Raw genomic sequence first — 1,104,209 nt, 5'->3', positions numbered from 1 at the left:
CCTTATATTATTTTTCGTTCATAATTTCTTCCTTCTTTTACAGTCTTATATGAAAAATATTCAAACTACAAGGTAATTTCTTTATATATCAGAATAGGGTTCCGCCAAAAAAAATATCGTCAATTAGGGTTCCGAGACCAAAAAAAATTGGGAACCCCTGTTCTAACCGTTATGATCGTCTGTAAACTGTGTTCACTTTATTCTAGTTAAATTCAGAATTGAAAATTAAAATATTGTTTAAATGGTATTGTTTGTTTGTTTGGCCTCCTGGTATACCCTGATAAGATTTTGAACATTCCTTGCTATCCCGTTTAGCAGTTGCTTGTAGCCCTTCGTCAAAATACGTGAATAAATTATTGCGATCTGATGTAAGTTTTCAAATATGTGAAAAAGTGATTTATAACGTCTATATTTTGCTGAAAAGTTTACTGTAAGTACATCATAATATCTATTTTTGGAATGTATTGTTGGTTTTAGAAAAATAAATAAGCTACTCTAATTTTTAACGTTATAATTGATGACTGTCTACAGACGGTCATAACGATATATGTTAAGTTTTTTCTTGTAACATATTTTGTTTTTGCAGATAAATATTACCTGACTTATTTTACGGTAAATATGGATCCCCGTCGTAATGTGTGTGATCTTTCTAAAATGACTGATGAAGAAGTATTTCAAAGATAAGATTCAGTAGAATATGATTCTTCATCTGACACTGATGGTGATTTTGATAGTGATGATAGTATCAGAGATCCCGAATTTCATCCTGAAGACTCGTTACAACCCGAATATGATGGGACTACTCAGTCCACTGTGTCTCATTGCCTGAAGGAAATGTATGCTGCAAATTCCACGGATGACGTTATAAATGCTAATTATTTACCACTGAATTTTAGCAGGATTGATGAAGTAGACAGTATCGATGAAGAAACTATTCCATCAACATCATCTCCTATTATGACTGGTATAGCCATTCCAACACAATTGCCGTTAAAATTAGTAAAAAAACGGCCTCATTCACCATTATCAGAAACAGAACATGATGGCCCTCTTTCGAATCCAACAGCTAGTGGATTTACCGCTGCAGGTTTGTATTGCAATATTGTTCTGAAGCTGCTTCTTTGTGGCATCTTATGCAATTTACTATTTTACTTGGGATTTAATAAAAATGATTTCCGAAGTGGAAGTCGAAACGTCAATAAATTTAATTTTCAAATTAAATTGTGGCTTATTTACCAAGTAAAATAGTAAATTGTATTGCAATAAACATAATATTTTTTTGCATTGATTATTGTTTTTCTTTCTTTTTCAAAATTACAGGACATTGACATGAAGTCCCCTGAATTCAAAAATATAACATGGCGAAAAAAAGGAATTCAACTGCATATAAATGAAATAGTTTTTCGTGGTGGCAGATCTTTGCCTAGAACATTGCAAGATCTGAAAACACCAATGCAATGTTTTAATTATTTGTTTACAAACGAAATTTTCCAGTTGATTATTGAATAAATAAATAGAGCTGCCCTTCACCTTTTCTGTCACTGAAGTACAAATTCTACGCCTAAACCGTTATGACCGTCTAGAGACGGTCTACCGTAGAGTCATTGTGGGAAATTCATCTTCGAATTCATTTTCTTAGAGCAATTTTAATATTTTCATGATGTTACACGGCAGATTTTATCAGAATAATTGAGGCACACTGCAGAACATTTGTGACCAGCTTTCCGGCAACCACACATACTACCCCAATTTCCCTTAAATCTTAGAAACTTAATTTTAGAAGTTTAGGGGCTACTGGAGTATTGGATGATTGATTATCCAAATTTTTTCATGTTTTTTTTTAACCCTAGTTTTCAGGATCACGATGTTTGCCGAGCCACGGTTGAACCTGGTTTAAGCTCGGAGGCTGTGGAAACGGGCTTCATCTTGTTTTGGAGGAAGCGATAATAACGTAAATGTATTTTGGGTCAATCTCTTGGCGAATCGTTTGTATGTCATGCTGTCCTGAGAATTATTCACCATATAAAGAGACAAAAAACTTTCTCGAACGCCAGTGAGCAAAGATGGCTCAACTTTCTCGTAGAAATAATGCTGTTCCGCTAGCTAACTTAGGATTTTTTTGTAAAATTTTGAGTTTAAGTTTGCAGATCTTGTAAGCTGCTAATGTTGTGTTGTGAAAGAGCATGGAGGAACAGCAAATTTTAAAAGTACAACAAAATGTACAACTTTAAGGACATTATAATTAAACCGACTTACACACTTTCATAGGTTTAAAAAATACATATGTTGGACTGCTTCCTTTCTAATGCCATGAGTAAGACAGAAATGTAAATATCCTCTGCTACGATAGTCACAAAATCATAGGAATGAGATGCAGCAAGCGCAGAACAGATGATGACTGTATCTGCATCTGATGCAGCCTGGTTAATTTTAAAACCCACATCTAATAGAGCAGTTTTAAAAGGTGTATTAAGTTTATTTTGTTCTTTTCATTATCAAATCTATCTTGGGATAATGTTGGTACGATTTTCTTATTAAATTTTATCTCTGTCGACTAATGCTTTTTTTCTACGATATAAAAAAATGTAATATTCAACCCTAAATGCAACTTTTCAGTGGACCAATAATGACCTTAAATCGCCAACTAGCATAATCATAATAACCGGCTATTAAGAATATACTGTATTATCCTTAACTTCAAATTCTGTTATCTAATAATTTTGATAACATTAACATACTTTTTATTACTTGTTGTTTTAAAATTTCTCATTTCTGTCATTAACATAATCAAATTTATTGTAGTATCATCAATGTATGTATCATCTTTTGTTTGTTATTGTAATTCTATGTTGCCTAACATCTATTTTCAATTTGAATTTATATCAGAGATATTAAACCAAATCTATCTTGATTTCATTAGGCAACCAGTTTGACGGTCAGATATGGATTCTGAATAATATTCTCTATACTCAAGTTTTACCTTAAATTTTTGCTCAATTGAAAGACTCTAGAACTGCTTTTTTGTTGATATACGTTCTGTAGTACAAAATTTTGATGTAAAAGAAATTTAGTAAGTTGTCTTACTCATCTCCATCATTTCTGATTGTGTGATTGTATAACACAATAACTTTATGACTAAAGTGTAAGTTTTTTATTCTTTTCATATCAAAGATTGATGCATTGTAGATATTGCAAGTATTGGAGATATACAGATTGATAAATATTTATATATTATTATATAAAAAAAGTTTTCCTCGTAAACTTTAGGTAAACCTTAGATACAGTTGTGGTAGCCGTACTTCTCTCTGTCTGTCGTAAATTTTGCTGGATATTAATTTTAAGGGAAGTAAAGGTGTTCGTGTCCAGTAAATTGTTAATTTTAATGTAATCCTCTTACTTTAGTATATTATATATACAAGCTATACGCTACCGAAGAAACTGAAGCTGTTTTCACTTACAGATCCTTTTTGTGTGGGGGATCATCCCATTCTGGGTTTGGTTTTACAGTTTCTGGTGTGACTTCACTGTTTCTTCTACTTTGTTCCATTCTTCTCTCTCCTTGATTGTCCTTCCTCTATTTCTAGTTTACATACCCCTTAAGTCTTCTTCAACTTGTTGTCTCCATCTCAGTTTAGGTCTGCCTCTGATTCTTTTACCTGGTGGTATCCATTTTTGTTATAACTCTTAACGGATTGCTCTTCTCTCTTCTCATTAAGTATCCATACCATCTAACTCTTTGTGCTTTTATTGCTCTGACTATGTTCTCTTGGCCCATCCATTCTTGTATTTCGTGATTCATCCATTGTCTTATATCCTCTGCGTTTTCCCTCTTTGGTTCCAGTATTTTTTTGATAATCTTCTTATCAAAAACTTTTAATTGCTCTTCTTCTCTTGCTGTTAATGTAAATGTTTCTGCAGCATATACTACTATTGGTTTTATGATCGTTTTGTAGATTTGTTTTCGTGTTGTCATGTCACGTCATGTTTGTGTTTCGGCTTTTTTTATCCCTAAACATTTTTTATTTCTATAAAATGCTGTATATTCCGCTTGATTCTTCTTTTTATATCTACACTTTTATTTCTTCTATTGACTAGTACTCCCAAATATTTGAATGTTCCAACCTCTTCGAAACTGTGTGCATCTATTGTCAGTTCTGTCACTTGTGTCTCCTTTTTCTTACTTACGTTCATGTATTTTGTTTTATTTTCATTTATTGACAGTCCTCTCAGTTTGACTTCGTTTTCTATTTCGTAAAAGGTTTTTTAATGCCTTTTATGTGTTGCTACTATGGTTATATCTTCCGCATATCCTATTATTTTTACTGCATTCTTGTTTATAGTTCCTACGTTTGGCAGCTTTTTATTATCTTGTCTAGTGATAGAATAAATACTACCGTTGAGAGCGCATCTCTCTGTCTTACTCCATTTTTCATTTTTATTATTATGTCTTGTGTCTATTATTGCTTGAGCTTATTATGTGTCTATTATTGCTTGAGAATCTCGCATTGTCATTTCTATCACTGTCAAATGTCTTGTAAGTCTTGGATCATTTTTCTTATATATTGTTAGTTTGTCTCTAATTATACCAGTCATTACTTTATACGTTACACTCATGACATACAGATTGAACGAATTTAAAACGGAACATACAATTCAATATGTGTCTGTTTGAACTGCATTTGAAATAGTGGACCAATATAAAACTTGGACAAAAATAAATCCATACCCGGTGATAGACATTGTATAAAATATCGTTCAACTATCTGTCTCCTTTAAAGGAGAGAGGAGCTTGCCTAATAGTCGGAGAGATAGAGCCGAAATTTTGAACTGATCAGTAATATGACATTTCTCTATTGGAATATATTCATTGTAACTGGGTTAAGACTTCGCCTTACAGGCGGACGCCCCTACAGGGGTACAGGGGGTGGCTATACAGGGATGAAGTTGTAATTTTTTTCGGAAAAATTAACGATCGATAATATGGCTGAAAATTTGCCCAGAGTAAGATCTTGGTATAACTAGACAAAAACCCAAAGGGTGGACGCGAGAGTGGATACATAAGGGGTGGCGGACAGGGATGAAATTGCAATTTTTTGGGGAAAAATTAACGATAAGTAATATGTCCGCCATTTTCATGGCTCATTATTTAGCCTCTAAAAACTCTAAATCCAAAAGAGCGGACAGCTTGGTTGGTACAGAGAGCCATAAAACAGGGTCAAATGTACCACTTGCCTGCGCATTTTAGGTCTCGGTAACAATTTTCAAACTGATTTTATTATGATATTTTTATACCGATTGATTTGAAAATTTGTATGCTCACTTCTGTTACTATTCTGAAAAGCGTCAAGTAGAGTTTTCCTCAAAATTTTCCAAAAAAAATTCCGTAAATGAAAATTTTCGTAATTTTTTGAGGTAAAATCTAATTTGTAGAATCCTTTCGATTTTCTGTCAGTTATACCATGAATTTTTCCAAAAATTTTCAAACGATTTTTCCGATAAGAAAAAAAAATTTAGAAAAACTTTAAAAATTTCGTCATTTTTCTCACTATCACTGATGTCATCACATTCATCATCTTCGTCACTTTTACTTTCAATAATATCACATTTATTATCTGCTTCATTTTCAATCACTACTTCTCGAATTGATTCTGGCATCTGAGGTCCACTAAACCATTTGAATTTATATGTTTCATCTTCAAACTCCCAACCATGTTCTTCAACAATCAATTCTGTTGGTACTTTTTTATGAGCATTTGTCCAAATATTTGAAATATAATGGGCTCGCAGTAGATGTTGGTGTAATTCATCTTGACATGGTGGTAAGCTTGAAGCATCGAAATTTTTTAGTTTTTTTTTTTTTAAAGGCTCGTTCATATCATGCAACTTATACTGCCGGTTAAATAGTGAAAATCTGACATCGTTTACTTTTCTTTTTGGAATTGTTCTCGTCAGTCCTGTTCCATATAAGTGACATATGAAAGTTTCTAAGGTTTCAAAAAACTTCATTACAATCGAAGTCAGTTTCACCAAGTTGGATAAAAGCATCTTGATACTTATTACATTTAGCGCATGCGTCTAGAATTACTGATCTAAATGGAACACGCATCATTATTATTTTAATATTTTAAAATAATAATGATGCAAAATTAATGTCCAAACAGAATTTGTAAAATTATAATTAACTAATGAAAAAAAAATTCAATCAATTTGAAAGTTAAAAAAAATATTGAAAATATCTAAGTACAAAGTAAATTTCAAAACTTAAAAAATTGATAATTCCACTATTAAATTGATTTTTATTAATAATTATTTGTAAAATGTTAAAGGAATTCTACAAATTGAATAATTTTACCTATTGATAAATAGAAATAATATATTTTGTATTTGATTATTAATGTAATAATAAATAAAATTTTTCTTATATCTGAACAACCATTATTTATGCAATATAAATTTAAAAACCTTTTTATTGTAATAAAAATAAGTAAAATTACTATTTGTTATACCAAAAATATTTAATAGTTAACATTATAAAATTACTTTAATTTAATAAAATATCAAATATCAAACATTTATTCAATTAAAAATTAATTCGTAAAATATTTATATTTAAGAAAAAAATGTGATTTGTAAAGTAAATCTAAATAAATAGTTTGAAAAAAAAAACATTATCATAATATCATTTTAAAACTACAAAATATTCTATAAAAGATTCAGACGATGACGTAGAGTTTTATCAAATGTTTTAGAAAAGTTTTTCTAATTTTTTTTCTTATCGGAAAAATCGTTTGAAAATTTTTGAAAAAAAATCATGGTATAACTTACAGAAAATCGAAACGATTCTATAAATTAGATTTTACCTTAAAAAATTACGAAAATTTTCATTTACGGAAATTTTTTTGGAAAATTTTGAGGAAAACTCTACTTGACGCTTCTCAGAATAGTAACAGAAGTGAGCATACAAATTTTCAAATCAATCGATATAAAAATATCATAATAAAATCAGTTTGAAAATTGTTACCGAGACCTAAAATGCGCAGGCAAGTGGTACATTTGACCCCGTTTTATGGCTCTCTGTACCAACCCAGCTGTCCGCCCTTTTGGATTTAGAGTTTTTAGGGGCTAAATAATGAGCCATGAAAATGGCGGACATATTACTTATCGTTAATTTTTCCCCAAAAAATTGCAATTTCACCCCTTTCCGCCACCCCTTATGTATCCACTCTCGCGTCCGTCCTTTGGGATTTCGTCTGGTTATACCAAGATCTTACTCTGGGCAAATTTTCAGCCATATTATCGATCGTTAATTTTTCTGAAAAAAATTACAACTTCATCCCTGTATAGCCACCCCCTGTACCACGAGGGGCGTCCGCCTGTAAGGCAAAGTCTTAACCCAGTTACAATGAATATATCCCAATAGAGAAATGTCATATTACTGATCAGTTCAAAATTTCGGCTCTATCTCTTGGACTATAAGGAAGCGATAAGTGGTTTGACAGCATAATAACTGCTTGTGTAGTGTAGTCTAGTTTTGACTTGTTCTTGAATGAATTCAGAATCCAGCAGCCCGCTGAAGTATTGGATTTTTATAATATAATTATTTGACAACCTTTTGTTGGCCAACCACCTAGAGCGGAGTTGAGCCGAAATACATTGATTTCGTATGTTCCGTTTTAAATTCGTTCAATCTGTATATGTAATTCTATTACATTGATAAATTAATTTTATACTCGGTAGTTTTTGCATATTCTATGATCTCCCTGTTTTGGGTTTGTCACTATAATTTCCTTCTTTCATTCTTCAGGCATTATTTGCCTTATATATTCTGTATTAGTTCATAAATCTGTCTTTATAGTGCCCACCATATTTTATAAGTTCTGCACATATTCCGTCTTCTCCCGCTGTTTTCCCGTTTTTAAGTTTGCATATCGTCTCTCTTACTTCTATATAGGTCAATTTTTCTTGTTCTTTCTCTTGTTCTGTGTTCGTTATTGTTTTTCTTTCTTCTTCTCTATCCGTTTCTTGATATTTTTCTTCGAAATACTTTTGCCATTTTTCTGCTTCTATAGCTATATTAGCTGTCTGTATTAAAGAAGCTTCGGAAAGTGTCCAGGCCTCTACTCCGTATAATAATGTAGAAAATACATAGCATCTAATGAGAGAGATTTTGGTAGCAAGTGGTAAATCGTGACTTCTGAAAAAAGACTTCATCATTATGAACGCCGATCTCGCTTTTCCTATGCGTCTTTCCTATCCGTTGCTACTATGGTTATATCTTCCGCGTATCCTTTTATTTCTACTGCATTCTTGTTTATAGTTCCTACGTTTGACAGCTTTTTATTATCTTCTATTATGTCTAGTGATAGAATAAATACTACCCTTAAGAGCGCATCTCTCTGTCTTACTCCATTTTTCATTTTTATTGTTTCTGTTCTTTCTCTTTCGGTGTCTATTATTGCTTGAGCTGTCCGTTTTCGGTTACCTAGTTTTATTTTCTGTTTCTATCTCCTTCATAATTTCTTCTACTTTTTTTTGTTTTTTTTTTCGATTTAAATAATTTCTTTGTCTTTTGTTTTTGATCTTTGTATCTCTACGTCCCATTTTCTTTGTGCTTTTCAACTTTCATTCATCGTTGTTTTTATTTTACATTTTGTAATCACTATCATATGGTCAGAATCTATGTTGGCTCCTTTGTGAGATCTAACGTCATTTGTCGATTATTTGTGTGTCTTTTTAATCAGTCTCCTCCTTCTTCGCACGTCATATCAGAATTATCCGACGTTGGCGATCACCATTGCGAAGGCTTCTCGATCTTCTGCGATATTGAATAATTGTCCTGCATTTGATATCTATGTCCATTCACGAATGTTTTTTAACCAAGAAACTTGTTTTCTACCTACACTTTTACGGCCCTCTATTTTACCTTTAAGGATCAGTTGTAATATTATATATCGACTTCTCCTTACTATATGTCCCAGATAAGACATTTTTCGATGTTTAACAGTCTTTAGCAGTTCTCTATCTTTGTTGACGCTCCTTAGAACTTCTTGTACTTATGAACCCACATTTCCAATGCTTTAATTTTATTCATAATCGATACTTTTAGCGTCCACACTTCTGCACTATATAAAAGTACGGACCAAACATAGCACTTAACCGATCTTTGACCTAGTTCTAAACTGAGATGATTATTGCAAAGAAAAGACTTTATTTTCATAAAAATAATTTTAGTCATTGCTATTCTATGTTTTATTTCTATGTCTGGACCTAGTTGGTCCGTTATCACAGTTCCCAAATATGTCATTTTGTGAACTTTCTCAACTTGGACTCCGTTTAATTGAATCTTTACATCGGGATGTGGGTCATGACTAAACACTAAAAATTTGGTTTTGTTTGAGTTTATTTTAATGCCCATTTCCTCTCCTACCTCGTGAATACGATCAAGCAGAAATTGGAGACCTTCAATATTATCTAAACATTGAACCATATTGGCTACAAAATGCAACCTTGTCTGACTCCTCGTTGTATGGAGATTTCATCGGTGTAGTTATCTCCAATTTTTACGATAGCAGTTTGATTCCAGTACAAATTTTTAATGACACGAATATCCTTGTCATCTATTCCGATATTTTTCAGTATTTGCATTAATTTTACATGCTGTACTTTATCGAATGCCTCTTCAAACTCCACGAAACATGCAAATACATCTTTTCTTTGGTCACGGCATTTTTGTAATAGGATGTTAAGCGCAAAAAGTGTCTCCCATTTGCGTCTAATTCTGTTCTGAAGTATTCTTAGGAAAATTTTAAGAGTGTGGCTCATTAGACTAATTAATCGATATTCTGAGCATTTTCTCACATTGTGTTTTTTAGGTATTGCGACAAAGATGGATTTGAGCCAATCTGTGGGAATCACTCCGGTGTTATATAATAAATTATAAAGTCTTACTATTACTTGTATGTTATCATCCTCTATTAGTTTCAGCAACTCAGTTGGTGTATCATCTGGACCACAAGCTTTTCTAATTTTAGCATTATTACAGTACAGTTTTGTAGAATTCGGCAATATTATTCCTCATCTTTAAGCAACTCTGATATATACAGCTGCCATTCTTTTCTTATTTCGTGTTGATTTACAATAATTTTGTTATTATTGTCAACGAGTACAAAGGGAACTCGTTTTTTAAATATGCTACTCATTTCTTTTAGTTTTTTGTGCACAATAAATAAGTCGTGTTTAGATATTATATCCTCCATTTCGTCGAACCTTTCTCTCATCCATTTTTCTTTGGCTAATTTGTTCCTCCTTTTTTATTCTTCTTTTATCCTTTTTTATTCTTCTCTGCAGTTGTCTATATTCTGTTTCAATAGATTTTATCACTCGACGTTGTTCCATTAATTTCAAGATGTCGTCTGTCATCTATTTATTTTTCTTGATTAAGTTTTTTCTATAATCATTATTTGCGGAGATTTCGTTAACTTGGTTTTTAAATTCACTCCATAGTTGTTCTGGATCTTCTAGTTGTTCTCCGATGTTTTTTATTCTATTGTTAAATTATTTTTTAATGTTATGTTTTATGTTTATATCGTCAAAGTTAAGTACATTGGTTTTTGGTTTTTTTCGCTGAATTCGTTTTAACCTTAGTTTAATATCTGCTACAAGTGGTTGATGATCATATCCAATATCTGCCCCAGGAAATGTGGTAACTTTTTTGACGGCATTTCGGAAACGCTCATTTACAAGTATATAGTCTATTTGATTTCTTGAAGACTCAGGGTTGTTGCCATCATCAAATGGGGATTTCCAAGTGTATAGTCGTCGCTTGGGTAGTTTTTACCAGGTGTTTGCAATGATCATATCGTTTTCTTTACAAAATTCATACAATCTCTGTCCTCGATCGTTAGGTTGTGCTAAACCATAAGGCATGATTACCTAATCAGACTCCTGACAGAAAAGAATTTAGATAAACGAGACATCCGACTAATAGCAAATATGTACTACAATCAGAAAGCAGTAGTGAGAGTAGAGAATAATACCACTGAAGAAATTGAAATAAAGCGAGGTGTGAGACAAGGGTGTATACTGTCACCAACCCTGTTTAATCTCTATTCCGAAGACGTAATGAATAGAACACTCTCTGAGCAATCCGTAGGTATTAAAATAAATGGTGTTAGATTAATCAATCTGAGATTTGCCGACTACTCCGTTCTGATCGCAGAAACACTTGAAGAGTTACAGACATTGGTGAATAAGATACCAGACTGCAGCGAAGAATATGGACTATCTTTGAACATAAAGAAAACTAAATTTATGGTAATATCAAAATCAACACAAAATGTCCAAAATTTATATTTACACAATGAAATTATCGATCGAGTTAACAAATACAAATATTTAGGCACTTTTATAAATGAAGACAACAATAGCTCAGCAGAAATCAAAGTAAGAATAGAAAAAGCCAGATCCATATTCACTAAAATGAAGAGAGTGTTCTGCGGAAGAGATTTGCGCCTTGAATGAAAGTTCGCCTGATGAGATGTTACGTACTTTCTGTGCTGTCCTACGGAATGGAGTCATGGACGTTTAAAAAGAGTGATACCAAAAAATTAGAGGCATTTGAACTGTGGATGTATCGCAGAATCCTGAGAATATCATGGACCGAGAGAGTCACAAATGTCGAGGTCTTGAGAAGAATGAATAAAGAAAAGGAAATCTTATTTACGATCAAAAAACGAAAACTGCAAAACTTGGGACACATTACAAGAGGCGAAAGATATGAACTGCTTCGAATAATTATGCAAGGAAAAATAGCAGGAAAAAGGTCCATAGGAAGAAGACGAAACTCCTGGCTAAAGAATCTACGGGAATGGTATAGCTGTAGCAGCAACGAATTGTTTCGGTCAGCAGTTTCGAAAATACGTATAGCCCTGATGATCGCCAACCTTCGGAACGAAGATGGCACTTGAAGAAGAAACCATAAGGACTTACAGTCTGACCTCGTCGACCTTCCCCAATTTTTGCATTGAACTCGCCTTTTAATCAGTACATGGTCTATTTGATTTCCGTCCAGAGTTCCTGGTCTCATCCATGTTATTTTGTGTATCTCTTTGTGATTATATCTCGTGCTATTTATGGCCATGTTTAATCCCGCTGCTAAATTATATAGTCTTTCTTAATTATTGTTTGTTGTGTCATTGATTTTGCACCTGCAACCTCTCTGAAACAATTTTCATTGCCTATTTGGATGTTGAAATCTCCTATAAGGATTAATATAAATATCTTCTCCCGGGATTTTTTCGGCGTTTTCTTCTAGTGTTTTATAGAACTGCTGTTTTGTCAAGTAATCACTGTTTTCTGTGGGTGCATAGACATTTATTATGGATAACTTGTTCGGTTGCTGTTTACTCTTTATAGTATGACCTTGGGATTTTTAATATCAAAAGCAAAACTATATTGCCTTTGTTAGCAATCAGATCTTTGATTTGAAAAAATATCGGAAAAAAAATAAACTCATAAGAAAATAAATTATATATTTACATTTGGTTAAATACTTAATATTTAGGACAATGCATGCTAGAAATATGAATCTAATATTACGAGATCTAACTACACAATAATAATGTTTATATAATAGAAGTTATATCGATTACAACAAACATACCAGTGATATTATAAGAGAATCTAATCACACTTATAATGATTTAGTTCTATAAAGGCGAAACCACATTAGAAATTAATAATATCGGGATCAATAATGTAAAGAAAATAATTTATGACAAATTATATTTATCTCTTAAGTGTGTGAAGGGTCTACGTTATACTTTTGGAAATAGGGTTTGCCTTGCTTAAAATGTATTTTATCTTTCAAATTTTTCAGATATATTATCATCGTCTTAATTTAAATAATAACAAAGTTAATAGTAAAAGGATCTTAGTACATATTTGGCCAGTTGCTCACCACAGAAATTAAGAAAGTTGACCACAAATTTATACAATTACGACTCACGGAACGTTTATACACCTGCCTTTATTAACAGTTTAGTAAATTTTAAATTAAAAAGTTGAACAAATACAAAAACCAGAATATAAATCGAAAATCGAATTCAGGATTCGACCCAAATCTGTGTTTTCTAACGTTAAAAAACAAACAGACGACGAATGCACCGAAATGCACTGTAACGGGGATTTATAATTTGTATCCACGTCATGCCAATTCTTCTAGTTGGAAATTTCTTTATGAAAACGATTCCCTAATACTCCATACTGGAGCAATGGAATGAAAAATAAGAATAAAAATAAAATAGACAGTCAAAATTTGGTTTCGCTACATCGTACCACCATTCACTGATAAGCTCTAACGAAATAATACCTTTTCCATCTATAAAAGTAAATATTTAAAATATCTACAGACATACGCTTAAGCGCCATCTACGAACGAGAATATAATTTATATTTTTGAGAATTACATTTTTATTTTTAAACTAAATATAAAAACAACTAAATCTCCAAATCTCAGGAACTACAACTCCCTCGTCAAATCCAAAAAGGGACATCACAACTTTCAACCAACTAAATCACCACAAGATGTAATTCAAATTATCAAATATCATTATCATTCCTTTCTCAAATAGTCACACTATTGCAGAAACTAATATGCAACTAAAATGTATTTATCTTCATTACATAATATTGGAAAATATAGGAATCATACGTGGGTGTCAGAGAGTGGGTATCAGAGTTTGTCGATTTTAAAGCGGCATATGATAGTGACAAGACCAAGTCGGTACAACGCTATAAATAAGTTAGATAGATGTGACCATGGTCGCATGCCAAGACGCTGTCAGCAGTAAAAATTCAGATTGACACGTCAACCCCATTTGAAACACATTAGGGGTTAGGGCAGGGAGATGCGTAGGCAGCTTCGTAACATAGCCTTAGAAAAAAACAGGCAAACTAGATTTTAATAGATCAGTCCAAATTTTAGCATATGTTGAAGACGTGGACATTATTACAAGAATCAAGGCGAGAATCACGGAAATTCTAAACGATGTTAGCAGCAGAATGAATGGAATTACATATAAAATCAAAATAAAACCAAATTTATGCCGACTAACATAAACACAAGAGTCCGAAATGTTGACGCAGATCTTATTTCCAATGACCAAAACTTCGAAAAGATAAAAGAGTTTATATATCGAGGGACATCGGTTGACCAGGATAATAACATATCAAGCAAATAAAAAGCCGGATCATAGGTAATTACAAATAGGTGTTATCATGGTCCCCGTTCGCATATATCCGACGCATGGACCCTAATCCAAATGACGAATTATGGGCGAAGCCTCTTTATCAATTTTTGAAAGAAAGATATTACTCAAAATATTCGGAGCGTGCAATGAAGGCAGAATATGAGGATATATCTATGAGCATAAGTTTGGTGGGAAAGATATTACCACTTCAAAAAGAAAGTGGTATGGAGTGGGCAGGATATATAGCCTGAGTCCCAAAATCGAACATGATCAAAAAGATTATAACGGCGCAGCCGATGGGAATATCAAGACGAAACTAAGGTAGATAGACGGCGTAACACAGGATAACGAGAATATCTGTGCTACAACTGGAAAACCCAAGAGAGGGACAGAGCAGAATGGCGCAGAAAACTTGAGAAGGTTGAGCTGTAGCACCTTGATGATAATAATGACGGGGGTAACAGAAAAATTGAAAAATAATTCAGTAATAAAATGTATATAAGGACGATAAATGATATCTATGTGGATGCTAGTTTCGTAAAGGATCAGCGTCCCAAAATTTCCATTTTGTGAAAATAAAAAACGTGTATTAGATGGCAATAGATCTGCAACAAACATTGTCATTACCTAGACTTATAATCTAGAAAACTTTTTATTTAAGGCAGATGTAATTTGGGAATTTAAACTATAACATCTGAGATGATAGGTCGTCCTTTTTTAATTGGGCTGAAAATATTGTCACAAAAGGAAGCATAGACATCGATAGTTGAAGTTTGGATAGTTGATATTTTTACATGTGCAACTTATATTATGTACAGATATAGATATTAAATATTTGAGTCTGATTCTTGTTGTGGTCATAATAAGAATGTCAATGTAGTATGGTTATATCAGTACTTTATTTAAACTTTTATTTAAAAATCCTTTATAAAAGGTATATAATTAAAAAGACCCTTTAGAGCTACAACACAAGACGTTTTCGTACTAAAAAGTCAAGTCAGGTATACATGAGTAGTCAAGTCACTAAATATTACTTAAAAAGTTACCAAATTTATTATGTGTTACATTATTGTTGAAAAGATGTTGTGATGTTAAAGTATTTAACATATACCTTGCGTGGCAACATAAGACTAACAATAGGGGTTGTTGCTGACCTTGAATGGGTTCTAAATGGCAACTTATTAAAATTAATTTTTGCTGCTGACCCTCAGACACAAGGTGTGAGGTTCAGTAACAACCCCTATTGGAAGTCTTACGTTGCAGGGTGTCTGTTAAATACTTTAACATCACAACATCTTTTCAAGAATAATGTAACAAATTTTGTAACTTTTTAAGGTTTTTTGCCCATTTAGTAGCTTGACTCATGTTTACCTGGTAATAAGACAATGATGATAGACTTTTTAGTCCGAAAACGGTCCTTGATGTAGCCCGAAAGGTTTTTTTAATTATAAACCTTTTATAAAGAACTTTTAAATAAAACTTTTGTGATTCGTGGTAAACAGGCAACTACAGGAATTTCATTTTTCTTGTGGATTTGTTTTAAAAGTACTAAGTGAGTTTCTCGAAATAAGATGAGTTCAAAAACGGAACATTGTTTAACGGAGATCAATATAGGGGAAGTATTAAGGAATCCAGTAAGAAAGCGTTTATATTATAAGTAGGTAAAAACAATTTAAAAATGAAATTAAAAGTTTATAAGTTGATCTTGTAAAAATCTACAAGTATCCTTTATAGACGAAGGATAAAGAGAAAATTCAAAAACACACATCAAACATACAATGAAAAGAGGAGAATCACATACTAATTGAGTGAATCGTCAAACGGGCCATAGGAAACTGAATGGGAAATTCTAAATTGTTGAATTTCTGCTTCCCTAATTATTTTACATCAAAAGGCATAAGAAACTATTTGTAGAGGACTGAAATATGTATCGAAAACAAATGTTAAACTTGTTTTATGAATTAAACGTATTACAAAATTTTGCAAAAATATAATACATTTTTCAGGCTACCCCTAAAAGTCAGGCCACACGCATTGCAAGAATATGTATGACGTTGTGTTTGGTCATATTGATGTTTTTGATATTTTATATTTGAATTGCCAAAATTTTGGCGTTTAAAAACATTATAGTTGATAAAAAATATACTAATAATAATTTTACCAAGTAATATTTATTGTTCAGTAGTAATAGTAGTATTTAGTAAAATTTATCGTTTATAATTTAATCATAAAATAAAAATATGACAATTCAAATATTGTCAAGCATCTTACGTCAATATGATCAAAAGCAACACGTCATACATTGTCATATTCTAGCAATGCGTGTAGCCTGACTTTTAGGAGTGGCCTGAAAAATGTATTATATTTTTACAAAATTTTGTAGTATGTTTAATTCATAGAACAATTTTAACATCTGTTTTTAATACAGATTTCAGTCCTCTACAAATATTTTCTTATGCCTTTTGATGTAAAATAATTAGGGAAGTAGGAATTCATCAATTCAGAATTACCCATTACGTTTCCTATGGCCCGTCTGACGATTCAATACCCGATATCTATATAGCTTTTATACATTTAATAACAAGTAGGTATATTTATATTTATTATTTGATAAATACAGGATCCAGGTACTTTTAAACTTTTATATCCTTCTTTGGTAATATATATTTTACCATATAGGTACCCTGCTAGTTTTTCTAATAAAAAAATTCAGTATTAAACAGATTATCTTAATTTTTCTGAAAAACTTGCAGAAATTAAGTACACCCTTCATACACTAGATTTTCATTTTTAACAGCTTAGCTGTTATTGAACATTTTAACGCTATTATTCGCTCCGTGCGTGACTGACGCGACACCTACCGCCTTCATCTGACTGTTTTGGAACTACCAATTTTCAGGTTAAATATATGACATTTGTTTGACATTGTTAAATACAGGCGAGATTGACAATTATTAATAATTAACTTTTTAATTATATTTTTTCAGTTTATGTACAAAATAAATGTAGTATTAAAAACTGAGTTTCTCAAAATTTATCCTAATATATCTTTTTAACCCCAAACGGAAAAGAAAGGGAAAAATCTAGTACTGGCAAATCAAGTTTTTCACGTGAAAGAGCATATTTATAATTAAAAACAGTAATAGTAAAAGGTATGATATAAAAGCTAAAGTCATCAGGCACTCTGCAGTTAGCTTGAAGCCTTATAAAATATCATTTAAGGTAAATTATTTAAATATTTCCTATTTCAATTGCATAAAAATGAGGCTATGTGATATTTACTTTTTCATATTAATAGCACGGATATATATTTTTCTTCTCTCTAATTTATATGTAATCTTTGGGAACCTATAAAAACTACACTTACTATTTTTTCTATTATTAGCAAAATTAAATACGCAACATGTATTTGCACACATTTTTGATAAAATTTATGCGTAAAAAAATTCCATGATTCCAATTTTGTCATATTTCGCCGCTACGCACGCTGGCATCGTTTCAAGGTACCCCTACCATGGTCACGCACGGAGCGAATAGCATGAGAAGCACAGCTGGTTCTTAGTTATAGTGATATTGTTGCTTTTAACATAGACTAACCAAAATTACATTTAAAAAATAGGAGTGTTTTGTTACCTAATTTGTTTCTTTTGAATCTAGAATTTTTGTAAAAACACAGGAGATTTTTAGTTAAATTCAGGCAAATTCAGAATCAGGCAAAAATCATTAAATGATACCTTATACTTTAACTGGAATGAGCAATAAGTGTTATCATTGGCGCCAATTGGACTAACGATTTATTGGTTTAAAAGTTTAATAAATAATCAGTAAACGCGATAATGGAGGATCTTAGAGTTAAACGAGTTATGAAACTGGAGAGATTTTATTAACAAAGAGAATGGGCTACCGGTTTCGCTTTGTACAAACTTTTACAGCATCTTCAGGCCCTCAAGAAACTAATCTTTTAATTTTAAGACTCTCAGACCATATAAGGGGTCCCGACGTGCGTTTTAATGTGAAACTTATATTAATTTTCATATTTGTGTTGTATGTTTGTGTCTGTTTTTTGTTTTTATCTCGAGAGTACATGAAAGGCAGAGGTTGTGCTAGAAAGTAGAATCTATAATAACTATTAAATTATCACCTTACATTGCATGTATAGATTATAAATGTACTGATATCCTTAGTTTCTTAAGGGCCTTGAAGATGCTGTAAAAGTTTGTAAACAGCGAAACTAGTAGCCCATTCTCTTTAACCAACTTTATTAAAATCTATAACGGAGTGTGAGTAGAAGACTTATTTCACTAACATTTATAAATATGTGCTTACACCAGAAACCTCTTCATCATTTACTAATTTGGACTTAATGATATTTACGTCAACAGAACGTCAACAATATGACTCCTATATTCTATGGTATATTTTAAAAGTAACATAGATTAAATTCTCAGAAATGAATATAAGTTGGTATGCACACTTTAGTAGTTGTGCTTGCATCCAGTGAAAATATTTCAGCTGCAGCTACCTACTATTTTGTCGTTTATTTGAATAAACAATTGTGCAAATCATCTTTATACCCTAAATTGTGTACTACCTGCTATGTTAGAATAATGGACGATAAAATAAGTAGACAGATCATAGATTTACATCAAGGAATTACATTAATTTGTTGGGTTCGTTTATTATAATCAGAACAGTCTTGTTCAGGCAATAGTAAGCGAATGAAGAGATCTGACATGGTTATAGTCTGATTTTTGTAATAGCTAATAGTGAGTGATTTTATCGAATATCGAACTTGTGATTTAGACCGGTCGAAACTTTAAAGAAGGAACATTTATTACGTAACGAAATGAGTGTTATACTAAATGTTTACCGTTTACAGTGTAATTGAAATGTAGTCTACGCCAATGAGTTATGGAATATCAACTATATATAAATTGTTAAAAGAAGAAAAATCAATTAGTATAATCTTCACCCAAACCGAATTCAGGTCGAGCTGGATAATTGTTTAAAAAATACCATTCGTAGAATAGTCCATTTGTAAAAATCTGACACACAGTAAATGCTGTTAAAATCCGAATAAGTTATATATTGGAGATGAAAGTACCTACGAAAAATATCGAAATATGATTTAGATGAAACATGGATTAATGAGGGGCATTATGTAGAAAGAGTTTGGAAAGATAAAACATAAAAATAAAACCTGTAATTATCACGAAGAGATGAACAGAGATATGTTTGAGGAATATTTCGATCAAATGATTGCATTCATACCTACACATTCAGTTTATGTGATGGACAATGCAAGTTGCCACTCCAGATTAGTTGAACGTTTACCAACTACGCAATGGAAGAAAAATAAAAAATTTCAACATCCATAAACAAAATTATAAAAAATATGTTATTGAGGAGATAGCGAGATTGAAATGCTTCGCTTACCACCTCATCGTTGTAAGCTTAATCTGAATGAATTGATAAGGGCTCAAGTCAAAGGATACGTTGATCGAAATAATATAACTTTTACTGACGAAAGTACCGACAGAAAATTTGAAAAAATATATTAATCATGTTATGGAAATTGAAAAAAAAAATGGGAACTTTATTAACAACAGAATAGAGCCTATACTAAATTCTCTTGCAGCGGACAACAATTCATCTGAGTCAGAATATTTGGAAGTATAACTGTAAATTGTAAGCTCAGATTTTTTTCCCTCTAGGAAACAAGCATACCAGATGATAAGTCGATAAGTGATATAAAAGATAAGACGATAAGACGATGAAAAATCGCAATAAACCCAGAGAAGTTACAAGCAGTCATGTTTCAAAACATATTTGCAAGTTCAGATCTCCAAGTGAGGATGTTCAATACACAGATAGAATAGTCCAACTAAGCAAAACATTTAAAAGTGCCGATGGGCAAAAGAATAGCATACACACCATATGTCAACAGACAACGATATTAGTAAGAACAAGATATTAAGAAGCACACTAAGATCTCATATTGGAAAAAATTGCAGGTTAAGCCTGAAAATGAAGGTAAGAATTACAAACAGCATCATCATACCAGTCATAACATATAAATTAGTAGCTTGGGGTCACACCTTTACAACCAACAGAAAGAATATCGAAATAGCCCAGAAGCATATTATAGGGGAAGCTGTGAATATCCCCACATGTCCGAAAGGTCCATATACAGAGAAACCAAAGAGGTAACGATCCAAGATAAAATGAATGAAAAAACCTATGGAATCTTTAACGGACTAAGAAATAATCCGAATGAAAGTCTAGAAACTTAATGAGGTACGTGTAACAGTGAAGAGAGAAACATAAAAAGGTAGGCACATAGTAAAAAACCAAACCAGTATAGGTTAACATTGCACTAGACCTGACAAGTTAACTAGTTGGAATAGGTTAGTTAAAAAATAGGTTGGGTACCCCAGAAATAAGACAGCAATTTTTTCCACGGGTACCCCAGATGGAATTACAGCGATTCCTAAGCATTGAGGCCGTGCACAGTTAGTTACGAACTTGATGGCCAGAACCTCCGTATGGACGTCCGGCAAAGTAAGCAAACACAGTTTACCAAATCGACAGCCGATCGTCTGGCACACAAAAGCCCCAGTGCGAAGAGACAGTGACCAAGGTCAAAACCCAAAGTCAATGGCTTTCTCGACGGGCACATATTTGGAGAAGAGGTAATTCTAGAGTATTCACAAAGAGAAAAGTAAACAAGCGGCATCACGGAAGAGAGGCCTCTCGATGCCATCAAAAACAAGTAAAGCGTATTTAACGTCATGTTTGCGATTAAAAAATGGTGGTGGTGGCTTGGGAGTTAGGGAGTTAGTCTCGACTAGGCGTGACCTCTTTGATCTTAACATATCACACACATAAGAACACCGTAGTCCGGGAAACTTATGTCCCCTGGAGCTGCAATTTACTTTGTGTATGTGTGTCTGTATGTGTATGTGTGTATATGTGTGTAGACGATAAAATGTCAGGGACGGGAATTATCCACGTAAGTGGTGTATGTGTGTGTATGTGTGAAAGAGAGAGAGATAATTTTATTTTCGATTTTTTGCCCATTAACATAGTGTGTATGGTTTAGGCTAGTTCTTAAATAAATCTTAATATTTTACATATTTTTCGTTTTATTTTGTTTTACTATAATTATTCAGTTTTGTTAACAGTATGTATTAACTTATATACAGATGATTTTGTATGCACACAGATCAAATTTAACCTTTCATAAGTACATACAACAAAACATTTATCACACACTTATGAAATATATTCTTTCAACGATTAACTCATATACTTAATGAAATTAAACGCAGGGATTGTAAATTATGCACACCTATGTATTTTGTGTCTCGAAGATTAGTATTCTGAGAATTTACTCTACATTATTTTTAAAATACACTATAGTCAACGCTCTGAACAACAAACACTCCTTCCTGTGATTGTACATACTAAACTTTCTAACAACGCTTATGCTTACATTGGCAGCTGGGCGTGTTACTATTTTTAATTAGTTTTTTATTTTATTTTTTTAAATATTTGCACTTTAAATTTCTCTTTCATTAAAGTTATCTTATAAAAATTTCTTTTGTTATGAGTTTTATAAATCTAATGTTTCATATTTTTCATTAGTCTTTGTTAAAATTAAATTAAATTTAGAATTTATTTTATAATATTACATAATTAAAAGAATTCAGATTCAACGATTTGTACACAATTCAATACATATCTACAATTATAAATAACTACAAAATATTTCGTTACAGACTAAAATGTTTATATCTATATATTTTTTACTTACTAGTAAGGCAGTATTACGTAAATACATTTTTAATATTATTAAAGATGGACACACACGATCCAAGAACACTCCAAACTGCTACGATGATCACCAATGTTTTTGTTGCAGTTAACTCGGATGCTGTCACATAGCTGGCAAATCCCCATTTGGGAAGGCCTAGATATAAAGAGTAGACCCCGGTACCAAAGCATGCTAGTCCCACAATCTCATGGAATAACTTTATGTATAAGGGTTTCACATAATTTCTTAATTTGGCAGCATACACTGTCAACAAGCCACTGAGGACTAATGAAAAACACATAATCCATGAAGCAAGACCTAAAAATATAGTAAGAATTAATTAAAAATATGTTTCTAGACAAACCAAAATAAAAGTGTGATTTTTTTTTATTTTATCACAGTTTTATTTGAAATCTTTAACGTTCTACTTAAATACAGAGTTGAAAATTATATTATTTTCATTGGATCCAAAGTATGATCTTTTCGCATACACTGAGCTAATCTATTCGCTAGTTTGTATGTTGCTTTGAGTTATCCAATGAGAACCAAATAATTCTAAGCTACAATCTTTGATGAGAACATGTTAGATGTTTAAGCGAGCAAAACATTGAAGTGGCTTTAAGTTAAACAAAGCTCCATACATCAACAAACCTAAAATTTTGATTCTCGATCGAACCTCCGAACAGTAAACATATCAGCAATTAGCGATAATTGATATTTAATATTAGCTTGTTAGTTTGAAAAAAATAAGGAATTTTTTTGATTCAAATGTAGAATTTTGTTTATATCTAAAATTTAAACAAAGGTGCAGTGTCTCAATAATGGCATTAAACCAAGTCTACTGTGATCATCCACTACTCCTTCTCATTAAAAAGGAACTAAAACATGCAGAAAATATAAACATTAAAGTTAATTTTATATGGGTACCGTCACATACTGGAATCAAAGGAAACGAGGTTGTAGATAAAATAGCAAAAAATGCACCTACTAACCCAAACGCAGAAGAGAATACGAAAGTTTTTCACACCGATCTGAAAGCATTCTTTAAAGAAAGGATTAATTCAATATGGCAGGATACATAAAAAATTCCTAAAATTTAACAATAGAAGACAACAAGTAACCTTCACTCGCCTTCGGATTGGCCATACTCGGTTAACACACGACTACCTACTAAAACGTATTGATAAACCTGTGTGTGATATGTGTAAAAGTGTCTTAACGGTAAAACATTGTTTATTGCAGTGCCCCAAGTACGATTTGCAACGCAAAATCTATAACATACTATCAACATTAAACAGTGCTTTTGGAAAAGACAGTAATACTAAAAATATTTTCGCCTTTCTCAAAGACTGCAAGCTGATATCAAAAATCTAATATTTTACTGTGTATAGATCTAGGTTTATTTCTATTCATGTATTGCTATAGTTAATATTCTATTGTTAAGTTCTAACTCTGTATCACAATCCATACACGCTAATAACCCTGCGTGGTTGATGCGTCATATAAGGAAAAAAAAAAGGTGCAGTGTAAAAGTGTTACTTGTTCTGGACTAAAAATTGTAAGTTTGATTTTCCTATTTTATCTATAACATATCAAGGGTAAACAACTATGTTACCGATTTGGCGTGAGGTTAATTACCAGTCCTTCCGGTAATGATCCATTATAAGCACCAGGGCCGTATTCAGGTTATTTAGCCCAAGCATGGAAATAGATTCAGCAGCGGGAACTTTCACCATGGAAAGTTCTGGCAATCTACTGGTAAACCAACCATCAACATTATATTCTACAGCTCTTAATCAACCTACAAATAAATTTCCAAACAAAAAACAAGCAATTCTACTTCACTCACTGCCAAACTCTAATATCGAAGTTTACCTTAATGCAGTAACTTCTAACCTGGATCCCAGAAAAATACATTCTATTTCTAAAATTATAAATGATCGTATTTGTATCTTCTTTACCAGTGAACAGACAGTCGATGAGTTTGTAGCAAACGACAATGGAACTGTAGTAATTAATCAAGAACGTATTCAAGCTCGAAGACTAATAACTCCAAATGAACGATTGATTATTTCCAACGTATGTCCAAGTATTCCGCACAGCGTTATAGAAGAACAACTGAAAAACTTAAGTATACATCTAATAACTCCAATTGACTTTCTCAGGATAGGTACTTCAAATCCAGCATTCAAGCATATCTTGAGTTTCCGACGATACACTTTTATAACGCCAACTAACTTGGACAAATTACCAGATTCTATGTTAATTAACGATGAGGATAACACCTATCGAATTTTCTTTTCCATCAAAAAGCAATCTTGCTGCTTATGGAAGAAGCAAGCACATTTTACATCTCAGTGTCCCAATAAAAATAATCAGACCCCTTCAAACAATACCCAAAATAATGTTCATCTACACTTTTAACAGGAAGTACACCAATCAGCTCCCCTTTCGACAATGTCTTCTACACAATCCTCTCTTATTGAGACTGAAACTACAGTACAACAATCAGCTCCTTTGTCGATAAACTCCTCTACACTGCAGCATACTCCGATAAGCTGCGACCTACCAAAATGCCTTCGTTGAACCGAAGCCACGAAGCAAAAAACTAAAAACTCTAGTAAAAGATCTTACCAAATGCACCAGTCAATTCTTCAAAGAAAACTTCAACAATGAATACTTAACACAGGAAGAACTTATTGACTTCTTTGCAAATGCCCATTGTTCTTCAGATCCTCTCAGTGTCGCCAGAACTTACTCAGAGGATATCGAAGGATTGATAGAGTTTCTAAAGAAAATACATTCTATGTTGAGTCCAAGATATCTTAAATCCCGTTGTTCTAGAATTAAAAACAAAATTACAGAACAAATTTTAAGTAATACTTTTACCGATGATCCTAGCGATTCCTCTGCGGAGATCTATTACCATACCCATTTAGAAGATCTTAAAATTCTTATAAATAAATTTCATCCATATATCCTATGTTTGCAAGAAACACATTTCTAAGGAAATTCGTGTCACAATCTGAAAAACGTCTTGTCCAGACTACGATTAGGACACACCAAGATCATACATGATTTCCTACTACAGAAGTAACCAAACCTTTGTGATACGCATGTGATAGTGATCTAACAATACCTCACTTATTAGTGGAGTGTCCTTTATATGCATTTGAAAGACAATATGAACAGTTACCTACGACAATAAAAGACATTCTAAGTGAACATAGTTACCGCAATCGTACCATACTTTTTTTTTTGTTTCCTCAGGACTAATTAACAAAATCTAATTGTATGCTTTATTTCTTTTTATATTTATGCTATCTGTAAAATCGACCATTACTAATAACCCTTGTGGTTGAAGCAGTTTCAAATAAAAAAAATCTAAAATTTAGTAGTTTTCTAAATTATACTAAAGGCGTACAAATATCACACAAAAATTAAACTAGAAAATATTCAAAATAAATCATACTATGAAGAAGACAAAGCCCACAATTCATGAGAAAAAACTAACAAAGACAAATTAGCAATTTTCTGAGACTCTAAAAACAAGTAACAGAAAATAAAATCGATCTATCAATATAAAAGCCTAGGACGACTAGTCACACTGTTTGTCCGGTTGGGCAACTACGCCACCTAGGTATTCTACCTCTTGTTCTTCACTTATTTTAGGCATTCAATGTTTTCATTATTATGCAAGACAAAATTCGAGGAAAGCGACATGTGGGAAGACGAAGAATATCGTGGCTTAAGAACTTAAAGGAATGGTTTGGATGCAGTAGTGCCGCACTATTTAGAGCGGCAGTCAACAGAGTCCGCATAACCATAATGATTTCCAACCTTCGATAGAAGATGGAACTTAATCTTGATAATTAAAAAAAAGTTTAAATGGAGATAATAAAAATGGGTTGTTACTTGGAGATTCTGATTATACAGTAAAGCCATTTTTACTAATAAAGGAGTCCACTAAACAATCCATGAAAAAAATTTCTATAACATTAAAACAAGTTACGTAACAGAACTTTTTATGTATGGAGGAGAAGGTTTAGGTTCTATTTTATCAAATGAAATTGGCTGTAAAGTTAAAAAAATTAAACCGTTCTAATCTATAGCAACATTTTATAATCTAGCGAGAGATCAAAATAAAGACAATTTTGAAGATGAACTGCTAAATAAAGTTTTTTTTAACTTTATGAAGTTGAAGATGTTTGAGCTAACCTTATATAACATTTTAGAGTTATGGAGAAACCTCAGAACAATGATTAATATACATGTGTTATTATTTTATTCGTTACTAAATTTTTCCTACATAATTTAATTTATTTGTGCCACCACAAATTGTATAATCAAAAGAGACATTAAACCGTTAGTGTAATGTCTTTTACAATTAATTAAATATTGGTGTGTTCCGAAATAAATTTTACGTTTATCGTGCAGATAAGTAACCGCAACATAATTTGACGTGAACAGACGGTTACATGTTATTCTATGAATAAATGTCTATTCTCCAGATAACTATCTGACAGATGGGAGAATATATATCTGGAAGTTTAAATCTTTTTGAAAGTTTATTGATACTAAATATTACTGCGAATTTGGTGATCGGTAAAAAGTATAATACAAAACTCAATTTTTCTGAACAAATAAATTGTAAAACTAGAATTACGCTTGCTTTTGTACGTAATTCGATTTCATAAGACGACTTAACGCAACAGTTCAGCGATTTTCCAAAATTACTTATTTGTTATGAAATTTGTACAACAGACTCAAATAACATTTTGTTTACATCCTAGCCTTAAATAGGATGAAATCAGAAGAAATTAAGTGGATTGACTGTAGATGACAATTGATTAGATCCCCCGTCGCATGGTAACGGGCAAATTCATTAGTAAAGGTATAAAAGACATCAAGAATAAGAGAGCCCAGGGCCCGAAAGTATCTCACTTTAACTCATAAAACACGGATCAAAAAAACGATATAGAATGATCGGATGTGATATTCCAGAAAAATAGAACAAATGATCCGAGCCATAAATTGAGATCTGATCCTAAAGAAATAGACAAAAGTATTTATAATATCAATATTCAAAAAAGGATAAAACTACAAGAAAACTATCGAAGAATACGCTTAATATCACCGATAGAAAGACTGAAAGAAAAAAATCAAACAAGCGGAAAATGCGGAAACTTGGTGAAGACTATGTCGGATTTACAAGGAAACCTTAACTGTCTATTTTATTCTTATTTTACATTTTACTCTAGTATGGAGTATTGAGAAATCGATTTCACGAAGGGATTTTTGCCAAGACAAATTGACATGACGTAGATACAAATTATAAATCCCCATGCCAGTGCATTTCGGTGCATTGGTTGTCTATTTTGTTTTCCAAATTTTTGAAAACACAGATTTGGGCTTAATCCTGGATTCGATTTACGATTTATGTTCTCATCTAAAATAATTTTTAAACTATTGTATTGTTTTATTTATATTAAAACGTACTCATCTGTATCTGTAGAGTAGAGAGGGCAAGTTAAGTTTCACAGCACTTAGGCCACAATTAACCCACTGTGCATCCTCCCAGGGAGCTGTCATCCTTAGCTCATTGTCCATCCTGCCATTTCTAGGAAGGTGGACAAGTCACCAGGAGACATCTCTCTTATGTGGGCAGGTGTGGGCCAGGGCTACATCAAGGTTTGCACCAGCTGAGCGTAGTCGCATCATTGTCACTAGCGCCACCTCTTTGACATATATATCTAGAGGCGTGATGCCAATGATCAACTCCATTGCAGCAGTTGGTGTTGTTTTCATGGCACCTGTTATATTTATACAAGCCATCCGCTGAATATGGTTTAGTTTGTTAATCGCTGTTGCCTGTAGCACTTTTGATACCCAAGCAATAGCTCCGTAAGTTAGCATTGGCCTAATGACAGCGGTGTAGACCCAGGCGATCACCCTGGGCGTGAGGCCCCAGGTGCGTCCGACTGTTCGTCGACACTGCTCATAGGCAATATATGCTCTTTTAGCTCTACCATCTAAGTGTGAGTTCCATGTTAACTTCCTGTCAAGGGTAATACCAAGGTACTTCACCTTGTCAGAAAAATTTAGACTGTAGTTTAGAATCCTTGGGGGTATTAAGCCCGTGATTCTTCTTTTCCTGGTAAAGAGGACCATCTCTGTTTTCTTAGGATTTATAGATAGTGAATGTTCCTTGCACCATGTTTTTATTAGTCGGAGAGCAACTTGTGATCTCTCACATAGTGTGTTCTCAAACTTACCGCTTTGCAGGACAGCAATATCGTCTGCATAGGCTATTGTGTAGAAACCGTTGCTGCTGAGTTGGTCAACCAGGGTATCTAGAACTATGTTCCAGAGTAGTGGTGATAGCACCCCTCCCTGTGGACACCCCTTCGTAACCATGCCTCTAACAGAAACGTCTTCTACATTTATGCTTATTGCTCTATTAGAGAGCATACTGAATATCCATTCGCTTATGACCGGGGGAACATTCCTGACGTTGAGCTGTTGGGTGATAGTTGGGAATGTGGTTTTATCAAACGCTCCCTCAATGTCTATGAATATACCTAGGGTGGATTCTTTATTATCCAGCGATCTTTCAATTCTTCCCACTACATGATGCAGTGCAGAATCGGTAGATCTTCCCGAAGTATATGCATGTTGATTTGGGTGAAGTGGGTTATGAACCAGAACTTCATCCCTTATGTACCTCTCCTATAGCCTTTCCATCGTTTTCAATAGAAAGGATGTTAGACTAATTGGTCGGAAAGCCTTTGGTAGGGTGTAGTCCATCCTACCTGGTTTTGGTATGAAGACCACACGTACCTCTCTCCACTTCCTAGGAATATATCTCAGAACCAAAGAGGCTCTGAATATTTCCACGAGGTGCGGCAGAAGGATATCCAGTCCCCACCGTAGTAGGGCTGGATATATGCCGTCAGGCCCTGGTGATTTGAAAAACGTACCCATATTCCTAGTATTGATAAATTCAAGATAACAACAAAAAACTAACACGTATAAATAGTTATAAAAATAAAAAAATATTGCTTCTTACCTAATTTAGCATGCAGTGTGTGAAAATGTGGGGAGGAACTTTGATTTTTTGCATTAATTTCTATAATTATACCAACGGAAGCACATATAACACTGACTGTTAATAAGGCGCCATGAACCCATCCTTTTATACTTCTGTTTGCTTCCAGTGACCAAACGTTTGATTCAGTAAATAATATAAAACCTTCTGCCATTAATGGAATGTACTAAAAGAAAATGGGTTTGCTATATAGTAAAATAATTGAGATCCAAAAAAAATTTAATAAATATAAAATATACACTTTAAAGTGTATTAAGTTAAAAGGTTTTCAATATATATTTAAAACTAGATAAAATATCCTTAATGTTACTTACATATTAGGTGAGGAAACGAAGCACTAAACCTACCAATTTTCCGCAGCAAGATGAATTGCTGTGCACATTTTTGCCTTCAATTCGGGAAATTGTCAGAAAAGTTTGTGAACAAAATTCATGCGGTAAAATGAACATTGCATTTTGTGCATAAGAAAAATGCATTTTCAAAGTACACAGAAAATTAAAAATTTGCAACTAAAAAAATATCGACAGGAATGAGTTTAATTTTGTTATTCGGGGGATTTCGAGATCGCTAAACACGAATATCGACACGCTAATCGTCGTTATCATATTCGTATTCAGCGACCTCGAAAATCCAAGAGTAACAAAATTGAACTCATTTCTGTCGATATTTTCTGTGTTGCAAATTTTTCATTTTCTATGTACTTTGGAAATGCATCTTCCATATGCACAAAATGCAATTTTTATTTTACTACAATGAATTTTGTTCACAAACTTGGCACTTACCCGAATAGAATGCAAAAAAAAGCGCAGCGATTTATCTTACTGCGGAAAATTGGTAGGTTTAGAATTGTTTAGTGCTTAATTTCCTCGCCTATATATTGAAATTTGTGGTATATAAGTTCATAAATATTGTTAATAAAACTTATATCATCAAAAAAATTGGGAGTAAAAATAGGAAATAGGAAAAATAGGAAATTCCAGAAACGGAAAAATAAGTATACTGTGGAATGAGCTTTTTAGTAAATAATAAATATTCGGCTTCATTCCCAGCAGTGAACATAAAATATAAAATCCACAAGGAATCTACGTTCCTGTATTTGGCTGTATAGCATATATTAAAAAATTAATTAAAATCCTTTGTAAAAGGTATATATTTAAAAACCCAAACGGGCTGTGTTAGACAAAACGTTTTCGGAATTCATCATTCCATCATCGGTGTCTAGGAGTACATGAATGTAGCCACTAAATTTATGGGTAAAAACCCGTTAACAAATAATTAGTTACATTTGTTCGACATTATATCTTATAAATAATTAGGATGTTAAAGTTACCGTTGGATTAGGTAACATGGCGACATATGACTCCACGTTGAAGTTGCAAGTCCTGAGACGGTGTGTCTACGAGGACTTTATAGAAGCAACTAAGTTGCTTCCATAAAGTGGGGACAAGAGGTTTGTTGTATTCTATAGCTTTTTCAATGAGTGTCTTTACTGTATGGAGGTAATCATTGGTAACATAATTTGAACGGGATTCTGCCTGCTATCTCTCGGTTGGTGGATAGTGAATATCTAATTTTTTCTCTAATTTTGATGTCACTAACCTAGTGAAGAGCTTGTATATGTGGCTCAACAGGCTAATAAGTCTATAATTTTCTGGGTCCCTTCTTTAGGCAACTCTCTTTGCTGTAAGCATATATTAAACAGTTTCCTTAATTTATCCAGTTGCATATCTCCTCCATTTACGATAGCTTCTATTACTATTCCATCCGCTTCTGGGAGTTTGTTATTTTTCATTTTTCTTAACGCTTATCGAATCTCATCTACCTTTATTTCTGGCATTAGTTCGGAACCTTGATTCACGATCTTCTTTGAAATAGCTTTTTGTATTCCTGTTTGATCTTCTCGTCTACTTCCATATAATTCCTCGTAAAACTCTTCGATGACCTGTATTAACTCGTCTCTACGTGATATTATTTTATTTTACTTGTTTCTTAATTTATGAATTTCTCATTTTCCATTCGATAGCTTTCTACGTAGAACTTTTAGGCTGTTATTTTCCTGTATAGTGCGTTTAATATTATAGGTTAGAAATTTCCTTAAGTCTCTCCAGATTACCTTCGAAACAATTTTATTCATTTCTCTTAGAATGTGGCTGCCTGCATTCTTATGGCTTCTTATTTTTCTTCTTTGGTCCAGCAGCGTTTCAGTATATGGACTTAATAATAATATATATAATATTATATATATTTTCTAAAGTCTTAACGCCAGCGTTTCATATATACGTTTCATACTTATTTTATGATTAATAAACAACGATGAATGTACATTATGAAAATATTTAATTATAATTTACTTATAAATTAATGTTGTCTTATACAGTCTTATACTAGTGTGGTTTTACAACAGCTTTACCGTAGATTTGCCAAACAGAGTTATCTAAAACCAAATATATTTTAGAGGTATGCACGAATGATATATACCATTCAAAAAAAATGTTATACTTCAAATCTATGCCCGACTGCAGACATTAAATATGACGATGAAGTATATGATCAAATCCTTACAGAAGCTTAATAAATCATTGGAAATGTGGATTCATAGAAGAATGCTGAAGATACCTTGGACAGCAAGAAAAACTACTAAGGATATACTAAGAGGGTCAGCAAAGATAGAGAATAAAGCCTGTTAAAAAACGGAGAATATCTTATCTGAGACATAGTGGAAGAAAATCGATATATTTACTCCAACTATCCAACTATACTACAACTTATCCTTACACGCAAAATAGAAGGCTGTAGAGGCGTAGGAATAAAACAGGGTGTGTAGGACTCAGATATGTAATGTAGGACAATTATTATTTCATGTGGCAGAACATCGAGAAAGGTGATCGCCAACGTCGAATAATTCTGAAATTGCACGTTAAGAAGAACGACATGAATAATATTTAAGTACATCAAAATTTATACCTTTTATACCGATTTCAAGTAGGCATTCCATATGATAGAGCAGATAGACAACATATGCTGCATCAATTAATCCAACTAGCCATAAAAAAAGTTAATTTAACTTATAGACATGATCAGTTTCGTTTAATAGGTACTGATAATGAAGTCAAAAAAGCGATCCTTAGTCAAAAGAACTTTTTAATCTAACTTTAAAACCAATTATCAGACAATTAGGTTTTACCGGCATAAATAGTAATTTTGCTTAAATATGCGTATATGTAGACGTTGAGCGATAAAACTATATTGTTGATATAAATGATAAAACTATTATAGTTGAAACAATAGGTTTGCCATTAACGAAGTGAAAATGAATTATATCAGAATATCAGATGGATGCAAAATTCTAAGAGTAGAAAACAACAACTACGTACAAAGCTTAAGCGTCCCCTACCTATATTAAATAATAATCACAAGGAAAGTCACAAGGAAAAAGAACAAAAAAGGTTGTCAAAAATAGATATATGATGTTGAGGAGATCTAAACTTCATAATATTAGAAAATAGAGAACCAAAGTAGTTTAACACAATGCGGAGAATATTGTTAATCAGTCCCAAAACTCACAAAGAACTGTAGCGTCAAGAGAAGAAGAAGAAGACGTATACACTTATTTAAGTTTTATCATACCAATTATTAATTAACGTGATGGTGTACTCCTAAACACTCAATTTTTACAGATAATTTAACAATTAAACAAATAATTCGTCATGGACGTACTTGAAATACTTAAAAAAAATCACAAATTTTCAAGTATGTAATAAAAAATACTAGAAGTATGTGATTTAAATAAATATGTATATAATGGCTGACAAAAAAACCCAGAATGGTTAGACCAATAAGATGAAATTTTCCGTCGTCATCGTTCGCCTTATGTATTATATAAAGTGCCAATTACCGATATGTATTAAGACTAAAGTAATTATGTCCATGCACCTTTTACTAAACAATTAATATAATTTCTTCTTCTTCTTCCTCTTTATAAGCAATTCTGCTTGTTTATTGGCGGATTACTACCTCTATAGAAGGTTATCACTCCATCTTTTGCGCGGTCGTCCGATACTTCTTCTGCCGATTGGTGTCATCTCTTGCTATTTTCACGTCACGGGTCTCCTCCATTCTGCTTATGTGGTGATTCCGATCTCTTAGCTCTACTCATTTCCTGTAATTCTTCTCAGTACTCTCATCTCTGCCGTTTTCAGTAGCCTTTGTGCTGTGGCTGTGTCGGGTCTTGTTTCTGAGGCATATGTCATAATTGGTCTTACACTGGCTTTATAAATTCTTGGCTTCATCTCAGTCTTAATGTGTCTGTTTTCCCATATAGTGTAATGAGTCTAGTCCCAGCCTATTTGCTTTTTGTACTTGATCTTTCACTTCTTTGTTCAGGTCTCAATAGCTAGACAGCGTAATTCTCAGGTATTTTATTTCCATTACTTGCTTAATACTATTGTTTTAGTTTTCTGGGATGAGATTGTCATAATAAATTCTTTTGCTCTTATGTTAAATCTGTGGACCAGTCTTTGCAGACTATTTTCCTCTTGGGCTATCAATATTGCGTCGTCTGCGTAACAGAGTATTTTTATTTCTTTGTTTCCTATTCTGTGTCCTCTTTCTTTGTTAACGCTTTTGATGATTTCATCCATGATCACATTCAAGAGCATGAGGCTCAATGAATCCCCTTGTCTTATTCCGCTGACTATTTCTATAGGTTATGTAAGTTGTCCATCTATTCTGACTTCCATTTTGATGTTTTGGTAGATGTTTTCGATAGTTTTTATAATATTTAGGGAAACTTATCTATTATACAGAAGATGGATTACATCTTTGTGTCTTACTCTGTCAAATGCTTTCTTTAGGTCAATCAGGCACAGAAATGCTGGTCTATTATACTCTAGTGATTTTTCAGTAATTTGATTTATAACGAATATTGCATTTGAACACGATCTTCCACTAAGAAAACCCTGTTGTTCATATGCCAAACTTATCCTCTGATTTATTAGCACTTTAGTAAAATTTTAGTTGTAAGTTTTAGTAGTACTTAACAAGTTTATACCTCTGTAGTTTTCTAGCTGTTTTTCATCACCTTGTGTGTTTTGTAATTTTATTAATAAATGTTGTTAATTGTTATGTCATTGCTGCTCCACAATATTTCATTACTTCATTTGGTATCCCGTCTTTACCTGCTGCTTTTCTGTTCTTCATGTTTTCAAGTATTTTCCGAACTTCCGAACTAAAATTATTTAGATGAACTAAATGATCCTAAGAAAAAATTTATATTCGTAGTTATGGACCTGGATAGTTTCCCTTCTGAAACTAAAATTGTATTCTTCCTTAGGAGTCTTAAGAGTTTCAAAAAGCATCGTCCGCTACCAGAAAAAAGCTGGATTTAAAATGTATACTAGATGAATACGCGCTAATTTAAATAATCTTCCTTACTGGACTTCCACCAGTTAAGAGACATCTGCATAGAAAGGAGTTGTTTTATGGAGACTTAAACAGGAGATTCTGTAGCAGAAAACTTGAAACAGTCAACCGTACCTTGCATGAGTACGAGGCAGTAGATTACAGGCAGTAAACACTTTTTGGAGAGTACCAACTAACTCACAAAACATATGTTACCCATCGACTGTACATGTATGTTGACATTCTTCCAGTTAACCTTCAAGACCAGGCAATTGACCTAAAATGTGATTCACAAGCGAAAGCAGATTTTGCAAAAATGGACTTGGAAGAATTTTGGTTAACCTACTTTCCTTTTTACCCAGAAGTGGCTTTAGTATCTGCGAAGTTATTAAACCAGTTTTCATCCACATATCTTTGCGAATCTGGTTTTTCTGGATTGGCGTATATAAAATCAAAATACCGTTCAAGGCTGGATGTTGAAAGTGATTTGAGGTGTGCTCTGACACAGTTTCAACCGAATATCGAAAAACTTGTCAAGAACAGACAATGCCAACCCTCTCATTGAAAGTGCAAAAACACTCATTCAACTGTATATGCGTATTTAATTTTTTGATTATTCTTTTTCTCAAATAAATAAACAATGTTAAGTTTAATGAGACATCAAATAAACTTTCGTATTTAAATATACCTGGATTTTTATTTTGCATATCAGCTTTTGCTAACGTAGAGTTAACATCGTCAGTTTCACATTTTCACTGTTCTAACTTAAACAACCAATTACTGACTGGAGGGGAGGCGTGAGCTATCTTCAGTGTTCAAAGGGGGCGCCAGTGCTAAAAAGTTGAGAACCGCTGGTTTACCTTACAGAAAATATGCAGCTTGTTAAGATATAAGTGAAGAAATATCTTAGCTTATGAACCATACATATTATAATACCAAACGTTCAGTTTTAAGTAAGAAAAAAGAGAACCAAGTTAGTGTTGTAGAAGATATACAATTTCTTAAGAACAGTGTTATAGAAAACTTAAGTGCACGTAACAGAAAAACGTTCCAACATGGAGGACAAACAGAATTTCAGAATAACCCCTCATCTATCACGCCTTATCACTAGTAAAGTGATATTAACTTCAATAAGCACACTTGTGATCTAACACAAGATGCCATCACTACTAAACATAAGTTCAATTGTGAAAAGGTTAAAATTCTTTGCAATGAAAGAAATTTCACTAAAAGACAGTTTTTGTAAATGTGTTATATACTTAAATATACAAATGCTCTTGACAAAAGAACGGACATTAATAACTTGAGTCAAATTTATCACACCTTAATCTTACAGAATTAAATTATACTTCATCTGATTATACTGATTCATCTTAAAGTTTTGATTAGCTAACTTACATAAATAAATTACATACATTTTTGATTTTTTAAAAAATAATAATAAATATAATAGATAAATAAATAACTTAATATTAAATATAATAAATAATACTTTTTAATTCTATTTACATAGTCCTTAATGTGATGAGTTTAGTGAACCACAGATCAATCACTATGATTTATTCCTTTAAATAGGTAGTGCTCTATTTAAGCAGTGCGTGTATCCTCCCAGGTTAATGCAAAGTTGAGATCCACATTAATGATAGAGGTGTATATGAAATATTGCTTACTTCATTGGTGTCGACTTACACTAACTTTGGCAACACCTGGTTTGTTAACGCTATTGAAATTATCGCTCTATTAGTTATTGCTTTATCAAAACTTACTTTTCTTTTCGGATTTACTCATAAGTTGTTAATACACGTTTTTAAACAATATACATGTTGGAATGTCTCTTCCTATTTAACCTTTGAAGTGTTCGCATTGGCGCCTCGTTGGTAATATTACATTTTCATTTACTTAGTTGCAAACATTTTATCAAATGTCTATTATTAAATAATATCAATGCTATTTTGGAATTCTGTTTGTCCCCCATGATGGAAAGTTGTTCTGTTACACTTAAGTTTTTTTTTAACAGTATTCTTGTAACATTTTATATCTTTTACAAAGCTGACTTAGTTTCGTTTTTCACTCCAGAAGATATATGGAACCTTCTTGTCTCTAAAGCTATGATAAATACTACAGTGCAGTATAAAAATATAAAGATTGCAGAAATTCAAACAAGGTTTGCTGTAGAGGCACCAACAGATTTGAAAGATACGGATAGTACTGAAGTACGAGCTTTGATGGGCCTACTAATATATACCGCGATCTATAAATCTAATGATGAAGATATTGACGTCATGTTTACTGCAGATGGAACCGGAAGAGAGATTTTTAGGACTGTTAGGAGCGGAAAAAGATTTAGTGCTTTGATAAATTGATTGATATTTAATGATGCCACATCTAGGAAAGAAAGACTGAAAGAAACACTTTTTGAAATGTTTTTTGAACATTTTTAAGTATTTACCATTGGGAACAGTGCATGCATAGATGATTATGTTAATTGGGTTTACGGGCCAATGCAAGTTCCGGATGTAAATACCAAATAAGGCACGAAAATTTGGTATAAAACTGATGTTGATAACTGATGCTAAGACTCAATTTACCTATAATGGCTATATATATACCAGAAAAGTTTTGGATGAAATTGGTCTTTCAAATTCAGAAAACAAAAATTTACCAAACCCACACAATCGGTAATTCGTCTATCAAAACTTCTATTTGACAGTAATAGGAACATTACTGCAGGTAATTGGTTTTCTTCTCTTCAGCTAGTAAAAAAGTTACATTCCATAGGCTTTACCTATGTCGGACTCATGAGAAAATCAAAAAAGGAAATACCTCCAGAATTTAAAGCAAACAAACAATAATAAGTTGGTTCTGCATTATATTGATTTTCAAAACATGAAACGCTAGTTTCATATATTCCTAAGAGAAACAAGGCTGTTTTCCTCTATGCATTACTGTCGAGCTACGGATGTTGAGAGTAACAAACCTAAAATAATATCATTCTTTAATTCAACAAAAGGAGGCGTTGATGCAGTAGATGAGAAATGCACTATTTACAGCTTATGTTTTATCAAATATGACATAAGTTGTGTCAATGCGTTTGTCATGTATAATTGTTTCAAAAATAATGAAAATACACCCCGAAACAAATTCATGAAGGCACTAGCCAAAAGCCTGACAGAACCTTTTCTGAGGAAACGATTTGAAAATCCTAGAATTAGCTTAGATATAAAAAATTCGATAAGGAGAATACTTGCACTCGAAGAACAAGTGAAATTCCACCCGAAGAAAAATCAGAAGAAACTTCATAGAAAGACATTTTACGTATGCGATGATTGTAAAAACCCTATATGTTTATCATGTAGTAAGAAAATATGCACAAAATGTGCTTCAAAATATTTCGACAATCTACCCAGATTAAAAAAATGCTTCTAGCTGCAATGGAAGCCGACATAATGTAAATTTTTCCTACGTATTTCAATTTGAAGTTCCGATCTCGAAAAAAAAACGGAGCTGAAACAGGTTTTTCCCTCCACTTTCCTATGTCGATCTTTCGAAAGTACCTTCGTTTAGAAGGACTGTAAGTTTCGAAAAATTGGATGAATTTTATAACTATGTTTTAATATAAAGTTTAGATTTTTATTCAAATTTGTGCAAATGTTATTGCTTAATGTTTATAAACAACGGAGATGATTTTTTTTTAAATAGTCCCTAACTTCGTTCCTATTGGTCATAGGACTATATTTTATCAGCTATCCAGTTGTTTTACGTACAAGTCTATGGCTTGAAAAATATAGAAGTTATTACAATTGTTTTTAAGTAAAATACATACCCCTTTTTCAAACGTTTATTTTGTAAATAATTTCGATAAAAACGCAATATGCATTGAACTTCTGAGATAGTTTAAGTCTTAAAGAATCCTATGAAATTTGCTAAATGTGTCTAATATCATTAATAGAGCAAGGTCAATAGTTTAAATATTTAGCCTCAAGAATTAATAAATTAAATAACTTTTAAACTATTTGACCGATCGAGGGAAATTTCGCACAAATTTAAAAGACGCTAATCCCTCGATGTTCAAATGTATTAATAACATTTTATTTTGTTAATAAAAAAAATTAATAAAATTTATAAATTAGTGCAAAAAAACTGCTATTTTGCAAATTACTCCGTAAATTATTTATCAATTTTAATTTAAAAAAGGGGAAAATAAAGATATTTTTGATAAATAATGATATAAATATTGTTTATGTAAAATATAAGGAAAAAAACGTATAGACAAAAAATCAAATTGTGACCATAAATTGTTGTTTAAAAAAAAAACGCAAGATAAAAATACGAGTACTTATTTATCTGCATATTCGTCATCTAGTAACCCCCACCTATACCCTAAAAGCCTCAGGAATCTGCGAAAAATTTTTCGACTTTTTTTTAACCAGACTGGGCTATATGTACTATTGTAAAATAAAGGTATTTTAATAACTTTTTTTATATAATACTTTATGCCTGAGCGAATAAAGTTCATCGAGTTGTAACTTATTTCAGTGAAATTTTTTCAAATTCCTAAATCTTTTTTTTTTATTTTTTAAAAAGGAGTTCGTAAGACTCTGATGCTACATCACGCTCAATGTAGCACCTCACCTTCACTTTGTTCTTTTATCTAGCTTTCGCAAAATTTATTCCCTTCTTTAGGATATGCTAAAATATGGTTCTGATTATTTTATTAGTAAATACAGTGAAAGTATTGAAAGGGTACACCGATTTAAATATCTGGGATATACAGTAAATGATAAGTGGGACCCAGACGTAGAGATTAAGATCCGAATTGAAATAGCAAGATCCAAATTCATCAAAATGAGAAAGCTCTTAAACAACCGCCACCTAAGCGTTAACATCCGATGGCGCGCCAAGAAATGCTACGTACTCTCTACGCTACTTTACGGAGTTGAAACGTACGCAACTTTAAAGAAGTTAGCTGCTCTAGAAATGTGGCTGTATCGACGCATACTGAGAATACCTTGGACAGACAGAGTGACCAACACAGAGGTATTAAGACGAATGGGTAAAAAGGTGGAATTGTTAACAACTGTTAAAAGGAGGAAAGCGTCATACCTGGACCATGTGTTCCGTAATGATAAGTACAGTCTGCTACAGCTTAGAAGAGGTTTGGGCAGAAAGAAGAAATCCTGGCTGAGAAACTTGAGAGAATGGTTTCAAATACCAGAAGCTGCGAACATAATACATGCGAAACAAAACAGAGAAACCTATCGTTTGATGGTCGCCAACCTTCGGTAGAAGACGGCACATAAAGAAGAAGAATTACAATAAAATAAGAATTAAAAAACTTTGTATGAAACTAGCACAAAAAGGTACAACATGAGATTAATCCATTAAATTTTTAAATTCACAAAACATTAAACTTAACTTATTTAAAGTATATGTTGTAATTACAATATTTTAATTTTATTAAATTTTTTAGGAATCATGATAATAATTATAATTTTGATGTTTCATTTATGTCAGAAAGACACTCGTTTCTGTTTATTATATTTTTTGTTGTTGATAACTAGTTTTCGATTGCTATATGGTTGCGTATAAAGAGGCGCCAAATATGAATATTTAAATTTTTTTGAAATTAGTCCGGAAATATTTAAAAGACACAAAATTAAAAGATTTCACAAATAAAAACTGAAATTTGTTTTTTTTTTTTTAGAATAATCTAAAAGTTTTTTAAATTTTTAAATGTGTTTGTACACCTTTTTTGTAATGAAGTTAAAATTGTTTTACAGTGTACTCCTGATGAAGCTATCAAATAAATAGCAAAATATTGAGTTTCTTAGAAAAAACAAAGATTTTTATTAGAGACCACTTTACCTGATAATTCCTATGTATTTAAAAATTATTTTTTGGTCGAAATTATCACTTGTAATATATATATATATATATATATATATATATATATATATATATATATATATATATATATATATATATATATATATATATATATATATATATATATATATATATATATCTTTAAGGAATATGACCGTTTAGTTTAATATAAAAAAAAGTGCACTCGTAAGTGAATGGGATATTTTCGGTCAATTTGGAGATAAAAAAGACAAGAGTTGTGCTACTTTATCTATTTATTGAAGACGTTTCGCCCACTGTTCAATGGGGATCATGCATCATCAGTTCATCTAAAAGAGTGTTATTAGCGATACATCTAATATGAAAAACAATTAAGTAAATGATCTTACCTTTAAAAGATCTGTAGCATTAAAATGTTATTATTATGAAAAAACATCAAAAATTAATCTACTAAATAAATCAATAAATAGATAAAGTAGCACAACTCTTGTCTTTTTTATCTCCAAATTGACCGAAAATATCCCATTCACTTACGAGTGCACTTTTTTTTATATTGATATATATATATATATATATATATATATATATATATATATATATATATATATATATATATATGAAGACTATCATAAAACACGCTAGGACACTGGTTGTGTTGGGTAGTTAAGAAAAAAGAAAAAATTGAAAATATGTTGCAGATATCAGAATGTTTAGATAAAGGAGTTAAGTTAATTAAAGGAGTTTAGACAAAGGATAACATAAGGAATTAAGTTTTTATAGGAAGTGTCACCCAAATTATTGCCAAAATAAGAGAGCATATATTAAGACTGTTAGGCTAAATTCAAGACGATAATTACTCAGTACATAATCGGTGTGTCTCAAATTGAGTGGAAAATAAAGATTAACGATGATCTGTTGGGAGATATTTAGGAAATTCATAGTTTCATAGTTATGAATGAGAATAATATTAAAAAGTGATCGTGCATAGGAATAAAGATAAAAATAATGATAACTAAAAATATGAAAAGGTCAAACTACTTCGAATAATATCAGGATTGTTTTAAGATACAATTCAACAAAAAGAGCTCGATTATAAGTGTTAAATATTATTGTCGATCTACTACTTAAAAATAAAACTAAAAAGAATTGAAGTTTTAAATTAGTAATTCTTACTTACAGCTCCAGAAGCTAAGAAATTATGTAGAAATCTAGCAGAAGTAAGGTCATGGCTTTTAAAAAATATATAAAATATAAATCCACAAGTAACGGCCAAAACCTGATGAAATATGGTATTTGACAACCAGTAGAATCTCTGTTGAATTCTGACTTCTGATTTTTCAGTCATTTTGATTCAGTAAAACCAAACTCAAGAACGTAGTCTTCAGTGCCACAATACTATTTTGTGTAAGCTGCTAATTTAGCTTTTATATAAATTTGATATCGAAATCAGTTTTAAAGTACATTTTAACTTTAATCTAAATCCGATTAGGATCTATATTGTAGACTACTTTATCTGTACGTTCATAAGTATTTTACACTTATGGAAGCCTACAATGCAAATATACAAATTTTTTTCTTTGATCTTAAAAATTCGGTAAGTTTTTATTACCCAGCCAATTACTTCCTATATAAATAAGTGGGAAAGATAAAAACTCATTGCATTGGAGGGAATAAATTTTTATGCAAAAATAATTCTTGTCACTTTATCCCCGTATTGAGCGTTTCTGCCCACTAATAATTTTTGAATAGGAGAAGGGGTCAAATTATCCATAATTCGGAAATGGTTTTCAATATTTACACATATTACATACAACATATTTTTCTTTCTTCTTGTATGTAAGCTTTAAAGCCTGTTTCTTCTTCAATATTAACCAAATAAATTGTTTAAATTATCGCACCATCTTTTTCTTTTTCTGTCAATACTTCTTCGTCTATTTGGTGACTTATTTCGTGCTATTCGTACTATCATATCCTCCGCCATTCTACTAATGTGTTCGTTCAACTACTGTTTCTGTTTTGTCACCCATCCATAAAAGAACGTTCTGACGAAACGTGGAGTGGCATTCTTCATAGAATGCCACTCCACTCCTCCTTCCTAGTTTAAGGAAGACAATAAGACAAAAAAAAAAGATAAAGACGGAAACCAACACAACGTGGAATACCGTGTTTCTTCTCAATATTTGTGGTTTACGATCCCTTGTATAGGACAAAACTGTGTATTTATGGCCCGCGCGTTATGTTTGTCGGTAAATATGCACAGTTCAAAGACAATCGGAAGCTAATGCACCGCATATCCAACCTTTTACTATGAAGTGCTCTAACGAAGTTATGTTGGAATTTTTATCATTGTATAAATTACTCAACTTAGTAAAATTTTTACGTGTGATACTGATGGACAAAACTGTCCTAAAAAAGATCCCAATGTAGGATGACTACGTTCATAACGTAGTTAGTCAAACTCATATTTTTACGTACAATTAAAATTGTGACTTGGGAGAATCTATCTATATAAAAGGCTAGGATGACAAGTCACACTGTTTATTCAGTAAGGTAACTATGCCACCTAGGAAAGAAGCCTGAACTACCAACATCTACCAAAATTAAATGTAATTAAGTAAAAGCTGTAAAAACGCTGTTGAGACAGAAAGAATACACATTTCGGCATTGGAGCGTGTGATCCGTTAAATGAAAGGGCACTATACAGAATCTTCAATATTAATGAACGTATAGCGACAGCGACATACGAGATATGATAGGGTACTATGAATAAAAATAGATTTATCACAAGACAAATTTTGATTTTTTTACTTAAACGGCTGAGTACTCAACTATTTAATATTCTGTTTTAAAAGGTTCAAGAAAATTATGTTTTTTATATAACTTACAAAGTTTTTTAAGTTTAAAATTTAATTTTTGTTTTTAAATAGAATTTTTGCAGAATATAAAATAGTAGAACATATGTTACTCCCAGCTAAGATACCTACTCACAGACAGGAACAGTAACAGTCGAATCTTAATTTTGAAAGACACAAAATCAGATTTCACAACGATGGCAAAGTGATAGCATATATCGCTGTTTCGGAAGTATAATGACATAACTGTAAAATTTTTACTTCTATAATACTTCTATAAAACTTCTATAATAATTATTTTATTATAAATTTGGAATATTCTTTGAAACTGATGGAATATTTTAAATCTTGCAACAGCGGCACTTTTCTCCAAATCTATTGCGCAATGAGCCAGGAGTGGATTCAAAATTGGAACCGTGAAAATGCGAGAGTGAACCTACTGATTCTTTTTAAGCAATATGTGCCTAAACCCTGATCTCGACGGGACACGTTTTATTGTGGTGTTTACCAAAAAGTATATATTTGTTAATTTTACACTAACATCGGGTGCCATCCAAAAATCCATCCATTTTCCTAATGACATTTCACCGTGGTCTCTCTCTTTTTCACTGAATTTTCTGTTCCTCTTTGCCGAAGTGAACTAGTGAAGAGCATCATTCCACGAGCTGTCTGATTCCGGATCCGGGTTAAAGATCGTGGCATATTATCGTGCTCGTTGCGTTTCCAGCACATAGCGTTTAGTTTCCGAAAAATATAATTTAAATGGTTTTAAATATGAATAACGCACACTGTCCGGGACATAGGTCGTAACCGGTTGGTAAGGATAATGTGCATTAGATGTCCGTCGTTCTCCCTTTGTTGTTTATTTAGGAACTTGTTTGATATTGATATAGAGTATTTAAAAAAATAATTTTCGATGCTATTTTGTCATTTATGCATGTGTTTTTATTGCTTTGTGACAATTAATCACGGAAGTGATAAACAAGTAGGACTTTTGTACGGAAGTGATACCTCTTCTTTTTAAAAATACTTTTTGGTTTGATATGTATGGCTTCGTTAAATGTAGTATTTTGTTTTTTAACTGAAGGTGAAATTAAATTTAAAACATATTTAAACTGAATCCTATTCATTCTAAAATAATTGTTAAACCTATTAATTATTATTCCTATTAAATTCCTATTAAAAACAACCTCGAAAATTATTTTTTTTAAATACTCTGTATCAAAATCAAACAAAGACCTAAATAAACAACAAGGGGAAAACGACGGGTATCTAATTAACATTATCCTTACAAACCGGTTACGACTCGTTACGCAGCCGTCGGCATCAGTAAAATATTGTGTTCGAATATACTGAACAAGTGTCTGAAACGCAATGTTTCGGACAGTGTGCGTTGTTCATATTTAAAACCATTTAAATTATATTTTTCGGAAACGATATGTGCTGGAAACGCAACGTGCACGATAATATGCCACGACCTTAAGAGCGACAACGCGCCACAAACGGTAAATATCGGTTTCTCGGCGATCGCGCGTTTTTTAAGTTAGTTCAGGCAGGATATGTGGAAGAGCAGATCATAATATTGGACATTTTCAGGAGTCTATTTTTTTGCTGGAATTATTACAGCATGTGCCTTGTATCAATAATAACGATATGCGTCAGTCACAAATCTTGTGCTAATTTTTTTATATAACAAAATGAAAAAAATCGAAAATGTTTGCTTTTTGCGCTCATTTTCGCCTATAACTCGAGAGATATTGCTCGTACAAAAAAACTTATATAAGGTATAAGTATCGTTTTTTAATTGTACATAAAATTTAACTAGCTAGAAATTAAAAATTTAATGTTTACTGTTTAAAAAATAGCAAGAATAAGAAAAAAAAGTGAACAAAAATGATGGTTCTCTTTTAAATTCTTTTGACTTCGTAGACAACTAACAGCCTTTGTATTTGGCCTAGAAAAACTTACTTATAATACCACTGTAACGTGTGCTAAATTTTGTTAAGATCGGTTTAATATTTTTTGCTTAATAATTTTGTAACCCAGTGTCAGCAAAAAAAACTGCAAATTTTTAAAATTATGCTGGGCCCAAAATGGGCACTTTTAAAAGTCGAATATTTTTGCGTAGAATATTGTTACGTATTTTACGTCGAATATTTTTACTTCTATAAAAAAGGCTCAAGCTGTCAAACGCACTTTGAAAAATTGAAATCGGTTAACAAGGCGAGGAAATTTTTTAATACAAATAATTTTTTCAAATGATCCAGTTTATTGTTATAATTAATGTTACATCAAATTAGTCAAACTATTTCGAAAATTCAAAAAATTTGCGTTTTTACCTTCCAAAATTTTAAAAAATGAATATCTCGACGTTGCGACCTACAAAAACTCATAAACTAACGAAATTTTTTTGGTTTTTTGTCAACAGATTCAGTTGAACACCTTCTTTATGTGCCGTCTTCTACCGAAGGTTGACGACCATCAAACGATAGGTTTCTCTGTTTTGTGCCGCATGTATTATGTTCGCAGCTTCTGGTATTTGAAACCATTCTCTCAAGTTTCTCAGCCAGGATGTCTTCTTTCTGCCCAAACCTCTTCTACCTTCAACCTTGCCTTCCACGATAAGCTGTAGCAGACTGTACTTATCATTACGGAACACATGGCCCAGGTATGACGCTTTTCTTCTTTTAACAGTTGTTAACAATTCCACCTCTTTACCCATTCGTCTTAATACCTATGTGTTGGTCACTCTGTCTGTCTAAGGTATTCTCAGTATGCGTCGATACAGCCACATTTCTAGAGCCGCTAACTTCTTTATAGTTGCTGCTGTTAACGTCCACCCTTCAACTCCGTAAAGTAGTGTAGAGAATACCTAGTATTTCGTGGCGCGCCATCGGAGGTTAACGCTTAGGTGGCGGTTGCTTAAAGCTTTCTCATTTTGATGAATTTGGATCTTGCTATTTCAATTCGGATCCTAATCTCTACGTCTGGGTCCCACTTATCATTTACTGTATATCCCAGATATTTAAATCGGTGTACTCTTTCAATACGTTCGGCTTCAATATTCAGGTCGATATGTTGAATGTTCTTTTTACTGATCACCATAAATTTAGTTTTCTTTCTATTGATCTTCAGTCCAAATTGGTTGCCAGTTGTATTTACTCTATTTAGCATCATCTGTAAATCTTCGATATTATCGGCTAGTATAACAGTTGAACACCGCAAAGTGATTTTCCCTTGCATCTTGGAATATTTTTAATTTTTTATATTTTCGTACCAAAATTTCAGAAAATACTCTTGAAATTTTTTACTATAATGTATTAATATTATAAACAATCTTATATTAAACATTTTTTTAATAATAACTTTTAAAAATATCTTTAAAATATTGAAAATCAATCTTTCTCTCCCTTAATCAGTCACGCATTCACTTATGGGAAATTTTGAAGTACCACTATTTTGTTTATCCCTTATATGATTTGCAATTAGTTAATAATTAATTATAGAATTGTCAATTGTCCATAAATGATTCAAATGTTGGTAATATTTCCGTTCACAAAAACCCCAATTACTTGATAACATATTTTTAATCTCAAATTTAATCTTATTTAAAAAATAAAAGCTTTGTTTCTTATATTCTAGTAATAAAGGCGATATAACTATAAAGTCAACTACAAATCGTTAAATTATACCAGGATTACTCATCATAAAGTTGTATTTAAATGTTTCTTAGTATATGTTTATAATAATAGATTTGTATTTTAACTATTCGGAGTATTAGACTTTTACAACAATTGATATTAAACGTGTGATAACACACTCCTGTAAGAGACAAAAATGTCACTGAACATCAAAAATCATACGAACAAGCTGAATTTTGCTGAGAATGTCAATTTTGGGACCCCAAAAAAGATGTAAAAAAGGATGTCAAAAAAATTAGAAACATCGATTTACCAAGATTCTGTACACCTTAAAAAATGTTTCAAACAAAAAATGTAGGTAGCTGAGATAATTTTGAACAAAAATGTTTATTAGCCCTTTTTCTATTATCATTGGCTCTGCAATTGTGGTTTTGCTTGGCCCGTCGTTCGCCAGACATAATTGGCTGAAATATTAGCAGCCAGAGTTATCCAAAACTCTCGAAAGCGACCTTCAGTTATATTTGCGTTTGGGTGAACGTCGTGTTTCAACCTTACCACAAAAAACCATCTAGTACAGACCTCCTCGTTGGTAGAGCTGGGAATCCATATTCGTTGGATCAGGAATACTAGTACGTTTTAGAGCTAGTACTCTGATTCGGCGAATAGAGATTGCTAATTGTACAGGGTGTATCCGATTGGTAGTGTGCGCCATATTCGAGCTTTTGCCGGTCCCTTTGGGATCCTTGAGTCAGCGAACCAGTGCAGTTACTAACCAGTCGGATTTTGCGAATTCCTTTAAGACTGTACACCCTTCCAGTTTCCTGGAAGCCTTAGTATATAGAGTAACGTAGATTCCAAATTATCTAAGTGGTGGGTAAGTTATTATTTCCTACTCATCCAGTTATTCTACAAACCATCGAACGAGATTGTGATCTGCTACTGTGGTACTAACTTCGCCACGCAGGCCCTATGGATACTCACATACGGAGGCTACACTGCCGAGGACCCAGACGAGATGATGACAACATCTGTGGAATTTGTGAGCGCGCATTCAAGTCCTGGGCTGGAGTGCGTCAACACATGAGCCGCGCTCATCCTGATGCGTACAACGGGGAGCTCGAGCAGAAGTACGAGAATCCCGGTAGGCTGGTGAGATTCACCGACGAGGATATCATCCGGATGGGGCAAGAGGAATTCCGGTACGAGGCCGGTTCATTCTGAAGTATTTGATGGAAATCTTTCCTGATAATACCAAAGAACAGATCCGGCGTGCTCGGGCTAAGCCAGAATACAAGGAGTTCCTCGTAGGAATCGGTCTCCGAATCCCATCGCTGGACCTTCTAACATCGAGACTTTCGCAAACTACGCCACTTCAGAAGGAGAACCCTCGCCGGTGAAGCCAGCTCAGGGTGAATCGGACACCCTCTGGTCTCTCGGGCTTAACAATGCGGGTCAGCACGGCGACACCCCACTGTCCGCTGATGTGCAGAACCCCGAAGTTGATGAGCCTGTTCCGTTGAGAGACCGTGAGATGATTGCCTCTTACATGAATGATTATTTCAACGCTACGAACGGATGGTCGGAAACCGAACAACAGCTTACAGATATACTCAAGACACGAATGCTGAGCGACATCGTGAGAGCGTTAGGTCTATTTTGAACGAGTATATCCCCGCAGAGTTTGTCACTGCGAATGCCGGGAAGCGAAAATAACAGCCAAAAACACGCACGAACTCGAAAGCTTCTAACGCCCCAGCTATTGAAAATAGACGCCATCAAAGGGCTCAACGATACCGTTTGACCCAAACACGATACCATACCGACAGATCCGCTCTGGCTCGGGCAATCATAGATGACAAGCCTCTCTTTGGTAACGATGTACACCCTGACATCAGAGCCGTTGAACGGAAATATCGGACGAAGTTTTTCATCAAGATTGCCTACAGATAACGAACCAATTTTAGATCAGAAGGAACCGTTACTGATCAGCCATGCTGTAACAGAAGCGGAAATCCTCGGGGCCTTACAAACCATGAAATCTCAAGCAGCCGGTCCTAATTTCATTAAGATCCGAGAGCTGCCTAAAGTAACTGTTCAGAAATTGGTTCTAGTCTATAATACCTCGCTCCAGTTTGGTGTTACTTCTGAGGTATGAAGGGTGGCGATCCACTGGAGGTAGGTAATTGGCGTCCGATAACCATATCATCGGTAATGATCAGGATGTTGCATCGTCTGCTAGGGAAGAGGCTTGCGGTGCTAGATTTCCACAAGCTTCAGAGAGGCTTTCGGCAGGTAGATGGCGTTCTATTGAACAACCTGACGCTTCAGGCGGTAATCAAAGATCGAAGAAGAGGCCTTCGTCCATACAATATCATATCTATTGATCTACGTAAAGCTTTCGACACGATCTCAGAACAATCTATAGAACGGGCAATGAATCGCTTCGGGTTAGACGTTACATTTAAGCGGTATGTGGTGGACTCGTACCTAAATTGTCGTACGAGGGTCACTGACGGTAGCAAGTGCACATCGAACATTAAGATAAGTAGAGGCGTCAAACAGGGAGATCCCTTGTCGCCCTACCTCTTCAATACGGTGGTCGATACGCTGATATGCAAGCTTGAGGGAGACAAGCCTGGCCTTCCAATTGCAGATGGCAGGAAAATCTCAGTGCTAGGTTACGCTGATGATTTAATCCTGCTGTCCGAATCGGCCAAGGATGGTACCAAATAGCTTCGGACAGCCGTCGAATTCTTCGAGAAGAGAGGGATGTCAATAAACGCCGGTAAAAATGCAGCTATTACGGTTAACGTCAACCGTGGTAATAAGCACTCTTACTGCGTCACGCGCTCTCTCTTTTCTGTCGGCAACGACAAGATTCGGCAGCTGCAACCGAGTGAGCTGGTTGGATACCTAGGCCGAAGGTATAATGCTCTAGGACAGACCAGGGTAGCCTTCAACGAGCTGCAGACACAGCTCGATCGTATTTATCGAGCGGGGCTTAAACCAGCACAAAAGCTGCTGGTACTAAAAACATACTCGTTACCGAAGTACATCGACATGTTGCAGAGTCCAACTATCAGCATGAAAACGTTGAAAGGCTTTGACAGGTCCATGCGCATAGCCCTTGGGAAGGGTCTGTCCCTTAATCGTACGTACGCCGATGCTTATATCCACGCTCCCACAAAAGAGGGTGGCCTGGGCGTCATGGCCATGGCCATGCACGTCCCGGCTATCTTGAGAAGGAGACTGACTAAACTTATCAGCTCAGCTACTGATACGACGTCGTTAACCCTCAGTCTACCATATATGTCACGTCTCTGGGAGAAAATCTTAAAATGGACCAGAACATCTTCGGGCAATTCAGCATCGATCGCGCGTGAGTTGAGCCAGAAACTTGAGGACGGCTATAGCGGAAACGGACTTCGCCAGGGCTTTTCATATTCAGAAAACAGCCTGGATAAGCAATCCACCGCCCTACTGGTCAGGGAGAGATTTTATCAAGGCAATTCAACTGCGAGGAAATCTCCTACCAACGAGAGGCATCCTTTCAAATCCACCACATGAAAGGAGGTGCCGAAAGGGATGCGAACGTAACCAGAGCCTTAGTCACGTTTTGCAAAAGTGCCCCGCATCACACTGGCACCGCAACAAGAGACATGATCAGCTCGTTACGTACCTACGTAAGGCAGTGAAGAAGAAAGGGTGGTTTTGCGAGGTTGAGCCGCGAATAAGATGTTTAATATACGCTATTCGAACTGGAATACCGCGGCCTCTTACACCAGATTTCAAATTGTACAATAAGTGCACTAATTTTCGCCTTTAAAACGCATTTTGAGTTTCCTCGACAGGACACTTTGTTCAAAAAATATCAAATTTTTACCGTCGAGTTGATACAAATTTTATTTAAAAAATTGATTGTGAGAGAACGGTTCATTCTACATAAAAAATTTTAGTTCAAAATGGCGGATTTTTGGTAATTTTCGGTGTTTCCCACCTAGGAGTGTGGGTTTTAGGAGAAGCCTAGTCATAGGAATGACAAACTTTTTTGCATCCTTTTTAGAATCCTGAAATTGGCATTCTCATCAAACTTTAACTTGTTCGTCTCGTGCTTAGATAGAAAACCTCTGACGACTGGACCATATAAAGATTTGGAATAATTTTGTATTTAGGGGCGATAGTCCTGATTTCATTATACATTTTATGACCTCAGTGCTTTACATAACGTTCTTAAAAACATGGAAATCAATTGGTTAAGATAACGTTTAATATTTTGGCGTATAGATATCATACTTGGTATAAAGCAATTCGTACTTGAAGAAACTTTCCCAGAATTCGTCTCTAAGGTAACTATTGCTAGAGAAACGAAATGTGAGATAGATAATTAGATACAATAGATAATTTAAATAGTATGTTTATATGGGATTGCGCCACAATTATTGGTTGTAATAAAAATCACATTTTTATTGAACAAATGTTTGACGTTTCGACTTCGATCGTTTTCAAAAAAAGGTTATTAAAGAAATTCTGCAAAATGTATAACCAAAGATCTTGTTCTTGGTTTAGTCATTTTAAAATTGACATGCTAGACCGCGATCTTGTAGGCAACAGCATATAATTCTTCTTCTTTTGGCATCATAACCCTGGATGGGTCTTTGCCTGTCTGGCTATGTCCTTCCATTCAGATCTCTCTTGTGCCCTTCTTCTCCATTGTCTTATGTTCATTGTTTTCAGGTCGTCTTCCACGTCATCCAACCATCTCGTTCTGGGCCTTCCTTTTTTTCGCCTTCCTATGGGCTTCCATTGTAACATTTTCTTTGTTGTTTTTGCATCGTTTTGTCTCTGCGCATGTCCCAGCAATGACAGTCTTTGACTTTTCACAAATCTTACAATGTCATAACCTTCATTTAACTCATTAACCTCGTCGTTTCTCCTGATTCTCCATGTGCCATCTTCCTCTTGTACCGGGCCATATACTTTCCTCAGTATTTTTCTCTCGAATGTCCTGAGTTGGGCTTCATCTTTTTTCGTCATTACCCAAGTTTCACATCCATAGGTTACTACGGGTCTAATCAGTGTTCTGTAGATAGTCATTTTGGTTCTTTTGTCTAATAATTTCGATGTCATCAATCTTTTATTAGCATAGTATGTACGATTCCCGCTGGAAATACGTGCATTAATTTCGCTACTTACGGAGTTATTCTGATTGATTTCTGTGCCGAGATATGTAAAGGCATCCACTCGTTCGATAGTATAGTTGTCTATTGTGATATTATTTTCATTGTCAGTTATTCTTTTGACTGTCATATACTTCGTTTTTGCTTCGTTTATTTTGAGACCTCTTTTTCTTGCTTCAGGATCAATTTGTTTGAACACTTCCATTAGTCGTGGCTTATTCCTACTAATGATGGCTACATCGTCTGCATATGCAGTAATTTGTACTGATTTGGTGTTTATATGGCCGGTTATATTGGTTTTTCTGATGACTGCCTCAAGAACTAGGTTGAATAGCATGGTTGATAGGGCATCTCCCTGTCTTACTCCCATGTTGATGTTAAACAAGGGAGTCAGTTCTACATCTACTCTGACTGCGGCTTTTGAACCCTGCAATGTCATTTTTATGAGGCTGATGTATTTCTTAGGTATACCTAGATTACAAAGGTCTTCCAGCATTTTGTCTCTTTTCACACTATCAAAAGCTTGTTTAAAGTCTATATATATATTATATAGGTCTATGTCGTATTCATAAGCTTTTTCTTGTATCGTTCTTAGTATGAATATGTTATCTGTAGTGGCTCTATTTGGTCTGAATCCATTTTGATAATCACCAATTATATTTTCGGAGTATTCTAATAATCTATTGTAGATTATACCAGAAAGAATTTTGTATATTACATTTAGCAATGTAATTGGCCTATAATTCTGGCATTCCCTCTTCTTCGAAATATTGTTTCCATCTCATTATAATTTTTTGCTTCTCTGTTAGTAGTTCTCCGTCCTTGTCTTTGCATATCGTTGGTTTTGGTCTAAATGACTGTGTGCTTTCTTTTATGCATTTATAGAATTTTCTGCTTTCGCGCCTGTTGTTATGCTTTAACAGCATATAATGGCTGTACAATATTTGAGGCCGGTGTTTTTACCCTAGGCATATCAAATTCTGACTGTTTTGTGCATTTTGTGTAATATGTTTATGTGAAAAACTGTATCGTAGTTATGGTTGAGTACATAAATTGGGCACAAAAGAGATTTGTGTTTGTGTATTGTGTATTGTATATGTGTTGTGTGTAAGATTGTAGATGATGTTTTCGACCACGTATTACTCCTTTATTGTTTGTATGTTCTTGTTGTTCACTTCTTCTTTTAGTATTCGCAACCTGATGCTCACGAAAAATGTTCTCTGAGTATATGTTGAATAGCATGGGTGACAAAACTCAACCCTGTCTTACACAATGCCGTATTGATAGTTAGTCAGTAATTCCTTCGTTTACTTTGACTGCAGCTGTTTCATTGTATCACAGGTTTACTAAAAGGCGCATGTCATTGTTGTCTATGCTGAATGAGTTCAGAAATTGGGAGTTATATGTGTTTTATTCTATCGAATGATTTTTCAAAATCTATAAAGCATATATATTTAAAACCTGTCGTTAAAAAGAAATTAAGAGCTGAGAGCTTTTTCCATAAAATTATATTTAAAAAATTTTACAATATGGCACCATTTTACTATTTTTAATCATTAAATCACTAAAATGTCATAAAAAGTGTGAACTGATGCCTTTAGGTTTATTTACCCCGAAATCTACTAATTTAAAAAAAGAATCAGTCAAATCAGAGAATTGACCACAAAATTTTTTAACCGTAATCCATTTTACATTTACATTTTTAAACCGGTTTTTAATTTTTTAATTTTCGCTAATCTTGTATATTTATTGTAAGATCTTGTATATTCTAAGATTTTTAAATTAATGAAATGAAATTAGTCATCATGGTGAACGTGACACACTAAAAATAATTATTAATGTAAATTGTTTATATCAATTCTTACTTTTCGATAACAAAGTAAATTGTAAACGTTAAAACCCCATAATATAATTGCTAAATCAACTATAAAATATTTTAATACATATAAATTTATAAAATTGAAATGACAAAATCTTTAAACTATATGTGATAAGTATAATAAAAAGTTTTTAAAAATATATTTTTATAACAGTGAGAGTATTGCAAGCTTTCTATTATAAGGTACTTTAACAATATAGATATTGTCTCTTTGTAGTGCCAAAATTTAGCAGAACTCTTCCACCGTTTCTATAGTTTCGTGTTGCACCAGTTATTTTGTTGAATTCGGCATATATTTAGTTTTGTAGGAGTTAATCAGAAGTTGGATGTTTTCTACGGCGTGTGAAAGCTTCATTTCGGGTTCTTCCAATAATCACGATATCATAAGCATATGCCACTATTTGTATACTAGAGGTATATATTGTACCCGTTAAAACAGAAAGACGGTATTAGATTTAATTTTAATGCAGGGCATCCGCCAACCGCTTATAAGTATTTCAACCTCATTAGATATCATCAGAGCGGCATGACAGGATGTTAAGCGAAACAAAAAAAAAGCCAATATTACAAACGAAATAATAAGCCTGTATTTATCTATGTGTTGTGTCTGTCATCAAAATAAAACAAAAGCAGCAAGAGGAATTAGTTTCTAAGTCCACTGTTCATTCGGAAATAAATAATAGGTGACAAGTAGATCTGATCAATTTTTAGACACAACCAAATTAAAATTTTATATTTATTATCGTTTACCAAGACTATCTAACAAAATTTGTTCTACTATGCGATTTACAATTTAGAGAGCGAGAGAGGTGGCTAACATTTGAACGATATATTTCTAACTATATGTGTGCCATGCATTCTTCAATCTGACAACGGTAGGAAATTTGTCAATAATGTTTGCCAGTCTTTTGCCACAACTCAAAATTGTGCAAGGAAAGCCCAGGCACAGGCAAAGCCAGGGCTTCGTTGAACGTACCAATCAAGAATTGAGAATATGATAGGTTCTTGGATGAAAGACAACGTTTTAAAAAAATAGTTAGAAGACTTAAGATATGTCCAATTCATGAAAACCATGCCTATTATTCAGGGATAAAACGATTGCCATACTTACAAAGCATTATTTGGAATAAAACCCAGGACTTTCGACTTCCTCTTTGCCACAAGAAATCATAAATGAAATTCAGGATGAAGATGACTTAAGGAAGGTATTAGAGGATTAAAGAAATTAGTAATCAGGAAAAGTTTCCATATCTGAAAATGATATTCATTCAAAAAGCTAGAAAAAGTGCAGCAGAAAATCTTGTATAACAGGCTAAAAAAAATTAATGCAACTTTTGATAAATCTTATCCACCAGCCAACCACATTAAAAATAATATGATTATAGGTTTCAGATGTTGACAAAGGCAAAGGTGATCTCAGAAACATCATCTGGTTTATTCTTCAGACAAATGACGAAGTTTTTTACAAAGTTGGAACCAAACATGGAGTACCTACTGTTGTAAAACAACAAGTTATATTAATGTTAGTTGATTAGAGTAGCAGACTGTACTTCTTGTCTACAAAAATATTCGTCTTAAGCTTGTAACCTCGGAAACCTTTTTTGGATGGTGCTAGAAAGGTCACCAATGGAGACACTGCGGACGGCAGCCAGATGGTTGGTGGAGAGCGAGTCGTGGGTTCGAAACTAGCTTTTGGAACCAGGAATGGGTCCAACGGACGAAATAAGTAAAGATACGATAGGAGATATTAGAAAAAGATACAGAAATAAACAAAAAGATAGATGGGTAAAATTACCAAAGATAAGATAAGATAGGGAACGGCGCCACTTAATTTTTTGGGGTTCAAGGAGAAAATTAAGAAACCTTAGAAAAGAAAAGAGATAAAGAGAGATATTTAGGTTCAGAGATCAAACCCAAGAAAAGATATCACAGTTAATTACTAAATAAATTTGGTCAACACTCTACATAAACAAAAAAATAAATATATCAGGTATTATACCTACTTACCTACGAAACTTAATAAGCCTGATCTTTCTACTGGTCAAAGGTATAGTTATATTTAAAGGTAAAAAGCAAATATATCAGGAAACTTTGTTAGGAGTCGACAAATAAAATACATACATGAAACAATAACAATATATTAAACAACAACAAAATTATGACGCTGCTGAATGCAACACAAGTAATAAAAATATACCAACAACTATAAAATGGTGGTATACATATAAAAATAGGCAGAAATATAATTAGAAAATATCTTTACAAAGATATAAGTATAACGCAAGCATGCACAAATAAAGTTTTGGCGTATCTCGAGATATTACAGCAAAAAAAAATGAATAAAAAATTATAACAAAAACCAAAGATAACAAAAATTAATAAAATTTAAATTTACAAAAATACAAAAAAAGTTACTGAAGTGAAAACATAAAAATTTAACCAAACCGCACTTGGTTAAGTCGATTATTTGGTTCGTAACAAAAAAAAGTATAGAATGTTCTTTAATTGACTGCAAAATTCAGTAGCTACTCTCAACTACATTTGATGACATGTATGATCGTTGGATACGTCCAGATAATGGAAGATGATATGATGCTATACCATGTTACTTGCCCAGATAGGTGGAGATATTAAAATTATGTCACTTACAGTAATTCCTGGTGACTGCTGCTTTAATTCACTGAAGTTAATACTGTACTTGTATTAAACACTGAATTTATGACTATATTTAATCTAATATAGTAAAGGATGAAGAAACTCAAAATAACAAGTGTATACACACTTATAAAGAAAATGCACAGAGACGGTAAGGTAGCAGATACGATAATGTGAGTTGGGCGTCTTAACTCGACGCATGCCCACCGATAAGTGACTTGGTTCCTCTAAAATTTTACCAAGTTACCCAAGAAAAAGAAGGGATATCTCCCCTCAAAAATCATAGGCCAGTTGTATGTATTTCTGAGAAGATAAGGTTATAACGGCTATCGGAAAGTTCGACGTAATTTGGCACGTGATAAATTATGAAATCCCGAGATTGGGTCTTTACAGAAAAATTACTATATGAGCCTTCGGAATATTTACAAATCTATCATAAAAGACTCAGATTAAGACGGAAAGGATTAAAAACCTTTCGGACGCAAGGAAATTCCGGGCATTCAATAAAATTTTAAAGACGGTAAACCGAACATAAGCGTATCATCACGGGGGTAAAAGGAATAAAAATAATTAATATTTTAATTATATAAAAAAATGTTACAAGCTGCTAGAAGGTTGGGTCTTCTATAATAACATTAACGCCACTGTGTCAGAACCTTAGATAGGGTCACAGATAAAATCGTGTCTAAATTGTGTAAGGCCAATATCTAAAATCGCAGACAGTTGTCTCAAGTTGCTAGCCGAAGATTTCGGTACGCTCTTTCTTCGTCTCCAAAATGCAACGAACAATGTATCAGTTTTCGCTATAATCGCGCAACATTCAAACACAATGTTGAACAATGTTGTAAAACAAACTCTTTTATTCGTAATAGTTCTTGTGTAAATATTCTTTTATTATTAAATGTGTGGTATCTTAAGCAATATCTTTAACAGTTCCACGGTTCTAAAATATTTGGTACTGTGCCCTCTGAGGAAAGGAAATCAATAAGCTTTCCTCAAACAATTAGTGGAGAATACGGCAAAGTTATACCACCTACTTCAAAATCTATATTGCAGGTTTATTTTTTCTTAATTAATAATTTATCTAAGTTTTTGAAGCATTGATGTAGCTAATATGTTTTTAATTTATTTTCCAGATTAGAATTCGACATTCGCCATCAAATTTTTTAAGAGGTACCTAGTAGATGTAAACCAAGGTTCTGAAATATCGTTAACGGTTGGAACTACGAGAAATTCAGTTGGATTAGGACAAGCTTTTGTCCGAATCAAGGTTTAATTTACCTTTAAAATGCAGATTTACAACTGATATCCGAAAGAGGCAAAATCTTAACCACTTCCTCGTTGACACAATATTGTTTCAACGAGGTGTTTTTAATTTAAGGAACAATCATTTCTAGGACACTGAAAATTTTCATGTTAAGAGAGAAATGCATTTCCAACATAAACTGGCATTAAACTTAGGCAAAATAAGTGGTTCATGCAAAATGGTGGTCTCCCAAATTATACGACGGCAGTGAGATCATACTTAAATACCAACTTTCCTGAACGCTGGATTGGTCGAGGTAGTCATTTTTCTTGGCCACCATGTAGCCCAGAATTTAATCCGCTCAATTTTGGTGTATAGAATGCAATGGAACAGCTTATGTACAAGAATCCCATAAACCCTGGCAGCTAACTTTGGGAAGAAATAAATATTGCAGCAGTTTCTTTTGAACCAATGATCTTATTTAATCTAAGACAATCTTTTGTGGAACGTATTCACAAATGCATGTAAGAATTCTTTGACAAAAAGATTAATGTTATTGAGTTTAACTATTTTTTAATGTGACTTTTAAATAAAATGTACCTATCTTACTTTCATTTTTATTTAACATAAAACGTAGATTGTTAGATGTAAAGTCCTATAACACTTTATTAATTATCCTACTGATGTGTGTAAAAAATATTAGCAAATACTATTTTTTATTTAATATATCTGAAACTATTAACTTCAGTTAAAGTTATTTTATACCAAAATTCAGAAGTATCGATAATTTTGTTTTTGTTTTCCTTCGTTGCCTGGAGTAATTGCGTTAAATCAGAGTTAGGCAGCTGATTTGTAAAATGTGATTATTTCGAAAACTGTTGGGTTTTGAAGTTATAACCAAATTTATCTTTTTTGTTGAAATTAATGAATCTTTAATATTTTTTGACAATAATCGCTCTAACTTGAAGATCAAAAATGTTAAACGCAAATTTATGTGTGCACTATCTGGCATATGTGGCGTCTTCTATTAGCTTCATCAATGTATACATCAAATTATACTTCCTCATACTCAAAAGCTCCTAGTTATAAATTGTTATACATAAACATGAAAGTTATAGCAAAAAATAAAATTTTAAATTTTAACCTTAACACCCTATATATTTCTTAATATCAACAATCTATAAATGCAAGTTGACTTTAACCCATAATATGTATATATATTTATATATATATATATATATATATACGTATATATATATATTAAACTTAGAGCTAAGATTAATATTATTATAAAAATTAATATTAAACTCACCAGTCTTCCGGGTTGAACCGCGTCGATATCCATTTTGCCGAGCTTTCGACATTATCTCTGATGTCTTCTTCAGGGCTTCCGAGGTCTCAGTCTCCCGAGCCCCCAGACACTACTGCACTCACTAGTCACTTCTAGTTCACTCACTAGTTCACTACTAGTGAACAGTAGTACAGTAGGAGAGTTTAATATTAATTTTTATAATAATATTAATCTTAGCTCTAAGTTTAATTGTACTAACCGCGGAAATCTTTCCGAACATATATATATATATATATATATATATATATATATATATATATATATATATATATATATATATATATATATATATATATATATATATATATATATATATATATGTATATACGTATATATATATATATATATATGTATATACGTATATATATATATATATATACAACGCAAAAGTCTAAGGATATTTTAATAATTTGACAATACCAATGACAGAAATTTCATGACAATATAAATTTGCTTGTACTATAATTGTTGATACAGCCACTCACTTCTTATCAAAAAAAATTGTAAAACTGATAGCAATACGTGTTTTAGAATGTTTTTATAAGGGACAAAAAAATCGACATTTTTATGTTTTTTTTATTTTTAATTTTAGTCACTTTATACCATTCTTGCTTAATAGGTGAGTTAAATATATTTTCTTTTTACCATGCAACGACAACATTTAACGTTGAACGAGATGAATAGAGCCGTGGGTATCCTTCAAGCTGGTATGCGACAAACTCAAGTTGCTGACCAGCTGGGTGTCTCCCGAAGCGTCGTAAGTTGTTTATGGCGACGGTTTAGACACTTGGAGTGCAGCCGAGCAACATCCAGGACGTAGTCGCTCTACAACCGCTCTCTCAAGACCGATATTTAATTTTAAATGCCAGAAGGCAGCCAACAATCACAGCATCCGAGCTGGTTAATGAATTACAGCTTGCACATACTGTAACAATTAGCAGCAGTACTGTGAGGCCAATCTTCGTACACGGCCACCACTGAGATGTCCACCTCTATCTAGAGGCAATCGCGCTGCAAGATTAACCTAGTGTCAAGGGTTTTAGAATTGGACTGACAATGACTGGGCCACAATTTTATTTATTGACAAGTCTAGATATGGATTTCATCCAGATTCTCGTCGGACAAGAGTTTGGAGACGACCCAGAAATGGAAAACGATTACGACATCTTCAAGAAGTGTATGCGTACAGAGGTGGTACATTAATGGTATGGAGCGGAATCATAATTGACGGAAGAACTGACCTCATTTTCCTACGTGGCTTTCTCACAAGTCAGCAATATTTGCACACTATTCTTGAACCTGTTGTGCGCCCGTTTGCTGCTCGACCACATATTGCACATATTGTAAGAAATTGGTTGGATAACGAGGGTATTGGTGTATTGCCGTGGCCAGCACAGTCACCGGACTTGAATCCCATTGAGTATGTATGGGACATGCTCCAACGAAGAATTACTCCACATATGGGCAATATCTACAATGAGTTTCAATTAAAAGAGCTTCTGAGAGAACAATGGACACAACTACCTCAAGCAGACATTAACAATGTGATTCGGAGCATGAACAGTAAATGTAGAGCTGTGATAAACCGACGTGATGACCATACTTTATTTTAAGTTTATATTTCGTATTTTTGACATTTTATGGTGGTATGTGAAACATGGGTGTGAAACATATTTTTTTTGCTCCAATTTTCTGTTTTTTTTGCAATTTATGGTTTTTGACATATTAAACAACAATTTAAACTACAAATTTTGTATTACTTTTTTTAAGTTGATTACAGATAAACAAAATACGTCTATTTATATAAATATCCCTAGAATTTTGCGTTGTATATATATATATATATATATATATATATATATATATATATATATATATATATAATATTCGTTTGTGTATGTCTAGAAAATATTTTAAAAAATGATCATCTATTTCTTCTTTTATCTAGATATAGAAAACAGTTACCTATACATTATCTCCGAAATATTATTTAAACCACTTTATAAAACATTTGTTTACTTATTAAAATATTTGTATAAGACATAATGAAAGAATTTGATTTTCATAAAGATTGGTGATAGTGATACAATACAATATTTAGTATATTATTGACAAATCAATAAGATTCTAGATACTTATATTATGAATATCAGTTACGTGGGAAGCCGTGCATGACATAGGTAATTCCTAAATATGATAATTGTTAGACAAAAACCATTATGATAAAAATAGGGAATTACATGTACGTTAGTGTTATTTGAAAAATATCACTGACTGAATAATTTTTTTAACTAATGAATAATCTGAGAATTGGCGTTTAATTTCCTGTTCTCTAAGCATATCATGTACATATATTTTTTTCATCTTTTATGAGGAGGGGTGGTTCAAATGTTTGAAACATACATACAGTCTTACCCGCTGCCAGTTCTAGCTCATGAATTTTAATCCATTCCTCGACTTGGTCGCATGTACGCTGTACACCAAAGAATAGGTCCTCACTGTCCCGCGCCACTACCAGCATAACGAGGTCGTCCGCAAATGCGAAAGGGGTTACACCCTCTCCGTATTGTTGGCTCACAACCCCGTCATATGCCATTTTCCACAGCGTGGGTTCTAGGACTCACCCCTGCGGCACTCCAGCCGTCACGTCAACCACCATTAGTTTTTCTACCACAATTTTCCTCTCGGACAGATAGTCGAGATTTTATTAAGCATCAGATCTAAATATGGAGAAACATGGAAAAAGACGTAAGAAAATACATTAAGCAATGTCATAAATGTCAAATTAACAAACCAAAAAGACTACATGTCGAGGAATTCGTGATATCGGACACTTCTTCAAAACCATGAGACATAGTGTACCTAGAAACGATAGGTCCATTCCCTTGAAGTAATGAAGGCAATAGATACTGTATCACAATGCTGTGTGAACTGACGAAATACGCAGTGAGTATACCAGTGTGCAACAAAAAAGCCAATAGCTCGTGGAATTTTCGATCATTTTTTACCAACATACGGACTCATGAAACAAATCAGAACAGACCAAGGCACAGAGTACAAAAATGAAGTAATGCACGAACTAACAAAAATGCTAAAGATAGATCACAACTTCTCAACGGCGTACCACCCACAATCGATTGGAAATTGTGAGAAACTACATAGAACATTAAACGAGTACGTGAAACACAACCCCTAACGCGTAACATGGATATACACCGTTTGAATTGCTGTATGGCAGATAAGTAAACTTACACGAAGATCTAACACGAGACGTTCAACCATGTTACAATATAGATGCCTACTACAATGAGTTACACTATAAACTACAATTTGCACACGAAAGAGCTAGAACCTTCTTATTAAAGCACAAAAAGGAACGACAGGAAAGAAATAAGTCAAAAACGACGCCACAACACTTCAAAATAGGAGACCTAGTCCTGGTCAAAAGAGATGAGAATAATTGTAAGTTTGATAGTCTTTATGCAGGTCATTTCATAATAATAGGTAAATAACGTTAACTGTAAAATTAAAATAGATAACGGTGAGATCAAGGAGGTGCATAAAAATAGGCTATACGCTTACAGTCCAGAAACACAATGAATTAAGTGATATGTGCAAAACGGGAACAATTATATTGACATTGAACATTTTTTTTGTTATTAGATATAAGGCAATATGTACCAAAAATGTGTATAAATATGTATATTTAAATAATGAATGTAAATAATGTATATATGTACAGTAATCAGTTGATGATGAGACGAAAAATTTTCTTCTTTTAAAGATAAGGTCCTCACTGTCCCGCACCACTACCAGCATAGCGAGGTCGTCCGCAAATATGAAAGGGGTTACACCCTCTGCGTATTGTTGACTCACGTTGACTCATGTGCTCGGCATTTATAGCATCGTGTCACCTTCACCATATCCTTTACCGTGATGTCTACCATCTCCATCATTATTCTTTCTGCCACTAAAAGTGTCATCATGGACCTCCAGATAACAAATTCTACTTTTTCCCCTGTTTGTAATCATTTTTTCAACTACTTCACATGCTTCCTCCCTACCAGCAAATTTCTCCACCGATTCGACGTCTTTTTCTGTGGTTAGGTCATCCATGTCCGCCAGCATCAAACCCTTCTTTACTGTTCCACCTTTTGCCACTACTCTTGTTGCGCATCCTTGTCTTAATGCTACTAAATTCCTGACTTGCTCTGCTATTTTCCTACCTCCACCTAATTCCAGGACGACATCTTCTTGTCTGGTTTGTCTAATATTGTTTATGACGACATCCTGTCTTCCTCCTAGCTCTTCCCTTAACTGTTTTATAAGTTCAGCATAGGGCATGTCCTTCGGTTTTGTGATGATTACCATTCCTTTATTTTCTGTGGCTACTGTTTGCTTTTCCTTCAACGTTTTGCTGTATATATTTGCCGTTATCTTCTTTCCTCTTGCTGCCCACTCTAGCACTTTTCTTAATTTTTCCACCCCTAGCGCTGCTGGTGCTACTATATCTTTTCTCTATCCATTCTTTCCATACCGTCAAACAGCTTCCTGACTGCTGCCAGAAATTTAACAGCCATTGGTTCTTCTGTTCTTATTTGTTTCAGCTTGTGGACAATTTTTTTTTATGTCCACTTTTCCCATTTTCCTCTACTATACATGTTATTTGAGACATAGTCCCAATTCCTCCGTTTTCATCTTCTTCCACGTATAATCCGGGGAGGTCTGGGTACCTTGCACTAAAATCGCCCTTTACTCTTGCGTCAGCAGCATCCTCTGTTACCAATATTGCCACATCGTTTAGTGACCAAAATTCCTTTTTCGCAGATGGTAACCTTATCATAAACCTCCTCTGGCCATTCTTGGTCTAATACTTCAATTATTTCTGCGGTGCCTTCTGCCTTCTCCATTTTCTTATGTTGGTCGTCCATTTACTCTCATCATTACTATCCCCCGTTTCTTTTCCACTGCTATTCTCCTCCACTCTTTCACCTATGTCCTCATTTTCCCCTTCGTTCTTTTCCTTTGCCTCGTCATTTTTCTCCTCTCGAATGTCCTTTTCTTCCTCTTCCGCTATTGTTTCCAGCCTCTCTTCGCCTATAGCCTCCATAGACTCTCCTATCCCTACACTTACCTTCTTTTTTATTAAATATTTTTCCATTTTTCTTCCCACGAGTTAGGTCGATTCTTCGGTCCAGCGAGGCAGTGCGCCCATACTCCGCCAAGGCTGTAATCATCTTCGGTTCACCACCTCCTTAGGGCATCGCTTGAATCCCACTTTTCCCTTTGGGCCATGCACCCCTTCGGCACGATGGTGTTACATCTTAAGGTTAGGGTGGCGATATATTAGAATGATGCATAGTCGCCTGCCCTATGCATATTCATTTGTTCTCAGTGGTTTTTCCACTGGTTTTTGTATTGGTGGAGTCGTATGATAGTTGGGAGTTTTTGCTATTACACAGAAACAGGTTAGGAATTTGGGTAGTGGACAGTGGACAGCTGCTCTTTAGTTGCCTTTTACGACAAGTGGGAGAATCCGTGAAAGTGTTCTACTTGAGCGGCCAGCCTTCACACAGATCATGTATATAATAGATATAATAGGTACTTTCTTTTAAGCGTGCCATACGTCCCGGTTTAACTGGGATGGTCCCGGCACGCCTGTCGGTTTGGTATTTTGTCCCGCTTGTATAAACCAGAAACCACAAACTCAGTAGTGGCCTCTGGTCGTTAGTACAAACCATAGACGTAGGTATATACTAACATATTATGTTAACACATATACGTCTATGGAGCAAACCCGTTGTAAAATGAGTGGTACGCGCGTACCCTGTCCGTACCCAAGCCTGCAGTGCTCGCACCTTGTTTCACTATTTCTTTCGATTCGCTTGCTTTCAGTTTACTCTAATTACTTGCAATGTGATTACATTTCGTTTATTTTAGTGATTGGTGATACGACAACACTTAACCTTGTTTCTTTACTTTATTTCTGAGTTTGGTTTAAAAAGATTATCCTTTTATTAAAAAGCACTATTTTTCAGAGTTTTCATTTCCGCACGGTGGGTGAGCAGGTATTAAAGATCACTTAAAGTGTGCAAAGTACAAGACATTTTTTTAAAAATGATGATACCATTCAAAATAATTTCAGCCAAATAGGCCATGCTCACTTATCACATAGAAATGCATGATGTAAGTTTTAAAACATATGTTTGTACGTCGAAATTGATATCAAAATTCTTTGAATCAAGATTTGAAGTTGCGAGAACCAAATGTAAAACGATAATTTTAAATGTGTGTGCTTTTGCAGAATTTGCTTTTTGTAAGTGTTACCAGCGACACTTCCAATAGAAATCATATAAAACTGGCACCAATTATTTATTGTTAGATACTTTTTACCATTGAAATTGAAAGGTGTATATGCCCAGATAACAATACAAAATAAAAAAAAAAGAAAGTTTGCTCCAAGTTTGCCATGTCAACTGTACACACTTACAGCAAGTTTAAATCAAACTTGCTAGTTAAAATGCGACAATCTTGCTTGGTTTTTATAAAAAATATACAATGTTGATATAACAAACTTGCATAAGATTTGTTTTAACATAGTAGCTACAGTTTTATTACGACAAATTTGACATATTTTTGTTACATTGATAATCTGATAATTTGCCTCCACAATGTTTTAAGGTTGATTATCCGTAAAACCGTGAATGTAGGTATGTACCTAGTAAAGAGAAGAATATATATAAATTTTCACGAATTATTCGTTCGGAACTTATTCGTGAATACAATATGCAACAAATAATTAAAATATAATTTTTATTCATAATTTATTATTTCTTATACAGGGTGGTCCTTAAGTAATTGTACAAACAGAAACCGTAGATTCTGCACTTTAAAATATTAAGATTTAAGTCAACTTACTTTAATAAAATGTTGATATTAAGAAAGATACAGGGTGTTAAAGTGGAAATTTAAAATTTTATTTTTCGCTATAACTTTTATGTTTGTAAATGTTTTTGGACAAAATTTTACAGTTGAATGTTTTTAAGTAGGATAAATTAAAATTTTATACTTACTTTACTGTAACTAATAGAGGGCGCCACATATGCCACATGTGTGGCATAAATTTGCGCTTAACTTTTTTACTCTTTAAGTTAGCTCTATTTATCTTAAAAAATATCAAAGATACATTATTTTTATAAAGAAAAGGTATACTTGTTAATAACCTGAAAATTCAACCGGTTTCGAGATAAATGCATTTTATAAGTCAGTTGCACAATCTTTTTTAGTTTGATATTTGTGCAGTAAAACACTGAATACCTGTAGATAAGCATAATTCATAGTTTATTATTAAGACAACTCAAAGATGATAATGTAACATCACAAAATGCTTTGTTATGGGTGGTAAATGTTTTATTGGAGAAAATATATTTCATCTTCTTCTTTAGATGCCGTATTCAGACCGTCATCATGTTTACAATTTCCCTTTGCTATCGGTTCTTAAGTTTTTATAATGGCGTTGTATTACTTTTTGCTAAAAACCCAAAATATGTGGTTTATGCAAGATGGTATACCATCACATTCTAGAGAGAAGGCAGTTAGAACATACTTAAATACAACTTTTCTGAACGTTGGCTTGGTCGTGGTAGTCCTATTCCTTGACACTATGGTGAGATATTTATATAATTATTTAATTTATAAAAAATCCGAAAAGAATACTTATTATTCACTACGTAAATTGTTCACCCATTTTTATTAGGACAAATAGAAACTAGAGCACAGGTATTGAATAACACATATGTGTCCTGTTTCATAATACTTCAAATCTAACCTGAAAGACCCAGCATTTTTACAAAAACATCATCGTTGTCCTAATAACCAATATTGTTATAAATATAGTAAACACTCAGGCAATTTAGTTCAGCATAATATTAGTTCGTTAGTAAATCATAATAGTCCATTTGTTCGAGATGTAATTATAGTTACTCGTAAGCTGTAACGTAATCATATAAATAAGTAATGTCATCGATAGGTTATTCCGTGTGTATATAAGTAACTAATGAACGAGATACATCACAGTTTAATACATTATTTAACTTCTGCGACAAATAAAATGTAGTTCCATAATATACCATAAGATTTGGATATGTATTCAAAATAATATATTCATCCATTATACATTATAGCCACCACGTAGCCCCGAATCTAATCCGCTTGATTTTGGTGTATGGGGCGCATTAAAACAACATGTCTATAAGAATGCCATAAACATTCGCAAGCAACTATGGGAAGAAATAAATACTGCAGCAGTTTCTTTAGAACCAATGATGCTATTTAATATGAGACGATCTTTTATGGAATATATTGACAAATGAATTAAAGAAAATGGAGGACATATCGAACACTTACTTTGGCAAAAAGTTATGTTATATAGTTTAACTATTTCTTAATTTGGTTTGTAAACAAAATGTTTTGATTATGACTTTAATTTAACATAAAACGTAAAATGTTTGATGTAAAATCCTATTATTCTGTTATTTTGTCAAATCCTATTATTAATTATCTTGCTGATATATTTATTTTATTTAATATTTCGTTAACTATTAACTTTAGTTAAAGGTATTTTATACCAAAATTCAGACGTATTAATGTTTTTGTCTATTTTTTCTTCGTTGCCTGGAGTAATTGCCTCAGATCAGAATTATGCAGCTGATTTTTAAAATGCGATTATCTCAAAAACTATTGAGTTTTAAAGTTATTAACAAGTATACCATTTTTTTGTTAAAATAATGTATCTTTAATATTTTTTATACCAAATACAGGTAACTTAAAGAGCAAAAAAGTTAAGTGCAAATTTATACCACATATGTGGCATAAGTGGCGCCCTCTATCAGTTACATTAAAGTGTGCATCAAATTATAATTTCTTATATTTAAAAGTATCCAGTTGTAAATTTTTATACATAAATGTTTACAAACATAAAAGTTATAGCGAAAAATAAAATTTTAATTTTGCACTTTAACACCCTGTATCTTTCTTAATATCAACATTTTATTACAGAAATTTGGCTTAAATCGTAATATTGTAAAGTGTAGAATCTACTGTTTCTTTTTGTACAATTACTTAAGGACCACCCTGTATATAAATGTCACTTAATTTAATCTAAAATCGTAATTGGAGCTCCTTTGCCTTTACTTTATCTTTCAGCTCTGAAACAAAAAAGTAAGATTTTTGTAAACTTATTAGACCAGTGTCGATCCGGTTTTAAAACGAAAAAAATGGACCATCAAAAAATATTAACCTAAAATTTAATTTTAACCTTTTGTTGTCATGATACTGTAAAAAAAAAGTAGCTGCATTTTGTGACGACAATTGTAATACAAATTTTGGTGGTGTACACAGAAGAGGCCAAAACAAGAACTCAGTGTAGATGTTGTAGGAATTCATTCGAAAATGTATTGTTGGTTTGCCAATCGAAATTGAGGCAGTAATTCTCAAAATATATAAACATTTTCATATCTACACAGTTCGAGTAACTCAGTTGAAGAAATTCTGTAAATGTGTAGATGTGAAATATAAAAACATAGTCCAACATACCAGATTTGGTGAATTATATTATTGGTTTGTGCATGGAAAATTAAATAAATTTGACAAGACTGTGCTACTCATGAAAAAAAGGGAAGCAACCGCAACTGATATTTTGGAGTTAAGAAGATTGAAATCTAATCTTCAAGAACGTATTAACAGCAATTTTCTACCACAAGGAGGGCAACAGTTATTATTGAGAAAACTTTGTAGTAGCCAGGATATTGAAAAATTTGTAACAGAAGTACCTAACTGATTTTTAGCGAAGATCATTTCGTACATTAATTGTGGGAAGACAGTTTCGGCGGAACCGAGATTTTCGAACGGATTGGACTGAATCATGTATTGAAATGGGACGAAATCGAACGATCTGCTGAAACTATAAACACAATACATGGTTCGGGCGATCCACAAAAGATTATTACTGTAACCTTTTTGAGGAGTTGTCACTTTTTAAAGCTTTTATAGCATCAAAGAATGAAGAATGGAATTCGACGACGATGCAAATTGAGTAAGTTGACAAATGGATTTAACTATTTAGGCATGTTCAGGGACAACATATCGATGCACCCAGCCTGGCAAAAATTGTGCAATATATTTTGTGCTTAACAGACACGTCCGCTTCTTTAAACTGTATTTGCTCGATGATGAAATTTGGTAGGACGATACAGGCTGCATGTTGAAGTCTCCGTACGAGCATTACAGTACTGTAAATTAAACTTTAGTGTGACATGCAACGATTTTTACAAAAAATAAAAAATTTTATTTATAAGTACGAATGGTATAAAAAATATATATTTAATTAATAAAAAGTTTGGGCAGCTGCTTAATCGTGTTTTTTTCTACTTTACTCTATCCATCATTCACATTGTCCCGGTTAAGAGTTTCACAATTCGACTGGTCCAACGAAGACTGTAGTAACTCAAATTTTCCACTTTTTGAGTTACGAGCGCAAAACAATAAAACATAATGATATCTTCCCCAGGAAAGAATCGTATCTCAGTAAACGTAGTTATGCAACCAATATTACGTGTAAGAGTTTTATAGTATCTCTGATTTATGAAAAACAACCGTAGAAAATCATCGTATCTTGAGTTACAATAGTCTTCGTTGTTATCTGAGGCGATAGCATAGGTATCGTAACATGAGTTACTACGGTATTCTGCGTTAGTTTAAGGTTATGTTCAAAAGTTTAGTTTTGTTATAATTGCCATAATGTGTTCCAGAAGTGAGTTAATATTGGAATTAGCTGAGAAAGCGTATAAAAACACTGAAACGGATATTTCTTATCGTTCTTTTGAAGGTAAATTTATAATAAACTTTATTTAAAATAATAACAGCAAAGTAAAAACCTACTTATTTTTTAAGGTAAACATATTGCTGAAAGTATTGTAGAAGAAAGCAAATACAAAAAGGCGAATGAGGATCCTGGTGACCACGAGACTTATATTAATCCTGAATGTTCTACAGGTTGGTTTAAATTCCGCATGAAAAAATATTACGTAGGCATTTACCTCATTTTTGTTTAATTTTAGTAAGCTTAGAAGAGAATAAAGCCAATAGGAATGAAAATGAAATAATTGAGAAGGAAAGCGATGAGGAACCATTTCATGCAGACTCTGATACTGACCCAGATTAAATTCCGACAGAAGACAAAAACATCCCTGAAGTAATAATTGAACCTAATAAGAATATAACTGAAGCAACCACAAATAGAAAGAGAAGAAGCAGAGGCAAAATAGAGAGAGTAAGTAGGAAAAGAATTAGAGACGTTAGTAAGTGGGCGGATGAAAAATCTAAAACAAGTCTAAACCTGGGACTTGTAGTAACTATTACTGCAGAACAACGGTCTCGAAGAAATTACTCTCGAGAATATTACTTCTACACTCGCAATGAAAAACAACGTGTTTGCAAAACTATGTTTTTGGAAACCCTTAACGTTTCAGAAACTTGGATCACTACAGCATTAAGGAAACTGAAAGATGGTGGATCATTAGAGGAAGATAAACGTGGAAAGCACACTAACAGACCACATAAACTATTACCAGAACTTATAGACAACGTAAAAAATCACATAAATCAGTTTCCTGTAGTACCTTCCCATTATACCCGTAAGAATACGATGAAGATGTACCTTGAAGAAGGGCTAACTATCCAGAAAATGTACCGATTGTACAACGAGCATTGCGAAAAAAATAACATCACTACAGCTGCCACGTCACGCCAGTATAGAGATATTTTCAATGAACAGTTCAATATTGGGTTCTTTAAACCAAAAAAGGACCAGTGTACTGTTTGTTCTGTTTTTAATATGGCTAGTGATGCTGAAAAAGCAAAATTGCTCGAACAATATGAGTCCCATATGAAAAACAAAGAAGTTGTCAGAAACTTAAAAGACATAGACAAACAGCTTGCACTAGATGATAAGAGCTTGTGTGTGGCTTGCTTTGACCTTCAAAAGGTTTTAGCTACCCCTTTGTCTAACGTAAGTGATTTTTACTACAAAAGCAAATACTCTACATATAACTTTACAGTTTATGATGTTGGAAATAATCAGGGTTACTGCTATGTATGGCACGAGCAGGTGGCCAAAAGAGGTCCTAATGAAATTGCCAGTTGCCTCTGGAAATTTTTAGATTTCAAGGCACAACAAAGTGTTAAAACGATAATATTCTACTCAGACAACTGTGGGGGACAAAATAGGAATCGTTTTGTGTTTTCGATGTTTGCTTTTGCTGCAGCTCATTTTCATATTGATACTGTTCACAGATTTCTGGAAAAAGGCCACACTCAGAACGAGGGTGACAGTATGCATGCTGTTATCGAAAATGCAAAGAAAAGGCAATCGATTGTATATGTGCCAGAACAGTGGGTTACATTAATTAGAATGGCTAAAACTACAGGAAGAGTTTATGATGTTACGGAAATGTCCCAAGATAATTTTTTTAATTTTAAAAAACTGACTGATACCGAGAATTGGAAACTTGACAACGAAAAGAAATCAATAAAAGTTAGCAAAATACGAGAAATAAAATTTTCCATGAACACCAAAATTCTATAATGTTTAAATACGAATTTGATGATGGTTTTAGAGGTTGTGACATAAAATTAAATTGAAAATGCAGAGGACGACCTTCCACTACTATCAAATTTCCACCGAAACTGTATGATGCACCATTACCAATTGAAGAAAAAAAGCTAAAAGGATTACTGTGGCTGTGTAATACCGGCAAAATACCCACAATGTACCATGGATTTTATAAAAATCTTAATTCAAAGAGTTATGTACCTCCTAAAGTCGAGCTCGAAGTTGATTCAGTTGAGAGCGAAGAAGAGTCGGATGAGGAAAATTGAATTAAAATATAAAACTGCAAATTATATCAGTAGCTTCTTCAAAATGTAGCATTTTATATAAATAAAGTTAAGAAACAAATAATTCTGGTATTTATTACTTTAAAAATATCTCCATCGAAAACTATAGTAACTCATTCAAAAGTCACTTATGACCATTTCTGTCTTAAATATGTTTTACCCTTGTAAGATCATTATTAAAAGTATCACTTAATGCTATAAAAACACCCATTTAATAGATTAATGAATTTTGGTAACAGTGTAAATACATTTTTATAATTATCTCAATTACATAAAAAATGAGTTACTACAGTCTTCGTTGGACCAGTCGAATTATACTGATACTGATTACCGCATGTCTAAAGCCGACGACTCACGGTACAGCGGTGTCGTTCGACATAATCGGACAGCGGCGTTGTTCAATTTGTTGGCATATCTCGGCATATCTGGTGCGCCCACACACCGTACTGCGCCGCAGTATTTGTTCGGTTCTCGACCATGTCAAATCAAACAATCATTTTAGCGTCTCTTGCTTTGTGTATAATTAAGCGTAAAAAGAGACCTACAATGAAACCTAGATTTTGGTGCAAAGAATAGCTTATGAAAAGGGATGCACTTAGTCATGCCAATTTAATAGCTGAGTTGCGATTACATCCAAACGATTGGGGAAACTACCTTCGCATGGAACTAGTTACGAGGAGTTGTTATCAGCGGTAACTCCTCTCGTTACAAAAAATGACACAATACACCACATGAAAGATTTTCGGCAACTTTAAGGTAAGTTAAAAAAATTCATTTTAAGAACACTTTTTATTTTTTTTAATTGGAAATTTAATTGGTATTCGAAAAAAATTATGCAAAATATTCTATTTATTTATTTTTTAGACTTTTGGCGACTGGAAGAAACTAGGAAGATTTACAGTTTTCTACTATCATCTCCTCCCAAGCATAGCGTCGTTGCGCGAGCAAAATCTGCTATGTGTAGAAAACTAAATTTTACAGGGGAGACATAAAACTGTTTTGTTTGAAAATGGTACGTTGTGTAAGATAGTTGTTTATGGAAGATATATGTAGAATAATCATATGGTTAATGTAAAAGCGTATTTTACTAAGTCTGAAATAGGCACTGAGATTTATTTTTGTTTTTGTGAAAAAAAAATTACATAGCAGATTTTACTTGGGAGATTTTAGTAAATATCAGATTTTGCCTAACATGTTCAAACAAATTGTTTCTTTTATTATTGATTTAAAAATAAAACAAATGAACATCCAACTATATTTATTGAGAATTAAACAAAAACAGAAACAAAAATTAGAAATTTCTAAACGAAACATTAAATTTACTGAAACATTTTGTAGTTTAGTTTGAACTTATTTGTGTGTCAAACTGTCATAGAATGCATGACTTTCCCGGTCTATAAATCTTTTGAGATCTTGCAAATTATCATATTTTTGCTTGTCAATAGGTCGAGGACTATCATAAAGCTTAGGTATAGGGTTGAAGAGTGTGTTAGGGCGTCTTTGTGGCAGCAAAGCATAGTCCTCAGGATGTCGAAGTTTGAAGTATACACACCCATCAGGAGTGTATTTGAGTGCTCGTATGTCGACAACTCGTGGATCTCCTACAGACTTCCCCGGTCTTATGCTTTTGAAATTTGATGGGACACTTTCATAGTTTAAAAAAAAACTCGTAATGTACTTGATTCACAAAATAAGGCTGGCGCGGTCGTGCTGATTTCATTAGTGTTACATAGTGAGATGGCGTCCATATTGGAGCTATGAACACAGATTCCAGTGTCGAGTGAACCGAGTCTACTTCCATCATAGTATGACCAGATTCAAGTATGATCTGCTGAATTGTGATATTCAATTCTTTAGCCAGATCACTTAGAGCACTGCACAAAACTTTGTTTCGGTTCTGATAATTGCAACCATCGGATACCAAAACGAACTCTGTATAACTACGCGGACAGTTACGAATGAAGTCCACAATACATGACGTAAATTCGTTTGATGATACCTGGCCATCGGCTACGTGACATACGTACATGAATACATCTCTTGATTTTAGGTTATATAATGTAAAATTATACAACTGAAGTTTATGCCTATAGTAAGCAAGAGATGCGAGCAGTTTTGGACTCAATAGAACACACTGCAAATCCATCGTTACTACAAGTCTTGTTTCTGAAGCAGACTCTTTTGCAGCTGCGTTGGCTTCACGTGCTTCATTCTTCATTACAATGTGAAGATCATACTCGGACTTGCTTACATTTCTAGTTTCAAACTCAACACACTTGTCGCATTGGTCTTTGCGAGGATGATGTATGGAGATTTTCTTTTTATTTAATATTTGGCACATAATCTTACGTGACACTGAATCAATATTATTTTCTACAGACCAGTGTTTGTAGATTTTGTGCATATTATTGTATGATTTAAAATTACTTTCAACATACTGATATTCTGTCTGACTCCTGCAATAATGATTTGGAACTTTCGGTAAGAGTTCAATCCAACTTTCAACATTTTTACGATTAATTTCTGATTTTGATACAGAGTTGCTTTCTTCTTCTACAGCTGGCTCTGTTACATCGTTTGTGCCTGTAGTATTTGCTGGTGCCGTCCATCGTAAAAATGTATAACTACCAAGATTAAGTGTGTTTAGAAAAAACATTCGACACACAAAGATTCGATTGCCTGACGAAGGTGATTTTAAATGGCAATCACGTGAACAGGTTTTCTTCGGTTCGACGTTGTTTTGATTACCTCTTTTTCTTTGTTTCGGAGAGTGTATGTCAACATTACTTTGTACGAAAACTCTTTTTGCCTCCCAACTTGTTAAATTCCAAAACATAACGTTAATCTCTTTTCTTTCGTCGTGTGTTATTTGGGCACATAAATGAGTTCTTTTTGTTTTCTGTTGGACATCGTCATGTTTACATCTTGGCAGTACACCTCTCTCCTGTCTTTCTACTGCCTGAGTTATCTTTCCTTTTTCATTTTTCTCGAAGCCAATGTATGTTTTTCCCATCAATCGATTCTTTTTATCTGTCCGTCTCTTATAAGCTCTTTTCCTGGATAACCTAGTAATGGATTCCTCAGTTTGGTAGACCGCAGCTATGTCCTGGGGTTGGTCGACCGTAGGTGTGTCCTGGGGTTGGTCGACCGTAGGTGTGTCCTAGGGCTGTTCGACCACAGCTGTGTCGAGAGGTTGGTTTACCGTAAGCGTGTGTTTAGGTTGATTGACAGCAGTCGTGTCCTGGGTCTGATAGACCGCAGTTGTATTCTCAGGCTTGTCGACAGCTGGTTTGTCTGAAGAAACAAGTTATTACAATATGCACACACTGCACCATAGAACAGATAAGTTGTGTTGCGTGGTAGCGACGCACGGCCGCTAGAGTTTATAAATAATGGACTGATAGACCGCAGTTGTATTCTCAGGCTTGTCGACAGCTGGTTTGTCTGAAGAAACAAGTTATTACAATATGCACACACTGCACCATAGAACAGATAAGTTGTGTTGCGTGGTAGCGACGCACGGCCGCTAGAGTTTATAAATAATGGACTGATAGACCGCAGTTGTATTCTCAGGCTTGTCGACAGCTGGTTTGTCTGAAGAAACAAGTTATTACAATATGCACACACTGCACCATAGAACAGATAAGTTGTGTTGCGTGGTAGCGACGCACGGCCGCTAGAGTTTATAAATAATGGACTATTCCAATCCAACGCCAACTGCGAACGCGGACGGCAGCGAAAAGTTTATAAATCGCCCGTATAATACTGCATTGTGTGTAAAAAGTACATACTCAGTCAAATTCATAATGAAATTAACACAAAAGAATGTATTTTTAATATAAAAGTGCCTAAAATATAGTTACAGCGGAGAATTTAATAAAGTTAAAATCTGTTAAGTGCACGTAGTCTCTCAACTTTTACAAAGAGCAATTTCGGTTATATGCAATTTTAGTACTTAGCAGATTTTACCTCACCTGAACACATAGCAGATTTTAACCAAAAGTTTATAACTTGGTTAATTCTATTCATAGCCTAGAGCAGATTATACCAATGTGTTAAGAATTAAATTTTGGGAATTTCTGTGCTCATAACTCAATTTCACCAAAAAGTGTACATAGCAGATTTTGCTCGCGCAACGACGATAGGCAAAATAATACCTGAAACTTGTGGTGCTATTTATTCAGTTCTTCGTGAGGAATATTTGAAAGTAAGTAAAAACGGTAATAAATCTTCTTTATATTTTATTGAGACTATTATACTATAGTGTACATACAGGCTAACAGAAAAAAAAATTTAATTGATGCAAAAAAAAATAAAAGTAGTTAAGAAATATATATAACTCAACTAAACTTACTAATTATTATTGTTATCGTTAAAAGTGGAAGAAGTTCAGATGCTGAATATAGTGGATTATTTTGACCGACATTATGAGCTTCTAATTGTACATAAGTAGTATCTGTCACCGTGCTGACAAAATAATTATATTGAATTCGAGAATTATTGGTAACACTTGAAATACTTGATACTGGCTGCAATCGCCATCCTGTGCATAAAATATTACTTTCGGCTCAAAATAGAACGTCATTTATTAGTTTTTCTGCGATTATTCTTTAACTATTGGGAAGCCCCCTTAATTTTACGGCTACATTATCCCCAAAAATATCAAATCTATCCTTTTCTCTTTGAACAACTGGCGCTTTTTCTTTATAGATGGAGATTTGGTAGATGAAGGAGTAGCACAACTGATAGTGTCGAGTCTTGAGACAGTTATTGGTGAAAAATTGTCATCGCCAATTGGGCTTCTTAAATTAGTCACCTAAAAAGTGAGTAAACTTATATTATTGTGGATTCATGTTGTTGCCAGAACTCGATATCCAGTTCACCTTTTATATAAACATTTTAATGTATTAGGTAGGTTGAATATTTTTACAAATACTGTTTTTTTTTAGTTTCCAAAAAATGAAGAGGAATGGAAGAATGTTGCAAAATTGGTTGAAGAAATGTGGCACTTTCCACGCTGTTTAGGTGCTATAGATGGAAAGCACGTCCGAATTATTCCACCAGCTCACTTAGGCTCTTACTTTTACAATTATAAAGTATTTCACAGTATAGTTCTTATGGTTATAGCGAATGCAAATTATGTACTGCAATATTGGTACCAATAGAAGAATTTCGGATGGGGGTGTGTTAAAAAATAAATACTAAATTTTATGAGAAATTGGTATCCGGAAGTCTAAACATACCTCAACCGGCAAAAATTTAACCTAGCGAACGAACTCTACCTTATGTTTTTGTTGGAGATGATGCTTTTTCGTTAGGACCAAACTTACTGAAACCATTTCCTCATACAAATGTAGGAAAAGAAAAAACCATTTTTAATTACAGATTGTCACGTGCGCGTCGCATAATTGAAAATATATTCGGAATTTTAGCTGCTAGATTTCGAATATGATAGACCAACAAAAAATAATCCAGACAAATTCATATAAATACTTAGGAACAGTAATCAACAACAAAGGAGACATCGAGGATGATCTTAACAACAGAATGGAAAACACAGGAAAACTATTCCAAGCCTATAAATAGAGGATTCTTTAATAACAAAGAAATATCAACAAAGACCAAGATGACAATATACAAAACAATATGTAGACCTACAGTGACATATGGAGCAGAAAATTGGATATTAAACAAAAGACATCAGAGCAGAATTCAGGCAGCAGAGATGAAATACCTCAGAAGAACGATAGGAGTAAAAAGAACTGATAGAATCAGAAATGAAGAAATAAAAGAAAGACTCAAAATCAAACCGATACTCGAGTCAATCAAAGAGAAAAAATTGGCATGGTTCGGACATCTAACCCGGATGGACAATAATAGACAAGTTAAAAGAGTGTGGGACGCCAAACCAATAGGGAAGAACAGAAGAGGAAGACCCATTAAAGAATGGAACAGTGACATCTCGGAGATACTGCAGAGTAAGGGTAAGACTTGGCAGGAAGCAACACAGATGGCATCCAATAGGAAGGAATGGAGAAAGTTCGTTAATAGCTAGGACACCTCAGAAGACTGTCAAATATTGTAATGTAATGAATTGTATTTTAAACGGCCCAACACCGAAAGGTACAAATGGGTCTACTGATTAAGTAAAGTAAGATTTCGAATATTTCATACATGCTGCGTTGTACATAATTTTTTGCGTAATACAAGTCCAAAAGGATATACTCCTCAACACCATTTGAATCATGAAGACGAAGAATCTGGAACATTTCCACCAGGACTTTACCTGGACAGGACAGGAATTACTTCAGATGGTTTAAGAAATTTAGAAATCAATTCTAGTCCTAAGAGTTCAACACAGGTCGCAAAAATTACAAGAGAAAATTTTATGGCATATTTTAATAATGAAGGGTCTGGTTGGCAAAATAAAGTTGTTAGAATGAATTTTTTTGATTCACTTACCTCTTCTTCATCAGATAGATTTAAAATAGCTCTTCGGGGTACATCCTGAACATTTAAAAATGAAAGCAACGGAAAATACCAAAATTTAAGTTTATAAATCTCGTCTGTCCCTGCACCCGATTTACTTGACTGCAATACTAATTTTAATTCTCTTTTATAGGATGTTCTAAAATTGTTAATTTTTTTTTTCTTACATACTCTTCATTCGCATCTTTGTTTACTTCTTGGAACTTTAAAACTAGAATGTCCATTGCCTGTTTTCGGGCTTTTCTATCGTAATACGTTTTACCCTTAATTCGCCATAAGCATTTTTGTTCTTTATATAATTCAAAAAACTCAAAAATGAAGCCATGTCGATTTTCTATATGATCAAAGCAAGTGTGTAGTTAAAAATGTATTTTTGCAGTATCGACAAATTGTAAACGGTTACACACGCTTAACAAATTGATGAGATCAACTCTGCAGTACTACAGCAGACAGGCCAGTCCATTGTACAAGGTCAGTCTGTCTGCGATCAAATTGTACGATTTCATTGGATGCACAGTCACACACGATCAAAATCCTTGTCAATTCGTCGAACTCGATGAAGTTGAACGACGCCGCGGTACTGTGAGTGGCCTGTTTAAGTCTTCAACAATATGCGTAACTTCAATATTGCGTATCATCTTTATCGCTGAAATATCCGGTGTCAGTATGCGGAGAGTTTTTTGTCCTTAACATCGCCGTACTATGAGGATAGAAACATAATTTCAACCATTTAAATAATACTGTTGTGGGGAAGACTACATGCTGATTCCTCACAATTTTCATTATCAACATATTTATCGTTACGTAAAAGCGACAAAATCAATTAGAGACCTACTTATTTGACACAAGGAAATAGCGTTCTCACTAATAAATTACTTCCATTCAGTATATTGTTATATATAATTAATAATATAATCTATGGACCCATTTTTTCCGGTACTCGCATACAGCTCAGAAACCTGGACACTCACTAAAAGAGAGGAAACGTTGTTAGCCACCTTCGAAAGAAAAATCTTGCGACACATATATAAGGGCACAAAAGAAAACGGAATATGGCGAAGAAGATACAACTCTGAACTATACAAAATATGTATACCAGGATCCGGATATTATAACATTCATTAAAATAGGACGGCTGCGTTGGATAGGACATGTAGAAAGAATGGAAGAAGGCGAAATTCCAAACAAAATATTCGAACAGATGCCAGTAGGAAAAAGAACAAGAGGAAGACCGAAGCATAGATACTTAGAACAAATAGAAAATGATATTACAACCTTAAAAATAAAAAAACTGGAGAAACAAAGCACGAAACAGATCAGAATGGAAAAGAATCCTGGAACAGGCCAAGACCCAAAAAGGGTTGTCGAAGGGTTGTTGATGTTCATGATGGACCCATTTTAATATTACTTTAGTATAAAACGCCTTTTTCGTGTTGACAATAGTTCATATTCAAATAATAAAAGGGAAAATCCCAGTGGTTGGCTGTACACCATGGTTTAAAAAACTCAAAATAAAGTAAAAACTTTTGATTATAATTTGTCAAGAATTTCTTTCCAGTCATCCCTATCCATGGCCTTCCTCCACCAAGCGTGTATTCCCATATTTCTCATGACTTCATCGATGTGATCAAGGAACCTTATTTTGGGCCTTTCTCTTCTTCTCTGACCAATGAGTCTAGCAAGGTGCATTTTTTTACCTAGGTTTTTCTTTTTCTTCCATCCGCATTACATCCACCCACCCACCCACCTTAGACGTCCTATGTTAATATATTTTATAAAAGAAAGAATACCGTTGAAAGAATAATGTTGTTAATATAAAAAAAATAAAATCACGCAAGATGGGCCTCTAGTATTTCTTAAAAAGAAATATAATATTAAGTACACCTAATTACTTTTTAATCATAGCGTTTTTACTTTCTGTTCTCTAGGTGTCAGAGTTAAAACACACCAGTAAAAGATGCCATAAACTAAGTTTTACTATCTTTACCTAAATTTTAAAAAGCTTAGAATGTATTTTCTCCATTATTTTATATTTTATATGTGTGTTATTAATGTTGAGTATCAATGCTTTTATAAATAATCTCAACGACTAGTAAGTTGCACTGAAGAATTGTGATATTTTATAAATATTTACATTATATATATATATATATATATATATATATATATATATATATATATATATATATATATATATATATGTAAATATATATATATATATTTACATAAATATATATATATATATATATATATATATATATATATATTTATATATATATATATATATATATATATATATATATATATATCTATATATATATATATATATATATATATATATATATATATATATGTAAATATATATATATATATATATATATATATATATATGTAAATATATATATATATATATATATATATATATATATATATATATATATATTATATCTTTTTTCTTATTATATATTATATATTTCTTATATATATATATATATATTAATAACGCCAAAAAGGGACAGGACGAATCCATCCTTTATTGCAAAGAATCTACAATTAATAACAAAACTAAGGGTATAAAATTTGATTTTATTAATAAAATATCTACAAATATATAATCTTTGATCGTCTTTGTACATGTAATACAAGAATAATAAATTTTAACCATCAATTTTGATGCCTAACAACCTTCTCTATATGAATCACATCCAGCCAAATGATACACTCAGCGTTTATAAATTTTGGTGTCAATACTAAAATCTGTACAAATTTCTTTGCATCTAACACAATGATAATATGATAATATTTAAGTGGAAATTTCCGGTAACACTCCACGATTTCCACTTGGTTCAACTGTTATTATTGATTCTAGTTGCAAAATTAGGAAATTTTCAATAACGGTTTGAGCTGTAACATAAAAATATAAAATTAATATTGTGTTTGCTTTCATTCAAAATTTTAAATACTGTTAAATAATATAAAAAGTATTATACGAGTCCAAATTTTAACTTAGTAATCTAGGCTCCTAACACTTGTCATTTATCTATTATTATATTTATTTATCCTTCATTTAATTAAAATATTTTATATATTTATTTTATCATTACTCCTAATCGTCCCAAAGCAAATTTCTTTGGTTCTTACTATATTGTAGGTCAAACATAACATGTATTAAAAGAACAAAATATCGGAGAGAACCACAAAAAAACAAACGCTGGATGTTAAAAAATGAAAGATGGATTATTCAGGGCAAAAATATAAGAAAAAATAAGCTGGGTCATGAAAGGAACTCCTAATAATATTTGGAGAAATATAGTTAGAATTATTAGAGATATTTCAATTAAAAAACGCGAAAAACCCTTAGAACACAAGTTTATGAGTAAAGAGACAGTGGTTGTCAAATGAAATCCAAGAAAAAATAGAAAGGAGCAGAAAACTGAATAAAGTGTGACGAGACAATAAGTCTGAACTCAATCTCCAAAATTTTAAAGTTGCCAAACAGGTGGGAAAGTAGCTGTAACAAAAAGAAAAGGAGAAGCGTATAAAAATTGATACGATGAACTTGATACCAGAGGGTGAAATAAAAATATATGAAACAGCCAATCAGAGAGCAGAGAAAGCAAATGAATGTACTCGGATTTTATGGATCTAAAACCAAAATAGTAAAATACTAGTGCACGAAAAGGATGTCAAAAAGCAATATAATATATATATATATATATATATATATATATATATATATATATATATATATATATATATATATTTGGATATAATGGACAATTTGGACAAATTTGGATATAATTTTTGTTATTATATAGAATGTTTTTAAAAAATAATGTTGCGTTTTCGCATGAATGGCGGAATCTGTTAAGAAATCCATGAAATACACTTTTATGGATTATGAGATTTATTTCAAAATTAAGAGTACAAAAGTAGTAAAACTAAATAAAATATTTGTAAAAACCTATAAAACTTAATATTACAATGTATAGAAGCTGTCAAAATATGCAGAATGTAAATGTACATTGGACTTTTGACACACATATATATGATGCATGTGGCTTTTATATTGTCTGCATCTTTTTCTTGACTTTTCAGGGTGGCGCATTACGATGTGGTTCACTTTATCAGTTCTCATCTCTTTCCGTAATTCTGAATTTGTTGGCCTTCCTCGTCCTTTGTATTTAAGAGCTGATATGCCTTAATCTTCGCTAGCTGAGAATAAATTACTCTCCTGATTCTCCTGATTTTATTAGCGCCATAACAATATAAGAGCAAAACTGGAATTGCGATATGCATTGACGATTGTACTGTCTATAGTATTTATAAAAAAGGCTACTGCCATTTTTTTGTCGTATTGTTTTATTAGAAATGGCTGGTCTACACTTACTTCTTTTCGTTGTTTTCTATCATACCTTTTACCTACTGAATTGGATTTATGAGTATATTATTTGACATAATAATAACGATTGAATTATCATTCCATTTGACTACATAAATTTTGGATTTTAAATCATATCTAAATTCGAAAGCACCTGTCCCCTTTTTTTAAATCATTTGAACTATCTAAAGGACACTTTTGGATTCTATTTTTCCGCACAGTTTCTGTGGCGTATATACTATTTTCAGTAATATATTGAAATAGTTTAGACGAAAAAAAATTGTCAAAAAATATTCAGTGTTGAGAAGGAAATTCAAAGCCATTGTAATACTGCTTTCAGTCCCATATCACTATGTTCTCATGCTCCAGCGTATAGATTAAACTGAAACAAATATCTGTCTTGACCACAAAGACACCATATTTTAAAACCGAAGCGAAAAGGTTTCCCTTTGATAAACATTTTTGCGTAGCGTCTACCAAAATAAGGAACCATTGTCTTATCTTGCGTGTTAAGTTGAGGATTATCGGATACATGTATTTTTTTATATTGCGAAATCATTGAAAAATGATGTCAATTATTGTCCTTGACATATTTTAAAATTTGAGTATTTTAAAATCTTCTTCCTCTTTGTAAGCAATTCCGCTTGTTCATTGGCGAATTAATACCTCTATGTAAGGTTGTCACTCCATTTTTTGAACGGACGTCCGATACTTCTACCGATTGGTGACTTATCTCTTGCTATTTTGACGTTTATACACTGTACTTTACATTTTTTTTAATGTCTTCACTTCTCTTTCGATCTTTCAGCGTATTTCCTGTAATTCTTCTCAGTACTCTCATCTCTACCGTTTCCAGTAGCCTTTGTGTTGTGGCTCTGTCAGGTCTTGTTTCTGAAGCATATCTAATTATTGGTCTTACACTGGCTTTATAAATTCTTGACTTCATCTCTTGACAACCGAGTGTTTCCAATCACTGTCTCTCTCCTTCCCTCCCACCACCAGAGGCAAACCATCTAACCGCAGCTAATCAATTGTGACTCAGTGTTTGAGATACCTCGGCCTAGCTTGCACGTATTTTTGCATTATAAAAGCGTACGTGTTGTGAAATTTTAATTGTCGTAGTTGACTTTCATTGATTTGCTTATATCCCTTCTGATTTCTAAAGAAAAGAAGAGCCATATTATTGGAGAGACGCTTGTTAAACCGTGTTTGTTAAAGGCAGCTAATATTATTCTTGGAACGCAGAGTAAGCAAAAGTTATCTCAAATACCTCTTTCTGACAATCCTGTGAAACGTCGCATTGATGATATGGTCGAAGACATACAAAACCAGGTAGTTGATGAAGTAAAACAATCGCCATTTTTTGCTATTCAGCTAGACGAGAGTACAGACATAGCACAATGTTCTCAGTTAATTGTTTATGTTCGGTATATTGAAAACGAAAGAATGAAAGACGAGCTACTCCTTTCTACAGAGTTAGAGACCACGACAAAAGCTATTGATGTTATGAAAGCAGTGTCAGACTTTTTTGGCAAACATGAACTCTCTTGGTAAAAACTGATCGGTGTATGGACGGATGGCGCGCCTTCAATGCTTGGTTCTAGTTCAGGATTTGTATAATTAGTAAGAGAGAAAAATGCTGATGTGACTGGGATACATTTTTATATATATCGACAAGCCTTGGCAACAAAAACTCTTTCAAATGAACTGAATTGTGTCTTAAAGTTGTGTATTAAAGTAGTGAATTACATAAAAAACAGTGCGTCGAATACTCGACTATTTAAAACTCTTTGTGAAGAATTAGGAAGTGATCACAAAACACTGCTATTTTATACAGATGTACGATGGCTCTCAAAAGGAAACATGTTGGCAAGATTATTTGACCTTCGAGATGAAGTAATCACCTTCTTGGAACTGCAAAAGCAAAATGAACTAGGCGTGGCCTTCAAAAAACATCGTACCCAAGTAATATTGGCTTATTTGTCAGACACCTTTGACTCGTTGAACAGCCAACCTAAAACTGCAGGCTGGAGACTGCAGTTTTAGGAAATATAGTTACTCATCGTGATGAGATCAAGAAGTATATTGAGAAATTGCAACTTTGGAGATGTAAAATATCAGCAAACCCTTGAAATTATTCAACATTCCCTAAAGTAGAGTCAATCTCAGAAGAAACACGTTTGAAGGACATTCATGAAAGATCAAGTTTGAAAATCCAAATATCAAACTATTTGGAGAGCCTAATTGAAGAGTTCCAGAAATACTTACCAAACACTTGTAACGATAGTATTTTCAGAATGTCAATTGACCCATTCCATGTCAACATAGACTCCCTGCCTGAATCACTTCAAGAAGATGCTTTGCAAATAAAACATGATTCCTCTGCCAAATACAACTTTGATATAATGGACAAACCTTCATTTTGGTTAAAATATTTCAAAATGTATCAGGGGAAGCTCTTCGTTTATATTTGCCTTTTTCAAGCGTCTATTTGTGCGAAAAAGCATTTTCAACGCTTCCTATGTCCATACAATTTGTTATTAAGGGGTGGAAGACACTAACATTTCAACAAAAGGGGGCGTGGTACAAAAAAGTTTGGGAACCCCTGGTTTAGATAATCTAATAATCAGGATTTCATACTTTTCTTTTGAAAAGTAGGGTTGTTGGTACACCTATTAAAATTAACTATTGAGAATTGTATTTACGGGAAAAATATAAATACAACGAAAAATTTTGTCATTTACCGTACTACTATTTGTTCGTCTAATGTCAAATAAAACGCCTAGTAAAACTTATATAATATTTCGGAATATTTTAAGGAACATTTCTATGACTTTAAATTTATAATTTTATTTTTAATACGTTAGCTTATGTCTTCGGTAATTTGCTCAATTTTACATTTTAATTTCTACTATTTTAACCGTATTCTTTAGCATATACGAGGAGTACAGTAAAAGTTTTGCACAAATATTACATTTATTGAAAATTATTCTATTATTTTTTAAAGTATTTGCTTTTATCATCAATATACTTTTCTATTCGAACAAAAAAATCAAGTACATACAAATGAAAATTCGCGAAAAAGTTTGTAAAAATATCGTTTTGGAAATTTTTTCATGGGAAATCCAAAAACTTTCTTAAAATTTGGTATGCAAAATATGAAGTTAATCTCAATTATAAATGCAGATGTGCAAATTATTAATACAAATTTGGCCATTTTTCGCATGTATTTGTAAATAGTATACAAAATACGAAACAAGCTATATAAGGCTTCCAGCTACACGAAATTAAAGGAACTAAAACCCAGTTCTTTAAATCTGACCTTTACTATACACATCATATAAAGAGTTTCTAAACTTTTTTGAAATTCCCGAGTAGGTATTAAATCAAATTCAGAGTTTAAACTGGATATGAATTATAAATGAATTTTCGAAATTTAGGAAAATACCTGGTAAGAAGAAAATGGGAAAGGTAAACTCATCCCAAAAAGACGGTAAAACCACATGCGAAAATTAGAGATCATCAATCCACATCGATTACGATCCTGGTCTACATCATCCTAAAAAGAAAAAAAAAGTAGTAGATAGAATACTCAGAAAAACTTAGAAACAAAGTTTTAAATGAAATCAAATGGACATTTATCAAATATACGCATAATAATTAAAGAAATTAAAAAAAATATAACATTTGGTTTTACCCCTTAAAAACTTAAAAAAAAGACAGTGTACCCAGATAAATCGTATGGGCAATATAAAGGGAAAATACGGATTAACTTATAAATAAAAAGCTAGTTCAAACTGACCAAACAAGTGATTGAAAAGATATTCGTCAATTGGGCTTAACTATATTTCTACTTATACTCAGTGACATTAGAAGTGTTACACCCAGAAGGAGTAATTTCTTGAACTTAATTTTTTGGCAACAGAATGACTATAATTAAAACATGCTATGATAACAATACCAGTGTTTTATCTCTTCTACTTTTTGTAAAAATAAAGTTTTATTATCTAAATTTTTTTGTAAAGAGACCGACTTGTGAAAACCAGTTCGTATAGAAATTTTTAGTTATTATTCCTCAATTATTCCTCAGTCTAATTGTATTCAGTGTAAGAAAATGCCTTGAGTTCGAATACACCATAATTACCACCGTGTTAGCGATTTTGACAGGGGTAGAATTATTGCGTATAAAGATATGGGTTTGTCGTATCGCGAAATTGGCCGTCGTGTTAATTGTACGGCAATGATGGTTATGCGTGTCTCTCGTGTGTGGACAAACAAAGGTAGAGGAACACGAAGAAGACCAACTGGTCAACCAAGGCGTACCACAGAGCGTCAAGATAGGCGCTTTAAATTACTGGCTCTGCGCGACCGTTTTGCTACTGTGCGTCAAATTGCTGACCAATGGTTTGGAGTAGTAGGTAGATTTGTTAGTATGCGTACACTATACCGTCGCATTCGAGCCTTTGGACTGGTTTCATTCCGCCCATGACTAGTGCTTCCTTAGACTGCGGACCACTGTCGTCAACGTTTGAATTGGTGCAGACAACGGCAACATTGGGTAGCAGAATGGCGTAATGTAGCATTCAGCGATGAATCACGATTCTGTTTAGGAATGCATAATGGTCGTAGGATGGTAAGACGCCGCCGTGGAGAACGACGAGATATCGGGTTTGCTGTTGAGAGGCATGTATACAGGACAGTTGGAGTAATGGTTTGGGGGGCTATTGCCTATGGTAACCGATCACCATTTGTGTTTATTCGAGGCAATACCACAGCTGCGCGTTATGTTAAAGACATCTTACAAACCACTTTACTGCCTTATCTCGACGGCCGTCGAGACGTCCTTTTTCAGCAAGACAACGCGCGTCCCCATATTGCTCATCAAACTATGGACTTTCTTCAAGAAGCTGGCGTTAATGTGTTGCCACGGCCGCCACATGCTCCGGATTTAAATCCTATCGAACATGTATGGGATATGATGGGAAGGAGACTGTCCACTTTGCACCATCCTCCACAGACTCTGGTACAGTTAATACATGAAGTTTAAGTTGCTTGTTGGTCTATATATAAATGAAAGCAAAACAAAATATATGGAGTGCACAAAATCGAATCAACATGAGAATCTGAAGGTAGACAACCATACCTACAAATATGCCTCCACTTTTCCCTACCTAGGCTCAATAATAAATGATAACATTAACATCAGTCAAGAAATACAAGCATGGATTCTTAGAGGTAATAAGTGCTTTTATGCATACAAAGACTTAATGAAAAGTAAGTTACTGAATCGTGAGTCTAAGCTTAGAATCTACAAAACAGTAATTAGACCAGTGGTCACATATAGATGTGAAACGTGGACCCTCTCAACCACTGATGAAAACCAACTGAGAATATTTGAGCACAAAATACTAAGGAAGATATTTGGAACAACCCAATGCAGCGATGGTTCGTGGAGAATTAAAATAAAGCATGAGCTGGATGAACTAATGCAGAGCGCAGATATTGTTAGATTTGTAAAGTCACAAAACTAAACTGGCTTAGTCCTAGAAAGAATGCTAGATAATCGAGCAGTAAAAGTAGTCCAGAGATGGAAGCCCCAAGGAAACAGAACAAGAGGAAATCCCCGTAAAAGATGGATAGACGACGTAGAGAGGGATCTTAAAACCATGAACATCAGGCAGTGGCGAAGGAAAGTATCCGACAGGGCAGAATGGAAGAACATTGTTAAGCAGGCCAAGACTCACAAAGGGTTGTAGCGCCATTAGAAGAACAAATACATTATACAAACAAATAATACAAAAAAAAAACATACAAAACAGCATTTGATTTTCCGAGGGTAAAAACAACCACCCTTAGATTTTTTCAACCAAAAGCAGGCTGTTGCCTACAAGATCGAGGCCAAGTAATGTTTAACTTAGACATGACATAAGAAAAAAGTTTCAGAACCTTTTTAAAGAACTGGTATTCTAGTGTTATGCTTGTATGCGATTGACGATTACTTAAATCTAAAGTTAACAATTACTGGTTGATTTTAATTTCATTTTTCTATACAAACCTAATAAATACTTTCTACCTACCTAAAGTACTATTATTTTCTACTGCAATTGTATGTGCATTATCACCATTTAAATTTTCCAGTGAAAAATTTATTCCATTAAGTAGGAGTTCTTGACAAGTATGAGGATGATTTCCTTTAGCGGCATACATTAGAGCTGTGTTACACATCTAAAAAATATATACCAAATTATATTATCTGCGTACTAATTAAGATACTAATTAAAATAATGTATAAAAAAATTTTCAATATATCCTATTATTGTTAAGAAATAAATGAACAATACTATAAAAAAGTCTGGAGAAGTTTCGAGACTGATTTTGAAAGAGGTGTGTTTTAGATATATAAATATATATATACATATGTCCAAAAGTTTGGAATATTGAAATATTTCATCTTTTTATTGATTTTTATATATAAACTCTTCTAAATAGTTAAACATCATTTTGTTTCAATTCTCAACAATACTAAAAAATAAATCTCAAAACCAGATAAACGATATGCAAAAAAATTATTTATTCTCTTGAAGTGATAAACTTCCAATGTACAACTTACATTTAAAAGTAAATTAGTATAGAAAAAAATAATTTTTAATAAAACTAATAATTAGTAAGTCCTCAATTGGCCTGTATGCATGCCTATAGGCGATTTGGCATGCTGCCGATTAACTGGTCGAGCTGGGTTTGCGGAATTCTCTCCTATTCTTCACGGACAGCATCTTTTAGTTCTCGAAGTGTAATAGGGGAATTGTTTCGCTTCTTGATGCATGTTTTGAGAATGTCCCAAGCATGTTCAATAGCGTTCATGCCGGGGGAATTCGAGGGCCACTGTAATGTAGATATTTCTTCTTCTTCCAGAAAATTTTGTACTGCTGCTGTTCGATGAGGAGGTGCGTTGTCATGCATAAACACAAATTCATCACCTACTGCCCCTCGAAATAGAAGTACGATAGGATTTAAAATTTCCTCGATGTACACAGCACCAGTGACTCTTCTCTATAGAACCAGCAGTGGCGTCCGTGTACCACACATAATACCACCCCAAACCATAATACTGCCACCTTCAAATGGGACACGCGGTTGGGCTGTTTCTAGTCGGGTTTGTCGTCATGGGGCCCTCCAAACCAGTGTTGTTCGCGAATCAGATACCAAGCCAATTTTTGACTCATCAGAGAACATCACGTTATTCCAGTTAGGATCATGATGCACCATTTCTCTAGCCCATTGCAACCTTACTATTTTGTGTTGGTAGGTTAGTTTAGGAACACGTAGCGGTCTTCTACGATACAAATTTACCGCATTTAGTCTGCGTGTTATTGTTTGCCGTGAAATATTCAGTCCTTGAAGCCTATAAATTTCTCTGGATATACCACTTGTAGATTCCAGACGATTTCTACGAGCTATCAATCTTATTTGCCGGTCTTGTGCTGCTGTTGTACATCGACTTCTACCACTTCTGGGACGATCCTTGACGTCATTTATATCTTTAATTTTTTTTTAATTTGTGATACAGCACTTAGGCATTTCTAAACGGCTCAATTCAAATTTAAACAAAGAGTGAAATAATGTGTAAATACGCTAATCAGCGTATGTGTATCAGAATGTGATCAAAATCATACAAAAACGATTCAAATTTTTTATCATTTTCAACGCTCTAGAATGAATATTAATAACAATTTTAAAACCACCATAGGCGTAGATATATTATTTGTACATATTCCAAACTTTTGGACATGTGTATATATATATATATATATATATATATATATATATATATATATACATAATATCTGAATATATCCCTTGGTCTTGGACGAAATATCAAGCAGCCACAACAAACAGTCTCGTTGTAATCGTCAAATAACGAAGATAAAAAAAGGGTAAATGTTTCTGTTACAGCTCAAGTCCACGTCGGAAAGCTATAGTGAAGTCGTTTTACCCTGTCGTATTTCGGATTAACGCCCGAAAAATAATTTATGACTCTAGTTACAGCCACTCTGTTATGCTTTCCCTTTTCTACCTGCTTTGTGGTACCGAACCTCCTAATGGTCGGCTGTAGTACTTGAGGATAAATCAGCGCTACCAAAACAATTTTTTATAAATCGTGAAAAAACGCAAATGGAATGCTTTGTGATGATAATTTATTGAAAAAACTTTTATAATTTTATTTCAAATAAAATTGTCTCGAGGAGTGCATCCATTCCTTGCGGTCGCATAACTGGATAATTTTAGTTGTTATATTTGCAAAAATAGTAAACAGTCTGCGCAGTCGAGGCTCTCCATTGTCCGGACTCATCGGCCAATGACCGACGCGCCCTGCCACCGAGGCCCCGCCCCCTCGTGTATAAATTCAGAGAGCTCCGAAAAATCTCGCTATTAGTATTCAACAATCGCCGGTTTTCAATAGTGACAATGGATAACGTACAAGAAAACGATAGAACACCTAAATATAAGTTTTTATCTCCGAGTGAGCGTCGAATTGTGTTGAAAGTGGAAAATTATTTTACTTTAGAAAAAATCAACATGGTACCAATTACATCAGTACTGGCAGTTCAAAAAAGGACAAGTACAGCTTGTGGAATTTCAGAACGGACCTTGCAAAGAGTTCGCAAAATGAGTGAGGAGGAATTAAGTAAGGAAAATAAAAGGATTCGTTTGCATCCGAAAACACTCGACTTGCCACAAGGTATTAAAATCTCAATCAGAAATATCATTTATGACATGTACAAAGCAAAAGAACATGTTACAAGAAAGACACTTATTCAAAAAATAAAGGACAGAGAACTTTGTGATATGGGTTTGACCAGTTTATCAAAAGTATTAAAAGCTATGGGTTTTAGATACAAAAAAAAAACAATAATCGTAAAGTGTTGTGCGAGCTGTCCAATGTTGTTGGAAAAAGGTGGAATTTATAAGAAACTATTTAAAAAACAAGAATTCCTAATTTGACAGACGATTTGTGTTTCTTGACGAAACATGGATTTTTGCGAAAGGAAATAATACCAAATCATCCTGGCAAGATGATTCTACCAAATGCTATTCGAGTACTAGTGCGAGTAATGGCAAAAGATATATTATATTGCATGCAGGAAATACGGAAGATTTTATACCCAATGCTAGTCTTATATTTTCTTCGACAAAAAAACTGATGATTAGCACGGAAATATGGACGCCGATATTTTTGAACATTGGTTTGAGGAAAAATTATTAAAAAATCTGAAAAATCCATCATTAATAGTCTTAGACAATGCTTCGTATCACACCCGAGAGGAGGAAAAGTTTCCCACAAGCAGCTGGAAAAAAGAAGACTTAAGAAAGTGGCTGTCGGAGAAAAATATAGAACACGAACATCTAGTTTTAAAAGCCGAATTATTAAATAAGTGCAAAGAACACATTACTGAGAAAAAATTTGTCGTTGACCAAATGGCACTAAAATATGGTCATGAGGTCCTAAGACTACCACCATATCACTGCCAATACAATCCAATTGAATTGGTGTGGGGCATCACTAAAAACTACTATGATAAACATGCATGTAAGACCACCGACGAAGCCAGCGTTTTACAACTCTGGCAAGATGCACTAAACCAAGTCAATGAGGAACAATGGCGGAAATGTATTTAGCATACTGAAAAAAAAAATTTAGAGTCATATGAAATAGAACAAGTTATTGATGAAGTAAGACCTTTAATTATTCGTAATGATGAAGATTCAGATGAATCGGATAGCGAGTCAGATAGTGATGATACCTGTCCATAGATTAAGACGTAGATAGAAAAATTAACACAAAAGGGTACCAACCACCAAAAAAAAACAAAAAAAAAAATAAAACAAAAACCGCATGCAGGAGAGAGCCGGAGGCACGCCGCACGACGCTCTTGAATGCAAGCACCAAAAAAATTAGATTAGCAAGTAAGGTAGATTAAGGACATGACTGGACGAATGACTGGGTATTAGACGACGGATGAAAGGATTCGATGCTTGCTCGCTCTCGACTGCACTTTGTGCAGAAAAGGGAAAGCAAGTATCGGCACACACAACCATCGCCGAACAATTGCTTTTACCGGTAGTGATAGAGCCAAATGGGCTAACCTACCACTTAAATGTAAATACACGGAAATCTCCCATTGCCTGACGGGGGATACCGCGAAATAGTCGAGACCTGGCTCCAAAGACCAGGGGTCGGAGGAAAGCCGAGGCTGGTTGTACCGCAGGAGGACAACCTCGGTGGGTTTGGGAAGGTGTGTGTGGGAAGTAGGAATAAGTCTTTGTTTTATATAGATATATATTTATATATATATATATATATATATATATATATAAAATATATAAAAATAAAAATATAATACAAAATTTTGAACACCCAGTATTAACATTGACAAATTTTTTTATGCTTAAATAAAAATAGAGTTGAGTACACGCTGAAAAAGAATTTTTGTTTTTTCAGCATAAATATTAACCACAATATTAATTTTTGAAGTTTCATGTGTAATATGAAAAATTTTTCAAAAACTTTAAATATCTCAAAAACCGCTATTTTTTCGAGAATGGTATCCTAATAAAAATCGATCCAGAATTTTACGTAGATTCTAAAAAAAAATAACAAAAAGCACAGTTTCTATTTAAAATGAGAAACTTAATGGCGACTTCCGGTACAACCGGAAGTGCTAGAAGAATGCAAATATTTAAAAAATGAAGAATGCGTTGCATAACCCATTATTCCAAGTTTGCAGAAACCAGTGACGACCAGCACTTTGAAAACTTTTAACCAACATGTTGCGTGAATGACCCTGTATATTTCATACTCAATGTTTATCAATTTACATTATGATATTCAATTATTATAAAACATAATACAAAGTTATTTTATTAAAAAAATCCCTAATGTCGTATTATCAAATTAAGAAAACCGTACATTTTTAATTTGAGAACCGCTGACTACCTGAGGCAAATCTAAACAGACACTTTTATTACTTATGCGACAGGCTAAAACGATTTATGAAACTTTGCAGAGCGTTTACTTAATAAAAGTAACCTTGAAAAAAGGATCTGGATCTGAATCTGAACCCTCGATTAACTGTTAGAGCTATTGCGGACATGTGGACATTAATAACGAAACTGTGAAACAAATTCACCATAAGGACCTAATTATGAAGAAAGCATGAGCTCAGTTCGTGTCCAGACTTCTAAGTTTACGTCCAAATCCAAGGCGATGTTTCCTTAGACATACAGGGTGCAGTTCACATGGAATGTGTACCACATATGCATAGGCGCCGCCAGAATTATTTTCAGAGAGTGCATTTGCATCTACACATATGTACTATTAACCAATATCAAATATAGAACTATTTATACATGTATAGCTATGTACTTGCCTTCCCGACAATATAGTGCAACTGCACCCTGTTGCACTCCGCTGCCTGCGCCCATGCACAGATGTCATGAATTGATGATGAACAAATAAAACTTTTTATAAAAGATGATACAAAAACAATGCATATGTTTAATTCTTAATTAAATGTCTAGTTGAAGGTCAGATTTAAGTGCTCTTGCGTTTTATTGTCCTCAAAAATATCAGATAGTTAATCAATACTACTATTTAAAGGTTTTGGTTTTAAATGTTTACTAAATTTTACAGGCCCGAGATTGAAAGGAATACATCACGAGTCATTGATGGACGTAGAACAAAAATCAACGCAGTTACTAACAGCCTGTTGGAAAATGACCTTCAACATGTTTCGCATAGTGGGATGTTCGCATAGAGCGGTGTAGGGATGAGAAAGGAGAGTATATTGACGAAAAAAATAGGAAATTTTAAAAAAATTGCTGTTCTTTTTCCTCTCCGAATTCTTTAGGTTCTAGAATATACTTACAAACGCTTCTTTCGTCTTCTTTTTATGTAGACATGACTCTGTTTTTCAATGGGTCTCCAATAAGTTTCATTGTTACATCGTTTTCTTGGTCTTTCTACTGATCGTCTTCCTATTGGGGAACCGTCTCTTGCCGTCTTTACTACTCTATTTGTTGTCATTCTGCTTATATGATCGTTCCATTCTATTCTTCTATTTCTTTCGCAATGCTTGATGTCCTCTACTTTGCATCTACGTCGTATATCTGTACTTCTAGCTCTGTCCCATAGATACCATCAATTTTTCTAAGCATTTTTATCTCTGCTGTTTCTAACATCCTTTTAGTCCTCTCTGTATCCGGTCGTGTTTCTACCGCGTATGTCATTATTGTTCTAATGACTGTTTTGTAAATTCTGACGTTCATTTCTTTACCAATATTTTTATTTCTCCATATTGATTCATTCAGGAAACCTGTCGCTCAATACAAACATTCATTTGCAAAGCAAGAGCAAATTACAATATAGTGCAGGTCGCTTTTTCTTTATATAGACTTTGCAGCAATAATCGGACCGATTATTGCTTCAAAAAGAGTGAGATCTTCAGTCTGGCACGGACATATGTCATGAATTAGTGATCAACAAATGAAACTTTTTCTTAAAAGGTGATACAAAAACATTACATATGTTTAATTCTTAATTGAATGTCTAGTTGAAGGTCAGATTTAAGTATGTACTCCTGCGTTTTATTGTCATTAAAAATATCACAGATATTGAATCGTTTCTGTAGTTGCCTGGTATTAAACCTGTTTACTTGTACATCTATATAGAAGTAATATGCGTTATTAATTGCTGTGTTGAACACCATTTTTTAAGTCGTTTTCTCAACAAATATTTACATTAACATGTCAAACTAGATTGGCAACGTGCCATTGAAAGTGATAAGTGTTTGATTTTTCGCTAACGAAAATCCCTAAAATTTCGAGATTTGTTGCAAAAATTAAATACTAACTAATTAAATACCAGGTGAGTATAAAGTGAACAGCAATAAAACAAGTGAAAATCCACTGCGAAAAAGTAATATTCAGTGTAAAAAAAGCGACACTGATAATAAGAAAAAGAAGTATCAAGTAATGTTATATTGATAAGATAAAAAAAACGAATAGTTCTTGGAAAGAGTAGCTATAGTCCGACAATTTTCGATTAAAGGTGATTAATCTACAAACTGAACTAAGAGCTAACGGCAACCATACGAAATCTCAGAAGTAAATTCTTACCGGGGTCATTTTTATTGTTTATGATTCGCCTATGTAAATAAGTGAAAAAGTAAGTTAGTCCCATAAAATTTGCCCCCGTAACAATATAATTGGTGCGATTCATTAACCCATTAGGGCGATACAATAAACAAATAGAAATTTGACAATTAATTTATTAGATTGGATTAAAAACACATAAATTAAGACTAATTTACAACCAAAAAGAATTTTTTTCTCATTTTCAAGGAAAAACAGTACAATTTTTAATGAAGAAACATATTGTATCTTAAATGTTACTTAAATTTTAAGGTGAAAATTTTCAAAACGGTGTAGATGCACTCTACACCTTTTACATAAATAAATAGTATTACTTTTGCACATCCGACATTCTTGCACTATCGTCTCCTTTTGTAATGTGACCAATATTTCGAATCTGCTTTCATCTGGTAAAGTAAATTTAGATTGATGTCCATGTACTAAGTTTGACACTAATGTAGCGGTTTCTTCACTATTATAAATTATAATATAAATCTATGTCGGCTCATGCTTTCTCTTATAATGTGCACTTCTTTATCCTCATCCTTCGACCAATATATATCAACTTGAAGCAGAGTGTAAACCAGATAATATACATATGCCAATAAATTTTTTAAATCTATGTCATTCATTTCAAAATCGTGACGGTTATTCTGCGATGCATAAATATTTGTAAAATATAGAATGCTCTCAATTACTTGTTTATCAAAAAAGAATGACAAAACTTGAATATATGACTTGCTTCCATGGTTGCCTTTTATATTGTCTAAATATCAATCAGACTGATGTTGAATTACTACTGAGTACGAAGGAGTATCTGTTGTTGATAATATCTTGAGACAAATTTGGATTTACTATTTTTGCCTGGTTTTTTCTTTGCACGTTTTATCTGAGGTTCGGAGGAATATCATAATCAGAATCGTCAATCACTTGTATTTCATATGTACCTTGGCAATATCCGATTTTATTGATTATTCACAAATAATATTATCATCAATGTCTTCTACATCGGAAACTTCATCTAATTCCAGCGGGAAATAACCCACATTAAGTGAGTCAGCATTTTCACAATCTGAGTCTTCTTCTAACAAGCTATTAACTCTTTAGTAGTTAGTGCCATCTTCATTTCATATTTCAAAAATTTACTCAAATAAACAAATGCACTACTATATACACGCATTCACATGATAATAGTTTAGCTTACTTCATTTAAATTTATAGGGAATATAAAACAAATAAACACAAGGAAAGTTTCAAATCAAGTTAAAAAAAAACAAATATAACGTTTACAGCACACAGCAATTCTATAAATAGAGAATGAAGTGTAATGACGAGATCGTATGTTAAAATTTCAGATTGTATAGTCTAATGAAAAAATAAGTATTTTCCAAAGTTTTCTGTTTTTGAAGTTCTGTATTACGGACTCTCTAATAAGAATAAAATTTTACTTTAATTTGTTAGACAACTATAACATACCTGTCACAAGGCACATGATAATCTAATAATTATATCGGTCTTAGATTTAATTTTTACGTGATTACTTATGTGTTTAAATAAATAATTAAATCCGTTCAAATCAAATTAAAAAAAAAACAAATATAACGTTTAAAGTAGACAGCAATTCTGTAAATAGAGAATGAAGTGTAACGACAAGATCATATGTTAAAATTTCAGATTTAGTTTAATGAAAAACTAAGTATTTTGCAAAGGTTTCAGTTTTTTGAAGTACTGTATTAGGTACTCTATAATAACAATAAAATTTTACTTTATTTTGTTAGACAACTATAAGAAAGCTGTCAAAGTACACATGATAATTTAATAATTATATCGGTCTTAGATTTATTTTCTACGTAATTACTTATGTGTTTAAATAAAATTGATATGTGGAATATGATTTCGTTGCTAAGTTATCGTTAACTACTTCGTTAAGTGCGATGTTGCCAATTAATCGCCTTCAATTAAAAATTGTTTTAGTATAGCTAAACGAAGTCTAGCCAGAAACTAGTTGCACAGAGAGGAGTGCACCTTGGTATCGACTTCTACCGTGGCACAAGTACCTAATATTCACGCAAAACAATATAAATTCTAAGAAAGCGAAAGATTTAAGAACTTAGGAACTGTCTTCACAAGAGAAACTAACTGTAAACAAGAAATACAGAGAAACATTATGTCGGACAACTATGTTATAGATACTCCCAAGAAGTTATTAAGTTAAGAAGCAAAAATATATTTTGAAGAGAAAACCTAGGACTTATAAGATCGTAATAAGGTGGATCGTGATGTATGCTTCTGAACCATGGGTCACAACAAAAAACCACCAAGAGCGTTTATTGCTTTGAGAGTGATATTGCGCAAAATCTTTGATGGGAAAAACTTAAATGGACAATGGTTCAGAAGAACAAATAACTTTTTCCAAATTACATTTTTTAATGGTTCTATATAATAGTGATATAAGATATAAATCCAAAAGGCTATGTTCAAATTCCTATGACATAAATTATTGATAAAAATAGATTATTTTTAAGAACTCTGATATCAGTATATACCATCAATCAAATAAACCACTTGAACTTTAATCAAAAAAGCATTTTTGAAAGGTTTCATTTTAAAAAAATTAGTTATGATTGCAATAATAAATAACAATATAAAAGAGATATGAGAACATATTTCACCCATTTTTTTTTTTTTTTAAATAAAATGTTTAGCTTATCTTTGCATAACTAATTCACTAAGAACACAATTTTTCACAAGAAATGGAATATTTATCAAGTTAGTGAGATGATTTAATCATCAGCAGCAATACATTCTTCTTATTGACTTCATGTAATAGCCACTGTTGTCTTTATGATACCCATTGTGTTCTTGGGTATCTTTCTCAATTAAAAAAAATTGGACGCTCCTCTTCCTGAACATCTATAAAGGCTTTTAGCAAAACTATTTTTTTTACACTTTGAATCTTTTCATCCTAACTATTTCTCTGATCGCTTATTCTCGCATTTCCTCCTCTGTTCTTTGTCCTTCATAAGGATTGACAGATATATTCCATATAACCATCACAACAGATATCTTTCTTTAGATCTATTGCCAGCTACATTTCTTCAAACTCATATTACTTATACCAAATTAACAAAGGATCCAACAAAGACTGTGGAAAACAGGATATATAGAATTTTATTCAAGTTTAAAAATTCTTTAACAGATTATCTAATAAAATTAACATATACCAGGTGACAATTTTGCCCACAGGTCACCTGGTATATGTCATACATGAAAATCGTAAAACAGGGATTTAGTCATTGGCATATCTAGCATGCCGTAAATATAAAGTTTTATAACTCGCTAATCGTTCAATAGTTAAAAATTTCAAAGAGATATTTGAATTGTTCAATAGAGTTTGGTTGAGAATCACCCATATTGGATTTTTTAGCAAATTCTATTACCTAATTGTTTTGAATGCGTTATGTTTGACCTTGAGCGTGCTATACATGCTTCCATTTCAATTTAAGAGAAGTGTTTATTTGGAGTTCTTTTGATGTTATAAAGATTGTGTTAGTATTTTTAACATATGGAAAAGAAAATATTTAACTCAGGCAGAGTTAGAGTCCCTAGTATCTGACTAAGGTGATGACTCAGATACTGATACTAATATTATAGAAAATGAAGTAGAGTCAGACTTGTCTGAAGATGACATGCTTCTTGAGGAAATTTTAGAATCGGATAGTTCAGCCAAAACTATAATTGTTACAGAAGATGTTGATTTTTGGGAACCATTGGGAAATTTTAAAGTTTTTCGTCTATCTACTTCTGTAAGATGTGCCCAGGAGGTCCTATTTTACACCCCGGAATTTTTTTAAAAAAATACCATACATTGCAAGACTATAACTGAAAAATAGATTGTTACTTTTTATAAAGAATATATACACTAGTCTGCAATAAAGTTCAATTTCAATTTAAGTTATGTTTGCATTTAAAATATGCTAATCAAATTTAACAATAAATTGTAATATAAAAACATGAATTTTGTTTAAACCAAAAGAGAGTTTAATTAACACATCATTCAATTTTAGCATGTAATATATGCCAAAGGCTTGTATGTCACTTTCCTTGTCATTGCTTTTGACCACAAAGAATTAAAATGCAGACTCTATGGCAGAGAATCTGAAAAAGTCAACCATATTGGAAAAAATATTAATAAATATTGTGCATGACGGAAAGGTATTAGATCACAGGTGGCAAACACTTTTTGGAGACAACCAAGTAAATCCAAAAATATATGGTACCTCTCTACACTAGACCTGTATAAGCTGGTATAAGGTTCCAGAAATCTGGAGTAGGTATCATGAAGGAATAGAGGATGTACAATAAGCCAATTTGCTGCAGTATAACCAGTTTATAACAGATGGCTTCTATGAAAAAAAGTCATTCTCATATATAAGTAGGTCATCTGAGCCTGAATGGTACAAATCTAAATCAGGTGAGTGAAGTAAATGATGTTAGGGTAATATTAGACTTGAGGGGTAAAATCAACAATAATGGTATGGTGGCCATAGGTGCAGCAAAAGAGTACTATCTTCAAATTAAAAAAAGTGAAAATAATTGCTTGTCTTGGAATTGCAGAGGCTCTGAAGGACACACCAATGGCATTTCTTATTGAGGCCCCACTGGACTTCTCACCTCTGCACATCATTATTGTATATGCAGCCATTAGTATCTTGTTGACAGCTGCATAAAGTTGATGTGAGAAATGATTTTTGATCTCTCATCAAACATTATTATTCAAGAAATAAAATGCTGAAAAAAAAAGGAAAGCTTGATACATATTATGGGACTAATACTCTTTCAGGCTAGTCTATAGAGTCCTCACTACTTAAGCTTGCTTTTAAAATTTTTCAACTACTAAGAAAAATAATGGCATTGTGATATTTGTTTATTTATGTTAACATAATTTTGGTTTATTAGAAAGTAATGTTAAACTATTTATTTATAAGCAAATATTTTTATAAAACAATGTTTTATTTAGTAATTTAGTTAAATAATTGCAAAAACATGTCACTGGCTCATCTATATTTTAAAATATCTCCAATTAAGAACTTAAATATAGTTAATAGTTTTATAAACACTTACATGATCTACATGATTAACTTCAGCCCCCTGTCCAATCAAAAATCTCACAACATCAAGGTGACCCTCACTAGCAGCCAAAAGCAAAGGAGTTTCTTCTTCAGATCCCATTTCATTTACCCTAGCCCCATTTTCAATCAGTAGTTGTACTGAATGAATTTGTCCATAAAAAGATGCCCAATGAAGAGCTGTTAAATTATCACAATCTTTAACATTTACATCACTTTCTTTAAAAATGTCTTGTAGTGTTAGTTCACCTTGTCCAGCTTTCATATGAAAGCTCACTGTAGTCGCTGGAAAATGATTTTCCGTGATAGTATTTCCACGTTGTAAATTAGTTAACATTGAGTTACAGGTATAAACTTTATAAGGTAAAAATGCACTTTTACGGCTATCATCCTCTAAACTTGGTGACCATTTTTGCTTACTACTTTCCAAATTTGATAAACCGAGAGACACTGTTGGTGATGATTGAAAAATAGGTTTGATATCGTCTTCGTTGTTTAATTTTTCGAGATATTGATCCATCTTATTCCATTTATACTACATTTATTTATATTTTACCCTGTTCTCAAATTAAAAATTTGAAGTTTAATTATCACAGATTATTGTACTTTATTGGTGAATGGTGACAGTTAGATGACACCTGCGACAAATGACAAAAGAAACAACTGTCAAAACTGGACTGAAAACATAAAGTGGCCACACACGTCAAACTAACTAGATCTTGAGATCTCGAAGTCTCGATTGTTCCCGCTTTCGTCGCTTTCTGAAGCAACAATGTATGTAAAATTAACATCAACCATAAATAAAACGTGTTATTTACGATTATGAGAAAAAAATGTTATTATTTTAATTATATAATATATAATTATTTAACATAACATAAACGGAGAAAAATACAGGCTCAAAATAGAAACAATCTTGTGATCTTGAAGACTGGATAGTTTGCGCTTTCACATCAACTAAAAATGAAAAATGATACGTGTTGGTCTTTATCCCGTTTAAAGGTCAATATCACAGAGTTTGTAATGATTCTCTACTGAATCACCCAGATAAAACCATATCATCTACTGCCAAGGTAATCTTGTGGGACAAGCTTACCCTTGGCTGTAACTTAGAAGAACATTATTTCTGGTTTTCGAAAGAATGGTGCAACTGCCCTTTTAACAGTAAGCCATTCACCGAAGCAGAATTCTTAATGTCTGCAGCACCGAACAATCTGCAGTAACTGACCGGTCTCTTCCGTCTGCATAAGTTACTGATTCTTCTTCCTCAGCAGAACAAGAATATCCTGCAATTGAGCATACAGCCATTTCACAAAATTCCTCAACAGTTCCTTCTACATCTTTTGAAAAACTATCAACTACTGAAAAATCTAACGTCACTCAAGAACCTACAATGCCAATGAACATTGCAGAGAGGTAGAAGTCGTATTTTAACTAGTACACCAAAGAAAGCACAAGCAGAAAGATTAGCTCTCTCTCTCGAGAGAAGGCAGGGTGTCTGGTAAATCAACTACAGCCATCCGTAATTTATCTAATAAAAGAAAGCTTGTGAAGATTCTGAGTCCTCGTTCAAGGAAATACAAATTCCATATCAAGATACAAATGATGACCTAGAAATATCTCGTAGTTCTTAGGAGGATGAAATGGAAGAAATGTATTTGAATAATAGTTCTGTAAATCTTAATTAATAAAGTTGAAGTTTAATTGATGCGTAAAAAAGAGGTAATTTGGAAATTTTATTTTTCGAATGTGAGGGGCAATAGCATTATTGAGAACAACGATATATTGCTTAAATTGCCTGCAACAATATCTTTTGGAGGTACAGAAAGTTAAATCGTTGTTTGTAATCCGGTTAATTTATCAAAATACTATGTAAAATAAAGAAAAGTTTCTATTATGTTAAAAATTACATTTATTAGATCCTGTTTCTGGCCTCCATAGTATGTAGTGTCCCATTCCCCCCACTATTCGCAGCTACTTATACTCCCATTGTACGTTATTTTAAAGAATACTTACATCAGTAATTTTTTTAATTTACGAGCAGAAATTAAAAAATATTATTTAAAAATGCTCCCACACCTTCTGTCTCCCCCACTTGAGATATTTCTATTATAAATGTCGTTGTTTTATATTATATATAATAAAAGAGCTAAAGTGAAACATTTACGATATTCCTGCTTGAGAACTAAAAGGAGTAAAGATGGTGTCGTGTACTTTAACTCTTACAGTTCTGACACAGAGTTAAAAGATATAGACCAACCAATTTACAATTTTTGTGAATTCCAAAGGAGGCCCGACGTTATTTAGCTTTTTTATCAGTCCCTTGTGTTAAACTTAATCAAATGTCTTTTGTACATCCAAGAAAGTGGCTGAGGTGATGTTATTATCGTTTATAGATTGTCACTTGTGTGGTTATTTTAAACAAAAATAATAAGTAGTTGATTTACCAGGCTGGAATTTCTCCATAAAATTGATGTAGGTAATGGATAATTGGAGATGATATTACGTGAGTCGAGAAAATCTGTGAATCTCTGCGTCAGTATACTCTCAAAAATATTTTCCTAATGTGCTATTTGGAGAAATTGATCTAATTGTCATATTGATAAAGGAGTTTACCTAGTTTAGGTAACATGATTGCGTTAATTATTTTGCAGAGTGTAAATTTTACGTCTGAATTCATATTATCTTATAAAAATAAAAAATGATACTCTGGAATTTCTGAATTCAGTCTGAGTCTGGAATATTCTTTATATACAGTTTACCTCTCTTATGAAAAGCTACCATTACTTCTCTAATGAATTGGATTTGCCTTCGTTTATGTCGTGATGAAATAGATACTTTATATAAAATTTATAACATTATTAAAAAGTATTGAAAGATCTTTACTCCCTAATTACAGTTATTACATACACAATTATTATTTTGCTTAGCGTTTTCTTTAGGTATAACCAAAGCACAGAAAAACGTATATATCACAAAATTCACAAATCACAACGTGTATGGTTAGCTTTAGTTTATTTTGATGTTCATTACATGGAAAATTTAAGGTCAATTATAATTATAAATTTACATGAATGACAAAATATACAATATACTGTTAAATAAACATTGGTTTTTTTCTTATTTTCTCTATATTAAGTCTAACTGTCTAAGTCTTCCCTACGAATTATTTCAACAACATCTCAAGAGTGTATTGTTTACCATTTTTATCTTAAAATTTTTATGTTTGGAGTACCCTGTACCATCGACCGTGAGGTCACATAGATATTAAAAATAAATTAATCATCATTGATGGTTTATAATTTTAGTAGTATTACTTTAGAATTTAATAATGGATCAACTTATAAAACTAAACAACCAAACTGCAGGCAGGGACAAAATTGCTAGGTAAATAATTTTTAATATATTTTATTTGATAATGATTCAAATGTTCACATTTCTAGGTTGCTACAGTACTTGAGTAGATTTGTATGGCACAATTTACAGAAAACTCAAAAAAATGGTGTAGTAAGTCTGAAAAATTTGGAATTTCAGTTAAGTACTTTCAGGAAATGTAAGTTAAAATTTTTCTACTTTTTCTAAAATTATTAATAAGTTATAAAACAACCTGCTATGTTAACCTGCTTTTAACCTGATGATGGAATTATTATTCCGAAAACGTTTGTTATTTTGATGTAGCCCTTCTAAGGGTTTTTTTTTTAAATATACCTATTTACAAAGAATTAAACCTCTTTTGATAAAACATAAGTATGGATGAGTAAATTAAGTTGCCATAGTAGCCAATTATCTTGACAAATTGTGTGGACACAACCTGGCTTGGTTAAACCAATTTTCATAAAATAAACTAAACTATTTCCATATATTTATTTTAACAAATGTCTCTATATTCTTTGTAAATACCATAGACAGTTAACACTAACTTTAAGTTAGTTATGTTAAAATTGATTTTATTTAGATAATGCAAGATTTGAGCTGCTCTCATTTGTAAGGCAGCACAGAGATATTTAATTAAATCTAAATTATTTATAAATCAAGAATTATATTCTAAAAAATAGAAATGGCAAATTGTAATATGATTTCCTTTTACTTATGATTTATAATGACATTACCAACCTGAGATTTTAATTCTGGTGATTTGGTGTTATTATTATTGGCTTTGTGAAAATTCTTAGGTTTTAGTTGATTTGATGTAACCAAAAGTACTATCAAATGTGTCTATATTCTTTGGTACTATTATTACATAAAATAGACCCAGTAATGCACTTTATATATACTGAAACCGTTTTGATGTCTCATAATTATGTAGTAAAAATGCATCTGATCAGCATATTCAATAAAAGTTAGTTTAACACTTTCAGTCATGCTACCAGAAATGAAATGCAAACAAAAATTGGAAACCTTTCAGTTTTTTTATTATTATCAAGATTTAAGCCATATGGCTCTCACTCTCACTAAGGGGAAAGATTTTACGCTCTGTCTAGGTGATCCAGTCCTATGTGATATGGTATGCTAAAGGATCTCCCAAAAATAAGCATATACATCTGGATGTCGAGAGTAGTACAGCTTTCTTTTCTCCCAGACGCAGCTGTCTGGACCCTTCTCTGTTTCCTTATTTATTTTCTTAATATCGCCTTATTTTATTTCCAGATCTCTGTACTTAATGTTCTTTATGTTATATTTAACAAGCAGATTATTGTTGTTAGGTATCACCACATCAATTAGTGTTGTTTGTCTATATTTTAATATATCTATAAGCCAATCATGAGGCACTGAATTAAAGGCATGCTTTTGTAGTCAATAAATGCAGTAAAGAGGTTCATTTTTAAATTTATTATGCCTTGTTAGAAATGAGTTGATTGTAAGTAGTTCTTTGCAGCCCATGGATTCTTAGTTTTGATTTTGTAATTACACAATTTATACAAAATTAGAAGACAAGTAGTTGGACTTGGTACTTAGCTGGATCTTGGGTGTTATTGTGATCCTTCAGTATTAAGTTTTTCCCTGAGTTAATAATGATCGTTAATTCTGCAGAATAGAAATAACCTAATTAATTAATGGAGATTATCAGTTATGAAGCACTTTGATGATGTCGAGATTTTTTCAGATGTAAAGGGTTCTTAGAGAGTTTTATTGTGTTGTTAACAGTTGTGGATCATATCTTCGATCCATCCAGTGTTGGTATTAAGATTACCTGGTGTCGAATGTTGATTTTTTCAAACCTCATATTTCTTCATGGCTTGATTATGATTTGGTGGCACTTTGTACTGATGAATTGAGTTTCATATAAAACACCTGTTCTGCATACTCAAAAAGTATACATTTCTGATAGTTACCAACTTTATATCTCCTTAGGTGGCCTGAATAAACACAGAGTTTTTATTTTAATGTATCCAGGCACTGTAGGGTCACTTTGTTTTCTGGATCATATTGTTAAGTGTCTTTCAGTGCTCAGTATCATTTCTTCAGCTCTTCTGATTGCTTTCCCACATCTGTATTCTGTAATTTGACCAACATTTAGACACAATTATTATTATTATTGAGATTTATGTCATACAGCTCTTACTCCTTTGTGAGAGCTGTATGGAAAATTGCTGCTAAGTGAAAAATTCACTCATCCCAGATACTTTATTAAAAGAATTGAACTCTGGTGGTGCTTTGTAGATGTTATCAAACCCTAAGTGACCTCCAAAAATTTTCTTACTCATCTGGATATTGAGAGTAGTATCAGTTTCTGCATGGTCTTATAGAGATGTTCACTAAAAGCCAGCTTTTTTATGTTCTCTAGGGGTTCTTCGGAATGACTTCAAGAGAGAAGAAATAATAGGTATCATCTAGATACTTTTCGAACAAACTTAGAAGTTTTTTGGAATATTGTTCGAACAATTTTCTACAGTTTTAAAAAACGTATTGTAGCATTTCTGGTTGTTACTCATTTTGCATATCCTTAGAACGCCTGAATAAATGGAAAGTTTGTTTTGATGTCACTGTGGAGCCGTATTGTTACTTTGATCGTGTGAATATTTTTTCAGATCGTTTTTCTCACGATGACGTTCTGATGACGTCGTGTTCTGATCTTAATGCTTGTGTACTTAGCTATTGCCGTTGCCACACAGTAGAACAGCTTGTATAAATACTCCAATGTATGAGTTGCTATCACGTACGTGGATAGTACCTCATTCTTCATAATTCCTAATAGGACACCTAGCTTCTTTCAACTTTTATTCTTGGTAATGGTGTCGGCTAAATAGGTGCACACCATTAAACTCTTGTACAAATCGCTTACAGGATTATACCTAGACACTAATATACCCCAATAACTAATAGAAAATAGCTTAAGCACTAATGAAGCTTTACGAAAATCAATAAATATTAATACAAGAGGCCTGTTGTAGTCCACTGTTTTCTCTAATAGGATTTTGAGGCTTTGCAGATGGTCATTTTTCCAGGCTGACAGCTCTCCAGTTTTTTGTCCATTCTTGTTACTATTTTCCTATCCTATCATATTAAACAACTTAAAGAGGTGGTTTAAAAAAAGACTAATCTACCGATCATTTTCTAAATGGGTCTCGTTTCAATTTTTATGAAGTAAATCATTATAGCGTTATTCCATTGGATTGTGAAAGCAGGAGTTGAAAAGTAGTTTAGTTTTTTCAATTCATTTTTTTCCTCGATGCTTTATTATTTCTGCTACTATTTTATCTGCACCTTGAGTTCTATTATTTTTTATTTCATTTTTCCTTTCATCTTAGAATTTGCAGAAGCCATTGCCAAACTCCAAAAGAAGAAGAAGGCATCTGTGATTTCTGAATTTTTTAAATAGGGCATCAAATCTGATGTTTGGATTAATATTCCTGTTTTTGCAGTGACTTTAGCTTGTGTGCTTTTGTCTGTGTTTCCGGATCAATAGATGTTTATATATAATTATACAACTATCGTTATCTAGTACTAGTAGATCTACTTTGTTCGCATAAAACTTTCTTCTTTGTTGTTCCTTGTGTCTCTTCTTATTGCCTTAGTAACAATATTTCGTTTGAATCTATTGAACCCATCGGTATTGTTCATCTATTTGGGTATTTCTTTTTTATCATTTGGAGCCTTTCTTTGTCTACTGATATTGTCAGTTTAGCCCTTAGCTACTACTGGTACTGAATTGATTTAATACATTATCTTTTGCCAAAAAATCTATTTTATTCTAAAAAGAAGACAAGCAGGTGTCTGTCTATATCGTTTTTCCTTTACTTTCAAAGTTTTCTAGTGTTTTTTCTGATGGATCTTTGGCGTTGAAATCTCTACTCTCCACATATTAAGAAATGACCACGTCTTTGGTTGCTGATATTATTTCTTCGTAAAATGTTTCTATTTCCTCGTCATTGTAAATCTAATGCTTAATTTTATAATTAAGTAGTCTTCTCTGGTTGAGATTTGATTTATCGATAAGATGTTAGCCATTTTTTTGTGTAGGTAAGAAACTTACACCTCCGATAGATGATTTTTCTTCTCCTTTATAACGCAAGTGGTCTGAGTGGAGTGTGGTTAGATTTTTTACCCATTTCCTTAATTCACTGATACCTACAATATCTCATTTTATCTTTGATATGGATCGTGTATTAAATTTAGTAATCCCAAGTTGACGACTTTAACGCGTTTTGATTGAGGTTTGTTTGAGGTTGAGTTTTTGCTACATAAACACCGCTTTTGCATTGCATAGCGGTGAGTATTCATAGTTGTTCCTAGGAGTAGCTTGGTCAATTCCTGTTAGCCCTGTTGCGTACCAGGAACAGGGCTGATCGTCAATGGGATTTTGCCGGGTGTCCCAAGATCATCGTTCGTGGCCATGTGCCGTGTGACCATTCAGTTTTTGGCACGATTGCTCGGTAACTCCGGTTTTATTATGGCTGGTTTTCTCCATATCGTGAGAAGAAAATAATATATATGTAATGGGAGGAAAATAGTAACCCTTCTGCTCTCTGGAACCTAATTGTCATTTGGGGTCGGACAAACAAGTATTGACCAAAGGAGTTCGATAGGAAAGATAAAAGTAAATTTACCTAAGACAAGTTAAAGGAGAATAAATTGTGAAGGCCAACACGACCCACCAAATGCGAGTCATAAGGATATTTATATACCTCGTTCATGCATCGAGTGTTGACTAGAAGCTCTATGGCTCTATCCTATTTTTTCTCTAAAAACATCCTATTTTTGTTATTTTTGTCTAAGAAGTATTTCTCTGTATTTATTTAGTCATGAAGCAAAAGTCATGACAAAAATTTAGTTATGTTTGTCCAAATTTTGGAAAAATGTCTTTCTTTGGTTGGTATAATCCTATAGAGTAAGAAATGAACAAAATCTTTTATGGGATGTACCAGTGGTACCGATTCTTTTGTAAATAATTCGTAATATACAATTTATTTTGTTTTACTGTCAGTCGAACCAAAAAGCTCCTTGTATACATGTTTGCCAAATTTGCAAAAATCCAATACAAGATTTTATAAAGACAGTTTTTTTTTTCGTCTTTTATGAGGGGTGGTGACCAAAATATTCGAAACATACTTCGGTCCTCGAAAGTGAGCAGAACCGCCTTCCAGCCTCGGTTGTGCATGATTTCCTCAGCGTGGCCACGATGATATCTCAAATCGACGCAGAGGTTGCTCGAACACCATCGTCGTCAATGCCAGAGACATACCTGCTAAAATAACAGCCTCCTCAACCATGAATTACAGGCCGGACTGCCCTGATTGGGACGCAAATTTTGCACTTTCTCACTACAACTGAATCCTTCTGTCCCTCTGTTCCTTCCCGTTCATGTTCAATTTCGCCCCTTCTGATTCTGCTTTATCTTCTTGCTCTTAGGCACCCTGCCTCCCTTCGGGTCATATTTATTCTTAATCCTTTCAGTGAAACAGTGTCTGATATTTCACAGGTCAAGCATTGGTATGCTCTGAAACAACCATGTCCTATGAGCATCTACGCCAGGAAGTAATCCAAACGCCGATGCTCGCAATCCATCCATCTTCTCAGATTAGGAGTCAGCGACTTCGTCAACTGCGCCACCCTTCTCATCTCGTCCCATTCCTATTGCTACACCATAATGGACTCCTCTATTTCTTCTTTTTTTAAACGTTCTGTTGCTGTCTTCATTTCTTCTCTCGTATACTCTTACTCTTTTGTTCACTAGCACGTGCATCGGAATACACCCGGTGATAACTCCCAGCGCCCCAGCAGAGACTTTTCTGTGTGCACATGCTACCCTCAACAGGCTCTTCCTATCCGCTCAGGCGAGCTGCCTTCTGTATAGAAGACGATTGATTGCACAACAGAATGAAGGACCTTCGTCCTCTCCTTTTTGTTTTGGGCCCTCCTATTTGGGCATGATCCACCCAACACGGCGGGTCCCACCTCAGCTCTTTGAGTAACCGTCTTTACGTGATACCCCCACTTACCGTTTTGACTCCGAAACACCGAAATATCTCACGCATTTCTTTGGAACCACTCTCTTTCCTGCACATTCGAATGTTATCCCGTCACTTTTCGTTGGTCCCTTGAGAACTATAGCTTCGTTCTTACCCGCAGCCAGTTCTAGGCCATGCATTTTCATCCATTCCTCGACTTGGTCGCATGTATGCTGTGTACCGAAGATAAGGTCCTCCCTGTCCTGCGTCACTACCAGTATAGCGAGGTCCTCCGCAAATGCGAAATGGGTTACACCCTCTCCGTATTATTGGCTCACAACCCCATCATATGTTCGTAGGTTCCCTAGCATGGGTCCTAGGACCGACCCTGCGGCAGTCCAGCCATCTCGTCAACCACCACTGCTTTTTGTACCACAATTTTCCTATCTGACATATAATTCGAGACTAAATTCATTAAGTACCTCGGATACCTTCTCTCTCGTATAGCCCTAATTACCTCTTTCTATTTTATTGTGTTGACAGCATTCCGGATGTCAAACAACAGTAGGATCGCCAACCTTTTGTTAACCCCCATCCCGCACAACTCCCGGAAGATTTACATCACTGCATCCGCCTTGGTCCTGTTCTTTCTGAAACCGTGCTGCCTGGGTGACAGCCCGCCTGACGCAACAATGACTGTGTCGATTCGCTCTCTTATAAGCCTCTCGTATAATTTACCTATGCACGACAGAAGGCAAACAGGTCGATTCTGGTCTTCCCTCTTTGGGAGTAGGGAGTTGCGATTAGTTTCAAGCAGTGCATTCATTTGTTTCAAAAGCCACGTCCACGTGATATTCCATCGAATCCAGTAGCCTTTCGTGTCTTTAGGGCACTCAATTCTTCATTGAGTGTCACTTTTCACTCAAATTGTCACACAGTACTCTCCAGTGCCTTTTCTTCTCGGCTCGGATCTTCCTGTTCAGTTCCTTCTTTCGCGCGTTGTATACTATATTCGATTACTTATCCTCTATGTCTTGCTCTCGTAACCTGTCTTCTGATGTCAATTAAGTTCTTCCTCTTATTGGCGATCTCTTCGCACCAATAATAAGGCAGTTTTCTTTTTTCATCTACCCTGTTCATGCAATTCCTCATAGTTTCTCTTATCATTGATTCGAGTCCTTCTGCCGATAGCAGTTGGCATCTTCTCCTCCCTATCATCCATCTAGAGTACTCATCAAAAACTAGTCAGTCCGTTCTATCTCCACCTCTTCTTATTGTTTGGTTTGAGGATGACTTCTCGTTGGTAGTCCCTACTCCGACCATCGAAAAGCCAATGGAGGCAATTTTACAAGTTGGCAAAAGCTAATAGCCGTCAGTAAGGAAAACTAATCCAATAAAAATGATACAAAGGTTTTTTGGCTAATTTCAAACTTATAATTGCTGCCTTGAAAACATATAATTGATGGGCATAACATGTTTTGCAATACTGTTGTACATTTAATGTATTGTTCTTATCTCTAATTTGTAAATAAACTTATCAAATAATTTTGTTTTTTAGTACTCAGATTTGGAAGATTTGCCGAAAGTATATACACAACGTTACCATTCTTCGAGCAGGATGAAGCCACTATACGCTATACTGTGATTTTAAGCAAAATTGCCAATTCGTTGTTTCTTTTGGCTGATCATATATTATGGTTAGGACGTGCAGATGTGTGTACTGTGGACACGGAGAGATGGTCACGTTTATCCAACAAATATTGGTTATATTCCATAACTATGAATTTAGTTAGGGACTTCTATGAAATTTCCAATATTTTAAAAAATAATAAGGACTCAATTTTACAAAATAAATTCAGTTCCAAGGAAATGTTACATATTTTGTTACGAAGCTTTTATATTCTTAGCAATCATCAAGATGTTATGATAGATACTATCAAAAATGGCTGTGACTTTTTTATTCCTTTTACATCATTAGGTCACATAAAATTATCACCAGGGATTATTGGTTTACTAGGGGCTGTTTCTTCTATTGCTGGAATGATAGTATTACTACAACCTTCTAAAAAACTAATTCCTTCTTAATATGGTTAAGGTAAATAGGTGACAGTCCATTTTTATGTTGTATTAAATAAATGTACAATAAACTTCAAGGTTTGGGTCAGAATTATTAAAAACTTCGTTTTTACAACTATAAAACGAAATATTTTGGTACAAACGGGTATGAAATATTTACAAAAGCAGACGTATAATTTATTTATTGAAAACCCAAAAAGATGCATTTTTTAAAGAATTACCTCTAGTGACAAAAACAATAGTGATTTACTTGCATGACAATTGATTTATTTGGAGGGAAGTTACATTATTTGCTGACTTGACTATAATAATTTTAAAACAATGACAATCAATTAAGAGGTTTGTTCCAAAAATGTCGGACATTATTCTTTCATAATTTATAGCAATGCTTTACTTTTCGTCATTCACCTCGTGGGACATCCTTCGAGGTAATCCCCATTAGACTTAGTAACATGCTTCCGTCAGCGCTTTAACTCATTTACGGCAAAGTAAAGAAAAAAAAACTTAAATATGAAAAACAATACATTTTTCTTATAAAAAAAACTAAAGTAACATATATCTATGGTCGAAAAAATTAAAATTAGCCATTTCTTAAAATAAATGGTGTTGCGTATACGCATCGATGGCTCACAGCGTTAAGGGATATTTCCGAAAATTTCCGTATGTAAATAAATTGTGCAATGTTCACAAATACAAATTGTTCAACTTTTACACACACGACATCTTTTAGTGATGACATGCTCATTTTGATCAATCCTTACTTCAATGGATGTTTTTGAAGGAAGTACCCTTGGGACAAAGTTCAGTATTTTCAGAAGTCGGACAGCAATAAATGATTTGAAATTTAGTTTTGACATTTTACTATCATGCACAGTATTGTACATTTTTCAGGCATTTCCAAGAGTACTGTCGATTGCATTTATAAATAGTGGCCACCACCATTTCTTACCCAACACACGCGATCTAGATTTGGTTACACCAATATCATGAAAATCTACCCTTTCCATGGATTTGTTATATGCAGAAATTATGGCTAGTTGTGGGACTAACGTCTCCTCGCACACTATTGGAAAGTTTTGGCGCGAAATTTGTATTATACAGGGTGTTTCAAAAAAAGGTAACACCGTCTCTAGGGTAGGTAAAAAACTGAAAAATAATTGGGGTTTGCTTAGTAAAAAATTTTTGTAACGCCATCCGTTTTCAAGATACAGGGCGTTGAAGAAAAAAAAATTTACTCCATTTTTACGATTTTGCCGAAACTACTGGCAACATTGTAATGAAATTTTATACGAATATGTTTTGGAAGCTGATATATCCCATGAATTTGTTTTTATAGCTGATTCGCATAGAGGGCCCTTGTTACACGGAGCGTACTAAGTATTTGTCAATATAACTTTTTTAAGAGTATAATTATTAATCAAAGTTTCAAGTAAACTTAAACATCATTCAATTTTACACGAAAAAGGTACTCTTGGTAAAACTCGATACTGTGTTCCGTTTTCGGAACATTTTGATTTGAAAATTATGAAGTAATAACTGATGCTGGTATAAAATAAATAGTAATTAAACAAAACTAAACGGTAGGGGATCAGCTATGATGTCATTAAATTGACGTTGAATTTTTTCTTTCAATTCTTGGCGTGAATTTACCTCTATAGCATAGACTTTTTCCTTAATATACGACCAAACTGCGTAGTCCAAAGGGTTAAAATCGCATGACCAAGGAGGCCAATGAGTCGGAGCTTCTGCACCTCTACCAATCCATCGATTCGGAAAATGATTACTCAACCAATTATAACACCTTCTATCAAAGTGTGGAGCTCCATCGTGCATAAAAAATAAAGATCTTCGCTCGTTTAGCCTTAAATCTTCTAATATCTCGAATAAGGAATTGTTTAAAAAATTGTGTCACAGCTGCACTAGAACATCCTAAATATTCGCCTAAGGTTAATAACATGTCAGTGTATTCAACATTTGAGTACATTTTGATTTGATTTTACAAATAACAAGGTTTCAAAACTCTAATTATTGTTGATTTATCGTCATAACAATCAATAAATGTCAGATTTCCATGGCACACTTGGAGAAAATAGAGGTATACCTATTAGAACTTTATCATTACTACCAGCATCAATTATTACTTCATAATTTTCAAATCAAAATGTTCCGAAAACGGAACACAGTATCGAGTTTTACCAAGAGTACCTTTTCGTGTAAAATTGAATGATGTTTAAGTTTACTTGAAATTTTGATTAATAATTTTATTATACTCTTAAAAAAGTTATATTGACTAATACTTAGTACGATCGGTGTAAATATCGCCCTCTACGAGAATCAGATATAAAAACAAATTCATGGGATGTATCAGCTTCCAAAACATATTAGTATAAAATTTCATTACAATGTTTCCAGTAGTTTCGGCAAAATCGTAAAAAATGCGTAAAATTTTTTTTTCTTCAACGCCCTGTATCTTGAAAACAGATGGCGTTACAAAATTTTTTTACTAAGCAAACCCCAATTATTTTTCAGCGTTAATTTTATTTTTTTAGCAAAAAACTTAAATTTTTATATTACTTTATGTTAGTGTATATGGATTGGAAAGCTTGCATGATTAACTACATGTATAAATTAGCATAGCACAACAGCGTTTCTCAACCAGTGGGGCGCGCCTCCCTAGGGAGTGCAATAACTCTACGTGGGGCTCACCAGCACGCCCAAATAAAAAAAAAACGATAATTACTACTAAAAAAGTAGGTAAATTAAAAGCAATTAAACTACTCATAATACATTAGTAACCTTTTTAGTTGCTAAATAAAGAAAAAGAACTTTCTGTAAGAGGCTCCTACACTCTATGTAAACAAACAAATTACTTATTATTATTTATTTGTGTATAGATTGTAATTTTCATTGTAGTTAATAAAAAAAATGAATTCACGGAAGAAAAACAAAATTATATTTATTCTGATATTTAAAGAAATTAAGTAAGTACAGTGCACGGTTAACCTAATATACTCTAGTATACTCCCTCTATAACGAACACGGGTATTACGAGTTTTCGCTTATAACGAGGTACATTAGATGTAATGTGAAATTTCTATTAAACTATAACCCTCTATAGCGAGGTAAGTTTGTTTATAACGAGAGAAAATAAGATTGAAAAACGTGTTTTTTTACGTTTTGGCCCGACCGTAGCTATAAATAAATACCCTTTTTAAGTGCCGTCCGCAATAAACGTCTTACAATTTATGATTCTTAGTCCGAAATATACAATTTATGATTCACAAGTGTCATTGTAGGGGGTTGACCATTCACACCTAATAATATAGGTCCTAATAGACAAGATGTGGAAAGTGTTTTAAAGGTTGTCAGAAACTTTATCAAAAGAAAAAACGCAAATGAAGAAGCATAAAACTGTTTCACATCTTTAGAAAATATGATAGATAGAATAGTGGACAATTTGAGGCAGTTAAAAATGACAGACTTCTTCCAATTGCAGACGCAGTAGTTTATGTTATTCTTGAAAATACGCTTTATACAGATTTACAGAATACAGATTTTTTGTTTTAACGTATATCATTGACAATAAAAGTAAACAACTCTTTTATGTTTTAATATATTTCATTGACAATAAAAGTAAACAACTTTTTTTCAAAAACGCCATTCAAACAATATTTATTAGCATCTTATATTGCTCCGAATGGCTTCACTATAGAAAGTTAATGTTTTAGAAAACTACATATTCATATGTATGCAGAGTATTATTGTTATTGGATATAACGAGATCCGCTTATAACGAGGTAATTAGTCTGCCATTTCAGTTCTCGTTATAGAGGGAGTCTACTGTATTAGATTATTATAAATATGATTTGATTAGTAAGTACTGTCAAATTCCAAATGAAACTAATAGTAAATTCATCAGTACTAAATTAAAAGTAGCTTTTAAAGAAGGACTTAAATTACATATAGTCACTCTCAGTTCTTTGTCTATTTTCAGTTCGAGACCTATATTTTGCCTTTAAAGCAGGTACTGAAATAAAAATGCCAATAATATACGAACTATTCTTGTTTTCAGTGGAGAAAAGGCATCATACACTCTCGTCCAAAATTCAACGAGATATTTATTTCTACATTCTCTCTTGATTTCGCCGCTGCATTTGAGCGACTTTCGGGAGTAGTTCGAAATTGATTCCTAATCTAACCCATCCGTCACTTGCTCCCAATTTGTCGTTAGCAAGAAATTAATGTTTTAAAATTCTGTGCCGATATGGCTAAATGACTTCCTATTGTCACAAAATAACTTTCACATATTGTTGTTCTTCCATGTATGTTTTGACCCTCTTTCAGATTTGCAAAGATTTCTCGTTTTTTTTTTAGTCCAGTTCTGGTGCTCAGCTGCAACTTTCTATACAAAGTACTAACTTTATCACTGGTATACATTATCCAACATATCTGTATTAGCTCCTTGGCCTTGTAGATTCAAAGTATTTAACTTCTCGAATATGTCGATCAAGTAACTTAAGTAATTTCATCACAAATAAAGCATCTCGAAACTTTTCGGCTTTCGGCGGATTTCCTCTTCTAGAAGTGTCAATTTCCCACGCTATAGCCATCTGGTCTCGCAATAAAATAACAACATCCAATGTTATGCACCCATATCTTTGCAAAGTGCATTAAAGATTCTTGATTTTAGCGGTCTCATTTTTATATAATTTATTACAGTTACAACTGTCGTTGGCAAAATGTTGAGACAGGACTCATTTCTTTGGAGAAACTTCCAGACACTGTACGAGCACCATCGGTGCATATTCCATTTCTTCTTCATCTATTGTAGTAGTGGTAAATCGAAAATTTAGGTATTCTTCCAGTTAAAAATCCATCCATAGTTCTGCATGAATTTACTGCCGTAAAATTTACTTAAAGTAACAATTTACTTAAAAATATCTTATTATATGGAAATGCGGCACAGTTTCACAAACGTTACAAAATTTGGCACCGCGACTCACTTGCTCTGCTATCGGGCAGATTTTCCACAATCGTAACCACGGTCGAAACTTCTCTTGGGCACTATAAGCCGCGGGGTTGTCCGATATCCGTCGTAAATGACAGATAGCAGATGAGAAACATTTGTAGCATTGTACGTGGCCGGGAGAAATTAATTTACGTATATGGGATGTAGAGGAGTGGCATTACAGTAGTTTCAATATATTTACCATTTTTTTTGTTTGGTAATTTTGAAGGCCTGTAATTAAGTTGTATATTACGGCTCTAGAGAACACTAACAACGCGCTGCATTAAGGGGATTAGTAGGGTCAAAATTTTCAATAATGCGACCACATGCAACGTATAATATGGCCTTGAATACTGATATTTTGAGAAATGCTGTAGTAGACGTCAAAGATATAGTGTTTTATGGCTTTGATTTCTAAATAATTTTACAACTATATTACACTTATAAACCTATAATGCAAATCGCCAAGGGCCTCAACACGTACAAAGTAATACCGCTAGATGTATATAGATTGCAAGAGGGATTATTACAGTGAAAAAAATTTAAAGTCAAAGCCATGAATTAATACTATATCTTGTATTGTTATATTTTATTTATTTAAAAATTGTTAAAGTTATTTATTTATGGTGAATTATGTTGTTCGTATCTCAAACGGAATTTTCACAAATGTATTTTTTACTATTTGTTACCAATAAATGACTATTATATTGTGTTCTAATTCTCTTTTTTTGTGGTGTCTAGTTTTTATCAAAATACATTGTAAATTGTTAAATTAATTAATTGTTAATTGTCAAAAATATATTGTTATATGTTAATAAATTTTTTTAAATATATTTGGTAAACCGTTATGATTCTTCTTTGTCGTTTATGAATAAGGAACTTAACAAAATACAGAAAATGGTGCTATACAAATAGGGAGGGCAACGATTTATCGATACAAAAAAATTTTTTATTAAAATCCGTTGTAAAAGGTATATATTTTTAAAAACCCAAACGGGCTGTGTTAGACAAAACGTTTTCGGAATCCATTATTCCATCATCGGTGTCTAGGAGTACATGAATGTAGCCACTAAATACATGGGTAAAAACCCTTTAACAAATAATTAGTTACATTTGTTTTACTTTATATTTTATAAATTATTAGGATGTTAAAGTTACCGTTGGATTAGGTAACATGGCGACATATGACTCCACGTTGAAGTTGCAAGTCCTGAGACGGTGTGTCTACGAGGACTTTATGGAAGCAACTGAATAGGGATGGCAACGATATATCGATACATTAAATATGTCGATATGTTTTAAAATTTTATCGATATCTTTTCATCGATAAAAAACTTTCGATAATCGGCACATATATCGATATTTCAGATTCAATGTATCGCCCACACAGCGTTAATATAACATTTTGACACGTATGTAATATAATCCAGAACATAATGATATTACATTCTATAAAAACAAACTATTTAAAAAAAGGAAATAATCTTGATTTCTCAGCAGCAGTTGTCGAGGTTAATCTCCAATTCAAATTATGTCGTATCTTCTTCTGTATTCGTGACTCTATCTACCCATGGAATCCTTAACAATCTTCTAAATATCCACATTTCAAACGCGTTAAGTCGATTTATTGTATTCCGGTTTAATGTCCATGATTCAGCTCCATAGTAGAGTATAGTGGGTACATAGCATTTAATTATCCTTATTCTGAGAGCCAATGTCAGATCTTTGCTGCATAAAATCTTTTTCCTTTTCACGAAGTTGGCACGTGCTTTTTCAATTCTGTCTCTTATTTCTGCAGTAAGATCGTTATTTTCTGTGATTATCGTTCCCAAGTAAGTATATCTTTTTACTCTCTCAATCTGCTGACCGCCTACCGTTAATATTTCGTTTGTATTGTTGTTCTTGCTAATTTTTATGAATTTGGTTTTTTAGATGTTAAGAGAGAGTCCGTATTCTCCACTATATCTTAATGTTTTGTTTATTATTCTTTATAAGTCTTCCAAGTTCTCGGCTATTATGACTGTATCGTCGGCATACCTAATGTTGTTAATTAAACTTCCGTTCAGTTTTATGCCGACTGTCTCATTTACCAAAGCTTCTTGTATGATTTCTTCAGAATAAGCATTAAACAATAACGGCGACAGTATGCAACCTTTCCTGACCCCTCTCGTTATTTCCACTTCTTCTGACACCTCTCTTCCAATTTTCACATTTGATCGTTGGCTGTAGTATAAATTTGATATCAATGTTACATCCCTCACATCCAGATTCTTGTTTTTGAGTACTTCTACAAGTCGGTCATGTTTTACCTTATCGAATGCCTTGTTGTAGTCTATAAAGCATACATAAAGATCTCGATTAACATCCAAACATCTTTGGGTCAGCACGTTAAAAGAAAATAGTGCCTCTCTTGTGCCCACTCCATTCCGAAATCCAAACTGGGAATCACTAATATCCATTTCCAGCTTAGAGTGTATTCTATTATGGATGATTTTTAGCAGGGTTTTTAAGATATGTGACAGACTGATCGTTCGATAATCACTATATTTTTTGGCATTTACTTTCTTAGGGAGACAAATAAATCTTGATGTCAGCATTTCACGTGGAATAATTCCTGTGGACTAGATTGTGTTCAGTAGTTGGACTAAAAGATCTATGTTTTTTTCATTGACCAGTTTTAGCAATTCACTTGGTATTCCATCTGGACCAGCAGCTTTATTATTTTTCATGGACTTTACTGCATGCATAACTTCTGACTTTGTTATTTCGGGTCCCTCGTCTTTACTCTAATTATCTTCATAATGTATTTTCCTGTCTCTGGTCATGGAATAATTCCCCTATATATTATTTCTATCTTCTTAATTTTTGTTCAGTCCCCACAAAAATGTTTCCTTTTTTGTCCATTAGTATGCTTGAGGTTTTTTGTTTTGTTACCCCAGCTAATTCTTTAACTTTCTTATGGAGATTGAAGTTATCATATTTGTTTTGTCTTTTTGTCTTCTATTTCTTGGCATTTCCAGCGAAATAAGTCTCTTTAGCTTCTCTTATTTTCCTTCTTATTTGATTATGCAGCTGTTGATACTGAGTTATGTTGATATTCTTTTGCCTTCTTTTGTCCTCCATCATTTCCAAGATTTCTTCTGTCATCCAATCTCCTTTCTTGCATCTGATTGTTGTGAGTTCTCTGGCGACTTGGTTCGATAATTGCATTTTTAAAGAATTGCCACTGTTGTTCTACATCACCATCAATTGATTCCGGTGTGGATCCTAGGATTGCATTAATTTCTTGTTTCAGTTTTTCTTGACGTCTTCTGATTCTAATTTTTGTATGTTTAGTTGATCACTTTTGTATCTTTTTTAAGTGAAGTTCTAATTTTGCTACAAGAGGATTGTGGTCCGATGCCACGTCTGCCCCTGGGTACGCTTTCACCGATTGTATTTCGTTTCGGTATCTGTGGTTTATTAAAATATAGTCAATTTGGTTTCTAACGATTTTATCGACCTTGTCAGCTGGCGATTTCCAAATGTAAAGGCGTCGTTTAGACAGTTTGAAGAAAGTATTCATTACCGCAAGATTATGTTCTAGACAGAATTCTATAAGGCGTTCTCCTCTCTCATTTCGAACACCGAGTCCATATGGTCCTACAATAGACTCACATCTTCCTTCTTCAACTTTGGCGTTAAAATAACCCATGACTACTGTTATATCTCTAGATGTCGTATGCTGCGTGTTTAAGCTGGATTTATAGTTTGACGGACTGTAGACGTAGACGCACTGGAGACGTAACAAACGGACTGAATATTATTTCAGTTTATAAATCGAGGGAGTGGAATTTTTGCGCATGAGTAGAAACAGTGGCTAGAATTGGTGACCATGATACTATAATATCCTTTTATTATTGATTACTATTATTATATAAATTGTTAACGGCCATTGTAACAAATAATCAACAAAATAAAAATTCGAATATTTTGATAAACAACTTTACAAAATGGTAGGCGGACCAGACAGTTCACTTTGGTTGACAGCACAAAATTCTTCCTTTTGATTGGCCAGACCTGGGCCAGACGCAAGTAACGCACTGTAAAAGATGACAGTTGGTCAACTCCTCCGTTCCAGTCCATTTCACTTACGTCCTGTCATGCGTTTACGTTCATTTATAAATAAGAGTACACAAAATTCTATGTTAATCTTTTTCCAGTGCGTCTACTTGTACAGTCCGTCAAACTATCAATCCAAATTAAGAGTACACAAAATTCTATGTTGATCTTTCTCCAGTCTGTCTACGTTGTTTACAGTCCGTCAAACTATAAATCCAGCTTTATAATAAGTATTAACTTTCCTTTCCTGTCTTTATTCGTTTTATTTCTGCAGAGTGTGAATATTGTTTTGTATTTAATGAAACTATAAAGGCAAATGGCACCACCCAAAAGCAATGTTTGATTGCATTTTAATAAACTTAGTAAAGAACAATCTAGCTGTAATTTTTCCTCCAAAAGTTTTGAAAACATCAGGAAATACCTCCAATATTAAAGGGATTTTATATGTAAGTGCATTTTTACTTTTAAATTTTGAAGATAACCTTTTATTTATTATTTTTTATGGTATTTAATTATACAAGAATATATCGATATATTGCATATTATCGATATACTTTTTCCGATATATATCGATATCTTGATACTCTCATACTATAAAGAAAAAAAAAACAAATTAAACCGTCGCTCGACACACTAAAGGAGAAAAAATTGGTTTGGTTCGGTCATATAACACGGATGGTCCGTAATAAGCAAGAGTGTGGGAAAATAAACTAATAGGGAAAAACAGAAGAGACAGACCTATAAAAGAGTGGAACAGTGACATTACAGAGATATTACAAAGAAAGGATGAATCTTGGCCAGAAGCAACACAAATGGCGCAGAACAGGAAAGAATGGAGACAATTCATCAAAAGCTAGAAGCACCTCCCCCGACACCCAAATGTAGAAGAGGAACGATTATGTATATATTTTCTTAAATATTTAACTTCTTTTTAAGCAATAATATGTTTTACTGCTTTATCTACTTTTGTAAAAATATATTTTGATATTTCTCTCGGTTTAATCCGACTGGCAACCGAAAAAAATAATATTTTGGTTATTGTAACTGATCTGGATGACATTTTGAATAAAGTAAAGTAGATGCAGGTAGTAACACCAGCTTGGTAATATCGCCAACTCATGATTTCTCAGAAATTACGTTTGCTAAATAATAAATGGCAACATGAATATGTTCCTCATAGTATTATAAATCACGTGATCATGTTTGCGATGACCTTAGATTCGCCAGCGGTGTTTAGCATAGATGACAGTTGACAGTTGAGTATCATTGTTTGGCCACAGTTTAACCACACTTTTTAACGAGAAGATAATTAACCCAAGCGATGCCGACGTTGCCAGATTTTCTTTACCTAGATTTTAGCGCGATTTTTAAATAATGGAGGCGTATTACGCGTATATCCTCTTTCGGGAAACACATCTTTACTATCAAAATGAAAAATTTTTATGAAGACTTTATTCAAAATATTGATTTGTTTTGAATAAAGTCTTCATTGTTTTGAATAAAGTCTTCCCTGTTAATAAAAGAATGAAATATTTTGGTAGTTATTTTTTAAAAGAAATAAATACTTTGAGTATTTGATTCGTTAATAGCAAGGAATACATACTTTATTTAAAACAAAACTTCACTTGTAAAATTTTTATATTGATGGTTACGATGTTATTATTTGTTATTATAAGGAAAAGGTCGATATTTTCCTAACGTTTCTGTTTGACTCTAGAATTAATTGTACATTTTTTTATTATTTTAAAGCAACTGTTGCAAAATATAATTAGTATATTAAATTACAACATTCGTACATAAAAACCACACAACAATTCTATTTAAGAAATTTTAATTTGCAAGTTGCAACACAATAAAAATTCCACATTTTAGAAAATGTATATATATTTAATATTGATATAGTCATGTCGTGATGGCTATATAGATTTAAATATAAAAAATGATTCTTCATTGGAATGTTATAAATTTTCATTAATATCGCTGAGTTCTTGTTTAGTAGATCTCATAAGACTGGAGTTTACTTGCACTCTCTTCTTTTTTATGGAAAAAATCTGATTTGTGAATCTTATGTCTTTTTAGTTTCTAGAATTCTAAAACGACCAGAAATAAATGTTTAATACACTCGGAGAGAATTTTGTAAGTCAGAAAAAAAAAAGAAAGACGATTTGTTTACCTTCGCTGTGGGACTCCGATTATTAGCTTTGAACCTATTATGTTCTTATCTTTCTTTTCTAAATTGATATGTTGTGAATCAAAAGTATGACTAAAGAAATTCTCTGGTATGACCATAATGATGTTTTTGCCATTCTACAAGAATTGTGTTGTTTCCTATAATTACTTTAATTGTATTTGTACATGAATTGCTATCTTACGTGATCTTTGACCCATTTGTTATCTAGATCTTTGTTGTATTTTTTGGGGCATAACCTATAAAGAATAAATCTATGAATATTTAATTATTCAGTTAAATATTTTAACATATTTGATTTACTTCTATTACAATTAAAATAAAGTATTTCTACAGTGGTACTGTTACATTTACTTTTTAAAATGTCAGAGCAATTGTTTGCAAGTTCGATTTCTCATTTCCAGTTTTCAAAGTCTGTTTTTTTTTTCAAATTAAATCACATACCTTCACATTTCACATTGTCTTGTGGTTGTGACTGACAGAAGACCAATGACGTATAATATATAGACTCGGTGAACGCTTTAAAAAGTGTCCGCAACATGAAATACCTTTGTTATTGTTATTGTTATTGTTTATTGTTTTGATACGAAGTTGCACGAAGTTCATGATTTCTTACGAAGCATTACGAAGTTGATCTTGTTGTGTTTGAAAATATTTTCATTTTCGCCATTTTGTGTGTTTAGATAATATTTTATGTGACAAGCAAATTTTATTTTAAATTTTTAAGAGTCATTTACCTACTATTTTAGTAAAATGCCATTTAAGTGTCTTGTCTGTGGTCGCGGAAGTTCGAAGAGCGAAACGTTATCACTTTTCAAGTAAGTTATTTTTTATATGTATGTTTTATAAATATTAGGTTATGTGGTGATAGCCAGTGGAGGCGTTATAGTTGTTATTTATTTAATAAATAAATAAATTATTATGCATTATACTGAATACTAACAATTTCCATTAAATTTTTTGTTTTTTTTTATTAAAATCGTTGCATAGAATTTTTCTTACTAATTTTTTTTTCATAGATTTCCTTTTGGGGAAGAAAAAAAAGAAATTTGGATAAACATATTACAATTAAATAAAAACAAGCTTTCCAGATGGTCACGTATTTGTTGTGATCATTTTGATCCAAATGATCTTATCACGAAATCTGGCTTTGTTCGTCTAAAAGAAAATGCAAAACCATTAGCTATACCAAGGTGGGTAATACTTTTATTAAATTTTTACATTGGTATTTAATATTTATATAAATTTTCTGTTTATTGTTTCTTCTATATTGTTTTCTCTTTGCATACAGGTCTTCTAAAGATGTTAAAGAGGTGGTAGGAACTAAAGCTTGTCCTAGTCCATCAGACAGCCACAATTTAAATTTCAAAACTAGAGAATTTCTTACTGGAAGGTATGTAATAATTCTAAACCAACTGTATACAGGTTAATCATATTTTAAGCTTATTCAAATTCAAATTTATATTTGCAATGTGTTACATTCAAAGTGTATTGAATATTTTTTCAGACAAATATCCAGCAGCTCAACAACACAAACTGCTAGCAGTGAACGAACTTTGTCTGCCTCAGAAACTGATGAATTCTTGGGCAAGGAAAATATCGAAGGGCATGCTGCAGATAGAGAATTAGTAGCTAAAAAAATTAACAAGAGGTAAAATTCATTTAATTTTTCGTTTGCATTATTATAAACTTGAATAAGCAATTTTTCTTTCATTAATCATTTTATTTTTAGGAAGCATTATGTGGGGGATTTTTCCATGTCGGACTTGGACTGCTCAAGAAAAAGAAAAAGGTACATGGAATCAGTAGACATGTATATAACAAAAAAAAATACACAAATTGACACCCTAAGAAAATCTACCAAAAGATGGAAACAACGAGCAACAACATTAAACGCATTGGTGAAATCATTAAAAGAAAAACTGTATGTTACAGAAAATGCTGAATCTGTGTTGTTGGTAAGTTTTCTTTCACATATTCCATAAAGAACAAAATTAAATTAAAAAATTAATGGGAAACTCCCAGTAGTTGGCTGTATACCATTGTTTAAAAAACTTATACAGAAGCAAAACACTTCACATTTGTATGTAGGTATAAAACATTTAATTTAAAACATTTTTAAAAAGTGTCATCAAAATTTACACAGGTGCATAATGTGATGTTTTCAATCTCGTTCAGATCATCCTCAGTGCCTTCTTTTGTAATTGAAGCTAACACTGTGAAGATATAATTCTTCTTGAATTATATTTCCTGTCACCTCAGCCAGTTGGTATTTGTCGTTTTAACTGACAAGAATCACATGTTTAAGTCGAGCAAAGAAACATGTTGCTCTTTAAGTATTAAATCTTTATCCAATGTCATCGACATATGGTCACATTAGAATTTAAATTTTGAAACATGTAAAACCATATATTGATGTCACAGCTATTTTTTTAGTGTTTTCAATTACAAAAGCAGGCACTGAGGATTATCTGAATGAGATCGAAAACGTCATGTAATGCACCTGTGTCAATTTTGATACAACACTTTTTAAAAAAGTTTTAAATTAAATGTTTTATACCTACATACAAATGTTAAGTGTTTTACTTCTGTATAAAATTAAATTATTATTATATTTTATTTTTATAATTATTTTTTTATTTTTTATTGTTTTAGGCCTCTTTACCAGAATCAGCCAAAGCATTGTTTCAACGATTTTTAAAGGGTTCCAAATGTGCCAAATATTCTCCAGAATTAAGGTCATTTGCACTGACTTTAAATTTTTATTCAACAAAAGCCTATGATTTTGTAAGAAGAGCTTTTAATAATTCATTACCACACCCATCAACCATAACAAAATGGTACCAAACTGTTGATGGTGCACCTGGATTTTCCAAAGAAGCTTTAAATGCTTTGAAAAACAAAGTTGAAGAAGCAGGGAAGCAAAATAAAACACTTGTGTGTAATTTAGTGCTGGATGAAATGTCTATTCGTAAGCAAGTGGAATGGGATGGAAAAAAATTTACTGGCTATGTAGATTTTGGTACAGATATAGAATCTGATAATGTACCAGAAGCAAAAGAGGCACTGGTGTTTATGTTAGTAGCCTTAAATGACAATTTTAAAGTGCCAGTTGCATATTTTTTAATTGACAGTTTTTGTGGATCAGAAAAAGCATCCTTAGTAAATCTTTGTTTAAATTTTATTTATGATTCAGGCATAAAAGTCTATTCATTAACTTTTGATGGTGCTGCCAACAATTTATCAATGGCCAATGCTTTAGGTGCTAAAATATCTGCAACAAATATTGAGCCTTTTTTTCTACATCCAATAACTAAGGAGAAAGTTTTTATATTTTTAGATGCGTGCCACATGATTAAGTTGGTTCGTAATTGTATGGGTACATTTGTTTTGAGTAACGTAAAAAATGAAAAAATTGAATGGCAGTATTTAAAAAATCTTGTTGACTTGCAATATGATGAAAAATTACATTCTGCCAATAAATTGAGGTATCGCCATTTGAGATGGGGACAGGAAAAGATGAGGGTAAACTTAGCTGTTCAAACCCTAAGTAAAAGTGTGGCAGACGCTTTGACATATTGTAACAAAGAAAAAAACTTTAGTCAATTTAAAAATTCAGAAGCTACTTCGGAATTTATCATGATTTTTAATAATTTATTTGATATATTTAATAGTATGACATATTATTCTAAATACTCGTTTAAAAATTCTTTAAATATTAATAATGAGAAGGAAACTTTTGAATATTTAAAAATGGCTGAGAGGTATATATGTGATTTAAAATTAAATGATATAAGTATCATATCTTCACAAAGAAAAGTGGGTTTTTTGGGTTTCATTTCAAATATCGCAAGTTTGAAAGGATTATTTAATCTTTTGGTTAAAGAAAAAAAATATTTAAAATATTTACTTTCTCACAAGCTGTCGCAAGACCATTTAGAATTATTTTTTGGGGCTGTAAGGGGTAAAGGGGGTTATAACAATAATCCAACTGCTCGACAATTTGAGGCAGCTTTTAAAAGATTGCTTATTCACACAGAAATATCAGGACCTAATACAGGGAATGTTAAAAATATAAATAATGTTGGCATTTTAACCGCAACATCTGCACGACCTATTACTAGTTTAGTAAACATAGAAGAAAATTTAGAAGATTTTACACAAAAGACAACAATTTTTTATGAGCATGACTATTTTCAAAAAGATGTTTTAAATTTAAGTGTTTATGTAGAAGATGTAATTGGATATATTTCTGGCTTTATAGTTAGAAATTTAAAAAAAATCATTAAATGTACAAAATGCATAATAATATTAGAAAGTGAAGAAACATTTTCAAAATTACAGTTAGTAAAACAATATAAAAATTTAACTAATGCTTCGAATTTAGTTATAAAAATATGCAAGGAGGCAGAGAAAAATTTTAGAATGTATATAAACAAAATTGAAAGTAGTTCAAAAAATTTATTAAATAAATTAATAAACGCCACAATGAATAATTTGCCTCGTGACATCATGGATAGTTTTGGTGATCACATTTATGACAGTGAACTACTCAACAATCATTGCATTCAATTATTAAATTTAATTTTAAAAAAGTATTTCACGCTAAGACTTCATCATGAAGCCAAAAAAAAATTAGATGTAGATAGGCAGAATCGTATGAGAAGTTTGTTGACTAAAAGGATACTGTTTAGACATGAATAGAAAAGATCATTCCACACAAGGTAAAATCACTATTGATTTTACCTTGTTTATTTTTATGCCCACCTTATTTAAAGCTCTATTCCGTATCGTTACACTTCTTTGTTGTATCTGTTTTTTTAGGTTTCAGTAACCTATATGTAGTTGATGTATGTAGTTGTAGTTTCTTTTATAACTATTTTTTTACTTTTTACCTTTAATTTATTACTTGCGGAATCTCAAGTTAGTAGGCAAAATCCCGTACGAAATTTCGGATTTAGAAATATTTTACTTCGGGTAGGGACTTATTGTTAAAAACAGTTTTATTTGTATTTAAAGACAGACGTGGCAACCGCCCATGCGAAGTTTGTACGTCCGCCTAATTCATAACAGTCGTTGAAACATGGTATTGTAAATCCGAAAGTCAAACAAAAAACACATGTTATATCCTAGTTGTCAATTCAATTCTACGAAAGTCGATAGTAAAATCCCATAGCGGGAAGTTAATCAACACTGATGATTCCCAGTTAGTAATTCAATTGCGTCGGCATTTTGCCGTATAATTTTAATACTTTTAAGTATGTTTTCTTCAATGTAAACCCATCTACTGTTTTTGTTTTGCGTTTAGTTACGCAAGTACTCCACAAGTAAGTAATCTAAACCACATTTTTGCATTTGACAGATATAATTTTACCTTAACGTTTTTCTTAACTGAGTGGAATTACTTGCTTTTTAGCTTCACTGAAGATGGACTGATTAGTCCGAAAACGTTCTGAACTTTATTATAATTCATTTGGATTTTTAATTTAATTTTTTAATTAAATATACCACTTACAACAGAAGTTTTTTACTTCGATGTTCGAGTTTTTAAATTTATTTATTGAATATATGTTTTATTAATTATTTATTTTTAACCACATATAAATACAAACATGTACAACTATAGCTTGTACCATCCCTAATGAACGGGACAAGCGGAATAGTACATTATAAAATGTTAAAAGCGCATTTATAAAATGGCAAGAATTTTAAAATTTCGCTTATAATTAAAGCCTGGACAAAAATTTTCAAACTTGCGATATATATTTTAAAATCTAAAAATCCTTTTTATCTCTCAGAATTTAAAATTGAATTACCAGTTATATGTAGTTTTAAATTACTTATAGTGATTGGCTGTTTTTAAAAGTCTTTATTTCTAAAATTATTTAAACCCAATGGTTTTTTGTTTCCTAGTTGCAATAGGTTTTATAGGATTTTTTTTTTATTTCGAAATATGTGTCTCGACTGCTATGTGTCTCAATTGTACATTGACACATGTACTGTCAAATGCAGTTGAAACATTTTTACTAAATAATTGAGAAGCAAAGTTTAATTTCATTTTTTGTTTATGAAAATGAATATGTTGGCTTCGCAATTTATTAGCTAAATGAAAACGTTCATTCTCTTGCAAGTTGTTTAATTCTTTAAAATATATCCATGCTAAAATGTCATTATTACTATCCACATGATCATACTTCTCACCTATAGTATTCCCAAACAATTTAATCAAATGGATATCAGAATTATTACGATGCTGGACAATGTTGGTATTTGTACAAGGGTGTTTAAATGTAGTTTTTAAGGTATTATGGTTCAAATTACAACCTAACCGTTAGTTAACCCATTTTCAAATTCACTGGAGCACCATCAAAAGTTAAACTTACAACCTTAATAACATTAACAAAATTTAGCAAAAAAGTATGTATGAATGTATCCGTAACATTTGTTTCTTTCGGGAACCCACTCTTGTTGATGGATGTGCATTTCATTCATAATTCTACTACATACAAATGGTGCTTCAAAGTTCATAGATTTTAAACGAAGAACATCAAATTCTTTATTGAATCCAGGTTCACCATCAACACTCTGAAACCACCTACTGAGTGTTCTAGTATGAGGAAAGCATTTATTAAAATGTCCTTCTAACATAATTATATGCAGAAGGCGAATAAAAATGGAGTGTAAGAGCAAATGCCTTGAATTCTACAAAATATTTTATTGTTAAGCCTTCTTTTTGTTCTTATAATACCGCCTTATAAAAAGTTCAGTTGGTCCACCCATTTTTTCAAGGATGTCTAATGTTTCTTCATGAACAAGATTTAGTAATATAGTTAGTTAGTATAGATAGTTAATAAGTATATCAAAACAACCAATACACTGAAATCTATCCTGTCAAAACCAAACCTAACAAGGTACAAGGGAGATCAAAGAACTGCATTTATAAAATACCCTGTGAATGCAACAATTTCTATGTGGGAGAAATCGCAAGACCACTGTCAGGATAAAGCCGTCTGTATACCAGCATTGATCTGCCATTATGAGATTTGTTTTATTTAAATCCCTTTTGTACCTCCCTATAAAGAGGATGGTAAACGACTTTTAGAAATTATATTTAGGTTGCATTGTATCTGGTACTATTTCCAAATCTAGGTAATTTTTAATTATCTCTCCAGATTTGATCCAGGTATCCTTTTGCCCTGCTTCCTGACATCTTATCCACCTTATCTTCGCATCCTTCTCCATCCATATACCTATGTAATGAAGAGAGATCAAGCATGACCTCCATGAGGCAGTTGGGGTAGTCAACATGGCTCGTGTTATGATTAAGCATGCTTGTCGTTGAAGCTTATTCAGCTTCTATTTGGTGGTCTTTTATTTTTATTTAAACTACCATATAAGTGCGTCATACGTAATCATAAGTCTGGCTGTAGTCATATATAGCCAGTACATCGGTTTGGGTTTCAAACCCCATGTTTTCCCACATATTCTTTGACATGTGGAAAGTGAAACCTTTGCCTTGTTGGTTATTCTTTCCAACTGGGCGTTACATGTAAGCTGCACATCTAATATTACTCCTAGATGTTTTACTAAGATTGATAGAGAATTTTTCCATGTCGTGCTACCTACTAAGGATATGTAATGTTCTTTGGAGTGTGCTGGATAGAAAATTACCATATTTTCCTCTTACCATAATTACTAGATCATCCCTCTAGGCATGTACTTCTTCCTCCGTGTGCGTCAAGAAGCGACATCAAGTGATCCACCAGGAGTGACCAGAAGAGGGGAGAAAACACTCCCCCTGTGGGCACCCCTTAGCTGTTTTGAACAAAATCTCTCCTTGCACCTCTGTGAGAATCTTCTATTCAACAATATATTTTCCAGCATTGCTTTGATCCAGTTACACACAGTGATAGTGGATCTATTTGACAGGGCATTATTAAATGTGCCTTCTGTATCTTCTCTCCATTATTAATTGAGTGACCGATTTTCTGAACTACTTCGTCGACTGATGTTTCTGTTGATTTCCTTCTATATATGCATGCTGGTTGCCATTGAGAAAATGATTCCCCAAGTGTCTTTCCTTAATATGCCTATCAAGAATTTTTTCTATTGCCTTCAACAAAAATGATGTAAGACTGATCGGCCTGTGCGATTTAGGCAGGACATTATCTTGTCCTATTTTGTATATGCACTCCACCATTACAGTTATCCATGCCTTTGGTATACAACTTATTTATAACATATTGTATCTTAGAAAATAAATGAAACAGTATTTATTAAGTTATGCATTAATGCCTTAATTAAACTTCTAATTATTTTGCAAAATGTTTTATGATTATTTCTTTTGTATGGTTTTTGTTAAAAATTTATAATCGATTTGATGTTTTTTTGTTTGTATTTAATTCATTACAACAAAATACAAAATTAGAATTCAAAAGTTTGTTGTTTGTTTGCACTCAAGTAACCTATTAATTTCCTTCCTAATTCCCTAATATAAACTTCAAAATTTGCTACATACAAAGAAATTATTGCAACAGTGAAAAACACCAGGAACGGATGAAACATGAATTAAATGAGATATGAATTAATAAAAAATGGAGGAGACGAACTGATGCACCGGATTCTTAAACTAGTAAGAATATAGGGAACTCAAAAAATATACCGATGGAGTGGAGAAAGGGTCATCTAATAAGGATATTAAAAACAGGAGACAGAAAGATATAAGTAACTACAGAGGAATCATGTTACTGAACACCACATAGACCATATACAATATGTTGTCAAGCATATTGGGAAATAGATAAATTACCGAAAATACATTAGAGCAATATCAACCCGGCTTTAGAAAAAGAAAATCACCCATAGATGCCATTCACTTCCTAATACAGCTGATTTAAAAGTGATATAATTTTTCCTTACTATTTATAGATTTCCAGCCATCTTTCGACTCTCTAAATAGACTCCAACTCTTAATGGAAATGCAAAACTGATTAGATTTATATATCAAAATTTCCTTCACACTAAATAATAATTAATAGTCCTTAATACAATTTAAAAAATTAGAATTTTTAATCTTTACGCAAAACTTCAATATTTCCTATTGGTAAAATGATTAAAATTCAGGTAATGTACTTTACAAACATTATAAAAATAATTTTTTCTCTTATAGACGAGAACAAAAAAAAATTATAAATATTTAATTTTAATTAAAAAAATAATTATTGTCATTAAAATATAAATGAGCACGCCGCTGTTCTGGTAAACATACCTTCAACCTTGAGCGGAGATCTTTCGGACACCCGATTATATAGCGAGAATACGGGACCGCTTAGTCTATATATTATACGTCATTGCAGAAGACCAACACATCACCATTTGGCAACGTCGGCATCACTTGGGCGAATTAGCCTCTCGTCACTTTTTATACTATGGTTTGGCGTAGAAGGAATACTGTTTATGATTTTACATCTCGGGTGTTTATTAGATTGGAGCGGCGTAGATTGGTGAGTAATATTATTTGATTTGTGATTTGTACTTTGTTTACTAAGGAATAAAATGATGCATTCAGATTTTTAAGATAGTTTTGCTTATTTTTGAAAATCAAATTAGTCCAATGGATGGTAATAACGCCTTAATAACGACGTTATTAACCGAACATAGTAGTATGTATATTAGGGTCATAATCATATTCCGTGTTCAAGTAACAAATTAATTAATTATTTTATGTTTTACATATACTTAATAAGACTTTTATTTCAGTAGTTTGAATACGCCTAAATTTCAAAATCAAGGAATAAGTGAAAAATTGAATTAAGAAGATATGCGAAATGCCATCACAGCCGTGTAAGATGGCTGGTCTCTTAACTCTATAACAAATTTTCCATAGTAATAATAAAGTTATTAGACCAGAGATTCTAATAACTTTATTATTATTATGGCAAATATGTTTCTCAAAATTAAGGTTTACATTAGGCTGCCGGGTCTATTATTATTTTCTGTAAAGCAGTTGGTATTTATATTTGACTGAATTTTATTTTAAAAATATAATTAGGTACATAAGATCATTATTCCAATATCAGTACGTTTAAAGAAGTCTAATGTAAAAGGTTCCTTTCGAATTAGTCCCCACAATCATTTTCCTTATTTTAAAAATGTACACGCCATCATTGAACTACACTCGTCTGTCGTTTCTTGCCCTTAAAGAGACTTTTATTTTAAAGCTATACCCACAATCCTATTGCATTTGGACTATAGTCCGTGGCAGTGCTTAAATAGTAAGACTATAAGGGAGATCGCCTACCAACCTGGCATGACAAGTGGCAAGTAGCGCGCGTCCTAGCATCTTACAAATGTAAACAATGCAAACGAATTATTCAGCGCACACCAAAATGACAGTGACATGAAACTTGCTACGCCATGTCGTTAAAAATAGAGCTTTTTCTACTTTTTGCCACGTACTACTTGCATTTTGTATATGTGTTTGTTGAAAAATTTAAATATGGAAGACAGTCCAGAATTTAATATTCGTTTTGTCTCAATAATTGAGGAATTTCCAGGTATTTATGACAACGCAACTCCGGAATTTTTAAATACATTAAATCCACTATGCCCTTACATCTCTTTCCAATAAGGGTGTACCCAAAACAGACGAGTTTTGTTCATATTGTTGACGTTTAAAAGCGTTAGCATAACTTCATCCTCAGAGGACGACATTTTGAATTTAACTAGCCTTTTTAATGCCATGCTACTTTAGTGTGCACTAGGGGAAGTGTGCCTATGTTGGACCCCTGCCTATGATGGACCTCCTGCTGTAATTTCAAATATGGCGCGGTTACATGCACATCGCCGGTTGCCACTTGCGCACGAAGTTTGTAGTTTAGTATTTGCAAAGTTTCAGACCCGTGGCGGTTATAACAGTAAATTTGTGAAATAAAATTAAAATTTGGCATTGCTGATCTAATAAAATTTATTGGTAAGTAATATTTTACTGGTAACATACGTTAAGCTAAGTGTTTCTTTTGTTTTGTATAAAATGACTACACTTTCTTTGTCAAATACTATACTTTGTTTTAGGTTAGAATGGTCAAAACAAAAGTAACAGAATTAAATTTACTGTCTTGTCTATTTGCCTATGATGGACCCCTTTGTCGTTACCTATGACGGACTAGGGGTCCATCATAGGAAAAAGGAATAAGTTGCTACTTAACGATTAACATAATACATTTTACAGGGATGGATCCTCACAAAAGGCAACAGTGGAATGAGAGTAATATGCAGCAAGCTTTAAAAAGCATACAAGAAAGAACTATGGGGTTTAAGCTGGCAGCAAAAACATTTAACATTCCAAAAACAACTTTGAAAAGGCGCTTTAATAAGCAGCAAGGAAGTACCAAAGGTGATTTGGGAGGACGAAGACCAATATTTTCCACTGCTATTGAAAAGGAAATTGCTGACCATATTATCACCATGGAAGCTCGTTTTTTTGGCCTGACCAGTAAAGATTTACGAAAACTTGTATACGAAGTAGCTGAAATAAACAATATTAGCCACAGTTTTAATAAGGAAACCAAGATGGCAGGCTGGAAATGGGTCAGAGGCTTTTTAAAGCGAAATCCTCGATTATCATTACGAACTCCAGAAAATACTTCGTTGGCAAGGGCTCAAGCTTTTAATATACCAAATATATGTGCCTATTTTACAGCATTAGCACATATATTAGACGAGTTTCAATTTTCACCGGAAAACATTTATAACATGGACGAGTCCGGTTTGACAACTGTGCAAAAGAGATCGCAGAAGATTTATGCTAGTAAAGGTCGCAAACAAGTTGGTGCTTTAAGTAGTGCAGAACGCGGTCTACATATTACGGTCGTATGTGCAATGAATGCAATTGGAACATTTGTTCCTCCTGCTTTGATTTTTCCTCGACAGAGGAAGAAAGACGAACTTATGATCGATGCACCTACTGGAAGTGTAGCCTTCGCTCAAGAAAAAGGATGGATGACTTCCGACATTTTCTGTCTTTGGCTGCAACATTTTTTAAGGTATTCAAAGGCTTCTAAAACCAACCAAGTTTTGTTGTTACTCGATGGTCATGGTAGTCATAAAAGTTTTGAAGCTCTCCAGTTTGCAAAAGAAAACGGTATTATTATGTTTTGTTTTCCTGCTCACTGCTCTCATCAATAAACGGCCAAGAAATTCAATTACGGCTGCGACAGAATCCAGGTAAAACAGTTACCCAATTTAAAGTAGCCAGTATCTTTAATAAAGCATATTTAAAAAGTGCTCTTCCATCAAATGCAATAAATGCATTTAAAAAGACAGGAATAGAACCGTTCAATCCAGATGTCTTCGAGGATTGGCAATTTTTGCCGTCTATAACAACAGAATGAGAAAATTATGAACAAAACCCACTACCAGGATGTTCTGACGAGAACTCACGATTGAAGTTTTCTTCTCTTCTTCTTCTTCTCATGTTTCTTCGATTGAAGGTTTATCAAAAATCACTGATCAGAAATCAACATCATCGTCAGTCCTAAACATCTCGGTCGAAGATATTTGTCCTCCTCCTTTAGCTGGAGTATCTGAAGTAACTCAGAAAAGGGGTAGAAAACGGGGTAAAACAGGATATTTAAATTCAACGCCAGAAATTGATGATATAAAACAAAAAATTGCAGAAAAAGAAGCAGAAAAAAAGACGCAAGAAAAGTAAAAAGGCAAGTTCGTGTTTCAACTACAAACAGTTCTGAAGACGATTTTGAATCTTCTTTTGAAGAAGACGACTCGGAAGATGCAGCTTGCATTTACTGTAACGAACTATTTTCGCATTCACGATCCAAAGAAAAATGGATTCATTGTCAAGTGTGTAAGAATTAGTGTCACAATAAATGTGCAGATCTTACGGTCGATTTATACATATCCATTCGGTGTCTGTTCCGTGTTATGACAGTTCCCTGCAAAACAAAACATCAATGAACTAGTACTCTTATGAGTATATTTATACATTGGCGTTTTCCTGACGTTGCCCGTCCTGAAATTAATCCCAAACGATATTTTTGTTTTCGGCACTGGCGATGCACGGAAATGACACGCACTTGTATAAATACGATTTTATTGTTTTGTGAACATAAGCGCTGGTAAACAGAAAAGCAGGAGATGTTGTGCAGTTAATATGTTATGGTTTTTTATATGTATTCAAGAAAAAAGAGTACTGAGACATTCTACAATATTCGTGAAATTTTGTTTCATCGTCCAATAATTCTCTGCATATTTTAAATTCTTCTTTGGTTAGTCTTTTTTTCCACATAGGATGCACACTCCATCTTCTTTGTTTGCGCCTTTTCTGTTCTTGCTCTTCCTCTTCATCAAGTAATAATGCCAACACGGTGCGATCTATACAAGCCGCGATACTTTCACTCTCTTTGACACAGAAATATGTAATAACGTTTCCTCTCTATTCGGGCCGGTACGTACACTGCTACAACGCGGTTGTATGAATACCCGGACTCAACACTGAAACGGAACGGACAGGGCACGGATATGTATAAATTCACCTTAAACCGAATAAAAATTTTTTGACCAATCAAATCTTTCGTAATTTTAGTGAGATTTATAAGAAAATTAAAAAAATTGTGTTGACATATTTATACAAAAATTAAGTTCATCAATATAACAGTAATATAAAATAAAGGAAATCCGAGTCTCATTAGTAGAAATTTCCATTTAGTATTTAAATCACTTTCTAATTTTAAACTTGCACTAAAAACATTGTTTCTTTTGGTATTTCGTAACTCCATAGACATGATAGAACTAATAAATAAAATTAGTGAAAATCCGCTTGAGAGCCCCACTAAAATATCTAAGCGCTTTAAATAGGGAACAGGATATATTGCAGAGGTTGAATAATAGTAAAAATATATATGAACAATAAAAGATATTAAATTTAGTTGTGTTCTGTTTGATCCTGTTGTCCACATGGATAAATAACTGAGAATTGTCAATGTGCTGCAAATAGCACCAATACTTATAAGGTAATGGTTAGGATCTCGCTTAATTGTGAACCAGACGGTAGCTGCGCTGAAGTTACCTAGAAAAAATTTAATCTTTTTGCAACCATAATAAAAAAAATTTACTTATTTACCTGTAGGTCTTATTTCTGTAATTATTTCAGTTGAAACATTTTGTAGGTAAAATTCTGTAGATTTTAATTTGTTTTGCATTATTATTGGAATTTGATTGTCCCATTTTAGTGAAACTTCTTCCTTGGGAAATCTATCTAAAAGTGAATAGCAAAAACTTGTATCCAATAACAAAAACTACAATAATAATAAAAAATATAGAGATAAAAGAGATAGATAAGCTGTTTTATTATATTAAACAAAGTTATTCACTGACATTACCACTAAACAAGTTAATTGTAGCGTTATAACTGCTATATTGCCTGCTTTCTTTCTTATGTTAATATATTTCGTTAATTCTATTCTCCAATTTCCCTATCTTCTGTCATAATTCATATTCTTCTATATCCTCCATTGTATCTCATATTTTTCTATATATTTTCTCAGATATAGATTGTATCAGAATTATGTCGTTACTTAATTGATTCATTATTCTCTTTTCATTTTTCCTGTTATTTGGTATAAAAACCAGTTGGCGTCCAAATCTATCTTCTTTATATATATATATATATATATATATATATATATATATATATATATTATTGTGATATTTAAAGTCTTGGTGCGCCAAGCAATAATTAGCTAATTAATTTTTTGATTAATTAATTAAAATTATTTAAATGATATGATTATGACTCTATCACAATTTTTAATTCTTTTATCTCAGGGTTAAATTCGTGCTTCAATATCTATGCTATTACATGTGAAAGGTAAGGTCCAAAGAATGCCGGAATAATAAAAAACACATATGATCTAACACTATATATTGAAATAAAAATAATGAAATAATTCATACTCAAAAGTTTTCAATAAACAAATCTCATATAATGATTCTCAAAATTTTGTTCTACGTACGTGAACAATCAAAATTAATGGTACAAACAATATTAATTGAAATCTCAAAATCCCAAACTATTTTAACTCGCCTAATCAAAATATCTATATCCTTTCTAAATTAAGTGTAAAAATTGTGTTATCAATAAAAGAAAAAACTGCAGAAAACAAAAATATCTCTCTCTGATGATGAGTGGTCCAAATCCTTGTTCCTTGTAGACTATATTATCTCCTCTCAACCGCTCCCTATGTAATCAGCAATCTGACAACAGATTGTTGCAAGTATATCGTCCTTAATGATCTCCTTCAAAAGCACAAATCATTCAAATTATGATAGCCTTTCTCCTCTCGATAAACTGAATCTCTCGTTGGCCCGAGTGAAAAATGACTCTTGGAATATCTTCTCTTTACGATAAACTGAATCTCTCGTTGGCCTGAACAGTGACTCTTGGAATATAAGTAGAGAAATATGACTTACAATATTTTGCTGCTTCAGCTTCTGTCAGATACACTAACTCCACAAAAACTCACTAACATTCAACACTACTGCTTGCTACATTTCGGGAACCGCCAGAGAACAATCACTGTTCGTCTTACAGACTTGGAAAACCAACTGATTATCTTTTCTCTCTCCTAAATCTAGCTAAACTTTCATTTTTACATACCTATCCCACCTTTTTCAATCTCCGCCAATCAAAACTCGTCACAATTCCCCATTTTTTCATTTCGATAACAAACAAATTTTTACCTATAATTATAAACTTTCCTAAAACTTATTTACAAATATTATTTTTCTATAATTCTTAAAAACTAACAAAAACCTCTTTCTAAAATCTCTTCTATTGTCTTTAATCACTGCATTAATGTATTTTGAAAAACCCGGTTCAATTGTCTTTGGATTTCACTTAAACTTATGCGGGTCACTCAAGTATAACAAAGAAATAATTTATGTATAGCTTACATTTTGTTTAGTACAGGTAATCCAAGAATTTAATAACTTTCCTTCTTCGAAATGTTTGTTGTTTATTATCCTACTTATCTGAATTATTTTAATGTTTTTGAACTTTGAAATATTTTAATCAACCCAATATTTTCTTGATTTTACATATCATAACAATATATATATATATATATATATATATATATATATATATATATATATATATATATATATTTCAGTATCTACCTTTCCTATTTTCTTAATAATCATCATTTTTATCTTTTACTCAAGTTTCTAAAGAATGAATTTTATTTTCATCTCTATTTCTGTTACTTTGGAACGAGAGGTGCCATCTTTATTCTCTGTTTAGTTTAATGCTAGTGACAAAGACTCCTTTTTGTTGACATTTCCCCCTTCCCGTTCGATACAAAAGTCGATATAATGGCTTTTATTTCTAAAAATGTCGATTTTCTTCATGACTTCTGTAAAAGTATAATAACCAATTGTTGTGTCGTCTCCTGAATTAGGAGTCAACCTCCGAGATACATTTCTCAGGTGCGGGTCAAATTATATTAACATCCAGAAGACCAACCGGCCTGAGAATGGCACTATCATTCCGATAGGAGAGTTGACTCCAGGGCAAGAAAATCCACAACTAACAACATGGCTTGCTAACAACCATAGCAGAAAAGACCAGGATAAAACCTAGGATTTGGTGACAAGCATTTTTCCTTACTATAATGTAACACTGTAGCAAGAAGTCGAATAATTTTTATTTAAATTCAATATAATATTTAAACATGTATTTTTCTGCCTTTTTTGTTTAATATTTTAATAAACATGTGTTAATTTAACTGTGTATTGTTTCTTCTTTTTACTTGTTTGCGTGTGTTGCTCCAGAGTAGGCCATATTCACGTCCTGAGTGAGCTAGCCAGGGAGTGTTTCGTATAACGTCTAATGTAGCAATTTTGCAATTGATACATTAGGGGTTATGACGTTAAAAATTGGTCCCAACGGGAAACGATTTGTCGCTCCAACGTTGTTAGTGATGTTAGTCAGGTTGTAGCAGCAAACTAAGGTTGGCGGTTACAAGTTGACAACAGCAGCTCAACCTTGGGATGTTACAAATTGAGCCTCGAAGGGTTACAAATTGGCACCCAATGAATGTTCGTTGGAACGTCACAAATTGGTGCGCAACGTTACAAATTGGCGCCCAACGTGGGGTTGGGCGACCACTAAACTGTAGTATCACAGATTAACAAAACACATTTTCGAATGTACATACTAGCTACTAACTATCAAATAGTATAAGTATGGCATTTAAAGAAGAAGAGGAACGAATATTGTTCAAATAAAAAATTAATAAAAAAATTTTAAATTTAGTTTAAACATACGTACATGATCCAAATTTAATTTCACAAAATTGTACATCAAAAGGAAATTTCTGAAGATATCTAGTGCATTTAAGTCTTAGCTTCATTTTTCTATTAAAAATTACAGACCCTTCTTCATATCCTCGCCAAAATAACGTATCTTTAAAATCATCTCTAAATGCATTTCCATTACAATTTGTAATTTTTGGATCCCATATTTTACCAGCTACTGCCATGTTTCTGGTTTGAATATTTGCACCAAGTCGTGGGTCTTGCCATTTTTGGTTCAAAAGAAATATTACTTGCATATCCTAAAACATTGGATATTCTAATGAATGTGATGTAGCCCGAAAGGGTCTTTTTAATTATATACCTTTTAAAAAAGATTTTTAAATAACACTATTAGAATGTTGGCAACAACTAAGTAATGTTTGGAAGTAAATGAAACACAAAATAATATTTCAGTACCTTCACAAGTCGGGGTTTTCCGAGGTTACCCGAAAATGTACGTCAGTGACTGAAACTAGGTCTTAAATTTTTACATGAGGCAATAAAATTTAAAAGAAAATATTTAGGAAATACCAAAACTCCGGTTTTGGTCGTTGGAGGGTTCAAAATAATGATTAGGTATTATATTGAGATGTATAGAACATGTAGCTGGAGCTTGAGAAATAGAGAACCCGAAATTTTGGGTACTATTACGATAAATATTATGGCGCATAAAACTGTAAATATATTATTACTAATTCTTTTCTATTCTAGTAATCTCGGCGCTCAGTTGAAAGACCTGTTTGCCAACCTGAATTCTGATGAGTCACCCACGATTCAAAATTCCCAGAAGAAGGCCGAATAAAACCAGAATGAGTGACTTTCTCGGCTCTTCGATGGGGTATCGCCGCAATTCTCGAATAACGGCATTTTATATTTAAAGAGGAATTTTGTTGTAAACAGTTAGTTACTTTTTGAATATCGAGTTAGTTTGAGTCCGAAAATATAATTGTACGCGGAAATAAATATAAATATTGTGAAATAAATTAGTAATAAAGACTTTAATAAATTTGTAAGTGTTATAAATAGAACCTTTGATAATAAATAAAGACAATAAATTAGATTAATAATAAAAACATAACAGTACACATAAACTTATCACCACTTAGCAAAATGGCACTCATAAATATTACAAACTCATCACTACCATAAAACCAGGGATTTCAAATTAGACCAGGAAAGATTTTCAAACTGATTACTGGCCTACCTACACCCCGTGGCAGGTAAAGACCATAAAATGCTTGCAAACATCTAAGGTTTGATAATTTGAAAGAATAATCCAAGTGCGAATGCAAATAAAATAATGAAGTTGCGGAGTATTTTCGATATAACCGGAAATAATATATGCTCAAAAATATTTTCATTAAAAAGTTTATTAACCAAAACCTTTGTAGTTGAATTTTCAGATCTCAAATCCGATTAAATTGGCAGATATGTCTAGAAGACACCTGGCATACATATATCAGTTGAATTTTAAAGTACCTAGTTTGCTTAAAATAATTTCTGAATTTAATAGATTACCACGTAAACAGGTAACAGGCAACCTTCCTCATTAGAAAACAGCGCTTGTAGCAAAAATGCTGGTGATGAGTTTACCTATCTACGGTGACAAGTTTACTGATCTCCAAAGGATGCCGGTGATCAGTTTACTATATTTCGAAGGGTCTTATAATTTTATGGGGGACTATAAAGTGATGAGTTCGTACACGTCCAAAATTTTACGTAAATAGATGGCCTTAAGATATAAACTTACCAAATTTTTATCATCTATAGAAATATCTTCGACAGTAACAGAAAGAGTTACTGTAGTTGTATAAACATCTTCAATAATTAAACTGTTCATATCAGGTAAATCTAAAGACATAGTGGCTCCTAATAACATTAAGCAATCCAAATAAGTTCTGTTTCCCATTATTTCGTGTCCTTTGTAAATAAATGCTGAAAAAAAAATAACAACATGAAAGGACTCCTTTTGAAAGGTACTTTTTTAATGTAAAAGTGGTTTTAGTTAAATTGGCTGAAATTTTAAAGAGACTTAGGGTCAGCTGATTTTAAAAGTTCTCATTACCCCAAGTCACAGAAATCAATTTTTTCTGAGTTATCAAGCTTCAGTGTCGGTTTTTATTCCATTTTTCAATATGATGAATTTGGAAACGTACCGTCCCTCACATTCAATATACTCCATCTAAATCTCAATATACACGTATATGATATCAAAATGCCATTTCTTTACGTTTACTTGAAAAAAAAAAGTCCTTGGTAGGATTAAGATATCGCAAATTCATGATTTTGAAAAATGAATTTTCCAGAGTTGCAAATTTAAAAAATTTTAACTCGACAAATATTGAATAAAATACGTCCAATTTTGCTACTCGGTATTTTGGGGTCGCTGAACACGAATATGTCGGCGAAGATTTCCGATGTACCTGGTGTCCAAATTGGACAGTACATACCTCGTCTCCCGAAGTTTTATGCAGATTCCATACAAAATCATTCGAAACTCGTTACTCGGGGATTTTCGAGGTTCCTAAACACGAATATCATTTCAGCGAAGGTGAGTAATGCAAGATAAATTTGACAGTGTTCGTCTGTTCTCTGGTTCGTAGACTTACTACGGTTGCCTCTTCCGACTGGGGTGGGGATGCTTGAGTTACGCCACCAGAGTAGGTACACAAGAATACAAAACCCATTTATTATCACAGTTTGTTCGTGGTAATTATCTTTCAGTTTATTATTTGCTTTATTCTTTATCGTTTCTTAAATATCTCAGTTTACTTTATATTTTTGTATTTGAAATTTTGGTGTTGTTTTCTATAAAAGCTTATTTTGAATTATCGAAGAAACGTTATTTTATAAGGTAGGTTAAAACTTTAAAATTTCATTGTGTATTAACGTAATAATAATGTTGATGAAATTTTAGAATACCAGGCACAGGTTGCAGTGTTTAGGAAAGATATTAAAAAAAAAATGAAAAAAATAGTTCATTCCGTAATTCATTCAATAGTTAATCCAGTATTGATGGAAATTCAGTATACGCGACAAAATATCGTTGGAATTTGTAACATGGCAACTTAAACATCCTAATTTATAATAATATATAATGTTACATATCTATAAATTAATAACATTTAAAGGGTTTTCACCCATATATTTTAGTGGCTCATAGCATGTACACTTTGTTACACTGATGATGGAATTTACATTCCGAAAACGTTCTGTATTTGTGATATAGCCCGTTTGGGTATTTTATTTATACCTTTTACTAAAAGTTAAAAAAAAAATTTTTTTGAGATGTAAAGACTCGTCTGCTGTCCAGATGTACTTACGAATACACTCTTTAATGGAAGTAGGTAGGTATTATACATCTGGTATATAATAAAATTTTAAAAGCATCCTAAAGAATGATAATACTTAAAATAAAAATGTTTTGAATTTAAATACCTACATAGTTTGCAAACAGAAATAGTTATTTTAAAATTATTTTCTTCTAAGAAATATAATAATTAGGCGAAATGTATAAAATTAAATATATTCTGCAGAAATAACAGTGTTGTGTTTTACATTTTATGTTATATTATCTTAAAATCAAAGAAGAAATAATTAAATTTTATAATGTCTAAATCTGCAGAAATTTTTGAAATATTTAAAGATATAATCAATAAAATTCATCATCATCATTCTGGCTTTACAACCCTGCGTGGATCCTAGCCTTCTCAAGAACTTCTTTCCAGTCGTTCCTATCCACAGCTTTTAAGCATTATAAATGGCTTTTCATAAATAAAAGCACTATTGGCAACATTGCGCGGCCTGCTGATTGCTGACAGATGTTTACCTTTTTCAGATTAATTAACTTTTGTTCTTTTGCGTTATAATCAACTGTTAAATAATAATAAAATAAAATAATGTTTTTTAGTTTTATTAAAGTGATTCAACTTTGAAATAATGTCAGGGAGTGAAAGTGTCGTTGAAATAGATGCAGATAGCAAGATGTGAAAGTTACCCTAAAGAATAAAAGGTTAATCGGATTAAGAAAGCTAGATGTCGTGGTGAAGAATATATAAATTACAGAGGAAATGTTATCATTATTTGAAATTGATTACCATGCTCATAAGTTACGTTTTAACGTACAATGTACTATTTCAGACACGAAATAAGATGATAAATAAGAAGTCAATTGTAAAACATAGCTTAGTTCCACAATATTAACCTATTTCGAATGTTACAGGTGCAGATTGAGATGTTTCGAGAAGAATTTTTTGCAGAGAGGAAAACTTTTCAAACAAAAATGAGCAAGACTTTTACCAGTACTTAATAGAAGCAGAACCCGTACAGAAGAAGAGGCCAAGATTAAAACAAAACACTTCCGAAGATGAAGATGGAGCTGTTTGTTTTAAGCCCAAACATTCTGTTAAGAATAAAAATTCTGTTAAATTCTATACCTTGCTTCGTGAGAAAAGTATCAACGTCCGCAAAAAGGCTTTTTTGAGTCTGCACGGTATTGGTGAAAAAAGAGTACGAAGACTGCAAGATATTGTGAAAGGTAAGTCTCCTAGAGATTTAAGAGGCCAACAGATGAATCGGAAGACCCTGTAAAAGAACACATTCAGTCATTCCCACTGAAAACAAGTCACTGTTCGTCTAAGGAAATAAAATACTTAGATGCTAAGCTGGACATAAAAAAATGTTCAATTTGTTCCAAGAGAAATATAACGAGTTGAACGTGAAGTATAGTTTTTACTATAAACTTTTCAAAGAACATTTCAATTATAGATTTGGAAGGCCCCAAATTGACACTTGTTGTGAATGTGCACTGTTCGATACAAGAATAAAAAAATCCTCAGTTGAATGAAACTGCCAAATGAGTTGCAGTTGCGCAGCTACTTGTGCATAAAAGGCGTAGCAAAAAGTTTTATTCATCCCTTCGACAGATGAAAGAATACTGTGCCGAACATGAAAATGCGATGCTTTTATGTTTTGATAATATGGCAAACATATCGCTTCCTACGATTCCAGTACAGGAAATATATTACCTTAGACAACTGTCCATCTATCCGTTTGGCTTCCAAAATAGTAATGTGACACTGCAACATTTTATTTATACCACCAGAGAATTGCTGGAAAGGAAAATAATGAAGTTTGCTCTTTCTGAAAGAAGTATATTGACGAGATTGTTCCAGCTAATGTAGATGAACTTTGATCAAATAAAAAGCAGATATCGAGCACCGTTTCAGAATGAATCATTTTTTCTCCTGATGCCAACCATAATGTAGCTTCGCCTATTTTAAAATTTTTTAAACTGTTTGTCCTTGTATAGTGTAGTGTAATGTTCAATTTTATGTTTATAACATTGCATGTTTGTTGGATAGGCCAAAATTGACGAAACGCCTCTGAAGATGCTCTAGGAAGCAAAAGTACTTGGGCAAGATTTAATTAATAAACTGTGCTGGATATCTGCCCTTCATTTGATCAAAGTTCATTTATTCGGGCATTCAACCTTATATCTAATATAGATGAGTTGTTCTTGTTCTTAAACAGTGACAACTGTACAGGACAAAATAAAAATCACACGATGATTAGTTTTTTAATGCAACTTGCAGATAGTGAAAGATTCAAAAATATAGACTTCCAATAAAGGGTCACTCCTATTTGACATGTGACAGGGCTTTCGGGCTTATAAAACGAAACCTAAGGAAACATGATAGATTCTACACTATGAAAGATGTATCAGAAATAATACTTTCATCTACAAATCAGGGGAAGTTTACTGCGGATTTAATGAAAAAAGCAGATGTTTTGGACTTTCATAGTTGGTCGAATAAATTTTACAAGATAAATATTGTTTCATAAGAAAGTAAAATTGAGAAAATCAAAAAGAAAATGTTTACTATTTCTTCCTACCATGAATTTCAACTGACTTGGTGATCAGTTGCTATCATCAAGTCCTCTTAGACACTTTGTCTCAGGACCAGCAACTCCATGTGGAGTCGTACGTTGCCATGTTATCAAATCCACTGGTAACTTTAACATCCTAATATATAAGACTAAATAATGTAAACCACATTGTAACCAATAACTTTTAACGGGTTTTTACCCATAAATTTAGTGGCTCAAAACATGTACACCTAGACACTGATGATGGAATATGGATTCCGAAAACGTTTTGTCTTCATGACATAGCCCGATTGGGTTTTTAATTTATATACCTTTTATAAAGCATTTTAACAATTTTTTTATTTTAAAGTAGTATTAATTATAAATAAACACCATTTGGTGTAAATACATCCATCAATCAAAACTGTTCCCGTAAAACAAGACTTTTGTTTATGAAAGGCATTTTGTCAACTATTTTCAATAATAAAAAAATACAATAATAATATTAAAAGGTGTAACCAACATAATTTATTTTCAGTTTTAAGGTTCTTAATATGTTTCTAAAAGTCAGAAAAATATAAAATGGTTTTTCATAAAACTAAACAGTTTTTTGTTGTCTTCCAAAATTTATATTTTGTCACATTTACATTTTGTGAGGCTTTTTATAAATAAGCGATTCAATAATGATCTTTCAAAGATATATTTGTGTGGATGAATTTGTGTAATGAATTAAAAACTTACCAGGTTTTCAATTATCGATAATTTTATTATAAATGCATAAGTTTAGGAAATGTACACTAGGACATTACTCTCCCATTCACGAACATAAACTATATATACACAACTATTAGACATAATATACTTTTTACCAACATATGGTAAAGTAGTTATCAAAATATACATAGGAAGTCGTCATTGTTAAGGCATCTATGCTCTCATTCAAATGAAAAATATACTTTCGGGAATAATTTAAACGTTAATAATGAATTATCTTTAAACAGCTTTAAATATTTAAATTAATATTTATCGACTATATAAATTTATAGTTTGGCATAAACTACAATTGCAAGGCAGTATTTTTATTTGACATTTTTATTTTTAATAAAAATGTAACTTAAAAATTACATTCTAAAAACAGCTTTTGATCTGAACGTCGAAATTTCCCGCAAATAATCTGTTTTAAAGTTGGGGTTTATTCAAAGCATACAGGGTGTCACAAAAAGATTGGTCATAAATTATAGGTACCACTATTTTTAGAGATGAAAATAAGTCGATTTGAATTTTGGATAGTGAAATGATTATTAAAATTAATAGTCTTAAGTAGGGACGTACCTAAGATCAGTATTTCAGAGTTATCAGGAAATATATGCAGATAGAGGAAAGTCTGACCATCATACAAGAAACAGTGAGAGAAATTAAAGAACAACACCTGAAGAAAGATACAGAGAAACGGAAATCGTGGATGACCGATGAAATACTTGAACTTATGGATCAGAGAAAAAAAAACAAAAAAAATCTCCAAGAATATAAGAGAATACATACCATAGTCAGAAGAAAAATAAGAGAAGCACAAGAGAAAAAAAAAAACAGAACAATGCCAAGAAATAGAGGAGTATCAGAGTCGATATGATAACTTCAATGTTCATCGAAAGGTGAAGAAAATAGCTGGAAAGTTCCGAAAACGCAACAGCGGAAAAATAACAGATGATGAAGGCAATCTTGCCATAACTAAAGAAGATTATTAGAAGATTAGAAGATTAGAAAGTATGGGAAGAATACTTGGAGCAGCTTTTTCATGACCTTAGAACAACACAAGAGCCCACCATTAAAGAAAATTCAGGTCCCGAAATCCTACCAGAAGAAGTAACGGCAGCCGTCAGACAAATGAAAGATGGAAAGGCACCGGGACTTGATGAAATTCCTGCAGAACAGTTGAAGCTATTAGATTCAGAACAAATAAAAATAATAACTGAAATATTTAATGAAATATACAAGGCAGGAAAAATACCAGTTAAGTGGCTCAAATCGGAGTTCGTATTATTGCCTAAAAAACCAGGAGCAAAAGTTTGTGAAGATTATGGGACCATAAGCCTAGTGAGCCATCTGCTGAAGCTGTTTTTAAAAGTCATCCACAAAAGAGTTTCCGGAAATGCGAGGAACAAATTGCGCCCAATCAGTTTGGATTTGTGAACGCCGTTAGTGCGAAAGAAGCTTTATTTAGCGTGCAGGTATTGTTTCAGAAATGTCAGCTGTAATGTTTTTGCATGTCTGATTGACTACAAGAAGGCTTTCGATAGAGTCAGGCATGAACAAATGATAGAATTGCTGAAGAGGACAGGGATTGACGGAAAAGACTTAAAAATAATAGCTAACCTGTATTGGAATCAATCAGCGGTACTCCGAATAGGTGGAGAATATACAGATCAGGTCAAAATCTTAAGAGGAGTGAGACAGGGATGCATAATTTCACCACTGATATTCAATCTGTACTCGGAGTATATTTTTGAAGAGGCTCTAAAAGATATTGATGAAGACATCTCAATAAATGGAGTCAAGCTCAATAACCTGCGGTATGCAGATGATACAATAGTGTTTTCCAGTACCATAGAAGGACTGCAAAACTTAATGAATAAAATAACGGAAACAAGTAGAAAATATGGACTGGATATAAACACCAGCAAAACCAAGCTAATGATCATCAGCCAGGAAAACATAACTAGAGCAAATCTGTATGTGGACCAAATGAGAATTGAACGTGTCTCATAATACAACTACTTGGGAACTATAATTAATTAGTCGTGGGACAATACCCAAGAGATTAGATGTCGCATCGAAAAGGCAAAAAGGGCATTCTTGACTATGAGTTCTGTGTTTAAGAGCCATGACCTCACCCTAAAAACAAAAATAATTCTCCTTAAATGTTATGTGTACTCAGTGCTTCTGTACGGAGTAGAAACGTGGATATTGAAGGCGGAAACTCTATCAAAACTTCAGGCTTTTGATCTATGGTCATACAGAAGGATCCTGAAGATATCATGGACAGACAAAGTTACCAATGAAGAGGTACTGCGGAGGATGAACACAACTGCGGATTTGGTCAACATCGTGAAGAGCCGTAAGTTGCAGTACTTTGGACATATAATGAGAAATCAAGGCAGATACGAGCTACTTCAATGCATTTTGCAAGGTAAAATTAAAGGAAAAAGGGCCCCAGGACGAAGAAGAATATTCTGGCTTGCTAACCTGAGAGCATGGTATAGAAAGACCTCAACACAGCTCTTTCGTATAGCAACCAACAAAGTCATCATAGCCAGAATGATCGCCAACGTTCGGAACGGACCCTAAAAAGAATATATGGAGATACATTCAGTAGAGTTAAAGTGAGATAGATGAAGTGGACAGAAGTGAGAGGTATGTTATGTGACAGAAAGATTCCAATAAAACTAAAAGGAAAATTCTATAAACAGTCCATTAAAGTAGCTATGATGATTCGGATAAGTGCGCATCCTTTAGATTTAAATATAATTCAGATCTATACTCGCACAGCTGAGAGTACTGATGAAGAAGTTAAAGAGTTTTACCAACAATTAGACGATATTAAAAAAATACGAAGAAATAAGATATATTCATCGTAATGGAAGATTTTAACTCTAAAATAGGAAAACGCAATGTCAGTGACGTAGTTGATATGTATGGGTTGGGAACAGGAAATGAACAGAGTTTTCGACTAATGCAGTTTTACCAAGTGAACAACTTAATTATCACTAATACTTGATTTAAATAACCATTAAAAAGTTTGTATACTTGGAAGTCACCATAGGTCAAATCGGGGCACAAAACATATCCTTGAGCTGACATAACTACTGATCATACTCCACTAATAGCAAAATTATTAGGAATCCGATTAAAAACCCTAATCCAGAAACAGACGAACAAAAAAATTAGATACGGATCAACTTAGAAATCTCAAGATAAAAGTAAAGCTAACAAAAAGAATTATTAATATTATTTCCCTAACAGCCACTACCATTGTTATCGAAAGAGACTGGATCAACCAAAGGGACGCTAAACGCAACGGTGCGAAATAAGTGACTGGTTACTCCGAACGGAAGAAAAACTAGTGGATTACAGACGAAATACTACATATTATGGACAAAAGGAGGGAAAATAGGAATTATTATAAAGAAATAGATAGAACGAAGATAAGACAACTTGCATAAAAAATCAAAGACTTCACTTATACGTGCAAGAAACGACAATTTGGAAGGTTAGTAGATCAGATCAACAAACTTATTGTAGACAAAGAAGAACAGTTACAGACATGGGAAATCTATATAAAAAATTTCTGTAGCCTGGTTTTAAAGATGGCCATTTTTTTGGCCATCAAACTCCATTTTTTTGAAAATTCAGATATTGACGGATTCTTGTGTAAAATAACATGGGGAATCCAAATCTAAATAGTTTTGGTGTCAAAAATGGCCAGAACAATGTTAAAACTGCATTGGAATAGTACCCTTGGTTACAAAATCGGCCAACTTTCAAATATGTTGATGCCAAAAACAGCCATCTCCACAAAGCACCAATCAGATGGCTTCATTCTGTCACGTGACCTCACCGCCTTAGGTGAAACAGAAGGCAGCAGTGAACTGAGAAATTCTAGTGTGTTGTGACTGGCGTTGTTTTATTGTTTAGTATTTTAAAGTTTTACTAATATACTAAAAAGATATTACTGTAATAAACCTGCAGAAATAACATGGAAGGAACTAATGTTCAAGAATCTCCTTTGTTGAAAGGAAGAAAGAAACTACCAAATCCTTCAATTTGTAAAAGAGCCAAACAGAAGATTTTGAAGTTAGTATTAAACCGTAACCTAACATTAAATAAACTAATAGACAAACTTAAATTAGATTCATTCAAAGTTACTATTACTTAGGCCTAGGCCTAGTTATTAGAGTGAAAATGGACAAATTTCTAGTAGGCCTAACCTATTCACACTTCACATTATTTTTATTTTTCTTTAACTTACGTTAGAATAAAATAAGTTCCCCTGCCATAAAACAGTTTGAATTTTGGTTTTGAATCCAATGTTTGTTTTAGATACAGTTCAAAGGGATTACCTGATGCTCCTTCATGTGGCCACAGAGGGAAGAAAAATTGCAGTTTATTGAAGATGCAAGATATAAATAGGTTTCATAGTGCATTTTATTCTGAAAAGACAAAAGCCAGCCAAGGTGCTTTCATTCTTAAGTATTACACAGCAGAACAACCAAAAAGAACCAGACCAGGAGACCGATCAAGACATATTAAAGGCGTAACCTACCAATATTGTATTGAAAAAACAGCAGGAAATAGATTCGAGATATGTAGGAACACGTTTATTAATATATTGGGAATCACAAAACACAGAGTTAAAGGTGTTTTCACAAGATTTAAAAAAGACGGAGGTCTCATCCCCGTTGAAACTCGAGGTGGTTATAGGAAGGCTAACACATATCAGAATTGATTCTGTAATACATTTTGTAAAGCAGTTTAAAGGCACATAATCACATTACAGTAGAGCGAGTAGTACTCGTATTTATCTTGATTCCTCCCTGTCTGTTTCTAAAATGTGGAAGATGTACGAAGAATCAGTTGTTGATGAATTTAAAGTTGAAGAGTCGTTTTTTCGACACATATTCGTAACTGGGTTCAACATTAGCTTTAAAAGGCCTTCGACAGATGTGTGTTCAACCTGTCGTCAGTACAAAGAAAAGTTGAAAAAACTGAGGCAATATTGCAAACGCTTAAAGCAGAGTACACTGTTCACACTACTCGTGTTAAAAGGTTTTTTGACCTCTTGAAAAAAGATGAACCTAATGTTGCTATAATGTCGTACGACATGCAAAAAATATGTCTCTGCCAAAGCTCCCAGATCAGAGTATATACTATTTAAGACAGTTAAGTATAACCTGACGATAGTTTCTGGATATTTTACTGGAACCGAAGCTTTACGCAAAGAAAATGTACGAGGCATGTTTTTTAAGTAAGTACCGTTTTGCGATTCCGCCGCCGCAGCGCTACGGTCGGCGTTCCGCGCATGAGCGCTGGTTACCTACATCTCTTGTCTACGCACTGACGCCATTACAGTCTGATTCTTCATTGTATACTTGTTTAATCCAGTGTTCAAGATGCCTCCAACAATCGTGAGTCACGCTGATTGTGAAGTACGGGCTGTTATACGATTTCTTAGTGCTAAAGGCGTAAAACCGATCGATATTCATCGTGAGATCGTTGAAGTTTACGGACAAAACATTATGAGTGATGGAATGGTAAGGGAATGGGTGAGAGCATTTAAAGATGGCAGCGCAAATGTGCATGATGAAGAACGGAGTGGGCGTCCTTCGGTCGTTAATGAAAATTTGGTGCAGAAAGTGGACGAAAAGATGAGAGAAAACAGACGCTTTACAATTTCATCATTGTCCGACTGCTTTCCTCAGTATTCTCGTAGTGTTTTGTATCGCATTGTTACCGAGAACTTGAATTACCGGAAATTGTGTTCACGTTGGGTTCCAAAAATGTTGACGGATTTGCACAAAACCCAACGTTTAGGCAGTACATTGACTTTCCTTGAGCGGTACCACAGTGAAGGTGAAGATTTTTTAGACCAAATTGTTACTGGTGACGAAACGTGGGTGGCCTACGTCACACCAGAATCGAAACAACAATCCATGGAATGGCGACATTCATCATCACCCAAAAGTGTGAAGTTTAAGCAAACAATTTCTGCCCGAAAAATCATGTGCACAAATTTTTGGGACAGAAAAGGGGTATTGCTAGTGGAGTTTCTGCCTCGTAATGAGACAATCAATGCAGGGTCTTATTGTGAGACATTGAAAAATCTGCGTCGTGCAATCCAGAACAAAAGACGTGGCAAGTTGAGTAAGGGTATCGTTTTGCTGCCTTACAATGCCCGTCCACATGTGGCTAATCAGACCAAAGATCTCATCAAATCATTTAAATGGGAAACTCTAGATCATCCTCCATACAGCCCTGATCTGGTGCCCAGCGACTACCATTTGTTCCAGCACTTGAAGAAACACCTGGGCGGTCAGCGTCTTCAAGACGATAACGAAGTCAAAACATTTGTGATGCAGTGGTTAACAAGTCAGGCGGCAGAATTTTATCAGGAGGGTTCCTGATAAAATTCAAAAACTGGTGCCACGTTATGACAAGTGCCCCAATATTCACAGAAATTATGTAGAAAAGTAGGTTAAGGTACAGGCTTTCATGTAAAAATAAAATTATTGCCATATCTTTGCACGTCTTTTTTTAATTCCAAAACGGTACTTACTTAAAAAAACACGCCTAGTATCAATTTACTCTTGGACCGAACACGAAATAAAAAAGTCTTGGAATGAAATAGCCTCTGCAGTATTTAAAGAATTTGAGTGCAGATCTAAATCTGGTTACTTTAAAGGAAAAGACACCTAAGGCTGGTAGCTGATGGGTGTCCAGGCCAAAACAAGAATTGTATTGTATTATCGATGTGCATTGCTTGGCTGCACAGGACTAAAACTTTAATCACAACAATGGAGCTTGTGTTTCCTGTTACTAGTCACTCATATATGCCTAGTGACAGAATTTTTGGTGGCATAGAACGAAGTGTAAAAAAAATACAATTGTGCAGCTTGAACAGTATCATTCAGAGTTTAGTAAGCATGTGACAGTCAAACTTTGGGGAAAAGACTGGGCCAACCAAGATTGGAAGTCAGAAGCTAAAAACTGTGTTAAAGACCCAACAAATCTTCATTTCAAAATTTCACAAGTCAAAAAATTAATTCTAACTAAGAAACAAAAGTCAGTAACTGTCAGTGGCGAACAAAACTACAGTTTCCCTATTAATTCAAGTTTGAGTGTCATGAGATCAGGGAAAAAGTGTGGAATATAAACTCAATTGAACTTGTTTGAAGTCAAAGTGAATGAGTTAAAAATTAAAGACGTGTGCGTTTTATTACAAAAACATTATGGTGAAAAATGGAGTGAAATGGTAAATGTGAAATGGTATCACGAAGTAATAAACAATAATGAAATGATGCCTGAAAATTCACTTCCTGAATGTTAGTGTATAAATAATGCAGACTGTGATGAAGTCATGGAAGTCAACCAAGTTGTAGTGAACTTTTGATTCAGAATTATTGTAAGATTCAGATATTTTCTACTGATCAAGCAGGTATCTAAAGAACTTTTGTTGTTAGTGTATTGATCGGGTTTTTAAATTTTATTGACAAATATTGTATTAGCCCAATAAATTATTAATATTTTAAACACATATTTCATATATATTCAGGGATTCTACAGTATTCACTGCCTTCCCTCGCTCAACCGTTTCCATCCCTCTCTTTTGTCCCATTCTCCATCGTTTAGGCCTCTCTTACTCATGGCGCCGTCTACTTCGTTCCTCCAGGATTTTTGGGGTCGTCCTCTTTTCCTCCTTCCTATGGGGCTCCATTCGGTTATTCTCTTTATCCATCTGCTGTCGCTAGTTCTTCTTACATGTCCATACCACTTTAGTCTTTTTTGTTCTGTATATGTTAGTATGTCTGTTTCTATTGATGTTCTTTGCTTTATTTCGTCATTACTTCTCCTATCCAATTTTGTTACTCTGCAGCATCTTAGCAGACATTCCATCTCTGTTGCTACTATCTTACTGCTGTTTTTTTTGTTTATGATCCAATTTTCAGCCCCATATGTCATAATACGTCGCACTAATGTTTTATAAATATGTGTTTTTGTCTTTATATTTAGGTGTCTATCCCACCATACTTAGTTAAGTTGTCGGATTGCTGTTCTTGTTTGTTTTAATCTTTGTGTAATTTTTACCTCTGTTGTTGCCTTTTTCGTGATTATAAACCCCAAGTATTTGGATTTATCCTTTCCTTTGATTGTTACATTGTCATCAATCTGTAGATCTTCTATGTCTTCTTCACTTGTCGATAGGTACTCTGTTTTCGCGAGGTTAATATCTAGGCCAGTCTTAATATATTCTTTTTGTAGTTTCTTTATCATATAGCTGAGGTCGTCTTGGTCTTATGCAATCACTACTTGATCGTCTGCAAAGCTTAACGTATATAGGTATTCGTTCCGTACCGGTACTCCCATGCCTTCGCATTTTCTTTTCCATGTAGTCAAGGCTTTCTCTAAGTATTTTTTTAATAGGATTGGAGATGTGAAATAACCCCGCAGGAGCCGTTTTGTTGTGGTGAAGTCTCCAATGATTCTTGTTCCCATTTTAATGGACACTTTATTTTCTTTATACAGAGCTTTTGTAGCTTCTATGAGTTCCGTCTGTATTTCTAATTTGTACATTGCCTCCCATAGTTTTGACCTTGGCACAGAGTCATACGCCTTTCTCAGGTCCACAAATGCCAAATGTATATCTCTATTTTTTGCTTTTTTCTTTTCCAACAGTTGTTCTAGTGTGTATATGTGGTCTATGCACGATCTTCGTGCCGTGAAGCCTGCCTGATCCTCCCCGATTTTGCCTTTTATCGCTTGCTCTATCTTTTTTCGCAGTATTTTCCCATATAATCTTCCTATTGATGATATTACGCTTATTCCTCTGTAGTTTTCGCATCGTTTTCTATCTCCTTTTTTAAATATAGATGTCATATATGCCTCCGTCCATTCCTTTGGAAGCTGTTCTCCATTTATGGCTTTCTGAAATATCCATTGTATCATCCGGTGTAATTTTTTTGATTCGTATTCCCTATCTGTTATTTCTATTTCTTGTTGTGGGGATCTGCTTCGTCTTCGCCTGTTTTCTTTTCCAATGAATTGTGGTCTTTGTTATGTTAACAGTTCCTTGTAATAGTCCTTGTATTCTTTGTCCTGTATATTTCCCAATTTAATTTTTTCTTTTGAGTTTTGTTTCAATCCTCTCAGTACTTACCATGACTCCGAAGTTCTGGTACATCCTATGTATGTTTCAATATTTAAGCAGGTTCTTTCCCATTCTTCATTCTTTTGTTGTATTATTTGTTTTTTCACTTATTTATCTTTTTCTTTATATTCTTTATAAACTTCATCGTTGTTTGTAGTCAGCCATTTTCTGTATAGTTGCTTTTTCTCTTCAATTATTCTTTTTGTTGGTTCATTTATTCTTTTTCTCCAAGGGCTTCGAATGCTGCTTGCTTTATACTCTCCTTTATATGCTCGTATATTTCTTCGATGTTGCCGTATCTAAATTCTATTAATTTTTGGTCTAGACGTTGTTGGTATAGTTCTCTTATTGATTGTTCTTGGAGTAGTTCTATATTGTATTGTTTTTCTCTTATAGTGTTCAACGATTCTTCTGTAGAGGGGGTCTTGTTATGATTCCAATTAATGCCCATTTTTGCTGTCGGTAGTCTATGGTCCGTTCCACATTCTGCTGCTCTTCTGGCTCGCACATTTTTGATCTTTATTGTGGTATCTTGTTTGATTATTATGTATGTTCTATTATCGATTTCAGCTTTCGTGTTTCTTGCGCCAATGTATATTTATGAATATTTTTATGTCTTAAGAATCCGTTGGTGATTTTTAGGTTGTTTAGTTCGCATAATTCAATCAGATGTTCTCCGTTATCGTTTGGTTCATCCTCTGCAAATCTCCCCCCTACTTTATCGTTACACACATATTTAAACTTTTCTTATTTTTACCAAAAAAATCTTCAGTAGAGGGCAAGCCCTGATCCATTGCTACTGATATTTTACTGCTGACTTAAGATATCAGCGACACCGTCAGTAATATTTTTACTAATAAAAACGACTATCTCCACATGTTGGTTACAAACACTGCCAACTCCATATTTCAACGTTCAATATTCCTTTAACTACAGTAAAAAGCATAAATATTATTCCAAGATGCTCTGGAAATAATTATTAATCAACCAAAAAAATTCAACAGTACCAATTGTGTGGAAGTAGTTTAAACAGTTTTTTACCTATACTGAAAATTTTGCTAAATGGAGTTGTCCATCTTTGAAACCTACAGATTTGTTTACAGATTATCTATCGTCATTTAAAGAACACTCTTGACCCGAATGGACCGAAGATATTAAAAAGGGAGTTGATAAAAGTTATAGATCAAACGAACGATGGGAAAGTAAGAGGAGACAATGAAATACCTCTTGAATTTTTAAAAGTTTGCGAAGAGAACAACCTGAATGTAATGTTAGAACTAGGTATTTAATAAGATATATGATACCGGTCAAATTCCATCGAACTGGTAGAAGTCTACATTTGTGACACTTCTCAAGAAATCCAATTCTAAGACGTGCAGTTAATATATTCGTACCTATAAGTTCAATGATTAGTTCATTTTCGTTCATTGCAGAATAGGAAAAAATTAGAAACAAAGTATAGATAAAACAAAGTTCGGCTTCAGATACGGTTTTGGAACGGGATAGCCCCTCTTTGGGGGTCAAAAATGGCATGGATCAAGAATGTTTCTACTTGCTTTATCGACTAAAAAAGCGTTCGACACTATCAAACATGACAAACTTATAAAACTATTACATCTTTCAGGATTTGACGCCAAGGACATCCAGACAAAGTGATCAATACATAGATATTGAAACGATTGGGTAAAGGAAAAAAGATTAAAGGTAAAAGAAGTGTGAGTAGAAAGAAAAAGTCCTGGCTAAGAAACTCCAAATGTCAGAAGCTGCAAACATAATCACAGACCACTAATAAGATACAAGCGATACAAAACAGAGAAGAATGGCTGATGGCAAAGGAAATCATAATGACATTTGTTAAACTACTATATCCTGTAATCCTGTCATTTTCCTTGCCTTTTATCTCGTTTGATAATTAATTTAATACCTTAAGTTTGGCCTTTAATTTAATTAAATATTAAGAGCTCTATAGCTGCTTATCTGCACATAGCACAATTTATTTGAATTAATATTATATAAATTACAGTGGCATAGGCAAATTTCTGTGGTGTTTGGGGTGCCTACCATCTGGGGCATATTTGCTAGAGAAAATAAAACTATTTTTATTTTAAAATGTATTTTAATATCATACTTTTAAAAGGTATATAAAAATTGTAGAAAAAAAATAAATATTACAATCTTTAGTTGCTGTTATTTTTATATTTGTTACCTTGGTTGGTAAATTATTATTATTCCTCAACTAAGTGTCAAAGTCAAACAGCACACCAACTGTCAAAGTTCATAATTTGTTTTTGACTTTAGAAACTATTGTATTGGTTCAAAAACTGCTCTTGAAGAAATAATAATTTTAAACTTAAATATCATTATAGTTTATGAGAATGGTAAAAAACCATATTCAAATTTCTCACTATTCTATATAAATTTAATAAAAAGGTATGTCTTTCTATTTCATGGATTATTAAACTTATAAATATGGTAAAAATCATCTTTGTAATTTAGATTAACTTTTATGTCAGTTTAACTGAATAATTATAATGGGTTAAAGTAAACCTTCTCCCCTCCTTTATGAAAGTGAAATTAAAAATCCGTTCTAAAAATTACATTCATTTTAAAATGGAATTTAGTTGTAAAACTTGAAATAACCTACTTTTCTTTTAGGATGGTAATAGTCTTTAATTTAGTCAATGAACCCTAGAAACTACAGTCAATAATGTCAGGAAATGCCCCTCCTGTAGCACAAGCAAACCCAGAAAATCATGTTGGAGCTTTAATTAATACCAATAGAATAAGAAATAACAACAATCAAAATCCTTTATTTAATGTAAGAGATAGACTATTTCATACCCTCTTTTATAGAGCTGCTCTAGCCTATGCAAGGAGCATTCCTAGACCCTTACGACGGTTTTTAGAATTTCTTACATTAGTGAAGGCAATAGCGGCATTCTTTGTGTTAGTGTATATACACATTACATTTTCTAGAACACCTTCAACATGTTTAATGCACGTTAAAGACAACTGGCCGCGTGATGGAATTCTTAGGGTAGAAATAGTAAGAAATGTAGGCAAAGATTACAATATTGAACAGAGCTATGCAAAAGAAGAAAAGCTTAAACAACAGGGTAAAGTTGAAGATTTGGGAAATGTGATAGGTCTTTTGGCGAGAGATGGTTTTATTAATATTGAACCAACAGCTGTTGAGGATAATCACAAGGAAACGGAACCATTGGAAAGCAGTGTAGAAGGTAATGTAAAACAAATCTTATTAAATGTAGGAAACATTTGCAATATTAGTATCTTTTCACTTTGCCTTAAACTGTGCATTTTCGACAAAATCACTGTTACACTATAAATACAAACGTTATTTCTTTAAATCACATTCGAAAGTATCTGCTGATTTTGAAAGTCTCTTCATAATCCCAGAGTGCTCATAAGTTACCATGAAACATCTAGTCAAGAAGGAACCAAATGCCTTACATAAACTAATGAATGGAGTTGAGAATAAGTTAGTGTTAATTGATTCAGTGCCACTGCAATTAAAATTTAGTTGCACATTAAACAGAATAAAATTATACACTACTGTTTGTCTAGTTTGTGTCTATTGACTAGGTCAAAGGCCTTGTCAAAATCTATAAATGCAATATGTGTTACTAGGTTTAAATCTTTTTTATTTTTTGATAATTTGTTTTCTAATGAAAACATTGTTGTTAACAGACTTGCCATTTCAAGAAAGTGGTGTTCCTAGTTATCCTAAAAGTTTATCTTCCATAATTATGATTATAATGATAATGATAATTATGATGTTTATCTTAAATCATTTCTAATTTGACTAAAAAACTTTTCCCATGGTTGCTGATGTATTTGCTTGAAATCCATTTTGCTTTGTTCAATCTATTTAAAATTATGGAAAAATGAAGATGTCCAATATAGACAGTGACCACCATTTATGACAAAGTCAGTAAACTATATCTGTTATTAAGTACCTATAAGAGATAAAAAAAAGTTATTTACAAAAATAGGAGATAGCTGTAAGCTTCACACTTTAAAATTAGTTACAAATATACAGGGTCTTCCATAAGATTGGTTCACATCAGATATGTTTTTTAATGAATCACCCTGTATTTTATTTTAAATTTAACACTCCTTTGTTACACGAATACAAAGTTATTTTGTGTTATATGGGATATTTAAAAAGTTATAATCAAATTTCAATGAAAATGTTAAAAAGTTCAACACCCTGTATAAGGTCCATTCGCTCAACTCAGGCATATTTTGACAGATTCATAGTTAGAAACCTACAACACAAAAGTTACTAGCTCACAGTATTAGCAGCTTAAATAATCTTTTATTAGACTTCTTTCATTGAAAAAAGAAGAATGATTATAAATAGTGGAAGTGTATACGAAACCCATAAAATTTTGGGTAGTATATATTTAAAAGGTATATTTTAGTTGTTATAATTTAACATAACTATCGTGCAAATAAATAAATATTGATTGTTGGTAATTCGTACAGTCCTATTTTATTTAATATTTAGATTGTTTACTATTAATATTGGCTATGAGTACGTGTGCTTGGTTTTATAGTAATTTCCAGCCACTTCTAGTCTGTCAAATATTAACTAACTTCGCAAAAAAATAATTACGAAATTCACTAGACAGTTCAGACTGGGAATAGAGAACCGACTATAAGTGAAAAGAGGTACAAAAGCAATGTCCTGTTGTAGCCATAGTTTTTAAATGATTGTCAAAATTCATAAAAATTATTGATTTTCCTAATACTCTTTAAATCTAATACAGGGTAATTCAAAACACAAATTCATTATTTGCTCAGTATTTTTATATGTATCACCCTGTATTTTATATCACCATTATAAATTTCAGTTAATGTAGTTTTATTTGTCCCAAGTATTTTCTATGCATATACTTAAAAGTTATGCAGATATTTTAAATTGCAGTGAAAAAGGGGTATTTCCTGAAAAAAAGTTATTATTTTTATTTACTAAGTATTTTCAAATATCTTAAAGCAATACACAAAAAAAAATAAATAAAGAAATTGTAATTTTCATTGTAAAAGATGTTTGAAATGAGTGTATAATAACATAACCTCAACGCTGTACATCAGACACTAGATCTTTAATATAGACTTAATTCTGGTGATCTAGCTGGCCAATGAATTAGTCCTACTCTTTTTATACATCTGTTAGGAAATTGCTCATTCAATTCACCTTCGATAGGTGTGTTATGATAAAAAACAGTTTCATGATGTAAATATCATAGTTGTCAATGGATGTTGAGCTGCAAATTTTTAATAAAATAAGTAAATTATTTACTAAAAAGAATAAATCTCTCCATTAAGCGCCTATTACATAAATAAATAATATACCACAACAAAAGTTTAAAGACCACCTAGTTTGATTCTTCGTAATTATGTGGTACTGATTTCTTGTGGAGTAACAGTGGAAGTTATGTGATTGACACACGTTTTTGTAAAACATGACTTGATCTCCGAATACAACAGAGTCAAAAAAATTTCTTTGTACAATTATTTTTTGTTTTGCCCATTCACATTAATCTACCCATCTTTTGAAATCATTCGCAGTCAATTCTTGACTAAATTTGGTATGGGTGTATGTGGAATCCCGAGAGAATTTTCTGAATAGATCCATAACTAATCTCTTGAAATATTTTGGACATGAGGATGATCAATAACAGACAATAAAATATTTAATTCGATTTCTTCTGTTGTAACTGTTTTTGCTTTTCCTTTAGTTTCATGTAACAATGAACCATAGTGATTGAATCTATCCATTGAATTTTAAAATGCTCTCTAATTCAGTTGCCGATGATCTGGACATCTCTCATTATAGATTCTTTCTACAAGTAGATAGTTTTCTTACACTCACTTTATATCCATACCTTGTCTACCAGTTCTTCCCTTTCAACATTCACTGTCGAATATTGTAAAATAATTAAAATTCAAGATAATGCCAAAAAAATTTGTTTTAAAATTAAATTGTCAATTTGTAAAACATACCTTTATGGCAACTTTAATTTTAATGATATAGGAACTCTGTATCTATATCTCTAGAGTAGAAATTAGGGAGTAGAGTAGTCAAGTTCCACAGAACTTAGGCCACAATTGACCCATTGTGCACCCTCCCAGGGAACTGTCCTCCTTAGCTCATTGTGTATCCTGCCCTTTTCAGGAAGGTGGACAAGTCACCAGGGTATAGTATAATATATTCAAATACTAAAATCCGATAAATTAAGAATTCTCGACCTTGATAGCTTGCATAAATGTTGTGAAGTAGTAACCTTGTAATATCATGATTCGTCATTGAATGGGTTTATTAAAAGTTGGACAGACAAGACACATTTAATCCGATTATCAAATAAGTATGTCATCGCCTGGGAAATGTGATTATCGTGGTGAATTGTAGAGATATAAATGATGTAAATCAGTTTATTACATATTTCCGAACCTCCGTCCAACACACATAAGAGCAGCAGAGATGTAACTACCTGCCTATAATACAAAAACATTTTGTACTTTATTATAAGGGGACATCGTGTATTTTCGTATTCACGATAACTCTGGAGATTCACATATGCCATGCTCTACAGTTTTTTTCTTATCGTTCACACTTCGTGCACAGAGGTGTCTCTACTAGTTCCAGTGTGTGGAGGTGTTTGCTTAGTTGACAATGACCAATTAAAAAACCGTGTTACTTTGGCAAGTCTACAACCTCGGCCTTCTTCCCCCCTTTCTTCCCCTTCTTAGCTAGTTGGTCGATATAGGAACTCATTTCGAACATTTTCTATAATGAAAGACACAATTTCTTGATGTAATTTTTTTATTTTTTTTGTGGGTTGATTTAAGATACTTGTAAATAGTAAAGTAAATCAAAATAAATAAAAGCTTTGGTTACCACAGGTGCCTTTGCACCCTTTTCAATTACACAGAGTGTTACTTGTTATGATTTTCATTGAAATTTAATTATAATCTTTTAAATACCATGTATAACACAACATAACTTTGTATTCTTGTAACGAAGCCAAGCATTAAATTTAAAATAAAATACAGGGTATTTCATTAAAAAACATTTATCTTTGATGTGGTACAGCTTTATGAAACACTCTGCATATTTATAACTAATTTTCAAATGTGAAGCTACCTCTTATTTTTGTAAATATCTTTTTTTTTGTATATCCTATAATTACAGATTTAACATACTTTGTCACAAAAGTTGATCACCCAAAGTTGAATGGGATAAAACAATATGGACATATATACAAATTAACCCATATATATGAATAATCACAATACTTTGTGCTGAGGATTATCTGCTAATCCCCAATTATGAAAGCTACCTACAAAGTGCATCTACAATCCACGAAAATAGTAACTGACACTCGTCCACAAGAAAAAATGACTCATTTACCTAGGCTACATCTCAAGTTAGAAAAAGTCTGCAACTTAAAAAAAATGGCAACTATTATTCCTGCGAAATTGTAATGCTTATATGACTAATATTCTTTGAATCATTAGTTTTCTAGATAAAATTTGGCTACAAATTATATAATCTGTACATATACAAGCTCGTCAAGTTGCCTTTGGTATATGCTGCTGAAAAATCTGTGGAAAAATGTTTGAACTGGAACATGCAGCTTTATGGTCTTACGATATGTGGATTATTGGTAAAACTTTTACAACAATCAATTCTTCATCTTTTTGTATTATAATAGTTATAACATATTTTTATTTGTGTTAAAATCTTTTTGGAAAGATCTACAAATGATCTTTTCATTTTGTGACTACAATTGTGTTATACAGTGGACCCCCGGTACCCGGCGCCCTCTGTAATCCGACATTTTTATCACTGTTGATCGTACATCTTTTATCGTACATCGAAATCTCGGCAAATCTTCACTAATATAATGAATGGACAGGTTGTAACTTGTCTGCGCCGGCACTATTGTGCTTGACGTGCATTGTCCCGTTTTAAATTTGACTATGTATATACATGTAATACCGGCCTAGCGAGCGTTCATTGTTGTTTACTGTTTATTCATTGTATGCCACATGTATATAGTGCTAGTAAGCCCAAAAGCGAAAGCACAAAGAAAAAATGATCAAAAGTGATATTTTGGACATCTTAAATAGTAATGAATCCTTTAGCAGTTTAATAAGTGAATAGGGCGTAGGTCAATCTACAATTTATGGCATTAAAAAGAACTACGATAAGAGGATTCTAGTGGTACTTTCAGAGGCGGACCTTTTGAAAAACTGGTTTGATAAATGCTTATTGCCAGAAGTTGAAACATGCATTGCAAGATCATAATTTTTCCCAAAGGCGTTATTACTTCTTGGTAAGGTTCCCGGTCATCCATCTGAAGAACAACAAACAATAGGATAAATTCATTATTGCGATTTTCTTCAACCAAAATGCACTGCACTGATTCAATTAATGGGCCAGCATATTTAGTTTATCAAGCAATATTAAAGAAAAACCGACTTCTGACAACCATATCAAAGGAACAACATCTAGAAAAAACTTGTGTGTGGTTGTTTGAGCATTATTGGCTTCAGAGTCAATGTCCATTGACTATCTTACTTTTATGGAATTATTTTTTATTTTTTATGTGGAAGCTTTAAAGGAGTGCTACTTGCTTTCTTCTCGTAGAAGAGCTAATATGACGATTAATTCTGTAGTATATATTGTAAGTTTTTCATTTAACTTAAAAGATCTTTTAAGGTTATTATGTGAATCAAATATAACGCAACCTACTATTTTGTTGCTCTTTGATGCATCCGTGAATATATATCGACATCTGGGAAGATACTTTTCTAAATCTTCCTTAAATATGTCTTGTCTAATCTTTGGGTCAAATTTTGAGTAGTCTTGGAGAAAAATACAGTTAATTGGATGGATGTTGTAAATATTTATGTTATATAATGGTAATGGATCTATATCTGAAGAGTATATTTCTTCTATTACTTTATGGATTAGATAGTATGACTCAGTAATAGTTAAACTTGTTTTCGATTTCCAATAAATATGGTTTAGATCAGATGTAAACAGTATATTGATCTTTGGACTAAGTCGCTTTTTTGGAACTTAGTTTAGCTATAAAATTGGAAGCTAAAATCTTTCGGCAATATTTTTAGAAAAAAAATTAAAAAAAACTCAACATGAAAGATTTGGTAACATACTCATAACAAAATAGTGTTACTTTCATATAAATCAGTGTTACTTTGGAAATAAAAGAGCAAGTTTCTGCTGAAATACACATAACTTCGAGAGATTTTGAAATCTGGTGTCATAGAATGGATAAAGAGATAAATATTTCTTATGAAATATCTAACGAAGAGATTATAAACAACGTTTCTAGTTGTACCACGATATATCAAGAAGATGATGACGACGTAATTGCAGCTACTCCGCAAGTGACATACACACACGATGCAATCAACGCACTTGAGCTGGGTTTAAAAGGGGCTGAGGAGAATGGTGTATCCTACAACGAACTTTTGCTTTTGAGAAGACTAAGATATTAAGCATTCTAGTCGTAAAAATAGACAAAATGCATGCTGCGGCTCAGATCACCAATTAGTTCAGGTACACTTTAGATGTAGGATTAGCGGACAGGGGCAGAATCTGGGAAAACTGAAAAGACCCGAATCTCAAAAGAAATTTGAAGAAGATATAATGAAGAAGCTGACTGAATATAAAGAGATCATTAGAAGACCAGTGGAACCTACTAAGTAGAACCACATTAACTGCTGCAGAATCGACTAGGGACTAAAGAAAGGAAACATGACCTATGGTTTGATGATGTGTGTAAGGTGGCAACTGAAGAACGAAATGACGCACATAGAATATATTTGACCAGACGAACTATAAACAAACAATTAGTAGACATGGGAATAAACTTTTGAGATAATAAAACACGAAATGCATATAATTTTATCAAACAAATAAAACAAGCGTATAAACTAAAAACTACTCTGTACAGGAATAGAAACAGCGAAACAACCAGCAACATTAAAGAAATTAAAGAAACTTGGAAAAGATATTTTGAAAAACTTGACCGAAAACTCTCACAATGATGATGTAGAGCATACAGAACGTAAGCTATTGGAAGAGGCAGAAAATGAAGAGAATAAGAAAACAAAACGGCCAATGATAGAAGAGGTTGAAAGGGCAATCAAACTGTAGAAAAATAACAAGGTCCGTGGATGTGATGGAATACCCGCAGATTTGTTTAAGTTGGGAGGAAGGGAAATAACGAAAAGGATATATGGGGTTATACACAGGATATGGAAGCAAGAGAAAATGTCAAAAGAGTGGAATACGAGTATCATCTGCTTAACCATAACAAGGTCAATAAACTCCTGTCAAAACTGTAGGGGAATCTCCTTGCTGTGTTATGGATATAAAATATTTACCAGTATACTTAACCATAGACTACAACCTCTTGCAGAGAAGATCATCGGAGAATATCAGAAAGGATTTAGACAAGGAATATCAACGTTCGGCCAACTATTTACGATTAAGCAAATCTTAAGCAAAAGCCTGGGAACATGATATAGATGTCTATAATATTTTCTTCGACTTCAAACACTTATATGACTCAATAAACAGTGTACACTTATACAAAATTTTAAGTGGATAGGAAGTGAATACTTTCCAAACTAGTTAGGCTCATCCGAATGACTATGACGGACACATTGGCGTAGATACAGATACAACATGAGATGACAGACCCATTTCAAATAACACAAGGATTAAAACAGGGTGATAGGCTAGCACCAGCATTGCTTAATTTAGCATTGAACTACGTAGTTAGAAAATCATTAGAAGGTAGAAATAACACACCTATCAATAAATCAGTCCAACTGGCAGCATAAGCAGATGACATAAATATCATGAGCAAAACCACAGCAACAAATGAGAATCCATATACGGAACTTAAATAACATGCTAAACAAATAGGTCTGTTAATAAACACACAAAAAACTACAATCCTAGTACCAAGTCGATCGAAGAAAACAACACGACCCTATCTGACAGTTGACAACTTAGAAAAAGTAGGTAGCTTTATGTATTTAGGAGTCAAGATCACAAGGGACAACATCGATGATGCAGGGCTTAGCAGGAGAATCATCCTAGCCAATACGGCATACTTTGCTATGAACCAGATATTTAAATCACGAGACGTACATTAAGAAAACCGATAGTAAGCTATGGATGTGAAACTTGGGTATTGACTCAAAAAGCTGTAAACCGTATAGACATCTTTGAAAGAATGGTAGTGAGACGAATACTAGGCTTATCTCAGTATGACAGTTTAGAGCGTGTTCAATGGGCAGGCCATGAATTTAGGATGGAAAAAAACAGACTTCCAAAGAAAACTGTTGAATTGAAGAATGTAGGGGAAGAGATATATTGGAAGACCGGCGGAGAGATCGGCCGGATGGAGGAGAGTGGTTGTAGGCCATCCATCCATAGGATGGATGGAAGGGATCAAGCTTGCTAACATCTATGAAAATATGAGAAATATGAGAATACGTGCTTGGCGGAGGAAGGAAATGAATAGGAACGACTGGACAGAAATTGTTGAGGATATGACACATACAGGGATGTAAATCCTTTGTAAAGGGACAAAGTTTTGCTCTCGCGCTTTAATAATTTTAAACAAAAACAATTAATGAATATTTTAATACTGTATGAATGGATTAGTTAAATTATTTTTTGTATCTATAGTTTGTGTTTATTCATAGTATCCTGTGAAATACTTACATTTTTAGTACACATAACATTGATGATAATATTTTTATAATAAAATGAAAGCTTCTGCCATGTTTAATTTACTAAATTCAACATACATAAGTATTATGTAGTATGATTAGTAGTTCAAATAGATTCTTTAAAAAACATTTGTCTCATTATCGATATACAATTTATATATATATATATATATATATATATATATATATATATATATATATATATATATATATATATATATATATATATATATATACACTGCGCTCCAAAATTAACGCATAATTTTAAAATTCTTATTTTGAGTTGTAATGAAAGAATTTTTGTTTGTTCTTTTCTGCTTTATGGTTGTTTTAGATCTTAAATAAAAAACTTCTTTTTTTTACAAAAAATGTATTGAAATTAACAATATAACATCATAAATCTAAACATTTAAACAAACAACTGATCTAAACAAACTAACATTATAAATTAATGACGAAATTGAAATTTTTAAAGTTGACGAAAATACTAGTACCGTGTACTAATATCGAGTATTGCCTCCTCTGGCATTTATGACTTGCTTCACAACGATTTCTCATACTGAGAATAATCGTTCTGATTTCTTCTTGATCAATTTAATCCCAAATTTCAACCAACCGCAAAAACAGTTCATCTAATGTGTTTCGTGCATTAGGTAGTTGTCGTAGTCGTGTGCCTATGATGTCCCAATCATGTTCTATTAGGTTGAGGCCAGGACTTCTCGCAGGCCAATCCATGGCAGGAATTCCAACCTCCTGACCATACTGCTGCACAATTCTTGCCGTGTGTGGTCTGGCGTTATCTTGCATAGGCATGAAATTATCCGAAATAAATGGTGCAAATGGCACGATATGCTCTTCTAAAATGTCTGTTATTTACCTCTGCGATGTAAGCCGACCGCGATCTTTTCTAACTAATTCCGTACGAGCCTCTAAATTAATCCCACCCCACACCATTACCGAGCAGCCGCCATACTGTGCAGTCCCTACGGTGTTACACTGTGCGTAGCGTTCCCCAGGCCTTCCATACACTCTGTTTCTCCTGTCATTAGAAAAAAGACAGTACCTAGATTCATCGGTGAACAATATTCTTCCCCAATCGTCATTATTCCAATCAACATGTTCACGAGCAAAATGCAATCTTTGCCTTCTATGGTCTCTGGTCAATAATGGACCAATTGGTGCCCTTCCAGGGTGTAGGTCGTTTTCGGCAAGTCTTCTTCTAATCGTATTTTGGCTGATTCTAAAGTTATTACGATCCAAAAATTCATTTTGTAGAGAAGTATTGGTAACAAACCTTTATCTCAGTGTACGAAGTGTCAAAAACCGGTCTTGATTAGGAGTTGTAACCCTTAACACTATTGAAATGGTTGACTGGGTGACGATAAAACGTTCAGCGAGTTCTACTTGAGTGTATCCTTCTTCGCGAAGAATAACGATTCTAAAACAGTCACTTTCTGACAAATTTCGATTTTCTTGCTGCTGGTGATTCATTTCAAAGAAAAAACACTTAATAAACTTGAAAAACCCCTTTAAACGTTCAGCACAACGTAATCCAATCCAATCCAATTAAATAAAATGAAGCACAATTAGCATGTTTTTAATTTTTTTGCAAAAAAATGGTAAAAACGGCAGCGCTTTTTACCGTTCTTTCGATAAATTTTACAATATACCGGGAGTAACAATAATATATTAGCACAAAAATCGAAACATTAAAATTATTTGATTTACCAGGGTTTTTAAAATTATGCGTTAATTTTGGAGCGCAGTATATATATATATATATATATATATATATATATATATATATATATATATATATATATATATATATATATATATATATGTGTATACAATTTTATATAGAAATATTTTTATTTTAATTCTCCACATAGATTCCTAAAACATAACTTAAAGGTAAATATGTATTTTTTATCAATATTAGATTAGTCATGTGCACCCGTTTACCCGTTTACCCGTTTACCTTAGTATAAATATACTAATTTGATAACAGTAGCAGAACAATAATTACATCAAATATTATAATGTTCTTAATGATCTTCTTATTTTGTAGAGTCTGTCACAGAGTGACCTGCATCATTCATAATATGATACATCTCATACCTTTTCTATCTAAATTTGTCAATTTTTATTATACTATATAAGTCTGCCTCTCTCATTTCTTCTGAAAAGCGAATGTTCCGCTGTTTTAACCATTTCTTCATTTTGTCTTTTCTACACCTCATAGTGAACATTTTTGAACTTGAGTATTGTGACATGGTGCATTGTCTATAACTTACGGCTGGTATGGTAGGAATTAGTGTTTTATTGATCAATTTTTTATAATTGATACAGTTCATTTCGACGTGATAATCTACCGACTTAGTACTAGATTTAAATTTTAAAGATGCATTTTTTATGAAACCCAGTTCGCCGCCTGCGTGAATAATCATCCTTTGCCCTTTGGACATTGGCTTGTGCAAACTTTCGGTGGTATTGTCTTCCTAGTTTTTGTCATTGGTATGAGATTTTGTCATTCGTCAATGGATATAAGTCTCATCCATGTAAATTATAGGCTGATTTTATAGGCGTATTTTATAGGCAAATTATTTTCGACCGTACTGTGTTAAATATTGATTTATAGTACATATCAGCAATCGGTATGTAGGAAATAAAACTATTTGTTCTGTCTCTCAATTTTTCGTCACGATTTTGTGACTTCTTTAGGAGAAAACTGTAAATTTATTAGAATAATTATTATTATATCTAAACAAAGTGAATATTTTAATACTTACAACTAGAAGAGTAAAAATTTAAATTTTGTTAACATATCTAAATGACGTTTTTGTTTGATTTGACTTGAAGACAGGACATAACTTTGACTTTAATAATGTAAAAATCTTGGAACAAGTTGATAATTATAAAAATCGACCTTTCCTTGAAATGGTACACATTAATAAAACTCCTGAATCTGTCCATTATAAAACAGACACCAACCCTTTAAGTAATATCTACTGCAACATACTAAACAATATATAATATGATAGATCTTAACCTTTAAAAACAAACTCACTTAATAATCTTCTAGTAACTGTACCTGCAATTTTATTCCATTTCTAAATAAATCAGTATTACAATAACTGACTACGTACCACCAATTACATTTTATAGATTAATTTAACATGTTCTTGATTCTTTCTCATTCCTTTACTATTAATTCCATCTTTCCACCTTATAATATGGATAATACTGCCATAATAATTGTTTATTTTAACATATTTACTAAAAATTGTCCAATATAGGAATTTACGCTATAAAATATAATGTATTGGGTTCCCTTAATTCCTAAATAAATTAAAATCAAACAAAAATGACGAATGAAGAAGACACAAATGAAGAAGACACAAAATCGTGACCAAATATTGAGACAGAACAAATAGAGTTTTATTTCGTACAGACTTATAAATGAATCAATACAGGGATGAGTGCCTTAAGAACCGGCAAAATAACGTAAAAGATAGAAAACATAATACGTTGTGAAATAAAAAGAGATGAAAGTAGTAGAGGTGAGAAATTATCGATATTAACCTATAATTTACTTTACATTACATTAGAATTATCGAAAATTTCCCACCTTTAGACGTTAGCTTATGAGCTGGTTGACTTTAGTCATAGTAATACGTATCACGTAATGTAAGTAAAAACAGTTCAAGTAGGAGTATTTTTTTATCCAAAATTAAAGTATTGATCAATAATAAACTATGATTTGAGACGTCGCATACACTCTTCTCAATACAGAATAATCATAGCTTGTTATTCTTTATTCGTCAACACAGAATTAATTATCAAATTACTACTAATTAAACTGTTTACTTACATTTGCTTTATTGCCTTTAATCAGTTTTTACTTTATGCGAAATTTAAAAAATGTAAATGTTCGACGTCATACTTGTAATATTATGACTGAAGTCAACTAGCCCATAAGCTAACGTCTAAAGGTGGGAAACTATCGATAGTCCTAATGTAATTTAATGTAAATTAGAGGTTTCTATCGATAATTTCCCACCTCTACTACTTTCATCTCTTTTTATTTCACAACGTATTATGTTTTCTATCTTTTGCGTTATTTTGCCGGTTCTTAAGGCACTCATCACTGTATACGTGTATATATATATATATATATATATATATATATATATATATATATATATACATATATATATATACATATATATACATATATATATATATATATATATATATATATATATATATTTTATATATATATATATATATATATGTATTTTATATATATATATGTATATATATATATATATATATATATATATATATATATATATATATATATATATATATATATATATATATATATATATATATAATCCTGTCTGTATCTGATTCTTTTTATGAATTTCGGTAATTCCGAACATTCTCTTTCACGGTGGTGCCTATTATTTGAAGTGCCTCTTTGAATTACTAATAGTTTCTTAGAATTCTTTTTATTTCTAAGCATCGGTCTCTGTCATCTTGTGTTACTATGAATCCATTTTAGTTAGTTTTTACTTCTGAGTAATCAGCTGTTCTGTATTTTTGTTTCACTAGATTTTATTTCTAAAAGCTCTAGACCTCCTGTACAGGTTTTTGGTCTGGCTGTAAGGAGATGCATAAAATTCATCTAGTCTCTTGCTGGTGTAGTAAACAAATATGTAATGCAATTCCAGTGCAAAAAAAACTTTGAAGTAAATTAACCATTTCATTACTTTGGGGACATATATGTCCCAGCGGATTTCAAAAAATCTACTGGCATCTGTTTGTCTCCAAAGCCCATGTTATTTGAACGCATCCGTATTTTTAGACATTCCTTACTTATTACATAGTCGGATGCAACCTATATATCACGTTTATAATCTAAAAATTGATGTTAACTAAACACAATTCAGTTGCCGATTAACACAGGTTAGTGATATATATTGTTTATTTTTGATATTGTTTTCATTGATTTTACCATAATTTCTAAACGGGACTCTAGTGTCCCAGTAGTAGTTTATACCGGGTCGTATTTATCCCATTCGTATTGTTTGGTTACAGACTTACTATGGCACGTAGACGTTTTCTAACACAAAAAGAGCTTCAAGAAGAAATTGACAAACTCACAAATATTTCTGAAAATGAATCTGAGGAAGAACCTTATGCTGCCTCAGTGTCTGATTATGTGCCTGATGACGATTCTGCCTCAGATTCTGATGAAATACCTGAGAACACTACTGATCGTGTGGATGTAAACACTAATGCTTCCGAGGAAGAAAGTTCTGATGACGCGGAAATATCTGAAGATGAGTCTGAAAGAAATGAATTGACTGCACAATGGAATATACTAAATACAAACTTTTGTCCTAAAAAAGAAATTCCTACGCAGAGAAATGGGATAACAACACTAAATATTGATAAAAGTTCTCGCCCTGTTGATATTTTTCTAAAATTATTTCCGCGTAGTTTATTTATGCATATTGCTTCCTGTACAAATCAAAGAATAGCAGCAGTCGCAAAAAACATTTAAAATTAAATACGAAAGAAACGGATATGTACGAAATGATGACACTGATTGGTTGTACTATGGTTATGTGTTAAAAGAAAGTACCATTTATCCCATACTACTGGTCACAAAACGAATCACTTTCGAATTCCCTCATAAAAAAAGCTATTTCAAGAGATCGCTGTTTATTCCTGCTATCCAAGTCCTACTATAATAATCCTGAAAGAAATCGTAATACATCAAAAACATACTATATCGATGAAGTGGTTTCTTGTTTGAAACAAAAGTTTGTAAAAGCGAGGACTGAGAATTCCCAGTCAGTCCATCGACGAATCAATGACTAAGTTCAAAGGAAGATCTGCCTTGAAGCAGTATCTTCCTATGAAGCCAGTAATAAGAGGTATAAAAATGTGGCAACGAAGTGATTCTTTCACGAAGTCATATATATATACTCGGGAAAAGAATCCACACCAACTACTGGAACTCTAGGAGAACGAGTTGTTAAAACTCTAGCCAACACTATACGGTCACCAGATGTGTGTCTATGCTTTGATAGATTTTTCACTTCGTTCAACCTGCTAAACACCCTAAATTTTCCATGCCTTTAGGAACCTATATGACCAATCGGGTAAATGTAGCTAAATTTGATAATAACAAAATGTTAAGAGGTGACATGGAATTTTTAGTTTCATCCGAAGGAATTTTAGCAACTAAATGGAAAGACACGAAGGAAGTTATGCTGATGTCCAATTGTCACAGTAAAACTGTTGGAATTATCAACAGAAAGCTCAAAACTGGAGAAAAAGCTGAGTTCACTTGTCCGGAAGCAATTATTTTTTACAATAATTTTATGGGAGGAGTAGATCTCGCCGATTAAAACGTTAGCACATATGATATGGACCGAAAATCTGCGAAATGGTGGAGAAAAATTTTTCACACAAACAAACAAACAAAAAGATAATACGAAATTTTCACTTTTGAATTTTCTGGTGCCCCTAGCAGAACAGCTAACTGAATTAGGAAGATCGAAATCAAATGTAAAAAGACGAATACGTGGCCGTTCTGGAAGAATATCTAACCGACAGAAACATATGATCAATGTTGGAGACCATTTGCCACAACAAATACCTACTAGGAGAAGGTGCTTTAGATGTTCAAAAAATAAATCAGAAACTCGAACTACGACCATTTGTACAGGGTGCAATGTGCCTCTATGCAAAAGTTGTTTTTTACCACATCATTCATAAGAAGTAATGTTTTTTGTGTAATGTACCTTTTTTCATTTTGAATATAAGTTTGTTTCTTTACTGATGGGATTTATTTATCCCACCATTCAACACTTGTAACGAAATATTTTGCCTACCACATGGGGTATTATTATAAGGGGTGGAAAATTGGGGACAGAAACTACTGGGGGTGAAGATAGGGCAAGCAAAATAAATCGAAACTTATGCGAACGGCACTCAGGGTTTGTTAGGAGAGCTGGGGTCGTGGATAAGTAAATGACAAGGGGTTTGGATTGGGGCAACTATAAAAAAATGAAACAAAACTTCATGAATCTCTTGGGACAAACAAAACAAAAAGAAACAGGAAACACCTTTAGTAATTTCGAAAGGGCGCCACTTCGAGGTGCCTAATTATAACCATTACAACAGCTAGTTGTAACTATCGAAATAATTATTAAAAATGCAAAACATATCTTTTTCAAATGAAACTCAAAAAAGGTTAGTTTAAAAAAATAAACAAATGTTAAGAAACAAAATTTAAAATTTATTTTTGTGTCACCACAAACAGTTACAAAATAGACAGTGCAAAAATGTTACAACAATAGTCGCCAAATACAAAAATACAAAAAAAACTTACATGTGTTATCTGTTTACAAATTCCAGGAGTTGGAGATACTACAAAAACTTACAAATGTTACCGCACAGATATTAACCTTTTTTTAAAACAAACAAAACAAATAAATATCGAAAATAATAAAGCTAGCTGTCATAATATGTTAACATTAAATAATAAAAACTGAAAAAATAAATTGACAGCTAAAGTCAAACCCTAAAATTTTACAATTTATTAATTATTACAAATCCTTTTAAATTTTAATGAAAGCAATTATTACTTTTTTTTTTAAATGTCTGTCTTTTCTTTAAAATTTAAACAAAAGTTACCTGGATTTCACAAAAAACACAAGTTCCTGGAAACTGGAGTTGAATTCTCTGGACACGAACACAAGAACAAAAGGACTGCATCTCCACTGCGAATTGGATCGACCATTTGAGGCCGAAGCCGGCACTGGACACAAAACTTATGACTCTGCCTCTTACAAAACAGGAACAGGTAGAATTAGACTGCATTAATTAATTAACTGCTACTAAAATTGTTTTCCATTACGTAAGACGAAGATTTCCCTGAAAAGGGAAAAAAAAAAAACAGAAAACAACAAATTCGACGTGAATTTGGACATAACGCTGAAGACCACCGCTCTTCGCGGCTCCAGCCTCCAACGAGAGTGACGAAATTATCTTTAAAAATTGATCGCATAAGTGGGAATAAACAAAGCACTTTGGGTATAAACAAAACACAACGGAAATTAAAACTTAAATTATTAATTTGAAAACGCAATATCGGGCGGTTTGAACAAAGAAATATAGAAGAATTTGAGCCTGTGCTAAATACATAAACAAACAATAAAATGGTTTATTATCGACTTGGCGACGTGAAAAGAACGAAATATTATTTGGGTCTTATTTATCGAAATATTATTCTTCGTTATTATAATGCATATATAAGGGGATTTCAATTTAATACATATACGAGGGGATTTCAATATATTTCAAATGCTACACACTTCTTTTTCTTAAGGTGCCTTCTCCATTACTGAAGGTTGGCTATAACTACAGCAAATTGCTCTCTATCTTGAGCTGTTCTTAGTATCGAATGTGTGTCCATGCCTGTCCAGTCTCTTACATTCTTCAACCAGGAGCATTTTCCTCTTCCTGGACCTCTTTTTCATTCCACTTTCCCTTCCATTATAAGTCGTTCAACATTAATGGGACATATATGTCCGATGTCCTTTATAAGGATACAAGGACACGCAACAATGTAAAAAAAATTCAATCGCTTTGTTAGGTCTCCAGGTGTCAACGAATATCATTACCAAGTCATTTTAAACTGTTTTATTTCGCTACAATGAAATTCGTAATGAAAGGGTTAAGTACCTTGGTAATGCGAGGGTTAAGAAACAATATTTTGGCTAAGTTACTTGGATTAAATCACATTGAAGTAGAGGAATTAAAATATTTACACATATTAATAAAGCACCGTGTATACATACGTTCTAAGTCTTTATAACTTTAGTATTTATTTCTTATACCTTTTTGTATGAAATTCGAATGTCGCATATTATATATCTTGGATATATTATAGTTATAGTTGTATTATTATTTATCAACTACTTACAGTTGTTTATATCATTTTATAAATAATTATAAACAACTACTACTAAATTTATATCTTCAGCAAAAAACTATTAATTAGATATGCTGATAATGTCTTGTATCCAAATATACAAATAAATCAGACATTATGCACTCTCACTATGATTCATCAATAAAGAAAAAGGGAAAAAATAACATACACAATAGGTCTAATTAATTTTATAAGGACCTCACAAACTATATGGAAGACAAAATATAAAATAAGGCAGAAAACCTCAGATTTAATGCTTAGTCATTGTTGGTCTGTTAGTTTTTACATGAAATGATTTATTATTTTTATAGTATAGCCTGGCGAAATGATTCAATTAAAATGATTTTTACATTTAATTTGTTGCAACGTAATTTTAAGCGAACTTGCAATTGATTGCAATAAACTAAAATCTTGTATCTTTTCAGTTGCCGGATTTCTGTTATATTATACTCTAGTTATATTATTTTTTCATTCAACCAATTTCTTCCATTCTTTCTTATCTTCTGCCATTACTTTTATTCGCTTTACTGGTGTTTTTAGTTTAATTTTCTCGTTTTATCAATTTGCTTTATCTATTTCGTTTTGGTCTGCTTTTTTCCTTTTTGTAATAGTTCCTGTTTCGTGTATTTTTCGTATTATTCTACGGCGTTACATTTTTATCAGATATTCATACGCATATATGCTTTTGAAATGTGCATATATGGACGACTGCTTCGAATTCCATGGACGGCTCGTCGCACGAATGTCTTAGTTCCAGATAAAATTAACGCAATAAGTGTCTCCCTAATCTGTTTACTCTAGAATTTTTCTCTTTTACGGTTTTTGGAAATTTTTTAGTTCTTTGTTCCTTGTACCCTTTGTTTGTACGTATCTTCTCCATGCTTCTTTTTTATCAGTGATAGTCGCTCTTGCTCGGTTTGTACACCATCTGGGTCGCTTTTGGTTTTTCATTATTTGGATTCTTTTGCTGATTCGTGTATTACTTCCTTCAATTTTTTCCATTTTTCATTTAGTTCATCATCATCAGTGGCATTACAGCTCGTTATGAGCCAAAGCCTTCTTCAGAACAATCTTCCATTCGCCCCTATCTCTGGCAACTCTTCTCCATGCTTTAACTCCCATGGATTTTAGATCATCCTCTATGTTATCTTGATACCTAAGTTTTGGTCTTCCTCTGGCTCGTCTTCCCACTGGTATGTGGGTAAATCAGACCCGTATGTTAACACTGGTCTTATTAGTGTTTTATATATGGTAACTTTAATTTTTCTGGGTAGTTTTGGGGCCATATGTTTCCTCAAGCCATAATAGCACTTATTGGGAAGCACTATTCTTCTTTTAATTTCTTCGCTGACATTGTTGTCTTTGGTCAGCAGCGAGCCCAGGTAGACGAAGGTTTCCACACCTTCCAGTTCTAGATCATCAATTAATAGTCTAGGTATCTAGTTGCCTGATCTAGTACAATACATATATTTGGTTTTCTGTGCGTTTATTTTCATTTAGTTAGCCCCTCTTTTTTCAGCTTTTCCTATTTTTATATCGTCTTCATATTTTATTTTGGTAGACGTCTCTTATTTTGTTTATGTCTAGTTTAACTGGAGCTCACAACGTAAGATGTAAGAATTATATGCCCTCACAATTTGACGACATAAACGTAAAACTTAACGAAGACACGTGACGGCTGTATTATTAGAGCGTTTGTTTAATTCTAGAAAATATAAACGTAAATTTCTACGTTCGCATTTTTTATCATACAATAATATTTTATATATTTAGTAGGTAATATCAACTACAAAAAAGTAGACGAAGACGCGAGTGAGAAGATAGTAGATAATTCTCTTTTGAACGTGTCAAAAATATCGCCAACTCGATGGGATAATTACCAGCTTTTAACAGACAGGCCTCGTGTGACTACTGAAAAATACGAATTTGGAGATATCTTACCGGAAGATGAAAACATAACGTCAAAAGTAGATATCAGTAGCAACGTCGTCGAGGATGACAAATCAGGAGGTAAAATACTTTTCTTATTTATTGGCTCAACAAGTTTGGTTATTAATATTATTAGTTAAGAATAACAAATTAAATACAATTTTTCGCCCGGTCAGTATAATTGTTTTAAAAATGTTACTCTCTATATATGTACCTTCACAATTAGTAATTATGTTGTTAATAAAACATAGTTTGATAGCTTTGTACCTATGTGAATCGAAGAGTTACACGCTCGTTCATGACAAGTGTCGTCACCGGAGCAGTCGTTCTAATACGCCACATTAGTATCAAAATGCAATTTTTTACGACCGGTTGTCGCTGTTGTCGTCTTACATTTACTACTTAATCAAACATTTCCTTACTTAATCAAACATTTCCTTCCTTGGCCTATCGTTTTATCTTGTGGTTTGTTTTTCTGTTTTATTATGTGTTTTAATACTGTGTGTTTTCGTATTCTCGCCAGATGCTCTCTATATCTTATTCTTACAGTTTAAACTACCTGACCAATCCTGCTGTTCCATCGTGTATTCATAATCAGGTAATACTGTCAGGTTAACATTTTCTGCAGCTTTCACGTGTCCAAATTCCACCGAGTGACCTCCAAGATCGCCAGGGTCTCAGAGATAAGATGAAATCTACTAAGCATTTTATCCCTCTCACTAGTCAAGCTCCTCGAAAGAGGAACATTCGATTAAAATGAAAACCTACTGGCAGAGGAAAACTCAGTCATGAGAAAGACGAAAAAATATTCGTGGTTCTTAGTAGGCCGACACAGCAGCAAAAAACCACTCGAATAGTTGACTTATTAAATTAATCTTACGTTCTCTATTATTTATTCGTAGCAAAAACTCTTCCTTCCGCTTCGCTGCATATATTTCCTTCAGATTTTTTATATAACAGACTTCATAGGCTTCCTAACAAATATTGGGAGTCCTCAGCGCTCTTTGTATAGACCTCTTTTCTAATAATAGCCCAGGCTGTGGGGGAAGAGTACTCTGGAATCCAGGAATTTATGTAATGTGGCCTACAGTAAGTGTTGTAATGGGTAATTTTTGTATAGATTATGAAAGTACTCTAAAAGACCTTCAAAAATAATGAAAAATTTTTTTAACCCGTTAAAAACAATGTAAAATTGCAGTTATAAACATTTAGAGCTGCAGCGCCCCCTATGTAGCCTACAAATTTCTAATTTGCTGATTATTGTAGCTGGCTTCGAGAGGAAGATTAAAAAAAAGAGTTTTTTACTACCAAGAGGAGCCGAGTTAACCTAATTTTTTTTAAAAATCACAGAGGCTTTATTAATAACAATTAAGAAACGAATCTGGCGTCATTTACCACTTAAAAAACCTGTATTTTCAAGTATTTGTATTCTCCTTAAATTAAAATCATTATTTATGGTTAAAAATGACGAATAAAGTTTACCTTTTTTTAATGTAGCACCGAAACCCCATGTGGCAAACATTGCGGATGCCGTAAGCACGGCCTAAAATGTACGGGAATGTGCGAAAATTGTAATGGATAGAGTTGCGAAAATTGTCATACTGCTGAATATGAACTAGATGACGCAGAAAAAGAATGTGACAGTGAGATGTTTTGGATGAATTGTTATATGATTCTGAGGAAATTGTACAACCTACTAAAAAAAGAAAAATAAATAAAAACTAAGCATATTTCTGATTTTATAAATATTGAATCTCATTTTAAAACCATATAAATAAATTACAATTATTTTACTGTTTATATCTTTGTTTTACTAATTTATTCCTTCTATCAAAGTAATTTGTAGTTTAAGATATGATGTTTATTTTAATTTATTAAACCAGTTATTTAATTTCTCATGAAATTGTACTAAAAATCTAGTTTGACCAAAAGTTTTTAAAATCAATTTTTTTGAGTTTTTTTTTGGAAAATAGATTGTTTTTAAATAGAAATTTTAATCATTTGAACTTTACTTTAACATAATTTTTTACTGATAAAAGATTACACAGCGAGGCAGAGTAAGTATTTAAAAAAAAAGATAAATACTGAAATAATAGTAGTCTATATTTTAGAATATTAATTTTTTTTAGAAATGGGGATGTTTCAAGGGGATTTTCCAATAATAATTTGGTAGTAGATTACGTTTAATAGTATTGTAAAAGTAAAAGAATTGAATCTTAAAAAAAAAATTTTTAGGGGGTTGGGGGTGGTTTTTTAAGGGTGAAAGTATTCCAGATGTTATTATTTCGACGAGCTACCCCAGATTAAAAAAAAGTCATCGAAATCAGTACATTTTTCACCGAGATATTGCAAATTTTTCCGAGCGTCGCCAGATTCGTTTCTTAATTGTTATTAATAAAGCCTCTGTGATTTTTTAAAAAAATTATACTAACTCGGCTCCTATTGGTCGTAGAAAACTCTTTTTTAAATCTTCGTCTCGAAGCAAGCTACAATAATCTGCAAAATAGAAATTTGTGGGGTACATAAGGGGCGCTGCAGCTCTAAATGTTTATGACTGCCATTTTACAACTTCATAAATTTTTTTAACGGGTTAAAAATTTTTTTTTCATTATTTTCTAGTTTAATATGAAAATTTGCGGCTTTAGAAAGAGAATGAAACAACAATTAGCCCTCTACCATTTTTTTTGGCAATCCTATGAACATTCAAAGTTGAAGGTCGTGGGATAAACTAATTAACGTATCTCAGCAACAAATTAAGCGATCTAGCCCTACTACGGCTCATTCGATTCGTAACCAATTGAGACAATCATCTGTCAAACTGAAGAGCCATCTCCAGTTTACCTTCCGAAGATGCTGAAATAACTAGACAAGACATCGCTAGAGTTCTTAGAAACTGAAAACCTTCTACTCCAAACATTAACCAATCCGAGAAAAAGCCTTGAAGAACTTTAGTCAAATCGAAATCTAGTCATTCTTCTCGCCGATATAGGAAATGCCACCGTCATCCTAAACACTTATTCTGACATTAATAAACTCCCAAGTATCATTAATACTCCAGACTACAGACCAATTCCTAGTAATCCAGCAACCTATCTGGAGAAAACAACAAAAGCTATTATCAATAAAACCTCTCTTCCTGTTGACATAAAACAATCTCTAATTCCCCGTGAAAAGTCTTCCAGAACACCTCGAATATACTACAAAAAATTCACAAACCCGATATTCCTCTACGTTCCATTTTCAGTGCATACAACTGCCCTACATAACCATTGGTCAAGTACTTGGCCAAAACTCTACCACTTCTCGCCGAAAATGCTTCATCCTTCGTCAAAAATTCTTTTCATTTTATCGAACTTCTTAAAAAATACCCTATCTCACCGTCAGACATTCTAGTAAATTTCGATATCGTTTCACTCTTTACAAACATTCTTATAGACGAAACTCTATACATTCTGAAAACTAAATACAGTATCCAGAAAGACCACTTATCTCTCATTAAACATTGTATGTCCAACACTTATTTCATTTTCCAAAATCAATTCTACAGACAAATAAATGGTGCCAAAATGGGACTTCGAGACCCGAGCACTATCAACATCAATGCTCAAACTCACATGTTGTCTACGATATGTTGACGATACATTCGTCATTTGGCCCCATGGCAGGGATGCTTTGGTGTCTTTAGTTCATACACTCTGAAATAATACCCGTTGCTTATTATCTGTGTTTGTTTAAAGCGAAAACTTGATCTGTTGTAGATCTTCTTTGTCGGTATTTAACCACAATACTTTTTGCACGAGTTAATTTAAGTACAGTTAATTAAAGGTACTAATTTCGGCAGTATCCTCCAGTAAGATATTGGTACTCTCAAATCCGTTATCAATCCTATTGGCATCTCTTCTCTCGCCATCTAAAAAGGTTCCGAGGAGAAGCCACAAGAAAGACATATAGAGTAAGGTTAGGATTCTGAGATTTTTAAATTCATCTTTTATTTTTTGTTTGGTATCTCGTTGTGTGGATACAAAACGTAAAAAGCATGCGTGTGTAAATATATATTTTATTAATTTTCTTCAGTTATCTCGATAATATATTTTTGTAATTTTTCAATAAACCTCCTTCCTAAGTCTCGATTAGACACATACAGATATTTTTGTTAATTACACCTTCCTACAGCTTATTCGGGATCTGTTTTAATTTAATTTTTATTTGTCTGATAAATCTGAAAATTTGGTTCTGGTTATAGTAGAAACATAAAGTCCGTCCTTTTATTCTGATTTTACAATATCATACTTTTACGTTTCTCTGTACTGCAGCAATGATTTTTAATGTTTAAAAAGTCTACTCATACCTTAAATAGTAATGCTTATAAATCCCAAATCAATCAAACAGGAAGCAGAATAATAATAGTCGTACATATCTTATGCTAATAGATTGAAACTAGAATATTCATCATTCATGCAACCTCACTTTCAATTCAATATTTTGTTATTCCTTGTTTGATTCGCAGAGTTTTGTAGTTAAACATTGTAATGTTAATTTGGACAATTTGTTCCAGTTCTAGTTTTAAAAACTATTTTGGTAATACATTACTTTGTCAAATTTACTATAGAAACTGCTTATATAAACAACACAATAATATGTCATATATAATGACGGTATTAGATTTTTGTTTTGATACAGTGCAGCGACAGCCGCTTATACGTATTTCGACCTCTTTAGGTCTCCTCAGAGCGGTATAGCCACTACTCTGAACCAAAACAAAAATCTTTCCCGTCCTAGACAATAGTTATCAAAATAACTATATACGGACGTTACTACGCCATCTAAAAACAAAAAGAGAAATCAAACGATTTCTACCTGGCGAAACCGAATTCAAATTTTTCCCACTGTGCTTCCTAAAACTTGCGAAGCAAACAGCTTGGTGAATTACTCAGCAAGGGAATCTAAAATTGCATTCCACATGCCGTTCATCATGGTCAAAATTCGTAGTGAATTCAGTTTCTGGTACTCCAACCGAAGTAAAGTACTAAAGTTTTTTTTTTTATAGAGACAATAATATGTATTATAGAGTGTGCCCAGCACTTTTATTTTTTGTGATTATCTGGAATTTTATAAAGTTACAACGGTCGAATTGTAAAAAATATTCCAAAAATCGGAAGATCACTGCTATTTACCGAACACCTAATTTTATTGTTAAGGTTGTAAAACAGATAAATGTGAATTAACTACAATTTTAGTTTAATTTATTGTTTATTTTGATGTTTCAGTTTCGAAAATTATTCTCAAAATACAAACTATATTTTGTGTAATAATGTTATTTTTAGATATTATAAACCAAACAAACAGGTGGTGCTTTTATGGGACCACTAGGGAATGATAACAATATATTAAAGTTAAAAAAGAAGTAAAAAAGTCACTTTTCATGGAATTTAGAAAAACAAACTTTTCTGTTAAGCAAAGACCTACTTGACATGTCGAGCAACGACATCTAGTTCGATGAGGTTCTGCTCTCGTGCTGCAATTTATACATCGAACCTTTGTGCCATGGACTGGCATATGTGGAGTCTTATCAAACCGTTTTTCATACGGAACTACAGGTTGATATCTATTCGGATAGCTGTGGTAGTTCTGGATTAGCCCCAATTAATCCAGTAACTACAACAAATCAAAATTTTTTTAATGTCAATGTTTTACCGTTATTGAACCGGTTTTTTGAATAATATAAAAGCGTTGACAACAGCTAAATCTAAGAAATGCCAAAATAATCTGTGCCACAATTTTTTAGCTTTTCTGTCCGCTCTATAACTTGCGACATGTTGATCAGATTTATCGACAAAATTCATATTATGTCTGTTATAATCCTTGACTAAATGGGTGCATTTAATATCCACAGAAGTCTCGTCTTTTTTCTTTCTTTTCACTGTATATAAATCCTCAGGATTGTGAAAGTTGCTAATAAAACGAACAAGTTTTGTATCTTTCTATTGCAAATACAACAGCCCGGTTTCTTCCCCAGTTCTTTACTCATTCGCCTGGCGGTATCGCCTCTGTTCATGAATTTCTCGAGTTTTAAGTCCTTAGGCTCCATTTTTGTTCTCTTATTACAGTTCCACAAGCATAAACCATCATTTAGTAAATCTTGCTGTAGTTCTACGCCATTAAAAGAATTGTCAAAATATACTCTATGTTGCTTCCCTACAAGAGAACGGGTAAGATCTTTCACGGCACGGGATCCAAGATTATTTGCAGCTTTATCGTCAACCTTTCCGGTATAAATTTTAAACTGTGACACATATCCTGACTGGTTTGTTCGCATCCAAATTTTATATTTGCGTTTGATTTGGCTTTTGTGGCATGTATCAAAGAAATGCTATTCGTCCTTTGCATTTTACCGCCTTTGATTCGTCAAAGGCTTGATTTTGGGACGGCAAATAACACTTAAAAAATGTTTCAGACAAAATGTCTATAAACGGTCGTATTTTATACATTTTATCGAATCCTGTTTTACCTTTTTTAGGTTGAATTGAATTATCAGTAATGTGCAAATTTGCCAGTAACCAACTGAATTAATTGTTCACGAGAACTGGAAGACGAGATGAACGGATCTCTCATTTCAAATTTTGCCGACCACCTGTCTTTATAGCTACATTTACGTGTTAGTCCCATCATAAGATTAACCCCAAAGAAACATTTCAATTATTTATAAATATGTTGCTGTGTTGCGTAATGGTTGGATTCAAAAATATTTTCTCAAACAAATTCGTCGGGAACAAGCACAAGAACGTTTCTAGGGGTGTACCAACACCATCAGAAACATTTGGACCACTGTCTTTTGTAAAATTTTGAATTTTAGACGGATCATATAATGACGTTTTCATTATTAATATTATTAAAACTTGGGTCAATAATGTCTCTGATCATAAAACACTTCGGCTTAGGGTTGACAGATTAAGCGGCAAAAACACTTACAGAATATAATCGTGGCGTGTCCTCGCAGGTAAAAATGAAGGCAAGGGTTCTACATAGACGTCATGATTCGGATAGCCAACTATCGCAACCAAAGACAATACGTTGCACGTTAGAGTAACATAAACAATGCCAGGGAGTTGTGGTAACAGAAACAACAAGACGTCGTAGTAGCAGAAACACTAGTAAGGCGACGAGGCTATCAGAATTGACATTAAAGTCTATAATAATAATGGATAATTTAAGTGAGAGTGACATTTACAAGATAGAGATTATGAGTAAATAAACTTACCGTTCAAGTTGGACCTTCTTGTGCAAGAACTGAGACGAAAGTGCCCTAGCATCGAGTGAGTTAATTTCAAATTCCGTGAAGGGGAATTTTGATGTTCATGCAAGACTAGCTCTAATTATAGGTTACACACATGGAACCATTTCAAATCAACGAGACTTTCTCTTTTTAGAAACCCGATATTTGGCTAGAAAAAACAAAGCAGTATGTAACGTGAATGGGTTTAGGACGTGTGTGATTCCTAAATTTACAAAATGCAAATAATTCATTGCATAAGTTCTTGGAAGATAAGGACAAAATGAGATGTCACTTTTAGTAATTAAGAAATCGAGGAATGGCGCTTCTCGTGGATTTGTCAGCCATGGGCGTAGTAAAAAAAATCTGAAGGAAATAATTGGGAGATACTTTGAACATGCTTCAACTTGAGGAACAGTTAACGTGTTAAAGACGACATGAACGCTGAAAAGGATGTGTAATTGCCACATTTTTTTAGGTGTCCAACATATTTTCCGCAAGTTCGTGATTTTTCTTGTGCCATTCACACTCTTTTATTTTCTCTCATTCTACTGATATGTTCATTTCAAGATTTATTAAATGTTTTTTTTATAAAAATGTAATAATATATTATTAACGTACGTTGTTTTTAGGTTATCAAGAGCATGAATACATCGTAGAGTTTTCTTTAGAATATGGATTTTTGAGGCTTAGTCCAGCTACTCGAGCAAGGTTAAAAATACCCGTAGAAATTGTAACTTTGGACCCTGCCAAAGACCAATGTTTCGGAGACGCTTTTAGTAGACTTCTGTTGGACGAGTTCCTCGGATATGACGATTTATTGCTGGCTTCCATAAAAACTTTAGCGGAAAATGAGGACAACAAAGGTTATTTAAGGTATACTTATATTTGCCTAAAAAAATGGGCTTTAGTGTGAAGGGGTTTTTAATTTATCACAAATAGATTTATATCAAATAAAAGAAGTACGAGGGGATATTTGTGTTCAACAGTAATGCTAATTGGATATATATTCGCAATGTATAACGTTCATAACGTCTAACAATTCCGGAAGTAACTTGTAACTACCGGTTTATAGATATATTTCTTTTTTATGTATTTTTTTTAGTTAACAGAACATTTTAAAACTTGAAAAATAAATGTTTAATACATATTTTGATCTATCGTGGTTTACTACAACTCCACATCATCGCTTCTTCTTATTCTTCATGTGCCGTCTCTATCATTGGAGGTTAGCGGTTATGGTGGCAAACATTTCTTTCTATTTTACCCTTAATGATCAATTGAGGAATGTAGAATATAACTGGTTTTTCTTATTTTAATAGTTCTCGAGTTGTTTTTCTATGTTTAGTCTATGTAAAAGGTTTTCTTCATTGGTTTTTCGTGCAGTCCAAGAATTTTTTTAAATTATTCAGTACCCACACATTTCAAATGTCTCTAACTTATTCAGACTTTTTATCTTTAGAGTCCACGTTTCGATTCCTAGTAGACTCCTGTAGAGGACATCAGACCAAACAAAACTTTTTACAAGTTTCAATTTTAGTTTGCTATCGATATGTGTATCGCACAGTAGACCACGCATTTTGAAGAAACTATCTCTAAATTGAGCAATTCTCGCTTTAATTTCTTGTTCTGGGTCAAGTCTATTAATCCAGCAGCTAAAGTATTTGTAATGGTTAACCTGTTCTAATATTTTCCCGGGAATGAAACCTTAATTCTCACAAAAACATCAGCGGAAAAATTTAGAAGGACACAACGTAAAATGGACAGATCAATGCTTGGAGTTTATGTGCAACACTTAAAATTTTTAAGAATGATCTTTGATAAAAAACTATCTTGGAAATATAATATGCAAATTAAGAAATCTCGTCAATCTGGTATCAATTTAATGCAAACACTGTACAACCGTAATTGGGGCTTAGATTTTAAAAGTTTGATTCATATTTACAAATCACTAGTGCGATCAAAACTCGATTATGGATCAGTTGTATACTCATCTGCAAAGAAGACATTTCTTGATCAACTAGAGGTGATACAAAATACAGCATTAAGAATAGCTACAGGAGTATTATATACTAGCCCCATTAAAAGTCCACAATGTTTAACTGGGACCTACCTTTAAATTTCAGAAGAATGAATTTGTTATTAACATACACATAATCCATATTATGTGCGATAAAATCGAATCCTACTTTACATTACACTATCGCTGAACGTTTCAAAGAAACTTATATAAATAAAAAAATGACGAACCCTTCCTTTTACGAGAGAATCGGAAGATATCTGTCTCACCATAATATTTAATTCACAAAATTTTTTGATCAGACAAATAGTCAAACCTCCCCCTTTACCTTTCCTCCTGCCTAATGTGATCTAACTCTTTCTAAATACAAGACCAAGGGCTTGAGACCCCCATGCAATAATTATTCAATTCTTTTACAACATACTTGCTCCTTTTTTAGATCATTATCATATCTATACAGATTCACACAAAACTATTGATGGTGTGGGATCAGCAGTTATAGCTCCGAACATTCTATTACAGTTTAAATTATCTTCCACTTGGAGTATTTACTATGGAAAACTATACTCAATTCTGCAAGCCTTCATTCATATACGCACTCAAAAAATTCAGAAATCTGTCATAATTACCGCCTCTCTCAGTGTATTACATACGATAGAACATTTTTATATAAGTAACGAAACCTGTGTAGAAAAATAAGTATGCTTTTTGCCTAATTACTTTAGATTTTAACATCTGACGGCGTGGCCTGACCCATAACAAGAAATGCTGTTGCAGTGCGGAAGGCACGCACCCCCAATTAAATCATAGAAGGGTTGATACCTATCAATGCACAGTTTTCTTCTATTTTTTTTTTACTTTTTTTATACGTTACCAGATACTTTGCACATGCCGGCAACGTCGCAGAATATTTGACCGTACTCCTGTCTGCCAATTTGTCTATCGCTAAGGAATTAAACGGTGACTAAAGCTGAATTACTATTCAATATGTTTGCTGTATATCTTACGTACAATATTGTAATAATAATCTTGCAAATATCCTCTTTTACGATCATTAAATAAATAAAAAGTTCGCTTACAACTGCAATTTGTAACTTAATACATAATGAAAATTTCACCAAAAATCGATGTCTATTTTTCCTCACAAAAACAACTGTTTTACACCCGAGAGCAGAACAAATCGTGTTCACACTAACTTTAACTCTCGTAACCCGATGCTGTTATCAATAAAATAAAAAAATGCTTGGAGTTAGCTTGAAAAATAGATTAAGAAACGAGGAAGTTCGTAGATGAAGTAAAAAGAGTGGAGTAAGAATAAGAGATTATTGAACGTATTACAAAACAAAAATGGAGATGCGAGGGACATGTAAGAATGAGAGACCACGAGCGGACAAGTGAAGCCGGGTAATACCGCTAACACGATGGACCGATGAGCTCAAAAGAATTGCGACCAATTGGATTGCAGAGTCGCAGAACAGAAAGAGATGGAAATATCTAGAGGAGGTCTGTTTTCAACAATGGATAAATCAGGCCTGATTGATGATGTTGATCAATATTTCCCATTTATCCTTATAGGTAAAAGGAAATTCTGTCTTTTGTGGATTACCATTATCTTGATTTTTTCCTTGTTAATGTTCATTTCAAACTCTCGACAAGTATTATTAAGTTGTTCTAAGACTTGCCGTAATCGTGTCTGTATCAGATAGCAGGACAGTGTCATCTTTATGTCTTATGTTAGAAATTTGTTCTCCATTCAGTTTTATTTGTGTAGAAAGATTTTCCAAGGTTTTCTTGAATAGCAGTTCTGAGTAAGGGTTAAACAGAATAGGAAAAATACACGACCCTGCCTTACTCCTTTACTTATACTAATATTTCTGGATATTTGATCGTCGATCCTAATCTTGGCATATTTCATCCATTACAAGTTTCTTATTAATCTGAGGTCTTTATCATCTGTTTAAAGAGCTTAACATTTTATTATGATGGACGCGATCAAATGTCTTTATGGAATCGACAAATCATAGAAAATCATCCTTTTATTGGTCGTAACACGTCCGTACTTTTAGAGAAAACAATGTCTCCCTTGTCTGCATTCCAGCTCTGAATCTTCACATTTTTTTGTATAATCTATTTTTGGTAGAATTTTAAGTACTTGGGTCATAAGACTTACCAACCTGAAATCTGCACATCGTCTGGAGTTAGCTTGGGTTGGTAAGATTCTGAATATGTGATGGATTCGACCGTTACTTGATGGAAGTTTATTTTATCAAGCAATAAAACACTGAAAACATTTTTTTTCAACACTTCTACAAATTTTATTATAATTTACTATCATTACAGCTGTTTCGGCAGAGTGCCTTTCTCAAGTGAGTGCCTTTCTCACAAAGTGTTGAAAACAAAAGTTTTTATTGTTTTATTGCTTAAGATAGATTCTAATTATTCTTCTGGTACTTCCGCAGTATCGTAAATTGTGTAAACGAAATTTCTTACCAGATCAAGATTATCATTTGCTACCAATTTGAGTATTTCAGTGTAAACTTCTTCAGGTGCAGGGGTTTTGTTGGGTTTTAATTGTTTAATTGCATATTATACCTCAACTTTTAGAATTGGTGGGATTTCATTAGAATTATTTATCGTAATGTACACTCTTTTACCTGGGAACAGCTATTGTATAAATTTTTTCCATTCTTGTATTTTTCTTTGGCATTATAAATTAATCTTCTTCTTTAAGTTCCATCTTCTATCGAAGGTTGGAAATCATCATGGCTATGCGGACTCTGTTGACGCTCTAAAAAGTTCTGCACTACTGCATTCAAACCATTCCCTTAAGTTCTTAAGCCAGGATATTCTACGTCTTCCCACATTTCGCTTTCCTCGGATTTTGCCTTGCATAATAAGTTGTAATAATGCGTATTTTTGCCCTCTCATCACATGTCCTAAGTACTCAAGTTTTCGTCATTATAAATCATTATAAATTAATAGGCCGTTGTTATTTACGAGATGGCAATGTTGTTTTTTATTGATATATACAAATGCTTTCACTTTCTTGAACATATTACAAGAATCATGCCTCGTGTCTAATCCTTCTATTTCATTACATTTTTCTTTTAGCCATTTCTCTTTTGCTTCTTTTATTTTCCCTAGTATTTTCTCATTGAAACGTTTGTATTCGATTGTCTTTATTTCTCGGTGATGTCATCCAATCTTTTCTTCCCCTTGATGGTGTTTTAGACCCTCTTCCCTTGTAGTATTGACCAGAATGTATTTGATTTGTTTCCATGTTATATTAATATTTCAGAAAAAATCAGGGATTTAATCAAACAACTATAAGTGGATGTATACGGCAGTAGTTAAACCAACCTTCTCTTGTAGGACAATGATACGGGGAAGTAAAGTCGGTTTAAGTGACACAAGGAACTTAGCTTGAAAAAGTTGGGGATCTAACTGACAATTCATAATGTGGATGTAAGCGACAATAGTAAGCCATTCATCCCTTACTGAACAAACTGGGGATTAACAATACTAGGAAAAATCTCGCTAAGCTTGAAAGACCTTCTGTATGCATAACAGGTGCAATTAAAACATTACCAACAGCTGCTATGGAAGTAATACATTATTTTAAACCTCTTCATATTAAAGTGGAGACTGTGGAAACAAAGACCGTTTCTCAGATAACTAATAAAGGAATGACTAGACCAAATTCTCTATTCAACTTCGATGACAGTCAGTCGACATGCCAAATAAGTTCAGGCTGGGGGCCCGTGGCTTCTATTTTCTTCACTATTTTTTCACTCAACTCTGTTTTTCTACTTCTCCTCCCTGTTCGGTATTCTTAGTTTTCTTACATCGGTTTTAACCTCTTCTAACCACTTGTATTTTAATCTTTTTCTGCGCTTTCTACCCGCTTCTCTGTTAATACTTTTTTTGATGTCTGTTTGTGGACATCCTGTAAACATATCTCATCCATCGTGCTCTTTGTGCTTTTATTTTTTGTATGATGCCTGCTTGGTTGTAGAGCTCCACTGATTCCTTATTTGTTTTCTTCTCCATACGCCATCATTGTCCCTCCATATATCTTTTTGTAATATCTTTCTTTCCCATTGTTCCAATTTCTGTGTATTTTTCTGACTTAACATCCAAGTTTCGCTGCCATACATAACCGAAGGTTGCACAATCGTTTTGTATCTTTCATAATCTTCTTCGGCTCTATTTGTAATCTTCACACCAAGATATTCGAATTGATCCACTTTTCCAAAACACTATTCTCTTACTTCCGCTACTTATTTTTAGGTTATCTTTGGGCTTTATTTTCTTTGGTCTTATTTCAAAGTATTTTGTTTTATTTTCGTTTATACATAGTCCGGACATTTTCAATATTGTTTCCATTTTTTTTTAACATTCTTATGAGTTATGATTTTGATCTCGTAATCAAGGCAATATCGTCTGCAAAAGCGATAACTTGTTGTATCTTGAAGTATATTATACTGTCTCTACACCACCTTGTCGTAGGATAGCTTCTAGGATAAGGTTACATAAAGTTGTGGACAGTGGATCTCATTGTCTTAATCCCTTCCTTACCGTGAAAATCTCTGATAACCTTCCTTCCAGGATCACTTTATTTAATGTTTCGTTTAAGGCCATTTTCACTAACTTAATAAGTTTTGTAGGTATTTTTAACATATCCATCGCTTCGTATAGTTTTTCTTTATCGATTGAGTCGTTAATGCCTGCTTAAAGTCTATAAACAGAATGTACTAACATAGGTTTTGTACGTAGCTGTTGTGCAATATTTGTTTCATCGTAAAAATCTGATTAATTGTAGATCTGCCTCTTCTAAACCCTCCCTGATATTCACCTATTATTTCAGATCCATATTTTGTTATTCGGTTTCTTATTAATAAAGCCAATACCTTATATGCTACATCCAATAAAGCAATTCCTCTATAATTTTGGCATAGGCTTTTATCTTCCCTTTTGTGGACTGGACATATGGATGCATTTTTCCAGCCCTGTGGTAATTTCTCATTTTTTCAAATTCGTTTTATTCGTATTGGCTTATTCGTTTGAGCAGTAGCTGTCCACCTTCCTTGAATATTTATGCTGTTATACAGTTTTATCCCGGACTTTTGTTATTCTTCAGCTGCTTTGTTATTTCCTCTATCTGCTGATCTGATGGTTTGTTTATTTCGGCCTCATTATTGCTTTGCTCTGGTCCGGTTTGTAATTGTATTTCATTGGTATTTTCCTCTGGGTTTAGCAGTTCCTCAAAGTATTCTGCCCACATCTCTATTTTTCTCTAAGTCACCAATCAGCATGCTTTCTTTACTTCTGCAGCAGCATGCGATTCCGGTAAGTAGCTTAATTGACTTTCACTTCTTGGTAAAAATTCTTAATCTCTTTGTTTATCATATGATTTTCCATGTCTTGTAACTTCGTTTCCCAGTATTCTCGTTTCTTTTTTCTGCAGGTCAGTTTTGCTTTTTTTTCAAGTTTTTGCCAAATAAGTATAACTTATGTTACACATACGCCTCTAAAACTGCAGAATAAACTGGGGTATGATTGTACGGGTCTAGAAAACGCTCAGAAAGCCTGGGCAAAAGAAACTCTAGAAGGCTACGGGAATATGGAAACGAAAAAGATATAGACCAGAAAAGATCCAAACATTGAGCAGACTAACAAGAAAGAGAAGATAAAAAATACTATAGGAAATTGTATCCATAGAACATTTAAAGATTTTGTTAGTTTAAACAAAAAACGAACTAGGCATTTTAACAGCAATAATTACAGGCCATTGATGACTGAGAAAGCACCTGAAAGATTCTGTGAGTTCGAAAATGAAACCTCTATACATACACTCTTAAAATGCTGTGTTCTAAGAAACTCTAGCGCCTTGGAAGCACATGAGATAGACATAGAGGATTTATCTAACATAAAGGCCAGTAGTAAAGATCATCTACAGATATGCTTTTAACATACTGAGAATCAATATACATTTTCGACCATAAGCTCCAGTATAAATATACATTTGAAAACCCCAGTGTGCACGAATCTATGATTGATTTTATAGTCACTAATAGAAAAATCCACCGAAAGCAGATTCTAGATAGTCGAACTGTAAACTCAGCAGACGCAGGGAGTGAACACAAACTAATACTAGCAAAATAAGAATGAAAATAACACCAAAACATTTTCTACAGGAAATCGCCGAGGAAAAATTCAATGTAGAATCACTGTGGAACGACTCTACAAGAAAAATGTACCAAAGGAGGCTAGCACAGAAGATACAGTTGAAACAAATAGACGACATCGAAGATGAAACCCGAGCTGGGAGTAAATTAAAAACAACATTAAAGAAGCAGCAACAGAAGCTCTAGGAAAACGTAAAGTCATATTGAACAAAATAAATAACAACAATACACCATGGTTCAGAAAAGAAATAAAAGAGAAATGTAAAGAGAAACGAGAGGCCTACAGGAGGTACAAAACATCAAATACTCCAGAATCCCGAGACAACTATAGAAGAATACGAAATGAAACAAAGCAGTTGGTAAGAAGACCAAAAATGAACACTGGGAACAGTTTACAAAAAGGATGGAAAGCGACTTCTACGGTACACAAAAACAAATATGGAGATTCATAAGAAACCAACGTAAAGAAATGGCAGAGTTGAAGGAATACAATAACATACCAGCAAACGAATGGGAAAGATACTTGACGGAACTGTTTAAAGCAAAGGAAAATAATAATCAACACAATAACGTACCTGAATTAAGACACGAAACAGAAATCAGTTATCAGGAAGTAGAGATATCCATAAACTCACTCAAAAATAGAAAGTCACCAGGACCAGACGGAATAACCAACGAGCTTCTAAAACACGGAGGAGAAAGTATAACCCTGGAGGTGACAAAACTTATACAAAAACTAATATTGCACTGCAAGATACCAGACACATGGAGAAACAGCATAATGATACCAATGGTCAAGAAAGGAGATAAAGAAGACCCCAAAAATTATAGAGGTATAAATCTAATGAACACCGCACTTAAGCTTACTCCAAAAGTCCTAACCAACAAAATCAATAAACTAACAACTTTATCAGATGAACAACAAGGATTCAGATCCGGAAGATCCTGCGTAGACGCCATATTAGTACTAAGACAAATCACAGAAAAGACCATCGAGTACAATAAACCAGCATATCCATGTTTTATAGACCTGACAAAGGCTTTCGATCACATTCAAGTCGAAGACGTCTTACACCTACTGTATAAAAGAAATATACCAATCAATATTATACAAACCATCGGAAACATCTACTTCCATAATCGAATACAAACAAATATAAATAGAAAACTAACACAGTGTATACTAGTAGAAAACGGAGTCAGACAGGGTGACTCGTTAAGCCCACTTCTCTTTAATATAATAATGGACAAAGAAATCCAAATATTATGTTATGCAGACGACACCGCATTAATCGCCGAGACAGAAGACGAGCTCCAAAGATTAACACACATCTTCAATACAACAGCCAAGAAATACAATAATATGATAATATCAGCAGAAAAAATCAAATGTTTGACCTATATAAATACCCACTACGATGCAAAATTGATGGGAAAATAATAAAGCAGAAAGCACGTTATCTAGGAATAGATATAACTAGGTACGGAGGTGTTGAAGAAGAAGTACGACAACAAAGCTTAAAAGCAAGTAAAGCGGCGGGATCTCTTAATGATACAATCTGATAGAATAAACACCTAAGACAAGACACAAAAACAAGAATCTATAAAGCAGCAATTAGACCTATATTAACATACACGGCGGAGACAAGGCCTGAGACATCTAAAACGAGACGACTACTAGAAACAACAGAGATGAAAATACTTCGACGAATATCAGGGAAAAGTCTGATGGACAGGGGGAGAAGCGAAAACATAAGAAGGGCATGCAGTATAGAAGACATAAATGGATGGGTGACAAAACGGAAACAGTAGTGGAACGAACACATTAGTAGAATGGCAGAGGATGGGATAGTACGAACAGCACGAGATAAGTCACCAAATGGATGAAGAAGTATTGGCAGACCAAGAAAAAGATGGTGCGATAATTTAAACAATTTAGAAGGCCAACATTGAAGAAGAAACAGGCTTTAAAGCCTACATACAAGAAGGAAGAAGAAGAAGAGGAAGATCTACAGATGATACGATACACATTTAAAAACTCTAAGAATCTAATCTCTGAGAATCGCTCGCGGAAATGTCTTTTTGGCATAAAATCTTCGATTTTATTATGTTGTCATATTCTTTGTTCTCTTTGATTTTATACATTATATGCATTATTCTTAATAATTAATTTTGAGAAGAGTTTTAGCACCTTATTGGCAAAAGGCCATATTCTGTGTAGTTATCTTCTCCCCTTTTATTTGTCTGTTTTTTAACCTCCTATTTATTATAATCTGTAATTTAATTACAATAAGTAAATAGTTTGAATGATTTATAGACTAACATTTTGTTTTGAAGAGTCAGAAGAGTCAGATCTTTTACCTATTGACCAGTAAACCCTACTGAGCTTGAAACCCAATTATTTCCGTTGAGTCAATATGTGTTTCTTCCACCTTATGAAGTATTATGGAACATATATCTATTTTTTCGATTTTTTAATTCTGTGGTGACTTTCATTTGATATGTAATATGCCTTTCTCTGATTAATAATAGAGAAGAATCTCTCCAAATATTGTTTGGTATTAAATCATCTTTGTCTTTCTTAGGTCGTTATATTCACCGGCCTCACCTCTTTTATTTGGTATGTAATGCACCTCTCTGTGATCATTAATGCAGACGAACATCCCTCCCTCCCTTTCACAGGGCGTAATATTTGTTTTTTTTATGATTATTGAATTCTGTGGTGACTTTCATTTAATATGTAATATGCCTTTCTCTGATCACTAATAGAGAAAAATTTCTCAAAATATTATTTGGTATTAAATCATCTTTGTCTTTCTTAGGTCGTTATATTCACCGACCTCTCCTCTTTTATTTGGTATGTAATGCACCTCTCTCTGATCATTAATGCAGACGAACATCCCTCCCTCCCTTTCACAGGGTGTAATCTTTGATTTTTTTATGATAAAAAAAATGAAAATACTTAAATTTTTAAATTTACTTCTAGATTAACTCTTGGTTTTCACGTTAACAAAAATAAACAGAATAATTCAATTTTGATGTTCCGGATTATACCGTTATGAATAGTGGTAGTTATGAACTGTTTATGTTACGAATTGACGGCTTTACGATTTTTCAGTTACCATTTGGGGAGTTACCAATTGTCGCCTTACGAGATATCTTGTCACTGATTCACTTGTAGAAAAACAGTCAATTGAATGCATGAAAACCTTTGTGTAACTTTTTCCTCTTAACATGCTTTCATCCTTTATGAGGTTTCTGTGTAGGGGAGAGTAGTATACAATAAAACATTCTTTTTTTTTTTAATTTACCGCCAAGTTTCAATTCTGTAACCAAAATTATCTCAGAAATGTCATTATACAGCGCCAGTCAAAATACCACCATTTCATTCGTGATCTCGTAAAAGTTACAGTGATAAACTGTTTAATTAAGGTAAGAAGTTACTTTTTATATAGTTTTGTTGACTTAGTATTAGAACTATGTGTTGATTTGTGTCAATTTGCAAGTGTATGCTTGAAGTTTCACAGTTAAGTTAGTCTAACCTCAAATAGTCGTGTCTCAAAACTAAAAATTAAATATGATTATTTGCATTTGTTTACAACAATGCTACTTGGTACACAATGAGACACCGGGTGATAGTAGTAGTGAGACGGTCCCATTGTGTACTACTAAAATTTGTACCAAGTATTTATGCTATAATGATATGTTGTATAAGTAGAATGAAAGTTTATTATGTTTGTTACAGACATGGCGCGCAAAGAAAAACCAAGGAGTCGAGCGACATTCAGCTTCGATGATATGGCACGTGCCGTACAAGATGTTTTGGACGGAAAATCATTAAGAATTGCTGCCGTTGAACATGGAGTAAAATTTCAGACATTACAAAGATATATCGCAACAAAACGTATTAATCCAGATGATGCTCGAATGGAACCCAATTATGCTGTACGACGTGTGTTTTCAGAGGAACAGGAAATTTCTCTGTGTGACTATATCAAAACTTGTAGCAAAATGAGCTACGGATTAACAACCATTCAAGCAAGAAAGGTAGCATATGATACGACAATTAAAAACAATATTCCAGTTTCAGCGAATTGGATCAAAGATAAAATAGCTGAACTCCAATGGTTCCGTTCATTTTTAAATAGGCGTGGTAACCTCAGTATACGTCAACCAGAGGGTTGCAGTTTATCAAGATTAACATCATTTAATCCACACAATGTCAACAAGTTCTTCGACAATTTATATGCCGTTTATTCTAGATATCCATCAGCTGTGTCTAATATCAGGATATATAACCTTGATGAAACTAGTACAACAGTGCAGAAACCTAAGAAAGTCGTGGCGTAACCTAAGAAAGGTGTAAAACGGCTGAATAGTTGTACTAGCGGTGAAAGGGGTATTCTTATTACTACATGTGTAATTGTATGTGCAAATGGTACGTTTCTGCCTCCTGGTATAGTTTTTCCAAGGAAATATTATAAGGAGCATATGACACAAGGAGCTACACCTGGCACACTGGGTTTGGCAAATCCAAGTGGATGGATGAATAGCGAGCTGTTGGTCGACTTTATGAAACATTTCATCAAGTTTAGCAACAGTTCAATTGAAACCCTTCCATACTGATCTACGACAATCATGAGAGTCACGTAACATATCAAGCTGTTCAACTGGCAAAGGATAATGGTGTAATCATACTGACTCTGCCTCCACATTGTAGTAACAAACTGCAACCCCTTGATGTTTCAATTTTCTCTCCCTTTAAAGCGTATTATAATGCCGCTATAGACCCATGGTTGCTGAACCATCCTGGTAAAACTATTTCAATATACCAGATAGTACAATGTGTAGGAGAGGCACATATGAAAGCATTAATACCTACTAATATTCTGTCAGGTTTTAATAAAACGGGAATTTTTCCCCTTAACAGAGACATTTTTTTTTGAAGCTGACTTCATTGGCAGTTCTGTGACTGATAGACCAAATGAAACTGAACAGCTAAATCCACAACCAGAGTCGACAGAAATGTCCAGTGTGCTTTCCAATCAAGTAATATCATCCTCATCGAAGACACCTGAAAACCCGATAATGTCTCAAAACTCTAAGTCAATAGTATCATCTGCGAATTCAAGTTCTTTCATCTCCCCTCATGAGTTTTTAAAGGATTTCCAAAAGCAGAAAAGAGAAAAGGTGTGAAGGCAAGGAAAACTGAGTGCAATTTTAAGTAACACAATTGACTTGGATCAAGCAAGCAACAACCAAAAAAATGACACCTCATAATAATAAACGAATTAAGGTCAATTTAAATAAGGTAAGCGGCTCCGCACCATAGCAAAAAAAAATAAATGAAGTGATAGCACTTCATCCGAGGAGAGTGAAGAACTAATCAATTACGATGATTCTTCTGGCGATGAATGTGAAAATTTACAGTTGGAAGACGATTATGGCATTGATGCTAGTACAGAAATTTCCATTGATAGTTTTGTATTAGTGAAATTTGAAAACAATATATTTTATGTTGCTAAAGTTCTCAAGGCATTAGACGATAATGCATTTAAAGTGTCATTTTTAAGAAAAAGTGGTAAGCTTCAAGGCTGCTTTATTTGTTCTTTAGTTGAAGACATTGCTGCAGTAGCAAGGTCAGACGTTGTATCAATTCTACCAAAACCAAAAAATGTAGATCAAAAAAACAAGCGCCTTGCATCTTATTTTAAATTTGATATACAGTTTGACAGTATTAAGATCCGTTAAAATTTTCTTTCATTTCAGTTCTTCTATTGTACCTGTAAAATTGCTTTTTCAATAATAAAGACTACACTCTATGTATTTACTTTAACAAATTATTGAAATAATACCACTTGACTCATTGTGTACCACCAATGGTACACAATGAGACATATGTAGACGGTTAGAAAAATAATCATAGATTTTGTTTCTTCACTTATGAGGGAATATTTATTTCAGATTATATTGAGGAAATAATCATATTGATGCCTGGTTAACTCAGTTTGTAGACAAATTCAAAAATGTCAATGTGAGAAATAAAAATGTGTTTTTTGTCTCATTGTGTACTACCCTCCGCTATATACTAAAAAAAGTTTTATAGGATTTATTTTTATTATTTTTTTCATTTATCTGCATCTAATCTGCGTCTAATTGCCTTTATGCTTTTATTGTTGCAGAAATGTTGTCTCGGGAGAGCACTATCGATTTGTTAGTATGTGGATGGCTCGGACTTCGTATTTTGCTGCTTTCTTCATCATGATTGTATTCGTAAGTGTTTTTTAAATCACATTTAATTTAGTTTGACAAAAAAGTTGATTGTGTTCAATTTAGCTTAGTTTACATCAATTATGTAGGAAATTTGATCTTATTTTAAAATTTTTTGTCTTAATAGTTTCAGCTTTCCAATGGACTGCTTAGTCAATATTACTTTTTTTAGTCCTGACTTGTATTTATATTTTTTATAACTATCTGACCAGTGATGTTGATGTTGACATAGTCGGGGTTGATTAATGATACACAGCATAATGGCAACTGATAATACTTTTAATTGTAAATTGTTAGATAAGTGTCCAGACAATTAAAATGAATGCAAAAACTCCGTGGGATAGTTGAGTTGTACGTTGTGTTGTTTTTGTTGTTCACATAATTTTCTATCTATACCGCAATTCTGATATGCAAATAAATTATCATTTTCTTTGTCTCGTTGATCATCAATGCGGTTATCATGTGACGTAGCTCGTCGCACGCTTGACTTCTACGACCTAAGTTAGGTTACCTTCTCCTTGGCATTGTAAATTTAAAAAAATCTCGCGCACCAAGTACAAAACTATTTCACTAGACGTACTACAAAAAATGGTAAACTCAGAATTCTAAAGATATGTTCAGACATTTTCTTAGAAATATAAATTAGCTATCTAAAACAAGCATGTCTTGATAATAAACTATAATAGAAATAAAATATAAGGGTAAATGACAGACCAAAAAACATGTTTTACGCGTCTATATATATATATATATATATATATATATATATATATATATATATATATATATATATATATATATATATATATAAAATAAAGTTTTATTTTGAGGTTGCAGTCATTAATAGGGCAGGAAAGTAAAACTCTTTGTTCTTTAATCAAGCTTTCGCAAAATTTATTTGCTTCTTCAGGATATGCTAAAATATGGTAACAGTAAATACAACGAAATTAGAACTAAATAGCATTGTATAAAACTAGTAAAAAAAAAAAAAAACTTACAACATGAGGTTAATCCATTAAATTTTCAAATTTGCAAAACATTAAAACTTAACTTATTTTAAAAATTATACAGTTATGTAAGTACAATATTCCAATTTAATTTAATTTTGTAAAAATTCATTTTGACCTTGATTGTTTGATTTATGTCAGAAAGACACTCGTTTCTGTTTATTATATTTTTTGTTGTTGATAACTAGCTCTTGATTGTTATTATGGTTACGTATAAAGTGGCGCCAAATATGAATATTTAAATTTTCTGAAATTCTAATATTTATAGTCAGAAAATCTAATATTGGAAAATTATAGTATTAATTTTCGTAAGATAGAATGTAATTATAGATATTGCTTAGTTTATCAATATCAGTTTTTTTATTAACGCATTGATATTTATTTATGCATATCATTTATATTTATTTATATCATAAATATCAATGCGTTAATAAAAAAACTGATATTGATAAACTAAGCAATATCTATAATTACATTCTATCTTACGAAAATTAATACTATAATTTTCCAATATTAGATTTTCTGACTATAAATATTAGAATTTCAGAAAATTTAAATATTCATATTTGGCGCCACTTTATACGTAACCATAATAACAATCAAGAGCTAGTTATCAACAACAAAAAATATAATAAACAGAAACGAGTGTCTTTCTGACATAAATCAAACAATCAAGGTCAAAATGAATTTTTACAAAATTAAATTAAATTGGAATATTGTACTTACATAACTGTATAATTTTTAAAATAAGTTAAGTTTTAATGTTTTGCAAATTTGAAAATTTAATGGATTAACCTCATGTTGTAAGTTTTTTTTTTTTTACTAGTTTTATACAATGCTATTTAGTTCTAATTTCGTTGTATTTACTGTTACCATATTTTAGCATATCCTGAAGAAGCAAATAAATTTTGCGAAAGCTTGATTAAAGAACAAAGAGTTTTACTTTCCTGCCCTATTAATGACTGCAACCTCAAAATAAAACTTTATTTTACATAACGTGTCAGTCAATAATACCTAACTACTTATATATATATATATATATATATATATATATATATATATATATATATATATATATATATATATATATATATATATATATATATAGTGTGGAATCCACTTATGGAATAAAATTGTTTGTGTCCTTTTAGAATAGAAAATAATAAAAAACGTTGAGATACCGTAACTTTTAAATTTAAATGTGCGCTTTTTAAACATAAATTTGAATGTACAGGGTGATCCACGCAAGTCTGGCATAGTCCATAATCTGTACTTAATGACATTAGAAGGGTTACACCTAGAAGGAATAAATTCTTGAACATAATTTTTTGGCAACAGAATGACAACATTTAAAACATGCTATGATAACAATATCAATGTTTTATCTTTTCTACTTTTTGTAAAAATAAAGTTTTACCTTTAAATTTTTTGTGAAGATACCGATTTGTAAAAACCGGTTTGTATAGAAATTTTTAGTTATTATTCCTGAGTCTAATTGTATTCAGTGTAAGAAAATGCCTTGAGTTCGAAGACATCAAAATTACCACCATGTAAGCGATTTTGACAGAGGCAGAATTATTGCGTATAGAGATATGGGTTTGTCGTATCGCGAAATAGGCCGCCGCGTTAATTGTACGGCAATGACGGTTTTGCGTGTCTGTCGTGTGTGGACAAACGAAGGTAGAGGAACACGAAGAAGACCTACTGGTCAACCGAGGCGTACCACAGAGCGTCAAGATTACTTGCTCTGCGAGACCGGTTTGCTACTACGCGTCAAATTGCTGACCAATGGTTTGGAGTAGTAGGTAGACCTGTTAGTATGCGTACACTATATCGTCGCATTCGAGCCTTTGGACTGGTTTCATTCCGCCCACGACTAGTGCTTCCTTTAACTGCGGATCACTGTCATCAACGTTTGAATTGGTGCAGAGAACGGCAGCATTGGGTGGCAGAATGGCGTAATGTAGCATTCAGCTATGAATCAAGATTCTGTTTAGGAATGCATGATGGTCGTAGGATGGTAAGACGCCGCCGTGGAGAGCGACGAGATTTCGGGTTTGCTGTTGAGAGACATGTACACAGGACAGTTGGAGTAATGGTTTGGGGGGCTATTGCCTATGGTATCCGATCACCACTTGTGTTTATTCGAGGCAATATGACAGCTGCGCGTTATGTTGATGACATCTTACAAACCACTTTACTGCCTTATCTCGACGGCCGTCGAGACGTCCTTTTTCAGCAAGACAACGCGCGTCCCCATATTGCTCGTCAAACTATGGACTTTCTCCAAGAAGCTGGCATTAATGTTTTGCCGTGGCCACCCCGTGCTCCGGATTTAAATCCTATCGAACATGTATGGGATATGAGGGGAAGGAGACTGTCCACTTTGCACCATCCTCCACAGACTCTGGCACAGTTAATACATGAAGTTCAAGTTGCTTGGAACGAGGTGCCACAAGCAGACATCGATCATCTCATTTTGTCAATGCCTAGACGTATACAGGAGTGTATTCAGCTACGGGGTCGCCAAACACATTATTAATTTTTTTTTGATTACTTGTTAATAAAAATTCTTGACAACGTTATCGTTTCATTCTTGATGTAAATCTACCATGTTGCCAAAAAATTAAGTTCAAGAAATTATTCCTTCTGGGTGTAACACTTCTAATGTCACTGAGTAATACCTAAATCACTGCCTCTCTGCTCGTTCGTAGAATATTATGGGTTACTATGATACTTGTTTCATAAGATAAAGATACATTTCGTAAGTGATAATATTGTGAATGTTAAGTTTATCTAATTGTTCGTTAATTGTGTAGTAAATGTTCCCGATGAAGTTAAAAAAAAATTTTTTTCGTCAAACATAGGAAAGACCAATTTGGTCAGGCAAACGTCGAAACTTTCGACAAGTTTCATGGAATCGGGGTTTGACTAGTCAAACTCCGATCAGGTATTAAAAGGTCATAATTTGAATAAAACGTTTTTTTTATTAATTTTAATGTTTATTATTTTTATATTGTCGTAATAAAAAGAATAGTATTAATTTTTATATGGTGACGCATTATGATATTTAGAATTGCAGAATACGTTAGACCTTTTATATTTACATAATTTTGAAAAGCATTTTTTATTGCAGTAGCATCTTATAAAGCCTCGTCCCCCAAATTTGGAATCTTTTGCACTGATCTCTCTAAGAGACAGCTGAACGAGACGGGCACATCTTCGAAATTAAGAAAATTCTCTTTGCATTCCTTTATTTGATCCTTGAAAAAAGTGTGTTCATTGTTCCATGTTTCGTCCCTAGTCTTTATAAACTGTCAACTGTTTTATCTTGTATGATACCCAAAATATTTCGAGCATCTTCTTTGGCTCTATCAAAGCTGGGAATAGGTATGGTTACAGTTTTTCGTAATTGGTGAACATTTTTGTTCATTTAATTATTTTATAACATTAGCCTGAGCATGAAGACCTTCAATCGTCTTTTCTTTCGTTGTCTCTGTCTCAATACATTTATTTCTTCTTTATTCATTTTGTAGTTGTAGGTGGTGTTTTATACACCTTATATTTTATTTAATCCCAGAAAATAAAATCTAGGTTGTTTAACTTTGGAGATCGTGGAGGCCACATTCTCGCTCCTTTCCTTGTATATCCACATTATCTCACATATCGATGGTTAAAAATGCAGATGTAGTATGTCCAAATATCTGAATTGTTGAGAAAAACGGTTTGAAGTTTTCACGTTACCTTTTGTTTGATATAATACTGGTGATATATTGATATATTATAATGTTTGTGTAATAAGTTCGGTTATCAATATTAACTTATTATGTATGTGATAATTTTTAAAGTATTATGTGTTATTATTGTGGGTTAAAAAATGTATTTTTTGAAAATTTGTATGGACATACAACATAAGGGTTCTTACTGTAACATACCTACTGTACATTAAGGGACATACAACATGTGCAACCTACATAATTAAAATAATAAATTTGTTACAGTTCTCTTTATTTCATGCTTTATTTGTTAAAACAAAATAGTGCGCTTCATCTTTAGGTGTCCAACAGGGTACAAGATCTTTTGTTTTTTTTTTTATATAGGAAGACTTTCCAAATACGGTTCATAAACTGCTGGTATACACAATGCTGATATATACAGTAAGTCTTTCTTTTTTTTCTCAGATATGAAAAGTCTTTTTTGATATTTGGATTTTCGCTTGAGTCTGTCCAAGTAACTTGTGTAACTTGTTTAGTATGTCTTTTGTTATGTATGACATTAAACTCTAAAAAATGTTCATTAGTCAATGAATATTTATATTGGATAACAAATGGCTTTGTATTTTCGAATCGGAACCACTTAACCCGAAGACATTTTATTGGATCACCTAACGCATTAGTTTTCTTATTTTGCATTATAAGTGATACAAGATTCTGCAGGTCATAAAAATCTGAATAGTTCAGTTTATGTAGGTCTGTGTCTTGCCGTACTAATCAAAAGTGTCCATTCTTCGGTCGTGAATCAATCAATCAATATTCTTTATTTCATCTGACTTTTACAAGTATTGAAATGCGTCCATGATGATATGATCAGTAAAAACTATAAGTACATAAAAACAGTTAACATAAAAAAAAACATATAAAATATACACAAAAGCATACAAATTGTTAAAAATATGCCTGCAAGTATTCCTCTAACGAATAGAAAGTGTTTACCAGAAGTAAGTCCTTAACTGTTCTCTTAAATACATAAATATCTGACTCTTTAACATAATTAGGTAATTTATTATACAAACGAACGCTTGTTGGCTAAGAACCCTTGCCCACAACGGTCAAGTGACGAACAGGGGTCACCAAATCATTTCTGTAACGAAAATTGTAGCCACTCATTAAGGAAACATCATTTCTGCAAATAAAATTGCATCTATGTGACTTTACATAAACAACACAACTGAAAATATACAGCGAAATTACAGTTAAAATATTTAATTGTTTAAAAACTGGTTTACAGGAATTCAAGCGCCTTCTAAATGTCATGGTACGAATAATTTTTTTTTTTTGAAGAACAAGCACCTCATTAATGGAATCCAAGCGCTTTCTAAACGTCATGGTACGAATAATTTTTTTTTTGAAGAACAAGCACCTCATTAATTCGCGAGCAACTTCCCCAACAAACTAAGCAGTATTACAAAATATACTGTACATGAGCAAAATAGTAAAGTTTTGTCAAGCAAAGATCTTTTTGTGCTTACGAGCATGCTCAATTGTTGCATGAATTGAGTCACTTTCCAAATAAGAATGGCCAGATTCCATAAACTTTAGGTCGATCGTTTTAAGATTGTTAATTTTTGCAACAACGTATAGCATTGCAGCACAAACAGACTGGTTGCGGGTTTGCCCACCACATGTGTCTGAGAAAGTGGCTATATGTTCAACAGTTTCTGGAAAACTATACAGGACTATTAAAAGGCATGTGCCTATCTCTGAGGCAACTTTGGAACCCTGGGTTTCATCCCACATATCAGTGACCACTTTATTCAAATGAATCATAAATGGTAAAACTAAAAACTGAAAGTTTTCGTTTGTAATAAATCTGAGAATCTGCAGAAAATGGCACTGTCAAAATTGGTTCTAAGTCGACCATGATCGCTCTATAATTGATTCCTTTTTCTTCAGTAGCTTTCTTCTTGTCTGCTTTTTTCATTGTCATAGCTTCCTCTTCCCTTTGCTTATGGAGTTTCCAATTTTTCTCTAAGAAGCTTTGTCTGAGGCATTATAACAAATAGTGCCTTTTTGGGAATGTGTATTTGTACAATCTGTACATAATGGAAAAGTTTAAGTCAAAAGCCAAATAAAGCTTGTTTGTATCGTGACGACTATTATGCGATTCCATTTTAGGAAAACTGTCTATATGAATTGTCACGTGATTTTTAGCTGCGTCGGGTGTAATGTTACCTGAAACTTTCCCTTTTGGTCCATATCAACCTACGTAAGCCGCTCCTGGACCACGTTTTTTTAATGCCAAATCAACTACCTGAAAGCTAATAGTAAAAGTTGCACAAAAAAAATTGAGACACACTCTCTGTGTTATCCCGCTGGTGTCACATAACATGTGTAAATACGCGATGTTATTTTTGAAATTTTGCTTTCAGGGTTACGTTTTCTGTGTCTAGCTACATTTCTCTCTGTAACTAAAGAATACATGTGCCCCTTTTTTGTCGATCAGAATCAGCCAGTGCCCAATATTCTTAATGTAAAATACTCAGACGTTCAGGAGGAATTTGTGTTGAACATTTAAATCTACATCTTGAAAAGTCGATAATATGTTGAATTCGCTTTTCAGGAACAATTTCTTTTTTCTATTTGCATAACTTTTACCACACATTCTTTTTTGTTTACGTATATTCTTTTCCCATGTTTCAGGTTGTGCATGACGTCTGCGGCTTTTGTTTGTAATTGTCCTTATATCCATTAAAGTAGAATTGGTTTCTGAAGACTTCGGAGAAGCATTCGCTTGGTTATTGAAGTCCGTTTCACTGTCAGTTGAAACGTCTAAGTCTGCTGGAATAAAATCAAGGTCTGATAAATGGTCAGTGGCCTTCACTTCATTTTGACGATTACCACGGTTCTCATTGGTTTCTTGTAGAGCAGTATTTTTAATAACAGAAATATCTTCACTTGACTGAAGATATTGAACATGTTGAACTTGTTGCAAAACCAAGAAGTTTCCTGTACGGAAACAGCTATTGAGTTTTCAGGTAGACTAACTTTCCTAAAAAATAGTAGAAATCTGCTGATCTTGCTTGCCAATCCTAGAATGTATTTCTTCGTTACTTCCTGCTTTTGATGTTATTTGGACTCCTAAGAATTTGAAGGTTTCAGTTAGACCTAGCCTCCTTTAGTTTAAACAATTCTTTCTATCTCCTTTTTTGTGATGTTGTTAATATGTTAATTGTTAATATGTGTAAAGAAATAGAAATAACAGATAGGGGAATGAGAACGACCATAAAAGCAATCAAAAATAAGGAAGCACCGAGACCTGGAGGCATCTCACCTGAGCTTATAAAATACGGATCAAAAAAATTACACCGGATGATACAATGGATATTTCAGAAAGCCATAAATGGAGAAGAGCTCCCAAAGGAATGGACGGAGGCATATATGACATCTATATTTAAGAAAGGAGACAGAAAACGATGCGAAAACTACAGAGGAATAAGCGTAATATCATCAATAGGAAGATTATATGGGAAGATACTGCGAGAAAAGATAGAGCAAGCGATAAAAGGCAAAATCGGGGAGGATCAGACAGGCTTCACGGCAGGAAGATCGTGCATAGACCACATATACACACTGGAACAACTGTTGGAAAAGAAAAAAGCAAAAAATAGAGATATACATTTGACATTTGTGGACCTGAGAAAGGCGTATGACTCTGTACCAAAGGTCAAAACTATGGGAGACAATGTACAAATTAGAAATACAGACGGAACTCATAGAAGCTACAAAAGAAAATAAAGTGTCCATTAAAATGGGAACAAGAATCATACGAGACTTCACCACAACAAAAGGGCTCCTGCAGGGTTGTTCCACATCTTCAACCCAATTTAAAATATACTTTCCAGAGAAAGACATGGAAAAAAAAATGCGAAGGCATGGGAGTACCGGTACGGAACGAATACCTATATACGTTAAGCTTTGCAGACGATCAAGTAGTGATTGCACAAGACCAAGACGACCTCAGCTATATGATGAAGAAACTACAAGAAGAATATACCAAGGCTGGCCTAGATATTAACCTCGCGAAAATAGAGTACCTATCTACAAGTGAAGAAGACATGAAGATCTACAGATTGATGACAACGTATCAATCAAAGGAGGGGTTTATAATCACAAAAAAGGCAACAACAGAGGAAGAAATTACACAAAGATTAGGACAAACAAGAACAGCAATCCGACAACTTAACTCAGTATGGTGGTATAGACACCTAAATATGAAGACAAGAACACAGATTGATAAAACATTAGTGCGAAGTATTATGACATATGGGGCGGAAAATTGGATCATAAACAAGAAAAACAGCAGTAAGATAGTAGCAACAGAGATAGAATGCCTGCGAAGATGCTGCAGAGTAACAAAAATGGATAGGAGAAGTAATGAAATAAAACAAAGAACATCAATAGAAACAGACATACTAACATATACAGAACAAAAAAGACTAAAGTGGTATGAACATGTAAGAAGAACTAGCGACAGCACATGGATAATAACCGGATAGAGAATAACCGAATGGAGCCCCATAGGAAGGAGGAAAAGAGGACGACCCCGAAAATCCTGCAGGAACGAAGTAGACGACGCCATGAGTAAGAGAAGCCTAAACGATGGAGAATGGGACAACAGAGAGAGATGGAAATGGTTGAGCGAGGGAAGGCAGTGAATACTGTAGAATCCTTGAATATACATGTTAATATGTGCTTTTGTCCACTCCGGTGCTAAGTCATGTCCTTTATAGGTTTATAGAATAAGTGTGAAAACATTCGCTAGTAATTCCTGCAATACTTTTGGGCTATATTCTAGTAATTCGTTTGGTATACCTTGTGGTCCGCATGCTATTTGATTTTTTAGATTTCGTTTTGCATCTTCGACTTCCTGTACTGTTATTTCATCGTTTTCATCGTATTCCACTTCATATGTTATTGTAATGGTGTTCGTGAATTGCGGTTTTGTTTCAGTGAGAAGTTGTGAGTAATGTTCGATCCAAGATCTTTCTTCCATTAAATCTATTCGACTCACTTCTTTTCTGTTTGTTCTAAGGTTTTTACCGTTTTCCATGCTTCTCTCAATCTTGATGACCCTATATATTTGTTGAGCTCTTCGCATTTACTTTCCCAGGAAATATTTTTTGCTTAATTACTAGATTTTTTATTTCTGTGTTTGATCTTGGTTATGTTCGTCGATCATATATGGATCGATCGATTTCAGAGATCAGGACTATAACAAAAAGGAATGAAAACATGTTAGGATGTTTCGAAAGAAAAATACTAAGGCGAATCTATGGAGCGGTGAATGACAATGGAGTGTGGAGAAGACAATACAACTTTTTTGTTCCTGAAAAATGGCTTTGGCAGAGCCAATTAGCCAGACTTGTTTTTGTTTGTTTTTAAAGTCGACTGAATTTCAATTATTATCGATTGCAGATTCATAGTTAACATTTTCTTAGTTATCAGAATGTTAGTACCACATATACGTAATCATTTTGAGAACGATTTCCGAAGTGGAAATTGAAACATCAATAAACGTACTTTAACATGCCACAAGAAAACAGCTTCAGAACAATTCTAATATATGTGTTAGATTGCCTATTTTGCCACAAGTACAATTGGGAGTATTTGATAAGCCGATTCCATGCATGTAAGATGGCGTAAGAGCATGATTTGCTCTCAGCCGATTAATGGTCTTTATAAAATGTCGATTAGATTCTGTGTAAAACCATCTTCTTGAGGGTATCCTAGGGTTACAATTATAGAAGTTTAAGCCAGTCTTTTTAAGTTTTTGTCTACTAACAGGGTCAGTATCTGTCGCTGGAGTTTTTTAAAGTAAATTTAAAAGTAAATTTAATAAGTAAATTTTTGTTTACTTTCTCTCCCAGCATATAATTGTTACATTTAATTCTAATTGTATAGTTTCAAACCTAATTTTAATAATTTTTAGTTCAATGCGGTTTATGTGTTTGACTATTTGAATGTTATTAAATCTGTCGACTACGCTTTTGCTGTCAGTAAATATAACATAGTTGCTAGTCGAATTAAGTAGTACATATGAAGAGCAAATGTTACTGCCATCATTTCTGCTGTGTATATTGAGTATTCACTGAGTAAGCTATACTGGTGATGGTAATTTTTATTTTCGTGGAACACTGCACAGCCCGTTCCATTTGCATCTTTTGACCCATCAGTAAAGATTTTATATACAACTTCTAACTTTATAGAATATACTAGCAACCAGATATCCACTCGTTATAGAAAACGACGTCATCGAAGCAGTGAACGAATTTGTATACCTGGCAGCGCTCTTTAACACTAAAAATAATACTACCGCAGAGATAAACCGCAGAGTTTGCACGGTCAACAGATGCTATTTTGGGCTCAATCTCCTTTGTAAATCCACAACTATTTCGAGAAATACAAAAATAAATCTCTACAAAACAATAATACGCCCAGTCCTAACATATGGTTCAGAGACCTGGACTCTAACAAAAAATAATGAAAACATGTTAAAATGTTTCGAAAGAAACCACTACGACTAAGGCGAATTTATTAATCAGTGAATAACAATGGAGTGTGGAAAAGACGATACAGCTTCGAACTTTATAGAATATACCAGGAACCTGATATCGTAAAACATATTAAGATAGGACGTCTGAGGTGGATAGGACATGTAATGCGGATGGAACAAAATGACCCAACTGGAAAAACGCTCCTTGATAGACCCATTGGTCAGAGAAGAAGAGGGAGAAACAGAACAATGTTCCTTGATAACATCGATGAGAAGATAAAAAAATGGGAATACGCGCTTTGCGGAGGAAGACGATGGATAGGGATGGCTGGAAAGAAATGCTTAAGGAGGCTAGGACCCACGCAGGGTTGTAAAGCCATAATGATGATGATGATAATTATGATGATAATGAGAATCATCATCAGGGCTAAGAATCATCAAAGAATAGACTGGCTTGGACTTCCTGTCACTAATAATAAAGAAAAAAGGTATGCACGAGGTTGCAGAAGTCGTAGCCAACCTTCGTTAGAAGGCGTCATTTAAATGATCTTTTTATTTTTTTTTTCGTCGCCTATAACTATCCTATTTTTAAATAGGTAAAAGAAATAAAATTAAACTTACTCACAATCAATTTAATTTAACTACCAAAACGACCGGTTTTGCTTTCTACACTTTGCAAAGCATCTTCAGGTCAAATGGTACAGAGTAAATTAAATGCTGAAATTATAAAAAGCCCATATTAGGGTGCAGTCTTATAAAGATAAAGATCAAAAAAGTTATAGTAATTATGCCAATATTACATGTCTGTGTTTATTAATATGCATAAAATTGATTTAGCAGACAAAGTGAAAACCCACAAATTGGTAAGAGATAATCTATTGAATTGTAATAAATTAGAAACAAACAAAATACTATTTACTTGCCGGTACTAGAATTTTTAGATAATGGTTCTTGATACATAGTTCAAACTATCCTGTATTGCTGATAATGGGTGATCTTCGGTTAATGTTGTAACTGTCTCACAATTAACAAGGAAGTTTCTTGAGGGAGAGATGTTAACAAATGAAATAGGAGTAAGGTATATGTGTTTGTTTGTTAAATGAAAGTGATGTTTTATATTATTTAAATTATTAAATATGTTTATATTTATTCCAGAGATATATTTTAGAAATGTGTGTTAATTTATTTAAATTTTTTACAGTAAGAGGACAGTTATATGACAATGAATGAAATTAGTTGTATTATTTTGTTGGTGTGCAATTTCTTTGACTTGTAATTATGAAATTTTTGATAAAAAGCATTTGATTTCTGTTTTGGCAGAAAATTGTGATGTCAAATGTTAAAATTATAAATCTAAAAATAATTAAGGACAATTAGGGACAAACAGAGCACAATTAAAAGGACAAAAAAAAAAACAAAGGACATAAAACTTTACAAAAGGGGGACTTTAATATTTTATGTCTATTTTGTCCTTTTAATTGTGTTCTGTTTATTCCTAATTGTCCTTAATTACCTATTTGAAATGAACTCACACAAGCAACACATTCATGATATCCTATTTTTATTGTCTTTCAATAATAAAATGGAATCTCGCTTAATCCGTGTTGAAGTATGCATGAAGTATCAATTGAAATATCAGTCTAAATAAAATAAAATTTCAATTAAAAAAGTATGCTTGCATTTTTTATTTTAATTTTATAACTAGGCCTATAACTATAACTTACTATTAACTAATTAAAAAGATCATAGCATCGTGATGGATGCTACTCAGATTATTTATAATAAAAATATGAAACGTACTCTACCTTTGCAAAAATTATTTTCTAAATTAAAATACGTATTTGTTCGCCTGGAAGTAAAAACAAACACTATCATTTTCAAAAGCTTATTTTACGTCCACGTCTTTATTGGAGCAGTCAGAGGCAATTATAATTTTATTTTAAAAGAATAGTGAGCGCAGTTGTTCCGGGGGTTAGATAACTTTCATCGTAGCGAAAATTCTCTAGGTAACAGCCTCCCTTGTCCGAAGATAGTCCAGTCGACATAAAGTGTGTAGGTTTTAATTTTTGACACTCTATCATGATAATACTTTGTAAAAAGATTTGGCCGTTCTGTTAATTCTTGCTGCACTATGGATTTCATATATTTTCTAGGCCCTTCTTCTTCTTCTAGTGTCGTCTCCACTAATGAAGGTTGGCTATAACCATTGCAAATTCGTCTCTATCTTCTGTTTTTGTGTTTATAAATAATGTTTTTCGGCCAGGATATTTTTCGTCTACCATCGATTTTACCCTTCATAATCAACTGCAAGAACTCGTACTTATCATTTCTAAATATGTGCCCCAAATATGTTGTCTTTCGCCTTTTAATGGTGGTCAAAAGTTCTCTGTTTCTTCCCATTCTATGCAACACCATTTCATTCGTAATTTGATACTAATATAATTATAAATTTGATGGTTAGATAATAATATGACAGCACGTGGTTATTAATTGATTTAATTTAGTAGTTTTTTTGACACTAGGCGTTATAAGTATCGTTGATCGCAATATTAGACATTTAAATTATTTATAACGCTTAGGTGTTCCCTTTTACCCACACACAATTCTTCAATACATCAATTAAAAAAAATTCCTTAACTTAATCAATTAAGAATCATGAACTGTCATATCTAATCATCAAATTCATGATATTTCCTTAATCTTTTCCCTCCTCCTCTACTCAAATTGACGTCACGTGCTAAATTTAAAGGTTTTTTGATGCATTTATTAAAACGCTCTACTTGTTCGTCAAAACCTGTGGGAGTGGAAGTGGGAGCATAAACCTGTATTATATTGGTTGCTAGAGCCGCTGTATTATTGATCTGTAACAAGCAAACTATATCAGAAATGGTCCATAATTAATATTTTTTATTTCATCTCAAAATTTGTATTTCGAGTATTTTCATCTCTTTAATCGTATTATGTATTTTTCCACTTTCAAATAAGCTGCGAACGTTCCATATTTTTTTCTCATGACCGAACTGGGATTCTTAGCATCTTCTGCCCATTGAAAGGCTGCCAGGGACTGGATGGCGTGGTTTTATTGTTCTCGATCATGCTAAAGATTTTCGCAGAACTTGTACGCAGTTTCATCCGCCTTTAGGAAGTATTTCTTCTTCCAAGGACAATAAGGTGCCTTTAGTCTTGGCGTCTTGTAACTCTAAACTGTTGGGTAACAAGAGTGTGTCATTCATTGTCATTCTGACAGACATATTACTGCCTATATGATTTACTCTTTAATATAATAAAATATGTAGCCTGTTTTTTTAAAAGCCCTTAAAAGCCCAACTATTTTCGGTACAGTTCATATCATAAATTACACGGTCCCAGAATGTTTTCCCTCCCAATCGCCCTTCATGGCAAATAAAGAACCCTCAGTGCCTAACCCGCCTCTTTTCTTTCGACAAACATTCAACAAACCCACAATTAATCAAACCCGCCTTCAATGATATGCTTCACAACTACAAGGATTATATATATATATATATATATATATATATATATATATATATACACCGATGCATCTAAATCAAATGAAGGTACTGGTGCTGCAGTCATAACCCCAACATCGACAAATAAATACAAACTCCCTTCAGAGTACTCGATTTACTCTGCTGAACTATATGCTCTATACCAGGCCACCCTTACTGTCAATGCATCCAATAATACCAATTATATTATACTCATAGACTCTTTAAGTTCGGTATCTAAATAAACTACTACTACTACTATAAACTAATCCTTTGGTCATCAAGATAATAATATTCGTCTGGATACCATCCCATATTGGAATTCACGAAAGTGAAGAAGCAGACAACGCTGCAAAAGAAGCTGCACCTAGTGATAGTCAAAAATAAAATGTGATATATAATTGGGAAGAAAAGTGGAAAGTGTCATCGGCCAAGCTACGCGACAGTAAAAAAAATCGATAAAACCCTGGCCCACATTACCAACAAGTCGCAGAGACCAGGTAATATTAACGCGACTACGGCTGTGTCATACGCGATTAACTAATAGCCATGTGTTCTCCAACAAACAAGAACCAAGATGTGACAACTGTGAAGAAAACTACAAAGTTAAAACAATCAAACATATATTGGAGAAATGTCCAGCATTAACGCCAAACCGCATGTTCTCCAATATACCCAACAAACTAAGTGATATTTTAGGTCTACAGTACAATATGCCAAACCTAAAAAGTTTCTTAACTTCAATTAACATTCTAAACGCTATCTAAATATATAAATGTAATACAAATTATTGTTCGCTAATAGCCAATTTGGCTGATGCGATTTTGTTAATTAAAAAGTTCATATCTGGAGAATATGGGACCAATTCAATGATGCGACCCTAATCTCATACTAACGAAATAATATGATTTTAGTTCGTCCACATAACGCTCTCCTTTCATATTCTTTGCTGTTGACACTTTTAGCTAAGACCGTCAGATTTATCAAAATTTTTAAAATTAGCTTGTGCTTGTACCAACGTACAAAATGATACGTGGTGACACTAACTTATAGCATACTCATCATTAAGTATATCAGTTAGCCAATTATTACTTTTCCAATTGAAGTACCACCTAGTCAATCACGACGAGTCTTCTTTCATTCAGATATTGGCTATGGTGCTGGAGGTGCATAGTAAGCCACGAGACCGTTTTGATGTAGATTGTGGTTGGATAATGTGTAGACTAGTTTGAAGAACAGCGGGATTAACTTACTACTGCAATTTACGTGCACTCAATCCTGGATTAATAGACGATGTGAACACTGAAAATATTGAAACAATTTTGCCAAATGCCAGTCAAACCTGTAATCTGATGTCGACAAATGATTCTGCGTACTGTCCATCTTGTTAAATTCAGCAATTGAGCAATTTGTACTCGATTACTTGTGGATTATCAAATTGCGATAATTTTTTGAAATATTCTTCTTCTTCAAGTGCCATCTCCACGGCGGAGCAATCATAATAGCTATTCGGACTTTTGAGACGGCTGCTCTAAAAAGTTCATTTGATGTACATCCGTACCACTCTCTCAGGTTGCGCAGCCATGACATTCTACGCCTTCCTATGCTTCTCTTTCCTTGGATCTTTCGCTGCATAATCAGTTGGAGCAAGATGTATTTCTCTCCACATGTCATATGTCCGAGATATTCCAATTTTCTTGTTTTAATTGTATTTAGAAATTCTATTTATTTTTTCATCCCTCTCAGAACCTCTTTGTTTGTGACGCGTTCTGTCCACGATTCTTCAGAATTCTTCTATACTCGAATGCTCGAATGATTCCAGTTTTTTCATTGATGTCGCATTCAAGGTTCAAGATTCCATTCCATAAAATAAAGTCGAAAAAACATAGCACCTCGCCAACCTAACTCTTAGTTATAATTTTAAATCCCTTGTACATAGCTCTCTTCTCTTCTTTGTTGAAATTTGCTTTAGCCTTTTCTATTCTGATTTTGATCTCCTGAATGTAATCATTTGTGGAGTTAATCATTGTTCTCAGATATGCATATTTGTCCACTTGTTCGACATTGGTTCCGTTTATTAGAAGATTCTCGTTATTTGTTTGAGTTGACATGACACTGACATTCATTGTTAGACCATACTCTTTTCCATACTCCGCTATTCTGGTCACCAGTCTCTGAAGATCTTCAATATTTTCAGCTAAGATCACAGTGTCGTCCGCACATCTAATGTTGTTAATGGGAACATTATTTATCTTTATTCCAGCTGTTTAACCCTCAAGAACATTTTTCAGGATCTCTTCGGAGTAGGCATTAAAAAGAATTGGCGACAATACGCATCCCTGTCTCACTCCACGTCTAATTTCAATTTCTTCTGAAAGCTGTTCGTTAACACGAACTTTTGCTCGCTGTTTATAGTATAAATTTGATATGATCCTGAGGTCGTTGTAGACAATCTTCTTGGATTTCAGTTAATAATTGTTTATGTCGTACTTTATCGAATGCTTTATTATAGTCAATAAAACATGCGTATATATCTTGATTAATGTCCAGGCATCTTTGTATCAGTATATTAAGTGAAAAAAGATCTTCGCGCGTTCCTAGGCCTTTGCGAAAACCAAATTGTGTATCATTAATGTCTATGTCTAGTTTGTAATATTATTCGGTATATATTCGATATATATATTTGAAATATTACTGATGTTTAAATAAAAAATAAATACAATTGTACACTGTGTAAATGTCTTAACCGTTTTTAACAGATGAAAACAATGTCAGCAGGCGAATTCACGTGAATTCACAGGGTGAACAATTAATTTGGCAGCTAGTGTAGTTTGATTTTTACTCAAAAAACCTTTTACATAAATATCTGATATGCTTACTTTGTATATGAATTGGCCTAAAACTTATTATAAAATAAACATTTGTGTGCTGTTAACAGTAATTTTAGTAATTTGATATTTTCGCGAAAACAGTTGAGTTAGTTTAGTTAATTGAACCTGTTTTAATTAGTAGATACAATGGCAGGAACACGAAAACATGACAGAAGCGAGAAAAACGGTTAAATACTTATATTTTATTTTTGCTCATGTATATGTGATTCGTAGCAGTAGAAAGCAAAATAATGAAGTAGGGTTAGGTCGACTGAGCCTTAAGCTAATTCAAGCTTTTAACGCTAAAATGTATCCCAGGGTCTCGGGAGTCCAAACGAGTTGAAATATCAAGTTTTAAATATTAAAATATTAGTAAACGAAAGATATTGTTGATATATACACTGCGCATCAGAGAAAACATGCTACAAAATTTAATAAGGCATCAGTTTTTTCTTATAAATTGCTTTTTTAACTCTGTGAATTTATATCTTCTTCTTTTGCTGCCCATTCGTTTCGAATATTGGCGATCATTCTGGCTATAATTATTTTATTAACTGATGCTTTAAATAGATTAGTTGTTGTGGAGAACCATTTCCTCAGGTTTCTTAACCATGATATTCTTCTTCTCCCAATTCATCGCTTTCCGAATACTTTGCTTTGAAGGATTATTTTCAGTAATCTGTATTTAGTGCCGTTTCTCATTATATGTCCGAGATATTCTAACTTTCTCACTTTCTCATGAACTTATATAATGTACCAAAGAGTTTAAGTACTACAGATCAAGTCTATTCTTGGCTCACAGAGTAAAAGTGCAAGCATATGTACATGATCTAGTAATTACATATGGAACGCCCATCTGAAAAGAATAACCAACATAGGAAAGCTTTCCCTTTGGACATGTCGAAGGATGTGTGGAAAAACATGAGGTATGAAACCCAAACAGATGTACTGGCTTTATATGATTAGTCAAACCTATGATTACATTTGACGCACTCTCTCAGCTCTGACGCATAGGTTTCCCTCAGCTCTTTCGGTCTGTCTCTGTCTTGTGCAGCTTGCATTTAGTTACTGCTAACATGCTTCAGGTCAGCAGTCCGTCTAGTTGGTGAGCGTCTTCTGCTCCGTAGTGCTTCTTGTCATGGTCTCCACCGAACAATACGTTTTGTCCATCGGTTGGCGACTTGTCCTGCCTAATACCATTTTAGCGTCGCGATTTTTTCGATGACGCATGACGCCTGTTAATTTTGTTTTACGGCGTATTTCTTCGTTAGGGATTTAGTCTCTTAGAGAGAGAATCCAACATCTGGCGCTTCATAGCTTTCCGAGTCACCCGAATATTATGGTCAAAGATTTTTTTTGAGACATATGGGTAGGTCCGATTTAAATTTGTAGTTTAATCTACCAAACGCACTTTAAGACGCTTTCGTACGGTGGTCTAAATGCTAAAAAAAGATCAAGAGAGTGAAGCTGACAAGCTTTAATGACAAGCATGTTTAATCATAACAGGAGCGATGTCGACTACTCCAACCGCCTGCGTGGAGATCATACTTGACCTCCCTCCAATACATTTAGTTATCGAAAAGGAGGCGAACTTGTGAGCCTACAGAAGGCGGATAAAACGCCAGGAAGCAGGGCGAAAGGATTACTTTTAGCATTTTTTATTGCTAATTTACGCTAAAATCGTCAGGAACTTATTTTCCAAAACTAAGACACCTTTGTCCCCTCTCGAACAAATTAATGCTGTTTACCACATTCTCTGTGCTAAATGTAATTCGTGTTACATAGGGCGGAGTGGGCGTTCACTTAGTGGTAGATTTACCACTCATCGTAGTGATATTAATTTATCCAAACACACTTCTGCCTTAGCACAACATGGTATTCCTTCTACACATATGGTAAATTACGAAGAGGTTAAAATTCTTTGCAATAAAAGAAGTACTAAAACTAAAACTAAAAGACAGTTTTTTCAAATGTGTTACATACTTAAACATCCTAATGCGCTAAACAAGAGAACTTGCAGTAGTAACTTGAGTCAAATTTATCACCATTAATTTTGCAGAATTGAATTGTATTTTTGATTCACTTTACATACTTGATCAACTAACGTGTTAATATTTTTTTTAAGTACATACCTTATTGATTCTTAAAATAAATATTAAATACGTTAATCATAATGAATATAATAAATAATTAAATAATAAATACATTCATTTTGAATTTTACTTACATAAATCTTAATTTGATTGGTGTAGTGAACCACCGATTAACCACTATAATTTATTATCTTGAATCGTTAGTGTTCCATCGAAGCACTGATTGTGGCCTCATATATTACTGCAAAGTTAAGATCCACATTAATGATTGAAGTTTTATAAACCTTACTTACTTTATTGATGTCAAGTTACACTTTGGCAATACTCTGGTATGTTTTTTAAATTATGTTATTAAACTCTGGTATGTTATTCTTGATTCGGATGCACTCGTAAGTTTGCTAATGCACTTCCAAAAAATATACCTGTTGAAAATCCTCTTCTGAATTAACGTTTGAAGTGTTCGCATGGTGTCTCGTTGGTAATATTCAACAACAGTAGTAAATAACAAATCAAATGTGTCATTTACTACTTTGCAACAAATTTATTGAATAACGCTACCAAAAGTTAAATATAAAACCTAATTATGTGTATTTTGGAATAGTTTTTTGGTTTTTTAAATATATAAAATGTTGCACAGAACAGCATAGAAAAGAAAAATATAAAAAATATAGCGTAAGAAACAGAAAAACATTCAGACAAACACAATTTCATAATAGTGTGCAGGAGCACCATCTTGTTCAAATGTTATTTCCAAGTTGCCGAATTCATCTGGATTACAATTTTTAATTTGTATGGATGAAATTTGTTTTTAGCCGACACTCGGTGTACTGTGATTTAACTGATTCCACAGATAGACGCAATCACTATCTGTCACTATCATTTCTGCCATTATGTCAATTTTTTTGTCATCGCTAATTGTTGGTCGACCAGATCGTTTGACATCTTGAACACTATCTGTTATAAGACAGTTGTACTTTGTTGGCTACAGTACGTACCATTCTGCCTATAAACATCTCGTTGAACAATAATTAAATTAACTATTCAAGGTAGAAACATATTTGCAAAAACTTCAACGAATTTTTGAAGGCTGTAGCGAAATTTTCCCGACAGATTTGAACGAGTACTGCAATAATTTAGCAATAGGATGCATTAGTGTCAGGAAGTAGACAGGGCACATTTTGAACACTTAATATAAGAACTGGTTCCTTAATCTTCATTAATTAAATGCGAAACTACAATTTTAGTATTTATTTAGTTTCTTCATCAAGATCAGCTTTAGCAAACAAAATTAGTATGATTAAATAGGTGTGTTCAATACCTTTCAAACAAGATATCACTTGCCTTAATGTTTCCCATGCCCAATGAACATATATCCCTATTACGTCACCTATTATGAAAACGTTGAAAAGCCTACGTCTATTTATTTCCTCCCTCCAAATTTCGTTATTATAAATGTAACCGTTCAAAAGATACGACAGAGGAAGGGGACTTTTGGCTAGTACTATATAGCTTTCTTACAATTCTACTCTGATATTACTTTTAAGCGGAGCTTTTATACTGGCTTTGAGGACTTTTTCCCTATGGTAAAATGCTGAGGCGAGCATTACGGAATTAACGCCACGAAATAGTTAAAAGAGTCCATTTACGCGACGAGGGGAGTCCGTTATACAACGTGTAAACGTTTTTAATATTGTTCTGAAGCATTTTCTTGTGGCATTTTAAAGTAATTACTATTTTAATGGGAATAAGTCACAATTGAAGGTTAAAATAAGTTTATTGACGTTTCAATCTTCACTTCGGAAATTGTTCTCAAAATACAGACATTAATAAGTTAAACAAATTTGGTTTTTTGTTACTTGGTGAAAAATTCTTCTAATAATTTAATTTTATCTGACTCTTTTATATTGACAATTCAGACATACATTACACATTTTAAAGTAGACGACTTTACAATGATATTGCAAATATTGTTGAGTTGTGTTCCTGGGACGACTTTACTTGTAAGATAGTTCATTCGATTACATGAAATCAACTTTAACTTGAGAATATCCGACAGAAAAAAATCATAGCATGTAATTCGTCTTTAGAAAGACTACCAAATGCCATGATGACAGTAAAATTCTCCTGTTAGTGATTCCATAGTAAATCATGAGGAAAAAACCAGGAAAAAAACCTCATAATACTATCCCGACATGGTAAGTATTTGGTGTTACATTTAGTTTACTCACAATTAACACCAAATTCTGATTTTATATGTTTGTTATTTAAAAAACATAAACATGACTTACTAATAGTGGTATTTTCCTTTTATTAACTTCCTCTTTTAATATGGGTAACCAGATCCTACTGCATTCTGCCGAGGAATTTGCGACACAGTTGGTCTCATTTAGCATAATTAGAGCCGCTTCTTTGATTTCTCTCTTTTTACCTGTTTCTTTTAGGACTATACTGGAATCATTACATTGAACCCTATGTTGATTTTTCCATGCGTGTTTACATATTTGAATTCTATCAAATTCTCTATTTTTAATATAAGATTGATTTTCACTTATTCTAACATTTAATGGCCTTGATGTTTCACCCAAATAAAACTGGTCGCATTGTTCATTGTTAGGTGTAGTTTTAGATAAAATAGATCTCAATGTGTTTGTTGTTTTGAATGTTGCTGAAATGTTGAATTTATTTCCTATCTTTTTAAGTTTTTCTGATAATCCCTTTATGTATGGTATTGGTATTTTCCTCGGGTTATACCTTGTGTATGTTGTAGGATCTCGTTCTTAGTTGTTCTATTCTATTCGGTCGATTGTTGAAAATTTCCTATTTATAAACGATAAAGATTTTTTGATAAAACAGATGTTAACGAATGTTTTTCCTCTAAAGAATTTTCGTTAGAACAAACAATTTTGGCTCTATCTTATAAGTATTTATTGATCCCCTTTTTAATATTGATATTGTGATTTGATTTGCAATTTAAATATCTGCTGGTGTGTGTTGGTTTTCTATATACCTGAGTCTCATATCCAGTATCTTTCTTAGAGATTAAAACATCCAGGAAAGGTACTGTGTTATTATATTCCTTTTCCATGGTAAATGTTAGTATCTCACTTTATCGTTTATATCATTTAGAATGAACTATCTTACAATAAAGTCGTCGCAGGAACGCAACTCAGCAATATTGGCAATATTATTTTAAAGTCTCTACTTTAAAATGTATAATATATGTCTAAATTGTCAATATAAATGAGTCGGATAAAATTAAATTATTAGAAGAATTTTTCACCAAGTAACAAAAAACAAAATTTGTTTAATTTATTAATGTCTGTATTTTGAGAACGATTTCCGAAGTGAAGATTGAAACGTCAATAAACTTATTTTAACCGTCAAGTGTGGCTTATTCCCATTAAAATAGTAATTAGTATAAACTTTTTAAATTTCATTAAAAACTATAAGAAGTTTATTAACTTACAGCGGTTTTATTTACTTTGGAATATATAAAAAATTATTAAAATACTTAAATAAACTCTGTAAATCGATGATTGTAAAAAAAATCATAAAATGAAAAACAATAAATAAATAATAAAAAAAAATTCAGAAAACATAGTATGATGGTTCGTGCTACTCTACAGTACCGCCTACTGTACCACTTTTTTGGTATACGAATTATTTTGCGTGGATTTCGAAATTAAGTTTGTTTTGATTTTCATTTGTATTTTTGTATTGCCGGTTTATCCTCATTTGATGTAAGAGGAGACTGTAGTCTCTTCCTTCATCCGTTTACATTAATTATTCTTCTAGCGTAGTAGGGTAATCTATCATCGATTTTTGGCTAGGGATATTGTTGAGTGTATATGTGTATATTTTGGTATACCTGTATGACTGAAAGACTGTTTATTCTGAGTTTGTTTATTCTGAGTTCCGTAATAGTACTGTTCATCGACAATTCTCTGTTTCGATTTTAAAAATTTTCGGTATATATCTATTTGATTCCATATAGAACGTCAGCTATACGTGCGCAATAAAATCCCTTAGTATTATCATTATTTCTCTTATTTAGTCAATAGCTTGTAGATTTTCATAAAATTGTTCTCTTAAGGATTGTGATTTGCAGTTTTTGGGCTGTATACTTCGATAATGCTTAAATGCTCTTTACATTGTTATCTTTTTTGATATCGTTCTTTCTGTTATATATTGAGACTCTGTTATCTGTTACTTTGATGTATAGTATGGCAACTCCTTTTTTGGCTCCATCTTGATTTCTTCCCGTGTCATATCAGAATTATCCGACGTTGGCGATCACCATTGCGAAGGCTTCTCGATCTTCTGCAATATGGAATAATTGTCCCGCATTTGATATCTGAGTCCAGTCACGAATGTTTTTTAACCAAGAAACTTGTTTTCTTCCTACACCTCTACTGCCCTCTATTTTGCCTTTAAGGACCAGTTGTAATATTTTATATCGACTTCCCCTTTCTATATGTCCCAGATAAGATATTTTTCGATGTTTAACAGTCTTTAGCAGTTCTCTATCTTTGTTGACGCACCTTAGTACTTCTTCATTAGTTTTCCTTGCTGTCCAAGGTATCTTCAGCATTCATCTATGAACCCACATTTCCAATGCTTCAATTTTGTTCATGATCGATACTTTTAGCGTCCACACTTCTACACTATACAAAAGTACGGACCAAACATAGCACTTAACCATTCTTTGTCTTAGTTCTAAACTGAGATGATTATTGCAAAGAAATGACTTCATTTTCATAAAAGTTGTTTTAGTCATTGCTATTCTACGTTTTATTTCTATGTCTGGATCTAGTTGGTCCGTTATCACAGTTCCCAAATATGTCATTTTGTGAACTTTCTCAACTTGGAATCCGTTTGATTGAAGATTTACATCGGGATGTGGGTCACGACTAAACACTAAAAATTTGGTTTTGTTTGAGTTTATTTTAATGCCCATTTCCTCTCCTACCTCGTGAATACGATCAAGCAGAATTTGGAGACCTTCAATATTATCTGACAGAATTACTGTATCGTCTGTATATCTAATCACATTAAGTAGTTCCCCGTTGATTTTTATTCCATATGGTTGTCTCTCAAGTGCCTTTTTAAATAACTGTTCGAAGTCCACGAAACATGCAAATACATCTTTTCTTTAGTCACGGCATTTTTGTAATACGATGTTAAGCGCAAAAAGTGCCTCCCTTGTTCCCATAGAATTTCTAAAACCAAATTGGGTATCTTCGAGATCTTCTTAGCATTTGCGTCTAATTCTGTTGTAAAGTAATCTTAGGAAAATTTTAAGAGTGTGGCTCATTAGGCAAATTAATCGATATTCTGAGCATTTTCTCGCATTGTGTTTTGCAGGGATTGCGACAAAGATGGATTTGAGCCAATCTGTGGGAATCACTCCGGTGTTATATATTGAATTAAAAAGTCTTACTACTACTTTTATGTTATCATCCTCTATTAGTTTCAGCAACTCAGTTGGTGTATCATCTGGACCACAAGCTTTTCTAATTTTAGCATTATTTATAGCGTGTTCTACCTCGCATTTCATAATTTTTGGGCCGTCAGTACAGTTTTGGTAGAATTCGGCAATATTATTCCTGTCATCTTCAAACAACTCTGATATATACAGCTGTCATTATTTTCTTATTTCGTGCTCATTTACAATAATTTTGTTATTATTGCCAACGAGTACAGAGGGAACTCGTTTTTTAAATATGTTACTCATTTCTTTTAGTTTTTTTGTGCATATTAAATGAGTCGTGTTTAGATATTACATCCTCCATTTCGTCGCACCTTTCTCTCATCCATTTTTCTTTGGCTAATTTGATCTCGTTTTTTATTCTTCTCTGCAGGTGTTTATATTTTGTTTCATTAGATCTTATCAGTCGACGTTGTTCCATTAATTTCAAGATGTCGTCTGTCATCCATTTATTTTCCTTGATTAAGTTTTTTCTATAATCATTGTTTGTGGAAATTTCGTTAACTTGGTTTTTAAATTCACTCCATAGTTCTTCTATATCTTCTAGTTGTTCTCCGATGTTTTTTATTCTATTGTTAAAATCATTTTTAATGTGTTTTATGTTTATATCGTCAAAGTTAAGTACATTAGTTTTTGGTTTTTGTCGCTGAATTCGTTTTAACCTTAGTTTAATATCTGCTACAAGTGGATGATGATCAGATCCAATATCTGCCCCAGGAAATGTAGTGACTTTTTTGACGGCATTTCGGAAACGCTCATTTACAAGTATATAGTCTATTTGACTTCCTGAGGACTCAAGTGTATAGTCTTTGCTTGGGTAGTTTATACCAGGTGTTTGCAATGATCATATAGTTTTCTTTACAAAATTCCTACAATCTCTGTCCTCGATCGTTAGGTTGTCCTAGACCATAAGGACCTACAATCTGACCTCGTCGACCTTCCCCAATTTTTGCATTGAACTCGCCTGTAATATATCAAATTTCGTGTTTATTAAGTTTCTGTAAGATGTCTTGGATCTTATCATACAACTTCTCGATTTCATCGTCATATTTTCTATTTTCTATCTGCAATCGGGGCATAGATTTGTAGTATGTTAGTTTTAAATGGTTGAGTATTTATTTGGAGTAATATTCTAATACTATTCTAGAAACTCTAACCTCGTTAATTTTGAAATGTGGTGTTATCGAAGAATGTGGAAAATATCTTGGACACAACACATAACAAATGCGGAAACGCTACGAAGAATGAAAAAAGATAAAGAAATACTCAACACTATAAAGAAAAGAAAAATGAGCTACTGTGGTTACATACTTCTTCTTCTTCTTCTAATAGCGCTACAACCCTTTGTGAGTCTTGGCCTGCTTAACAATGTTCTTCCATTCTACCCTGTCGGATACGTTCCTTCGCCACTGCCTGATGTTCATGGTTTTAAGATCCCTCTCTACGTCGTCTATCCATCTTTTACGGGGCCTTCCTCTTGTTCTGTTTCCTTGGGGCTTCCATCTCTGGACTACTTTTACTGCTCGATTATCTAGCTCGATTATCTGGCATTCTTTCTAGGTGACCAAGCCAGTTTAGTCTTTGTGACTTTACAAATCTGACAATATCTTCGCTCTGCATTAATTCATCCAGCTCGTGGTTCATTTTAATTCTCCACGAACCATCGCTACATTGGGTTGGTCCAAATATCTTCCTTAGTATTTTGCGCTCAAATATTCTCAGTTGATTTTCATCAGTGGTTGAGAGGGTCCACGTTTCACATCCATATGTGACCACTGGTCTAATTACTGTTTTGTAGATTCTCAGCTTAGACTCACGATTCAGTAACTTTGGTTACATACTAAGAAACGAGAAATACGAATTGATGCGGCTGGTCATACAAGGGAAGGTGGAAGTCAAAAGAGGACCGGGGAGAAGACGCACGTCCTGGCTGAAGAATCTGAGACAATGGAGTGGGAAAACGTCAATAGAATTTTTCAGAACTGCTGCAGATAGAGTCAAATGGGCCATGATGATCGCCAATGTCCTTAGGGATGGGGCACGTTAAGAAGAAGAAGAATATTATTCTATCCGAGACTGGTACGAAATTGGTCACATATTTACTCAGTTCTGATGTTACTAATATACCTACACCATTTTTGTGATGCGGGTCTTCTGTGCTGTTACCGGAATAATATAATACACTTCCGTCTTTTTTACATGATCTTGACTCTAGCCATCTCATTTCGCTGATTCCCAGTAGGTCTATTTTCATTCTTTTCATTTCTTGAATTGCGTTGTCAAGTTTCCCAGTCGCAAATAGACTTCTAACATTTCATGTGCACATTCTAAAATTATATTTCTTTATTTTTAGGATTTCTTCACGAGGTTTTCGCATGTTTACGACCTGAGAGGCCTCGTGGTATAAATATGTTTCTCCTCTCCTGCCAAATCTTGGCCTCCGCTTTCCATGATTAGTAACGGTTTGCAAATGCAGTGTCAATTCTATGGTGATTTTCCTGGGGGTGCTCTATGAGCCGTTAATGCAAGTGGTTCCCCTTTGCCTTCTGCATGCTTATGCAGTTGACCATTATTTGTTGATTCATCCGCCTTCGGGGCCGATTTTTCAATCCCAGGACAAAAGAATGCCCCACCACTCACCAACTCATCCGCCCTGAGCCGTTTGGTCAGTAAGTGGGGGATTGCTTATACTGGCAATCACTCGGACGTCACAGCTTCATTTGTTATCTAGCAGGATGCACCGGATGACCATAATCAAGATCATCACGCGGGCAGGTGAGGTTGACATTTGGATAGGAGAGGCTATACGTTGCGCATCTCTAGCCCTTGCATCCCCTTGATTTCTTACTCCACTGGAAATTAAGACATGTTATCTTAGAATTAACTGGCCCATTTCCCTTTTCTTTGTTTGTTTTTAAACATTTTTCGTGAGGCTATTCTAATTTGATTTGATTTTTCGATCGTTTGTTTTACTTATTTCTCGTCGTGCTCGTTGTTTAGTCATCAATCCGGTTCGGAGGCTTTATATTGGTTCCATGAGCAATTATTATTTTTTACGGTGCTAAATTCGCCGATCAACATATTTTGACGTTGCAGTCTACTATATCCATCCAATAATCACTCATGAAGTGTTGCAAATTATACAAATCATTAAATCAGGAAAGCTGCAATACCTGGGAAGAGAAGTGTAAAATATCCAGGGCACGAGAAGAATATCGTGGCTGCCGAACTGAAGGGTATAGTAGGGAATAGTAGACCTCGTTTAAATATAGAGCAAATTAAAGGCTAAAACTGTTTTTCTGCTGCTAAAACCATCTTTTTGTAAAAACTTAATTTTTGCATCTTTAAAAAGTGATAAATTCTCAACATTTTTTAGTTTCAAACCAACGTACTCAAAGACTGGAAAGTCCGCTATAAGAGTTATTTATGCGCTTTCTACAAATTCCACCCAAATTTCCTTTTCGAATTCGAAACTTCCAGTAATGCATATTTTCCTTTGTAAAGCAACCGTATTATCTTACATAAAAGAATTTCCAAGTAACAACAGTGTAGAACAGATCGCGCCTTTTACATAAATCTGGAATTTCGTCGTGACCTTACGAATGATACAAACATTCTTAATATTAGACAGCGTTGACGTTTGATTATAAAAGAAACGGAATTTTCGTATAACCGTCTCAGTAAATACAGAGGTTTAAGAAATTTTTAATCCGTTTGGATAATTTCAATTTTATAAAAAAAATTAAATATATAGGTACCATTCTACATTAGAAGTTGTTTACTTCATTGTAAGTTTTTTAAACTATTCTTCTTCATGTACAATGTCCTTTCAGAACGTTGGTTACCATCATAGTTATCTTAATTTTATTTACTACTACCATAAATAGCATGCTTGTATCAACACCATCCAATCTCGCAAGTTCTTCAACCATGACGTTCTTCTTCGTCCTGGACTGCGTTTGCCTCCTATTTTTCCTTGCATGATATTTTGTAGCAACCTATATTTGGGACCTCTCATTACATGTCCGAAATAGTCCAGCTTTCCCTGCTTGATGCTTTTTATGATCTTAGTAATCTTGCTGAGACGTTCTAGTATTGTGGAGTTTCGAATCTTCTCCACCCAGGAAACTTTTAAAATTCTTATATAGCACCACATTTCGAAAGCCTCAAGGCGATTTAAATTGATTTTATTCACAGTCCAGGACTCGACACCATAAAGTAAGACCGAGAACACGTAGCAGCGGAGTAGGCGGATCCTCAATGCCAATTTTAGGTCTCTGTTACATAACACCTTGGACATCCTTCTAAAAGTCGTTCTAGCCTGCTCTATCCTAGATCTAATTTCGCCGTGACTTTCTGCGTTACAATTTAATTGCTGTTGTTAAAAAAAATTAATGGGAAAATCCCAGTAGTTGGCTGTATACCATCGTTTAAAAAAACATACAGAAGTTAAAACACTTCACCATTGTATTTAGGTATATAAAATAAACATGTAGTTAAAACTTTTTAAAACTTTTACAAGTGTCGTCAAAATTTATACAGTAGCAGCATAACGTTTTTGATCTAATCAGATCATCTTCAGTGCCTTATGTACTTGAAGCTAACAATGAAATTAGTGGCTATGACATCCATATATGGGTTACATCTTTCCAAACTTAAATTATGTGTTGACTCTAGGTCGATGACAATGGATAAATTTAATACTTGAGGAACTACATGTCTCTCTGCTCGGTTTTTAACACGTGGTTCTTGTCAGTTAAGACTACAGTTTGTCTATGTAAGACAAAAATATGGAAATGATAATAAGATGGAATTCAGAAATTTAGTATAATGTAAATGAAAAATATATTTACGATCGGATTAAATCTTCCCTGAAATTCTAAAAACCGCAAAACAAAAAACAGAAGAAAATTTGATATAGTTTATACAGGCCTACTTCCGAAAACTTCTCAGCTTGATACTCCTAAAGGTACTTCCCAAAGGTGCTTTACTTCCAGGCTTATATGGATATATTCAAGTTTTGTCTACTCTATACCATCTATTTGGAACAATTATTTCTCATACCTAAATGTTTGCCAAGAGGTGCCTCTTTCTGTCTGCAAAGCAAATGTCGTTCTTCTTGAATCATGTTTCCAGCATCGGTGTTTCTAGGAACGACAACCGATTTTGGGCGACCCTCACGATACTAATCACTGACAGAAGCACGATCACGACTAAACTCTACAAACCAATTGTTAACAGTTTTTTTGACCGTTCTTCATTTAGAAAAGTTGTACGAAACGGTTGTATGCATTGTCGTTCAGTTAGGACTTTTTTAAAATTATAAAAAATCATACAGTTGACCTAATCGGTTAATTTCTCAGACTCACGGATGGAGGTTTAATATTTTCTCTGCTTTGGGTATTATTAACTTACTGCGTCATAGAACCTCGATACATTTTTTTTAATATCCTCTTTCCCTTTCTATATTAACCTAATTCATTTATCCGAATTGATTAATTAGTGGCTTCTTTGAAAAAATCTTCCACAGACTGAATATCACCAATTGCATTGGTAAATTAAAAATCATTACATTATTCGATCGCTTTTGCTGTTGATTTAATTTACTAATTATTTCATCGATGTTCAGTGAGTACATATAAATTTCTTTCCTTTTATCTTTTGCTGGTCTGGTGCACTATGGAAATTTTTTAACCATCACGATACACTAACACACTTTATTCTGCTGATAATCATTGGTGAATGTAGCGATGAGGCATAATGACAGACCAACTTATGATCCCGATAAACACACTTTTGATCGTGAACTTCAATTCCTTTTTCTAGTGAATATATATATATATATATATATATATATATATATATATATATATATATATATATAATGTATATATATATATAATATACATATAATATAATATATGTATATATATATATATATAAATATACATATAATATAATATAATATATGTATATATATATATATATATATATATATATATATATATATATATATATATATATATATATATATATATATATATATATATGGGGTGTTTCAAAAAAAGGTAACCCCGTCTCTAGGGTAGGTAAAAAACTGAAAAATAATTGGGGTTTGCTTAGTAAAAAATTTTTGTAACGCCATCCGTTTTCAAGATACAGGGCGTTGAAGAAAAAAAAATTTACGCATTTTTTACGATTTTGCCGAAACTACTGGCAACATTGTAATGAAATTTTATACGAATATGTTTTGGAAGCTGGTACATCCCATGGATTTGTTTTTATATCTGATTCTCATAGAGGGCGCTAGTTACACGGATCGTACTAAGTATTCTGTCTTCCGGGTTGAATCGCGTCGATTATCATTGCGTCGAGCTTTCGACATCCTCTTCGATGTCTTCTTCAGGGATTCCGAGGACCTAGTCTCCCAAGCCCCCATACACTACTACACTGATCACTAACCATTGCAGTATTTGTACTAGGAACAGAGGACGGTTCATTTATACCGTCGATGGTAACGTGGTTTGGGTGGAGGTTGGCGTGGAGGTTAGCGTGGGCATTGGCGCGGGGATTGCCGCGGGAGTTGGCGCAAACATTTCTGACAGTAGGATTTTGATTGACAGGTGGAACGGACGATATTTTCTTTATGAGAGGTCTACAAATCGAAGGTAACCGTATGCCATCACCTCTTTTATTAAGACAATTTGGCCTTTTTTCAATTTCTAGAAATAGATGCCTTTGAGATGTATATTTACAGATGGATGCTGAGAATTTCATAGATACAAAAAGATTCCATCGATGTACTCATTTGATACATCGAGGTACTTGGGCGCATGACGAAATAAAAAGGATTACGTAGCATAATCAAAGAGAGGAAAATACAATGCTTGGGTAACGAGTTGAAGTAAAAAAATTATTCTGAATCTTAATAGAAGTTAAAGTACAGAGCAAAAGATCAGTAGGAAGACCCTAGAACTCATAGCTAAACGACCTATTTACGGCATCAATTTATTTTAGGCTAATAAAAGTAAAACTGTTTGAGCTTAGTCAATCTAAAAATGAATGTTCACATTTCTTAAAACTAATATATCTAAACAAAAAAAAACTACTGCTCGTGGTTGCTAACTAATACATTAACTTCGATAAACATGAAGAATTTAAATAACATAAATTTTTTTAAAAATATTACAATTTCAAATCACACTATTAATACACTCACCGGCAAAATTAACGGAACACCTTAACAATGGGTCATGTTAGATGTCTCGAATTTCCTAAACCTGTTGTCCGATTTGAGTGATTTTTTTAGTATGTTATAGTTATATTATTTAAGAATATTGATGTAATAATATTGTTGCTAGACAGGTCAGTGTCATGTTATACCGGGTGTAACAATCATACTGTGTTTTTTCCTTAAAGTTCGGAACACCCTGTGGAATATTCTAGCATATATAAAATATTGAAATTAAAACTCAATTATAGCCTCAGGCTTTCTTAACATTTTCTTTTTTGATTCATTTGCTTGTGTTGGATAATAAAAAAGTTAGGTACTTTAACAACTAGCAATGTTTTTCATCAATAAATGCTCATTTTCTGCTTAGTTTCACTGGCATATTTAAAGGAACAACCATAAAATCTGAGTATTTTCTCTCTAGTCTATATATTGTTAATATTGTTTAGATAATATCATAATACGAATGTTGGTGAAGTATTTTGAATTTATATTACAATGGTAGTACAATATGAAACCTGTTTAAGACGAAATAAAACACAAAGATGTCAGACTCAAACAAAATACGGATTTTAAACACATTAACTTGATTGTACAGTTTGAACTTAAATTGGTTTTTTTATGCATTTTTTTTTTGGTTTAATAGCGTTTCCCCGACGAGCCCTTACAACTGCAGTTATTTGTCTTCTCATACTTCTGATAACGCTATAGATCAGTTGTTGAGGCAGTCTCTCCCATTCCTCAATCAAAGCAATTCTGACTTCCTCTCTGTTTTGAATAGCAGGAACCCGTGCCCTAAGTTTTCTGCCTAGCATGTCCCACACATGCTGTATCGGGTTCAGGTCTGGGGAACAAGCTGGCCAATTCATCGTTGTTATACCCTCTTGTAATAAGAAATCTCTTACACAGCCTGCGACGCGTGGGCGCGCATTACTTGCATTAAAATAAAATTTTCGCCAATGTATGGTGCAAAAGGTACCACATGGTCTTGATCAGATCTTGATAGATATATCAGAGAATATCTCTGATATACCTATCTGCTGTTAATGCTCCATCATCAATCACCACTAACTCTGTTCTTGCTCCCAAACATATACCGCCCCACACCATAATTGAACCTCCACCAAAAGGTACGGTCGTAGTAAAATTGAAAGGGGCATTTCGTTCTCCTTGGCGTCGATACAATCTTTCTCTACCGTCGATGTAATTTACACAGAAACGGCTCTCGTCCGTAAAGAGAATTTGACTCCAGTGGTTATCATTCCAATTTTGATGTACTCGACCAAATTGTAGTCGTGCTAAACGATGGTGTCTCTAGAGTCTGGGAGCTTTTATTGGCACATATGACTTGAGACCGGCTTCTTTAAGTCTCCTTCTTACTGTGCGCTCACTTATGGTAGTTCCACGAACATTTTTCAACAGGTTTTTGGTTTGAACTGCCGTTTGACGTCTACTACGTAATGTTTGCAACGTTATAAATCGATCATCTACAACCGTGGTTAAACGTTTTCTACCTTGTCCCCTTCTTCTTACATACTCCCCGGTTTGTCTCCAACGACTTACACAACGATGGATGGTTGATGGTGATTTACCAAATATTCCAGCAACTTCCCTGTACGTTCGACCATTTTCGACCATTGTCGGCCCTAGCAATATCAGTCGGTATTAAATCACCCATTTTTACTTACTCTTTGCAATAAGAACACCACTGATTAGAACAAATCAAAAGAAAAATCACATCCAACAAATTCAAACAAATTAACTTATCAATTAAATACAAGTTTGTACTTGTTATCAACAGACAGAACGACTGTAAAATGTAAAACACAATACAAATAAACAAATTAATTTGACATTTTGACATTTAAGACTTTCTTGTGACAAGGAGCATTCAAAGCTATGTAGATATAGTCTATAAAATACAAATATAAAGAAATATTGCATTAACAACTTGTTCCTTTAAATTTGCCGGTGTGTGTATTAAATTAACTTCTCATAGCCTAATTTAGGCTTGTTTATTAAACTAAGCAGAAAATGAGGATTTATTGATGAAAAACATGGCTAGTTGTTAACGTCCCTAACTTTTTAATTATCAAACACAAGCAAATGAATCAAAAAAGAAAATGTTAAGAAAGCCTGAGGCTATAATTGAGTTTTAATTTCAATATTTTATATATGCTAGAATATTCCACACGGTGTTCCGAACTTTAGGGAAAAAACACAGTATGATTGTCACACCCGGTATAAAATGACATTGACCTGTCTAGCAACAATATTATTACATCGATATTCTTAAATAATATAACTATAACATACTAAAAAAATCACTAAAATCGAACAACAGGTTTAGGAAATTCAAGACATCTAACATGTCCCATTTTTAAGGTGTTCCGTTAATTTTGCCGGTGTGTGTATTTTGAAATTGTAATATTTGTAATTTGTTATATTACTTAAATTCTTCGTGTTTATGGAAGTTAATGTATTAATTTAATAATCACGAGCAGTACGTTTTTTTTTGTTTATATTAGTTTTAAACAATAATTTTTAGATTGTTTTAATAAAGGAAATAAAATTTTTGAAAGCTTGACTAAGCTCAGAGTTTTAGTTTCAGTAGCCTAAAATAAATTTACTGCATTATAATCAGGCCTTATTCGGAAATTTGCAAGATGTAAATTAATCTAAATTAATCTGGTATGATTTTCTTTCTACTTATCAAAAAAAGCAGCCATAAATAAAAAAGTAATTTAAGATCAAAATTTGTAAATATTTCAAAGCGACCATTTTTTATGTACCTGAGTATATAATGGTCATGAATGCGTATTTTTCATGTTCCTTTGAACATGAAAATTTTTGAAGTGGACAGTTTCCTTAAATTCGTTGTGTCCCGTGTCTACTCCCCTGCACAAGCGGAGAGTAGATAACGAGCGTCGCGCATATCCACATCCATCGAAACTAGATCCGCGTCGTTGTCATACGATATAGGTGACATAATTACATGATAGTAGGCTACTGGGAGCCTGTTAACCCTCGGCTCCGGTACCCGCTGATTTATGTACTTTGCCGTCGCCACCCACTACCTCGCGCGCCGGCCCCGCCTTCTCTCCTGAAATATGATCACGTTGATTAACACTCGAGACATCGTTTGGTTGGTTACTGGTTACTGCTTGGTTAACTCTGACTCTATGGCTGGCTGGCGACCCAGTTCGGTCGTGGCGCCTCATTCAAATTGCTCATCATCATCAATTCCACTAGCGACCCTTTTTAATTGGTTATTCTCAACCAGTTGCGGCTTTAATTTATTTAGAAACTCACAACTTTATTCAAACAAAATAAACATTATTTAGGAACTGACAATAAGGCCCTATATTATGCTTTCGCCTTACTAATATGATTAGTATACTGTATGTTAAGCCACTTTTTAAAAATACGTCAAAGTTTGCGCCCAAACCGTTGTGAATAATAAAATTAGGGACTTGAGTTTATTTACATTTACCGTAAAGCTTTATTTAAATTTTTATGCAGAGTATAGGGAAATTACACATAATGTTACTACTTCTACAGACATATAAAGACGGAATGTATAAATCTGAACACTCTAAAATTTACTTTCTTGCTAATTGAACATATTTTTTGAATTCCGTAATATCATTATTTGCGCAACGTGATAGAAATATTCAAAAATGGGGTATGAAACAATACATGGATGACTAGAGTTTGGACGTAAGAATTATGTTGGAGATACATGTTGCAACCAGCAGTTTGTAACGATAAGACTACCAAAGAGAATTGAAATACTATTATAAAAATAATACCTCAATCAACCATGTGAGCTTATCGTCTATGCTTCGCCTAGCTCAGTCTCTCAAGTGTGAATTCGTCTTGTCTTAAACTATGAATTAAACCATGAACACTTAGCTGATAGCAAATAAAACAATTTCTTAACTAATCATATTTATTAAAAATAAAAAAAGAATATTTAAGTAGGCAAAAACAACCCTGCCAATGCTTTACATTAAATAAATTCCAACGATACTTATGGCATCATGGCATCGATGGGCTGTTTGCTACCAAATATCTGTATGGCATCCCAATCAGGTGGTTAGGTCCTCCTGACAGCTGCAGTTATTCCATAAATTGTTTCATAAAATATTCAGAAAATCTTCTAGGAATATCCAGTTATTCCATATTCTCCAATAGTGTTTCAATACAGCCAATAAAATCTTCAATACAGCCAATAAAATCGTCAATAAACTAAAATATAAAGAAAATCTTGTATTAGACAAACATCAAAAGGGGTTTAACTTCCTTGCCATGTTACCAAATTACAATTAAACAAATAGCAGATGGCAAGGATAAAATGAAATACAGGGTTACGCAATTGAACTGTTACCAACTTCACATCGATATATCTGGCAAATCGATAATGACAGCTACGTCAAAGATGGCCTGATAACACTTCAGTATGTTTATAAGCCGTCAAAAGCATTTGCATTTAAGTTTTATACATACAACAAAACTTATTCGCAATGGAATTTAAACGTAATAGTCTGATTGCGTTATATTTGGCTGGAAAATCACAACCAGCTATTGTTCGTTAGCTCAAACACCTCAAAGTGAATAAAATGTTTGTGTATCGCACCATAATTCGTTATAATGATACTGGTAGCATTGCCAAACGCTATGGTGGGACGAAAAAAAAACAGCAACGTCACCTGAAATGGTTTGGAAAGTGAAGGCTCGACTTGAGCGAAATCCACGTCGGAGTGGTAATCAAATGGCCAAAGAACTGAAAATATCCCATCAAAGCATGCAACGAATATTGAAAAAGGAGCTTAAGGTCAAGCCTTACAAGTTCCAAAAAGCACACAATCTTACACCAAAGCAAAAAAAGTTCGGCTTGAAAGAGCAAAGGAGTTGTTACGCCTGCGCGAACGTGACGAATTTCCGAACATAGTGTTCTCTGATGAGAAAAATTTCCTTATTGAGCAGTTCATAAACTCTCAAAATGATCGTGTTTACTTGACCGAACGCACCTACGAAAGTTTGAGCTTACGAACGGCCACACGAAGTAATTTCCCATCTCAAGTAATGGTATGGGCAGCTGTAACCGCCGATGGATGCTCTCCAATCGTATTTATTGAATCTGGTGTCAAAGTCAATGCAACTTATTATCGGGAAAATGTTTTAGAAGCTGCTTTAGAGGTGTGGGCACGCAAGCATTTCGGTTGTAGTCCATGGACGTTCCAACAAGACTCGGCACCGTCTCATAAAGCTAGTGTGAACCAAGAATGGTTCAAAAACCATGTTCCATACTTCATTTCATCCACACAATGGCTTTCAAACTCGCCAGAAGCAAATCCGATGGACTACTCCATCTGGTCCATTTCGGAGAGCAAGGTGAGGACTAAAAAATATGCCAGTATGGATGCGCTGAAGAAAGCAATTATACGTGAATGGGCCAAAATACCGGAAGATCGACAATAGAGTAAGGATAGAAGGAAGCCTAACAAGAAAATTTGAAGTAAGAAAGGGACTAAAGCAGGGAGATACACTGTCCACAATACTCTTAAACTTCTTGCTGGAGGCAATAATGGGGGAAAGTGGAATGCGAACGAAAGGTACTAACTAATGGGGAACTATTGAGGATTTTAAAAATCTTTGAAGCGAGGTATGGACTGATTATTAATGACCAAAAAATAAAAACAAAGTATATGGAAATGGCAGACCACATATAAAGACACACAACTGAAAACTACCAAAAACAACGAGAGTAAAGAGTATTGCTTCAAACAGGTGACAGAGTTTGAAAATCGAGAGAAACGGAGACGGTCGGAGCTTTACATAAACTACTAAGCGCAAAAAACATCTACAGAGTGACAAAATTGAGACTATACCGAACAGTGATCCAACCCACAGTCCCGTACGGAAGAGAAACATGGGTTGTATACAAAAATCAAGAAAATATGCTGAACATCTGGTAACGGAGTGTTTTATGAAAGATATTCTGGGGAGTAACAGATTATGAAGACTTTTGTAGGAGACGAACAAATGCAGAGATCGGAGAGCTGTGGGGGAAACCAGCAATTAACCAGATCGTCAAGACAAAGAGACTTAGATGGTTAGGCTATCTTGCGAGAATGGCAGATGGAACGCGGGCAAAGGACTCGCTGCTGAGAGAGGAAAGAAAGAAGAGAATAGGACGACCACGAAAAAAGTGGCTAGAAGCGTGTAAGGAAGACCTACAAACAATTATGATAACAAATTGGAGAACTACGTCCATGGACATATATAATTTTGCACTTTTAACAAAGGAATTATCAAATCCCTATATCATATAGTCCGAAGCACCTGCTAGCAAAGGTTCTGACTAAAAATAACTACCCATTGTCACAAGCAATCCAGAAACACTTACAAGGTGTAATGTAAACAGCAAGGAAATAAAGAAGGAAAAATTAAGTGATAATTAGCCTAGTAAAGAGTAATAATTATTTAAGTAATTATTATATATTCCAAATTAATAAAGAATAAATTCGACACAGTTTAACGTATACATTTCAAATTAAAAACAAAACAATTGACCCAGTTTAACATAGGCCTGAATGTTTAAAAAATTACGACACTTAGACCTTGTTGGAAATTAATACAAGGTACGAATTGTTAAACAAGTGAGAAGAATTGAGCTGACTAAGTAGTTTTACATAGCGTGATCCAGTTTAACACATGGACGTGACAAAAAGAATCTAAGGAGGAGTTTGCAATACATAAAAAACAAGCAGAAGTTGGTCAGCGGTCAGTAAGAACTCGGCGCCTGAGGGTGGCCCACGCGAGAGGCGCCGAGTGAGCGCGCTATTTAACTCGACGGGATAGTGTGACGTATAAGTGTCGGCAACTGGAGATTCGAAGGTTCGCAATCTCAAATCCCGGTAGACTGGAGGCGTATTCCCTAGCTAGAGCCAAGATACGCGGAGGTAACTAAGATCTATATACTAACCCCAGGTATATCTAATGATACGGAATTGTCCGACCTTTAATTCCTTGCTTGTCTCTTCTCGTCTCCCTTCGCGCCAGATCGAACATTTTGGTCATAACTGATATTTTGTAGTGTACAGTCTAGTTACTACATTGTAAACTCGAAATTTGTTTTTGTTATTACTAGCCGTTACAGGTCGAGACTAGAAGAGATACACATTCCGCTTATGCAGTGCTCCGGCTTCTAACGTAAGCCCATAGCCTCTCACTCTTTGCAGGACCTGAGACTGAGAGGTCCTTATTCCCTTCCCTTCCTGAAAATTTTCCTACCCTCTTGTAAATCCGCGAGGGCGAAACCAGTCAGTCCAGACTAGTGGAACCAGTAAGCCTTGCCCCGCTCGCAGAGATAAGTATCTCCTAAAAAAATTGTAGAGGCATTGATAAGGACATTGAGACAGACGTCTTCTACAATGGTGACAGCCCTTATCAGAGTCGAGACAATTCATTAGAGGGGGTTAGTCGATTCATCTACAGCTTCAATCCTAAATTATCACGCTTAACCCCCCCAATCTATTAGAATGGTGTCTTCACCCCCAATATATTTATATTTATTATTACAAAGGGACTCAAAAATGACAGCAATACCATATGTAAAGAGCTTTTCAGAAAAACGGAAGAGGATAAGAAACAAGTACTACATTACAACAACTTTCGAAACAACCAACATACCGACGTCCATCCTGTCCAAAACCAAATCCAACGACACACAAGAAAGATAAAAAACTGCATCTTGCTATCTGTTATCTACTATATAACTGCATCTATAAAATACCCTGTGAATGCAATAATTTCTAGGTGGGAGAAACTACAAGACCACCAAGTGTCAGGATAAACGAGCATGAAACATACATCAAGAACAGAGACTGTGATAAATTCCAGATATGTAGATATGCCTGCGACAACGAGCACAGACCACAATAGAAAGATTATAAGAAACAGACATGAAAAAGAGAAAACTCAAAGAGGCAGCCCTCATCCTACGCAAAGAAGAAAAATGTGTAGCAAACCCATCAGCAGAATTCAGCAAACTTTGGTTGCCAATACTGAAAGTAGAAGTCAACAACAAGAATATACCACCAATGGATGAGTAATAAAACGTCTAAAAACATCGTCTACAATCTTACACACAACACACATGCAACACACAATTTACGCACTGAACCACAATTACGATACAGTTTTTTTACACAAACGTATAACACAAAATACACAAAACAGTCAGAATTCGATATTCCTAGGTTAAAAAGGCTAAATCAGAATAGAAGAGGCTAGAGCAAATTTCAACAAAATGAGAAGAGTGCTATGTACGAGGGATTTAAAATTGGAACTAAGAGTTAGGTTAGCGAGGTGCTATATTTTTTCGACTTTGTTTTATGGAATGGAATCTTGGACCTTGAATGCGACATCAATGAAAAAACTGGAATCATTCGAGGTGTGGGCGTATAGAAAAATTCTGAAAATATCGTGGACAGAACACGTCACAAACAAAGAGAAATACACCTTGCTACAACTGATTATGCAGGGATCCAAGGAATATGCAATATCCAAGGAAAGAGAAGCATAGGGAGGCGTAGAATGTCATGGCTGCGCAACCTGAGAGAGTGGTACGGATGTACATCTAATGAACTTTTTAGAGCAGCCGTCTCAAAAATCCGAATAGTTATGATGATTGCCGACCTCCGCCGCGGAGATGGCACTTCAAGAAGAAGAAGGTTAAAAACACCACCCTCAAATTTTGTACAGCTATTATATGCTGTTTGCCTACAAGATCGAGGTCTTTCCCTACGAGATCCAAAAACTTTGGTTATAGATTTTTTCAGAATTTGTATAATAATCTTTTTTGAAAACGATTTCCGGAGTGGAAATTGAAACGTTAAATATTTGTTAATTAAAAATGAGATTTGTGCATTACCATCAATAATTGTGGCTTAATTCCATACAAACATCTAACTGTTATTTTGTAAATATAAAATCTCTCAGTGATTTTAACTACTGTCTCGAGAATTTGATACACAGGGAATGCTCAATTTAATCAAAATAATTAGATTTAAAGTATTTAAAAGTACTCGAGAAATAAATTAATGAGTCCTCACAACTTAATGTTATATCATCCAATGAATCTAATTTTCTCTAATTACGCTTATTGAGCACAACGGAGCAATTCTAAGAATAGACTTATTTTAACAATATAGTTCGCATCGAAAGGCAAGTAATGACAAAAACAATTCATTATCTACGTCATAACAAGGGGTCTTATTGGTAGAACGGCGGAATAGTAAAAAACAAAACGACGGAACAAATCTTTAGTGCAGGCAAGCGAAACAACTCCTCACTTCCGGTTCATCATCGAATAGTAGAGTCTATAGAAACAAGTGAGCAACGAACCGGAAGTGACGTGTGTCATATCTTGCCGTGATACCGGCGACCCACGTGACCATTCTGATATCAAGTGGAGGAGAATCTGCGTTGGGCGAAAAGAAGGAGGAGGAATAGACGAAGTTAGTTACCAAATTGTATTTTATGAAGGTAACGCCGTTATCTAGTCATAAAAATATGAATATGGTAGTATGAAACAACTGACTTTTTTGTTTTACAAATAAAAAAAGTCAATAAAAAGGAGAAACGACATCTGATTCGTATTGGATATGGCTACTGTACAATTGCTAATACATACGCATATAAAGATTTCTTCACAAATATTCTCTGAAAATTTAAACTAATAATAAATTAATAACTTAATACTTTTTATGGTGTATTAGTGTTATTTTGGGGGTGCAGGGTTATATTATAGACATCGATCAAAAAGACAGAAGAGAGAATGTAGAGGTAGTGGGGGCAAAAATATTGTTAGATGGGAAGTGCTATTTTGAGAGGCAACATTAAACAAGGAAAGAGAGTCACTTTCCTTGTTTAAGAAATCAAATTTAGTTGGGTTATGTTATTGTTTGTCCCAAATGCCACATGAAAGCTTATTTATATTGAAGTTTTTTAACCATTGTGTCACATTTTATATTATTATCGTTATTATTTAATTAAAACTTTCTCGTCTAAGACTCATTTTGAAAAATATTTTATAGCTACTTTAAATTTGACGCCTTTGCATTACTGGATATGTCCTCCATATTAAGAGGCCACTTTTATGAATTTTGGTCTCCACTTTTCTTAACGATTAAATTCCCTATTTTGTCTTTTTGCTCGATGATTATAGAGGTAACATCTTTTATCGGAATGATCACATCTAGCATCATATACGGGAGATGGTTCTTGATAACTGGTCCTAATAAGACACCTAACTCTCACTTATTGCTCCACGTGCCATACCCGGCAAGTGCATTATGGTCTGCAGGCTTAGCTAAGTAAGTAGCTATGTTAAACATTTCACGAGTGATTGCCGGTATAAGCAATCACCTACTGACCAACGGCTTCGGGTGGACGAGTTGGTAGGCTGACAGGGCATTCTTTTGTCCTGGAGTAGAGAAATGGGCTCCGAAGGAGGATGGATCAAAAACTTGGTCAAAGCTTGATATATGCGATGGATCAAAAGAAAAAACTTACTGATCACGGACATCAAATAGCAATGTCCGACAGGAGAGAAAATTCGCAGTAAGACGTAACACCACAGTACGTCTCACGTCGTTAACAAGAGAAATGTCTATGATAAAAATAAAAATAAAAGCGTGTTTACAATCGGCACATATAATGTCAGGAGTATGTACGAACCTGGGAAACTACAGAATCTAATACAAGAGATGCAACGATTAAATATCAGCGTGTATCAGTAACATACAAAAAATTTACAACCGTTAAATAATGGCAATAAGACATAATAATTTTCCTCACTTTGGCCGAGATAAGCTATGAAAATTACTTAAAGAATTCGGTTTTTTTATGAAAATCAAAGAAAAACCTTATAATGAACGATACAGAAGAGATTATTTGTTGGCGACGGCAATATTTAAGAACGATAAAAATATTTAGATTAGAAGGGAGAGGCATTTTCTATTTAAACTTTAATCAAATGAAAGGCAGATCTCGAGCACAGTTTATTTATTAAATCTTGCCCAAGCATTTTCGCTCCTAGGGCATCTTCAGGTGCATTTCTTCAAATTTGGCCTATCCAACAATCTATTGAGAATGTTATAAACATTAACAATTATACATTAACACAACACGACACAAGGACAAATAGTTTAAAGTTTTTAAAACATGACGAAGGTACATATTGGTTGGCATCAGGAGAGATAATGCTCATTCATATTATGTTTATGTATGTTAAAAGTGTTTATTACTATCGTACTTGTGTTAATTTTTGTCAATTTTAAGATGTCTTGTAGTGCAGAAATTGTTGCTTTTATTCAGAACGGAAGAAGTCACTTTCTAACAGATATGGAGTTTCAGGCAGTACAGTGCAACGTGTCTTTTCCACTTTTATCACTTTCATAGAGACAGGAGCGCTTACACTCGACATCCTGAAGCAGGTCCTCAGAAAAGAAATAGTGTCCTCAAGACTAGGAAATGGTCATTAAACTGGTATAGAGGTTAGAAACAGTCAACATGTCAGAAAAGAAAATCTTTTGAACGAGTTAGAAGACGAGTAAATGAGGCCAATCTGATTGCTCGAAGACCCGCTACAGGACGCAAACTTTCCAGAGAACGTCGTGTAGGCAGATTACATTTCGCAAGCGACCATCGCGATTGAAATGCAGAGGACTGAAGAAATGTGATTTTCACCGATGAGTGCAGATTTTGTCTACGTTTCCCGGATAGTCTCGAAAGAGTCTGGAGAAGAGATGGTGAACGAAATGCTGAGTGCATTTTTAGTCCTAGAGAAAGTTTTCAAGGAGGTTCAGTTATAGTGTGGGCTGATATATCTTATATTGAGGCAAAATTATATTGTCCCATATGCACTATTTATTGGAGAAAACTTTACACTGATGCATGACAATACACGTCCTCATACGACCCGCATAGTCAGAGAGTACCTAAATGATGTTGATATTACCCATATGGCATGGCCAGTGCACAGGCCTGATTTAAATCCCATCGAGCATGTGAGAGAGGCTTGGTAGACGTATTCGAAGCCGGTTACCTGGTTCTCTTACCTTAGGTCAGCTTAAAGTGGTTCTTTCAGAAAAATGGGAAGTAATACCCCAGAATAAAGTTTTGTTTTAAACTTAATTAACAGTATGCCCAGAAGAATGAATGCTGTTCTACAGTCTATTAGTTACTAAAGACTCTTAAGTTGTGAAACACCGCAAAATGTCTTATATGGGACATATTTATAGTGAGGAGAAATCGATATAGAATACTACAACTGATCCTTAAAGGCAAAATAGAAGGCCGTAGATGTGTAGGAAGAAAACAGGTTTCTTGCTTAAAAAAGATTCATGAATGGACATGTGGCAGAAGATCGACAAACATTCACAATGGTGATCGCCTTCTTCTTTACGTGACATCTCCGCGACGAAGGTTGGCAATCATCACTGCTATTCTAACTTTTAACACTACAGCTCGAAAGAGTTCAGTTGAGCTTTATCCAAACCATCCTCTGAGGTTTCTCAGCCAGGACATTCTTCCTCTATCTATGCTGCGCTTTCCTTGAATCTTTCCCTGCAGTATTAGTTTTAGGAATTCATATCTGTCACCACATGTTATATGACCCAGATAGTGTAGTTTTCTTATTTTGATGGAATAGTACTAAGAAGAATAGAGAACATCTCCCTGATGTTCTCTATTCTTCTTAGTACTTCTTCATTGGTTATTTTGTCTGTCCAGTAGATTCTCAGCATTCTTTTATTTTATATGTCCACATTTCAAATGCTTCAAATTTATTGAGCATTGTTTATTTAAAGTCCATGTCTCCACACCATATAAAAAAACAGAAAATACATAACACTTTAGTACTCGTTTTCAAAGATTTAGGCTGAGGTCTCTACAACATAATATTTGTTTCATATTATTGAATGCACTTCTAGCCTTTTCTATTCTAACTCTAATTTATTTGGTATAATCGTTTGTTTCATTAATGTTTGCCCCTAAATAGTTACAATTCTGAACTCGTTCTATCGTCTTATTATTTACGTTTAGATTGATGTATCTAATATTTTTCTTTGATATAACCATGAATTTTGTTTTCATTATGTTTAGTGACAGGCCAAATTCTTCACTCGTTGCAACAACCTTATCTAAAATTCTTTGCAGATTTTTTATATATAGATTTTATTATTTCACGTATGGGTAGGCCATTTATTTTTATGCCTGCTACTTCATCTTCTAATGCTTTTTTGAATATTTCCTCTGAGTATGCATTAAACAGTGATGGCGACAAGACACAGCCCTGTCTAACACCTCTTTTGATTTTTTTTATTAGTTTTTAAATTATTTATTCTTATGACAGCTTCTTGTTCATAATACAGATTATTTATTATTCTTATATTCCGTGTGTCGATGTTCTTTGTTCTCAGTAGTTTTATTAACGGATTATGTTTCACTGTATCGAATGCCTTGTTATAATCTAGGAAGCAGACGTAGATGTCCTGGTTTACATCTAAATATCTCTGTTTTAGCACATTTACTGCATATAGTGCTTCTCTGGTTCCTTAAGCATTTCTAAATCCGAACTGAGTTTGTACAATGTCTTGTTCTAACTTTTTATATATTCTACGATGAATAATCTTTAGGAATACTTTTAGTATGTGGCACATTAGACTGATGGTACGGTGACCGCAACATTGTCTGGCATTTTTCTTTTTAGGTATAGTCACGAATGTTGATAGAAGCCATTTTTTAGGTAATATACCTGTTGTGTATATGATATTAAATAATTCGACAATAACATGTATATTGCAGTCGGCGATAAGTTGCAATATTTCTGTCGGTATTTCGTCTGGTGCTACTGCTTTCCCATTTTTTTTTCTTTAATTGCGTGTTTTACTTCACTTTCTGTTATTTCTGGTCCAGTCTCTTCAAAGGAAATATTCGTTATCTATTTTGTCTCGTTTGTCGTTAAACAGCTGTTCTATATAGTTTTGCCCATACCATCAATTTGTTTTCTGTATCCATCACTGTGTCTTCCTTTTCATCAACTAGTTTTGTTTGTATTCTGGTCTTCTAGTTAATTCTTTTATTTTCCTGTGTAAACTAAAGCTGCCATGTTTATTTTGTAGCATTTCTATTCCATCACATTTTTCTTTTAACCAATTTTTTTTTCAAATTCTTTCGAATTTGTCGCCGTATTTTGTTTTGTGTTTACTGGTAAAATGATTTATTTTTGTCCTTATATACTCTTCTTTTGTTCATCAAGTTTAGTATTTCGTCAGTCATTCAATCTTTTTTCTTTTCTTTGATTTTGCGTAGATACTTTTCTTCTAAGGTTCTATTAAGTCATCCTTTATTTTTTCCCAGTTTTTGTTAGATGCTATATCTGCTCCAGGTTGTGTTTTGACTGCAGTAATACTATTCCGATATCTTTCTTTGATCATTATGTAATCTACTTGATTTCTCATTATCTGATGTTCATTATCTCTTGGCGATTTTCACGTGTACAAACGTCTATTAGGTAATTTAAAGAACGTGTTTGTAATAATCGTATTATTATCTTGGCAGAATTGTATCAATCTATCTCCTCTTTGATTTCTATTACCTAATCCAAAATTTCCCACGTTGCTTGTGCCACCCTTTTCAATTTTGGAGTTCAGGTCATCCATTATGATTGTGACGTCACGTGCTTTGGTAGTTCTCAATGATTCTTGAATCTGTTCATAGAACGATTCCACGGTGATCGCCAATGTCGGATAATTATTCCGATATGGTACATTAAATAGAAGATACAGGCTCGTGCAGGTTATATGAGGTATTAACTAAATTGAGAAGTAGTTTGGATATGTTTCCTTGTTATTTTTTTATTTAATTTTGTTGTATTTATTTGTAAGTTTGTATAGTTCTTTTTAAATAAAAGTTTTTGCTGTTTTAAATAAAAGCTGGCAGTCACAGTATGCCAACATTTAATAAAAGTTACCATAAAAAATAAAGTCCGTTTCCCAATTTTATCAAAAATTCAAGTGGTCCCTGTTTTTCATGCCGGTGAGTGTATAAGCGTTTTCATTAGTTTCCAAACATATTTGAATAAGTACATTGATCGCAAATAATCTTAGATAGTACTGGCACCATCTAGTACAGGAACATCACATATTTGTTAAGTGAATATTGTATTTACTTGAATGTGAAATTAAGTATCTTTACCGACTAAAAGATGATCGTTTCTACACTATATACTATTATTTCTGTTAATATACCAGCTTTAAACTTTCCTAATAGTTTAACAATATCTTGCGTTACCTTTCTATTCGCATTTGCGACCTCCAACGCAATTTGAGTCGGGTTCAAAGGATGTTACGGGTTTGCCGACCCCGAGGAAACTTCTACGGAAATGTTCCATATTGAAAATGACAACCGCTTATGTATTTCCTAGATCACTTTTAGTTGGTTAGGTACGAAATATATCTAATTGAGTCACTGTAACACAGTTCACTCACAGCCATTTACAATTGTCTTGGTATATATGAGTATCGGTAAGATCTATTCGTATACAACGCTTTGATTAAATTACAACAGAGATAATTAAATAAAGAATAAGTATTTGTAAACGATAAATAATATTCAATAAAATAGTTAAAAATTTCAATAACTCTTTAGTCTTAGTAAATAAAAAATAACTAGTTGCTATGGGTACAAGAAATCTACTCCGAAGTCAAATTTATGTATTTTCTATCTCATACCGGAATAAAAAAAAATGAAGAAGGTGATCTCAACGCACAAAGCGACTAATTCTGGTATCTAATGATCTAAGACAGTCTGTCAAAGGAAAAGTGGTTAGTGCGTGGCAAAATAAATGAAAAATATCAAAATCTAAACTATCATCATCATTAAGTGCTCGACAGCCCTTTTTGTGCCTTGGCATGTCCAGGATTCCTCTCCATTTTTGTGTCATGCTTTTTTTCTCAAATTTTTTATTTTTAAGGTTGTTTTATTATTTTCTATTTGCTCAATGTAACTTAATTTCGGTCTTCCTCTAGTTCTTTTCCTACTGGTACTTGTTTGCTTATTTTGTTTGATATTTCGCCTTCTACTATTCCTTCCACATGTACCATCCAACGCAGCCGTCATATTTTAATGAATGTTATGATATCCGTATATTTTGTATAGTTTTGTATAGTAATCTTTCCTCACTTTTAGAGAGTGTCCAGGTTTCTGAACCATATGTATGTGTGTAAAGGTCTTATATATTTGGTATTTACTTTTTCTTGCGATGTTATCTGACGTTGCAGTTCATTCATAATACATATTCCCAACTGGAAACAATTGCACGTGAAAGTCAAACAGGGTCGTAATGAGGTGTATCATGATTTTTTTAAATATTTACTTCTTGAACGCTTAATACGCTTCTAAATGCCGGGTATAAAATATTTTCCATAGTACTATGTCACCGTATGGCACCATGCAGAACGGATAGTAGGAAAATACCAGGCTGGTTTCAGAAGTGGTAAATCGAAGGTTCATCAGATTGCAATACTGAAACAAATTTTAAATATATTGTATATGAAAATAAGCACGCAACTTAAAATATATGGCCTCTATTGGTATGAATAATTATATCATTCTGACTGATTGTAGAAGCATTATGGACAAACTCACTTCTATCAAAACCACAAAAAACCTAAACCATATTGAGATAGAAATAAAGGAGTTACATTATGATATTATTTCCGCAGGTAGCTCGATTATTATTTGTTGGGTAAAAGGACACTCTGGAATATTAGGAAATGAAGAAGTCGACAAATTAGCTAAATTTGCAGCTTTAACCAAACATAATAAAACAACATACTTCTTCCAGTAGCAGACATAGATAATATCAGTAGAAACAACTGCAAACAAAGATGGCAACGTTTATACAACCAAAGTACAACTGGAATAAACTTTAGAGCTTGCCAACCACTAATACGCAATGAGAGATGGTTCAAATATGAGACAAATAGGTTATTTATAAAAACAATAAACAGAATAAGATCAAACCACGCACTCACTCCTGCATACAAACACAGCATAGGTATTACTGATAACCCATATTGCTCCTGTGGTAAAGTGGGAGATGTGCAGCACTTTATATTGGAGTGTGGACAGTACAAAGTATCAAAATGATGTATGAAAAACTAGTTGAGCTAAATTGTTCATTGCCTGTCAATTTAAATACAATTATTTTTTCAAATAATAAGCAGATATTAAAATGTATCTACGAATACATAACATCCTGTAAATTTAAATTATTAGTAGTTTTAGATATTCATATCAAAAATTGTAAATATGTCAAAAATTGAATGTGTATACGAACATATTACTTGCTGTAAATTTATATTATAAATAGGCTTAGGTAATAAAATCAAAATTGTAACTACCACAAATAGTCTGGCTAATTGGCTATGCCAAAGCCATTATACAATAAAAAAAAGCACGCAACCACAAATACTACGACCACTTGTTGTAGAAAACGACGTCATCGAAGCAGTGAATGAATTTGTATACCTGGGAGCGCTCCTTAACACTGAAAATAATACTAGCCCAGAGATAAACCGCAGAATTTGCACGGCCAACAGATGCTATTTTGGGCTCAATTTCCTCCTTAAATCCACAATTATATCGAGAAATAAAAAATAAAACTCTACAAAACAATAATACGCCCAGTCCTAACATATTGTTCAGAGACCTGGACTCTAACAAAAAATAATGAAAACATGTTCGGATGTTTCGAGAGAAAAGTACTAAGGCGAATTTATGGAGCGGTGAATGACAATGGAGTTTGGAGAAGACGATACAAGTTCGAACTTAATAGAATATACCAGGAACCTGACATCGTAAAACATATTAAGATAGAACGTCTGAGGTGGATAGGACATGTAATGCGGATGGAACAAAATGTCCCTTATCCTTCGGCCCGGATTCCTTCATTCCCTAATCTTTCCCTGTATTATATTTTGTAGGAAGGTGTATTTTTAAATATGTTTCTAAGGCTAACAATTAGCCTTCTTTGTTCTGGCCAGTGGGTAGGTACTTTGCAATATAAAATGTCTTCAACGTTAGGATGCAACGGTGCTATTAAATGAAATGTATGCGAAGGTGTATTTTTGTCCCCGCAGCAGATTTCCAAAATATTTTTATTTTCTCTTTTTTATGGTATTACTTCGGGCGATCTCGAAACTCAATGCTTCTTATATTATTCTATTTTAGAGTCCATGCTTCTCCGCCGTACAACAAGGTACTAAACTGATCTTTTACCCCAGGGAATTTCAACAGCATTTAAACTCTCTCTACAAAAAATTAATCGAATTTAATATGTATGCACCATTCAATATCCATTCGCTACTGGCTCACAACAAATATATAATAATTGATGGATTCGACCGTTACTTGATGGAAATTCATTTTATGTAACAATAAAACACTGAAAACTCCAAAACTTCCACAAAATTTATTTTAAATTCTTATTACTACAGCTGTTTCGGCTGATTGCCTTTCTCAAGTGATCTGTTTTTGGCATGGGTTTACACTTTATAGTCTCTAATGAAATATGTTGAGGAGGGGTGAACTGTTTATCTCAAGCTGGTCATTCAGAATTATATCTGTGGTTTTTAATTTATTGATTTCCATAGATTCTAACAAAGATAGCTTAAGGCCTTTATTTTGAATGTGGAGAATTTTAAATTCGTCATTAAAAGAATGATTATGATCTAGAAGGTGAAGTGCGTATGTAGAATCTGTTTTTATATTATTGATAGGCCTTTTATGTTCTGCTATTCGTTTATTAAAATTTCTACCTGTTTGACCAATGTAAGTTTTTGGGCAGTCGCCACATTTAAGTTTGTACACACCACTGTTTAAGTGTTTTTTATGTTGGCTCTTGTTGTTTTTAATATATTTGCCTAGGTTGTTATTTGTTTTGAAAGCTGGTGTTATTCCTTTCTTTTTTATGTGTTTGGCTATTTTTGTTGATATTTTGCCTGTATATGTAATCGAGCAGAAGGTACTGGTTTTTTTCTCTGGTGGTGGAAATACTAAGTTTAGGGCTAAATATATAATATCATAATAGATTTCTTGTCAGACACATGCACGGTTCTATAGAATTTGTAAGCGAGTTTGGAATTTTTCATGATCGTGTGGAAGTTTAGATTTCTATCCTTTGTTTACCCTAAATGTTATAACACCTTTTCCGTGGTCCAGTTTTGTTTGTCTACTAAGAATGTCTTGATGGGCCCCTAGACGAGAAGCAAGTGACCCTGTAAGTTTCCTTGTCGTATATTAGTACCTGTAAGAGAAAACTAAAAAAAAAGTCACATTTTTCTCACTAAATTGTTAATAATTAAAAAACTCCGCCGAAATTTCTGCTAAAAACATATAAGTTTGCTTACCATAGATTTGTGGTTGTTGTGTTGAACCATATATGCAGATTTTTTAGCCAGGAAATCCTTCGCCTTCTTGGTCCTCGTTTTCCTTTTACTTTTCCTTGTAGAATTAATTGCAGCAACCCATATCTTTCGCTGTTCCTCATGATGTGACCGAGGTATTAGATTTTGGCTGTTTTATTGTGGTTAACAACTTTTTTCCTTTTTGGATTCTTAATAAAACGTCCTGGTTACTAACGTGGTCGGTATAGGATATCTTCTGTTTATCGTCGTTTATATCGTTTATCATAGCTCCCAGGTATTTGTAATTATTCACTGTTTGAATTGGGATGTTATTTATAGTAATGTTTACACGATGAATTGGATTTTTACTAAAGATTTTACTTGGTTTTCTTCGTATTAATCTGTATACCGTATTTATTGCATAATCTATTTACATTATCTAGTAAAATCCACAAGGAATCTACGTTCCTGTATTTGGCTGTATACCATATATTAAAAAATTTATTAAAATCCTTTGTAAAAGGTATATATTTAAGATTAAATATATACCTTTTACAAAGGATTTTAATAAATTTTTTATCTAGTAAAAGTTAAAGGTCTCCCGATGTTGTTCTCAACATAACAGTATCGTCTGCATATCTTATATTATTTATCACTTTCGCATTGATGATTATTCTTTCATTTGCTCTTGATAAATCTTTCTGGCAAATATGTTCAAAATAGACGTTAAACAATAGTGGCGACCATGTATAATATACTATATATTATACATATTCTCTTAAGAATATCGTTGAGGAGTACTTTCGTATACGCTTCGTATTTGTTATGGCGTACTCTGTCAAAAGCCTTTTCGAAATCTATGAAACAAGCATGTTTTTCTGGATTGACGTCCAAGCATTGCTGTGTGAGAATTATGGTATGTTATGTATGTTTTAAGTTTTCATTAGTTCGATCATTTTGATATTTTTAAATTTGTCAAAGTCTTCGTAAAATCATGTATTTTAAAATGCACGCACAAACACAACCAGTAAAATAAAGGATTTAATTGTATTTCTTAATCAAGGCACTCCAGTTTATTCTTTTTTTTAATTTGTCGTAAATTTAGAATATAATTAAATGGACGATGCATTCTTATTATACTTAATATTCTCCATCTACATTATTTTTCTCTGTTAAAAGGGATATTTTTGGGGTGCACACTCTATATGAGACAAAATCGAGGTCTGAACAAATTAATTTATCTGTCGAAGGCTTTGTGTCCGCTTTGTCGGTTTTTCTCCTGTCTTTTTTATTTTTCCTAGCGATGCGATTTGACGACAAACAATTCTTTATGAGAGTTGAAAGTTCATGAAACGCCGAGAAAAATCCCGCCGGAGCTGGATTATACCGACCCTTATTTGTTTTTTTAATTCTTACCTCGGTAACATGATCCTCCACTCAAATTAGAAATGACTGCGAAGATTGGTAATTTGGGAAAAAGCGAATACATATAATTTAACTGACGGAAAAATAAATATGACTAACTATTTTGAAATAAAAGATTTTGTTTTACCTTTAACGAACTGTTTGTTATTGTTCAATACAATATTGTATGTTATAGGGTTGGCCAATTTAATCGGACTCAAGATCTACTCTCTGTCTTTCTAATTCTTTACGATCTACCAACTAGGAATTTTTTGACTATACTGGCCAGCAATAAAACTTTTATTCCAGAATTTTAAGGTATATTAAAATTAATTTAAATTAATTAAATTAATTTTGTAAATTAATTTAAAGTATCCGTTCATAATTTTTGATTGAATTTAGTTATGTATCATTATAAATAGTGAACGAGAGATATACACTAAGACCTTAATATATATTTTTCTGAAGCTATTTTCTTGTGGCATCTTAATGCAATTTACTATTTTATTGGGAATAAAATCATTTTATAAAAAATGTAAATAAATCTCACCATTCAAAGGTAATTCGAATAAATGTCCATAAAAAATAATTACAAATGGTACCAAATCATACGATATGCATTTTAAACATGAATTTCAAATAAACGTATGGTTTGGAACAATTGGTAATTATTTTTTACGTACATGCGAATAACCTTGTTATTTGAATGGTGAGATTTATTTACATTTTTTATAAAATGATTTTATTTGATTTATTGGAAGAATTGTCATCAAACATAAGGCGATATATGTGGTTTATGCAAGATGGTACACCGCCACATTATAGAGAGAGAGCAGTGAGAACATATTGACAAATGAATTAAAGAAAATGGTGGACATATCGAACACTTACTTTGACAAAAAGTTTAATGTTATTTAGTAACTATTTCTTAATTTGGTTTATAAATAAAATATTTTGATTATGACTTTAATTTAATACAAAACTGATTCTATCTATCCTATCCTGGTAATATATTTATTTTATTTCATATTTCATTAACTATTAACTTTATTAAAGGCATTTTATACCAAAGTTCAGAAGTATTAATGTTTTTGTCTAATTTTCTTTCGTTGTCTGGAGTAATTGCGTTAAATCTGAATTATGTAGTTGATTTGTAAAATGCGATTATCTCGAAAACAAGTAGTATTGAAATTATTAACAAGTATACATTTTTTTGGCAAAATAATGTATCTTTAATATTTTATATCACAAACACCGATAACTTAACGAGCAAAAAAGTTAAGTGCAAATGTATGCCACATATATGGCATATGTGGCGCCCTCTATCAGCTACATTAAAGCATGCATCAAATTATAATTTATGATGTTCAATAGTACCCAGTTATAAATTTTGATGTATAAATGTTCACAAACATAAAAGTTATAGCGAAAATTAAAATTTTAAATTTCCACTTTAACACCCTGTATCTTTCTTGACATCAACATTTTATTAAAGCAATTTGGCTTAAATCGTAATATTTTAAAGTGTAGAATCTATGGTTTCTTTTTATACAATTACTTAAGAACCACCCTATATATATATATATATATATATATATATATATATATATATATATATATATATAAATATATATATATATATATATATATATATATAAATATATATATATATATATATAAATATATATATATATATATATATATATATATATATATAAATATATATATATATATATATATATATATATATATATATATATATATATATATATATATATATATATATATATATATACAACGCAAAAGTCTAAGGATATTTTAATAATTTGACAATACCAATGACAGAAATTTCATGACCATATAAATTTGCTTGTATTATAATTTTTGATACAGACACTCACTTCTTATAAAAAAAAAAATGTAAAACTGATAGCAATACGTATTTTAGAATGTTTTTTATGAGGGAAAAAAATCGACATTTTTATGTTTTGTTTATTTTTAATTTTAGTCACTTTATACCATTCTTGCTTAATTGGTAAGTTAAAGATATTGTCTTTTTACCATGCAACGACAACGTTTAACGTTGGACGAGATGAGTAGAGCCGTGGGCCTCCTTCAAGCTGGTACGTGACAAACTCAAGTTGCTGACCAGCTGGGTGTTTTCCAAAGCGTCGTAAGTCGTTTGTGGCGTCAGTTTAGAGACACTGGGAGTCCAGCCAAGCAACATCCACGACGTGGTCGCTCAACAACCGTCGCTCAAGACCGATATTTAATTTTAAATGCCAGAAGGCAGCCAACGATCACAGCCCCCGTGCTGGTTAATGAATTACAGCTTGCACATAATGTATCATTTAGTAGCACTACTGTGAGGAATCCTCTCCATGAAGCCAATCTACAAGATTAACCTGGTGTCAAGAGTTTCAGAATTGGACTAACAATGACTGGACCACAGTTTTGTTTAGTGACGAGTCTAGATATGGATTTCATCCAGATTATCGACGGACAAGAATTTGGAGACGACCCGGAAATGGAGAACGATTACGACATCTTGAAGAAGTGTATGAATACAGAGGGGGTACATTAATGGTATGGGGCGGATTCATGATTGACGGAAGAACTGACCTCATTTTTCCACGTGGCTTTCTCACAAGTCAGCAATATTTGGACACTATTCTTGAACCTGTTTGCTGGTACTGTTGAAGAAAATTTTTACTTTATGCATGATAACGCTCGACCACATGTTGCGCATATTGTAACAAACTGGTTGGGTAACGAGGGTATTGATGTATTGACGTGGCGAGCACAATCACCGGACTTGAATCCCATTGAACATGTATGGGACATGCTCTAACGAAGAACTACTCCACATATGAGCAATATCTACAATGAGTTTCAATTAAAAGAGCTTCTGAGAGAACAATGGACACAACTACCTCAAGCAGACATTAACAATGTGATTCGGAGTATGAACAGTAGATGTAGAGCTGTGATAAACCAACGTGGCGGCCATACATTATTTCGTATATAAACATAAGTTTATATTTCGTATTTTTGACATTTTATGGTGGTATGTGAAACATGGGTGATTTTCAATATATTTTTTCTTGCTCCAATTTTCTATTTTTTTTTGCAATTTATGGTTTTTGACATATTAAACAACAATTTAAACTGCAAATTTTGTATTACTTTTTTTAAGTTGATTACAGATATGGCAAAAATGTTGTTCTGTTTCTTTCGTTTGATTTCGTATTTCAAATTTTTAATTGTTTATTGCAATGAGTGAGTAAAACCTTTTCAATAAATGTTTACCTACGCACAACTGTACAATTTGAATATTATTCAGTCCTGAAACATCAATTGTGAGAAATGAAACGAGTATGCATGAAACGCAATATATTAATTTACCAATATTATGATAAATTGACCATCGTAGTTGGGGAATTCACGAGCAATGTATGGAATGGCACGTGTCACGATTGGTTTATTGACAAGTAAATTATTTGACTAACAAAAATATGCGTAATATAATACTCGATTTAACAAATATTGGGTCTACCACTAACTAACCTTTATTTATCCTGATTAATTATGCTATCCATTCAGTATCATGATGACTGAAAAAAGAGATGAACTATAATGCACACGGTGGTTATTTTGAATTGAAAACTTCCTGTTCTAGCAAGTAATTAAGATAATGGTACGAGGGATGTTTTTTTATTTTTGCATACAGCCATAAAGACAAACAATATATAGACTTTATTGTTTTTCAAAATATGTCCCACCAAGATCGATACATTTTTTCCATACGTTCAAACCAATTGGTAAAACAGTTTTTTCAGTCTTCAGTTGACACCTGCAAAATCGCAGTTTTAAATGCATGGATGGATTTCTTGATATTTGGGAACAGAAAGTGGTTGAAACTTACGTAGAGCCTATACGGTGGATGGTGTAACAATTCAATGTTTTGAATCTCCAAAAACTCTATTGTCTTTTGAGCCATGTGAAGATGTTGAAGATTCGTCGTTGTGTGTTGAATTGCCGGAGTTTCGAGATAACTTTTGGTAAACAAACGGTTACATACCAATCAGGAATAACCATTCTTCGATCTTCTAAAGCAATTGTTGCCACATGACCAGATTTTGACACAAAAGTTGCGACCATTTTCTTTGACAAACTTCGATAACGGATACTTTTGTTGGTTTTTCCTCATCGTGAAACACCCACATAGCGGATTGGTGTTTATTTTCCGGTTCGTAGGAGTAAATCCAAAATTCATCACCACTAACAATACTATTGTAGTATTTCTAATAATTCTATTTTATTTATTAAAAGGTTCTATTTATAACACTTTATCTTTATCTAACACAGTCTTTATTAAATAATTTATCTTACTTATACAATTTATTATAATTCGGCGCGAATCTTCAGAATTAACTGTTCTTCCATATAAAATGTTTCATTTATATACATAAACTGCCGTTATCTCGAAACGTCGACAACCCTCTCGACCAGACTGAGCGGCGAAATGATAACGGCAAACTGGTATTTTCACATCGGCTGGTCTACAGAAGTTTCGAACTGTTGTTTTTATAACAAAGGGTGTTGTCAGGTAGGCATTACCTAGAAAATACTCGAATGAATAAGCATATTAGTGATAAACATGTTTACCGTTCTGAGTCATACGACACGTCACCATCTATCGTAACACTATACACGTTTTTTGAACTTTCTTTGTTGAACAGTTCCAATGTTTTTCGACACCAATTGACGAACTGCTCTTCTGTGAGCAAATAAAGGATCCTACGGTAAACCAACTTCGTAACACATAGTTCTTCATGTAGGATCTTTTGGATCGAGGTCTTTGAAATGCCCAAAGAACTTCCTTAATTAGCTGACGAACTGCATCAATACTTTGATGTGTGACTGCTGCTTTGGGTGGACCTGGCCTGGATTTGTCGCTGAGACTGGAGTGACCACGATGAATTTTGCAATACCTTTCGGAATACCTATTCGCTGTGTGTAAGTACTTGGAGGGGATACGAGAAACGATCGTGCGCGTGCAGCGGTGAAATCTGCAATTTTGTTAGCATATTTCATAAGTAGTTAGTAAAGAAAATGCCCGATACAACGCCCGATTTCGTAATAAGTTTGACGTGAAAATTAAATTAAAGTGAAAGTGTAAATTTCAATAATATAAACTTTACTTAAAGTGTAAATTTCAATAATAATCATATTGGTCCAAGTTTGTTTACAATTTTATTATTTTTTTAAAGTTATGCAATTTAGTCTAAAATGAACATTAGTTAAAGTGTACTTTAGGTTGTCATTATGAAACCGGGCGTATGGTGGTGACACCCTTTTTAAACACATGCATAAATTATGCATGTGTTTTATGCGGTGTCCATAACCAAAATCTGGCAATGGAAGGAAACGCCCGCGGACTGGAAATTAGATGTACTGGACCCTTTTTACAAAAAGGGAGATGTGATGGTGTGTGATAATTATAGGGGCACCACCCTACTTAACTTGGCATATAAAGTATTGACCAACGTATTGTACAGAAGATTGACCCCCTATGCTGAACAAATAGTTGGGAACTACCAGTGCGGTTTTCGACCCAATAAATCAACAACGGATCAAATCTTCACAGTCAGGCAGATTCTTGAGAAAACGCTTGAGTTCGGAGTCGACCCCTACCACATATTCGTGGATTTCAAAGCCGCATACGACTCAGTCAACAGACAAAAATTTCTACAGTCTATGATGGAATTTCAAATGCCGCTTTATGTTGTTCAACTAACGGAACTTACACTCACAGGCGTAGAGAGTGTAGTCAGAATCCAAAACGACTTTTCAAGACCCTTCCATTGTAAAAATGGACTGAGACAGGAAGATGGACTGTCGTGTCTCTTATTTAACCTTGCACTAGAAAAAGTAATTCGAGAGTGCCATATTAATACGAATGGCACCATCTTTAATAAATCTGTACAAGTGGCGGATATGCAGATAACATATACATTATTGCTAAGTCCACAGAATCTCTAATCGAAGCATTTCGATCACTAAGAGCGTCTGCACTGAGAATGGGATTAAAAATAAACGCACAGAAAACCAGTATATGTATTGTACTAGATCAGGCAACCAGATACCTAGACTATTAATTGATGATCTGAAACTGGGAGGTGTGGACACCTTCATCTACCTGGGCTCGCTGCTGACCAAAGACAACAATGTCAGCGAAGAAAGTAAAAGAAGAATAGTGCTTTCCAATAAGTGCTATTATGGCTTGAGGAAACAGATGGCCCCAAAACTACCCAGAAAAATTAAAGTTACCATAGATAAAACACTAATAAGGTCAGTGTTAACATACGGGTCAGAAACGTGGTCACTTACACAGAACGACCAAGAATTGCTTAAACGTTGCGAGAGAAAAATTCTAAGGAAAATATATGGAGGAATCCAAGAACAGGGTTTGTGGCGTAGGTGCTACAACTTTGAGTTATATAGAAGTTTTGGGGAACCTGACGTTGTAAAATGTATTAAATTAGCACGCCTTCGATGGATAGGACATGTAATTAGGCGAGATGAAGATGCAACGATCAGAAAAATTTTCGACCGAAGAGAACCAGTGGGAAGACGAGCCAGAGGAAGACCAAAACTTAGGTATCAAGATAACATAGAGGATGATCTAAAATCCATCGGAATTAAAGCATGGAGAAGAGTTGCCAGAGACAGGAGCGAATGGAAGATTTTTCTGAAGAAGGCTTTGGCTCATAACGAGCTGTAATGCCACTGATGATGACGACTGCAATTTAATCATTAATTTTATTTACTACATACAATGTTTAACTTTTAATAACCTCATAACCTCAATCTTAAATGTCAAATAATGAAATCTAATCGTAAAAAATGTACTTACGAATAATTTGTACAATTAAAAATCAATTCAAATTTTTTCCAAGTTAATTATATATTACAATAATTGTATTAAATAACAAGTTTAAGTCACTTTATTTGCAGCTAATATAAGACTAAAATATTAATAGTGTACCATAGTGTAAACATGTACCATATATGACACAGTAGTCCCCTATACTACTAAAGTAAACAAATATTTGAAAAGATATATTTTTATTGTTAATTTTACAAAAATTATGAAAGTATGAAAATTGCTTACAAAGCTTAAATTTTGTTTGTGAAAGTCACTAAAGCACTGAATACACAACCCTACCTTGCATTTGCCACATTGTATTCTCACAGCGCTCCATTGTGCGTAACTGCCAGCACAGCGTCTTCTTTTATTATTCGGAACATATTCAACATATTGATCACTGTGATCGTACCTAATATCGACAGCAGGCCTGCTTTTAGGTGAATATGTGGATGGTCGTTTAGCAGTTTTAGGTAGGTTTTGAAACCTTTTTAAATACACTTGTGCTGTAAAATGCATGTCTCTTCGAAAGTTAGTCTATTTTCTCTAACTGTCCCTGTTGCTTCATAACCATTCTCTTTTAAATAATAAAGAATATCGATGGAAGTGAACAGGTTATCAAAATAAAAATGATATGGCAAAGATCTAGTTTCGTCGGGTATCTCTTCAATAAGCTGCAATAACGAAGTTGTTGCTTCACCAATTTTTTCTGGATACTGTCGATTAGAATTTGGCATATTTCCCTGATAAACCTCAAAATTGATAAGGTAACCATTTTTGGAATTGAGACACCAGACTTTAGAAACAAACCTGATGGGTTTACCTGAATATACTGCTTACATCCGTGTTTTCCAAAGTATTTTATCATGCTTTCATCATAGGCGATTTCTTGATCCGCAATGGCTTAGAAAGTTAGTTTTTATCTTATTTATAAGTGGTCTGAGTTTAATCAGTTTATCGTCGGGTTCAAGAAGAGTGTTATTGGCACAATGTACGAATCTCATGATCTGAATAAATCTGTCACTGCGCATGGGATTATAAACGGCTGTGTTTCGCATATTATCTTAAGAATCCCAGCAACTTTTTTTTGATGGTTTTTTATCATAACCAAAAACTACAAGAATTGCTAAAAAGCATTTCATTTCTTGAGTTGTAATTTTTGGTTCTAAACAATTTTTAATTTGAGAGTTTCGAGTAGCTTCAACACTAAGTAACTGTAATGAAAAGCTCGAACAGGTCCACTGGTGACATATTTGCATACTTTGAAATTGGAAATATGTTTTGTTTTGTAATCTCGGGTAAGTCACGATTTTTTAACCAGTTTACTTGTTTTTTATTTTTTTTTATTTTTACCAGATTTAGTACGGAGTATGGTATTACCTTCATTAGAGTCTTTATGTGCAATATCTTCAATATTTTCATAATCGCCAGTACCAATTCGTTCTCCACTGTTGAATACTATTTCTGCAGAAGCTTGCAGTTGCTTGCTTAATAAATTGTCAAGTCCACCACCAGATTTATCTCCGGAATCTTCGTCCGATTCTTCTCGGTTTTCCGGGGGCTCTATATAAACCCGATCAACTGTTTCATTGTTAAAATCCCCCTAAAATTGTTCTGACTCAATGAGATCCGCAATCTCTTGGAATGTCAATCTGTAACAAAAAAAAAACGGGTGTGAGAGTCCAGTGGGACTGCCGGTAGAAGTTATACTTCTATACACGCGTTCGCCGTTACAAATTTTTATGGGAGTCAATCTGCACAATCATTACATATATAATGCTATAGGTAAGAGAGAGCAGAAAGAGAAACAGAATTAGGTATATAGGTATATGGTGCATCGTTTGCTGTATATAAACAACATTTGACTTGTAATAGGAGGATTTCATCAAAATATAATAATATTTTGATGAAAATGTATATTTTTATTTTCATATATGTATGAAAGGAGTTGAATGCAAAAAAAATTTTTTACACATACTCTCCAGTAAAATTTATTGTTTATTTTGTTATTAATATAAAAATACAATACAATACACTTCAACATAATTCAATATAATAATACAATAGAAATTAAAATGCAATAGTCATAAGTATATAAAAATGACAATAGACATAAATTACTTACGCATATGTTTAATATACGCATATAACTTTAAAAACTGAGCAATGAATCGCTATTATAATTACTATTTAAATGGGAATAAGCCACAATTAAAGGTTAAAATACGTTTATTGACGTTTCAATTTCCACTTCGGAAATCGTTCTCAAAATACAAACATTAGTAAATAATTTACTAATGATATTTTACGTATTTTTAAAAATAATACTTCCTAACATTCTAAATATTTATTCTTTTTCATTATCATATTTTGATAAAAATTTCCGAAGTGGAAATTGAGACGTCAATAAACTTATTTTAAACTTCAATTGTGGCTTACTCCCAGTAGAATATGAATTAAGGTAAACCAGGGGAAGTGTGATTGTGGGGCAAGTGTGACTATACTATATAAAATTTTCTACAATTTAGGGATGCCAGCGGCATCTTGTGAGTAGAAACTTAAGTACTTGAAACAGCGATCTATGCAAATACGCAGTTTGTTGAAAACAAGTAATTTGATATTTGACCGTTGGCTTATAACTACGAATTAACTTGTTGATGTTAGTGTGCAGACTTTGTTTACAAATTTTGTGAGAAGCGAGTGGTTAGTAAATAGTTTATGGTATTCAGGATTGTTTAACAACCATATTACGTTGTATGTATTAAACAAATTGTCAATTTTAATTTTTTACTGAGTTTTAAATTATTTACACTTGCCCCAAAAATAACACACGCTGTTGTAAGCTAAAGTCCATTGTCACACTTACCCCAAATTGACGGGAAAGTGTGAACCATGGATACTTAAAAAAAATTTAACATAATTTCCACATCTGATGTTACGAACGTGCCCAAATTTAACTATATCTAGTAAAGTCCATAAGCATTCTAGGAAAAAAAATATCATGAATTAAAACATCTCCTAAATCATGCAAAATATGTCATAAAAATCATCTAACTGAAAACTAGTTCACACTTCGACGGGTTCACCTTACTTAGAAGGAATCATATTGTGGATTCTATAAATATAGCATTGTTTTAATAAATTACAAAAGTGTGACAAATTTGTATGAAGGTAACTAACGGATTTTAGGATTTTAATTTTATTGTTTTTATTTTTCAGACCGTCTCCGTATCCATGTTGCTGCGATATTCACATCACCAGATATTCGTGTTTATTGGTAAGTGAATGAGCTTTAAATTCTATAAGAGAAACACTCACTCATAATTGTTTATTTAGGTGCTGGTATAATTTTAATATGAAAATAAGTTATATGTAAATGTATCAATTAATATAAATACTGTGTGTATGCAATCAAATTACGGTACCTGTGATGTTGATGTAACAATTCTTCTTCCGCAGTGGACTGGAGTTGACTCGGGAACAGAATCTTCTCAAAAGGTCGCGTGGTCACAAAATACTGAAGTGTTTATCGCGCTGATTTATACAAGACTGTAACTAAGATTGAAGTGCGTAGCGTGTCGTCTTGTAGCGTTGTAGTTTGCTCCCTTCACACTGTTAGGGGGCGGACTGTACAGGTCCGTATTAATTCATGATTATAAGACAGACACACACGTTAATTAAAGAATTAAATATAAAGATAAAATAATAAAAATTATTAATAAAAACTAAGAATATGTGTGGAGGGACGTAACAGTAAGTTTTTAACTAAAAATTGGAAATACGGTCGACACTCTATATTGTAAAAGGTCGTTGTGTGAATTCATTACTTTATACTGATAATTAATGACTATGGTTTTATTTTATTTATATGGTAATATAAATAATAAAATATAAAACTCAATAATCAGAAGAATTTTTATTAGTTAAATACATATTCTAATATTATGTATAAATAGTTCATATTTAAATTGCTTGAGTACAAAATATTCGGTATAAAATATTCGGTAACCTTTTTTTGAATATCAGTTTTAAAAAATAATTTTTGTTTAACAAAATTTTCACATTCATTGTTTAATTTTTACCGGATTTGAACTTGTCTGAACCATCGTCTATTCATCAGAATATTTCTGGCGCGACATAACATTCTTAAATCCTGAATACATCGAATGATCACCATTCACCATTCCTTAACGTTCCTGGGTAACAATAAGAGGTGCATTATCATCATCCTCATTGAAATATGGACCTAGCACACAGATTTCTGACACTTCACATTAAATCGTCAAACGTCAGCGGTTCTGGACGATAACGCCTTGCTTCTCAAAACCAAGAAAGCGAGTTGTTTAGCGATTGATAAAATCGTCCAAGCGAATATGACTTTCGTTAAAGAACCACACATTGAGCAAGAAATCGGGATCCTTGTACACCACGATCAAATATAATATATTCTTAAAAGTATTAAACATAAATAAAGGTATACTATGTACCGGGTGGTCCAATAAGCCGATCTCTCGGCTATATATCAGAAACTATTCATGTTATAACTTTAGGAGAAAAAATTCCTTAGTAAAAGTGGCCAAGAGAAATCGCTGGAAATAACTTTCAAGTTTCTGGGTTAACCGCTAGGGGCCGTAACCTGTGAAGAAAAATTTAAAAACCAGTTTTTTGTGAAATATGCCCAATTATACTAAGTGTTAAATAAGTAAACTAGAAAGAGGCCTAAATTCCGCACAAAGTTGTTTAAGTACTTTTTTTAAATTTTTTCAAATAAAGGGTGGGGGAGAGTGGAAAAGTATTTGTGGATAAATACCTATTACTTTGGTTTGGATCAACCGATTTTAACGAAATTAGTGTCATTAGAAAGAGTGTGGATGATTTAGTTTACATCTACTTTAAAATAATTGCATTTATTTTTAATTGCCATGGGTAAAGGGTACTTTCGAATAGAAATAATTAAAATTTTTATTCAACACGTTTAATGGAAACACCCATTTATTGTAAATTATAATGGAACTGAATTAAATTCGTAACAAAATAGCGCAAACCGCATGTTGATGGCTTTTGTCGAACTCGAGATATGATTAAAAACGCATAAACATAAGTAAGTATAGTATTGACTCATCCTTTATTATAACTTAAAATTAAATATGTGAAAGATCATACAAATATTTCGACCATTAAAACTTAATATCCAATTAAATGTTCAAATTGTTTTCCATCGTTGCCCACACAAAGATCTAATTTTTCGCGCGTAGACATAACAGTTGCTTCAATCTCAGCTGTTGATATATTATTTATTGCGTTTATAATGCGCTGTTTCATGTCGTCTCGCGTGGTTGGTCGAGTTTGGTACACCAAGTCCTTCAATCTTCCACACAGATAAAAGTTCAGACATGTTAAGTCTGGAAATCTACCTGGCCATGAAAATATACTTCCCCTTCCAATCCATTTATTTGGAAAATTTGCATACAAATAATCTCGAACTCATCTGGAAAAGTGCGCAGGATACCCGTCATGTTGTAATATCATATCTCTTCTTGTTTGTAAGGACATATCTTCCAATAAAACAGGCAACTGATTTTCTAGAAAATTCAAATACGTTTCGCCATTTAAAGTTCTATCAAAGAAATATGGACCTACGATCTTTCCATCAAGTATACCACACCAAACATTAAAACTCCATCTACCTTGAACCTGCACCCCATGTATCCAGTGCGGATTTTATTTAGCCCAATAAGGCATATTATGCAGATTAACACCACCCGCAGTATTAAACGTAGCCTCGTATGTTCACAAAATTTTTGACATGATATGCGGTTGTTCTTCTAGCGGACCTAACATCCAATTGCAGTAATCCAGCCTTGTATCAAAATCTTTCTCATGTAAAGCTTGGTGGGGAACTACATGATAAAGATGCAGTCTAAAAAAGAGAACAACAAAGATTGGTGAAAAAGAAACCACTATATTAACTAAAACTCAAAAAATCTTGAAAAATCCACAATTGTTTCACAAGATAAATCGTGCATAAGTATTTTTAAGAAACGGATAAAAGGATAAAAGCGCCGTGTTGCCGTTTATATTGGAATATTGAAATAACAGTTGAATCAAAAGTTACAGGGAATTCCAAGTTTCTGACCTAAACGTTCACTTTATAATATGAAAAACCAACCTGTGATGTTTTAAAATCCTTAGGATAGTAGTTTTGGGTATGTTTAATTCTATAGAGATTTGCCGACTATTTATATGTGGATTCTGTTGAATTAAAGCAAGAACATTGATTGAATTATTTTCGGTGATACCTCTACTACGTCGTTTAAAACAAGGACGATGAAAACTACCAGTTTCTCTTAATTTTCTTGCCTTTCTTTCAAATGCTTCTTTAATGTTTCCTGTCAGAATATCTTACAGAATATATACGTGAGGCAATAGCGGCATTTTGGTGACATTGGAAATAAACTCCAATCATATACAATTCTGCATTTGATATACTCATCACAAATTATTAATACTGATAATTAATTACTAGTATTACCAATATTAATATCTATTGAAAAAAGTGATCTTCAATTCGAATTATATATGATAATATTTTGACTGCTGTCAATAAATAAACAATATGAACTCCCCGTCAAATTCATTGTCGTAGCCTACTTAGTTTCAAAAAAACTATTTTTAATCATATGAAACGGTCAAATATGAAATGGTCAAACTAGGTATCAACATTAAGATTCTTCTGCTATAAAAAAATTTGAAAGTACCTACTGATTTATTTTTTAATTTAATTTATAATACAGGGTGAGTCAATACTATACTTACTTACGTTTATGCCGTGCGAACCACATGCCGATGCACAGGCAACCGCATGCGAGCTGCCCAAAAACCAGTACTGTATATTTTTGCGCTTATTATACTTTACTTTTTGAACCAAAAGTATCTCAGAAGTAAATAAATTTCCTTATGACCACTGTTAACTAAATATTTTTCATCGAAAACTTGTCATTAAAAAACATAGGATACAGTAAACTACACAAGAATTCTAGTTATTTATAAGATAAAGTAAGAATTTTGATAACGTCCTACGTCAATATCATCCCAGACTTAGTCCTAATTTAAGAAAAAGTTTTTTCAAGGCCTGTGCTAAATGACCACGTACAAATGGTTAGATTTATGTTATATAGATTAAGCTAGATTTAATTATTTTTTTTTTTTTTTTTTTTTTTTTTTTTTTTTTGGGAGGTGGAATCTTCTAAAGACCGTCTGGGATCGGGTGTTAGCCCTTTACCCAGGTGTGTCGGATTCAATCTCTTACGCTTCACCGCGTGACGAGACCGCCTACCGACTAAACCACCCCCTCTTTCTCCGACCGACGGGCCTGGAACCGCTCTTAGCGAGCATATCTGGCCCATCAGCCTTACTCTTAACTTCCCTCTGGCACTTTTCGCGTGCATTACATGGATTTGACGGCCTCCCGGCCTCCCTCACCAGCACAAGGCTCGGGCGAGACTGGTCGGTGAAGCTACCGTCTTGCTCAATCCTCATTCTGGCGAGACAGCCTGGTTGCCACCCCTTCCACATTGAAACTAACGAGTAGAACCAGTTGGCAATTAACAGTAACACCATTCATTCGTACTTTCATCAATTCAGTTCCGCATTCATACCCTCATTCACTAATTTTCGGGGTATCGGGACATCCGACGGGATTGGATGTAAAAAGTCTTTTCCCGTCCCATGTCCCGCGGCCCCGACAATGAAATAAAATAAATTAATAAATAAAAATAGATAAAAAATAAGTTAAAAGTAATGTAGATAAAATAAAAATAAAAACAACAGCTAAAATTGGTATAGATAAGATATAGTAAAAACGAAAGTAACTTGAATAAATAAAATGCAATAAAATAAGTAAATAAATAACACATTTTTTAAAACAGTAAATAAATATAGCGGTCAATCCATCTGCAGCCGCCTCTCTTTCTCTTCCTTGTGCTTTATGGTTTTTGTAACAAAGGCAATGATCAGTTCGAAATCGTGCTTACTGTCGATGGCTTTATCGATCAGCTCGTGAGGCTCGCCTAGTGGAGATCCCAGGCTCAGCTGCAGTTCGTTTCGCCCCGTGTGGTATGCAGGGCAGTCGAAAACAACATGCTGCGCATCGTCCACCACTCCACACTCAGGACATAGATCGTCTCCGGACCTACCGATTCTGTGGGTGTATTTCCGAAACGATCCGTGCCCCGTCAGAAACTGCGTGAAGTAGTAGTTGACGCGCCGATGCCGACACCCGTACCATCTCACTACATTCGGGACCAGGGACCTCGTCCAGGCCGCCTTTTCGACTTCGGCTGCCCATTCCCTCTGCCACATCTCCAAGCTTCTGGCTCTTTCTTGTGGCCCTGAACCAACCGCCCCGTTGCCCCTCTGATACATTCGAGCTCTTTCCCTGGCCAGGATGTGCACGGGTACAGAACCAGCCACTACCTGTAAGGCAATGGTAGATACAGTTCTGTACGCGCTGCACACCCTGATCAGAGGTTTCCTTTGAGCCCTAAGGAGCATGTCCTTATATTTCTTCATCTGGAGGACCTCGTGCCACACGGGGGCCCCGTATAAGATGATCGATAATATTGATTGTAACATAACTGATCTCTTCTGAGATCCGGGCCCCCCTATGTTTGGCAATAATTTGTTCAATGCTGAGGTCCTCCCTTCCGCCTTTCGACATGCTTCTTGTATGTGCTGCCCAAAGGTAAGTCGGTCGTCAAAAGTAATACCGAGATACTTGACTGTTCTTTGTGGTCTTATTTCGGAGCCTTGATATTTGAAAACCAAGTCATCCCTTTTCCTTGGTCCTCTCAGAATTATTATCTCTGTTTTGTCTACTGCTAATTTTAAGTCGTTCTTCTCGATCCACGCCGCGGTCGTGTTTATTGCTTTATTTACCTTTTCTGTTATGCCCCAATTCTTATCATCCTCAACCAATAAGGCTAGATCGTCTGCGTATGCTATCGCTTTGACTCCTTGTCTCTGCTTGTGAATTTCTAGTACCCCATTGTATAACATGTTCCAGAGTAAGGGTCCCAGAACTGACCCCTGGGGTACTCCCGCGGTCATTTGTTTCTTTTTCTTCTTGGGTATGCATACGGATCGTTCCGAAAGGTAGTCCTTTATTATATTGGACATATATTCCGGAGCCCCGCTTTCGACTATTCGGTCTACTATGAGGCCCCAGTTTGCTGAATTAAAAGCATTTTTTATGTCCAACAGAACAAGAACCACCCATCTTTTCTTGCTTGATTTGGCCGCGTTCCTTATCCAGGTCGCGGCGTCGATTGTCGATCTGCCTTTGCTAAATCCGTACTGTTGGTTGGATAAGACTCTCTCATCTTCCAACATGCCTTCCAGCCTCTTCTTGATAAGTCTTTCGTAAAACTTACCAAGGCAGTCCAGAAGGCATATTGGACGATAAGAGGTCGGTGAATCAGGGGGTTTCCCGGGCTTTAGGAGTAGAACCAAGTTTGCCTCCTTCAAGTACTTGGGAAACTCTTGTTTCTGCAGTAGATCATTAAATATTCTTCTGATCAAACCTGGTTTCTCAGTTGCTATTATCTTTATTGCCTCTGGTGGCAGCCCGTCAGGGCCGGGAGCTTTCCCTGTCTTCGTATCCTGACCAGCGGTTTTCACCTCTTCTTCTGTGAACTCCTCTATCATGGTTGGGAAAACCTTGGTGAAATCTGGCATGTCCTTGGTGGGAAAGAGGAGTTCAGCTGATCTCATCCGCTGGTCTTCGTCGAGTCTATATGGGGCCATTATCTTTAGGGTCTTCATTGTGATTTTGTATGCATCACCCCATATATCCTCGTCGAGTGCTTTTATCAGGGTCTGCCACTTTTCTTTTTTCTCTTTTTTTATTGTATTATTTAATCTTTTCTTCAAATCCTTGTATGTATCTTTAAGCTCGAGGTTGCCCTGGCTTCTCGTATAATTCCTTCGAGCTCTGAGGCATCTCTCCCGTAGATCTTCTATCTCATCTGTCCACCAATAGGGGGATTTTTTTCCATGTTTCTTCTTCTCGGTAGCCAATTTTGCCGCATTTTGTAGAGCTGTTCGAAGTTGGCCGAGGTCAGAAATCTCATCTTCATTTATTTTTCTGACCTCCGATAGGTACTTGTTTTTGTTGAAATATGATTTTGCTGTACCTATCGACCGCTTTATCCCCCCTTTAACCTTTACCTCAAATTGTATATATCGGTGGTAGGTGAAGAGCTGATCGTCGAGTACATCCCACCCGTACACATTCCTGGATAGCCCTTCGCTCGCGAATGTGATGTCAATGTGTGATTGGCTGGCCCCCCGTACGAAGGTTGGCTTATTGTTGTTCAGCACTTGGAGGCCAGCCTGGGCTATCCATTCATTCCAGAGTTCCCCCTTTTTGTCGTTTATGGGGGAACCCCATTGTCTGGACTTCGCATTTATGTCCCCGGCGATCAGTATTTTTTTTTCGTTTATAGCGGCACCCATTATTTCATTAACGATTGTTTCGTATCTCATCATAGGGATGTTTGGAGATACATAGCATGCCAGGAGGCTGAAATCACTCAACCTAATGAGTAAATGATTTCCTCCCCTGACAATGCTCTGCACTCCGACATCCCTATTTTTAATGAGCACCGCTACATTTTTCCCCTCGTCTTGTATCCACCCACCGCCTGTCGTTATCTTTTTGTTAGGTTCGGGTACGATGAGCAGATCTATATTTAGCTTGCAGGCTTTTGCGTAGATGAGGTCGTGCGCTCGGTGCGCCCTGCCTACGTTCACCTGCAAAATCCTTATACCAGGTTGATCTTTGGGGTTCATTATGGTTCAGTTCCTTGAGGTCGCTTCCGCAGTGGATTCGCGTCTTATATTAAAATTAAAATTCTTATAGACTAGGATAAAAAAATAAATAAGTATAGATAAAATTAGTGTACTTATAAATAAAAAGTTTATAAATATAATATGTATAAATAAAATAAGATAGATAAAATATATAAATAAAATAAGAAATGTGTGTATATATAAAATTTTTAAATAAATAAAGTATATAACTATGTAAATATAATAGATGGCATTTAGTAAATAACGTGGATATAATGTTGTAGTACTTGGATGCCTTTACCCATGAAAATCTGAGAGAGATGGCTTCCTGTCCCGCCGGTGGGCTGTATAGGGGCCCACTCGCGTTCTCCAGGGAGCCATCTCTCGCTTTTTCGTTTTCCTTGTTACATTTACCCACCCTTTGGGGGTTCCCTGTCTCCTCCCCTGCCATACACCCACCTTCTATAGGCTGGGCACTGCATCCTATCCATTCTATGGCCTTCCTCGTTACAGGTGAGGCAGTATGAAGTGCTGTCGCACTGCACTGCTGTGTGCCCTGATTTTAAGCAGTTGTAGCAGCACGCTGCCCTGCTCTCACCTTTGCACTCATATGTGCTGTGGCCATAGTGAAGGCACTTGTAGCACCTTGTTGGGGTATATCTTTCAATGATAGGACATGATACCCAGCCTATAATTATGGAGCTGTATCTTCTCAATTCTTCAGCTGTTGAGGGGCGTACGGCTACGGTCGCCACCTGCTCCCCATGTTTATTTGTTCGTAGCGTCTTTATGTCAATTTCTTTTTTCGGTATTCCTGTGTACATTTTTATGGCACTTTGGAGTCGTTCCTCCGTCACCCCTGGGTCCAAACCTGTTATGTTAAAAAAACATTCTTTGCGTCGGATTGCCATATTTAACCCTGTCATCCTTGTATCCATTTCTTTTCGTAATTTCTCTGCGGCCCCTTTGCCCTTTAGTTTTACTAGGATATCCCCCCTTCTGTTTTTTTGAGTCTATCTACTTTAACCCCTATCTTTCCGATGTTAATTTTTTGGTTCATTTCCTTCAGTACTTCCGTGTACGATTTGCCCCCTGTTTTGATTAGGAGGGCTTCCTCTTGCTCGTTCTTTACTCCTTTATCCATTTCTTTACCTCTTACTTGGATTTCCCATACGATGTTTTCTGCCCGGCCTACAAACTCCAGGGCTTTCCGTACCTCATCTTTATTTATCTCATTATTGATAACCACCCTTATTGTTTCAGGTGGCTCTTTCCTTTCCCTTATCCGTTTGATGGCCTTCTCGGCCATTTCGTACATACCTTGTTTTTTTGGTTTTGCCACATATGTGTACCATTCCCTTCTCTGGCTGGCTATGGAACTTTCGTTCCCGTTTTTTATATATTCTACATTTCCTTCTTCGCAGACCTCTATTAGTTCATGAACTTCCTCCCTGAGAGTACGTATCACGTCTTCTACCCCCCCGTCTTTTATATCCTTTTTAGTTATTATAAGGCATTCTTTTTTAGTTATCGTCTCCTGTAAGCTCACCTGTTCCCATTTTGTCTTTTCACTCGACCTAAGATGTCTATTGCTGCTTATCCCTAGGTTAAAGTTCTCTTCAGCCCATCCTTTTTAACAAAGTCTACGAAATCTTAGGGCTCGAATCGATAATGAAGTTCTAGAAAATCGAGTTTCTTGAACATTAAGTTTATATTTTTTGAGAAAACTTTCTTGGGAATAGGTTCGATTAAAATTAAATATTATTATAGGCTTTTTACTTTAGTTGACGTTTCGACAGGTAATCATTTCGACAGGATTTGAAATATGCATACAAAACGCTAAAAAACTTTCACGTGAAAAATTATCTAAAACTTTTAAAACTGCTTTTTTAATTGCATAAATATGTTTTTCGAAACTACACAGCTTCAGCTACAAATTCCACTCAATACCGTTTTCGAAGGTATTTCTTTTGGCGTGCGATTGTTTGTACTATAAAAGTTTAAATTCTGCATTTTTAGGCATATTTCAAATGCATCATATTTGTTGCCAAAACTCAAAATCGAAATATCATGTTATAGGTTTTAAATATTAGGCTCTAACAATGGAAATTCCACTACGACTGGTCAATAAAAGCGGTAAATTTTATTGATCTCATGAAAATCGTAAAAAATGGCGAAAGTCGCGCAATTTTTATTTATTTAATACTTTTATAAAAACTGACTCTAGTTGCGACAAAATACAAAAATTGCGTAGAATAGCTGCACTCTTTACCTTTAAAACCAATTTTGATTTTTGTCGATAGGACAATCTGATCAAAAGATATCGAATTTTTACCTTCGAGTTGATACAAATTTTATTAAAAATTATGGGTGCTTCAAGCGTTTTTCCGAGAGAACGGTTTAAACATTGAACATTTTTAAAACATTTTTTTCTGCGGCATACAGATTTTTGGTACATCGAATTTTTTCGTTTTTCGCTCTCTACGAGGTGGTGTTTTAGGGGGAAACCGGGGAGTAAAAGCGGTTAAATTTTTTGTGGTGCCAAATTGATGTTCTTAGTAACTTTTAGCCTGTTTGTTTAATTTTTAAGAGGTCACATCTCTGACAACTAGATTACTTTTCAAATAACCATAATATAACTCTTACCATATACAGCATCTGTCGATCTCTGAAATAATACTTGTAGTTTCTTAGCAACTTGAGTTAAATGCATCTCCAAATCTCTCAAATGATGTCTATCAGTGTCATGTTGTAAACTTGCCGATTCTTTGCAACTTGTTTGATCATCACCTATTATTATAAAAAAAACAAGTATGATAAAAAATGTGTAAAACTTTTGTGATCTTATAAGTGAATCTAGAGGACTAGAACCTTTGGTGTAGACTTCACCATAACGCTTTATTTTTTAGTTATAATCTTCTGAAAATGCTAATTTTTTTAGCGAAGTATCCAAAAAAATCTTGATTAACTTTAAGCTAACTAAACTAATTGATTTGATTGCTCAAATCTCAAAATACAACAAATCCCCAAAACTTGATTTTAAATTTTTTGCAGATACCGCGTGTTAATTGAGGACGGCAGAATATACAAGTGTTACATTAAAAAAGAATAAGAACAGTTTTTATTTGAAAATAGTATTCACACTGTATGGTTACATGTCAAAGATATTAGATTATTTAAAAATGACATACTAGTAAAACTTTGACATGCCTTTTACATTTTTATTATTTCCGAAAACTAATCCGAAGCGCTTTTAATCTTACTTACTAATATTAGACGGGAATTTTATAATCGATTGGGATACTGCTTAGTGAAAAATTGAGGATTTGAACATTTGATATAGTTTTATGTTTAGCAATTACAGATTTATTTTTTATTCGTTCTTTAAATGATAAAAATGTACAGTTATAATTAGGAATCACGGTCCCAGTATTTTCAAACTCTTTTAATGTCCTTTGAATTGTTGTATAACCTGGAATTGGTCTATTGGAATATCTTACGCTAAATAAAGATCTGGCAGTGCCCGCACTATTGCCTGAATAAAACATTGCTGAGTTTTCCTCAACTGAATACATTTCATCAACCTTATTGCTTTTTAAATAATACATCATAAATAAAAATATTGACAATTAATATAGATATTCAGGGATTCTACAGTATTCACTGCCTTCTCTCGCTCAACCGTTTCCATCTCTCTCTGTTGTCCCATTCTCCATCGTTTAGGCCTCTCTTACTCACGGCGTCGTTTACTTCGTTCCTCCAGGATCTTCGTGGTCGTCCTCTTTTCCTCCTTCCTATGGGGCTCCATTCGGTTATTTATTCATCTGCTGTCGCTAGTTCTTCTTACATGTCTATACCACTTTAGTCTTTTTTGTTCTGTATATGTTAGCATGTCTGTTTCTATTGATGCTCTTTTCTTTATTTAGTCATTACTACTCCTATCCATTCTTGTTATTCTGCAGCATATTCGTAGGCATTCCATATCTGTTGCTACTATCTTACTGCTATTTTTCTTGTTTATAATCCAATTTTCAGCCTGATATGTCATAATACTTCGCACTAATATATTATAAATCTGTGTTTTCGCCTTCATATTTAGGTGTCTATCCCACCATACTAAGTTAAGTTGTCGGATTGCTGTTCTTGTTTGTCCTAATATTTGCTTAATTTCTTCCTCTGTTGTTGCCTTTTTCGTGATTATAAACCCCAAGTATTTGAATTTATCCTTTTCTTTGATTGTTACGTTGTCGTCAATTTGTAGATCTTCTATGTCTTCTTCACTTGTAGATAGGTACTCTGTTTTCGCGAGGTTAATATCTAGGCCAGCCTTGGTGTATTCTTCTTGTAGTTTCTTCATCATGTAACTGAGGTCTTCTTGGTCTTGTACAATCACTACTCGATCCTCAGCAAACTTAACGTATATAGGTATTCGTTTCGTACCGGTACTCCCATGCCTTCGCATTTTCTTTTCCATGTGGTCAAGGCTTTCTATAAGTATATTTTGAATAGGGTTGGAGATGTGGAACAACCCTATTGTGCAGGACCCCTTTGGTTGTGGTGAAGTCTCCTATGATTCGTGTTCCCATTTTAATGAATACTTTATTTTCTTTATACAGAGCTTTTGTAGCTTCTCTGAGTTCCGTCTGTATTTCTAATTTGTACATTTTCTTCCATAGTTTTGACCTTGGTACAGAGTCATACGCCTTTCTCAGGTCCACAAATGCCAAATGTATATCTCTATTTTTTGCTTTTTTCCCAACAGTTGTTCCAGTATGTATATGTGGTCTGTGCATGATCTTCCTGCCGTGAAGCCTCCTGATCTTCCCCGATTTTGCCTTTTATCGCTTGCTTGCCATCTTTTCTCGCAGTATCTTCCCATATAATCTTCTAATTGATGATATTACGTTTATTCCTCTGTAGTTTTCGCATCTTTTCTATCTCATTTCTTAAATATATATGTCATATATGCCTCCGTCCATTTCTTTGGGAGCTGTTCTCCATTTATGGCTTTCTGAAATATCCATTTTATTATCCGGTGTAATTTTTTTGAGCCGTACTTTATAAGCTCAGGTGAGATGTCTCCAGGTCCCGGTGCTTTCTTATTTTTGATTGCTTTTATGGCGTTTCTCATTTCCCTATTTGTTATTTCTATTTCTTGTTGTGTGGATCTGCTTCGTCTTTGTCTGTTTTCTTTTCCAATGAATTGTGGTCTTTGTTCTATTAACAGTTCCTTGTGATAGTCCTTTCATTCTTTGTCTCGTATATTTCCCAAATAATTTTTTTGTTTTGAGTTTTGTTTCAATCCTCTCAATACTTTCCATGACTCCGAAGTTTTTGTACCTCCTATATATGTTTCAATATTTAAGCAGGTTTTTTCCCATTCGTCATTCTTTTGCTGTGTTTTGTTTTTTCACTTCTCTATCTTTTGCTCTATATTCTTTATAAACTTCATCGTTGTTTGTAGTCAGCCATTTTCTGTATAGTTGCTTGTTTTCTTCAATTATTCTTTTTCTTGGTTCATTTATTTCATAATAGTGCTGTTTATTTGTTATATGTTATATGTGTTATATGTTATGCATCTTCTATTGTTCCGTTCCATTTCCTTTCTTTTTGGTTTCGGTTGTTACTAGTATGTCGATGTTGCTTTCTCTAAATTCCTTGATCACTTCCGTCGCCTTTTTTTCCATCCTTGTATATTCCACGTTGCACATATAAATATTCTATCTTTTCTTCGTTTTGATTTTTGGTTCAGCTTTGATAAGACTGGGTCTTCCGAGCTATCAAATCTATCAAGCTCTATCAGCGGTGTGGATTTCCATCCAGGGATGTGTTTTTTCCGTATTTGGCTTTTTGATCTTGCGATTTTCGTTCTTCTTACCCTTACGTTTTTCTGTGTGTTAGGCTGCTAATTCCTAATGCCACAACCCCCGTTTGGGGGACCTTTTCTTCAGCCGCCCATTCTGGATCAGACGCTGTTGGTTCTTCCGCGCTCTCTACCATTGCTACTTTTCCAGTCATCCTCTGCTCTTGAAACCATTGCCCGGTTTTCACCTGTAACCCAGGCAGGGACCCTCACAGGGTGCTATCAGCCGGGTCAGCTGAACCCTTTTTTTTAGAGACGTTACTCCTGTCTCTCCTCTTTTATTCGGACTTGGGACCAGCTGCATCAGTTATAGAGCTATTTAATTCACCCCACACCAATACGGGCAGAGTTTTCACAATTAAAATATGTTAATATCTAATTTCAATGTGACTGAACGCAACTTGTTATACACATCACTACGTGTGGCTTAAATTTTACTATACTTTGTCAAATTTTGGAATGTGATTAATTCGTAGGACATTTTTAACATTTGTTTTCAATATGCATTTCAGTCATATACAAATAGTATCTCATGACTTTTGATGTAAAGTAATTATGGAAGCAAGAATTCAATAGTTTAGATACAGAAAGAAAACTTTAAGGTAGTAAGTTGTTGACAAAGATGTAAAAATACTGTCAAAAACTGATAATGCGTCCAATCCGACCAATCACCGTTCTTCGTCATACTGTTCTATTTATTTGATGTATTCTCAATCAGTAAATCGTGAATAATGGCACATTATATGCAAAGAATGCCGGGCCAACTTTATATGCTACTTTGAATAAATTTCATTTGACATTTCCGCCTTAATATGAAAAACCGTTTTATGAATCGTCTGATAGTTTCCGTTCCATTTACAAGTTGTACTGTACTTCGGTATTTATTTATTAAAATCGTCACAATAGACTTTTCGAATCAGTTATTTCCGATTGTCTATTGTGCCCATTTTTCATTTTTCCAATTTTTAACCATCTCGCAAATATATAGGTAGTCGAAAATCGTGATTAACCTGAATTTTGCTCGTTTTTAAACACCTCTTTCATGGGTTTAAAGTACGGAAGAGCAAAATAAAATGCCGATACTGGATGAAATGAATTATGTTTCAAATTCTATAGGAGATACAACCACTCAAAATCGAATAATTACTTTTGAAAAACTGAGTTTTTGCTTTCTACAGGGTGTATTGTCAAGCACTAGATATAGTGTTTAAAATAAATTTTAAATTATAAATGAGTGGAACAACAGATTCATACAAAGTATAATTGAGGCCCAAATATAACTGGTACGTAGCAATACATAGCGTACAGTGTACACAGTAAAAAATGATTATTTTGGTAAATGTGCCATTATTTGCTACAGCTTTCAATGCGTATTATAATAGCTTAACTGATAATACACCATCATGGCTAATTTTTTTTTTGGACTGCAACTAACAATGGTAGAGGGCGCTGCTGAATCTTGTCGACTTTCTTCAGCTATAATAGATGCAATTTTTACCCGAATTGAGTGAGTGAAAGCTCGTTAGAATTGGTATTTATGGAGATTTGCAGGAAGTGAATAGAGCAGAGCCATCGAAATCATCGTTATTTAAGAAAGCCATGAGATTAATTAGCAGGCATACCTAAATTCCATCTGTGCTTGACTGCACCTTGAACACGACGGTTAGATACCCTAAAAGCTCAATACCAGAAATGTCAAAATAATCCACCACGGCCAATAAATACCGACATTGATCAGCTAAACCAGGGCCAATTACGGCTGAGATCTCGAAACATGTCAACAAGAACAGCTAATAATATCCCAAACAATTTTACAATCGATGAGCATTGGGGAGGCGAATGGAACAAAGAAGTTAACAACGCACACCTAATAGAAAATCTCACAGTAAAATCTAACGGTTTCTCTCTTTCGCGCCGCGAATGGTGTAATCTGAACCAAGGTCATGGAGTATGCAATAAATCACTTAACCAATAGGGCATTGCACACAGCCCACTATGTGACAAATGCAATGCTGCTCAACAAACAGTCCAATACACCATCCAAGAATGTTGATTCGAAGGTAGTTTAAAGGAAATCGACGAACTAACTCCCTAGGCAATGAAATGGCTCCACGGTAGCAATATACGCTTTTAATTTTCTCACCTATATAATGTATTTTAATTTGTTTGTGTAATGTTAAGCAATGTGTAAAGTTCATACGAATATATATATATATATATATATATATATATATATATATATATTTATATACATACATATATACTTATAGATAAATAAATAAGAAACATCGTTGGACCAAGTATCGACCCTTGAGGAACTCCACACTTAATATTGGAAAATTGACTATTCAACCTGTTAACAAAAGTAAGTTGTGTTCTTCCTGATAGGTAATAATTAAACCACTTCAACACTATGCCTCTTATGCCTGAAGTTTTCAATACAGACAATAACATCATGTGATCAACTGTAGCAAAGGCTTTCTTTAAGTCAAATGATACAAATATACAAGATTGGCCTTTATCAAATTTATCAATAATGTTATAAGATGAGGTGTTGTTATTGCTGTGCTGCTATCCTGTCTAAAATTATATTGGCTTTTATATAAGAAATTTTCATTGTCCGGTATTTGTCTAATACACTATCTTAACCCACATAATTATTATATAATATTTTATATTATTTAATGTTAATCTACTGTTCATTGATCCTTCTATAATAAAAACATCTAAATAATCATTCTCATCATATCATAGTATGTTAGGAAAACCGTGGATCAAATCGATTCATATAGAGGTTCTATTCGTTAAGTAAGGTATGGCTTATTTTTTTAAACACTTTAATTCTTTAATTACACTGTTAATCTCAACGCATCAGCTCCATCAATTATTTTCCAATCTTTTGCATCGTTCCTAATATATCCTCTTCTGGTCGCTTCCTTCCCGAAATCCTTTATGAAACTCTTAATCTTTTAGCATAGTCAGCAAGCGTTTTCTTTGCTTGTCAGCGATGCCTCCGACGAAACTCTATTTTTCAATAACAGTAACAGATCTTACAGTGGTGGGTTAAAAATTAGGTACTCACGGTTGGTAATATTTGTCAATATCCTTTTTATATAATCGTAGGCGCTGAAATTATAAAAAGTTTATATAGTAGAAGCTTGTACGAAGGAGAAATACCGATGACTGTAATGAAGGTACGTCATCGTCACTATTAAGGAAAATGAGGTAAAAAGGACAATTACAGACCTATAGAATTTTTCATACAAAATTCATGTTACGTGATTCCAGATTTACGACGTCAGATCCCTACAGCGTTGCCAAAACATCCGACTAGTAAATAAGTAAGGAATTTTCAACATGTCAACTATTTAATAACACACTAAAAGCAGTAAAAAATAAAATTGTAGTTAATTGGATTGTTAAAATCAAGAAAGTAATCACATTTTCAAAATTCCTTTGTTCAATTTTCAAAAATGTGTTGCGGTGAAAATGTATAATGTTAAATACATTTTAAAACTCAAATAGTGAAGCACTATTATATAATTTATTGAATCAATATAATTCTAAAATTCTCAATGTAATCATGATTACATTGTTATTGTTGTAATCCTATGTTGAGGCTTATGAAAGATCGAGCAGCTCCGTAAGGATGTCGTATTTTTAGCTGTGTTAGGGAAATTTCACCTCTAAGGTTGATGTTATGGAAATTTTAAATACAAGTAATTACTGTTTAAATGGGAATAAGCCACAATTAAAGGTTAAAATACGTTTATTGACGTTTCAATTTCCACTTCGCAAATCGTTCTCTAAATATAAATATTAGTAAATTTATTATTTTATTTTATATTATTTACTCAATTTACTAATGTTTGTATTTTTAGAACGATTTTCGAAGTGGAAATTGAAACGTCAATAAACGTACTTTAACCTTTAATTGTGGCTTATTCCCATTTAAATATTAAAAACCATTATTACTTAAAAAAGGGTTTACAATAGGTATAGGGAAGTGCTAACAAAAAATGTTCAGAATAACGTAAATATTTTTAAAATTTAAAAATATACAAGGTGTCTCATTAAAAATACGAAACTATAAGCAACGGTATAACCGGAAGAAGCAAATAGATGAAAGTATTTTCATTCAACAGTTCACTCTTCAAAACCCCTTTATTCTAATTTTCATGATTCAGTTACTTTTAGTTCTTGAGATATTTCTAATTGGCCGTTTATCTGCTGCACCCTGTACACATTCACTAAATAACAATGCAATAAAGACTAAAACAATCAATATCAGGTATATTTGAAAGTTTTTGTGAGATTTCTGTAATTGCTTTCATAGTATAATGTCAACAATAAAACAATAATATAATTGATAACTGTTTTTAAATTATTGTAAATACATTTACCGTTTTAAACTCGTATAACAAAAGAAGTATATTTTTCAGTTTCGTGTGATAAAATGTTTACAATCTATTTCTATTAATCGAATTGACTATTTTTACTTTTAATAACAAAATCATCGTCTTATTTTCAAGATTGATAATTATTTTATCAATTGCTGTATCTATCATTGATTCCAAGTCAAGACGTTTTCTTATTTCACTTTGAGAGCACGTCGGCAGTGATTGTGCAATTCTATTAAAAAAAAAACTTTATTGCACAAATTTTCAACATCTGATAATATAAAAGTGGTGTTTTTATTTTCAGCATATTGTTTAAGCCACGCCCAAACAAGTTCAATTGGACTTATATCTGGGTGATAAGGTGGTAACCTTAAAATATTGCAACCATGTTGTTCTAGGATTTTAGCAACTTCAGGTGTTTTAAACTTCTGTTTGTGCATTTTTATAATATTGTACAAATACAAAAAAGGGCCATTCAAAAATATTACATATGTTCAGATATCTAGTTGAAGATGGTACTTAGTGTTCCGGCTTTTAATTCTCTTCAAAAAACTAAAAGTATTGAATCGTTTCTCATCTTGTTTGCTAAACCATAATTAGTAATACACATTTTACAATTTCTTATCAAGTAGATTTATGAGTGAATTCTGCGTTTGCTATTCTTTGAGTCCATAATATTTATAGGATTCTTGTGTAACACCAAAATTCAAAGGCGGCCAACATATTCAGATGCACTTGCTTTAATGTCCATGCTTCAAAACCACAAAGAGGAGTAGTAAGTACGTAACACCGACGCATTCTTAGGCGTAGTCTTAACCTTATATGTCGACAACAACGAAACTTTTTAAGTTTAACGAATTTAATCCACGTTCCCAACTATTTGTAGGTATCCACACTCTCAATTACAGTATCCTTAACAATCAATTGGATGTTTGCATCTGCTGATTTAATCATGATCATGCATTTAGTTTTTTTCAAATTTATCCTTAGTCCGTATTCATGACAGCATTCATTAAGTCGTTGCATTACGTTCTGTAAATCATTGTTGTTATTCGTCATTATTACTGTATCGTCTGCAAAACGCATGTTGTTTAAAACTTCTCCATCGATAGATATAGCTTCTATTGAATCTGAGAGCGCTCCTTTAAATACCGCTTCACTGTAGACATTGAAGAGTAGTGGTGACAGCACGCAACCCTGGCGGACTCCTATATGTATTCTGATATCTCGGGTGTTCTAGTTGTCAACTCTTACCTTGGCAGTCTGATTTCAATATAGATTAGATATAATTTTCATATCACGACTGTCAATATTTTTGCTTATTAATATATCTACAAGCTTGTTGTGTTGAACCTTATCAAACGCCTTTTCAAAATCTACAAAACATAAGTACATGTCCTAATTCATATCCATGCATCTCTGGGCCAGCACATTCAAGCCGAACAAAGCATCTCTTGTGCCCATACCATTTCTAAAGCCAAATTGTGTGTCACTAATTTCATATTCCAGAGTTTTAACAATTCTGCTTTATATTCTTTTCAAAAAATTTTAACTGTGTGACTCGTGAAAGCTGTTTTTCTGTGATCTAAGTAGGATATTGCACTTGACTTTTGGGTATTGCCACAAAGGTCGATTGAAGCCATTGTCTGGCCATTGTTGTAGTTTGATATATTAGATTAAAGAGTTCAACCATTACATCACTAACATCTTCATTAATGATTTTTAGTAATTCCATGGGCACATCATCTGGTCCGGTAGCTTTACCCTCTTTTGTATTTTTGATGGCATAGATGACTTCTTCCCGTAGTATTGGTGGTCCGGTTTATCCTATGGTTTCTAATGATTGTTCTTCTCTTTCATCGTTAAATAGCTTTTAGGACGTAATATGTCCTGTGACACAATATTTCCTTCATATCAGTAATAATATCTCCTTTATCGTTTTTAAGGGTATTCGTTCTTGTGCCTTTCTAGAATCTGTCATTTCTTTGATGTTTTCCTGAATTGCTTTGTATTTATTCAAATCTTTTGCGTTATATTTTCTTCGTTCTTCAAAAAGTTCAAAAATTTCTAATCTCACCCAAAGTTTTGTTTTCTCCAAGGGGTTTGAGGTTTTCTTTTCCATCTGACACAAGGGCATGTTGAATTTTCCCCCATTTTTGATCAATAGTTGGAGTTTCTGCATTATCTTCTTTACTTAAGTTCTCGTTTATTTTAAATTGCTATGTTGCACAACAGTAATTTTGATTTCAGAAGAATGGTATCCACCAATATTTTTATAATACTGACTATTTTCAGATGGACAGTATTCTCACTGTAGGAATTTTTTTAATTAATGCTCTATGTACCTCTGAAAATATAAGTTAAAATAATTTGTCAATGTATTTCTATTTTTTTTGGGTCTTTTATGAAAAGTGGTGGTCAAAATGTTTGAAATATACTTCGGTCCTAGAAGGTGGGCAGAATCGCTTTCCAGCCTTGGTCATGCAGGATTCCACGTGGTCACGATGATATCCGAGACCGCAGGGTTTATTCGGCTACTATAGCTCTTAATATCAGATACCTACATGCTAAAAACACCCTCAACTATGAATTACCGGCCAGACCGTTTTGGTTAGGACATAATCTCGGCAAGGTATTCACTTGATATTTCTCATTCACACACGATTCTCACGAATTCTCCTATTTTCTAGATGTTGTGAATGCTTAATCCTTTTCTTTATCTTCTCCTCCCTATTTTTGTTCAATCTCGCCACCTCTCATTATTTTTTACTTTCTGGTTTGCTCCTTGACACCCTGTCTGTAGTGTTTTTCTTACATATTTCTGAACCTCTCTCCACCGAAACTACGACCCAAGGATCTTCTCCACCAGTTTCGTGAATGTTTGCGTCTACCTCATAACTATCTCTGAAGCAGGCTCCTCTCGTCTATCCATCTATTTGATATCAACAGAGTGTGTTAGAGTGTTCGATATTTCATAGTACAAGCATGTAAAAGTCCAGGACCTGAAACAGTCATACCCTGTGAGCATCTGCGTCAGGAAATAATCTAAACGCCGATGCCCGCAGTCCATCTTAATGGACCTTTACCTCTTTTTTTTTAACTTTCGCTTGCTACTTTATTTCTTTTCACGTATATTACGTATGTTACGAAAAACGTGGATTCTGACCCCCTTTTTACCACTAGGGGTAAATCCCTTCATTTCTACTGTCTTATTCATAGGACAGTTTATTTTCTTTGGTTTCTTGAAAACTATGGCCATAGTCTTACCTGCAGCCAGATCTAGTCCATGCATTTTCATCCATTCCTAGACTTGGTTGCATGTACGCTGCGTACCGAAGATAAGGTGCTTCCTGTCCTGCGCCACCACGAGCATAGCGAGGTCCTCTGCAAAGCGTCTAAATTACTTTGTAAAGTGAAAATATATTTGAAAGATGATTTGGTTAAAAAGTCTCATTTTATCGATACCTTTACTATTTCGGATTAAAGGAGACATTTGGTGAAAATAGTTATCGACCGTAGACGGGCAATACAAGTTTGGTAGTAAAACAAAACGCAATGGACAGGTGCAAACTATCAAATTAGCAGACCTAAAAGAAATGGCTAGCAACATAAATTAAAATTCGCTATTTATTATTTAAACACGAGGGACTGGGTAAGAGAATTACATACATGAAGAGTTTAAAAAACATGCGGGACGAGATTTATACTACCCACTACAGAGAGGAGTGGAGAAAAGAAGTGGCCTATGTGAAAAGGTAGTTGTTTACGATTGATACGCTTGATAGATAAATTTAAGTAAATTTTGTATATAAGCCATGTTAGCAATGGAATTAATACTTTTTATGTCATTTACGGCGTTCTTGTTTCACCCGCCTCTGATAACAATCGCGCTTGGAGCCTACTTTCAGTAATGATAAAACTTTTTAAGTTGCACGGCAACTGAGGGGGGATTAATGAAGAGAAAAAGTTTAAAGTATCAACATCGCCATACACAAGAGCTTAATAACCTGAAAGAGGGATTACGTTATTTTTATGAAAGAAAATTCTTCACAAATGACTTTATAAATTATACCTTATCGTGTTATATAAAAAGGAGGATGAAATTAATTTTAACTAACTATATTTTAGCTTCGTCTCTTAAATTGGTTAAATGTAGTGCTTCTGTTTGAGGAATGAGTTTACACATTCTTTTAAAAGCCAATTTCAGTTAAAATTTTTAAAATATCAGCATATAAATTGAATTTTAAGGGGGGAAAATGTAACAATGTAAACGGAACAATAATCAATATCAATAGAAAAAAAAGTTAGATAATTCTCATCTTTATCTAATTCTCATTAAAATCACCTAGCTAAAATTTTGACAATTCGCTGATAACAAAGAATGTGTTTTTGCCATATTATTTCGTACTAACAGCTATCCCACAGCACTGATAATAATCGCGAAGAAATTGATTCTCTGAAAATGTATTTTTAATATCTACTAAGCTAATCATCTATTTTGTTTATATTTTAATGTTTTCTATCACATAGGTAATATTTTATACAATACTCCAGCTTCTTCTCTTAATCTAAATGAATATAATGTAGAACAAAGTTCTGAGTTTTGTGCAATTTATGTACTTTCAATAAAAACCAATATTTTAACTGTATACAGATCGGATAAGGGTGACTTTGACTTATTTTTGGTGAATTTTGAAAATGTCATAACATCCTTGCTTACTAAAGCAGACAAACTTATCATACTTGGTGATTTTAATATAAATTTTAAACTTGAATCTGAACCTTTTTTTGATATTCAAAATCTATTAACAGCTTTTGGTCTAAAAACAACTATAAACGATTATACTAGAATCTTATTCTAGTCCAGTAGTTGCATCGACAACATTATGACAAATTTTTCTGAAACTATCTACAGAGTGGGCGTATTTGAACCTTGTTTTTCTGACCATCGAGCTCAGTTTTTATTTATTGACTCTGAGCATAAAGTTGTTGACACTTATCAAACATTTCAACGGTTTATTACTTCTTCTGGTTTACAGAAGCTTAAACGTACGCTAGCTAGTACAAATATGGACTGTTTCTACGATATTAATAATGAAATTGATTTTTTAACAGTCTTTCTTACCGAAACTTATAACAATTTAATATTAAAGCATTTTCCACTAAAAAAAGTACGACAAATGGCTGAAAAAACACCTGTGCAATGGTTTAATAATAAATTAAGGTCTTACAGATCCAATCTTTCTCTTGTTAAACACATTGCAGATGCCACTAAGGATCCCGATTTGTTCAAAGTATATAAACAACAAAAAGTTGAATATAATCGACAATTAAAAATTGCTAAAAAGTCAGTTTACTGTAAGTTTTATTACTTATTCCAATAATAAACCTAGATACTGCTGGAAAATAGTAAATTTCGAAAGAAACTACACAAGATTCAGTTCGGTACAACCTGATCTACCTCCAGCCGAAATGAATCAATTTTTACTGCAATTGCAAAGAATATAATTACATCTCTTCCCAATATTAACGTCGATGTCCTCGTCAATTATAGAAATTATCCTTCTCCGACCGTCCTTTTTTTTTTCGTCCCGTTCTGGAAGAAGAGGTCTCTCAAATAATAAAGTCTCTTAGTAATTCTAATTGTAGGGACGTTCACGAAATTAGTAGCAAAATTTTAAAAGAAACTTACCAAATAGTTATAACACCTTTCACTCATCTTATTAATTTAATTCTATCAACGAGTATTTCCAGAAGTACTAAAATACTCAAAAGTACTACCAATCTACAAAAAAGGTAATTCCTCAAAAACTGACAATTACAGACCCATAAGCATTGTTTCTACTTTTGGGAAAGTGATTGAAAAGGTTATCAAACAACAAACATTCCTATTTTGAGTCAAATAATTACTTTAGCAACTCACAATATGGATTCAGAAGTGCTCGTTCTACTACGAACGCGGTATTTAATGTTGTGAGCGAGGTGATTGAGGGGCTTGAACGCGGCAATCGCATAGCAATTTCTCTTTGCGACTTGTCGAAGGCTTTTGATTGCGTTTCACACGACATTTTGCTTCACAAATTAAATTACTATGGAATCAGAGGTATCCCTCTTAAGCTTATAACTTCTTATCTATGTGGCAGACACCAGGCGGTAGTGTCTAAAGGTCATCTCTCCGATTTTCTATCCGTAAAACATGGAGTCCCACAAAGTTCGGTCTTAGGACCTCTTTTGTTTATTATTTATGTCAACGATCTGCCTAAATTCATATCTCCGTACAAAACTATACAATTCGTAGATGATACGACATACGTTATATCAGGAAAAAATAATGATGATTTAAAAATGTCTCATGAGGAAGTTTCTACTAAATCTAACTCATGGTTTGCTGCAAACAAACTAAAACTTAACTCTGATAAAACGCAAAATTTGGTTATATCTGCAAGTAATTTACACAATGATCTAGTTAACAAAGAGACTGTTAAACTATTGGGAATAACCATAGATAATCGACTCAACTGGTCGGCTCATATCTCACAACTTAAGAAAAAGCTATCAAGTTCATTATTTGTTATTCGCCAACTCGCAAGGGTTGTCAACTTTGAAACATTAAAAATGACATATTTTTCCTTATTCCACTCTCATCTAAACTATGGTGTAATTATATCAGGCAATTCAACAAATGCACTTTAAATTTTTAGAATGCAAAAGAACTCTGTCAGGATTTTAGCAGGGGTTAGTTATCTAGAACACTGCCGACCTTTCTTTATCAAATTCAAAATTGTGCCGCTGCCTACTCTGTTGATATTTCAAGTTCTAACTGAAATTCACAGAAAACGTGCCCATTTAATAAAGCAGTCTGATGTCCATGTTCACAATACGCCAAACTGTCACTACCTACGAACAAATCGCTGTAGATTAAGTCTTTCAGAAAAAAGTAGTCTTAATTATAACTATTGCAATATTTTACCAAAAAGTATAAAACAGCTAAGCTGTAATAGTTTCGATAAAGTTATAAAAAAATTTCTAAAACATTGCTTTTACTGCTCAGAAGAATATATGACTCATTGCAGAACATCTACTGAACTGCTTACCGTAACTTTGCCATAAATGTTTTTCTGTTTAATATGTGTTCTTGTTTGTATACATTATTTAAGTTACGTTTTACATTTCTTTTTTAATACTATGTATGTTCTTCTTGACTTGCTACAAACAATATTTGTATATGTTATGTAGGTAGTTAAATAAATACTCTACTCTACTCCATTGGCCACTACAAAAACCGGATAATTATAATTAATGGGAACCCTATATTTTTTTAAATTTGATTTTAATTTCTGTTTATTAATATGGAGCATTGGAGCAGATGTCCCCCATACCATAAGCTGCTTGTCTCAAAAATGAGACTGAGGTAAAAAAGCTAATAAAATCCAAACGTTTTAAGATTAATGCTCAGTTGCTCAAGATAAATACGTGCTGAGGCTTCAACTTGTACAAATCAAATAATGAAAAGATTAACATTAGAAATGAAAAACACTGAGAATGTAGATGTTATGTGCAGCAAAATCAAAGATTCTGTTATAAAGACACAGAACAAATCTCTAAAAAAAAAACAAGAAATCCGAAAACCTTGGATGACTAAAAAAATACTGGAAATCATGGAAAAAATAAAATTGAAAATATTGAAATAGAGGAATTGCAGAAAAAACATGATCATTACAATTTACGTAAAAAAGTCAGAGAATTATCTAGATAATCACGAACAAACACACCTAACCGGTTAATTGACAAAAACAATAAACCTATTAATGACATAATTGAAATAAAACAAGAATGGACTAGATATATTCAAAATATTTTTATGGATAGAAAAAGGGAACCATCACAAATTGGTAGCGAGGAAGCTCCAATAATATTAAAATCTGAAGTCCGACATGCTATAAACAACTTAAAATCTGGCAGGGGCCCTAGGCCAGATAAAGTTGGCATTGAGCTGATTAAACTTATAGATGAAGACAATTTTAGCGCAATAACTATCCTCTTTAACAACATAATACAAATTTGGTGAGATTGAAGAATGGTTACCATCGATCTTTGTTCCGCTACCAAAAACCAAGAATCCGAAACACTGTAATGACTATAGATTAATCAACTTAATATCACAAATCATGAAAACATTTTTAAAGGTTATACATGCAAAAATATTCAGAAAGTGTGAACCGGATATGAGTAATAGACAGTTTGGCGTTCGTAATGCCTTTGGAACAGTATATCTGTTCTGTGTATAACTCTGTATAGTTACACAACTTTTGCTGAAAAATGTTGAGACCAACAAAAATATCTTTTCGCCGCATTTATAGACTATGAGAAAGCTTTCGACAAAGTTAAACCTAACGTTCTCATGGAATGTCTAAAGTGACAAGGACTCGACAAAAATGATATTAACATAGTGAGAAATCTCTGTTGGAACCAAGAGGCTGTGGTAACATTAGATAAAAAAATCGGTTTTTCATTAATCGGTCTTTTTTAAAAAAAAAGGAATTTTCAACAATAGATCGAATAGAACAAAACAACTTAGAACGAGATCCTACAACATATACAAGGGATAATACGAGGAAAATAACAATACCATATATAAAAGGATTATCGGAAAAGCTTAAAAGGATAGGAAATAAATTCAACATTTCAACAACATTCAAAACAACAAACACGTTGAGATCTATTTTGTCCAAAACCAAACCTAACAATGAACAAGAAAGGACAAAGAATTGCATTTATAAAATACCTTGTGAATGCGATCAGTTTTATTTAGGTGAAACATCAAGGCCATTAAATGTTAGAATAAGTGAACATCAATCCTATTGTTGTGAATTTATTAAAAGGTTCAATATTTATAACACTTACGGATTTAATTTATTTCTTTATTTATATTAACTTATCTGACAATAATTTATTATATTCGTACGTAACAAATTCGCGAGCGCGGGTCTTGAGAATTAACTGGCCCTCCATATAAAAATGTCGTATTTATATACGAAATCCTGATATACTAGAACAGCATCGAAAGATCGCATTGTCTTGCATCGAAAAATCGAGAAGCATCTAGATTGGAGGATTCACCATAATTTGAACCTAGATCCTTCGCCAAATTTCTACAACAAAACAGAATTATTAGTCATCATATATTTAGGCCAGTATATATTTATCGTAACATTGCCCCCCTCTTAAAAGATGGTTCCTCCTGGAACCTTGTCGGGACTGGAACCGGAACTGTATGCTGGTATCGGCAACTGGACCCTCTTTTACAACTTCCAGTTGTATAAAAATGACAAGGGACGGTTTTCTCTCCGCACAAGGTACTTAGCGGATTGCAACAGACTAACACCTGGACTTCGGTGTCTTTGAAGATCTCCTCCACCATATTTCGGATAACCCTCCAATCTAATTGGCGGCACTCCAACTTTGGCATAGCTAACTTTTGCACGTCGGACTCTAGTACGTGCTCTCTCAATTGAAGTAAGGCTTCCCATACATCTCGGTAGGTAGGTTGGTCACGGGCAGTGTCTTTTGTTACCAGGTAGAAAAGGTAACGTGATGCATCTTGGAGTTTCAAGGTTTTACCGGGAGCTGGCACCTGGCATTGCAGTTCTGCAACTCGACCAAACTTCCTTCGAAAGACGGATGCCAACCCTGGTGCGTCTTTGATACTGGCCGGGATGGTAAGGGCCAGCGAGTAGTCATCGGGGAGCGCGAGTAGATCTTGCTTTTCTTCAGTGGTAACACCATGTCTTGCTTTACCGGTACCTCCATAGGCACCCATGAATTCCTCAAACGTGAGGTCAGACACGTCTTGGACTTGGTTTACTTCCACTTCTTCATCTACGTCGTGGTCACCTTCGAAAGACGCCAGCCGGTTATGGTGTACTATCATCGGCTTTCCCTTCGGAATCTTGCTTATTCGGTAGATGACATCGTTGATCTTCTCCATAATGAGGTATGGACCTTCCCAAAACTGCTGCAATTTGGGAGAACAACCTTTTCGCTTCTTGGGATTATACAGCCATACTTTGTCGTTCTTCTTAAAGCAACCCTTTTCGGCTTGTGTATCGTACCGTTTCTTCATTCGGTCGCTAGCGATCTGAAGGTGGGAACGGACTAACTCATGTACATCGTCCATTCTTCTCCGTAATTCGATCACATAATCTTCACCTGCTACATCTTCTCCAGGTCGACACCCAAATTCTAGATCACAAGGTAGTCGCATTTCGCGTCCGAATAGGACTCTGGCTGGTGTCTGGCCCGTTGATTCGTTAACAGCAGATCTGTAGGCCATTGTGAAGAACGGAAGGTATTGGTCCCAGTCTCGCTGATGATCGGACACCATCTTTGTCAAATACTTGCCAACTGTCCTATTCATTCGTTCTACCATACCATCCGATTGCGGATGATACGCGGTAGTTCTTGTTTTCTTCATGCCTAGTCTATCACATATTCCTTGGAATAGATCACTTTCGAAGTTCCTGCCTTGGTCACTATGGATCTCCAAAGGCACTCCAAATCGGCTGATATATTCTTGGATCAACTTATCTGCAACGGTGGCGGCCTTCTGGTCTGGAAGTGCGTAAATCTCGACCCACTTAGTGAAGTAATCCATTACTACCAACATGTACTTGCCCCCATTTTCACTTTCTGGAAATGGCCCTGCAATGTCCAAAGCTATTCTTTCAAACGGGCTTCCAACATTATATTGTCTCATAGGAGCTCTCCTTTTTCGGTGAGGCCCGTTACTCGTAGCACAAATAGTACATTTCTTACACCAGTCTTTTACGTCGTCGGAACTGTTCATCCAATAAAACCGTCCCCGAATTCGCTGAAGGGTTTTCCTTACACCAAAATGCCCTCCCGATGGACTGTCGTGTAACTGACGAAGTACTTCGGCTATTCTGCTCTTTGGGATCACCAACTGTCTTCTCTTCTCTGAACCGTCATCATTTTCCAGGACTCGTTTGAGCAAGCCATCTTCGATGATAAATGAGTCCCACTGGGCCCAATACGTCTTAACTACTGAGCATAGGTTTGATATTTCCTGCCAAGGTGGTCGACGGTTTTCTTCTTTCCATTTTCGGATTTTCTGTATAACTGGATCTCTCTCTTGTTCTTCCCTTATCTTAGTAGGCGTCCAGTCGTCGTTGACAATCGTCGTTCTTAGCACTGCTGCTTCCTTGGATTCCGTTTTGTTGCAGTGGGGACACTCTGCTGGGCATGGCCTTCTGGAAAGAGAATCAGCGTTTCTGTGGCTAACTCCGGCTCGGTGCTCAATCTTAAAATCGTATTCTTGGAGTCGTTCGATCCACCTGGCTATCTGACCCTCTGGATTCTTAAACTGCATCAACCACTTAAGGGCGGCATGGTCGGTTCGGATTAAAAACTTCCTTCCATAGAGGTATTGATAGAAGTGCTCTACTGATTTCACTACTGCCAGAAGTTCTCTTCTCGTGACGCAATAATTCCGCTCAGGTTTTGAAAGGACTTTACTAAAATATCCGAGGACTCGTTCCTGTCCTCCTTGAATCTGAGACAGCACTCCTCCAATTCCCACGTTACTTGCATCCGTATCTAAGATGAACTCTCCTTCTGGCAGTGGATACCCCAAAATTGGTGCTGTTATTAAATGCTTTTTCAACGTTTCAAAGGCATTTTGGCAGTCGATATCCCACCGGTATTCTCTTGCTTCCTCTGTAAGTCGCGTTAATGGCTTAGCGATATCTGCAAACTTCTTAATAAACCTCCGGTAGTAAGTACATAGTCCAAGAAAACTTCTCACTTGATGTTTGTCAGTTGGTTTTGGCCATTCCTTAATGGAATCGATTTTTCCCTTATCCACTGCCACTCCTTCTTTACTGACTATATGACCCAGATAATTGACTTTACCTTGAAATAGCTGGCACTTCTTGGGGTTTAACATCAATTGGGCAGCTTTAAGTCGATTAAAAACGTTTTCTAAATTCTTCAGATGTTCTTCGAATGTCTCCCCCAAGACGATTATGTCATCCAAATAAACCAGGCATGTTTTCCAAGATAACCCTCTCAACACATTTTCCATAAGCCTCTCAAATGTCGCAGGAGCATTACAGAGTCCAAATGGCATAACGTTGAATTGCCACAATCCAGATCCTGTGGTGAAGGCCGTCTTTTCTTTATCTACTGGGTCCATTTCTACCTGCCAGTATCCAGACTTCAAATCCAAAGTAGAAAACAATTTACTTCCAGCCAATGTGTCCAATGTGTCATCGATCCGAGGCAGAGGATAACTATCTTTCTTGGTAACGTTGTTCAGCAAACGGTAATCCACACAGAACCTTGTCGTTCCGTCTTTCTTCTTAACCAGGACCACCGGAGAGACCCATGGGCTCGTAGAAGGTTCTATCACCCCGTCTTTCTTCATTTCCTGAACAATCGTTTCAGCTTCCTCTCTTTTCGCCTGTGGTAATCGTCGAGCTGTTTGACGAATTGGCTTAGCATTACCAGTATCAATTTTATGCTTGACAACGGTAGTTCTTCCCGTCTTTCCTCCTTTCGGTACGAAAATATCACGATACTGCCGAAGAAATTCCCTTAATTTCCTTTTCTCCATCTGATTTAGAGACTGTCCTGCAACTGCAACCATTTGGTCGAATTTGTCGTTGGAATTATCAGATGTTGTCGCCTGACGGATTATGGATGTCACAGGTACACAAGTTCCTACCTTTGTCTCTTTCTTGATGGTCACTGGGTAGTCGTTGACATTGATAAGTCTCACAGGAATTTCTTTAGCCGAAGTCACCAATTCCTTTCCAATTATGATTCCACGGCCAACCTCATCGTCGTGGTTCCAAGGCTCCATCATAACAGGTGTCCCTTCGTCTACAATTCCCTGTAGTCGCGCTACTATGATCGTTTCGCTTCTCGCAGGCACGACTGTATCTTCTGTAATGGCTGCTTGCACGGTGTTGTCATTATGTGGATGAAGAAATACCTCCTCGTTGCCAACCTTGATTACCTTATTCTTAAAATCCAATTGGAATCCATGCATATTCATTACGTCCATTCCTAATATAACATCCTCTTCGATGTCAGCAACTATAACTGTATGGACGAACTTTTCTGCTCCAATTCCCAATTGTACCTGGATTTCTCCATGAATGTTGGCATTTTCACCTGTAGCGGTACGAAGTCGCAACCTCGTTGGTAACAGTTTCTTTCGGCTGTTTATAACTGTCGGGCGTATAATGGTTCTGGTCGCTCCGGTATCCACCAACAACGTATGTCTTTTACCATTTATTTCTCCATCTACATATACACTATCTTCACGACATTTCAAAGAGGCTATTAGTATAAGAGGGTCTTTGGAAAAGTTCCGGGTCGAAGCTGCTCCCCTAAAGCCGACTCGTTCTGGTTTTTCCGATGGTGAGTTTCTTGATTTTATGGTCTTCGTTTTCTTGCATGTCATGCTTTTTATCATATTAACGAGCTGGTCAAGTTTATCTTCATCTCCTTCCTCTTTTACAGTTCTAACTTTACTGTACCCGCCAGAGGCCTGCGTAGCTGACTCGTACTCGAGGGCGGCGGATAAGACATCAACCAGCGTCTTGTGACGAGCTAATCGTAGTGTTCTCTGCATTTCATGATCACGAAGACCATCAATAAACGTTTGAACGGCCAATTTTTCCATCATGTCTTCGGGAGCTGTTGGATAAGCATATCGTACTAATCTGGTAATATCTACCTCATATTCTTGAAGAGCCTCATCTTTCTTCTGTCTACGATTTTTAAGCTGTGACTGATATACATGCTCCAAATGTTCGTGGCCATATCGCATATTTAACCTCTTCTTCAGTTGTTCGAAATCATCGGTCTCCTCTACGGCTATGGTCTGAAGCACATCTAAGGCATCTCCTCGAAGAGCGATAGTCAGGTTTACAGCCTTTTCTTTTTCAGACCATCCATTTGCTCTTGCGGCTGATTCGAACTGTTTCATGTAGTTGTTCCATGATGATTTTCCGTCGAAAGTTGGGACTTTAACATGGACAGAACCTCCACTTCCTTCAAATTTCGGCCGTATTTCCAACTTACATTTCGTCTCGTCTTCTTTTATCTCCACTGTAATCGGATTGTTACCTCTCTCTGCTGTCCCTGTTTCTTCCATCTTCCTTTCCATCTCTTTAATCTTTTCTTCGAAGGCCAACTTATCGGCAGCAACTTGGTTTTTTAACGAAGATATTCTATCGTCCAGGGCAGACATCTCAGAAGTGACTTTAGAGATTTCTGAAGAGATGTTAGCAGAAACTTTGCTTTCCAGGGAAGAAATCTCGTTAGAAACTTTGCTTTCTAAAGAAGCGATGTCGCCGGAAACCTTCGAAATATCGCCAGAAACTTTGTTCTCTAATGATGCGATATCACCGGAAACTTTGTTCTCTAATGATGCGATGTCACCAGAAACTTTGGCTACATCACCAGAAACTTTGGCTACATCACCAGAAACTTTGGCTACATCACCAGAAACTTTCGAAATCGACGAGAGGACAGCATCTTCAAATATATAAGTCTCTGGATCTAGTCCTTCTTCTAGCAAAGCGTTCTTTAGTCGTTGGACTAACTCAGCCTTTTTTCCGGTGGAAGCTAATTCTCTGTCTTCAAGATGTCTTCTTAAATTAGTCACTGTCAGCTCATAAATCGTAGCCATTTTCACAATTTATTTTATATTCACTTGTAATTTATTTTCGCAATTTATCTTAAGTATTCCACTGTTCTGACACCATTTGTTGTGTATTTATTAAAAGGTTCAATATTTATAACACTTACGGATTTAATTTATTTCTTTATTTATATTAACTTATCTGACAATAATTTATTATATTCGTACGTAACAAATTCGCGAGCGCGGGTCTTGAGAATTAACTGGCCCTCCATATAAAAATGTCGTATTTATATACGAAATCCTGATATACTAGAACAGCATCGAAAGATCGCATTGTCTTGCATCGAAAAATCGAGAAGCATCTAGATTGGAGGATTCACCATAATTTGAACCTAGATCCTTCGCCAAATTTCTACAACAAAACAGAATTATTAGTCATCATATATTTAGGCCAGTATATATTTATCGTAACACTATATTAAAAATAGAGAATTTGATAGATCTCAAATATGTAAACATGCATGGGATAATGAACATAGGGTTCAATGGAATGATTCAAATATAGTCCTAAAAGAAACGGATGGTAAAAAGAGAAAAATCAAAGAAGCGGCTCTAATTATGCTAAATGAGACCAATTGTGTCGCGAATTCCTCGGCAGAATGTAGTAGGATCTGGTTACCCATATTGAAAGAGGAAGTTATTAAAAAGGAAATACCAGTATTGGTAAGTCAGTAACATATAGAGAATACATCATTTATATTTTTTAAATAACAAACATATAAAATCGGAATTTGGTATTTATTGAAGGTAAAATAAATGCAAGATCAAATACTTACCATGTCGGGATAGTATTATGAGGTTTTTTTCCTGGTTTTTCCCTCATAATTTACTATGGAATCACTAACAGGAGAATTTTACTGTCATCATGGCATGTATTTGTCTTTTTAAAGACGAATTACATGTTATGATCTTTTCTGACGGATATTCTCAAGTTAAAGTTGATTTCATGTAATCGAATGAACTATCTTATAAGTAAAGTCGTCCCAGGAACGCAACTCAACAATATTGGCAATATCATTTTAAAGTCGTCTACTTTAAAATGTATAATGTATGTCTGAATTGTCAATATAGATGAGTCAGATAAAATTAAATTATTAGAAGAATTTTTCACTAAGTAACAAAAACAAAATTTGTTTAATTTACTAATGTTTGTATTTTGAGAACGATTTCCGAAGTGGAAATTGAAACGTCAATAAACGTATTTTAACCTTTAATTGTGGCTTATTCCCAGTTAAATAGTAATTGAAATATATTTTGTTTACTAAAACATTGTACATGTAAACTTAAACTTAACTAATTTCTATTTGAGTGATTTTGTTGAGGATAGGACGATGATAGGAGAAATATGAAATGAAAGGAAGTGTTTCTGCTGTAATGTGTCTTGAACGCCAAGAACGCTCGAGAAAGACAGAGACACAAGCACGCACCGATTCAACGCGCCTAATTCTCTAGTGCTGCGCGCGCAGCGGACCGATCATGTTTGAGTGGGAGAGAGACGCAAGGCATTCGCCGGTCCGGCGGGCCTCTCTCTCGTTCGGTGACTCATCGTAACAGACGTGAGCGGGCGTTACACTTTTTCATGAATGACTCCGAGCCACAACCTAATTTAAGACGTTGTCACGTCAATAGCACGGATGCGCAACAGATAAGTAGAGGTGTGAGACAAGGTTGTGTATTTTCACCATTACTATTTAATATATATATATATATATATATATATATATATATATATATATATTCCGAAGAGTTCCGAAGAGGGATCAAGATAAATGGTGAAAATGTAAAGTACATGCGTTATGCCGACGATACAGTCATTACCGGTGAAAGTAAGAAAGACCTGCAGACGCTACTAAACACAACAGTTTAGTTTAACAATAACAAAGAAAACAAAAACTATGTTTATAAGTAAGAGGGACAAAGTCATAACAAGGATCCAGAAAAAAAATAACGATATTGAACAAAATGAACTTCCCTAGGGATATAATCTGGTCCAACTGCTTTACTTTTCTTTATGTTTTGAAGTACCTAATCAACGTCTTCGTTTATTATTTTGGTGACCATTACTGTTCATTCGTCCGTTCATTCAATTGATTTTCTGCGACGTTCTTTATTTCGTTCTGAAATCTGGGAACTTGTAGCTACACATTCTTCTTCATTATCACTCAATACTACTTGCTGATCATCCTCTTCACTTGCTTCCGAAAGATGATCTTTAATTTCAGAGTCACTTTCAACGCCACCTACTTCAGGGGATTTTTCATAATCGGAATCCCATAAATTAAGCAATCTCTTGCAGTTCTGCAGTTGATAATGGATTTCGGGACATTTTATTCGCACTATCTACTTTCACTTTAATTCAATATAATTTTAGGAGCTTAGTTGTCGACACTAACATCGATATCAAACGACTGATAGCAGAAGCATTATTTATTTCAAAATATGTATAGGTACCTACCTAACAATATTATTGCATTCCAACAATGATTATCAAATGTATTGTATTTTAGGGACGATTTCCGAAGTGGAAATCGAAACGTCAAAAATAAATTTATTTTAAGGTAATATTCTGGTTCATTTTTAATTTAGATCAATAATAGATGGAATAGTAAGAAAAAATATGACTTATTCACAGAAATCAATATAGTATTAGTAGGTAATTTAGTATAGATTTTTTATGCTTTATATTGGGTTAAAATTACAAAGATTTTTTATAAAATTAATTAACAGCTTCAAACAATTTAGTGATAAGACTGTGATTAAAGAAACTACTTGTGTAACTGGATAATTATTTTCGTGCAATTTCATTAAAGAATAAAGTTTTGGAGCACTTGGGATCATAATCCAGTATTTAAAATTTTTAGATAAGTTAATTATACTTTCACGATTATTAAATGCTGAATTCTTAGTTTGATTATATTGTTCTGTAACTAGATAATATTTGATATTCATCTGACTTTGAACTTTAACCCAAGAATTTTACCTTTACCCGTTATTCTCGGGTATCGGTCTGTGATAGTGGTCTAGAATTTTTACGTATAAAATTAAAAGCATTGTGTAAATATGTGCGACAAAGTTCTTACACATTTTGCTGGCATGATCGAGGCAAATTGGTTGCTGACAGAATTAGAATTTGTAAAACGTCTTTCTCTTCTTCCGGTCTTCTTCTTTAAGTGCCGTCTCCCGATCGGAGGTTGGATATCATCATCACTATCTTTACTCTATCTTTTGCTGCTCTGAAGAGTTCTATAGAACTGCATTTAAACCAGTCCCTTAAATTCTTCAACCATGACACTCTCCTTCTTCCTGTACTCTTTCCTCCTCTTATCTTTCCCTGTATTATCAGCCTTAGCAGTTCATATCGCTGTCTCCTCATTACGTGTCCCAGATATTGTAACTTTTTATTTTTATTGTGTTTATTATTTCGCATTCTTTGCTCATTTCTCTGGTATGGACACAAAAACAAGTTTTCTTTACTCCAGACGCTCGTCTCTTGATGTTAATAGTTTACTAACATCGTCCATTCTAAGAGCTGCTTTGATAACGGCTCAAAGTTATCTATTCAATTTTGGATTTTGAAACATTTTTACCATATGAAGCTTTACGAGCTGCATTACCAGTGCTTGAATAAACGAACGTCTGAATTTTGGTGTAATGTCTTTGTAATGATAAAATAACACGTATGCATTATTGGTAGATATATCTATCAGCCTATAAAATATTATGTTAAGGGCCAACGACGAGCGGAAAAATAATTGGCGCACTTCATGTCTAGAGCAGAGCTATCCAACTTTAAGTAGACTGGAGACCACCATATAAGAAAATAAGAATGTGAGGGCCGCATCGTATGGGACCCGGTAAATGTTCTATAATGAATCAAACTGGTGTATATTTGAATATATACGAGGACAGAGAAACAAGTATAGAAATTACAAAGGAAGTAATATTGTATGCACTAAAGAACACCAGAAACGGAATAAACCCGGGGCCAGATCAACTGCCTATTGGTATCCTTAAAATAATAGAAAATGAGTACATGGATGTCTTCTTAAAGCTCTTCATTAAAATTTATCAGTCGGGTGACATAATAACCAATGAATGGTTGACCTCAACATTTATTTGTCTCCCAAAAAAGAAAATTGTTAGAGAATTCACCGACCACCGCACAATAAGCTTGATGTCTCACACACTTAAAATGTTTTTGAAGATTATCCATAAACACATTTACCAAATACTTGATATGGATATTGAAGAAACCCAATTTGGATTCCGTAAAGGCGTAGGTACCCGTGAAGCACTCTTTGCATTTAACATACGAATCCAGAGATGCTTGGAAGTGAACCAAGATGTACGTCTGTTTCATAGATTACAACAAGGCTTTCGATAAAGTCCGCTACAAAGAGCTAATGGACGTCCTCAAAGCAAAACAATTACAATACAATGACCTTCGAATTATAACAAATCTATATTATAAACAGCAGGCATACTTACGCATTAATGAACACAAATCAGAAGAGTTCGAAATTAAAAGAGGAGTGCGACAGGGGTGTGTATTTTCATCACTACAATTCAATGCATACTCTGAAGAAATTATGAAAAGATCTCTTGATGGAGAAACAGCAGGAATAAAGGTCAATGAAACACCAATTAACAACACTAGATATGCGGACGATACTATCATAATAGCAGATAACCTCCAAGACCTCCAAAATCTAATGAACAAGATAGTTGAGTATGGAGAAGAATATGGATTATCAATAAACATCAAGAAAACTAAATTTATGAGGATACCAAAAACCCAAAATAATGATAGCCTGACAATTAACGGTAAAACTTTATAACAAGTTGAAAAATACAATTATCTTGGCATAATAATTAATCACACAAAGGATTACTCCAAAGAAATCAAAGTTCGAATAGAGAAAGCACGAACAAACTTCAATAAAATGAGAAAGGTACTTTGTGCAAGAGAACTGAAATTAGATTTGAGAGTTAGGCTGGCAAGGTGTTATATTTTCTTGACTCTGCTTTCCGGGATAGAAGCATGGACACTTAACGCGTCGACTACTAAAAAGTTGGAAGCATTTGAACAGAGGGTGTATAGAAGAATCCTGAAGGTATCATGGCCCGAGCATGTAACAGACAACAAAGTCATGAGAAGAGTGAACAAAAGAATAGAAATATTGGAAACCATCAAGTCACCAAAGGTGCAATACCTGGGGCATATTATGCGTAATGAAAGATACAACATATATATAATAACGGATTTATTACGGCTGTCGCCGCTTCTCCGCCCCCAATTTCCATCTTTTTCTGTCATATGCAGTTGCCTCTTCTAAGTCTCTTGCCGCCATTGCTTCATCAATATCGTTGCGCCAACTTCTCCGTGGTCGTCCTCTCTTTCTTCTTTCAGGAGGGATCCACTCCAGTACTCTTCTAGGCCATCTGTACTTTGGCATTCTTTTAACATGTCTGAACCAGATTAATTGTTTTCTTTCTATGCCATCATTGATATTTCGCTCCATTTTCATTTCGTTTCTTATTTGTTCGTTTCTAACTCTCTCCAGCTTCGATCTACCGCAGCTTCGTCTCAAATAATCCATTTCTGTCGTCATAAGTTTGTTTCTATTAGCTTTGGTGACGTTCCATACTTCCGAACCGTAAAGTGTTATACTTTGGACTATACTACCGTAAATGTGTTTTTTGGTTTCTCGTCGAATTTTTTTTTGCCAGAGAAGAGAGCTTAAGGCACGGGTCGCTGTTCTGCCCCCCAAATATTTGCAACATTGCACGCCTTTGATTTTGTCGTCTTCCAAGACTAGATCACATATTTCATCTGTTCCCACTGAGAGATATTCACATTTTGTCATATTCATGTTTAGACCTGCCACCTCGTATTCTTCTTGCAGTTTTCTTACCATATATTTAAGATCGTAGCTGTCTTAGGCAATTACTACCTGGTCATCCGCAAAGAAAAGTGTATATAGCTTGTTTTCTTCCACCGTTATTTCCATGTTTCTACATTTTTTTACCCATTTCACTAAGGATCTCTCCAAATAGATTTTAGATAAGGTTGGTGACAGACAGCAGCCTTGTCTTAGTCCCTTTGTTGTTTGAAAAGGAGAGGTGATTTCTTGTCCCATTTTAATTCTTGCAAAGTTTTGTTCATAGTATTTTTAAGTGGCGTTAATAAGAATTGGGTTTATTTTCAAGTTACCCAAGATACAACATACTTAAATTAATTATGCAATTGAAAATCTAGGGCAAGAGAAGTGTAGGAAGGAGAAGAATCTCATGGTTGCGTAACTTGAAGGAATACGAACTATTTATTCAGAGCGGCAGCATCTAAGATCAGAATAACCATGATGATTGCCAACCTTCGTCGCGGAGATAACACATAAAGAAGAAGATATTTGGATATCTATTTTTATTTATGCAAGAAGCCAAGCTACATGACAAGGTTAATTGCACATATATATTCCTAAATTTAGTGAAAAGTTTGTGGATGCTGATTTTTACCAACAAGGGTATTAATATTAATTTCAATATTTTTTGTTGACAAACGAAGCATCTGGGAAGTGATTTATCAGAGAGCGAACATCTCTATTTGGATTCTATAAATTTTATGTTTGAAAAGCTGCTTTTACAAAGGTACGTGCTTCCAAGCATAGAACCCATTCTAAGACCAAATTTTCTTAAATTGGAATAACGTTCCTCCAGTAGTTTTTTGAAAAAGTCCAATCCTTTTTTATACCTTCCCGGGTAAAAAGGATATGTTATACATGTCTCGCAATATTTTTTTGATTGTCTCGGTGATTTTTGGTTCATTAAATTGTTCTGCCGTTTTGATTGCACAATTTTTTATAAGAATTCCATCACTAAATGGTTTTTTTGCTTTGGCAATTTCCATAGCTACTTCATAAGAAGCCGCAAGAGTTTTGATCACTATTTGACTTTTTGAAAAAAATTGTTTGTTGTTTCAGTTTCTTTTTATATTCTGCCATCGTGGTAGTTCTAGACTCGCCAGTATATTGTTGAATTTTTTTCTCAATCAACGAAGTATAATGGCGTTTTATATTATATTCTTTGGAAACTGATAGAACTTGCACAATAGATAGAAAACAATACACTGTAATTTATTATTATTGTTTGTGATCAAATAGTCGGTCTCCTATCGGTCATTATACGCTTGGTGTTCATCTGCTATTTTTCTTTTTTGAGAAGACGTATTTGGTTCCATACAACTATTTATTTCAAACTAAATTAATTACAATGAGCAGTTTGACCTTGTTATTGGTCACACCTCTCATAAAAACTAATCCCATCTACAACCAGCTGTGTCTGTCATGCGAATTGATGACGACACCGACAAGTTGTTACGATGGTCAAGCGATGCGCCAGAGGGGAGGGACGGTTTACACACGGCGTTTCCAGTTAAGTAAACTTTCTTTAACTATGATATTTTTTTGGCTATTGTGTTTATTTTTTTATAACACAGATTTACATACATTCCGGATTCAGGCGTTGGTTGAGCCTATCACCGCCACCTTTAGTCGCATGATAAAATTATATTATTTTAGGAAGGCCGTTTTCGGGATTGATTGCTCTAACATGATGGGCTGAAGACACCAATAATACAGCCCTATTTTTTGAACGTGTGATATTAGAGTTAATGAATCATAGGACCCATGTAGTGAAGATAGAAAAACATTAATCCTAAAAACGTTACCTATTTTAGTTCCATACTCAATTCAATATAAAGTATTAAAAACGACTGTTAAAAAATCAATAAATACAACAATTATTTTACTAATGCAAAAACTAGTTTGAATATGTCTTACTATGAGAGCGCTCTACAGATACTTAAATGTTTTCAGGAATGTCGGATTTCATAGTTTCGTTCGTAAATTGACGTCACCACATGAATGAGTTGAGTTCATGAAATTTTGTAAGACCAATATCTCCCGCTTGTTGTGTTTCAATATCTTTTTGGCGTAACTGATAAAGCAGCTCTATTTTTGATTTCTGAAATTTCCTTTCTTCGTTAGGTAATTTTTCTATCGCTATCTTCTTCCATGTAGATGTAACCTTGGTCTAAATAAGAGTTTCGAGCTTACTTCAAATAAAGGAATTTGAGACCCTACTTCGCGGAAACATTTCGTCGATGCATGTTGTGGGATTCAAATTAAAGTATTTTTGTGCATTATCGGTAAAACGGTTGAATATAAAAGATATTGCCGCCGTCGCCTGGCCCTCCTGACATCCTTGGACTCTAGTGAAAGCATCACAAAACAAGATGATGTACATCACAAATATACAAAATCTTCCCCACATATCGAAAAAGGGTGCGAAAGACAGATATCCGCGTTTTCCTGTAGAATAAAAGACTTTTCGTATCTGTCAATGGTAAGCATAGTAGGTGGAAAACGAAGAATGGTTTCGCTCAGGGCAGTATAATGGCACCCACACTGTATAACATATACACAAACGACCAACCCATACCAGTATATATTTGGACTTTCATATATGTAGACGATACAGCATTTGTTGCACAAGCAAAAACTTTTGCCGAAGTTAAAACAACGCTAACTGAAACCTTACTACTACAAATCAAACTGCCTTACGCCAAATCCTAGAAAAACTTATTTGCGCGTTACCTTCGTAACAGAAACTCTTACAGAAAACTGAACATTCAATGGTGTAATGAAACCCTTGCACATTGTACTTTTCCTAAATACCTAGAAGTTACTTGGGGTTACACATTGTCATTCAAAGAACATTGTTTGCAACTAAAAGGCAAACTAGGCAAACTACAAACAATATTCTCTGCAAGCTTGTACACTGAAAATGGAGCGCACATTCTTCCACCCTTATAACGTCGAGACTTGCACCCTGTATTTCCGCTGTAGAATATACCTCGCCAGTGTGGGAAGCATCACCACACGCAAAACACGTAGATGTAGCTATAAACGAGTTAGCAAGAATCATCGGTGAATGGTTGAGATCATACCCATACGTTTGCTACATCCATTTCATGATTGCCAGCCTACCGCAAGAACAGTAAACTCGAAAAAAATTTGCCAGATTAACATATCTGCAAAATACACCAGAAAGATGCGAAAATGGTTGCGTTTCGATTTAATTTAAGCTTCTTACCACTCCCTGACACGTGTTTTTGGGTCTTCCCGTCATCAGAGAGAGCTTGTAAGAAAACTCAAACTAAACCAAAACGCACCGGCTACTCGGCAATTATTAGCTCAAAGCTAATTGCTTTGAGCTAAAAGCAATTAGCAGAAGCTCAAATTAAATCGAAACGCAACCATTTTCGCATATTTATCGTCCTTACTCGACGCAATGAGTACAAGAAAGATAGTAATTTACATGGGTAAATTGTTGATGCTTAGTGGAATATAAATATTCCCAGCATCGCTCTTAATGGCTTGATTAAGCGTGAGTATACAATTTACTTTAATTGCTATCGACACATTTAACTTCATCTTTCATCACTAGATGTCTCTAGTAGCATACTCTGGTAATTATTTTGTCTATAATTGCCGAGTAGCCGGTGCGTTTTGGTTTAGTTTGAGTTTTCTTACAAGCTCTCTCTGATGACGGGAAGACCCAGAAACACGTGTCAGGGAGTGGTAAGAAGCTCAAATTAAATCGAAACGCAACCATTTTCGCATATTTATCGTCCTTACTCGACGCAATGAGTACAAGAAAGATAGTAATTTACATGGGTAAATTGTTGATGCTTAGTGGAATATAAATATTCCCAGCATCGCTCTCAATGGCTTGATTAAGCGTGAGTATACAATTTACTTTAATTGCTATCGACACATTTAACTTCATCTTTCATCACTAGATGTCTCTAGTAGCATACTCTGGTAATTATTTTGTCTATAATTGCCGAGTAGCCGGTGCGTTTTGGTTTAGTTTGAGTTTTCTTACAAGCTCTCTCTGATGACGGGAAGACCCAGAAACACGTGTCAGGGAGTGGTAAGAAGCTCAAATTAAATCGAAACGCAACCATTTTCGCATATTTATCGTCCTTACTCGACGCAATGAGTACAAGAAAGATAGTAATTTACATGGGTAAATTGTTGATGCTTAGTGGAATATAAATATTCCCAGCATCGCTCTTAATGGCTTGATTAAGCGTGAGTATACAATTTGCTTTAATTGCTATCGACACATTTAACTACACCAGAAAGAATTTGTCTGGCTAAATGGGAAGAAGGTGTTCCTCCCTATCTAAATCTTCAAGCGGCACTTTCCCTGTGGAGGACTCTCAATGATCTGCAAGTAGGAGTGTTTAAGTGTAAAACCAACATGGAGAAATAGGGATTGTTGTCTGCTGACTCCGAGACTCCGATGTCTTAATGTGGGGCAGTACAAAGATTCAACACATCTACTTAGTTGTCCTCTATTGGAAAAACCTTGCACTGAAGACGACATCCTGTACGCAATCGAAACGGGCCTTTAAACCGACCTTTTGACCTCTTTATTCCAAAGAAAATGATCAAATAGTTAAATCTTCTCTTTGATGGATAAGATTTAATTTTCTCAACTGGACACGTGAAGTAGGTAATCCTCTATCAGACCGTGCCAATTAATGCAACCGTGCAGAAAAGAAACCAAGTTTCTTTTTTCCTTACTATTTTTATTCTTTGTTTTTGCTGGTTGATTATTTTGTTTACGATTCATTGTCAAATCAAATTAAACATCCTCTCATTTTATTAGCGACTAAAATTGTATATATTTATGTAGTTTAGCAATTATAGTTCTTATTTATGATTGTGTTTTAATATCATTAATTAAAGTTTAACTTACATCAGTAAACTTTTAACGAAACATACATTTCCCAATTGGTTTAAATAAAACACCGCGCTATCCTGTTTTACCATCGTTTCATTAAATAATGAACAGCATTTAACAAAGCTTTTGTCTTAATTAAAATTTGCAGAGATAATCTCGCTAAATAAATTACTCTAGAATGCAATTATGTTTTTTACCGTGTTGAATATGAAACACAAAGCGAATCCTTTTCGGATAATATGGATAATGGACCAAGTAAATGGGCAGTGCACATAAGTGTAAATTGTTCTAAAATTCATTAAAGTTCCAACTACTCGCCCAGTCTTTGAGTAGTAAGTAATATCTAAATTATACGACTTGCTTTGTTGATTTTTAACTCCAGTGGTTAAATAAGATTGGCTTAATAGTTAAACTTAAAGTTAACTAAACTAAATTTAATAACTTATAGTTATTTCTTCAAATAGTTAGTTTAGTCTAAAGAGTTATATCTTGTATATTCGTAACTGTTTAGAAATATTCGTAGGAATAACATTTACCATTGTCAGGTGACGTAGCAAACGCATAAGAACTTTGAATATAAATACAAGGAGTATCCAAGGGTGGAGAACCAAATCAAACTAAGTGATAGCAGAACTAAACCAAATACCTTTTAAGTACCGAAACAAAGAAAAAATACCAAGGCAGCCAAGTCATGGAAGGAAAGATTTACACATAGTGGAGTACAGAAAGACAAGACAGCGCAAGCAGGAGTATCAATATTGATAAAAAAGACTTAAAGGAAACATGAAACGCTGGGATCAAATCAATAAGATAATTATTAGATTATCGCTTACGTGGAAAGGCCGCGCAAGATCTTTGAACATATAAATAGCCGCAAATAAATTGTGCCGTTAATAAATTTTAATGATTGGACAGGGAAAAAATAAATGGCGAAGTCGTAGAAACATATTGAGACGACACAACAAATAAAAATGGGAAACAGTTAATCGAAGCACTCTGCGCAGAGCACTCTCTAAATATATTAAACGGATTCTATCAACATAAAATATACATAAATGTACACGGGTCCAAACAAAGAGAAATACCAAGTCGATTATGGGTTATGCTATAACAAAACAAAAAACATATGTACAAGTAGAACACGTAAGAGTATTAAAAGGATAGGATAGCGGTACTGACCACTATTAGATCACAATGTTACCTATAATATCGATCGTGAATACTACACCTAAATAACTACAATTTTGGTGCGCTGCAAAATCACTCAACATAATTTTTATATGAGTTACAGCTTAGTCAAAAACTAACAAACCTGATCTACTCCTCAGTCCAAAATACCTACCTAGACATAATAAATAAAGTCGATGAAATAGCTTACAAAGCGCTCGGCACAATCTCAAAAAACAAAAAGCATACTCTATTGTGGGTGGACAAATGAGATAGAGAATGCAGTACCCAACAAGAAACAAGCATATCAAAAGTGGCTGCAAACACATGACCCATATGATAGATGAACGGGCGCAACAATAAACAGAGTTGCATATACGTTCAGTCTAGAACACGCTGGTTTCTCGCTTTTGAATTGAGTATGTATATTATGACATAAAAATGAGATAAGTAAGTAGGCTATAGTAAAATCAATTTATAACAACTGAAATAAAAACAGAGTATATCACATATATAGTGAGGGACAAGATCTATGCGAAATTTTAAAAACCGACCTACTGGTAATCCGATATTGATACCTATTGTAACACAGGCCCCCAGAGATACATTTACAGAGTTTTACTGTATCCAACATTGAAATAAAATTATAGGAGAAAGTGTTGAATTTCGAATTATTAATTTGTGTACTTAAATGTTTTTACCAATTTATCGAAATACTGATTATTGAAGTAAACTACCTCATAATATAGTATTTAGAAAAATTTACCTTCACATTTCCAAATTAAGACTGGCAAAATAAAATATTTTTTCAGTTACGAAAATAAAAATTTTCTTTTGGTGGATTTACAAGTTCTTTTATTAACCGTGCGTCAATGAACACTTTATATTAATATATTATACAGTGAGGTCCTAAAGTAACGGATAAATGTAATTTCTAAGTAATTATAAAGTAGATGAAAACTACTGAACCAGGTCGATTTTTACACACAAAAATATACATAAGCAAATCATTAGTAAATATCTATCACCGTCCTAATATAATCGAATTAACAAAAACGCCAATATATTTTTTTCACATTTTATTTGCATTAATACCTAACTTAAAAGATTTAGATGTAGCAAGTAACTTCATGCTCTGAATATGCGCTTCCTTCATATTGTGAATTTTATAAAAATTCACTCTCATCAATTTTTCCCAATCGCGCCTAAAGAAGTATAACTTCAAAAATAGTTCTTATTTACTTACATGTCACATGCGATGCCACAAAAAGTTACCCATTGGTTTTTTTACTATTATAAATTAAATGGTATACTAGCCACTTCGGAAATTCACATTCATTTGGGATCTTAAAGTTAGAGTTAACAGTTATTCCAACTCATCGTCATTATCGTTTTCTTCATCACTCTCAGCCAAATTAATAATAATTTTTTTCAAGGCTGGGACATTTTTCATGTAATCTTTTTCAATCTTCTTTACATGTTCTATTGCATTTTGCCAGTTTCGAGCACTGATATTTTTGAACTGTGTTTTTATTAGTTTGGTTAACACTTTGGGCATCTTTTGGAGATGTGTTGTTCCCACGGACATGATTTTTTAACTGAGCCCATAGCAATTCTATGGGATTCAACACACAGTAATATGGAGGTAATCTTAAAACCATATGTCCATTGTTAGTGGCTAATTTATCTACAATATGATCTTTAGTTACGACTTCTGTATGAAGAACCTGGATTAGTTGATCTTTGGTATAATAATCCCTAAAATATAGGTCTTCGGCTATTAAAAATTCTAGAATTTCATCCAGTGATGTGATGCATTGTCCATAACCTGGAGTGATATGATGCAGTGTCCATAACAATGACGCTATTTTCTTTTAAATTTGGGAGTAATGTATTCTCAAACCAGGATTCAAAAAGCGTCTCTTAGATGTCTTGGTGGTAGTCTAGAGAACTGTCTTTAATACTTTTGGAACTCAACAATAACGCATCGTTCACCCATCCATGTTGTCCTCCGCAATGTAATATGCAAATTCGCTTGCCTCTGGAACGGGGTACATCTATTTGGCATTTTCTTGTACCGTTTGTCCAGGCTTTATCTATCGTTTCGTTAAAATCAAACCAAGTCTCGTTCAGATAATAAATTTCTCGACACTCACTGCGGTATTGTGATATTTTTTCGATATATTGATTCCTTCATTTTATTAGACGGCTACCTTCCATTATAGTTTGTTTCTTATTGACAGTTTTATATTCAAAACCATTTTTATTCAAAAATCTTTCCAAAGTCTTTATGCAACAATCATCAACAATATGTTTTTCTTTTAATTTTGCCATGATATTGTTTAGGTTAGGCATAACTTTAGCTGCATACATATTATATGTATATTGTCTCACTAATAGGTTTCAAGAGGTGAGATTGAATTTTTTTAGAGCTTCCCAAATCCTTTTTTGTTGTTCTACTTTTCGAACCTCTTTTTTATTAAACGGTACACTGTTGCACAAGAAATTTTTGTTAAAACCGCCGTTTGCTTAACAGCTTCATATTTGGCCATTTTTTTAGAAAGTCCATCAAATACATCTAACACCATATTTTGCTCATCTACACACATATTCTTCTTTTGCCGAGTACTTGGCCCCGCACTTTTATCTTCATCTTCTAAATTATCCATAGGTTCATTTTCATCAGGTAAACGCACATTACTTTCCCATGGCCGCCACATATTTTTCTTTGATAAATACTAAATATATCACAACACTTTTTTTCTACAAACTCTGGCTGAAAGAACCACAAAATATACTGCTTAAGAATGACTAATAATTCCGTTATTTAAATATTGTGACAATGATTTTGTCCATTTAAGTATTCTACGAAAATGTACTTCTTAAGTACTTAGCCATTACCGGAAATATAAAATTGTTTGTAAATTTGTATTTAGGAACTTCTTTTAATTATTTTTAAATGTTATAAACAAAGACATCATATTTTTGATAACATTTCACAAAAATATTTAATGACGATGATTTGGAATAAGTTTTACTTCTTTTTGTGTATATCAATAATTAGTGTTCATTGACGAACCTACAAAACAAAATGTCTACTTATTTTCGTAACTTAAAAATATTTTATTTTGCCAGTCCTAAGTTTAGAAAAAAGATGAACGCAAGTATTTTTTTAATAGTATATTGCGAGATTGTTAACTACTAAAAACCATTGTTCCGATCAATTTGTAAAAACATTTAAACAAACTAATAATTCAAAATTCAACACTGCTCCGGTAATTTTATTTGAATGTTGGATAAAGGTTAGTACAATGTTAGTAAGGTCTCTCTAGGGATCTGTGTTACAATAGGTATCAATAGCGGATTATCAGCAGGTTGGTCTTTAAAATTTCGTATAGCTCTTGTCCCTCACTATACCTACATTTAATTCTAATTCATTAAGCCCTACAAAATTGAAATATGCGACGTGACCCTACTACAAATATTTATTTACAGTCGAAGATAAGTATCACAGAGGTGATTATACAAAGCCACAACAATACAAAACGGTCAGAATCTTATAAACGAAATAACATTGACCATGGCAGGCTTTTAATAAATTATCTGGGTTTAGTAGCTGCTAACTACTCATTTTTTCCTAATTCACAAACACCATCACAATGATAATATCATGCAACCCCTTCTGTCCACTGCTCGACATAGGTCTCTCCCATTTTTGGCCACTCTTCACGGTTCTTTGCTTCTTGTTGCCATTTCTTGGATATTCGTCTAATGTCGTCCATCCAGCGTGTTGGTGGTCGTCCTCTGCTGCGTTTGTCTTTTCGTGGGCGCCAGTCAATTAGTTTTCTGGTCCATCTTGTGTCTTTCAGTCTCGCTATGTGACCTGCCCAATTCCATTTCAGCTTGGCTATACGTTCGACGACATCACTGATACCTGTTCTTTTCCTTAAGTCTTGATTCCTTATTTTGTCTTTTTTTGTCACGCCGAGAATTTATCTTTCCATGCGCCTTTGTGCCACTCGCATTTTTAGTGCTGTTGTTTTTCTGAGCGTGAGAGTTTCTGCTCAGTATGTCATAATAGGAAGAACGCATTGGTCAAATGTCTTCCGTTTCATAGCTATCGGGATGTTGCTCTTAAAGATATCTCTTCGTAAACCATACGCCGCCCAAGCAAGTGTTATTCGTCGTTAAAATTCGCAGGTCTAGTTGTCCTTGCCTATTTTGATTTCATGACCAAGATCTATGTACTTTTCTGTCAATTCTACCACTTGATTTTGGATGATTACTACTAATTTGGTCTTACTGATGTTCATTTTTAAACCTATTGTTGAAGATACGTTTTCTAATTCTTGTACCATTTGTTGTGCTTCACCCAGATCTTCGGTAATAAGTACAATGATATATGAAGTGGCATATGATAAAGACGATGAAATAATCGTAGATGAAGTCAAAGATGCAATAATAATTCTAAAAAATTGAAAATAATGTAGACTACAAGGTATATCGAACGAATTACTCAAACACCGCCTACGCAACTGACATTTTTTGCAACACAAATAAGGGAAAGCTGGCATATTTTGCAAATATTTTTAATATACTCCAAAAATATGCGTTATATGCATTATTGGCGAAAACCGTGCTTTATGCAAATGTATGCATATGCATGTAATCCGAAGTCTATTGAAATATTTTCGTTTCGTGCAATAGCCCTATTTGTGCATTATTTTAGTGATGATTTCATGTAAGCCGTTTGTATTTATCACAAGAAAAACTTCTATAATTTTTATGGCTTACCCCTTTTAATCCTATAAAAACTTCCATCCTTCTATATTTCACTTTAATCTCCATTCAGTTTATATTGTGCGCCTCATTTCGCCGATGCTTAAATAAATCGATTTTTGAGTCATGCCAATTTCCTAATCCTGTATCGTGCCACTGTTCTGACTAATATTGCTCCATAAATTTAGTTACAAGATCAAATGGCGTCTCACATGTCCCACTAGTCTTCAATGTAACCGAATACCTACATTTCTAGATTTCATCTCTGCGGAGATTTACAAGCGTAGCATCGGCTCTTCGCCCGAGTGAAGTAGAGCTCGCTGCATCACAGAGAATTCCCAGAGTATACCTATGATGAATATGTTACAGGATGACATCTGCTGACGATTTATTTTCAATTTGAAAAAGTAAATTTTGTTTAAAATATGTAGAATATAGTCTTTAAGGATTAGGCGAATATCGGTTTGTTCAATAAATAATTTGTCTCTAAATAGACAAAATACATAATATGTGTTTGTGTAAACTGCGAAGAATTAATGATAACGTAAATGAAAAAAAAAAAAAAAATGAATTAAAACAAAAGAAAATATCCGAGTACGAACTACATTTCTGACAAATCCTACAGCTTAAGTTAAAACAACTTAAAATAAAATAAAATACAGCACAGTAAAATCTTATAAATAAAATACATTCAAATATATGTACATAGAAAAGTGAACTAAAACAATAAAAAATATATTATATTTTCTTTAATCTGTGGTTGACATGAGCTAATGCTACATCATTGCTTTCCATTAATTATGAATCACAACACTCTTGCTCACAGTTTACGAGACGACACTGCAGTAGGTATGTCATTAATTGGATCACACCGCATGCGCATCTGTCATCTTGCTCAATTTATCCCCAGGATACCATATTTTGTTCGGATCTTCCGACACCTATGCGTAGTCTATTCATGTTTCCATCTCTGCCAGTCAAGTTGTGCACCTGGCTGGAGTACCTGGCAAGTATTTGTGATATTTGCACCTGGCTAGAGTAGAGAAGAAGAAGATTTGTTGGTCGAAGGCAGAACTCATAGTTGAAGAATCTACGTGATTGGTATCAAATTTGTTTAGAGTAGCAAGTTCAAAAATAAAAATAGCCGTTATGAGTGCCAACCTCCGTGGGGAGACGGCACTCTAAGAAGAAGAGTACTTCTGAAGTATTTGTGATGTTTCCTGTTTGCTGCTCTTCCCACATTATGGATTTCGCGCCTTTTGTGATGTGGGATAATGTGTTGACTGTGTAAAAAAAATAACGATATTGATTAAGGTCGTTTATGTACAGGATTATGACCGAATAGGGGATGGCGATAGTCATTTATCTATTTAGATCGTTCTTATAACTTTATTACACTGCCTATTTTATAAGTGTGTCAATCATCGCTTCCAAACGGGGCAGGCATATTATGCTCTTGATAGGCATAGTGCTAGCGCTGTTGTTCGTACTGAACTCGGGTTAGCTCCACATATGGATGGTGTTAGTCTTTATAGCACTGCATGGGGTCTTACCTTTAGTATATTCAACGTGCCGCTTATAGCTCAATGTTCTAGCTACAATCACTCCGAGGTATTTGGGGAATGGGCAATGCGATTCCATTCTATTGAACGTTAAGGTTTTTTCTTCCCTGTTGTTGAGATGGAAGAGGGCAATTTGTGTATTTTGTGCATTTTCCCTGTAGTATGCTGACAATGATTCAAGCTCACCCGTAAGATGTTCTTCTATGTCCAGAAGACTACTAGATCAATCAGCATAAATAAATATTTTTGACGCATTACGGGTCGGTTGCGCATAAGTGTATATGTGGAAGAATACTGGCGAGAGTATTTCTGCTTGTGGTACTGTTTTTTGGACACGGCATCTACTAGTTTTTCCCTCTAACTCAAGATGAAAACGTCGGTTAGTCAGAATTTATCGGAGGATTTTAACTATTTTGTAACTTTTTGTTATTGGGCACACTTTGTTCAGTAGTATTCGATGGTTAACAGTATCATATCGGCCGTTAGATCAATGAGTATGACACCGATCTTTACTCCTTTTTATATCCGTACTCGATCCGTACTGAGAAAGATTAAGTATTTGACTGCCCTAAAACTTGTCTGTTCCTCTATAAGTTTTTTTTATGTATGGATTGATTCTATTCAATATCAATCTTTCGTACAGCTTGAATATTGAGCACAGGAGAGAGATAGGTTGGTAGATTAGTCTCTGTCCAACAATAATTTAGGAACTTTAGATGTTTCCGAAAAACTACTCATACTTTAGAGCATTTCGTTTCTGAGGTCATTTAGGCCTTTGCATATCTTAAGTTCTGCACTGGTGATTTCCTGTTCGTCCATTGTAAATTACAGCTCGACTTTATCAGGTCCCAGGTACTGACCTCTCTGTGTAAACTGCTTGGGATGTTTTTGTCCTTTACGTAGTTGATTGTTCTGTAGAAGTTGTGTAGCTTTCTGATTTGGAGTTACATTGACGTGGGTGGATGGCACTTAGAGTTATTTTCAGTACATAGATGGAAGGCTAAAAAACAAACTTCTTATTTACTCTATTGTTCATTTCTTAGTTGAAAAAGGTATAGTTAATAGGGTATTGAAATAAAAAAAGGAATGGACAAAAAAAGAAAGTCTCATCGAAACTGGTTCTATAATGTGTTTACTTTGACCTTGAACATCTTGGTGATATTTTAAATAGAAAATGGAAGTTGAATATTTATTAAATTTACTATTAAGTAGGAAGATTATTAGCGAAACAAAGGAATTTTACAAGAAATAAAACGTATACGTATGCGGTCCGATAAGTACTTCCTCGTAAGACCTCACCGTCCGATAGCGTTACTAGCTCAAGAGAAATCTACTATAGTATAATACATTCTCGTAGACGGCTTATGTCAAAATTTTATCCGAATAGGACTCGTATTTTTGTTTTTACCGCGAGTGAAATCGGTCCGCGGATTAAGAAAAAAATGGAAAAAGAGCAATATCGGTCTGTGATTCGATTCTTGTTTTTGGAAGGGAAATCGCTCAGTGAAATCAAATATCGCTTGGGTGCTGTGTACGGCTGTATGCTGTATTTGTTTAATGAGTTTCAATGAGGTCGCACGTCGGTTTTTGGATCAACCACGCTTCGGTGTCTCGAAAATGGCTACCAAGAAGGATAACGCGTCAAAAATCCACGATCTCGTATTGGCAGAATGCCGACTAAAGGTGCGTGAGATAACTGAGACAGTAGGCATCTCAAAAGAGCGCGTATGTCATATCCTGCATGAAATTTTGGGCATCAGAAAGCTGTTGAAGCGATGGCTGCGACGGTTGCTCACTGCAGACAATAAGAACAACCGTAAAACTAAATCAGAGTAGTGTTTGATGCTATTCGTAATTCGCTATTCGCGTAATTCGAAGGAGTTTTGACGTCTTTTCGTAATCTTCTACGAAACATGGATCCACTGCTGCATAGCAGAGGCCAAATAACAGTCGTAACAGTGGACGGCACCCGGCGGACGCGCTGCGAAGAAGATGAGGACACTCCTATGGGCAGGAAAGGTGATGGCGACAATTTTCTGGGATTTACAAGGGGTGATCTACATCGACTAGCTGGAAGAAAGCAAAATGGTCACAGGGCTCTACTACGCAGAATTATTGGGCAATTCGACGCCGAAATGCAGAAAAAACGACCGCACTTGGAGAAGAAAAAAGTGCTCTTCCACCTGGTCATACCTCATCAGTAGATCATCGCCGCCGCAGAAACGTACTTTGCAGACCTCGAAAAAACGTATTTTTTAGACGGGTTAAAGAAGTTGTAGCATCGCTGGGTCACGTGTAACGAGCTAAAAGGAGCCTATCTTGAGAAATAAAACACCACTTATCCAAAATTTTCGTTTTTCTTTTGTAGGTTAAGTACTTATTGGACCGCTCTAGTAAAAGGGCAAAAAGAAATGAAATCTAAAAATTTTTCCAGATGGCTGAATAGAATCAAATCAACTGACCGAAAGTAAGGTTTAAAAATAACCATGTTTTCTTTTCCAAAATAACTTAAAATAGGTTTAAACGGTTTAAATAAAATAAATCCTTTTAAATTAAAAAAAAACAGCATGACAACTTAAATAAAAACTCAATCCTTGCCCTTAGCTTTGCCGCACCATTTTAACTAGGTATTAATTCTTTAAAAACTTAGGCTGAAATACCTGACAGCCTGTGGAACAAGTGTGAACAAGTGTAAGTGTAAAAATAATTAGAATCGATTAGATATCAAATTAGTGACGTATGGAATTATCGATTTCCTTATCGACAAGTGATTTGCGCTAATATATTAGAACTTACTATAGACAATCCCACATGCATGCAGCTGTGTGTTGGATTACCTGCCAAACAGGCAAATAGAACAAATTAATATTTAAGCAAATTATTAAGACAGACCCCAAAGAGTAACGTACCGTTACAACTTCAAAGTTTATAAAAACACCTCTGACATTAATTGACAATTATTGTTGTAATTTGTTTTTTCAATGCCACCTGTAGTCCTGACATATTCATAATGGATTCATTAAGGAGGTAAAACATTCTAATTTGTTGAGTTATTGATATATGACCAAAGTTTATTAATATAATTGATTAAATTGTGTTTGATATTAAATATGATTAAGAATTCCATGTTAATTAACTTGAGACACAACAAAACCATTTAGTACATATAATTTTATAATGACAAAAAAAACTATGATTTTAATAGTTGGATCAACTGAGATTTCCATTTTATATTTATAATCTATTTCTAATGAGTGTAGAGTAATAAAATCTCATGAAGTATTCAAAAGCGCTACAGGGTAATCCGTCAATAATCCGTCAATAAATTCCGTCCGCATTGCAAAATTCTGTCGTTTCATAAAGAGCAGGTAGGTATCACCCTGTTTTAAGGGATTAGTCCATTGTTATCGACAGATAAACACTGAGCCAGAGGCGCGCTAGTGGGTTAATTGACAAAAGAATATGCATTCTTAAAAATCATATTAAAGGAAATAAAAATGTAATACAGCAGAACAGTGTTATTAAAAAAATATAAAATGTAACAATAAAATATATACGAACCGAAATCGAGAAATACTCACAAACACACACGAATGAACTTTACATATTGAAACACTTGTGGGGAGTTTAAATCAATTTATTCACAAAAACTACAAAAACTTTACTGGATACGTTATTACAATTCTACATCACTATAGTCTTCATCCGAAGAACTGTCATCATCCCCTGGTGTTATAATTATAGGGTCAACCACCTGATCGACCAAGTTGTCCAGTTCCCACATTTTATCTTCCTCTTTTAAAACATGCTGGATTGCTTTTTGCCAGTTTTCTGATGTGATTTCCATAATGGCTTGATCAAACAATACCTTGACATCTTTCATTTTAAATGTGGTATTGTGCCTTGCAACATATCCTTTAACTTGTGCCCATATAAGTTCTATGGGATTTAATTCGCAATGATATGGCGGTAGGCGTAGCACAGTTACTTTATACTTTTCTGCTACATCTTCTACGGCATATTTTATGAAGCGAGATTTATGTTGTTTTACTACGGCTAGTAGTTCCTTCTTTATTGAATTCGTCTCAAACTGAATACCTTTATTTGACAGCCAGTAAATAATTTCTTGCTTTCTCCAAGCTGAAGTTGGTACCTTCTCTATGCGCCTTGAATGGTAGCTTGCATTATCCATAACCACGACCGAATCAGCTGGAAGAAATTTTAATATTTCCCCGAAGTAGTCTTCGAAGACATCCGAATTCATGTCCTCATGATAATCTCCCGTCCGACACGACTCAAAGCTTAACAAACCTTCTTTTAAAAATCCTTCTTCGCTTCCAATGTGAGCAATTATAAGCCTCTTCCCTTTTCTCGAAGGCACTTTAATACCCGTCGAAAGGCCTTCTATGAAAGCTTGGCGAGCACTTGTTACATTTTTATCTTGCCACATTTTTTGGACTATATAACCTTCGTTTATCCACGTCTCATCAAGATAAAAAATTTTCTTGTGCTCTCTGCGGTACTGTTTTATAGTTCTCAAATATTTTCGTCTCCAGCAAATGATTTCATCACTTTCCAGTAATAGTGCGTTTCGATTGTGCTTTTCCCAGGAAAAATTCATACTTTTTAAAGTTTTCCATAAAAGTTTTCTGGATATCAAAGGAATATCGTTATCTTGGCTTATCTCCATTAGTATTTTGTCAAGGGTGGGTATTTCCTTTTTAAAATAAAACGAATGAACTTTTCTTCGAATGTCACGTTTGGTGTCTTCACCTAAGATTTTTATTGGTCTTCCTGATTTTCTCTTGCATGGACTTAACTGGCCTGATATCTTTCTTTCTCGCAATAATTTAAAAATCGTGGACTGTCCAATTCCAGTCATTCGGGCACATCGCTCAACACTTTCTTGCACAGACAAACTAGGGTGATCGTGTTTTATGCAATCATATACATTTAAAATTATAACTTTTTCACTAACAGATAGCGGAGAATTTTTTACACCTCTTTTCTTTGGAGTAAATGTCGCCATTTTATAACTTTTTCACTATTTCTATATCACAATATTACTGTACGTTTAATTGGTGTAGTAACAATTACTAACTCGAATGTCGAATGTCGAATGATAATAATAAAATAAAAGAGGGATTATAATGAAAGTGTAAGTAAAACCTCATTACGCGTTATTAGTCTTCATGTTGATTTATTTTAGTTCTTAGTAATATTAGGAGGTGCGTCATACCCTTATCAGTTTCTTCTAATGCTTTTATTCGTTCAGTAATTAAGTGAATTTGTTTTTATAAATAAAAATGTAATTAGCTTTAATGACCATATAATGGAATACGAGTTTGAAGAATAAGTTAATCGAAAAATTAAATAAAATTGGTTATCACAAAATATCCAAAATATGATATTTTGAGGTACATCAATTTTTGACGACGAAGTTGACATCCGTCCATTTGCCTACGCCCATGACGACACCGAAATTCAGGCAAATTTTATGACACTTCATGATTTATTACTCTACACTCATTTGAAACCAATTATAGTCGGGATATTAGGTACAACCCCATCTTGTAATCTTCTAATCTGCAAATAAATTGTAGGAATTATTTATTTATTACGTGTGATTCAAGCATTATGCATGTTCTTTATCTACATGTTTTAATTTAATTGATTCCGTCCCTTCGTATACTTCGTTGTGTAGGCATTTCTTTCTATTTTCAAATGTGATATTAAAGTTCGGAATCTGCGTATTTCAGTTCGATTTTAGAAATACCACCCGGTATTGAGGTTAGATATAATACAAGGATATATGAGTGAAGGAAAGGAAACGGATATAGCGGATCGGGATTTTTCTTATGCAAAGCCTCCGCCACCGCAACAGTTCGGTCAACATGAGCAGTTGTTTGCCGGTCTGCGGAGACGGCATAGCCAAAGGGCGGCTACTGGCCGTTCTCTGGAGAATTGTCTTTCCTTCTATGTCCGGATCGCTCGCCCGGTATTAACTTTAGCCAGATATGTATACATATACATCAGATTTTGACGAAAAGGGACGTTTGATGCTGATCTGTGACCAGCCGTTTACTTTTTACTTTGAAGATCGAATTTATCAGAAGGAGGCAGTTAACGTAGCAGTATAAGTAAGCTTTAAAATCCACAAATGATGGAAGGGATTTATTTCAACAAGTAAAGCTTTATATACATGGGGAGCTGCAAATAAGAAAAACGCTGCAGAAAAAGCAGCGCTAAAATGTGAACAATATTACGTTGAAAAAGAAGTTGTTTTGTTTGTGTGGTAATAGTATTTGTAAGAACGAAAGAAAAAACTAGATTTGTTTTTCTTGCATTAATGTTGGCATACTATATTTTTGTTCAATTAAAAAGAAATAAAACTATATAAAAACAAGGTTGTAGAAGTAAATTACACTCACCATCTATTTTATTTAGCTTAATCCACTTGTACTAACCTGGTTGGAAATTACACACTTACTAACCTAGGTCTCTGAGACCGATTACTTTTATATACATTAATATGGGAATATTTATTTATTGTTTATCGAAAATTAAACACTGTATTATATACTTTTATGGTTTTAAACCATAATAACCAAAGGAACTTTGGAACCAAAGTAGACATATGAAAAATATTGGTTTTTAATATATTTTAGAAGTCAAACTAAACGTCAATTCAATAAAAAATAAATGTCAAACTGAATATTTTCACCTGAACTTGGATGTCTATACAACTAGTCTTCGATCTCTGCGATATCATCCTTGCGGCTGCATTATTCACAGATGGGTTAATAATGCTCCAAATACACAAACTTGAGGCACTTGTAGCGACGGTAACGAGTTTTACGATTTTTTACTTGAGCAGTAACTACACCTTCCATGTGTAACTTATCTATTTTCATGATAATCAATTTGCATGCCTAATATTTCTGAAAGTCCTGATCGATTTTTTTTAGGAATAGTGTCGTGTTGAACTTGTTGTTTTATATGATTGTTTAGTAAATTATAACCAAGTTTTTCCAAAAAGATCTTTCTATAATCGGTTCACAATTTGTCGATAGCTCACTACAAGTTTAACCCTAATTAGAGAACTGAAATACAGAGAGGATAGGTAATACGATATAATAGTAAAATCCAACCTAAAACTGACGGTTCAAGATGTTTTCGACTAACCCACCTTGTATCTGAAGGAATACAATACCTTATAATCCGATTACGAAGGTATTTTGAATGGTTACAAATGGCCGACCAGTGTCTTAGAGTATATGATTGAAACATTTATTTGAACTAAATAAATATATTTTTTAAATTGTACTTACGTAAATTGTATTTTCGTTTTAATAAAACTTCTTTATTTTATTCAAAAATAAAGTTTCTTGCCATTTGTAAAAGATACATTTATTTAATTAAGTGGAAAGGCGCCAAATGTCGCCTGGCAAAATTTTCAATGTGTTTTAAATGTATCCATTATTTTCGAATCCGTAGAAAACTAATAAATATTTTTGAAAAATTTAAACGCAGAATGAAAGATTACATTATTACTGAGGGCAGAAAGTCCCTGAAAACTTCTACAATATTTATTTTAATATGTTCTGTAACAGGGGTGAAAATAAAAGAGAAAATATAGTATAATTTTTAATTGAAAATATTGCATGCAAAAGAAACTTTTTATTTATTCTAATAAATATTTCATTCTACCCTTAAATTTTTCAAAAATGCTTTTTAGTTTTCTCAGGATTTGAAAAAAAAATGGATACATTTAAAACACATTGAAGATTTTGACAGGCGACATTTCCCCTTTAATACCTTACGATTACAACTACTATTACTTACCTTATATAATTACGATTAGAAAACTATTCAAATTCAAAATAAATAGTATCAACTTCGGAATCCGAGTCGTCCTGAGGGTTAATAATTAGCGGTTGTGTCTCTACGGTCGCATCAATTATGTTATCAAGATCCCACATTTTTTGTTCTTCTTCTATTACATGTCTTTTTTTTAATTTTTAAAAGTAGTGCTTTTACCATTCCATCTTCGTAAGGCAGATACTTATTCCGCAGCCAGTCAAGAATATCCTGTTTTTTCCACGCAGTCGTTGGAAGTCTTTCTACTAGTCGTAAATGATAAGGTGCATTATCTAATACCATTGTTTAAATAGGACTAGTTAGCCAACGCAATGTATAAATTTGTTTGATTCTAATTGAGACAGTCACTAGATGTCACCACTCTTTCTGTCTCAATAGATTTTAATATACCATTGTTTGTTTGATATACATTATACTAGATGGTGCTATGTGAAAAAGTTAAGGACTAAACTAAACGTCCATTTTTGATCCACTGAATTAAATTCACCAGCGTTGCAATATTTCACTGACATAGTAGCAACAGGTTTACTTAAAAATGTTACAAAAAACAGACCTTGAATCACTTAAGATATTCATTTAAAATAGAGTTATTACTATCAACTAGTAAATATCGTGTCAACTAAAATTGTACATAAACGTACTGTGGCTTCTAAATCTTCCTATATCCAAATAAGTTTAAAGAATTTAAATATTTTATTTTATTTGGAAGTGTATTACAAAAATTTTGTCCGAGGTAAGTAAAACATTTTAATTACATGTGTTTAAAACATAAAAAAACATTGTATGAGAAAACAAATTAGGTATTTAGAAATAAATTTTACCGGATACTACATACATTCGATAATATTTGAAAAAAGTGATTTTAAATTAAAATAATGTTACTTCCATAATAAATAAATGGTTTTTTACAGATGGCCGGAAATATTTGTTGTTATTACAAATGTGGTTTATCACCATACAATATTCATGGATTAAGAATGTTCAGATTTCCGACAAAAATCCTTCGGCTTGTCAAAGATGGATATTACACTCTGGTAAGTAAATAGAAACTTTTTTTATATTCTTTTATTTTACACCGTTTCCGTTACGTAATTAACTTGAAAAAATGTTTAATTTTTTTTTTTCATTCATCATTTTTTATTATCGCCAGGGTGCACGCGTCATATTCGAGATGCATTAATTTGAATTTTACGTTTTCGTTGGTATTATAATTATGATATAATAAACTTCGGAAAAACAAATTAGTGAATAAATATCAAGTTAATAAACATAAACAAAGTATTAGATATTTAAATATGTATTTCTTTAGCCATTTTTAGTTATTTTTTTTTCATTCATCATTTTTTATTATCGCCAGGGTGCACGCGTCATATTCGAGATGCATTAATTTGAATTTTACGTTTTCGTTGGTATTATAATTATGATATAATAAACTTCGGAAAAACAAATTAGTGAATAAATATCAAGTTAATAAACATAAACAAAGTATTAGATATTTAAATATGTATTTCTTTAGCTATTTTTAGTTATTGTATTGAAAAGTAGAAATAAGTTCATCTTTATCGGAGAACTAATTTATACAAAGGTCCATCTGGGAAAAAATTATTGGTTTCACGTAAAAATTTTATACAGATATTTCAAGGTTCTAAAAGATATATGAGGGTTAGTTAATAATAAATCTGTGAAGACATACAGGTGATTTTGGCTATAAATGTTTTTTATCCAGTTAGAGAAAAATAGTTAAAATAAAAATTGTAGATTCAAAAAGTTCTTCCATTTGTGAGTTTCTAAATTAAAATATATAAAGAATTCACCAAAATAGTTGCAAAAAACCCTTGATTTGGCAGAAATTTATAAATTTTAATAACTTTGTTTTTGCACAATGGTATGTAATGTAACTAATAAAAATAGTAAGGATTTGTTTATCGTAGAAAGCGATTATGTAAACAACTTTTTGTTGACCTATCCCAGTTTAAAAAAAAATTATGTTTTACGTGCCACAGAAGCCAAGATATTGCAAATTCTGCAATCGCGCTTCATTTTGAAAAAGTTCAAATCTAAAAAAAAACCGAGCTCAAATGGTTCTCCATTCTACTTTTCCGAAGCGGAATTTTACGAATACCATCATTTTAACGGGTTATAAATTTTTACTTCTTTACCGCATATACCATTATGTAAGTTGGAACGCACAATTCAGATCTTCATTTAGGGTCCCTTCAATTTTCAGCTCTTACTGTTAATAGACAATGGAAGTATGATTTTAAGAATAAAATTCTTTGGTTTTAAATATAAAATGCTCTCTTGCCTAGTAATGGTCATAGAAGATTCTGTTTTTTTTAGAAAGTGTGTTTTTCACCAGTTTTTCATAAGCCTCTAAATAAGTTTGTGGCATAAACGATATCAACGTTATTATAAATGTTTATAAACAGATTAAATAACCTATAAACTATTTGCTCTGATTGATATTTAGCGCACTTTAATAACTTATTAATTTCCATAATTTCAAGGAGCTATGTTACATGTCCTTGCCCAAAAAAGAGTTATTATAATTTATAAATAACTGCAAAAATAAGGTTTTTTTTTGCAACTATTTCGGTTAATAGTTTCATGTATTTTAATTTGGATACTCTCAAAAATTACAAAACTTTTTATGATCTACAACTCTAAAAAAGCTGAAAAAATCTTAAACAGGTATTTAAAGTCTCTAAAAGGTATATGAGGGGTAGCTGATGACAATTATGTGAAGACTTCAGCTAATTTTGCTTTGCTTTTTTATTAAACAATCGTAAAAAGTGAAAAAAGTTTATGCGCATAAAACGTTTCTTATTCATGTTAGAGATATATGGTTAAAATAAAAGTTATAGATCATAAAATGTTCTCTAATATTGATATTTTTATAATTAAAATACATAAAGAATTGACCGAGATAATGTAAAAACCCTTATTTTTAAAGTAAAATTTATAAATGTTAATATAAATATAAATAATATAAATATAAATAACTTTCTTTTCTACATAACGATATGTAATAACTATTTAAAATTATGGCAGTTAATGAGTTTTTAAAGTGTGCTAAATATCATACAGAACGACCATACAGTTTATGAGTTATTCAATTTGTTTATCCAGGAGACCGATTATTTAAACAACTGTACTTGTCCAAACAGTCACTCTAGGGTTATTTTGTAAATAGATATCGATTTTTATGGCTTCGTTTTAAATTATTAAAAAAAAAAACATCAAGATTATATTAAATTTGTTTTTAAAAATCAGTTTGAAGAATAACAAATTTTTAGCATATAAAAATTTCTAATAACTTTGACTTTTTTATGTCATACACTTGTATGTAGGCTCAATCATCATCATCATTTTGGCTTTACAACCCTGTGTGGGTCCTAGCCTCCCCAAGAATTTTTCTCCAGTCGTCCCTATCCATCGCCTTCCTCCGCCAAGCACGTATTTCCATATTTCTCATGTCTTCATCGATGTTATCTAGGAATCTTGTTCTGGGTCTTCCTCTTCTTCTTTGACCAATAGGTCTATCAAGGAGCGTTTTTCTAGCTGGGTCGGTTTGCTCCATCCGCATAACATGGCCTACCCACCTTAGACGTCCTATCTTTATGTGTTTTACGATATCTGGTTCCTGGTATATCCTATAGAGTTCGAAGTTGTATCGTCTTCTCCAGACACCATTTTCATTTACCGCTCCATAGATGCGCCTTAGTATTTTTCTTTCGAAACATCCTAACATGTTTTCATTACTTTTTGTTAAAGTCCAGGTTTCTGAACCATATGTTAGGACTGGGCGTATTATTGTTTTGTAGAGTTTTACTTTTGTATTTCTTGATATAACTGTAGATTTAAAAAGGAGATTAAGCCCAAAATAGCATCTATTAGCCGTGCAAATTCTGCGGTTTATCTCTGCGGTAGTGTCATTTTCAGTATTGACGAGCGTTCCCAGGTATACAAATTCGTTAACTGCTTCGATGACGTCATTTTCTATAACAAGTGGCCGTAGTGTTTGTGGTTGCGTACCTATTTTCATGTATTTTGTTTTGTTGGTGTTTATTATTAAACCCATTTTTGTAGCCGCTTCCTTTAATGCTACGTACGCCTCTCGTGCTGCGTTTTCCGTTCTCCCAACAATATTGATATCATCAGCATATGCTAAGATTTGCACAGATTTGTTATATATTGAACCGGTAGTTGTGATTTGTGACGTACGTATTACTTTTTCCAAAGCTAGATTGAATAGTATACAGGAGAGTGGGTCTCCCTGACGTAGTCCGTTATTTGTTTTAAAAGGTTCAGAGAGTTCCCCCTGGATTCGTACTTTGCATTCAACTTTTTCAAGGGTTAGTTTGGTTAAACTTACCAACTGATTTGGTACTCCTAGGTCTATCATTGCTCTAAACAATTCTCTTCTATTTACAGAGTCGTAGGCTGCCTTGTAGTCTATAAATATGTGGTGCGTGTCTACACCGTATTCCAGTGTTTTCTCTAGAATTTGTCTTAGGGTTGAAATCTGATGAATTGTTGATTTACCACCTCTGAAACCAGCCTGGTATTGTCCTATTATTCGCTCTGCATATGGTGCCATACGATGGCATAGTATATTGGAGAATATTTTATACGCTGCATTTAGGAGCGTAATTCCTCGATAGTTAGAGCATTCAAAGATATCACCCTTTTTGTGTATGGTGCAAAGTATTCCAATATTCCAATCATTGGGAAGGGACTTCTGTATCCATATTTCTTTTATAAGCTGCTGTAGGGCTATTATGATATCGTGGCCACCTTCTTTATATAATTCCGCTGGGAGATTATCTATTCCGGGTGATTTGTTTCTGGCTAGTTTGTTTACAGCGTCTTTAACTTCCAGGATCGTTGGTGGATCCTCCTCCCTCTCGTCTGCTCCGCTTACCTCGCAGCTTTCGTCTTCCGGGTTTTCTTCTTCCTCTATATTAAGTATCTGGTTAAAATATTCCGTCCATCGGTTTAGTACGTCTGTTCTTGTTGTTAAGAGATCGCCATTTAAACTTCTACATTGATTTGTGTTTGCCTTAAATTCTTTTCTGTTGATGTTAACTTTCTTATAGAATGTTCTGAATTCTTTCTCTCTGTTGAGGTTTTCTATATATTGAAGTTCCTTTTTTAAGTGGTTTCGTTTCTTCATTCTGTGTATTTTCTTTTCTTCTCTTCTCTTTGTCTGGTAATTCTCTATACTTGTTCTAGTTCGGCGGGTAAGCATTTTTGCATAGGCTTCATTTTTTTTCTGTGTTGCGTCTTTGCATTCATCGTCAAACCAGTGATTTTTTCGGGTACAAGTTTCTGTTCCTATTTCATCTTGTGCTGCTGACTCAATATCTTCCCTTATCCTGTTCCAGAATGAGTCTATATCTCTCTGGTCTTCTTCGCCTAGACTTTGATTCCTTAACCTATTGGTAACATTTTCCCAGTACTGTTTTGCAACAGTTGCATCTCTCAGCTTCTGTACATTCCATTTCTTTCTATTTATTTCTTTTTCTTTGTTGGAGTTTGAAATTCTAGCCCTTAGTGTTGAGATCACTAAACAATGGTCTTAGTCTATGTTTGCGCCTCTATAACTTCTGCAGTTTATTATGTCCGTTCCGTGTCTTGAATCTATTAAGATGTGATCAATCTGACTAGTTGTTCTTAAATCAGGGGAGGTCCAGGTTACCTTGTGTATATTCTTGTGTTCAAAATAGGTGCTAGCGACGGTCATGTTCAGTGCTGCTGCTAAGTTTATCAGTCGTAATCCATTATCGCTACTGATGTTGTGTAGGCTATGCCTTCCTATAGTCGGCATAAAAACATGCTCTCGTCCTATTCTTGCATTCATGTCACCTAGCACTATTTTAATGTCATTTTTGGGGCATCTTCTGTAGGCTTGTTCTAGGTCTTCGAAAAACTGTTCTTTAATGTCTTCTAGTTTGTCGTCGGTCGGGGCATGTGCATTAATTAAACTGTAATTAAAGAATTTACCTTTTAAGCGTAAATAGCACATTCTTTGACTGTAGGCTTTAAAATCAATAACTAGGCCTTTTGTTCTTTGGTTTACTATAAATCCCACTCCATCTATGTGTTGGTTTTCATTGCAGCTGTAATATATGGAGTGGGTTCTCTTATCAAGAATGCCTGTTCCCGTCCATCGCATTTCCTGCAGTGCCAAAACATCTACTCTGTACATGTTCACTATGTCTAGTAGAGATACGAGTGCTCCAGCTCGGTACAGGGTTCGGGTGTTCCATGTTCCTAATCTTAATTCCATTTTTCGTTTGCAATGTCGTCGTCGTAAGTTCCGTCCGGCTAATAGTCCTTGAGGTTCCGTAACATATGATTTTTACAGGAAGAGGTTGTTAGCCTCTAGCCTAACCCCCAACCTGGAGGGCCAGGGACTCTGTTGGGTTGCCATGCCAGTCTGTTTTGGTTCACGGGTGGTATTTTATTTCCCACCTACCCGCCAGTCCTAGGACTGGTTAGGGCGTTCCCCTATCCACCACCTGGGGACGCGTCCGATGGGCGACAGACAACATCCACACGGATGTAGGCTCAATATAAAGCTAATAAAAAAAAAAAACTGATTTTTCATACCATCTTTATATCAGTTAGCCCAAGACTCCAGAACAGATCAGAGGTAATGTAAGTCGAAAAAACTTCACCAGCTACAGGGGGTCATGTAAGATGCCCCCATCTTCAGTTTTAATAATCAATAAGTTAAGTCTATTGCATTTACCTTGATAAAACCATGAGGATTATATTTTAATATGGATGTCCTTCGAAAGTTTTTTTTAAGTGGCCATACAATGTTTTTTAACAACTTTTTATTTAACTGATGATGGAATGATTTAATTCCGAAAAGATCTTCTTAAAATAAAAATTTAAGCTTGTAATAAGCAATTTTTTTATACCTTAATACACACGAACACCACGTGCTTTGCAAAAAATATTACTTTTACATCTCGCATTTCGAATAATCGAATCTGCATTTTCCTCACTTCTACCGACATCGTTGATCAACTAATACACCGAACGTCATAATTAATTCCACCGTCATCTTTATCTGCAGGCTTCTTTCTGCGACCAAAAGAATCCTTATTTCAAATGTATCTCCTTTCATCCCGCATTCCTAATCGAGCAGTCCCTAAAAAATACGGAACATCAGATGATCAATAGGCATATATCATGAGTTTTTCTAGGGTAACATTTGAAATAGCTGACAAGGTGAACTTCGAAGTGCAATCTTCTCTGTTAATTAACCATGAAAATACATCCTTTAAAATATTTTTACTCTCTGACAGACTATAGTGTTTTCTTTGTAAGCTTACGGGTCGTACCGTGGAGTCTGATTGCAAAGTCTCCAGTTGACCAGATCAGACACTCATTGCAGCTAATGCTCCTCCCTCTTCTTAATTTTCAGCTGACTCTAAGGAGTCCTTAATCCTGAATCCTTAACTTCATCAAAAGAATTTCTATCTTCGGAAATTGAGTCCATCTCCGTTAACTGCATACCCATCCTGGCTGCCATTATGGATTTATCCATCTTTTGTCGTACTAATTCAAAGCCCATGTTGGCAGTAGGACAAAAAAGGGGACACTTCAATGACAGTTCTCATGATACTCCTACCATCTATCTTCATCCGGTATTCTTGCTCTATTAAGTTCTTTTCCTCCTTCGACATTTTCAATGCCACCGAACCACCGAAACCAGCCAAAAAATGTCCAAATCTAATCTTTGATTGGATTACTCGATGAAACCTTATTATATTTCCGCTATAGAAATGATTTACAAAGATAATCCGACTAATTTTACACTCAATTCCACGCAACTTATTGCATTTCTTGAGAACTCTTTTGTATGTATCACCCCACTACAAGAAGCTTAAAAATCCTCCAACATAGATGGTATTCAAAAGGACTTATTGCAGCTCTACGTAGGTACAAGGAAAAGATCACTAAAAAACCGTATCACTAGAATCTTAAAAAAGTTAAAAGAACAGCCCTTCTCCGACTTACAAGAGTATATATAAGTGCATCCTCTGATAAATCTTCTGATGTCAAATCTAATCACAGCATACATAATGAATAGAATTTCTCTCTTTCTCTCGCATTTATTCATTTTTTCTGCTCTCTGTATATTTTTACTTCATCTTTTGCCAAATTTAGACAGCTGCCAAACTTTATGTACATCAAATACTAGCCCAAGTCCAGTTTGGAAAAAAAATTGTTAACAAAAAATAACCTTAAAATATCCAATCTCTTTTTTAATCGAAAGGTTATCCTTGACAATTAAGAGACAGCCAAGATTATGGCAGAAAATTTAAAATAAAAGTTTTGCAACAAATCTGGACCTAACTATATATACTCTTTTCTTCCTTCGCCCTTTCATTATTCATCCTCAGTTTCACAACAAGATACCAATCATCCGAACTCTCTTAAACTATTTCGAACTAAAAGCTGCACTCAAATCCTATAAAAACACAAAAATTAGGGTTTTCTAGAATTATCTTGAAAAATTTCTCGAAAATTCCTTAGGCACCAACGAACCTCTAAATGAAGCCAGTAAATTTACCACTGACATACCGCTGACAATCGTTAATGAAAGATCTTGCCCTAATCTATACTAAGATAAAAGAAAAATCATTACAAAAAAAAATTTTGTTAAAATCCTTTATAAAAGGTACATAAATTAAAAAACCCAAACGGGCTATGTCATGAAGACAAATTGTTTTCGGAATCCATATTCCATCATCAGTGTCTAGGTGTACATTTTTTGAGCCACTAAATATCTGGGTAAAAACCCGATAAAAGTTATATGTTACAATTTAGTTTACATTATTTAGTTTTATATATTAGGATGTTAAAGTTACCAGTGGATATGATAACTCCACTCTCATTTATAAAAAAAACTGTTTCACAAATCCAAGGCAATAAAACTAACCTTCATCCTATGAATTTAGTCATCCTTCATTCCTATATCCTAACTGTTTCTCCTATCATCTTCTTCAACAACACAGTTATCTCTGACAGTCAATTCATTTCTGACACACTAGCTAATGGGGTTGAAGACAGATTCAATAAAAGTAATATAGCTTTTACTCCCAGTTCTTTACGCGCTCAATCTTTCTCCACCATCTCGTCAACTCCACACGATGTCAAGTTTATGAACGGCTTGTTTACCCTAAATAAACTAAAATTTACCTTATTTTCATTTACAAAATCTGCTGATGATCCCGATGATATCCCTTATATATTTTTAAAAAATCTCTCTAATACATCTCTCTCCAAACTTCTCGAAATTTATAACCTTATCCAGAACACACAAAAATTCCCAGATGTTTGGCGCAATTCTATAATCATTCCAATTAAAAAACCTGACCAGCCCTCTATAACTCCAATATCTTTCGTCTGATTTCTCTTACTTGTATTACCTGCAAACTTCTTGAAACAATGATCAATGAAATACTCACGTGGTTCGTTAAACAGTATAATATTATTCCCGACGCTCAATCCGGCTTCCGACGTAATCGGTCTACTATTGATAACTTTTTTATTTTTCAAACACACATTTCTTAAGCAATCTATAATCAACAAGATGTCGTAGCAACTATATTTAACGTTGAAGGGGCATTTTATTCAATCTCCAGAAAAGCAATCATTGACAAAAACTCCCACTATAATTTAAATGGTAATATTTTCTCATTTGTAAAAAAATATCTAATTGAAAGAATCTTTAAAGTCCTTGCCAAGGGTAAACTTTTTCGATCTCTTCCTCAAAATTAAGGTGTCCCTTTAGAATCTGCATTAAGTTTAACTTTATTCATTCTTGCCATCAACGAAATTTGCCTCCCATCAAATATGTTCCATACGCTGATGACCTAATCATTTACAGCCATCTTAAATATGTCCCATCCTCATATAAACTTATACAAAGTGTAGTAAATCTACTTCAAGATAGATTTAACAAACTAGGATTATCACTCTCTGAGAGCAAAACCAAATTAATAAAATTTTCCATAGGGATTTTCACTCCCTTACCCCAAATTTTATTTAACAATTCTCTACTTTCTGGTGTTAATTATTGTAAAATTCTCGGTTTTATGTTTGACTCCAGATTAAATTGAAAAAATCGAATTTCTGAACTTAAAATCAATTGTTTTAAAAGGTTGAACATTTTTAAACCCTCAGTCATCTTCAATGGGGTGCCAATAAAACTACTTCTAGGTCTGAGCGCTTTTCGCTTTAGTCCTATTGAGAGTGTATACCGTGAATCTAATGAACTTTCTCCTACCCTAAGACGATAATCACTTCTACTTTCGTATGCTGCATCAACATCTGCAAATCCATGTAATCTTGTTCATTCCCTAATTGCCACAATGCCATCTTCTTCCACTAACAATAACCAACACCTTATCATAAAACCTATACCTCAATTAATTTGTCCACTACTTAAAAATATTGACCTTTTTCTGACTAGTTTATTTCCTCTACCTTTACTTCCCCTCTGGGCTAAAGATATCCCTTCAATATATACCTCACTCACTATTTTTAACAAACTTGAATCTTCTAACCTTCTTATAAAGAAAGCATTTTTAGAATTTAATTCTCTATACAGATGCTTCTAAAACTACCACTGGTATTGGTTGTGCAGTAACCACTAAACATGAACTTGTAAGATCATCTCGGTTACCCTTAATATGCAACGTTTGCACAGGTGAACTATATAGTATTGTGTTGGCTTTTAAATGCATCTCACATCAAAACAGACATATTGCCATTTGTTCAGATTATCTTTCATATATCCATTTAGTCAATACAATTTTCACTGAGCACCTATTAGTTCAAAACATTCATGACATATACCAAAATCTCTCTGCTTACGATGTAACAGTCTCTCTCATATGGCTGCCTTCTCACACCGGAATTACTGGTAATAAAACAGCAGATCATTTTGCCAAAGAAGCTACCAACCATGGGGTGACTGAAGTCACTCCAATTCAACTAGCTAACAAATCTCGAAATTCGTTTTTAAAAAGTCGGTAGAGGATACTTGACAAAACTTAGAGCAAAAGAGCAAAACAACTTTTCATAAACTTCAATCTTTTATTGGTCATCTCTCCCTAGACTTCATAACTAGAAGAGAAGCATCGACTATTACAACTACGAATCAACCATACCAAACTTACCAACTGCAAACAATTCACCAACCTGTATAAAGCACTGGATTTGAAACCTACTCTAAGGAACTAGAGAATTGTCTACCTCTTCCTCAACTGTAAATTGTATATGTTGATTATGATACTTGAAAATGTTGACTATTTCAATAATTTTGTGTTTAGGAAGTGCCAAAACTAAATCATCTACATATCTTTAAAAAAAGAAATGAAAAAAGTGCAATTGTTGATACAATCACTGATAACATCATCCTTGATATAGCTACTTAGAATGGGTGAAAGACTAGATCCCATACCCATACCCATACTACCAAAAAAATTAAAAATATGTTGGCATAACTGCCAAGTTATTTATATTTTGAATACAGAATTTAAATTGTTTTTTTACTTTATTGTGCAGAAAATTGCCTTTTTTTTCAGTTGTGTTAATAATAATATTGTTGTAGGTAATGCTGCATTGGAAAGTCTGGAGCTACCCGATTTAAAAAAAAAATTTCTATGCAGTAAGCATTTTGACCAAAACTATCTAAATGCAAACCAAAAAAATATAGTGAGGTAGAAGAGGAAGGTTTGTTAACGACACCACGCGTTTTTCATACGTTTTCGATAGCAAAACAACCATCCACGGTGCCAATAGTGTTTCGCACTACATACATTGCTTATTTTAGTTCATGAAAACAATGTTTCAATCAATTTTTATCACTAATTGTATCTCTATCACTTTGTAATTTAAAATTATTTCATTAATAAACAGCTCATTCATTTAAACTTCTCATTCATATAAACAGAAATACAAAACTGGTGTTTATATTATAAAATACATAAATAAATAAAATAAAGGATACTATTTATTAAAGTGTTGTTAATTATTATTCCTTTTATCCCAACACATAGATTAATTTGTCCCTAAATATGTGTTGCCTCTTGTTGTGGCATATCGATGTGTTTTTTTTATATTTACTATATTTTCAAACGTCATTTTAAAGATTAAAAGATTGAAAATTTAATTTTCTCAAAACATACATAAAACCATTGTTTAAAAAGATTTTCTTTTTTAAACAATGATAAAACTTAAATCTTGACTAAAAAATAAACTTCCGCATGAGTGTTCTAAGACGATAGCAATCGAGTGTATTTCAATTAAATATTTAATCCTTTTTTAGCAAATCATATAACCAAAATAAATATCTGATAAACTAATAAAAATTAAAAAAAGTCAGCATTTACCTACTTTATTTAAATAGATTACTAACCGATTTAGATTTAGCAAGTCTCAAAGTATAAAAACAATTTGAAATATTCTCTCGAAATTGTCAAGTTATCTTTCACTAGACGCATACAACGATAATAACAATAAGCATTTTATTAAAGTCTTATATTTTCTTCACAATCTGGCATCCGTGTACAGGTTTGCCTTAGTCATGAGACAGGTAAAAATATACTCGAATAGAATCCTGCCGAGAATTAAGTTTCTGTTAATAGTTTTTTAAATTTATGACTAGAGGCCGCCATATGACGGCAGAGTAAAAGTCAAACGTTTGTTCCATAAGGATTGTCTAACTAGTCCTATTTAAACAATGCTAATACTATAATTGAATTTGGTGGTATGTGTTCTTTCATCTGCTCAAAATACTCTTCGAAAACATCAGCTGTCATCTCCTTGTGATAGTCTTTTGTGCTTTTGGACTGAAATTTCAACAAACCATGCTTAACAAATCCTTTTTCACTGCCAATGTGAGAAATTATTAATCTACTGCCTTTACCAGAAGGTGGGGAGATACCAGTAGACCAACCTTTCATAAAGGCTTGTCTGGAGCTTAATATATTTTTATCTGACCAAATTTTTTTTAGAGTATGACCTGGAAGAGTTTACCCACGTTTCATCCTAGTAGAAGATTGGCCTTCCTTCAGCCCGAAATTTTCGTATGGATCTTAGATAATTTCTTCTCCAACATATTATCTCCTCCCAGTCAATCAAAAGTGATTTTCGGTCTTATTTCTCCCACCAGAAATTTAATTCTTTTAAAACTTGCCACAATTTAGTTCGACCGATATGAGGCAAATCCGGGTCGTCTCTAACTTCTTATAAAATTTTGTTTAGGTTTGGTATTTCTTTTTTGAAAAAAAAAATCCATGAATTTTCCTTCGAATACCATTTTTGGCAAATTCATCAATTTCAATAGGCTTTTTCCCTGTCTTTAAGTGTTCGTTTGTGTTTGGGTTAGCTATACCGTGTTTTTTTCTTTCTGATAGGAACCTATATATAGTTGACTCCCCTACGCCAGTCATGTTGGCACAACTTTCGACTATATTGCGAACACTGTTTGTGGGATTCTGAGAAACCAGAGCATCGTGAACATTCAGGACAATAGTCTTCTCTCTTGGTGAACAGAGACAGACTTACTGACTGTACGCAACAGTACCGGTGTAAAACTTGATGATGTTGATGATGAAGCCATCACAACAATCCAACAAAACGAGCACGAGCGAAAGTTGTATGTTCGTAGGTATATGGAATAAAAAATAACTCACGCACTGCATATAATTCGCAAAAGAAATATTCGAGACGCTAATTACTGCCGTAGACGCGGAAACATCGACGAGCCGTAAATTACATGCGATCAAATACGTACTAAACAAAAAAATTGTTTTCGTTCGTAATAACTTCACCCTTTCAAGTTAAGTTTCGAATATAAACTGAACAGATGAGGCACGTGGCCAAAGCCGGCATCTTTATACCCATTATATTCTTAAAAATCTGGGGAATTCCATTCCTAATTATATTGCAACAAATAGTACCTTCGGATATGAATTCCAGGTTTTCGAGTAAAGTTATTAAACGCGAAGATTAGTATTGAAATATCCAAAGATTAATGTAATATAATAACCAACATTAGCCGTGAAAGTTGAATTGTTTTTTGCTAAATATATTAGTATTAAAACATTATTAATATTATATATAACATATATATATATATATATATATATATATATATATATATATATATATATATATACAAGAATAAGAAAAAAGAAGTACTTGTGACTCGTTTGGAACAAATAATATATAACTGTTTTGGATGGGTTGGAGTCAATAAAAGGGCTATTGGTTAACTATGTTTTTATTCTCGAGTTTTCAATTGTGTTTACAATTATTATCAAGAGCTAAAAAAGACAAAATACTTACAAGGTTGAACTAAAAAGAAAAAACAATTTTTTGTTAACTTACCAAATAAAAATTAGTTTAGTAAGTAAAAATTACTGCTAATACATCTTCAAAATATTTAATATAAAAATGCTTTAATCCAATAAATGTTTCTCCGAAAATTTTTATAATTTTGAAAACATTTTTAAACATTACATTGAAAACAGTATTAAAACATTATATTATTATTTTACGACCGTTTTATGACTTTGAGGCACATTTTGTGCGCTCAACAATTTGTGGACGGAGAATAGTCGTTTTGTCTTCTATTTAACATATCGAGAATAGGGGTGAGGGGGGCAAGTTGTTACACGGGCAAGTTGTTACACAATTATTTTAAAACGCAGCAAGTATCATGAGTTGCCGATATTTTATGGAAAGTTGGGTCAACCGACCCGTCATCTGTGAACGGATATTGATACTCAAGTCAGACATCCATCATAGTGTTATTGCTTAGAATGTGGTTTCGGGTCTAAAACTGTACATTTGTCAGGTGGCTTTTGTTTTTATTTGTGAGAAATTGGTAAGTAGTATAAATATGTGTATTATATAGTTTTGAAGCGTATATATTTCTCGTTATTGGCATGCTATTGTTAGTAACTGATTCTCAATATTTACCAAAAAACGTTGACTTAACCTCATTTCGTACACGTGGGGCCAGTTGTTACAATAATCTGGGGCCAGGTTGTTACTGTAACAACTTGCCCCGAACACGTTAATGTAAGAATATATCGAAATACCTACAATGGTTACAATATGGTTACCTTAATTTATGATTTCACTAAAAATCCAATATTATGATCAGACATATTTTGTAGATAGTAATTTGTTTGTAATGAATAGCATACCTACCTACATTTATTTTCGCAAAGCATGTTAGAAACACAGATTAGGTTTTATTAAATTTTTCTATCATGAAATTGTTTTTGTTGTTTTCAGATAGCTTAACATGGTGCGAACGTATACCAAGAAAACCACAAGGGGTATTATTCCAACCGAACAATTTGAAAGGGCGGCGCAATCGGTTTTACAAGAACACTTGTCAATTAGGGATGCTGCTACTCGCTATGGAGTTAATTTTATGACATTGCACCGCTATATGAAAAGAAAATCAAACTTAGGTGCTGAAAACAGTAACAAGAACTTAGTCGGCTACGCTACGGCCAGAAAAATATTTAACAATGTTGAAGAAGAGGAACTTGCCGAATATACTGAGCATTCTGCTAAAATTTATTACGGTCTTACAACTTCTGATTTGCGAAAATTTGCATTTCAATATGCAACAGCCAACCAAATATCTGTTCCGGAAAATTGGAAGGTTAATGAAATAGCTTCTTTTTTGATTTTTGAAGAGGCATCGAACTTTATCAGTCCGGACACCTGAAGCTACTAGTATGGGTCGAGCTACCGCGTTTAATCGTCATAATGTGTCACAGTTTTTTAACAATCTCGGCGAAGTTTATGATAAATATAAATTTGAGCTCCAAGAAGTGTACAATATGGACGAAACTGGACTTACAACTGTCCAAAGTCCTACAAAAATCATTGCAAAAAGGGGAACTAAGCAGGTAGGTGCTATCACATCTGGAGAAAGAGGTCAACTTGTTACCTTGGCATTAGCTGTCAACGCAACTGGAAATTTTGTACCTCCATTTTTAATATTTCCGAGAAAGAAATTCAAAGATGTTATGGTAGCCAATGGACCTCCTGGTTATGTAGGTGCGTCTCATTCCTCTGGATGGATGACATGTGATAACTTTTTGTTGTTTATGAAACATTTCGTCCAGTTTGTACGATGTAGCAAAGAGAAACCCGTTTTGATGGTATTAGATAATCACGAGTCTCATTTGTCTATTCCGGTGTTGAATTTTTGCAAAGAAAATGGAGTGGTTCTTTTAAGTTTCCCGCCACATACATCACACAAGTTGCAGCTGCTTGATAGGACGGTATTTGGCCCACTTAAAAGATATTTTAATAGTGCTGCAGATGCATGGTTAAGATCTAATCCCGGTAAAGTAATGAACATTTACGATATACCTATCGTTCTTAAAGATTCATTTCCTCTTGCTGTTACACCTCTCAATATACAAAAAGGATTTAGTGTGACAGGAATTTGGCCATACAACAGAGAAATTTTTCAAGATGATGAATTCTTGCCTGCAGAGGTAACAAATAATATAATAACAGAAAATATAAACGCAACAGTAGTCATAGATCCGGCACCTATTGGCACCGAAACACATAGAACTCCTTCCCAACAGCAACCTTGCACAGATTTTAACTTGGCGATAAATGAACCTGTCGATTCACCTACTCATATAACGCCCCAGGAGTTGAAGCCTTATCCAAAAGCAATTCCAAGGAAATCCAAAGGGGGTCGGAAGAAAAGAACTTCCGCTGTTTTGACTGATACTCCCATTAAATCAGCTTTGGAGGAGAAAGAAAAGGGAAGACAAAGAAAAAAAATGTGGGGGCAACCAAAAGAAACATATCAGGTGAATCAAGAAACAAGGTAAAAACTACTGTTAAAAAATGTAAGAAACGGACCGTCATTACCAAAAACACCTTCAAAAAATCAGATTCTGAAAGCTCGGAAGAGGATGAGGAATCGACGTGTCTGGTATGTTTAGCTCCATTTTCGAAGTCCAAAAACGAAGAATGGATTCGGTGCATTGTGTGTCAAAAGTGGGCACATATTGCTTATGGAAAAGACGATGATTTTTATATTTGTATTCACTGCTCGTCCGATAGTGACTAGTTTAACATTCTTGTAAACAGGTTTGTTCAGATTTTCATTTTTTATTTTATTTCATTTTGTGTTATGTTTATAATATTTTTTGTAGCTAAGCAAGGGTTCTTTCTGTGACCACTAAATAATGTTGTGGGAAGTTTTTAGAATTTTTTTTTCTATTGTAACATCTTACCCCATGGACTGTAACAATTTGCCTCATAGTGGGGTATGTTGTTACAATTTACAAGTTGAGTTAAATTGATAATAACAAAATGTTAAATATGATTTTTTAAATAAATTAAAATTAACATTATTTGTGTAAATGTATCAACTACCTTAATCCGATTTTAGTTTTCATATAAAAGATCTACTATTGCCCAAATAAATAATAGAATCAATTATGTAACAACTTGCCCCCCTCTCCCCTACATCATTTATGTTTTTTTATAAAATCAGAGTTTGGTAAATCCGGAAACTAATTGTCGAAACCAAATTCAGATTTCTGCTTTAATCTGTGCCTTCCAAAAATTGCAAAGTAAAACAGACGTTAATAAAGATGTAATTAGAGACATGAGGAATCTAAAATTGCATTCCACAACATATCTCCTCAACTAAGCAAAAATCCTTAGCGAATTGGTTTCTAGTACTCATAAAGAGTATACCAAGATAAAAGGAAAGACAGTTAAGATTTGCTTTCACGTACAGTGCGTCTTTGTATCCGCTTATACGTATTTCATCCTAAAAGGAATCGACGTAGCGGCTATTTACAAATGCTCTGAACGTGAAAATTTTTGTTAAAAGTTTTAATTTTATTATTTTTGAAAAAAAAAATATGGGAATACGTGCTTGGCGGATAAAGACGTTGGATAGGGACGACTGAAGAGAAATTCTTGAAAAGGCTAGGACCCACACAGGTTTGTAAAGCCAGAATGATGATGGTGCTGTAAATATTATCGCTTAGAGAAAAAGTTTTCACTCATGGATACTTTGTCGTAAAGGTTTTGTTGATTTTTAATGTAGTTTTTACCTGTTTGTACAAAAAGAACAATTTTTTTCGGACTAGTATTTAGAGTTCGAAACTTACCGACAATCCAAAATAACATACTGTATCATTATTGTGCGGATATTTTTCACAAAACTGCCATAAAAAATATCTAAATATTCTCCTAAATATCAAAGAAAAAATTGATTTTGTTATGTAAATAAAACTGGCCGCAAATTTTCTATTCAATCCTTGTTAGGATAAACTTCCACGTGCTTCTTTATGTATTTTCGGGATTTCTTTGTGATGTGTTGCATGAATAGTTACCATGGAGCTGATATTTCAAAGGACCTTTGAATATGTATACCAACGTACTATATTTAGCAGGTAGCTGTTAGACGTTATTGGTAAATAAACGTCTTAACAAAACATATTATTGAAAAATGTAGGCACTTACAGGACATATTTTATATATGGAGGCGTTTTTTCTTTACAGCATAATTTAAGAATTAACCGCTGAATATATATATATATATATATATTGTGACGATTAGGGTTTATAGAAAATAATTTATAAGTTATATACTACATAATATTAGATATTTGGTTGTTTTAAATAAGTTATATACTAGAGAATTTAATAAAAATATATTTATGTGAGGGCATTTTTAATAAATTAGCATATAATAATTATAAAAAGTTGTATTTTAATATTGTAAATATATATAAGTGAGCCATGTGCCTAGGCAACCAACTATACATACTCCAAGTGTCAAATTAAGAATCATAATTGCGAATAAAAGTGGGGTTATTATAATAATATATTGTTTGAAATGTGTATTTTATTAAATTAGAGTGTGAGTTACTAATTTAATTATATATTCTGATCTGAAAAGCCTAAATGTAAACAAAATTATTAATAGAAAAGAATGGAATTCTCTGGATCTCCGGAGATGGCCATGTTTGCGAAATGGTTTGTTCCAGAAAATTCAGACAAGTATTTGATAGAACAAATTGGAACATGATATCTTACGAGATGGTTCTAGAAATCCAAAAAACATATAAATACCCGTGATTTGGATTCAAGATGGCAGTTTTTAGCAGTTTTATCATGAAAGTTAGTTAGAAGATAGATACATTTACTTAGTGAAGTCAATTGTTCAGAAGTTTTTGGCAGTTTTTAGAAGTTTTTAGTCAGAAGTCAAGCAGTTTATTATGAAAGTTAGTTAGAGTCAGTGAATCAGGTACAAATAGTCAAATTGTTTAATATAGTGAGTTAAATGAAGATTAAAAATTATGCATATAATTAATGCACATTTATAATTATACACAAATAATTATTGAAGATTATAAAAGTATATTGGAAGAAATTAAATTATATTGTGGTTGGAGATTAGTATAAATCAACTTATAATAATTGGATATTGGTATATTGAAAAGAAGAATAAATATAAATGCTGTTTGCTGGTTTGGTTGGTGGTGTATAGATGCTGGTGAAGAAAAATATATCTTAAATTGGTAGAACCTGATAATTGAAAAAAGTAATTTCACAAAAAAACAAGGATAACTGAAGTACGAAGACATTCAGTGGTGATTAGAATCTATATACTTAGTGGAAATAGTTCATTTAGGCATTCAGTGAAAGAAAGGTACAAAATTTTGTTAATATAATTTAGTTAGTGTCATAACAATTTCAATTTTGAAGATAGTTTGTTTAAATTTTAGATTGTCTATAGAATTTAATTAGTTTTATAAGAATATCAGTTTAAAGATAGTTTATTTTAAATTTACATTGACTAGGTTAGATATATATGTGTGTTTCATAATAGTTATAATAAAGATAATTTAAAAAAGTACTTACAAGCTAATTCTTTGAGAACCGCGATAAAAACCCTATATATTATATTATTAAAAATACTCATTGCTCATCATTCAAACAAAAAACACATCATAACAATTTGGCACCCAACGCGGTGGCTCTCTATTTAAAAGAATTAGTTTGGGAAGATAAGTGCTCTCATATAATTAAATTAATTATCAGTAGAAAGAAAAAATTATAGATTTTATTTTTAATTATATTTGAACAAGTAAAGTCTCAAAATGTCTCAAGGAAAGAAAGGTACAAGAAGCAAAAAGAATGAAGAAGATGTGGAAGTAGAAACACAACCTATACAAGAGGAGAGTTTAGTTCAAGTTCCACAAGATACTGCAGAAATGAATCCAGAAAGAGAGGAAAATGTCAATATGGCAGCTTTGATGTCATTAATGATGCAGATGAACAAGACAATAGAAGAGAATTCAAAAGAAATCAAAGAAGACATAAAAAAATTGGAAGAGAATTCAAAAGAAGTCAAAGAAGACATAAAAAAATTGGAAGAGAATTCAAAAGAAGTCAAAGAAGACATGAAAAAAATAGAACAAAAAATGGAACAGAATTCACAAGAAGTCAAAGAAGACATGAAAAAAATGGAACAGAAATTGGAAGAGAATTATAGAAAATTAGAAAAGAAAATAGAAGATAATAATAATAAAATTGTAAAACAAATGGAAAAACAAATGGATAAAAAACTTGAAGCTGCAGAGAAAAAAGTAGCAAATGAAATAAAAAGTATACGGAATGACTACAAGAAAAGGATAGACAATGAGAGGACAGAAGTAAAGAGGATTATTCAAGATAATAAAATAGATATAGAACAGAAAATAGAGTTACAGAAATGTAACTTAGAAGTAAAAATTAACGAAGACAGGAGAAACACAGAAGAAAAATTAGACGATATACAACAAAATATCCAAATAAATAGTAATCAAATAAGAAATGTGGAACAGAGAATAGATGATATTTCACAAATGAGAGACATAGGGAGACCTTACTTAAATTTAACAAATGAGACTGGGATTAAATTCTCTGGTAATATAAAAAATTTGCATCCTAGAGTATACATAAATAGTTTAAAACATAAATTAAGATTTGTGAATAATATTAATGATATTAAAGATTATATTAGAATGACATTAAATGACAATGCAGCAACTTGGTTTGCTAGTATTGAGAATGATTTAGATAATTTTCAAACATTTGAAAATAAATTTTTAAATTATTATTGGGGTGAATTAGAGCAAGCCAAGTTTAGAGAAATTCTATATTTTGGAAAGTATAATCAAAATTTAAAATCAAATATGGTAGATTATGCATTGAAATTGATAACAGTTGCAAAATATTTAGAACCACCACTTAGAGAGGATGAAACAGTCTTAAATGTATCTAGACATTTTGATGCTGATGTTGTGCAAACCGTAACTGTACAAAATATTCAAACAATAGATAGTTTTATTAATTTTATTCAAAGAATACAAAGAGGCAATATGACAAGTAATAATAATAACAGAAAAAACAATAGTAACTTTCAATATAATAGAAATGATAATCAACAATATAGACAATCATATAATAATTATAGATATGTTGATAGTTTAAAAAATTTTAATAATAATAATAGTAATCAAAATAGACAGAATTTTAATAACAATACTAGTTATAATAGACAACATTTTAATAACAGTACTAATAATAATAAACAAGATTTTAACAATAGAAGAAATACAGAGCGACCTAACTATAACAGACAGGTAAATTGTGTTCGAAGGAATAGAAGCTGCGAAGACAGGGAACGAAATAGTACAAGGCAAGAAAATGTGAGTAGAAGTCATAGTAGGGAAAGACATAGGACATCAGATCCAAGTGGTCAGATACAATCTGACAATTCTAATAATCAAAATTTTGTGCAGTAAACTTTCTGAATTACAAGTTAGGCCATTGCTATTATGAAAAACCTTCTGAATTTATTTCTTTAGATGAGGATAAAATTATTGACTCTATTAATTTAATTTATATAAATGCTTTGGCCAAAAATAAAATGATTAAAATTATGATAGATACTGGTTCAGAAAGTACTTTAGTCTCGGAGAATTTTATTTTTAATACATTAAAACTATCAGATATAATAAAGATTCCAAAAATTAAAATTGTTGGTGCAAATAATAAGAAGTTGGGTGAAATTGATAAACTAGCCAATTTTAAAATTAATATTCTTAATAAAGAAATTAATATGCAAGGATTTATTGTCAAGGATTTATGTGTTGATATATTAATGGGAAATGATGAATTGGAAAAGAAGAAAGTAAAGATAGATTTTGAAGAAAAAATGGTAACTTTGGAAGGGCAAATAATTAAATTTATGCAGAAAGATGAGGTAGAAGAAGGAATAAGAGTTGATAGGATATTATTAAAAGAAAATAATGATGTTTATGAAGAAGAAATGTATTTTGATGATAGGGAAATGTCCCAGAAGAATGTAAAGAATAATTATTGTAGTGAATATTTAAGGAATGGAAATTTTAAGCAGATGGATGCCTACGAGGCGGAGTGCGTAAAATTGGAAGCAAGGAATAATGAGTACATAATGAAGAATAATTTTATTTGTAAAGAAGAAGATATGATGAAAGTTTTAAATTGCCCTGAAGAATATAAATCAATAGTCATTTCCATATTGCAGCAACACAAGGGACTTGTCAATAAAGAAAATAGAATTGCACAAAATTATATCCATAGTATAAAAGTTAAAGAAGAAAAAGATTTTAAAACAAAATCATACCCAATACCATATAAATACAGAGAAGAAGTAAACAAAACAATTAATAATATGTTAGAAGATGGGATCATTGAGAAGGCAGACACACGTTTTATTAACCCCATAGTAGTAGTACGAAAAAGATCAGGTGAAATCAGGTTATGTTTGGATGCAAGGAATATTAACAAGATTACTGAAAAGCAATTTGAAGCACCAATGAGTATAGATGGAATATTAGGGAGAATTACAGGAATGTCATTTTTCACTAAAATCGATTTACAGCATAGTTTCTGGTTAATACCTCTAGAAAGAAAAAGTAGACAGTATACAGGATTTCAAATAGATGGAGTAGTATATCAATTCAAAGTAGTACCATTTGGACTTCAATCATCTTGCAGTGCTCTATGTAGATGTCTTCATGATATTTTGGATCAATATGAACATTTTGTAATTCACTACATTGATGATATCTTAATTTTTTCTAAAACGGCTGAAGATCATGAGAAACACCTAAAAATTATAATAAATAGATTAGACAAAGTTGGACTAAAAATAAATCAAGAAAAATGTACATTTTTTCAAAAAGAAGTCATATATCTAGGTTATAAACTTAACACTAAGGGAATCGAAATGGATCCAGAACGGACACAAGTCATTCAGGAATATCAAACACCACACAATTTAAGAACTTTAAGAGGATTTATTGGAATAATTAATTATTATAAAAGGATGATACCAGATCTAAGTATAAAAGAAATTCCATTACTTGAACTACTGAGAAAAGGTGTAAAATGGAGATGGGATCAGAGAAGAGAACTAGCATTCCAAGAAATTAAAAACATTTTTCTGTCAAATTTGAAAATATACTATCCTGACTATACACAGCCATTCATATTAAGAACAGATGCATCAATAGAGAGATTATCAGGGGTATTATTACAAATACATGATGGGGTCGAATACCCAATACAATTCATTTCAAGAATAACAAAGCCACATGAAAAGGGTTACTCAGTTTCAGAATTAGAACTAGCAAGTATAATACACTGTGTCACAAAATTAAGATTTTATTTATTGGGTAATGAATTTACTATAGAAACAGATCACCAAGCTTTAACGTCTATATTAAATAACAAATATGGAAACAGTAGAATACATCGGTGGAGTCTAATACTTAGTGAATACTGCTTTGAAATCAAATACATTTCTGGAAAATCCAATATAGTGGCAGATGCTTTATCAAGGTTAGAAAATACACCACAAAAAGGGCAGCGAACAATAAAAATTGGATTAAATCAATTAGTAGAAAGTACTGGATTATATTCTAAAGAAGAAATTATAAGAGATCAGATCAATTTGAGTGAAAAACAAAAAGTCCTTAGGAAAGATGGGGTATATTATAAAATAATAAATGGCATAGAAGTATATGTAATAACTAGAACTTTAGCAAAGAAAATATTGAAAAATTTACATAACAATTATATGCATATTGGTTCAAGAAAGCTATGGATGCTATTTAGGGACAATTATTTTGCAAAGAATGACATAAGTATAGCAAAAGAAATTACTACCCAATGCCCAATATGTCAACTAAACAAAGAAAAGAATTTCAAAAAAAAAAAAAAAAAAAAACTTACTGATAGATCCATTTCATAGATAGATGGTAGATTTCTTTGTTGTGAATAAATTTGACATCATACTTGTTGAATTTTGTACATATGTAAATTGTTTGGTACCCTAAAAATCATAATTTGGGGTTAGATACAGAATTGATTGTGTAAATGTCTTTATAAAAAGTGTAAAACTTACCAATTTATATTGATGAAAGTTATTTTGAATGGAAATAATTCCTAGATTTTCTCTATAAACAAACAGAACACAATATAGATTATATTTTTAATTAAGGTTATATTTTATTCTCTGATAAAATCCATTCTCCAATTGACATGACAGTTTGACCATAGAATAGCCGAACTGTGCAGCGTTGTTCTCTGTTTTGACATAGACAGCGAACAGGGATGTATTTAACACATTTTAAATAAAAAAAAAAAAAAATTTGATTTATTAAATTTAATAAGGTATGAGAAAATTAATATTTAAAAAAATAATAAGTAAATTATTTATTTTAAATATTATTTTTGGGGTATTGTGACGATTAGGGTTTATAGAAAATAATTTATAAGTTATATACTACATAATATTAGATATTTGGTTGTTTTAAATAAGTTATATACTAGAGAATTTAATAAAAATATATTTATGTGAGGGCATTTTTAATAAATTAGCATATAATAATTATAAAAAGTTGTATTTTAATATTGTAAATATATATAAGTGAGCCATGTGCCTAGGCAACCAACTATACATACTCCAAGTGTCAAATTAAGAATCATAATTGCGAATAAAAGTGGGGTTATTATAATAATATATTGTTTGAAATGTGTATTTTATTAAATTAGAGTGTTAGTTACTAATTTAATTATATATTCTGATCTGAAAAGCCTAAATGTAAACAAAATTATTAATAGAAAAGAATGGAATTCTCTGGATCTCCGGAGATGGCCATGTTTGCGAAATGGTTTGTTCCAGAAAATTCAGACAAGTATTTGATAGAACAAATTGGAACATGATATCTTACGAGATGGTTCTAGAAATCCAAAAAACATATAAATACCCGTGATTTGGATTCAAGATGGCAGTTTTTAGCAGTTTTATCATGAAAGTTAGTTAGAAGATAGATACATTTACTTAGTGAAGTCAATTGTTCAGAAGTTTTTGGCAGTTTTTAGAAGTTTTTAGTCAGAAGTCAAGCAGTTTATTATGAAAGTTAGTTAGAGTCAGTGAATCAGGTACAAATAGTCAAATTGTTTAATATAGTGAGTTAAATGAAGATTAAAAATTATGCATATAATTAATGCACATTTATAATTATACACAAATAATTATTGAAGATTATAAAAGTATATTGGAAGAAATTAAATTATATTGTGGTTGGAGATTAGTATAAATCAACTTATAATAATTGGATATTGGTATATTGAAAAGAAGAATAAATATAAATGCTGTTTGCTGGTTTGGTTGGTGGTGTATAGATGCTGGTGAAGAAAAATATATCTTAAATTGGTAGAACCTGATAATTGAAAAAAGTAATTTCACAAAAAAACAAGGATAACTGAAGTACGAAGACATTCAGTGGTGATTAGAATCTATATACTTAGTGGAAATAGTTCATTTAGGCATTCAGTGAAAGAAAGGTACAAAATTTTGTTAATATAATTTAGTTAGTGTCATAACAATTTCAATTTTGAAGATAGTTTGTTTAAATTTTAGATTGTCTATAGAATTTAATTAGTTTTATAAGAATATCAGTTTAAAGATAGTTTATTTTAAATTTACATTGACTAGGTTAGATATATATGTGTGTTTCATAATAGTTATAATAAAGATAATTTAAAAAAGTACTTACAAGCTAATTCTTTGAGAACCGCGATAAAAACCCTATATATTATATTATTAAAAATACTCATTGCTCATCATTCAAACAAAAAACACATCATAACAATATATATATATATATATATATATATATATATATATATATATATATATATATATATATATATATCCTCTAAAATAACAGCTGAATTGGTAGATGAAAAAGGGGGGTTGAGGTTAATTGGGTATACAGCTGATTAAAAGCCAAGTGTACTCTGTTTAACAATTCATTATATTTCGCCAATTTTCATTGGCATCATCAGATGAGAGCTACAATTATTTAAAACATGGTAAAATACAATTTAATAGTTTGTTGTAGTTGTAGTAGTTGTAGTTGTAGTAATAATAGTTTGTTGTTTATATACTTACTTAATTGAGGTTAATGGCAGTGCGATTTATTTTAATACCATCAAGTAAAAATTTTTTTGTTGGAATAATGTTGATTGTAGTTGATGTTGATTACAAATTAAAATATAGGAAACAAATACAATTTAAATTAAAAATAAAACAGACATAACGTTTAGTTCGGTAAATGTCATTAAGGTTAAGTACTAGAACTATCAATTAAATACTAGAAATTAATAACATTCGATATTTGATAGTTCTAGTACTTAACCTTAATGACATTTACCGAACTAAACGTTATGTCTGTTTTATTTTTAATTTAAATTGTATTTGTTTCCTATATTTTAATTTGTAATCAACATCAACTACAATCAACATTATTCCAACAAAAAAATTTTTACTTGATGGTATTAAAATAAATCGCACTGCCATTCCCCTCAATTAAGTAAGTATATAAACAACAAACTATTATTACTACAACTACAACTACTACAACTACAACAAACTATTAAATTGTATTTTACCATGTTTTAAATAATTGTAGCTCTCATCTGATGATGCCAATGAAAATTGGCGAAATATAATGAATTGTTAAACAGAGTACACTTGGCTTTTAATCAGCTGTATACCCAATTAACCTCAATCCCCCTTTTTATATATATATATATATATATATATATATATATATATATATATATATATATATATATATATATATATATATATATATATATATATATAACTTAAGGAACACTCGAAGAGTGGTGGGTTTTTTCGGTCAAAGTGGAGAAAAAAAAGACAAAGAAGGTGGCTACTTCATCTATTTATTGAAGACGTTTCGCTTTCTAATCAGAAAGCATCATCAGTTCATCTAAAAAGAACAATATGAAAAACCAAACATCCTTAGAAAAGTTATTATAAGTGTGCTACCTCAAAAAGATATGTAGCAGTCAATGATATTAAATATGTAAAGAAGCTTACGACAATGGACATTATAAGATTACCTTGTATAAACAATTAATTGGAACCAAATACAGTTTACAGATTAACTCAAACTTAGTACAGCAAAAGACCATGTGGTAATTGTACATGTATATAAAAACTATGTAAAAAACTTAAGTAAAAAACAATAATTTGCAGATAACTTAAAAGATCATAAGATGCAATTCCAACAGTATATTATTAGTTAAATTTAATTTTAACTTTAGGTAACATTATGAAATTGATTAAGATTGAATTATAGTGATATTTAAAAAAATATATAATGAGGTTACCACTCTTAAGCTTCTTAGTTGCTATCGGTTAAATGAGAGCAACAAATAGAAACCACGCCAACCAACGAGAAAAGACAGTGGCCTTGAGGTCAAAATATGACAGAACAGCAAGGCGTATTTAAATAGTCTAAGTTGTGGCTGAATAGCCAGCCAACAGGTGAAGATTGATTCAACTTTCAACAGTTCAAGGTTCATAACATTTGGAACTGAGACTAATAAAAATTCTATAGATCAATTTTAATTACAAAATTTTATTAAACTATTTGATCAGAAACAATTATTTCATTAGAAACATACAACAACAAACATCATTATTTGATCAGAAACAATAAAAATAATATTTTTATTATATATATTATATATTAATATGATATTGTAATTTTGAAATCTTATAAAACAATAATTAAATTAATTATGATCCAATTAGCTAATTAAAACAAAAAAAATTTATTTAATGAATTTTATTGCGAACATGTGAATAAATTTTATTAAAGACGCCAATTTTATAATTCATATGTTTTCTTATCACAGGGTTCCTACTTGAGTTCAAAAAATACCTTTATCTTCAATAGTGTTCAATAAGAAGAATAGTAAAAGGAGTAAATAAAAATAAAACTTAAATTTGTGCAATAGAATTAAAGTATAATAGTAAAATTGTAAAGAAGATATTTTGCCTACCAAGTATAGCCCAAATTATAGGGTATAATTATAGGGGTTTGAAAATTGGGACAGAAGTTACTTGGGTGGAGATAGGGCAAGCAAAATAAACGATACTGTGCGAATGGCACGCTAAACACTTTCCGCGAAATATTTTGACACATAACTAAACTAAATCACTAACTAACGTCATAAATTATTTCTTCAATGTACACATACACACACAACAATTTTTGTAGAACCCCTGCTTAGAGTGACATGTGTGTTCCAATGGAACAGTGGGACACACATGTCCGAAGATCAAACCGGTCATACTCCGTAATGGAGTGGCACTTATCTGACACCCAAGCTATAGCCAACCACCTCTCCCCATCGCAGGATATAATAAATGGGGAGTCCTTGTACTGCAAGTTACTTTGGATTCTTCTTCTTCAAGTGCCGTCTCCATCAATGGAGGTTAGCGGTTATGGTGGCAAACGTTTGTCTATCTTCAGCTGTTCTTAAGAGTTCCTCAAATCCAAGTCCTGTCCAGTTTCTGATATTACGTAACCAGGACAATTTTTTTCTTCCAATTTATATTGGGATCCAATTTACTTTGGATACTCTGGGTAATGGGACATCCTCTGTTTTACTTTGTGTGGTTAAGCCACCTGATTTTAGGGGTAGCTAGAAAAGCGTTTCTCCTTATGAATGACCTAAGTTAATTTTTACATGACTCTGGACTTGTGTCCCAAAATGTGTGTTCCGCACAGAGAGTCACCGACCTAAGTCGGTGACTCCCAACCCGAATTGTGTGTGCTCGGTCACACAGCTGCCGAATTGGCAAAATAATTTTTGTTCTTCTTGTTTGCTGGGCGCCCGAAGGATCTGGTCATCGACCCCACGTTTGTCGGCACCTTATCTCGATGCTCAGGTTACGCGAGCTTGGTATTTTTGACCTATCTGAAGGGTATTAGGTGCGTGAAGGGCCTTGTTCCTGTTTGTGCGGCTGATCAGCTTTCACTCGATCTACTTTTTTGTACTGTGTTATCGTTGCATGACTGCTGTAACACAATATTATTAGTACAGTGTTAAGAGAAAATAATATTAGAGAGAAAGTAATAATGGGTGGAGTGTGCATTCTAAGGTGTCTATGGCCGTCACACACCCCGTGTATATATAAAATATAAGGATAGGGTATTTTTTGTGCCTTCTGTTACTTCGTACACTCGACTACTGCATGGCTATCGTTTCTTCATTGTTCTTTTGGGTGTTCTCTTTATCCAGCTAACTGCTGTCTGGGTCGCCTATATACTGTCCTCTGGTTTTTGTCATAGTTTGTCAACTCTCTTAATAGTCTACTCAGATGGGTCCTGAGATCATTGAAAATCATGTGTGCTTTTTCCTCCATTGTTCTCAGGATTCTCTTTTGTTCTAAGTCCCTAAATACGTACCTTAATGGAACGTACTTCAGAGCCTCTCTGATCATTTGGTTCTGGACTTTTTTGGATATTTTATTTCTGTTGGATTTGCACGTGTGTCCCCATTCGGCCGAAGAGTATGTATGTGTTGACAAAATTATACAGTTTGCCATCCTAATCTTTATCTTGAATGTCAGTGTACTCTTCTGACCTATTAAGCATGAGAGTTGACTTCTAATTATTTTGGCTTTCTTGACCGTTTATTTCACGTATTCTACGATTTTGTGTCAGCTTTTTGTCCAACGTTACGCCCAGATATTTGGCTTGATTTGACCATTCGATTTGCGTGTCGAATAGGGATAGAACTCCATTGCGTCTGCCTCTTCTTTTTTGGTACATGACGGCCTGTGTTTTGTTAGCGTTGACAGCTATCTTCCAATGTACGCACCAATCTTGTAGTTCTTTAAGTGCCCTTTGTAGGTGTCTTATTATTAGATCTGGATTGGTATTGCTAGCGTATCGCCTGCGTATAGACTTTTCAACGGTTTGGTTGGGATGTCTGCTGTGTCTATGGTGTATAGACATGGCGACAACACTGCATACTGTGGCACACCAGCCTCCATTTCTCCAGTTTCAGACAGGGTTGGCCCTATTCGAACTCTGAACCTCATGTAGGCTAGGCATGACGAAAGAAGACATGTCATCGTCTCACTATAACCATATTGGCTCATTTTATACAGCATACCTTCATGCTCTGTCGAATGCTTTACTGATATGTAGAAAGGCGGCTGCTGTATATTTCTTTTCATTGAACCCTTTCGTGGTTTATTCTGCTAGACGCAGTACCTGAGATTCACATGGATGACATTGCTTGGTGTTCGATTCCTTTTTTTACCAGAATGACCATGCCTTCTGATGTGACTGTGTAGTCGTTTCTGTAAACAATATAGCATGGAAATTTTGTTTTTTTCCCGTTATTTCAGTTTTTTTATAAAGCTACGATGTCTAGTTCGACTCTGTTGGCAAACTCGTCCAAAGCATTGATTTTTTGTTGTAGGCTATTTGGATGTCATGACCCTATTCGCAGATCGTACAACCGGTTAGACAGTTCTGCTTACACCAATATTGTCCATTGCGCTTACTACACTAGTCATCTTCTCGAATATGAACATACAGTTGTTCAACTGTTTGTTATAGTTCGATATCATGTTTGATACCTTGATGATGTTTTTCGTTCCGTTCCTTTTCGATGAATTTTATGTCTGTCATTTTCGACAGTCCTCTTATCATTACTCGTTTGGTTTTTTCAACATGAACTGGATAGGCCATCCACTCTATTTTATTGTTTTCGTTATATTCCTCCAATACTTCAACTATCTTGTCAAATAGGCTGAATCGTATCCGTTTAATTTATAATACTTAGTTAAATAAATTCTAATTCAGAGAACTACAATTGTGTTCTATATTGGTTTTGGTCCAATTGATGTGCATCTGGGCTCTTAGTAAATAAAACTATCGAGAAAAAGACAATCGTATGACTCAATAAATATCACGCAAGTCCCATCTATTTCCCATTAAAACACCTTGTATAAAACTGAAAACCTGTCTGTTTATGTCCCAATAAATTAACAATGAAAAATGTATTACCTGATGCTGTATGTTTGCTATCGGTTCAATAACTATACGAGTAGTAATTGATAGATATACTTTTATAACTATGATATTTACTAAAGCTCATTCTTTTCATTTCAGTCGATCTTCTACAAATGTTGGAGTTTAACGTTACAGTGACTTTTCCAGCCGCTCCTTTGTTAACGGTTATCTTGGCTCTTGTCGGTAAGTACCAAAGTAATACATTTTTACAAATGCTATAAACAGGATGTCTTTAAATGAAGAGTAAATGTTGTTATACTTTTAAAACAAAGTTCTAGAAAGAAAGGAAATTAAAAGTCAAAGAGGTTCCCAATATACATTTTTCAGTTTATTGTGCAAATTAAAATTTTTCATTGCGTCTTGTTTTATGCCTAAAGATATATATATATATATATATATATATATATATATATATATATATATATATATATATATATACATAGCATCGAAAAAAGGAGTACGACCGTTAATCCAATATAAATAAGGATCACTCGAAGAGTGGTGGGATTTTCTGTCAAAAGGTGGAGAAAAAAGACAAAGAAGTTGGCTACTTTATCTATTTATTGAAGACGTTTCGCCCTCTAAACAGAAAGAATCATCAGTTCATCTAAAAAGCACAATATGAAAAACCAAACATCCATATACAAGTCAATATAAATGTGTTACCTCAAAAAGGCATGTAGCAGTCAATGGTGTAAAATGTAAAGAAGCTTAAAATAATAGACATAAATAATTAGTTGTATAAACAATAAATTGAAACTAGATACAGTTTACAATTTGATTTAAACATAGCACAGCACAAGACCATGTGGTTATTGTACATGTAATTTAAAAAAGTATGTAAAAAACTTATGTAAAAAATAAGTATTAGCCGAGAACTAACAAGATCATAAGATCACACTTCCAACACAAACTAATGTTTTTATTATGATAACGATTTCCGAAGTGGAAATTGAAACGCCAATAAACGTACTTTAACCTTTAATTGTGGCTTATTCCCATTTAAATATTAATTACTTTAAAAAACTACATTAGATAATGAAGTTGTTGTATCTTCAACAGGCTTACTCTTGTGAGAATTGTACTATAAAATTAACAGAATTACTTAACATTTGACATTATATTATTTGATTTTCTTTTTCTTGCAGTCAAAACTTATTACTATGGTTACCATGTCTCTTCTATTTTTTAAATTGGTTTTAGGTTGGTTTGACAGAGGAAGTGTCTATGTTTATGCAAACCTTCAGTGAAAATTTTGACATACTATGTAAAAATGTTTCGTTTGCATTTATTAAACAAGCAACAGAGTTTATGTTAATAAGTAATTAAGAAGGGAAAAAAAAAAACAAATAAATGTTAGTATGCGTAAGACCTGTTAGTATGCGTAAAATATACCGTCGCATTCGAGCCTTTGGACTGGTTTCATTCCGCCCACGACTATAGTGTATTTTTATGTATGAGAGAGTAATAAAACAATAAATTATGTATGCAAATCCCTAAATTGTTGATACGGGTGACTCAATGAAAAACAGATATTTGTCAACAAGTTTACAGAAGTATATAGGAAAACAATTTTAAATTGAGTATGACCACCAGGTATAAAGGTTGGAGCAGAATAGAATACAATAGTTGTGAGGGTTACTAATCCCTAAATAAGGTTGCCAGTGTCGGAGTGATGGAGGTTAACAGGTACTAATGAATTTACAAGAAATGTAAGATGTTTATTTTATTGGTTATATATAACCAATAAAAGTTTAATAAGTACCTACCTATTTGCAAAATAAAGTTTAATTCTTTAGATAAAATAAAACGTTTTATTTTATCTATTTGCAAAATAAAGTTTAATTCTTTGCCTATTTGCAAAATAAAGTTTAATTCTTTAGATAAAATAAAACGTTTTATTTTATCTGAAATGAGTGCATTCCACGAAGTAAGGGTTTCAACAATCAAACATTTAATTCTTTAATTCCAGGAATCTACGACAGTAATTGACTAGATAATTACCTTCTAAACTTATTCCACAGAAAATGTGATAGTGGGTTTTTCCATTTTGTATATAGGAAGGTCCAAGTGGCGTATTCAAAATTCTTAACAGTTCACTAAAAGTAGGTACTTCAGTTGCAAGGTGCAGTTTATTGTGTATACTAGTGTTATGGAAAATTTGGAAGTGCCGTGTAAACGCCGAAAAATAGATCCTCTAACAGTTAATGAAAAAACATTAATATTTAATTGTTTTAAATCATTTACAGACAAACGTTTATGTGAAAGTGTTGATGAGACCGTTGAGTTAGTTAGCAGTACACTTGGTGTTGGGAAATCTACGATTTACAGAGTTATTAAAGAAGAGAAATGTGGTAGTTTTCAAATGCCACGTAATGCTCCAGGGAAACCAAAATTTCAAATAGAATATCATTTTAAAGAAGGACTTCGACGGAAAGTGCATGAATTCTTCTTTAGACAAGAATTTCCAACATTGGATAAAGTTCTTGTCTCAGTTCGAGATGATAAGGATTACCCAGAAATGAGTCGAAGTACGTTATGGAAACTTTTAAAAGAAATAGGCTTCCGCTGGAAAAAGAATCCCAGAAAGTCTATTTTATTAGAAAGAAGCGATATTGTCATATGGAGAAGAGATTTTCTAAGAACCATAAAGGAAATGAGAAACCAAAAAAGAAAAATATTTTATCTTGATGAAACATGGATCAACGAGGGTCATACACCAAATAAATTTTGGCAGGATGAAACTGTTACAAGTCAAAGGCACGCTTTTGTAAATAACTTATCTACTGGTTTAAACCGACCATCAGGAAAGGGACGCAGGCTGATAATAGTACACATTGGCAGTTCAGACGGTTTTGTTGAAGGTGGTTTATTAACTTTTGAATCAACTCGTACCGGTGACTACCATGAAGACATGAACGCTGATGTCTTTCAAGAATGGTTCGAACAAATGATAGATCTTCTTCCTAAGAACTGTGTAATAGTAATGGATAATGTAAGTTATCACTCCAGACTTATAGAAGGACAGCCCACAACCAAGTGGTTAAAAAAAGACTTGCAGAATTGGCTGAGTTCAAAAAATATTACGTACCATCCCGGATCTATAAGAAAGGAACTTTATTCGTTGTGTGCCCTTCATAAAGAAAAATTTAAAAAATACGAAATTGATGAAATTGCCAAAAATTGTGGAATGACAGTACTTAGATCCCCACCATATCATTGTGAATTAAACCCGATTGAACTGGTATGGGCACAGATAAAGAGTAAAGTTTCAAGAAAAAATACCACTTTTAAAATTCATGATGTTAAACAGTTGTTTTTGGAGGCCGTAAATAATGTAAAACCTGAAAACTGGGAAAAGGCAGTAAATCACACTATTAAAGAAGAGGAAAAAATGTGGAAGCTGGACAATATTACTGATAAAATAATCGAGCCAGTTATTATAAATCTTGGTTCTGAAAGTTCATCTTCTGAATCTGATTTGGATTTGTAACAAGTAGCTGTAAGTTTTATATTAATATTTTTATTCATCTATTTAACATACCTTAGACGGTTTTAAAAACTCTTTTTCTCTTTTGTAATTTTTAAAAATTAAAAAAAATGTGAATTTTTTAAAACCCTTTTTAATGTAGGCCAGTCAGTTCTAATATAGTGTGTGATAAAAGAGGTCACTTTTGTTTACATACACATAACACTTTATAACACTGAAATAATTCATTTATTTTTTACAATTATTCAAAGTAATTTTTCAATTAATCTTGAGCACGCCCATGGAGTGGTCGGAGCTACCAGTTAAAATTATGCTAATTACTCTCTCGTTCATAAAAATAAACTATAGTGCTTCCTTTGACTGCGGACCATTGTCATCAACGTTTGAATTGGTGCAGAGAACGGCAGCATTCGGTGGCAGAATGGCGTAATGTAGCATTTAGAATGAATCAAGATTCTCTTTAGGAATGCATGATGGTCGTAGGATGGTAAAACGCCGCCTTGGAGAGCGACGAGATATCGGGTTTGCTGTTGAGAGGCATGTACACAGGACAGTTTCAGTAATGGTTTGGGGGGCTATTGCCTATGGTTGCCGATCACCTCTTGTGTTTACTCGATGCAATATGACAGCTGCGATGATGACATTTTACAAACCCCTTTAGTGCCTTATCTCGGTCGTCGAGACGTCCTCTTTCAGCAAGACAACACGCGCCCCCATATTGCTCGTCAAACTATGGACTTTCTCCAAGAAGCTAGCGTTAATGTTTAGCCGTCGTCGCATTGTGCTCCGGAATTAAGTCCTATCGAACCTGTATGTGATATGATGGGAAGGAGACTGTCCACTTTATACTAGTGGACAGACTCTGGCACAATAATTAATACATGAAGTTCAAGGTGCTTGTAACGAGGTGCCACACGCAGACATCGATCATCTCATTTTGTCAATGCCTAGACGTATTCTTCTTCTTTCTATGCCGTCCCCATTAACGGAGGTTGGCGACCACATTTCTAAAAGTTTCTCTGTCTTTTGCAACGTGGAATAATTCGTCTACAGTCATGTTTGTCCAGTCTCGAATATTTCGCAGCCATGACTTCCTCTTTCTACCTATTCCCTTTTTTCCATCGACTCTAACCTGCATGATGACCTACAGAAGATACTATACTATATTTATCATTCCTCAGTATGTGTTCAAGGTATGCAGTCTTGCGTACTTTTATTGTTCTCAACAATTTTTTGTCTCGACCCATCCTTCTCAGCACTTCCTCATTGGTGACCCTGGCAGTCCATGGAATTCTCAACATTCTCCGGTATATCCAAAGTTCAAAGGCTTCAAGCTTCTTAACTATTTGCGCTTTTAGTGTCCATGTTTCTACCCCGTACAATAGTTGCGACCAGACGTAACATTCAACAAACCTCAGTCTCAGCTCAGTATTCAGATTTTTGTCACAGAACAATTGCTTGAATTTTAAGAACGCTGCCCTTGCCATTTCTATTCGTACCCTGATCTCTTGGTCTGGATCTAATTCTGTGTTGATGTAAGCTCCCAGGACGTATACAGGAGTGTATTCAGCTAGGTGTCGCCAAACACATTATTCCTTTTTTTTTTTTCATTACCTGTTAATATAAATCCTTGACAACGTTATCGTTTCATTCTTGATATGAATCTACCATGTTGCCAAAAAATTAAGTTCAAGAAATTATTCCTTCTGGGTGAAATACTTCTAATGTCACTGAGTATATTAGTCAATAAAAACAAGTTTCAGAATATTTATTACCTTTTATGAAATATAAAGAAAATAAACCAAATCTTTCAAGATGTTTATTTGTGAAATTACTATATAATTATTACTGGCGTGGGACTGTTGCTCCGCAACTTGCTATCAAAACAAACCAACGCACTTGTGTAGGTAATATGATACACTAAACACAGTCGAGATATGGTCAAGGAATACAGAGCGCGGCGGTTGGGTTGGCTGGAGAAAATTTATATAAATTTGAAAAACATTTCGCAGCGGATTGTGAATTCGCGCGCCAGTCACGGAAGGTTAATATTATGTTTGTGACTTCACGTCTAATTTATTTCTCTATTTTTTATTAAAATTAGTGCCGTCGTGCTTCAAAATAAAAAAGTGAGGGCTGAGCTTTTTTTAATTACCAAACAAATAACTGGCATCGGTCTTATAATGATGGTACAAGATTAATAACTAAAGGCGAAAATGGGAAATAGCAATTTTTCCCTCCGCCAATATTAGTGAGAGATAATTATTCTTGATTTAGACAAATCGTCTTGCTTCAGTTCGGTCCCAGAAATTCGCACGAAAGGAAAATGTCTCGAATACACAAGTAGCAATGTCCTTCATTATATTAATGACATCGCCGAACTAAGTCAACAACTACCCTCAGATTAATATCCGATCATTACTTTTGTTTAGTTTTAATTTATTTAAGTTTGTTTAGATGCAGCGAAAATTGGAATGGAAAAATGTCATCCTTGCAGGTTTTGTCAGGGCCTTTCATGTATGATACTAAATTTTCAAATTTACTGCACTCACTTAGTACTTTATTAGAAGTTATGATACTATTGACATATGATAAAATTAACACATTGTAAGATTAAAACTAAATATGACAAAAAAAATATATACGTCGATATATCGTATTATATATGATACATCAAATTGTCGATACACGATATATATATAGGAAAAAGTATATCGATATTTGCAATATATCAATATATTCTTGTGTAATTAAACATCATAACAAATGATAAATAAAAGGATGAGGTTTTGTTCAACATTTAAAAGTAAAGATGCATTTACATAAAAGATCCTTAATATGGGAGGTATTTCCTGATATTTTTAAAACTTTTGAGCAAAAATTGCAGGGAGATTATTCTTTACTAGTAATTCTTTACTAGTAATTCCGGATAGGTAAAGAGAGAGAGGTAGGAATAAGTATAAAGAAAAGAAAGTTGGAATACTTGGGTCACGTTATGAGACATAATAAATATAGAGTACTACAACTGATCGTTCAAGGGGAAATAGACAGCAAAAGGGGTCCAGGGAGGAGAAGACACTCGTGGCTCCAAAACTTGCGGCAATGGTTCGGATTGTCATCTGCTGAACTATTCAGATCTGCCGTAAACAAAGTAAGAATAGCCATGTTGATTGCCAACGTTAGGAACGGACAAGGCACATGAAGAAGAAGAAGTAATTCTGCCCGTCGCATGCGACGGAAGGTTCAATCAATGGCAATCTGCAGTCACTAGTTACATTTTTAAAACAATAAACTTCTTTCATGTAAACCAAGTAAATATAAAGTATTATCTGACATTCTTCTGACTCTTCTGATCATTTTTTACTATATCCTGTATATATATATATATATATATATATATATATATATATATATATATATATATATATTTTGATGGCACGCTATATACATTATATCTACTACATGTCTCTTGTCGTTTTATTTGATGAGTCATATGCTAGGATTCGTGTAGTTGTTTATTTTGTACTCAGCTAGAGGCCTTCTTCGGGTCAGTAAAGCAAATTTTACCTTATAGTGTGTCTATTATCATCCACAGTGTCATGTGATATCTCTTATATCGCTATACATTCATAAATAACGAAATGCTGTGTAACGCCCTTTTGGTAGTCGCTTTGTTTGTTTTTTCTATCTCAATATATTCGTTATATCCTCCCCATTCAGTTGCTATGTCGCATGTTAGGATTCGGTCAGTTGTTTATTTTGTACTCAGCCAGAGGCTTCCTTTAAGTCAATAAATCAAAATTTGTCTTACAGTAAATATATTTTTATTCGTAGTGTCCTATGATATCTCCTATGTCGCTATACGTTCATTAATATTGAAGATACTGTGTGCTGACCTTTTGGTAGCTGTTTTATTTGTTTTTTTTTTTCTATCTTAATATATTCGTTATTTACTTACCTTTCATTTAACAGATCACACACTCCTATCGGACGAATAACAACGGAGACATGATATAATACCGTTTTGGCATTGCCGCTATGTGTGTTTTTTTTCTGTCTTCACATATTCGCTACCCGTTCTCTTTTCCAATGATGTATCATACGTCACGATCCGACGATCTACTCTACACCCACCACAAAACACAAAAAAAAAACTATTTAAATCATCAATACGACTTTTTATCGCAAAATACTGTCAGCTATTCTTTCCGTACAGTTATTTGTAAACAAACATGTTAGGTTAGGTTAATAATATAAATAACAATAAAGTGCATGTAACATCGAGTTATAATCTACGGAGAGGGCATCACGTGACTAAAAACGACCTCACTTCGGCCATATTGTTATGATCGTTTTGACAGATCGTGTATGATTGTTTACGTTTGTTGTTTTTCGAATATTTTTAGTTTTATAATACTTTTATAAAAACTGTAATATTATGTGGTGATAGTGCCTAATAATAGTTTCTTGTTCTCAACGTAGTTGCAGTAGCAGAAGCAATCTTAATGCAAAAATCTTCAGAAATAACGTTCCACAGGTTAGTATACAAATATGTAAACAAAGTAATAGCCCGTACTTCAGAAAATAAATTAATAGTATTCATAAAAAATCTTATAAGTAAGGTAGATTCTTGAGAATACTCAAATATCTTCATCTAAATATCTTAAAATTTCTTATTAACTACTGCAACATAATTATTTTTATTCCTACACAGTATTTCCATTGTGATATTCGACAGATATTCAATTTTGTTTTTTTAATAATAACTTTTCTAACTTTGTTAATTGAACTAAATTTTTAAGTGTCATTTAATTTGTAGTTATCAAATATATATGTTGAAAACGAACGTATTTCTTTTATTTCATATCGTATATTCATTTTTCCCTTTAAAATATTATTTATATTAAATCTTCTGAATAACTAGTCATATTTGTATAGTAGTTTTAATATTATTGTGTCCGGCCATGATCTCACCGTCATATTGGTATGATCGTTAGCGACACCTACTGACGCCGTTTTTAATACACACGTAAATACTCTCATAGCTTCTCCATATATTCTAACTCGATGGCATGTGAACACATACCTAAATGGGATAAAAAAGACCAAAGACAGTCTATTTATTGACAAAAAAAAAAATAAAATAAATAAAAAAGTGCCTAAATTAGCATATCAATTTGATATAAAGAAGCAATGTCATTACGAAATATGTAGAAGTGATATACACGATCTAAATCAATTATAGGCAATATATATTATTTTATAAATTTTCTAAAGTTTCTTCAAAAACCAGTGACGTATGAGGTATAATATATATTATACGTCATTAATCAAAATTATTAGCAATAAATCAATTGTATCGTTTCAAAACAAAATATGATTGAAATGTCAGATTTATACAAATATTTTAAAATCAAAATTACCTAATAATTCGATCCGGTATTTCTCGAGTTATTATACAAAAAGTTTTAAAAAAATTAAATGACGTCTTATGAAATCGATCTACGTACAAAACCAGCATGCACCTTCTTGCATATAAACCAAATAAATATAAACTAACATAAATAAACTATTTTGCAAAATAAATCTCACCTTTAAATTAGAGCAACCAAGATTTTTGTCAATTTTTCGAAAAGAATAATAATAAAATGTATGAATATATGTAATTAATATTGGTAGTAATTTTAATTGAACGTATCATTTCAAGAACAAAGTATGAATGCAATGTTCGATTTGAGTAGTTCAGTTCATTTTCTTTCTTAGATGTCGCTAGGAAAGGTTTTAAATCTAAAATAATGTAAACCTTTACATTGTTTTATAATAAATTCTAGCTTAAAAATATTATTAAAATTAATTATTAATTATGTGTGTGTGTGTGTGTAGTTTCATTTTATGACTAGAGACATAATCTATTAGCCTATTATGTTTTGAGTTATTAATTAATTTTTTTTAAACAATTGTTATAGAGAGAACCCGTAACAACAATAAAATCTTATCTTCTATTAACTTACATATAAGTACGTACCTACGTTAAATTTTTTTTTTTTTTGTTATTATCATTATATTTTTTTTTATTTCTTTTTTTTTTATTTTTATTTTTTTTATTTTTATTTTTTTTATTTTTATTTTTTTTATTTTTTTTTATTTAATTTTTTTTTATTTTATTTATTTTTGTTATTTTTTTTCTTATTTATTTTACTGGAAGGGAAAGGAAAATATATGGTTTTTGCTGATTTATTACATACGCCTAGGGGTCTATCAAGGCGATTTGCACAACACAAAATTAGACCACGGATAGAAAGGTTAACAACTGGGTTAAAACAAAGGACTTATATAACTAACTTTTTATGTTTGAAATATATACACTGTTACCATAATACATTTAGAAATTCAATTTCATTTCACGTATGTGGCGAAAAATTATTTCATATATATGCAAGTTATTGGTTTTTATTAAATCTGATAAATTAAAAGGTCTTTTAATACTAATTTTTTCCTTATTGATATACTCGTATATTTTTATTATAAATTGGTTTATACATCGTGTATTTAATGAGCAATTTAAAACTAAATGCTCAATTGAGCCTTCGTCACCACATTCGCAAAATGGAGTTTCGGCTAAATTAATTCTAAATTTATGTAACGGAGACAGAGCATGGTTAAATCTTATTCTACATAGTATTCTAATCATATCTTTATTAAAATTTGAGTTTTTGAACCACGTTGAGGACTGTATTTTTGGTTTTATATCTTTATAATATAATCCTTTGTTGGACAAATTGTACATTGTTTGCCATGAATTTAACATTTTTTTCCTTAGATGAGAATTTAGATCTTCAATTACACATTTATATTCTAATTCTTTAGATGGTTCATTACATTTAGCAATTTTATCTACTATTTCATTATTTAATATTCCACAATGAGCTTTTATCCAACAAAATATTACATTAGATCCTCTTAATTTTATTGTACCCACCAGGTTTATAATTTCAGATAACACATAGTTAAATCCAATTTTGTTATATTTAGAAATATTTTCAATTTTTTGTATTGAACTTTTACTATCAGAGAATATAACGTAATTAGATTTTGTTCTTGAGAAATTACTAATATATTTAAGTGCTTCTAATATTGCTATTAATTCAGCGGTATATATCGAGGTTTTAATATTTAGATCTACTACTGTACTAAATTTTCGATCTGGATCGTAAAAGGCAGATGTAACCTTTAAATCTGATTTAGATGCATCCGAAAAAATATATGAATAATTAGGGAACATAGACCTTATGTCAGCTTGGAACATGCTATTCCGGATATATTGTGGAAATTCTGAGTAGTCTCTAAGATATCCTACTTTTATGCTGTCCAAGTCTTCTAATTCTATTTTAAAACATGGTAATTCTCTTGAAGTCGAAATGTCATTACTAAGTTGTATCCTTACGTATTTGTACGATTCAATAATAGGAATTGTAGGCTTTTTTTGCCAATATTCCTTGACTAGATCGTAAATACTGAGCTCAAAGCATTTTTGGACTACCGGACTTTTCTTTGCATACATTTTTAATAAAAACTTCTCCGTTAAGTAATCTCTTCTGAAATTTAGTGGAGGTTCATTGCATTCTACATTTAAATTTGAAATGGGTGTACTCTTAAGTGCACCTATACTTATTCTTAAGACTTTATTTACTAGCCTATCTAATTTCTTCAGGTGAGTCTTCGCTGCTTGACTATAAAAAATTGACCCATAATCTATTATTGAACGAATATAAGCTTTATAAAAGGTAAGTGTAACATTTGGATCAGCTCCCCAACTTGTATGACACACTGATCTTATTGCATTTAATCCGTTTTCTGTTTTTGTTATTAAGCGGTCTATGTGTTCGTTCCACAATAACTTCCTATCTATTACCATACCCAAATAGTTAATGGATGATTGAACCTCAAAATTAACGTTATTGAATACTATAGATTGTAGTAATCTATGTTTTTTGGAGAATATACATGCTTGGGTTTTCTTTGTAGAGATACTGAGTCCTATATTAAAATAATACTCTTCTATTGTCGAAAACATTTTACTCATTATATTGATACCTTGATCGATTTCAACTTTAGGTACATATATACACACATCATTAGCAAACTGTAGAACATTTCTTCTTGTATTCATTTTTTTGTGTAAGTCTGAGGTATAAATGAGATATAGTAAAGGACTAAGGATGCTTCCTTGCGGTAACCCAACATTAGAAATTCTTGGATCCAATAGTTCATTATTGATTTGAAGTTGTAGATTCCTATTTGAATACAGTTTTATTATTCTTTTACCAAAGTCACTGGGTAGTCCTATCTTCTCCATTTGTTGATAGAGGATATTTAATTTGATATTATCATATGCATCTTCTACATCTATGAATAGAGATACCAGGGATTTACGTTCAGAAAAGGATATATTAACGTCTAGGATAAGGTTAGCTATATTTTCTGATGTCGATTTTAGTTTACGAAACCCATATTGTGTATCACTAATTTTGTTATTTTTCTCTAACCATAATTCAAGTCTTCTCTTTACCATCCGTTCAAATGTTTTTAAAATACACGATCCTAATGAAATTCCTCTATATGAATTCGCTGAATCTATATCTTTATTTGGTTTTAAAATCGGTATAATTACATAATCCTTCCATGAATCTGGAAATTCACCTTTCATCCATATTAAATTAATTATATTTAACAATTTTATTTTCTGACACCTTGGTAAGTAATACAGCATAATATAATGGACATTGTCTAAGCCAGGAGCAGTATTTTTATGACACTTTAAACTATATTCTAGTTCTTTTAGAGTAAATTCATATAACAAATAGTTTGAATTATTATTATTCACTTTTTTAGGATGGTTTACATTTAAATTTGGTGAAACCCAGGGCGGAGCTAACTTATTTAAAAATTCTTCAGTCCAATTATCTTTCTTTACTTGATTTTTTGGGACATTATAAGTATTTTTGATTTTTTTAATTTCTTTCCAAATTTCTTGGACCGGAGTATTTTTATTTAATTTATTACAAAATTCTCGCCAAGAAGCTTTTTTACTTTTTAATATTGTTTTTTTCTTAATTGCCTCTGCTTTCTGATATTTTATGTAATTTTCATATGTACTATTTCGTTTAAATTCTAAAAAAGCTTCTTGCTGAAATTTTATAGCTTGTGCACATTCTGGGTTCCACCATTTTTTATTAAACTTACTATTGATCGTCATTTTTTTCTTAGGTATTGATAATTCACAAGCATCATTAATTCTATTGATAAATGTATTATATATGTTATTAATATTTTCATCAGTATTTATATCTTTGGTGTCAATAGTTTCAAGAATCGAAGAAAATAACGACCAATCTGCTCTGTTTACGTTCCATCGGGTTCTCGTATTAACTATTGTTATATTATCAACATCGCTTTCAATTATTATTGGAAAGTGATCAGAACCTAGAGATACATTTTTTGCGTTCCAATCAAAACAGGAAGATATGTCACTGGAACATATAGTTATGTCCACAGCTGGTTTATTTCTAGTGTATAATCTAGGTATTATAGTTTCGGCCCCATTATTTAAAAAAACATAACTCACAGTCTTCTATTGCTGTTAATAGACTATGTCCAGCCCTATCATTCTGATCGCAACCCCATGCATTATGATGACAATTAAAGTCTCCTGCCACCAAAAATGGTGTACTTAAACTATTAAAAAACTTTTTCCATTCACTCTCTGATACGTTTAAATTTGGTTTTGCGTACACTGAATATATATTAAGTACTTTATTTGATTTTAATTTGACTGTTATTGATATACTCATAACCTGATTGATTTTATGATGATTTGGATGACCTGTGAACTGAATGTATTTTTTAGTTAAAATAGCTAATCCTCCATAACCATCATCTCTCCGAAATATATTATAACCACTGAAATTAATATAATTTTTTTCTTTTAACCACGTTTCACTAATTATAGCTATATCAATATTATTTTCAAAAATAAATTTCTCAAAATGACCTTTATTGTGTACAATGGACCTAGCGTTCCACTGTACAATTTTGAACTTATTCATTATCTGCGAGAATACGACTTAAATTATTTTTAAAATCGTCAAACATTTTTATATTGTCTAAAGTTATTGAGTTATTCTTTAATACATTTTTAAAAGTGCTTATAATCATATCACAAACAGAGTTTATTTTACAGTTTTTATTTGAATTTGAGCTCATTGTTGATTGGGAATAGTTAGGGATATTTCTATAATTTTGATATACCGGTTGACTACTAGTAGATGGAGATGAAAGAATCTCCTTATGCTCGTCAGAATATCCTGAACGGGGATAACTAGGATAACTTTCTAAATTTCGTCTGCGTTTAACTGGTACTAAGTAATGAGTGCTTTTATTTACATTCTTTGTTACCGTTGCGTAACTATTATCATATTTTTTATTAGCCTCACTATAGGATAAATTTTCTGTAGCCATATATGTTTTAATTTGTTTCTGACGATGAAATTCTTCACAATTTTTTTTATCCGTTACTTCATGATTTCCTTTGCATAAAATACATGATGTTAATTGCGAATTACAAGAATTTGTTTCATGTTCATTGCCGCATTTTCCACATCGAACTTTACCTCTACATTGTGCGCTAACGTGACCGTATCTCATGCATTGTCTGCATTGGATTACTTGTGGAACATATATGTCTACATCGTAAATAATTTTTTCTATTACTACCTGTTTAGGTATCATTTGCCCCTTAAAAGTAACAATAACTGCCATTGTAGGGAGTAACTCACCATTTACCTTTCGTTTTATTCTCCTTACTTCATAAACTTTAAAATTATTTCCATATTTAGGTTTAATTATGTTTAATAAATCATCGTCTTTGATATCCTTGTCAATACTTTTTATTACACCTTTTTTGTATGTAAAGAAAGTGGGTATATAAGCCTCGTAATTTTTTTCCTGAAATACTTTGGCCTCGACTAATTTGTTGGCACTATTGAATGAATTTAATTCGACTTTAACTTTATTTCTACCAGTTACAGAAATATTTAAAATGTTATCCCTGATCTCCGGTTCTGCGTTTAAAATTAATCTAGCAGTAGAAATTTTATGAAACTTACCTATGTTTCCTTCTTTACTTTGCACAAATACATAATATGGACCTTGGTCCGTTGGACTATATTTATTTTTTTGTTTTATTATTTTTTCAATACCACCTGTTTCGTCGCTTTTTCCATTTCCGCTAAATTCCATATTCACTTCATCTATAATTATACTTTTTCCCCTATCAGGAGGTTCATATCTTCTGTCCGAATCCCCGATCATAACAATCAAAAAACAAATAAACAAACACTTAATGAATACTCGTTCACGCACTGATAAGAACTTTACCTGACCACTGCCAAAAACGAACTGAATTATTAATTATATTAACAGTATTATTAATTAAACGTATCGTTTCAAGAACAAAATATGATTGAAATATGGTAGTTCATAGTTATTTCCTAGATGGCGCCATTAGAATGCAACTAAACATTGCTATTGAGTAGTGCCATTTTTCTTTCTAATTTCATTAAAAATACAAAACAATATTGACACTCTGACGAAATACCTAATGCTGTAATAAACGAATAAAGACAGGAAAGGAAACTCAATGCTTATTATAAACACACATCAATCGACATAATTTGAAGTGGATATTGACCCCAACAGCTACTGCTGAGGCTTCAGTAGATTATTTGCTGTTTATTTGTCTTGCTATTATGTAATTTATGTGCCAATTTGGTATATTAATCTTGTGTAGGTGATACATTGAATCTCAAATATCGATATATGTGCCGATATATCGAAAGTTGAATATCGATATAAAAATATCGACTCAATTTTAAAATATATCGATAATCATTGTCATCCTTAGACGATACAATATTTAGTAAATTACATCGAGGCATACCTACAAAGAAAAATAAAGTAAGCAAAAGGAAAGTTGTTTGCATCAGAAATAGAAGAACTACAGGAATTTCACGACAAATTTAACATAGTTGAAAATATTACATAAATTACCGGAAGTTTTAAAAGGTCATACGAATATGTGCTAAAAGGTGGCATCAGTAACGGCGAACTCAAAGGCAAAACTTAAAAATATAAGGAATATACAGAAGAGCTCCAAGACCAACACATATCAGTACTATAAAGAACCCTCCATAGAAAATATGCAAAAATATAAATATGGTACTGGAAAGGTCACCTTACAAGAAAGGGTACTAACAGAGTACCTAGTAGAACGCTTTCCAAAAACTTAGGGGTTAAGGGAGATATGCTTTTCGAAACAACCCGACAGGCAGTGTTGGGTTTATTCTCTAATGAAGCAGCATAACAATGGTATAGTTAACAAAATGGGTACCAATATTAAGCGCTATTGATCTTGAGTTTCGAAAGAGACAATACCGTGTTATTTTAAAAATTTACGTCATACACTGCAAGATATCCCAGATATTCCAAAGTAACCTTTTTAATTACGACGAAACAAACTTACAGGATGAACCTGGAAATAAAAAAAAAATGTTATTCAGGCGCGGTACTACATATCCTAGAAGAGTTTGTAACTTTACAAACAGTGCCACATCCACGATGTGTGATTCAGCATCAGGTGTTTTTTATCTCCTTCTTTCTTCTCCCGTACCATGTTCTGCTTCAACCGGGACCCCTGTATCCACATATTTTGCACTGAATAATAAGATGGAGGACTCCGTAGTAGTATCGCGTAAGAAATGGGTTTTTCTGCTAAGGGAACGGAAAAGATTGTACATGCATTATTTGGCGGTAGAAGCACTTCTAAACAATGACATAAATTATACGAGGTAACTGCGTGTAAAGGAACCTAGGCTTGTTAATTTGATGCCCTAGATCAACCAAAAATTTGTGCAGATGTCTCTTCTATTTATAACGGCCCTTGGATTGAGGAACTCAGTGACATGAATATTTCATTCAGCGATGTCGGAAAGACAGCACCAATTGAGATTTTGTTTGGAGCTGATATTGTAGGCAAATTGTATACAGGAATGAAATATCAATTACAGTGTGGTCTTGTAGCAGTTGAAACTTTGTTAGGTTGGACAGTTGGACTCTTATGGGCAAGGTGACGGCAGTTGCTTCTAATTTTAGTACAAGTATGATTACATTTTCGTTGTCTGTTGATAATTCTTCTGTAGCGAAACTCTGGGGGCTTGATGTTATTGGGATAACCGACCTTGTAGAAAAAATGACACGAGAGGTGGCGGCCAAAGAGGCTAAGAATTTTTTCTATGAGACTGTACGACGTGACAGCGAAGGCAGGTATGAAGTTATGTTACCTTGGTTGAACGGGCATCCTTTAATTTCAGATAATGTAGTTGTCGCTAGGAGAAGATTATATAATACTTTAAATAAGTTGAAAAGGTCTATTTTGTATGAATCGTATAACTTTATATTCAATGAGTGGTTGAACGAGGGTGTGATTGAAATACTGAATAATCCCAAAGAGAATAATTGCGTGCATTATTTACCTCACAGGCCCGTTATTAAAAATAATAGTGAAACCACAAAAATTAGGCCAGTCTTTGACGCATCATCTCATAAACAGGGTTGTCCTTCTTTAAATCAGTATTTGGAGGTGGGGCCTAATCTTATTGACCTTATTCCTTCTGTTCTATTACGATTTAGACAACAAAAGGTAGGAGTTGTGTCGGATATTCGAAAGACATTTCTTCAAATTTCTATACATTCAAAGGACAGCGATTTTTTGAGGTTCCTATGGGTGAACGATGAAGGAAAAGAATTTGTATTTCTTCACAAGAGGGTTGTTTTTGGAGTCAATTGTAGTCCATTTCTTCTGGGTGCCACTATAGAGTTTCATTTAACAAAGGCGCTGGAGAAATGTATGATAATCCGTATTCTAAAAACACAATTAAAAAGCTTATAACTGGGTTTATGTGGATAATTGTGTGACCAGTGTTACTGATGAAAATGAGTTGAGAGTGTGTGTATCAGAAGCAACCGTCCTTATACTGGAAGCTAAGATAGACTTAAGAGGGTGGGAGGCCTCTGGTAATATAAAAACAGTTGTCCCTGTTCTTGGTCCTCTCTGGGAGTCTTCGAGAGACACTCTGAAAATCAATAGTGAAACTTTTCAAGGAATGGAATTGAAACGTCCCATAACTAAGAGACTGATGCTTTCCATAGATCAGAGTATATTTGACCCTGTTGGTTTTACCTGTCCAGTATCCCTATTCCCCAAACTTTTGCTACAGAAACTTTGGGAAAAGCGCCAGGGATGGGATGCTTCAGTCGAGAATGATATGGCTGAAGAATTTTGTAATTGGGTTACTTATCTTCCTGAGCTGTCGAGCATTGTGATTCCACGCTGGATTCTTGCTGGACCAATGAAAGCTGATCATTGGAGCTTGTACATGTTTTCAGATGCAATAAGATGGAGGACTCCGTATTATTCTGGGTGTCGCTTGACAAGGACAAAATACTCAAATTTTTGTATTTTTACGATTTGTTACCACCGTACATTATTTATGTCAAAAAAGTGTGTCTACCGAAAATGACCCAAAAGGGAACCCATGTTGCAGTGGAAGGTGTTCAACAGGATCGAGTTATAACCCTTACTCGCAATGGGTGGATGGATGCAAATATTTTCACTGAGCGGTTCACGTCATGTTTTCTACCTCACGCCAAATAATTGGAAGGCCGAAAAGTTCTATTGAGCGACACTTTGTCTATATATTTCACCAACGATTTGCTGCGTTTATGCGAGGAATTCATAGTTTGTCTGCCAATGAATTCAACACACCTAACTCAACCTTTAAATATGTTGACTTTCCCTCAAATGAATTGATAAAAATGACTTTGTGTATTTATTAGTTACTTGTCCAGATGAAATGGATAAAAATCCATAAGACCGGAGTTAGTGTTTTGCTTAAAAGCAACTTGAATTGTTTCTTTAGATAAAGAAATAGTTTTAAAAAGTGTTCCAGGAAATGATGACATCGATGAAAACGCTGTTCATGATTTTAGTGGACTACTTACAACAATAAAGATTCTCAGCTGCACCTTCCAGGCAAAACGTTAAAAGACAAATACTTGAATTAGAGCTTGGTACAACTGTGGCTGCCCGTCCAATTGCTCCTAATGAGTTGACAAGTTCAGATGAGGAATCGCAATCAGCGTTAGATGACTAATCTGCCGTTGGAGATCGAATCTGGTAACGAGATTTCTGAAAAAATAGATGACGAAGTGGAACAATTTTTTGCAAATAAAGGAAATTCCATCAAGGGATCGTAATTGTTGGTTAAGGTAATGGAAGAAAGTTGAGAAACATCAATATACAAATGTTTTTGAATTACGGCACACAACAAGATGAGGGAGTGGAAGTAAGCACGAAATAAGTTTTAAATCGTGGAAAATGATCAATTCCTAGTTTACAATTATACATTACAGCAATGAACATTATAGCAGCGCTTTCGAAACCTGAACTAGAAAATAATGATGGTGATTATATACCAATTTAAAAAAATGTGATTCCTTATAGTTCAGGATCCTGCAAGATCACTACGTTCATAACTTAGTGAATCAAACTCATATTTTTACATACATTTAAAATTAGGAGAAAACATTGATAATATGTTGCCAGTCAAAAAGTGCCCGCAAATATTTTTAATTCAATGCTATATTATTACAACATATATCACCATTCTTTTATTTTAAAATTTTTCATTTGGGCCTTGTAAATTAACACAATTACTGTGGATATTCTCTTTCGACTGCACTAGTGTCTCGGTATGTTTTGATTTTTTTCGATAAAACCTAATATGGTTACATAAAACATTTTTTTCTATTTTTTTAGTCGTTCCTGTAAAATATTTACAAAAGCAAATATTCAGCAAAATATAATATAACAAACACGTATTTCCTAAACAATATGGAAATTTTCTGTATAATTTAATAAAAACATTGATGTTAACAGTTATTTTTGAGTTATTTGAAAACAAATACGTGGAATGTTGGAAACTTTCTTCTCTGTGATAATGCTTTTTTCCTTGAGGCCTTCTATTTATGATGGGAACAATAAGTAAGGGCAACAAGCAGCATCGTTGTTGATTTATTCTTTTTAAAATGACGCTTTATGAAAATGTAGGAGGTGTTTTTGTTTGTTATTATAAAAGAACTTGAAATTGGAGGCTGCTTGTTTGAAACTGAAATTCATAATAAAACGAAATAATTTATATGATTTAATTTACATGTTTATGTATCACTGCAGGCGGTCACTAATTAGTATGAAACTTTTGTCATTAAGACTGCTTTAATTATAATAGGGTTTAGTTCCAAATGTTTTTAAATATTTCATACACAATGAGAAAATCCTAACATCAAGAAATGACGAAAAAAGTAAATATTGAGCTATCTTTTTTTTTCGTCTTTATAGAGCGGGGGTCTGAAATCTTCAAAAGACATCTTGGTCCAGGACTGATTGAATGACCGTCAGTCTCCCTCTCCTTTTTCCCTGTTTCCATTTTTTGGTTCCAAAAACTGTTTTTTTTTTGAGAGGAACTCCGTTCCAAGCAGTACGTGGAAGACTCTCATCGCCCCTAGAATGACATCACTCCCTGGCGGGTATCTCCCCCTTCACTATAGTCTAACTCACTTTTTCGCCTCTTATGAAAACGTATTCCCTCTACCTTTAACTTACAGTCTCTTTCCCTCTTACCTTTGCCGTTGGTCCTGCTGTCTTTCTTCCTCTTCTTCCTCTAGGTCAATATGCTTCATTCTAAATCATTCTCTCAATAATTTCTCTTACTGTTACAAAATTCACACCTGTCTATCTTCCATTCTGTTCCTTTGTACTTTCAATCTGTTGCACTCTAACATCGTATGTGTCAGTGTCTGATCGTCCGCAGTATAGGCATTCATCCGTGTCAGTCTTTCCGAACCTAGAGAGGTACTTCCTGAAAGACCCGTGTCCTGTGAGCACCTGCGTTAGGAAATAATCCAGTTGCCTGTGACCGCAGTCTACACAATCTCTTAGGTTCTTCTTCTTCTTGTAGTGACTATCCGTTTCGGATGTTGGCGACTATCATGGCAATCTGTATTTTGCAAACTGCGGCTCTGAAAAGATTTGTGGTTGTTGTGTTGAACCACGTACATAAATTTTTCAGCCAGGAAATTTTTCGCCTTCCTGGTCCTCGTTTTCCTTCTACTTTTTCTTGAAGAATTAATTGCAGCAACCCATATTAGGTTCGAGATAAACATTTTTGTCCACTGTGCCACATCCTCCGTGTTGTTCCATTCTTCTTGCCATCTTTCAATTGACCTTTCCTTTTCCTGGTGCTTCTCTCGGCCATAATAAGGTCTAGGTCTCTTCTCTCATATAGCTCTTTTCTTTCCACTATCAACACACGCAGCTGAACATATCTAGAGGTGGCTCACAAGGTTGCTGAATATACAGTCCTGTAGGCGCATGCCAGTTGCAAACATGTTCTGTCCACTCGTGCTATGAGTCTCTTGTAGGCTGGTATCTTTACCGGCCCACTCCAGACTGGTGCCGCATAGAGGACGATCGACTACACAACACCGTGTATGGCCCTTCTCCTTTCCCCGTATTGGGGGATTTGCATCACCAATGTTGAGAGTAACCCTCCACAACGCAGCCGCACTATTCGCAGCCTTCCGGGTAACCTCCTGCACGTGTTACCCCACTTTCCATTCTGGTGCAACCTCACTCCCACATACTTTACGGGTTTTTTATTCTTAGTTCCACACTTTGCCAGTTCCTTTTCCCCTTGAGAATGATGACTTCAGTTTTGTTAGTCAGGAGTTTCAGTCCGTGCTGTGTCATCCATTTTTTCACGATGCCGCCTGCGTTACGCACCCGATATTTGAGATCTGGCTCATCCTGTGTCACTACCAGCACAGCGAGGTCTTGGGCATGTACTCTCTCCATATTCACAGATCATAACCCGTGATATGCCAGATTCCATAGCGTTGGACCCGACGATCGTACCCTTAATCTCTACCATAATTCTTCTCTCGATCAGATACTCCGGCATCACATTCATCAGATAACCAGGACACTATTTCTTCTCCATTGCCTTCACTACCTCGTTCCACTGCAACGTATTGAATGCATACTTAACATCGAACAGCAGCAGAACCGCCCAGCGGTGTTCATCCACTCTGTTGCGCAGTGCGTCCAATACACTCACGATTGCATCAATCGTGCTTTTCCCTTTGCAAAAACCAAATTGCCTCTATGATAAACCTTCTGCTCTTCAATCATGCCGTCGATGCGTCCTCGTAGGCATCCTCGCTTAATAAACATACATGAAAGACACAAGTACCAATATTTCACACTCAAGGCAGCAATGGTTCCGGTGATTTCCTCTTACACAACCCGGTATCAAGAAAACAAGACGATTAACGGACATCATTGAAGTGATAGTATGTGTTATCACAGGAAAAATACTGTGGGATAACGTAATAGAATAAAACATAGAGAAAAATAGCACGATATAAATCGCCAAGTGACCGATAAAATATAGGAGGACCAAGAAAAAGATGTAGTGATCATCAGGACATCCGATAAGAAAGCGTCCAAAGATAGAACAAGTGCAAGACTATTAATGAAGTAGAAGAAGTATAAACTGCTGTGTCTTTTATTTTGTTTCTGAAAAAGTAATGGGTTAACCTTAACGGTAAATAGACCTGCTTTTTGGTAATCTTTTTAATGGTAGATATTGTCTTTAGGCTCATATTTTAGACAATTTAGGTAATTGATAGTCAAAATCGTTCCTTTTTCTATTTAGACAAATAGATTTATATCGAAAATTTTCTTTGATATTGTGATAAGTGAAATCTAAAATGTCGAAGAGTACATATACCTAAGTCACACAAGCAAATTAGGCGCAGAGAATCAAACGGCATAGATAACTAGAAGAATCCCGAAGACTTGGACAGAACTAGGAAGAATCCGCGTTTTGTTGAAATATAAAAAGATATAAATAAATTTAACGAAAAGGGTATTAAACAATTCTGTTCTATCAGTTATGACCTATAGAATGGACACCGTGATACTTACAGAGTTGCCAATAGAATAAAAACATCACAGAGGGCGATCGAACAAGCTTTGTTAAGAGTTTTTCGGAGAAAACATATAGGAAATGAGAACGTGCGAAGCAGGACGAAGGTGGAAGATGTAATTGGAAAAATTGCGCAAATGTAATTTCCGCAGCAGAAATCGAAAAGTCAAACAGCAGCTATAAAATGTAATTTTAATTAGAATCAATTGCGTAATCCCATATAAACGTTTTATTTTTTTTTTGTTTATAAGCTGTTCATATGCCTATGAAACATTGTATACACTTGTCTATGGCTTTTTTATGCTGGGAAGTATATTGATTTTGGTTCTTTTCTTTTAAATACCTTTGTAAGTTTCTTTTTCTATAAAAGTAAACAAATACTTATTGTATTCGAAAGTTGTGATGCAGCACTTGTCATATGTTATATGAACATTTTACTGTTTTTTTTCTTTAGCACTAAATACTGCAGTAGTTTTGAAACAAGCTTCCTTGATTTGGTTTTTTTAATCTAACAAAGCTTGCGAATTATTATAAAAATGACAATTTAAGACCATTAAAATAAAACCTCGTTGTTGTGGTTAATAAAGCTAAGTCGATCTATGAATTGTCGCATTTTCTTTAATACACTTCTAGAAAGACTATATTGAAGTACACTTGATGGAAAGATGATTTCAGCCCTACCTTATTTTCTAGCAATAATCAATTCACAACACTTTACCAAACAACAACAATTACTATTACAGTTAGTTAGCTTAACCGAAAAGCGTTCCTGGATTGGAAACGTGATGTTCAAAATTCCCGAGGAGTTTGCTATAAGCAATACTTAATTCAAAGTTGAATTAGGAATTGTGGTGTAAAGAGATAGTCGCATGTTCATGTCTGGTAAATTATTTTATAACAAAAGTTACAGGCACAGCTGAAACAATACCAAGTTATTATTTTAATGCATTAGTTTTCTATACAAAGTCAATTTATTACTTTTTGTGAATAAAAGTAATATATTTATTAAATGTTTAAATATGAGAAAATATTAAGTTGTAACTAATCTGGAAAGGAAGTGAGGGATGGAAAGAGAAGAAGAAAATCCAGGTGCAAGTTATTTCACCTTGAAAACCGGCGCTCAGGTCTTGACCTATCGAGACTCGACCTATGAGAAGATTGGTAAAAACATAGGCTAAACCTCTAAAAAAAATCAATATGCATGCATAGTCAAAAAAAGCAAACACACTTACCTTAATGTCTATCAGATTTATCTTCTTATTAGTTACCAGAAGAGTGGAAGATTATAGGAAAGCATTAAACAAATAATGGCTACAAATTAACAATTTTTATTACTCAAAAGTTCAGCCAGATAAACGTATTATGGAACGTTAACAAACAAGCCAAGTTTCTTCTTCTTCTTATGGTGCCTATCCGTTACGGATGTTGGACACTAACATGGCTATTCTGACTTTGTTGACTGCTGCCCTGAAAAGTCCGGTAGTGGTTAATTTAAACCATTTTCGCAGGTTATGCAGCCAGGATATTCTTCTTCGTCCTGTCCCTCTTTTCCCATGCACTTTACCTTGAAGTATGGTCCGAAGTAGGTTGTATCGTTGTTCATTGCGCATTATATGGCCCAGGTATTCTAGTTTGCGACGTTTTATGGTTATGATTAGTTCGCGCTCTTTACCCATTCTATGCAGTACTTAGGGAATACTTATAAGCGGAGAACTATTGCACAACATAAGATACGCTGATGATACTGTCATTTTTGCAGACAGTCTTAAAGATCTGCAGACACTTGTCTCCATGGTGGCAGAAGAAAGTAGCAGGTTTGGGCTTTATTTTAACATCAAAAAAACCAAATACATGGTTATAGGCAATATAATAAATATTGAACAATAATGGGGACAATATACATCCCTGTCGCACACCTCTTTTTAAAAGCCAAGTTAACATAAATAAAACAGATAGCAAAGAGACAAAAATGCAACTTTAGGTAAATCAGGTATTAAGCAAATAGTTATAAAATTAGGTGGAATACCTTTATAACTGGGTAAAACTGCAAAATGAATTCAAATAGTAAAATGTAGCAAAACTACTTGGACATTATCTCAGTTATAATACCATGATAGCATACTATCTTACTTAAAAAAAAAAAATTATCTTAAAAACAAAATTTGTTTAATTTACTAATGTTTGCATTTTGAGAACGATTTCCGAAGTAAAAATTGAAACGTCAATAAACGTACTTTAACCTTTAATTATGGCTTATTCCCATTTAAATAGTAATTACTATCTTACTATTTAGTATATACATTATATCTTACTATCTATAAAAAAAATTTACATACTAATTAGCTGAACAAAGGGGCACAACAATTTCCTTTGATCACCAGAGCACTGACATGCAAACTATTAGGCTGTATTTACAAACAAATAGTATTAGCGGTACCAGAAAAAATTAAAAGTGCATACCCTAAAGAAAACTTTTGCACTGCACGTCAATGTACTTGATAAGTAGGCAATAACAGTTAACTTCAGTTAACCATAAAGAAGACATTTAACGATCTTATCTCTAACATACGAATAAGTTTTAAAATTAATTTCTACTTTATTTTATCTTTGTTTAACTGTTGTACTTATATACTCGCAGTACTGCACCACATTATCGATTTTTTCATCTTTCTTACGGGCTACGTGCCCAATTTTGACATAACAGGGCCATAGAAACAGGCTAAACCTGAGTGGGACTCTATCGTACTCTCACGGCTGTCAATATCCAAGTCCTCGGTGACAAAATTCGGACCTCCACAAATGAAAGCAACAGTCTCTCACGGGTGCTCCCCCGAGAAGTGAAATCATCACCTAAAAATCAGCCTCTTGCTACTATAAGCGGTAAGGTTCTTATTTATTTCCTGTGTAATTATCTAGAGATCAAACGAAAGAGCAATTTGTTTTTTATAAACAGACTCCAAAATGTTTATCTTGTCAATCTCAGAAACGCAAACAGGTTAAGATTCTTTTTCGGTTTTTATGATATACGGGGTGAATCAAAAATGCTACAAAGTAATGATTAGAAATTACGAAATATTTTGTGATGGGCACAGAAGAAAGCAGTTCATGATGTGAATATGTGAAAATAGGAAAAAAACGACAGCGATCCGCTAAGTACTTAGTCTCACTGCTCGATAGCGCCACTATCGCAAGAGAAATTTACTATCGTGTAATACATTCTGACGGCTAATGACAAAATTTCAGCCGAGTCGGACTCGTAGTTTTGTTTTGACTGCGAGTGGAAGCTGGTGTGTCCGCAGATTAAAAAAAAAATGTATAAAGGGCAGTATCGGTTGGTGAATCAATTCTTATTTTTGGAAGGAAAATCGCTTGCGAAATCAAAGGACGCTGTGTACTCTTCTCCTTCGATGGCGACCTTCAAATTTGGTTTAACAAGTTTTAACGTCGTCGCACGTTAGTTTTTGATGTCACGCAAAGGATAGCGTAACAAAAATTTTCAATCTCGTATTGGCAGATCGCCAATTGAAAGTGCGCAGGATAGCTGAGATAGTAGGTATTTCAAAAGACAGCGTGTATTACATCTCCAATCTACCTAAAAAAATCACTTCACTTAAACTGACAATAATCCATTCTGAGAATCCAAACTGTAAATTTTGTAAATTTTCAAATCAAAGTATTATGCAATTTTGAGATCAACGTTTCAAAAGCTTTTAAATGTACGAGGTTTGTCTTTTTAGTTTTGCATATAGCCGCTTAGAGTGCGCAACCTATAAAATCTTCCGATATAAATGTAACCCCAATCTTTTGTTGACAAGTTGACATAAATTGATAGTTTCATTGAATTGATACAACAAGTCGTGTAGATACAGTGAATTTTTGAAATTAGGAAGTCGGTCGAAAAATGGATCTTAGTCGAGAACATTGTCGAGTAATATTTTTTTACAATTTTCGAAGAGGATTATCCCAACAGCAATGTCTCGCTGAAACGGTTTCGTTGTTTGGGTATGAAGCATCACACCAGTCAACTATTTCTCGCTGGTATTGCGAATTTCAACGTGGTCGCTTAAGTCTCAGCGACAAATCCAGGCCAGGTCCACCCAAAATGTCAGTCACACAGCAAAACAATGATGCGGTTCGTCAGGTCATCAAGGATAACCGCCGTGTGACATAGAGGCATCTTTGGGCATTTCAAAGACCTCGATGCAAAAGATCCTACATGAAGAACTAGTTGTTACGAAGTTATAAGTACATAAACATAAGTAAGTATGGTATTGACTCACCCTGTATTATAAATTAAATTAAAAAATAAGTCAGTAGGTACTTTTAATTTTTTTATAGCAGAAGAATCTTAATGTTGATACCTATTTTGACCATTGTTATTTCATATGCTTAAAAATAGTTTTTTCGAAACTAAGTAGGCTACGACAATGAATTTGACGGGGAGTTCATATTGTTTATTTATTGACAGCACTCAAAACATTGTTAAGAAGTGTTATATTATTATTAAGGATTTTAAAACATCACAGGTTGATTTTTCATATTATAAAGTGTCGACGACAACCCATTTTGTATTTGAACGGTCCGCCACTGCAGCCCAGCCAGCCAGCTAGTCGGTACAGACGACAGATGACAGAATGACATTCCATCACCAGCCGTTGAGAAGCATAGAACTATTTGTTATTGTTTTCATATTTTTGTGCAAATTCATAAATAAATGCAGTATTTTAGACTATTAATTAATTTCAATGAATACAGTCCACTACAACAATAAACATTGGTCCATTCGACCCGATATTTGTGATAAAATCAGTGCTAAAAGTGATTCACAGTTAACGGTCAAGTGAAAGAACACGTGGGATTGCCGAACAATATACAGCCAAAAATACCGGTGAGTTCCCATCTGATTCCTATACCTATTTATACTGTTTTTGTTTGTGTAAGTTGCATAAAACTATTTACAATCTATATATCTATTTAAATTCAATTCGAATCTATTTGATTAATAAACAATGTCGGACGAACACTTAAAAAGATTAATTAGAAAACGTGCTGGTCATAAGGCTTCATTTACAATTTTCTCCAAATTTCTAGAGTCTATTAAATGCAAATTAGAATTACATGATGTTGAAAAAATCGAACTAAGCGACAGAATAAATAAACTAGAAAATACATTTTTAGAAATTAAAATTATCCAATCAGAAATAGAAGAATTGGCAGACGATCCCGAACCACACTTTGTGATAAGGGAAGAACTTGAAAACAATTTTTATTCACTATCGGCTAATGCCAAAGCATTGTTAAATAAATTCATTTCAGATATCGATGATAAAAAGTCGGTGACAAGCGAGCATACAAACAATAACACTTCTATTTCTGACGGGGCTTATCGTTTACAAGGTGTAAAACTGCCAACAATACAAATTCCAAAGTTCGACGGCACATACGAATTTTGGCTAGAATTTCGAGACACTTTTGAGTTACTCATTCATACAAATGATAGTATTACAAATATTCAGAAGTATCATTATCTTCGGGCATCATTACAAGGAAATGCCGCCGCAGTCATAAAACCTATCGAATTTTCCGCAAACGGGTACAATTTGGCATGGGACTCTGTATGTGATCGATACAATAATAAAAAACTCTTAATACACAATCATATTAAAGCTTTATTTTCATTGGAATCTATTCACAAAGAATCTTTTGTAAAATTTCGTAAATTAGTAGATGATTTTTCAAAACATTTAAAGTCACTTCAACAATTAAATCAGCCGTGTGAACAATGGGATGCCTTACTTATATTCATTATAACATCAAAACTAGACGAAACTACTATTAGGGAATGGGAAAAGCATATTGCTACTCAAACGGAACTACCAACTTTATCCGATCTAAAAGGATTTTTAAAATCAAGAGCAGATTTTCTAGAGGCAATTGAAATGAACATTGAAACAAAAAATAAAAGTAAGGAGAACAGGACGACTAAGGGATTCTTAGCAACAAAAACAAACTATACATGCGTCTCTTGTCAAGGCGACCATAGCATTTACACTTGCGAAACATTTTTAAATTATCCAATAAACGAAAGGTGGAATTTTATTAGATCAAAATCATTGTGTACAAACTGCTTGCGATCGGGTCACTCCAATAAACAGTGCAAACTCGGGCCATGTCGCAAGTGCAAAGCACGTCACAACTCACTTTTACACAATAATACAAATGATAGGAGCATCATTATAAGCCAAAATAATTCGGGCACGTTCAATAGAAATTCGAATATATCCAATAGCAGTATTAATACAAATCCATCACAAAGTACAAGTGAGCCAATAAATCCAGTAACAAGTAACAATACATTTTGTGGTAACAGCATGCTTTCTTGTTCTGATACAGGCTATGTTTTTCTCTCAACAGCAATCTTAAGTGTTAAAGATATGAATGGTAAAATGCAAAGGGCTCGTGCACTATTGGATTGCGGGTCTCAATCTTCATTTATCACAACAAACATGTGTAACAAACTAGGAATCAAACCACAAGATGTCAGCTTAAATCTTTTGGGCATAGGCAACAAACTATCAACTATTACAGGTCAATGTCAGTTAGAGATTTGCACATCTAATAATAAATTTGTAAAAATAATCAACTGTTTTGTATTGCCAAAAATAACAAATATTCTTCCTCATACAAACATTGATGTAAGCGCTATAAACATTCCTAATACAATTCGGTTAGCAGATCCTAATTTTGGCAATGCTGGATCTATTGACATTCTTATCGGCGCAGATATTTTTTGGCATTTGATTTGTAAAGGTCGCATATCTTTAGATCAAGGTCCTATTTTAACAGAAACAATATTTGGGTGGATAATTTCTGGCCCGCTGGGATCGGTTCCCCACAATACAATATCTTGCAATCTTAGCACAAATCTGGAACTAACTAAACTTCTTCAGCAATTTTGGGAAGTAGAGGAATTGCCAAATATTCCTCATCTATCTGAAGAAGAGCAATTGTGCGAGGACAATTTTCAAAAAACTACTACACGTGATCCAAATGGTAGATTCATAGTTATGATGCCATTAAAACAATATCCGCATATGTTGGGTGATTCAAGGATACAAGCTGAAAGAAGATTTCATCATCTAGAAAAAAGATTAGCACAAAACAATCCTCTTCGCAAACAATATATACAATTCATGCGCGAATATCAGGAGCTAAACCACATGTCGTTAGCAGATATCTCTGAAAACTCTACTGTCGACTACTACATGCCACATCATGGTGTCCTAAAGGAGGACAGTCTTACAACAAAACTTCGTGTCGTGTTTGACGCATCTTCACCAACAAGCAACGGGTTATCATTAAACAATATTCAATGCGTCGGACCCAGTATACAACAAGATCTATTCTCAATTCTCATCCGATTCAGAAAACACAAATTCATCATAAGCTCAGACGTAACCAAAATGTACAGGCAGGTGTTAATTCATCCCAGCCAACGCAGTCTTCAAAAAATAGTCTGGAGGGAAAGTCCTTCAGATCCATTACAACATTTTGCTTTAAATACGGTTACTTATGGCCAAGCATCAGCTAGTTTTCTTGCTATCCGATGCCTTTTCGAGTTAGCTAACGAATGCCAATTGTCGCAACCAGAAATCGCGAAGATATTACGTCAGGATTTCTACGTAGATGACTTGTTAACCGGTGCGGATACTATTACTGAAGCTTCGAACATTTGCCGTGAAGTCTCACGTATTTTACTTACAGGTTGTTTTCCACTCAGAAAATGGATTTCAAATGACCCAAGAGTTTTAGAAAGGGTAAATAATCAAGATGATTCCTTTGGAATTCTAAACCTCTCTAAAGATGGAGTCACAAAAACTTTAGGACTTATTTGGTCATCCCAACGTGATTCACTATTATACAATGTACAATATAACAATTACAAGGAAACTTGTACCAAAAGAGATGTTCTTTCTTTAATTGCAAGAATATACGATCCACTAGGCTTAGTAGGTCCTTGTATCATACTTGCGAAGATTCTAATGCAAAGGCTATGGACTGAAAAACTGAATTGGGATGAAAAATTAAGCGGTTCATCACTAAATACTTGGAATAGATTGAAAAATGATCTTGCCAATCTGAAACAATTAAGTATACCACGTCATGCAGTGTGCAATAATGCTAAAGATATAGAAATACACGGTTTTTCGGACGCATCACAACAAGCCTACGGTGCTTGTATCTATTTAAGAAGTACTGATGACAAGGGAAATATCTCGGTTAAAATTCTATGTGCTAAATCAAAGGTTGCCCCTATCAAAACTCTAAGCATTCCACGCCTAGAGCTTTGCGCAGCTGTATTACTTTCACGTCTTTTAACTAAGGTAATTGAATCCATTAATATAGACCTCAATAAATGTTATTTATGGTCAGATTCCACAATAACCCTTGCTTGGATCAATACTTCTCCTAACAATCTTCAAACCTTCGTAGCTAACAGAGTCTCCGAAATTCAGGTCTTAACAAAGTCCTATACATGGAAGTATGTACCCACACAAGATAATCCTGCAGACCATCTATCAAGGGGATTATCTCCTTCTCAAATACTAAATTCTTCACTATGGTGGGACGGTCCGTCATGGTTGTCTTTAAGGGAAGAATTTTGGCCCCTTTTAAATCCAAAGGTAGACATTCTACCCGAAATAAAATCTCAAACTATTCTCAATTTTGTTTCCTATTATCAGCAAGAACAATGGTTTCCATTCAAGGCCTTTTCACAATATTCGCGTTTACTGCGCGCATTTGCATACATCCTTAGATTTAAAAATAATTTATTAACACCCAAAATTCTTAGAGAGTGTGGCTCTCTAACATTAACCAATATTAATGACGCTCGTCGTTATTTATTGAAGATCATACAACTACACTCTTTTCGCGAAGAGTATGATCAGCTGTCAAAACAAAAAAGCGTTAGTTCCAACAGCAAGCTCTTCTCTTTAAACCCATTTATTGACCAGGATGGTTTAATACGTGTTGGTGGTCGCTTGGCCAACTCGGATTTTCTATATGACAAAAAACATCCCATTGTCTTGGATTCAAAACATTATTTCACGATATTATTTTTCCGTCATGAACACCTGCGTCTATATCATGCAGGCCCTCAGCTGCTTCTATCTACTATTCGGGAGACATATTGGCCTATATCAGGCAGAAACCTATCTAGGTTGACTGTTAAACAATTTACTACTTGTTTACGATTTAATCCTAAACCTATACAACCAATCATGGGTGATTTACCACGTGACCGATTACTATACACATTTCCGTTTGCCATCACTGGTATTGACTACGCCGGTCCGTTTTTGTATAAAAATAAGGGCAGAGGTGCCAAATTAAATAAATGCTATATTTCATTATTCATATGTTTTGCTACAAAGGCGATTCATCTTGAGCTCGTAACCGATTTGAGCACTCAAACATTCATGCTTGCCTTGCGCCGCTTTATCGCTCGTAGAGGAAAGCCAGCCAAATTGTACTCAGATAATGGTAGAAACTTCGTAGGTGCCATGTCTGAACTTAAAAGATTTTTAAAAATTAAAAATGCACACATACAAGATTCATGTACACATGAGGGTATTGAATGGCATTTAATTCCGCCATATTCTCCACATTTCGGGGGACTCTGGGAATCCGGAGTAAAATCTTGTAAATTTCACTTAAAACGTTCACTTAAAAATACAAATCTTACATTTGAGGAGTTTGCAACAATACTATCACAAATAGAAGCAGTACTCAACTCCAGACCTTTGTGTCCTATTAGTCCTGATCCTAATGATTTAACACCACTCTGTCCCGCTCATTTCCTCATCGGTAGAATGCCAACGCTAGCTCCAGAACCAGATCTACTCCAAGAGATTCCACAACGACTCAATAGATTTCAACGCATCCAACAAATTTTCCAAAGTTTCTGGAAGAGATGGTCTTCCGAATACGTCGTCGAGCTACAGAGACGTTCTAAGTGGCAAATATCCAAGGGAGAATTAGTAGAAGGAACTTTAGTCCTTATCAAAGATGACTGTCTGCCACCAGCAAAGTGGAAACTAGGCAGAATAACTCACATACATGACGGATCGCAGAATACCGCTAGAGTTGCAAAAATAAAGACTCAAGAAGGTATCATCACGAGGTCATTCTCCAAAATATGTCCTCTCCTTCCATTAAATTGAAAGATTCAGGATCTTTCAAGGCTGGGAGTATGTCGACGACAACCCATTTTGTATTTGAACGGTCCGCCACTGCAGCCCAGCCAGCCAGCTAGTCGATACAGACGACAGATGACAGAATGACATTCCATCACCAGCCGTTGAGAAGCATAGAACTATTTGTTATTGTTTTCATATTTTTGTGCAAATTCATAAATAAATGCAGTATTTTAGACTATTAATTAATTTCAATGAATACAGTCCACTACAACAATAAACATAAAGTGAACGTTTAGGTCAGAAACTTGGAATTCCCTTTAAACTTTAGATTCAACTGTTATTTTAATATCCCAATAAAAAGGGCAATACGGCGCTTTTATCCTTTTATCCGTTTCTTAAAAATACATATGCACGATTTATCTTGTGAAACAATTGTGGATTTTTCAAGGTTTTTTTTTCACCAATATTTGTTGTTCTGTTCTTTAGACTGCATCCTTATCATGTAGTTCTCCACCAAGCTTTACATAAGAGAGATTTTGATGCAAGGCTGGATTACATTTGGATGCAATTGGATGTTAGGTCTGCTAGAAGAACAACCGCAATCATGTCAAAGATTTTGTGAATAGACGGGGCTACGTGTAATAGTGCGGGTGGTGTTAATCTGCATAATATGCATTATTGGGCTGAAGAAAATCCGCACTGGATACATGAGGTGCAGGTTCAAGGTAGATGGAGTCTTAATGTTTGGTGTGGTATAGTTGATGGAAAGATCGTAGGTCCATATTTTTTTGATAGAACTTTAAATGGCGAAACATATTTGGATTTTCTGAAAAATCAGTTGCCTGTTTTATTGGAAGATATTTCCTTACAAACAAGAAGAGATATGATATTACAACATGACGGGTGTCCTGCGCACTTTTTCAGACGAGTTCAAGATTATTTGTATGCAAGTTATCCAAATAAATGGATTTGAAGGGGAAGTATATTTTCATGGCCAGCTAGATCTCCAGACTTAACATGTCTGGACTTTTATCTGTGGGGAAGATTGAAGGACTTAGTGTATCAAACTCGACCAACCACGCGAGACGACATGAAACAGCGCATTATAAACGCAATAAATAGTATATCAACAGCTGAGATTGAATCAGCTGTTATGTGTACGCGCAAAAGAGTACATCTTTGTGTGGACAACGATGAAAAACAATTTGAACATTTTATTGGACATTAAGTTTTAATGATCGAGATATTTGTATGATCTTTCACATATTTAATTTTAAGTTATAAGAAAGGGTGAGTCAATACTATACTTACTTATGTGTATGCGTTTTTATTCATATCTCGAGTTCGACAAAAGCTATCAACATGCGGTTTGCGCCATTTTGTTACGAATTTAATCCAGTTCCATTATAATTTACAATAAATAGGTGTTTCTATTAAACATTTTGAAGAAAAACAAATTTTAATTTTTTCTATTCGAAAGTACCCTCTACCCATGACAATTAAAACTAAATGCAATTGTTTTATAGTAGATGTAAATTAAATTATCAACACTCTTTTTATTGACACTAATTTCGTTAAAATCGGTTAATCCAAACCCAAGTTATAGGTATTTATTCACAAATACTTTCCCACTCTCCCCCACCCTTTATTTGAAAAAATAAAAAAAAGTACTTAACAACTCTGTGCGGAATTTAGGCCTCTTTCTAGTTTACTTATTTAACACTTGGTATAATTGGGCATATTTTACAAAAAACTGGTTTTCAAACTTTTCAAAATTTTCTTCACAGGTTACGCCCCCTAGCGGTTAACCGAGAAACTTGAAAGTTATTTCCAGCGATTTCTCTTGGCTACTTTTACTAAGGATTTTTTTCTCCTAAAGTTATAACATGAATAGTTTCTGATATATAGCCGAGAGATCGGCTTATTGGACCACCCGGTATATATATATATATATATATATATATATATATATATATATATATATATATATATATATATATATATATATACCCCTGTTTTTGTGTAATACCATCGGTCTAAGAGATTATTAGGCGTTTCCAGACTTCTAATCCACTCTGTACATTTATTATATTTCCCTAAATATAAATGAATTGAAATATAAAAATATTTAAATAATGCGGATAAATGAAGAACAAAATAACTGTGCTGCATTTTTGTAATATATTATATTTACGGTAATCGAGTTTTATTGTAATTGAATTCTTGTGACCAAATAAACCTTTACTACATACCACTCGAACTAGGCATGATGAAATATGTTTGTCGTTTTCTGTTAAAGGCGTTTGAAGTGGCTCGATTTTCCAATTTATCTATTAGGGTTTTGCGGGTTGCGCTATATAGATATACAAAGCTATATAGCATTTTGATACCACAACTGATGGATGAGCTCATCGCTCTTGCTGTTTGACGTGTCATTTTTAAAATGAGCGCATACGAGACCTAATTAATCAATAAAAACCGCCGACTACAGCCTGTTAAAACATGTGATTCGTTTCTCCTTAGAGTGGAACGGAAACAGTTTGTATTGAGGTTTTAACGTTTTAGATTTAGAAACTTAATAAACATCGGCACTAAAGATTCGGTGATTTCTGTTGAGATTACACCTGGAAAACGTCTAAAAAACACTACCGTCTACCTCGCCCCACATTTTTCATGAGTTACAATTTATGGTATTATCTCTTTGTGTTATTCGTCTAACACGGATATATTTGTACGTCTTTATATTCATGTTAATAAAACAATATGTTGATATACCCATATTTACAAAGAAACAATGAGTTTTGTCGGCCTGTTGTTAAGGGTATATTTTTTTGGTGGCATATTATGCGGCTTGAAGTCTCGCAAGCTGATCTTGCCTTATCGTATTATCGATACTATGCCTATATATGTTGGGGACCATCATGGCAATCTGTATTTTGCACACTTCTTCTTCTTGACTAGCTTTACAACTCGGGGTGAGTTATCGTCGCATCTACTATAGCCCTCCATCTTCTACGATCTTGCGCTTCTATTTCCCATTATTGTACCCCAATCCTAGATAAATAACTTCAACATCATCCTTCCATCTTTTTCTGGGACGGCCTACTAATCTTGTACGTCTGGTCTCTCAAAAATACTGTCTAGACAGAGTTTCTCTGATCTTACCACATGATCTGCCCATCTTATCCTGTAGCTTTTATATGTGTGACGATGTTTTCAGTACCATAGAAAGTCACCAATTCAGCATTGCAGCGCCTTCTCCATACTCCTGTCAATTCATCTCTTTGCGCATCCTGTCATCTTTACTTGATATATTTCGTCTTCCCTTCATTTATTTGAAGTCCCAGACTACTTGTTTCCTCCTCGAGTTGTGAAAACACCTTTCTCACGTCTCTTGTAGAATGAGCGACTGCATCTAGATCATCAGGAAAGGCCAACAATAGTTTTGATCCTCGATTCGCAAATCCCCTGTCAATTGAGACGATATTTTTCTTATAATTAAATAGCAACGGTGATAAGGGGTCTCCTTGTCTAAGTCCTGATGTTATACTAAATGGTATTAAGTTCTGTTTTCTATCTTAACCTGTGCATCGGAGTCTGCCACGCACATTTGAGATCGCTTCTATAATTTTCTTGATATTCCCATTTCTAGCATTGCTAACGATAGTCTAAAATTTGGTGTACATCTCGGTTAATTTCCCAGTTTTTTTATAATATTTGTCGGATCGTAAGTATTTGATCTATTGTTAGCCTTCCAGCACGAAAGCCGCATTGGTAGTCGCCTAGAATATCTTCCGAATACGGAGTCTCTTTAGCAAGATAATTGATAGAACTTAATACGCTGTGTTAAAAAGCGATATGCCTCTATAGTTTCGAAATTGTTTTTATTTCTCTTATGTATGGGTACTATACCGCTTCCATTCCATTCCCTAGGCTTTTTTTTGTTGTCATATTCTTAGAATAATGTCATACAATTTTTTATGTAAAACGTTTCCACCTTTTTTTTTAAAGGACTAACTCAGGTTCTAATGGTCGTAGGAAATTGTATTTGTTTTTTAAATTCTTGTTAAAATGCCAACGTTTCGAATAAAAAAAATTAACTTCCTATGTGTAGATGCATCTGAGTTATTTTAAATGCTTATAAACTTAAATTTTTTTAATTATTAAATGATTTAATTTGATAAAATAAGCTTTTCTCTTCAACTTATGCTTTCAGAATTAACCTTTTCAGACCTGACTTTCTTTCTACAGAAAAAAAATAATTTTTCTGAATTTGAATCTTCTTAATGAAAGATTGTAATATGATCTAAAATCATATTTTTGACATTTTTGTTTAACAGGTAGTCGTTTGACAGAAAATATTTTTATTAATTAATAGTATATTTGTATCAAGCAAATGTTGGTTTAATTTAAATGAAAATTTTTGAAACAATTTTTGTTATTTACAAAACATAAATGTACATTACATTTGTCACAAAAAACATGCGTCTTCCCAACATTTTTGCATCTGGATGCTTTCTTTTTGTTGTCATACTCGGCTAAATGATTTTTTTAATCCATCCTTATTTTCTTCAATGGTCTAATTTCCACTCTGGAGTGTGGGGATAATTCTCTTGACATTTTAGGATGACCAATGCTTCTTTTTATTGGGTTTCCCACTTTAATTAGCGCCTCAGCAATGTATATTTTAACATCTAACAAATCCATTTGATCTTTGGAAAGTAAACTAAGCGGCTCCCTTTTATATTCTAGTCAACTATTGGCACAAGCAAAATCAAAGGCATCGAAGAGTAAACGCAATGCGTTTTTTGACTTGATAAAGATTCTATAATATGACAATAGTTGATCTAGTAAATCTGCACCTCCCATCGATTTATTATATAATTGAATCGCTTGCGGTCTCTGAATCGTTTTTTTTTTCTTTTGCTTCTTATCCCATTTTTCTACTAAGTCTTCTTTCCTTTTCCAACAAAATTCGAACTTACAAGCACAGATTTATTATCTTGCCATTTGCATAAAACCACAGTTCCTTTATCATTTACCACTTCTTCGCTACATCCTCGTTCGTTTTTTGTAATTGTTTATCTGTTGTAAATGGAGGTTTTTGGAATCTGTCAATTTTTATAGTTTCATCAGAGTATATATTTTTCTTATAGAGTTGAGAGTTAAACAGGAATGTCCGCATCAATTTCTGCATTGCAGACATTTTTTTACAAATTCATCGTCATCATCTAAATAGAACCTTAGAATCTCTTGGTCTTTTGGATTATCCGGATTAAAACCTAAAACAAAAATATCAACATAGACCTGTAGTCTGTCGTCTCCGGTGTAATTAATAAACGTATGAAAATGTGTTAGCAACTTGGTGCAAGTTTCCATGTTTATTAATTGTTCTAACTATTGCGCAATATGGTGTAATATTGCGCAGTTAGCCGGTACGCTCTTATTGTGGCATTGTCTTGAAGAGACAATGCCTTTATGGTTTTATTGGTGGTGGAAATAAAACACAGTCTTTCTAAGAAGAAAAAAACTCAGCTTCAGAGTCTTAGAAAGTTTGCAGAGCCCTTCGAGCAAAGTGCTCTAGGGAGCTACCCTACACGGGTAAAACCATGTACTAGACACTACTGACACTACTGACTTGAGATCCGAAAATGTCCCATATTTAAAGATAAATTAACTTTTATATGAAACTTTTTCATTTCTCAACGAATTAAATTTAATTATAAGTTCCAGAAGGAAGGGCGATGCACGTCGAGGTGCGTGATTGGTGGCACCTGACGACATCTCCCCTGCTTTGGAGACTCTGAGGCTGATAAAAAAGCTGATTTTATTAAAAAACTTAAGAAAAACAATTTTTTTTACAATTTACATATAGAAAAGAAAAAAAGATGCATAAAATATATTAAAAATGTACATGTCCATATTGTCAAATTAACTTACAGTTCTCTAACACACACTATTCTCGCGTACACTCGCGTAGCACGCACTTGCACTGCACAAAACACTCACAGGCGGTTGTCGGTGTTGTTGACAGCATCTGCAGGTTCATCCTCGACGATGTGCTCGTTCTACGGCGGCTTCGTCCTCTCTAGCTATACGTTTCCCATCTGCATGTCGCCGGTGAGTTTGCCTGAGCCTCCGTGGTGACTCTGGACCACATAATGGTAGGCAGGCAGTGACTGGCTACTGCGGAGACATCCATCGCATCAGGTACTTAGCATCAAGTAGGCTGGCTCATCAGAGATATGGCACATCGACGGTTTCAGGGCTGCAGAAGGTGGATATCGGACTGTTAGTTTGGTATACTGACATCCGATGCTTCTCCCTGCTGTTTTCTTGAGTGGTTTTGATGCAGGCGTCGTGTTGGAACTTTTGCGATTTTCGATTGCGGAGCATGAGAACTCTCACATCTCGGAGTCGTGGTAGAGTTCGTTAAAAGGTTGGGCGCCATGTCGTCTCCGGTGTAATTAATAAACGTATGAAAATGTGTTAGCAACTTGGTGCAAGTTTCCATGTTTATTAATTGTTCTAACTATTGCGCAATATGGTGTAATATTGCGCAGTTAGCCGGTACGCTCTTATTGTGGCATTGTCTTGAAGAGACAATGCCTTTATGGTTTTATTGGTGGTGGAAATAAAACACAGTCTTTCTAAGAAGAAAAAAACTCAGCTTCAGAGTCTTAGAAAGTTTGCAGAGCCCTTCGAGCAAAGTGCTCTAGGGAGCTACCCTACACGGGTAAAACCATGTACTAGACACTACTGACACTACTGACTTGAGATCCGAAAATGTCCCATATTTAAAGATAAATTAACTTTTATATGAAACTTTTTCATTTCTCAACCAATTAAATTTAATTATAAGTTCCAGAAGGAAGGGCGATGCACGTCGAGGTGCGTGATTGGTGGCACCTGACGACAAGTCCATTGCAATGGACATCATATTTTAATGTTTGATATCGACAAAAAACAACAATAAATCATATATGCCGAATAAGCAGTATAAAAATTGATATGTCTACCATTATATAAAATAATATTTGGTTATATATAATAAATTTACGACTTGAAGAAACATGATATTTACTTACGATTTCCGGGCTATTGTTAATTCGCTATGTCACACTATCTTTAAAAGCAGTTAACTCGGCTATGATACAAACTAAACTAAAAATTTTAAGACTAGTTGTCACTGAGATATGCAAAATAAAAAATATGTAGTTGTCAGTAATTTACAAGAGTTTAATTTTGTTGTAGGGCTTACGTAAATGTACGTCCATTGCAATGGGCACCGGGTCTGAACGGGTTAATGTAGACCTAATAGTTTTTGCATTAATGACGTTGTAAATAAAAGCTTTCTGGGCTAAACAATTTCAATTTTGCAATAACTGTTTGTTCAATCACAAATTAGTCCATTAATTTGTAATCTCACATTAATCTTAATTTCCTGAATTTGTATAGTTTCACCATGTATAATTGTGAAACATAATGATTAGTAGCTTAATTGCAGTTTGGCAATTAGCTTTGGCAATTGGCAGTTAGGCTTAACTTTCTAAAGACTTCTTCTTCTTCAGGTTCCTTCTCCTATCGGAGGTTGGAAATCATCATCGCTATTATAATTTTATTGGCCGCGCTTCTGAATAATTCTAATGAACTGCAACCGAACCACTCTCTCAAATTTCTTAGGCAGGATATTTTGTGTCGTCCTGGGTTTCTCTTCCCTTATATCTTGTCTTGCATAATTAACCTAAGTAATACGTACTTCTCGCCCCTCATTATATGACCCAAATATTGAATCTTTCTAATTTTAACAGTTTTTATGACTTCACATTCTTTCTTCGTGCTTTGTAACACCTCTATATTAGTTACTTTTTCAGTCCACGATATTCTGTGGATTCTCCTGTAGCACCACATCTCAAAGGAGTTTAATTTTTTGATTTCAGACTGTTTTATTGTCCACGCTTCCATGCCGTATAGTAAAGTAGAAAAAACGTAACAACGTAGCATTCTTGTGCGGATCTCTAGATTAAGGTTACGGTTGCAAAGTAAGTTCTTTCATTTTATGAACGTGTTTCTTGCCATTCCTATTCTAGATCTGATTTCTTTTGTGTGATCTCCATCTTCGGTTAGCCACGTTCCTAAATATTTATATGTTGTTACTCTTTCGATCGTTGTATTATTGATGATCAGGTTATCTACATTTTGTGGTTTTTTTGAGAATATCATTGATTTCGTTTTCTTGAGATTCATTTGCAGTCCGTACCTTTCACATGCATTGTATACATGTTGTATTATGTACTGTAAATCTTCCATGTCACTTGCAAATATGACCGTATCGTCCGCATATCTAATATTATTAATCCTATTTCCGTTGACCAAAATACCTTCCACAATATCCAATAAAGCTTCTTGAAATATCACTTCACTGTAGACGTTGAATAAGAGGGGTGAACGTATGCACCCTTGTCGAACTCCTCTAAGTATACTTACTTTCTCTGCCAGTTCTCCTTCGACTCTTATACTTGCTTTCTGATTTTGATACAGATTCGATATAATTTGTAGATCTCTACTATCTACGTTTTTGGTCTTAAGAATACTTAAAAGCTTTTCATGTTGAACTCTGTCAAAAGCTTTTTTAAAATCTATGAAGCAAGCATATATGTCCTCATTCATATCCAGACATCGTTGTGTCAGAACATTGACTCCAAATAATGCTTCTCTAGTTCCTAGACACTTTCTAAAACCCATCTGTGAATCACTTATTTCTTGTTCTAATTTCATGTGGATTCTGTTATGTATGATTTTAAGGAAGGTTTTCAATGTGTGGCTCATTAATGCAATTGTCCGATAGTCATTGTAATCTTTAGCATTTATGAGTTTTGGAATCGTTACAAAATTTGAGAGAAGCCATTCTTTGGGTATGTGTCCCGTCTTGTATATCTAGTTAAAAAGGTCTACCAAGACATCAATATTATCTTCATCAATTATCTTCAATAGTTCAATTGGTATATTATCGGGTCCTGGAGCTCTTGACATTTAATGGACATCCATGTTTCCTTAGCTTGTTTTATTTTCTGTTTTATTTGTTTAATAATTTCTTGATAGTTAATTTTATTTTTGTTTTTATGTATTCTTCTTTCGTCCATCTTTTCGAGAATTTCTTGTGTCATCCATTCGTGTTTGGCAGCTTTTGTAAATGTTAATGTTTTCCGTCCCACAGTCTCTATTGTGTTCTTTATATTCTTCCATTTTGTTTCAATATCTGTAGTGTTCTTATTTTGTTGTTTTGTTTCGAGTTTCTTGGTATGTACTTGGTTCTATTAGTTTATCAATGTATATTTGTGGTCTAGATCTTTTCATTAATGGTTTTCTCAATCTTACATTCATATTTGCTACTACTGGGTTGTGGTCCGAGTTTACATCTGCTCCAGGGTAAGTCTTCGCTACTATTCCTAAAGACTATAAATTGCCTAATATTTATTGAGGAAATGCCTGCAATTATTTCCTCGGTTCAAATTATATTTGCTAGCTTTCAAAAGTCAAAGATTTTTGTTCTATGCAGAAGGCAATACGCTTATTTGACGAATCGTAGCATTTTAGTTAGATTATAAATATAGCGTCGGGACTAGTTTGGGACGTAGTCTATTATAAATTTTTACGTCAACAACAACTATAGTGTAATAATTCAGTAGCAGTCAATAAAACTAAACACTTCAACGTTTTATTTTAACATCGTCGATCGAGAAGAATCGGACACAGGGAATTAGAAACAATTCGAAATTATAATTACATTCGAATTTGTCCTACGAGCTGGATCAATCAACCAAATCGACTTTTGAACCTATTTTGTACAATAATTAAGCAACACTTTAACAAAAATAACTTTTTATTTATTACTACACAATAACAACTACAAACTCTCATTTTAAAGGATTTTATATGTTTGTCGGTAAAATTGTGTATTGAAAATCGAATAGCGATCTTACATTGCTTATATATTATTTATAAGTAAGCAATGGCGTTACATCTTTTACATATTTTGTTTATGTTTTTAATACCACACTTATCAAAAGCAGTTGCTAGATACCTCTATCAAAGAGTGTGACGAAAAAGGCTTTGTATTTGCTAAGTTCTCTGATCTATAGTGTATTTTTATGTATAAGAGAGTAATAAAACAATAAATTATGTATGCAAATCCCTAAACTGTTGATACGGGTGACTCAATGAAAAACAGATATTTGTCAACAAGTTTACAGAAGTATATAGGAAAACAATTTTAAATTGAGTGTGACCACCAGGTATAAAGGTTGGAGCAGAATAGAATACAATAGTTGTGAGGGTTACTAATCCCTAAATAAGGTTGCCAGTGTCAGAGTGATGGAGGTTACCAGGTACTAATGAATTTGCAAGAAATGTAAGATGTTTATTTTATTGGTTATATATTATATAACCAATAAAAGTTTAATAAGTACCTACCTATTTGCAAAATAAAGTTTAATTCTTTAGATAAAATAAAACGTTTTATTTTATCTATTTGCAAAATAAAGTTTAATTCTTTGCCTATTTGCAAAATAAAGTTTAATTCTTTAGATAAAATAAAACGTTTTATTTTATCTGAAATGAGTGCATTCCACAAAGTAAGGGTTTCAACAATCAAACATTTAATTCTTTAATTCCAGGAATCTACGACAGTAATTGACTAGATAATTACCTTCTAATATTATTCCACAGAAAATGTGATAGTGGGTTTTTCCATTTTGTATATAGGAAGGTCTAAGTGGCGTATTCAAAATTCTTAACAGTTCACTAAAAGTAGGTACTTCAGTTGCAAGGTGCAGTTTATTGTGTATACTAGTGTTATGGAAAATTTGGAAGTGCCGTGTAAACGCCGAAAAATTGGTCCTCTAACAGTTAATGAAAAAACATTAATATTTAATTGTTTTAAATCATTTACAGACAAACGTTTATGTGAAAGTGTTGATGAGACCGTTGAGTTAGTTAGCAGTACACTTGGTGTTGGGAAATCTACGATTTACAGAGTTATTAAAGAAGAGAAATGTGGTAGTTTTCAAATGCCACGTAATGCTCCAGGGAAACCAAAATTTCAAATAGAATATCATTTTAAAGAAGGACTTCGACGGAAAGTGCATGAATTCTTCTTTAGACAAGAATTTCCAACATTGGATAAAGTTCTTGTCTCAGTTCGAGATGATAAGGATTACCCAGAAATGAGTCGAAGTACGTTATGGAAACTTTTAAAAGAAATAGGCTTCCTCTGGAAAAAGAAACCCAGAAAGTCTATTTTATTAGAAAGAAGCGATATTGTCATATGGAGAAGACATTTTCTAAGAACCATAAAGGAAATGAGAAACCAAAAAAGAAAAATATTTTATCTTGATGAAACATGGATCAACGAGGGTCATACACCAAATAAATTTTGGCAGGATGAAACTGTTACAAGTCAAAGGCACGCTTTTGTAAATAACTTATCTACTAGTTTAAACCCACCATCAGGAAAGGGACGCAGGCTGATAATAGTACACATTGGCAGTTCAGACGGTTTTGTTGAAGGTGGTTTATTAACTTTTGAATCAACTCGTACCGGTGACTACCATGAAGACATGAACGCTGATGTCTTTCAAGAATGGTTCGAACAAATGATAGATCTTCTTCCTAAGAACTGTGTAATAGTAATGGATAATGCAAGTTATCACTCCAGACTTATAGAAGGACTGCCCACAACCAAGTGGTTAAAAAAAGACTTGCAGAATTGGCTGAGTTCAAAAAATATTACGTACCATCCCGGATCTATAAGAAAGGAACTTTATTCGTTGTGTGCCCTTCATAAAGAAAAATTTAAAAAATACGAAATTGATGAAATTGCCAAAAATCGTGGAATGACAGTACTTAGATCCCCACCATATCATTGTGAATTAAACCCGATTGAACTGGTATGGGCACAGATAAAGAGTGAAGTTTCAAGAAAAAATACCACTTTTAAAATTCATGATGTTAAACAGTTGTTTTTGGAGGCCGTAAATAATGTAAAACCTGAAAACTGGGAAAAGGCAGTAAATCACACTATTAAAGAAGAGGGAAAAATGTGGAAGCTGGACAATATTACTGATAAAATGATCGAGCCAGTTATTATAAATCTTGGTTCTGAAAGTTCATCTTCTGAATCTGATTTGGATTTGTAACAAGTAGCTGTAAGTTTTATATTAATATTTTTATTCATCTATTTAACATACCTTAGACGGTTTTAAAAACTCTTTTTCTCTTTTGTAATTTTTAAAAGTTAAAAAAAAATGTGAATTTTTTAAAACCCTTTTTAATGTAGGCCAGTCAGTTCTAATATAGTGTGTGATAAAAGAGGTCACTTTTGTTTACATACACATAACACTTTATAACACTGAAATAATTCATTTATTTTTTACAATTATTCAAAGTAATTTTTCAATTAATCTTGAGCACGCCCATGGAGTGGTCGGAGCTACCAGTTAAAATTATGCTAATTACTCTCTCGTTCATAAAAATAAACTATAATAGTTCGACGAAATAGTTGCCAACCTCTATGATTAAAAATTGTTGGGAGATGTTAAAAAGCAATAAGATATAAATAGCAATAAATATCACGGACATATAAAAGAGAAACGTAGTATACGAAATGAAACTTTGTCATATTCACGAAAGGAAATCGAGCTTTAGTCACAGTGACAATCAACTATATCGTGGAGATATATTTAGTATTCAAATAGCGACTTTCCTACAGATATGACATGCAAAGAAGAAGTAGAAATTCATATAAAAATTTTAATAATCATATATTCTAAAAACTTAATGTGACTTTTAATATAAAATTTGATAGAGTATGATAACTTTAACGCAAATTTTAAACTAATGCATACTCACTGTCACCATCTTTTCAGTTTTTGTGTATATAACATTAAGAAGTCTACACAGATTAGTTTCCAAATTCAACCGAGTGAATAATGAATTAAAGTTTAAATTTCCCGTTACTGCGCAAACCAATGATGGTATGTAATTTTGATGTGGCGCCAGCGATGTCAAATCTGTCGAGTCGGAATGCTGGAGCAACTCGACGAGTGCTTGCTCTGGTGGCTCGCGATGGCAACAACACTTAAATTTGCATATTTAAGCTCTGGTAATTTTTCAATTCTTAGCAGCGAAAATTTGAGTAAAGCGGACTCTTGGCTATAAAGTAGTACACTGGTGTGTTGTACATTGTGGGAAACATTTGGTTAAAAAGAACAATATACCAACTGTTTAACATTTTCTTTTAGCCTATATGAAAAGAAATTAATTAACTAAACGGACATATTTGCAGAGGAAGAACAAACTATGCTAGAACCGGAAACACCAGAAATTACTACAAATGAAGAACTTAATATAAATATATAGGGAGTTCGTAAAATACTTGAAAAGCTGAAGAATAGAAAAGCAGTAGGTAAAGACGGAATACCAATTGTGACAATTTTTCTATAATTGAATGACAGAACAATTAACAACATTAATTAATAAAATTATAAAATACCGGAAGCATGGATAACGAGTGAACTAATTCTACTATTCAAAAAGGAGATAAAAAACAGCCAGAAAACTACAGAGGTATAAACTTGTTAAACACTACCGTAAAATTTACAACTAAAATTTTACAAGACCTAATGAATCGGATAATAAGTTTAACAGATAAACAACAAGGTTTTCGTGGTGGAAGATCGTGTAAAGGTGCAATATTCGTCATAAAGTAAATTACTAGAGTATAATAGACCAGTATTTCTGTGTTTGATTACCTTAAAGAAATCGTTTGACAGAGTACAGCTCAAAGATGTAATATCCATTTTCTGTATAATAGAGAACTTCCCCTAAATAATATAATTATTATATTAATTAATTATATTAGTGTTGAGTTGCGTTCCTGGGACGACTTTACCTGCAGGATAGTTCATTCGATTACATGAAATCAACTTTAACTTGAGAATATCCGTCAGAAAAAATCATAGCATGTAATTCGTCTTTAAAAAGACAAACACATGCCATGATGACGGAAAAACCAGGAAAAATAGCAAATTCTGATTTTATCATCATAACTAATAAACCAAGTATTAAACTTAGAATCAGAATAAATCAGGTATAGGCAAAATCACTAACAATAAACATGGGAATAACTTAGATATAGGTTATACTTGGTATAATAATTTATTCCAAGATTATACTAACCCACACCCTTGTTTAAGTCTAGTATAACCGTGGTATAACCTATTTTATGAATGTCAAAGTCATCAGTGACAAGAATATTTTATTTTTTGTATTGTTTTGTGAGTAGCTATATAATAAAAAAATGTGTTTAAGAGGTGTTGCTGCTGTCGAGGAAGTTGATAATTTAATTAACATGATGGAAAATACACGAAAAAGAAAATCTTTCAAAGAAAGAATAAATCCATTTTTAAAATAAACTGGCAATTTTTGCAATTTTTTTTGCAATTTTAAAATATTCAAACTCAACATAATATAAGATAACAAATAAAGAAAAAGATATATTTGGTGTCAGTTGTCAGTTTCAAAGAAAAATCAAAATTGACATTTCACTCAATATGTCGTTGTTCTATGTATTTGTGCAAAAGATTGCGACATTGCCAAACTATTATTTCGGAATAAAGTGGGAATACTTATAACTAACATATACCGAGTTTATTTGTAACAAATTTGTAACAAATTATTTTAGTATTATATTTAACTTTATATATATATATATATATATATATATATATATATATATATATATAGGATAACTATTCTAGATATAAATCCGGAATAACCTTAGAATACGAGTGTTTTATTAGTAAGACAGTATATGTTTGTTATTTAAAAAACATAAATGATGTATCCTTACTCACTTACTAATAATAAAAGGAAAATACCAGTATTGTATACTTACAAGTAAAGTCGTCCCAGGAACGCAACTCAACAAATATAATGTATGTCTGAATTCTCAATATAAATGAGTCAGATAAAATTAAATTATTAGAAGAATTTTTCACCAAGTAACAAAAAAACAAATTTTGTTTAGTTTACTAATGTTTGTATTTTGAAAACGATTTCCTAATTGGAAATTGAAACGTCAATAAACTGACTTTAACCTTGAATTGTGGCTTATTCCCATTTAAATAGTAATCACTTATATTAAGTCTTCCAAAGGCCCTCGTGGTGCAGATGCTGAGTAAATTTAACCTGAACATTCAAAAAACCCTTGTGAGATACTCTACAATGGTTCAAAATAACAGGTTAAAATTTTCTACTTATAAAGTCGTGTGTTTCAATCGGAAAAACAAACTGTGCCGATCTCACCGCATTTAACACTATTTAATTAAATTCTGGAAAATGTAAATAAAATTAAATACTTAGCAATGGTTTTTGATTCAAAGTTTACTCGGAATGACCATATCCTCCAACTTAAAAGTTATGTATGCAAAACATTAAATATTATTAAAGTATTATACAATTATAACTAGGGCGCAAACATGACAAAACTGATACATACTGATACGTATGTATAAATCCTTAACTCGAAGAAAATTAGATTATGGCTCAATTGTTTACAATTTAGCCAAACAACAAAAAAACACTTGGATATGGTAAAAAGTACTGCTCTAAGATTAACTCTGTGAGCCTAGAGAGCTAGCCCTGTGGAATATATATATATATATATATATATATATATATATATATATATATATATATATATATATATATATATATATATATATATATATATATATATATATATATATATATATTGTTATGTTTCTTCTTTCCCAACCAAAGAAAAATAAATAAAAAAATCCATCGAAATAAAATTTCAAGATATCAATATAAACAAATTGTATATAGTAATTTAAGATAAGATTTAGTGTAGATAAGAATAGAAATTTGTTTGGCAAACGACCTTTTCCGTTTCAAACAAAATTATCAAAAATCCTTTGTTTAGAATTCGAAGACATTTTACCTGAAGGTTAATCTCTTCATTGTTTGTAGAGTCGAGTATTAAATGACCATATTTTAATCTTTTGAAATATGCATAAATGATGTATTGAAAAAAACCAATTTTAAAGTAAGCTATTTAGTTTTCTCTGAAACCGAAATTAGGCTTTTCCAAAATCATGGTAAACACAATTTAAGCTTTTTGATTGGACGGTCGTTTTTAAATGGGAATTTGGTGAGTCGATCATGAGAGAGGAGAAGTTAGTCATATTTTGGTCATTGAAAGGAAACAGTCGTTTATCTCAAGATAGGGTGTGGTTCGTGAGTTTGGATACCGGCGTAACGAAAAGAAGTGAATAGTTTGAAGAAGGAGATAACAAGTGGATTAAAAGAGGTCCTTGTATCTACCGTGGGCATTTTATAAGATATATGTGAAAGTATTCTTACGGCATCAAGTTGACAAAAGGAGGTCCTGGTGTCATAAATAAGTAGCGGAGTTTGGAGAAGTGAATCAGGTGTTTTTTGTGTAGTCTGAAGGAGGTTTGCAGAGACGTAAAGAAGGAGCCGAGGTGCCAAAGAGGGGAGATCACATCTTTGAGGAGACTGGACTTTTCTAGGTATGTTCCAACATACAACTCAAGAAGAAAATAAACTGTAAGTGTTTGTACAATTGAATTTTATATCTGTGAAGGATCGTTTCGACATCATGGTCATTATCATTTAAATTTAAGAACTGAGGTTTTGTTAGGCTAATCAAAAGTTTAAAGTTTTGTGGTTTCTTTTTTCAAATAAAGAAAATTTTAAGTAAAATTGGTTTTTCACGTAATATAAATGTATGTAGCTTTATAATCTTATTATCATAATAATTTGATTTATTTTCTTGTATTCTGATTGATAAGATAACGACAGAATTTAATAATTGTTTTATTCGTTGTAACGATAAGACTACCAAAGAGAATTGAAATACTATTGTAAAAATAATACCTCAATCAACCATGGGAGCTTATCGTCTATACCTTGCCTAGCTCAGTATCTCAAGGGTGAGTTCGTCTTGTCTTAAACTAGGGATTGAACCTGAGTTCTCAGTTGATAGCAAACAAGACAAATTTCAACCAATCATATTTATTTAAATCAATAAAAAACAATAATTAACCCTGCCAAAGCTTAACAGTTATAAGTGTTACTTATTGCTTCGATGGGCGGCTTGTGTGTTCTAGCTGTTGGATCCTCCAATTAGAAGTTGTGGCTTCTGGAGAGCTGCAGTCACACGTGGCTGTATGTCCTGACTAAGTTTTGGTGTCCAATAAACCAATAAATTCAATAAATCCAATGAAATGTCCAGTAAACCAATAAGTTTTATATCTCCAATAAAAATAAAATGTCCAGTAAGGTTTTGATATGTCCAATAAACCCAAGAGAAGTTGTAGACCATAAAAAATGAGTCTTATAATAATTTTTGCCTTCTTTTATAAATTTTAAAAAGAGGCAAAAAATAATCCCACTACAGAAAAGTTGTTTTGACAGAAAGTGGGAGACTGAATGAAGTTAGCACAGATGTCATAGAATGTTGGTATAGATATCATGAAACTAGCTTGTCAGTCAACACAGAACAGAATAGTCTGCCGAACAAAAGTGAGAGGGCAAATATTTATTCTATGGGACAGAAAGAGAGAAAATAAAGACAGAGGAAGAAGAGAAAAACAGGGGCGCCAACTATTTTTATAAATAAAAAAAATAGTAAAAATTAAACTGAAGATAAAGATACTAATAAATTAATAAACAAATTAAAATGAAATAATTATTTAAATATAAATTAATAGAGATGTGACGTTTATAACGTTACATCGTTCATATAAAATAAAGAAACGTAAATTTTTGTAATATAATATATTTGTATTATTATCCTTTTCTTCTCTATCCCGATAAAAGACAACTAGAAAATCTTTTGAATCCATCGAATACAGGTAATATAAGGATTATTTTACTTTTGATAACAAATAAGTTATAATTCTTTTTTATTGGCTCAATAAACTAAGTTTGAACTCATATACCTATACTCTGTATATATCTATATGTATATATATATATTTATATATATATATATATATATATATATATATATATATATATATATATATATATATATATATATCCTCTAAAATAACAGCTGAACTGGTAGATGACAAAGGGGGGTTGAGGTTAATTGGATATACAGCTGATTGAAAGCCAAGTGTACTCTGTTCAACAATTCATTATATTTTGCCAATTTTCATTGGCATCATCAGATGAGAGCTACAATTATTTAAAACATGGTAAAATACAATTTAATAATAGTTTGTTGTTTATATACTTACTTAATTGAGGTTAATGGCAGTGCGATTTATTTTAATAACATCAAGTAAAAATTTTTTTTTGTTGGAATAATGTTGATTGTAGCTATCTTCGAAATGTAAAATTTAGTTGTATAATTTACGTTCACAAATTAAAATATAGGAAACAAATACAATTCAAATTAAAATAAAACAGACACAACGTTTAGTTCGGTAACTGTCATTAAGGTTAAGTACCAGAATTATCAAATATCGAATGTTATTAATTGACTTTTGTGAAGATGATTAGTTCCATGGTGTTGACGTAGTAGTTGTTTATTTGATTAATATTTACTGTAAAAGTGTTATAGTTGAAAAATTTTTTTTTTTGAAATTACATTATGTGTTGCATTAATTATTTAATAGTTATATGTGTCTATTCATAATGTTTGCTTTTCGATGTGTAATAAATAAGCATAAATCTCACTCAGATGTTCAACATTGCGAACATAATGGCGAAATATAATGAATTGTTGAACAGAGTACACTTGGCTTTCAATCAGTTGTATATATATATATATATATATATATATATATATATATATATATATATATATATATATATATAAATGTAATGACCCCAATAGTCCTACAAACATTAAGTGTGTTGATTATGTTTTTTTTGTTTAGTCCCAAAAGGAACATGTTGGGCTGATTTTTACATAAGAATGAAAATAGAGAGCAATCGCAACTATGAAACTATTGTAAATATTACAAATTTCCAATTTCGTTTTTGTAGAAGCATTTTATCTTAATCAGAAGATTTAATTAAAGAAAGATGAATTTCGCATACCTGTCCGCGACTGAAATGTCTGCAGACTACAAAAATAATACGGCTACCGACCAACGCAATCGTCTCTTTCTGCCCCATAAAACCTGGCTATGAATTTTCCATTATTGGAAGTGATCGCTACCGCCCGTCTTTACTCCTATATCTTGTCATCGATTCATCAAAAACCCATTCCGTCGCAATAAAACAGAAGCAAAACCATCCGCCCGAATTAGCGGCACGGATTTGACGATGCGCGAAACTCGCAAACAGACGTCGGACCAAATGACATTGTCAGCGGTGTCGATACACAACGACACATTTTTACAGAGAGATTATGAAGATTCGATTATATTTTAAAAAGGAGGAAAATGTATTTCGTAATTTTATAGCAAGTTGTATCTATTAAATTCACTGAATCGTAAGAGCAATATTAATACACAATACACTATTGGGAGAACATACCTGTAGATTTTAGGTTTTAAAGAGATTGTTTGATCTAATCTGTCCATATTGCGACCTGAAAGATTTTTGTTTGTACAATACATCTATATGTTGTCCAAAATATCGAGATTTCTAAGAAACGATTTGATTCATTTCGGAGCTACATTTTTTATACGATCAGGTTCTAAAAAAACCTATTGCGGGTATCTATTGCATTGGAGAACAAAAACCTTGCGTTTTCGCAGAATTCAAGAATTTGCATGTGGCTCCGTTTACTTTGTCCATTTTACAGATATTTGAATAAGCAGTGTACATCAATAACGCATATGATTACGGAGAATTCAGTATTATGAAGCTCTAAGAGTATTTTTATGTAGCAAGCAGAATGTTGTAATAACTTTTGTGCCTCCTCCTGGCATGAATTACTCTGCCGCTTTATAAGATACCGCAAAATGGTTTTGATATGACAATATAAGTACTGACTAGCTTCCTTCTTTAGCAGAACTATCAGCTGTTAATATCAATTTTTTTATGACTTGGCACCCAGAACAAAATTATTGTGTTCTGCTTCGCTAGATGGATAATGGAACTGTTTACAGTTATAATGTTATAATGGCAAAGGGCTCCAATCATCCTCAATCCACGTTAGTTATGTATAGGTCTGTCTCGGCCCCGTTTAGTCATCCTTAAGTTTTCAGTCCTGTATAAGTCAGTCATACATTCGTTAGAAGGAACAGCTAGAAGTAACTGCTTATTTTCATTCCAAGGTAGACAAGAAAGTAAAATTGGATGACTAATAGTACCTACATAAAGACAAATAGACCAGTCCAATAATTGGAAAGAAGTATCATTTTTTTTTTCGTTCTGTAAAGAAGTGAGAGAAGAAATTGTTAATGCCTAATCTAAACTAAAACCGATAGAACGTAGCTTGTATAAAAATTATACGTAATTCGTTCAGAGGTCAGGAACAGCATAGACGCGCTCCCTCTGCGAATTAAGCATACTCCTCGTCGAAATCAAGCCAGAGTCTCAATCGTACGATTAAGATTAAATCCGACCAATAGAAAAAAAGTTGTAGAAGAAGGCTTGCGTCGTCTCTTAAGAATCGATGAAATACCAAAACAGGGACGCATAAAAATTAATGCTTTCTGAAAAAAATATATAGGTTGTTTGGATCGTTATACTCTAGTCAGTGGTAATACTTTTCGGCCATTCAGTATTATATATGAGAGTATCTCCTGCGATTTGAGTGATTTAGTTTGTAAATTTACAATCGTTTATGATGTCCTTGAGTTAGTTTAAGTTTAGAGTTCAAAATATTGGTTTGCAGCAATCATGTTTGTTAGCATCTTGTTCCAAGCTTAAGAATCTCCAGACGTCCAGTCAAGTACATCAGTTGTAGATACTTAGCCTAATGCCTTTCTTTGCGCAAATCTAATATTGACTTTTGCTCCGTTGTTTAACTCCACCTACTCAACGCACCGTAAGGAATTATGGATCTCACAACCGTTATACAAGGTGAGTCATGATAAACTGTTCATATTCCTACCTCATAGGCCCCTATGAGGAATAACAAATGAGCATTAAGAAGTGTATGCTCCCATTGAATAATAATATATAGAGCGAGTTGTGAATTTTGACTAAAATTTCTATTTGTCAAACTTGTGAACGGTAAATTCGATATGTCTCATATTTTGGTCAAACATTTTACTATTACAGCTGCCGGAACGAACCATGGCCGGTGATAAACCCCTCCCTCAAGATGTGCGGTAAATTCTTACTGTGTTTTGAGAATTGTTATCAGTCTGCTGTTTAAAATATCCTAGAGGTAAATATCGAAATTTAGGTCCGTATTCAGTTAGTGATGGAGTTTAAAAATAAATTGTATAAACAATTTTTTTATTTTAAATAGTCAAACACACGAAATTTTTTCTAATGTGTTTGAATATATGGAGGAAGAAAAAACGTCTGGGGTACTGAACGTTCCGTTAGATTGATCGCTCCAATATGTGTTTCAGAAAGAAGAATTCGAAGAATTGTTACGAAACAAAGTGATACAGAACGTGGTTGAAATTCTTCTTTTATATCGCCAACTAAAACGAAAAGTAGGAAAAAACCTAAGACCGATTTAGACAACGCAGATAAAAGTTTGCTACGTAGAATTATTTTAAATACTTACTGACAATAAATAAATAAAAATTTAATCAACAACACAACTGAAGTTGTGTAAAAAATTATATTTAAAAAATTGATTTCGCGCGCGTTACTGACAGTCACAATCTTCGGTCTCTTCAAGCGTTGTTTCTGAGAAAACGGTTGATTATACAGAAGAAGTTCTAATAAACACTTTTGTTTAAAATTATTTCAGCTACATCTCCTGTTAGAAACATTATTCCATATCTATCCCTCGGGCCAGAAGCCCTCTGGCTGGATTATATTGCTCTCCGGGCGTAATCATCCTATTAACACACTTGGTGCATAAATAACTATTAAACCATTGTTTTTAAATTGATAATGAAGCGCGTATGGCAGGGCGAACGCTCATTTGTACGATGAGAATTTAAACCAGCAAAAATTTGTGCTCTAGATCTTTTTTGTCTCTCTTATAAACGCCGCAGCTCGAGCACCCGTACTACCAGAAGCGCTTCATTAAAGATAAAAAAAACAATGTTTTAAAATGAAATAGGCCCAAAATACTTATCGGGAAATGATAGAAGGTTTGAACTTGAATTTAGGTTCTTGGTGAATTCAAAAATAATGTTTATTACTTGTTTTTTCGCCTTGAAAATCATAATTTTGCGTTTTTCTCGGTTTTAAATTATTTATAACTCAAAAACGATCAAGTTTACAAAAAAAAACTACAAGAGACTTATTTTATTCAGAATGATCAAAAAAATTTAAAATCCACAAGGAAACTAAGTTCCTGTAGCCGGCTGTATACCATGTATCACAAAAAAATTATTAAAATCCTTTATAAAAGGTATATAATTCATTATATACCTTTTATAAAGGATTTTAACAAATTTTTCAAAAAAAATTCGTCCGGACTGAAAAAATTGATTGTTACAATTTATTTAAAAAAAAAAAATTGAAGAACTTTTCGCCTGGGCGAACCTTATGCAAAAAAATCTCATAAGAATATTTTTCCGAACGAACCCGTGCATTTCGCCTTGTCTAGTAAAATACCTTATAAATATAATTAACATTCTTTTTTCCATAGCTAATGTTAAAGTGTTGCTATAACAACTGTTTTGAGTAGATAAAGTATCACTTTAACCGCAAGGGTAGATAAAGTAACACTTTAACAGCAAGAGTAGATAAAATGTTTTAACTTTTTTTTTATTCAATAAAATTTACAAATTCAAACACATTAAAGATTAAAAACTGAAATTTTACAATTAACATTATTAGAAATATCTATTTTTTGGAGCATCACAACTTGTACTCGTTTGTTTAAACACTTGATTCGAGGTACTGGATTGATTTTCTGGTCCGCTAAGTATACACTTGGATACAGCAATCTTATTGCTTATTGACTCTTCAATATAAGATTCTGCAACAGATGACGATTTCCATCCACCTAAACGTTTACCGATTATCACCGATTTTCTGTCGTCCACGTTAAACACTTCTAACTTGTACAATTCATCGGACCTAGTTGCTCCATGCACACCAAAAATAGCAATAACCTTCATCAACAAATAGACGTCATCAGGAGCTTCTGTCAGAAATTTAATAATGTCATCTGACTCCAGGATTTTGGACTTTTTAGCTTTGTATCCTCCACTCAGGTTTTTTAGTAAGGTGGTTAACTTGCTGAATTTAGAAATGTCACAATTTTCATTCACAGACAACGTACGCTTCAGCATCGAATAATACGACCATAATGACGATGGCATCGCTTTCTTCTACTTTTCAGAAAAATACGCCAGAAGTATTTTTTCACTGACGCCATTGATATTCTTAATGCTTTTCCACTTTTTAAAAGACTGGTATTCTTTCTCATACATCATCCTAGATTTTTGTGGCAACAATAAACTTTCTGCTTCGAACGCTGCATTTTCTACATCTGATGGCAGGTTTTCCTTTTCTTGTGTCAATTCTTTTCCGTCCATTTCGTATTTATTCACTTTGTACACAAAACGCAACAATATTCTCCGCAAAAACCAAAACGTAACATTTGTTTGACATTTTTTGACAGAGTAATTCATATCCCTAGCAACGGAGCAACACAATTGCGATTTTTGTGCTAAAAATTACAATTTATTTTGAAATTCTATTTTTCACCTGAACTTGAAGTCTTGCTATAGAAAAAAATTTTGTATTGCACACGAAGATAAAATCGCATTATCTTCTCGAGCATAATTAGCGTCTCGACTGACGTCTCGACGCTAAAAAACGCTCTCGAAGATAAAGTACAATTTTATCGTCTTGTACAATAAATAACTATTATTTATTATACTTATTTATAAATGTTTTATTGAATTAAATTTGAATAACTGAATTAACTTCTACGCGAAGTGTAGTGAGTGTACATGCGTTTTGGTTATCTCGCTCACCCATAAAACTGTCCTCTGTTTGCCCATCTCTGATACAAAGTGAAGTTTACCAAACAATACCCGTTAACAATATAGTAAACAAATTCAATAATATCCTTTAGATGAGAACATTTCTGATCAATTGTTCTTTTTACCTACGTGTTTATACCGCGAAATGTTGTTTTTTGTAGGCGTCAGCGTCAGTTTCTTTTATAAAATCCCTCATATACGACCTTTTTATATCCAGTGGGCGGAAGCTGAAAAACGGGATCAAGATTGGACCCGGCAACTGGTGGTGTTTGGCGTATGCCGCCGCCAGCATCGCTATGAAGGACGCCTAACTTGTTGATGCGGCGGTCTAGACGGCGACGACGATGTCGTAGGCGACACCATCGCGTCGTTGCCTGTTGCTTTCAAATGCCGCTGTTGATGACGCCCGCTAGGATTCCCAGTGAAAGCTTGTGATTAGATGTGTTGCGCTTATACACTAACTTTAACATTACAAATGTTGTATTGTATATTTTTTTACTCAGAAGTTTTCTATAAATAATATTCATCACTATGTGATATCATACTTAATTAATCACATACAATATATAAAACAAGAATATATTATGTTAATAATATTAATCATCAATATAACTGTCGAATTAGAACAACAAATTTTTAACATAGTTTTCTACCAAAAACGTTTGGTACGTTCTTGTTGTTGATTTCTTCTTTTAGTATTGGCAACCAAAGCCTGCTACATTCTGCTCATGGGTTTGCTACACATTTTTCTTTATTAAATAGGATTGTAACAATTTTTATTTGCCTACCACATTGGGTGCCAGTTGTAACAATATAAACAGCTTACCACATTATTGGGAGACAGTTGTAAGAATATATAATTGCTCATAGGGCGTTGAATGGTTGAACTGAACAATTACTGGTTTGGAGATAGGGTCATCACATAAATTGAAACGTTTGCGAACGGCTACTCGTGTTTTGGTTGGAGAGCTAGGTCGTGGATAAAGGGAGGGCTAACTACAAAAAAAAAGAAATTAAAAAAAAATACTTACACAGAGATTTCCTGGGCACTAATACATAAGAATATTCCCAAGGGCGAAAATCTTTTTTAAAGAAATAATTTTAAACTCCTGGTTTAAAGAGAAACATTACATATTTATTTTTATTTCACGTAAACAGTTATGACAAATAAAATTACCCAAATTTATCAAAAAACTTTACATTCAGTTAAACCTTTTAACAGAAACAGAATTTAATATTTTGGTTATGTACCATGTGACAGAAAATGATAATACTGACTGTCATAATGTCAAAATGAAATATCAAACTTTTTTGAATTATTAAATAATTATCAAGGTTAACTTAATTTAAAGGAAAACTAAAATATGACAATTAGCTGATCTATGAAACTTGTATTTATTTATAATTTTTTAGTTTGTCATGAAAGCAAATCTTAGTATATTAACGAAGAATGTTTATTTTACTTAGAAAAATTTAACAAAACCTATTTTGCTTCACTGGCTGATTATTTCTTATTAGTTATTAAGAAAGTTTATTACCTTGGAATTGGATACAAAAAAACACACCGTCCAACACAAACTGCAAATGATCTGGATTGGCCCCTGGAGACACAAAATGGACAAATCTTGGGAGGTCAAAGATCGAATTAGGTTTCAGATTATACTGATGATAACAATATGTATTCTTCAAAACTTTGCTGCTTAATTTTCACTTAAAACCATGAGGGCCTCTTAAAACATTGGAAACGCTCTTTTTATAATCCCTTCGAAATACAGCATTCAACAAAACGGTGATTAACTAACTCACTAAACAAAGAATGCCAAATAGCATTTTAAGATTAAATTCACCCCCTTCTAACTCATGGAGTTAAACAAAAATTTTGCCGGTTTTTTTAAACTATCCGCCGAAAAAGATCTCTTTAGGAGAATATTAATATATACGTAAAACGACACAGACATTTGCAATACTAACTCTGCTTTGTCCAACCATATTCTTTCAACAAATCACTTCTATCCTCCTAGATATTAAAACCTTGTACACATGCAACAGAGTAATAGATTGGATATTATGGAATCCTATGGAATTAGTAGAGCTAAATCAAATGATACTAAAATACTCGTAGTTTTAAATGAACAGCTTCTGCCATCTAAGTCTTACATTTGCGTCAATAAAAACTTTTAATTTACTTCTTCTCATTCTCATGCTTTGTGAGCGCAGTGATGTTCTCGTCATATTTGTAAGAAGGAATTCTGGATTGAAGCTGTTGACTGGTTTGCCCAATATAGACACATTCACAGTTAGCACATGTTATCTCGTAAACAATATCTGATTTTTTGAGTTTTGGAGTTTTGTTTTTATTTTTAGTTTGGTGAAATTTTTATTTAAAAGGTTGATGCCTTTGTGGGCCACTGTTATGTTGTGTTTGGCTAAAGATTCGCTAGTTGTTCGGATAAGCCTTTTATATATGCAAGAGTTGTATACGTAGGCTTGATACTGTTGGTTTTATCGTTATTGGTATTGTCGTAAAATTTCTTTAGTCTTGATTTGAAAATAGTTTCGATTAGATGTTCGGGATATGCATTATTTAGGAGGGCATTTTTGCATGCTTTTTTTATTGCAGTCGGTCTGTATTCTGGATTTGTTAGTTTTATAGATCTATCTAATTACATACTTCTTATGGGAGAATGGATAATGAGATTTAAAGTTGAGATATCGTGAAGACCATGTTTTTTAAGAAACTCCATTAAGCAATGTATATATATATATATATATATATATATATATATATATATATATATATATATATATATATATTATAATATAAAATCAGTATATCTTGGGTTATTCAATAATTAGCCCTCATCCAAAATGGTTACCGCGAAAATCGCGGTATCAATAGGAGCATCCACAGACATCAATCTCCCACTCAATCTCAATCCAAAGACTCAGACTCATTATATACATAATAAAGACAATATTTGCCCCCCAACAAAAACTTTCATCTCTTGTCCAATCAATCAAAGACAACATTACAAATGAACAACAAATGAGTTTATGAAATTATTTGTGCAGACTGGCCCCGATCCTATTATAGGTCAAACAAATCGTAGAATCCAAAATAGGATTTATGAACATTTCATTTCTGTTCGTAATGCCGATTCAATTTCAGCTTTATTTCAACACCATCTTTATACAGGTCATAAAATTGATTTTAAAAACTTCAGAAATATAGCCTTCATCCACTTCTATAAACCAAGAATTATCCGAGAAGCCATGGAAATTGAAAAAAGGCCAAATTGTCTCAATATAAGAGATGACTGCATACGGTTATCTTCTACATGGAGACCTCTCACAAAGAAAATATCGTCCGCTCCATCCGCGAATCAAAATCCCACTGCCAGAAATGTTCGCACCAACCCCCGTGTCAGTCCCCACGCTTACCCCCACGCCAACCTCCACCCAAACCACGTCAACATCGACGGTATAAATGAACTGTTCTCTGTTCCCAGCGACAGTAGTGCATTGATTGATGATCAGTGTAGTAGATCTGAGACCTCGGAAGCAATGAAGAAGACATCAGAGATGATGTCGAAAGTTCGGCGTAATCAGAATAAACGCGGTTCAACCCGGAAGACTGTTTTCTTAGCTCTAGGTTTAATTGTGCTAACGACGGAAATCTTTCGGAACATTATATATATATACATATATATATATATATATATATATATATATATATATATATATACATATATATATATATATGTATATATATATATACATATATATATATATATATATATATATATATATATATTTATATATATATATATATATATATATATATATATATATATATTTATACATATATAGTTTCGGAACTTTATATTGTAAGCAAACCGTAATGTTTGCTATAATGCTTGATAATATTTCTGATAATCATAGAATGGTCAAACAATATCAGTATATCTAACATTATAGATTTTCACCTTTGGGTAAATTATCCAACAAAGCTTTAACACAAAGCCAGAATTCGGAAATGCATGTACCAGTATATATACACAAATCTATGATTTGCGACCATTACATATATGTGTATAAATCGATTTGTCCATTTTGATGCCCCTTGAATAATGGGATAATATTCATCTTACAGTTAATGACTCAGAAGCCTATTAAACTGTCGACCGCCACCAATTTCCAATATTCTCCGGCGTTACATTGTGTAATTCCACTACCTTCCTATTTACTGCATTAACGGCATGGTGGACAGTTTACGGTGATGGCCCTTCATTATAGGTCGAGTCCAATATAAAACAAACATTACGAAGGGCACAATGTCCAATGTCTCTAAATTGGATTTTAGTGTTATTTTTTATACTCGAATAATTCACTATTTTTTCGGGGGATTTTACAGTGAATGTACTGACGTTATTTAAAAAGTAATTATCATTTCGTATATACAGTTGGCGACAAAATAAAGGACTGTGAAACTGAAGTTCTTGTCAGAAACACTCACAAAAGCAACCAAATAAAACCGCTGCAAAACAGTCACACGTCTGTGTTGAAGCACGAGATATCTATTACTGATAGCCAGAAGTCATAAAACCGCCGACGGCGCTTGGTACTATCCTGTTTGTGTTTAACCTTAGACGATGGCCGTGAAAGCCTAACGCATTTTATCAGTCGCCTCTACAGGGAGGAGGTAACTACATACTACAGGAGACTAGATTGTCTACGGAAGAAGAAAGCTCAAGTTCTTGCGTCGTTAGCTTTTCTGTCACAATGTCGAGACAACGGGGTACTACCGAATTTCGTACGAACAAATCGATCCATCACAACAAGTCAAGCCAATAGAATATATACACGCATGGAAAAAGCACTATTTCGAGAACGAATACATCATACCAGACGAAATTTGGCGAAGGTTGGCAAGGATTTGTTTTACGTTTTGAACAGCAGGTTGAACTATACAGATTGAAATAAGATTGAATCGCATGGAGAAACAGCATAATGATACCAATGTTTAAGAAAGCAGATAAAGAAGATTCCAACAATTATAGAGGTATAAATCTACTGAACACCGCACTTAAGCTTAACACAAAAGTCCTAACCAACAATATATATACATATCTATGTAACCAACAACAGCATATCTATGTTTTATAGATCTGACAAAGGCTTTCGATCGCATCCAAGTCGAGACGCCTTACACTTACTGTATGAAAGAAACACACCAATCGGTATTATACAAAACATCTACTTCCATAGTCAAATACAGGAACAGATACATGGAAAACTAACACAGTGTATACCAGTATAAAGCGGAGCCAGACAGGGTGACTCATTAAGCCCACTTCTCTTTAATATAGTAATGGACGAAAAAATACAAGTAGTACGTAAAGGTTATGCTTACAGAATGGGAAACAAAGAAATCCAAATATTATGCAACGTATTAATCGCCGATACAGAAGACGAGCTCCAGAGATTAACACACATCTTTAATACAACAGCCAAGATATGGTTCTTGGCTTCAATACAATATGATAATATCAGCAGAAAAAACCAAATTTATGACATTAAACTAAATGAAATTGATGGGAAAATAATAAAGCAGGAAGCAAAGTTTAAATATCTGGGAATAGTTACAGAGATGTTGAAGAATAAGTACGACAATAAAGCTTAAAAGCAAGTGAAGCGGCGAGATCTCTTTTGACACAATCTGGAAAACCAAACACCCAAGACAAGACACAAAAACAAAAATGTATAAAGCAGCAATTAGACCTATATTAACATACACGACGGAGACAAGACCTGACACATCTAAAACGAGACGACTACTAGAAACAACAGAGATGAAAATACTTCGACTAATATCAGGAAAAAGTCTGTTGGATAAGGAGAAAAGCGAAAACATAAGAAGAGCGTGCAATATAGAAGACATAAATGGATGGGTGACAAAACGGAAACAGGAGTGGAACGAACACATAAGTAGTGTGAACACTGAGTCAATTCTGTTTGCCCCTTCCTCCATCCATTCAGTTCAGTCTATTATATTCCAGTCTAGTCCAGTGTGAGGATTGACCTGATGTATTACCTGTAGCCACAATAATTTGATGATTGAATACACCGTAATCTTACGACTTACATCATCTACGCTACCTGAGAAGTCCCAATACACCTGTTGCGAGTGCATAAGTACAATACCGATTCTTCAATTTTGATTTACCGAGTTTTATGATTCAACGATCATCTTTTCTCCCGTGATATGTTACCTAAGTCGTTAGGAAGTGACTTTACTTGATTTATGGTTTGTTTATTTTGAATCCAACCGAACGAACTATTCATAGCATAAATCTACGGTATCTATATACATACGAGATATGATCAGATTTGTTTTATATATAGTTTATATTTATGATAGATTTTATACACATATTTGAGGTGATCACAGTCAAACATTTCAGTAACTTCATGTTTACGTATTCTCAAGGCGTAAAAATCACTCATTTGTTTATTTCAAGTATATTAAATATTGACGTAGATACAACTATAATATTCCTTACCTTTTTCTTATTCTTGAGGATACTAAATTACTCATAATTATTTTTCAGAAAATATTATTGGTTGTGTTCAATAATAAATGAGACAGTAACTTATCTCGTGCTGTTAAACTGTTCAATAAAATTGTTATAGAGCATTTACTTTAAGTATACCTCAATATAATCCTGTTAATGAACTAATTGCCTTTTATTTTTTTTTGTTATGTATATATTTATTTCATATGCATGGTGTATCTCTTTAAGACATTGTTATTGATTGATATTACGATTTGATTTATTATATAAACAATGTAAATATATGTGGCGAAATATTAAGTGTGTACCGCGGAACCATAGTAACTTTTCTCTCACGGTTTATTTTATTCTCGCGTGATTATCTTAACCGTACCTTACCTTTCTCGTTATCTTATTTTATGTCGTAGGTTTCCTTGTTCCTCTAAAAATAGGGTGGTGCCCAATTATTTCCTTTCTCTCTATCTTCTAACTTCTCTTCTTTTTATCTTCAGTACTCCACTAACTAATTTTTATTTGAGCTGCTAAGAACCCCGACCAAGATACCTCTACCAGACTGAAGCCCGAGCCTAGTGCCGTTCCCTGGGTAACCTCTACTCTGTCATTAAAGAGGGTACAAGAGGAAGACATACTTCATATGAAGTATGTCTTCCTGCCTTCACATGAAGTATGACATACAGCCAAATAATATTCAATACTATTTACTTTATTTTTCTGATAAGTATAATTTTTTAAAATATTTTACTTTTGCACGAGCAAATCAACACTTTATTAATAACAGCCACAAAGTTATTGGCGATTTAGAGAGAAACTGTTGACAGATAAACCAACGAACATAAACGATGTAGAGAGATAAACGATATATGGTTAATATTATCACCAATAGGTGGCAGTTTATGTGTGTCCCCAAGTACAGGCCGTCGCAACGTACAGTACTCTGCCCTATAATCTATATCTATTTGACGTTCCGGGGTCCAGGTCGGAACATATTTTCAAAATATAACTTTTAAAAATTGAGAAATTGAAATTTATTTGCGACCTGTAAGTCGAAACGCGAAAGAAAACACTTCTAATTTGGTTAATTGTAGTTTATTTCAATTCTACAGTAATTACAAAAGTACAAAAAATATTTAGACTGCAGTACATTATAAATGTAAACAATTTTGATTACCAAAAAATGTTCTCCTATTTTGCTTCTTTGTTGTCCCAATGATATATTCACCAGCGTAAAATCGTTCGTGGTTACGTTGTGTTGACATTGTTTAATTTCTTTTATTTGTCTATTTTCTATTTGAGCCTAAATGGAAATTATCCATACCTGTTTGTTTAAAATTGTTTTGTTTTTATGTATACCCATGCTGAAATAACATTGTGTATTCATTTTGAATTTCAGTTAAAGTGTTTTTTTGAAACACTGCAAAATTACGTTTACAAATGCTGAGATAATCCCAGATATGATGATTTATTTAGATTTTAATTCTTTTGTTAATTTTTGGCGAATTGGAATATGATTTCGGGAGAAAATTTTAGGTTTTTATTCAATGTATTGTTTTACATTTGCGGGAATATTGGTTTTACCTCAGGGCTATTACTTATTTTGGAAATTTGGGGTTTCAGCTCTTAGCTGTGTTTAGAGTCGGATGTATACTGCAGCTCAAATGTTTCTTTTATATAATTTTATAAAATTCATTTGATTGGTTTTCCAATTTCTTCGTCTTAAATATATTTATTTTGTTCTTTCTTGAAACGATCCATAAGATCCATTTGTCTTACAACAAAATATTCAAAATTTTATTGAAAACGATTTTCTTCTTTGTGTGCCGTGCTTGTATTCAAGCATTGGCTATCGTCATATTGACAAGCTGATGAAATGATTCTCGGTCGGCAGCTAGATGAAACAGTTCCTCGACCGTTCGACCTGTCCATTGTCTAATGTTACGCAGCCAGGACAGTTGTTTTCTTCCGACCCAACGTTTTCCTTCGATTTTGCCCTGAATGATTAACCGGAGTAAGCGATATTTAGGTCCTCTCATTATATGACGGAAGCATTGGACCTTTCTCATTTTGATGATGTTGAAAACGATAGACAAACTAAATTATCAAATTAAACATCTGCAATAAAAATATATTAAATTCTACCACATATGATGAACAGTAAAATATACACATCGCTGTATTTCACTCTCCGTTTAATTTTAAAAATACAGGGTGTTTCAAAAAGGTATGTTATAAATTAAATTACGCATTCCGGGGACAAACATAAATTGATTGAATCCAACTTACCTTAGCACAAAAGTGTACACAAAAAAAGTTACAGTCCTTTGAAGTTACAAAATAAAAATTGTTTTTTTGCATTATCTCCCAAACTACTTGACATTTTGTAATACAAATGGATACGTTACTTTCTTGTTCTAAAAGCAATTTTCATAAAAAAGAAACAACAAAATCTAAGCGCACAGAAAACTTTTAAGGGGGGTGTGCAACCCTAAATCTCCCCGAACTTTTGAGTACGTTCAAATAAAAAAATGAATTTTGTGGCATCATTAGTTTAACACATTATTTTTAAAACTTTTTTGCCTCCTATCACTTTTTCGAAAAACTAGTTTTTTCCTAGTTGGCCATAAAATTACAATTAGTTTTTACGGATACAATAATTACAAACAGTTCTATCAATAATAGTCAATAATTTGAAGCTATCATTTATTGTGTGAATAAGATTAATATTAAAAATTTTGATATTAAGATGGCCTACACATTTCAGGAAACGGCAGATATGCATTTAACTTTGGGTAAGTTGGATCAGATTAAATTATGATTTCAATAAACTATCGAGAATATCGTAGGTGAATGTCAAGGAAATAGTGGAGCAGCCGCAAGGCGTTATGCAGTAAAATACCCCAATCGAAATACACCCGATAGACGATTATTTCTGACCATTGATCGTCGTTTACGGGAAACGGGTACATTCCAACCACAAGTTGCTGGCAATAGTGGTCGTCCAATAATGAATGCAACTGATGAAGACATTTTTTTAGAAATCATTGAACAAACTGGAACAAGTACAAGGGTAATAGCCGCTCAACTAAATGTTCCTCGCGTAAGGGTTTGGAGCCGTTTGAAGGATCAGCTGCTTAAACCCTATCACTTAACAACGGTTCAAGAGTTATTGGTTGAAGATTATCCTAAACAGATTGGATTTTGCGATTGGTTGTTAATGGAAAACACTCGAAATGTTAATTTTATTAGAAATATTTTGTTTACAGACGAGGCTACCTTAAGTAGAAATGGAATAACAAACCATCATAACGAGCACATTTAGGCCGACGAAAATCCTCACGCCAAAAAACGACTCATTACCAAAGGACTTTTAAAGTTAATGTTTGGGCAGGAATTGTGGATAACAATCTAATAGGCTCAGTATTTCTTCCCAACAATTTAAATGGTGATAATTATTTGCAGTTATTGGCAAACGATTTACAAGAGTATTTGGAAGAAGTGAATATTGCTTCTTCTTCTTCTTAAGGTGCCATGCAGTTCTGCGTAGGCGTCCACCGTACATCGTCTTGTCAGGTGAGATGTTAAATATTCTGGATTAAATAATTCTGTTTTTAGCAGCATTGCGAAGCATTTCATAGCTGTGGATTCCTGTCCATTGTCGAATATTGCGCAGCCATGACATTTTTTTACGTCCGAGACCTCTCCTACCCTCTATTTTCCCTTCGAGTATCAGTTGCTGAAAAGTGTATCGTTCTCCTCGTATAATGTGCCCCAAGTATGCAGTCTTCTTACTTTTTACATAATTAAAAAGTTCCCTATCCTGTAAGCCCGCTCTTCTGAGTACTTCCTCATTTCTGACCCTGTCCGTCCATGATATTCTGAGCATTCGACGCAGGCACCACATTTCGAACACTTCAAGTTTGTTAATGGAACTGGCCTTTAACGTCCATGCTTCCATTCCGTACAGGAGAACAGGCCACACGTAACACTTAAGCATCTTGTATCGGAGGTTGAAGTCCAATTTGCGATCAGTCAGAAACTTACGAAGCCTCAAAAAAGCATTTCTGGCTTGTTCAACTCTGCTCTTTATTTCATTCTCGGGGTCCCAACCCTCATTCAGCAAACATCCCAAGTATTTGAATTGCCTGACTTGTTCGATTTCTTCTCCAGAGACATATATCTTTGCGTTGGGGTAATCATTTCTACTTATAATCATTGATTTTGTCTTCTTGATATTTATTTTCAAACCCCGAGCTTCACTTGCAAGAGTTAGATCATTCAAAAGGCATTGAAGTGAATATTGCAATAAGGCAAAATATGTGGTTTCTACAAGATGGCGCTCCACCGCATTACAGTAATGAAGTCCGGGAATACCTTTGCAGGCAGTATCCTGGTCGGTGGATTGGAAGGGATCGTGACGCACTTATTTCTTGGCCACCAAGACCTGGGTCAGACCTGGCCAGAAGGCCAGGTCTTCACCCCATGGACTTTTGCTTTTGGGGGTTTATGAAAGAGAAAGTGTATTCTGTAACAGTAGATGACGAACAACAATTGAGGGTTAGAATAATTAAAGTTGCAAATCAATTTCGTCAGAAAAATACGATTTTTCAGCGCATTCGGTTTTCCTTATTAAAACGATACCGAATGTGTATTGTAGAAAATGGGAGTAATTTTGAACATTTATTGGAATATCATATTTATAGAGGCTATAGACATTTTTTGTACTGGTTAATTCATTTAAGCCATTTATTTAGTTGCTCGTAATTTTTTAAAGATTAATGAAAAAGGCCGTAACTCAATAAAAACGGTTTTTTGAAAAAAACATGATACGTGATGAGGCAAAACAATTTTAAAAATAATATGTTAAACTAATGATCCCACAAAATTCATTTGATTTGAACATACTCAAAAGTTAGGGGGGATTTAGGGTTGCGCACCCCCCTTAAAATTTTTCTGTGCGCTTAGATTTTGTTGTTTCTGTTGTATGAAAAATGCTTTCAGAACAAAAAAAAAATGTATTGAAAATGATTCAATTAATGATGAAATTGTTCTAGAACCCGTTCAGTTTACTATCAAGCGAGAGCACAACAACCGATAAAGCCAGGGTTCACTTGTATACAAATAACATCTCGATTTTGATAACATAAATCTTGGATTACTTTGTAAAACTGCATTCGATGATCTGGATCAATCAATCAATATTCTTTATTTCATCTGACTTTTACAAGTATTGAAAGGCGTCAAATACAATCTATGATTAGTAAAAACTATAAATACATAAAAACATATAAATTATACACAAAAACATACAAATTGTTAAAAAGATGCCTGCAAGTATTCCTCTAACGAATAGAAAGTGTTTACCAGAAGTAAGTCCTTAACTGTTCTCTTAAATACATAAATATTTGACTCTTTAACATAATTAGGTAATTTATTATACAAACGAACGCATGTTGGGTAAGGACCCTTGCCCACAACAGTCAAGTGACGAACAGGGGTCACCAAATCATTTCTGTCACGAAAATTGTAGCCACTCATTAAGGAAACATCATTTCTGCAAATAAACTTGCATCTATGTGACTTTACATAAACAACACAACTGAAAATATACAGCGAAATTACAGTTAAAATATTTAATTGTTTAAAAACTGGTCTACAGGAATCCAAGCGCCTTCTAAACGTCATGGTACGAATAATTGTTTTTTTAAAGAACAAGCACCTCATTAATTCGCGAGCAATTTCCCCAGCAAACTAAGCAATATTGCAAAATTGACTGTATACGAGCAAAATAGTAAAGTTTTAAGATATTTAGGGAGACAAAATTCCTAAGTTGCCATAAAACATAACAGTGCACAGAAAATCTTCCCACTACATAATCAACGTGAGAGCTCCAAGACAAATTAGAATTCAGGTAAACACCTAACAACTTAGTGGATTGGCTATTTGCCACTGACCCATTGTCAAGTTTTACTAATGGACTCATCTGCCTAGTAGATGGTGAAAAGGTTACCATATTGGTCTTTGATCAATTTAAGATTAGGGCATTATTTAAACAGTAATGAGTCATACTTTTTACAAGACAGTTTGTTTTTTGTACTGCATGAAAAAAATTATTGGAATTTAGTGCAACTGTGGTATCATCAGCAAATTGAGTGACAACAGCCTGATTGCTGTTCCACGTTTTCTACTCGAACACTTATTGCACCAGAAAAATTATCTAATGGATTTCGAACCAAACATGTTGAGCTATCGTTTATCAGTTGATTTAAATCATTGACGAAAATCAAAAATAAAAGAGGGCCAATGATACTTCCCTGTGGAACTCCGTAGAGGACACTTTCTTCTAAAGAAATATTATATTCCCATTCACATTGACCTTAATTTTTTGAAACCTTTTCGATAAAAAGGTGTGGATCAACTTTAACGCAGTTATTCTAACACCACTATGATAAAGTTTTTCTAGCAGTATTGGATGATTTACAGTTTCAAAAGCTCGTGCTAAGTCAAAAAACAAACAGATAACTTTATTACCCTTATCAAAGTTCGATAAAATATGATTGCACATCGCTATTAGTGCATCTTGCACACTTATACCTTCACGGAAACCAAATTGAGACTTTTCTATAATGTTGTGCTTGTTAATTTTCGAGAGGAGACGTGTATGAAATGCCTTCTCATATATTTTTGAAAACACAGATAAAAGTGATAAACCTCGATAGTTATCAAATTTTGATTTGTCACCTTTTTTGTGTATAGGCACAACTAAAGCAGGACCTATTTAGAATTTGTGGAAAAATCCCTTCCTGAAATGAAAGGTTTACTAGAAATGTTAATTGTTTATATATGTTATGAGATACATGTGTTAACATAGAATACGGGATCTCATCCAGTCCAGACGAGGATTTGATTATCCTCTTTAATTTTTTTACAACACGTAAATCATACCTTTTAGAAATACTTGTATAAGATGCAATGCATTTGGAATTAATTCGAGCATTCTCTGCCACACTGCACAAAAACGAGTGCTTCACAGTGAGTGCCTTTTATTTTTAGCTAAGCTTTCGACACATAATTTTGGGCTTCGGCAGAACGAAGCTAGAATGACAAAAGCTTAGCCAAAAGTGAAAGCTCACTTTGAAGCACTCATTTTTTATTGCTTCCTTAGCAAAGGGTTGTTTCCCTGTTAACCTTACTTTATTAGTTACTAGTAACCCGTTACTCCTTAAGAATTTAATTCTTTTTCAAGACATCTGTTAACAAATAAATATAAAAATTATCTAGTTATAATTATTAATTGTCTTACTTAATAGTCATGAGATTACAATTTATGTTGTAGTTTATAAAACGAACCATTACACAAATATTATAATTTTTTAAAAAAAGTTTCTTAAAATAACTATATTGTCATTATATATGTCATTGTCATGTTGGTTTGATTAATATGCATATATGAATGAATACACAGTTACTTTATATGGAAAGCAAAACAAGTAACAATAGTTTTTATTATTATTAATTTGATTGTCGATGAAAAATAAATTAGTCCAGTCAGTTTAGCTTAAGCATATATGAATTTTTTAATGTTGGGATGTCGATAGAAAATGAGATTATGATGTTATTCCAATTGTTTATTGACATGTTAATATGTAACAATAAATGTTACTTAATTTGTCTATCTGATTTTCTATTTATACACTTTTTATTTTTCTGCATAATTGTCATTTCTAAAAATAATTCTGCTCATTTTTCTGTCTCTCTAGAATTGAAGCTTGTGAAAAATTAAATGTGTGATTAAAAGATTGATGGAGTGATCGGCTAATGCACAAGCTTGTGATTTGTTTGTTTTTACATCACTTTTGTGAAAAATAATTCTGTTGTGTAATGGGCGAGAGGTTTCTCCTATATAAACCTTATCTTATCACAGTCTGAGCAAGGTGTTTGATACACTACTTTAGAAGGTTCCTTGGTTGTTAGAGGATCTTTAGTTTCAGTGTATAAATGTGCTATGGTTTTAACATTTCTAGTGGCAATTTTTATGTTTTCTAAATATATATATATATATATATATATATATATATATATATATATATATATATATATATATGCAAAAAAATCAATTTAAAAACAAAAATCGATTTGTTTCGAGATTTGTATCCAAGTCGCATATTCTCGAAAAAATGAATTTTTCATAACTTTGCCCCTCACTGTATTGTAATAATAGATAAAAGTATTTATAATAGAGTTAAAATTATTTATTATCTTCATTAAGTGAAATGATCAGATATTCCATATTATAGTTTACCAATTCTACAGCTTATATATACCCAGTTGCCACATCAAGACCCAAAGGTTTACTCTTTACTTGAAGACAATCGAGTAAAAATTCCTTTATAAAGGAAGTCATTGTAAAAATTGATAATGGTTTTTATTCACACACTTGTTTATTTTATTCTCCTCGAGCTAGCGTTCTAGAGTTATCAAAAGCAATATAAAGAGCAAAACGCATTCCTTTGTGGAAAATATTGTCGACTATCAAGAGAAGAACTTGTTACGACTTTAGCAACTTCCGTGCTGAGCGAAAACTTTTAATTTATTCCGGCTATTTTTGTCACCGTTTATGATGTGAAATAAAACGCAATTCCGAAACACCGCAGGTAATTTAACGTTTCGTAGTTTGCTATATACAATTTTTAATTTTTTCCGTATTTATTTCTAGTAGGGGTTACTGAGTAATTTGAAGAATTTTGGGAAATATTCTTAAATTCCAATTAAGCAGTAGCGATAATCTATATTTTTCAAGTAGCTTGTGTTGGAGTGGTATTCTTTTTCTTACATGCTAATGCCACAGAATAAGAAACAATCATAAGTGTCCCCTTTAATCTTTTTGATACAAGGTCACTTGACCGCCTGTCATGTTATCGGAGGAAAGGTTCCATGTCCCAAAGGCGCCAATGTGTAACAATCTAACAACCAATGTATAATAGTGGAGTCTAATTGTTCAAAAATAAAATGACTCCTCAGTCGTGTAACTACAAAACAACACCTTAGATGACAATTTTATTGTTGAGGCCTTCTACAAAGCTGTCGGCCGATATGCGCTCGACCGTTTTGCGCCCTTACCTGAAATCGGCCGGTTTGCGCTCTAACACTTTCTTAATGGAGATGTATAGCTAATTATTTTCTTATATCGATCGTTTTGCGCTCTCTTGTAATCGATGTTTAATTTTATTCTACCATAACGATCAGGTAACGGTTAGGCTAGTAAAATTAGTTTTAAAAAATCATAGAACTATAAAAAAATAAAAATAAACCATCTTCCCTTCACACTTTCATTCAGGCTTAGGACTGTCATAGTTTATACATAATATAAACATTGGCGTGTTTAGAAGATGTTTTTTTTTTTATTTTTTTTTCGTTTTTTTTAATTTGTAAATTTTTCTGTTTTTTTTTAAATTTTTTTTGTTTTTTTTTTCGTTGTTTTTTTCAAACTTTTTATACAGTAAAATACAAAAAATTCTTGGGAATAAAAAATTGTCTATTTATTGCAGCTTCTGGATATATGCCAATGTCCTTAAACACAACCTTAGTCCCTTGTTTGGATTTGACATTTTTTTTTCAAATCTAAAGGAAAAATATGTTTCTGTTTATTTGACATGTTAGTTTGTTCATTGCAGGAGACTATTATTGTAGAATGAAATTAAAATTATATTGCAAGAGAGCGCAAATCGGCCGATTAAGGAAACTATAGTAGTTAAATGTTTCTATAGTCGGTTCGCTATATTTACGCGGGTTTCGGATTAAAAATTTTATTGTAAGTACCCAGTTTTAATTACCTGCTCTTTGGGGAAATATCAACTGTTCAAATGAAATGAAAAATAATCCATAACTTTTTTTAATTAAATAATAATGGAAAATCTTTTATATAATTGACAGTATAATAAGGAGAATTACTTCATTAATGGAGTCTAATGTGGCTAATATAAACCTAATAATAATTTTATATTACACTTCACACAGAAAATATGGTCTATGTATATTTGTTCCATGGAGAGAATTTCTAATGAAAAATAAAAAAATTTAACTTGCCAACAAAAATGAAAATCAGTCATTATCATCAAAAATATCATAATCGTCATCATCATCACTGTCATCACCATTAATTGTTATTATGATTGGACTTATTACGTTTATTTTATTTTCACGAGTCCACCAATCTTCTATTAGTTTCTCGCACTTGAATATACAGTTGCACCACACTTCCGGAGTTACAATTGAAAGTGCCTTTCGCCAAGTTTCCCGAACTGCGTCGTCGCTATAACCGTTAGGCCCAATATGGTTGTCAAAATATTGTTTTGCTATTCCCCATATATATTCGATGGGATTAAACTGGCAATGATACGGTGGCAGACGTAAAACTTGATGACCGTAACTTTCAATAATCTGATCCACAACAAAGGTTTTTGGTTTTGCGTGGATATTTGTCAAGCGTAATAATTCTGATTTTAAAATATGTTGTGTAAATGGTGTAATGTTCCTTTGTCAACCATTCTTTAATTTTATTAACAGTCCAAGAATTCGTTGGACTTTTGTTTAATACTTCAGAATGGTAAGGTACATTGTCTAAAATAATTACGCTAGGCTTACTTAAACCTGGGAGAAGTTTTTCATGTAACCATTTTACAAACATTTCTGTGTTCATATTATCGTGATAGTCACTTGATTTTGATTTAGATAAAAATATTAAATCAGCACCTTCTATAAAACCCGATTTCCCTCCTGCATGTAAAATTATGTGTCGCTTCCCTTCTCCATCAGTATGTTTGATAGACTTTACGTTATCATCTTGCCATATTCTCTTGGTTGCACCCCTAGAAAATATCCATGTTTCGTCTAAATATATAAAATTTGCCCTTTCTTCTTTTAATTTAGAATATTTTCTTAGAAAGTTAATTCTTTTATGCACAACAGAACTTCTTTCACAAAGGGCTTTTCTGTTATCCTCCTTTTGAAATTTGAAACCCAAATTATGTATCCCTTGCCATAGACTTGTTCTGCCAATTTCGTCAAATTTTCTATCTTTTAATTCCGAGAGAATTGTATTTAAGGTCACATGTTCCTTGTTGGCTCGCATTCGATAAATGGTATCACGAATTTCAAATTTTTTTCCATCTGGAATATCTTTCGTTTTCAATGATAGGCGAGTTTTTCGGTGATCTTCTTTCGGCCGTTCATTATTGCGATTTTGAAATACTCCTCTTAGTTTGGTTTCACTAATTCCTAGACCATCACATACGCGTTGTTGAACAGACATTACCGATTTTAAAGGACCGCCATTTTCTTTTTCATCCGTAAAATACTTATGTACACTACAAATTAGACTATCTACATCTAACACACGTCTAGGCATTTTTAAATATTTCCACCAAACATACAATATCAACACTGGCAAAAAATCAATTCAACTGCAATATTGTAACAAATTTATACCTACCCTAATGTTATTTTAATGTATTTTAAAATATGACCATTAATGCAGTTTTTACCTAATTTTCTGGGAAGTCGTTTACTGCAACTGGTTATCAATGAGTCATTAGCATAATTTTGTTAATCCGAAACCCGCGTAAATATAGCGAACCGACTATATTATAATTGCAAAAGATAGGGAAGCGTGGAAACAATTGGAGGAGGCCTATGTCCAACAATGGATGAATGAAGGCTGAAGAAGAAGAAGAAGACTATATTATGAAAATTGCAAAGCGCAAACCGGTCGATTTCAGGTAAGGGCGCAAAACGGTCGAGCGCACACCGGCCGTATTCTTCTACAAGCTCTGTCTGAGGTGTAGGTTCGTCTTATCTTAAATGCAAATATGAACAAAGAGAAATTGTGGCAGGGACCAATAAAAGATTATATTAAATAATCGTACTTATTATACATCAACAAAGTATTAATAGAAAGCAAATTACTGTAATTATTTTTGTATATGACTTATACAAGTCATATAAAATGTCTTCTTCATATAGAAGTCAAGTCAAGTCTTACCGTACTAAGTTCAAATATCCCACCCTAGTTTAGGTATAATATTACATGGTTTAAATGTGACACTTTTTGCTGATAGACAAAAAAAGTGAAAATTGACTGTGTTTTGATCTTAATTTGTTAATAACTAATTAAGTCCAAAAGTCTGCACATAGTTTTCACAGTCAGAAACATAAGTTCTTGTTGTAGAAGTACACACAACTCAAAACAACTATCGTTTGCCATACCTAATGTCACAAACAGGGTACTTTTTTTGCTTATTTCCCTGGCCTATGGTTTCCTTTGTCGAGCTTGGATTCCTATTATTTTTATTTTTCGTTTGTATATTATTATACACTTTAATAAAATAATAGAAGATGCGATATACCTGTATAAACGGGTCAATTTAATTATAGTTATTTTGGTAAATGTAACAGTAATTAGATTAAATTCTTTATATTCCAGCGGTTTTGTTTTCAGTTACAATCGAAACAAATTATTTGGGTTTAGGCCATATTTTTAAATTCGTATTCAGCAAATTGTGTTTACGAATCTCCAAAAATTCGACTAATTTGACTCCAGATATTCAAAACACCAATTTTCAGTTGTTTGCTTTTATTTACCGCATTCATATATTTGTACCTTAATTTTTGCAACCGAGAAATATCCTCTCAGAGGTCATTACCGTCCCGTCTCCCGTATATTTCGTATCGACGAGGATCTAATAAGAAACAACATATTTTTTTCAACGACCTTTTTCGTTTTCTCATTTCGTTAAGAAGTTACCGAGGACGCGCCCAGGAAAGAAATTATTTTTGTGAAAACGAATCACTACACTTACCGGCGTTGTCGAGTATTTTTCGTTTGCTTTTCAGTCAAAGGCAATCTTTCTGTGGCATGGCACTTCTCAATGAGCGGACGATTGCTCGTCAGGGGCGTCATCTAATATTTTTTAAAGATACTTACCAACCATTCGGGTTGAAAATTAAAAAAAAATTGCTATAAAAACCACTCTACAAATAAATTTAATATGGTATGAGAGAATAAAAAAACTTATTTGTCTGAGTTGTCAGTGTTGCCGAGATAGCAACAAGTCGAGTGGCAAAAAACTACGACTACCAGAGATCTTCAAAACCATAAAGTCGCCCAAAATAAAGCGAATGTAGCTATAGCATACTGTCACCAACCCTGTTTAATCTCTATTCCGAAGACGTAATGAATAGAGCACTCTCTGAGCAATCCGTAGGTATTAAAATAAATGGTGTTAGCTTAAACAATCTGAGATTTACCGACGACATCGTTCTGATCGCAGAAACACTTGAAGAGCTACAGACATTGGTGAATAAGATAGCAGACTGCAGCGAAGAATATGGACTATCTTTGAACATAAAGAAAACTAAATTTATGGTAATATCGAAATCAACACAAAATGTCCAAAATTTATATTTACACAATGTAATTATCGATTGAGTTAGCAAATACAAATATTTAGGCACTTTTATAAATGAAGACAACGATAGCTCAGCAGAAATCAAAATAAGAATAGAAAAAGCCAGATCCATATTCACTAAAATGAAGAGAGTGTTCTGCGGAAGAGATTTGAGCCTTGAAATGAAACTTCGCCTGATGAGATGTTACGTACTTTCTGTGCTGTTCTACAGAATGGAGTCATGGACGTTGAAAAAGATTGATACCAAAAAATTAGAGGCATTTAAACTATGGATGTATCGCAGAATCCTGAGAATATCATGGACCTAGAGAAGAGAGTCACAAATGTCGAGGTCTTGAGAAGAATGAATAAAGAAAAGGAAGTCATATTTACGATCAAAAAACGAAAACTGCAATACTTGGGACACATTACAAGAGGCGAAAGATATGAACTGCTTCGAATAATTATGCAAAGGAAAATAGCAGGAAAAAGGTCCATAGGAAGAAGACGAAACTCCTGGCTAAATAATCTACGGGAATGGTATAGCTGTAGCAACAACGAATTGTTTCGGTCAGCAGTTTCGAAAATACGTATAGCCCTGATGATCGCCAACCTTCGGAACGAAGATGGCACTTGAAGAAGAAGAAGCTATAGCAAAACCAACAGCTTACCTTAGCACTTATTACACTTATATTATGATAAACTTGATAGCAAAGAAGGTGGAAGGACGGTATATACAAACTAGACAAACATAAAACAAAGAAAGAAAATATTTTAATCAGATTGTAGGTAATCGAGGCAAAAATAATACAATATTAGTGAACAAATTGTGGTTAACGTTAAGAAGAACAGGAACATGTGGGCTAACAGACATGTCTAATTAAGTTGTATAAGTGGGAGAAATGCCGGATGACTTGCTAAGCAGTATCTTAGCGCCTGTGTTCAAAAACAAAGAAGATAATTAGCACTGCATGAACGACACGACCATAGAACTATAGAGCAACTAATGTACATAGCGAAGAAGTAAGAATGTTTAGATGAAAAAGTGGATTGACAAAACATTGTAAAATCAGAAGTGAATATATCAGGGGAAATCTAGTTGTGCCACCAATTAATAGACTTAAAGTACTTTATAGCTTTTTAAAATGTGCGACTAAGATCCATACACTTTTGCATACGTTCAAACCAATTGGTAAAACAGTCTTCAGTTGACACTTGCAAAATCGCTGATTTAAAGGTGCACCTTAAACTAAGTAATACAATTTATTCGACACTGGAATTTTTTGATAAACTGACAAACTTTCGAGCAGAAACAGACTCACTAGGAAAAAACAAATCAAAAAGTTTAAAATGTTTTTATTACAACAGCGGCCAAAGGAGAAAGAAAAATCACAAACAAAAACCAACAAATTAGTTTATAACTTTTCAAATCTCACATTGGATGAAGTCACGAATAGTGTTCTCTCAAAAGGTTTCAATTTTGCTGTTGCACCTGCACGAATTCCGGTAGAAAATGTTATTACCGAGGTTGAGACCACTATTACTAATTTTGTTCTGGAGCTATTTTCTTGTGGCATTTTAAATTAGATACTATTGTATTGGAAATAAGCCACAATTGAAGGTTAAAATAAGTTTATTGACGTTTCAATTTCCACTTCGGAAATCGTTCTCAAAATACAAACATTAGTAAATTAAACAAATTTTGTTTTTTGTACTTGGTGAAAAATTCTTCTAATAATTTAATTTTACCTGACTCGTTTATATTGACAATTCAGACATATATTATACATTTTAAAGTAGATGATTTTCAAATGATACTGCCAATATTGCTGAGTTGCGTTCCTGGGACGACTTTATTGTAAGATAATTCAGTCGACTACATAATATCAATATTAACTTGAGAATATCCGTCAGAAAAAAAATCATAGCATGTAATTTGTCTTTACAAAGACATTCACATGCCATGATGACAGTAAAATTCACCTTTTAGTGATTCCATAGTAAATCATGAGGAAAAAACCAGGAAAAAGACATGATTTACTATGGAATCACTAAAAGAAGAATTTTACTGTGATCATGGCATGTGATTGTCGTTGTAAAGACAAATTACATGCTATGATTTTTTTCTGACGGATATTCTCAAATTAATGTTGATTTCATGTAATCGAATGAACTAACTTAAAATAAAGTCGTCCCAGGAACGCAACTCAGCAATATTGACAATATCATTTTAAAGTCGTCCACTTTCAATGTATAATATATGTCTGTATTATCAATATAAATGAGTCAGATAAAATTAAATTATTAGAATAATTTTTCACCAAGTAATAAAAAATAAATTTGTTTAATTTATTGTTTATATTTTGATAACGATTTCCCAAGTGGAAATTGAAACGTCAATAAACTTATTTTACCTTCAATTGTGGCTTATTTTCAATATAATAGTATCTACTATTACTAATCTCCCAGCAGAAACAGACGAGATCATACGTTAAGACGTATCAAAAATATTACGAACAGCCAAACCACCAAAAATAAATTTAACTCACGAAGAAAAAGACGCCTTACATAATTTGAAGGGCAACAGAAAGAAGAAATCATCGTGCTCCCAGCTGCCAAAGGCAACGCCACGGTGATAATGAATATTCAAGACTACGAAGCAAAAATAAACGACATCCTAAACGATACGACATATCAAAGAATCTCGCCGATCCCTACAACATATCTAGAAAAAGTAACAAAAGCCAATATCAAAGCATCAGACATTAAGAAAGATCATCAGTTACATCTCATACCTAGAGAGAAGTCGTCAAGATGTCCAAAATTTTACGTCCTACCCAAGATACATAAGGCAGGATTACCATTGCGGCCAATAGTTAGTTTTATCGGATTTCCTCTACAACCACTGGCAAAATTTCTGGCTGAACAACTACAACCTTATGCAGAAAAAGCGGATTCCTACGTCAGGAATACAAGCCGCTTCATCGAGCGTATAAAAGATTTGACTCTTAAGCCGGGACATTTGTTAGTCAGCTTTAATGTGGTCTCACTTTTCACGAATATTCCTATAGATGAATAATTAGCAGCAATGAATTATAAGCAGAAAGTATCCGATACCACAGAATACTCTAAATCTAACAAAGCATTGCTTAAATAACACATATTTCATCTATAAGGAGCAAATATATAAACAAGTTGAAGGAGCACCGATAGGTTCAACATTGTCACCGGTAATAGCAAACCGGTTTATGCAAGAAATAGAACAACGAGCAATAGGAACAGCCGAACACAAACCAAAACTTTGGCCTAGGTACGTGGATGATAGATACTTTTATAATCTGGACACACAGAGAAGAAAAACTAACCTTCTAATATGGTATTTTAGAACACATCAATAATATCCACCATAAAATCCAGTTTACTATGGAAATGAAAGAAAACGAACAACTACCATTTTTAGACATGTTAATAATAAAGAAGGAAGTCAAGCACATAGGACACACAGTATACCGAGAACCCACACATACTGACAGATATCTACATGCCGATTCACATCACCATCCTGCACAATTACATTCAGTCATTAAAAACCTGCTTTCATGATCCGAAAGACTGTCATACGAAGAACATAGAAATAAATAAATGCATATTGTGAAAACAGCGCTAAGAAAAAGCGGCTTCTTAACATTCCGTTTAGAAGGCTCTTAATGCTCAATAAAGAATAAAATACCCAGCAGAAGACGCAAAACCGATTGCAAAAGCTATTCTACCATATGTAAAGGGTACAAAAGAGAAAATAGGTGAGGTGCTAAGAAAACACAAAATAGAAACGATATTTAGTACAGAAAACTCAACTATCTTACCATCCGCCAAAACAAAAATATCGTTAGAAAATCAAGGAGTATACGAGATTCCATGTGGGGACTAACAAATCGTACATCGGACAAACCAACCGAAGAATCAATGCCCGACGAGAAGAACATCGAAATGCCATCTAAAGGAGAGAAAAAAAACGTGGTCCCTTGCACAACATGTTTTAAACACAGGTCATAAAATTACATTTAACAGTTATGATCCTTACATATAATTTACTGTTAAAATGGAAGATGATAAATATTCTGTTCCCTTTTTGGATACAGGTCTCACTCGTTCCACAGACAATAGAATAGTTGTTGATTGGTATAGTAAACCAATGAGCTCGGGAAGGTACCTAAACTATATGTCATACAATAAACATTCCATAAAGGTGAATTTAGTAAAACAAATGAAAAACAGAGTGAGTCAAATATCAGATAAATCATTTCGTTGAAAAAAACCTTTGTTACTAATAACTTGTCGATGTCAAATATGTGTAATTTATGTTTTTATTCATTGTCATGTATAACTTTAGCTTTAATTCAAACATCTTGACAAACATCTTCACTTAGTAAGTAAAAAATTAATTCATCATAATGTATGAGATACCTAATGACCATCATTCTTTATATATATATATATATATATATATTCTAAAATATTTTTAGCAATTACCTAGTAGGTGCCAAAAAGCTATTTTTAAATAAATAAAATCACTAAACGTGTCTGTCATATAATCATTGCAACACCGCTGGATTTTGTCACAAAAAATGGTATTTTTCATATTTGTACGACTTCTTTAAGAATAGTCCGGTAATTGGTTGGGTTTATGCTATGGGATACCCCTCCAGTGCTCCCTTTTTAAAAAGTGGTAAAATTCGAAACAAAGCACCAAAATAAACGAGAAATTGTAAGGACTCGATGTCGGAAAAGCAGCCGACTTTGATTCCTTTATATGCGTATTTTATACAATTTGCTTTTCGGAGGTATTTTTGTGTTATGTGAAACGTGGAAGTTTTATATTTAATCGAGATTTTTAATATGATTTTAATACTTATTTTAGGTATATCAAAGAACAAATAATATGAAGACAGATCATATATATATATATATATATATATATATATATATATATATATATATATATATATATATATATATATACTATAAGACATATGACCGTTTAATTTAATATAAAAAAAGTGCACTCGTAAGTGAATGGGATGTTTTCGGTCAATTTGGAGATAAAAAAGACAAGAGTTGTGCTACTTTATCTATTTATTGAAGACGTTTCGCCCACTGTTCAATGAGCATCATCAGTTCATCTAAAAGAGTGTTATTAGCGATACATCTAGTATGAAAAACAATTAAGTAAATGATCTTACCCTTAAAAGATCTGTAGCATTAAAATGTTATTATTGTGAAGAAACATCTAAAATTAATCTACTAAATACATCAGCAAAAATAAATAAATAAATATATATATTTTGCAATAACATAGTATTCAATTTCTTCTGTCTGCCTTGTGTTATTCAACCAACTTTCCAACCAACTATTCCTCTTTCTTTTATTATAATTTCATTCATTTTTCTTAGCTTCATATTCGTTTTAACATACTTTACTATTGGGTAGTATTTTTTAGTATTTAACTTTCTAAATTTTCAGATATTTACACACCAGGTCTCTGACCGCCATTAGGCAACCACCATTACCCCATCAAAAAATTTTTAACTTCAATTTCATTGGATTTTAGCTTAATCTTTTAGTATATACTACTTTCTATACCATTTCTTACACTATTATGTGTACAGTACCACATCACTTCCTTTCATTTTCTACCTTAATCAATTTTCATACTACTTATGATGTCATAGATTACCACTTATTTAATAACTAACTTGTTTTTTTTTTCAATAATAGAGATTTGCAGATTTAAGACAATAAATATTATCATTTAAATAAATTGAATTCTAACTAAAGGTTTTCATTAATAAGATATTAGGGATTATTACAAAAAAATTCATAATTTTACAAATTACATTAGTCCCTGAACATACCCATAGCTCGTCATGTTAATGCTGTCACCTCAGCCAGTTGGTCTGTGTCGTTTTAACTGACAAGAACCACGTGTTTAAGTCGAGCAAAGAAACATGTTGCTCTTTAAGTATTAAATTTTTATCCAATATCATCGACCTAGAGTCACATTAGAATTTAAATTTGGAACAATGTGAAACCATATATTGATGTCACAGCTACAATTTTAGTGTTAGCTTCAATTACAAAAGAAGGCACTGAGGATGATCTGATCCAGATCGAAGACGTCACGTTATGCTCCTGTATAAATTTTGACGACACTTTTTAAGTTTTAATTATACGTTTTATACCTAAATACAAATGTGAAGTGTTTTACTTCTGTATAAGTTTTTTAATCCAAAACCTTAATTAATTCAGATAATAGCAAATCCCACATTATTAGAGCAAGAAATATTTATTTTGCAACAATAAAACCCAGCTTGAGCATGACCAGCTTGAGACAAACAGTTCTCCCCTCCTCAACCTATTTCATTAGAGACTATAAAGTGTAAACCCATGCCAGAAACAGATCACTTGAGAAAGGCAATTAGCCGAAACAGCTGTAGTGATAAGAATTTAAAATAAATTTTGTGGAAGTTTTGAAAACAAAGTTTTCAGTGTTTTATTGTTACATAAAATAAATTTCCATCAAGTAACGGTCGAATCCATCAATTAATTATTTTGCAGGTATTACTTATATTTCCCTAGATGACAACAACCTTGAATAGTTGAATAAACAAGAGTTGTTATTTATCTTAAAGGAACGCACTATATTTTCGGGGACACCCTGTATGTCAAATAGAATATTGATACAAAAAACTTAAAAATATCAACATTTATTACATAAAATTATCTTAGGACAGGGATTTTCTATTTAGTGGGGGAATTACCAATATATATATATATATATATATATATATATATATATATATATATATATATATATATATATATATATATTTAATTAAGATTATTAAGATAATTAAGATTTTATCTGTACATTCCTATTTGAAAATATTTAGTGCAATAATTGCATTGCAGTGAGTTCCTCGAAATAACTGTTTTTTAATTTCATATTTACGAAACAAACTCAGTTATTGCATTGCAGGGAAAAGAAAAAGAGCATCGCATCGCTGTGTTGCTGCTCTATTCACCGGCATTATTATGATCAAGACGTAGCCGACATCCGACTCGACAGATTTTGTATTCATAATCTCGCAAGAAGTAGACGGGAAAATGTGCTTGAGTAGCGAAGGGGCTGGCAAAAAATTAAATATAAAAATACAAAACGAAATGTCAACGAGTTATTTTATCTTCCGACTCGAAACGTAATTATCCAAACAATATAGCTATGCGAAATTTTCGTCTGGTTTATTTTATATCTTGTAAATTTGTAAAGTTATTCAAACACTTTATCTGATGTACGGTATGAGTTTATATAGGAAATGGAAAATAAACTTTCAGACAATAACCTCCTATTGTATTGTGTATTATTTAGAAAGTAGATTGGTTAATTAAAACTGAATACATGTTATTAGTTGGTATAGGCTGAATTCATGCTTAATTCACAAATTTCTAAAAGTGCTCACCTTTTTTAAATTTTTAAAATTAATCTGTCCCTTTTTTACATGTTCACATAGACGGCTTGCAAGCAAAAATGGTTCACAACTATTCTAGAAAAAAATTGTCATTTTAAAGGGAGCTGAGACTTCACGTGGATATCATACTTCAAAATCATGATAGACGCACGCGGTGATTTTTCACTTTGTTATTTTTGAATTAAGATGATTTAAAACCGAGACCGTGATTACCGTTCTTTTATCTAAAATAACAGGTGGCAATAGTAATCATAATCATAAGGTTACAAAGGATCCGATAGCAAATGAGGAACGAGAAACAGTCTTTGGAAGTCATACCTTTGGACGTGTTAACAACTTCACATACCTTGGGTCGCTATTGACTGCTACCAATAAAACAAGCGAAGAAATCAAAAGACGAATAAATCTTACAAATAGGGCATACTATCGACTCCAAAAGCATTTCCACTCAAGAAACATTCAAAGAAGAACTAAAATTATTATATACAAAACATTGTTGAGGCCGGTCCTCACATATGGAGCAGAAACATGGACTCTAACGCAGAAAGATGAAAGACTTTTGGGAATATTTGAGCGTAAAATACTCCGCAAAATATTTGGAGCTATAAACGACCAACGGCAGTGGCGCAGAAGATATAATTTTGAATTGTATCAGCTCTTTGATGAGCCAGATGTCATAACGTTCATTAAAACACAGCGACTTAAATGGGCTGGACACATAATACGAATGCCAGAAAATACGATTGCTAAAAAGCTAACCACAGGAACACCTGTAGGAAGAAGAAGCAAAGGCCGACCGCGAATTAGGTGGTTAGATGGAGTTGAAACCGACTTACGGATATTAAAAATCAGAAGATGGCAACATGTTGCCAGAAACCGAACAGAATGGCGACGAATCTTAGAGCAGGCCAAGATCCACAGAGGATGGTCGAGCCAAAGATGATAAATAGTAATCATAATCTACACAACACGATCGACAACACTATTCCATAATATTATGTAGTACTATAAGAACAACTTGCTTATATTGAGTATGTTTAACCAACGCCACTAGATGTTTCAACATATAATAACAAATTTACAGTACTAAAAGTAAAGAATTAAAGTTATCTATTAAATCACTATAAAACTTTTGTAACAGCGCTTCTTTTTAAATAGAATTAAAAAATAAATAATCTAGAATTCAGTTTTTCATTTTTATTATTTTAAAAAGAGATTTATATATATATGTATAATTATATTGACTTCATAAGTAAAAATTTAGTCATTAATTTATTTTATTTGAGCACTGCGATAAGCCAAACGGAATTCGTTGAAATGTACACGTGCAGTTATGCCAGCACCGCATTTTTTATGTAAATAATTTTTGTTCTTATTCAGGGCTCTGGATTAACTTTGTGCTTTTAGAGTTCTATTTTTAGAATCGCAAGCCGAAAATAAAAAATCACAATAATTATTACAGTCAATATCTGTGTGTCACCATAATTCAGTTTGATTCAAATTCGAACATTGATTGGGCCACTTAGTCGTTTAATTAAGTTTTGAAAAATGAATCCTTCCACATCTAGAGCATCAAAATTAAAACAAAAAAATAGAAATTATTGCAGAACTAAAGAAAGGTGTTTCTGCTTTCGCATTGAGCAAAAAGTATGATGTTCCGAAAACAACAATAAATGATTTAAAGAAAAATGCTGAAGGAATTGAAAAGTATAATTGTTGCCGAAAAAGCGTTGTTTTCCAGCATGAAATTGAATGGCGATCTTTCATTTAAAGGAAGCAGCGGTTGGTTGGAAAAGTTAAAAAATCGCCACGGTATACGGGAACTGAAAATCGTATTAAAAAGTATTGAAGTCGTTGACAAATACAAAAGAAAGTTTCAAGCTATGATCGAGGTATATAGTTTGGCACGCGATCAAGTGTTCAAATCGGATGAAACTGATTTAAACTAAAAAGAATTGCCAACGAAAACACTCGTTCCACTGTCTGAAAAATATGCACCCGGATTTAAAACGCAAAAGCAACGATTCACAGCAATGATGTGTTTAAATGCAAGTTGTGACCATCGCCTTCCTTTATTATTGATTGGCACAGCAAAAAAAACACGTTGTTTCAAGGGCATAAATATGAACGCACTGAAAAAAACGTGGAATAAATTATGGCTTGAATCAACTCAAGATGAAAATGCCCCCATGACAGCCGAGCGTGATGCGGTAAAAAATGAAGTTATGGCTGAATCAACTGTTTGGTTCTAGTTGCCTAAAGATGACATAAACGAATGGTTAATTTGTGATGAGAACGCAAACGGCTATCGATTGCTGACAGATGATGAAATCGTTGAAATGGCAACAGAGGCGGACGAAACTGATTCAGAAGCTGACGCAGACTTTGACGGTGGCGATGTTGATGATGCTATTGCAACCCACAAAGATTTGCGTAAAGAAGCTAAAGAAGCTGCATCGCACATACAACATAGCAAATAAGGTAGATTTGATGATTTTACGTCGATTAAGAAATTCAGCCATTGCAAAATGTGAAGTAACAATAAAACAAAGATTTCGGAATATTTTAAATCAAATTGATTCGACTGTACTAACATAAATCCCTCTTATATTGTCAAATAAAACATACAAATAATATTTGAGAGTTATACTATGAGTTTTTATTTTTTTTTAATGTTCTGTTAACCGTCTTTTCGATTATCCGTCATACCCTTGGTCCGGTGCCCTGACGGATAATCGAGGTTCCACTGTATATTATACATATATATATATATATATATATATATATATATATATATATATATATATATATATATATATATATATATATATAGAATGGAAAAGGATAATGCGAGTGAATAATAAAAGTAAAAAGTAAGGTCTAGCTCTAGGTCAACACCATCTTTATACAGGTCACAAAATTGATTTTGTGGTCTGTATGTACCCCTCATATCATAGCCCCCATCGGCTTCTTTCTATAAACCAAGAATTATCCGAGAAGCCATAGAAATTCAAAAAAGGCCAAATTGTCTCAATAAAATAGATGGCATACGGTTACCTTCGACGTGAAGACCTCTCATAAAGAAAATACCGTCCGCTGCACCCGTCAATCAAAATTCTACTGTCAGAAACGTTTACGCGCACCCCTTCCGCCAATCCCCGCGCCGATCACCACGCTGGTCCCCATGCCAAACTTTCACCCAAGCTACGTTACCATCGACGGTACAAATGACCCAATTCCCAGCAGCAGTAATGCTTTGATCAGTGTAGTAGTGTCTGGGGGCTCGGGAGACTGAGACCTCGGAAGCCCTGAAGAAGACATCGAAGATAATGTCGAAAGTTCGGCTCAATCATAATCGACGCGGTTCAACCCGGAAGACTGTTGAGTTTAATATTAATTCCTGTAATAGTATTATTCTTAGCCCTAAGTTTAATTCTACAAACCGCGAAAACCTTTCGGAACATATGTATATATATATATATATATATATATATATATATATATATATATATATAGATATATATATATATATATATATATATATATATATATATATATATATATATATATATATATATATATATTGTAACGTTCCAACGAACATTCATTGGACGTCAATCTATGACGTGCCAACGAATATTCATTGGGTGCCAATTTGTAACCCTTCGAGGCTCAATTTGTAACATCCCAACGTTGAGCTGCTGTTGTCAACTTGTAACCGCAAACCTTAGTTTGCTGCTACAACCTGACTAACATCACTAACAACGTTGGAGCGACAAATCGTTTCCCGTTGGGACCAATTTTTAACATCATAACCCCTAATGTATCAATTGCAAAATTGCTACATTAGACGTTATACGAAACACTCCCTGGCTAGCTCACTCAGGACGTGGATATGGCCTACTCTGGAGCAACACGCAAACAAGTAAAAAGAAGAAACAATACACAGTTAAATTCACACATGTTTATTAAAATATTAAAAAAAAATGACAGAAAAATACATGTTTAAATATGATATTGAATTTAAATAAAAATTATTCGACTTCTTGCTACAGTGTTACATTATAGTAAGGAAAAATGCTTGTCACCAAATCCTAGGTTTTATCCTGGTCTTTTCTGCTATGGTTGTTAGCAAGCCATGTTGTTAGCTGTGGATTTTCTTGCCCTTGAGTCAACTCTCCTATCGGAATGATAGTGCCATTCTCAGGCCGATTAGTCTTCTGGATGTTAATATAATTTGACCCGCACCTGAGAAATGTATCCCGGATGTTGACTCTTAATTCAGGAGACGACACAACAATTGGTTATTATACTTTTACAGAAGTCATTAAGAAAATCGACATTTTTAGAAATAGAAGCCATTATATCGAGTTTTGTATCGAACGGGAAGGGGGAAATGTCAAAGGAGTCTTTGACAGACAGTTAATGTCACTAGCATTAAACTAAACAGAGAATAAAGATGGCACCTCTCGTTCCAAAGTAACAGAAATAGAGATGAAAATAAAATTCATTCTTTAGAAACTTGAGTAAAAGATAAAACTGATGATTATTAAGAAAATAGGAAAGGTAGATACTGAAATATATATATATATATATATATATATATATATATATATATATATATAAATATATATATATATATATATATATATATATATATACATATATATATATATATATATATATATATATATATATATATATATATATATATATATATAAAAGAAGATAGATTTGGACGCCAACTGGTTTTTATACCAAATACCAGTAAAAATGAAAAGAGAATAATGAATCAATTAAGTAACGACACAATTCTGATACAATCTATATCTGAGAAAATATATAAAAAAATAAGAGATACAATGGAGGATATAGAAGAATATGAAGTATGACAGAAGATATGGAAATTGGAGAATAGAATTAACGAAATATATTAACATAAGAAAGAAAGCAGGCAATGTAGCAGTTATAACGCTACAATATATGAAAATTACTTAGTTCTCGGGAAGAACCGCGTTTCGGCATCCATTTTGGAGCCATTATCAAGAGTGATACCGTATCGTACCAGACACGGTACCGGTATCCAGACGTACCAGTATCGTGTTCTGGTACGTCTCGAGTGAGGGGAGTAGGCAGATTGAGACCCCGAACTCGAACCGAACCGTATCACTCTTGATAATGGCTCCAAAATGGGTGCCGAAACATCAAGTAATAAATTCTCAACTCGGTTCTTCCCGAGAACTAAGTAATTTTCATTCATCTGACCGCGGAAATTTATCCGTATATATATATATATATATGTATATATATATATATATATATATATATATATATATATATATATATATATATATATATATCGTGGAAATTGCTTGTTTAATTAAAATTTGAAGAAACAAAAGAGTATCGTTGATGATATCTTCTTATAAACTCTCGTAGACTCAAAGTCGGAAACTTTAAATAAGTTATCATAGAAGTTTCTTTTAATGGGTGTTTTTTTAGTGGTATAGAACTTTGAATTGGAATAAAACAAAGATGGTTTTTATCAATTGACATGAGATTGACTTTATTCGAAAGATAATCTTCTGGCATTATAATTTAAATATAATTTCTGGCATTCTGGCATAAGATCGCCACAACTGGCTCTGACATAGTCTAACCTAATATTCAATTTTCGATGACTTTTTCCAACATTTGTGACCATATATCGGAAATAATGCAGCAAATGTTATTCTCCACATGGTCAATCGTTTCAGGCTTTTCGGCGTAGACTAGCGACTTCACACATCCCTATAGAAAATAGAAAGTATAGATCAATTCACAGGTCCGAAACGTGAAACTATGTGGTTACCAAACGTTTCTTTCAATAAATCAATTGTGGCACTAGCTGTGTGACATGTTGCGTCATATTGTTGAAACTGCAGCTCCTGCACATCATGGTTGTTCAACTGAGGAATGAAAAAGGCAGTAATCATGGCTCTATAGCGGTCACCATTGACTGTAAGCTTTTGGCCAGCATTGTTTTTGAAGAAGTACGGACCAATCCACCAGCCCACAAATCGCACCAAACAGTCAGTTTTTCTGGATTTAATGGTGTCTCAACATACACTTGAGGATTATCTTCACTCCAAATACGGCAATTTTGTTTGTTTACATAGTCATTCAACCAAAAGTGAGCTTCATCGCTAAACAAAATTTGCTTATAAAAATCAGGTCGACGGCAATCTCGTTTTGGGCCAATTCAGAGATTCTACGCCTTGCTAGGTGATCGTGTAGCTCTAATTCTTGTATGAGTTGGATTTTGTAAGCACGCAAACTAAGATCTTTTCGCAAAATCTTCCAGAAAGTGGATGGACACATATCCAAGTGCTGTGCACGATGACGATAGACTGATTCGGATCTTCCTCTATGCTACGCTCTACATCAGCAACAACTTCTTCTGTACTCACTGTACGACGTCTCCGTGGATGCGTGTTATCATTTAGAGTAAACGTGGTGCAAAAACGTTCCATGGTTAATCGAATTACTTGCTCTGATGGACTATTATGTTGACTATAAAATGGACGTAGTACGCGATACGTATTACGAACAGAATCATGAATTTGCTGAAAGCGTTGTTCAGGTGTCAGTCTACTCATGCTGAAATGCCAAACCAAACTAAACATAAATTACTTGATAGCTGTCAAAATAGCCGCCAGTTAAACAAGTGTTGCCAACTTACATTTCTATATCTCTAAAAATCACCCTTTACAATAAATGATAATTTTTTGGCAACTTCTTTTGAAAAATGTGTGTCTACGTCCTTGATATTATGGTTTTTTCGGTATGTGGAGTATGGCGAATGAAAGTGGCATTCCCGGGACACTACGGACCGCCGTGGCGTGTAACCAGACGCCTGCCGCCACCAGCCTCACCCTGTGTTTTATGCCGGACGAAAAGGCACAAACTGCATTAGAGTGTCAGAAAGAGATTTTTATTTCTCGAGAGACTCTGCGATAATTTTTTCGATTTTTTCTTTCATATATCATCTAAAAATAATCGCTTTTGCTGGAGGTTTCTAATAGAAACTACTGCCTTACATACCCTTTCTTTCGATTGAATTTCTTGCTTAGATGATAATAAAGAATTTTCTCGTTATTCAGTTTATATTCCTATATTGACCAATAAGAAGAGTAATGAGATCATAACTGGCATATATTTTAGTAAGACAAAATTAAAAATGATCGTTACCAAAACAAAAAATAGGTTAGGTTGTGTTAGGTTTATTATTAGTGCCTTCACTTATTCGTCTGACATTTTAATATTATTTACTATCTTGAATGGGAACTAACCACAATTTTAATTGAAAATATTTTTATTTTGAGGTTCCACTTCGGAAATCGTTCTCAAAATACAAAAAAAAACGTCAAATATAACGTAGCTTTAATTAACATTGTGATTTAATACCATTAAATGTAGTAAATAATGTACAAAATTCTGCAAGAAAATAGTTTCAGAACATTGTTGTTTTGCTATTAATGTTGTTAATAAGGGTATTTATTTTGTTAACTTATTAATTATCACTTCTTTGGTAATCCATTTGTTGAATTGTTTTTAGATTTCTTCTTCTAAAGGTGTCTATCTTTTTGTGATGCTGACGACCCAACTTATTCTTCTCAAATCAGCTCGAAATAGATCACTTGACGTTAGACCAGTTAATTTCCTAAAATTATTCAGTCTGGATATACGTCTGCATCCAGGGTCTTTCTCTCAATCTTGTCTTGTAGAATCAACTTGGAAGTCTGTATTTATTATTACGCATGATGTAGCCGAAATAAGCCAACTTTCTGTTCTTTACGATGATAATAATTTCTGAATTAGTTTCTGAAGAATAGTTATGATAGTTATGTGGTGTATATCTGAGACCCTTAACATACGTCGGTAGGTCCATATTTCAAATGCCTCTAACCGTTTTATGGCATCGACTATGAGACCACAGTTTTCTACTCCGAGAAGGGGACACTAAAGACGTTACTTATATTGATACTAAAAGATAAACTTGCAGAGAATCTTTCCAAGACCATTAAAAGAGCTTCTGGCTATTTCAATGCGAGTTTTTATTTCGTGGCTATGAACCCAGGTATTCTTAATATGACAGCTCAGATAGGATATTTTTGCCACTCATTCTAACGGTGTATGGTTTATTGTAATTTGAGCGTTTGTGTTGGTGTTTTTACTAATCAGTATTTTTGTCTTCTTACAATTTAGTTTTAGGCCGTATTTGTAACATTGTCTGCATATCTAATATTGGTTATAAGGTGGCTTATTTACCGTAACACCATCTTCTTCTGATTCGTCTAGGGCCTTTCTATAATAGATGTTTTTAGTGTATATGTAAAGAAGTGCTGGTGGCAGTATGCAGCCTTGTCGAACTCACATTTCGAATCGTACCGTTGCTTTTTGTTGAAGATATTTGATATGAAGTTTGAATCAAATGAATGGCATGATACATGGCAAATTCTATGTATCTCTTGTATTAGAGCTAACTTTTTCGAAGCACGTCTTTCTGGGCGTGGTAAATTTTCATTGTATACCGGGTGTACGAATTAAACTGTGTTTTTTCTTAAAGTTTGCATCACCCTGTGGAATATTCTAGCATTTATAAAATATTGAAATTAAAACCTAACTATAGCTTTATGTTTTCTCAACATTTTGTTTTTTGATTCATTCGCTTATGTTGGATAATACAAAAGTTAGTTAGCTTAACAACTAGCCGTGTTTTTCATCAATACAGACGATTTAACTCACCAGCAAAATTAACCCCACCACCTTTATTATTGTTTTGTTTACATTACGTGTGACAGTTTGTTTCCTGAATTTGTGTCATCGAAGGATTTTTGACATATAGTCGTTGTACGACATTGTTGCAAATCTGTTTTCGTATTAATAACAATTCTTGAACAATTTGTAATTAAAATTAAATTTATAATTAAAATTGTAATTTTATATCATTGTGAGCATTATTTTTTAAGTTGAAAGTTTAGTGCTTATTTATTGTTTGTGATTTTAAAAATGCCACTCGTTCCAACTGATGCTGCTAGGGTAGTGGCTTTAGTTGATGCTGGTTACAGTCAACGTCATATCGCTGGTATACTCGATGAACCCAGAACTACCCAGAGCTAGAAGATGCCATCCGACGATTTCGGGAGACACGATCGTACAACCACAGGCCAGGTCAAGGCCGAAAACGATGCACTTCAGTTCGAAATGACCGCTTCATTGTCACTAAAGTATTGAGAAATCGCTTTTGCACCGCTCCTGAAGCTCGTAGGTATCTTCTTGAGGTGAGAAACGTTAGTGTGAGTAGACAAACGATTAGAAGAAGACTGTCAGAAATAAACTCGAGGGCATTTACATTTTTGCCAAAATTAGTAAATTTTATTATCTACTTTTTTAATATGTGGTACGCGATTGACGCAGAATTTATATAAGTGGTACGTGTAAAAAAAGAATCGTTGAGAATCGCTGTTTTAGAACATAATATTACAAATCCAGTAATTACCATCATTATCATGCATGACCAACTTGAAACAATCAGTTATCCCCTCCTCAACTTATTTATTTAAAGACTATAAAGTGTAAGCGCATGTCAAAAGGGACTCTGCCGAAACAGCTGTAGTGTATTGGACCTAGAGTCCTATTTTCTGGTCTATTTTTCTTAATCGAAAATTTAGTCACATTTTTCTAGATTTGATTTTGGTATTAGAATAAATATTAAGTCCCTCCAGCCTTGTAGGTTATTACTAAACTCTGAGTTATGACCTCCGATTTATAGAGCTTGTTAAATAAAACTTCTATTAACACAACTGCTACCACTGCGTTGTAGAATTTACATTTGAAGTAGGTATGGGTGTATAAAATTTCTAAAGTTAAAAAAATCTGTGGCGATTGAATCATTATAATGCCAACCTCAGTCTCTCTCACACATATAGACAAAATAAACTTTTGCATTAAAGGATGGGAGTATAACTGCAGTTTGGAAGTTTTATCCCCATGATAATTCTTTTATTTCATTGAATAATCAGCGAACACAACCGTTTTATTGTGGAATGTACTTCATGACCCAGTCGAACATTTGAAAATTTCTGTTGTTCTTGTTTTACAGATTTCTGAATATTTTTCCCTCATATTTTAGGTCCTTTATTAAAAATGTATGGAATATAAAAGCTTTCGTATGAACTGATCGGATAAAGTATAATGGGAAAAAGCTTGTAAAAAGTCCATGTGGAACTTCGTATCTCTGTAGTTAGATGGAAACATGTTTTCATTTTCCGGCTTTATATACGTTATATTTTGTATAAAATATTCAGGGAAAGTTATCGACTTAATTATATTTTTGAGATGAAGAGATGTACAAATAAATTGCTGAAATCTTATTTTAAAAATAAGCAGCAATTTTCTCTGATCTTTGTACCGGGATATTAGTATTTTTTACAATTTTAAGATCACTAATTTAAACAGAATATACGGAAATGTCTTATTACACTAAAATTTGTACTCTTTTAAAATTCTACACTAATGTATTTTATGAATCAAACGAAAGAAATTGCCTTTGAAAGAAAATAAAATTCAAGGCAAAGTATGACAAAATTATCATCATTCCAATTTAGATAAACATCGGTATATTTGATTAATGTTTTATATCATTAAATATTACTGTATGATCTTAATTGTGACAGTACTGTTTTGTTTATGCATTATTGTCCAGTTTGTGATAGATTTGTAGACAAGCAAATATATAAAAAAATATGCGAGAATCCCAATCAGAATATTGAAGACTATGGAAGCTTTCTATACGGATCTGCCACAAACAGATATCTTAAAAAACTAGATCGCATTCTGTATAAGACTTTGCGGTTAGTTCTATAGAAAATGTCACACCTAGAGTGCAGTACGGCTAATATAGGAATGCACAATTGCCGGATTTCACGCCTTGTGCTTGGCGATACAAACAGGTCCAAGTGGTAGTCACAGAACCGTACCCAGATCTCTACGCCGGGCTCTGTTATTAATTATAAAATAATATATTGATAAAATAATTGCCTTCAAGTAGCCAAATAAGAGGCATGAATTTGAATAAAAAGACCTTAAGTTTTTAGCGAGAATTTTATTATAAAACTGTATACTTCATTAAACTAACAAATGTATTTTAAATTACATTTATTGATAGCTATAAATATACCGGGTGGAACCTCCGGTAACTCGATTTCCGTGCACCCAGCCCAATATCCAAGAAAAACTTTTTCTTTTGTAAATATGTGAAAAATTATCAGGAACGGGAATATCGAAAAAGCTTTGCAAATTTTTTAATCCCGGCGATGTTATTAAAAAAACAAGCTGCGCACTTGAATCACTGCGAAATTTTAACACCTACTATGAAATTTTTTTTTGTGGAAATCTGAAGTGGGATAATGGTTTTCCTTGCCCACACTTGACCAGATGAGCAGGTATAAGGTTAATAGTGTAAGTTATTTAACATTATATTACATTATACTTTATTAAACTAACAAATATATTTTAAATTACATTTCTTGATAGCTATAAATATACAGGGTGGAACCTCCGGGAACTCGATTTCCGTGCACCCAGCCCAATATCCGAAAAGCCCATACTCTGATTGGACTGGTAAATGCATTTTATTGGTTATACAGTGTAAAATAATCGAGGTTACTCACAGATATTCAATTAATTATACTAAAGTCGTCCTCTACATCCGAGATGTCGGATTCGCTTTCGCTACTTTCCCCTGTGTTCGCGTGTATTATCAATTGGTCTACGTCATCTTGCAGGTTGTCCGCAGTCCACATCTCAGTTTCCGTTTTCTCAACAACATGAGTGACATAATTGCGCCAATTTTGCTCTGTGTTGATCGACGACGCGTGCAAAACCGTCGTCGATCAACTGGCGTACCTCGTCGTTTTTAAAAGTGGTATTATGGATACCTACATATCGCTTAACTTGGTTCCACACCATTTCTATAGTATTCATTTCGCAGTGATATGGAGGAAGCCTTAAAATATAAACATTATGTTGTGAAGCATACTCATCAAGATGATACTTATCGTATTGATCTTTAAAAGCACGCGCTGCTTCTAATAGCTCGGATTTCAAATAACACTCCTCGAAAAAAATGTCTTTTTCTACTAGCCATTCCTTGATTGCAGCTTTATTCCAGGAATTGTTAGGGAATCTCTCTTTACGGGAGTGGTACGATGCATTGTCCATTACAATGACATTCCTTGGTAAATTTGATATTAATGTCTCCTTAAACCACGACTCAAAATATGCGGCATCCATTTCATCGTGATAGTCGCCATCATTTTTCTTTGCCAGAAAGACACACTGTGTGCCAGGAAGGAAACCTCCTGAAAAACCTGCATGCAATAAAACATATCGTGGACCTCGTTTAGTAGGTGCTTTTAAGCCAGTACTTAAACCTTTGAGAAAAGCAGCACGACTGTTTTGTATCGTAGTATCGCACCATTCGTAATTTATAGATTGGCCAACATTAACCCACGATTCGTCCAAATATATGATATTGCAATGGTCTTTTTGCAAACGTCGTATAGTTCTTAAATAATTATGGCGCCAATGAATAATATCCTCTCGCTCCACCATGATGCTTCTTCGGCCACGTTTCTTATAAACAAATCCAATATCTTTCAGAAGTCTGTATAAAGTAGAAAGAGACAACGGCTGTATATTCTCATTACCTTGTATGAAGTTATGTATATGCTTTAAGAATGGCGGCAAATTTTTCATGAAAAATTCACAATGAACAATTCTTCGTAGAATACTTCTTACACCCTCGTCATATGTGAATATTCTAGAATTTGATTGACACACTCGTTTTTTACGTTTTTTTGGCGATTTTAACGTTTCACTCTGTTCTTTTTCTTTTTTGAAATTGTAAATGCTTCTTTCGCTAACACCAGTCATCAACGAAGTACGTCTTACAGCAGCACTTACATTAAGTTGTTCCGTATTTTGTAAAAAACACAACACATTTAACACTACGAGTTTAGCGCAACCGTTAAATAATTCACCGGATTTAAACTTATGGGACTCCATGCTCTCTGTTGAAACTCGGACTAAATTTTGAAGTGTTGTTTCGTTTTCCAAAAGCACTTTCACCCTAAGGATGGGTAGGGGGTGAAATAGGGAAAGCTTGGAGTTTATCAAATACTAATTATGACGAACAAGTTTATGGCCATATTTAGGTGATTATGTTAATGATGGTAATTTGTAGCAGAAGTTTTATAAAAGAAATGAAGACCTATTTATAGAAACAACATAACTGTATTTTTAATATTTTACATACAATAGAAAAAATCTAATTTCTATGAAAGAATTGGAAATTTGAATATTATATATAATATCTATAAATAATATCATTTCCAAGTTTCCAAATTCTTTCCTAGAAATTATGTAGGTTTTTTCTATTTTATGTAAAACATTAAAACTACAGTTATTGTATGTTGTTCTTGTAAAGCGGTGTTCAAATGTTACTCTTATGAATATGATTCAATTTATATATCTCATGTTAACGTTTTATATGCAAAATTCATAGTTTTCGTGGTCAATAACTCATCAATGCCTTTTTATTCTACTGTATACGTATACATGATATAAAATATTTTAGTCGTACTGCCGGCAGATGCATTTTATCCAAGCCGGTCCTGTGAGACAATGAGCAATCAACAGCTGGAGAAAACCGACAACCCTGCGCGTTTATTCTTCATAAGAAAAGCATTGCCGTATCTTACCCGTACTGCACTCTCAGTGTGACAGTTTCTATAGATGCGCTCAAATCTACACCTACAGAGAATATTTTAACTGAATCTATGGAACCTTACATTTATGACGACTATTTTTAGCTGAAAAATTTTTCTCAAATGCCAATCTTACAACTAAACTGAACTACTACAAAAAATATGTGACATCTCTGTTTCTAACCTAGTCAACAAATGGTGGCATAACAGGAATTCTCCTATTCTGGCAGTGGAATATCCTAATGTTCCTCAGCACCTGAACAGTCCAGGCGAATTCACTTTTTTTCAATCGAATTTTAATGTCTCCTATTCAAAATCAATGTTTGTTTTCCAAATTTTTACATCGAGAATCCAGTTGATTTTCAGCATCAGATACCCAAACTTGATAATCCATGCGTGATGTTTACTTAAAATCAAGACAGTGAGTCGGTTGTGCTATATATATATATATATATATATATATATATATATATATATATATATATATATATATATATATATATATATATATATATATATACTCTGGGCCAAAATTAACCGGCCACCTTAACCTTAAAAATGGATAATTTTTGTTGTCTTATATCTCCTAAACCTGTTAAGTTATCCTGTCCGACTTAAGTGATTTTTTTAATCTGTTATAGCCTTACAGTGGCTTACCGAGGAGGGTCAATAATGATTTGGGGAGGTATTTCTTACGAAGCGCGTACTGATCTTGTTGTATTCGGTAGAGGCAGAGTGAATGCCCAAGTATACGTGCAATAAGTTCGCCAAGACTATGTTATGCCTTTTGCACCATTCACTGGTGATAACTTCAGACTAATGCATGACAATGCACGTTGCCATATAGCAAGATCTACCCATAAGTACCTTAATGATGTCGGGATTCAAGTTCTACCATAGCCAGCACACAGTCCCGATCTTAACCCAATTGAGCATATCTGGGACAACCTCAAAAGACGGGTAAAAGCAAGAGTACCAGCCCCTGCATTCTTTGAAGAGCTGAAGACAGCTGCGGTAGAGGAGTGACAGATGGTAGAAAAGGATTTTGCACTGAAGAGGCATTATTTACTATACAATACAGTCATAGAACGGTGTCGAGATGTCAATTGCGACGTATTCATATATCTAGTTGACTTTGAGAAAGCCTTCGACAAAATACAACACAGAAGGCTGAAAACCATATTACGAAACACAGAAATAGATACCAGGATGTTAGAATCATTACAAATTTATACCGATATCAGAAAGCCATAATACGAGTAGACCAACCAAAATCTAAATCCTATAAGAAATGGAGTACAAGGATGTGTACAATCCACTCTACTTTTTAATATGTGCTCAGAATAGATGTTTAAAAAAGCACTAGAAGACATCAATGAGGGCATATCATTTAACGGAATGCTCGTGAATAATCTCAAATAAGCAGCCGATACAATGCTTCTTGCGGACAGTAGAGAGAGACTGCAAATTTCGGTTGTTCGCATTACGCAGTACTGCGAGAGGTATGCAATGGCACTGAATACAAAAGAAAAACAAAAATCATGATTATCAGTAAGAACAAGATTAAAGACGAAACAATCTACGTTAAAGAAAAAGCTTTAGAGAAAATACCTAAAAGTTTTAGGTACAATTGCTTGGAATGTGAGCTAAATGAATAATGGTATCGCAGCTTTGAAATAAAATGACGCATTGAGATGCATTCAATAAGATGACAGCAGTGTTATGGAAAGTTAAAACTTTGAATATAAATAAGAAATAGAGTATTGAGATGCTACGTATTTTCTGCCCTTTTATATGGAGTTGAAGCCTGGACAATTTCGGACGCAACTAAAAAAAGACTTGCCAGCTTTGAGATGTGGTGTTATTGAACAATGTGAAAAATACCATGGACACAAAGAGCTACTTTGGTCACATATTAAGAAATAAAAAATATGAGTTAATGCGACTGGTTATACAAGGAAAAGTGGAAGGAAAAGAGGAGCAGGGAGACAACACACATTCTGGTTGACAAATTTAAAGCAGTGGCGTGGAAAAACAATAAAACTCTTCAAAAGTGCTGCAGACAGAGTAACATTTGCGTGATGATCGCCAATGTCCTTAAAGGATGAGGCATACGAAGACAAAGAATTCAATTTCGGCAAAAAGGTGTATCGGAATATTACTGTAATCAATGAGAAAAACTGAGGAGACAGGTATTACAAAGAAACAGCCGTCATCCTACTAAATGAAGAAAAATTTCTAGCAAACACATTATTCACACAATGTAGTCAGATTACCAATACTGAAATAATAAGTTAGAAATAAGAATATACCAACACTATCGAGTTAATAGCAGGCCAGAGGAAGACCGTCTATAATCAACTACAATAAGCACAGAACAATATATCAATTCGAGGGTACAGCACCTCTCAGGATTTCACTCAAAACGTGGCTAATCCCTACAAGATCGAGGCAGAGTAAGTCAACTGTCAAAATGGTATTACCACCCAAGGTTAGTAGATGTTAAGTAGGTTGTCTCGTAACTATGTGGGCGAAGCGAGGGGAAGGCAGAATGCTTACGTCACTCATACGACAAAGTCAAATTTGACAGTTGATGGACAGTTGTCTGCACGTCTGAGTTTAAGTTCACGTTTGTTGTTGTCTCTATAGTATCATTAGTTCGTTTATTTGTTTAGTTATTGTTTAGTTTTTATTTTTAAGTATAGGTATAAGGACAATATTATTTATAGGGACTTATTATTTAGTTATTTGTGTACATAAACACTTGTGAAGTGTGTTTTCGTAGCCGTGATATCAAGGTTTGTCTAACAATTATATGTAGTTTTGTACGTTATAATAATGATACCTATATTTTTTAGATGAGATAAGTGTATATAGCTTGAAGATTTGTGCTTGAAGGACTAATCATTTTTTGTATTTTAATCTAATAATAAATTATTTATATTACCTATTTGTTTTTTTTTGCCTACCAGTAGATATGATAAGAATGCTGCAAATTCCAGGAAAAACATAATAAGTTCCTACATATTTAGTATTTTTGCTTTTGAACTTTTTCTACTGTTTTTTTGGGTTTTTGTGCGAAATAAACTGTTATCTCCATTTAAAACACACAATATTATCACTATAATCAATTCTATTTTTTGTCATCAGACTATTGATTTTAGAAAAAAAAAATTGATATAATTACTAATATAAGAACCACTTAACATCCCTATACCCAAGAAAATCCCAAAATATATTGCAAAACCTAAGTTTTTGAACCTTTTATTAGCATTGAAGCTTATGGCAATTTTAAAAGTGTCGTATGGGTGACGTATTCCCGCCTTTAAAAAGCGAGCATTTGATTGGTCTATAGTTACGAGACAACCTACTTAATATCTACTAACCTTGATTACCACCGACCGCTACTTATGAATATTTATAGGTTATGATCATTTATAATTTTATTTTAGAATTTTTGCAAACGATTTCCTCATTGGATATCGAAACTTCAAAACAAAATATAAAAATGTAATTCCCATTACAATCAATTGTGGTTTAATCCCATATAAAATAATATTTAACAATTATTTCTGTCACGATAAATCGAGCTCTCTTTACTGTTTTGTTTGTATGTTCGTTTGTTCCAATAGAAATGAGAAGAATGCATAGGCTTCCTATTCTTTGGAATGGAAAACGGTAATAACAATTTTAATGAAAAATAAACTAGTAGTTATTTAGAATTATCGGTCTTTTTGTTCCCTTTTACAAAAACTAAATGATCCAATTAGTTTTCCAGCTGGTAATTAACCCGAACATCTGGCAAACAACGAGTAACTGATTGGGTATCATAAAGTATCGTTTCATGCTCTCTGATGTCTACTAATTTGAATCAAAGCCTAATGTTTGTGTCCTGATTTAAAATTTCATCCTGACCGTTTGTATTTGATATGTATTTTATGAAATATTTTCATTATGTATTCGTGTAATCGAATTGACAGCTTTGAAATATTATATAACCGCTAGCCGAATAAAATAAATATTACAGCAAAATGCCACAATATTAACTTTTACAGAACGTTACAGATCCAAATAAGTGATCGTGTATCTAAACGAGGTACTCAATGTTTTTTTGGACATTAATTTCGTTGCATCGTTGAACGGCACAAGCTTGAATCTAGTATGAAGGGCCAATTTTATTGTATATATGTTAATAAAAAGAAAAATTGACTATTTCTTCTTTCCAGCTATAAGCAATTGTGCTTGTTCATTAACGGATTGATACTTCTATAGAAGGTTGTCACTCCACTTTTATTTGCGTGGTTGGCTCGTATCTCTTCTTCTTTTGGTGATTTATATGTTGCTATTTTGACCGCTCTGGACTCTTCTGTTCTACTTATGTGATTATTTCATTCTTTTTTTCCTGTTAAGTATCCACTCGTTTTTACTATCTACTTCTTCTTAACGTGCCCCATCCCTAAGGACATTGGCGATCCTCATGGCCCATTTGACTCTATCTGCAGCCGCTCTGAAAAGTTATGTTGACGTTTTCCCACTCCATTGTCTCAGATTCTTGAGCCAGGACGTGCGTCTTCTCCCCGTTCCTCTCTTGCCTTCCACCTTTCCTTGTATACCAGCCACATCAATTCGTACTTCTCGTTTCTTAGTATGTGACCAAAGTACCTCATTTTTCTTTTCTTTGTAGTGTTGAGTATTTCTTTATCTTTTTTCATTCTTCGTAGCGTTTCCGCATTTGTTATGTGTTCATCATCATCATTTTGGCTTTACAACCCTGTGTGGGTCCTAGCCTCCCCAAGAATTTTTCTCCAGTCGTCCCTATCCATCGCCTTCCTCCGCCAAGCACGTATTTCCATATTTCTCATGTCTTCATCGATGTTATCTAGGAATCTTGTTCTGGGTCTTCCTCTTCTTCTTTGACCAATAGGTCTATCAAGGAGCGTTTTTCTAGCTGGGTCGATTTGCTCCATCCGCATTACATGGCCTACCCACCTCAGACGTCCTATCTTTATGTGTTTTACGATATCTGGTTCCTGGTATATCCTATAGAGTTCGAAGTTGTATCGTCTTCTCCAGACACCATTTTCATTTACCGCTCCATAGATGCGCCTTAGTATTTTTCGTTCGAAACATCCTAACATGTTCTCATTGCTTTTTGTTAAAGTCCAGGTTTCTGAACCATATGTTAGGACTGGGCGTATTATTGTTTTGTAGAGTTTTACTTTTGTATTTCTTGATATAACTGTAGATTTAAAAAGGAGATTAAGCCCAAAATAGCATCTATTAGCCGTGCAAATTCTGCGGTTTATCTCTGCGGTAGTGTCATTTTCAGTATTGACGAGCGTTCCCAGGTATACAAATTCGTTAACTGCTTCGATGACGTCATTTTCTATAACAAGTGGCCGTAGTGTTTGTGGTTGCGTACCTATTTTCATGTATTTTGTTTTATTGGTGTTTATTATTAAACCCATTTTTGTAGCCGCTTCCTTTAATGCTACGTACGCCTCTCGTGCTGCGTTTTCCGTTCTCCCAACAATATTGATATCATCAGCATATGCTAAGATTTGGACAGATTTGTTATATATTGAACCGGTAGTTGTGATTTGTGACGTACGTATTACTTTTTCCAGAGCTAGATTAAATAGTATACAGGAGAGTGGGTCTCCCTGACGTAGCCCGTTATTTGTTTTAAAAGGTTCAGAGAGTTCCCCCTGGATTCGTACTTTGCATTCAACTTTTTCAAGGGTTAGTTTGGTTAAACTTACCAACTGATTTGGTACTCCTAGGTCTATCATTGCTCTAAACAATTCTCTTCTATTTACAGAGTCGTAGGCTGCCTTGTAGTCTATAAATATGTGGTGCGTGTCTACACCGTATTCCAGTGTTTTCTCTAGAATTTGTCTTAGGGTTGAAATCTGATGAATTGTTGATTTACCACCTCTGAAACCAGCCTGGTATTGTCCTATTATTCGCTCTGCATATGGTGCCATACGATGGCATAGTATATTGGAGAATATTTTATACGCTGCATTTAGGAGCGTAATTCCTCGATGGTTAGAGTATTCAAAGATATCTCTCTTTTTGTGTATGGTGCAAAGTATTCCAATATTCCAATCATTGGGAAGGGACTTCTGTATCCATATTTCTTTTATAAGCTGCTGTAGCGCTATTATGATATCGTGGCCACCTTCTTTATATAATTCCGCTGGGAGATTATCTATTCCGGGTGATTTGTTTCTGGCTAGTTTGTTTACAGCGTCTTTAACTTCCAGGATCGTTGGTGGATCCTCCTCCCTCTCGTCTGCTCCGCTTACCTCGCAGCTTTCGTCTTCCGGGTTTTCTTCTTCTTCCTCTATATTAAGTATCTGGTTAAAATATTCCGTCCATCGGTTTAGTACGTCTGTTCTTGTTGTTAAGAGATCGCCATTTAAACTTCTACATTGATTTGTGTTTGCCTTAAATTCTTTTCTGTTGATGTTAACTTTCTTATAGAATGTTCTGAATTCTTTCTCTCTGTTGAGGTTTTCTATATATTGAAGTTCCTTTTTTAAGTGGTTTCGTTTCTTCATTCTGTGTATTTTCTTTTCTTCTCTTCTCTTTGTCTGTTAATTCTCTATACTTGTTCTAGTTCGGCGGATAAGCATTTTTGCATAGGCTTCATTTTTTTTTCTGTGTTGCGTCTTTGCATTCATCGTCAAACCAGTGATTTTTTCGGGTACAAGTTTCTGTTCCTATTTCATCTTGTGCTGCTGACTGAATATCTTCCCTTATTCTGTTCCAGAATGAGTCTATATCTCTCTGGTCTTCTTCGCCTAGACTTTGATTCCTTAACCTATTGGTAACATTTTCCCAGTACTGTTTTGCAACAGTTGCATCTCTCAGCTTCTGTACATTCCATTTCTTTCTATTTATTTCTTTTTCTTTGTTATGTGTTGAGTCCAAGATATTTTCCACATTCTTTGATAACACCACATTTCAAAGTTAATGAGTTTTTTCTCTGTCACCTCTGTGATTGTCCAGGCCTCAACTCCATACAACAGGACAGAGAACACGTAGCATGTCAATACTCTAGTTCTAATTTCGATGTTGAGTTTTCCAGTGCATAATATTTTCATCTTATTAAAAGCACTTCTAGCTATCTCAATACGCCGTTTTATTTCCGTACTTCTATCCCATTCTTCATTTAGTTCGCAACCTAAATACTGATATCTGTGCACCCTGCTTAAAAGTTTTGCTTTAGCATAAACACTGTCTTCTCCAATCTTGTTCTTGCTTACCACCATGATTTCTGTTTTATTTGTATTCAGTGCCATTACATACCTTTCGCAGTATTGAGTAATGCGATCAACCAAGATCTGTAGTCCTTCTCTGCTGTCCGCAAGGAATATTGTGTCATCTGCGTATCTAAGATTATTCAAAAGTGCTCCATTAATAAATATGCCTTCATTTACGTCTTCCAATGCCTCTTTAAACAATTCTTCTGAATACATATTAAAAAGTAAAGGAGAAACCACACATCCTTGTGTTACTCCACGATTTATAAGTATTTCTTTCGATTTTTGTTGGTCTATTCGTATTATGGCTTTCTGATATCGGTATAGATTGGCAATGATTCTCACGTCTTCGTCATCTAATTCTGTGTTCTGCAGCACTTTTGCCATTCTTCGGTGTTGTACTTTGTCGAAAGCTTTTTCGAAGTCGACTAGACATATGAATACGTCGCAATTGACATCTCAATATCGTTCGATTAGTGTTTGTACAGTAAATAATGCTTCTCTGGTGCCAAAGCCTTTTCTGAATCCCAATTGGTTTTCAGCTATTCTATCATCTAGCTTTTTATAGATACGTTCGTGTATCGTAAGAACACTTTTAGAATATGGTTCATCAAGATAATTGTCCTGTGCTCTTCACACTTCATTGCGTTTGATTTTTTGGGTATTGGAATAAATATTGATATTAACCATTCTTTCGGAGTCTCTCCCGTATAATAAATGTCATTAAATAATTCTATTAGTGTGCCCATATGATTTTTTGTTAATATTCTTAAGATTTCTGTAGGTATTTCATCTGGTCTCATGGCCTTCTCATTTTTTATACGTTTTAGCGCTTTCTCAATTTCGTCTTTGGTGATTGGTGGCCCATTTCTTCCTCTTGGTTCAATGACCTCAATTTTCTGGTCGTCTTCGAATAGCTCTTTTATGTATTCTTTCCATCTGTATTTTATCTGTACATTCCGTTATTATCTTGTTTTTTTTTATCCATGATATTTCCGATACCGTTCTTCTTGTATATGCCAGCTGTCTCTTTGATTTTCCGGTTTATGTTAAAACTGTCATGTTGTTTATCTAACCTATTTCTTTACAATTTTCTGATAGCCACAGTTTCTTAGCTTCTTTGATTTTCTGTTTGATTATTTTATAAATATTTTTGTACTGTTGTTCATTTTTATTGTTGTGTGCTCTTCTTTCCGTCATCAGTTCTTTTATCTCTTGTGTGATCCATTGTTTATTTTTAGATGATGTGTCTTCTTGAAGTTTTAGTCCAAATACAGTGGAAGTAACTTACTTCTTGATTGAAAATCTTCACTTTCATACATTCTGTAAAATCTCGCCAACAGTTTTGAAGAACTTGGTCCAAAATCACTAAGAAAAACACAACATTTCGAAAGGCAATTTCTGTAAAACAACGATTAGCTGTAACGCTAAGATACTTAGCATCAGGTGGTTCGTACACCAGCTTGAGCTTTTTGTTTAAGTTGTCCAAACAGACAATTTCGCTTATTGTGCCAGAGGTATGCATTGCTTTACCTGAAGTTCTTCAAGATTTTATAAAGGTAATTTAATATTCATTCAAAACTTTATTAATGCATATTTACAAATTATCATATTGATTAGTGTACATCCATGATGTAAATGAATTCTTGAGTTCAGTTTCTTGAGACTGAGAGGATAAAGATGCCGATTGTGTGAGTATTTGACTGAAATCCACGTTTGCTTGTTGATTTGTGATATAATCCTATGTCTACACTCGCATATGTTTTCGCTAATGCGTTCCTGTCTCTTTATCTAACTAACACATAGTCTATTTATTTTTACAATTCTCTCTTCTTGATCTGCTGGTGACTTCCACATATATAGTCTTCTCTTTGTCAGTTTATGCAAGGTATTCGCTATAACAAAATTATTAAGAAAAGCACAACATTTCGAAAGGCAATTTCTGTAAAACAACGATTAGCTGTAACGCTAAGATACTTAGCATCAGGTGATTCGTACACCAGCTTGAGCTTTTTGTTTTCCAAAAAGTTTTCCAAGTTGTCCAAACAGTCAATTTCGCTTATTGTGCCAGAGGTATGCATTGCTTTACCTGAAGTTCTTCAAGATTTTATAAAGGTAATTTAATATTCATTCAAAACTTTATTAATGCATATTTACAAATTACCATATTGATTAGTGTACATTCATGATGTAAATGAATTGTTGAGTTCAGTTTCTTGAGACTGAGAGGATAAAGATGCCGGTTATGTGAGTATTTGACTGAAATCCACGTTTGCTTGTTGATTTGTGATATAATCCTATGTCTACACTCGGATATGTTTTCGCTGATGTGTTCCTGTCTCTTTGTCTAACTAACACATCATCATCAGTAGCTCGACAACCCTTTCTGGGTCCTGGCTTGTTCTAGGATTTTCCGCCATTCTGTTCTGTTCCTTGCTTTGTTTTTCCAGTTGGTAATCTTAAGTGTTTTCAGATCTTGTTCCACTTGTTCCATGTATCTAAGTTTGGGTCTTCCTTTTGACCTTCTTCCTACTGGTGTTTGTCTCATAACATGTTTTGGTGTTTCAGTCTCCAACATTCGTTCAACATGGCCCATCCAGCGCAGACGTCCGATCTTTATGGATGTTATGATCTCGGGTTCGTTGTATGCTGTGTACAGTTCAAAGTTATATCTTCTGCGCCATATGTCATTTTTCTTTACCCCCTTATATATGTGTCTAAGGATTTTTCGTTCAAATGTGCCTAATAGGTTTTCATCGCTTTTCGATAGTGTCCATGTCTCTGATCCATATACAAGGACCGGTTTTATCAGGGTTTTGTATATTTTGCATTTGGTGTTTCTTGTGATGTTGTTAGATCTTAGATGTTTAATTAGTCCATTATATGTTTTATTAGCGATATGTATTCTTCTCTTAACTTCTTCACTGACATTGTTATCTGCGGTAACTAGTGAACCTAGGTATGTAAAATTTTTCACGCTTTCGATGTTATAGTCTCCTATTGTCAGATTCTGTAGGTTTCTTTGGCCTGTCGATTTAGTGACCTTCATGTATTTGGTTTTCATTTCATTAATGTTTAGGCCACTGTTTTGTGCCGCTCTTTCTATCGCATTAAATGCTTCTATCATCTCTCTAACTAACACATAGTCTATTTATTTTTACACTTCTCTCTTCTTGATCTGCTGGTGACTTCCACATGTATAGTCTTCTCTTTGTCAGTTTATAGTTTATGTAAGGTATTCGCTATAACAAAATTATTGTTTTGGCAAAATTCGATAAGCCTATCACCCCATTCGTTCCTGTTTATGAGACCGTATCCTCCTCTACATTCTTCTATATTTTGCCCCAACCTTTGCGTTAAAATCTCCCATTATAGTTATAACATCCTGCGTTTTAAAGGATTTTAACATATTGGCTATGTCTTCGTAGAAATTTTCAACATCGCTCCTTGGTTTGTCCACAGTTGGACGCTATTTAAAGTCAAATAGGATTTTAACATGTATTTATCAAAAGTCGTAAAAAAAAATTAGTCGTTTAAAGCGAGAAAACCAATATACTTTGAACATACTTTAACAGTAAAAGAAGATGTAGTGTTTACACGGGTACATTAGTTAATTCTAGTTTGAAGTACTCTATTGAAGTATAAAATTTTAAATCGAAACTCTTCAATTTCTACACTCACTTTTATACCGGCACGTAAAACCATAAATATAAATCCAGTGACTATCGATAACCGAATCGAGCAAGTACCGATTTAAAACGGTATAAGCATGATAGGTATTTGAAATAACAATTAATTATCGCATGAGTAAGCTTATTTAATTTGTGATGCTACCAAAATTCTCTTGAAAACTATACCTAAACCCGTCCCGTATTGACCACTTCATTTAATTTCAGCACAAATTAATCAATTTGAAAATCTATAATCCCCTTCGATGTATATGGTCATGCAAAGAGGATTACCTTTGTTTAAAAATGCATTATCGAATATTGGAAGTAAAGTTCGATTCACGGTATTATGCTCTATATATTATCTGTTTTGAAATGATCATTACTATTTATTTGTAATGGCCATTATTTTACCGAATATAGTACAAAGTACAAAGAGGCTTATTGTACTAATAATTAAATATTTATTTTAGAAAGAGAAGTTGAGGCTTATTTGGTATCTTAATTTTATATCGTGACGCTAATTAGCAAACCTCGTAACTCCATTTTTACTCAATTTGTGAATATATGCGCCATCTGTTTGTAAATTAAGTTATCTGTCTTTTGACCAAATCCTGTAACTCCGCCTAATATAACTGTAGAAATTAAATATAAGCGAAAAAGAAAACCTCGTAACTCCGTATCAGCTTTTGACTTCAGAAAATCGCGTAACTTCATTATAAGTGAGGTAAGTAGGTACACACTCAACCAGTTTATATTTCTCGTCTATTTATTTTTTACTTTGGTATTACTAATTTTTGTAAGGAAACTGCTACCAAATTTCAAGTGAGATTCTTTTGTCTTTATAGATGTCCGAGCACAGCCAATGTTAAAATTGACGTGGTCAAAGCCTCTTATCATAGTCGATTCATTTGTATTATATCAAAGTGAAATTGAAGATATTTGTAACACGGATGTTTTAATTAATGAAGAGGTGATCGAAAACTCCCATGTAGAAAATACATTTGAGGAAGAACCTAAAATAAATTTTGAAAGGAATGGTGTTATAATTAACAAAAATGAAGATTCAGAATGCACTTCGTCTAAAAACCATGAGGAGAAAATTTTTGAAAAAAAAAAGAAACTTCAAGAACAAAAAATAGAGAAGCCATGTTAAAGTAGAAGCTTGGAAAAGAGAGCAAAATAGGAAAAACAGAGAGCTAGGTTCTGCGTACAAAGGTAAAAAGTGTGCTACTGGAAAATGGGAATATAATATTCCAAAAACCTACAAACCTTTTTAATAAACAAAATAAAGGCCTTTTTATACTTTTTAAATAATGCTTTTGTTGTTCCCTTAATTCTCAATCTACAGGGTGATCTTTAAGTATGGAACGCGTTAATTATCTCGGAAACGGCTTTCACCATTTTTATAAATTTTGGTGTGTAAGGATCTTGCGATGCAGCCGATATTATGGTGATTTTTGCATTATTGCCGGATCTTCCGTTTTTCTGGAAATCTGATGAGATTTATTTCAAATGAATCACTATGTATATTTTTTGTCTTTTGAAGTTCTTAAGAAATACTAATTATATTTTCCAAGTCAGGTTCCATATACCCAAATGCCTGGCAACCTGTGCCCTGTCAACATCTGGTCCTCTTAATTTTACCATATTACCGATATTACTATAGGGAAATTTTAAGCTTGATGTTTTAAGCATTTCTTCGCTTACTTTTCAAGACCTTCTGATTCTTGTTCTATTAGAAACTCGTTTGGTTCATCCACTTCTGCTTCTTCAGGTTCTTCAGAATAAATACCTGACTGGGTTCCTTCTACTTGTTTCACCAACGCTTCCACATCTTCTTCAGTCGAAATATTTTCTAGGACATCTTATGGCAGTGATGCATTTTTCAAACCATTTTAGATAGGAACCCCAAACATAGCTCTATACTGAATACACTTGATGCCAGAATGGTAAGCTCGGCTTTTGGCGAATTGTACAAATTCGCCCTCTGATGAAGACCCTCTGACCACTTGTTTATTTGGTTCATTTCCAACCAGGAACTCAGCATACTTTTGATGTATTATTTCGTACGTACAGATCCTTGTGACTGTCTGTGCCTTGGCTGACTGTGTACTATCTTCAAATCTTTGTACTTGGAGCACAGTTCTTATATAAATCTGTTGGAGAATTCTCGTCTATTATCTAGGAGCTACAAAAGCACAACATATGTCAATGCAACTTTTTCTGCATGTTTACTTTTCAACGGCTGTAATTGTACAAATTTTGTTAAGTGATATGTAGACAAAAATGAATTTGAATTATCTCCTTGAGCTTGCGTATTTATCAAATCTATTTGACATCTAATATTTATGTCTTTTGACAGTATAGGTTTCACTACTAAACCTTTTTTGGAAACTTTTGGGAGCTAGATTTTTTCTGGCAAGTTTCACACATATCCAAATATATCGTTATGATTTCTACAGTTATGTTCTTGTACTTCTGTTATAAGGCTTTCAACATTATTGTTCTACCTCCTTGCCCAATAGGTTTATGTGCTTCGTCGTATCTCCGTGACGTAACATTCCAGTAAACTTTAGTTTACTTCAAGCACCAGCAAGAAGCCTTACTACCTGACTTATATTCTTAATATGATGATATAAGTTTGCCCGAGAAAAAAATGACCGAAAATTAGGGTTGCCGCCCTAATTTTTGACTATTTTTCTCATGCAATCTTATATCATCATATTAAGATAAAAATTAGCTTTAATTTGATATAAAAACATGCATATACGTCATGAGTAGCGTATTTTATTTAAAAAATAAATGAACGAAATAAAATTTTTGTCAAAAACTAATTACTATTAATTGAATTTAAAATATTTGCGGCCACTTTTTGATCGGCAACCTATTATCCTTGTATTCTCCTAGCTTTAAGTGTATGTAAGAATGTGAGTTAGATGAACTACGTTATGGACGTAGTGATCCTGCAGTGTGATATTGTACTATAACACTTTACAGTATGTCAATTTTAAAACTTACAATGGGCTATATTTCGATAAAAGCTGATATCGAAAAATGCTTGAAACTGTTTCTAGGATAGTAAGAGGGAACTAAAACGACATGAAAGAGAACTCATCCCCATCAATCCCCTAGGCCCCACCCACCACAACCAAAAAAGTTTAAATTGCAAACCCCTACTTGTGATACATCATTGAAAAGACTATTCAAAATGCTATCCAATGGTATAAATAATAATTATACAGGGTGAAGCAATAATTGTGAAACTTTAGCTTAAATGGAAAATTTAATAATACAGCCTATTTTCAAATTCTGCACGAACTTTGGAAAATGTTGTTCTTGTAATAGCGCGACATGATTGCGTAATTTTTTCTCGCAATTCCCCAAGTGACGCAGGCTGAGTTTTATAAACAACTGACTTGAGGTAACCCCATAGAAAAAAATCAGGTGGCGGTAAGTCTGGTGATCTGGTGGTCACTCAATTGGACCCTTTTTTCCAATCCATTTGTTAGGATAATTAGCATCAAACCGGTGCCTAATTGGAGCTGCATAGTGAGGAGGTGTCCATCTTGTTGGAACTGCAGCAAATCTTCGTCTAGAGCTAGGTTGCCTTGATCGTCCCTTTGGTTCTCTAATTCATGCACAATTAAAGGTTCGATGGTGTTTACATAAAACATAAAAGTACATTCATAAGTAAAACAAAGATTTTTTAACATTCTCGGTTCAACGCGAATTCTTTTAGTCATGAGTTCACAAAACTGAATTCGTCGGTCTGGATCATTATCGCCTAGTTTTTGAAGAATTTGTGTTTTGTACAGATAAAACTTATGTAATTTGAACCCCTTTCTAACTGACTCATGTGAAAGTCCTGTCATTGCAGATACTTGACGTGTTGATCCAGTCGGCTCTATTGCAAAATTTCCAAGGACCTCAAGTTGGGATGCTTCATTCAGTAATCTTGGGGAATCCTTTTTTTTTTATTTTGCACTGATCCCTTTTCTCTAAACTTTTCAACTAATTCGCGGCCGTACACGTGACCTACATTTGTGTCAGGATGCCTTTCATGAAATATTTAAGCTGTTCGTAAATAACAGCGTTTCAGTTCTATAACTTTTTCGCTTAATACCCTTTTGTTGCTGCTTATTATAGCAACATCATCCGCATATGCGCATATTTGCATTGATCTTTTATTAATACAGCCGTTTATATCCAGTTGTCTAGCTATAGCTTCTAAAGTGTCTAACTCCATTTTCAATATTAAAGGCCTGCGTCATATATTCATCTATTCTCACCTTAGCTTTGGAACCCTCCAGAGTCATTCGTTTAAGTTTAACCAACTTATTGGATATCCCTAACATAGATAGTTGCTTTAACATCTTTTGTCGATCTACTCCATCAAACGCCTGTTTGAAATCGATATACAAGTTGTAAATAGGTATGTTATATTCAACACATTTTTCATGTATACCTCTTAACATATGTATTTGGTCTATAGTTGACCTCTTTGGCCTGAAACCATATTGGTATTCACCAATCATCTCCTCCGAAAACGATTCCAGGCGGCTGTATATAATTTCTGATAATATCTTGTAGACGACATTTAAAACTGTTATGCCCTATAATTTTTGCAGAGTCGTTTGTCTCCCCCTTTGTACATATGAAGTATGATTCCTACTTTTCAATCTTTTGGGATGGCTTCTGGTGTCCATATGCGGTCGATTAGTTTATGGATACGCCTCCATAGCGCATGTCCACCATTCTTTATCAGTTCTGCAGTTATTCGATCTGTGCCAGGTGCTTTGTTATTTTTTAGATGTTTTATGACGTTTATCGGTTCTTCCAATATTGGTTGCTCAACTAGTTGTTCTGCTGTGTGGTGAATTATTTCTTCATCTTCGTTTTGTTATGTTAAAATAGTTATTGAAAAAAAATTAGAAAATAAAGAAAAAGTGCCTCAATTAGCAAATCAATTTTGTAATCGATTATTATGATACCTGTACGAAAAGAAACAACGAAGTGGTGTCGTTATGTAGTATGTAAGAGTGCTACACGCTTTTAATCATTTAAAGACAATACATATTATTTTATAAATTTCCTAAAGTCTTTATTTCTTTATAAACAACGTTATTTCGTTATTAAATAAATAAAACTTATTTAATAAATATTTCTTTGTAATAAACCATTGACACATGATGTATAATATATATTGAGGGCTATGATGTATCGTTTATGTGAAATAATTACATGCTGTAAACTCCGATTTTAACACATTTATGTAAAAATTTTCAAATCGGTATGATGTAAGAACTACGTATAACGGGTTGCCTACCTTGATATGTAATTTATCTATATGTAAATGTAATTTTTAAGCTGTCTAAAATTAGGTGCCGTTTTCGCTCTTAGTTAGGTTCTGTTATTGTATGTATTTGGTATGTAATTTGTGGAAACAAGTTACTATTTTTTTATAAGTATAATAAAATAAACTAATGGCTTCAATTAAAAAGAAAACAACCAGGAAACAATTGTAAGTGATGTTAGACTTCATAAAAATAAATAGTGCTTACTGGCAAAATAGTCAAGGAAGGCTAAAAAAGTAGCCCAATTGTTAGAGGAATTTGCTATCATGGTAAATACAGTAGATGGTATCCCTAAAAAACAGGAGAATAATGAAGACATGTAAGAAGATTAATTTCTGTTACTATCAAATTTAATAAATGCTAAATTTTTAGGTGTTCAATGAGTGGAAGATTTTGAAACTCATTTCAAAGATTCATCTTGGGGAGCCCCAGATTATAAATACATTGGAGTTTAAAAGTAAAGATTAATTATTGATGTATTATGTTTATTATGGTGTATAATATTTTTCAGAAGGAAAAGGAAGTCAACCTGTAAAAATTAAAAATGCAATAGTTTTATTTAAAATTCCATAAACATATCCTTTATAAAATTATATCTCAATTATGGAATAAACTGAATATAAACATTTTTCGGTAAGATAGTTTCGAAACAAATTCAGATTTCTGCTTTAATCTGGAGCCTTCTAAAAATTATATCCAGATATATTATTAAATCCAGATTAAAGCAGAAATCTGAATTTGTTTCGAAACTATCTTACCGATTTTTCTATCAGATGTCGCTATTGCGTCCATAACGAACTCATGTTATTTTTACTTCTAATAAGACAGAGAATTTTATTTTTCACGTTAAGAACGGCTATGAATAACTATTCTGATGAGACTTATTAAGTCGAAATACGTATCAATAGATACATAGACGCTTTGAACGTGAAATAAAATCTTTTCTGTCTTTTTCATTTTATAAACATTTTTATTTAACAATTTTATAACTCAAAATTTTTTAGCCACTTTGTAATATGTTTCAGATTTTTTGTTTTGTCTTGATCTTTGTGTTATTCTTTTTGATTTTGTAACTAATTGTAACATAAATACCTACATATCATTATGAAATATACTAATTATAAACACTTTTATTTAACAACTTGTTTTTTTTTTTATTTTACAACACCGAAGTTTGCAGCAATAATACTTCTTCATATTCTCTAAGGGTTATAAGCACATTTGGACCATTTTGTAATATATTTTAGTTTGTTTTACCATTATCATTATTCAACATCAATGCAACACAGGAATATATGTTTCCAGCTTTAACAAGGCTATAATGTAAAACTCAGTGCTTGTGCAAATAATTTTTTAGGACAATCCTATATTCACCCCTGTGTCTACCAACTCTTCTGTACATTCTAACTCCAATAGATTTTAAATCATCGTCTAAATTGTCTTGATACCTAAGTCTTGGTTTTCTTCTGGTTTATTGTCCCATCAGCCCTCTTCTGTTAAAAACCTTTCCGACTGTTGCACCTACCTCTTGCCTGATGAAATGCTCTGCTCTATCCATGTAAGGTATGCTACCTTAATGAATTTTATGTCAGGTTCTATACAACCCAAAATTGTAATGCTTGTGCTACAAACCTTGTTCTTTGTAGTAGTATATTTTAGGTGTATTTGTAGGTTTACTTTGTGGTATATTTTAGGTTTGCATTAATTTTTGAAATTGTATTCTTTACTTGTATGTTTTAATTTTCCAAGGGTTTTAACAAATTTTGGAGTGCTTTTTAATATATTTTAAATTTGTTTGTTTTGAACTTTTTGCAATTAATTGTAACATACGGGTTTTATGTTTTTAAACATTTTTATTTAACAATTTTATAACACAAAGTTTGTATAAATATAAATCATATAATTATAAAATAAACTGAGGATAAACATTTTTATTTAAATATTTTATAACATAACATTTGCAGCGATAACACTTCTTTATATTCTCTAAGGGTTTTCAAAACTTTTGAGCCAGGTTGTAATATATTTTTATTTTGTTAGTGTTGTATCATTTTTGTAATTAATTGTAACATACATGATTTATGTTTTTGTTTTTAACAATATATAAACATTTGAATTTAATATGTTATAATACAGTGTGCAGCAATATATATCTTCGTATTATCTAAACAGTTTAAAAAAAATTTGAGCCACTTAGTAATATGTTTTAGATTGTTTGTTTTGAGCTTTTTGTAATTAATTGAAATATTAACATTTATATCACTAAACTATACTAGATTATAAAACTCTATCATATATATTATAAAATGATGAAATATCACTAAATTGTAAAATTATATTACTAAACTATATTTGATTATACAACTATATCACTATTTATCATTGTGAAATAAATAAATTATGAAAATATTAATAGGTTTTTGTTTCACTACACAAAGTTTGCAATAATAACACTTCTTATTCTCTGTGCTTCCAACACCCAACCATTGTTTTGATTTGCCTCCTTTGGAATCATTTCTATGAGAACTACAGGCTGTACTTCATCTTTTTCACCATTTTGGCACAAAGTGTTCCACTATCCCTGCAGCTATTTCTGTTAATACTTTACTAAATGTACTTTGTTCCATTGAAAATAACAGGTTGTTACCAGTACATTTTTGGTAACTTTCATTTCCTACAAAATTAAGTAGGGAGAGAACCTTTAATTCTATTGCAATTTAGTTAGAGCTGGTTATCTATTTCAAATGGGTTACTGGTGTCCCGTAACTGAAGTTGCTCTACATTTACATAATTTCTTTCTGCCACATCATTCAATTCATTGAGTAATAACAAATTTACAAAATCCATTTTTTCAAAAACAAACAAGAAGCCAAAAGTTAGGTTAATTTTAATTATCTGACAGATCTTCAGGATATGACAGAACCGAAAATAACGTTTTATGTAATTTTCTGCTGTGGCTTGGTCATTTTACGCATAGCAACGCAGGGCATGATACATCATACCGTTTTTACACATTATGTTTTGAGAACTGTAATCTGATGTACGTTTTCTGAATTTTACACTAGTATGTAATTATTTACGTAAATGATACATCATAGCACCCATTATTAAAAAGTTTTTTTGGATAGATGGCCCTGGAGTTTTCATTCAGAAAAGACAGACAGAATAAGCAAATTATAATATTGATATGGTTAAAATAATTCACAACTAAATTAAAATCCCCAAAGTTAGTAAATAAAATCTATCCTACAGTTCTAGTTTGACTTCTTGTAAAAGGAAGACCTCATAATCCGAAAAACGTTTCAGTACACCGTGAATTTATTTATTTGGAATTGTGCTTAGTAGCAGACTCAAATTTGTAACGATTTAATTGAATCGATTTTAATTAATTTTACTAAAAAAGTATCATTCAAAACAAGAAACAATTTTGTTACATTAACGATTTTAAGAAGGCCTAATTTAAACCTTTGGCCTCATTTAGCGGGAACCAATAAAGAACACAATCCGGAAAAGGGGCAGGATTAAAATTTCGGTGCTAATTATTTCAAAAAGCTACTTTCGTTATATTTAGACAAATCATCAATACCAACCTTGATTTTCATTAGATGGCTCGAACGTTCCTCTTGTCGTTTGTAATGAAAGCCGAATATCTTCTAGGGGAGCATTTTTGAATACACAGAAAATTTAATTTATCAGGTATTTTAAGAATTTTATCAATCATTTTACGCGACATATTCTTTCTTTTTATTTTAGTAGATTGCAAGTGTTATACTACATTTTTTTATATAAAAATCTCGTGTGACGGTGTTGGTTCAAGGTAATCCAAAAACCACTGAACAGATTGCAATAAATAATTCTGAAAGTGTATTTGTTGATCCAACTTAAAAGATAGGATATTTTTTATCTCGGTGAATCACTAATTTTTTTAAATTATAAATTCAAAATGTTTTATACAACTTCACCTCTACAGTTTTAGTTCATTTGATCCATGTAGTTATAAAATACCACAAACCTAATCCTATAAGATACGATCTCAAACAACTAAGAGATGATGACATAAAGCAAGAAGTACGCTTATATCTGAAGAATAACATATCTAAGTCTGAAGTAGTTAATGATGTTTATTACAGATGATGGACAGAAGAAGAGAATCCAAGCGGAAAGACTACGTTGCATATCAATTTCTCGACAAAGAGATAAAAAAAGCTGTCAGAGAAGCTAAAAATAGAAATCTGGAAGAACAGTGTGAAGAAAACGAGATATTGGAACGTAAACACGATTCCTTCAACCTCCACAAAAATATCAAAGAAGCAGCAGGCATCTATAAATCAAAAAGGCCGGTACACTTAACAGACGCTTAAGGAAATCCAATAGTTGATATTGAAGAAACAAAGACAACATGGATGAACTATGTGACAACATTTGAAGACGATATGAGTGTCACCATCACACAAAATAAAAATGACGATACCGGACCACCTATTCTCGAAGCGGAAGTAGAAGCTGCTATAAACAATATTAAGGAGGGAAAAGCCGCAGGACCAGATGAGTTCTACTCATAATTTTCGAAAATTATGGATAAAGACGAAGTAAAAAGACTTACCTGGATCTTCAACAATATATACCAAAGTGGAAAAATACCCCACCAGTGGCTAAGATCAACTTTTATAACAATCCCTGAAAAACCCAATGCTAAAAAATGTAAAGATTATCGAATAATAGTTTGAATAATCGAATTAGATCTTATAGTAAAAAATTCTAGTCTAAAAACTTTAATTTCATTTTTTTTTTGCAAATAACTTGCAAATGTCACATATACCCTTGTGTCTTCAAATATTATTTTTAAAAGTTTATTATTATTTTTATATTCTAAGGATTAAACTAAACTTCAAAATGAACTAAATTTAGAAAATAAAATACTTCCAGAATTTTTTATTTGTGTTAATTAAATGCATATGCGAAAAGCTACCATAATTTCAATCTACTTGATAAAGAAAAACTAAATCGATACAAAACTTTATAGCAGTAAACGGCAAAATTGAAAATGCCGTGAATAACGATGATGCTATAAAAAGTTTAATACGATACACTAAATAAAATCTCAGAAGAATTGTATACAGGCTTCTGCAACGTTTTAAGAAACGATTTTATGTATAGGACTACATGAAGTTTATTCGAAGCATTTGTGAAATAAAATATTTATCAGAAAATTTGCGAAGAAATATAAGACAGTATAATAGGAAGACAATTACGCAAAATTTTTGGTATTTTGAGATCTAAAAACAATAGAAATCCAAAGATTTCTTACATTTGAATTCAATTCTGGATAATTCCAAATCCGTGGTTTCTATATTTGGCAAAGCAAACCTTATGGAATCCTCAGAGCGAACTTGAAACTCTCTGAATGAAACAAATGCTATTGTTTCTATTTCTATTCTATTGTTTTTAATGGATGTCCCTGTAGCGTCTGTTGCACATTATTTTTAACATAATTTCTAATATAACAGAAAGTTTTTTTTCATTCAGATAGCTTACCGCAAGTTCACTCTGAGGATTCCATAATCATGTAATACGTTTAAGCGAATGGTGGTGCTCTGTATTGAAACTAAATCTTAACTGTCTTTCGTATTCTGAGATGTATTTTTAAAATCTGAGACTAAAAATAGTGAAACTTTGCTCAGATGAAATACTTATTTCCTGAGTAGACCAGGGCTTGTGATCTGTGACACCTTGTTGCAAGCAACTTGACTTCATGGATTAACTGTGCCAAAGTTTGTGAAGGATGGTGCAAAGTGGACAGTCTCCTTTCCATCATATCCCACAACACTTGTTCGATATGATTTAAATCCGGTAAACGGGGTGACCACGGCAAAATATTAACGCCAACTTCTTGGAGAAAGTTCGACGAGCAATATGGGGAGGCGCGTTGTCTTGCTGAAAAAGGACGTGTTCATGGCCGTCTGGACCTAATTCAGGTAAGTGTTTTGTAAGATGTCATCAAAATAGCACGCAGCTGCCATACTGCTGTGAATGAACACAACTCGTGATCGGCTACCATAGGCACCAGGCCCCACACCATTACTCTATCTGTCTTGTGTACATGCCTCTCAACAGCAAACCCGATATCTCGTCGCTCTCCACGGCGGTCTCTTACCATCCTAAAACCATCATTCATTCCTAAAAAGAAATCGCGATTTTTTGCTGAATGCTGCATTATGCCATTCTGCCTCCCAATGCTGTCGTTCTCTGTACCAGTTCAAACAGTGATGACAGTGGTCCGCAGTCAAAGTATAACGAAAAATATGATAAAAAGCTGATCGTTTACCAAGACTAAACGAATACCACGTTGCTCAAGTCATGAGATTCATTGGGGGTGAGTCACGATATAGGTGATAGAAAAATAACAGGTCAAAGACAGATAGATAAATAAGGATAGATAATAATTAGATAGCAGTCTGATAAAAGAAAAACAAGAAACACTGAATACAGCAAAACTGCAAGACCAAATGGGCGCCAATGAGTTTTAACCTGAAACTCATGAAAGAACTCAAGATTACATAAATTAACATTTCTGTCAAAGTCATCAAAGAAATACGTAAGAAAACATATTAAAGAAATATCAACAAAAATCATAAAAATTTACATATTGACCCATACGCTGGATGTCCTATTTTTTATCACATTTTCCAATATTTGTCGTCGTATTTTGGCAATAACGCGGCGGATGTTGTCCTCCAAGTGGTCAATCGTTTCATGTTTATCGGCGTAGACTAGCACCTTTACATATCCTCACATAAAATATTCTAACAGTGTTAAATCGCACGATCTTGGAGGCCGAGAAACTATGCGGTTGCCTTCAGTAAATCGATTGTGACATAAGTTGTGTGACATGTCTTATTGAAACGACAGCTCCTGCACATCATGGTTGTTCAATTGGGGAAGAAAAAAGGTAGTAATCATGGCTCTATAGCGGTCACCATTGACTGTAACGTTCTAGTAAGAATCGTTTTTGAAGAAGTATGATCCAATGATTCCACCAGACCATAAACACACCAAACAGTAGGGATGGCGGTTTTTGACAAAACACCGGTTTTCGGTTATACCGGTTTTTTTTGCTTACGGTTTAACCTGGCGGTTATAACCGGCCAAAAAAACCGGTTTTTTGAAAAACCGGTTTTTGCTTCAAGTCTACTCATGCTGAAATGCCATCTAATTAGCCTTCTTCGGTCCATATTTGAACATAGGCCTCCCCAATCCTTTTCCATTCTTCTCTGTCTGTCGCTATAGTCATCCACCTAGAGCCCACGTGCTTCTTGATATCATCTGTCCATCTCATTTGGGGCCTTCCTCTACTTCGTTTATATTCCCACGGTCTCCAACTTATAAGAATTTTGTTCCATCGGTCTTCTTTTTGTGTTATATTGTGTCCTGCAAATCTCCATTTCAACTTTGCAACTTCTTGTCTAACATCCCTCACTTCTGTTTTCTCTCTTATCCACTCGTTTCTCTTTTTATCCATTAATCTTATGTGCAACATTTGTCTTTCCATTGCTCTTTGGGTTTTTATGATTTTGTCCATGTTTGCTTTTGTAAATGTCCACGTTTGGGAACCATAAGTGAGAACAGGGAGTACGCATTGATTGTATACTTTGGTCTTAAGATGCTGTGGATATCTTTTGTTTTTAAGAATGTAGCTTAGTTTGCCAAATGCCGCCCATGCTAGTCTAACTCGTCTTTTTATCTCTGCTGTTTGGTTTTCTTTGTTAAGTTTTATAATTTGACCCAGATATATATAATCCTGAACTTGTTCTATTTCATCTTGTCCGATCCTCATTGTGATGTCTTCATCTGTATTTGTTATGATTTTGGTCTTGCTGTAATTCATATTAAGGCCTATCTTTCCAGCTTCTACGTCCAGTTCTTTCATCATTTCAAATAATTCTTCTTTTTTATCGGTTATCAATGCGATGCTCTATTTATTTGTATTGATTTTGTTCCTTCATATACTTTAATTGTTGTTTTGGCTTCCTTATATATATATATATATATATATATATATATATATATATATATATATATATATATATATATATATATATATATATTGGCTATTAGTTCCGTATATCTGTGGTCAATTCTGCTGTTAATCAAAGAACTTTTCACTGCCCAATGTTAGACACTGTCGAAAGTCTTTTCGAAATCTATGAACGCTATATATAGAGGAATGTGATATTCATTTGCTCGTTCTATAAGTATTTTCATAATTAGTAAACGGTCACTTGTGCTGAATCCCTTTCTAAAACCAGCTTGTTCTTTCGACTGGTATCCGTCGAATTTTGTCGTCAATCTATTGGTTAAAATTTTTGTTAGGAGTTTATACATTACATTGAGGAGTGTTATAGGACGGTAGTTTTTTATATCTGCTTTATCCCCTTTCTTTTGTAGGATAATGGTTACGGATTCCTTCCAGTTGTTTGGTATTATTTTTTCTTTTAATATCTCGTAAAAAGGGAATGTACGACGAATGTAAGGATTTGTGTAAACAGCCAGATCTGTTCACAGACCGAAACGAGGAAGTGTTATGTTATGGGAAAGTAATATGGTCAGTGAAAAACGTCTTTAATTTCCATTCAACCAACTTTAATAGCTCGAAGGTATGTTGATTTGATTCTAGAACCTCTAGTTAGACTAGCAGTGGGAAAAATTTTATTTTCATGCATGATAATGCACCTCCGCATACCAGCAGAGTCACTACAGACTTCCTTGAAGCAGAAGATATCGCTATTCTGTAGTGACCTGCTTGCTCACTCGACCTTAACCCTATAGAGCATTTGTGGCATATGATTAAAAAAAGAATTAAACCTCGCCGGGATAATCCACAGGAAACTCCAAAGCAAGTCCAAATGAAACACACTACCACTATAAAATATTTACAATTTATTTAGAAGCATGCCCACGCGAATTGGAGCTTGCGTAAAGCCTATAGTAAAATTCATTAACCGATGCAGGAAGATGTAAACATTACCACGTGTAGGGCTGCAACAGGGCCGCATTTGTGATTATCTTTTTGTTTAGTCAGAATATGTATTATTTTATAAAATACGAAATTTATATTTTAATTTTGCAAAAGTGCTCGACAAAGAACCTGATTGTTTTAGTTGATATCCGATAATAGGAACCATTTATACAGGGCGAAAAACCCAAGAATTTATTTTTTTTGCCAACAATTTTATGTACAGAGTGCCTGCAAAAAATACAAGTTTTATTTTTAATTTTTACTATACTTAGTTGTTTGTACAATTCTAAAAAGTTTCATAATAATAATAACAAAAAAAAATACTTATTACTCAATTATGTTGAAATAATATAATATATATATATATATATATATATATATATATATATATATATATATATATATATATATATATATATATATATATATATATATAATTATTAATATGTCGTGACTCGTCACTGTTAAATTATCTAAATCTGAAAATTTTGGGAAATGCATATGTAGGTACTATAAATATGTCATCAGAACAAAACGTAAAGTCTATAAGCTTTAAATTTGGCAAATCAGGGTCATAGTTCACCTTCTTTAAAACCTTATCAACTGTGGGTATTTCGTTGCTCATAAAAAATTATGAACCAGTCTTCTAATGGCATTTTTGTCAAAATCATCAATTTTGTCAAACTTCTTTTTCCGGGTCAGACATACTTTTCGTTCAGCGAATTGATGATTCGTTTTGTATTCCTTTATCACCGTAAACACACTTCTATCACAAACTCCAACTTTATTAGCTACTTTTTTCACAATATCTTCAACCACCAACCCGGGATTTTCTTGTCTTTCACATTTAAAAACATTTAAAATGATTTCTTTAACTTCAACGCTAAGAGGGCTTCTTTTACTTCGTTTTCGAGGAGGACTCCATGTATTTTCAACCAATTCATCAGCAGAATCAGTGGATGACATTTTTGGTTTCAATATCAGTTATTGAAATACGTGGTTATTGTTACAGTAATCACAATCACGTATAGATAGGGTCGTTATACAAATAAAAATATATACTTAAATCGCACAACAAATAATTGCTAATTCAACATTAACAGCATAAATATAATTTATTGTCCTTTAACCATCAAGATGACTAAAAATATACTCACAAATCGATTCAAATTACAAAATTTCAATACCGAAATAATACCTACTTAAATCGTGTCCGAACCTGTATGAGTTCCGACGACGTCGGCAGTAACGAAATAAAGATGGACATTTCGGTTAATTTTTAAATATTCTTGAAGAACTGTTACTGCATGTATGCATAAAATATTCATTAATTTTATGAATCGGATTATTTTTTTACTTACTATGTATTCAGTGATAAAAATAATTTATATACTATGCAATAAACACTAATAGTTGAGAAAATAAAAAAATTAATAAAGTGTCATAATTATACTGTTACTTATCGGAACGAGTTAGACTCATTTGGAACATCTTTAACAATCATCTGTTAAATTTATCTTTGTTTATACGCCCTAAATCGCTTAATGAAAGTAGGTATAGTGTTAGTAACACTGACTACTAAAAAAATAAATAAATAAATACATAAAAACAGTTTAAACATCATTCCTTGTACATTGAAATTTGTATGCTATTGACTTTAACACAACTAATTTCAATTTTATTATTTAAGAATTTATTGGTTTTTTTAATTTTTATGTATTGGCGATTAAATTGTATTAAAATAAATATTTTTTGACTTTGTAGGTTGGTTTTTTGAAATTCGCTTGGAATAATAAGAAATATCAGATGATTCCATATAAGTTTGATTGTGTCCTATATTCTAGATTAATAAAACCATTTAAGAATATTTTAATAAATTTAATAGTTGTTCACTAAATTTTATTCGGGCAATTAGAAATGTAGAGCACATATTTTATAACATATGCGTGTTTGTTATAAAAACACATTCTTTGCAGCAAGCGGAACCTTGCAAGCTAAGCATAATGTACACAACAATTGCCCCAGTAATAAGGCTATCCGTCACAGATTGGTATGATATAAAAGTGGGAATCGAGGTCAATAATATTATTAGATTATTAGATAGATATATTAATAGCCAATCATTAATACATATAATTCAATATGTAACCTCAAGTAATCAGAATGGGTAAATAAGTAATGTTATCCAATAAAGTTATGTAGTTATAGATATGTTATTATGTACAATGAAATAAGAAAAATGAACAAATTAAAGAAATTAAGGAAAATAATGTTAATAACAGTAAAAGATTAAAAGAGTGGTAGCAAAAATTAGAATTAAAAAAGATAACATAATAAAATTAGAAACAATAACATAAAAAAATAAAATTTTAAGTTTAGATGGAAAAAATAATTACAAATTACAACTCTATGTCACTATCGCTGTCATCTTCAGTAGAATCGTCATCATCGAATGTTATACTTATTGGTTTAATATGTGAGGTTAAATGATCTTTCGTTTTTATAACATGTGAAACAATTTTGCCACAGTGTTGGGGAAATCTTTTTTATTTCTTCTACAACATGTGATACTGATTGGCTACTAAATTTGGGACAGCAGTTGTTTCGCCGTAAACTTCCCTTAAGTTGGCTCCAGATTAATTGTTTCTCAAATACTTTTGTGTGAAGAACTTCCAACATTTCTTTTTTTGTATATGTTTCTTCAAAGTACAAATCATTTTCATACAAAAAATCCGATATTTGTTTTTTCGTCGAGACTACACTGGGGATTTTTCTAATTTGTTCGTTGTGATACATCGCGTTATCCATTACAATGACAGTTTTTGGAGGCAAATTTGGCAGCACTATCTTTTCAAACCATTGCTTAAATAATTTACTCGTCATATTTTCATGGTAATCCAGCTTTGAATCTTCAATGTTTTTTGCCGATAGTAAAAAACTTTCTTCTCCAAGTCAGCCATTTTTGGATCCAATGTTCAGAATAATTATTCGCTGATCTCTATTAATTGGATAATTGGGTGCACACTTAATAGAGTCGTCTGTCCAACCTTTTTGAGCAGTATCGTGGGTATCGAACTATGTTTCATCCAGATAAAATATCGGTCTTCCTTCATCTCTAAATTTAGATATAGCATTCAAGTATTCGTTTCTCCAGTTAATAAGTCGAGGGGAAACCATTCTTGATGATCGCTTCTTAATTTTTTTGTATCGAAAACCAATGTGATTCAAAAACCTTCATAAAGTTAAAGGCAAATACGTAATAGAATAGTCTTTAACAAGTTCATCGTAGATCATACTAAGCGTTGGAACTAGGTTCTTTGAATAGAAATTATAAACTGCTCTTCTAATTATCTCAAAACTATTGCTACCCGTCGCAAAGACAATGGAGGGATTAGTAACATCAATAGGTGTTGTTCATTATTATAATACTGCGGTCGACTGGGTCATCCTACCAGCCTTAGACCAAATTTCTTATATCTTGAACCAAACTATAAAAACAATTGAATATCTATTTACCAATCGTCTACCGAGGTCAAGATGTACTTTAGTAATTAGTTAGTAATGTCATAATTTTGGATAAAGTAACGCCAATTAAGGTACCTGTAATGTTGGTATCGTTTTTCTACTAAACTAAAAAAATAATGGAAACGAACTCTATTATATAGCCACTTTTACGCTAGGCGTTCATCGAAAAATAAAAATTACGACGCCCTAAAAAATCACATCAAAATGTAACAATTTTCCGTCTTCTCGACATTCAACAGCACAAACACATTTCTCGAACTTTTAGGTCAGAAAAGGCATTCAATTAATTTTATGAAGAGGTAAACAAGAACGGCAAGAGGCCTTATTGAACTTTGGATCGAAAACACTAGCAGAGACATTTTTCCGAGAATGAAGCTGGTTGAAACTGAGACAGAGTTGGGTTTTAGGGAAAACTTGTTAATACCGCTTTTTTAACTGAAAAATAATAAAATAATAAAAAATGCAATTTTCCACTCTTGGAAAATTTTCTACATTATTTTATATACAAGAAAGAAAAAAAAAATAACAATTATTAATGTCTCAGTGTTATAGTATTATAGCCTCTGTATTTAGACAGTATGATAGGTAATTAAAAAATAAAATCTGTTTTATAATAGTTTATGTATTTTATTTAATATATTTTATATACAGTCAAACGAAAATTTGACTTCCCCCCTCCTCCCCAGAAACTCAGAAACAAAGAGTTTTTTCAAAATTAAAAAAAAACACGTCAATTTGTATTGGGCGGGGGGACGAGTTTTCTTGCAAAATTTATGTCCTCAAATGTAACTCCCTACTGCTCCGCATCAACCCCACTTTTTTTTTCAAATAGCAAGTGTGGTCGAGTGGCACATCATTAGAAAGGTATTTTTTCTCTCTACAAGACACTCTATTTTTTTTTAATTTACGAAATAACTTTGAAGATAATTTCGGATTTAACTAATTTATTGGTTGAACATCAGTAATAACAAAAAATGTTCGAAATGACCTCCTGTGACCTCCATATAATAATACAGTCTGTTTTCAAAGCTTCTTCCTACATTTTCAAATAACTCGATGTCAATAATCGGCATTCTGTCGCAACTCTGCAAGATCGGCTGTCGGAGTGGCGTATATTTTTGATTTTAGATATCCCTACAAAAAAAATCTGTGATCTGTTAGGCCACTTTATTGGACACCTTCCGCCAATCCAGTGTCCTAGAAACCGACTGGGCTTGAAGATTAATATAGACAAGACGAAGGTAATGGTGGTTAGCAGAACACTAAATATGCAATTAAATATAAGAGTAAAGAATAAGAACATCAAAAGGTCCCCAAGTTCAGATATCTCGGTAGTTGGAAAACTGAAGATCTAGATCCAGACATAGAGATGCGTAGCAGGATTGGGCAAGCCAGAACAGCATTTACTAATATGAGAACCTTGCTAAGCAACAGCAGCCTTAACTTAACGCTTCGATATCGCTTTGTAAAATGTTACATTTACTCCATACTGCTATATGGTGTAGAAACCTGGACCATAAAGGCCAATGTGATGAACCGATTAGAGGCCTTTGAAATGTGGGTATTTAGAAGACTACTAAAAATTCCCTGGACATATTAGACAAAAAATGTCGAAGTATTAAATCGAATGGACAGAGAACGAGAATTGCTGCCAATAACAAAAAGAAGAAAAACTGCTTATCTGGGTCATATATTTCGAAATTCCAAGTACCAGTTCCTAAAGTTTATTATGGAAGGGAAGATAGAAGGAAAACGGGTCATCCGAAGAAAGAAATACTGATGGTTTAAAAACATAAGGGACTAGACAAACCTCGATGCCCATGCACTCTTTAGAGCCACACAAGACCGAGAGGAGTATGCCAGAATTGTCACCAACATCCACTAATAGGATAGGGCACCATAAGAATAAGGAGAACGTTGATTCAAAAATTGTCTTACGCGTATATCATAATGTGGGGGTGCCCTGTCCTGTTGGAAAGTCAGTTCATCCTCTAAAAGTTTATTATCAGATTCCAATGTGTCAGTGATCAGCGGATCAATAACGTCTTCTAACAAATTTAAATAGGTTGTCCCGTTGATATTGCCTTTAAGAAATAATGGTCCAATAACGTGATTCTCTAAAATGCTAACCCATACATTTAGTCTCTGAGGTGTTTGTGTATGTGTCTCCATAAGTAAATGAGGATTACTGTTACTCCAATAACAAAAATTATGTCTATTAACTTCACCATTTAACATAAAAGAACACTCGTCTAAAAAACACGTATTGTACAATCGAGGTTGGTTGCTATTTATGATTTCACTAAATTCTTTACAAAATTGAAGACGACAATCTGGATCATCTTTATTTAATTGATGAAGTAATTGAGGAGTTTGCTGTACGAAGGATGCAGTTCCATATTTAGACCGTTTTGGGATGAAACATATGTCATAATTAAAAAAAATGGCGGATTGACTGGTATAAGAACGATGCAGATCCGATAATAAATAAAGAAATTATACGTTTTATGGATCTGCCTCCTCACTCATTTGGTGCCAGAAGGGTGCAGCTCACGACCTGCATCCTTTTTGCATTAAACGATTGTAAATGTTCGGTGATTTTCGTAGAATGCAAGGTCATCTTATGTTGGCGCTGGGCCGGCAGGGCAGCTGATTTGTTTTGACTTGTTAGTCGCTATCACTACTGCTTGGCGTTCGTTTTCATGCGGTTTAATTGTTCGTGTAAAAATTTTACGTCGTGTAAAAATGAGTGAAACCGAGTCAGATCCGTTTAGCGCTAGTGAGTCAGACTATGAACCTACAAGCTCTGATGAAAGTTGTTTTTATAGTGATGTCGCAGGACCTTCAGCTAGGAGGAAGCACCCAAAGAAGAAACATACATCTCTAAAAAAACAACACATTGAACCTGTTGTCAACATGGAGCCCACGGAAGAGCCCCCAGTTGTTTCTGTAACCAAAAATAGAAAAAGCGCCAACCCCACTCTCTGGAAAGAAATATGAAAAAAAAAGCTATTGCAGAAGGGAAAATGTATACGAACTGAAAAGAAATACACAAGTGCCGCGATTAACTGGATCGAACTGCAACTGTAGGTACAAGTGTTTTTAGAATGTGGACGAAGAAACAATAAAAGTTGTCTTACAAAAGTTTAACAAAATAGGCGACAAAGATTTGCAAAATACCTATTTGGGAGGGTTGATTCAAACTACTACTATTTAAAGAACTCGAAAAAGACTAATGAAACGCAAGACCGCACTTGTTCCCACAAATACTTTTTAAAGCTTGGTAAGCTATCCAAACGAGTTTGTAGACATGCTTTTGGTTTAATCCACGGCATATCAAGGAAACGTGTAGATCTCATTGTTCAAACTTTTCGTGACAGAAATATTGCAGCGCCACCTAGTAACAAAGGAAATAATACAAATAGACCCAACCGAAAATCTAACAAAACACTCAAAAATGTGAACATGCACATCCAGAGCTTTCCAAGGCGTGAATCGCATTATAGTAGAAACAAATCCCGTCGATTCTATTTACCTACTACTACTACTAAGGATTTCCACAGTTTTCACTGTCTTCCTCCACTCAACCGTTTTCTCCAATTTTCCCTGTCATTCCAGTCTCCATCTCGCAGGGTTCTTTTCTCCATAGCCTCGTCGATTTCATCTCTGAATGACCTTCGGGGTCTTCCTCTCTTTCTTCTTCCAATCGGGCTCCATTCTGTGATTTTATTTATCCAGCGTCCTCTGTCCGCTCTTCTGACGTGGCCGTACCAGGATAGTCTCTTCTCCTCTATATAGTCGATTATGTCTGATTGCACTCCCATTCTCCGCTTAATCTCTGCGTTTTCAATTATGTCTCTTTTTGTAAGTCTACAGCTTCTCCACAGGAACTCCATTTCTACTGCTCTTATTCTACCTCTATTTCTCTTGTTTATTGTCCAGTTTTCGGACCCATATGTCAGGATACTTCTTGTCAGGGTATTATATATTCTCTTTTTTTGTCTTTATCGTAATGTTCTTATCCCACAACACTGAGTTTAGTTGTCTTATACAGTTTCTTGTTTGTCTCAGTCTGTTGTTTATATCTTCTTCTGTTGTTCCCTGGTTCACTATATAAAAAATATACTCCCTAAAAATGTTAAAGTTTTATACCTTTTCTCCGATAACGGCGCTGCGCAAAACAAAAACTTAGTTCTGATTCAGTTTCTGTATTTGCTGGTGTGAACTAGGTTTATTGACAAGATAGAGCACCGCTTTCCTGAGTCAGGACATAGCTTTCTTCCCTGTGATCGCTACTTTGGAGTTATTAAGACGTTTTTAAGGAAGAAGGACTACATTTTTAGCCCCCAACAATATGCTGATTGTGTTAAACAATCATCCAAACAGTTTATTTCCATTCTGGTAAAACAAAATATGATCCTGAACTTTAGTGGTCACTATGAAGGACATTTTAAAAGAATTATCTCAGATGCAGAAAAGCAAAGATCTCAGATTTCCAAATAACGAATTTTCCAGTACAGCAATGAACATTTAGATGGTATTAAAGTCATTATATCTACTGGCCTTCCGAGTTTTCAGTTATTCCAAATCTTGAGAAACCTTGACAGCGACCTCTCAGTTTCTTCTGATATTCCTGTCTATTGCAATCCTATACCTGTCAAAAAAGCCAAATATGCAGATGTAATGCAGTTGGCCACACGATTCGTTCCTATGGACCAAATGGCGTTTTACACCCGTTTCACGAGTGATGCAGCCATGGCAGAAAACCAGAAAACCGAATCATCTGGAACGGATGATAGATGAATGAAGGATGTGTTTGCCCGTGTGTTTAATGTTTTATTTTTTTTTTCTCAATGCTATTTTTTTTGACACCAACCTGTTTCTTTTTACAGATTTTTTCGCATTTATGTAGTACACAATCAACAGTCGTTTGATTGTTGTAACCGAGTAATAATAAAGGAGTTTTTGTTGGGAATTTGTTTTTTTTTTCTCAAAAATGATGGTAAAGAAGCATTATTTCACGTGTTTGGTGCAAGAAAGATGCAGGTCCAACTTTTTTTCAATTTTTTTCTTATTTATTCAAAAATTAGCTACTTGAAAATAGTTTCAAGTATTGACTAAATCTGTTTATCATCGATTGATAATATGTCTTTCGGGTTAAAATAAAAACTTTTATTAAAAAACAGTTTTTTTCAATTTCCCAACAATTACGAAATATGGAGCTGCATCCTTCTTACAGCAAATTCCGCAAATTTGTATTTTAAAAGGGTAAAATTTATGGGATTTTATAATTCGATAAACACTAGATGCTGATACACCAGATACACGAGATAGTTGTCTGATATACTGTCGATTATCCATTTGTATATATATTCAGGGATTCTACAGTATTCACTGCCTTCCCTCGCTCAACCGTTTCAATCTCTCTGTTTTCCCATTCTCCATCGTTTAGGCCTCTGTTACTCATGGCGTCTTCTACTTCGTTCCTCCAGGATTTTCTTGGTCATCCTCTCTTCCTCCTTCCTATGGGGCTCCATTCGGTTATTCTCTTTATCCATCTGCTGTCGCTAGTTCTTCTTACATGTCCATACCACTTTAATCTTTTTTGTTCTATATATGTTAGTATGTGTGTTTCTATTGATGTTCTTTGCTTTATTTCCTCGTTACTTCTCCTATACATTCTTGTTACTCTGCAACATCTTCGCAGCCATTCCATCTCTGTTGCTACTATCTTACTGCTGTTTTTCTTGTTTATGATCCAGCCCCATATGTCATAATACTTCGCACTAATGTCTTTTATAAATCTGTGTTTTTGTCTTCATATTTAGGTGTCTATCCCACCATACTGAGTTAAGTTGGCGGATTGCGGTTTTTGTTTGTCCTAAATCTTTGTGTAATTTCTTCCTCTGTTGTTGCCTTTTTCGTGATTATAAATCCCAAGTATTTGAATTTATCCTTTTATTTGACTGTTACGTTGTCATCAATCTGTAGATCTTTCATGTCTTCTTCACTTGTAAATAGGTACTCTGTTTTCGCGAGGTTAATATCTAGGCCAGCCTTGGTATATTCTTCTTGTAGTTTCTTCATCATGCAGCTGAGGTCATCTTGGTCTTGCGCAATCACTACTTGATCGTCTGCAAAGCTTAACGTATATAGGTATTCGTTCCGTACCGGTACTCTCATGCCTTCGTATTTTCTTTTCCATGTTGTCGAGGCTTTCTTTAAGAATATTTTGAATCCATTTGTAAATGACCCAAAACCGCTACTTCAACTGCTTCATTTCGGACTAGACAGTCTACTTTGTGCTTTGTGTTGTTAACTTCACCTGTAGCTTCAAACTTATCAGTTAAATGTTTAACGTATTGATGACTTGCCTTTTTTTCTTAGTGGTTCGTATTAAAGATCGTTGCCGTAGCCGTAGCACACTGATTATTTCCATAGTATAGCTGGTAACCTGGTAAACCCTAAAGAAGATAATTAGAATTCATTATCTTTTTACGAATATTATTTTTACAAAAAGAAAAAAAAAATAACACAGTTGCGTGTTGATATAGATTTGCAGGTTGATTGAATTATTCTGTTCTGCGGGGGTCACTAAGAACACTTAATTGGTTGATTTGGTGAAATTTTATGTTTTTCTTTTTATTACTGATATTCAACCAATAAATTATTTAAATCCAAAATTATTTTCAACGTTATTACGTAAATAAAAAAAATAGTGTGTCGTGTAGAGAAAAAAATTACCTTTCCTTCCTCTTTCCCAATGCCCACATCACCTCTTTTTACTATAGAGTGTTGATTGTATTTCTAATATCGAAGAGTAGCAGAGCCGCACAGTGATGTTCGTCCCCAATGTTGTGAAATGCCTCGAGTATACTCAAAATTACTTCAATTGTGCTCTTTTTCTTACCGAATCCATTTGAACTGTCTGTATTAAGCAATGCATTCATGTGCTCCAAAAGCCACCCAGGCTCCGCGCGTTAGACTCTTTGCCGCTTCGGGTGGAATCTGGTCTAGTCCGAAAAACCTACGCATCTTAAGTACGTCTAATCCCTCGACTAATTCATCCATGGTAAAGGGTACGGTCCGCTCAGCTCCCTCGCGCTTTCACACTCTATGCCATCTGTCGGACAAAAAAGCTCTCGTTTTACCCCAAGTTTTTTTCTAGTGGCATTTCGTATGAGGGGTACGCATGGAACTTCTTTAGAACTTGTCACACAGCTCTCCATTGCTTTCTATTTGCTGTACGAATTCATCTGTAGAGTTCTCCCTTTCGTGCGCGGTATTCTTTTTCGATCGACTGAATTTGCTCGATGACAACGGGGTTTATCTCTGCTCTGCTCCTTGCCCTCATTTTCTTCTCATTACTATGGATTCATCTCTGAGCTCTTCGATGTTCGCACTCCACCAGTATGGCAGCATTCTCACACTCAACGACTTATTCTACTGCCATCTATAGCTTCTTTCATGATTCGTTCCAGGTGTTCTACCGTTGGTGTTTGACTCTGTAGCGTACCTACTCTTAATTTAATGAGTTCCTCAGATGCCTTCCAGTCGTTTCCATCGCCGCATCCTTAATTGTGCTAGGATACTGGGAACACTAAGGAATGCAACTGGTCCTATTTTTCATAGAATGCTGCGTTAAGTTAATTACACAAAATAGTCCTGAAAGGCCAATTATAATGTATGGTACATCTAGGTAAATTAATGCCATTTAATAAAAAGAAAGCATTCCCAGTTTCCGATTCCCAGTATATACTTCTGTTTAAAAATTATTAAAAAAATTAATATAAATTCACATAGAATACATTAATAATAAATATTATTCACTCTTGATGTTCACTTTATACATTGCATATCAATTACGATAAAACTATTTCTTTGATAAAATTTATATTTTAAATACCAAAAGAAATTTTTTAATATGGTTAGTATATCAATACAAAGCACATGGCATTTACTGACGTATCTTTGGGCAGTTTTAATGTGAATTGTCTTCCCCAGGGGCAAACAGATATATATCTATGAATTATTAACAATATCCGAAATGAAACTCAAATTTTCGATTTAAAAATTATTCAAAAGCCACGTGAATGATTATTAACGAGCAGTTGTGCAAGAGATAACTCATTAAAATACAAATCAAACATGCTCAACCAAATTTATATCGAAAATTCATGTTCATGTGAATAAAACACTATGAAATTACATTTAGCATCGAGTTATATATCTGGCCGATATTGAATACGAACAAATGGATTTGATTAGTTAGATTTTTATGGAAGTGGATTGAATTCAAGGAAAACGAAAATTGAACTGGCACTGGAATTGATTCGATTTTATTTCCTCTAATAATCGCACATCAATTTCATGTAATCCGGTCCATAAAATGGTTCATACTAGCACACCAACAACTGTCCCCCTCCCTTCGACCATTAAAGGCGCCAGACAATATTATAAATATAAAAACAAGTCATATAAATTTTGTATTAGATAAAAAATAAGATTTAAAAATTAATTTTAATATATATATATATATATATATATATATATATATATATATATATATATATATATATATATATATATATATATATATATATATATATATATATATATTGATTTATTGTATCAGCAATCGGTCAGGAAATAAAACTCTATTTGTTCAGTCTCAATATTTCGTCACAATTTTGTGACTTCTTCAGGAGAAAACTGTAAATTTATTAGAAGAATTAATGATTATATGTAAACAAAATGAATATTTTAATACTTACAGCTATAAGAATAAAAATTTAAATTTTTTTGACATATCTAAATAAATGACATATTTGTTTGATTTTATTATGGAGTTATGGTAACCGCAATATGTTATAGAGTGAATTCCCGTTGTACAATTTTCAGCGAGTAGGTTAAAATAAACAATTATTACTATGACAGTATTATTCATTTTATAAAGTGGAAAGATGGAATTAATAGAATTGAGAAAGAATCAGGAACACGATAAATTGATCTATAAAATGTAATTGATGGTATGTAGTCAGTTACTGCAATACTGATATTTAGGAATGTAATAAAATTATAGGTACAGTTACTAGAGAATTACTAAGTTTGTGTTTAAAGGTTAAGATCTATCATATTATATATTGTTTAGTATGTTGCAGTAGATATTACTTAAATGATTGGTGTCTGTTTTATAATTGATAGATTCAGGAGTTTTATTAATGTGTACCATTTCAAGGAAAAGCCGATTTTTATAATTATCAACTTGTTCTAAGATTTTTACATTATTAAAGTCAAAGTTATGTCCTGTCTTCAAGTGGTGGTCCACTAAGGCACAAGAGTTTTTTTGTATGTTACAGTCACTTTTGTGTTGAGTGACACGTTTTTTAAGCCACTGTTGACTTTGACCAATATAACAACTTTGACATTGACTGCAATTTATTCTATAAATTATATTACTCATTAATGAATTTGGAGTTTTAACTTTTATTTTTGAGAATAACCTTGAATTTAGAAGTGGATTGTATTTAATTAATTTAATGTTCGGAAATGTTTTGAAAAGTGGGACAATTTGGTCTGTTAAATTTTTTATGAAAGGTATTTTTTTATATGAAACTGGTTGTGGATTATTTATTAAAGCTCTATTGTAAAAGTTAGTGTTATAAATAAGTTTTTTTAATATATGTTTTGGGTAGCCATTGTTTAAAAACATTTCAAAAAGTTTCTTTAAATTGACATCTAGGAAACTCCGATCACAGATTGTCGTTACACGATTTTTCATAGATACAATTGTGTTAAATTTTTGACTTCTAGGATGATTAGAATAATAATTTATAAATCTGCCGGATGCAGTATCTTTTTGATACGAATATGAAAATGAAAATAGTATACCTTTTCTAGATACCAAAGTCATAAGAACTAATGATAACAAAATCATATTAGATTGGTATCAAAAAGATACTGCATCCAGCAGATTTATAAATTATTATTCTAATCATCCTAGAAGTCAAAAATTTAACACAATTGTATCTATGAAAAATCGTGTAACGACAATCTGTGATCGGAGTTTCCTAGATGTCAATTTAAAGAAACTTTTTGAAATGTTTTTAAACAATGGCTACCCATACAGGTTGTCACCCAAACTCATCCTATTATTTAAATAAACTGCTCTATCATTAGGGTTGGTATTTCACCTTGCTGTTCTGTCATAATTAATGACCTCAAGGTTTTTGACTGTCTTTTACGTTAATGGCGTGATTGTCTTAATTGAACTCCATTTTACCGGCAGCATTCAAGAAGCCAGGAGTGGTAATTTCATTATACATTAAATTATTCAATTTCAATATTAATTAATACAATAATGCTACCTAAAGTAAAAATTAAATCATAACTATTGCTATTGCTATTGCTGCTTAGTTTGAACAAATTGTTAACTTATCTAGTTCAATTTATTGTTTATACATCATAATCGTATAATGTCCATTTACTATAAGTGTCTTTACAACTTTGTTATCACTGACTGCTACACATCTTTTTAAGGTAACACATGTAACAACTTTTCCATGCTTGTGTGTTTTTTTCATATTGTTCTTTTTAGATGAACTGATGATGCTTTCTGATTAAGAAAGCGAAACGTCTTCAATAAATAGATGAAGTAGCCATCAACTTTGTCTTTTTTCTCCACCTTTTGACCGAAAAAACCCACCACTCTTCTGAGTGATCCTTAATTTATATATATATATATATATATATATATATATATATATATATATATATATATATGTATATATATATATATATATATTTATATATTATATATATATATATATATATATATATATATATATATATATATATATATATATATATATATGTATAATATATATATTGGGTTTGCGTCTGGACTTAATGCTGGCCCATCCATTAAAGGAATGTTTACTTCATTTAAAAACTGCTGAGTGATTCTCGCACTGTGAGGCTTGGCATGATCATGCATCCTAACAAAGTCATTTCCAGCAACACCAGAAAAATCATCATGTATCTGGATGTACATGTTTGAATCCACTAAATACATGGATAAAAATCCTTTAAATGTAGTTTGATTAACTTTTAATTACATCTTTTCTATTTAAAAACTATCGTGTTTAAGTTATAAAAAGAATTGATCACATGGCAACTTGGGACTCCACTGGTGTTTCTAGTGCTTAGACGAAGTGTCTGTGAGGACTTGTTGATAGCAACTGCTAAAAGTTAATCAAGCTACATTTAAAGGGTTTTACCCACATATTTCGTGGATTCCAACATGTACATCCAGAAAGCACTGATGATGGAATAGTTATTCCGAACACGTTAGGGTTTTTTTATTAATACATTTATATATTATATATTTATATATTATATATATATATATATATATATATATATATATATATATATATATATATTTATTTATTTATAAAGGAAATTTTTTAAATAAAAATTTTTGTGATACATGATGTTTGTGGTTCACCATTGATCTTCAGCAGCTCGGATTGTTTGATTAATAATATTTCTGCACTGGTCGCAGTGATCTGTTACATATACTGCCTTAGTATACTATTTGTTAAGAAACTCTTTCGTAATGTCTGCCCATCGATGTGGAGATCTGCCGCATTGGCGTTGACTCTAAGGCCTTCCTTGAACACTAATATCTCCATTTTGGGATCACTTCGACGGATATGACCAAAGAACATTCGAATTCTAGAGTAAATAGTACTAGAGTGACTCTGATTGGGTTTAATTTCGTCTAGAACAGAGGCATTTGTGAGGCTAGCCGTCTATGGAATTCGAAGCAGTCACCTTCATGTCCACATTTCAAAAGCATCCATTTATTGTATATCTGATTCTTTGACTGTCAATGTCTCGCTTGTATGGTAAAATATGGGAAAGACCAGAGTTGAAACGAGTCTCTTCTTGTTTCTCATAATAACGTGGCCAACAACCCATACAACATTTAGTTCAGTCATTACTGCCCTTGCTAGTTGTATGCGTCTTCGAATTTCGAACAACGTCTGCAATAATTTTGATTTTGTTCTAGTTAATCATGAGTCCAAACTTAGTAACATCTTCTGGAGTAGTGGCTTGAAGTGTAGTATCATCTGCGAAATACAAGTTAGATATCTTGACACCGCTCAGGTTTGCTCCTCCCTCGCAATCATTAAAAACTTTACGAATTATGAATTATGAATAGATATTAAATAATAAGGGAGATAAAACGCATCCTTGGCGTACTTCTTTCTCCCAAGTGCATCGTCAGATAGGCATCCGTCCATTCGGATATTTGCCAAGTTATCTTGATACAGTTTGCTAATTAGGTGAGTCAAGTGTTTAGGTACACCCATTGTCGTCAGTATTTTCCATACTTTGTCCCACCTAACATTATCAGAGGCCTTTGTATAATCAACAAAATATAAATATCTCGATCTGATATTCTCTGGTTTTTTCTATGATGTTTCTTACATTGAGAATTTGTTCTCTAGTACCTCTTCTCTTCACAAATCCAGCCTGCTCAGTTGCTATTTGCTAACTTATGAAGTTTTCTTGACAACATTTCAGGACGTGAAGGATCACCTTACTGGCGTGTGATATTCCATCTAGTAGTCTATAGGACCTTTCTTATGTACAGGTATGATTATGGTCTTCCCCCAATCCTCAGGCCGGACGCCTGTGTGACAGATTTAATTACACAATAGATCTAATACTCTCGCTCCACTTACCGGAAGATGACTCAATACATCAGCAGTAATGAAATGATAGCCTGCTGCTTTCTTTATCTTAAGCCTTTTTAGAGCAAACTTCATTTTGGAATAAAGTATGTCAGGTTCAGATTCACAGACAGTGTGATATGTCACTTCTAAAGAAGAGTGAAAAATGGATGGAACAGATTAATCTGTTTGTGGATAAATGAGCATAATAAGGTGAAGAGGTGCAGTATAAAATTTGGTATATGGAATTTGGTGTATATAACTTCATGTTACCAGAACTAGTGTCAAGCTCAACTTTTTTGTCTAAAATGGTAAACATAGGAGAACAATTGATTTTTTACATTAGACTCCATTTAGCTTCTACTGTTTTATGAAGCTAATGATGACACTGATGTCGAAACGTGTCCTGGATTTTATTAAATAAATATTTTCTTTTACTTAAAGACTAGTACTCGGTACTCATCATTTAGACAAAAAAAATATCTCTATAATTTTTACTTGGTGGTTCTTTTTTTACATTTTTGATACTGAGAGTTTATTTTTGTAGTGTTTTATTAATCCATTTACAAATACTGCAGAACCCTCCTGATTTACAAATTTCACGAGAACATTATCATTTTTTATTTTTTTAATGTTAAGCACTTACAATTTTTTGTTGACATAATAGCACCTTTTGATTTTGATTTCTTTTTTGCAGGTATGGAAGCTATTATGTCCGAGTTCTTTAATGACACCACTACAGCTTTCTACATCATACTTATCGTCTGGATGGCAGATCAGTATGATGCGATTTGCTGCCACACTTCTATCACCAAACGACATTGGCTAAGGTATGTCATTTACTTTCACTTATGTTGGTGCTTGGTGTATTATTAAAGAGTTTGATATGATGTATGTATATGATTTAATGCATTTGACATTGTATTCATAGCGATATCACTTAAGAACTAGCGATTTATCCTAGATGGATCCTGGACTTACGATTTGTTAGTTACGAAAAGAGTCAGATTATAATTGCGTTAGATATGTTAATGTATATATTTTTAGATATAAGAAATTTATGCACCTCTCAGTCCAGACTTTATAATCTGAAAGTAGAAAGGATTGAATATTGGGAAATTCGAAATGATTTGTTTACCTTTCAAGTCGTATTGATAAGAAAGCTTTTATGAATATAGGTAATATGTTTGGAAAATTGTACATAAGGTGATTAAGCATGCAGCTGAATACGAATAATGTGTTTTCCCGTAATTATAAAAAAAATCGAATGAATGTAAGTATTTTTTATATAAAGTTTTTGTTGAGATTATAAATTGGCCAGAAAGGACGCCGGCACTTTTCTTATGCAAAAGTGTTTTAGTTAAATTTACTGAAAGTTTGCAGAGGGATAGCTTTGGTCATGGTGATTAAAAGTTCTCTTTGCCCCAAGACACAGAAATAAATTGTTTCTGTACATTTTAATAATACATATTTGTATAATATACAGGGTGTTAGTAAGTAAGCGCAACAAACTTAAAGGAGTAATTTTGCATGAGCAAAATAATGATAATTTGCTATATATACGTGTGTTCGCAAATGCTTCCTTTTCCGAGATACGGGGTGTTGAAATTTTTCTTACGAACTGACTATTCGAACGATCTATTTATTTCTCTGAAATCGGTTGAGATATACAAATGAACTTTGGTGGGTTTGAAGAAGCAGATATTGCACATTTTTGCCATATAATTGAGAATTTTATATTCATTATAGGCGCGCATACGGGTAATGGTCTCAACTTTTATAAAGAAAAGAACGACACAAGAGTTCTTCGTTAAAACGTAACAACAATTTTTGTTTTTATATGACCCGTCGATTTTATGCAAAAAAAAACATCTTAACACGTTCTATCTAATACTATCTAATACAATGAAATTAAACCAGAACAATAACAGAGAGTACCACTAATAAAATTTTAAATTGACGCAAAGGTACAAAAATGTTCAAAATAACTCCCTGAAACGTGACACCAGATTCATCTCTTAGCCGTATTGGTTGTCGTATTCGTTCAAATATTCATGGTGTATTTTTTATTTACATTTGTAAAATTGGTTTCAGTTAAATTGGCGAAACGTTGCAGAGATGTAGCATTTATATTGCTGACCAAAGGTTTTCAGTACTCCAAGACCTGAATTCAATTGTTTTTGAGTTTTAGAGGTTCAAAGTTTTGGTTTTTAGTTCATTTTTCAAAATCATGAATTTTTTGTGTGGGACGTATCGTCCCACACATTTCTTAATGATTACCTGTCAAAAAAAAGTGGGAAATCCTGGGTCGGATATTTTTGCAGTAGGATGGATCTTGATAAAACTTTTTGCATTCGATTCGTATGAGGGTCAGGAAATTTTTTGAACAAAAATGATCATGTGGAGATGAAAAATTGCATTATTGAAAAAGGAAAATGCATTTTGCAAAGTGCATTTCGAGGTAATGAAAAATGATAAATTTGTAATTCGGAAATAATTGACGGAAATGAGTTCAATATTACTACTTGGGGGTTTTTGGGAGTCGCAGATCACGAATATCATGACAGCGATGGTCTCCTAGGTATCTGGTCCACCTGGGTCTTAGCTCCTGGACTTTTGTGGAAGTTTGATACAAAATCAGTGCAAATTCGTTACTTGCGAGTTTTTGAGATCGCTGATCACGAATATCATGACGGTTATGGTCTTCGATGCCCCTAGTACCCAGGACAGGCCTCCTCTTGTGGAATTTTGTGTAAATTCAATACAAAATCGGTGCAATCTCCTGCAATCTAATAACAATATAAGAAATCATAATATTTCCTCTTGGCTAAACTAAATTCAAATTTTTACCACTGTGCTTTCTACATTTTGCAAAGCAGACAGATTGATAAATTGGTCAACAAGGGAATCTATAATTTGTATTCCACAATACGTTCATCACGGCAATATTATAATTTTAAGTTGTTATTAGATGGCGTTGTAACGATTGCAAATAATTATTATTTTTATAATTATTGTACTATGCCGGGAGAGATTTAATTTCGATTCAAAGCATCTGCATATGATGCTCTGATGATACCTAATGAGGTTAAAATACGTATAAGCGAATGGCAAATGCCCTGCATTGAAATTAAATCTAATACCCTCTCTCTGTTCTGATTAGATATGTTTTGAAATCATTAGCAAACAAAATGTACCTATGATCAATCTTTTTACAAGTCCTATACAGCTTTTGAATTTAATTTTAGGAATCACTGTGCGTTATTTCCAATTCGGAATTCGTTCATTATACTATTCACGAAAATAAATAATACTTGAACCTGAATTTTGACGACCCATTGTAAATATTAATATAATACTTCTTTGTAATTTTAAGATGAACAATATTTCACATTGTGTGATCTGTTAAAAGTCATTCCAAGCATAAGATAACGTGATAAAAAATTACTGATTTTAAATCTAGCCCAGTCGACAGAGATTTGACTGCTTAAAATAATACCAACAAGCTGCAAAAAGATTCAAAAAGTTTACTACTCCTACTAACTTCCTATCGTAGAGTAAAAAACGATTTACCAAGAATCTGTATGCCATAGAAAAAAAATGTTCAAATAAAACATGTAACTGATATCATTTTGAATAGAAATGTCTACTAGCACTTTTTGTGTAGAATGAACCGTTCTCTCAGAAATAACGCCTGAAGCGACCGTCGATTTTGCATGTTAGTTACGCGCGGAAAATCAATTTAAAATTTGTATCATCTCGACGATAAAATTTATATTCTATATCTTTATATATTTATTCTATATCTTTCTGTATCGACAAAAATCAAAATAAGTTTTTAATGGTGCAGAGTGCAATTTTTATATGCAGTGTTTTTTTATTTTGTCGTAAATTAAATCAGTTTTTATAAAGGTGTTAAATAATAAACGTTTCGCGATTTTTCCATTTTTTACCATTCTCTTGAGATCAAGAAAATGTATTACTTTCATTGACCGGTCGGAGTGGAATTTTCATTTTTCTTTAATCTTTATCTTTAAAATATATATCATGAAATTTTTATTTTAGAGTTTTGTCAACAAATATGAGGCATTTGAAATATGCTTAAAAACGCGGAATTTAAACTTTCACATTAAAAATGATCGTACGTCACACGAAATGTATTGGGACCCACCCACGAAGACAGTATTGGGTGGAATTTGGAGCTGAAGTGGCGTAGTTTCGAAAAGTGTACTTTTGTGCAGTTTTAAATGTTTTAGATCTTTTGTAATGTGAAAGTTTAAAATCAGCGTTTCTTAGGAATATTTTAAATGGCTCCTATATGTTGCCAAATCTCAAAACCAAAATGTTATGGCATAGGAATTGGCAACGTTTATTTGTTTATTACCTTTATAAAAACTCACTTTATTTGCGACAAAATATAAACGGCATACGATAGTTGCACTCTCCATCTTTAAAACTCATTTTACATAACTTTTGTCGATAGGACACTGATCAAAAGATATCGAATTCTTACCTCGAGTTGATATAAGTTTTATTTAAAGTTTATTTCGCGCACTTATCAGACATTAAAAAAATCGGTGGTCGCTTCAAGCATTGTGTTTGAGCGAACGGTTCAATCTACACAAAATGAGCGAATAAACATGTTTGTTCAAAATTATATCTTCTTTTTTTTAATTGAAACATTTTTTTACGGCGTACAGATTTTTGGTTAATTGATTTTTTCCGTTTTGAAAAGGTTTTGGGGTCACAAAATTGACATTATCACCCAAGTTCAGCTTGTCCGTATGATTTTTAGAGGTTCGGTGGCATTTTCGTCTCTGGGATAATCATATACTGGGTTTCTCAATGGGGACGTCCTGTTTTTGAAATGTCATAGCGACTATTTTGAAAATGGTAGAACTGTTACTTGTTGACGTTTGTATTTAGTATACTCTAACAAATGACCATGGCAAGATATACGCTTGAACAACGTTTGGAAATTATCCTAAAATTTTATGCTAATAATCGTTCTTTTGTGAATACCTGTGAAGACTGTGTAAAATTAATAATGTAATGTAAAATTACCTAATAATATGTTAAAAATTGACTAAATGTTAAAGTAGGTTCAATTGTCAAGTTATCCTTAAAACAACAATTATATATCTATATAAACAATATAGATATATAATAAAATATTATCTATTACCTATTATATATATATATATATATATATATATATATATATATATATATATATATATACAATAGCACTAAAGGCCTTAGAGGCCCATGGCTTAAAAAGTTTGTTCTTTCTTCATTTTCGCTTTCCTTTATGTACTGAGATCTTCTCTGGCTCGATATGTGATTTTTCTCCATTCCTTCTTGTTATTCATTTTTCTTTTCGGGCCTTCAAGTCCAATTTCTTCCATATCTTTTTCTACCTCCTGATTCCATCTATTTTTTGGCCTTCCTTTTCTCTTTTTTAAAGTTATAGTGTAGTTTAGTACCCTTTTTGGAGTCCTCGTGTTCGGCATCCTTTCTAGGTGACCTCGCCATCTTAGTCTCTGTGCCTTTATGACTCCTATTATGTTAGGTTGATTATATAATTTCTTTAACTCATCATTTGATCTTCTTATCCATAAACCGTCCCTTATTATTCCTTCATATATCTTCCTCAGGATTTTCCTTTTCCATCTCTCCAGTAAATTTTGTTCATTTTTTGTCATTGTCCATGTCTCACTGCAGTACGTTACTAGTTGTTTTGTATAACTGTATTTTTGACTTTCTTGACAAAAACTTGCTTTTCAACATTCCACTAAGAGCATGTACACTTCTATTTCCTGCCATTATTCTAGCTTGTATTTCTTCTTTAATGTTAGGTTTACGTGATATTATTGTACCTAGGTATGTAAATCTTTCTACCATTTCGAATTCGTATGATAATCTTTCTTCTACTTCTACTTTAAACTTTTGTCCATCCATGAACTGATCATCTGTCCACTGCATACATTTTGTTTTAGTTTCATTTATGTAAAGTCCCATTTTCTTTGCTGCTTTTACTATTCTCTGTACTATCTCCTGTAGCTCTTTTTTTTCCTCTTGCCAGCAACACTATATCATCCGCAAATGCCAAAACTTGGTGTCTTTTATGATATAGGAGTCCTTCTCTATTGATTTTCGCTTCTCGCATTATTTTTTCTAGGCATAAATTGAAGAGTAATGATGACAAAGGATCGCCCTGCCTTAATCCTTCGTTTACTATAAATTTGTCCGATACATGATTGTTTACTTTGACTCTGTTTTCTGTATTCTCTAAAGTAAGATGTATCATGTTACGCAACTTTTTGCTAACTCCCAGTTCCTCAAGGGTCTCTTTTAATTCCTTCCTTTTTATTCTATCGTATGCTTGCTGGAAGTCGATGAATAGCGCTATCGTTGGTAAGTTGTGTTCATAGCTTTCTGCTTGTAATTCTCTGAGTATGAATACTTGGTCCGTTGTGCTTCTCCCTCGTCTAAATCCGCACTGATATTCGCCTATTATATTTTCAACTTCTTTTTCTAGCTTATCTTTTATGGATTTTGATAGGATTTTATATACGGTATTTAGTAACGCTACTCCTCTGTAATTACTGCATTCTGTTTTATCTCCTTTTTTGTGTAATGGGCAAATAATGGCTTCCTTCCAATCTTCTGGTATTCGTTCTTTTATCCATATCTCCTTTATGATCTTGTATATCCAATTATTTAGCAGTTTTCCACCATATTTCATCATCTCTGCTGTTATGTTATCGCTTCTTCCAGGGGATTTGGTGTTTTTCAGATTTTTTATGATTTCCTCGATTTGTTCTTTGCTGGGTGAATTATCCTTCTATGTCTTCTAAGTGTTCGATTCTTGCTTCTGCTTCCATACATTCTCTTTGGTTTGACTTATTATTGTCATTTAGTAATTCATCAAAATACTCTTTCCATCTTTCGGCTATTTCTGCTTCCCCGCTTATATTATTTCCTGCTTTGTTTTTAACGAATATGGGTTTTTGATGGAAACCTTTTTTTTTCATTTCTAGCACCTTGAATTACCTATTATATACCTATATAAACAATAAAATCTTCCCGTACAAGAAAAAAGTTAAGTGCCGAGGGTTATATTTCGATAACAAATTAAAATGGCAGAAACATATCACAAAGAAAACTGAAGTACAAGAATTTATATTGGTTATTAGGTAGAACTTACAATCAAAAACAACGTATTAGTTTACAAACAAATGCTAAAATCAGTATCGTCCTATTTTTGGCCGTGCCCGGATTGCAAATTAACTAATTAATTCGGATATATAATTTTAAAATTATGTGGACTAGCGGTTTCGTTCCAAAGTTTATTTAGTAATGATGATAACATAAACATGTGATATTAATTAATATAAGCTGACTACATATTTACCTTATATAGAGGACCATGTTTTGTTGAAAGAGGAGGCGGTATTTTCCTCGAACTAAAAACAATTGCATTACATAATGTGCAACTTTGCATTGTATTTCCAACTACAACTACTGTAAATAACGTAACAGAACTTTGAATCTTTCTAAAGGAGGCTACCCAACATGTTTGTTATTCTTATTTAAGATATTTTTTCTACGTAAATCAATATTCCTGCTTAAAAAGTAATACATGCTGGGAAGTACGAGTAGTGAACATATAATATTAACTTAGGTTTGAGTGCTATTCTTTCAAATGGAAGAGACAGTGAGCTTATTTTACATGATCAACAGCAGTACGGTACGTCTGGGATCGAATAGAACTTCCTATCAATTCACGATTCTTATTCGCAGTCATAGGATTACTAAATAACCCAATTCCAAAATTTAGATTGTATTATTTTTTACAATAAATATCGCTTATATGATAGATCTGTTGTGGCTTTAGCTGAGGAACTTTTAAAACCATCTATTGGGATTTCTACTTCTGTTGAAATAAATGTAGCATGCTTAAGTAGTCAAGTAGTCCTGATCTGATTACTTTTACCATTTTTACGTTTTACTTTTGATACCAAGTTTACTACTCAGAAAGCAGTGAAGCTTTATCGTGGTGAGGGGATCTGTATACTGTGTCACGGTCGTTATTCTGTGAGCTAAGCGCTACCGAGTAAAAGCTAAAGTCGACTAAACTCCGAGTACTAGACGAAATGCAGGTTTCATTAGCTTTTTCTCGGCGTTTTAAGATTTTATCAGGAACAACTATCCATTCCCTAATGGGACAACTAACAAACAAACTGTGATGGAGCTTAACAAGGACCCCAAGAAGCGATCAATAGCGGTTCTACGAGAAAAAGGTTTAAGTATCTGTGCAAGTAAAATCTCCACCCGATAGGGTAGGACAACAGGCGCTAAAGCCTATACGAAAGCCACAAACATAGATGTACACTATATACAAAATATATTTCAAGCTTCAGTATAGAAAAGTTTACGAATCCAAACAACCCTTTATCTACAATCTACAGTGGTCGTTTATACAAGATATCATCATCATTCAATCTTCGCTTGCTCACTGCTGAAAATAGATCACGGTTTTCCATCTCACAAAACAAAAGAAATATGGAGAACGATCACAGGACAAAGAAAAGAGATGAACGAACTAATAAAAACGAAACACATTCAGAAGGAAACATGGGTAGACTACTACATGGGTAGGCTAAAGGTGACGATAATGAACCACCAACACCGGAGGTGACGACAAATAAAGAAATAAATATTGAGAAGGAAGAGGAAGGAAGACCACGAAAACGATGGAACGACAACTTACTGGAGGCACATTAAAAAACAGACAGTGTCATGTCTACATAAAAGAAGAAGAAGAAGAAGAAGTTTTCCATCTGTTTCGATCTTGTACCTCTTGCATCCAATTCCTATGGCAACGTTTTAGATCGTCTGTCCAACGTGTTGGTAGACGACTCCTGCTTCGGTAAGCATCATGTCTTGGTCTTCATTGCTGTATCATCGCTCCATAGGGAACGATGAAGTAAATGACATCGGTTCCTTTCCAATCTTTATCTTACTTAATACCTCTTTTCGCTCTTATCAATGTCATCAACCTTGTTACCAATATTTTACTTTTTATTACTTTTGTGTTCTTATTTCTAGATAATCTTGAACGTTTTTGATAGAATATTTTGATAAGTCAAAAATTTCCGTTTGAATCGGTATCAATAGAGCGATATAACAGTTATTTCGATGTAGTCTTCATTTCATCAGTCCACGCTAGCTTGATACCAATTCAAACTACGAAAGGTTTGTCTCAAAAATACTTTCCACGTTAGTGGTTAGCGCTCAAATGTGCCACCTACCTGCTTAGGTGGCGAAGAACTAAACAATTTCTTCTTCTTGCAGTACCGTCTCCTATCGGAGGTTCGCTACCATCACAGCAATCTTTACTTTGTTGTCTGCAGCTCTGAACAACTGTATTGAACTGCAGCCATACCACTCTCTTAAATTTCGCAACCAGGAAATCCTCCTACGTCCCACATTTCTCTTTCCCGAGATTTTTCCTTGGATTATGAGTCTAAGCAGAGAGTACTTTTCTCCTCTCATTATGTGGCCCAGCTATTCCAGTTTTTTCGTTTGTATGGTTTTTATGACTTCGCATTCCTTCCCCGTCTTCAGCTGAACATCTTGATTTGTTACTCTTTCTGTCCATGGTATTTTCCACATTCTCCTGTAACACCACATCTAGAATGCCTCAATGTTTTTGATGTTTTTCTTTTTCAGTGTCCAGGCTTCCATGCCGTACAGCAGAACGGAGAAAACATAGCACCTTAACATTCTCGTTCTTAAGTTTATATTTCTGTCCCGGCTGCATAGGAACTTTTCCATTTTGACAAACGATTGTCTCGCTATCTCTATTCGCCTCTTGATTTATCTTGTCTGGTCATTAATATCAGTGAAGTAAACCCCTAAATATTTGTAGGACGTAAATTTTTTCAACTGGCTGGTTATTTATGGTTAATTTCATATTGGTGTATAGATTCTTTGTTCCAATCATGAATTTAGTCTTTTTGATGTTCAGTTTTAGACCATACTTTTTGGTATGGGTGTTTATGTTTTCCATCAAAAACTGTAAATTTGCTAGGTTATCTGTTACTATTAGCGTGTCATCAGCGTATCGTATATTGTTAATTAATTCTCCGTTAATGTTCATACCAATGTTTTGCTCTAGGAGCGCTTCCTGACATATTGTTTCGCTATATATATTGAATAATAGTGGAGAAAGTACACAACCCTGACGCACACCTCGAAGAATCTCAATTTCTTCGGTTAACTCATTATCAACTTTGATTTTTGCCGTTTGTCCCCAGTACAACCTGGATATGATGTTAATGTCGCGACTGTCGATGTTTTTGCTTCTTAGGATTCCATACAGCTTTTGTTGTCTGACTTTATCGAAGGCCTTCTCAAAATCTATGAAACCTCTCAAAATCTATGAAACAATTTAATAAATTTTTTCTGTTCTCTGGACTGTCGAAATGTGCCAATATTAGTAGCTTTCGCGATATTTAGGGTATTGGTTAAAACGTATCAGGTTGTTATTAAAATATACTTCAGGTTCGTTATTTGCTTGCTTGTTCTTCAGATAGAAGTATATAAAAATATAGACGTAACCTAACTGAGTCACTTTAAATATGTGTCTTTTCTAGTACATTTTTTAAAATGCTGCTACTTAATAATACATGAATACTTAACTACTCTTATTGTTTATTTCTGTATTAAATAACAAATATAATTTAAGTTTTTTCTGTATAAATCATTAAATGCGACCACCCTGTATTTATATTTTGAAGAGAAATTATTAAATCAGTTGATCTCGTCAACTCATGTATAACAACATAACGTTAATCATTGAGTAAAAACGAAACATTATTAACATGGATTTTGTATGCTCGTACATGTGTACGCATTGACAAAATATTAATTTTGCGTTTGTTAAAGTAAACATTTGATGTGGATATCTACAGAGCTTAGAAAAACATTCAATTTGCCAAACTCGAAGTCGACAGAAAAATATATGATGTATAGCAGATGGCGTATGGAAATTTAGCATGTTATTTTAGAATTTGTTTGTTTGAAAATTTTGAAAAATGCCGCAATTTTTAGTATTTTATATTTTTTTTTTCTTTGGATGTTACTTAATCCCATCTTATTATGACCTTATAATTCAACATCTTCCTTAAATTAATAGATCCTATATTATTTTTTTTGACCACGACAGCGTCAAGAGAACAGTGCTATACCAATCAATGCATGAGTTTGGTATACCAGAGAAACTTATCGGACTTACGAGAATGACAATGTCTAACTTAGAAGCCACTGTTAGAATACAGGGAGAGAATTCTAGATCCTTTGAGATAAAAGATGGACTCAGACAAGGGGATGCTCTGGCTTGCCTCCTATTTAATATTGCCTTAGAAAAGGCAGTCCGAGATACACGAATTAGGGATGGCGGTACTATTTACAATAGATCGATACAAGTCTTAGCATATGCTGATGACATTGACATAATAGGGCGTAGCAAGCGAGATGTTGAGCAATATCTCCTAGAATTGGAAACAGCGGCGAAACAGGTCGGTCTAGTCATCAACGAAGACAAAACCAAGTACATGTTAGTCACAAAGGATCCGATAGCAAATGAGGAACGAGAAACAGTCTTTGGAAGTCATACCTTTGGACGTGTTGACAACTTCACATACCTTGGGTCGCTATTGACTGCTACCAATAAAACAAGCGAAGAAATCAAAAGACGAATAAACCTTACAAATAGGGCATACAATGGACTCCAAAAGCATTTCCACTCAAGAAACATTCAAAAAAGAACTAAAATTGTTATATACAAAACATTGCTGAGGCCGGTCCTCACGTATGGAGCAGAAACATGGACTCTGACGCAGAAAGATGAAAGACTTTTGGGAATATTTGAGCGTAAAATACGCAAAATATTTGGAGCTATAAACGACCAAGGGTAGTGGCACAGAAGATATAATTTTGAATTGTATCAGCTCTTTGATGAGCCAGATGTCATAACGTTCATTAAAACACAGCGACTTAGATGGGCTGGACACATAATACGAATGCCAGAAAATACGATTGCTAAAAAGCTAACCACAGGAACACCTGTAGGAAGAAGAAGCAAAGGCCGACCGCGAATTAGGTGGTTAGATGGAGTTGAAACCGACTTACGGATATTAAAAATCAGAAGATGAGAAACCGAACAGAATGGCGACAAATCTTAGAGCAGGTCAAGATCCACAGAGGATTGTCGAGCCAAAGATGATGATGAAATTATTTTTTTTATATTGAACACTAATAGAAAAGTATGTAGTTGGATACTAGTCCATTATTTTTCTAAGAAAAGACTAATGTTTAAATGTCTTCATAATATGTAATGAACCTTCCTTATTTCTTATTTTTTTTATATAAAATACAACTGCAATTCCATTATCATACCACACGAAAACCGACGCACGAGATTTAGCGAATAATCCGGAGGTATTCCTGGACGGAATATATTAATTCTCAAGTTAAAAGTTCGCTCCTTCAGCGTCGCTTATTCCACTCACTTAGGCATAATATTATTAGATTTGAGAATTTTGAACAAGTACAAATTGAATCTTTTGTAATAGCATCAACAGTTTCGAAATGGTCTCGGAATTTTAATCTTTTTGTCTGCGTCGTCGACGGGGCTTGACACTGTCGCGTTCCCTTTAATAGGTAAAATGCGGAAAGTTTCGAATAAAATAAAGGCCCGTGGAGATTATCGAATGAGATTTTTTTCCTAAACTGAAGTTCAACTTACTCCTCGCAGAACTTTGATTTTATCAATATTTTTTATTTTAACGTTATCTGCTTTATGTACAGTCTATATTTTAGTTATTTTAGTTTGGAAATTATTTGTCAACCTTGGGAGTCGAAGAAAAAATAGCAAACTGTAACTTTGAGGATATTTTAAGGATATGGCAAGAGATAAATTTTTTTGGTAGAAAAACCTAAAATTTAAGCGGTTTTAAAAACACCGAAAATCGTCACAATGATACTAAATTGTTGTTGATTGTTGACTACAAATAGTTTCTAATTGCGGTTCTATTAGTGTTTAATAGTGTCGTTTAGTACCAAAATAAAAGTAAAATTGCAGACTTCATTAATCCGCAAGTCATCTTTCATTTATATAATTGGATGTTTAGATAATTGCATTTAAATACAATTTGAAATATAAACTTTCCTAATTGTGTGAAGTAAAAAAAACTTAACTGCTCCTCACAAAAACTTATCAATACTTTTATAATTAAAACAAAAAGAGAAATCAAACGATTTCTACCTGGCAAAACCGAATTCAAATTTTTACCACTGTGCTTTCTAAAACTTGCAAAGCAAATAGCTTGATAAATTACTCGGCAAGGGAATCTAAAATTGCATTCCACCTGCCGTTCATCATGGTCAAAATTCGTAGTGAATTCAGTTTCTGGTACTCCAAACGGAATAAAGTAATAAAACATAATGACGGTATTAGATTTTTGTTTCGATACAGGGCGGCGGCAAGCCGCTTATACGTATTTCGACCTTTTTAGGTCTCTTCAGAGCAGTATAGCCACTGCTCTGAATCAAAACAAAAATCTTTCCCGTCCTAAAACAAAAGTTATCAAAATAAACATTTACGGACGTAACTACGCCATGTAAAAACAAAAAGAGTTTTAAAAAGCACAGTGGTAAAAATTTGAATTCGGTTTCATGTTCAGGTAGAAAATGTTTGATTTCTCTTCTCTGATATCGAAACAAAAATCTAATACCGTCATTATGTTTTATTACTTTACTCCATTTGGAGTACCAGAAACTGAATTCACTACGAATTTTGACAATGATGAACGGCAGGTGGAATGCAATTTTTAGATTTTATTGCCGAGTAATTTATCAAGCTGTTTCCTGTGCAAGTTTTAGAAAGCACAGTGGTAAAAATTTGAATTCGGTTTCGCGAGGTAGAAATCGTTTTGATTTCTCTTTTCGTTTTTAGATGGCGTAGTTACGTCCGTAACTATTGTTTTAGGACGGGAAAGATTTTTGTTTTGATTCAGAGCAGTGGCTATACCACTCTAAGGAGACCTAAAGAGGTCGAAATACGTATAAGCGGCTTGCCGCTGCCCTGTATCGAAACAAAAATCTAATACCGTCATTATATTAAACTTTTATAATTATATTTCGAAGATAGGCCAGTAACTGAACATAATTATTTAAATATTTCATGCATTAAATGATAACTGCGCTCGAAAACAAAATATCTACTGTATTCACAAAATATATAAAGGGTGCCATACACTCGAATGTCCGAAAGCGACAAAAAAATTCTTAAACAATTAGATATTATCAAAAAAAATAATTAAAAAGCACCATAGAAGAAAATTTTGAGAACGATTTCCGAAGTAGAAATTGAAACGTTAATAAACGTACTTTAACCTTTAATTGTGGCTTATTCCCATTTAAATAGTAATTACCCTAGTCAAAAGTCAAAACAAAATCTTAGAAAGCCTAAACGATAAAATTAAGCGTCTGGAGAATGAAAATTTATCTCTGCAAAAAGCGCTGGAAAGTGTGCAAATAACTTCCAAGAAAAATAATCTAGTAGCGATTTAAGCAACGCGCTAAAAGTAGACATTTCAGAAAAAGATATAAGTGACGTATACTGCATTGGTAGTACGGATAAATGCCCAATTAAGATTGAATTAACTTAACATTTAAAAAAAAAATAGAAATTCTAAAGAATGGAAAAAATTAAAAGGGCACAGGTATATTTATATCACCTGATTTAACAAAAAGTCAGCAGGAAGATCTTAAGATCTTAAAAAAACACTTAAAAATTGTAAGAGAGAAGAACCAAGAAAAAACAGCTATATACGGGGCAACAAACTGTTTATAGAACATCAAAGTTATACGCCCAAAGAACTTGAAGAAAACCCAACTTTTCCGGAGGAAAAGGATATATTTGTCGCCACAATTGGACAGAAGACAGAAGAAAAAATAGAAAACAAAATAAACCGAAAAATACCCAAGGCTAATGAAAAGAAGCCAACGCCAAAAAAACATCCATCTATGTCTGCTGTTACTGGAAAATCAACCAAGCCACAAAAGTCATCCACTACACCAAATCCTTCGTCTGAAGAAAAGAAGAGAATGAAAACAAGGTCAAACGAACAACATTAAAAATGTGTATACTATTACATCTATGTAATGTTAATCGTGCAGTAATAATTAGTGTGTGCTAGTTAAAAAAATAGATATCTATGTTAGAGACTACGAAGAAGAAAAAGTGGACACAAAATGTGTAAGTAGTGATAGTTTTAATAAGGATTACTTAGTGACGATAAAAAATGACTTAAAAATAATTCATTGTAATGTTATCAGTATAGGTAAAAATTTTGATAATCTTTGTTTATTTTTGTCAACTCTAAATGTCAACTTTGATATACTAGTTCCTACGGAGACATACATTCAAGATGATATTGATAAAACCCCATTTTTGTTAAAAAATTACGTATTTTATACAATTATGCAGTGGCGGCTTTTGGGGGTAGGTAGGATAGGCCGGGCCTACCCAATAATTTTAAGAGCTTTAAAATTGAAAAACATATATTCAAAAATTATGTTAATGCATGTAAATAACTTTTAAATGTACTAAGTCACTCAATACATTAGCGTCCGTTAAAACAACTATGTTATTATGTTACCACAGAAAGCATCGAATCGTATTCATTGACATTTTAAATATCATTAATAGGCCCGATCGGAACTGGCCGACCCAGCTCACATAAGATCCCCGTACAAAAAGATACTATAACATAACAATAAAAGTCAACGCGCATGTTCTTGCATCTCTCTCGCACACCTGTGACGTAAGCCCTATAGAGCGTTTCACGTTAAGAAAATAACATTGCGGAGATAGGGCCATGTATTTCTTATGGACGATAGAAGCGCAGCGATGCCACGATGAACAAAAGCACGATTCAGGGTTGTATAATTTGTATTTTCATTTTGACAGACATGAATTATTAAATTAATGTTTTTTAACGTAATTGACCAAGTGCCCATTCGAAACAAGAGATGAAAAGTAGGGAAAATGATTTTAATTAAATAAATAGTATTTACAAAAGATAATTTTATTTTATCTTATTTTAATTATAGTAACGACAGTTTATTTGTTTTTCGGTAAGAATATCATATACCATGAATCATAGAAATCAGTAGAAAATATTGCTTAGTTAAATCATGCACTTTGCCGGATATTAAAGATTTAAAAGCAAGTAAACGGACCGCTTGGAATGCATATATCTAATTACTAATTGCAACTTAAAATAATACGGTGTGCGTATGTCAGCGATTTTATGTTGTTCTCTGAGACTACATAATGATATGAAGGCTTTGTGGTTCTTCAGTTGTTCTGACTTTACAGTTAAATGTTAATTGAAAATGGAAATTTGAAAAATATATCGACAATCTAGTAAACCGCATGCCTGGGAGTTTTGGCAACACTGATCTCCATAAGCCTAATATTATTTTCTTAAAGTGGAACGCTCTATAGACAACTTTAATGATGCCAAGTTAAATGCTCTATCTGTTGCTATCCTGTGTGCTTCAAAACGTAGTGAATGAGATTTTTATTTATTCATTGATGTAGTAAAGACTTTGTATATTATATTGTTATATAAATTTTGTGGTGAAAACATTCAGTTTACTGTGTTAATATCACCTAATTTATTTATCGTACGCAACTTCCTCTCGACTATCTGTAGCTACTTTATAAAGAAGACTAATTATTTGGTTGCCATAATGTATTGTGCAGTGGTGGGTTGTTTAAACAATTAAAATAAAAATAGTAAATCTTTTTCGAAGTGTCGTTTTTTTTTGTGTTTCCTAGAGACAAACAAATGCGTAAAGTATGGGTATTCAAGTGTTTTCAGCGAGACAAATTTAAGGTAGAAACCGCGAGAATACGATCAAAACATTTTACAGAAGCTGACTACTGTTTAAAAGTAAAACTATAGTGGAATATTACTACTACTAGTATAATTAATTATGAAATTGTCACTAAAGAGATCTTTTCCTCGCTAAACCTTCCTAGTAGCGATACAAAAATTAACCATGAAGATTTAATTGACAGTCATCGAGATTTTATTAATTCGAATATAAAAGAACTGGAATGGGATGGATTGGAAAATTTAGCCGGTTTCATTGCATTTAAGTTACAAAAAAAAAGAAATACTTGGATATATTCCGGACACTAACGATAAATCGTTTACTTGGGTAAACCACGTTTCTGAGGGTGGTTTACTCAAACCAACACTGGAATTTGTAACTAAATGTAGTGAACTGGAACATATTTTTCGTAGTTATAATGGCAACAAATTAAAAATAACTAAAAATTATTTAAAAAAACGTAATAGAACCTGCAAAATATGTAAATGTTAGCGAAGATGTAAAATTACTTTTTTTATATGTAAAATTATTTTAAAATACTAATTTTAATTAAAAATATTAAAGATAATTACAATATCCGCAAGAGAAAAATCACGAAGATTGTAAAATAAATGTCTAAATGATATTCATAAAGTCTGAAGTATGACCTGCTTTTCCTTATGTTTCAAATTCTTTACATTTTACCGGCCTTTTATATTTAATTTATGTTTCGTAGCAATATATATTTTGTTTGTAATACACACAATCAATTTGAAGATTCATATATTCCTTTAATTAATTTTACAAATTACTTAATAATTTTCAAACCACGTTTTCACAGAAAGTAACTAGTTATGACTTCTTAGTGCAAGATATGGCAACGAGGTATACTTACCGTTAACAGTTTAAGTTTCGAAGTTGTTCATTACAGTAATGAAACAACGTTGCCATATGATGCATCGTTAAAATAAGATCCACACAAATCCCCTGGCTTTGTCTCGCTATGACGTCATGCGCAAAGTCGATTAAAATTAGAACGGCAAGTGAGCATACCTTGTTTGTTATAGTATCATGATTGTCGTGTTTATGCTTGCTGTTTAGGCACCAGACGATCGGGCCTACGCCGACCATCGTTGTCACTTGTAACGTAATTATAGAATTGTAATATAAATTTTCTTTACATACATAATTTATAATTGTAACATATTTTTAAACAAACACAATTGGAAACAAGTGCACGGTTGCCCAAATAAATTAAAAAAAAATCGTAAAATTCAAAAAAAAAAGATTCCCACTCTCACACAAAAAAAAATGTATGACACACACTGGAGGCTATAGAATTTTTTTTGGGGAGGTCAGGGATCTTGAAGGTGATTACTTTTCTCTGATGCAATGTCACTTTTAGTCTTACCACCAATAGGATAAGTGGGTTTTCAAATATTTTTTAAAGGGGGTGGGGTCATGACCCCGTGACCCCTTCCTTTGGATCCGCCACTGATTACACATAGCTATATGTAATTTGCTGGCTTGCCTACCCAAAATTTTACCACACCAGCCGCCACTGCAATTATGGTGATTTAATTAAAAATGATGGAATTATTATTTACATTAAATCCTCTATAAAATATGAATATTTTGTTGTACCATTGGGGAACATCAAGTTACTTTTGTCATTTTAAATTATAATAAAACAAAAATCTGTTTGAGCGCTATCTGTAAAACACCGAAAGTAAACATAAATAGTTTTAATCAGGATTTGCATCAATATCTCATAAGTAAAAAACTTTCTGAATGTCTTTTTATATATTAGTTGGTGATATCAATATTAATTTGTTTGAGGATCTAGATTACACTGAAGAATACCAAAATATTCTAGCTTCACAAAATTTCTTGTCTTAGATAAATAAAACAACTACACCTAGAAGCCAAACTTGTATAGACCATTTCTTTATAAAAAGACCTGCTGATTACACTAACATAATTTCATTTATATTAAATTTGAAAATAATACTACTTCAGATCATTATCCAATCGCAGTTTCCGTCCCTAGTCTAACCAAAACCAAAGAAAACAAAATAACAATAAAGAAGTACATCAATTATAAAAATCTAAAAAACAATTTGAAGCAAGGAAAGTGGTTGGATATTTACAATAAAGCAAATAAAAAGGAAGCGGTAAAACTTTTTATCGACAAAATTTTAAATTTAATAAACAAAAATATAATTATTTAAAAAAAAAAACGTTCTAAAAACCACTTTTAAAAAAGATTGGATGACAGAGGGACTTTTAAAGTCTGCACATCAAAAACATAGATTGTATACTCAGCTAATCCAAGATCCCTCAGATAACTTAAAAAAACAACGATATATAGATTATAAAAATAAATTAAGACTTTTAGTTAAAAATGCAAAAATAAATTATGCAATACTACGAATTGAAAAAAATAAGACCTCTTCTTCATCACTTTGGAATGTAATTAATTCATTCCAAAAATAGGCAAAATCAAACCTCTGTTTAAAACAGGAAATAAAGAAGACGTAATTAACTACAGACCAGTCTCTTTGTTATCTGTTTTTTCCAAAATATTTGAAAAAATTTTAAAAATAGATTAGTAAGTTTTTTGGATAGGTTTAGTATAATATCGGATTGCCAATACGGTTTTAGAGTAAGAAAATCGACACAAGATGCTATTTGTAAACTAACATCACAAATATCAGAAGCTTTTCAGTCTAATAAACGTAGTTTATGCATATTCGTCGATCTCTCTAAGGCGTTTGACACGATATCTTACGAGATCTTGTTGAAAAGACTTGAGAAGTATGGTCTGAGAGGACGGGTTTTGACATTACTAAAAAGTTACTTAACTGACATAAAACAATTTGTAGAAATTGATGGGGTCAAAAGTGATCCTGAAGTAATTAATTATGGCGTACCGCAAGGGACGGTTTTAGGCCCTCCACTTTTTACACTCTATGTTAATGACATGCTTAAACTAAAAACTGTTGGAAACATAATTAGTTTCGCTGATGACACCGCAATTTTGTATAAGGTCGATAATTGGAAAGATCTTAAAATTATAGCAGAACAAGACTTCAAAATTATAAAACATGGTTGCAAATTAACAAACAAATAAACAACTTTTAATTCATTAAAAATAAATAAAAAACAACAAATATTTAAAGCAGAGTACATAAAATATTTATGTGTTTACACTTTTTAGTCTATAACTGAATAGGTTGAGGAGAACTGCTTGTATTAAGTTGGTCATTATGTCTGTATTTTTTAATTTGTTGATTTTCATAGATTCTTCAACTTCTTTTCTTAGTCTATTTCTTAAGCTTATTCCAAGGAGTGACCTTTCAATTTAACGTTGTGTACTTCTCAATTTTTCCGCTAATGTTTTTGTGAGATTTAAGGTTTCTGCTCCGTATGTGAGGACTGGTAGAACGTACTGGTTGAAAGTTTTCCTTTTTAAATGAATTGGTGCATTTGTTTTAAACGTTTTTTATTTTTCCGAATGCAACCTAACCTAAACTTTCTCTACTGAGTAGCTCACATCTTCGCATGATCTAAACACGAGAATTTAGAATTAAAATTCAGAATAGAAGAGAATAGAATCATAGATTAGCCCACTGTGGAAACATTCACGTATAAATTGTTGCCAGTTCCAGGGTATTAATATTGTTAACACAGGAATATTGTGGCGCCTTCTTTCAATATTACCGCGAATGACTTCCATATGTGTGTGGCTTTTCAAGAGAAATTTGAAATCTCTTAGAGATTACAATACGCTTTCCCTGTTTTGACAACGAAAAAACATCCATCGTACATGCTGAAAAACATCCATCGTCATATCTAAAAATATATATTTCGAGAAATTGTTTATATAAATATCAGGACAATCTGTATTTCTTGTTACACTGGTAATTTTATAGACGGCAATTTTATTCAGAATTCTATGGAAATTCTCGTGTTGACGATGTCTTTTCAAAGCGTTCTCTAATATTTGTTTTGGTTAATATCGAAGAAAACACCTTTTTGAAGTATTCGCAATAAAAATACTCAATGTCACAACGCAAGCACATGCGGAATTTCCAGCTTGTTTACACAATCATAACGGTCGTTTTGAGTATGTTCGGTAATCACCATTTTCGCGGTATGGAGATATAACAAAAACAGAGCCGAACTATTGCTATCGAGCAGACATGAAACAAGACCAAAATAAAAGGACTAACTGCACATCGAAGTACATATATTTCTAAACTTCAACATTTTGTAATCCACTAATAAATAAATTGTTTAATCAATAGAAATTTAACCCATGAAGGACGAAGTTTTCGAAAATCTTTATTTTACATAAATAATACAAATAACTCTTATAAATGGACAAAACTTACTTAGAAAAAGACAAAAATAATTATTAAATATATTAAAACCTAAAAATATTGCCTGTTGCCAAATGGCAACGCTAGGTTCCTATGGCTACATTAACCGAATGAAATAAAAGTAAAAAATATTCTATGAAATTGAGAGATAATCGGCAAAAAACTTTCTATAGCTGTATATGAAATTTAACATTACACTTTGTGCACAAACCTACTTCACATTTGGCGCATCTTGTTCTCATGATCGACCTGCATTCTTCACCTGCACACCTAATTTTCTTTTTATTTGGTACTGGTTCCAGTAAATGCTCAACTCCATCGTATCTAATATCATCAGATACTCTATGAAAGGAACGACTTGAGAGTGAACTAGACGGTCGGCCACCTTGTTTTGCAGGCACTCCGTATTTGGTCAGATAGGCTTGCACAATTTCACGCCTAAACTCTAACTGTGTCAACTTGTTGCCGGATTTTTTATGTAGCACCCACGCATTTTGTATAGTCGCATCTAGCATCCAGGTAATCAAGCTCCAGTGCCATTTTTTTGCCCTCATTCCTATTCTAAAGTGGTTTATATTTTCGTCCATTAGGTTGGTGCCCCCCATTGCATTATTATATTTACCAATCAGGCATGGACTTTGAACCTGGATGATTTTCTTTTCAGCTTGTGAATATCTTTTCACGAGCGATTGTGGTTCCACCCCGTAACATGTTGACGCTACACTTACGACGCTGTTATTCAACCATCTTACAACTATAATACCAGTTTGTCTCTCGAGAATCGACTCTACATCACCCCTTTTGCGTTTCTTCATATTAGCTTTCGATTCTATAGGGCAGTTTTTGGGAATGCGATTTTCCCGTATTGTTCCGGTAAGGCTATAGCCACGATCCTTTATATGTTTCAAAAGGTGGAGGCTCGTAAATAAATTGTCGCAGAAAAATTTGTAGGGTAATCTTGATTTATCATTGGGCAGTTCATCGAGCATTGTGACGAATGGAGCCGCACATGCTCCAAAAACTTTATAATAATGATTATTTGCTTTGGGATCGGTTCCTTGGTACATGTTGAAGCTTACAAGATACCCACTTTTAGTGTTGAGGCACCAAACTTTGTATCCGAAACGAATCGGCTTTCCTTTTATGAACTGTTTACATGAGTGGCGTCCAAAGTATTTCACCATAGATTCGTCGTAATTTAATTCGCCTTCAGGGACGTAATATTCTTTATATTTTTTCTGTAAATAGTCAGCTAAGGGTCTGATCTTGTAATATTTGTCCCTTTCATCGATGGCTTCATTATTTGCAAGGTGGAAAAAACGCCAAATTGTAAGGAACCGATCTCTTCGCATAGCGTTCATGACCATTGCATTACCCATATCGCCTTTCGTATCCCAGTAAATTTTTTTTCCCGGGAGCCAATTATACCCCGATAGAATCAAAATGGCAAAGAAACACCTCATTTCTCCTGCGGAAATTTTGGGGTCGGGAAAGTTCTTCTGTAGTGCATAACTCGTGCATTGGTTGAGAATGTAACTAATTATATCCTCGTCGAAAAATAATTCTAACATCTCGACAGGTGTCAACGTATTGAATCGTTCGTAGCTATATTCTGGGAAATTAGCGGCATTGTCGACCAAATCACCCGTTATCCAACTTAGGGACTCGTATTCAATTTTCTTCACTTGAGAGGTAGTTTGTGGGATGAAACTTCCGCTGCTTTCCTGGGAAATATCCATCGCTTGAACTGCATCTTCTTCGATGTCGTCATCCTCTTTGTCTGCTTCTTCGCCATACATTTGCACCTCAACATTTGCTTCCAGCTGTTTTCTAGACAGATTGTCGATGAATCCTCCCCCATCCTCCTCGCCAGAATCTTCATCAGTGAGGTCTCCAATATTTGGCGGCTCAACATAAATATTTCTAACGTTGACGTTATCTTCGTAAACCATCTTCAAAGCTTCTTGTAGAGAGAAACCCCACCTGAAAAAATAAGATGCCTGTGGATACTAGCGTTGCCATATGGCAACGCGATGAAAAAAAACAAAATATTGTAAAAGATCGCTTTTTTTCAAGGGTTGTCAAATATTCACAGAGGGAAAATGACCTTTCTATTAGAGCATAATTGTTACTTTAGCCACTTAGATGTAATAGTTATTCAGAAGTAATTGACAAATTGAGCTAGTTACACAAATCTTATATCCATTTTTACAACTATCAAAAACGGTGACTATAAAATCTCACAAACACCAACGAATTAAGTTTTTGTTAGGTGTATATCTTCAAATCACTTATTTTCTGCAGACCGGCACGTTCTTGGAAACAAAACAAACTAACATAACCTCAAAATAATAAGATTCGTACGTCAATATCAGTGTTGCCATATGGCAACTCCAGTCCTTCATGGGTTAAATAACTGAAAAAGCATTCTACCGACACGAAACGTTTTAAATCAAAAAAATGTGCTGAGAATTTTTAAATTAAAAAAAATTAGATACCCAGATGATACTACTAATGACGTCTTACTACTAGATTAACAATCATCAATTTTTGTAAATAATAACTTAGCTATTAAATATGATTTTAAGTCCTCCCCACATATAGAACAATTTTTTTTAAGTAAAGCTAATCCATGTTTTTATGTACTTTCTGGTATAGATGAATTTTTGATGACATATACGTGATTATTAATATTTTGTTTAAATCCGATATATTACCTATCTTCCGGGTGGAACAAAAGTCAGTTAACGCTATCAAAAAAGACGCGCAAATTTGCCGCGTCTGCAAGAAAAGATTTCATGCTGAGGGGCAAATGATAACGATTACCAAAATATCAACATTTAACATCCACATTTCATCAGTACACGTGGCACGTGTTTTTTCACATTTGTGGGTATAAGTATATTTGTTTTGATTTTTATAAATAATGGAAAACAGTAGAAAACGATTTCACTTCAGCAATGAAGATGATTTGTTTTTGTTAAAGGAAGTCGTAGGCCAGAACCCTTATGATCATCCAGAAAGGTGGAATTTAATCCAAAAGTGAAAAAGATTTTTACATTGTATATCAGACTTATAGCTATATATAACTTAAAGCGACCGTATAGTCGTGCAAGATGTGAAGAAGCGCATTTTCTATTTCCTCGTCTTCTTCATTATCAATAAAGGCACCTACATTTAATATTGTGTCCATATCCAAAATTAAAAATTTTTCAAAAAAATATTTGTTATTTATTTTGAATATCAAAACTATATTTAAGTGACAAGGACAAGACTGGCACTGACAACTTATTAGTTTATCACTAACTCGATGAGGGCAACACCATCGTCACGTTATGTGCAGAACTTTATCTCTCAATTTAACGTTCATCTTCTTCGATACGTTAGTTCTTTACGCATAGGGAGATACGTTACGTTAGGTAATTACAAAAACTCCCTATTGCCGACTACAACAGACCTGTTCCTACGAGACAAATGGTGTATAAACCAGAGTATATACCCCCTCTAGTAAGGTAACTCCCATAGAAAGTTTTGGGAGAGAGTTTCTAGAGGTTTTGAATTTTAAGCGGCAAATTCAAAAAATATGCTCTGAATTTTAGGCGCCTAAATTCAAAAAGTAGGCTTTTAATGGAAAATAAATATAGTCATAAAATGAGAAATAAAAACTTATCCTATACCAAAAAATATAGTATACATTTACTCATTTTTATATATAAATGTATAACTTAATATCTGATACAGAGAGAGTATTATGGTACAGGAAAGTTTTTATTTAATATTTTAAGTAGATAGACTATGTATATCTGAGCGCAACCCCTAAATCGCATCCCCTAAAATCGCAACCCCCGGTCTTAAGTTCCAAACGGCTTAACGTAGGATGACGTACGAGGGCTCGTTGGAAAGGGGATGAAAAATGGGGTTGAACGCAGTATGTGCCGTGCGCATCGGAGCATGCCAAAAGGTCATTACGTCATATCTTTGTTTCTATTGGTCCGATCGGGGCGTACGAGGGCTCGTTGGAACGGGGAGGAGACGGGGAGACAAAAAACAAAGATGGCGACGTTGCCAAATGGGCGCTAGAACGTATCTTCGTTGCTATTGGCCTGATTTTGACGTATGAGGTGTCAAATGAAAGCGTAGGTGACACACAGAAGCCATGTCAACGATCAGTATGAACTTTCTTCTTCTTCTTGTCCATACAGTGCCTAATAGAACGTGTCATTCGAGACAGGACGTGACATTTGACGTAGAACGTGAAATGCCACGTGACATTCGACGCAGGACGTGACATTCGACGTAGAACGTGACAGTTATGTGACATTCGACGCAGGACGTGACATTCGACGCAGAACGTGAAATGTCACGTGACATTCGACGTAGAACGTGACAGCTATGTGACATTCAACGCAGAACGTGACATTCGACGTAGAACGTGACATTCGACGCAGGACGTGACATTCGACGCAGAACGTGAAATGTCACGCGACATTCGATGTAGAACGTGACAGTTATGTGACATTCAACGCAGGACGTGACATTCGATGCAGAACGTGAAATGTCACGTGACATTCGACGTAGAACGTGACAGTTATGTGACATTCAACGCAGGACGTGACATTCGACGCAGAACGTGAAATGTCACGTGACATTCGACGCAGAACGTGAAATGTCACGTGACATTCGACGTAGAACGTGACAGCTATGTGACATTCAACGCAGGACGTGACATTCGACGCAGAACGTGAAATGTCACGTGACATTCGACGTAGAACGTGATAGTTATGTGACATTCGACGCAGGACGTGACATTCGACGCAGAACGTGAAATGACGTGACATTCGATACAGAATGTAACAGGGTATCAAAGAGATCTTATACATAGAATTTTATTAAATTAGACATCACAATGTAATTCATCATTCAAAATCCTTTAATTTGATGGGTCATACGTCGATTTCCGCTTATCCGTTCAAAAGATATATGGTAAGGTGTCATAACGACCGTTGTAATAACTTGGTCGAACTATAAATGCTTATTTATTGTTATTGACGGTAAAACAAAACCATTGGCATAGAAAAATCTCTTGTCGCAGTTTGATCTCTAGCAAACCCTAACTCGCTCAATTTTGCACCAAGTGCTCCGTGCAGTATACCATTAGAAAGGTATTTTCATGTATATTACGAAAATTGCCGACCAAGTGCGATACGATCATTATTTATGGCTAAAAACATCATAAAACGAACCAACGTCAAATTCCCAATTCTCTTGTACTAATACAAATTATATCTTTATAAAATTTATCTAGAAACTTGCCATATAAAACGTGACATTCTACGTAGAACATATTCAGTAGTAATGCGTAGGAGAAATATACATATCTTTCATTAAAATATCTTTTATTATTGAGTTACATATAGCTACAAGTTATATATACAACACTGAAACTTTTTTATTAAAAAAAGACATAGACATGTACAAGTATTGTTTATTTACATTACATTAGACAATAAGGCATGTAAACAGACAAGCACCTTGATTTATACTAATTTCCAAAAATTGTTAATACAGTTATTTATACAAAAATCCAAACACACACACATCTTCTGACTGAAGAAGTTTTTGTGTAATATTAACCGTATTTTTATAAAACATGTATTATATGGATAAAATTAGTATTAATCAAAGAATTGAAATTATATACAGAAATATATTAAATATGTTAAAAGATAGTGCATTTGTTAGCAAAACCGGATGAAGCCTCGTGATAACGCGGTACCGCATAATTCAAAACACGTAAACAAGTGTGATAACAAATTTTATTTTAATCATTGGAAAAACAAGTACACCGGAAAGAAAACCGCAGTTGCTACATTTTGTAAAATGTATGATGATATCAGCAACCACATTAACAAAATTCTAAATTGATAACAACGATTCGCTTACCGCAATATCTATTTATTATATACCATAAAAATTAGTTAAAGAAATAAAAATAAATATATAAATATGAGCATTTCTAGAACACAAGGTGTTGCTTATCAATGAAACGAATCAGTTGATGGTACCGTAGGCGCATTAGGTTGACGCAACTTGGGCTCGCGTGGGGTGATATGCTGCTCTGTTCTTTAAAAGACCGAGGAGCGCATACGGTGTCACAGTTCGCATCGCAAACATACAACAACAACAAGTTCGCAGTAGTCAATACGGTGTGCAGTGACTTACATATATCTGATAAAGGTAAGCGGTTTTTGTCTTTTGTATATTTCTATGTATTTATTATGTCCTTTTTATCATTGTATTTTATGAGAATTGTACATCTCTCTGTTCGTATTTCATGCAGTATTTTATGAAAAATGTATATTTCTATGTATTTATTATGTCCTTTTTATCATTGTATTTTATGTGAATTGTACATCTCTCTGGTCGTATTTCATGCAGTATTTTATGAAAAATGTATACTGTGTTTGTATTTATTATGTCCTTTTTATCTATTTGGGTGTTGTAAAACATTTCACGTCTGCTATTTTTTTATAAGAAGTATTCTCCGCTGTTCGTAGTTCGATTTCTTGTAGTATATGGTTCTTCTCTATTGTCGAGTATGTAATGCATCTCTCCATTCACGTTAAGCGGAAAAACTATAGTTTGTTCTATTGTTGTTGTAGATGGATCTATCAAAACTAAATAATTCATCCTTGGTTGCAGAACGTAAGCCAATAAAAAAACTTAAAGATCTGCAAATTGGAGAAAAATTTACCATTCACAGTGCAAAGGTGGTAACAACACAATTTGGGGATACAGTTCTGCTGGATTTGGGCGCTGAAGTTGTTTTCTTACCACAGCGGGTAACCAAAGCCTACCAAGCAGCAATAACGGACCTCAACAGCGGAAACTATTCGCTGATATACGAAGGGGAAGTTGATATTGGAAAAAGCAGACTCCTAGCATCCTTTAAGATAGTTGAATAAGGTAAGTGATTTTTTCTTATTGTTTGTCTGTTTGAGTAGCCATAGCCATGCATATAAAACAAGTGATTAAACAGTCTGATGATTTGATGCACATTATTAAAAAGCTTAGTAAAATAATTTTCGATAAATTCACTGAAAGAGATCGTAAAGTTTGGACAAGACGGTTAAATAGTCAAATTTTTAGATGTAGTAAAGTAATTAAAAACAATAGACTATCCGTAGGAACAGTTAGAAAATTGCAAACTTACATAGGACATTTTAAGCATTTTAGACAAATTATTTTAAATTTTAATAATAAGTACGTTGGGTTGGGGCTTAATTCAAAATTACGCAATAGAGTTAAATGGGAAAATGTTATTTCGTGTTTTGCTAGTCGAATTAAAACTGGAGTTATAGTTAATTTAGTGCATAAGGACTTAACACAGTTCCTAAATGATTGTTATATTATTTTTAGCAGAAAAATTAAAATTATTTTAAAAACAAATAGAATTCTTAAAGTTAATACTACATTTTGCGGCGAATTCATTAAAAAATCAAGTGATACCGAAAGTTTAGATTTAAAATATTTTAACACTAAAAATGCTATTATAGACACATCGACCGATTTACATCTTTGGTTTAGTGAAAATGTTAAGGATAAAATTTTTACAAAGCTGTCTGAATTTGCAGAAAAAGATTCGGGTGCTGCTCTGTCTAAAGTAATTTCATTAGAAGTTAATATTAATAAAGTAGAAATAGGAAACGGTTCATCGTTCATTGACTTGCCAATAGAGATTCAGAAAAAACGAGCGTGCATTAATGTGCATAACGTTGATCAGGCTTGTTTTTATTGGTCAATAGTTAGCGCTTTGTGTCCTGTTACTAAGGATCCACAGAGAGTTTCGAAATATCCACATTATTCTACTGTTTTGCAAACAGACAAATTAGAAAGCCCAATGCCATTAAGTCAAATTTCAAAATTTGAAAAATCAAACGCCATATCTGTCAATGTGTTTGCATTAGAATTAAACGTAGTGAAGGACAAACAATTTTATGAAGTAGTACCTGCCAGACTGACACCGCAAAAGATGGAAAAGCATGTTAATTTGCTCCTAATACAGGATAAATATTTCCCAAAGTTAAACGATTACGATGCTCCTCCAGAAGATGATGATGATCAGACTGAAATACGCCTTCATTATTGTTGGATTAAAGATTTAGGAAAATTAGTAAGATCACAATTGAACAAAAACACACGTAAAAAATATATTTGCGATCGTTGTTTAAACTATTTTCACAGCGAAAGCAAACTAGCAGAGCACGAAGAAATGTGTTCAGATGTGAATAAATGCAAAATGACTGTTCCCAAATATGACCATGTGGCTTTTCGCAATTTTACATACAAACAAACAACTCCGTTTATAGTTTATGCTGATTTTGAATGCCAATTACATAATTTTACAGATTCAAATGTCTCATTGAGTAAAACAGCAAAATATCAGAAACATGTACCTTTTAGTGCAGGTTATTATTTGAAATGTGCTTACGATGATAGTTTATCTTATTTTAATAGCTATAGAGGTGAAAATTGCATGGAGTGGTTCGCAAAAGAAATGGCCGAAATTTCCAAATTTGTAAATTCCAAAATAAAGACAATTGTACCTATGGTCGAAAAGCCCAACACAAATATGGCAACTGTTTGCCATATTTGCGAAAAACGCTTTTTGGCTACAGATACAATTGTTGTAGATCACGATCATTTTACGGGACAAGTACGGGGATTTGCGCACCAAGCATGTAATTTGAACTTTAAAAAATTGTTTGTCGTCCCAATCGTATTTCATAATTTTAGTGGCTACGACTCGCATTTTATGATTATAGATCTTTGCAAGCATGGGCACTTGAGCTTACTTCCCATTAATAAAGAAAAATATATTTCATTTACATTACAATCTGACGAACATCAAATTAAATTACGATTTATTGATTCACTTAGATTTATGGGAGCTTCACTCGATGAATTGGCATCTCTTTTAGATATATCAGAAAAGAAGATTTTAAAACGAGAATTTAGTCAATTAGATAATGATACATTTAATTTGTTAACTTGTAAAGGAGTATTTTGTTACGATTATATTGATAGTTTGGAAAAATTGGATGAAACTTCTTTACCCTCAATTAACCATTTTTATAGTAAGTTAAATAATGAATACATTAGTGAAGAGAAGTATGCTCATGCGCAAAATGTTTGGCAGAAATTTAATTGTAAAAATTTGGGAGAATATAGCGATTTGTACTTGAAAACAGATATTCTGCTGTTGGCTGATGTGTTTGAGCAGTTTCGACAAAAATGTCGAGACACATATAAATTAGATCCAGCATGGTATTATACTATGCCAGGATACACTTGGGATTGTATGTTGAGATACACACAATGTAAATTAGAATTGCTAAAAGATGTGGATATGATCTTGTTTATGGAAAAAGCCATAAGAGGTGGGATATCTGTTTGTAGCAACAGATATTCGGAGGCCAACAACAAATACATTTCGTCGTATGATCCCACACGGCCCTCTAAGTACATCCTCTATTTAGATGTAAACAATCTGTATGGCTGGGCCATGAGTGAAGCTTTACCAATAGGAGGATTCAAGTGGATCGAAGACGTAACCAAATTTGGTGTTGGTAATCTTCCCGAAGGCCATATAGATATTATGTCAATACAGGATGATGCAAAGGAGGGCTATTTTTTCCAAGTTGACTTGGAGTATCCACGCGAATTACACGACAAACATAAAGATTTTCCATTTGCTGCCGAACACCGCATTCCACCCGGTTCAAAATTGCCAAAGTTAATACCAACCTTATATCACAAAACCAAATATATTATGCATTATAGAAATCTTAAACAGGCATTAGCCAACGGGTTAATTTTAACAAAAATACATAAAGTTTTGAAATTTAATCAATCTGCGTGGCTGCGACCGTATATCGAGTTAAATACAAATTTACGGGCGGCAGCCACCAACAGTTTTGAGAAAAATTTGTTCAAATTAATGAATAATGCTGTGTTCGGCAAGACCATGGAGAATCAAAGACGTCATCGTATTGTAAAATTATGTAAAAAGTGGCATGGAAGGTACGGAGCCAAAAATTTGATTGCGAGTAGTCGATTTCACAGTCGTACGATCTTTAGCGAAAATTTGGTAGCTATCGAACTTAAGAAATCAGAAGTATGTTTTAATAAACCCCTGTATATAGGCGCAGCAATCCTCGATATATCCAAATTATGTATGTATGATTTTCACTACAACTTTATGCTTCCAACGATGGGAGAGAAAAACTGTTCATTGCTGTACATGGATACAGATAGCTTTATTTATGAATTGCAATGTTCAGATGCATATAGAGAGGTTTTAAAGGCGCATCCAAGTAAATTCGATACCTCAGACTATGCCGAAAACAACCCATACGAAATAGAAAGGTTAAATAAAAAAATCCCCGGATTAATGAAGGATGAGGCAAATGGGAAAATAATTACACATTTTATTGGATTACGATCAAAAATGTACACATTTAAACTGCAAATAACTGACGAGGAGAGGGAAAAAGAGAGACAGCGTCTAGAAAGAAAACAACTAAACAAAGAGAGAATTGAATGTGACTTGGGAAATTTGGGAATAACGAAAAAAGCAAAAGGAGTGAAATATAACATCGTTCGAAATAAAATTACGTACGAAGACTATGAAAAATGTCTTAAAGAATTCAAACTTCAAACCGCGAGCCAAAGATGTATTCGGTCGTACCAACACTCAGTATTCAGCATCGAGCAATCCAAAACGGCTCTAAGTCCTTATGACGATAAGCGGTACTTAATACCAAAATCATTTAATACGCTTCCGTGGGGACATTATCTTGTTGAATAACATGTATTTGTTGTTGCAGAAAAACAGATAATTGGTGTCAAAATTCGTTTGATTATGTCTTGTTTAATACTACTTGGTTCTTTCAATGTAGACGCACTATGCATAAATAATTATCTTCTTTTAGTATATGGCTACTCATAAGATCACAAAAAAAAGAAAAGATCACTTATCGCAAAGTTTTTGTAAATTGTAGTTTTTGTAAATATAAAAAAATAGTATTAATTTTATAATGTAAGTTTTAATAATAAATTTGTGTAATCTTACATTTTTTGGTTTTATTTATGTTAGATTACAAATAAAAGACAACATATTTATATTAATATTATTTATTCAGTTAAATCATTTACAACTTTAATTTTATAATAATATACAAATTCCTTTAAAGCTAAACTTAACAAAGTGTTTGGACAAATATTGCAATATGCTGCGAAGGCTTCAACTGGTCCATGTAAAGAGTCTATAGCACCAAAATTGTTCTTGATGAAAGTTGAAATGTTTATATAGTATTCGTGAAATTGTAAACTCTTTAACAGCACCACTCTATGCGACATCATGCTCTGGTATGCTTCTATAATTTGGTTGACGTCATCTTCCCACAAATAAAATGCGGCTCCAAATTTCTCGATTGTCAGCAGCTTTACATTTTCCATCACCAATTGTCTTAGTTTGCAAAAATCACCACACATAAATTCGATGGGATCATACTCATCTGCATAAGTCGGTAGATCTGCTTGGAAAAAATCACTCATTTTTTCTTTAAACCACTCAATTATGGCTTCCCACTCGAATGTGCTTAAACTGATTCTGTTAAAATTACCATGTTTACACAGAATGATGGATGGTGAAAAATCTCGAGCTGGAGATAGACCAATTTTTATATGGAGAGAGCTCATTGGATATGTAGTTTCCAATAAACAATATACTTCATTTGTGGCTGCTGCTTCAAATTTTGCCAATACTCGATCTAATTCGGCGCCAGGACTAGGTGGTTGACCATCTTCATCGTAGTCAAATTCTATACTAAATTCACTGCTATCATCATCGAAATTAACAGGCTGACTGTCATAACCACTATCTTGAGAGCTCATCATCTTCTTGTTTCGAATACCGTGGACGAAATGGGTGTAAACTGAACATCGTAGTTTGTCTTAAATTTATACTTTTGTCATTCCCCACTCCTTGTGGTTAATTGTAAGCCTTTTTTAGAAAAGTGTATGTCTACGCGGCGAATCGAAATATAGATCCTCAAACTATATTCGATTTATTTATCCAGCTGTTGTGTTTGCTATCCATTCCTAACCATTTCACATACATCTTATTGCCTTTTCGTCTGAGTACTTTTTCGACCAGATATATGTCAGGGTTTGATGTTTTCTGCAATTCTTCTTCGTAAAAACCGCCACTAATCGGCGCACCTTGCATGTCTTCGAGCAAATACGTTATAGGATTTGTTATCTTAACTTGTACAATTTTAAATAATTCAGTAGTCCAATTGGGCGTGTATGCCTTTTCGAAGAAATGTTTTGCCTTTGATACACGTACAATGTCGCCAACTTTAAACTTTCGTGGACCGGCAATCTTTAAATGAGTATAACTTTTGTTTAAAATGGCTTTTTCGTTGGATTTGTTAACCTTAGACGGTTTGTATCCTGTTTTACTGTGTTTTGTGTTGTTGTATTCCTCGGTGATTATGGGTAGAGCATCTAACCATTTGTACGATCCATGTAAACTGAAATACTTGTACAACTTTGCTTTCAACGTTCTAATAACTCTTTCGCAAATAGCAGCTTTTTTGATCGTGTAGGTGCTGTAATGATTAATTTCATGTTTTTTCATTAAATTTTGAAATTTTCTGTTGTAAAATTCGGTTCCCTGATCAGATTGTAAGTTTTTTGGGACTCGTCGAGTATGAGCGAGAATATCCGAAAATGCCCGAGTAATTTCCTCACCAGTCTTCGTTTTTAGAGGACGTGTCCACACAAATTTTGAAAAACAATCAATTACAACTAGTATTAGTTTGTAATTTTTATTTTGATGTGCATAAGGACGCATTTCAGCCAAATCCATTTGCCACAAGTCATCGATTCCTTTGATTATTGTTCGACGACGAGGATAGTTTTTTCGTGCTGGTTTATGCAATTCGTTCACCACCTCTTTCTTTTCTTTAGACATTATTTTTTCATCGCACCTTCCACTACCTTAAGACGTTTGTCTATATCCCATGAATGAACGCTATCTACTAGGCTTTTTAATGATTGTTCCACTTGTTTTATCCTCTGTTCCATCTTTATATCGTACATCGTATGCTTTGCAACTGTTTCTGCAGCAGATTTTAGATTGTTCTCCATATCCTTTTTCAGTGTATTCAAATCATCTTTGATTATTTTTTGTAACTTTTGCTCGAGCAGTGGAACTGTAGTTTTATGAAGCTCCTTTCTCACATCGTTTAGTCCGATTGCTAAATCCTGTATGTCATTAGTTTTTTGCTGCAATTTTTGCTCGAGAAGTGGAACTGTAGTTTTATGAAGCTCCTTTCTCACATCGTTTAGTCCGATTGCTATATCTTGTATGTCATTAGTTTTTTGCTGCAATATCACACCATGTGTTTGAATTAATGGATAGTGCAGGTTACGCAACTCATTGATTTGTTTATCAACGTATTTTTTCGTTGCAGCATCGTCATTGTCTGATGGATCCTTGACATTACAAATTTTCACATTTTCGGCATTAATATTTCCGTCAGACGTATGTGGAAATGTAACTCGTGCCACCTTTTGGGCATTACTACTACTACTGTTACGAGAGTGATGACCGAATTTGTCGACACTCATAGTGGAAATGATACTGACATTCCCAGTTACTCTATTATATTAGCTTCTTTTAGTTCATTGATGATTGCTACGATTTCGTTGTCGAGAGATGTGTTGCCGGCGTCTTTCGAAGCCACCAATAGTTTAAGACGTTCAACTAACTCATTTGGATCATCCCAATAAATATACTCCATGGGAGCAGTGTTGTATGTTAAACGAGAGTCATCCAATCCCGTTCCTTTGGCCGTAGATGAAGATGATCGTGTTGTTGTTGCTGTTGTTTTCGTTCTGTGTTCGAGTTCTTTTTTGGATCGAGTTGCATGCTTTTTCATTGCTGCATCAGATGGTTTGAATAGAGGTTTAATAATAGAATGGTATTTTTCTCCACTAGAACCTTTAAGACGTCCTAAGGTATCCAGATGAATCTCTGTGTTTTTCAACAGTGTTTTATACTTTTGTAAATCCTCATCATTATACTGTTCAGGGTTGGCATAAAATAAAAGTTGATATAGACCTGGCGTACCACCTAACCTACGTTCTTCTAAATCACGTTCTCGAATTATTATTATGTCTCCATTGCGTTTGTCAAAGTTTATTCGACGTTTTCCCATTATCCAGCCACTAATAGAATCGTAAAATGGTCCATAGTTTTTATCAATTTTATCGTCTTTTATTAAATATTCTTTTATGTACTTGTGACTTATTGAAGGATATTGATCAATATATTCGTCTGTGGCATCCATCGGAATCTCGATTGGTTCTTGAATAATGTTTTCATTAGGTACCGCTAGATCAGGTGCATCAAGAAATACATCATCATCATCACCATTCTCCTCCTCCTCCTCTTCCTTTTTCATTTCTTCTTTTTTAACTTGTTCAAACTTGTTAGTGATAGTATGATGTAACGTTTTTGATGATTGTGCAATATCTTTGAGAGGTTTCGAGAGTGGTTTAAACAGTTTATTTAGGGACTCATCTTGTTCTGTTCGGCCTAATTTTAATGCCAAATATTTTTTGCGAATTGATCTAGCCAATTCGGCGACTTTCTTCTTGCGAAGCGCAATGGCAACCGTATCATCTGACATTGTGATGACAACTAAACAATTATCTTACAATTTTATATATTTATCAAATCCTTTGCGATATCGGCCATTATTGAGAGCAAAATCTTTTATAATTACCAGAGTACCATACCTATCACACCAACATTCAGAACAAATTTTTTTAAATTCATCAAATGACATGTCTGGTGATACATGCTCATCAAATACATGCTTTAAATTTATCTCATCTTGCTTGAATAGTACAATCATGTTACAGTTGTCTCTAATTAACTGCTTCGGTATTTTTGAATATGTTTGGCATAAATAAGCGGCATCGATATCTTTATGTCTGCACATGGAATAATACTCGCGAATCTTTTGCTGACCATCGCATGCAACATCGTCAAATAAAAACACAGAGTGAGGTTTAGCTTCGCTGGGACTAATAATTTCTTCGTTGTCTTTAAATGGGTAATATCCTACACCTTTAACTTGCGCTATTACATCTTGCAGTAGTTGGTATTTCGGTTGAAAGAGGGATTTCGAATAAACATAGACATTTTTAAACTTGACGCCATTCGGATTGAATAGAAGAGATAGCATAACATTCGTTTTGCCGCACCCACTTGGACCGCAAATAATCGCTCTGAATGAATTCGGTAGTAATTTACCATGTTTACTGTTGGTTGTTTTTTGGACAATGTCCAAATTATCAATTGGTAGCGTCTGCTCTTGCTGAACGACCTTCATCATGTGGCAAGTGTAGTACATAAGTACGGTAATATATATATTATAGATGTCACCACTTGCATGGTATCAGTCCAATGTTGGTCGTTGAAGGAGGAGGTCTCGTGAACTCTCTAATTAATAAACTTCCAGTTGAACTACATATTCCTGGTTATCAGTATTGTGGACCCGGAACAAAACTAAAAAAACGTCTTGCACGTGGAGATCCAGGAATTAATCCATTAGACGCAGCTTGCAAACGACACGATATCGCTTATTCGCAGCATTCATCTCTCGAAGAACGCCACAAGGCCGATAAAGAATTGGAAGATAGAGCTTGGGAGCGCTTCAAGTCGAAAGACGCTAGCTTTGGTGAAAAAAGTGCTGCTTTAATTGTAACTGGCGGAATGAAAACGAAAAGAAAGTTGGGGATGGGATGCTCTCGTCGTCGTGGAAGACGAGGACGTTACTCTTTCAATCGAGATGTTGTCCCAAAAATTGCAAAGTCCATGAAAAGAGGAGCATCGTTAACAGATACTGCTTTGACGGCTGTACGAATAGCAAAATCCATAATCAAAGGACTTGGCGGTCGTAAAGAAGTTGATGTTCCACGAGTGCTACCACTAAAATCCGGAGGTTTTCTACCCCTCATACCTCTATTTGCAGGCCTTTCCGCTTTGGGGGCTTTAGCGGGGGGTGCAGCTGGGGTGGCGAAGACAGTAGTCGACGCTAAGAATGCTCAAAAGAAATTGGAAGAGGATATTCGCCATAACAGGGCAATGGAACACATCGGTTCGGGTCTGTACCTACGTAAGAAACCCAGAGGTGGATTCGGCTTATATTTGAAAAAAAACTTCCAATAAAGCTACCCAATCGTCCGCTATATGATGTGGAGATTGCACATTATGCGAAGAAGATCCTTAAAATACCACATTTTCGAGGTGTTTTCATGAATGACGCTCTGCCTAGAGACGGTCCTCGACAACGAGAATGTGCAATAGTAAACTTGGATGTGTCCACACATAACGGAACACATTGGGTAGCATACAGAAAGATAAACAACAACGTAGAGTATTTCGATTCATTTGGTAATTTGAAGCCGACCAAAGAACTTGTTAAGTATCTGGGTGGTGCACGTGCCAACATTTCCTATAATAACCATCAGTATCAAACATACAATCAAATTATTTGTGGACATTTATGCTTAAAGTTTTTATATAATGGAGCCTACTAAAAGTACAGAACTGCTTATGGGCCATATGTTTTACAAAAAATGTTTTACAGAATTCAGTGAAGAAGAACTAAAATACATACCGCTAGATTATATTAAACGAACTGTACGACCTTACGAATTGTTACAAATATGGCATAAATTGCCTGAAGAATATCGAAGAGAATTTAACCTACAGATACTACTTCCTTGCTTCGTACATTATAACAGACCGGATTGGAGGACTCACTGGGATGGCCCACCTGATTCTCAAGCTTCATGTTATTTTTGTAAACTTGCTTTGGAACAAGTAAAACTATTAAAGTAAATATTGTTGTTTTTTTCTAATATAATAACCTATTAATACATTGACGTGAGTCAGTCATCATGTCGCAGTTGTTGAGAGTAGACAGCACCAATTACATATTCTCATTTCAACCTCCCACACCGATCGTGTTGGATCCGAACAAAGATTATGAGATAGCTCTTCGATTTTTCCATTCCTACAACAGTATACCAAACATTGAAAATAACAAGTTTTATTACTACAATGACAAAAACAAATTGCAACAATTTGATATCCCCGATGGATGTTATGAAATTGCCGATATTGAAGAATACATACAACAGAAATTGGGTGCTGATAATGTGCTTAAACCCGAAACGATATTTAGTCTAAAACCTAACCATAACACGTTGCAGTGTCAAATTTTCAGCAAATATAAGATTTCGTTTAAGCAACCTGACAGTCTTGGTACAGTATTGGGATTTTCTCCTGCACTACTAAATCCAGGACAGACGCATTCTTCAGATCGACCTGTTAGGATTATTAAAGTATCTAGCATACGCTTTGAATGCAACATTAGTACCGGAGCCTTCGATGGTAACAGACCTGCTCACACGATCTACGAATTTGTCATACAATCAAATCCTGGGTACGCAATTGACGAAACTCCACACAATTTGTTGTATTTACCTGTTGTACCGCAACGAGAAATCACCAATATCACAGTGTTGGCTGTCGATCAAGAAGGACGACCTGTAAACTTTAGAGGAGAACAGAGCACATTGGTGCTGGAACTTAGATCAAGAGGGAAATGGGATTATTAATAAGGCAATCTACTGCTCATAGTACACCATTAGTTGAGCAACCGTCTAAGCGGCAACATCTTACGTCTTCATCTAAGCGGCAACATCTTACGTTTGCAAACAAATTATTTTTGCAATCACTTGGTTTTAAACTAACAACATGACAACTATGTATGGAAAACGATCACGTTCAAACAGCATAATGCCACCAATATTTGATATTTATCGTAAGCCGATGTTTGACGAGTCGATTCGAAAGGCCGAATACCGAACATATGCACCATTCATCAAATCATTCAATTGCAATGACATTGTGGAATTTAGCATCAATCAAGTCGACTCGTTCTTTGCAATGAGCGAAACCTTGTTATGCATTAAAGGATCGCTCGCAATTAACGGAACTGGTGACGTTAAACTAGCAAATAATGTTGGTGCTTTTCTTTTCGATTCGTGTACGTACAGCGAAAGCGCAAGGGAGATGGAAACAGTGCGGGATCCTGGTATCGTAAGCGCTGTACGTGCTATGACATGTTATACTCAAGAAGATTCCGGTCATATGGCAATGGCAGGCTGGAATTACCCTAGGGATCCAATTCTACACGCTGCTGATCATTCATTCAACATACAGATGCCTCTTAAGCATGTGTTCAACATTTTCAATGATTATCCTTTGATTACGTGTGGCCGTCAAACAATAAGACTAGTTCGAGCTCGAAACGACAACGATTGCATAATTGTCAAAGAAAAAACTCAAGGCCAAGTTACTACTGTTAAGATTAACATTACCAATATTGAGCTCAGAGTCAAGCACATATTTCCCAATGATGATATTAAATTGGAACTTATGAAATCCATTCAACAAGATCAACCTATAGTTATTCCGTTTAGAAAGTGGGAATTGCATGAATTACCAGCACTTACCAAAGGCGCTAGACGTGAAGTTTGGGCTGTAAAAACTAGCAATGCAGTGGAAAGACCCCGTTATGTCATTGTTTTCTTTCAAACCAACAAACGTGACAAGAATTCAGCTGATCCCACCTTATTTGACAATGTCGATATTCAAAGTATCAGATTATCTTTAAATGGTGAATATTGGCCAAACGAGAGAATGCAGTTAGATTTTAGCAAAACTGACTACAATGAGGCCTATTTCAACTATACCGAATTTTATCCTAGCTACATACATTCCCAACAAAAGCGACCTCTACTCGATTTCTCAGCTTTCAAGAATCACGCATTGTTTGTCATCGATTGTTCGAAACAAGAAGAAAGCATGAAAGCATCCACTGTTGACGTAAAACTCGATATTGAAGCGAATAATGGTTTTCCCGAAAATACCAAGGCTTATTGCATTATAATTCATGATTGTGTAATGGAGTACTTCCCTCTCACCGAAATTGTAAAAAGTCTAAATTAGATGCATAAATTGTCAGTAGTGAACGAGCAGTCATCATGAGAGTAGCATTCGTAGACATTCAGGGATTCGATGTGGACGGATGGTTTGTTCCCAAAGAACTTACCATTGAAATAGGTTTTAAACGAAGTCATTACATCTTTTTGCCCCAGAAACCATTTAATGCGCTAAGTAATGGGGATAGGACGACTGCCTCATACGTGGAGAAAAAACTGCTTGGAATTCGATACTCTGATGGGCAAGTAGAATTGTCCAAAATCAATGAAATACTAGAAACCAAGTTGTTGTATGCAGCAGATTACATCTACGTTCGTGGAGAACAAAAAGCAGAATATTTGGATAAGAAACGTCACGTTTTTGGAGTTTTTCCCATTATTATTGATGTTTGCAAGTTTGATGGTACGCCTCGTGCTACTGGAAACGTTGGCCCTACTGCAAACCCATGTCATGCCGCTGGATTATTTTCATGCACCGAAAGAAATGTGGATCGTCTACGTCACTGGTTTGCCAATAACATAATACCATTGTAATTTTTGTATATGTATAAATAAATATATTAGAAATTAAACGCTTTTTTTTTTATTTAAAACATCTTTATTGATTGAGTCTTATATTACATGAAGATTCAAATTTTCTTCTTACAATTTCAAAAATAATTTTTAAAATTAAGATAAATACAGATGCTAATATTACACAGGACATTGTAAAGACATTATCTATTTCACTTTTCATATACTCGCTGGTTGTGTTGTTGTTGTTGTTGTTGCTGCTGACACCCGTGGTGTTGTTGTTGCTGACAAACATGGTATTGGTTGAATACGTCTTAATGGATATGTAGCTGGTGGCAGTTTTCTACAGGCCCAGGTGTCTTGCTGCTGCTGCTGTAGATTCAACGCTTCGGGTTTCCACGTTTTGTTGTCAAAATGCAGGTTATCTAATTGTCTTGTAATATGTTTAAAATCCTCATATGATTTAATGTCGATCTTTAACCGATCAAGTTTTCTTTGAAATTCTATTACTCTATGTATGTACTCGATGGGATTCATATTACTACTAACTATGTCCTATGTAGAATGTCACATTTTATGTCAAGCAACATCTTGACTAACACACATAACTGCCACGTTCTGCGTCGAATGTCACGTCCTGCGTTGAATGTCACATAACTGTCACGTTCTACGTCGAATGTCACGTGACATTTCACGTTCTGCATCGAATGTCACGTCCTGCGTTGAATGTCACATAACTGTCACGTTCTACATCGAATGTCGCGTGACATTTCACGTTCTGCGTCGAATGTCACGTCCTGCGTCGAATGTCACGTTCTACGTCGGATGTCACGTTCTGCGTTGAATGTCACATAGCTGTCACGTTCTACGTCGAATGTCACGTGACATTTCACGTTCTGCGTCGAATGTCACGTGACATTTCACGTTCTGCGTCGAATGTCACGTCCTGCGTTGAATGTCACATAACTGTCACGTTCTACGTCGAATGTCACGTGACATTTCACGTTCTGCATCGAATGTCACGTCCTGCGTTGAATGTCACATAACTGTCACGTTCTACGTCGAATGTCGCGTGACATTTCACGTTCTGCGTCGAATGTCACGTCCTGCGTCGAATGTCACGTTCTACGTCGAATGTCACGTTCTGCGTTGAATGTCACATAGCTGTCACGTTCTACGTCGAATGTCACGTGACATTTCACGTTCTGCGTCGAATGTCACGTCCTGCGTCGAATGTCACATAACTGTCACGTTCTACGTCGAATGTCACGTCCTGCGTCGAATGTCACGTGGCATTTCACGTTCTACGTCAAATGTCACGTCCTGTCTCGAATGACACGTTCTATTAGGCACTGTATGGACAAGAAGAAGAAGAAAGTTCATACTGATCGTTGACATGGCTTCTGTGTGTCACCTACGCTTTCATTTGACACCTCATACGTCAAAATCAGGCCAATAGCAACGAAGATACGTTCTAGCGCCCATTTGGCAACGTCGCCATCTTTGTTTTTTGTCTCCCCGTCTCCTCCCCGTTCCAACGAGCCCTCGTACGCCCCGATCGGACCAATAGAAACAAAGATATGACGTAATGACCTTTTGGCATGCTCCGATGCGCACGGCACATACTGCGTTCAACCCCATTTTTCATCCCCTTTCCAACGAGCCCTCGTACGTCATCCTACGTTAAGCCGTTTGGAACTTAAGACCGGGGGTTGCGATTTTAGGGGATGCGATTTAGGGGTTGCGCTCAGATATACATAGTCTATCTACTATTTTATGATTATATCTGTTTACCGTTACATTAACAAACCAAAGTCCCAAAAACAACAAAATAAAACAGACATCCTGACACTTGTTTATTTGTATAATTTTCTTAGATAAAGTATTGGCAACAGATCTCCTACTCATTCCTCATCCCTTGTTAAAGTGTGGGTGGAGACACTCTAAATATTGTTAGCTTGTTGTCTCAATTGGCTGCAATTCTGTACCAGATGGACAACTTCATGAATGGATTTTTCCACCAATCTTCATTTAATATTCCTATCTTGTTGGAGATCTTCCTTTTGCTATACAAATATAGATACCTCTATATTCATTAGTAATGGTTCGTTGTAAGTTCCATACCTTCTAAAATACTCTGCCTTAAAGTACCATCTGTAGATAATAAAGTGTAAACTCTACAGAGCAGAACTCTACTCTATAGAGCATGTAACTCCATGTAACTATGGCTCAGAAGTAGAAGATCCATGAAAATCTAAAATAATGAAATATTATTAAAATTAAGAATGTAAGTATGCCCTTTTTTTATAAAATAAGGCCAATTTTAGGAATGCAATTATAAGAGTTAAGAGTTTTAATGAGTTTAAAATATATATAGTATATAAATATAACACTAATGTTGGTTAATATTTAAAGGTAATTTAACTACAAAAACAAAATGTACAAAATAGTATCGATTTTTTAACAAAAGTTTGGTATAATTCACCCATCAACAAAAAATATTCTTTTGATTGGGAATACTATAAAATTTTGGTAATGTACCTTCCTCTCTGTTAGCAGTATTTATTAGATATATAAAAATTAATGTATACTGTTTTTATTGCCTTTTTTCTAAAATTTGGGATACGATGTTTTTATAACGCCATTTGCAACTTGCAAAGGCGTGGATTACAATGTTGCCACTAACACATATTTTTTGGTGGATACTCATAATTCTTTAGCAATAAGTTATTGTAAATTTAAGTGGTGATTTTAGTAGAATGTGCTACATTATTATTTTTTTTTTGGGAAACATTGTATAGTATAATCATTATTTGGGTAAATATGCAAAACTAGTGAAACCATGGCAACAGCACTTAAATCAACGTCATAAGTCTTTTGCTCTGTCATACCCCCCACCTAACGTGACTAGTAACGCCGACGCCAATACGAACGGATGGGCCCATGCAAATCACTCTCCCCACCCGTCCTATTCCACTTACGCTACTATTGGTTATATATTGTGGTATAAACTTTATATTTAATTCTCAGATACCGGATCGGTTTAAGTGGTTGCCCCATCACCGTTACTACAGAATAGAATATGCATCACGTCACCCTAGCGTTCATCGAAGTACCTACCAAATCCGCATGTCGCACATCTCGTGAATTAGAAATATCACGCACCAGTTTTCATTGTGTGTTAAAGAAAATGAAGATGCGTTGTTATTGTCCGCGTTTGTTGCAGGCGTTATCTGAAGACGATTCAGATCGCAGGCTACAAGTTTGCCAGTGGTACACTGGGTGCGCAGAAGACGACTCAACTTTTTGCCGATCTACTCTTTGGTCTGGCGAAGCTTAATTTAAATTGAACGGACGAATTAATCGTCACAATTGTGTGTTTTGGGCATGTGATAACCCTCGTGTAACCATCAACGAAGAGTTAAATGTTCCTGGCATAACAGTATGGGCTGGAATTTACGCGAGTGGTCTTGTCGGTCCATATTTTTTTAATTAAATTATGAGTTTAGTGATTGGATAGGGTGAATGGGCACAATTGAATTGACCCCCGGTTCACCAGAGTTGACGCCCTGTGATTTTGACTTGTGGAGAGTACTTAAAGATAAAGTTTTTGCCACCCCAATAGAGGATGTGCAGCACTTAAAAGACAGGAATGCAGAAGAATTTGAAGTTCTCCGTGCTAACTTGTAATTCTATAGAAAGACTTGTTTCACTGTGTATAAGCGTTGCCAAAAACGTATTGATGAAAGTGGTTTACATTTTGAACATAAAATGTAAAGCATGCACTCTTTTGTACCTACTTATTTACAATATTATGATGTTGTTTGTTGTAATGTAATGTTGTTTGTTAATTGTAATGCAATATTGTATTACAATTAATTGTTTAACTACAATTAGTTGATAATTGGTGCATTTATCAATTGTTTATGTGGTCTGTATGCATTTTATTGTTCTTTCTTGAATGAACTAAGACACTGATAACTTTTAACACCAAATCATAAACGGTCAAAAAAAGGGAAGTGTCACCGTTGTGTCGGAGTAATAAGGCCATGATAAATAGGGAAGATTTAAAAAGCATCCGGAAAGAATCGTTGGAGGCATAATTGAACCCAAGACTGGATAATTTACATTGGACATCTCAATGAGATCAACCAAGACCATGTCGACAATAAGCGTCGAGTTATTGATTAACATCAGGAACGATCTTTCCCAAAACAGGATCAGATTATTTCAACCAAAAATTACCCGAAATATATTTTTTCATGACCAAAACTGCAAATGCCCGTATCACTGTCAAGCCCAAGAAATCATCCAGCATTTTACTGCGGATTGCCAGTCGTTTGTGAACACTGATTATAAAGACCGCCATGACTTAATAGAAAATATTGTTCACCAAGAACTAGTCCAGAAACTGACCCCAAACTAACCATCTTCCTTATTATCAATACGTTTCTAATTTTCATCATCATCAACTAGCCTCTAACGTCTACTGCTGAACATAGGCCTCTCGCACGCTTTTCCACTTAGTCCGATTTTGCGCCATCTGAATCCAATTTGTAGTCACTCTTTTTATGTCATCTGTCCATCTTGTTGGGGGGTCGACCTCTATTTCTGTTAGCTTGTATTCGGGGTCTCCATTCCAATATTCTTTTTGTCCACCGGTCATCAACTGATCTTGCTACATGACCTGCCCAGTTCCACTTTAGTGTTGTTATCCTTTCAATAACGTCTGCTACTCCTGATCTTTTGCGTTTATTGTCTCCATTGCCCTTTCCGCAACTTATAGTTTACTCACTGTTGTTCTTGTGAGTGTTAGGGTTTCTGCACCGTAGGTCATTACTGGCAAAATACACTGATTAAATACTTTTCTTTTCAGACACATTGGAATCTTAGATCTAAAAATATCCTTCATCTTTCCAATGCAGCCCAAGCGAGGTTTATTCTTCTTTTCAGCTCGATTGTTTGGTTGTCTCGACTTATTCTGATCTCATGGCCCAAGTATTTATAGGAGTCAACTGGCTCAATATCTTTGTCTTCTACTGAGATGTTTTTGTTGTGGACTAAATTTGTCATAAATTGTGTTTTTGAAAAATTTATTTTAAGACCAACTCTTTTTGTGGCAGTATGGAGTTCTTGGAGCATTATCTGTGCCTGATCAAAGCTGTCTGCAATAAGAATGCAGACGTTTGCAGACGTTTCTGATACAATTCTTGACAACGATAACTACAGGCTGCAATGGGACCGCACTGTACTCACATACTAACCAGTGGTGCATAATACACCAGATCTCACACTAGTTAATAAACTACATAAACAACACTAATTGATGTGACAATACCTTACAGCAATAATATATGTGTTAAATATAATGAAAAGATCGCCGAGTACAGAGATCTGTAAATTTAAATATGAAGAGAAATATGAAGACAGTGGAAATGGAAAGTACCAAGACGATACCTATTACTCTCTCAACTACTAAAAAACCTTAGAAAGCTGGGATGGATGAATTTCCCCTTAGACTAAGTGAGTATCTGGATATCCCTCCCCTTAGAGGGAATGAGTATCTGAGTATCGCCAAACGCTAGAATTGTAAAAGAATGTATCAGAAAAATAATAAGAAGAGTGACTTCCAATGTTACTAAAATAGGTTCGGAAAGAATGTGATATTTATTTTTACTACTTGCAGTCTAACTTATCATATTTGATTTATTTGGGAATTCCCCCTCTCCAATTCAATTCGTAAAGATTTCAAGCATGTTGAACCAGTCCGTCTACTGTTCAAAAGCTTTCCCGACGCGTTCGACATTGTTGATACATGCTTTTCTTCTGGTAGTGCCTATCTGTCTCATATGTTGGCGACCACCACATGGTAATCTGTACTTTGCTGCATTAAAAAGATTTTTGGTTGTTGCGTTAAACCACTTACGTAGCTTTTTCAGTTAGGAAATCCTTTAACTTTCTGGTTCTCGCTTTCCTTCTACTTTTCATTGTAAAATTAGTTGCAGCAATCCATATCTTTCGATGTGCCTCATTACATGACCGTTAATAATCTTAAGTTCGTACTTTCTTCTTTATTCCTAAAAGTCTTATGTTATATACACCGGTCGTATCGCTACCAATTGGCTTATGGTACAATATTTTCTACCTATATTTGTTCCACTTAAATCTGTGCTGCCTTGTATTAATACAATTTTTATATCTGGTATTAAGAAAATATGATATAATTTAACCTATGGCTGATTGGCCTTTAATTACCTGCGTTATTGATATCCCCATACTTTTTCGCTGGTTAAAAAGTAGACATAGATGTTCTGCTTCTTTTCGTAGCACGACACCCCAAGATGGGTCTTGGCTGACTGCACCACCTGCTTCTATCTCAAACGGTCATCTATGATAGTTGGGTCAGTGGGTAGCCCCATTGTTCTTAAATCTAACCATATATTTTCCCTCCATCGCATTCGTGGGCTATGTTATCCCTCCACCGCATTCGTGGCCGGTCTTCTTGTAGGGGCCTCAAAGATTAACTTGACAAGGCAATATTAGGGAGCCTATGGACTTGGCAAGGTCGGCATTTGTTCTCTTACGGTATTGGTGAGTATTCAAATCATGATAGGCTTCGAAAGTCTTTCTGAGAATTTCTTTCTCAAAACATCTTTCCATTGCTGATTAATAAGGTCGTCTTAGGCTCTTGGATTTAATAGTGTTACACATACATCTGTTTGCTGCCTGAGTTCTCCCTTTTATGTCTTCTGTGGTATCGTTACCTGCGGCGATTGTATTTCTGATATATTTAAAACACTGCACTATTTCAAATATATGTGGGCCTATTGATATATTTTGCTCTATTCTACCTCGTCTCTTTTGACAATGTCAATGTCATCTGCATATGCTAGTAGTAATTTCGGTCCATTTACACTCAACAGTTTTGTTCTAATTTCTGCTGTGTTTACTACTTTTTCCAGGTTTATATTAAAGACGAAACGTGAAAGTGCCTCTCTTTGTTTTGAGCCACTGTTTACTTCAAATGGTTCTAAGAGTTGGTTACCTATCCGTACTCTGTATTTACAACCATTTCCACACATTTTAACGAGCTGAATCAGTTTTTTTAGAATCGACAGTTCTGATATTGCATTGCTTTACTGATCTCTTTAATGCTCTTTTATCCTTGTCAGAATTGTACGAAGTGATTATGGATAGTTCTAGTGGATTCCCATCCTTTTTCAATTAGCTGCCTTTAGGGTAAAAATCTGATCTATGGGCGATCTATTTTCTTTAATCCTGCTTGGCATTTCCACATGAAATTTTCTACAAGAGGTGTTAGTCTACTCAATTGAATATTGAATAAGTTTTTGTACGCCGTATTCAGTAGGAAAATTACTCTATAATTGGAGCACTTGGTTTTTTCTTCGTTTTTATAGATAGGGATTATTACACTTTCTTGCCATTTTGTTGGTATTTTCAGTTTGTTAATTGCTGGCAATGTTTGGTCTATATTTTGACCCACTACTGGTAGATCCACCCCCAGGGTAAACATCTTCTCCATGTTCTTCCTCTTTATAAGATATAGGTATATGAAATTTATAGAGATAGGTATATTGATGTAATGTTGCCTTATAAATATTGCACATTGCGTCATAAACAATAGTGGAATGAATCAGTCAGGTCAGGACTAGTATCTTTATTTAAAAAGTTTGTCAAATATTTCCTGTCAGGTGATATAAAGTTATGTTATGACAGATGCTGATATTGGCTTTTTAAATCTATAAATTAATATTCTCAGATAATATTTCCGTTTGGCTTTAGTTTATACTGTTTTATTTTCTCAAAATTCTTTTGACTTTTATGTGGATATTTTTTAAAATATTAACTAGTACCTAATATATTACTAAAATTATTTTTTGGAGCCAATCCTGAATGGAAAGAGGGCGCAGCATAGACCTGTCAATCCGAATCGCGTCCTAATACAAACCAAACAAATTATAATGACGGCCATCGAGTAAATATGCGTACATGCGACATGTATATCGCAGAAAGAGAGAGACTAGAGTTCGAATTAGGGGCTATTCAACATAATTAGCGGATGATAGATGGCTCTTTCTGGGATAAATTATCGAAGGACAAAGGCTCTTGATGACCGGCACCGACAAGCCAAGGGCGTAGGAGTAGCAATCATACATTTTCCGCCACGATAGTGGCTTCGAATATGCGTTGCCAAAGTGTATTTACCCTGTAATAAAAATTATATACGTTATAATCTTCAGAATGCGTGATAAGCTATGAATATATCGCTGATTCTACAAGATCTAATTCCTTACTCCGAGCAGAGATAAAAACAAGCCACTTTAGTCCCTTTAAACAAAATGGACTGAAATATAGTTTTAAAAAATATTGAAATCATATTAACAACTCGAATATTCTAAAACATTTTATTGATTTAAACATACAATGGATTAGTGCTACATGATACATGAACACATTTTGTAAAAAAATATTGAGCCTTGGTATTGAGCCACAATTTTTTTGGTATGAACAATTATAATTTTTATTTTTTTTGCCTGATCTTTGTTTTTGGCATAATTACGCCTCTCTTTTCATTGCATTTAATTTTTTCTTCTTTTCTCCATATTTATCATATTTTTCTTTTCTTTTTTCTTCCTATTCCATTCTTGAGCTTTTTTTCAAGTATATTTACCGAGTAAGTATCGAAAAAAATAGTAACTCAGAGAGGCCATGGAATATGCCTTCCTTTTTTCGGTGGTTTATCACTCCTATACAAGAAATCCAAATCAAATATAAATCTCAGCTAAGTTGTAATAATAATATTAATTACAGTCTGTCCTAAACCCTTCTTTCAGTGCGTCACTAATTTTGACGTCATATAGGATTTTAAGAATGTCGGGAATTATTGCATGATATTTTAGTTAAATCTGACAGTTGTAGGATCGTAGTCGGTTAATGTGAAATGGTTATTTTTTTTTGAAATATGGAATAAATATGGATTTATTATTATTTATTACAAACACTCTGGAATTGAAATGTTTGTTTATTTAAAATAACTCTTCCTCCCAAAATCTTTTAAGAGTTGACTGCGAGATAAAAAATTTTTACTGGCAATTGCAAGGCATCAAGGCAAACATTCCTGTGATAAAATAGCATCGATTAAAATCAGTCATATTCGGATAAGTAATTTTCCTTTAAGTTTCTGTGGCAGCCAATAGTTTAATTTTGTGGAGATTTATCATTAAATAGTGGAAATAGTTTAAATACTGAAGCAGTTGATTTTTGAGTTATTCTACCAATTCCGGTATGCAGATTAAATAGTGTTAATAGCGTTTAGTTAAAAAACAAGATACCGAATGTAAGTTCACCTTCTTTTTTTTATGAATAACAAAAATGAATATATTATATCTTACATTTCAAGAAAATGATGTGGTTCTAAAAAGAACCGTTTTATTACATATCTAGAAATATCCATAACGGCAATAGTTTAAGATATTTCCTTAATATCATTCCTGAATTCACAATCTGATTCAGTATCTGAATCGTTAAAATCAATACTTATAGGAGATATGTGACTGGCATGGCATCATTTTTTTTGGCTGTCTCTCAGTATTCAGTTATGATATCTTTTGCATGTCTTACATATTCCTTCCATTTTTCTGGTGTAACCTTAAGTTTAACCACAATTATTATTTATTTATTATCTACGAATTTTAGTACGCTTAAATTACCTGTTCTAATGCTTCTTTCCAAATTCCTAATACAATACTTTCATTTAAAATACCTGCAGAACTTATTTTTCATCATAATATCTTTTAGAATCTGACCAAACATTCTCAATTGGGTTAAACTGGCAATGATATGGATGCAATCTCAATACTCTATGGCCATGTTTAACCCATTTCTGGCCAAAATAAGAAAAAATCGTTAATTTTTAGTAAAGTTTTATTTTTCTATGTTAATGAGAGCTATTTGTAACAGAAGTATAAAAAAATTTGGAATTTTTTCAAAAATGTTTGAATTATGACATGGTGCGTATACGCACCATTGGCCAAATCTAAGAACATAATTTGTACAAACAAAAAAAACTAATTTAATTTCTATTGTGAAATTTTTCCAAACAATCTGCATGTAAATGTACATTACACTTTATACAAAGGTAAATAGTATGATTTTTACACTCTTTGCACCTTTTTCGAGTCTTATCGGCATGTTTTGTTATTGTATGTCCCATTTTATCAAATCTTACTTCTGATGGAACGGGTTCTCTTGGTGGCCTCCCAATGCTGGTACTTTTTGTAGCGTCGCCTTCACATTTCATCAGACAGACTGCTAAATAAGATTTGAATTCTAATTGAGACATATTTGAACTATTTGCTATTCTATATAATTTCCACGAATTAGTTATGACGCTATCTAATGTATTGATGAAAAGAGGCCACCACCATTTTTTACCTCGTATATTTGTTCTGTAATTAGCAATGGCGTTGTCGTGAAGATCTACTCCGCCCATGTATTTATTATATTGTTTTATGAGGTCAGGTTGTGGGATTTGGATATCTTTACGTTCTTTTCGGTTGTATCTTTTAGCAGTTGTAAGTGGTTGAACAGCAAAATTATTACTAGCGACTGTAACAACTGAATTATCATTCCACCTAACCAGAGTAACTTTGGATTTTTCACTGTAAGCATAGTCATATGCTCCTCTGTCTTTTTTTGTTAATATTTTGACCCCATCTAAAGGAGCTTTATTTGTTCGATTTTCTCGAATGGTACCCGTAGCAAAATAATTCATCTGTTGTAATTTTTCGAAAAGCTTATACGACGAAAAATAATTATCAAAAAAAACTCTGTTGTGCAATGGATTTTCAAGTGCAGATAAAAGGTCAATCACTATTTGGCCACCAAGTCCAAGTGGAGATTTTTCTTTTTCCGTGTTTGCTCCAGCGTACGGTATAAAAGTAAACAAGTACCCATCTGATGAACACAAACACCACAACTTGAAACCAAATCTTACCGGCTTTCCTTTTATAAACATCTTACAGGAATGGCGACCAAAATAGGGTACCATTTGTTCGTCGATCGATAGATTGTGGGCGAATATTCCAAACTGTTTATTCCTAGCGTTTATGGCTTCAAAAAATGGTTGAAGTTTTGCGAATTTATCATTTTGATTGAGACTTGCATTGTTTGATAGATGGATATTTCTTTTGATATTCCTGAACATGTTTCTACTCATACATTTTCTTACAATAGGCAAACCCTTATCTTCGTCCAAACTCCAGTATAAATCTGTTTGCGGTAATATGTGGTAACCCGATAGTATCAAAATACCAAGACATTTTTTTAAGTCTTTTATGCAAAATTTAAAATCCTGACGATTATTATCACGAGCATATTTTACTGAAAACTCAACTATCATGGTCAAAAGTTCTTCGTCAAAAAACATTAAGAAAATTTCCAATGGTGTTTTGCCCTCCAGTGCGTCTTTTATTTGTTGTAGACTATTATGTTCATTTGAGGTAGGTAAATGGGTATAAACAACTTCTTTTTTTTCCACTCTATATTTTCCCTCTCTTTTTTACCAGAAAATCGTCTTTTCTTTCCTGGCACGGGTTCTTCAGGCTCATCGCAAATGTCATTATCGATATCAACCTCAATTTCCAAGGTACCAGCTATTTCTTTATCAATTGATTCGTCATTCATAAGTAAATTCTCGTCAATATCCTCTTCATCAGTCAACTCGTCTACATTAGGTGGTATATAGACAGCATCCACAAATCCTATCAAAATTTATGATGTTATTTATACACGAAAAATAAAAAATTATATCAACATACTTCGTTCTATTTCTAAATCATTAACAATTTCTTCTAACGCACTTTCTAGCTCCCTATGGGTCAAAATATGTCTTTTTGGCATAGCTAAATTCAGTAATAAACAGCACGTGTATACTTAGTTCTTGTCGATACGAAATCTACCGCATAACTAACCACTATAACTACTAAAGAATGAGCCGACAAGATCTGTCGAGTTGCTGCGTACTTATTCACAGATTCCGCCAACGGTGCGCTAACGCACCACTATATAATGACAATCTGTTTCTTAGAAAAATAAATATCTTATCACCAAAAATGACTTATACATAGATTTGTTTATCTTTTCAGAACAGTAATAAATAAAAAGCGTCCAAACAAAAATGTATCATATAGTTTATTTTTAAAGTTATGGCTAGGCATTTTTAAAATGGTAAACATGAACTATATTAAAAAATTCACAGAAAGCAAGGAAACAATAAAAATAGAAAGATAATATATTGAATTAAATGTTTAAAGGTTGTATATTAAACTACCGCAATGAGGTTTTCTGTTGAAATGCTTTAATAAAAAAAAAAAAATCTAAAAGGTAATGGTGCGTATACGCACCATTGGCCGAAAATGGGTTAAGTGCCAGTACATCTAATATGTAGAATAAAACAAATGTACCTAATCTCATTTATCAAATATCTCTGAATACACTCAATACTTGAAAACTTTATCTGGTAAATGTTTTTTTACCATTTCCAATAATTCAAGTTTCATCATGGTTGTTGAGACACGTATATGTTTTAACTTGAATTTGGTATTTTTTTCACTAAACTGGAGTGGTAAGGTGCATTGTCCATATTTATTAAGGACGGTTCTTCTAAATTTGGCAAAAGTTGATATTCAAACATTTTTCAAAATTTTCTGCATTCATCGAATCATGATAATTCCCAGTTTTTTTTCCACTTTTGAAAAGTAGACTGCAATTATTAATGAATCCATTTTTACAACCCGCATGGTGTACAATATATCGGACACCTTCTCCGGTCCTCTTTCTAACAGCAATAATGCTGCCATCTTGCTAACTCTTGCGGAATCCTCCCTTGCTATATATCCAGGTCTCATTCAAGAAAACTGGTTGTAACGGGTGTATCATGTTGATTTTTTTTGTATTCTTTTAAAAATTGTAATATTTTATATGCCACATGTGATTTTTCCATTAGATATTTCCGATTTGATATATTGCAGTTTAACCAACTGAATTTCATATCTTTTAAAACCCTACTCAGTGAACTAGTAGAAATGATAATTTCATTTATGTCTTTCAGTTTTTCTTGAAGGGTATGATGGGTAACATGTTGGCTAAAATGAACAAGAAAAAATGTAAAGACGCTAGTAATATTTGAGCAGGTTATGGCGAACTATATTTTGATACAAACCTTCACTAAACATTCTGTATACACGAGTTCTAATAACATGTTCATATTTATTGGTTATTGAAGGTCCTCGAGTTTTCACATACTCAAGTACTCATTGCCACAGAATAGCTAGCATCTGTTTGAATGCCTTCATTTGCCAATCGTCCTACTGGTGGTAACGAAACTCTTAACGCCTTGGCAACACACTAAAATGTATAGTATTTAAAATACTATTAATAGTTTTTAAAATAATTAAAAATTCACTTCACGAACAGCAGAAACTGGTAATAAAGTTGCCCCAGCTTTTTTTTCTAATTAAAAATAATTTAATAATTTTAATATTAGTCTTTGTTCTTTCTCTGTATATCTCGGCATATTTAAAATATTTTTATGACAATAAATACAAAATTAAATTTTCACTGTAAAATGTCTGAAACTACTAACCTGGAATGGCAATAATCTTCAGTTGACAATAATTGTGAAAGTACTGTCACGATCGAGACCATCTGCTTCAAATTATATTTATGCGCATCATTGATTGGATATCTATTTAGCGTATTCTAAACTCCAACCAATTACACATCCTTAAGTAGAATTCGCTTTAATATGCAAATACCCGTTGAACGATACATAATTTTCTAAGTTCTATGTATAAGAATCACAGACTCACCTTTTTTTCTGTCACTTCTAGCTTAATGCGTTAGAGAGAATTCGATCAACTCTAACGCACTAAAAGAAGGGTTTGGACGGACTATAGTCTAATTTTTTTAAAACATAATTTTAAAGCAAATAAATTAAGGTTGATCTGCACCCCCCAAAAGACAAACCCCAAATTCAAAAAATTTGAAAAAATTTGAGAAGGTATATGTGATGTCTAGAAGTATTTTGACAACTTTTAAACAAACTTCATGTTTTCGTTTTTGAAAAAACTCAAAAAAACTACTTTTTTCCAAGTATAAAGCGGGAAAACCAAACATAGGATTTTGTTTATTTTGTTTACAGCATCAAGATATGATTATAAGAAATACTTATGAATTTTTTGAAAATTTTTGAATTTACAGTTTTGTTCCAATAGGAAAAAATAATATGTTTCGGCTTATAATAAAGTTACCGGTAAGAAACCGAAAATTTTTTTAATAACAACATATTTAAAACTGTAAAAGTGGAAAATATTTGCAACAAAAAGTTAAATATTTTTTCCTAAACATATGAAAAATCTCGTTAAACAAGAATTATGTCTTGAACTGCCGCCTTCAAATCGTAATGTAGGGAGATGGCTCCATCTGAAGCAATGGTAGTATTTATCATCGATAGATAGCATTACGTTCGGCTTCGAAACGCTTCAAGCAAAACGTCACACTAACAGGGTTGCCATATCAATTACTTTGTACAACACTTTGGCAGATAACAACAAAATTTAATAGGAATGTTATCGGTTTGAACTTTGAACCGGTCATGCTGAAACTTACAGAGTTACAGAATAGTAGATACTGCAACTTTTATTTTGAAAGTAGGATATCATAAAATTTACACTCTATAAGTAATATATCTATAAAAAACCTATTTAGTTTTAAAAACCTAATTAGGCGTTTATGGTTAATTATTTTAGTATTTATAAAAATAGTGTTTCTTGCATAACCAGTATCGTACACAGAATATGTCTGAGGGGGGGGGGTTTGAAATTTTTTTATGCTACCTCCATTTTGAGTCCATAAAATTTGGGTTTTAGTTTAATTTAAAGTACTAAAGATAGCAGTGCCAAAGATTCAGGTATCTATTATCCTGCCTACCAACTAAAACCACCCTCTCTTACTTGTGTGCATTTGACTGTCGCACGTACCGTACTCCGAAAGTGGGGTGAAGACATTTTTGGAACACTCACTTCTCTTATCTAAATCTTATCTATTGTTCTGAAACTATTTTCTTGTGGCTTTTAAAGTAATTACTATTTTAATGGGAATAAGCCAACTTGTAAATACAATTTATTTTGGAGACGGCTATCGCCGTATTCCCGTTCTTCTCCGCCAATTCTGCCGGTTTAAGGCATGCTCCTTCTCCAAACCTTTCGATTCCATCGCTCTTCTAATTCCTTCATTCCATGAGCGTCAAGTTCTACCTCTTTTTCTTCTTCCGGGGGGCATCCATTTGTGAAGTTTTTGGGGCCAACGTTCGTCAGGCATTCTCAATAGGTGTCCAAACCATTTTGAACCTCTTTTTTTCTATTCTGTCAATGACCGTTTCTGTAGCGTTGGTCTTCCTTTCCTGGCTTGATGTTCTAGCACTTCTTCTCAAATAATCCATTTCAACTGCTAACAATCTTCTCTTCAGGTCTGCATTGACAATTGTTTATACTTCAGAGCCATAACAAAGAACTGATTCGACCATGGTTTGCCCTATTCTTTTTTTGTTCCTTTTGGAAATGTTGCGATCCCACCATAAGGAGTTCAGATATCCTACAATTTTACGTCTCTGAGTAATTCGGTGTTTAATTTCGGTTTGTCCCAAGCCGTTCTTAGTAATGAGTGCACTTAAATATTTAAATTTTTCCACTTGTTTGATTTCCACGTCCTCGTCGATCAACACTTCAAACCTTGCATCTGAATTGATAACTAAATATTCTGTTTTCTTCATGCTGACTTGTAACCCACATTTTACATATTCTCTGTATAGACGCTTTATCATAAATTCTAGATCATAAAAATCTTGAGCTAGGACGACTTGGTCATCCGCAAAGTTCAGGAAGAACAGTACGTCATTTCTTATGGGGATTCCCATTCCCAGGAAGTGGTTTTTCCAATTATGGAGGGCTGCCTCAATATATAAATTAAACAGTGAGTGTGACATTATGCATCCTTGTTTTAGTCCTTTAGTTACTTTTATTGGCTCTGATAGTCTATTTCCGATTTTTAGGTAAGTAGTGTTCTCCCTGTATACTTCTGTAATTATTCCTAAAAGGTATGGACTAATGTCGAGTTGTTGCCACAATTTAAGTCTTGGAACTGTATAATACGCGTTTTCTAGGTCGATGAAGGCTAGATGTACTTTGGTACCAACTACTATTCTTTTTTCTATTAATTGTTGGAGTATAAACAAGTTATTAGTGCAAGATCAAAGATCAAAGATTCAAACGTCAATAAACTTATTTTAACCTTCAATTGTGGCTTATTTCCATTAAAATAGTAATTAGATCTTATCTCTGTCGTTGGCTCGGTTGGTGTTTCTCTTCTTCTTCTTTCTTTTTAATGACTGCTCGGATGTAATTGTGAACACTATTCCATTCCTCCGTACTTCCTCCAGTCATCTTCACGATCATCTCTCTTACAGTCACAGGGTTCATACCTATTTCTTTCTCTGTTTGATGAGTGAACCTCTGCATGGGCGACATCCCAATGAGGTCAGTCAAGACCATGTCGACAATATAGCGTCGAACTATTGGCTGACGTCAGGAAAGATGTTCCCTGAAACAGAAGATTCACTACTAGCCATTCAGGATCAGGTTATACAAACCAAAAATTACCTGAAATATATCGTCAAAGACCCTCAGGTCCAGAATGACAAATGCCGATATGGATGTTAAGCTCAGGAAACCATCAAACATCTTACCGGGGCTGTCAGGCATTTGCTGCAACTGAATATAAGGAACGGCACGACTCAGTAAGAAAGATCATTCATCAAGAGATAGCTATCAAACTGGGACTTCTTCAAACAAACCATCTTCCATATTATCAATACGTTCCTGAGAGTATACTTGACAATGACAACTACAAGCTATCCTGGGACCGCACTGTGCTCACAGAACAAACAGTGGCACATAATAGACCAGATCTCATACTAGTTATTAAACTAAAGAGACAAATAACATTAATTGATGTGGCGATACCCAACAACCATAATCTTCGTGTTAAACAGAACGAAAAAATCGCCACGTACAGGGATCTGGAAATTCAAATACGAAGACAGTGGAGAATGGAAAGTACCCAGACAATACCTATTATTCTCTCTACTACTGGAGTAATTCCAAAGAAACTCCTAGAAAACATAAAAAAGCTAGGTCTGAATGAACATCTCTACAAGACTATGCAGAAAGCTGTAGTACCCTCAACGTCCAGATGTGTACGAAAATTTTTGGGAGATACTCCAACATATCAAGCCACCTAGGGCTCGGTAACACGGAAAGAGTCCCACCAGAGCTCAATCCTTTTGATACCGTAGGTATCTGGGATGAGTCAATTTTCCCCTTAGATGGAGTGTGAGCCGTATGACTAAATCTGGGATACTAATACTCAAAAGCAAACTTAATTTCAAGCACATAGTAAAAGCAATAAACACATACGCAATACCACTTTTCACATACTCATTTGGCTTTATAAAATGGTCGAATACGGAAACTGAAGAACTAATTAGACCAAATAGAACCGTGATAACTAAATAGGCATCAACTACCCCAAATCGTACATCCAACGCATGACTACCACGCACACAAGGTGAGAGAAGAACATCGTGTTTTGGAAATATCATTCACTACTTAAAGATAAAAAACAGCAAAAAACAAACACAAAAATATATAGAGCAGCAATTAGACCAGTGATAGCATACGTAGCGAAAGTAATATGTCGTACGAAAATAGATATAAAGAAAATAAAAATATAAATAAAAAGTAAAATATAAAGAAAAAGTAAGAATTATTAAAAGCAAAATGATAAGAATAAACAGCCCAATAAAGCCCGAACAAGGAGAATATAGAAGACTAATAAAGCATGAAATAAGAAATAGAAATATAACCGAAGGGGAAGACATAGTAAAATTTATTAATCCACACAGACTGAGATGGTTTGGACACATACAAAGAAGAGAAAAAGACGCACTAATAAGGAAGATAACAAACCTGAAACCAGTAATAAACAGACCAAAAGAAAGACATGTTCGCATGTTTTAAATAACATTTTTGACGATTGGCCATTTTTCATATAAATCCCACTAAAATATTAAATAATACCAGATAATTTAATTTTTAACTATTCTATCAACAAAAATCTAATATATGATTGCATGTATAAATTTAGTGGTATAGTAGAAACGATATGAATTGGGAAAGAACAATTTTTGGGGTCCGGTCAGTAATTCTACGGCGAACATAGAAATAAAGATAAATCTTTGTAATTCTGTAATTATTGATTACTCCTGGTATTAGTCCACATGGATATTGGCGTGGCTTATTACTTTTTAACGTATCTTATTGGGTAATACTGAAATGTAATTGGTCAAATTTTTCGGAAGTGCACACACTGAAACCAAATCTGGCTTTGCCGTTATCTGGCAAAAATTGCTTCTCATGTTTCAAAGGCGGCAAGCATATAATAAACACAATAACAGTGTCGTCGTGATAAACTTATAATTATTTTATTTTTATAATAAAATTAATAAGCACATTACATTTCATTTGCATTATGTATGTATATACGTTTAATCATCAATTTTAAATTTCAATAAAAGTTAAGGAATTTTTCGGGTCCAGTCCCGAATAATTCAGAAATATAAACATTCAAGTTCACGTATATTTTTAATATTTTTGTGCAAAACAGTAGTGTTGTGTTTTGGTTAAGTTTGAGTTAAGACAGTAGAAATAAGTTGTAAATACATTACAAGTTTAATAATTAGTTGTATAGGGATGCTCGGTCATAATATTCACCCTTAATCTACTTTTTTTAACAATTAAAAGTAAAAATATTTCTTTTAGATCCAAACCAATAAATTGGGAATTTGTAAATAAGGACTTACATATTCAAGCGCAAAGGATTATTCTAAATATATATTCCTGTTTAAGAGCCGAAAATAGTACACTTTCGGAAAATAATATTGTGTCAAGATGTGAACTTACCAAACTTGCGCGTACGACAGTTTTACGTGTTATTGCAGCTGGGGATGTAAGTGATCATTCTGTTAAACGTCAAAGAGTTGGACAAAACCTCAAAAAGATTGATAAGGCCACTAAAGACGTTATTTGTCGCTATGTCTACGAATTTTATCAGGACAACAAAGTTCTAACGTTGGAAATGCTTCAGGACAAGTTGAAAATATATCCCGATTATGCATATAAATCCCTTGATACATTGAGGCGTGTTTTAATAGAATGCGGATTTAGTTATAAAAAATTAGACAAGAGAATGGTAATTATGGAATCTACAAGGATTGTGATACAGAGGCAACAATATTTACGTAAAATAAAGGAATATCAAGATGACAATAGAGACATTGTGTATCTTGATGAAACGTGGTTTGACACCCATGATGTAGTTCAATATGACAGGATGGATGATAGCAAAAAGTGCTGCTTGAGTACTCCTTGTTCGAGAGGAAAAAGAATTATAATTCTACATCCTGGAACTAAGAGCGAGTTTGTACCTAATGCCTTGTTATTATCGGCCAAAAACATTAAACAGTCATCAGCTGATTATCATGAGGATATGACGGCTGAACTTTTCGAAAAATGGGCAACGGAACAGCTTTTACCGAATGTTAAAACAAATTCCGTGATAGTAATGGACAATGCGTCATACCATTCTAGACTCTACACCAAAATTCCAAATACTAGCTCTAAGAAGGGAGATATCATAGAATTTATGGAGAACAAAGGCATGGCAACACCTAGTAAATGCACCAAAAAGGAATTGTTGCAATTAATTAAGCAACAAAATTTTCAAAAAGAATATGTAATAGATAAACTCTTTGAACGCCACGGGCATACGGTTTTACGGCTCCCTCCATATCATTGTGTTTTCAACCCAATTGAAATGATATGGGCCGATGTAAAAAAGGAATTGCGGAAAATGAATCAATCTCCCCAATTAAGTGACGTTGTTTTTCCAAAATATAAGAACAGTGATCGAAGAACTTAACAAAACTGACATTTGGAAAAATTGTGTAGCTCATGTTCAAGTAAAAGAAAAAGAATATCCTACTTTACCACCAATTGAACCAGTGGTTATAAACACAAACGACGACTCAATTTCTGGACACACGGATAGTGATAGTGTTTAATTGTGTGAATATTTCCACAAAGACTTCCACAACTTGTCAAAAATATGTTCTGTGTACCGTAGTAAATGTGATCTCTCCATTAATCTATATGGATTTCATGTATCTTTCAAAAATAAGCTCTTTAAACCGATGAAACTTACAGATCATATTCATGATTATGTTTTACCAAAAAAAGGGATCAACTTTGTTTTGAGCGTAACTTGCTTACATTTGATGCTAGAAACTTTTTTAAAAATCAGAAATAAAGATTCCTTTAAACAATTAAAAAAAAAAAGTAAAAAAACATTTTTTTGATTATTTCACGTTGAATTATTCGATATGGAATTTTGCGAATAGGTAAGAATCTATTTTTCATTAGCTATAACTCTGCTTCTGCTGGGTATACAGACTTCATACATATACCATTGTTTTCACTTTTTTATAAACTGTATTCTTGCTAACAACATTTTTTCTATGAAATACTTACCTTTTGAGTTATTTGCGAGAAACCGTCCAAAAACGTGGTGTTTTTGTTGAAAAATGAATATATTCACTCGCAAATAACTGGAAAAGTATTGATTAAGTAAAAACCTCTATAGAACAAAAGTTGCCTAGAATTAGTCAGTTTATCCACTTCCGGACTTATTTTGGATGTATATCTTTTCACCCCCGAGAAGGGGCGGTACCCACCCCAGGGCAAAAATACACATCGGCACAATATCACTTTTTTCTTTGACACGTTAGCTATATGTGTATGCCAAATTTCATGTCAATCCCAGTGGTTCTTTAAAATTTAGAGGTATTTACAATATTTTACCGTTAGTGAATGGACTATGTGTATTAACTTTTAATCATCTTTGTTGTCAAGTTCATAAAGAAATGTGAATAATCAACATATTATTACTGTTTAACAAAATATTAGACCTTAATTTAAAAATAAAAGTTTATTATTTAATTTCTATTGCGCCGCCTATGTTTTACAGAAGGCGCCGACACTTGAGTGTCGAATTTCGTTTTTATACTTGTCCAACTGACATCGTAAGTACTTTAATACGATATTCACAGATAGCGCCGCTAAGTACCTCTTTGTCGATAAAAATGTTTACATAATAAATATGTGTCATTTTTCAATGATATGGTGTGGATTATGTTCTTGCAAATGCGTAACTTTAATACATTCCGATTGACACAGCGGAGCAGTAAAATATTATACATAAAGATGTTGTTAAAGATATCTTTGCTTATTTGGTCTACTAGGTATTTGATAAAATTATTACTGTCTGCACAACTTGGCACCTCAGCCAATGGATATAATTATAGAAAACTGTAATTTATATTAGGGTTTGAAAATATTACAGAGTCGTCATGTAGAAATCTACGATTAAGTTAAAAAAATTACCACAGTAGTATGCCGCAGTAGAGCCATCTCTAGGATCAGAAACAAATTAATCGAGGGTGAAGATCAACCTTAATCTAATACACGTCTAAGTCGTTTTTGTTACTTTCGTTACATATTCAGGGGAACTGTTTGTCAGGGATGTAATAAAAGTCGTAAACAAGGTCATTAAACTTAAAATTTCTTTGTCTATGGTATCTCTTTTCGGGTAGTTCAAACTTCTTAAACATATAAAATCGTGCAAAATTTAAAAACTTGTTAAGTTTCATAATGAAATTTAAGGGTACAGGAGGAAAGGCAACTAAGTAAAAAAACTACATTTTTCAGGAGAAAGAAAACAAAATTTGAAACGATCCTATGCTTTTTTACATTTTTAGCTAAATATTTTTATATATTTAGTTCGATATGTACTTGTTATAAATAGCTGGAATAATGTTATAATTGAATTATTATATCGTAGTTATATTACATCACATCACAAAAGAACAATCCAAGCTACAAACTACCGACTAAAGTTAATCTGATTTCTAAAAATCGCTTTGATCGTCGGGAACATCATCAGGCTTAAATGATAACTCAGACTGATTGATAGAAAGAATTTAGCTGTAGTACCCTTTGGATTCCTCTTCTTCACAGAATTTCATTAGAACTTTTAGATCAGCACACTTTTCTTTGGGCAAAGGTACAAACGTTTGATAGAGCTGTTTAGGTTCTTGAAGATCGGGTACGATCGGATAAGAGGTAGTTATTGTGCATTTTTTGACATACAGTTAAACATTTTATATTTATTATTGGCGCACATGCAAGTAATGGTTCTAATTGTTAAAAAAAATGGTACGTCACTGAGAATGCACCACTAATAAAATTTTCAATAAGCGAACAGCTACAAAAAATTTCAAAATGACCTTTTTGAAACGTAACACAAGATTCAGCTCTTAGCTTCATTGATTGTCGTATTCGCGCAAATATTTCTAATTTATTTCTTATTGTCTCACAGGAGCTTATAATTCGATGCCACAGGTTCTGAACATTTTCGGTGGGAGTGGAATAAACTAAGGACTTTTCTAGGAAGAAAACCCTAAATGCAACAATTGAGAGGATATAAATTATATATATATATATATATATATATATATATATATATATATATATATATATATATATATATATATATATATATATATCTATATATATATATATATATATATATATATATATATATATATATATATAACAGCAATACAAATAAATAAGTAACAAATTTTATGGAAAAAGCTTATAACAATAAGACAAGAAAGAAGAAAAAAAAATCAGAATAAGAATCGTTTGTACTATCTGTCATACAGATTTCTTCTCATATTTTAGAGGAAGTCGACAGTTGCTCTAGAGTTGTGAGCCGAACACCCATCCTGTTGGAAATAAACCTCATAAAAATTAACGGGAAGGCGTCGAACTGCCGGAATGATCTCATTCTGTAAAAGTTGTAAATATTTGGGCCCGTTTAGGTTTCCATCGATAAAAAGTGGACCGACAATATGGTCGCCTAACATCCCAGTCCAAACATTTAACTTTTGCGGATGCTGCATTCGCACTGAAACACTGAGGTGCTTATTATTCCGAGAATAATACCTTGCAACGGATGGATTGTTTTTTTTATGTAATGAAAATGAAGATTCGTCAGAAAATACAATATTTTTTAAAAAGTGTATATTTTATATAAACTCCATCCGCCTAAAGTTATCTTCCGGAAACAGTTCTTGTGTTGGCTGTATCTTAAAATAGTGATACCCGTTCCTTTTGAGAACTCGTTGGACAGTTCCTAGCTTTAACTTCCCTAGTAATTTGTACACTATTGCAGGGTTCACTAGCTTCCACAAAGCACAAATATCAATATCCCTGTTTTGACGCTCCTCATCGACAGGTGTAACACATGGTGCATTACCTTCATGACACTTTTTACAACTGTTTACACATCCCGAAGTTTGAAAATGTTTAATGTTATTTTAACTGTTGTACCACTTGGTGGGGGTCTATTTTCGAAGGCAACAATACATAAATCAATTACTTTGCGTATCGAATGACCCTGAAAGTACCATGTTACAAGTTACACTTTTTATTGGACGTTATACAACGTAATAGGCATTTTATTAATTATTTGTTTATTCTTTCAGAACTTCATTTAAAATTTTTAATGTCAATGTGACAATTACGACAATTAATTCGTATCTACTGTGTTGTATGGTCAATAAAATAATGTCGTGATCTGTATATACTGTATTGAAGTGATTAGGTATAATAATGCTAAAACTGGTTGTAAAGAAATTTCTTCAAAAATAATAAGTTACTCTTTCTGTAGGAAACGAAAATAAGGTTTGCCTTTAATCATTGTAGGAGGAAACATGCACTGATTGAGTGGTCATTAATTACTCCAAGTCATACGTTTATCAAAATTAATGCTAAAAATGCGCTTCAAAGATTTTACCTGGATTTTCCTCAGCCCATAAGTGATTATTATGGAAATTTCGTATACAATGTCGTCTAAAAGTAGCCTTGTCAGTAAACTAAAGGCCATGTAAGAAATTTTAAATTTGAGCGACTTTATGAAGAATCCATTGATAAAACAATGGGCGTGATACGCGTGAAACGGATAGAGTTGATGTTGTTTATGAATGGTAACACAGTGAAGTTACTTACATTCAATACGTTGGTAATTCAATAAGAGAAGAACAGTAGGTTCTTCTCAAGGACAATCGCACACACTTATATGAAATGAAATATAATTTAAATATCTTCCAGAATACGGTATAGTATATATGGTACGCCATTTTAAATAAGAATATTATTCAATGTAACGTGTAGGTCAAACTCGCCTAGAATAAAAAAACATGTTATGTTATTTTGACAGTATCTTGACAAGGTTTATCGCCGGTTGTAGCTGGACATAACCTCGACACACTTAATTATAATTGTTAAAGCTTACAAATTAGGAAATTTTTAAATATTTTAAAAATTAAGGTAGATAGGTATGAAATAAATTTTGCACAAAACAAACTAATAAAATACTGGGTGTTTTATTTAAAATAAGTAAGTTATTATAGCTTGAATTTGCTAATAGAACTATTTAATATTTTGACCATCCTGTAATTTTTTTTTGTAATTAACATTTGTTTGAATATGACAAATGGTCTATTATTAAGGCCCAAGAAAAAATATGTATCTGATTGTTAGATTCATAGATATTCAACTTTTGCTAAAACCTAAGATTTAAAAAAAAAACAAAAATCAATATATATATATATATATATATATATATATATATATATATATATATATATATATATATATATATATATTAATGTGATATTATAAGTCAGAGGTGCGCCAAGCAATTAATTAGCTAATTAATTAATTAATTAAACTTATTTAAATGATGCAATTATGATTTTATCACACTATTTAATTCTCTTATCTCAGGGTTATATTCGTGCTTCAATATCTATGCTTTATATATGATAGGTAAGGTCTGAGGGATAGCGGAATAATAAACATATATGATACAAGATTATATATTGAAATAAAATTCACACTCAAATATCTTAAACAAAAAATATCTCATATAAGGATTATCAAAATTTTGTTCTACGTACGTGAACCTTCAAAAATCAATGTTATATACTATATAAATTAAAATTTCAAATTAAAATTGTTGTTCTATATCTCCTGATAAATATTTCTATCTTTTCTGAAGCAATTAAAAAAAAAACTTTGTTGATAAAGGAAAAAATTGACGAATGGTAAAAAAAACTATCTCTCTGATGATGAGTTGTCCAAATCCTTGTTCCTTGTAGCCTACACTATCTATTCTTAGCAGTTTCCTGGTAATCAGCAATCTTACAACAAATTATTTCTCGTCTTCAATGATCTCCTTCAGATGCACGTATCGTTCAAAAGATGCTAGCCTCTTCTCCTCTCGATAAACTGAATCACTCGTTCCGGCCTGAACAGTGACTCTTGGAATATATAAATAGAAAAGTATGACTTCCAATATTTTACTGGATCAGCTTCCGTCAGGATACACTTAGTCCACGAAAACTCACAAACATTAACTTCTAATACTTACTATCACTTGGGAACCGCCAAAGAACAACGACTGTTCGCCTTGCACCCTTGGAAAACAACTGATTATCTTTTTTCCCTCTAAAATCTAGCTAAACTCTCCTTCCTACATAAATCTCCCACTTTTTCCACTCTTTGCCAATCAAAGTTCCTCATATTTATCCCCATCTACCATTTAGATAACAAACAACAACCTTAACTACAATTATAACTTTCCTAAAAACTAGTGACATGCTAATCGTTTCTACAAATTCTTAAGAACTAACGGAGAAATATAATTTCTAAATTCTACCCTATTGTCTTATTCACTGTACAAGTCCATTTGGAAAACCCGGTCGTATTGTTCATTTAACTTAAGCTCCGTCACTCGAATATATTTTACAAAGAAAATAATTTATGCATATCTTTAATTTTGTTTACTACAGGTAATCCAAAGATAATGGACTTTCATTTCTTCGAAATATCTTTTATAGTTTATTAGGTGAATTATTTGACTTACAATATTTTATACTTTGAAATATTAAGAGCAAACCATATATATATATATATATATATATATATATATATATATATATATATATATATATATATATATATATATATACACAATGTACAATGTACAAAATGTACAAATAGGGTCTAACTTTCAATGACTACTAGTTAAGTTAACATTGAGTTGTTATCAATGTTACCAATGGATTACCTTTATATGTTACTAAAGTAACAAAAATAACGTAGTTTAAACTATCTTATTTTCTTTAGAACAGGCTTTTTTTTGTGGGTGCATCCAAAAAGAGGAGGGGTTTTTCCATGTCCTAGTTCAATTACGATTTTTTTCGATTGCTCGTTTTTGTAATAATTATTCATACAACTCTTACATACAACCCATAAAAAGGGACACAAGTATACAATTACTGCTGATGTGCTAGTTAAAGTCGAAAAATATAAATTTTGAACCCACTATAGTAGTTTCAAGTCGACGTCGCTGTGATGATGATAATATCAGACACACGCTGCTGTTTGGCCCCTATGCAAATGAAAATTATGAGTCGCTTGTTTCGAGAACGAAAGGCATATTTGTCGCTGTTCCGCCGAATATGTAATTATTCGGTTAGTTTGTAATGAAATATGGCTGTTTTTCAACTTAATTGAACAATCGATGGCATCTTTAATAAAAGGGTATCTTCTACATGGCTTTTGATGTTAATTATATTATACTGTAGATAAATAATGAGTGAAAGGAGTAGATAATTTTGTATTGTCTTCTTACTTCTTACTGAAACTGTTGTCATATGAAAACAAATAAAAGTTTTAAGGCGTATTTTCTTTATAAATTAAAAATAAAGTTCTATTAAAATTCAAGTATGTGGTCGATTGGTAAGTACTCCCTAATACTCCTTCTTCTTTAAATTTTTTCACGAGATATAAGTGATCTTTGTATTAGAATTCCTTAAAATCTTTTTATATTCTGTAGAAGTTGGCAATGATATTATTTTACGTTGAAATCAGCGACATAAACACCAACATTACCAAATCTGAATTATACCTAAGCAAAATAACTTATGTTAAGAACGTGATGGATCGTATGGGCAAAAGCTTAAAGAAACACGATGTCAACTCTATTTTCTAACTAACGACGATTATACAAAAAGCCTGAGATTGACGGCAAAGAATACTACAAATTCTTTGTCAACTCCAGGAACTGTATAGAAGAAAGTTTACATTAGAACAATAAAATGTAAGGTAAATATTGATTTAACTTAAGACAACAGAAACATTGCGAAAGATCAGTCGTTGTAATACACACTATCACACAAGACAACTATCAAATTTTTTTTTCAGGAATCACAGGTGCTTAGTAAGGCACTTCTATATCCACGGTTATTAATCATAGCTACCGATATCCAAAAACACCCATTCAAAATACCCAGTCAAAGAAATTATTCCAGGATAGGTCCTATAAGCCCGGAAAACAATATTCCTTAAATAACAGCCAACAAAATGAAAATAACTCTTAAAAAACTTTAAAATCTACATTAATTGCACTTAGTTTTACTAAAAACTAAAATTAAAAACTACTTAAAATGCAAAGCATATAAAGTTTTCACGAATTAAATGAAGAGTTTATTTAGTAATTATCTCGGAAGTACACATCAATAATACAGATAATCTAATAGTTGTGTTTTGTGTCAAGGAACCTAAAGCAACGCATCATTCCCAAAATATTAGCATAAATATACAGATAACGAACATTTCAAACATCGGGGGCTATGATGTATCATTTACGTAAATAATTACATACTATGCGTAAAATGACCAAGCCACAGCAGAAAATTACATAAAGCGTTATTTTCGGTTTTGTCGTATCCCGAAGATCTGTCAGATAATTCAAATTAACTTAACTTTTGGCTTCTTGTTTGTTTTTGAAAAAATGGATTTTGTAAATTTGTTATTACGCAATGAATTGAATGATGTGGCAGAAAGAAATTATGTAAATGTAGAGTAACGTCAGTTACGGGACACCAGTAACCCATTTGAAATAGATAACCAGCTCTAGCTCTTCATAAAGTATTTTAGGGTGTCAAAAACATTGCTAGGTATGTTGTAGATACTTTGCGACCTGTAGTTCCTGAAAGGCAGAGGGGTAACTAAATTGCAATACAATTAAAGGTTCTCTCCCTACTTAATTTTGTAGGAAATGGAAGTTACCAAAAATGTACTGGTAACAACATGTTATTTTCAATGGAACGAAGTACATTTAGTAAAGTATTAACAGAAATAACTGCAGGGATAGTGGAACACTTGGTGCCAAAATGATGAAAAAGATGAAGTACAGCCTGTAGTTCTCATAGAAATGATTCCAAAGGTGGTAAATCAAAATAAATGGTTGGGTGTTGGAAGCACAGAAAATAAGAAGTGTTATTGCTGCAAACTTTGTGTAGTGAAACAAAAACTTATTAATATTTTCATAATTTATTTATTTCACAATGATAAATAGTGATATAGTTTTATAATCAAATATAGTTTAGTAATATAATTTTACAATTTAGTGATATTTCATCATTTTATAATATACATGATAGAGTTTTATAATCTAGTATAGTTTAGTGATATAAATATTAATATGTCAATTAATTACAAAAAGCTCAAAACAAACAATCTAAAACATATTACTAAGTGGCTCAAAATTTTCTAAAATGTTTAGATAATACGAAGATATTATATTGCTGCAAACTGTATTAAAACATAATAAATTAAAAATGTTGTAAAAACATATATTGTTAAAAACAAAAACATAAATCATGTATGTTACAATTAATTACAAAAATGACACAACACTAACAAAATAAAAATATATTATAACCTGGCTCAAATGTTTTAAAAACCCTTAGAGAATAATATAAAGAAGTATTATCGCTGCAAATGTTATGTTATAAAATATTTAAATAAAAATGTTTATCCTCAGTTTATTTTATAATTATATGATTATATGAGATATAATTAATATATATATATATATATATATATATATATATATATATATATATATATATATATATATATATATATATATATATATATATAATGAACTAAAAGTATTTGCTGACAACGTAAGGAAGTAAATATATAATTATTGTATATATTTATTGTAAATATATAAGTAAATAATATTATTATTGCTGAATACCCACTATTTAACGTTTACTTATATATATATATATATATATATATATATATATATATATATATATATATATATATAACCAAACAACACAGTTTATTAGGGCTGCAGTCAGTAGGTTTGGCCGGGATGTTATAGAAACACTCTTTTGACTTTTGGTCCACCGTTCGGAATTTTTATTCCTTCTTCAAGATACTGTAATTAGAAGAATGTGTAAATATTTACAACATATTTCAAATTGTCATTACAACTTACTAGTCTTATAACTTTCCAACTAAATTTTAAAATGTATTTTGTCCATTATTTTACGTGTTATATTTTATATATGTGTTTTTAATGTTGAATGTCATAGCTTTACACAAATAATCTCAACGACTAGTAAGTTGTAATGACAATTTTAGATATGTTGTAAATATTTACACATTTTTCTAATTACAGTGTCTTAAAGAAGGAATAAAAGAATTCCGAAAGCTCGACCAAAAGTCCAGAGTGTTTCTATAACATCCCGGCCAAACCTACTGACTGCAGCCCTAATAAACTGAGTTGTTTGTTTATATCGACAGTCAATAATATCCAGTATTTCTTGTATATATATATATATATATATATATATATATATATATATATATATATATACATATATATATATATATATATATATATATATATATATATATATATATATATGTATATATATATATATATATATATATATATATATATATATATATATATATATAAACTTTGTGTTATAAAATTGTTAAATAAAAATGTTTAAAAACATAAAACCTGTATATTACAATTAATTGCAAAAAGTTCAAAACAAACAAATTTAAAATATATTACAAATTAGTCCAAAGTTTGTTAAAACCCTTGGAAAATTAAAACATACAAGTAAAGAATACAATTTCAAATACTAAAACAAACCTAAAATATACTACAAAGTAAACCTAAAAATACACCTAAAATATACTACTACAAAGAACAAGGTTTGTAGCACAGGCATTACAACTTTGGGTTTTATAGAACCTTTGTGGAACCTGAAATAAAATTCATTAAGGTAGCATACCTTACATGGATAGAGCATTTCATCAGGCAAGAGGTAGGTGCAACAGTCGGAAAGGTTTTTAACAGAAGAGGGCTGATGGGACAATAAACCAGAAGATGACCTAAGACTTAGGTATCAAGACAATTTAGAGGATGATTTAAAATCTATTGAAGTTAGAATGTAGAGAAGAGTTGGTAGACAGAGGGATGAATGGAGGATTGTCCTAAAGAATTATTTGCACAAGCACAGGGTTTTACATTACAGCCCTGTTAAAGCTGGAAACATATATTCCTGTATTGCATTGATGTTGACTAATGATAATGGTCAAACAAACTAAAATATATTACAAAATGGTCCAAATGTGCTCATAACCCTTAGAGAATATGAAGAAGTATTATTGCTGCAAACTTCGTGTTGTAAAATAAAAACAAATTGTTAAATAAAAGTGTTTATAATTAGTATATTTCATAATGATATGTAGGTATTTATGTTACAATTAGTTACAAAATCAAAAAGAATAACACAAAGATCAAGACAAAGCAAAAAATCTGAAACATATTACAAAGCCGCTAAAAAATTTTGAGTTTTAAAATTGTTAAATAAAAATGTTTATATTCAGTTTATTCCATAATTGAGATATAATTTTATAAAGAATATGTTTATAGAATGTTAAATAAAACCATTGCCTTTTTAATTTTCACAGGTTGATTTCCTTTTCCTTCTGAAAAATATTATACGCCATAATAAACATAATACATCAATTATTAATCTTTACCTTTAAAATTAAATGTATTTATAATCTGGGGCTCCCCAAGATGAATTTTTGAAATGAGTTGCAAAATCTTCCACTCATTGAACACCTAAAACTTTAGCATTTATTAAATTTGATAGTAACAGAAATTAATTTTCTTACATGTCTTCATTATTCTCCTGTTTTTTTAGGGCCACCATCTACTGTATGTACCATGATAGCAAATTCCTCTGACAATTGGGCTACTTTCTTAGCCTTCCTTAACTATTTTGCCAGTAAGCACTATTTATTTTTATGATGTCTAACATCACTTTCAGTTGTTTCCTGGTTGTTATCTTTTTAATTGAAGCCATTAGTTTATTTTATTGTAATTATAAAAAAATAGTAAATTGTTTCCACATATTACATACAATAACATAACCTAACTAAGAGCGAAAACGGCACGTAATTTTAGGCAGCTTAAAAATTACATTTCATCAGTAGCTCGACAACCCTTTCTGGGTCCTGGCTTGTTCTAGGATTTTCCGCCATTCTGTTCTGTTCCTTGCTTTGTTTTTCCAGTTGGTAATCTTAAGTGTTTTCAGATCTTGCTCCACTTGTTCCATGTATCTAAGTTTGGGTCTTCCCTTTGACCTTCTTCCTACTGGTGTTTGTCTCATAATATGTTTTGGTGTTTCAGTCTCCAACATTCGTTCAACATGGCCCATCCAGCGCAGACGTCCGATCTTTATGGATGTTATGATCTCGGGTTCGTTGTATGCTGTGTACAGTTCAAAGTTATATCTTCTGCGCCATATGTCATTTTCCTTTACCCCCTTATATATGTGTCTAAGGAATTTTCGTTCAAATGTGCCTAATAGGTTTTCATCGCTTTTCGATAGTGTCCATGTCTCTGATTCATATACAAGGACCGGTTTTATCAGGGTCTTGTATATTTTGCATTTGGTGCTTCTTGTGATGTTGTTAGATCTTAGATGTTTAATTAGTCCATTATATGTTTTATTAGCGATATGTATTCTTCTCTTAACTTCTTCACTGACATTGTTATCTGCGGTAACTAGTGAACCTAGGTATGTAAAATTTTTCACGCTTTCGATGTTATAGTCTCCTATTGTCAGATTCTGTAGGTTTCTTTGGCCTGTCGATTTACTGACCTTCATGTATTTGGTTTTTATTTCATTAATGTTTAGGCCACTGTTTTGTGCCGCTCTTTCTATCGCATTAAATGCTTCTATCATCTCTCTTTCGCTTCTGGTTATGATATCAACATCATCTGCAAATGCCAATATTTGTACACTTTTTGTTATTATTGTTCCTCTGGTGTTGACTTTTGACTCCCTAATTATTTTCTCTAATGTGATGTTGAATAGAATACAGGGTAGGGCATCTCCCTGTCGTAGGCCCGTTCTCACATGAATTGTATCTGTTAGTTCGTTTTGAATTCCAATTTTGCTTTGTGATAAAAATTACATTTACATATAGATAAATTACATATCAAGGTAGGCAACCCGTTATACGTAGTTCTTACATCATACCGATTTGAAAATTTTTACATAAATGTGTTAAAATCGGAGTTTACAGCATGTAATTATTTCACATAAATGATACATCATAGCCCTCAATGTTTTGTTAACCATAGGAATTAAGATTTATTGCAATACCATCTAAAGACTACATTTATTATAATAATTGTAATGCTCTAAAACTAATTTTTTGGTTATTTTTTAGCCTTAACAGCAATACAAATAAATAAGCAAGTAAATAAGTAATATGCTTTATTGCCACTGAAAATTGTACAAATTTTATGGACAAAACTTAGTTTTAAATTTGAAACTACACTCACCTTAATGATTAATCATACTAACTAGCCTTAATGATTAATTAAAGAAATAATATTCCTCTAATGTTTTCTTACATTGTTATTTTTTGCATTTTGAAATAACTTTTACTTGTTCCATCTTATTTATTGTTAACGAACGTGCTCAAAGATATTTAAATTTTAACATGCATTTTATTGGATGTACATATACATCAGCAATAATGTTATTTTAATGTCAATTTTATTTATGTGTGTAATCTTTTAATTTCTGTAAGTATTGTAAATCTATGCACATTATAAAACAATTTTATGAATATTTCCATATTGAGAACAATATTACTGATAATTTATACAGGGTGAGTCATGAGGAACTTTACATACTTCTACCATATGTAGAGTCCCTCAGGGAGCATATCATGTGGCCACTAAAAAATGTCAACTCCTCTTCTTTATTAATTAACAGGGTGATTTGTGTAATTGACCATTTATTTCATTTTACTGTAGTGTTTATACGGCTCATTTGATTTTTTTAATTTTTGCATGATGCAGTACACTACTATCAAGCATTCGACTGGTATTAGCTAAACTAAAAAATTCCAGGACTGGCTTTGGAAAAATTAATTTAGGGATTCGTATTAAATATTACACCCTGTATATATTTTTTTTAAAATGCAATAAGTGATTTTCAAACTATATAAATAGCCAATGAAAACGACATATGCGACAATGTTGTCGCACTTTTATTAAATTTTTAGTGAACGATCAAATCTTACTAAAAATAGAACAACCATAATGAAGTATCAAATTATAAGGTAATTAATTTAAACAAATGTTATAATTGAAATGATAAACTGAGTCACTGCACAACAAAAAACAGTAACTACTAACAATAACGAAGAACAATTTAAAAAAAAACTAAAAATATGTACATAGTTATGATAAACCCATAAATTAGAACTGGAAAAGATACAATAATGGTAACAAAATAAAAATAATTCAAAATAGATTTTCGAAATGGAACCCTGCAGCCTGTACACATTTTTGTTGCCGAATTGTTAATTGACGTATTGAATTACGGATACTCTGGGGATCGTTTCTAATAGTATTACAACAATGTATAATTCTATCAATTAATTGTTGTCGGTTATTAATATTCACTGCGTAAACTAGTTGCTTCAATCGTCCCCAAATATGGTAATCAACGGGATTGAAATCAGGGGATCTTGAAGGCCACGAAATAGGACCTGCACGTCCTATCCACCTGTTGCCATAAACATTATTGAGATGTTGTCTCACTGCCAGTAAAAAGTGTGGGGCCATCATGCTGAAAATACATCCCTCTAATAGCAACGTTCGCGTTGGCAAGCAAATTCGGCAAAATATTTTGTAGAAAGTTCAAATAGACCTGCCCTGTTAAAGGACCATCAAAAAAGTGAGGACCTACTAATTGGTTATTTATGACACCAATCCACACGTTAACCGAAAACCTTAACTGAGAACGACGTTCTCGAATAGCATGGGGATTTTCTTCTGCCCACACATGTGAATTTCGTGAATTATTTATCCCGTCTCTGGTAAATTGGGCTTCATCTGTAAATAGTGTCCTGTATAGCGTTGGTCGATTATTGTTAATCCATCTACAAAATTCCAACCTATCGATCTCATCTCCAGCATGTAGTCGCTGAACCATTTGAATGTGATATGGGTATAGATTATTTTTTTGTAAGATTCTACTTACTTTTGATTGAGTAACATTGAGTTCTTGACTTACTTGTCTAGTGCTTATTGTAGGGTTCATAGTAACGGCGTCCATAATGTCATCTTCCTGCGCTTCATCTACATGTCGCTCTGTTGTTCCACTAGGAAAAGTGCCATTTTCTCGCAAATAATTAAAAACTGACCCAAATGTTGGATGACTGGGAGTTCGACGATTAGGAAATCTCCTGCGATATTATCTACTAGCAGCCCTACCATTCCCATTTCAGAATCCATAAACAAATATTATGTCTGCATATTATGTTGTCGAAAACTGATGTGGCATTTTGAACGAAAGTAACAAAAGCTCTACCAAAACTAACACAATGTACTTAACGTAGATATGACAGAAGAAATATGTATTCTTGTACACATAAATAACAATTGATAATGACAATAATGACAATGGGTATAAAATATCAAGAAACGTCAAACGGTCAACACCAACCTTCATTTTAAACTTTTTTAGATTTATTTTTATTTAGTACAGTTGATGCAATGTATTATTATTTGCCATAAAATTTTAATCATTTACAATCAACAAAAACTAACACATACAAGAGGTTTGACTTTTTAATCAATTTAATTTATTATTTATCGAAAATAATGCCCCAATACGATCTATGAGTAAAAATTTAAAATTGAAAAACAATTGATTCTATCGTAGAGATAATACAAAGTGACAGTAAAGATGTTAATTTTCTACGTATTAGATTATGTTGTAGGAACTCATTTTAATTAAAATGTTTGAAATTTATAACATTTGTTTAAATTAATACCTTATAATTTGATACTTCATTATGGTTGTTCTATTTTTGGTAAGATTTGATCGTTCACTAAAAATTTAATAAAAGTGCGACATTGTCGCATATGTCGTTTTCATTGGCTATTTATGTAGTTTGAAAATCACTTATTGCATTTTAAAAAAAATTTATACAGGGTGTAATATTTAATACGAATCCCTAAATTAATTTTTCCAAAGCCAGTCCTGGAATTTTTTAGTTTAGCTAATACCAGTCGAATGCTTGATAGTAGTGTACTGTATCATGCAAAAATTAAAAAAATCAAATGAGCCGTATAAACACTACAGTAAAATGAAATAAATGGTCAATTACACAAATCACCCTGTTAATTAATAAAGAAGAGGAGTTGACATTTTTTAGTGGCCACATGATATGCTCCCTGAGGGACTCTACATGTGGTAGAAGTATGTAAAGTTCCTCATGACTCACCCTGTATATCAGTAAAATTTTAAAATTTGAAAAAAAAAATATTTATGCGTTAGTGGGTTAATCCATGATCCATATTTGGAATATTAAATTCATAAGCAACAAAATTTTGTAGAGAAACATATCAGTGAATAAAAATTGCACCCCTAACGTACTAACATAAAAATATAGTTTTAAATCTGTACGCAAAAGCACAAAGCATAAATAGATATTACCCGGTTCAGTTTAATTAAAAATTGATCTAAAAAGGCAAACAGACCTATGTCGATGATGTATTTTAATTACATTTTACAATTTTTTACAACACATATACAGCAGTTGACGCTTGTCGCACAACAGATATTTTCGGAGCATATAATGTCGTGTGCATTGGACTGTACATTTTACTATTTACCATTACTTAAATATATCTATTGGGAAAGGTATATACATATCGCTACTCTAACCAAATTAAATATTGTTCGAAAGCTAGTTATCGTTGATCCAATTTTGTAATCCATGTGGATAAATAAGTACAGGAACTTACTAATGATTATTCAACTAACCGTTTAAAAAAACATATCAGTTGTGACGAAAAGAACTAAAGGAAACAGATACACAAAAGAAAAACAATATAATAGCCGTGAAAAGAAAATCTAACAAACTACGAAATGACTAACCAAAAGTAGTAGAAAATTTTCTTTTTCTTCTTCCTGTTTTTTAATGTGCCTCCAGTAAGTTGTCGTTCCTTCGTTTTTGTGGTCTTCCCACTGTTTGCCTTCTTATACTATTCTCTTTTTTACTCCGGAACTAACGATGCTATCTAATATAAGACGATCTTTTATGGAATGTATTGATAACTACATTGAAGAAAATGGTGGACAGATCGAACTCTTACTTTAACAAAAAGTTTAAAGTTATTTACTCTAATTATTTTTTAATATTGTTTGCAAATAAAATGTTTTGATTATGACTTTAATTTAATATAAAACGTAAAATGTTTGATGTACAATCCTATTATTCTGTTATTTTGTCAAATCCTATTATTAATTATTTTACCGATATCTTTATTTTCATTAATATTTCTTTAACCATTAACTTTAGTTAAAGGTATTTTATACCAAAATTTAGACGTATTGATGTTTTTGTCTATTTTTTCTTCGTTGCCTGGAGTAAGTGCCTTAAATCAAAATTATGCAGCTGATTTGTAAAATGCTATTATCTAGAAAAAACTTTTAAGTTTTAAAGTTAATAACAAGTATACTTTTTTTTGTTAAAATAATGTATCTTTAATATATTTTGACACAAATAGCGCTAACTTAAAGAGCAAAGGCTATAGCGGGATAGGATGGTCAAAATTGCACCATGCTAGATTCAGTTTTGGGTCTGGCCATTCGAAAGGACATAATTAAAATCCCACTCAGTTAAATTTTCAATTCCTCAGGTGCCTCTGGGGGTTGGCTATGGAAAAAAACGTAAAAAAAAAAAATTTGAACTCTGTATTGCTGCAAAAAATCTGAAAAAATTCATGAAAGCGTATTTTAATAATACAAAACTGCCTGATTTTTTTCAGATTTTTAGCTTTAAAATTGAGCCCAGGAAAAATATTTGAAATTTTCAGTGATATTTTAGGTTATGTCGGAAATTTTTGGCCAACTTTAAAACAATGTTTTTTTATGGGTTTTTTCCCGTTCTTTCAAAAGGCATAAGTTTTATTATCATTTTCAACGTGCAAAATGCCTAAAAATCGAAAAAACTGCTTTTTTTGTCATCTTTCGAAGTTTTTGACTCGTAACCGCAACAACATACACCTAAATTAATGATAGTTCATATTTTTATATGTATTCTTACCTTAACAATCGAAATAAGCTATTAAAACTATTATTTTTTTCCTGCGGTAAGCTCCAAAAACCGAAAAATCCCGTTTTTTCGGCGTTGTTTTTAAGCTTTTGCTATATAACCTCTAAATTCTACCTTCTGTCTAAATGAATGGTAATTTACATTTTCACATGTATCTTTCCCTCTACAATCAAAATCAGCTATTAAAAGCATTAGTTTTATCTCACAACATTTTCAAAAACCAAAAAAACCCGTTTTCTCCATGTTTTTACTACATAACCTCAAAAGACTGTGAAAAATGAATCGTGAATTAGAACGCTCAATAGTTGATACACTCAAAAGTTGTGGAATTTTAAGCTAGCGAATATATCTATATACGTGATATTATATCACAATGTACATGCATTTATACACAGACGCATATCTATATAGTTCCATGACTTTTGAGATGCTTGTTATATACATTCATAAGCTCATACCACGCTCGTCCATGCCTTACTCTTCCGCTTAGATACAAGAGCGTTATACCCATGCTTATATCATTATTCTTTTATTTTATATTTACTTAACTGTTTTGGCCTTCATGTCTTAGCCCTACATCGCGCATATCCAGGGAGCCTGATTGTAACAGAAAACATGGCGTTGATAGTTGCGCCGCACGGTAGTTGATATTACGCGGCGCAACTACCAATTTATAAATGTTACATTGAGTATAAGCCAGAATCTATTGGCTACAATGCAATTTTACGTCACTCGTGCGATTGTGCTAATGGATTGAGACCTGTTGGATCCTGCTCACATGTGGCTGCTATTATATATTATTTAAGCAATGCTAGGTACAAATCGGACATTATTAGACCAGCTAAATTTTTTTCAGAAATATTTGGTGAAACGGAGATTGATCCGGTAATCGACGAGGATAGTGAGGAAGATTAATAAAATGTAATTATTCTGTCATTCAATGTAACTAGATTAAATAGAATATTGTAAACATAGGTTGATAATTAGTAAATATATGAATTTTCTTTACCTCTAAAAAAATATTTTGTTTTTCTGCGTACGATCAGCTGTAAAAATTAATTAAAAGATATCGAAAATATGGTTCATTTTTCAGAGTCTTTTGAGGTTATGTAGTAAAAACATGGAGAAAATGGGGGTTTTCGGTTTTTGAGAATATTGTGAGATAAAACTAATGCTTTGAATAGCTGATTTTGATTGTAGAGGGAAAGATACATGTGAAAATGTAAATTACGTTTCATTTAGACACTGAATTTAGAGGCTACATAGCGAAAGCTTAAAAACAACGCCGACAACAACGGGGTTTTTCGGTTTTTGGAGCATGCTGTAGGAAAAAAATAATAGTTTTAATAGGTTATTTCGATTGTAAAAGTAAGAATACATATAAAAATATGAATTATCATTAATTTAGGTGTATGCTGTTGAGGTTATGAGTAAACACTTCAGTTAATGCCAAAAAAACAGTTTTTTTTTTATTTTTAGTCATTTTCCACGTTGAAAATGATAATAACACCTATATTATTCGAAAGAACGGGAAAAACCCCATAAAAAAACATTGTTTTAAAGTTGGCCAAAAATTTTCGACATAACCTAAAATATCACTCAAAATTTCAAATATTTTTCCTGGGCTCAATTTTTAAGCTATAAATCTGAAAAAAATCAGGCAGTTTTGTATTAATAAAATACGCTTTCATGATTTTTTTCTGATTTTTTTCAGCAATACAGCGTCTAAAAAAAATCTTTTTTAAAAAATACGTTTTTGCCCATACCGAACCCCCAGAGGTACCTAGGTACCTGAAAATTTAACTGAGTGAGTTTTTAATTACGTCCTTTCGAATGGACAGACACAAAACTGAATCGAGCATGGTGCAATTTTGACCATCTTATCCCGCTATAGCCTTTATGTCACATGATGTAGCATGTGACGCCCTCTATTAACTACATTAATGGCACTAAATTATTATTTATCATACTTAAAACCACCCAGTTGTAAATTTTTATACATAAATGTTCACTCACACGGAAGTTATAGCGAAAAAAAAAATTTAAATTTCCACTTTAACACCCTGTATCTTTCTTAATATCAACATTTTATTAAAGCAAGTTGGCTTAAATCGTATTATTTTAAAGTGTAGAATCTACTTTTTCTTTTTGTACAATCACTTAAGGACCGCCCTGTATATATGCACTGTATATACACTCAGGTTCAAAAAATTTGATCCATGACATATTTCTCATTTTATTGCGAGTTTTAAAAAGTTTTAAGATTTTAAGACTTGTTATGTGGCATTATAAATTTAGAGAAACCCTTTTGTAAGTGAAATTATTAATGTCTACACATTATTTTTAAAGTTTTTATGAAATTTCTTATAAACAATAGTAATTTATGTTTTTGTCAAAAATTTAAGTTCGATAAGCGGCAGGAAATTAATTTGTTATAACACTGACTGTAACAACCAGACCCATTTGGTATTAAAACATTTTGAGTTCAGACTTTTTGGTTGTATTAAAATGTCCAAATTAAAATTTCGTCCAAAAAGGTAGCAGCGAAAGTACTTAGTAGCCTAATTCGGTTTTATTTAAAGTTCTAGACGTATAGGCGATGGGTTTATCGTTTTCTATTAAACCCTGTGATATAATGGCTCCTGTAGGGAAGTTGCTTGCATCAGTCATGAGATTGAAGGGTTAAGTGAAATCTGAATATCGCAGAAGTGGTTCATTAATCAATAAACTCTTGCTTGTCTTACTAAAATTTAGGAAGTAATCTAACTAAGTAATCCTAAAAATCCTTGAATTTCCTTTGCTGTTTTTAGTATAAGATATTCTATAATGGCTCTAATCTTGGTTGGGTTTGGTTTTATTTTTTCTAATGAATGGGCTAAGTGAGACCATGTTTTTATTTGACAGTGATTTCCTATTTTGGATTTCAGAGATTTCTGAACTGAAGTGTTGGTGTTGAACAATTTTACAAATTGAATTAGTGGACGTTAGGAGTTCATCTACAGATAGTGGACCAGTAAGAGTTTAAGTGGGAAATCTTGAAAAAAAGTTTCTTCAGTAGGTTTAGTGATAAGAAGTGAGATTTTTCTTTCTTCTGGTAAGTTGCAGTCATTAATTTTTTCATTAAAATGAGCGAGATAGATTGGGGTCTTGCAGAAATGAAGGAACTGACTACCATAAATCTAATTTTAAAATGTTTTGGGCTAGTAATCCTCGAGATGGGGCGTCGGCAGCATTTTCTGCAGATTTTATATGGCATTTGTCAATTCAGTGATTTGAGCAACTCGATTGGAAACAAAGGTATTCCAGCGGGATGCGTGAGATTGTATCCACGATAGTGCTATCCTTGAATCGCTCCACAAATTGACACTAGAGAATGACAATTTGTTTTCATATATTGATATGATTCTTTTGGTGAGTTTTGAGAGAATTAACATAGCGCAGAGTTCGAGTCTAGGTAGGATAGTTGTCCTGATAGGGCTTATCCGAGATTTTCCTGTAACCAGTATGCAGGAAACTGTGTTATCAGAGTATACAGTACGAAAATAAATGTATGCTTATTAAGAAATAGACAGTGTGGGATACTAAGTGAGGTATTATTTACAAAGGTTCTTTTTCCAAAGAGGAAGGCAAGATATCGTCTCAGTCCATTCGTTCGAGGAAAAGTTTCTTAATGAATAACTTTCCATGTAGAATCACAGGAGTTATCAACCCAAAGGGGTCATACATTTTAGCTAGAGTGGATAAGGCAATTATTTTTGTAACGTGAGTGTCAGTTGGGGCTTCAGGTACTGAAATTGAGAGTGTGTCTGGAGAAGGGTTCCATGAAAGTCCTAAAACTTTATTAGAGGCATTTTCGATTTGGATATCATATGAAGTGGATTGATCATTGTTACAATATTTTTCAGTGAACCTTGGTGGAATTGGAATTGGAAACCATTTGTGAGTTGAAATGCAAGCACTGCCTAGAACCTTATTTAATTCGTGGTATGTGGTTTATAGGTCAGCTTCAGTTTCAGCACCACAGAGGATGTCGTCTTTGTAAGTTTGTGTAAGTAAGGCTTCACAAGCGAGGGGGTATTTTCGTATATTAGTGGATATAAGCTCTTTTATAGCCCGAGTGGATAAGAAATTTGAAGATCTGAGGCCATACGTTATGCTAGTAAGTTCAATGCATTCAAGTGGTTTAGAGGGATCATCTCTCCATAATATATTTTGCAGGAAGGTTTGATTTGGGTTGATATTTATTTGACGGTACATTTTTTTAATATCAGTTGTGCAAACAAATTGGGGTATTCTAAAACGTCAAAGAATGTCAAATAGATCAGGTTGTACCTGTAGACCTGTATGCATAATGTCATTTAAAGAGGTTCCAGAAGAGGATTTACAAGATCCATCAAAAACAACGCGTAATCGAGTGCTAGTACTGCTCTCTTTTGTCACGCAATGGTGGGGCAAAAAATATTTGTGTTCGGATAAGTTATTTTATAGTGTAAGTGGGATATATCGTGCATGATTAAGTTTAATGTATTCATCGATAAACCTTTTGTGTTCAAGAAATAAAGTGTGATTTAATTGGAATTTTTGTTCTAAGCCTTTGAATCGTTTTTGACGAAGATTGACTTGGAATCGTCCGTTTTCTAAAATTTTAAAGTTTTTCCTGAAGTCAAGTTTAGCAATTTCTTCAGTCGGGATGAGAAGTTTTTTAGTGGATATTTCCTCCATTTCCCAGAATTTGGGAAGAAGCGAGTTAAGAGAAGAAGTATTTTCGGAGATAACATTAGAAGTTTTCGTAAATAAGGATACTCTTTTATTTTGTAGATGATTATGAGGTACACTACCAGCGACAATCCAACCAAAAAAGGTGTTTTGAAGTACAGGGAGATTTGTTCCTAATCTTAAATGCCATCGGTAATAAGTTCGTAGTATTTGTCAACACCTATCAAAATATCAATGCTTGAAGTAGAGAAGAACTCGTTGTCGGCCAAGGAAATGTTGTGTGGTATTTCGAGCAATTCTAGGGGTATGTTTGTCTGCGGTGGTGGGGAAGTTATTTTATCGAGTACGTAACAAGACATGTTAAGTTTATTGCTTTTATTATTAGTCGAGAAAATTGTACGGTTTGCCATTATGTTAGACATGATTGAGCTCTGGGCAATTCCAGAAATTTGAAGTAGTTGTTGGTGGGTTTTACAGCTAATTTTTTCGAAAAGATTCCTTGTTGTAGTTACCAAGTCTCTGAGTGTTTGGGCATTAACCTTAGTGAAAGCGGGGTTGTCCAAAATGGATTTTAAGTGCGCGTTGATTATACTTAAATTGTTAGGGTATCTTTTTTCCAAGAGGTCAAGAGCAATGGTAAAGTTTTCGTGGGTTAGTTCGAGAGAGTCAATTAAGGCGAGAGCTTCATTTTTTAGAGAAGATTTCAGGTACATAAACCATTGAATATTTGTCAGAGAGGGGTTATCAATGATTAGAGAGGTAAAGAGTTGATAAAATGATATCCATCCATCGTAGTTGCTTGAGAAGATTTGAAGTGATAATTGGGGTAGTTTTACATTAGTAGGCGTGGTTTGTGTAACAATCGGAGTTTGAGTTGCAAGACTGGGTAAATTTGATTCTATGAGAGATTTGCTGTTTTCGCGTAATAAAGTTAAATATTTAAAATAGTGTTTTTCCATAATATCACGATTTTCAAGAGCATCGGCATCGTCAGTAGCTTGTTCTATGTTATCTTGTATAACATTATAACGTTCAAAATGTTTAATTATTGATTCTTCTCTTAATTGTAATTCTATTATAATTAACTGAGAATCTAAAAATTGATCACACCAATTATATGCTCTCGTTAAAGCCGACTTTGCCGTTGCTCGTTGTTTCTTCAGTGCCTCCATTATTAAACATAGGTTTTAAATTTAAAAGTATGATATGCAATCACTAAAAACACCTTAAATTCACTGCGAAAGCACTACCGCGTTAGATAAAGCACAAATTTTATGAGCGCCCTGAAAGAAAAACAATACAATAAAACAAAATCAATAGAAATATTAATAAAATATAGATAAAATGAATGTTTTAAATATGTCTTAGAATATGTAGTATATATAAAATGGTTAAATATATGGAGGCACTGTAAAATCAGTAAGTATAATATTTATGATGTGTAAAATATTGATAGTATTTTTTATTGAAATTACTATTGAAATGGGAATAAGCCACAATTAAAGGTGGTAAATTTATTGTCGTTTCAATTTTCAAAATTAAGACTTCAATAAACGTACTTTGACCTTAAATTGTGGCTTATTCCCATTTAAATAGTAATTACTTTGAAATGCCACAAGAAAATAGCTTCAGAACAGTATTTATTGAGTTTATTTGCAAAAGATAAATAATAATAAATTTTTCGCTTGAGCAAATAAATGTTTTTAATTCTTAAAACTAATTATTACAAGAATTTCTTTAACGAATTATTATTAGAATTTTTATTTTACGCCAAACAATGTCTTTCCTAGTATCGAAATTGTTCTATGAACACGTGGGAAGAATCATCCGTCCTATACAGCGGGGCGCCGTGAATTCTCGCACAGCAATTTGTAGAATATATATTTTAAATATATTTATTTGTGTCGAATGGCTATAAATAAATCCTAGTTTATAACATCGGGAAGAAGGATCATGGGCGGACAGGGCTTCTCTGACACCGTCCAACTGAGCCTAAATATTTCTGCTGGGTACAAGTAATTATGTATAATTACTTTGGATTATTTCTTCGACTTTGGTATATTTTCATTAAGCGGTGGTTCTTTTTGTTGTGTGTATTTAAATAAAGTACTTCTTACTCAGTTGAAATGTATTTCAATTATAAGATAATACAATTACTATTTATTTGCTCTGTGCTTATAAAATAAAAAAATATTATCACTTGTGATCTGATGATTCACCATGCGGCAGTTAAAACTTAAGAGCGTTGTGTCTTCTCAGGTCGACATTTAAACGTAAAAGAGGAATAATTCTTTGCAATCTTTCGCAGAGTCAAATTTTGGACCGTGCCAAAAGGCGGTTAAGGGTAAGACATGGGAGCGCTGTTGCCAGTTTGGATCAAGTCCGAACACATGATTTATTTGGTTGCACATACACGTGAAACGGGCCGCTGATTTTAGATTTTAGAAACAGAGCCATTTTAGCCGGTAATAGTGGCATATTATAAAAGTAACTAAAGAAAAGATAAAAGAATGGGAGGGCAACATTAAAACTCTTTTCAATGATCAAAGAGGCTCCAACCATACTGTCAATAATATTGACGATTTAGAAATCACAATAAACGGAAAATCCCCTCAGATAATATTCACGTTGAAGTATTTAATGTACTTTCAGAAGAGCGAATCCTGTTTGTACTATTTAATACTATTTATAAATCATAGAGAATACCAAATTTATAAAGTCCACTTATTATTTGACAAAAAAACTAAATATAAATCAACGTAATGAACGTAGATTGATTAGTTAATAAGCCGCGTGCTGCAGTTGTCTAAATATTCTTCATCAACCGTAAGTAACAACAGGATTCACGCAGTTCGGTTTCAGGAATGGTTTTCGAAGACGAGAAACTTTATTCAATATGCAAGTTCTACTTTAACGCTGCCGTGATGTTAATTTTGATGTCTGTACCTATTTTAATAAGTATGAAAAAGTTTTTGATGTAGTACAGAATGCAAAGCTTATAGAAATACTTAAGAAAATCGGCTAGATGGAAGCCGTACTCGAATAATATCTAATGTGCATTTAAACCAGGTCGCTTCAGTTCGAATTGATGAAAATACATCAAAACAGTTACATATCTTAAAAGAACTACGACATGGTTGGGTACTGTTACCCCTACTATTCACCATATACACCGAATTTATTTTTAGTGAAATATCGTTGTCTACCGGTGAGTTCTGTAGGCAGTCTAGAAAATCTGCAAATATTATTAAGTATGGTGACAATCAAAAGCGGTAGGAATTTTGACCTAAAACTCAATGTCAAAAAAGACAAAATGGATTGTAGTGAGCAAGAATCGCGTGTCTAATAGCTATCAAGGTATAATCACAGTTAATAATAATAGTATCGAGAGAGATACAACATTGGTTGCTTTTTAAATGAACAGTGGGACAAAACGCAAGAGGTTAGATATAGAATTAAGCAGTCGACACAGGCTCTTCTTGAATCAAAAACAATATTAAAAAGGTGTGATATGAGGTGACACTACGAGTGCGCTTACTTTGGTTCTGTTTTCAATATTTTTTTATATGGTATTGAAGTGTGGACATTGACGGATGTCATGTGTAAACGATTAAAAGCGTTTGAGATGTGAGTGAACAGAGTGTCATACGGCCGTAACGTCCTCCTGGTTTTCAGGGGTTTCTACGATCTACGACCGCCGCTCTCGAAGAGGATCTCAAGTTTCGAGAGTCCATCTTTGTTTCGTAGAGTTAATTTGGGATTCCATCCTCTACGTGTGAAAAGCTCCGCCGAGCCTCTGTGGTAGGTGAGGAGACACCGGCAATCAGAATTCTCCAACAGTTCAAGCTTTCTTACAGACAGTATTCTTACAATGACTTAATATTTGTGTTAGAATTCTGATGCGTGGTGTATGTCTCAAATTCCACAGAGATGTCGGCCTTCTCACTCCGTGTAGCTGCGAAGAATGCCGGCGGTGTCGACTCTTCTTGCTGCCCCGCTTCGTGTTGCTACCTTTCGCTAACAGTATTTCCTATAGTTACTATTTGCATAAGGTTTCTGGCGACGAAGCGTTATCGCAGCTCGACCCTGATCGGAAAAGCAATTACAAGTCCCCGTCGGAGCTTTTATTCGCTCTTTACCGTGACAGGCCCAAGGAACGCTGTGGTCAGTTCGACACAATTTGAGATAGTTCTAAGACCAATGTCTTTTCTATCTCAGAAAGTCGTGTTCTACTGCCAGGGAGCGTTTGTAGTCGACACGCCGGTTCTCGTGCTCTTGATAATTTAACTTCTAAATTGGATGAAGTCTTCTTGGGTTAGACGTCTTCGATGATAGTAGGTTATTGGTTAAATAATAAAACTCAAAGTAGCGTGGTAGCACACCAGGCCAACAAGGTCTAGAGGGCTAGTAGTATATAACGACTGGCTCCTGATCGGAAGATGTGCTGGTCTTTTATACACATTGTGTTTGAGAATTTTCAGCAATCTTCCGCCGAGAGGCCAATGACAGCGTAGTTAATAACGAGCGATGTGATTGGCCGGCCAAAGTAACAATCTTTGTCGTGATTGGTTACCTTCGCGACAAGAGGAATGATAAACATTTGGTGGGCGGCCAGAGAAACGAACGAGTATGTATTGGGCTAGATACACAAATGAACCAAATTTTTTAACATCGTCAAGACAAAAACCTTGAATATTTTGGACACGTGGTGAACATTTACTGGAAAGCACACAATTTTACTTAAAAATAAGTTTATTTTGCCAATTAGATTTCCACTTCAAATTTTAAATTTCAGAAATAAACGTCAAAATTGCCGAAAATTTCCCAAATAAAAAAATAAAAATACAAAAAATTTCAGAAACTTCAAAATAAACTTACTTTAAAATAAAACTTTGGGTTATTCCCAATAAAAATAGTAAATTGTAATAAGATGCTACAAGAAAATAGCTCCAGAACGTAGTCAGAAATGACTAATACAAGCAACTGCAGTAAATAATCGGAGGCAAAGCATCGGAAAGCAAATCGGAGGAAAATGAAGATCAGGCAATATATTTTTAACGTTCTTGGACATGACATTTGAAGAAAAATAAAAATGCATGAAGGATCAGAAATTTACATCATAAAATTCATATTATAGGTGAATACGAGTAGTGATAATAGTAGAGAGAGACAAACAGATGGACAAATAAAAAACAGTGAGATGATTAAAGTATTTCACTTTTTTCTAAAGGCAAAGGTACAATATTTACGAAAAAGTAAAGCGGCTGTGGTCTTAAAAATGTTTACGATTAGAAAAATCTAAATCAAGTATTCCTATTCTCTTGATAATCAAAGAATTTGCTTGGTCTATTATTGTCCTCATTTTAAGGCTCTTTTTAAAAATATAAAGTCATATCCGTAAAACCGACTTCAGACCACTCGTCCCTCAATCCGCAAAACAAACTTTTTATATTTACAAAAGGAATCCTTATCTACCCGAACATCCCCAATTTGTCGATCTCCGTTTGCAGTGTGCCCAACAGTAATTAAAAAGAGGACCAAAATGGAGAGCATTTTATTAGATATCCCGATTTGCCTGTAAGCATATAAAAAGTTGTAAAAGCTTATGTAAATAACAAATATTTTTGACGACATAAAAAAACTATCCTGATAATATAATATAACTACCAACTTAAGTTTTCAAAATTTACTTATAGATCCGTAAATTAACAAAATATGTTTATTTATATTATTTTCATGAATACATTCTTACGTGCAATTATCTACATTTAAGGATATTTAACTAAAATATTGACATTCACATTTACGAGAGCCTTCAAATGTCAGTTGGCGCAACTTTAGATTAAAAAGAAAGTTAAATTTTTTGGGAACAAAAACAAAAGTTCAGCGTAAACAATAAAAGTTTTAATTCATCGAACATTTTTGTATAAATATATTTTTTATGAAAATAATTTACTATTTTAATGGAAATAAGCCACAATTGAAGTTTAAAATAAGTTCATTGACGTTTCAATTTCCACTTTATACACTTATCCACACTAATAAATTAAACAAATTTTGTTTTTTGTTACCTGGTAAAAAATTCTTCTAATAATTTAATTGTATCTGCTCATTTATAATGACAATTCAGACATATATTATTATACATTTTAAAGGAGACGACTTTACAATGATATTACCAATATTGATGAGTTGCGTTCCTGGGACGACTTTATTGTAAGATAGTTCATTCGATTACATGAAATCAACTTTAACTTGAAAATATCCGTCAGAAAAAATGATAGCATGTGATTCGTCTTTAAAAGACAATCACATTCACTCATGGCAGTAAAATTCTCCTGTTATCGATTCCATAGTAAATCGTGAAGAAAAAATCAGGAAAAAACCTCTTAATACACTTCTCCAAGAAATTAACGCACCACTTCAATAAATAAATTTTATTTGTAAACAGGCAAAGAATAAAAAATAAAACTTCACCATATTTATTCTACATTTTATTAGTAATTATAACAATTTGTCTAATCATCAGAAAATGTTGAAGTACAGGAGAAAAAAAAATAACTAAAATATGAAAAAGGTCTTAATAATGAGCGTTTCCACCTCTACTACGTATAACAGCCTCACATCGTTGGCCCATACTTAAAATTAATTGCCGTATTTGATTTTGGTCTAGTTCTCTCCAAATCTGGATCAGCCTCTCTCCCACTTCCTGTAAGTTGTTTGGTTGGATCGGCGTTGCTCTTAATCGCCTACCAAGGATATCCCAGAGATTTTTAATCGGATTTAAATCCGGACTATGTGCTGGCCATTCCATAGTGTTAATTTCTACCTCTTCTAGATAATTTCTGACGATCTGTGCAGCGTGAGGTCTGGCATTATCTTGCATTAGTAAGACATTTTCACCGACATAAGGAGCGAATGGTACTAGTATGTACCTTTCAGCTGTAACAGTTCCATTTTATATGACCACTAGGTCCGTACGTGCGGTCAAAGAAATACCACCCCACACCATAGCGGATCCTCCACCAAAAAATGTGGTGTGTGAGAAGTTACACTGAGCATATCGTTCGTTGGGTCGTCGCAACACACGAACACGTCTGTCGTTATTATAAAAACAAATTCGGTATTCATCAGTAAATAGCACTCGTTCCCACTCAGCCTCTAACCAATTAACGTGTTCTCTGGCAAAATGTAGTCTCCCCCTTCGATGCTCTGTAATTAATAGAGGACCTCGAGCGGCAATTCTAGGCAAGTTGTATTCCCTAATTCGTTGGCGAACAGTTTCAGTACTAATTTGTATAGCATGCACGTCTCGAAGCTGAATTTGTAGACTTCGATGTGTTACAAAACGTTGTCGAAGAGCAGAAATTCTTAAAAATCGATCTTGAATAGGGGTAGTTACCCGGTTTCGTCCTTACCGTGGCCTGCGAGTATGATCCCCTGTTTCGGGGAATCTTTCTAACACCCGTGAGACGGATATAAGGGACTCATTAAACCGACGATCAATTCTTCGGTAACTCCAACCTTCTTCCGACAGTATCATTGCTTGGGCACATTCATCTCGGGTTAAATTACGTGACTGACGCTCCATAATAAACACAATTAACAATAATCAACAATTAAATAGTAGCCGAATAAAATTCGTGAACACTTGGAAATTGATATATTTATAGAATTAGTACATTTTTTCTACCAAGAAGTTAAGAAGATAAAGAGAAAGTAGAAAGGTACTTGGTAGAAACAATTTCTACCAAGAAGTTAAGAGGTACAGGGAAAGTAAAACGAATAATCCACAGTATTGCAGAAACAAAGAAGGTTTACTTCTAGGAGAAACAACAGAAAAATTAAATAGATGGTCGCAATAATTCGAAGATCTATTAAATACAGACCAACAAGAGGAACTCGACGGAAATGAGAATTGGCAATAAGATGAAGAAATAACGTGCGAGGAACCAACTTTGAATAAAGTCGAAGAAATAGTAAGAGACCTAAGAACACAGAAAAGTGCAGAAGAAAGTGATATCCCGGCTGAGATTTTTAAAGAAGGTGGCGAAAGATTGAAGGAAAGAATATTCCACTTAGTAATTTGACAAAAGGAAGAAATGCCGAAATAATGGAAGAGCGCTTTTATTTGTCCTATCTATAAAAAGAAGACAGATCGGAGTGCGAAAACTATAGCACTATTAGAAGTAGTCTATAAAATATTGACAAAAATTGTTAGGAAAAGATTAATGAAATATTATAACAAAATGATGGAGAATACCAGGGAGGATTTAGACCAGGAAGAACAATTACTGATTAAATAAGTATTGTACCGTTTTAAATAAAACGAGCGGTTCTAATTTATATAAATATATTTATTTATAAAAGGAAAGTCAGTTAAGATTTGATTTCACGTACAGTGCGTCTGTATATCCGCTTATACGTATTTCATCCTAAAAGGAATCGACGGAGCGGCTATTTACAAACGCTCTGAACGTGAAAACAATCTTTCCTGTCGTAGTAGAAGCAACGCTAATCGATATGGACGCAATAGCGACATCTGATCATAATTTCGGAAACTAATAATTGTCGAAACCAAATTCAGAGTAGAATTAAAGCAAAAATCTGACATCCGCATTGACAGTAAAATCATAAATATAGTGCAAACATTATATTGGAACCAAAGTGCCATAGTTCAAATTAATGGGCAACACTCAGAAGAAATGAACATCTGTAGAGGAGTTAGACAGAGATGTGTTTTATCGCCACTTTTGTTTAACTTATATTCTGAAGAAATTTTCCAAAACACGCTCAATAATATCAAAACGGGAGTTACCGATAACGGAAAATTAATTTACAACTTACGATATGCAGAAGACACTGTGACCATAGCAACGAGTATAGAAGATCTACAACATCTTATTGAAAGCTTAAGTATGAATAGTGCTGAGATGGGAATTACTATAAATGCTAAAAAAACGAAGTACATGCTAATTACAAAAGACCACAAAATATACATCACCTATTGACACTCAATGGTAACGTGATAGAACAAGTAGAAAAATATTAGTACTTGGGAACTTTGATCAATGAAATCAATGATCATACTGCAGAAATAAACAGGCGAATAGAGATTGCCAGATCAGCATTTTTACGAATGAAGCCCCAATCCTAAGGTGCAAAAAACTAAATTTGGAGATCAGACTACGTACCATTCGCTGTTATATATTTTGAATATTATTATATGCAGCTGAGACTTTGACATTAAAAAAATTCAATTTAAAAAGAATCGAGGCTTTCGAACTCTGGTTATACCGCATAGTATTAAAAATATCATGGACTGATAGAACTACAAATAAAGAAGTAATGAAGAGGGTTAGTAAAGAAACAGAACTAATTACCACTATACAAACCAGAAAACTGGAATACCTAGGCCACGTGATGAGGGGACCAAAATATAAAATTTTGGGACATAATATAGGGAAAGATTTAAGGAAGAAGATCTGTTGGCTAAAGGCAAAACTCATGGTTGAAGAATCTACGTGATTAGTATCAATGGAGATCGATTGATTTGTTTAGAGCAGCAAGTTCAAAAATAAAAATAGCCAACCTCCGCAGGGAGACGGCACTCTAAGAAGTTTATCGAAGAAATCTCTCTGTTGATTGATTTTATCTAAGGTTCATTCACAAAACAGTTTCATGCTCTTTACAAAATCTTCCTAAATTAATTCTTGGTGCAATTGAATACGTTAATGGTGCCTTCTGTTTTTTTGCAACAATTCTTTGTAAAGTTTACTAAGTTCTTTTTCTTTTGAAATACTCCGTATACTTGGATATATAGATTTTCAGTAACTGAAATATTATTTCGTTTTCCTCTGTCACAGTACTTTTTATTCGGTTGTATTTTTCATACATAACAACCATTGCAGTTAAACATATACTTCAATCTTTCAAAGCTTGCTTTTGTAGGTTGTCGTCTCTCAGGACACCGTTCATGATAAATTCTTATTGATAATAACGCATTTTGATTGCATCCGCCCAATATCCAGATCATATCTACCATTTCATCAACAGTAAAATTTAATGTAACTATACTCAGTGACATTAGAAGTGTTACACCCAGAAGGAATAATTTCTTGAACTTAATTTTTTGGCAACATAATGACTATATTTAAAACGTGCTATGATAACAATACCAATGTTTTATCTTTTCTACTTTTTCTAAAAATAAAGTTTTATCTTTAAATTTTTTTGTGAAGGGACCGATTTGTAAAAACCGGTTCATATAGAAATTTTTTGTTATTATTCCTTAGGCTAATTATATTCAGTGTAAGAAAATGCCTCTAGTTCGAAGACACCAAAATTACCACCATGTTAGCGATTTTGACAGGGGTAGAATTATTGCGTATAGAGATATGGGTTTGTCATATCGCAAAGTTGACCGTCGTGTTAATTGTACGGCAATGACGGTCATGCGTGTCTGCTTTGTGTGGATAGATAGGCGCTTTAGATTACTGGCTCTGCGATACCGTTTTGCTACTACGCGTCAAATTGCTGACCAATGGTTTGGAGTAGTAGGTAGACCTCTTAGTATGCTTACATTATACCGTCGCATTCGAGCCTTTGGACTGGTTTCATTCCGCCCACGACTAGTGCTTCCTTTGACTGTGGATCACTGTCATCAACGTTTGAATTGGTGCAGAGAACGGCAGCATTGGGTGGCAGAATGGCGTAATATAGCATTCAGTGATGAATCACGATTCTGTTTAGGAATGCATGATGGTTAGCATGGTAAGACGCCGCCGTGGAGAACGACGAGATACCGGGTTTGCTGTTGAGAGGCACGTACACAGGACAGTTGGAGTAATGGTTTGGGGGGCTATTGCCTATGGTAGCCGATCACCACTTGTATTTATTCGAGGCAATATGACAGCTGCGCGTTATGATGATGACATCTTACAAACCACTTTACTGTCTTATCTCGACGGCCGCCAAGTCGTCCTTTTTCAGCAAGACAACGCGCGTCCTCATATTGCTCGTCAAACTATGGACTTTCTCCAAGAAGCTGGCCTTAATGTTTTGTCGTAGCCGCCCCGTGCTCCGGACTTAAATCCTATCAAACATGTATGGGATATGATGGGAAGGAGACTGTCCACTTTGCACCTTCCTTCACAGACTCTGGCACAGTTAATATATGAAGTTCAAGTTGTTTGGAACGAAGTGCCACAAGCAGACATCGATCATCTCATTTTGTCAATGCCTAGACGTATACAGGAGTGTATTCAACTAAGGGGTTGCCAAACACATTATTATTTTCTTGATTACTTGTTAATAAAAATTCTTGACAACGTTATCGTTTCATTCTTGATGTAAATCTACCATGTTGCCAAAAAATTTAAGAGTTTAAGAAATTATTCCTTCTGGGTGTAACACTTCTAATGTCACTGAGTATATTTAGTAAGTTCATACACAAACAATTATGGTGGACTGGCAGTTTTAGATAATTTACTCGTGGGCTTACTTAAAATTCATAAACATTTTGATAGCTAAATAATAATTTGTCTTGAGAAATGGAAATATCTCAAAAGTTAATATTAGACATAGAAAATAGTAAATAACAATTGAAGTTTTGATTGAAGAAATAAAGAAAAATCTCAATATTTATATCACAGATCCGCTTAATAACTCATTGAAAAAACATAACACAGTATTTTTGTAAGCTCCATATATAAAAATAAATTGGTAATTTTATTCGCATGGAAATTTTTGTAAAGAAAACTCAAACGTTCTCTGTCTGTTATAAACCCTGCGGCGTTTAGCACGCTGCGGTATCGGCGTAAACGACATAGGTTTAGAAAAAGTTGGCAAAGATAAAAAACAAAGCTGCTGGCTAATTCATTTCATCAAACAAATATATATCAAACGGCCAAATATAATGTCGTCGTCGAGTTATTAACGTACTCTATGTCAAAAATTCTTTACTTTATCAGTGCAAACTTTTATTTGCGGTGCTCAAAAAGTTAGGGAGATATTTTTTTTGTACCTCTATATCTTTTGAGTAAAAAAAAAATCGGTTGCCTGTAAAGTCGGTTTTACGGGCGAAGATTTTACGTGACAACGTCTTTTTCTCGGTAGAATATTTATTGATATGAATATTATTAAATTGCACAATAGGAACAAGGAATTAAATGAAAATAAGAATTGCACAAATTTTAACTATAGAAATATATTTTGTTTACTAAAACATTGTACATGTAAACTTAAACTTAACTAATTTCTATTTGAGTGATTTTGTTGAGGATAGGACGATGATAGGAGAAATAGCATCGCACCAGCGGACCGATCATGTTTGAGAGGGAGAGAGACGCAAGGCATTCGCCGGTCCGGCGGGCCTCTCTCTCGTTCGGTGACTCATCGTAACAGACGTGAGCGGGCGTTACACTTTTTCATGAGTGACTCTGAGCCACAACCTAATTTAAGACGTTGTCACGTCAAAACAAAATATCTAAACTCTTCAAGTTCCTATTTTCTCGTAGTAAACTGAGTAAATTGAACAATATAAAAATATTACAAAAACTGTATGACATATTTACATTTTCTTGTTAAAAGAATTTGTGTTAAGTTCAATATCAGGTGGGTTGTCCAATAGCAAGAATTTTTGGCATCATTCATATGATTTTTAAAGATAATATATAAACATATGTAAATGTTTTCATTATTAGATTAACGAGTCTTCTAACTGTTTAATAACTTGGGATGTGTTTGAATGTTTCCGAATACGTCGATCCAAGAAATATTAAATTTTTTCCTTAGTTTGACCTCTTATGAAATACTTATTTCCTGTCGACTAGGAATTTTTAGACGACTTTAGTCTGCCATGTGCAGTTTCACACTATTTTGCATCAGTGTGAAGTACAGGATATAAACTTCAGGTATAACATGTTTTTCTAGTATATTAACAATCTAATCCGAGTATGTAGACCTTCTTGGATGCGTACATGGTCTTTTTTTTTGACGTGACAACGTCTCAAATTAGGTTGTGGCTCGGAGTCACTCATGAAAAAGTGTAACGCCCGCTCACGTCTGTTACGATGAGTCACCGAACAAGAGAGAGGCCCGCCGGACCGGCGAATGCCTTGCGTCTCTCTCTCACTCAAACATGATCGGTCCGCTGCGCGCGCAGCACTAGAGAATTAGGCGCGTTGAATCGGTGCGTGCTTGTGTCTCTGTCTTTCTCGAGCGTTCATGGCGTTGGAAAACCGAGAAAGCGTCATAATACAAGTTCACACGTGTGGTTAAAGTATCGTCAGCTGTGTCTGTAGTGAAAATGTGGAGTGCTTAGATTCGTCATTTACAACAACTACAACAATAAAGGTAAATAATTGTACACTAATATTTCATTATCGTAAACTATGATTGATTGATTAATTGTTAGATTGACACAAAAGTTGAGAAACTGAGTTTATAGGTTATGTCATACTATTGACAAATGTTGATAGTGTTAAGTAAATTATTAGTTTAAATCACAACGTTTAAAGGTTTATGTACAATGTTTTAGTAAACAAAATATATTTCTATAGTTAAAATTTGTGCAATTCTTATTTTCATTCAATTCCTTGTTCCTATTGTGCAATTTAATAATATTCATATCAATAAATATTCTACCGAGAAAAAGACGTTGTCACGTAAAATCTTCGCCCGTAAAACCGACTTTACAGGCAACCGATTTTTTTCGTTTGAGACTTATCACTCTCCAAACCATTAGAAAGCAGCCACCTTTAAATCTTTTTTTACTACAGTCTAGTCGGGACTCTTTTCTCCACAAAACATAGAATCGAATGGGCTATCAATAGTTTTAAGCGCTACAGGCTTCTAGAGAGAATGGGATCTTTGCTATAACAGCAAGGAACCAATAACCTGCTACAGCAAGAATATTTAAAATGAGTTTTATGTTTAAAATTATCTGCTTCTTATGGTGTAGAAATAACTCTGTCTGTTTTTCCGTTCCATTCCGTTCGTTCTGTTCTACCCTACCATTTCTAGCTCTGTCCCATAGTGCCTTACTATCGTTTTTTTCTGAGGGTTTTCATCTCTGCTGTTTCTAGCATTATTTTTATCGTATCTTTGTCAGGTCGTATTTCTGCTGCGTATATCATCATTATTACTAATAACTGTTTTGTAAATTCTGTCTTTCATTTCTTTCCCTTTATTTTTATTTCTCAATATTGTTTTATTCCGGCAACCTGCGGCTCTGTTTGCTCTAGTCACTTCATCTTCCACCTCTGTTTCGAGGTTTCGTAGTAAGATAGTGTAATGCCTAGATGTTTATAGTCCATCACTTGTTCTATTATCTAACCCTCCAGCCCTAATTTGAATCTTAAGATAACTGTCCACTTGAAATAAAATCTCAAGATTGGTCTCAGGGTGCTGTCCATTTGCGATCATTAGCGGACTCGAGAGGGGCATGGAGAGTCGCTTGTGAATTTAGTTTTGAGACCAAGACAATTCCGTGTCGAACTACGAGAATACTTTGAAAATGGAGGCTACAGCCCAATGCAACGAAACCCCAAGTATGCTGTTTCTATCTGAATAATGACAAAGCCAACCAAAAACTGTCCGTTCACTTTAAAAACAGGCTGCTCACTCCTAACTCAACACCGAAATATCTTAAAGTGACTCTGGACAGAACATACAGTTTTAAAGAACACCTACAAAGAACGGCAGCAAAACTGAAAACGCGAAATAATATAGTCGAAAAGATATGTGGCACCACATGGTGTCCTCAGCGTCCGTACTTAGACCATCCGCCCTTGGACTTGTATACTCGGCGGCTGAATATGCTTCCCCGGTATGGCTTAATAGCAAACACACGAAGATTATTGACACCCAATTAAACCAGACATTGCGAATGATCTTAGGTACAATTAGACCCACATCGAACTATTGGCTTCCCATTCTGAGTCACATTCCACCATCTAAATTGCGAAGAAGTCATTCTTTTCTCAGAGAATATTGAAAAATCGAAAACCATGAACTACCCATCCACCATGATAAGCTTGATATCGAAATAAACAGACCGCGCTCCAGATATCCTGCATTGGTAAGAGCCAACTCCTTACATCAGGAATATTTCAACCTCACCAACGCTTAGAGAAGACAATGGGAGGGCGACTCACCACAGGAAGCACAGCAAATAGCCTGTATCGATCAGAAACCACCAGGCTTTGAACTGGTCCGCAATACATGGACAACCATAAACAGAATAAGGACAAGCAGCGATAGATGTGCTGTCCGTCACATTGTTGAAGAATGCCCCCGAAGGCGATTCCCTGGAGTTGGATGAGTTCCTGAATGCGACCGAAAATGTTTTACATTATATCAATAATACATTAGATGTTCGTTTGTAATACTCCATGTAACGTTTTATATGGATGTTTAATTATGTGTTCTTATTGTATGCCAGACGAAAAATAAATAAATAAATCGTGCATAAATATATTATATTTTCGTTCTTCAAAATCGATTTGCGTCAGACACTGGCTTTTGTAATTGCGTATATGATTGTGCAAAAAAACGAGAAAAAGAAGGTGAAAAAAAAATGTTGAGTGAGAAAATGGTATGAATTGTCGAATTGACTTAAAGAAGGTACAATAAATTGCAATGCAGAAATTTGTTGTCCCTCTGCACCATCGCCACTCTTCACTTTTTTTATTTTCTCTATTTCGTGTGAAACCTTTAAGGTTTTAAATACCATGAGTAGAACTATAACCAGTTTAATATAATAATTATAAAAATTATTATTATTATTTTAAATTAAATTTTTATTATAAATTATTTAAATTATGTAACTATTATTTAATAATAATAATAAGTATAATACTGGATCTATTTTGTCCAAAACCAAACCTAACAATGAAAAAGAAAGGACAAAGAATTGCATTTATAAAATACCTTGTGAATGCGATCAGTTTTATTTAGGTGAAACATCAAGAAGATGTTAGAATAAGTGAACATCAATCCTATATTAAAAATAGAGAATTTGATAGATCTCAATATGTAAACACGCATGGGATAATGAACATAGGGTTCAATGGAATGATTCAAATATAGTCCTAAAAGAAACGGATGGTAAAAAGAGAAAAATCAAAGAAGCGGCTCTAATTATGCTAAATGAGACCAATTGTGTCGCGAATTCCTCGGCAGAATGTAGTAGGATCTGGTTACCCATATTGAAAGAGGAAGTTATTAAAAGAAAAATACCAGTATTGGTAACTCAGTAACATATAGAGAATACATCATTTATGTTTTTTAAATAACAAACATATAAAATCGGAATTTGGTGTTTATTGAAGGTAAACTAAATGCACGATCAAATACTTACAATGTCGGGATAGTATTATGAGGTTTTTTTCCTGGTTTTTCCCTCATAATTTACTATGGAATCACTAACAGGAGAATTTTACTGTCATCATGGCATGTATTTGTCTTTTTAAAGACGAATTACATGTTATGATCTTTTCTGACGGATATTCTCAAGTTAAAGTTGATTTCATGTAATCGAATGAACTATCTTATAAGTAAAGTCGTCCCAGGAACGCAACTCAACAATATTGGCAATATCATTTTAAAGTCGTCTACTTTAAAATGTATAAGGTATGTCTGAATTGTCAATATAGATGATTCAGATAAAATTAAATTATTAGAAGAATTTTTTTCACTAAGTAACAAAAAACAAAATTTGTTTAATTTACTAATGTTTGTATTTTGAGAACGATTTCCGAAGTGGAAATTGAAACGTCAATAAACGTATTTTAACCTTTAATTGTGGCTTATTCCCATTTAAATATAAATTAATTTAAAATGCCACTAGAAAATAGCTTCAGAACAATATTAATTCTTGGTGATATATTATCAGAAAGAGACACCTTCAAATCAGGTTATACGTTAAGTCTGGAGCGATATTTTGTTTTTATAGCAGTCAATGTGGAGAAAGCTGTCTCGCACAGGTATGTAGATGCGAATGGCACCAATTTCAGCAGAGATGTTTTGTATAACAGTGGATATTCCTTTTCCATCATTATCCAGAATTTGGATAGATCCGTAGTTTTGAAAATAGATCGAAGGCTTTCATCGGACAATAAATCGATCAGCTGCTCCTTTTCTTTTAAGTTCATCTTCACAGTGTTAAGACCACGAGTGAATTGATTAAGTATCCATTGGTCGCCGTGTGACGTATCTGGGAATCGCATTACCAAGTCTTGCTTAGGGCTTGTAAGATGCATGATGATTTTGGTTTAATTTCTTCTTCGAGCTTTATATTGTTTTCTTCAGAAAATTTCTCCAAACATGCAAACATCTCGTAGTTTTCAGCACTGATTGTTAGCCAAAATTATTACATTTGTACTCTTCCCTTGTAGCGATTGATTTAAATCATTAAGTTTTTCAAAAATGTCCGAAAGATAGCCAAGTGTTGCCAGCCAGTTTTCATTCAAGAAATATTCCGCTAGCTTTGGTTCCCGTTCAAGTAGAAATATTCTGAATTCATCTTTGAGATCAAATACACGTTGGAGTATTTTTCCTCGCGATAACCACCTGACCTCCGTATGTAACAGTAGATTTTCGTATTCTGATCCCAATTAGCGACACATTATTTTGAAAAGGCCACTATTCAATGCGGGAGCTTTAATAAAATTTATTATTGTTGTTCCAACACTTTATTTACATCTGGTTGCAAATGTTTAGCTGCAAGGGCTTCACGGTGACTCATACAGTGAATAAAGCCTACGTGAGATGCAATTACAGTTACTTTTGCTTTGAATCCTGTTAAGGGGCCGGTCAATGCAGCCGCGCTCTCTGTACACACAGATATACAATATTTACACTTTATATCATGGATTTCAAAAAAGGTATTAACTGGTAACTAGTTACTTACCGTGTGCGTGGTTATCCACGAGAATACTAATCTTCTAAAAAAACTTTCTAGGGAAGTAATCTTTGAAATCAATTTAGTACCTATAAATATAGAGGTTTGTATTTGCAATCGACAAAGCGGCGATGCCTCCACACGTGCGGATAGAACTGACTGAACAGACAGACTGGAGGGAGTGGCTGGAGTGACTGGAGTGGCTGGAATGAAGACTGAACGATGAAAGCTGATCGGGGGGCGGGCGGGTACGGGAGCGGTGAGGTTGTGACGGGCGGGACTGGACAGGACGTACAGTCGTAATTATTTTCGATTCTCTCCGTTTTAAGGACATTGTGTAATTGTGTAAGTAAAGAGAGGTTATATTTTACGCATAAACCTTAATAAAATTCGATAAGTACAGGACCTTGTTGACTTTTTTACTTTTTTGACGACCCCATAAAGATCTTTCGTGATACCACATGGGGTCGCGACCTCAGGGTTGCGAACCGCTGCCTTAGAGAACACAACTATTGAGTTATATCCAAAAACTCCAGCGACAGATCTCAAATCATATTTCCACAGCAAAATAGTCAACATATGGAATAGCAGATGGTGTAAAAACAGGCAAAATTACTTGAGATAAAACCAATATTTCAACCATGGTCTGATAGTTCCACCAATCGTTTTTCTCAAGTTATTATCACACGACTGTGGCTTGGTTATAATCGCCTTACGCATGGACATCTGATGACAAGAGATCCACAACCGGAGTGTTATGCTTGCGAGACCCCGCTAACAATAAAACACCTTCTAGTGGAGTGTCCGTTACACAGTGCGGAAAAATGTAAATTCGGAATCCCGGAGAATTTGAGAGAACTCTTCTTTGAGAGAAGTGCGGTGCCAAAGTGATTATCCAATATCTAAAAGCAATAAACTATACAAAATTTAATTGTTACACTACTCAATTATTGTTAATACTTTTTCTTTTTTCACTAATAGCCTTACAGGCTGATGCTGGTTTGTAAATAAAAAAAAATAACAATGAAAGATGCATCTTAAATTTTTTTTTGTGAAAAACATTTTTTGTGATCTTGAGGAAGTGAAATCGTTAGATGTGAGGAGGGGTACTTTAAATTAGCAAAAATTTAGCAATAAAATATGGACAATATCTTGTAGCTGCCATATTATATGGATATTGTAGCTTAAGAGAAATAATGTCTGATATATGCAAAGAATATTTCAAAAAGATTTCCATAAGCTAAAAGCTAAAAGCGAGGGTCAAATGATATATTATTTTTTATAAACTGTATCAGCACCATTTCGCCAGGGATTGAAAGATTTGAATTGAAGGATGATGAGAACAATTTAGCAAGTAAGTTAAACATTATTCAAGAACATTTAATTAGCAATACAATGCGATGCTTAGATAGTCAACATTATTTTTGAGAAACTGTTGCAACAATAAAGTGTTTCTTGACATAAAACTTCAGCAATAAATTAGCAATTAATTCATAGCGCTTCACTTTATTAGTTTTAAAGTTTTTGGCCGATCTCTTGATTTTTCCAGGGATTAGTTTTGCGCTAGGGGAATGATGGAGTAGTTTTTGGGGTTTGATCAATCAATGATCAATAACACGCAACACAAGTGAGGACGCGCCTTAAGTGTAATTTTACTATGCAACCTTCACTGTGCAATCCATTATATTGTATCTGTACCCAGTTAGATACGCTATTTTCTAAGACTAGCTGAGAGTTATTTTCTGAAATTGACATTGTAGTTTGGATTTGGTGTAGTTAATGTTCTTTCTTGTTTTTGGCGTATACACCACGACATCCGGCATCTTATAATAATCTATCTATATATGTAATATCTTCAATACTGAAAATGATACTACCGCAGAGATAAACTGCAGAATTTGCACGGCTAATGGATGCTATTTTGGGCTTAATCTCCTTTTTAAATCTACAGTTATATCAAGAAATACAAAAGTAAAACTCTACAAAACAATAATACGCCCAGTCCTAACATATGGTTCAGAAACCTGGACTTTAACAAAAAGCAATGAAAACATGTTAGGATGTTTCGAAAGAAAAATACTAAGGCGAATCTATGGAGCGGTAAATGAAAATGGTGTCTGGAGAAGACGATACAACTTCGAACTCTATATAATATACCAGGAACCAGATATCGTAAAACACATTAAGATAGGACGTCCGAGGTGGGTAGGCAATGTAATGCGGAGGGAGCAAACCGACCCAGCTAGAAAAACGCTCCTAGATAACATAGATCAAGATATGAGAAATATGGAAATACGTGCTTGGCGGAGGAAAACGATGGATAGGGACAACTGGAAAAAAATTCTTGGGGAGGCTAGGACCCACACAGGGTTGTAGAGCCAAAATGATGATGATATGTAATATCTATATAGAGAATAAGTCTCTATAATAAGTAAAATATTTTTACTCTTGATGCTAATGTGACGTTAATGTGAGTAAAAATATAACATCAACTATTTTGCCACAATAAGATCCTATTTCCTATCTCCTCAATTCAAAAAAGATCTCGAATTCATTATTTATTGGAAAAGTCGATAAATCTGAATTGATCCAAATAATCAATAGTATCAAAAGCAAATCTTTCTGTAGTACTGATGGACTAACCATAAAAATTTTCTTAAATCTCCCAAAAAATTTATTGGAAGTCCTGGTCTCACTAATTAATCATTCCTTTGAAAAAGTATATTTTCAGCGTGCCTAAAGACAGCCATTATTATTCCTCTTTATAAGGGTGGTGAAAAATCGAATGTCTGCAACTATAGACCTATTGCCTTACTACTATTTCTATTCAAAAAAATTTTTTATTTAGAAAAAACATATAATCCACATGAAACACATAAATAGATGTATATAAATGTAAATCTTTTAAATAATTTATTACATGGTCAGTATTTATGGTTAAAGTGGTTTTGATGTCATCTGACATTCCATATTTTCTTCTTGTTTCTTCGTGGTACTGGCAGTCAATCAGAATATGCTTCACCGTCAATGGGAGAGAACAGTTTCTGCAGGTTGGAGAAGATTCTTTGTTGATTAGGAATTTATGGGTTAGTGTGTCCAATTCTTAGTCGGTTAGTTATTACTTGGTCCCTTCTATTGGATGGATTATTCAAGATGGTCTTCACAAGGGGATAAATCTCATATAGTTTGGTTTCTGAATCTTTCCAGTAGTCTTGCCATATGTTTATACAGTGGTCTTTAATTAGGTTTTTGAGATCGGAGTATAGGAAATTTCTTGATTTGGTTGTGTATTGTGAGTTTATTTGACTTGTGTTTACTAGGTTGTCCACTTTATCATTTCCAGCTATTCATACATGCGACGGTACTCAGATAAATGCTACTTCTTTTCGAGTTAATTGCATTATATTTATCTCATTTTTTATAGCCCGAAATATTGTAGGGTATATTTGTTTTACACCTAATAGAGCATTTAATGAGTCAGTGATGATGACACATTTATTCTCACTACGCGTTTTGAAGAAAATTAAGGCTTCCAAAATGGCTGTGGTCTTGCCTGTGAGGATGCAGCAGTTTGTAGGTATGGATATAGTGTGAGTAGTGTATTTACAGTAGTATGCAGCAGCGTGTCCGTCATGAGCTTTAGAGGCATCACTGAAAATTTGGAGATGATTAGGATAATGAGATCACTTCGGAGTACAAGTGTTTAATGAAAATCGGGTTTGTAGTTGATTGGGGGTATTTTGTGAGGGTTAAGTCAATGGTAAGTGGTTGGATTGTCCATGGAGGAAAATTTACACTGACTTTTAGAGATCGATTTAGCTTATCCATATCAAAGTTAGAAGATTTTATTCTTTCTAAAAGGGGAGTACTATTTTTAGTTGGTTTTGTAGAACCAATACTGGGGTGGCCAATTTGGGAGTATATTCAAAATTATTGAGAGACTTATCGTTGAAAACAACATTTTATCACAAAGTCAGTTCAGCTTTTTACCTAATAACTGTACCAGTGATGCTATGTTTTCTGTACTACACGAGGTCTATCAAGTAATAAACAATAATCTTTACACTGTAACTGTTTTTGTGACTATGAAAAAGCTTTTGTTTGTGTAAATCACGACATTTTGATAAAAAAACTAAATTTCTACTGAATTCGAGGTATTTCTTTAAACTGGTTCCAACCTTACTTGAGGAACAGGAAACAACTAGTTAGAGCAAATGATACTGACTGTAGCCACAGAAGCATGGTATGTGGTATACCACAAGGTTCAGTATTGGTTCCTCTACTTTTCCTTATCTTTATAAATGATATCACTAACTTAAAAATCGATAGAAAATTTTTCTTTTTGCTAATGATACTAGTATCACCCGGTGGAACTATAATATTGAAACTCTTCATGCAGCTGTAGCTTCTGATCTACTTAAAATAAAAACCTGGTCCGACTCTAATTTTCTCTCCTTAACGTGGATAAGACAGTAAGAATATCCTATAAAGGAGTCCTCAAACCTTGCTTCTTAATAATAGCCAGATCAGTATCGTCGATTCTGTAAAATTTCTTGGTATTTTTATAGACAGCAACCTTAAATGGTCCCTTCATATTGATTTGTTAAGTAAGAAAGCCCTAGTCTGCTATGCAATAAGATCTGTTTCGAAGGAAATCAATTTAGCATCTTCCAAAATAACATGTTTTTCTTTGTTCGAGTATAATCTTCGATATGGTTTTCTTTTTTGGGGTTCTAGTACAGCTGCCCAATCTGATGTTATTTTTAAATTATAAAATAGAGCAGTACAGTATGTTTTTGTCTTCAGTAGAATTACACATTGCAGAAGCTACTTTAAAAATCAAGGGGATTTTAACTCTTTCCTCTTTATATACTTTAGAAACTGTTTGCTTAATTCGTAAACAAATACATGGTTTTCCAGCAAGACCTAATCATGAATAATGCAGCAGAAATTCAACTTTTGGTGTGTATGTACCGATCCCGTCTAGTGAGGTAGTAAAGAAATCTATATTATAGTCGGCAAAAAAATTATATAACCATTTCTCTTTGCAATTTAAATCTGCAACTTTTTTCCTTAATTTCCGTAAAATAATAAATTGTCAAAGACCGTATTATTTAGTAGAAGAGTTTTTTAACGAATAACTAAAAAATTACAGTACTTTTATGTACAAGTAACTAAAGTATTTTTATATATCTTTACATATATGAAATTTTCAATTTATTTAAATTTTGCAATGGTTTGTTTATTTTATTATTTATTCTTTTGTAATATTGATAATTTATGTAATTTTTGACTACTTTTTGTAAGCTTTGTCCGTAAACTTGTACAATTTTCAGTGACAACAAAGCATATTTCTATTCTATTCAATAAAGTAAATTAATCATTTAATCTGTTTATTTGTCCCTCTATTTACAATTTTATTTTATATAGAGGTATCTGCCGATGAACAAGCAGAATTGCTTACAAAGAGTAAGAAGAAGATTTACAATTTTGAATTGGTAATCCATAAATTTTATTTAAATTTTGATTAGAAAACAAAAGATGGTACAGTAGGCTGCACAGTAGACTAGTGCGAAGCTTCATACTGTGTCTTCTGTTCTTTTAAAGTTTAAACAATCTTTTTAAAATTGAATAACGTAATTTTATGTTTTATTTATTATTTATATCATGTCGTAATAAAATAATTCAATAAATATTCATAAATATCATCGTAAATTTAATTATTATATGAACTAAATAAAATGTTTAAAAATAATAGTTGTATTGAGAAATGTCAAGTTGAATATTGTTATTAATTGGATGACATTTATGACTTTTAAAATGTGACCATCCTCGTTACGTTTCGAAATTTTTATTGACAGATGGTCTTTTAATTTTTTACTTCTCATTTAGTGTTTAGTGTATTTTGTTAGTTATTTTCATGAAATTTTTAATTCAAACCTACTTAGAATAAATACATGATGACTCGAAACGAATTGATCGAGACATTTGAATCGATGTGAAGAAACGCTATTTCGTGACGATACCTGTGACGACTTCTTATGGCGCTAGTTCCGTGATCCTCGCCTCAGCATTTTACTATAGAGAAAAAAACAATACAACGTCAGTATAGAAGCTTCGCTTTAAAAATAGGTTCATGTTTACTACTTTTTTTGAATCCAGCCTTTGAATTTGGTTTGTACTTGTTCCAATTTGTTGATAATCTGGTATTAAAACCTTTGTTATCTTATTTTCTATTTTAGTTAGGATTTTTAGATAGAAATAAGTAACGTTTATAACGTTGATTTTAAACATTCATTGTTGTTGCGCCCATGTGTGGATAGTATACTACTATCACAAAATCAAGCGGTAAACAACACACTTCATTAGTGCTGTGATGATCTCCAGGTTATAGTGTTTATAGACAAACACAGTCGGTCCATGTCACGTATGAAGCCAGAGAGTCCTGATTGCTTTTAACTCCGTATAAATGGCGGCGACGCTACGAAATCGACGATAGTCGTCACCGCCGCGACGTGACATAACAGCGTCGCCCTTATATATGATGTACAGAGACAGTGGTGGACTTCTACACGTGTGCAGCAGCTGAGTGTAGTAAATTATATAATATATAATAATAATTTTTAGCAAATGCTTTGGACAAGGTACACCAAGGACGCCAAATTTAAATAGATATTAAAGAAAAATCGACAGGACAGAAAATACCCCAAAGTTGTTGGTTAATTGCTTTCTCATAAATGATCAAGCATAAAATTGCAAAAAATGATACAAATACGGGGTGAGTCATAACTATTGGGACATAGACTAAGGACAGGTTATTTGGACCAAAATATGGCTATTGGGCCAAATATGCCCTTATTAAATGTTGCTGAGAAAAAAGATACAGGGTGTTAAAGTTAATTTTTGTTTTTCGTTTTTTGCTAATAGTTTCCCTGTATATTTATAAATTGCTATCAAAATTGGCACAGAGGCATAATCTTAGACAAGAAATAGTATTTTATTTACAATTCCACTATCAAATACCAAACAAATAAACAAAGTTGCAACTAACGTAAGGTTTCCGTTTTGACGATAAATCAAAACTAAACACACTTCAACTTAAAAGAACTCACAAAAACTCAAACCAAATGTTCTACATGGTCTCCTCCGATTTCTATGCCTTTTTTAATTCTTTTTATAAAGGATTTTCGGACGTTAAAAAAATAATATTCTGTCCCCTTATAAGATTAGCTGCATTTTGAATGTATCTCCAAAGTTCGTCTCGTGTATTAATTTCATTGGCATAAACTAAGGACTTCATATGTCTCCAAAAATAAAAATCTAGCGGGTTGTACTCAAGACTTCTTGGTGGCCATTGAAAATCACTGCCTCTGCCAATCCATCGTTGAGGAAATACGTCATTAAGATGATTTCTAACAGCTAATGAAAAATGAGGTGGCGCTCCATCCTGCATAAACCACATTTTTCTTCTTATATCCAGTGACAGATCATCTAAAATATCACTAACAGCATTGTTTAAATAGGACTAGTTAGACAATCCTTATGGAACAAACGTTTGACTTTTATTCTGCCGTCATATGGCGGCCTCTAGTCATAAATTTAAAAAACTATTAACAGAAACTTAATTCACTGCAGGATTCTATTCGAGTATATTTTTACCTGTCTCATAATTAATGCAAACCTGTACACGGATGCCAGATTGTGAAGAAAATATAAGACTTTAATAAAATGCTTATTGTTATTATCGTTGTATGCGTCTAGTGAAAGATAACTTGACTATTTCGAGCGAATATTTCAAATTGTTTTTGTACTTTGAGACTTGCTAAATCTAAATCGGTTAGTAATCTATTTAAATGAAGTAGGTAAATGCTGACTTTTTTTTTAATTTTTATTAGTTTACCAGATATTTAATTTGGTTATATGATTTGCTAGAAAAGGATTAAATATTTAATTGAAATACACTCGATTACTATCGTCTTAGAACACTCATGCGGAGGTTTATTTTTTAGTCAAGACTTAAGTTTTATAATTGTTTAAAAAAGAAAATCTTTTTAAACAATGGTTTTATGTATGTTTTGAGAAAATTAAATTTTCAATCTTTTAATCTTTAAAATGACGTTTGAAAATATAGTAAATTTATGGGTATGGTTTTTTGATAATGGTTTTGAAACAAATAAACACATCGATATGCCACAACAAGAGGCAACACATATTTAGGGACAAATTAATCTATGTGTTGGGATAAAAGGAATAATAAATAACAACACTTTAATAAATAGTATCCTTTATTTTATTTATTTATGTATTTTATAATATAAACACAATTTTTGTATTTCTGTTTACATAAATAAGAATGTTTGTTTCAATCAACTCGCCGATCTGAGCTGTTTATTAATGAAATAATTTTAAATTACAAAGTGATAGATATTGCAAAAATTAAATTCGCATTATTTTAATAGTTATATACCACTAATCAAAGTTCTAATATCTACACATAGACAATATTAACGAAATAATAATTCTAGGTAAAAAAACAAAACAAAATTGTTTACATTAATAGTTATAGAAATTGATTGTAACATTGTTTTCATGAACTAAAATAAGCAATGTATGTAGTGCGAAACACTATTGGCACTGGTTGATGGTTGTTTTGCTATCGAATACGTATGAAAAACGCGTGGTGTCGTTAACAAACCTTCCTCTTCTACCTCAATATATTTTTTTGGTTTGCATTTAGATATTTTTGGTCAAAATGCTTACTGCATAGAAATTTTTTTTTAATCGGGTAGCTCCAGACTTTCCAATGCAGCATTACCTACAACAATATTATTATTAACACAGCTGAAAAAAAAGCAACTTTCTGCACAATAAAGTAAAAAAACAATTTAAGTTCTGTATTCAAAATATAAATTACTTGGCAGTTATGCCAATATATGTTTATATATATATATATATATATATATATATATATATATATATATATATATATATATATATATATATATATATATATATATATATATATATATATATACAAACAACACAGTTTATTAGGGCTGCAGTCAGTAGGTTTGGTCGGGATGTTATAGAAACACTCTTTTGACTTTTGGTCGAGCTTTCGGAATTATTTTATTCCTTCTTCAAGACACTGTAATTATAAGAAAAGTGTAAATATTTACAACATATCTCAAATTGTCATTACAACTTACTAGTCGTTGAGATTATTTTTGTAAAGCTACGACACTCAACATTAAAAACACACATATAAAATATAACATTTAAAATAATGGACAATATACATTTTAAAATTTAGTTGGAAAGTTAAAATTTTGTTCACATCTTTTCATGGTGTGTTTTGACTGATCCATAGAGAACAGAAAAAAAACAAAAATAGAGTGATTAAAAAGTAATTAGGAGTTCTGGCTATTATATTAATTCAAGTAGTAGTAGTAGCAAGAACTCCTAATTACTTTTTAATCACACTATTTTTGTTTTTTTTTCTGTTCTCTATGGATCAGTCAAAACACACCATGAAAAGATGTTACTAACAAAATTTTAACTTTCCAACTAAATTTTAAAATGTACATTGTCCATTATTTTAAATGTTATATTTTATATGTGTGTTTTTAATGTTGAGTGTCGTAGTTTTACAAAAATAATCTCAACGACTAGTAAGTGGTAATGACAATTTGAGATATGTTGTAAATATTTACACTTTCTTCTAATTACAGTGTCTTGGCCAAACCTACTGACTGCAGCCCTAATAAACTGTGTTGTTTGTTTATATCGACAGTCAATAATATCTAGTATTTCTTATATATATAAGAGTAAGAAAACAGAAATTTTTAGATAGGAAAAAAAAAGATCCCATAGGACTACCAAAAACAAATTTTTGGTATCCTATGGAATTTAGTCTTTCACCTATTCTAAGTAGCTATGTCATAGATGATGTTATCAGTGATTGTATCAACAATTGCACTTTTTTCATTCCTTTTTTTAAAGATATGTAGATGATTTAGTTTTGGCACTTCCTAAACACAAAATTATTGAAATAGTCAACATTTTCAAGTATCTTAATCAACATATATACAATTTACAGTTGAGGTAGAGGTAGACAATTCTCTAGTTCCTTAGAGTAGGTTTCAAGTCCAGTGCTTTATACAGGTTGGTGAATTGTTTGCAGTTGGTAAGTTTGGTATGGTTGATTCGTAGTCTTGTAATAGTCGATGCTTCTCTTCTAGTTATGAAGTATAGGGAGAGATGACCAATAAAAGATTGAAGTTTATGAAAAGTTGTTTTGCTCTTTTGCTCTAAGTTTTGTCAAGTATCCTCTACCGACTTTTTAAAAACGAATTTCGAGATTCGTTAGCTAGTTAAATTGGAGTGACTTCAGTCACCCCATGGTTGGTAGCTTCTTTGGCAAAATGATCTTACCAGTAATTCCGGTGTGAAAAGGCAGCCATATGAGAGAGACTGTTACATCGTAAGCAGAGAGATTTTGGTATATGTCATAAATGTTTTGAACTAATAGGTGCTCAGTGAAAATTGTATTGACTAAATGGATATATGAAAGTTAATCTGAACAAATTACAATATGTGTGTTTTGATGTGAGATGCATTTAAAAGCCCACAATACTATATAGTTCACCTGTGCAAACGTTGCATATTAAGGGTAACCGAGATGATCTTACAAGTTCATGTTTAGTGGTTACTGCACAATCAATACCAGTGGTAGTTTTAGAAGCATCTGTATAGAGAATTAAATTCTAAAAATGCTTTCTTTATAAGAAGGTTAGAAGATTCAAGTTTGTTAAAAATAGTGAGTGAGGTATATAATGAAGGGAGATCTTTAGCCCAGAGGGGAAGTAAAGGTAGAGGAAATGAACTAGTCAGGAAAAGGTCAATATTTTTAAGTAGTGGACAAAATAATTGAGGTATAGGTTTTATGATAAGGTGTTGGTTATTGTTAGTGGAAGAAGACGGCATTGTGGCAATTAGGGAATGAAAGGGATTAAATGGATTTGCAGATGTTGATACAGCATACGAAAGTAGAAGTGATTATCGTCTTAGGGTAGGAGAAAGTTCATTAGATTCACGGTATACACTCTCAATAGGACTAAAGCGAAAAGCGCTTAGACCTAGAAGTAGTTTTATTGGCACCCCATTGAAGATGACTGAGGGTTTTAAAAATGTTCAACCTTTTAAAACAATTGATTTTATGTTCAGAGATTTGATCTTTTCAATTTAATCTGGAGTCAAACATAAAACCGAGAATTTTACAATAATTAACACCAGAAAGTAGAGAATTGTTAAATAAAATTTGGGGTAAGGGAGTGGAAATCCCTATGGAAAATTTTATTAATTTGGTTTTGCTCTCAGAGAGTGATAATCCTAGTTCGTTAGATCTATCTTGAAGTAGATTTACTACACTTTGTATAAGTTTATATGAGGATGAGACAAATTTAAGATGGCAGTAAATGATTAGGTCATCATCGTATTGAACATATTTGATGGGTGGCAAATTTCGTTGATGGCAAGAATGAATAAAATTAAACTTAATGCAGATTCTAAAGGGACACCTTAATTTTGAGAAAGAGATCGAAAAAGTTTACCCTTGGCAAGGACTTTAAAGATTCTTTCAATTGGATATTTTTTACAAATGAGAAAATATTACCATTTAAATTATAGTGGAAGATTTTGTCAATGATTGCTTTTCTGGAGATTGAATAAAATGCCCATTCAACGTTAAATATAGTTGCTACGACATCTTGTTGATTATAGATTGCTTAAGAAATGTGTGTTTGAAAAATAAAAAGTTATCAATAGTAGACCGATTACGTCGGAAGCCGGATTGAGCATCGGGAATAATATTATACTGTTTAACGAACCACGTGAGTATTTCATTGATCATTGTTTCAAGAAGTTTGCAGGTAATGCAAGTAAGAGAAACCAGACGAAAGATATTGGAGTTATAGAGGGCTGGTCAGGTTTTTTAATTGGAATGATTATAGAATTGCGCCAAACATCTGGGAATTTTTGTGTGTTCTAGATAAGGTTATAAATTTCGAGAAGTTTGGAGAGAGATGTATTAGAGAGATTTTTTAAAAATATATAAGGGATATCATCGGGATCATCAGCAGATTTTGTACATGAAAACAAGGTAAGTTTTAGTTTATTTAGGGTAAACAAGGCGTTCATAAACTTGACATCGTGTGGAGTTGACGAGATGGTGGAGAAAGATTGAGCGAGTAAAGAACTGGGAGTAAAAGCCATATTACTTTGATTGAATCTGTCTTCAACCCTATTAGCGAGTGTGGCGGAAATGAATTGACTGTCAGAGATAACTGTGTTGTTGAAGATGATAGGAGAAATAGTTAGGATATAGGAATGAAGGATGACTAAATTCATAGGATGAAGGTTAGTTTTATTGCCTTGGATTTGTGAAACAGTTTTTCTTATAAATGAGAGTGGAGTTATCATATCCACTGGTAACTTTAACATCCTAATATATAAGACTAAATAAAGTAAACTAAATTGTAACATATAACTTTTAACGGGTTTTTACCCAGATATTTAGTGGCTCAAAAAATGTTCACCTAGACACTGATGATGGAATATGGATTCCGAAAACGATTTGTCTTCATGACATAGCCCGTTTGGGTTTTTTAATTTATGTACCTTTTATAAAGGATTTGAACAAATTTTTTTTTTGTAATGATCTTTCTTTTATCTTAGTATAGATTAGGGCAAGATCTTTCATTAACGATTGTCAGCGGTATGTCAGTGGTAAATTTACTGGCTTCATTTAGACTTTAGAGGGTCGTTGGTGAATAAGGAATTTTCGAGAAATTTTTCAATATAATTCTAGAAAACCCTAATTTTTGTGTTTTTATAGGATTTGAGTGCAGCTTTTAGTTCGAAATAGTTTATACGAGAGTTCGGATAATTGGTATCTTGTGAAACTGAGGATGAATAATGAAAGGGCGAAGGAAGAAAAGAGTATATATGGTTAGGTCCAGATTTGTTGCAAATCTTTTATTTTAAATTTTCTGCCAGAATCTTGGCTGTCTCTTTTTTTTATTAACATTTTTTTTTCCAAACTGGACTTAGGCTAGTATTTGAAGTACATAAAGTTTTCTTACTTAATTAAATAAAATCGTGTCTAAATTTGGCAAAAGATGAAGTAAAAATATACAGAGAGCAGAAAAAATGAATCAATGCGAGAGTAAGAGAGAAATTCTATTTATCATGTATGCTGTGATTAGATTTGACATCAGAAGATTTATCAGAGGATGCACTTATATATACTCTTGTAAGTCGGAGGTAGGCTGTTCTTTTAACTTTTTTAAGATTCTAGTGATACGGTTTTTTAGTGACCTTTTCCTTGTACCTATGTAGAGCTGCAATAAGTCCTTTTGAATACCATCTATGTTGGAGGATTTTTAAGCTTCTTGTAGTGGGGTGGTACATACAAAAGAGTTCTCAAGAAATGTAATAAGTTGCGTGGAATTGAGTGTAAAATTAGTCGGATTATCTTTGTAAATCATTTCTATAGCGGAAATATAATAAGGTTTCATCGAGTAATCCAATCAAAGATTAGATTTGGACATTTTTTGGCTGGTTTGGGTGGCATCGAAAATGTCGAAGGAGGAAAAGAACTTAATAGAGCAAGAATACCGGATGAAGATAGAATGGTAGGAGTATCAGGAGGACTGTCATTGAAGTGTCCCCTTTTTTGTCCTACTGCCAACATGCGCTTTGAATTAGTACGACGAGAGATGGATAAATCCATAATGGCAGCCAGGATGGGTATGTAGTTAACGGAGATGGACTCAATTTCCGAAGATAGAAATTCTTTTGATGAAGGTAAGGATTCAGGATTAAGGACTTCTTAGAGTCAGCTGAAAATGAAGAAGAGGGAGGAGCATTAGCTGCAATGAGTGTGTGATCTGGTCAACTGGAGACTTTGCAATCAGACTCCACGGTACGACCCGTAAGCTTACAAAGAAAACACTATAGTCTGTCAGAGAATAAAAATATTTTAAAGGATGTATTTTCATGGTTAATTAACAGAGAAAATTGCATTTCTAAGTTCACCTTGTCAGCTATTACAAATGTTACCCTAGTAAAACTCATAATATATGCCTATTGATCATCTGATGTTCCGTATTTTTTAGGGACTGCTCGATTAGTGAATGCGGGATGGAAGGAGATACATTTAAAATAAGGATTCTTTTGGTCGCAGAAAGAAACCTGCAGATAAAGATGACGGTGGAATTAATTCTGACGTTCGGTGTATTAGTTGATCAACGATGTCGGTAGAAGTGAGGAAAATGCAGATTCGATTATTCGAAATGCGAGATGTTAAAGTAATATTTTTTGGATAAACTATTTCAGCAATTTCTTTAATATATTTAAATAAAACAGTATTCAAAATGGAGTGCATGACAATAACTTGTCCCCTTTTAGAAAACGAACGGGAAGGAGGTCTAGAGACTGCGGCAACGACATATGATTTTGGGATGGAATTGAAGTTGTTTTGTGTAAATGTAAATACTTAATTGCTGTACATGATGTGTAGTCCTGGTTACCCAGACCGTAACACAATACCTAAATGTGAGTACCTAATGGACCCTCTCCCAAACTGGAAAGAAAGAAAAAAAGGATCTCACCTATTTCTTGGGATTTTCACTGGTTTTCTTTAATTACACCAATATAGCCGCAATTAAATTCGACTGTTGAAATATAAAACCAAATTTGAGACTCGTTTTCTTATCACATTGTGATTAAAGAACTTCGCTTCGTATTGTTAACTCGTCGATGAATTACTTTATCTGTTTAACACTGTTTAAATCTTTAAAATCCGTGAGGAACTTTAAAAAGGGTGTTAAACCTTTGACAGTTATTTGACGTTTTTTGAATCGATTATTTGAAGCTTTATTTATAAACTTCAACATTTTATTAAAAATGCAGTTTGAAAAAGTGCTTTTTAGCTTCTAAACATTTATACTACTTTTGATATTTTTCATGTCATACGGCTGTACGTAGGCTCAATAAAAAGCTGGTGTAAAAGCACAATTAAAAAAAAACCAGAAATGTCCATAACCAATAACAAGAAACAAGCTGAGATATTGCAGCGGACAGATCTCCCTTGCATTTTTCTGTGGCGATATTTTACGAGTACCATTATTTTAATGTTTCAAAACTAATTTACTTCTTCACTGTGTATGCCATTTATAAATCGAATTATAAATTTAGATATTCTTTTACAATGTGTTTAATTTTCAGCTTTTAATGTTAATAAACAATGAAAATATTTGCAATTTCTTAAACAAGAAAAAAAATGCTATTTGATTTCCTCTGGGCCATAGAAGGTTTTGGATTTTTTTTAAATGTTTTTTTTTATTTGCTTTATATTGAGCCTACATACAAGTGTATGACATAAAAAAGTCAAAGTTATTAGAAATTTTTATATGCTAAAAATTTGTTATTCTTCAAACTGATTTTTAAAAACAAATTTAATATAACCTTGATGTTTTTTTTTAATAATTTAAAACGAAGACATAAAAATCGATATCTATTTACAAAATAACCCTAGAGTGACTGTTTGGACAAGTACAGTTGTTTAAATAATCGGTCTCCTGGATAAACAAATTGAATAACTCATAATAAACTGTATGGTCGTTCTATATGATATTTAGCGCACTTTAAAAACTCATTAACTGCCATAATTTTAAAGAGTTGTATTACATATCGTTATGCACAAAAGAAAGTTAGTTATATTTATATTATTTATATTTATATTAACATTTATAAATTTTACTTTAAAAATAAGGGTTTTTAAATTATCTCGGTCAATTCTTTATGTATTTTAATTATAAAAATCTCAATATTAGAGAACATTTTATGATCTATAACTTTTATTTTAACCATATATCTCTAACATGAATAAGAAACGTTTTATGCGCATAAACTTTTTTCACTTTTTACGATTGTTTAATAAAAAAGCAAAGCAAAATTAGCTGGAGTCTTTACATAATTGTCATCAGCTACCCCTCATATACCTTTTAGATACTTTAAATACCTGTTTAAGATTTTTTCAGCTTTTTTAGAGTTGTAGATCATAAAAAGTTATGTAATTTTTGAGAGTATCCAAATTAAAATACATGAAACTATTAACCGAAATAGTTGCAAAAAAAACCTTATTTTTGCAGTTATTTATAAATTATAATAACTAATAAAGTGCGCTAAATATCAATCAGAGCAAATAGTTTATAGGTTATTTATTCTGTTTATAAACATTTATAATAACGTTGATATCGTTTATGCCACAAACTTATTTAGAGGCTTATGAAAACCTGGTGAAAAACACACTTTCTAAAAAAAAACAGAATCTTCTATGACCATTACTAGGCAAGAGAGCATTTTATATTTAAAACCAAAGCATTTTATTCTTAAAATCATACTTCCATTGTCTATTAACAGTAAGAGCTGAAAATTGAAGGGGCCCTAAATGAAGATCTGAATTGTGCGTTCCAACTTACATATGGCATATGCGGTAAAGAAGTAAAAATTTATAACCCGTTAAAATGATGGTATTCGTAAAATACCGCTTCGCAAAAGTAGAATAGAGAAACATTTGAGCTCGGTTTTTTTTAGATTTGAACTTTTTCAAAATGAAGCGCGATTGCAAAATTTGCAATATCTTGGCTTCTGTAAAACATATTTTTTTTTAAACTGGGATAGGTCAACAAAAAGTTGTTTACATAATCGCTTTCTACGATAAACAAATCGTCACTATTTTTATTAGTTACATTACATACCATTATGCAAAAACAAAGTTATTAAAATTTATAAATTTCTGCAAAATCAAGGGTTTTTTGCAATTATTTTGGTGAATTCTTTATATATTTTAATTTAGAAACTCACAAATGGAAGAACTTTTTGAATCTACAATTTTTATTTTAACTATTTTTCTCTAAACTGGATAAAAAACGTTTATAGCCAAAATCACCTGTATGTCTTCACAGATTTATTATTAACTAACCCTCATATATCTTTTAGAACCTTCAAATATCTGTATAAAATTTTTACGTGAAACCAATAATTTTTTCCCAGATGGACCTTTGTATAAATTAGTTCTACGATAAAGATGAACTTATTTCTACTTTTCAATACAATAACTAAAGATAGCTAAATAAATACATATTTAAATATCTAATACTTTGTTTATGTTTATTAACTTGATTTTACTCACTAATTTGTTTTTCCGAAGTTTATTATATCATAATTATAATACCAACGAAAACGTAAAATTCAAATTAATGCAAATCTCAAATATGACGAGTGCACCCTGGCGATGAATAAAAAATGATGAATGAAAAAAAAAATAAACATTTTTTCAAGTTAATTACGTAACGGAAACGGTGTAAAATAAAAGAATATAAAAAAGTTTCTATTTACTTACCAGAGTGTAATATCCATCTTTGACAAGGCGAAGGATTTTTGTCGGAAATCTGAACATTCTTAATCCATGAATTTTGTATGGTGATAAACCACATTTGTAATAACAACAAATATTTCCGGCCATCTGTAAAAAACCATTTATTTATTATGGAAGTAACATTATTTTAATTTAAAATCACTTTTTTCAAATATTATCGAATGTATGTATTATCCGGTAAAATTTATTTCTAAATACCTAATTTGTTCATTTCTCATACAATGTTTTTTTATGTTTTAAACACATGTAATTAAAATGTTTTACTTACCTCGGACCAAATTTTTGTAATACACTTCCAAATAAAATAAAATATTTAAATTCTTTAAACTTATTTAGATATAGGAAGATTTAGAAGCCACAGTACGTTTATGTATAATTTTAGTTGACACGATATTTACTAGTTGATAGTAATAACTCTATTTTAAATGAATATCTTAAGTGATTCAAGGTCTGGTTTTTGTTACATGTTTATTTGTAAGTAAACCTGTTGCTACTATGTCAGTGAAATATTGCAACGCTGGTGAATTTAATTCAGGGGATCAAAAATGGACGTTTAGTTTAGTCTTTAACTTTTTCACATAGCACCATCTAGTATAATGTATATCAAACAAACAATGGTATATTAAAATCTATTGAGACAGAAAGAGTGGTGACATCTAGTGACTGTCTCAATTAGAATCAAACAAATTTATACATTGCGTTGGCTAACTAGTCCTATTTAAACAATGCTAACAGTATTTTCCAAAAAGAATAAATAAGAATCTCCATTTAAATTCGGAGGAAGAACATAAGGCCCTAGTAGTTGGTCGCCTATAATGCCACACCAAATATTCAATTTAAACTCATGCTGAAAATGTCTAGCTTTAATAGCATGCGGGTTTTCTTCTTCCCAATAATGACTATTTCGCCAATTAAAAACCCCTCGTCATAATATTCTTAATAAAGTGTCTGGCATTGCGATGTTTATTCAGAATACGTTGGCAAAACTATAACCGTCGTGTAAGATCTGTTGGAAGTAAATTTTGAACAGGAGTGAAGTGATAAGGATGGAGGTTCTCTTTTTTTAGAATTCTAGAACAATAGACGACTGACTTACTCCTGTTGCTGCTGATAGATGTCGTGAACTTATTTCAGGATTTTCATCTACTCGAACCAAAAGTTCATCTTCTTGATTAGGTGTGATTTGTTTCGGTCGATCACCCCGATTTTTAGTGTGAAATGACCCAGTTTCACCTAAACTACGATATAATCTTGCAAAAGTTTTGTGATTTGGTTGCCCTCTGTTTGCGTATAACATTTCATACCTTCTGGCTGCCGAGCGACCGCAAAAATTTTCTTGTGCGTATACGCAAATCATATCTCGCATTTCTTCATTAGTAAAATGATTGTGACGATGCATTTCAATAAAAAAAAGTAATGATTACTTTTAAAAAATGCAACATTACACTACACTGTCACATCAAAAATAATTTACTCTGAACAAATGACATTTACCAACAACAATTATCTGACAGTCCAAAGCATACTTTTCATAAATGAAATAATATTTGAAATCCTTTTTTAAGACTCTAAGCAGTTCGACTGCGTTTTTATCGAAAACGGTTGAAATTATCATGTTCAAACAAGAGTACCAATTTTACGTAAAAATGATGTTTACGTCATATTTTCTAATAAAAGTTTGCAATACCTTTTGAATTACCAAAAAACAAAGAGAAAAAGACTAAATTAAACCAAGAAAAGAAACCAAAAAAGACGCTAGAGGAAATGCTAAAACCAACAGAAGAATTATTTAGCAACCAAAATTCCAATTATCCCTTAAACTATGAATAACTAATAGATTTCTTCGAAAACTGCACAGGATCTTCGGTCCCACTAAGTCCCACTTCGCAAAAATTTGTACGAATGAAATTTCTGAAGTCACAGATCTACTGACAAAAATTTACTCTAAACTAAATGACAGAAAAATTAAAAGTAGATGCACCCGAATCCAAACTTCCATATCGAGGCAGACAGCGATACCTCTATAGACACATACTAACATAATAATAACATTCAGCAGTTTAATTCAATGGAATCTAAATGGGTATTACACCCATTTAGAAATGTTGCAAATACTAATCTCAAAATACAGACCAATGATTCTATGTTTACAAGAAACTAATTTTAAAAGAAACACTGTACATACACTAAAAAACTTTAATTGTTTCTTTAAAAATCGACATGCTAAAATAACCGGCGGAGGAGTAGCGATTTACATAAAGAACGACTGTTCCAGAAATGAACATATTGTTTTAAAAAATAAAATAAAAATGTTATTCTTTAGACTTTTTTTAGTGTAGAATAACTAGAATAGTCACTTCATCAAGTTTGTTCGCGACACCCGACTGACTGGTGTCTGACCCTCTTAAATATTTTTTCACACCTAAATAAAATAGGAGTAATCTTCACGTTCACGCATCAAGTAGTGATTTATCAGTTCAAGTTCACACATCGCCATCGAGACATCGAGTATTTAAAAACTCTCAATTCACGTATAAAATACTTCTCTCCGCCGAAATCGGGCATTTTCTCATACCGGTTTTCTTTTACGTGTTATAAAGAAAGAATTTTTGATATTGTATAGTAAGCTACGGCCGTGTTGGGCCTCTCTACTCTTAAAAGATTTAATTATAAATCGATAAACTTGAAAAGTGCTTTTATTTCTCTGGAGCTTTATTTGCTCATATTAAGAATCCTTATCCTTTAACGGTCCCTGAAGAACCAAACCTATGAAGATACATCCATTCACAAGTCCTTTGAAGTAAGGCTTGGAATCCAAAGATTTCCAACCCTCTTATGTAGGTAGCCAGTTACGAGGCTCCCTCAACGACATTGATAGTACAGAAATACCATTAGAAACAAACCTCGAGGCAATTGCAGTCAGAATCAAAGACTTGACTACCTTTTCCGTATGCAACATATACATTCCCCCCAACCAAGAACTTAACCATAACGAAATATCGGACCTCTTAGATCAAATACCTACTCCACGACTAATTGTCGTGACAGTTGAACTAGAATAGGAATAGATGTGAACATACTGTGCGCACTAGCAGAGAGATTTCAAATTACGGCACCAAACGCTCAGTTGAACGAGAACCGTTTAGCTGAATCTTGCAATTGATAATTTAATCTAAAAATGGATCAACAGTGTAAAGTGAAGCGAAAGATGAATGCTCAAGCTCGTGAAATACACTCTGTGTTAAAATTCGCTCAACGACAGAAGCATTTACTGATAAATCTATTATTGACTTTAAAAAATAAGAAGAGCGAGTAGCTAGTCTTCTTCTTCTTCACGTGCCATATTAGAGTTATTCGACGTTTGCGATAACCATTGCGAAGGCTTCTCGTTCTTCTGCCACATGGAATAATGGTCGTGCATTTGATAGCTCAGTCTATTCTCGAATGTTTGGCTAGTATGACAGGTAATTTGATAAAAATTGCATGAGTTAGCTAATAGTAAAGACCGGTCGAGATAGCTTGCCCTATTGTACTGTATTGTTAATAGATTTATATTTACAACCTGAAATTTTGGAAAATATTTTAGGATATAAATATTTTAATATTATTAAAATTAGACAAAAATTAAAGACTGGTCGAAACATATTGTTTGAATAAATTCTAAAGTATAAAGAATTTATATTACTTAAGCATTTGAAACACATTTTACTATATACATATTTTAAAAATATTCAAAGCAGACGTATAAAGAATTTATAATTAGTAATTAAAACTTGTTAAATAACCATTTAAAATTTACAAATTTTAAATAATTTAATGCAACTCGTTATAAACAATGATTCGTGTAAACATTATTTCAAAATGTGGCAACCCTGTAATTTAAGCTCCAAATCAATTCCGCATCCCTCCTGCGGTTTGCACAAAGCTCACGTCTATTGCTATTCTGGTCGTAGTGTGACACCCTCCATACGCAACTTAAAACACTACATTATATGAAATATATTTTTATTCTTAACTATTTCGTTTTTCAAAAATATAAACAAACCAGTGAAAAATGTTTTTATGTTGATTGAATAATTGTAACGCAACGCAAAGGAAAACTCTTGACATAAAATCCTCTTGTTCATAGTCGGCAGCTACCCCAGATTATAATTAATTAAAAGCAGGTAACCGGAGAAGAAACTGCCATCGGCGACCGTAACTAAGGACCCTTATTCGTGTACGCGGATTTTTCTACAAATAATAAAACAACCATCTAAATAATCTGTTTTTCGACTAATGCAAGTATAATGAAAATATCGCTCTCAGATACCTAATTATAAGATAAAGAGATAAACTGTAAAATAAGTCTTGACGAGAGATATTTTTAAATTTATCAATTACATTTAGATTTTAGAAAACGTAGGATGTTACAAATCGATCTATTTATTCATTACTTTTGTAGAAATACTAGCTTGGTCGTTAATGCTGTTACTCGTTAAGAGAAAATGTTATTATGTTCTTTATTTTTGTAAAGATGGTACGACTGTGAAGTTTGACTGAGTAGGTTTCAACTCACTGCTATATTTACAGGGAATCTTAATAAATGGCCGAAAAATAAACAACCTACGTTTTGCAGACGCCACAGCCCTTGTTGCAAATAGTCACGAAGAGTTAATTGATCTCATACGACTGGTCGAAAACGAAAGTAAAACATATCAAAGACAAACATCATGATAGTGGGTAGACTACATAACAATCATTCACACGTAACCACGATTAACCGGTTGGAGGTTGTGAGCTCATATTTATATCTGGAATCATTGTTCACAAACACAGACAAACGATCCAAAATTTCACGAACTCCAAAAATAAGGTTGATCACCTGCTTAATATTCCCAATACTGACATACGGAAACCCAAACACTTATCGATTGTAACAAACAAGAAAAACCAAATGGAATTGGACCCTGAAAAACAGAAAGAAATATGGGAGCAATATCTTAAAGATTTGTTTGGTGATCAGAGAACAGAAGAGCCCCTACAAATAGATAACAGATGAAAAATTAAACATTCTCACCGAAGAAGTTTTGCAGGCAATAAAAGACGCAAAGAACAACAAGGCACCCGGCGAAGACCTAATAACAGCCGAACATTTTAAACACCTAAGTGATAATGCTGTCAGGAAATTAACATCCCTCTACAACATTATATATGAACATGGCATAATACCGCATGACTGGCTAACATCCACATTTATAGCTCCTCCTAAAAAACAAAAAGCAAGGAAATGTGAAGACCATCGAACTGTATCCCTAATGAGTCATGTAGCTAAGATTTTTATGCGAATAATTTATAACCGAATTCAAAATAAGTGTGAAGAACACCTGAGTCATTTTCAATATGGCTTTAGACAGGGTACAGGCACTAGACAAGCAATTATGGGACTGACACTGATGGCAGAAAGGTATCTTGAGGTTCAAAAACGGCTGTATGTATGCTTTGTCGATTATAGAAAGGCCTTTGACCGCATCAAACACGGAAAATTGATCGAGGTGCTAAAAGAAGTAGGGTGTGACGGACACGACATAGCTATCATAAGTAATACATACTGGAACCACACGGGATGCGTTCGAACAGAGAACGGAAACACCAAGTACATCAACATAGAACGAGGAGTGCGTCCAGGGTGCATTTTATCCCCCCTATTATTTAATGTATATGCCGAACATATAATCAAAGCTTCTCTTGAAGATCGCCCTGAAGGTGCCAGACCAATGGAATCATTATTAACAATATAAGGTATGCCGATGACACCGTAGTATTAGCAAAAACAGGAGACCAACTAAAAATATTGATGAACCTATTATCAGAAGAAAGTCACAAGCTGGGCTTGGACATTAACTTTTCCAAAACCAAAATTCTGGTATTCCACAAAAACCTCCATGAACAAGTTACACCCAACATACAAATAAATGGTATCACCCTTTAGAGTTCGCAAAGCTTTATATACCTGGCAGAGAACTAAATAGTCAACTAGACCACTCAAAAGAAATTAGAAGACGCATTGAAATAGCAAGATCTGGTTTCATGAATATGCGTAAAATGCTCTGTAACCTCAAGCTATCAGTCTCAATAAGATTGAGAACACTAAAGTGTTATGTGTGGTCTCTATTACTATATGGCTGTGAAACCTGGACATTAAAACAGTATGACGTCAACAAATTAAATTCATTTAAAATGTGGATGTACCGCCGAATGCTAAGAATAAGCTGGACCAGCAGAACTACGAATGAAGAAGTACTGAGAGCAATGAACATACGCCCTCATATGGTCAATACTATCAAAATTAGAAAGACGTCATATCTAGGACACATAATGCGCCATAGGGAATTTGAGCAGCTCCACTAATATTAGAAGGCAAGATTGAAGGTAAAAGGGGCATAGGACGAAAGAAAAAATCTTGGCTACGAAACATCAGAGATTGGACCCACACAAAAGGAAATGAATTAATTTATCAAGCCCAGAACAGAGAGAAATTTGCCATATTGATCGCCAACCTCAACGGAGAAGGCACTTAGAAGGAGGAGGAGGACATACGGATGTAAATATTGTACTCCATTACAAGCGGAAAGAAGAAATATAGATGCCACTGATGATCTGTTAGAGAAGAATGGTACTAATTCCGTGGACGGACCACAAGACTAATATTTCAATTTTAAATAAGCTAAAAGTCAGCAAACGGCTATACAGCAAAGTCCATCTCCAACAATTGAAATATTTTGGATATGTTATGAGAGCAGATACAGAAAACATGGAAAGACTTATTATCCAAGAAAAGGTAGAAGGCCGAAGATTACGAGGAAGATATCCAACAAGATGGATCGATAAAATTACAGTCATATGAAAAAGACCTATGCATGAGTCAAAAGAAATGACCAGAGACAGAGATCTTTGGATACGGATAATACACGACATCACGATGACCACTACACTCCCTCCGGGGAGTCAAGATTGAAGATAGAGAGAGATACAATAATTGCGGCTTATACAAACATAATATTTAAATTACACATGAAACAAGAAAGTAGTTTCAGAACCTTGCTATAGGATATGGTTTTAAAAGACCATGGATTAACCGAGATTTAGTAGAAAAACAGGAAACTTTGTTGCGAAACGTGTTCATCACCGAAGAGCTCCAAAAAGGACATCGCCGTCATGAAAAATGGAAAATCACCTTAATTGGATGAAATCCTAACAGAGGGGATAAAGCACTTTAGGCCAAAATGGAGACAATGAGTGCTTAACCTATTTAAAAACTGACGGTTTACCTACCAGATTCCAAAATTGTGGCACAAATCAAAAGTGATAGCCCTTCTGAAACCCGGGAAAGACCCCGAATTACCAAGTAGCTACTGCATCCTTGTGGTATACCATTTTGTTGAATTTTTGTTTGAAAATATGTTCCGTCAACTCGAATTTAAAATTGTCTTTTTTCAAGAAAATTTGAAATGTATTTTAGTATATTACCCCTTACTAACCAGTTGCTGAGTGTTTTAATGACTGAATATTTCCAAACTGTATCATATGCTTTGCTTATATCAAAAAATATTCCAACACAGTGCTGTTTTATTGCGAATGCTTCGTGGACTTCTGATTCTAAGTCAAAAAGGTTGTCTAAAGTTGAGCGATGTTCTCGGAAACCACATTGTTCTGGAATAATTAATTTGTTTGATTCTAAATACCACATAAGCCTATTGTTTATTATCGTTTCTAATACTTTACCTATGCTACATGTGAGTGATATCGGTCGGTGTGTTTGTGGATCTGATTTTGGTTTAGTTATTTTTAGAATAGGTATTATGATTGAATTTTCCCATGATTTAGTAAACACGTTTCTGGATACGATTATATTATAGATTTTGAGTAAATGTTCTTTAGATTGAGGGCCTAAATAAAGAGAGATATAAACGGTATATTGTCGGGTCCAGGACAAGTGTTCTTATAATTCTGAAATACATTTTTTAATTCTTCCTCTGTTATTGGTATATTTAGATTGTTATTGCTTTGATCGTAATATTCTATAGGATTTTTTTCTTCTTTTATTTTGATATCTAAGAAATTGGAAGTATAATTTAAGTTACTTGAGTTATATTCATACGTAGATGCTAATATATTGGATATTTCTTCTGGGCTTTTATACATAGTGTTATTTTGAGTTAGAAAGTTGATTGATTTATGGGGTTTGGATCTAGACATTTTGTTGATTTTTTTCCATATAGTTGTTATAGGAGTTGAACTATGTATTGTGGTGACATTTTCTCTCCAAGAGTCACGATTGGCTTTTTTAATGGTATACCTAGCGACTGCTCTTAATTTTTTAAATTCTATAGTTTTCTTGAGTTTTGTGTGTTTTAAATCTATTAAAATCTACTTTCGATTTTTTTAATGCTTCTTTGCGATCACACTAAGGTACCGACTGATGTTTGTGATCGTACTTAATTATTCGAAAGTACTTATTTGCTAATTCTGTGATTACGTTTGTCAGAGAGTACATTGTTTTGTCTATATCTACATTTTCATTTAGGTTTTGCAGATTGTTTTTAACGTAATTTTGAAATTCTGTCCAATTTGCGCCTTTTAAGTTCCATTTTAGTTGTTGCGACGTAGTTGATTGTAGTTCATTGCTTATTATGATAGGGTAGCGATCACTATCATATAGATCTGGTAACACATCCCACGTAAGTATGTGGGTAATTGCTGATTCGCAAATACATAAATCTATACTAGAGCTTTCACCTGTTCTTATGTCAAAGCGCGTATGTTATCCGTCGTTAAGTTGACGTGCAGATGTTAGTTTTGCTGAACCCCATAACGGATTATGTTCGTTGAAATCTCCAATTATTATCCGTGGAGCAGGTAGTCGATTAAATAGGTTTGAATTTTTTTTTGAATCGTGTTATTTATTGGGGGAATGTAAATATTGGAAATTGAAAGAAAAACTCTAATTCCAATTGCTTCGATAGTTGTTGTGAGTTTTATTGGTTTAGCGTCAAAGTTATCCTTTATGTAGATTGCTACCCCTCCGCTAGCAATTTTCGCATTTTCTCGATTTCTAAAGAAACAGTTGAAATTCTTTAAGTCATGAGCTTTGTTGTTTTTGAAGTTGATTTCTTGTAAACATATCAAACTAGGTTTATGTTTTGAAATTAATAATTTTAACATTTCTAAATGGGTATAATACCCATTTATGTTCCATTGAATTAAAGAGTTGAAAATGATATATTAATAAGTTTTTGTAGATGCGTCGGTTGCTAAGTCTGTTTAAAGGTCTGTTGATTTACTTTAATATTTTATTTTTCATTCGAGTACATTTGACTTTAATTTTTCGGTCCTTCAGGTAAGGATATATATTAGTTAATAGATCCATGACCGATGCTGTTTCTTCTGTATAAATTTTGGCGATACTCAAAGGGTCTGGTGAGTTCTCACAGTTTTCAAAAAAGTCTAATAACTGCTCGTAAGTTATAGGGTAGTTGGAGTTTGGGTTATCAAATTTTGACAGTATCTTAGCATTTCTTCTAGTGTTTTTTATGGTTTGACATTTTGATCTGATTTTACTTTCTTCTCTTTATTTTTGTATGTATTTTTATTTACGTTGCCTTATTTTCTAGATCTATTTTTGGTTCATTTGTTGTTTGTGAATCTTCTTTGGTTGGCGGCATGTGTGTTTTTTGTTATTGGATAGTTTGTGGTTGGGTTTCTTGTTGTGTCCTTTTTTCTTTGGATTGTTGTTGTTTAGTGTTTGTCTGGGTTTTTTGAGTTGATAGATTAATTGTATTTTCAATTCGGTCTATATTTGAAACTGGATTATTTGATGTTGAATTATCTGCTGTAATCGCAGTAGACATCGGGCAGCTTTTTGTTAAGTGGTTGGTTTGCTTACATGTTTGGCAAGCTTGGTTATTTAATGATAGGTAAATCCTGTATATCGTTTCCTCATGTGTGATATGAAAAGAATCAGGTAGGGGCTGGTTATTTAGTGGAGATATGTATGTTTGGCGTCTGAAACTAAAAAAATGCTGGAATTGTGGTGTTGATGTGCCTATTCTTAGGAATGTTATAGGTACAGAAGATTTAATCCATATGATTTTAATGCAGATATTAAGACTTAGTGTGGGATTAAGGAACAAACATTAGACAATACTAATTGCTGACTGGGGCTAATTAGTCTACGGGCTTGTAAGAGTTGTAGGTTTATTTGAATTTTTTAATTTTTGTTTATAAAATCCTCAGCTAGTTTTTCGTTTGCTAAATATATACATACTCTATTATTTGATAATTTTGAACAGAAGATGATGTGGGTTGGTTGTATCAGAAGACTCAGAGCGGACAAGTAATCATCTAGTTTGGTATTTTCAATTGAATCAAAAATAATTGCTTGTTTTCTTGATGGAAATTGTGGATTGTGATGTTTGATTGGTTACGGAAGAATATGTAGGTGATCTATTAAATTGATTTGATGAGGAGCTGTTTGGTGTATTATTAGTTGTCGGAATTTCAGATTGAATAGAATTTTATTATTTTTAGAAACCATTTGTAATTGGAGTACGGTCCTGGCAAACAACCTTCGTAGTCTGTAATAGAACAGGTTGTTTGGTATACTTGTTCTAGCTTTTGTAGGTTAAATGTTTATATTCCGAAATAATATTCGATAATAGTAAAAACTGTTATGATTAAAGTAACTTACTGTCTCTGTTGTATTTATTTTTGTTATTACACCGCTGGATCACTAATTAACGAAAATATTTTTAGTATTTCACTAGTTTTTAAATTAATTTTAAGAGTTCGATTTTAAAACACGCATTAGCTACTATGTTTAGAGTCGATTCTCCTATTTATTTTTTTGACTTTTAAAGTTATTTGTAATTCTTGTCGCAGATGTTAAAATGGTTTTTCCATTACTTCATCCCAGGTAAATTGATGTGACTTTTATTTCTTAAAGAAAGATAGAAATATCTTTGTTATCAAGTGGAATCTTTTGCATTGGTCTTCTGCATTCCAAACTATACTGCAATCTCTTGAACATTCATAAAAATTGTGAAACACAAGTTTTCGGAATAAAGTCAATTTTCATTTATCTTTATAAAGACATATTTTTAATTAATATCCCGAATCATTCTTTATTAGTTATTAGAAGCTGTTATTGTAAATTGAATTTTTATGGCTTGATCAAATTCGTATCCAATAATAAAAGCCTCAGCGAGAAACTTAATAGCCAATAGAAAAACCGCAGGCAATCGATTGACCGGCATTTCGAATCCTGTCCCAGGGTTCAATGAAGGGTCTCATTTGGAAAACACCAAACTATCAAGGAGGCCAATTAAACAGTGGTTAATTTTAACGACGTAGTCGTTTTAATTAACTCTAAATCATATGGTGCGTCCGTTGCTGAGAAGTATTTCAGTGGCGCACTTTTGACAACTGTTCAATATGTCATTTTAAACTAAATTCCCCGGAGCATCTCCGGCTTTTCACTAGCTAATTTTTTTTTGTAGGGTAAAAAAGAAACAAGACGGAGTTGCAGTGTATGTAAAAGAAAATCTTATGTATTCTTCTCTTAATCTAAATGAATATAATGTAGAGCAAAGTTCTGAGTTTTGTGCATGTTATGTACCTTTAATAAAAACCAATATTTTAACTGTACAGATCGGGTAAGGGTGACTTTGACTTGTTTTTGGTGAATTTTAAAAATGTCATAACATCCTTGCTTAGTAAAGCAGACAAACTTATCATACTTCGTGCTTTTAATATAAATTTTAATTGAATCTGACCCTTTTTTTGATATTCAAAATTTATCTTTTAGTCGAAAAGTATTTATAGACGACTATACTAGAATCACATCTCAGTCCAGTAGTTGCATCGACAACATTATGACAAATTTTTATGAAAATATCTACAGAGTGATCGTATTTAAACCTTGTGTTTCTGACCATCGAGCTCAATTTTTATTTAATGACTCTGAGCATGAAGTTGTTGAGACTAATGAAACATTTCAATGGTTTATTACTTCTTCCCATTTACAGAAGCTTAAACGTGCCCTAGCTAGTACAAATATGGACTTTTTCTATGATATTAATAATGATCCTGATTTTTTAACAGTCTTTCTTACCGAAACTTATTATTAACAATTATTAACAATAACAATATTAACAATTTAGTATTAAAGCATTTTCCACTCAAAAAAGTACGACAATCTGCTGAAAAAACACCCGTGCAATGGTTTAATAATGAATTAAGGTTTTACAGATCTAATCTTTCTCTTTTCTACAATCAATCACATTGTAGATGCCACTAAGGATCCCAATTTGTTCAAAGTATATAAACAACAAAAATTTATGATCGGTAATTGCAAATTGCAAAAAAGACAGCTTCCTGTAATTTTATTACTAATTCCAATAATACATCTAGAGACTGCTGGAAAATAGTAAATTTCGAAAGAGACCCAGTTCGGTACAATCTGATCTACCTCCAGGTGAAATAAATCAATATTTTACTACAATTGCAGAGAATATAATTACATTTCTTCCCACTATTAATGTGGATGTCCTTTTCAATTATAGAAATTATCCTTCTCCGAGCAAGTCCTTTTTTTCGTCCCGTTGTGGAAGAAGAGGTCTCTCAAATAATAAAGTCTCTTAGTAATTCTAATTGTAGGGACGTTCACGAAATTAATAGCAAAATTTTAAAAGAAACTTACCAAATAGTTTTAATACCTTTCACTCATTTTATTAATTTAATTCTATTAACTGGAGTATTTCCAGAAGTACTAAAATACTCAAAAGTACTACCAATCTACTAAAAAGGCGATTCCTCAAAAACTGAAAATTACAGACCCATAAGCATTATTTCTACTTTTGGGAAAGTGATTGAAAAGGTTATCAAACAACATCTTTGTTCATATTTTGAGTCAAATAATTACTTTAGCATCTCACAATATGGATTCAGAAGTGCTCGTTCTACTACGAACGCGGTATTTAATGTTGTGAGCGAGGTGATTAAGGGGCTTGAATGCGGCAATCGCATAGCCATTTCTCTTTGTGACTTGTCCGAAGGCTTTTGATTGCGTTTCACACGACATTTTGCTCCACAAATTAAATTACTATGGAAATAGAGGTATCCCTCTTAAGCTTATAACTTCTTATCTATAGGCGGTAGTTTCTAAAAGTCATCTCTCCGATTTTCTATCTGTAAAACATGGAGTCCTACAAGGTTCGGTCTTAGGACCTCTTTTTTTATTTATTATTTATGTCAACGAATTTCCTAAATTCATATCTCCGTAAAAAACCATACAATTTGCAGAAGATACGACATACGTTATATCAGGAAAAAATAATGATGATTTAAAAATGTCTTATGAGGAAGTTTCTACTAAACCTAGCTCTTGGCTTGCTGCAAACAAACTAAAACTTAACTCTGATAAAACGCAAAATTTGGTTATATCTGCAAGTAATTTACGCAATGATCTCGATAACAAAGAGGCCGTTAAACTATTATGAATAACCATAGATAATCGACTCAACTGGTCGGCTCATATCTTACAACTTAAGAAAAAGCTATCAAGTTCATTATTTGTTATTCGCCAACTCGCAAGGGTTGTCAACTTTGAAACATTAAAAATGACATAGTTTTCTTTATTTCACTCTTACCTAAACTATGGTGTAATTGTATGGGACAATTCAATAAATGCGCTTCAAATTTTTAGAATGCAAACGAAATCTGTGAGGATTTTAGCAGGGGTTAATTATCTAGAACACTGCCGACCTTTCTTTATCAAATTCAACATTATGCCGCTACCTACTTTGTTGATATTTCAAGTTCTAACTGAAATTCACAGGAAACATGCTCATTTAATAACGCAGTCTGATGTCCATGTTCACAATACTCGAAACTGTCACTATCTACGAACAAATCGCTGTAGATTAAGTCTTTCAGAAAAAAATTGTCGTAATTATAGCTATTACAATATTTTACTAAAAAGTATTAAACAGCTAAGCTGTAATAGTTTCGATAAAGTTATAAAAAAATATCTTCTAAAACATTGTTTTTACTGCTCAGAAGAACATATGACTCATTGCAGAACATCCACTGAACTGCTTACCGTAACTTTGCCATAAATGTTTAATATCTGTTATTGTTTGTATTAATTTAAGTTACGTTTTATATTCCTATTTAATCCTCAACTACCATGGCCAAAAATAGTTACATTTGTACCATGGCAGGGTCAAATTTGACCCTCCATTGTTTTTTGTATCAAAAAATATTCTTTTTTTAACTTATTTTATTATAAATTATTTTGTTTACAGCTACTTTTACATTTATATAAAAATAAACGAATTTGGTTAATTAGATATAACTTTATTTAAAAAAAACTTTTGTATTCAGTCAAATTAACATAGCTATGCACTTTCTCGAATTATAAGAAAAATAATAACAATGTGCAGTTTTTTTATATCAAATGGTGAAATCTAGGTATCATAGCTCCTACCTAAAATAAAAAAAATCCATTTAGATTTCGTATTTAAAAAATTACAAGCATGATTTTACCTTAATTTTCAACACAGCTTATGCATAACGTCTGTATGCGGGAATGATTTTTGCAAATAAAATCCTCGACATTTATCGCACGATGAGCTTTCTTTTTTTTGGTTTTTGGAATATGGACATATTTTACACCTTCCCCTCTTTTTTCGTCGTTGTGGCTCTGGATTTGCGGCAGGCATTGGTTCGTGAAGTCCGGAAACTTCCGGAAACTAAAAATGGCACTACGAATTTCTCTCGGTAAACAAGTTTGCTGAGCTCTACGAGTTAAATGGGCCTTAATAAGTTCTTGACCTAAAGTGGCTAGAAACAATCTTCTTTCCATTATTTGATTTTGCTGAACTCCATTAAAAATTACGTTAGCATTTAATCCTGCAATGTCCAAAATGCAAAATGCTCTACTAGTTCTTCTGCCAGTTTTATAGCATGCACATTTCTTATCCAATGAATCCACCCCACCTTTTGTCTCGTTTTAAAAATTTATAATCTCTGGCTTTCCATTAACCATTGTATTGGAATGATGCATAGTTGACACTAACAACACTGCACGATTTTTCTTAGGAACAAAAGATACAAGGCTCTCGCTTCCTGTAAAACCAAATAAGGCAGAATTAGGTGGCCTGTTTTTTTGGGGTTAAAATTCAGCAGGAACCTCTCTTTTATTTCTTTTTAGAGTTCCAATATATGAAATTTTATGGCTTCTCAGTTCTTTTATGAGCTCAATGGACGAAAACCAATTATCTGCTGTTATGTTTCTATTTGTACCAGAAATTGGTGGAATAAGTGTCAAAACATCTAGAGTGGGGATGAATAACTTTTTTGGATTTGCTCTGAGTGTATCTTTTCCAGTATATATAAAACTATTTAGCAAATAATGTGTCTTAGAGTCTACTAAACACTGCATTTTCAGACCTTATTTGTCTGGCTTATTTTTGAGATACATCCTGAATTGGCACCTTCCTCTAAATGCAATAAGCATTTCATCTATTGTGAGATATTTACCACAGCTATAATTGGACTGGCAATTAATTATAAACATATTAAGAATATTGGATATAGCTGCCAGTTTATCTCCGTGCGCAATACGTTCTTGTCTAGTAGCTGGGTCGTCAAAACAAAGGCTTCCAAGCAAAAAATAAAATCTTTTTAGTGACATGGTTGCTCGAAATATATCACGGCCAGTACCATTCGTAGCAAATAAAGACCTTAAATCTTCATTATTGGATTTAAATACCCCAGCTAAATATAATAAGCCTAAGAAGGCCTTTAATTCAATTATGTCAAGATGATTGGTATATTGACACGATAAATTGTGTAAATTATATTTAGAAGCCATATTAGTTATTCTTTCATTGGTTTTCTCAAGAATTTCTTGCAATATATCGTGGCTAATAATACATTCCCAAGCATCAACTGGTTTCTCTGCCATACTAGCTCGAGCTTTTCCAATAACACCAGGTAAATGACTAATTAAATTATGCTTACGTGTACGAGAAAAGGTGGGAGAAGTTTTAGACCACGTGTACCTATTTTTGCCATAAAACACATCCCTTGAGTCAGCTATATCACTTTCTTCACCCGAATATTCACTACCAGTTTCGGAATTATTAATTTGCCAATTTTTTTCGTCATCATCGTCCCATTCCTCTTCACTGTCTGTTTCGTGATCACTGTGTTCACTAGCCTGGTCTAAAAACTCACTGTCACTATCTAGTCCATTGTCCATAATTTTTTGTCCCTCCTCTTCAAGTTCTTTCTGTGTCAGAGGACGTTTATTGCGACTACACCCCGCCATTTCAAATTACTCGGTAATTGTACCAGAAACACTTATACCATAAGCGGGTCAAAATTGACCCTATGCGTGCCTAACTCTGCAGTAGTAACAGATAAACTAACGGAATTTTCGTAGATCGATAAATCACCTACCGGTCGAAGATTAGCAGAAAACGCGCAATGCTCAATCTATGTTTCGGTAGCGAAACTTGGCATTAAAAACGCGGGGGTCAATTTTGACCCCGCCATGGTACTTAAGGGTTAATACTATGTATTTTTTTTGACTTACTACAAACAATATTTGTATCTGTTATGTAGTTAAATAAATACTCTACTCTACTCTACTCTACGTAGGTGTTTACCTTTTTTGTCACTCGGGATACTAATAGAAAAAACAGCGGAGGTGAATCCTTCTATGCAGAAAAAAAAGGAATAAGAAATATTGAAAAAAAAAATAATGAAATACCTAGATAAATGGATAAAACGGAAATATAGAAGCGATAAAATTAAAGAAGATCCAAAAATAATAATGTGAATAATTGAAATAATAAATTAGATGCGATTTACAACCAATTGTACTTACTTTACAATTGGCGGTACAGTTTAATTCATGTAATATTTCTTGATGTATGCATAAAAACTTTACAAATCTAATGGTAGATATTTCTCAGAAAAAATCCAAGTTGTTTGTTAAGAAAAGAGAAGTCATGTACCATAGACATTTTTGACTTGTTTATATTTGGAGAAGTGAGAAATAAATTTGTACCATTGATACACCCCTTCTTAATGATTAAAATATGTATGGGTTATAAATTGTTTAATAATTAAAGAATTATCGTTAGACTAAGTATACATTGGAGCAACTTGACCCCCCACTTCCTCGCACACGACCTTCTCTCTTGCAAAACGACATTGCTAAAACTAGTAAGCTACCTCCTGCGGCACCCTAATCTATTTTCTTTATACTGGACAACAAGGCATTTCGATTACCGGCAGCAGTGCAAAACAGTAAACATCCTGGAAGCCATGCAGGCAGTTAGAATAGCCAGTGACGTACATTTTACCGTATTTAACGCTCTTGTAATGCTAGTTTTTTAAATTTCTTTATATTGTTTTTAATAAATTTTTAAAACAGCTTCTAAAAGTCAAAACGTCAAATAATAAAGAAGATATTTATTAATTAGAGTTTTTTTATGTAGTAGCAACTGTAGAAACTTTTTGGTTACTTTTGTTGTTTTTTTTATGGAATGATAACATTTTTAAGAAAGTACTTAATATTAATTTGGATGTGTCCTAAAAACATATTTATTCAGTAATATTCCAAAATGATTACCTTGTATTTATTCCCGTGAGAAATGTTTAATTTGACGTTCTTTGTGGTACGTATTTCAACTGACGCAAATCCGAATCTAACCCAAAACAAAAAAAGGTGGTACCTACAGTGGGCGATACAGTAGACCAGCGCGATGCTTCACATTATGTTTTCTGTATTTTTAAAATTTCAATAATGTTTTTCAAATTAAAGAAAGTAGTTTTATTATCTACTAGCGGACCCGACAGACTTCGTTCTGTCAAATAGATTTAGAATATGGCAATTTATTTCTTTAATTTTCCTGAACAGAACCTTCACCATGATGATAGGTGTGTGAGGGTCACCTCGGGTGACCTAAATATCATGGCTTCCAGAACGTTGGCCACCCTTTTGGACCCATTAAAAACCCGGACTTGGATATCTGCCAGAGGGCTTCAAACTAAGGGGGGAACTTAAGGTTCAAACCTGATTGAAAAATAATTTAAGCGGATAGTGGGAACCTAAAGGTGACAAATATTTATAAAGTGGGTGCTTCAATAACAAAACAGAGATAATTAATTATTTTTATTATTATTATTAACATAGGGTTAATAACCGATGTAATAAAGAATAATGAAATAAGACGTAAATAAGTATTTTCAGTAATCGCTTTATTGTAAATCAAGTAAATAATACTTATTAACAAAAATCTGTTTTATTTTTATTGTAGTGATTTATGATATAAAATGTTTTTTGTTTGATTACCTGGTTAATATACAAACAAATCTGTTGGTTTTCTAAGACGGGAACAGGCAACATACAATTGACCATGTGAGAAACATGGGTTTTCTGGATTAATACCACAAACACCTAATGATTGTCCCTGGGACTCATTTATGGTCATAGCAAAAGCAAGCCTCACTGGAAACTGTAGTCGTTTAAATTCAAATGGTACATCAGTCGGAATCATTGGGATGCGTGGTATCAAAACGTCTCTTCTCCTTTATACTTTCCTTTCAGTATAGTTGCTTCTATCACGTTGTTCAATAATTTTTTTATAGCTAACCGTGTGCCATTGCAAAGATTTGGTTGGTATAATTCCCAACATTATAACTACCGATCCAACCTTTAATTGAAGATTGAATCAGGTGGATAGTTGACGACATCATCTTGGTTAGTAGCCGAATCAACTGATTTATATATCCTCAATTCGCTTGTAATTTGTTCTTGAATTTTGAAATTTAATTCATTTACATCTATGTTTTTAGCAGCCAATATAGCCCGTTCGCTTGACCAATCATGGTTTCTGTAATTTTGAGCAACATCTGGAAACAACTTTTGAATAAGTTCATCTTTTGATCGAGCTAACTGACAAAAACTTTGAGGAAAGTTAATACAACCAGTCAAGGTGTCTATAGGAAATTTGCCATTGCCAATGTCAATGAGTTGTATAAAAAATATGTCTCCAGATTGGTCATTTTGCAACTCGACACGCATATTCTTGCTTAAGTGTAATACCTTGACATGTTTCCACAAATCGGAGGACTTTAAACATGCATTGAGTTCATCACCTGGCGTTGATCGTGGAATCACTGGCAATGTTTGACGATCTCCTGCTAATAAAATTATTTCACCACCAAATGGGTTGATCGCTCCGTAGATCTTACCTGTTCCCGTATTGGAAAACCATCAGATTTGTTTGTATATTCACCAGGTAATTAAACAAAAAACATTGTATATCATAAAGCACTATAATAAAAATAGAATAGATTTTTGTTAATAATTATGATTCGCTTGATTTACAATAAAGCAATTACTGAAAATACTTGTATACGTTTTATTTCATTATTCTTTATTACATAGGTTATTAACCCTATGATAATAATAATAATAATAATAAATAATGCAGCTGAATATAAGGAACGGCATGACTCAGTAGGGAAGATCCTCCATCAAGAGATAGCTTTTAAACTGGGACTTCTACAAACAAATCATCTCCCATATTATCAATATGTTCCTGAGAGTATGCTTGAGAATGACAACTACAAGCTATACTGGGATCGCAGTGTACTCACAGACCAAACTGTAGCACATAATAGACCATATCTCGTGCTAGTTAATAAACTAACAAGGCAAACAACACTAATCGATGTGGCGATACCTAACAACAATAATCTGCATGTTAATACAACGAAAAGATCGCCAAGTACAGAGATCTTGAATTACAAATAAGGAGACAATAGAGAATGGAAAGTACCCAGACGATACCTATTATTCTTTCTACCACTGGAGTCATCCCGAAGAACCTCCTAGAAAACATAAAAAAGTTGGGTCTAAATGAACATCTATATAAGATAATGCAGAAAGCTGTGCTACTTTCGACGTCTAGATGCGTGCGAAAATTTTTGGGAGATACACCGACGTAATAAGTCACCTAGGACTCGATAATATGGAAAGAGTCCCACCAGAGCTCAATCCTTTTGATACCGTAGGTATCTGGGATGAGCGAATGTTCCCCTTATAGGGAGTGTAAACCGTATGGGTAAATGTGGATAATAAAAATAATTAATTATCTCTATGTTTTGTCATTGAAGGTTCCCACTATCCATTTAGATTATATTTCAATCAGATTTGAACCTGAAGTTCCCCTCTTAGTTTGAAGCCCTCTGGCAGACATCCTAGTCGGGGTTTTTAGTGGGTCCAAAAGGGTGACCAAAATTCTTGGAAGCGAAGATATTTAGGTCACACGAGCTGACCTTCACACCATGGTGACGGTTCTGTTCAGGAGAATTAAAGAAATAAACTACCACATTCCAAATCTATTTGACAGAACGAAGTCTGTCGAATCCGCTAGTAATTTAATATATTGCTTTATTGAATAGCAATAAAGTTCAAATTGACTCTACATTTAGTTAGAAAATATTTATATGAGAAAAAGATTGATGGACAAATTTTATTTTTATTTATTTATTTATAAAAGATTTTATTTATTTATGGAAAAAAGATCATTGCAGATCTATTTCTAAGAAATAACTGTATTAATGTTTTCTGGGAAATGTGAATGTTTTACCCATATACGGAGTGTAAAAATAAAGTTGTTTTTTCGTCTTATTTTGCAACCCCCTGTAGAATTTTTTAAAAGGAGCACACCTATATTGTTTGGGCAACAGTGGGTGCTTGCAATTTAATATAAACTTTATTGAATAGCAATAAAGTTCAAATTTACTCTACGTTTAGTTAGAAAATATTTGCATGGGAAAAAGAAAAGGGTTGTTTTAGGGTTTTCCCCGAAATTATTCGAATTTTTCTTGCCGTAAAAACTATCCTTAGACTTCAAGGAACATTAAAAAAAAGAATTGTTAAGATTGGTCCATGCGTTGTTGAGTTATGCGCTTACCAACATATTTTGCGATTCATTTTTATATTATAGATATTTAAAACAAATTAAATTACAATTTAATGCCACCCTCTAACGTCTCAACAAAGCATACGTTGTTTACTTCTGATAGACCTGTCAAAGTGAGACTAAATCATCAATAGGAAGATTAAATGGGAAGATACTGCGAGAAAAGATAGAGCAAGCGATAAAAGGCAAAATCGGGGAGGATCAGGCAGGCTTCACGGCAGGAAGATCATACATTGACCACATATACACACTGAAACAACTGTTGTAAAAGCAAAAAGCAAAAAATAGAGATATGCATTTGGAATTTGTAGACGTAGGAAAGGCGTATGACTCTGCACCAAGGTCAGAACTATGGGAGGCAATGTACAAATTAGAAATACAGACGGAACTCATAGAAGCTACAAAAGCTCTAACGAAAATAAAGTGACCATTAAAATGGGAACAAGAATCATAGGAGACTTCACCACAACAAAAGGGCTCCTGCAGGGTTGTTCCACATCTCCAACCCTATTCAAAATATACTTAGAGAAAGCTTTGACTACATGGAAAATGTAATCGAATGAACTATCTTATAAGTAAAGTCGTCCCAGGAGCGCAACTCAACAATATTGGCAATATCATTTTAAAGTCGTCTACTTTAAAATGTATAATGTATGTCTGAATTGTCAATATAAATGAGTCAGATAAAATTAAATTATTAGAAGAATTTTTCACTAAATAACAGAAAAACAAAAAATTGTTTAATTTACTAATGTTTGTATTTTGAGAACGATTTCCGAAGTGGAAATTGAAACGTCAATAAACGTAATTTAACCTTTAATTGTGGCTTATTCCCATTTAAATAGTAATTAACCTCTTCTCATGAAAAATTAATTTTTAAGACACTCACTTAAAATTTTTCAATCCGAAAACCGTGCTGCTTATTATACCGCAACTTGGAATCAGTAAACTTACTGAAAAACGAAGCGCTCGCAATGATGTAATAGGGACATCATATAACAAGGGAATCCCCGAATTGCAAAGGCTCACTTTACTGACATCTGGATGTGATTAGTTAATATTTAGTTAATAATAGAAATTTTTGGATGAAATACAAAAGGCACAACTTTAAAATCGCATAAAAACAGACCTTACTGTAATTTGTTATACGGTCTTTAAAGGAGAATATAACAGACAGAAAAAGAATACGCTGCGATGCGACTTCTTGTTTAAACGTACTGTCTATTTTCTAGTGTATAATATGTACATAATTTATTAAGGGATTCTATTAACCACGATATTTTCGAAACATTAGCGGAGCCTTTATCTTTTAGATAAGATGGATCACACTGATTTATTTAGCATGTAGATTTCATCATAACACCTGCCACTTGTAATAAAATACGAATTTATTATTCCTTTTGTGCTGATGTTACAGTACGTATTTAAGTTTACTAATTCTAATAAATTGTTAATGAACTTTCCAAGTTTCTTGCTACTTAATAACAATTACTTCATATTTTTTCTAGTTACTATAATATGCTAGGTGCAAAAGCTTGTTTCAGAAATTTGTAAGTCACAAGAACTTTCAATTAAAAATTCACAAACATGTGTTTACGTTTATTGCTACTGACTAAAAAGTTTGATCAGAAAGGAATAATTTTGGTGAATAATTTTAACAGCATTTGGCTGTATAGAATTGTTAAATTAGTTGCATTATGTGTAATTTTAAAAATAATATGAATTAATTAACATATTATAAATGTTTCGGTCTTCTAGATCTGTCAATTAATATAACATTAAATTAAATAAGACACATTGGCCACAGGATTGTATTTGATATCATTACACTACATCTGCATATAATATACAGTGTGGAAACCACTTATGTAATAAAATTGTTTGTGTCCTTATTTTAGAAAATAATAAAAAACGTTGAGATACCTTAACTTTTAAACTTAAATGTGCGCTTTTTAAACATAAATTTGAATGTACAGGATGATCCACGCAAGTGTGGGATAGTCCATAATCTGTATTTTAAATGAAATACCCTGTATATTTTTATGTTTTTGAAAGCTCCTTAACATGATCTCAACAAACTATATCATGTAGGGTCTATTATGAATAATATAAGGTGAAAGTTTGAAATTAAGTATCATTTTCTTCAAGACAATTAATTCATAGAATACCCGAGGTAATTGATTGGATTATATTAAAATAAATGCTCAAAATGTTCTCCACCTTGTTGTTAGCAATAACACAGTCTACTATAAAACTCGTCCCGAACTTTGTTTAAAGTTTGAGGTGAAATATTCCGTATTTCTGTAGTTATCCTTTCTTTGAGGTCTTCAACGCTAGTTGGTTGTGTTGCATATACTTTGTTCTTGAGATAACCCCACAGAAAAAAATCCAAAGGCGTAAGATCTGGCGACCTAGCTGGCCACTCAATAGTACCCCTTCGTCCAATCCATTTATTGAAGAAGATTTTATTCAAGTAATTTCTCACCATTAAAGAATAATGGGGTGTTGCACCGTCCTACTGGAACCAGGCAGTTTCATGCGGTAGGGTTGGATGTATTTTATTGGGATATAAGTTAGCCAATTGAGGAAGAACATCGTCTCAGCATGCTTAAATATTTTTCCGCTGTCAAATTACCATCTACAAATATAGGACCAATAATATGATTGCCCTATATATTGCTATAATACCTGCCCAAACATTCAACTGTTGAGTTGAAGTGTGTGTCAGATTCTAAGTGTGTGTCTCACGCATCCAATGAGGATTCTCCGCTGACCAATATCTACAGTTTTGTCGGTTTACCTCTCCGTTCAATGTAAATGTTGATTCATCAGAAAAAAGAATTATGGCAAGAGCTATTTCTTTTGTGTTATTTTTATCCATCATTCTTTCGCAGAAATCCATTCTACGATCTGGATCGTCTTCTGTTAGCTCCTGCACAAAAGTCAATTTATATGGATATAGTTTTTCTTCATGGAGGCACCTTAGGACAGTTGTGTGTCTCACATTATTTTGACTTGCAATTTGACGTAAACTTGACGTTGGATTCTCTGCAACACTTAACAAAATATCCACTTTCACTTCATCTTCAATGAAATTCAGTTTTCTTTTTAATGGTTTGACATGTCTAAGTTCTCTGAATTGTACATACATACATTTTGGACACAGTATCTTGTGCAATATTACGCAACTGAGGATACTTCTGATTAAATAAGTTTGCTACTTCAACTTGACTTCTACAATTCTCCCCGTAACCGATCATCATTAAAATCTCAATTTGGTGGGTCTCCGTTAAATATTTCATTTTTATTTTTACAAGAAATTAGTTTTTAATTAGGAATTTATTATTTTAATGTAAAATGTCAACACCCCAACAACTGATTGATAACAATCCGCATTATTTACCGATTTAGTTTAATTAGCAGACTATCTAGACAGTTTTTACCTATTCATGACAAAAAATGTTAACACGATTACTAAACAGAAACTTTTCCCAATATACTGACACTTAGAGTAGAAGTGTATTGTCTGTATTTAGCTAATTTAAAATAATACCATAACACGTGATAAATTATTAATTTCAGAATTTCACCTTGTATTATTCATTATAGACCCTAAATGATATAGTTCGTTGAAATCAGGTTGTTAAGAAACTTTTAAAAACATAAAAATATACAGGGTGTTTCATTATAAATAGGGATTATGGACTATGCCAGACTTGCATGGATACCCTGTACATTTAAATTTATGTTTAAAAAGCGCGTTAAAGGTACATTTCAATTTAAAAGTTAGACTACTGGTTCAATATATAATAAATCAGTGCAAATCATGGCCTATGGTGATGATATCAATATTGTTGTGAGAACGGAAAACGCTGTACGCTGCATATAGCATTAAAAGAATCAGCTACAAAAATGGGTTTAATAATAAGCACCAACAAAACGAAGTAAATGAAAATAAGCACGCAACCACAAATACTACGACCACTTGTTATAGAAAACGACGTTATCGAAGCAGTGAACGAATTTGTATACCTGGGAGTGCTCCTTAACACTGAAAATAATACTATCGCAGAGATAAACCGCAGAATTTGCACGGCCAACAAATGCTATATTGGGCTCAATCTCCTCCTTAAATCCACAATTATATCGAGAAATACAAAAATAAAACTCTACAAAACAATAATGCGCCCAGTCCTAACATATGGTTCAGAGAAAGTTTAAAGAAAGGATAATATGGAGATATCATATTAGCACGTGACTGCCCACACACGTTTTCTGATACTTTTTTGCATGAACAATCAAAATTCCGTTAAATGAACCGTTGTTTACTTGAATTTTCCTATGGTCATTTGTCCTGCACTATTAAAAATCTGTCAAATTAATATCCTTTATACCTCGGACACGTATTTTACCGCAATTCTAATCATTAGTGACCCGATAGAAATCGCGTAGCACGTGTTGATTCCGGCACCGATATATCTTCATCACATAAACAATTTTCTGGGAGATTGTCGCAAAACCACCACATGCGGTTGATATGATGCTATCGCTCGCATTTAAGGCTATAAAATACGTTGCATAATATACCCCTGCTTGCACGTCCTTTCGGAATGATACGATGATCTAAACGAATTAGTCTCGTTCAAACAAAAATTATTGGTGGAGGTGTTTTTATGAAATAGTGTTTGTTTTGAAAATGTTTTATACACTACGTAGCATGTTTGAATTATATAGTGGTCTAGGTTAGGGAAACGCTTTATTTGTAATGTCTGAGATTTACAATTTTAATATAAATCAGATAAAAGAATAATATTAAAACACTAAATACAACGCCTTGCCTATATGTTACAAGTTTTAATAGAAAAAGAAAAAACTAAAGTCTAAAGTTTATAAGATATTAACCATATATCAGACTTTTTCAACAAAAAAATGTTGTCAATTTTGTAATTGTGAATGACCAAAAGTTCGAAGCGGTTCATTTATCTAGGGACATCGGTTAATCTCAATAATAACACATCAGGGGAAATAAAAAGGCGAATCATAATTGCAAACAGGTGTTATTATATAGGTCTCTGGAGTATAATGGAAAATATGGGAGTGCCTAACCACCTAGTTAAGCTAATAAGAAATCTGTATGATAAAAACTGAGCTAAAGTTAAAATACACGGAATATATTCAGATGCGTTTAAAACAAAGAAAGGATCTAGTCAGGGATGTATACTATCACCATTATTACACAACATATATTCTGAATATATAATAAGAAAAGTACTAGATGAAGGACATGGGGTGAAGGAATCGCTATAGGACGCAGAAAATCAGCAACCTGCGATACGCAGATGATAAACTATTGGGCCAATTGTTCGAACATTATCAAAATTTGATTGTAATCAAATATTTAATTAAAATCAAATACGTCACATTTTGAGGTTATGTTGACTGATTTATTTTATTCAGTTTTATTAATTTGCGTTTTAATTTAAAATAAACCATAAGTAAACTCTTTCTGATGTTAATTTCATGTTTTTATTTACAAATCAATAATAATAAGCAATTTTTAATAATTTTGACAGCTGCTGTGATATATTTATATGCCGTATTTGATTGCAATAACATATTTAATTAAAAACAAATACATCACATTTTGAAGTTATGTTGACTGATTTATTTTATTCAATTTTATTATTTAGCGTTTTAATTTCAAATAAACCATAATTAAACCCATTTTGATGAATAAGCAATTTTTAATAATTTTGACAGCTGCTGTGACGTATTTGCTTGTAATTAATTATTTGATTACAATCAAGTTTTGATTAGCGTTCGAACAACCGGCCCTTTATACTAGCAGCGAATGAAGTCGAAATGATTACCATCAATGAACGGCTAAGTCGAATAACCGATGAATCCAGACTTCAGATCAACACCGGAAAAACAAAAATAATGATTCTAGAAAGAGCAAATAATAATTTACCGCATATACACCAAGTGGCGAATTTCGAATTGGTAGACAGATTTGTATACTTGGGCTCCCTGATAACCAATAATGGCTATTGCTCGTCAGAAATCAAGCGTAGACTAGCAATGGTCGGAACCGCAACAGCTAAATTAATTTAAATATGGAAAGACCGAACAATAACAAGGAATACTAAACTCAGGTTGGTCAATGCCCTTATTTTTACCATTGCTACATACGCAGCTGAAACTAAAAAAAAATCGATAGGAATAAGATCGAAGCCTTCGAAATGTGGGTCTAAAGAAGAATTCTACGCATGCCCTGGATAGAACATAGAACCAACCTATCAATTCTGGAAGAGTTTCATATAAAAGACAGGCTATTAAAAAAAGTAAACCGAGTATACTTAATTTGGAGCGTGGAGCTATTGGTAGTAGAAGGAAAGATAAAAGGCCGAAGTACAAGAGAAAGATGTCCACGATGGGAAGACCAAATGAAAACTCTGGTGGGAAAATCTCTACACGAAGCCGTTCGTACGGCACAGGATTGCAGCTCATGGATGCACCAATAATATTTAGAGTGTCACCATGCCCTTACAACGGCTCAATGAATGAGGAGAAGGAGGAGTTATTATGGTCTATTAAAGTACTTAACTAAGTAAGACTGCATAGAACACTAAAAGTCCCCTTTCTCACATATGGATCCGAGGCATGGATCCTAACCAAAACAAATGAATCCTCTCTATCGATTTTTGAAAGAAAGGTACTACGAAAGATATTCGGAGCAGTCTATGAGAACTGAATATTGAGGGGTAGATATAACTTTGAACTGCAGAATATCTACAAGCATAAGTTTGGAGGAAAAAATATTACCACTATAATCAATCAAAACCGTCTGCAGTGGGCATGACACGTAGCCCGGTCTCCGGACTCAAACATGATAAAAAAGATTTTAACAGGTGGGAATGAGAAGACGGGGCAGACAAATGCTGAGGTGGATAGACTGGGTAACATGGGATGCTGAGTAGATCGGTGTTGCCAACTGAAAAATCCAAGCAAGGGACAGAGCAGAATGACACAGAAATCTTGATAAGGCCGAGGTCTTTTAAGGGATGTAGCACCATGATGATGATAATGGTGAAATTCTACTTATATTTAAGGATAGGGTTACTGTTATGCTTAAAAAACTCGGCAGCTAGTGGAATTATTTGTTATTGCATCATTTGTTGTGTTGCCCTTTATTGTTTTGTATTATATTTTATATTATTCACAGGAAAGTTATTAGTTGTTATCGTTAAAGATGCAAGAACATGTTTTTAAAGAAAAGTGGGAAATAACAATAGATTATAGACGATTTATTTATCCAGTTCGATAAAATAGTTGTCGAGCTACGTAACGATAGCGAGATATAAAAGTGATATGCGAGTAGCCTGCTACAATTAATTGGAAGGAACACAATGTAAGAAAGAAAATTATTATTTTTTTTTTATTTGTTTTCTATTGGCCTTGGCATAGCCAATTGACCAGAATATTTTGTAATTTGTATTCACAAAACAACAATCAGAGTTGGAGTTAGTACTAAATGTAAGTTAAAGGTAAATTAAAGAAATGACTTGTTTTGACTGTTCTTTTTTTTGCTTGGTTGTGATTTCTTTTTATTTTTATTTTTTTTATTTTTATTTTTATTTTTTTTTATTTGTTTTTATTATTTCCTTATATTACTTTTTTGATAAAATTAAAGATTTCTATGTTTCCAGAGAAAATTAATTCATTTATGTGAAATGGGAAACAGACATTAATTAAGTTTTCGTAATTTTTCATAAAAATCATGTAATATTCCTTGTTGGTTTACACATTCTAATAGGATACGTGTTAAATCTCCATATTTACCACAAGTACAGTTTGGAGTGTCTGCTAGATTCATTTTGTACATTCTTGAAGGTGTTAGAGCATGATTTGACCTTAGCCTATTAACAGTTTTAATAAAACTTCTGTTGCACTCTGAATAAAACCACCTTTTTTTAAGAAGTGTGGGTTGCCAATATTTAAAGGATGACTGTCTTTCGGATTCCGTATAATTGGCTTGCCATTTTAATTTGAGCCAATGTTTACTACATACATCTATATCTGACACCGGTAGAATATTGTTGTCTATGGTTTCTCCGCTTGATAATGCTTCTTTTGCCAAAGCATCTTCTATTATATTACCCTTTATCACAGAATGATCTCTATATCAAGATGATTCAATTGCTTGGATTTATTTGTTACACATAATCTTTATACTGCACATTTACTGTCTGTAAATATTACACAGTTCTTCATTTCCTTTGTCAAAGTGTGAGAAAGAGCAAAGTTTAAACCCAGCATTTCGGACGTGTAGATGGTGGCTTCATCAGGTAACTTATATTTATGCCGTTGTCCAGAATACTGTTGGTATACATCCTTGTGGACTGCCCTCATTACAATAAACGACGCCAAGCACTGGGCATGAAGGGCGACATCACAGATATATTATCGAACCAGAGCCAAGTCATCACAGCTATCCAGTTCCTGAAGCTAGAAAACTTACTAAATAATATATAACTATAGTATATTATAATATGTAATTGTACCTTATATATAATTGTATCCACGGTGCCACGTGCTAATGGCCGAAGCTGTCACAAGCACGTTAAATTAAATAAAAAAAAAATAGTTTATATATACTTGGAAAACATTTAAGCAGATAAATATTTTAAGAATATTCAAATAAGACGGAAATTACAGGTTGGACAGAACAGCTAGTTTAGATTATTTGAGAAGTAAAATAGATTTATATTAGCTGCATTTCAAAAATTTAATATATATATATATATATATATATATATATATATATATATATATATATATATATATATATATATATATATATGAAAATTACTGATTTCTTGGTAAGAACCGCGTTGAGAATTTAAAACTCGCCGTTTCGGCACCCATTTTGGAGCCATTATCAAGAATGATACGGTTCGGTTCGAGTTCGGGGGTCTCAATCTGCCTACTCCCCTCACTCGAGACGTACCAGTATCGTGTTCTATATTTCAAGAACTGTCTCTCGGCACTGAGGTCTCAATCTGCCTACTCCCCAGTGCCGAGTGACAACCGGTCTTACCCTGTGTAGCTGCTTTTATACTCGCTGTATGCGCAGGAACGGTATGCGCTGACGTGGTCTAAACTGACGTGGCCTGAGCGGTGTGGGCCGGAGGTCGCTGAAGAAGGGGTCGCCATGTTGCCGGCAATCGTTTCGCGTCATCGCGCGTGTTCAAGCTGTTAGGCCGTTTTTCGATTTCGATAGCTTCACGAATGGATCTCGCTTTTAATGAGCGGATGGGAGCGATGATTTTTTGCTTTTTCGAAATCTGTTTTATGGCCTGTCTGAATATAATGTTGGGCTAGGGCTGAAGTGGTATCGGAATGTTTGACTGATAGAGAATGTTCGTAAATACGGTTATGGATTCGTCGGTTTGTCTGTCCTACATATGTACATGGGCAACTGGAACAAGGTATCTCGTAGACACCATGATCTTCATTGGGGATTTGGTCTTTTTGGTCTTTTTAAATTCTCAACGCGGTTCTTCCCGAGAACTCAGTAATTTTCATTTATCTGACCGCGGAAACTTATCCGAACATATATATATATATATATATATATATATATATATATATATATATATATATATATATATATATATATATATTATTTAATTTATGTCGATATTATATTTATTGTCAGTTGGATATAGGTAAAAATTAACAGGGTATTAGGGTATTAATGGGTTAGTTAAGGGGTGAAAAATTACTAGGGTGGTAATAAATTCGTAAAAACCTAGCAGAACACGGTGGTATTTAATTTTTTTTTAATTTCGCTGGCTCGAATATTAACAAGAACATTACTAAATAAGATTGATTTAGGGGGGAAAATGATTAGGATGGTCAATGTTTAGTAAAAACATAACAGAGCACTTTTTTATTTCAGTTAATAGTACAGGACGGTGAAATTTTAACGAATATTTTTTCTCCTTAAATTGTAACATTACAGAATTATTGACTTCCGATAGTAGTGAATTGAGGGATAAATCATTACTATCATGGTAATAAATTCGTCAAATCCTAGCAGAACACTGTGGCATTTCAAAAATATTTTTTTTCTAATTCCACTGGCTTGAATATTAAGCTAGCATTAACGTTTCCAAATAAGATTTGTTTATCATCATTCTGGCTTTACAATCCTACGTGGGTCCTAGCCTCCTCAAGAATTTCCCTCCAGTCGTCTCCCTATCCATCGCCTTTCTCCGCCAAGCACGTATTCCCATATTTCTCATGTCTTGTTCTAGGTCTTCCTCTTCTTCTCTGGCCAATGGGTTTATTAAGGAGCGTTTTTCTAGCTGGGTCATTTCGTTCCATTCGCATTACATGGCCTATCCACCTCAGATGTCCCAAGAGTGGTTTAGGGGTGGAAAATTATCAGGGTGGTCAAAGTTTAGTAAAAACTTAACAGAACACATTTTATTTTAGTTATAAGTATGTTATAATTTATAAAAATGGGTGAAAAAATATGCCATAGGCAAAAATATTTTTGTTTTAATTCTGCTAGCTTGAACCGTAAGCCAGGAGAATCTCTCCCCTTAAGGGTGGTTCGGTGGTGAAAAAATATTAGGGTGGTAATAAATTAGTGAAAAATGGGTGAAAAAATATGCCATCAACAAAAAGGTTTTTTTTTAATTCTGCTAGCTTGAACCTTAAGCCAGCAGAATCGCTCCCATTAAGGGTGGTTTGGTGGTGAAAAATTATTAGGGTGGTAATAAATTAGTGAAAAATGGGTGAAAAAATATGCCATCAACAAAAAGGTTTTTTTTTAATTCTGCTACCTTGAACCTTAAGCCAGCAGAATCGCTCCCATTAAGGGTGGTTTGGTGGTGAAAAATTATTGGGGTGGTAATAAATTAGTGAAAAATGGCTAGCTTAATGGTACTTTCAATTTAAATTAATTTGAGTATTAAGACAGTGAGAGTTTTCATTTGTTTCCCTTGTAATTTCCAAATCTTCCAATAAATCCAACTCCAAGTAGTTTTTCTTTCTATTAATGTCATGTAAAATATGTTGTCATGTAAAATGAACCAGTATTGATGTTAAAATTATGTTTACTGGATAATAAATGTTGACCAAAATTTAAAGAGTTTGGTCTTTTAAAATTTTCTGTAATTCTAGTAGATTAATTTCAAAGGGTTCTACCTACATAAGAGGTATCACAATCATCACATTTTAATTTATAAATACCATTTTTGTGAAGAGTGTTCATCCTATCTTTGGTGTTGATTAAAAAAGAACCTAAAGTGTTGTGTGACTTGAAGGACATTTTGATGTCTTCAATTGTAGAAGTAAAAAATTTTGATATTTTTTTGGAAATATTGCTGATATAAGTAAAGGAGAAATATATGAAATATGTAGCATTGGCTTGAAGCAAACATCATGATGAATAAGCAAGCTTTTCTGCAATTTTAAGTTTAGCTCTATTTAGAAGCTTATGGATAATTGATTGTTATGATCCCAACATTATGTTGGGGTAAAGGTATCCTGCCGAAACAGCTGTAGTGATAATTAATTATCATGAAAATTTGTGGAAGTGTTGAAAGCAAAAGTTTTCTGTTTTATTGTTATATATAATTTAACTTTCATTATTCAGATAGTATATTAGAAAGAAATGTTTTTGCAACATATCTATAAAGATTTTTGATTTATCTCAGAATTGCCGCTCTCGCCTGAGCGCTCGTGTTGTCAACTTTTCCATTGATGACAAAAAGTACTACTTTATGCACTTGATGCATAAATTAGTATTTTATTCAAAACACATTATGAATTTTACTCGTTATCATATTATATAATATTGTGATCGACACAAAATAAATTATAATAATATTGCAGCAAATCGCATGCAAGCACAATCCACATAATTATACTGCGAATATGAATGAGAGCAGTGTTGCCCGATGACATACGGAGTATTACATTAAATGACAAATTCAACAAAATTTCTTGATATTTGCTTTATATTATTATGAATACTTCTTTTGTATGAGGTTAGCTAAACTTGGAAGTTCCTACACTTCTTTTATTCCTTATCTTTGACTGCATAATGCTCTGAATTTTTTAATAAAAAACATAGTAACTTTTGCACGCGTCTTAGCACCTCGGCATTTATATTTATTTACTTAACTCATAAAATTTTTGTTAAACAACAGATTTTAAAAACGTTGCATAGCCAGATAATATTTCTTTTAAGCTACAATACAGATTGAACGAATTTAAAACGGAACATACAATTTAATATATGTCTGTTTGAACTGCATTTGAAATAGTTGACCAATATAAAACTTGGACAAAAATAAATCGGGGTCAAATGTACCACTTGCCAGCGCATTTTAGGTCTCGGTCACAATTTTCAAACTGATTTTATTATGATATTTTTATACCGATTGATTTGAAAATTTGTATGCTCACTTCTGTTACTATTCTGAGAAGCGTCAGGTAGAGTTTTCCTCAAAATTTTCCAAAAAAATTTTCGTAAATGAAAATTTTCGTAATTTTTTGAGGTAAAATCTAATTTGTAGAATCCTTTCGATTTTCTGTCAGTTATACCATGATTTTTTTTTCAAAAATTTTCAAACGATTTTTCCGATAAGAAAAAATTTAGAAAAACTTTAAAAATTTCGTCATTTTTCTCACTCTCATTGATGTCATCACATTCATCATCCTCGTCACCTTCACTTTCAATAATATCACATTCATTATCTGCTTTATTTTCAATCACTACTTCTCGAACTGATTCTGGCATCTGAGGTCTACTAATAAACCATTTACATTTATATGTTTCATCTTCAAACCATGTTCTTCAACAATCAATTCTGTTGGTACTTTTTTATGAGCATTTGTCCAAATATTTGAAATATAATGAGCTCGCAGTAGATGTTGGTGTAATTCATCTTGACATGGTGGTAAGCTTGAAGCATCGAAATTTTTTAGTTTTTTTTTTAAAAAGGCTCGTTCACATCATGCAACTTATACTGCCGGTTAAATAGTGAAAATCTGACATCGTTTACTTTTCTTTTTGGAATTTTTCTCGTCAGTCCTGTTCCATATAAGTGACATATGAAAGTTTCTAAGGTTTCAAAACCTTCATTACAACCGAAGTCAGTTTCACCAAGTTGGATAAAAGCATCTTGATACTTATTACATTTAGCGCATGCGTCTAGAATTACTGATCTAAATGGAACGCACATCATTATTATTTTAATATTTTAAAATAATAATGATGCAAAATTAATGTCCAATCAGAATTTGTAAAATTGACATATGAAAGTTTCTAAGGTTTCAAAACCTTCATTACAACCGAAGTCAGTTTCACCAAGTTGGATAAAAGCATCTTGATACTTATTACATTTAGCGCATGCGTCTAGAATTACTGATCTAAATGGAACGCACATCATTATTATTTTAATATTTTAAAATAATAATGATGCAAAATTAATGTCCAATCAGAATTTGTAAAATTATAATTTACTAATGAAAAAAAAATTTAATCAATTTGAAAGTTAAAAAAAATATTGAAAATATTTACAAAGTAAATTTCAAAACTTAAAAAATTGATAATTCCACTATTAAATTGATTTTTATTAATAATTATTTGTAAAATGTTAAATGAATTCTACAAATTTAATTTTACCTATTGATAAATAGAAATAATATATTTTGTATTTGATTATTAATGTAATAATAAATCAAATTTTTCTTATATCTGAACAACCATTATTTATGCAATATAAATTTAAATACCTTTTTATTGTAATAAAAAATAAGTAAAATTACTATTTGTTATACCAAAAATATTTAATAGTTAACATTATAAAATTACTTTAATTTAATAAAATATCAAATATCAAACATTTATTCAATTAAAAATTAATTCGTAAAATATTTATATTTAAGAAAAAAATATGATTTGTAAAGTAAATATGACTTTAGTTTGAAAAAAAAAACATTATCATAATATCATTTTAAAACTACAAAATATTCTATAAAAGATTCAGACGATGACGTAGAGTTTTATCAAATGTTTTAGAAAAGTTTTTCTAAATTTTTTTTTCTTATCGAAAAAATCGTTTGAAAATTTTTGGAAAAAAAATCATGGTATAACGTACAGAAAATCGAAAGGATTCTACAAATTAGATTTTACCTCAAAAAATTACGAAAATTTTCATTTACGGAAATTTTTTTGGAAAATTTTGAGGAAAACTTCATCCCTGTATAGCTACCCCCTGTACCACGAGGGGCGTCCGCCTGTAAGGCAAAGTCTTAATCCAGTTACAATGAATATATTCCAATAGAGAAATGTCATATTACTGATCAGTTCAAAATTTCGGCTCTATCTCTTGGACTATAACTAAGCGATAGGTGGTTTGACAGCATAATAACTGCTTGTGTAGTCTAGTTTTCACAGTGATTCTAGGCAACCTATTTGGGTGGAGTTTTGACTTGTTCTTGCATGAGTTCAGAATCCAGCAGCCCGCTGAAGTATTGGATTTTTATAATATAATTATTTGACAACCTTTTGTTGGCCAACTACCTAGAGCGGAGTTGAGCCGAAATACATTGATTTCGTATGTTCCGTTTTAAATTCGTTCAATCTGTATGTGTATACTATGGCAGCTAGCTTTCGCTAATTTAAAGTATACCTCACACCGTGTGCTGCCGATCTCACTCCCTTAGATTCACAAAAAATGGAAGTGAACTAGTTTTAAGATAAGTACATACATGCGTCTTTCATTGTTAATTTATTGTTGTAGTTCTTAGTCTTTTATTAATTCACCATCTTCCGCAAAACAATGAGTATTGTAGCTTCTGAGAAACAATTATTGGTGTTGTAGTTTAAGTATAAAGCTACAATAATTTTTTTATTTTGGAAAAGGGTGAAGCAATAAAAAGCATTGTTGGCGTTAAACTACATCAATAAATTAAATAAAAACCATGTATGAACTGACCTTAATTACTAAATACATCATTGTATTTTCTGAAAAGCATAAAATTGATCATAAGTATCTAATAATCAGTAGCTTCTCAACATCGGCAGAGGGACGACGTATTTACAGTGTTTGAGTTTGTATACACATGTATCTAGTATTTCCTATAATATGTGTGGATAAATATATGTGACTACTTAGGTAATAACTAACATAGTATATTTCACACTTTTTAAAAGCTGTAACCCGTTTCGTTGCGAAGTATAAATATGGCTATGCTAGGTTTTGAAGAGAAGTAGAGGAAAACCTCAAACCAGATAGACTCATGACATCAAGCGAATGGCTGGTCACGAATGGATGCAAAAAACAACAAACAGAAATTAATGGACACACCTAAAGCTACGGTTTGTTAGAACAGTGCGCAGCGCACAGCATAGGTATTCGTACAGCAGAATCTGTTTTACTTGACTCACGGCAGTTTTGGATGAGTCGGTTTGTTAGATTAATTCGCATAAATATTCTGTCGCTCTGAAAACAAGTTTAGAAATCAGTTTCACGTTTATTCTCTCAAAGGTTGTAAGTTTAAAAAAATTAATTCTCGCAAACTTAACGTAATAATTTTATTACTCCAAGAAGAGGAGGAAGAAGAAGAGTTGATAACGTTAAATCTAAATAAGAGAAATAAAAATGTAAATGAAATGTTTCATGTCTTAATACATAAGGTGCTTTTAAATTAACAGTCGAAGAAAGATTGTTTCAAAACGAGGAAAAATTTCGAGAAAATTCTAGACTTTCCATGGATTTGTACTAGATCCACTAGTCTTTCATCTTCCTCGGAAGAAAATTTAGTAGACCTCACTTAATTATTACAATAATAATAACTATATAAAAATATAATTATAATTTCGGTATAGATGTGTACGCTGTGAGCTCAGCTGAACGTTTGCGTTAAAATAAAATCGCAGTTGATTCCAACGCACACCGTCGACGTACACGGTCTGCAGTGCGCGCATTTCAGCAGAACCTAAAGGCGGGTACACATATGCGAGCAGAACTGTTCGCGAACCGTTTGTGAACGCTATATTCGTTAATTTGTACGACGGGACGAACCGCTTGCGAGCTGTTCGTTCGTTGCTCGTCAGGAACCACAGCCTGTCGGTTTTTGGGACGAACACAAAGAATGTTCGCAGAACTATAAATTGTGTCTATAAATTGTTTCTGCTAAGTGTGCGATGAGATCATTCGGTTAAACAAAATTGCTGAACGAGCGCGGCTTATTCAAAAGTAACGAGAGAAATTAATAACAGATAATCTAAACAAAATACCAAAATGTTTAGAATAACGAAGTAAATTAATTCTCGGTTTGTTATTAGATACTCAGGGTATTGGATAGTCTGAACATAAACATATTTTCAACGAACTCTTCGCGAACAGCTCACGAGCAGTTCGCAAACAGTTCGGCTCGCATATGTGTACCCACTTTAACAAACCGTTCTGATAGAGAACCATTTCTTTGATTTTGACGAACGTGCGCGGCGTAAGACTGACTGTGAGCTATGTGGGCTATGCGTCGCTCACTGTTCGAACAAGCCATAGCTTAAGGGAGCCTTACATCTGACGATGGAAGGAATAGCCGTTGATTTTGACTAGCCGTTTACCGTAAAGTTAGCATGGCCAATTTTTCTCAGTGACGGTTACAGCAATATATTGTTTCTTGGCGTAAAATTTCAACAGTAAATTAGCAATTAATTCCTTGCGGCTTACTATGCTAGTTTCACCGTTTTTGACCGATATCTCGATTTTTTCAGGAGTTTTACGCTAGGGGATGATGGGGTAGTTTTTTGGAGATTGTTCAATACACAAATCAACGGCAATTAATTAGCAATAAAATATGCCGCCTGTTGGGCTCTGTTGCTTTTTTAATTGCCAAGATATAGCTATGGCTATGCTAGCTTTACCGTACACTCAGCATAACGATTGTTTCTCGGAAACTGTTGCATCAATAAATCGTTTCTTGGTGTAAAACGTCAGCAATAAATTAGCATTTAATTACCACTTATATTACACCACTTATATATATCGAATTTGCAATTTTACCGTATTTATGCACTCATAATTCTTTGGTACGCGTGCAAAGGTGTGCAAGTATATATTTGGTGATAAATGAGAAAAGTACACCTTGCTGTAAAAACAAGTTCATCTGTGTTTGTGCAAAGGGACATAAGTCAATAATAACACCGTTTTCTAGATATGAGTTTTATGAAAATTTTCATCTTTCATTGCGTGCAAAGGAGTATAACTTGACTTATATCCAGTAGCGCCACTAGCGCATCCCGTGACTCATATCTGTTGACACGCTCTAACCTCAAAATAAGTGTTAAGCACGTATTTGTAACAAATTTTAAAACAGTGTTCATTTTATATATATTATTATATACAGACTATTTAGTTGTTTTGGCATAGCACAATCACAATATACAACAATAATTAGTTTTTAAATCTATTAATCTAAATTTAATATGTATTTATAAATACAATTTATTAATATATATTATATCATGATCAAATTGTGTAAGAAATCTAAACAAACAAAATTCTTACTCTAAAAAAGCGACAACACTTTAAACAATTTTGCCACACGCTGAAGTGTCAAAAAATTTGAAGTATTCCTTATCAGTTGCGTATAATTGTCTAATATATTTAATTAAAATTATTATTTTGTGGAATATTAGACTTAAAGAGTTATTTCATAAAATATGTATTATTAATAATAACAAATGTTTTTGGTTATTTAATCAATATAATTCTAAAATTCCCAATATAATGATGATTACATTTTTCTGATTATTATACCATGTTGACGCCTATGAAAGATCGAGCAGTTCCGTATGGGTTTCGTATTATTAGCTGTGTTAGGAAAATTTGAACTCTAAGGTTGACGTTCTGGAAATTTTAAATATAAGTGACTTTATATAAATTGTGCACACATTTTTATATGGAAAATTCTATAGAAAATAATATTTTGGTGAACAAAAAATAACAATTAATCCAAACAGGATACGTCTGTCTCCCTGTATTAATATTTTTAATCATTTCGACATTATCAAATATTTCCGCATTAATTACGAATTCTCTGTTTATATTCCCTCTCAATGTTATTTGGGGATATGGACTAAATATACAAAGTTACAAAATACAAAACCGATACTGTATAACGTGGTAGGTACACGTGAAACAGGGATCACATGTTATCGCCACGTGGCACACGTAACTATTTCCACTTTTCCATATTCTGAAGCCACTTTTCAAGTCTGCAGATGATATTTCTATTAAAGTGTTACGTTTTTATAGTGAGTTGGAATTCTGTATCTTTTTTCAAATGTTTTTCGCAAAAATAACGATGACATGGGTTTTCTTTCTCAATGGTGTTATTGTATACCCAATAAATTGTTCTTTTTGATGGCATTGATTTGATAGCCCTGGAGAATATGTTTACATTTTTATTATTATACGAGTACTAACATTTTTATTCAGTCGATTCGTCTTTTAAATTCTTAAGATCATCAACGATAAATTTGTTAAAATTATATTAACGAAAAAATTTAAGAATATGTTTATGGAATAGTTTGGAAATAACAAAAAAAGTAATTACTACAGTATAATAAATATTTAATAACATTACTATAATCATTATATGCAACTGAGCACATACAAGCTACAACAGTCTGTGTGAAGATGAAAACACATACCTTAAATATAAGTTCAATATATTGTCCTCCTAGACACTCCATTAAAAGAGAGCAATATAAAGAGTTTATGAACACTTTAGGAAAAAGATACATCATCGGTGGCGACTTTAATGCAAGAAATACCCACTGGGGCTCTAGGCAACTACAAATAAAGGAAAAGAACTGTCAGCTGTTAAGGAACAAAAGGGTGAAGTAATCCCTACTGGTAGACCAACATACTGGCCTACCGATAGGAACAAAATTTCAGACCTGATAGATTTCTTTATTTACAAAAATATCTCAGCTAACTATCTGGATATCAATGACGGCTGGGACATGAACTCTGATCACTCACCGATAATTTTAACTATGAGTGATACAGTGATTAAAAAAGAGTTTAATCCAATATTGACTGATAAAAAAACTGACTGGGGGAGCTTCAAAATAAACCTAGAACACAAAATTAATCTTGCTGTGCCATTGAGAAACACGAGGCAACTTGATGACGAATTAGAAGTCTTTATAAAAAATATCCAACAGGCAGCTTGGGAAAATACTCCCACAATAACTTCTAGAATAAAAAGGAACAACTATCCAAAAGAAATCCGAGAACTCATAGTAGAAAAAAGGAAGTTAAGGAAAAAATGGCAGCAAACTAAAAAGGGAGATACATAATATAAAAAATTCAACAATTAATTCTTTTTTAAGTAATTTAACAGCTGTCCAGAACACAGATTATTCTTTATGGAAGGCAACAAAAAGAATGAAGAGACCAATTATTCATTCTCCATCTATCAAGTTGGAAAACGGCAACTGGGCTAGAAGTAACGAACAGAAAGCAGAACGATTTGCAGATCATTTAGAAAGCACGTTCAAACCCAACCACAATGATGGTGAAGAACTGAGATGGGAAGAACCATTCCAAACTGAAGAAAGAATAACGTTAACATCACTTAGAGAAGTATCAACAGAGATAAAAGAGAATATAAATCCTAAGAAAGCTCCAGGATATGATCTCATAACAGGCGATTTATTAAAAAATCTACCAAGAAAAGCCATAGTTAAGCTGACACACCTAATAAATGCTGCTTTTAGATTGAGATATGTTCACAGACTCTGGAAAGTAGCCGAAGTAATTATGATCGCCAAACCAGGTAAATCTCCTAAATGAAGTGACATCCTATCGACCAATATCACTCCTTCCGGTGATGTCAAAACTATTTGAAAAACTTCTATTGAAAAGATTAAAACCAATAATAGAAAGAAAAAATCTTATACCAAATCATCAATTTGGTTTCAGAAATCAACATTCCACTATAGATCAAGTTCACAGAATAACGAATATAATAGAAAAAACATTAGAAGAAAATAAAGTCTGCTCTACAATCTTCTTGGATGTAGCACAGGCGTTTGATAAAGTCTGGCATGACGGTTTAAACTATAAACTAAGAACGTTCATGCCTAAACAGTATTCGGAAATCTTGAAATCATACATTGCGAATAGATATTTCAGATTAAAACAAGAAGAAGTTTACACCGACTTAAGGGAGATCAAAGCTGGCGTGCCACAAGGGTGTGTCTTAGGTCCGGTCCTGTACCTATTGTATACGTGTGACATTCCAGAGCTAGAACAAAATACTATTGCCACCTTCGCGGATGATACAGCCATACTGGCGATAGGAGACACTAGTGAAGAAGCGACTGATAAGCTGCAACTATCAGTAAATAAAATACATAACTGGACCAGAAAATGGCGAATTAAATTAAATGAGACTAAATCTGCACACGTTAACTTTACAAATAAAAAATAGAAAATTTACCAGTTAGAATAAATGATACCCGAATTCCTTATTAACAACAGCAAAATACTTGGGCATCACCCTAGACGCGAAGCTGCGCTGGAAAGTCCATGTCAAAAAGAAAAGAGGGGAGATTGATATTAGATATAAGAAATTGTATTGGCTAATTGTAAAAAATTCAACATTATCAATTCATAATAAATTATCCATCTACAAGCAAGTACTGAGGCCAGTATGGGTAAATGGGTGCCAACTCTGGGGCTGTACCAAAGCTAGTAATATACATATTATCCAGAGATTTCAAAACAAAGTACTGAGAAACATTGTTGATGCTCCTTGGTATATCCGTAACAGCAACCTCCACTAGGACCTGGGTATGGAAACTGTGATCGAAATAATCAAGAGAACAGCAGCAAGTCACGAGCAGAGGCTGCATAGTCATGTGAATGTCGAGGCAATCCAGCTTCTTGACAACACTGAACTAAAGAGAAGACTCATAAGGACAAAACCATTTGAGCTAGTGTAAATGTGTAACAGTTTAGTGTAAAAAGCAGAGTATAGTGCTGTGAAATTATTGCATGTTAGTTGTAGTGCATTAGTTAATAGATAAAATAAGAGTAAGCCATAGGGTAAGCCTTAGATTTAAGCATTTGCTGTTATTATGTTAGGTCAGAAAATAACTGATAATTGGTCATTTGTGACCAGATAGCAGTATACAAACACCGCACAGGTGTTAATAAAAAAAAACTATAATCAATATGTAACCACAGTTTTTGACCATCATCAAAGCCTTGCAATTGCCCTAGATTATGGCTAATGTCAGGGCGTTTTGGAAACCCTATTCTGAGGTGAGGTGGCTTATTCTTTATCATTTATTACTTACTGACACCTTTCTATTGTTTCTTTTTTATTTTCTTGTTTTTTTTTTGTTTTCGAATTTCAGAAGGTTAACCTCATCTTTTTTTAAATGTTGCTGTTTCCATTCCATATGTAACAAAATATTTTACGAACATCTTATAAAGGTTTTGTTCTAAAGCTATTTTCTTGTGGCATTGTATTGTAATTTACTATTTTTGTTGGGAATAATTTTACTTTAAAACTAATTTTATTTGACTTTTTGATTTCCACTTCGAAAATCGTTCTCAAAATACAAAATATTAATAAATTGAACAAATTAAAAAAAAAGTGTTGCTTGGTAAAAAATTCTTCAAATAATTTAATTTTATGTGACTCATTAATATTGACAATTCAAACCATTTTTTTTAACTAACTATTATTGTAACCATTCAAATATATGTTTTGTGTCACAAAATTATTAAATATGACATGAAAAAATGTTTAAATTTTTTTTTTAATATTTAGTTTATGATATTGAGAATGGGTCGTTAACGAGCCCTTGGGCACTTACTGAAACAAAAACTAAGATTAGGTTTTTCTTTAATTTATTGAAATTCGTCAAAAAATTTATCTAAAGTAGAATTTGACAACTTCCAATGTTTTCATAGTTTTATTTTTACACTGGGAACATATCCTTGTCTGCTGCCAAACTGTCAAGTGGCGGCTTTCTGAGGTGGTATTGTACATAGAATCTCTCTTTGGTCCAAGCATTTTCGGTTTAACTCCATATTTTTTTAAAATATGCTATGCAACTTCTCTCCTGAAATGTAGATTGTCTTATAGAAATATATTTTAATGCAGATCATATCCACAAGAGCGGGCTAGTTGAATAGCATTAGTAACATATAAGTCAATCATCCAATGTAATATGGGGGTACACCATTTTTTCCCCTTTCATAGCAATTCTGTAATTGGATATATTATCCATTTGATCTACATCCCACATGTATCAGGGATGTAGATCTATGTAGATCACTTTTTTCCCATTAAAATTTAATCTCGATTTCAGATATTCTTAGGAGGATGCACGATTTTAGTATTTAATTGGGTATTATTGAATATAGTTTTCTCACTTTCATACAAAATTTGAAGCGAGTTACCTTTTATGGCTTCCTTCTATATATACCTCCATATTCAATGAAATACGCTTATTTCCTCTACTATACATAGGCTCTCCTTCTGCTCAAAGTTGTCAGGTACTTAGGTTATAATTAGGTTAGGTTTAAATCGTTATCTTCCTCTTATCCTCGAGTCCTTTATTGCCTTCTGGTAATATTGTAATATTATCATCGTCAATATTTTCGGCTTTCTCAAACAGTGTAGCAACTGAAAGTGACTTTTTCCTAAAAAATACCAAAATTGTACAACAGTTCCACAAGTATCCAAGGGGTCATTAACGACCCAGCAACAAGAAATAGCTTATCATTTCTTAATATTATGGGAAAAACAATAAATATCAAAATAGATATTTACAAGAACATTTAATACACATCTAAAAATATTTACATAAACAAAATAATAAAATAAAAGCTGGTTACCAAAAAGAATTCAAAAACATGTTCTCTCTATTTATTTACAATTCCAATACCTAGCTAAAAAGAATATAAAATATGCTATAAAGAGTCGCGCGTGAGTGAAAATTAGTTAATGTCTTGTGGTAGTTAGCGGTGTGAGCAATCCTGGCTCCATCTGTACATCACAGCCTACACTAGATTGATTTTTAGTTCGTGGGTCGTTAACGACCCCTTGGGAATTAATGGGTTAACTTAAGAATATCCCTCAAAAAAAAAACCATAGAAGATGATTTGTTTTAAAAACAATATGAAAAGTCATATGAGAAACAAAGAAATATACGTTTAAATACATTTAATGTTCTTTTATCAAAACTTTTCTTAAACAAATCTTTTAACAAAACAGTATATATACGTTAGATAACCTGCATAGAAATAATGACATATTAGATAAAATGACATATTATTAACCGTTGTCGATCTATCAAATAGACATTTAAATGCAACGGAGAGTTTAATACTGTCAAAAGGTCTAAGCGTTGCTGTTACTTATCTTTCTATTTCAAAATTAGCCATTATTAGCTCAGTGTAGAAAATATCGCAATATTTACCAACCCATTAAAAAATGAGGACTCCATAATTATCCTACTAGCGTATAAGGGAAATGCAACGGCGATAATGGATACAATTTAATTTGAGGACAAAACTAAAGACCTATTAACAAATGGACCTTATACCAAATTAACAAAGGATCCAACGAAGACTTTGGAAACAGGATATATAAAACTTTATTCAAGTTTAAAGTTTCTTAATGAACTACCGAAAATTTATAAAGCGAATACATCATTCAGACATATTTGTAGTACAATATATTCTCCTTGTAGTGAACTGACAAAATTTTTATTTAAGTATTAAACAACCATTTGCAAATAATCGTGACATATAAGTTTTGATAAAAATAATTTATTTACACATGTGCCATAGGACTCCATAAAAATAATCAAAACAAAATTAGAGAATGATGATACATCGATAACTAGAACATTACCAAATGTATCAGTGTACCAAATGACATTATGTATTGATAATAATTATTTTTAACCAAACAATGCATTTTACAAACAAAATTTTTATCTAGCAATGTTTATAAATAACGAATTTTTAAGAATATACCGAATGGAAAGAGAAATAAATTCAAAATTTCAACAACGTTCAAAACAACTAATACATTGAGATTTATTTTATCTAAAGCTAAACCTAACAATGAACAAGAAAAAACAAAGAATTGTATTTATAAAATACCCTGTAAATGTGAACATCTTTATTTAGGTGAAAGATCAAGACCATTAAACGTTAGAATGAGTGAACATCAATCTCATATTAAAAATAGAGAATATGATAGATCTCAAATATGTAAACACGCATGGAAAAATGAATATAGAGTTCATTGGAAAGATTATATGAAAAAGTATAGTCCTGAAAGAAACAGATGGTTACCGATATTAAAAGATGAAATAAATAGAAAGAAAATACCTTTATTAGTAAGTTAATAACATATCTAGGATACATCATTTATATTTTAAAATAAAATACATATAAAATCAGAGTTTGATGTTTATTGAGAGTGAAAATAAATGTAAAACGAAATACTTACCATTTCCTGGTTATTTCATCATGATTGACTATGGTATCACTAAAAGAATGTTACTGTCATCATTGCATGTGGTTGTCTTTTTAAAAACAAATCACATGCTGTGGTTTTAGTTCTGACGGATATTCGTATGGTAAAGTTGATTTCATGTAATCGAATGAACCATCTAGCAATAAGGTCGTCCCAGAAATGCAACTTAAAAATATTGGCAATATTATTTTAAAGTCAGTCACTTTAAAATGTGTAACTTATGTCTGAATTGTCAGTATTAATGAGTCAGATAAAATTAAATTGTTAGAAGAATTTTTTACCAGACAACAAAAACAGTCTTTGTTAGAATCTATGGAAATCAACAAATTAAAAAACACAGATATAATTCTGAATGCCCAACTTGAGACAAACAGTTCTCTCCTCCTCAAACTATTTCATTAGAGACTATAAAGTGTAATCGCATGCCAAAAATAGATCACCTGAGAAAGGCAATCAGCCGAAACAGCTGTAGTGATAAGATTTTAAAATAAATTTTGTGGTGTGTGTGTTTTGAAAACAAAGTTTTCAGTGTTTTATTGCTACATAAATGAATTTCCATCAAGTAACTATCGAATCCATCAATTAACAAAAACAAAGTTTGTTTAATTATTTTGTATTTTGAGAACGATTTTCGAAGTGGAAATGAAAACGTCAAATAAACTTATTTTAAAGCAAAATTGTGGATTATTCACAACAAAAATAGTAAATTCTTATAAAGGTTTATTTTTGTTTTATTACTTAAGAGTCTCCATTTATTCCATATGTTTCTTGCTTCGCAAAATCATTTATTTTCTAGTTTTTACTATTGTTACCCTCAGATACCTGAACGTTAATTTATAGTTCTGTGTAATTACGTATTTCTGTACTGCTGTATCGTCTTTTCCTATTATGTTTTAATTTTTTGTGTTGGTTTATCTTTAGCCCTACGCTCTTTGCTTCTTTGTCTAAGTTTTCAGTCGCTCTTATAAGTGTCACCTTTTTTATTGCTATGATGACCAGATCATTTACATATACTACTACTAAAGATGGTTTGTGATGATCGACCTTCACCTGCCTTACTGTTACTTCTAGAATCAGGTTCAATGGGATCGGATATATAGTCTCCTTATAACACGCACTTACTTACTTTATTCTACTTAAAAAGTTGTTAGTTAATCTTATCTTTGCTGTGGTGTTCTTTAGACTTACTGTTTTACCTAGAAAGTAATAATTGATAGGTATGTGGTCCAAAATTGTTCGAGAAAATGCAATGTTATCACGTACAAGCTATATTTATTTTTAGCCGAAACATAGATTTAACTGGACATATTGTTTTACACCCGTAAACAGATATGTCCAGTACAAATTAATATCTTATTACATCTTCATAGACGGTTTAATATAAATTTCTCTCGATAACCTGGTAAACATACTTAAAAATGATCTTAAAAAAAATGAAAATACAAATTCAATGTTGTATAAAAACAGTAATGATAAAACGTGCAAAAAATTACGGGATGTACCCCTTCAAAAACACTAACACTGCACTGCACTAAAATAATGAGATATGTCCTCATGTTTATATTGACCACCAAACGGAAATATTCAGCTTAATAATTATCTGCTGAAGCAGGATAAAAAAGATAAAAACTTACTGTAAATTTCTTTCTTCCACTATACTTGTTTTCACTGTAGACTTGCGGGTTTTTTGGATAGAAGAAAAAATGTTTCCAAATAATAACTAAACCATACTAGGATACTCAACAATAAAAAATAAAAAAAAAAACTTATACTTTGACTCCCATCTCTGGCGAGGACTAAACTGGAAATAGTTGATACTAGAGGACAAAACCTCAGCACCTGGCGAAAGAAGGCAGACCACCTGCTATATTATTTCTCACTCATCTCCGCAATTTCAGTCCTTAAAACTCTTCCACAGGCTAAGGGCGTTTCACTTAGCGGTCGATTCTCACGCCGATCTTAATTCATTCAAAACCTTGCTAAATGTAATTTGTGTTGAGTGAAACAAAGATTGGATGTTTATTCTATTCCAATACATACTTAAAATGTTTTATTCAAAAATTTTGAGATGCTTATAAAACTCTCGTTCGAACATATAATTGCAAAACGAAAATCTAAACTTTATAAAGAACAGAATTTTAAATACATGAATTAAACTTTATAAGCTTCTTTAAGTGTTACACAGACTCCCCCACTGTCTTAACTTAGTGTAAAACACAGTTTGAAATCGAAATAGGAACTATACAAAAACTTGGAACGATACAATAGAAAGAGAAAGAAGAAGACTGGTTCGTTACAGTTTTGTGTCATGCTAATAGATTAAACATGGCTCAAGATATTATAGACAATAGCAATATGTTATAAACAAACAGTATCACATCAGAGCATCGAGGAATATATGGCAATAAAAGAGCTGATGAACTTGAGAGAAGCGGATCATCTAGAAAATACTTCGGTCCAGAGGTGCCCGTGGGAGTGCCAAAAAGCTCCGTCCGTGATCAGCAAAAAACCTGAATCCATACACAACAATCTGTCACTGGAAAGCATAGACGATCAAGCACATCGCAAAATTTATATTGGACGGACATGCGTTAAAAGGAGGCTACTGCGACAAACAAGGAGAAATCAGCTCAGAATCATAATAATCTTCTCTACTGGACGTGTGTCAGTCAAGGGACACGTGCCAGTTAAGAAGCACGTACATGCAATGGGGCTATTTCATGGAAACTTAATTCTTAGCAGAGAATCTGAGACAGTCAACCATGCATTATACTAGATCATAGGCGGCAAATATTGGCGACGGACAAAATACCAGAATTCTGGAATAGGTAGAATTTAATTGACTGCAGTACGATCGGTGTATAAGAGACATTCAGGAAAAAACCTTCATGCTTTTTAAACCAGGGTTTAGGAACAAGAAGAAGAAGAAGTTTGACTATATCTTATTAATTACTACTAATAAAATATTACTTTTTGTATTTGCAAAGTCTTCATTATTATATTTATGTTCTTTGAAAATAGTATTTGGCAAGTATTTGATTTCTACTAAATTTTCTGCTATATTTTTCCATTTAGAAATTCCAAATTTCATTCGAATTCTGGAAATTTTTAGTTCAATTGTCATGAAAGAGAGATAATTCATAAAAAATCCAAATATAATGTTACCTGCACTTTTCTATCTGTTTACAAAGAAAATATAGTCTTGAGAAGCTATGGAGGAGTGACTTAAGCTTATTATCCCAAATCCCTTTTTTTTAGAAATACACCCAAGTTGCTGTGGAAGTCTTAAATGTCATTTGGTATAGAATTGTACAGTTTGTCGTTGAAAATAACATATTACGGTTTGTTATATTAATATAACATATAAATATTGTAAATTTTACTGAAACTTTTTTTTATGTTTCTCGATATAAGTACAGGGTGTTTTAACTAACATGTTTATGTACTGTATTTTAATAATTTTTAACTATCACGATGAAGACCTAGGTTCAATTCCTAGCGCCGGAGAACATATCTGGATGTTTTTAAAAAGACTACGAATTGGAGAAACCAGGTTAACACATGGATACCCATTGTCATCTGAGGCCGCACCTTTATGCCAATGCTGCAACAGATAACTCACTGTCCAACATATTCTTGTAAACTGTCCGATACACCAAAACGAACGACGATTACATGGATTCAATTAGAATCTCAATGGAGCTCTTAATTCATCAATCTACACCCACTACATCACACCCTCGGCTTTGTTCAGGCTATAAACATGTTTTATAAAATTTAATTGTGCGTGTGCTTCTAATCCCATACTATACTGTTAATGTTTTTATTAATCTTTTGTTGATTATGTAATGTACCTTGCGTCAATAATAATTTGTGTAATCGAGACACATCAATTCAATAAAAAAGTCTACGTGTATGTCAGGATCTAGTTGGTCCATTATGATAGTTCCTAAATCATCATCAAGGCCTTTCATTCCTGATGGAATATTTGTCGCTTTTACTTAGAGCTCGTAGATTCGCTTATTGCGGTGAACCCCTCCGCATTCTTCTTGTGAACCCTCAATTTCTCACTTTCATCTCCCTCTGGGTCTTCCCCATGGTCTTTCAGTTTCTGGCTTCCATATGGTGAGCTTCTTAATTAGTAGGCAGCTATTCTTGTCTCTATGTGTCGCAGCCATCTCTATCTCTAAGCTTTAATTAACATAACGAAATCGTCTCCCTTCATTCTGTCTCTTAGTTCATGGTTCATTCTTCTTTTTATTTCTTAATATTAATTCTAAGGATTTTCCTTTCAAATATTCTTAATTTTTTTTACATCTTTATCTGTGAGGCACATTGTCCCAGCTGAGTCTGTAACTACTGGTCTGATTGCAACTCTGTATATTTTCACTTTTGTATTTCTGGATAAGTTCTTGTCCTTCATTAGCCTATGATATCTCCAGTATGTTTTGTTGCCTGCTAGTATTCGCTCTATTACATCTTAATTTCTCTTATTTTTGCCATTTACAATTACTCCCAAATATTTAAATTGTTGAACTCTTTTAAAATTGTAGTTTTCTATCTTGATTTTTATCGTCTTGTTATTTTTTTTTCTAGAACATAGTAGAAATTTTATTTTTTCTTCGTTAATTTCCAAATCTCTTTTCCAAAACTCTTCTTCTGATACAAATTCACCCAATCGATCTTCTAGCTCATTTCTTTCTTCAAGCCCAAATTGTCCTATGAATTCTCCCTATTGTTCCCTACCAATCTTGGCATTTAAATCACCCATAATCAAGGTTAGATCCTTTTTGGAAAGGTGTTTCAAGGTGTTGGATAATTCATTCTAGAATGCTTCACTTATGTCGTCTAGTTTGTCAGCTGTAGGGGCATATGCCTGGATAATACTAGTTGTTATTGGGTAGGTATCAAGTTGAATGAGGAGCATTTTTTCCGATATGGGTACAAAGTTTTTAAGATATCTGGTAGTTTCTTGATTTAAGATTATATCTGCTTCATTTTCGTGTTTTCCGTTGGGGTTACCTGAATAATATATGTGATAATTGTTAATTTTCCATTGCTTAGAGTTCCTCCATCTCATTTCGCTTATTCCCATGATATCTATTGATAGTCTATCCATCTCCTTGATTGCATTGTGAGTCTTACCGGACTTGTATAATGTTTTAACATTCCATGTGCAGATCGTGAGTATTTTTTTTGCACTAGATTGACAAGGATTTCGTCTGTTGGCTACCGATAAGACCTTGCCGTCTTGTAATTGTCCTACTCTGCCGGATCTTGGTGTCTGAATCCCATGATCATTATTATCTTTTCTTTTATTAATTATCCTATTGCTGATTATACTAGGAGTACTCTTTGAGTCTTTAATGCAGTGGTTCCCCGTTGGCTTCTGCATCTTTATGCTGTTGACCATTGTTAATAGATTCCTTCGCCTTCAAGACAGGTTTACCAATCTTAGGACAAAAAGTGTCCCTTCCACTTATTACCTCGTCCGCCCTGAGCCGTTGGCCAGTAAGATTGCTTATACCGGCAATCACTAGGTCAATTTTTCACCATATCTGGCTACACTTACTTAGTCTAGCCTGCTGACCAAGGTTGCCAAGCCAGCAGTTGCTAGAGCAAGAGTCATAAGTGAGAGTTAGGTGTCTTATGAGGACCAGTTATCAAAAACCCTCTCCCGCTTATGATGCTCGATGTGATCGTTCCAATAAAAGGTGCTGCCTCTATAACACAACCCATACACCCCTAAATAAGGTCATTTTAAAGCTAATATAGTATAAAATGTTTATTATATATATATATATATATATATATATATATATATATATATATATATATATATATATATATATATATTATTGTGATATTTAAAGTCTTGGTGCGCCAAGCAATAATTAGCTAATTAATTTTTTTGATTAATTAAAATTATTTAAATGATATGATTATGACTCTATCACAATTTTTAATTCTTTTATCTCAGGGTTAAATTCGTGCTTCAATATCTATGCTATTACATGTGAAAGGTAAGGTCCAGAGAATACCGGAATAATAAAAAACACATATGATCTAACACTATATATTGAAATAAAAATAATGAAATAATTCACACTCAAAAGTTTTCAATAAACAAATCTCATATAATGATTCTCAAAAATTTTGTTCTCCGTACGTGAACAATCAAAATTTATGGTACAAACAATATTAATTGAAAACTCAAAATCCCAAACTATTCTAACTCTCTTAATCAAAATATTTATATCCTTTCTAAATTACGTGTAAAAATTGTGTTATCAATAAAAGAAAAAAAAAACTGCAGAAAACAAAAATATCTCTCTCTGATGATGAGTGGTCCAAATCCTTGTTCCTTGTAGACTATATTATCTCCTCTCAACCGCTCCCTATGTAATCAGCAATCTTACAACAGATTGTTGCAAGTATATCGTCCTTAATGATCTCCTTCAAAAGCAACAATCATTCAAATTATGATAGCCTTTCTCCTCTCGATAAACTGAATCTCTCGTTGGCCCGAGTGAAAAATGACTCTTGGAATATCTTCTCTTTACGATAAACTGAATCTCTCGTTGGCCTGAACAGTGACTCTTGGAATATAGGTAGGAAAATATGACTTACAATATTTTGCTGCTTCAGCTTCTGTCAGATACACTAATTCCACAAAAACTCACTAACATTCAACACTACTGCTTGCTACTTCTTTGGAACCACCAGAGAACAATCACTGTTCCTTTTACAGACTTGGAAAATCAACTGATCATATCTTTTCTCTCTCCCCAATCTCGCTAAACTCCCTCCTACATACTTATCCCACCTTTTTCAATCTCCGCCAATCAAAACTCGTCACAATTCCCCCATTTTTTCATTTCGATAACAAACAAATTTTTACCTATAATTATAAATTTCCTAAAAATTATTTACAAATAATATTTTTCTATAAATCTTAAAAACTAACAAAAACCTCTTTCTATAATCCCTTCTATTGTCTTTAATCACTGCATTAATGGATTTTGAAAAACCCCGTTCAATTCTTTGGCTTTCACTTAAACTTATGCGGGTCACTCAAGTATAACAAAGAAATGATTGATGTAAAGCTTACATTTTGTTTAGTACAGGTAATTCAAGAAATTAATAACTCTCCTTCTTCGAAATGTTTGTTGGATATTATCCTACTTATCTGAATTATTTTGATGTTATTGAATTTTGAAATATTTTTAAACAAACCAATATTTTTCTCGATTTTACATATCATAACAATTCCCCGCCATTTGATCTGCCGAAAACTCTTTGTTAAATTTTAAAAATGACAAAAGTTTTCTAGGATCAAATTATTTCACTATGTTATTAAAATCTATTCATGATATTGATAGATGTCGTGAATGTTAAAAATACCCCGTATATTTCCTGTCTCTATGTGCGCTAATTCATAACTATTTACCCCATTTTCCGTATTGACCCTATATGGACCTTCAAATATCGGCATCAATTTAGCACAAATACCATTTTGTAAATTCGACACCCTCAGTGCCTTCACTAAGACTTTATCTCCTTTCTGGAATTTGATCGGCCTTCTTCTTCGGGTTCTTTCTTGTCTTTGGAGATATTTCTCTCCACTTCGTCTCAATCTTCTTTGAACCAACTCGATCACTTCTTCGTATTGTCTGGGGGCGGTGTCTTCCCACGGTCTTGTAGGCATTGTTCCTTTCATTATATATAAAGGCGTCTCTTTGGTAACCGTATTTGGAGCACAATTCAAATAGGTCTCGATCTTAAACACTTTTCTATCCCAATGTCGATGATGTTCTTCCGCGGCAATTCGTAGAAATTTTGTGACTTCTTGTATAAAACGCTCCGATGGGTTGCTCTGTGGATGACGGATGCTTATAAATTTTGTATCGATGCCCCTCTCTCTTAATTCCCTTTTAAAACGTTCGTTCCTAAAATATGTCGCATTGTCCAATAAAATATTGTCTGGTCTTCCCACCGTTTCTATAAAATTGTCTATCTTCCTAAGTATTTCAATTCCTTTTGTGGTTCTGCATGCGTACAATTTAACATATTTTGAGAAAAAATCCACCATAACTAATATGTGTTTATTCCTTTGAGTTGTTGGTATCAAATCGCTCAACATATCAATAGCAACAATATCCAGTTTCTTCCGAGCTACGACGTTTTTTGTGACGTTTTCATTTTTAAAGTTCCTACTTTTACACTTTTGGCATGTCACACAATTTCGAGTCACCTCTTTGGCTATTGTATAGTCCTGTCGACAAATGTAGTTCTCCCTGAACATAAGCCACACCTTTCTACTTCCAATATGTCCGTTGTCACAGTGTAACTTTAAAAAAACTTCTTTTGCCATTTGCTCCGTGATTATATAGAGTTCTTTACCATCGACCCTCTTAAAATATAGGTTATTTTCTTGTTCAGCCCTTTGCTTTTCTCTTTCATTCAATTCTTCCTGATTTTCCCTGATTTTGGCCAACGAAAATAAGCCTGCTTCTTCTCTCATTATGTTCATGCCTACGTGGAGAGTTTTGTGATCCTCTTTGCGGAATTGTTCATCTCTCGTCAACGCATCAGCCAAAATATTGTCCGTTCCTTTGATATATTTAAATTCAAAATCATATTCTTGGAGTAAAAGAATGCCCCTATGAATTCTATTATTTACCAACCTATTTTTCATTATGTGTATCAACGCTGCGTGGTCCGTTTCAATGGTGAATCTTGCCCCAAGTAGGTAAAAACGTAATTTGTTTACACAAAATAACACACTGGCAAACTCTAATTCAGTAACGCTGTATTTTCTCTCATACGTTTTGGTTACACGGGAAACAAAACATATTGGCACCTCTATATCGTCTTGTATCTGTGATAACACCCCTGCATTTTTTTATGGAAGCATCGGTCCTGAGAATGAAAGGTTGCTCATATCTTGGGTGGTGCACTCTTACAGCTGTGGAAAACGCTCCTTTTAAATTTTTGAAAGCGATTTCTTGTTCCGTTCCCCATTTCCATCTGACATTTTTCTTAAGTAATGCTATTAGCGGTATTTCTTTTGTACTGAGGTCTGGTATCAGCTTTTTGAAATAGTTTACCATTCCTAAAAATCCCCGCAAAGTTTTTAAATTGGTTGGCCTAGGGTAGTTGTTTATGACTTCAATTCTATCTTCTGCAAGACAAATCCCTTTTGTGTCTAATTTGAATCCTAAATACAATACCTCTTTTTGGAAAAACTGACACTTTTGAATATTTAATTTTAATCCGGCTTGATCAAGTTCTTCGAGAACAGTATGAATATGTCGTAGATGGCTTGTTATATCCGGTGAGAAAATTAATAAATCATCTATGTAATGTACAACAAATTCTCCATGCCTATTTAAAATTGTGTGTAATGCGCGAACCAAAGCAGCGCATGCACTTTGTAGTCCAAATGGTACTACCCTAAATCGGTACACCACTCCGTCGATAGAAAAAGCGGTATAATTTCAACACTTTTCTGCCAAAGGTATTAACCAAAAACTGTGTTTCAAATCGATTTTGGAGAAAATGTGTGATCCTGTGATTCGTCCAAAAATGGCTTCTATGTTCAAAGGCGCTTCGTATTGCGCGATTGTGTGCGAATTAATGTTTCTTGCATCTAAACATAATCGCAAATCACCATTTGATTTTTTTACGCATACTATCGGGTTGATATATGGAGAGTCACATCTTTCGATCACCTTGTCTTTGATCATATTTTCAATTTCCTGTCCGACGCTTTGCCTGTATTTATACGGGATTGGATATGTTTTCGATTTAAAATTTTCTAAGTTTTTAACTTTAAAAGAATGTTCATAATTTTTAGCCCCTCGGCTTTCTTCATTAATGAGATCTCCATAATTTTCTAAAATCTTCTCTATTTCCTTCTCCATGTTTTCTCCACATATTATTTTTCTTTCATCCTCAGTTTGTTCACATGTGTTCACTGTCCGTATTACTTCTTCACAAAATTCTGGATTCTCGTCCATAATTGCCATTTCTTCTCTGTCCTCTTCCGTTATTTCTTCTTCTATTTTTTTTTTATCTTTAATTTCTATCTGGTATTCCGAGCACCATGTTTCGGCTCCATCCATTTTTCTGCTTATAACTTCCTTTTTTTCCTGCTTTCTTTTCGAACTCTTCTTCTTTTTTTTTAGTCTCTTTTCCTTTTCGGATTGATTTTTTTTCTTGAGCTTTTGATTTATCCTCTACCGTCATATTGATTTCTTTATGTTTTTCTTGTCCATTTATCCTTTCAGAAAATTTTCTCCTATCTGTTTCCTTTTCTTCTTCTATGTTGTCTGGTTCTGCTCTGATTTCCAGTTGATTTTCCGAAAAATTGATGGTGATATGTTTTTCACTCAATTCATCAATTCCCGCTATCATATCATGATTTAGATCTTCGATCACCACACATTGCATAATATAGAATTGGTCTCCCACTCTGATCCGTACTCCTAAACCTTCGTTTACTGTCGTCAATTTTTCATTATTTGCACCCACTAAAGCAACCCTCGGAATCTTATACACAAATCTGTCCATATTTAATTCTTTTACTAGTTTTTTATTGATTAACGAAATTTCCGATCCAGAATCAATCAGAATTTTAATCGCTTTATGTTTTATAAATGCATCTAAAAAAATTAGACTGGAATTAGAATTTTGTTTTTCGTTTCCCGCCAACTGTATAAACTCTCTCGGGTGACAAAATATACCGGAGAGTTTTTTACTTTTGTTTAGTGGATGCCTTATTGAAAATCCTGTCTGGATTCATTGAATACTTCTTCTTCCTCCTTTTCTATCGCCACATGATTCATCTCTCTTCTGTTTTGTCGTTGGAATCTCTGATTATTTCTATCGTCCCTTTGTTCGTTCGTATTCCTATTCGGAGGATTTTGTGCATCTCTATTCCTGTTGTGATTTTCATTTGTTCTATTTTGTGTATCATTCCGGTTATCGTAATTTTGTTGTCTATTGTAATTATTGTAATTTCTCGGCCTATATTCGTTTGTTGATCTGGGATGTCGGTTTCTCTGGTCATAATTTGATGAATATCTTCTTTCCGCTCCATTATATTGGTCATGTTGTCTTCTATTTCTCATTTCTTTTCTTTTCGCTTCTTTTAATTGAAGGAATTGGCACAAACTATCAATATCTTGATAGTTTCTCAAAATCACGTGATCTTCCAACGTTTCCTCAAAATGTCTGCTGATCATTTCTACCAGCTGTTCGGTAGAATATTTGTATTCTAGATATTTTGAATTGTTATATATCTGCAAAGCATATCTTTCTTCAGATATTCCCATTTTTTCGTGATATTTTCCATTCTGTAGCTCTTGGTTGATTTCTCTCTGTTTATTTTTCCCCCAGAAATAGTTAAGAAATTTATTTTCAAAATCTGTCCAATTTTCAAACTCAGCTTACATTTTGTTTAGTACAGGTAATTCAAGAAATTAATAACTCTCCTTCTTCGAAATGTTTGTTGGATATTATCCTACTTATCTGAATTATTTTGATGTTATTGAATTTTGAAATATTTTTAAACAAACCAATATTTTTCTCGATTTTACATATCATAACAATATATATATATATATATATATATATATATATATATATATATATATATATATATATATATATATATTAATAAAAAGTAAATTCTATTCAGTTTATTATTGAACTTTTACTTTTTGTTTGCAACACAACAAAAATAAATTATTATTATTAGTACTTTTATTTTGTTTATGTATGTAAAGAGTACTTATCTCAGTTGATCGTACTCATTTTAATAGTAGTTTTTTATTTAGATATAATACCAAACGACACGCGACTTTCGAAGGCGATTCTTTAATTTTCTAAGATGTCTCGAAGACTGCACGTTTTCACTTAAAGTAGAAAAATATGTATTCCATTGTAGGCGATTTAAATATATGCTTTTAAGAGATGGCGACTCTTTCATTGTCCGAGAATTCTGAGTCTTCTTTGAGGAAAATCTCTAATCCCGAAATGTGCATGCATATCTGCTACTTGCTCTGACTATATGTGTACGTGTGTCGCAGTCACAAGAGTATACAAAGGGATTTAAAATGTGTTCTGTACACACCTTATAAATCCGTAAAAGTTTTTCTTAAAATATAATAGATCAAACGTTTTTATTTGTTATAAAAAGCGGTAAATTTTTAAAGGTGAAGGAGCATAAAGTTTTTACTTTTATTTATAAACATAGATATTTCTGTAATTTTTTATTTGCCTAAAAAAGTTGGTATCGAAAATATAAAGCAAAATAGAAGACAACAAACGCTACGAGGAGCAGCAAAGACTTTTTTGCTATCACTTTTATAGTTAATCAATGCCTTCGTTAATTGGAGGATTTTTTTGGATTTGTACGACGGAGAGTTTGAAAGAGTATGTTTGAGTTTCAGACTGAATACAAGCAAACTATCTTACCCCTGTCCTCAGAGACGAAAATGCCACTGAAGCTCTAAAAATCATGCGAACAAGCAGAATTTTATTGAAAATGTCAATTTTAGGACTCTAAAAAAGATGCAAAAAAGTTTACTAAGATAATTTTGCACAAAAAAGGTTATTAGCATTTTTTGTGTAGAATGATCCGTTCTCTTAGAAGCAACGATTGAAGCGATCGGAAATTTTGAATGTCAAGTCAATGCTCAATAAAATGTGTATCAGCTCGACGGTAAAAATTCTTTATTCTCTTTTGATTCGAGTGTCCTATCGACAAAAATGAAGATGCGTTTTAAAGGTAAAGAGTGCAGCTTTCGTATGCATTTTCTGTATTTTGCCGCAAATGAGCTTAGTTTTTATAAAGGTGTTAAATAAATAAACGTGGCGCAATTGCCATTTTTTTATGATTCTCATGAGATTAAATATAATGTATCCCTTTCATTGACGGGCAACTATAAAGTTTCCATAACTAGAACCTAATCTTCAGAACCTATAGCATGAAATTTTAGTTTTGAGTTTTGGCAACAAATGTGAGGTATTTAAAATATATTTAAAAAACGCTGAATTTAAACTTTCACATTACAAACGATCTAAAACGGTTAAAACTGCATTTTGTTAATTACGCTAGTACGTTTTTCAAAAGCACTTAACTTCTGATTATTATTACATTATTACACCCAAAACGTCTTCTTGAAGGCATTTCTCGTGACGTGCGATCATTTCTAATGTAAAAGTTTAAATTTTGCGTTTTTAGTCATTTTCAGATGCCTCATATTTGTTACCAAAAATTAAAATCAAATTTTCATGTTATAGGTTTTGAAGACTGGTCTCCAGCAATGGAAATTTCACAACGACTGGTCAATAACTGTAATAAATTTTATTGATCTCACGAGAATCGTAAAAAATGTCAAAAATCGCGCAAAGTTTATTTATGGAACAGCTTTATAGAAACTGATTTAATTTACAGCAAAATACAAAAGCTGCACTCTTCGCCTTTAAAACGCATTTTGATCTCTGTCGATAGGAGACTGATCAAAAGATATCGTTTTTTACCGTCGAGTTGATACAAATTTTATTTAACATTGATTTTGCGCCCGGAACTGACATTCAAAATCGCCGTCAAGCGCTGTTTATGAGATAATGGTTTATTCTACGCAAAAAATGCTAATAAACATTTGTATTCAAAATTATCTCAGCTACTTTTTTTATGTGAAACATTTTTTTTCTACGGCATACATATTCTTAGTAAATCGATTTTTTTGCGTTTTTACCTTCCTATTAGGGGGGTTTTAGCGGGAAGCCCGGAGGTTAAAGTGGTAAACTTTTTTTGAATCTTTTTTGGAGTATTTTTCTCAGCAAAATTCAGCTTGTTCGTATGATTTTTAAAGGTTCAATGGGATTTTCATTTCTGACGCCTGGAGTAGTTGTCTAATGACATCAAATAAAGTCATACAATAATTTAGCAGCGCTAAGAAAGCATATTGTGGTATTACATAACTATCTTTGAGCTGTTTTTATAACAATAAACTATTAATTATGCTTATCAACAAGTATTCAGTGATTTGACGCACAAATATCACAATATTAAGAATTATTATGCAGCTAGTCAGTAAAATGCGATTATCTCAAAAACTGTTGCGTTTTTTGCGAGCTGCTGTGAATAGAATAAGATGAGTCAATGTGGTCGCTACCATCTCTAGAAGATAGGCACATTTAGAGGAAGTGCGTTTTAAAGTTATTAACAAGTATATCTTGTTTTTGCTGAAATAATGTATCTTTAATATTTTTTGACACAACTAGCGCTAACTTAAAGAGCAAAAAAGTTAAGTCGAAATATGTGGCGCCCTTTATCAGCTATATTAACCCTTTCGAGACTCCAGGTACATATGTGTACCACTATGTTTGCATACAAGCCTAAAGTGATATTTTGCCGTTAAATATTATTTAAAAATGTACCAGTCAGTTCTCCATTGCATCGTTTGAGCCACGTTCACGTGTAGCCGCTTAAAATATTTTAGTTAACCTAGAATTTGCGAGTTTTAGATGTGTTGGTTGCTACAGTCAGCATAAATACATTGTTTTTTGATACAAATTATAGTTAAATTGTATTATATCATTTTATAGACTGTTTGTTTTTGTGTCTTTTTATAGTAAGTATATTTAGATTGTTATTTATTTATAGTAAAATAAACATTTGACTGTTTTTAAAATCTATAATAGTCTCCCGTTTTATACCGCTGTCGCGGCTTTGGGAGTATAGCAGGGTAGTCTGCTATATCTAGGGCCTACGGTATACAAGGAAGGTAACATGGCCAGTGCTACGCTTCAACCGTCTATTATTACCCCTGGTTTTACCCAAGGTACTCATTTTTATTCAGGCTGAGTCGACCTGGGGCCTATAGACATTTTTAAAATGTCTAGATGTTCTTGCCGGCGGTGGGATTCGAACCCCGGACCACCGGCTTGCGAGGCAAGCATCCTACCGCTTGCGCTACGCAGGCCCTTTTTAAAATCTATGGTACTAATAAGTACCAATAGTCTTATAGTACGGTATGTAAGTGTACCATTAGTCTTATTCATGTCATTTTTAGATATGGATAAGAAAAGGCCACTTACACAGAAAGAACTTCAATATTATGCAGAATTATCATTTTCCGAGTCTGGAAGTAGTGATGACATCTATAAGCCTTCTGATGATGAATCGGAATCAGACGAGGACTGCAAAGATAATTTTCACGAAACTTCTGATGAAGAATCAGAATCAGAGTTAGAAGTTCGGGATACACAGGAAACTTTACAAGAAACTGCCACACCTAGTAGTTCTTTTGTGTTGTGGTCAACACCAAATGAAGGTTTTGCTCCGAAAAAACAAATTTCAAGTCAACGTAGTTGTACATTGGATGCTGGCATACAATCTAACTTGACGCCATACCAATATTTCAAAAAGTTGTTTTCACGTTCTTTGTATATGTATATTGCTCAATGCACTAATGAAAGGATTGAAATATGTAAGCAGTCAAGAAGAAACGCTCGTCTGAAAGAAACTGACTTAGGAGAAATTCAAATAGTTCTTGGTTGTATGCTAGTTATGTGCTACAACCGTGTACCAGAAATCAGTAATTATTGGTCAACTCATCCTTCACTGGGAAACGTTTCAATTCAAAATGCAATATCCCGTGACAGATTCAAAGTTATATCGTCAAAAATGTATTTTGCATCACCAAAGAAACCAACAGAAGCCTCAAAAACGTATTACATTGATGACGTTGTACAATGCTTGAAAGGTACCTTTCAAAAATATCGACAAGACAGCAGTTTTCAAAGTATCGACGAGTCCATGACGAAATTCAAAGGTCGATCGTCACTCAAACAGTATATGCCGCTAAAACCAGTAAAAAGGGGAATCAAAATGTGGCTTAGGTCAGACTCGTTTACTGGATATACCTACGACTTCAACATCTACACAGGTCGCGAAACTGAATATGTAGAAGGAACTCTTGGGGAACGTGTAGTGAACAAACTTGTTTCCACAGCAAAAGAAAGAGATATAACCTTTTGATTTGATCGTTTTTTTACTTCGGTTTGTCTGTTGGAAAATATAGAGTACGCAGCAATAGGGACCTGTAACCAAAATAGAAAAAACATGCCAAAAATAAAAGATAAATTGGAAAGAGGTGAATGCGTATTTCAGTGCAGTGAAAACGGACTAATGTTTGTGAAATGGCAGGACACCAAGGAAGTCTTGATGCTGAGTAATTGCCATACTGACAGTGTTTCATCTATCAATAAAACCATGAGAGATGGTTCGAAAGTAAATGTGTCCTGTCCAGAAATGATAGCGTGCTACAGGAAAATTATGGGTGGGGTTGATCTAGCAGACCAAATGGTAGGATTGTACGATTTAGATCGTAAATCAAACAAATGGTGGAAAAAAGTATTCCATCGCTTACTTATGATGTCAGTTGTAAACTCATGGATTATTTATAATGAAAAAAATAAGAAAAAAATTCCTCTGATTCAATTTTTGGTACCTCTGGCAGAAGAAATGATAGCTGAAGGACAAAAAATAGCTGCTATACGACGTTTATCTAAGAAGGGAAGAATATCTATGAAAAGAAAACGTTTCGAGAGTGTATCATTACATCTTCCAATTGAAGGAAGCACAAGAAGATGATGTAAAATGTGCACTGATAATAAAACTCAAACACGTACAAAAACCCTTTGCGAAGAGTGTGACATTCCTTTATGTAAAAACTGTTTCGCAGTATATCACCGTAAATAATATTTTGTATTTTTGAGTAATTGTTTTGTATTTTTGAGTAATAAAGTAATACAAATATATTATGTGGTATATAATAATATTTTTATGTGGGACTGTTGGTACACATATGTACCAATACACAAGACTAATGGTACATATGTGTACCACTACCCCCACGAACACCCTAACGTTTTCATTAACATTTTTTGTTAAAAAAGGGTATATTTGTGTATATAAAAATAAAAAACCACAAAAATATGTTTTTAAAACTCGTTAAAAAAAACCGTCTCGAAAGGGTTAAAGTATGCAACTAATTATAATGTCTCATACTCAGAAGCTTCCAGTTATGAATCTTTATAGATAAATGTCCACAAACATAAAACTTATAGCGAAAAATATAATTTTAAATTTTAACTTTAACACCCTGTATCTTTCACAATATCAATATTTTATTAAAATAAGTTGACTGAAATCCATCGCAATATTTTAAAATGTGGAATCTATTGTTCCTTTTTGTACAATTACTTAAGAACCACCTTATATTATATATATATATATATATATATATATATATATATATATATATATATATATATATATATATATATATATATATATATATAGAACAGAACTACAGGCAACAGATTATTCCACTTTTTTCGGTCCTTTACTAGTTCTCCCCAGTCCTTTGTTCCAATTTCTTCTATGTCAGTTAATACGGTATTAAACCACTTCCTTATATATAATAGAACTTACATACTGGAAACTATTCGTCGTCAAAATATTTAAGCTCAAAATGTCCTATATCCTAAAAACTTTGTGCTCATCTTTACCAAAAGTATTTGTCGAACGCCCCAAGAAGAAACTTTCTCAGATCCCTACCAAATTGATGACGAACTTGACGAATACACGAACATCCTGAAGAAAACTGCACTTTTACAGTCATTAGTTAAATATTTTAGCGTCAGCTAGGCACAAGGACTAGAAGTGATCGATTTTTTAGGGTTTATGGACTATATCGTCATTAGTGGTAGAAATCATCACATACAAATGCCTACGCCACAAAACAAAAACTACACACAAAACCAAAACGGGACATCTACTCAAAAGAAAAGCTCACTATAAGAATGCACCCTACAGAGAAAGTAGACTCGTCGTCATTGTCTTATTATCATGTAATCTATTATAGAATTTACACCTCTTCTGTGTTATTGTGTGGCATACAATAAGACAATATGATTAAAAATAATAGAAAACGTTACATGAAGTATTACAAACGAATATCTGATGTATCAATATAATTTAATATATTTTCGGTCGCATTCAGGAATTCATTAAAAACTCCAGGGAACCCCTTCGGGAGCATTCTCTAACAGTGTGATGGACAGTCTGTCGCTGCGCACCATAGTCATATTCAGGCTTGATGGCTTTTTCTCCGTCTATTTTAGCTGTCAGCACATCTACCACTGCTTGTTCTTATTCTATTCAGCGTTGTCAATCTATTGCAGGGTAGTTCAAAGCCTGGCGGTTTCTCCTCGATACTGGCCTTTTGGTGTACTTCTGTGGTGAGTCGCTCTCCCATTGTATTCTCCAGGAGTTGGTGAGGCTGAAATGTTTCTGATGTAAGGAGGGGGTCTTTAACAATGGCGAATATCTGGAGCGCAGTCTATTCACGTTAATGACTAGCCTGGATTTTTCTATATTCTCTGAAAAGAGAATGACTTTATAGCTTCGGCGCTAGGATGTCTAAGAATTGGAAGCAAATAGTTCGGTGTTGATTTAATTTACATGGAAACAACATAATTCGGTTTTTATTGCATTAGATCTTAGCTTCCATTTGCAGAAGGATTCTCCCATAATGCAAGGTCATCCTTGAGTATTGTTTCTGTAACATCCATGGTATTATATCTTACTTCAATGGCCCAGTCATCAGCAAAGCCAAATTTCTGCGAAGTTATCCTTATGTTCGCGATGTATAGATTAAGCAGTACGGGTGCCAAAACAGATCCCTGCTACAGTCCATTGCTGAGCTGGATTTGGAACTTCCGGTGTGTTGATAGCTGTGTAGTACTTATGGATATTCCTGTGGGCCGTTCAAAAGCACATTAAAATAACTTTTAGATATGTTTGGGTTTTTCTACATTATTGTTTACTTTTATCCTCTACTTGTATTCGTACTGCTTTACTGAGTATTGGTTTCCCTATTCTAGTGTTAAATTTACCTCCAAATAATATTTTATATGTGTTGAAAATTTCATTTAAGAGTTTCCGAAAACTTTTTGCAGAAGCTTTTTTTCTTTTGGCCATAGTAGTCATTATTTGCAGCATATACTCCCAAAAGTTTTATTTGTATTCTTCTTAATATAATTGTTACTTTGATAAAACGTTCTTAGTAAAGTTCTCAAACTAATATATCGATATTATAGGCTCATTGAGTTTTTCTTATATGCGTAAGGTCGCTGGTCTTATGACTTAACCGGAACAAGCAGAATGGTCTCTTAGGGTTTATTCCCCTATCCGATATATTTCGGCTATTATTCGCCAGAACTCCATTTCACACATATTGTGTGTTATAAACCTAGCGGTGACACGACATTTGTTTATATAAATAATATAATAATTATATAAATATAATTTAAAGTTGTGCGTATGACAATTACTGCAGCAATCGAGGCACATGTTATTGTAATTATAATAAAACAAATCATAAATTTCCGGACATTGTTTAATTAAATTCGCTTCTAAACCAGTTGTTTTTACCCCGTCCATGTTTTCGAACGCCCACTGAAAAAATATAATGCTTGAAGGGAGATTGAGAAATAAAGATTTATTATCAGCGCAAGTGACAACGGCTGTGTGGCTAGAAAAGACATTATTAATGATTAGCGAGGAATCACAGTTGAAAGAGAATATACCCCCAAAAGAAAAACTCAACGGTCAAAATGTTTGTTATTCGAAAGAAGGAATACATAAAAGATTTTCTTTAGCTGTATGGAGTAAATTTCAATTTTCGGCAATGGGACGGTATAAATTTTTACTTTCTTTAGATTTAGTACGGTTTCAATTTCCTCTACATAATTTATTTCCAATTACGTAGCTCGTTCATTGTTGAACTGGGTTTCTCAGGATAGTCTTTAATTAAAGGAATCAGACTGTTTGTATTTTTTTCTAAAAACAGAATAAATAATACGATAAAAGTTATTAGATCTGTACAAGGTTGATCCCATATGATAATATTCAAAGGTATTACAGCTTATTTCTTTGTCTTAATATATTTTTCTATGTCGCACATAATGTTTCGTTTGCATACCATATTTAATTCCATAGTCTAATATTTCTGCTACCATGGAAATGTTTGCTTTGTTCGATCAGTACCATCTCGCTGATGTAATTAATCATTCTAATCATATAACAAATTTTATAGCTTATTTCAATGTTTTTGCTCCATGTGTTGTGTCATTCATAACATATGAGGCCACCAGGAAGGAAGTAATATTCAATCTAGAATCCGATGGTTGCTCCCTCGTACCTTGGCGTAATACATTAGCGTAAATGAGCTGTACAAAACCATATGGATATCTATATGTCAGAAACCGCTTGTCTAGGAGTGAATCATATTGGTAGTATGGTAGAATATGATAAGGCACGAACGACTGATCAAGTAATGACTTTCACAACCAATTGCCACATAATATAATTATATAAAGTAATATAATACTTTTGTATATATTCTACCGATTACGGTGCAACCTCCCTTAGTCATTCTTCATTTCTGCCAACGATTGTCTAATATTCGCCTTTTTGTGCCATGTTCTATCGGCTTATTTCCTTATGTCATAGTTCCATCTTAAATTTGGACGTCTTTTTGGCCTCTTGGCTCTTCTTGGATACCACAGTGTAATTCTAGTGGGCCACATATTGTCAGTTCTTTTCGCTAAATGTTCTGCCCACTACCATTTAATTCTGTGGATTACATAAGTAACCTTGGTTTTCTGGTCCATTCTATTCTCTTTCGATCTCTGTTATACCTAACATGCATCGCTCCATTGACCTCTGAGTGACTGAGTTTTGATATTATATATATATATATATATATATATATATATATATATATATATGTATATATATATATATATACACATATATATATATATATATATATATATATATATATATATATATATATATATATATATATATATATATATATATATATATATATATATATATATATATATATATATATATATATATATATCACAGAATGACGGTATTAGATTTTTGTTTTGATACAGTGCAGCAACAACCGTTGATACGTATTTCGACCTTTTTAGGTCTCTTCAGAACGGTATAGTCACTGCTCTGGTTTCGCTAAGTAGAAATCGTTTGATTTCTCTTTTTGTTATATATATATATATATATATATATATATATATATATATATATTTATATATATATATATATATATATATATATATATATATATATATCACATAATGACGGTATTAGATTTTTGTTTTGATACAGGGCAGCGACAACCGCTTATACGTATTTCGACCTCTTTAGGTCTCGTCAGAACGGTATAGCCACTGCTCTGAACCAAAACAAAAATCTCTCCCGTCCTAGACAATAGTTATCAAAATAACTATATACGGACGTAACTACGCTATCTAAAAACAAAAAGAGAAATCAAATGATTTCTACCTAGCGAAACCGAATTCAAATTTTTACCACTGTGTTTCCTAAAACTTGCGAAACAAACAGCCGGATAAATTACTCGGCAAGGGAATCTAAAATTGCACTAACGAAAAATTCACTACGAATTTTGACCAGGATGAACGGCATGTGGAATGCAATTTTAGATTTCCTTGCCGAGTAATTTATCCAGCTGTTTGTTTCGCAAGTTTTAGGAAACACAGTGGTACAAATTTAAATTCGGTTTCGCTAGGTAGAAATCGTTTGATTTCTCTTTTTGTTATATATATATATATATATATATATATATATATATATATATATATATATATATATATATATATATATATACAATGATTCTATAAAATGAATGTTTAAATAATCGTAAAATGTTCTATTTTAAAAAGTTGTAAAAAGTTTATATCACAACACAGTATAAAATAGTTTCACAATGTGAATTCGCAAGAAAATGTATATACAAGTAAACATTACTCGATATGTAGCCGCAATGTATTTTACTTGTGGAAACTTCACCTTACCTCATGGAATTTGTAGCAGCAGCTACCGGCGCTGGAAAACGACGTCTTGGACAAGCAGAAACAAAAATAAAAATGAGGTAGCTAATGCTATCCCGTAACTCAAAAACACGACTTACTTATGTTCAGCTGGAAACAGTCTGGCCTGGAGATGTCGGTTGGTTAAATAATTGATTTTTACAAGTTGACGTGACGCGTGGGTCTATAATTACCCAAGCGATCTGTAATTTCAACGAAAGACACTCGTTTTTCTATGACTCAGTGTGCACAACAATGTATCAATCAACAGTCTATTGTTGTCAATATTGTATCAACAATCGTTTATTGTTCGATGGTGTCTAGGTTTTTGTAATCAAAATCTTAGCTAACTATACTAGTCTGTTGATATTTCAACAATACTTATATAAAATTGTGAAACTGTAACACCCTATGTGTATTGTTTAAAGAGTTTAATCTCTAATATCTTGCCTCAGCTCATCTTCTGATTTTTTTTTAATTTGAGATGTAAATTTTAATCCAAAAGACGAACCTTCAGTGAACATCTCTGTCACCTCTAACTAACCGTAGGTGCGGCGACTGACGCCAATTTAACTTACTATCGAATACTATGCAACTGTTACAAATAAAATTTATTCGGTAAAACCGTACTATAACAGAACAGAGGGATGAGAATATTACTCGTTTGAATTTAAACGAATCGTAATTTAAATTTTTTGTCTATGGTTGAGATAAATAGACTAAATAAATGAGAGTTGTCAACTGATAAATTAAATATGAGTGGTGTTTCATAAAATTCCCAAATGAATTTAAATTTAAAATCTCGCTGTTTTTATTTTCATTATGATATATGTTGCTTGTGATATTGGTCATAATTATATACTTGTAAAAAATAAACTTTTTGTTTAGAATGTATTGAGTAATAACCTTATAAAACAGGGAAAACAAAAACTCTCGTAAAGTTTTAATTACTTTAGGTTTATAATTTATCTTTACATAAACCGTCCTCTGAGAATGATCTCCACTGAAAATTAAGACTTTAGTTAATACTACTATGATTACATTCCTCAAGATGTTGCCTTCAGAAGATGTTTTACGAATTTAAAGATTTTCTACCTTGTAGATGTCAGATACACGTTGGAATAATTGACCCAATGTAGAGGTTACTATTTTTAACATTCATACTTTCATGGTGTACGAATAAGGAGTTCGCCGTAGCGAATTTTGCTGGTTCGATGGAAGATTTTTTCTTACCGCACAAAGCTTCTGAGGTACTCCTTAGCTCCGAAGGACCAGCTGGGGAATCCAGCACCTGAAAGGTTGTTGTCTTGACAAGGGATAGGGGTAAACATTAAATTGGTAAAAGTCCTAATTAAGATTAGTCAAAATGTATCTTTATTCAAAGGAATAATAGCCTATAGCACTGTAGAAAATATCAGTTATAAGTTTATTGTTTATAGATTATAAGAACAGTAAAGCTTTATGTGATATTCAAACCGTTGTTGGATCGGCAAATTGTTTTCAAACTCGCGTCACGTGATGGCAACACCGCGACTTAGAACAATTGAGAGGTTAAATAAGTAGATATAAAAACGAAAAGACAGTTAAGATTTGATTTCACGTACAGGGCGCTTGCGCATTCGCTTATACGTATTTCGGCCTAATAGGCCTCATCAGAACGGCTTTCGCAATCGCTCTGAACGTGAAAATAAATCTTTTCTGTATTAGGAAGCAACTCTAACATGGCTTCGTATAGACCATATATTAACGTGTGTATTAAAAACGGCGTAGGTAGGCGTGGCTAACGATGATACCAATATGGCGGTGGGATCATTTCCGCTCAATAATATTAAAACTACTATAAAAATATGACTAGTTATTCAGAAGATTTAATCATAATCTAAAAAAGTGCAATACATTTTTAATAAACTATGATTTATTTATCCCGCGGTAAACACTAAAAACACTATATATTATACATAAAGATAAATTAATACAGTCAAATACTATTAATTTATTCTCTGAAGTACGGGCCATTACTTTGTTTACATGTTTGTATACTAACCTGTAGAACGTTATTCCTGAAGATTTTTTATTAACATTGCTTCTGCTACTGCAACTACGTTGAGAACAAGAAACCATTATTATGCACTATCACAATATATTATTACAGTTTCTATAAAAGTATTAAAAAACTAAAAATATTCGAAAGACAACAAACGTAAACAAACATATACGATCTGTCAAAAGTGTCACAACAATCTTAACGATATGGCCGAAGTGAGGTCGTTTTTAGTCACGTGATGCCTTCTCCATAGATTCTAACTCGATGGTGTAGACGCAAATAGCGACATCTGATAATAAAATCGTGAACTAATTTTCGAAACCAAATTCAGAATTTCGCTTTAATCTGTGCCTTCTAAGAATTGCAAGGCAAGACAGACGTTGATAAAGATGTTAGATATAAGTTTGATATAAGTAGATATAAGTTTGATTATTACTTACAATAGGGACAGCATCTAATTATTTTTAGCACACTCACTTGCTGCCAACAATACTGGCCGCAAAACTAGGTAATAGAGAAATAGTGTATATTAAGGAATGAACTGACTGGTCGCAAGCTCTTGCTTGTCGGACCTTTCCTTACGAAGGTTGCTTGACGACTGTATTATTTTTCAGGAACTTGTTTGTCTTTCGTTGTTAATCGTTCAGGACCGAGAATGGACTGGTTTTGAGGACTATAATCCGGTCAACTTAGACATCAAAATAGTTGACAAATAACAAAAATTGCCGGGAAGCCAAATTTTGATGGAGAGCTAGAGTTTACCATAACAAATAAAGTTTTAAAAGTCCCCATCGATCCCATGTGTGCAACAAAAGTTATTCGGGGTCAAAGGTCAAAATTTGAGATTTTTTGTATTTTTCTCGAAAACGGTAAGTTTTATCAAAAAAAACCTCAAACCAAAGTTGTAGATCTTAACATTCTCTACAAAAATAGTCCTACAAGTATAAATGCCTATTTGTGTCTCTTTTATATATTATACTACCCTGAAAATATTTTTTCAAAAGATAATCAGTCCCAAACTGAATTTTCTCTATCCACGTGGCCTAGAAAAACATTTGGCTATACCATTGTTTAAAAAAGAACAGATTGTGTATTCTTAACAATGGCTAGAGTATTGTCCGTAGGTCTTGTTCATATTATCTGTTTCTTTTAGTGCTAAAGGTTCAGTTCAAGTGAATAAATTGTCCATTTTTACATAGAAATCGTGAAAACATACAAAATTGTTGCAAAAAATTAAAATCCATGCTTAAACTTTAAACATCCGGTATCGCGGAAACTAGCAATATTTGTCTAAGACATGTTTGGCAGAATCATGATATTTTTGAGGTCTAGAATCTACAAGAGAGATTGGAAATTCATAACACTACTGACACTACATCAGCAATGTACAAAAGTGGCAAAACGTCAGTACTTAAATAATTAAAAAAACGGAATTTGACTGACTGCTGTAAAGTTTTTACAGAATTCGATTCCACACCGCAAACAATGATTACGGAAGGAATTCGCTTTCTTTTTGCCGTTTATGGAGCTCAAAAAAATTAGTTGTCTTGATAAATACCGATACTTAACTTTTGTAAAAAATACGCGATACAAGAAACAAGTACAACTATCATGTCTTCCTCCAACATCAGCATCTACTTTTCAACATTTGTTTCGAGTATATTATCAAGTTCAAACACGGCTAGGCAATGAACTGAATCCATAAGACTGGGGTTGGAAATTAATAGATAATACTCTGGAACCGATTAAAACATTACTCCCACCTGTTCCAGAAAAACTCCTTAACACTATTTTTTGCAATTGCAAAAAAGGTTGTAGTGCCAAATGTGGATGTAAAAAAGTCGGGTTGCTGTGTTCTCTAGCGTGTACCAATCGCCAAGGTCAGTCTTTCTCAAATGTCCAGTCCAATGACTCAGTCACATTTGAACAATTTTTGAACATCCAGCAAGAGGGAGAGGAAGAAGATGAAATCGAAGAAAACTTGACTGTTGAAGTAGACTTTCATGAATATGAATCTGATTAAAATATCTAAAGAAATCAAAACAATAGTTAACCTAATAATCAATAGCAATATCAATATCAATAATAAGGTAATATCTACAACTTGACCGGTATTGTTTCCTGAAATTATTCTAAAATTGTCAAAACAGTTAGTGGAGTAGGCCTACAGTGGAAACCACGGTAAAAAAACGCGCCGAGTACACTACCTCACGGTGGTGTGGAAACTTGGGCATATCATGTATAATGTGACTCTTAGAATCGCGATATCTCAGGAATGGCAACTCTTAGGAAAAAAATCGTAAAGACTATTTTTGTAGAGAATTTAAAGATCTACAACTTTGGTTTAAGTTTTTTTTTTTAGTAAAACTTAACGTTCTCGAAAAAAAATCCAAAAAATCTCAAATTTTGACCTTTGACCCCGAATAACTTTTGTTGCACACATGGGATCGATGGGGACTTTTAAATTTTTATTTGTTATGGTATACCCTAGCTCTCCACCAAAATTTGGCTTTCCGCCAATTTTTGTTATTTCAAATGTCTATATAGACCGGATTACTAGTCCAAGTTTAGAAATAGAGAGAATATGTAAAAAAAATAAGAAGTTTTTACAATGTACAGATTTATGGTAAATTTGGACTTAAAATTTTGGATTTAAAATAAATACGACATTGACTATGTAAAAAACATAAAATACTCCAGAAAATCACCGTTTTACAGTGTAATATTCCTCATCGCCACGGATTTGCTTAAAAATTTGGATTTAGATTCCTAGTCCACGAAACATAACTATGCGGTTTATTTTATTTTCAACAAACTGTAGTAATTAATTTTACAACCAACCACCCTTACGCAAGTTATAGTACAATGACTGCTAGAATCCAGTATATTCGATCACGCGAATTTAATAAGAAGTTACCGCTTATCAGCACCGAAGTTTCTGGAACCTTGCAACATCAATTGCGACGTACTAGAACAACAAATTTAGCAAGTGTATTTATTATAAATAAAGTATTGTTAAACCACCTTTTTTCAGTCTGACATCAGTCTGATATTAATCTGATATATTTGTATTTGAAGTCTGAATATTATATTCTGTATTGTAACTAAAAGTTTTTAGTAGTATTTTGAGTGTTTGTGCTTTTTAAAAAACATTCATAATTTGTTCCAATGTCAGTTAAACTTTGAGTTTTTACCGTAACATAAATACTCTAGACCGGTCTAAAATTTTGCACATATATCTTACTATAACATGTCAGTGTAATCGGATAACTTTTTGTTCTCTTAAATAAAGTAGAGAATCTCATAACTACGTAAAACTTGACGGACATTTCAATCTGCGAATAACATATCACATTACCTTGTGTGTTTCCAGTCAGTCTTGTCCCTTTTATCCCAGGGGGGATATTATCTGACACAACAAAAAGAAAAACACGACTAGCAAAAGGAAGATTACGAATAATAGCTTACCCAAAACGACACGAAATTACTTTCAGGTCTATTACCTAAAATTGACCTATTGTGTCTTATTTGGCCAGCGTAATAACTGGACAACTGTGGATAATGTTACTGAGTGTATAATTAAGAGCGGCTGGAAACGAAAGCCTTTGTAAACAAACAAAAACATTGTTGGATAAAGAATTTAGAAAAAAAATACCGCATTGCAAAAAATAACATGGTTTCTTTATTTGGTTATTTTTTAGAAAAGCTATTTATGAAATCTAGTTTGTTTAATTTTATTATAGCTATTAAGTGGTATATAACTATGTAATGACTATGTATAGAATACCAAAAACTTAAGAATATTAGGAGATAAGCACGACAAAAAGATCCTTTAAAAAGGTAGGTAAAAATAACTAAGTACATTTGCCCAAGATAGCAAAGAGCTGCGAAGTGCGCAGAAAATAACTACAAGACGATGGACGTCTTGAGCAAATTCAAAACATTGTTGCCATGTCTTGCCCGACAGTTTGTTATAACTATACTCAGTGACATTAGAAATGTTACACCCAGAAGGAGTAATTTCTTGAACTTAATTTTTTGGCAACAGAATGACTATATTTAAAACACGCTATGATAACAATACCAATATTTTATCTCTTCTACTTTTTATAAAAATAAAGTTTTATCTTTTAAATTTTTTTGTGAAGAGACCGACTTGTGAAAACCAGTTCGTATAGAAATTTTTAGTTATTGTTCCTCAGTCTAACTGTATTCAGTGTAAGAAAATGCCTCGAGTCCGAAAATACCATAATTACCACCATGTTTGCGATTTTGACAGGGGTAGAATTATTGCGTATAAAGATATGGGTTTGTCGTATCGCGAAATTGGCCATCGTATTAATTGTACGGCAATGACGGTTATGCGTGTCTGTCGTGTGTGGACAAATGAATGTAGCGGCACGAAGAAGACCAACTGGTCAACCAAGGCGTACCACAGAGTGTCAAGATAGGCGTACCACAGAGCGTCAAGATAGGCGTACCACAGAGCGTCAAGATAGGCGCTTTAGATTACTGGCTCAGCGAGACCGTTTTGCTACTGCGCGTCAAATTGCTGACCAATGGTTTGAAGAAGTAGGTAGACCTGTTAGTATGCGTACACTATACCGTCGCATTGGAGCCTTTGGACTGGTTTCATTCCGCCCACGACTAGTGCTTCCTTAGACTGCGGACCACTGTCATCAACGTTTGAATTGGTGCAGAGAACGGCAGCATTGGGTAGCAGAATGGCGTTATGTAGCATTCAGCGATGAATCACGATTCTGTTTAGGAATGCATAATGGTCGTAGGATGGTAAGACGCCGCCGTGGAGAACGACGAGATATCGGGTTTGCTGTTGAGAGGCATGTATACAGGACAGTTGGAGTAATGGTTTGGGGGGCTATTGCCTATGGTAACCGATCACCATTTGCGTTTATTCGAGGCAATACCACAGCTGCGCGTTATGTTGAAGTCATCTTACAAACCACTTTACTTCCTTATCTCGACGGCTGTCGAGACGTCCTTCGTCAGCAAGACAACGCGCGTCCCCATATTGCTCATTACTTGGACTTTCTCCAAGAAGCTGGCGTTAATGTGTTGCCACGGCCGCCCCGTGCTCCCTATTTAAGTCCTATCGAACCTGTATGGGATATGATGGGAAGGAGACTGTCCACTTTGCACCACCCTCCACAGACTCTGGCACAGTTAATACATGAAGTTTAAGTTGCTTGGAACGAGGTGCCACAAGCAGACATCGAACATCTCATTTTGTCCATGCCTAGACGTATAAAGGAGTGTATTCAGCTACGGGGCGCCAAACACATTATTAATTTTTTTTTGATTACTTGTTAATAAAAATTCTTGACAACGTTATCGTTTCATTCTTGATGTAAATCTACCATGTTGCCAAAAAATTAAGTTCAAGAAATTATTCCTTCTAGGTGTAACACTTCTAATGTCACTGAGTATATTTTATTTACAATGAAGATACCATTTCTGATAACTCATGAACCTTGATTATTTGTTGTGGAATATCAATTAACAAAATACGTTAAAGAAAAGGACAAAATTAAAGACAATTTGAAAATAAAAAAAAATCGGTATCGGACTGAATTGCCTTTTTTTTTTATCTTTTTTTTAACTTACCACTTTTCTGATATACATATCATTAAAACAAGTACCTGACTCACCAAATTCTACAATCACTACATAATTAAATTGTGTTAAGTAATATAAAGTCTTGAATTTTTTAACCGGTTTTGTCCTTGTCTGGATAAATTTTAGGAACTCCCTATAGTCTAAGGGTCAGTTAGATCACTATGGCATTTTTAATTCTAATAAGTCTGAAGTTTTTTTATGTATTTTTGGCTGCTGATTACGAATTTCAAGGTGGATCTCGATACGAGTGGTCAAAAATTGTTATTTTTACATTAAAACAATTTAATTGTTTATAAGGTTATCGGCAACATTTTCGACTGGTATGAAAGTTTGTTGCCTGGCAATTTTCGCGAATTAAATTTTGACAGTTAAATCACGAGACGTCAGTCGAGTGATTTTGTCAAAATTTCATAAACAAAAATTGTCAAAAGGCAACAAACTTGAATAAAACCAGAAGATAACTTTGCCGGTGAATAATTTTCTCTCGAATGATATTCGACAAGACTATTTGACGAGGCAGTTAATGCACCATATCAACGAAACATAATCTTTATTTATTTGTTAACAATATCAAATGTGCAATTATTATAAGCTATAGTAAATTGCCCATTCTTTTCTACCAAAGCGTAATTTTGTGTATTATTGACCTGTAGCATTTGTAAACTCGAAGGTCCAGCTTCATTTGTTGTTACGAGATTTTCGATCAACTTGGTGACTGGAATTTAGCTGCAGATATGGTTTTAGAGAGCTTGCATTTGAGTGACCCGTTAATTTAATTAACTCCTGTTCAGAAACACGTTGACACTCAATATCGATGAGGATGGTTTGTTATTTTATGTTTTTTGTGTCTATCCCAATTTTTTCAGCTGACATTTTTGTCCACGTAGATACGGTGTTGATTGCAAGTCGACAGTTTTTGAACCAAGATCCATCCTTTCAGTTGGGGGGAACGGCAAGAAAGAGTCTGTCTGATAAAATCTTTCGTCCCCTTTTTTCCATTAATTTCAAAAATAATCTAACTGGACATAAATTTTCGTTTGATGAATTTCTTACCAGCCATTTGCTGCTTGCCAAACTTTTCGAACCGCCTTGATTTGTTTTGGAAAAAATGATGTTGTATTCAATTATGTCCGTAAATTCTCCCATAACATTAAATTCCTTCTGGCAAAAGTGAATCTTGCAGTGTACGGCTTAATTCCCTCTCCAAGCAAGTTCAAATGAGCAAAGGTGAAACAACTTTTTTTGTGCTCCATCGGGGGTTTCCTAGTCGTAGCTTTGTATGATGTTTAATAGTTCTTCGGTGGATAATGCTTTTGAACTGAGTTTTCTTTTTTCTTGAATACTTTGAAGCTGCCTCCTCTTGGTACCTCTGGCCAATCTTGCACATTTGAAAGATATATCTATGAAAGGGTCGATTTTTATGCCGTACTTCGTAAAATATTTTTCTTGTAGCATTTTTGCTGTAGTATTCCACATTGACTTTACAGACAACTTTTTATAGTCTTCGCAATTGCCTTTTTTCATGTTAAAGGCATAATCCTCGAGAATTTTTGCTAGTTCCGTTATGGTAGTACATCTTTCAAGCGTAAAATTTCTCACCCGTAGGAACTCCGAAAATTGGGTCCAAATAGAGCTTCTGGACCTCTGCGTGTTGAATGGGACATTTTCCGAAACCAATTTTTTGATTTCTTTACCTGACGCATCCAAATCTTGATTTTTCATCTGGATTCATTATATCTATCCAAAATTGATTACGCCTCAATGGCGTTTGTCAAACTGACAACAAGGGAATTACCAGACAGCTTCGTGACGGATCTGTCATAATTTTGTCGCTAAGACATCACGAGCAGGAAGAAGTTTTGTCAGTAGAAAACGAGGCGCTCCTATGACATTTTGTCAGTTAAAAAAATTCTAGTGGAATAATCAAATTAAAATTTGTTTCTTAAAAAAATGCAAGAAAAAGGCGTTTACTAAACTGTAATCCAATAATTAGAACTCTAGATATTATAAAATTGTTGCAACATGGTTGCAAAATAAATATTTTTTTAAACTTTTTCGATAGTAATTCGGTTTCTTCGAATGCAAATATGTATACATCAGCTTAAACAGGCCCTAGAGGTCCAAGGTTTCAATGGTTTTCTTGCATTTCTTTCTATCTTTTGCTAGGTTTTACCAGTTTTGTACTCCTAACAATCCCAAGTTTTCTTGTACTGATCCCATCCATTTTTTTCGTGGTCATCCTCTTTGTGCCAGCTTCAGTTTTTAATAATGCTTTGGGGATTCTTCCTTCCTGCATTCTAGCTACGTGTCCGAGCAATCTTAGTTTTTGAACTTTCGCAATGTTTGAAATTTTTTGTTGTCCATATATTTGCAATATTTCATTACTTGTTCTTCTTTTCCAGATATGCCGATCTTCTATACCTCCATATATTCTTCTGAGTATCTTTCGTTCCCAAAACCGTTGTATATATTCTTGTTTTTGTTCCTATGGATATTTTCTTTAATCTCATCATCTTACTTAGAGTTCCAGCACTTTTGCTAGTGCTGGAACACCCTACTAGTGCTGGAATTTTATTTTAACACCCAAATAAAAAAAAAACAACTAACTCACTATATAAATAACAAAGTATGTCTCATTAATAAATATTTTATTTCACTTTACAAGATAAACTCTTCGCTAGTCGCATGACAAACTGTGGTCTTTAATGTGACGCCGCAGCTGTTTTTATACACAAACAGGTGTTCTAGATATCACCAGCAAAGTCATGAATGCCGAGTCAGCGCTTTTAACACGAAATTTCAGGAAGATATTGCGAACAAACCATTAAAAAAATGCCAGGTAGAATTTTCAAGTTATTACAGGACCGTTATTACAGTCACATAACAATTTTATAATTTGTTTATACCAAGACGAAAAATTAAAAGACTATATTTAAAAAAAAAGACCTAATCCAAGGTGCATTCTCTTTTCAAGGACATAAATTTTATTACTATAATGTAAAACAAAATCATCGGGACCTTTGGGTTAAATATAGGTCTTTAAAAAGAGAATACGCCGTAGATTAGGTCCCTGTGATTTTTTTGCAAAAAGTTATAGCCTTTTACAGAAACAGAATGCACTTCCATTTTCAGGAATAAAAGCAAAACATAAATTAAACTTGTTTTGACAATATTTGAGATATTTTGATTTGTTTAATTACATATAATTTGAAATGTTTAAAACTGAAACAAACCTACGACAAAAATTGGCAACCTCGCACAGTCGCTGTCAAACTTCAATGCAAGAAATCATAATAAATAAAACAGGTTATATGAGCAAAATTTATTATTTTGTTAAATATCAACCACTATTTCATTATAATCCAGTGTTTTAATAAAAATTATTAAATATTGCCACTATATATAATTAAAAGGTTAGTAGTAATATATAAGTTTCTTTTATAAAAATATGTCTCAAACTAGCGTGGCTCAGAAACGGACCGGGCGGCACCGGGTTTAGTTTTAAGTTATAAGTAAAGCTCGGATTTATTGGCAACAAAAATTGAAGAAAAAGGCGCCTATATAGGCAAAGATTTTTATTAAAAAAGGGAGGAATATTAACATTTAGGCAAAATATAGGCAATAAAGGAATATAACGTATTATTTATTGTACAAAGTGAATTAACGTAATATTAACTTAAGGCAGGTATATTTACACATCATAATCATAACATTAGTATAAATAAACTAGTAACTAAATAACTAAATTAATAATTAAACATTGTAACCACTTAAAATTTTATCATTAATAGAAACAACTAAATGTTTTTCAATATTTTCGGTCTTAAAACCATGTCTTCGATCACTTAAAATTAATTTGTACATTGAAAACGAACATTCGACATCGACAGATGTAATTGGAGCATATTTCAGAGCGGACAATAAATCTGGCATAATTTGAAATTCCTCGGAAAATGTCCCGTTCAAAACTTTAGCAACATTAGATAAAAACGGAAAACCTTCATTCTTGTCAAAAACATATTTCATTTTTTTTTTTTAATTGACCGTTACTTCCAGGTGTCGATTTAATTTTCATCTTTAATTATTAATTTGACTGACTCACATAAATTTATCTCTTGTTTTTCTAATAAGGTAATTGTGGTAACTATTAATTTATAATTTTCATTGATATAAGCGAGTTCCTGTTTCAATTTGGGATTTTTTAATATTTTTTTGCTTCTCGAATGGCTTCGGAAATATCATCATCAAATTCTGACATAACTAATTCTATTTCATTGCAGTGTTCAAAGTAAAAAAAACTGCTTCGAGCCAGGTTCCCCACCTTGTAATTACTGATTTAGGTGGCAAAGGGACACCGGGAAGTCTTTCTTTATATATTTGCACCCTCAACGGAGCCTTTACAAAAACTTTTTTCATAAAATTTATAAAATTATTTATTAACGGAAACAGATTTCTTATTTCTTCAGCAATTCTATTTACTCCGTGAGCTACACAAGTGCAATGAATTAAATTAGGATAAAAAATCTTTAAATTAACAGCAGCTTTTAACATATATGCCGCGGCATCTGAAAGCATTAAAACTATTTTATTCACTGGTATAGCGTTGGGTAAAAAGAGGTTTGTTAAACTATCTTGTATAAATCGACTTATTGTTAAATTGTTTGTTTTTTCCAATTCTTTAACGGCAACTAAATCAGGTTTTCTCGCAAAGTTTTCGTTCAAAATTCCAATCAATAAATTAGCTATATACCTGCCGCATACATCTGTCGTTTCATCCACGATAATATACAAAAAATTACCCTCTAACTCCCGCTTAATTTTTGAAATACATTCCACATAACATTTTTCCACAGTATGTTTTCTCAATGTACTCTCGTCCGGTAAGGATTTATTAAGATATTTTTCGAAAAAGCATTTAAAACTAGGGTTATTAACTTTATATAGAGGAATGTTGGATACAATCATCATCTGGCATAAATCAAATTTAAATGCGTCTTCCTCCTTTTTTTTGAACTGCTTAAACTATCCCACAGAGATATTTGGGCTAACTTAGAGGAATTTAATTTCTCCAAATTACGTTTATGAAGTGGGGTTCCACAATGCTGGTCAATAAAGTACTTTTTTCTACTTGAAATCTGAAAATAAAAAAAAAAATAATTGGAATTCTAAAGCCGCTTTAGAATTTAGTTATATTGTGGGACGAGAAAAAAAAAAGAGAAAAAATAAAACTTGCCGATTTGCCGCATGGTTTACAAAATGCTCCATCTCCTTCTAGAGAAAGTTCCGAATAAGGTGCGATCCATAGCCTTAATTTAGATGTCATCTTTTCACACAAATGTCTAAAACGTTTTAAAACGTGTTCTTTGCTTTTCGGTATACGCAACAAAACTAAACTAGGATATAGCAATTTTTACTAAACTCTGATACAGTAACCGACTGTACAACTGATAATAAACTAATAAAGTTTAGGGATTTCCAAATAGTTAACCCTCAAGTCTCGATCAGGTACATTTTCCTAGAAATCTGTTATATAAACAAACCATTGATATTTTATTATTGACCCAAAATTTTATTATAGAATGGTTTAGTAATAGAATAATATCATCGGTAGTACCATGAAATTTTAAAAAAGGCACAAATAGGCGGAATTTACGAAAAAAGGCAAACAGTGCAAAAAACAATTATAATAGGCAAAATAGGCAAAAAAGGCATTTTGGCTATAATCCGAGCTTTAGTTATAAGTCACCATCCATCGGTTTAAATTTGTAATGAATATTAAATATCGTTCTTGAATTCACTTATTAAACTTTGCAGTATCCTTATTTTAATTAAAAATAAGTAATCCATTTTCTCTTTATATTTTTTATAAAGTAGTCGTAGAAACAGTATAGGTAATGTATAATCCGTAAGCAATACCAATTTTCTACTTGAAATATAGGAAATTTCCTATATCGTCTTTAGAAAAGTTAAAAGTTACAGTACTTACGATATTATTTCAATCTCACGATAAACTAAAATAATTTTTATGTATTTGATGAAACTTAACTCTTCAGGATATTCAAAAATATTGCTGTATATAAATTTTCGAACAACCCTTTATTAAACACAGCAACACAGCTCGTTGTTTAAAAAAACAACTGTAAATATTTCAACTCGGAGCATCGTCTCTCTATAAACTACTACCGGATTGGCTTCAATGGCGTATTGTTCTCCATTTCCCGGGAGTGAAAATCAGAACAGCTAGTAATTAATTATTTCCGAGCAATTGCAACGAACAAAGCTTTATCGGTTTTCTTCTGTTTCAGATTCTTCTACCTCTACCATTTCTCGTTTTACGCCTATCACTATAGGTTTAACGGGCAATACAGTAGTTTGGCCCTCGTCACTTCTTGGCTGTTTATTCAGGTAAGTTGTTTGTTTTCTTAATCTTTTGATGTCAGTTAATTGAAAATATTCTCAAGAAATAAATGGGAGTATATTGGAATGGTTGGCTTACTTCTTACGAATTAAATTTAACTTAATAAGTTTTATGTTCTCTCTGTACCTTGACGTTTTTTTATGTTTTTTGGTACGTAAATTCGATTTTTTAAGGGTAGCGGGCTGAAAACTTGTCAGATAATTTGTTATTAACAATTTAATGGTTCGTAAACTATTAGAGATATTTAATTTTACCAAAATGAAAAGTTACTCTTGAAAAAATTAACAAAATGACGTTTGTTAAACTTTGATTCGATTGTTAGAACTAGAGTTATAACAAATTTCGTGAAAAACGATTTCAAAATCAGCATTCGATGGAGCTTTTACAAGTACCTATAGCTCAGCTTTCATACGTGCGATTAACTTTTAAAACCCCCTTGTTTTAAATATAAGTACTTTAAAAAAAACTTTGTAAACTTACTTTATCTTTATTAATAAAAAAGTTATAATAACTAAACGTTACAAATTTTACTAAAAAGTTGCGAATAATTTTGTTTATAAGATATTTAAACAAAAAACTGCATCTATAAAATAACCTGTGAATGCAACCTTTTGTACGTGGGAGAAACTGCAAGACTGCAAGTGTCAGGATAAATGGACATGAAACATATCAAGAATAGAGACTTCGATAAATTCCAGACATGTAAACATGCCTGGGAAAACGAGCATAGACCAAAATGGAAAGATGCATCAATAATCATGAAAAAACAGATATGAAAAAGAGAAAATTCAAAGAAGCAACCCTTATCCTACTCCATACACAAACACAAAATCTATTTTGCTTAATTCACACACTCAACCACAATATCGATACAATTTTTTACACAAACATCTTCAGGTTCCTTCTCCTATCGAAAGTTTGAAATCATCATCGCTATTTTAATTTTATTTTCCGCGCTTCTGAATAATTCTAATGAGCTGCAACCGAACCACTCTCTCAAATTTTTTAGCCAGGATATTTTGTGTCGTCCTGGGTTTCTCTTCCCTTGTATCTTCCCTTGCATAATTAATCTAAGTAATACGTACTTTTCGCCCCTCATTATATGACCCAGATATTGAATCTTTCCAATTTTAACAGTTTTTATGACTTCACATTCTTTCTTCATTCTTTGTAACACCTATATATTAGTTATTTTTTCAGTCCATGATATTCTGTGGATTCTCCTGTAGCACCACATCTCAAAGGAGTTTAATTTTTTGATTTCAGACTGTTTTATTGTCCACGCTTTCATGCCGTATAGTAAAGTAGAAAAAACGTAACAACGTAGCATTCTTGTGCGGATCTCTAGATTAAGGTTACGGTTGCAAAGTAAGTTCTTCAACTTTATGAACGTGTTTCTTGCCATTTCTATTTTAGATCGGATTTCTTTTGTTTGATCTCCATCTTAGGTTAGCCACGTTCCGAAATATTTATATGTTGTTACTCTTTCGATCGTTGTATTATTGATGATCAGGTTATCTACATTTTGTGTTTTTTTTTTGAGAATATCATTGATTTCGTTTTCTTGAGATTCATTTTCAGTCCGTACCTTTTACATGCATTGTATACATGTTGTATTATGTACTGTAGATCTTCCATATCACTTGCAAATATAGTATCGTCCGCATATCTAATATTATTAATGCTATTTCCGTTGACCAAAATACCTTCCACAATATCCAATAAAGCTTCTTGAAATATCACTTCACTGTAGACGTTGAATAAGAGTACTGAAAGTATGCATCCTTGTCGAACTCCTCTAAGTATACTTACTTCCTCTGTTAGTTCTCCTTTGACTCTTATTCTTGCTTTCTGATTTTGATACAGATTCTATATAATTTGTAGATCTCTACTATCTATGTTTTTGGTCTTAAGAATACTTAAATGCTTTTCATGTTGAACTCTGTCAAAAGCTTTTTTAAAATCTATGAAGCAAGCATATATGTCCTGATTCATATCCCGACATCGTTGTGTCAGAACATTGACTCCGAGTAATGCTTCTCTAGTTCTTAGACCCTTTCTAATACCCTTATTTCTTGATCTAATTTCATGTGGATTCTGTTATGTATGATTTTAAGGAAGGTTTTCAATGTGTGGCTCATTAATGCAATTGTCCGATAGTCATTGCAATCTTTAGCATTTGTGATTTTTGGAATCGTTACAAAAGTTGAGAGAAGCTATTCTTTGGGTGCCATAAATATAATATAAATCAATAAATAGGTCAATAAATTTTTTATGATACATGGTATATAGCCAGCTACAGGAACTTAATTTCCTTGTGGGCTTCTATGTTACTTTTTGCTGTGATATTAAAATTTGATTTACGCGCGCCCGCATTAGCTGCGAGCTGATTTTGCGCCTCAGAGCGCGTTATTAAAATTTTCATATCTTGATCAAAAATTAAATATAGAAACATTTAGCAAACCTTAAAATGTTTATTTTGAGTTGTTTTATAACTTCCATTAGCCAGATGTTCAAAGTTTATAGCTTAATTTTGTTTAAATCTCTTATAAACAAATTAATTTGCAACTGTTTAGTTAAATTTTTAATGTTTAGATGTTATACCTTTTTTTTAACATAAACATAAAAACTTTTTTAAAATCACAAAAAAACGTCAAGGTACCGAGGAGATACAAAAGGGAGTACTCACTCCCCTCCTGGATCCTATACTATAAGGCAGCGGTTCGCAACCCTGGGGTCGCGACCCCATGTGGGGTCACGAAAGATCTTTATGGGGTCGTCAAAAAAGTAAAAAAGTCAACAAGGTCCTGTACTTATCGAATTTTATTAAGGTTTATGTGTAAAATATAACTTTTCTTTACTTACACAATTACATTATGTCCTTAAAACGGAGAGAATACGACTCTACGTCCTGTCCAGTCCCGCCCGTCACAACCTCACCGCTCCCGTGCCCTCCTTCCCCCCCCCACTCCCCGATGAGCTGTCTTCGTTCAGTCTTCAGTCCAGCCACTCCCCTCAGTCTGTCTGTTCAGTCAGTCCTATCCGCACGTGCGATTGCAAATACAAACCTATATATTTATAGGTACTAAATTGATTTCAAAGATTACTTCCCTAGAAAGTTTTTTTAGAAGATTAGTGTTCTCGTGGATAACCACGCACACGGTAAGTAAGTAGTTACCAGTTAATACCTTTTTTGAAATCCATGATATAAAGTGTAAATATTGTATATCTGTGTGTACAGAGAGCGCGGCTGCATTGACCGGCCCCCTAACAGGATTCAAAGTAAAAGTAACTGAGATTGCATCTCACGTACGCTTTATGCACTGTATGATTCACCGTGAAGCCCTTGCAGCTAAACATTTGCAACCAGATGTAAATAAAGTGTTGGAACAACAATAATAAATTTTATTAAAGCTCGCGCATTAAACAGTGGCCTTTTCAAAATAATGTGTCGCTAATTGGGATCAGAATACGAAAATCTACTGTTATATACGGAGGTCAGGTGGTTATCGCGAGGAAAAATACTCCAACGTGTATTTGATTTCAAAGATGAAATCAGAATATTTCTACTTGAACGAGAACCAAAGCTAGCGGAATATTTCTTGAATGAAAATTGGCTGGCAACACTTGGCTATCTTTTGGACATTTTTGAAAAACTTAATGATTTAAATCAATCGCTGAAAGGGAAGAGTACAAATGTAATAATTTTGGCTAACAATCAGTGCTGAAAACTACGAGATATTTGCATGTTTGGAGAAATTTTCTGAAGAAAACAATATAAAGCTCGAAGAAGAAATTAAAACCAAAATCATCATGCATCTTACAAACCCTAAGCAAGCCTTGGTAATACGGTTCCCAGATACGTCACACGGTGACCAATGGATAATTAATCCATTCACTTGTGATCTTAACACTGTGAAGATGAACTTAAAAGAAAAGGAGCAGCTGATTAATTTATTGTCCGTTGAAAGCCTTCGATCTATTTTCAAAACTACGGATCTATCCAAGTTCTGGATAATGATGGAAAAGGAATATCCACTGTTATACAAAACATGTCTGCTGTCATTCGCATCTACATACCTGTGCGAGACAGCTTTCTCCACATTGACTGCTATAACAGCAAAATATCGCTCCAGACTTAACGTATAATAATAATTAATATACTGACTGCAAGTGTACAAGCACAAGGTTCACATTAGTTTGTAAACTTACGTATATGTACCTATTTTTTTTTTAATAAAATGTTAAAATAATTGCTTGTCTCATTTAATACCATCATAAATATTATGTTAAATGCATAGTTTGCTCTAATATTACTTTCCAAAATAAATAAACCCTTCAACATAATTTACGAAATAAAAACAGCTAAGTACAACATGGAGGATAATTGAAGTTTACCTTAATTTCATCCTGAACCAACCTTTGCACTTGTTTATTTATTGATTTTTTTTTTCTGGGGTCGCTCATAACTCTTTTTTTTAATTTTGGGGTCGCAATATCAAAAAGGTTGCGGACCGCTGCTATAAGGGATGAGAACAAAATTTCAAATGGTAGGTAGCAAAGAGAGAAACTATGAATGATAAAAATTAGACTAAATGAATTCAGCAACTATTGTTTAGGGAATAAATCATCGTCACAATCAGCAAATCACGTCCACTGCTGGATCTAGGTCTCCCTCAGTTCTTTCTAATGTTCTCTTCACTGGGCCTCTTGTAACCAGTTTTCCACTACTCTTTGCACGTCATTGGTACATCTAGTCGGTGCTCGTCCTCAGCTTCTTTTATAGTTTCTAATGCTTTGTTTCATAACTCGTCTTGTCAACCGTCCATCTTGTATTCTAGCTAAGGGCCCTGCCCAATTGAACTCATTGTCTGATTTGTTGATTTGTTATGTGGTCTGGAAGGCTCAATTCCAGCACTGCACGTTCCATGCTTTGTTGTGTACATTGGTTATAAACCTTTCGCTTGAGACATGGGTATTTTACTTTTGAGAATATGGCTCAGTTGATCTCTTGTTCCGCATATCTGTAAGTGTCTGTTTGTTATATGCTATTATTGTCAACTGTTATATTTCCGCTCATTTCAAGATTAGTCATACGTTTAGTTTTCTCAAAGTGTACGTTTAATCCTGCTCTCTCAGACAGAGGTTTATGCGAATGTATCATTTAAACCCATGTGGTCGTGCATAACTTTGGCAGAATGTTATTTCATGTTTTAAGTTTTACAGTCGTGTTTGTAAGATGTTTTTAAAGCTTATCTCTCTATCGGTTGCCACACCTAGATATCTTAGGTGCTTAGTGTGTTTGAGGAGTGTGTCTTTATAGCGGAGTTTTAACTGGTAGTGGGCCAGTCTGCTGTTTAAATGAAAGCACAATACTGTCGTCTTGGCACCGTTGGGTTGTAATCTCCAGTGGTGGAAATATCTTTCAATTGTAGCTATGTCGTTTGTTAATATTTGCTCAGTAGTTTCCAAATTCTTTACGACTCGCTGCAAGCGCCCAGGCGTCTGCATATCCAAACTTCTTTGATGTGGTTTGGATCATTCCTGCTATATAAAGACTAACGAGTTAGGGGGCAGCACCGATCTTGCGGGAGGCCATTGTTAAGTTTTATTTGGCTACTAGTCTTATCGCCCATGATGACTTGGAAACCTCTGTTGCATACCATAGCATTAATGACATCAGTGCCTTTCTGCATGGAATCGCTCCCATTCATTTATATATTACTCTTTGTCTCGACACCCTGATAAATCAATGAAACCAGTAGATATTTTTAATTGTTTTTGAAAGCCTATTTCTACGTAGTTGGTCAGTGCTAAGACTTGGTCTGTGGAGCTGCCGTTTGGTCGAAATCATCCTTGTTTCACAGTTGGAGTATTCTTGGTGAATAGATGGTGAATTCTATTTATAGCATTCTTTCAAAAAATTTGTTTGGCAATACTTAGAAGTGCAATTGGACGGTAATTTTGTGGTGAATCGTTAGCTTTCCCTGAGTTTAAAATGGAGATGATTTTTGCTCTTTTTAGTTGATGGGGAACATTTTTCGCCCGAAGAATGTCGAAGAAGAACTTTGCAACCCATTACCTAGTAAATCTGCCATTGTTCTTTAGAATCTCATTATCGATGCCATAAAAGCCAAGGACTTTTCTTGTTTTCGTTTCATTAAGAGCTTTCGCGATTTTTTCAAAGTGGAAGGGATTGGAATACTTTGTTCCAAGTGGACAAGTACTTTTTAAATTCTTGAGGTCTTTTTAAACTTTAATTGTTTGTAAGCGGATTTGGGGTCCTTTTGAGGTAGATATTATGTGGATGCCACTTGTTTTGGTGTTCCTAGGTTGGTTGGATGCTCGGGTCTGTTACTGCCTGCTAGCTTTCGAAGCAGTGACCATGCTTGCCCACTTGAATTTTGGATTTCTAGATTTTCAACTGTCTCAGTCTATTTCTCGCACCTAGTGGTATCAATGCTGTGGATTAATTCGTCTTTCATATTTCTTGTATTTTACCCTTTCCAATAGAGGGCATACTTTTTTACACTTCTTAGAGAAGGTTTTGATGAGATCAAAAGATCCTTCTGAGTATTAACAAAGTACTTGTACATCCATTTGAAAATTACCTTTTTTTTTCTCAAATGGGAGGTACAAAAAGAATTGTTTAAAAACTACTTGACCGATCGAGCCCATCTTTTGCACGAGTTTTTAATCGGTACGTAGACAAATACATGCCATGATGACAGTAAAATTCTCCTGTTAGTGATTCCATAGTGAATTGTGAGGGAAAAACCAGGAAAAAACCTCATAATACTATCCCGACATGGTAAGTATTTGGTCGTGCATTTAGTTTACCTTCAATAAACACCAAATTATAATTTTATATGTTTGTTATTTAAAAAAACATAAATGATGTATGCTCTATATGTTACTGACTTACTAATACTACTGGTATTTTCCTTTTAATAATTTCCTTTTTCAATATGGGTAACTTGTTCTTAAACTAATCTTGTTCTTCGGAACAAGATTATTGGTAGGTCTGTTCAGTTTTGCTTTATGGCTTGCGCATCTCGATATCTGTCATTTTTTTCTTCGCTGCCTTTTCTCTAATATTTTTTGTTTAACTGTAGGATCAAGATTTTTTCTGTCACATAAATGATGTTAAATTAACACATCAAAATCTTATTATAATGTACCGCTTTTTCCGTTGAGATCTATTTGTCCATCGGTATTTATAATACAGTACTTAAAAATCACGTTATGCTTTCCAAAATACCACGAAATAATATTTACCGAAAGGTACAAGCAGAAATTTTAGCGGAACAATCCTAAATATATAAAAGAAATAAATACAAAAAAAGATACCGCGACTGCCTTAGCGAAAGCTTTATGAAAAGGCATGGCCCTAGGGCATCATATCAACAGGGTCGGTTTTATTTTGCAAGATAATGGTTAGAGAAAAACTCAAGGACATGAAAAAACTCGAAAAGAAATATCTCAGGACTTGCTATATTAGAAATAAACTTTTCACAAATTTGGTTAAGAAATTTTTGAGAACACTTGTCAAATCATTTACGCTCGATATGAGAAATAGATTTTACATCAGGAGAGACGATTATATAGAATAATGATATGGTCATATATATGGAGGCCCATAAGAAAATAAGAACAATTAAAGAAGTCAAATAACTATGACTACAGAGTATTTGTAAACAAACAAAATTTACAAAAAACTAAAACAAGAGACTTTTGATATATGCAAGAAGGCTGATGGTGAAGTAATGAAGTTTGCTCTTTCTTAAAGAAGTATATTGACGAGAATTTTCCAGCTTATATAGATGAGTTGTACTTACACACTGACAACTCTTCAGGACAAAATAAAAATCACACGGTAATTAGGTTTTTAATGCAACTCATAGATAGTCGAAGATTCAAAACAGTTGTCTATAGACTTCCAATAAGGGATCACTCCTATGTGCCATGCGACAGGATCTTCGGTCTTGTAAAACGAAACTTACGGAAACATAATAGATTCTATACTATGAAAGATATCAGAAGTAATACTTTCATCTACAAAACAGGGGAAGTTTACTGTGGATTTAGTGGAAAATGCAGATGTTTTGGATTTTCAAAGTTGGTTGCCCAAATTTTACAAGAAAAATACTGTTTCAGAAAAAAGTAGAATTGAAAACAAAAAAAGGAAATGTTTACTATTTCTTCCTACCACGAATTTACTTGCGAAAATTTTAATAAGGAGGATTATTATATCTAACCCACTGTGCATTGCTAAGCCATATCCCCCTTCTTCATTAGCAAAAACAACTCATGAAGCAAATGTACCAATTTATCAAGAGAAAATTAATGACCTGAAGAAACTTTTGCAGTACGTCCCTCAAGAACACAAGTGGTTTTACAATGAGCTTGCCCAATGGCCTACGGTTACAAGCAAAAAATGAAAAAAAATGTACAAAATGTCAATTAATTTCAGCTAATTATATTGTCTTAGAACTGTTTTAATAGATTAATATTAATTATAGATATCTTCTTCTTCCTATGCCGTCCCCATTAACGGAGGTTGGCGACCACTTTTTTAAAAGCTTCTCTGTCTTTTGCAACGTGGAATAATTCGTCTACAGTCATGTTTGTCCAGTCTCGAATATTTCGCAGCCCTGACTTCCTCTTTCTACCTATTCCCTTTTTGTCATCGACTCTACCCTGCATGATGACCTGCAGAAGACTATATTTATTATTTCTCAGTATGTGTCCAAGGTATGCAGTCTTGCGCACTTTTATCGTTCTCAACAATTTTTTGTCTCGACCCATCCTTCTCAGCACTTCCTCATTGGTGACCCTGGCAGTCCATGGAATAATGGACTAATAGATAGACCAATAGAATAATTATAAATGGAGGTGTAAATTCATCCATCAATCAAAACTTTCCCCGCAAAACAAGACTTTTGTTTATGAAAGGCCTCTTGTCAACTATTTTCAATAAAAAAAAAAATACAATAATAATATTAACAGGTGTAACTAACATGATTGATTTTCAGTTTTAATGTCCTTAATATGTTTCGAAAAATCAGAATAGTATAAAATAGTTTGTCATAAAACTAAACAGTTTTTTGTTGTTTCCCAAAATTTACATTTTGGGAAAGTACATTACATTACAGTTTACATTTTGACAAGAGGCCTTTTATAAATAAGTGATTCAATTATGTAATCATCATTTTTTAAAGTGCTTACAACCTTAAGCTTCTCTCTTAGCTTATGTTTTGTTTAATTTTATAAGACTTTTCTAATTCACTTTTACATAATATTCTATATTTTTTTTTCGTGGGTTGGTAAATACTGCGATATTTTCACCACTGAAATAACTACGTCTAATTTTGGAATCGATGGATGAACAACAGCAAAGTTTAGACCTTTTGACAGTGTTAAACTCTCCGTTGCATTTAAATATATTTGATATATTAACACCTGTCAATATATAATATTGAAAGCGTCATACCTGGGCCATGTGTTCCGTAATGATAAGTCTGCTACAGCTTATAGTGGAAGGCAAGATTGAAGATAGAAGAGTTTGGGCAGAAAGAAGAAATCCTGACTGAGAAACTTGAGAGAATGGTTTCAAATACCAGAAGCTGCGAACACAATACATGCGGCACAAAACAGAGAAACCTATCGTTTGATGGTCGCCAACCTTCGGTAGAAGACGGCACATAAAGAAGAATGTATAATATATCAGCATTTGTTCAAAGTGCTTATACTGGTAGACTGATAATTTATATTTTATTTTATGCTGATGTATCCTGCTATACAGGGTGTCCAGAAACTCTCCTGACAAACGAAAACTGTAGATTCCTCAGATAATTTTAAGAAAATTTAACCCAATTCACCTACTCGGAAAATGCTTCTCTTTGAAGATGACGCCTTGTTAGTAATTCATGTCCTGGACCCTTCGTTTAAGCTCATCCCAAACATGCTCCATTGGATTTATGTCCACGCTAAACGCAGACCAATTTATTGTAGGTATACCGATCTCAGTGAGATAGGTGATGGTAACTCGTGTGGTATGGCATCGTGCCTTATCGTGCAATAAAATAATGGCATCACCAATAAATCGCGCGTATGGAACCACATGTTCCTCCAAAATGTCTCTGATATAACGATCCGCCGTTAAAACTTTTCAACGTCCTCCACCAGGCGCAGAAACCAACTCGGTTTTTTCATCCATGAAAATGCCTACCCAAGACATACAAGAACCGTCTCCATATGACACAATTTATCGTATACAACATTGAGCAAATCGGTCTCCTGGCCTTCTATAGACTCGACGCTTCTTGACGTTGCCATGTAGGTATATCCTACTTTCGTCGGAGAATAATACCTGACTCCATTGATAGTCGTCCAAATCCAGATGTTCTCGAGCAAATTCTAATCGCCTTTTCTTCTGGACTGCAGTTAGCTTTTGACCCGTAGCTGCCCTTTTTGGTGTCAGGTTGGCTGCCTTTAGTCTCCCTCTGACTAAGGTAACTACACCTCGGACCTCGCTAAGCTCTTCTTTGAGATTAGCACCAGTTAAATGTCGATTTCTCACTGATTTCGATACAAGAAATCGATCATCTCTTCGTTGTTGGTACCGACGATACACTCGGGACACAGCAGATTGGCTTAAATTTAGTCGATTTGCCACGGCCCTCTGACTCAGGCCTTCTCACAATAATGCTACTGCTTGAGCTGCTTTGACGGATGTGGTATCCATTTGTCATGCAGTTGCGAACTTAGTGACTTATGTATGCCCTATGTGTGACTTATGTTGACTTATGTTAACCGAACGCGTTAAGTCGGTGCGTGTCGATTTAAATGAGTCAAATTCTGAACCCCTCTCTACGTGTTGCATTATTTACTTGTAATAAGTCATCGGATTCACCATAAACATAACTTTTTCAAAACTCAATAATGAGGTTAATGATTATACACTAAATATTTTTAAATTTACACTTTTTAGGTTGAAACAAGAGACATACTTTCGCAAAATAATTTTGAGTCGATTATTTTGCAATCAAGTGTAGTATAACAAATGCTTAAAAATTAAAGACAAAGTTATGCGTCTATGACCGGTACTCGAAATTCGCAATTAATGAAATCGATTCAACTGTGGATGATAAATAATCGTACCAGTTTTTGTTTTTCAAAGAGATCTAGCCCCCTTAGGAAGCATTAGGTGAATTGGGTTAAATTGTCTTAAAATTATCTGAGGAATCTCCGGTCTTCGTTTGTCAGGAGTTTTTGGACACCCGGTATACTGGTAGACTGATAATTTATATTTTATTTTATGCTGATGAGTTACGTATATATTGTTATTAGTTATTTTGCTCCTACATGCAGACATACGGTACACGAAATACTTTATCTGTAAAAAATATGTCGACACCGAAATAACTGTCGTAATTTTATGACTAAAGTAGATTTCGGGATTTTATATATATTTTGGATTTCATCAGCGGCCGACTCTGTTTTGAAAAAAAGGAACACGCGCGGAAACGACGTTACAGTATCTTGTTTCATTTAGTTTATTGTGAAAATAATAACCTGATGGAGAAAGAATCGGGAGAAATGCGAAAGAATTAAACTGGCAAATAAATAAGGGAAATTCGGTGACCGGAACAACGAGCAGGGAATTTCTCCTTTCCTTCAACGACTTTAATACCCACTTAGTCAAAATGTATTGTGTCGCACTTCGCTCTGGGCGGATTCCATCAGCTAAAGTACTCGCGTTGACTTCTAGATGAAAGAATGAAAGATTGTACGAGAATACTAAAATTGGTTCGTAGTAGGTATAGGTATATATATATTGTGAGTGTTCGTGATGTAACCATCACAGTATCTACGTTACGTGAAGTTTAAGTAAAATACGTCGCGACGTGGCAATTGTTATTTTTGGTATATATAGGTATTTATAATTTAGTTTTACGTTTACGTTTGGGAATCGTTTTAACAATGAAAGTACTTCATGAGTGTACAATCAGTTTTTTAAAAAATCCACAAGGAAAATAAATTCCTGCAGCTGGCTGTATACCATGTATCACAAAAAAAATAAACGTGGTTTATATAAACCGAGTTTAATATAACCAACATAGATTTTGCTTAGGGTGCTAGATGCTTTAAGCATGAGGGATTCCTATTATCTCTAATTTGTTGATTAATTCACTTATGTTTTCCCTAAACCCCCCCTCTTTAGTCAATTCCTGTACCTTTATTCTTTTGAAGTCTCTGAGGAGCTCAGCCTTCTCATGCTAATTTTAATCCCATAGGTTATAATTTTAATTTCTTCAGTCGGAAGATTTTTAATCTTTAGTCAATTTGTTGGGCCCACTTGTATAAACCTTTTACCATACGAGCAGTCAAAAACAATTTTATTTAAAAATGAGGTCTTATATTAGCTACAGATATGTACAATTCAATTTTACCTTGTCCTAGATGTGCTCAACATAAATGGCAATATCATATATCTAAGCTAGTCAGTCACAAATACACCTTTTAGACCACACTCCATACGACAAAGAGTAACATAGGCTGCCTAATGCATACGTCATTCTCTTAAACATGACCTTTACCTCTATCGGTAAATAAAAATCATATCCAAAATTAAAAAAAAAAAATTTAAATCCCAACACTTGGATTGCTGTTATCATTTTTAACATCACTAAAGCTTTTGAATCAGTTGGCTGCAGTAATATTATGTATAACTAGCACTGTTCCATGGTGCATTGACATTCTGATTTCGACACCGTTCATAGGTATCTTGTCAATCAGTTGCCAGCTGAAGTCCGTTTGAAGAGGTCTACCCTCCGGACGCTGGTACTCACGTGAGTCATTGTTATATGTTGTCTGAAGTTAAATCTAATAAAATCTTAAACATCCTTCATTTTTACCAACAATATGTACATTTTTGGCAACTTTAACTTTTGTAAAGAGTTTTACCCTAATATTTTGGTGGCTCAGACATGTTAACATGGAAGTATAACCATTTTGCTTTTTTAACCTTAGTCAACATTTCAATCATGTTTGCTTTAATTAAATGGTTCAGACTTATTTTAGGCTTTTAACCTGATGATGGAATTATTATTCCGAAAACGTTTGTTATTTTAATGTAGCCCTTCTAAGGGTTTGTGAGAAACTAATCTAATTGAGCCGCTCTAATTGAACTCTTATACTGCTTCCAGGGCTTTCTTCAATGGCTTCCAAAATCTATCTATCTGTCTATCGTTTGTATCTACTTTTGGTCGACCATTAGTACCAACAACTTGCACTCGCGATGTGCCTCTCGTAAACGACGATCAATGGAAAGAAATAATCCTCTGTCTGGTGTATTTCGATTAGGATATTTTTCTGCATAACGCCTTGTAGCTGCTGCACTATTCCCTTGGTATTCACGTGTAATTACCAAATTACCAATAATTACCTAAAACCCTACTTTAGCCTGCTCAAACTTACCCAGAATTAAGTGCATATCTGCCATTTCTGAAAACTTGTACACCATTGTAATAGAAAATTTAATTTTTCTTATTAATCTTAAATGCACAATAATAGGAATATTTATTACTGGCAATATGTATTCTTGATGCTACTATTTAGTATATAGTAACAGCAACAATTTTTATACAGCCGACTAGAGAATTTTTAAAACATCTAAAAAAGTAGCCCCATCTCGAGAAAAACTGGCTTATCAAAAAAGTACTAAGAGGCAAAAAAGTTTTAAAAACATTGTGTTTAACCAATGGTACCACAGTAATAATTTAATTGGAACGTATACAAACATTTGGGGGGAGGGGGTTTTAAGGAAACAAAACCCCCATAAAATTTTTATGGGGTATATAAATGTCACTGTTATGTTTTTTTAAGATATTCCTGCCATAAGAAAGCCACTTGTCCAGTTTCAATATAAAATCTATATGCTGTCGATATATTGGAAAAAATCGATTTTAATTTTTTAACTTCAAAGCGCTGTAACTTTTTTTATGTACACATTTGTACTAAGATTAGGCACAATGGAACTATTTTTGGTGCCAGAATACGTGATTTAATTTATAACCTACCATTTTGTTACACCCTGTATACAAAAACTTCAACAACAATCTGAAAAACTAATTACAAAATATTTCAACCGTTAACTTTTGTGTTTTTGTGACATATTTGCCAAGACTCAGAAAACAGTTTCAAGCAAATAGATCTGCCTTTTAAAACCAAATGCCGTTCCCCTTGTCAACCCAAAAGCAGTATGTCCATTTGCTAGTACAGTTAAAAAAGGTCTGTGTTTAACCTTCCGTTATTCGCTAGGAAAAACTGAGCATCAATAGTCGCTACGGTGTCTGAGACCGACAATTAAAAAAAAATAGTTATTGCTATAAAATTCATACAAATATTTTATATTGTGTATTCGCTCCGTGCGTGACCATGGTAGAGGTACCTTGAAACGATGCCAGCGTGCGTAGTGGCGAAATATGACAAAATTGGACACCATCTTTTTACGCATAAATTTTATCAAAAATGTGTGCAAATACATGTTGCGTATTTAGGTGTGCTAATAATAGCAAAAATAGTAAGTGTAGTTTTTATAGGTTCCCAAAAATTACATATAAATTAGAGAAAAGAAAAAGATGGATCCCTGCTAGTAATATGAAAAAGGAAATATCACGTAACCTCATTTTTATGCAATTGAAATATTTAAATAATTTACCTTAAATGATATTTTATAAGGCTTCAAGCTAACTGCAGAGTGCCTGATGACTTTAGCTTTTATATCATAACTTCTACTATTACTGTTTTTAATTATATGCTCTTTCACGTGAAAAACTTGATTTGCCAGTACTAAATTTTTAACTTTTCTTTTCCGTTTGGACTTAAAAAGATATATGATAAATTTTGAGAAACCCAGTTTTTAATACTAAATTTATTTTGTACATAAACTGAAAAAATATAATGAAAAAGTTAATTATTAATAATTGTCAATTTCGCCTGTATTTAACAATGTCAAACATATGTCATTAATGTCATATGTTTAACCTGAAAATTGGTAGGTCCAAAACTGTCAGATGAAGGCGGTAGGTGTCGCGTCAGTCACGCACGGAGCGAATAGGAATGACTGAAAAATATTTTTCAAAATTTTTTATTGAAAAACCACAGACACAAAATGAAAAACACTATTATAACAATATATTGTTATTTGTAATATAAAATTAAATTAAAAAAAAAAGTTCTTCAATTCGTTGAAATGGAAAAACAGTTCGTAATTTTTAGTTAAGAGGAATATAGATTAATTAAAAAAATATATTTCAGGTTTTTAACAAAAATATAAAGTAAGCATTTCACTTGATTTAGTAAGTGAGACATTTTATGTTGTAGAGTCACTCAGGCAAAGCTGACATATTTCATGAATATGTTCAAGGTACATGAATTTTTTGCATTTTATGCATGAAAAGCGAGTACACCTGTTCTTTTTGGTAGTACAAAATGCACAACGACCTTTTGTTTGATTTCTTTCTGGAATTGCAGAAGTTACATATGTGATGTCGCACATTTCGCGAATTTGGCATTTGAGGCTAACTGGCAGATTTGTAGTAGTACCTCGACTTTTTAAAAGGGATATATTATAAGCTCATTTGCAAGGTTTCTTAGAAAACCACGTCGTTTTACGTTTTTCTCATTCTTATTGGTTGTATTGAAGATAACCATTGAACTAATGCCAGATATATTCAATATGGCATAGAATATAACCATTGGCCAACGCTTTGTGCTTCTTGAACAGTTATATTTAGCACTGAGCTGGTCTACCATGTCAACTCCTATTTTTGTTGACTTATATAGGGCGAAAATTTCTGGTTTATTTTGATTACCCCTACTATAATCAATTGCATCATTATGATATAGTAAGGATACAAGCAATACATTTCTATTTTTTTAGGAATATGAGAATCTAGTGTAATATGTTGATTAAAACCAAACATACTTCAATTTATAGGATGCTTTGGTTTCGTGAATTCAAACGGCAATTCTCTTTTATTCTGCCTAATAGTTCCCACGACTATAATTTTCTTCTCGTATAACTTGTTTACCAATTCGATACTTGTAAACCAGTTATCAATTGTTAGATTCCGGCCTGAATCATAAATAGGTTCACATGGCCGTTGAACAACAGCACTAGTTCTGTTACTAACTTGAAAACCTCCTTCAGGTTGTTGGCCAACATATACCTCTAAATTAATCGTATAAAACATTTTCGCATCAGAGAGTGCAAAAATTTTTATGCCGTACTTGTTCGGTTTTGATGGGATGTACTGACGAATCGACACTTACCGCTAAATCCTGGTAATATCTCATGAGCCAACTTGTCTTCTTTTAGTCGGTTTTCACGAGTTGCTTTGTCATCAAATCGCATACACCGAAGGAGAAATTTAAATCGTGGAAGCGACATAGTCAGGCGGAACATTTCTATACTTGATCCATCAGTGTTCCAAAACTCACGTGCTGCGTAATAGATCAGTCCTATTAGTGCCTGCACTTCTAATATATCAGTGTGTCTAGCATCCCGATTACGAACAAAGTTATTTCTTATTGAGTCTATTTCTTATTGAGTCATATTTGTTCGTACTTTCCACAATGATCTCTAACATATCGTTATTCACAAAATATTTCCAAATATCACTAGGAGTCTTCAAGTCACGTGTAGGTAATCTCGACATAGGCAAACGTACTACGTAATTTTCTTGTCTTGTTCTAATATTTCTCGGTGAAATAGCCTTTTTTCATCTGGTAACTCCATCTTTTGCAATAAACGCTAAGGTATTACTTCCAATTTCTTCTTCCTCGTCTGTCACATCTTGTTCCGATTCACTTCCGCCATCACTTTCCTCAATTTGATCGAATTCATTTTCACTTCCCTCATCGTCAAAATAATTTTCATCGTCGGTAGGAACCAGTTCCCATAATTCCAACAAGCGTTTTTGTTCGGCTTCAAAGGACATCTATAAATGAGAATTGACAAAAACTTACCGATAAAATGCAATAATAAGATGCTAAATATTTGCCTGATCTGCAAGTTATGCCAACAAGTAATAACTACACCGTTAGTCGCTACAGACTCTCGCACCGAAAATAACTATAAAACTCGCACAACTGTACCTAGGTAGGTATGAATGTACACTAACACGAGTTTGGTAGATAGGGATAGTTATTTGTAAATCCCTAATGAATAATTCTGTCGTCGGTGTGTGACACCGATAGCGACTAACGGAGGGTTAACAAATATCTTATTTTTGGTTATGGAATTAGGTATAGTTTAAAAAGTAGGTATTGTAAAAATGGCTTAGTACAGGAATAACAAAGAGTAGAAAAATATATGACAGATAAAATTATGAGATTAGTGAGATTGATAGATTTTTCACAAACTCATGGTCAAGACCGGCCTGGAAATTAATTAATACAATAAAATCGGATAAAAAAGATGTTTTGACAGTTGACCCGATTGAACTATTAGACTAAAAGAAATATTATATGATCTAGTAAGGTATATAATAAATAATAACTGATGAAATAAAACAAGCATTAAAAGGTATGAAAAATAAGAAACCACCTGGCCCTGGATATTTAACTACCTCTAGAGTTAACGGAGGAAAGATTCCGGAAGAATGGAAAATAGCGTATAGAATTTCGATATATAAAAAGAGTGACAAGAAAAATTGCGAAAATTGTAGGGGATTGAGTGAGACGTTACCTATTGGTAAATTGTATGGAATAATTTTAAGAAATGTCAGCTGTAAAAGAGCAGATCTGGTAGGTCTTGTACAGATAAATTATTCTGTTTTAGAAGTTACTCGAAAATTACTCTCAGAAGTTACTCGAAAAATCTCAAAAAATTGATAACGAATAACACTTGAAGGTTGAAGGAAAAAAACATGGCATGTCACAATTTATAAGAAATTGAGATAGTGACGCTATCTAACAGTTTTTTTATGTATCTACTATTTACAGTAGACTGGTAGATAATGGGGGCTATGATGTATCATTTACGTAAATAATTACATACTAAAACGTACATCAGATTACAGTTCTCAAAACATAATGTGTAAAAACTATGCGTAAAATGGCCAAGCCACAGCAGAAAATTACATAAAACGTTATTTTCGGATCTGTCATATCCATATCCTGAAGATCTGTCAGATAATTCAAATTAACCTAACTTTTGGCTTCTTGTTTGTTTTTGAAAAAATGGATTTTGTAAATTTGTTATTACTCAATGAATTGAATGATGTGGTAGAAAGAAATTATGTAAATGTAGAGCAACGTCAGTTACGGGACACCAGTAACCCATTTGAAATAGATTACCAGCTCTCCTCTAACTAAATTGCAATAGAATTAAAGGTTCTCTCCCTACTTAATTTTGTAGTAAATGGAAGTTATCAAAAATGTTCTGGTAACAACCTGTTATTTTTAATGGAACAAAGTACATTTAGTAAAGTATTAACAGAAATAACTGCAGGGATAGTGGAACACTTGGTGCCAAAATGGCGAAAAAGATGAAGTACAGCCTGTAGTTCTCATAGAAATGATTCCAAAGGAGGCAAATCAAAACAAATGGTTGGGTGTTGGAAGCACAGAGAATAAGAAGTGTTATTGCTGCAAACTTTGTGTAGTGAAACAAAAACTTATTAATATTTTCATAATTTATTTATTTCACAATGATAAATAGTGATATAGTTTTATAATCAAATATAGTTTAGTAATATAATTTTACAATTTAGTGATATTTCATCATTTTATAATATATATGATAGAGTTTTATAATCTAGTATAGTTTAGTGATATAAATGTTAATATTTCAATTAATTACAAAAAGCTCAAAACAAACAATCTAAAACATATTACTAAGTGGCTCAAACATTTTTTAAACTGTTTAGATAATACGAAGATATTATATTGCTGCACACTGTATTATAACATATTAAATTAAAAATGTTTATACAGGGATGACTGCCTTAAGAACTGGCAAAATAACACAAAAGATAGAAAACATAATACGTTGTGAAATAAAAAGAGATGAAAGTAGTAGAGGTGAGAAATTATCGATATAAACATATAATCTACTTTACATTACATTAGGACTATCGATAGTTTCCCACCTTTAGACGTTAGCTTATGAGCTGGTTGACTTAAGTCATAGCAATATGTACCACGTAATGTAAGTAAAAACAGTTCAAGTACGAGTACCTATGTTTTTATCCAAAATTAAAGTATTGATCAATAATAAACTGTGATTTGAGACGTCGCATACACTCTTCTCAATACAGAATTATGATAGCTTGTTATTCTTTATTTATCACATTATTACTAATTAAACTGTTTACTTACATTTGCTTTATTGCTCTCAATCAGTTTTTACTTTATGCGAAATTTAAAAAATGTTAACGTTCGACGTCATACTTGTAATATTATGACTGAAGTCAACTAGCTCATAAGCTAACGTCTAAAGGTGGGAAACTATCGATAGTCCTAATGTAATGTAATGTAAATTAGAGGTTTCTATCGATAATTTCCCACCTCTACTACTTTCATCTCTTTTTATTTCACAACGTATTATGTTTTCTATCTTTTGCGTTATTCTGCCGGTTCTTAAGGCACTCATCACTGTATATTGGTAAAAACAAAAACATAAATCATGTATGTTACAATTAATTACAAAAATGACACAACACTAACAAAATAAAAATATATTACAACCTGGCTCAAAAGTTTTGAAAACCCTTAGAGAATATAAAGAAGTGTTATCGCTTCAAATGTTATGTTATAAAAATGTTTATCCTCAGTTTATTTTATAATTATATGATTTATATTTATACAAACTTTGTATTATAAAATTGTTAAATAAAAATGTTTATCAACGTAAAACCCGTATGTTACAATTAATTGCAAAAGGTTCAAAATAAACAAATTTAAAATAAATTAAAAAGTAGTCCAAAATTTGTTAAAACCCTTGGAAAATTAAAACATACAAGTAAAGAATACAATTTCAAAAATTAACGCAAACCTAAAATATACCACAAAGTAAACCTAGAAATACACCTAAAATATACTACTACAAAGAACAAGGTTTGTAGCACAAGCATTACAACTTTGGGTTGTATAGAACCTGACATAAAATTCATTAAGGTAGCATACCTTACATGGATAGAGCAGAGCATTTCATCAGGCAAGAGGTAGGTGCAACAGTCGGAAAGGTTTTTAACAGAAGAGGGCTGATGGGACAATAAACCAGAAGAAAACCAAGACTTAGGTATCAAGACAATTTAGACGATGATTTAAAATCTATTGGAGTTAGAATGTACAGAAGAGTTGGTAGACACAGGGGTGAATGGAGGATTGTCCTAAAGAATTATTTGCACAAGCACAGAGTTTTACATTATAGCCTTGTTAAAGCTGGAAACATATATTCCTGTGTTGCATTGATGTTGACTAATGATAATGGTAAAACAAACTAAAATATATTACAAAATGGTCCAAATGTGCTCATAACCCTTGGAGAATATGAAGAAGTATTATTGCTGCAAACTTCGGTATTGTAAAATAAAAAAAAAACAAGTTGTTAAATAAAAGTGTTTATAATTAGTATATTTCATAATGATATGTAGATATTTATGTTACAATTAGTTACAAAATCAAAAAGACTAACACAAAGATCAAGACAAAACAAAAAATCTGAAACATATTACAAAGTGGCTAAAAAATTTTGAGTTATAAAATTGTTAAATAAAAATGTTTATATTCAGTTTATTCCATAATTGAGATATAATTTTATAAAGGATATGTTTATAGAATTTTAAATAAATCTATTGAATTTTTAATTTTTACAGGTTGACTTCCTTTTCCTTCTGAAAAATATTATACACCATAATAAACATAATACATCAATAATTAATCTTTACTTTTAAACTCCAATGTATTTATAATCTGGGGCTCCCCAAGATGAATCTTTGAAATGAGTTGCAAAATCTTCCACTCATTGAACACCTAAAAATTTAGCATTTATTAAATTTGATAGTAACAGAAATAAATCTTCTTACATGTCTTCATTGTTCTCCTGTTTTTTTTTAGGGCCACCATCTACTGTATTTACCATGATAGCAAATTCCTCTCACAATTGTGCTACTTTCTTAGCCTTCCTTGACTATTTTGCCAGTAAGCACTATTTATTTTTATGAAGTCTAACATCACTTACAATTGTTTCCTGGTTGTTTTCTTTTTAATTGAAGCCATTAGTTTATTTTATTATAATTATAAAAAAATAGTAACTTGTTTCCACAAATTGCATACAATAACAACCTAACTAAGAGCGAAAACGGCAACTAATTTTAGACAGCTTAAAAATTACATTTACATATATAAAAATTACATATCAAGGTAGGCAACCCGTTATACGTAGTTCTTACATCATACCGATTTGAAAATTTATACATAAATGTGTTAAAATCGGAGTTTACAGCGTGTAATTATTTCACATAAACGATACATCATAGCCCTCAATTGTCTTCCGATAATGACGAATGTAAAAATAACAGTGATAGTAAGAGAAAGAGGCTGAAAAGGGGAAGAAAAATGTTAAAATATTTTAACAGTTTAGGTTCAAATGATGAACAAAACGCATATTTGGTTGGATTGATGACTATTACACCACTTCAAAGACGACGATCGCGTCAAAACGAAAAACACGCAAAATTTCACGATGCATTTTTTACTTATAAAGTTAGAGTTAAGCGTAATGGAGTTTCCTACGAAATTAATGTGTGCTTTAAATCATGCATGTCAATATATGGTGTAACTAAGGGCAAAATTTAACACCCACAAAAAAATTTAAAAGCTATAGGAACTTCTGGACAAGACAAACGTGGTAAACATAGTTCCCAGCATAGAAAGTTGCATCCAGAAACGAGCGAAGCAATATATAACCACATAAATTCTTTTAAAACTAGATTAGCCCATTAAAGTTTACACGAATCTAAGAAAAAGTATTTACCGGAGAGTTTGAACATTACAAAAATGTTCATTTTGTTCAAAGAAAAATATCCGACCATTAAAGTTTCTTACGTTACATATCGGCAAATTTTTAACACGAAATTTAATTTGTCCTTTGGTTAACCAAGATCAGACACATGTTCAGCATGTGATGAATTCCAGGCGAATTAAAATCATTAAATTATGACAAGGATGCTGCAGAAATTCGTAAATTATTAATTCAAAATGAGTTCCACAAATGTAAGGCACAGACATTCTATGATTTTAAAAAGGCTGCTCGCAAAAAGTCAAAAAAATCAGCCGACTATGTAGCCATTGCATTAGACTATCAAAAAAATATTGCATTGCCAAACGTGACAACGAATGACGTGTACTATTTAAGACAGTTATCTATGTATAGATTTAATATCCATTTATTGTCGACTGGCCAATCCATTTTTTATTCATATACGGAAACATTTGCAAAGAAAGGACCGAATGAAGTGTTGTCATTCCTGTTCCATTTTATTACTAATTTTAGGCAATGTTTCGGTTTATTCATTATGTTGTTAATAATACAAAACTTTTGCAATCCATAAGAATAACATTTTCTGAAAGAGGTCATTACTACATGGAATGTGATAAAAATATGAGGCTCGTGGTATATAAAAACGGGTATATCATAGTTATAAGAAAGCTTCGCTACCAAAATAATTGGAATGCCAAACAAGACGATTATACTAATAAATCTGTCAGTAAAGCAAACCAAAACAAAAACTAGGTCATTGCTTATTCGGATGATGTCTTTTTTTTTAAAGCCCGCTGTTCTACACCGGTCACACTGCATTTAGTTAGCTTATTATAGAAAACTCGGACAATTAGTATCCGTACTAGAAGGAAAATGCTGAATTTTATATTTAAGTATTTTTTGACCTGCCTATAATATGGATTATGTTGCGACACCTGCTGCGATTGATATTTGCTTATCAGATACCGTGGTTATCGTGTAATTGTCACGTTTCAAGCGATAGACACGTTATTGTTTTTGTGAACTTCATCACTGGTAGCTTTCAAACAATTCTTTGGATCCTTTTTAGAAAATGTGACAGATTGCTCTGTTCTTGATGCTCTATTACAAATTTTGCTGTTTTATTCGGATTTATTTTTCACTAGGATATTTATTTTGAAGAGTATGGTGATTATTTTTTATCCAACGTCTATCTTAGGTTGAATAACAGGTTGAATGCTACAAACTTTAGTAAATTTAATACAAAAATAAATAAACTGTTAACACCAAATCTATCAGAAAAATATTGGATCACAAAGAAAACTTTAAAACTTTTAAAGTTTTTAATTTAACCTGGTTAAACTTGTTTAAATGATACAAAATTTTCCAGTGAGTTTTTTAAGGTCTATATTTTAATTAAGAACAATATGTTTCTGTATAGTTTTAGTGGTTAATTGACATTAACCCATTAGCGCCGAGAAAAGAAAATTCTTTTTATATGCAATAATTTTATTTAAAACTACGTAAAAACAACTTATTTTTGTTAAATTTAAGCCGAAATAAAATAAATTCGTTTTTTCTTTTGGAAAAAAAGGCGTTTGGCAAGATCAAATATTGAAACAATTCATTAATTTGTCCCATTTGTATGAAATGGTTCATACAAATTCACTCGACAATCACTTCCTGCTGCTCTACCTATTTTTCCAGTTCTTTTAGCGGGGACTTTATATGTCGTTAAGTAGGTCGTTTCCTACATATCGTCCAAGCATTTTGAAGAGCTGCGTCTATGAGATACGTAAATATTGGCCAGTACCATTTTTTGGAACGTATGCCGGCTCGGTAACTGAAAAAAAAATTACCCATATATTTTCATTTATATTGCTATTTATTTCTTACCAAGATATATTACTGTCCACGAGATCAGTTCCTCCCATGCTGTTATTATACTGCGAAAGAAGATATGGCCTAGGTACTTGTATTGTCTTGCTATCCTTTTTGGAATATCTTTCCACATTTTTGACCGGCTGAACACCAAAACATGTGCTTGCAGCTGTTACAACTTTGTTGTCCCTCCAGCGAACATATTGAATACCAGTCTCCTTATTCAATGTTGAACAATATTTCCCTCGTGCCCTCTTTTTCATCGTCTTTTTGGAAACAAGTGGACAATTTCTAGGAATTCTATTATCCCTCACAGTACCTGTAACCTCGTACCCATTAGCTTTTAGAGTACTTAAATAATAATAAATTATCAACGAAAAACTTGTATCTCAGAGATCATTTGTCACCCAATTCTTTGATCATCTGTACCATGGGAGCTGCAGCTTCTCCGAAATATTTTTGATAATCTTCATTAGATCTAGGATTTTTTCCCTGATATACTTCAAAGTTTATCAAATATCCGCTAGGTCTATTTATACACCACACCTTATAGCCAAACCTTACAGGCTTTCCTTTGATAAACTGTTTGCATCCATGATGCCCAAAGTAGCGTATCATCGATTCATCATAAGCTATATTTTCTTCTGGGACAAAATGCTCTATGAACGATTTTTTTAACATATCTGTAAGTGATCTTAGTTTGTACATTTTGTCATTTTTATCTATATTATTATTGTCGGCAAAATGAAGTAGACCAGAATATTTTGCATGTCAGGGCTTCTCTTCCAGTAGCTTCTTTTAGATGGTAGCTTATTATATCCGTTTACTAAGAGAATTGCCATAAACACTTTTAATTCAGGAAGTGTCACGTTAGGGTTCGGTTGTTTTATCAGTAGAGCATATTTTGTTAATATCAGACACTATCATTTTTAGCAACTCATCAGTAATAAATAATTCAAACAGTTGCACACAACTCATCTCTGAATATACGAAAATGGTTGCGTTTCGATTTAATTTGAGTCTCTTACCACTCCCTAACACGTGTTTCTGGGTCTACCCGTCATCAGAGAGAGTTTGTAAGGAGACTCAAACCAAATCAAAACGCACCGACTACTCTGGCAATTATAGAAAAAATAATTACCAGAGTATGCTACTAGAGACATCTAGTGAGGAAATATGAAGTTAATGTGTCGATAGCAATTAAAGTAAATTGTATACTCACGCTTAATCAAGCCATTAAGAGCGATGCTGGGAATATTTATATTCCACTATTCATCAACAATTTACCCATCTAAATTACCATCATTCTTGTACTCATTGCGTCGATTTAGGACGATAAATATACAAAAATGGTTGCGTTTAGATTTAATTTGAGTCTCTTACCACTCGCTAACTAACACGTGTTTCTGTGTTTACCCGTCATCAGAGAGAGTTTGTAAGGAGACTCAAACCAAATTAAAACGCACCGACTACTCTGGCAATTATAGAAAAAATAATTACCAGAGTATGCTACTAGAGACATCTAGTGAGGAAAGATGAAGTTAATATGTCGATAGCAATTAAAGTAAATTGTATACTCTCGCTTAATCAAGCCATTAAGAGCGATGCTGGGAATATTTATATTCCACTATTCTTCAACAATTTACCCATATAAATTACCATCATTCTTGTACTCATTGCGTCGATTAAGGACGATAAATATACAAAAATGGTTGCGTTTCGATTTGAGTCTCTTACCACTCCCTAACACGTGTTTCTGGGTCTACCCGTCATCAGAGAGAGTTTGTGAGGAGACTCAAACCAAATCAAAATGCACCGAGTTTGCCAGAGTAGTTGGTGCGTTTTGATTTGATGAGAACCGTAACTGGACGGTACTTAACTTACGTTAATTTACTTACAGACTATTTACTTATTACTCTGTGTGTAGAGAGTAGATTATAAATATGCAATGTAACAATAAAAAAAAGTATGTAGTACCTAAATGATTTTAGCCGTAGATCTTTTTTATGCATGTATTGTACACTGCATCCTATTAGTTTGCTAAATTTAAATTGCTAAGTTAGGTTGTCACTTTAACGTCAAATTGAATTCCATATTTTTATAGGTGTTTATTATTGAGTTACTATATAATATAATATATACAAGTTAAATATTCAATGAGAGAAAGGTAAGAATTTGTAACATTAATCTTTTTTTAACTGTTCTAATCCCGTGACCCTTAAGCCTCAGTTTTCTATTTAAACTGTTCAAGACGTGAATGCTTTAACATGATTTTCTGCAACCAAATTCGTAAAATCTCTAACAATAAAATACTGCAAATATACATCTGGAGCATTCGTTTATTTATTTTTATTCAAATGAACTATAAATAATTGAAAAAGACATGAAAGAAAATGAGTTAAGAAAAGTACTTACTGTAAAAGCATTTTATTTCTAGCTGAGCGCTTTCCGCAATCTTTATAGCTGTGGTCAAATTCTAAGAAAATGCCAACTAAAAGAGAAGGATCATCGTTCAAAAGAATTCTTCATTAGAATTTCTTCAAAATTTATTTTGAAATAACAGTTAAGTGTGTATTTGAGCGCAAAATACTAAGGAAGATATTTGAACCAACCCAATGCAGTGGTGGAGAATTAAAATCTACCACGAGCTGGATTAAATAATGCAGAGCGCAGATATTGTTAGATTTGTAAAGTCACAAAGACTAAACTGGCTTGTTCACCTAGAAAGAATGCCAAATAATCGAGCTGTAAAAGTAGTCCAGAGATGTAAGCCCCAAGTTAACAGAACAAGAGGAAGACCCCGTAAAAGATGTATAGACGACGTAGAGAGTGATCTTAAAACCATGAACATCAGGCAGTGGCGAAGGAAAGTATCCGACAGGGCAGAATGGAAGAACATTGTTAAGCAGGTCAAGGCTCACAAAGGGTTTGATTGCGGATTACAGGATGCATTTGCCTAACCAATTTTGTTTTTTAAATCGTGAAATAGCTATTGGGATTAAGTTGAAATTTTTAGAAATGTTAAAATGTTATTAACATTTATCTACTAGAATAAATATAGGGTTACTAAAGTTGATTGTAGTACAACCTACGACTGGTTAAAGTATTTGAAATTTAATTGTTTTTGTCCAAAACATTTTGCATTTTGCAAAAATTTACAACTTTTTTTTGGTTAATTATACATATATCTTTACACAATAGATAACTTTCTTAAATAAATAGTTAGCGATGTGTTAAGCAGTTGTTCTTATTTATATATTTACATTGTTTGTGCTGTGTAATTAGCAGTATTATCTGTAATTTTACAATTTATGTCCTTTTGTTTCAGCATTCAATGGTGTACTTTTTCCATCACTATGAGCTACCGGTAATTCTGCAACAAGCCCATTTTCAACAATTTTTGATGCGGAATTCACCGCCACAGCTACGAACTCATACGCTTGCAGTAGCTACACCACAAATGCCCCTAAGAATAACTGATTTTATTCCAGCAATACGGTCCAGTGCGACCACTCAAACATCAACTACAACCCTCCCAACGGCTTCATCAACGGCAACGAATACAGTTCCCACTACCACTATTTCCGTGGGTACTATTGCACAGCCCTTAAGTTCGACTCAGTCTAGTCAAACAGTGAGTATAATTTTCTTTACCCTAAATAGCTGTAAACTTATCAAAACATATATTTTTGCATACTTTATTTTCTCAAATAGTGGAGCTAAATATACTGCATGATGAAGAAAGGTGTTATATGGTTAATGTTACTGTGAGGTACAGTGTCAGCACAGTGAACCAAACACTGTCCGTACGAGGAATCTAACCTCTTCTCTTCTCGCATATAGTGGTTTGATAGCTACATTCAGCAGTGACAGACATTATATTTTGGCCTATGCGAATGACCTAGTCGTCTTAGTCCATGGCTAAAGCATAGTCAGAAATATAGTACAACCAGGTATAACTACAGCCAAATACAGGGCTTCATGTAAGATAATAGAAGTGCAAAAACTTATGAAATTTACCAAAAGGAGTAGTTTAGACTGATTAGATCTTTTAAACCGAAATAATACAATTCTCAAGCTTGTAAGTCAAGGAAGACACTTCGGGGTAATACTAAACTCGAGGCTTATATGGAGTTGAATAGAGTAAATAACCAAGAGAACGGTGAGTTCTTCTTCTTCTTCGAGTGCCATCTCCGCGGCGGAGGTCGGCAATCATCATAGTTATTCGGACTTTTGAGACGGCTGCTCTGAAAAGTTCATTTGATGTACATCCGTACCACTCTCTCAGGTTCCGCAGCCATGACATTCTACGCCTCCCTATGTTTCTCTTTCCTTGGATCTTTCCCTGCATAATCAGTTGGAGCAAGGTGTATTTCTCTCCACGTGTAATATGTCTGAGATATTCTAATTTTCTTGTTTTTATTGTATTTAAAATTTCCATTTCTTTGTTTATCCTTACCTTAACTATCCTATCCTATCCTTAACTCTTTGTTTGTGACGTGTTCCGTCCATGATATTCTCAGAATTCTTCTGTACACCCACAGTTCGAATGATTCTAGTTTTTTCATTGATGTCGCATTCAGGGTCCAAAATTCCAAAAACATAGCACCTCGCCAACCTAACTCTTAGTTCCAGTTTTAAATCCCTGGTACATATCACTAATCTCATTTTGTTGAAATTTGCTTTAGCCTTTTCTATTCTTATTTTGATCTCCTGACTGTAATCATTTGTGGAGGTAATCATTGTTCCCAGGTATGCATATTTGTCCACTTGGTGACTTGGAACGGTGACTACTTTAATGGTAATTAGGGACCTTTATGAAAAAATGTGAGGTGTTAAACCAGGCGTTTTATATTGGATTTATCTCATGATGCCCAGCTGCTGTCGATGTGTTTGACCTCCCTTCTCTACATCATTATAAAGATAAAGGCGAGAATAGGGCATTAGTCTATTATAAACCATGACTAACGTAATATTTAGGTAGTTTAGGAAATAGGCTTATGTTAGTTTAGGATTTACTATAACCGAAATTGGAGAAGACATGTGGGTAATCTTCTGACAATAAGGTGTCCAAACATAAGCCCAAAGTGCTTTTATAGGTAAACATAAAATGACATCTGTCACTTGTATGGATGCCAGGTTATCGGAAATACACAGAACGAAAGATCTGATAAGCTTGCTAATATAGCATGATATAGCTATATTAGTTATATCAGCTAATATAGCTTATATTTAGATTTCGTATGTGAACCATTACTTTTACAGCCATTACATTACATTACTTCTACGCCCGAACCACTTCCTCAGATTTTGGAGCCACGAGTGTCTTCTCCTGCCTGGCCTTCCCTAACTGTCTATTTTTCCCTGGACAATCAATTGCAGTAGACGGTATTTATCGTGTCTCAATATGTGGCCTAGATATTCAAGCTTTCTTTGTTTAATTGTATTCACGATTTCTTTCTCCTTTCCGATTCTTTGGATTACCTCTATGTTGGTGACATGTTCGGTCCAGGATATACGAAGAATGCGTCGGTACACCCACATTTCGAAGCGGTCAGTAGTTGCTGCTAGTACACAAAACCTTTAGCTATAATAACCGTATTGTCTGACACTAATTTTAATACCTCTCTCTAATACAAATAAATTTTATTTCTACAAATAAAAATATAAATGCAGCGAGCAGAGAGGCCACCTCGGTGATGGATTCTGTCTACATACTGTAACCATTCCTATGATTACAAGGCTAATAAGTCTTCGCACCTGATTTAGTTTGAGAATGGCAATTTTTTACTGCATCTTTGGCTATTATACCAGTAATGCATATACAATTGTCGGTTTTAGTACCATGTTATAATTTAACAATAAACTTTACAATTTTTCCATGAGTGGGTCTAATTACCATTAACGTAGCCACCGCTTTCTTAACAAGTAAGCATCGAGTCTAATGTTACCCCAAGTTACTTTACTTCACTCACCAAATTTAGGTTTGTACCATTCAGGCTTAGAGGGCCCAATACCTTTAAAGTTCTCCTTGTAAATTTCATGATTTTGCAATTTTGAGGGTATATGTTAAGCCCCACATTTGAAGTCCAGTCTCTAATTACAGTCAGGGACTGTTACATTCTATTTCTGATTGGGTCAGTATATTTTTCGTGGTCTAAGATGACCAGGTCATTCGCACATCCCAGTACATGAGTCTGTCGGTATTTACTCTAGCTATTAGCCCATCCATTGTCAGATTTCACAAGGGATGAAATAAGACTCCCCCTACGGACAAACTCTGTGTACCTGTGCTGACACTGTATCCTTTGATCCGTAACTTTACTATGTCACATAGCTCCTCAGCATGCAGTACATTTGTCTGAAGTTTGCTTGATAAAAGAAATAGATAAATCGCTCTAATATATATCATCTCTAATATATCATCTCTAATGTGCATATTGATCAATTTTTCTAGAGGAAGTATTCTGTACAAAGGAAATCAGAATGTTTGGTCTTCAGGAACCGTTTTTCCTGTCCGATTTTGCCAGATTTGGGTATAAAATCTAACCTTATGAGCCTTCATGTTTTTGGTGTGTACCTCAATGATAAGCTAGCCTGTGGCCCTGTGATATATTACTATATTAATAGCTTTAAATCAATGTTAGCTGTAACTACAAAAATTAATTTATGTTTTTAATCTTTTTTGTTGTTTTGTCGATTATTATACCTACTTGGACGGTAATACTGATAAGAATGGCTATAAAAACATTGACAAAATTTCAATATGCGTTATTTGTCTATAAGATAAAAAGTAATATTTCTTTATTGGTATTTAATTTTCGATGTCTTTGTGGATTTTTATTTGGTTTTGCAATTGACAATAATGGAGAGACATCGTTTAAATCTCGAAACGCAGTTGCATTCTATCAGGATGCTTTAATCTGACAGAAGTCAAAGAGACGTTGCTGAGGTCGTCCACACTAATAGAAGTATTATTAATCGTTTTTATTAAGGTGTCAAGAAACTGGTAATGTGGCTGAATGTCGTATAGGCCGTACAAGGATAACCAACCAGATTGAAGACCATTTTATCAGGTTGCAGGCTTTGCTAGATCGCACTGTAACTGCATCACGATTACAAATGAAGCTATAATAGACTCATGCGCTGTTTGTAAGTGGCCAAACCATTAGAAATAGACTGCATGATAAAGGGTTAAATATTTGAAGACCTGTTAAAGTGCCTGTATTATCCAGAGGAAATCTTGATCATCGACTTAAATGGGCACAAGAACACGCAAATTGGGTTAGACGTGAGTTTGCCTCTCACAGATGAGTCCCGATTTGGATTTGCACCAGATACAAGACGGACAAGAATTTGGAAATGATCTGGCAATGCTGAACGATTGACCACCTTCTTTTTGTTTGAGTGCCTCTCCTATCGGAGATTGGATATCATTAGGGCGATTCTAATTTTATTTTGATTGATTGACCACCGTGCAGGAGGTTTAAAGTCAGCAAGACGGCAGTATAATGGTATGGGGTGGCATCACTCTTAGCGGAAGAGCCAATCTCATTTGTCTGGAACGGTTTCTAAATGCAACAGACTACCGAGATATTATTCTCGAACCTATTGTTCTACTCTTTGCACAACAAGTTGGTCCTAAATTACAATTAATGCACGACAATGCGCGTCCGCATTCTGCCAGGGTCTTAGGAACATTCCTTGAAGATAATGAAATTGAGGATTTACCATGGCCTGCAGAATAGCCACATTTAATCAAAATTGAGCATGCATAAGACATATTTGGCAAACGCATTTTATAACAAAATATTGCGTTCATTACGAGACAGTAACTGTTTGAATGCCTTTTAGTGAAGTGGAACAGAATACCGCAGCAAGACATTGACCATCTGATTATGAGCTTGTCTTACAGATGTAGGATAGTAATCAACAACCGTGAAATTCATACACTATACTAACTTAAGCTAAAGACTACTTTATTGGCAGTTGAGGGGCAACAAATTTTTGAATTAAGGTGTTCTCTTTTATTTTTCTTACGAGCCATTGCGATAATTCTAAGAAAAAATGTTTATTTTATATTCAGAACAGTTGCTTATAACTTTTTATTAAAAATATTTGAAATAAATTATTTGTAATCGTTCTGTAATCTCGCATTTTGCTTTTTTCCCCTAGATTATTTTGATGTGTATATTTGTATACAAGGTGATTTCCGTATTGAAGAAGTATTGAATAAATTCCGTTCGGAAACGGTAATTTACATAGCTCAAGTGTTCAAGTAAAAAAATGGACAATTTTACATTGTCCATTTGATTTTGTACTGATTCGCCACTTATTTGCTACACGGCAGTTTTTCCTAGAACCATAAAGTGCACCTTAAACAATTGTTTCAGTGTCTCTTTACCATTTTGACTGTATTCACCTGATTCCTGGGGGCCCTTGGAGAGAACTCTATGGAGTCTTGATATTTTTGCAGTCTCTTTTATCTCCTCTGAGCCTTGATGCTAAAATCCAGGGCTTTAAACTTTTTCTTCTGAAGTTGCCTTACTATGTTGTACGTTTGTCTGCAGAACACAACAGAACTGCTGGCAATCGATTTTTGGGCTTAAGAGTGCTTGAAAAGAACGCCTCAATTCAGTCAAAATATGTATTATCTCAGGCAGTCAAGCTATATTGAAGGCTCTGATGTTTACAACGTATGAGTCGTTAACTGTTTCTAACTGCAAACAGTTCCTTAAGCAACTGGCAGGGCGCAACGACGTGACTTTGCTGTGGGCGACAGAGCATAAAGTAATTGTTGATAACGAGTATTATCACAAATCATGATTATTGGACTAGTGAGATTTTTTCGAGAAATACACTGATTGCGTTTCTATCTACTGGTTTCGTTTTAACTACGTCATGAAGTTTGTCGTATTCTAGATTGAGAAATTTTTTCCGTATTTGCTCAAACAAGTATTAACGTATAAAAATGGTCATTCTTTAAATTATATTTTAAAATTTTCTTTACAGATTTCCACCGCTGTTGAAACGACTGAATCTCAGACATTAGAGGGTACCCCTACCCAACCGGCTAGCATTCAAACGCAAGATTATGAAAGTATACCACCTAACGGTGGTTCTGATAGTCCTTAGTAATAAATTCTATAAAAAATTGTAAGAAAAAGAAAAATCCCTCAGAACGACATCGACTGAGTCATAGTTGTCAAAAAGGAGAATGTAAACTACATTATTGGTTTAAATATCAGTTTAAATTTGCAAGTTCCTACATACTACGTATATATAAGATACGCATATTCAGATACTTATATTATTTAATAATTTTTAATTTGATATCAACCATTTTTGCTTTTTTTCTTAATCTGCTACTTTCGTCCGCTTAAGTGAATATGTTACTAATATTTATTGTTTAGCTCTTTTCAGGACTCACTTATATTTGTATTTTCTTAGACTTTCAAAGTGCCATTATTGACTAATTTGCACGATCACCTGAAAGATATATAAATATGTGTAAATAGATGATCGTCGTTATTTTTTTCACTTTACAAATAACCCATTTTTCTGCTTCCATATATTGTTATTTACGTTTAGTTTTTTCTCCAGAATAATGGAGATTTTGTCCTAAGGATTTCCAGAATCGGTAAAGTTCATCAGTATTATGCTTGCATGATTTTTTTAATTTGCAGATGTGACTGAGATTCTGACCAGATGTGTAACAATTAATCCAAAAATAACTCCAAAATTTTTTTTTAGGTTAGCGACGAACTCCTAACAACTTGATCATGACCTATATATCATTGGCAACCGGGCAAATTTGGTACTAAAATATTTGTAATATTCTGCACAACTTTAAAAAAAATTTCATTAGAGTGGGGTAACATGTAAATGAACAAGAAAAAAGCAAACATTTTGATTTTATGATTTTGGTGAAATTTTATATTTATATAATTATATAATTTCCTTTAATTATCTTGTTTAAAGAATTACAGGTCTCATACGAAAATTAAATATTTTCATACGCATATTATATATACCATAATAAATGAGGTTGCGCGCTACTCGCGCGTCAGATCAAAATTGCTAAACCTTTTTTATCGTTCATTTTGAAAATCTGAAATTTTCCAGAAAACTTCTTTAAATATTGTATTTTTATGTAAAAGTAGTTAAAAAAGGAGATTCAACAATTTTAAAGACGAATTTTGAAGTAGAAAAAGGTATCTGAGGATTTATATGAATAATACGATTATTTCAGAAAAACGCCGTTTAGTTCGGATAAATCTTACTTTTTGCATAAATATCCATGGTATATTGTGTCCAAATTAAAAATTGAAATCTTTAATCCTGACCGGGATATCGCGGGTGAAATATAAGATTTCATTAAAATTATAAAATCAAAATGTTTACTTTTTTTACCCGGTTGCAGCGAGTTTTCGGTTTATCAAAAACTAAAGTACTTTTTGGAGGTTTCCAGATCGGCTATATTGTTAGTGAGACTTTTAAATCTTCTAAAAGAAGTACTCATTTTTACAAACCATCCAATCTTAGCTTAATGCTTTTTAAGCTTGTGTAATACGACGATTCTCTTGTGCCATAGATTATCGAACAAAGTGTTCCATTTCGGTAGTAGTTAAATGCTTACTAATTTTCTATATATTGGATATTTGCTGAAAAATTGTTGTTTACAAAGTTTGTTTTTTACCAGAAAAGGTAAAAATGTTTACCAACTTTTTTACCATTAGCGCCAGTTTTTTCCTCTTATACAGGTCTATTTGACATGTGATTTTATATGGTTACCGTAAATCTTATTTTAGATTCTTGTTATATAACTATGTATATATTTACCCAAATTATAATGTAGGCTAACTGCGTTTCTCTATATTTTGTCCTACTTCTCAATATACTATCGTAAACCTTTTTTTTATAACACACTGCGTTTGAAAAATTTACAATTCAAACAGCTATACTTACAGTACATATTGTACATATTTAATGTAATGTCCAGTTACATTCAAATATTACATTTCCAAATTATTAAACTTAAGTAATTAAAAGGCAGGAAAAGAACACAATAAATTTAAAACGAAGTTGATGGTACTACCATACCATGCCAAAAATTAAAACTGATACAAAATATTTCAAACACAATACGAACAGAATGAAACTTAATTTAAGCTTAATTTAAAACATTAACTTGTTTTGACAGAACAATATATTATGCTCCGCTGCGTACAGCGTCTTGTTCGTCCATTTTTTGAAGTAGATTGCTACTACTTTTATTATAGTTTGGGATATATACTATCTACGGTAGTAATTTTATTCCACATTGTTCTCCTTTTTCGTCTCATTTTGACTTTCAATCCAATATTCCGATTAAATGTATATTTTATTTACGTTGTCTCACCATGTACCTTCTTCATTATAGAATATAATACAATATAATATTGTTGCTTTTATGTGTAAACTATGTGTTCTCCATTTAATGTTCTTCTGTCACCCTAATTATTCTGGATCGACTCACATGATTTTCTCATAGACATTTAATACAAATAGACTGAGGCATTGTTCGATGGCATTGTTCCAACAATGCCATCGGAAAGGGGCGTCCATACAATGCAAAAAGATCAAGAGGCAGACCACAGATGAGGTGGAAAGATGACATCAGGAAACAAGACATGGCAGAGAACAGCTCAAGATAGGAAAAGATGGAGAGAACTGGGGAAGACCTACATCCAACAATGGAAGCATAGAGAACAGGTTAAAAAAAAAAATAAAAAAGACTGAGCCCCGTTCCCCCAGTGTGACAGAGAAAACTGACGCAAAGCAGTCCCTGTATCTGTTTTAAATGATTCGGGTTTATCGACCACGTGACCTTCCCTTCACTTGTGTTTGGAGTGGGAAGGTCACGTGAGCAGTAAACCTCGCCCATTAGAAAGACATGCAGGGACTGCTTTGGGTCAGTTTTCTCTGTTGCACTGGGGAAACGGGTCTGTACTACAGCGCTCAGTCTATTTGTATTATATGTCTATGATTTTTCCTTTTAGTATTTTTAGGTTCATTTCTTCCTTTTTGTTCATTGTGTTCTTTTTCATTGCGTATATTATTATGGGTCCTAATAGGATCTTGTAGATGTTAATTTTTGGATACTGTTGATGTTTTCTATTTTTTAGTAGTATTCCTGTTCATACCTTGGGCCTGGTTTCTCTCAGTATTCTTTATTTTTTACTCGTTCTTTACCCGTTTCTATAGTCGTTACTGCTAAATACTTGGAGATTTTTTTTTACGAATTTGTCATTTTTCTTTATACTCATCATCACTGGCTCTACAACCCTATTAGTGTCTTCGCCTGTTCAAAATTCTTCTTCATTCTAATCTGTTTTGTGCTTTTTTCTCCATTTTGTTATTTTTAAGGTTGTTATATCATTGTTTATTTGTCCGATATATCTTAGCTTTGGTCTTTCTCTTTTTCTTTTTCCTACTGGCACTTATTTGCTTATTTTGTTTGGTGTTTGCTTTGCCTTCTTTTGCCTTCTTCCTTTCTGTCCATATGTCCAATTTAATGCTACTGTTGACTTCTGCCTGCAGAAGTAACATTGGTATTTGCCAACTATTTTTTCAGCGGTTGGTCTGAGCTTTTCATAAATGACTGGACATTTCTTTTTACGCTGCATTAACAGCGTCCAACTGGACTCCTTTTTAATGTAATGGTGCAATAATATCGATATGCCACTCCGCTCGTAACTGCTTATTCAACCATATTTATCTCATCTTATATATCGTTGTTTGTAATTGTGTAGTGTTTTCTAATTGTCCCATTTTCTCTTTCCTTTTGTAATATCATATATTTTATTTTCTTTTCATTTGTTTCTAGTATCATCTTTTTCCTTTTTTCTCCAATCGGTATATTGGTTTTACGTTTTTTTCTAAACATTATTATTTTCAAATTCTTACAATCCTTCAAACACCGTCTACAAACAAGTTAAGTTGAAGTTCTTTTTTGTTCTTTTTATATATTGGAGCTGTATTTCCCACATTTCACTCGTCTGGAATATTTTTTCTCTCCATATTTTTTCTATGTTATAACAGGTTGTTCAATAATTTTGGCGGTTCGATGAGAAAATCACAATTTTATGGTTTTAATACACTTTATTGTTCAATGTAGTCTACGAGATTCCAATGTATAAGTTTCTTTCCTGAACTACAAAATATGCTTCCACATCTGTTATGACCTCATCATTTGATGAAAAATGCTTTTAAGATTTTTTTAGGTTTTGCTGCAACAGAGGGAAGTTGTCAGGTGCCAAATCTGGTGAATACGGTGGATACTCTCTTAATTCGAACTTTAATTCATGTATATTAGCCATTGCCAAAATGCCAATATGACACGGTATATGGTCCAGATTTGAAAAATAATTTATCTAATAATCTTCTTCGTAAAACTGGGTCTTCTTTCACGAATTTTTTCTTCAGCTGGTCTAAAACGTGACAGTAATGTTCAGAATTTATTATTTTACCATTTTGCAAGTAATCCACAAACAAAATTTCTTTTCCGTTCCAAAAAACTGACGGCAACACCTTCTTGGTCGATTTCTGGATACGAACTCGTTTCGGATCTAAAAAAGCAGATGCCCAGTACTCTTTAACATCTTGTTTTGATTTATAATTACAGTGATAAACTCAGTCTCATCCATAGTGATGATTCGATGCACAAAATCCACTTTCTTTCGAAAATTCTCTAAATATTGCTGAGAGAGTCACACTTGAATGTGTTTTTGTTCCATTGTTAGCGAATGCGGCATCCATTGTAAACATAGTGAGCATAGCTTTCTGAAACCCAATAGTTTAGTCAAAGTATTGCCTACACTGCCCAATGAGATGCCTAGGGCTTCTACTGAATCTCTTTCAGTCACTCGACGATTTTCTAATACGATATTCCTGTATTTTTTCTACGATTTCTGGCGCTGTTGCTATTTTTGGATATATTTGACAAGGATAGTCTTTAAGGCTTGTACGAACATTTTTCAATTCAGCATTCCATATTTATATTGTAATAGTTGAAGGCGGAGGGTCCTTATATTTTTTTCTATTGTAAAATGAGACACGTCAATTGTGACACGTCAATACTAAACGGCTTGTAAAAAATGGATTGACAGATTGAAGTGAAACTTCTCATACGTTCATATGCAGAGTGTATCAATATAACAAAAAAAATTTAGGCTAGTAGCAACGCCTTCTTTTATCGAACCGAATATTGGTCCTTCGTACTTACTGTATTGGTTTACTATTTCGTCTTCTCACGGCCCTTTCGACTGAAGCCGAAGCTTGAATGATACAAGATACATTTTAAACTGTTCATACTGTTTTGTAATATTGTATAGTAAGTTTTAATTTTTAATATTCCTTTTCCTTACTGGAAAATTTAACTTGATAATCATATGAAGGTTAGAAGCAGAAGGCACTCAATTGTGAGTTAAACAGTAAATACCTCTATTTCAATGTTTTTTCTAGTACATTTGACAAACTTTCAGTATTTTAAGTTTTTTCTGCATTTCTTCGTGGACATGGACATAAACCCTGTACAATATTATATAAACAACTGCTATTGTTTCTCTTAGACTTAATTCTAAAAATTGTATATATAAGGAGTAGTGTTCTTAATCTTTATAATTACTAAATAGAAAAACTGACGCTAATTATAAAAATATATCCATTTCTTTATATATTTGCATCTCCTTTTTGAATAATACTATGTAAATATATTTAATTTGTTGCTTTGAAAAATGTAAATATTGTTAATTTGTTTGATAGGTGGTTGTAGATTCAAAAAATGAATAAAGACATTAATTTAAAATAGGTATGTGTATTTATTAAGGCATCTACAGCAAAGTGAAAAATATTTGTTTATATGTTTCCACGATAAAGAAAGTAGCAGGAATAAAAGTTGAACAAGAACTGTCGGATGAAACAAATATAAAAAGAGGAGTGGGGCGAAGCTGTATACTCTCGCCTCTTTAATTTGTGTCCAGAGGAAGTATTTAAGGGAGGCTTAAACCATATTATTTCTGAGACGTGTCGTGCACTCTCAAGTGGTGAAAAATTACTTAAAGGTAAAAAATCGGTTGCCTGTAAAGTCGTTTTTACGGGCGAAGATTTTAAGTGACAACGTCTTTTTCTCGGTAGAATATTTATTGATATGAATATTATTAAATTGCACAATAGGAACAAGGAATTGAATGAAAATAAGAATTGCACAAATTTTAACTATAGAAATATATTTTGTTTACTAAAACATTGTACATGTAAACTTAAACTTAACTAATTTCTATTTGAGTGATTTTGTGTAGGATAGGACGATGATAGGAGAAATAGCATCGCACCAGCGGACCGATCATGTTTGAGTGGGAGAGAGACGCAAGGCATTCGCCAGTCCGGCGGGCCTCTCTCTCGTTCGGTGACTCATCGTAACAGACGTGAGCGGGCGTTACACTTTTTCATGAGTGACTCCGAGCCACAACCTAATTTAAGACGTTGTCACGTCAAAAATTAAGCAATTTAAATTGGCAGTAAAACTTTAATAAAAACATTGAGTAAAACTATAAATCAGTATAACTCATAGTCAGTATAAAAAAAACAGAATTGTCGGAGGCATCGAAAATATCGGTGGAACAATCTCCATAAATTATTGTCGGCGAGCAAGATGTGAGTGAGGCTTGAGACGCACCATTTCTAGATATGGACTTTAGAATTGCTCTTAGGATTAACGATAGCGATTTTCTGTGGGTCGTCCCGCATGCCCCGCAAAAACTGTACATTATTATCGAAATGATAGTTATACAAGTATCAGCATTATGTTTACAACGTATATATATATATATATATATATATGTAGAAATTAAAATCTTTTCTGTTTTTATAATTTATGTTGATAGAACATAATTGTTTAAAAATGTTTTCGACAATTCTTTTTAATTTATTGCGATGCATCCCTGGTATGTAAAAAATTGTTTTAATTTAAATCCTCCTAATAATCCGCCACCCGACATTTTGTCGCCACGGCAACACCACTAGATGATGATACCTTTGAATCTAACTGTGAACGCGATAAATAAAAACAAATAAGGAATTTGCTTTGGTAAATAAAAATGTGTTTTTGTTAAATATCTCTATGGTTTACTTTCTACTTGGTTTGGTGACTCTTGCACTACTAAAAGATCAGCATTGTTAAACCACTACCAAAGTAGATTCTTCACTGTTTAAGGTAAGTTAAACACCATATCGATACCTCTTTGCCATAACATCGTAAGTGACAAATTTAGGGAAAACAGTTTTATTGAAGCGTCGTATCTATCACGCCACCAGGCACCTCCCAGCAAAATTACCGTAAGGTATAATAGCATAGTCTTGGAGAAAAAAACCGAATTTGCTGTAACGTAAGTCACATAAAAATGGGAACAAATCCATTTTGTAGTTGTGAAAACATCGCATGGTCACCAAAACATCGTAAGGTGCAAGTCACGTGGTACAAAAATTGCTACTTACGATGCAGCGAAGTGCGTTACGATCTATTAGTGCACTGTGTATAGCCGCAGAGTCAGAACGTAAGTACCACAAAATAATTTTTTCGGTAATTATTTATTGTTTTTACTTTTGCTTTTGTTGAGATTTGTAGGAAACATTGTAAAAAATGTAGTTCAAAATCAAAATTTCCTCAATATAACGTAGTTTTTTTCAAATTATAGAGGTTTCTTAGTAATTGTATTGGTGTGATAGGTAATGGTTCTTCTAGATTTATTTAGTCTCAAGTGCATCATAATACGATTTTTTTGTATTATTTTGTAGTGAGTATTATAAGGTACTACAAGTTCCATATTTTATGTACAAGGTGTCTTACCTCGGTTGACACATTTTTGGTCAATATAGGATGTTTCATGAACACAAGGTGTGCCAACAATTTTTATTGAAAACCTTGGATATTTCACAAATGACTTTGAGATATATGAAAGAAAACTCTACGTCAGCCTCATTTTCCAAAATAGATCAGAGAGGTAAGCATGTTCCCCATAACAAGACTGGGAAAGAGCAGAAGCAGAATGTTTTAGATTTGATCACGTTGCTACCCGCTGTCATATCTCATTATTGCAGAAATAAAATATCGAGAAGATACTTACCCACTGAATTTCGTAATGTATCATTCTTATACGAACTTTTTAAGAAGAAACAGTTAGAAAATGGCATAACTAAGAACGGTATCGTTTCCCTGCAAGTGTTCCGAAAGAGTTTTAAGGCACAATTTAATATCGGATTTCACTTGCCGAAAAAAGTGCAAAGTCTGTCAAGTGAGAAAAAATAAAGATTTAAGGGAATAGAAGAAACAAAGCAATTGTATAAAAAATATTTGGAAAACAAAGAAAAATGCAAAGATTCATTTCTAGCTGATCAAAAGAAAACTGTCTTAGATTCAAAATTTTTATATAAGGTGTTAAACACACCACATAAAAACAATTTTCTCTTGTACTACACCATGTGAAACGTGAAACCCAAAATGGGTTTTGTTATTTGTGGGGAGAATGTGACGGAGTACGTGGCAGTAACGAAATATCTACCATAATCTACAAATATTTGCAAAAAGTTGATAGAAGACATACCGTAAAACATATATCACTAAATTGTGATAGTTGTTATGGACAGAACAAAAACAAGGCAAGGTTTGTAATGATCTCGACATTTCTTAAGGATTCTGTTAATATAACATCAATCAGTGTGCAATACTTACAACCAGGCCATACTTATATGCCTGTCGACTCAGTTCACGCAACAATTGAGCGGTTTATCAAAAAACGCGTAGTATGGGCTCCATCAGAATAGTGTACATTGATATCCAACTCTCGTACCAAACCTAAACCATTTGAAACAATAAAAATGGATTTCAGGAAAAAAATATCTGATGATGTACTAAAACCGAGTAAATTCGAATGTAAGAACGGAAAACCTATAAAAATCAGTGAAATTAAAAATTAAAAATTTGAGAAAGGTAACCCAGATATTATTATAGAGGTTGACTATTTAAATAATGGCCAGAACTGCATCAATTTCACGATGGAATTAAAAGGAAAAAAACCAAAACGGCTTTATTCTCAAAAATTGTCTGTTTCCGTTGCAAAGAAAAAAGACTTAATTGATCTCTGCGGCAACAATATAATTTTTCTTAGGTTTCAAAATGAATATAGGCTAATGAAAACGTCAGCTACGCCAGATAAGCTAGCAGAATCAGATGAGGAAGACGAAGGCGATGAAGGACCCCAAGATTAGATTTTTGCTGACTAGCTTTGATTCACATTTATTATACCACATGCAATAGATATTATGACTATTTGTAAGTTTATGACTAAAGCGATTTGATGTTCAGTTAAATTCCTATTGTACTTTTTACTTTTCACAAATAAATTACCTTAAATAAACGATTTTTGGTATTTTTTATATATTAATTATGTTACTTTAAGGGGCTGTGTCTAAACATACTTTTTATCGTAAGTGCTGAGCTTACGATAACAATCACAATGTGACATTATTTCTGAATTTACCAAAATTATTGTAAGTATTGAACTTGTATAAAACTACAGTAGCAAAATTATTTTTGATGCTTCCAAAGTAACGTAAGTCCAACTACAAAAAAACTGAAACTATTTTAAAGAAAAATCATTACTTTACTTACTTTTATTTTACTTACAGACACTGATCATAATACGTCCAGATGCAAATTTTTACTTCAATTGGACATTTCTAAACCCGTTTATTGAAATTAATAAACGAGACTTAAAATGTTATGGCAAAAAGGTATCGATATGTTCTACATTTTTAATAACATTAATATGATTATTTTCGATTTCTACCCCCTATACTTATAACCATTTTTAGGAGATAAATACCTTTTTTTCTTCCATTTTACATAAGAAAGCATACAGCGATTTTCAGTTTCACAAAAGTAACTTTTAAAAAAAGATTATAAAATTAGAAGGTGAAGCATATTTTACCTGCTCCTTTTGATCCTAATTTTTAGAGATATATATTGAAAGACAATAAAACATTGAAAACTTTTAACTGAATTGTTGCATGAATGGATCCTGTGTAGTCTAGCGTTTGAATAAATTTAAACGGAAGAAAATCAAAACAAATAGAAATTTTTACACAATACATTTTACAGGAAAAGGTGCTACACCATTATTATAAAAATTATATATACTTATTTAGTAAATATAATTCAAGTTAGCTTTGCGAGACAGCTGGACACGGAATGGGCCAGCAAAGAGAGCTGCGGAACGGGACTGATGGAAAAGTGCGGGACACGGGACGGGACAAGAGCGTGTCCCATGTTCCGCCGTCCCGCCTGAAACCCTAATTATTACTATAAATATAGATTGACTGAACATTTTCACAGTCGACGAGACTGGAGGAACTAATACAATCATTCAAGGTGAGTTGACCAGTTTCAGCCATAAACAATGATTTATTTATTAGTTTATCTGTTATTACTCGTTGTGTGCAGTCTTATACATGTCGTAGTTTACTAGATACATTTTTGCCAACAATTTTCCGTTCATCGTCTTTAATTTTGGGTTTCTTGAAATTTTCTTTGATTTTCAGAACACTATTACATTGTTCTATTGCGGCTCCTTTGGGAGGGCTTCTTCTAATACCACTTTTTGAAGCAATTACTGTTTTTATTGGGAATGAGTCACAATCTTTTAAGTTTAAAATAATTTTATTTTTAACGTTTCAATTTCCACTTCGGAAATCGTTCTCAAAATACAACACATTTATAAACTAAACAAATTTTGTTTTTTTGTTACTTGGTGAAAAGTTCTTCTAATAATTTAATTTTATCTGACTAATTTATATTGATAATTCAGACATATAATATTATATAATATAATATAATTTAAAATAATATTGCCAATCTTGCTGAGTAGCGTTCCTGTGACGACTTTATTGTAAGATAGTTCATTCGATTACATGAAATCAACTTTAACTTGAAAATATCCTTCAGAAAAGTCATAGCATGTGATTCGTCTTTAAAAAGACAACCACATGCAATGATAACAGTAAAATTTTCCTGTTAGTGATTCCATAGTAAATCATAAGCAAAAAACAGGAAAAAAAAATTCATAATACTATCCCGACATGGTAAGTATTTGGTCTTACATTTAGGTTACTCTTAAAAACACCAAACTCTGATTTTATATGTAGATTATTAAAAATCATAAATGACGTATCCTCGATATGCTACTGATTTACTAATAGTGGTATTTTCTTTTTATTGATTTCCTCTTTTAATATGGGTAACCAGATCCCACTGCATTCTGCCGAAGAATTTGCGACGCAATTGGTCTCATTTAGCATAATTAGAGCCACTTCAGAAGAATACCACTCTTTGAAGTTGAAAATCCCGACTGTAATGGAGGTAAAGTAGAAGCTGTCGGCTTGACTATTTGTTTCAATTCATTAAATTCATAGCAAATGAGTTTGAAACCATGTGGGATTTAACTCACTGCTTAGGTGCTTTGGATGAAAAATATGTTCAAATCATACCACCTACATGATGTGGTTCATATTGCTACAATTTCAAGATACACAGTGTAAAACTACTTGCTATTGCTGATGCAAACTATAAGTTTGTATGTGACTTCGGTACGAAGGGACAGTTCTCTGATAGCGGTATTCTCGAAACACGATATTTTTTGATGAATTGCTACTAAATATTTCGCCTTCCTCAACAAGGAAAAATTTAACATTTAAAACAGCACATTGTTATTCGCTAACGAATAACAAATATTTAGGAGAATACAGCGAAGCCACATAACAAATAACCCATAGCGAAGTGTGGTGCGAGGTGAAGCAAGGTGTGGTTTAAATTCTATAAATTTGTCCCTTATCTTATTGTTTTCATAAATGCTGTACCATTTTTCCCTTGCTTGTTTTCTCCCGAGTAGTATATTATTCAATTTTAATTATTTATTTGAATACTTTTCTCACCTTCCCATCGTACTTCTGGTAGTACTAGTATGTCGATTCTGTATCTTTGTATTTCTCTTGCTACCTCTTACATTTTTCGTAGTTTCAATAATGTTTGAACGTTCCAGGGTCCTAGCTCTAATATATTTTTCTTCTTGTGTTTTCTTTTCCCCTTTATTTTTCTTATGTTTGATTCATTGTTCTTATTCAGTGCTAGTTTAGTCATCATGTTTATAGCCCATATCCCATAGACGCATTTTCCATATTCGTGTTCCGGATTGTTTTAGTGGTACTAGTAGTTTGTTCTTTTTTATGTTTTACTTTTACATATACAATCCCACTTTGTTGTCTTTGCATTAGTAGTTTTTGTAGTCTTGGTTATGTTATGTTTTCTTATTCATTTACCATGTGGTGATCTCAGTATATGTTCTTCCTCTAGGTGGTTTATTATTCACAGTTTCTGATCCTTTTCTATTGCTTCCTTTATGTGTTGTTGTACTTTTCTCTGGTCCCTTTAAGTGATGTTTAAGTTAAGTACTCTTCTCTGTTCTTGTATATCCCTGGAGTAATCTTCACTTGTTTAACTAGCAATAATTGTAAAAATGAAATCCACTTATTTTTTAGTTGTTAACAATATTTATATATCTAGGGGGCTCGGTAAAAAAAGTCAAAAATTGTCAAAATATTATTTTTGCCGAATAAGACTATAAAGGACTATATCTTTACGTTGGTATCAATAGAACAAGTCAATATGCTAATATAAATAAAATAAAATTATTTGGTCTTTTTAGTACAGCCAGCTAAATGAACTTTTTTATTAAAAACAGTTTATGTCAACTTATACTGTTTATACACTTCGAGTTTGTGAACTATTCTTGGCTCTAATAGTATATGTCGACATGTAGATGAGTATAGTGAAGAGTATGAAAACAATTTGCCGGATAGTAGTGACTCTAGCAGTGCTGTTGAAGAAAAAATAGAATCTGTTCTAAATTCTCGGTCAGAAAATGCAGGGAGGAGATCAAAATCAGCTAATACCAGTATTGATTCCAACATTGAAGGAGTTTATTCACGAAAAAAAAAAAAGCGGAACGTAAAAGAAATTGAAACTTTGGAAAAGCTCATGTAACAGCAAAAAATAAGGTAAAACTAACACGCTCCATGAAAAAACTTGAAACCTGTAGAAATAAATGCAATAACAAAATTTCAGAAGATATACAAAAAAAGCTATTCGACGAATATTCGTCTATGGGTGATCACAACAAACAAACACAAAGTGTTGCATATATTGTTAACCACCTAAAACTACTAGAAAAAGGACTTTAGATCCGAATAAAGAAAAAGTTCACAAAGTTTTGTTTTGTTTTGTTTTGTTTGTGTTTGTTTTTGTTTTGTTTTGTTTTGTTCACAATGTTTTTAATTTAAAGGTGAATGGCGCTAGGTGTGTAGCCAGCAATTTGTATAAAAGCTCTCTTACTATATCACTGAAGAAGAAAAATAATATTTTGGATCTTCTTCCTTTGATAAGTTCAGTATTTTACGATTTTTATACCAATTTAAAGGCAACTGATGCTGCTGATGTGTTTCCAGATGATAAAGTTTCATCTGACGCAGAGTAATACTTTTCACTGTTAAGAGACGTAGCCATTGGTCTGCCGAAACCGTATTAACATTATTCCTACGTTTTTATGTTTTTTTAATAAATATGTTTTGTTTATTTATTTGTTAAAACACAACAGCTTTTTTGGGCTGAACAAAATAGTATAAGTCATCTGGTACGTGTGGTTCAAATAAAATAAATCACATTTTTCTTTGTAATTTTCATTTATTTAAAAAAATATATATGTTTTGTTCAAGATTAGTATTTACAAAGTAAAATAGGTAAATATAACAATTCTGTGTACTACGATTTAGGAGATATGACAATTAATTAGGAACATTAGGAAATTAAAGGATCCCAACATTAAACAACAAGTACAGGAATCCTTAAGAAGAAACATTGGAAACTTGAGTGAACCCGCACAAGACGCAGTTGCTAAATGGGAAGAAATAAAAAGAGCTATTGAAATGACAAACAAGACACTTCTGTTACAGGAGCGCGTAAAGAAGAAAGAATGGATGACGGATGAAATCCTTGATATGATGGAAGAAAGAAGACAACACAAATGCAAAAATCAAGTGAAGTATCAATAAACAAGTCACAATATAAAAACAAAGATAAAGGAAGCGAAGGAACGCTGGCTGAAGGAGAAATGCGATGAAATCGAAGAGTGCGACAGAAGATATGACTACCAAAACATGCACAAAAAGATCAAAGAATTAACAACTAAAAAGAAAACCAATAATCCCCACCCGACACTAACAGACGCAGACGGTAACCTTATATCAGACGACTTGAAGCTCATTGACATATGGAAAGATTACGTAGAACGACTTTTTAACGATAAACGCAGAGCGACAGTGGACCAAGATGACGACATGACTGGACCCGAAACACTAAGGTCTGAAGTGGAAAAAGCCATTTCATCGCTAAAAAACGACAAAACACCAGGTCCCGACAACATACATTGCGAGATCATAAAACTCCCATGCGAAACGGATGACCACTTCCTTTTCTGACAGGCCTTTTTAACACGACTTTGTTTACGACAAAGGGGAGATTGGCTTCGATCGACCTTTGTAGTCATACCTAAAACACCAAGTGCAAAACACTGTGATCAACACCGCTTAATAAGCTTGATAAATCACATTACCAAAGTTTTCACCAAAATCATACACAATAGAATATATAACAAATGCGAAGCAAATATATCGGAGTCACAGTTCGGATTCCAAAGCGCATTGGGCACAAGAGAGGCGATCTTCAGTCTGCAAGTTTTAATTCAAAGATGCAGAGACATGCACAAGGACGTCCACTTGTGCTTCATTGACTTCTCCAAGGCGTTTGACAAGGTTAAACATGATAAACTCATGGAAATGCTCAGGAAGATGCATATTGATGGCAAGGATCTGCGCATAATAACCAGTCTCTATTGGAACCAAAGTGCTGAGATAAAGATGGGCAACTTACACAGTGGGAAGATAGATATTAAAAAAGGTGTACGACAGGGATGCGTCCTCTCGCCGCTCGTGTTCAATATATACTCTGAACAAATCTTCAGAGAAGCACTGGGAGAAGTGTCGGAGGGTATCAAAGTAAACGGAGAGGTAATCAATAATATTAGATATGCTGACGACACAGTTATTATCGCAAATGACTGCAACGAGCTTCAAAGACTCATGCAAAGCATACACACAGCAAGTCAAGAATATGGTTTAGAACTCAATACAACCAAAACTAAATGCATGCTCATCAGTAGAACACAACAACCTCCGATGCAATTGACATTAAACAACCGAAAAATAGAACAAGTGGAGACATATACATACCTTGGAACCACAGTCAACACAAAATGGGACCAGTCAACAGAAATAAGATCACGAATTGAAAAAGCGCGAAACGCGTTCAACAATATGAAAAAGTGGTTCACAAGCAAAATCTCAATGGAACTAAAATTAAGACTGGTCAAGTGTTATGTCTTCCCGGTCTTGTTCTATGGAGCAGAGGCATGGACCACAACGGAAGCCACCCTGAAGAAACTAGAATCCTTTGAGCTGTGGATATATCGCCGTATTCTTCGGATATCCTGGACAGACCACATCACTAACGTGGAAGTAATACAGAGAATAGGCAAAAGCCAAGAAATAATCTTCACCGTAAAGAAACGGAAGCTTGAGTACTTCGGACATGCCATGAGGCATACTAAGTACCGGCTGCTACAGTTAATAGTCCAAGGAAGAATCGACAGTAGGAGAGGACCGGGAAGAAGACGACACTCATGGATGCATAACCTGCGACAATGGTTCGGACTAACATCGACCGAACTGTTCAGAGGTGCCGTAAACAAAGTCAAAATAGCCTTGTTAATAGCCAACGTCCGAAACGGATAGGACAAAGGAAGAAGAAGAAGACAATTAATTAGCTTCAGAACAAAATTATTTATCATTTTTTGCTTCTCCTGAAAAGTTCACTAAACTGACTTATATTTCTTTTACCGAGCACCCTAGATATGTTTGCCTATACTTTCTAAGATTTACACGTCATTTTATATTTATTGCACTTTTTCCTATCTCGATACTGCTTTCTGTGTAATTTTTTTTATTTATAACCACGATTTTTCGACTTTTTGTTAGAGCAAGAGTGAAATAATTTTCCCGTCTTATTACTCACATACTCTAGTAAGAATTATACTAGATTATTACGCATGTAATATTTACCATAGTCCTATTTACTTAAAAATTTAATTTCCACATGTATTTTTAATTTTGTCTTAATTAAAATAACAGCCTACCTAATTTGTTTAATTTACTCATTACCTTATTACTCGTGGTATGAGATCTGTATTTTATGTTGACGTTAGCTTTTGTTCAACAGAAATAGGCTTATGTTTACGTATCTGTTGTCAAGACTCTAGATGCTATATATTCTTATTAAAAATGATATTAAAGAGCATAGCAACTGTGCAAATATACCGGCATAGATTTCATCAAGTAATGGCAGAATAAACAAGCCGATCGTGTAATTGAGTCCCGTAGCCGGAAGCAGCACTTCAAGCACCGGAAATACCACAACATCCATTCTCCGGAGTCAAACAATAAGTGTGTGTAGAGAATATAGAAGTATAGAGCGGCGCTGCACCGTATTGCTTTTTAGGAGCGACCGCTCACCTGTCGGTAAGTCAAAAATATGTGTAGCACCAATATAATATTATTGAGTAAAAACTACTAAAAATTAGAAGCAAAACAAAATTAATATAAACAATAAACATTTCAAATCGCCAATAAGTATATACTAAAGTTCTTTTTAATAAGACATATTTTCCCTATTATCTTTACTTTAACTGGAATTCTTTATTCTTAGTGTAATGAGTTTTCGTTGAAAAGAGAAACATGTGGCAATTTAATATTTTAATAAATGCAAATAGCGAAGATTTGTACAAAAATATCGAAAAAAATATAACTATAAATAGCACTAAACGTAACTAATCAGTGATTAAATAACACATAATAATACACCAGTGGCGAACCCAGAATTTTCCTGTGAGGGGGTTTTGGTTGGGCACCAAAATTTTTTTTATTCTACCTCCATTCTGAGTTCTTAAACAATTTGAGTAACAGTGTCGGAATAGTGCCCTGGGGGGGGGGGGGTTAACCCCCAAAACCCCCCCTAAGTGCGTCACTGTAATACACAAAGTATGCGTATTATACCTGAGTTGATTTTATGAACTGACGTTATGAACTGATATGAAGAACTATATTTATTTTTCGGTCATACTATTTTTTATTTAACTTTATTTACATTTACATGTATTAAACAATATTTACATTTAATGTTTCTTACATAAATGGAGAGAAGCTCAGTCATTTAAAATTTGCATATTGACATCGTCCTTATAGCCGATCGTATGGATGATGCAATAAAAATATTTGAATAATTATATCACGCTTCCTTGGAGGTTGGACTAAAGATTAATATGAACAAGACGCAAATAATAACTAATCTGGTGCTAGAAATATTGTTTTTGATGGAAGGGATATTGTACAGAGGAAGCTCAACTAAGGACATTCGAGAGAAAGATACTGAGGAAAGTATATGACCCTGTGTAAGAGGAAGACGGCACATGGAGAATCAGGCGAAACGACGATGTTAATGAACTGAATGAAGGGTATGACATTGTAAGATTTGTGAAAAGTCAAAGACTGTCATGGCTGAGACATATTCAGCGACAAGAAGACACGAAAACGACAAAAAAGATGTTACAGTGGAAGCCGGTAGATAGGCAGAAAAAAGGAAGGCCCAGGACGAGATGTTTGGATGACGTGGAAGACGACCTGAAAACCACGAATATAAGACAGTGGAGGAGAAGGGCCCAAGAGAGATCTGAATGGAAGGACATAGCCAGACAGGCAAAGACCCATCCAGGATTATGATGCTAAAAGAAGGAGAAGATTTAAATCGGGTCTATCCGTATGCCTCAAAAGGAAAATCTTTGACCAATGTGTGTTACCTGTACTCACTTATGAAGCGGAAACATTAACACTAAAAACCGAATCTCAAACGAAGAAATATGTCGTAGAACAAAAACAACAGACGTCATCGAAAAAATCGCGTCGCTAAAATGGAATTGGGCAGGACATGTCGCCAGATTATCAGACAATTAATGGACAAAACGTATTGTCGAGTGGAGACCAAGACAAGCACCAATACGGAGCAGAGGACGCCCACCAACTAGATAGTCTGACGACCTGAAGCGTGTTAGCAATAACTGGATGCAAGCCGCATAAGCCGCAGAGACATATGGAAACAGCTGAAGGAGACCTATGTCCAGCAGTGGACGCATACAGGTTGATGATGATGATGACACTTTATTTATGTCTTTGGGTTCTATTAAATCATCTCTTGCTAACTGATGAGATTTCTGTAATTTTAAATTAAGTTGATAGATATAATCATCGTAAGTATAAAGGAATTCGAGATCTTTTATGAGTGAACTTGGAAGATTTGCTTTGTTTCCAAAAATTAATTTACAGAGTCTTAGCTTAATTGAACTGAACCTGTGATTGGAGTGCCCTTTAGTACTGGTCGTTTTGCGAAGGTTCCAGGACTCCTGGGCCAGCTGTGGAGGTATGAGATAGGCAACGCTCCACATAGTGGGACCATTCAAGTTTTACAGGCTAACTTCTTCTCGTAGAAGGTGCTCTCCGGTGGTCAGTATGCTTACCGGCCACTGCAGACTCAGGCGGCACCTTTATATGCTTGAATTAAGAGATAGCCCACGGTGCCGTCTTCGTAATAAGGAGCAGCAAACCCCCTTACATGTCCTCTGGAAGTGCCCGGTCCTGGCCTACCAGAGGTGGCAGATCTTGTGTGCTATCTTTATGTAACCGAGTCAAATGAGGAAGTTATCCTTAAAGAGACTTGTGGTTTTCTGTAAGGCTACAAGGTTACTAAAGGATTAGACGTTAGGGACGACAGGAAGGGCTCAGACTTGAAGCTTGAACTTGCTGATTACTGCAGATATGGGAGCCCGGAACAGGCTGGGCCTTAGAAACGCCGAATACTAGATCCTTATGGGCCTATTCCGTATAATAGGAGTGATGCAATGACTAACGGGACTGAAAGGCTCATAAATGGATCCTGCCTGTAACCATAGCTTAATTGATGAGTGATTCGTAGTATTATACGAAAACATATCAAAATTGAGCCAGTCATCGAAATTGGTGGTACTTAAATAGTCGGTCAATGTGGCATGAGAACTTTTTAATGCACATTTGACTGTCGATGATATTTACTACAATTTAGTTTTTTACTCTTTTTAGTTTTGTTACATCTTTCAATAATTTAGACAAAAAATCAGGTCCTTGATCTGTTACAATGGATTTAGGTGCCCAAATGTGCAAATAAAATTTTCGACTAATTTTTGAGAAATGGTTTCAGATTCATTATTTGCAACAGCATATGCGCATGAAAATTTGGTAAAGTTGTTTTGGAGAGTACGTATAAAACGATTGCCTTTTCCAGACATAACTAAGGGTCTTACTATATCAAGAATATTTCTCGAATGGAAATGAACATTATTTTACTGAACTGAATTTATTTTTCGAATCCACAAGGAATCTACGTTCCTGTATTTGGCTGTATACCATATATTAAAAAATTAATTAAAATCCTTTGTAAAAGGTATATATTTAAAAACCTAAACGGGCTGTGTTAGACAAAACGTTTTCGGAATACATCATTCCATCATCGGTGTCTAGGAGTACATGAATGTAGCCACTAAATATATGGGTAAAAACCCGTTAACAAATAATTAGTTACATTTGTTCGACATTATATCTTATAAATACTTAGGATGTTAAAGTTACCGTTGGATTAGGTAACATGGCGACATATGACTCCACGTTGAAGTTGTAAGTCCTGAGACGGTGTGTCTACGAGGACTTTATGGAAGCAACTCAAGAGTTGCACGAGTACCTCTTAACTGAGCTTTTATTACCATTTCATCGTGATTTTTGTTTCCAAAAGCCTTCTCGACGAGCTCAACTCGCCCCATGTCGTCTTTGCTTTTTAAGGAATAAACTTTACAAATAAATTATTAAATGACTTTAAATATTGGGTTTGAAGTATTCATTTCAGATAAAGGGATTCTTAAAAGATCCAGGAAGGCAACCTGATATCTCTCGTTTTTCTTCAAAATATCAAATGGTCTCTTATTTCCTTTTCTATAAAATGCAGGATTATAATCATTGCCAGTAAATACATGACATACTGTTAGAGCTCGTGTCATTTGCTCTCCATAATTTTGATAAATATTATTGATATTAAAATATTCCTTTTTTTTGTTGGTTGACATATCTATAATTACTTCCACATTAGATTTTAAAAATTCCATATTGGATAACATAATTATAGGTATGTCAGAATCGGTACAATGAACTGTCACTCGGTAGTTTGTGTTCATTTGACAAATATGGTGTACAATCTTTGTATCTGCTTCTTCATTTGTACAAGATGAATTATAATCTACAGATCTCTTCATTCGATTGTTGAAAACTTCATACACGTAACAATTATCATACTTCAATTTTCAAGGGTACGACGAAACGTGTCCGACTGAAAAATCGGAAAAAGATTCTTGTCCGTCAATTCTACATTTGTATACTACGAGATTTTATAAAACAGCTTTGAAAAAATCAGCTTGTTATTTATAAATAGGATGTATCTATAATTTTAATGCTCACACATTCTACAAAAAAGTAATCTCGACTGTATATTTTTTTAATTTTTATATAAAAGGCTCTATTTTTTTGTCGGACAATTCATTCATTAAGTTGTACTCTTCAATTAAAAACTAAAAATCATAAAAAAAACGTTATTAATAAATTTCCACAGACTCGTGGAAAAGCCGATTTTCACTGTCGGTTGGAAAAATCGGCGAGTACATTTTGTCGGACAATGTAAAAATAGTATTTTTCACGTTATTTTTGAACGATACAGAGAAAATCAGCTTGTTATTACTAAATTTTTTGAAGTTTTGTCGGACAAGATTTTTTTGGGATATTTCACGAAGTCGACTTTTGTATTCATTAAACAGCAATACGTTATTAATAAATTTGATACATCACTTCAAAATGACCACTTTTGGATAAGCTGGAGCGAAAAAGCACCCGGTACAGAAAGTATCCCACGAGATATTTGGGGGTCGAGGTCTTATGAAGCTATCCTGAAAATTGTAGCCTGTTATGTATGAGTGATACAGTATGTCGCCTGGCACCTAGACTATTACCAACTAAGGCTTATTTTAAATATACTTGTTAAATCTGATTTTTCATGGATTAACTAAGTGATTACATCCTTACTCTACTATAATAGGATGTAAATTTTTAATAGTAGACCAATTCTTTGTAACACTGGTAGCTGTAATTACCATCGATTTTGTATAACTCCTCATTTAAGTAATATTTTCATCATTATTCTCCTTTCTATCAACATAAGAGGTCACTTTTTGACCTTCTCTTTTAATTTAAAGAGTTTCACTAATCCTTATAAAAGAATTGCTTAATTTATAAGACTTGTAGTCTCGGTATTTTATTCATCGTAAAATTACTTTAAATATTTCTAGATAATATAAAAAACTACAAGAAAAAAATTCTTTATCAAAGTAATTATATAAGTTTTGTATTCTTAGTGTCGCACAATATACGAAATAATTGTTAGCAGTATTCGCACATGATTTTACACTTACACAAGAACTTTAATTCCCTACAAAACATACTTCTCTATACTCAATTAAATCTCTTTTCTGAGAGTTGCCTTTAAAATTAGCTACGTATAAAGTACCTACAAAAACGAACATTTTACGTTCATTGTCTGACATCACGATCTCTAATTTCCCGGCAAGAACACTTTACAAAGCGCAACTAACTTTGTTAATTACTTGATTGCTCTTTGGGTTTCCTGTAAACACTGTCAGAAAGCTTAGTTATATAAGCCTAACGTAAGTTATACATTTGTCAGCTATGGACTCGCTCAGTTACATCACTACCCCAAAAATAATTGGTTTAAACGGCCAAGAAATAATCTGCATAATTTTCTAACAATTTTTGCCAGTATTTCACAATGTTAGTACTTGCTAGTATTCCACAGACCGACGGCTTTACATGCCCTCTGAAGCACGGTGGCGACTTAGTTAAATTAGAAATTTAATTTCAATATTAACGATAATTTAAAAATTGTCGTGCCGCGATGGAACCTGGATCCTCCGACTTTGTAAGCCAGTACCTAGCTACTGAGGTATGGCTGCCAAAATGAGTCTATAATATATATACATATTGATGTATACCTCTATAATTTAGTAATTTGAGATCAGCATATTGATCCTTTATATTAACAGCTAGTGTTACGACAGATATGGGAAAGACTGATAAATTGCATATGAAAGTATGATTGCATCAAGTTTCGGTACTTATTCTTTATTTATTTTTATTGGTGCCATTAGAAAACAGAAAGCCCAAAGAAGTTAGTCCTGAGAATTGCAACTCTCAACATCGGAAGCTTGACAGGTAAAGGAAGGGAGCTCGATTTCATGCAGAGGAGAAGTATAGTACTTTGTACTTTGGATGAAGATGTGTACTTTGTATGCGGGAAACTCGTTGAAAAGGTAATAAGTCGTGAGATCTTGGAGGATCATCATCATCATGCAACCTCTTCTGTCCACTGCTGGACATAGGTCTCTCCCATTTTTCGCCACTCTTCAAGGTTCTGTGCTTCTTGTTGCCATTTCTTGGATATTCGTCCAATGTCGTCCATCCAGCGTGTTGGTGGTCGTCCTCTGCTGCGTTTGTCTTCTCTTGGGCGCCAGTCAATTAGTTTTCTGGTCCATCTTGTGTCTTTCAGTCTCGCTATGTGACCTGCCCAATTCCATTTCAGCTTGGCTATACGTTCGACGACATCACTGATACCTGCTCTTTTCCTTAAGCCTTGATTCCTTATTTTGTCTTTTTTTGTCACGCCGAGAATTGATCTTTCCATGCGCCTTTGTGCCACTCGCATTTTTAGTGCTGTTGTTTTTGTGAGCGTGAGGGTTTCTGCTCCGTATGTCATAATAGGAAGAACGCATTGGTCAAATGTCTTCCGTTTCATAGATATCGGGATGTTGCTCTTAAAGATGTATCTTAGTGAACCATACGCCGCCCAAGCAAGTGTTATTCGTCGTTGAAATTCGCAGGTCTGGTTGTCCTTGCCTATTCTGATTTCATGACCAAGATATATGTACTTTTCTGTCAATTCCACCACTTGATTTTGGATGATTAGGTGTTCACTGGGAACTAAATTTGTCATAAATTTGGTCTTACTGATGTTCATTTTTAGACCTATTGTTGAAGATACGTTTTCTAATTCTTGTACCATTTGTTGTGCTTCACCCAGATCTTTGGTAATAAGTACTATGTCGTCGGCAAAACGCAGATGATTGAGCATTTCTCCATCTATTTTTATTCCTTTATTTTCCCACTTTAGCATTTTAAAGGCGTATTCGAGGACCGTTATAAATAATTTAGGTAAGAGTGTCTCACACCTCGCTTGATACGAATTTCTCTGGTGGTATCATGTAGTTTTATACGCATTGTGGCGTTTTGGTATAATGTTTGTACTAGCTTTGTGAGCCTGTAATCTATTCTACTATTGTCTATATAAATATAATATAATAACGGATTTATTACGGCTGTCGCCGCTTCTCCGCCCCCAATTTCCATCTTTTTCTGTCATATGCAGTTGCCTCTTCTAAATCTCTTGCCGCCATTGCTTCATCAATATCGTTGCGCCAACTTCTCCGTGGTCGTCTTCTTCTACTACTAGTAGAAGAAGACTACTTCTACTACTTCTTCTACTATTGTTCCGAGCACTTATAATGCTGTCTAATTCCACAGTGTCGAAGGCTTTGTGAAAGTCTACGAAGATAAGTATCAGTGGTCTGTTATATTCTAGCGACTTTTCTATTAAGGTTTTTACTGTTTGCAGGTGATCGTTTGTTCCGAATTTTGAGCGGAAGCCAGCTTATTCTCGGGGCTGGTAGAAATCTAACTTTTTCTCTAGTCTTGTCGTAATTATTCGGGCAAACATTTTATAGATGTGGTTCAATAGGCTGATTGACCTATAGTTTTCTAGGTGCGCCTTGTCTCCTTTCTTGTGTAGTAAAATTGTTACTGCATTGTTCCATGTTTTTGGTATGCAACAATCTGTTAGACAAAGGTTAAACAACGTTTTTATTTGGTTGAGAAGGGCACGTCCGCCCATCTTTATAGCTTCTATTACGACTTCATCTTCTCCTGGCGCTTTGTTGTTTTTCATGTTTTTCATTGCGTCCTGGATTTCACTTAGTGTGATCTCTGGCATGAGCTCTGAACCCTGGTTGATAATTCTGCGTGATACGGCGGCTTCTAAGTTCTTTTGGTCTTCTCTTTGGCTTGTGTATAGTTCTTGATAGAAGTCTTCAACTATGTGTAGTAGTTCTTCTCTATTTGATGTGAGGACTCCTTCTTTGTTCTTTAGTTTGTGTATTTCGCATTTTCCATTGTTTAGTCGTCTTCTCAGGACTTTCAGACTTTTATTTACTTCTATAGTTCGCTGGACTTTTTCATTTTTTAAATTTCCTTAAATCTTTCCTTATGGCTTTTGATACTTCTGTGTTTATTTTTCGCAGTTCTTCTTCGTCAACGCTTTCTTTTCCTTTGATTTTTCTTCTAGTTTCCATTAGTTGCTTTGTTTCAATGGTTATTTTTTCGTCTTGGCGTCTTTTAGGGCAGCATTTTACTTGAGCCTCTCGAATAGCTTCTACGATATTTTCGTTTAGGGCATTTACATTATTCATGCATTCATTTTGTTGTAGGATTTTATTGATATTGCCTTGATATTCATTTAGATTCGTTGGGTCGTTCCATATTGGGTTGGTTTCTTCCTACTCATTTTGGATCTTTCTGTTATTAAGTCTAATTAACTTGCATCATCTTGGAGGATGATGCAAGTTAATTTGGAGTAGTTCGAACAGTCATGGCAGAAATGGAGTAGGTATTATTTTAGGAACGAATGGGAAGAACATCTTATAAGGGTAACCAGAACAAGTGATAGAATAATGAGTGTTTACCTGAACACAGTCAATATCAACGTCAACATCATATGTTCACGTTGGTGAACACCTTATTCCACAGGTAATGTGAAGAACGCGTAGCATAGACGACCACGATGTATTCTATTCCGGAGAAGGCACTAACCACCGGAATGGCGTCGCATACATTGTACATAAAAAGTCTCTTGCTGTATTAAATCTGTGAGTTACATTTCAGACAGAGTGATCGTGACGCAATTAAACTCAAAACCAGTAGATATAAATCTAGTGCAAGTTTATGCGCCCACCGCCAGAAATAGTGAAGAAGACATAGAAAATTTTTATGATGATATAAAGAAGGTAATGAATCAGCTGAAAAACAAAGACATTACAATAATAATGGGGGACTTCAATGCCAAAGTAGGAAAAGGTAGACAAGAAAACATTGTAGGGAATTTTGGACCTGGAAAACGTAATGACAGGTGAGACCGTTTTGTATAATTCTGCGTAGAGAACAATCTATGTGTGACAAATACAATTACTATTTAAATCGGAATAAGCCACAGTTAAAGGTTAAAGTACGTTTATTGACGTTTCAATTTCCACTTCGGAAATCGTTCTCAAAATACAAACATTAGTAAATTAAACAAATTTTGTTTTTTTGTACAATTACAATTTCATAGATCTAATTTATTTTTTGTTGAACAAGATATTGTAAGTATTGAAGATTTTTTCTTCTCGATGTAATATCAAATTCTGATTTTGATCAAATTATTTTTGGTTTACATATAGTATATGAAAATTTATATAAGAAACAAAGAAATATACATTTTAATAAATTTAATATTCTTTTAAAACAAAACGGTATACACACTTTAGATAACATAAATAGAAATAATGACATAATATTATCAACAGTTGTCAATTTATCAAATCGACATTTAAATGCAACGGAGAGTTTAATACTGTCAAAGGGTCTAAACTTTGCTGTTACTCATCCATCCAACAATAAAAAAACAAAATGTGTTTAATTTACTAATGTTTCTATTTTGAGAACGATTTCCCAAGTGGAAATTGAAACGTCAATAAACATAGTTTAACCTTTAATTGTGGCTTATTCCCATTTAAATAGTAATTACTTTAACATGCCACAAGAAAATAGCTTCAGTGACAAATACATTCTTTAAACTACCCAAGCGTCGTTTATATACTTGGAAGTCACCCGCAGATACTAAAGAGAAGATCATAACAAATCTTCTTCTTCTACTACTTCTTGGAGATCTTTCGATCTGTTAAATTCTGAAGCTGCCTCTGGTTAATTTCCTGGGAGTTAGATTGCCAACTATCCCTCCGTCTTTTAGGTGGTCTTCGGGGAGGTCTTCAACCGGGCGGGTTGTTTTCCAGGACAATTTTTGGGAGTCTATTCTCATCCATTCGTCTTACATGACTGTACCACATCCTTTTACGCTGCCTTCCCCATCTTACAATATCTTGAATTTTGCACTGCTCTCTAACGTTTGTATTTCTCACCCTGTCTCTTCTTGTTTTGCCCACTATTGTTCTTAGGGTTTTCATCTCGGCAACCCTTAGCATCTGTTTCGTTTTGTTGGTATCTTCGAGCACTTCTATGCCATATGACATGATCGGTCGTATGCAAGTCTTGTAGATTCTAATTTTACTATATGTGCGCATATACGGATTTGACCAGATTATCTCCCGCAGACATCTCGACAATGCGGATGCTTTGTTGATCTGACTCCTTAGGTCCTTTACTGGGTCGTGTCTGCTTGATATATCTATGCCCAGATATCTGAATTGCATCACCTGTTCTATGGGGTTGTTCTCAACCACTAACTTACATCTGAGCGGATCTTTTGCTATTGTCATACATTTAGTTTTGTTGGTAGAAATGGCCATATTTAGTTGGCGGCTTATTTGAAAGAACTGAAAGAGCTGTCTCTGAAGATCATCTTCTGATTCGGCAATAATTGCTGCATATTCTGCGTAACACACCATATCAATTCTTTTGTTGCCTATTATGTATCCGAGATTGAGAGATGTTACTTTGCTTATAATTTTGCCCATGAGTAGGTTAAACAAAAAGGGGCTTAAACTGTCGCCTTGTCTAATTCCTCTCGGTGTTAGAATATTTTCAGTGAATTAGTCTCCTGCTCTAACTTTGGTTACATTGTTGTTATTTAGGTTATGGACTATCTTTGTTATGTTGGTCGGCGTTTTATTTTCTATTAATATATTTAGAATGTCTCCCAGGCGAATCCTGTCAAACGCCTTCGTCAGACCAATGAAGCAAATATATGATAGCATGCCGAACTCTATAGCTTTTTATTTTATTATGAATACTGCATCTGTTATAAACAGCCCTCTTGTAAAACCTTGTTGTTCTTCAGCATTAGTGATTTGCCTTTCCAATTTGTTCTTAAGACTACTTGTGAACAGTTTCATTGTTGTATTTAAGAGGGTTATTCCTTTGCAAGTTTTTTGTCCTTTTTTAAATATGGGGATTGTGATGCTCTTATGCCATTCCTCTGGTGTTTCTGTGTCATTTAAGATTTTGTTAAATAGTTGTGACAGTTTACTTGCAAGTTCAGGGCCTCCATATTTTAAGAGTTTATTGGGTATACCATCTGTTCCAGGTGATTTTCTGTTTTTTAGCTTCCTGATCTTTGCTTCTACCTCTTCGTCATTGATTGTAGCACTTATATCTGCTTCGTATTCGTTTATATTCAGCGTTTCTTCAGCATCATATAGCTCCTTAAAATGCTGTTGCCATGTCTCTATAGGTACTCCCTTGTCGCTGGTGAATTTAGCCCAATGTTCTCTTTTGATTGATTTTATTCTTGCGTTTACTTCGTTTCTTACTTATTCTGCGAGAGCTTCTTCCGATTGTGTGCTTCTATATCTCAGGTAGCATTTGCGTTTTAATTCAGAAAGTTCTTTTACCTCTTGATAAAACCACGGTTTGGTGTGGTTTATCGCCCTCGTGTTAATTTTCCGCTTTCCAATTGCTTCTTCTGCTGCTTGGTTGATGCATTTCCTGATCATTTACCAAGTATCTTCCACTCCCCATTCTGGTTGTAACTCGAACTCATAAGAAATCAGATCAATTATATAACAATTACCGAAGGGTATCGAAATTCAATAAAAATAACTAAAACTCTACCTGAAAGTAAAACCCCAACAACCGACTAACCGAATAAACACTGACTGTATTCAAAATAATAGTCATGAAATTACACACGAGATAGAAAAGAAGTTCGAAAAATCGGAAGAAACAGATACCATAACAGACCACTGGAATCATGTCAAAACCATTATGCAAGAAACAACTAAAAAGTATAAAACTATTAATAAGCGCAAACAACAATGGATAACTGATGAAATATTAGGACTAATGGAAAGCAGACGAAAACAGAAAAATAAAATCACTGAAGAATACAATAAAATCCATAATGAAATCAGAAGGAAAATCCAGGATGCAAAAGAAAAATGGTACAGCAACAAATGTCTTGAAATAGAAGAACTGCAAAAAAAGAATGACACGTTCAATATGTACAAAAAGGTGAAAGAAATAACTGGAACATATAGATCAACTGCAAGTAGTTTACTTGATAAACAAGGAAATGTTATAGTCAATGAACAAGACAGAATAAAGAGGTGGAAAGAATATGTTGAGGAGCTGTTTGATGACGATAGAATAGAAATTCAAATCGAAAATATATCGACTGGTCCAAACATAACACTCGATGAAATGGAAAGAGCTATAAAGCTATCAAAGAATGGGAAAGTAACCGGTAGAGATGAAATTCCAAGTGAAAATCAAACTACTCGAAGATGAGGGTAAACATTCTCTTCTAAGCCTCTTCAATAAAATATACGAAACAGGACATATACCAACAGACTGGCTACTGTCAACATTTGTAATGATAACGAAAAAAATAAATGCCAAACAGTGTAGCGATTATCGCAGTATCAGTCTGATGAGTCATGTACTGAAAATTTTCCTAAGAATACTGCACTCGAGAATTTACAACAAAATAGAAGTACAACTAAGTAAATGAACATGAAAAACTTATAGGTGTCTTGAAACAGGTGGGAATTGATGATCGAGACCTACATATTATCAAAAATTTGTATTGGCATCAATGTGCAAACATACGAATTGGACACAACACGACGGAAGCAGTGAAAATACATAACATCGCGTCGCCCTCTCTCTCTCTCTCTCTCTCTCGACTGCACCGCCTACGCCTACCCATTGACTCTTAGACCTCTTCTATTTGTCTAATTTTTAATTAACTTTCTGCTCTCGCCAGTAAAAGTGTTTTCACGCCTAATAAGTGCCTCTCTCAATCTGCTGTACTGCCGTGTGCGTTGTTTGAAAACTGAATGGTAAGTAATTTGACTAATTCTTAATTTGCACAATGCAGAACATCTTAATCTAGGTTTGATCAGAATTCACGGCTCGTGCACTGTCGAACACTGCATTGAATTAGTGGCAGAACGGTTGAAAATTTTTGGTTTAATGATTGAATCCGAGACCATAACTGACGGCGCATCCGTCAGTTATGGTCAAGAAAGAAAGAAGAAACCTCAAAGAGAAGTAGAATAAGTAGCAATAGACGACACTGATGAATATTAAGACGAAAATGAAGATATGGAGACAGAGATCAATGAAGGATTGGCAGTAACAATCCAACCAACATCGGCGAGTCTTGTTGAATTGATTTTATGTTACAGCGATCTACTCATGAAAATACGAAAATTTTTTAAAACGTTCAAAAAATCACCTACCAAAGACGACATGTTCTTGCAAAAATATGTCAAGGAATTAAGTTTGATTTTTGACTGCCGCACCAGGTGGAACAGTTTGCTCAGTATGCTGGAACGTTTCTACAGCCCAAAAGTTTGCATCGATAAAGCATTGATAGACATTGATACTGCGATAAAATTCTCTGCTGGCGAGTGGTCAATAATCAATCAGTTGATCGCCACTCTTCAACCGGTGAAACTGGCTGAAAAAGCTCTTTGCAGAAGAGAGTCCACTTTAATAACGGTCGACACAACCTTGAAATTTGTCTTAGACAAACTAAATAGCCAGGACTCTAGCCTTAGTGCCAAGCTATCGGAAGCACTCCGCAACAGAATCGCGGGACGGCGCCTCTCTGAAATTACAGGTACATTAGTTTACTTACAAAATCCAAAAAAGTATGACGAAAAACTGAACAATCCTGGTTATTTCCCCATGCCGAACAAGAATGCAATGCGACAAGAGGTGAAAAATTTGTTACGTCGTATAAATAAACAAGTGATTGTGAAAACAGTGCAAGAGGACATAATGGAAGTAGAAGATATGCCAGCTAATCCGGAGCCCGTGAATTTTACTTTAGAACAAAAACTTGAGATTGAACTGAAACGAGAGAGAGAGAAAACTTTTATAACCAAAAAAAAACTGGTTCTGAAAAGATTACGAAAAGATTTTGAAAAAGGAAATGTCCTTTTGCATAGCTTTCTGGCATTTTATCTTCCATCTCTATACTTACCCTCGCCAGCTTCTTCATCCTTATATGTAATTAATGGAGACAGGTCAAGTATGATCGCCGTGCAGGAGGTTGGAGTAGTCGATATGACTCACTCAGTAACATCAAGTAAAGAAACAATCACAAACTTCGCGCTCTTTTATAAACTAGACCGAAATGTTAATATTCAAAGCATGCAGCAAAATGGGTTAAATTTCTATATTCACTAGGCATTTAGTTTAATAGTTAACGTAGTATACTTTATACATTTTCCTTATTTATTAATTAATATTTAAATGGGAATAAGCCACAATTAAAGGTTAAAATACATTTATTGACGTTTCAATTTCCACTTCGGAAATCGTTCTCAAAATACAAACATTAGTAAATTAAACAAATTTTGTTTTTGTTACTTAGTGAAAAATTCTTCTTCTTAGTGAAAAATTTAATTTTATCTGACTCATCTATATTGACAATTCAGACATACATTATACATTTTAAAGTAGACGACTTTAAAATGATATTGCCAATATTGTTGAGTTGCGTTCCTGGGACGACTTTACTTATAAGATAGTTCATTCGATTACATGAAATCAACTTTAACGTGAGAATATCCGTCAGAAAAAATCATAACATGTAATTCGTCTTTAAAAAGACAAATACATGCCATGATGACAGTAAAATTCTCCCGTTAGTGATTCCATAGTAAATTATGAGGGAAAAACCAGGAAAAAACCTCATAATACTATCCCGACATGGTAAGTATTTGATCTTGCATTTAGTTTACCTTCAATAAATACCAAATTCCGATTTTATATGTTTGTTATTTAAAAAATATAAATGATGTATGTGGTGGTTAAAGGCTGGCAAGGGGTCTTGGGGGCGACATGAAGCTGCCGATGCTTTTGTCGTAACAAAACGCTAAGAAATGCCCACTGTTTTCCAACGAATGAGTTGGAGGTTTTAGGAATAAAACTCAGCTCTGCCAGCAAATCCTACTCTCACGTCCACGAAGACATACCATGTCGCGTAACCACTGGGTGCATGGCGTACAATGGGAGTACGTTATGTAGCAGACGAGAGAGGGTAAAAGGCGAGTTTCTGGCGCCTAAAAACTGGAACATATCGGCTAGGGGAATAAACCCCAACAGAAAATTCGGTCCTCCAAGGATGGGGGTTAAGTCGTAAGGCCAGCGACCTTACACTTGTGAAAATTCTACAGTGCTAAAATACCCAATGAGCCTCGGTTACCGGACGGAAATTACAGTAGACGAAAACAGCAACGAAAATGGACCATGAATTACGGAATCTGGAATATACAGGGAATCCGGAACAAACAACAAGAAATTATGCAGGAATTTGTAAATCGAAAATTAGATATAGCCATTCTCTCTGAGACCAAGAAAAAAGGAAATGGAAGCGAAAAATTAAAAGACTATGTACATTTCTTCTCAGGAGTGGGAAAGGATCAAAGAGCAAGAGCAGGGATATCAATATTTGTACACAAGAAATTTGAAAAATATATTAAATCTTGGGAAGCATACAACGAACGTTTTATTAAAGTGACGGTTCTCCTAAGAGGAACACAAATAACAATTCTGGGGGTATATGCCGTAAATGATGACTACTCAGTGCAAGAAAAGGAAGCTTTTGAAGAAGACTTTAGAAAAATCCTGAACGAAATTCCTAACAGCCATGAGATTATATGCGGAGGAGACCTGAATGCCAGAGTAGGAAAACAAGTTCAAAGTAAAGTGGTAGGCATGCATGGAGAAGAAACTGTTAACAACAACGGAGAAAGACTCATAAATATATGCCAACAATATGAGTTAAAGATTTTGAATGGTTTTTTCGCCCACAAGAACATACATAAATACACCTGGTATCAGCACACAAGAGGTCTAAAATCGATAATAGATTATTTCATAACAAGACAACAAACTAAGTTAAGAGTACAGGACGTAAAGGTGAATAGAGGAGCAGAGTGCGGCTCGGACCACTGCCTGATAATAGGAAAAATATATACACCATTCGTAGACAGGAACCACACAGACATCAACAAAGAACACAGAGAAAAAATAGAGAGAACTACGTACACCTTAGATAATCTAGATAACGAGAGCACACAGTTACTTTACTCCTGGAGACTAACACAAAAACTACAGGAATCACACAGATCAACGACGGATGAATACGAACATATAAAAAACTGCATGAAAGACGCAGCGCTAGAAGCCTTAGGGCCACAGGTACGAAGAGTAGATAAACCATATTGGTGGGATAAAGAAGTGGAAGAAAAGATAAAAAGAAAGAAGGAAGTATATCTACAGTTATTACAACAGGGAGACGAACGTACAAAACAACAATATAAAAACTTGAATAAAGAAGTCAAACGAGAAGTGGTTAAAAAGAAAAATAGTACATGGGAACAAAAATGCCATTACCTAGACAACCATATAGGAGGGACAAAGAGCTCTGAAGCCTGGAGAACTATAAAAACGATGAGAACAACGACAAAAAACCAAGTCATAATAAATAGAATACCAGAGAACACATGGGTAGAGCATTTTGAGAACTTATTAACAGAGAGAAGAGAAAGGTTTAAACAGACAAATGAACAAGTGGAAGTAGAAGGAAGAATCGAAATATCAATAGAACAAGTGAATGAAGCAGTTAAGGGAATGAAATTAAAAAAATCTCCAGGCCCAGGCGGAATACATCCAGAGTTGATTAGATATGGATCATCAAAACTGTTTGAGATGATCCGAAAATTATTCGAAAGATGCTTAAACGGAGAAGAAGTTCCAGAAGAATGGAGACAATCGTATATCTCTCCAATACACAAGAAAGGCACAAAGATGGATCCTAAAAACTATAGAGGGATCGCAGTGATTGCTACTATAGGCCGACTATACTCAAAAGTACTACGAAACCTGATAGAAAATGATATCAAAGACAAACAACCCGAAGAACAAGCGGGATTTAGGGCCGGACGCTCCACTATGGATAATATCTTCACATTAAAAATTGCAATGGAAAAACGAGTGCAGAGAAATAGAGAAACTCATATAGCTTTAATAGATTTGGAAAAAGCATATGACAGTGTACCGATCTCCCAACTATGGATAGAAATGGGTAACTTGAAAATAAACCCAATTCTTATTAACGCCACTCAAAAATATTACGAACAAAACTTTGCGAGAATTAAAATGGGACAAGAAATCACCTCTCCTTTTCAAACAACAAAAGGACTACGACAAGGCTGCTGTCTGTCACCCACCTTATTTAAAATCTATTTGGACAGATCCTTAGTGAAATGGGTAAAAAAATGTAGAAACATGGGAATAACGGTGGAAGAAAACAAGCTATATACACTTTTCTTTGCGGATGACCAGGTAGTAATTGCCGAAGACAGCTACGATCTTAGCTATATGGTAAGAAAACTGCAAGAAGAATATGAGGTGGCAGGTCTAAACATGAATATGACAAAATGTGAATATCTCTCAGTGGGAACAGATGAAATATGTGACCTAGTCTTGGAAGACGACAAAATCAAAGGCGTGCAATCCTGCAAATATTTGGGGGTCATTTTCAACAAGAAGGGAAATAGCGCAGATGAAATCAGGGAAAGAATAAACAAGGGCAGAGCAGCGACCCGTGCCTTAAACTCTCTTCTCTGGCAAAAAACAATTCGACGAGAAACCAAAAAACACATTTACGGTAGTATAGTTCAAAGTATTACACTTTACGGTTCGGAAGTATGGGACGTCACCAAAGCTAATAAAAACAAACTTATGACGACAGAAATGGATTATCTGAGACGAAGCTGCGGTAGATCGAAACTGGAGAGAGTTAGAAACGAACAAATAAGAAACGAAATGAAAATGGAGAGAAATATCAATGATGACATAGAAAGAAAACAATTAATCTGGTTCGGACATGTTAAAAGAATGCCAGAGTACAGATGGCCTAGGAGAGTACTGGAATGGATCCCTCCTGAAAGAAGAAAGAGAGGACGACCACGGAGAAGTTGGCGCAACGATATTGATGAAGCAATGGCGGCAAGAGACTTAGAGGAGGCAACTGCATATGACAGAAAAAGATGGAAATTGGGGGCGGAGAAGCGGCGACAGCCGTAATAAATCCGTTATTATATATATATAAATGATGTATTCTCTATATGTTACTGACTTACCAATACTGGTATTTTCCTTTTAATAACTTCCTCTTTCAATATGAATTTTACTGTCATCATGGCATGTATTTGTCTTTTTAAAGACGAATTACATGTTATGATTTTTTCTGACGGATATTCTCACGTTAAAGTTGATTTCATGTAATCGAATGAACTATCTTATAAGTAAAGTCGTCCCAGGAACGCAACTCAACAATATTGGCAGTATCATTTTAAAGTCGTCTACTTTAAAATATATAATGTATGTCTGAATTGTCAATATAGATGAGTCAGATAAAATTAAATTTTTCACTAAGAAGAAGAATTTTTCACTAAGTAACAAAAACAAAATTTGTTTAATTTACTAATGTTTGTATTTTGAGAACGATTTCCGAAGTGGAAATTGAAACGTCAATAAATGTATTTTAACCTTTAATTGTGGCTTATTCCCATTTAAATATTAATTAATTTAAAATGCCACAAGAAAATAGCTTCAGAACAATATTCCTTATTTATAATGCGACCACTGGTAACTACTGGTCAGTCAGGTTAATCTTATTGACATCGGTACAGGCGGGTCATATCTTGTCAGCGATCTTCTCAACTGCTCTGATAGGAAAGGTATTTTCAGGTAATTAAACAAGGTAATTGTGCATTTTAAATAAGAAAACCACAATATTTTACATCTAGGGGAGTATTACTTTTTAAATAAATCATAAGTTTTTCTCTTACACCATTTGACATATAAAAAATAAGCTTATGAAAAGTTCATAAGTATATGTACCTTACCAATGATATTTTGTATATGATAAAGTCAGCAAAACAGTCAATAAAAATAATATCAACTTTAATTTATATTTTTCTTAGAAAATATTCAATTGTATTTTAAAATAAACTGTAAAATAAAAATATGTAACGTAAAAATTGATCTCGGATAACAACTAATCAATCAACTCAGGAAGTAGCATTATTTGAGCTTATGCCCATTAGGTAAAGAACCAATTTCAGCAAAGGAGATGTCAAAAAGCAGAACAGAGTTTCTCTAGTGTCTTATATTCGAGACAGGAAAAAGTTCAAATACATCTGTAATTTCCACTTTAATTTCCTTTAGGTTTTAAGCAAACTAAAAGAAAAACGGAAACCCGAACCGAACGTAGTAACCGGAGACACTCCTTTGTAATTCATGGGATTTCCCGGTTTATTTGTCATTCATTTCGCCTTTCTTTTCGTGTTTACCTTCTTCTTCTATAGAGTTTCGTAATGGAGTTTACGTTATTTTCAGGGTAGCGGATTTATGTAGTTTATTTGTAATTGGATTATAGAAAATCATTTTTTTTAAAACAAGGTATAATCATACCATTTTCTACTGTAAAATCTACTGCGCTGCTAATTGAAATTTAATTTAACGTTTTCATAATTTTACTTTTTTTTACAAACTTTGTACTCTTTTTACGTAAAACTATTTTGGTATTTATCAACAATAGTATACTAAGAATTAGGGTTCCGTCCTTGGACCTCTGCTGTTTACGGTTTACACCGTTCCTTATTATGTCTCAAGTAAAATATCGTTCTACGCTGATGACACAAAAATATATGCCAATCCAATCACAAACCAGCTAACCCTCCAAATGGACTTGGACTCTATTTTTACTTGGTGTTCCCAGTGGTTACTACCCTTAAACGCCGAAAAATGTGTAGTGCTTCGAATTGGTAAAAATATCCCACTTGTGTCGTACTTTGTTAACGGGCAGCCATTAGTTTCAGTGTTTTCGTATAACGATCTTGGTGTTATCATAAACAGCAGCCTAACTTGGTCCGACCATATTACCTCCATTTGTAAACGTGCGAACTCCAGACTGTGTCTTATTTGGAGGTGTTTTTCGAGAGTTTCAATTCAATCATTCTGTCAACTTTACACTCTGTACGTAAGACCCATACTTGAATACGCTGGACCAACGTGGTATCTTGATCTGGTTCGAGACAAGACTATGTTGGAAAACGTCCAAAGAAAAGCCACCCGAATTTCTTTGGGACCGAGAAGACCTTCTTATGCAGAAAGACTTAGTATGGCTAACCTAACTTCCTTTGAACTTCGCCGACAACGTGGAGACTTAATTACAACTTTTAAAATATTAAAATTCAATTTTGGAGATCTCGATGAAATTTTTATCATTAATCAAGATGAACGCCTCAGAAGTCATCAGTTCAAACTGAAGAAAGAAAATTTTTCTACAAGATCAAGGCAGAACTTTTTACCAAATAGAGTTTTTGAGTGCTGGAATAACCTTAACGATAACTTTGTCTCTGTTCCCTCTACCAATTCGTTCAAAAACAGACTTGACCGTTTTACATTATAGTTAAAATATTGTTTTTCTTTCAAACCAAAAATTGTAATTTTATTTCTTTTGTCATTTTTGTTTTTTTACTAGTAGGTTATTAATGAAATTTTTTTGTTTTTGGGCATAATAGGGACTTAGTTCCTCTGCCCTCACTTATGTATAATAATAATAATAATAATAACTTTCTTTTAACTAAGGCAGAGACGGCATAAATTTAAAACGAATGTCAATACTAACTTTTTTTCACTTACATTTTTACAGGACTCTTTTTATAGGACAAACGTTTGTGTTAAAATATACCAAAAAATTTTTAAAATACAACGAAACATTTGAAGAGTTCAGGGCTAAGAGGATAAGGGTCCAAGAAAACAAGTTTTAAGAAATTAGGTTTTTAAGTTTTGGAACTAGATATAAAAATAATTAACAGAAAGGGCACTTCATTTTGGTTACTAGTTCATGCACCAACTTACAGGAAACTTATGGGTTATGTGTTCGGGTTAGCAATTTTCAAATGACTATAAATATAAATTTATTTATCTTTTGATGTCATGAAATCTCAGGCTAAATGGATTAGGGTCCACTAACGTGTCTAAAAATGAAACTAAAAATACAAATAAGGTAGTGTATATTTTCAAAAGAAATATCATACAGATCTGCACCTGTTGATTACACAAAACTACAAATACAGCAGAAGATTGTTAGTAATGGATACAATGAAAAGCTTTAAGCATGTGGCAGTGCTTGAGACTTTACAGAGCAAAACTATTTCAAATGCTAAATATCGTCGTATTTTGCTTTATTTAAAGGTAAAAGTCCATAATATGTTAGCTCTGGTAGGTGAAAACAGCCTTCTGAATTTTTTTCCTCTTAGGCTTAATAACAATACTTTCTTCATTTAGGCCATTAACAGTCTGACGATGTAACATCATTCGAGGGTGATGAGAAACTATGCTTAGTTGCCATACAGGTCGTGTTTTTAAAGGACAACTTTTTAAAATAAAGAAATAACTCTAAATGGTGTTGGTTTGGGTCTGGAGTTTTCAATAATTTCGTTCCACTCGGAAAGAGTTTCAACCACAAATTTTTGATTGATTAAGCCCATGTTCCTGTTACACTTAAGGTACGAGTGGCCTCTGCTTGGAAAAAACATTGTTGTTTTATCAAGTCTCTTAGTATAGTATACAAGGTAGTGAAGAATACGGAAAACGATGTAATTTTTGTTCTGACCTATTTCTGCATAAGTATGAGTCCATTGATCCCTATGTTCATTATATTATCCATTTAATGGAATGATTAAAATATAGTCCTAAAAGAAACGGATGGTAAAAAGAGAAGAATCAAAGAAGCGGCTCTAATTATGCCAAATAAGACCAATTGTGTCGCAAATTCTTAGGCAAAATGTAATAGGATTTGGTAACCCATATTAAAAGAGAAAGTTATTAAAAGGAAAATACCAGTATTAGTAAGTCAGTAACATATAGAGGATGCATCATTTATGTTTTTTAAATAACAAACATATAAAATCAGAATTTGGCGTTTATTGAGGGTAAACTAAATGCACGACCAAATACTTAACCATGTCGGGATAGTATTATGAGGTTTTTTTTCCTGGTTTTTCCCTCATGATTTACTATGAAATCACCAACAGGAAATTTTTACTGTCATCATGGCATGTGTTTGTCTTTTTAAAGACGAATCACATGCTCTGATTTTTTCTGACGGATATTCTCAAGTTAAAGTTGATTTCATGTAATCGAATGAACTATCTTACAAGTAAAGTCGTCCCAGGAACGCTACTCAACAATATTGGCAATATCATTTTATCGTCTACTTTAAAATGTATAATGTATGTCTGAATTGTCAATATAAATAAGTCAGATAAAATTAAATTATTAGAAGAATTTTTCACCAAGTAACAAAAAAACAAATTTGCTTAATTTAGTAATTTTTGTATTTTGAGAATGATTTGCGAAGTGGAAATTGAAACGTCAATAAACCTACTTTAACCTTTAATTGTGGTTTATTTTCATTTAAATAGTAATTACTTTAAAATGCCACAAGAAAATAGCTTCAGAACAATATTATGGTCACATTATTCTGCTAAATTATCAACAATGTATTTTTTAAGTGGCTTGTTTCTAAAAATAAATATTTATAACCTGAACTAAACTCTAACTATACATACATACTGCGCAACACTCTTCCAAATCTCGTTTTTCAACATTGTCTCATTAAAAAGCAGTTAATTGTTAGTTAACCAATATTTTATTTTAGTCTTTTTTGAAGACATCTTTGGATGCTGAAGACATGAACACGCTATGCTATGGAGCGTTATCAATGATAATAAGATGTTATTCAATGATGAATCAAGCAAAAAAAATTTGCTTGATTCATTTCCTCATGGCAGTCCATTAAAACCGATTTAGAAGAAAATATAGCCTCTGAACCCTCAATGAAACCATTTTCATTATCATCATGCAGAATAATGTACCTACAAAAAAAATTTATTTTAACACGTTCACGTTTTCCATCTTAATAAATATATTAACATTTTTCATCAGTTTTAATAGATTTCATACTTCTTTTATTCCCATCTTGCTATAAGCGACATATAGATCCATTCTGAAAGATTAAAGATTTCATCTATAAAAACAAAATTGTATAGTGCTTCATGTTTATATTTTTGATGTAATCTCAAAAATTCTGCTGTCTTCACAGCAATATGAGACTGTTCCATCAGTCCTCGCCTTGGTTCATCTTTTAGCCATTTAAAACCAATGTCTTTTATTAAAATACTGAGTGACATACAACAACCACTAAACAGTCCTTTTTCTTTTCAATTGAATGCATAAAGAGGTCAAAGTCATATGTTCTTTTACAAATAATTAAATTTAATTTGATGTTAAACAAATCTGATTAACTTAATACACTTTATGATATCTAACAAAAAGTATATCTACCTTGTGATGCTCTGGGAACACTACTGTACAGGTGCTATTTTAGAGATGCAGGGATGTGAATTGTGCCATATACGTATGCTTTATAGATTACCAAAAGGCATTTGACAGAGTAAAACATGACAAATTAATGACTCTAATGCAAGAAATTGGAATTGACAACAAAGATCTTAGAATTATCAGAAACATTTACTACAATCAAACGGCCAAAATTAAAATAGAAGACCAGTTAACTGATAAAATTGCAATAGAACGTGGAGTACGACAGGGCTGTATTTTGTCTCCATTGTTGTTCAATATTTATTCTGAATGGGTATTTAAGGAAGCTTTAGACGGTTGTGCGAAAGGAATCCTAATAAACGGTGAATGGTTGAATAACATTAGATATGCAGATGATACTATAGTTTTTGCCGATAATCTGAATGACTTACAGATATTAACAAATCGCATAACAGAAGTCAGCAACAGATACGGACTAGCTCTTAACATAAAGAAAACCAAATTTATGACAATTAGTAAAAAACCAATACTAAACGCTCAACTTACAATCAACCAACAGAATATCGAAAGAGTCGAGCAATATACATGTCTAGGCACCAATTTAAATAGCCAATGGGAGCACTCAGCAGAAATTAAACAGCGAATAATAAAAGCAAAAACAGCATTCGTTAGAATGAGAATCATTTTCAACAGTAGAGACATATCATTAAAAACAAAATGCCGTCTATTGAACTGCTACATATTCACAGTTCTGCTCTACGGAATGGAAGCGTGGACACTGACTATTGCATCTATGAATTGGCTCGAAGCTTTCGAAATGTGGTGTTATAGGCCCATCTTACGTATATCCTGAGTTACAAATGTGGAGGTCCTGCGTAGAATGGGGAAAGAATGTGAAATTCTCATGACCGTCAAAACTAAAAAGTTGGAATATCTAGGACATTTAATGAGAAATCAAGAACGTTACGGCCTTCTCCAGCTGATTCTCCAAGGTAAGGTAAATGGTAAGAGAGGACCGGGAAGAAGATGCATTTCCTGGCTTCAAAATTTACGAAAGTGGTATAACACGACTACCACTGCACTGTTCCGCGCTGCAATAAACAAAGTAAAGATAGCAGTGATGATCGCCAACATCCGGAACGGATAGGCACTTTAAGAAGAAGATATCTACCTCGTTTATACATACTGTAAATTATATTAAGATGTTAGATGTATATCTATATGAAATATATCAATTTAAAGCTGCAGCTACAAGCTAAAACAAGAACGTATATTTTAAGCATCGCATCGGCATAAACATATAAAAAACATTATATACTTCCCCAAGAGCCGTCAATGGTAGAATGAGTTCGTTATTGTCACGCTTCTGTTCAAAATAATGACTGAAGGAAACTACGATCTCCTGACAACCATTATTTAAGTTCTTATTAAATATTTTGGAATTAAATCACACTAATTTTATTCTAAAAAGAACAGAGTTTAATTAATAGCAAATAATAAAAATAAATCTAAAATTGTCAACACTGCATCCATCAAAATAAGTGTTACCAATTTATGCCCAAAGGTCACCTTCGTTCGATCGCAGTTAAAATATTTATTAGAAGACTTTATAAAAGATATATAATTATAAAACCCAATCGGGCTATGTCATAAAGACAGAACGTTTTCGGAATCCATATTCCATCATCAGTGTCCTAAAAAGTATATAACCACTTTAGTTAAAAAGAACGTGAAATTTAAATTTTGACCAAGATTAATACAAAATGTGGATAATACTTACCAGGTATACATGTTTTAAGCCACTTAATATCTGGGTAAAAACCCGTTAAAAGTTGTAGGTTAAAATTAGGTTTACATTATTCGATCTTATGTATTAAGATGTTAGAGTTACCAGTGGTTTTGATAACATGGCAACGTACGACTATATATGAAGTTGCTGGTCCTGAGACAAAGTGTCTACGAGAACTTAATGATAGCAACTGATTAAAATGACAATATTGACATGTTATAATGGAAGTCCGAACAAAGCAGTCAGTGTAACTTAATAAATTTGTCTAAATATGACAGCAACCAGCAATATTTAAAAATTTAAAAATTGAATAAGTTAAAATTACAATTAAAATAATATAACAGTAGCAACCATCAATATTGTAGTTTTAAATAGTAGATTTGTCCTGATTTTATGTTAAGAACATGGAGAAAATTGTTTTATTGATTAATGTATGTGGAATAAATTGTGGTGAAAAATTGTGTGGGTATTAATAGGCAACTAACTATACATAAGTCTGAAGAAAGTGTTTATTTTAGACCACTTAATAAGTGGTCTAATAAAAGGCCCTTTATGTTTTACAACATTTGGTAACTGGAAAATGCAAAATAGATTTATGTGGGAAGTTGGATTCTTGAAACTTTATTGTTGATGGGTGAAATAGGGAATAATATATTTGAAAGTGCTATATAAAGATACTTTTGTAATGTGATGTTCTTGTGGTATTTAACTTATAACTTAAGCATAGAAGGCCCTGTATGTTAAGAAACATCAGAACATAAGAAACATATATATCTAGTTTGAGAAAGTTTTTTGGGGGATGTTGTGAATAAGTGATATGTGTTCTGGGATATGAGGGTGTGGTTATATTCTTTTAGATGTTGAGAGAAAGTGGAAGTGTTTTCTCTTTTGTGTGCTCTAGAGAGCATGAAGACATTGATCTACATGTTCTTCCTATGTAGGTGGCATCACAATCTGAACATTTTAGTCTATAATCGCAGTTAAAGTGTGATCCATATAAGTGTGCTTTATAATTTACTTATATATAAATTAAGTTATGTGTATGTCTTCAAGTTTACATTATACTCCTGTCAACATAGGCATCTAAAATAACAAAAATATCCAAAAAGCGAAATGTTGGTGAAGAGCTGGGGTTTACCATTACAAATTAAGCTTTAAAAATCCTTCGATCGTATATGTGCTACAAAAGTTATTCGAGGTCAAAGGTCAAAATTTGAGGTTTTTTGGACTTTTCTCGAAAACGGTTAGCTTTATAAAAAAAAACCGTAGCTCTTAAAATTCTCTACAAAAATGATCTTTATAATTTTTTCTCTAAGAGTTACCATTCCTGAGATATCGCGATTCTAAGAGTCACATTATTCATGATATGCACACACTTCCACGCTACCTGTGAGGTAGTGTACTTGGCGCGTTTTTTACCGCGTTTTCTCCTATTAGCACAGTCTGGTTAAAAAAAAAGGGTCGAAAAATGTTTCGCAGATATCTGAGGCTTTTAAAACGTATGTGGGGGTAAGTAGATGACAAATATATGAAAAGGTACTCCTATTTTTACCTTGCGTTTTTTTTAAACAACAAACAAGTTTTTTCCCTTATATTTTAAATAAACAATATTTATACCATTTTTTTATATCAAGAATATCTTTATTTCCCGTTTTTTCAATTAAAATTGATAAATAATTTACGGAGATATTTGCAAAAAAGCAGTTTTTTTGCACTAATTTATAAATTTTATTAATTTTTTAACATCGAGGAATTACCGTATTTTAAATTTGTGCGAAACGTCCCCCCAATCGGTCAAATAGTTTAAAAGTTATTTAATTTATCCCTGAGGCTAATTATTTAAACTATTGAGCTTGCCCTATGAATGATGCTAGACACATTTAGCAAATTTCATAGGATTCTTTAAGACTCAAACTATCTCAGAAGTTAAATGCATATTGCGTTTTCATCGAAATTATTTACAAAATAAACGTTTGAAAAAGGGGTATGTTTTTTACTTATAAACAATTGTAATAACTTTTATATTTTTCAAGTTACAGACTTGTACGTACAACTATTGGATAGCTGGTAAAAAAACTCACATTAAAAAAACCTTCTATGACCAATAGGAACGAAATTAGCGCCTATTTTTTAAAAAATCGTATCTCAATTGTTTATAAACATTAAGAAGTACAATTTGCACAAATTTTGAATGAAAATCTAAACTTTATATCGAAACTTATAGCTATAAAATTTATCCAATTTTTCAGAACTTATAGCCCTTCGAAACGAACGTACTTTCGAAAGATCGACATAGGAAAGTGGAGAGGATAACTGTTTCAGCTCCGTTTTTTTTTCGACATCGGAACTTCAAATTGAATAATATGACATAATAATGATGACATAATTTTCACCCGCCCCCTCCCGACCGAAATCCCCGGAAAAAATCAACATATATTTTTTTCATTTTATATTAATGATGTAATAATACTTATATATTTTATAAATTAAATTTCAGCTTCACTTACTGCTTTAATAAAGTAAGTCATTTTTTTTCATCACGTGTCTTAATAAATTTGGCAATGTTTATTGAACTTTACTTTTTTATTTTCTTTACATACATTGGTTTAAAAGTTAAAATTTGGTTAATTCATTCGACTTCACTATCAGCTCTGAACCTTTTTGTTGCAGGTTGTTTGTTTTCACTTATTAAATCAGTCTCTAAATATACATTTTCAAAATCACTGTCGTCGTCAAACGTAACTGTACTGAGGTTGCAGCATATTTTTCCCTCTACTTCTTCCTCAGTACAATTTATGCACAAGTTCCTACAATTCAAACCACGTTTTCTGCATCCACATCTAGTAGTTTTGCAACCTGTGGTGCATTTGAATATAATGTGCTTTAATGTCTCTTCGGGAATTAAATTATCTAGAGTATAAATTGGTTCAAAACCAGTGGCACTTTGTCTCCAACCATAGGCACAAGCATCTAAGCATCTAACTTATTACCTAACCATATTTGTAAATGATAGTAAACCCGAAGAACATGCTGTTTGGCTTCACCTTCAGCTGTTGGCAGAGTTTCTAGTTTAAAAGATATTTACCGATATTTCTGCTGAATTGTAAGTATCTTACATCATTTAAAGAAAGTGTATCGTTGTGTTTTTTTTATAATTATTAATTATAATTAATTATTCATTCAATAGTTTTAAATATTACTTACAATTTTCAATCAAAAAGTAATTAAATACGTTTAGTTAAAACTTCTTTGTTCAAAATACACAAAATTTTACTCAAAGAAGTATAAGTATATTGCTTTCTAAAGCCTGAGACTGACGAAATTTTGAAGCGTGGAGCTGAAACAGTTTTCCCTCCACCTTCCTATGTCGATCTTTCGAAAGTACCTTCGTTTCAAAAGGCTGTAAGTTTCGAAAAATTGGATGAATTTTATAGATATAAGTTTCAATATAAAGTTTGGATTTTTATTTAAAATTTGTGCAAATTTTTCTTCTTAATGTTTATAAACAATGGAGATATGATTTTTTTAAAAATAGTCGCTAACTTCGTTCCTATAGTCATAGAAGGTTTTTTTTGAATGTGAGTTTTTTTACCAGCTATCCAATGGTTATACGTACAAGTGTGTGGCTTGGAAAAATATAAAAGATATTACAATTGTTTATAAGTAAAAAACATACCCCTTTTTCAAACGTTTATTTTGTAAATAATTTCGATGAAAACGCAATATGCATTTAACTTCTAAGATAGTTTGAGTCTTAAAGAATCCTATGAAATTTGCTAAATGTGTCTAGCATCATTCATAGGGCAAGCTCAATAGTTTAAATAATTAGCCTCAGGGATAAATACATTAAATAACTTTTAAACTATTTGACCGATCGGGGGAAAATTTCGCAAACATTTAAAACACAGTAATTCCTCGATGTTCAAATGTATTAATAACATTTTATTCTGTTAATAAACAAATTAATAAAATTTATAAATTAGTGCAAAAAAAACTTTTTTGCAAATATCTCCGTAAATTATTTATCAATTTTAATTGAAAAAACGGAAAAATAAAGATATTCTTGATATACAAAAATGGTATAAATATTGTTTATTTAAAATACAAGGGAAAAAACTTATAGACAAAAAATCAAATTGTGACTATAAAAAATTATTGTTAAAAAAACGCGAGGTAAAAATACGAGTACCTTTTCATCTATTCGTCATCTAGTAACCCCCACCTATGTCTTAAAGCTTCAGATATCTGCGAAAATCGATGAAATCTGGGCTATACAGGCCTACTCCACTAACTGTCATGACAATTTTAGAATAATTTAAGGGAACAATACCCGTCAAGTTCTAGATATTACCTTATTATTGATATTGATTATTGATATTGCTATTGCTTATTGGGTTAACAATTGTTTTGATTTCTTTAGATATTTTAATCAGATTCATACTATTGAAAGTCTACTTCAACAGTCAAGTCTTCTTCGATTTTTTCTTCTTCCTCATCATATTGCTGGATGGTCATAAATTGTTCAAATCAAAATCAGTACTATCCACGGTTGTATCGGGAAGCGGTGGAGATATCTTCTTCAAGTGCCATCTCCGCGGTGGAGGTCGGCAATCATCATAGCTATTCTGACTTTTGAGACGGCTGCTCTGAAAAGTTCATTCGATGTACATTCGTACCACTCTCTCAGGTTGCGCAGCCATGACATTTTACGCCTGCCTATGCTTCTCTTTCCTTGGATCTTTCCCTGCTTAATCAGTTGGAGCAAGGTGTATTTCTCTCCACGTGTAATATGTCCGAGATATATAAGCACCCAAATAATTTTAATCGGATAGAAGGACTAAAAATCAACGAAACATGGATACCAATATTAAAATCCACAAAAACCCTTCCCGCAAAACACGAAGAAAAAAAAGCTACTACAAACGACGACACGCCCCCTCACGCCGAAACAAGTGGAGGGGAGGCGAGTAGAAAATATAAATATGGCCTCCGCAGTACAACGTGGCGTCTTGTGTTGGCGAAACTTCGAGAACTAATCTCAGAAGACAAGGGCCTAACAGCCCGAACAAACAGTTTAACAAGTTGGTACGATAAGGTTTTTACGTACCATATCATCAAGTTTATCTTTAACTTGGCTCCTTATAGACAGTGGAATTTTTCGTGTCTTATGAATGGCACTGCATCACTAGATAAAGTTATATTAAAATACCTGTTGACCTTTCCTACACCTGAAAAAATGCTCTTATAACTATTTATAATATGATTTGTTTCATTGTCTATCATACAACTATCATACTAATACTAGGCAGATCACAAACCATTTTAAAGTCTCTTGCTGCCTTTAGGCCCAATAGAGATTTTTGTTTATCATTATCTAAAATATAGAACAGAAAACCTTTTAATATGTTCTTAAAAGAGTATATAAATTTTACCAACAACATTAATAACATGTCCAATATAGCTAGACAATGAACTATTAGTATTTTCAAGCATATTATAATCAATATTTAAATTTTTAAAATCACTACTGTTCAATATATTGACTTCACTTCCAGTATCAACTTTTAAAATACTCTATCATTAATAATAATTTTTTGGAACCATTCTGAAGAGTTCCGATTAATTTCATTAACGTTCCACACTAGCACCTGTTCATCAGTTAAATCAGTGTCAGAATTACTACGACTACTATTGTTATCATTGATTTCATGACTTTGTTGTTATTATCAGGACAAAATTTACGGTAGTGTCCTTTTTTGTTACACAAAGAACAATATCTGGAGAATGCAGGACACTTACCCCTAATATGCTAAAGTCCACATTTATAACACTGAATATAATGGTTACCTGTATTTTTATCAGTAACTTTGTGGCTTGTAGACTGCTCCTTCTCATACTTTGAACCATACCTTGACTGTCCTGTAGATCCAGGTCTGTTCTATTTATTTCTTTTCTTCACAACACTAACACAAGTATCCTTGGCACTTGTGTTAGTGGCAACACTAACACAAGGCAGTTACAAACTGATCAATACTTTCATTTTGTAATTGATCTCTTTTAGAGAATTTAAAATGTTCATAAATTAAATTCTTAAGAGGGTTGCAGTATGTATCAAACTTACACAAAACAATGTTGTACTTTTGATCATCTCCATCATTTTCATACTCGAAGGTATTGAATATCTTTAGCCCTTCATCTCCCATCTGATTAAGGAGAATAGCGATTTTTATGTGGTCTGGATTTTCACTTTTGCCGGAGGCTGTTAAAAATAACTGGAACTTTTGCTTCCAAAATTTCCACTCATGTGAAATATTATTTCCTTGGAAACTAAACGGTTCTAAGCCTTTACTAATATCTGTCCTCTTGATTCGAGCACAGTATAGTTCCTTTACTTACGTATATTTTTTATAGGTTTTTTCACAATCACCGGCTTTAAACAACCTAATCTATCGTCACTCTTTCGCTGTCACCATGTAATGTATACCACTTTAGTACTGTGGGACATAATATAACATAAAGCTACTTACGATAGGTTTTATTAAGCTTTATAAGGATATATAAATTAACATTGTTATTCTTGTTCACATGGAGTCCCTAACCTAAGTGTGTTGTCAATGTCTGGTTGTCATGTCACAGCTGTCACTTGTGGTTCCGTTTACCAAGTGCAACGTTGCCAAGTATATGCGTACATGAGAACCATACATAACAATAATAAAGAAAAAGTTGAAAGCAAGAAAAGATTTGAATATCGTCAAAAAATTCTTGAAAAAAAAATAGAAGTATCTTGTGTGTCTCGTTCGACTTACAGAAAGTTTTAAATACATTGTATAACTTTACTTTCTATGAAACTACAACAAGGAAGGACCACTGCTATTATTGGAATAAAAGCCTAGGAAAGAGATGAGCTAATGAAATTATCACATGTCTAATATTGTTTATGAAAAAAATTGATGACCGTGGGACAATTACGAAGCTACTGCTTTATTGTGGCTCATGCCCAGGTCAAAATAAGAATCGTACTGTTTTGGCCTCTCTCCACTACCACTTGATGGCCTGTAAAAATATAAATGTGATCCAGATTAATTATTTTCTGCCAGGTCACTCTTACATGCCAATATATGCATGCATTCTAATATATAAAAAAGCATAGCTAAGCATATTATTTGGGCACCTTCACAACGGCCAACTGTTTTTGAATTAGCTCGTAACATTCCTGAACCTTATCCTAAGTCGCTACATTCAAGAAGTCTGAGTCAACTAAGATGTTCAGCGCTAAAGTAAGGAATCCGCCAAATTGTAACTTATATCCAAACCCTTTATCAATTTCCAAACAAAAATATAACGATCTGAATAAATTGTGCCAATCGAATGCAATACCCTTGCAATATAATAACGAATATTCAAATCTACCTAGAGGTAATAGTGTAAATGATGTCCTTCCAGAAACTGACGAAGAAGATGGAGTTGAAATTTAATATTGCTGATGTGTTTTTCACTATTTTTGTCATATACCTCACTCGTTTTTTCATAGAAATAAAGTATTTTCTAGTAACTTGAACTATTTCTTTTTGTCTATTGATGTAAAATATCTATAATATCTAATAATGATGCAACAAATATAATAAAATAATATTAGAATTTAAACCGAGAAGGACTTACATTCTTCTAATTTTCACAAAAGACACTTCTATTGGCATTCATTTCATAAGATAAATGCATTATAAAACATTTCACCTTGTCATAAAATTACTCGTATTTGGTAAATTAGCCATTTTCAGTTACCTGGTTGCAATAATGCATTATGCTTATAATACATTTCTCCTGTTTGCACTCAAGAATCACTTTGTATAAAGCGCCATTAATTTTAACTAGATAGTATTTCTTTTAGAAATTTGTAGCATGTAAGAATTCTACTATTTAACATTCATATTACTAAGATTTGTCAATATAGTAAGTTTACAACAAAAATTATGATTTTTTTTCTAAAAAAACTTTAAACGGCCCTCCTGTAAAACTTACAATTGGTGTATTATCTGTTTTACCTTTCAAGCATTGACATAATTTTTTAATTAATAGGATTTTTTGTCTGGTGCGTCTCTCTCTCTCATGTACTTGAATTGAAAATGTCTCTCTCTCATGTACTTGAATTGAACATGTACTTATAATAAATAAATACGATTTATTTCTCCCTTCGTCCTTTACCTATTCATCCCTTTCTGGTACAAGCTCTACGGCTAGTTAATTATATTTAACATAACCGGTAACATATTGTAACATATAGCACGTGTAACCGTTTAAGTAACTTTATATACGTGTATGTTCTGATACGTAGTATATTTAAAATAGTTAACTAACACGAATTAAACTGTATTCTATTCAATTAATATATTAAGCTATTTGAGTCCATTTCTGGTAGTGATCAACAATAACAAAAATCTGCAACAACTTTTACATCAATTTAAAAAAAGCTAAATTTTTCAATATGATGATATGACTCGGTGATGATGACAACGTGATGATGTCTGGAGGATACAATTTGGTTCAGTTGTAAGACCAAAAGACTACTGGAAGTCGTAGATATAAAGATACTTTATAGAAAAGCTGGAAAGACAATGATGTTCATAGAAAGAAACAAAATCCAAGATACACATCCAAGGTCGAAGCTACACTAACTAAATATTAAACAGAAAAATAAATGAACATATCAACAAACAGTAAAACAGTACAAAAGAAAATTAAAAAGACAAAAGCTTTTTTAAACGAGAACCCCAATTTAGTTATTCTGAAACCTGACAAAACTAACAAGACTGTTATTATGGAGTCCGAAGACTATGACAGTAAAATGGATTCTCTATTGAATGACAACACAACATACCGTGAAATGAAAAATGATCCTACAAATATTTTCCAAAAAAGAAATAACGAATTAGTCGACAGATGGGAAAAAATGTGCTACATCTCACCTAACACTGCTAATTCGCTCAAGATACATAATGCTGTAATTCCAAAAATATACGGTCTACCCAAAACACATAAAGAGGGTGTACCGCTGAGACCTATTGTTTCATGCATTCAGTCTCCTTTTGAAAACCTTTCAAAATATTTGAAGAACATTATTTCCAACGTAATAAATAAAAATCCACACTATTTAAAAGACGCTGATCACCTGAAATTAAAACTCAAAAATATACATTTACCTCCAAATTATAAATTAGTTTCTCTGGATGTGGTATCTTTATACACCAATATTCCAATAGCTTTAGCGAAAGACATTATTAAAAAAAAGTGGAATGAAATCAAAGCGTTCACAGACATCCCTCTAGAAGAATTTCTGCTAGCAGTCGAAACAACATTAAAGTCAACCTATTTCCTATATAAAAACAAAATCTTCCAACAAACAGATGGATGTGCTATGGGTGCTAGCATATCCAGTGCCATCGCTCAATTAGTTTTAGAGCATCTAGAGGAAATTGTTTTAAATAAAATAGATTTTGATATACCTTTTTTCTATCGCTATATAGATGACTGCTTGAGCGCAGCACCAGAGGATAAAATGGATATTTTACTAAATGAATTCAATAACTTTCACCAAAAACTAAAATTTACATTAGAAATTGAAAAAAATCATCAAATTAATTTTCTGGACCTGACCTTACATAGAGAAAACAGCACTATAACTACTTCATGGTACACCAAAAAAACCTGGTCATCGAGATATCTGAATTTCAACTCTCATCATCCCCTGTCTCAAAAGAAATCAGTAGTTATCGGACTCGCCGATAGAGCTATTAGATTATCCGATCCTATTAATAGACCTCAGGCCATTAAAAAAGCAAAAACAGCACTAACACTTAATTCATACCCACACCACCTTATCGACAACACTTTCAAATCGCGACTGCATAAATTTTACAATAACAATAATAACAATGAAACCAACACGGTAAAGAAAAACTATATGTCTCTTCCCTATATAAAAGGATTATCAGAACAAATTGCAAATCTTCTGTCCAAACATAATATTATGGTTGCTCATAAAGGGCACAATCTTTTGAAAAAGAATTTTACAAGATTAAAAACAAAAACCCCTCTATTAAAAAGATCGCATGTTGTATATGAAATTCCCTGCTCGAATTGTGATGGAGTTTATATTGGACAAACCAGTCAGCTACTTAACTCAAGAATACGTTCCCACAAATATGACAAAAAAAACTCAACCGCCCTCACAAAACATGAAAACGAAAAAAAGCATAAATTTGATTTTGAGAAAACCAAGATCCTAAAAAGTGAACCCAACAGGAAAAAGAGAGAGCTTCTAGAGTCTATACAAATAAAAAAAAATAATAATGCAATAAATGATAAAAAAGATGTCAAAAATTTGAACAAAATATATTTTAACTTAATTTAAAAACACATAATAAGACAATCTCAGAACGCCTATGATGTTAAAATAACTGGTTGTTTAAACGATAAACTAACTTCAATAAACAACACATTAGATCTAAAATATATTTTACATGTAGTGACTTAGTGGGTATGTCCTATGTTTTTAATATTATTTTAATTGTGACGTCTACTTGTTAGTAACAAATTTTTACATGCTTGGTAAGTCAAAAGTTTAACTTTTAAATCGTATTATGTCTGTCATAAAATGTTTTTTTAGTCAATATTACTTCTTGAAAAAGGCATGGATTTCCTGCCGAAACGTCGAATAAATATATGAAAATGCCTTAGTACCAAATCAAAAAATTTTTTTATGAACCTAAGCCCAAGAAAATCCACTAAAAATATATATATATATATATATATATATATATATATATATATATATATATATATATATATATATATATATATATATATATATGAAAATTACTGAGTTCTCGGGAAGAACCGCGTTGAGAATTTAAAACTCGACGTTTCGGCACCCATTTTGGAGCCATTATCAAGAGGGATACGGTTCGGTTCGAGTTCGGGGTCTCAATCTGCCTACTCCCCTCACTCGAGACGTACCAGTATCGTGTTCTATATTGCAAGAACTGTCTCTCGGCACTGAGGTCTCAATCTGCCTACTCCCCAGTGTCGAGTGACAACCGGTCTTACCCTGTGTGGCTGCTTTTATACTCGCTGTATGCGCGGGAACGGTATGCGCTGACGTGGTCTGAACTGACGTGGCCTGAGCGGTGTGGGCGGGAGGTCGCTGAAGAAGGGGTCGCCATGTTGCCGGCAATCGTTTCGCGTCATCGCGCGTGTTCAAGCTGTGAAGCCGTTTTTCGATTTCGATAGCTTCACGAATGATTCTCGCTTTTAATGAGCCGATGGGAGCGATGGTTTTTGCTTTTTCGAAATCTATTTTGTGGCCTGTCTGAATATGATGTTGGGCTAGGGCTGAAGTGGTATCGGAATGTTTGACTGATAGAGAATGTTCGTAAATACGGTTATGGATTCGTCGGTTTGTCTGTCCTACGTATGTACGTGGGCAACTGGAACAAGGTATCTCGTAGACACCATGGTCTTCATTGGGGATTTGGTCTTTTACGGATCTAACGAGATTGGACAATTTGGAGTGAGTGGTGAAGATGGTTTTGATATTAAGAGGGATAAGAGTTCTACTGATCTTGTCAGTGACACCTTTAATAAAAGGTAGAAAGATTTTGGGTTGATCCGGCGGCAAGGTTTCTTTTTTGGATGGAATGGGGTTTAGAAGTTTTTGAATGCTTCTATTGATTTGGGTTTTGTGGTAGCCGTTTTGTAGGAGTGTTTGTCTTATTGAATTGATTTCGGATGACCTGTGATTGTTGTCGCTAAGTCTTATGGAACGGGAAATAAGAGTGTTGATGACTGAATTAAGTTGGGCGGGGTGATGATGTGACTGGGCATTGAGATAGCGGTTTGTAAGCGAGAACTCAGTAATTTTCATTTATCTGACCGCGGAAACTTATCCGAACATATATATATATATATATATATATATATATATATATATATATATATATATATATATATACATTTTAAGTTTTTTCGGCTAACGGTTGTAAGGATAAACCGAGATGTTTTGCCAATTTCTGAGTGGGGCAGTTGTATGCCCTGACGATGGGTCTTAGGGGAACATTGGGCTTCTTACGTCACATTTTTTAAATAAAACACACTAATTTTGTTTTAAAAAGAACAGATTTTAATCAATAGGTAAAAATATAAAACAAGAAGTATTCACTTTAAAATTCAAAATAATAAAGTACGACATGTGTCAACACCGCAACTGTCAAATAAGTGTTACCAATTTATGTCAAAATATCACCTTTGTTCGATTACAGTTACAGTGTGATTCGAACAAAAACCGCGTTGAGAATTTATTACTCGACGTTTCGGCACTCATTTTGGAGCCATTATCAAGAGTGATACGGTTCGGTTCGAGTTCGGGGTCTCAATCTGCCTACTCCCCTCACTCGAGACGTACCAGTATCGTGTTCTGTATTACAAGAACTGTCTCTCGGCACTGAGGTCTCAATCTGCCTACTCCTCAGTGTCGAGTGACAACCGGTCTTACCCTGTGTGGCTGCTTTCTTATAGTCAATAAAGACAGTGAAGAGGTTCCTTTTTTTGATGTATGCCTGGTTAGAAATGACTGAGTCGATAATAAGTTGTTCTTTGCAACCCATGGAACCCTTAGCGCATCCTTTCTGTTGAGGTTATATGATATTGTTTAGTGCGCAGTGTTGGTAGATACGCTGGGCTACACGGGATGTGACCAATTTGTACAGAGTTGGAAGACACGTAATTGGCCGGTACTTGGCTGGATCTTGGGTATTATTTTGAGTTAGGAATAATGGTATTTCCTGCGGATTAGAAATAACACGATTAATTAGTGTTGACAAGCACTCATGAGCACTCCAGAACTTCTTAAGCCAGAAGTTTGGAACTCCGTCTGGTCCAGGAGATTTTCAGTTATGAAGCTCTTTGATGATATTTGAGACTTCTTCTGTGGTGAAGGGTTCATAGACAGCTGTACGGTAGTGTTGACAGCTATGCGCCGTATATTCTATCCATCCAGCATTGGTGTTAAGAGCAGCTGGTGTGGAAAGTTAATTTCCCCAAAACTCCTGAATTTCTTCTTGGCTTGGGTATGCTTTATTGGCACTTTCGACAGTGGAATTAAGTTTCCGATAGAACGCCTTCTCGGCATGCTCAAAAAGCGCATTGTCACATTTCCGGCTGTTACTAACTTTGTACCTCCTTAGTCGTCCTGAATAAACGGAGAGTTTTTGTTTTAATGTATCCAGGCACTGTTGGGCTGTGTTGTTTTCTGGATCATATTGCGAGGGTCTTGCAGTGGTTAGCATTATTTGATCAACTTTTTTAGTGACTTTTCTACTTGTTGTTCTCCGTATATATTCTGTTATTTGACCAATGTCCCTACGCAATAATTCAATCTTGTTTAAAAGCCGTTTCTCCCAGGGTGCAACTCTGTTATCTATTCTTCCGGCATTGGTACCCCGTCGTGTTCTGATCTTAATTCCCATTACACTAGCTGTTGCTGTTGCTGTACAGTAAATAAGCATGTGCAAATATTCCAGTGTATGGGTTTCTACGACGTAATTGGGTAGGACTTCGGTATTCATAATTTGTAACAGAGCACCTAGTTTTTTAGAAGAGTTTATTTTTGGTTGCGGTGAAGTAAATTTGTTCTATTAAACTCTTGTACAGCACGTGCCGTTTCGCTTACCAGAGTATCGCGTAACTCGTTGTTGTCCTGTAGTGTATTATCAGGTTGAGTTTCTTCTTATTATTATTACTATAATAATTTAGGGTCGCCATAAAATATTGTTGTATTCTTATAATGTTTATGGGATTGCTTTCATCAAGAGTTCCATATAGTAGAACTCTAGGGGTAGTTTATCCCCTGCATGGGGTTGATTAACTCGAACTTACTGGATACTCATAATTACTTTATTGGTTCTCTAAGTACAATAATAAAGAGAGTACCCAGTTGACGGATGACACTAGCTTCGACTGTTCACTCTTAATTCTTAATTCTTAATAATAATGATAATAATCTACTCCCGTTATTGAGTATTGGTAAGAGTTACCATCTTCGTAACCATAAGTTTTTGAGTACTCATTGATGTATTTTTTCATATCTGAGTGAGGAATTTAGTTAGTTCTATTATCGGATCTCTCCATTTTACAAGCTTCTTTGGCCATTTGATCAGCTATCTCATTTCCTCGTATCCCCACATGAGATGGTATCCACACTATATATAGTTGTTTATGATTATTTTGTAGAGTCACAAGGTCTTTTTTAATCTGTTCTAAAATCGGATGATTCTGATATATTTTTTGAATTCCCTGAATTGCATTTAAGGAATCTGTGAATATTACTGTCACGTCTTCAGGTCGATTAAGAGTTTGTTGTACTGCCTTGGATATCGCAAAAAGTTCAGCAGAATATATTGAGTAGTCCTTAGGTAGTGGAAACTTGAGCACAGAATCCTCTGTGACAATGGCGGATCCTACTGTTTTAAATTCGGGTGTTTTTGATGCATCGGTATAAACTAGTTGACAGGATGAATATTTATTTTTAATATTGTAGAAGTATTGGAAAAAAAGAGATGAAGGGGTATTGTCCTTAGTATAAGTTGACAGATCTATGTTACAATATGGAATTTGTATAGTCCAAGGGGGAGCATAATCAATATTGGTATGCATAATACCCGCATACCAAAATTAATTATGCTATATGCTATATACCATTATGGAAATGTGAAGTTCCTAATTCTTTTGCTAAATGATGGTCGAAGATTAGGATTTTGATTGTAATTAGAATGGTAATGTGTGGATAAAGCATAGGGGTATGCCGGGTTGTTTGGATTAGTTGATCGCTTGCTTGCGTATTATAAACTGAGACGTAATCTTCTAATAGAAATTGGAGATTCATTTGCTTCGACATAAAGACTTTCAACTGGACTGGTTCTGTAGGCTCCTAGAGAGTCTTAGTGGGCTCTTCTTCTTCTTCTTAGCCTTCTGTCGTCCATGTTTGGACATAGGCCTTTTCAAACTCCTTCCATCGGTCTCTATTCTGAGCAACATATTTCCAATTTGTTCCGGCTATTCTTTTAATGTCATCAACCCATCTCATCTGTGGTCTTCCTATTGGTCGTTTACTTTCGTAAGGTCTCCAATGTTGTATTGTAGTATTCCAACGTTGGTCTTTTTGTCTAGCAGTGTGGCCCGCGAAGCTCAATTTAAGTTTGGCAATTTTTGTTGTTATGTCCTCGACTTTTGTTTTGGATCTTACCCAGTCGTTCATCTTTTTATCTGACAGTCGTATACCTAACATTGCTCTTTCCATTGTTCTTTCTGTTGTGGCTAGTTTATTCATGTTTGCCTTGGTTAGTGTCCAGGTTTGACATCCATATGTCATGATAGGAAGGATGCATTGGTTGAACACTTTGCTCTTTAAGTATTGGGATATTTTGCGGTTCTTAAGTATCCAACTAAGTTTTCCAAATCCTGCCCATGCTAGTCTTGCTCTTAGTGGGGTATTTTGTACAATATCTAATTTTTTAATGTTGAGTCCTTAGCTGAATTATATATAATTGATCCATAATCTAATTTACTGCGGATTAAGGATTTGTAAATATTTAGTAGCTGTGTTATATCTGCGCCCTACTTATGATTTGCTAGTACTTTAAGAATATTTATGTTCTGTCAACATGATTTTTTAAGTAATTGGATGTGTTTGTTCTAAGTAAGTTTTGAATCAAAAATCATACCTAGAAATTTAAGTTCCTCAACGTTTTCTAAAACTTGATCAAACAGTGTTCATTTTGGAAGATTTGCAACAATTTAATGTTTTCGAGAAAAGCATATTACTTTGGTTTTAAGCGTAGAAAATTTCAGTCCTGTTGTTTTAGACCATTCTTGTAGGGAATTAATAGAAAGTTGAATAATGTTTGTCGCCATATTAAGATTCTTATGAGAAATATAGATTACGAGGTCTGCGAGGATATGATCTGCATATAGGATTGCTTTAACAGGGTTTCGGATACTGTTCTCGATATCGTTAATTGCAACTAAAAAGAGTGTTGCGCTTAGTGTAAATCCTTGAGGTATGTCATTTTCTTGTGAATAGTATTCTAAAAATTCCTACGTTATTTAACAATAACCTCATATTTCCATATAGTATCATAAGCTTTAATTATATCAAAGAAGACAGCCTTAACTTGTCGATTAGTTGCAAATGCCTCAGTAACTGCCGATTCTAGCGACACGAAATTGTCAGTTGTGCTTCTATTTTTCCTAAAGCCGCTTTGCTGATTAGCTATTAGATTTTTTTATTCTAAAAAGAATTGTAATCTATTTAAAATGTGTCTATTTAAAATTTTTTCTAATAATTTACATAAAGAAGATGTTAAGGATATTGGTGTATAAGATTCCGGGTTGGACTTGTTTTTCTTAGGTTTCAAAAAAGGAATTATTGTAGCGGTACTCCAGGATTTAGGAAATTGTTAAGTCGAAAATAAAAAATTGAATATATCTAAGAGTAGATGTTTACCAGCTAAAGGAAAATAAATTAGAAAACAATTTGGAATTTCATCTGGTCCAGGGCTAGAGTTGTTAAGTCCTTGCAATGCTTCGTTTAGTTTTTGCATACTTATTGCAACATTTAGCGGACTGATGGAATCTTTAATTTTGACCTCTTTTTCTATTTTCTTTTTGTTTTCTACAAATAATAGGTCATGTACGGAATCACTTGAATATGTCTGAAATGAGTTGGCTAAAGCGTTGGCTATTTGACTGTTATTTGTAATTATTAAATGTCCCTCAATGTCAAGAGAGTTAATTTTATTGCTGTATGAAATGCCTGTAATCCTACGGATTTTATTCCAGATCTCTAATGCAGGAGTATTTTCGGTTATTGTGGAAAAATAATTTTGCCATGATTCACATTTACTTTTCTTAATTACGTATCCTGCGTAGGCTCCATATTTTTTAAAAGCTGTTATGTTTTCCGGTGTATGATGTTTTTTTAATACATTAAATGCATGCCTACTTTGTTTAAGTGCCTCCTCACATTGTTTGTTCCATTGCGGTACTGAATGTTTACGTTTTGATTTTGCTGTTTTGCATATAATATTTGTGGCTACCTCTGTTAATATTATTGGTCCAAGATTCCAGAGCGATCAGACATAACTTATTTTCACACAGATGAAACCTTAGAGTCTGAGTAGCGTCTCGTGTGCTTTGAATACCTGCGTATTTATGAAACTTGCTGAGTGACACCTGGGCAGGTACCAGGTGAGAAATGTAACTAAAAATAAGAGCTATTTAACTTAAATTTACATAACTGATTTTTATACATATTTTGTAGAATATTATTTTGAAAATACTGTAAGAAGTGTCAGACACTTGTCATTGACCAGAACTTTTGTTAGACGCTTTAACTAAAATTAAATGAACTTTACTTACTTTTACATGTCTGATTTTTAAATATGTCATTAATGGAACTATAATAAAGTTATATTTTGTAACGATAAGACTACCAAAGAGAATTGAAATACTATTGTAAAAATAATACCTCAATCAACCATGGGAGCTTATCGTCTATACCTTGCCTAGCTCAGTATCTCAAGGGTGAGTTCGTCTTGTCTTAAACTAGGGATTGAACCTGAGTTCTCATTTGATAGCAAATAAGACAAATTTTAACCAATCATATTTATTTAAATCAATAAAAAAACAATAATTAACCCTGCCAAAGCTTAACAGTTATAAGTGTTACTTATTGCTTCGATGGGCGGCTTGTGTGCTCTAGCTGTTGGATCCTCCAATTAGAAGTTGTGGCTTCTGGAGAGCTGCAGTCACACGTGGCTGTATGTCCGGACCAATTATTGAACTCCAAATATGCCAATAAAACCAATAGACCAAATAAATTGTCCAGTAAACCAATAAGTTTTATATCTCCAATAAAGTTTTGATGTGTCCAACAAACCCAATAAAATATCCAGTTAAAGTTTTGATATCTCCAATAAACTAAAAGGATAAGAAACAACATGCATTAGAAACACATCAAAAAGAAAGGTTTAACTTCCTTGCCATCTTACAAAATTACACTTAAACAAATAGCATATGGCAAGGATAAAATGAAATATGAATGTTACTACTTAGTTAAATTCTGTTAAAGAGTCCTAATGCATATATCAAAAGAAAATGTGCTTTCGAAAGAAAGTAAGGTTACAAATATTGGAAATGTGGTCAGGATTATAGAATAAATATCACAATGAAAGTACTTACCCCAAGAGAAGTTGTAGACCATAAAAATGAGTCTTATAATAATTTTTGCCTTCTTTTATAAATTTCAAAAAGAGGCAAAAAATAATCCCACTACAGAAAAGTTGTTTTGACAGAAAGTGGGAGACTGAATGAAGTTAGCACAGATGTCATAGAATGTTGGTATAGATATCATGAAACTAGCTTGTCAGTCAACACAGAACAGAATAGTCTGCCGAACAAAAGTGAGAGGGCAAATATTTATTCTATGGGACAGAAAGAGAGAAAATAAAGACAGAGGAAGAAAAGAAAAAACATTTTGTGGGCGCCAACTATTTTTATGAATAAAAAAATAGTAAAAATTAAACTAAAGATAAAGAAATTAATAAATTAATAAACAAATTAGAATGAAATAATTATTTAAATATAAATTAATAGAGATGTGACGTTTATAACGTTACAATTTAATCAGTCAGACAAATTAAAATGACCAAACATCCCTCAAACACAAAAATTAGTCAACCCGAAGTATGAGCGCGAGAGTGCTGTGCGCATGAGCCTCAGAGTAAAAAATTCAAATACATTAAGAATACTTACTGTTTTCGATCCGATTAAATATTTTTGCATCTCTATTTAAAAATCAGACATGTAAAAGTAAGTAAAGTTCATTTAATTTTAGTGGAGCTTTAAAGCATCTGACAAAAGTTCTGGTCCATGACAAGTGTCTGACACTTATTACAGTATTTTCAAAATAATATTCTACAAAATATGTATAAAAATCAGTTATGTAAATTTAAGTTAAATAGCTCTTATTTTTAGTTACCTTTCTCACCTGGTACCTGCCCACGTGTCACTCAGCAAGTTTCATAAATACGCAGGTATTCAAAGCACACGAGACGCTTCTCAGAGTCTAAGGTTTCATCTGTGTGAAAATAAGTTATGTCTGATCGCTCTGGGATCTTACTCTATAAGGTAAATTTGTTTGTAACAACATTAATGTTATCTCCTATTGTTCCAAAACTAGGTAGGTAGTCTTCAATATGTTGTTAGCAAGCTATCCAATTTGCATCTTTAGTTTTCCATATTTCTGAAAAATTAATAATTGTTCTTGTGCAATTATTATTTCTTATTATAGGCCAGTGGTCACTATCGTAGGTATGGGTTAATACTTCCCAGTTTAGACTAGGAGCTAGGGAACTTTCACATATAGTCAGATCAATAGCAGAATGATTGCTGATGACAAAGTTAAACCGAGTTTTTTTCCTGTATTTAATAATACAAAATCTGTTTCATTATGATATTTTTCTATTTGTTCTCCTCTTTTGCCTGTGAAATAACATCCCCAGGAAATGTTGTGAGAGTTAAAGTCACCTAGAATAAGTCTAGGTTTTGGAATTTGCTCGATTAAATGTTTCAGGTCTTTTGCGACACAATCCAGCTCTGATAGGATATAAACATTGATATAGACATTTAACTTTAATTGCTGCGGCTTCTAAAGCAGAGTGTAAAGGAATCTCTTCTAATTCTAGATTAGAAATAATATATATTGATACCCCACCGCTTGCTTTGTTGGCGTAGTTTCTGATTTTTTGTGGTATGAATCCAAATGTTTTAAGTTGAATTTTTTGTTATTTTTAAAGTGTGTTTCTTTTAGCGCTACAATTTGTGGGTTTATTTCTTTTATTAAGAGTTGAAGCGTTTCGATGTGTTTAAATAATCCTTGTATATTCCACTAAATAATATATATTTATTATTATTATTATTTTTTAATTGGTACTTTCTTGAGAAACATTTGTATCTTCGGAGTTGTCATCTTTTTCAATTTGTTCTATATTTAACTGACGACGTATTTTCCTCTTTATTCGTGTAATTCTAGATTTAATGCGTCTGTCTACGAGTTTAGGATAGATTTCTGTTAGTATTGTTAATAGTCCTGATATGTTTTTCGTGTATTCTAGTGCGATATTTAATGGATTGGAGGAACCATGTGCATCTGCCAGAAAGCTGACTATCTCTATAGAGTTTAATTCGAACCGAGTTGAAGCTTCATCAATAAATTCCTTTGCGGGTTAGATAAGTGATTCGGTAGAAACTATTTCTGTAGCTTTTGTATCACATATAGTGGCTTTTAACTTTTTTGTTAATATTGCTTTTGGTTTTATAAAATCTATTTCTGTGTTTTCTGCCGTTGGTGTACCAAGTGGTGTCGATATTTTAGAATGAGAAAGTTTCTGTATGGTAATATTTGTATGTAGTTTTTGGGAGTCCATTACGTCACAAGTATTTTCCGTTTGATTCTGAACAGAGTGATTTTTGCTTTCAGCTATCGCATTGGAAGAAGGAAAAAAAGTATGGATGTATTTGACTGAATCGCCATATTGGGACATGTTGAGGCTATATGACCTATTTGATGGCAGAGATAGCAGGTTAGTTCATCAGAAAGAAAGATTCGGTAAGATGTATTATCGAAGTCAACGATAATTGATTCAGGAATGACAATATTGTCGACAGGTGTATAGTACACCTGTCTACGGAAGCTTAGGACGTGACTATATTGATGGTCTTGGATTCCCGCTCTTAAGAAAGACATCGGTGAAAGTAGATGAAAGCCCTTCTCAGCAAGATATTTCTCGATGATGTGATGAGGAATAGTCGGACAAACATTGGACAACAGTAACCTATTAGCAGGAGTGACTAATCTTCTCACTCTAAAGACATTATTTATCTCCTAGTTTTATTCCTCCGTGATCTGTTACAAATGTGTCAACAACTTCTTTGCTGGAGAGGTAGATGCATATTCTGTTATTAGAAATTCTTGATAAAAAGAGTACATTTTTGAGCTGTAAGAGGGATTCTACTGCTGTAACGTAGTCTTCTAGTTTTAGTGTGTCTACTGCTGGAATAATAATGGCTTGATTCTTGGAAGGAAATATAGCTGCTTTCTGTTGAGTAATTGTAAAGTAAGATGATGTTTGTTGATCGCGTAACATTGCAGGACCCCTGTAGTCAGAAGTACCGGCCATCGGATAAAATTGTTAAATACTTTTTATTTTAATTTTCTTGTTACGTTTCATTATATTGTAATTGGGTCGGTACGACTCTGTGTTAATTATAAAGTCTTTAACTTATCTAAAAAACAAGTTATTGTTAAACACTTTTTAATTTACAAAACTGTATGACTGAATTAAAATTCGTAATTATGTGAGATTTTGATAAAACCGTATATATTTTGATATATATATATATATATATATATATATATATATATATATATTGATATTTAATTTTACTAATATTTGACTGGTATGGTACCTCAACTTATTTACTACAAAAATTTTCTAATATAGTTCACCTGGCTTTTAATATATATACAGTGTGTAAAATCCAAATGGAATAAATTCATTATTTAGGTTACTGTACATATTTATAAAAAATCCCGAAACACGTCAAATTTAAATTATAACTTGATATTCTTTAACGTAAAAATGCAACCCCTACCTTCAACCCCCTTAGAATGACAGGTACAACCCCCAATTTTTAAAATAGGAAGTATAGGCTTGTGATATATCGTTTGAAAGGTCTTTTCATTCTCCATTCAAAATGTTGTCGCTTTCAAGTTTATTAAGATTAATTAAGATAAAATAAATTAAAATCATGTGGTTACCGAAATTCGCTAAAATATACTTAAAACTTATTTCCCGTTTAGGTCTTGATAATAAGAAAGTGAACAAAAACCATAGCAATGTGGTTTTTAGATGGTAAAAAAAAGCAGCTGCCAATGCATTTAGTGATGAACTCAAATTAGATGTGTTGCTTGAGTTTCAGGAAAATCCACATACATCGAGTAGACAGGCATCCACTACATTCAATGCTAGTCATACATCGATAGTAAACATATTAAAAGAAAATAAATTGCATCCCTATAAGATGATACCTACTCAGGAGCTCATGGAAGACGATTTTGATAGGAGAACTTTTTTTTGTGAGCAAATGATGGACATGTTGGATAACAATATTATCCAATTAGAAGATGTTATGTTTTCTGATGAGTGTACTTTTTCACTTAACGGTCATGCTAATCGGCAAAATTACCGCTACTGGGCCACCGAAAATCCTCACTGGATGAGAGAAGAATACAGTCAATACCCTCAAAAGGTTAATGTTTGGGCAGGGATTGTAGGAAACAATATCATTGGTCACTTTTTCATTGAGGGCAACTTAAATGGCAACAATTATTTGGCACTACTTTAAAAATGATGTCATTCCAACGTTGGCAAATTTATATCCTGATCCAGGAAACCCTCAAGTTCCAGCGAATACGATATGGTTTCAGCAGGATGGAGCACCACCACATTACCAACTTAATGTCCGGCAGTACCTCGATACAATATTTCCCAATCGGTTGATAGAGAGGCGAGGATCGATTGAATGGCCAGCGCGATCACCTGATCTTACATTATTAGATTTCTCTTTATGGGAATATGTGAAGAGCCATGTGTACAAAACTAAAACTTCTGATTTAAATGACTGAAAAGAAGGAATAACGCTTGCGATTAGGTCGATCACGTCTGTTATGTTAAATAATGTTAGAAGACAGTTTTATTTGAGATTAGGATATTGCCAAGACGATCGCGGTGAACATTTTGAACATCTACTTCATTAACATTCATAGTTCTTTTTTGTGTTCTACATTTTATTACGTTTTGTATTACATTTTAGTTTTTGATTGTATTGTAGCGAATTTCGGTAACCACATGATTTTAATTTATTTTATCTTAATTAATCTTAATAAACTTTAAAGCGACAACATTTTTGAATGGAGAATGAAAAGACCTTTCAAACGATATATCACAAGCCTATACTTCCTATTTTAAAAATTGGGGGTTGTACCTGTCATTCTAAGGGGGTTGAAGGTAGGGGTTACATTTTCACGTTAAAGAATGTCAAGTTATAATTTAAATTTGAAGTGTTTCGAGATTTTTTATAAATATGTACAGTAACCTAAATAATGAATTTATTCCATTTGGCTTTTACACACTGTATACTCATTATATTAGAATTTGATTTAAGTCAACACGTGATTTAAAATTCTAACACAACATTGAAGAATCGTTCAGACTAGTATTACTAATTAAATCAACTTGTTTTAATCTTAAATCATATACAATTCACGTTGTCGAATAGAGATACTAAACTTATAACTATAAGTGACTGTAAATTTGAATTTGTAGTGTTGCAGAAATTTATTGTACAGATTTACCAATGTCGACGTGGACGTTACACCTTGCTTTGGTACATTATAAACTCAAAATAAGACTAAAATTTACTGTTACACCGTTTAAATAGCACATCAGTTACCGGCATTCATACATCATGCCTATATTCGGCGCTCAACTGTCATATACCAGAGTTGCCATCCTCATGATTAATTAATTAATAACTCAATTAATTTCTGAAATTTGTTGCTATAAACAATTGTATCTATTTCTCTTGTTTCCACATTAATATAATCAAAACTAAAATGAAAATTTTAAACATACCATTACAGATTGCAAAAAAAATTTTTTTTTCAAAATTTGTATATTTATTACATATTTGGATTAATATTTCTTACCAAATACTCATCTAAAGTTTATTTTGTAATTCAGAACTTTAAAAAAAAATTTCAAAATTTGTTATATAAAAATTATTTCAATTATTTCGACTGTCACATTTAAATTTTAAAGTTAAATTTAATTCATCTAGTAATTGTTAAAAGTATGCCAATATTATACATATTAGCTTACAATTTCATTTTCATTTAATTGTTTAACTACTAAGGTCTGTTGGCTTCAAAAACTAGTTAACTTTAGAAATAGAAGAAGAACTGTCACACTTTAACCTACATTAGCTTGTCAAATTTACCTCTTAAAATACTAGTAGATAACAAAAAAACTCAATTTTTACCAGTTCCTCTCCTACCAAGTAATGTAGTGCCAATAAGCCCCCTTTTTAAAAAGTTTTATGTCTGTTTTGTCCTTTTAATTGTGTTCTGTTTGTCCCTAATTGTGTTTTAGTTTTATAGTTTTAACATTTGACATCACAATTCTCTGCCTAAACAGAAATTAAATGCTTTTTATTCAAAAGTTGATAATTACAAGTCAAAAGAAATTGCACACCCACAAAATAGCACAACTACTTTCATTCATTGTCATATAACTGTCCTCTTTCTGTAAAAATTTCAATAATTCAACACACATTTCTAAAATATATCTCTTAAATAAATATAAATAACTTTAATAATTTAAATAATATAAAACATCACTCTTTCATTTAACAAACAATCACATATACCTTACTCCTATATCATCTGTTAACATCTCTCCCCTCAAGAAACTTCCTCGTTAATTTTCAGACAGTTGCAACATTTACCGAAGATCACCCATACAGGCAATACAGGATAGTTTGAACTATGTATCACCAATCATTATATAAAAATTCTTGTACCGGCATGTAAGTAGTATTTTGTTGATTTCTAATTTATTACAATTCAATAGATTATCTGTTCCCAATTTGTGGGTTGTTACTTTGTCTGATAAATCAATTTTATGCATATTAATAAACACAGACATGTAATATTGGCATAATTACTATAACTTTTTTGATCTATATCTTTATAACACATCACCCTAATATGGGCTTTTTATAATTTCGGCATTTAATTTACTTTGTACCGTTTGACCCGAAGATGCTTTGCAAATTTTAGAAAGCGAAACCGTCGTTTTGGGTAGTAAAATTAAATTGATTGTGAGTAAGTCTAATTTCTTTCTTTTACCTATGTGAAATGGACTCACACAAGCAACACATTTATGATTTGAAAAAATATTTATTTATAAGTAACAAAAAATACATACATATTCTGTAAAAACATAAGAAAACATAAGAAAAAGTAAAGTGCTTACGGAAGCGCTTAATTTTCGTCAGTAGTCTTCTCTTTTTTCATCACACTTTGCACTTTGCACTTAAGTTCACTTGACCTTAATGACAGTTACCGAACTAAACGTTTTTGTGTCTGTTTTGTTTTTAATTTGAATTGTGTTTGTTTCTTATATTTTAATTGTGAACGTAAATTATACAACTAAATGTTACATGTCGAAGATAGCTGCAATCCACATTGTACCCACAAATCATTACTTGATGTTATTAAAATAAATCACACTGCCGTTAACTTCGATCAACTCTCATCTGATGATGCCAATGAAAATTGGCGAAATATAATGAACTGTTGAACAGAGTACACTTGGCTTTCAATCAGCTGTATACCCAACTAACCTTAACCCCCTTTTTCATCTACCAGATCAGCTGTTATTTTAGAGGATATATATATATATATATATATATATATATATATATATATATATATATATATATATATATATATATATTGTTGTGATGTTTTGTTTGTGTATAGTTTTATGAGCAATGAGTGTTTTTAAATAACATATATATAAAGGGTTTTTATCTCGGTTCTCAAAGAATTAGTTTGTAAGCACTTTTTTAAATTATCTTTATTATAATTATTATGAAACACACATATATATCTAATGTAGACACTATAAATTTAAAACAAACTATCTTTAAATTGAAATTCTTATGACACTAATTAAATTATATTAACAAAATTTGGTACCTTTCTGTCACTGAATGCTTAAATGAAACTGTTTTCCAAAATAAAGATTTAAATCACCACTCAATGTCTTCGTTGTCAGCCTTGGTTATCCTTCTTTTTGTGAACTTGCATTGCCAAATACACCACAATGTTTTAATTATCAGCTTCCACCATTTTAAAATATTTTTCTACTTAATAGCATTTATAAATCGGTAAAATATTCTTCCTTTTTTATTGCTTTTTTGTTTATTCTTCTTTCTAATAATCTGTTTTTTTTCTTCCAATCTCCAATCACCATATACATAATATAATTTTTAATCTCCAACTAATACTCTCTTAATACTATTTTTTTAACCTTCATCTAATATACTTTCCAATTACTGAATAACTGATTACTGACTATTTTGAGTACTGCATTAATGACTATTGAATGCATACTGTCTTTTCAATACTAATACCCTAATATTGACCATACTGACTGACTATACTGACTGACTGACTATACTGACTGACCATCTTGAATCCAAATCCCATCGTATTTATATCATTTCAATGTTCACGAACATTCTTGAAATAAAATATCTTCGAATCCTTCTATTTCATAGACACTACAATGTTCGCGAACATTATATTCCGAAAAAAGGTTAAATTCTTTCTATTGACGTTCTGTTTTAGAGTTCTAGATAATTCTTTACTCTTCTATCGAGAATTTTATGGAAATTTAGGCTTTTCAGATCAGAATGTAAACTTATATATAAATTAAACATATGGAAATTTAGGCTTTTCAGATCAGAATATAAACTTATATATAAATTAATAAATAACACTATTTTAAATCCATAATCATAATTATCCACAAAAGTTCCCACAACCAAATTTACTTCAGTGTATATTTGGTTGCCTATAAAGATGGCGTACTCAAATATATTTATAATATCATAATTATTAAAATAACCAAATACATTGCAAAATAAAAAACTTTTTAAACTTATTATTATGCTAATTTCTTAAGAATGCCCTCATATAAATACTTTTTATGTTTCTCCTATATATCCTATTTATTAGTATTGTCTCAAATATATATATATATATATATATATATATATATATATTTATATATATATTTATATATATATATATACATATATATATATATATATATATATATATATATATTTATATATACATATATATATATATATATATATATATATATATATATATATATATATATATATATATATATATATATATATATATATATATATATATATATATATATATATATATATATATATATATATATAGAAAGGCACAATGCTGAGAGGAGAGAAGTATGTAAGTTAAGTAGAAAGAAGTTTGAACATTTTTGATAGAACTTAAAGATATAAAAGACTAAAGACCAGAGAGTCTTTCAAGCCAACTTTTATAGATTTTTCAGTTCCCTATGCGGTGTTGCGTTACCCTAAAATTATTAACTGAAAATAGGAATGACGAGAACTTCTACTTTTCCAACGATAAGCGCACGGACTGGCCTTTTCTTTTCTCGAACTGCAGTGCGCTTAATCTCTCCAAGCTCCATTTGTCTCAATCTAAGAAACAATGTATTATTTAAAGATGCTACCCCACCGCTATCCGCTATTTTCAGTTTACTTTTCTGAGAGTGTTAAATGTTCTAAAAGTTTTAGAGATGCTCCGCCACATGAAAACTTACGCGCCACCTATATTTATGGCTGTCATTCATTTTGGTTAAAAATGTATTTTTTTTCATAATTAAGGATACCCGAGAACTTTCTAAAGTTTTGCTTAGCCTATTTATTATTTTATCTAAAGAAAATATCTAGGGAGCTTATAACACTTTAATAATGAAATAACACTAAAATATGAACTGAATAAACTCGAGATTGAAGTGACTATCTTTTTATTATTTTTAATTATTTGCGTAAATCCGTCATTATTATTAGCACTAAAACAAGTGTTGTATCTATTGTTTTATAACTAAATTTTTCCTCTTGTTCACCACTGCTATGAGACAAAAACCCGATCATTTTGCTGGTTTATCTGTTTTTCTTTTATTTCCAATGTCTATCCCTATGTACGATGGAATTGAAACAAACTAAACATTTTTCTTCCCCGCTTTGTATTTCTTTTATTAATTTGAATTTTATATAAAGGTGTATGTATATAAGGCATGTCTCGCAAAACAAAAAACCAAAAAGCGTATATTGATGGAAGGCAACCATATATACGTATTTCTGACTATTTCGACCAATTTGTGACATTAGTGCTAGAAGACCCTGATGCTGATAGTTTCCAGAGAAACAACTAACAATAACCACGGAGGAAGCTACAGCTACCTGGGAAAAGGAATGCCAAACGTTGAAACGTTTCAAACAAATGGAAAAGGATAATGTGAGTGAATAATAAAAGTAAAAACTAATGGCATGTCTCGCAAAACAGAAAACCAAAAAAGGTATACCGATATAATACGAACAATAAAATTACTTTTCTTGATTTAAGTTTAGAATCTAACAACACTAACCGAATGAAAACAACTAACTGGTTTACAAAAGATGTTTTGTCCGGAAGATATCTAAATTTTAATACCAACGCACCCATAGCCCATAAAAGATGTGTTGTGTTCAGTATTACTGACAGAGCAATTAAACTATCTAGTCCACAGTACCATTCCGCAAATTTGTGAAAAGGAAAAAAATAATTATCCACCAGAATTTTACAACCCTCTTATTAAAAAAAGAATTTATATTATCAAAAATCAATCCTATTCCAATACCAAACCCAAACAAACCCAAACCATACCTAGCAATTATAATAATAATAATGTCACTAACTCCAACAAATCCTATATATCCTTACCATATAATAATGGATTTTCTGAACAAATGTCAAAAATGTTTCCAAAGTATAATATTAATGTTGGACATAAATCATCAAAAACATCTGGAAAATATTTTTCAAAATTTAAACAAAGTTAATAAAGACCATCAATTAAACGTTATTTATAAAATAAATTGTAACAATTCAACATATATTGGACAAACACACCAATACCTACATAGAAGAATTGTTTCACACAAACATAGTGTACAAATCAATGCATTAAACACAACAGCACTAGCCAAACATTCTCTCTTCAAACGTAAAGATTTCGGAAAAAGAACAACAAGAATGTTAATAAACAATGAAATCATACTACTATCAACAAAAAACGTAGAAATAACTTTTTTATGGGTACCATCACACGTGGGAATCAAGGGAAACGAAGCAGTGGACCAACTTGCAAATGAAGCTGCACTAGATGAAAGCATCCATGTATCACACATGCTAACAAGAAACGACCATAAAACCTCTATTAAAAAACATATTACCAACTTATGGCAGAGTAACTGGAATTCCACATCCAACAAATTAAAAGATGTAATAGAAACTGTCGGCACCACCTTACCACTCCCACTCAAACGTTGTGAACAAGTCATAATAACTAAACTACGATTAGGACATACTATACCAACCCATATTCACTTAATAAATAAAGAAGCCATCCCTTGCTGCCACAACTGCAAGACACAAATCACTGTGAAACATATTCTGTTAGAATGCAAAACATACACCCAAGAAAGAAGAAAAAATAACCTCTCTACCAACATGAAGGGTCTACTAAGCTGCCAGTTCAACCAAGTGCTGAAATATTTGAAAGACATTAAATTTTACAGTATTTAATAGAATATAATATTTAAGTTATATATACATTGTAAGAAATTGAATACTTGTAATTTGTGTTTGTACCCCCTGCTAATAACTCTTAGTAGTTGATGCAGGGTCATTTTTGTTTAAATAAAAAAAAAACTTTTTAAAAAAAGTGTAAACATGAAATTTAATTGTAAATTGTTATGTTTAAAGTTTAATAAAGTGCTTATTGAAAATGGCAAATTTGCCGAAACGTTTAAGCTAAACTTAAATAGTTTTATTTACATCAGACCGACAAACCTAGGAAATAACAAGTTGCTATTTATATATATATATATATATATATATATATATATATATATATATATATATATATAAACCGAGCTAATACCGGCCCAGTTAAGGAATATTTGATTTTAGACGTAAATATTAAGGAAATGAAATAATAAATAAAATGGATTTAAAATATTTTTGATAGGTTGATGTTTTCTTTAGCAAAATGATTAATAAAAAATAAAATGAAAAATGCGACTTTTATTCGCCAGTCAATGAAAAAACTTTAATTTCGGCCTATGTTCAAAAATTAGTGGTAACTTCGGCCTAATGGTGATTTAATTCCGAGCTGTATATTAAAAGAATTATCTTTTTTTTTATAAATATGTATTTTAATATTTTTAAAGTAGTTACAAAAAATACAGAAGCATAAAAACATAATTTCTATATAGAAGAGCCATAGAAAAACTAAATAAAATAAAAAGATCTACATACATAATACATTTTGAACCTAAAAAAAACAACAAAAAATACTTTCATAAGTTACTTAGCAACAGTCTTTTTTCCATTTATTGCAAGCAAGCAAGCAATTTAATTAAACCCAGCCTGTGAGAAATGTTCACCACTAAAAATTACGTTCGGGTGTATCAATTCATTGGAGCGAGGTGTGTTAACTCGAGTAAAAACAGGAGTCACCCCACCGCGCTCCACTGTTCCAGACCATCCCTTTCCCCCCTATAGCACTCTGATGTGCGATAGGGGCACAACTATAAGCCAAATGCTCTTCATGTGGAGGTCCTGGGTAATAGAACCCCAACATGGTTTCCTAACGGAATGCAAAACTCAGGACAGCGTATTGTAGCTATAATCCTGTTATCTTAAAGTGGCTTATCCGCGAACTAAAATTGCTTACTTGGGCCTCAACTCTCCGCTCTGAGCCAGGCTCAGTTCGGCGACTTGGTGCTCAAGGGGTTAGGTCCTACGTGCCCGGGTTTTGGGGTTTTTGTTAATTTTTTTTGTTAGCTTGCGCCGGTTTTTGTTAGTATTTTTTAATTTTTTTGGTGACCGAGGCCGGTTTTTTGTGTTTTTTATAATTTTTTTTGTAGGTGGCCCTGAAACAAAAAATCAGAATTAGTGTAAAATCTATAGTATAATACTGAAAAATATATAAAATATAGAACAATATGACAATATAGAGTTTATCCTCTTTAAGGCAACCGGGCCCACATTGTGTTTGGTGATAGTCTTTGAGTGTTTTTGAGCTACGAACTACGAGCTAAGAACGTCTTCTTTGTGCGTTGTTGTTACTTTTGAAGTATATTCTCTCTAGTGTTTTGTTTTCTCTCTGGTTTAATTTTCTCTCTGGTGTTATTGTTTTAGTCTACTATTTGTTGTTTGGGTCTTTTGTTTCTTTTTTTTTTCTTTTTTTTATCAAGGGCTTTTTCTTTCATCGTGTGAGTCACTCTGATTTGTTGCAATTCTCTAAAGAGGAATCTTTCTGTAACGTATCTTGGTACGTTGACTGCTTCTCTTAGGCTGTTGTTGTGTGCCGCTTGTATTTTTTTTTGAAGTGTTGCATATGTGTCCTCATGCAAGGGATGCATATGTTGGTATAGGCAGGATTATACTATTTATTAGTCTTATTTTTGTTTTCAATCTGAGTTTGCTTTTCCTTCCTGTTAGTCCTGTTATAAATGCTCTTGCCATATTTGCTTTTTGTACTGTGGTTTCTACATGTTTGCTGAATGTTAAGCCTTTGTCTATGATTACTCCGAGTTATATTGCTTCGCTTTTCCACTCGATGGGATTGTCTTGCACAGTTACCTGTTCTTCGGGTTATTGGTGCTTCTTTTTGAAAAGTGCAGCATGCGTCTTATCTGAGTTTATTGCTATTTTCCATTTTAAACTTTATTCTGCTATATCGTCTAGAGCTGTTTGTAGGTTGTTAACCGCTATATCTACGTTTCTATGTTTGGCCCCTATCGCCGTATCGTCGACATAGAGGCTTAATAGTGTACCTGTTGTTCTAGATATGTCTGCTGTATATATCGTGTACAGTAGATGTGACAGTACCGCTCTCTGTGGCACTCCAGCCTCCGGGTTCCCGAGTTCAGATAGGACTTGTCCCATTCGGATTCTGAAACGACGGTTGCTCAAGTACGACAAAATCAGCCTTGTCATTGCTCCATTGTACCCGTATCTTCTCATTTTATATATCAGTCCTTTATGCCAGACTCTGTCAAATGCCTTGCTTACATCTAGGAAGGCGGCTCCTGTAAATTGTTTATCGTTGAATCCAGCTACTATGTACTCTGTTAGTCTGAGTACTTGTAGCTCGCTGGAGTGTTCTGATCTAAAGCCAAATTGTGCTTCGAGTATTATATCTAGTCTGTCTGTTTCGGCTTGGGGTCTGCTGAGTATTATTCTCTCTACAATCTTGCTGATTGCAGGTAGTAAGCTTATTGGCCTCTAGTTTTGCGGGAATGTGCTGTCTTTTCCGGGCTTTGGTAACAATATGACATAGGCCTCTTTCCATCTGTTTGGGAATTTCTTGAATCTTAGCATTGCAATAATAATGTTTGTTAAGTATACTATGGCTCTCGCTGGTAAGTATTTTAGAGCCCTGTTCGTGATTTGATCGAGACCAGGTGCTTTTTTCGGCGAGCTGTTTGATTAATTTATTTATCTTCTCCGATGATGTAGGAGGGATGATTTCGTTTGGATTTTCGGGTCTTTCTCTTTGTCTTTCGACTTTTTCTATGAAGTCGATGTCCTCGTCTGGGTGGTAATTTAATGTACACTCTCTCTCGAGAGTACTCCTCATTACCTCTACTTTTTCCTCTGTGGTGTATACAATTCCATTTTCTCCATGTAATGGAGGAATTGGCTCTCTGTCATTTCTCAATATCCTTTGAAGTCTCCAGATATTTTGCATCTTTGGTCCTTGTTCTTCCACATCTCCTATGTGGTTTTCCAGTTTTCACTACGGTGTTGTTGTAGTGCTGTTTTGACCTCTCTGTTTAGTCTGTTGGCTCTGTTTTTGTCTGTCTGATTCCTTGTCCTTCTTGCTGTCTGCTTTGCTCTGTTCTTTTCCCTTATTAAGTCTTTTATTGCTTGTGGTATATCCTTGAATCTTCCTGTGTGCATTTCTACTTTCTCTTCTGCAGTGCTATTTCTGAGGGCTTGTTGGATGATGTTTTCCAACTCTAGGACTCTGTCTTCTATTTCTCGTGGGTTGTCTATCACTGGAACTATGTTAATTCCTGTGCTCACGAGTCTTTTAAAGTTTGTCCACTTTGTTTTCTTTTTGATTTTTTTAATTGTGCTTTCTTCTTCCCACGTTCCTAGTTCTAATAATATGGGGTTGTGGTCCGTTTAGTGTTTCTATTTCTGTTTGTAGCCCTAAGTTTCTTGCAACTACAATGTCTATGTGTGTAGGCAGTCCGTTTTCTGGATAGTGCGTTGGGTCTGTAGGACCCGTTGTCATAACGTCGTCGTTATTTTCGATGTATGTATTTAGTAATCTTCCATTTCTGTTCGTAGCTCTGTCATTCCAGTTTGGGGATCTTATCCCCAAACTGGAGATTATTTGGGGATTATTAGTGAGGGTTCGTCGTTTAAGAACGTATTTAGATCTTTTTCGATCAGCGGATCTTGTGATCTCACGTAGGCGGAGGTAATTCCAACTTCTCCTTGCCTCATTTGTACTCTTATTGTTGTTGCTTGCATAGTATTTAATTGCGGTGTTATTATTCTGATGTGACCTATGTCTTTCTTTACAAGTATTGCTGTGCCGCCCGATCTTGCTGTGTTATCATTCCTATAGATGTCGTATCCTGGGAACTTGATATTAATGCTGTTTGTGAGTTTGGTTTCTTGTATGGCTACTACGTCCATTTCATATCTGTTGACCAGTTCGTCCAGTATATTCTGGTTGGTCAATATACCTCCTGGGTTCCAGAAGCATATCCTCAACTATCCCCTATTTGCTTGCACTAGTTCAGTATGTCTGCTATCGCCTCGTTCACGACCCTAGTGAGTATATCTTTTACAGAGTTTACTCTTGATGTTGCCTGAAGATGAGAATAGTATTCTCATTTTTTGAGCTTTTGCTGCTTATGCGTAGGAAGGTCTGCCGGGAGTGATTTCCGATACAAATCTAATACGACCCAAAACAAAAAAAAATTGTATTAATGTTTTTTTTTGTAATTATCTGGAGAAAGAAGAATCTGGATGAGTATTCCGCAATATGATTTAGACCACTTCATTCGACCAATGCCTCATAGAGCAATTGAGTGTAAAGAAAATCAAGGAGGAGCCACTTAATATTAACTTTTTGGTGAAAATGACGTTGCAAGTTTGTTTATAATGGTATCAAATAATTAAAATAATATAGTGTATACTTCTATAAGTAAATATTTAAAAAATATTTGTCCTTAGTTAATTTGAGAAAATTTACAAATAATTAAGTTCCAGTGTTCGTGAAATATCTGTAAAATCCATCAAATACAAAAAGACTATATTCAGATTATTTCTCGTAACGTAAAATTTTTAGAACAAATTAGCAAGAAAAATCAAAAGTAAATAAACGAGTAGTGCACTTCAGTCATGATCAAAGATGATTAGTTGATGTAATTTTAGTCTGTCATCATTGCCGCATGCAATGTTTTAAGCAAAATTTTACTTTGATGTTTAAGTACACTATAATATGGCATCGCTAGGTAGATATTACTTTTTAAGTTATTTAATATTCACAAAAACCATAACATAGTAGTATTACTATTACTATTAATACTGCAGGATATACCGGATGTAATATTGATTATTATTAAATTAAAAATTTTTACTGCATCATGTTATTTAAAAACAATTACTAAAAATAAACATTTATTTTAATAGCAGATAAAGATGAATCAGTTTGTGCATGACGTTGTTCACTAACAAGGCAGTATTAATCAGCGTAAATAGACTAAACTATCATAGATGGTGTTGGTTACCAATATTTTGTCTTCGTAGTTGGGTAGTGTACACCTGTACACGATTAGACACTGACACGTGTTTCAGATTGTTTTTGTTAGTTTTACCAAAGTAATTTGAGTTAATATATGTTACGTGTTTTAATAAGGTAAGTAAAATGCATGATTTCTTGCGGTACTGTAGTACTGCGCATATTTTTCTCATAATGATGTTTTTGTTGTTGTTGTTTACAAATGACATCATGCATACCTAGCTAATTTTATCTTTTAGATAAAACATCATAAGTTGTAAAGATTAAAGGCCGCTGACTGACAAGGAACTTGCCGATATAATAGATAGGCTTTGGGATAGCGAAGATGGGTTTGATAATGATGATGATGATATTGTCGATCCAGATTTTTTACCTGACGAACAATGTGGTACATATGGTGAGTCTGATAATGAGGATTCTGAACCAGTGAACTTAATGGATGAGAATGCTGTAGACACTAATATAGTTAATAGCACTGTAGAGAAGGAGACTCCAGAAACTCTGGTTTACTCCAAGGTCAAATGTATACTTATTTTACAATCAATTTGTGATAAAAAATACTGATATTTTTTTTTATTTTTAGACATTATATAAAGAAGAAAAAATTGAACTTATTGGAACAGTAACTGAAATTAAGAGGAAATCAGAGTCTTCCAAATCATATCCTACAACTAGAAAGTCCCTATAAATATTTTAATATATTCTTCACAGATAGCCTTTTAGACAAAATTGTGGAGGAGTCAAATTTATATGCCATACAGCAGAATCCTGTAATACAAACCACTGAATATTACACGAAATGAGAAAATGCAATTTATTGGAATTACAAAATATATGTTCCTTGTTCATTTGCCCAATACAAGGGCATATTAGTCCGAAGAAATTGGTTTTGAGAAAATAAAAACTGCTATGTCAAAAAATGCGAAAAAATCAGACAATTTTGACATTTTAATAATAATGAGAATGCCTTATCCCGTGACAATCCAAACTACAACGGAGTTTATAAAAATAGACCAATAATTAACCACCTCAATGAAGCATTTTCAAATGGACTTTCATTGAAACAATATATGTCCGTCGATGACAAAATTTGTTTAACCAAAGCTAGGTACTAGATGAAGCAGTACCTACCAAACAAGTCACATAAATGGTGTTTTAAATTTTTTGTCTTATGCAGTAGCTCTGGATATGCGTATCGTATAGAATTATATACAATACAAGATAATGATCAAAAAACGACACCTGCTTTTGAACCTGACCTCGAAGAAACTGCAAATGTTGTGATGAGGTTGGCTAGAATTATTCCTAGGAATATGAGTCACAGGCTTTATTTTGACAATTATTACTGTTTTATACCTCTCCCTGTATATATTTCCAAATAAGGCATTCCCAGTTTAGAAACCGTAAGAAGGAATGGGATTCCAAAGTGTAAGTTTCCGGATGAAAAAGCTATGAAAAATGAAGAAAGGGGAACTAGTGTAGAGTTTGTTAGTGTTTGCGATTGTGTGGAAATAAGTAGCTTAGTGTGAAAGATAACAAATTAGTCACGTTTTTATCGACTCTCACTGGCGAAGTTTCTAGTTCCGTGTTAGACTATTAGACAGAATAAAATTATTCTAAGGAGTAAAAAATGGTATTTTAGAATATTTTATCATCTACTAGATCTAACCATTGCTTCTTTACTTCTTTACTTCTTTGCTTCTTTTGCTAACTGTTAGCTTTTTTACAAGAATTCAGCTCAACATAGAACTGGCGTGAAGCCTAAAGTCACACACGCAAAGTTTAGAACACAACTGGCAGAAGCATTATGCAGGACAGGAGAGCGATTCACCATTGCAAAAAGGGGAAGACCTTCAGCAAGTGAAACTGTGGAGGCGCTACAAATAAAGAAGAAAAAAGGGCCAGCATAGGTTATGACAGTAAAGGATGTTCGAATGGATGAAATTTACCATTGGCCTATATGGCCCAAAAAACAAATAAGGTGCACATTTCCACAGTGCAATGGCTATACACACGTGTTGTGCGAAAAGTGTTTGCTTCACTAAAACGAAGAACTGTTTTAAAAATTAAATATTGTTTTAAGTATATCCTTAATTGCATAATGTTGTTCATAAACAACACTTATATTTTTTAAAAATAAAAAAAATTGTTGCTCAGAATTTTTTTTATTATTTTTTCCCGCAAAAATAACGAAAATCCAGTCTGCAAAGTGTTTTGTAACGAAAAATAAAAAATCATGCAGTAAAGGGTTAAATAAAAAACCACAAAGAGAAAATTTCCAGTAGTTGAGTCTAAACCATAAAATAAAAAAAAATAATAAAAAGAAGTATAAAAACCTTTTTTGTAATTGGTATATCTAATTTGTAAAAATTATCTAAAATAATAAGTTGAAATATAGCGCAAAACCAAGAGGACCTCAGTTACATGGTGAAGAAACTACAAGAAGACTATATCAAGGCTGGCCTAGATATTAACCTCGCGAAAACAGAGTACCTACCTACAAGTGAAGAAGACATATAAGATCTATAGATTGACGACAACGTAGCAATCAAAGGAAAGCATAAATTCGAATACTTGGAGTTTTTATTCACGAAATAGGCAACAACAGAGAAAGAAATTAAGCAAAGATTAGGAAAAACAAGAACAGCAATCCGACACCTTAACTCAGGATGGTGGGATAGGCCCCTAAATATGAAGACAAATACACAGATTTATAAAACATTAGTACAAAGTATTATGACTAATTTGGCTGAAAATTGGATTATAAACAAGAAAAACAGCAGTAAGATAGTAGCAACAAAAATGGAATGCTTGCGAAGATGCTGCAGATTAACAAGAATGGATAGGAGAAGTAATGACAAAATAAAGCAAACAACATCAATAGAAACAGACATACTCACATATATAGAACACAAAAGACTACAGTGGTATGGACATGTGAGAAGAAATAGCGACAGCAGATGGATAAAGAGAATAACCGAATGGAGCCATAGAAAGGAGGCAAAGAGGACGACCCCGAAGATCCTGGATGAACGAAGTAAATGACGCCATGAGTAAGAGAGGTCTAAACGATGGAGAATGGGACAACAGAGAGAGATGGAAACGGTTGAGCGAGAGAAGGTAGTGAATACTGTAGAATTCCTGAATATATATATTGTTGTGAATTTATTAAAAGGTTCAATATTTATAACACTTACGGATTTAATTTATTTCTTTATGTATATTAACTTATCTGACAATAATTTATATATATCCGTACGTAACAAATTCGCGAGCGCGGGTCTTGAGAATTAACTATCCCTTCCAAATAAAGTTCCGTTATTATATACCAGTGCCGTTATCTCGAAAACTCTAAAACCTTCGATGGCGAAACGGTAAAGGCAAACTGGATTTCCCTCGCATCGGTTCTGGAAGGTCGCTCAGGTAAATCGAAGTCTCTCGTAAATTCTAAAACATATTAGAATAAAAACATGTTTACAGGTTAAAACTATGACTCATATTTTTACGTAACATTGCCCCCCTCTCAAAAGATGGTTCCTCCTGGAACCTTGTCGGGACTAGAACTGGAACGGTATGCTGGTATCGGCAACTGGACCCTCTTTTACAACTTCCAGTTGTATAAAAATGACAAGGGACGGTTTTCTCTCCGCACCAGTAACTATGCGGATTGCAACAGACTAACACCTGGACTTCGGTGTCTTTAAAGATCTCCTCCACCATATTTCGGATAACCCTCCAATCTAATTGGCGGCACTCCAACTTTGACATGGCTAACTTTTGCACCTCGGACTCTAGTACGTACTCTCTCAATTGAAGTAAGGCTTCCCATACATCTCGGTAGGTAGGTTGGTCACGGGTAGTGTCTTTTGTTACCAGGTAGAAAAGGTAACGTGATGCATCTTGGAGTTTCAAGGTTTTACCGGGAGCTGGCACCTGGCTTTGAAGTTCTGCAACTCGACCAAACTTCCTTCGAAAGACGGATGCCAACCCTGGTGCGTCTTTGATACTGGCCGGGATGGTAAGGGCCAGCGAGTAGTCATCGGGGAGCGCGAGTAGATCTTGCTTTTCTTCAGTGGTAACACCATGTCTTGCTTTACCGGTCCTCCATAGGCACCCATGAATTCCTCAAACGTGAGGTCAGACACGTCTTGGACTTGGTTTACTTCCACTTCTTCATCTACGTCGTGGTCACCTTCGAAAGACGCCAGCCGGTTATGGTGTACTATCATCGGCTTTCCCTTCGGAATCTTGCTTATTCGGTAGATGACATCGTTGATCTTCTCCATAATGAGGTATGGACCTTCCCAAAACTGCTGCAATTTGGGAGAACAACCTTTTCGCTTCTTGGGATTATACAGCCATACTTTGTCGTTCTTCTTAAAGCAACCCTTTTCGGCTTGTGTATCGTACCGTTCCTTCATTCGGTCGCTAGCGATCTGAAGGTGGGGACGGACTAACTCATGTACATCGTCCATTCTTATTCGTAATTCGATCACATAATCTTCACCTGCTACATCTTCTCCAGGTCGACATCCAAACTCGAGATCACAAGGTAGTCGCATTTCGCGTCCGAATAGGACTTTGGCTGGTGTCTGGCCTGTTGATTCGTTAACAGCAGATCTGTAGGCCATTGTGAAGAACGGAAGGTATTGGTCCCAGTCTCGCTGATGATCGGACACCATCTTTGTCAAATACTTGCCAACTGTCCTATTCATTCGTTCTACCATACCATCCGATTGCGGATGATACGCGGTAGTTCTTGTTTTCTTCATGCCTAGTCTATCACATATTCCTTGGAATAGATCACTTTCGAAGTTCCTGCCTTGGTCACTATGGATCTCCAAAGGCACTCCAAATCGGCTGATATATTCTTGGATCAACTTATCTGCAACGGTGGCGGCCTTCTGGTCTGGAAGTGTGTAAATCTCGACCCACTTAGTGAAGTAATCCATTACTACCAACATGTACTTGCCCCCATTTTCACTTTCTGGAAATGGCCCTGCAATGTCCAAAGCTATTCTTTCAAACGGGCTTCCAACATTATATTGTCTCATAGGAGCTCTCCTTTTTCGGTGAGGCCCGTTACTCGTAGCACAAATAGTACATTTCTTACACCAGTCTTTTACGTCGTCGGAATTGTTCATCCAATAAAACCGTTCCCGAATTCGCTGAAGGGTTTTCCTTACACCAAAATGCCCTCCCGATGGACTGTCGTGTAACTGACGAAGTACTTCGGCTATTCTGCTCTTTGGGATCACCAACTGTCTTCTCTTCTCTGAACCGTCATCATTTTCCAGGACTCGTTTAAGCAAGCCATCTTCGATGATAAATGAGTCCCACTGGGCCCAATACGTCTTAACTACTGAGCATAGGTTTGATATTTCCTGCCAAGGTGGTCGACGGTTTTCCTCTTTCCATTTTCGGATTTTCTGTATAACTGGATCTCTCCCTTGTTCTTCCCTGATCTTAGTAGGCGTCCAGTCGTTGTTTACAATCGTCGTTCTTAGCACTGCTGCTTCCTTGGATTCCGTTTTGTTGCAGTGGGAACACTCTGCAGAGCATGGCCTTCTGGAAAGAGAATCAGCGTTTCTGTGGCTAACTCCGGCCCGGTGCTCAATCTTAAAATCGTATTCTTGGAGTCGTTCGATCCACCTGGCTATCTGACCCTCTGGATTCTTGAACTGCATCAACCACTTAAGGGCGGCATGGTCGGTTCGGATTAGAAACTTTCTGCCATAGATGTATTGATAGAAGTGCTCTACTGATTTAACTACTGCTAGAAGTTCTCTTCTCGTGACGCAATAATTCCGCTCAGGTTTTGAAAGAACTTTACTAAAATATCCGAGGACTCGTTCCTGTCCTCCTTGAATCTGAGACAGCACTCCTCCAATTCCCACATTACTTGCATCCGTATCTAAGATGAACTCTCCTTCTGGCAGTGGATACCCCAAAATTGGTGCTGTTATTAAATGCTTTTTCAACGTTTCAAAGGCATTTTGGCAGTCTATATCCCAGCGGTATTCTCTTGCTTCCTCTGTAAGTCGCGTTAATGGCTTAGCGATATCTGCAAACTTCTTAATAAACCTCCGGTAGTAAGTACATAGTCCAAGAAAACTTCTCACTTGATGTTTGTCAGTTGGTTTTGGCCATTCCTTAATGGAATCGATTTTTCCCTTATCCACGGCCACTCCTTCTTTACTGACTATATGACCCAGATAATTGACTTTACCTTGAAATAGCTGGCACTTCTTTTGGTTTAGCATCAATTGGGCAGCTTTAAGTTGATTAAAAACGTTTTCTAAATTCCTCAAATGATCTTCGAATGTCTCCCCCAAGACGATTATGTCATCTAAATAAACCAGGCATGTTTTCCAAGATAACCCTCTCAACACATTTTCCATAAGCCTCTCAAATGTCGCAGGAGCATTACAAAGTCCAAATGGCATAACGTTGAATTGCCACAATCCAGATCCTGTGGTGAAGGCTGTCTTTTCTTTATCGACTGGGTCCATTTCTACCTGCCAGTATCCAGACTTCAAATCTAAAGTAGAAAATAATTTACTTCCAGCCAATGTGTCCAATGTGTCATCGATCCGAGGCAGAGGATAACTATCTTTCTTGGTAACGTTGTTCAGCAAACGGTAATCCACACAGAACCTCGTCGTTCCGTCTTTCTTCTTAACCAGGACCACCGGAGAGACCCATGGGCTCGTAGAAGGTTCTATCACCCCGTCTTTCTTCATTTCCTGAACAATCGTTTCAGCTTCCTCTCTTTTCGCCTGTGGTAATCGTCGAGCTGTTTGACGAATTGGCTTAGCATTACCAGTATCAATTTTATGCTTAACAACGGTAGTTCTTCCCGTCTTTCCTCCTTTCGGTACGAAAATATCACGATACTGCCGAAGAAATTCCCTTAATTTCCTTTTCTCCATCTGATTTAGAGCCTGTCCTGCAACTGCAACCATTTGGTCGAATTTGTCGTTGGAATTATCAGATGTTGTCGCCTGACGGATTATGGATGTCACAGGTACACAAGTTCCTACTTTTGTCTCTTTCTTTATGGTCACTGGGTAGTCGTTGACATTGATAAGTCTCACAGGAATTTCCTTAGCCGAAGTCACCAATTCCTTTCCAATTATGATTCCACGGCCAACCTCATCGTCGTGGTTCCAAGGCTCCATCATAACAGGTCTCCCTTCGTCCACAAATCCCTGTAGCCGCGCTACTATGATCGTTTCGCTTCTCGCAGGCACGACTGTATCTTCTGTAATGGCTGCTTGCACAGTGTTGTCATTATGTGGATGGAGAAATACCTCCTCGTTGCCAACTTTGATTACCTTATTCTTAAAATCCAATTGGAATCCATGCATATTCATTACGTCCATTCCTAATATAACATCCTCTTCGATGTCAGCAACTATAACAGTATGGACGAACTTTTCTGCTCCAATTCCCAATTGTACCTGGATTTCTCCATGAATGTTAGCATTTTCACCTGTAGCGGTCCGAAGTCGCAACCTCGTTGGTAACAGTTTCTTTCGGCTGTTTATAACTGTCGGGCGTATAATGGTTCTGGTCGCTCCGGTATCCACCAACAACGTATGCTTTTTACCATTTATGTCTCCATCGACATATACACTATTTTCACGACATTTCAAAGAAGCTATTAGTATGAGAGGGTCTTTGGAAAAGTTCTGGGTCGAAGCTGCCCCCCTAAGGCTGACCCGTTCTAGTTTTCCTGATGGTGAGTTTCTTGATTTGCGTCGTACCTAGGGTGCTTACAGGAGCTTCGCACGTGTCCTATTTCGCCACAATTCCAACATCTGATGGTCTTCGTTTTCTTGTATGTCATGCTTTTCATCATATTAACGAGCTGGTCAAGTTTATCTTCATCTCCTTCCTCTTTTACAGTTCTAACTTTACTGTACCCGCCAGAGGCCTGCGTAGCTGACTCGTATTCGAGGGCGGCGGATAAGACATCAACCAGCGTTTTGTGACGAGCTAATCGCAGTGTTCTCTGCATTTCATGATCACGAAGACCATCAATAAACGTTTGAACGGCCAATTTTTCCATCATGTCTTCGGGAGCTGTTGGATAAGCATATCGTACTAATCTGGCAATATCTACCTCATATTCTTGAAGAGCCTCATCTTTCTTCTGTCTACGATTTTTAAGCTGTGACTGATATACATGCTCCAAATGTTCGTGGCCATATCGCATATTTAACCTCTTCTTCAGTTGTTCGAAATCATCGGTCTCCTCTACGGCTATGGTCTGAAGCACATCTAAGGCATCTCCTCGAAGAGCGATAGTCAGGTTTACAGCCTTTTCTTTTTCAGACCATCCATTTGCTCTTGCGGCTGATTCGAACTGTTTCATGTAGTTGTTCCATGATGATTTTCCGTCGAAAGTTGGGACTTTAACATGAATAGAACCTCCACTTCCTTCAAATTTCGGCCGTGTCTCCAACTTAAATTTCGTCTCGTCTTCTTTTATCTCCACTGTAATCGGATTGTTACCTCTCTCTGCTGTCCCTGTTTCTTCCATCTTCCTTTCCATCTCTTTAATCTTTTCTTCGAAGGCCAACTTATCGGCAGCAACTTGGTTTTTTAACGAAGATATTCTATCGTCCAGGGCAGACATCTCAGAAGTGACTTTAGAGATTTCTGAAGAGATGTTATCAGAAACTTTGCTTTCCAGGGAAGAAATCTCGTTAGAAACTTTGCTTTCTAAAGAAGCGATGTCGCCGGAAACTTTCGAAATATCGCCAGAAACTTTGTTCTCTAATGATGCGATATCACCGGAAACTTTGTTCTCTAATTTCGAAATCGACGAGATGACAGCATCTTCAAATATATAAGTCTCTGGATCTAGTCCTTCTTCTAGCAAAGCGTTCTTTAGTCGTTGGACTAACTCAGCCTTTTTTCCGGTAGAAGCTAATTCTCTGTCTTCAAGATGTCTTCTTAAATTAGTCACTGTTAGCTCATAAATCGTCGTCATTTTCACAATTTACAAATATTCACTTGTATTATTATTATAAGTCTAATTTATGTTCGATCCCACTCTGACACCATTTGTTGTGAATTTATTAAAAGGTTCAATATTTATAACACTTACGGATTTAATTTATTTCTTTATTTATATTAACTTATCTGACAATAATTTATATATATCCGTACGTAACAAATTCGCGAGCGCGGGTCTTGAGAATTAACTGTCCCTTCCAAATAAAGTTCCGTTATTATATACCAGTGCCGTTATCTCGAAAACTCTAAAACCTTCGATGGCGAAACGGTAAAGGCAAACTGGATTTCCCTCGCATCGGTTCTGGAAGGTCGCTCAGGTAAATCGAAGTCTCTCGTAAATTCTAAAACATATTAGAATAAAAACATGTTTACAGGTTAAAACTATGACTCATATTTTTACGTAACAATATATATACGAAATATCAAAACATGTTCCATTATCAGTGATACATTTGCAACTACCCAAGTTTTAGTGGGTAAACAAAGGTTTTAGCAATTTTAAAGTTTCATTAATAATTTTTGCATTCTATAATATACATAATATATGATTTCAATGTAGAAAAAATTTTCAACAATCGAATACGGTTTTGACTTCTTTGGCAATATCTTTTACACCTGACAACTATGTAACAATATTTTGAACTATGACTTCCAACTTTGTTTCCATTTTTGTGCACGAACCATTTAGAACCATGTTTACGAGTATAATATGAACTACTTTTTTTAGATCTTAATAAATTTTGAAAAATATTACCCACATTTGATTGTGTACAGGTAGGGCTTTGTGCATTCTGATCTTTTACGTCACTAAAAGCGGCTTCTGAAAATTCTGTGTACGATTGACCGATGTCATCTTGCTGTAGGTCATCTTCTACACTCTCCCGAAGGGCTAGAAAAAGTTACTGTTGTAAACAACAACAAAGTCCAAAGTTAGTCTAGTTCACAAACAATATTTTAAATAAAATATAAAACTATTCAAAATTCGTAACTAAATAATCGGTACCGCATTAGATTTCTTACTCACATCTCTACAAAAATGACTTTCATAGCGCACTGAACACATCTTCTTCTTCTTCTCGTAGCACTACAATCCCGGGTGGGTTTTGGCCGAATGCACAACTTGCTTCCATCTTGAACGGTCGTCCATAATAGTTTGGTCAGTGGGTAGCCCCATTGTTCTTAGATCTGACCATATATTGTCTCTCCATCGCATTCCTGGACGTCCTAAGGGCCTTCTTCCTGTGGGGGCTTCCTCCCATATTAACTTGGCAAGGCGGTTATTAGTAAGTCTATGGACATGGCCAGTCCATCTTAGATGTTTGGATTTAATTTCTTGGACTATATCACTCGCTCTATACATCTGCTTGACCCCTGCATTTGTTCTCATTTGGTATTGGTTGCTATTAATGTCGTGATAAGGCCCAAAGATTCTTCTGAGGATTTTTCTCTAAAAACATCTAAGTTTTCTTTCAGTTTCTTTGGTCAGAGTCCACGTCTCACACCCATACATGAGCACCGGTCTACTTACCGTTTTATATATTCTAATGTTTGATGTTCGTGTTAGGCTTTTAAATCTAATAGTATTGTGAAGGCTGACCATATATCTGTTTGCTGCCTGAATTCTTCCTTTAATCTCTTCCGCGATATCGTTATCTGTAGTGATTGTTGCTCCGAGATATTTAAAACTCTCCACTCTTTCAAAGTTATATGGGTCTATTTGGCACTGAACACATACTATATGTTATAGTATCATGCACTAAACACTTATTGGTTAATTTCAATCCAACATAATGGGGACAAGTGACCAGACAAAACGTTAAGCAGGGTTGAGTGGTAGGAGAAATACGGGCGCAAAAGAAAAGTAATGCAAAAACAGCTAAAAATTTAGATAATTTCTAATAGCGGTACTGACCGTGTACGTTATCGCAATTTAATTTTTTAGCAATGTATTTTAAATAAACATTGATCTATGGTATTGAAGGTACCCTAAATCTAACGACGTGGTAATATTTTTAGTAAACAATTGCAGTGATTGAGAATTGAGTAGCTCTGCTGTTACCACAGCCGGTTTCAAGCCCGGATAAAATGTGTAGGGTAATTGGCAAGGTTAGCTACCTACCAATCGTAAAAACGAATATCGGTCAAAGAAACAATGTACAGTCTCGAAACCGGATTGATACTATGAAGACGACCACGGCAAGAAATAAGAAAAGGAAAAAAATATCCAAAACCCAGATGAGAATTACTACATGGAATATTAGATAGCTCAACTCAAGGGACCAAGAAGTGCTCAAAGAGAAACAAATAGATATTTGCACAGAAAACAAAAAAGAAGCGAAAAGGACAACCAAAATTAGGTGAATACATACTAATCTCCAGTAGAGTAGCAAAAGAAAACAGGGCCAAAGAAGGTGTAACCTTACAGGTACAAAAATTACATCAAAGTGTGTCAACACATATCAGAAAGGATTATAAAAGCAGAGATAAGAATGGAGAAGGAAGACCTAAACATCATCGGAGTATACGGCACAGAAAATAACAAGCCTCAAACAACAAGGGAAAGGTTTTATGATGAACTATAACGACCAGGAGATTAAATCAGAGGGAAGATGATAATATTGGGGAATTTTAACGCTCAAATAGGAAATCAAGTAATACCCGGAATTAAACAAAAACATAATGAGATTGTTAAAAACGGGAATGGAGAACTGATTCTAAACTTCTGCACGAATAGCGAAGAATAAGCAACACATTTTTTAACCACAAAAGCCAACACAAATTTACATTTTATAACACCCGTGGACAAAGATCTGATAGATTATGTTTTAATCAACAGAGATATACATCCATCAAAAATAATTAACGCAAAAATACCTGAACTTAGCAGATGAAGGTAGCGACCATAGCCGCGTATGATGTAAAATAAGAATCATTATAAAATCCTTCACACCCAAGATAGTGGCGATAACACAAACAAAAATCAGTTGAAGACTAAATACGGAATCTACGAAATACTTATACAGAAAAAGAATATTAGAGAAGATTATTCATCATCATCATCATCATCATCATTATTATCATCATCACCATCATTAACATCATCATCATCATCATCATCATCATCATCATTATCATCATCATCATCATCATCATCATTATCATCATCATTATCATCATCATCATCATCATCATCATGATCATCCAGCCTTTATTTATCACGTCCGCTGCTGGACATAGGCCTCCCTAAAATTCTTCTATTCTTTGCAATTTTGTGCTCTTTGTGGCCACTTTTTGGTGATTCGCCTGATGTCGTCAGTCCAACGTATAGGTGGTCTTCCTCTACTACGTTTGTCTGCTCTTGGCCTCCAATTTGTAATTTTGCTCGTCCATTGTAAGTCATGCATTCTCGCTACATGGCCTGTCCAGTTACATTTCAGTTCCGCTATGCGTTCCACAACATCAGAAATACTCGTCTTTATTCGCAGATTAGAATACGACAACATCAAGGAAAGCTAGGAAAAACTCAAAAATAACATAATCACTAACATATCAAAAGATAAAACCCTATCGTTTAGGGGGGAAGATAAGACAAAATGTAAAGAAAAAAAGAAAGACTTTTTAAAATACAGAATAGAACAAACACAAAGGCATACAACCACTCTAACCGAATCAGAAATCAAACGAATACATTAATTAGACAAATAAAAAGGGAACAATGGCAGAGCTTCTCAAGCTCTAATATGAAGAATGACCAGATAACAAAGAAAAGAGATAAACAAACTAATAAAAATAAAACTTATTTAGAAGAAAACATGGGCAGATTACTTTCGATCCCTATATGCTAAAGGTAACGATAATGAACTACCAACATCAGAGGTGACGACAAACGAAGAAATAAATATTAAGGAGGAAGAGGCAAAGAAAGCATTAAGGAAATTAAAAAATAGATAATCAACAGGAGAGGACAGAATACCAAATGAACTCATAAAGTACGGAGGACCAGATCTGACCAACCAACTATTGAAACTAATCCAAAAAATAATAAAACAAAAGAGAATTTCTCAAGAATGGAGATTAAGCATCCTAATACCTCTCTGTAAAAACGGAGGCAAATCGGACGTGGAAAATTACAGAAAATTATTTATTAAGCACAACATTAAAATTAACAACCAAAGTGATAACAAAAATAAACTGAATAAAATTATAACACTAGCAGAAAAACCACAGAATTTTAGGTCGAGAGGATTATGCTTTGACATTATATTTTTAATGAGGTAAGTGTAAGAGAAATAAATCATTAGAATACAACAAACGGACAAATCTATGTTTCATGGACCTTAAGAAGACATTTGATAAGGTGACTTAAAAGAACTTTTGTCTACTAGGAATAACCAAAGAGATACCTCTAGGAATAACCAAAACGATCCAAAATATTTACCAAAACAACACAATAAAAGTAGAAGAGAAACTAATTAACCATATTGAAGCTGGCAATGGAATAAGATATGGAGATTTCCTAAGACCTCTATTTTTTAATCAGGTTATGAATGAATTAACAAAAAAGTAAGAACTAAAGAACCAAATGAGAGAAAAACAAATTAAAATAATATGCTACGCAATACTACTCTCTCAAATTGAAGATGATTTACAAGACAACGTATGCTGCACCAATTTAATATAACCGCCAGAAAACTAAGCATGTTAATTTCCCTAAAAAAGACAAAAAACATGGTTGTCACAACAATTTTACTTAAATGTATATTTATTGGAACTGAAATCTCAGATAATAGAACAAGTGGCGGAGATGAAATATCAATGTATCATATTTTCTAGCTACGGAAAGCTCGAAACATAACTGGAAGATCAAGTGAATAGAGAAAACAGAGCCGCAGGTTGCTTGAATAAAATAATATGGAGAAATAAAAACTTAAGAAAAGAAAGAAAAGGCAGAATTTACAAGAGTCAACAGAGCAATAATGACATACGCAGCAGAATCAGGACCTGACACAAAGAGGACAAAAAAAGGATGCTAGAAACAGCAGAGATGAAAACACTTAAAAAACTTAATGGTAAAACACTTTGGGACAGAGCGTCCCAAACACTATCTGTATAAAGATACACATATATGATGTAGATGCAAGGTGAAGAACATCAAGGACTGGATAAGAAATAAAAGAGTAGAATGGAACGATCATATAAGCCGAATGACAACAAATAGAGTACTACAGACGGCAAGAGGTGGTTTCCCAATAGGAAGACGATCAGTAGGAAGACCACGAAAACGATGGAACGACAACTTACTGGAGGCACAACGAAAAACAGACAGAGCCATAAAATAAAAAGAAGAAAAAGAAGAAGAAGAATTAAAGTAGGACATTTAATTTTTTTTTAATTTCTAATCTAAATAAATCACCTCGTATAAAAAATGTATATTGTTACAATATAAAATAAGTATAAAGTTTTCTGTAACCCGTAACTGTAGTAGTAATCATTTTTCTTGCTTTTTACTTTATTTTTACTATCTTGGCAAAACTCGTTTTGATTAAAGCAAGTATATGTGGTTTGCTATTTTTTTGCTTTATTTTAATGCTGATAAAATTTCCTATATAAGTTAAAAAGACATTGATGTAAATAACCACGGGTTCCGTCGGTTGTCTTAATTATATTTTGAAATTAGATTTTAACTTAAATTATTCGATTTCTGTTTTGAATCTTTTCAACTTTGAATGTTTCTTCATGATACCAGAAGTTGAATTAGGTTTTGATTTAGAGTAATAACGTTAGAATGTAAAAAATAGGTTTGGTATAGAAAATTATTAAGGTCACTTGAAAAGTTGAAAAGAGGTATACATTAGCTTTTGTCGACGTATCACAAAAAGGTTCTGTGAATATTTATTTTGCCTATCCATTATTTAAGTAGAAATAAATAAATTAGACAGATTTTGAAAGACCTCTGAAGTGGAAATTGATACGTCAATAAACTTATTTTAAACTTCAATTGTGGCTTATTCCCATTAAAATAGTAACTACTTAAAAATACCACAAATAAATAGGGTGTGTAATGCAATAATACAGTTTATATTGTATTATTAAGTCAAAGTAAACAGATTAACAATTTTTTAAAGAGATTTGGATTCTTAGATGTCAAAGTCGTATCCACTTCATTATAGGGATGGGAAAAACCTATCGGTTTTAACCAAAAACCGGTTTTTTTACTTCGCAATAACCGGTTTTATCGGTTGTTTTTTTGTCCCGGTTATAACTGGTTTTTTATTTTTAAAGTAAAAACCGGTTATTAGGTTTTTACGGTGATTAGGATTAGGTTAGGTATTATTTTGGATCCCAATCATAATTATTATTTTCAAGTAATTATTCCAAACAAAACCATAATTCAAATTTTATTTTATTTTACAAATACAGAAGCAAACTGAAAGTGCAAACTCTCATCAGCCAGAAACAATTAAGTTTTATTATAATATTTCGTTGAAAAGGTATTTGTAATCATAATATTTACATAAGAAGTGATATGGTACATCATCTATTTTTCACACTTGACTCTTGACATTGAAAGTGGGTGAATGGATGTTTCTGAGTACCAAAAATAATGTTCTGACTATAAATATTGAAGTACTGATTACGAATACGAATCTCCAAGGATTTTCCTACGTTTTCAAAACGATACACCCATACAGGAAGTATTAAACGAGTTAAAATGTACCTATTATACAAATATACAAACGTGTTAAAAGTAATACATGATAATTTTTTTTAAGGTAGTAAAAATAAAAGATGAATTGCATTAATTTATTTTTAAGTAAAATATTTTTGTTGATATTTTTTTTTAAATCCCATTTGAAAGAGTCTGGGAAATTTTTTATAAGTTGAAATGGTTGGGGTGGGGAATTTCTTGGGTTTGGGAGGAGAGGAAAATTGGTGGGTATTTTAGAGGATTATATTTTTAAATGGTAAATTAAATTTGCATCATTAATTGAATACAATAATTGCATATTATATTCTACTCTCATTATATTCATTGACAATAGAACCTGAATTATTTTAGCGCTCTCTGTTGAGTAGTAGTGTAATAATTTTGGTTTACTGCTCTCTGCATCTGACTACAACCAGATGGAATTCTGTCTACCATATGCTTAAAAGATTCACACTAATGTCCCCATATATAGCTGCAATATTGGCAGATCCCTCGATTAAAAAAGCACCAAGGATGATTTCTGGTTTAGATATAAAACTAATCACTGAAATTGTAAGCATTTTATCGCCTTTCTATGAGGCCACAAAGGAGATCTCGGGTTCCCAGTACATTACTGCTAGCCTTGTTAACCCCCTTGTGTCTATTATCGAAAGATTTTTAAAAAACCTCAAGCCAAACCTTAGTACAGCTCAAAAGTTATGCCAAAAGCTTATAACTAGCCTTCAAGAGAGAGGCACTAAGCTTTTACGAAATCCCCTGCTTTGCCATGCCACAATCACGGACCCGAGGTTCAAAAAACTATATCTGAATCCGTATATCGGAGACAGTCACATCCAATTTAGGCTCAGAAGTTAGGACCTACCTTACCGAAATCGGAAAACTTTCTCCTTCCTGTTCCTTCCAGAATGAAGAAGCCAAAGTGAGTTTAAAATCAAACCCTCTTTGGTCTTCACACTATCTGGAGTTGGTGAACAGTGGTTTCAGTTCAAGTTCTCAGGACACACAGTTTCAAAGTTCTTTTTCAAATGAACTGACTCTATATCTGCAGCGGCCTTTGCTGCCAAGTGATCCGTTTTCATTCTGGGATCAGAACAGAACCTATATGCCAGGCTTGGCTTTTATAGCTAAAAAAATACATGTCGTTGGTCGGAAGTTCGGTGGCATGAGAGAGACTGGTGTCATCATTGAATGATATTGTGTTAGACGAGAGAAGCCGCTTAACCGACCAACATATATGAACGAGTTTTTCTCAATAGGCTTCATGAAAAATACTGGCCAACATAATGCTAAATCCATTTCATATAATATAACCTATTTGTAACCTTCTAACCTATACTTTTTTACTTAAAATATTACTTCATATTCTTTTATTGTATATTATTGCAATATGTATATATTAATCTTACTATAATTATATTTAATAATAATCTTGCTATATTATGTTTAATAAATATCACTAAATATATATTAATAATAAAATAATAAATAACTATAATAATTAATAGAATAAAATAGTTTTATTAAAAATTTTGTTTTATTTATATTGATATTGATGTTCTTTCGATAGTACTAATTTTGATCATATTGATATCGAGTCAAATGAAGTATCGCAAACTAAAGTGCATTGTAAATGTAACTTTGTAACTATTTGATTAAAAAAAAAACGAAAACCGGTTTTTGGAAAAACCGGTTTTTTTGGCCGGTTATAACCGCCAGGTAAAACCGTAAGCAAAAAAAACCGGTATAACCGAAAACCGGTGTTTTGTCAAAAACCGCCATCCCTACTTCATTAAAACAAAATGTAAAATTAAGCAAATGTAAAGATACCAAATCTCATTTAAAGGCTGTATGGGTATTATTGGCTGTCTTATCTATTTGGCTGTGACCACAAGATCCGATATTTCTCATGCAGTCAACATGTTAAGTCAATTTAATAATGGTCATATCCTTGACCATTGGCATCGATTAAAGCGATTAGTTTGTTATGCAAAAAATACAGTGAATTTCGGAATTTATATTCCCAAAAACTTTATTCTCGAAAGTTTCTCAGATTCATCTTGGAGTGATGATCCTGGCGATAGAAAATCTTATATCGGTTTTATGTTTAAATTAGCCTAAGGACCAATATCTTGGGAAAATAAAAAACAAAGAACTGTTGTTCTTTCATCTTCAGAAGTTGAGTATATCACAGCATCAGATGCTTGTGAGAAAGCTGTATATATATTTAAATCGCTTACTACATAAAATTTGTATAGATTACAAAAATAATGTCACTTTGTTTATCGACAATCAGACTGCAATTAAAATTGCAGAGAATCCAAAAGAGATATTAAGTTTATGTTTCATTATGACGCCCAGGGAAATGTTTTTAGTACAAATGTGTTTAGATGAAGGTGAAGCTATTACTTCACATGAAAATAATGCAGGTGAGTGTGGAAATTTCGTAATATTTATTGAAAATAATTTTGAGGTTATAATGAGGATAACAAAATATAAAAGTATCTATTACTTAGCTCTTAGCAGATAAACTTTTTTCTTAAGAAATAATATTTATCGCCCCACTTCCTAACCATCAATAGTAAATGCTGCTGATACAAGTTAATATTCTGTGTATATATTTGTTCTGTGTTGATCATTTTGTTGTTTTAAAATATAAAACTTATAATAATGAGATAAAATTGGAGTGACTAATAATAAGTAACGGTTTCAGAACTATGGTCTTCTAATACTATAAAAACACGTTCCTATTTTGTCAGCTGCAACCAGCACTATCGAAGGTAAATATACATTTTAAAAATGATCTTTTAATTCTAAACTAATATCTTATTTAGGTTCATTCAATGCTACTCTAATGCAAGGGTGTTCAACTACCACCGCTGATAATGGAAAAGAGAGTACCAAACATTGTGAAGGATATAATAAACAGCTCTATTGAGATGCGTAATATACTTGTGTCACCTACGTTTGGGGAAAACGTCGTTGATAGTGATTCAGATTTTTCTGCCGGCAGTAATGATAACTATCTTCCGAGTGGTGATGAAGGTTTATTAAATGTTAAATCAACTGATAGTGATGTACCCTTTTCCAAACAAGATTGTCGTTGGAGAAGAGCTTATCCTTCCCAATGGAAAAGAAATATTAAGAAGACAAATAGAATGTCAAGTTTGCCTTACAAATCCAAAGGAACCGTCATTGCAGCAAAAAAATTAAATTTGTTTAATTGCAACTCTTGTAAATTCAAATGCTCCCTAGTTTTAATTATGATTTCAGAAACCAGTTATGCTCGGAATTTTGGAGTTTAGGCTAAAATCACCATAGGGATTATATTATCAGCTGTGTTGCCATCAAAGTACCTACTTGTAGAAGGGTTTGTTCTTTAACAGGTGCTCTCAAACCTACAAGTAGGTACTATCATTTCCTAAACCAAGTTAAAAAAATTCGAGTTTGCAATAATTTATTTCTTCGCAGTTGTATAAGCCACGGGCCAGTGGATAAGGTATTTTCTGGAGTAAATGATATAGGAATATTTGCAGCTAACGACCAACCTGGCAAAAAGGAACCGGTTAATAAAACCAAACCTGATTTATAGCTTCAATCAAAGTTCATATACAAAGTTTTTTAACCATGGCATCTCACTACTGTAGGTCATCAACTAAACGAGAATATTTAAATTCTAATTTCTCTATCCATATGTAGTTAACTACATATGGACTGAAGACCATGGTCTTTACAAAGAATACCTTAGATCAGCTCAGTAAAACCCAAATAGCGATGGAGAAGGCCATGTTAGGGATTAGTTTAAGAGACTCGAAATATCGATATTCCTGAAAGAACAAAGATTACTGATGTTGTAGAACGTATAGCAAGGCTCAAGTGGCAATGGGTTAAACATGTTGCCAGAGAAAATTCCGAAAAATGGACACAGAGATTAATAAACTGGAGATCAAGAGAAAACAGGCGAGGAGCAGGCAGACCACAGAAGAGGTGAGCAGATGATATCAAACAAGTCGCGGGCAAGCAGTCGATGAGAATTGCCAAGAGAAGAAATCAATGGAAGCAAATGGAAGAGGCCTATATCCAGCTGTGGATGAATACAGGCTGAAGAAGAAGAAGAATTTATTTATCGCAAAAATGTACGAACTAAATGTTGAAGATTGCAAGAAAACAGAAAAGGAATATACATCTTAAATAACTTACCGCCGCATTTTTGGATCCAACTTTAATTTGTTCTTTTGTAAGCCTCAAAAGGATCAGTGCCTAACATGCACGAACTACTTAAAGAAAAAAGCTGCTTTAGAAGAAAAATATCAAGATCACATTAAAAGACGAAACGAAGCAAATTTAGCAAAAACATCAGACAAAGAGCGCGCAATGACTGATAATAGTTTTCTTAGTGTCACGTTTGATTTACAAAGCGTTCTGCAAATACGTTCTTCAGATGTCTTACCAATGTATTACAGTAGAAACCTGTGTGCGTACAATCTCACAATTTACGAAGTAGCTAGTCCAAAAGCCCACTGTTAAGCATGGACTGAGATTAATAGTCAAAGGGGCAGTTCAGAAATAGTTACATGCCTGCTTAAGCTCATAAAATCTGTGCCACAAAAATACCGAAATTAGTTTGTTCTCTGATACCTGTAGCGGTGAAAACAGAAATCAGTTTATTTTAGCATTATTTCTACTTATCGTAGAAAACAGCAATTTAAATATTGTACAGCATATTTTTTTAGAATCTGGGCATTCTTATATGGAAGTAGATTCCATGCACAGTGCCATAGAAAATGCTAAAACGAATGTTCCAGTATACACTATGCATGACTGGTTAAAAATTTTTAGATTTGCATGCTCCAAAAGAGGCCAAAACAACAGAAGTGATCCATTTAACGTAAGGGATTAAGGTATAATGATTTTCTTGATATAAAGAACCTAGCTACTAATACTCTTAAAAATAGAACCATTGACGAAAACGGAAATAGTATTAATTGGCTTAAAATTAAATGTATGCGATATGAAGCAGATAAACTGCAATATATACCATTTAAATACAACTATAGCGATCCAGAGTTTCTTATGTTCAATGTAAGTGGACGTAATAAACGAATTGTAAATCTTATAAAAGAAATTCAACTATTATACTCCAAAGAAATTCCTATTTCTACACTTAAAAAGCAGGATCTTCTAAAATTATGTACGACAGGAACAATTCCCTCTGAATTCCATACTTGGTATCAGTCAATACCATCAGAGAGTGGAAAAAAAAATGTCGCTTCAGAGCCATCAAAACTTTTACATTTTTTGTCAATTTTTTTTTTTCGAAAAACAAAAAGGTTAATGCGATTATTAGAGCTACTTGGAATCACTAAGTTCCACCATTTAATACCTGGAAAGAAAAAATAAAAAAATATGTATCATTTTAAAATGATTTTAAAATAAATTCAAACAAAATTACAGAATATTCAACATCAATTATCTCGAAAGCATGATATTAGACTTGGTCAGTTTTGCAGGATGCCCACGATATTGCCATAAGGTAGATTTTGGTCTTAGAGCTATTTGCTACCTACATTTAAAATTTCAAGCAAATCCATGCATATAAAATGAGTTCTGAGCAGAAAACGGAAAAGTTCTAAATGTATTCAAATATGACAGTTATTTGACGTTTTTTTAAAAAAATTTAATAAAAAAAAATGCAACAATTTTTTTGTTATTTTATTGTTTGCTTTAAGATAATGGATCTCTATTTTTTGTTTTTAGATACCCAAATAAAACTTTATAAAAAGCAGATGTACGTTTTACGTGAATTATTAAAAGCACATATTGTTCTTACGTATTTGTTTTCACAACGTAACTAATACTTTCTTACTCAACAATATGTATATATTGATTTTCTGTCAGAAGTTACATTTTTGCTTTTTACCTCGTTGCTATTCGGTCTAGAGAATATATTGAATTTCTGTTTTATCGCGAATAGTCTTTGTTTTCATTACAGCTTTTCATAATTGAAAATTCCACTAAACCTGAAACGACGTCAAAGAAAACTACTTGACTATGTTGGTATGTAACTGTAGATTTTAATAAAGTAATATTACGGGAAGAAAAATATTGTTCGTTTAATTCTGTAATTTTTATATTATTTAGTATAAACAGCCATTTCGTTGTAATAATATGCTTGGGTTGACAAGAATGCCGTTATTATTACTGTTATGAAAAATCTGAAGACATACGTTATTGTTTTCCTTAAGATATTTTGCTGAATATACTTTGTGTACTAGGCAACTTTTGTGGTAGCAGGTATGATACTATAAATAACAAGATAGGATCTTCCCGTAGCGTAAAATCGGTCGTGTTCGCGTATGACGTAATTGGAGAGTAGAGTTTGAATTCTTGTTAATGTTAAATGGGATTTGTATGCATTCTGTGATCAAATTATTCCATTAGCAAAATAATATTAAACGACTTTTTTCTATTTGTTTATAAAAGACAGAACATAATACTAAAAAAACTATAAGAACCAAATAGACGAAAATAAGTTTAAGAGGTTTTTGAGAGTTTAAGAAGTATAGTGTTAGTGTTCATCGGTGACGTATTTATTTGTAACAAGAGGATTCTATCGTTTACTGGTATGAAGTTGTTGACATATTTTGTTATACTTTTATGATTGATAATTCCCACTCCATTTTCATATTTACCATTTTCTGATCATGAATAGTATCTTCTTCTTAAAGTGCCTATCCGTTCCGGATGTTGGCGATCATCACGGCTATCTTTACTTTGTTTATTGCAGCGCGGAACAGTTCAGTGATAGTCGTGTTATACCACTTTCGTAAATTTTGAAGCCAGGAAATGCGTCTTCTTCCCGGTCCTGTCTTACCATTTACCTTCCCTTGGAGAATTAGCTGGAGAAGGCCGTAACGTTCTTGATTTCTCATTACATGTCCTAGATATTCCAACTTTTTAGTTTTGACGGTCATGAGAATTTCACATTCTTTCCCCATTCTACGCAGGACCTCCACATTAGTAACTCTGTCAACCCAGGATATACGTAAGATCCGCCTATAACACCACATTTCGAAAGCTTCGAGCCGATTCATAGATGCAATAGTCAGTGTCCACGCTTCCATTCCGTAGAGCAGAACTGCGAAAATGTAGCAGTTCAATAGACGGCATTTTGTTTGATATGTCTCGACTGTTGAAAATGGTTCTCATTTTAACGAATGCTGCTTTTGCTTTTATTATTCGCTGTTTAATTTCTGTTGAGTGCTCCCATTGGCTATTTAAATTGGTGCCTAGATATGTATATTGTTCGACTCTTTCGATATTCTGTTGGTTGATTGTAAGTTGAGCGTTTAGTATTGGTTTTTTACTAATTGTCATAAATTTGGTTTCCTTTATGTTAAGAGCTAGACCGTATCTGTTGCTGACTTCTGTTATGCGATTTGTTAATATCTGTAAGTCATTCAGATTATCGGCAAAAATTATAGTGTCATCTGCATATCTAATGTTATTCAACCATTCACCGTTTATTAGTATTCCTTTCGCACAACCGTCTAAAGCTTCCTTAAATACCCATTCAGAATAAATATTGAATAACAATGGAGACAAAATACAGCCCTGTCGTACTCCACGTTCTATTGCAATTTTATCAGTTAACTGGTCTTCTATTTTGATTTTGACCGTTTGGTTGTAGTAAATGTTTCTGATAATTCTAAGATCTTTGTTGTCAATTCCAATTTCTTGCATTAGAGTCATTAATTTGTCATGTTTTACTCTGTCAAATGCCTTCTAGTAATCTATAAAGCATACGTATATGTCACAATTCACATCCCTGCATCTCTGAAATAGCACCAGTACAGCAAAAAGGGCCTCCCGTGTTTCCAGAGCATTACGAAATCCGAATTGTGTTCTTGTTAGTTGTTCCTCACATTTTGTATATATTCTTTTCTGAATGACCTTTAGAAATGTTTTAAGTAAATGGCTCATAAGGCTTATAATTCTATAGTCTTCGCACTTTCTCGCATTGGGTTTTTTTGGAAGATTTATAAAAGTTGACACTAACCATTTTTGGGGAATTATGTCTGTATCATATATATTGTTAAATATATTTGTCAACCATTTTATGCCATCATAGTCCATAAGTTTTAAGAATTCTGAGTGAAAATTATCAGGGCCTACTGCTTTACCATCTTTGGTGCTTTTGATGGCATATTTTACTTCTTCGACTGTAAATGGTGGTCCAGATTTGCAATTGGTGTTTGTTATAATACCAGTGTTACTTCGTATATTTTCAAAAGTTTTTTCCACGTATTTAGTCCAAATATCCCTTTTATGCTCTATTTCCAGTACTATGTTTTCCTCATTATCTGTCAGGAATCCAGTGTTCTTGTGTTTATATAAGCCTGCCGCTTCTTTAATCTTTTTATGGAGGTTAAGTGAAGCATGTTTTTGTTGTAATGACTCTATCTCTGTATACTTCGAGCTAAACCAATTTTCTTTTACTATTTTAATAGCGCTTTTTATTTCGTTATTTATGTTGTTGTAGTAATTCTTATTATCTTTAGCGTTTCTTCTGTCTTCCATCATACATAGAATCTCCTCCCTCATCCATTCCTTTTTAATTGTTCTTTCAGGTTTTAAGTATTTCTCTGTTATTTCGTGACTTACTTTGTGCAAATTTTTTAGTTCTACATCTGTGTTATCTGTTTCTGTACGAGCCCATGGTTTTTCTGTACGAGCCCACGTTTTTTCTTTTAGGCGTTTTTGTACCTTTTCCTTTACTGTTTTATTTTTCAGTTGGTTAATATCGTACTTCATAATTTTTGGTCTTTGAACTTCCTTTAAACTAAGTTTCATTTTGGCGATAAGTGGATTGTGGTCCGAATTTATGTCGGATCCCGGGTACGCTTTTATCGCTTGTTAATAAGAATATACTCTATTTGATTTCGTACTGTGTGATCTGGAGTATCCTAGGGAGATTTCCACGTATATAGTCGTCTTGGAGGAAGATTATAAAAGGTGTTTGTCACTACGAGCTGTTCTTCAGTTGCAAATTCAATCAAACGGTTTCCGCGTTCATTACGTTCCCCTAGACCAAAGGATCCCACTAAATTTCCACTTTGTTCTTTGCCAACTTTGGCATTAAAGTCTCCCATTATTAGTATTATTTCGTTTTTCCGAATCCTTTTGACAATATTAGTAAGGTTATTGTAAAATTCTTCTATGATTTCTTCTGGGGCGTCCGCTGTAGGAGCGTATACTTGAATAATGTTTGTTTTTATGGGAGTTGTGTTTAGTTGAACTAAGAGCATCCTTTCTGATACAGGTACAAAGTGACTGACACAATTGGCGATTTTATTATTCATAATTAGGCCCACTCCATTTATATGTTCGTTCTTAAGATTTCCTGAGTAGAATATTTCGTGATCTTTGATAACTCGGTATCCCGTATCTGTCCAGCGCATTTCGCTTATTCCCATAATATTAATCGAGAGTTTTTCCATTTCTTGAATGCCATTATAGATTTTTCCCGCCTCGTACATTGTTCTAACGTTCCATGTACCTATCTTTATGGCTGTTCGCAATATTCTTAGAGATCCATCATCTAGAATGTAGTTTGGTTCGTGAGGATTTCTCTTGATAACAACCTGGAAGGCCTCACGGTTTGAGCTAGATTTACCTTCCCTGCCGGATCTTGAATTCCGATTTTCATGATCAGTAGTCGGAATCTTAAAGTTTTTTATCACTATGATAATTGTACTAGAGATACTTACAAGAAGTCTTTAATGCAGTGGTTTCTCCTTGCCTTCTGCATCCTTATGGCGTTCACTAAAAGTCTTAGTTCCTCCGCCTTCGAAGCCGATTTCTCAAACTCCAGGACAAAAGAGTGCCCTAAGATCGCAGTATCATAGCCGCTTAACTCATAATGTGAGTGTCGCCTGTGAGTATCTGGAATTAAACCTACAGGATTTTTACTTCTCACAGCCCTAATACAGTAATGACAGTACTGCTGCCTAATGTCATATCCTCAGTTGATCCGCGGGTACTTATTTGGCAATGCCTTATACGTACCTGTCCTGAATATCTGCAGGAACTTTCCCTATCAGCCATATGGGACGTGCCGTGTCGAGGTTGAGGATATCCCCCGCTGTCTGTCTTCCGTGAAGTACAGAAGAGCCCCTACTCAGTTCAGAGCTCCTCTTCCACGAAAGCTGAGACCGGCCACTCCCTCAGCTTGAATGAAGTATACCATGAAGGCCATGGAGGCCATGAATAGTATACTCTGTATTTTTCTGTCAAAATAACTTGAGACAGGTCACCTCATTTCGCTTATGCCCATTCTTGCAGTTTTCATGCGTTCCATTTCTTTGATTGCGCATTGGATTTTTCCTGGTTGACCTATTGTCCTAACGTTCCAAGTGGACATTCTCTTCAGACAATTCGTGTGGATTTTTTTTATAGATGTTTTCTTGGGCGTTTCACCGGGATTTTACATATTAACGACCCGGGTGGCCCTGTGGTCATGGGAATCACCTCTCTTGCCGGATCTTGGTAGTAAGCGAGTTTGTGTTGTGTTGTACAGCCATTATGATTGTACTAGAGATATCTATAGGGAGCAAGTATAATTAGCTATAAAACTCCCAGAAATAAACCAAACAGTTTCATATACTTTAATATATTTTAAGATTCTAAAAAAAAACTTAATTAACAACAATGAAAGCTTACTGGAATTAATATTATTTTTTCAGTTGTACGATTATATTCGAAATCAAAATCACTAAAATCATCTGTATCCATCACAATATGCTATTATAACTTGATTTGAAAGAATAAATGTAAATTAATCAACAAAATTATACAATATACAACATAACCTCTTACAATTTTGTCACGATGAAAATCTTAGACAAGGAAAGAGACAGGTCAGATAACACTCATTTAATAAACCTTCGAAAAGTGAAGCCAGTTTCGATGCGACCGCCATATTTTGGTGCCTGTACATGTGCCGTTTAAAATTTCTATTTAATCTAATCTTAGGGTAAGTTAATAATCATTAAGTTTATTATTTTACCAATATTTAGTGTCTTTTTAAAATTTCTTTTTTTAATTGTTTTTATAATTATACGTAACCTCTGTAAGTTACGTTTCTTTTCAACGTCATTAGGGGATTTTTGTAACTACCTAACGTAACGTATCTCCCTATACGTAAAGAACTAAAGTATCGAAGAATATGAACGTTAAATTGAGAGTTAAAGTTCTGCACGCAACGTAACGATGGTGTTGCCTTCATCGAATTAGTGATTAACTAATAAATTGTCAGTGCCAGTCTTGTCCTTATCATTTAACCCTATTATTGATATTTAAAATAAATATCAAATATTTTTTTAAACAATTTTTAATTTTTGAGATGGACGCGATATGTAGGTGCCTTTATTGATGATGAAGAAGACGAAGACATAGAAGATGCCCTTCTTCTCCACATCTTGCACGACTATACGGCCGCTTTAATTTTGATACCATTTAAAATATCTTTCGCTTTTGAATTCAATTCCACCTTTCTGGATGGTCGTAAGGGTTCTTGCCTACGACTTCCTTCAACAAAAACAAATCATCTTTTTGCTGAAGTGAAGTCGTTTTCTACTGCTTTCCATTATTTATAAAAATCAAAACAAATATACTTAACCACAAAAGTAAAAATACACGTACCAAGTGTGCTTATGAAATGTGGATGTTGAAATTTTGGTAATCGGGTAAGATTCCCTTGCGCATTCGGTTACCTTCGGCTCGATAGGGATGCGTATGAACGTAACGTACCAGCCCGTTACGTTAGGTAAGACGTATCTAGATACGTTAGTTCAACCATTAATGCGCATGCTTATATGTCAAAAAGATACGTTACGTATACGTATTTGCTTGCACAAAAACTCTCTATTAATAGCATCTATAGGTAGAATCTTTTAATTTAATCATTTAACTAATTTGATTTAATAATAATTAAAATACATATTTGTATAAATTACGTTCATTTCATTGCTCTTGCCACTACTTTTTTTATATTTTTTAGTTTTCTGGAACCTCAAGACAAGGCAATATTTAAAATATTGTACGCTTTCACAAGATTTCTTGTTGTAGTTTTTTTTATCTATTAGTACTTGTTCGTCTTGTATTGAACCCGTCTTTTTAGTAGGACATACCAAATAACCAAGTGGTGCATCACAAATGTAGCAAGCTACAGTACCGCAGCTGCTACCCTAATGTAAGCTAACATCTTTATGTGAAACCTGCAATTACTACATTCAGCTCTATCCAGAGATGCTTGACGTGAAAATTACATTTAGCTTTTATTCAGAAGTGACAAAATAGATTTTATATTGGCCATAATTATATTTTTACGTTTTTTTTTACACAGCTTTATCCAAGATTTGCTTTTTATTAATAGTAAATTAAATCTTTTTATATTCAATAAATATGATTAAATAATATAACCTGCTTGGGGGTTAGAAGCGCTAGGACTGGGTGGATTGAGCAGAAGCCGCGTTCATGGCCACAGCCGGCCCCAAACCCGGATAAAAGTAGAGGGTTGATAGGCCAGGTTAGCATCCTACCCATTATAAGAGAAAACAAGGCTCAAAGAACCGATATAAAGCCTCGAAATTAGACGGAACCTAAGATGACAAACCACGCAAAGAAAAGGAAAACGAGAAGGAAAAATAAGCACACAATCAGATTAGCAACATAGAACATTACATCTTTTAACAAAAAAGACCAAGATATAATAGAAGAACGATAAATAAAAATCTAGACATTTGTGCAATCCAAGAAACCAAGAAGAAAGGTAAAGGCCAAAGAGACTATAACCAATATTTTCTAGCATACAGTGGAGTGAAGAAAGAAGAACTAGCACTAGCAGGCGTAGGTTGTCCATAAAAAATTTAAAGACAACATTAATAACTGCTGTTATATCTCCGAAAGAATAATACATATGAACATTACAATGGACTACCAAAAATTAAATGGCATATCTATCTAGAGCCCCGAGGACTGCAATCCTAAGGAGCAACGAAAGGCATTCTACGAACAATTGCAAACCATCCTGGCTGAAATACCTTATAAAGAAGCCATAATTCTTATGGTTGATTTTAATGCACGAATCAGAAATAAAATAGTTCCAGGAGTAAAACAAAGATTTAATGAAAACCATGTCAATGCAAATGGAGAACTTATGGCTAATCTCTCTGCTTTTAACGAACTGAGAATCAATAATACATTTTCAAAAATAAGCTTTAGTATAAATATACATTTAAAAACTCCAGGGGGCATAAATGTATGATTAATTTTATAGTCACTAAGAGAAAAATCTTCCCAAATCAGATTCTAGATATCCAACCTTTAAACTCAGCAGATGCAGGAAGTGAACACAAACTGGTACTATCAAAAATAAGAATGAAAATAACACCAAAATATTTTCTACAGAAAATCACCGAGGAAAAATTTAATGTAGAATCACTGTGGAACGACTCTACAAGAGAAATGTACTCAAGGAGGCTACCACAGAAGATTCAGATGAACCAAATACGACATCTTAGATATAAACGCAAGCTGGGTGAAAATTAAAAATAACATTGAAGAAGCAGCAACAGAAGCTCTAGGAGTATGCAAAGTCATACTGAGTAAAAGAAACAATACACCATGGTTCAGAAAAAAAAAAATAAAACAAGAATGTAAAAATAAACGATAGGCATACACGAAATACAAAACATCAAATACTCTAGAATCCCGACATACCTACAGAAGAATACGAAATAAAACAAAGCAGTTGGTAAGAAGAACAAAAAATGAATACCGAGAACAGTTTACAAAATGGAGGAAAAGCGACTTCTACGCTACACAAAAATAAATAGAGATTCATAAGAAACAAATGGAAAGAAATGGCAGAATTGAATACAATACAGGAATACAATAACATACCAGCAAACGAATGGGAAAGATAACTGACGAAACTGTTTAAAGGAAAGGAAAATAATAATCAACACAATAACGTACCTAAATTAAGACACGAAATAAAAATCAGTTTTCAGGGAGTAAAAATAGCCATAAATTTATTTAAAAATAGAAAGTCACCACGACTAGATGGAATAACCAACGAACTTCTAAAACACGGAGGAGAAAGTATAGCTCTAGAGATGACAAAACTTATACAAGAACTAATATTGCACTTGTTTGGGAAAGTATTTAGTATTTGGTTTTATATTTAAAATATAATATCTTTATCACTGTGCTTTAATATGGTCTTATTTAACGGTATATTCTAACCATTTAATTGCTTTAAAAACATTATTTTCTTCTATTCTGTAAAATTTCATTGTTAATCTGGCTTCAACACATTTAGTCTGTCATGTTTTTAAGTTCAAAGAATCGACTTCTTTTGTTATTTTTTGAAACTATATCGCCAGCACACATACCGCTGTAAAGTATCATATTTCTGTAACCATTTAGATAAATTATCGCCATTTAAAAGAGCCATATAATATAGTCGATTTATAGGTGTGCACTTGACCTTACCCCAGAGACCACCTAAGAATGGCCAGAAGGTTTTCTGACCATCTCAAGAAAACACTTCCTACTGAGACAGCTTAACGGTTACATCCTCTTTTGTGCCTCGGCGCCGGGCGTCGGTCGCGACGGACATATACAACGCTATTTCAGTGGCTACAATAATTAATATACCAATATTTCAAAAGGTAAGTCTATTCTTTGTACAGATAACAGTAATGAGTAAAGCCAGCTTATTTTTGTAAATTATTCACAATTAATATTTGCTTTCTTCGCTAATTTATTTACAAGCAAAATACAGCATTTTTCTTCATTATTATTCTGATTTTATTCAACCAGCGACCTCTAGTTTAACACAAAAGAACTCTGCAAAATACCAGACGCATGAAGAAACAGCATAATGATACCAATGTTCAAGAAAGAAGATAAAGAAAACCACAACAATTATAGAGGTGTAAATATACTGAACACCGCACTTTAACTTACCACAAAGGTCCAAATCTACAAAATCAATAAACTAACAACCTTATCAGATAAATGACAAGGCTTGCGTAGACGCCGTATTTGTACTATCACAGAAAAGGTCATCGAGTACAATAAACCAGCATATCTATGTTTTGTAGACCTGACAAAGGCTTTCGATCGCATCCAAGTCGAAGACGTTTTACACCTCTTGTATAAAAGAAAGATACCAATCAATATTATACAAACCATCGAAAACATCTATTTCCATAATCGAATACAGGCAAAGGTAAATGGAAAACTAACACAGTGTATCCCAGTACAAAGCGAAGTCAGACAGGGTGACTCGTTAAGCCCACTTCTCTTTAATATAATAATGGACGAAATAATACAAACAGTACGTAAAGGTCATGGTTACAGAATAGGAAAAAAATCCAAATATTATGTTATGCAGACGACGCTCCAATAATCGCTGAAACAGGATATGAGCTCCAAAGATTAACACACAGCTTCATTACAATAGCCAAGAAATATAATATGATAATATCAGCAGAAAAAACCAAATATATGTCATCTACATACCCACTAGGATGTAAAATCGAAATTGATGGGAAAATAATATATCAGGAAACAAGGTTTAGAGATCTGGGAATAGATATAACTAGTCACGGAGATGTTGAAGAAGAAGCACGACATCAAAGCTTAACAGCAAGTAAATGCTGTTAAGCGGGATCTCTTAATGACACAATCTGGAAGAACAAATACCTAAGACAAGACACATGAACAAATATTAACATACACGGCGGAGACAGGACCTGACACATCCAAAACGAGACGACTACTAGAAACAACAGAGATGAAAATACTCCGACGAATACCGGGGAAAGTCTGTTGGATAGGGAGAGAAGCAAAAATATAAGAAGAGCATGCCATATAGAAGACATAAATGGATGGGTGACAAAACGGAAAGAGGAGTGGAAGGAACACATTAGTAGAATGGCAGAGGATAGGATAGTATGAATAGCACGAGATAACTCACCAAATGGACGAAGATGTATTGGTAGACCAAGAAAAAGATGGAGTGATAAGTGATAATTTAAACAATTTAGGAGGAAAATATTAAAAAAGAAACAGGCTTTAAAGCCTACATACAAGTAGGAAGAAGAAGAAGAAGTTAATAAATTATTTATTTTTATTTGTCTGCCTTCTGACTGTTTAGGTTTGCATTTAAAATAACTCTACCTACATATGAAAAAGAGCTAGACGAAGCCACAACAATAAAATTGGAATGTCAAGTGTTTTCTTATAGTTATTAAAAATACACGATTGTGGTGTAAATTTTGTTTTTGAAAAATGGGCCCCTTATATTATAAGTAGGAACTACATAATTATACATTGGTTGTTAGATTGTAGCACCAGTATTAATTTCACTAAAAGTAAATACAGTAAAACCTCCCTTAACCGAAACCTTTTTAACCAAAACATCGTTTAACCGAAACGGTTGAGAGTTTCAATAATTTCGTCAATAAAAAGTAAATGTTTGTCGCAAAACGTAAACAATTCCGTTAATTTCACTCACCAATTGATGTCTATGTGTGTTGGGAAATCACAAAAACCAAGAGCTCTAAAAGATATTTCCGAAAAAGCACTTTCAGTTATAGAAGCCAAAAAAGTTCATGGATGTCGACCACTTTATCTTTAGAATGGTTCGAAAATGAATTCGTCTGAAGTGTAAAATCCTTTTTAAAATCAAAAAACCTTCCTATGAAAGCATTGTTGCTTGTTGACAATGAGCCCTCACCCTCAAAATCCACAAAATGATGACAATTGTCAGATTTTTACCACCGAATGTCACAAGCCTAATTCAGCCGTTAGACCAGGGAGTCATAGTGACATTTAAGAGACATTATAGAGGAGCATTCTTAAGGCATCTGTTATTACAGGAGACGAATTAATCCAAAAGTGTTCCCGAAATTCTCAAATCTTTAACAATGAAACATGTTTATTGGTGAGCTGAGTCGTGGGCCAAGATCAAATCTTCAACTTTGGAAAAATGCTGGAACAAACTTTTTGATAAGATTTTGATTGACGATCCTGAAGAAGAAAAGGTAAAGATTGGTAAGGAAACGACAGAAGAAATTAAACCTTTCATTAACAATTTGCCGGGATATGACGAAATTAACTAAGAAGATATACGTGAGTGGTTAGCATCTGATGACTTAGAACGTGAATTCATCTACTAGGACATCATTGATATGGTTCTTTATCAACACAACCTGAGCATATCCGACGACGAAGATGACGACCCAAGAGCCAACAGGCAGCACAAGACCGTCGACGAGATTTTCAATGCTTTAGAGGAAAGAATTTTATACAGTAGGCCTAATTAGTTAGGGACACGACTTGGTTCTTAATTTTTGTTGTCATTACATAAAGTTTTGTCATTTTCAGATTGCTTTACGTTTCGTCGAACAATCGAATGAGGCAAACTCATGACGTTCTGCAAATGAACGATGGAGGGAGAGAGAAACGTCATTGTCAAACGAAAACGCAAAAAAAATAAAAGATTTTTTTAAAAAAGCATGTTAAACTTGTTCATTTTCCTTATTTTTATTACTTTATTTTGGATTTACTTATTAGAAAACATTACGAAATCAACTCACAGTATTTTTTAATACCAATACTTTGATCAAGAATATTATAAAAAACAATGTTATTTTTAACCGAAATTCTTGTTATCCGAAACGGCCTCCCCCCCCAATTATTTCGGTTAACGGAGGTTTTACTGTAGAGCTAAGCTGGTGTTAATTTTAAAATAAAAACAAAAAGTAAACAATAATAAAAACAAAAACATAAAGTATACTCGGTTCGCTTTTCCCAGTCCGAACTGTCTAGTGAATTTAGTAATTATTTTTTTGCGAAGTTAGTTACTTTTTGACAGACTAAAAGTGGCTGGAATTTACTAATCAACCAAGCACACGTACTCATAGCCAATATTAATAGTAAACAAACTAAATAGTACATAAAATAGAACTGTACGAATTACCGACAATCAATATTTATTTATCTGCACCATATAATAAATAGTTATGTTAAATTATAACAACTAAAATATATTTTTTAAATATATACTACTCAAAATTTGATGGGTTTATTATACACTTCCACTATTTAGAATAATTCTTCTTTTTTTAAAGAAAGAAGTCTGCAATAGTAGGATACTTGAGCTATTAATACTGAGAAGTAGGAATTGTTGTGTTGTAGGTTTCCGACAATGAATCTGTCAAAATATGAATGGAGTTTATAAGCATCTGTAACCATACTAACCAAAGATTTTCAAAATAATTATCATATAAAAGAAAAAAAAAACACATTTTTATCAAAACTAGTTATAAAATTAAATCAATCTTTTTCCAGCTATGCGAAAAACTTTAAACAAAGAAACGTTATCGTGCGTTAAGTTTTACCTAGTAAGTATTGATTTTATTCATCTGTGTTAATTAAAACTTTTGATTAAATCCAGTCCCCAAAGGAGCTTTATTTAAAACTCAAATATGGCATGTTAATAATTACAAAACTTTAGTTACAATTTTTAATGGTACGTATATATAAACCGCTGAAGTATTTCTATTTATCTATCTATACCTCACGAGAACTGTTGCTGGATATTTTATTCCCTATGGGAATGACATCACATTGGAAGAAGTTAACTTAGGCTCTTAGTTTTTACGAAAATCAATATTATAAAATCACAGATATTTTATTATTTTTAATGACAAACTCAGTCTGATGAGCCATGTACTGAAAATATTCCTGAAAATTATACACTCTAGAGTACACAGAAAACTGGAAATGGACATCAATAATACCCAGTTTGGATTCCGAAATGGACTTGGAACAAGAGAGGCGTTGTTTGCACTGAACGTTATGTTTCAAAGATGTCTTCACATAAATCAAGATGTATTCATGTGTTTCATAGATTACAACAAGGTCTTTGATAAAGTGCGGTATGATCACCTAATCAGACTCCTGACAGAAAAGAATTTAGATAAACGAGACATCCGACTAATAGCAAATATGTACTCCAATCAGAAAGCAGTAGTGAGAGTAGAGAATAATACCACTGAAGAAATTGAAATAAAGCAAGGTGTGAGACAAGGGTGTATACTGTCACCAACCCTGTTTAATCTCTATTCCGAAGACGTAATGAATAGAACACTCTCTGAGCAATCCGTAGGTATTAAAATAAATGGTGTTAGATTAAACAATCTGAGATTTGCCGACGACACCGTTCTGATCGCAGAAACACTTGAAAAGCTACATTGGTGAATAAGATAGCAGACTGCAGCGAAGAATATGGACTATCTTTGAACATAAAGAAAACTAAATTTATGGTAATATCAAAATCAACACAAAATGTCCAAAATTTATTTTTACACAATGAAATTATCGATCGAGTTAGCAAATACTAATATTTAGGCACTTTTATAAATGAAGACAACGATAGCTCAGCAGAAATCAAAATAAGAATAGAAAAAGCCAGATCCATATTCACTAAAATGAAGAGAGTGTTCTGCGGAAGAGATTTGAGCCTTGAAATGAAACTTTGCCTGATGAGATGTTACATACTTTCTGTGCTGTTCTACGGAATGGACGTCATGGACGTTGAAAAAGATTAATCCAAAAAAATTAGAGGCATTTGAACTGTGGATGTATCGCAGAATCCTAAGAATATCATGGACCGAAAGAGTCACAAATGTGGAGGTCTTGAGAAGAATGAATAAAGAAAAGGAAGTCATATTTACGATCAAAAAACGAAAACTGCAATACTTGGGACACATTACAAGAGGCGAAAGGTATGAACTGCTTTAAATAATTATGCAACGGAAAATAGCAGGAAAAAGGTACATAGGAAGAAGAATACGTATAGCCCTGATGATCGCCTCCCTTCGGAACGAAGATGGCACTTGAAGAAGAAGAAGAATGTTAAACTTTGATTTGAACACAGCAATTGTTTGTTTCCAAATACATTCATCATCAACCCAAAAATAGTCATAGATATACACATGCATAAATAACATGAGTTGACCCGATGTCATACGCAAATAATTAATTTTTTTGTGTAAACATTAATACAATATGAAAAAACAGTTAATATTTTAAACATTAAAAAAGTTTTAACAGTATTTGGTGTGTCAGAATACAAAAACGAACAACAATACAAAAACGTAAATAAAACAAACATAAAATCGAAGAATAAAGGAGTTGTGCCTATCAGAGAAATGTGCAGAAGTCGGAAGACTAGAAAAACGACATGACAGCTTTAACATATTAACTTAACATAGGACAAATTAAAGAAACAGCTGGGCCTGAACATGGTAATATAAATTTTGTTTACATTTCAGTGCCGAAAACATTTCAAAGCATACCGTTGATAAGGATAAGTGTCTGCCGAAAGGCCTGTTATCAGAGTCATCTCTGATTCTATAACAGCTTTAATTAAGTACTATTAAGTTTGAGTACTACTCAAAAATTTGTCAGCAGCCAGGATCAACAATCTTAAAACAAAACATCATATACTGCTGTGCTTTAATTTAGTTTCGTTCTAAGAATCAAGCAATTTTATTTAATGCGCTACCTGATACTAAAATAGAAGACCACTTAATAGCTCGTGGTGAAGTTGTTCATCCACGGAATAATATTCATTTTCATCAATACTATCAAATAAGAGAGTATGTATCTATATCTCCAGCGAATCTTTGGTTAAAAATTTTATGTCCAATAACTCCTAACTAAAAACTGTTACCTACAATCTAATGTTTGAACCTTCTATTTCACACACTTCAGTTAATTAAATTGGGTCTTACGTTAATGTCACGTTTAACCTTTTTTAGAATAGGTACTCAGCTTCCAGAATTTCAACACATCTTCAGATTTAGAAGACAAACATATATTCAACCACTTGTAGATAAAGACCTACTCTTTTTCTTCTTAATTACATATGAACAAACTTTGTATCGCACGATGAAAAATGAAATAACCACATAAGAGAATGAAGGAGACCCGTGTCATCAAAATAGCGAGAGATAAGTTACCAATCGACAAAATAAGTATCAGAGGGCTGCGCAAAAGATGAAGTGATAATCTTCCATTGAGGTGATAATCCGCCAAAGAACAAGCAGAATTGCTTATAAAGAGGAAGAAAAAGAAAAAGAACTCCACACATCGGAAAGCCTTAAACAGAATGTTGGTGCCAGATAAATGCAAATCGCCAGTTGTTTGTTAACCTAACTCGTTTACGTATAGTTTATAGCAGACTAACTCACAGCTACCTAATCTCCAAATCAAATCGCCCTCTTTGTGACTTATGTAACTGCGACAATAATGTAAAGAGTAAGTAATCCCAGAGTATTCTCTTGTTCTGATGTAACTCAATAAGTTCAATACATTTATTCTCGGACCACTATGTCATCATGGAAGGGTTCACGCCAGATAATATACACTAAATTCAGACTAAGAATACTGAAAATGCACAGTAAGTGTAATCCAACGGGCTATTAACTATCAATCGAGAAAATCTTGTTAAAACAGCAATTGGTTATCATTTAGAAAGCATTTTGATTCAAAGTGTACTCCACAGACTTGATATCTCTTAAACAAATTTCCTAGTTCATTTTCTTCTAATAGATCTTCACGGCTACAAAGTATTGCCCAATTTTTTGATCTTAAACAATTACAAAAATGTTAACCATCAAATGAATATTCCCAAGTTTGTAAATATTTATGGGTGGTGGTGTTCGGTTTTTTTCCCTAGAGCATGTAAATTATTATAGAACAATTCCAAAGCTAACAAATTATTCTTTGAAAATCAGTCATATTCCTTTTTTGCCATAAATTTTATTTAATACTGTATTATAACTTTATTTTACTAAAAAAAAACAAATCTTTCTGTACAATTGGATTTAGTATTAATAACAATTTTTAAAACATTAGTGGGTCAATGACATTATAATAATAATTGATAACAATATAATAATGTAAACATATTTTGGATTCAATTTGACTTTTGATCAAGAAATATTTTGTCCATATCGATCTAGGTTAAAGTATTTTCTATAAGAAAGGTTCTAAAAACTAGTTATGTTTACAATAATTATTGCATTAAGGGTAAGATGTTACAAGCAAAAATTATTAGACTTGTATGTGGAAATAATCGGATTTGAAATAAGAAAACTTACACTTTCGCATAACTTTAGCTGACGTATACGCCTAAAGTATCTACAGCTCGGTATTACGTTTAGTAAAATCGGAAGTCCCACGAAGGCACAAGCAACTATCAAGTACCCCAATTACACGCCATAATTTCTGTAGCATATTTAAAGAAGCATTCAATTAGGCCGCCTGTAAGCCTGAGACCATTATGAATAGCTTTAGAGCATGCGGATTATATCCTATCAATCCTGGTGCTGTTGACTACTCAAAATGCATTTCTTCAAGGCGTAAGGAAATCTTCGGTGGAAGTGAAATATTGACACCCAAGGAGTATCAATCGGGTTTGAAAGTTGTAGAACAGTTTTTGGACCAAGTCAGAATAATTGAGTTTAATAAGAAATTTAATTCGAAAGATGAAGATATAGAGAATGATGACGAAATGTATCGCTTTTGGAGATTTTGTAAAATTTAAGCTGCTGAAGATGTAGCCGCAAAAATTAAGATTCTATCAGAAGATAAACAGGAACATACCCTGTAATGGAAACATTTATTAATTTAAATGACAGTAACCATGAATCAATAGATGTATTCTCCGAAACCTTTATAAATAGTTTACCTGTACAAATTGATGATAGATTATAATTAGATTCCTTGGTTGACACTGCTAACGAAACTGACGTGAACTGTAATACCAATTATAGAATGAACAACGTTTTAAACAAAAAAGAGACTGAAATTAACCATAACCTGATAATAAATGATGATTTCATCCTAGATACAGTAAATGACGCCTATATTGGCAGAATTGAAAGCAAACTAATTTGTGAAGAAATAGTTGAAATGAATATTGAGAATGCCCTGATTTTAAGTAAGGATTTTGATATTTCTCAAACCGGAGAAGCATTTGAGAACGAAAATCAATTTCACAGCGAGAAAAAAATTAATATAATGTCAAACATTGTAATTGGCGATAAAAAAGGAAGCAATATAAATGAAATTATGAATGTGTTGCTTGTGTGAGTCCATTTTACAAAAGAGGTAAAAGAAATAATTAGACTTACTCACAATCATTTTAATTTTACTACCCAAAACGACCGGTTTCGCTTTTTAAAATTTGCAAAGCATCATCAGGTCAGTGGTACAAAGTAAATTAAATGATTCCGGTACAAGAGTTTTTATATAATGATTGGTGATACATAGTTCAAACTATCCCGTATTGCTGATAATGAGTGATCTTCGGTCAATGTTGTAACTGTCTGACAATTAAGGAGGAAGTTTCTTGAGGGGAGGGATGTTAACAGATGATATAGGAGTAAGGTATATGTTATTGTTTGTTGAATGAAAGAGTGATGTTTTTTATTATTTAAATTATTAAAGTTATTTATATTTATTCAAGAGATATATTTTAGAAATGTGTGTTAAATTATTGAAATTTTTATACAGAAAGAGGACAGTTATATGACAATGAATGAAAGTAGTTGTACTATTTTGTGGGTGTGCAATTTCTTCTGACTTGTAATTATCAACTTTTGGATAAAAGCATTTAATTTCTATTAGGCAAAGAATTGTGATGTCAAATGTTAAAATTATAAAACTAAAACACAGTTAGGGACAAACAGAACCCAATTAAAAGGACAAAACAGACATAAAACTTTAAAAATGGGGGCTTATTGGCACTACATTGCTTGGTAGGAGAGGAATTGAGTTTTTTTGTTGTCTACTACTGTCTACTACTGTAGTACTACTGTAGTCTACTAATGCAAATTTTTAATTTCTGTCTGACCTAAACTAATATCTACCTCATAATATAGATAATATATAATAATTACTATTTTGACAATAAAAACATATATCTTCATTAACTGGCTTACTATCGTTCAGTAAATAGAGACACCTGTTCACTTACTGGAGTTTTATGCAATCATAATAAAATACTTGGAAAATTACATAATATTAAGATTCACTGAAATAACTTTTGTTGACTGTTTAAGATTTAAAATAGTTTAATCTACCTATGTATGCATTTTTAGCCATATATATCAAAATCATCATATTACAAAAGAAGAAATATTACAAGCATTAAAAACAATGAAGAGTGGGAAAAGCCCTGGACCTGATATATAGATTACAATCCTAAGTTATACTTACCTAATCATTTTAATACCTATTAATATATGTACCATGTATCTATCTGAGCTTAAAGTATACAGGGTGAGTCATGAGGAACTTTACATACTTCTACCATATGTAGAGTCCCTCAGGGAGCATATCATTTGGCCACTAAAAAATGTCAACTCCTCTTCTTTATTAATTAACAGGGTGATTTGTGTTATTGACCATTTATTTCATTTTACTGTAGTGTTTATACGGCTCATTTGATTTTTCTAATTTTTGCATGATACAGTACACTACGATCAAGCATTCGACTGGTATTAGCTAAACTAAAAAAATCCAGGACTGGCTTTGGAAAAATTAATTTAGGGATTCGTATTAAATATTACACCCTGTATATATTTTTTTTAAAATGCAATAAGTGATTTTCAAACTACATAAATAGCTAATAAAAACGACATATGCGACAATGTTGTCGCACTTTTATTAAATTTTTAGTGAACGATCAAATCTTACCAAAAATAGAACAACCATAATGAAGTATCAAATTATAAGGTAATTAATTTAAAAAAATGTTATAAATTTCAAACATTTTAATTGAAATGATAAACTGAGTCACTGCACAACAAAAAACAGTAACTACTAACAATAACGAAGAACAATTAAAAAAAAAAACTAAAAATATGTACATAGTTATGATAAACCCATAAATTAGAACTGGAAAAGATACAATAATGGTAACAAAATAAAAATAATTCAAAATAGATTTTCGAAATGGAACCCTGCAGCCTGTAGACATTTTTGTTGCCGAATTGTTAATTGATGTATTGAATTACGGATACTCTGGGGATCGTTTCTAATAGTATTACAACAATGTATAATTCTATCAATTAATTGTTGTCGGTTATTAATATTCACTGCGTAAACTAGTTGCTTCAATCGTCCCCAAATATGGTAATCAACGGGATTGAAATCAGGATATCTTGAAGGCCACGAAATAGGACCTGCACGTCCTATCCACCTGTTGCCATAAACATTATTGAGATGTTGTCTCACTGCCAGTAAAAAGTGTGGGGGTGCCCCATCATGCTGAAAATCATCCCTCGGATAGCAACGTTCGCGTTGGCAAGCAAATTCGGCAAAATATTTTGTAGAAAGTTCAAATAGACCTGCCCTGTTAAAGGACCATCAAAAAAGTGAGGACCTACTAATTGGTTATTTATGACACCAATCCACACGTTAACCGAAAACCTTAACTGAGAACGACGTTCTCGAATAGCATGATGATTTTCTTCTGCCCACACATGTGAATTTCGTGAATTATTTATCCCGTCTCTGGTAAATTGGGCTTCATCTGTAAATAGTGTCATGTATAGCGTTGGTCGATTATTGTTAATCCATCTACAAAATTCTAACCTATCGATCTCATCTCCAGCATGTAGTCGCTGAACCATTTGAATGTAATATGGGTATAGATTATTTTTTTGTAAGACTCTACTTACTTTTGATTGAGTAACATTGAGTTCTCGACTTACTTGTCTAGTGCTTATTGTAGGGTTCATAGTAACGGCGTCCATAATGTCATCTTCCTGCGCTTCATCTACATGTCGCTCTGTTGTTCCACTAGGAAAAGTGCCATTTTCTCGCAAATAATTAAAAACTGACCCAAATGTTGGATCACTGGAAGTTCGACGATTAGGAAATCTCCTGCGATATTCTCTACTAGCAGCCCTACCATTCCCATTACAGAATCCATAAACAAATATTATGTCTGCATATTCTGTGGTCGAAAACTGATGTGGCGTTTTGAACGAAAGTAACAAAAGCTCTACCAAAACTAACACAATGTACTTAACGTAGATATGACAAAAGAAATATGTATTCTTGTACACATAAATAACAATTGATAATGACAATAATGACAATTTCCACTAGGAAAAGTGCCATTTTCTCGCAAATAATTAAAAACTGACCCAAATGTTGGATCACTGGAAGTTCGACGATTAGGAAATCTCCTGCGATATTCTCTACTAGCAGCCCTACCATTCCCATTACAGAATCCATAAACAAATATTATGTCTGCATATTCTGTGGTCGAAAACTGATGTGGCGTTTTGAACGAAAGTAACAAAAGCTCTACCAAAACTAACACAATGTACTTAACGTAGATATGACAAAAGAAATATGTATTCTTGTACACATAAATAACAATTGATAATGACAATAATGACAATGGGTATAAAATATCAAGAAACGTCAAACGGTCAACGCCAACCTTCATTTTAAACTTTTTTAGGTTTATTTTTATTTAGTACAGTTGATGCAATGTATTATTATTTGACATAAAATTTTAATCATTTACAATCAACAAAAACTAACACATACAAGAGGTTTGACTTTTTAATCAATTTAATTTATTATTTATCGAACATAATGCCCCAATACGATCTATGAGTAAAAATTGAAAATTGAAAAACAATTGATTCTATCATAGAGATAATACAAAGTGACATTAAAGATATTAATTTTCTACGTATTAGATTATGTTGTAGGAACTCATTTTAATTAAAATGTTTGAAATTTATAACATTTGTTTAAATTAATACCTTATAATTTGATACTTCATTATGGTTGTTCTATTTTTGGTAATATTTGATCGTTCACTAAAAATTTAATAAAAGTGCGACAACATTGTCGCATATGTCGTTTTCATTGGCTATTTATGTAGTTTAAAAATCACTTATTGCATTTAAAAAAAAATTTATACAGGGTGTAATATTTAATACGAATCCCTAAATTAATTTTTCCAAAGCCAGTCCTGGAATTTTTTAGTCTAGCTAATACCAGTCGAATGCTTGATAGTAGTGTACTGTATCATGCAAAAATTAAAAAAATCAAATGAGCCGTATAAACACTACAGTAAAATGAAATAAATGGTCAATTACACAAATCACCCTGTTAATTAATAAAGAAGAGGAGTTGACATTTTTTAGTGGCCACATGATATGCTCCTTGAGGGACTCTACATATGGTAGAAGTATGTAAAGTTCCTCATGACTCACCCTGTATTGTTTTAGCTTCTTTTTAAATAATGCAAATGAATTTAAGGCTTTTAGTTCCACTGGCAGTTTATTAAATAGTCTGGGACCTAGAAACGAATGACAGCGCTGACCTCTGTCGTATCATAAATTGGCAGGTTGGTTGGTTTAACTGGAAGCGAATGAGAGGGTACTTTGTAATTGAAAAATCGAGGAAATGCTGAAAGGAAAGATTTACAAGAATGTGGTGAGACCTGCGTTGGTGTATGGTGGTGATTTAACCACCATTTAAATCATCATTTTGTAGAATGAATTAGCAATAAATCAACCGTGTCGTTTCAAGAACATAAGGATTGAAATGTCAAATGTTGGTAGTTCAGATTTCTTTCCTAGGTGGCGTCGTTACCTTACTGGACAAACGGTGTGACTTGTCATCCTAGCCTTTTATATAGATAGATATCAATTTTCTTACTCAATTAAGGTTGTAGTTACTGGAATAATTTTTATTTACTTTATTTTGACTTTGACTTTTGTTTGTATTGTGTGTTTCATGTTCCTTTTAGCTTTTAGTTTTTACTAAAACTAAGACCTTTGTATTGTGGTCTGATGATGTGACAGATATTGTAAGCCTCGAAACCGGTAGACTACAATTCGTTGTTGGGCGTGAAAAAGGCGACACAAGTTAATTTTTGATGAAAACGGGATTAACTCAAATATAGGTTAAAAAAAGTATGTTTTAATTGTGGGTAAAAGGCTGAATTTGTATGTTAAATTGATTGTTCCAAAAGAGGCACTAGTAAAGGGGGTGTGAGAGTTCTGGCTATTTTCCCATATTAATTCCCATGAGAAATCGCTATGGTCCATTCTGGTAATTTTTGACGCTTTTTGTGACGTAAGGGGTATCATCGGAAAGGGGAAGGGGTAACGAATACGATAACACAAAACACAAAGATGGCGGCATTGCCAAAAGGATACTAAGCTTGTAACGTCTGAACGGCTCAACTTTCAACAATGTGCAAGGTATCGATGGAAAGCGGAGGTGGTATTGAATATGCTAGGATAAAAAACAAACACAAATACAATGCCAAAACGGCACTACATCGTTTTTCTGTTGTTATTAGTCAGATTACTACGTGTAACACGTTAAATAAAAGAGGAGGGAATATCCAATATGTTAACATAAAAAAATAGACGGAAAGACATTTCCAAACGGCACTATATTGTATCCCCGTTGCTATTGTTCCGATTTTGACGTAATAGACTTCTTCAGTAGCTTCTTTATGAATTGTACATAGAATAAATAAAATAGATATGATAAAGTTTTAACCATAAGGAAACTGTATTAGAAAATTGCAATAAAAGATCGTCAAATGTTGACAATCACTTGGAAGGGATTATACCAATTCAGAAGAACTTTCCTTCTGGTAAGTAATAAATAATTATATTGAAAGTAGGTACAAGTAGTCTAAACTATGGACGAAATTATATAAACAAAACCAAAATGTGCATTCAGTGCCGCTTTTTTGTTGCTTGTTGAAATTCAGGATCTATTAGATTTCTCATTAGATGATAGTATTGCAGATCCAAATTTTGTCCCTGCGCAGTATCAAAAATATGATAGCTTTGGCAAGGACAGTGATATGATAGAAAAAAAGAGAAGAGCCAATTTAGAAGAAGATATCTATAATACTTCAGTAGACCAATATAACTTAGACGGAAAAGTCCGCGAGAAAGACAAAAATCGCACAGACAAAGAAACGAGAAAAATGAGACAGGAGAGACAAGAAAAACGAAATTTTGGTAAGGCGTATGTTACAAGAACTATTAAAGAAAGATATTAAAGATATTAAAGAAAAAATTAGGCAAGAGCTGAAATTATGTAGAAATAAGTGCAAGGAAAAAATAAAGGACGAAATTCTCTTGCAACTTTTCAAAATATTTGGGAAATGGGAAGTTACAATCGTAGGTTAGTATATAATATAGCTGCTTTCATGGATGTTAAAGAGAAGAGTTGTTTGCAAATTAGATGTTCTGACCCAAACAAACAACGATACTGACAGCATACCATAATTTATTATTTTCCTGTTTATGGCGGTTGTTCTGTTGTTTGAAAGGACTGTTTTATGAAAACTTATAATATTAGAAAGACATTCATAGAAGTTACAGCAGCGAAAAAATGTTCTCAAATCATCTCAGGCTTAATGCCATTAGAGGAACTAGGATATCATGAAAATCGAAAGAAGTTATCAGATGTTGAGAAAATAACGACCAGAGATCACATTTTATCTATACTCTTATATAAAAGTCACTTTGCAAGCAGGCAGTCGTCAAGGAAACAGTTACCTTCACACTACACACTCGCTGTTATATATGAAGCTTAGAAGAAGATATACCAAGATAATTTTATTAATCGTAAAATATACGAAAACATATTTTACAACTTAAACATCAGTATGAAGAAACCTAAGAAAGACACATGCGGTACATGTGCCAAATTAAAAATGGAAATTAATATGTGCAATAATGAGGATGAAATAATACAACTAAAAGAAGAGTTAAACAAACACCATTTACAAGCTGATCAAGAATATAAAAGCAAAGAAAAAGATAATTTTGTAACTAAGAATCATGCTAAAATAAAATCTATTACTTTTGATTTCCAGCTATGCCTGCCAACATCAGACATCCAAAGCGGTAAGTCGTTTACAAGAGGCAATTGGGAACTTTTAATCTTTAACTTGTTTAACTGCTTTACAATGCTCTGCAGATTTAAAAATTATTGACCATAAGTTTTTCATACCAGGCCATATACATATGGAGTGCGATACGGATCATAGTTTAATAGAAAAAAATATGAAAAAATTTAGTAGTTAAATAGAACATTCACATGATTGGGTTTAACTAATTCGTCAAGTAGGGAGGAAACGTCAATTTTTAGTTATTGAAATGCAGGGCTCTGCGTTTCTTAATTTGGTGACTTATTTAATTCCGTACTAATTAACTGCAAAAATGATACTCAGAATAACAAGATAAACTGGAGACAGTTTTGTTGATTACGGTATTAAAAATCTAAACAGTTCCAATACCATTCAATAAACGGTTTCAAGTTGTCCTTTGACAAAGAGAAAAAAAGTGGCTACAAATTTATTACCCAAGGAGGCATATAACAAGTCTGTGCCTATAACGATAAAAAAGAAAAAGCACCTGATGGACTTACTGCCGTACATATCAGAATCACTGTGGGACTTTTACAAAAATCTACCCACAGAAAAAGCAGTATATTTTAGCTTGATTTGTATGCATAGGTATTTAATATTTATTGTTTTTAAGCTTGTATTAACGTCATAAAATTTTGGATTATCATCTATGTTATCAATATAATATGTTCTATTACAAAGGAAGTAAGTCATATGCTTATTTGTGAAAACAAGGTAAGTCAAACAAATATTGCTTAAAACATATTTTGTTCCCAAATACTCAGCAAAAAAATGTTAATCCATTTAGGAAAAATACCTGTAAAAAAAGTCAAGTAGATTTTCATTCCAAACAACTGTAAAAAAATAATTTTTTTGTAAGATTTTACATAGTGTTTTTCTCGTTTTCAAGTTTTATGACTTGTCCCCCTTTTCAAGTGCAACAGCGAATTGTATTGCAATAAATACTACCTAAGATTGAAAATTGACTGTCTCATATACACCAGTATTATGGACTCACATTGGCAACCTTTTCATCATTTCTAGATATAAGCGCGTGGAGGTTAAATCAAAGAGAAAAAGTAAACAACTAAATATTGTGTATGATTTTATTTATCTTACATTATGACAAAGAAATATATTTGACAAAAACATAATATCGAAAATATAAGAAAATATTAAAATTACAATAATACATTAAACGGTGTTCAAAAATGAACAAAATTTGACATCGTCTGCATGATTATTTTATTTACATAAAATTTAGTCAATTTTATTTACGTTAAATTTAATAATAAATTAAATTCATTTAATTTACATTTATTACAGCAGCTGTCAAAATTATTAAAAATTGCTTATTATTATTATTGATTTGTAAATAAAAACAGGAAATTAACATCAGAAAGAGTTTAATTGTGGTTTATTTTAAATTAAAACGTAAAATAATAAAATTGAATAAAATAAATCAGTCAACATAACCTCAAAATGTGATGTATTTAATTTTAATTAAATATTTGATTACATTTAAGTTTTGGTTAGCGTTCGAACAATCGGCCCTTAGTAAAAATTGCCTATTAACGTTGCAACTTTAGTGTAGTTTTTGACGTCACGAGAAAAATTTGAAATTGACACTAGCAAAACGTAGACGTTACGATTGGTTTTTAGGAGGTGTAACACTTTTAATTAACTTGTACTTTTTCACAAGAATAGAGCTCACATGGAAAAAAATTTAGACTTCTTCACCGAAATACCTATTTAATCATGTGCCACACCTGTTCACACATTCCATAATTAAAATTAAAGCTTTTCGGTACTGATGTAACGTTAAAAAATGTCTTTTTGAACCGACCGGTTTTAGCATTTTTAAAAAATCTAATAAATATTGTTAAATATTAGGGTGGATTCTTGTTAGCGGTCAACCTTGTATTTGTATGTTTATTTCTCTAGTATTTACTTAGTATTTCTTGAATCTCTAATATATTTTTTCCTTTAGTTTCGGGAACTCTAAAATATATGAAAATAAATCCTAGTCCCGAAAGAATAGAAAATATCCAAAAGCTCCAAGCGAGTCCTATTTGTTCCTCTATTATTGGAAAGAGAAAAACGGAAGCTGCCAAAACAAGCCCACTTACAAAATAAATAAGAGATATTGCTGTTGCTTTAATATTACTAGTAAAAACATCGTTCATGTATGCCAATGATACTGAACAGATACCTATTACAGCAGTCACTACTAAAACAATAATTCCTACTACAGGGAACCATGTAATATGATTTACGAAGGTTGATCCAAGGCTTTGGAAATAAAAGTACGCTCCTAGAATAAGCAGAGGAATAGTACTTGCTATCGAAGAAAATAAAAGTAAGGGTCTTCGTCCCCACTTTTCCACTAATACCGAGGCAATAAAATACAACAAAACTTGTATAAAACCAACAATGATTGCATATATAGAGCCTGATACTTCTGTTCCAGCTGCGTCAAAGATAGGTTGCAGATAACTCATAATAGAGGGTAGTCCACAAGTTGCGGTTAATATCATAAGAACACAAGCCGCAATAAATCCATTTCTCGCAGCTCTGTCAGTAAATATTACTGTTATATTTGTTTTTTCAGTTTTTGTAATTTGACTTAAGTTAAATTCAATTTTATCTGCCATTTCTTTGACTCTTATAGAATCTTGTTTTAAAAATTGATTTAAAGCCAATTCGGCTGCTGGTCTATTTTTTTTAATTATAAGATAAACAGGAGATTCTGGCAAAAAAAATATAAATATAAGAAGAGATAAGATCGAAGGAAAAGCTGTTAGTAGCGTGAAAACTTTTACCGAAAATATTGGACCCATTATAAATCCAAAAAGATTTCCTATTGGCATAAATAATCCCATATAGCAACTTAGTTGGGCTCTATTGTGATCTTCTGTTATTTCACTTAAATATATCGGAACTCCTACCAATATAGCTGATAGAAACATGCCAATTAAAAATGTAAATGTGTAATATAAAACAATAATTTTAGAGAAAGATAAACCAACCAGTGCGCAGACAAGAAGTACAGTAAATATGTTTAAACATATTTTACGTCCAAATTTATTTAATACTCTCTCGAAAACTAGTGTACCAACCACCATTCCTATTTGAGGTAGTGATCCTACAAAAGATAACTCGATTGTTGTAATGGGTCCTCCTAGAGGGTTTTCTTCTGGGTCCTCTGAACGTAATTTGGATGTTACTGGTGATACCCATATAATAACTGTTCCTAAGGTGATGAAATTGAGATTTGCTGAAAACAAATTAAATTGAATTATGTTTTTATAGAATATTTGTTTTGGATTTAATTTATTATCTCTAAAGATAAAAACTTGAGAAATATGTCTTTTATTTTAGGAGTTTGTGTTACATCTTTACATACAAGATAAGTCTTTTGTGTTAGGAGTGTATATTACATCTTACTTCTGTCATTCGAGCTCTTATATTCATTCTTTATATCTGCCCAAGATTGTCTAAAATTCGCTTTTCTGTGCCATGTTGTACCGGCTTGTTTCCTTATGTCATAGTCCTATCTTAAATTTGGACGTCTCCTTGGTCTCTTAACGCCTCTTGGATACCACAGTGTAATTCTAGTGGACCACCTATTGTTAGTTCTTCTTGCTAAATGTCCAGCCCACGGCCATTTTAAGGATTTAATTTTATGGATTACATCAGTAACCTTGGTTTTCTGTCTGATCCATTCTATTCTTTTTCGATCTCTCTTTGTTATACCTAGCATGTATCGCTCCATTGATCTTTCAGTGACTTTGAGTTTCGATATTATCTCTTTCTTTAGTGTCCAAGATTCGCAGCCGTATATTATGATTGGTAGTATACACTGATCGAATGCTTTTTTCTTTAGATGGATTTACATCTTCGATTTGAATATAACTGAATTTCTACCAAAAGATGTCCAAGCTAGTTTCATTCTTCTGTTGATTTCTGGAAGTAAAGAACCAGATTTATGTACTAATTGTCCCAGGTATACATACTCGTCTACTGTCTTAAGTTCAGTTTTGTTTATTATTATATCTTGGACATTCACTAGCTCGTTGTACATGGTTTTTGTTCTGGTCAAGTTCATTTTTAGGCCAAATCTGCAAATCTTAGATCGCTGCGGTATTCTCTATCAATGAATATTTCTTTGTTTTGCCAGTTCATTTTGATAAATATATTTTCTAGAGTTGCAGTGAAGAGCTTTGGTGATATTACGGCTCCTTGTCGGACGTCTCTGGTAGTGGGAAATTCTGGAGTGTTTTCATAAATTTTTACCTTAGCTTTTGCTCGTGTGTATATATTTGCTAAAGTTTCTATATACTGTTTGTTAATGCCTTAGTTGCTCAAAGCTTCTACTATTGCCTTGGGATATATAGAATCGAAAGCCTTCTCGAAATCTATAAAGGTTAATGCTAGCGGTATTTCATATTTTTTAGCTCTACTTATTAGTTCTCGAAGTGTATGAATATGATCTATGGTACTGAATTCACTTCCGAAGCCAGATTTTTCTCTCTGCTATGCAGCATCTAATGCGTTTGTTAATCAATTGTTGATGGTCTTTGTGAATATCTTGTATACGATTGGTAGTAGACTTATAGATTTGTAGTTTTTGATATCCTCTTTGCTGCCTTTCTTATAAATGAGAATTATGTTTGCTATATTCCAGTGGTCTAGTATCTCGATCTGGTCTAGTATGCATCTCGATCTTAGACAGTTCGTAAATATGCCTGCTAAGATTTTCCAAGTTTTATTACCAGCGTATTTAAGCAGTTCCACTGTTATACCATCTATTCCAGCTGCTGTACCGCTTTTCATTTTTGTAATTGTTGATTCTACTTCTTCCTGAAGGATTTCTGGTACATCTTCTTGGTTACTGATTACCTCTTCAAGTGTGTCAGGGGCTTTGTATAGTTGGCTATAGAATTTAGTTACGAGTTGTATTATTTCATTTCTGTCTGTAATTCTAGTGTTCTCGTTTGTTAGAGCAACGATTTGCTTCCTCCCAATGATTAATGCTTTTCTTATTATCTTATAGTTTTTCCTGTATTCGATTGCATTTTCTACTAGTCTTTTATTGTACTTTCTTATGTATTCCTTAATACTTTTTCTTATTGGCTTACTAAATTCAGTATATTGTATTCTCTGTATGGTGCTACTTACTTTCATTTTCCTTCTTTGTTTTAGCATTATTTTAGTTTTATCAGACAGTTTACTATGTTCATTTTGTTGTTGCACTTCTCTGGTTTTTTTGGCACTATCAAGGATAATTTCCATTAATTAAGAACTGTCGATTTGGTCATGTAGTGATCTCAGTTTTCTTTTAGATTGTAAATATTTATACCGGTTAATCTTGGTTTTGTGATTAATTTTATTCTTTATAGTTTGAGATCTAGAACAATTTTTGCTCTGATTAGATATATATATATATATATATATTATATATATATATATATATATATATATATATATATATATATATATATATATATATATATATATATATATAATAGGCGAGTTGTCTACTTGTCTACAGATGGCGTCGTTTCTCACATCCTAATTTCCAGCGTTTTCTGTCGAAGCAATCTAGCAATTTTTAGTTTTTAAATCTCTGGCGATCATTGCATCTTCGACATCTACTGTTTGTGACCGTCTTGGTCTTCTTCGTTTTTTTTTGGGGGGGGGGGGGCGGAGTCCATTTTTCTATATTTTTTGGTTTTTTTTATTGATTCCTTAAAGTTCGGCGCCGTACAAGCCAATACTTTCTATTTAGTACTAATAAAAAATCTATCTCTCTGAAAGACCATATTATTCAGTTGACCAGTTTCTTAATGTATAACAAAGAAACAAAATTAATATTGTTTATAATTACATTTGGGTGTCTCAAGCAGTGGCTACAATTTGTCTCATTTGTTGTTGTCTGTACAAATTATGTAAGTGATACAATAACTTTACTAATTTAAAATTGTATTGTTCTGTTTTTTTATTATATTTGTTTTTGTTTTATACTTTTTGTACTTTTTGACTGATTTTTTTTTAGCTTTGTCCATAAAATTGTTCAATAATTTTCAGTGACAATAAAGCATATTTCTATTCTATTCTATTCTATTGTTTTATAAATTCTTTACTGTTTTATTTTCTTTTGTTATATTATTATTCCACAATAGTCCGTGTAGCTGTCTAGTGGTTGATCTTGCTTGGCCAATCCTAGAATGTATTTCTTTGTTAATCCCTGCTTTTGATGTTATTTGGACTCCCAAGAATTTAAAGGTTTAGTTGATTTTATAGTTGCCATTTTAATTTGTAGGCTTTCTGATTTTTCTCCTGTAACTAAATACTCGATTTTTTGTATATTTATTGTAAGCCCCCACTTGGTGTACTCCTTCTCCAATTTTCTAAGCATATAGTCTATATCGGTCTCGTCTTTAGCTAGAATGGCTTAGTCGTCAGCAAAGTGTATCGTGTACAATCTCTAGTGTTTGATTGGAATGCCCATATTGCAGCATTTTCTTCTCCACACTGGGAGCGCCTCATATAGATATATTGAGAAGAGTGTAGGTGCTATGCAGCAGCCTTGCTTGAGACCCTTACTAATAGAAATTTCTCTAGTTAATTTGTTTCCTTAATGTTTACCGTCATATTTTTGTAAAGCTTTTGTTCCGCTTTTATATGTTTTTTATTTATTTCTTGTTTTTCCATTGCTAGCCAGAGCATTGAAAGTGGTACACTATCGTATGCCTTTGTCAGATCTATAAGGACTACATGAGTTAAAAGGTTGTGGGATAATCTTGTTTTAATAAGCTGCTTTAAAGAAAATATGCAGTCTATACAGGATTTGCCTGCACTAAAGCCATTTTGTTCTTCTATATCTGTCATCTCTTTTTCAATTTTATTGTTTATTATTTTTCCATAGAGTCTTGACAGTTAATTTATGATACTTAGTCCCCTGTAGTTTAAACAGGTCTTTCTATCTCCTTTTTTATGTTGTTAATATGTGCTTTTGTCCACTCCGGTGGTAAGTCATGTCCTTTATAGAATGAGGTGAAGACATACGCCAGTAATTCCCGCAATACTTGTGAGCTGTGTTTTAATTATTTCTTTCGGTACACCTTGTGGTCCGCATGTTTTTCGATTTTTCAGATTTCGTATTGCATATTCGACTTCCTCTACTGTTATTTTATCGTCTTTATCGTATTCATATTGAATTTAAATGTTGTTGTAGTGGTGTTCGTGAATTGCGGTCTTGTTTCAGTAAGAAGTTGTGAGTAATGTTCGATCCAAGATCTTTCTTCTATTAAATATATTCTACTCACCTCATTTCTGTTTGTTTTCAGGTTTTTTACTGTTTTTTATGCTTTTCTCAATCTTGTTGACCCTATATATTTGTTAAGCTCTTTGCTGTTACTTTCCCAGGAAACATTTTTTGCTTTAGTTACTAGATTTTTTACTTTTCTGTTTGATCTTGCGTGCGTTCGTCTATAATCTGGGTCATTTGTTTGCCGCCACTTCTGATATGCTTGTTTCTTGTTGTTTACTGCATTAGCGATGTAATTTGTCCACCAGAATGGAGTATCCTTTTTGTTTCTTTGGATCGTATCGACTGCTTTAAAAGCTGCTTCATTGATTTTATTTATTATCTCTTGGTAGGTATTCTGGGCTAAAGAGTAAATCAGGTTTGTTCAATTTTTTCTAAGCCGTAACTTATATAAAAATGATGTTGAGTCTTTTTAATATTGTATTTAAGTGGATTCATTTCCAATGGTTTTGATTGTGCTGATTGGTTATCATTTCGATGTAGCGGTTGCGGTTAATACTGTAGGTAACATTTTGATCTTACTATATAGTGGTCAGTTCCGCACTTTGGTTCTCTTAACACTCTTACGTCATCGACTTGTATGTGTGTTTCTTGTTGTGTGTAAATTGTAGTAATAATTATAATAATTGTAGTTTTTACCTTGTTCTAAAGTTTTACCGGTAATTGTCATGCTTTTATCATTATTGTATGTTTTTGATATCCTCATAAATTTAGTTTTCTTGATGTGTATTGATAATCTATATTTTTCTCAATACTCAACTATCTTGTTCATTAGGTTTTGGAGGTCTTTAAGGTTGTCTGCTTTTATAATAGTATTGTCCGTATATCTAATGTTGTTAATTGGTGTTTCCTTTATTCCTGATGTTTCTCCCTTAAGAGCTCTTTTCACAATTTGTTCAGAGTATGCATTGAATAGTAGTGGTGACAATACACATCCATGTCGCACTCCTCTTTTAATTTAGAACTCTTGATGTGTATTAGTTAATACGTATGTGTGCCTGCTGTTTATAATATAGATTTGTTATAATTCGAAGGTCATTGTATTGTAATTGTTTTGCTTTGAGGACGTCCATTAGCACTTTGTGGCGGACTTTACCGAAAGCGTTGTTGTAATCTATGAAACAGAGGTACTTATCTTATTTCCCATCCAAGCATCTCTGTATTAGTACTTTGAATGCAAAAAGAGCTTCACGGGTACCTACACCTCTATTGAATCCAAATTGGATTTCTTCAATATCCATATCAAGTATTTGGTAAAGGCGTTTATGGATAATCTTTAAAAATATTTTAAGTGTGAGACATCAGGCTTATGGTGCGGTGGTTGGTGAATTCTCTAGAATTTTTCTTTTTTGGGAGACAATTAAATGTTATCACAAATGTCAACCACTCAGTGAATATATCACCCGAATGATAAATTTCATTAAAGAGCTTTAAGAGGACATCCATGTACTCATTTCTGGTGTTCTTTAGTGCATACAATATTTCTTCCTTTGTAATTTCTCTACTTGTTTCTCTGTCTTCAAAGATATGTCTTGTAGGTTTGTTCTTTCGTCGTCGAAGAGCTCTTCCATACATTCTTTCCATCGTTTTAGCTTTTCGTCAGTCGTTATCATAGTATTTCCATTTTTATCTAAAATAGTTGTGTTGTGTTTTCTATTTTGCTGCCCTGATATTTCTTTCACCTTTTTATGTAGGTTGAATAGGTCGTATTTGTTCTAAAGATCTTCTATCTCTTTACATTTTTCCTCAAAGTAAGTTTGTTTTGCCTCTCTTATCATTTTTTTGATTTCATTGTTAATGATTTTGTTATTTGTCTTTGTACTTGGTTTGTCTTCTTTGGTCCATCCTGCTGAGTATTTCGTCGGTGATCCAGTTGTCTCTCTTTCTTATCAGATGTTTTAATATTTCTTTGCATGAAACGAGAAGGCAGTTTTTAAATGTTTTCCATTGTTGGTTTATATTGTAGGTGTTAGTATCTAATTTATCAAAGTTTTTGTATATTTTCTATTGGAGTTTGTTTTTTATATCAGCTTCTTTCAGATTTCTAACATCTAATTTTGGAGTTCTTTGAGATATTCTAATACATTTAAGCTTGAGCGTGACATTTGCGATTAGTGAGTTGTGGTCTGATGTGACATCTGCTTCTAGATATGTTATAATTAATTTGATGGTGTTACGATATCCCCCTTTAATCATTATATAATCGATTTGGTTTCTTACTATTTTCCGGTTTATCTGCTGGTGAGTGACCAGCAGTATATAATCTGGATTTTATATATAATTTAATTGTTGTTAAATGTATTCTTTTGTAACGTTTTACCTCCTGACTTTAGCAGTTTTTTTAGCAGAGTTTTTGTATAAAAAGAGACTTTAGTTGGGAACTATATGATTCTGCCTTCCTCTTCGGCATCATTTACTTCTAAATTATTGTCTACTTCTCCATATTTTTGTTTTCCATTTGTTTGCATTTTGAGTGCAGTATAGCTTTACACTATTTTGGTAAAGCAACTGATCTTTTTCAATTACAAAAAGAAAAAGTCGTTTTAAAGCCAGCTTGTTCATCACCTACCGCAGAACTGAATTTGTAAAGAGTTTTATTATATGCCCTATTAAATGTATGTATTTTCCATGTATATATGTATCTACATAGTTTTACATTTTAGAATTTATTTGTTTACATTTAACACTTTACGTGGAATCATCGAGGCGATTCATAATTATTTTTGAACGATTAGTATAATATTTTACAAGAATTCATTTACTAATATTTATATGATTATCAGTACTATATAGTGACACGTAAGGTACTTCCCTGCTATTTATTACTCTTTAATAAAGCTTTATCAGAAGTAAAAATAAACAAGTAGCCTCTTGGTGTAGATACCTTAAGTTCTTTAATAAAATATTGGTAGTTCCACATTTCTATTTTGCCATAGTATACAGATTTGTGGTCATAGTTAAAACACGGCTAATAAAGTTAAAGCTAATAATAAATAATTATAAAAATAATAATAAAAATTTCTGTCATTTTTAATCAAAATCTTGGCCCATGCCTATAAGCACTTTTTTCTTTAATTTTTTGTGGCCTATAAAGCCCAGCTATGTCACAAGAATCCTTATTTGAATTACACCAGTTCTATTCAGTAAATATGTATATTACAATTTTTTTTACAGTCTGTTTTACAAAAAGAAAAACGCAATGCACAATATTAAAATTTATATAATTAAACTTACCAATAATTGCTGCAAAATATAAAAATGCACTGGTACTTTTCTCTGTATTTTCTTTTGATTGCTTATCACTAACTCCATTTGACACATAATCTATATCCTGAATATGCACTTGTGGTTGATCGTTTACAGAAAATGTCATCTTGGAGGATTATGTACAATATTCGTTACAATGTCACTAGTCTCTTAAAAATTTAAGCACTTTTTATATGGCACAACATTATTTAGTGTATATTGTAGTTAGTTTCCTAAGTAAAATTTGTTATCAATAATTGTTAAACAATACATGCATTAATATTACATTACTACTAATTTATAAATCTACCAAAACGTTCTTTATACCAGTTTAATTAGAGAAAGTCTGATGGTGACATTCTGTTTATGTGATTATAATAAAGTAACACCGCATACAAATAAACAAAGATAAAGGTTCAAGTTATTGAAACTTCTTCTACTACTATTGTCAACAGTATCAGTGGCGTCCAAATTATACCAGGCAAGAAAAAAATATATTGGTACTTGTTATCACCACAATACAATATGTTTAATTAAAAATTTTGGGGGAATTAGAATTAAAAGAAATTTTATTGGGTATGTTCACTGGATCTCACGTTGTGTAATTTATTTTTTTTATAAAAATTGTCTGAACTAAAACAAAAAATGAACGAGCGAAAAATACAAAAAATAGAAAATAAGTTTGCTATAAAACAATGTTAAAATAATCTTATAGTGTGCTTTCAATTATTAAATTGATCTAATCTGATCAAAATATACATAAAACCCACGATACAATTCAGTTTCTGTTATGTTGTTTCACTAAGTTAAGAACTTCCTTTTCTATTCTCATATCTTTAATATGATTGTCTAGATCCACATTCCACATAGAAGACTTCGATCTTCTTTTCAGTGGTTGCGCCAGTGTCCAGGCTTTGACTTCGTATAGTAGCACCGAAAGAACGTAGCACCTAACCATTTGAATCTTGGGTTTTAAACTCAGCCCACTGCAGCAGAGTAAGGATCTTATCTTGGTAATGTCAACAGTAAAATTTCGATTATTGGCTGAATTGCTTCAGCTTGGTTCCATTATGCATTAAGAGTAGTTACTAGGTACCTAAATCTGTCACTCTCTCGGTCTATTTATTCGCTATCATTATCGACTCGAGATCTATATTCACACGGCTGAAAACCATGAATTTTTTTTCTTAATCGTGAATTCTAGCCCCTACTTCACGCTAGCAGTTCTCACGCGGTCTAGTACGGTTTGTAAATCATTAAGGCTGGTTACTTATAGCGACAACATTATCTGTGTAGCAGAGATTATTAATCTATTCTCCCTTAATTCGGTCTCCCATTTAACCTCGCTAAACCTTTAATCTCGTGAGGGTTTCTTTGAAAATTTCTTCAGTGTATATATTAAAAAGAGTTGACGAGAGCACAAAGTTCTGCTTTTTCCTCACTTGAACTTTATTTAGTCAGTCAAGTTGCATACGACTCTAATTGAGTCCGCTGATTCCAGTATTATACAAACTTGAATGTCCTCTTCATTTTTTTATTAACCTTTGTAGGGCGGCGATCATCTTCTGGAGATAAAAACGGTCAAATGATTTGACTTAGTCAATAAAGCAAATGTAGCCGTCACAGCTCATATCACGGCATTGCTGGAACAATACTTGTAAAGTGAGAAGTCCTTCTAGTCTAACCATGTAATTTCGAAATCCAAACTGCTTTTCTTCAAAATTTGCTTCGTATTTCTTGTAAATCCTAGGATGTATGCTTCTAAGAAAAATCCTGAGCGCATAATTCGTTAATTAAGGCTGATAGTCCAGAACGTCACGCTCGTTTTCTGAGATGGTTTCTTTGGCAGTACTAAAAATGATGACAATAATCATTCTTCTGGACTGTTACCTAAATCGTAGATGACATTTAAATAGTTTACTTAACTCCCTTATACTTACTTCACCCATCAATTTAATAAGTTTATCCAAGTCTAGCTTTACTGTTCTAAGAATATTATAAAGCCACTTGTACTTCGCTCTCTAGTATTGATGGCTCGATCAAACAATTCATTACCAGTGAGTTTTCTCGGTAGTCCTGGAAAAGTTTTTTAATGTACACTTTTTAGGTAGCTATCTTCTCTTCAACTGTCGCCATCAGGTTACCGTCTTTGTCAATGAGGAAAGGTGCAGGTCTTCTTTTGTATTGACCAGTGGCTTCTCGAGTATTTCGGTGGATGTTTACTCTCAATTCTTTTTTGATTGTTCTGTTTATTTTTTGTTACTTATTAGCGTTCTGGTTTTTAATAAATCTCCTTTGGTACATTATCTGTAGAATGTCACCAGTCAATAATTTTTTGTTCTTAACTCTTGTTTCTTCTTAGATGTTCTTTTTTCTATTTAAAATTACGTCTTTGATACACTTAACATTTTTGTTCTACACTCTTTTCTTCTTGTGTAGCGGCTTCTAAGTTCTTTCTCATTGTATCCCTTACGTTACGATAAAGTGCGGGTATTTAAGGGTGTTACAATTTTATAATCTCTTTTCAATTTACTCTTAACGAGTTTCTTTAGTTTGAGTTCTATTTGGTCCACAAATGAATTGTTGTCTACTGTGACAACTTCTCATAAGTGGATCTCTGTCGCAATCCAGCTATACTTGAACCTTTTGAATAAGAATGAAATCTGTAATTCGATGATTCCATGGTTTACGTTGATGTGTTAATATTGTTGGCGATATCTGCAGGTAACTTCTATGTGTAAAGTCGTCTGAAAGGACGTATAGACAACGTGATGGCAATGGTAAAATCTTTTTTCTAGCAAAACTGGAAAAGTCGGTTTCTTTCGCGTTTCTCCCACCTAGGACGTGTTCTCCAACGATGTATTATATTCTGATTTTGCTAACTTTGGCATTGACATCTGCCAATATATTGGTAACAACGTTATTTCTGGTATTTTTAAGTGCCCTTTACAATAGTGTGTCAAACCTCTGTTCTGAAGTTTCACCAGAATGACTTTGTATGAAAGAGAATACATGCGAGTACAGCATTAGTGGTCTTTTGAACAGAATCACCGCTACGCTATTCCAGTGGTGTGGTTTGCCGTTTCCGGCATGGTACAGAACATGTTCTCCTATGCAGCTTTGTCCAGATCCTGGATATTGTATTTCGGTAATTCCCATCTCGTCGATTTTTAGTTTTTCCATTTGTTGGAAGGTGTTGTGGATCTTTCCCTTTTCAAACATGGTTTAGGCATTTAGAGTACAAATTTTTCGAACATTCCACTTATATGCTCTCTCTCCATCGGCATTTAAATAATAGTAAGGATTTAGTGGGCAGATGAACCTAGGAAGCCTTACAGTTTTGTAATGTTCTTCTTCTCCGGATCTTGTCATTTAAACATAGCCGTTCCACTCATAATACAAGCAGCGCCTGTGGGTATTAAGCCTACAGGAATATTAGTTTTCCACATGTCTAAGTCAGTGATGATATTACTGCTGCCTAACGATATATCGGGATATGTTATGTTTATTTAATAGCGACAATACTCACCATGTCACGATACTTTAATTGAGCTTTTGTAACATTTAAAGGTATACTTTCCTATAGTATACCCATTATACCCTCCGGAATCGCCGTTGCTTGCTATGTCAACCTCCATATCTGAAGGCCATCCACTATCTGTCAACTGTGACCCCACTGGTACCCTGCAACTCAGCCTCAGCTTATTTTATATACCATAACCAAATCCCAATATCAATAAAAGTATGTTAACGCATAGGTATATATGCTATTTTTATACTTAATACATAAACAAATATTTTTTTCATTTTTGAACAGCAGACTGCACATTTACAGGAACCTTAGTTATACAGTTAGACGAGTTTCTTTTAAAAATCTTTTTGAAATAGCATGATTTAAACAGTCCTTTCAGTCCAATCATGATACACCTAACAAACCATATAAAAAGTAGGACAATAATAAAACCCTTCAGTCAGTCTAAGGGCATTTAAACTAGTAATTAATTTTTTTAATAATATTCATTGTATGCCTACAAAATAAAGCGATTTCTAAACTAAAATATAAAATTAGGTGATTTAACTCTAACATACAGTGTGGAAACCACTTATGAAATAAAATTGTTTTTGTACTTATTATAGAAAATAATAAATTCTGAGATACGTTAAATTTTAAATTTCAATGTGTACTTTTTAAACATAAAATGTACAGGGTGATCCACACAAGTCTGGCATAGTCCATAATCCTTATTTTTAATGAAACCCCCTGTATATTTTTATGTTTTTAAAAAGATTCTTAACAACCTGATTTCAACGAAATATGTTATGTAGTGTCTATAATGAATAATGCAAGGTGAAATTTTGAAATTAATAATTTATCACGTGCTATGGTATTATTTTAAACTAGCTTAATACAGACAATATACTTCTACTCTAAGTGTCAGTATATTGGAGAAAATTTCTGTTTAGTAACCGTGTTAACATTTTTTGTCATGAATAGGTAAAAAGTGTCTAGATAGTCTGCTAATTAAACTAAATCGGTAAATAATGCGGATTGTTATCAATCAATTCAATCAACATTAAAATAATATTAGAAGCTAATTTCTTGCAGAAATAAAAATGAAATATTTAACTGAGAATCACCGAATTGAGATTTTAATGATGATCGGTTACGGGGAGAATTGTAGAAGTCAAGTTGAAGTAGCAAACTTATTTAATCAGAGGTATCCTCAGTTGCCTAATATTGCAAAAGATACTGTGTATAAAATTTATGCACAATTCAGAGAACTTTGACATGTTAAACCATTAAAAAGAAAACCGAACTTCATTGAAGATGAGGTGAAAGTGGATATTTTGTTAACTGTCGCAGAGAATCCAACGTCAAGTTCACGTCAAATTGCACGTCAAAATAATGTGAATCACACAACTGTCCTAAGGTGTCTCCACGAAGACCATTTACATTGAACAGAGAGGTAAACCGACAAAACTGTAGATATTGGTCAGCGGAGAATTCTCATTGGATGCTTGAGACACACACTCAGTATCATCAAAAGTTAAATTTGAGAAGGTATTATAGACCATATTATTGGTCCTATATTTGTAGATGGTAATTTGACAGCAAATATTTAAGCAAGTTAAGAGACGATGTTCTTCCTCAGTTGGCTAACTTATATAGCAATCCAATAGATCAGACCCTACCACATGAAACTGTCTAGTTCCAGCAAGACGGTGCAACACCCCATTATGCTTTAATGGTGAGAAATTACTTGAATAAAATCTTCTTCAATAAATGGATTGGACGAAGGGGTACTATTGAATGGCTAGCTAGGTCGCTAGATCTTACGCCTTTAAATTTTTTTTTTCTGTGAAGAAAAGAGAAAGTTTTATCTCAAGAACAAAGTATATGCAACACAACCAACTAGCAATGAAGACCTCAAAGAAAGAAAACTACAAAAATACGGAATATTTCACCTTATACTTTAAACAAAGTTCGGGACGAGTTTTATAGGAGACTGTGTTATTGCCAATAATAAGGTGGAGAACATTTTGAGTATTTATTTTAATGTAATCTAATCAATTACTTCGGGTATTCTATGAATTAATTGTGTTGAAGAAAATTATATATAATTTCAAAATTTCACCTTGTATTATTCATAATAGACCCTACATGATATAATTCGTTAAGATCAAGTTGTTAAGGAGCTTCTAAAAACATAAAAATATACAGGGTGTTTTATTTAAATTCAGATTATGGACTATGCCAGACTTGCGCGGATCACCCTGTACATTCAAATTTATGTTTAAAAAGCGCACATTTAAATTTAAAAGTTAAAGTATCTTAACGTTTTTTATTACTTTCTAAAATAAGGACACAAACAATTTTATTCCATAAGTGGTTTCCACACTGTATATACATACAAGAGAAAAAATAAGTTTGAAAAAATGGATAATGGATAGTATAGTTAAAAATCACTTAAAATAATACGGACACCCACTAAAAACAAATACCGATAAAAGTTTAGAACAGTACAACCACCCCAAATAAATAAACAATGAAACTCTCACTCACTATTTGCATATACATACCAACAGAAACATGTAATTTGATATAATAATGCTATATATTAAGATAATGTTTTTCCCTAAGTTGGTTAACTTGTAAGTATAGACGGTAAAGGAGTGAAATTTTTCTGACTTTCTATGGGACTCAATTCTTTTCAGGTTCTATTGAGGGCTTTATGATTTGATAATGTGCAGTCAGAAAATTTAGATACAGATTTACACAATAAAAGTAAAAGATAAAGAAGAAATAACCGACCCTATTAAAGCTGGCAATGGGATAAGACAGGGAGATTCCCAGAGTCCTCTATTGTTCAACCTGAATATGGATGAAATAATAAAAAAAGTAAGAACTAAAAAAGGATACCAAATGGAAGAGAAACATCTTAAAATAATCTGTTATGCAGACGATGCAATATTACTCTCTAAAAGTGAAGAATATTCACAAAGTATGCTGCACCAATTATATCCTCCAGAAAATTTAACATGTTAATTTTATCAAAAAAGATAAAATGCATGATTATAACAGCAAATTTACTAAGATGTAAATTGCAGCTGGAAGGTCAGATAATAGAACCATTGATGAAGTTTAAATATTTAAACATCACATTATCTACGGAAAGCTCGAAACTAAAGTGAAAGATCAAGTGAATGGAGCAAACAGAGCCGCATGCTGCCTGAATAAAACAACACAGACTACACAGGTCTCAGTTGCTCATTGGCCCAAACATATCTTCAAGGGTAGGTGTAGATATTGTACATCTGGATTTACTGTTATATTATGCAGTAAATGCGACATACGACTATGTTTGTCTAAAAGCAAAAATTGTTTGTATATTTTTCACAATGAAGCAGAAACGGTTCAGTTCTAATATTTTTGGCAGCATTTTATATATTCTTCTTACATAATTTCATTTTACATGTTTCATTGTTAATTTTTCATTTTAAATAAACATACAATATTTGATAATCTGATTTTTACCTCACTCCACACCTTAGCTATAAAAGATTGTAACTCAAACTGGCAATGTAACTTTTTAGCTACAGATTCTAAAGTCACTTCGTTTTAGTTTTATTTTTATTGCTTATCGTCTGTGGTGCCAAACAGACACCATAAATCAAATTTCATATTTTTTTATATATTTTGAAATAATTTGTCAGATACAGCGTTAAGAAGAAGAGGAATGTGGTAACTAGAGCTACTTAACAGAATCACGTTGGATATATTAATTCCATTGAGTACAATTTTCTTAAAAAATCATGTTATATACGTCAATATTTATTCTAAAAATAATTTTTTAATGATTAAAAATGAGGTTAAATTCAAATTGGTTGGACTTACATGATTGTATACATAGAATTTGTTAGTTTTTCTTAACGACTTAATTACTTTTTATCTCAATAATGTCTATAATTGCTTTTGACGAATAAAACAGCAAGAATAAATAAAAAATATTTAGAATAAATATTGTTTTAAACAATATTCAAATATTAATTAACAAAAATATATTTAAGTTTTGCCTTCAAATAATTAAAAGATTATATTAAATGAACAACATTAAATTGTTGGTATAATAATAGAAAATTGTATTGGATTTGCAATAACATAATTTTTATTTCCAAAAACATGTTGACTTAATGAAATATTCTCTTTGATTGCGTCATGTCTAAGATACATCGTAATCTCTATTATCATTAGGAGTCATGGTTTTGGTATTTTCTTAAATTTAATCATAAGTAGATTTTAAAACAAAATATGCATATATCAGGTCACATTGCATTATGATATTTACAAAAATTTTTTATGAAATTGTTTAAATATAGTTTTTTAATATTTAAAATTTACGGTTCAAAATACCCTGACCGAAAGATCTAAAAAATAATCTTTTTTGAATATTATGGTATGTAGTATAGAAATCTTTAGCCACGTAATTACATATAAACATTATTATTCATTCATACAGGATTGTACAAGGAGGACACTTTTCACGTTGACTGATTTATCAGAGCGACTTCATTATAACTCACAAGACATAAATCACGGTTATATAGGTGGGCAACATATAAGTACACATATAAAGTAAATATCCATTCAAATAATCAATTTTTCATTTCTACTTCAATTTAATTTTTTTCAGGAATATCATAATTGGTTGAAAAATGTTTGTCGTATCCTTACTTAATAGTACATTTAAGTTAAAAGGAGTATCTTAACCTGTTTTTAGCAATTTTTGTAGCAGCCAGGTGCTAGTATTGCAAAAAGCATTAAAAGACAGTTAAATAATGTGTGACTTAGATGAGCTATGCAGTTCCACACTCACAACTGCCTGTTGGTAGAACTTCCGTTTTGTCTAAATACTTCAGAAAACATCCATGATCTACTTTTAATTTTAGGTTGGTCCATATTGTATTTCTACTCATTGCACTAACTTTTTAAAATTGGTTCATAGCTACTGTTGGTTGTAATTTAAACAAATTAGTGCCAGTACTTTTCCTGAACTGAATCCAATGCATATTCCAGTTAAATTTAATATGATGTTAAACATATTTTAGTTCACATGTATTAAATTTTTGTGGCTGCTTTAGTGGGTTTTTAGCTGCTGAATCCGTAATACTATTACCCAATATGTCTAAATGTCCCCTAACCCATACGAATTTAACGTTATATGATGAAAATGATAATTCTAGTAACCGTAGAAAAATTTTGATTATTTTGATTTTGAACTTTTGATTTAGCAATAAATATAGTGCTGTTAATTGTGACTTTAAAGTTTTGTAATCCATTTAATACTGATAATTATTAATCAGTGCACACGATAATTTTGTTCTATTGGTTTTCACAGAACCATTCAAGGGCTTTAAAATATATAGCACATGCTTCAGCGAAAACGATTCTGGATTGAGTATTTAGAGTAAATGCTTTTTTAATATTTATTGTTGGTACAAAGTTGTTTTATGTCAAGTATGACAGCAATGAGTTTAAATTCCGCAACAATTGGAATGGCGTTGCGCTGTAAAGGTAAAGTGTTATCTTTAAGGGGACGTTAAAAAATATTACGGCACACTATTGGTACGATATAATAAAGCCGTTTAACTCACAGACCACTAATAACTAGACATTTCACGCAGGTAGCTCAAGGTCAAACTAAACTAAATGTCATTTTTTAGTATCGATACAAATCTTTTGATGTTGCTATACTATGTCTATAGTCTATACTCTGCAGTTAGTTTAGGTTTAGAACCAAATTAAAAATTATAATTGTCAATTGACAATTGTCAGTAATTGATAGATTTCAGATGCTTATTATTTGTCTAAATTGTTTGATTTCATGGTTATTTTTGCAAAGAAATCAAACCAAACCTGGTTTAATATCTTTGGGTTATTGTTAGCATTAACCTCAAATTAGTTAGTAAATTATAAAAAAAAAAAAAAACAAATTTTTGGTGTCAAATTTACCGAAACGTCAAAAGTTTGAATCTTTCTAGCGGTAAATTTAAATATTGGTTATCTTTATACTTACGGGAGTATATCGCAAAATTAAATATATAATAATTCACAATTACAGCGTAGAAACAACAGTTTCGATATACAACGTAATATACTACAATTTTTACTGGCTGGGTTAAAGAAATTTCAGACAAGAGTCTTAAGAGATAGAAATAATTAATCTACTTTTATATAACTCTTTATATATAAAATAACTTCTAGAGCATTGGTAAGTCTTTTCCATTACATATTTTTTTCTATATTAGTAAAATTTTGATCAGCTACTGATATGTCACCGCATGGCGGCAAGAAAAAGCCACCTGATCTTCAAGCGATCAATAATAATAATGAAAAAGATAATATGGATATTTCGAATAATGAAAATAATACGATAATAAATGATAAGTCTGATAATGAGAAAAAAAATAAATTTAATCAAGGCGACAACCGATACAAGAATAATGCTGTAGGGCCATACTTAGTTGTAGTAGAAGGAATCGAGAAAAAATCTAAAATAGGCAAGTATAATCATTTGCAAATAGCAAATGACCTCTTCAATTTGAATTTAAAAGATATCTTGGAGGTGAAAGTCAAAGGTATAAATAAAATTGGTGTTTCTTTCGCAAACAGCGAAGCGGCTAACAATTTTATTAATAACCCTATCAATCTTAAAGATAAATATAAAATATATATTCCATATAATCAAATAACATGTAAGGGCATCATCAGAGATGTTAACCCGTCACTAACCGAAGATCAAATCAAAAAATCATTAATCTCACCCTTCGATGTTATAGACATCAAAAGACTAAACAGGAAAATTATTAAAGATGATAACTCGGTTGAATATGCTCCTACAGGCACAATACTTATAACTTTTGATGGTAAGATATTACCAAGAGAAATAAAAATTAGTTATCTTAAATTCAACATTATTCCATATGTGTCGAGAGTCACACAATGTTATAAATGTTTGATATATGGTCATACCAGGACTCTTTGCAGAACTAAACCAAAATGTCATAATTGTGGACAACAGGTGGAAGAGGGTGAATTAGAGTCACATCTAGAGGCAAAATGCCTAACGATGTGTATATATTGTAAGAGTCCTGAGCATAACTCAGTTAATAAAAATTGTCCTGAATATACCAGACAAACAGAAATTAAAAAGTTAATGGCATATGAAAACTTATCATTTTATGAAGCTGCACAACTAGCACCAAAAAATTATTTAAGTAAAGACTATAGAAAAGAAGATAGTCAATACCATCCGGCTAACTTTCCAAGCATAAAACCAAAACAAAATACAGAAAACAACAGTATTAATATTAATCAAAGAAGAACTACTGCAAGCCAGTGCATAAATTCTAAAAGGAGTTACGTTTCTGCAGTCAAATCAACGGGAACAATTAAGAAAAGAAATATTTCATATGATAAAACTATACATGAATCGCAATTAATAAATCAAAATGGTAGATTATCTCAACTAAATAGTACAGTTCAAATTAATGACACTCCATCTATATCTGGTATTAATAATAACAATTTAAAACATAATTTTAATAAATCAACGCCTGTTAGTGCATCGCAAAATTACTGTAATACAATTGATGATTTATACAGAAAATTTACAAATATGAATAAAGAAGAACAAATTAAAATTAGAGACTTAATACTAACATATTCAGAACTCAACAAATCAGTTCCTGATCTAGACAATCAGGACAAATATTATTAAAAAAATAAAACAAATTATGAGTCATACCAACAACTCACTTAAAAACATTAGTTTGATGCAATGGAACATGAATGGCTTTCAATCCAATAATTACAATCTGAATATATTGATAACAGAACATTCTCCTGATATCATTATGTTAAATGAAACCAAACTTAAACCTCATCAAATATGTAGAATCAAAGGTTATGATGTAATTAGGGAAGATATAGAAAATGGAGCAGGAGGTATTGCCACACTCATTAAAAATAATCTAATTTACAGTAGGGTTAATTTAGACTCCAAATGGCAAAGCCCTAACTTTAGATATATAGCTATCAAAATAGATAAATATACAATTATAAACATTTACTCAAACCCAAAAAATAAATTATCATATAATTTTTTTTAATATATATATAATAATTGGAACAATGTGCTCATTATGGGAGACTTGAATGCACATCACCCATGTTGGGGTAGTCAAGTAAGTAATAGAAATGGTAACCTTTTATTAAAAATCTTTGACGAGTTTAATTATATATACTTAAATGATGGAAGAAGCACTAGAATTCATACCCCACTAGAGGGATCCAGCCCTGTAGATCTATCATTTGTATCTGACTCTCTAGCAATACAATGTACATGGAATGTCTTGAAAGATTGTGGTAGTAGCGATCATTTTCCTACAATTATTCTATTGAAAATTAACTATAGTGAGGGAAAAAGCATTACAATCAATAAAAACTTAAATTTTAGAAACAACATTAGAGAAATTGATTGGAACAAGTATAGTAAATACATAGAAGAACATTTAAATATAGAAAATCAATCCTATGACCACTTCACAAGTATAATTAACCAAGCAGTAGAAATTGCTATCCCAAATAAACAAGGCAGAGGCATAAGAAAACTGCAATATCAAAAAAGAGTACCTTGGTGGGACCAGGAATGCACTGAAATAATAAATAAAAGAAAAGAAGCGTTAAAGGAATTTAAAAATAATTTTAATCTTAATAATTATATCAATGCAAAACACATAATTGCTAAATCAAAACGACTTCTAAAAACAATAAAGAAGCAAAAGTTTATGGAATATTGTGGGAGTATTAATAGAAACGTAGACATCAGCTCTATTTGGCAAACTATAAGAAAATTTAAAAATGCATTCTCTCAACCTTCAAACAATAAACTTCCCAATGAAAAAATAAGTTATGAAATATTAACTAACCTTTCAATAACTAATATTGAACCGGATTTTGAATTACAGACCATTGATCACTTGTCTAGTGAATTCAATCTCACGGAATTAAAAAATAGTCTATTTTTAAAGAAAAACACATCGCCAGGCCTTGATAATATTAACTTTAATATGTTAAAACATTTACCTGAAATAGGGCTAATATGGCTACTAAATTTATACAACAAGGTTAAAGAAGGTGAACTGATTCCCAATGAGTGGAAAACTCAGATTATTATAAGTATTCCTAAGAACAACAAAATTCAAAATTATAATTTAAGAGCAGAAAATTATAGGGCTCTGGGACTTTCATCATGTGTAGTAAAACTACTAGAATCAATGATTAAAAATAGGCTGGATTGGATTGTGGAAAATCAAAAAACCTTTAGCCAATTTCAAGTAGGATTTAGAAAAGGTATGGGAGTTAATGATAATTAAAATTATTTAAATACTTATGTTCAATTGGCTTTCTCACAAAACCAATATGTAAATGCTACTTTCTTAGATATTAAAGCAGCTTTCGATCATGTGAATATTTACATACTATACAGACTTCTTAATAATCTTCATATTCCAGTAGACATCAATAACCTTATATTTCAATTCTTAAACAATAGGACTCTATATGTTAAAAATCATTATCACGAAATGGTTGGACCATCGCATACTACACAAGGTCTAATACAAGGCTCACCTTTAAGCCCAATATTATTCAATATTTATCTTAAAAATATATACACAATAATTCCTGAAAATTGTGTACTTCTGTCATATGCAGATGATCTAATTATCTTAACAAAAGGTAGTAATTTTAACCATATAGCAAATCAGGTAAACTTTATCCTATATGAATTATCCAAATGGTTTGATACACATAATCTTAAACTATCCTCATCAAAATGCGAGACTTTGTGGTTTAAAATGAACCGTCCCATTAGTAATCCACCAGATATAAAAATTAATGACTATATAATCCCTAATGTTCTGTCGAAAAAATATTTAGGTATAATATTTAAGCACAAACTAAATTGGTCAGACCAAATAGATAACACGATTAATAAAGCCCAAAAGGGCATTAATATAATACGTGCTCTTTGTAGAGTATGGTGGGGATCAGACCCAAGAACACTAAAATTAATATATAATGGCTTGATACAATCACAATTAGATTATGGCGCTAGTATAATTAATAACTTCTCTCAACAAAATTTTATGAAATTAAACCGAATACAATTCCAAGCTTTGAGAACAACACATGGGATGATGAAATCTACTCCCACTAATGTCATTTTAGCAGAAAGTGCAACTATTGATCTACACCATAGATTTAAATGGATTGCCACGAAATACATAGCAAAGATTAGCACAACTCCAAATCACTCATTATTAAATATGCTTCTAGACTTAAAAAAATATCATGGTTATCAACAAGGATATTGGAAGGGAAAAAATCCAACATATTTGATTGACGCTATAACAGCAGTTAAAAATTTTTTACCATCAATGAACACAAGTGACATACCACCCTGCTACTCAAATGAATATGATATCTACACTTATAATGTACCAATTATAAAAACATTATTAAAAAAAAATAGTTCCCATAACCTTTGGGAATATTACAATTTTGTAAATTCGTATTACTATAATTACATACAAATATTTACAGATGCTTCAAAAAAACAAAAAAATCAAAACCTTGAGGAAGCCAAAACGGGCATAGGAATACACATACCTAGTATAAATTATTCCTTTTCTGAAAAAATTCCTTCACTTATTAATATCTACACAGCAGAAATAATAGCTATTCAAAAGGGTCTAATGATTTGTGAGGAAAAAAATTTTGATAAAGCTATAATATTTACGGACTCAAAGAGCGCTATAGACAACATTAATAACAATATGATAACTGCAACAAAAGATTACAGAGTCTTGCAAGTTAAAAAGAAACTATACTATTTAAATAAATATGGGAAAGATATTAGATTATGTTGGATTCCTGGACATAGTGATATCAAGGGAAATGAAATAGCTGACAAACTGGCAAAGATTGGGGCTGAATTAAATATTCCTGCTAAAATTCGATTAAGTAACTTGGATATCATGCCATTATTAAAAAATAAAATATGTTCTATGCATCAAAATAATTGGTTAAATTCTTTTCAATATAAAGGCAAGTGGTATAACAACATACAAAATTTTTTTCCTAATAAACCATGGTTTGACACAATCCCATACATAGATAGGCGGCATATTACTACCATTATTAGAATGAGGACTGGTCATTGCCTGACAGGAGTACATTTATATAAAATCAACATTCGCGATAACCCATACTGTGAATGTGGGCAAATGGATACACTAGAACACATATTTTGGGAATGCCCAATAAACAAAATAAAAGATTATGATGTCTATCAGGAGCTGATCAAAATTAATATTAAAACCCCAATTAACATACCAATGCTTCTATGCGAGATTAACCCTAAAATTATCAAAATTCTTCTCAGATTCCTACAGATCAACCATATAAAATTATAACCTAATAATCTATCCAATATTTTAACATTTAAACCAACTTTAAGAAAATAGAAAACATAAATAAAATGTAGAAATGTAGAAAAAATGTCTATATGTCACTGATAATTGATAATAGGGCATGAGATATATTCTCAGACTCACGACAGTGGCCCAAAAATTAACAAAACAAATGTACTGGCTGATTATTCAGAAGAATAAAAGCCAAAAAGAAGAAGAAGAAGTAAATTACAAATCACCTACTTCAGTGGTCTCTGTTTTAAATGTTCCTGGCGTTCAAATAGTATTTTGCAGATTAATAATAATTATTGAAATATGGTTTTTTACAATAAATGTTGTATCCTACAATGTACCAATTCGTCAACAATGAGACATGCCTTTCCAAATCCTGATAAAGACATTATACGATTTAGGAAGTGGCTTAGTGTTATACAAAATCCTAATTTAGATATGATGAATTCTTCCACAATTCCACTACAGTTTTTAAAACAAAACGAATATGCCACAGGCACTTTGAAAATAAGTTTGCTTCTACATGCAGTCATAGCTTGTACCAAAATGCAATTCCCGAGAACAAATAGATGATGGATTTTAGATTCCTCTTCTAATCTACATCCCAGAAATATTTCAATGATGTGTGCGGAAGCAAATGCAACAGAAAGTAAATAACCCTGATGTTATTTATTTAATTAATAGAAATTATTTTACTTGAAGTGAATCATGGTATAAATTATTATATTAACTTTTTGTTTTAGTTGAAAGTTCTTCAACTAGTAGAGATGCACAATCTACACACATATTTAAATCATTTGAGATACCCCATTGTAGTAAATATTGGTAAGATAACAATTAATAATTTTGCACAGTTACCAAACGAAGAGATTATAATTGTACAAACTGATGAGAGTAAGGATTTAAAAGGTAATTGTAGTTAAAATTTTGTATGTTGTCTTGTCATCAGCAGATTTATAAACATTCTCTAATATGATTAATTATAAAACTGATAGTTTTAACCTTCGGATAGTGATACTAGAGTTTTATATAAGTTTAGTTGCCTCCGTGTCATAGCTGGGGCTAAAAACTAGAAATAGGAGCTTGCCTGTATTCATAATCTCCTATTGCTAAAATCTGACAAAGATATATGAAGGTACTGAAACATTAAAGTACTTACAATAAATTGTTTAATACTCACATCAAAAAACAGTCTACTAAGTATCTAACGCAGTAATGCCACTACACGAAGGTTAATATAATGAATAGATTTTGCCTTGTAAGTATTGAATAAAGAAATTTACATCACATTTACTTTTAGGTGTTTCCTTTAAGAATATCACATCGCTAAAAATATTGCAGCAGTGTAAGATATCAAGAAGTACAATTACCCCTAAAAAGAAAAAATTATAAGAAGCATTAAAACAACTACACCATAAATATTCTTTGGAAAGAAATAGTAAAAAGTCTTTTAAACGCAGACTGTTTGAAGCTAAAGAGTTTTATAAAGAAAATAAATTGGTTGATCTTCAGAACATTAATTGAATGGCAGCTATGCTAATGCAAATTCAGTACAGAGAAAACTGTAAAGCAAAAAAGGTAAGACGATTTACTCTTAATAAGAAATGTTTAACTTTGTCTTTATAAAAACAAAGTGCTCGTTCATATAGTATTCTTTCCAATCTCTTTATCTTACCCAGTAAGTCATCATTAAACAAACTTCTGACTCAAACTATTGGGGACCCAGGAATTAATAAGTTAATATTTGAGTCACTAAAAGCAACAATATCAAAAATGGAAGGAATTGATAAGCATACAGCTATAATATTTGATGAAATGGCGATTATGCCAAGTCTTCGTTACAATGAGCATAGTAGGTGTATAGATGGCTTTGAAGACGTGGGAGATGACAGAGATTCATATATAGGAGATCATGTTCTAGTTTTTATGGTAAGAGGTCTAAGAAAACAGTTGAAATCATCTATTTCATACCAATTTTGTAGCAGAGGTGGTGCAAAAACCCCTCAAATTAAAAACGTGTTGGCGAAAGTCATTTCTAATGTCTTAAAAGCCTCAGCCTGTTATGCAATAAGATCTGTTTCGAAGTAAATCAATTTAGCATCTTCCAAAATAAAATATTTTTCTTTGTTCGAATCTCATCTTCGATATGGTCTTCTTTTTTGGGCTTCTAGAACAGTTGCTCCATTCTGATGTTGTTTTTAAATTTTAAAAAAGTGCAATACAGTATCTTTTTGGCCTCAGTAGAATAACATATCGAAAAAGCTACTTCAAAAATCACGGGATTTTAACTCTTCCCTCTTTATATATTTTAGAAAGTGTTTGCTTAATTCGTAAACAACTAAATGTTTTCCAGCAAGACCTAATCATGACTACTCCACCAGAAATTCAACCTTTGATTTGTATTTACTGAACCCGTCCACTGGGTTAGTAAAGAAATCTATATTATATTCAGCAAAAAAATGTACAACCATCTCCGTTTGCAAGTTAAATCTTCAACTTCTTTCCTTAAGTTCCGTAAAAGGACAAAAACCTATCTAGCTGAAAGACCATGTTATTCAGTAAAAGTTTCAGTTTCAGTTCAGTTTCTGAACGAATAACTTTATGTACAAGTAACTAAAGTATTTGTATAAATATATATTTCAGTATCACACGCAGTAACTTAAACTATGCAATTTGCAATTTATTTAAATTTTGCAATATATTGTGTATTTTATTATATTTATTTTGCAATTTTGACGATTTATGTAATTTCAGTAAATTTTAAATTGTTGTTATTCTTCTGACTTTTTGTAAGCTTTGTCCATAAACTTGTACAATTTTCAGTGGTAATAAAGCATATTTCTATTGTATTCAAAATTTATATACAAAGTTGTTTTACATGTATTAAATAAATAAATAAATTATATCTTGCCTTATTTTTTCGTAAATGGTATTGTGTATATTTAAATTTAAAAATAATTTGCACATTTTAAAATTTCAAATGCAGTTTTTTTTTCAAATATACCAAATTATATTTAAATATTGTAAGCTTTATTTAAATTTTCTCACCAAAATTAAATTTTGGAATTCCCGCGTAATTTCCCGCTTGAATTAGTTCCGATACAAATCACTTGGAGCGCTGAATTTCATATCTAACTAAAGTATTGTCGTGAAGCATCTAGAGGTAAATGATTTGTGGTTTAACCAAGTCCAGCTGTCAAACTTGTACATTATATGTTTCAGTTCAATAGTACATTCGATGTACGTTTTCTTCTAGGTAAATAGATGGCAATGTCATCAGCATGTTGTAAGCAACCAATATTGTAAGAATATACATTTTGCAAATCGTATGGGTACAGATGCAAAAAAAGTGCTTAAAACAGCTTCCTGTGGAATGCTTTTGAGGTAATCGTTGGTCCTATTATTATGACTAATTTAATTTATTACGTTTTTGTCTTTATATAAATTTAATAGTAAATATCCCATATAATTTGGAACTCCAAAAAACACAATTTTATCACAGAGTATATTCAAATCAATATTTTCATAAACACTTTTTATGTCAATAAACAATGCACCTATTGCCATGAAATTGGAAAAACTAATTTCAACATTGGTAGTTAGACAAACTACTACATCTGTCGTACCAAAACCTTGTTGTAAATTGTCTTCTTTTTATAACACAAGTAACGTTCCAGACGTTGAAACTGGCTAAGTTTGTAGACTTGGATTATATAATCCTTCCTCGAAACAATTTTTTAAGTCTAAATTATAATAATAATGCTTGAGGATTGAGAGAGGAGTTTTTGAATGTAACTACTGTCCGTCACGAGAACCGAGAACGAAGTTTGTGAATGCAGCTTTAATTCAATATTTTATAGCAAAAAGAGACGCCAAATTTCAACGGTTTGTAACGATCTTTAAGGCGGCGTTCATACTCGGACGATAAAAGATAAGCGATATATCGTAAACGATATGCGATACGCGATACACACAAACAGATACTCTAAATCTATTGCGATTGCACAACATATCGCAAGTGATATATCGTTCGAAGAGCTACGTGTCGGTCGCCTTCGCGATTTATTTCACACGATATTTTAAGTTGTTGCCATGCCGGGAAGAAAAGAAGACAGTTCTGTTATTATTTTCATTAATTTAGTCAAAGCTCGTTAGTGCATCTGGAACTATTCCCTTACTGCTTACAGTAAGACAGATGTGACGAGCACTGCATAAAGAGAAATTGCATTAGAAATAAAAAATACAGGTAAATTAATTGTTTATTTATTTATTTATTGTTTATTAGGTGAAACAAGCCACTAATAAAATTATTAACTCATAGTGTAAATATATATATACAGATTTAAATAATTCATCGTACCTACTAAATAACTGGGTCTTGTAAACCGAAAAATTTCCACTGAGTAGGGATTGCACCAGCTGGTTTTAAAAAGTATTAACCTAGTTTATTTTGTAAGCAGTTTGCTGCATTCAAATTGCTGTTTTCGCCTAACGTACTGTTATCTGGCAATGCTGGTACTATAAAACATTTCTTAAAGGTCTGTGGAACATAAGGTTGCTCTTCTCGTCTGTGTATAAAATTATGAAGTACGCATGCTGCCTTAATAGTTTGCACAGCATTACTTGTGTTAGTATAAATTGTTCGGTCAAATATACGAAATTTTGACGTTAGTATTCCAAAACTACATTCCACACTTTTTCTACCTCTTGAAAGTCGAAAATTAAATATTCTTTTGGCACCATTTAATACTCTTTTTGGAAAGGGCCGCATTATATGATGGAAATGCTTCTCTCTGGAAACAACACTCGAGCTGTGGTGCGCGTTGATAAGATTGTAAGGATGTACCCAGTATTTTCTTTTTCTTCTCATTCTACGCCTAAAACATCAAGCCACTACAACGTCCTCCTCACTTGATCTCATAATTGTAACTGAAGAGAATTGTGCTTCCACCATCATTGAACTGTCGCGGCGAATTATCGTCCGTTCTCTTTGAACCTTCTTTCCCATATATCGTAGCGATAAAATGTCGCTTATCCGATATCGCCCAAGTATGAACGCCGCCTAAATGTTCCAAACGGTGGATTCTAACAAGCAAATTTTTTATACATTTACGAAGAAACTGCATAATAACAAAACAATAAAACTAAAAGATTTATTGCCCTTTTATGAATTTCCAGAACAAAGAAATATTATTAACCCAGTTCTACGTAGACAAAAAATTTGTTTTTTTTTGTAACGAATTAGCAAATCGGTTGGTACTCGGAAAAAACATTTATGTCCAGTTGTGGTCGTAAAAATGATTACTTTTTATATTAGGAAGAGGAGAATTGGCGGTAACATAATATCGAAGCGTATTTAGATACCAAAAGAAACAACCTGTTTTAGCAGGCGTCTGAACAGAAAAGCTACGCAAAAAACTCGTTTTATTTGAGCTGAAATACATCGAAAATAAATAGAATATATTTTCGTGTTTTATTAATATTTGTCACAAATATATTGAGGGACTATTGGTGATATATTAAGACTTTAATACTTGTTTATAGCCAAATTGTGTTGTTGGTAGTATACTATGCCGCCTTACTCAAGTTTCCATTCTCAATTTTAGAATCCTTTCGAATGTTTTAGAACTACATGACAACAATATAATTGGTAGATATGAATCTAGATGATGTGTATTTTTTGTTCTGTTTTAAAAAATATAAAAAAGCAATTATTAAATTTGTAAGGAAGTATTCCAGTTTGTACGATATAGTTATAAATATGCAGTAGTAATCTTTTGGCCAACATACCCATTTTTTGTAACATAATATACGAAATCAGATCTGAACCTGGGGCTGTATTTTTGAATATCTCAATGGCATATTCCATTTTGGATGAGGTTATTTCTTTTGGTAAATAATGTTTCTCTGTAAATGTTCCTGGGTGAGGTATATGTTTGTCAACAAAAGGAGGACATAACTTCTGTAGAATATCTTCGGCAACTGAAGGGAGAGCATGTTTATTGTTTGTTTTTTTGTTGTTCAATTTGTTTACCATCTTCAATATTTGTGTTGATAGGCATCTAGATTTCAGAGTGGATTACAATTGAATCCATATGCGTCTGGCTTTCTGTTAAAACATTCTTTTAGTTGTACATTCTATCTTTTTACTTTCGAAAAAGTTATTCAGAGTGAATTAGGTTTTGTATAATTTAGGTAATTTCTTCTTAAATTGATATAATTGATGTAGGTTGAATGCTCGAATAAATGAACTTTGATCAAATAAAAGGCAGATATCGAGCACAGTTTTATTAATTAAATCTTGCCCAAGTACTTTCGCTCCCTAGAGCATCTTCAGGGGCATTTCGTCAATTGCGGCCTATTCAACAAGAATTAAATGTTATAAACATAAAATTAAACATCACATTACAATACACAAGGACAAACACTTTAAAAAATTTTTAAAAATAGGCGAAGCTACATTATGTTATATTAAAAAAAAAATTTTAAACTCAGAAGGATTCAGATCCGGAAGATCCTGCGTAGACGCCGTATTTGTACTAAGACAAATCACAGAAAAGGCCATCGAGTACAATAAACCAGCATATCTATGATTTATAGACCTGACAAAGGCTTTCGATAGCATCCAAGTCGAAGACGTCGTACACCTACTGTATAAATTAAACATACCAATCAATATTATAAAAACCATCGAAAACATCTACTTCTATAATCGAATACAGGCAAAGGTAAATCGAAAACTAACACAGTGTATACCAGTACAAAGCGTAGCCAGGCAGGGTGACTCGTTAAGCCCACTTCTCTTTAATATAATAATTTACGAAATAATACAAGCAGTACTTACAGGTCATGGATACAGAATGGGAATAAAGAAATCCAAATATTATGTTATGCAGATGGCGCCACATTAATCGACGAGACAGAAGACGAACTCCAAAGATTAACACACGTCTTCAATACAACAGCCAAAAATGTATGACAACATCTAAATACCCACATGTAAAATCGATATTGATGAGAAGACAATAAAGCAGGAAGCAAACAAAGCTTAAAAGCAAGTAAAGCGGCGGTATCTCTTAATCACACAATCTGGAAGAACAAACACCTGAGACAAGACACAAAACCAATAATCTATAAAGCAGCAATTAGACCTATATTAACATACACGGCGGAGACAAAACCTGACACATCTAAAACGAGACGACTACTAGAAACAACAGAGATGAAAATACTCCGACGAATATTAGGGAAAAGTCTGTTGGATAGGGAGAGAAGCGAAAATATAAGAAGAGCATGCAATATGGGAGACATAAATGGATGGGTGAAAAGGCGGAAACAGGAGTGGAACGAACACATTAGTAGAATTGCAGAGGATAGAATAGTACGAATAGCACGAGATAAGTCACTAAATGGACGAAGAAGTATTGGCAGACCAAGAAAAAGATGGTGCGACAATTTAAACAATTTAGGAGGCTAATATTAAAGAAGAAACAGGTTTTAAAGCCTAGATACAAGAAGGAAGAAGAAGAAGAATTTAATATGAAAAACCTTTTTATTTTTCTAAAGGATTGTACATTTTTGATCTTCAATGATTGCATTGTCTGGAAAAATTTAAATATATTATAAAATAGTGCATTGTCGTCACACCGTTGAATTATTTTCCAACTTCACTTATTAAAAACAAATTCGTAAAACTATTTAAATAACTAATAAAGTTTTATCATATCTTTACGTAAGTTCGAAATAATATATTTCAAACGGTTGCTCGTCCCTGAAATTAATTATTTTAAACTAAATTGTATTTGGATATATATATATATATATATATATATATATATATATATAATATATATATATATATATATATATATATATATATATATATATATATATATATATATATATATATATATAGTGAAACCTGTACTAAACAGAATAGTATGGTTGTAAATAAATTTTTCCGCATATATAAGATTCCAGGTTATCTTGAAAACGTTAAATGTTTATCTAAAAGGATTATTAAAAGCGGAACTAGAGCCTGACCCACTACTCTGAGTCGCGTAATGTGGGTTGCCTATTATGAATTTGAATCGGGAAAATTACTGACTTACGCATGCATGACGTCCGACATCGGATAATCATTTTTTTACTCAAATAGATGTTATAATAATTATTTCTCTTCTAAAAACGGATTGTCATTAGAACAGGCAATTTTAGTTCTACCATATATTGATTTAATGACTCCCTTTTTAACATTTATGTTGGGATTTGATTGATTTATAATTTAGATATATGTTCATATACGCAACAAAAAAATATTAAAAGCCAGAGCTTTTCGAGGAACTAACCATCATTTAATAAATAATTTTTATATAACTGTGCTGAATAATGTATTTCGAAACGGAGAAATTATTCATTTATTGATATTAAAAAGAAAAGGTCTCTAAAACGTTTTTAAGCAAGCCAAAAAAATCACATTACAAGGCATGAATGAATCAAATATGTAGCACCTTTTTTGTAGATGTATTATTCAAAAACAAACTGAAGTTATTACTATAAACAGGGATATGTATAGCTGGGGCTATGCTTAACTTAAATAAAACAACGATTAGATAGAAAAAAAAATCACAAATTTCATTAAAATTATCTATATTTTTTTAAATGCTAATATAATTTGGTACATTGATTAATATAATATGTAATATTTTCTAAGTAAGTTTTTATATAAATAAATAGTCTACCATTAGATGAAACTTTGAAAACAATTTAGGACCAAATTACAAAATGATAGATTAACAACTAGAACCAAATTAAATGTGTCAGCTATTAAACGGAACTGTTGGCATTATCTACTGACAACACTTATTTTCATCTAAACAATGATTTCTATAAACAAAATTTTTAGGCTGTGCTTTAAATCCATTATTAGCTAATATATTGACGGAAGATTTCAAAAAAAAATATTCCTAATAAAAATTTAAAGCCCACAATACGTTGGAAATATGTAGATGATCTGTTGGACACATTTCTGATTAATATAAATAAAAGATAAAAAAGAGGAGTCAATAAAACTTACAATGGAAAAGAAATAAAATAAATCGTTGCCTTTTCTGGATGTTTTAATCTCAAAGGAAAATAGTGGATATGGGACTCATGTATACAAAAACCAACACATATGAACATATATCTAAATTATAAATCAAATCACAACATAAATGTTTAAAAGGGAGTCATTAAATCATTATATGATAGAACTAAAATTGCTTGTTGTAATGACAATTCGTTTTGAAAGAAAAATAATTATTAACATCTATTTTAGTCAAAAATGATTATCCGATGTCGGACGTCATGGTCATGCGTAAGTCTGTCAGTCATTTTCCCGATTCAAATTCATAATAGGTAACCTACATTACGCGGCTCAGAGTAGTGGGTCAGGCTCTAGACATTAGTAAAAGCGGGTAGTCATAGAGCTGATTTAAAAGTTCTTTGGCCTCACCTATCGTATTAGTAATTAGCACAATATTATCTGCAAAACTTAGTTGGCTAAGCTTTTTTTTTATCTATGATATAAATATGGTCCAGAGAGAAAGTGAAGACAAAAGAAGAAAGTCTTTTTACGATACAGAACACAAGAAACACAACAGGTATACCTATAACCACTATAAACGAAGCAGAAATGAAACGAATACTTTAGTTGGACAAATAAAAAGAGAACACTGGCAAAGCAACAGATGGAATACGACTTCTACGGAACACAAAAAGAAGTAGTATGGATAATGATCAGAGGACAAAGAAAAGAGATGAACAATAGGGTGTATCGAAACAGGCGAAAATATTTTTTTTTGTGATGGAAAGTAATACCTCACAAAAGTTGCCCAATTAACTTTTTAGGTAAAATCTGGTCGAAATTGGAAAATATCTTCTGCCCCCCCCCCCCCCAAAACAATTAAAAAACAGACAAAATAATTTTTATTTTGAGACGAAAATGTAATACGTCACAGACGTTGGCTAACACACTATTTAGTAGTATTTTAGTAAAATTGAAATATAAATATATTTTCTGCTCCCCCCACGGCACTCAAAATTAAAAAAAAATACATTCACAGGCGCATTTTACTTTGTAACGGAAATGTAATACCTTATAAAAGTTGAATTAATAAATTCGGTTTAAACTGGAAAATATTTTCTGGTTCCACAAGGCGAATAATAATTTCAGTTAAGAAAAATATGCTCCAACATTTTTTTATAACAAAATAGTCCAACTTTTCCTTCTGTCTCCCTGATGTCACCAACGTTTTTTAATACTGAAATAAAAATAAAAATAAAAAAAAACTATAAATTTAAAATGGTGCATTATAAAAATATTATAAAAATATGGTAAAACAATTCTATTTGTAGATGTATTCTGATTTAGTGTTAAAGTGAGGCATAGTTTTTCTGGAATCAATTCGCGTTTTTATAAATCCATCCCTCGAATCCGCTACACAAACTGCTTGAGAAGCTTCTGTCACAAGCTTGACACATCGTTCTACATATTTTGTGTGGCAGTGATGGAACCTGGAAACCTTCTTGCATTTAAGATGCGGCGCAATTTAAGTTCCCGTATATGGAGTCGTTCATCCGATATCATGCTTAAAAGTATATTTTCACAATGACCGAAATATGCAGCTCGTTGAATTACAGCGTCGACTACAGCTCTTAATTTGCTATTTATGTACCGAGATAATTGAATGGTTTTAAACAGATGTTTTGCACCATATTTACATGTCGGTTGGGATTTTATGTTGAACCACATTGGAGCGTATATCTTCCTAATATATTCTGTGAGTGAGATTAAGTTCACCGGTGGCATGATACTCGATACATAGAGCCGAAGAATGCGATTGGCATTTGTTACTCACCTTGAATGTGCCAGGGGTCCGGGTTTTCGATCTATTACACTGGTAGTACACTGGCCACTAGATATTACGCGGCACATTTCATACAAATACTTTTGATTTGTACTAAGCTCCTTCAAATTACCTTTGGGAATTGTGGGTAAATTACCTTAAATTGGTTTGAACGCAACGATTGGCAGTTGATCGCATTGTAATAATTGCTTATCAATAGGACCTGAAAATCCTCTAGGTCCAGAAGTATCTCCATTAAGATCTTGAAAAAGATGTCGAAGGGGTAGCTCATTTGCATGTAGCAGACATACAAACCACTGAAGCGGTTTTTGAATATGTTTTTCTAACAGTCGTATTACACCACTCTTTATGCCAGTATTTACGACTGTTCTGTCACATCCAATAGCTTCAATTTCTTGTAATGCAATTGAATTTTCTATTAGGAATTGAATAATGGAAGATTTGATATTTTCGATGTACCGGAGAGCGGAGAAACATGTCCCAAATATTTGCATCCTGGCTCCTGCACAAGTGTTCTTCCATGATCGTTTGACGATAAACCTTTTCACCTTTTCTTACTTGATCCAAAGTTTTGTCTTTGCATCCATCAAAGTAAAGCCTAGGTTAATCGTCGAATGTTCTAGTAGTCTCTGAATATTGGAACAAGATTTAAGCCTTTCTCTTCTAACTTTATTTTTGTCGATAACGTTGGAAGAGTCCGCTGATGTAATTATTCCCATATCGGTTAAAACGGCGGATGCAAGAGCAGCTGCAGATCTATCAGATATGCCGTGTCTATCACATGTTTTTGCACAATTTTTCAACTGAATTCTCATCTAATATTTGTTGACATCTTTAGAGGTTGAAGGTACAGAAACATCAACTTGAAATCTAACACCATCAACATTATTAATAAAATTATTTAATTCTAAACTTGAAGAAGAATCGCATTCAGGTACTGGATTAATATCATTCTCAATAACTACGGCATCTTTCTTCTTTTGTCGTTGTTCTCTCTGAATATATTTTCTTGTTCTCTCTCTATCAACCGAGCTTATCACCATTTTTCTCGGACTGCTTTAATCTAATAAAAATTCTCGTTCATCGAGAGGCACTTTTTGAGATTTGCTACAAAGGCAATTCAGTAGAGTATTACATTTGCATGCTGCAAGATCGAAAATAATTTTACTTTTCTCCTAAAAACATAGAATTTAATTTTGGTAAGACTTACTGTTTTGCCTGCTCTTAAATGGCTTCATAAGCTTGGTGTATTTGTCGTGGTAGGATTTTAAAAGCTGAATTATTCTTGTACGTGAAACTATTGGAATTGAAGGCTTTTCCATATTTCCTCCAATTTCATGGCGATAACGGAAAACGCTGGCTCTTTCTTGGTAAGTTTATTGTTTAGCCTCTTCCAAGCACAAAATTTCATCACTTGTTCAAACGTCGGTAACACATTTTCAAGAATATTTGATGGTTGTTCAAAAATGGCGCAGTCCACAGTACATCTTGTTTTTATTCCCGACGGTTATGGCTTATCCATTTTAAAAAATCCTTAGTTTACAAACAACAATAACACCAAAGTAATGCACCGCACCAAACAAGCAAAAATTACACTCACGGACTGTGTGGCTCAGTTGCTAGACGCTTACTGATCGAATTGCTAGGGAATCGGGCAGTCTTGAGTCCGATCTATATGGATCTATACGATACGTGTGTTGCCGATTTTGTTTAATTGGTACTATCTGTTGACTGGGCCGATATCAAGCACAACATAATCTGGGTAATTCCATCCGAATTGTCTTGTAACGGATAGTATTATGAATTTTAGCAGATATTAGTAGAAATAGACATTTTGTGGTAGTTTTTAATGGGGTTGGGGACAAATAATAAACAAATAAAATTTTAAATATCGTTTAAATGTGTAATTTACAAAATTTTAAGTATAATTTGATCGATAGAAGATCAAGTTAGCATATATTTTAATCCAAATAAAATAAATTGAAATTTACATAAAAATCAGATATGTAATAAAGTTCAAGGTAGTTGGGGGAGCGTTTAGGAAAAAATAAAATTAAAATACTAATATGCTAAAAAATAACAATAGGAATTTTTTAACTCTATTGGATACAACATCTTCAACTTTTATTTTTTATATGCACCCTAATGAACAAATTAACAAATTAATGAAAATGAAACACATTCAGAAAAAAACTTGGGTAAACTACTTTCGATCCCTATTTGCTAAAGTGACAATAATAAACCAACAACACCAGAGGAGGACGGAAGACCAGATCTGACCAAAAAACTATTAAAACTATTTCAAAAATTAACAGAACAAAAGAGAATTCCTCAAGAATGGAGATCAAGTATCCTAATACCCCTCTTCAAAAAAAGAAACAAATCGGATCCGGAAAATTACAGAGAGATTAATTTATTACACACAACACTACAATTAATAATCAAAGTGATAACAAATAAACTAAATGAAATTATAACATTAACAAAAGAACAACAAGGCTTTAGGTCGGAAAGATCATGCACCGACGCGATATTTATAATGAGGCGAGTGCAAGAGAAATGATAAGAAAATACAATAAAACACCACATCTATGTTTCGTAGACCTTAAGAAGGTATTTGACCGGGTTAAATTAAAGGACGCTATAAGGACTCAAATAATTAACACAATCGAAAAAATCTACTAAAACAACACAATAAAAGTAAAAGTAGAAGAAGAACTAACTGACCCTATTGAAGCTGGCTATAGGATAAGGGAGATTCCCTGAGTCCTCTATTATTCAACCTGATTATGGATGAAATAATAAAAAAGTAAGAATTAAAAAAGGATACCAAATGTTAGAAAAACAACTTAAAATATTTTGCTATACAGACGACGCAATACTACTCCCTCAAAGTGAATATGATTTACAAGATGAGCTTCAGTGTTTGGATTGATAGGTATTTAATAAGTCCAAGTCACTTTTAATATAGAGGTTCTTTAGTTAGCACATAATAATAAATTTAATAATCCATACAATTCTGGTTATTTTCCGGAAACTATTTGCGTTGATAACGGTAGAACATAAACTCTTTTATAAATATCTAAATCTTTATTTAAGTGTACTATTATTATAAATTCAAACAAAATTAAAACGTATTATTTTAAGACATAATTTAGATAAGATATTATTACATTTATAGTATTACAATATACAGGGTAATTCTTTGGGAGTTCCAATTAGCCGTTTTAGAGAAACTTAACATAACTTTTACATAAAAATTTAGGATAAAAGGTTTTAGATATGCTTAAATAATCTAAAATATTAAGAACCTCGTATTAGTTCCGATTATATCAAATTTTTTTTCCTTTTTATTTTTAACACTCCATCACTCGCACCTCCAAAAAATTACGCCATAACTCGCGTGTTAGATTTTATCTAACATATGGGTATAAGTCAAATAAATGAGTCATTAGTACTTATTGGTTAAGTTTATTGGCTATTAACTCACAAAAAACGATAAACATATTTTTTTAAAACAAAACTGCAAACAAAAACTACAGTTACGAATGGTGTTTACCTGAAAACACTATAAAACTTTGAAAAATACTATTGACTGCGACAGTTACGAAGTTCAAAGCCGAAAACGGATTTTAAAAAAATTTATTTTCGTAACAAAATTTATTTATTGAGAACGTACAAGTATGGTAACAACTACAAAACAAAAAGCTCTTAATCTAATTAAACACTGGTATATATAGTCTTTCTATATGTCGTCACACATTGGATAATCCAGGGACGTAACTCTACTAGGTAAACTAAAATAATATACACATTACCCTAGAACAAAAGAAATAAGGGGATTTATTCCAACAAAATGTACGCATTACGCATAAAATTAGATTTATTCCTCTTTTAGGCAGTGGTTAGAAGTAACATTTGTTAAACCAGTGTGCTCTTTACATATCGGCAACTTACAGTTAGTACAATAATGTTGGGTAAACCTGTTCTTTCTTACAGGGCAAAAAGAACATCTTGGTTTTATAGTTGGAGTTCCCCCTTAGGAAACTGATGGCTTTTCTTCGGTTATATTTCGGATTCTGAGTCTCAAGTGAAAAGGCAGATTTGGAATATTGGAGCGTCGTTGAAGATGGGACATAAAAAGTTGCTTGCCAAGCTCCGCAATGTAGCTTCTTCGAGTTGTTATAATATTAGTGTTACTGTTGTAAATTATTTGTCTTAAATCGAGTCACCGAGTATTCTACCTTCATTTTATCAATAACATCCACTTCGCCTTTTATGAGGTTGTAATCAGTATTAATCTCCGGCTTCATGGTATGCACTTTGGTGTTTTTATCAATGAAACCATCGCTGTGTAGTGTTGAAAGTAGTAGTACATTCTTATTTTTTTTTTGGCACATATGATACAAGTACACACTTGTTTCCATGGTCACTACATGCAAACATGCTACTACATAAAGGTCTTCCTTTTACGTTTGTAAACTCAGGGGAAATTTGTTGTTTGTTTTTACGCAAAGTACCTATCGTTGTCAAGCAATGATCGTTCAATAAAGAGTTGGCTAAGGGTACAGAGGAAAAGTAATTATCCGTATTTACATCAAATAATATTACCTGATCTGACTCCATTCCTGGTTTCCACACCAAAACCCATATACTTATAGAATTGATTCCCCAAAATCAACTTTCATATGAGGTTTCCATATAGTATCCATTGTCTTCATGCATTTTTGGAATTAACTTCAATATCATTGTCAAACAATACTTTATTCCAGAATCCCATATACATTCAAATACATTTGATATACTTCTTGGATTATTTAAATTCTCTACATAAAGTTTAAAATATGGTCCCCCATGGATCTAGGTTTTTTGTTCACAGAATTTCATTAACATATTACTAGAAACTACATTTTCCTAAAACTATATTAAATATCAGTATTGAACTGGTATGGTACCTCAACTTATGTAACCCAAAATTATTATTACATCCCATCTGGTTTCGAAATACACTCATTTTACAAAATATTTGATTTCAAATTCAACACGTGGTTTGACTGTTCCCAACAAAACATTGTGGGATCGTTCAGACTAGCAGTATTAATTAAATGAATTTTGTTATTCCTAATAATATGCAAATCAACATTTCAAATAGAAATATTATATTTTAACTATAAACTGCTATAAATTTGAAATTGTTAAAGTGTTACAGAAATTATTATACAAACTCACCATTGTTCATGTCGATGTGACGATATTTCTGCTCATGGTACAGAAAAATTGAAATAAGAATAATTTTACTTTACACCACCGGTTTAAATAGAGAACTTTTTACCTGTTGGTATAACCAATTTCCGGTCCCAACTGTCAGATATTAAAATTACCAACTAACTATTGAATGCTTAATTATTCAGTCAATTTTCTTTAATTTATCAATAATGTTATCATCAATAGTTTATTTGCTTATTATTTAAGTTCCATATTAACATATCAGAACTGGAATAAATATTTGAAAATATTTATACACACCATGACAGATAACTCACACCAACAATTATTTCAAAGAAAGTTTGTAATTTTGTTATACATTTTGATTACAAATGTACATATTTAATTTAATTACCAAATAATCACTTAAGTTTGTTCTGTAACTTTGACTAAGCTGAGTTAGTTATCATAGAAGATGTATTACAATTATTTATATTGTTACATTGAAATCTAATTATTTAAAATTTTGTTAAAGTATGCCAATGTTAACACATCAACTAACTTTGATATCCAAATTTAAAATTATAAATTTTTGACATTTATTATAGTGTATTTTTATGTATGAGAGAGTAATAGAACAATAAATTATGTATGCAAATCCCTAAACTGTTGATACGGGTGACTCAATGAAAAACAGATATTTGTCAACAAGTTTACAGAAGTATATAGGAAAACAATTTTAAATTGAGTATGACCACCAGGTATAAAGGTTGAAGCAGAATAGAATACAATAGTTGTGAGGGTTACTAATCCCTAAATAAGGTTGCCAGTGTCGGAGTGATGGAGGTTAACAGGTATTAATGAATTTGCAAGAAATGTAAGATGTTTATTTTATTGGTTATATATAACCAATAAAAGTTTAATAAGTACCTACCTATTTGCAAAATAAAGTTTAATTCTTTAGATAAAATAAAACGTTTTATTTTATCTATTTGCAAAATAAAGTTTAATTCTTTGCCTATTTGTAAAATAAAGTTTAATTCTTTAGATAAAATAAAACGTTTTATTTTATCTGAAATGAGTGCATTCCACGAAGTAAGGGTTTCAACAATCAAACATTTAATTCTTTAATTCCAGGAATCTACGACAGTAATTGACTAGATAATTACCTTCTAAACTTATTCCACAGAAAATGTGATAGTGGGTTTTTCCATTTTGTATATAGGAAGGTCCAAGTGGCGCATTCAAAATTCTTAACAGTTCACTAAAAGTAGGTACTTCAGTTGCAAGGTGCAGTTTATTGTGTATACTAGTGTTATGGAAAATTTGGAAGTGCCGTGTATACGCCGAAAAATTGGTCCTCTAACAGTTAATGAAAAAACATTAATATTTAATTGTTTTAAATCATTTACAGACAAACGTTTATGTGAAAGTGTTGATGAGGCCGTTGAGTTAGTTAGCATTCACTTGGTGTTGGGAAATCTACGATTTACAGAGTTATTAAAGAAGAGAAATGTGTTAGTTTTCAAATGCCACGTAATGCTCCAGGGAAACCAAAATTTCAAATAGAATATCATTTTAAAGAAGGACTTCGACGGAAAGTGCATGAATTCTTTTTTAGACAAGAATTTCCAACATTGGATAAAGTTCTTGTCTCAGTTCGAGATGATAAGGATCACCCAGAAATGAGTCGAAGTACGTTATGGAAACTTTTAAAAAAAATAGGCTTCCGCTGGAAAAAGAATCCCAGAAAGTCTATTTTATTAGAAAGAAGCGATATTGTCATATGGAGAACACATTTTCTAAGAACCATAAAGGAAATGAGAAACCAAAAAAGAAAAATATTTTATCTTGATGAAACATGGATCAACGAGGGTCATACATCAAATAAATTTTGGCAGGATGAAACTGTTACAAGTCAAAGGCACGCTTTTGTAAATAACTTATCTACTGGTTTAAACCCACCATCAGGAAAGGGACGCAGGCTGATAATAGTACACATTGGCAGTTCAGACGGTTTTGTTGAAGGTATTTATTAACTTTTAAATCAACTCGTACCGGTGACTACCATGAAGACATGAACGCTGATGTCTTTCAAGAATGGTTCGAACAAATGATAGATCTTCTTACTAAGAACTGTGTAATAGTAATGGATAATGCAAGTTATTACTCCAGACTTATAGAAGGACTGCCCACAACCAAGTGGTTAAAAAAAGACTTGCAGAATTGGCTGAGTTCAAAAAATATTATGTACCATCCCGGATCTATAAGAAAGGAACTTTATTCGTTGTGTGCTCTTCATAAAGAAAAATTTAAAAAATACGAAATTGATGAAATTGCCAAAAATCGTGGAATGACAGTACTTAGATCCCCACCATATCATTGTGAATTAAACCCGATTGAACTGGTATGGGCACAGATAAAGAGTGAAGTTTCAAGAAAAAATACCACTTTTAAAATTCATGATGTTAAACAGTTGTTTTTGGAGGCCGTAAATAATGTAAAACCTGAAAACTGGGAAAAGGCAGTAAATCACACTATTAAAGAAGAGGAAAAAATGTGGAAGCTGGACAATATTACTGATAAAATGATCGAGCCAGTTATTATAAATCTTGGTTCTGAAAGTTCATCTTCTGAATCTGATTTGGATTTGTAACAAGTAGGTGTAAGTTTTATATTAATATTTTTATTTATCTATTTAACATACCTTAGACGGTTTTAAAAACTCTTTTTCTCTTTTGTAATTTTTAAAAATTAAAAAAAAATGTGAATTTTTTAAAACCCTTTTTAATGTAGGCCAGTCAGTTCTAATATAGTGTGTGATAAAAGAGGTCACTTTTGTTTACATACACATAACACTTTATAACACTGAAATAATTCATTTATTTTTTACAATTATTCAAAGTAATTTTTCAATTAATCTTGAGCACGCCCATGGAGTGGTCGGAGCTACCAGTTAAAATTATGCTAATTACTCTCTCGTTCATAAAAATAAACTATAATATCAGCTTATTTCATAAAACTAGATAACTTAACTTACAGCTTAACTTACAGCATTTAAAATAGAAGAAGAACTGTCACACTTTAACCTACATTTGTCAAGTTTACCTTTAAAATCTGATATATAACATAAAAAACTCATTGTCTCCAAGTAAGAAATGTAGTTCTTTTAAAATCCTCCCCTTTTTAAATTTAATGTCTGTTTCGTCTCCCCGTTTTTTAAGTGTTTTCTGTGTGTTTTCTGTGTGTCTTAAAGTGTCTCAATTTTAATTTTTAACTTTATATATTGGACTATACAACAATTTGCCACATATTGTAACATAACTTTATCAAAGAAATTTGATAATTACAAGCTGATACAATTGCACACCCACACAATTTGTACATCTATTCTTATTCATTGTCTCACAACTGTCACCTTCCAAAACAAAAATAAAAATCTCAATAAATAACACACATTTCATAAATATATCTCCAGAATAAATATACATAACTTTAAAGAACTTAATGGTATAGAACATTACTTTCATCAAACAAACAATTACATTTACATATCTCTACTTCATTGGATAAAATCTGTCTCCTCAAGAACTTCCCCGTTTACTGTTAAACAATTACAATAGTTGACTTGAGTTCTCCAATCAACAATACAAGATAGTTTGAACCATGTTCTTTCAACCATCAATTAATAGAGTACCGGCATATAAGTAATGTTTTATTTATTTGTTTATTTATTAATTCATTACAGTTTAATAGACTATTTTACCAACTTGTGGGTCTTACCTTGTCTGCTTAAACATTTTATTCTTTTTTAAAAACCACAGACATGTAATATTGGCATAATTACTGCAATTTATATAATTTATATCACCTATCTTTGTTTTACCTTAATTAGACAACACCCTAATATGGGTTTATTATTTTCAGCATTTATTTAACTTTGTATCGTGACCTGAAGATGCTTTGCATATTGTAGAAAGCGAAACCGGTCGTCTGATAGTTAAATTAAATTGATTGTGAGTAAGTCTAATTTATTATTTCTTTTACCATCGGTATTTACATTTCGACTGGTTTCACTTACTGGTCGTATAAATCTTTTTACTGCACTAGATGCATCGTTGGGTAGTTGATATGGTCCTCCAGGTTGTTTGTCAGGGTAAATTTTGAGATTTTGTTTGAAAAATGTTCTAGCGTCCACTAAGGCATAAATCTTGATTCCGTATTTCGCTAGCCCGCCGAGTGTATGCAGATAAACAGGTAGTGACCAACATTTTGATATATTTCTCGAATGGGTGCAAGAGTATCAACTGCCAAATTTTCTTGCCTCTTAGTGGCGTCGTCAAATCCTTCAGCTTAAAATATTTGGTGAAATCTTTTCTTGGACATGCAAAAGCTGCAAAATATCTGGAGCTGTGCCATCTAATTTCCAGAGTTCATTAACAGTAAAATTATAAATATAGTGCAAACATTATATTGGAACCAAAGTTTCATAGTTCAAATGGATGGGCAACACTCAGAAGAAATGAAGATCTGTAGAGGAGTTAGACATGGATCTGTTTTATCGCTACTTTTGTTTAACTTATATTCTGAACAAATTTTCCAAAACACGCACAATAATATCAAAGCGGGAGTTACCGTTAACGGAAAATTAATCAACAACTTAAGATATCCATAGGATAGGTTTCATCTATCATCCTATAGATGAAACTCTAAACATTCTGAAAACTAAGTACAGTATCCAACAAGACCACTTATCTCTCATTAAACATTGTATGTCCAACACCTATTTCATCTTCCAAAATCAATTCTACAGACAAATAAATGGTGCCCCAATGGGCTCCCCTCTATCTCCAGTGATTGCCAATATCTTTATGGAAGACTTCGAGACCCGAGCACTATCCACATCAATGCTCAAACCCACATGTTGGCTACGATATGTTGACGATACATTCGTCATTTGGCCCCATGGCAGGGATGCTTTGGTGTCTTTCCAAACCCATCTGAATGGTATACATCCTAGTATCCAGTTCACGATGGAGGTAGAAACTGATTCATCCCTACCGTTTCTCGATGTTTTCATAAAGAAACACCAATCCCAAGGTTTTCATTACTCTGTCTATCGAAAACCCACACATACCAATCGTTACTTGCATGCCAACTCTCACCACGCACCTTCACAAATTAATTCAGTCATTAATACTCTTGTATCCAGATCAATACGCCTTTCCGATGATGCAAGTAGATCCGCTGAGCTTTCTTGTTTAAAACAAGCCCTCATCCAAAATGGCTACCGCGAAAATCACATCAATAGGAGCATCCACAGACATCAATCTCCCACTCAATCTCAATCCAAAGACTCAGACCCTTATCATACGAAAGCGTTTCTTCCTTACATCAAAGGTGTCACTGACAAAATCGACAAAATTCTTAAACCAAGAGGAATAAAAACAATATTTACCCCCCAACAAAAACTTTCATCTCTTGTTCGATCAATCAAAGACAATATTCCAAACGAACAGCACGGAGTTTATGAAATTCCTTGTGCAGACTGTCCCCGATCCTATATAGGCCAAACAAATCGTAGAATTCAAAATAGGATTTATGAACATTCCATTTCTGTTCGCAATTCCGATTCAATTTCAGCTCTCGGTCAACACCATCTTCATACAGGTCACAAAATTGATTTCGAAAACTCCAGAACCATAGCCCCCATCCGCTTTTATAAACCAAGAATTATCCGAGAAGCCATAGAAATAGAAAAAAGACCAAATTGCCTTAATAAAAGAGATGACGCCATACGGTTACCTTCTACATGGAGACCTCTCATAAACAAAATATCGCCCCCTCCATCTTCGAATCAAAATCCCACTGTCGGAAATGTTCGCGCCAACTCTCGCGCCAATCCCCACCCTAACCCCCACCTAGGCCACGTCACCATCGACGGTATAAATGAACCGTCCCCTGGTCCCAGTCGTAGTAGTGAACTAGTGAGTGAACTAGAAGTGACTAGTGAGTGTAGTAGTGTCTGGGGGCTCGGGAGACTGAGACCTCGGAAGCCCTGAAGAAGACATCAGAGAGGATGTCGAAAGCTCGGCAAAATGGATATCGACGCGGTTCAACCCGGAAGACTGGTGAGTTTAATATTAATTTTTATAATAATATTAATCTTAGCTCTAAGTTTAATTGTACTAACCGCGGAAATCTTTCCGAACATATATATATATATATATATATATATATATATATATATATATATATATATATATATATATATATATATATATATATGTTATATATATGTTCGGATATATATATATATATATATATATATATATATATATATATATATATATGATATATATATGTTCGGATATATATATATATATATATATATATATATATATATATATGTTATATATATGTTCGGATATATATATATATATATATATATATATATATATATATATATATATATATATATATATATATATATATATATATATATATATGTTATATATATGTTCGGATATATATATATATATATATATATATATATATATATATATATATATATATATATATATATATATATATATATATATATATATATATGTTATATATATGTTCGGATATATATATATATATATATATATATATATATATATATATATATGTATATATATGTATATGTATATATATATATATATATATGTATATATATATATATGTATATATATATATATGTATATATATATGTATATATATATATGTATATATATATATGTATATATATATATGTATATATATATATATATGTATATATATATATATATATATATGTATATATATATATATATATATATATATATATATATATGTATATATATATATATATATATATATATATGTATATATATATATATATATATGTATATATATATATATATATCTACGGCATAAAGTGGACTCCTCCCATGTTAAAATTCAGGTTCAAGTGAGCTCCATGGTCAAGTGGCCACCGATATACGGAGCTCACTTGACCATTCCATAATATTGGCTCTGTCGATTCGTCAACATGTATAGTTTCATAATTTTTAAAAATTTTGTGGAGCCCCTAATTACCCCTGTATCATGAATGTATATCGCTTAGTTCACGTGTATATATTATAGGGGTCGTTCAGATCTTTTTCCGTGTATATTGGAACCATAAGTATATCGGTTTAAGTAAGCTCTGATAGTTTGGCAACTATGGGATTAAGCCGTTTATTTCCAGCGGATATTCTAAACGGTTCATATGGACTCCTTACTTTTGTTATCATTCATACGCATTACAGTATGTAACAGATATGTGTACTACCAAATACCTGTTTTTAGTAGGTACGTGCTTTTCTAAAAATAGATTTATAGATACAAAAGGATTTCATTACCAAGTTGGATGTGTTTTTTCATATGCGAAAATTTCCTAATGTATTTTGTTAACGTGAGTATGTCTTTATACGTTTTATTTAAGAATCCGGTTAATAAGAACTTCTTTTATTTCATCCATTGTTTCATGATATCTTATATAGAGCTTTTTATTATTTTATTTCTTTTATTTTATTATTTTATTTTTTTATCTGTGTACTACATATAATTCTGGATAGAAGGTTATTTCAAAATAAATATTTAAGTGCTAAAATAGATATTTTTTGTTAAAATGGGTAGTAGTGCACAAAAAAGGGAAGACTGATTAATTTATCTAACACGAATTATACAACTTCACCAATAGTACATATTTCTGAATGTTTTATCTCCTATTTAGGGGTAATATGTAATCAATAATCAATATAAGTGGAGTTAGTGTCAAATTTGCAATGATCTTTATAAGTAATAGCTTACTGACTGTTCTTTACATGTTCAGTTCACATAAATAAACCTTGTCCGTTCAGAAAAGAGCGATTAGAATGGTAAAGTTTACTAAGAAAGTGTAATAAGTCTTATACCACCCCACATGCACACAAGTTAACCGGTGTTTGCAGGCCAGAGTCCTCCTGGCAGATTTAAGAAAGATAACTACCATAAGGAAGTTCCTTTCGAGGGATCAGATGGCGAGGAGCAGCTTATTTTTGTTTGTATATCTTGCAGATTTGTTGATATAGCCATTTTTTTTTCTTGATTTTAGTCATAAAATGGGCTGATATTCGTGGAGTGGATGTTACGAATCTGGACTTTGTTTCTTTTGCTCTCTAGCTAATTATCTTCGGATATTAGGTGGATTGATAGCTACGATATTATAGAGCTTATGTATGGATGTGAGTCTTAATATTTGCTGAATTTGGCTGACTAATTTATAACTAAATCTACGTGTTAAGTATGTGTTGGTGTCACTTATACTATCAAGGTATATTAGGCAGCAGAAGCATAGAGTTCAAGCGTCTACGTTTTAAGGGTGGAAGGATGTGCTTCACATTTTTAGCTGACAAGTTTGCAGAGAATATTATTTTCTGGTTCTAGTTTGGCATTTGATTTTAAAAAAAGTTCTGTGAATGACAAAGTGTGATAGAAACTATCTTCAAGCTATTTATAGCAAGTCCAGAGTTTAAGGATTTCATGACACTATTGGTTCAGGTATATATTCAGATTTGTGAAAGTGTCTCTGTTAGGGACATTGAAGGAGCACACCTGACTTTTTTCGGGGTTTGGCTTAAAATTGAGTTATAATCTATTTTTAGGTATGATTTAGATTTTTCTCCACTTCACCAACAAAAGTTTTTGGCTGTGCAACAATAGATAATGTATCGTCTACATAATAAAAGTCCTAGTATTTACTGGTATGAGTTGTGTAAATGTTATACAGAGTAGGTGCCATTACAGGACCCCAAAGAGACAGTTATTCTACGTTCTCCATCTGCTATTCTTACCATTGAGTGATACGAAAAATTTTCTGTTGTGTAGGCATACGCGGATAATACAAGTGAGTTTATTACCTCAGGGGATATTACATAGATTTTGGAGAAATACCCTATAATTTAAGGTGTCGTAAGCGGCATTAAGATTAACAAATACCACTCCTCATACCTGATATTTTTCGTACTTATCTTTGCTGTGTTGGGCAAGATTTAGTATTTGTGACGTATATGATTTAACCTGTCATATATAGCCACTTTTTTTTTAATTTGAGTTTTTCTTCTATTATCGATTTATATTAAGGATCATGTGCAGAAGTATTTTGTATAGCTGACAAAATAAATAGATATATTGGCCGATAGCTTTTGTGGTCGTCGGAGTTTTTGCCAGGTTTAAGCAAGGCAACAACTTTGTCTTTGCTTTGCTTGTCTAAAGACTTTGGATATTAGCCATTGTTGTATTTTTGGTTCAAATTTTAGAGTTAGTTTTGTGCTCAGATCCTCAGCCAGGAGCCGTAATATTGTTCATTATATACGTGGATAGCGGATCCAAGCTCAACATCGTTGAAAGGTTCTCTCAGCTGACTGGTTTTGTTTTCTTTCATTATAAGTTTTTCTTTGCTTCTTTGCCTGCATTTAATATGTAATTTTCAGCGATAAGCTTAATACCAAATACCATAGGATTGGCCATCTATGTGCTTCCTGCATTTTGTTAAGTGCATATGTAAAGTGGAGTGTCTTTATCTCTAGATATACTCTTAATATTTATACACATAATTAGAATAGTTATAGACCAAAAATATCCTGGCTTAAAAACCTAAGGGAATGGTTTGAAAGCAGTAGTGCAGAACTTTTTAGAGCGGCAGTCAACAGAGTCCGTATAGCCATGGTGATTTCCAACCTTCGATAGAAGATGGAACTTAAAGAAGAAGGTGGAAAATAGCATAAACTATCTACGTAATAAATCCCATTAACCTGTTAGTAATGGATAACCAGATATATTTAAAAAGATTAAGTGCCTTTCTTTTTATTTTGGATTTTGAATTTTGCATAACTAGAGCAAGCGACTAATTTTTGTGTATTAGTTTTGCATCAGTAGACCAAGCGCCTCTTGCGAGCGTTTTAATGATTGTAAATCGAATATTTGGCAACATATTATGTACATAAACGTTGTTAACAATGGTGACGTTGGCAACTTGTTGAGGCGTTTAGATTAAGAAGTAGTGGCAGTTATTGCTTAAATTTTTCTATAATAGTCACATTACAGAAGAGCTAACACAGAAAGAGAATACCTAACAAAAGACATAACACTAAGTAAAATGTATGAATTATATATTAAAGAAGCAGATAATGACCTTGTTAAATTTTCGTTTTACAAAAAAATGTTTTTAACACGATTTAATCTTCAAAGAAAAAAGTTGAAAAAAGTTACTTGTAGTAGATGTGATTGTTTCGAATTAGAAATTAAAAATTGCGCAGATAACGAACAATTAAACAAGTTAAAAAAAGAAAAAATGTGCAATTAGAAGAAGCTGAAAATGCACAATCTAGAAGAAAACTAGACATGAAGATAAGCAACTATCAACCAGAAGTGGAAACCTTTTGATTTGATTTAAAGAAAAACTCTTCCCCTTCCGAGAATTCTAATAAATATTGTATATTATAAGCGTCAATTATGTATTTACAATCTTGGTATCCATAGCGCCAAGGATAACAAAGGTCATTGTTATATTTGGATAGAAGGTGAAGCTGGTCGGGGAGCCCAGGACGTAGGCATTTGTCTTAAGAAACATATTGAAGAAAATGTTACTTCTGCAAGACATGTAATTTTTTGGTCAGACTCTTGTGGCGGCCAAAACCGCAACATCAAAATAGTTTTGATTCTGAAAACGATTTTGGAAACTCATCCTACCATTGAAAAAATTACATTACGCTATTTCCTTCCTAGTCATAGCTTTTACCCAATGGTAGTGATTTTGGAGATTTTGAAAATGCCCTAAAATTTCAACAACGTTTATATATCGTTGATGATTAAATAAACGTGATGAAAAAATCCCGTAAAAAGAAACCACTAGTAGTTCACAGAATGAAAAAAAAAAGAATTCGTTGGAACAAAGAAGTTTACAAACTTACAAACCGTAAGTCAGACATAGAAAAGAGTAAGGCTGGTTTAAAACAAGAGAAATTTAAAAAAGAAAGGATATACCACTCATTATTTTTATGAAAACTTAACACTAGTGAAGTTGAAGTAAATCTTTACAAGGATTTTTAAAAAGGACGGCCTGTTGCAATGCAATCCGTAAGTAACCACTTGATTCCTCTTTGGCCCACAGGCAAGCCACTTTTTGTGCCTAAGCTTAACGACAATATTTAACGCACCTAATACTAAATGATGCAAAACCTTTGTATTGTTCTCTTTTCAGAAACAATACCATAGAAGACGACATTAAAAGATTTTATATTTTTGATTAATTTCTTAAGTAATATAAAATATTCAAAAACAACGACTATTTTTGTCATACCCAAAAAGAAATAATAGCTTGTGGCCTACCAATAATTCACTAAAAGTTATATTTTAGTTACTCATCACTAGACCAAACGACCTCCCTGTCGCTTGGTCTACTGATGTATAACACAATTACACAATGTGGCGAAAATCGTAAGTCGACCAAAAGACTTTTTTTTTGTTTTTCTTTATTATTGGACAAGTTACTATTTCGCACTTATAAGAAACATAAAAAACTGTATTCGAAAACAAAAAATTACGACAATTGTATCATATAGTGAATTTTAATAGAGTGAAAACTTTAAAGTCAAATATCTCAAAATCATATTTTGGCGCTTGGTCAAGTGATGAATTACGCCGTCCATATAAAATTACGAGACAATATTCATATGCTGTGGACAAATCGTCATATTTGCGTTATATTGATATGTATACGACAATCAGCTGTAAAAGTCATTGCCTTTTTTTTGCCGTATCATATTTTAGCATAGTCTTCTGATTTATTTTGTAGTATGTTAACTAAACCGGTTTAGTTTGCGTGAAATGAATCCACAATTCGTCTAATAATATTATGTTTTTAAAACAGTTGTGTTTTTATGCTCATCCGTTCACTTTTTGTAAAGCAGTCTGTGTAAATATTAGGGATTTACTTATATAATCTTTTTGTATATATAATTTGTTTATTGATTTTACTTTTTAGATAAAGTTTCATAATTATAGTGCTCTTGCTTTTATTATCTATGGTAATACATATACATACCCAATTCGAAAGGGAGAAAACCAGCGGTTTCTAGATTAAACATAGACATTCTTCTCTCTATCTCCCTCTATGTTATATAAAGATCATCGTCATCGCATAGTCAAAACACAGCAAGATTCTATTGCCTTTTCTTCTTTTTGTCTCCTCATTTCTATTGTAAACTAAGCCACGTAAATGACGTTTTAAAAATTTATGTCAATATTTCTGAAGTGCCTTTCCTGGGATAATTTTTTTAAGCCTAGTTCGTTTGATTACAAGTAATTGATTTGATAGCTTCTAACAGAGAAGTATTGATTGTAGGTAGAATAGCAAGTGTTGATAAATATGATGGGTCGGTAGGTAGTCTCATTATTCCTAAATCTGATCATATGTTACCTCCACCCTTCATTTGTAGACATCGTCTCGTGGCATTCTCCCAATTTAACTTGGTAATGCAGTTATTGAGAGAGCCTTTGAATATAGCTAGCTGAACGTTGGAGTTGAGATTGAGTTTCTTGTACGACATTGCTATCTTTATATATGTGTTTGACATTGGCATTAGTTCCGTTCGTATTGGTTAGTACTCGGACCTTTGTAAGTCGGAAAATACCTCTGATGGCTTTTCTAGCAATCCTGATTCCTGATCTAATTAATACGTTCTTGTCACATATCCACACATTAGCACTGGTTTAATCACTGTTTTATATATCCTGCTTTTAGAGATTCGTATTAGACTTCTGGATTTAAAAGTGTTATAAGGGTTATATATACATCAATTAGCTACCTGAATATTCCCTTTTATTTCTTATGTGACAACGTTATCTACGATATCTAAAACGCTGCAATGTTTCAAAATGATATGGCTTTATCGTATGGCGTTACGTTATGTCCCACTCTACATCCTCTCTTTTGTATGTTAAAGAACATTTATTTGATTTTTTTATTAGTGACTATTAGACCGTTTTTTGCTGCTAATAGCATTATTTTATAGCATTCTAATATTTAATTTATGGATTAAATCCAGATAGCAAATAGATATTCTTCACTTTCTCGAAGAAATATTATTCTAACACACAAAATTAATAAATTGCCAAAACCTTCCTTGCATATTCTGTTCACTTATGAGGGGCAGCAATATCAGTACCAAAATAAGGCGTATAGTCCTGGACTGGCTAATTGTTGGATAATAGGAAGCATGAGTCTAGCAGTTTTATTGCTTTCGGGACTGCACCAGGTATCGGGGAGCAGAAATATCATTACCAAGTTAATGCATATAGAAATTGTTGCTCGAACTTTATTAATATTAACATTATTTAATCTTCGCTTATCCACTGCTGGGCATAGATCTCCCTCATAATTTTCCATCTATTTCGATCTTGTGCCTCTTGCATCCAATTCCTATGACAACGTTTTAGATCGTCAGTCCAACGTGTTGGTGGACGACCTCTGCTTCGGTAGGCATCATCTCTTGGTCTCCATTTCAGTATCCGCTTGTCCATCTATTATCTGTCATTCGAGCAACGTGACCTGCCCAGTTCCATTTCAGTGTTGCTGCTCTCTCTACTGCATCAGCCACTCCGGTTCTTTGTCGTAGCTGGCGATTTGGGATCTTGTCTCGTAGTGAAATGCCCAACATAGCACGCTCCATCGCCCTTTGACACAGACGGATCTTTTGAACTGTTCTCCTTGTCATGGTCAACGTTTCCGCACCGTAAGTTAACACTGGCAAAACACACTGATTAAACGTTTTTCTTTTAAGGCATATTGGTATATCAGACGATTTGAAAATATGGTTCAGCTTGCCGAAGGCTGCCCAAGTCAGTCTTATATGACGGAGAAGCTCAACGGTTTGGTTATCTTTTCCTATGCGAATCTCATGATCTAGGTATTTCTAGGCCATTACCTGGTCTATGGATCTTGTTCCTAGGCATATATCTTCGCTGACTACAAGATTTGTCATCATCTGGGTTTTAAATATATTTATTTTCAATCCCCCTTCTAGCGAGGAAAGGTAGAGCTGATATAAAAGTTCTTTGGCCTCATCTATCCTATCAGCTATTAGTACAATATCATCTGCAAACCTTAGATGGCTAAGCTTTTCTTCGTTTATATTTATGCCCTTGTCGGTCAGTTTTGCCCTTTTACATATATATTCCAAAAGCGTAGTGAACAGTTTCGGTGATATGGTGTCCCTCTGGCGTACTCCACGTTGTATCGGGAATTTCTGGGTTTGACGATCACCCACTCTAACACTGGCTATTGCGTTTTGGTATATGTGTTTAATTAAACACATTATTAAATAACACTATATTTACTAGTAAAATCATCATGACTTTACAATAAGACAAATTTTCGATTGTTGGTTATGGAAATATCATGTACATACCACCGGGTTCCCTATGTGGATATCCAGCAAAATCCTTATACTCATGATACGGGAAACAAAAAACCAAAGATGAAAATATGCACCAAGAAATACTGAGTTATAAAACAGTCGAATAAAATATAAATTCTCGATTCAAATATTCAAAAAATTTATGAACATCTTACTAAAATAGAAATGAGGCCTATTTAAGATGTAATCCATTAACGGGCCAACGTACAAAGCACTCCTAGCATGTGCTAATGATATAGATCTCATAAGAAACTCTCCCGTCCGCAAAAATCTTCAATAAAGTGAAGAGAGCACGAAAAACGTTTTACTTAAAATCAACGAAATGAAAACCAAATACAAGCGAATCAACAGAAGAGACCAATTTAATAAATCTTGATAAAATATTAAAGTTAACAGCTACAATTTCATTAATATGGAACACTTTAAATATTTTAGATAAATAATCACGGTTAACAATAATGCCACTAAAGAAATACAGATCATAATTTAAACTTTTTACCTATTTTAATACATAGATGCGAATCATGGACAATGACTAAAACAGATAAAGAAGAACTACGAATATTTGAAAGGAAAATAATAGGAAAATTGTTTTAACCTCATTATCATATCGCTACAAATCCGTATAGAAGAAGAACACATACTGAATAAAGAAAGCTCTTATAACGATATTGTTTAGGAAAATAAATTGCTTAACGTAGATCGGACACATGCATAGACGCCAAGATGTCAAACTTGTAAAACTGGTATGGAAGGAAGTTAGCACAGAAGAATGCCACTTGGGCGTCTCAGTATGCAATGAAGAGAAAACATCCAATCATATCTCAAAAAATTAACATCGTGAAGGTTCTTCTTTGAACCCCATGACAAATGGCTAATCTTTTACTTGTCATTAAAAATTTAAATTTTAATAAGCCACGTAAATAACGTTTTAAAAATTTATGTCAATATTTCTGAAGTGCCTTTCCTGGGATAACTTTTTTTATTCTGGTTTGTTTAATTACATGTAATTGATTTGATAGTCCCCAACAGATGAGTATTGACTATAGGTAGGATAGCAGGTAGTTGAACAGGCATGTGTTGATAAATATGATGGGTCGGTAGATAGTCTCATGATTCCTAAATCTGACCTCATGTTACCTTCCCCCTTCATTTGTGGAAGTCCTAAGGACATTTTTTCTCTTGGGGCATTCTCCCAATTTAACTTGGCAATGCAGTTATTATAAAGCCTTTGGATATAGCCAGCGCAACTGTAGCATTGAGATTTAGCTTCTTGTACGACGTTGCTGTCTTTATATACGTGTTTGACCTTGGCATTATTTCCGTTCGTTAATGGTTAGTACGCGGACCTTTGTAAGTCGGAAAATACTTCTGATGGCTTTTCTAGCAATCCTGATCTAATTAATACCTGAGTTTCACGTACATTGTTTTGTCAGCGTTCTCGTCACATATCCACACATTAGCACTGGTTTAATCACTGTTTTATATATCCTGATTTAAGAGAGTCGTATTAGACTTCTGAATTTAAAAGTATTATAAGAGTTATGTATACATCAGTTAGCTACCTGAATATTTCCTTTTATTTCTTATGTTACAAAGTTATCTACGATATCTAAAACGTTTCAATTCTTTAAAATTATATGGGTTTATTGTTACGTTATGCCGTTCTCTACGTCATCTCTTTTGTATGTTAAAGAACATTTATATGCTTTATTACTGACTATTAGACCGTTTTTTTTTAGCTAATATCATTATTTTATAGCATCCCATTATTTAATTTATGGATTAAATCCGGATAGCAAATTGATATTCTTCACTTATGACATTCTGCAATTATTGTTGGACAGCCCAAAATTGACGAAGTAAGTCTAAAACGTTAATCACAAAAAACTTTTATTATCCAATAACTTCGAGTCTTTATCGCGGTTAATTAATTTCTTCCTTTAAAAAAACGTTTTTTGGCTTATTTCAGATACCCCTGAAGATGCTCTAGGGAGCGAAAGTACTTGGGCAAGATTTAATTAATAAAACTGTGCTCGATATCTGCCTTTATTTTATCAAAGTTCATTTATTCGAGCATTCAACCTTGTATCTATTTTTTTTATTGTGTTTAAGATATGATTTAGATTTTTTTCCACTTCAGCAACAAGTTTTTGGTTGTGCAACAGGAGATGTATTGTCTACGTAATAAAAGTCCTAGTGTTTACTGGTACGGGGTGTGTTAATGTTCTATTATCGGTAAAATTATATTAAGGATTATGTGCAGAAGTATTTTATATAGCTGACAAAATAAATATATTGACCGATAGCTTTTGTGGTCGTTGGAGTTTTTGAAGGTTTAAGCAAGGTAACAACTTTAGCTTTGCTTTGCTTGTCTGCAGATTTTGGATATCAGTAATTGTTGTGTTTTTGGTACAAATTTTATAAGCTTTGTGCTCAAATCTTCAGTCAGTAACCGTAATATTGTTCATTATATAGGTAGATAGTGGATCCAAGCTCAACATAGTTGAAAGGTTCCCTCAGCTGACTGGTTTTGTCCTCTCTCATTTAAGTTTTTCTTTACTTATTTGCCAGCAGAGATAGCACTTTTACATTTATTATGTGTTTTTCAGGAATCATATTAATACCAAATACCCTAGATTTGGCCCTCTATATGTTTCCTGCACTAGAAATACGTCACATTTGTGCTAAGCACCCTTAATATTTATAGACCTAATTAGAATAGTTGGTCCTAAAAAGGCCGATCTGACAAAAATCATATTGAACGGGTGATTAGCCGATTAATTAATTGTTCATTACCCAGGGTACGTCCGATTGCGGTGGTCTTATTAGTACTTAAATTTTCGTAAAGGCTTCTCTTTTGAACTCCATAATAAATGGCTAATTTTTAGCTTTTCATTAAAAATTTAAATTTTACATACTGTTGATGTATGTTTTACATACATACAAGAGGTACCTTGTGAACAACATGTGCTTAATTAGGAACGAATTGAGATACATAATCAGAAGACGACAAAGGAAAATCTATATAATATATAATAATCTATATAAATGTATACCATTTTTAACAATGCATATTTATAGCGCATTTCCAGAGCCAACGTGCTAATTGTATGTAAAATGAAACTTTTTAAGGTTTTTAATGTTTGTATGAAAGATGAAACCGTATGACACATAACCGTGAAATTTATATACCAACCTATAAATCTCTTTTACAAGAATACTGACACCTACACATTATCACAATACTACATATCATAATACTAAGAAATTTGTTATTTTAATCTAAGAATAGGCTTTATAATTTACGAGATTTAATTTAATGTATTTAAAATTTTACAGGATCCGGTATAGATATATTAGATATTCTTTTAGATTTTTTAGATATATTATTTCTTCAACACTGAAGTTAGTCCAATCTCTGATATTTCTCTACCAGATTTTGTCTTTCTTCCCAAGACTTTTCATCCCTCTACTCTTCCTTGCATGATGACGCATAGAATAGAGTATTTATCGTTTCGAACTGTAGCCCAGATACGATGTCCAGATAGACAATTCGTCTTAACGCTTCTTCGTTTGAGACTTTTGCAGTCCAAGGAATTTTAAGAATACGCCTATATAGCCACATTTCGAATGCCTTTAATTTTTTTACAGATTTGGCTGTCAGGGTCCAAGCTTCTACCCCATATAGCAGTTGCGACCATACATAACATTCGACGATCTCAGTCTAATAACCACACTCAATTTCTTATTTGTAAACATTGACTTTTATCTGTTTAGTTTAGTCCTATCATTTTGCTTTATCTGTTAATGATTTCTATAAGAATTTGTAAATCCTCTATATTTTCTGTCATAATTGGGGTTTAGTCTGAAAATTTTATGTTATTAATGATGCTCACTCCATTCCTTACTTCTTTCCCATAGTGTCTCCTAAAATATTAGTTGACAACACACATCTCTGGCTGACTCCTTTTTGAATTTCTGCTTGATTTGTCTCTCTATTTTTCACCCGCATGACCACTGTTTGATTTTAGTAGATTTTTTAGTAAATTAATATCTTGGTATCTAGGTGTATGTATTTTAATGCATGTAAGGGCTTACCAGGTTGAACTATGTCAAATACTTTTGAAAATCTATATTAGATATGAATACGTTTTCATTATAATCTTTGCATTTTTGTAATAGTACCATCATTGCGCACAATTCCTCTTTTGTTCCCAATCGACTTCTAAATCCAAACTATGTGTTGTCCAATTGTTCGTCACATTTTTTATTGACAGACGATTTAATGTTGTTATTAATCGGATGACATTTGTGACTTTTATTAAATTTTGATAATCGTCGACAAATCAAGTCTTTTAGTGACATATTATTCTTTTAATTTTTACTTCTCATTTAATGTCTATCTTTTGTTAATTATTTTTAGAGTAAATATATGATGACTGACATTATTCCCACTTGATTCTTTTGTTTCAGTTATTGTTCTAGCCTAATTTGACATTTTCTTTCTTCAAATCATCAAATTTTCATGGTTTGTTTACATTTCGTTATAGTAAAATTCATATTTTCCACTAAGCCTAACATAAGAAGCAGCAGTGTCATCAAACCAAAATAATCCAGTTGTGCATTACGTTTTTGCTGATCGATTTACAAGTAAATTTTAACAAACACATCAAATTGATCATCCTTTTTACTTTCGTACTTATCCAAATTAAATTTTCAATTTTCAAAAACTTATGATACCTCCTCAATCCACAACCCTGCGCCATGGACAATATCTGTTCCGGCTATCGACATCAAAAAAACCTAAGAAATCAGAGATATCGTCAACCGTCATTAAACAAAAGTTTCGTACACTATTAAACAGATATGGCAATACCTACAGCGTATACACCGATGCATCAAAAAATGAAGACAGAGTTGGAGCAGCAATTTATTCGGAAGACATCTCAGTTAGTTTCCAATTGTCGTCAATTTCAACCATCTTTTCGGCTGAATTATTTGCAATTCTAAAAGCACTATCGTTAATACAAAACAAAAACCAAGAAATATGTATAATAATCACAGATTCTCTAAATTCATTTTCCTCACTGACTCAATTATACTGTGACAACTCCCTTCTACTTCTTAGTAAAAAAGAACATAAAAAACATTTCAAATAAGAAAATCCAAGTTCATTTTTTATGGGTACTTTCTCATGTCAGAATTGAAGGTAACGAAGTTGTAGATAAACTAGCTAAAAACGCACCAAATAACCTAATGTCCGAAGAAAGTAACATATTGGTACAAAACGATTTAAACTATAAACTTATACTACAAAAAATAATTCAAAAATGGCAACAAACTTGGAACAACACTCCATCAAGGCTATATGAAGTCAACAAACATCCGCATCTTTGGAAACCAAAAATAAAAGACAGAAGACTGCCCTAGAAGAAAATACAGATACTAAAAGAATAATTTCTTATCTTAAAGACTGTCAACTGCTTCATATAATTTAAAACATACATTGTAATACACATACATATTATTATTATTAATTATGAACCAATGTATATACACTATTTGTATCAACTGTAACATTAATCTTAATACGCTAATGCCTCTGCGTGGTAGATGCGTTTAAAAAAAAGGTATTTATATTAGACTATAGATTATATTAGATTTATATTAGATTAGATATTCAGTTTTGTGAAAGCGCCTGTCTTAGACAAATTGAAGGAGCGCTCCTAAGATTTTTCGGGGTTTGGCTTAAAATTAATTCGTAGTTTATTTTATTATATTTAAGGCAATCATTTAGATTTTTTTTCACTTCAGCAACAAAAGTTTTGGTTGTGCAATGTATCGTCTACATGAAAGTCCTAGTATCTACTGTTATCGGTTAATCATTTATGTAAATGTAATACAGTGTAGGTGCCATTACGCTACCCCAAGCGAGACCATTCATCTGCGTTCTTCATCTTACCATTGAATGATACGAAAAATTTTCTATTCTGTAGATATACGCGGATAAAACAAGTAATGTTTTTATCCAAGGCGATGTCATGCAGCTTTGGAGAAATGTTCTCTTATTTATTATGTCGTAAGTGGCATTTAGATTGACAAATACCACCCCTGATACCCGATATCTTTCGTACTCGTTGTTGCTTTTTACAAAAACAGGTACGTTATTACGTACGTTAATAAGTATTACGAATAAAAATAAATAAGCAAGAAAAATATAAGTGATCTATATTTAAACTAAGTGACAGAAAAAAGAATATTATATATACATTTACTTCTTAATTAGAAATTAAATTTTGATATGCCTGACAACGAAAGATACAAAAACATAATTATATAAAGTTGAAAATAATAATAGCTTGTACAAGCAACAAAGCATTTAAAACAATAAGACCGAACATATTATATGTAATTGTAATAGATATGTTGCCGAGAATCAAGATACCCTAAGGAACCCAAATATTTCTTCTTTTAGTATCTGCTATAAGAGTATCCATGTGTTTATGTGTATCTAAAATATAGTATATAGGATATTGAATTCCCTACATTTAAAAATCGAAATATTGAAATAAGACTCTAAAAAATTGGAATTTTAAGAATGATTTATAAATTGTTATAATTTAGATTTTACTACTCCATGAAACATATATTTTATACGTCATAAACTGTAGCAATCGAAACATCGGAACGTTCATTTATATAATAAATATTTCAGTGCCAACGCATTTAAAAAAAAATACTAATAAATAAAAATAAACTCTTGCCTTTTCCAAGTTTATAATAGACACTACTTAAGTTTAAAAATAATTAAAGCAAGTAATATAAATTACCACTCTAAAATATTTAACTGCATTAATCAAGTATTTGTGAAATTTCTCGATGACTAAATTGATTGATATTTAAATAAATTTGAAGTACCAAAATGTACCTGCTGTAAAATTTGAAAGTCTACGACTAATCAAATTATTGGCAGCATCGCAAGAGTTTAGTTGTGTACGCGAAGGTATACATACGGATCCCAAAAGTGTTTTAACCTATTACAGAGTTCACTTAATCCTACGTGTTGCTCGGAGTCTACATAAAGCGCTACGCAGATAATAATATACACGGTGTATATTCTACTGGAGTTAGTATAATACCGTTTTAGAACGGAGCTTACATTAACCGCTAGATGTATATATATATATATATGTATATATATATATATATATGTATATATATATATATATCTACGGCATAAAGTGGACTCCGCCCATGTTAAAATTCAGGTTTAATTGAGCTCCGTGGTCAAGTGGATACCGATATACGGAGCTCACTTGACCATTCCATAATATTGGTTCTGTCGATTCATCAACATGTAGAGTTTAATAATTTATAAAAATTTTTTGGAGCCCGTAAATACCCCTGTATCATAAATGTATATCGTTTAGTTCACGTGTATATATTATAGGGGTCGTTCAGATCTTTTTCATTGTATATTTGAACCATACGTTTATCGGTTTAAGTAAGCTCTGAGAGTTTGGCAACTGTGCGATTATACCGTATATTTTCAACATATACCCTGAACGGTTTATATGGGCTCCTTATTTTTATCTACTATTTGTAGACAGTGTAATGTCATATGCATTACACTGTGTAACAGAGGATATCTTATTACCTGGTATAACTACGTACTAAAAGGTAACTGGTTCTTTAAAAAACAGGTATATAGATACAAAAGGATTTCGGCTTATTATTTAATGGAATGTTCGCTTGCATAGAAAATTTTATTTTTTCTGCATTTTTAGAAATATTGTTTTTTTATTTAATATAATTTATTAGTTCAATGCCGAATTGGATGTTTTTTTTTATTACAGAAATTTCGTAATGTATTTTGTTTACGTGAGTATGTCTTTGTACGTTTTATGTAAGCACCCGATTAATAAAAACTACTTTTATTTCATCTACTCTTCTGCGATATCTTGTATAAAGCTTTTTTATTATTTTAGTTCTGGTTTTATTTGTATACTCGATATCTCGTATACTATATCTCGATAGAAGGTTATCTCAAAATAAATATGGTTAAGTGCTGCAATAGATATTTTTGTGTTAAAATGGGTAGTAGTGTTGTGCACAAAACGAAAGAATGGTTAATTTGTCTATCAAGGTATATTCGGCAGCAGAAGCATATAGTGCAAGCGTCTATGTTTTAAAGTCTATTTTTAGCTGACAAGCTTGCGAAGAATATTATTTCTGGTCCTCAATTTACCTTTTAGTTTTAAACAATGATCTGTGACTGATCCCGTGGGATACAAACTATTTTCAAGAAATTTATAGGAAGTCTACAGTTCGACAATTTCATGACATTATTGGATGTTCAGTTTGTGAAAGCGTCTATGTTAGGGAAATTGAGGAGCGCACATGAGTTTTTCAGGGGTTTTGGCTGAAAATTGATTCATAGTTTATTTTTATTGTGCAATAATAGGTGTATCGTCTTTATAATATTAGTCCTATTATCTACTGGTATAAGTTGATCGTTTGGGTAAATGTTATACAGTGTAGGTGCTTTTATGCTACCCCAAGCACGACCGTTCTTCATCTGCTATTCTTAACATTGAGTGATACAAAAAATATTCTCTTGTGTAGGCATACGCAAATAATATAAGTGAGTTTGTTATCTAAGGGGATATCATATAGTTTTTCGAGAAATATTTGGTAATTTAAGGTGTCGTAAGCGGCATTTAGATTGAAAAATACCACCCCTGATACCCGATATTTTTCGTACCCGTCTTTGATGTGTTGGGTAAGATTTAGCATTTGTAATGTACATGATCTTCCCTATCTATAGCCACTTTTGTCTTTTAATTTGAGCTTTCTTAAAATATCGGTGAAATCATATTAACGATCTTGTGCAAAAGTATTTTAAATAGCTGACAAAATAAAGATATTGGCCGATAGTTTTTGTGTTCGTTGGAGTTTTTGCCAGGTTTAAGCGAAGTAACAACTTTGGCTTGTCTCTAGATTTTGGGTGTTTCCATAATTTGAATACAGTTGTTCATCATCCGGATAAGCCATTGTGGTGTTTTTGGTCTAGATTTCGTAATAAGCTTTGTGCTTAGATCCTCAATGTCGGTAGTTGTATTATTTTTCATTAAATATGTAAATGGTGGATCCAAGCTCAACATCGTTGAAAGGTTCTCTGAAAGCTGACTGGTGTTGTCCTTTCTTACTTTGAGTTATTCTTTGCTTTTTTTCCGACAGAGATAGCATGTCTATATCTATAATGTGGTTTTCAGCGATAAGCTTTATACCAAATACCCTACGTTAGGCCCTATATGTGTTTCCTGCACTAGAAATAAGTCAGATTCGTGTTTAGCGCATATGTCTGATAAGTTTAAGTAAAGCAAAGTTTCTTGATCTCTAGATATACCCTTAACAGTTATAAACATATGTTATTAGAATAGTTGGTCCTAAAAAAGACCAATTTAACAAAATCATATTAAAGGGGTGACTGAAGAATTAGCCGATTAATTATTTAATCATTACCCTGGGTATGCCCGATTGTGGTGATCTTCTTAGTACTTAAATTTTCGTAAAGGCTCGTTCTTTGAACCCCATAAGTAATGCCTAATATTTTACTTTTTATTAAAAATTTAAATTTTACATGCAGTGTATTACTTTTTGACGATATTTCGAATCAGATTTGTATAGTAATAATTTAAGGTATTAAAGAGCCTGTTTGTGGTAAATAAATAGGTTTGTGATATCGTTCGTAACTCATATATAGATAATAAAAAAATAAACAGTTAAAATAGGTGTAAAAAATTTCAAATTCATACATCGGCGCCATTGTTCAGGCGATGAATTTATCACAGATATCAAAGGTTACATTTTAATTCAAGGTTCTATTTGCGTATTTTCAATATTATAAGAGTAGGAAAAAACATGTTTATGCTTTTATTTTTTTTTTAAATCTATTCTATTTTCTTTCTAGAGTTCCGTCTTTTTTGAACGACCTGTGGTCTTTTTTCAATTGGACACTTGTCTAAGGCTATGACAAATACTCTGTCCTCTGCTATTCTACATTAATATGACTGATTCATTTTCTCTTTCTTGCAGCTATTTTATTGTTTATCCTGTCAATCCTGTGTATCTTTTTCTTCTTCTTCTTCTTTTTATATAGACATGACTCTGTCTGTTTTTCAATGTGTCTCCAGTAAGTTGCCGTTCCATGGTTTTCGTGGTCTTCTTACTGATCGTCTTCCTATTGGGTAACCGTCTCTTGCCATGTCTACTACTCCATTTGTTGTCATTCGGCTTATATGATCTTTCCATTCTACTCTTCTATTTCTTAACCAGTTCTTGATGTTCTTCACCTTGTATCTACATTTTATATCTGTACTTCTAGCTCTGCCCCATAGTGTCTTACCATCAATTTTTCTAAGTGTTTTTATCTCTGTTGTTTCTAACATCCTTTTTGTTCTCTCTGTGTCAGGTCTTGTTTCTGCTGCGTATGTCATTATTGGTCTGATAACTGTTTTGTAAATTCTGCCTTTGGTTTCTTTCCCGATATTTTTATTTCTTCATATTGTTTCATTTAGGCAGCCTGCGGCTCTGTTTGCTCTAAGTTTAAGTTGCTTAAGTTTCGAGCTTTCCGTAGCTAGATAGTATGATACCTAGATATTAAAACTCCATCACTTGTTCTATTATCTGACCTTCCAGCTCCAATTAACATATTAGTAAACTTGCTGTTGTAACCATGCATTTTGTCTCTTTTGAGGAAATTAACATGTTAAATTTTCTGGCGGTTATATGAAATTGGTGTAGCATACGTTGTAAATCATCTTCACTTTGAAAGAATAGTATTGCGTCGTCTGCATAGCAGATTATTTTAATTTGTTTTTCTCCCATTTGGTATCCTCTTTTATTTCTTACTTTTTTATTATTTCATCCATAATCCGGTTGAACAATAGAGGACTCATTAAATCTCCCTGTCTTATCCCATTACCAGCTTCAATAGGGTCGGTTAGTTCTTCTTCTACTTTTACTTTTATTGTGTTGTTTTGGTATATATTTTCGATCGTTTTGATTATTCAATGAAATTGACATTAATTTGATAGTTTTCATTTTATTAGTACTGATGGTATATAACTAGCATCTGTTGGTACTATATATCAATTTGAACATGTGGAAGTAAGAGAACTCTCTTGTTAGTAATTTCGGTGTAAATTATGATGAAACCAGAAATAACCCATAATATTATCCCACACCTCAAAGGTCTGCCTCGCGGTATCTGGGAGACGCAATAATTCGCTTTTGATAGATAAAAACAAAAACCAACTAAGACAAACACAACATAAATCAAAAAAATCCGTCAACCTGTCAATAGGGACATACAATATTAGATCAATGTCTACGGATGAAAAAGTACATGAATTGGAAGAAGAATTAACAAACATAAAATGAGATATCATAGGCCTATCAGAAACTCGACGAAAAGAAGAAACCCGAATACAGCCTATGTCATACTTAAAATAAGAAGAACATCAATTAAAATTATCCAGGTATATGCCCCCATGACAGCTTATGATGACGAAGATATCGAACTATTTTATGAAGATATATCAAAGGCTATGGAAGAACATAAAAATCGTCTTATACTAGTAATTCGAGATTTCAATGCCAAACTGGGTAGAAAACTAAACAAGGAAGAAACTAAAATAGGAGAATTCGGGTATGGTCAGAGAAATGATAGAGGTGCTACTTTGATGAACTACCTAGAAGAAAAGCATCTATACGCAATGAACTCCTTTTACAAAAAGAAGCCCCAACGAAAGTGGACATGGATCAGCCCTAATGGATCCACAAAAAATGAGATCGACTACATACTGTCCACGGAACGATATATCATTAAAGATGTAACAGTTCTTAACAGATTCACAACAGGTAGCGATCACTGGTTGGTCAGAGCAAAAATTAGTGTTGACGGTAACTATGAAATGAAAAGAAAAATAATTAAAAACTGGGATCTAGTAGATAGAAACAAACTAGGGCAATATAAAGAGATATACAAAGACCTTTTAAAAGAACAACTTACTTAAAAATTAGACAGTGATGACAAAGATATAGATGAAATAGACAACATACTTACAGCAACGATGATTACTTCAGGAAAAGAAATAGCAAAAAAGGATCTAAAAAAGAACAACTATATATCAACAGAAACAAAGAAGCTTATGGATAAAAGAAGGACGCTATAGAATATGTAGAAATCAATAAAACAATAAGCAGAATGATAAGAGAAAATAAGAGAAAAGAACAAGAAATAAAAATAGAAAAGGTAATACAAAACAACAAAAATATGAAATGCTTAAGACCGAAATTAGGTAAGTGTGAAATAAACAAAATAAAAGATGAAAACGGACTAGAAACAGACATTAAAGATGACATTATAAATATTATCCACCATTTCTACTCAGAACTATACAAAACAAAAAAGGAACCACCAGAAACAATTAAAAACCAACTTAAGGCTAAAGTAAAAAATGTCAACTCAGAGCTATAGCCAGAAATAAGCAAATCAGAAATAAAGAAGGCATTGAAAGAAATGAAAAACAGAAAAGATGGAATAACTGCAGATATGCTGAAATATGGTGGAAAAGTGGTAATTAACACTCTACATTCCCTTTTTAACAAGATATTAAAAGAAAAAAGAATCCCAAACAACTGGAAGGAATCCGTAACCATTATCCTACACAAGAAAGGGGATAAAGCAGATATAAAAAACTACCGTCTCATAACACTCCTCAATGTAATGTATAAACTCCCAACAAAAATTTTAACCAATAGATTGACGACAAAATTCGATGGATACCCAACAAGCTGGTTTTAGAAAGGGATTCAGCAAAAGTGACCATTTACTAAGTATGAAAATACTTATAGAACGAGCAAATGAATACCATATTCCTCTATATATAGCGTTCATAGATTTCGAAAAGGCTTTCGACAGTGTCGAACATTGGGCAGTGAAAAGTTCTTTGATTAACAGCAGAATTGACCACAGATATACGGAACTAATAGCCAATATATATAAGGAAGCCAAAACAACAATTAAAGGATATGAATAAACAAAATCAATACAAATAAATAGAGGCGTGAGACACAATATCACCGAAACTTTTCAATCAGGCTCTGGAAGATATTTTTAAAAGATTAGAATGGGAAGAAAAAGGTATAAAAATTTGTGGACAACGCTTGAACCATCTAATATACGCTGATGACATCGCATTGATAACAGATAAATGAGAAGAATTATTTGAAATGATGAAAGAACTGGACGTAGAAGCTGGAAAGATAGGCCTTATTATGAATTACAGCAAGACCAAAATTATAACAAATACAGATGAAAACATCACAATGAGGATCGGACAAGATGAAGTAGAACAAGTTCAGGATTATATATATCTGGGTCAAACTATAAAACGTAACAAAGAAAACCAAACAGCAGAGATAAAAAGACGAGTTAGACTGGCATGGGCGGCATTTGGCAAACTAAGCTACATTCTTAAAAACAAAAGATATCCACAGCATCTTAAGACTAAAGTATACAATCAATGCGTACTCCCTGTTCTAACTTATGGTTCTCAAACGTGGACATTTACAAAAGCAAACATGGACATAACCATAAAAACCCAAAGAGCAATGGAAAGACAAATGTTGCACATAAGACTAATGGATAAAAAGAGAAACGAGTGGATAAGAGAGAAAACAAAAGTGAGGGATGTTAGACAAGAAGTTGCAAAATTGAAATGGAGATTTGCCGGGCACAATATAAGACAAAAAGAAGACCGATGGAACAAAATTCTTATAAGTTGGAGACCGTGGGAATATAAACGAAGCAGAGGAAGGCCCCAAATGAGATGGGCAGATGATATCAAGAAGCACGTGGGCTCTAGGTGGATGACTATACCGACAGACAGAGAAGAATGGAAAAGGATTGGGAAGGCCTATGTCCAAAGATGGACCGAAAAAGGCTAATTAGATAGAGACAGATTCTCTCCGTGTGATCTTAGTATTTCCGTTGATTGAATAGTATAGGGTATCCAATATTTTAATTAACGGTATGTCAGAGTTTTATTAATTTTTATATATATTTGCAAAATGAAGAAGAAAGTTCAGTACAGGCAGTTAAACAGCTGATCTGTCAATTTAGAAGTAAGAGCAAGTACCAACTTGCTGAAAAGCATACCATACACAAAAGGGATAATAAAATGTACTGCACAAACTATAGCGATATAAGCTATATATAAGCTATACATCTATTAATTATTAGGATATACAATATTTTTTCTAATACACCTGGAACGATTGAGTGAATAATCAATTATTGACTATTAAGCAGTTAATTAGAAATGTTGGGAATACAAAAAAAAACATTAAACTAGTTATTTATAGATTTTAAACAAACACTGATATAATCATCAGAATAAAACTATGAAATACCATGGCAGAACTTACTGTCGACTTATTTTCAAATGTATTGCAAAGAGCTTTAAAAAATGTGAACGAATTATTAACAGCTGTTTTGAAAACTAAATATTATGAGACGAATTGGGGATATTATATTACACAAACTAAACCGCTTGCCTACAAAAATATTAGGGAAATATGATACGACGCGAAAGACTAATGACTTTACAGCTAATTGCCACATAAGTATCAATGTAACTATAGCTCGCAAAATGGGTTCAATTACATTGCAATTTTTAAATTTTTCGTGATAAAATGAAGTGATTGATTGTTGTTTTGAAAAGGTAAGTTGTTTTTTATTTTTGTATTCCTATCATCTGATATTGTAATATCAACAACATTTTTCATAATATATTCTGAAATGCGCTTTCTCTTACTGATAACGAACAAAAGTTTTATTAACTTCTCGTTAATATAATTATGAAGGAATTTAGATTTTTATCTTGTTCTTACTATAGTTCTAAAGCACAAATGTAGTCATAGTCTACCGTATATTTTTCATAGTGGTCATAGTTTTTAATTGTAGTATAGCTTATGTGTTTATAATAACTAGCGCATAGAAAATAATAAAAATTTTTACCCTGTGCTTTATGTTTATTATCCTTTATTGTATTGGAACATCTAGAAGTATAGCAATACATTTTAATTGTTGAACAAAAGAGAAAATAAAAACACTTTTTGTGGTGTGCCACTTAACCATACACAAAATTGTACACAAATAGTCAAATAGTAGTAAAAGTTTCCGATATAGGCCGCCAGACGGCAGAGGCACCGCCGCGCTCTATGTCTATACTATGAGATGTTTTTCATACAGTTTTCGGATCAGATTTTTTCAAAACATCAAATTACATCTTCTTTTTGCCTTTCTTTATTTAGGCTAACCGCTACTGCTTTTTTCTTCAGCGTTTCTTCTTAATCTACATTAATGTTTATATTTACAATTCTTTCTGGAACGAGCTATAATTTTTCTCAAATAACCATTTTGTGTGGTTTAGTTGCCTTAAGGTTTAGCATGCTTTATCAGATGCTCTTTAAAGTCCCTTTTAATATTAATATCGTTTGAGAAATTTTTCCCAGATACTTATATTTCGTTTTGATTTTCAATCTTCTTTTAATGTTAGTTTAAATGGTCCAGTAGTGTGTTCGTACAGTTCAGTTATAAGCAAAATTAGGTGTTGTTGTACACCTAATTCTTTTAGTATCAGTCATAAGTGTATCCATTTGACTCTGTCGAACGCTTTACGATAATCTATAAAACAAATCCATAGTGGGATATTGAATTCCCTAGACTTTTATACTTTTTTTTGGACTATTATAATAATAGCTTTAAAATTAAATGTTTAGTGAAAATCTCTACGCGACTTTAATGCATTAAATATTTTAATTAAAAATCGACATATCTATTGAAATTAGGCAGTAAAAAAGTATGTTATTAAAGATAGATTTATAAATTATTGTAGTTTAAATTCAACTACGCTATAAAACAAACATTGCATGTCTTAAACTGCAGTAATCCAAAAATTACAAAGATCTTCCTGTTGTTTGAGTTTTCTTTAATTATATTAATAGGAAAACAAGCATTATAGTCCTACCGAAGGGGCTTCTACTTTCATAAACTGTTACACGATTACTCTATCCGATGTACGTACATTTATGAACTAAATGTTTTAGTGACAATGCTTTTTAATAAAAAATACTAATTAATAAAAATGGAAACTTAACTTTTCCACGTTTATAATAGACACTTTCTTATGTTTAAAAATATATAAAACAAGTAATATAAATTACCGCCTTGTTTATTAAAACTAAAAAGTAAAATAAAGGTATATGTCGGTTAACAATTTATATTTAACTACATAAATTAGCCAAATAGTCCTCAAATTCCTCCATGATTAAATTGATGGATATTTAAATAAATTTCCAGGTCCAGAATGTACCTGCTGTAAAATTTGAAAATCTACTACTAATACAATTATTGGCAACATCGCAGGAGTTTAGAAGTATATGCAATATCGTAAATACGGATCCCACAAATGGTTTATCCTTTTGTGGAGTCCACTTAATCCTACGTGTTGGTCGGAGTCTACATAAAGCGCTACTCAGATAATAAAATACACGGTGTATATTCTACTGGAGTTAGTATAATACCGTTTTAGAACGGAGCTTACATTAACCGCTAGATGTATATATATATATATATGTATATATATATATATATGTATATATATATATATATATGTATATATATATATATATATATATATATATATATGTATATATATATATATATATATGTATATATATATATATATATATATATATATATGTATATATATATATATATATATATACATATATACATATATACATATATATATATATATATATATATATATATATATATATATATATATATATATATATATATATATATATACATATATATACATATTCTATTGTTAGCAATTCTGATAGCAAAGGATATGTTACGTGGAATAAATATTGAACCAACGGCTATGATATAGTCATAAACAATAGTTGCTTCAGTACTGGAAAGTACTAAAGCTTGTTCTGTTGTTGGATCTTTGAATGTGTTGCCAACACTGGAATATAAGACGTGAAATGAATTCTTAGTAGTATTCATGGTGTTATTCGAAGTCATAATTGATTAATATCGGGGTCGCTGCAAGGTGGATCAAATGCTCAAGGTGATGCAAACCAGTGTGAATCCTGACCCAAAACTAGTTTTGTTTCTATTCTTTGCTACCTTATGGATTATATTATTAATATAGATATTATAAGGTGGTTTCTGGTACTCATGTTACGTTTACTAGGTTGACTTGGAGGTTGCACTGCAACTATCTGTTAAAAGTAACTAAAACAATTTTAAACTGTAATTTTATCATTTAAAAACTGATAAATCTCTGAACGATTTACAATTTGATATATTTTATGACTGTCAGGAACGTACTTTTTTCTATCTTGGTTTCGTTTTTTTATTAGCTATTTGGACACAGGGTGAATATTGTTTTTTGGTTATTAAAACTAGACCGAAAAATGGCATTGTCCAACAGTAATGTTAAGTCGCATTTAAATAAAGTTAATAAAGAGTATTTTTTGCTCCAAAGTTTTAAAAACATCAGGAAATTTCTTCAATTTGTACGCCCACTTAAAACACAAACATTGTGTAGCTTTTAATAAAGTAAGCAAAAGGAAAGACAGCGAGAATTAGAGGAGAAAATATAAGAGAAAGATAAAACTGAGAATATAGAGGTATGTAATACAGCAATACCACGTTTAGTTAAATAATGTTTCACTTACCTTAATAAATTATTTTAGAGCATCACAATCTGAATTAAAAACTTCTCCTATAAATTTACTTATGGATGATTTGGGGACTCTAAATAAATATTCTAAACTTCTAAACGTTATCCTATTCGGGTGAAATCTGGGTTTTAAATAATTATTTCGGTAGATTTGGAAGCCGGGTCTTAAATATTAATTTCTACAGATTTGGAAGTCGGTTTTTCAATCAAGATTCTTTATCATTTGTTCCAATTCCTCCCTTGATGTTCGGGGAAAATATTAAATCCAATCCCAGATTTTCTACCCGATTTTAAGACGAAAAGTGCCGGTAAAGGCTTGGAGAAATAAACCTCTCAGTGTGAGTTGTTGGCCAAAACTGCCTTTAGCCGAGCGACTCTCGACCACCTTAGTTGATTACACTCGCGCATCGTATCGTCTATTGCCCATAAACGTTTCATAAACGGGATTCTGAGGGGTTTTAGGATTTTAATAATAAATTACATTAATTAATTATATGTTAGCAGTTGTGACTGCTACAATTCGCCAAAAAGCTAATATTTGGCAAAAAAATACTCTTCACGAACGTGACATGACCACAGTCGTGAAGATATTAAGATTCATCTCGAGTGTGGCTCGTGCTCGTGATTTACTACCCATGTCAACGTAGCTTAAGTTAGTGTTCCAAAGGGCCACAATTGTCATTTGAAATGGTACTGCATGAAATAGCGGTCATCTGGTCTATCAGAATCAAAGTTTTGAATAGTTTACGTTGGTCACTAATGAATGCTACGGGCTTGTTAGTGGGTTTATAGTCGGTCACTTATGACCGCCTTGTAGATTAACGTGTTAATTTCTTGTACCTTTGTAAAATCTTCCGGTGATTTCTCTTTGTCCATATTTCTCAATTAAAAATATTATAAATCTGTACCAGTCCAATATAGCAACAGTAAGACTAGATCAGAAGTTCTCAAACCAATTTAAGGTCGAGAGAGGTATTAGACAAGGATGCCTATTGCCACCTGACTTATTTAACATTTATGGTGAACCTATCACAAGGATGGCTTTAGATGGATGGGCCTGTGGAGTAACAGTGCCTGGTAGGAAAACCTCCAATATAAGATTTGCTAATGACACTACACTTATAGCAGTAAATGAGCAAAAAATGTTTAATATCTTCGAAGATTTAAGTACGAGAGCAATAAAGTTGGTCTGAAAATCAATAAACCTCAGACAAAAATAATGGTGGTCGACAGATTCCACACTATTCAACTGATTAACATGTTACAGGAGTACCAGATAGTGGACAGTTTTGTCTATCTCGGGTCTAGTATAACTAACGATGGTAACTGTAAAGCAGAGGTTTGGAGACGTATTGGTTTGGCAAAAAATACGATGAGTCGTCTAACTAAAGTTTAGAAAGACAGATCTCCCAAAATATCCAGATGAGACTAGTGAATGCCCTTGTATTCTCAATATTTCTATAATACGGGGCAGAGACTTGGACTCTTTGTGGACGCAAACGCCAAAAAAATTGATGTCTAGACGTAGTGCTAGAGAAGAATGCTGCGCATACCTTGAATACCTCATAGGATAAACGCTTCCATTCTAAACCAACTAAAAATTATAAAAAGACTGTCCACAATATGTCTGCAATGTATTCTGCTATTTTTCTGTCACGTGGGTCGCAGAGGTGACGATAATTTGGAGAGATTAATTGTTTCTGGAGACGTTCCGGAGACAAGATCAAGAGGATGATTACCAACCAGATGGTCCGACCAAATTAAGAATTCATCTGGAAACTCATTCTGCACAGCCCTCAGAGCAGCTGAAGATAGAGACCAATGGAGAAAAATTGTTAGGAATATTGGAACAAATCACGATTCTCAGTAATGGGGAAACGAAAGGAGAGGGAGAGATATTTCCTAATTATATAAAATATATGTTCTTGCCAAGAGTTTTTCCTTTTTTATTATTTCTCACTAAAGCTGGATACTGTATGTCATATATCTTAGATCTTCATGTTGCTGTGAATTTTTATGATACTTTCTGCGTTTTCCATATTATAGAGAAGTCTTTCCGGCACGTATGAGTAATTGTACCAGGGATAAAAATAAGTAATAAAGACGTCATGAATTTTAAATATAATTTTATTAACAAAGCTACTTCAGATACAACAAAATATAATTAAAATACGAAAATAAATTAAAAATCAGTCTTTAGAACATTGTTTAAAGAAATATAAACGTCGTTATAGATAAATATAAATATGTCAAAAGTGACAATAACTCAAAAACTACGTTTCAAACACCTTTACATGCATAGTGTTAGTTTATACACTATTAATTTTCTATATTTTTTCTGGTTAAACAAAATTTCTCTTATTTACTAAATAATTTATGTACAATAAGATTAGATTGCTACTTCTTAATACAGTAATCCACGGGATTTCAATTTTCTTACTTTTTTCATTATCTTATATGAATTATTGATTTTAATTTTTAGGAACTGGAATTTACTATTGAATAGAGGAGCTTGAAAGATGGGTAGTAAGGTGAGAAATTTATAACGCAAATAATAGCATTACGTATATCTAGTATTTTACAAGACAAGATAGAAGGCAAAAGATCTCAAGGGCGCAGAAGGACATCGTGGTTGAAGAACATCAGACAGTGGGCAGGAATGACTACCATACATCTATTTAGAGCAGCTGTCAACAAAGTTGTATGGACCAACGTGATTGCCAACATCCACAGAGGATAGACACCAAAAAAGAAGATATCTAGTATGTATATCATACTTTTATGCAATTTTAATTGAGTATCTATATAATCAGGGTACGAATAGAAATGGCAAGGGCAGCGTTCTTAAAATTCAAGCAATTGTTCTGTAACAAAAATCTGAATACTGCGCTGAGACTGAGGTTTGTTGAATGGTACGTCTGGTCCCAACTATTGTACGGGGTAGAAACATGGACGTTAAAAGCGTAAATAGTTAAGGAGCTTGATGCCTTTGAACTTTGGATATACCAGAGAATGTTAAGAATTCCATGGACTGCCAGGGTCACCAATGAGGAAGTGCTGAGAAGGATGAGACAAAAAATTGTTGAGAACAATAAAAGTACGCAAGACTGCATACCTTGGACACATACTGAAGAATGATAAATATAGTCTTTTACAGGTCATCATGTAGGGTAGAGTCGATGGAAAAAAGGGAATAGGTAGAAAGAGAAAGTCATGGCAGCGAAATATTCGAGACTGGACAAACATGACTGTAGACGAATTATTCCACGTTGCAAAAGAAAGAGAAACTTTTAGAAATGTGGTACCCAAAAACCTCTGTTAATGGAGACGGCATAGGAAGAAGAAGATCTATACAATACTTTGTAATTAATAACATAGGCTATTACTGGCCAAAAAATATTAATATTTATCTGTTTGTATGCCCACACGTAACATAAAGTGTTGTTTGTGAACACTTTAAAGCAATTATGTGGCTGGTAGCAATAACACACAATAATAAATTTTTAGACGATGAAAAATATTTATATAACCGGTTTTTTAACTATCAGTGTTGTGTAAAGGTGTACGAAACAGTTATTTATACTATAAGGGATGTAAGTCGAGGACGAACTTGCGCCTGAGCTATAACGAGAGCTGGCAAAAATGTTAATGACAGGTTAATATCCTTACATCACATATAATATATAATTATATTTTCCACTTCTTATTTGAAAACGTATCAAAGAAAGATAGTGCATGTCTATTTTACGTTTTTATATTATCATTCTGCAGTAACATATATTTGAATATATCGTATCCTTAGGGTTTCAGAGAGATTTTATTCGTGAATTTATTTAAAATTACTTTTGAAGTAATTTCCAGAAACTTGAAATAAGTAATACATAGATAGAATGCATAGACTTCAAAAACATATTTGTTTGATAATATAAAGCAATACTAAATGTCCACAAGAATTATAAACTTCATACTGAAGGATCAATACAGTTCTCAAGATCCAGACAAATATAGTATATTTACTTAGTACTTTTAGTTCAGTTATCAGAAGAGTTGACACCAAAAAATCATACTAACAAGCTGAATTTGGCCGAGAATGTTAATTTTGGGAACCCAAAAAAGACACAAAAAAGTTTACCACTTTTACCCCTGTGCTTATCGCTAAAACCATCCTGGAAGGGGGTTAAAAGACAAAAAATCGATTTACAAAAATCTGTGGGCCATAGAAAAAAATGTTTCAAATAAAAAATGTGGCTGACATAATTTTAAACAAAAATGTTTATCAGCGTTTTTGTGTAGAATAAACCGTTCTCTTAGAAACAACGCTTGAAGCGCTTGTCGATTTTCAATGTCAGTTACGCGCACGAAATCAATGTTTAGTATAAGTTGTATCAGCTCTAAGGCTAACAATTCGATATCTTTTGATCCAAGTATCCTATCGACAAAAATCAAGATGCGTTATAAAGGTAAGAAGTGCAGCTTTCGTATGTGGTTTTTGAATTTGACCGCAAATAAACTCAGTTTTCATAAAGATGTTAAATAAATAAATGTGGCGCGATTTTTGCCATTTTTTACGATTCTCGTGAGATCAATAGTACTGATCCCTTTCATTGACTAGTTGTAGTAAAATTTTTATTTTTATTGATCAATCTTTACAACCTATGGCATGAAATTTCAATTTTGATTTGAGGCGACAAATATGAAGCGTTTGAAATATGAACAGGAAACGCAGAAATTAACGTTTAACATTACAAACCATCGCACGTCACGGAAAATGCGCCCAAGAAATCGATTTGGGTGAAGTTTATAGTAGAAGGTTGGTTCTTTTAAAAAACGTGCTAGTATAAATGAAAAAAATTAAGTTTTAAATGTTTTAGACCGTTTGTTACGTGAACGTTTAAATCCAACGGTTTTTAAGCATATTTCAAATGCCTATACGTTTTGAAGGTTAACTTTATTAATCAAAGCATTATAGTGGCCCGTCAATGAAAAGGACAGATTGTATTGATCTCATGAGAATCACGCCACTTTTATTTATTTAACACCTTTATCTAATCTTATTTTTGTTTTATTTGAGTTGTTTTGTGGCACAATACAAAAATTTCATACAAAATCTGAATTCTTTACCTTTAAAACGCATCTTGATTTTTGTCGATAGGTCACTTAAATCAAAAGATATCAAAGTTTTACCGTCGAGCTGATATAAATTTTATTAAACATTGATTTCGCGTGCGTAACTGACATTCAAATACGACGCTCGCTTCAAGCGTTGTTTGTGAGAGAACGGTTTATTCTACACGAAAAGTGCTAGTATATTTTTTGTTTAAAATTACCTTAGCTACATTTTTTATTTAAAACATTTTTTTCTGCCGTTTACAGATTCTTGTTAAATCGATTTTTTTTGCGTTTTTACCTCCCTACGAGGGGAGTTTTAGGGGAAGCCCGGGAGTAAAAGTGGTAAACTTTTTTGCATCTTTTTTGGGGTCCCAAAATTAATATTCTCGGCAAAATTCAGCTTGTTTGTATAATTTTTAGAGCTCAAGTAGCATTTTAGCCTCTGACGTCTGGAGTATTATTATAAGGAGTGGAAAAATAAATTTAAATCACAAAAATGCTGCATTTCATTAATAGGTACCGACAAGAAGAATTCAGTTATCACACATTCTTATACAATAAATTAAATAAATAAAGTAACGAACTTTTGGTTTTAAACATGGAAGATACTTTTATAGCTTTATAAAGGATAGTTTTGTTAGTAACTAGAATAAAAAATCAACCAGATCTATATTATATAATATAAAAAGGCTTATTACTTAGAGCAACACATGTAGGGCAAACAATATGGAATTATGGTACTTCTCAATTACTAACAGATTACCCTATATATTATAAACTTAAAATAGATTATAGATTTTATTGGTACCTCGTAAACAATTTTATTACGTGATTTATTATGTCGGACTGATGACAACATAACAAATCTTACAACATATTTTATTTTTATACCTAGAATTAATAAATAAAATAAATTAAATTAATCGATTAGTATAATAAAGAAATAAAGACAAACTAGCTTAGCTGACAAACCTATTAAACAACTTGTAGACTATTTATACACGTTGACAAATACTTAAATTTAATGTTTAATAATTGATTACACCTATAGATTAGAGACATTAGTTTTATTTATAACTATTTGATTTAAATATTGTAAAAAAACAAAGCCGCCTGTAAAGATTTAATTAACACACTGAACTGTTTTATAAGGATCACCATATAAGGATAAAATTTTCATCCGAAGATAACATACAAATAAAAAATAATGTAAGTAAAAGAGAACGCTTATTCTATGAATGAAGATATGTAAAATTGCTCTATAAGCAAAGTACGAGTAAATACTCTTATTATTGCAAAAACATAAAATTACGCTAATAATCCAGTTCCATTTCAGCATTAAAATTCTTTTAACTGCGCCCCTAAATAATTTTTCTCCTAACTTTTTGATTTAAAACTGTCTCTGAGGGATACTTTAGCATTGATCTCTCCATTGCCCTTGTATCTTATTTATTACTTTTCTGGTAAGGTTAAGTATTTCTGCTATATACGCTAGAAGCAGAGTCACACACTAATCAAAGACCTTCTTTTTCAAGCACATGGGAATATTTGATCTAAAAATTTCCCTTAGTTTTCTGTACGTTGCCAATGTTAGTCCTATTCTCCTGTTTAACTCTATTGTTTGGTTGCATTTTTTTGATTTATTCCAGTACCATTAGTTGAGCCAGCAAAGAACCAAACAGATGTAATATAGAAATTGATGGCATCAGTGTTGAACAAGTCATGAAAAAATAATACCTGAGAATTACACTGTCTACATATGGAGATCTGAACACAGAAGTAAGAGATCAAATACAAAAAGCAAATAGACTGGCAGGATGCCTTAATAACACTATCTGGCAAACAGACACATTAACTCTGAGATAAAGTCAAGAATTTGACTGCAGCTCAGTGACATATGCTTCAGAAACAAGACGTACCTAAATGTAACGTACAGTGTATAAACGAATCGTCACAAAATAGATAAAAAAAATAGATTAACCACATAAGCAGAATAATAAAGACCCGTGGCATCAAAATAGCATTAGTTGAAATGTAGATGGACAATACACGACATCATGATGACCACTTCACTCCTTTCGGGCTGCCAGGAATGAAGAGAGGGCTGAAATGCTTTTGACCAGTACAAGGTTGGTCATGTGTCGTATTTTGGAAAATTTAGAAAAGTTTATTTTAAAGGCAACTCGTGCACAAGAGCTTTGAAGATCTTCATGATCTATCCAATCTGAGATAAGCACTATGTCGCCTGCAAACCTCAAATTATTCAAAAAATCCTTATTTGTGTTGACAATAATATTTTTCCAATTATTGTTTCTACAGTATTTTGCAACAAAGCGGTGATAAGGAGAGCTAATGTTTCTTTGCCTAATACCCATTCTCCGAATGCGTTTTGTGTCGCCACAGTACGCTCTGAGCGCTATTAAATATATTCTTAAGAAGAGTTGTGTACCTATGAACAACACCGCATTTTGTAAATGCTTTTACCGTGGAGCTATGCTGAATACCTTTATCAATATTGTTTTTACTTGGTAGTGGTCATTTGTAATATGTCCTTATTTATTTTTTAATTTATAAATATTCCTTAGTTATGCTTTTAATTTTCATTTTAGATTTTTTAGCCTTTTCATTTTTCTATAGTATTTAAGTTCTCTATGAATAAAGTGTCTCATGTACTTCATAACGGTCTTTGAAATATTTCTTGTCAATTTTATTAAGATACAGTATACAGACTAAATAAAAATCGCTGTAGAAGGACATAGAAGGATGTCTTGAATTGGAAAGTTAAGCCAATAATTTGGCTGCACAACAAACTAGTTATTTAACACAGCCTTAAAAAAATAAAATTAAAGGGATTAAACACTATCACCTTGGTAACATAAAAGAGCCACACCTGCAAGCAAGTATTATCATAGAAGATTGGCTTGGACTATACAATATACAAACTATCCGCCGAATAAAAAAACATTTATTAATTATTTTAATTCACTAGGTAATAGATTTCTTGCCAGTGCTGACTATAATGCAAAACATGTTATTGGGGCTCTGGACTATCTCTACCAAGTACGGGTAAAATTCATTATTCAAGTGAAGCAGGAACTACATCTCAAACACTTATCTAGTTACACACTTACTTACTGGCCCAATGACCTCAGTTAACTCCCTGACTGCCTTGATTTGTTTGTAAGCAAAGGCTTTGGAGAAGGCTAATTAAATTTTGTATCTAATTAGAAATTGCTTCAGATAATAGTGACGCTAAATTCAAGAACGTTTTGTTGAAAAGAACGTCCTCCGAAACTGCACAATCACAAGACCGACTGTCTGTATAGGAACAAAATACATAAAAAAATAAACCTTTCAAATAAATATTTCCCTAAAAATAAAAGATAAACTTGAAATAGCAGTATACAAATTTACTACACCTTTCGAAAAAGCTGCTTGGAATGCAACTTCAGAATGTAAAGATATAAAGAATAAAAGAAACTGTCCCATCAATATTAGAAACCAAATTAAAGCAGAGAGGCGACCAAGGAAGGTATGGCAAAATACAAGGCAACAACAAGATAAAATAAACTAGAATAGAGCCGCAATACAGCTCAAAAATATAATAGTACAGCACAAAAACTCCTACGTTGAAAATTATATGCTAAATTTAACACCAACATCAGATACCGATTATTCACTTTGAAAGGCCACCAGGAAATTAAAACAAGCCAGAAAATACATCTCAACATTACGACACCCAGATGGCTCATGGGCGAGACATAGGCTCAAAAAAAAAAGAAGAGACATTTTGGAAAATATCTTGAACCTCTACTCTGTGTTAGTGCTGAAGAAGATGAAGTGGCATATTTACAAAAGTCTAGCAACAATCCAACAGCTCGGTGGGCAAACCAGTTACAAAAAAAAAGTGCCATTAAATATGGCTTAAAAACCAAGAAAGCTCCAGCATATGACTTTATAACAGAAACTATCTTAAAAGAGTTACCAGAAAAAGAAATAGTTATTATGATACAACTTTTCAATGCCTCAATAAGGCTCAAAATTACTGATATATTAATGATCCATAAACCTGGTAAACCATCTTACGAACATACATCTTATCTTTCTAATAGTCTCTTACCAGAGAGTCTTAATTGTTAAACTATTTCAGAAGCTAATAGCGACAAGACTTATGAAGATAATAACTAATAAAAATCTTATCCTGAAGCATCAGTTTGGTTTCAAAGAGAAGTACTCAACAATAGAACAAATACATAGAGTCTTTGATATAGTGAAGAAAAGTTTTGAAAAAATATACAGAACATCGAATTTGTAAAAAACTGTTGGTATACAATACAATATTCAAACCGGTCTTGATCTATGGGATCTAGTTTTGGGGTGCAACAGCAAAGTCCAACATATCCATAATTAAAAAATTTCAATCTAAAGTGTAAAGCTCTATAACAGACGTCCCATGGTTCGTTTTAAAACAAAGATATTTATTGTGATCTACAAATATCTACGATCAGTGAAGTAATAGTTCAGTGCAGTGCTCGGTACCTAAAACATCTAGAAAACCATCCAAATGGCCTGGCAATAAACTTGCTTGATAATAGTTAACAAACTTATCGAAATGTCATGTTTGTTCCGTACCAGAGGTCCAGTCATTGGACTGACCCACCTAAATTCAATTTATATTTTGAACCCAGAAGACGCTTAATATTACAATGTTTATAACTAATAGATTAATAAAAATACGTTAAAAAAAATAATATTAAGCGGTGTATTCTGTTAGGGAGGAGAAAGCTAAAAAATGATCTAAAAAACAGTAAAAAATTGGATGCTTTTATAACATCAGTTGGAGTATTCCCCGCAGAGAAAATTGGCAATAATGAAATAACTACAAATCATCACGAGGCTCAACAACAGGTAAGTATGTATTGAAAGAAAAGGACTAATATGCTACGAACATGTCCAAAAAATGGATAATGGAAGAATCTTGAAGAGAAATGTCGATAATTATGGAATAAATTAAACTAAAATAAATGAGGAAGACTCAGATCTATTAGATACTTGAAAAAGAAATTGAAGTGATAAAAGCATCTATAAAACCATGAAAGAGAAATTATATCAGTATGAACGCATCAGAATCCGCATAGAAGACTATGCACATTTATTTTTATATAATAAGCTACATCAGACGTCCATCTAATATATAATAAGCTTTTATATAATAAGCTACATCAAATCCCATCCCTATTAAGAGAGGAGTGAGACAAGGAGACGTAATATCGCCAAAACTTTTCAACCTAGCCCTAGAAGACGTCTCCAAAACTACAAATTGGTCAACCTATGGTATTAACGGTAATGGCAACAAGTTAAACCACCTCACATTTGCTGACGACATAGTGATTATAGACTAAAAATGAATATGAAAAAAACAAAAATAATGACAAACACAGATGACCCCAGACGTATAACTATGCGTCAAAGTGCGGAAATTACTAGAAGTGCAAGACTTGCATGGGCAGGATTTGGAAAACTTAGTTGGATACTTAAGAACCTCAAAATACCCCAATACTTGAGGAGCAAAGTGTTCAATCAATGCATCCTTCCTATCATGACATATGGATGTCAAACCTGGACCCTAACCAAGGCAAACATGAATAAACTAGCCACAACAGAAAGAACAATGAAAAGAGCAATGTTAGGTATACGATTGTCAGATAAAAAGAGGAACGACTGGGTAAGATCCAAAACAAAAGTCGAGGACATAGCAATAAAAATTGCCAAAATTAAATGGAGCTTCGCGGGCCACACTGCTAGACAAAAAGACCAACGTTGGAATACTACAATACAACATTGGAGACCTTACGAAAGTAAACGACCAAGAGGAAGACCACAGATGAGATCGGTTGATGATATTAAAAGAATAGCCGGAAGAAATTGAAAATATGTTGCTCAGGATAGAGACCGATGGAAGGAGTTGGGAGAGGCCTATGTTTAAGCATGGACGACAGAAGGCTAAGAAGAAGAAGACATCAGACGTAAATAGACATAAAAAGTTAATTAAAAATGTATTTAATAATAAGCGATAAGGTATTAAAAAAAGTCAAAATAAAAATTATACTCAGAAGAAGAACCAAAAATTAATCAAATAGGTATGTATAGGCCATAAAAACTGCTTTTTAAAAAACAATCAGGTCACACACTGCAAAATATTCTGCTCTATTTGCCCGGTAACTTTTTTGTCTTTGATCGGTGAGGCAATCGTTTGGTCACAAAAAATAAATTTCTATACTAAACATATTGTGATACATAATAATTATAAGTTATAAGCAATGTGCTTACATACAAAGTTTTGAATATAAAAGTAGTCATCTCTAAACTATACTGTGTTCCAAATTTAAAACATAGAAGAAATATATTGGATTATATTAAATTTTTTAAAATGTCTTGTATTTCTGAAATAGTCTTATTGGCTGTTTCTGGTACTAAGTAATATACAAATATTGTTCCTAATACACAATTACCGGCAAAAATCCAGAAGCACCACTGAATTCCTATAGTTTCCATTACGAGCGGTATACCGAACGTCACAATAGAATTAAGAATTCCAAATGCTAAAACAATTGAAGAGACCGCGGTAGCTTTGACTTGGTTTGTAAACAAATCGTTCATGAGAGCAATGGGAACAGACGCGTTTCCTATGTTGTTTACTGTGGCAAATACTACCAAGGCAACAACTGGAAACCACGTATGCTGTTCCACAAAAGTATAGCCGCTATATTTTAGCTGGAAATATAAACCGAATAAACTTAACGGAATTATGGATGTACTGGTTGAAAATAGAATAAGGTTTCTTTTACCTACTTTTTCAACAATAAGTGATGAACCAAGGTAACAAAATATTTGAACTATAGTTACTAATAAAGCACAAATATTACTTGGAATGGGAGAATCTGCTTTGTCAAAGATCGGTTGTAAATAACTTGTCATAGACTGACTGCCTCCTAATACTAGTAGATTATAAGCGCCTACAGCCACGATGAATCCATTACGAGAACTTTTGTCTGACAGTATTTTGGAACAGCCTCCTTGTTTACTACTTGAAGTTATTGCTAACTCGTTTTGTATTCTGCTAACTTCTATTTCAACTTCCTTTGGCGATTTTTGTCTGAGCCGTCGTAGTACATCTTGAGCTTGGTATAGTCGTTTGAATTTAATAAGTTGAATTGGCGATTCAGGTAAGATGGTTGCAAACAAAATCGCATTTAGAGCAACCGGTATAGCACAAATTAGAGTGTAATATTTTACTGAGAGGTATGGCCCTGTTAAAAAACTTAACATCATTCCTATCGGAAGTCCAACTTGGACTAAACATGTAAATCTACCTCTGTTATGGTCTTCGGCTATTTCACCTGTATATACCGGGAGGCCTACATTCATTGCACCGGCACAGAGTCCCACAATGAAGAGTAAAGGTATGTACATGTATATGATGGAAGAAAATGATAATAATATTAAAGATATTGTCATGATTAAGCATAAGCATAATAAAGTTGGTTTCCTACCAAATATGTCAAAACATTTTCCAATTAGTAGAGGTCCAATAACAGAACCAGATGGTTGGGATGCTCCAATTAACGATAATTGTAAAATTGTAACAGGCTTGCCCAAAGGATTGACAGCCATGTCAGTTGATAATATTTGTTCTGAGACTGGTGACATCCATGCTCCCATCAATCCCAAAGTTAGTTGTGCTAAATTTGCTGTAACAAAAGAAATAAGATCTATAATACAAAGGTATAAAGATAATAAGTAATGCCAGACATTGTTTATCAAATGTTAAAGTAAAACAAACGTACCAACTTAAAGTATTGGGGAAATATTGATATGTATATGGTAGTAAAAAAAATTCAAAAAATTTTTTTTTTACACTTTTTGATTTACCAATAGTTTTTTCGTGTAGATAATCACAATGTACTACCACATGAAATAAACCACAATTTAAATTTATGTAAAACAAGATGGTGGTTTATTCCCATCAAAAATAGTAAATTGTATCAAGGTGCCACGAGAAAATAGCTTCAACACAATATTAAAAAAATAAACGATAAAAATAATGTAATACGAAATCGGAAGTCATCAAAGAGGAAAAGTTAAGATAAGAGGAGAAGTTAGTAAGAACAATAAAAGGTTGGTCCAAAGATGGTGTGTTGTTATCTCGCCTGAGCTTAAACCTGGGCGATCTTATGCTCCTCTGGGCTATAGAAATAATTTAGTTATCGTGGTTATCGTAGAGATTAGCAAGAGAGTAATATTGCGGATCGCAATACTCATATACGAAAAAAAAAAAACTATTAATAAATTTTAATCAAATCAACTCTCCTTTATAAAGGAGTTAGTACCCTTTTTATCGGACCAGAAACATTCTAAGATACCTCAAAAATCTCCATTGCGAAATATTTACAAAGATGGGAAAAAAATTTAGATAGGTGTAATTACATGACGTCTAAAATTGACAAGGTCAATATCCAGACTATACAAAAATGCAGAGAAAATGGTGAAATATACTGGGTTATGAGGAACTATACGTCCTACCTCGTATAAAGGCCCCTATGGGGAATACCAAATGATCATTAAAAAGTGTCTGCTCCCATTGTTTAATAATATATAGGTTACGTTCTAAATAATGTGAAAAACATTATATAGATAGCAATTTGAATACCGTTATTCAAACGGATTTAATAGACCAAAATTGCATATAGTTTCACAAGACATACAAGAAAAATTTCTCAAACCACAAAAAATAAAAAAAAAATCGTGGTTGACAAACGATATTCTGGATATGGTAGAAAAGAGGCGAAAGTTCAAAGATCAGGACAAGACATTATACAAAAGAATAGACAGAGATCAAAAAAAGTAATCAGAATTGCTAAAGACACACAGCTAAGAGAACAATCTGCGGAAATACAGCTATTACAACAGAAACACGATTCATTTAATATGCACAAAAAAGATAAAGAAGCTAAAGGCACATACAAGCCTAGAAAAGTTGGATATTTGGCAGACAACCAATTTTAATAAGTGTGAAAGAAAGACTAGACACTTGAAATATGTGGAAGGAACATTTGCAAATAAAAGTCAGATAATGTCATAGAATGCCAAACAGGAGCCCCAATTACCATTGAAGAAATCACGGCATCTATTAAAAAAACAAAAATGGGACAGTTGTAGGGCTTGACAATTTTTATACAGAATTCCTGAAACTTATGGACGAACAAGGAATAAAATAGATAACGGCTATATTTAACAAAATATATTATATAACTGGAAATATTCCCCAAAGCTGGTTAAAGTTGATCTTCGTAATTATACCAAAAAAATTAAATACAAAAACATGCGAAGACTACATAATAATTAGCCCAATTAGATACTTACTTAAAACGTTTTTAAAAGTGATACATAACAGAATATATAAAAAATCTGAAAGACAAGTGTCATGGAAACAATTTGGATTCCTCGATACCTTAGGCACCCGAGAAGCTCTATTCGCTATATAAGTGCTTATCTAGAGGTGCAGGGATGTCAACTGTGATGTATATATGACAACAAAAAGGCATTTGATAGAGTAAAACATGACAAGCTGATATTCATATTGAAAGAAGCGGGCTTGGATGATAACGATTTGTGAATTATATATAATTTATAATGCAACCGAACTGCGAACATTAAACTGGATGACCATTGATAGGGACAATTTACATATAGAGAGGAGTAAGACAAGGATGCATTTTGTCGCCGGTGCTATTTAACATGTACTCGGAGCGTATCTTCGAGCAAGTACTGGGACAACTACAGGAAGGCGTCTTAGTTAACAGAGTGCTTCTAAACAACATTAGATATGCTGACGACACAGTAGTTTTTGCAGATAGCTTAGATGGTTTACAAGCAATAATGTTGCGCATATCAGATATAGGTCGAGAATATGGACTGGATCTTAATACGAACAAAACAAAGTACATGGAAGTTACTAAGCGCTAAATATTAAATAGACATCTTTTAATAAACCAACAGCCAATTGGTAGGGTAAACAGCTATACATGTCTTGGTACTAACATAAACAGTCAATGGAACCACTCTCCTGAAATAAAACAATGCATAGGGAAAGCAAGATCAGCGTACGTAAAGATGAAGTCTCTTTTCAGAAGTCACGATTTACCACTTGGTACCAAAATTTGCATAATCCCTGGTATTATGCAAATTGCATAATAAAATCTAACGAACTAGAAAGTTTAAGTGGCTGCATGTGATACCCAACTATATATATATATATATATATATATATATATATATATATATATATATATATATATATATATATTTATATATTCTGAATAAGCGATAAACGCTTGTAATCAACGCTGATCAGTTAGACTACAAACACAACTATTTGGGTATGCAGCGGAAGATAGGACAAAGAAATACTCTTTTTATTCTACCAAGCTTTCGCAAATCTTTATTTGCATCATCAGGGTGCTACAATAAACAAAATTAGTACAAATTACAGAATAAAAATGATTTTCTATCTTACACTAATTGAGGTTAGTTGTCATGGTGTTTATAAAATGAAATGGACAACTCATCTGACTCCTACAAATGATGGCGAAAACTATCCAAATTTTTTTTTTAAAACGTTCTTCTATAAAACACATATTTACAAATACTTAAAAACACATATACATAAACATTTAGATAAAATTATGTTACAAAACAATTACAGAACATGTAGTCATAATATAAAATTAAGGTTATAAATATTCTTATCAGAAACAAAAGAATTGGTTGTGGCTTAATATAGAATACCTAATAGACGTTGAATTTTCTGAAAAATAATAGGCAAAAGCACTTATTTTGAAGTAGAAGAGATATTATATTTCATATATAATGAAACCTTATATTTTTGACGATGAATTACCTTTATTGGTAGGTTTGTGGTTATCTAAAATTAAAAATAATGAGTATAAGTTACCTCAATTGTTGGTATCTGTCTTTTTATTAATGGTTTCTTTTTCTTGAAAAATGAAAGCCATCTCGAGAAACAATCTTTTTGAATAATTGCTCTTCGTTGATAGGATTTTCACATTTGGAAAATCGAAAGAGTACCCTGTTGTGTTGGCATGTGTAGCATGTGTGGCTAGGGAACATCTATCAGGGTGTAACCTCTTGTGAAGAGTCAAACGGCTGGAAACTTTTTGGGAGGTGTGACCCATATAAGAATCTTCACAGCCTAAACCGCTAAGTTTGTAGACAACATTACTTTTATCTGAGTTAGGTACTTTGTCTTTCAATGACTTGTATAAAGATCCCACAACTAGGGTACTTTTATAAGCAATTTTTATATTTGGTAAGTATTGAGCAAAAATTCTGGTCAATTTGGGAGAGACATCCTTAATAAATGGAAGTGATACAAAAAAAATTTTAGGAAAATAGTTAGTCAGTGAATGGGAATCAGAGCTAACTTTCATAGCACCTGTATTTTGGGGAGGGTTCACTTGTGTGTTGAGTATAACAAAAGATGTGTTAATGATGATTTTCCTGAGTAAGGAGTCGGGGTAAGAATTATCTAGGAACAATTGTAAAAGGATGCTGAGATTCTTTCTAAAAACAGGGTCAGCTAGTTTACAAACTCTTGTGGTCATTTGTTTCACTAGATTAACTTTCATGCTTGACTTGTGGTAAGAATGGTAGTTGAGATATCTCCCAGAGTTACACTTTTTTCTATACCAATCTATAGTAATGATGGTATCCAGTTCTCTGATAAACATTGTGTCCAGAAAAGGAACAGGATGGTTTTGATCCTCTTTTTCAAGAGTAAATTGAATGTGGGGGTCATAGTTATTGAAATTGTCTAAGAGATCAGTCTCTAAAGGAACAACCTGGAGAACAATATCCAACAGATCGTCCATTACATATGTATCTAGAACTGGAGAGATACTGGCTCCCATAGGAGTGCCAAAAATTTGTTTATAATATTTGTTCTTAAAAGAAAAACAAGTGTAATTAAACAAGAACTCCATCAGCTCAACAAACATATCATAATCAATGCTACATACTGCAGACATTTATTACAGTGTGTATGAATAGATTGGAGAACGGCATTTAAATAAATATTACTGAAGAGGGAGACCAGATCTAGACTGACGAGAACATAATTTTGTGGTAAGACAGTTCTGTTAAACAACTCGACAACTTCGACAACTTGGAAAGAATCTTTGATGTAGTAATTATTATTCGAATCATACACTTCAGTCAAAATATTAGTGAGAAAGCCTACAATATGTTCAGTCGGTGAACCTATGGGGGAAACTATAGGTCTCATACTTAATGTAGGTTTATGGATTTTAGGGAGGGTGTAGAATTTAGCAACAACACTTTTATAGGATGATAGTCTCTTTTTTGTGCTCAAATCAATTTGTTTCTTTTACCAAAAGCGTTTTATTAGGGCATTAGATTTATTTTGAATATTGCTAGTTGGATCACTAGGGAGGGTTATGTAGGATAAATCGTGATCAAGAATCTCTTGAAAAAGTTTAAAGTAGTCATCTTTCAACATTACTACTACATACATTGTATATATTATATATTAAATATAGCTTCCTGAAAGAAGATTCACAAAAAGAAATAAAAAATATTACACAACACAACATCGATCCAAAAAAAGCCCCAGAATACGACCTTATTACTGAAAAACCTCTGCAGCAGCTGCTAGAGAAAGGCTTCCAATTTCTGACACAGCTATTTGACTCCATAATAAGCTTAGGTTATTTTACACCACAGTAGAAATTAGCACAGATGACAATTATACTAAAGTCAGAAAAAGAACTAGAAAATGTACAGTCCTAATGTCCTGTCAGTCTTCTTAAAGTGGTTTTCAGTTTTTAAAAGCTGACAGTTACTAGGCTAAGCCTATACCAGAAAACAAAAGACTAATACCATTACACCAACATAACATAAAACAACATTCAGCACTACAACAGGTTTATAGAGTTGTAGAGAGAATCAATAAAGACTTTGACGGCAATCATAGGTACTATTCAGCGGTATTTTTTGACATAAGTCAGACATATGATAAAGTCTGGCATAAAGGTTTCTTATGTAAACTAAAATAGAGTTAACCAACAAATTACTATATAATAAGTCTTATATCACCAACAGAAATTTCCAGGTAAAGTATGAGAATAAATATGCAAGCATACAACAGATTCTAGCTGGGGTTCCACTAGGAAGCATCCTAACTGGCCTACCAATTGATACACATATCACAACAGCTACTTTTGCGGATGATACGGCAATACTATCAACTAATAAAAATCTTAAAATAGCCTCAGAAATCCTAAAAAATAACTAATTAAAATACAACAATGGATGACAAAATGAAGAGTCAAATTTAATGAAAACAAATCACTACATCTAACATTTACCACCGACTTTTCCGACTGTAACCTTAAATGGTAAAGGAATCCCACAAGGTGATAAAGTCAAATATCTAAGTTTGTACTTGGACAGAAGATTAAACTGAAGAAAGCATTTATATTTACTAAGCGGAAACAACTAGGTCATAAGTTGAGGAACATGTTTAGGCTGTTAGGCAAAAAATCAAAGCTATCAACTGAAAATAAAATATTAATCTACAAGTCCATTCTGAAATCAATTTGGACCTATGGACTAGAATTATGGGGAGCCGCCGTCTATTCCAATATTGAAATAATACAAAGATTTTAATTCAAAATGTTAAGAACAATACTAAAAGTTCCATGGCTTACAACCAATAAAGCCATGCATCAAGACGACTGACTGACATACATCAAAGATAAGTAATTATGAGTAATGATCAAAAAGTGCGCGAAAAAACACACAGAAAAACGTGCTTCCGAATCTGTTCGCAAAAAAAATTGAATAAATCGCATACATTTCGAAGGTTAAAACGAAAAGTTATAGTTGTAATATTTATAAATTATAAACGTTGTATTGTGTATGAATTGGGGTAAAAGATAGTTAATATTAAAGACTTAGTTTAAAAAAAGGGTACATCACTAAATCCCTCCCAGTCCCATTACTTATTGTCTATTATCTACCTAAATATGGCAAACAGAGCAGCAGGATGTCTCAACAACACAATCTGGAGAAACAAATACCTCACAACGGAAACGAAAACCAGGGTATATAAATCAACAATAAGACCGATAATGACGTACACAGCGGAAACAAAGCAGATACGGCGAAAACACAAAGACTACTGGAAACAACAGAAATGAAAGTCTTACGAAAAATAACAAACCAAACTCTAAGAAACAGAGTAAGAAGTGAGGAAATACGAGCGAGATGTGGTATAGAGGAAATAAACGCGTGGACCAAAAGAAGAAAAGTGGAATGAAATCAACACATCGAAAGAATGACAGAAAATAGAATAGTACGAATAACAAGAGACAAATCGCCAAATGGAAGAAGATCATTGGCACGACCGAGGAAAAGATGGTCAGACAACGTCAATTGAGGCTAAAAACCGAAGTAAAACAGGCATTAAGCCTATTTATAAAGTAGGAAGAAGTAAAAGAAGATCTACCTAAATATTTAGGTTGAGGTTGTATAGATAGATTATAATAAAAGTGAGGTTAATAAAAAAACAATTGTAGAATAATATATGTACTTAATTCTATACTTACATGTAATAGCAGCAAAATAGAGAAACCAGGTCGTTATTGGTCGTTTTTGACCATGTCCTATTTCAGGTGGAATATCTTTTACTAATGGTTTGTACACAGTATTATCTGAAGTATTCATTTTGTATGGTTGAGCGTACATTTCATGTGCAGACATCTTGAAGAACTTTAGAGATTGGTTGATAATCTAACTAGGACAAAATGTAATACTCAGTTTTGTATTCGACGATTTATATAGTCCCTCTCTAATGTATAATATAAATACTAACAACTTTAAGCTTCTGGTATTGTCAGACTTTTATTAGTTAAATATTTAATTTATTTATATTTGACGTAGATGTCAATTAAGTTATTAGAAGATTAACTTCGTTGGAATCTGGAACTTTTTTAGATATACCGATATTTACAGATGTGTGCAAAATGTAAACTATTTGTTTTCTGTTAGTATTCTTACTGTGATAATTATAACTATCTAAAAAAGTACGATAAAAAAACGACAAAATATAAATAATTCAATAGTTTTTAATTTATTTGCAAGTTTATGTTTCTGCTAACATTGACACAAATTTAAGTTATATCTTGGTTGTTAAAAAAAAACTAATATATTCTCTTCAAAAAGTATTGAAACGAAGTGGATTGTGATTAAAAGATTTTATTATATCCTAAATATTGTTAGAAAGACCAGGTAATGTAATATACATTTAATATTGGTTTATTAGAATAAAATTAAAATCCGAACACTTCTTTTGCCTTACAGAGATTAGCCATTATCATGGTCGCTATCACTTTCGAAATATGTCCTTTTTACAAAAAATTTTCTGCTCTTTCTGGTTTTCACCATTTTTTTTCGCTTCATGTTATGTTTTGCTACCTTGCTTTAACATCTTCCTAACCGAATCATCCCAATTTTCTTTAAGTCTTCCGTTTTTTTCTTTTTTGTCCATCTTACTTCCGGTATTCTATTAACGGGTACTGTTACTTACTGCTGTTCATTCTGTGTAAGTTCCCTAAGGAGCCAACTTCTCTCAGTTCTATAAACTGCAGTACTAATCTTTCCCTGTTATTTAATTTCTCTCTTCACTACTATTCTTAGATATTTCCTTTTAATTTGTATGGTATGCCTTTCCTGTTGTCTTCAATATCCATGCTACATAGCCATACGTAAATACTGCCTTAAAGAAGAAAATTTAACTTTTTGATATATTTTTATCAAATCATTTTATTTGCGTTTTTGACTGCCATGATAATATCTTTCAAGTTATCTCATTATCACCGCAATATATTACACCAATATTATCCACGACTGAAAAGAATAACAAGCAATGACTTACTAATGGTAGTTCTTCTAGTCCAAGATTTGCCAGTGGAAGAAAAAAAGACAGCGGATTTCCTTCTTCTTCGCGTGCTGCTTCCATTTCAAAGTTTGGCTATCATGATTACTGTTTGGATCTAAGATACAGCTCTACGGATCAGTTGACTAGAAAAACAATCAAATCACTCGCTTAAATTTCGTAACCAAGTCATATGTCTTCTCCCTGTACTTCTTCTTCCTACATTTTGATTCTGGATTATGTTTCGTAGAAGTTGATATTAGTCTCTTCGCATAAACTATGTTCAAAATATTTGGTTTTCGAGTAGTAATTGGTCAACAGTAAATATTTTCCTTTTCTCATTCATTTTTCCAAGTAACTTTGCATTTTTTATTTTATCAGTCCAGAGTATTTTTAATATTCTTGTATAGTTTATATAGTCTATATATAGTTCGATTACTACTATTTTTGCAGCAGCAGTAGTTATTCATGGTCCACCTCTCCACACAATACAGAAGTAGAGAATAAAAACAACCTTTTGAACTATTTAAATATATATATTTTATATATATATTATATATATATATATATATATATATATATATATATATATATATATATATATATATGTTTTTTTTTTAAACTTACGGTATATAAATTTGTACTTAGATGACATGTCTCCGACTTTCTACTAATCCGATATTGTAGGTAAATTTTTGTTGTTGACTTCTTCTTTTAGTATTGGCAAATAAATCCTGCTACATTGTGCTGATAAGTTTGCTACATATTTTAATTTATTGGGTAGGATCAGAATTCTTTTTTATCTCTGTTTTTTTATGCTTATTGATGCATTTTTCCATTGTACTCTGGACTCGTTGTTCCATTTATGTTTGCATAATGAGATTTGTTGAGGTCTATTCTTGATGTATATTTTATGCTCATTTATCCTAACACTTAGTCGCCTTGCGGTTTTTCTTGCATAGCAATTGTGGCATTCACATCATATTTTATGGATGCAGTTCTTTGATCGTTTTGTGTGTTGTTGGGATTTGTTTTGGACAAAATAAGTCTCAGTGTGTTGGTTGTTTTCAATGTTGTCACACCAGATATGTCACAAGTTAATAGTTTTAGAATTTTTTGAAGTCTATGTATTTGTCTTTAAGAATTTGTATAAGTTGCTCATGTCTCACTTTATCGAAAAGTTTGTTGTAGTCAATGAACACATAGAATGAGTTATCCTACGTTTGATATCTGAGTCCATTCACGAATGCTTTTTAAAGAGAAAACCCACATTTAAACGGTCTGCTGTTTTGCCTTTAAGGATCGATTATTGTAGTATTCTATATTGATTTCCCCTCACTATATGTCTGAGATAAGACATTTTCTGATGTTACCCTCCTTAGTACTTCCTCATTAGTTTTCTTGTAGTCCAAGGTATCTTTAGTTGTTAATATATTGTATGAACATACTGCTTTCCTTGTTTGGAAACATTTTTTGAGTCCAAATTGGGTGACTTCGATGTTTCTTACAGTTTGGCGTATAGTCTGTGGTGTACCCATGATTTTAATAAACATATTTCACATATGGTTTATTAAACATCGTGCGATATTTACTGCAGTGATTGGTTTCTTTGTAATTGTTAAAAATTTAGATGTGAGTCATTCTTATGGTATTATGCTAGGTTACCTCTAGTTACCCTCACTTAGTTTCACCTGCAGTTGGATCCAGTTACCTTTGTCATTTACAGCTTATTCTCATTTAAAATATATTATCAAAACTCCTATGAAATAAAAAATAATCCTCTATTAATCTTCTCTTATTATTGTTATTCAGTCTATTGCGTCCACTGTTATATCTAAGCCTCCATAAAAACAAGCCGGTTGTTCCCTCTTCTCTATTTACTTTTTCAGATCACCTGTCCATCATATAGAATAGATAATCTGATTATACCTCTTTTGGCAGTATCTGGTCGCCATTACTTCTTCTTCTTCTTATGCCGTCCCCATTAACGGAGGTTGGCGATCACATTTTTAAAGGCTTTTGCAACGTGTAATAATTCGTCTACAGTCATGTTTGTCCAGTTTCAAATATTTCGCAGCCATGACTTCCTCTTTCTACCTATTCGCCATTACTATCTTGATCAATATCTTTTTTGTTTACCTGCTATCAATCATATTCTTATTACATGACTGATCAGGTCAGCTCCGCTTTAATTTGAAAATTCCTTCAATGATTTCGCATTTTTTCATATTTAAAACTATCTTTGATAGTGGTTGACTGTCAGCCTCTTTTTCCTTGCACTGCCAGAGAATAATTTGAGTATATATAGTACGCCATATAGGGTACTCATATAACTTACAAAACTGCATGCTGTGTACCTAAGCAGTCACTCAGCTCGTACATTTTGTATATAGAAATTAATGTTTTAACCCCATACCGATGCCTTTTGTTTTGTAAGTACTGTCTAAAACTTAGCCTACCTTGAAATGGTACCAAAGATTCATCTATATACAGTGATATTTCGGGAATTAAAGTGATTAAACTTATCCACTAGTAGGTTAATAAGGGGCCGAACCTTGTGAAGCCGACCTCCGGGAACCTGTGTTGAGTTCTCCGAAATATAAAACATGCTGAAAGTAAATATATATTTTAATAATTAAAACCTAATATAAAATGTTGTAATAGTACTTCAAGATCAACTCAAATCGGTTTCTGGCCATATAGTCTGTCAGTTTACTATTATATAACTGTATGTTTTTCCAATAATGAGCCAGAGAGGGCATATCTACTAAACTCATCCACATAAGTATGGCTAAAAAGGTATGCATTTCTTGTCGATTTGTCAGTACCTAGCTTTTAATTCTTGTTCTTTTCTTTGTATTGGATCCTCCAAGACATTGTTGAGTATAGTTGGTTCTTTGATTTACTAACAAGGATACCACTTCTTAGATTAGATCGCGGTTTACGCCTACTTCTTCGGAATTCGTATTATAATTTATATTTTTAATACTTTGCTGATCAGGTATTTGCTAATCTTCAGATATGGAAACATTTTCAGGTGCTGGTTATTGCTCATTATTTAACTTTTCATTTCTCACAAATTTATTTTCACTAATTTCATCACTATCCGAATCTTCACTGTCTAGTGCATACTCTGGGCCCGCTGGGCTACTCTCATGAAACTCCTAAATAGACGATGATCCGCTTCGTATTTCTACAGTCTCAAACAAATGCACTCATTTCAACTACCTGTTAGAGCTTGCAAAAAGCTTTTTGTATATTTACCACTACTAATGAAATATAGTATATATAATAGGCAACTATCGTTAGCAACCCCTTATATTCTTAATTTTAGTTTACAGAAATCTGCAAGTCAATAAATATTAGAATATAGTATTTTATTTTGAGTATCAGAGGTGGTACTCAAGGTACAACATCCCTCGTGGGGCCATAAGCACCAATATAGGTACTCAGGTTTAAAATGGTGTAAAATAATTAAAAAGATATTAATTAACCCCCAAAAGATTCTTACACAAGCCCAAATTAAAATATTAAATAAATATCGCCGTGACCGCATGGGTCAACATGCTCTAGAAGAGCCGTAGCATAAATGTTAAGTTAACTGAGTACCACATGTGGTACTAATGGCAGTCAACCTGTTATGTATGAATAAGAGTTACAGCTTCCTAAGTTGGGATGTTATTCTTAGGATAATCTGGGATATTAAGATCTGTTTGTCGTATGCTGCCCACCAGCATGTGAAACCATATTTTTATTATTTTTTGAGTTATGTTTATTTGTGTAAACGCTTTTATAGGTAGTTTTAAAGATTCTTGATTACCTTTAGGTCTGTGGTAACTATTAGGCAGGCTAAATACATAATAAAACCATCTCAAAGATATTCCATCGTTAATTAGCTAATCCAAAAGAAAGAAATGAAAAAAAACACCAAAAAAATATTTTTTGTCAAAAACCTGAAACAGTAATAATCAACTTGAAGTATGTCTATTTTAAACACCTTTAAAAATAGTTTTATAAATATACTTTGTAAAAATATTGTCAATAAAAATCTCAAAAAGCACGAGAAATTGTTCACCAATGGAATTCCGAAAATTCAATAAAAAATACAGCGAATTATTTAAAAATTTAAAAGGGTTTTGTAGTATTTTTATTCAGCTATTTCCCACCATTATGATCATCATCATCATCCAGCATTCTGCGTTTGAAGTTGAACAAAAACTTCCCTTAATTTTTTTCAGTCCATCGTTTATGCTCTATGCTTCTTCTGTCTGCTTGTGAGCTCCACATTGTAATTTTTTGGGCTCACCGTCCGTCATTTATTCTGCCCACATAGTGAGTCCACTTTCACTTCAGTCATTCCCTATGCTCGATGACATCTGCGACGCCTGTACTTCTTCTTTTTCCTCTTTTATAACCCTGTCTCTAAGAATTCTTCCACATAAGAACTGTACCACTTTTCTTTAAGCTACTCTGAGTTAGGTTGCTTCTGCCTACGTTAAGGAAAATATACCTCCGCCGTAAGTCATAATTGCTAGTACACATTGGTCGAACCTCTTCTTTTGAAGATGTCTGATAGAGTTCCACATACGGTCCATGCTAAAGCAATTTTTTGCAGTTCAGCTGTCAATTTGGATTTTGTGACCTAAGTATTCATATTTATGAACTGATGCTTTTTCGTTGCTACCGACTTTTGGATTTTCACTTGACCCCAGATTTGTCATGTATAGTATTTTTTCAAAATATATCTATAAATAAACATCCTTACAAGCGGCGTCTTACTCAGTAAGTATACTTCCAATCTGTCTTAAGTTAGCTGTTAAAAAATACGTCATTCACAAATCGTTGGTAAGAGAGCATTTCGCAGTGGACAGTGATTACTTTGGCGTCCCAATTGTTTAAAAACATGTTCCAGAACTGCCATAAGGAATTTGGCAAAAAACGTACCTCTCTGTCTAATTGCTCTTACAATCACAGCTGCTTTAATGTATATGTTTCCAACCACTTTTAAGTACAGATAATCTATACTAGTTTCCTTCAACGCTTTCATTAAGCTGTTATGACCAATGGTCGGTTGTGTTCGATAGATTTTCTATAATCTTTTTATACAATTCTTGTATATTCTCTAAAAGTCTTTTTCCTCCAATCTATAACGTTGGTACTCCAAACGAAGTAAGTAATAAAACATAATGACGGTATTAGATTTTTGTTTTGATACAGGGCAGCGACAACCGCTTATACGTATTTAGACCTCTTTAGGTCTCGTCAGAACGGTATAGCCACTGCTCTGAACCAAAACAAAAATTTCTCCCGTCCTAGACAATAGTTATCAAAATAACTATATACGGACTACGGATAGAGCAGTGGCTATACCGTTCTGATGAGACCTAAAGAGGTCGAAATACGTATAAGCGGTTGTCGCTGCCCTGTATCAAAACAAAAATCTAATACCGTCACTATGTTTTATTACTTACTTCGTTTGGAATACCAGAAACTGAATTCACTACGAATTTTGACCAGGATGAACGGCATGTGGAATGCAATTTTTAGATTCCCTTGCCAAGGAATTTATCCAGCTGTTTGTTTCGCAAGTTTTAGGAAACACAGTGGTAAAAATTTGAATTCGGTTTCGCTAGGCAGAAATCGTTTGATTTGTCTTTTTGTTTCCCTATTTTAGTTCTGTTTTCTCTTTCATTTATTCTGTTTGTCACATTAATTTCTAGCTTACTGTCTTTTACGGGCATGCGAATTACCCGAATCCTTTTTGAGTTTCATTTAATCACTCTCCGGCATAGTATGCCAACCAAGCTGCATTAAGTCACACACATTTTGTGTTCTTTAATTTTTTGCTGTCTTGGCCACTACATCAGTCAATTCCATATTTATTTACATTGTTTCTTACCAAGGTTAGTAAATGTTAAGTAGGTTGTCTCGTAACTATGTGGGCGAAGCGAGGGGAAGGCAGAATGTTTACGTCACTCATACGACAAAGTCAAATTTGACAGTTGATGGACAGTTGTCTGCACGTCTGAGTTTAAGTTCACGTTTGTTGTTGTCTCTATAGTATCATTAGTTCGTTTATTTGTTTAGTTATTGTTTAGTTTTTATTTTTAAGTATAGGTATAAGGACAATATTATTTATAGAGACCTATTATTTAGTTATTTGTGTACATAAACACTTGTAAAGTGTGTTTTCGTAGCCGTTATAATCAAGGTTTGTCATAACAATTATATGTAGTTTTGTACCTTATAATAATGATATATTTTTTAGATGAGATAAGTATATATAGCTTGAAGATTTGTGCTTGAAGGACTAATCATTTTTTGTATTTTAATCTAATAATAAATTATTTATATTACCTATTTGTTTTTTTTTGCCTACCACTAGATATGATAAGAATGCTGCAAATTCCAGGAAAAACATAATAAGTAAGTTCCTACATATTTTGTATTTTTGCTTTTGAACTTTTTCTACTGTTTTTTTGTGTTTTTGTGCGAAATAAACTGTTATCTCCATTTAAAACACACAATATTATCACTATAATCAATTCTATTTTTTGTCATCAGACTATTGATTTTAGAAAAAAAAAATTGATATAATTACTAATATAAGAACCACTTAACATCCCTATACCCAAGAAAATCCCAAAATATATTGCAAAACCTAAGTTTTTGAACCATTTATTAGCATTGAAGCTTATGGCAATTTTAAAAGTGTCGTATGGGTGACGTATTCCCGCCTTTAAAAAGCGAGCATTTGATTGGTCTATAGTTACGAGACAACCTACTTAATATCTACTAACCTTGGTTTCTTACCACAAAAGCCCACCCCTACAATTTTGTTACAGTACAACTTCGCTGGATCATCTAAATAATGATCTCTTATTTTACTCTTACTCTTATTACTAATCTCTACTCTTATTTTAAATCAAGTCGTAGCAAATACGAACAACCATCACTTAATTAATTCTATGATTAATAATTATAATTCTGAAATAACTATAATTCCGAAATCATAAGGAAATCATCTTACATTCTTATACTTACATTCAATTATTTCTAATAATTTTCTAGTATTGATAATAAAAAAGATTGGATAAAAATTTTTCGATAACTTTACGCACTAGGAAAATAGAGCAAAATATACAAAAAATAGGATATGCCGGTTTGGTCAATGGTTTTTAATATTACCGTATGTTACTATCTTCCCTAAGATATTTTTTCCTCACTTAGTATGACTGAGTAATTATCGTGTTTTTATTTGCTCTGTAGATATATTTATTTATTGCATCTCTCTTTATATTTACACAATGATTCCCAGGTGTTTTAAAATAACATTTGAATAAGTATAAACATTTAAAATATTGTATACTCAAATAAATTTTGAATTTATTATATCTTTATAACTGTAACAGCTGTTTTTTAAAGATTGAAATCAAAAGCCTTGAAATGTTTAACATGTGTATAATAAAAACAGGCGTAAACGTAATTTTATAATCCTACCACTATCACTAGCGGCGAACCACCAAAAAGAAGACCATGACCTATAACTGGAAATTTGAAAAAAATTTCGATTGGGGTGGGGCAGCATGTAAACAAACAAAAAAATGCTGACTATGAAATAGAACAGTTCTACGATGACATTACTTTAGTCCTAACTGATACAAAAGCATACTTTACCATAATATGTGGTGACTTTAACGCTAAAACGGAGAAAAAGGCAGATGACACAGAAAAATTATTGGGGAAATTTGTTTTGCAGAACAGGAACGAGCCGGGCTAAATTTTGCTGAGTTTTCTACTGGAAAAAATCTATTCCAAATAAACAGCTTCTTCTACAAAAAAGAACATCGGAGATGGACGTTACAGAGCCCGAATGGAAAACTAAAAATAATATCGATTTTATGATCACTGAAAAGAGGTGAATCTTTAAATATGTTACAGTTTTGATTTCAGTCCTGTTACAGTTCAGTTTTTAACAGTTCCTTCTAAGTGCCTTCTCTGTTGAGGTTGGAGATTAATATGGCAAATTTCTCTCTGTTCTGGGCTTGATAAATTAATTCATTTCCTTTTGTGTGGGTCCAATCTCTAATGTTTCGTAGCCAAGATTTTTTCTTTCGTCCTATGCCCCTTTTACCTTCAATCTGGCCTTCTAATATTACCTGGAGCTGCTCAAATTCCCTATGGCGCATTATGTGTCCTAGATATGACGTCTTTCTAATTTTGATAGTATTGACCAGATGAGGGCGTGTGTTTATTGCTCTCAGTACTTCTTCATTCGTAGTTCTGCTGGTCCAGCTTATTCTTAGCATTCGGCGGTACATCCTCATTTCAAATGAATTTAATTTGTTGACGTCATACTGTTTTAATGTCCAGGTCTCACAGCCATATAGTGATAGAGACCACACATAACACTTTAGTGTTCTCAATCTTATTGAGACTGATAGCTTGGGGTTACAGAGCATTTTACGCATATTCATGAAACCAGATCTTGCTATTTCAATGCGTCTTCTAATTTCTTTTGAGTAGTCTAGTTGACTATTTAGTTCTCTGCCCAGGTATATGAAGCTTTGGGAACTTTGAAGGGTGATACCATTTATTTGTATATTAGGTGTAACTTGTTCATGGGGGTTTTTGTGGAATACCATTATTTTGGATTTGGAAAAGTTAATGTCCAAGCCTAGCCTGTGACTTTCTTCTGATAATATGTTCATCAATATTTTTAGTTGGTCTTCTGTTTCTGCTAATACTACGGTGTCATCGGCATATCTTATATTGTGAATGATGATTCCATTGGCTCTGTCATCTTCAGGGCGATCTTCAAGAGAAGCTCTAATTATATCTAATTATATGTTCGGCATATACATTAAATAATAGGGGGGATAAAATGTACCCTTGACGCACTCCTCGTTTTATGTTAATGTACTTGGTGTTTCCGTTCTCTGTTCGAACGCATCCTGTGTGGTTCCAGTATGTATTACTTATGATAGCTATGTCGTGTCCGTCCAACCCTACTTCTTTTAGCACCTCGATCAATTTTCCGTGTTTGATGTGGTCAAAGGCCTTTCTATAATGGACAAAGCACAGATACAGCCGTTTTTGAACCTCAAGATACCTTTCTGCCATCAGCATCAATCCCATAATTGTTTCTCTAGTGCCTATACCCTTTCTAAAGCCATATTGAGAACGACTCAGGTATTCTTCACACTTATTTTGAATTCGGTATAATGTTGTAAAGGGATGTTAATTTCCTGACAGCATTATCACTTAGGTGTTTAAAATGTTCGGCTGTTATTAGGTCTTCGCTGGGTGCCTTGTTGTTCTTTGCGTCTTTTATTGCCTGCAAAACTTCTTCGGTAATAATGTTTAATTTTTCATCTGTATCTATTTGTGGGGGCTCTTCTGATCTTTGATTGCCAAATAAATCTTTAAGATATTGCTCCCATATTTCTTTCTGTTTTTCAGGGTCCAATTCCATTTGGTTTTTCTTACAATCGATAAGTGTTTGGGTTTCCATATTTCAGCTACTTCTTTAACCTTTCTGTATAGTTCTCTATCTTTATGCTTCATATTCAGATCTTCTACCTCTTTACATTTTTATTTCATCCACTATTCCTTACCTACATTTATTTTTTTCTCAATTTCCCTGTTGAGTTCTTTGTATCTTGTTAGGTTTTTGTTTTTTACCATCCGTCTCCTCTTCATAATTTGTAATATTTCGTTTGTCATCCATGGTTTTCTATGTTTACGGTTTTCTTTCTGTATACTTTGGTTTGCTGCCTCCAAGACAGTATTTTTAATTTTCCCCCACTTGTCTTCAATGTTTTCTTTTATTGTCTTCTCCTTAGTGGGAGCTATTGTCTTAGACTCTAACTGCGTGTCTACCATGTTTTCATACTTCTGTTGCTGTCCTTGGTTAGCACTACTCCGTGCTATTCTCTGACTTGGTTTAGCCTTGTCTACTCTTTTAAGTTTTAATCGGATGGTTGCGACTACAGGATTGTGGTCTGAATTTATGTCACAGCTTGGGTACGTTTTTACATTTAGAATACCATTACGGAACCTTTTATTAATTGTAATATAGTCGATTTGGTTCCTCACAATATTTCCTTCGCAATCTTGAGGAGACCTCCACGTATATAGACGTCTTTTAGGTAATTTAAACCATGTGTTAAGGACCACAAGGTTGTTCTATTGGCAAAATTCAACAAAGCGTGTGCCTCGTTCGTTCCTGGTTCCGAAACCATATGGGCCGATGATCGATTCGACATTTTATACTCCTACTTTGGCATTCCAATCTCCCATAAATATGTTTTAACAGTTTTTTTATATTTTAACAGTTATAGACTACAAAATGGTGAAAGCGTTGTTAGAAATATAACTTGAGAAAGAGAGATATCGCATGATCAAAAAGAAGTCTACACATACCTGGACAGAGCCTAATAATATAAATAATATAAATGCATTTAAAGAACACAATAACAGCATTCTCAAAAGCAATTAAAATAGACACATATATCAACATCCTAAATGACATTAACATTATAATTGAAGCTATTAAGAAAAATCAGAAAGTTTCCAAATATATCATATAAAAACAGAATAAGTCCCCAAACACAAGCATTATTGGAAGAGTGGAGAAAAATGCAAAGTAATAGAAGCAAAGAACATCATGAACTTAGACAAATAAGTAAAAAAACACAAAAATCTATAGGGATGGACAAGTGCAAAAGCATACGATTAATTATTAATATATTAATTAAAGCATCCAACAAACGATTAACAGTAACAATACTCTTAAAATTCTAAGGATAGGGTTCTAATAAAAAATGGTAAAAGAAGAAATAATGAAATTAAAGGATAAAGATGGCAATACATGGTGACAATTGGCAATAGGACGATTTTGAATTAAATGGTACACAAGAAATTTGCAAGACCGAACATCAAAATGAAACTTATATAATGCCATTTACAATCTAATTAATTATGGAAAAAAATGTCATGCAGTTTTCGATTCCCTTTATGAAATCCTCCATAACGCGCTCTAACAAAGCTAGATCAATAGTCAGGATTTCCTGGCGAATTGCGTTTTTCAACTAGATCAAATAACAAGGCTTGCTAGCATGTACACGACTCTTTAAATACCCCCATAGAAAAAAATCACAAATGAGGTCACGGCAAATCTCCGAAACGTGAAATGAGTTGTCCTAGGAACAGGTTGCGGAGAATATTCATTGAAGCATGGGCAGTATGTGCCATGGCACCATCCTGCTGTAACCACACATTCCTTGGGTTTATCCATTTTCTGCGTAGTTCTGAAACCAAAAAAATTTTGGATCATGTCAACGTAGCGAATAAAATTAACGGTGACGCTATGGCCAGCCTCTTCAAAAAATATGGCTTAATAATGCCAGTCGGACCAATGGCACACCACACTGTGACTTTTTGAGACTGTAAAGGACGCTCATAAGGACGCTGTAAAGGAATCAATGTCAACGACGAAATGCTCTCTTACCTAATATTTGCGTAGGACATTTATCTGATAATAGATAACTTAAAATAGATTGTAACTATGCTTACTGGGATAGATGCCGCTTGCAATTAAGTTGTTTTGAACATAAATTTTGGAAAGACATAGTACGTGACAAATCTGGTACCGTTCGCGTCATAAAAAACTGGTACAACTTTTATAACCAAAAATCGTGTTTTTTAAGTTGTGTACGTTGGTCTTGTCACATGTGCCATTCTAATTTTTAGGGCACCGTTGCCAGTTCAACGAAAATATTATATGAAACCAGCTAAAATTACAATACAATTACAATAATACATTTTTGAACGTTATTTTTTTTTATTTAGATTTAGTGCAATTCCGTTATCTGTGATAGCAACAACGAATTGATTCACGAACCATTGTGTCCAGTCTGAACACAGGTTTACATTGGGAAAAAAAGTGTACCAGTTTTATATGACGGGAAGTGTACCAAGCGAAAATAAAAAAATCGAGTGCAACGAAACAGTACTAGTTTATAAATAAAATACTTAGGTCATGAAATCCAAATTGCTAGAGTCAACCAAACTGAGAATCACTTGAGCATGGGCCACACATGGAGCTCTATCAGACATCTTCACGAGCAATATGCCAAAATAATTGAAAAAAAGTTCGACCAATGTGTGCTTCCAGTCACTTTTCTTTAACTTAGGCTAGAGCAATCAAACTCAGAGTAGCTAAAAGGGGAATGAAACGTTTCTCTACTTTCACCACTGACTGTCAGAGACAGAGATGAAAAGGAACAAATAAGAAGAAGGAAAGGCGTTATATGTCATAGAGCGTATATCATGGCTGAAGTGGAACTGGGCGGGCCATGTGGACAGAATGAATGACGGGTGGTGGACCCAAAAAAAATACAGTGTAAATACTACGGGCTGACAGAAGAAGCACAGGTAGACCACCTACACGATGGACAGACGGAGTCAAAAGAATCACTGGGAATTTGTAGCAGGAAGCTTAACCTTCAGCCGGGCGCACCGCAGTAATTTGCTGCGTAAACTCAATATTTTCAGGTAAAGTGTTAACGGGATACGCTATGTACGTAATATTTTAAAATTCCCTTATCGGTTAATCCTTAGTCGGTACCCATCATCGTGTTGTGAAATCCAAATCCAATTAGTTAGTTATCGTACTTTATTGTGAATAGTACATCGAGGCAGACAATTGCTGCAAGGCGCCTGGTAGTGAAATTCGCGCAATTTTTTTTTGAAATAACTAATATATTATATATCTTTTTCGAGAAATTGAAATTTTATTGGTAAGTAAAATTGTTAATAATATAATTATTTATAGGAATTAATAATATACTCATATGAAACATATTAGATTATTGTAGAATTCTATATTATAACATATTTTATAATTTTAGATTACGCCATGTCTCGTAAAAATCCAAAGTAAGTGTTAACCCAAGCACAATTAGAGGAAATTCTAAATAATATGACAGATATTGAAGATGAAACAGATGAAATATTGGAAAGTGATAGTGATTTGGATGAACAACAAATTGAGGAGAACCACGACGATACATGTTCAGAGCAAGATATGTCAGATGAGGAGGAAGTGTTTTACGAAAACGTTGAAGATACATTCATTGGCAAGGATAAAACAAGTAAGTGGTATAAAACTTCTTTTGCCACATCTAAGACAAAGCAACAAAATATAATGAAAGTACCACCGGGATTAAAAGGAACTGCACGTCAAATAAAAACAGAAATTGATGCGTTTTTACTATTATCAATATTGATATGGTTGATGAAATTCTAATTTTTACCAATTTATATATAAATGAACATAGAGATAAAACGCAATATTTGAGAGATAGAGATTGCAGGAATGTGGACAGGAGTGAGTTATTGGCCTTTTTTGAACTCCTCTATTTGATTGGCATAAAGCACGGCAGTCACACAAATGTGATGGAACTTTGGGAAAAAGATGGCACAGGGATTGATATTGTTCGAGCAGTAATGAGCTACAAACGTTTCCTATTTATTGCACGTTCATTGAGATTTGATGATAAACATACAAGGAGTGAAAGATGTAAAATAGACAAGCTGTCAGCCATTAGATCGTTTTTTGACAGATTTATAAAAAATTGTCAAAACTCATACAATTTGTCAGAGTATACAACAATTGATGAAATGCTCCATCCCTTTAGAGGTAGGTGTAGCTGGATACAATATATACCCAACAAACCTGCTAAGTACGGGATAAAAATGTACGCGTTATGTGATGCTCAAACATTTTATACCGCCAATTTAGAGATATGTTGCGGTAAACAGTCAAGTGGCCCATACGACGTATCAAATTCGGCCTTTGACGTTGTAAAACGTCTAATAGAGTCCGTAGAAATGACAGGAAGAAACATAACAACAGATAATTTTTATACTAGTATTCCGTTAGCTAGATATTTGCTGCAGAAGAAAATTACTCTGCTTGGGACGCTGAAGAAAAACAAAAAAGAAATTCGTCAAGAATTTCTTCCACATAAATCAAGGGCAGTTCAATCTAGCATATTTGGATTTTAAAAAGATTATATGATTACCTCTTTCGTGCCGCGTAAAAGTAAGTCAGTCATATTATTATCGTCTATGCACAACGAAAGTACAGTTGACATGGATACTAAGAAACCACAGTTGATTTTAGATTCCAATAAAAAAAAAGGAGGAGTTGATACTGTAGATGAATTATGTTCATCATACAGTGTTTCACGAATTACTAAAAGATGGCCGTGTGTTATATTCTATAATTTAATGAATATTGGAGGCATAAATGCTTTTGTTCTACATTCCGCTGCAAATTCTGGAAAATCACTCAAAAGGAGACATTTTCTCAAAAACCTTGCAATGAACATAATGAAAGAACACCTTTATACACGATCACAAATTAAAACACTTTCACGTGATATAACCGAGTTCCTGTCTAGGATGTTTCCGAAGCAACCAGTACCCCATCAAGAAGACGAAAATCCTGCTAAACGTGGTAGATGCTGCAATTGTTACAGTGAAAAAATCAAGTCGTATACCTGTATGTCAAGTCTACACAACGTAGTGCATTCACTTGTAAAAGACATTCTAAATCTAATATTGTATGTATTAATTGTAATGATCAAATAAATTAAAAGTTTTTTTCTGTAAAATTTATTAAAATTAGTTAAATTAATAAAGCGTTCTTATTTTTTGATAAAATAAATAACGATACAGTTAATCAATAATTAAAAGTGTCGAAAACAATAAGAAACTACATCGCAGCAAATTGCTGCGGCGCGCCTGATGATGTAATTATTTAGGGCGAGCCTGGCCGAAGGTTAAGACCGACAGAACTGGAAGAAATTAGGGGAGGCCTATGTTTAACTTTGAACTCAGAAGGCTGGGAATGATGATAATGACGATCTTAGCTTGGATAAAGTGAGTTCTAATTTCTAGTTTCAGCACAGTGTATTACGGATATTTCTGCAAAAAATGATATGTAATCGAACTCTTAATTTTGATTATAACCCAAAAGGCGTATTATTGAAAAAATCGTGGGCGGCTCGTCGGCTATTTTTTTTCTAATTAAACATGTGTGTTACAAATATTTAAATCTCGCTTTTTAACTAACTCTTCAATAAAATCTAACATGTAATGAAACTTTCTGGAAAGTTTCAAATTTTCAAATAGAATTGTTAAAAGGTTATAGCAATTTTTATTAGCCGCAAAATTGCCAAACTATCGCAAATATAAATAAATTTAGTCGACTATTAAAGGTACACAAGTTTCTTATGAAGATGAAATCAATGTTCATGTAAACTTTACAAATTTACCTTTACCTTTAAAACGCATCTTGATTTTTGTCGATAGGTCACGTGAATCAAAAGATATCGAATTTTTGCCGTCGTGCTGATACAAATTTTATTGAAAATTGATTTCGCGCGCGTAACTGACATGCAAAATCGACGGTCGCTTCAAGTGTTATTTCTAAGAGAATGGTTCATTTTACACAAAAAATACATATAATCATTTTTGTTTAAAATTATCTCAGCTACATTTGAGCTATTTGAAACATTTTTTCTACGGTGTACAGATTCTGTGTAAATCGATTTTTTTTTTTCGTTTTTACCCACCTTCTTGAGGAGGGTTTTAGGGGGAAGCCCGGGGGTAACAGTGGTAAACTTTTTTGCATCTTTTTGGGGCCCCAAAATTAATATTCTTGGTAAAATTCAGCTTGTTGGTATGATTTTTAGAGGTTCAGTGGCATTTTCGTCTCTGACGACTGGAGTACATACCAAATGTATTATCACATTTTTATGACAGACTTTAATATTTCCTTCTGGCAGCCCAAGAAAGACCAGTGTGAAGAATGTACATCCTCTAATAATGCTGATGATAAACCCAGTTTACAAGCGAAACATAAAAACCACCTGAAAGAGAATATCCTTTCAAGATTAGAAAAAGGAAAAGACAAATAAAAAGTTACGGAGAATTTTATAGTTGCAGTATATGATTTGCGGGCTGTAATGCCTTGTCCACAGGGCTAGTTTCACACAGGTGGACTTAGCAAGATATAAGTATAAATTTGAAATATCTAGAGCTCGCTTGTGTTATTTAGATTAACAAAATAATACGTGTTTAGTTGACATTAGCAATTTTCTATATTACCTGTACAAATATTTAACACGAACTTTGTACCGCTGTTGACGAAAGTTATTAATTTCGTAGAACAACATGTTGTGTAAATATTTTTATTCAAATGGCTTTAGCATACCATAAAGTAGAAAGTATTTAAGAACTTCTATATATTTTATTGCAGATAAATAAAATGTTAATAACTAAAACACAAATTTCTACTATCTACTTTTAGACTTCTACATTTTCTATCAACGTTTGGCTATTATTTTTAGTAATTTTAATTGTTTTTGCTACTAGAAGAAATTGCTGATTGGATGTGCAATCAAACGTATTTCTTTAAAACTGTTTTCAGTCTCAGCAATTCTGCAACAATATTCTCAATTAACTGATTTAATCTTCTCTAACTTATGCTACTTTAGATTAAGAATGCGCATTGAACAGTAAGAACAGCATTCTTCTCGGTCATTATAATAATACAACACGCTCGAGTATACTAGTATCGACCTCGTTATGAAGCACCAAGACAAGTTGTTGTTCATTATTCTTAATATGCGTTTTCTTTGTTGTACAGGTTTTTTAAACAATAATTTTTGGCTTAGCTCGTCTTCAAAATTAATAACTTGCGTTTATAATCCATTCAATTCGTTTCTAGTTTTAAGCACTGTTACTGCGTAACGCGCTCTCTCTTTTCTATCGGTAACGACAGGATTCGGTAGCTGCAACCGAGCGAGCTGGTTGGTTACCTAGGCCGAAGGTATAATGCTTTAGGACAGACCAGGGTGGCCTTCAACGAGCTGCAGACATAGCTTGATCGTATTCATCGAGCGGGGCTAAAACCAGCGCAAAAACTGCTGGTTTTAAAAACATACTTGCTTCCGAAGTATATCGACAAGTTGCAGAGTCCTACGCTCTCACAAAAGAGGGTGGCCAGGGCGTCATGGCCATTTCCATGCACGTCCCGGCGATCATAAGAAGGAGACTGACTAAATTAATCAGCTCAGCGACCGATTCGACGTATTCTAGGTTTAAGTTAAAAACTGAATGAAAAATAACAAAATACAGAAACTAAATAAGAATTGAAAAAATAAAAGAATATCTCTCAATGAGTGATTCGATTCGCAATGATTGTCAAAACTTAAAAAACTCATAAATATATTGACTTATCTGTTTAAATTTTTATGACACTCGATTTAAAATATTTTCAGATAAACATAATTTATTATTTTGATACATCTTATTTAATGAATAGATGGCTGAGTGCTTACTGTTTTGCCTGTCTCTTTCCCTTCGGGAGAAGAGAAATTTTTATCAAAACATTTACATATATACGAGTTGCCCTAAAATTATATCGCCTTTATTTTACCCGTTTCAATTGTACAAATGATTATCGCTAAATTTATTATTATTATTTAAGAATGATTATGTACGCACTTATAATTATCATTTTACTTTTTTTTATTTAGGATACTAATTTCTGATCCCGTCAGAGGACAAATCTACTTCAAGAATAGCAAACCTGCCCTCGCGAGCTCATGGTTTTGCCCATTTATACCTTTCTCCCCGGGGAATCATGTTACGGTCCATAAAATTCCTATCTACACCTTCTTTCTCTCTCCATTCTACAGAACAAGAATATAAAAAAACCAGGTGCCAAAAATCCGTAGGTTAAGGTAGAAGCTATCGTGCAAAAAACTGAATGGTCACACGATCGCTAACGATGTTCAGAGGGCACTGGGCGAAATCCCATTGAATATCAGCCTTGTTCTTGTACGCGGGGCTCTAGAGGAATCGACCAACGGTCCCCAGATACTCGTGGAAATACATATCAATACTCACCTACATGCAAGGCAAGCACCGTATTTAAATGCCAAAAACCCAACCACTGTAAATCAACCCTGCTCAAAGTGTGTCAAAAACATAAAACTCAACATCTCCTTTTCCGAGGAAAGATTCGAAGAAATTGAGGTAGAACTCTCAAAAGTGAATTGGGATATTGTGGGTATCAATGCAGTAAGTAAAAAGGGAAAGAGTCTTATCATACTTCCCTAAGGACAATTATGGTACTTCAAAGGAGAAGAAAAATCGAGACTCGAGACTAGATTTCGAGTCGAAAAAAAATTGCCAACAGAATTGTGCCAATAAATCAAATATTAACAACGGTAATCTACCAAAACATCACAATAAGCTCAAGATATATTTTAAAGATCGTTCAAGAGTACACTACTAGAGGACATCCAAACGAAGAAGTCCAAATATTCTACGATCAAATATCCTGTGCAATCAACGAAAATCCTGGTTACTTCTTAATAATAGATGGCGATTTCAACGTTAAAATAGACACTAAGGAAGACCCTTCTGAAATATTATTGGGAAACTTTTGAAGCGAAATCAAAAATGATAGAAGCAAACAACTGTTAATTTTGCTTTTTGAAAATAATCTCTATTAAATGAACAGCTTTTTTAAAAAGAAAAACCACAGAAGATGGACATTGAAAAACCCTGACGGAAACACAAGGAACAAAATCGACTATTTGTTAAACGCCTTACGCCTAAAGACGTGAATGTGTTAAACCAGTTTAGTACAAGCAGTGATCATAGGTTATTAAGAACGAAAATAACGAAACGATATCGTCCGAAAAATAGAGACTGAAAATGATAAATAAGAAACAACCAATGAAATGGAGAAAACCAACTAATATCTAGGAGTTCGAAAAATATATTGATAATTCATTGAACAAAGGAATAATCAACACAACACAACCGGCTCAATCTATATATTGTCCTACAAACAAAAAGGGTGATAAACTAAGTCAACTTACGTAAACCCTTACAGACCAAAGGCGACAAATGAGAGAAGATAACAGTATAAGTAAAAAAGTGCTAAATAAAATAAACAAGACGATCACAAAGGCAATTAGAAAAGAGAAGAAACTACAAAGTAGAAAACTGAAATGAACAAGCAATAGGGCAAAATAAGAAAATGAAAGATATGAGATAGGGTATGCAAAAAGGAAAAATAAAAAATAACAAACTAATAAACAGAGCTAGAGAAGAGACTACAAATAAAGAGGATATATTAATAATAGTCGAAGAGTTGCACATAGAGCTATATAAATAAAAAAAAAGATAACAATACGCAACCTCCAATTACAGTAAAAACTGTGGTGCTAAACCAAGAATCAGATTTATTGCCCCATATAACAAATTCAGAAATCAAAGAGGCTCTGAAGAAAATGAAAAATAATCGAACCCCAGGCCAAGATGAAATAGTGTCAGAAGTATTAGAAATTGGAAGAGATCCATTAAACAAAAAATTAAACTACTTTTTAATATCTGTCTTCACAAAGCCAATATTCCTACAGACTGGAGCAACGCTGCTATGATTCAAGAAATAAAACACTGAACATTTTTTTTTATTTAAAGACAAAGTCTCATCCACCTAATGGTTATTATATTAACAACGGATTTGTACAATTTTACAACAATAGATATATTATATGGTTACAAAAAAAATTTTTTTTACAAAATAGTACTAAAAAGAAAGTAAGAAATTTTATACAAAAAAAAAGTAAAATCTTATGAAACACACAGCTTTTAGATAATCTATTAAGTTCTTTGAATAACTATTTTGATCTAACACAACTGATAAATTTGAATCTATATTAAAAAGAGCTTGTTGATGTTTGAATTTGTCACATTCAAAGATATGTTTTACTGTTAGGGTTGAATTGCAGCGGTCGCATATTGGTGGGTTACATTTTGAAAAAAGATAAGAGTGCGTGAGTCTAGTATGGCCTAATCGTAATCGGTTAACTACACTTGTTCATGTCAATTTTTGTAAAAAGGTTTAGTTCTTTTAACTATGTCTTTAATTTGTCGTAGTTTAGACATTATTGATATTTGCCATTCATTATGCCAGACTTCTAAGATTTTTGCCTTAATAGAAAGCTTTTAGTCTTCTGGACCACACTTATATTATATCTGAGTCCGCACTAGACACTGCACTAAGCGCACTTACGTCTGCTCCTTAATTAGGTATTTAGGATATACTCGTTAAATTGAACTCATAGAATCAGAAAAAATCACCGCTTTGAAGATATTGGTATCATTAATAAACTTAATTGCTCGATAAAGAGCGAATATTTCGGCTGTGTATATGCTACAGTGGGGAGATAGTTGAAATAGATATTTACTTAAATTGATCACAAAAGCGGCACCAACTCCATTGCTAAATTTTGAAGCACCTGTAAATATTTTGGAGAAATTTTCATAAGTTTGGAGATATTTGACAAAATAGTTTTTATTTCTGAGGAACGTATTTCCGACTTATTATATTTGATCAAATATACATTACACTGTAAAATATTGATTGACCTAGTGATATGAAGATCGGTGATGTTTGGATCAAATATGTCAGGAAAATCAAAGTTTACTTTCTTAGAATATGTTCTGATTCTTTCATAGTATGGTGTTCTTAGTTTATCATTATAATTAAAAAGTTCGTTATATTTATCTGTGAAGATGTTACTGTAAATAGGTTTTTCTGGATTACAGTATACCGAGGATGAATGTGTTAATCTTAATGTTTTAATACTAAACCGTCAGCTGCATTCGCCTGTGGTAAAGGGATGCCTCACCAAGTTCAGCGTATCTGCTCTCAATAAGTGTACTTCTAAATGCTCGTAGTGAGATTCTTAGACCATTATTGGTCTAAGAATATTGGTCTATTATTATATGAATTGTATCTAGAGATTTTAAAATAGATTTTATGGCAGAACAATAAGATGCATCCATAATCGAGTTTAGACCTGATTAACGATTTGTATACTGATACTGTTGTATTTGGGTAGGAACCCCATTTTCTGTTTGATAATGTTTTTAAAATATTTATTCTCTTATGGCAAGTTAATTGTAATTGCTTCATATGTACTCGTACTTGTATATGTCAGTTTGTTGTCTAAATGCATTCCTAAAAATTTAATATGAGGATCTACTGTTATTGGTTTCCCGTATAACGTAAGATTTGACGCACTACTTATATTTGCTGTTTTTGCAAAAACCATGACTCTTTGTTTTTGTAGTAGAAAATTTAAAGCCAGTATTCAGAGACCATGATTTCAGTTTATTGATAAAGCTTTGTAAACATTTTGTCATACTATCTATATTTTTTCATTTTGTAAATACCACTAAATTGTCAGCATAAATCCGTGCTTTTAAAGGTTTTTCTATGTTTTTCAAAATACCATTAATCGCTATTAAGTAGAGTGTTGGGCTAAGAACAGACCGGAGTTTTCGAGCACGAATTGAAAACTCTTACCCGAAAAGTCCGATTGGTTAAAAAATTGTTGATAAACGATAAACAGTGTACCCGGATATTCCACTCATACAACGTTTTTAGAATCCTGTGTTTCCTGGCAGTGTTAAAGGCATTTTTGAGTCAAAAAATATCGCGGTACATTTTCTATTAGTTGCAAACGATTCCGTAATATCGCTTTCGAGTTCTAGAATTCAGCCGTTGATCGATTCTGCCTAAATCCATTTTGTTCAGTAATCAGTAATCGATTTTGTTCCAATGTCCACATTAATCTACTGTTAACGATTTTTTCTATAAGTTTGCAGTTTCCACATTAAACAAGTAATTGAGATTTGCCTGTATGATTCCACACTATATCGTGATTACCTTTTAAAAGAGGTAGCACGTAAGAATTAGTCCATATTGAAGGAAAATGCTGTTGCGTCCTTATAAAATTAAATATGTTAAGTAAATGATATTTGGCTGAGTCCGTAAGATGTTTTAGAAATATGAGTAGAGTATCATCGGGTCCAGGACAAGAATCTTTAAGGCTTAAAAGTGCTGAATTAAGTTCTTGAAACGTAATGCGACTACTAATTGCTACGTTAGGATTTTCATTATTAGAAAGAGTATAGGTATCAGATGATGAATTTGAAGAATCTGTACGTGAATTTTTGTCGTTTGAGAGCCTTTTGTAAAAGTTCGCTGGAACATTTGCTATATCTTCATCTTTGGATACTAGTTTATTTTGTACTTTCAAGTGTTTAATCTTCTTCTTTTTATGTAGACATGAATCTATCTGTTTTTCAATGTGCCTTTAGTAAGTTGTCGTTCCATCGTTTTCGTGGTCTTCCTACTAATCGTCTTCCTATTGGGGAACCGTCTCTTGCCGTCTCTATTTCTTGTCATTCGGCTTATTTATATGATCGTTTCATTCTACTCTTCTATTTCTTACCAAGTTCTTGATGTTCTTCATCTTGCATCTACGTCGTATATCTGTACTTCTAGTCTGTCCCATAGTGTCTTACCATCAATTTTTTTAAGTGTTTTTATCTCTGCTGTTTCTAACATCCTTAGAATGTCCTCTCTGTGTCAGGTCTTGTTTCTGCCCCGTGTCATTATTGGTCTGATGACTGTTTTGTAAATTCTACCTTTCGTTTCTTTCCCGATATTTTTATTTCTCCATATTGTTTTCTTTAGGCAGCCCGCGGGTCTGTTTGCTCTCACTTGATCTTTCACTTCGGTGTCGAGCTTTCCATAGCTAGATAATATGAAGAATTAGAAGTAGTAGATGAAGAAAGAAGAAGTGTTTAATAAAAATCCTCTGCGGAGTAGCACAAATTTTTCTAGTTCTTTGCCAGACTTCCTTGGAGCTAGTTGTTTTATTTATTTCCGATACAAACTTCTGCCATGAATTCGTTTTAGCTTGCGTTGTAGTAAGCTGCGCTTTTGCCTTTAATTTTTTTAAATTAATTCTGTTTTGCGTTGTCTTGTGCTTCTTATAATTATTAAAAGCAGATTTACTATTTTTTATGACCTCTTCGCATTCTTGAGACCACCACGGTACTGGTGTACGTCCCTGTATTTGTTTTGTTTTACCAATATACAATATAGCACCTTGTAAAATTAAGTCATTGAGTGATTTAATGGTCTCGTCAATATCATTGGTTATTTGGGCCCTAGATATGTGACTATCAATATATTGAGAAAATGAATCCCAATCTGCGTTGTTAGTTTTCCAATTTGGACTAAATTCTTGATGTTTCTGCACATGGTTGAGGTTCGTAATAACTATGGGAAAGTAATCACTTCCATATGTAAAAGGCAATACTTCCCAGTCTAACCCTATAGTTAAGTTAGGATCACATAAAGAAAAATCTAGAAGTGATGATAATGATTTAAAAAGTTTAGATGAAAATCTGTAATAATGTTCTTTAATATTTGACCCTTTATATTTGTATTTTGTGAGCTCCAAATTGTATTATGACTATTCAGGTTACCTAAAATTAGGCGTGGGGTGGGTATCTGATCAGGAAGTTTACGGAGGTCTTCGTAACTAACTTGTATGTTAGGAGGCAAATAAATATTACAGATGTAGAAGTTTCTATGTGGTTCTGAAATCTTTACCGCAATAATCCACTATAGTATAGAGTTGAAAATTATGCATCGAGAGAGGATAATATTCACTGTCTGTAATATCTTTACCTAGGTAGTGTTGAAATTTATTTTTAAGACTGGTGAAACGATGTTTCGTAGTTTTGTCGGATATGTATGGATAAGATATGGTTAACAGATTAATTAGACCAAAAAAATCGGATATATATTCCTTGACAATTTCTATAGGTGATTGACTACCTTGGATATTATCAATTAGCATCATGAGTTGATCATAGTTTAATATAATTGATGTGGAGTTTTCATTCATGAATAATTTAAGAGAATCAGAGTTTGCTGCTGTGCGTTTGGATTTTTTTGGTTTCTGGGTTTTGATTTTGTGAGATATGGGTGGGGGAGTAAATAATTGGGTATTTGTATTTAGATTTTTGATGGGGGGGGGGGAGATAATATTTCGTCAATGCTTCTTTTCACGGATGAACAGGGTGAATCTTTCGTGGTTTCCAGTGAAGCTTGTGGGTCCTTTTTTTCCGATGATTTTACAGTTGAAGTTTTAGTGGAAATTTTTTCATCGGCAATTGTAGTTATTTTTATTTCACTAGGCGGTTGTAAAATGACTGGAGTAGAAGGAATTAAAGATGATTTCGAAGAAGTAGGTGTAATATTTGGATCACCTACCCCACCTTGATGTAATTGGCTATCAATATCGATAGAAGACTGCGAATTTGGCCTAGAAGTAAGATTCGGTATAGTTGAATTTTGGGTCTGAGTGGTTGATGGTATAATGTTGATATTTGGACAATTGTTTGAAATATGGCCTAATTGCTTACACGTATAACAAGTCAGATTGTCTTGAGATATGAAAATTCATATTGGAAATTTTGGATTCGGCACAAGAAACACAAGAGGAGAAAAACTCATGGAATTCCTGGAACAGGAAAACATGTATGTTATGAATATCTTCTACAAAAAGAAACCTAACAGAAAGTGGACATGGGTCGCACCTAACGGAACTACCAAAAATTAAATAGACTATTTTCTCTCAAACAACAAAGGAATATTTGAAGACGTCACAACAATAAACAACGTAACAACGGGTAGTGATCATCGTATAGTTAGAAAAAAAATAAATATTAACATGAAAGAAAAGAGAAAAAGGATTTAAAAAAAAACGAGGATAGATTCCTTTAAACTAAGAACAAATGAAGAGCAATTCCGGGAGGTCTTAGTGGATAAGTTCTAATCTGATACTTCACATAATCAAGATCAAATTGTCGAGATTAATAAAAACATAAATAAAAACCTTCTCGCAGCAGGACTACAGGTCGCAAAGAAAACAAGGAATAAAGAAAACAAAATAAGCAATGAAACTAAACAGCTAATGACGGAAAGAAGACAACTACTAGCGCAAAACAGACGCCATACTCAAGAATATAGAGAACTTAATAAAACAATCAGAAAAGAACTAAAACGCGACATACAAAAACGGAACGAGAACTTAATAGAGCGGGTCATTGAAAACAACAAAGGCTTAAAATGTCTAAGACATCCACTGGGAGTTTAAAAAATCATCAAAATTAAAGACGCCAACAATAAGGAAGAGAAGGACAAATATAAAATAACAAATATTGTCGAAGACTTCTACATATCCTTGTACAGCTCGCAAGGCCAGCCTAATGGAACAACAAAGGAGAACGTCAAAAGAAAAATAAAAAACGCGGGATCAGAAGTACAACCAAATATAAACGGATCCGAAATAGAAAGAGCTTTAAAAGAGCTAAAAAATAATAAAGCTCCAGGACACGATGGTATAATTGCCGAGCTCTTGAAAACAAGCAAGACATTAACAATCCCTGTATAGCAAGATATAGAATAGAATAGCAAGATCCCTAAAGACTGGAACGAGAGTCTAGTAATAGTCTTACACAAAAAAGGGGACAAATGTGATCTACAGAATTATAGACCTATATCGTTGCTCAGCCAAGTATACAAACTATTTATGAGAATTACTAATAACCGGTTAACCTACAAAATAGACAATTACCAACCGGTTGAACAGGCTGGCTTCCGCAAAGGATATTGTACATCAGACCATCTGCTGACAATGAGAACATTGATAGAGAAGGCAAATGAATACCAACTACCCATATTTCTTGCCTTCGTCGACTATGAAAAGGCGTTTAATAGTATCGAGATGTGGGCCATAGAACAAGCTATTAATAATTGTAGAATAAATTCGAGATATAGGCAACTAATACATAATATATATGAAAATGCAACTATGATAGTACAACTAGATGAAAATACAAATCATATCCCCATTAAGAGAGGAGTGAGACAAGGAGACGTAATATCGCCAAAACTTTTCAACCTAGCCCTAGAAGACGTCTTTAAATCTAAAAATTGGTCAACCTATGGCATTAACGTTAATGGTAACAAGTAAAACCACCTCAGATTCGCTGACGACATAGTGATTATAGCGAGCACATTCGAGGAACTGCAAATTATGATGGGGAAACTAGCAGCCAGCTCCCAATACGTCGGCCTAAAAATGAATATGAAAAAAAAAAACAAAAATAATGACAAACACAGTTGACCCCAGACGTATAACTATAAATGGCAGTGAGATAGAACAAATCCAGGAATATATCTACCTAGGCCAAATCCTTAAACTTGACAAAGAGAACCAAAGTACGGAAATTACTAGAAAAGCAAGACTAGCATGGGCAGGATTTAGAAAACTTAGTTGGATACTTAAGAACCACAAAATACCCCAATACTTGAGGAGCAGAGTGTTCAACCAATGCATCCTTCCTATCATGACATACGGATGTCAAACCTGGACCCTAACCAAGGCAAACATGAATAAACAAGCCACAACAGAAAGAACAATGGAAAGAGCAAAGGTATACGACTGTCAGATAAAAAGAGGAACGACTGGGTAAGATCCAAAACGAAAGTCGAGGACATAGCAACAAAAATTGCCAAACTTAAATGGAGCTTCGTGGGCCACACTGCTAGACAAAAAGACCAACGTTGGAATACTACAATACAACATTGGAGACCTTACGAAAGTAAACGACCAAAAGGAAGACCACATATGAGATGGGTTGATGATATTAAAAGAATAGCCGAAACAAATTGGAAATATGTTGCTCAGGATAGAGACCGATGGAAGGAGTTGGGAGAGGCCTATGTCCAAACATGGACGACAGAAGGCTAAGAAGAAGAAGATGAAAATTCTGTAAGAGGTGTTTTCATAAATTATTTCAATAGAATCTGGGTTAGTGATATTATGTGGACTAACAAATATAGCTTGTAAAGCTTAATGTGGTTATACTCTGGTAGTGTAGCATCGATTTTTAAAAAGTTATAGGGAAAACGAGGTTTAAGCCCATTTCTTTTAATTCTCGGATAAGTACATCATGGGAAATTGTTGGACTAACGTTAGATAAAACTAGCCTTTCAGCACGCGTTATGAGTCTTCTAGCTCGTAAGATTTCTCCTTGCACTTTAATAGAACCATATTTCTCCATAAATTTATCTACGCTGAATTTACTATTTAGATACATACATATTCTATTAGTAGATAACCTAGAAGAGAATAAAATATTTTTTGGATTAATTAAAGTGCCCAGCGGGATTAAAGAATTATTCTGAAGACGGGCGTTATTTATAGCACTAAAAATATTTGCTTGATCTTTAGTAGGAAATTTCTGCTGTAATGCTGTCAAGGAATAGATTTGCTCTTTGAAGAGACGTTCTGTATAGTTACATCCGACGACATACCAATTTGTTATTATTCACAGTAGCAAAAATATAGTACCTCTCTGCCCCAGCAAAAAACAACACTGGTTTTTGTTTGTTATTGATAAAATTATAATTATTTGCGATCGATAGACCATCCAAAAACCTAATAAATCCAGTTTAGAATGCGTTTTTAAGTTTATAACGTTTAATATTCACAGTTTAACACAAAAATATTAAGAGCCGAGACAAACGTCTTGTTTACAACTTTTATCAGGGCCGAACTCCACTGAAAACTTTTGTTTTCAACACTTTCACAAATTTTTATTATAATTAATTATCACTACCTACAGCTGTTTCGACAGAGTGCCTTTATCACATTGAGTATGACTGCAAGGTACCTTGTTTCATTGTGAAGGTTACATGTGTTTTCTTGGTCTCATCTACTCTAATTTGCCATTTTTTTAGTCAAGTTTCTAATTTATTTAAGTTTTTTTTTATAAATTTTGTCGTCTGCAAAAGTAGCAAATTATGTGTTACTACTGGATGGGAGGTCTGCACTAAACATCAGAAATAAAATGGGTCCTAGTATACTTCCTTGTGGAAAACCTGGTTTGATATGGTGGAGCGGTGGAGCTTAGTGTATTCATCGTGCTGCTTTACTAGGAAGTATCTACCTAATAGGTAGGATTTTAAAAGTGGAACATAGGATATTATGGCAATTGTTTCTTTATCTTATAAAGTAGACCTTCAAGCCAAACCTTATCAAAGGCTTGACTGACGTCTATGAAGGCTGCTATGAGGTAGGATTTACTTTTAAGCGGAGATATTTTTTTAATATTCTGTGGACCTGCCCCATTATCTCAGGCTTAAACCTGAAGCCGAATTCGTGGTCTAGAATAAGTTTAGTTTTTTCTAACATTGAAATCAATCTTATCAATAGAAGCTTTATGAATATATTTGATAGAATCTGCAGCAAATTTATCGATCTATAGGATTTTAGGGTTTCTATTTTTTTTGCAGGTTTAGGTGTTTGAGGACAGGATAATCTGTAAAATTTTCCATTGACTCGGAAAGTAGCCTGTTATGGTGATGCACTGAAAATGCTCTGCAGATATTTGTATCCTTTTATTGTATATTCTTGCAATAACTTGCTTGTTATCACATTAAACCCTGGGGCTTTTTTTGTTTTTATATGTTTTATAATTGTATTTCTTATTTCAGTAAGCGTGACGTTTTTAATCGATCCAGTTGAAGATGAAGTCCAGTTGAAGCGGGGCTCTGAAGAAGTTATGAATCTCGATTTATTTGTTGTAGGGATCTGGTTCGTTTGGTTCAAACATTTTTGCTAGGTATACTTTTACTTTAAACACTAAAAATTATTAATAATTTTTAATAGTATATAATGTAACATATTTGTAAATTTATAACATTTAAAGGGTTTTCACCCATATATTTTAGTGGCTCATAGCATGTGCACTTTGTAAGTATTAACCACATTTTGCATAACCTTAGTCAACATTTTAAACCTTACGTTCTTTTTAATTAAAGTAGTTAATTACTTGCATGTTATTGGAATTTGAGGATGATGGAATTTACATTCCGAAAACATTCTGTATTTGTGATATAGCCCGTTTGGGTATTTTATTTATACCTTTTACTTAAAATTTTGAAATAATTTTTTTTTAATTATTATTACTTCTTACAAACTTACGTACCGTTTAGTTACATTCATGACAGGTTAATAAAATTCAGGTAATTTAAACTGGTTGAAATATTAATTTACAGTTGTTGACAATTTGCAGCTTGTCATGGACATCCTTTATATTATTTTTAGCGTCATTTAGAGAAAAACATCATATGTTTTGATAAAATCTCTTTATTTTTATTCAGTGTTTACTACATACTTACACAAGTACAAATATTACAGATAAACTTAATTTTAGACCAAGAACTACTAGTACACGTCAAATATTTTGAATGAGGCTAAATTTAGAATTATTCATATAGAAACAGTTTCTTGTAAAAAAAATAATCTCTGTGGGTGTCATAGATAAGAGATTTAAATTTTATTGTCATCATTAAAACAAATCAAACAAAGGTGTTAAAACAAGCAAGTTGTTTAAATTAATATCCGGCTGTTATATTATATTTATTACCTTAATATCTTAATTCTTTTTAACACAACTGTTTAATCCATTTTGCCAAAATATTCGTTATATGCATGTAAAAATTGAGCATAAATCCACAGGAACAATTAGTTTCCCGAGTAGGCTGTATACCTTAAATCAAAAATTTTATTTAAAATTTTTTTATAAAAAAGTATACTTTCTGGAATTTTTTTGAATCCCTATTCCATCATCAGTGCTGCTATTAGGTATACATTTGTGAACCAACTAAATATATGGGTAAAAACCCTTTAAATGTTATTAAATTGGTTTTATATTACATTTATACATACATAATTAACTCCATAACAACGTAAAACTCCCAAACTGGAGATGCTGGTCTTGAGGTGTAGTCTCTCTAAGGACCTTAGATAGCAACTGAGGTTGTTCTGTAACAACTAATTATCCAAACCTGACGATAAACCATATCCCAAAAGAATCTAGACGTGAAATGGTGCTTGCCTTTAACGTTTAACCCTTAACTTCGGATAACAGTGTAGGCAGAACGTAGCAACAATGGTACGCCATCGAGTAGTCAAACTCCCGTCTCTATAAAAAATGGTGCTTTGATATTGAAGAGCGTACTCCTGGCTATTGTGATTTTAATTTTGATTTCATCATCAAGATCCCTTTTCCGATCATCGTTTATTCAGCATCATAAGTAAATAAATCCCTATACTATTTCTATGCCCCGATTTACTATCCGTATGCTGGCATTATCTATATTACGTTTGCGGATGACCGTATATTATTTTATGACTTATGGTTCTGACTTTATTCCGTCGATTTGGTTCGAATGTATTTTTTGAATGATTTTTTTAAATTTTGAACGAAAAAAATAACAAATGTTTTTTAACCAAGAAACTTGTTGTCTTCCTACATCTCTACGGCCTTCTATTTTGCCTTTAAGGATTCTGTATCGATTTCCTCTCCTATATATCCCGGATAAGACATTTCTGTGGTATTTAACAGTCTTTATCATTTCTCTAGCTCTGTTGACCCTCCTTAGTACTTTCTCATTAGTTTTTCTTACTGTGCAATGTATGTTAAGCATTCGTCTTACATACTTCTGTTCCTTACATAAGTACAGACCACATGTAGCACTTAACCGTTCTTTGTTTTTAAACTGAGATGATTATTGCAAAAAAATGTCTTTACTTTTATAAAAGTAGTTTTATTCATTGCTATTCTGCTTTTTGTTTCTATATTTGGATATGGTTAATCCTTTATGACAGTTCCCAAATATGTAATTTTGTAAACTTCTTTAAGTTTGACTCCTTTTAACCGAAGCTCTTCTTTTGAATATGGGTTACAAAAAAAATTAAAAATCTGGTTTTGTTGGAGTTTATTTTAATGCTCATTTTTTTCTTCTACTTCGTGAATACGATCAAGCAGAATGTGGAGACCTCTAATATTTTCTGACAGAACTACTGTATTGTCCGCATATCTAATTAAATTAGGTAAATTCCATACAAATCCCGTTGACTTTTAGTCCATATGGTTGTCTCTCAAGTGCCTTTTTAAATAACTGGTCTTTCCAGTAAACATTGAATAAAATACAAAATACAACCCTGCCTGATTCCTTGCTGTATGGAGATTACGCCGGTGTAGTGATCTCCAATTTTTACGATAGCAGTTTTATTGTGAAGTGCCATTTTACAAAAATTTATTCTATTGCTACATGTAATTCATTTTAGACTAAAGTCTGCATCAATGATAATTTCTTCCCCAAGCGTGTTGAGCAAATGAACATAATTTTCTTTTTTTAGATTATGTTTTGGTTTAAAATATGCACCTGCTATACATTAATTTTTTTTAACATGTATAATAGCTGCCTGGAGGGCTTCAGTCTCTATATTTCTCTTGCAAAGTGAATAAGATTATTTTTTACTATTAGTGCTGCTCCAGTGCTACTGTGATATACTGTGTATACTTGTTTTATCGGCTACAAAAAGGTATTTGATAGAGTAAAGCATGATAAACTTATAAACATCTTGAAAGAAGCGGGGTTAGATGATAGGGGCTTAAGAATCATCTATAATTTATATTACAACCAAACAGCCAATATTAAAGTGGATGACCAATTGACAGAGGCAGTCTCCATAGATAGAGGAGTGAGGCAAGGATGCATTCTGTCCCCGGTGTTATTTAATATATACTCTGAATATATCTTCGAGCAAGCGCTAGGCGAACTACAAGAAGGCGTATTAGCCAATGGAATACGTCTAAAAAACATTAGATATGCCGACGACGCAGTAGTTTTTGCAGATAGTCTGGACGATTTGCAAAGAATAATGTCGCGTATATTAGATATAAGTAGAGAACACGGACTTGATCTTAATACGAAGAAAACAAAGTACGTGGTAGTCAGTAAGCGCGAAATATTAAATACACAGCTTTTGGTTAAACAACATCCAATTGACAGAGTGGACAGCTACACATAACTTGGTACCAACATTAACGGCCAATGGGATCACTTTAGTGAAATAAAACAACGCATAGGAAAAGCGAGATCGGCGTTCATAATGATGAAGTCATTTTTCAGAAGTTACGATTTACCACTTGCTATCAAAATCTCTCTCATTAGATGCTATGTATTTTGTACGTTATTATACGGAGTAGAGGCCTGGACACTTTCCGAAGCTTCTTTAAGAAAACTCGAGGCATTCGAGATGTGGTGTTACAGACGTATTTTAAGAATTTCATGGGTGGATCGTGTGACTAATGTTGAGGTCCTACGTAGAATAGGTAAGGAATGCGAGATTATTAACACCATCAAAGAGCGCAAACTAGAATATCTTAGCTATGTTATGAGGAATGAACAGGGATATGGCTTGTTGCAACTCATTCTTCAGAGCAAGGTATTTGGAAAGAGAGGACCAGGGAGAAGAAGAATATCTTGGCTTCAAAACCTGAAAAAGTGGTTTAATACATCGACAACCAGACTATTCAGAATAGCAGCAAGCAAAGTTAGGATAGCTATGTTGATTGCCAACATCCGGAACGGATAGGCATCGTAAGAAGAATACTGCTGCTCCTCCACTAGATGTGTTGTTTCACAATAGCTTGTAGCTCCACTTGTAGCTTGATATATTTGATATCCTCTCAGTTTAATGTATTTTTGTTTTGTGAAATGTGTCTCTGATATTAAACATTTATCCATTTTTTGATTGTTTCAGGTAAACAGTATCGCCAGCTAATGTTGCAAGAGGCCACTTTATCTCGATTTGGAACAGTTAAGAAACAATTGATTATATTCAAGAGCAGTATCCATTTGAAGTTTATATTCTTAGCAAACTTGATAAATATAAAATTTTTTGGGTTCTGATTTCCAAAAATTTCTAGTGTTATAGTTTTGATGTTTACTTGGGTAAAATCACTGATATTTCGTTTGCAGAATTTTTTTGAAGAGTAAACTGACTATTGTTTGTACAATGCATAAAAATCGAAAAGATCCCTAATACCAAAATAACTTCTAAAATTCACTGGTCAAAGCTTATTTATTCCTCGCAATTTCATTTTAGTCAATCCGTTACCTTTTATAGTAACTACCAACAATTCACAACGTAAAAGGTTCAGTTTTTGTGTAGGAAATAAAAATAAGTATACCGACAGGAGTGATCTGTGTTCTAGATTTATTTGTAAACACCATGGATAAAAAATCACAAAGGCAATATGTAGCTTATATAAAATAATCTAATAAAATTATTACTCCACAATATATTTTTATTTTCAAAGAGTTACAGCCTATGGAAGAGCATGAACCAAGTAAGTAGGTATACCGCGGACCACTTCACACCAGTTTGGCCGCCCGCGTAACTAAAATTACTTTGGTAATCGAAAGGTTAAGTCACCGCCACCTCCATAAAAAGAAGTTCTTGGGTTAAAGTTGATTTCATGTACGGACATAGACATATAATAGAAATAGACTGACTGTTCCCAGCCATACAGTCGCGTTCCCCCAGTGAGACAGAGAAAACTGACGCAAAGCAGTACTTGCATCTCTGCTTAATAAGCCGGGTTTATCGACAATGTGACATACTCATTGGTCATGTAGGTCACGTGGTCGACAAATTAGAAAGAGATGCAGGGACTGTTTTGCGTCAGTTTTCTTTTTCGCACAGGGGGAACGCGGATGTATTGCAGCTATGTCTATTTGTAATATATGTACGGAATCAAATGAGTTAATCATATAAAATAGTTCATTTATCCAAAAAATCTAATCTAATAAAAGGCTATGATGACACGTCGCACGGAAACGCAGTTTGTCTGGGATGATAACTCCTAGCGGTACCTAGGAAACAAATATGAACTAACAACTAACATTTCATGATGAATAAATCCGTCATCGTTGTATATTTACGCACCGCAAAAAAACAAATAATATATTGTTTATTAAAAAGCATTCAATGGATTCAACGTTTTTCTTACATTATATTTTGGAGTATTTTCCTTTATTTTTGAAGTTAAGCTTCTATATCGGCGTTGTTTTACTTTATTTCCTAAAGTAAAATTCTAAGGTGATCGTCACGTAACTAGGGTCACAACATAGCGTCATCACGCCACGTCACGTCATGGGTAGCGTCACAAGATAGCGTTCCTTCACATCGATTCACTACTCTTGATCAATTCGTTTCTAGTCAGCTTGATTCTAAACAGGTTTAAATTCAAAATTGTTTGAAACATGACATGTAACAAAATACAGACAGTAAATAAAAGGTAAAAAATTAATAGAACATCTGTCAATAAAAGATTTGATTTGCAACGATTGTCAAAATTTAAAAGTCATAAATTTTATCATATTAATAACAATATTGAATCAACTGTTTCTTAACACACTTCTCGTTTCAAAATAATTTGATATAAATACAATTATTATGTTTAAACATATTATTTAGTTTGTATAACAATTTAATTTACTATTAAAAAGTGATATTTATTTATATTTTGAACTCCAACTAGAATCAGCTGTAGATAACCTAACAAAAAGCATACAAATTGCTGCATCGTATGCGACTCCCAGCTACGAACCATCTCCAAACAGAAATAACGTGTCTCCCACAATTAAACAAAAAATTTCAGAAAAACGACAATTACGTAAAAATTGGCAACAGTCAAGAACGACATAAAATAAGAAACAACTTAACAAAGCAACAAAGGAATTAATCTACGAAGGAGAAAACCATGGAATTCAAGAATATTTAGAAAATTTAACACCGACTGAAGCTACAGATTACTCACTCTGGAAAGCCAAGAAAAAATTAAACGACCACAACACCATAATCCACCAATTAAAGATGAGCCAAACACCTAGGCTAAGAAGGACAACGAATAAGCTGATATTTTTGGCAAGCACCTTTAAAAAGTATTCACGCCATACCCTTTTACAGTATCTACAGAGGAAGAAACAGAACTAACCAGATTAATAACAGCACCGTTTCACATGATTAGCACAGTCTTTGAAAAAATATACGTAAAAAGGTTAAAAACGATAATAGACAAACATAAAATAATTCCAGAACATAAATTGGGTTTCCGAGACAAACACGAAACCATAGAACAAGTGCATAGGCTAGTCAACCAAATAAGGATACCTTACTAAGGATTCCTTATGGATATAGGTAATAGATTCCTGTGGTATTAGTGTAAATTATGTCCTTCCAGAGACTGACGAAGAAGATGGAGTTAAAATCTAATATTGCTGATGTGTTTTTTATTATTTTTGTCATAAACCTGACTTGTTTTTTCGTAGAAATAAAGTATTTTCTAGTAAAAAGAAATTGCAAAAAATAGAAAGAAATTTCTTTTTATTCCGATTTACTCTTTATGAGTACGAGAAACCAATCGCTAAGGATTTTTGCTTAGTTGAGGACATATGTTATGGAATGCAATGTTAGATTCCGCATGTCTCTAATAACATCTTTATCAACGTCTGTTTTGCCTTGCAATTCTAATAAGGCACAGATTAAAGCAGAAATCTGAACTTTTTTTCCAAAATTTATTTACGGATTTAATTTCTAGTAACTTGAACTATTTCTTTTTGTCTTTTGATGTAAAATGTCTAGAATATCTAATAATGATGCAACGAATATAATGAAATAATATTCATATTCATAAAGATTTGTCAAAATAGTAAGCTTACAACAAAAATTATGATTTTGTTTCTAAAATTTCAAACTTTAAACGGTCCTCCTGTAAACTTTACAATTGGCGTATTCGTTGTTTTACCTTTCAAGCCTCGATATAGTTTTAAGCTTCGTGCTAGTGTAACATCTTTTTTTTATTCCAAGTGTAATTCCAAGGCGGTACGGTGTTTACCGGGTCAGCTAGTTGCCACATAAAAGATTAGTTATTTTAGAGCTATACAAAATAAATATAAATTTTAATTAAAATTTTTTTGAAATCATACATCCAAAGGTTAATATATTTTCAATTTCTATGTATATAAAAGTACGAGTATCTATATATACACAAAAAATAAATGATGGAAGGGCCGAATGCGATGCTGAGGTATTATCTAGGGCTGCAGGCCTTCCAACCCACTGATCATGTTCCAACTCTTCCAGTTGAAGGGACGGACCGACAGCCCTGCTGATTGCCGATACGCCACAAATTCAGTTCATCCCTTAGTTGATGCTCTTTACTTGAGAAAAGCTTTTATTTTTGATGCCGAAGTTGATGTTTTGCCGTTTTGGAGATTTAAAAATAGATCTAGTGTAGTGAATGAATTTGCCGGTGTATCAGTGGTACGGTTTACGGAATCTTATTCTAACAAACTACTGTTAATATTGGAAGTAAATTCTTTAAAATTGTAAAATTTAATATATATAATATATATATATATATATATATATATATATATATATATATATATATATATATATATATATATATAAATATAGAGAAAAGGAGTACGACTGTCAATCCAATATAAATTAAGGATCACTCAGAAGAGTGGTGGGTTTTTTCGGTCAAAAGGTGTATCAGTGCTACGGTTTACGGAATCTTATTCTAACAAACTAATGTTAATATTGGAAGTAAATTCTTTAAAATTGTAAAATTAAATATATAATATATATATATATATATATATATATATATATATATATATATATATACATATATATATACATATATATATATATATATATACATATATATATATATATTATATTTATATATATATATATATATATATATATATATATATATATATATATATATATAAATATAGAGCAAAGGAGTACGACCGTCAATCCAATATAAATTAAGGATCACTCAGAAGAGTGGTGGGTTTTTTCGGTCAAAAGGTGGAGAAACAAAGTTGATGGCTACTTCATCTATTTACTGAAGACGTTTCGCTTTCTTAATCAGAAAGCATCATCAGTTCATCTAAAAAGAACAATATGAAAAAACCACACAAGCATGGAAAAGTTGTTACATGTGTTACCTTAAAAATATATGTAGCAGTCAGTGATATTAAAGTTGTAAAGACACTTAAGTAAATGTACATCGTATATTGTGTGGTTTTTTCATATTGTTCTTTTTAGATGAACTGATGATGCTTTCTGATTAAGAAAGCGAAACGTCTTCAATAAATAGATGAAGTAGCCATCAACTTTGTCTTTTTTCTCCACCTTTTGACCGAAAAAACCCACCACTCTTCTGAGTGATCCTTAATTTATATAAATATATATATATATATATATATATATATATATATATATATATATATATATAAGAAAAAAGAAGTACTTGTGACTCGTTTGGAAAAAATATATAACTGTTTTGGATAGGCTGGAGTCAATAAAAGGGCTATTGGTTAACTATTTTTTATCTCGAGCTTTCAATTGTGTTTACAATTATTATCAAGAGCTGCTAAAAAAGACAAAATATCTTACAAAGTTAAACTAGAAAGAAAAAACAATTTTTGTTAACTCACCTAATAAAATTAGTTTAGTAAATAAAAATAGCTGCTAATACATCTCAAAAATAATTAATATAAAAATGTCCTAATCTAATAAATGCTTCTCTGAAATTTTAGTATAATTTTGAAAACATTTTTTTAATACAAAAACAATTGAATTTATAAATAAATTAAAATAGCAACCAATTACAAATAATCCTCAATGTCATAAATGCCAACTTAAAATTTTTATTTTTGACAATTATATTGCCAAAAATAAAATTTTGTTTAAAAATTCTTTTTTGTTTAGTAACAAAAAAGAAGAAGATTTATTCACTATTGATAGATGTCTGAAAAAATGTAACAGATATATCTTCTTCTTCTTCTTCAAGTGCCCTGTCCGTTGCGAACGTTGGCTATTAACATGGCAATTCTGATCTTATTTGCGGCGCTTCTGAATAGTTCGACCGATGTGAGCCCGAACCACTTCCTCAGATTTTGGAGCCACGAGTGTCTTCTCCTGCCTGGCCCTCGCTTACTGTCTATTTTTCCCTGGACAATCAATTGCAGTAGACGGTACTTATCGTGTCTCAATATGTGGCCTAGATATTCAAGCTTTCTTTGTTTAATTGTATTCACGATTTCTTTCTCCTTTCCGATTCTTTGGATTACCTCTGTGTTGGTGACATGTTCGGTCCAGGATATACGAAGAATGCGTCGGTACACCCACATTTCGAATGCTTCTAGTTTTCTCGTGAGCGTCTCCGTCAGCGTCCAGGCCTCCACACCATACAGTAAGATCGGAAAAATGTAGCATTTAACTAGACGTAGTTTTAGGGGAAGAGACAAATCCCTGCTTATGAGGAGCTTTTTCATATTGCTAAATGCTGCTCTAGCTCGTTCTATTCTCGCCTTAATTTCTGTGGCCTGTTCCCATTTTGCATTTACGTTGGTGCCAAGGTACACATAAGATTCTACATGGTCAATTAGCATGTTACTTATCCGTAACTGTCGAGCAGGCTGTTGCTTCCTGCTTATCAGCATCCACTTTGTCTTCTTGAAGTTGAGGCTCAGGCCGTATTCCTCACTAACTGAATAAACTCTTTCCATTACCTGCTGTAATTCGTCTATGGTACTGGCAAGGATCACCGTGTCGTCGGCATATCTTATATTGTTTGTTAACTCGCCGTTTATTTTTATGCCCTCATTTGCATTTTCCATACATTTATTAAATATTTCTTCGGAATAAATATTGAATAGGAGTGGGGATAATATACAACCCTGACGGACACCTCTTTTGATCTGCACACTTTTAGTGAGTTCGTTGCCAATTTTTGCTCTTGCTGTTTGACCCCAGTATAGGTTTGCCACAATTCGAATGTCCTTGTCGTCAATACCTGTCTTTCGCAGAATATCTATCAATTGTTCATGATTGACATTGTCAAATGCTTTTCTAAAATCCACAAAGCACAAATACACGTCCTTATGAACGTCTCTACACCGCTGTATAAGCACCTGGAGAGCGAAAATTGCTTCTCTAGTTCCAAGTGCTTTCCGAAAGCCAAACTGCGATCTATCAATATTTGACTCACATTTATCATATATTCTTCTATGAATGATCTTAGTGAACGCTTTAGTGACAGATATATGGAAAATTAAATCAAAATGTGACATTTTACAAGTTTTATACATAAATTATAAAGAAGGATATAATTATAAATTGTGCTTAGATTTTGAATTTCTATATTTCTATGATTAAAAGAACGTGTTTTAAAACTTTCTCATCCAGATTATCTACAAGAAGATCTTCAATTGTTAAAAGATAAAAAAGATTGACGATTAAAATAAAATTACAAAAATATAATCACTTACAAGAATTAAAATCTGTGATACCAAAAGACTTTGATACATTTTATGATAATTTACTAACTTGTTAACTTTATTTGTTTCACTATTATTTTTTATTAGTTAATATATCTATGGTTAATATCTATTAGACAAATATTTCATCCAGAAATTGGATTTTTTGTGTAATATATTTTTTTAAATACACCGGTTGTCCAACAAACTAATTATATTTAAAGTAAATGTCGACTCTTATGTACCTTGTAAGTCTTATTTTTCCCGATTAAATAAATGAAAAGCATCTAAATCCTCTTTTAAGATAAACAATTAATACCATTAATACACGATATAAATTAAAAAAAATTAAAAAAAAACTAAAACGTAAACCAACAGTCAATATTTGTCCAAAAAAAAACCAAATTTTTATCTTTTTATTACTAATTTATTGTAAGATGTATTTTAAGATAATCACAGAGTTTTTAACTTTAAAAATTGTAATGTTTTTTATTATTCTAATTTATTGTTTTTATTTATTATTAAAAGTTCTACACTTATAACACTTATAAGTTTATTTAAAGTCTCTATTTGGACAATATAACGTATTTATCTTACACTTAATAATTATATAATTTATCTACATTTATTATAATACGTGCGTTACATTTTAAAACGCGACGCGATGTTCAAAAACTAACTGTCCCTTTACAACAGAATTCCTTCTTTAAATATAAAATGCCGTTATTCTCGAAGTTCTGGCGATGAATCGATGACCTTCCATCCATTAGAACGGGATTCTATCGAATAGACGAGAAGGTGACTCATGGACTTGTCTTTCGGCGAATTTACTAGAAGTCGGTCGATGGCTGAAACTGGTATTAGCGTAGGTGTCCCTTGGATATTGCCTACTAAAAATACTTATTAGAAAAACATGTTTACAGTTTTGAGTCATACGACACGTCATTATCTATCGTAACAAAATGTTCTCCTGAACAAAACCATATACATGTATATATATATATATATATATATATATATATATATATATATATATATATATATATATATATATATATATATAATATTAATTCAATGTTACGGAAGTTAATACTATTTTCCGTGATGTCTAGCGTTAAAAACATACTTACCGATGACATTTAATCTGGGTAATAAACTTCACATCTTCAAATAAATTCCAAATTAAATTTAATGATGCAATCTTTACAAAAGTTGTCAAATGGTAAGCAAATAGATCATTACATGAATTTACCTAAAATAAACATCAAAATTCGTATAATATAAATCTAGTCTAAATAGAGATAAAAATGATGTTGTTTTAGGCTATTAACAATATTAATTTGCAGTACTATACATGAATTTATACATGAATTTAAGCACTTACAAGCAAATATTATATATATATATATATATATATATATATATATATATATATATATATATATATATATATATATATATATATATATATATATAAAGAAAAGAAATTTAATCTTTGCAGATTAGTTAAATAGTAAACTCTTAAATATTGGGGAAATCTGCAAGAAAGACTCTAATGTGTATCAATTGTTTCGCCGAACGTTTTCGCCAAAGAGAATTAATTTGGCTTCTTCAGGGCTGAAAGAGAATAAATTATAATTAGCTACCATATATTATCTATTAAAACATTATTGATCTTACCGTAACTTAGAATTGTAGAGTTAGAATATTAAAAAACTTAGCTAGTAACATAGTGGTGTTTTTTGTTACTATGTGCAAAAAAAGTTTTTTTTAAGGTTTTTATAAGATACTGTGTGATCAACTGTGTTCTTCTCTTATAGATAATGATAGATCTTATGTTTCACTTACATCCAATCCCACTTCTTCTCTGCAAAGGAAATGCAATACATTAATGGCATCCTTAGCCTCTTCCAATGAGATTGACCGTAACACAAAGAAAAAACTAACAACATATAATGGGAACATTGCAAAGTTTTATGCTTTGCCAAAAATCCACAAACCAACACTATCGGTTCGTCCCATAGTAGCTTCCATTGGAACACCCACTGAAAATATCTCAGCTTTTGTTACAGACATACTTACTAATGCATATAATTATGAAAGTCAATATTACATTAAAGATTCCTTTGAGATGGTAAATAAATATAATGGCTACATACTACCATCAAATTATGTCCTCGTTAGCCTTGACGTTGTATCCTTATTCAGCAATGTTCATCTAGGAATATGTTTGACATTAATAGAGATCAACTGGGACCGTATTAGAGGTTGTTGTTCCATGTCTTACGACAGATTCATCAGCATCGTCGAATTTCTCTTTAACAACACTTACTTCTCATTTAATGATAAATTCTATCAACAAACTTTCGGTACCCCTATGGGAGCTAAGATTTCTCCTATCATTGCAACTTACGTTATGGATTATGTATTAGACTCAGTCATTCCTTTACTATCCTTTAATATTCCATTTATTAAAAAATATGTTGATGATATCATTTTGGCTATACACAATGACAAGGTAGATGAACTATTAGATACTTTTAATGGTTATGACCCCTACATCCAGTTCACTATAGAGAGGGAAGATGGTAATTGGTCCGTCCCTTTTCTCGACATAAGGATGATCAGGAAAACCAACAACATCAAAATAGATTGGTATCAAAAACCGACCCATTCTGGTAGATACCTTAACTACAACTCATACCATAACAATTCTACCAAAGTCAACTTAATCAAACAGATGAAAAATAGAGTAACAAAACTATCATTCAAACGCTTATCCAACACCATTAGTTAATAAGATTTTGTTTAATACTATCCATGACGAAGATATTACACCTTCCTTCGCGACTAACAATGCTGATCCTGATGTCTTAAGTGGGAACCCAGTCTCGGATACTCCTATAAACAAATATTTTTCATTACCATATTTCAGAAATATCACTCCGGGGTTAACAAGGATTCTGAAAAGTGTTGAAAATAGCTTTGGCAATAATAATAACAACATTAAACTTAATGTGGCTTGTAGATCAGCCCTAACAATTAATAATCTTTATTCTAAGATAAAAGATAAGACTCCCATAGATAGGCTTAGTAATATTGTCTACAACATTCCATGTCTCTCTTGCAACAATTCCTACATCGGTCAAACATCTCAATTATTGAAATCACGTATTACACTACACAAAAGTGATTCTCGACTTCACCCTGACCGTTGTGCATTAGCCAAACATGTCCATTCCACTGGTCATCTCATGGACTATACTAACACCACAATTCTCCACCGTGAGAACAATAAATTTAAAAGAGAGTTCATTGAAATGTCTTATATTTTCCTTAACGATTTCTCCATTAATGTTAAGAGTGACATCAAGAATCTAAGCGATATATACCACTTGTTACTTAAATCAAATACTAAGAAAAATACTATATCACAGATAACTAACTTGACTGATATATCCATTAACAACTAACATAGCTTTATAATTAATTTTCATTAACACAAAAAAATATATAACATTCACTTGCATTTCTTATATACATCTCAATAAGATGCAATAATACATGAACAATATAATATAATTAAATAAAGTAAATCAAAATAATATTTCCCTATACTGGGATTTAAATTCATTCGTTTTTTACCAATGAACCTTAACGACATAAAGATTCATAAGAACAATGAAGTTGTCAGCGCTTGCGTTCTGGCTAAAACAGAACCTCACTTTTAAACTATCTAAAAATCAAAAATTTAGTTATTGCCGACAATTCAAAGAATTACCTCCTTTTAAATGTAGTTACATTGGGTTTTTTCGATTAACCTTGGGTAAGCCTTTACGTGTCAAGTTCAAAGCTACCATACATTTCAAACCTTAAAAAAAAACTTTTTTTGCACATAGTAACAAAAAACACCACTATGTTACTAGCTAAGTTTTTTAATATTCTAACTCTACAATTCTAAGTTACGGTAAGATCAATAATGTTTTAATAGATAATATATGGTAGCTAATTATAATTTATTCTCTTTCAGTCCTGAAGAAGCCAAATTAATTCTCTTTGGCGAAAACGTTCGGCGAAACAATTGATACACATTAGAGTCTTTCTTGCAGATTTCCCCAATATTTAAGAGTTTACTATATATATATATATATATATATATATATATATATATATATATATATATATATATATATTTATTTATTTATTTTTTGAAAATAAATTCTGGTCAATGAAGTCGTTTGTTATGAAAAAGAGTTTATTTCAACAATGTTTAATGAACAATTTTAAGTTTTTATGCGAAGAAAATTGTGAAAAGAAAAATGCTTAATGCGAGGTAAATAAGGTTTTGTTACTCTAAACTTAAATGCTAACTTAAATTGCTTAAACAAGCCTTTTTAATTGAAACAATTGAATGTTCAGTAACGAGTATTCCCCCCTTTAGCTCTTATTACTGCTTGCATCCTTCTCGGCATGCTTGTAAGTAACTTTTGGACATACCCTTGGGAAATTGCATTCCATTTATCCTGTGCAGCAAGCCGAAGGTGGTCTATCGTATTTTTGGAACGGTATTTCTAAGTCCTATGCGGCGTTTTAGCTGAAACCACATGTGCTCCATTGGATTTAAATCCAGGATTAATGGTGGCCAATCCAATCTTCAAATTTAGATCTCATCAATATAATTACTTACTATGGAGCGGCATGTGGTCGAACATTATGGTGCATTTACACGAATCTGTCACATTCAACGTAACCAACATATGGCAAAACATGATCTTGCAGAATATTTTGAACATAGGCGTCACCAGTCATCCGTCCAATCACTTCCACAAGTGCGGTGCGTCCCTCCCAACTTATACCTCCCCAAAGCATTATGCCACTACCTCCGAAACTAACGGTCTGGGCAATATTGCAGGTGGCGAATCATTTTCCAACTCTTCTGTAGACGTGCTTTCGACCATCTGACTTATATAGTAGGATTCTGGTCTCATCAGTGAAAAGAACATTTTTCCCGTTGTCGATATTCCAATGAATATGTCTTCTTGCAAATTCTAAATGACGAGCTTTATGATTTTGGAGAGTACGTCGAGCTTTTGCGGGGCGTCTAGGCTTTAAGTTTGCTTCGTTAAACCTGTTTTTGAACTCACATTAATTTGTCTGACATTTAGTAGCTCATTTCTGAGGTGCATCGATGTCAATGAGCGATTTCTTGTATAATTAAGAACCAAAAAATGGTCATCAATTGCGGTTGTGTGTTTAATTGTGGCGTATTCCCATTTAAATAGTAATTACTTTAACATGCCACAAGAAAATAGCTTCAGAACAATTTTAATTTTATTTAAATTTTATTTTAATTTTTTTTTAATTTTATTTTAATTTTATTTTAATTTTATTTTAATTTTATTTTAATTTTATTTTAATTTTATTTTAATTTTATTTTAATTTTATTTTAATTTTATTTTAATTTTATTTTAATTTTATTTTAATTTTATTTTAATTTTATTTTAATTTTATTTTAATTTTATTTTAATTTTATTTTAATTTTATTTTAATTTTATTTTAATTTTATTTTAATTTTATTTTAATTTTATTTTAATTTTATTTAATTTTATTTTAATTTTATTTTAATTTTTTTTTAATTTTATTTTAATTTTATTTTTTTTTTAATTTAATTTTATTTTAAATTCTATTTATTTTAATTAATTTTATTTTTATTTAATTTAAATTTTTTTTAATTTTTATTTTTATTTTTATTTTATTTTATTTTTATTTTATTATTTTAATTTTATTTCAATTTTATTTTAATTTTATTTTAATTTTATTTTAATTTTATTTTAATTTTATTTTAATTTTATTTTAATTTTATTTTAATTTTATGTTAATTTTATTTAATTTTATTTTAATTTTATTTTAATTTTTTTTTTAATTTTATTTTAATTTTATTTTTTTTTTAATTTAATTTTATTTTAAATTCTATTTATTTTAATTATTTTATTTTTATTTAATTTTAATTTTATTTTAATTTTAATTTTTATTTTTATTTTTATTTTTATTTTTATTTTTATTTTTATTTTTATTTTTATTTTTATTTTTATTTTTATTTTTATTTTTATTTTTATTTTTATTTTTATTTTTATTTTTATTTTTATTTTTATTTTTATTTTTATTTTTATTTTTATTTTTATTTTTATTTTTATTTTTATTTTTATTTTTATTTTTATTTTTATTTTTATTTTTATTTTTATTTTTATTTTTATTTTTATTTTTATTTTTATTTTTATTTTTATTTTTATTTTTATTTTTATTTTTATTTTATTTTATTTTAATTTTATTTTTATTTAATTTTAATTTTATTTCAATTTTATTTTAATTTTATTTTAACTTTATTTTAATTTTATTTTAATTTTATTTTAATTTTAGTTTAATTTTATTTTAATTTTATTTTAATTTTATTTTAATTTTATTTTAATTTTATTTTAATTTTATTTTAATATCACATTAATTTTATTTTTTTCATAAACATGACTGAGTTTACTACTCCACTTTTTAAAGGTTTGTATTTTATTTATTAATTTTAAGTCTCCTGAATTGAATCCCGTTGGAATTATAAAAGAAAATTGTTACAGTAGGGCAGCAAACTATCTTCCAAATTAGTATTGCTCTGTTGGAATTCGCCCTCTAGTAGTCAAAAACAACTAAAAGCATAAAAAAATTGTATGCCTTATCTATTTATTTATCGTATGGCACTTGACACATTTACATTTAAATTTAAATATATTTTGTATAAAACATTACATACAGTCCATCTAATTTACTTACCGTTGCACGTCATTATCATTGACAAAGATCGAAGTTGACATTGTTGCCAAAGTATAAAAAAATCCTGAATCCATTTTAAATCAAATAGGTCACATAATTATTATTATACTCTTTACAACGACTATTTAAATTCTTAAATGACATTTTTGAAATAAAATACACTAATTTTGTTCTAAAAGAACAGATTTTATTAAATAGGTAAAAATATAAAACAAGATGTATTCATTTTAAAATACAAAATAATAAAGTACAAAAAGTGTCAACACCACAACTGTCAAATAAGTGTTACCAATTTATGTCAAAACAGTGTGTTACGAATAAACGTTCTTTATAAAAACGCTTTATAATGCATTTATACAAATTAAATGAAACATATTATTTTGTATTTCTTTAAGTTCACATTAATAGAAATCTTTAAATATTATTTCTACGCGCATATAATAAAATATGTCTACTGGCTGTAATGCCAGTGTATCGGCAAAGTGATTCTAAAAAAGAACACACCTACCGCCTAAATAATTTGTGTTGGTATTATGTGACGTCACGGGCTATGACGCGGATGACGTGAAATGGTAAGTAAATTAGATGAAGTATATATGTTTACAAACGAACATCTAACTTATTTATATATTCTATTGATTTTGAAGTCGCCATTAGGAAATCCTCTGACCTGCCTTGACAGGATCTTGTGGGGCACTGTTCTGTAATGTGGCAGATGGTTTGGGGTTGTCCGCAGTCACAGAGTGGGGATGGTCGTTTACTCCATTTGTGCATGCCTTAAAACCTTCTTAACAATGTATAATTAAAATATTCTTAAAAACTATAACCAAAAGGATAATATTATTTTTTATTTAAAAGTTATTGTCCTTTTTTTCCTCTTTCACAATATAAGGTAACGAAAAACTACAAATTATAGTTTAGTTTGACCGGATTTTCAAAACTTTGGTTTCATCATCAAATTTATGATAAAACACTTATATGCAAAATTATGTGCAATAAAATGTGCACAAATATTACAGCAACAAGGCAATATACTAAATTTACCTATTATTAAGTCACGGATATCAATAACTAATACAAAACAATTATAAACATGTTGGACCTGTTAAAAATTGGAATAGGAATAATCTCATAACATAACTAAACACCAGCTGGTTAACCAAAATAATCCGTTATTATTCATAATATAGTAATTAAAATGTAAATATGGAAAATAAATTATATCATCAATTTTCATTGCGGTTAACCATATTTTCCGAAATATCCAATATCCAATTATAGAGTCAGTGAGGTGAAAGCAATAAGTAACTCTGCTAAAACATTGTTGGGGGTTGTTTATAGTAACAAATTATTCTCATCCGAAAAGTTTTGTTGAAATTTCATTCGATCAGATGATTTATTTTGCATATTTATGATTTTGAACCCTGGTGAAGCTTTATATTAACGGCGATACCCAAACTTCGAATCGTATTCATGACTATAGTTTTCTATCAGTTTAGAGCGTAAACAGATATTAAATTTCGTTTTAGAATAATATATTATTTGCTTGATATAATAATAAACTTATAGATTTTATAAAGTAAGTCCGAAAAATAATAAAATAAGTAATAATAAGTAGAGACCGAACATATTATATCCACTAAAATTTTCCAAAATATGTCAAATGTACAAAATAAGACAAACAAACTAAGAATGGATCTCAGTCTGTAGTTGCATTAAAAACGTTCTCAAATTTTTTTTTTATTCCGTTATCGTTGATACTTTTTACATAACCATTTACAAACAAACATTTTGCATATCGATGGCTTACTTGTAAATCCTTGTAAGTCTTATTTTTACACATTTTGACTTTTATGTTGAAAGAGAATCTTCTTCCTATTATACCGTATAAGTCTTTGTCAACATCACCGCCATCTATTTGCAATTGTACACTAGTAAGTCTAGCGTGTTTAAATTCTCTTAAATTGGTGCTACACTCTAATTTTGTGCGGTGTTCTAACTACTGTTCGTGCAAAAAAGCAAGACAAATTTAAAAATGAAGAAGCAAAATAATCCTGCGGTAAGTAGAATCTGTCTTTCACAATATAATAATGACTACCCATTTAAAAGATATTTGCATTTAAAATGTGATTTGACTTTGATTAGAGTTGGACGACTAGCTTTTGCTTGACAATACGCGCATTGGGGAATTAATTAATCCCATTTATGCCTAACTGGATCTGATGGACTTGTAAGAGTATAAAGGAGAACCGGTGAACGATTTTCACAAGCTTGCATTGCTCCAAGAATGCTATTTGGTAGAGGCTCAGTCATGGCTTGGAGAGGTGTATCTTCCGACTTCCGCACAGAATTACCCTTCATCTCAAATGGGTCCTTAACTGCACGAAGGTACATTATGCAGATTCTGGAAGAACATGTTATGCCCACCATGGCAGGGCTTGGAGCAACGTGACCGCACGTTGCCATGATCAGTATGCAATACTTGGACGACGTTGGAATTACGAGGTTACCCTGGCCAGCTAGGTATCCGGATCTAAATTCCATCGACTATCTTTGGGAAGATTTAAAAAAACGTATTCAAATCCATACACCTTGTCCTAATAACGCAGAGGCCTTAAGGATCTGTTAGTAAGAGAGTGTAATAACATACCACAACATGTAATCCGGAGAAAAATTGAGAGTATGCCTCGTCATCTGCAAGAGGTTATTAGAGCAAGGGGAGGCAATACACGATATTAATCATTGAAATTTCACTGACGTTTTTTCACGTTCTGTATTTTCCATTTTTTTTCGTATGTCTGTTTTATCAACAATTTGGTTTGTTTTCTGTTTTTTTCAATAAAAATAATAAAAAACCGTTTTTTTGTTTCTTTCAAAACAAACATTGATGATAAATAAAAAATACATTAGCCTAAACAAAATGTTATTACTGCACCAGAGGCAAAAATATTCAAAAAACTTGAAATTTTCCGGACCCGGAAAAGTGACCCGGATTTTATGATCGCGAGTGTATATAAAATATTGGTTGTTGCATATTTATGTACCAGATAGTGGAATTAGATTATTTAGATTGTATTCACGTTATGTTTGTCCCTATTTTAAAAAATGTTAGTGATTGATTTAGAAACTTTATAAGAAATTTTGATAGACAAAATTATTGTGATATGTTTATTTTCTTACGCTTGCTATTCAACATTCGTACTGTGACTATTGTATTTTATATAGAAAATATATTAGTTGTTACATATTTATATATAAGACAGTGGAATTACATTATTTAGATTATATTCATTTCATTTTGGTCCCTATTTTGAAGAATGTTTTTCATCATTTCAGTGATTTTTTTTAGAAATTTAATTAGAAATTTTAATCTGGTTTAGGAATTTTGTTAGGTATTTTTATATTAATTCTGTTTTTAAAAATTACTGAAATAATTTGTGTCAATTCGAAAATATATGAGACAAAGTAATACAAGTGTAAACACATCTGGGCTATTCCCTACCTTCAGAAAATTAAACAAATATATAAATGAAATACATTTGAAAAAATCTTATTTTGCTTTAATTGTGCTATTTTGTGATCAACAAATTTTTGACGCTCTTAAAGTACTCTTCGGTTCAGTTTTTAGTTTCACATAACTTCGCATTTTTATAGAAGTTTCATTCTGAATATCTTTTAAAACTTCTAAAAATTGAAATATATTAGGGTGCTGATTGTAAAATACTGAAATAATTTTACAAAAAAAACTTTTACTTGCATTGGTTTGACGCTCAAGTGATGAACTGTTTTCGCCCATATCTTAGGAGGGAATTCCGCCTCTTCAGAAATATTGTTGTCCATCAACTAGTTAGCAAACTGTTGTACGACTTGGTATTGTGCTGGTAATATCTCACGTCCAAGTCTTAAGCAAAACATTCACCAATTTGTTTCCATCACGATTGTCCGAGATGAAATTTACACCATTTTATTTTTGCAGAAGAAAACACTTACGTAGATAACTTTTTCGAAATCAGCATACACAATCTTGGGACTAAAATTTAGGTTCAATTTTTGACACACCTTCTTTAAAGAATTTAAGTCAGTAATATACAAATTTGCTAACTTATTTGAAAGCAAAAAGAATGCCAACACACCCAGTGTCCATTTTCGAGCCCGTAAACTGTAAATAATTTAGTAAAAAATTTTGTGCAGTATTTAAAAGTTCCATAAACATAAATTGCCCCTAATCTACTTAAAAATGTTTAGATAAATACACAATAAAAACAAGAAATGTTTTATACCTGATCAGTTTTTAATAAAAAATGTTCTTTTCGATTGGTTGTCACTTCCACGGAGTTTAATGAATCATGGACGCATTTCGGAATTTTAAGAATAACTTGTTTTCTGCTGGTAGAAATATATTTTTTAATAAAACGTACATCTTCTACAGTAAGGGTACAGCCAGGCTTGCAAGCGATTTTTCTTTCAATCCCACTGAATATTATTGGAGTGGCCATACCTAAAAAATCGCTTACCGAAAAATCGTTCAGCGGCTAAGCGTGTCGCTCTGTTTCCACTTCGGTTTGATTTCTAAGCGACTTTATAGTTTCATTTTGTCTTCAAACTTAACAGCACGATGTCTTGTTCCAAAGAAATTTTAATTTCCCAAGCGCAAAGTAGACCCTGTCATAAGGCATGATACACACAAAACATGGAGAGAAGTGGACTTGCTTGTGGTGTAGAAGGTAAGTTATATTAATTTTTTAAGAAATTATTTTGAGCTTATGTTATACTAATAAGAACGAAAGTTTAGCATTTTTTATTCATATAAAATAAATTTGTATTTATACGAAATTTAAAGAAAAATAATTTATAAATTTAAAGAAAACTAAATGCATGATCATGACTAAATCTGCACATGCAAATATCCAACTGACTATTGAAGATACGGCAATTGAGAGTGTTAATAACTATAAATACTTAGGAACATGGATAACATCAGATGTAGACCAAACCTGGACCAAACCAAAGAAATTAGGACACGCATTGAAATAGAACGTGCATCATTCATAAAACTTAAAAAGTTTCTTGGTTGTCGGGATATAAGGTTAGAACTACGCCTGAGAATGCTTCGATGTTACGTGTTCTCTACTCTTCTTTATGGCTTGGAAGCGTGGACACTAAAACGAGTCCATCTGAAGAAGTTGGCCGCCTTTGAATTTTGGTGTTAGAGAAGAATCCTACGAATATCATGGATTCAAAGAATGTCAAACGTGGAAGTAACTAGAAGGATAGGAAATGAGGCGGGAATAATATTAACTATTAAAAGACGAAAACTTGAGTGCTTAGGACATGTGATGAAAGGGCAAAAATACGCATTATTACAACTTATTATGCAAGGCAAAATACGAGGAAAGCGAAATGTGGGAAGACGAAGAATATCCAGTAATGCAGAACTTTTTAGAGCGGCAGTCAATAGAGTCCGCATAGCCATAATGATTTCCAACCCTCGCTAGAAGATGGAACTTAAAGAAGAAGATTTTTACGAAATACATGTGATTACTGATGTTCATATAAGTATTCTTCAAACGTCTCTCTGATTTGTTTTGCTTCTCTGGATGATAGATTATTATTTCTTTCTTGTCCTCGGTTTACTTGAACAGCATTTTCATTCCTTTGCATATTCATATTCTCTATAACAGTAAAATAATCAAGATCAGTTTCACCGTCGTGAATTCGTATAAAATTATGAAGTATGCATGCACATTTTATTAATACGCACGCTTTATCGGGATATGTCTCTATATCTTTTGATAAAAAGAGTCATTTTAAATATAAAATTCCAAACGCATACTCAATGCATTCTCGGGCTGTAGATAAACGCGTATTGAAATATTCTCTTCTTGGTGTTAGCACTCTGCGTGGATACGGTCGAATTAGGTATTTTTTCAAAGGATAAGCTTCATCACCAATCAAAACATTTAAATAGGTAATTTTATGTTTGAACCTGGTAGTTCTTGATCTTGGGGGACGCAAAATTGTTTTGCTTTCAATAAGTTAAATAAGGTTGACGCGATAAAGGTCCCACCATCGCTTTGCTTTTCCCTGCCTCCTACTTCTATAGTCAGAAACTTTTTATCAGCATCAGCCACACCCTGTAATACTATCGAAAAGTTTTTTAAATAGTTAAAATAACTTGATCCTGAGTTTGGTGGACATTTTATTTGGCAGTGTTTGCCGTCAATTGAGCCAACGCAGTTGGGAAATTTCCATCGATTATAATAATCCGATATTACTTTTTGTAAATGTTCCGCAGAAAGCACGGGCATATATTCTTGTACTAATTTACTTTAAATTATTTCAACTGTTTCAAAAACTAGCATGCTTATTGTAAACTTGCCCATTCGGAATAAAAATGTAAGACTTCTAAATGAACATCCAGTAGCTAAATATCTAAAACAAAAGCAATCGAATTAATTTTTAGAATAAAATATATTTATATACATATTTACATATAGATTGTTAAACTGTCCCTTTAATATTTTTAATGTATCTAATGTTTAAAAAACAGTGTCCAAAATTAAAAGTTTATTGGATTAAAAATATTGAGAGTCCATCAAGTGGTATCAAAAAAAGATATTATTGTATTGGTAGTATCGGTATAACGAGAATGGTTTCTTGTTTTAAGTAATATCGCAAAATCAAAGTGGAACAATCTTAAAGATCAGTTCAGACGTGAAGTTCAAAAAATTGCTGTTTTAAAATCTGGATTACAAGCAATACCAACTAAAAGCAAATGGCAGTTCTTTAAAAGTATGCAATTTTTAAGAGATTGTACCAGACCTGCCCAGACTCAGAGTAATTTAAATGATGCTGGACGTTCCCAAGTCGATGAAACACAACGAGATGATAATGGAATTATGGATGATGAAATAGAAAATATTAGTGGAAGTAATCACGAGAGTGATGCAGATGATGTCATATTGCATACGCTCTCAGTAGTGACACTGTTGCCATTACGAAGAAGGCAGTCCCAAGCATCATCATCCCGTTCACAATCTCAAATGTCAACATCACGCCCGTCCAGCAATGCTTCTGTAAGTTCCGAATTTGAACCACGTCGCATCTCTGACAAACGAAAAACCCAAAATATCAACCAACAATACTTGAAGTTACAAAAAAAGAAAGTTACCTTGTTGGAAAAAAAATTAACCGAGGTGAAGAACCATATAGTGCAGATTTGCATTTTTTCAAAAGTTTACTGCCATATATTGAAAGTATGTCCCTTTTTGGTAAATTAGAACTCAGGAGTAAAATACAACAGTTAGTATTTGACACATTTAAAGAAACCGTGAACCAAAAGCAGTCCGAGCAACAGAAACAGCAGTTTTTAATTTATCAGCAGCCACTAGTGCAACAGAAACAGCAGTTTATAACGCTACAGCAGCCACTGGTGCAACAGATACAGCAGTCTGATGAGGCTTTTTTATCTGAATATGATGAAACATTAACATATCATGAACTTTTGCCCTATCAGCCATCACAACAGTCACTACCACACAGCTACTGCTCCATGCATACCAAAGCAGAGTTCAACGCAGGCTCTAACCGTATGTCTTTAAAATAGTGTTTTACTTACTATGTCATGAGAAATTCTTTTTTATTTACTATGTTAATTAAATAGTTTTTTACTTGCCTTATTGTAACCACTAATTTTTCTTCAGTAGAAATTGGTTTTTTCTGAGTAACCAAAGACTCAATCTGCAAATCCGATATCCGGATCCGACATCCGGATGGTAAAATGTTATATCCACTCTATTCTTCTTTATGGTGTCTAAGCCTGGACTGTTAATCTTGACTTAATGACAAAACTGGAAGCTTTTGAGATGTGGCTATTTAGGAGAATTTTGAAGATACCATGGACCGATCAAATTACGAACAAAATGGTGTTGCACAGAATCGGAAGAGACAGAGAACTTTTGACCACCTTTAAAAGGTGAAAGACAGCATATTTGGGACACATACTCAGAAATGTTCGAACATTATTATACAATATTCGAACACTGACGGACGACAATAGATTCCCAGAAATAGAAAGTGAAGTAAAGGATATAAAATGGGATATCCTAAAAAATGGCACACATTTTATGCATAAAGGTGGCGAAGACACGGGAGTGGGATTCTTGGTAAAACAAAGCCTCACACAGTGTATCGAAGAATTCAAGCCCTTATCAGACAGAGTAGAATGTCTCATCATCAGGATTAATAAAAGAACGACTCTGAAAGTGATTCAAGTGTACGCTCCGACCAAAAGCCACGACGATAAAGAAGTAGAAATATTTTATGATGAAATAAGAACAGCTATAGATACAAATAAAGAATAAAATACTATTAGAAGATTTAAATGCTAAATTGGGCAAAAAAGAGAAAGATTACGAACATTTAATTGGTAACTATGGCTACGGGAAAAGAAACGATAGAGGAGAAATGCTTCTCAATTTCATGAATGAACATAACATGTACTCAATGAACTCCTTTTTCAATAAAAAACCAAGCAGAAAATAGACATGGATGAGCCCCGATAAAAAGACAAAGAATGAAATAGATTATATCTTAACGAAGAATAGAAACCTAGTAGAAGACGTATCAGTATTAAATCAGTTTGACCTAGGAAGCGATCATAGACTAATAAGAACAAAACTAATAATTAACAAAAAACTAGAAAGAAAAAGAATACATGAAAAAAGATACAAATGGACATCTGAAGCCATGAAACTCCAATGATATTGATGATTTGAATAACCTTATTACCGAAACAGTGAATAAAAGCCTTCTGCAACTGAAAAAACCAAAAACAACATACAATGAATTAGACAAAGAAATATTACATCAAATAAAAAGAAAGAAGGTCTTAAATAAATCTAACCAAAGGGAACTATAGAGGAATATAGAGAACTTAATAGGCAGATTAGAAAAGGAATCAGACAACAAAAAAGTAAAGAAAACGAAAAATTAATAACAACAACTATTGAAAAATATAAAAGTATGAAATGCCTGAGACCGACACTAGGACGACGTCAGATGATATCATTAATGGGAAAAGACGAAAATGAAATCACAACTAGAGAAAACATACTGACACGAATAGAAGAATTTTACACAGGACTTTACAGAACACATCAACAAGATGATGAGATGAGACCAGCACGGAAATTAATAAAAAATGTTGGATCAGAAATAGTGCCAAAAGTAACAATTTCAGAGGTAATTACAGCATTGGAAAACATGAAGAGAAATAAAGCTGCAGGAGAAGATAGTATTACCACAGATATGATATTAGAAGGAGGTAAGGAACTATTTGCAATTGTAACTAAGCTTGTGGACAGTTGTTTACATCAGGGCAAAGTCCCTAAGAGCTGGAACAACTCTAAAGTAATCTTATTACATAAGAAAGGTGATAGTCGAAAATTGGAAAACTACAGACCCATCAGCCTACTGTCACACCTGTTTAAAATACTCACCAAAGTCATAACTACTCGACTAATAAGGAAATTAGACGAATACCAACCATATGAACAGGCAGGTTTTTAGAAAAGGCTATTCAACTTCCGATCACCTGTTAACCACAAAAATATTATTAGAAAAATGTAACGAATACAAGTTTCCAGTTTTCCTAGCATTTGTAGACTACGAAAAAGCTTTCGATACCATAGAACACACGGCCGTAATAAACGCAATGCAAAATTGTAGAATAGACAGCAGATATATTAACTTAATAAAAGAAACTATGAACCAAGCTACAGCTACATACTACCTAAATGAAAATGAACACACGAACCCTGTACCATTAAACAGGGGAGTCAAACAGGGAGATACTTTATCACCCAAACTGTTCACCTTAGTTTTGGAGGACGTTTTTAAAAACCTAAATTGGAAATATAAGGGAATAAACATCAATGGCCGCTACCTCAGTAATCTACGATTTGCAGATGACATAATCCTGATAGCTACTGACCTACAAAAAATGCAAACCATGCTTTTAAAACTACATACCGAATCTTCTAAAATAGGACTGAAAATGAATTTAAACAAAACAAAAGTCATGCACTCCGAAGACACCGTGACAATAATAAACGATAAAGTTATAGAAAAAGTTGAAGAATATATATACTTAGGACAAAACATAATACTAAATAGGGAAATTCAAACTGAAGAAATAAAAAGAAGAAGAAAGTTAGCTTGGGCAGCATTCGGTAAACTGAACTATATACTCAGAAATCAATAAATTCAATTACATCTTAGATATAAAGTTTTTGATGCATGCATTATTCCGATATTAACTTATGCGGCACAAACATGGACAATCACAAAAAAGAATATGAATATACTTAGAGTCACTCAACACGCGATGTAAAGAGCAATGCTAGGTATATCACTTAAGGACAAGAAAACAAACACATGGATAAGACAGAAAACCAAAGTCACCGATGTGGTGCAAAAATCATTAAAGTTGAAATGGGAATACGCTGGACATGTAGCTAGGAGCGATCTAAACAAATGGCACAGATCAATTTTAACCTGGAGACCATACCAACACAAAAGACCCAGAGGCAGACCTCCTATGAGATGGACAGATGATATGAAAAGGACTGCCGGGAAAAATTGGCTACAAGTAGCGTACAATAAAAAACAATGGAAAGGAAGACTTGAAGAGGCTTATGTTCAGATGTGGACGTAAATGGCTAGACGAAGAATAAGAAGAAGAAGACTCAGAAATGATAAGTACGAGTCGTTGCAGCTGATTATGAAGGCTAAAATCGAAGGAAAAAGGGGTGCTGGTAGACGACAGATATCCTGGCTGAAAAACATTCGCGACTGGACCGGGTTAAACACACAGACGCTCTTAAGAAAAGCAGAAGATAAAGACGAATTTGTGATGGTTATAGCCAACATTCATTAGTGGAGACGGCACTAGAAGAAGAAGATATCACTTGCAATTTCTGACACGAAAAAACCCAATTGAATATTAAACAAGGGAGTATAAGCTTTAACATTATAACACTTTAGTGATAATCTCGTTATAAAATTTTAAGTAAGAAGTTTTGTATTTAGGTAACTACTTAAGAAATATTTATTAAAAATTTTGGTAATAAAATGTATCAAAGTACCTGCTTTATAAAGACAACATTCTCTATTTACACTGACCCTGGGTATTCATTATTATTCATTATGTACTCATTAAAGACATTCTTAAATTATCTTTTCTAAGAAATATATGGCCGGAGCGAATTTACCTATGACCCTTTTGTGAAGGGGCGTAAAATCTAACCGCCGCAGTGGACTAATATCCCGTAGAATTATTAACGAATTGAAATCTGAAAATTGGACTCTTATTTTTTTTTCCATCCCGTAACCCATTTGTGACACAGGTTATATAAATTTGATTTGTATATATTAGTTTATAGTCGGTTCACAATTTGTTGATAGCTCACTACAAGTTTAACCCTAATTAGAAAACTAAAATACAGAGAGGATAGGTAATACAATATAATAGTAAAAATCAACCTAAAACTGACGGTTTAAGATGTTTTCGACTAACCCACCTTATATTTGAAGGAATACAATACCTTTTAATCCTATTACGGGCGTATTTTAAAAGATTAGAGATGTCCGACCAGTGGCGTAGAGTATATGATTGAAAAATTTATTTGAACTAAATAAATATATTTTTTAAATTGTACTTACGTAAATTGTATTTTTTAATAAAACTTATTTATTTTATTCAAAAATAAAAAGTTTCTTGCCATTTGTAAAAGATACATTTATTTAATTAAGGAAAAAGGCGCCAAATGTCGCCTGGCAAAATTTCCAATGTGTTTTAAATGTATCCATTACTTTCGAATCCGGAGAAAACTAATAAATATTTTGAAAAATTTAAACGCAGAATGAAAGATTACATTATTACTTAGGGCAGAAAGTCCCTGAAAACTTCTACAATGTTTATTTTAATACGTTATGTAACAGGGGTGAAAATAAAAGAGAAAATATAGTATAATTTTTAATTGAAAATTTTGCATGCAAAAGAAACTTTTTATTTATTCTAATAAATATTTCATTCTGCCTTTAAATTTTTCAAAAATGCTTTTTAGTTTTGTCAGGATTTAAAAAAAAATGGATACATTGAAAACAAATTGAACATTTTGAAAGGCGACATTTTGCGCCTTTCCCCTTTAATACCCTACGATTACAACTACTATTACTTACCTTTTATAATTACGATTAGAAAACTATTCAAATTCAAAATAAATAGGATCAACTTCAGAATCCTAGTCGTCTTGAGGGTTAATAATTAGCGGTTGTGTCTCTACGGTCGCATCAATTATGTAATCAAGATCCCACATTTTTTGTTCTTCTTCTATTACATGTCTTACTGCCTCTTTTCAGTTTTGTTTTGTAATATGTTGTAAAGACTCGTATAACAATTCACGTACAGCTTGTATTTTATATGACGTATTTTTTCTAGCCACATAACTTTTCATTTGTGCCCAAATGAGTTCAATTGGATTTATTTCGCAGTGGTAGGGTGGAAGTCTAAAGACTGTGATGTTTCGCCTTTTCGCCATTTTGTCAACTACGTATTTCTTGAACTTAGATTTGTATTGCCGGGTAATTTTTAAAAGTTGTGCTTTTACCATTCCATCTTCGTAAGGCAGATACTTATTCCGCAGCCAGTCAAGAATATCCTGTTTCTTCCACGCATTCGTTGGAAGTCTTTCTACTAGTCGTGAATGATAAGGTGCATTATCTAATACTATAATTGAATTTGGTGGTATGTGTTTAATCATCTGCTCAAAATACTCTTCTGAAACATCAGCTGTCATCTTCTCGTGATAGTCTTTTGTGCTTTTGGACTGAAATTCCAACAAACCATGCTTAACAAATCCTTTTTTACAGCCAATGTGAGAAATTATTAATCTACTGCCTTTACCATAAGGTGGGGAGATACCAGTAGACCAACCTTCCATAAAGGCTTGCCTGGAGCTTAATATATTTTTATCTGACCAAATTTTTTTTAGAGTATGACCTGAGTTTACCCACGTTTCATCCTGGTGGAAGATGGGCCTTCCTTCAGCCCGGAATTTTCGTATAGATCTTAGATCATTTCTTCTCCAACATATTATCTCCTACCGGTCCATCAAAAGTGATTTTTGGTCTGATTTCTTCCACCGGAAATTTAATTCTTTTAAAACTTGCCACAATTTGGTTCGTCCGATATGAGGCAAATCCGGGTCGTCTGTAACTTCTTGTAAAATTTTGTTTAGGTTTGGTATTTCTTTTTTGAAAAAAAATCCATGAATTTTCCTTCGAATACCATTTTTGGCAAATTCATCAATTTCAATAGGTTTTTCCCTCTCTTTACAGAGAGTCTTCTCTCTGGTGAATAGAAAGATGTACTGACTGTACCCAACAGTACCGGTGTAAAACTTGATGATGAAGCCATCACAAACAATCCAGCAAAACGAGCACGAGCGAAAGGTACGTATATATTCGTAGGTATATGGAATAAAAAATCACTCATGCAATGCATATAATTCACAAAAGAAATATTCGAGACGCTAATTACTGCCGTAGACGCACAAACACCGACGAGCCGTAAATTACATGCGATTAAAAACGTACTAAACAAAAAAATTGTTTTCGTTCGTAATAACTTCTACCTTTCAAGTTAAGTTTCGAATATAATTATATTATTAAAAATCTGGGGAATTCCATCCTAATTATCTTGCAACGAATAGTACCTTCGGATATGAATTCCAGGTTTTCTAATAAAGTGATTAAATGCGAAGATTAGTATTGAAATATCCAAAGAGATAAGGTATTCTTATTTACAAAATTGTTAATGGTTAAATTCTTATTTTTATAATAATCAACATTAGTCGTGAAAGTTTTAATTGTTTTTTTGCTAAATATATTAGTATTAAAATATTATCAATATTATATATAACAGTATTAAAATATTAAATTATTATTTAATGAATAAACACCTTAGGAACGCCTATGATTTATGACCGTTTTATGAGTTTGAGGCACATTTCGTGCTCTCAACAATTTGTGAACGAAGAATAAGATGTTGACATATTTTAACCATATAACTATATATAGCTCCATCTGATATCATGTCTGAGCAAAATTTTATTAGCTGGTACAGTTTTAGAAACAAAAACATTGTAGATTTTGTCCCGTATTTGTATTCTTTTGATATATGTTTTATATTTATTGTAATTCACAATTTATATATCTTTATCTTTCTCTTTTTCCATAAGTGTACTATACGTCAAAACGATCAACAAAAATAAGTGTAACTTAAGCCCATAACCTATTATGTAGAGCTATATACAAGTTATACGTTTAACCTAATACAATCAACGTTTTTTTTTCATATATCAGTCACAAATTGACCAACTTGAGTTTTATATCTTAATCATCTGGAAACTTCTAACCCGGTTTGATATAAAAGTTTTGATAGACAACCAAAACTCAAATAAATCATTTATTCAAAATTCAGCGAAGGTTTTCAACTTTGTCTTTTATTGAAAAGCTTTTTCAAGAGTTGCGAATATAAAACGACATATATAATCCACATTCCTAAATGTCCTCGCATTCCTGAATCCTTAACGCCCGAATTCGTACTCACTGATGCCCTTCCCAATCGGGCTCACTATGCCTTCTTTTCAACTCAGTGGTATGAATAAAGTATTTATAAATAGGGTAGAAATACATAGGTAATTCTTTTTGTGTAATATATTAATAAAATAATATAAGTTATTAAATACACCAATTTAAATTTTAAAATAGAATAGAATTTAAAGGCTCCAAGGGAGCACTAACTGATTTATTTAAGAACGAAGAAAAAGTGTTTTGTAAAATTAGAATTTTGAATCTAGTTCGAACTTTTAAGCGTAAGTAGCTTTTATGCATATATCTGTGTTATGTTTCATAAAAGGGCTCTATTTACATGAGGATTTGTTCAGCGGATGTTTTCGAAGGACACATCCGTTGTTAGCTATATACAGACAGATGTGTCTTCAGACGAATTCGCTGGTGCTACACAATCACGACAAATCTCTCACATCTAGTGGTTTCCGCGTTGTGTGTTTTTCTGTTTTCCACTGTGCTATAAATAATAAAAAGCAACTAGCAATAATTGGAACTATTGAAGATAATTGATGAAGATAATATTGATGTCTTGGTAGACCTTTTTAACTCCATATACAAGACGGGACACATACCCAAAGAATGGCTTCTCTCAACTTTTGTAACGATTCCAAAAATCACAAATGCTAAAGATTGCAATGACTATCGGACAATTGCATTAATGAGCCACACATTAAAAACCTTCCTTAGAATCATACATAACAGAATCCACATGAAATTAGAACAAAAAATAAGTGATTCACAGATGGGTTTTAGAAAGGGTGTAGGAACTAGAGAAGCAATATTCGAAGTTAATGTTCTGACACAACGATGTCTGGATATGAATCAGAACATATATGCTTGCTTCATAGATTTAAAAAAAGCTTTTGACAGAGTTCAACATGAAAAGCTTTTAAGTATTCTTAAGACCAAAAACATAGATAGTAGAGATCTACAAATTATGTCGAATCTGTATCAAAATCAGAAAGTAAGAATAATAGTCAAAGGAGAACAGACAGAGAAAGTAAGTATACTTAGAGGAGTTCCAAAAGGGTACATACTTTCACCACTCTTATTCAACGTCTACAGTGAAGTGATATTTCAAGAAGCTTTATTGGATATTGTGAAATGTATTTTGGTCAACGGAAATAGCATTAATAATATTAGATATGCGGACGATAGCTTATATTTGCAAGTGACATGGAAGATCTACAGTACATAATACAACATGTATACAATGCATGTGAAAGGTACGGACTGCAAATGAATCTCAAGAAAACGAAATCAATGATATTCTCAAAAAAACCACAAAATGTAGATAACCTGATCATCAATAATACAACGATCGAAAGAGTAACAACATATAAATACTTAGGAACGTGGCTAACCAAAGATGGAGTTCAAACAAAAGAAATCAGATCTAGAATAGAAATGGCAAGAAACACGTTCATAAAATTAAAGAACTTACTTTGCAACCGTAACCTTAATTTAGAGATCCACACAAGAATGCTACGTTGTTACGTTTTTTCTACTTTACTATACGGCATGGAAGCGTGGACAATAAAACAGTCTGAATTTAAAAAATTAAACTCCTTTGAGATGTGGTGCTACAGGAGAATCCACAGAATATCGTGGACTGAAAAAGTAACTAATATAGAGGTGTTACAAAGAATGAAGAAATAATGTGAAGTCATAAAAACTGTTAAAATTAGAAAGATTCAATATCTGGGTCATATAATGAGGGGCGAGAAGTACGTATTACTTAAAAGAATTATGCAAGGGAAGATACAAGGGAAGAGAAACCCAGGACGACGCAAAATATCCTGGCTAAGAAATTTGAGAGAGTGGTTCGGTTGCAGCTCATTAGAATTATTCAGAAGCTTGGCCAATAAAATTAAAATAGCGATGATGATTTCCAACCTCCGATAGGAGAAGGAACCTGAAGAAGAAGAAGCAATAATTGGATGATAAACAGTTTTATTTAATGATTGAAAACAAAAAAGACTATAGTCAAAACGATGGTTATTAGAAAAAAGAAAGTAGCGAGAGAACCGCTTGATTTACACAATTTTCTGCGAATGGGTCATGAAGCATTTGAAACATTATTAGAATGTGTTGGCCCTAAAATCTAAAGAAATTACACACACATGAGAGAATCGGTAAGTAGCAGAGAGCGATTAATCGCCACGCTACTATACTTAGCAACTGGACGAAGTGGTGAAGATTTAGACAAGTTCAGTTATACAATCTCCCCACAGCTTCTTGGACAAACAATACCTGAAACTTATTGACAAACATTTATAACATTAAAAGACGAATACTTTAAGGTTTGTAAATGCTTTATTATCTTTTTTATTAGCTATTATTTAGTAAATTAAAAAACTTTTTGTGAAGTACAATAACTTTAGTTAGTAATAGGAGTATTATTTTTTAAAATTACAAATTCAGAAAGGTTAACCGTAGTATCTTCCATTATTGTATTAATTTATGTACATTGAGAGTAAGAGAGAGGAACAGATTGTGCCTAATGTCTGTGGTGTAGTTAATGTGGATTGTTCTGAGACAGAATTTGGGTGCAAAACTAATGACCCCGGTCGTGTAGCAAACTGATTTCCATAATGTATTTGATTTTGCCTATATTCATACTCGTAGGTGTCTTGAACAGCAGGGGTTGAATTAGCAGGCACTGGAGCAGGCACATGAGTTGGTAAGTGAAAGGCACAGAAAGAAATCGTCTGAGTTTGTTCCCGCCTTCTTTTTTAAAATGGTCTCTCAGAGGTAATACGTGAAAACCCATTTCCTTAGCGTCCTGTCTAATGGATATACCCCTTGCAATTAAGACTTGAATCTTAACCAGTTTGTCTACCCAGTATGTCAACGCTACATACTAGGATTTTCGTTAATAGTTTCTAAAATAGAAATATTAAAACGATTAGATACACTAACATATACAACAGACTTAAAATTGCATGATGGGGTAAAGCCCTGCATGCAGAGCTTTGTCTGCGGGACTTTACCTCATAGCAAACTATTTATATAAATTACTTCTACACAACATTTATAAAGCATAACAAACATAATGAAATCATATAAAAACCAGTCCAAATGATAGTCACAATAACAATTGACAATCCGCTCTTTTACCAACCTTTAACAATATACAGTGTGTCCGTAAAGTATGTAACAAAATCGATATTTCCTAAACGAAAAGCCTTTTATAGCCTCTAAAACACGCCGATTTTTAAGTTTAATGTTCTACATTTTACAATACAATTTCATTATACAAGGTGATACACATTAAGGTGATGACCTCATCGTCCCTTTTTTTTTAAATGTAATACCCTGTATTTTAGGACATGTTTAGATCGATAAAAATGAGCTGATTCCAAAAAAAGTATAATACTTGGGGTCTAACGGAAATATTTTGAAAGATATGCGCGTAGGAAATTAATTTTTATTGATTTCTAATATTAATAAATTATAAATCAAATATAATAAATAACTAGAAAGTAATCCAGTAATTAATACATAACTTTATCTTAAATGTTCGAATTGTAGCTCTTGTTGTATTTGACAGTAACCCAAAAGTTTTACAAATTCTTGTAAAAACTTTTTATGGTTTCTTGAGAAATATTTTTATTTATTTACGAATTCTTCTTTTTAAGTCTTCAATATTTGCAGGTTTCGCTTTATAAACAACATTTTTCAAATGAATCCACATAAAATAATCCAAAGGATTGAGATCTGGCCACCTCGCTTTCTATTCAATATGTTCACGTCTTCCAATCCACCTGTTCGGAAAAATTTCGTTTAAATACCTACGAACATCTACAGCATAATGCGGAGTCGCACCATCCTGTTGAAACCATAAACATTCGTCAAAACCTCCAGGATTAATTCTACTGTGGAATAAATTAACTAAAGTAGGTACGAGATACTCTCTTAAAAACTGAATGTATGCTGGCCCGTTTAAATTCCCCTCGAAAAAGTAGGGTCCGATGATTCTAATTCTTATAATGCCAGCCCATACGTTTACCTTTCGTGGGTATTTTGTATGATGTTCCCGCATCCACTTGGGGTTTTCTTTTGCAAAGTATCTACAATTCTGATGGTTGACCTCTCCATTTAATGTGAATGTAGACTCATCAGAAAAAATAATATTTTGAACCAAGAGAGGGTTTATGTGGCAGTTATCATCATTGTTTCGCAAAATTGTATTCTTTTATCTGGATCATCCTTGTTCAATTCCTGTACAAGTGTGCATCTAAAGGGATCCTATTTTTTAAGTTTTGTTACTTTGTGTACCGTTGTTTTGTAAACATTGAGATCACTACTAACCTTACGAATAGAAGTGTGCGCATCTTCTTCAAAGGTAAGTAGAACATCTAATGTTGTATCATAATTTACAGATGGACAACCTGATTTGAGTGCGTTTTTAACCGTACCAGTTTCTCGAAATTTCTTCTCAATCTTAGTTACTGTTGACTGCGTTATGGCTGTATCTGGATATTTATCATTAAATAAATTACACACTTCTATCTAAGTTCGCGATTTCGTCTCCGTATCCAATCATAATGAGTATTTAAATTCTTTGCTTTACGCTCAAATTAATTTCAACTTCAAATTAATTCTAAGCAATAATACAGAACATTCACAAATTAATACTTTCTTTCAGTGCGTCACTACTTTTGACGTCATATAGGATTTTAAGAATGTCGAGAATTATTGCATGACATTTTAGTTAAATCTGACAGTTGCAGGATGGTAATCGGTTAAATCTGAAAAGGTTATTTTTTTTAAATATAGAATAAAAACTTTCCCAATTCAAAATTGTTTTTTAGTTTACATATTAAAGGTCCCGCCTGTATATAAATTTTTATTGCGCATTATATTGGAACGGCAGTTTGTCATAATTTCTATTCTAAAATTCTATTCTATATACTATTCTATACTGTTCTATATTCTATATTTCTATACTATATACATTCCAAGGAAAGTGCTTAATCAGCTAAGATTTACCATCTCCAATAATTCAAGTTTCATCATGGTTGTTGAAACGCTTATATGTGTCCCTTTTAACCATTCTACTAAAGAATGTTCAGTCCAACTTGAATTTGGTATTTTTGGTATGAAGGGTAACATGTTGGCCTATAATGAACAAGAAAAAATTTAAAGATGATAGTGATATTTCAGTAGGTTATGGCAAACTATATTTTGATACAAACCTTCACTAAACATTCTGTATACACGAGTTCTAATAACATGTTCATAGTTATTGGTAAATGAACGACAGAAACTGGTAATAAAGTTGTCCCAGCCTCTTTTTCTAATTGAAAATAATTTAATAATTTTAATATTAGTCTTTGTTCCTTCTCGGTATATCTCGGCATATTTAAAATATTTTTATGACAATAAATACAAAATTAAATTTTCACTGTAAAATGTCCGAAAATACTAACCTAGAATGACAATTATCAGTTTATCAGTTGACATTATGAAAGTACTGTCCCGATCGAGACCATCTGCTTCAAATTATATTTATGCGCATCATTGATTGGATATCTATTTAGCGTATTATAAACTCTAACCAATTATACATCCGCAAGTAGAATTCGCTTTAATATGCAAATACCCGTGGACTATACATAATTTTCTATGTATAATAATCACAGACTCACGTTTTTTTCTGTCACTTCTAGCTTAATACGTTAGAGAGAATTCGATCAACTATGACGCACTGAAAGAAGGGTTTGGGACGGACTATAGGCTACTTTTTTGCAATTGATAAAAAATAATTTATTTTCTAAGCAAATATCTTTCAAATAATATCCATTAGACCCCGAGTATTATATTTTTTTGGAATCAGCTCATTTTTATCGATATAAAAATGTCCAAATACATGGTGTTACATTTAAAAAAGTGCCGATAATGTCATCACCTTTATCTGTATCACCTTTTATAATGAAATTTTGTTGTAAAATGTAGAACATTAAACTTAAAAATCGACGTGTTTTAGATTTTTTTTAAAAAGTCTTTTCATTTAGGAAATATCGAATTTATTCCATACTTTATGGACACACTGTATACCTTAATAAACACAACTCTATTAAATCAAATCTACGAAAAAACTACTTACCTCATTTTCTGAGGTAACAAATTTCCTGTCTTTACAAGATTTGTGGCCCACTGAACCATATTATTAACCAATTACCGATTATCCAGGAATCGCCAAATCTCGGGATCTCGGTATCCCCGTATCGGGATATTTACATAGAGATCAAGTTTTAAAAATATGGTATAGAAAATGCGAAACAATGAGCGTATTAGTACAAGAGAAAATATAACATTCACTATTTTTTGCAGATTACCAAGTCATTTTTGTACAAGACAGTGAGGACATGGAATAAATGATAACGAAATTAAAGGAAGAATTTAAGCTGTGGCGTTTAAAAAGAATAAGCCACGGAAGCACACAATGAAGTGATTTGGAACAACACTCTAACCAAAGAAAACAAAAAAAGCACCTTTCAGATCATAGTGATAAATATTACCATACATGGAGCGGAACTATGGCCAATGACAACATTAATACGAAATAAAATAAGACTACTTAAACTAGACTTTGTGAGATGTCTACAAATCACTAGATAATAGAATAAGAACAGAGGAAATATGGAACAAAATGGAAGTAGAATGCTCAATTAAAAAAAGTTGAGAAACAGAGTCCTGCAGTTTTACGGGTATGTACAGCTAAACAGATTTAACTGCAACGGTTAATGCGGTGTTGCCTAATCGAATATTATTTTAGATGTATTAAACTGTAATATTAATACTCCATAATTACTGTAATGAGTTTATAATTATATTTATTATCAGAGCACTAATATCAAAGTTAAAATGTTTGAAGTAATTGATAAAATATGTTATTTGCTAAGTTATTATTCATAATAAAACCGAGCATATAATTTCATGATCTTGTGCACTCAGAGTCCGATGTTATCGAAGTTATCCGACAACGTAGCAAACGCAGTAGAATTTATGTTTAATGCTAAATATATGGATGTTTACGCTTCGGCCGCTTACATATAACTGAGTTTTGGCTCCTCCCTTTATCGATGAAGTGACCTTGAACATTGCAGCTATATCTGTTGAGTTATACAAGGAATGTCAGAGCACAGGTGGCAGAATATTGGACTGTGACCCGCCGGGCTTTCGAAATGTGGCTTTATCGTAGAATCCTAAAGATATCCGATACCGACCACGTTACTAACCAGGACGTTTTATTAAGAATGCAAAAAGGAAGAGAATTGTTAACCACAAAAAAAACAGCCAATATTGAATAGCTTGGTCACATCATGAAGAAAAGCGAAAGATATGGGTTGCTGCAATTAATTCTTCAATGAGTTGTAGAAGGAAAACGAGGACCAGAAAGGCGAAAAATTTTCTGGCTAAAAAATCTACGTACGTGGTTCAACACAACCACATACACGCACAACGGCAAAATACAGATTGTCATGATGGTCGCCAACATACGAAATGGATAGGCACTACAAGAAAAAGAAGAAGACCTGCCGGGAAAACACGGAGGGAAGACCTGATACAAGATAAAAAATATACATAGAAAATAGTATGATAGAGGCCTCAGATTGATTGGGAGAATAGAGTGCTGTTTAGGACGAAAACGGCAAACTCATAATGGGGAAAAGCCGAAGAATAAAAAGAAGAAAAGAGAAGTAATTAATTTTTTTTTTAAATTAACAAGGTTAATGTTACGCTCATTTTGAAAATACACTACAAACTTAGTAGCGAAGATACCACACAAATCATTCAGATAGAACAGCTCATGGTGGAGCCTATAATTATTGTATACTACTGCTACATACAATTATTTCAGAAGAGTTTACGAAGATTTAGGTATTGGGGAAGAAAAAATATAAATAGAGTAACAGATTATCTGTAATTAATCTAAATTTTAATTATTTACGTCCCGTGAAATTATCGGGACTATCGGGATATATTATTTGAAAACCAGTTTTTTGGGAAATATGCAAAATTATACCAAGTGTTAAATAAATAAACTAGAAAGAGGCCTAAATTCTTCACAAAGTTACTTTTTTTTATTTTTTCAAATAAAGGGTGGGGGAGAGTGGGAAAGTATTTTTGGATAAATACCTATAACTTTGGTTTGGATCAACCGATTTTAACGAAATTAGTGTCATTAGAAAGAATGTGGATAAATTAATTTGCAACCACTATAAAATAATTGCATTTAGTTTTAATTGTCATATGTAGAGGGTACTTTCGAATAGAAAAAATTAAAATTTGTTTTTCTTCAAAATGTTTAATGGAAACACCGATTTATTGTAAATTATAATGGAACTGGATTGAATTCGTAATAAAATGGAGCAAACCGCATAATAGCTGTTGTCGAACTCGATATATGAATAAAAACGCATAAACATAAGTAAGTATAGTATTGACTCACCCTGTATTATAAATTAAATTAAAAAATAAGTCAGTAAGTACTTTCAAATTTTTGTATAATAGAAGAATCTTAATGTTGATACCTATTTTGAACATTGTTATTTCATATAATTAAAAATAGTTTTTTCGAAACTAAGTAGGCTACGACAATGAATTTAACGGGTAGTTCATATTGTTTAGTTATTGACAGCAGTCAAAATATTGTTAAGAAGTATTATATTATAATTTGAATTGAAGATTGGACTTTTTTCAATAGATATTAATATTGGTAATATTAGTAATTAATTATCGGTACTAATAATTATATCAAATGCGTATATCAAATGCCGAATTGTATGATATGATTGGAGTTTATTACGAATGTCACCAAAATGACGCTATTGCCTCATGTATATAATATTCTGTAAGATATCCTGACAGGAGACATTATGGCAAAGAAGTATTTGAAAGAAAGTCAAGAAGATTAAGAGAAACTGGTAGTTTTCATCGTCCTCGTTTTAAACGACGTAGTAGAGGTATGACCGAAGATAATTCAATCAATGTTCTTGCTTTAATTTAACAGAATCCACATATAAGTAGTCGGTAAATCTGTATAGAGTTAAAAATACCCAAAACTACTGTTCTAAGAATTTTAAAACATCACAGGTTGGTTTTTCATATTATAAAGTGAACGTTTAGGTCAGAAAATTCCCTTTAAACTTTAGATTCAACTTATTTTAATATACCGATAAAAACGGCAACATGGTGCTTTTATCCTTTCATCCGTTTCTACTTATGCACGATTTATCTTGTGAAACAATTGTGAATTTTTCAAGATTTTTTAAGTTTTAGACTGCATCCTTATCATGTAGTTCTCCATTAAGCTTTACATGAGAGAGATTTTGATGCAAGGCTGGATTACTGCAATTGGATGTTAGGTCAGCTAGAAGAACAACCGCATATCATGTCAAATATTTTGTGGACAGACGAGGCTACGGTTAATAGTGCGGGTGGTGTTAATCTGCATAATATGCATTATTGGGCTGAAGAAAATCTGCACTGGATAAATGAGGTGCAGGTTCAAGGTAGATGGAGTCTTAATGTTTGGTGTAGTATAGTTGATCGAAAGATCGTAGGTCCATATTTCTTTAATAGAACTTTAAATGGCGAAACATATGTGGATTTTCTGAAAAATCAGTTCCCTGTTTTATTGGAAGATATTTCCTTACAAACAAGAAGAGATATGATATTAAAACATGACGGGTGTCCTGCGCACTTTTCCAGACGGGTTCAAAATTATTTGTATGCAAGTTGTCCAAATAAATGGATTGGAAGGGGAAGTAGAATAGTATGTCAACAGCTGAGATTGAAGCAGCTGTTATGTCTACGCGCGAAAAATTACATCTTTGTGTGGACAACCTCCTCCTCCTAGGTGCCTTCTCTGTTGAGTTTGGCTATCAATATAGCAAATTTATTTCTGTTCTGGGCTTGATGAATTGTGATTGAGATAATGATCGAGATATTTATATGATCTTTCACATATTTAATTTTAAGTTATAATAAAGGTCAATACTATACTTAGTATACTTTTCCACTCTACCCCACCCTTTATCTGAAAAAATAAAAAAAAAAGTACTTGAACAACTTTGTGCGAAATTTAGGCCTCTTTCTAGTTTACTTATTTAACACTTGATATAATTGGGCATATTTCACAAAAAACTGGTTTTCAAATTTTTCTTCACAGGTTACTCCCCCTAGCGGTTAACCCAGAAACTTGAAAGTTATTTCCAGCGATTTCTCTTGGCCACTTTTACTAAGGAATTTTTTCTCCTAAAGTTATAACATGAATAGTTTCTGATATATAGCCGAGAGATCGGCTTATTGGACCACCCATATGTTCAAAGATGTTTAAAAGTATGTTTTTTTATAATCTACATTGCAGCACTAGCTTAACTTTGTGATGCTTTGGTTTAAGAATAATTAGTTTTTAATCAATGGTCAATTTTTTTTAATATCATTGATAACTTTTGTTTGTGAAACCTAATATGGGGCGTACCAGCATATTTTTGTTTTTTGTGTGAATTAAATAAATCTGGCAAAAAGCAAATTATAGCTTAAATTACAATTATTAATTTTGCCCCAGTTTACATTTTTCAAAATGCCTACATTTTTTGAAAAATATTTATAACGTGGGATGAACATAATTGGCCGACATTACATATTATGCTATTGTAATTCACTTTAAAATGGAGCGATTTCTTCCCATTAAGGGTACAAAATTATTCATCCAGTTGTTTGCATTTTTTAGTCAATATCTTAATCAAAAAAATATTTTTTATGGAGAAATATTTAATATAGATCTTATTGAGTCATATTAGTAAAAAACATGTTGTGAATTTTTCAATTAACTATCATATTTTTGAATCAATAATTTTAGAGTGATCATTTTAACCCAATTTTACGGTACTCGTATATTATATTGCAATAAGAGATCTATTTATCTTGATTTTGAGAATTCTCCGCTACTGATTCAATGAAAATCCTGAATATTTCGCATCTCATCGTTTCTCTAGAACTAAGGCTTCGATACTTTTGAGTAAATGAAAATTGATTTCTGCTAAATGTGAAAATGTATTCAATGATTGAATTTATGTTTTCGTGGTAGTTGGGTATAAGCGCCTGTAATATTTGTTTCATACAGTATTTATTGAAAAATTTAAGTCCCTCAAATTTTATTGACAATTTGGTTAATAAAAACTCAGTCTTTACAATATAAAGATACCTCATATTTAAGTGTTGTCATATTAAAAAATTTTGTTCTTACAGTGGCAGGTCTTTACGAAATATTGGTGAATACAATGCTTATAATATTGTTCTATTGATCTCGGTAGTGGGAAATGTGTGACATTAGTCAGCTGTCAAACCCGTCCACTGTCACAAATTTCTCATTTAAAAGAGTTTCTTTTTTCTCCACAAGGAAACTAAGTTCCTGTAGCTGGCTGTATACCATGTATCACAAAAAATTTATTTAAAAATCCTTTATAAAAGGTATATAATTAAAACACCCTATCCTATCAGACTACATCACAGAACTTTTTCGGATTTATTATTTTCATCATCAGTGTTATCCTAAAAGTATATAACCACTGTAATTAAAGAAAATATGTAACACTGGAGTGTTTATGAAACTAACAACTGAACGAATCGGAATACCCTCCTTCTGTATCTTAGGTAAACCATACAGTCTGGGTGTTAAATGTCAAGTTTCCATTCTATCAAAATTTATATTGAATCTTATTAACAACATGATGAACTTTACCCCCCGTTTCTCAGTCAAAAACACCAGGTACCTAGTCAATAACCTACAACAGATTAATCTTTACCCCAACACTACTATGGTTTCATTTGATGTCAGCAATCTATTCACTTCTGCCTCTAAACAAGAAACAGTTAATCTGGTCCACTCTCTTCTAAGAGCCAATTCCATCATTTTTTCTACTACCAACTCCATTGTCCAAATATAAAAACTTTGCTTAGATTAAGATTTCTTTATTTTAACAACAAATACTACACACAACCTGATGGCTCAACCATGGGCAGCTGTCTCTCTCCTCTATTAGCTGATGTATTTACGGATCATTTAGAATACACAAAGATCATGAAAAATCCTGAAATACTCCATTGGTTTCGCTATGTTGACGACTGTTTAGCATTTATTTCAGGTTACTCCAACTCAGCTGAACTATTACTTTCTAAAATTATCCAAATCCACCCTAATATTAAGTTCACCATGAAACTCTAGAATCTCCAAGTCAATAAATTTTCTTGATCTCACCATTACCAGATTAAATTACCACTTTTTCAGTATTTACAGGAAACCCAGACAGGCCGACCATGTAATACCCTTCTCTTCTAATCACAATTATCGCCTGGAAACCATTCTACTTTCTCAGTCGAACTATAAAAAATAATTTAATATTCTTATACAAATACCAGTCAATAATTGATATGATCAAAAAATCATCAATAAACTTATCCATAGAAGATATCTTAAAACCCTGCAGGAGATTGCGTTCCCCAGAGACCTTACCACTAAACCTAATTATGTTTCACTTCCATGTCATCGCGAAAGTCTCTGGAGATATTCGAAATCTCATAAAATGTTCAGTTGAAAACATCCACATTTCTTTTAAAGTATCCAATATCCAAAAGCATCCAACCTCCTCTGTCATCCAACGATCCGGAAGCGGAAAGGTCGGCATTTCCAAAGCATTACCTTCATTCTCCTTTAATCAATATTCACACTTTATTCATCAGCAAGGAGGCTCCCTGTTTCGTTCCAGGTAGCGCATAAAAGACCCTCATCGCTCCTAGTACGACATCACTCCCAGGCGGGCATTTCCTTCTTCTCCACAGTCTGGCTCACGCATTCTAACTCATACAGTCTGACCACTTTTCTAGCTTCAACTTTTGAGCATCTTTCCCTCTTACCTTTGACGTTGGTCCAGCTATCTTTTTTCCTCTTATTTTTTCTTGATCACTGCATGGATATCGTTGTGTACGCTAGTCCAACCTGCTTTATTTTGAATCATTCTCTCACTGTAACAAAATTCACACCTATTTTTTTTTCATTCTGTTCCTTTCTACTATTCATCTATTGCAATCTAACATCGTATGTGTCACAGTGTCCAAGTGTCCACAGTATAGGCATTCATCTGTGTCAGCCTTTCCAAACCTAGAGAGGTGGGCCCTAAAACACGGATATTCTGTGAGCACTTGGATCAGGAAATAATCCAGTCGTCTGTGGCCACAGTCCATCCAATCTCTTATGTTCGGTATCAGCATTCAGTGATGGTCCACAAGACTGCCGCAGACACAGTCCTGTAGGCGCATGCCACTAGCAACAGACTTGTTCTGTCCACTTGTGTCATGAGCCTCGTATAGGTCGTTATCTCTACCGTCCCGTTATCTAATTTTGGACGACATGGGCTTTTACCTTTATTATTTAAGATGCTTGCTGTTTCCCCATAATGCTTGTGGGGAATACATATTGTACACTGTAGTTTTAGGAACATTAAGTTCGTCTGGCATTTCACGGATCGTGTTATTGCGGCAATAATTTTCAATTATTCACTAATTCACAAACATTTGTGAATTCGGCACCAATTCTCATATGTTTGAATTTGTATACCAGTCATTTTATTAAAATAATACAGCTATCCCTCCAATTTTATAAGAACTTAACTATAAAATATGGGGTCGTTTGTTGAAGTATCCGTCTTTATTGTTTTTACAGCATACTTTTCTTATCTTGTTCGGTTTCTAGCAGTTAAGTCATACTGTCCCAATATTTAGTTGCCACACATTTAGATGATCCTTATAACCTTAATAGGCTATATTGGTTTTATAGAAAAGAATAATGTTTTGTGATTATTTATTATTTAAAATAATACTTATTAAGCATTATTATTGCATTTATTAAAAAATAATAAATTGAGAGTCGAACACCTGAATTTGTTAGATATTTTAATTTTTTCCATTTTATAGATGTTAGGGCTCGTTCCATTTGTTAATGAATGCTTAATAGTAATTATTATTAGTTTGAAAATAAAATAAATGATCATTCAGATTAAAAATATTTTAAAGTGTCCATTTTATAGCTTATAGTTTTAAACATTAAACCTGGCAAGTGTATTTCCATTAGATGAGCAAATAAACGGTAGGAAGATATGATCTGCATCTGAAATCTACTCGCGTATTTCTAATTAGAACATTTGTCGATTGAAACTAAGATGCTCTCTTTGAACCATCTAATTACTATATTCAGCCTCGGGGCTTCTGTGTAAGCAGAACAAAGGCATGTCTATAAAGTTTCTTATATGGGAAATACTATATTATACTGTATGTCTCAAGAGCTAGTAGTTTTGACCACTAGTGTGATATCTATATCGACCTTTAACGTTAGGGCATATTTACAAGTATAGGTATAATGCCATCTCAATAAAATTTCCCAGTTTAGTATTATTATAATATACGTACTGTTTTCTTTCAACAATAATAAGCAGTTGAAGGACTTAATGTGAAGCCATGACAAGCCTTAAAAAAGTAAAAGTTAGATATTTGACTTTGAATGTTAAAAATAATATACAATCCAGTAACAACTTTTTAATACACCATGCTCTATGGGACTATACTTGACAATAATAATAACAAAATTACTTTAAACTCAAGAAAAAACAGCCTTTATTTAAAAATAAATGTGGATTGTTGCATTATTTCATTAAAAATAAATACACAAAATCTTATTTAATCAACCAGCTTGGCGGCCTCATCAGCAAAATCAGGGCTGACATTATCACGTAAACTATTGTGAAGCGATGATATATTGAAGGTACGTAAGATGATAATGATCTTACACTTACGAGATTCTTTTTTGAAATTTGAAAGGGCACAATATACTTCTGTTGTAAAGCAGATACAGAAAGCACATTTTGACGTACTTTCTTGACAACAGTAACGGAGTTGTAGGTACCATTCATAGAATGCTTAACGTAAAATTCTTTTTTAGTATCACCCTTAAATAAAAATGTAACACATTGGAATCATTTAAAGATTGCTGGTCATCATGCATTTAAAGATTGCTAGTCAATAAAAAGATTATTTCATATTAAAACAAAAACTGATTTTTAAAAAAATTTTAAACACATTTTTTTTGGTCTACAGATATTTAACATTCCTTATATGAATTTCTCACCAAAGTAACATTCCGTGTCCTCATATAGTCCCCAACTTTACTTTAATTGCATTGGGACTTAAATTATCTTTCAAATTATTAAACATTAGCGATTTGCAACCATTTACCTGCCACGGAATGCAGGTAGGCCTCAGTTTGCAAATTTTTCCGAGTCTATTGTAAAATTCCTGCTTTTATTACGGTGATGAGTTTATGTTATATACGAGGGCATTTATGGTAATTGATGATGAGTTTACGTGTACCCACAATTTTACAATACAATAATTACAATACAATACAATACAATACAATACAATACAATACAATACAATACAATACAATACAATACAATACAATACAATACAATACAATACAATACAATACAATACAATACACTAAAATACAATACAATACACTACAATACAATAAATACAATACAATACAATATAACACAATACAATACAATTGTAGCGATAAGAAGACTACCAAAAAGAATTGAAATACTATTATAAAAATAATACCTCAATCAACCATGGGAGCTTATCGTCTCTGCTTCGCCTAGCTCAGTATCTCAAGTGTGAGTTCGTCTTGTCTTAAACTAGGAATTAAACCATGAACCCCTAGCTGATAGCAAATAAAACAATCATTTAACTAATTATATTTATTAAAAAAAAAAAATAAAAAAAAAACAATCAACCCTGCCAATACTTTACAATAAATAAATTTGGCGATACATATGGCATCGATGGGTGATTGTGTAGCCTTCCAATTAGATGGTTAGGTTCTCCTGAGCTGCAGTTGTTCCATTTTATACTTGTATGGTTCCAATTGGTCACAATTAGGTGATTAGGTCCTCCTGACAGCTGCAGTTAGTCCATAAATTTTCCAATAAAGCCAATAAAACCAATAATTCTGCCAATAATTTCTTCAATAAACCCAAAATATAAGGAACAGCTTGTAGTAGAGAAACATCAAAAGAGGTTTAACTTCCTTGCCATTTTACCGATTACAATTAAACAAATAGCAGATGGCAAGGATAAAACGAAATAGCATTACTATTGAACTTATGATTCCTACATACATATAATCAAAAAACGTGCTTTCGAAAGAAGTGTGGTTACGAATATTGAAAATGCTGTCAGAATTATAGGATATAGATTACAATGAAAGTACTACTACTACTACTAAGGATTTCCACAGTTTTCACTGTCTTCCTTCTGTTGTGAATTTATTAAAAGGTTCAATATTTATAACACTTACGGATTTAATTTATTTCTTTATTTATATTAACTTATCTGACAATAATTTATTATATCCGTACGTAACAAATTCGCGAGCCCGGGTCTTGAGAATTAACTGTCCTTCCATATAAAAATGTTTTATTTTTATACATAAATCGCCGTTATCTCGAAAAGTCCAAATCATTCTTGAGTAGACGGCGAAACGGTAAAGGCAAACTGGATTTCCCTCGCATCGGTTCGACCTTTTTCTGAAAGGTCGTTCAGGTAAATAGATGCCTCTCGTAAACTCTACAACATATTAGAATAAAAACATGTTACAGGTTAAAACTATGACTCATATTTTTACGTAACATTGCCCCCCTCTCAAAAGATGGTTCCTCCTGGAACCTTGTCGGGGCTAGAACTGGAACGGTATGCTGGTATCGGCAACTGGACCCTCTTTTACAACTTCCAGTTGTATAAAAATGACAAAGGACGGTTTTCTCTCCGCACCAGTAACTATGCGGATTGCAACAGACTAACACCTGGACTTCGGTGTCTTTAAAGATCTCCTCCACCATATTTCGGATAACCCTCCAATCTAATTGGCGGCACTCCAACTTTGACATGGCTAACTTTTGCACGTCGGACTCTAGTACGTGCTCTCTCAATTGAAGTAAGGCTTCCCATACATCTCGGTAGGTAGGTTGGTCACGGGCAGTGTCTTTTGTTACCAGGTAGAAAAGGTAACGTGATGCATTTTGGAGTTTCAAGGTTTTACCGGGAGCTAGCACTTGGCATTGAAGTTCTGCAACTCGACCAAACTTCCTTCGAAAGACGGATGCCAACCCTGGTGCGTCTTTGATACTGGCCGGGATGGTAAGAGCCAGCGAGTAGTCATCGGGGAGCGCGAGTAGATCTTGCTTTTCTTCAGTGGTAACACCATGTCTCGCTTTACCGGTACCTCCATAGGCACCCATGAATTCCTCAAACGTGAGGTCAGACACATCGTGGATTTGGTTTACTTCCACTTCTTCATCTACGTTGTGGTCACCTTCGAAAGACGCCAACCGGTTATGGTGTACTATCATCGGCTTTCCCCTCGGAATCTTGCTTATTCGGTAGATGACATCGTTGATCTTCTCCATAATGAGGTATGGACCTTCCCAAAACTGCTGCAATTTGGGAGAACAACCTTTTCGCTTCTTGGGATTATACAGCCATACTTTGTCGTTCTTCTTAAAGCAACCCTTTTCGGCTTGTGTATCGTACCGTTTCTTCATTCTGTCGCTAGCGATCTGAAGGTGGGAACGGACCAACTCATGTACATCGTCCATTCTTCTTCGTAATTCGATCACATAATCTTCACCTGCTACATCTTCTCCAGGTTTACATCCAAACTCGAGATCACAAGGTAGTCGCACAAGAACGGAAGGTATTGGTCCCAGTCTCGCTGATGATCGGACACCATCTTTGTCAAATACTTGCCAACTGTCCTATTCATTCGTTCTACCATACCATCCGATTGCGGATGATACGCGGTAGTTCTTGTTTTCTTCATGCCTAGTCTATCACATATTCCTTGGAATAGATCGCTTTCGAAGTTCCTGCCTTGGTCACTATGGATCTCCAAAGGCACTCCAAATCGGCTGATATATTCTTGGATCAACTTATCTGCAACGGTGGCGGCCTTCTGGTCTGGAAGTGCGTAAATCTCGACCCACTTAGTAAAGTAATCCATTACTACCAGCATGTACTTGCCTCCATTTTCACTTTCTGGAAATGGCCCAGCGATGTCCAAAGCTATTCTTTCAAACGGGCTTCCAACATTATATTGTCTCATAGGAGCTCTCCTTTTTCGGTGAGGCCCGTTACTCGTAGCACAAATAGTACATTTCTTACACCAGTCTTTTACGTCGTCGGAACTGTTCATCCAATAAAACCGTTCCCGAATTCGCTGAAGGGTTTTCCTTACACCAAAATGCCCTCCCGATGGACTGTCGTGTAACTGACGAAGTACTTCGGCTATTCTGCTCTTTGGGATCACCAACTGTCTTCTCTTCTCTGAACCGTCATCATTTTCCAGGACTCGTTTAAGCAAGCCATCTTCGATGATAAATGAGTCCCACTGGGCCCAATACGTCTTAACTACTGAGCATAGGTTTGATATTTCCTGCCAAGGTGGTCGACGGTTTTCCTCTTTCCATTTTCGGATTTTTTGTATAACTGGATCTCTCTCTTGTTCTTCCCTGATCTTAGTAGGCGTCCAGTCGTTGTTGACAATCGTCGTTCTTAGCACTGCTGCTTCCTTGGATTCCGTTTTGTTGCAGTGGGAACACTCTGCTGGGCATGGCCTTCTGGAAAGAGAATCAGCGTTTCTGTGGCTAGCTCCGGCCCGGTGCTCAATCTTAAAATCGTATTCTTGGAGTCGTTCGATCCACCTGGCTATCTGACCCTCTGGATTCTTAAACTGCATCAACCACTTAAGGGCGGCATGGTCGGTTCGGATTAGAAACTTTCTGCCATAGAGGTATTGATAGAAGTGCTCTACTGATTTCACTACTGCCAGAAGTTCTCTTCTCGTGACGCAATAATTCCGCTCAGGTTTTGAAAGAACTTTACTAAAATATCCGAGGACTCGTTCCTGTCCTCCTTGAATCTGAGACAGCACTCCTCCAATTCCCACATTACTTGCATCTGTATCTAAGATGAACTCTCCTTCTGGCAGTGGATACCCTAAAATTGGTGCTGTTATTAAATGCTTTTTCAACGGTTCAAAGGTATTTTGGCAGTCTATATCCCAGCGGTATTCTCTTGCTTCCTCTGTAAGTCGCGTTAATGGCTTAGCGATATCTGCAAACTTCTTAATAAACCTCCGGTAGTAAGTACATAGTCCAAGAAAACTTCTCACTTGATGTTTGTCAGTTGGTTTTGGCCATTCCTTAATGGAATCGATTTTTCCCTTATCCACGGCCACTCCTTCTTTACTGACTATATGACCCAGATAATTGACTTTACCTTGAAATAGCTGGCACTTCTTGGGGTTTAGCATCAATGGGGAGCTTTAAGTCGATTAAAAACGTTTTCTAAATTCCTCAAATGATCTTCGAATGTCTCCCCCAAGACGATTATGTCATCTAAATAAACCAGGCATGTTTTCCAAGATAACCCTCTCAACACATTTTCCATAAGCCTCTCAAATGTCGCAGGAGCATTACAAAGTCCAAATGGCATAACGTTGAATTGCCACAATCCAGATCCTGTGGTGAAGGCTGTCTTTTCTTTATCGACTGGGTCCATTTCTACCTGCCAGTATCCAGACTTCAAATCTAAAGTAGAAAACAATTTACTTCCAGCCAATGTGTCCAATGTGTCATCGATCCGAGGCAGAGGATAACTATCTTTCTTGGTAACGTTGTTCAGCAAACGGTAATCCACACAGAACCTCGTCGTTCCGTCTTTCTTCTTAACCAGGACCACCGGAGAGACCCATGGACTCGTAGAAGGTTCTATCACCCCGTCTTTCTTCATTTCCTGAACAATCGTTTCAGCTTCCTCTCTCTTCGCCTGTGGTAATCGTCGAGCTGTTTGACGAATTGGCTTAGCATTACCAGTATCAATTTTATGCTTAACAACGGTAGTTCTTCCCGTCTTTCCTCCTTTCGGTACGAAAATATCACGATACTGCCGAAGAAATTCCCTTAATTTCCTTTTCTCCATCTGATTTAGAGACTGTCCTGCAACTGCAACCATTTGGTCGAATTTGTCGTTGGAATTATCAGATGTTGTCGCCTGACGAATTATGGATGTCACAGGTACACAAGTTCCTACTTTTGTCTCTTTCTTTATGGTCACTGGGTAGTCGTTGACATTGATAAGTCTCACAGGAATTTCTTTAGCCGAAGTCACCAATTCCTTTCCAATTATGATTCCACGGCCAACCTCATCGTCGTGGTTCCAAGGCTCCATCATAACAGGTCTCCCTTCGTCTACAATTCCCTGTAGTCGCGCTACTATGATCGTTTCGCTTCTCGCAGGCACGACTGTATCTTCTGTAATGGCTGCTTGCACAGTGTTGTCATTATGTGGATGGAGAAATACCTCCTCGTTGCCAACTTTGATTACCTTATTCTTAAAATCCAATTGGAATCCATGCATATTCATTACGTCCATTCCTAATATAACATCCTCTTCGATGTCAGCAACTATAACAGTATGGACAAACTTTTCTGCCCCAATTCCCAATTGTACCTGGATTTCTCCATGAATGTTGGCATTTTCACCTGTAGCGGTCCGAAGTCGTAACCTCGTTGGTAACAGTTTCTTTCGGCTGTTTATAACTGTCGGGCGTATAATGGTTCTGGTCGCTCCGGTATCCACCAACAACGTATGCTTTTTACCATTTATGTCTCCATCTACATATACACTATCTTCACGACATTTCAAAGAAGCTATTAGTATGAGAGGGTCTTTGGAAAAGTTCTGGGTCGAAGCTGCCCCCTAAGGCTGACCCGTTCTAGTTTTCCTGATGGTGAGTTTCTTGATTTGCGTCGTACCTAGGGTGCTTACAGGAGCTTCGTACGTGTCCTATTTCGCCACAATTCCAGCATCTGATGGTCTTCGTTTTCTTGTATGTCATGCTTTTCATCATATTAACGAGCTGGTCAAGTTTATCTTCATCTCCTTCCTCTTTTACAGTCCTAACTTTACTGTACCCGCCAGAGGCCTGCGTAGCTGACTCGTATTCGAGGGCGGCGGATAGGACATCAACCAGCGTCTTGTGACGAGCTAATCGCAGTGTTCTCTGCATTTCATGATCACGAAGACCATCAATAAACGTTTGAACGGCCAATTTTTCCATCATGTCTTCGGGAGCTGTTGGATAAGCATATCGTACTAATCTGGCAATATCTACCTCATATTCTTGAAGAGCCTCATCTTTCTTCTGTCTACGATTTTTAAGCTGTGACTGATATACATGCTCCAAATGTTCGTGGCCATATCGCATATTTAACCTCTTCTTCAGTTGTTCGAAATCATCGGTCTCCTCTACGGCTATTGTCTGAAGAATATCTAAGGCATCTCCTCGAAGGGCGATAGTCAGGTTTACAGCCTTTTCTTTTTCAGACCATCCATTTGCTCTTGCGGCTGATTCGAACTGTTTCATGTAGTTGTTCCATGATGATTTTCCGTCGAAAGTTGAGACTTTAACATGAATAGAACCTCCACTTCCTTCAAATTTCGGCCGTGTCTCCAACTTAAATTTCGTCTCGTCTTCTTTTATCTCCACTGTAATCGGATTGTTACCTCTCTCTGCTGTCCCTGTTTCCTCCATCTTCTTTTCCATCTCTTTCCATATCTTTTCTTCGAAGGCTAACATATCGGCAGCAACTTGGTTTTTTAATGAAGATATTCTATCGTCCAGGGCAGACATCTCAGAAGTGACTTTAGAGATTTCCGAAGAGATGTTAGCAGAGACTTTGCTTTCCAGCGAAGAAATCTCGTTAGAAACTTTGCTTTCTAAAGAAGCGATGTCGCCGGATACTTTGTTCTCCAATGATGCGATGTCGCCGGAAACTTTGGCTACATCACCAGAAACTTTGGCTACATCAGAAGAAACTTTCGAAATCGACGAGAGGACAGCATCATGCTTGTCTTCAAATATATAAGTTTCTGGATCTAGTCCTTCTTCTAGCAAAGCGTTCTTTAGTCGTTGGACTAACTCAGCCTTTTTTCCGGTAGAAGCTAATTTTCTGTCTTCGAGATGTCTTCTTAAATTCGTCACTGTGAGCTCATAAATCGTAGCCATTTTCACAATTTATTTTACGTATTCACTTGTATTATTATTATAAGTCTAATTTATGTTCGATCTCACTCTGACACCATTTGTTGTGAATTTATTAAAAGGTTCAATATTTATAATACTTACGGATTTAATTTATTTCTTTATTTATATTAACTTATCTGACAATAATTTATTATATCCGTACGTAACAAATTCGCGAGCCCGGGTCTTGAGAATTAACTGTCCTTCCATATAAAAATGTTTTATTTTTATACATAAATCGCCGTTATCTCGAAAAGTCCAAATCATTCTTGAGTAGACGGCGAAACGGTAAAGGCAAACTGGATTTCCCTCGCATCGGTTCGACCTTTTTCTGAAAGGTCGTTCAGGTAAATAGATGCCTTTCGTAAACTCTACAACATATTAGAATAAAAACATGTTACAGGTTAAAACTATGACTCATATTTTTACGTAACACTTCACTCAACCGTTTTCTCCAATTTTCCCTGTCATTCCAGTCTCCATCTCGCAGGGTTCTTTTCTCCATAGCCTCGTCGATTTCATCTCTGAATGACCTTCGGGGTCTTCCTCTCTTTCTTCTTCCAATCGGGCTTCATTCTGTGATTTTGTTTATCCAGCGTCCTCTGTCCGCTCTTCTGACGTGGCCGTACCAGGATAGTCTCTTCTCCTCTATATAGTCGATTATGTCTGATTGCACTCCCATTCTCCGCTTAAACTCTGCGTTTTCAATTCTGTCTCTTTTTGTAAGTCTACAGCTTCTCCTCAGGAACTCTATCTCTACTGCTCTTATTCTACCTCTATTTCTCTTGTTTATTGTCCAGTTTTCGGACCCATATGTCAGGATACTTCTTGTCAGGGTATTATATATTCTCTTTTTTGTCTTTATCGTAATGTTCTTATCCCACAACACTAAGTTTAGTTGTCTTATACAGTTTCTTGTTTGTCTCAGTCTGTTGTTTATATCTTCTTCTGTTGTTTCCTGGTTCGATATTATGGTTCCTAGATACTTGAATTTATCTGTTCCATTTATTTGTCTTCCCTCGTCTATCTCTAGGTTTCTCATATTCTTGTTTTCTGTTGTTAGGTATTCGGTTTTCTCTAAGTTTATTTCCATTCCGTTGTTTTTATATTCTTCTTCTAGTTTTCTGAGCATAAAGCTGAGATCTTCTTCATCTTGTGCGATGACTACTTGATCGTCGGCAAAACTTAAGGTGTATAGGTATTCGTCTCTTACTGGTATGCCCATTCCTTCGCACTTTCTCCTCCATGGTTTGAGTGTCTTTTCTAAGAATATTTTAAACAGAGTAGAGTAGAAGTCCTTTTGTCGTCTTAAATGGATTGTAGGCTTTATTTCCACATTTAATAGCTACTTTGTTTTCTTTGTATAGTGCTTTAACTGCTTTTATTAGTGTTTGTCGGATTCCGAGATCATTCATTGCTTCCCATAATTTGACTCTAGGTATTGAGTCATATGCTTTCTTTAGATCAACAAAGGCCAGATGGACCGGTCTACCTTTTGCCATTTTCTTCTCTATCAGTTGTTCTAATGTGTACGTATGATCTAGGCATGATTTTCCTACTGTGAACCCTGCTTGGTCTTCTCCAATTTTTCCTATTATTTCAGTTTCTAGTTTTTCCTTAATAATTTTCCCGTAAAGTCTACCTACCGACGATATTATACTAATTCCTCTATAGTTTTCACATTTTTTCCTGTTTCCTTTCTTATGTATGGATGTGATGTATGCTTGTGTCCATTCCGCATGTATTTCTTCTCCATTTAGTCCTCTTTCGAACATTCTATGTAGCATGCGGAATAACTTTTCCGTTCCGTTTTTAATTAGTTCGTTTGGTATTCCTCCGGGTCCTTTGGCTTTTTTGTTCTTCAATGTCTTGATTGCTCTCTTAACTTCTGCCAGGCTTATTTCTTATTACAATGAAAGTACTCACCCCAAAAGAATTCTGCAGACCATAAAATGAAAACCGTACGTTAGAAAAGTTAATTTACAGAACGTAGGGAGACTAAAGTGAAGTTTGCACATATGACATGGGACGTATGCCTATCATGGAATTAGCTCTTCTGTCAACATAGAACAGAATATTTAGTCTACCGGACAGAAATAGAGAGGGCGAATATTTATTCTACGGGACAGAAAGAGGAAGAAAAGAAAGACAACGGGCGCCAACTATTTTTTGAAGAATCTGAAGGTAAAAGAATTAATAAATTAATGAAGAAATTAAAATAAAATAATTATTTAAATATAAATTATTACAGATGTGATGTTTATAACGTTACACAATAAAATACAATACAAAACAATACAATACAAAACAATACAATACAATATGATAGGATAGATACAATACACAATATTTTTAGAAAAATGGGCCTACTATAGAAATAACTGTCAGCAATATCTAATATATATTGCCAACAATGGTTCACGGATGGGCAATCACAGAAATAGAAATGACTTGAAGCTCTTTATTTGAAAGTCGTATATCGAATTCTGATATTAAAATTTTTCATAAAAGTATCTGCGTATTTATTTCGTAAAATATCTTATAACTTAAAATAAATAAAATCTATGTATATTTACAGTTTAATTTAAAATATTCACCTCATCTTACTTTTCTTGATAAATTGTCAATTACGGTTTTAGGACAAGCGGTAATTTTAATTAGCTGTACATTTTTGCGAATAGCTTTCTGCTCTTCAGGGAAATAGAATTTGTTTTTAGCACATTTTCAATTTCCTCTTAAAGTGAACTTCAAGGAAATAAAGATAGTTGAAAGATAAATTAGTATTGACGACTGAGATGTTTTCGAGCATGCTGTTCAGATGTTGAATCAATATGTACGAGAATTTCAGGTAAAGATGAACTACTTTAAAACTTTTAATTAGATGTATGATGGCGTATATAATAAAGATACACATTTTTTATTTATTTATTTATTTAAATTAACATGCATGTATCGTCTGTGGTCATTAGCACAAGTTATAGTTTAGAGTTTACACGGTATACATATAGAATATAAATTACAAATAATATGGTGAACATTAACATAAAAAAAACATTTAACATTTATATCTTATTTAGCTGTTGATTTTTCTACAGAAATTTGATCAGGTTGTTGATTTAATTTGTGCTGTTTAGGACTATTTCAAAAATAGAATTGATAGCAAGCTGTTTCCCTCTTTTGGTATAAAAATGTCATTCGATAAGTATATGTCTCATTCAAAGAGTCGTGTTAGAGTGCTGACATTTTGTTTTAACCCTCTACTGAATAAATTATTGCAAACATAAAATAAAAAATAATTGTATGTATTGTAATTTTTATTATGGCATATAAAAGGCGTTAGTATATAAAATAACTATTAACTCCTTTATACATACAGAAGTTTTTTTTATAAACCCATATATAGTTTCATATGCAATAACTACAAACTGGAAGTTCATTTTTTCATTATAACATAAAAATACTTTACACTTTATACATTTGGTATAAGTTTTTTTGTACAAATTTGACACTGTTGGCGATATTTTTGCCATTCTGGCATGTGTCCAATGTTGTCCGTATGCACAGAATTTAACGGTATCTCTTGATGTCTTGTAGAAGTTTATCTTGTTTTTTTTTTTGTTGATATTGATTTATTGGTTAACGCTGGCGGAGTTCCTTGACAACTCTCCAACGTCTAGGAGTTCCTTAATGACTAGAGGTTGGAGTCCCATTATGTCCTACTGGACAACCTCTCTTTCTTCGTTGTGACTCCCCAGATTTACATAAATGTTCAGAAACGGCTTGTTTAAAGTAAAATAATGGCATATATCAATTTTTTTAATTTTTTTTTACGCCAGAGTATCCATGCATTCACAACACATAGATCCAACATATGAAAAAAAATTCGTTTATACCATTTGGTTGATCTTAGGTGGATTATTTAAAGCCCCAACATTAATTCTAATAAGTCCACTCCCCCCATCAGCTAATTATAAACATTAACAGCTTGATCGCATGGAATCTCTTTGTACGTTTTTTCTTATCGGAAGTACTTACGTTTTGTGGTTCTAGGTTTACTACCAACGTAAGTTGATAACATATTTACTGGCTTATTATCGAACCACGTTATTAAACTTTATGTCTTCAACAAGGGCAACGTTTTCTACAATGAAACCACGTTCTTCTTTCTTTAGTTCTTTTTTGGATGGGATTGCTGAGTTCGGAAAACGGTTTAATCGAACAGTACCTAAAGGCAACAATCCATTTTTTGTAAGATAAATCTGTAATTTTGGACTAATAAACCAGTTATCGAAAAATATTTTGATTAACGTTCTTCAGCACTGTCTCTGTCATTCTAACACTGTTCAGCAAAAATATTAGTCATAAGTAAAACCTGATACACCTTTAAGTACTTGATTTTGGTATCTTAACTTGTAAGGTTTTATCCAATTCTATTATTTGAGTTGGTGCCGGCATTTCGTAGGGATAATTTGTCCGTCAACAGCTAAATGTTTCTCCTTGGGAACCAGTAAAGGGCGTTAATATTGTCTAATAGAGGTCGAATTTTAAACAGTTTATCATGACCTGGATTACCAATAGGAACGAAGTTTGTCGTGGCATGGATTACCAACAGGAACGAAGTTATGAGGTATTTCTTTATAATTTCCCATCTATTGCATTTACAGTTACAGGCCTACAGTTACATTCCAGTAAAGTCTCGATGATAGTAATTTCACCAATGACCTAAATATTACAGTTTTTATGAATTGCCTTATTTCTTTTTCGGTAATTGTTTTGTGTAAAATTTAAGAGGTTGCTGGTTAAATGATATTTACAAATAATATTGAAGAAGAATGAAATATTTTGACTGTAAATAAATTAGCGAAAAATAGCAACTATAACTGTGAATAAATTACGAGAATTAACTGGTCTTAATTCATACTGTCTGTACAAACAATATAAACTCACCTTTTAAAATATTGATGCATCATCATAGCAACATCATAGCAGGCAGAAGCATTGATCTCGGTGCGTCACGACGCCATCCGAGGCACAGAAGAAAGGACTGGTGCTTACTGTTCGCTGTTTCGCTGAAGTGTAAGTGTTGAGACTTGAGACGGTCAGAAAGAACCCTCTAACCATTGGATGGTTTATGGACAAGTGCATCTCATAAATCAACCCTATTGTAGGATGCTTCTGAATCCAGTTCAATCGTCGCAGTGTAACACGATACTTTACACGTTTTGTGTGTATAATCGACACAAAAATAACAAAAGAAGTCAAATTCTCGGTACTTAAAACATAATAAATGAGATAGCCAGTTTAACAATTTTACGAGATTTTATGAAATAACCGGAAACAACATATTATAAGGCAAAGTCGTTAGAATATACCATTAAATCAGAGCATATTACAGTATAGTAAAAGTAAGTAAAAAAAATACAAAAGTTTTTTTTTGGGTTTATAACTCAAGGATACATTCTGGTAGCTCTACAGTGTCTTTAAATGTATAATCACTTTTATTAAAATGCTTCAAATGACCTGATTCCCATAAAATTTTTTCATGTTTCTTTTTTTTGTGACTTCAACTTTTTGTTGAATAGGTGTATTTTTATCCAAATTTCTTTGTTCATTGCTATTACTATCATCAGACTGGGACTAACCTAATTCGTCTTCACTTAGTTCTCCATTAAAAGAAATACATTCATTATCTGAATCTGAACCTGAATCGTCTTCACCTAGTTCTTCATCACCAGGAATACAGTTAATCTATTTATATGAGCCATAAAACTTCCCAAAATCCATTCTAAAAACAAAAACCAAGTAATAATTTTTCTAAAATCGGTATAACTAAAACAAAATTGAATGTATTCGAAACCATTTATGGATTTTACATATTTATACCAATTTAGACGGAATGCATACCATATATGGTTTGCTATTAATGACATAATAAAGCTAGATTATAATGTAAAATTCGATGTAGAAAAACATTAATCCGATAAAAAGTAATACTTACTTTCTCCAAAAAAATTTTCCAACAAATTCACTATTTCGATAAAAAATATAGCTTGAAATTAGTCATACATAGTCTTGAAAGTCATACATAATAGGGATGGGAAAAACCTACCGGTTTTAACCGGAAACAGGTTTTTTTACTTCGCAATAACCGGTTTTATCGGTTGTTTTTCTGTCCCGGTTATAACCGGTTTTTTATTTTTAAAGTAAAAACCGGTTATTAGGTTTTTACCGTGATTAGGATTAGGTTAGGTATTATTTTGAATACCAATCATAATTATTATTCACAAGTAATTATTCCATAAAAACCATAATTAAAATTTTATTTTATTTTATAAATACAGAAACAAACTGAAAGTGCAAACTCACATCAGCCAGAAACAATTAAGATTTATTATAATATTTCGTTGAAAAGGTATTTGTAGTCGTAATATTTACATAAGAAGCGATCTGGTACATCATCCATTTTTCACACTTGGCTCGTGACATTGAAAGTGGGAGAATGGCTTTTTCTGATTACCAAAAATAATGTTCTGACTATGAATATCGAATTACCGATTACGAATACGAATCTCCAAGAATTTCCCTACGTTTTAAAAACGATACACCCATACAGGAAGTATTAAATGAGTTAAAATGTATCTGTTATACAAATATACAAACGTGTTAAAAGTTATACATGATAAATTTTTTTTGATGGTAGTAAAAATAAAAGATGAATTGCATTATCCAATTTATTCTTAAGTAAAATATTTATGTTGATATATTTTTTTTTAATCCCATTTGAAAGAGTCTGGGAAATTTTTTATAAGTTGAAATGGTTGGGGTGGGGAATTTTTTGGGTTTGGGAGGAGAGGAAAATTGGTGGGTATTTAAGAATATTATATTTTTAAATGGTAAATTAAATTTGCATCATTAATTAAATACAATAGTTGCATATTATATTCTGCTCTCATAATATATTCAATGACAATAGAATCTGAATTATTTTAGCGCTCTCTGTTGAGCAGTAGTACAATAATTTTGGTTTACTGTTTTCTACATCTGACTACTGAAATTTTATCGCCTTTCGATGAGGCCACAAAGGGATTCTCGGGTTTCCAGTACATTACTGCTAGCCATGTAACCCCCTTTTGTGTCTATTATCGAAAGATCTTTAAAAAAACCTCAAGCCAAACCTTAGTACAGCCCAAAAGTTATGCCAAAAGCTTATAACTAGCCTTCAAGAAAGAAGCACTAAGCTTTTACGAACCCCACTGCTTTGCCATGCTACAATCACGGACCCGAGGTTCAAAAAACTATATCTGAATCCGTCTATGGCGGAGACAGTCACATTTAATTTAGGCTCGGAAGTTAGGGCGTATCTTACCGAAATCGGAAAACTTTCTCCTTCCTGCTCCTTCCAGAAGGAAGAAGCTAAAGTGAGTTTAAAATCAAACCCTCTTTGGTCTTCACACGATCTGGAGTTGGTGAAAAGTGGTTCCAGTTCTGATTGACTCTATATCTGCAGCAGCCTTTGCTGTCGAGATTAAGTGATCCTTTTTCATTCTAGGAGCAGAACAGAACCTGTATGCCAGGCTTGGCTTTTATAGCTAAAAAATACATGTCGTTGGTTGGAAGTTCGGTGGCATCAGAGAGACTGGTGTCATCATTGAATGATATTGTGTCAGATGAGAGAAGCCGCTTAACCGACCAACATATATATGAACGAGTTTCTCTCAATAGGATTCATGAAAAATACTGGCCAACATAATGCTAAATCCATTTCATATAATATAACCTATTTGTAACCTTCTAACCTATACTTTTTTACTTAAAATATTACTTCATTCTACTTTTATTGCATATTATTGTAATATGTATATATTAATCTTACGCTATATTATATTTAATATTAATCAATAAATATATAATAATAATAAATAAATATAATAATTAGTAGAATAAAATGGTTTTATTAAAAATTGTGTTTTATTTAAAGTTATATTGATGTTCTTTAGATAGTACTAATTTTGATTATATTGATATCGAGTCGAATGTAGTATCGCAAACTAAAGTGCATTATAAATGTAACTTTGTAACCTATTTTATAAAAAAAAACGAAAACCGGTTTTTGGAAAAACCGGTTTTTTGGCCGGTTATAACCGCCAGGTTAAACCGTAAGCAAAAAAAAAACCGGTATAACCGAAAACCGGTGTTTTGTCAAAAACCGCCATCCCTAATACATAAGGTACCGTTCAATCCCTGCACGTGTACAAACGAATGTGGTTATAACGATCTTTCTCTGTATGGTAGGCAACCAAACATACAGATGCGTAGATAATGAGTACTTAGCTATAATGTAGTCAGAATTTTCGATGGGTGCTAGATATTATGCATACTACAAACTTTGAAATTATGAAACCATAAAAGATTTCATATGCGGTAGAGGGTTAATAATAATTTTTTAACATTTTTGGCAGAATATTAAGTTTAGTTAAAATATATAAGCACTGACCACTGTAGGGCTACTGGGATGGGTCTTCTTGGATCCTGGGATGCTACAGTGGCCACTATTCACTTTTTTGATATCATAAAAGTATAAAAAGCTGATAGGATTTTTATTTAAAAATAGATTTGAGTGATTATTAAAAATTTAAAACACTCGTTTAAATTTTCAAATCATTCAGTATGTACTTAAAAAAAGTGTTGACTAAAATCGATATTAGTTTCTATTTGAATAAGTGTTTCACCCCTTTAGCCAATACTTTCAAATGTGTATACCTACGCTATATATAAATGAACTGTAGTAAATCCTTAACTATAAATATGTATTTTTAAATAGTTAATGGCTGTTGTTCTAGATGTATCGGTAAAGTGGATCAAACGGTTAGACTTGTAATAAAAATACTATAATGAACCTAAAAAATTGTATATGGACCTTTTGTGTGTTGATAAATGTCACGTCTATGATCCATCATTGGTCTGTTATCGCATCTATGACGATGAGGAAGCTATAAAACCTTCGTGCTTTGAGACATCAATCACTGCCTGAATAACCGCCGAGCGACCTGCTCCGGTAACTATAGTAAAAATGCTGCTCGTCTCTACAACAAATATGTTTATCACCTTAATATGAGACTGGTAATACAAGTTTAACAGAGAACTACATTAAACAATAATAAGGGATTTTAAACAAGAATTTTGTTCTTTTTTCTATATTTATATAGTGGGTTTGGTAAAACACGCCCCGCGATATTTAATAATAATGTCATTAGTTAATAAAGGTTTTATGTTTTTTAGTTAATTTTAGGAAAATAAACATCAATGAATCGTATTGATGATAAACTCTTTATTTACCTTGAGCATCGTGTCTAAAGGATTAAATATATCTGTCAGAAACTAATTCTTTTAAGAAAAATATTGTTCTGAAGCTATTTTCTTGTGGCATTTTAAATTAATTACTATTTAAATGGGAATAAACCACAATTAAAGGTTAAAATACGTTTATTGACGTTTCAATTTCCACTTCGGAAATCGTTCTCAAAATACAAACATTAGTAAATTAAACAAATTTTGTTTTTTGATACTTAGTGAAAAATTCTTCTAATAATTTAATTTTATCTGACTCATCTATATTGACAATTCAGATATACCTTATACATTTTAAAGTAGACGACTTTAAAATGATATTGCCAATATTGTCGAGTTGCGTTCCTGGGACGACTTTACTTATAAGATAGTTCATTCGATTACATGAAATCAACTTTAACTTGAGAATATCCGTCAGAAAAGATCATAACATGTAATGCGTCTTTAAAAAGACAAATACATACCATGATGACAGTAAAATTCACCTGTTAGTGATTCCATAGTAAATTATGAGGGAAAAACCAGGAAAAAACCTCATAATACTATCCCGACATGGTAAGCATTTGATCGTGCATTTAGTTTACCTTCAATAAACACCAAATTCCGATTTTATATGTTTGTTATTTAAAAAATATAAATGATATATTCTCTATATGTTACTGACTTACCAATACTGGTATTTTCCTTTTAATAACTTCCTCTTTCAATATGGGTAACCAGATCCTACTACATTTTGCCGAGGAATTCGCGACACAATTGGTCTCATTTAGCATAATTAGAGCCGCTTCTTTGATTTTTCTCTTTTTACCATCCGTTTCTTTTAGGACTATATTTGAATCATTCCATTGAACCCTATGTTCATTATCCCATGCGTGTTTACATATTTGAGATCTATCAATCTATCTATTTTTAATATAGGATTGATGTTCACTTATTCTAACATTTAATGGTCTTGATGTTTCACCTAAATAAAACTGATCGCATTCACAAGGTATTTTATAAATGCGATTCTTTGTCCTTTCTTGTTCATTGTTAGGTTTGGTTTTGGACAAAATAGATCTCACCGTGTTTGTTGTTTTGAATGTTGTTGAAATGTTGAATTTATTTCCTATCCTTTTAAGCTTTTCCGATAATACTTTTATGTATGGTATTGTTATTTTCCTCGTATTATTCCTTGCATATGCTGTAGGATCTCGTTCTAAGTTGTTTTGTTCTATTCGATTGATTGTTAAAAATTCCTTATTTATAAACGATAAAGGATAATCATTTTTTAATAAAAACAGATGTTAACAAATGTTTTTCCTCCAAGAACGAATTTTCGTTAGAACAAGTAATTTTGTCTCTATCGTATAAGGATTTAATAATTCCCTTTTTAATATTAATATTGTGATTTGATTTGAAATTTAAATATCTGTTGGTGTGTGTTGGTTTTCTATACACCTGAGTTTCGTATTCAGTATCGTTCTTAGAGATTAAAACATCCAGAAAAGGTAATGTGTTATTATATTCCTTTTCCATGGTAAATGTTATTGTCTTTTCTTTATCGTTTATATCATTTAGGAATGTGTCCAACAACTCTGATCCATGAGGCCATATTGAGAATACATCATCTACATATCTCCACCATACTGAGGGTTTTAAATTTTGTTTAGAAATAATATTTGTTTCAAAATCTTCCATAAATATATCGGCTAATAATGGAGATAAACTAGAGCCCATTGCTAGTCCAAAACTTATCAAGACCATTAAATGTTAGAATAAGTGAACATCAATCCTATATTAAAAATAGAGAATTTGATAGATCTCAAATATGTAAACACGCATGGGATAATGAACATAGGGTTCAATGGAATGATTCAAATATAGTCCTAAAAGAAACGGATGGTAAAAAGCGAAAAATCAAAGAATCGGCTCTAATTATGCTAAATGAGACCAATTGTGTCGCGAATTCCTCGGCAGAATGTAGTAGGATCTGGTTACCCATATTGAAAGAGGAAGTTATTAAAAGGAAAATACCAGTATTGGTAAGTCAGTAACATATAGAGAATACATCATTTATGTTTTTTAAATAACAAACATATAAAATCGGAATTTGGTGTTTATTGAAGGTAAACTAAATGCACGATCAAATACTTACCATGTCGGGATAGTATTATGAGGTTTTTTCCTGGTTTTTCCCTCATAATTTACTATGGAGTCACTAACAGGAGAATTTTACATGTTACATGTTATGATCTTTTCTGACGGATATTCTCAAGTTAAAGTTGATTTCATGTAATCGAATGAACTATCTTATAAGTAAAGTCGTCCCAGGAACGCAACTCAACAATATTGGCAATATCATTTTAAAGTCGTCTACTTTAAAATGTATAATGTATGACTGAATTGTCAATATAGATGAGTTAGATAAAATTAAATTATTAGAAGAATTTTTCACTAAGTAACAAAAAAACAAAATTTGTTTAATTTACTAATGTTTGTATTTTGAGAACGATTTCCGAAGTGGAAATTGAAACGTCAATAAACGTATTTTAACCTTTAATTGTGACTTATTCCCATTTAAATAGAAAAATATATAATAGAAATATTATATAGAAAAGACAGTTAAGGTTTTGATTTCACTATAGTGCCTCTACAATTCTCTTATACGTATTTCGTCCTAGCAGGACTCATCAGGGCGACTGTGTAGAAGCCCTGAACGTAAAATCAAATCTTTTAGTGAAAGGAAGAAATATCCATGTCGTTCCATTCATTGTCTGCTTGTTTTAAAAATTTATTTATTTATCGTATGGCATACAATAAGAACACATAATTAACCTTTAACTACGGGCGCCCAACCATGAATTCTCAAATACGGGCGCGATGTATTCTATACACCAGTTACAAATAGCTACAGAAACAAAATTTCTTTAATAATTGGAACTATATTAAATTGCACAACTTGTGTTTAATCAATAATTAGTTATTATATAATAAAAAATAAAACTAAAAAATAATTCAAAATGGTAAACCAGTGAGAAAAAACCAAAACAGTAATTTATTACATATTGAAACACCAACCTAAAAAAATATGCGAAAATTTTTAAATTTTTAACTAGGTAGAAAAATAAACACATACGAGTCTTTATTCACTTTCGTCTTCTTCCTGGTTATTTGAGTTAATACACTCAGGACAAATAATGGTGGAATGTTCTTTGCAAACCATTCTCCTGCATGTCTGACACGAAATGGTTGTCACTCTATTTTTATGCCTTCCGCAGCAATAGCACTTTCCTCGTATTTTTGCTGGTGGTTCTTCTTCTTCTTGTTCCACTACAGTAGCTTTATATTTCTTCAGGAATAGTTTTAAATCTAAGGGCAAACTCTGTATTTCAGCTCGTTCTGAAAGGTGTGGTCTCAACAAAGATAAAGATAATTCCTTTAAAAATATCCTTCTATATTTTTGAGGATTGTTTATATTTAAAGCATTTTACAGGATTTGGCTGTTAATTCCTGCGATGTTTAGGAGCTGAAAAAATATAACCATCGGTCACCTTTGCGTTCTCCTTGATACCGAGTATGTACCGCACATTTTATCTACTGTGTCGACACCTCCTTTGTGAGAATTTTATTCTAAAATTATATTTGGCTTTTTTTTCTCCGGATCTACTGCAGAATCATTAGGCATGGTTGGTATCAAAGGCACAGCTTTATTTTTTGCAGGGACATATGACACTATAGTTACCTCTTTTTGAAATCCGAAAAGGGACGATCCAACTTCTCTTTCTTTATGTGGTAGGAACTCCAACGGCAGCTCCCGTTTATTTTTCTTTAGTGTGCCAACTATTGTTACTTTATCTTTCAAAAGATCATTGGCCAATGAGTAACTTGTGTACCAATTATCACATGTCAAGTTTCGGTTTTTCCCTTTCCAGTATTGAAGTAAACGATGTACAATATCAGCAGGTTTATTTGATTTGTTGTAAGGTCCTTGTGGCTGATTACCACAATACACCTCTAAATTTGTTACATAAAATGTCTGGGCATCACACAATACAAATACTTTTAACCCATACTTTGCAGGCTTGGACGGGATATATTGAATAAAATTGCATCTACCTCTGAAAGGTAATAACATTTGGTCAATTGTTACTTCTTCTCCTGAACAGTAGTTATTGTTGCAGTTCTCCACAAAACGATCCAGTGCAACTCGAATAGCAGCAAGCTTATTACTTTCCTTGCGTATCTATTTACTATTTTTGTCATCAAATCTTAGAGCAGCCAGCAAAAATAAAAATCCATCAGCACTCATGCACGCTCTAAATATTTCTGAGCCGGTTCCGTCTTAAGTCCACAATTTAAGAAAATGTGTATGGTTTTGCTTTTTAGTTCCTGCAAGAAGTAGTAGTCCGATAAATGCCATAATTTCTGTTTTTGTTGTGTCTTTAGCCCGTCTCGGCCGGTTATACTTTATTCGCATACTTGCAATTTTCAAGTTAGTACACTCAACTACATTTTCAATAATATCGTCACTAAAAATTTTTTCGAAAGCACTTCTCTCATTGGTAATATCTCTAGCACTCAGCTTTGGCCCAGGAAGTATTTTTACAATATTTTTGCTGGAAGTTTTGCTACATTTGCTCACCACTGAATATTTATACCACTTTGTTTGTTTATCTTTCGCTATAAAATACTCATCTTCATCGCTTTCTAAACTCTCACCATCGCTCTCGTTATCTGAATCAGAAGACTCTTCATCATTTAGTTCTATCTCCGACTCAGTGTTATAATCGTTGTCTTCCGTAATTTCTTCCTCTTCTTTTGACGAACTAGCATCCTTTTCTCCCCTAACTTCTTCCTCAGGTTCTTCTTCGAATAATGCTTTAGCCATAGCTCTAAGCTCATCTTGTGTGAGAATTTTAAGGTTTCTAACACGCACTCGATCCCTATAAAAAATATTTCTCCTAAGTTTTCATTTCACATTTTTGTATAAAAAGTACAATGTAACATTTACTACACAGAAAATAACTCGTTTGCAGGTAATTTAAAGTTTAACATTCATTAAATTTACTTACATAACTATGTGCGTGGTATATTGAAGGCACCGTTCGGGAACTCATTTTGATATTTTTTATCACAACTCAACTATTCAATCAAAAATCACGTATCGACTGTAACAGACAATGGTTGATACTATACCATACTATACTGATAGGTTACGTCGAGCTCCGTAAACACAGACAATAGTTTTAAGAAACGGCAACCAACTTAACACGCATGGTGTACTGTGTACACCGTAGCCCGTAGATAAAGGTTAAAAATCAATATAAAACATTACATGGAGTATTACAAACGAACATAATTTAATATAATGTAAAACATTTTCTGTCGCATTCAGAAACTCATCGAAAACTCCAGAGAATCGCCTTCGGGGAAATTCTTCAACAATGTGACGGACGGTCTGTCGTTGCGCATCACAGTCGTACTCTGGAGTAAGGACTTTTCCCCATCTATATAAGCTGTCAGCACATCTACCGCTACTTGTTCTTATTCTGTTTAGCGTTGTGCTTCCTGTGGTGAGTCGCTCTCCCATTGTCTTCTACAGACGTTGGTGAGGTTGAAATGTTCCTGATGTAAGGAGTTGGCTCTTAGCAATTGAGGATATTTGAAGCGCAGTCTGTTTATTTCGATCTCAAGTTTATCATGGTGGATGGGTAGCTGATGGTTAGCCTCGATTTTTTGATATTCTTCAAGAGAATGAGTTTTTCGCAGTTTCGACGGTGCAATGTGACTCAGAATGGGAAGCCAATAGTTTGGTGTGGGTCTAATTGTACCTGAGATCGTTTGCATTGTCTGGTTTAATTGGATGTCAATAATCTTCGTGTGTTTGCTATTGAGCCATGCCGGGGAAGCATATTCAGCCACCAAGTATACAAGTCCGAGAGCGGGTGATCTGAGTACGGAGGCTGAGAACCCCCATGTAATGCCACATAGCTTTAGGACTATATTGTCTTTTTATTGTTGTTTTAGGACAAGACTAGCTTGTTTTCAGTTTTGCTGCCGTTCTTTGTATGTGTTCTTTAAAACTTAATGTTCTGTCCAGAGTCACTCCAAGATATTTTGGTGTTGAGTTATAAGTGAGCAGTCTGTTTTCAAAGTTAACGGAGAGTTTTTTGTTGACTTGGGTATTATTCAGATGGAAACAGCACACTTCGGTTTTCGTTGCATTGGGCGATAGTCTTCATTTGCGAAAGTATTCTCCCATAACGGCAAGGTCATCCGTTAGTATTAAAAATTGTAGAAGGCACACTTTTAGGCAAAAGTCTGAATTTTGTTATCGAACTACTAGAACTCTTTGGATTTCTACTTTCTGTTCAGAAATAATTTAGTTTTAGTATTTTCAGCAATTTTTCTTTATAATGATTAACCCTAGAATACACGATAGTGGTTTTGATATATGCTAATACTACACCGTCGATGCTACCACTATCCACCATGCCACTAATCACATGCGAATATTATCACTTCAACCTCACCCCTTTTAACATACAGACAGTTTTAAAATAGTAAACGAAAAAGACTCTCTTTCGACTGTTGACTGCTGCTAGCAAAAAACGTACTCTCTATCTCGACTGCCGCTAGTAACAGATACTATCTCTCTCTATCTCTCTATCTCTCTATCTCTCTATCTCTCTCTTTCTCTTTCTCTGATAGGAACGCGAAAAATACCGCAAATACTCCTTTGAATCGTATAGACAAGAGACGCAAACGTTCCTTATCTCTTGATCTTAGTGCTAGTACAGCTTCACACGTGTATAGAACCCGGTAAAGACAGCTCGCCTCGTACGAAAAACAACCTTGTGTGAATATCGCGAATGAAAGCCTGTAAATACCGCGAGTGTGTGTAGCAGCAATATTGGTAAGACTTTTTATAAACTTTCTGTAGTTTGGCTATTATCTGTATCATCCTTTACTACCTTTCCTAATTATTTTGAACCAGCCTTCTTTAATACAGTTCTCATGCTCTAAAATCATATTAATAATTTTACATATTTACTCCCTTTTTTGTATATATATGGTCTAATTTCGAGCCGGATGTAAATCATTATCTCCCTCTCTCTTTCTCTCTCCTCTTGATTCTGCATAGTGTCACACACATAAGAGTCATACCATGCGGTCCATATGTATGGAATAAATTCATTTTTAGCGTTATTATGTACTATATGGAAAAAACCTAAAACAGGTTAATTTTGATTCTGAAATTGACAATTTACAGTATGAAAATATTATACCCTTCCAGCACCCCTTTGAATTATAAGCACTTCCTCGAAAATTTTAAATAACAAAGGGGGTCGTATGGCACCTTGCTCAAAAGGGATTTTAGTCATCCGTTTATTAATATAAAGTTTTTTAAGTTTGGTGCAATCAGAACTGAAAAAATTGATTTTTAAGATGTAAAATTTTGATAATGTCTCTATCACAAAACTTTAGGTTGAATGAAGATAATAATGTCACATAATATTAGAATATATTTTTCAATGTACTTTACAATTAAATGTTTAAAATGACTACCATTCACTTCTTGACAATAACCTAGACGATTTTGTATTTCTCGTACAACATTTTGTACGGGGATTATTTTGTTATTTTCTTCCGTTATCCTTACTTTTAAATTAGCAATATTTTTTGGTTATTTAAAATATACTTTAGATTTTAAATAAGAAGTAATCGAGAAGAGTCAAATCGGGGGATCTAGCCGACCATTCGATTGTTCCATGTATTCCAATCCACCTACTAAGAAAAACATCGATCCATTTATCTTATTTGGATGATTAACATCAGGAAAAAATCTTCAGAATGTAGGCACTAAAAAGTTAATTAAAAAACCTAGATAAACCTCACCATCAACTGTGCCCTCAAAAAAATTAGGACCAATAATTTTATTGTTAATGATACCAGCCCAAACGGTAACTTTTTTAGGATATTGCGTGTGAATCTCACATACTCAGTGATGATTTTCTCTGCTCCAATATCTACAGTTCTGTTTGTAAATTGTTTCGTTTAAATGAAACGTCACTTCATCAAAAAAAAAAAAATGTGTTTATGAACTGCAAATCTGCGTTCATTCTGTCCATCATCATTTCAAAGAATTCTTGCCTTCTATCAGGATCATATTCATTTAACTCCTGAACCAACTGAACTTTGTAAGGGTGGTATTTTTCTTTATGCAAAACTCTCCAAATAGATAATTTACTTACATCATTGACGGCGACAAGTTTTCGAGTTGTCTTATGCGGATTTTAACCGACATTTCTTTTAATAACCACTGTTTGATGCAGACAAAGCACCAGTATATAGGAGAGTCCCTTGAGGATAAATCTATAAATTTAGAACGACGGTCTACCAGCAAATCAAAAAATACGCCCACTAAGCATTTTATCATTCCGGATGTCTTAAAACCTTTCCAAAAATCAAAAATTTTAAAAACACACACGGAAAAAAAGTAAGGTCTAATCAAAGATATTGAAAAAGAACAAAAGAAAAAGGGAGCCAGAATAGATACTCTTCAAAAATCACAGACTACAAAAAGAAGAATTGATCCTAATAGCACAAAATAAAGCATAAATATTTTAGCCAGAAGCAGCAGCTCAGAAGATTTAGACTCAAGCAGTAAGGAGGTTACTGACTCTAATGTAATAGATTGGACTGAAAATGGACAACCAATGGAAAAAGTTAATGTCGGAAGTTTCGTTCTTGTTAAATTTGCGACAAAAAAACATTAAAAATATTGTGTGGAAAAAGTAGCAAGAACACAAAGTGTTTATTATTTTATATAGTACCATGGTTATCAGTAAGAGATATAAAGTCATATCAAAGATCCAGATAAAAAATGAAGATATAGAACAAGTGGATAAAATAAAATACTTTTTATTAGGAGTCTGGATTACTGAAGATTCTAATATGAAATCCAAGCAGTCTTTTTAAAAATAAGGAAATTTCTGAGTATTCAAAGACTCAATTTGCAAACCCAATATCGTATGGTAAAATGTTACAATCACACATTTCTTTATGCTGCCGAATCTTGGACAGTTAATGTTGACTTCAGGAGAAAGCTGGAAGCTTTTTAGATGTGGCTTTTTTAGCAGAATTTTAAAAATACCATGGACCCATCATATTACGAACGAAATGGTGTTTCACAGAATGGGAAGAGAGAGAGAGAGAGAGAATTTTTGACAACCATTAAAAGGAAAAAGGCAGCATATTTAGAGCACATACTTAGAAATAATAAGTAAAAGTTGTTGCAGCTGATTAACAAGGATAAAATCGAAGAAAAAACAACTTCTAGACAACAAATATTCTGGCTGAAAAGCAAGCGCGACTTTACCGGGTTGAATATACGCGTTTAAGATAAGCAGCTAGATAGAGACGAATTTGTAATAGTTATTACTAACTTTAATTAGTGGAGTCAGCACTAGAAGAAGAAGAAGTCTTCTTAGACCTCTCAGTGAAACCATATACTGGATTACGCAGATGCTAAGTCAGATCACAATCATTTCGTCGGCATCTGCACAACACAACATAAAGTAAAACAAATTTGGTAAAACATCATAGTAAGTAATACGACATTTGAAGTCTTTATAACAACAATCCAAACAAAAAATTATTAAAAAATCATATCTATTTATCTATCTATCTATCTATAGCCCAAAATCTATTCATGTGTTGAATATAGGCCTCTCCCATTTGTCTCTGTCTTCTGTTTGTCTTTTCCACATTGGACCCGCGCTTTGCTCAATGTCATCTTTCCATCTCATTTGCGGTCGACCTCTTGACCATTTTGCAGTATATGGTCTCCAGCGGCCAATTTCTTTATTCCATCTTCCATTCTGATATCTTTCGTTATGCCCAGCCCATTTCCATTTTAATTTCAATGCATGTTCGACAGCCTCTGTTGTTTCGGTTTTGCATCTTATTCACTCGTTTCTCTTTTTATCTCTCAACGATATTCCCAACATTTATTCCCAAAAAATCATATACAGGGACCTAACTGATGAACGAGAAAACAGGTTATTTAGAAGAAAAACCTAAAGTACTACATGAAGTTAATGAGTTAACGAATTTACAACACCGACTGAATCAAATCTAAATTATTTTTGTATTTGTATTAAGTCCCAGTAGCCTAGGGTTTCCTCGATTTTGCTAGAAGAATAGGATTCGGTTTTAATCTTTGATCGTGGCTTCTCGATTTATCAGAATCACTTTATTTGTTCGTCTGTGACCTTATGCGCACCCTTGAGAATGATGTGGACGCCAAAACAGGTTAATAACTGCCAAACATCGATTTTTTGGTCTAGACTAGTAGGTTTTAACCGTTATAGTCATGAATCAGTAGAGTAAAAATATTATTCTTTATTTTTTACTTAACATATAACTATAAATATAAATTTCCTTGGATATTATTTTTTTTGTAATTTTATTTTATGAGACATATCGTACAATAAGTATCTCCTTTATGAATGTTGAAAATTTGTAATACTCGTGAGGAGTAAATACGGAATTCGACAATCGACTCTTCATCCCATCAGGAGCTGAAAAGGCAAGCTTATTATTATGCAAAGACAAGCACTCCCCCGAGTGTGAAAAAGCATGTGAATATAAAACATAAGCGAAATTTCGTATGAATTAAAATTAATGAAGGTTTGCTGGCGTGCTTGTTCTCACTAGGAGATTCTGGCAGCCAAAAATACTGAAGAATTTTTGGAGTAAATCAAGAAGGTAAGTTTATACATTTTTTTTGTTAAAATAAATATTCAATATCTATCTTAACCCCACAAAATAGGTATTTGGAAATTGAATCAAATAGTGAAAGCTGAAGATTATTAAAATCTCGTTAACAGTATTAAATAATAATAATATTTAATGAAATACAAGAATATCTTATATAAAGGTTTTTTTTTTATTTTTAAATTGTGTATTTATACGTAGTCAAAATGTTCATAAATATTCTATAGGGGTAAAAAGTTGTTCTCCTAAGACAAGAATATTCTCTAATCATTTTATCAGTAGTAATTACCACAACCTTTAATTTATGTGCAGTCTAGGATCATATTTAAATAGTTTGTCGCCCTTCTATGATCAAATTACGTTATCATCCAACAAATTGCATACTATGACTTTTCTAACGGGTATTTTTAAGTTAAAGTTCGAGTGTAATCAAATGTAATGTAATATTACATGTAATCAAATGAACTCGATTCCAATAAAGTCGTCCCAGAACGATTTCAGAATTACTTGTTAGAACATTTAAAGTTATAGAAATTTTGTCAAGACTTAACATTGTTTGACAAACTCATATCAAGTTTGACAAACTTAATATGAGAATATATAATAATAGTCTCCCGTTTTATACCGCTGTCGCGGCTTTGGGAGTATAGCAGGGTAGTCTGCTATATCTAGGGCCTACGGTATACAAGGAAGGTAACATGGCCAGTGCTACGCTTCAACCGTCTATTATTACCCCTGGTTTTACCCAAGGTACTCATTTTTATTCAGGCTGAGTCGACCTGGGGCCTATAGACATTTTTAAAATGTCTAGATGTTCTTGCCGGCGGTGGGATTCGAACCCCGGACCACCGGCTTGCGAGTCAAGCATCCTACCGCTTGCGCTACGCAGGCCCTCTAATATGAGAATATCAGTAGAAAAAACTAAATGTATAGTGATCAGTAAAGAGCCGCGTAGATGCAAACTAGAAATAGACGGCAAAATTGTAAAACAAGTAATCAAATTCAATTACCTAGGAGTAGAGATCATTAGTAACACAGAGACCACAAGGCAAGCATCAAAAGCGGAAAGAGTAAGTGGTTGCCTCCGAAAAACCATATGGAGAAACAAATATCTGACCATGGCAAAATGAAAGTATACAAGACAACATTACAGTCAGACCAATCCTAACATATGCAGCGGAGACAAGGACCGATACAAGAAAGACGAAACAACAAATCAACAATATCGAAATTAAAGTATTAAGATCAATAGCGGGATATTCATTAAGAGACAGATAAACCAACACAAGTATACGCGAACAATGCAAAATTCAAAATATTAACAGGTAGATAAAAACAAGAAAAAACAACTGGAACGAACATGTAAACCGAATGGGACCAGATAGATTAGCGAACATCTGTAAAAACAACAAGCCGTATAGCAGAAGACCCGTTGGAAGGCCGCCAAAAAGGTGAAAAGATAATGTACAATCAACAAAGACTGAAACAGAATAAGAGGCAGACAAGCAGGAGTAATCCTAGTCGCGAGAAGAAGAAGAAGAAGAAGAAAAAGAAATTTTGGCGTTTGATATGCAGTTGACAGTGACCTTCTGTTTTATATCCTTTTTAAGGGAAATTAATTCTCCCTACCATATTTTTACTACATTTTAGATTAAAATACAGCGTAGTTTCACAACCGAAAACAATGAGACCATCTACGCTACCCTCTTCTGACAGCTTTAACAGGGGTATTTGCGATCAACTTCCATGCCATATATCGGAGGCGAGAATATCTAATGGTATCAATAGCCTGGAAAATTAAACGGGCCGAATTGTATTTATGGATCCGCTCCTGATTTGTCACCGTCCATGAACATCGAGCTGAGAATGACTTATTGAAGTGTTGCTGTGAGAGAGCGCAAATATTTTCATGAATTCGCTGATGAACTATAATATCTGTAGTTTTTTCAATATCGTCTTATTTTTAGAATTGGTTTCGGTTTTATATTTAAAGTACGAGTACTATATACCATTGCAAAAAAGAAATAAATATTAGATATATAGATAATTAGATAAATAATAATAACATAACCACATAAAAAAAAGAAAAATTTAAAGTGTTATTTAATTAAGAGAACAAAAGAAACTAAATAAAATAATCGAGTGAGAGGTAAAGAAAAAAATTATGTCTTCTCTATTGATCATGGCCATATTGCGCTGACACAAAGAGGCTTCTTAACCTTTTAGTACACGTGTCTATTGAAATCGCAAGTATGAGACGGACTAAAAAATTCTTCTGATAAATAAAACGAATTACTATTACAAACACTTATTTATTAATTATTTTTAGTGTCACACACATTCATTACCACTATTTGTGCAATGTTGTAAACACATATATTTTAGACATTTAACACATGGATACTTGGTCGGACGGTTCTTTTTTCTGTCGCTGTAACTGCACCGTCCCCTTTGTTGGCAAATATTACCAGCTGGAGGCGGTAGTGGATCTTTGTATTCAACAATTTCTGTAATTCTTAATTTCATTGATGATGGCAAAAATCGAGTTGATTTTCGTGCCTGGTGGAGGACGTGGAGAAGGTTTAACGGCAGATCGTAACATCAGAGACATTTTGGCGGAACATGTGGTTTCATACGTGGGATTTATTGGTGATGCATTTATTTTAATGCACAATGCCATATCGCACGAGTCACCACTACCTATCTGAGATCGGTATACCTACAATAAATTGGCCTGCGTTAAGGCCGGATATAAATCCAATAGAGCATGTGTGGGATGAGCTTAAACGAAGGGCCCGGGACAGAAATCATGCACCAAGGAGCATAATAAAATTGAAAGCCATGCTTAATGATGAATGGGAAGCAATGCCCCAACAATTTATTAGAAAAGTCATCCGGTCCATGCGAAATACATTGGAAAGTGTAATTAAGCGTAGGGGTGGTAATATTAAATACTGAATTATTAAGAAATTTATGTTGTAATTGATAATTTCTCTGTTTATAACGTCTTTCTTGCGTTAGTTCCAATGATGGAAATATTTAGGAAACTCTGTTTTTATTGCATATTGTTTTTATAATGCGTCTTCCAATCAATGCAATAGCAGTTTTTGTCAGTTCAATAATAAAGTTATTGTGTACACGTTACATTTTATTATTTTCATATTTCTTACATTAGAACAGAAGGTGTAGTCTCAAATTATGCTTTTGAGTCGATTATTTTGCACTCAAGTGTATTAGAGCAACTTCTTTTTATCTTATTATATCTTATTTTATCTTATTTATATCTTTTTATCACTTATATTTTCAGACATTTATTCCTTTTTATTTACTTTCTATTTTTATTCACATAGTACGGTCTCTACAGTGCATGCAAATTGGCCGAATCTTTCACTGTGTGTGTCAAGTTGTTATTCTTCAGCATAGCCTGCTAGCCAACTTTCAATTTTGTTATATTTTAGATTCATATTTTTACATTTACTTACTTTTTATTACATTGCTAATTTCCATCAAATCTCTTTTTTGTTTTAAATATTAATTTCATTTGTATATTAAAGAACATTTTATAGTTTACCATATTGGTACACCAGAGCCCATCTCGATCTCATCAATTATTTTTACGTTGGCGCTCGTTCAGAATGCCACACACCCACATTTTTGTTACAATATTAAGATATGATGTGTTCCATCGATGGAAGCACAGAAGACCAAAACAGCAACTATGGGCCAACATGATACCAAAGTCTAGATCAGGGGTTCCCAAACTTTTTTCTCTCGTAGGCCTCTTGCCATGTTATTCAATTTTAGATAGACCCCGTGCTATGCACTTTGAAAGATTTAAATCTCTAACAGTAGTGACATATTTTTACACATTTATTAAGTAAATTTAAATAAAAATATAGTAACTGTTAAGTACACGAAAAAACTAAGCAAAAAAAGAATCCATTTAAGGGGACGGATGAACTTGATGGTTAATAAATTATCAACATTTGGCATTTATTTAGTTAGGTCTAATATTTAGTCTCCTTGGTTAATGATGTCCACTTTTTTTGTTATGTGTTTTATAACGGCGCTAAAACCTTCTTCTACTAGGTCTAAAGAAGAAAACCGAATTAAAAAATTTCTCGCGGTATTTCATATTAAGGGATAAGTAACAGGTATGTATTTTTGAAGCTAGAATTGTTAATAACCGTTTCTAAATTGTACCGTTCTCTAAGTTCTTCGTTATTGCTTATACCAATGAATTTTTTTTGTAATGTAATATTTGTTTCTTTAATTTCACCAAATAAATTGGTAATCAGTGCGGTATTCATCATCATCATCATCAGCCCATAGTCATTTACTGCTGAACATAGACCTCGTCGAAAAACTTCCATTCTGATCTATCTTGCGCTGTTGCAATCGAGTTGGTCAAATCCTCTTTATGTCGTCAGTCCATCTTGTGGGTGGTCTTTCCGGGTTTCGTCTATCCGCTCTTGGTCTCCACTCCAAGATTTTTTTGGTCCACATATTATCCTTCATTCTAGCGACGTGTCCTGCAATTTAATTTTGGCTATGACTTTTATAATGTCTTCTATACCACTTTTCTACTGATTTCTTCGTTTCTTATCCTCTCGCAACGTTCTGCCTAACAATGATCTTTTCATTCTACGTTGCGTCACTTGTAGTTTTTGTGTAGATGTCCTTGTGAGGGTAAATGTCTCTGCGCCATATGTAAGGACAGGCAGGACACACTGATTAGAGGCTCTTCTTTTTAAGCAGATAGGTATATCACCTTTAAAAATATCACGCAGTCTTCCATATACTGCCCATCCCAGTGTTATTCTTCTTAACAGCTCAGCAGTTTTATTATCTCTGCTAATTTTTACCGTATGTCCAAGGTATATATAGCTATCAACCTTATACCCTTAAAGGATGGCTCAAAACTAAATAAGTCATCATTTTTGTGCGGTATTACCAGCTTCAAAATATTCTCAATCTAGTTTCAAAATCTGAATATACGGCATTTATATGTTGGATAATATATGAATAGGATATATATCAAGGATAACAGAAGATCAACTCTACGTTAACTAATCCCCTGTAGAAAGAGTGACGCACTGCAACTACCTCGGCACTAAAATAAATAAAGAATGGACCAACAACACCTTCAATAGGATGTGGCCTTTTTTATGAGCCACAAACTCTCTATTGATACAAAAGTAAGAATGCTGAGATGCTACGTCTTCTCTGTTCTTTTTAATGGTGTTGAGTCGTGGACCTTAAACGAAGATATGTGCAGAAAACTGGAAGCATTTAAGATGTAGCTATATCGGAAAATACTTAAGATCTCGTGGACTGACCGAGTCATAAATGAGGAGGTCTTCAGATGAATTAATAAGAACCGAGAGGTACTGACCACCACCAATTGGAAAACAAGGTCGAGGACAGAATCTGGTTCAATACATCTGTGCAGCTTTTCCGCGGTGCTGCAGATAAGATTAAGATTGCCATGATAATCACCAACATTCGTAACGGATAGGCACATCAAGAAGAAGAATATGTTGGACATAGATTAAGTCATCATCTTCCTGGTAGATAACCTGGAACAAATTGAAGAACTGGGAAAATTCGTACCGTACGATATTTTGCTTCATCAGTTTAATTCTAGCAAGTTACGCTAAAATGATCAACTTTGTTTTGATCAAATTTAAACTATTATTTTGCAACTACAAGTTCTCCATATTAAATTTAGAACATAAATCTGTCAAATATATAAATATAATAAATAAAACATTATTCATACTTGCAGATTATTTACATAATATAGGACATGTCAAAGTAAAAGGAAACGTTAAAGACTACCTATACAATATAAACATACACATAAATATAGAAACAACATACAACATATCTAAGACATAAATTCCGAGACACTATAAAAACATGACTCGATGAGATAAGTCTTCAATTTATTCTTAAATGCCCTATCATTATCTGCTTCACTTTTTAATTTGGATGGGAGCTGATTAAAAAACCTTACGCCGCTATAATCAGGGTTTTTTTCAAACATAGAAGTGTAATGTTTAGGAGTCCTAAAGAAATCTTTTTTTCTGGTACGATAATTGTGTACATCTGAATTTGATTTCAATCTATTGATATTAGCTTTTGTATACAGAATACTTCTGTATATAAAAATTGAGGGAACAGTGAGTATTTGATATTTTCTAAAATGCTCTCTACACGTATGTCTATATGGTAAATTAAAAATCAAGCGAATTATGCGCTTTTGGGCTATAAAAACTTTCGAGACATTTGTTGCACTGCCCCATAGAACAATATGATATGACAAATGTGAATAGATGATAGCGTAATAAACATTAAGTATCTGTTCCGTTGTAAATAAGTATTTGAGTTGCAAAAGAGCATAGTATCCAGAATTAATTTTCGAACATACATGATTAATATGTACCTCCCAGCTCATATTACTGTTTAGATGTAGTCCTAAAAACTTTGTAGTGTCAGATAAAGTGATAAAATCATTGTCGACTTTGACAGAGAAATTTTCGTTTATTGGAGTTTTTATATAAAATTGCATACATACTGTTTTACCCGAATTTACTATTAAGGAGTTTTTTTCGCACCAAGACGTAAACTCATGGGCTAAGGTATTGAGTTTTAACCTCAATTCCTCAGCATTTTCTGCAGATGCCACCAAAGTCGTGTCATCAGCATACAAAAAAATATTTTCCGTACTCATATATTTAGGCATATCATTGATATAACAAAGAAATATCAAAGGACCCAGTATTGATCCTTGTGGAACGCCAAGTTGTTGTTGATGCACTCTCGGTTGATTTACCTGGAAGAAACCCATTTTGATATGAACTTATTATGTTATATTTACTAAGAAATGACAACATCCTTTTATGAATGCATTTTTCAATAACCTTACACAAGACAGTGGGTACGGTAATTGGTCTATAACTTTCTAACATAGTTTTGTTTTCTTTTTTAAATATTGGGGAAACGAGACCAATTTTCAAATCAGTGGGAAAAATACCCATCTCTACAGATTTATTTATTAAATCAGTTAACGGTTGAATAATGTACACGCTCATATGTTTAACTAGCTTTGTGGAAATGCAATCAATACCCACTGAATTTACATTTTTTAAGGATGAAATAGCTCCGGCAATATCGCTATAGTCAATAGGATAGAAGAAGAATGTTTGGTCAACATTTAAGGTCGTATAGTTTTTAAATTGTGAATTTCCATATTTGGCATTTAATGCATTTTTTGAAAATGATGAAAAGAATACGCCGAAAGCATTTGCCATCTCTTTTTTATCGTTTATGAAACTTATGAAACTTTTTTCTATGTTTTTATACTGTCCTTTTTTTCTAGTTTTGATATTAACTGTTTTCCAAATAAATTTTTGCTTTTGATGGTTATTTTTGTTGTGAAAAGTATTCTGGAAACAATGCTTGTTTGCTTCTTGAATTTTATCAGTATACTTCTTTTTGTCTTCTTTATATTTTAATTTTACATCAGGGTCTGTCGAATTTTTTGTCAACCAGAAAAGGTTTTTTAAATCAACTCCCATCTTTAAGATTTCGTTAGAAATCCAGTTGTTAGTATTATTTTGACTTACTTTTTTTACAACCATAGGACAACATATATCAATATGATACAATATAATATTTACAAAAACAGTATAAGCAAAGTCAATATTGTCGAGATTTTCATAAACAACCTTAAAATCCTCATGATTCAACCTTGTTTGCAATGTTGCTATACTTGGTTCAGACAAATTTCTAAATGTTATAGTATTCGTATGTCATTTATGTGGTGATTTGCTATTGAATTTATATTTGGTATTATAAGTTCCAATCCACTATGATCTTCAAGATGAAAATCTCTAACTGTTTCCTCATATGGTAGGGAATAATTTGTAAGAAAATAGTCAATTTTAGATTTTGTTGTTCTGCCATTTTTATTTGTGAAAATTCTAGTAGGTTCTAAGTTTTGGCATGTTAAATTAAAACTTTCAATAATGTCATTCAGTAAAGACTTTTCCCGAGACACACTCAGGTAATTAATATTAAAATCACCACTTACAATAACATATTTAAAATGATCATAACAATAGTTTAACACTAAAAATAATTTGTTCATGAAAATCTCTACATCACCACTGGGTGCTCTATATATGTTTATCAAACAGTACGTACTTGCATTTAAATTGAAGGTTATACAACAACACTCGAAATTACCTTCTTCTGCTAAACTATTTATATACTTGGGTACTTTAAATGACATTGACTCTCTGACAAACATTAGGACACCACCGTGGATTTTTTCAAGTCTATTATATGAAGAAGCTTGACAGTAATTCTCAAAATTAATACTGTTTACACTTAACTCATTACACCATGTCTCAGTAACACAAACAATATCCGGACAGTTACAATTTAAAATTAGCTCAAATGCACATGTTTTGTTTGTTATTGACTGTGAATTTACACAAATGATTTTAAAATGTTTGAACTCTGAACTAATTGCCGTTAGGTTTGCGTCTTCGGCTGATGCATGTCTGAGTTGGTTCTCAGGTGAAAAAACCGTTGGACATAGGCACCATGCGGCCATTTATTAGAATCCATAGCATCTTTAAAGTGGTAATCATATAGGCAAAAATAGGTAATGTCTGTTTTTTCTTTAATAAATTTTTTTCAAATTTTTATCTTTGCTATCGAAAAACTCTAAAACAGTTTCAAATAGTACAAAAAATCTTGTCAGGCATAAGCCTTTCGACAGCCAGCGTACACTAGTTTTTTTTATTAACTATTTATATTATCTAAAAATTTTTACCATCTGTTTCACAATAAAAACAATAGGTAAAATTGTTTGTAAGAGATGTAAGGTCCAGTGACCAAAGCATCATAACACGAATATTAGCTTGTTTACTGGTGAGATGCGCACATACACAGATAAGCGAACACGAATACTAAAAACGGCACAGATTACAATGGCTGGGCGCTGTTGAAAGTGTAGCTTCCACTACTGTATTCACTATTAGGAATGGTGTGGTAGGTCCAAGGGATCATACCGCTTTAATCTCTTCGCTTGTTGGTTGTGGAGAAGATTGTACGCCAGGGTGTTAGGATGCACGTGCAACCTGTTTTGATATTGTTCAGAAATTCTTTTGCAATCTTCAGAGACTGTTAGTACTTGGAGATCTCTATGTAAGGCGTCATTCTGGATATACCAAGTGGCATTAGCAATTGTTCTTGTAGTTTTAGGTTGAAATCTTTGTATTTTTATAGCATTAGATTTGCTAGCTGATCCCCAGAGCTGCGAACCATATGACCAAACGGGTTTTAATGTAACTTTGTATATCAACAGTTCTTTGTCGATCGATAGGTGTGAGTTTTTTCCCAGCATCCATTAAAGTTTTCTGTATAAAATTCCTAGTTGTAGTCTTTTCGTCCATATATGTTTGGCCCATGTTAATCTTTTGTCCAGATGAATGCCTTAATATTTTACGTCATCCTTTTGGAGTAAAGGATATCCATTTAGGTTAACTTATGGGCATATACCTCTTCTTAGAGTATATGTAATGTGTATGGACTTTAAGAGATTTACTTTATTTCTCCAGAGTTTAAATCATTCATTAGTTTTGTTGATGATGTAGTTGCAGTATCTCTGATACTATTACTGGATTGTTATGAGATTTTAGAAAAGCAGTATCATCTGCAAATGTTGCAAACGTAAGGTTATTGCTTGTTGGTAAGTCAGCCGTATACAATAGGTACAAGATCAGTCCAATCACACTATCCTGAGGTACACCAGATTTGATGTTGTAGAGTTTTGTGTGGGCTTCACTACACCTTACTAGATTTTTTTTTCTCTAAGGTATGATTTAAGTAGTTTGAAGTAAGTGTAAGGAAGGTTTTTTTTTAACTTGTACAGAAGTCCTGTGTGCCACACCTCGTCAAAAGCTTGAGTAACATCTAAAAAGGCTGTAGAAAAGTATTTCTTGTTTTCGGGACTAGTTCTTATTATTGTGTATAATCTGTGAACTTGTTGTATTGTAGCGTGTTGGTTACGAAATCCGAATTGATGGTCAGATATAAGACACTTTTTGTCCAATATTGGTTTAATTTTTCTCAACATTTTCAGTGGCATGTTCATTAATATTTGTTCTGTAGGTGCACTTCGAAATATGTACTAGTTTGTTTGGTTATTGGTTAGGACTGAAGGCTTATTTCTAAGTATGACTTTGGAGTCTAGATAAATGAAAATGGGAAAATGGTCTAACGAAAGGTCCCAACATGATTCTATTGGGCAGTAGTTAGGAGATATGCCTTTAATCACACAGAAATCTATGAGATTGGGTGTTTTATTTAGACCTGTAGGCCAATAAGTTGGTTCTTCTGTATATATACATTGTGGGTTGTTTCCAGTTATTGATTTTAAGATTTGTCTATCCCTTGTTGTAATAACCCTAGAGCCCCAGTGGTAATGTTTGCAGTTAAAGTCTCCTCCTGCTATGAATCTGTGTCCAAGAGAACTAAAGTAAATAGGTATTAAAGTTGTTCTAGTTAATGGGTTGCCCAGAAGGATAGTAGACCGCAGATAAGGCAAGGTTGCCGAGCCAGTCTTCTCGCGCGAATAACCGCGTATTTAAAGCAATCGTTTCGGATTCGGTTTACTGCATCAATGACAAATTGGAGAGATTCATAAAATCTTAAATTTTAATCTTTACCAACTAAATGTTGTCTCTGGATGACGCAGTGTAGAAAACGATCATATATGCCAATAGTATTGCTTCATTACCAGGTAAAATTGAGTCGTTTAGCTGTATAGAGAAATGGTTCGTTTACACAAGCACAAAATTGCACAATCTTTCAAAATCATAAGCTATTTTATCATTACCTCTTTAAACTGTGTTGTTACTAAAAGAAATTGTTTTGTTGATATAAGACGCAGGTTTGTGTAAAAGAATTTTTAAAACCACTTCAGTGGCTGGCAAAATTAACTGTTCTCCGATAATAAGCGGTTATTTCGGATTTTGCTATAAGCAACAAGATATTGTAAGATGCTCGCAAACCGCTTGATGATCAAAATTTCTTGCCATTTTCATTTTATAGATCCCAACATTTTTTTTCGTCCACATAGACCATTTGCATGTATTCATCGACCCCTGGAAGTCGATATAGATCAATTGGACTAGATGGGAAATAACTGGTTTAGATACTGGTTTAGGTAGCACCATCTACAGAAGGTAACCCGACTATGATACGGGTAATTTACTAATTGATGTTTTTATGTTTCAAAAAACCCCTTATAAAATCACAAAAAATCCAAAAAACGGCTTCGGCCACCAAAACACCTAATTAAACACTAACAAAAGGTATAAGCCATAAAAACAATAACAAAAACCAAAAAACCAGGCAACAGGGGCCCAAATCCTCGAGCACTGAGTCACGGAACTGGGCGTAGCCCAATACAGTTCGATGATATATTACTAGAGATAGCATAAATAAAACACCTAACGCTGGCCAGCATTTGTTCGAGATAGGATTTCGTGTGGGGGTTCTTGTGACCAGGACTCTCACACGACAAGCACTTTGCTGATTAAAGTGCTATCGGGTTGGAGGAGAAGTGGATGGTCTGGAGCATTGGGGCAAGATGGAGTGATTTCTGATTACATAAGTTATTCCTTCTCGACCCAATGAACTGTATCACCCGAATATGATTTCAAAGAGTAGAATTAGAACTTTGGACACAAACCGAACCATCACTATAGCAAAGAGGCATCTTAAGAAAAAAAATGTAGTTGGAACTGCTTTAAGGCTTACTTCTAAATAACGTATTATTTCCATATGATTTAAGTTAAAATAATTATGAAATAGAAATCTTCCACCATTTTTAATTATAGCGGCATTAAAAGATATGAATATCTACTTTAGTTCAGTGACTCAATTGTTATTTTCAAATTAAGTAAGAAAATCATGTTTATTTATATCAGCAAATTCGAAAAATAAAACTCCTGCGACTTAAAATCAATTGTCAACGAATAATCAAGTACATTAATATCTTCAACCTCTGCTGATAAACTAAGAGTTCTACAAACTAAAACCCATTTGTAGAATCATTGAGATAAGTTAGGGTGACAGGATGTACATTATCGAATTGATTAAACAATTTTCCGCATCATGATCTAACAATCTGGGTGCTGAAGCAAGATTAGGAAATTTTCCGGTGGTCAGGTTATAAACGATGTCCGCGTCGTAAACTAACATTCGTCAAAGTTAGTTGATGCAAGTCGTGAAGTAACTCAGAAAATTATAAATAAATTTTTAAGTTACAGATTCTTTAAATAAAGTAATTACTATTTAAATGGGAATAAGCTACAATTAAAGGTTAAAGCACGTTTATTGATGTTTCAATTTCCACTTCGGAAATCTAGAAATTCCGAAGTGGAAATTGAAACGTTAATAAATGTAATTTAACCTTTAATTGTAGCTTATTCCCATTTAAATAGTAATTACTTTAATATGCCACAAGAAAATAGCTTCAGAACTATGTCTTTAAATAAACCTTACAAAAGTTAGCTGTTTTTTTTTAATTTAGAAAAAAAAGTCAAAAATTAAAAAATAAATAATAGAAAGTACGCGAAGTAACATAAATACTAAAAATCATAAAGCATTCTTCTTCTTGTAGTGCCTATCCGTTTCGGATGTAAACGACCTCATGGCAATCTGTATTTTGCAAACTGCGGCTCTGAAAAGATTTGTGGGTGTTGTGTTATACCACGTACGTAGGTTTTTCAGCCAGGAAATTTTTCGCCTTTCTGGTTAAGACTTAATTGCAGCAACCTATATCTTTCAATGTTCCTCATGATGTGACCGGGGTAATCAATTTTGGCTGTTTTTATTGTGGATAACAATTTTTTTTTCTTTTTGCATTCTTAATAAAACGTCCTGGTTAGTAATGTGCTCAGTATAGCATATCTTCAGGATTCTACGATAAAGCCACATTTCCTCAATTTTCTTACAGGTAGCGTCTGTGAGAATCTACGACTCAACTCCGTACAACAGTATGGGAAAGATATAACATCGTAGTAACCTGATTTTTATGGCTATTGATAAATCGTGGCATTTAAATAGCTTAGCCATTTTTTGAAATGCAGATCTTGCTTTCTTTATCCTAGATTTTATTTCTAGGGAATGGTCCTAGTTTTGTTTGACGTTCGTATCAAGATAGGTGTACCTATGTGTTTACTTTTTCTATTGGTTGACCATTTACACTGAATCTTACAATTTGCTGTTCCTTCTTAGAGACCATCAACATTTTGTTTTCTTAATGTTCAATGAAAGTCCATATCTCTTACTCACTTCTGTGATTCTATTCATTAACCTTTTTGGGGCTTTAAAACTGTCATCGAATACCACCGTGTCATCCGCGTATTTGATGTTATTAATACATTCTGCGTTAATTCCGATTTTATACTGCTTCTTGAACGATTTCCTCAGAGTATATGTTAAACACCAAGGGTGACAGTATAAATCACTGTCGGATCCCACGTCTGATTTTGATATCATCAGATTCTCCTGCCTCTGTACGGATAGACGATGTTTGATTCCAGTAAATATTGCTAATAATTCGTAGATAACAGGTGTTCATTCCAATATTTGCTAATATCTCCATAAGCTTGTGTTTTACTGTATCAAATGCTGTATGGTAATCAATGAAGCATACATAAATAACACAATTCACATCTCTAAATCGTTGAAATAGCACTTGTATCCTAAGGAAAGCCTCTCTCGTACCCACTGCATTCCGAAAACCAAACTGTGTACGACTGATTTCTTCTTCGCATAGTCTATATATCATTTGATGTATGATTTTTAGAAATAAAATGTGGCTCATTAAGCTGATGGTCCGGAAATTATTGTAGGATACGGATTTTCTTTTCTTTTGTAGAGCAATAAATGTTGACTTCAGCCATGATGTAGGAATTACTCCGTTTAAATATAATGTCATTGAATATTTTTGTTGGTCGTTGAGTACCATCGGTGTTAAATAGCTTTATGAGTTCAGCATATGTCAGGTTCAGGAGCTATGCCATCTTTTAGTTGTGATATTTCTTTTTTTACTTAATCAGATGTGTTGGTAAGTAAATGTAATTACATATGTAGGACGGAGGTTATTCGGACCTATTATCATCAAGGAGTTCTTGAATGTATTTGGCCCATATACATATTTCTTGATTTTTATTTGTGATCATGTTCCCCTGTTGATCTTGGCTATCATGACTGAATAGTTCTATTTCTGTACATCCGTACCATTTCTTCAAGTTACGTAGCCATGAGGTTGTTCTTCTTTGTATAGTTCTCCTGTCCTGGATCGTTTCTTGTATATTCAATTGAAGTGCGTCATATCAGATCATAATGATGTACAAGTTCATATTTTTTAGGGTGTCTCATAATGTGACCGAATTATTCCAGCTTACGTCTCTTTTTTTATATTGACCAGCTGTGTTGTTTGGTTCGGGCGTCTAAGGACCTCTTTATTTCTAATTCTGTCGGCCTAGCTTATTCATAGTAGTCGTCTCTATAACCACATCTCAAATGCTTCAAAGCGTTTAAGCATTGTCTTACTTAGGGTCCACGCTTCCACTGCGTACAGTAGCACTGAAACTATATATCAATATGTCATTCGAACGCAAAGGTCAATACTAAGATTGTGGCTGCAAAGCACGTTCCTCATTTTTACAAAAGGACCTCGGGCTTGTTCTATGCGACTTTTAATTTCTACGGTTAGATCCCAGCTGACATTGATATTACTACACGAGTTTCTCTACTCTGTCCAGTACGGCATCTCCGACTTTTATACTGTGTTTTGATGGTTTCCATGATTTCCATTCTCTTGTTAACTCTTCTCCTGACTTAGTTGTTTGTTACATGCTTGGTCCAAGATATCTTTGCTAATTGGAGGAGCTGGATATGATAATACGAAAGTGGTTGCTATCATGTACATAGGTCGTCAAAAACTTCCCAGGAGAGGGAGCGTGCAATTTTGGAATCACAAAGGTAAGGATCAATGGCTGAAAATGATCTTATAGAGATTTTAAAATTGGTATTAAGTCTAGTATTTAACAAAAAGGTGTCTAAAGAATTTAAGATGTTTTTAATAACTTTGCCTTTACCAAAAGTACGGAATAAGCCCCAACTGCAGTCATGGGAATTAAAGTCACCAACAACAATATATGGGACAGAAATATAAAATATTAAATCGACAAATCCTTCTTCATTAAGGGTATGATCAGAAGGGATGTATATGTTGCAAATGGTAAGTTTGTTTGGACATCAAGCAATAACTGCTACTGCTTTCAAAGTTGTAGTTACGGTAGAAGATAGGAGTATCAATAGATCACTAGATACAAAAATTGAGGTACCACTATGGCTCTTGTAGAATTTCTGCAAACATGATGATATCCTTCAAAGTTCTTAGTTTGCCTTAATGATTGATTTTAAAATTTGTGTCCTTGAGACAAAAGATGTGGGGATTGTGAAAGGAAATAATCGTTAGAATTTTTTTTTAGTCGAGGGTAAAGTCCATCGCAATTCTATTACATTAGACTGAATGTTGTTAATTTAAAAAAAAAACGTCAACCCGTCAACCCTGGCATTACTATGAATGTTTGTTGCGTTTGTAACTTATCGATCTCGCATTTAATTGTCAACTTCTGGTTAAGCTCCATTGACGCTCCATTTGACAGTCTTGTTCTCCCGCTGTAGCTATCTGGAGAGTCCTTGTATATCTGAGCTATTCTATCCCCGACGTAATTTTTAGTGGTTCCTGTGTCGATGAGCGCTCTGTATGTTCTTTGCCCTATTTTCAGTGATGCGAACAGTCGAATGTCATTGCTTGCTGGCTGTGTAACGGCGAAAACGAATGGAGTCGAATCTTGTCTTCCAGACCGGGACGACTCCTTGTTTCTCCAGTATGTAATTCGTTTCCCGGATGCCTGAAACAGCAGTTCCTGCTGAAAACCCCTTCTCTGCCGCAACGCGAACAAAACTTTTTCCATGGGTTTTTGCAGTTTTTACTGCTGTGACCTGGCATCTTGCATCTAAAGCATGCCGTTTTCGCATCGTACTCTGCTTGGTCCGTGCGTCTCCAGTTTCCACGGCAAATCTGATTTGCTCGGGTCTTTTCGTCTTCTGGAGCTTCGTATTCTTGGGATAAATCTTGTTATTCGGCTAAGTTTCCGAAATCCCGGCGGCGAGCATAAAGCTTATATTCTGGTAACAAATTTTTGTATATCCTTTCGAGTTCTTGGTTTCTGGAAAAATATCCTTCTCGTCTGATTAATGTTTGAATCTCCATGATATATCTATCTACTGGTTCGTTTTGTCTCTGTTTTCTGTTTCGGATTTGCTCTTCTAGTTGTAGCAAATATCCCCTGGGATAGAAAGCTTTTGTAAAATCTTCGCTGAAATCTGTCCATGACTTCCAATTTTTGTTATTGTTTCTATGCCATAACAAAGCGTGGTCTCCTAATAGTTCTGGTAATGCTCTTAGTAGATCTTGTTTATCGATCTCGTAGGCTAAGCTTAATTTGTCTATCCTCTCTAAGAATTCTATTGCATCCGAATGTTTCTTGTCGAAGTGTGTGTTCCACTTTCGTACTTGATTTAGCAATTCCGGTTGCCCCATTTGTTTCGTTATTGTTAATTCCTGTAATTCCTGGGTCAGTGTGTCGGATTCTGTTCCCTTGGAAGTTCTTATTTTGGGATTGTTCCTGTAGCTTCCTCGTGATTTTTAAAATAGGTTCTGAGTCGTGCTCTCAATTCGTCGACGGTTCCCTTGGGATCTAAGCCGCATTTTTCGGCCTCGCTCTGCAATTCCTCTTTGCAAAGTCAGTTTATCCACGACGTACCTGTTACTGAGTCTGTATCTTTATCTATCGACATGTTATTAATTTTGCTTGCGTGCCAGTTTGTGATGGGTAGCTCTTTCGGGGCAACAGACTCAGTAAAACACAGGTTGAAATAAAAAAAATAAATCTATTAATTTAGCATATATACAATAAATAAAATAAAATGAATTCTACGCTGTACATACAGTAAATAAAAATGAAGTGAATTCTACGTCCCCGCCTGGGTCCCACGATGAATGAACTCCCCGGCGAACGTCTATAAAAGAAAAGAAACCAATTATTACTAATAAAGAAATGAAATAGCAGACCCACGATAATGTTCAATACACAATACCGATGGGTTCCGCTTGGTTAAGGACAGAGTATGATCCTCAATACGGAAATCTCTCTGTCCGGGTTGGCTCGCAGGTTCACTACACCGGCGAGTCAGGGAGCCTAGAGCGCTAGCTACAAGACTGTCCAATTCCGCTATTCACACGCCTTAAATAGCCGTTCTGAATCCCACTTCGCCGTCCCGTTTTAGAAGTGGATGCGCAAATATTGACACTCCCACGGTTCGAACTGTTAAACGATCAGAACATCGTTACAAGAATATAGTAGAAAGTAAAAAAACTATTGAGAAGGAACGGAGGAAGAAGGCATGATTATTGCTTGGTAATTTTGCAGAGGTCGCAGCTGTATAAGATCTGAGTGCATAAGTGTTATTTGTATATGAAGTGGAGTTTGACATGTTGTTGTAATCCTGGTTGCCAAGACCACAAGTAACTGGTTAAATTAATTAGTCATTGTTCGCGTATCAAATAAAAGAAATGCAAACACTTTATTCTTTCTCATAGCATTTATTGTGGTATATATTTGATATACTGTAATTATATGTTTACCATAAATAGGTTTTAAACAATCTGCACACATTGAAGTAGTCTTTCTGTTTTTATTTTGAGGACAGTAAAAACTTTTGACTCTATGTTTAGTTTCTGCAGTTGCCACTGGAGTTTCTTCATCAGGAAGACCTGCTTGGCATTTTATTTAGCGTCGTAATTATATTGGCAATTTTGCTATTGATGCACCACTTATCAAGAGGGTCTGATGAGATCTGTACTAATTTCTCTTAGATATTTACGGTGTTCTTATTTAGTATTAGTATTGCTATAATAAATTATCTGACTATTTATTCCTGCAACATTCATCAATGAAAAAAGACTGTAAGTGACCATCGGCAACTTATTCGAGAAACGGAATAAGTACATTTCATCTGCCCAACACCCACTGCTCTCTTTATCGTAGTGTAGAAGATTATAACCTGCGGCTTAAAATTTTCACCCGTTTCTTTATAAATTGTGTTATCATCATAAAATGTAGATGACATCAGAACATGTTTGGTTTGCTTGGGAACGTATAATAGTAAAAGACGGTCTTTACCACAACCAAAAATGCTGTTGTTTAGTGGTCTTCCTTTTGTAGCTACAAAAAGGGGAGGAATTTGTGGTTTATTCTTTCTCATAGTTCCTATTAGAGTTATCCTATATTTATGTAGCAAGTCAGTAGGCACGTAAACCAGTTGTCGCAAATAATATTGCGTCCAGTATGGGCAATTGGTTCTATCGTACGTTTAATCACACTGCAAGGACTATTACCTATCTCAAAGGGGCATCTTGGCTGCTTTCTAGCATATATTTTCAACTTTGTTGTATAAAAAGTTCACGAATCAACAAGTGCGAACATGTTTATCCCATATTTTGCAGACTTATTGGGTATATATTGACGAAAGCTACATTTTCCCCGAAAACCTTTAAGCATCTCGTCAATGCAGCAATACATTCCAACTCTATAGCAAGCCATGAACTTTTTCAAATACTCTTCGAAACCTTTTTTTACGGGTGCAAGTTTGTCATGCTTTCGTCGTTCTGCTCTAGAGTGGATATCGTCAAAACGTAGTGCACAAAGGCGGATATAGAATCGCTTCTTTGACATAACTGTCCGAAAACATTCAGGAGCTGTTCCATTTGTAGACCAAAGATCGTCCAGATTTACATGAGAAGCTTTGAAAATACTAGCTAAGTACAACAAGTCAAATAGTGCTCTAATTTCATCACTATTTGTACATATTGCATAAATCAGTACGTTGCATAATTTCGTTTATCATTTCGTTAAATAAAAACAATTTTTAACATTTAATTTGTTTACATATTTTTCGCTATTTGTTTTCCACCTGGTAGACGAGTGACTATGTTACGCTTACGTGTGCGGTTGGTTTTTCGCTATAAATGAATAGCCCATTTTGTTATACTATCTTTTAAATGTATTATGGCCTAAATTTTTACACTGGTCTATATCACTGTCTTCTTTTTCTTGTTAGCTAGGTTTATTTTCATTTTCCTCTGCTTTAAATTTATCTAACCACGTCAAAAGTTATCTCTCTTAGGCTAAATCCGCAATAAATTGCAGACAGTACAAGTATATCTCCGAGTGATGTTAGAACAGCACGACTAAAACACAACAAATTCTTTCCACGGTTGTTCGCGTACTGAGCGCGCCGCTCAGCTTATGACCGGACAAGAGATAAATATTTAGTGATATTTATGCTTATCAGCAATGTTTTTACACGTAAGTTAAGTGCCTCCTTATTCTGACTTTTGTAGATTTCCATAAAGGCTTTGACACGGTAGACTTTGACAAAATCTTGGAAGCACTACGGGCATGCCTCAATGACTCCCGATATGCAAGGTTAATTTACAATACATACAAGAACGCAAGTATGTCGGTGAAACTACATAAAAACACGGATCATATCCCAATCGGCAGAGGAGTCTGACATTGTGATACCTTATCGCCCAAACTGTTTACCGCAGTACTAGAATATGCTTGTAAAAAACTTAACTTGGAAGAGAAAGGCTTGAACATTGACGGTAGAAGATTAACAAATTTGAAATTCGCAGACGACGTAGTTTTGTTCTCGGACAACCTTAAGGAGATTTGTACAATGTTACATAAACTTCAGTTATTGTGTGCCAGTGTAGCTCTTAAAATAAACATCTCCAAAACAAAATTTATAACAAATCAAGAACCTAGCGGAAATATCAATATTGGAGACGACGAAGTAGAGCTGGTGGAAAAATACTTATACCATGGACACGAAATAAAGATCACAAGAGATAACCAAACATGCGAACTACGAAGAAAAATAAACCTAGCATGGGCAGCCTATGGAAAACTCGAAGACATCTTTAAAAGCCTTATACCAATTTCTGTAAAACGTAAAACATTTAACCAATGTGTGTTGCCTGTGATGGCCCTATAGTGCCGAAACTTTGATATTGACAGCTGTAACTTCTAAAATCCTCAGCTACATGCTAAAGAAACTACAAGAAGAATATATCAAGGCTGGTCTAGATATTAACCTCGCGAAAACAGAGTACCTATCTACAAGTGAAGAAGACATAGAAGATCTACAGATTGATGACAACGTAACAATCAAAGGATAAATTCAAATACTTGGGGTTTATAATCACGAAAAAGGCAACAACAGAGGAAGAAATTACACAAAGACTAGGACAAACAAGAACAGCAATCCGACAACTTAACTCAGTATGGTTGAATATACACCTAAATATGTAGGTGGCCAATGCTGAGTATATCGCTTCTTGACCGAGTTAGAAATGAAGACTTAAGACGAAGAACATGAATTAACGATGTAATTTCCCGAATTGCAACACTGAAATGGAACTAAGCCGGACACGTCGCTCGAATCAGTGATGAAAGGTGGACGAAGAGATTGCTTGAGTGGAGGCCGAGGTTAGACAAAAGAAGTAGAGGAAGATCCCCTACCCGTTGGACTGACGATCTCAAGAAAATGTTAATAAATTGGATGCAAAGTGCTCAAGATAGAGCACAATGGACAAAAATTAGGGAGACCTATGTGAATCAGTGGACGCAAATGGCTGGGTGATGATGATGATGATAAGTGCCTCCAACATACTACTATTAGAGAATACACTGATTCCGAATGCAAATTGTTTTCTGAATACTTTTGTAGGCTTAAAAATAATTTCAAGTGAGCGCTGCGCTCACCACGCGAACAATGGTGGGTTAAGACAAGGTTAAATCAAAGTAAATGTCAGCCGAAATCATAGCATGCAACTCAGTCACCGACCTGTTAAATTTTTAACAAATAAGCAGTCTACCAAATAAAGCAAATAGGCAAATCTAAATAATATTTACCTGGTTTGTACTTAGCAGCCAATTTATCGAACTTTTTGCTATCACATTTTTAAAGATGATAAAAAACTCGTTGCTATTAACTTAAAGACCTGTACTAAATAAATAACAATACGTGAATAACTTAAAATATAAAAAATTATAAAATCATAAAATAATATTTTTTAATTTAATTACAATTTTTGCGATAAGTTTTCTTGTGTGCTACATAAACTCAATGATCTTTAACATTTGTAATTGGTCTAAATATGCGCAAATATCGAGAAGAAAGCAAAAGCTTAAAAACACAAATCCTCTTTGAAAGGTTTTACAGCAATTTATGTAACGAGCATCAGTTTAATCTGTAAAATTTTTTTACATAAAAATTGATACACACCGACACAAAAGGAGAAAAATGTAATTGGGCAACATTCGCATTTTCCGAATTGACGGTAGGATTTCATTCGCAAAAATCGTTTGCTCTAATGCTTCTTTTATTGGGACTCTTTTGACATCGATGTTATCGTATGTTACCTTTCCTAATTGGGTCTGAAAATGTTTCAAGTTGAAATAAGTACACTGTGTAATATAAGCCTGTGTTTTTCCTTTCTCGTGTCCTCTAAAAGCGCCATCGAAAAATTGTAAGTATACAATAGAATCAGAGGTTGTCTGCTTTCTTATTATTTGTTATCGTTTTCCTTATTGTTCCCAAATTCATATTACAAAGTTTTTTATTAAAAATAGTATAAATATAATTATATAATATTAACTAGGAATTTTATTTATTAATATTTCTATTAAGTAACTGTTTCGTTTGGTGATAACAAGATTATACGCTATTACCACAATAAATAAAGATCAGAAGTATAACTCTACTTGTTTTTGGGAATATTCTTATTAGTTTTGAATATTAGTAATCATCAGTATTGTACATACAGACTTTGTTCAATGTACTGCGTAATAATTTCAATAATATTGTTTAACTCCACTTTCGTAAGTTAACAGCCCAGTAGATTATTTTGAGAACTTTTTGAAAATTAGTCCATAGATCAAGAGTTAGAATACTTGTACTCTCTTGTCCATAACTTCTGTCTACGTATACGCCTCAACACGTATCAACAATAAACAATTATACTAATAATAAACAATATCAACATAACATGATACTAGGCTAGAAACGTTAATGAAAATTGGGAACATTCCCTAAAAATCAACTGTAGGATAGGGAAAGCTGTCTTAAGTCTACATTTAAAAAATGGATAAGCTATTTAAAAGTTGTATCGTTTTCGTTTTACCTCGTACATAATAAAACATCAAAAAAATTCTTAATGTTTTGCATCTCTGAAATTGATAATATAATATTTTTAGTCTGTTTATAATAACACCAATTTCTTTTTCTTTTGATCTTGATTCCGCCTAGATATTATGCAGGAAATAAACAGGAATGCTAGTTGGTTATGCTACATATACTTTGTTCTTGAGATAACCCTACAGAAAAAAAATCCAAAGGCGTAAGATCTGGCGACCTAGCTGGCCACTTAATAGTACCCCTTCGTCCAATCCATTTATTGAAGAAGATTTCATTCAAGTAATTTCTCACCATTAAAGCATTATGAGGTATTGCACCGTTCTGCTGGAACCAGACAGTTTCATGCGGTAGGGTCGGATCTATTGGATTGGGATATAAGTTAGCCAACTGGCGAAAAACATCGTCTCTTAGCATGTTTAATTATTTTTCCGCTGTCAAATTACCATCTACAAATATAGGACCAATAATATGATCTCGTATAATACCTGCGCCAACATTCAACTTTTGAGGTTACTGAGTGTGTGTCTCACGCATCCAATGAGGATTCTCCGCTGACCAATATCTACAGTTTTTTCGGTTTACCTCTCTGTTCAATGTAAATATTGATTCATCAGAAAAAAGAATTGTGCCAAGAGCTATTTCATTTGTGTTAATTTTATCCATCATTCTTTCTCAGAAATCTATTCTACGATCTGGATCGTCTTCTGTTAGCTCCTATACAAAAGTCAATTTATATGGATGAAGTTTTTCTTCATGGAGACATCTTAGGACAGTTGTGTGACTCATATTATTTTGACGTGCAATTTTACGTGAACTTGACGTTGGATTCTCTGGGACACTTAACAAAATATCCACTTTCACCAGATCTTGTATGAACTTCAGTTCTCTGAATTGTGCATAAATTTTAGACACAGTACTTTGTGCAATATTAGGCAACTGAGGATACCTCTGATTAAATAAGTTTGCTACTTCAACTTGACTACAATTCTCCCCGTAACCGATCATCATTAAAATCTCAATTCGGTGAGTCTCAGTTAAATATTTCATTTTTATTTCTGCAAGAAATTAGCTTTTAATTAGGAATTTTTTATTTTAATGTAAAATGTTAACACACCAACAACTAATTGATAACACTCCGCATTATTTACTGATTTAGTTTAATTAGCAGACTACCTAGAGAGTGTTTACCTATTCATGACAAAAAATGACAACACCGTTACTAAACAGAAATTTTTCCCAATATACTGACACTTACAGTAGAATTGTGTATTGTCTGTATTTAGCTAATTTAAAATAATACCATAACACAAGATAAATTATTAATTTCAAACATTCACCTTGTATTATTCATTATGGACCTTACATGATATAGTTCGTTGAAATCAGGTTGTTAATAATCTTTTAAAAACATAAAAATATGCAGAGCATCCCTGTCGCAAGCCTTTTGTAACCAGGAATTCTTCCGTTAGATATTTTCCTGTTTTTATCTGTGCCTTTGAGTCTCTATATAGTTCTTGTACAGCATTTATCAATGTGTGGTCGATGTTCGATCTTTTCAACGTTGTCCACAGTTTTGTTAAGGGGATGTTGTCATATGCTTTTTGCAGGTCTACAAAAGTAATATGAGTTTCTAGATTCTTAGCCGATCTTTTTTCTATTATTTGTTTAAGACAAAATACGTTATCAGTGCACGATCTTCCTACACGGAACCCGCTTTGTTCTTCCTCGATCATATTTCTCAAAATTCGTCCATACAGTCTGCTCAGGGTGCTGGTTACCTATATGCCTCTATAATTATTACAATTCCTTTTGTCCCCCTTTTTGTGTATAGAGGACATGTATGCCGTTCTCCATTGTTCTGGTACTGGGTGTCCATTTAGACACTGACTGATCACATAAGTTAATTTTTAAATAGTTTATGAGTTCCATTCTTAAGCATTTCAGCATAGATTCCCTCAGGTCCAGCGGATTTACCATTCTTTAGGGTCATTACAGCCTTCCTTACTGTTTCGATGTCTAACCTCGCTTCCTCTCCGTGTATATGTACTGACTGTGTTGGGGAGTTCGCTAGGTATTCTTGTCTTGTCTCTGTCAGCAAGCTTTCATTGTCTTGGTTTTATGGTATGTATGTGTGCTTTTTTTTTCTGTATTTTTTACTGATTGTATAAAATTCCGTACCTCTGTACATTGCTTCTCTCCGATGTATGTATTGATTTCTTGACATTTTTGATCCCATGTTTTATTCTTTTCTTGTTTTATAATTTTTCGTAGTTGTCGAAAAATTTAATATATATGAGACCATGATTAAAACTACTCTTCTTTATGGCGCAGAAACATAAAGAATTAGTGAAAAGAACAAAAAGTGAATAGAAGCAGTAGAGATGGATGCAATGAGAAGATCTTTAGATATTTCCAGACGAGACCGAATCAGAAATGATGTAATAAAACAACATATGGGATAAGAAGGAAATATAACTCAAGATATAGAGAAGAAACAATTAAGGTGGTATGGGCATGTTCAACGGATGCCAATAACAAGACTCCCCAAAAAAGTAGTAGAATGGCAACCGATAGGTCGACGGAAAAGAGGAAGACCCAGATTAGAATGGCAACACGGCGTAAACAAGTCCATGAGCGAAAGAAATTTAACAACAAACGACTGCGAAGATAGGAAGAGATGGTGTATAGGTATCGGACAACTTCGAAAGACGTTCTAAACTGATTATATGAAATAAAATAATAATAATAAATATGATCTAATTATATGAAATAAAATTATCCAATTGCCTAAAATGCTATGTATGACATACCTATTTCCAAAGCAATTTACCAATTAATCAAATTAATTGAGCTGCAGGTCAGACGATTAATCCTAATCTGCTCTACTTTAGTAAGGATTTTGAGGGCAATATTATTGCATTACAATATCACTTTAATTATTAGGATATACTCCGTATATTTACTAATCTTACTTATTCCGATGCCCTAAGGTCTTAGACTGAACATACAGGGAATGTTTTTGGGAAATTAATAATTTTTCACCAAAACTTTTAAAACTTTATTTTCTGAACTAGACCCTAAGCCGAATTTAAAAGCGGCCGAAGTAACCGATGACTATCTAAAAAATGCCCATTTAATGTTTGTAAGGATCTAGCAAAAACAAAATACTTACACATTAAGTAAAATACAACACAGAGGAGTACTCTGATATATATTTAACACATACGAAAAGACAGAAGATTACAAAAATACTACAAAACACTACCTCGTTGTGTACCTTCTTTTCAAAGTTGATCCACTCCAAAACATTTTCTTCAACAATGAGACCAGTTCTTCATTTTTGTTCTTAACATTTTCGTTATGTTTTTTTGGGGGAGGGGGGATTAAATGATTTTTTTTATTTTCTTTGTGTCGTTTGCATATAGCTTTTATATGTTAGTTCCTTTTAAAATGTTTATAAACATTTTTCCAAAACCCTCTTTCGCTTTATGATATTATGTTTTCACGACTTTTACTATTTTTATATTTTAAATAATTGATTTATTTTGACTACCTTTAAAAAGCAAAAAAGCTTCTTGTTGACATTTAATAGTATTGGCACATCTCTGTTATACCAAACTTTGCTAAATTCTGATTGATCTCTTCCGTGGATTGCTGGTTTTGTAGCACGCTTAAGTGTCTTTATAAAACTTTAAAAAAGACGATTTAGCTTTATTTAAATAAACTCAATTTTTACACTTACGAAAAGATTAGCATTAAATTTTATTTCAACTATAACAGGAAAGTGATTGGAAGTACCCTATATCTTAATAAGTATTTCAATATGCAGTATGATGAAAATTTAAACCGCCTCCTACAAAAAATGGCTTTTCCTGATTTTTAAAATAGGGTGTCTATTCTGTTTATCGAGTATACATAGACTCGAATTTTTATGTTTATTGACACCACTACCGACACATATTTCAGTTGCGTCAATTTATTTCTTCTAAATAGGCGCCAACACTTTCACAACATTTATTTAAATTATTATCACTACAGCTGTTTCGGCCAGAGTACCTTTCTCAAGTGATTTATTGTTATACTTCTATACGCGCGCTCCACGTTGGAAATTTGTACGGGAGTGAATAAAAATGTTCCTTTTGTATATATATTTAATATTATATATTATATTTATATTATATATATATATATTATTTATTAAATGTTCATAATTATTTTAGTCTTTTGTATTTCAAAATAATAATCTCAGTAAATCACTGTATGACCGAGAACTGTCAATTTTGAAATACGTTTGTGTCATGTCTAATTGGCAAATTTTTTTATTTTTTGTAACAAATGCTACTCTTTTTCCAGCATTAAATGTTTCCAGCCATGCTAATTTTCTTATAATCAAGAAATAATCTCGTAGAGGAGATCCAGCAACAGGACCCAAACAGTTCTCTATAGCCGTTGAACATTTCCTAATTCCCATGGAAAAGTGGTCGGGTTTTTGTCGGAGAGGAAGAAGCCTGTAGTTCTGTATTATTGCGTCCTCAAATTCGCAGCTAAGGTACACAGCTTCTGATCTTTCGGCCAAAGAAACCAGATCTTTTGGGTCTAATATTATTGCTTTATTAATATCTTCTAAAGCCCCTTGAAAGTTGCATAGTTTTCCTCTTACTTTTCCTCTATCAATGAGCGTCTTTTTATCATTTGGGCATTACAGAACAGCTTCATCAAAGAATGGCAAAGACTTTTTATATTGTTCAATGCGAGCCATATAATTTTCTATTGTATGCCATAGTGCTTGATAGCCGTATATAAAAAAAATTGGCAAATGTTATACGCGTTTGGTTCATACGCTGGTGTATGTGAGTTCGAATCCCAATATGAATATACTTTTTTATTCTTGAAATATTTAAAAACCACACGTTCATTTTATTAAATATATGTAATATACGCAAAAATGCTAAATTTGAAAATAAAATGAAAATTTACAACATAATCCGAGTTGTTGGTTTTTGAAGCTATACTTCTATACGCACGTTCGACTTTGGAAATTTGTACGGGAATGAATCGGAAATTTGCACGGGAGTAACCAGCCTCGTTAGGCATGTTAAATTATAAATTATATTATTATTATAAAAACTTATAAAAAAGTATTATAAAAACTTAAAAATATCTCAAGAAAGTTCAAATGTGTACTTATATACACAACAAATAATAATTAAATATTGTATTTGTCAATGTCAGATACATTGACAGTTGTATCACCAAACAATATTTTTTTTTATTAATATTGTTATCATGGTAAATTAAACATATGCGTAAGTAAGTTATGTATATTGTCATTTTTAAATACTTATAAATATTGCATTTTAATTTGTATTGTATTATTATATTGAATTATGTTGCAGTGTATTGTATTGTATTTTTATATTAATAACAAAATAAACAATGCATTTTACTGCAGAGTACGTGTAAAAATTTTTTTTTAATTCAATTCCTTTTATACATATATGAAAATAAAAATATATAGTTTCATCAAAATATTGATTCAATCCTTTATTTACTTACTATACTCCTATTACAGGTCAAATGTTTATATACAGCAAACGATGCACCATATACCTGTATACCTAATTCTTTTTGTCTTTCTGCTCTCTCTTACCTATGTAATGATTGTGCAGATTGACTCCCATATAAATTTGTAACGACGAACGCGTGTATAGAAGTATAACTTCTACCGGCAGTCCCACTGGACTGCCACACCCGTTTTTTTTTGAAGTTATACTTCTATACGCACGGTCGGCGTTGGAAATTTGCATGAGAGTGAATCTGTGAAACCATTACATAAGTATGTAAGATAATGAGTAAGAGAGAGACAGAAGATATATTTTCTCTCTCTTCCTCTCTCGAGAATAAAAATGTTCATATTATTATATATATATATATATATATATATATATATATAATATTGTATATATACTAGATATATATATATATATATATATATATATATATATTATATATAATATAATATGTATTAATAGTATTATTTATGTGATATGTTTTGTATTATTTAAAATTAAACGTAATTAACTATAATTATTTTAGGCTTTTGTATTCAAAATAATCACTGTTTTACCGAGAACTGTCAATTTTGAAATCCGTTAGTGTCATGTCTAATTGGCAAATTCTTTACGTGTTTGGTTCATACGCTGGTGGTTGTGAGTTCGAATCCCAATTATGAATTTTCTTTTTTATTTTTGAAATATTTAAAAACCTCACGTTAATCTTATTAAATATATGTAATATACGCAAAAAAACATACATTTTAAAATAAAATGAAAATTTACAACATAATCCGAGTTGTTGGTTTTTTATTTTTATCTTCGTAAAGTAAGTTATGTATATTGGCAGTTTTAAATATTTATGAATATTACTTTATATTGTATTATTATATTGAATTATGTTGCAGTGTATTTATTGTTTGTAATTTTTATATTAATAACAAAATAAACAATGAATTTTACTGCAGAGTATGTGTAATTTTTTTTGCATTCAACTCCTTTTATACATATATAAAAATAAAAATATATATTTTCATTAAAATATTGATACAATCCTTCATTTTCTATACTCCTATTACAGGTCAAATGTTTATATACAGCAAACGATGCACCATATACCTATATAACTAATTATTTTTCTCTTTCTGCTCTCTCTTACCTATAGCATTACATATGTAATGATTGTGCAGATTGACTCCTATATAAATTTTTAACGGCGAACGCGTGTATAGAAGTATAACTTCTACCGGCAGTCCCACGGGTGTGGCAGTCCCACTGGACTGCCACACACGTTTTTTTTGGTATATGTTTACGCTTTATAGTCTTTAACTGAATATTTAATCAAATGAGAGGCAGATATCGAGCACAGTTTATTTATTAAATCTTGGGCAAGCATAAATAAACTGTGCTCGATATCTGCCTTTCATTTGATTAATGTTTATCTATTCGAGCATTCAACCTATATCACTTTAACTGAATAAGTTGAGGATGGGAGAACTATTTGTCTCAAGTCGATCATTCAGAATTATGTCTCTATTTTTAAATTTGTTTATTTTCATAGATTCTAATAAAGGTGTCCTTTATTTTGAATGTGAATAATTTAAAATTCGTTATTAGAAGAATGCTTATGGTCTAGAAGGTGAAGTGCGTACGTAGAGTCTATTTTTCTAATATTGAAACCCCTTTTATGTTCTGCTATACATCTGATAAAAGTTCTACCAGTTTGACCGATGTAAGTTTTTGGACAGTCGCCACATTTACGTTTGTATACACTGCTTTGTAATTGCTTTTCTTTTGGCTCTTGTTGTTCTTAATATATTTGTGTAAGTTGTTGTTTGTTTATAGTTATTATAATTGTTTATAAATAAAAATCATATTTATTTAACAAATCAAGATATAGCCTCCGTACGAGTAAACGTTTATCAGCAACATAGCAGTCAGGAAGATCTTTCTACAAGTTTTCTAGTTCATAGAAATAAATTTAATAATGACTGTATAAATCTTGATGCCCATAATATTATGTCATATTTACAATGAATGAACTGTTAGAAACATTAAAAAAAGTTGAAGATACTAACCCAGCAGGGCCTTACAACCTGCTACATTTTTAAAAGCTATGCCACGGAAGGCAAACCATATCCTCTGGATCTCTATAATTTTATTTGGCCAAAGAATGTTTTCTCAATTATCGTACCAGTTCTTAAACAATGTAACAATAAATCGGACCTAGAGTCTTACCGACTAATATCTCTAACTTCTACCGTGTGTAAAATACTTGAAAAAATGGTAAGCAAGAGACTAATATGGTACCTAGAAGATCGATAGCTACAGCAAAAAATGCAACTGAGAATCCGTTAACAGACATCATAGTTACTTGCGTTCATACTGATTTAAAGCAATATTTTAAGCACAAAATCATGACAAAATGACAAAATAATTCAAACTTTACATTATAAACCATTAAACAAAGTGTGTTGCCGTGAAAACTTTCTACTAACAGAAGAAACCAAGTGATCATATCTAGATTGCGACTTAGACATACAAAGATAACCCATGATTTTATGTTAATGAAGAAATCTCCTCCGATGTGTTATGTGTGTGATAGTGAACTAACCCTGCAAAATATATTAATAAAATATCCTTTCTATGTACTAGAACGACAACAACAACAGTTACCTAATATTTTAAAAGAATGTTAGTGAAAATAACACACCTAAAATTCTAAATTTCTTACGTGCATTAGTTTTTTCTAGAAACTGTAAAAAGATTTTATTTATCATTTTGGTGATTTGGTCATTGTATCAAAATCGGTTCGTGTTTTAGTTGGTTTAAATAAAAGAATATTTGTCTAGTTAAAATGTTCATTTACTTATTGTAATTTCAACCCTCTATAAATATAACAGCTGTTATAACTTATCATACCGTGTCTAAGATATATCTTATGTTACTTAATAAGTACTACTTCTACTAATACTGACATAATATTGCAGCACGTTTCCAATTTTAAATAAAAAATTACAAACTGGTTTATATCTACTACTCAAAATTTAACTACCACATACATCGATTGCAGGTTGTTCTCAGGAGGACCGTATAGTGAAAAGTCTAGTAAAAGATATTGGTATTTCATTTATATTAGAAGCATAGAAGACACGTATTGGAGATTTTTTGTTTACTCTAAAATTTAAACCGTCGATCTTGCCGACTTCCAACTTAATACATTGCAGTTATATTTCGAGGTAGAAAATATCAAAATATTTTACACGTACATTTAAAATTTAAAGATATCGACGAAGTTACACAAACTATGCGCTTAAACTAACTTAGACGACGATATACAGTCAATAGAGTCTATTTATTTCGTTATAGATTATATGTATAATATATATATATATATATATATATATATATATATATATATATATATATATATATATAATATTAGTATTTCTTGGGTTTAAGTTCAATAAGTAATATTAAATTTGGAACTAGATATTATTGTCCATTGAAATCAACGTTTTGGCAGGTAATCCTTGCCTTTGTCAAGATTCTAAAATGTACAGGATTGGGAGCAAAAAATTATTGTAAAATATATAAAAAAACTTGTGTGTATAAGATGGAAGGCAACCGTATATACCGCATTAACCTTTTTCTTGTTGTTTGAAACGTTTTAAACGTTTGGCATTCCTTTTCTTAGGTAGCTGAGCTTCTCTTCTAACATTATTACCACAAATTGGTAGCATTGCTCCTGTAGTGATCCTTTCCCAAGCTCCTTTTCTAACTTGGCTGCACCGTACTGAAGACGACAAATAGTCAGAAATACGAATATACGGTTGCCTTCCATCTTATACACATATTTTATTATAATTTTTTTTTCTTTGTTGCGAGCTATGCCGATATTTATATGCGATATATATATATATATATATATATATATATATATATATATATATATATATATATATATATATATATATATATATATATTAACTAAAAACAATTTTAAAAACTGGTTTAATTTAAAAAAAATGTACACAATTTATTACTAATATATTGAACTAAAAACTATAAAAAAATTAAAAATTTAAAACTACAAGTGGCCAGCACTTGCCTAAATACAGCACCAAATTATGATAGGCCATTCATCAATCACTTTACGGATGATATCTTACATTGGGAATTATCTTACACAAAGAAATTGTCCACAGCTTCTACCAGAGCCGACTTCAATGACTCCACATTATAATGTGGTCTTTTGCAGGCGATACCCTGCAAAACTGACAACAATTTGTATTAAAGTAGATTTAGATCTGGTCTGGATGGCGGCAAATCGTCACTACTAATAAATTTGGGTAAATAATTTTCAAGTTACTATTTTGTAGTTTTGGCTTTATGCGCAGGTGCAGAATCCTGTGGAAACATTTGACAAAGTGGAGTTTGATAATTTCCGGCAGCTGTTTAAGTGACGCCGTCGTAGGACACTGCCCACCAATCCATCACGTTATAGCGTTATAGAATAGCGGTTCCTGGCATTAATTCACTTTTCTTCTTCAAGTGCCATCTCCGCGGCGGAGGTCGGCAATCATCATAGCCATTCGAACTTTTGAGACGGCTGCTCTGAAAAGTTCATTTGATGTACATCCGTACCACTCTCTCAGGTTGCGCAGCCATGACATTCTACGCCTCCCTATGCTTCTCTTTCCTTGGATCTTTTCCTGCATGATCAGTTGGAGCAAGGTGTATTTCTCTCCACGTGTAATATGTCCGAGATATTCCAATATTCCAACCATCAATTCACTACTCTCGATCAATTCGTTTTTAGTCATCACATTATATTTACTCTAAACAGGTTTAAATGAAAAACTGCATGAAAATAATTAACAAAATATAGACAATAAATAAGACGTAAAAATTTTAAAAAATATCTGTCACTAAAATATTCGATTTGTAAAGATTGTAAAAATTTTGTAAAAGTTATAGATGCCATCCGATTAATAACCACATTGAATCATCTGTTTAAAATTTTTATAATACTTCTCGTTTTAAAATAAATCCATATAAATACAATAATTATTATTTATAAACATATTATTTAGTTTATATAATAATTAAATTAACTATCCGGATCGATAGGTGTACCTAAACGAGAACATCGTTTTTGCCCTTCTCGTAATTTACAGTATTTATAAATAGTTATTTAACCAACAAGTGTATTAATAAGGGCGATTAACAATTGAGATATATTCGATGTTCGAGATTGTTAATCGCCATTTTAATTCACGAGTTCTTTACAAAACTTTTCCGTCGACCGTACTTTTCAGAAATAAAAATATCTTAGTTTAAATTTTTATTTACATAACGATAAATAATGACATACAATGACAGACAGTACTTACAGCGGCTACTTCATTTTAAATATTTTTTAGTGGGAATATAAATATATATGTTTGGTTGCCTACATCACAGGTAACTGCCAATCACAGAGCGTTAAATGTGGTTAAATTAATTTATACAAGCAATGTATGTTGTATTGCCTATAATGAAATCGTTCATTAATAGAAAATCATTCATTAATAGGGGTCATTAATCAATGATTTTGAGGGTGTTAAAATTAATCATAAATGGACGGTCGACGGAAATAGTTTTTAAACTTGTTTAGCGATTTATATTTGTTCCAGACAATAACAAAGTGCAGTGTAACTATATACGTGTACTTTCGCGGGTGCATATAATCGCTAAACTATCATAAACAATATTTCATTAAGTGCATATAACCTCACAGGAAAATAACAACACCTTTGGACATTACACTAGTTGCTCCATATCTAGGCAACTTCAATTACTATGGTGTATGATAGGTGGCCGCCTTCTGACACTTAACAATAAATACAAACAAATTTCAAGAAACTGTCTTTGACTACCACGATACACACACTACCGGTATGTTCTTGCGCATGAAAGGCGAACGCGTGACGTCATATGGGAACCTTAATTTTCATTCGGCAATGCTAAATCAAGCGGTAATATTGTTCGAATTTTAAAATTATGTACCTATCATTGCTTTTTAACACTAGAAGCACCAGCATTTGTGCATACCTAGAAGCACCACCGGCGGTCAAAATGACGGATATTAGAATTTTCTATTGCCGGCCGTTTTTGTATTCTTTTTTGTTTGATAAAAACCTATATTGAGTTAATAACTAATAATAAAAGACATATTTAATATATTTAAATAAATTATTTAATTATTTAAGTACAATTTATGCAGTAGCAAAATTTTTCTATTTTGCTTGTACATGACCCACACACAAATTTTTTACATATATGACAAATTTCAAATGTTTTATTTTTTTTGCAATTCCCTGTTTGACACTGCTTACGTTTATTATTTGGTGGTTTTTTTGTACCTCTTGGATTTGTATCCGTTGATGTTGTCCTGCCCTTATTCATGTGATCTTCTCGCAATTCTTCTGCTAACTGAAGTAGGAAATCCTGCCTAGATATTTGACTGCCCGTAACTTTCTTATACAGAACCCAATCATTTATTCCTGCCATATCTAAAATATTTAAAAAAAAACTTACAACGGCCATCTTCTTTAAGCAGATTTGGTTGAATACAGTCTAGCTATCTGATCTACAACGTCTACTCCGTATTTTGTCTGGTTGTAGAAGATGATGGTTTCCGGTTTTTTCTTTTTATCTGTGCCCATTTTAATATCATTCGAGTGTAAAGAACTCAGCACTAGAATATTTTTGTTGACTTTTCCCTGGTAGGCCGTTAGCGTCAAGTCTTCGTGTTTGAAAATTTTTGTTTTGTACAATTCCATCTTTTTATTTTTTACTGAGGGTGGAATATCCTTTCTTGTTCAGTTGATTGTTCCAACAATGCTGGTAGCCTTCTTTCGTAATTCTTTTGCCAACTTTATGGACGTAAAGAAAGAAAGTTGATTGGCTGGTCGTTGTTCATCTATCCCTAGGTAAGGAAATCCGTTCAACAAATATTTGGACTCGACATCAGCTGCAAGCCAGAATTTAATTCCAAACTTATCGGGTTTATTCGCCATGTACTGGGTAAAGCGGCATCTTGGCTTCGTGGAAAAAAGCTGTTCGTCGATAGTTATATTTTCGCCAGGTGTATAACATAATATACAATTCTCTATAAATGGGTTCCATATTTCCGACGCAAGTGCAAATTTATCTGTTGATAATCGCTCAGACCTGGTATTTCTCATATCAAAACGGACAAAAGTCATTATTTGTGTAAATTTGTTTCTAGACATCGTCTCTTGAAAAAATTTTGGACCCCGTGTACCAGACCACAGCATCTTTATGCTAACATTTCGTGCCATATAAGCTCCCCTAGCATACAGTAAGGATATAAGTGCTTCGATTTCTTCAATAGAAATTTGCCAATTTTCATCTTTGAGTTTTCTTCTACCTTCAGCAACAGTACATGATTTTATGTTACGAAGTATGCATTCATCAATCAACAGCCGCCATGCACTAGCTGCAGAATCTCTAATAATGCTTCTCTTAGCATGAGGGGTTGGTCCAGCAGCTTTCTTTAGAACATTTTGATTGGTACGCCTTCCTAAAATGAACGAGATAAATTAGTATGCAGGTATATACTCATTTATGTATTTATTTAAATAAATAGCACTGTAATAAATAAAAAATGGAACAACAACCAAGAAATAAGAGCGCACATCGGAAAAGCTAGATCCACCTTCAACCAGATGGGGGCCTTCTTCAAGAGCCATAACCTCTCTCTTGGTATAAAAGTAAGGATGCTGCGATGCTACGTCTTCTCTGTTCTTTTTTATGGTGTTGAATAGTTGACCTTGACGAAGATATATGCAGAAAATTGGAAGCATTCGAGCTGTGGCTAAATCGGAGAACACTCGAAATCACGTGGACCACTATCAAATCTCGAAAGTTACAATATTTCGAAAACATTGTGCGAAATGAATCTAGATGCGCCCTTCTACAAGCTATCCTGCAAGGAAAAATATTTGGAAAACGGGGTCCAGGAAGAAGAACATCCTGCAGATAAGGTAAATATTGCCATGATTATCGCCAATATTCGTGACATCAAGAAGAATATGTTCAAAAATATTATACACCTAAGTTAATACATAAATAGAAGCTACTAATATAATATAGTTGCTTACCTGGTGTACTAGCATTGTTGTCAAGTAACTCCCATCCTATGGTATCTATGGAAGAATTCTCTAAATTGCTTCTGCGAATTCCTCTTACCTAGTTGGTAATCATTTCTGAAGATGTATTGAAGTCTGCATTCGAAGTTGAAACAGAAGTACTGGGCATCACCTCAATCTTAACTTCACCTTCAGAATCACTGCCCGATGAATGTCCTTGATCAACTGTATTACGCACATACTCGTCAACTTCATTATCGGATACATCTTTATCAAATAACTCTGCTACAGATTCATCTTCTGACAAATTCTGTAGACACTCTAACAGCTCCTGCTGAGTTAAATATCGGCGAGACATGATAACAGCAGAAATAATAAAAATCACAATGTAAAATTAATCGAAATACAGATTGAACATGCAATTGCAAAGAGTATACTCAAGCTACATAATAACAAATATTTTCGATTATACATAAAATATTATACATAAAATAAGTAAAAACTTCCCAGAAAAGTAGAACAAAAATTAGACTACCTCGTCATAAGGACCGCATTTTTCTAGGTAGACATCAACATAAATATATTCAAAATGTAAATATACTAAGTACCTGTAAAAGAGAAATTATAATCCTCAAGTAAATAATAAAGTCCCAAATCATAAATTTTGTAAAATAAATATGAATGAGTAATACCCTAGACTAATGAGGGTCGAAAATAGAAAGCAGTCAAAATGACTGCCATATGGTAGTTCTAGGTATACGTTACCATATCTTAAAAAGTAATTACGCTAAGTACCTGTAAAAGAGAAATTATAATCTTCAAATAGATCTAGGAAAGTCATACATTATCAAGTTTCTAAAACATTTATGAATAGGTAATACAGAGTGTCAAAAATGAAAAGCAGTCAAAATGACCGCTCTGGTGCTTCTAATGTTAAATAAACAATTTTATTTAATCTTCTTTTTACTGCCATTTTCCAATATGCATTTTATTTAAACATGAATTTCCAATGAAAATAAAGATTTTATCTTTTGTCCAATATACATTTACCATAATATATTAAAAAATAAAACAAAATTAATATAAACATTCACTTTACTTTTGGGTCTGTAAAAATGTTTCACATAAAATTGTGTTTTATTTAGGTATATAAAATTTTATTTACAAAGTAGAAAAAGGTTGATTTCAAGTTAAACCAGGTCAGGAATCTAAAAAGTGAGAAAATTTTATTAGACTTTAATATACATACATATGTATACATCCTCAGTGTCGAGGAGTAGGCAGATTGAGACCTCAGTGCCGAGAGACAGTTCTTGAAATAAAGAACACGATACTGGTACGTCTCGAGTGAGGGGAGTAGGCAGATTGAGACCCCGAACTCGAACCGAACCGTATCACTCTTGATAATGGCTCCAAAATGGGTGCCGAAAAGTCGAGTAATAAATTCTCAACGCGGTTCTTCCCGAGAACTAAGTAATTTTCATTCATCTGACCGCGGAAATTTATCCGAACATATATATATATATATATATATATATATATATATATATATATATATATATATATATATTACTAAGATCTGCTTTCCCTTACTTTTATATTAACTTTTTATTTATTTAATCACTTTATTTAATTATCTACGTGTCGCAAATCATACATAAAAAAATAATCTCAGGGTGCCATTTTATTATACAAAAAAAAAATCAGCTTAGGTTATACTTATCTTTTCTCGTGGCTGCCAGTATCTCTTAGTTGTTGCTTATCGGGATAAAATAGGAAAAGGAAATAAATAGAAATAACATAAATAAACAAATACAAATATCTTTTATTATCAAAAGAAATAATATTAAGATTTATCAAATAAATTCCATGGGCTTAACTGTCCCAATGAACATTGTACCACATAAAATAATTTTAATTTACCAAATATTTATCGGTTTGTTTTTTTTATAACATTAATAAAATAACATAAACAAGAAATTTGGATATTCGTAAAATAATTACACTTCCCATGAAAATTTTGAAATATTGAAATCTTTGTTTATATGTTTTTGTACTCAAAAAAATATAAAATTCTGAATATTATAAAAAGAAACTTTTTAAATTTATTAAGTACTATTACAACAATAAACAACAATTTGTAACTAAAATAATCCAGAACTACTTTAATCGTTTACAGCTTAATATTTTAAAACCTCAATTTAATCACTTTCGACGCCCCTAAGTACGAATTTAATGTATCGAAACTCCAAACAACAAACAAGGAGGAAATGGAGCAAATAAATTTTAGGTTCCCGCGTGACGTAGCTGCGCGACCGAACCAAATTTAGCGACGAAAATCGGCATACCGTTTAGGCTGAGTATCGTGTTTGACTACGAGGATGCTTCAAATTCAACAATGTCAATAAACCAAATTGTATCCAACACAATCCCAACCACCAACAGTAACATATTATCTTACCCGGCTGCAGTAAAATCAGCACCTAGACCAACGTTCCCAAAAAAGGATCAGGCCGTGGTTCTTTATGCCGAGAATAGTTTAAAGCTATACGATTATGTACATGCAATCGGAACTATCATTGGGGCCAAGAACATTTGCTTCGCATCGAGGATATCAAATAATATGGTATGTATTTACTTATCTAGGTAATTCTGAAGTTGACGAAAAATTGATAAATTTTCATCCATTCATTCAAATTAATACATTTTCACCAAATATTCGGAGACTTATATCTCCAACCAAAAATATTGTTATTTCAAATATATCACATTTTATTTCTCATGATCTAGCTGAAAATTCTATAAAAAGTCTTTGCTTACAAGTAGCATCCTCCACATCGTTTCTTAAAGCAGGTATCCCTGGCAGGCGATACCCTGCAAAACTGACCACGATTTGTATTGTAGATAAATACAGCCATGCTATAGGCTTCAGCTACCAACTTTATATATTTCCTCCTTCTGGTAACAAGGAACTACAAACATCAATAAATATTCCATATGATAGTCATGAACATAGAATATTTCTTTCTAAAGATAGAATGAAATGTTTTGTTTGCAAGCAAACAGGACATGTTGCAAATAACCGCATTAATCCCCCATCTTCCATTATTCCTATACAGTCAGATACCCAAGCTCACATTTTTAACAATGAACCTAGCACGTATATAAATGAAAGTGTTCAATCACCTCAAGATATTTAAGCGATAGGCCAAAAAAGACCTCCTTCGGAATCACTTAATGACGAATCTAGTCTTCCTACAACTCCGTTAGCTAAAACCTCTGAAATGCAACTGCCCTATATCCATAATAAATTAACTAAAAAAAAATCTAAGAATAAAAATCGAAAAACTGATGATACTAGTATCTCTAATATTACTAATCTTGACATTACTGAATATTACAACAAAAATCCACAAAACAATATACTCTCCTTCAAAGATCTTTTTGCGTTTTTAGAAAATACTAAAGGCAGCAGTGACCCCTATCATGAAGCCTAAAGTTTACAAACGACATCAATACATTCCTTACCAATTTGATTTCTGTCTACCCGCACCTTTCTCAAAGGACAATAAAAAACAGATTTACACGATTAATGAAAAAAATCAGACAGCAATACAATGTTAAATCTGCAGAAAATAACGATATATTAACATTACCATGTCTTTCACAAACAGATCCCAGTAACGATGAATCTTACTCTGATACCTTCCTTACCTCCCAAAACTCTTTAAAATAATCTTATCGATACATTCATGTTTTTTTTTATTCTGAGCTGTCTTTTCTTCTTTCTGTGTCATCTTTCTCTTTAATACTCTTTTATTTTATTCTCTTTTTTTTTCATATTTTGTTTTAATGCTACGTTAAGGCGTTGTACTTTTTGTCGTTTGAAAGCCACAAGTCCAAAGTATTGTTTTATAATGCGACTCATGGTTCTTGGCGTAATATCCATTTTCCGAGCAATGATTTTTTGTTTATGGACCGGATTCGTTTAATTCTTCACCCAACTGCGTTAACAACCTATGGAATACGAGCAACGCGAGGCCAGCTCGATGTTTTACGTTTTACATAAATATAAATAACTTTCTAAAAAATACGTAGCTTGCCATTAAAGACTCACATAAATGTAGAATTTGTAATTATTGTGATTGGCAAAAGGAGATGTCGTCACTTATGTCAATAAGTGTAGTTTCGATATTTTTTAAGTCTTATTTAAAGGTTTTTCGTCTATTTGCAGCTTTTGGATAGCCGAATTAAAAATTTTATGATTAAAGTGGTAACAGATATTTAATTTTTTAAGAGTTTTTTAATTTAAGCTTCATTGTTGGTTATCCTATTTATACATTTGTTAAAGCATTTGCCATTGGAAAAGTCTAAATTTCTTCTTATAAATTTCCATATTGTTCCAATACCATTGATTAAACCGCGTTTTACGCATTTATTATAAGGTACTGTGTCGGACATTATCTCTTTATATTTTAAGTTAACGGAATTTAAAATTTGTTTTAGCAGACTAACATGTGTCTGTACTTCGGTTTAAAATGCAAGTTTTTTTGGTGTATCAGTGTTAATAACTCTTTCCAATAGGTTTTTAAAATTCTGTAATAGTTGAATATTGTAGTTTTGATAAAGAATAATTCATTGTAAACAACGAACTGTGTCTTTAAATATCCGTATAGGTTCATTTTTATAAAATAATATTTCAATTGTGTTTCAATGAATAGGACCGAGATGAATTTGGGACTGGGCGATTGAAAAGGATACATAAGATCTTTGTATTGATTGTTTGGTTTGAACAAAGAAGTTTGGTCAGTTTTGGGATTTAGGATAATTGTGGAATTTGCAAAGAGTTCTTGAATTTCGAAATGCCCATTAAAACATTTGCCGATTTTGATCTAATTTGGGATTCTTTTATATAAACTTTTTTTCGCCTATTCTTTCCGTCTGTCTTAGCTCTAGCCACTTTGTAAAAGTATTCCATACGATAATTTAGGTCTCTAGTGTATTAAGTAATTAGCGTTTTTTGATTGTACAGAGTTTCTGGTGGTCGTCCTGCAGTATGTCCAGATTTAAGTTCGTATGGTGTAAAGCTGTGAGTTTTATTTTTCGTGTTACCATAGCTTATTGTTGGATGGTTAACACTAGAAAATTATAGTTTTATGTCATATAGTTCGCATAGATCTTTGAGCGTAATAGCATTCTCAAATGCTCGACCGCAGTCACAATGATGTGTGAGTGGTTTTTCATAATGCTGTAAAAAGAGGAGGGGTGAATTATTTACTGTTACTGCCTTTTGTCGTCTAAAGGTTAGGATTGTGTAAATTTGATTTATTCGTTACAAATAGTAACAGCATAGTTTCTAGTAGGGTATTCAAAAATATCTATATTATTTTTTCCGAATGGTGTCTGAATGTAATGAGTTTCTGTTATGACCAATGGTCCACTTAAGTGTTTTGTGCAATTCTTAACTTTTTGGCAAATTTGACTGCTTTTACGAATTTTTTGACATATTTTGTTAGATTCATCCAATTTTGATCTAGAATGATCTAGAATTTGAGAAATTTCGTCTTCGCTGTCTGTTTTAATTATATTTTGACTGTTTCTTTAATTTTAATTATTAGTCAGCTAAAATATAAGAAAACATCTCTCTAGGATAGGCAGATTATTGTTCGAGATTATTTTTGATACAATAAATCTTTGATGACCAAAAGAAATGAAAAAAAAATTAAGAGGAAAGACCAGAGACAGGGATCTTTGGTCATCTCACGATAGCCACTACACTAGGTGTGTGTGGCCATCAAAAACAGGTGTGATCTGTCTGTAGAGTAGGGAGAGCAAGTTAAGTTTCACAGCACTTAGGCCACAATTGACCCATTGTGCATCCTCCCAGGGAGCTGTCACCCTTAGCTCATTGTCCATCCTGCCAATTCTAGGAAGGTGGACAAGTCACCAGGAGACATCTCTCTTATGTGGGCAGGTGTGGGTCAGGACTCGCCGAACGCGTACTCTCGTATTAACGATAACTCTGGGCATTCACATAGAACATGCTCTACAGTTTCGTCTTCTCGTTCACACTTTCTACATAGAGGTGTGTCTGCTCCAGTGTATGGAGGTGTTTGCTTAGTTGACAATGACCAGTTCAAAAACCAACTGCCAAACGTATGTTTTTCCTGGTCATTCCCAAGTACTTCTTAGATGTTGACTCTTCAAGGTTACTTAGTGTTACCCTGGCAAGTTTACATCCTTTCCCTTCTTCCCATCTTTTTACGGTTTGCGCATGGGAGTGACATTTGACAATTTCCGCGATTGTTGTAGTTGACCAATCAAAAAGATCCCCAGGTCCTAAGAGTCTTAGGCCTGCCGCCTTCGTAGCTAATTGGTCAGCAATGCGGTTGCCTTTATTCCTATTGTGTCCTTTAACCCACCTCAGGATGATGGTATTACTATCCGAAGCTTGGGTTAGTGACTTGTAATCCTCCATTACTAAACCTGATGTGACACGTGGTCTATTCAAGGTTAGTAGCGCTTGTCTGCTATCTGTGCTGATGATTATAGTTTTACCTGCTATACCTTTTTGGGTTATCTCTTTTGCGGCTATGGAGATACCAGTCAGTTATGTCTGAACTACGCTGGCATTTTTGCCCATACCCCACTTTATTCTTAGGTTCAGTGATCTGGAGTATATCCCGCATCCTGAGCCTTCTTTCATTTTATCATATCAATAGGCATTTGCCACGTTTGTCTCCATATACTGTCCTGTTTAAATTTTGTAGGGTTTGTTAAAGACAAACTTTGGTTCAATTGAGTCGCAGCCTGCCTGTAGAAGTGGTAACGCATCCAACTCTTCTCGCCAGAAACGAGTTCTCAATTGTCCCATTTCTACATCAAGGTTTGCACCAGCTGAGCGCAGTCGCATCATTGTCACTAGCGCCACCTCTTTGACATATATATCTAGAGGCGTGATGCCAATGATCAACTCCATTGCAGCAGTTGGTGTTGTTTTCATGGCACCTGTTATATTTATGCAAGCCATCCGCTGAATATGGTTTAGTTTGTTAATCGCTGTTGCCTGTAGCACTTTTGGTACCCAAGCAATAGCTCCGTAAGTTAGCATTGGCCTAATGACAGCGGTGTAGACCCAGGCGATCACCCTGGGCGTGAGGCCCCAGGTGCGTCCGACCGTTCGTCGACACTGCTCATAGGCAATATATGCTCTTTTAGCTCTACCATCTAAGTGTGAGTTCCATGTTAACTTCTTGTCAAGTGTAATACCAAGGTACTTCACCTCGTCAGAAAAATTTAGACTGTAGTTTAGAATCCTTGGGGGTATTAATCCCGTGATTCTTCTTTTCCTGGTAAAGAGGACCATCTCTGTCTTCTTTGGATTTATAGATAGTGAGTGTTCCTTGCACCATGTTTTTATTAGTCGGAGAGCAACTTGTGATCTCACACATAGTGTGTTCTCAAACTTACCGCTTTGCAGGACAGCAATATCGTTTGCATAGGCTATTGTGTAGAAACCGTTGCTGCTGAGTTGGTCAACCAGGGTATCTAGAACTATGTTCCATAGTAGTGGCGATAGCACCCCTCCCTGTGGACAACCCCTCGTAACCATGCCTCTAACAGAAACGTCTTCTACATTTATGCTTATTGTTCTATTAGAGAGCATACTGAATATCCATTCGCTTATGGCCAGGGGAACATTCCTGACGTTGAGCTGTTGGGTGATAGTTGGGAATGTGGTTTTATCAAACGCCCCCTTAATGTCTATGAATATACCTAGGGTGGATTCTTTATTATCCAGCGATCTTTCAATTCTTCCCACTACATGATGCAGTGCAGAATCGGTAGATCTTCCCGAAGTATATGCATGTTGATTTGGGTGAAGTGGGTTATGGACCAGAACTTCATCCCTTATGTACCTCTCGCATGGCCTTTCCATCGTTTTCAACAGAAAGAATGTTAGGCTAATTGGTCGGAAAGCCTTTGGTAGGGTGTAGTCCATCCTACCTGGTTTTGGTATGACGACCACACGTACCTCTCTCCACTTCCTAGGAATATATCTCAGAACCAAAGAGGCTCTGAATATTTCCACGAGGTGCGGCAGAAGGATATCCAGTCTCCACCGTAGTAGTGCTGGATATATGCCGTCAGGCCCTGGTGATTTAAAAGGGGTGAAGCACAATACGGCCCATTTTACCTTTTCCTCATTAATCATTGTTCTGGCGAGATGCCAGTCGTTTGTTGAGGGTATGATTGCTTCTTCCATCCGGTTTGGTGCTGTTGAGACACTAGAACCGGGAAAGTGTGTTTTCATCAGAACCTCAGCACTTTCGCGAAGGTTGGAAGTTTTATTTCCATCTTCCTCCGTTAGTATGCCGATGTGGGTCCTTTGAGAGCGCTTTTTGTAACCTGGAAGCCTGCGGGAAATCTTCTATTTCCTCACAGAAGGTTCTCCAAGCAGCTCTTTGTCTTTGTCTGCAGACTTTTTTAAACTCAGATTTGATTGATAAGAATCCCAATCCTCTCTGAGTTTGGTGCGTTTCGCTCTATTAAAAGCTGTTCTTGCTGTCTTCCTAAGGTGTTCCAATTCAGTGCACCACCAAGAGTTGGTTTTGCGACTTTCCTGGACCATCCTTATTGGACAGGATTTTTTATAAGCATAGCTTATTTTGTTTTGGATAGATACCGCATACCTTTCCAATTATGTATTAGTTCCTGGAGTTGAAGCCTTTTCATTCCGCAGAGCATCTTCTAAGAGTCGGTTGTAGAGTTCTACATCCGTCCTCTTAGGGTCGCGCGATTTGATAAGGCTTTTTTCCAGACTAATATTATAGGTTAGCCAGCGGTGGTCAGACATAGAAATATCCTCCGATACCTGCCAGTTCTGAATTTTATTCGATATTTCAGCTGTTGCCGGCGTGATATCGATGACTGTTTGGCTACGAACATTAATAAAGGTAGGTTCGGTGCCCTTATTTAAGATATACAAATCTTTTATAATAATATAGTTATAAAGAGACTTACCTCGAGCGGTGTTATCTCTGCTGACCCAGACAGGTGTGATATTATTAGTTCGGGATCAAAAGGTAATGGTATAATAAAATATTTTTTTAAATATTTTATTATATATTATTTATTAAATAGTCTTTTACAGGATACAATAATAATTCTTCGGTTACTATATACTACATTTTCTTCAAATGTGTCATTGATTATTTTCTCGTGAAGATTTTAAGTCTATTTTGTTCGAAAAAAGTAACAATATTTTTATGAGATTTATGTAATAATTCCTTCTTCAACGTTTCAATTTTAGAATAATTCACTATCAATTTGGTTCTATACAATTCAATAAACTTATCAAGTTCTTCGAATATCTTTTCTATATTTTCTTGATTTTTACCTTCATCATTTTCTTCTATCTCCGTTTCGACTGTATTCTATACACGTAACGATATTTTTGATTGAAAGTTCGCACAATCTGAGCGGTGTTTTATTTTATAATTGTATAGGTTGAGTTTTAGGCTAAGCGGCTTCCGGGATCTTTTATCGAGGAAAACCATGTAAGGGTAGGTGAGCAGTAATAAGATGAAAAGATATAATTTCCGACTAAAAAGGGATGATCTAAAATATTTGATTGCGCATTTATTAGCTAATAATTATCTCTCTATAGTAGAGTATTTTGTTTCGTCACTGCATAGTGTTTTGGAGGCATATGCGATTGGTAAATCGTTTCCTATAGGGTTTTGCGATAGAACGTCGCCAATTGCAAATCTTCTAACGTCAGTACTAAAAAAAATGGTTCCTCAGAATATAAATATATGAGAGTTTGGTCTAATAATAAAATATTTTTAAGTTCATTCAAGGGTTCTTTGAAGTAAGAAGTAAAAATAAAAGGTACCTACGTCTTTTTGAAGTAGTTTGATAAGTGGTTTCGAAACGTATTTTGTTATTGTTTTTTAGTTTCAGAAGTTCATTATACATGATATTTAGCAGGGATTGTTTTTTCTCCATGTTCTGTTATAAAGTAGCACAAATATGCCACTTTGTTTCTCAAAAATTTACATTTATCTGGATGCATTTTTAAATTTGCTTTTAGTAACCTTTCAAATAATTCTGTCAGTCGTGACATATAGTCATAAATAGTGCATGAATAGATTATTACGTCATCCATATACACTAAGCATCTTTCCTTTTGGATTCCTAAGACAATGGTGTTCATTACTCGTTGAAAAGTAGACGGGACATTCATTAGTCTGAATGGCTGGCGAGCAAATTCATAATCCCCATTTTCAACTAAAAAGGCTATTTTTTTATGTATTTTGGCTTAGTCTAGACGCTCAATCTAGGGTTGTACAATGTTGGCATTTTCCTAGTTGGTTCAATAGCTTAGAAATTTGTGGAAGGGTATAACGGTCTTGTTATAACGGTCTTGGCTACAAATGAGATGGTCAGATGACTTGAAGAAACACGCAGGTCCGAAGTGGATACAAACTTCCTACAATATAGAGAAGTGGAAGAAGGAAGAGGATGCCTATGTCCAAAATTGGACAGCAAGGGCTGTATAGATAGATAGATAGATAACGGTCTTGTACTGTGAGTTCGTTGAATTGCAATAATCAATAACAACATGCCATTTCTTTTTTCAGGATGAACCTAATTTTTTCAGTACAACCAAAACTGGGGATAACCAGGGGAAAGTAGATGGCTTAATTGTTCCTTGTTTTAACATTTTATTAATTTGTATCTTTACCTGTTTCTTAGATTTTATGGATATCTGTAAGATTTGGAAAATATAAATTTAGCGTTATTTGTTTCGATTGTGTTTAATTTTGTTTGCAAATGTCAAATTGTCGCCTTACACTACATAAAATTTATTTTTATATTCATTACAAATATCTAGAATTAGTTTTTCTAATTCGTAATTTAAATAGTGAATTCTAAGTTGTTCTATAATTATCAGTGTTATGTCTACTACGAGTTCTTTTTTCATTTTCATTGTAGAATAGGATTAATTACTATTTAAATGGGAATAAGCCACAATCAAAGGTTAAAGTACGTTTATTGACGTTTCAATTTCCACTTCGGGGACCGTTCTCAAAATACAAACATTAGTAAATTAAACAAATTTTGTTTTTTTGTTACTTAGTGAAAAATTCTTCTAATAATTTAATTTTATCTTACTCATCTATATTAACAATTCAGACATACATTATACATTTTAGAGTAGGCGACTTTAAAATAATATTGCCAATATTGTTGAGTTGCGTTCTTGGGACGACTTTACTTATAAGATAGTTCATTCGATTACATGAAATCAACTTTAACTTGAGAATATCCGTCAGAAAAGATCATAGCATGTAGTTCGTCTTTAAAAAGCTGTTAGTGATTCCATAGTAAATTATGAGGGAAAACCAGGAAAAAAAAACCTCATAATACTATCCCGACATGGTAAGTATTTGGTCGTGCATTTAATTTACCTTCAATAAACACCAAATTCTGATTTTGTGGCAGACGTAGCTTAGTGGCTATGTTACTGGCTTAACAAGCTGAACGGCCCGGATTCGAACCCCGGCACCGACAAAATTTTCAATTTCTAATTTAACTGAGCTGCCACCGTGCTTCGGAGGGCACGTAAAGCCGTCGGTCCCGGCTACGAAAGTAGTCGTTAAGTCATGTTAAGGGCGCTTGCGTGACCTGAAAACCCTAACACTAGACCTTAGCCAGAAGGTTACACGAACTTTACTTTTTTTCTGATTTTATATGTTTGTTATTTAAAAAACATAAATGATGTATCTTCTATGTTACTGACTTACCAATATTGGTATTTTTCTCTTAATAACTTCCTCTTTCAATATGGGTAACCAGATCCTACCAGATTCTGCCGAGGAATCCGCGACACAATTGGTCTCATTTAGCATATTTAGAGCCGCTTCTTTGATTTTTCTCTTTTTACCATCCGTTTCTTTTAGGACTATATTTGAATCATTCCATTTAACCCTATGTTTATTATCTCATGCGTGTTTACATATTTGAGATCTATCAAATTCTCCATTTTTAACATAGGATTGATGTTCACTTATTCTAACATTTAATGGCTTTGATGTTTCACCTAAATAAAACTGATCGCATTCACAAGATATTTTATAAATTCAATTCTTTGTCCTTTCTTGTTCATTGTTAGGTTTGGTTTTGGACAAAATAGATCTCAACGTGTTTGTTGTTTTGAATGTTGTTGAAAAATTTATTTCCTATCATTTTAAGATTTTCCGATAATCCTTTTATGTATGGTATGGTTATTCTCATCGTATTATTCCTTTTATATGCTGTAGGATCTCGTTCTAAGTTGTTTTGTTCTATTTGATCGATTGTTGAAAATTCCTTATTTATAAACGATAAAGGATAATCATTTCTTAATAAAACAGATGTTTTTCCTCCAAGAACGAATTTTCTTAGAACAAGTAATTTTAGCTCTATCGTATAAAGATTTAATGATTCCCTTTTTAATATTAATATTGTGATTTGATTTGAAATTTAAATACCTCTTGGTGTGTGTTGGTTTTCTATACACCTAAGTTTCATATCCAGTATCGTTCTTAGAGATTAAAACATCCAATTTTTGCCCAAAACCAAACCTAACAATATACAAGAAAGGACAAAGAATTGAATTTATAAAATACCTTGTGAATGCGATCAGTTTTATTTAGGTGAAACATCAAGGCCATTAAATGTTAGAATAAGTGAACATCAATCCTATATCAAAAATGGAGAATTTGATAGATCTCAAATATGTAAACACGCAGGGGATAATGACCATAGGGTTAAATGGAATGATTCAAATATAGTCCTAAAAGAAACGGATGGTAAAAAGAGGAAAATCAAAGAAGCGGCTTTAATTATGCTAAATGAGACCAATTGTGTCGCGAATTCCTCGGCAGAATGTAGTAGGATCTGGTTACTCATATTGAAAGAGGAAGTTATGAAGAGAAAAATACCAGTATTGGTAAGTCAGTAATACATAGAGGATACATTATTTATGTTTTTTTAAATAACAAATACATAAAATCAGAATTTGATGTTTATTGAAGGTAAATTAAATGCACGACCAAATACTTACCATGTCGAGATAGTATTATGAGATATTTTTTTCCTGGTTTTTCCCTCATAATTTACTATGGAATCACTAACAGGAGAATTTTACTGTCATCATGGCATGTGTTTGTCTTTTTAAAGACGAATTACATGCTATGATCTTTTCTGACGGATATTCTCAAGTTAAAGTTGATTTCATGTAATCAAATAACTATATTATGAGTAAAGTCGTCCCAGGAACTCAACTCAATAATATTGGCAATATTAGTTTAAAGTCGTCTACTTTAAAATGTATAATGTATGTCTGAATTGTTAATAATATGGATGAGTTAGATAAAATTAAATTATTAAAAGAATTTTTCACTAAGTAACAAAAAAACAAAATTTGTTTAATTTACTAATGTTTGTATTTTGAGAACAATTTCCGAAGTGGAAATTGAAACGTCAATAAACGTACTTTAACCTTTAATTGTGGCTTATTCCCATTTAAATAGGAATTACTTTAAAATGCCACAAGAAAATAGCTTCAGAACAATATTAGGATAGGATTGTCTCTGAATTTTTGAAAGCTGCAATTGAGATGTCCGAAAATTCAATTATCTTTGATATAGCACTAGCATTAATGTCGGAACTTCAGAATTCTATGTTTTCATTAACCGGGACTAATGTATTAGGTAATATAACTTTTTCTAGTTCTTGGACTGATAATATGGCATATTTATTTGATAAATTACATTTTAGTTTACATATTTATTCGGTCCGGTTGTCCATTGTAATTCTGTTTGTTTTCTCTTTTGTTAGTTTTCTCAAAATTTTTTCTTGAATTTGGCTTTTTAGAAAGTGGTACATATTCCACTTATGGTTTATTTGGCTTTTATATATTTTTTTATTTACAAAAAACCCGCTTTAACCTAATACGGTTATTAGCGGAATAGTAACAATTAATTACACTTTACTTATTAAATTACAATCTTTTAAAAACAGAAGTAGTTTATCAATATTGTTATTTGAGTTTAAAATGTCTTTAAGATTGTTTGGTAGATGTTATTTAATTCTATGGATAATAAACTTTACGCACTTTTCCACTAGCACATGTTTTACTGTAAGGGGTGAACCGCAATGATTACAAATTGGGTGTTCTTCTTGTTTAAACACATGTTCATGGGAAAACTGGGTATGTCCAAGTCGTAAACGAGAAATGATCATTTGCTTTCGGGATGGATACATCGGGTGGTTGCCATGGTCCAATTTTATTTTTTATTTCCTGAAGCTTTGATGATGTGATTTTCCATTTATTGTCCCAGATCTCGAAAATATGTTTCATAAAGTAGCTTTTTAGATTCACACTAATAGATTGGAAAGATATTTGGGTACTGTTATCATTTATGGCTTCTTTGGCATTTCGATTGGCTGCTTCATTACCTGCTATTTTGACGTGTGATGGGACTCAGAGAAACTTAATACTTAAGTATGTAATTTATTTAGTTCTTCCTTTATCAGTAAAACTAATGGATGCTGGGTGTATATTTTCTTGATTAGGTGTAGTGATGACATAGAATCTGTCACGATTAACATTTTGTTCACCTTATTCGCATTTGAATGTAGTAATGCTTGGTAGATTGCATAAAATTTTCCTGTGAAGAATCCCTGTGTTGTTAATTATTGCCACCTGACTTCATTTTCAGTTTTAGACGCGTCTGTGTAGTATACTGTGTAATCGGAATGAGAGTTTATTAGATCTCTGAAGTGTTGTATAATAAGATTGGGGTTAGTGCTATTTTTTTGGAATTGTTATAGACTACAGTTAAGTATTGGAATTTTTACAATCCAAGGTGGACATGAAGATATATTTTTGTATTGTTATAAGTGTATAAATTGCTTCCAGTTAAGTATTTTCATTGCATGATGCATTCTGCGGGAATATGGAAGATTGAAATTTGACGAGTCATTCATCATAGATATGTTTAAAATGTTATTTATTGAAATTTTTTTATTTACAAGTATGTTAGAATCGTAGTTTAGGGTTAAGAGCTGTCTACGAAGCTTTAGCGTGGGTTCTCCTATTTCGGCTTGTATGCTTTTTATCGGAGTTGTTCTGTATGTCCCAATTATAATCTTTGGGTAGGTGTTATGTAACATATCCAAAGGTTTTAACGTTGTTTTGCTGGCAGATGTTTATGCTCCTTCTTCTTTTTGTGCCACTCCTATCGGAGATTGGAAATCATCAAGGCTATCCTGACCTTGTTTACAGCTGACCTAAAGAGTTCATTAGTGGTACAGCCAAACCACTCCCTCAAATTACGCAACCATGACATTCTCCTACGGCCTGGATTCCCTTTTCCTTCTATTTTTCCTTGCATTATATTTTGAAGTAATGCGTATTTATGTTCTCTTATCAGGTGACCCAAATATTCGAGTTTTCTTCGTTTGATCGTTGACAAAATTTCTGGGTCTTTTCCTATCCTTCGCATTATTTCAAAGTTTGTAACTTTTTCAACCCAACTTATATTCAGCATTCGACGATATCACCACATCTCAAAACTTTCAATATTTTTTATATTGTCCTGTTTGAGAGTCCAGGCCTCTACACCGTATAATAGCGTGTTAAATACGTAGCCCCTTTGCATTCTTAATCGGAGAGGGATGCTTATATCTCTGTTGCAGAAGAATTTCCTCATCTTTATGAAAGTGGCCCGTGTTTATGCAAAGAAAGCCTTAATGTATGTTCCGCCAGAAAGAAGGAAAAGGGGAAGACCACCAAATTCCTGGAGAAGAGAAATTACAAAAACAATGCAATCTAGAGGCTTAGAAGAGGGAGATTGGAGAGATAGGAAAAGATGGAGGCTGAAATGCGGGAAGCGGCAATCGCCGTAGGACCCCCGTTATATGATGATGATGATGATGATGATGCTTATGCTAGACATCCGTAATCCATCTTGGAACCAATTAGGGATCTATATAACATGAGCAGTGTTTTACCATCAGCACCCCAAGTTATGTGGGCTAGGTACTTTAACAAATTAAGGCCATTTCGACACGAAATAACTAACTGCTGAATATGACTTTTCCAATTTAAATATTGATGATTATTTCGTTTGTATGGGAAAGATTTTAATTCTCAAGACTAAGGTTTGCTTTATCCTCGACATGTTTCTTTGAAAATAGTATACATTTTGTTTTATTGGAACAAAAACTTAAACCAGGCCTTAGGGACCAATTTACTAGTTTATATAAGTGTTCTTGTAATATTGACGCCATATTATTAACGTTCTTGCCTTTGATGTAAAGAATCAGGTCATCAGCATATAGTCTTGCCTGAACAGGTTTTGCAATGATTTTTATTATATCGTTTATTGCTATTAAAAATAGAGTAGGACTGATAATCGATCCTTGTGGGATTCCATTTTGTTCTCTAATATAAGATATAGCACCGTTTGCTCGGACTTGAAATGTTCTTTGAGTTAAAAACTTGCTTATGTAGGCCAAAATATTTTCTTGATATCCCAACTTTTTTAGAATGTTTAATATACGGCGTTTCCATACTGTGTCAAATGCTTTAGTTATGTCAAAGTAAATTGCCATACATTTTTGGTTATTTTTAAAAGCTACGTGAATAGCGTTTTCCAGATCGATAATGTTGTAGTTTGTAGATCTGCCTGGTCTAAATCCAGCTTGTTCGATGATAAGTTGATCATTGTGTTCCAAGGTCCACATTAATCTTTTGTTAACTATTTTTTCCATAAGTTTACATGGGGAACATGTTAATGAGATAGGACGATATGAATCTAGGTGTAATTTATCTTTATTTGCTTTGATAATCGGGATAACAATGGCATTTTTCCAGATTTTTGGGAATGATTTTTGTTACCAAATAATAATAAAAATTTTGAGCAGAAACTCTTTTGCTACTATGGAAAGTTTTATAATAAATTGTATTGGTATGTCATCTGGACCTAGTGAAGTGTCTTTCAAGCTATTAACCCGCCGTTACACGCGTCTTCTATTGTGACGTGGTTGCATGCGTATGAGCGTCGCCCTCACCTACATAAATTAGACTTATTTCGAGGAAGAATGAATTTAAACATATATAAAACTAAAATGAGTTATACTCAGATATCATAGAAAGTCTCATAAACCATTTTTTTTATTAATTTTACAAATAAGTCATAAAATAATATAGATCAAAAGTATAAAAATGTCAAATACATAAAGCAAAAATAATATGATAATATACAAAAGAAATAATCAACACACAAATGAAAAGTTTTAAAAATATTGCACAAATCTAAAAATAATAAATGCATCTACTCAGATTCTTCCTCCTCTATTTCCTAACAGGAATTACACAAAGTTTTTGTGTGTTCCTTACAAATTGGTCTTCTACAATTTGGCTTGCAGCATTTTGTCTGGGTTTTTCGGTTCTTCGTCTTAGGACAGTATGCACATTTATTAGATACTTGTTCCATTTCTACAGGCTTTGCTTCATTTCGAATTCCCAAATGGTCCCTTATTTGCATTCGTAACAATACAGGGAGAGTTCTTATGTTCATTCGTAATATATGATGTGGT

At 33.1% G+C, this 1,104,209-nt stretch overlaps 10 protein-coding genes and 2 long non-coding RNA genes across 16 annotated transcripts; 5 read left to right on the top strand and 7 right to left on the bottom strand.

Moving 5' to 3' along the window:
• Positions 1 to 12,548: 12,548 nt before the first annotated feature.
• Positions 12,549 to 41,833, bottom strand: LOC140434947 (transmembrane reductase CYB561D2-like). Its single transcript, XM_072523589.1, has 3 exons — positions 41,616 to 41,833; positions 29,135 to 29,339; positions 12,549 to 22,383 (listed from the first exon to the last, which is right to left on the bottom strand). Exons 1-3 carry the CDS (start codon positions 41,781 to 41,783, stop codon positions 22,079 to 22,081), a joined length of 678 nt encoding a protein of 225 aa, XP_072379690.1. The 5' UTR covers positions 41,784 to 41,833; the 3' UTR covers positions 12,549 to 22,078.
• Positions 41,834 to 81,248: 39,415 nt separating this feature from the next.
• LOC140433476 (uncharacterized) lies at positions 81,249 to 102,015 on the bottom strand. 2 transcript variants are annotated; one of them, XR_011949986.1, is made up of 4 exons: positions 101,379 to 102,015; positions 89,141 to 89,288; positions 86,512 to 86,622; positions 81,249 to 81,586 (listed from the first exon to the last, which is right to left on the bottom strand). XR_011949986.1 is itself a non-coding variant. In XM_072521465.1 (3 exons), exons 1-3 carry the CDS (start codon positions 101,901 to 101,903, stop codon positions 81,486 to 81,488), a joined length of 774 nt encoding a protein of 257 aa, XP_072377566.1. In that variant the 5' UTR covers positions 101,904 to 102,015; the 3' UTR covers positions 81,249 to 81,485. The 2 variants fall into 2 exon arrangements, 1 of the variants encoding a protein (XP_072377566.1); XM_072521465.1 differs by lacking the exon at positions 86,512 to 86,622.
• Positions 102,016 to 104,443: 2,428 nt separating this feature from the next.
• Positions 104,444 to 118,689, top strand: Pex11ab (peroxisomal biogenesis factor 11ab). The gene is made up of 3 exons (XM_072523588.1): positions 104,444 to 104,770; positions 104,827 to 104,936; positions 112,331 to 118,689. Exons 1-3 carry the CDS (start codon positions 104,715 to 104,717, stop codon positions 112,855 to 112,857), a joined length of 693 nt encoding a protein of 230 aa, XP_072379689.1. The 5' UTR covers positions 104,444 to 104,714; the 3' UTR covers positions 112,858 to 118,689.
• A 5,136-nt stretch (positions 118,690 to 123,825) lies between these two features.
• On the bottom strand, positions 123,826 to 124,726 carry LOC140434945 (uncharacterized). Its single transcript, XR_011950099.1, has 3 exons — positions 124,590 to 124,726; positions 124,131 to 124,384; positions 123,826 to 124,047 (listed from the first exon to the last, which is right to left on the bottom strand). It is a non-coding gene; the product is annotated as an uncharacterized lncRNA (long non-coding RNA).
• Positions 124,727 to 133,351: 8,625 nt separating this feature from the next.
• On the top strand, positions 133,352 to 142,529 carry LOC140434944 (uncharacterized). Its single transcript, XR_011950098.1, has 2 exons — positions 133,352 to 133,648; positions 142,233 to 142,529. It is a non-coding gene; the product is annotated as an uncharacterized lncRNA (long non-coding RNA).
• LOC140434943 (uncharacterized) lies at positions 134,965 to 136,331 on the top strand. Its single transcript, XM_072523587.1, has 2 exons — positions 134,965 to 135,117; positions 135,376 to 136,331. The coding sequence occupies exon 2, from the start codon at positions 135,378 to 135,380 to the stop codon at positions 136,329 to 136,331; it is 954 nt and encodes a 317-aa protein (XP_072379688.1). The 5' UTR covers positions 134,965 to 135,117; positions 135,376 to 135,377.
• On the bottom strand, positions 137,789 to 148,204 carry LOC140434942 (glutamate-gated chloride channel alpha-like). The gene is made up of 5 exons (XM_072523586.1): positions 148,131 to 148,204; positions 143,272 to 143,456; positions 141,496 to 141,781; positions 138,286 to 138,420; positions 137,789 to 138,231 (listed from the first exon to the last, which is right to left on the bottom strand). Exons 2-5 carry the CDS (start codon positions 143,428 to 143,430, stop codon positions 137,789 to 137,791), a joined length of 1,023 nt encoding a protein of 340 aa, XP_072379687.1. The 5' UTR covers positions 143,431 to 143,456; positions 148,131 to 148,204.
• An 11,377-nt stretch (positions 148,205 to 159,581) lies between these two features.
• Positions 159,582 to 735,211, top strand: LOC140434941 (membralin). Of its 2 annotated transcripts, none has more exons than XM_072523585.1 (11): positions 159,582 to 159,738; positions 159,964 to 160,547; positions 179,912 to 180,145; positions 187,967 to 188,210; positions 201,725 to 201,815; positions 265,321 to 265,378; positions 355,821 to 355,904; positions 496,354 to 496,486; positions 696,332 to 696,431; positions 723,690 to 723,995; positions 729,374 to 735,211. In XM_072523585.1, exons 2-11 carry the CDS (start codon positions 160,016 to 160,018, stop codon positions 729,494 to 729,496), a joined length of 1,905 nt encoding a protein of 634 aa, XP_072379686.1. In that variant the 5' UTR covers positions 159,582 to 159,738; positions 159,964 to 160,015; the 3' UTR covers positions 729,497 to 735,211. The 2 variants fall into 2 exon arrangements, with proteins under 2 accessions (XP_072379686.1, XP_072379685.1); XM_072523584.1 differs by having other exon boundaries at positions 179,909 to 180,145.
• On the top strand, positions 523,158 to 528,052 carry LOC140434940 (uncharacterized). 2 transcript variants are annotated; one of them, XM_072523583.1, is made up of 2 exons: positions 523,158 to 523,237; positions 523,703 to 528,052. In XM_072523583.1, the coding sequence occupies exon 2, from the start codon at positions 524,013 to 524,015 to the stop codon at positions 527,868 to 527,870; it is 3,858 nt and encodes a 1,285-aa protein (XP_072379684.1). In that variant the 5' UTR covers positions 523,158 to 523,237; positions 523,703 to 524,012; the 3' UTR covers positions 527,871 to 528,052. The 2 variants fall into 2 exon arrangements, with proteins under 2 accessions (XP_072379684.1, XP_072379683.1); XM_072523582.1 differs by having other exon boundaries at positions 523,166 to 523,237; positions 523,663 to 528,052.
• A 50,305-nt stretch (positions 735,212 to 785,516) lies between the features above and the next one.
• LOC140433938 (ribonuclease H1-like) lies at positions 785,517 to 786,071 on the bottom strand. The gene has a single exon (XM_072521910.1). It carries the CDS (start codon positions 786,069 to 786,071, stop codon positions 785,517 to 785,519), a length of 555 nt encoding a protein of 184 aa, XP_072378011.1.
• Positions 786,072 to 853,164: 67,093 nt separating this feature from the next.
• Positions 853,165 to 893,969, bottom strand: LOC140434939 (uncharacterized). Of its 2 annotated transcripts, XM_072523581.1 has the most exons (4): positions 893,839 to 893,969; positions 887,838 to 888,003; positions 862,640 to 862,821; positions 853,165 to 855,349 (listed from the first exon to the last, which is right to left on the bottom strand). In XM_072523581.1, exons 3-4 carry the CDS (start codon positions 862,776 to 862,778, stop codon positions 854,013 to 854,015), a joined length of 1,476 nt encoding a protein of 491 aa, XP_072379682.1. In that variant the 5' UTR covers positions 862,779 to 862,821; positions 887,838 to 888,003; positions 893,839 to 893,969; the 3' UTR covers positions 853,165 to 854,012. The 2 variants fall into 2 exon arrangements, with proteins under 2 accessions (XP_072379682.1, XP_072379680.1); XM_072523579.1 differs by lacking the exons at positions 887,838 to 888,003; positions 893,839 to 893,969 and having other exon boundaries at positions 862,640 to 863,038.
• A 34,337-nt stretch (positions 893,970 to 928,306) lies between these two features.
• Positions 928,307 to 946,369, bottom strand: LOC140434938 (facilitated trehalose transporter Tret1-like). Its single transcript, XM_072523578.1, has 2 exons — positions 945,994 to 946,369; positions 928,307 to 939,036 (listed from the first exon to the last, which is right to left on the bottom strand). The coding sequence occupies exons 1-2, from the start codon at positions 946,145 to 946,147 to the stop codon at positions 937,697 to 937,699; spliced, it is 1,494 nt and encodes a 497-aa protein (XP_072379679.1). The 5' UTR covers positions 946,148 to 946,369; the 3' UTR covers positions 928,307 to 937,696.
• Positions 946,370 to 1,104,209: the final 157,840 nt, after the last annotated feature.

Source organism: Diabrotica undecimpunctata, chromosome 2 (assembly GCF_040954645.1).
Source record: "Diabrotica undecimpunctata isolate CICGRU chromosome 2, icDiaUnde3, whole genome shotgun sequence".
In the NCBI taxonomy this organism is placed as follows: domain Eukaryota; kingdom Metazoa; phylum Arthropoda; class Insecta; order Coleoptera; family Chrysomelidae; genus Diabrotica; species Diabrotica undecimpunctata.
The sequence above is the reverse complement of the archived record's forward strand: the minus strand, read 5'-3'. Positions and strand labels throughout refer to the sequence as shown.

Excerpts from the sequence above, each read along its gene's own strand:
- LOC140434947 (XM_072523589.1), bottom strand. The coding sequence starts at position 41,783 with ATGACTGAAAAATCAGAAGTCAGAATTCAACAGAGATTCTACTGGTTG. Across the intron at positions 29,340-41,615 it reads ATTTCTTAGCTTCTGGAGCT|TACATTCCATTAATGGCAGA; the intron begins GTAAGTAAGAAT and ends ATTTTCTTTTAG. Across the intron at positions 22,384-29,134 it reads CACACTGCATGCTAAATTAG|GTCTTGCTTCATGGATTATG; the intron begins GTAAGAAGCAAT and ends CTATATTTTTAG.
- LOC140433476 (XM_072521465.1), bottom strand. The coding sequence starts at position 101,903 with ATGGATCAATATCTCGAAAAATTAAACAACGAAGACGATATCAAACCT. Across the intron at positions 89,289-101,378 it reads AAGTTAATCATGTAGATCAT|ATGTGTAACACAGCTCTAAT; the intron begins GTAAGTGTTTAT and ends TATATTTTTTAG. Across the intron at positions 81,587-89,140 it reads AGAAAATAATAGTACTTTAG|CTCAAACCGTTATTGAAAAT; the intron begins GTAGGTAGAAAG and ends TTTATGTTACAG.
- Pex11ab (XM_072523588.1), top strand. The coding sequence starts at position 104,715 with ATGGATCAACTTATAAAACTAAACAACCAAACTGCAGGCAGGGACAAA. Across the intron at positions 104,771-104,826 it reads GGCAGGGACAAAATTGCTAG|GTTGCTACAGTACTTGAGTA; the intron begins GTAAATAATTTT and ends TCACATTTCTAG. Across the intron at positions 104,937-112,330 it reads GTTAAGTACTTTCAGGAAAT|TACTCAGATTTGGAAGATTT; the intron begins GTAAGTTAAAAT and ends TTTGTTTTTTAG.
- LOC140434943 (XM_072523587.1), top strand. The coding sequence starts at position 135,378 with ATGGATCCTCACAAAAGGCAACAGTGGAATGAGAGTAATATGCAGCAA.
- LOC140434942 (XM_072523586.1), bottom strand. The coding sequence starts at position 143,430 with ATGGGAAACAGAACTTATTTGGATTGCTTAATGTTATTAGGAGCCACT. Across the intron at positions 141,782-143,271 it reads CTATAGATGATAAAAATTTG|GATATGCAAGTAATATTTCT; the intron begins GTAAGTTTATAT and ends CCAATGTTTTAG. Across the intron at positions 138,421-141,495 it reads TGAAATTAAATTTGGATCAT|ATAGATTTCCCAAGGAAGAA; the intron begins GTACGTATGTTT and ends ATTCACTTTTAG.
- LOC140434941 (XM_072523584.1), top strand. The coding sequence starts at position 160,016 with ATGTCAGGAAATGCCCCTCCTGTAGCACAAGCAAACCCAGAAAATCAT. Across the intron at positions 160,548-179,908 it reads ATTGGAAAGCAGTGTAGAAG|TAGGTAATATCAACTACAAA; the intron begins GTAATGTAAAAC and ends TTATATATTTAG. Across the intron at positions 188,211-201,724 it reads GACAACAAAGGTTATTTAAG|AAATGTTGTCTCGGGAGAGC; the intron begins GTATACTTATAT and ends TTATTGTTGCAG.
- LOC140434940 (XM_072523583.1), top strand. The coding sequence starts at position 524,013 with ATGCATATAAAACAAGTGATTAAACAGTCTGATGATTTGATGCACATT.
- LOC140433938 (XM_072521910.1), bottom strand. The coding sequence starts at position 786,071 with ATGCATACCAATATTGATTATGCTCCCCCTTGGACTATACAAATTCCA.
- LOC140434939 (XM_072523581.1), bottom strand. The coding sequence starts at position 862,778 with ATGACATTTTCTGTAAACGATCAACCACAAGTGCATATTCAGGATATA. Across the intron at positions 855,350-862,639 it reads ATATTTTGCAGCAATTATTG|CAAATCTCAATTTCATCACC; the intron begins GTAAGTTTAATT and ends ATTTGTTTTCAG.
- LOC140434938 (XM_072523578.1), bottom strand. The coding sequence starts at position 946,147 with ATGTCTGCACATGAAATGTACGCTCAACCATACAAAATGAATACTTCA. Across the intron at positions 939,037-945,993 it reads CTATTTTGCTGCTATTACAT|CAAATTTAGCACAACTAACT; the intron begins GTAAGTATAGAA and ends CTTTTGTTACAG.